The following is a 1153433-nucleotide window of genomic DNA, read 5'->3' on the forward strand; positions in this document are numbered from 1 at the left end:
TGACATATATATATTTCACCTAAAAATACATTGTATTGAGAAACAAAGATTTTGTATAATTGGTCATCATAGATTTCCGATAAATTCTTTGGCATTCTTGACTTCATCTTATCCCACCTTTATTTGGGAAGAAGTAACATTTAATTTTCTGCCATTTAAGCTGAATTGCAGAAGGATATCTCAGGGAAAAGCATTGAGAATTTGATGCTGGCACAGGATGCTCCAATTTGCTTACTTGAGTATAAATGCTGAGCTTTCAGTGCTTCTATATAGTCAGCTATGTTTTGCGTTTAATTTGAATATTGCATTATATCTAAAAATATCTCCACTATTAAGGTCCCAAATCTGCAGGTCATCCTTCTCAGATCTTGGAACAGTATTTATTGGCTTAGCCACAAGGAATGAATCCTCTGCTCTGTGTACCTTTACATTGGCCAGAAATTCCCTGTACATCTCTTTTTCTTGATATTGGGAAAGGTCATATTTTGTGATTCTCTTTTTTGTTAAGGGATGGTATATCCATAGGTGCTCAGGGCTTATGCCCTATACTTCGCAAGGCAAGCACTTTAACCTGACTATTTCTCTGGTCCTGTGGAAGTATTTTTTTATGATTTGAGAAAGAAAACCTCATGCACTGGTGAATTTAAATTATGATAGTTCCCAATTTCATTAAGAATTAGGAAAATGTATAATTTTATAGGCTCAACATCCACTTAAATTTTTTAATTGAATCACGATAAGCTACAGTTACAAAACTTTCATGTTTTAGTTTCAGTCACACAATGATCAAACACCCATCCCTCCAGCAGCATATATTTTCTACCACCAACATCCCCAGTATCCCTCCCGTTCCCATGTTCCCATCTGACCCCTCCCCCTGATTCTATAGAAGACAATTTCCCTTTTACTCTCTCTCTACTTATGGACATTGTCAACACCCACTTTGCGTTCAGCACTTTCCTTAGAACCCCATTGCCTGGAGATATTTCTCTCCCAAAATATCTATGGAGAAATAAACTTGGACAATTTTACAATTTTGTCATACCTTGGTTCTTGTAGATGCTCAATTATTATTAACATGCTAAAGCACTAATTATTTAAGCATGGAATTATAATTGCAAAAAAACTTTTTCATTTGTTTCTCAGCTTATCATTAGTATCAATTATTTAACATGTTCATCACAATCTTAAAGAAAACTTCTTAGAAAATGTGGTTTGAAAGCTTTGATAGACTTGTTCTTAAGATGATGCTATCATCTAAATGTCCCTTTCCATAATGCTTAGTGGCAGATGTTCTCAAACGTTAAAAACAAATGAACAAAGCAACAAAAAACATAATTAGTAATCAAAATGAGATCTTTCATATATAATACAGCAAATGCTGCTTTACGCTTCTAGGTCATTGAAAAAAGCTTTAAAGCATGCTAAAAGATGAAAGTCCCCTGAACGAGTTCACCTTCTTCAGATACAGGTAGAAAAAGAGCAGATATGACAAGTCAGACAGTCAGTGAACATTCCCAATCCATTGTTCTTTTAATCCACAAGAAAACAATTTTAAATGTTTAGAACTCTTAGTAATTGAACGGCATTCTCGTGACCTCCCTAACACAATCCATAACTCTATATTTCAAACTTCTAAACAGAATGGATTAAACTTAAATTTCTATTTTACTGTAATAGCTCATGTCAAGAAACAGTAATTACCTCCTTAGCACAAAAAATATGTATTTTTTACTCTGTAGAGATGTTTTAAGCTTGATGAAACGTGGCCATGTTTCTGTATTTCTAACATTTTATTATCCAGGTGACATGGATAGTCACTAGTGACTACTAAAATTTTAACAGTTAATGTGTATACTTTAGTGTACAAAATTACTGAGTCTTTACCATCATCACAGTGCCCTAACTATTTTCTACAAGCAAACATACAGCTTGACAAATGGGCAAAAATAAAGGGAGAAAGGAAAGAGAAGAAAAAACAAGAAAGCAGTTATCCTGAAACACACATGGAAGGGCTTTCTTAAGCTTTCACTTCTAGTCTCGAGGTCCACACCCTTATCTCCCCACCAACTGAGGATTTCTCTTTTACTTCATGAATTTTAACATGATTGCCTAAATAAGCACTGGGCATTCAACTTTCCTCATTTCACTCACATGAGATTGGGTTCCAAGGACTGTCTTGTATGCTCCAAAATTTTCCATTGAAAGTATGTGCAAAACTCTGAATTGGAGAGGAGAGTGTTAGATGCACCCTTTAAACTCTGAATCTAGAAGTCTGAATAGGAGAGGAGGATGTTAGGGACTCAACAAGTCATTTGGCCCTCACACCTTTGAGTCAGTGACTAAATACTCTATCAGTAAGAAAAGCTATATTTTTCTTGCCTAATAGCTATTGCAAGTACTACCAGTACTATATTGAACAGAAGTGGTGATAACGGGCATCCTTGTCTAGTCCCTGATCTTAGAGGGAAGGCCCTTAGTTTTTCCCCATTGAGAATAATGCTTGCCGTGGGTTTGTAATAGATGGCTTAACTATCTTGAGAAAAGTTCCTTCAAAACTCATTTTGGTAAGAGTTTTCATCATAAACAGGTGCTGGATCTTGTCAAAAGCTTTCTCTACAGCTACTGATATGATCACATAGTTTTTATCTTTACTTTTGTTGATATGATGGATTATGTTGATTGATTTCTGAATGTTAAACCATCCTTGCATCCCCAGGATGAATTCCACTTGGTAGTGGTGTATGATCTTTTTGATGAGTTGTTGGATTTATTTGCTAATATTTTGTTGAGGATCTTTGCATCTGTGTTCATCAGGGATATTGGCCTATAGTTCTCTTTGTTGGTGGTGTCTTTGTTTGCTTTTGGTATTAGGGAGATATATGCCTCATAGAAGCTGTTTGGGAGAGTTCCTGTTTTTTCAATTTCCTGGAAAAGCTTGAAGAGAACTGGCAAAAGGTCTTCTTTAAATGTTTGGAAGAATTCACTAGTGAATCTGTCGGGGCCTGGGCTTTGGTTTTGGGGAATACTTTTGATTAATGCTTCAATTTCCTTGATATGAATGGGTCTATTTAGTTATCCCAAGTCTTCTTGGTTCAATCTTGGGAGATTATAGAAATCCAGGAATTGATCCATTTTTTCTAGGTTCTCTTGTTTCGTGGCATACAGACTCTCAAAGTAGTCTCTGATGATCGTTTGAATTTCATTGGTTTCTGTTGTGATGTCCTCTTTTTCATTTCTGATTCGGTTTATTAGGGTTCTCTCTCTCTCTTTCTTTGTGAGTCTTGCTAGTGGTTTATCAAAGTTGTTTATTTTCTCAAAGAACCAGTTCTTGGTTTCATTGACCTTTCGGATAGTTTTTTGGGTTTCCATGTCTTTAATTTCTGCTCTAAGTTACAGCACAGCGGTAGGGCATTTGCCTTGTGCATGGCCGGCCTGTCCGAGCCAGGTTCGATTCCTCCACCCCTCTCGAAGAGCCCGGCAAGCTACCGAGAGTATCTCACCCGCACAGCAAAGCTTGGCAAACTACCCATGACATATTCAATATGCCAAACACAGTAACAAGAAGTCTCACAATGGAGACGTTACTGGGCCCGCTCCAGCAAATCGATGAACAACAGGAGGATAGTGCTACAGTGCTTCGTTCAGCCAAATTTGGGTTCCTTTTGTTGGTCTTTTTCTAAGATCTTGAGCTGTGAGGTTAGGTTATCTATGTAGGCCCTTTCTTACTTCCTTAGGAATGCTTTCAAAGCTATAAATTTTCCTCTTAACACGGCTGTAGCTGCGTCCCATAGGTCCTGGTAGCTCGTGTCTTCATTCTCATTAGTTTCCAGGTATCTTTTGATTTCATCCTTAACTTCCTTCCTTACCCACTTATTGTTCAACATTGAGTTGTTTAATTTCCAGCTGTTTGATTTGTTTCTCCATGTCTTTGTGTGATTCGCTTCTATCTTCAGTGCATTGTGGTCTGAAAAGTTTGTTGATACTCTTTCTATCTTCCTGATTGTATTGAGCTATGTTTTGTGACCTAGCACATGGTCTATTTTGGAAAATATTCCATGTGCACTGGAAAAGAATGTGTATTCTTTCTTTTGGGGGTGTAAAGCTCTTTATAGGTCTATTAGCCTTCTCTCTTCTATTTCTTCCTTCAAAGCTGTTTTCTTGCTGAATTTAGTTCTTGTTGATCTATACAGAAGTGATAAGGCGATATTGAAGTCTCTGACTACTATTGTGTTGCTGGCAATGTCCTCCTTAAAATTTTTTAGCAGTTCTCTTAAGTATTTAGGTGGTCCCTCATTAGGTGCCTATAAATTTAAGAGTGTGATTTCTTCCTGTTGTAAGTATCCCTTTATAAATAGAAAATGGCCTTCGCTGTTCCTTCTAATCTTTTTCAACCTGAAATTTATGTTGTCGGATACTAGTATGGCTACCCCAGCTTTTTTGAGGTAGCAGTTTGCTTGTAGGATTGTTTTTTATCCTTTAACTTTCAGTCTGTATTTGCTCTGACTGTTCAGATGAGTTTCTTGGGTATCCAGAGAGGAAAGAAAAAAATCAAGCCCTCACTATTCGCAGATGATATGATACTATATCTTGAGAATCCTAAATCCTTTACCAAGAAACTACTAGAAACAATAAACTTGTACAGTAAAGTCATGGCTATAAAATTAATGCCCCAAAATCCATGGTATTCCTATATGCAAATAATGAGAGAGAGAAAGTGAAATGAAAAAACAATCCCGTCACAGTCATGCCCCAGAAAAATCAAATACCTCAGAATCAGCATAACTAAAATGGTAATGGACCTCTACAGTGAAAACTACAAAATGCTATTCCATGAAATAAAAGAGGACACGAGGAAATGGAAACATATCCCCTGCTCATGGATAGGAAGAATTAACATTGTCAAAATGGCAATACTCACCAAAGGATTATACAGATTCAATGCAACCCCTATAAAGATACCCATGAAATTCTTCAAAGAAATAGATCAAGCATTCCTGAAATTCATATGGAACAACAAACGCCCACGAATAGCTAAAGCAATTCTTGGAAAAAAGACGTGGGGAGGCATTACCCTCCCCAACCTCAAACTCTACTACAAAGTGTAATAATTAAAACAGCATGGTACTGGAACAAAGGCAGGTCTGCAGACCAATGGAACAGGGTGGAATATCTGTACACACAACCCCAAATGTATGATTATCTAATCTTTGATAAGGGAGCAAGAAATGTGACATGGAGCAAGGAAAGCCTCTTCAACAAATGGTACTGGCATAACTGGATAACCACATGCAAAAAAACATGGGCTTAGACCTCGACCTAACACCATGCACATAAGTCAGATCAAAATGGATTAAAGACCTCAACATCAGGCCAGAATCCATAAGGTACACTGAAGACAAGGTCAGCAAAACCCTCCACGATATTGAGGCTAATGATATCTTCAAAGACGACACTCCACTGACTAACCAAGTGGAAACAGAGAGAAACAAATGGGACTATCTTAAATTAAGAAGCTTCTGCACCTCCAAAGATACAGTGACAAGAATACAAAGACAATCTACAGAATGGGAAAGGATATTCACCCAATACCCATCTGATAAGGGGTTGATATCAAGGATATACAAAGTACTGGTTGAACTCCACATTCTTGTGCACTGGAAAAGAATGTGTATTCTGTAAACATCCAACCCCATCAAAAAACGGGGTGATGAAATGAACAGAAACTTCCTCAAAGAAGAAATCAGAAGGTCTAAAAGCACATGGGAAAATGTTCTACATCACTAATAGTCAGGGAGATGCAGATCAAAACAACAATGAGATATAATTTCACACCACAGAGACTGGTCCATATCCAAAAGAACAAAAGCAACTGGTGTTGTCGTGGATGTGGCGAGAAAGGGGCTCTCCTTTACTGCTGGTGGGAATACCGACTGGTTCAGCCCTTTTGGAAAACAGTAAGAATAGTTGAGATAAAGTACTAGGAGTTTTGCTCCATGGCTTGAAGGCCAGCCGCACATGCTAGGGGGAAAGGCAGCTCAGATAGAGAAGGGACCACCAAGTAAAGGGTGTTGGGAGGATCCTCCCAGGATGGAAAATGCATGCTGAAAATAGACTATAGATCGAACATGATTGCCTCTCAATGCTTCTTCTGCAAACCTTAGCACCCAAAAGGAGAGAGAGAACAAAAGGGAATGCCCTGCCACAGAGGTGGGATGGGATGGGAGTGGGGGGGGGGAGGGATACTGGGATCATTGGTGGTGGAGAGTGGGCACTGGTGGAGGGATGGGTACTTGATCATTGTATAACTGAGACCCAAACACAAAAACTTGTAAGTCTACAACTGTATCCCATGGTGTTTCACTAATAAAAGTTAAAATAAATAAAATAAAATACTATCACCACATAACAAAAAAAGCGATATTTTGTCAAAATAAAAAGGAAATAAAATATAAAATCTCTATATCAAGCAAGGAGGAATCCCAAACTTTGTGGGGGAGGGGTTTGGGCTATTCCTAGTGGTGCTCAGGGACTATTCCTGGTGGTGCTAGGGGTCCATATGTAGTGTAGGGAGCCAACCAGGGCAAGTGGCCTTTCTCCTTTTACCATTTCTCCAGCTCCCAAAGTGCAAAACTTTTAAAGTATTGTAGAGCCTTGCCACAATTTAAGACTTGAAGGTCACTGTCACTGTCCTCTCATTGTTCATCGATTTGCTCGAGCAGGCCCAGTAACATTGTGAGACTTGTTACTGTTTTCGGCATATCGAATACGGCAGGGGTAGCTTGCCAGGTTTTGCCATGTAGGCGAAATACGCTTGGTAGCTTGCCCGGCTCTGCGAGAGGGGCGGAGGAATCAAACCTGGGTCGGCTGGGTCGGCCCTGTCGGCCACGTGCAAGGCAAATGCCCTACCCGACTTGAAGTACTTGAAGGTATAGGACAAAAATATATTTGAGCTATAAAGTTCTCTCACCATCTACTGAAAACCATTCTGCCAAACTGTAGGGTCAGGAGGCCAACACCCATGAACACCACTTTAAGATTCATTTGGACCACCTAGGTACCTTGTTAAAAAGCAGTTTCTGACCTGGAGATCATAAGTTATGCCTCCAGGTGATGTCAATGATGCTGGATAATGCATCGCTTTGTCCTACAAAAGTGCCAAAAGGAACAGCTGATCTCAATGAAGATGAAGCTTCCTTATTGGCTCTGTACTCTTCCAAGATGCTATTAAGGTATGGAAGGGCAGTTTCTTCCTGGTCTCAGAGTCTCAGACGCCATGGGTAAGTGGAATTCCAAAAATGTGACTTTTCTGGGGCGTGTGGATGTTTTCTTCTCCTTATCTGTGGTTTGAGGGGCATGAAACTTGACAAAACAAAATGTCTAAGAATTTGGCTTGCCTTGTGGGATTAATTTCTGAGTGCAGAACTGGGAATAATCTCTGAGCACTGGCACTGCTGGGCGTGGCCTAAAATTCAAATAAACACAGTCTGGAATAAGCTACTGCTTCCTGTCCCCTCCCCCACCCACCCATGCTAGCTACAATATTAACCCTCCTTTGAACGTATAGTTTGCCAATTGGATTAGCTCTCTCTCCTCCCCCATTAAGATCACCATTCATTTAGAACAAATTTATTAGTGCACGTGGAGGATATGAACGGGATATTTCCTTGAACTGTCCCATGAATTTGTAGGTAAAGCCTGGAGAAAGTACATCCTAAGAGATTTTGAAATTCTGGAAGCAGAGGGATGGTAGAAGAGAGGAAGTGGTAAACAATTTCCAAGTATTGTTTAAGTAGCAAAATGAACCTATTGGGCCAATGATTTTAAGTTATAGTATAACTGATTTTAGGATGCTTGCAAGTTTTTAATAGAAAATAATATGTTTGGTTACAATTGATGGCTGGGAATCAAGAAATGTGAATGATTTTGCTACTATGAAGTGCACAGAAACTCCTTAAACAATTTTCTGCCTGTTTGTTTATTTTATTCTCTATCAGAAGTGCTATGCAAATGGATGGTGTTTTTATTTCCTTTAATGCTCTGGGATATTTGGATAAAAAGGCATCATCAAGTATTTTTATGATTATAAGCTCACATTCATTGCTCTGTGGTAGAATATCATTAGTAGAAAAGAACATTCTCAATAACTCACCTCCAAAATAGCTTTTTTTTTCCTTGGGAGATGCTTATTTTTCAGTTTGGAACTGAAACAATCAAAATTTTAAAAGGCTCTCCAGCATTCAAATGAGGCAGAATGAAGTTGTTTGCCTTCCCTTGGCATAAAGTGTTAGTAGAGACCAAAAGACAAAGAAAACAGTGGTGTTATGTAAGAACTGACTCTAATACTTGGCGAGCTAGCTAGTTGTGAGTTCACCTTATGCTAAGTCGTAGGGGGGTAAGAGTGTTGGTAGTGGAAATGAATCACAAAAGGAGACCCCCTTCCTGTATATTTACATACATTCTCTTATTTTTAACATCCTTCATCTTTGGGGATATGACTTTTCCAAAACATGTTTACCAACTCAAAGCCAGAATTGTTTAAAAATATCAATTTAATATAACTTCGAGCAGCAGTGTTTTGTCCCCTTCCATTTATGTTGTGGAGAAAAACAGACTTCTGTGTGGTGAAAGTGTGTTCCGATGAAAGCTTTAAATTGGTGGCTAGTAGCCCAGTTACGGAAAACTTGGCTGCCTGCTGCTCCTTGGTAATGTGTTCTACAGGCTGTTGTTTTCTGCTGATCGCCTATTTACAGTGATTTACTCCAAATATGTGGGTGTCTTAAGTATATGGGTGTTGTCCAAAAAAAAAAAGTCAGTTTATTCTAAATGATGAAATGAGAGGCAACACACAATAGCTTCTGTTGATCTCCTACTAACTCTCAAATTGGAAAAAGACCTGACCGAGGGGGTTACAGGCCAGCAAAGGAATCAGCTGAGAGTGAGTCGCATTCAGAATAAAATAGTCATGTGAATAAAGGACCCACTGCAGACCCATTGTGGGCACAGCACTAAGTTAATGGCAGGGGAAGAATAACAGAGGTAGATAAAGTCTGAGCCTTTAGGAGATTTATTAATCTAGATGATGGGGTTGAACACCATGCAAACAGAATGATGAGTTCAATTGTAAAGCAAATAAAAATGATGCCATCCCTCTCTCCATTATGACACAAAGATACACAAAATAAGGAACAGTTCTTTTACTCAATTAGAATGAAAAGTCTATAGTATTCTAATTGAGGCCTCGCTTCAGCTCAGACTTCAGATCAGTGCACTGGGGGTTAATATCTTTGAGTCATTTATAAATTTACCTGCTTATGTCCTAATTTGATACCAAAGATGTTGTTTATTGAACACACAGCATGATAAGTATCATACTTGTTTTAGGATTATGTGGAAAAATCATGTTTACCAACATTTAGAAGCTTTAACTATGGAGGGGTAGGGTAAGAACAATGATATGAAAACATAACTGCATACTAATTTGAGATCATTTATCATGTAAAAAAATGAACAAAATTATATGGGAGCATAGAGAAGAGTTTCCAAATATATTTGAGTGCTACAGGGCAGGTGTTTCAGAGGAGGTTACGTGAAGGAGCTTTGTAAAATGCCTTCTAAGATCCAAGTACATTGACTAGAGCTTTATACTGAATTTTCTAGTGTTAATTCTCTTTTGAGAAACAAATAGTGTTAGGTTGCCATGACATTCATTTAGTAGCTCTATGCTAACTTTACATAGATCACTTTTGTTCCATTAAAATGATCACAACTTGTTCACTTAGCTATTGTTGCAGAATAGTACCATGGCTTGAGTTTAAAACAATATGTCAATTATAAAACCTTATTTTTTTCCAGTACTGATCTTTCCAAAATTTTGTGTAGCTTTCTAGGTTCAATGTGATGACCTGACAGTTCCAAGTGTTTTGTTTATATATTTTTGGCCACACCCAGCAGCATTTGGGGGCTATTCCAGGTTTTGTGCTCAAGTGTCACTTCTGGCTGTGCTCCAGGTACCATATATAGTGCCAAGGATTGAATTAGAGTTGGTCACATGCAAAGCAAGTGCCATAACTATTGTATTTTTCTATTAGGATCCAAAAAGATTTATATTTATGAATATTTTGCAAGTAATGACAGCTACAGCAGGGAAAAGGTCTCTACGTCATTTGATCCTTAAAGTATCATTGGTGGAACCTAATTATCATTCAGTGACCTAGCCTAGAATGAAAGAGCATGTAAGTTTTGACTTCCACATTGTGGTCTATGTTGGTAGTGGGAACACATAAAAGCTACCACTGATTACACTTTTATTCCTCAAATATAATTGGCAAATCAAATATATAGAATTATGTTATATAGTACTAGTTTGTTAAAATCAAATACGTTTTTAGCAATTAGCCTCACTAAATAACTAAACATGTAAGTAAGTAAAGTAAAGTAAAGCCCCTCCCGTTGATCATCGATTTGCTTGAGCAGGCCCAGTAACGTCTCCATTGGAGACTTTGTTGTTACTGTGTCTGGCATATCAAATACGTCACGGGGAGCTTGCCAGGCTCTACTGTGCAGGCGAGATACTCTCGGTAGCTTGCCGGGCTCTCCGAGAGGGGCAGAGGAATCGAACTCGGGTCTGCCATGTTGGCTGCGTGCAAGGCAAACGCCCTACTGCTGTGCTACCGCTCCAGCCCAACTAAACATGTATTTACTGAAAACTAATTATGCCAGTCAAGTTGCCAACTAAGATTCCAAGTGTATATTGAGTAGATCTTGATCCTTATCTCCAATGATTTCAGTTTATCAGGGAAGATAGGGCTGGAGCGATAGTTTGCCTTGCACACAGCCAACATGGCCGACCCGAGTTCGATTCCTCCGCCCCTCTCGGGGAGCCCAGCAAACTACCAAGAGTATCTCGCCCGCATGGCAGAGCCTGGCAAGCTCCCCGTGACGTATTCGATATGCCAAACACAGTAACAACAAAGTCTCCAATGAAGACGTTACTGGGCCCACTCGAGCAAATCGATGAACAACGGGAGGACAGTGACAGTGACAGTGACAGTGACAGGGAAGATAGGCAGTAACGAAGGAGCTTTCCAAACTATATACTAGTAGGCAGTTAGTGTTGGGGTGGGGGCTGGCTGGTGGATGGGAAACTGGAGGCATTGGTGGTGGGAAATATACACTGGTGAAGGGATGGATTTTAGAACATTGTATGACTGAAACCCAATCATGAACAACTTTGTAACTGTCTATCTCACAGTGATTTTTAAAAATGTAGCAAAAAAAAATAGGTAGATATCATCAAAGCAGCATGCATAATTCTGACTTGGGTTGGTAAGTAAAGGGTTTTTGTGAGAAAGTAACATTGTCCAAAAGCATAGAAAGTGGGAGATAAGCTAAGAGAGTTGCATGTAATGAGTAAAACAGCAAAGATTGACAAAGATTCTAGAAGAGACATGGGATTTTAAAAAGTCCATGGCTAGGGGAGGGCTCAAAGTCTTTCAAGAACATTCTGAGAACTGTTTTTAAGTTTGTTAAAAAATACCTGTAATGTCCATTTCCGTTTATCATTTTTATTATAAAATACATGTAATTGTACTGTTTACAGTTAAGTAAAAAAAAATCAGTAGTGTTAAAAAATACACATTGGTGTGCAACCAATCTCCAGAGCTTTTCCATCTTCTATCCTCTCCAAGTAAAACTTTATACCTATTAAAAATAACCACTCAGGAGTAGAGAAAATGTCACAGGGGTTAAGGGTATATATTTGTACATATAGGAACCAGGTTCAGTCTTCAGCATGATCTCCCAAGCACTGCTGGGTGTGACCCTGGACATCTGTAAGCATGAAACAGAAGTAAGGGGTCATTCCTTGTGGTTCCTGGAATTGCAGGGTTCAAGCAGCACCACCTCCTCTTGCTCTCACATTGAACCATTGACTTGGTTGCCTAAGCATTGCTGGGAGGGTCCTCCCCACCAAAACCCAAACCAAACAACAAATCCCCATTACCCTATTCCAGCCCTGAGCAATCACCATTCTCCTTTCTTTGTATTTGGGTATATCTTTGTGTGGTGCTGGGGACCATGGAAATAGCTGGAGGTGTTTGGGGGACCATGCAGTGCTGGAGATTGAATCTAGGGCTCTGTGCCTGCATGTGGTCCAGTCCTTTGAGCTATCTCTGCGACTCCCAACAACATTTAAAAGTTTGTTCTTTCCCTATGATAAAATTTTAATTTTTATAAATAGGAATTGCTCGAGGGGGGCCAGTAACTTCTCCATTGTGAGACTTGTTACTGTGTTTGGCATATTGAATACGTCACAGGTAGCTTGCAAGGCTTTGCCGTGCGGGCGAGATACTCTCGGTAACTTGCCGGGCTAGGCTGGGCTGGCTGCGCGCAAGGCAAATACCCTACCACTGTGAAAATTCTTGAAATAACCCCCTCTTCTTTAGCTTAAGTTTTAGTATACATAGTTTGAATGCTGGTTAACTCTTCAGTGGTACTTTAAAAATCTCAGGTCACACTTTGAAGTGTCCAATGTTAGGGCCCACCTGGCTGGAATGACTGCCAGCCTCAGCAGTTGGGGAACCAGTGTTGGATATTAACCCTAAGTGTTTTAGGCTTCATCAGTAAATTGCCCCTTTTCCTCCTCCCAGAAAAGCTTATCTTGCCCCTGCTTATATCCCTAATTTAGTTTAAGTTTATCTTTAACCTTTCCTTTGTGTTAGATATTAACCCTAATTGCTTTAGGATTATCAGTGAATTGCCCCCTTTCCTCCTCCCAGAGAAACTTAACTTGCTGTTGCTAGCATCCCTGATTTAGTTAGTCCATCTTTAACCTTTCCTTTGTATTTTACCTCTCATTGTCATAGTTCCCCAAGTCAGTCTTGATAACTTACAAGCCAAAACTTTCTGGTAATCCTGAACTTTGTACTGCTTTGTACTGGTGATGTCGGAGGGACCCACGAGTGACTTATGTGAAGCGGGGAGGAGAAAGATGGTCACTTTCTCCCCAACCACCTCTGCCACCTGTGACCCAGGGTTACTGGGTTCTTGTCTCACCTCGCAGAAAGGAATTTCAGGAGTAGACAAGCAGTGAAACAAATAGATTTTATTTGGAGGATTTTTAAGGTGTGTGTGTGTGTGTGTGAGAGAGAGAGAGAGAGAGAGAGAGAGAGAGAGAGAGAGAGAATAACGTACTCAAGAAAGAACACAGGCTTCTCCAAGGACGGAGAGAGAGCCCCTACACACATCCTAGCATTAGACACGAAAGCATGAAAGTACACATCTCAAGATGGGAGATGCGGGCGACATATGTGCTCAACCCACATGCGACACATGTGCTCAACCCACATGTGCTCGGCCATGTGGGCACAAGCAGCACATGCGCTCGGGCAGCATATGCGCGCCCTTTCTTTGTTCAAGGTGGCCTTTATAGAGTTTTTCCAGCCTGCGCCCACGGGAAGCCTCTTCCCAGGTAGAAGTCTGTTGCTAAGGAGGTTACCAGGGAGGTTGGGAGCAGTGATGGTCTTCTTTGGGCTGAATCACTAAAGTTAATCGGATTAAAAGGGAGGTCCAAAAAGAGGAACTTCCTGCGGAGGAGGCCTATATCCTCAGGGTCTGTGGATGGTCTTATCAGGTCTTTGTTTTCTGTATCCACAAGGTGGGTCAGTCCTAGAATTCTTCTTCCAAGAAGCTTTGTTTCATTGCAAAGGGCCTTTCCCTATCTACCTGCCTACATCACTGGAAGTGCTTTGCATTTGTACCTGCTTTACTATTTCCCCTGTAGCCTTTTTATATTTTACTATAGAGTAATGTTCATTGGTTAAACACAGAAAGACCATTAATGCTATGCTCTTAATATTTGGGAGTTGATTGACTCTGAAATATATCTACTCCTGAGCATACTAACTTGGTCATAATTACTTGACTCAGTCTTCAGTTGCTATACTTTCTAACACCCCAAAAGGGAGGTCTCGCTGTGGGACTGGGATGGACCCAGAGTGAGTGGCAAAGCTACCCCGGCATTGAAATTGGACATTCTAGAAAGCATAAATGCATGGTCTTGATGCAAGCTCTACATCTTAAGAGACAGGACCCCCATGGGGAAGGACAAACTGAACTGGCCTGTGGACTTAGTCTGGGATTTACAGTAAAGGACTTGCTTGCTCTCTGAGCCCAGAGAACTAAATGTTAAAGTCTTGTTTGCTCTCAAAGCCCAGAGAACTAAGTGTTGGGATCTTTGTCTCTTACTGTGTTTATCCAAACAACTCCAAGTGTTGAGAACTTATACAACTAGAGGGAAACATAAAAGCAATGTTGATGTCCCTGGGAGAGTGTCTCCTTGCATTATTCTCCGCTAAAGAAAATTTCCTATGTTTTATCTATGCAAATGATCTATATAAACTTCCAGATGTCTTGCCTATGTAAATGATCAATCACACCTATGTCCCTACCACAAGCCCCCTCAGATGTTCTATAAGTATGCAAGTAGCTCTGCATTAAATGGGCAATTTTCACCATCAGGCTGTGGTCCCCATCTCCCTGTCTCTCTGTCTCTCCTGGGGAGGACCATGCATCACAACATCAGAACTCCCACGTTTTACTTTGTGAACTCAGACCAGTATGGGGAGAGAAAGAAATAACTGAGATAACTAATCCAGTTAAAGGCAGCCAATCCTGAGCTGCTGCTGCTGGAAACTTGCTAACCGTCCTGAGGCCCACCAATCAGGGAATGGGTGGATTGACAGTTGGAGCTGGGGGTATAAAAGGGGCTTAGAGACATAGGGGCACACTCGCTCTGGGGAGATAACCCTGATCGATTAATCAGTCAGTATCTGGACTCTTCTTGGTGAGAAATAAAACTCTGATGAACTTTAGCATTTGTGTTGCACTTGTTCCTTAGAGCATGAACCCTAATATCCAACACTACTCTTAAAGGTGCTGGTCACTCCTTTAGTTATCACTTATCACGTATCACTTAATCCCTGTTATTCATCGATTTATTCGAGCGGGTGCCAGTAACGTCTCCATTCATCCCGGTTGCGTGCTAGCGTAGCCCAATGGTATCTGTTCGTTTTAGGAACATGTAGAGCCTCAAACCGATCATTTAGGGTCTTGACGAAGAAGTCTGACCATCTTATAGGTGGGTGTCCACGTGATCTTTTGATGTCTCGTGGAATCCAATCAGTAATGGCTCTAGTCCAGCGGTTGTCTGTAAACCTCATTACGTGTCCAGCCCATCTGATTTTTGATGTCTTGGCAAATGAGACAGCGTCCCTGATTCTTGAGCGTTGACGAAGATCAGAACTCCGGATTCTATCTCTCATTTGAGTGAATCGTGATATTCCAAGCATAGTTCTTTCGATTCCTCTTTGAGAGATCCGAATAGTGTTCTCATCCTGTTTTTGTAGGGTCCAGGTCTCTGAGGCATATGTTAATGCAGGAAGAATAGTGGAATCAAAGAGATGTGCTCGTAGCTGGAGGTTCTTTGTCCTTTTAGTTATTTCTTCAATGCTCTTGAAGGCATTCCAAGCCACTCTCTTCCTCCTGCGCAACTCAGGTGCCAGGTCATTCATCATGTTGATTTCTCGACCTAGGTATATATAACTGTTGCATTCGGAGATGGTGGTTCCGTTGAGAGCGAATGGAACGTCAGGAACAAGGCTGTTTCTCATAAACATTGTCTTCGCAAGATTCAGCTGTAGTCCGACCTTTCCACATTCACGGTCAAAGTCGTTCAGCATTTGTGCCGCTTGGTTGATGTTTGGTGTTATTAGAACGATGTCATCAGCAAAGCGGAGGTGGTGTAGTTGCCGACCATCTATCTTCACTCCCATGTTTTCCCATTCTAGTCGTCGCATGATGTTCTCGAGGGTGGCACTGAAGAGTTTTGGTGAAATGGTATCACCCTGTCGAACCCCTCTCTTGACATCAATGATTACTTCTTTGTAGAATGGTGAGATCTTGGTAGTGAATCCGCAATAGAGCTCACGAAGGATCCTGATGTATTGAGTTTGTACGCCCTGATTGGCTAGGGCTTCTATGACCGCTTCCGTCTCAACAGAATCAAAGGCCTTCTTTAAATCAATGAACGTTAGACAGAGTGGCATCTTGAACTCCCGAGATACCTCAATGAGCTTGGTTACTGTGTGGATATGGTCGATGGTACTGAATCCTTTTCGGAATCCAGCTTGTTCACATGGTTGTCCTTCATCTAGTGTTCTGCTAATCCTATTCAGGATGACTCGAGTGAATAGTTTGTAGATGACAGACAATAGGCAGATTGGGCGATAGTTGCCAATGTCGTGGATGTCTCCTTTCTTGTATAGTAGTACAGTCTTGCTGGTTTTCCATTGGGATGGAACCTTGCATTCAGACAGGTAGCGTGTGAAGAGTCGAGCCAATGTATTGATGAGTACTGATGGTAAGTTCTTCAGGTGTTCAGGTCTGATCTTGTCTGGGCCAGGTGCTCTTTGTTTCTTTACAGATGAGATGGCATGTTGGATTTCGGAAGGGAGAACATTGGGAACGACATATCCATCATGTGGTATGTGGTATGTGGGCAAGTGGATGTGGCTATTAAAGAGATCTGAGTAGAAGTCATGAATAATCTTCTCCATTGCCCTTCTGGAAGATGTGATAGATCCATCATGATGTCGGAGGGCAGTCATCTTGGTTTTGTAGTTGGTGAAGGACAGGCGGGCATTACGAATGTTTTTCCCAGCTTCTGCTGCATCTACCAGTACTGCTGCTCTCCTGTTTTTGAGGTCATCCTTGATGGCTTCTCTGCACTGTTTTGCCAGTTCGGACGTTTGCTTGTGGTTGCCTGAGGCACGTGCCAAGCCACGTTGGCGAATAAGTTCAAGAGTGTTCGAAGAAAGACGGTTTTTTGTGGTTATCTCTCTCTTGGCATTCTTTGCACAATCATGGAGGTGCTGAATCATTCGATCGTATTCCTCATCAATGTTGTCAATGACGGCATCTTCCCATGTTGCCGCAACAAAGCCAAAGAGTTCCCAGTTGGTGGTTGTTCTGGGAGTCCTCTTCTTAAACCTTGCATTCTTTTCTCCTCGTTCTGTGAGGTAGAATTTTGCACGAAGAAGACGGTGGTCTGATCCCGTTTGGAATTTTGGGACAACAGCAACATCGGTTAGGCAAAACCGCCGATTGAATATGATGTGGTCTATTTCATTGTGGAACCGTCCATCGGGAGACTCCCATGTCCAACGTTTAGATTCAGCCTTTTGGAATTGTGAGTTACCATGGAAGGTTTTGGTTGACATGATGAACTCAGACAGTCTGTCACCCTGTTCGTTCCATTCCAGGCCATGGGTTCCAATGTGGAGTTCATCGACTGATCTTCTTGGTCCTATCTTGGCATTAAAATCACCGACAATGATCTTGTAGAAGGTGTGATCTTCTTTATAGAACTTCTCTAGCTCCATCACAACAAGCTCCCGGGAGAGCACAACGCAGAGTCTCCTACCCTGTGTCTGACTATCCTCGCCAGGGCCCAACAGCTGAAGACCTGCAGGCCCCAACCAAGGCCTTACTGGGGCCACTCTCCACACACTTGGATAAGCCTCAGACATAACAAAACTGGCAGAGGAACCCAGGTGTGTGGGACCCGGGGCTGAGATCTCCAAGCCTGCACGGTTTGGGACTGGACCTGTCAGTAACTAGACAGTTACACCCTCCAACTGCCGTGTAACCCCAACAAAGGCCAGGATCCAGAGATTATCACAACAAGCTCCCGGGAGTGTGCGGCCTGCGGCCGCGCGACTATTCATTTACTTTTCTCTAAATTTTCAGGGTACCTTAAATATACTTAAATATCCAACCCGCACGGCAGAGCCTGGCAAGCTATCCGTGGTCTATGCCAAATAGACCAAATTGATATGCCAAATCCAGTAATAAATGGATCTCATTTCCCTAACCCTGAATATGCAGAGTCGAGAAGGATATGGAAGGAGAGGCTGATAAAACACCAAGGCAGACATAGGCTACCAAAACGCAGAAAAACAAAAATGATTGTCTGTACTTTTAATGCTCGTACCCTGGCATCTGCTGCATCCATTGAAGACCTTATGGTACAAGCACGAAAGATCAAGTACGACATCATTGGTCTGACCGAAACGAGAAGACATCAATTCCATCATGCTGTTTTCAACACTGGAGAAGAACTGTTCCTTGGAACATGTGATAAAAGAGGCGTCGGTGGTGTCGGTATCCTTGTCAACACAAACTTAGTCACGAGCATTGATTCATTTGAATGCCTAACAACCCGAATCGGACGATTACACTTGAATAAATGTGGCTCACTACCGGCAGTTTCTATCTTTGTTGTCTATGCACCAACATCCAGTTATGGTGAAAGAGAAATTCTTTAGTTATCATTTATCAGTAATTCTCATGTCATCATCTATTCCCCTCCCCGTGATTTATAGTTTCTTTTTCACTATCAAGTGCTTGGGTAATAATACTATCAACATTGTACCCGCATCATGGCAGTAGATACTAGCATTCTGCTGAATGGTTATTCCTAAACATTTCTCCTCCATTGTCTTTCTCAAGAGCTTTCCTTAGTTTTCATTTACCTGCATTTGGCCATGGCTCATTCCATCCTGAACAATTTTCTGCACCCTCTTCCCATTCTGACATCCTGATAGTACATTTTTCTGGTTCAGTGAATTTCAATTCAAAATGATTTATTTAATACGTATCTTATGTGCATGAACTATAAAGAAAAATATATATTCCCCTGATCCATGATTTCCAGTCTCAGATTCTGCCTCTGCTAGCTCACTAATTTTTCTACTTTCTCATGATATTTCTAGTACAGTCTCAATGTTGTTCTTAATTTTCTTTGTGTCATCTTGTATTGTAAGTATATACATTCCTTCTTTCCACTGGTGGGCAGGAACTGGGGCATGAATGCTTCAGATTTCCTATTATAAAGTCTTACATACAGTGAAAAACTAAAAAGCATGACTTGAAATATGGAAGGTCTATAAAGAAGAGGATCAAATTGATGATAGAATAAAAAAGGTCAACTAAAAAAACACAACTCACTGTGTGATAGAGCAGGAAGAAAATGAACCATTATAGCAGTCTTACTTAAATAAAAGTAGACTAAGGTGACATTAAACAATATCCCTACAGATGAAGAAATTTTTAGAGAATTATCTCCAAAGCCAGGTATGGATCAAGTTGGAAAGACCAAGGTCTTGAGAACAGCAAATACAGTTAAGATAGAAAGTCACCATCATAATTTTCAAAATAGAAGCTATTCTTGGTTCATATGTCCTAGAAACAGTTTTATAACATTCTGTGTGCGTGCACTCTTAATTAGTTGCAAAACTTATTAGCAGAAGCCAAAAACTGAACTCTGAACTCTTTCTTTTTTTAAAAAATATTTTAAAATTGAATCGCAGTGAGATACACAGTTACAAAGTTGTTCATGATCGTGGTTCTGTCATATAATGTTCCAACACCGTCCCTTCATCTGGGTATGTTTCTCACCACCAGTGTTCCCATTTTGCTTCCTTCCCCCTACCAGTCACTCTAGCAGACAGATTCTCTTTTTCTCTGTCTCTGTCTATTTCTCTCTCTCTTTCTCTTCCTCCCTCCCTCCCTCTCTCTCTCTCCCTGTCCCTATCCCTCTTCCTCTTCCTCTCCCCTTTGTCTCTCCCCACCTTTCCCCTTGTGGGCATTATGATTTACAATACAGATACTGAAAGGTTATCAGGTATATCCCTTTACCTATTTTCAACATCTATTTCCTGTCCAAAGTGATCATTTCCAAGTATTATTGTCATACTGGTCCTTTCTCTATCCTAACTGTCCCCAACACACTTGTGGTAGGCTTCCAAACATTGACCAGTCTTCCTGGCCTTTGCTTTTCCTGGCCTTGGATATTAGTCTCATACTGTTTTTTTTTTTATATCCCACAAATGAATTCAGACATTCTATATCTGTCCCTCTCCTTTGGACTCATTTCACTCTGTGATATGCTCCATGTCCATCCATTTAAAGAAAATGTAATGACTTCATTTTTTCCTAACAGTTGTGTAGTATTTCATTGTGCCAATGTACCGTAGTTTCTTTATCTAGTCATCTATTCTTGGGCATGTGAGTTGCTACAGATTCTGGCAATCTTGAATAGAAGCACATATGGCATTTCTGCTGTGTGTTTTGGGGCCACAGGGTACATTCCCCAGAGTGGTTTTGCTGGGTCAAACAGGAGCTCAATTTCTAGTTTTTGGAGGAATGTACATGTTAATTTCAAAAAGACTGGACTGGTTGGCATTCCCATGAGAGTCCCTTTCTCTCTGCATCCCCGCCAGCACTGGTTGTTCTTGTTCTTTATGATGTGTGCCAGTGTCTCTGGTGTGAAATGATATCTCACTGTTTTGATTTGTATCTCCCTTTGTGACATGGAGCATTTTTCCATGTGCCTTTTGTCCATTTGAATTTCTTCTTTGAGAAAGTTTTTGTTTATTTCATTTTTTATGAAGTTGGATATTTTTCTTGTAAAGTTCTATCAGTGCCTTATATATCTTTGATATTAACCCCAAAACAGACAGATATTGGGTAAATAATTTTTCCCAGTCTGTGGCCTGTCTTTGTGTCCCTGTCACATTTTCTTTGAGGTACAGAAGCTTCTTAGTCTCATGTAGTCCCATTTTTAAAGCCTGTGCTTCCACTTTCTTGGTCAGTGGTGTTTCATCTTTGAAGATGCCCTTAGCTTCAATTTCAGACCTCTTTATAAAGCCATGGGCTCAAGTCAAATAAAAATGGATTAAAGACCTGGATATCATACCTGAATTCATAAGTTACATAGAGGAAAATATAGGCAGAATTTTTCAAGACATTGAAGCTAGAGGCATCTTTAAGGATGAAAAGCTAGAAGAAGCAAAGATAAACAATGGGACTCTATTAAACTAAGAAGCTTCTGTAACTCACAGGAAGTGATAAACAGAATACAAAGGTTGCCCACAGACTAGGAGAAATTATTGCCCTCCACTTATCTGATGACGGGTAATATTCAAGATATATAAATCACTGGTAGAACTCTATAAGAAAGACTTCCGACCCTATTTAAAACATAGAGCGATTATATGAACAAGAATTTCTTCAAAAAATAAAAACAAATGGCCAAAAAGCATATGAAAAAATCCTCTTTGTCACTAATCTCCAGAGAAATGCAAATCAAAACATGACAACAAAGAGATAGCACTTCATACCACCGAGACAGGCAAACATTCAAAAGAACAACTGGTGCTAGTGCAGATGTGGGGAAAATGGGAATTGCATTCACTGCTGGTGGGAATGTCAACTGGTTTAATCTTTTTGGAAGACAGTATGGACATTTATCAAAAAAAAAAAATAGAAATTGAGGGGCTGGAGCAATAGCACAGCAGGTAGGGCATTTGCCTTGCATGTGGTCGACCCAGGTTCAATTTGCAGCATCCCATACAGTTCCAAGCACTGGCAGGAGTAATTCCTGAGTGCAGAGCCAGGAAGAACCCCTGAGCATTGCCAGGTGTGACCCAAAAAGCAAAAAAAAAAAAAAAAGGAATTGAACCTCCATATCATCCAATAATTCCACTCCTCAAAATATACCCCAATGGCCCAAAAGCACAGATCAGAAAAGACATCTGCAATCCTATGTTTATTGCTACACTATACGATAGCCAAAATACAGGAACAATCCAAATGCCCATGAACTAGATAAAGAAACTGAAGTATGTATGCACAATTGAACACCACTCAGCCTTAGGAAAAGAGAAAGTTACGCGATTTGCTGCAATGTGGATGGATCTGGAGAGTATCATGTTGATTGAAATCAGTCAAAAGGAGAGGAGCAGATTCAGAATTATCGCTCTTATATATGGGATGTAAAGAAAAGAAAGCTTGTATGGGAATATCAAATGTGCAATGGCAAGAGAAAGGAAGAGTTGGTCTTCAGTAAGAAACTTGACACTGGGGTAGACATGAAAGGCTGTTAGGGAAGGGAACTAGGGAATGGGAAAGGAAAAAGTGTCTGCTACAGAGCCATGGTGGGGCATGGGAGGGCTAATGGGGGCACTGGTGGAAGGAAATGGGCACTGATGAAGGGATTGGTGTTGGAACAATTTATGCCTGAAAATCATAAATATTTCGTAGGTTGGTAATTCACAGTGATTTGATTTATAAAGTAGGAGAAATTTTTAAGAGTAAGATAAAATCAAGATTTAAATGGATAAAGGGAGTGTTTGTTTTAGGATTTAGTAATTTCTGGCATTACTAAGCATTAATTACAAGGGTCTTACAGGAGTCAGGAGGGAAGAGAGAATAACTTATGGAATAATGCATGAGATAAAGTAGATGTTTTTGAAGAGGAGAGCTGATAATCATTCTTGGGGATAAAATAGCCTTTCAGTAGGAGTCCAGATTAATTCAAAACAAACAGAAGTTTAAAAAACTAAATTAAAAATGTACATTTTCTTTATAAACAGAAAATAAAATGTCCAACAACAAAGTGAACCATTAATCCTCTCCTAGGAAATTTTGTTTGTGTTACACAAACACAAAGAAGAAAAAACAATAATAATAGTAGAAGTAGAGGACATAGGGAAAGCCCCAATAATGAATAAAACATCAGAAGAAAGGGAAGGCACAAAAGGCAGAGCCATTAGAGAACAATAGGCTTCTACTTCTAGAGGAATGATGTTATAGCTAATTTCTCAGAGCTGTTTTCCATCAGAAATAATAAAGGATTACCATCTTCTTTATTCATGGGTTCTAAACGGGAAGTTGTTGATGAGGGTTTTCTGCAGCTCCTCATTTTGCTGGGCACACATTTTAATTAAAATTATTGCTTATGTAAAATGAAGTAATTAATTCTTAATGGCTAAAAGACTCTAATACAGGATAATGGCATGCATTTTTGAAAGCTATGGTATTTTTATACAGTCTTGAGTTACGAACATCTCGTTCAGTACATGGATTTTTAGAATATCATTTTTCATGACTGCATAGTAGTTTTTGTGGGTATACCAAAATTTATTCAAATCTCCTCTTTCTTGGATATTTAGGCTGCTTCTGATTGTTGATTCTAAATAATGTTGTAATGAACACCTTGGGGCTATGATTATTTCCTTAGGATTCATTCTTAGGAACTTTTATGTCAAAACATATTACCACTTTAAACATGAAGACAATGTTCTCCCTAGAAAGTTGTACTAATGTATATACTTACCAGAAGTATGTAGAGGTACCATTTTGGTATTCAAATGTCTGTCTGTACTGGGCAGTAACATTGCATTACAAAAATAAAGCAACTAGGGCCAGAGCAATGGTAGAGTGAGGAGAGCACTTGCCTTGCTCCTGGCTGACCTAGCTTTGATACCTGGCACAACATAAGTTACCCTAAGACTCACCAGAAGTGATCCCTCAGCACAGAGGTAGACATAAGCCCTGAGCACAGCTTGATATGTCCCCCACCAAAAATGAGAGAGATAAAAGAAAAAGGGGAAAAGGCAACCATATGAAAGATAAATGTAATGGCATTGCTTCAGTTGCTACTTATTCAATATCTGATATAGCTAAAACGTTTTTCTATAGTACCAGACTATTTTTGTTTCTTTTTAAATTACCTGTTTCTATCTCTTTAAATTATATTTTTAATTTTTTGTGAGAACATTTATGTCCTAAATAGTCCTCAATTTTACCTAATACTCTTTTTTTTCAAATGTAGGTTTTAAATCACCTTTTATTTTTAACATTTATACTTTATAGACTTTTGGAGAGTAATATTTAAACCCATCTCTTTATATTTTGAGATTCTTTGTGGACTACATTATTCTCTTAAGTGACATTAACCTCCAGGGAAAAATGTTTTAGTTTTTCCTCCCATTTGGCAATGAGACTGTTAAGATAAAATCAGATGACTCCAGACAATTTTACATAATATTAACCGTTTTAAAGTTCCATTACTTAAATTAATTGACGTAAAATAAAATGTCGCTAAACATGAGAGCTAATCCTTTTTCAATTTTTATAACATGATTCAGAGTAAAAATATGTTATTAAACTCTCAGGTAGTATGCCTTGTGATATGCTTAAAATGGTGTCAGTGCTGTATTACCTCACAAAATATGTAATTTTATGCATAAAAGCATATATTCAGGTGTCAAGTTAGAGAAAATAAGTGATGGGAAGTAAGACAACTCTGAAAGTAAATCTCAAGGAGTCATGTTATCAGGGAAATCTGCATATGCCCTTGATGTCAGAGAAGCTTCTTACAGTAGCTCTGATAAAAGTCATTTTTCACTTGGCTTTCCTTTCCCCCATTATTTCCCCTGGGAATAGCTTTGATGATGCAAAATCATTATAGCATACACGATGGTTTTGCTTAGTGTAATGTTGAATTCATCACAAGTTTAGAGAAACAGCTTCCAAAATTTCTCAAATCAACATTTGCCGAGAGTGATTCAGTGGTATTGGTAATTGTGGCAGCATTTGGGAGAATTTTATCAAAGGCACTTGTGTAAGTCTTCCTTCTACGTCTACATCAGTTTGACAATTTGTATTTGCAACCCGAATAAAGAAGAACGCACTAGAGCAGCATCGTAATCTTCCATGTAGCAAAATGATTTGATTGGAAAAACAAACACTGAATCTGTTGGGAAAGGAGTTGGGCAGGCACCCACAAAGAAATCGACACAATCTTCCATTTCATATAATCATTGCAAGTCCAGTCTTCAACTTCTTGTGGTTTGACTTTTGTTTTTCTTTTTTTTTACTTCATATTAGAGTGAAAGTTGTATGCTTTTAGAATGGGAAGTACAAACTGTACTTTTTAACATTTTTGATCTTTTCCTGAACAAATGTTCCAAGTCCAAATGATAAAGTTGTTGGTTTGGTACTTTCTATTCATATTTATAAGGATAAAGTTGGATTAAAGTTAGCTAATTGGCCTAAAGATATGACTGTAGTAAGGTGGATTGTGTTCCATACTAATGTTATTTGCTCTCTTACATGAAACTTGTTCTACAAAATTACGTGGTAGATCACTGACTCTTTGAATGATTAGCAAACCCCGTTCACAGGAAAGATATTGAACTGAGGCTTCCTGGTTGAACATTAGTGGTTATGAGTATAAATGGGGGAAAAGGGCATTTCAGGCTAATGTCATAACCTGTGCATGGCATATATAAAGTCTCAGATACAGAGAAGTCCCATTCTCTTGGTGAAATACTTAAAGCAGGGCTTCTGAACTTCTGCAATATTGACATTTGAAACCTGAAACCAGGTAATTATTTTTTGTGAGAACTTTTCCCGTACAATGAAAGCTGTCAAGTAGCATCAGTGGCCTCTATGTACAATCCACCCTTAGTCATGAGGAGAAAAAAATATTTTCAGACATTGCCAAATGTTCCCTGGGAAGTAAAACTCTCAAGATTTAGAACCACTTGATTCAAGCATATGGTGGGAAACAGAAAAGTTGAAAAGATAGAAACAGATGGGTTGTTGTGGTCAGTCTACAAGGAGCTGGAAAGGAAGAAGAAATAATTGAAAATGGGAGTTATGTGGTCAGATTTCAACTCTGAAATGCTGAGAGCAAGGTAGGAAACTACAGAACTATCAAGGGTCAGGATGCATAGTCCGTGGCTGGAAGCCTGCCTCAAAGGCTGGGGAAGAGGTTAGTCTGGACAGAGAAGGAACCATTATGACGACAATGAAAATAATGGTTGGAGAGAATCGCTCCAAATTGGATATGTGTGCTGAAAGTGGGCAAATGACCAAGCATGATGGCCTCTAGTATCGGTATTGCAAAGGATCATGCCTAAAAGAAGGAGGGAGAGGAAGAAAGAGGTAGAGAGAGAGAAGAGGAGGAGAAGAAAGGAGAAAAGTGCCTGCCATAGAGGCAGGCTGGGGGGTGCAAGGTAGTGGCAGGAGGAATACAGGGGATATTGGTGGTGGCAGATGTACACTGGTGGAGGGATGGATGTTGGAACATTGTATGACTGAAAATCAGGAAGGCTTTGTAACTATATCACGGTAACATGGTGATTCCATTTAAAGAAAAAAACTACAGAACTATAGAAGTTTAGCTTGTGAGAATAGAATGGAAGAAATATGAAAGTGCTAGTTGATTATACGTGGAAGTGGGGTTAGTTTTGGGCGGCAAAGTTGCCAGGGAGAGAGCACAGAATTGAGAAGCAAATGCTTTGAATGTACAGGACCCAAGTTCAATCCCCAGTATTGTATAGTTTCCCCCAAGTCAGAATGGCATTTGTGGTTCCAAACATCCAAAGACCTAAGCAGCAGCACCTTAGCCTTGGGCTGAACATTAAACTATCAAACACTGTTGGCTAAGGTTTGCCAGGTGTGGCCCTAAGGCGCACTGAGCACTGCTTTGGAAGCCTACCTCCCCCAAAAACAAGTTTCCTTAGTGAAAGAAATTTTGAACATGTAGATTTTTTTTTCAGGGACTAGTACTACATCAAGGAAGAAATGTCTAGTATAGACTTTCAGAGTTTATACAGAAACTCTATGTATAACCAACATTTAAGGGAGAGTAGATCCAGTGGGGAAAGATGAAAAAAAAACAGATTAAAATGATAAGAATCTTCAGAACTCTGTAAGACACATTTATTTTATGAGTTCTTAGGATAAGGGGATCATAAATGAGACTAGAAGAAGCTGTTGAATGGGTCTGGCCCAGATATGGACACAGCAGTGCTAAAAATTAATATTCATGTGAGATACGAACTCAATGTGGATATTTGGTTGACCATGTAAATGTCTTCAGTAATCTCAGTAATAACTATTTCTTACTGGAGTAGAGACTACAGAATCCAGTTGGCTTGGGGCTGCTCAGAAGCTCAGGGAATCTAAGCATGATAAGAGTGAAGAAAGTCTCCTTTCTGAGCTCACAATAGCATATTATAAATGGAGGAAAATGTTTCTCCTGTTCTTTTAGTTGTGAGATATAAATGGAATGTTACAAACAGGTATGACATATGAGATTTCAGAAGTAATAGGACCCATGTAAGAACATTTTGTTCAGGTTTGCTCACGTCACCTTCTAAAGACTTGTAGGGAATTACTTTTAAAACATGGCCAAAAATGCAGAAAATAACTTCTGTGGGGGAAGGTGATGTTTTGTGGTCATTTTAGCTTAGCACTGGAAAGCCTAGAGTTTTCAAGGATTTGAAGAATTGCACAAATAAGATGAATACCAGATATTTCCATGCTCACATAGAGAAGTTGGCTTAAAATAAGAATGATGTTCTGGGAATGGCTGTCAAAGGAAGTTTCAAGATTCATATTTTTCAGAAGATAGTGCTCATTATATAATGTAGAAACTATTCGATTAAAAAAGAAATTTACCAAGTAGAATGCATTTCCTTGATTTATTAATATTAACTTTCAGAATTCTGATTTACATGCATTAACTTCCAAGAATCAGGTACAGTGCTTTGATTTATACATCATGCATATAAAAGTTCTTATTAATGAATCTTAAATTTTAAAGTTGTGATTTAGTATGTTAGTTTATAAATCTTAACTTTAAACTTCCAATTTAGTGCCATGATTTATTGATGCCAAGTTTCATGCTATTTATGAATCATAACGTTAAAGTTATGATTTAATATGATAGTTACTGTAAAAAGCATTAGTATAATAAAAGGTATAATTCTTATAAGACCAAGATAAAATTGATCAATATCCCTATGTGCAGCACGTTACCCATAAGCTCAGTTTCAGAGCCATCCTCATTAGTGCCTGTTGAATAGAATGCTAGGGAGAATACGTGTTTCAATCAGTCACATTGAAAGGATTGTCTTCTCTCTTTATTAGACCCTTCATAATGTAAGTGAGCAGTCTTGAGGTGTTAATTCCTTTTAGAATTTTACAAAGTAGGTAACAAAAGTCATTCTCAACATTGCCTTAAAACTGATGTCTCAGTAAAATGATCAAGTTTTCTCAGCAATGTGACTTATAGCTGCCTTGAAAATGTTTCTCCCATGGTCATCCTACAAAGTATTTGGTCACATTATTTTTTTGGATACCTCTGACAGTCACATCCCATTTCAGCCCAACTCTACTTCCTCAGCCATCCTTTACTCCTGCTTTATCCAACAAGGTAGGCTATGGACATGTACAATGTGGCAGCTTAGTCAGACTCTGGATCTGCTGTAAGTGAATAATATCAGATTTTGAGGAGGGAAATGTAAAATGGCTCAACAATATGAGCTATGTGAAATAATAATACTTTAGATATCCTGGGTAGGGTGCATTTAAATTCCGAGTGTGGCAATTAAAAGACTGAATTTAGTGTGCGCTTCTGTGGTTCATACTATAGCTCTAATGAACAACATGGGTCTAGTTCTTCCACTATTTTTTTTCAGGATATGCCTATAAGCTGTAACTCTTACAAATAGTTCACTCATGTTGTCATAAATAGCACACTAAAAGGAGAAAGGGTGAGCAAAGAAGAATATATTACACTTGTCTCCCTTTCCCCCAACCAACTTGATGCTTATTAAGAGACATATAATTTAAAGACATTTGTGTTCATCGTATTTACTTTGTCCTGCCTGCATGGGTAATAATTTTACCTAACCCTCTTTCTAATTTATCATTTGTGACTGCTTTGACTCAAAAGCTATGTGCATTGCTTTCTCTCCATAGCATCTCATTGAATCCTCATCACCACTCTATAAATGAACACTATTAATACATGGCTTCTATTGCCATGGACGCTGAGGCATAGAGAAGGAATATGATAAAGATCACACCCTGGCAGAGTTAAGAGTCAAACTTAGAATCTGTTTTCTATACCCCATACGTTAAGCAGCCAGTCGAGGCAGACATTTGGATTCTGCAGCTGTGAGCTGTGCCCCAACTTGTTTGCTAAAAAGAGATATGCAAAGCGGAAATGTCAGGCTCTCAGCCTGAACCCCTTACTTTATACTTTATATTCCTGCCTTTTTTTTTTTTTGGTAACTAAAGATATGTTAAGAAAGCCAGCCGAGGCAGTCTGAGCTGAGCACAGGGTAAGTGGCGGGCACATAAACTCCAATACTGGGGTTCCAATTCCCTTAAGTGGAATACAAGAAAACTAGTTTACTGAGAAACTGATGGAGTTTCTATGTCCTGGTTTACCTAACACAGAAGTGGCATGTGTAGCCTTGTGGGGCCTCTACCTGAATTAGAAGAACCCACTCAGGTGATGGTAGCTTATCTAATCTTGCTGCACATGTTCCAAAAGAAGAGCAGGAGGTTGGCCCACTGGAGCTTTGAATTTGGTGGTGTTCCATGCATCTTTTAAAACCATATTCATGCTGTATTGCTTTACTACAAAAGCCAATAGCATACTCTAACTTGCTTTGAATGTTCCATTCTCAAGAGACAGTATAGAGAGTTCAAAGAAATTCACTGAAATATTTAAGAATATACTCAGAATTGGAAGATGGACAGAGTTTTGAGTTTAAATCCAACCAGGAAATTCTCTTTTAAGCTCACCAAAGGAGAACATGGCACCTTGACACCATGCAGTGACTGTAACAGTATGAACAAAAATCCTTACCAAACTAAAACAATGTGTGTGTGTGTGTGTGCGCACATGTGTGTGTGTGTGTGTGTGTGTGAGGTTGGGTGTGTGGGTTGGTGTGGGTATGTATACAACACTTACAGAAAAACAAAGCATTAAGGACAAAAGTTAACTTTCACAAATTTCCTTATGTAAATTTAATAAATTTAACAACGTTGCCTTATTTCTGTATAACTCTATTGGATGAAGATGGGGTGTGTCCTAGAGGATGCCAAGGCCATACATGCCAGTGCTGGGGAGGCCCTATGGTACCGAGAATCAAACTCAGGGCCCCGTGCATGCCAGGCATGCAATCCAGCCCTTGAGCTATCTGCCCAGCCCTCTATTTAAAAATTGTCACTAGCAAAATAGAGATAATGCTCTGTATTATTTCTATTTTATAGCTGTAAAAAGGATAATGAAGTGAAACACGTAGTAGCCCGAGTTAAAAAGATAAAAATCCAAAGATAAATTGTTAACAAACTAGAACTCCACAGACATTTTAGTATCTTCTGAGTTAGATTCCTTGAGGCAGTTACCAAATAAAAATTTAGTTGTCGTGTGCAATGTAATAGCTATTCTTTCCCTGCTAGCTATTTCAAAAGCCCCATATAACAATGAGTTTAAGTGTTCTTTTCAGACATTGTCAAGGATCATTCCAGGACCAATAATTTCACCATCAATGAAAGCTTTAATTAAAGCAGAGAAAAATAAAAATGGCAGTAAACGGCATACTCAACTTCAGCTGATGTCTGGGAAACAGCATCACCTTTTGAGGAGACTGAGTCCAGTGTTAATTTTATCTTTTAGGAAGAAAGTGTAAGAAAAGTGTAAGAAACTGATAAACACATACCACTTATTTTTATTTGTGTCATGTTTGAAAATAGTATGTTATTTCTTAGGTACGTAATTTCTAGCTACACACCATGCTAAAGAAAATATACATTAAATTGAGTGGTGTTAATAGAGCAAGCTACTGGAATAAGACTATGGTTGAGTCATTTTGGTCTCCTAATCACTTCAGCTTTTTTAATAACTCATAATCTCACCAAAGCTCACTGCAGTTTCCCAAAGCCTCTGAGCACTTTCCTTTGTTAAAAAGTACTTTAAATCTGCCAATTTTCTATGGTACCCAGTCCTTGCCTGAAAAATCGGCAAGATATTAAGTTTCTAGATTGTCTCGAGGAGAAAATAGATAATGAATTGCTTCTGTTTGTTGGTTTGGTTTGGGGGCTACGCCTGGCAGTGCTCAGAGCTTACTACTGACTCTGCGCTCAGGGATCACTCTGGGGACCATTTGTAGTGTTAGGTGTCAAGCTGGGCTCAGCTGCATGCAATGCAATGCCTTACCACAAGTACTACTTCTTTCCCATCTCTAATAGATTATTTCATTGTTTAGAAAAATCTTCACCCCTCACTTTTGTCCTTGTCATATCATATTTTATGGACTCGTCTTTTCTATGGACTCATCTTTTCTTTTACTTTGACCAGGGGACCAGTGGAGTGGGATGATAGTGCGCCAGTCTGAAGTAGAATGAGTTCAGAACGGAAGAAGTATAAGTCATTTAAGATTCTGTCAGTCCTTTATACTCTTAATTTGCATGAGCACACTTCGTTACAGAAAGGAGCTTCTCCTTTACTCTGGGTCCCAGAATGGTCACTTAAGCTTGAACCAAGTCATTTTATCTAATTTCCAAATCTGTGATCAAGAAATAAATGTTTAATGCCAACCAATGAGATTTTGCATTCACACATTATACAAGAATTATGTAGTCAAACTTTTCACAGAATATAAGAGAGGTGAAGGGTGGCAATGTAAGGAACATCCTAAAGTTTTAGTCAAACCCAAGTTTAAAATGACTGAAGTTTGAACTTCATTTTCATATTGATGCTTTCTTTACAAACTGAGAAAAGAGAAATATAGTTATATATGATAAAATACTCAACATGGCATGGCTATTTATGTGGCTATATTCAAGTACTTGCTTAAATATATTCTCTTATTTATCTAATTTCAAAATCAGGATATCTAAATCACAAAAGATATATAAACTCTTACAAATGTCTATATACTCTTCCCAGGATAGTAGTAGATGTAGTAGTCATTCTGTGCATGTCTTTCTATTTTTAGCTTTAAGTTTTTCCCTTTTTTAATAGCTTAAGTAACAAGGTTAAAATGGTGGTAAGGTTTATGATATGGTATTGGTGTACAAAATTGTTGCACGCCATCTTCATCAAAGTGTCCAATATTCTTTACCACTATCCCTGTGTCACCTCTGGTCTGATCTTCATCTGCCTTCCACCTGCTAATAAGTCTGTAATCCAAATACTGCTTGATGTGGGAATAAGTTGGTGCAGTAGACACAAAAATGCTTGTAATTGATGCTCTTTCTAGACTCACATCCCACATGTTCTTCAGAGTGCAACTTGTGTGTTGCATCATGTTAAAATACATTTGGACAAGTGACTTCTGTGGTATTACATGCCCTTGAATTTTAACTGCAGGTATTTGTCAAGTTCTAAGAAAGCTGTTAGAATTTATATTCCATTTCACAGACCTAGACTTTGTATGCTGGCGAGTTCTCTTGGTTCAGCAATGATCTTGATCAAAAACCCAAGTTAAGCTTGAGTTTCCCTCTATGAAGTTACTTATTTGAGGCTATCTTAACCAGCATGGTAAGAATTAACATATAGATTATGGTTAAAGGTTTGGAAAATCTGAAGTCATGTGAAAAGTATATTTTGATATCCTAATATTGTAACAAGGACAGATTTTTATCTCCTAGATTCCACTTATATTAGAAATGAGCATAGTTCCCCATTAATCACTGTTTTTTCTTAGAGATAATGAACTCCCAACCAGAACCAAAACAGAATTTGATATTTTTGAAGATGCAAATAGTTCACATTTCAGTACGTGTCCGAATTTTTATACTCCTTTAAATCAAAAATTAGTGTTTGCTATCTTGGTCATCTTATAGTTTGAAAGTATACACAATCTAATTTTGTCACAAAATGTTTTTAGCCTTAATGATATAGAGCCAATCAACTATTTTGAGGGAAAGTAATGGGAAATAATCTGGCTAGAGTCACCAAGAAAAGATAATTAGTAGAGTGAACAAAATGAAGGACCACAGTGGACTTCTCTAGAAAGAATTCAGGGATCTAATAATTATGAGACATTCAGTTAGCAAAATTCAACTAATTCCTACCTTCTTTCCCTCTGGAAATTACCAGGGGAAAAAAAGTGCAACTGGCTTACATTTGGTCTTAATTCCAACCCAAGTTCATTCAGATATAACTAAAGAACTGGGGCAACAAAATATGGTTAAGATCCTCCAAAAATAGGGGCTGGAGGATAGCACAGCACGTAGGGCATTTGCCTTGCACACAGCCGACCGGGGTTTGATTCCCAGCATCCCATATATGGTCCCTCAAGCACCGCCAGGAGTAATTCCTGAGTGCATGAGCCAGGAGTAACCCTTGTGCAATGCCAAGTGTGACCCAAAAAGCAAAAAAATAAATAAATAAATAAGATCCCCCAAAACCAAGTAGTGTTTTTTAAAAAAGGAAAGCCACTGAAAGCTGTAGCATTAAACTGTTGCATGTACCACAAAACTGCCTGTTTCACCTTCAGTGCATGCTCTACTTTGGTTGAAGGTTGCTTGTCATTTAAAATATAATGGAACTGGGACTGGAGCAATAGTACAGCAAATAGGGAGTTTGCCTTCCACGCAGCCAACCCAGGTTCAATTTCCGATTTCCAGCATCCCATCTGGACCCCAAGCACCGTCAGGAGTAATTCCTGAGTGCATGAGCCAGGAGTGATCCCTGTGCATTGCTGGGTGTGACCCAGAGCAATTAAATATATATGGGCTGGAGTGATAGCACAGCGGGTAGGGCGTTTGCCTTGCACGCAGCCAACATGGCCAACCCAAGTTCAATTTCTCCACCCCTCTCGGAGAGCCCAGCAAGCTACCGAGAGTATCTCACCCGCATGGCAAAGCCTGGCAAGCTCCCTGTGACGTATTCGATATGCCAAACACAGTAACAACAAAGTCTCATGATGGAGACGTTACTGGGCCTGCTCGAGCAAATCGATGAACAACGGGAGGACAGTGACAGTGATATATATATATATATATATATATATATATGTATATGAACCAAATGTAATGGTCAGCAGTGCCACAAGCACATTTCAAATATCGCTAATCATTTAAAGTAGCAGAATATGCTATTTTGATGTAAGAAAATAAACATAAGTATTCCCTCATGTTTTCCCTTCTTCCTTTAACAGTGGGCCTGGTGACTATGATAGAGTATATGCATACACACATGAAAAACAGATGCACACAACTCTTCTATAAGCTGTCCTATACTTGCCCATTTATACTACATATAAAGTTTCACCACTGCATAATTAGTCAATATTTACACTAGTTAACATACCTCAGATCTACTGTTATACTTGCTTGGAAATCTGTTTTCCAAAGAGTTTCATTGCTGTATTCCCAATGTGCTTTATTTATTTTAAGCACTTCTATTGATCTATAATTTTAAAAATTTAGATGGCATTCAGGCCATGATTTGCTTGGCATGCATCTTTTTTGAAGCTGTCTGTGCTTTCCATGAATTTACGTTTTGTAAATGTAAATCCATTACATTCATCCAAATCCATTCCATTGACCTTTGTGATACACATCTGTGATAGTTGGGGTAATAACATTGGTTGCTGTTGATGATTTAGGATTTCTGTCTGAAAAGCAAATAAGAGCCTATAAAACTTTTATTTACAATAGCTTTAGACAAGGACGCATTGGTTTAGTCAGAGAATCTTGTTCTTTCATACTGAGGATTGAACCCAAAACCTCACACGTGCAAGACAAATGCTCTTCCACTGAGCTACATCCCCAACAAGGACACATTTATTTAGGGAGAGAATGGCATTTATTATGAGAAGAAACAATTAGTCTGGATCACTTTTTTTATTGACAATGCTGAGGTTATTTATAAAACCCCAAATCCTTCTCACCTGAAAAGTCATTCATAAAAGTAACCAACTTGAATCTGGAGAAAAAGATGAAACATTCTGGTTTTTTGTATCAGAAAAGTTTGTTTTGTTGGTTCATTTGCTTTGTTTCTTTGTATTCCCCCTTAGAGTGAATTTGGAGCTTTCTCTGATCTATTTCACAGAGCACAATACCTTCCAGGTTTGTCCATATTCTCACAAATGGAAAGTTTCCATCATTCTTTAATAGCTGAGTAGTACTCCAGTGTATGTGTGAGTACAGAGCATCTTCATATCTATTCATCTGCCTACAAATGGTTCTTTTCATAATTGGACTTTTATAAGTAATGCTATGATGAATGTTCAGTGCATATTTCTTACCATATGTTTTCATGGGTTTTTTATTTGTTTGTTTTTTGGTAAATACCAGGAATTGGACCAGCTGGACCATATATATTGTATTTATATTCTTTTGCGGGGATAGTGGTTTCCTAAGTGGTGCTCAGGAGATCTAGGGGGCCCCTCCTGGTGGTTCTCAGACAACCAGGTCAGCAGTTCAATGGTAAGACCTGAACATGTACTGCTGCTCAAGCTCTGCAGTGCTGGTTGATCTCCTGGGACAACCTGAGGGTGCTTGGGGGTCTCTGGGTCTGTACCTGGTGAGAATTGAGGAACGTGTAGTTCTAGATATTGACCAAGGTCAGTGAGTTGCATGCCTGCACCCTAACTCATGTATTATCTCTCTGCCCCCTCTTAATTCTTACATCTGGGGTGGGGGGAGGGATGTTAAGACACATGGCTATAGTCAGGTCTTCTCCTGGCACTGTGTTCAAGAATAATTCCTTGTGGTGTCCAGGAAGACCATATGCAGTGTCAGGAATCAAAGTGGGATCAAGTGCATGCAAGGTAAGTGCCCTATACTATCCTCCCCCGGCACACACACCCTAATTCTTAAGTCTCCATATTGCTTTTTTCAGTGGTTGTAGCAACTTGCATTTCCATCAACAGTACACAAATATTCCCTTTTCTCTACATCCTCACCACACTTGTTTCTGGTCTTTTTGATATCAACTATTGTATAAACCAATATCTTGTGGTTTTAATTTGCATTTACTTAAATAAGTGTCGAATATCCTTTCCTATGCTTGCTACCGTCTATTTGTCTTCTTGGGGGAAAAGTTAGACCATCTGATCATTTTTTTTAAAGTTAGATTATTTGTTTTTGGCTTTTGTTGAGTTATCTAGACCTGATTTACAAATATCTCCCATGTAGCAGATCCCGTATTCATTTCAGTTTTTCTTCTTTTTCTTTTTTTACTGTGCAGAAAATTTTGTCTTTGTAAGTTTCATTTGTCTTTGTCCTTGTTTCTCTTGCTGTTGGTGTCAATTCTACAAAAACATCACTAAGGTTAATGTCAAGTAATTCGGTGTCTGTTTTCTCCTGTGTATTTTATGGATTTAGAGCCCGAAGGTTTTTTTTTAATGAACTAGATTTTCTTGAAGCCATTAAAAATTAAAACAAATATTTATTAACCTGAAAAGACACTTGTGATAGAATTTTCAATGAATAAGATGAGTTTATTTCGGTTTTAAGCTGAAATTTGAGACTACATTTATTTCCCCTCACCCTTAAAGTCTATTTAAAATATCAGAAATGTATGAAAATAGCAAAGGGTGCCTTTTAAAGGACAGAAGCTTTTAGTGACGTCTGAAGATTTGATACCTCTGGGTTATCATCCAGTGAAAATTTCAGGATAAATAAACTGTCGTCAATACAATGGAGTAGACAATACTTCAAAGTGGAAGGAATATAGCAACAGAAACTTACTTCCATGCCTTATGACCTCCAAAATGATTTGGGCTGGTGTTTCTCTGCTTTTTTCTGATGGTGGCTACTGTCTGACCTTGTTTCATTCCTGTGATTCCCTGTTCTACCAGTTAGTCCCCTATTCACATGACGTCCCCTCCCCCACTGCGATGAATGTAATTCTTATCTATGGCTCCCTTAGAATGTCCTGGAGACCCATAGGGAGCCATATGACCCCTGGTTGAGAATGATTAATGTTCCACATGAAAAGAGTAGATGGTATTCTGTTCTGTGTGAACCTGAGAATCCTAATCTTTCCCTCCTAAAGAAAATAGGCATGCCTTTCAGCCCTTGTAGCAACATGCAGTCAATGATGATGTCTGATTTTCACAACAAATCTAAGCATGCACGCACTCACACACACACGCACAAACACACACACACAAACACACACATGAGAAAAGTAAAGGATCCCACTTCAATGTGGCTGTTCTCTTCATGTTTCTGAGGCATTGGAAGTCTGGCCCCCAAGTTCAGACTTGTTGAAAGAAGCAGAATTTTGAAAAGTTGACAAAGTGGAAATCCCTTTTCACCTCACGATGCTCTTGGTTCTTTTCTCCTCCCTTCTCCCCTATGCTAATGTTATTGCAATGGGGCCACACACTTGCTTGGCTGTGCTACTTGCACATTGAGCTGCCCTGCTTTCCTGGGTAGCATATCAGGTTGTAACACTCGTGCTCTTGGCGACAGTTCCTGCTGGGGAGTTCACCTCTCATAGTTGTGCTGGCACATGTACTCACTAGGGGGATCACTGTGGTGCCAGCATTCTTGCTGGAGGTCACACTCCTGGTCACATTGTTCTCATATATTTTTTTTAGCTGTGCTACTTAGCATTTTTGTGACAGTGCTTGGAGGACACACCTAGCAATGGTGTGACTGGAAGTTGTTTGTGGCACCAGGGACACCAGAAAGCAGTTGCCAGGCAGAAATGCACAGAGCTGCCCAAATCTTGTTCTATGCACATGACATCACCAAGGATCAAACATTAGGCCTTTAATCTTATATGGCAGGTACTTTAGCCATAGAGTCATCTCCTGTCCCCTCAAAGGGAAATATTCATTATGGTAAGGTTAGGGAATTTCACCCAGTTGTACTTATAAATGAAATTCTAACAATAAGCATTGTAGCAAAGTAATACAGTTATTTGCAAAGTGAGTAGGCTTTAACACAAGAGCTTTTCTTGGTTTAGGTCTGTAACACTTGAATATAGCTATTTTAGATTGTGAAATCTAGTTCAACATGAAGGATTGGCAATGGAGAGAAAAGGAGCTAGGAGAAAAGGAAAAATGTAAATTTTTTTTATTATTTTGGTGACTCCAAGCAAATATTCTCCTATGAAAGAGCAGAAAAGACCTTTCCAGCTGTGCTCAGGGCTTACTCCTGCTCAGGGATCACTTCTGGTGGTTCTGCTAACAACTCAGGTCAACTTTCTACAATCCAAGAAGCAATCTACCCTCTGTACTGTCTCTTGGACTAAGAAAACACTGTTAAAGCTCTAATTTTTAATTTTTAGCCTTAAAATAGTGTTGTTCATCTAACTATGCACGAGAAGCTATCAAAAACCTAAAAAGATTATTTTCAAAGCCATAGTCACAATGAGAGATTTTAACAAACTTCCATCAGGTTTTACATATCAGTAGAGAAGCTGATCAAATTTTACAATTTCAGTAGATAGTAAACAAACTTATTACTGTAGAAACCAAAATAATTAATTTAAAAGATTGATCTTAGACATTTTCTCAGAAGTCAAAGTAAAAGGTTAATGAAGTGAAGATGATGAGTGAAAAGATAAGAGACTTGAAGGACAGATCTAGGAAATTCAATAAGTCCAATAAGCATTCTACAAAGAGAGAACAAATCACACTAAGGGAGAACAAAGCTGAAGATGGTTTGGACAAAAGGAGACACTGAAGTTTAAATGGAAAAGGTCTTCTTAGGATAAGAGGAGAGTTAATAATATAGTTTGTTTTGAATCCTTATTTAGAAATAAAACTGTATTGTTTTGATTTGTGAAATATGTGGTTACTTGTTGGAGTAGCAATGAGGAAACTAGTATAGAAGATAAAATTGAGAAAACTGAAAACCTGGGAAAAAATTTTTAAACAGAACAGTAAATTTGAAGTCTCAATTTAATAAGCGAGCACAGAAAATTAACCATATTAATATATAACATGATTATGCAACAAGATAGTAAATAGAACTATCAGATCTCTGCCAATCTATGCCCACAGCAAATACAACCACAATAGATTTAGAATAAGGAAATTTAGAAATAATGCTACTAGTCCTTGTAGCATTATAGTACAGAACCAGTATAAGCCTCTGAGTACCTCCAGGTGTGGCCCAAAAACCCAAAATAAATATTCATAAGGATGTTTGTAAGTCACACCCTGTGGTACTTGGGACCCATGCCTCGTATCAAACCCGGGGCTCTTGCATGCAAGGCATGAGTTCTGATCCATCTTTCTAGTTCCTGAAGATGATTTCCTAGAGAAGACCTATGGATGGCCAATAGGCATATGGAAAAAAAAAGTGCTCATCTTCACTCATGAAAATGCAAATGCAAATTGGGATACCATATTACATGGGTGAGAATGACACATATCAAAAAGTTTGGGGTAGGAAAGTAATCCCCCTCTGTAAAAAATCTTTGAGGGTGACCAGTGGGACCCCCTGACGGCTCTTCCCCTAGCCACCTGCATTCAGGGTGGGCCTGAGCCACTCCCGCAGCCAGGGCATCCCAGGCTGTGGGGCAGACGGTGGAGGAGACGAGGGTCAAGCTGGTTGATTGATTCATTGACGTTTATTCCATTCTCCCCACACGCCTGCCACTGTCTCTCTGAGCCTCCCATTCTAGTCTCACACTCCCCTCATTCCCATCTCCTTCTGTCTGTCCCGCTCATCTTTCCATGCTCCATCTCGCAGCCTGGGCTCTCTCTCTCCACTTGCCTGCTCCTGTATTCTTCTTCTACATTCTTCTCTCTCTGTCCGCCTTGCTAGCCTCTTCACAGTCCATCATGCTGCCCTGCTCTCTCTCTCTCCAGCTCTCTTCTCTCCAACTCCCTGGCACTCTGGGCTCACACTGCACCCAGTCTGGTAGCAAAATCAACATTAAGAAAGCCCTTCCTGAGGGCCCATCAAATTCAAAGGGAACACCACCTAAAAGGTATTCCAAAGCCCTTCCTGACTGCCCAAGGGCAAAATACATCCTAAGGTGTTTTTTTCCTTTCCTCAGTCCAATAACTGTCAACATATCAATACTATTTATTTTTGTATGGACACAGAGATAACATTGAGGCTTGAAGGGCAGCTCTCCTGGAAACATCTTGCCCACAGACTCAGACTACAGCACTCAGGCTGGATTAATCTTTCCTAACCCTAGCAGGGTCTAAATCTAGTTATTACTTTTTGGATCATGACAGCATTTGTTCATGACCAAGCTCTTAGCTTATAGTTAAGCATAATGGCTCTTTGGCCAGGTCCATCTCGATGCCAGAGTAGCACATAGCCTACCGCTTGCCCTGGTCCTCATCGGGACCCTGCTTTTGGGGGTGCTAGGAAGAAAGTGCAGCTGAGGCTTAGGTGATAGAACAGATGCCCAGGATGAAAATATCACTGAGAGTCACATAACAAAAGCATAGCATATACTGTCTTCTTGTGTCCATACAAAAAGGATGTTGCTCTGAATAAACTATGCAAAGGACTTAGGGAGAAGAGAAAAACAATATTTACAAATCAACAGAACACAAAGAAGTTACAAATAAACACAGAGGAATGGGAACACTGTGATGGGAGCAACCCAATAAACCTAAACTACCTGAAGCTATACAGGAAAGACAAAACAGTGTTATCCTACACCCATCCATTGTTGGTATGAGTGTGATATCGTTCAGCCTCTGTGGAACGTAAATGGAGATCTTTCCAAAAAATATAGGACTAGAACTGGCATAATGACCCAGTTATAACAATTCTCAGCATCAATACCCACAATGCAAAAATATTAATTTAAAATAATACATGCATACTTATGTTCATTGCAGCACTTAGTACAGTAACTGAAATATGGAAACAACCAAATGACTAACTATGGACAAATATGTCAAGTTATGAGAGAGAGAGGGAGAGTGTGTGTGTATATGCACAAATGCAGTGGAATACTATGCAGCGTTAAGAAAGAAAAATCAAGAAATTTGCGGCAACCTGGATGAAATTAGTGGATATTGTGCTGATTGAAGTCAGTCAAATGTAAAGGAATAGATACAGATTTGTGTGGGACTTAGTCATGTGTGGAACTTAAAAAAGAACAGCAAGATATCAACAAAGGGGCAAAAGGTAACACAATGGAAGAACTGTTCCGCAAGTCTGAGTTTGGGTGGAGTTGAAAAGTAGGGGCATTAGAGTCCTTTGGGGAAGGAGGTGTGTACACTGGAATTATGTTGGAATTATGAGCATGAAAAACCATCACTAACTGTATTATAAATCACAGAACCTTAATTTCAAAAGGTTAACAAATAAATGGACTTCAAGACAGGAAGGGAAACTCCAGAAATTGGTATTGGAAGATGGGAAAGGTTATTAAGTTGACAATGGGGAGATGCACTTACCAATTTCAGGGGAACTATTGGTAAGTTATTCCCTCAGTGGAGAATTACAAAAAAATGCCTCACAGTCAAGTGTTTTGCACAGGCAGATAAAACCAGTGATAAATGGGAATCTTCAAGAGAAGCCTCTCTCTTGTCACCAGAGAGGAAAGAAATTCTGCCGGGGGTGGGGGGGGGGAGCGGGGGAGGGGGGAAGCAAAAACACTGTAAGATTGGTACAAAATTTAAAAAGTGGAAATAATGTTTTGATTTCTCAGTAACCTTGTGGGGAAAGAAATAATCCTCTAATACAAGGTTGACCCCAGTTTCCAAAAGGAAAATGATTTAAATACTCAAAATGTGACTAAAAGCCTTTTGCGGGGGAGGGGTTAGAGCCACACCTGATGATGCTTAGGGGTTACTCTTGGCTCTGTTCTGTAATCACCCCCATGTGGTTAGTGCTTGGGGGACCTATGGGACGCCAAGAGTTGAACCTGGATCTGCTCCGTGCAAGTCAAACGCCCTACCTGCTGTACTCTCTCTAGCCCCTCAAAGGCATTTTGACACAGTAGACAGATTTCATTTACAATGAATATCTTCCTGTTTGGGCCACTAATTAGAAGCCCACATGTGAAGAAATGATAACTGTATACCATTAAATTCTATGTAATAGGTTAGGGCTTATAGGACACTGGGGAATAAGCATTTGCTCTCTGTCACTTAATGACCCCCCAGCACTGCCAGGAGAGAACCCTAAGCACCATGCTGAGAGTAGACCCTGAGCACTGCTGGTTGGTCTTCCCCTGCATGCTGTCCCCCCCAAAATCTGCAGAGAATAAAAGTACCATCGACAAAGTCAAAATAAAACTATGAAAGAAAATTTTCAGAGTATCACAAGATGTTTACTTATTTCTGAATACCAGCCACTCCCCAAATAAACTACAGGTAGGTGTAAACAAATGACTTAAAAACTGAAATGCAAATGATCTGAAATAGAAAGAAACATATTCTTTTTTATTTGTTTGTTTGGGGGGCACACCCGACTGTGCTCAGGACTTACTCCTGACTCTGAATTCGGGGATCACTCCTGATGAGGCTTGGAGAAAATATGGGGTGCTGGGGATAGAACTTACTCTTTAAATTGTTAAAATTAGACACAAATGGAAATGCATAGAGATGCTAATTTTCACCTACTGGTTTAGGAAAAAACTGACAATAGAGTGTTGGCTAGATTATAGGCAATATGCACTCTCACAGAGTTCTGATTGGAATTATAATTTATATAACTCTGGGGATACAATTTGGCAATATCAAAATTATACTTCTTGTTCCAGCAATTTGATTCTCTGGAACTTATCCTGCAGATATGGTCACTATTTGAATAGGCATTATTCATTTGATATAACAATATTGAAAAACTAAAACTTGAATTTGTTTGCAAAATAGTGGTTAAATTAATCACAGCAAATTTGTAAGTAAACCTGGCTAAAAGAATAAATCTCTTGATAATAGGAAGCTCTCCAAAATATCCTGAATGTTAACTGAAAAATAATGTACCAAAGCTTTGTTTAAAATGAGAACTGACCAATATACAATTTGCTTATTTTTTGGTTTTGAACCACACTCGGAGGTGCTCAGGGCTTACTCCTGGCTCTGCCTACACTCAGGGATCACTTCTGAGGGGATCAGGGGATTGTTAGGAATTGTGTCCTTGCAAGGTAAATTCTGTATTGGTTGTACTATCACTCCAGTCCCAGGAATTGATCAATATATCTTCATATTTTAAAACTTTAGAAGGATGCACAAGAATTATTAACAGTGAATTCTCAGGGACAGAGAGAGTTTTAAACCAAATGAGCAGGAGAAAGATTTTTCATTATATAATTTATATTAAGAGTTTAACACATGTATGAAAGTCATTTGTTCCAAAATTAAAATATTACTAAGAATAAAACTTGTTTTAGGAGGTGAAAGCATGATAGTTAAATAGGAAATTAGAAGTATTTAGAGCATTAAAAGACAATAAAGTAAACAAAGGTCTTCTGTTGCAGCTTCCCAAACTTACTTGACCTATTGCCCCCCCCCCTTTTTTTTAATTGAATCACCATGAGATACACAGTTCTAAAGTTGTTAATGATTGGGTTTTAGTCTGACAATGTTCCACCACTCATCCCTTCACCAGTGTACATTTCCCACCACCAGTATCCCCAATTTCCCTCCTGTCAACCCCTCCCCTCTCTGCATCTATGGCAGGCACTTCTCTCTCTGTGTCTGTGTCTGTTTCTCTGTCTCTGTCTCTTTCCCCCCTTCCCTCCCTCCCTCCCTCTCCATTTGGTTTGCAATACAGGTATGGGAGGTTTATCATGTTTGTTCCTTACCTATTTTCAGCACTCAGTTCTTGTCAGAGTGATCATTTCCAATTACCATTGTCATGGTGGTCGCTACTCAATCCTAATTGCCCACTTCCCTTACCGCCACTTGTGGCAAGCTTTCAACCATGGACCAGTCCTTCTGGACCTTGTTTCTACTGTCCTTGGGGATTAGTTTTACACTATGAATTTTTTTAATATAAAAAAATTATTGAATCACTATAAGATATGGTTACAAAGCTTTTGTGACTTTGGGTTTCAGTCATCCAATGTTCCAACACTCATCCCTCCACCAGTGTACGTTTTCCACTACCAGTATCCACCAAATCCTTCTTGCCCTCTCTCTTGTCTCCGCAGCCTGCCCCAGTGTCAGGCATTTTTCTTCTTTGTCTCTCTTTTTTCTCTACTTTTGGACATTATGGTTTACAATACAGATACTGAGAGGCATCATGTTTGGTCCTTTTCCACTTTCAGCACATATCTCCCATCTAAATCGATCCCTTCCAACCATCATTGTCATAATGGTACCTTCTCTATCCTAACTGCCCTGAGACAGGCTTCCAAGCGTGGACCATTAGTCCTGGTTTCTTTTTCTACTGTCCTTGGATGTTAGTCTCATACTGTGATTTTTTTTATATCAGACAAATGAGGGTAGTCATTCTACATCTGTCCCTCTTCTTCTGACTTATTTCACTCAACATGATACTCTCCATGTCCATCCATTTATAAGCAAAGTTCATGACTTCATTTTTTTTCTATCAGCTGTATAATAATCCATTGTGTAGATGAACCATAGTTTTCTTCAGCCAGTCATCTGTTCTTGGGTACTGGAGATGTTTCTAAATTCTGGATATTGTGAATAGTGCTGCAATGAACATACAGGTGCAGATATCATTTCTGCTCTGTGTCTTGACATCCAGGGGGTATAGTCCCAGAAGTGGTATTGCTGGTTTATATAAAAGCTCAATTTCTAGTTCTTTTGAGGAATGTCCATGTTGTTTTCCAGAAAGGCTGGACATCTGCATTCCCACCAGCAATGAATGAGTATCCCTTTCTCCTTGCATCAGTGCCAGCACTGGTTGTTCTTACTCTTTTTGATAGTGCCAATCTCTGTAATGTAAGGTGATATCTCATTTCTGTTTTGATTTGCATCTCCTCCCTGATCCTCATCATTTTTTTTTTTTTTGCTTTCTGGATCACACCCGGCGATGCACAGGGGTTACTCCTGGCTCTGCACTCAGGAATCACTCCTGGCAGTGCTCAGGGGATCATATGGGATGCTGGGAATCGAACCTGGGTCGACTGCGTGCAAGGCAAATGCCCTACCCACTGTGCTATCTCTCCAACCCCCTCATTCTTGAACCCTGAACTGTGAGACATTACTTTTATTCCTTTTTCTTCATTTATGTGTAAATTGTGATGCTAAAACACCTGATGTAGATTTCCCCATCAGTGACCTGTGCAAGGGCAGCTTTGAAAATCACTTGACCACATACTCTTCATCTCCCATTGACATTTGTTTTTGTCTTTTGGGCCACACTCAGCATTGTTCAGGTATATGCTCAAGGTGTATGTTCATGGATCATTCTAGTGGGGCTCGAGTTATTATGTGGCGTGCTAGAGATCATTTTTATATCCCACAAATGAGTGCTGTCATTCTAAGTTTGTCCCTCTCCTTCTGACTCACTTCACTCTGCACGATACACTCCATGTCCATTAATTTATATGTGAATTTCATGATTTCAGTTTTCTGGGTGACTGCATAGTATTACATCATGTAGAAGTACCATTAGTTTCTTTATCCAATTGTCTGTTCTTGAGCACTCAAGTTGTTTCAAGATTCTGGCTACTGTGAGTAGTGCTGCAATAAACATAAAAGTGAAATGGCTTTTCTGCAATGCATTTTTGCTGCCCCCTTTTAGGAAAAAAGAATTACTCAATGCCCCTTGGAAATCTATCCTTTTTTGGCAAGGGTGTGCTTGGAACATACTGAGTTGGTGCTCAGGGATCACTTCTGATGAGGCTGGGGTTTGAACAGGATAGGCAGTGTGCAAGGCAAGAAACTTAACCCCTTTATTGTCCCTCCAGCCTGACACCTATACTTTAGCATGTTGTCTGGTGCTGCAATTTGTGTTTCTCAAGATCTGGTGAGGAACATGCTCTACTGTGCTGGTTGACACCAAACTAAAGTGTAATATGAAGTTTTGATAACAGTCATTTCTGCTACTAGTTAGTTTTGTTGCTGATTATTAACTAGATGGCTATTAATTTTTGTTTGCATTATTATTATATTTTAACACAAATATCACAAGTGGAACTAGTTGTGGTACATACTGTCCATAGAACATCCAAGCATAAGCCACTGCACCCTCAGTATAAGGAAATAAAGTGTACCCCATTGTACCCCAGTTGGATGGGTCCAGTTGGATGGAACCAAATCACTTCCATGGACAAACACTAAGAAGATGAAGGATGTGAGATACACATATAACCACATATACAGAGGAGTTTGAGAATGTAAAAGTAGTCATATGGTAGTAAATGTGAATTTTTCTTCCCAGTTTTTCTTGTAAAATTAACAAAACTGACTGAAGACTATCTCAGAGTGCAGAATTCTGAGTTATCAGAAATTTAGTGAGATACTTCAGAAATATCACCCATAAAAAGGTGCTTAAGTGAATATGTTTAGGGGTTTTTCTCCCAAACATAAAAAAACGAGTATTTTAGTGGTGGTCTTACAACTACCACATGGTAGAAAGCAAAAGGCACATCCTAACTTCTTTCATATACCTTAATTACCACACTATGGTGACGTTCCTTCCCACTGAGCAAGTTAGAGTCAGTACTAGCATTAGTCTCTATGCTTTTTGCTAGTAATAATTTTACCAGTTTCCTTCTTATACTCTGAATGAACAGCAACATATTTTCATACCATCTTGCCTCCTTTCATAAACATTGTTTATGACAGCATCTTCTAGAAATAGTTTGGAGTGAAGTACCTAGTAAATCCATTGCAGGAAGAATTCTAAGAAACATGGGCTATCTTTATACATTGTGAAAGTCTCATTAAAATGAATTCTTTTTGAAATACAAAAAGAGTAATACAAGCATCTTTAAGGTACTGAAAGAAAAAATTATGAGGGTCAGCTTTGAGATCATTTCATTATTTCTTGTAAAAATAATTGGCTTTATGAGAAAATCAACAATGTATTGTGGGACTTATGATTTAGAGTCTACAAAAAAATACCTATTTGATAAAATTAAGTTGTTTGTGTGGAAGGAAAAGTAAATGACATTTTTTCTTTAACTGTGGTATACATTTTTTAAAGTATCTTTAACCTGAGTAATATAACTCTTGCTTTATATTAAAAAAATCATATACTCCTTGTGTAGTTAAGCTGAAAAATTTGTAAGGTACTTAACTGTTTACTATTTGCATGATGTTGTGTAATATTTAATTCACTGTTCTTTAGCTAATTGGTTAAAAGAAACAATAAACATAATTCCTAGATTTAATGAAAATAAAAATGAGTACTTTTCTGAGCACACATGAACAGCGAGCTTATCCTCCCAATAAAAAACTTAAGTATCATTTGGGGGTAAGATTTTTCTTTTTAATTATAAAGTGGGAAAATAAAATGAACAAAGACTGTAAGACATTGAATAATACGAAACTTAAGGTGTATTAGTATATTTATTTTTCTCCTAAGGCTTTTCATTTAAAAAACAGTGATGATTGCAAATATATAAGGCATAGCTATAAAATAATAAATATTCTAAATTATATTGCAGATGATACATTAAGAAAAAAATACCTGCTTTTCTTCATTAAGAATGAACTAGGCAAAGTAAGCTATTATAAGTATACTTATACTCACTAGTTACTTAGAGTTAAACAAATCAAGTTGTATTCATTTCTAAAATATCTGCCAAATTCTGACAAGTGAATTTTTATTTTGAGTAAATGCACAGAATACATTGCAAAAATAGACCAAAACTTTTATTCATCTTAGTTCCTAGCACTAAACCTTTCATTTTCCTAAGGGCTGAGAACAACAAAGGTTTATTTTGTTAAATTAATGAGATGCCTTGGAGGAAACAAAAAGAAAACAGTTATCAAAACTAACATTGAGGTAGAGGGTTAGGCTCATCAATGTCTTCTTCCTGATTCCAGGAAGAGGAGAGAGGCTTGAGAGAATTAAAGAACTAATAACCAATGGTTGAGTTCTAACCCTCCAGCTCATAATTAAAATTTTGATATTTGGCACTACTTAATTTGTAATACAGAGGATGATTTAAATTCTTTTTTATAAGCCAAGAATTAAAGACTTTTATGCATTTTTGTTCCAATAATGTCAGTGGTCAACAATGTTTTTTAATTTAAAAAGTCCAACCAAGTCCTTTACTTGCTGGACTATCTCTTCAGTCCATAGGACTCTGAGCTGATAAAACTTATGTCCTGAGAAGGGCAAACATGAAATCTCTACCCTCACCTTGTTTTTACCTTCACTTTCCCATCCTTTCTTGGAATGTACATGAAAATAGCCACTCTGGGTTCATATGATAGTTTATAAGACAAGAAAAGACACCTCAGAATGAAATTTATCTTGTTTAGAGTCTCCAGGACTGTAAGAAATTTTTTTAAGCCATCCAGTCTGAGGTTTTGTTATCGCAGCCCAAACATACCTCTGAACTTGTAGAAAAACAAACTCTTGAACCCCACTAAAGTCCAGAACTTGGAGTTTGAAACTCAGTGGTCCTCATGATGCGAAAAATACTTTGACAAACACTGACCATGAGTACACACTACTTATATGTTGAGAGATTTGAGTACTGCACTTGCTATTTTGACTCCAAATATGTACATACTCGTACTGGCTTGAATTGACAATTTACTATGCATTCCCAAGTCAAATTTACAAGGCAAGTCCATTACATTTTAACACCCACACACTATTCAGTTTCGAACACTCCTGAATTTTACCATTAAATCCTCATTTAGACATCTAAAACATTTCTCCTTCAAACTGGGCTTCAGTTTTGTCACTGCTCATTTGTCCCTCCTGTTGTTATTCTTCACTTCTTCTCTACATTTTTATAGTGTGGAAATGGCTGCAAGAGATTAGGATAATTCATTTCCCAAATAAATAGCTTCTGACTTTAGTCTTCACATTTAGTATCGAAATATTTTTAAAAGCTTGAAGACATTTTAGAGAGCCCATGTAAGTATGAAGAAAAGGTTTCAATGGAAATCAAAATGAGTTAGTGAGAAAATCTGCACCCTATAGATAGTGCACTTTTGTTCTGAGGACTTGGTAATATGAGAAATTGAAGAATGCCATTAGAATTACTGACTTGAAACATATCCAGTATTACTTTGTTAAAGTGCTCTGTACTGCAGAATGAGTTTATTTTAAAAAGACACTTTGCCATCTTCACTATATAAATGTGATTTTAAATATTATGGAAATGACAACATGTAAACATGCACCACTATGTGCACTTTAAAAAGATTTTTAATTTGTCCTTTAGTAATACTTCTCCTAATTATAGAATACAAAAATGGTATTTTTACATTTTGTCATTTATGTGAAAGGAACTCAAGTAAAATGCAGTTCTCCCAAACATTTAAAAATGTATAATTAAAGAGCTGTCTGCTGAACAATTGAGTTTATTCATGATGCAAGTCATTCACCTTCAAATGCCTTTTACCATGATAGACTGGAAGAAAAGGTAAGAAGCAAGCATTGCTCTGCAATTCAGCTTACAAAACATACTAAATACTTGCACCATCTCTTACTTTGAAAGGCCATCAGTACCTTTGTAAAAAAAAAGTTTGACACAATGTTCATGAAATGCAAAAAGTTTCCCAAAATGATGGTTTCTTTTAATAGATTAAAATCCTCTTCAAATGTGTTCTAGTGCAGTGTGAACTCAATTCCAACTAAAATGAAATTTCCTAGATTTCAGTAGATTGTAACTCCTTGCTGACAGCCCCCCACAACTTGCTTTTCGTTGAATCCCCCAATTGATAGTAGGGATGCTTGGTCCATAGCTTTTTCTAAATATTATTCATGGGTTTAACTTCATAGAGACACAAAGGAAGTTCTGCATAGGATCTGTCATTTAGCTGAGAAATGCTTGGTTCTGAGACCGTGCAAACTAGCATTGCATCAGAAAGTACACATAAGAAGTTGTGAGAGGGCCTGGAGCAATAGCACAGCGGGTAGGGTGTTTGCCTTGCACAGGGCCAACCCAGGTTAGAGTCCCACCATCCAGCATCTTATATGGTTCCCTAAGCAACTCCAGGGGTAATTCCTGAGTTGCAGAGCCAGGAGTAACCCCTGTGCATCGCTGGGTGTAACTCCAGGGGTAATTCCTGAGTTGCAGAGCCAGGAGTAACCCCTGTGCATCGCTGGGTGTGACCCAAAAAGAAAATACCGACCCCCCCTGCCCCCCCCCCACACACACACAAAAGAAGCTGAGAAAATAAATTGAAGGAACCAGAGAAATTGAAAAGTGGTTGAGGCATATTCCTTGCAGGGAGTAAGCCCAGTTCTAGCCTCTGGACCACACTGTCTACTGAGCACTGCTGGGTGTAGCCCTGAAGGCTCTGGAGCACCGCTGTGGTTGCCTGGATAATCCTCAACACCACCAGGCCAGAGCACCACATGTGTGGCCCCTTGCTCTTTAAGCTGTAGTTCTGTGAAAGGCTTCAAGACTTCTTGAGCACTGTTTGGAATTAGTCCCCAAAGAAAAATCCCCAAAGCAATAAAATTTCAGAGGGGGTTCATTATAAAAAAGTTAGGACCTGGTTCCCAGGACTTTCAAAGCATTCAATCATGTATTATTCTCCCTAGTGTTAGTAATTGTGGATCAAATTTTCAAAGCTATCCATTGTACATATATGCATTATGTATTTTATACACACACACAGCACACCCCTAAAGTAGGCCATTGTTTTTAATTTAAGAGAACAGGTGACTCAGACTATTCATCACTAATAATTAGTTTGTCTTCAGAGTTGAAAGGTAGGAGTCAATTTGAATGATTCTGCTAGTGGTTTCTCTGTGGGTTATAATGCATATTTGAAGCTATTTTCTGGATTTGACTTTTTCTGACTGATGAGTTTTTGAAATATGTTTGAGAGAAGTTTGCTTTTTTTTCTGACATTGAATATGAACTTTTTTCTAGGAAGGTTTTATTCAAACGTTTTAAGTCTACTTTTCTAGCTATCATTGACTCATTTCCTTCTATACAGTATGTCTTCTTTCATGATTTGCATTAGAAGATTTGTGTTGTTTTGTGATACTTAAATTCAAAACTAAAATATTTCTTTTAAACAATAACTTTACCTCCAAAATATTAAATAACCTGGATCACACACATAAGATAAAGTGTCTGTGTGAAATGAATTCTGTTATAAAAAGGATTCCCAACACCACGGATCCCAGTATCCCTCCCACCCCCCATCCCCCCCTCCCCACCCTGCCTCTGTGGCAGGGCATTCCATTTTGTTCTCTCTCTCCTATTGGGTGTTGTGGTTTGTAAAAGAGTTAAGCATGATTTTCAGGGAGAAACGTTGGATGATTTACTTTCCATTGATCACTTTGTATATAAGGAGATGTCACGCGGCCGTGCGGTTTGGAGTAAAAGTCCTGGTTCCCGCATGCCCGAGCTATGCTTGTAGAGGCTCATGGTCACCAGGGTTCCGTCTGGAGAAGGCGGGATGCGGCACCTACCCCATCTGGGACTTTCCGGTGATCTAGGCTCTGTTTGAGACCTGGAGCATTCTCCGGGAGCTGTGGAGCCTCCCAGCGGCCTTTCTTCTCTGTTGCTGTGTGCTGTAAAGATGGCGCTGGGGGGGCCGGTGGTGGGAAATGGTCACTGGTGGAGGGATGGGTATTCAAAATAAATAAATAAATAAATAAATTTTTTTTTTTAAAAAAAGGGTTCCCAAGGCTGGTGTGTGTGTGTGTGTGTGTGTGTGTGTGTGTGTGTGTGTGTGTATGTGTGTGTGTAAAGAATAAAATAAAGATAAAATAAATTTATCTTATCTACACTTTCTACATGTAAAGATTGTGAAAAATTGTGATAGATGCTTGAGGGGGAGGGAGAGACAGACTTATACACTGACAAAGATATTAACATCGAGTTAACTGCAGTCCACTAGTCTGCTTTGACACTGGTCTCTGGATCTTTACTGCCTTTCCTTACCAGTCATACAGTTCTCCATGGAGAGGAACAAGGCCGCCAACCCCTGGCTAAGCAGCCTTGGACAGCTAGTATTATTCTCTTCCCTCCACCACTACTATCCCCCCCAACTTAACATAATATTTGAAAAGTGAAATTCTCCACTAGAGAATTTTGAATATTCTCTGAAATAAAGTTAAACTAGAAAGAAGTGATCAACAAAGATCACCAGATAAAATAATATACCTGTCATTTTTATTATTTGGTATTTACTAATTAGGCTTATGTGCTCCCACCTCCCCAGCCACCCCAAGTTAATGTTTGGCTGTTGGTGTTCAATTTGATTTCAAACAAATTTCAGAAGAATCAGATTAAAAGCCAATTTCATCACAATGGGGTTTCAGGGCAAAATTACGTAGAACCAAGAGAAGAGCGAACCTTTCCTAATGGGCCATGTTTTATTTTCCTCTAAGAACATCTGTTCACACACACAAATGTTCCAGGATATGACTAGAGCAAAGTCTGGTAGAATGTAACCCTGCAAAAATCACTTCTAGAGAGATGATGGTATTGCGTTTACTTCTAGAGAGATGATGGTATTGCATACTGCAAAGACCATGGGCTTTTCGGTAGGAATTAGTTTGAAAATAGATTCTTACAGTTGCTAATCTTATTTTTTGGAAAAATTTCTCATACTCCTTGAATCCTATTTGTTTGTAAAATGGTAACAAAGATCTTACTAAGTTAAAATGTGCACTCCACGTTATTGTTGTATTATAGTCTACATACACCAATAAAGAATTTTGTAATCTGATTTTTTTGCTGCATATTTTATTGTTCACAGTAAGAGGTATCATAAAATACTCTATAGCATCTAGAAAAACTGTTCATTTTTAAAAATTGATGTCTAATTTTCAGTTTTGTTCATTCCCTTCTCAGCTATTTTGAAGTTATTAGTTTCATACAAATGAAGATATCTTACAGTTTTCTGTTAAGTTGAGCTTTTTATCATTAAGACATATTTCTAGAAGGAGAGACAGATACAATAATCTTTCTAGCTTTAAAGTCTACATTGACTGTTACTAGCTTGATTAGACAGGATTTCTTTTATTTCTTTTGGGCTTTCAGGGTATACATTGTAAAACAGTTGATCATACTTTCAAATTTTGCGGCCTCATATCTACCCGGGTAGGGCTTTTGCCTTGCATTCAGCTCTCCGGGGTTTGATTCCCAGCATCCCATATGGTCCCCTGAGCACCACCAGGGATAATTCCTGAGTGAAAAAACAGGAGTAACTCCTCAGCATCACTGGGTGTCACCCAAAAAGAAAAAATATCTGTTCGCAGAGACATCAGCTTTTGTAGATAAATTTTCTTTACTTTTTACCTAATTTCTTTAACTGCCATCAGTTTACAATAAATCATACTGTTTTAGATCAGTTCTTTAGTTTGTTGTCTGATTCTGAGATTTATTACATAAGAAAAAAATTTGAAAATTTGCTACATAATATTCAGAAGCTAGCAATTTTACAGTCTTTTTCAGAGGTACCTTGAGTAAGTTAATTTCTTAGCAAAAAAAGGTGTTTTTAACAATGTGATCTCAGAAAATCCATAAAGTGGTTTTCCTGAATTTAACATAGATACATTGATAATGCATAGATTTTTCACACAAATGAAGATTCTTTAGATTATTTTAGCAAAAGGCACATTTATTTTGATAAGTAATAGCTAAATATAGAAGATCTTAGTAAATTAAGTATGCAAAAGTTATTGTGACAGGATTTTGCTTGGCCATACACCTTTCATGTAGTTTCCTCTTTTTTTTTCTTTTTGGGTCACATCTGGCGATACACAGGGGTTACTCCTATCTCTGCACTCAGGAATTACCCCTGGCGGTGGTCAGGGGACCATATGGGATGCTGGGAATTGATCCCGGGTTTGCTCCTTGCCAGGCAAAAGCCCTACCAGCTGTGCTACTGCTCTAGCCCCAATAATCTCAAATCTTTTAAAGGAAAAAATAAAGAAAATCAATTTAAAGGAAGGCAGGAAAAGAGAGAAAAGTAGCAGGGAGACAAGAAAAAGAAGAAATAAAAGATTCTCTATGAATCCAAATAAGTAGCTGGTTAGATACAATGCAAAAGATTGTATTATCTTGTTTAAAGATGAGAAATTTCAGCCAGAAAAGAATTTAATTTCACTGGGTCAGAGATAAAATACAGAAGTATTTTATAAGATTAGCCCTGGTTTGATTCTGGGCACTGCAGGTCGTCCCCTGTGTACCAGCAGGAATGATCCTTGAGTGCAGAATCTGGAGTAAACCCTGAGTGCTAGAGGGTATGGCCCCCAAATAAACCAACAAAATCCAGCCATATATCCAAGAGACACATATAAAACAGAGTTTTAATGTAAAAGTATGAAAAAAATCAATCAAGCAGATTATAATAAAAACAATGTTCATATAAAGCATGCTTTATAACAAAAGGTATTATTTAAAAGATAATACTAAAAATAATATTAAAATATAATACTATGAATAAAGTAGCACAGTGGGTAGGGTGTTTGCCTTTTAATAAGTATATAGTTATTTTAAAATACAGGCCTACCAGAAAAGTGAATGGACTATGTGTTAAACTATGGCTCCATGCCTCCCCAGGAGGGAAAGGGTGTCTCTCCCTTCTGCTTTCCCCCCCTCCCCCCCCCCCCCGCCCCTGGCAGCAAGGTGGCCACTGCCTCAGAACTTAGTGGAAAACTAGGTATGAACCAGGGGTGACGAGGCAACTGCAGCCTCATGGGAAGGGGGATGGTACCGGCTCGTCCTTCACGCCCTACTGAGGTCACGAGTTGCCCCCCACAAGGGGCTCTCCAGCATGGCCATGGCTCCAGAGGTACAGAAACCAATCTCATAATTATCTGGCTCTTGGCAGAAATCCCTCCAGACTTAATTAGTAAAATATCAGAAATCCAAAATTGCGTGACTGCTATTGTGGCCGCGTGAACATCATTTGGTACTCATAACCAGCTATAGAAAACAAATTATTTCACAATAACTTTTCAGCAGTTCTGATTGTTGGGTGGAAACTCTAAACAATAAGAGTGCATCTTTTGTCAAAATAATGAATGTAATCAAAGTAGAGAGAGAGTTAAGTAGAAATCATCTGCCTCACAGCCATTGGGAGAGGGGTATATTGGGGTTCTTGGTGGTGGAAAATAAGTACTGGTGAAGGGAAAGGTGTTTGATCATTGTATGACCAAAACTTAAACCTGAAAGCTTTATAACTTTTCCCACAGTGATTCAATAAATAAATATAACAAAAATTTTAAAAAATTACAGGCCTACTAAAACCAATATGGGTTTTATCTATCTCATTTGAATATAGCAATTTCTCTTGACTCTTGGTCATTTCTGTCTTATTTTTTTAAAATGAATAATAAGTTTAGATGAAATGCCAGGTGCTAAATGAATCTCATATTCTTCTACCATACAATTATAATCAAAAAGATCATCTCAATCACACCACACACTGGATTCAGGGTTGCGTATTAAATTTTTGGAAATTTGTATTTGACATAGGGCTCATGTACCCCTCCCCTACCTGGAGCTCCACCTTGACAAACAGTAAACTCCAGTATTTGTCTCCCCAACACTGTCAGACTACACAAATATCTGCCAGGCGTTGGAGTCTCTTAGCAGCTGCATTTTTCCTGTTATTTTTGGCCTCTCATTCATTTCTCAAGAAAAACTTGAGTGTAGATGTTCTACTTTTTTTTTCTTTTTGGGTCACACCCAGCAATGCACAGGGGTTACTCCTGGCTCATGCACTCAGCAATTACTCCTGAAGGTGCTCATGGGACCATTTGGGACGCTGGGAATCAACCTGGGTTGGCCGCGTGCAAGGCAAATGCCCTTCCTGCTGTGCTACTGCTCCAGCCCCAAATGTTCTACTTTTTATTTCCTTAAATTCTTGGGTCTTGGCACCTGAAGTATTGACTGTATTTGCTGCTCTGATTATTAATGTTTGCCCGTCCTTCCTTGCGAGACTGCAACCATCTCTTTGCCACTGCATTGTTTGTGGTCTTTAGATCCAAACAAGAAAATTATATGCTTCTAGAAGAAAAATGTTAACAAATGTTTCTCTTGTTTCATTTAATGCCCCTTCTTTCCTGGGCCCTGGGTCATCCTCTTCTGTCTTGACTGCTCTTTGATATTTTCATAATTATTCCATTTTTATTTAAACTATATACATTGTGTTTGTGGAAAGTTATTCTAATAGGTTGCTTATTTTCATGGATACTAGCAGAACTCATTGTTGATAAAATGTTTTAAGTGGTGAAAGAATATTGGCACTTTGATAGTCTGTTGAGGTAACCTTATACCCTTAAGCTTGTTAGCACTTATACTTTCATAATGTTAGTTTAAAAGAAAAACCCATGTACATTATACCATTAATATAGATTCCATAACCTAATGATTAATTTTTCTTTGCAAAGACAAGGTTTTGAGAAAAGTTTTCTGGGCCAAATTGTACAAGGAGTAAGTTGCTTACATTGCATGCAGTTGACCCTGGTTGAATTTCTGCTACCACATATGGTCCCCTATGTACCATTAGGGGTCACTCCTGAGCACAGAGAGAACCACAAATAGCCTCTGAACGTCATCAAGTATGGCCAAAAGTGATGAGCCCACATCAACAACCCCACAAAAACAAACAAACAAAAAAAAACAACAAAACATTCTCAGCTGTGAATTATTTTCTAAACTGCTTTCCAGGTCATTCTTTTTTGCACAACAAGCAAAAACAAACAAACAACAACAAAAAACAAAACAAAAACAAAAAACAAAAAAAAAACCCTCTCAGAAAACTGATCCTATTCTAATCCAGATGGAATTCTTTGTTTCTATTCTATTTAAAGTTATATATTGAAAGATATAGGAATCATATGCTAATCCAGTGTCCTCAGAGTACATCATGAATTTGAAGAAGTAAATAAAATTCCATGACTGGGGAATTTTAGTAAATGAAATTCTAGGACTGTGTTATATATTTTGCATGGGGGAGCCTTGGATTTAACTCTCAGCATAGCATGGTCCCTGAGCACTGCTGGGAATATCTCCCACTGCCTCCAGCACTTAACACTGCTGGGTGTGCCTCTCTCTCCAAAAAAAGAGAAGTAAATGAAATCTGTATGCATTCCTTAAAATGGAATCAAATACATGGAGCTTCTTAAGAAAGCCTGCAGTAATAATAACAGGTAATTGCAGTTAGGTCTGCAACAGTTGTGAAAATATGTCTTGTTTAAAGATAGCATAATCAACAGCAGATAACACAAACTGAATATGGTCCCTTGACTAAATCTTAAGTCAGTTTGTTTTCACAAGGCAAGGGATCAATAGACGGGCAAGAAGGATTTTTTTTCTTCCCTGCTTGGCAGCTCCTGGTATGTAGGATTTGTCTTTGTCCTCACAAAGATGTTCTCTTGAATTTTTAGAATTCAGTCAATAATACTTATCTGGCAGGAGAGATACTATAATCATAGAGGTGGTTTTTCCAGGGCAAGGATTATCCGATGCACTCCAGATGTACTGACCACTGAGACTTCGCCAAATGTGGGAAACTGCTTTTGTGCTTTCCCTATTTCTCCCTGAAAAAGCAAAAAAGAATTCAATCAATAGTGGTCAGAATGATAGTACAGCAGGTAGGGCACTTGCCTTGCATGAGGCCAACCCAGGTCCCATCCTTAGCACCCTTTCTGATACCTTGAATCCTGCCAGGAGTGATCCCTGAGCATCACTGAGTATGGTTCTCAAAAAACAAAACAAAAAATCAGAAACAAACAAAAAAAGAATTCAGTCAACATTCCATGAAGCGAGACAATGGAAATCGTAGGCAAATTTGCCTCTTCCTTGAGAGTCTTTGATTATATCAGGAAAGTAATTTCTTGGAAACCTACTCCATAACTTCTGCTTTTGTCTGTATTGGGTTGCTTTTAGTTGCAAACAAGTACGGGAAATAGGACATATTTGATATGCCAAACACAGTAACAACAAGTCTCACAATGGAGACATTACTGGGTCTGCTCGAGCAAATTGATGAACAACGGGAGGACAGTGCTATAGTGCTACAGCGCTACGGGAAGTGGGCATTCTTGAAATGTGTATGGGGAATCAAAATAAGAGTTTGTTTTCATAAGCACAGGAATGGTTGTCACAACTAACCTTGTCTGCCTATTTTTTATAGTATGCACTTGGATAATGTTTGAGTATTTTAAAAAGTGTGTCAAAATCAGGGGCCAAAGAGATAGTATAGTGGGTAGGGTGCTAGCCTTGCATGTAAAAGATTGGGTTTCCATCCTTGGCATCCCATAGGGTGCCTCAAGCAACAGGGGTGATCCCTGAACCCAGAAACAGGATCATTGCAGTGTGTGGCCCCAAGCAAAAACAGTGTGTGAAAAGCAATAAAAAGTCCTTTAAAATAAAAAAAATTAAAGTGTAGCAACTATTTTAGATGATGAAAATAAATAATGTGTTTTAAGTGTGGATGTTAACACCTACATGAAGAATTACTACAGAAAGCCTGTATGTAAATGTATATATGTGAGTGTGTGCATTTCCTAGTTTCATTTCCTAGTTTTATAAAAGGAAATTTAGTCTATTTGATCTTATATACACCTCCATTTTCAACTTTAGAAGATAACTGGTTTTATATATTTAATATTTATAACTATAAATTTCAAAAGAACAAATTAGCTTATATAGCACTCAGTGAAGAAGTGGCACACTCAATCCATTATTATGAATAGGGTTTAAGAAACATCCCAATTTTGGGCCCAGTGTTGATAACATGCCTTGCCTGTGTGTGACCCTGGTTTAAACTCCTGGCACCATGAAAAGAAGTTTCAAATTCTTTATAATGTCATTTTCATTTTTCAATAGGGAATATATTTACAGCAATATACCCAAATCTCTAGAGAACATTTAGACTTTAGTTAATATTATTCCATTGACCTGGTTGCAGTATTCATTTTTCCTGCTGCTCTTCAAATTTTTATCTGTCTTAAAAACTTCCAAGTGACGACCTATGTTAGATTGATAGATTATTTTAAGGACAAGAAATAAATGTGTGTCCAGACAAGAATATATTTTATGCATTATGGCATACTCAAAGAGTAATGGAGATAAAGGGGGCATCCATGAAAATATCATACTTAACATCATTTATGGCCTTCTCCCTAAGATCAGATACAAGATAAAGATAATCTACTCTGACACCTTCTATCCAGTTTGGTATGGGAAGTTCTAGACTGTGCAGTGAAGTAAAATAAAGCAAAAAGTACAGACTGGAAAGGAAGCAAAACTCTAAAACTATTTATTCACAGATGACATAACTATTTCTATAGAAAATATTTTTCCCTCTAGAGAACACAAAGAAATCCAAAAAAAAAAGCTTCTATGACAAATAAATAATAAGAGCAAGGTCCTTATCATTATCCTTATTCTTACCACTCTCCCAACAGGTAGAAACAAAAAACTGATCCTAAAATTCATTTGAAAATGGAAGGGACTCTGAATAGTTAAGGTAATCCTGCAAAAGAACAAATTTGGAGAAGTCATATGTCTATTTCAAAGCATATAATACTGTAATAATCAAGGCTGTGGTACTGGTAAACGAATACATGCATGATATATATAAATTCATATATATATTTATATATATACATATATATGCTTATATAACATTAGCATGTAACCTAAAGTCCAGAAGTAACTTCTTATATTATGGTTAACTTATCTTGTTTTATTTTGGGGTCATACCTGGCTGTGCTCATGTCTTAATGCTGGCTCTATGCTTAGGCATCATTCCTGGCAGAGCTCAGTGGATCATATCCTGGCAATGCCAGAGATCAAACCCAGGTTCTCCAAGTGCAAGGTAAGCCCTTTACTTGCAGTGGTCAGGCCCTGTGGTCAATTTTTAACAAAAATATTAATAGATATTTAATAAGTGGGACTGATATCAATGAATATCTGTGTATAAAAATGAATTTATGCATAAAATTAATTTATGATGAAACCTAAATACAAATTTCAGAAATAAAAGTAAAAAACTTGTAGAAAGAGCATTGCAGAAAATTTTTGTGACCTTAAATAAGTGTGAGTTCTTAGGTATGACACATAAAGCATTATCCATAAAAAATGTATCAGGTTGACTTCATAGAACTCAAAATTTTGTGCTTTAGTAGAGAACATTAAGAAAATAAAAAAAAAAATCTGCAGAGAAACTAAAAAATGGCCAGAAGAAAATGTTTGCGAATCATGTATCTGAAAAGGTACTTATATACAGATACCTATCATAAATCTCAAGACAAACAGTCACTATAAAAATAATCAAGAAAATTGTACTACATTTTGTAAAAGAAGGTACATAGCTAATAGTAGCAGATGCTTATTATTAATCATTAGGAAAATTAAAAGTAAAGACACACCAAAAATACCACTTCATACCTGCTCAGATGTCTGTAGTGCAAAAAACTAAATGTTATTTGTGAAGTGTGACAGAAATTGGGACTCTCATATATTGGTGGTTTCCATCTCTTTAGGAGAGAAGTTCAGTTTCTGAAAATGTCAAAGGAAAAACTTGTACATATTCCAGAAACTGAACTGCTGAGAATCTACCCAAGAGAAGTAAAAACATGTGTCTACTGAAAGACATGTAAAAGATCTTTATAGCAGCATCATTCATAATAGCAAAGGCAGCAAAATAATCCACATGTGACTGGTGAATGTACAAAGTAAACTTGGTTTGTATATATAATGGAGCACTACTAAATCCTCAAAAAGGTCAAATGATTCTTGGATTGTGAAGGAGCTTCAGCCAACTCACATTAAGTCACATAAGGCAGGTGCAAAAGACTACATATTCTGGTTCAATTTATGTAAAAGGCATAGGGAAGGGCATATATAGAAATAAGAAACACATTGATGGTTGCTTAGGAGTAGGGAAAGGAGTGCAAATTAATTGAAAATGGCAGTGTGGAGAAATTTTGGAGTCGGGGAAAATTCTAACATTGTATTTTAGAAAATGAATATACAATACTGTGAATTTGCTAAAACTAGTGAGTGTTCTAGTATGTGAACTATACCTCCTTAAAGCTAGAGCGATAGCACAGCGGGTAGGGCGTTCGCCTTACACGCAGCCAACATGGCCAACCCGAGTTCGATTCCTCCGCCCCTCTCGGAGAGCCCGGCAAGCTACCGAGAGTATTCGATATGCCAGACACAGTAACAACAAAGTCTCCAATGGAGACGTTACTGGGCCCGCTCGAGCAAATCGACGATCAACGGGAGGGCCTTTACCTTTTACCTTTACCTTTACCTCCTTAAAGCAACTAAGATGTAATGACCATTTTAGGCAACTACTTGTCATGTAGCCAAGTTTTTCAGTTACCTTAATATCATTAGCTTGTATGATATTTGTATTAAACAAAGACCAAAGCACTTGAGAATTTCATAAGATTAGTTTGAAAGTTTTAGTTCATATTTGTATAGAATTTATATTTACATTCCTGAATGGCAAGTCCTATTAAAGGATGATAATCATAAACTGTATTGTACCCTCAGTCACTGTGGGATTGAAAATCTTTTATCCATTTAGTGTTCTTTTTGTAAACCTTTTGTTTAGAGAGTTCTCACAACTTTTGTGAGAATTGGAACTAATGAATAGAGTTACATCTTATTCTTGCTTCTTTAAGAGATAATACCTTCTCTGAGGAAGAACAAATTGCCTTACAAATGTCCTCATTAATTCCTACAACAGGCTTATTCAGAGAAAATAAAGTATGTCCTTAAAAACAGGCATACACACAGTTACTTCAAAAGCTTGCTTCATAAATTTCATGCATTGGGACGATATTGATACATGAAATTATAAAAAAAATGCCTGACCGTTTTAGCTTGGTTATATAGTAAAATTTAAATAGGGTTAATGATAATAGTATAGAGGTTAAGGTGATTGATACTTGTATTGCAAGTGGCAGACCCCAGTTCAGTCCCTGACACTGCATATGGTCCCCGAGAATGGCCAGAAGTTATCTCGGAGCAAAGTGCCAGGAGTAAGCCCTGAGTACAGTCAGGTACCATCTCTCCTGCCCCAAACATAAAAGTTTGGGGCAGGAGAGATAGTATAGGAGGTAAAGCACTTTGCTTGCTTTTAGTGGATCACGGTTTGAATTCCCAGCAATCAGAAGTTACCCCTGAGCACAGAGCCAGGAATAGTCCCTGATCACTGTTCACTCCTCCCCCAATTTTAATGAGAAATTAATACTATTGATATAAGGGCTGGAGCGATAGCACAGTGGGTAGGGCGTTTGCCTTGCATGCGGCCGGCCTGGCCAACCCTAGTTCAATTCCTCCGCCCCTCTCAGAGAGCCTGGCAAGCTATCGAGAGTATCTCACCTGCACGGCAAAGCCTGGCAAGCTACCTGTGACATATTCAATATGCCAAACACTTAATCACTTAATCACTTAACTTCCCGTTAGTCGTCGATTTGCTCGAGCGGGTGCCAGTAACGTCTCCATTTGTCCCTGTCGCGTGCTAGTGTAGCCCAATGGCATCTGTTCGCTCCGGGAACATGAAGGGCCTCAAACCGATCGTTCATGATCTTGACGAAGAAGTCTGACCATCTGGTAGGTGGGCGGCCACGAGGTCTTTTGACATCCCGTGGAATCCAGTTAGTAACAGCTCTAGTCCAACGGTCGTCTTTAAATCTCATTACGTGACCAGCCCATCTGATTTTCGACACCTTGGCAAATGAGACAGCATCCCTGATCCTTGATCATCGACGGATGTCAGAACTCCGGATTCTTTCTCTAATTTGAGTGAAAAGTGATATTCCAAGCATAGCTCTTTCTAATCTTCTTTGGGAGACCTGAATAGCGTTCTCATCTTGTTTGCGTAGGGCCCAGGTCTCTGAGGCATATGTTAATGCAGGAAGAACAGTGGAATCAAAGAGATGTGCCCGGAGCTGCAGGTTCTTCGTCCTCTTAGCTATATCTTCGACATTCTTGAAGGCGTTCCAAGCCGCTCTTTTCCTCCTGCGCAGCTCGGGTGCCAGGTCATTTGTCATGTTGACCTCTCGACCTAGGTACACATAGCTGTTGCATTCGGAGATGGTCATTCCATTGAGAGTGAATGGGGCGTCAGGAACAAGGCTGTTTCTCATAAACATTGTCTTTGTAAGATTCAGCTGTAGTCCTACCTTTCCACACTCACGGTCAAAGTCGGCCAGCATTTGTACCGCTTGGCTGATGTTTGGTGTTATTAAAACAATGTCATCAGCAAAGCGGAGGTGGTGTAGTTGCCGACCATCTATCTTCACTCCCATTCCTTCCCATTCCAGTCGTCGCATGATGTTCTCGAGGGTGGCACTGAAGAGTTTCGGTGAAATGGTATCACCTTGCCGCACCCCTCTCTTGACATCGATGATCACTTCTTTGTAGAATGGTGAGATCCTGGTAGTGAATCCGCAATACAGCTCACGGAGGATCCTGATGTATTGGGCTTGAATGCCCTGATTGGCTAGGGCTTCAATGACCGTTTCGGTCTCAACAGAATCAAAGGCCTTCTTTAAATCAATGAACGTTAAACAGAGTGGCATCTTGAACTCCCGAGAAACCTCAATGAGCTTGGTTATTGTGTGGATATAGTCGATGGTGCTGAATCCTTTGCGGAACCCTGCTTGCTCGCATGGTTGTCCTTCATCTAGTGTTCTGCCAATCCTATTTAGGATGACTCGAGTGAACAACTTGTAGATGACAGACAATAGGCAGATCGGGCGATAGTTGCCAATGTCATGGATCTCCCTTCTTGAATAGTAGTACGGTCCTGCTGGTTTTCCATTGGAACGGAACCTTGCATTCAGATAGGTAGCGAGTGAAGAGCCGAGCCAGTGTATTGATGAGTACTGACGGCAGGTTCTTCAGGTGTTCAGGTCTGACCTTGTCTGGGCCGGGTGCTGTTTGTTTCTTTACCGACGAAATGGCCTGTCGGATTTCGGAAGGGAGAACGTTGGCAACGACATATCCATCCTGTGGAATTTGGTATGTCGGCAAGTGGACATGGCTATCAAAGAGATTTGAGTAGAAGTCATGGATAATCTTCTCCATTGCCGTTCTGGAGGATGTGATGGATCCATCAGGACGTTGGAGGGCTGTCATCTTGGTCTTATAGTTGGCGAAGGACAGGCGGGCGTTACGAATACTTTTCTCGGCTTCTGCCGCATCTACCAGTACTTCTGCTCTTCTCTCTTTGAGGTCTTCCTTGATCGCATCTCTGCACTGCTTTGCGAGCTCGGACGTTAGCTTGCGGTTGCCTGAGGCATGCGCCAAACCACGCTGGCGAATTACCTCAAGAGTTTTCGAAGATAGGCGATTTTTTGTGGCTATTTCTCTCTTGGCGTTCCTCGCACATTCATGGAGGTGCTGAAGCAGTCGATCGTATTCCTCGTCAATGTTGTCAACAATAGCATCTTCCCATGTTGCCGCAATAGTACCAAAGAGTTCCCAGTTGGTGGTCATTCTGGGAGTTCTCTTTTTGAACTTTGCAGCCCTTTCTCCCCGCTCTGTGAAGTAGAATTTTGCACGAAGGAGACGGTGGTCTGATCCCGTTCGAAATTTTGGGACAACAGCGACATCAGTCAGGCAAAACCGTCGATTGAATATGATGTGGTCTATTTCGTTGTGGAATCGTCCACCGGGAGACTCCCATGTCCATCGTTTAGATTCTGCCTTCTGGAACTGTGAGTTACCATGAATGGTCTTGGTCGACATGATGAACTCAGACAGTCTCTCACCCTGTTCGTTCCAGTCTAGGCCATGGGTCCCGATGTGAAGTTCTTCAGCTGATCTTCTCGGTCCTATCTTGGCATTAAAATCACCCACAATGATCTTGTAGAAGATGTGGTCTTCTTTATAGAACTTCTCTAGCTCCATGTAGAACTTCTCGATTTCTCTTTCATCATAATTGGATGTTGGTGCATAGACAATGAAGATAGAAACTGCAGGCAGTGAGCCACATCTATTCAAATGTAAACGTCCGATTCGGGTTGTTAGGCATTCGAATGAATCAATGCTCTTGGCCAAGTTTGTGTTGACAAGGACACCAACGCCTCCAACACCTCTTTTATCGCATGTTCCGAGGAACAATTCTTCTCCAGTGTCAAAAACGGCATGGTGAGATTCGTGCCTTCTTGTCTCGGTCAGACCAATGATGTCGTACTTGATCATTCGCGCTTGTACCATCAGGTCCTCGATGGATGCATATGATGCTAGCGTACGTGCATTGAAAGTACAGATGATCATTTTTGTCTTTCTTCATTGTGGCAGCCTAGGTCGGCCTTGAGATTTTGTCGGCCTCTCCTTTCTCATCCTTCTCAGTGCTGCCATGTCGGTGAAGCCTTCAGGGTCAGGTGAATGAGACCAGTTGTAGTTACTGGTTTTGGCATATCGAATACACAGCGGATAGCTTGCCAAGCTCTTCCGTGCAGGCGGAATACTCTCGGTAGCTTGCCAGTCTTTCCGAGAGGGATAGAGGCTTTTGGGGCGACCTCTAATCACCCTTGTAGGTGTTACCATATTTGAACCCTATCAAATATGGTACGACAATTCCGGAAGATGGGTATTTAGTGTCTTATGATGTGTCCCTGGCGACGGCTGGGTAGTGGAAGTAGTGTCGAGAGTGGAAGTCTGCCAGTGGGGTATTTATCTGAGTAGGGTGGGTCTCCTGTGCACAATTCGATCCCTGGGTGGTTGATGGAAGCAGACAGGGCAGGGTAGGGTGGGGCTCCTGATTAGAATCCCTTTGTCACCTGTGGTGGTGGGAGCAAGCAGAGAAACTCTGTCCCTGGGTCCGCCGAGCCTGGAGTCCAAGGTCTCAGAGAGTTCCGCTTGTCTTGTTCTGTGGGTCTTCAGTCGTGCGTGGGTCTCGGCCGGAGCTGCCACGCGGGTCCGGAAAGTGTCCTGGAGTGTGGCAACGGCTGGGTAGTGGAAGTAGTGTCCAAACACAGTAACAACAAAGTTTCACAATGGAGACGTTACTGGTGCCTGCTCAAGCAAATCGATGAACAATGGGAGGACAGTGCAGTACAGTGCAATACTATTGATAGCCTGTGTAGAATTTACTATGAAGTAAAAATAGGCTTCAAGTATGCAAATAAAATGTCTATATTAGGGAAAGCTGTAATTAGAAACACAGTGTGGTTTTTATGACTTGCTGTGTCTTTCCTTGAAAAAAGGAAAAGGAGTCCCCTATTCTTTCTTCTATCAAAAAATACTTTTTCATTCACTGATTTTTTCCCTAGATTTAGACAAAAAATGTATTTAAAATATCAGTTTTAGATACAAAAAATGAGTATGTTGAATAAAGTATGCCAGACGGAATAGAATCCTCCTACATTCTTGGCTATCTGGACACTTTCTTACACATTTTCAAATGCTTTGTCATTATGGAAAAGTTGTATATGATTACATTTTCTTTTTGGCTGTGAGCTTTAAATCATTAAAAACATAAATCCTCACTATATGTGATTTTTAGTTTTTTTTTCTAGAGTTTTACTTCAAATGGAATTTATGTTATAAGTAAATATGCCAATTTAAATGCACAATCATCCTGATATCCTTTCTTTGACTCACAAAAGATTTATTGGAAATAAAAAAGACAGATAATAAGTGCAAAAGATGTATTCATTCTTTAATTCAATAAACATTCATTTACTATCTACTATGTGTTATATTTTAAAAGTAGAGTAAATGAGAAATACATATATCTTATATATGGCAGAAGGAAACCTGTTTTTTTTTCTAAAGTGGCAATATAGAAAAAATTCTCAACATAGAAATTGAGAATAAACTTTATAGATATTCAGGTGAAAACATTCCAGGAATAGCCAAATGCAAAGTCTTTCTGCTGGGAATGTACTTGTCACCTTTTTTAGAAACTAAGCCAGGTCATTAGAGGAGGGACAAAGTAAACCATGAGGAAAGGAAGATGAAAGATGTGGTTCACATTTTCCCTAATTAGGAAAATAGACTTCTTTGGTGATAATCATTCCTCTTTACCCCAAGTCCTCCTGCCCCTCAATATTTGAGACCTACTGTATCTTCATACATTGTGATAGGGCGCGGATCAAAATCTCCCTTTAACGACAAAGAGATTCCAGAGACTGCAAACAGCAAGCAGGGTTTATTGTAAGACTGACTAGCCAGAGTCAAGCCGCCTATGTGGATACGCAGGTCCAGCAGGTTGGGCAAGACCCTGAGCTTCTCCAAAGGAGATCTTATATAGTCCTTCACCAGCTGTTATAGCAGAGCCCACACATTTCATAGCCAGTAGATTTGTAACAGCACTTACTTTCCTAACCAATTCATTTAAAAGTACATCACTCCTTAGCCTATAGTTTGAAGATCAGCATTTGTGTCAGTGCTTAGGAACGTCCTGGTTTTTAGGGCAGACCTGGGTCTTGTGAGAGACATCTGTTTATCTGGTCTGACCCCCACCCTTCTTGTGACTTGCAACTAGGGGCATCTGTATCTGAGTTCCTTGCACAGGGGCAGAAAAACAAGTTATTTTGCAATGCGGGTTCCTGTAAAGAAGATTGGAAAAGGTTATCTAGATCTGTTCCTCACATTCTTAATCTAGAAAAGACAAGTCAGTCAGCATTCATCTGGTTCAGGGCCTCGTTACTCACAATTGTATTATTTCCCAAAACTTGAATGCAAGACTGGCTCATTATTAACAAGACTTCAAGATGTAACAAAGCACATGATCCAGGCTAGCAGTGAGTGCTGCTTAGCTGGTTTATATTTTAAATGTTAGTTGCCAGTGTAGAGCATACAGATTTAAATGCTACACAGGAATTTCTAGCTGAAACTTGCAGAAGAATAGTTCACAGAATCCTCTAACATCTAAGGAAAGAAATAAAAACCTTAGTTGTGAGTAATATTTTATACAAAGTAAGGGGTGGAGGTGATAAGGAGTGATAAGGTGATACTTGTCATCAGACTACCGCAATATAAGGATGTTTCTTAGAGAGAACTTTCTACCAAAATATGGGAGAAAACCTGGATTTTATAAAAATTGATGAATATTTGAATAAAGATGGAAGTGGATCTTATTTTGGAATATGCAAGTGTAGTTTGGTCTTTTCCAGGTTAAAAAAAATCAGTATATGCTTAAAGACCTTTGGTTTTACTAAATGACTAATCTATCTGTAACAGGTTAGACAAAAAATTAAAGGCTTTGTAGTTCTGAAAAGGGGGGACAAATAAAAAAAGAGATTATAGGCAGAACTACCTTCCTTCTTCTATAGGATGGAAGGAGAGCCTATCATGAGCTTACCTCACAAGTGTGAACCAAGAAAATCCCAATTCTTTGGTGTCAATGCAATTTTGGAGCCGTTTCTTTCTTTTCCAAATAGCTCAGCTATTGCTCATAGTATCAGTTTCATGACAGCTTGCCTTTTACTGCCAACAGTAACAGAGGTACTTCAGTTCCCAAAGCTACTGCAGATATAATTGAGTCAAGTTAACTTGACTCCTGACAAGTGTCTTTGACAGCAGTGCTCTATCTTCCTTGATTAAGAAATGTGTGTGAACCATGAACCTTGAAGGTAAATCTAAAAAAAAAAAAAACAAACCCTTATCAATAGTCTCATAATTCCCTTGTCAATGTTGTTTATTTAAATTCTATTATAAACAATGAGTTAATGTAAGTAGGCAGTTAAAATGTTGTCAGTGTTTCCCTGGGTGGCTTATGTGAAGTAGGGAGCAGAGAAGCACCAGACTCCATAAAAAAATTTACTGCTTTTCTTTACCCACCTGTCACCTGGGGAAGCACAGAGGTGATTCAGGACCGATCAGAGAGGACCTTTGCCACCTGATTAGTTGGGGAGCCAGGGACTCAGGCTAGAGCCAGGAATTGCTCTTTTCAGGAAAGGAAAGTCAATCCTATTCCTTACCCAGGCATTTTTTTTTCATTTTTTTTATTAGTGAAACACCATGAGGTACAGTTATAGACTTATAAATTTTTGTGCTTGGGTTTCAGTTATACAATGATCAAGTACCCATCCCTCCACCAGTGCCCATCCTCCACCAAATATGATAATTATCAAAATCATACACAAATATGATAATTATCAAAATCATACAATTGAAAAATAGTGTTATAATAAATGATATTAAGCTACAAACTTATTATATCCCACCACCACCAAAATGCCCCAAATCCTCCACCATATTCCAATGTCAACTCTAGTCCACCGCTTCCTTTGCTCTTATTTTTTTTTAATTTTTACTATATTTTATTTAGCACAGCGGGTAGGGCGTTCGCCTTACACACGGCCAACATGGCCAACCCGAGTTCGATTCCTCCGCCCCTCTCGGAGAGCCCGGCAAGCTACCGAGAGTATTCGATATGCCAGACACAGTAACAACAAAGTCTCCAATGGAGACGTTACTGGGCCCGCTCGAGCAAATCGACGATCAACGGGAGGGCCTTTACCTTTACCTTTACCTTTATTTATTTATTTTTATTTTTTAAAATTTTTTTATTAGTGAAACACCATGAGGTACAGTTATAGACTTATAAATTTTTGTGCTTGGGTTTTAGTTATATAATGATCAAGTACCCATCCCTCCACCAGTGCCCATCCTCCACCACCACAGGTCCCAGCAACCCTCCAACACCCATTCCCCCCCGTCCCACCCTGCCTCTGTGGCAGGGCATTCCCTCTTGTTCTCTCTCTCTTCTTTTGGGTACTGTGTTTTGCAAGAGAGGCATTGAGTGGCAATCATGTTTGGTCTATAGACTACTTTTAGCATGCTTCTCCCACCCTGGGAGGGTCCTCACAACACCCTTTATTTGGTGCTCTCCTCTCTACCTGATCTTCCTTTTCACCTAGCACGTGTGGCTGGCCTTCAAGTCATGGAGCAAAATTCCTGGTACTAATCTCAGCCATTCCTGGGTGTTAGTCTCACATTTTGTTGCTTTATGTTCCCCAGATGAATGCAATCTTTCTGTGTCTATCCCGCTCTTTCTGACTCATTTTGCTTAACGTGATACTTTCCATGTAGTACCACTTGTATGTAAATTTCATAACTTCATCTTTTCTAACAGCTACATAGTACTCCATTGTGTAAATGTACCAAAGTTTCTTTAACCAGTCATCTGTTCTCGGGCACTCAGGTTTTTTCCAGATTCTGGCTATTGTAAAGAGTGCTGCAATGAACAAACAATTGCAAATGGGTTTTTTACCTTTCCCTCTCAGAAAAGTATTTTAGAACAAGATGAATAGGCACATTACTATTATAATTATATCTGTACTAAATATATTTATTTATATTTATTATTATAGTTATTGTTACTATTATTTCTATCAAAGTTTATTGGGAAATGCACTGTAGCACTGTAGCACTGTCATCCTGTTGTTCATCGATTTGCTAGAGCAGGCACCAGTAATGTCTTCATTGTGAGACTTGTTACTGTTGTGTTGGCATCTTGAATACACCACAGGGAGTTTGCCAGGCTCTGCCTTGCAAGGGGAGAGATAATCTGGGTAGCCTGCTGGACTTGCTGGGTAGCTTGGTGGAGAGGGATGGAGGAATCGAACCTGGGTCAGCCTTGTGCAAGGCAAACTCCCTACCTGCTGTGCCCATTAAGAACATGAGCTTCTCCAGAATGGAGAGAGCCAGTATGTACTCCCATATTAAAGTATGACAGTACACAGCTCAAGAGGGGAGATGTGGGTGGCCTGTGAGCAGAGACACTGGCCAGCAGGAAACACACGCATGCCTTCCAGGTCTAAGTTAGTTTATATATACTTTTGCCAAGCTGCCCTGACTCCCAGTCTGTTGCTAGGGTGGTTGCTAAGTGGGGGGTGGAGCAGTTGATGGTCTTCTTTGATATTCTTTCAGTGGCTTTTGTTCCAGCTGAGCTCCTCTTCCCTGGGGGTCCAGCCACCTCTGCTCTCTGGAAGCCTCTTGCACTTGACCTGGAATTCTGCATCTCAATGGCTTTCCAGGCTCCTGAAGTGGGTCCTTTGTGTCAAAGGCTTCTATGCCTTCAGGCTGGTTCAGGTTTCAGACTGTTTTCCCCCAAATATATTATGTAGCACTGTAGATTATGAGGGTCACCCTATCTTCCTGCTGACAGCAAAAAGAAATTCCAAGGTAGAAAGGTAAGGAACATTTAGAAATGTTCTTTATAAATTTATAAATTCTACCCCCAATTATCACAGTCTTCCAAACAGCAATAGTTTAACTAACGTATTCTACTGATTTGCAGCATGGAATCAAGGAAACACAAAGTGTGAAAAAAATTCTTTCCTTCCACACAGAGCTGCTTTCTTGTATCAGTCTCATTCCTAAATTAGTTTTTTATACCTACTTTCTCCTAATCCCCACCACAGTCTCAAAGCCAATATAGTCCCTGTTTTAGAAATGGAGGAACAGAAGTCTAGTAACTTGCTTTAAATAACATAACCAAGAATATAAAGGAACCATGAATTTGTCACTATCCCAGTTTTCCCAGTGAAAAGTGTGTAAATATGTGAGTGAACCAGTGTATAGATAAAATTGCCAAGTGTCTATTTGGCATTTAAATCAATTCTATATTGAATATTTTATAATAATGTTGAGATACTGTTTTGTCACTTTTTCTCTTATGTGAAATAAGCTTATCTTGCCTATTTCATTCCGAAACACTATTGATATCATTATCAGTGGCGGACTGTTGTATTTATGACCTCTGATTCACCATACCATTTGCTCTGGGCTTGGCTTTATGACTTCCTTTAGTTAAAGGAGAGAAGCATTAGCAAGGGTGATGAAAGCAAATATTAGACACATGCATGCGTGTGGACACTGGGCTTCTACTATCATAGCTTCCACTTCGAAAGCAGATGCCATGCTGTAACAAAGCTAAGAGTACATTACTTAATGATTAAATTCAGAGACTCTCTTAGACATAAGGGACCCAGAGAAATGCTCAGATGCTTAGTGACTCTAGGCAAAGCCACAGGGAGCACACACCAACCCAACCCAAACCATAGAATTCCAAGGAAATAAATGGGAGTGTTACCAGCTGCTGAATTTTGAGAAGTTTGATTTTCCCGTGGATTACAGCAGTTGTATCTACATGTTTACTGGAACTCCTTCTTGAGTCATCACTATTCCAGTTACTGAATCTTGATTAGGAATATGACTATGTCATATTTTCAAAGGTAATTGTCAGACTTTGTGGTAGATTGCTGACCTCACCTGGTGCAGACAGAAAGACAGAGACCAGTAAAGTGAAGAAGTTTATTGGGGTGCATTCCCAGGTGAACCCTACCAGCCCCTGGCAAGGCTGGGATAGAGCTGCCCTGGGAGACGCTAAGAGGGATTTTAAGTTGTCTTGGGCGGGAAAAGGGAACAGAGACAGGTGGTTTTCATGCGCTTGGTCTGGTCTTCTGTTATCTGGAGGGGATGGATGTGAGGAAGCATGAAATGCAGCCTGGTGATTTCCTGTCACCAGACGGACCATAAGTCCTGTTTTCTGCACTGGGGGGGCAGGGTCATCTTTGATTCTGGGAATGTTACTATTTCATCAGCTGGTCGTCATTTGGCCTGAGCAAATCTTACACTTTGAAATCAAGCATTACCTGTGACTTTGGTCTATCACTTTTCTGAACCTTTTGTTTTTATTCTCAATTTGTAGAACACTAATAAGATCTCCACTAGGGCTATGTATCTGTTTTATATGGAACTATCATATCATATATTTAGATTCCAAGTCAAGTACTTTTTTTATTCCTTCTTTATTTGGTATATGAAACTGAAAGAAGATACATAGTGTGACTTGAAAATACATTGTTGGGGCTGGAGCGATAGTACAGCGGGTAGGGTAGGGCATTTGCCTTGCAGGTGGCCAACCCAGGTTTGATTCCCAGGATCCCCTATGGTCCCCTGAACACTGCCAGGAGTAATTCCTGAGTCCAAAGCCAGGAGTAACCCCTGTGCATTGATGGGTGTGACCCAAAAAGTAAAAAAAGAAAACACATTGTTCCTCTTACCGTTTACGTAACCATTTATGGCAATGGAAGTCGGCGATGACAAGTAAGATGCATTCACCTGAATCTATACATACTTGATTTTGAGCTCTCTTAAAAAATAAACATGCTTAAATTTAATAGGTCTGACTCTATTAATCTGCTGCTTTGAGAAGCTGTTTGTCCTCAATTTCACACTCATAAATTGTTACTAAGATCAAATCATTCCAGGAAAAGTAAAATCAATGCCTGTATAATGTTAAAGCTGGTAATTCATTGAAAATATGTGGGGTTCTCAGGATGTAGCACATTGTCGACTGAAATCAAGAAGCAAAACCTGATAAAAAGAATTTACTGCTCAGAGCTCAAGTGGGCAGCCTGGCAGAGGTTCAGAATGCAGTAACATCACTCTAAACCTTGTACTGTTGAGCTATTAGGAATAGGGTAAGAAGCAAGATAAAAGTAACTTTCATGATGCAATGCAGTTCTGAGCTATCCTTTTAGGGAAAGGGCAGATGAACTTGCCTTTAATCAATAGACAAGAGGGAAAAAAAGCAGATTGATCTAGTATGTGCATATTCCATTTATTTAGAAGTACAAGTGAATATAACATATGGATAATTTAAAGGTTATAGAAGGGAAGTTTCAGACTGACTCTTTCTGTTATAAAAAAAAGCATAATATGAATATTTAAAGAGGGGATGGCATATACTATGAGAATAAAACTCAAACTGTAATAGAAATCTCATTAGTCAGCAAAAGTCTCAAGTTGAACACCAACAGAAAATTTCTAACCACTTTTCAAGGTAAAATTGATCAGGAAGTCAAGGGGACAAACGCAAAATAATATTACGTCAGAGGTTCTAAAACATGAGGCACGTGGCCAGAGAGACAGTACTGCAGGTAGGCTGCATGAGGCTGCCCAGGTTTAATCCTGGTATCCCATATAGTCCTCTGAGCCCTGCCAAGAGTGGTCCCTGAGTGCAGAATCAGGAGGAAGCCTGAAGAACCAATGTGTGTGGGCCCCTGCCAAAACCCAAAAAGTAAATAAAATATGAAGGCACATTGTAATCAACCGTATTGCTTATTAAAACTAGGCTGCCAGACTCCCAGCTCCTGAGTTTCTAATTCAGGTCTAAGATGGAGGTCAGAAAATTTCCATTTTTAACAAGTTTCCAGGAAATGTTGATGATACTCTCTGGGAACCATACTTTGAAACCCACTAGCTTAGATCATAACTCTGCTGGGAAGAACTATGGAACCCTGACTCGTCTCACTTTAATGTTTTAGACTTTTCCAGGGAGATCAGAAAGGCTGCCGTCATTTAAGTATAAGGCAAGACATTGTAAATACCCCTTTGGTCTAGGCATACTATAAAAATAGTTCTTTAAAATAGTATCTGGATCCTGAAACATTTCAAATAGCTGATGTAACTTCAATGTACGACAGTTGTGTTTTTTAGAATTGGCTTTGAAAAAGGAGAATTAGGCCAGTTGTCATCTTTTTCATAATAAAGTTTCACAAAAAGAAAATAGCTTGAAGGTTGTTTTTTGTTTTGTTTTGTTCTGTTTTTAGAATACCCTTCTAATTACTTGGGGTTGGAACTATCAGTGCATACTTTACTGCACAAATACCTTGACATTAATTTTCACAGTTTTGAATGCTTAGTTTGAAAAAAGTACCACTTTTATTTACTTATAAGGTGTTAGTAGCAGGTAGGTGGTGCAAAATTTGCTTTAAACGTATGCAATCATCTAGCAGGGCACTATTATTTGCATAAAAAGCCATATAGTTCAACTTTGTTAGCCAAAATGTAGATGATTTTATGTTTGTAAGCTACTGTGAAGATCTGGGGGACAAAATTCTTTCCACAAGTCAAATTCTTGTTTGAAAGATCTATTATCAATTTTTCACATTTATAAAGGAAACCTGAAGTTAATGACCCATATGAAGTTTGCACATTTGTTTGATCCTGGATTTAAATTGATGGTGAGTTTCACTTGCTCCTTAGAATTTTGCACACACAAAAAATGTTCTATGCTGGAATGTGGGTCATCACTGAATAAGGCTGAAATACATAATAAAATCCAGTAAGATACACCCAATAAGTCAGTATAAAATAGATTTAAAGCACTAAAACTGTATATGCTCTTACTCAAAAGAATTGTTCACTCTTTAAAGATTTGCTAGAAGAATTATAGTATGTGGAACTCCAAGTGTGGTGGAGAATGAAAGGAATGACAGTAATAGTGAAAGTAAACCTTGAACACGACATTACAGAATAGACTGCAGATTAAAGATGAGAAAAAAAAGTAGGTGGTGCCTGCAGTCAGTGAAGAACATTATACAATGCCATAAAATGTTAATAAATACTATTAATATACCCTGGAATTGAGATGTGAAAAGAAAGAACCAAAATGACTCTTTTCAGTAACCCTGATTAGAGAGATGTCAGACCACTCCTGTACTTTCAGCTCTACAAAAAAGGTAAAGACGAAGGAAAGGCAAGGAAGTATGATGAGAGATCTAAGAGGGGTAATTTTATCTAGAAGCGGGAGATAAAAGTCATGTGTCAAATGCAAATAAAGGAAGCCAGTGAGTGAACTTAATATCTCATATAATGTGGTGCTATGAGGTAGGACATGCTCAAATTGTATACCCAGACCCCAAATTTAAAAACTCAAATTCTCTTGGCTTGTTTCCTACAATAATACCAAGAGAACAGATTGATACTGAAGTGTGGTGTATGAGAAAGCATTCTTCTATGTATAACTTTTGGTGCCTACATTTAGATCCTGACTCTGACACTCAGTGGGTGTTTGACCCAAGTTACTTTGCTTCTCTGCAGTTGAGATTACTCTTCTTAAAATGGAAGATGGCTTTCTCCCCTTTTTAACAGATAAACATGGGACGTGCTTAAAACTTAGTCTCATAATATAAGGAGGATGGGAGGAATAGGCTGTGGGGAGGGGACAGTGGGACAATGATGTAGGGAAGCTGACATTCTGCTAGAGGGGATGGTGACAAAACCCTGAGATTATCAATAGTGCAACTTACAGTGCCTTAAATCAAAATTAAAAAAATATACCTTAGTCTCATAAATCTCCCCATTAGCAACGAGAATGGTGGTGATGGTGGTGGTGGTAAACCAAGGATGGAGGGGAGGAGGGAATGTTAGGAGAGTACCCTGAGAAAGTGGTGGAAGGGAACAGATAATCTGGTGGATGGTGAGGTAGTGTAATGCTGTATGCATGATACCATATCATTAATAGTATTGTAAATTACAGTGACTAAAATGATTTTGGTTTCAAAAGAACAAAAGCAACCAGTGCTGGCGCAGATGTGGAGAGAAAGGGACCCTCCTTCATTGCCGGTGGGAATGCCGACTGGTTCAGCCCTTTTGGAAAATAGTATGGACGATTCTCAAAAAAATTAGAAATTGAGCTCCCATTTGACCCAGCAATACTACTCCTGGGAATATATCCCAGAGAGGCAAAAAAAGTATAGTTGAAGTGACATCTGCACGTGTTTGTTCATTGCAGCACTCTTTACAATAGCCAGAAACTGAAAGAAACCTGAATGCCCAAGAACAGATGACTGGTTAAAGAAACTTTGGTACATTTACACAATGGAGTACTATGTAGCTGTTAGAAAAGATGAAGTCATGAAATTTACATACAAGTGGTACTACATGGAAAGTATCATGCTAAGCGAAATGAGTCAGAAAGAGAGGGACAGACATAGAAATATTGCATTCATCTGGGGAACATAAAGTAACACAAAAGGAGACTAACACCCAAGAATAGCCGAGATAAATACCAGGAGGTTCACTCCATGGCTTGGAGGCCAGCCGCATCTGCTAGGGGAAAAGGCAGCTCAGATAGAGAATGGAGCACCAAATAAAGGGTGTTGGGAGGATCCTCCCAGGATGGGAGAAGCATATTGAAAGTAGACGATAGACCGAACATGATTGCCAATCAATGCCTCTTTTGAAAACCACAGCATGCAAAAGGAGAGAGAGAACAAAAGAGAATGCCCTGCCACAGAGGCAGGGTGAGATGGGGGGGTGGATGAGAGGTGGGAAGGATACTGGGATCCATGGTGGTGGAAAATGGGCACTGGTGGAGGGATGGGTACTTAATTATTGTATAATTGAAACCCAAGCACAAAAATTTGTAAGTCTACAACTGTATCTCTTGGTTTGTCACTAATAAATATTAAAAAACAAACAAACAAACAAACAAAATGACAAAAAAAAAGTAATAAACTTATAAAAAGTGATTTTTGTTTTAAAAATGGTTCTGTTGGGACAGGAGCTGTAGTATTGTGGGTAGGGCACTTGCTTCATGTGGATTCAATCCCCAGCATCCCATATGGTTCACTGAGCACTGCCAGGAGTAATTCTTTAGTGTGAAATGAGAAGTAATACCTGAGCACTGTCAGGTGTGCCCCCACCCTCAAATGGTTCATTTACTACTCAGGAATTTACTAATTTTTTTGGTGCACTATTGGTTTACTGCATTATGGAATTTCAAGGGCTTAATATTTGTGCCTCTGCATGTGTGTATTCATCACCACTTCTAAACCTATGTTCCAGGGCCATCTTGTCACAAAAATGCCTACTCTGCTCATTCCTCATCTACCCTTCCCTATTGCCCTGGTAACTGCCATGGGTTTCATACACTCTAGGACTTGGTTTTATATCTTATCTGTTTGTTTGCTTTCATAGTTCATATTTTGCATACAAAAAGCCATCCAGTATGTGTCTTTGTGTACATATTTCACTTCATGTGATCACTTCAAGTTCCTTCCAACTTTGTCTCAAATGATATTAATTTCATCTTTTCACAAAAAACAGAGTAGTATTCAATCGAGTATATGTTCCTTGCTGCTTTGTCCACTCATTGGTTGATGGGTTATTTCTATATTTGAATAATGTTGCGTGAATAGAGGGGTACATATATCCTTTCAAATAAGTATGTTCATTGCCTCTAGTAAATAAGTAAAGGCCCTCCCGTTGATCACCGATTTGCTCGAGCGGGCCCAGTAACGTCTCCATTGGAGACTTTGGTGTTACTGTGTCTGGCATATTGAATACTCTCGGTAGCTTGCGGGGCTCTCTGAGAGGGGCGGAGGAATCGAACTCGGGTCGGCCATGTTGGCTGCATGCAAGGCAGACGCCCTACCAGCTGTGCTATCGCTCCAGCCCTTATTCAGGAGGAATATTGCTGGATCACATTCCCAGTGATGGGTAGTTCCACAAGGCAGGACTGATGGCTTGGTGCTTGGACATAGCAAGGTTCAGGGTGTGTACAATGCTACAAATTGAACCCAGGACCTTGCATTTGCTAGGTGCACGTTCTCCACTTGAGGTAATTCTCTTGCTCCCATATATTTTTTTTTAAATTTTTATTAGTGAAACACCATGAGGTACAGTTGTAGACTTACAAATTTTTGTGCTTGGGTTTCAGTTATACAATGATTGAGTACCCATCCCTCTACCGCTGCCCATTCCCCACCTCCAATGCTCGCAGCATCCCTCCAACCTCCTCACACCCCATCCCACCCCACCCCTGAGCAGTGCATTCCCTTTTGTTCTATCTCTCCTTTTGGGTGCCGTGGTTTGCAAAAGAGGCATTGAGTGGCTATCATGTTCGTCTATAGTTTACTTTTAGCATGCATCTCTCATACTGGGAGGGTCCTCCCAACACTCTTTACTTGATGCTCCCCTCTCTATCTGAGCTGACTTCTCCCTCAGCATGTGCAGCTAGCCTCCAAACTATGGAGTGAACCTCCTGGTACTTATCTCGGCTATTCTTGGGTGTTTGTCTCCCCATTTGATACTTTATATTCCCCAGATGAATGCAATCTTTCTATGTCTGTCCCTCTCTTTCTGACTCATTTCGCTTAGCATGATACTTTCCATGTAGTACCACTTGTATGTAAATTTCATGACTTGTTCTTTTCTAGCAGCTGCATAGTACTCCATTGTGTAGATGTACCAAAGTGTCTTAACCAGTCATCTGTTCTTGGGCACTTGGGTTTTTTCCAGCTTTTGGCTATTGTGAATAGTGCAGCAATGAACATAGAAGTGCAGATGTCATTTCGACTGTACCTTTTTGCCTCTATGGGATATATCTCCAGGAGTGGTATTGCTGGGTCTAATGGGCTTGCTCCCATGTCTTTAAGGACTCTCCATATTGTCTCACACAGTGGTTGCATCAGTTTGCATTCCCAACAAGAATGTTCCAGTGTTTCTTCTTCTCCGCATCCTTGCTAACATGTGCTGTCCCTGACACCCAAGGGATTCTATTAGGTTGCTGTCCTATGAGAGACACTGATGCAAACAGCAAAATGATATACACATAAATGTCAAATGTGGAAATGTTGCACATTTTTTTTAGAGCCTTGATCAGTGACCCACCACAGTGACTCTAAATACACAGTCCCATTCAGGCACTTTGTCAGAGGAGATATGGGGTGGTATGTGGGATTTAAGTGCAATAGCTTTAGCTCCTCTATCTGAAGTCCAAATAAACAATGAACTACTCTCAGCAGTAACTTGGCAGAATGACAAGCATTTCTTGTTTCCTGTAGAGCTCATGTTCCTTTCTTTTGTCGGTGATTTCTTTGTTCTTTACCTAACCAACTTTTCTGTTGTGTGCTAAGCCTTTTAAAAATATATCATCATGGGCTGGAAAGATAGCTTCGAAGTTCAGACACTTGCCTTACACATTGCTCACCTGGGTTCAATCTCTGATATTGCATATGATTCCCCGATCACTGCCAGGAGTGATCCCTAAGCACAGAGCCAAGAGTGAGCCCTGAGCATAGTCAGGAGTGTCTCACTCAACCCCAACTTAAAAATATATAAATAAATTAAAGTCTACAAAAATTATCAAAAATGCACAAGATGAAATCTATTTGGGTATATTTTTCTAGTAAGAGAGGACCTCTCTTCCTGAAGTCTTTTCTACTCCCTAATTGGTATATCTTTTCTGAGGGAACATTATAAATAAAAGTTAATTTTTTTTTTCGAAAGTAGCAGTACAGTTTCCAAAAGCTTTGAATTTGGAAAGGCCTGAGGGATTTGAAAGCATGTTTGGTTCTATTATTTGGGAATAACAAGAAGAAATATACCAAGAGTAAAAGGACTCTCTGCAATAGTAGGATAATATTTTGTTTCCCATATAATCATTTTGCTTGAGCGGGCCCAGTAACGTCTCCATTGGAGACTTTGTTGTTACTGTGTTTGGCATATCGAATACTCTCAGTAGGGCTGGATCGATAGCACAGCGGGTAGGGCGTTCGCCTTACAAGCGGCCAACATGGCCAACCCGAGTTCGATTCCTCCGCCCCTCTAGGAGAGCCCAGCAAGCTACCGAGAGTATTCGATATGCCAAACACAGTAACAACAAAGTCTCCAATGGAGACGTTACTGGGCCTGCTCGAGCAAATCGACGATCAACGGGAGGGCCTTTACCTTTACCTTACCTTATAATCATTTTAGGTGCCACTTTTTTTTTTTTTGTTTAAAAAATTATTTATAACTTGAGGGGAAAAGACATATAATATGTTCTTTTTTTTTTTTTAATTTATTTATTGAATCACTGTGGGAAAGGTTACAAAGCTTTCAGGTTTATGTCTCAGTCATGCAAATATCAAACACATTTCCCTTTACCAATACTTATTTTTTCCCATGAAGAACCCCAATAAAACCCCACCCCCCACCCCTCCCCGTCCCTGTGAGGCAGATGAATTCTAGTTAACACTCTATCCGCTTTGATTAGATTGTTTCAATAAAAGATTCGCCACTATTATTTAGAGTTTACCCCCCCCCCCCCCAAATCAGACATGCTGAAAAAGCATTGTGAAGTGATTTGCTTTCTACAGCTGGGTTCAAGAATTAAATGTTGGTTTTGGATTTCTGCTATTTTACCTATTGACCCTGGAAGTATTTCTACTGAAAGTCAGATAGTTAAGAAATTGGTTTCTGTGTTCTGGAGTCGTGGCCGTGCTGGAGAGCCGCTCGTGGGGGGCAACTGGTGGCCTCGGTAGGGCGTGAAGGGCGGAGCGAAACGCCCCCCTTCCCATGAGGTTTTAGTCGCCCCCACACTCCCGGCTCATACCTGCTGTCCACAAGGCTCCCATGTGGCCGCCATCTTTCTTTCCAGAGAGGAGAGGGCGAATGGGGCAACACCCTTTCCCCTCCGGCAGACTTGATGGGCTGGATCAACGCATAGTCCATTCACTTTTCTGCTCCAAGCTGCTGGGTTCTGCATTAAGTCCTTGTGCTTCTGGGGCCATGGCCGTGCTGGAGAGCCGCTCGCGGGGGGCGACTGGTGACCTCGGTAGGGCGTGAAGGACGGACTGGAACGCCCCCCGACCCATGAGGTTTTAGTCGCCCCCACTCCCCCGGCTCATACCTGCTGTCCACAAGGCTCCCATGTGGCCGCCATCTTTCTTTCCAGAGAGGAGAGGGCGAATGGGGCAACACCCTTTCCCCTCCGGCAGACTTGATGGCCTGGATCAATGCATAGTCCGTTCACTTTTCTGCTCCAAGCTGCTGGGTTCTGCATTAAGTCCTTGTGCTTCTGGGGCCGTGGCTGTGCTGGAGAGCCGCTCGTGGGGGGCAACTGGTGACCTCGGTAGGGCGTGAAGGACGGACCGGAACGCCCCCCTTCCCATGAAGTTTTAGTCGCCCCCACTCCCCCGGCTCATACCTGCTGTCCACAAGGCTCCCATGTGGCTGCCATCTTTCTTTCCAGAGGGAGGAGGGCGGAAGGGAGCAACACCCTTTCCCCTCTGGGCAGAAATGATTGCCTGGATTAACGCATAGTCCTTTCACTTTTCTGCTCCAAGCTGCTGGGTTCTGCATTAAGCCCTTGTGCTTCTGGGGCTGTGGCCGTGCTGGAGAGCCGCTCGTGGGGGGCAACTGGTGACCTCGGTAGGGCGTGAAGGACGGACCGGAACGCCCCCCTTCCCATGAGGTTTTAGTCACCCCCACACCCCCGGCTCATACCTGCTGTCCACAAGGCTCCCATGTGGCCGCCATCTTTCTTTCCAGAGAGGAGAGGGCGAATGGGGCAACACCCTTTCCCCTCCGGCAGACTTGATGGCCTGGGTCAATGCATAGTCCGTTCACTTTTCTGCTCCAAGCTGCTGGGTTCTGCATTAAGTCCTTGTGCTTCTGGGGCCGTGGCTGTGCTGGAGAGCCGCTCGTGGGGGGTGACTGGTGACCTCGGTAGGGCGTGAAGGACGGACCGGAACGCCCCCCTTCCCATGAGGTTTTAGTCGCCCCCACACCCCCGGCTCATACCTGCTGTCCACAGGGCTCCCATGCGGCCGCCATCCTTCTTTCCAGAGAAGAGAGGGCGAATGGGGCAACACCCTTTCCCCTCCGGCAGACTTGATGGCCTGGATTAACGCATAGTCCTTTCACTTTTCTGCTCTAAGCTGCTGGGTTCTGCATTAAGTCCTTGTGTTTCTGGGGCTGTGGCCGTGCTCCAAACTTAACTCTGACTTTCAGGGAGAAAGATTGGGTGGTTTACTTCTCATTGATCACTTTGTATACGCGGCCGCGCGGTTTTGAGAAAAAGTCCTCGTTCCCGCATACTTGAGCTGTGTTTGTAGAGGCTTCTGGTCACCGGGGTTCCATCTGGGGGAGGCGAGATGCGGCGCCTACTCCATCTGGAACTTGCGGGTGAACTTGGCTCTTTTTGGAACCTGTTTTTTCTTTTTTTTTTTCCTCCGGGATCCCGCACCCTCCATGTGTTCTTTCTCTTATGCTTAAGGCTTCAAAGATGGCGCTGGGGGGCGGGCTGTGGGCATGACTTCCGGAATCAGAGGTTACCTGGGAGGTGTAGTCCGGCAGATTTGAGAAAAAGTCCTCGTTCCCGCATACTCGAGCTGTGTTTGTAGAGGCTTCTGGTCACCGGGGTTCCATCTGGGGGAGGCGAGATGCGGCGCCTACTCCATCTGGAACTTGCGGGTGAACTTGGCTCTTTTTGGAACCTGTTTTTTCTTTTTTTTTTTCCTCCGGGATCCCGCACCCTCCATGTGTTCTTTCTCTTATGCTTAAGGCTTCCAGGTGCCACTTTTTAAAAAAATTTATTTATTTATTGAATCACTGTGGGAAAAGTTACAAAGCTTTCAGGTTTAAGTCTTGGCCATGCAAATATCAAACACATTTCCCTTTACCAATACTTATTTTTCACCACGAAGAACCCCAATAAACGCCCCTCTCCCAACCCTCCCAATGCATGTGAGGCAGATGAATTCTAGTTAACTACTTTGACTAGATTCATTGTTTCGACAAAAGATGCACCATTATTATTTAGAGTTTACACCCCCAAATCAGACATGGTAAAAAGGCATTGTGAAATAATTTTTTTTCTACAGATGTTCACAAGAATCAAACAATGTTGCACGGCTGCTATTGCAGCCGTGCGATTTTGGATTTCTGGTATTTTACTTATTAACCCTGGGAGTATTTCTGCTGAGAGTCAGATACTTATGAGATTAGTTTCTGTGCTTCTGGAGCCATGGCCGTGCCAGAGAGCCGCTTGTGGGGGACAACTCGTGACCTCGGTAGGGCGTGAAGGACAAGCTGGGAACGACCCCCCCTTCCCATGAGGTTTCAGTCACTCCATCACGACCGGCTCATACCTGGCTGTCCACAGAGCTCCCAAGCGGCTGCCATCTTTCTTTCCAGAGGGAAAAAGGCCACTTTTTTTTTTTAAGCTGTAGGTATTTGTTGCATTGGTTCTATTATTTTATGGCAAGACAACAAGACCAATAATATCTTGGTACATTGTCATGGTAAACCCACTGCTACAGAGTTCAGCATGGTAGCTAGGTGATTTTTTAAAAAATATAGGTACATTTTATTGAGATACAGTTTTCATAGCATAATCTTAAGTCATTTGAAAACTAAAATGAATAAAACATCCTATTAGACCTATGTTTAAAAACTGTGAACAGCAGAGAATGCCAAATCACATTAGTATATTTTGAGTTAGGTCAACAGTTAAAGTACAAACATGGACTTAAAATGATGGGGACTTGGTCAGTAGAACTGGGAACTGAGAAGGTAGAGGGGAGGGGGACAGGACCATGGGCTAAGGATGGAGGGATCATGAAACATTGGTGGAAGGATTGGTGTAGTAGCTTTGCATCAGTAAATCAATGACTTCACTACTACTATAAACGATAATGCCTCAATATAGACAAAGTAGTAGTTAAAAGGAAATAAGGGTACTTTTGTGGGAGCACATGCAGCAGTGCTCAGCTATTACTCATGGCTTAGTGCTCAGGGATCACTCTTGCCATTCTTGTGGAACCATATGGAGTGTTTAGGATGTCCAGGGTCAGACATATATAAGACAAGTGCCCTATCTACTGTACTTCTCTCCAGCCCAATAACAAATTTAAAGATTGCATGGAAGTTGGGTAATGTGTAAACCCTGGTGTCCAATGCCTTTGGGGTCAAATGATAAACATGAGAGGTCAGCATTCAGATGGATAAAAGGAAGTCTTAGGTCTGTGGTAAATGTGACTTTATTCCCTATGCAAAAGGTGTTCAGAAATTACACAAACATCCAGACAAAATACATCAGTTTTGTGGACCAATTTCAATCCCCACAGCTAGAGACACATCAAGTCTTAAAGCTGTTTCTTCCAGTAGACTGTAATTTCTCTAAGAGCTCTGTAATAACAAGAATAGTTATGTAGGAGGAAAACACCTTGGCTTTCTTGAGCCACGGGAGATTACTGGAATGGGCAAAGTGCAAATTCTGAGTCCATTTCCTCATATATAGTCAAATGTGTTCCATTCTCTTGACCGGTTTTCAGCTGTCTTTGATGCTACATGTTCTGTGTTTTCCTAACTGCTATGTGCCCTTTCAAACATTGTCCATCTAATTCTCGCAACAGAAAAATTTGTGTATTATTATTGTCATGCTATCATTGACAAATCTGATACTAAGAATAACAATGTAAGTGAATGTAAGTGACTGAAATTTCCATAATTAAATGGCAGAGGCTGTATTTGAAACCAGGCCTTTTCATACTCAAAATCCCCTGTGACAAAATATTGTTCTAGTGTCTTCAAATATTTAGTGAGAAAATCTAATTAGAGAATGCATTTAAAAAAGCTTAAAAGCCACACAATTCTACGTGAGAGATAATTAATTATTCTACCAAGAAGTAATTTTAGATACCCAAAAACATAATAAATTGAAATTCAATCTAATATGAAAACATATAGGATTATGCACTTTTACCAAGTAATTGTGCTGTAATCTTAAATGAATAGCCAGACATTTACAGCATGAAGCAATGGGATGCTATTTGTATTAAGAGAATTTTTTCTGAGGATTTTTCTAATGTTATTATTTTAATTGAATTTCCATAGGGAAAAAAGAGAACTTACCATATTGGAAGATAGCAGATAATTATAGACCTACGTACTTCCTTAGAACTTTATGATTTTCAATTTTAAAACTTTCAAATTCATTTTTATTTTTACCTAGGTAACGCATGCATATCATTAAAATCAAACATAATGTTTTTAATGAAAATTGCATTCTCATTTTTTCCCACCCTCACTTCCTTTTACACCTATCATTCCAGTCACGCTCCCTAGAAGTAACACTTCCAATCCCTTTCCGATTTTCTCTGGAATTTACCTTCATATTTCTAACTAATGTGCTTAAACTACTGTTTCTTAATTTATCACATTCAGACATTTTCAGTGTTGGTTTATTAACCTTTAAGCTTTTCTAACATTTTCTCCCTTACTCTTTTTTTTTTTCCAAGAACATTTTATGGGCTCTTACTATGTGCTGAGTGTTTGGGGGGTTCCAGAAATACAGAAAATAAAACAGCATTTCTCTTGGCACTTCACTTCAGGCGAGATACATGCTATGTATAAGTGATGTAAGAGTAATAGGCAGGACATAGTGTGATAGGAAAGGGAAATCGTTTCTCTTCATAATTTCTCAATACATTAAAATGTTTTCTAATTAATCAAATAGAACATTTCCATTTACTTTCTCATATCACGTTTTTTTTTCTGACATTTGATGATGACCCTTTTACTTCCACTTGCTTATTTTCCCAAATATCAAAAAAGTATTTTTCCAAAGGTGCCCACAGATCTCTTACAAGTTTACTTCCCATGATCAAATTTGACGCTAATATCATGTTTTCCCAGATTCCTTCCTCCCCCAGCCAGCCATCCTTTCTCTTCAGGCTTAACTATTCCTCTCAAATGTTTAAGTTTCTTGTCATTCTATCGAGAACTTTGTCTCACCATTATCTTGAGTATTTTTCTTGATTTACCTCTTTTCTTCTTCACTCTCTTTGTAAAATTAAGGCATTGTGATTTTTTTTTTTAGTTTGTTTTGTTTTATGGGTCCTACCCAGTGATGCTCAAGGGTTACTCCTGGCTCTACACTCAGGAATTGTTCCAGGTGGTGCTTGGGGGACCAAATGAGATGCCAGGGATCTAACCTGGGCCGACCATGTGCATGGTAAAGGCCCTACCTGCTGTACTTTCGCACTGGCCCCAGGCACTGTTATTTAATGAGTCATTCATAACTGAGTTTCAGGCATGCAGTGTTCCAACACAAATCCAGTCAACTTCCCTCCACCAGTGTCCCCAGTTCGCCACTCCCCCACTCCAGCCTGCCTCCTTAACAGGTACATTTTAAAGTTTGGTTGTTGTAGATATATATAGCACAGTGCTATATTGCCAGTGTGTCTGAGGCCTCTGTCTCATACTCTGTCAGCTCCTGTCCCCTTTCCCCCAGTGGGTTTCTTTTCCCTTCCTGTCCTCCTTCCCTTCGGATGTAGAGTATCTTCGAGAGAGAATTTTTTTAGAAAGGCCATAAAGTCAGTCTCTTTTTTTTTTACTTTTTTATTTTTTAATGAATCATCATGAGTTACAGACTTACAAACTTTCGTGCTTACGTTTCAGTCATACAATGATAGAGTACCCATCCCACCACCAGTGCCCATTCTCCACCGCCAATGTTCCGTAGTGCAATGGATAGAGCACTGGACTTCTAGAGGCTGGAGGCATTCAAAGTCAAGTCTCTTAATCCTTGAATATCTAACTGTATCAGTAATTTGCCCTTCCTAACCACCTCCTTTTACTTCCTAAATGACTGTTCTTCCATTATTTAAATTCAGAGGTTCCAAAAGTTTTTATTTTAATTTAATTTTATTTTGGATACTGCCTCCTTTTCAAAAATAAACATCACTCAGCTCCCCCTAGAAATCTATCTTTTTGGGCTCTGTGTGTGTGTGTGTGTGTGTGTGTGTGTGTGTGTTTGTGTGTGGTTGGGGGGAGGGAAACACTGGGCAATGCTCAGGGTTTATTCCTGGTTCTTCACTCAGGACTCACTCCTGGAGGGATCCGGGGACCATATGGGGTGCCAGGAATCAAACCCAGGTTGGCTGCATTTACGCAAGTGCCTGAACCACTGTACTATCTCTCTATCCCCTGAAATTTATCATCTTTAACTGAAAGGAGATGCATGCTGAAAGTAGACTATAGACCGAACATGATTGCTGCTCAATGCCTCTTTTGCAAACCACAGTACCCAAAAGAAGAGAGAGAACAAAAGGGAATGCCCTACCACAGGGGTGGGATGGGATGAGGGTTGGATGGTGGGTGGGAGGGATACTGGGATCAGTGGTGGTAAAGAATGGGCACTGGTGAAGGGATGGGTACTCGATCATTGTATAACTGCAACCCAAGCACAAAAGTTTGTAAGTCTACAACTCAGGCTGGAGCGATAGCACAGCCGGTAGGGTGTTTGCCTTGCATGCAGCCAACATGGCCGACCCGAGTTCGATTCCTCCGCCCCTCTCAGAGAGCCTGGCAAGCTACCCAGAGTATCTCGCCCACACTGCAAAGCCTGGCAAGCTACCGGTGGCATATTCGATATGCCAAACACAGTAACAATTGTCACAATGGAGATGTTACTGGGCCCGCTCGAGCAAATCAATGAAAAAGCGGAGGACAGTGACAGTGACAACTGTACCTCATGTTGTTTCACTAATAACAATTTTTTTAAAAAAAGAAAAATATATCAAAGAATATCAGACTTCAAAAAATTTTAAAAAAATAAGCTAACTGAAAGGATCCTCTTTACACCCAAGGCTTCTACCAACTCCATTGTCATTCCTGCAACCCCAGAAGGCAATATCCTCACTCTGGGAAACACTGATCTAATTGTCCAGGTACCCTGCTCTTACCTCTCCTCCAGACTTCTATATGCAGTCCATCCATAAATAAATTCCACTGGCCTTTGAAAGAAAGAGATCTAGAAGCAGACCACACCAGGCCCTCTCCACTGGTTAGAGCTTGGTCCACAATGCCTGTTATCTCTTATCTCAATTTTTCTAACCACCTTTTATCTACTTCTGTCTTTATTCTGTTCAGTTAACTCTTAGGGAAAAAAAGCAGCCAGATAATCCTCTTGAAACTAAGACCTAGATAACCTTCTTTCTGGATACCTTCAATGATTTCCCATCCATCTCACTCCTGGATCCCACCTACAGCTTACATTCTCCTACAAGGCTCACTGAACACTTTTTCTTAGTTAAAATTTGATTTTAGTCATTGTCCCTTGTCATATCCCCTGTTTTGTGGAAAGCTTCCTACTAAAGACTACTCCCAATTCTTGTCGCCTTCGTGCATTTGTAATCCCCCTGTTATGTTTCTTTATATCCTACACATGAGAGATCATTCTGTGTCTGTCCCCGCTGACTGGCTAAGTGAAATATCCCAGCCTCTGCTCTTAATGTAACCATGGAGTTTTGATGTGTTCACTAACTGTCTCTAATGTCTCTGTCAACTTCAACAACAGCTCATATGTTGGGAAACAAAGTGGGGGAGTGTGACAGTAATGAATAATGGCCAATCTGTGAGCTCACCAATGGCTAGCTGCCCAGGTGACCCCCAAAGCTTGCACAGTTCCTTGTGTGTTTCTATGTCTCCTTGTGTATTTGTCTGTCTTGGAGGTCAAAGGTGTTAATCAGATTGGCCTTCTTGTGGCAAATTGCCACAAGGGCTGGAGCGATAGCACAGTAGGTAGGGCATTTGCCTTGCACGCAGCCAACCTGAGTGACTCGGGGTTCGATTCCTCCGCCCCTCTCGGAGAGCCCAGCAAGCTACCGACAAGTATCTCGCCCGCACAGCAAAGCCTGGCAAGCTCCCCATGACGTATTCAATATGCCAAAAACAGTAACAAGTGCCACAATGGAGACATTACTTGTGCCCGCTAGAGCAAATCAATGAAAAACAAGGACAGTGCTACAGTGCTAGAACATTTGGGTGGTATATTCAGACATTGGTGAATGGAAATACATTCCCAATATTTAGTGTGTAGGTGACACTCATTTTACAGTTGTGTCCTTCTCCCTCCCTCCAAGGGTCCAAATTCTCTGACATTAATTTTCAGAAAATAAAAGCCTATGGCATCCAAAATTTTCATGATTGGAAAATTCACCCCATTGCTTCACCTCCATCCTCTATACTAGTGGTTAGCATTAAAGACTCTGCCCTCCAGCATTTTTCAAATAAGTTTGTTATTCATTAGTTTCCTTTCGTAATACTTAGGTTTTGACTTTGTTGCTTCACTTAATGAGGTATAACTCTTCTATCTCCCTGTCCTCTTTCAAAAATTGAATGGCATATTTTGTCCACTGTTATCTCCTCTTCCATTCTCAATTTCTTTCTGGGTTTATAAAAATTTCAATTCCTTTACTGTCATTTTAGTGAGGAAACAGAGATAAATGCACCTACTCAGCCGTATTTACCTAGAGGCCTTTGGGTTCTTTTTACAAAATAGCAAGACTCACACAATATTGAAAGTGAAATGGAAAAATAGAGAACACCCAAGCCAAGGCAGCCAGAGGGGCTATTTAATTGTGGTACACAAGAAGAATCATAGCAAAATCATATCTCTGCACATCAGTATATCTGTTTTTATTCCAGATTCTGTCTGCTGTTTAAACTTCATCCCCCAAATTTCAGTGTGTGTAAAAACACTACTATCAAAGCTTTGCTTAGACGACACCAAACATATTGCATAAGCAGAAGACCATCCAGCACAGAGCATCACAACTACATTATTGTGCTTGTGAACTGAATTTATTACATGGTTAGCAGTAGTGGAAGGATTGTACAGAGGACGTTGGGGAGAGACAAGGTATTTATTGTTATACAATTACCCCTTCATTTTTAAAATCAACATGAAAATGAAATTTGTAGGAAGTGCAATTTTTAGCATATATTAATAGCCATTGAAATAAATGTTGATTTATTTGAGAGAGAGAAGCGGAGCAAAGGAACCTAGATAAAGAGAAAACCAATGGGTGGGCACTGGCATGAGACGGTTCTTTAAAGTATACCTGATATTGGATATTCAATAATTCCTTACTCAGTAATGTTATATCAACGGAGCACACAATTTGTGAGACAACATTGTATGTCTGAGAGACAGCAGTGTGTATTGGAGAAAATAGTAACTATAACAAACCACATTCTGGAATTCACATCCAAGATGAAGAATTTACTATCTACTACATGGACAAGCTTTTAAAACAAAGTATTTATCTTCACAGTCACACTTGAAAATACCAGGAAAAGCAACATTCTTTACTTAGTCATAGTTAAAATCAGTAAAGCATTATATTATATTTCATAGTCTTCTATTTTGTATAATTCAGTAGGTGATTTTTGGAGTCTCTAAATGCTCAAAATGATACCATATACATTAATGGTAATAAGATTCCAAGACATTAAAAATCACCTACCCATTCAGAGAAATTAAGAATGCTGCCCTTCAGATGGTGAGGAAAACTTGTGTAAGTATTCACCTAGATAGTAGAACTGGACTTCTTACTCTCTCCACACTGATTATGTAGGTGTTAATCTGAGGCCTGGAACAGAAAACTTGTTAAATAAATATCTCTTGCAGAAAATTGTTTTTTAACATACAATTCCTCTTTCAATGTTCTTTATGGTATTAGAGTGTAGTACAGTGCCTGCTACATAATAATCAAGAAGTACTTGTTGATTTAATTAGATCTGACCTTTGTTCTTTCCTTAGCCTAGTTTAACATCCTGGAAACAATAAGGAGCTCATTTTGACTAAGTCATTTACACTCCTTCCACTGGTTCATTTGGAGCCGTTTGCAATCTAATTTGCAAATGTAGGCTTTAATAAAGAAATGTCGATAATATTGAAATCATACTTTTCAATTATTTAAAAATACTAATCAAGGAAAAGAAGCATTTTAGTTCTCTCATAATTAACTTGTTTAATATAATGTTCATTCTGAGTGAAGAGACAAGGTCTAGGATTCATTAAAATATATGCAGGTCTTAATGGCAAAATATAAAAATATTAACACCAACATTGCATTTAGAACGATGAAAATAAAATCTATTCTGGGGTAACTTGAGGTAGCACTTTCAACATTTCAACAGATATATTTTTCCCCTAAACATTTTCACTGACACTGTGTGGCCTCAATAATATCTGTTTCCAGGCAACCTTGGCAGAGTCTTAAATTTTTCCATATTTTCTGTGTATACTTCCAAAAGTGTTTCCTCTTATATCTTTGTGATTCTTAATGCTTTTCTCCTATTGGTTTTCAAGACAAGATAGACAAACGGACGCCTCTTGTTGACCTCTCTAGTTGTTACTAATTAACCAAAAGCATTGTTTATGAAATGAAGACCTTAAACATTTTATCCTCATAACTCCTCAACTGAAAATCATAAGCAATATGCAATCTTTATACCGTAGATAAATTAGACTTAAAAAGGTTTAACTCTTACTCTACCACATTACTGACAGATGATTGATGTTAATCAGTGGACTCGGGAACATGTTATTTGTTTATAAAATCTCATTATTATATCTTTTAAATTTCCACTGAGATAAGTACAACTTTATGTGAATCTATGAACTACTTTTTTTGTACTTTAAAATTGCATGTAGTTTTTATACATGAGTTAGTTACATTCATATTTCATGAAATAGCTTTCTTTTACTATTTTCCCATTTAAAACTCTGGCCGGAAAGAAAAAAAAAGAACTCTGACCTGAATCATGACATATAGGAGCATATAAAGAGAAATGGAAACAGCATATAAAGAGAAATGTGGTTTTTTTTTGGTAATCCAGTTCTGCTATAATTATTCAAAGCTTTTTGATTAGCAATTTATATACTTCAACATCTATTCAAGACTTTCTACCTTGCTGACAGTGTTCTAACAACAGTTGGAAACTTAATGATGAAAACATTCTATCTAAATAATTCTCCTATGAGAAAATACAAGTTTCTAATCTTGAGCACTTGGATTCCTGGGTGGGTGAGCAACAAGCAAAATGGTGACCTCTGTGATTATGCTTACTTGTTTGAAAAGTCACAGGCAAATCTCAATAGTTTTATAAAGTGAGGTTACAATATGCAAATAAAAACTGACATTCTTTTATTTTTTTCTACCTGAATATCTTTGCTTATTACAGGTTCACTGGCTGTCTCAGTGTGCTTGAATCTTTGAATGTTCTACTTGAATTTAATGGATTTGAGAAAGCAACTTGCTACCTATTAATTGAAAGGAAAAACTTTCATAATATGAGATCTGGTGATTGAACTAGGAATGTGTTAAGATATTAATGCTATTTAAACCTTGGGAAAATTGAGATTACAAATTTTAGAATGAGTATTAGATATAGTCCAAGTGCTTATTTATGATTCAGTTAACTATTCCGCGATTTAGTTACATAGGGTGTGAAAATCAGAAATATCTATTTTGTTTCGGGGACCACATCCAGAAGGTCTCAGGGACAACTTTGGGTTTAGTCCTCAAGGGGAACATGCAGTGCCAGGTTTTAGACCTGGCACTGCATGTGCATAACATGAGCTCTAGCCTTTTGAATTCTATCCATAGTCCCAGGAACATTTTTGGCTATGGCTGTAGCTATTATGGGGAGCTGCAGATAAGAGTTTTTTATTCCTAACATGCACTTTAACAACCTTTGCAAACTTTCTGTATATTATATAACTGAGCTTGATGACAAACTCCTGGTTAATATGAATTTATAGTCCTTTCATATTCAGACACAATTACAACCAGATGTAATTCACTTTTGTGCATATAAAACTGAACATGGAACAGGATATTTAGGCTTTCATAAACCCTGAAGGAACCCTTAATCTCTTATATAGTCTCATCCACAGTGTGCATCTGCCTGGTGCAGATTTGGCCATTTACTCTGTCTGTACTGACCTCCATTAGTGCTAAGTAAATTTTATTTGACTTATCTAATAAATGTCAGTGCCTGGTTGTTCATCAATATAAGTATCCTGTTGACCCATGTCAATGCAATTTTCAGTGCTAGGACTTTTTAATCATAAAATCAACTTAAAAATGACATTAAAACCAAAAAAAAAGAAAAAGAAAAGAAAAACATATCACCAAACCACAATCAGGAAATTATGAATTAGATTAAGAATAAATTCACTTGTAAACTGTGCAGAAAATTATAGTTTTTCAAACTTTTCTATTATACATTTGTTGAGCAAAGTTATAATAATAGAAAGAATATAAATGATGATAATTACAACACAAAAACCGAACCTTAGCAGCTTGTTTAGGTTTGCTATGTTCCCTGAAGCAGAATAGATTTGATATAATTAGTCAAAACTTACTGTTCAAATTACTGAGTACTGTTGTAACTAGCTTATATATTGTCAATTATTTATCATTTGCTCTTTAATTTTTATTACATCTATGACACAACAAGTAGTTTTATATTTTAAAATGATTTTTTAATTTGGATATAAAACTGACCTTATTTATAAGGAAGTAGTAGTTAAGAACACAGGAACCAAGGTGAACATATGTAAAGAGCAACAAGGAAAAAAAAACAGTGCTTCAAGCACTCCTATTAGATTTATATTGTGCCAAAGATTCTGTAATATAGCTTTTAAATTTTAGATTAAATCGAAGTGAGATATTAAGCAATTTTTGTTTTACAGACTCATGTTTTGGGAAGTTATTACATTTTGAACGTATTTGTTGTGTGTTTCTTATAGTAGATTTTGAATGAAAATATACAGACCCTCATCATCTCAAGGGTTTAGTCAAGATTTTCTAGTTAATATCCCACTTTTACCCTGTTACTAAAAGTATAAAATTATAATATAAGGAAGTCTATAAACCAATATTTTAATATATCTAGATATAAAAATATTAGCTAAAAGATTTCAATAGCATGTAAAGAAATGACATATAATACCCAAGTAGATTTAATATCAAGGATATAATGTTGGTATAATAGAAGTAATAAATTAGAATGAATCATCATATTAATAGAACTCTGTTAACCCATGAAATCATTCTGTTTGATGAAGAAAAATTTTTTCACAAAATCTAAAAACAATTCTTTTTTTTTTAAACAAAGCTCTCTTTATTTATAGCACAGCGTTAGGGCGTTTGCCTTGCACGCAGCCAACATGGCCGACCCGAGTTCGATTCCTCTGCTCCTCTCGGAGAGCCCGGCAAGCTACCGAGAGTATTCAATATGCCAGACACAGTAACAACAAAGTCTCCAATGGAGACGTTACCTGGCCCGCTCGAGCAAATCGATGATCATCGGGAGGGCCTTTACCTTTACCTATTTATTTATTTATTTATTGCTTTTGGGGTCACATCTGGCGATGCACAGGGGTTACTCCCGGCTCTGTACTCAGGAGTTACTCCTGGCGGTGCTCAGGGAAACATGGGATGCTGGGAATCGAACCCGGGTCAGCCACATGCAAGGCAAATGCCCTACCCATGGTGCCATCTCTCCAGCCCCTAAAAATCATTTTTGATCAAAAGAAAATCTTGAAAAAGTAGGAATTGTTGGTAAAACACAGTTCTTTAATAAAAAAAAATTAGTAATGGGAGGAAAGTACTTTAACCTAACAAACAACTAACAAACAAAAGTTATAAAAATTGAGCAGACAACATTATACTTAATGATGAAAGACTTAAATGATGACAAGGGTATTTGTTCTCCTTCTATGGACATGGTATGAGAATTTGCGTCCAATAAAATAAGACAGAGGGGAAAATTAAATTATTAGAAAAATTTTCATAAAATTATATGCAGACTATAAAAACTCTGGGTATTTTAGGACTTTTAAGTATGTAGATATAAATCTTATAAATTTACATATCTTCTCACTCATAGTGTAGCAGGTAGGATGTTTGTCTTGCACGCTGCCAACATGGGCGACCCGGGGTTCTATTCTTTCCCCCCTCTCAGCCTGGCAAGCTACCGAGAGTATCTTGCCTGCACAGCAAAGCTTGGCAAGCTACCCATGACGTATTCAATGTGCCAAACACAGTAACAACAAGTCTCACAATGGAGACATTACTGGGCCTGCTGGAGCAAATTGATGAACAACGGGAGGACAGTGCTACTGTGCTACAGTGCTGCTCACTTCAAACTACAAATCATCACTATAAAAAACAAAACAAAACAAAAACAGAAACAAATAGGTTTTCACTTATATTTGCTAGTGATCAGTGAACAAATTATTCTACTTGTCATAGATATGTAGTTGTAATAATCATATTTAAAGCAGTTTATAAAATAGATATTTTATATTTATACAGAAGGTATAAAATAGTATAGATAATTCACATATACTTCAAAGCCCCATTTCCCTCATGATGCTTATGATATTACCTATGAAAAGTTATAACATCAGTTCACACAAACACTTAGCTTAAATGTTCAAAAAACTTTTATGCAAAAAACTCCCAATTTGGAAACAACCCAACTGTCCATAAGGAGATGAATGGATAAACAAATTACAATATATTCACACAGTTGCAATAATTCTTAGAAAAATACACATGCCATGACATGTAACAAGTTAGAAGAAAAAGACTATAGAGGCACAAAAGTCTACATATTTTCGCAATTAATTTATATTAAATACAAAGGATGCTGGGATCCGTGGTGATGGATGACGGGAACTGGTGGAGGGATGGGCACTTGATCATTGTATAACTGAAACCCAAGCACAAAATTTGTAAGCCTATAACTGTACCTCATGGTGTTTCACTAATAAAATTTTAGAAAAAAAAAACAAAGGAACAATCACAGGAAAGGCCAGTGATTTCTAGGATCAGAACTGGAAGAATAAGATTAAATTCAAAAAAATGAAAAAAATAAAACCCTTTGGGGAAAAGAACTACACATTTTATATTTAGGATGGTTAAAGGTGAATTTGTTCAGGGCTTTGTATACAACCGACCTGGGTTTGATCCCCTGCACCCCATATGGTCCCTGAGCACAGCCAGAAGTGATTCCTAAGTACAAAGTCAAGAGTATGTGGCCCCAAAACTAAACTACAACAACAAAATGGGAAATTAGTCCATGCATACAGAACTATGTGCTTCTGGGTGTGTTTTAATAGAAACAAATAGTATCTCAAAGTTTATTTTTATAAGTATTGTGGTAAATATTATGATATAGGTCCTAGGAACCTACTGTTTGATTGTTTAAAGTTGGGGCATGCATTCTCACACTTGGCTGTTCAAGTAGGCATTCTTGCAGAGACAACACTTATATTAAAAGCCTAAAGGGTGAATAGGAGTTGATAATAATGAAAAAACAGCATGGAATTTCAGACAGATTTCTGCAAATCACATAAGTCATAAACAATGTATTTACATGCGTATTTAATATCAGAAAGATAGTATCACTAAGTCTTTGAACTCAGAAGGTTCATATTCTTTTGTATATTCAATTGGACTAAATATAATTTCTGCATAAATGTATATCTTGTCATTAAGCAAACTTTTAACATCATATACAGTAAATGATCAGTACTATTTCCATTTTAAACAGCAGAAATCCAATGTAATCCTGACTGAAATAGAACTTATTTATTTTCGCCTAGGATAACAATCCAAGGGTTTCAACTGTACCTAGTTTAGGGTGATCAAGGGATGATGTAACATAATTTTTCAGTAGCTTTTTGAACTTCAGATTTGGTTTATTTGATTTAAAATTTTTCTCAGGTATTTTTAAAGGAATAATATTACTATATATTATATAAATATGACATTAGTATGTATTCTGAGACCATTGATGTACACTAGGAGTATCCTATGTAACTGGACTACCTGATGTCCCTATTATGAATAAGCAACTCAAGACTTATATAGCTTCACTTTGCAGTCTCACTGGAAATATTTCCTTCTCAATGTGCCATCAAAGCCTTGTAGCTTTTCCTCATTTGGGACTACTTGAGTATTCTTGAATTAGACTTGTGGTGGCTACACTGTGGTTTGTTACACTGATGCACTTTACCAGTAGGCCAGCATTATGGCATTTGTTTTTCTCTAGAGCTTATGTGAACCCAACAAATTATAGAAATGGATAGGTGAAAGAAGAAAAGAGCCTGCCACCTATCCATTTCTACAATTTGTTGGGCTCACATAAGCTCTAGAGAAAAGCAAATGTTCTAATGTTCTAATGCCTACTGGTATAGTGCATCATCAGTGTAACAAATGGGAGGGAAACTGGGGACATTGGTGGTGGGAAATGTACACTGGTGAAGGGATGGTCATTGGGACATTATAGGACTGAAACCCAGTCATGAACTACCTTGTAACTGTGTATTTCACTGTGGTTCAATTAAAATAAATAAATAATTCTTTTAAAAAGCATCGTGTTCTGAGATATACAGTAAAGTTTTAAAAGTGCATTAGTCGTATGTTAGCAACTGCCTGAAGTTTTACAATCATGAAATCAGCACCCAGAGGAATAGAATATTTTCAGCATCCCAGAAAATAACACTGGCTATTTGCTAGTTTGTAATCCTTCTTTGAACTGAAATAAACTATTATTTTGATATATTGCAGTGATGAACTTTTCCTGTTCTTGAGCTTGTTATAAATAAAACCATGTAGTATATTCTCTGTTAATTTACTATTATATAATAATATTGGCAGAAATTTGATGGCTTAAAACAACAATAAAAGAAATAGACAGGTGGATTGATTTGGCTGCCAAAGACTATATTTTCATTATGATTCTATATAATTTGATTTACTGTCACTGTCCTCCGGTTGTTCATCAATTTGTTCAAGCGGGCCCAGTAACGTCTCCATTGTGAGACTTGTTGTTACTGTTTTTGGCATATCGAATATATTACCGGGAGCTTGCCAGGCTTTGCCATCCGAGTGAGATACTCTCGATAGCTCTCTAAGAGGGGTGGAGGAATCAAACCCGGGTCGGCCACTTGCAAGGCAAACACCCTATCTGCTGTGCTATCGCTCCAACCCACTAATTTGATTAAATAATTATTTTAGAAGTTGGGGTCCCTGTTGAGTGAATATTCATTCAGTCAGAGGTGCTGAGACAAGGAACTCAAAAGAAATTTATGTCATGGAGGGCCCAGGTTTTCTCAGACCTGTGACAAAGGTAGAGAGCCCGGAAATCCCCTTTTATTGATCATGGTACCTCTAAAGGGTGCAATGCAGTGAAGTCATCAATAGGAGTTACAGAAAGAACATTGAGGCAGTAAAACATACATACATTGTTTCCTGGCATCTGCAGGCCAGTAATTTTGGCCTCTGGAAAGAAGATAAAAAACCAAAACTAAAACCTTTCTTGGGCTATAAGCACTTGGATTTGCATCCCAAAGACTAGGCATGGCTGGAGCCCAGAATCTACAAATCAAAGATCTACCTGACCTATCTAGCTGCTGAGATCTGCATGTCAAAGATCAGCCAGGCTTCTGTGAGAAAAAAAAACCCTGAAATATACTGAATATAATATCAATATACTGAAATTATTTACTGAAGGCAGTTTGAAGGGGAAAAGATGTTCAGCCTCATCCAAATCAGTCAGGACACATGAGAAATCTCGCCCGTTTTCATGGGTCCCTATGTTTCTGCCCCTTGTAAAGTGCAGTCTACATGGGGTCACCCTTATGGCTCAGTCCAGCCCCAACAGGTTTCTTTTGTCTTTGTAATGTGATGAATTGCTATTGAACAGAAATAAGTTTCATGCATTTTAATCAAGCAATTAAAAACGTTTGGTTGAGATCACAAACTGTACTGAGGAAAACATTTTATACTGTTATTTCTTAAAATTTTTAAATTTCAGTTATGGTATAAAATTTTTTTGGCTGCCACCAGTTCACCCTGTGATAAACTTTTGTTATGTTGCACGTTTTCACTGTATTTGTCACTGTTGTTTAATCTATACTTCATAACATTTCTATTAACTTAGTTTGACTCTTTTGAAATTACTCCACTGACATTGTGATTGTGTATTTTCTGGAGTATTTGATTTTCCCTGTCAATCAAGATCATAAACATGGCTCATAATATGGGCATGTAATAGGTTATCCAAGTTGTTTCAGCCAGTTATATTGTTTAAAATTGAGAACCACAGGAAGCTCTTCCATTTTCCTTGGACTCAAATAACTTCAAATATTTTCCACTCTTTTCATTAAAAATGGGTGTTGTACAGTTTGGGAAACATTCATCTAAATCTATAGTGGAGAAGCCAAGCAATATGAAAAAATTAAGAGAAGTAAAACCATGAAATTGAAGATTGTGGTTTTGCTTCATTTGATTTCTTCCCAAAGGTTGCCAAAGCAAGTTGGTTTTCTCTGAGGTGCATCTATTTTCTTCTCTTTGTGGGTTCTTCTTTGGTGTTTTTAATCCACTTTGTATGCTAAAATGCCACTATGTACTGTGGTTCTCCAATTAGCTTTTTATGTTTAGTGCAGTTTTCTGAGTTCTCGGCCCACTGGCAATCTCCATCTAGATATTCTAACAACTCAAATGTAAGAAGCTTGACATTTAACACAGTCCTTTGGGTATCACCTCCTGATGAGAAGTATTTTCCATCTCAGTGAAAGAGCTTACCCTGTTTTCCAGTGTTCATGCCAGAATTCTGCCAGGCTACGTAAAACTTTCCTCTCCTTTAAAGCTGTATAAATCCTGAAAATTGTAGGTATTAATTGTGAGGTTTGCTCAGACAAAATGGTAACTTGGGGCCAAATGGCAACCTGCTGATGAGACAGCAACATTCCCAGAATCACGGATCACCCTATCCCCAGAGTGGAAGAAGGGACTTACGGCCCACCTGGACACAGGAAGCCACCAGGCTGGGTTCCAGGCTTCCTTAAATCCATCACCTATAGAGCACACCAGTGTCACTGGTCTTTGTTTCCTTTTCCTCTTTTCCCACCCAAGACAACCTAAAAGCCCCCTTAGTGGAGCTGGAAATGATAGCACAGCAGGTAGGTTATTTCCTTTGCACACAGCCAACCCGAGTTTGATTCCCAGCATTCCATATGGTCCCCCAAGCACCACCAGGAGTAATTCCTGATTGCAAAGCCAGGAGTAACCCCTGTGCACTGCTGTGTGTGATCCAAAATGCAAAATGCAAAAAAAAAGCCCCCTTAGTTCTCCCAGGGCACGTCTCTACCCTAGTCTCATCCGAGATTCATGGACTTTCACCTGGGAGTACACCCCAACAAACTTCTATTTTATTCACTTAATTCATCTCTGTCCCTCTGTCTGCACTGGAGAAGGTTCCCAAATTTATCACTAATCATTCTTTAAATCGTTTGTTTCATGTGTAGTGCTGGAAATTGAACCCAGGGTCTCCCAAACACAAGGCAACTGTTCCACCACTGTCTGAGTCTCAGATTTGACCCCTAAGCTATTTAAATAGCTTAAATAAATTTCAGAGTTAAGTCGTCATTTTGCAAACCCCTTTCCTTCTTCCTCGGCTATTTCTTAGCACTCAGACATTTTGTCTTTGTAATTTGTAATAAAAAGATCAAGAATTTCATGAAAGAGATGACCATGAAGAAGCAGAGAAAAATAGGCCCCATATACTTTATCAGTTCTGCCCCAATAAATCAGGAGATATGTCAAAACTGTGCTCTCTATACCTACCCGAAGAAGCAGAGTGGCCTGCCAGAAGTTTGGCAATGTCTTTCGGCTTGAGAAATAAAGATTGGCATTTATGACTAACAGAGCTATCAGGATGCATGGGAATAAGGCGCTAATGAAAGGAACATCACATCACTGTCCTCCCGTTGTTCATCGATTTTCTCAAGCAGGCCCAGTAACGTCTCCATTGGAGACTTTGTTGTTACTGTGTTTGGCATATCGAATACATCACGGGTAGCTTGCCAGGCTCTGCTGTGCGGGCGAGATACTCTCAGTAGCTTGCCGGGCTCTCCGAGAGGGGTGGAGGAATCGAACTTGGGTCGGCCATGTTGGCTGCGTGCAAGGCAAATGCCCTACCGCTGTGCTATTGCTCCAGCCCAATGAAAGGAAAGGCAAGTCAAATCAGTGACCAGTGACCACTCAATACTTCATAGTTCTCTTCTCCTATTTTTTTTGCAAAGCTTATAAATATCTAAAGAACTAAGCATAAAATTGAGTGTTTAGGTGATGCATTTCTGATTGAGAAATCACGCCCAAACTGGCATAGAATAAGAGTAGTAAGTATTTGCTCAAGATTCTGCTATGTAGGTGAAGCTGGGAAGATTGCTTCTGCTCCCCATTTATCAGCAGAGACTTCTTGCAAACCAGCAGCTGGAATCCTGAAGGCTTCTTGCTTCACCATCAAAAAGTCTGGTGCAGACTGGGGTCCCTGTGATAGCTGAGCTAAGACACTTCTCTGTGGTCTTCTGTGGAATTCTTTGGCTTCTTCACAGCATGGTAGCTGAAGCCCCCCCAAACAACTAGAAAGAAAGGCACATTGTATTGGATAATGTACAGAATTACTGAGTTCCAGAAGTGTCAGAGCATCGATTCCTCCGCAGATGCAGTCTCTCTCCCAGAGATACACAGATCACAGCTTTTTCCTCATAATGTGGGCATTACCTTGAAAGGATCACAACCGGAAGAGGGTATACTGCTTTGATCCGATTGGGAAGGTAAGATACCCAGTCTCTCTAAGGAAATAAAGAGCAGAGGCCATCAGTTTCCTAGTGCTAAGCAGAGAGAATTGAGGGTTGGGACTGGATAAAAAGGACCTACCTGAGCTTGTGAAAATCTAGGCTTTATGTTTGTCATTTGAGCATCCTTTTGTCTATATGGTGCACTTCATCCCAAATTGCATTTAAAAAATCCATTTTGAGTCATGGTCGAAGGGTCTTGAATGCCTTCAATACGCTATCTTCTTCTGTCCATTTGTGTATGTTTTGAAGGTGAAAAATAAAATTTAATAAACGAATGAGTGAGTGAATATTACATTAAAAAACACAAACATTCAAGATACATATTAATTCCAAAAGGGGTAATTAAAAAAACTCATATTAGTTACCTTGCTAAGAAATGAAGAATTCTCTGGCAAGGAAACTATTCAAGGAAAAAATAATTACCAATAGAATTATACTGAGGATACCAGTGAAGGCAAAAGAAAGTAAAAATAACTTTACTGTGTTGAAATAAAGTAACTCTTACCCTGGAATTGCATGTCTCTCAAAAATATATTTCTAGGGGTTGGAGCCATAGTCCAGTGGGGAGGGCATTTGCCTTACACATGGCCGACCCATGTTCGATCTCTGGCATCCCATATGGTCCTCCAAGCACTGGCACTGTCAGGAGTGATCCCTGAGCATCACTGGGTGTGCCCTCCAAAGCAAATATCTATCTATTTATCTATATACACACATACATGTATATTATATATTTCTAAACAAGGGCAACATTACATTTTATACACAAAAATGTTTTGAAGTCAACAATCCCTAACCTAAGGAATTTCTAAAATATGTGCCACAGATAGAAGTGCTTGTGAATAGATGGTCTGAAATTAACCAAATGATAAAACAAAATATATAAATAGTGCTAAGTCTAAATAGACAATACAATTTTTTGAAAAGCATATGTGTATATATGAAGAGAATTCTTAGAGTTAAGGTGTTCTAGAAAATGTAAAGAAGATTTTTATTAATTTCAGAATTTTTAAGTTAAAAATTATTGTCATTTTGTCGGTTCCAAAAGTAATGTAAATAGAGAGGGGTTACTTGTATTTTCAGAATTTTCTCCCATGGTTATTTATAATTTAGTTTAAAATGATCCAATTAAGATTAATGTTAATTGATTTTTGTGGAAAGATTTAGATATGCAAATTGAAGAGTTTGATCTGGACAACTTTTCTGTATTTTCTTTTTGTGATTTCACTCACTGGTCTTCTTAGTTTGTCAGCTTCACTCTTAAAACAAAATGGCTGCTGTGGTTCCTATCTCCATTTGTAGCCAAATTTCTAAGCCAGACAAGTCCGTTCTGAACTGGTTTCTGCCTACATTCCACTTTACCATTTTCATCTTTACCAAGGGTATTAGTCAGAGTTGGTGTGGAGTCATTTTCAGTTCCCTAAAAGGGTCATGCTTTTTATGTCACATTGTGCCTGAGAAACAATCGGTACTTTATTTTCTTTATTTTTTACTAAACATATGACTTTTTTTTTTTGCTTTTTGGGTCACACCTGGCTATGCACAGGGGTTACTCCTGGCTCTGCTCTCAGGAATTACTCCTGGCAGTGCTCAGAGGACAATGTGGGATGTCGGGAATTGAATTCGGGTCAGCTGCATGCAAGGCAAACTCTTTACCTGCCGTGCTATTGCTCCAGCCCCCAACATATGACTTTTTATATTGGTCATCAGACGAAGTGTGGATAGTGTATGGGGTATTGTGACCTGGAATCTATTTACCCATGATTCTCTGTGTCTGCTCAGAGAACATCAATTATTTTTTTTTAAAAAAGGGATTGAGAAGAAGCATTATTTTTAAATAGAGAACTGAAAGTCAGGTCAAAAGGTGACCCTGATGTAATAGAGAATTAGTAACTTAACAACAACAAAAACCAGCTTCCACACTTACATCAGGGGAGAAAAGAGACAGAAACTGAAATTAGGCAGTTTAGCCCCCTCCTCCTTGGACCTCACAGTACTGGAGTATCATGCTGGAGTATCAACAGAGCATCATGCTGTACTGGGAACTGAACCCAGGGCTCCTGCATAAGAGGTATGCAGTTCAGTCCTTTGAGCCATTCTTTCACCCATAGAGAATTTCTGTTTTTAATTTTGTGTTTGTTTTGTGGGTTCCCACAGAACAGTCTCCTATTCTGCTGACCTTATTTCCGCCCTCTACTTTGAGTCATGTGATTTCCTGATGGCACTCTTATTTAATTATTTTGATTTTGGAACCACAAATGGAGATGCTCAGGGCCTATTCCTGGATGGTGCTTGGGGGTCACTTTTGGCAGTGCTCAGAGGACCTTTAACTACCAGGGATCTAGGCTTCCTGTTTGAAAAGCATGCCCTCCTTCCATGACACCCTGAAAGAGTTTATTTTTTTTTGTAAGGGAGCAGTTCAGGAATGTAGAAGCTGTGCAGTCTCAGCTGGAACTGCAGAAAGCAGAGACATTGAATTTGAGATTGAGAGGGACCTGCTTACCAACCATCCCAAGGGTGGGAAGGGAGACTTGGGAGAGTTATCTGCATTAGAATTTCAAAAGCATAACCTTTTAAATCACTTCTAAAGAGACTAAGGGTCAGTATTTAAAATGCTCTCCTGAGTATTATTTTAGACCAGAAACTAAATGGCAAATCTGAATGTTTTCCTCTAAATTCTGAGAGGACTTGTGTGGCTTCCTGGATACCACCCAGAGCAGAACTGAAGAAGGAAGACAAATTTCACAGGAGACATGAAAAGTTTTCACATGTGTTGGCTAACCTAAGCTGAATGAAGGACCTTGTGTTTTAGAGATCATAATGGTAACCATAGTGATTAAATAGTTATGAAGCAAATGGTAAGGTTCAGTATAATTTCTACTGCTATTGAAAATATATCTTCACTCATAGATTCTCTTTCATTGAATAATAGCTAGGAGATGTAAATCCATATTTTAAAAAGTATAATTAGTGTTTAATTTCGTCTATCAATTGGAAAAGGACAAGACAGTTTATCACGGGCCGGAGTGATAGGACAATGGAGAATTCATTTGATATTCACACACTTGACCTGTGTTTGATCCTTGGCACCCCATATGGTCCCCTGAGCACATCAGGTTTGATCTCTGAGCACAGAGCTAGGAGGAAGCCCTGAGCACTGCTCGGTTTGCCCCCACCCAATGCCCCCCAGAACCAGAAAAACAAAAAAGAAAGTTTATATGTTATTTTCAGCTTCTTTTACTGGAAAATGCAATTCTTACTCACCTCTTTGCAACTTTGGATGATTTAACCAAGATTCCAATAAAAATCTATTTTCAATTTTATAGAAAAATAATTCTTATCTTAAAAAAGCACAGTCTGCTTTTGCTATGATATGATAGTAGAAGTACTATAAAAAAAGACTCTCTATATTATTAAAAAATTCCATAATGGTAACAATTCTTTCAAGGAGAAAAATGGTTTACAGTCCCAAACATTCAGTGCTAGCAATAATGAAATTCCCTTATCGGTAGCAATTTCAATAACGAAGGTAGTGTTGTGTGTTTATACTATTATAAATGTAACAAACCTAGCATATGCTCATATTAATTTGGGTTTTAGAACACTGGATCTTTAAAATCTCATTAAGAGACATTTTTTATACAGCTGTATCAACCTATTTTCCATTCTGCTGTCTTTTGTTATGCTAACAACCATGAAGTCGCTCACTCCATTTGGGTTTTGAGAACTGTGATATTGCTGGTATCTTGAGTAATGAATCTGAATGATGCCTGGTATTGGGACGATTCTCAGTCTCTTGGGTTTCTGTATTTCTTGCAAGTAAGACACTGCCTGCCCTTTGTTTCACATCATCTTTTCAAGGATGTTTGTAGAACAAACTACCTTGGGGGAGAGAGTTAGTGTCTCTCTTTGGAGCAAAGGCCAGGCACATGCTTATTTCTCATTCCAAGACACAGGTCTGGGGAACTCAGGAATCCTTTCTCAAAAGGCACCACAGCACGTGTGAAAGCACCACTTAACTCTCTCTGCATTGCCCTGTGGGTGTTGGATTCGGGGAAAAGTGACGGCAAAAGTACTGAGACTTTGGCTCCAAGTTGTATTCATTTTCTACCACTATTCACAGAATTATCACAAAGTGGGCAGCTTAAGAAAACACTTACTGGGCTGGAAAGAGAGTCAAGTGGATAAGGCATTTGCCACAGAAGCAACTGACCCTGTTGATCCCGGCACCAACTGTGTTCCCCTGATCACTGCCAGGAGGGTTCCCTGAGCATAAAGTCAGGAAGAAGCATGCTGCCAGGTGTGACTCCCCTCAAATCAAAACAAGCATAAAAACACATAGCTTTGGAGATGAGAAGACCCACACTGGTCTCACTAGTTTAAAATCCAGGTGTTTGTAGGACTTTGTTCCATCTGGATACTCATTCATTCTCTGAAGGAGAATTAATTGCCTTGACTTTTTTGGCTTCTAAAGGTTGGCCTCATTCCTTGGCAGTTGGCCTTCATCCTCCGTCTCTTTTTATTTTGGGATCACACCCAGCTGTGCTCCAGGCTTGCTCCTGCTTCTGTGTTCTTGGATCAGTCCTGATAGAGCTTGTAGGACCATGAATGATTCCCAGGATTGCAGCATGCAAGGAAGTGTGTCACCTCCAGACTGCCCCTCCCTTCTTCCTTCATCTTGAAAACCAGCACGGTAATCTGTCTCTACTTCTGAGTAGGAACTCACATCTTTCTCTGACCCCAGGCCAAAGCACCTTGAAGAATCCGTGTATATGAGCATATCAGTCTCACCAGGATATACCAGAACTGCCTCTTCATCTCAGGGGCTATGACCAGCAGTAGCATGTCTTCAGAAATGGCAGCGGACTGAGCTATTAGCCCACAAACAGCGTCCAATCTAAGCCCCTTCCCTATGTTTGAAACTAAAGTTTGGAAATGGAATTCAATTGCCTTAATACTTACCTCTGAGTTAACACGAGGCTCTTAGCTAGCTTTAAATACTGTAAGAAACATACAAATCAAAAAATTCCGTTATGGATGCGCAGGCATGAAGCATAGGACAAGCAAAATGCTTGTTAACAGCCTAGAGAGGTCTGGTGTCCTGGAGGCAGGCACACCCAGAGAGGTCAGACCAAGCATTTATTTACTAATTTATTTCCTCTTTTTCCTTATTGGCTGAGTATTATGGAGGAGCACAATCTTCCCTAAATTTGTCTGACTTTACTGCACTGTGTTGGGTAACATGAATGCATGAACCTTGGGATTGGTTGGTTTCTTTTTTGCTTTCTTTTTTTGTTTGTTTGTTTGTTTGTTTGTTTTTGATCACACTCGCTGATGCACTGATGCACAGGGGTCACTCCTGGCTCATGCACTCAGGAATTATTCCTGGTGGTGCTTGGGGGACCATATGGGATCCTGGGAATTGAACCTGGGTTGATTGCATGCAAGGCCAATGCCCTACTCGCTGTGCTATTGCTCCGGCCCCATGGTTGGTTTCTTTAGAACAGGTTTTGGTTGTGTCCAACTCACTCTGTTGTCCTGTGGTTGGAGAACCTGGTATCTGTGGTCTCTGGCCCTGAAGCAGTTTCTGCTTTCATTCTCTTCTGAAACCCTTTTCGTACAAATATTTTATTAGTGGGTAACTCATAATGTGGACATACTACAAGCAATTTTCTGTTCAGGGTTAAATGATTTGTCTTGAAGATGGAACACAACTGTTTTTATTTACTTCAAACAAATACTCATAGTTTTGTTAATACTTTCTTTGTTAATACTTCACAAGCAGATGTCCCAACTTTTCAGGCATGTGAACTAATTAAAACCACTGAATGAATTTGAAAACTGTAGTCTAAGTCAGTGGTTCTCAAGATTTAGCAAGTATAAGAATGTCCTTGGAGCAATGCAATAATCATATTCCTACCACAGCTCTATCCACCTGAGATTTTACTGTGGATTTGATGGCATGAAGTTCAGTATTTAACCTCAACTACCTCAACTAGTACCTCAACTAGTCCTTGTTTTGATATCTAGTTTCTTATTACCAGTTATTTTTATTATTTTAGTAGTGAAATTTCTGCTTGATTATATTGAGAAAAATTATATATATATATATATATTTTGCCTTTTGGGTCACACTCAGCTGATGCTCAGGGGTTTCTCCTGGCTCTGCACTCAGGAATCATTCCTGGCGATGCTTGGGGGACCATATGGGATGCTGGGAATCGAACCCAGGTCGGCAACGTGCAAGGCAAACGCCCTACCTGCTGTGCTATTGCTCCAGCCCCGAAAAATTATATCTTAAATGGAAATTCTAGAGTCATAATAGCTATCAGTAAATTCAAAATTTATTTATTAACATGTTTTATTTATTGGCCTTATAGCCTTGTAATGAATTTATCATAGTTTGACATCTCTTTGATGACAACAAATATAGATCAGTTGAGGACACTGTGTTCTAATAGCTCACCATGTCAAATTGTTCTCAGAGTTATTGTTTATGAATAAAATAATTCAAGATGATGTATCCCATTTAAAAATGAGGTATCACTGTTTTACAATAGCATGCATGTTTTAAGAGTTTAGCTTTGCACCTTAATAAACTTATATACTATACCAACCACCCCAAATGTATTTACCATAAATATACCCTAAATATATCTACCACTATCCAGGTGACTCCTCTTCCCTTTCTTTCTATACCTTCTCCTCTGATAACCAACATTTTGTTGTCATGCTCTGAGAGTTTATTTTCTTATGCTTGTTTTGTTTTGTTATATGTCATATATAGTGAAATCATTAGATGTTTCCCTTCTTTCACATTTAATTTTGCTTAGAATAAGTACAGTTTCCATCCATCCATGTTGTTGCGGAAGGTGAGATTTTATAGTTGAGTAGCATGCCATAGAGTGTGTATAACATCTTCTCTGTTCAGTAATTGATGGGCATTTAAGTTTTTCCATACTTTGGCTATTGCAAGTAATGCTGCTATAAGCATACATACGTATTATATATAGCAAGAGTGAGGTGCATATACTTTCAAATTAGAGCTTTATATTCTTCAGATAAACACTGAAAGAGCCGTATTGCTAGATCAATTTAAGCTAATCACAAGTGTTTACATTATATTTTAGAATCACAATTTTGGAAGATATCACAATGGTACATTTTGAAAATCTTTAAGTGCTCATAGGTAGTATATTGGATATAAACTAATTTATCACTATTCATACATATACACATAGTGCATCTATGCTAATGTTTTACATGAACTTACAAAAGTATAAAAACAAACATAGCCCAAAAAGTTACAAAGATACCCCAAGATGAAAAATCTTCTGTCCAAATGGAAATGGCTAAATTTTCTGTTATTTCCCTAGTTTTACTGCTCATAAGATTACACATGGACACTTACCACTTTGATCTGATTGCTATTTTATATCTATCAAAGGGAAATTGAAGCTCACTCGGGAAAATTTGTGTATTATCTGTATACCCTGTAAAATACAGAAAAGCAGTGCCAAGATTGTCAAAGTAGCATTAATAATCCTTTGAGTGAATATTTTGGGGGATCAGATTCTATTCAAATATAAAATTCATCCCACCCAAGCTGTTACTTCCTGTATGTGAATTATCTACTTTGCTAATTTAGATATATTTAAAATTCCAAATTATACTACTATCCATTTCATAGGAGACCTAACTCCACTTATTCTTAAATTAGAGATTATTTTTTGGTGTGTGTAGGTGGTTTGGAAGTCACATCTGGCAGTGCTCAGAGGACCATGCATTGCTGGGGATTGAACCTGAAACTTCTGCATGCAAAGAATACACTGAGTCTAGTGAACTATCTCTCTGAAGTTTTGGGTTTGTATTCTTTTGTTTTGGAGACACTCCTGGTGGTGCTTGGAGCTTACTTCTGGTGGAGCTCAGGGAACCATAGAGCCTGTATAGATTGTATGCAAGAAAAGCACCTGGCCCTTTGTACTATCTCTCTAGCCTGTGAAGATATTTTTTTAAAATTTTTATTAGTGAGACACCATGAGGTACAGTTGTAGACTTACAAATTTTGTGCTTGGGTTTCAATTATACAATGATCAAATACCCATCCCTCCACCAGTGCCCATTTCTCACCACCATGGATCCCAGTATCCCTCCCACCCCCCATCTCCCCCATCCCACCCTGCCTCTGTGGCAGGGCATTCCCCTTTGTTCTCTCTCTCCTTTTGGGTGTTGTGGTTTGCAAAAGAGGCATTGAGTGGCAATCATGTTTGGTCTATAGTCTACTTTTAGCATGCTTCTCCCATCCTGGGAGGATCCTCCCAACACCCTTTATTTGGTGCCCCCTTCTCTATCTGAGCTGCCTTTTTTAAAATGAGATATTCTTGTTGCCACTTCACTGAGAAATCAGCACAAATTCTCAAAGTCGTCTCTTAGTTCAACATAAAAATAGAAACCCATTTTCTTTATTATGCAATGCGTTTGTCCTTGCTATGTACTCATATGTGTGCCATAAGTTGGCATATTTATTTGAATTTGATGAATCATAAGCCAAGAAAGTATTCTCATTGATTTAACACATTGATGCTGGTGCAGATCACCAGTTGGTCACACTTGAATGTGGTTTAATTACCACAAACTGCAGTGCTGGCATCAATGTGTTAATAAACATCGATGAGGTACAAAGTCAACATAAATGCTTCTCGTGTTGTATAGTGCATAATTTCAGAGATATTCTTCACAGCATGGTTGAGTGTGGTGACCATGGAGTTGTGCAGTGCACAACCTGTGCAACTTTGTACAGTAGCTTTGCCTAAGAAGAAATCAGGTTCTGTAATAGATGCCAGGCATAAATATAAGAATAATGATATCAAAGTACTTGAAACCTTAGAGTTTAAATAAGAGACTGGTAAAGTAACCTGTCATTAATTTGATGGAGGGCAAGTGGGGGATTTCCCATTTATAGATAGACATCCAGCTGAGATAGAGCAAATAAACATGAGCAATTAATGTTGGGGCTTAATCTGGAGACATTGCAAAGTATGAGACCTTAGACCAGCTTTTTTATGATAGCTGCTCGGTGTTAATGTGAAATTTAAACTCAATCACTGTACTTGTGTAAATTAGCTGGGTGCTCATTTTGGTCATTGCAAGGCCAAAACTATGTCAAGATATGACTCATATGTTCTCTTAGATGCGCTCCTAGATCTACTTCCGAATCCTGCTAGTTTATCTCGTGTGTATCATTTGGGTGCACATACTTGGATTTCCATCTGGTTCTAACCTGTTGGCTCTCAGATACTCTGAGAGTCTTGATGCCTCCAAAGCCAACCCTGGCATCTTTGTTTTATGCTCTGCAGCTATGGTTCAGATCTACCCACTCCCAAATTCTTATTTTTTGAGCTTCAGTCTTGGGATTTACTGATTACTTTTAATATGTTTGGACTTTTTATTTTTAAAGTCAAGCCTAGATGCAAAATTTTGTGATATGGGGAAGCTTCATAAGGGTGGGGGAGGGGGTGTTGATCATTTTGTTTTCCAGATACATCTTCAGTCAGTAGAATGATTCTTAGCATTTATTTCTCATGAAGTATTTGATAAGTTGCTAAATGGGACAACACACAAAGATTCCAAAGGCCTTGCAGGGCTGGTGTGGTAGCACAGCGGGTAGGGCATTTGCCCTGCATGCAGCTGACTTGGGTTCGATTCCCAGCATCCCATATGGTCCCCGAGCACCACCAGGAGTAATTCCTGAGTGCAGGATCCAAGAGTAACCCCTGCGCATCACTAGGTGTGACCCCAAAAGATAAAAAACAAAAGCAAAAACAAAAACAAAACAAAACCAAGGGCCTTGCATTTAAATCTGCCCTCTGACCATGGCTGATTTTTCTTTTTTCACTTGGGCTCCCAACATAAAACTTAGATGCATCACCGGCATCCCTGAGAAAGAATGGTACCAAGAGTATTACTGCTATCTCAGCTCCTGTTTTTCTCCATAATGATGAGTCCAGCTGCAACTGACTTATTCAAGCAGTTACAGAGTCTAGATCATCAAATTCTCTTTTCTCTCAAAGAGCAGGTTAACTCCTCATGGAAATACCCACCAGTGATTTAGGATCTGACTCTTCTTGTAGGTATGAGTACATTGTATTTGAAGTCCCCTGTGAAGGCAGCATAGATTAGCTTTAGGCTTTCAGATCAGCAGATAAAACAGATCACAGCATAACTCTATAAAGGATTCTGAAAAAACATATTATTTGTGGAAAGTTTTCCTCTCACCTTATTTTCACTCCAAAATGGAGCTCAGGACTGAGGCCTCTGAGCCCATAAAGCTAATATACTTCCTGTTCAGAGCCTGAGGCTTTCTAAAATATGATAAGAGCATATGTCAGTAGGGATTCATTGGGACCTCCAGACCCAAAGTGAGTCCTGGGGACTTGTGTCTACGATAACTACCTTGTCACTCATTTTCAAAAAAGAAAGGGCTGGGCATGGTCTGTAGAAGACACACCTAAAGAGTTTGTTTTCTGTCCACTGCAATTTTAAGTCCTTTGTAAAACATTATCCCTATCCTCACTTCTGCATTTATGATGAAGCCTGAACCTCTTTCAAGTAGGCAAGCCTAGACCCATAGATATCTGTCTTGTGTCTATTTCCTTCTTTGCCTAGGAAATGGCAGTAACTCTGAAATGAGAATCTCCACACGTCGTACCTCTCTTGAAAATTTGCTAATATCACTACAATGGGCTATGCAGTTTTGTGACACTGGCCAATGTAACTTGAGCAAATCTGATAGACTTGGAAACTTGCCCCAGAAGACACAGTGTACCACCTTCTTAGTGGTGACTTGTGTTTGTCACAGATGGCATGTGAGGGAGAAGCCTATGTATCTGGAGGAGGCCCTGTTTTCAGATGTGCTTCACCAGCTGTGTCTACAACTGACAATGAATCCATGTTCCAGGACAATTCTGTTTCTTCTAAATTTCATTTTATTAAAGCACTGTGAGATACAAAGTTATTCATAGTTGAGTGAATGTAGCATCACTGATACACCACCAGGGTCAACTTCCCTCCACCAGTGTTTCCAGGTCCCCTATCCTACCTCTGCCCCCAGCCCCAGCCATGCTGTCTTGACAGGCACCTTTTAAATTTGCTTTTTAAAGTTTGGGTCTCTTGATTTCAGTGTTGCCTTGGATATTTAACTCTATCATTCCTTTACCCCACCAATGTACCTGAATCCCTTTGACCCCATTGTTTCTCATCTGTCTCTTCTTCCTCCCTCCCCCCATTGTCTTTTCTTCTCCTCTCTCTACTCTGGGACCAAAAGTGATCTAGGCATGCCCCTATCACCTTTTAAACCTTTGAATTTCCATATCCAGTTACTCTAAATACCACATATTAGTGTTATTATTCTGTGTTTATCCTTCTTCTTCTGGTTCTCTTTAGTTAACATGATATCTTCTGGTTCCCTCCATGTTGAGCAAATCGCATGATTTCATCATTCTTGCAGCTGCACAGTTTCCATTTTGTATGTATACCATATCTTTATGATCCACTCCTCTGTTTTTGGACATCTAAACTTATTCCAAATCTTAGCTTTTGTACTGAGTGCTGAAATTAATAATGATGTGCATTTGTCCTTTTCAATAAATGTTTTACTTTTGTGGGGGTAGACACCCAAAAGTGGAGTTGATGGGCTTTATAAAAACTCAATAATATAAACCTAAATGTTTGCTGAGAACCCTCCATATTGTTTACCATAGGAGTTGAACCAGAAACTTTCCCACCACAAATGAATCATTTTTTTATCACATCCCTGCCAATAGAAATTGTTCCCAGTATTTTTGATATGTGTCATTATCACTGGTGTGAGATAGTATCCCTTTTTTTAGATTTTTATTAGTGAGACACCATGAGGTACAGTTGTAGACTTACAAATTTTTGTGCTTGGGTTTCAATTATACAATGATCAAATACCCATCCCTCCACCAGTGCCCATTTCCCACCACCACTAATCCCAGTATCCCTCCCACCCTCCCCATCCCCCCATCCTACCCTGCCTCTGTGGCAGGGTATTCCCTTTTGTTCTCTCTCTCCTTTTGGGTATTGTGGTTTGCAAAAGAGTCATTGAGTGGCAATCATGTTTGGTCTATAGTCTACTTTCAGCATGCTTCTCCCATCCTGGGAGGATCCTCCCAACACCCTTTGAGATAGTATCTCTTAAGGTAATCCCGGAAGTGGCATGATTCCAAAATGCTTGCATCTCCATGCACTTCTTGGTGGGGAAAAGACTGTGAACACACTCCTAGATCATGCTTAAAGATGAATTCCCATTATAAGTGGCCATTTAAGCAGGTGGGCATGGCCTGAATGTTAGGTTCTCCCAGATGCATGCACTGGAAGTCCTAATCACCAGGCGTGGCTATAACTAGAGATGGGGCCTTTAGGAAGTAATTAAAATTAAATGAGGCCATAATAATGAAAGGTAGATATGAGAGGATTAGTGTTCTGAGCTCCCACAGAGCACTCAGTCTCTCTTAGTCTCTTTTATTCCTCCTCCCCACAGTCTCCATGTTTCTGCTTCCCTCATTTCCTTCCTCCCATCTCACTCTCCCCCTCCTTCCCTCTATTCCTTCCTCATCCCTCCCTCTCTCCCCTTTTCTTCTTCTCCCTTCCTCTTCCTTCCTTTCTTCCTCCCCTTTTCTCTCTCCTTGTCTCTTCCACCCTCTTCCACCCTCCCTCCCAGCCAGTAAGGAAAGACAGTATGAGCAAATAGTAAGAAGGTGGCCACTTGCAAGTATAGAAAGGGGCTTTCATCATAAAGCAATCATGTATATTCCTTAAACTTATATTTCTACCCTCTACGATGGACAAAATTCATTTATAATGGCTAAGCCATTCAGTCTATGACATTTTGTTTATGGCAGCTCAGGTAGACTAACGAATTGACCAAGATTGTAAATAATAGAAACCGGGACACTTGTTACCATCGTCAGTGGAAATACAAGTCTTTATAATTACTATCTTCTGTTTTTAAACACTTAACTACAAGTCCTAGAAATATTTTTCACCAAAAATCTTTGCTTAAATTATTAATTTTGATATGTACAATTATTTTTTTGGTGAAAATTAGACTAATAAGTTCATAATTGGGAAGAGAACCATTGCCAAATAGGAAGTGTGTCAACTGAAAACTCCAGATTTTTGAGAAATGTTAAAAATTATAAATGAGAGAATATATAATGGGAGAGTTAAAAATGACAATCAAGGAAGTAAAGATGTTTTTAATTGGGATTTATGAAAAGAAACCATTGTATATAATTCAGGGTAATATTAGAGACAAGTAAGTCTCTAGTAATCAAAGATGTAATTCATATTATTCTAGAAAGCCATAAACTGTGAAAATGGCTTTCGATAAACTGTATTTGATTGGAACTATCAAATGAAATGGCCTCTGAAATCATATTACAATTATTATATTTTTAAATCTTAGATTAAGTGACTTTTCTATAGTAGGTACTCAATTAATGTTTATTGAATGAATGATTAAGTCACTAAAGGTTAGAGATATTCGTAGAATAAAACTTTTAAAACTGTTGGTAACAATTTCCAATTTAAGATACTGTCTGGAAAGTAGTTTTTCTTTAATGCTAGTATTTAAGAATTGTGATATCTTTGGTGCACATGACTGTTTATGTTCCAGGGGTACAATTTTATGCCTCCCCAAAGTACATGCTATTATGCCAGAACCACGAAGCACATAATTCCCTCCACAATAGTCCAAACTCTTCTTTGATTATAGAAATTTGTGCCTTAGTTGTCTTATAAATTTCATTTTTCATTTCATTTCATCATCCTGTTATTCGTCGATTGCCTCGAGCAGGCCCCAGTAACATCTCTTTCATCCTAGCCCTGAGATTTTATTCATGGCTCTTTAGGAGAATGAGACCCATCATTGTTACTGGTATTTGGCATATTGGGTACGCCATGGGGAGTTTGCCAGACTCTGCCCTGTGGGCAGGCTACATTCGATAGCCTGCAAGTTTGTCCAAAGTAGGAATGAGATAATAAGATGTCATTAAAAAAAGTTCTGATAAGATGTCGCGCGGCCGCAAATGCGGCCGCACGTTTCCGGGATCTGGATTTTATAGTCTCTGAGTCTTGGCCGCTGATGGGATTACATGGCGCCAGGGGGCCAGGTGGTGGGTGTGACCCCCGCCTACTGGAATTTGGAGGATCTGGATGGAAGATGCTCGACTCCAATCCGAGTAGGCTTGGAGGTCTCGGTCCCGGAACCCGTGTGGCTTTGTCCCTCTGCCAGTACCTTCATGTGTGTGGAGAGTGGTCTCAGCATGGCGGTGGCTGGTCCTGGAGGTCTTCGGCTGCTGTCTTATAAATAACAAAATAATTAGATGGTTCTTCCCAATGCTTAAAAATATAGAAATACCTTCTATAATGTGATTGTCAAAGATTCAATCAAGTAGATCTTTTGCCCTTTAAATTGCCTTCCTCTCTGCTAACTTCAGTACTGCGGTCTACAACCATGGGTTTTTTTCATTTGCCTTTGTCTCTTCCTTTGCTTCTGTCTTTCCCTCTTATGCATGAAATCATTTCATATTTCTCTTTCTCCTTCTGATTTATCTCTTAGCTTGATATTAGGGTCTGTGATCTAAGGAACATGTGCAACACAAATGTGAAAGTTCAGCAGAACTTTATTTCACACCAAACAGAGTCCAGATACTGATCCATCAATTGATCAGGGTTGTCTCCCCAGAGCAAGCGTGCCCCTATGTCCCTGAGCCCCTTTTATACCCCGAACCCGAACTATCAAACAACCTATTCCATGATTGGTGAGCCTCGGGGCGGTTAGGAACTTCCGGTAGGAGCAGCTCGGGATTGGCTGCCTTTTCCAGGGTCTGCTATTTCAGTTATTTCCTTCTCTTCCCACTACTGGTCCCCCAACTGCAGAGGTTGGGAGTCATTCCAGCTAGGTGGGTCCTAACACTTGATCCTCTCCAGGTCCATACATCTTGTTACAAATGGAAAAATCTTTTTTTTTTTTTTTGCTTGTGTCTCTAGACCATGCTTCCTTTGCTCATTAATTTATCGTTGGACACTTAGGTTGCCTCCATAGATTGACTATTGTAAATAATGTCGCTTTTGACATTAAAGTAAGGGAAGAAGTGTTATGAGTTTTTTTCCCTTACAGAAAATTAAAACTGAATATTTGATTAAGATCTGAGCAGAGGGGGTTAGAGAGATAGTAGGATAGAGATAGTGGGTAGGATGCATGCCTGACCCAGCTGACCTGGGTTTCATCCCTGGTACCCCATTTGGTTCCCTGAGCACCACCAGAAGTAATTCCCTGAGCACAGAGTCAGGAGTAACCTGGAGCATCGCCAGTATGGCACAAAATCTCTCCCCTCACAAAAAACCAAAACATAAAAAGATCTGAGCAGATATTTAGAATATAGATATTTTGAAATAAAGTTCAGTTAATTGTGGTACATGTTATGAGTCCATATAATAAAAGATGGGGGATGAGTTGAAGGAGTATTATGTTGACCATTTTTGCAAATAATAGCTCCTTTTGCTGAAGAACTGTCAGATTATGAAAATTCTAGCACATTTTCTGTGATTTTTAAGTGCTCTTGACTGAAGTTCAGTACCAGCTAAATTGTATAGTCAAACTCTTCTTTGACTATAGAAATTTGTGCCTTAGTTGTCGTATAAATAACATAAAATAATTAGATGGTTCTTCCCAATGTTTAAAAATATAGATGAAGTCATGAAATTTACATACAAGTGGTACAATATGGAAAGTATCATGCTAAGCGAAATGAGTCAGAAAGAGAGGGATAGACATAGAAAGATTGCATTCATCTGGGGGATATAAAGTAACAAAGTATGAGATTAATACCCAAGAATAGCTGAGATCAGCACCAGGAGGATTACTCTATAACTTAGAGGCCAGCCGGGTATCCTAGAGGAAAGGGCTGTTCAGATAGAGAAGGGAGCACCAAATAAAGGATGTTTGGAGGATCCTCACAGGAGGGGAGATGCATGTCGAAAGTAGACTATGGACTGAACATGTTTGCCACTCAATGCCTCTTTTGCAGACCACAACACCCAAAAGGAGAGAGAGAACACAGGGGATTGCCCTGGCACAGAGACAGGGGGGATGGGGGGATGGGGGTGGGAGGGATATTATCCATGGTGGTGGAAAATGGGCACTGGTGGAGGGATGGGTATCTGATCATTGTATAATTAAAACCAAAGCACAAAAAATTGTAAATCTACAACTTTAAAAAAAATAAAATAAAATAAAGGGGAAAAAAATAAAAATATAGAAATACCTTCTATAATGTGATCATCAAAGATTCAAACAAGTAGATCTTTTGGTTATAGTATTCCAAGTTTTGCTTAAAATATTCTTCAATACTTATTTCAGTGTAATGGATTGAACAAATGTTTATGTTATTGTAAATATAGTAAATCAATACTTAAATTTAAAAGTCTTATATTATTAGGTGGCCATTACCTTCAAACTTACCTTACTAAATATATAAGAACTTCAACTGTGTATGAGTGTGTGAAGGCTAGGAAATAAATGTGCTTTTTATTTCATATCTTATTGTCTTTATTCTTCACAGTGAAACTCTTTACTGAAATAGGTATCTAGTAAATCATTCCTTTGCTCAGTGTAAAATTAAGCCATAACTGCCATTAGTTTAAAGATAAGCCTGTGTCAGAATTTGATGATTAAAGAATAGTGATAATACCTGTATATAAAATACTTATGCCAGAGTTTCACTATGTTTTCACAAAATTTCTACATAGTTTCCTTTATATTTGGCTTTGAGCAAGAAAAGAAAATTATTCAACTTAATTTTTGTATTGGCAAAGTAAATGTATAAAAACCACAGGAGGAATGATAATAATATTTGGCATTACATCTTACATCAATTCTGAATATGAATTTAACATCAAGATGTGGCTTGAGGTGAACTGAAAAGAAACATAGTGACATAAAAATGAGTTTCAAAACTTAATAAAACTGATAAACAGAATAACAACCCTTCCAGAAACATATACATGTCTACTGAGTGTATATGCTTCAATTTATTTATGCATCCTACTTCTGTGGTATTTTCTGTTTGATCTTGTTATAATGTTTCCATAAACATTTCTCTTTGAGTGTATATTCACATTTATGCCATGTGAATTTCTTGCTGGGCATTGGCATCTTTCATAACTCTTAAATATGCCTAAGACATTAATAATATATTTGTGGGGGGACTACATAAAGTGGGTGCTCAGGGCGTATTCCTGGATCTGAGCTTAGGAATCACTCTTGGTAGGGCTAGGGGACCTTATGCAATGCCAGGGATCTAATCTGATCAGCTGGATACAAGGCATGTCCCTTACACACAATACTATTTCTCTGGCCTGGGTATTTTATTGCTATGAAAATTGGGGATATTGGTACAGGGAAATGAACTCTGATGATGTGATTGGTGTTGGAATATCTTATGCCATAAATTCAACTATGAATAACTTCGTAAATTACAGTGCCTCAGTGGGAAAAAAAATGACCCTGACCAATTATTTCTCTCCTTGTTTCTGGACACCAACTAAATCTAAATTAGGCCTTATTGTAATTCCATTTCTTTTCTCCATTTTCCATCCATTTTGCCTATTGCAGGACTGAGGTCCAAGTGTATTTTCTAATAACTACCTTCAGCTGTATATATCTACATTTGAAACTATGCAAACTATTCACTTAAAAATATTTCTCCATGATGGCTTAACAATTTTGGAATATTCATTTAGGTATTTTTCCAAACTTTTATCATTTTTTAAAATTTCCTCTTTTCCACTTGCATTATTCAGCTTGGATTTTACTTGTTACAAATATGAAGCACTCTTGTAATATCTGTCAATTAATTCCAGTAGCTGAAGTTTTTCTGGTTTTGTTTGGGCTCTCTGTTGATTCAACTTATTCTCTCTTGTGTCATATTTTCCTACACAGGCATATGATTTGGACATTGATTTGTGTTTTAAAGAAGTGGTTTGTCATTCTTATCTCCTGAGATTACAGCAAAAATACAATAAGGAAATGTTATCAAAATACAGCATCTTTCTTCTATATCCATAAAAATCACTTACTAGAGACATTGATTTTTATATGAATTCATTTAATTCATTTTATATGAATCCACTTAAATTCATTCCTCTAGAGACAGAGGTTGGTTCATTTACTATCTGGTTACAGCCAGATTCTTTGCCACAGGAAAAGAGGTTAGGCTTGCTTACATAGGTAAACTAATTCAAGGGTATATTTGCATCCCTATTTTCCAGAGTAGTACTATTCACAATAGCCAAACAATGGAATCACAATAGAACACATTCTGCTATTAGGAAAGATAACTTTGTGGGGATTAGGAAGATGGTTCAAAGGGCTGAAGTCATGTTCTGCATGTAAAAACCTCAGGTTCAATCTCTACATAGTACCCAGGTAACCACTGGGAGAGGCCCCCAAACACCTCCAGGTGTGGCCCCAAACAACAACAACAAAAGATGAAATTGTGCTTCTTGGGATAAAATGGATGGAACTTGATTATGCTGAAAGATGAATAAGGAAGTAGCACTGTAGCACTGTCCTCCCATTGTTTATCGATTTGCTCGAGTAGGCACCAGTAACATCTCCATTGTGAGACTTGTTACTGTTTTTGGCATATCAAATATAACATGGGGAGTTTGCTAGGCTCTGCTGTGGGGGTGGGTTACTCTTGGTAGCTTACCGGGCTCTCTGAGAGGGACGGAGGAATTGAACCTGGGTCAGCTTCGTGCAAGGCAAATGCCCTACCTGCTGTGCTATGACTCTAGCCCGAGTACGGGAGTAAACAATATTAACTCCTAGAATCATTGAAAAGTGTGGATGTTACTCTGGAAAGGAGTTGGAAGAAATGAGTGGAAGACTCTTTCTGGTGATGGGATTATGGTAGAACTTGATGGTAAGTGCAGTAGGTCTTATATATACATAGAAATAAAGTTATACCCCTGAAATTCTATAGTTTTGTGAGCCAGTATTAAATCGGTAAGAAATATATATGACAAAATTTCAAAATAATTTAGTCTGACAAATTATTTATTTGCATATTTTAGTTGTTTTTAAAATAAGTGTTTTATATTCATAGCAAAATTGAGCAGAAAATAGTTATATACTCTTTTCCAATATACATGCTCATGTGCACACAAATTCCCTCATTGTGGGGTGCTACAGGGGACAATTGGGGCAATAGCTGAGGTCGAGGGTGAGTTTCTGAGACTTGACCCAAGCAGAGGAGCAGTGGGCGGTCCCTCCCCCAAAGGGGACCCCCTTGACTTCCGGGCAGCTATTCCTCTACCTCCTCAGACAGCTGGCTGCAACACCCCACTGCCATTGTCTAATGTCAGGGACCATTGAGCAAGCTAATTGCCAGTCAGCCAGGGAGAGTGAGGAACCAGAACACCCTGTTCGACTGTTTGTGGGCTTGTGCAGGAAATTCCCCCTGGAACTGTTCATCCATTGTTCCCCTTTTTCTCTTAATGTATATAAACCTAAGTCCATTTGCAATAGTCTTCTCCCAGCAGAGGCTCGCAGAGTTCGTGTATTGTCTTTTTCATATAGCTCCTCTTGCTCACTAATCAACGGGCTGCCTTCCCCTTCACAGTGTGCAACGGTTGGGGTTGGGCGGACTGCCATGGATGCTTTCCCGCAGGTCCTGTAGATCCAACTGTCAGAGCAATACCTCGTATCAGTATTTTATATCACAAAGATTTGTTACAATGACCCTATTTTGATGCCTTCCTCTTCCCCTTCCTCCCTCCCTCCCTCCCTCCCTCCCTCCCTCCCTCCCTCCCGCCTTCCTTTCTTCCTTCCTTCTTTCCTTCCTTTCCCTCCCTCCCTCCTTCCTTCCTTCCTTCCTTCCTTCCTTCCTTCCTTCCTTCCTTCCTTCCTTCCTTCCTTCCTTTCCTTCCTTCCTCCCTCCCTCCCTCCCTCCCTTCTTCCCTCCCTCCTATCTGAATGCTCAGGGATCATTCCTGGTAGTGCCCAAAGGTTCATAGGAGGTACCAGAAGTGAAACTCTGTCCAGCTGCATACAAGTCAAGTGCCGTACCCACTAAACTATCTTCTTTGTTCCCAAATACATTATTTTCAACCAAACTTCATACTTTACCTAAGGGTTCATTTGTTATGTAGGGATTATTCTCTTGATGCACCTTCTGAGGGTTTCAACAAATCCATAATACAATGCAAATGTATTATATATATTATATATATTATATATAATATATATAAATATAAATATAAAACAAATGAACTCCACATTGGAACCCATGGCCTGGAATGGAACGAACAGTGTAACAGACTGTCTGAGTTCATCATGTCAACCAAAACCTTCCATGGTAACTCACAATTCCAAAAGGCTGAATCTAAACGTTGGACATGGGAGTCTCCCGATGGACGGTTCCACAATGAAATGGACCACATCATATTCAATCGGCGGTTTTGCCTAACCGATGTTGCTGTTGTCCCAAAATTCCAAACGGGATCAGACCACCGTCTTCTTCGTGCAAAATTCTACCTCACAGAACGAGGAGAAAAGAATGCAAGGTTTAAGAAGAGGACTCCCAGAACAACCACCAACTGGGAGCTCTTTGGCTCTATTGCGGCAACATGGGAAGATGCCGTCATTGACAACATTGATGAGGAATATGATCGAATGATTCAGCACCTCCATGATTGTGCAAGGAATGCCAAGAAAACCGTCTTTCTTCGAACACTCTTGAACTTATTCGCCAACGTGGCTTGGCACATGCCTCAGGCAACCACAAGCAAACATCCGAACTGGCAAAACAGTGCAGAGAAGCCATCAAGGATGACCTCAAAAACAGGAGACAGCAGTACTGGTAGATGCAGCAGAAGCTGGGAAAAACATTCGTAATGCCCGCCTGTCCTTCACCAACTACAAAACCAAGATGACTGCCCTCCGACATCATGATGGATCTAGCACATCTTCCAGAAGGAAATGGAGAAGATTATTCATGACTTCTACTCAGATCTCTTTAATAGCCACATCCACTTTCCCACATACCACATACCACATGATGGATATGTCGTTCCCAATGTTCTCCCTTCCGAAATCCAACATGCCATCTCGTCGGTAAAGAAACAAAGAGCACCTGGCCCAGACAAGATCAGACCTGAACACCTGAAGAACTTACCATCAGTACTCATCAATACATTGGCTCGACTCTTCACATGCTACCTGTCTGAATGCAAGGTTCCATCCCAATGGAAAACCAGCAGGACTGTACTACTATACAAGAAAGGAGACATCCACGACATTGGCAACTATCGCCCAATCTGCCTATTGTCTGTCATCTACAAACTATTCACTCGAGTCATCCTGAATAGGATTAGCAGAACACTAGATGAAGGACAACCATGTGAACAAGCTGGATTCCGAAAAGGATTCAGTACCATCGACCATATCCACACAATAACCAAGCTCATTGAGGTATCTCGGGAGTTCAAGATGCCGCTCTGTCTAACGTTCATTGATTTAAAGAAGGCCTTTGATTCTGTTGAGACGGAAGCGGTCATGGAAGCCCTAGCCAATCAGGGCGTACAAACTCAATACATCAGGATCCTTCGTGAGCTCTATTGCGGATTCACTACCAAGATCTCACCATTCTACAAAGAAGTAATCATCCATATCAAGAGAGGGGTTCGGCAGGGTGATACCATTTCACCAAAACTCTTCAGCGCCACCCTCGAGAACATCATGCGACGACTGGAATGGGAAAACATGGGAGTGAAGATAGATGGTTGGCAACTACACCACCTCTGCTTTGCTGATGACATCGTTCTAATAACACCAAACATCAGCCAAGTGGCACAAATGCTGAACAACTTTGACCGTGAATGTGGAAAGGTCGGACTACAGCTGAATCTTACGAAGATAATGTTTATGAGAAACAACCTTGTTCCTGACGCTCCATTCGCTCTCAACGGAACCACCATCTCCGAATGCAACAGTTATATATACCTAGGTCGAGAAATCAACATGATGAATGACCTGGCACCTGAGTTGCGCAGGAGGAAGAGAGCGGCTTGGAATGCCTTCAAGAGCATTGAAGAAATAACTAAAAGGACAAAGAACCTCCAGCTACGAGCACATCTCTTTGATTCCACTATTCTTCCTGCATTAACATATGCCTCAGAGACCTGGACCCTACGAAAACAGGATGAGAACGCTATTCGGGTCTCTCAAAGAGGAATCGAAAGAACTATGCTTGGAATATCACGATTCACTCAAATGAGAGATAGAATCCGGAGTTCTGATCTTCGTCAACGCTCAAGAATCAGGGACGCTGTCTCATTTGCCAAGACATCAAAAATCAGATGGGCTGGACACGTAATGAGGTTTACAGACAACCGCTGGACTAGAGCCATTACTGATTGGATTCCACGGGACATCAAAAGATCACGTGGACGCCCACCTATAATATGGTCAGACTTCTTCGTCAAGACCCTAAATGATCGGTTTGAGGTTCTGCATGTTCCTAGAACGAACAGATACCATTGGGCTACGCTAGCACGCAACCGGGATGAATGGAGACGTGACTGGCACCCGCTCAAATAAATCGATGAATAATGGGGATTAAGTGATTAAGTGATAAGTGATAATGCATTTGCCATCCTATTATTATGTAGAATACTTTCATTGATGTAAAGCCCTCTATATTTTTTCACATTCATGTCTTCCTCCCTATATCCCGCATAGCACATATTTTCCACTGTTCCAGTTTTATCTTTTGCAGAATGTCATATAGTTTGAATTATACAGAGTAGCCTTCTCAGATAGACTTCTTTCACTTAGCAATATGTGCTAAAATTTTCCTTCTTGTATATACATGACTTGATAGTTTTTTAAAATGCTGAAATATGGGCCAGGGAGCAAAGCTCAATGGACTGAGTTAATGTTTTACAGGAGGCCCAGATTAATCCCTGGCACTGCATGTCCCCTGAGTGGCCCCAGACAGCACAGAACCAGGAATAGCCCTTGAGCACTTTGTGATGTGCCCCCAGAACTACACAATTAATAAGTGAGTAAGGCACTTGTTTTGCATACAGAGAACCTGGATTCAGTCTTTAGCACCACATATATTTCCCTAAACACAGATCCAGCTATGTTTCCTGGGCACAGAGCCAGGAGTAAGCCCTGAACGTAGCTGGGTGTGACCCCATCTAAACCAAAAAATGTATAATAAAAATTAAATTCTAGCTATAGAGCATCTAGAAAAATTAAATATCTCATCATTGTGTTGTTTATTTGGTTTGGGGGTCACTACCAGCCATGCTCCTGGTTCAGTCCTTCTGAGGTAACTCTTCGCAGTTCTTGGGGAATTGTATGCAGTACCTGGGTTTAAACAAGGGTTGACAGCATGCAAGCTAAGAACCCATTTGATTCTTCACAGTTTATCTGCTCACCTACCAAAGCACATTTTGATTGCTCTAACATTTTGGAAATTATGAACAAAGCAATTACAAATATCAGTGTGCAGGTTTCCATATGACATGCATTTTCAATTTAAGTAAGTAGCAGGCAGCATAATTACTGCATTTTATATGAGTATTTTAATTTATAAGAAACTGAAAAACTGTCTTTCAAAGTGATTACATTATTGTCATTTTCACCAGCAACAAATCAGAATTTGTACTGTTCAACATCCTTGTCAGCATTTGGTGCTTTTGGTTATTGTTTTTTTGGCCATTCTAAAAGATGCACAGTGGTGTCTTGTTTGTTTAGCATTTCCCTGATCACAACTGACAAGGAACATCTTTGTATAAACTTTTGCGGGGGGGGGGGGGCTTTATCTCTCTTGCTATTTACTAAAAACTTTGGTCCATTTTAAAACTTTGATTTTTAAATTAAGTTTTTAGTTCTTTGTATATTTTGGATAATAGTTCTTTATCACACATGTCTTTTGAAAAGATTTCTCCCTGTTGATAGTGTTTTTCGTTCTCTTGATATTGTCTCCTGCAGCACAAAATTATTTTGGTGGGGAGGGGTTCTCTACCAAGCAGTACTCAGGAAACTCAGGGCCACTCTTGGCAATACTTTACCAACCAAACTGTATGGTTCAGTGCCCAGCAATGCACCAGAGCAGAACTGCTTTAATTTTAATGAAGCCAAACTTATTATTCATTTCATGGTATTATAGCTAAGAAGTGCTTGTCATACTCAGTGTCATTTAGGTTTTATCCTAGGTCATCTTCTAGAAGTTTTATACATTAGTGTTTTATACTTGGGCCTTTGATCAACTTTGGCTAATTCTTTGTATAAGTATATAGATAATTTTTTAAATTTATATGTGGATGTCTAGTTCTTTGTTCTTTGTACCGTGTTAATGATTAAATATATGTATATCCATTTCTGGACCATCTATTCTTTTTCATTAACCTATTTTTATGTTCGTCAATATCACACTCCCTTGATCACTGTTATCACAATCACAATCACAATCACAACCATCCTGTTATTCGTCGATTGCGTCGAGCAGGCCCCAGTAACGTCTCCTTCGTCCTAGCCCTGAGATTTTTTTTTTAAGTGCCATATTCAAGGCTCTTTCAGAGTTAGGAGAATGAGACCCTTCACTGTTACTGGTATTTGGCATATTGGGTACGCCATGGGGAGTTTGCCAGACTCTGCCGTGTGGGCAGGTTACATTCGGTAGCCTGCCAGTTTGTCCAAAGTAGGAATGAGATGATAAAATTTGCATTTGCAGCCGCGCGCTTCCGGGAGCTGGGTTTTATAGTCTCTGGGTCTTGGCCGTTGATGGGATTACACGGCGCCAGGGGGCCAGTTGGTGGGTGTGACCCCCGCCTACATTGTGATAATTCAAGGTCAAATGGCATCTTCTTCCAACTTTGCTCTTCTCTAATAATGTGCTCGTTATCCTGGGTCTTTTGGCTCTCCATAGAAACTTGAAACATGGAAAACAATTTGTCTATATCCAGAAAATAACATTCCAGAACTTTTATTGTCATTGAACCTATAGATCAATTTGGGGAAAACTGGTTATCTTGACAATATCAAATCTTCTGTCCATGAACACGGTGCATCTCTCCATGTATTTGATTCTTCTTTGGTTTTATTTATCAGTCTATAGTTTTCCTCATGTAGATCTTAAATGTTTTTTGTTATATTTGTACATAGCTAGTTTATTTGTTGACTTGAATATATTCTTCAAGTTTCATACAATCATGTATCTTAAGTATTTTGGGGATCAGTTATTTTGGATTTTCTACATAGACTATCATGTCATGTTTGAATAAGACAGGTTTATGTCATACATCAGTATATACTTCATTTTCTTGTCTTAGAAACAATAAACTCAAAATTCTAACAGTATATTGAAAGGTAAACTTGGACATTTCCCTCATCCTGTGTCAGTTATGCTTTGATAAAACCATAGCAGGTTAGACTACGGTTAAAGTTTTTCCTAAGGACAGAGTTTATTAAGAATAAAATGATCTGGCATGTTTCAAATATGGTTTCCTTTCCTCCTTCTCATCTGTAAGCAGGAAGGCATTTTTCCATAGTATTAAATAATAAAATATGGTTTACTTCCAGGAGACAAAATTCACAGAAATATTTTGGGAGACTCTAGTCACTGAGTCCCCTTGGAGTCTGCCCAAATGCATTCTCCAGCATTATAGTTCAGATTTTCCCACCATCACAGTAGGTCACTACAAAGTTTCAAGTTTTCTGCTCCAGAAATTTGTGATTTTCTGTGCCAGCCTGTTGGTCTTTCTGGTTTGGAATCAGAAATTTTTCCTGTGATGTCAGTTATCTGAAAGACTCAAAAACAACAGTTGAGTTTTAAAGTTTGTTCAGATTTTTTAAAAAATTTATGATAAGGTAATGTGCCCTTCTCAAATTTGAAGTATTGATTTTCCTTATGAAAATATTTTGGGACAAACTGATGAAGAGGTATGATAGGACTTTTCTCACAAGACCTTTGTATTTTTTTTTCTTCTATATATAGGAATATCTGAGTCCTACTAGCCTGAGGACTGTTCTGTCTGAGATAGTAGAATTCCAGATAGCCCATCAGTCTCCAATTCTGGGTTAGGAATATCCTTCGGTGCTAGAATACTGATTGATATTTTATTTCTAAAGTGTAGGTTGTTAGATTCTCAACCTAATCATTAGTAAGTTGATAGACTTTGGCTTTAAAAAATTATTATTGAATCACTGTGATCTTTACAAAGCTGTTCATAATTTGGTTTCAGTCATACAGTGTTCCAACAGCCATCCCTCCACCAGAGTATATTTCCCAGCACCAGTGTCCCCAGTTTCTCTCCCATCACCTTCCCCCACCCTAGCCTGCCTCCATGGCAGGCATTTGGAAGCCCTCACCCTTGCCCTCGCCCCTTGGCCCTCACCCCTCACCTCTTGGCCTATCTCCCGATCTCCCCATTGATCCACCACCCCATTACCCCATCACCCCATTTCTCCATCTCTCTCTCCCTCTCCCCCTCCCTTCCTCTACTCTTTTGGGCATTATGGTTTGCAGTATAGGTACTGAGGTTATTCGGTATATTCTATACCTACTTTTAACACTCAATACTTCTCCAACATGATCATTCCCAGCTATGTTTTTTTTTCCTGGTGTTGCTGTTTTCCCATTATAAGGTTAACCTAATGACAGCTTGGTTCCTCAGATATTTATTCCAGATCTGGAAATATCATTCAGGCAAAATTAGCCTTGAGAGCTCAGTGAACCTTTCTGGACTTTTACTTACTCCTATATTTTCTTCACTGTGATCTCATTTCTTTGATGTTATAGAAATGTATTTAGAAGCACTTTAAAGTTATTTGCTCAGGGTAACATTGGTTTTTGCTACCTACTATGTTATTTCAAGAAGTGAAAGACTCTAAAGCATTTGTTTTTCAATGAGCATCTCTTTGCAATAAAAATATTTCATGGTTACTTCTCACCAGAGATTTGTAGGATACTGCCATCGTAGATTTGTGCATTGTTGGGTATGAAGTTTCAGAGGTCTGATTCTGTTATCTCTCTGTAGATTTATGAGGAAGAGGAACACATTTCATTAATCATCCTCTCAAATTAAGGCATGAAATTACTGGTCCTGAAACTCTTAGGTAGAGGAGAGATATTTTTTTAACAGGACATAGAGTCTAATTTTTTCAGATCATTGGGTTCCAAAGTCTTTTTAGATGTGGATAGTACATATTAAGGGGATTTTTTTTTCTGGAATGAACTTAATACTCGAGAATACAGATAATTTGAATAGAAGACCATTAACTTATAGGACGTGTGTTTGTGTGTGTGAGTTGTGACTTTTGTTTTGTTCATTTTTCATTACCAGGGATCAAACCCAGAGTCTTATGCATATAAGGCAAGAACTTTGCCACATCCTTGGCTCTACCCTTGTAATTTTTATCCCAAAATTTTAGAGAAAGAAAGTTGACTTTGTCCTTTCTAGAGAAAATGTATTCTTTAAACATGCTCAGAAGTTATCAAGTTAAGACTAAATATATGGCTTGGTTACATTTTTATTTGATAGGAATTAATCTTGTTTATATGGTTTTACAGCAAAGGTATATTTAATTTTATCTTGCATCCTTATAACCTAGACATTTAAAGAATCGTATAAAATATCACATGAAATTATTGAAATTGAACTCAGAATATTTTACTGACCTATATAATAAGTACTCAGAAATAAACAGAATTTAAATTTCTTCTAAATGTTCAAGCATGTAATTTGTAAATGCCATTATAAAATCTCAGCTATTTGATAGAAATTGAGTTGTAATTGCTCAAAAGTATGTTCTAACACTGTTATTAAAGAAATAGGTGATTGCCTGAGGTAGATATAATTTAAATCTATACAAATTAGTTATCATTGATCCAGTTGACACTTAGTGCATTTTTATTTTAATTCTTCTTGTTTATTAGCCAAAGGCAGTTTTCATAAATTTATAATCATGACTCATGACATGCATCAGTTGCTTTTTCAAACAAATGGCATTGATTAATATTGTCTAAAAATTATTGCCACTTTACATTTGTATATGTGAATATACTGATTTGTTGAAAGATTAAAAGTAGTATCTTGACAGTTAATCTTTATACAGAAGTTGCTTTAAAAATTTTGTACTAATAACAGCATTTGATATTTAAAAGCATTTTTCCTAATAATTTACATCATTGAATTTGGATTTCTCTATTCAAGAAGGTGCATTTCCTTATGTAATTCATTTGTTATACACTCATTAGAAGTGGTTCTTGAAAGGAATTTTTAACTGATAACTGAGTAGGTTATAGACCCTGGTTTCTGAAAGTTACTCACATATAATATTCTTTTCTGAATCACTGTCATTGTATCACTGTCATCCCATTGATCATTGATTTGCTCAAGCGGGTGCCAGTAACGTCTCTATTCTTCCCAGCCCTGAGATTTTAGCAGCCTCTCCTTACTCGTCCTTCCCGATGCTGCTGTATTGGAAGCGCTTTCAGGGTCAGGGGAATGAGACCCATTAATTATTGTTACTGATTTTGGCATGTCAAATGTGTCACAGGTAGCTTGCCAGGCTCTTCCGTGCAGACAGGATACTCTCAGTAGCTTGCCAGGCTCCCTGGGAGGGACCAAGGTAGAGAAATAGCACAACAGGCATGCGGCTGACCTGGGTTCGATTCCCAACATCCCATATGGTCCCTTGAGCATGGCCAGGGGTAATTCCTGAGTGCATGAGCCAGAAGTAACCCCTGTGCATTTCTGGGTATGATTCAAAAAGCAAGATTTTTTTCTGAATACAATATAAAAATTTTTAATATTGATCCATCACTGAAACTTAGGATAACTTTTATCTCTGAGTCCTCAGGAATTTAAGCAAAATATAGTGACTGCCTCCACTTGGGATAGAAATTCCTTAAAGAGGACCTAGAGAGATAAAACAAGAGGTAAGGTGCTTGCCTTGCATGAGGTCATCCTTATTTTGACCACCCGCCCCACATAAGGTCTCCCAAGCATGTCCAGAAGTGATTCCCTAAACCAGAGTCAGGATTCATGAGTGAGCAGTGTTGGGGTTTGAGCCCCAAACCAAAACCAAACAAACAAAAAGAATGCTTAAAACAAACATTGGAGCCTGGAGATATGGTACATGGGTTAAGGTGCTTGCCTAGCATATCTCTGGCCCCAGTAATACACAACACTGCATGGTTCCCTAAGCAATGCTGGGAGTAACTCCTGAGCACAGAGCCTGGAGTGGAGCCCTGAAGCACTGTGGGGTGTTGCCTAAAATGCCCCCAAGAAAAAGAAAAATAAGCATGGTGGATGGTATGCAGAATGATTTGAAGCTCGAGAAAGTCAATTAATATATCTAGCTCTGTATTTAACAACTGGATGAAATAACTTTCCTAGTTTATAATATGAAGTTCTGATTGTTCCTACTTCACAGGACTGGAAGGGTAAGATAAAAATGAAAGAGGTGGACATTTTCCTAAGATTGTAAAAACAGTAATATTTTTACAATATTACTGTAAAAATATTCACTGTCACTGTCCTCCTGTTGTTCATCAATTTGCTTGAGCGGGCCCAGTAATGTCTCCATTGTGAGACTTGTTACTGTGCTTGGCATATGGAATAAGTCACGGGTAGCTTGCTGTGCGGGTGAGATACTCTTGGTAGCCTGCCAGGCTCTCTGAGAGGGGCAGAGGAATCAAACCCAGGTCACCCGGGTCGGCCACATGCAAGGCAAACGCCCTACCCGCTGTGCTATCGCTCCAGCCCAATATATGAAGTAGTATCTAAAATAAAAGAGCAAATGAATTGAGTAAAAAATACAAATAAAACCAAGGTGCTGGGGAAATACAATTATAGAAATGTTCAATGTTTAGAGCAATCATTATTTTTTAAATTTTACTTTGGTAAGAACACTTAACATAAAATATTTCCTCTCAGATGTTTGAGTGTTCAATATAGCACTTTAATATCATCATTACATTGTATAGTAAATTCTCTAGGGCTTTATTTGTCTTTGAATTCTTTAAAAATATTTAGTGAAGTAAAATATTTAAAGAAATTTATGTAAAGAAATGTGAGGAGAGGTAGGAGAGGGAAAGAGAGGAGGAAGGGGGTGGGAGAGTGATAAAAAAATAAAAGAGAGGTACCTCGGGCTTCTCCAGAGGAACAAAAGTCTTTTTTTAAATAACAAACAATTTTTTAAATCTAGTCACCATGAATTACAACGTTATCCATGATTGGGTCTCAAGTATATAATGTTTAAACACCAGTCACTTCACCAGTGTCCACTTTCCTTCACTAATGCTCCCTACTTCCTCCCCCCCCCCCCCGCCCCCGCAGGCCTGCCTCTATAAGAGGCAGTTTTTTGTTGTTGTTATTGTTTTTTATTTTGCTTTTTGGGTCACACCCAGCGATGCTTAAGGGTTACTCCTAGTGGTGCTTGGGGGATCATATGGGATGCCGGGGATCAAACCCGGGTCGGCCACATGCAAGGCAAATGTGCTACCTGCTGTACTATTGCTCCAGCCCAAGAGGCAGTTTTTTAAAATACCTTTTGGTACTGTGGTTTATAGTACTGTTGCTGCTATAGTTTCATGCATTATACTCTACCACATTTTAGCACCCCCTCCTCCTCCTGGTTGAACACTTTCTTCCACCATTGTTGTGGTGTTCTCTTCCCGGTCCTATTCTCCCCCACTGCTGTACCCCCATCCCATGAACTCCTTCCTACTGATAAGGAAACTATGGTATATATCACTTGTATCGCTTGCCATCTCGTTGCTCATTGATTTGCTTGAGAGGGCGCCAGTACATATACACAATGGAATATTACTTGGCCAAAAGACAAGACAAAATTGTGCAATTTTTGAAGTTAGTCAGAGGGAGAGAAACCCTCTGACTAACACAGAATGATTTCCTTCATATATTTGTTATAAAGAACCCTAGATGGGGAATTTAGAAATGCCCAGAGGCAATAGAAACAAAGAACTTGACAAAGAATCCTTCTTTGAGACACTAGACCTATTGATTACTAACTCCCTATTTACCTTTTTCTCCAATCCCTGGAAACTACTGTTCCATTTATTGGCTCTATGAGCTTAAAGAATTTGACTCTTCATAAAGGGCGAAGCATGCATCATTTGTTCTTCTATAAGTGGCATTTCATGTAGCATGATGTCTTCAAGGTTCATTCATATAACGTGTACATGGCAATTGATACATTTAGGCTAGTTGATATTTGTGGGTTTAGGCATTGACCCTGGTGAGAATAAAACTAGGGTCAGTTTTAGAATTAGTGTTAGGGCTACGGTTAGGGTTAGATGTGTGTAGGGGTGAGGTGAAAGGTTTAGCTGTGCTTAAAGTTAAAAATGAAAGTAAAGCATAGGGCGATTGTTAGGTTTAGGCTTATTGATAGTTTTGGTATGGTGTGGGATGTGGTTTAGTATTAAGTTTATTGTTCTGATTAACGTTAGGGTTATGGTTGGGGTCATATTTTTATAGAAGTTACATGTTTAAGTTTTGCTATATTTAAAGTTAAAAATTAAAAGTATAAGGTAATTGATAAATTTAGGCTAGTTGTTAGTTTTAGGCATAAGCTAGGGTCAGGGTTAGTTTAGGTTTAAAGATCAGGATTAGGGTTAGGACTAAGGTTGGGGTTAGATTTGTGAAAAGCTTGGGTATTAAGTTTCACTGTGTATAAAGTTTAAAAAGATACAGAAGAGACCAGTATGACAATAATACCTGGGATTGGTCATGCTGGACAAGAACTGAGGGTTAATAGATATTCTTGATAACCTTTCAGTATCAATATTGCAAACCACAATGCCCAAAAAGGAGGGAGGAGAGGGGAGGGGAGGGAGAGAGAGGAGAGGGAGAGAGAGAGAGAGAGACAGAGAGAGAGAGAGACACAGAGAGAGAGAGATGGGAGGAGAAGGGGAGGGGGAGGAAAGAGAGAGAAAGAGAGAGAGAAGAAAAGTATCTGCCATAGAGGCAGGCAGGGGGTGGGGATGGGTGGTGATGGGAGGGAACCTTGGGACACTGGTGCTGGGAAATATACATTGGTGGAGGGATGGGTGTTGGAATGCTGTATAATTGAAATCCAATCATGAACAGCTTTGTAAGAGTCTATCACACAGTGATTAAATAAAATATTTAAAAAAAATAAATCAATAAAAATAAAAAACAACAACAAAAAAGAAAGTAGAGTACAATTGTTAAATTCAGGCTAATTGGTAGTTTTCAGCATAGACTAGGTACAGGGTTAGAATAAGGTTAGGGTTAAAATTAGGTTAGTGTTACAGTTCAGCCCCGATCTGAGCAGGCTTGGAGATCTCATCCTCTACCCAGATCCTCCATATTCCAGTAGGCAGGGGTCACACCCACCAACTGGCCCCCTGGCACCGTGTAATCCCATCAGCAGCCAGGACCCAGAGACTATAAAACCCAGATCCTAGAAGCGCGCAGCCGCATTCCCAGCCATGCGACATCTTATTTCATTCTTACTTTGGACAAAATGGCAGGCTACCAAATGTAACCTGCCCACTCGACAGAGTCTGGCAAACTCCCAGTGGTGTACCCAATATGCCAAATACCAGTAACAATGATGGGTCTCATTCTCCTAACCCTGAAAGAGCCTTTAATATGGCACTTTTAAAAAATCTCAGGGCTAGGATGAAGGAGACGTTACTGGGGCCTGCTCGAGGCAATCGACAAACAACAGGATGGTCGTGATCCTTACAGTTAAGTTGCTTAGGCTTTAGATGTTAGGGGTTAGATTTGCTGTGTGTAAATCTGAAAATGTAAATTAAGTATGGACAATTGTTAAATATAGGCTGTTAGGTTTAGACCTAGGATAGGGTAAGGGTTACTATAGAGTGAGAATTAGGATTAGGGTTAGGGCTAGGGCTAGAGATATCTTTATGTAGGGGCTAGGTGTTATTTAAAAATAAAAATGAAAAAGTATTTCACAATTATTAAACTTCATGCTCATTGGAATTTTTAGGTTTAGGCAAGGGCTGGAGTTAGTACAGGATTATGGTTAGTATTAGAATTAGTGTTAGGCCTAGGGTTAGGGTTAGGTTTTTGTTGAAATTAGGCGTTAGGTTTGATTATGCTTAAAGTTAAAAATGAAAGTAAAGTACAGGGCAACTGTTAAATTTAAAATTTTTGTTAGTTTTCTGCATAGGATATGGTCCAGGTTAGTATAGGGGTTTTGGTCATAACTAGTACTAGGTTTAGTTAAAGTTAGGGTATATATTGTTTAGATGTTAGATTTGGCTAAGATTAACATATATTTTTTGCTCGAGCGGGCCAGTAAGTCTCCATTGGAGACTTTGTTGTTACTGTGTTTGGCATATCAAATACGTCACGGGGAGCTTGCCAGGCCCTATCGTGCGGGCGAGATACTCTCGGTAGCTCGAGCAAATCGATGATCAACGGGAGGGCCTTTAATTTAATTTAATTTAAAACATATATTAGGGGTTAGGTTTTAGATTTCCTGTGCTCAAATCTAAAATCCAAGTTAAGTATTAGACAAATGTAAAACATTAGGCTAATCGTTCGGTTTAGGCCTAGGCAAGGGTTGGTATAGTTTGGATAATCTATAATCTAGCACAGAGGTTAGCTGTTATTAAGTCAGTATTTAAAGATAAAAATGAAAGTTGAATATATGGCAATAGTTACACTTAGACTATTTGGTAAGCTTTTGGCCTAGGCTTGGTTTAGGTTTGGTATAGGGTTGAGGTTAGGATTAGGATTTGTATTAGCAGGAAGAATAGGGTTAGGTTTGTGAAGGCATTTGGTGTTAGATTTGCCTGTGATTGAAGTTAAAAATGAAAGTAAAGTTTAGGGCAGTTGATAATCTTATTAGTACTTTTTGGAACAGGTTAGGATCAGGATTAGTATAGATTAGGGTTAGGATTAGTATTTTGGTTAGGTTCAAGTTTTGGGATTGTGTAGGTGTTAAGTGTTAGGTTTGACTGCTTTTCAAGGGAAAAAAATGACAATTATAGAACAATTGTTAAATTTGGGTTTATTGTTGGTTTAAGGCAGAGGCTTAAGACAGTGTTAGTATAGATTAGGTTTGAAACTAGGATTATGGCTAGATTTGAGGTTAAGGTTAGTATAGGGTTTAGGTTTTGTTGTTTGTAAAGCTAAAAAATGCATGTTTATTATTGGGCTATTGTTTGATGTAAACTAAATGTTAGTTTTGGCTAGGGTAAGGTATGATTTGGTATTGGGTTAAATTTACAGTTAGGGTTTAGGTTAGGGATAAGTTACAGTTAGCTTTGTGAAGAAATTTGACATTAGTTTTGACTGTTTATTTAGGGTTTTTATTTATTGTTTGGGGCCACATCTAGCTGTGCTCAGGGCTTACTCCTGATTCTCACTCAGGAATCACTCCTCGAGACTCAGGCATCATATGAAGTGCCAGGGATTGAACGTAGGCAGGTAACATACAAGGAAAACACTCTACCTGCTGTACTATAACTGTGGCACCAATTTTGGTTGTGTCAAAGTTAAAAATAAAAGTGAAGTATAGGGTGATTGTTAAATTTATGTTTATTGGTAGTTTAAAGTATTAACTAGGGTCAATGTTAGTATAGGTTTTTGTCAAAAATTAGGATAAGGACTAAAGGTTTTGGGTTAGGGTTTGCATAGGGTTTAGATATTAGGTTCTATACTAATTTAAAATTTCAAGTTAAATATATATATTATGCTCTGTATGTCATATATATACACAAGTTATATACAATCATAATATTATAATTATTCTAAAGATGAAAAATATTGTGTTGTATGTAAATACCATACTTTAAAATATATTCATTTTCACAACATGGCTATTGCAAATAGTATTGTATGCATTGCAGTGCTAATGTATCATTGAGATCCTGAAGTTCATTGTATTGGATAAATACCCTGAAGTAGGATGCTGAATTGTATGTAATTTTTGAGAAGTTGGAAAGGGAATGTGGAGAGAAATATTTCACTAGTAGAATTTGGCTATTCCACCTCCACCCCATTCCATTTTTGAATTTAGCATTGTGATAGCACAGCAGTAGGGCGTTTGCCTTGCATGCAGCCAACATGGTCGACCCGAGTTCGATTCCTCTGCCCCTCTTGGAGAGCCCGGCAAGCTACCAAGAGTATCTTGCCCGCGCGGCAAAGCCTGGCAAGCTCCCCGTGATGTATTCGATATGCTAAACACAGTAACAACAAAAGTCTCCAAAGGAGATGTTACTGGGCCCGCTCTAGCAAATCGATGAACAACGGGAGGACAGCGCTTACAATACTATTGAATTTCAGAGGTATTGCTTAACACACACTCTCTATATCTATATCTATCTATATGTATATATATATATATATGTAATTCAACATACTCACTACCAAACTTCCAATTGCATTCTAACACCATAAAACCCCTTTACCCATTCCTTCCATGCAAATCATTTTCTTTCTAGTGACCACCTTAATTTTCAAGTAGTCTGCAAATCAGTTTCTGAAAATCTAAAAATTGCAAAGTCTTGGTTATTTTTTTATAATAATTGTAACACTGTAGCACTATCTTCCCATTGTTCATCGATTTGCTCAAGTGTGCACCAGTGACGTCTCAAAACAACTTGTGAGACTTATTGTTACTGTTTTTGGCATACCGAATATGACACGGGTAGCTTGCCAGGCTTTATAAAACTGTGTCCTAATTGTTAATATTTTTGGTAGTTGTTTGAATATAGGGGTCAGAAAATTTGATATTTTTATGGAATTTGCACTTATTCCAGCACCTGTCCTCTGTATATTCAAGTAATGCTCAAACATTAGCTATGCAAAGCTATATTTTTTGATGAAAGCCTTTTTTGATGAAAGTTTGCCAAAGGCTTTTAATCAGTTTTTTATAAAAAGATTATTCATAAATTAGATATAAGAACATTAAATGCTTTTAATGAACATTTTAGCAATCAAAAATGTGATGATGGTCTTTTATTGATAATCAACATAATGTAAGCATTTAATGTTTCTCCCTATATAAAAATTTTTAAATATATACTATGTAAGGAAGGCACACAACACTTCACTTTAAGTAATGCTGAAATAGCTTTAAAATATAAAGAGCATTTAATATTAGTATAATATGCATATAATAAGGAGAATGACAAGATTGGGCACTAATGTTGGAAGAAAAAGGGGATAAGCAATAATATAAATAGAAATTTTAAGAGAAGGTGGAATTTAAGAAAGGATATAGGAAAGAAGTATATAAAGTAGTTAAAGGTTAGACTAATGCTCAAAACATAATTTTAGCCTATTAATCAAAAGCAGTTTTTATACAATTATAATGATCACTTATGGTGTACAAATATTTTTTTTATTAGTGAAATACCATGAGGTACAGTTGTAGATGTACAAACTTTCGTTCTTGGGTTTCAGTTATACAGTGATCGAGTACCCATCCCTCTACCAGTGCCCATTCTTCACCACCAATGATCCTAGTAGCCCTCCCACCCCCACACCCCATCCCCCCGACCCCACCCCACCCCACCTCTGTGGCAGGGCATTCCCTTTTGCTCACTCTTTCCCTTAGGGTGTTGTAGTTTGCAATAGAGGTTTTGAGTGGCCATCATGTTCGGTCTATATTCTGCTTTCAGCAGGCATCTCGCATCCCAAGCAAGTCCTCCAAACATCCTTTACTTGGTGTTCCCTTCTCTGTCTGAGCTGCCTTTTCCCCTAGCATGTGCTGCTAGCCTGCAAGCCATGGAGTGAACCTCCTGGTACTTATCTCTGCTCTTCTTGGGTGTTAGTCTCCTGTTTTGTTACTTTATGTTCCCCAGGTGAATGCATCTTTCTATGTCTGTCCCTCTCTTTCTGACTCATTTCGCTTAGCATGATACTCCATGTAGTATCACTTGTATGTGAATTTCATGACTTCGTCTTTTCTAACAGCTACATAGTACTCCATTGTGTAGTTGTACCAAAGTTTCTTTAACCAGTCATCTGTTCTCGGGCCCTCAGGTTTTTTCCAGATTCTGGCTATTGTAAAGAGTGCTGCAATGAACAAACAAGTGCAGATATCACTTCAACTAAACTTTTTTGCCTCTCTGGGATATATTCCCAGGAGTGGTATATAAATGAAGTTCAATTTCTAATTTTTTGAGAATCGTCCATACTGTTTTCCAAAAGGGCTGAACGAGTCGGCATTCCTACCAGCAGTGAAGGAGGGTCCCTTTCTTGCCACATCCGCACCAACATCGGTTGCTTTTGTTTTTTTGGATGTGGGCCAGTCTCTGTGGTGTGAGATGATATCTCATTGTTGTTTTAATCTGCATCTCCCTTATGATTAGTGATGTAGAGCATTTTCTCATGTGCCTTTTAGCCATTCGAATTTCTTCTTTAAGAAAGTTTCTGTTCATTTTGTCACCCCATTTTTTGATGGTGTTGGATGTTTTCTTCTTGTGGCGCTCAACCAGTACTTTGTATATCCTTTATATCAACCCCTTGTCGAATGTATATTCGGTGGTGAATATCCTTTCCCATTCTGTAGACTATCTTTGTATTTTGGTCACTGTTTCTTTTGAGGTGCAGAAACTTCTTAGTTTAAGATAGTCCCATTTGTCTGTCTCTGTTTTCACTTGCTTGGCCAGTGGTGTGACATCTTTGAAGATACCATTGGCTTCAATGTAATGGAGGGTTTTGCCAACTTTGTGTTCAATGTACCTTATGGATTCCGGTCTGCTGTTGAGGTCTTTAATCCATTTTGATCTTACTTTTGTACCTGGTGTTAGGTAGAGATCTGAGCTCATTCTTTTGCATGTAGCTGTCCAGTTTTGCCAGCACAATTTGTTAAAGAGACTTTCCTTGCTCCATTTCACATTTCTTGCTCCTTTATCAAAGATTAGATGATCATATGTTTGGGGGGAGATGTCAGTATATTCAACCCTGTTTCATTGGTCTGCAGCTCTGCCTTTGTTTCAGTACCATGCTGTTTTAATTATTACTGCTTTGTAGTAGAGTTTGAAGTTAGGGAAGTTGATTCCTCTCATTTTCTTTTTCCCAAGAATTGCTTTAGCTATTCATGGGCATATTGTTCCATATGAATTTCAGGAGTGTTTGCTCCATTTATTTGAAGAATGTCATGGGTATTTTTATAGGGATCATGTTGAATTTGTACAATGCTTTGGGGGATATTGCCATTTTGACAATGTTAATTCTCCCTATCCATGAGCAAGCTATATCTTTCCATTTTCTCGTCTTAGAGTGTACAATTACTTTTAAAATGACATTTATTAGTATCATTTAAAAATTTTCCATTTACCATGTGGACATCAGCATTTTAAAGATTAAGCTGTCTTTTAATCATTAAATCACTTAATCACTTAACTTCCCATTAGTCGTTGATTTGCTCGAGCGGGTGCCAGTAACATCTCCATTTGTCCCTGTTGCGTGCTAGTGTAGCCCAATGGCGTCTGTTCGCTCTAGGAACATGAAGAGTCTCAAACAGATCGTTCATGATCTTGATGAAGAAGTCTGACCATCTGGTAGGTGGGTGGCCACGCGGTCTTTTGACATCCCATGGAATCCAGTCGGTAACAGCTCTAGTCCAGCGGTCGGCTTTAAATCTCATTACGTGACCTGCCCATCTGATTTTTGACACCTTGGCAAACGAGACAGTGTCCCCTATTCTTGATCGTCGACGGATGTTGGAACTCCGCATTCTTTCTCTTATTTGAGTGAAACGTGTTACTCCAAGCATAGCTCTTTCAGTTCCTCTTTGGGAGACCTGAATAGCGTTCTCATCCTGTTTGCATAGGGCCCAGGTCTCTGAGGCATATGTTAATGCAGGAAGAACAGTGGAATTAAAGAGCTGTGCCCGGAGCCGGAGGTTCTTTGTCCTCTTAGCTATTTCTTCGACACTATTGAAGATGTTCCAAGCCGCTCTCTTCCTCCTGTGCAGCTCGGGTGCCAGGTCATTTGTCATGTTGACTTCTTAACCTAGGTACACATAGCTGTTGCATTCGGAGATGGTCGTTCTGTTGAGAGCAAATGGGGCATCAGGAACGAGGCTGTTTCTCATAAACATTGTCTTCATAAGATTCAGCTGTAGTCCTACCTTTCCACACTCACGGTCAAAGTCGGCCAGCATTTGTGCCGCTTGGCTGATGTTTGGTGTTATTAAAACAATGTCATCAGCAAAGCGGAGGTGGTGTAGTTGCCGACCATCTATCTTCACTCCCATTCTTTCCCATTCCAGCCATCGCATGATGTTCTCGAGGGTGGCACTGAAGAGTTTTGGTGAAATGGTAGTTTTTACCATTCTACTTTTAATCATTATTTTAATAAATATGTTACATCAAAAGCCTGAACCTTGTGTCTGCAGAGACAACTCCAAGGGATAAAATGCACATTTTGTTTGTACTAGATCCTAAGCTAGATACCCAGCCCTGCCTGGCCTCCCTGATCACCCCAAGATATAACTCTGGTGACCCAAGCACTATTGAATTTGAGCCCGGAAACATCAGTCATATGACTGGAAAGAGAAAAAGTAGATGAAACAGTGTGGGGAGTTCTTTAATAGTCTGAGCATGGTGTGGAAAGCTTGTCCACATCGTCCTCTTTAAAAACCCTGAACCTTTAAATACTTTACCATAGAGCTTAGCATATGTATTAGTAGACACTGTTTAGTACAAATTACATAGAGGGCATGGTCTTTTATTAGGATAGTTAACACCATGGTGTAGTTTAAAGACCATATAACTAGCAATCAATTCAATTTGCCAATTTATTGCTTCAAGATAATGTCAGTCATTCTCAGTGTCTTTTTGTAGTATTTAATGGGTTTAATACTGTGGAGTTGTTATGAGGATTAAAGGATGTAATGCATAAAAAGGTAAGATGAGATGGATAAAGCATAGGTAAGGGTCAGTGTGGTATTACTATATTGAGTAACTAAGAGGAAAATGTGTAGGTTTTACAGTGATAAGGATTTTGTCTTCCATAATCTCTGAGCTGGACTGCTTCAGTTGCATCTCTTCTGCTTTTGTCAAAATGCATTCATTCTCTACACAGCATGAACTAGATTCCTTTTCTCCTCCCTTAGTCTTTTATTGTATTAGACTTAATCCAAACTCCCTGCTCGTTTCTAACAACCTAAATTATTTGGCCCTCTCCCTCCATCTCTTTGATATCCCCCATACTAAGGGAAACTCTTATTCACTATGATTTAATAAACTGACCTTTTGCTTTCTTTTGTTCCAACAAAGTACCAAGCTCATTATTATCTTTAGGATTTGCCCTAATGTGTACGTCTGTTTGGAATGCTTGGTTGTGCATGAATGGTTTCTTGATATTTAGGAATGCCATGTTATTAGAGAGGATGTTGAGAACCATTTATTTTTAAATACCTACTCGGTGTTATTATATCTACACATTTAATATGAACAGCAAGTGTGTCTAACATATATTTCCTTGATCCCTTGCTTATCAATAGATTGTTTTCCCCCTTTGTTAAATTGAATTTTAACTCTAAAATGTTAACTCTGTGAGAGAAGATACTTTTCCTAGATGTACCCAAATATGACCTCAGAACCTACAATAAAATTCGGTACACAGAAGATACTCAATAAATTTTATTAAAGAAACAACTGAATTATATTGTACTGATGAGAATATTAGAGTCACCTATAGGATAAGTCAAAGTTAGGGAATAAGCCTGTTAGCCCAAAGATTACTTGTTAGTTCTAGCATAGATGATGAGTAGCTGACACACTAATTCTATATCTTTAAGAAATGGATGAAAATTAATGTTCTTTATGTATGCACAAAGGTGTATACAAAATTATATGTGCTTTCTGTAGATTTGCTGATTTTCTATCAGTTCTGCATAACTCCACAAGCCCTTGAATATAAAACTCTTATCTCTGTGCTCCATGCAAGAAAAGGAAAATAAATGAAAAAAGAGAGATTTTTAAAAATAGTGCTCACATTAGTAATTTAGACAAATCTATAAAATGATGACAATAAAATGTTTAATTGATAAATGAAAGTAGTGTTACTATAACAGTTGCTGGATTTTTTTAAACCAATTGGTAACGAGAACTGGAGAATGACAATTTTGGTGGCAGTCTGAACTTAAAGGCAGATTTTGGGGGCATTCAATAGGTAATGTAGAAAAAGACATTGATGGAATAGGGATTTCTTCCTTTTTCTTTGCTTTTATAAAGAAGTTGGTATATAGGAAGATATTTTGGGAATTAGAAAAAACTGTAGCATAATTGAAAGAGAAAAAAGAACAAATTCTGGAAAGTAGGATGCAATTAGGGTAAATCTGAAAGACTACATAACTGAAACACTTGAGTGTCTTGGTGTAATGTCAGCTCAGGAGCACAGATGGAATGGAATGAGTCAGAACAGACAGAGCAAGAGCTGGCCTTATGGATCAGTAGTTCTGATGACAATGTCCCTGAAGGGCTAGAAAAAAGAATTATTTAGATTGTTAGAGAGGCAACATGGTTTCAAGAAGTTTGTATATAATTGGCAGAGAAAACTGAAGATCTGTGCTAAGGGGCCTATTGAAAGTGGAGTAGAGTGAGCTCATTTAACAAATAAAATGCAATAAGGCAAGAAGAAGACAATACAGCTGAACCATAGAATAGAGATATTGATCAGGAGTCTAGCCAAATTCTTACTTTGAATGGCTCTTTTCTTGGTTGACCTTCAAGGCTATCCAATATTGAAGAAGCAACTGATGTCAGGAAGCAATATGATACTTAGTACAGAAAGAAGAATGCTTCAGATGGGGGGTGAGGTGGGGGAGGATAGCCTTTATGAAAGGAGGTTCAGTTTGGTATAAAATGGAAAAGTTGTGGCATTTCTATAACTGACTTAACATTATAGAGGATTCAAGAGGTACTTGGAATTATAATTCTGTATATATACATAAGGATTATAACAAAAAGTCTAATTTACATTGACCACCATACAATTGTTCCTTTTGACTTGATTTACCATCTTCCTTTCCCCTTTCCTTTTGTAACTCTCATAATGTTCTTAAAATTTAAGAGATTGGTCTTTTTATTGCTTATTTGCCTTTCTCCATTGCCTGTGTGATGGAGAAAGCTCACTTTAGCTTATATGAGCTAACTTTCAGAAGAGCTAATACTAAAATAACTTAAAAAATATTAGGAAAGTGCTGAAAAATATAGGAATTTTTATATCATGTTATTCATAGCTTTGAAAGATACATAGCATTATACACAGTATATCTAACATACTTGTATGTATATACCTCCCTGTACACATGAAGATGAATATTCATACACATTATTCATTATACCATACCATTTACAAAATACAACAAGCAGTCATTTATAAGAACATGACTAAAACCCCCAAATTTTGCCTGGTTATTGAGTGAATATTATAAACTAATGAAAAGAATAAGTACAGATAAAATTAAAAATTATAACATTGTAGTGAAGAAGGCAAATAAATATAATTTACATGACTTAGCAATACATGTACATATATAAATTTAAAATTTGCAGCTAGATTTTATTAAAGACAAGTGAGTGGTCATCTGAGGCAGATAGAGGGACATATGTGTGAAGAAGGGGCATCTGGTGGTGGCAACATTCTTAATGTGAACTGGAAAGTGGTTTAGTGTTTGTTTTATGATGTAATTTATACGTACATTTTGTGTAGCTTTTAAGTCTGCTACATTTATGATTTATTAAAAATAAAGTATTGCAAACAAAGATGTGCCATCACATTGTGAAAGAAAAATAAAGAAGATATATTTAGATGCCGATACCCTTTCTCTTTCATTTTGTGAAAACTTAATGTATGTCCAGTATTAGCAAGTAGAACTTGAGATTAATCAGAAATCATAGAAGTTACTAATAGCTCTAATGTCTTTTTTCCTTTTTGGGTCACACCTGGTGATGCACAGGGGTTAATCTTGGCTCTGCACTCAGGAATTTCCCCTAGGCGGTGCTCAGGGGACCATATGGGATGCTAGGAATCGAACCTGGGTCGGCCTCGTACAAGGCAACCACCTTACCCGCTGTGCTATTGCTCCAGCCCACAGATCTAGTGTCTTTTAAGGAGAAGTAAGGGAAACTCCAAAGCAGTGCAAAGGAGCCTGGTAATGCCAGTGGACATTCCCAGCCAATCAGGCCATCTGCCCAATGCAAGGACTTGAGCAAGCACTGCTGCTTGGGCCTTGTGGAAACAGGGATACTTTGGCAGTGGGGTGAGCCACCAGGGCCATACCTGGTGGTGTTTGGAGAACTATGTGGTGCTGGGAATTGAAGCACATGGGGCATATGCTAGGTATATGCCTGAACTGCTGTATTGTCTCCTGGTCCCCTAAACATATCCATCTTACAGGTGAGAAAATGAGATCTAACATATTTGAATAAAAGTTCAATGTCATATAACTAGCTGGAACTTAGAATCAGGTTTCCTGTCTGTGAGTAAAGATTTTTCTTTACTTTTTTTACTACATTCTGCTATTGCTAAATTTCCCCCTTTGAACTTTGAATATAAACTTGGGCAAATAAAAATTTAAAGGCATCAATAAGTTTCAAATCCTTGGGAAAATATTTATACCTCAAACCCATTTCCTGTTATAAACAGATTGATATCTTGAAATTGACTTTTAAAGATAAATTTTGGGGGTAATTTTTCTCTGGGACTTTTTTCCATTAGAAGTTAATGTAAATCATGAAATATCTTCACCTAGTAAATCTTTTTAGAATTAATGGATGGGGCAAACTGTCAATTGATGCACTTGAGTTAAATATGGGCTTTTACATAAGTGGATGACTTCATATTTCTGTTAACAGGAAAGGGTAAGATTTCAGACCTAAAGTTAATGAATGTTTTTGCATTCATTAATATTGGTTTGTATTATAAAATATATCAAGAAAGTATATGCAGGACATAAGGTGAACATTTAGCACTTGTTTTCTCATTTGAAAATTGATTCCAATACATTGAAAGGCACATGGATTACAGATGATTTTTCTTTCCTTGTTCACATCCAAAACTAACAGAAAAGATTAAAGCTATTAATATATCCAATTCATTCAGCAAATATTTAGCAGTGTCCAGTAATGGAAGTTTAAAAGTGTTGTATTAGCACTGTTTACAAGTTAATGATATGATATTTGCATTCTGGAAACAAAGGTTCAGTTATATTGCCAGTTTGTGATTTAACATGAATCTCGACATGAATCTCTGTTCCTTATTATTTCAAAGTCATTTTTATTACGTGTGTATTCATCCGTTAAATAATAATCAATTAGTGATGAAAGCCAAAGCCCTGGTGGGTAGAGAAATGCACATTCCATAGAAGAAGTAATACACTTGCTTTAAGGGACTGTTTGCATGTGCTAAGTTTTGATTATTCTGAATGCCTGCATGTATTGCTGCTTTTTATCATGCCAGAAAAGGTGGATTTCTTTAATTCTTTGTCTTCCTTGGCTTTCACAACAACCCTTGAGATTCATTGTCAATCTGACTGACATCTTCCTTGTGTTACAGCACCTAGAGTTAAGCATAATGCTTTCAAAGTAATATGTTTATTCTATTTAGAATTTCACCTTCTAAACTAAATGGAGATCTCCTAATTATGTTATTCAATAGTTTGTCACAATGCTTGGGAGGAACATTTAGCAAATTAAAGGGAAGACAAAAAGTGATTTCATTATCTAATGACACACTTTTTTTTTGCTAAATCTTCCTTGTTATAAAATAAGGGAAGTTTTCTTTTTTCCTTCTGAGATGTTTGATCAAAGTTAGATCAACAAATACTGAATACTTTCTGTTGTAAGGTACTGGGGAAAATATAGAAGAGTAGAAGATTCAAAGTTTTCCCTCAACAGATTTACAATTTACAAGAAGAAAAATAATGACTATGATAATTTATCATAATATTTAATTAATAATTCATGTTTGTTTAAACAGTTTATAAAATATACTTCATTATTGATATTAAATGTCCATATCTAAATTTCATATGCTTTTCATATCACAGTATAAATAGGAAGGACAAGATTCATATTTTCTTAGTACATCTAACATCTTATTGCAATGTAATTACTAAAATTTTACTTTGTTGAGTACTACTATGAGATATATGAACTGCTATGGTTTTTTCTTAAGACCTTTGTACCTTACATAAAGATTAGAAGAGGTTTTCATGGAGAACAATGAATATTTCATATGCTTTCATGTTTATTAATGTGATCAAAATGGGGACTACTAAGTTTGAACCAACTTCTTATTTGCCTGGCAGTTTATAAATAGAATTTTAAAAGATGTGTTAAATCTATTATGTGAAGGGTAGAAATGATAGATTATTGATGGTATAGTAAATTTCATACTTCCGTAACCTGGAGATACTTAGGCTATAACATTAACTTTAAAATGTAATTATTTTCTACTAGGATGTTTATAAACCAGCATTAAACTTAAACATCTAAGTTTTTCAGAGATGAACAAAAAAGCCCATATTTCAAAATCCAAAACTAAAAAGAATTTTAAGAAAATTGCTATTGAAAAATATAATTCTTAGAACTCACATTTATTGAACATGCTAAAATTAAACATTTTAGAAGAACAAAAAGCCCTGAGGCCGTAATTGGTTACAGCTGATATTTATTTCTAAATAATAAAAACTGGATTCTACAATTTCCACATATAAAAAAGAAAAAGTGTTTAAATGTACCTTAAAATGTGAAAGAATGAATGGAAGAGACAATAGTCTACTCTCTAATTTGACTTGAAATGAATTCAAGTTTTCTAGTTGCTTCCATATTAGTATGTCCAAAATACTCTTTTTAAAAAAGTCAATATCTAGGGCTGAGCAAATAATTCCAAGTGGTGGAGCACATACATGGCATATATGAGATCCTGAGTTCAGTTCCCAGCATGGCATCTCATCTCAAGAACTACCAGTACATTCCTGGTGATCCCCAACCAAACTTGGGCATGACCCTTATAATCCCAAGCACACAACTGGAAGAGACCCCTATAAAAAATAACATGTACCTAAAGTCAAGTTCTTTGATTTTTTAAGCATCAGAATAAAGAAAAAATCAACCTAAAGAATATAGTTTTCTAATGTCCACTTTCTTACACTGTGGGTGAAAAACCCCACACGGGGTTCTGAGTGTGGTGGGCTATAAAATTTCATCAACAGCAAATGGATGGGAATGCTCAGCAACCAAAACTGAGTTCGAAATCAACCACATAATGAATCTGAGGGCTTTCTGGCTGTGCTCATCCATGTTGTGTTTCTCAGGTGAAAAGGGACCCTAAGTGGAAAGTGTGTAAGCAGCCTTGGTCGAATGAACATGTAATTGCACATCTTCCAAATCTTATTAGATGGACCTAGCATCAGTTTATTCTCCCAGGCAATTGAGCAGAAATGCTCCAAAAGGCTATTTTCTTGCAGTTCTTCTGCAGATAGTAGAGATGGCCTGCCCTGAAATCAGCCCCTGGTTTTGAGGCCATGTAGAGGACACTTGGAGGCCATGGAGAAGACAAGTGGAGAGAAAATAAACTATTCAATTCTTTCCCATAATAAGTGCTGGATATAAGTCATGACAATGGCTGATACATCACTATAAAAAGCAAATAATAAAAGTAGTTATCAATAGATGGTTGCAAATGCTATATAATGAGTTATACAGGCAGAGTGTATTCTAGAAACCCTGAGAAGGAAAATATAATTATTTGCTAGTTATAAAAATGATCATAGACCAGCCAATTCTGGAACATTGGACAAATGGTCTATAAAGCTTTTTGAAATTAAGTATGTCCTTTTCTTTGTAAACATCAATGAGTTTGATTTAAAATAAACATCATACTTGATGTAATAAATTTGGGGACTTAGCCTGTCTGTTTTGTCAATTCTTGCATATTCATTAAGGGTATATCTTTCTGTAGCTATCTTTCTTATTGTGAAATAAAGGCAAAATTAAAGGAATTTTATTTTTCTTATTTACACCACTTTGTTTGGGATTGCTTCTGGAAATGTTCATGTATGTCATTAATCTCAGTATCTCTGCACTTTATTTTGGTGCTAGCTTTTAAAAATGGAATTAGAGATCAAGTGATGAAATGGAGAAATCCACAAGATGCTACATTTCTAAATAAAGAGTGTGATTCTCATTTTTGGAGATGTGTCTAAGAGAAGGATAGATTTTATCTGTATTAACTCTCCTTCACACATAAACTAGTACTTTGTAAATCTGGTTCAAAAATTATTTTTGTCCTTTAATATTTTCATTTTTTTTGTACTGATGGAAACACACACTCACTTATGGTGCTCAACAGAGATTGCACATCTGGTTTTAGCACTTGCAAACTTACACATGGTATTCACCTCACCAGGGATCACACACACCTTTAGTTATGGGGCTGTATCACACACCTGGTTGTAGTGCTACGAAGATGGCATATTCTGCTTCACGTATCCAACACACCACAGTTGCAAGACCATGCTTTGTGCATGTGGTCAGCACTGGGGATCAAACTCACAGCCTTGAGTTTACAAAGAAGACATTTTTAATTTTTTTCAATTTTTAAAAAAATTTTAATGAATCATCGTTGATATACATTTACAGACTTATAGACTTTATTTTATTTATTTATTTTTTGCTTTTTGGGTCATAGCCGGTAATGCACAGGGTTTACTCCTGGCTCTGCACTCAAGAATTACTCCTGGCAGTGCTCGGGGGACCATATGGGATGCTGGGAATCGAACCCGGGTTGGCCGTGTGCAAGGCAAATGCCCTACCTTCTGTATTGTTTGCTCCAGCCCCGACTTACAGACTTTCATGATTGCATTTCAGCCAAACAATGTTCAAGTATCCATCCTTCCACCAGTGCCCATTCTCCACCCCCAATGTTCCCAGTATCCCTTCCTCCCCCAACCCCCACCCCTTCCCACCCCCTGCCTCTGTGGCAGGCACAATCCCTCTTACTCTCTTTGTCCTTTTGGGTGTTATGGTTCGCAATACAGGTAACAAGCAGGCATCACGTTCGGTCCATAGTCTACTTTCAACATGCATCTACTATCTTGAGCCATCCCTCCACCATCATTTATTTAGAGCTTCTCTCTCCATCCCAGCTACCTTTTCCCCCAGAGCATAAGATCGGCTATCAAGCTGTGGGGCAGTCTTCCTGACCCTTATTTTAACTGTCCTTAGCTGTTAGTTTCAAGGAAGACATTTTTTGACAATGAGCCAGTGCCTGGACCCTGTAAAGCTCCACTGTATATATTTAAATGATACTGGTTTTTATTTCTTCTCAGTGACATTAATATTCACAATCCATATCCCTGTATATTGATACATTTCCTTATTCATTTTTTCTTAACATTCATCAGAATTTTAATCCCTTAGCCAAAGGCAACTAAGACCAGAATTTCCTTCTTGGTTTTCTACAGTGTGACGGAAAGTGAGGGATACCATATTTTCACCCATCACACCCCATAGGCACTAGAAACCAGGAGAGAATAGTAGCCTTGGGTGCTGTTGGGGGTGCTTTACATTTATTTTCTTAAGGTAGATTCCCGGAGTGTTTTTGGTGAAAAGTGTACAGTAGGTCAATTAAGTTTGGGAGCGCTGGTAAAAGATTAACCCATTGATATAAGCGAGATGTTAATGTTTCTTACTCAGATTATGTTGCTGTCAATTTCTGTCTTTAGGTCTGTTATTGTTTTATATGTTTAGGTGCTCCTATGCTGGCTTCATGTCCATGAATAATTATGTCTTCTTGGTGAATTGAGCACTTTTCATTATAGAGTGTCCATTTTTCTTACCGCCATCTTTGTTTTAAAGTGTATGTTGGGACCAGAAATATAGCTTAATGGGCTGAGCACATACTTTGTATGCGGGAGGTTCAAGCTGAGCCCTGGCACCCATGATCCCCTGAGCAGTGCTAGGAGCAACCTTTGATCACAGAGCTGGGCGTAGTCCCTGAGTACCTCCAGGTATACCCATTACCCACCCCTCTTCAAAAAAATACATTTGCCTGCTGTATAAGTACATATATTATAGTTTTCTTTGGGTTTGCAGTAGAATGTGACATCTTTTCCATCCCTTCACTGTGTCTGTGGGTGTCCTTACATCAGAACTGGGTCTCTTGTAGGCAGCATAGAGATGAGTCTTGTTTTATATTCATTCAACCACTCTGTGTTTGGGAGAATTTTGTTCATTTACAGTCAAGGCTAGAGCACAGTGGTAGGGCATTTGTCTTGCGTGTAGCCGGCCCGGTCGAGCTGGGTTCAATTCCTCCGCCCCTCTTGGAGAGTCCAGCAAGCTACCGAGAGTATCTCATCCGCACGGCAAAGCCTGGCAAGCTACCCCTGACGTATTCAATATGCCAAACACAGTAACAACAAGTCTCACGATGGAGATGCTACTGGGCCCACTCAAGCAAATTGATGAACAATGGGAGGACAATGCTACAGTGCTATATTCAAGGCAATTAGTATGCATGTACTGCCACTGGGGGTTGATTTCTTCCTATATGCCTTTTTGCTCTCTTTTTCTCTCACGTTGGGGGAGTGCATACTAGGTGGAGCTTGGAGGGGAGCACACCTGGTCCTGGCATTGCTGCCGGTAGTGTTCTCAGGACCGTATTTTATTAAACCCAGACTTCAACAGGCAAAGCATGAGCTCTAGCCTTTTTGCACTGTCTGCCTAGTTCATTTTTTTCTCCTCTTGCGTAGCCTATTATCTTTCTTTGGTGTTGTCTTAAGGTTCCACTCACATTTTCTGATATGTTTGTGCAATAGATTTTACTATGAGGGTCAAACCTGCCATTCTATGTATAAAACGTTCTACATTAAGCTGAAAGCAAGTTAGTTTTGAGCTCATTATAGTGCTCCATAGTTTCACTTCCTTCCACCCACATTTTGTTTTTGATGTCATTCTTTCAACTCTTGTTTTTACTGATTACTGTCATTGATATTACTCCTTTGATCTTTTCTCCTTCGTGTTATTTTTATATACACTTTGCTACGAATTTTATATATTTTTTATCATTGTTTACTTTTCCTTTTGCTGTCTTGTTACTTCTTAGTCCCTTTTTTATAGTTTATAGAAACCCCTTTAATATTTCTTTGGGGTTAGTTTATTGGTCATGGGTGCTTTCAGCTTTTGTCTAGAAAGCTCTTTATTTCTCCTTCAATTCTGAATGATAACCTGCTGGGTAAACTACTCTTGGCTGAAAGTTTCTTCCTGTCAGCACTTTCAATATATCCTGCCAGTTCTTGCTGGTCATCAAAGTTGCTGCTGAAAAAATCTGCTGATAGTCTTATGGGCTGTCCTTAGAGGTTATAAGTTGTTTTACTGTTCTTTCTTAATCTTAGCACATTTAATTCCCATGTGTTTGGGTGAAGGTCTCTTTGGGTTTATTTTGTTTGGAACTCTTTGCTGCTTGAACCTGGATGTGTTTTCTCCCCCAGGTTATTTTTGGTGAGACCATGTCTCTGACTCCTCTGCTGGTATCTTAAGATTTCAATTTGTTTCTTGATGGCCACAGGCACATAGCTAGTAGTTGCTTTTTAGAAGGAATTATTCCATATGGAGGTCTACATTTGGTATGTTCATCCAAGATATGAACCCAGGGTCTTCCTACACCATCATCTTCCCAAGATTTTAGCATAGAAATACTCTAAATGTCAACAAATGATAACAATTCTCTGTCATACCAAATTAATACCAGCATAAAGAAAAAGCAATATCTGTATGAATAAATCTCCTTCTTTTACAATGAAAGTCTAAATTTGAGGCCAATTTCTTTTCCTACACATGCAGATTATGAGACTTAGTTAACATCAGTTAACATCTTTTTGTTTTGTTTTATTGTTTTGGGGCCATGCTCAGCATGCTCAAGACTTACTGCTGGCTCTGTGCTCAGAGATCACTCTTGGTGGTGTTTGGGGGACCATATGTGGTGCAGCAGGATTGAATCTGGATTGGCTGCATACAAGGCAAGCACCCTACCCACTATATTTTTATATTATTGCTCTGGCCCTACAAGACTTTGTTTAACATCTTTCAGCAATTATTCAATGCTGTGCTGGTATGAGTGCTTCAGAGTTCATGTCATTTAGTTTTCATAATAACACTGTGGAATAGGTTAAATCAACTCTGAGATCAGATGGCCTTGGTGTCATTGTTCATCATTGACTAGTGTATGATCTTAAGCAGGGCTTTAGAATCATGCTTCAGTATCACCATGAAAAATGAGTCTATAAATAGGATCTACGAATGGATTTATTAAAGAAGTCAAGATATATATATATATATATATATATATATATATATATATATAAATTCTTGGCTCACAAAAAGAACCATTTTAGTGTCAGCTATTAGTAATGTAAAGGGAAATTGAAGCAGAGAGTACTGAGTGACCTTTTTCCCAAGTCATAAGGAGAATAAATATAAATAGGATGCATAGGATTTCAACATAGGCAGTGTGATTCCAGTGTGATTCTAACAACTTCCCAAAGGATGGAGGAAAATCTATTGTCCAGATTGTGGAGCTAGAATTTAAATTCATGATTTTTTCTTTTTCCTTAGCTTAAATAACAGCACCTCTGGATATGCACATTAATAACTACAAACCACAAACACTGGTTATGCACATTAATAACGGGCAGTTGTTCTAAGCATTTGCTGATAAAATAAACAACATATATGTTTAACACTGATAAAGCCTGAAGTAGCATACTAGATTTTGGTTATACTCTCTTTTTCCTCTATTGGTTATACTCTTTTATTTATTTAACTCCCCCCCCACTGGACCCCCCAAACAGTGGAGCAGTCAGAATAGTCTCAGCATGCATAGCACTGGGGCTTGAGTTCGTAGCTTCATAGTTGCACCGAGAACTTGAAAAACCATTGGGCCATTTTCTAGGTCCTTTCTCAGTGAGAATCTCTTAACTCCAGGTCTGTCAGGTTCACATCAGCATTTGAAGGTGGGACCTGGGTTTGAATTTGAGGCTTTGCTTGTTCTGGGCAAGTGCCTTAAGCCATTGAATCATCGTCTGATTCTCCCTGATTATACAATTGAGATTATTTAAAGTCATTGCATGCTAAGAACTTGATTCAGTGAAAGTAGCCTTACATACTTATTTTTCTGTACTAGGTTTTTATCTACAGCTTTACATGATTGTAAATATCTTTTACGGTCATTGCACATCACTCCAAGTCCTCCAGCATAAACTAGTCTAATTATTGTCACTGTCACTGTCTTCCCATTGTTCATCAATTTGCTCGAGCGGGCCCATTAACATTGTGAGACTTGTTGTTACTGTTTTTGGCATATTGAATATGTCATGGGTAGCTTGCCAGTCTTTGCCGTTGGGCGATATACTTTTGGTAGCTTGTCGGGATCTCTGAGAGGGGTGGAGGAATAGAACTTGGGTGGGTCATGTCAGCCACACGCAAGGCAAACACCCTACCCACTGTGCTGAAAGCTATTTTATGAATGAGCATATATTCATTATTCTGTGCATACTCAACAAAAGAAGATCCATTTCAACACTAGAAATCTCTTCTGTAAAGAATACTCTTCTATGTATAGATTTATGAAGGAATTATTGCATTTCTTTACCCTACTGCATTTCTGGATCATGTAATTATTTTAAAGAAATTTATAGTTCCAGTTTTAGTGGAGATAATTGACATGAAGCAGACAGTCACTGACTTATTGTTAATTTTTGTTAATAACATTTTGCAACCCAGTTTTAGATTCACAGCGAGATTGAGGGAAAAATGCAGAGTTCTCATATGCCTGTACCCACTCTGCCAACTTTGTCTCTGAAATTGATGAAAATGTTTGTTTTTTTGTTCTAAATGTATTTTAGAAGTGTAATCACATCAGTTGATATTATTGTGTTTTTCTACATTTCTATATACTTTTGGAGAGTGGTCTCAGCATGGTTGTGGCTGGTTCTGGAGGTCTTTGGCTGCCAGGGTTCTGCTCGGGGTGGGGACAGCCAGGCGCAGGGGCAGGAGACTCTATGCTGTTCTCTTCTAGGAGCTGGTTTTTATAGTCTCTGGGTCTTGGCCATTGAAGGGATTACACGGTGCGGGGGGGGGTGCAGTTGGTATGTGTGACCCCCGCCTACTGGAAGATGGAGGATCTGGGTGGAGGATGCTCAGTCTCAAACCAAGCAGGCTTGGAGATCTCAGCCCTGGGACCCACATGCCTTTGTTTTTCTGCTGTTACCTTCATGCGTGTGGAGAGTGGTCTCAGCTTGGCTGTAGGCGGGGGTCACACCTACCACCCCTCCCCCCCAGCATCGTGTAATCCCCTCAATGGCCAAGACCCAGAGACTATAAAACCCAGCTCCTGGAAGACATCTAATTATCTCATTCTTGCTTTGGACAACTTGGCAGGCTACCAAATGTAACCTGCACACACAGCAGAGTCTGGCAAACTCCCCGTGGCGTACCCATTATGCCAAATACCAGTAACAATGATGGGTCTTATTCTCCTAACCCTGAAAGAGTCTTGAATGTGGCACTTTTTAGAATCTTGGACTAGGACGAAGGCGACATTACTGGGGCCTGCTTGAGGCAAATGACGAACAACAGGATGATCATGATCGTGATCTATATACTTTTGATTTTTTTTAAAAAATAGTTTAGTTATTTCTTGACTATTATTTCAGGATACTGAATTGTTAATGCTTCATGCCATTTGTTTTATTTCTTCAATTTTCTTCAACTAATAACCTGTATTATATAGTATTTGTGACAAATATTTAAATTGAAGTTTGTCAGAGTTATAGTTTATATTATGTTGAAATATTTAACAGTAAAATAGAAGTTTCCCTGGATCGAAATGGTCTGCAAAACAAAAAAAACTTAATTTTGTTTCTTGAAAGGGAGATCTGAAAATTAATAACCTTTGGTAGAAAATATAAACTTTTAATGTATAAAGTTCTATCTTTTATACATTAAGAGATTCTAGACACAAAGCAAAAATAGGATTTTATCTTCTGTATGTTTTGTTTGAACAGGCATTCTTATAACTTTTACCTCAAACCATCATGGTAATTATGAGTTAAATGCACAAATTTAGTTTTTAATTGGAAATTAAGTAGACTTTGTTGTAATTAAATAAATTCAGGATGAAGAAAAAAGTATTTTATTGGTGGGCATATCCATATTTGGAAGAGTCTAAGAAAATATTCTAGAACAATTAAAAGAAATATTTTATAAGTGAGGTTGCCAAAAGGCAAAAAGGAGTTGAACTGAACAGAGGAAAATGTCCAACAGACAATAGTGGTGGGATTTTGGCACTTTAGTGATGAATGTGGTATGCTAACAGTAGGCCACCGAAGTATAAACATCTACATTCTTTTAAACTATTGTTTTATTTTTTGAGCCATATCTGACCATGCTCTGCTCAGAGAAAACTTTGGGCTGTGCTCAGGGGACCATGTGTTTTTCTTGGGGTCTTACCAGGGTCTGCTGCATACAAGGCAAGAGCCTTACCACTGTACTATCTCTCTGGCCTTATTTTAAACCATTGTTACCACAATGAAAACTATCCTGCTATCCTCATTTGTGGATTAATGGGAGTTCACGGAATTATCTCAGCCAATACAGACTGAACATTCACAGTTTCTCATCAAATACATTTGGAATTTCTAGGGCCAGAAAGATAGCTCAATGGGCTGAACATATGCTTTGCATTTCAGAAGCCTGGGTTCAATGCCCAGCACCACCTGGTCCCCTGTGTACTATTAGGAATGAATCTGAGCACAGAGTTAGGAATAGCCACTGAGAAAATTTGTATTCTAACATACTACAGCAAATATTGCACTTACTAAAAGAAATTTAATGCATCCTCTTTATGGTTTAGAACAAGACAGAGATATCTACTATTAATGCTGTCTTCTAATTTAGGACAAAACAAGAATAACTAGGCACTTATAAGGAAAGAAAACCAGAGACGTTAGGCTTGGAAGATAAGATTATATAATTTTTGACATGTGTATGTGATGATGCTTTCTCCAGCAAACCCAACAACTCCAGATAAAATAGTATTAGTTATGAAAAATTTTCTCCTCTGTGTTCTGATCACAAGATAAAATAGCCAATTACATATATCCTAAAAGCATATTAATTTGAAAAAATATTCCACTCCTTGGAACTGGAATGATAGTATAGCAGGTAGGGTGTTCGCTTTGAAAGCAGTCAACCGGGTTTGATGAGAGGCATTCCATATGGTCCTGAGCAGTGCAAGGAGTAATTGCTGAGTGCAGGGACAGGAATGACCCTTGACCATTGCCGAGTGTAGCCCTCAAACAAACAAAAAATATGTTTGCACTCCTTTGTTCATGGCAGTGCTATTCGCAATAGCTAAGATCTGGAAACCACCCAAGTGCCCAACAACTTATAAGTGGTTAAATAAGTTGTGACCTGTATCAGGGTTCTTCACCTTTCTATACCCATGACCAGCACTTGTCCTGCATGCTGGTCCACAGATAGGCAATTATAACCGAGGCTATAGATCAGTGGTTTTCAACCTTTCACCTTTTCTACACTTATGGACCTTGGGCCAATGGTTGAAAACCACTGATTTATTTACACAGTGGAATACTCCTCAGCTCTAAGAAAGGCCATCCTTTCTTGCAGTTTTCTGAAACTTGGATGGAATTGGCGAGTATCACACCAAAGTGAGTCAAAGAGAGAAGGAAACTATTGAATGGTGAGTTATAAGGAAACATAGTAGGGGATATACAATGGCCAATGAAAATAGAACTTGAGAGTCAGCTTATAGAACTGAGTTAATTAAATGGGACTGGGAGGACTTGAGGGTGGTCTGGAGATAATGGTAAAAGGATTTGGATTATCTGGTGTGAGTTGTGGTATAGCAACACTGTATTCCTGAAGTAGTAAGATTATCATAAGTAAAGCTTCCTAAATTAAACACGTTTTAAAAAGTAACCAATTCATAAACATGAAATCATTCATTTGCTAAGGTATGTTCACTCCTATGTTTATTGTTTATGATAGTAAACATCTGGAAACAGCCCAAATACCAATAACAGATGAATGGTAAAGAAACTGTGTATGTAAGTGTGCATGTATACACAGAATAGAATACTACTCAACTATAAGAAAAGGTGGCATCTTGACATTTATTATAACTTGCAGAGAACTAGAAGGTGTCATGTTAAGCATACTAAGTCAGGAGAAGTGCCAGAGTAAGTGCTGACCCTGCACAAAGCCAGGTGGGTTTGATCCCCAACATCCCATATGGTCCCTGAAGCCCCTCTCAGAGTGATTCCTGCATGCAGCCCCAGGAGTAAGCCATGAGCAAAGCTAGGTGTGGCCCAGGAACAAAGTCAGGAAAAAGACAAATACCAGGTGATATCACTCATGTAGGACACATGACATGTGTCACATTAAGCCATATAATAAAAAAAATACAAGTTTCCATTAATAATCTAGGTTATACTTTTTAATAACTAACAAGGTCCATAGAGATAGTAGAGGGTTTTACTCTCTCGCCTTTTTATGCTACCAACTCTAGATGGATCCCCAGCACTTCATGTAGTCTTTAACCATAGACAGGAGTGATCCCTGAGCACAGAGCCAGGAGTAACTCTGAGTACTGCCAGGTGTGGCATGAAACAGAAATTAATTAATGGCCACAGATATAGTGCAGTGGCAGAGCACTTGCCTTGCATGTATAAGGCCCTAGATTTGATCACTAGAACAACAACAACAACAAAAAGTACCTAAAAGGGGGTATGCCTCAAGTGGTAGAGCATACACCTGTCATGTGGAAGGCCCTGGGTTTGATCCTTGACCCCACATTCCTCCCCTATTGGGTGTGGTGCTCACCCCTGAATTTGTCTCCAGAACTAATACAAAACTATGAAATAAGGTATATTGAAGATCAATAAAGGACACAAACAAGTCCAAACTGTTGATTGCTGTAGCACAATACCATAAAGATATCTCTTCTCCCCAAACATTGTAAAATCAATAACTTTTCAATTGAGTATATTATTTGAGAAACATGATTAACTTTTTACTCGGAAAAAAGGCACGAACAAATGAAAATCCAGCAACAAGTAGGTTAATCCTTAAAGCTAAGAGTGGAGATGGGGAACTGTCCATATCAGATATTAAGACATAAAACAAAGTCACAGAAATAATAGAGTGTGCTGTCAAAGCAAGAAATGCTCGACAAATGAAACACCAAAGTGCTTTCAGAGACAGACATAGACAGAAACTTAATACAGGTGTGACAGACACATCAATGGAGAAAATGGATTGTTTCATAGATGCTGGTAGGAAAACCCAGCCACTATATGTAGTAAAATGAAGCTGAATGATTATCTACCTCCACATGGAAAGGTAGATCATAGCTAGATAAAAGGTGAAATTTTGAACCGTGAAAGAGTAACATTAACAGAAGAAAAGTAGAAGGACATGTTTCAAAGGCAAATAAGGGTTCCTTAAAAATCTCAACCACAAAGAAAAACATTTTATAAAGTTAGTTACACAAAAATTTAAGAATTTCTGTTCAATTGAGAACAATGGCAAAATTTAATTTGCAGTTGACCAGATGGACAACCAGTTTTGTAATATATAAAGACAAAAGAGGGCTTTACTTCTCAGGAGACATACATCCTGCAAATAAAGAGGGAAAAGAAAGCTTGAATTACAAAAAAGTAATAGATCAAAAAGCTAAACACTTGACCAGAGGCAAACCTTTGATGCGATAAGCATGTGATAAAATTGTCTAAATTATTGTCAGTTAGAGAAATAGAAGAGAAAACCAGATCACTTTTTACCTGTTAGATGGGCATTAGTTAGAAATCTGGATTGTGCAATCAGATTTGGAGATTAAAAAAAAATCATCCTCAGTACTTTGGAAACTGCAATCCATTGAAACTATTCAGGAGGAAATCTACACTACTGAGTCAAATGAAATATGCACATATATGCATTAGAACCCGTGACACTGCATTTACTGTCTATAGAAATTTTCATAGAAGTACACAGGAATAGATGAATGTGATGCTTATTGAAATGCTCACCATATGCCTGGACAAACGGGGCAATCGACATAGGAAATTGCTTAGGTAAAGGGTGCTAGATGTTCAACTTGAAATATTATATGAGCATTTAGAAGGAGCAGATTTGATGTGCAAAGTGCAACTTGTGTGACTCTTAAAAGTGTTCATAGAATATACTTATAAAATTCCGGGAGAGGTTGGGCCCCAAGCAGCAGTGCTCAGAAGCTCTTTCTCTGTGGTCAGGCAACCATATGCAGTGATAGGAATTGGACTAGGTTAACATTGAAACTTAATCCTCCTATTTTCTTTCCTTCCCTTAGAAACAAACTTGAATAGAATAAGAACTAAAATTTCCTACTTTCACATGCCTTAAAATGTGTTCACAAAAGGGATCGCCCTGCCACAGAGGCAGGGTGGGATGGGAGTGATGGGGGTGGGAGGGATATTATCCATGGTGGTGGAAAATGGGCACTGGTGGAGGGATGGGTATTTGATCATTGTATAATCGAAACCCAAGCACAAAAAGTTGTAAATCTACAACTGTACCTCATGGTGTTTCACTAATAATAAAAAAAAAATGTGTTCACACAAAACATACAATTTGCAGGAACATATATGAAAGATACAATTGAAACCATTGCCCTAAGCCAAGAGGAGAAAAGTGAGGGGGAAAGGTACAGACAGAAGGGGATGCTATTCACGTATTCAGTTAATAAAGACAAAACTGGGTCAAGGATCATGCACTATCAGTTTAGTAAAATAATGAACTGTGGTTGGGGAAGGGAGAAATAGCATAACAGGTCAGGTTCTGGCCATGATGCAGCAAACCAGCCCCAAGCCCTGCCTTCTCAACAGTTCACCCAGCACAGCCAAGTGTAAACCCTGAGCACCACCAAGTGTGACCCGAACTAAAACATGTTTAATACAAAACTTATGATCCTAGGGGCTAGAGCGATAGCGCAGCGGGTAGGGCATTTGCCTTGCACGCAGTCAACCTGGGTTTGATTCCCAGCATCCCATAAGGTCTCCCGAGCACCGCCAGGAGTAATTCCTGAGTGCATGAACCAGCATGAATTCTGTTCATGATGTTCATGATGAACACCTGTGCATCACAGGGTGTGACCCAAAAAGCAAAAACAAAACAACAACAAAAAAATCTTATGATCCTAGGTCATTACACTGAGGTATTTCTCCATATCTTGATCTATTTTCACTATAATTTGCCCTTTTCAGCAACAACAAAAGAATCAAATTGGTTGTATGATTTATATGCCTTTAGCCATGATAAGGTGATCTAAACTGCCATCAAAAATGAAAGCACACTGCAATAATTAGTACATAATGATAATCTTGACTACTATTACTGGGATTATTCCAGGCATGTACCAGTCCTTTAAGGGGGTGGGGATGCTAAGAATTCCATCGAGGTCTTATATTGTGCTAGAAAGCATTAAGACGCCAAATCCTAACTGCAGTGGTATGAGATCACAGGCTTCTGTCTCTTATACCTCCTTAAGCCTCTGTTCTGCATCTTTGCTCTCAGATCCATTCTCTGTCCCTCTTTCCTCTCTCAGGGATCTGACCTCCATTTCCTAGGCAACCAGGCTTCTGGCTAGATTTAATCAATGGGTAGCATTCTCAGGTCATTGAAGGAAGGGAGTTGGGGAGAAGTCAGACTATCTCTTCTCTTTTTCTCTGCAAAGGTGGGGGTTCCAGAGCTTACATAACTCTTATTAACTTCCTGCTGAGCATTTTCCTTTCCCTGCTCCCAATTCTGGGCTGGAGCGATAGCACAGTTGGTAGGGTGTTTTCCTTGCACGTGGCCGATCTGGTTGACCCGAGTTCAGTTCCTCCGCCCATCTCAAAGAGCCCGGCAAGCTATTGAGAGTATCTCGCCTGCATGGCAAAGCCTAGAAAGCTCCCTGTGATGTATTCGATATGCCAAACACAGTAACAACAAGTCTCACAATGGAGACGTTACTGGGACCGCTCAAGCAAATTTATGCACAACGGGAGGGCAGTGCTACAGTGCTACAGTGCTCTCAACTGTACCTGTACACTTCACTCCCTGATAACCCCCTCCTCCCACCCCCGCCCCATATCACACTCCAATTTTCCAGCGTCTGCTTGGCTAGCTTCTCAGAGACACTCTGTACCAAAGTTCTGACACATCTCCAAAACCTTGTCAGCTCAGATCAGCTCATAGCATTTCCTCTCCAGCTCTAAAACAAAAAATTTCTACTGGTATTCTCAGTGTCTCTTTACCTGACCTTGTGTCAGCTTCTCCAATAGCTCTGCACCTCGTTCCCTATATTCAATTGCCTCTATGCCTTTACTTTTTAATTTATTTTGCTTATGTATTGGGGGAGGGGCCTGGGCCACACCCAGCAGCACTCAGAGGCTCTTTCTCTGTGCTCAGAAGTGAGCCCTGGTGGTGCCAGGGATTCAAACCAGGATTGCAGCTGCTGTTACTTCATTCAAGGTCTTATCTCTTGTACTATTTCTCTGGTCCCTGAAATACTTATTTTCAATATGACTAGATCCTAACTGATATAACTTGTCTCCTTGAGAGTTTTTAGTGGAGATTCTATGATAGAGTAGTAGTAATATTCATAATGTGAATAATTAAGAATGCTATCATTTCTTGGTACTAAAGAGATGTGAAATATTGCCAAGCATGATGCTGAACACTTGACATGAATTGCTTATTTTCTTCTACAACCCTTTAGGAGTTCTGTTATGCCACGGTATCTGTTTTGTTTCTGTTTTGTTTTGTTTGGAGCTTGCCAGGCTTTGCCATGCAGGCGAGATACTCTCGATAGCTTGCCGGGCTCTTTGAGAGGGGTGGAGGAACTGAACTCGGGTCAACCAGTTCGGCCACGTGCAAGGAAACCACCCTACCCACTGTGCTATCGCTCCAGCCCAGAATTGGGAGCAGGGAAAAGAAAATGCTCAGCAGGAAGTGTATTGGGTAACACTCAGGAGTTACTCCTGGCTCTACACTTAAAGGTCACTTTTGGCAGTGCTTGAGGGACCATATTTGGTGCTGAGGTTGAACCCAGGTCATTTGCCTACAAGGGAAGCAGCCGGCTATCACTCCAGTCCAATTGTGTCACAGTTTTACTAATGAGCTCATTAAAGTCCAAAATATGAAGATTGTATGACTGAAACCCAATCATGAACAACTCTGTAACTGCAACTGCACCTCATGGTGATTCAATTTAAAAAAAAAGGAAAAGGGGCTGGAGCGATAGCATAGCGGGTAGGGCATTTGCCTTACACGCGGCTGACCTGAGTTCAATTCCCAGCATCCCATATGGTCCCCCGAGTACTACCAAGAGTAATTCCTGAGTGAAGAGCCAGGTGTAACCCCTGTGCATGGCCAGGTGTGACCCAAAAAGAAAAAAATAATAAAAGGAAAAAATATGACTTGCCTAATCTCATGCAAATGAGTGTCAAGAAGAATTTGGAACTTTGTGGCTTCTACCATGATTCCTGTGGCAGTCAAAATTGAAACCCTGAATTTAGGTAGATTCCTTTCCTCGTGCACACCAGACCTTTGAGGCACTGCGCGGCCTGAGTTTAGGTTCTTTTATTTTTTTTTTTTTTTACTTTTTGGGCCACACCCGCCAATGTTTAGGGGTTACTCCTGGCTCTGCACTCAGGAATTACTTCTGGCAGTGCTCAGGGGACCATATGGTATGCTGGGAATCGAACCCAGGTCGGCCGCGTGCAAGGCAAACACCTTACCCACTGTACTATTGCTCCAGCCCAAGTTTAGGTTCTTAACGGAAACCTTAGATGGGCCACATCACTATTAGCAGCATCTTAAGTTATGCTATATGTGCTGCTAACATCCTTTATACACCGAAGTTGGCATGTCCATTTTCAGAATAAAGCAGACAAGAGATTCATAGACTAAAAGCAACCATAATTCCTACTGTGTTTAAGATGTTTTTCAATCAGACAGCATTTGAGAGGAAATATGTTACGAGAAATGGTTAAGAAGAAACGAGAACTATATTGTGTGCTAAAATTATTATAGAATGGCAACAGTAGCCCTGACAAAGCAGAGGTTGGGAGACAAATTTTTATTTGTTTACTTGTTAGTTTATTACGCTGCATTTGAATTAGATTCAGGGGAGTGCAGTACAATGCAGAAAATGCCTATTGCCGACTCGAATAGGATGATTTCGGGTTTTTCCCTTAATTAAAAAATTCCCATTATTTTTATTGTGGCAATGTGGATTAAACTATTTTCCATATGATTGTCTTCTATTTACAATGCTACTATATACTTGGTTGGAGTGATAGCACAGCGGGTAGGGCATTTGCCTTGCATGTGGCTTACCCGGGTTCGATTCCTCCATCCCACTTGGAGAGCCCGGCAAGCTACCAAGAGTATCCCGCCTGCACGGCAGAGCCTGGCAAGCTCCCTGTGGTGTATTCGATATGTCAAAAACAGTAACAAGTCTCACAATGGAGACGTTACTGGTGTCCGCTGGAGCAAATCCATGAACAATGGGAGGACAGTGCTACAGTGCTACTATACTACCCCCTCCACCAGAGTGTCAGTATCCCTCCACAACTATCCTGAGACCCCTTCTTTCCCCACCCTCCTTTGCCTTCTCACTTCACAGTTCTGTTGACAATATTCGGTTTCCACAGGGGATTGTTTATTTCCTTGCTTTGTTTCTTTATACTCCACATCGGAGCTAGAGCATCTGCTATTTGTCTCTTTCCCTATAATTCTCTTTGGTTAGCATGATCCCTTCCAGGTTCATCCAAGTTGCAGGAAACTGCATGCTTTCATCATTCCTTGTAGCTGAGTAGAGTGTTGCTTAGGTAGATTTCGAGGACATTATGGGAAGGTATTTTTGGCAGATGAAATTGGGTTACAGCTACCTCAACCTATTGATTCACCCAGAATTAATTTAGCTCACCTGACTGGCCAGGTGGGTGGCCCCTTTCTGTATTTACTGATCCTCTTGTTTTCTTTCTGAGGTCTCTTGCTTCGTTTAAGATGATTTACTTAAACACTTTTGATAAGCTCTGAGTTGAACTGGACTTTCCAGATAAAACTTCCAAAATGTTTTTGAGGTCAATTTAAGTTGTTTTAAGTCATTGATAACAGCGACATCTCTATTTTCCCCAAATGGGACTATTAGTTAAATAACAAGGAGAAAGTAACATTGTATGCTGCTAGAATCTTTATGCTAAAGATAAGAAGAGGCTTGGGGGCAGAGAAATAGTACAGTGAGTAAGGTATTTGCCTTGTGTGCAGCCCACCTGGGTTCCAGTTGGTCCCTTGAACACTGCCAGGAGTAATTCCTGAGTACAGATCCAGGAGTAACCTCTTAGCATATTGGGTGTGGCCGAAACAAACAAAAAATAAAGAAGACTGGACTATAAGACACAGGGTGTTAATATAATAGACTACAATAGATTTCAAATCTTCATTAATAACTGAGGTTTTCTAGTAAAAGTGTATACATAAATAAAATTTTAAATGTTTAATGAATATGCTATGTATGTTTGAACTAGTTTTTTGTATGTTTGAACTAGATCTTTTTTTTTTTTGAGATTGAATAAGCCCTATAATACAGAGTGGTAAAATGGATACACCCGAATCCTGCTTAATGGTTATAAAAAAATTAGGTGCGAAATCAAGCCCTTGAATTTTTAAATAGGAAAGCTTACATAGACTTTTAACAAATGATGCACCACACTGTGATAAGTCCATAATTAAACAAAAATGAAACATTTCATTTCAGAGATGGAATGACTACCCTGCATTTCTAACCTTGAGGAAATGAATATGGATTAGGACCATCAATCAGGATATATTCTAAGTTAGTGTTTCTCAACTCAATTGGACCTAACAATCTCTTTTAATGATAAATATTTTTAATGCCTCATTTAATATCCTAAGTGAAACTTAGAGATAATAGAACCTACTGACAAACATTAATTTTTAAAAGTACCATAATGCTGTAAGTTTAATATAAAGGAGTCATAAATGCCGAACACTCTTATTTTTCTTAAAGAAGATTTTTGGTATGTAAATGCTTAAGCATAGATTATCCTGGAAGACATAGCATGGTAGTGAGATGATTGTACCTTTCCATAAAATCACTAGGCATTCCAGAGCTATAAATACAGATACAGCCATGGAGTGTGGTCTACATAAGCACCATGCACAATATTCATTGACTTTATTGGCATAGTTTTCTGGAAGAGCAAGCAATTCATAGTAACATTCAGAGGAGAGCAAAGTACTTCTTTCCTCAACCCACATGAAAGTTCTATTTCTAGAAAATTCAGGCTATTTTTATTTATTATTTATTTATTTTTGGTTTTTTGGGTCACAGCTGGTGATGCACAGGGGTTACTCCTGGCTCATGCACTCAGGAATTAGTCCTGGCAGTGCTCAGGGGACCACACGTGATGCTGGGAATCGAACCCAGGTCGGCCATGTGCAAGGCAAATGCCCTACCTGCTGTGCTATTGCTCCAGCCCCAAATTCAGCCTATTTTTCAACTTAAAAAAACATGCATTTTATTTCTATAGAAATGGTATAAGTCTATCCTTCCAGATAAAGAGGCTTTTGCTGTTGTTCATAAGTATTTACTGGGGCTGGTTTAAAGGCAAAGGGATGCAAACTATTTGCTTATATTTGAGACAACCCAAAGCATCTCTAGAATTCTGTCTAGCTCAATTTCAGAACTTTCTAGTACTTCACCACCCCTTCCAGTACTTCACCACCCCACTCCATACTTCATTCACATAAATTAAGAAGTTCCCCTTTGTATGCTAGCAAGTCCCCTAGAAAAACATGTATATAAACAAATATATCAGCAAAAGATGTCCTTGAGAATTCTTGATTTTATTCTCTATATAAAATAAATATACTGTAATATAATATATAATATATATGTGTGTATATATATATACACACACACATATGTATATTGCTGGTGGGGCTCAGGAGACCATATATGGCGCTGGGGTGTGAACCCAGTCAGATTTGTACAAAGCAAGTACCCCACCCACTATCACTCTGACCCCAACCATATATATTTTTATATAGCTCAGAATTATGTGAATGAATAATTTTTGTTTGTTAGATCCATTGAGTTGGCTAAAGAGACAGAGAAAGATTGTCACAGAAGTCCTCTGCTTTAAGTGAAGTAAACTGTTAATCCTCAATGGATGTTTGTATTTCCTTAATTTTGCCTCAGAAATTCATACCATAGTTAACAATGTGTAAAAGCAGGCAGTACTGCTCTGAAAGATGGTACTCTCAATGGGGTATGCTGAAATCAATTTGTTTCTGTGAAGTTAAATCATTTTTTTAAGGGTATCAGCCTGAGGCCAGAAAGCAGTCTTTCGTGGCTTGTTTGCTTGGAAAGCAAAGCTGTTAATTTTTTTCAGTTTGTTCACCATCATTTAAAAAATGTTTCATTTCAAACAAAGGAAACATCTGACATATTTTTCAGACTGAAACTTGACCTATTGGATCCACAGACACCGCCTCTTACAGATGGTATCTATATTTTCCAGTTCACCATCATTTTTATAATTTCTTCCTGGTCTTCCAAAATGGCTGACCTCCAAAATTTATTCACCTGCTTTCAAATCAGCATGTAAATGGCCCTGGGGGTAAATTGAGGCTCCAATTAACTTAAAGGAATTTTTGATGCTTTTGCTATACTCTGTACCTTCTCCTCACTTTCTGTGAAGTGGAAATAATACAACTCTTTCTGGGAAGCTTGATAATAGATTAAAGCAAAGAAAAAAGAAAACTTTAATTTTGACTTGTCAAAAAATGTTAGCATTTTAGTATATGTGCATTCAATTTAGCAAAAAAGCAAGCTTTTTTTGGTGTCTAACTCCCATTGGCATATTATTACAGAACAATTTAGAAACAGAAATGCAGAGTTAATTATTAAAACTAGTCAAAATCAAACATTTCATTATATTCTATTAGAGTTTAATTAGGGTTTTCCAATGCAAAATGCAACTGAACCAGTAGGATATATATCTATAGATATAGATATGGATATAGATAAAATATTTGGGATAATTGGTGTAGCTGGTGTAGTTGTGGAGATCAACAAATCCCACACCCACAGGTTGGGTTGGAAGTTTGGAGATCTTCACTTCTCTGTGGATAGAGAATTAACTGGATACGAAAATGGAATGTAGTAAAGGAGAATGCCTAGATCAGCCTTGACCCTTAAGTATAGGGAGGAGAAGGACAGAGAAGGAAAGAAATCAAGGAGGGAAGGAAGATGAGAAAGGGAGGTAATGGGGGGATAGGGGTCAGGGCCCTCCATTATACTGATGATGTGGGAGAGTGGTATAGCTGTATATCCAAAGCACAGGCTCAACAACACTGAAAATTGAGATCTAAAGTACAACTACAGAACTTTGAAATGTGTCTGACAAAGTGGTGGGAGGAAGGGGGTGAAGGTGGAGGACAGGAGGTAGAATGGGAACGTCTGTGTAGAGGGAAGTTCACACTGGTAGTGGGACATTGTATGTGGTGTTAGAACATTGTATGGCTAAGACTCAACTACCAAACCTTAGTAAATCACAGTTTTTTTTCACCTTTTAAATTAAAGGTTTTTTTTTACATTTATTTTTTTTATTATTTTTTCTTTTTTTATTAGTGAAAAACCATGAAAATCACAGTTTTAATGAAAAATATTGGGGCTGGAGCCATAGTATGCAGGTAGGGTGTTTTCCTTGCACGTGACTGACCTGGGTTCGATTCTCAGCATTCCATATGGTCCCCTGAGCACTGCCAGGAGTAATTCCTGAGTGCAAAGCCAGGAGTAACCCCTGTGCATCATCAGGTGTGATCCAAAAAGCAAAAAACAATTAAAATTAAAAAACTTAACAGAAGAAAACTTGAAGGGAAATGGAATTATCAGAAAATAGATCAATAAAAGGCAATTTTTTAAAAGAAAAAGAAGTTTGGCAATCAAAGAAAGACGATATAGTCTAAAAGCTGGCTTTTGATAGAATTGTCTCTTCTTAGCTGGTTAGATTTTTTCATTAAGACTCACATTTGCTTGGATGAGACCCACACATTTTATGGAACGTAATCTGCTTCATTACCAGTAATTTTATATATTGATTTCATATCAAATACTTTCACAAAGCTGTAGTAATCAAAATAGTATGATGACTACTGAAATAGATAGATGAATGGAGTGGAATTAACATCCTAGAAATAACCCCACACATATGTGGTCAATTAATTTCTGACAAAGAAGGTAAGAAAACCCAATGTATAAATGATACTATTTTCAGCATTAGGAGAATTGGACAGCTATATGCAAAGGAAACAGGACCACTGCATTATACTTCACACAGAAATTAAAGTAGAGGATCTGCATGTGTGACTTGAAACCATAAAACTCTGAAAAAATAGGTGGTAAGCAACTTGGTAAGCTACATAAGTCTGGATTTTTCCTGGAAATGACAAATTTTTGTAAATGACTCCAAGGTAAAGACAACAAGAGCAAAATTGAGTGGCACTATAAAAGTTAAATTCTTCTGCACAGCTAACCAAGAATAAAATTACAAGACAGCTTTTATTTTTTCTTTTCGGGTCACTCCCAGTGATGCACAGGGGTGACTCCTGACTGCACTCAGGAAATAGTCCTGGTGGTATTTGGGGGACCATATGGGATGCTGGGAATTGAACCCGGGTTGACCATGTGCAAGGTAAAGGCCCTACCCACTGCGCTATCACTCCAGCTAAAGACATCTTTTTAAAAAATAGGGAGAAATTATTTACAAAATCATATTTTATAAGGGATTACTATCTGAAAAGCATGTAATCATAAAACTCAATAACTGGAAAGGAAACAGTACAATTAAAAATGAATTGAACATCTGAATAGATGTTTAACCAAAGGAGACAAATGGCCAAAAGGCACATGGGAAGATGCTCAGTGTCACGTATCACCAGGGAAATGCAAATAAAAAGCACAATGGGGTATCACCTCCTACTTGTTACAATGACAATTATCAAACTGACATGAACTAGCAAGTTTTGATGAGATGTGGTGAATAGGGAATCTTATTGTAGATGAGTATGTAAATTGGTACAGTCTCTGTGGAAAACAGCATTAAGGTTACCTAAAATGTTAAAAATGGAGGGACTTAGGTGATAGGTCAAGCAGCAGAGCATGTGCCTACCATGTACGTGTAGGACCTGAATTCAAGTCCAGACACTGCACATCACCCTGAGCACCAGGGAGTGAAATCTTGGTGGCTCCTGAGCACTAAGCATTCAGGCCCATGCTACCAGACTGAGCTACCATGAGTGGTCCCAGCATGGATGGGGTTGCTCCTATTAAAAACTAGAACTATCACTGATACAAGGATCCAATGCTTGGATATTTATCTGTAGAAAGCAAAACCATCATTCTAAAAGATACTCAGGCCTTTATGTTTATCCTAGCCATAAAAAAATATTAAGTTTTGATATTTGTGACAGAAGGTTTGAACCCTGAGGTATTAATGCTAAGTGAAATAAATTATACAAGTTACGACACGATTTCACCTATCTGTGGAATTTAATACAATGAAAATAAACAAAAACCCAGTTTTGTATTTACTTAATACAATGAAAATAAAATAAAACCCAGCTCCCGGAACCGCACGGACACATTCGCGGCCATGCGACATCTTATTATGACATCTTATTATCTCATTCCTACTTTGGACAAACTGGCAGGCTACCGAATGTAACCTGCCCACACGGCAGAGTCTGGCAAACTCCCCGTGGTGTACCCAATATGCCAAATACCAGTAACAATGATGGGTCTCATTCTCCTAAAGAGCCTTGAATATAGCACTTTCTTAAAAATCTCAGGGCTAGGATGAAGGAGACGTTACTGGGGCCTGCTTGAGGCAGTCGATGAATAACAGGATGGTCGTGATTCGTGAAAATAAACAAAATAGAATTCATAGATATGAAGAACCAGAACGGTGCTTGCCAATGGGACAGGTACTGTGGAGATGTGTGAAAAAAGGTAAAAGAATAAACCCTAACAGTTTTCTTTGGTGATAGATATAGCAACAAGATGTCTTGTGGTGATCATTTTATTATATAGTGCATCCAAATATCGAATTATGTCGGATACTTGAATCAGTCAACATAATGTTGTCTATTATACAATAAATATCTGAAAAATACCACCGTAGTCATCTACTATTACTAATGCTCATGCCAGATATCCCATAGTGTGGGGGAAGTGCTCGGAGATGCTCATGAGACATTTAATTCACCTGGAGTGAAAGGGTGGCGAGAAGGTGTTAGGATGTTTGATACTTGAAGGATGGATAAATATTTGGCAGAGACTCAGATGTTGGGAAGTTGTGATTGAGAGGGATGAAGGCACAGAATGAACGTGCAATACAGAAAAGTAACACTGTAGCACTGTCCTCCCATTATTCATTGATTTGCTCGAGTGGACACCAGTAACGTCTCCATTGTAAGGCTTTCTGTTACTGTTTTTGGCATATCAAATACGACACAGGGTGCTTGGCAGGCTCTGCTGTGCGGGCAGGATACTCTCGGTAGCTTGCCAGGCTCTCCGAGAGGGACAGAGGAATCGGCACTGGGTCGGCCGCATGCAAGGCAAATGCCCTACCTGCTGTGCTCCAGCCCACAGAAAAGTACAGTACAGGAAAGCATATTCGATATGAAAGTATGCAAGAGAACTGGAAAATATGATGAACAAAGACTATTCTGGTGTTGGAATAGTTGGTGATGGCATCATGAACCTGTCTTTAAAAAAATGGCAAAAATTTTTACACACAGCACAGTAAAATTTTGTGCTAAGAGGAAATTGTCCTAAAAGGAAATTTCGACTTAATAAGAAATTATTTATTTGTGGTGTTTCAAAAAAACCTGTCTGGGGATGTTTATTCTTTTTTAGTTGGTGGCGTTAGACTGGTTCTTATTGCCCCAGAGTAAAGATGACCAGAGCTCTGTTTTAAAGTAAAGGATGATAAGGGTTTGCAGTCCAACATTTAAAATGGAAATATGCACTGGAGTCTTTAAAATTCTCTCTTATCTATATTCACATTATTTTTGGAATCAGATTCATAGTGAAAAGATCAAGGATCATTTTAAGAAAATATTTTTATCCCAAGGGTGAGTCAGTGAAGAGCCATTCATCCTCAAACTCTATAGGAATAGATAGTCATTTTTGCTTAATACTTTCCTTTCATTTTATAATTGAATAATATTTTTATCAAATATTATGTCTTTCAAAAAGTTATTACTTAGAAACTATAAGAATATAGGGTTTAACTGACCATCTAAGAATTCAATAGAGTAGAAAGTGGAATTCTAAAACTATTTTAAAACTAGATAAGGAATGTGCCTCTTTAATCTGAGGATTTTATATTCCTAAAATAATAAACCATGATTACTCTGAGATTATAGACAGAGGTTTTCAAGAGCCTGAAACTGTGGGGCAGAAGATATCTCAGAATTAGTATGTTGATAGACTAAATCATCCAAAACCCGAGTCCGGGACTTCAAGGGCTTTCCAGAACACTGGGTGAGAAATGGTGGATAAGAAATGATCAGTGAATCTGGGAGTTAGTTAGAAGAGAGCTGAGAGGCAGATTCTGTTGATGAAATTACATCAGACCCAACATTTCTCATGCTGCTTGGAGAAGCCACGTCAACTTCTAGAATATAGCAAGAAATCCAGTTATAAGTATGGCTTATAGAAAAGCAATCATCCAAAGGTAGGTTTTTCATAAATTTAATACAGGAAATGTCATTGCCAATACTGTATTAATGTCTCCTAAACTGCTAATTCATATCCAGTGCTTCAAAAAAGAACAAATTGACTCTTGGAATCCAAGGAACCCTTGTATAATTTAACAGGGAATTAGAGTATACAAAATTGGTTTTATAGTATCCGTGAACTGGGGTATAAATATTTTGTAACATATTTGAGGTTTGCAAAAATAAAAGGCCCTCCCGTTGATCGTCGATTTGCTCGAGCGGGCCCAGTAACGTCTCCATTGGAGACTTCTTGTTACTGTGTTTGCCATATCGAATACTCTCGGTAGCTTGCCACGCTCTCCGAGAGGGGCGGAGGAATCGAACTCGGGTCGGCCATGTTGGCCGCGTGTAAGGCGAACGCCCTACCCGCTGTGCTATCGCTCCAGCCCAAATATAATGCAAAAATAATGTCTCTGATTATTTCCTTAAAGCATTGTCTCTTAACTTTAGTGCGATTATTTAAATGGAAACAAATGCACACTGGGCCAAAGAGACTATGAAGAAGTGAAAGCACCTGCTTTGTATGCAGCTGACCCTGTATCAATCCCTGGCACTTCAAATGGTTTCCTGAACACTGCCAGGAGTAGCCCCTCAGCACTGCTGACTGTGGCCTGAGGACATCAGCCCCGATTAACACTGACATGCTACTTTTAGCCCTAACCCACAGATTTGATTCAAATTTATTAGCTCTTTTAAAAAACTGTTTTTCTACCAAGAATACACATTGTATTAATTTGTCATGTTTCTTGGGTCTTCTCTAATCTGTAACAATTCCTCAAATCTCTTGCTTTTCAGACTATAATGAAGTTTGAAAAATACTGTAGCACTGTAGCACTGTCCTCCAGTTGTTCATCAATTCGCTGGAGCAGGCCCAGTAACATCTCCATTGTGACACTTGTTGTTACTGTGTTTGGCATATCAAATACGTCACAGGGAGCTTGCCAGGCATTGTCGTGTGGGCGAGATACTCTTGGTAGCTTGCTGGACTCTCTGAGTGGGGCGGAGGAATCGAACCTGCATCGGCTGGGTGGGTCACGTGTAAGGCAAATGTCCTACCGCTGTGCTATCACTCCAGCCCTTGAAAAATACTAGAAGATGTTTTGTAAAATGCCTCTCAATTTAAGGTAGCCTTTTATTACATCATGATTGTTTCAGCTTATTCTGTTTGGTGGCACTCCCACAGAAGTGATTTTTTAAAAATGCATTTTCTTGATCAAGCAATTAGTAGAACAACCGTTATTGGGTTTTCAAGACATGTGAGAATGTAGGTCTCTCCTTGTTTTGAAAAAAAGTGAAACAAGGGTAAATAATATTGTAAAAATTCATTCTGCAACTTCTTTGCTTTATAGTTCTCTAGATTTTCCCCCTTTAAATATGAGAGATCTCTATGATGTATCTATATTTAACAGCATAAATATGAGAGATCTCTATGATGTATCTATATTTAACAACATAAAGTTTTTAATCTGAAAGAGTATTGTTGCACTCACACACTCAGAAAATTTGGTTCTACTTAACCTAGTATGAAGCTCAGGTGAGAGGCAATCCTCAATATGTGCCATGTTCATAAGAAAACAGTGCAATGTAAATGAAAAATAGACTTGGATGCATTGTAGTGAAGGAAAAAATAATAGTACTTCTATGCTCAAATCTTTTTTTAATTACCTTTGTTGCAATGCAAAAGCATTAGCATAAAGGACTTGGGCATCCTGGCGTTAGGGCTCCGCTATCTGGGGAGAGAGTTCCTAACTGGGAGAGTCTGGAGCTCACTAATCTGCCAATGTAAAGAGGATCAAAATAGCATCGAATTAATGGGGTTACAGAGGATTAAATGGAACAATGTAAATAAATGTCTTGCCATGATTCCTGCCATACAGCCATCACATAGAGCTTTGCTCTAATTCTGAGTGAATTTGTTCAAATCCAGGCTTCTCCGCTTCTGTGAACTTTGGACACATACTTTAATCTCTCTAATACTCAGTCTCCTATTTTGAAATGGAGATAATAGTAGTAAATACTACATGGGGTGGCTGTGAAATTAGTAGTAATTTAATATCTTTCCTGTTTATGCTTATATCCTTATAATTAATATATTTCCTTTCTTAGAAATATCTTCCTTAGAGGGGCTGGAGTGATAGCACAGCAGATAAGGCATTTGCCTTGCACGTGGCCAACACGGGTTCAATTCCCAGCATCCCATATGGTCCCCTGAGCACTGTCAGGAGTAATTCCTGAGTGCAAAGCCAGGAGTATGCCCTGACCATCACTGGGTGTGACCCCAAAAGCAAAAAAAAAAAAACTTCCTTAGAAACTTGAAGAACGCAGTGCTTTTATAACAATTTATAATTTAAAAAATATTTTGGACCACACATGGCAGCACTCAGGGTTTACTCCTGGCTCTGAACTCAAATATCACTTGTGGCAGGACTCAGGGACCTATGTGGTGCCATGGGATTGAACCCAGGTTTACTGGGTGCAAGGAGGAGCCCCCTCCTATTATGATATCTCTATGGCCCACAATTTGTAAATTTTTAGTTACTATTTAAAACTAAATCCTGGCATGGACTCTGAACTCATAGGGAATATTTGTTTTGCTTCCAAAATGTAACAGCTAGAAAATGTTCTTCAATGCTTATGTGTATCATATAGAAACTCAGGTTTCTTTCTTGTTTAGATTATACACATAAGTGAGAATTTAAGTTTTATAAATAATTATGGTCAAATAGTAGAATTGAAATGCATACCAATTTAGTATGTGCAAGGTGATGAAATAGGAGTCATAATTACCCTGGCAAAATATCTAAGTTTTTTGTGTTATGTTGATCTGATGCAGACTACTGGTACCGCATATGCTCCGGCTTGGATCATGTTCCAGACCAACAGTTACCTGCTTTGTCTTCTTAAAGTGAACAGCAAAATGTTCCCACGGAGGAGAGGCAGATATGCAGAGGATCCCATCCAGATCTAGAGGATGATACAGTGCCTTGTTGTTTTTCTTCATCTCATAGAAAATTTGTGTGAACCTTCCTCTCATCTCACAGTTTGTTCAGGTCTTGTCTTGGCCCACTCATCAAAGCTAAGCCCATTATGTGTCACGAGATCTTAGGTTTCTTTGGTGCTCTTTGTGACGTATACACTCTATTGGAAGCTTGGGGCTCATTTAATATTCATTTCTCTCCTTCCTTGCAATGCAGGAATAATCCTTCTTATATCTACAGAAGTGGAACTCACTACTTTAGAACAGATTATTCCACTTTCTGGGCAGCTCAAATTGTTGGGAAAAGTCTTTCTTGCACATTCTCTATGATTATGCTATGAATTAGGTTTTTACCCAGAGCAACCCTTTTATCAGTTTAAGAAAACTAAAAATGTTTTCCTTGTAGGACAATTTTAATAATAAGATTATAATTAATACAACATGATAAAAGAGCAATAAATATCAAATTGATAAAATATCAATAAACTTACAAATATTTAGAATTATTAATTGCTCAGTTATTGTCTGTTCCTTTGCTTTGTTTGATTTTGTTCATATAATTTGGAGGATTTATTTGATCCACACAAAAAGTGTTTGAAAACACAGAACAGGAGGTATTTCCCCTGCGTGTGTAAAGGACATTCTGCTAAGAGATGCTGAGTGACTACTCCAGGGTCCCAGGACTGTTACTACTCTAGCAATGTCCTGACTCCTGGATCACTATTCTTCTCAGCACACTACCCTGTCGCTCTGTGTGACAACAAACTTTAGAGTCTGCTGTCAGTTGCATGAGTCTACTAAGATATGTGTCTCCATATTGAGAAGAAACCATTCTCTAGCCAGAGATGGACTTGACCTTGGTTAACTTGAATTTTACTTCTGCCTAGCAGTCTACTGTGTGTGTGTGTCAGGGGGGTGGTGAGTGGGGGGGTGGGGTGGGAGTGAGTAAGGTGTTTGGGCCAAAGCCAGCAGTGTTCGGTGTTACTCCTGGCTCTGTTCTCAGGGGTCACTCCTGGAGTTACTTGAGCAACCATATGTGGTCACAGTGGTCAAACTCAGGTCAGCTAGATGCAAAGCAAGTGACTTATGTGCTGGAGTATTTTCCAGGGTTTTCTTTTTCTCTTTTTCTTTTTTTTTTGCCTTTTTGGGTCACACCCAGCAATGCTCAGGGGCCACCCCTGGCTCTACACTCCGGAATTACTCCTGGCGGTGCTTGGGGGACCATATGGGATGCCAGGGATCAAACCCAGGTCGGCCGCGTGCAAGGCAAATGCCCTACTCGCTGTGCTATTGCTCTGGCCCCCTTTTTTTGATGGTTCTTAAGAAATACAGAACACTAGAACAGAGGCTAACAATTCTTGGATATATTAAAAGTTTAAAAAGAACAATTAAGAATCAAGACATGGGTAGATTTTTACAGAAAATATATAGCTTTGAAACTGCATAATTCTTTAATTCGTCTCCATAGGATCATTTGAGATTCTTTGGTTTATTTGTTTTACCTCTTCTGTGTCTCTATTTGCTTTAACAGCTGCTCAAATATATTTGAACAATTTATCCTGCCTGGTTGAAGGTATATGATAATATCTTTTATCTGCCATCTGTTGTCTAGCATTGGAACAGGTTTTCCTCTCTCCCTCTCGGTTACCTTCCAATCTAGAAATGGAAACATGAACACTTTTAAAAATGTCTTATCAGATTTCAAGAAAGAACTTGACTCACCAAGAGATCTCCCATTGAGTTGTTCCGGGAACTTTATTTTAGTCAACAGTTTATTAAATTTTGCAAGATGCCCAATTACTGGTATTTGAATAAATCCTAAAATTCGAATTTTATAGAAAATTGATTAATGTGATGGTCATATTTTACACTATGCATAAGTATGGTGGCATTACCCATGAGTTGTCAATCAGTTTGACAGTTTTCAGGGGTGGAAAATTAAAATCTAGATTGATTGCTAATGATATCCAAGAATTCCGAAACTTCTTGTCCTTTTTCTTTATCACAAATCTGATGAAAATAATGATCAGTAAAGGAAATATGATGGATAGTGGCTGGAACTCAGATTATGCTTTTGTTGTTATTATTTGGGGTCGGGGGGTGGGGTGGGAGCATATCCATTGGTGCTCAAGGACTATTCCTGGCTCTGAGTTTGGCAGTGCTGGGGATGAGGAGGAGCTTGGGAGCACTCTCTCTTCTGGAGAGTGCTGGGATTGGAATCCAGATGTTCTGAGAGCAAAACATGTCTTCAGCCCATTAAGTTATCTCTCTGGCCCCAGAATTCAGTTTAGAGTGATTGAATCATCATATTTTGTTATTCAGGAGTTGTTATTGAAACTAGCCTCTCATTTCATATTTACCCTAAAGCAGGGCTTCTGAAACTTTTTCTACCCGTGACATTTTTTTTGGCCCAAGAAATTATTTATTTATTTATTTTCAAATACCCATCCCTCCACCAGTGCCCATTTCCCACCACCATGGATTCCAGTATCCCTTCCACCCCCCATTCCCCCCATCCCACCCTGCCTCTGTGGCAGGGCATTCCCCTTTGTTCTCTCTCTCCTTTTGGGTGTTGTGGTTTGTAAAAGAGTTAAGCCTGATTTTCAGGGAGAAATGTTGGATGATTTACTTTCCGTTGATCACTTTGTATATAAGGAGATGTCGCACGGCCATGTAAGCGGCCGCACGGTTCAGAAAAAATGTCCTGGTATCTGTATGCCAGAGTTATGCTTGTAGGAGCTCATGGTCACCAGGGTTCCATCTGGAGAAGGCGGGACCACAGCACCTACCCCATCTGGGACCTCCTGGTGATATCGGCTCTGTTTGGGACCTGGAGCATTCTCTGGGAGCTGTGGGGCCCTCCAGCTGGTTTTCTTTTTTGTTCAGCCCAAGAAATTTTTTACAAGACCCAGGTATATAGCTACATAAAACAAGTATGTAAATCATTTACTGAGAATAAATTTTAAATAAATTAATTTAAAGATAACCTCTAGGGTCAGAGTGATAGTACAGTGGGTAGGGCATTTGGCTTGCATACAACTGACCTGGGTTTGATTCCTGGCTTCCCATATGGTCCCCTGAGCAACAGCAGGAGAAATTCCTGAATGCAGAGCCAGGATTTAACACCTGAGTATGGCCAGGTGTGACCCAAAAAGCAAACAAACAAGCAAACAAACAAACAAACAAACAAAAAACCCTCTACCCTTAGTTACAGGACACCATGTAGAATCACAGCCAACAGTTAAACAAGCACTGCATTATCCTCCCATTGTTCATAGATTTGCTGGAATGGGTACCAGTAATGTCTCCATTGTGAGACTTGTTGTCACTGTTTTTTGCATATTGAATACACCACAGGGAGCTTGCCAGGCTTTGCTGTGCAAGTCTGATACTCTCGGTAGCTTGCTATGCTCTCTGAGAGAGATGGAGGAATCGAACCCGGGTCAGCTGCATGCAAGGCAAACGCCCTATCTGCTGTGCTATTGCTCCTAAATAGTACTTTCTTTCAGTCCTGAAATCTACTTTTTCTAATATCAGTATAGCTACTAAGGTTTTCCTTAGATTAGTATTAATGTGATAGTACATCCCACATTCTTTTATTTTTCATCTTTATATTCAAAGTGTTTTTTTTTCTTGATCTGGCCTATGTTGGATCTTCTCTTTCATATTATTTAATCTGACTATGGCCATAGTTGGCTGTGCTCAGGGCTTATTCTTGGCTTTGTGCTCAGGGGATAATATGTAGTGCTATTATCTGTGTGGCAAATGCCTTCCCGTTGTACTATCTCTCTGACCCCAGCTTCTACCTTTTATTAGGCCATTTAGATCACTTATATGTGATGTGATTATTGACAAGGGTGCGTTTCAATCTACTTTCTGACCATTTGAATCTAATAAAAACATCAAGTACTTCTTTCCTTTTTCTCTCCTGACATTTGTCATGAGAACATTTTATGATTTAGTTATACTTTGTTGACAATAATTTTTTTAAGTAATTCCTTTGAGGATTTCTAGGATATATCTTTATCTTCTAGTCCTCAAGTTAACTTCATAGTACTTTACCTGTGGTATCAGATCCTTCTGACTGTTTCCTTACACTTTCAGTTCTTTGCTATAGTTATCATTCATTTTACTGCTATTTACAGTAGCTCTCCATGCTTATCCATGGCTTTACTTCATGGGGTTTCAGTTACCCAGTCAACTGCAGTTTGAAAATTTTATAGATAATATGTTGAGAGACTTCATGAGTGCTAGCACATTCACAAGTATATTATTAGAATTGCTAGAATTATTCTAATTATTAATTGTTAAATTTTTACTGTGCCCAATTTATAAATTGCCTTCTATCATATGTAAGCATTGTAGGAAAAAATAGCATGTATGTAGATTCACATTTCCTGGCATCCACTGAATGTATTCCCATTGGCCCTTGCAGATAAGAAGGGACTACTATATGCTATTAACCATACCCTGAATTATTAATTTGGCATTAAACTAAGTGTATCTTTTAAAGTACATTGAGGTATAATTTCAAGCCTTTGCATTGCTAAATCTAGTGCCAGCCAGTCATCTTTCAGTTAAAATTCAGATTGTCATCATTTTTTTATTCTACTGAAGAATTATTTTAGCATCTTTTGTAATAAACAGCCATTGGTAAGGATTCTTTTGTGTGTTCCAGGAGTAATCCCTGAGCGCAGAGCCAGGAAGAACCTCTGAGCATTGCTGGGTGTGACCCAAAAAAGCAAAAGGGTTTTCTCTTGGGGCTGGAGCAATAGTACAACAGATAGGGTGTTTGTTTACCTTGCACACGGCTGACCCGGGGTCTGATTCCTCCGTCCCTCTTGGAGAGCCCGGCAAGCTACCGAGAGTATCCTGCTTGTACCGCAGAGCCTGACAAGCTCCCCATGGAGTGTTCGATATGCCAAAAACAGTAACAAATCTCACAATGGAGACGTTACTGATGCCCGCTCGAGCAAATCAATGAACAATGGGAGGACAGTGCTACAGTTCAAACTATCATTTATTTTAGTTTTTATTTCAAATGTTTTTTGTTTTTCTTAAGACACAGTGATTTACAAAGTTTTTCATAAAAGAGTTGTTTCAGGCATACAATGCTCCACCACCAATCCCACCACCAATGTTCTTTGCCTTTGGTAAATATTTATCTCAGTTTTTGAATGAAAAAATACTTCACATTTTTTGAAAGTTTTTCCTATGCTTATAAAGGGGTGTGTGTGTGTGTGTGCACGCGCGCGTGTGTGTGTGTGTGTGTGTGTGTATTTTAACCTATTCTTTAAAGATGGTACTCTGGTGTTTTCACTTGCATTGAATGCAAAGTTGGCTGTAATTCTTCTTTTTATTGTTTTCTCCTCTATCTATTTTGTCTTTTTTTGAGGGGTGTTGGTCCACATCTGTGCTCAGAGGCTACTGCTCTGTTTTTGAGATCACTCCTAGTAGTAGTCAGAGAACCATGTGATGTTGGAGATAAAACCCACTTCAGCTGCCTGCCAGCAAGGGCCTGAAACCATAAACTATCTCACAAGTCCTGTTTTGTATTTTTGTCTCTAGTTCTTTGTGAGATTGTTCTTTTTCATTTTACTTCTGTATCTAGTAGTTCCCAGTCTCCTATGCTTATCTGTGATTTCCAAGGTTTGATAAATCATAGTGATAATATACTATACACAATGACTTGGGAGTGGTGGAGAGGGCCCAAGGAAGTGCTGAGGAGAGACATTGAGTGATTAACCAAAGCACTGTTTTTTTGTTTTCTTTGGATTTGTTTTTTTAATTGAATCACCATGAGATACAATTACAAAGCATTCATGTTTGATTTTCAGTCATGCAATGATCGAACACCCATCCCTTCACCAGTTCACATTTTCCTACACCATTGTACCCAGTATTCCTCCCCTTTAAAACTCTCCCCCTGCCTTTATGGCAGACAATTTTCCCCATACTCTCTCTCTCTGCTCAGAGGCTACTGCTGAGCATTATACTGGGCATTATGGTTTGCAATATAGATACTGAGAGTCTATCACGTTTGTTTCTTTATCTACTTTCAGCACACATCTCCCATCATGAACAATCCCTCCAACTATCATTGACTCAGTGATCCTTTCTCTTCTTCAGCTGCCTTCTCCCCTCAGCTCATGAGGCAGGCTTCCAACTATGGAGCAATATTCCTGGCCCTTGTGTCTACTGTCCTTGGGTGTCAGTCTTATGTTATTTTATATCCCACAAATGAGTGCAGTTATTCTATGTCCCTCTCTTTCTGAGTCATTTCACTAAGCATGATACTCTCCATGATCATTCACTTATAAGCAAATTTCATGAATTCAACTTTCCTAACAGTTGTATAGTATTCCATTGTGTAGATGCACCAAAGTTTCTTTAAACAGCTGTCTGTTCTCAGGTACTCAGGTTGTTTCTAGATTCTGGCTATTATGAACAGTGCTGCAATAAATATACAGGTGCAGGTGTCATTTCTACTGTACTTTTTTGCACCCTTGGGATATATTCCCAGAAGTGGTATTGCAGGCTTATATGGAAGCTCAATTTCTAGTTTTTGAAGGAATGCCCATATTGTTTTCCAAAAAGGTTGGACCAGTTGGCATTCCCACCAACAATGAAGGAGCACCCCTTTCTCCCCACATCCAAGCCAACACTGGTTGCTTTTGTTCTTTTGAATGTGAAAAGCACTAGTTTTAAACAAGTTGATTACTATTCTCATGTGTATAGGTTGTTAAACTTTGTGGGTCTTAGGTTTATTATTTTCATTAAATTTAGATCATTTTTGGCTATTGGTTCTTTGAATACACACACACAGATACACACACATATAGCACTGTAGCACTGTCCTCCCATTGTTCATTGATTTGCTCAAACGGGCACCCTAACAACTCACAACAAATCGTGAGACTTATTACTGTTTTTGGCATATTGAATACATCACAGGGAGCTTGCCAGGCTTTGCTGTGTGGGCAAGATACTCTTGGTAGCTTGTCGGGCTCTCTGAGAGGGGAGGAGGAATTGAACTCAGGTTGGCCGCATGCATGGCAAATGCCCTACCAGCTGTGTTATGGTACCAGCCCATCTATCTATCTATCTATCTATCTATCTATCTATCTATCTATCTATCTATCTATCCTCCACTTTTTGGGAAGGTTGAATTACATCATCTTTGCCCAGGGCTTATCCATGGCTCTTTGCTCAGAGATCACTCTTAGTGTTGCTCTGGGAACCACATCTGGTGCCAGGGATAGAACCTGGGTCACTTGCATGCAAGGCAGGCACCCTACCCTCTATACTATCTCTCCAGCCCAACTGCACCTCTTCTTCTTTTTTTTAAATTTTTTTTATTAGTGAATCACCATGTGTTCACCTCTTTCTTTTGAGTACTTCAATCATATACATATTCCTGATGTCTTGTAGCTCAGGGATGGTCTTTGTAAAAGTTTTTCCACCAATCTTTTTGGAAGTTCCTATTGGCATGTCTTCACATGCACTATTTTTTCTTTTCTATAGCAGCTGATTGTTATTTTATATAGTGCCTTTTACATTTCAGGTATTATAATTTTAATTTGTTGTTTTTATCTCTTTTTAGGATGCTCAATCTTTCCACCCCCAAAATATGGTTTTAAACTGTAAAGTCCTTATCTGCTAATCAAGTAATTAGAAGATTTTTTGGTAATTTTTTATTTTTTGCATTTTGTGGCACACCTGATGATGCACAGGGGTTAACTCTAGGCTCTGCACTCAGGAATTACTCCTGGTGGTGCTTGGGGAACCATATGGGATGCTGGGAATCGAACCCGGGTTGGATATGTGCAAGGCAAATGCCTTACCTGCTGTGGTATCACTCCAACCCCTTTCGTAATTTCTTGAGCATTTCCTATTTATATGCCTTACTTTTATTATGGGTAAAAATCTCCTACTTCTTTGGAAGTCCAAACATCTGTTTTATTGACTGCCAGATATGACAAATGTTACTGTATTAATTAAGATACCTTGATATTTCTTCTAAGTTACTTTGAACTTTGTTGATCCTTTCAAGACTTGCTTTTTTGCTTTGCATAGATGAGACTCAAGCAGCATATAACCCCGGGCTAAATTTTTCTAACATTGTAGCAATATCATTCTGATTCATTTTCCTTATGCCCCATAACTTACAAGTTTTTATATACTGACTTATAGGGCCATGCACTTTTTCTGGTCTAATGGAAGACATAATTGTCTCTTGGATGGTTCTTTTGAAGATCTATGAACAGTTTGAGTGTTTGCTTTACTTGCAAGTTAAAAAAATTAGCTGCCATAATGTCATGAATGTTGATGATACAAGACCCTACAGAGTGTTCACCACCGTGGTTCCATGAGTCAAAATACTCATAGATCAATGTGAAGAGGACAAGATGACCCCTATGCATACTGTAGGCTACACAATAGGATCTTATGTTTGGTGAATCTAGGTCTTTGGTATTGGGCAGCTCACATTCTTCTCCTTTGCTTCTCAGGGATATATATATCATGTATCTTCTAAGACACTGCACTGTAACACCCTTGAAACTATACCAGAACAAAAGCATTTGGTGATTTACTTCTAAGACATATGAAAACAAGTGACTTAAGGTCTCAATTACAGTCTTAATTAGTGACTTATGGTCTCATTCATATGTTCTCAATTTATATACTCACTTACCCCACTTCACATGTAGAAACTAATACCCAATTTTTCTATACCTGAAGATAGGACATTTAATAAGGCAACAAAAATTAAATGAGGTAATAAAGGTGGAACAATAACCGAATATGATTATGTTCTAAAAGATGAGGAAGAGACACCAGAGATATAGAAAGTGGCCACCTGCAAGTCAGGGAAAGTGCCTCAGGAGCAGTCTCCCCTGCTAACTTATTGATCTTTGACTTCGGGCTGTCACAACTGTGAGTGGATAAATTTGTGTTATTTAAGTGATCCAATTTGTGTTAAGGAAGCACTGGCAGACAAGTGAAAAAAAAAACACAGACAATTACTCTAAAAAGTACCTTCCCTGTCTGAAGTTAGTTTCCTTCCATATTGTATATTTAGAATACTCGCGGGAATCTCTGCATATCTCTGAAACCCCTTCATTACTTCCTGGATCTGTGCTCAGGACTCACTCCTAATGTTGCTTGGCAGAGCCAGGATTGAAGTACAGTCGGCTGCATGTAAGATGTAAGGCAAGCAATCTACCCCCAGAACTAGCTCTCTGGCCCACTGAATTTCTCTGTGCAGCTCTTTCACCTTTGCTATAATACCAGGAATCTGCTGGTTATTATCATATCCCCAGATTCCTGCCTCCTTTCCTTAGTTCAGGATGACGATCAGATCCTGTTCAGGCTTTTTCATCTCTGTGCTAGGGTCTCCCAAGTAGAATACTAGTATGATTGGAGAAAATGTTTTGAAGGAGATTTGAACTCTCCAGAAGTAAATTTATATACAAATATGAAGCTCTGCATTATTAATAAGGCTTGGGAAATTAAAATTATATTATACAGCTTGGTGAAACATCAAGAAAGAGCATGGTAGAGATGACATTCCTTTCGGTCTGCTGTGGGTATTGCAGTTAAACACCAGGAGACTGTTTATTTTCTTTAATTTTAATTATTGAGAACTTAACCGAATTTTTAGCATTGACATCTCTACTTAAAACAATCCCATGTTTGAAACTTTGGTATTTGTTTTATTAAAAGGAAAAGAAAACCAAGCAGAAGAAGTTGTAATTGGAATATGGAATAGAAATCATACCTCAGACACAAATTAAGTCTAGAATATTTTTCTACTTCAAAATAGATCGCAACAGAGAATAAAATATATTTTTCATATTCACTCTGATGCTGGCATGTTGTATCAGGCAGAAGTACGGGAAGACATAAAAAAATAAGGTGAAAGAGGGTCAAGAGGCTGAAAGCAAGGACGCTCCAGTGTCCTCGGACTTGGAGACAGCAACTGTTTAAAAAAATTTTTTTTTCAGTCACGCCTTTGCATCAAAAGAAAGATGTCATCCAGGAGAATACGCTATGAAGCGGTTTCAAATGCTTTTCAAAATCTGTAGCTAGGAAAAAAAATCATTTAGAAGCCATTTGAGAAAGCAGCTTCTCTTCCCACACACTCACATCGCAAAATAAATGCTAAGGTGGAAATGTCTTTTTTTTTTTCAGGACCTGAGTTGCTTCTTTAATACAGTTTTTCATCTTCATTTTTTTAAAGACTCCCTTTATTTGGAGTAATTTCAGATTTGCAGTAAAATTTAAAATCACATACATAACATAGACTCCCCCTATGTCTCTGACCATAACCTCCCTTTAACACTGCGCACCAGAATTACACTTTTGTGAAGTCAGTATTAAGAAACACAGTCAGGACCACACAGTGCACAATGGAAACACCCCCTGAGATGTTGCCAACAGAACAGAGAACTGAAGCTGCCAAGGAGTAAGTGTGTTGGGAGGACCAAGGAACAGCGGGACGGGAAGGGGGTTACTAACACTGGAGGTGGGTGTGATACTGTAGAATTGCAAACATAAAACAATAATAGTCATGCTATTGGAAACCTTGATACCTCAATGGTTTTTAAGAAAAAGGATGAACCTACATTTTTATTTTGTCTTAGGGTACACTTTTGGTGTTTTGCATACAATGACTTAGGCAAGTGCATAATGACATTATAGTATTCTACAGAAGAGTTGAACTACCTTAAACATTTTCTCTGTTCTGTTTATTCATCTCCCACCACCACTAATGGCAAACACTGATCTTTTCATTTTCCTCTACGCTTTTGCCTTTTCCAAACTGTAATTAATTTGGGATCATAGAAAATATAGTTTGCTTCTTATTTCTCGTTCACGATCATGATCATACTGTTGTTCGTTGATTGTCTCGAGCAGGCACCAGTAACATCTCCTTCGTCCTAGCCCTGAGATTTTAAAGTGCCATATTCAAGACTCTTTCAGGGTTAGGAGAATGAGACCCATCATTGTTATTGGTATTTAGCACATTGGGTACGCCACGGGGAGTTTGCCAGACTCTGCTGTGTGGGCAGGTTACATTCGGTAGCCTGCCAGGTTGTCCAAAGTAAGAATGGCCGCACGCTTCCAGGAGCTGGGTTTTATAGTTTTTATGTATTTCTCATTAAAACCCTTGATTACTAATGAAAATGAAAATCTAGGCATTTTTCTTAATTTGTTTCCCATGTAGCTGTGTGATAGGACTGGATAGTTTTATGAGATAGCTTTCTGGTGATAATTAATGGAAAACATGTTGTTGCACAATATCATTTTTCAAATTTTTCAAAAGCAGGAAGAAAAACTTTTCTAGGATGGGGATTGGCAAACTGCTGTCCCATCAACAATCTGCAAATATACTTTTATTATACTATATTCTGTATGGCTGCTATTGAGTCAACGACAGCTTTAGTAGTCGCAACAGAAATCATATGTCATGCAAAGTTAAAAATATTTCTTTCCTGGAGCCAGGGAATAGTACAAGAGACCCTAATTTGACCTTCAGAGCCACATAGTCCCTCCTGCGCTGCTGTGTTCCAGGTGAGCCATGGCACTGCAGAGCCTGACCATACGCCATCCTAGGGCCCCAGCATGGAACTGTCCAGCCTGATTGGCTGGCCAAGAATTGCTGTATGGAGTGTCTACCCCCACCTCCCTTAGCACCACTTAGGTTTGTCCACTGCCAATTTACTTTCTGACACTTTATATACTTCTTCATTGGGCCCTGAGATGTAGCTCAGTGGTAGAACACTTCTCTTGCATGTGGAAGGTCCTGAGGTTGATACTAGGCATCACAAAAGAAAACATTTGGTAGTACCTACAGTAAGAGAGCATCTTTCATACTTAATGGAAGGATTTATTCTGAATAATGTCATCATCGTTTGAGTAACCCACGGATAGCCTGTATTGTTCTTATTCAGTTGGTTAATGTTTGGTGGAATATTTCTCTAGAGTACCACAAAATTTTGATGAACTAGAAGTGCTACAACTCGAGAAGCAAATCGATAACTTATTTTAAAATTACTTTCATGCTTCTTGGAAATACAATGCAGAATCTATAAGTTTCAGGTTTTCTTATTCTTTGTCTATCCTCAGTTCTCATCGCGAATCTCATTAATTGAAATCAAAGTTAGTTTTTTTTTGTTGTTTGTTTTGGGTGATACTCCTGGCTCAGTGCTCAGGAGGGCATGTGACACGAGGGATCAAGCATGCAATTCTTGTCTCTCTGGAACCAGCAATAAATTTTAAAAGGCCAGCTATGTGGCTCAGTTGTAGAGCACATGCTTTGCAGTTTCTAGGTTCAAACCTTAGTACCATAGAAAAAAAATTTTTTAAGTTTCTTTTCTCCCTCCCTAACTCTTTCACAAATATATGAAACCCCAAAATGAATAGATGAAGTTATAAAAGAAGTAGGGAGAAAAATTGAATCTATTAAATAATTTACCACTTGAATTATTGAGTTAATGGTACAGAAATCTAAATTAAAAATTTCTATAATCATTTGGGTGTTCTTTCAGGATGACAGTAGAGACCATCTGATGTATACCTAACTTAGAAACTGAGGTGTTCAAAGCCATTGGCTGTTTCTTTTCTCTCTCTCTCTCTCTCTCTTATTTTTTTGGCCACACCTGGAAGTGCTCATGTTTACTCCTGGTTCTGTGCTGAGGGATGATTCCTGGCAGGATTAGTGGACCATATGGAGTGCAGGGGATCAACCTGGGTGAGGAGCTGGAGCAAGAGTACAGCGAGTATGGCATTTGCCTTGTACACAGATGACCCGGGTTCGATCCCTGGCATCCTATATGGTCCCCCAAGCACTGCAAGGAATAAATCCTGAGTGCCAAGCCAGGAGTAACCCCTGAGCATCACCAGGTATTACCCAAAAATCAACAAAACAAAACAAACAAACAAAAAACCCTGGGTGGGCCACCTGCAATGAAAACAATGCCCAACCCACTGTACTATCACCCTGCCTGTCATCAGCTATTCCTTCACAGATTATTTTACTTCTAACTCTTTGCTCATATACTTCCACAAATAAACTTCCCAATCCCTACTTTATGTTTTTATCTCCTATTTATCTTTTATGCCTGAGCTCATATTCCCCTTCCAGACAAATATCCCTAGCATAAAATGTGTCTGTCAGCTCTATGTAGTATTTTTGTTTTCTCTCTAACTAGACTGTAAATATGTTTCTTAGCTGAGCCTTTCTTGCTCAGTACCACTTATGCAGTGACCGTGTACCCATAGTCATTTCCTTATTTTGGAAGGTAAGGGCGAGACACATTCAACTGTGCTCAATCAGGACTTATTTCTGGATCTGTGCTCAGGGATCACTCCTTGCAGGGGTTAGGGGACCATATAGGCTACCAGGAATTCAACCCATGTAAGCCACATGCAAACTGGTACCCTACCTGCTATACTATCTCTTTAGACCCATGTAGTTCCCAATGGTTTCAGTGACAAATGATCCCAGTAAATTATTTAATGGCATACAACAGAACCAAATATGTTATCTTACAGATCTGGAGGTCAAAAGCCTGACATGAGTCTGAGTAGTAGCTTTGAGGTGCTGGTTAAGAAGGCTGAGTTCCTTCTAGAGGCTCGAGAGGCTGCTTGTATTCCATGGCTAGTGATTGCTTCATCCTTCTTGATGGCCAGCATATTAGGCTGAGTCCTACCCACGCTAATGTCTCTTTTGTTCTCTCTTCATACCCACATTGTTCTTTTCTAGGGATCCTGGTGATTACAGTGGATACACCCAGATAGTCCAGAATAATCTTGTTATTTAAGGTCAGCTGAGCAACCTTAATTCTATCTATAATCTTTGTCATGTTAAAAAAAAGTTCCAAAGTTCCTGGGAATTTGGACATGAACATATTGGTGATTGAGCATGAATCTGCCTAACATTATACTTGGCAAATAAAGTGTTTTCAGTAATATTTGTTGTACAGAAGAATCTTTAAGTGAATGAATTCATAAATAAGCATTAAGTGAAAATTGTGCATTATGTCTCTCACTGTGTGTTGACTCAGGATGTTGTCTAAGAAACAGACCTACTTATTAGCCTCAGGTAAAAGAAAAGGAAGCAGAATGTTGAATATACTTGTTAACAGAAATAGTGTTTAAATTTCAGGAAAACCTTTGGTGTCCACAGGCCTTTGAATCTAGGAGGAGAAAGTATCAAAGATTTGCTTTACTGGAAAAAAAATACAGTGTAAAACAGATGTTCTCAAATTTTAACATGGACCAGAATTATCTGAAGTCCTTGTTAAAATACAGATTTCTTGCACAACTCTAACGATAGCTCTGGAAGAAGAGTAATTTGTATTTCAACAAATTCTGAAATAATGTTGATGCTGCCGATGTAGGAATCAAACTTCAAGACCTACTGGTAGAGTTTAGAAAGGGCATCGATTTTTCAAAAACAATTTTTGGGCATAAATACCTGTCCACTCACTTCTTATTGGTGAGACAGCAAGTCATTTAGCTTCTTTGAACTCAGTTTTAGCTGCAGAAAAAGAATGCTTGATAGTTATTTTCAAAGAGCATGAATCTAAAAATTTACTACCGCATTAAAACATATGCAAATTCCTGTTTTCTAAAAGCTTCTCAACAAATATTAATACCCTCCATTTCCCCCTTGCAATGAAAAGAATACTATTTTCAATAATGAATGGACGTGAAACCAGAGTAGTGGAGCAAAATTTGGTGCCTCATCAGACAGCAGGAGTGCAAAGCTTCCAGACTCTACATTAGTTGGTATAGAAGAACGGCTATGTTCATTTAAATGAGGAAGGAAATGTTGGTAGAAGTAAAGATTCAGAAGCATGTGAAGCCTTAACTGCAGCTCAAGAGCTTACTTGGTCTCTATACTAATAATCACAAATTATAATAATCAGTGCCCTCTTCCACTTAGAAATGACTGTTACTGTCCTCCCATTGCTCATCAATTTGCTCGAGAGGGCCCAGTAACATTGTGAGACTTGTTACTGTGTTTGGCATATGGAATACATCACGGGTAGCTTGCCAGGTTTCTCTGTGTGGGCGAGATACTTTCCGGAGCTTGCCTGGCTCTTGTAGAGGGGCAGAGGAATCGAACTCGGATATGCCGACCTGGCCCTTGCAAGGCAAACGCCCTACCCGCTGTGCTATCGCTTCAGCCCAGAAATGACCATAAAACATTAAAAACATCTGATTTGAGATGGGTAACCAGTACTGCTATTTAAGATGTTTTTTATTTTTTTGTTTACATTTATAAAAGCTATATGTTTTTGCTCAGAGTTCTCAGGAGGAATATCTCCCTTTATGAAGATTCCGCCCCTTTTGGGTCAGATAAATGTGATTAACTTTTATTTTGTAAATGTAATATTTCAAAGATTATATATAAAAGTCTTGAAATGTTCTGAAATCGTCATTAGTCTGTCAAATATTTCAAATTGTTGCAGCTTATATTGCCATAGTTTCTTCCACTTGACAATCATCATGATTCCCTTTATAAGTATTATTGCTCAGTGGAATCGTATTAGTAGGTATGCCCTAAAAGCACAGATCCTGTGTCAATTTAAACTCAAGTTATTCTAAACACCTGGTGTCTTTTGTTCTAGTAAATTGAAATATGCTTGCGTAGGATCAGGCAATATATTGCAGAGAACTCAAACTTGGCAACTTCTATTATATCAATTTTATGATCTAATAAAGACTGAAAATATTTCTGGAAAATGTTTCTTGGTGTCATACCAGCTCTTTACCTAGCTATCAGCCTTGTTGCTTAACTGCTGTTTGTTTAGGCTGACAACATTCATAGCTGGTCCCCTCTCTAGAAAATTGTCATCATCTTGGCTGGGAGATATCTGCTGTCCCCATCTTAATGGGGACCACTTAATAGGGACCGTACCTCTGCTCTCCTGGGAGCAGTCACAAGGGAATGTCTATGACAGACTGTGAAACTACACTTTGGTGCGTCAGAGCTTCCTGTCGGGTCTGGCTCAATCCAGATTCCTTGCTCAGCTTAAAACAAAAACCTGTTCTATTTGCTTTCCTTTTTTTTCTGAGAGGGAAACAAAGTCAACTCTCCTGAAACTAGATATTAAATCATTTCCGACTTAAAAATTAGCTTTTCTCTTCCAGTGTTTTATTTCAAAGATGAAGATACTGCATTTCTATGTCTTTATTGACTGTCTAGGATACGGATAATAGTAAATTAGAATTGATACATCACTGGGTCTGATGAAGGAGTCTGAATCACTCAGTAAAAACAGGTTTAGGGGCCGGAGCAATAGTACAGCGAGTAGGGTGTTTGCCTTGCACGTAGTCGACCTGGGTTCGATCCCTGGCATTCCATATGGTCTTCCCAGCACTGCCAGGAGTAATTCCTGAGTGCAGAGCCAGGAGTAACCCCTGAGCATTGTTGGGTGTGACCCAAAAAGCAAAAACAAAAACAAAAAAACAGGTTTGTTTACTCAAGGATTTTCCAAAGTCTTGAAAACATCCAAAGACATTTTTAAAAAAAAAAAATTGAGCAAATATTTTCAGTTGGAACCATATGTTTATACTGTAGCACTGTAGCACTGTCCTCCTGTTGTTCATTGATTTGCTCAAGCAGGCACCAGTAACATCTCACAACAAATTGTGAGACTTGTTGTTACTGTTTTTGGCATATCGAATACATCCCGGGTAGCTTGCCAGGCTTTGCCATGTGGTCGAGGTACTCTTGGTAGCTTGCCCGACTCTCTGAGAGGGGCAGAGGAATCGAACCCAGGTAGGCTGCTTGCAATGCAAACACCCTACACGCTGTGCTATTGCTCCAACCCATGTGTATACTACCTAGTTAAAAATTATTACACTTAATAAAATTGAGAACAAGGGTTTTGAATCATTTGATCCACCCATCATGAATTCTCAAATACACTCGAGAAATGAGCTTGAAATTTTGCTTGGCTCCAGGAGTGAGAAACAGAAAGCCCAAGGGAGTAAAACCAGCTGCTGTCACGATGATGAGGGGGACAAAGCTGATTGTAGATGTAAACCAATAAAGTGTGCCCTGGCAGCAGCCGAGAAACACAATTTGGGTCTCCCCAGAGTAAAGAAATACAGAGGTCCCTGTCTCCTATAGACACAATCAAATTGACCTGTCCAGTTGTGGATTTTTCATTAAAAATACGTCATGAAGGCGAGTCATCTCAGACACTTTACTGTTACTTCCGTGTTGCTATGTTTGAAACCGAATTTCCACATCATTGCGTCATCCTTGTGTCTCCCCTTCCGTTACTGGGTTATGTAATCAATTGCTCAAAAACGGGAAAGTAATTGGAAATATTTTCAATTTCTAAGAAAATCGATTTCTCCTCCCTGTCCTAACTTCTCGAGTGGATTTGGTTGATTTTGTTTTGAAAGTCTTCAAGAGGGGCAGTGCTGTTCTGTGAGTATAAGGACATCCTAGTAGAAATAGCCGGATCGCCTTCCTCAGACTTTGAGGCCCCTCTTTCCATCTGCTTTAACATACATCTACACAAATTTTATTTGGGACTTACATTCTTTGTGTGTCACTCAATTGCCCCTCAAACCCTTGCTCTCATCAGCACGTCTGTTGGTTCAGCTTTCAGCTTCTGTTTTCCCTCCAGACTCAAGGCACTTCCTCACCGGTCCTTCCCAATGATTTATAGTTCTTGGTAAAAGCACGTGACTAGTCACACTTTTGACCCACATTGGCCAATCATTTTGCCTGGTCATAACGCTTGCAACACGTGCATTGCCTCCTTCAGCAGACAAAAATATCCCATTAATTGAAGGAAGTTAAGTGAAAAAATCATAAAAATGAAATGATCTCAGTGCTGTGTAAGAGCTTCTGATTTTTCCTTTACTAAATGATGACTTCCTTTAGAACTAATAATTTTCTCTAAGAGGGTTTTTCTTTTTCAGTCATGTGTAAGGGATAATATGAATTCCTCTGATTGGAAAACCACTAATTTGATAAAGAAGAAATCTGAGGTCCAGAAATGTAATTCTTTTATTCACTCCAATTTGCAATTATGATGAATCAAACTCATAGTATTTATATAGTCTTATGTAATGTTTATATGTGATTCATGTATTATTTGTGACTTATTTTACTTCTTGGGCTGGAGCGATAGCACAGCAGATAGGGTGTTTGCCTTGCAAGTAGCCAACACGGCTGACCCGAGTTTGATTCCTCTGCCCCGCTCAGAGAGCCCAGCAAGCTAGAGAGTACCTCACCCACACGGCAAAGCCTGGCAAACTACCTGTGATGTATTTGATATGCAAACACAGTAACAATTGTCACAATGGAGACGTTTTTGGGCCCACTCGAGCAATTCAATGAACAATGGGAGGATACAGACAGTGACAGTGACAGTGATTTTACTTCTGATGAATGTTTGATCTTTTTCTAGGTTTTGACTGTTACCACATAAATAATGTTTCTAGCTTCTTTGCATCCCAACATATGCTAGCTATTTTAAATTTTTCCAATATGTTGGCAGTAAAATGGCATCTCACTATGGCTTCAAATTGTATTTTCGTGATTAATAATAAGACCATTTATTTAACCATTATTTGGGTATCTTCTGCAATATCACTACTTAGGTATTTGCCAAGTTTTTCCATTGACCTGTTGCTTTTTCATATTGATATTTTGACAAAACATGCAAGACAAAATTATATTAAATATGATTATTTATATTGAAGATGAAAAATGGGCAAAGCTAAATTATATTGTGGACTCATTCCAACATATGGTAAAACTACTAGTGAAAGGAAAGACATTATTATCCCTCAAAGTAGAATAGTATTAACAGGGGGGAAGGAAGTACTATTATGATTAAGAAGGAACATATAGTGAGTTGGCTACAGGACTGACAATGTTTGACCAAGGAACTAGGCATTGGTAACAGGGATCTCTGCTCCATTAATGTTTAATATTTAACTGTGATAGGTGTAATGCTACCCGAAAGATAAAATTAAAAACTGAAAAGCTTAAACTTTCCACCTGCTTGCTACTAATTATTAGAAATTCAATTGGTTTTATTTGTATATATTACTAATCAAGAAACTTAAAATATTTATGTATAATAAATTATCTGTGATGGTGAACTTTTCAAACTCTGTATTATCTGAAAAAAATTCAATCTTTTTTTCCCCTTTCCAATCATTTATTTTTCTTGATTTATTATACAGGTTTTGAACTTCAGTATCATGTTAAATATAAATCATGTCATGCTCCTGAACTTAAAGGGAACATTTTTCATATTTTTATATTAATTGTGATGTGATTTTCACTGTGAAGCTACCTTTTATTAAACTAAGAAAGTGACCTCTTACTTTTTTTAAATTAGTTTTTAATTAAAAATTGATATTAAATTTTACTTAACATATTTCCTTCACCTATGAAATTCTTAATATCCAGTATTACATATTTTAATACTTCAAGCTCAATATGGGCTTTTTAGACATCTCCAAATTTTTATATTTTATTTTTATCATATTTAATTACTTTGTTCTCTTTCCTGCAAGTCTGACTTCACTGCCTGATACTTTTGCTGGATTTCATAATATGATACTTTATTGCATTTTGAGTTTTGTCATTTTTCCAATGGACTCCTTTGCATGGCATTATTATGGAGAGAGGGAAAGATGGAGGGAGACTTGCTTCTAATATATTATTTTGAATGTTTAGTTCTATGTTTACACAAGCTTTTATGTTAAGTGCATTTCCAATTAGACACCCCAACTCGACTGACTTCCGGGCTTTGCTTATTCTCCTTTGTGCCTTGAGAGGTTCTGAAAACCAAAGTTCAAATTTGCCTTTTTGTCAAGTGTCATCAAATGGAAACCCATCTCTCAGTTTATGTCCCCTAGGGTGCCAGCTTACATTTATTTTATTGACCTTTGTATGATTCTTTACCAATTTTTAAACTCTTAGATGCAGCTAAAATATTTAAAATATTTTATCCTGGAGTTTTGTTGTTTTTTTCCCCCATTGAAAGGGTTGTTCAGGTTACTTAGTCCGCTAGGATGCCAGAAGCAATAACTTAAACTTTATGATTTCTGACCTCTCTTTCAACTTTGTGGTTGATGCTATGTTCACTATATTAAAGATTTGTGGTTTATAAGTGCTATATTTCTTAAAAGAAATAACTGTTGAGAGCAAGCAATATAATTGTCCACTCATGAGAGGCTTTTGGGCCACATTTTCCCATAGCTTATGCATCAGTGTCCTTGCCGTAGGCTGTTCCATTTAATACATAGGGGACTCTTAGTTAAATGGTAAATTGAGTTTAACTGAAACTCCAACCATTTCTTAGGATGCAGCAAAAGTACTTTGATAATTGTTGAAATTTATTTTTAAAAACACTATAGTCTCTAAAACAGTTCATATGGTTTAAGATGAATGAATGTATGTACCATATGAACATTCTAAAGAAATTAAACACTTCTTTGTTGAATATAAAATTTTTATAAAAGTGGTCATAATGTCATAATTCTCTGTATATTATTAAATTGTATCCTTCTTGGTTTCTGTAATTATTATCCTTGAGATGATAATGACACCAATTTCGTGAGTATATGTTTGTGACTTTTGTACAATGAAGGAATCCAACATTACCAAATATAGTTCATGAAATGAAATGTTAAATAGGGACTCTTGTATCGCTTTAAAAAATAGGTGGGTACATGTTTACTTTTTAAGTTATAAGCTTGGGTTGCTCTTCAAATCTGTGTTCTCCTTTGAACACGTGTCTCTCTTATTTGTTTCTATGTTTTCCCTGTTTTTCTTTCTGTTCTGATGAAGCATGGGTTCTAACTTGAACATATACTACTCTCTTTCTCTCCCTTCATGTCTTTCTAAGTACACTTAGTTCAATAAAAATTATCTTGCTTCAGTAAAACCAAAAGTAAATAAATAAATTATGAGCTTAATAATGGAAGAACTTTTGACTTTGCCAAGTAAAATCTGCAGATTTTAACTATGTGCCTGGCACAAAGCAAACATGCATCCACAAAGAATATCTGTTAAATTAATATTTAAAAGGTAATGATACATTGGGGCTACATATAACATCATAGAAACGCCTATCTATTTAGTCTAGGAGATTTTCACACACCTTGCTTTCTTTTTCCATATTTTATGCTTGCTCATTGATATCTGTAGTAACTTTAAAATAATGGAACAGTATGTGAATAAGGGCAATAGTTGGCTGATTTATTTGATTTAATAATATAATAATTTTACCATATATAAGATCCTATAAGATTTGATAATGAATGAAGTGTAAACTTAAAATTCTACACTGTACTTTTAACATGATTACCTTATATGGCCTAGAAACTGCATATGAGGCATGTAGGTAAATATATGTAACTATGAAAACTTTTCAAACATTCAGTTACCTTTTGCAATGCTTATCCTTCAAACAGTACTATATAAGACCCAACTTCTGTAAATAATCCTACTTGTTTTACTTTTCAGAGGTATGACCTGTTTCCTTGTAAACTTTGTCCCTTATTACAATTTTTTTTGCTTTGATTGTTATAATTTATTTTCCCCAACTTCCAATATTACAAAAAGATAATTCATTAAGTTATCCTTGAAATTGTGTTAATATATTTATGAAGTAGGAATTGTAGTCAGACTCAGTCTACTATTTTAATGTAATAAAATACTGCACAGTTTTGACATCCCCCAAATAATAGGAATTTCAATCTTTATTTCATTGTGAGCTATGTTTAAGATACATAAATAAATAGAAATCTTGAGGTCTACATATTGTGAATATACTCTGTGTTTCTAATCTCGAATTTATATCCAGTTTTGGATACATGTTGATGTGAGTTGTCAATTATAAATACAGTAAAACTATATAATGCTTACATACCTCTAATTTCCTCAAATATCTACTTTCTAGAATACTAGTATAAATAGTATTTATTGGTTAAAAATGGATAATACATGATTAAAATTACATTCATTTCAAATAAATAATTTTTCTGGGGAATGAAAGAGTAGCAGTCTCATTTATATCTTTGTATTACCAATATTTTCTAGTTTAAAAAATATATCATTTTTATGGGCTGGAGCGATAGCACAGTGGGTAAGGTGTTTGCCTTGCAAGCGGCCAATATGGCCAACCCGAGTTCGATTCCTCCACCCCTCTCGGAAAGCCCAGCAAGCTACCGAAAGTATCTTGCCCGCACGGGAAAGCCTGGCAAACTACCCATGAAGTATTCAATATGCCAAACAGAGTAACAACAAGTCTCACGATGGAGATGTTACTGGGCCCGCTTGAGCAAATCGATGAATAACGGAAAGACTGTGACCATGATCATTTTGATATTTAGTTCAAAATTATGAATCTTGTGTCAGTGAAGGAAGACAAAAATGATCGTCTGTACTTTCAATGCACGTACGCTAGCATCAGATGCATCCATCGAGGACATGATGGTACAAGCGCGAATGATCAAGTACGACATCATTGGTCTGACCGAGACAAGAAGACATGAATCTCACCATGCCGTTTTCGACACTGGAGAAGAATTGTTCCTCGGAACATGCGATAAAAGAGGTGTTGGAGGCGTCGGTGTCCTTGTCAACACAAACTTGGCCAAGAGCATTGATTCATTCGAATGCCTAACAACCCGAATCGGACGTTTACATTTGAATAGATGTGGCTCACTGCCTGCAGTTTCTATCTTCGTTGTCTACGCACCAACATCTCATTATGATGAAAGAGAAATCGAGAAGTTCTACATGGAGCTAGAGAAGTTCTATAAAGAAGACCACACCTTCTACAAGATCATTGTGGGTGATTTTAATGCCAAGATAGGACCGAGAAGATCAGCTGAAGAACTTCACATCGGGACCCATGGCCTAGAATGGAACGAACAGGGTGAGAGACTGTCTGAGTTCATCATGTCGACCAAGACCATTCATGGTAACTCACAGTTCCAGAAGGCAGAATCTAAACGATGGACATGGGAGTCTCCCGGTGGACGATTCCACAACGAAATAGACCACATCATATTCAATCGACGGTTTTGCCTGACTGATGTCGCTGTTGTCCCAAAATTTCGAACGGGATCGGACCACCGTCTCCTTCGTGCAAAATTCTACTTCACAGAGCGGGGAGAAAGGGCTGCAAAGTTCAAAAAGAGAACTCCCAGAACGACCACCAACTGGGAACTCTTTGGTACTATTGCGGCAACATGGGAAGATGCCATTGTTGACAACATTGACGAGGAATACGATCGACTGGTTCAGCACCTCCATGAATGTGCGAGGAACGCCAAGAGAGAGATAGCCACAAAAAGTCGCCTATCTTCGAAAACTCTTGAGCTAATTCGCCAGCGTGGTTTGGTGCATGCCTCAGGCAACCGCAAGCTAACGTCCGAGCTTGCAAAGCAGTGCAGAGATGCGATCAAGGAAGACCTCAAAGAGAGAAGAGCAGAAGTACTGGTAGATGCGGCAGAAGCCGGGAAAAGTATTCGTAACGCCCGCCTGTCCTTCGCCAACTATAAGACCAAGATGACTGCCCTCCGACGTCCTGATGGATCCATCACATCCTCCAGAACGGCAATGGAGAAGATTATCCATGACTTCTACTCAAATCTTTTCGATAGCCATGTCCACTTGCCGACATACCAAATTCCACAGGATGGGTATGTCGTTCCCAACGTTCTCCCTTCCGAAATCCGACACGCCATTTCGTCAGTAAAGAAGCAAACAGCACCCGGCCCAGACAAGGTCAGACCTGAACACCTGAAGAACCTGCCGTCAGTACTCATCAATACACTGGCTCGGCTCTTCACTCGCTACCTGTCTGAATGCAAGTTTCCATCTCAATGGAAAACCAGCAGGACCGTACTACTGTTCAAGAAGGGAGACATCCATGACATTGGCAACTATCGCCCGATCTGCCTATTGTCTGTCATCTACAAGTTGCTCACTCGAGTCATCCTGAATAGAATTGGCAGAACACTAGATGAAGGACAACCATGTGAGCAAGCAGGGTTCCGCAAAGGATTCAGCACCATCGACCATATCCACACGATAACCAAGCTCATTGAGGTTTCTCGGGAGTTCAAGATGCCGCTCTGCTTAACGTTCATTGATTTAAAGAAGGCCTTTGATTCTGTTGAGACGGAAGCGGTCATTGAAGCCCTAGCCAATCAGGGCATTCAAGCCCAATACATCAGGATCCTCCGTGAGCTGTATTGCGGATTCACTACCAGGATCTCACCATTCTACAAAGAAGTGATCGTTGATGTCAAGAGAGGGGTGCGGCAGGGTGATACTATTTCACCAAAACTCTTCAGTGCCACCCTCGAGAACATCATGCGAAGACTGGAATGGGAAGGAATGGGAGTGAAGATAGATGGTCGGCAACTACACCACCTCCGCTTTGCTGATGACATTGTTTTAATAACACCAAACATCAGCCAAGCGGCACAAATGCTGGCCGACTTTGACCGTGAGTGTGGAAAGGTAGGACTACAGCTGAATCTTACGAAGACAATGTTTATGAGAAACAGCCTTGTTCCTGACGCCCCATTCGCTCTCAATGGAACGACCATCTCCGAATGCAACAGCTATGTGTACCTAGGTCGAGAGGTCAACATGACAAATGACCTGGCACCCGAGCTGCACAGGAGGAAGAGAGCGGCTTGGAACGCCTTCAAGAACGTCGAAGAAATAGCTAAGAGGACGAAGAACCTCCGGCTCCGGGCACATCTCTTTGATTCCACTGTTCTTCCTGCATTAACATATGCCTCAGAGACCTGGGCCCTACGCAAACAAGATGAGAACGCCATTCAGGTCTCCCAAAGAAGAATAGAAAGAGCTATGCTTGGAATATCATGTTTCACTCAAATGAGAGAACGAATCCGGAGTTCTGACATCCGTCGACGATCAAGGATCAGGGACGCTGTCTCATTTGCCAAGGTGTCGAAAATCAGATGGGCTGGTCACGTAATGAGATTTAAAGACGACCGTTGGACTAGAGCTGTTACTGATTGGATTCCACGGGATGTCAAGAGACCGCGTGGCCGCCCACCTACCAGATGGTCAGACTTCTTTGTCAAGATCATGAACGATCGGTTTGAGGCCCTCCATGTTCCCGGAGCGAAGAGATGCCATTGGGCTACACTAGCACGCGACAGGGACAAATGGAGACGTTACTGGCGCCCGCTCGAGCAAATCGACGACTAACGGGAAGTTAAGTGATAAGTGATTAAGTGTCAGTGGTGTCTGTGTCCTTGTTAACAAAAACTTGGCCATGAGCATTGATTCATTTGAATGCCTAACAACCCGAATCAGACAATTACACTCGAATAGATGTGGCTCAATGCCGCCAGCAGTTTCTATCTTCATTGTCTATGCACCAATATTCAATTATGATGAAGGAGAAATAGAGAAGGTCTACATGGAGCTGGAGAAGTTCTATAAAGAAGACCACACCTACTACAAGATTATTGTCAATGATTTTTATGCCAAGATAGGACCGAGGAGATCAGCCAAAGAACTCCACATCGGGACCCATGGCCTAGAATGGAACGAACAGGGTGAGAGACTGTCTGAGTTCATCATGTCAACCAAGACCATCCATGGTAACTCACAATTCCAGAAGGCCAATCTAAACGTTGAACATGGGAGTCTCCTTGTGGACAGTTCCACAACAAAATTGACCACATCATATTCAATCCTTGGTTTTGCCTGAACGATGTCACTGTTGTCCCAAAATTCCAAACAACATCAGACCACTGTTTCCTTCGTGCAAAATTCTACTTCACAGAGCGGGGAGAAAGGGCTGCAAAGTTTAAGAAGAGAACTCCCAGAACAACCACCAACTGGGAGCTCTTTGGCACTATTGTGGCAACATGGGAAGATGCTGTGATAGCATTGACGAGGAATATGATTGACTGGTTCAGCACCTCCATGATTGTGTGAAGAACTCCAAGAGAGAGATAGCCACAAAAAGATGCCTGTCTTCGAAAACTCTTGAGCTCATTCGCCAACATGGCTTGGTACAAGCCTCAGGCAACCTCAAGTGAACATCCGAGCTCGCAAAGCAGTGCAGAGGAGTGATAAAGGAAGGCCTCAAAAAGAGAAGAGGAGCAGTGCTGGCAGATGAGGCAGAAGCTGGGAAAAGCCTTTGCAATGCCACCTATCCTTCACCAATTACAAGGCCAAGATGACCACCCTCCGACATCCTGATGCATCTATCACATCCTCCAGAAGGGCAGTGGAGAAGATTATCCATGACTTCTACTCAGATCTCTTCAATAGCCATGTCCACCTGACGACATACCAAATTCCGCAGGATGGATATGTGGTCCCAATGTTCTCCCTTCCGAAATTCAGCACGCCATTTCACTGGTAAAGAAGCGAACAGCACCCTGCCCAGAGAAGGTCAGACCCGAACACCTGAAGAACCTGCCATCAGTACTCATCAATACACTGGCTTGGCTCTTCACATGCCACCTGCCTGAATGCAAAGTTCCATCCCAATGGAAAACCAGCAGGACTGTACTATTGTACAAGAAGGGAGACATCCATGACATTGGCAACTATCACCAGATCTGCCTGTTCTCTTTCGTCTACAAGCTGTTCACTCAAGTCATCCTGAATAGGATTGGTAGAACATTAGATAAAGGACAACCATGCGAGCAAGCCAGTTTCCAAAAAGGATTCAGCAAGATTGATCATATCCACACGATAACAAAGTTCATTGAGGTTTCTCGGAAGTTCAAGATGCCAGTCAAAGTTCATTAATTTAAAGAAGGCCTTTGAGTCTGTTGAGGCTGAAGCAGTCATCGAAGCCCTAGCCAAACAGGCCGGTCAAACTCAATACATCAGGATCCTTCGTGAGCTGTATTGCAGATTCAGCTATCAGGATCTCACCATTCTACAGGGAGGTGATCATCGATGTTTAGAGTGGGATTTGGCAGGATGATACCATTTCACCGAAACTCTTCAGTGTAACCCTTGAGAACACCATTTGACGACTGGAATGGGAAGGAATGGGAGTGAAGATAGATGGTTGGCAATTACACCACCTCCGCTTCGCTGATGACATCATTCTAATAACATCAAACGTCAGCCAAGTGGCACAAATGCTGGCCAACTTCGACTGTGAGTGTAGAAAGGTCGGACTACAGCTGAATCTCACAAAGACAATGTTTATGAGAAATGGTCTCGTTTCTGACGTTCCATTTGCTCTCAAGGGGACGAACATCTCCAAATGCAACAGCTGTGTACCTAGATCGAGAAGTCAACATGACAAATGACCTGGCACCTGAGTTGCGCAGGAGGAAGAGAGCGGCTTGGAACACCTCCAAGAACATCGAAGAAATAGCTAAGAGGACAAAGAACCTCCAACTCTGGTCACATCTCTTCGATTCCACTGTTCTTCCTGTATTAACATATGCCTCAGTGACCTGAGCCCTACAAAAACAGGATGAGAATGCTATTCGGTCTCCCAAAGAGAAAATGAAAGAGCTATGCTTGGATTATCATGCTTCACTCAATTGAGAGAAAGAATCCGGAGTTCCAACCTCTATCGGCAGTCAAGAACCAGGGATGCTGTCTCGTTTGCCAAGGTGTTGAAAATCAGATGGGCTGTACACGTAATGAAATGCGGGGGGCCCGCAAAACCACTCTCTGGCCCAAGGAGGTGGCCCTAGGATCCGTAGGTGCAGGGAAGGACTGACCGAATGAACACAAGACACAAGAGACAGAATGCAGTTCAGAAACAGAGAGAAAAAGGGACAGACTTTATTGGGGGCAATCAGGGTATATATCCATTAGTGAGGCAGCTACACAAAAGGTCGTGCCCATTTATGGTTAGGAAGGTTTGTTTTCAAATATCACGCATAAAGTTTATGCGTATCTTGTACCAGACACGAGGTAGTTAAACAAAGGGCCATGTCCATATGATTTACCAGAAATGAGGTAGATACACAAAGGGCCATGTCCATATGATTTATAAAATTTATATGCATCACGTACCAGACACGAGATAGTTACTTCTTGTTATTACTGACAGCCATGACAGATGTTCTCTCAGGATAACCATACATCAAGATAATCATACATAGCACTGGCTTTGCCTGTTGCAGGGTTACGTAGGTCAAGACGACCATACATAACACAGGCTGTGCCTGCCTTGGGGTTGTAGGTCAAGATGACCATACATAGCACAGGCACTTAGGCCCTTGGTCATTTAAAGGGCCAGCTTCCCACAATGAAATTTGGAGACTACTGTTGGACTAGAGCCATTACTGACTGGATTCCACGGGACATCAAAAGTTCGTGTGGCCGCCCACCTATGAGATGGTCAGACTTCTTTGTCAAGACCCTGAATGGTCTGTTGGAGGCTCTTCGTGTTCCTACAACGAGCAGACGCCATTGGGCTACTGTCTCACGCGACAGAGATGAATGGAGACATTGCTGGTGCCCGCTCGAGCAAATTGATGAGTAACAGGATGTCAAGTGATCAAGTAATCAAGTATGAATCTTCTCAAATATCTTATTTATTTTAATTACTAGAAATATCGCCTTTTAATAACTTTCTACATTTTTCTTTAGCTGTTAAAAGTGAGATAGAAAAGCAAATGTTATATGTAAGGCCACATTCCAGATTCCACTGAAGAGATAATATTTTATTGTCAACTTAGATTGTAAAGTGGGTGGATAAAAATCGAAATTCACTCAAAAGAGGTAGTACTTTGAAACTTCTATTATTGTCCATATTACTCATAGGGAGTGCATAGGTTATCTGTGTGAACTATTGTGTAGTTTTAGCTACAGGGATTTTATTACTTTGCTACCAACCCCCTTTAGGCAGTGAATCAAGGAGACATAAACTGAAAAACTTACAGATAAGAGATTTTTAATACTTATGAATAATTCCTCCCTCATAGTGTTTAAATGACTATGAAAAATTAATGATCTAGGGGCATTTCATGTTTTTTCTCTTTATTTCAGTTCCTTGTTTTCTACTTTGTTTCTTTACCTATTTTTAATTTCTGAAAAAATAAGATTAGAAGAAATTATATTAGTGCCCTTTCTCTTTCACAATCACCTTGTAACAAAATTAAGATAAAAGCTCAATCAGACAAGAGAAGAAATCATTCTAGCATGATTGATTATGAACTGTAAATTCTGTGCATGTTGCACAATATATTCGATAATTACACATTAGCAAAATTCAATTTGAATGTATTTTGTACAGAAATTCTTAAGTGAACTTTTTAACTTCTCTTTTGTTCATTACACTTGGCTTCTAAGAATAAGCAGGCACTACATGAAAAGGATGTTACTGTCAGTATAGGGGAAAAAAAGACTAAGGAGAGAAAATTGACAGTACAAGTCCTGCTATCAACTTTCATGTACCAATGGCACTTTTATCATGTACTAAGCAGCACTTTTCAGCATTTACTCCTCAAGAAATGGCACTTTCACATAGCATACTAGAGGGACACTATGTTTCCAACAGAGGTGGAAAAAGCTAATATTTCCATTGCTTATTGAAAAAAATATACCTGGTGAAATAAACATTCAGTTCCATTTACAACATAATTTACACATATAGGTTGTACTGAGATGACTCTTATAGTGAATGAGGAAATGTATGGAATATTCTTGATTTGAACCTTGAGTACATATCAAGTATTAAATTAAACCCTGAATATGCCTAACTAAATTAAGGGAAGACTCTTATCCTCAGTCTATTGGGAGTGTCATATAGGTAAGCATTTTGTTCCCAAGTAATAAAAATATTGTGGAAAATGCTATGAGAGAAGAGAGGCAAGGGGGGGAAATTGTTACTACATAGAGTCCCTGAAGACTTTTTCTAGGAAAGTACTAACATTTCAACAGGTTTTGATAGATGAATGGAAAATCAGGGTGGGGGAATGGGCATGATGATGACTGTAGCACTGCAGCACTGTCCTCCTGTTGTTCATTGATTTTCTCAAGCGGGCACCGGTAATGTCTCCATTGTGAGACTTGTTACTGTTTTTGGCATATCGAATACGCCATGGGGAGCTTGCCAGTCTTTGCTGTGCAGATGGGATACTCTCAGTAGCTTGCCGGGCTCTCCGAGAGGGGCAGAGGAATCGAACCTGGGTCAGCCGGGTTGGCTGTGTGCAAGGCAATCGCCCTACCTGTTGTGCTATCACTCAGGCCCATGATAAAAATGACTATACTGGGAAAAATAAATGGCAGGAAAAAGGCAACATAAGCTCAATTCAAGAAAGACAAATTGTTAGTGAAGCTAAATGGCAAAAAAAAAAAAGAATAAAAATGCTGATTCTAGACTAAGGGTAAGATATAAACAGAAGATAAAGGGAAAGTGCTTCCTAAAAAATTAAAACATGACATGTAACATGGAAGAAAAATAGAGAAAATATTCTTCCCAGAACACAAAACTAGAGGGTCTTCTAGTCATTGTACTGCTATGAAATGCAATATTTGCTCTCCTTGCCCTGAGGGCTTGTTAATGGCCTAAAATCAACAATGTCTTGTCTGTGTTTCTGGTTTTTTTTCTTCTTGAAAAGAATCATCTTCATTTTGTTGGTTCCCTCATTTACTTGTTTACCTGGAGATGGTCAGGGGCCACTCCTGCGTTTGACTTTGAGAGTTGTTTCCAATTGTGCTCGGGGAACCATATAGTACTGGGGAGAGGCACTTGAACGCAAGTCATGCACGCCAGAGTATGCCTTATCTCCCTGTCATTCAATATTAAATGATGGGAAACACTCTATAATTCAATATTAAATGGTCAGTGATCATAAACACTTTATCAAAATTCAACATTCGATGATCAGAGGTCATAAACATGTCTAGAAAAACAGGAGCTATATATTAATCCGAGGGAGAAAATGTTTATTACTCACAGGACTCAGTTTTTTTTAATGGAATCACTGTGAGAAACAGTTACAAAGATTTAATATTTGATTTTCAGTCATACAATGATCAAACACCCATCTTTCCACTAGTGCACATTTTCCAACACCAATGTCCCCAGTATCTACCCTCCCCCCCCCATCCCAGCCCTCTCCCTGCCTCTATGGCAGACTATTTCCCCCATACTCTTTCTCTACTTTTGGGCATTATGGTTTGCAATGTAGATACTGAGAGGCTATCACGTTTGGTCCTTTATCTACTTTCAGCACACATCTCCCATCCCGAACGATCCCTCCAAACATCATCGACTTAGTGATCACTTCTCTATTCCAGCTGCCTTCTCCCCCAGCTCATGAGACAGGCTTCCAACTATGGAACAATATTCCTTGGCCCTTGTGTCTATTGTCCTGGTGTGTCAGTCTCATATTATGTTATATTCCACAAATGAGGAGTCAGATTTTGAAGCTCATGTGTAGCACCTTAAAGTGGGTTCCCTCAAACAGGATGATACCCCCATCTAGTATTTCCCTTTGAGATTAACAATGGTGCAAAGGTGTGGTACTATTTATATTTTTATTGTGCTTTGTTTGGGAGAGGGGGATGGAGGAGCATATATGACAGTACTCAGAGAAAGCTATTTGAATGGAGCAGTGGTGAGACTGCTAGGAGTTCAATTCCTTCCCCATGTCTAGTCAGAAAAATCTCTAATTTTTAATGGGTATATGGCTTTCCAAGATGAAGACTACAAATCCAACTTGCTTAACCAAGTCTGTGTTTTGATTTTGCCAACAGAATACAAGTGAAAATGGTTGATTCAAATTATGACAGACTCATACCTGCTTCTAGTCAGAACCACAAAGATGTTGCTTCTCCTTCCTTTCTCTTGTATGGAATATGGACATTATGAGTAAGTTAATTCATCCATCTCCTGTTGATTGTTGTGGAGCAGAAAGACTGGACTGAATATATTGGGGTACAACTGCTTTGGAGTTTTACTTTAGACTCTTTAAATTTAAAAAAAACCTGCTTCTGTTGTTCTTAATCAGTGATGTTCATCAATGTTCACACTTTTCTTCTGTGAAGTATTTCTTTCTTTTCGGTACTATAGTAATTTCATTTGGAGTAATTTTTCTTATGCTTGTGGACTACCATTCGTTCTACCTCCTAAAGAAGTCCTGGTGGCCCCTAAGTCCTCTTGAATCTTAAATTATACCTGAAAAATAAGTTCAGTTGATTTGGATTCATTTGAAGTAAATTGTTGCAGGTCATGCAACTTCAGTGTACCTGTTTAGTCTTATTTCTAGATTTTAGTGAGCTCACTCAAATTTATTCCCACTGCTACTTTTCTGTTTCTGTTCAAGTCAACTGCCAATCTTGTTTATGTTGCTATAATCACCCCACCCCCATCTAGTATTTCCCTTTAAGATTAACAATGGTGCAAAGGTGTGGTACTATTTATATTTTTATTGTGCTTTTTTTTGGGGGGGAGGGGGATGGAGGAGCATATCTGGCAGTACTCAGGGATTACTTCTGGCTCTATACTCAGCTATGACTCCAGTTGGTCCTTGGAAGACCATATATGGTACCAAGGATAGAACTACATATGGTTAGGACTATATACGGTGCCAAGGATAGTACCTGGGTTGACTGTGTGCAACACAAGTCTCTACAACCTCTACTATCTCTCATTTGTATTGTCTTCTTTGAGAGCAGGTGGACTACACCCAGCTGTGCTCAGAGCTTGAGGGGCCGTAAGTGGTGCTGGAAATCAAACCAGAGTCAGCTGTGTGAAAGCAAGTATCTTAATCCCTGTACCACCTGTCTAACCCTATTTGTATTTTTATCCATGGATTTATAGATATTTTAGAATCAGAAAAGTGTCGTCCTTAGAAGTTTAAGAACATTTTTGGCCAACAACTCTTCAAGTTTTCCTTCTGCCTCATTTTATCAACAACCCTTCTTGGGAACACACACACACACGTGTGTGTGTGTGTGCCTGTGTGTGTGTATGTGTGCGCATTGTTACTTACACTGCTCTTATATCCTTTCTCTCTCCTTCATTTAGGATATTTTTCTTAGAATATTTTTAAGATATATATTTAATATATAAATGATATATATTCATTTAACTATTCTATGTATCTAACCTACTCTTAATTCTACAAAATCTATTTTTCAGAGGTTTTTAGCTTTATAACTTTTGTTTGAATCTAACTTAAGGGTCCCAGTTATCTAAAAAGCTTATTCTTTTTCAATTACTTGTAATGCTGTTTAAAGTTTGTGACTGAAAACTCTAATATCTAGATCAGTGTTTCTCAATCTTTAAGCTCCCCCTCTGGAGGAGGAATGGGTGCTTAAAGATGGTAAATTAATATGCATAATACCTATCAGTAACAGAATTATAATCCACAATGCCTAAAAAAAGAAAGGTAAAAAGAAGGTGCCTGCCTTAGATGTAGTCTGGGGTGCAGTGTTGGGGTTTGGGGAGCAGAATGTATACTGGGGACATTGGTGGAGGGAAGTGGAAAATGGTGAAGGGATTGGTGTTGGAACATTTTATTCCTGCCACTCAATCATGATTAGCTTTTACTTTGTAACTAATGGTGACTCAATAATAAAAGGAAATGTATTATAGAGACATAAGACAATTATAGAAAAATGTTACATGAATTTGACAAATTAAACAACTAAAATAAAATGAATTATTTTTAACAACATGAACTGTCAAAATTGTTTAAATCGAGTGTCATAGATGACACTAAACAGTTGGAAATATATTATTTACAAGAACATAGGGCATTAGAACAACACGGATCAGATGTCATTAAAATTAAAAACCATAGAGCTGGAGAGAGAATATAGAGGTTAAGGTTATTTCTGTTCAGTCAATCCCCAGCATCACACATGGCCCTCTGAGCAAAGCCAGGAGTCATCTCTGAGCACAGATGGGTGTGCCCCAAAACAAAAGCAATTGAAAACCATAGAATAGTTGGAAATCCATCTACTTTTATGATACAAGGGTACTTTCATGCAAAAATATAAAAGAGTACTTAAGTATATATAATTTAATATATAATTAAAATTAAAAAGTAATATGAAAGTATACAATTAAAATTGGCTATGTGATTTGGATGCAATATATTATAAATTTTGGAAGACAAAAAAATCAGTTTTAGTAATTATTAAGGAAACTAATTAAACCCCAATACCCAGAGAAAAGTATATATCAAACACAAACTTATTTCCCCATTCTGAAAAATGTTTTAAATTTTATATTACTGATAACTTCTCATAGAAATGTAACTGCAATATAATAATGTAACATAGTATGTTATATACTCTACAAGTTTGTCTACTACTTTCATAGGTACTATTTTATTAGATTTTTATATTTTAAAAAACTACCTTTGAACTGTAAAACTAGGAGATTTCCTATAGTCTATGGTCTGCAATTTTTTGTGATGATGAAGGTTAAAATAGATTTTACCAAAGAAATTGTATGGTGAATCATTGTATGACTCACTAAAAGGTAAATGTAAAGCAGCTACGTTTAATTACATCTAGTCACTATTTTGTCAATTTGGTTGTTTTTTTTTTTAAGAAATGGAAAGGAATCTGGTTGCTTCTGCATTTTGATAGAATTTGATGATCTTAATTTAGTGATTCAGAAGCTCATGGTCTTGGTTGTATTCCAGTTAATCTGTCTCACAGGCACTGATTCAGCAGTTGAAATAACTGTGGTATTTAAGTTGATAATAATTTGACCTTCAATATCAGGTGTTTGCCATAAAATGTTTCCATTTATGGAATTCATTTTTATCCTGAATAGAAGAAAACCAGGTCTATTTTAAAGCTTGTAGCCTCCAAATCCGTTCTATTAATCTGTAATATATGTATGCAATGAATCAAATTATTAGAGTACTAATTGATAATTTAAAATTGGTCTATGTCATCAGCTGAATAATGACTCTCAAAGATACCAAGTGTTAATTTCTGGAATCAGTATATATGGCAAAATAGTTTTTGCATACAGGACTCAGTTAAGGTTGCTGCAATGGGGAAAGTAGCCTGGTTTATCCAAGAGAAATCTAAATGCAATCACAAGTATCCCCGTAAGGAAAAGTAGAGCAAAGATTGACACAGACAGAAGAGAAGTCAGATTTGTGACTATGGAGACAGATTGGAGTAATGTAGCTACAAGCCCAAAAATGTCGAAGGAATCTACACAGTCATCAGACAGAAGAAAAGACAAGTGCAGATTCTTCCTCAGAGACTCTGGAGAGAATAATATCTTATAACCACCTTGTCTTCTTTCTAGTGATTGTGATTTTGACTTCTAGTCTCTGGAATGGTAAAACAATAAATTTGTTTTTTTTATGTCACAAAGTGACTATTGTAGCAGCTATAGAAAATTAATAGTTGATGTTATAAATTTTCATGCTTCAACATAAGAGCTCAGAGGGCAACCTTATACTAGAAAATTGTTAACTACTGTAAATAAAATTAAAAGCATGTTTAAGATGGGTTGTGTGGTTAGACATGTCGGTAATTTGGGGGGACATGTCTGCCAGTGTTTGTGGGGAAAATACAGTGCTGGGTCAGACGTGGGGTTCCTGCATGCAAAGCAGTTCTTGGAGCAAACTCCCCAGCCTTGGCAGTAAGTTTTGTAAAACTTACTTTTTTTCATAAAAGTGTATATAGGATGAGGGAAGTGACTCTCATGGTAGAGAGTAGCTAGCATGTGGTACGCCCCAAGTTTGTACTCAGCACCTGTATACCTCTGGTGGCCCCTGAATTAACACTGGCTGAATCACTGACAGATGCAGTCCCTATGCAAAGTAGGAAACTTGTATATAAGATTGAAATGTTGTTTTGAGACAAGAGTGAAATGATTACTACAGTCAGGGTAAATTGTATATCTCCTCACATAGTAACCAGGCTTCTTTGGTGCCATTATGAAGACATTTTAAATATATCCTGAAAAGAATTCCAGTGAATTAACTATAACCATCAAATTATGCATTAGCTCTCTAGACTTCTGCATCTGACATGACACAACTTTGCACCCTTTAACCAACATTTCCCCACCCTGGTAACTACCATTCTACTCTTTGATTGTATTCAACCTTTATTTTGAGTCTGCGTATATAAGAATTCAAGCATTTTTCTTTGTGTCTAGCTTATTTCATTTAGCATAAAGTCCTTCAGGTTCACTGGGTATTGCACCTGGCAGTGATACACTCCCCTTAATAACATTTCACTGTGTATTTCTGAGACACACATAGATCATGTAAGGGCATAAAATACTATACATAACATTATACATTATAGTTCACAAACTTATAACCTCAGAAGTGACAAGCCATCACCTTTGCTGTATTTTGTTTATTAGAAGTGAATTACTTGGTTCAACTCACATTCAAGGGGAAGGGAATAACACATGTGCATACACACTAGGAGATGAGAGACAGACCGTTAGTGCCACTTAGAATGTAGTCTACTATATACATATGCATTTTTTATTTTTCAGTTGAAAAATATCGTATTAGGCCATTTCCTGCTTCCCCAACCCAGCAAATGATTTCATTGCAATGCTGTTGTCTGAGGATATGTGTTGACGTTAGTTATTCAAAAAGAAATGCTTTTGCAATTCTAGCACATATTATCACACCAAAATAGCAGTGGATTTATTTCTCTTTCTAACCAACAATATTTCTCTACTCATTTCCAACAAATATGTCTCTTCCACTTCATTCTACTGCTGAAAATTACACTAAACTTAATCTGGCCCAAGATAAAACCTTATATGCATTGCAATTGGAATTTTATTTTAAACCAAGTCTACCTATATAGTTTCTGATAACCTTTCCAAGAAAGTATGTACAGATATGTGTATATATATGCATAACCAAATATACCCTGATGTTATATACATATGTATAAAAAATCTAACCTGATGTTATTCAGATTTGCAAAACACGCCACATTGTCTCTAAATATTGTTTTGCCCTATTTTCCTAAACTTCACTTTTGCTCTATTTTTCTATATAGTGCTTTATACCATCTGATATACAGACTATTTTACTTGTGGGATTATGTGTTGACCCTTTCTCCCAAGAGAACATAAAGAAAAAAATTTCTTTGATGTTTTTAGTGCTACAGCAAGGCTGAGCATTCAGTGGTAGCTGAAGAAGTACTGATTGGCTGAATACACTGATGAATGTCTTGACTCCTTTACAGTGTGATTTCCCAATATGTTTCTTCCTATTAATTACCAGCTTCTGAGCGTATGTTCAAAACTGTTTATTCTATCACTTACTACCAACAATGTAAGGTTCTTCCAAGGAATCTTAATATTTATCATTAATGGATCACATGTGTCAGTTTCCCCTTTTTCAAAGTAAAAATAGAGTTTCCCCCATTGAAAGGGATTTAACCTACTGCTAAGATTTCTGGAGCAAAGTCAGAGAGAAGTATAAGTAAACCACTGTCACTGTCACTGTCACTATCCTCCCATTGTTCATCAATTTGCTCAAGCGGGCCCAGTAACATTGTGAGACTTGTTGTTACTGTGTTTGGCATATCAAATATGTCACGGGTACCACAAATTTAAAAAAAAAAACAAGTAAATAATTGTATTAAATTTAAGAAGATGATGATCTTAATGTTCACTCTATTCCTATTTTAAGATTATGTTTATGCAGTTTTTCTTGCTAGATGTGTGTGTATATATATATATATACATATATATATATATATATATTAAATGTAGTGCTCCTTAGCTAGAAAACAGAGATTTTTTTCAGAGTAAAAAATTTACAAAATTAAAAATCACCCAAGCCTTTTTATTTATGTAGAATTTTTATGACCATGAACATATTTTATTCAGCACAGTTTTACCCATTAAGATTGTTTCTTATTTTTCACTTTCTTTTAGAACTATCTTGTTTCTACTTCCTTCATTGCCATTAGTGACTAAGGAGGGCTGTGTTTTTCCACCCAATATTTTCACTAATGGCAATTGAAATAATGAAATAAAAAATATAAAAAAATATACCTATCTCAAAAATCAGTAATTGCTCACTCCTATTTACTTATCTATGAACTTGCATTCATTTCTTTATTTTATTAGATAATACCTTTATATCTCAATTCATTTTCTGTAATGAAACGATGCCTTGAGCAAATGTTTATAGCTTCCTAACACTTAGTGTCAAACAAGTTTTTAGCTATTTATAGTTCTGGTTATTTAACTTTAGGGAATTATGTAGAGAATATCCAAGATGACCCTCATGCTCAATGATTCATTAGGAGGATTCTCAGGACATAGAAGCTGTTATAGTTATGGTTATGGACTATTACAGTGAATATCTTCAGATAATAAACAGCAAAGGGAAAAGGGCTCATGAGCCCTAAAGCAGATGCGCACTTCTAGTCTCCTACCAGCCCACTCTTTCTCCCACCCCCTTGAAATCTCTTAGTGTAATTGCATGGGATACGCTTGATAATCTCAAGAATGGGTGACAACCTTAGCAAAGTGTTAACAAGGTAAACTCACCGTGTGTATGTGTGTGTGTGTGTGTGTGTATGTGTGTGTGCGCACATTCATGTAAGCCCACAGTGAATGCCTTCATGACTGACCTCAGTTACGTAGCCTACACATTCCTGGAGCAATAACAAGTGTTTGCTATAAGTCCCATTTTTATCACAATGTCTTCTGTAAAATAGTATAGGTAGTACATTCCAGGGTTAGAGCGATAGCATAGCAGGTTTGCCTTGCATGTGGCCCATCTGGCTGACCCAGGTTCGATTCCTCTGCCCCTCTCAGAGAGCCCAGCAAGCTACTGAGAGTATCTCACCCACGGCAAAGACTGGCAAGCTACCTGTGACGTATTCGATATGCCAAACACGGTGACAAGTGTCACAATGGAGATGTTACTGGGCCTGCTCGAGCAAATCGATGAACAATGGGAAGACAGTGACAGTGACAGTACATTCCAAGAGCTCAGAGTTCAGCTCTTTAGCTGGCTAATGGCCAAGCAGTGAAAGGACTTGGTAATGTGCAAAGTGGAGGTCTCCAGAGCTACTGAGTAAGCCTTTTCCTATGCAGGAATACATCCTATGACCATTGCTTCAAAAAACATCTTCATGCTGAATAATCCCCTAAATATCTAGCTCATTTCTTCTTTTTAGTTCTAATCTTTTACTAAATATGAAAAAGCAACAAGAACAGAAAGGGGAAGGGCACTAGTGTTCAACCCTATCATTGACAGACTTATAAAAACAAAGATGATTAATCTTCTTAAATAGAAGAGAATTACCACCTCCTCCCAAAAAGAGCAACCATTTGTCAACCTTGTATAATCACTAATGTATTTATATTTGTCCTTTTAGCAACCAGACTGTTACAGGATGACATTTTACTGTTTTTGCTATTAAAAATTATACTATTATACATCTAGTATAAACCAAGAAACAATTTTGTGGTATAACAGGTCTTCTGAATACCAAGACTTTGGGGCTGGTGAGAGAGATAGTTCAAAGAAATAGAACACACACCTTGCATGCACACATGAGACCCCCAATTCAGTCCCTGGCACCTAACGCTGCCCCCTCATCCCTAACAGCACTGTGTGTGCCATGATATCAGACTGCACTTTTGGGTGAAGTATCACAGGGCATGGACCATGGGTAACTGACTAAAATGAGTAAAACTCATTGACTTTAACTGCATTTTAAAATCAGTTTATGAAGATGTATTTATATCTTCAGCTGTAGAACTTATCATAAAAGAATAAGAATTTCAAGACTGAAAAATAAAACCTGCTTCTGTCAGCCCAGAGAAGCTGTGTCACTTGGTTGCAATAATAACAACCGCAAACCTCCCATATAGTGGCTTGAAGATTCAGAAACTTAATTATCTTTCATACAAAAAAACCCACAGAGGATTGGAAATGCTATGGTAAAAACAAAACAAAATATAATTTAAAAATAAAATAATAAAATTGGGTGGAGAACTAGCCCAATGGGCTGAGCCCAGTAGCTGATTGAATTCAATTTTCCGCACTGCATGTTCATCCAATTACCACTGGGAGTGACCCCCGAGTGCAAGCCAGGAGCCCAACAAACCAAGAATAGACAAAGACTAATGGAAACAAACCCTTTAATTTTACCTATAGAACTCAATCTTCTAAGCAATAATAGGACAGTGTGATGTGAAGGAATCTAGACACAGTGGTAGAGAGAGGGATATTGTCATTGGTGGGTATGGTGCAGTAACATTGTATGCCTACAATATTATCAACTATATTATAAATCATTCCACAATAAAAGAGTTTTTAAATGACAGACCAACTACACAAGGTAGATATCCTAGTGCTGGTGTTGTTACCCTAAAATGCCTTGAGAGACTTGTACACATTAGTTTTGTTTGTGTTGGTTCTACTCCTTTTTGCTGTCTTTTAATTTTATTTATTTATTTATTTTGCTTTTTGGGTCACACCCGGCATTGCACAGGGTTACTCCTGGCTCATGCACTCAGGAATTACTCCTGGTAGAGCTCAGGAGATCATATGGGATGCTGGGAATTGAACCTGGGTTGGCCGTGTGCAAGGCAAACCACGCCCTACCCGCTGTGCTATTGCTCCAGCCCCTGGCTTGCTGTTTCATGGTCTCCAAAGACTGCTGCACTTCCAGGCTTCATATTCACATGGAAGACTGGGTAGAGAAAGCATTAGTGCTAGCTCTACTGCTATTGCATGCTCAACCCTAGCTGAGCAGGATTTTAGGAAACCAAGTTTTTCTCCTTTCCAAGTCTCCATAGGAGAGGCAGGAAGGGGAGAAGAGAGTTAAAAATGATGTGAGTTAAGCCAACATATAATGACAACTATATAGATGTACATAAGTTACAATCAAATATATATAAAAGGAAATAAGGAGAGGAAGAGAAATCAGGAGCATCAAGCTGGCATAGGAGAAACATAACTTCTGACTCTAAAATTTTATACTTCTGACTTAATAGGTTAACTCTTGGAATATCTGGTGGACTGGTTTCAGGTCTTGTACTGCACTCATCTAGAGATGCTGAAGGTTTTTTTTTTTTTTTTTTTTTATAAAATTCTCCATCTATAGCTGTGGGTTTCATATCCACTATCTGGTGGTTGAAAGAAAATTCACAGATAAGTAGACCCACGTAATTTAAATGTTTTGTTCAAAATAAATGTTTTAAAATATATAACACTCAAATCATTGCATGTAATATAGAATTTTATAATTTGACCCGTGTTCTTAAATTTTAGTAGGGGCTGGAGAAATAGCTCAATAGACTGTGTGGTTTGCAAGTTAGAGGCCCAGTTGTGATCCCAGGCACCAGCATGGTTCCTTGAGAACTGCCAGGAATCACTTCTGAGCACAGAGAGTTGCTCCTGAGGACTTCCAGGTGTGACTCCTAACTCCAAATATTTATTAGACATCTTTCTTTATTAAACACAAGCAGACTTAATACTTTATAAAAGTACAGATATAAGGATATGTCATACTAATTTTAATCAGTTCTTGATTGATGAGCATTTATACATTTAGATAGTAGTGTTATTATCAATGTGTTACAGTGAACATCCTAGAACATATATCCTTTCACACTTATTTGAGTACATCTTCAGGATAAATTCCTTGAAGTGTGTAATTGCTGGATTAAAAAGCATGCACATTTTAAATCTTCTTAATGGGGATTTAAAAAGAGATATAAAGTGGTTTTGCAATTATATGGGAGGTGATATGTCCAATTTTATATTAGAAACAAAGGGCAATTTCTCATGAAAAATCCAATAGCTTCTCATATAAAACCTTGTGTAGTTCCAGACCTGGGAACAGAGATCCTCTGCCTGCTCCCAACAGCCCGGCAGATCGCCACTACCTCCACTACCCAGCTGCTTCCACACTCCAGGACGCTTTCTGGACACTCGGGCCAAGACTCACACATGAGCAAAGCCCCACAGAACCAGGGAAGTGAAACTCTGTGACCTCGGACTCCAGGTTCAATGGACCCGGGAACAGAGATCCTCTACCTGCTCCCAACAGCCCGGCAGACCTCCACTACTTCCACTACCCCCACCACCCAGCCTCTGCCACGCTCCAGGATGCTTCCAGGTTGCGCAGCACACCATAAAACACTTAATACAAGATTACTGCACAATATTTGATGGGGTTCAAATATGGTATGAACCATGGGAACACCTGCAAGAATGATTAGAGGACACCCCAAAAGCCTCTATCCCTCTCAGAGACCCTTGCAAGCTACCGAGAGTGTCCAGTCCGCAGGGCAGAGACTGACAAGCTATCCATGGTGTATTCAATATGCTAAAATAAGTGAATACAATGGGTCTCATTCCCCTGACCCTGAGAGAGCCACCAATATGGCGGCGTTAAGAAGGATGAGGAAGGAGAGGCTGATAAAATCTCAGGGCTGAAATAGGCTGCCAAAACAAAGAAAGACAAAAATGACTGTACTTTCAATGCACATATGCTGGCATCGGATGCATCCATCAAGGACCTGATGGTGCAAGTGTGAAAGAACAAATACGACATCATTGTTCTGACTGAGACGAGAAGGCATCAATGACATCATGCCATTTTTGACACTGGAAAAGAACTGTTCCTCAGAACATGTGACAAAAGAGGCGTCGGTGGTGTTGGTGTCCTTGTCAACACAAACTTGGTCTTAAACATTGATTCATTCGAATGTCTAGCAACCTGAATCGGATGATTATACTTGAATAGATGTGGCTCACTGCTGGAAGTTTCTATCTTTGTTGTCTATGCACCAACATCCAATTATGATGAAGGAGAAATTGAGAAGTTCTACATGGAACTGGAGAAGTTCTATAAAGAAGACCACACCTTCTACAAGATCATTGTAAGTAATTTTAATGCCAAGATAAGACCAAGAAGATCAGCCAAAGAACTCCACATTGGGACCCATGTCCTAGAATGGAATGAACAGGGTGAGAGACTGTCTGAGTTCATCATGTTGACCAAGACCATCCATGGTAACTCACAATTCCAGAAGGCCAATCTAAACGTTGGACATGGGAGTCTCCCAGTGGATGGTTCCACAATGAAATTGACCACATTATATTCAATCAACTGTTTTGCCTGACCGATGTTGCTGTTGTCCCAAAATTCTAAACGGGATAGGACCACCATCTCCTTTGTACAAAATTCTACTTCACAGAGCGGGAAGAAAGGGCTGCAAAGTTTAAGAAGAGAACTCCCAGAGTGACCACCAACTGGGAGCTCTTTGACACTATTGCAGCAACTATGGGAAGATGCCGTCATTGACAACATTGACGAGGAATATGATCGACTGGTTTAGCACCTCCATGATTGTGTGAAGAACGCCAAGAGAGATGGCCACAAAAAGACCCCTGCTTTCAAAAACTCTTGAGCTTATTCACCAAAATGGCTTGGAGTGAGCCTCAGGTAACCCACAAGCAAATGTCCGAGCTTGCAAAGCAGTGCAGAGAAGTGATAAAGGAAGACTTCAAAGAAAGAAGAGCAGCACTACTGGCAGATGAGGCAGAAGATGGGAAAAGCATTCACAACACCTGCCTGTCCTTTGCCAACTACAAGACAAAGATGACCACCCTCCGACATCCTGTTGGATCTATAACATCTTCCAGAAGGCCAATGGAGAAGATTATCCATGACTTCTACTCGGATCTCTTCAATAGCCATGTCTACCTGCCCACGTACCAAATTCTGCAGGATGGATGTATCATTCTCAACATTCTCTCTTCCAAAATCTGACACGCCATTTTGTCGGTAAAGAAGGGAACAACACCCAGCCCAGACAAGGTCAGACCCGAACACCAGAAGAACCTGCCATCAGTACTCATCAATACACTGGCTCGGCTCTTCACACGCTTCCTGTGTGAATGCAAGGTTCTGTCCCAATGGAAAACTAGCAGGACTGTACTACTGTACAAGAAGGGAGACATCCATGACATTGGCAACTATCACCAGATCTGTTGTCTGTCATTTACAAGCAGTTCACTTGAGTCATCCTGAATAGGATTGGCAGAACACTAGATGAAGGACAACCATGAGAACAAGCTGGTTTCTGAAAAGGATTCAGCAAAATTGACCATATCCACACAATAACCAAACTCACTGAGGTTTCTCAGGAGTTCAAGATGCCACTCTGTCTAACTTCATTGATTTAAAGAAGGCCTTTGATTTTGTTGAGACAGAAGTGGTCATCAAAGGCCTAGCCAAACAGGCTGTTCAAACTCAATACATCAGGATCCTCTGTGAGCTGTATTGCAGATTCACTACCAGTATCTCACCATTCTACAGGGAAGTGATCATTGACGTCAAGAGAGGAGTTCGGCAGGGTGATATCATTTCACAGAAACTCTTCAGTGCTACCCTCGAGAATGTCATGTGATGACTGGAATGGGAAGGAATGGGAGTGAAGATAGATGGTCGGCATTTACGCCACCTCCACTTCGCTGATGACATCGTTCTAATAACACCAAACATCAGCCAAGTGGCACAAATGCTGGCTGACTTTGACTGTGAGTGTGGAAAGGTCAGGCTACAGCTGAATCTCACAAAGACAATGTTTATGAGAAATGGTCTTGTTCCTGGCATTTCATTCACTCTCAATGGGACGAATATCTCTGAATGCAATAGTTATGTGTACCTAGGTGGAGAAGTCAACTTGACAAATGACCTGTCACCTGAGTTGTGCAGGATGAAGAGAGTGGCTTGGAACACCTTCAATAGCATCAGAGAAATAGCTAAGAGGACAAAGAACCTCCGGCCCCAAGCACATCTCTTCGATTCCACTGTTTTTCCTGCATTAACATACGTCTCAGAGACCAGGGCCCTATGAAAACAGGATGAGAATGCTATTCGGGTCTCCCAAAGAGAAATCAAAAGAGCTATGCTTGGAGTATCATGCTTTACTCAAATGAGAGAAAGAATCCAGAGTTCCAACCTCTATCGGCAGTCAAGAACCAGGGATGCTGTCTCATTTGCCAAGGCATTGAAAATCAGATGGGCTTGACACGTAATGAGATTTGGAGATGACCACTGGACTAGAGCCGTTACTGACTGAATTCCATGGGACATCAAAAGATCATGTGGTTTCCCACCTACGAGATGGTCAGACTTCTTCATCAAGACCCTGAATCATCATTTTGAGGCTCTTCGTGTTCCTAGAATGAGCAGATGCCATTGGGCTACACTAGCACGTGACAGGGACGGATGGAGAAGTTAGTGACGCCTGCTTGAGCAAATCAATGAGTAACGGGTTGTCAAGTGATCAAGTAAAAATGTGAAGTGCAATTTTCTTTTTTTTAAAAAGGCATTACTTAAAAAATTCTGGAGGATATAAAATGATCTGAAAGGGCAGGGGGATTACAGGTTACAGGAGTCACTGACATGTGTTAAACAGATTCAGAGGACCCTGGTCTATTGAAGTACTATATTGATCCTATAGCCCACACATTCAGAGGCATAACATTTAAAGTTAAAACCCAGGATCTGAACCCTTGGGTCCAGATTATGGCCTAAGATTCTGCCTTCCTCACAAACTCCCAGGTAATGCTTATGCTTTGGGGGAGTAAGCTTTTGCTGAACTTTTATGGACCAGAAGTTAAATGATAAAACGAGGAGTTGAAGCATCAATTTTTTTGCCAAGTTAGCACTCTGTGAAGAGTGTCATGTAGAGTAGGCCCTGAAGTGATGAACATCTAATTGTTTCATCCACTCAATGCCAATTCTATATCATATTTAATTGGTATCAGCACCAATGTTAAGAGGTGACCATGGTAACTGTGGCTTTTATGCATTTATGAAACAGGTTTCTTGGGCCTAAGGGGAAGTTGCCACTAAAGCAAGAGGGGAAGGACTGGGAACCTGTTGTGTTTACCCACTGATCAATTCCCTGATCTCACATAGAACAGCCATATGGAACTCCCACATGTAAGTGGGGGAAGGGAGAGATGGTGGAATTTGTTTCAAACTGGCTATTTATAAAAGGAGCTTTTGGGTAAAGGTTAGTGAAATGTGAGCAATTACATTCAGAAGCCATTCAAGCTGTGGGCAAATATGACTTCAAGAAATACAAGTTATCTTCCTTGCAAGCCAGTTCCTGAAATCCATTCACTTGGGGCTCCATTTAGTACAAACGTTTATTGAAAAAGGAGTCAGGTCTTTGGAACTCAATTGGGAAGACTTAAGGACATACCGGGACTTCTCAGTGCTCTTACTACTCTAACTACAAAAAGAAATTTAATTGAGAAGGGACAAGCACTTGTTATATAAGAAACTTTTTTGTTTGGGGGATAAATCTGGTGGTGCTCAGAACTTACTTCTGGTTCCTGAAAGATTGTTTGCAGACCAGTCCTGGTGGTGCTGCAAGTACCTTTGTAGTGCTGGGGATTGAACCAGTGTTGGTTGCATGCAGGGCAGATGCCTTAACCCCTGTTCTCTTTGCAACAATCCCTTTCTTAAGTTAATGTTACAAAGTATTGAAGTGACAATAGGTTGTATTATTATATAGTATAAAAGTAGTAAGTTATGAAACAGCATGTGTATATGCTATAGCATGCTTTCCACCAGTCTAGCTTCCATCCATTTAGGTCACATTGTTTATAATATTACATTAGCTTCAGTGGTAACTTGACATCTATATATCATTGTGATCACTACCAAAAGTCTAGTGTCAAACCATCAATAGCCAATTTTCCCCTGTATTCAATTTCAGTTTCCCCAACCCATTTCTCCTCTATGTATTCTTTGATTTTAGTCCTTAATATCCAGTTCTTTTTTTTTCTTTTTGGGTCACACTGGGTGATGCACAGGGGTTACTCTCGGCTTTGCACTCAGGAATTATGCTTGGGGGACAATATGGGATGCTGGGAATTGAATCCAGGTTGGCCGCATGCAAGGCAAACACCCTACTCACTGTGCTATAGCTCCAGCCCCAACATTCAATTCTTTATTGCATTTTGAATAAATTGTTGTGAATGGCATAGCCTAGTGGTCTAATTTCATTCTTCTGCATGTGATTGTCCAGTGTTAACATTATCCTCTATCAAAGAGCTTTTTCTTTCTCCTTTATCATAAATGTGAGGGTCAAATATGTGTGGTTTTATTTATGGGCTTTCAATATTTTTTTTATCACTGAGCTATTCATCAGTTTGTATTGCAACATTGTTACCGTTTTGATCATTATCATTCTGTAGACTGGTTTAAATCAGGGAGCGCAATTTTTCCATTTTCCTTTATTTTTCTCTCAGGGTTGTTTTTAGGTATTTAGGTTCCATTCTTGTTCAAAATAAATTTTAGAATTTTTCAGTTACATTTCTGTTTAAAGATGCTGTTGGAATTTTGATTGTGATTGCATTGAATATGCAGATTACTTTATGTAAAATGGCCATTTTAATCAATGTTAATTCTTCTAGTCCTTTGGTGTGACTGTCTTTGAATTTCTTGGTGTTAATTTCTTTCCACAACATCTTATAGTTTTCACTGTACAAATCTTTCACCTCCTTGATAAAATTGACTCCTAGGCAGTTTATTCTTTAGAAAATTGTAAATGGGATTGTTTTCTTAATTTGTTTTGCTGCTAGTTGTTTCTGGAGAGAAACACACAACCGTTTTCACGTAATGATCTTGTAGCATGCAATTTTTATGTACCTTTCATTTTAAGCATTTTAGTGGTGTCCTTAGGATTTCCTATGTTTTAAATAATGCCACCCACAAATGGAGACGTTTACTTTTCCAACGTGGTGAATTTTATTTATTTTTCTTGACAAAATTTTCCAACTAGGACTTCAAATACTATTTTGAATAACAGAATTAAGACTGGACATCCTTGTCTCATTTGTGATCTTAGTGAAGAAGCTTGTAACATTTCAACAAGGAGTAAGATATCAACCGTGGGCTTATGACATCTGGCTTTTAACAAGTTGAGGGATGTCCTGTCTCATTAATTTTTCTGTACCAAAGTAACATAAGCTATAAAATTGCAGCAACTTTTACAAAATATTTATTGAGGTAAATTTTATTTTCAAGAGTGAAAATGTATTTTTTAGGGTGACAAGATTACTGCCCCACACCCATCAATAAAGGGTTCATAACTGTCACCACAGTCCATTAGACCTGCCCCTTCCAGTCCCCATTTGATAACCCCAGTTCTGTTGTCAGAGACCAGAGGTTTGTTTTCATTGAACGTTGCTTTGCTTCTTTATACATTACCCATGAGTGAGAGTGGTAAGAATGTTTTTGTTTTGTAAATATATAACGTGGATTTTGCTTATGTTGGTCTATCCTAAAATTCTGAGAATAAATCCTATTCAGTAATGGTGTATGGTGCCCCTTTAAACTTTTGTTGAGTCAGTCAGCTAATATTTTCTGGAGGGTTTTTTGCATTTGTGTTCATCAGAAATACAGGTCTGTTGTTTTCTTTATTTGAAATGTCCTTAATGATTTTGGTATCATGATTAACCCCCCTCCTCAATGAATTAGGAAACACCTTTTCCTCTTCAGTTTTTTAAGAGGATAGGTATGAAAACCTTTTTGAATGTACGATAGAATTCACTGGTTAAGCCCTTTGGTTCTGTTCTTTTAGTGTGTCAGAAAGTTTTTTGTTTTGGTTTTTTATTTGTTTTTTTTTGGGGTCACACTGGGAGATGTACAGGGGTTACTCCTAGCTCATGCACTCAGGAATTACTTCTGGCTGTGCTCAGGGGACCATATGGGATTCTTGGAATTGAACCCATGTCGTCTGCATGCAAGGCAAGCACCCTACCCACTGTGCTATCACTCCAGCCCTGTGTCAGGAGGTTTTTGATCACCGGTTTAGTCTCCATACTAGTGATGGGTCTGTTTGGGTTTTCTGTTTCATCATGATTCAACCTTGAAGGAAGTATCATCTAAGAATGTATGCATTGCTTCTAGATTGTACAATTTATTGCCATATAGTTATAGTGGGCTGGAACGATAGCACAGCGGTTAGGGTGTTTGCCTTGCAAGCGGCCAAGATGGCCGACCCGAGTTCGATTCCTCCGCCCCTCTCAGAGAGCCCGTCAAGCTACCGAGAGTATCTCGCCCACACAGCAAAGCCTGGCAAGCTACCTGTGCCGTATTCGATATGCCAAACACAGTAACAATTGTCACAATGGAGACGTTACTGGGCCCACTCAAGCAAATCGATGAACAACGGGAGGACATTGATAGTGATAGTTATAGCAGTGGTGGATGGTCTTCTGTATTTTTGTTAAAAATTTTATTTATTTTAGCTTTTTCTCACTGTAGCACTGTCGCACTGTTTGCTCGAGTGGGCATCAGTAACGGCTCCATTGTGAGACTTGTTGTTACTGTTTTTGGCATATCAAATATGCCACGGGAAGCTTGCCAGGCTCTGCCATGCAGGCAAGATGCTCTTGGTAGCTTGCCGGGCTCTCTGAAAGGGACTGAGGAATCGAACCCAGATGGGCTACATGCAAGCAAATGCCCTACCTGCTTTGTCAATAATGGAAGACAGTAACAGTGATTTTTCATTGACCCAATAGCTTGCTTCTCATAGTATATTGGAGATTGCACTTTGCAGATCGATTATTTTTCTTAGCTTTGTAAGCTAAGTTATAAAAGTGCTTTCTGAGCATTTTTATAACTATAACTTTAAATTTTTTATAACTATAACTTTAAACCACTGATTCCGAAACTTTAAGGTCCACTTTCAGAAAAAAAAAACCACTAAACTTCAGAAAAGGTACCAACCCTTAGCAGTTCAGTGTTTCCCTGTAGGGGGCAGTATTGCCCATGATGGGACAGATAAAGGCTTAAAAATCTTGGGTCGGGAATCATACTGGGGCATGTCAACTTTTATATACCACTTCATACAATTTATGAGTTTTACTTATGGGAAACTCTCATTCAGAGAATTGTTTAGGCATCGTATTGTCACGATTTTGGCTCTATCATTTCAAAAGTCACCTAAGATTAGACGTATAGGGGTCCCAGTAAAAGGCAGGTACAGTGGCATGACCAAAATCTCAGTCAGACACTATGAAAGGAAAAGAAAAAAATCCCTAGAAAAAATACAAAATTCCCCAAACACCCCAAGAAAATATAGGGACAAACATTTCTACTAACTCTCCCAGACCCTAAAGGCATCAACATATAAAAATAAAATACAATTCAGTTGAGTTCATGCCCAATTCAATCAACCTAATCAGTGGCTGATAAATAGCAGTACTCCTACATTAAAAAAATAAAAAATAAATAAAAATAAAATACAATTCAGTAATTTCTTTTAATGGTAATAACACATAGACACCAAGCAAACAATAAATTATGTTCAGAATATGCTGTGTACAATACTGAGTTTCTAGTTATTCTAAGACTACATACTTAAAGTTATATATAATTTTAATTACTAATGGGAATAAATATTTGAGCTGCTCATAACTTTACCTTTAAATATATATACTTGGAGCTATATTATTAGAGGAAGCATATATAAAAATGATTCTTAGATATAGGAGAGGATTCAAAAGGTGAAAGTAATAAAGCCACTTTTTGCTCAGTGTAAGCTAGAGTCTTCAAGGAACAAAATTTGTCTTCTCTGGAAAGGTACAATCACTGACAAGTTATCATCTTGCTGGAATATATGCATATAAATGTTGTGTCACTGAGTGGTTAAACTAGGTGAGTTCTAATGACATTTGTTTGCTTGTTTTGGGGGTAGGGCACACCCTGTGATACTAGAGATTGAACTGTGGCATGCCCGCTAAACCCTGTACCATCTCTCTGGCCCTAATCCCTCTTGACTTTTAATCTCTATTGTCACAAACATTTGATTTGGAGATCCTTGTAGACTGCAGAATTCCTTGGGACAGGGTCCTGATTTTCTAGTACCCTTTCGGCTAGGAATCTAATTAGTAGAGTTTTGGAAACAACAGCTGATAAAAGCTGACTTGGATATGGTCAAGGAAAGAATAAATAAGTAGGTAAGAATTCCATTGATAAAGAAGTCTTTTCATCAACTACACAGCCCTGCTATATGAGGAAATGGGCCAAAGCAGAACCTACTCACTTTAAAGCCAATTTCTATGCCACCTCCTCTTTCTGTTGAGCTGCTAAGAGGGCAGCCTCGACATATGGAAAAGTAATACTGTATCTCCAACAAATCTTCTTGCTAATTTGGAGCAATCTGGATACGTTTTACAATATTTTTGGCAATGGTTCGGAATTCAATTTCCAGTCTCTATGTAATTTATCCATATATTGTAATGAATGAGTCTGGCCTTCCAACTTATTGCCAACATGCAAAATACACATATAAGCTTCCTTGGAACTGTGCTCTGCCTTCTTTCTGCCATGGAAAGCATCCTAATGTTACGCATGTGGGAATCTTGGGAAACAGCAAACAACATTACCAGCTTATAAACAATATCTTCCTGTGCAGTGTTTTATACATATCTTTCTGTGAAGTGCTTTACACTACATGTGTTTCTCACAGTTGAGAATATTAACACTGAATTCTTACTATAATTTTTCTGTCTTTATTGGTTTTTAGGACTACAGAGAGCAAATGGCTTAATAGAGAGCTTAATCTCACTTAACAGTGTCTTTATGAACCCATTTAGATTCATACATATAATGTATACATTACCCCGTACCAAAAGTTTGTCATTGCTACTGGCTTCTAAGGTTTGTCATCGTGAAATAAATGTTAAACTCTGTATACTTTGGGCTCAATAAAGGAACAGTCAAGCTCAAGCCTTCAATCTTGCTTTTAATGTTATTATAATTGACTAGGTCTTGGTTTCATTTGTCATAATCTTACCAACATTTGGAAAATATTCAAATACATTTGATTTTTTAAGAATCTCAGTTCAAAAAAAATGATGCAAAAACAGCAACTGTCCTTCAGTGATAGAAAGTTTTCTGTCCCTGGTGTGTCTTTACCATTTTTAGTGACTAACACAGTGTTAGTACTTCTATTTCAGTCCCATAAACTCCTTGTGGAGAATTTCTAACTATGCACATCTGAAATGCATGTTCCATGATTGCCTACTCAAATGCAAAAAAAAAAAAAGCAAAAAGTGAGCAGTCCATGGACTTCAACTATGAAGTTTATTGTGGGGTAATAAGCACTGTCCTCTCATTGTTCATCGATTTGCTTGAGCGGGTATCAGTAACGTCTACATTGTGAGACTTGTTGTTACTGTTTCTGGCATATTGAATACATCATGGGTAGCTTGCCAGGCTTTGCCGTGCAGGCGGGATACTCTTGGTAGCTTGCTGGGCTCTCTGAGAGGGACGGAGGAATTGAACCAGGGTCAGCCGCATGCAAGGCAAATGCCCTACCTGCTGTGCTATCGCTCCAGCCCTATTGTGGGGGAATAAAGGTAGAAATATTATAGATGATTGGCATAATTTTATGAAGAATTATATTCTTTATAAGGAGTGATTATTGAGGACTGGAGGCAAGGAGTTCAGTTGGGAGGCTGCTGCAAACTGAGATGAGTATAGCCCATAATTTGTGCTTTACAGATTATAGACCTGGGACTCTGCTCTGTAAAACTACCTGTCATAGAGACACACTTGGGATAGGGTGGCAGGAGGGAAACTGGGGACATAGATTTGGGGAAATGTGCACTGGTGAAGGGATGGGTATTGGAACACTGTATGACTGAAGCCCAACCATGAACAGCTTTGTAATCTCACGATGATTCAATTTAAACAAATTATTTCAGTTTACTCAATTTTCTCCATTTATTTAGAAAAAATAAGTGAGCCAATATATTCTGAAGTTTCAGGGATGGTATATAACTTGCTCAGGGTCACACAACTCATAGACGTCATATGAGATACCAACAATTGTCTACTGGCTCCTTAGGTTCCGTGTCTTCCTCCTATGTCATATGAATTTATAGAAAAGCAGGGGGAGAAATCAAGCTCTCAAGCAAAGCACTTTAAAAGAACTACTTTATTTTTCATTTTTTTTGGTCATAGTCATTATTTTTAGACATATTTTAGTATCTTTTTGTACAGAAAGTTAACATATGACCCTTCTGGGTTCAGAGTTATTTTGAACTGCAATTGTGAAGAAAGTTTTTTGCTTTTATTGTAAAATGAAAGTGTGTACAGTACAATATCCAAGAGTATGACTCTAATCGCTCAATATGTTAAGACGGAGCTGGAGTATGAATGCTTTTTCACTACATACTGTTTTAGGAACACAAAGTCTGTGAGATAGTGCTAAATTTATCAAGATGTTCTGTAATCACAGAGTACTTGGTAATATTAAAGTGATTCAAAAAGGATGCTCACAGAGTCATCACTTCTGGTGTACAAAGTTGAAAAATCTTGAAGTGAACTAGGGATCATATTTGTGATTATTGAACAGATTAGATCATACTTCACTCCTATTTAAAGTCAGGTATGAGATTTGGAGTGGTAGAGGAAGGTTGTAGGCACTTTGGTAATAGTGGAATAGAGTAACTTTATTCATTAACATCACAAATTATTGTAACCATGTTACCTAAATTATATTTTTAAAAATATGAATAAAGATAGAAGTGAGAGATATAAAATAGAACCATTAATTTCAAATAAAGCATTTAAATTATTTTTTATAATTCTATTTTAATACTCATCTCATTTAATTATTAGAAAGCTATTTTTATTAACAGGATAGTTATAAAGTCTTTGAAAATCTATTAATATAATTTTATAATCAATGAACATTCTTTGGTGAGTTGGGAAATAAGAATAGTAACTAAATTAAGTAAAATTTTCCTTAAATGTGATTTCCTTTGTACTGCACTATATTACTATCTAGCTATGTATTTTTATATATGAGGAATAACTGATAGTTTACCTTTTCCAAAGTTAGCATAAAATGAATATCCAGGAAAGATAAAATAAACCATTTCAGAACATTAGTAAAATTTAAAACAATGCAGAATTTGCAGCAAGCCTACTTATACCCACAACACAATAATTTAGCTGAGTTCGGTGGTATTCATGAATAGTTTTCATAACTTGTGAGTTTTACATTTTATCTGTAGTTTAAAGAAATCAATACCAAACTATTGATTCTGCTATTAACTTGAGTCATTATCATCCTATGTTATTATAGGAAGAATCTCAGAGATTCATATTCAACCTAAACTTTCTAACCTTGTATTTCCATCATTATATAAGATTGATATTGAAGGTGGTTTTGAGAACTATCCAACCTTGTAATAGAAGGTTATTTTAGGAAGGTACGCTGTATTAATCCCAGCATGGGTTATTGATGTTAACATCAGAGAATGGGGAAATTTTGGTAGGCATGACCTTAAGAGAAAATGACCCTTCTGCTGCAGAGGGAATACCCTAGAGAATTTCTTGCTTTTGGGATAATTACTGTGTGAAATGAATGATCTCAGTTCTCCCATACCTTATATTCAGCTTCGATGCACTGTATTGTCCTTTTATCCAGCAAATAAGAATAATAAGGTGATATAGTAAATATCACAATTTAAGACCTGGGAATTATGTGAATATTTTCATTAAACTGATTAGAAATAACAGACATTTGTTTCTTCGTCCTATTTGCTTTGATAAAAAATAATTTTTACAAAATTTTGCTTCATTTCATTGTTCCCTTTTTGACATCACAAGGTTCTCCCGCTAACTTGACATTACATTTTAGCAACTCAATATAAGTAATAAAGGAAATAACTCTATCATTAAAAGCTTTTCCAGTGAAGATTCTATATACTTCCACTGATTATTTTGAAGTTCATTACACATTTGTTTCTTTTTTAACTTAATGGATACTTGGTGTGTAGTTGATTCCATGTTAGCTTGGAAAAATTATTTTCCCTTTCTTCTCTACTTCTACTGAGATTTTGGTGTTTTTTGTTGTTGTTTTGAATTTATTGTTGCTCATTTGTTTTGGGGCCACACCTAGTGGTGCTCAGGGCTCATTTTGGCTCTGTACTTAAGGCTCACTCTTGGGGATGCTCAGGGAACCACAAGGGGGATGGAACCTGGGTCAGCCTGGACATACAAGACAAGTATCCTTCCCACTGTACTATGACTCTGGCCCTCTACTGGGGTTTTTGAATGCAGAGTCTCTCACCCATTTCTGTTCTCATAAGTTCTGTGTACAGGGATGGAGGTGCAATGAAATGAGGCAGATGGGTACTAGGTTTGTAGAATCATTGTCACACATAAAAGCATTTAAAACAGAGCAGCAGTCCAAGAAATTATCTTAGAAATAAATTTTTTTCCAGACATAATTTTATATTATTTACTGTTCTCTCAAGGAGATCAGTAAAATAGAACATGAAGAGGTCAAAAATCAGGAAGAGACAGTCAAATTCTTTGTAGTCAGCAGCAGGTGGCTCACCGGGAAGAAACTTCAGAGAAACAGATATGGCAGCTGTGGCTGAGTTCCCACTTTTAACACACTGTATAAGAAACAAATTAAAAACCCATTCCCTGAGCAAATTCTTGTTCACTGAACACTTAGCCTAGAATGACAACACTCTGCCCTCAGTATCCAACCTTGAAAGCATTTATTTTGGGTACATTCCTTTGGTGGGGCTGGAGTGATAGCACAGCAGGTAGGGCATTTGCCTTGCACTCACGACCTGGGTTCCATTCCTCTGCCCCTCTCGGAGAGCCCAGCAAGCTACCAAGAGTATCCCATCTGCTTGGCAGAGCCTGACAAGCTCCCTGTGGCATATTCAATATGCCAAAAATAGTAACAAGTCTCACAATGGAGACATTACTGGTGCCCGCTAGAGCAAATTAGTTGAACAACGGGAGGACAGTGCTACAATGCTACATTCCTTTGGTAATGAAATATGCGGTGTAAGGATTCATATTCTTCTAATTTTTATAATGCTGTTGTTATATTTATTTAAATAGTTTTAAATCAAATCTCTAGTTCTAGCAAGAACATTCTAAGGATAAAAGCCACATGCATTGAAAAGCACATAAAAATATAACAGGGATATGAAATGAAAAGGACCAAATATATGATACATAAAAATGGACCAGCTAAAATAATGTCAGATTGGTGTTAAAAAGCCATGCAAATGCAATTAACAAGAATGATAAAGGATAAAGAAAGTGAAATCTTTGTTACCTCAATAAAATATATAAAATTTATTTTGAAAAAAAGTAAAATAGATAATCCATGTCAGTCAAATACTATTAACTGTAAAGAAGACTGACATGTTCACAGTACTATAAAGGAATTTAAGGTAAACAGCATTATTAGAGATAATGGGGTTAACTACATTGTCCAAAAAGTTACAACTTGTGAAAAAAGGAAAATTCTGAATTATATGCCCCTAAAAATGTTCTCAAAGATAAACATACAATTGATGAGTTACTAGTAAACTCTCCTTTATCCTAATGGAATTATTTTCCTGGCATATGTTTTACTAAGTAGTTGCCATTTTATACAAATATATATTACCCATACCCACAAATTATGGATATTCAGATTCATTCTAATAGTTCTCTATTAAAAATTGTTCCAAGAGCTTTTGAACACTATCATTCCTCTCCCATACCCCAAATTAATTTGTTAGGTACTATAACTTGTGTTTAACTTGTATAGTTTGGGCTAATTATTTTTAAAAATAGCATCGGAGGATCAGAGAGATATTATAACAGTGAAGGCACATGGCTGACCCCTGTTTGATCCCCAGCACCACATATGGTCCCCTGAGTACTTCCATCTGAAGATGTTATTTTATTTGGGACATATGTTTTCTTTATTTGAGCACTGATGTTCAAAAATAAAGACAATAAAAAGAGCATGTTTAAAAAGAGAAAAAGGTTCTCATCAAAGCATATATCTGAGCACTAGATTTTTAAAATTCTTATAATTATTTTATAATGTATATATAACATATTCTGGACATTGTAAAGGAATACAATTTCAGAGTTACCTTGTGTTGAAGTACAAGGGCTTACAATACTGTTAATTACATTCCCATGCATACATCACTACACCAGAACCATCACAAAAGAGCCCACTTCTGGCTATCAAAGGACCCCTCCCAAGTCAGGCCCCATGTAAGCTCAGTTTGATAAACAAAATCTTCAGTTCTGGTGACTTTGATCATTTGTTGTTCTCTTATTATGTTTCTCTTTTATCCCACCTATGGGATATATTTTGTGGTCTGTGTGTATGTGAATGTGTGTAGGTAGTGACACGCCTACACACATCTATATGAATAGAGTAAATTTCCTGATATTCTACAAAATTATAATTTATAGGTTAATAAAATATTTTTTCAAAGACCAGGTCTTTTTTAAATAGTATATTCATTTAAAGAATTGATCACTTGATCACTTGATACCCCGTTATTCATCGATTTACTCGAGCAGGTGCCCGTAACGTCTCCATTCATCCCTGTTGCATGCTAGCGTAGCCCAACGGCATCTGCTCGTTCTAGGAACATGCAGATCCTCAAACTGATTATTCAGGGTCTTGATGAAGAAGTCTGACCATCTTGTAGATGGGCATCCATGCGATCTTTTGACGTCCCGTGAAATCCAGTCAGTAATGGCTCTAGTCCAGCAGTCATCTGTAAACCTCATTACGTGTCCAGCCCATCTGATCCAGTAAAGAATTGATATTTTAGATAATTCTGTACTAATACATATTAGAGCTTGCATTAGATAAGTAAATCCTACAAGTGTAAAATCTAGTAAGAGTATAGAGAATTGTGAAAATTTAAAGGGAAAAATCTGAATATGGCTATAAAAGTTCAAAGTGTGTCTTTCCCTAATAAAAGATATATTGGCTTTATATTATAAAATATTACAGATACTGCTTAAGTGTATCCATTAATAAGTAAAAGATTATAATAAAAATCTCTATGATTGTAAAAATAATTTATCAGACATAGATAATTCAATATAAATGAAACATTAGTTTGTTATTGCAAATGTGTAAAATCTCTTAGCAGACTAGGAGTAAGTATAATTTTCTTAATTTAATAGAGGAAAACCATCAACTCTGAGTGCCATTATCAGTCTCACAATTTGGGAGGTTTGTTCTTTCCTTTAAAAAAAACTTTCTGAGCAGCTGAAATAAAGAAGGGATCACTAAGTCAATGATGGTTGGAGGGATAGTCTGGGATGGGAGATGTGTGCTGAAAGTAGATGAAGGACCAAACATGAAAGCCTCTCGGTATCTGTATTACAAACCATATTTCCCCAAAGTAGAGAGATTAGGGGGGAAATTGTCTGCTATAGAGGCAGGGAGAGGGGGTGGGATGGGGGTATACTGGGGACATTGGTGTTGGCGAATGTACACTAGTGGAGGGATGGGTGTTCAATCATTGTATGACTGAAACTCAAACATGAAAGCTTTGTAACTGTATCTCATGGTAGCACTGTAACACTGTCCTCCCTTCATTCATCAATTTGCTTGAGTGGGCACCAGTAATACCTTCATTGTGAGACTTGTTACTGTTTTTGGCATATCGAATACGCCACAGGGAGCTTGTCAAGCTCTGCCGTGTGGGTAGAATACTCTCGGTAGCTTGCTGGGCTCTCCAAGAGGGATGAAGAAATTGAACCTGGGTCAGCTGTGTGCAAGGCAAAAGCTTACCTTCTGTGCTATCACTCCTGTGATTTAATATAAAAAGAGCATATTTAAAAAGAAAGAAACATTCTCATCAAAGCATATATTTGAGCACTAGTTTTTTAAAATTCTTATTACTGTTTTTATAATGTATACACAAAAAAATTCTGGACATTGATGATTCGATAAAAAAATTTTTTTTAAATAAAGAAGACCCCTTAATTTTTCTTGCAAAGCTGGTTTCAAGAATTAATTCCCTGTTGACTGTTCAAGACGCTCTGTAATGTTCCTTCAAATATGAATGACAATCTAGTTGGATTGAGTATTCTTGGTAAGGTGTTCATTTCACCGAATGTATTATATTTCTCCATTCTCTTCTAGCTCATAGAATCTCATTTGATGAGTCTGTTATGGATCTTATGGGCCTTCCTTTGCATATAAGTTCCTTTTTTGATCTTAATACTTTCAATATTCTGCATCTGTCTTAGTTTTTGTCATTCTAAGTACAATTTATCTCAGTTTTCCTGAGTCCACTTTCATTGGGATCCTTTGGGCTTCTTTCGGTTGGTTGCTTGTATTCCTCAACTCTGGGAAAGTCTAAACTATTTCTTTAACATCATCATATTCAAAATCTGGGTCCTCAGGAACAAATGATTCCTATACTATTACTCTGGAGCTGCCCCCATAATTCCTCTTGTGTGCTGTTCACTTCTTTTCAGATATTTTTCCCGTCTCCTGCTGTTCTCTAGAGCTTTTTTCCATCTCACCTTGGAGCTTCTCAATATTTCCTCAGCTGCTGTTATTCTGCTGCTCAGAAGGTCAGAGTTTTTTTTTTTTTGCATATCACCTATTATATTCTTCATTTCTGCCATGTTCTAAGGCCTTAGAGAGCTAATTTGTACTGTTCTACCTTCCGTGTTATTGTTTTCACTCTTTGAACTTGGTGGGCTTCTGAGAGTCTTCCCCATTAGTTTCCCAGTGTTCCTACTGGGGTGGGACTATTTTTAGACCCCCTTGAGACTCAGGAATTAGGCAAGCATTTTCTTTTTCTCTTCAGTCTTTTTGTTTGCTGGGCCACACCCTGGTGCTCAGGCCTTACTCTGCATTCCTCCTGGCTGGCTCTGGGTACCATAGAATATCTGACCCAGGGATAGAACCAGGGTCAGCCACAATAATTATTTCTTATCCTACTCAGAGGTAATGTAAGTTAATGTATCACCACACTGACTTGTAGTCTCTTTTGTGAAGCATATGCTTTAATATATTATTTAAGTAAAAAATGCATAGTGAAAATTTCCCAATGTTTTGCAAAATTTATTTTTATCAGTGAACTGTTTTTTTCATAATTTGAATGAAGGCAATTTATGAAGCACTTAGTCTGATACAGGTTCTTGCTTAAATATTTTCCATTATATCTCTGCTTTTCTTTCTTTTACACCAAATTTCAATGCATTTGGTGTGTTATTATCAACAATGGGCACTATCCTATTATACATTGGATATCCCAAATATATAACTAAAGTTTTATTTCCTTAAGCATCCCCTGCTCCCACCTGCGAATATATCCTATGAATTTGATATTCTTAGATTCCAAATATAAATAAAAGCATGAGGTATATGTGTGTGACTTATTACACTTAGCATAATTTCCTGTAGGTTCATCTGTATTGTTGCAAATTGCATAATTCTCTTTTTAAAGGAAAAACTTTAAGAATCTAAGAAAACATCATGCCGTTTTCCATAGTGGCTGTACCAATTAACGAAACTACCAGTAGGGTATAAGTATTCTCTTTCTCCACAGCCTTGCCAAAGTATCGTTAATTTTGTTGTTGTTATTGTTAATATTAGCCATTCTAACAGGTGTGAGTTGATATTGACTTTCAATGATTATTAGTGATGTCCAGTACCTTTTTATATATATGATTGTCATTTAAGCATATACTGTGGAATAATGTCTATTGAGCTTCTCTCCTCATTTTTAAAAAGGAGTGTATATGTTATTCTGTTAGTGAGGTACTTGGGTTCTTCATATATTTTCATACAGTAGCCACTTATATGATTTTTAAAGATTTTTCCCATTCTCCAGATTCCAATTTATTTTTTTGGATGTCTTCCATTGCTATACAGAATTTTTAATTTGATGTAATTTCAGTATAAAAATCAAAGTGGTGGATTTTGTTGCTTGGTATCCAAATATTAGGTCCAAAATATCATTGATAAGACCATCTTCCCTTATATTTCCTTCTAAATATTATTTTAGGTTTTATATTTTCATGTATGGTATAAAATAGGTGCCCAATTTCCCTAGCAACACTTATTCAAGAGCCCATTCTTTCTTCCACTGATAAATTTTGTCTCCCTTGCTATTTATTAGCTGATTATATAAGCATAAACATAAACATTGAAGACAATGTTTATGAGAAACAGCCTTGTTCCTGACACCCCATTCGCTCTCAATGGAACGACCATCTCCGAATGCAACAGCTATGTGTACCTAGGTCGAGAGGTCAACATGACAAATGACCTGGCACCTGAGCTGCGCAGGAGGAAGAGAGCGGCTTGGAACGCCTTCAAGAACGTCGAAGAAATAGCTAAGAGGACGAAGAACCTCCGGCTCCGGGCACATCTCTTTGATTCCACTGTTCTTCCTGCATTAACATATGCCTCAGAGACCTGGGCCCTACGCAAACAAGATGAGAACGCCATTCAGGTCTCCCAAAGAAGAATAGAAAGAGCTTTGCTTGGAATATCACGTTTCACTCAAATGAGAGAAAGAATCCGGAGTTCTGACATCCGTCGACGATCAAGGATCAGGGACGCTGTCTCATTTGCCAAGGTGTCGAAAATCAGATGGGCTGGTCACGTAATGAGATTTAAAGACGACCGTTGGACTAGAGCTGTTACTGATTGGATTCCACGGGATGTCAAAAGACTGCGTGGCCGCCCACCTACCAGATGGTCAGACTTCTTGGTCAAGATCATGAATGATTGGTTTGAGGCCCTTCATGTTCCCAGAGCGAACAGATGTCATTGGGCTACACTAGCACGCGACAGGGACAAATGGAGACGTTACTGGCGCCCGCTCAAGCAAATCGACGACTAACGGGAAGTTAAGTGATTATGTGATATAAGCATGGCATTTTGTTATGGGTTTTACATTATCTTCCTTTGTTTCTGTGTTTGTTTTTATGAAATTATCGTAGTTTTGATTACTACAACTTTAATAATTTATATGCCAGACACAGTAACAACAAAATCTCCAATGGAGACATTACTGGGCCCGCTTGAGCAATAATAATAGAGTATTAAATCCGGTAGCAAAATGTCTCAGCTTTTTTATTATTTTCCAATGTTAATTTGTCTATGTTCAATCTTATGTGATTCCACCCATTACTAAAATAGCTTTTTCTGGTGTCAGAGAGATAGTACAGGGGTGAAGGTACTTACCTTGAAGACAGTCAACTCTGCCAGATGTGACTTAAACTTTCACTCCCTTAAAAAGTATTTTATTTTATTCCTAAGGAATTTTTAATACAGATTACATAACATTTGCATGGTTCATTGAATAGTATGGACAGATCAATAATATTAATTCTTCTAAGACATGAACTCAATGTGTTTTCTTAAATTACTTTCCTGAATGTTGGGTAGTTTTCAGTGTACAGGTATTTCATCTTCATGGCTAAACTTTAGTGTATTATTCTTTTAGATATGAATAGTGGATTTTATAATGGCAATATCTGTAAAAATATAACAATAACTTTGACTGATTGAACCAACAGAATTTTTCAACTGACAACTAAAGAAAGAACATTCTGTTTTAGAATCCATGCAGTTTTTCTAAGCTGATAGATAATTATGTAAAGAGCATTGCCCTGAAAATTTCAAATATTATTCATCATATTTTACTTGCATAATAATCTAAACACAACTTAAAAATTAGCAAAACATTATATAACATCCTCAACACTAGAAATTTAGAACTATACTACTAACTAATCATCTATCTGATAATAGAAATTTTAAATAAAAACAATGAATGGTAATGAAGTTATTACAATCCAAAAATATGTAAGGCAGGAAAGTTTATGCTTTGAGGAAAACTTTAGCCTTTGGATCTATAGTAAAGCACATGCCTTGCATGTATGAAGGCCTAACTTCTATCCTCAGCATCACACATACACACACACACTTACACACACAGAGGAAACACATAAAGGAATACAGGGTCCAGAGTAATGAGGTAAGTTCAAATTCAGAAGAGTGAAAATTTGTGTATTCAAAAATAGAAAGAAACAGTTAAATTTAATAAGAACAATTAACCATTGAAAGTAACTAGAGAAATTATATTTTAAAACTCAGAGCTCTTAAATAAAATAAGACTGATTAGAAAAAGAGAGACATCCAGAGGGTGGGTCACAGGGTTCAAATCATGCTTGGCAGGTACAAAGCCTTGGTTTTGATCACTTTAGGGTGCCATGCCAAAAAAGAATAGAAGATATACAATTGTGATGGTGTGTACATGCTGGAAAAATTTAGTATCATGAAATTGACATGAATTAAATTTAAACCATGCTTTCAATATTAATGATAATCTTTTAAAGTTGAAGGGAACATTCCCCATCAAACCTAGCACAGTGTACAAATGAATTTAAAAAAATTAAAAAATTAAAAAATTGATATGAATGACAATAGTTTTCCTACTCAAAACAAGGGTATTGGAAGTGGGAAAAGTTGTTAGACCATTTTGTTATCTTCATGCAGAATTCTAAACAATATAGTAACAAATCAATTTCAGCTATGTTAAATACCAATATGCTGTTTTGGCTTTATTGTAGATATATAATGGTGATTTAGTTTTTGACAGTTGATGGATTAGGAATGAGAAAATCATATGATCATTTAAACTGGTGCAAAAATAGTTGATTAAAATAAACATAAAAATTTAATTAAAAACTCAATAAATTATGAAATGGAAAGTAATTTCTATAAGCTAACTAGGCAGCAATTGTTCTAAATGAAACAATTTTCTAAACATTCCTTTTCAAACCAGAAATAGGACAAAGATGCTCACTATTACCTCGTCAGTTCAATGTTGTATCACATGTTGTACTTGGCAAAATATAGCAGACAAGATATGTTAGTGACAAAAAAATCTAGAGAGAAAGAAATAAAACATACTCTTTGAGGTAATACAGTTCACAGGAAAAATTAAAAATTAAAAAAAATCAGACAACTTAGAAAAAATATATGTAGTCCATTATAAGATTAATTTATATAGATACAATGAATTGCTAAATATATAAAAGAACTAAAATGTACTACCTGTATTAGTAATAGAATATGACGCCAAATAATTTTTTAAAAAAGATATACTAAGCAAGAAATACTTGTGAAATTGTGGACCAGCAAATGAGGTCTAAGTAAACGGAAAAACACGATGTGTTTTTTGTAAAGCAAGACAGTATTCTAAAAATAAGTTGTTCTTTAAATTGATCTCTAGGTTCAATGGAATTCCCACACTACCCCACTAGCAATTCCAAATAAACTGTTTCAGGAAGTTTTACAGAATTTAGTAAGCTGATTATTGTACTTAGAGAAGATATGTTGTTGCAAGCTGATTTTCTTTTCCAAATAACACTGGCAATGAGAAATCTTTATTAATTAAGTGTATCACTGACAAAGGGATAGATTTACTCATAGTAGAGAAGAACAGAAGGCTTAGAAGTTTGTATGGAATTATTTGTTCATCACAGAGTTCTTGTGATAAGATTATAAAGGAGTAACTACTGAATTGATGGACCTAAAATAATTTATGCGTTATAAAATGTGAAATTTCATTCCTACCTTATACTATTAAGAAAAATTCAAGGGCTTGAGAGAGAATACAGTGGGTAGGGTGTTTGACTTGAATACAGCTCACTTGGCGCCCAATGTGGTCTCCCAAAGAACAGCCTGCTGTGGTCCAAAAATAAAAAAAAGAAGGATGAGGGAGGGAGGGAGGGAGGGAGGGAGGGAGGGAGGAAGGAAGGAAGGAAGGAAGGAAGGAAGGAAGGAGGGGAGGAGGGGAGGAAATAAAGAAAAATGTAAAATATACAAGTGGTACAACATGGAAAGTATCATGCTAAGCGAAATGAGTCAGAAAGAGAGGGATAGACATAGAAAGATTGCATTCATCTGGGGAATATAAAGTAACAAAATAGGAGATTAATACCCAAGAATAGCTGAGATCAGCACCAGGAGTATTACTTCATAGCTTAGAGGCCAGCCGGGCATTCTAGGGGAAAGGGCAGCTCAGATAGAGAAGGAAACACTAAATAAAGGGTGTTTGGAGGATCCTCCCAGGAGGGGAGATGCATGTCAAAAGTAGACTATGGACTGAACATGTTTGCCACTCAATGACTCTTTTTCAGACCACAACACCCTAAAGGAGAGAGAGAACACAAGTGATTGCCCTGCCACAGAGGCAGGGTGGGATGGGGGGGATGGGGGTTGGAGGGATATTATCCATGGTGGTGGAAAATGGGCACTGGTGGAGGGATGGGTATTTGATCATTGTATAATTGAAACCCAAGCACAAAAAATTGCAAATCTACAACTGTACCTCATGGTGTTTCACTAATAATAAAAAAAACTGTGAAAAAAATATAACCCAAAAAATAAAAATAAAAATATAAAAAAAGAAAAATGTAAAATATAGAATTATCAAATATTGGGATTAATACAAGATTATTTATAAACCATACAACCACAACAATAAAAAGTAAGGGTCAGCTAGACTTTGTCTAATGAATACTATACATTGTTGTAAAATAGCTGTTCGCAATTGCTCAGGAAATACAGATGGCCAAAATTTCACCATAAAGGATACTTCCTGATCAAAAGGTCCAGGTATAGAAAACTTGCTTAATTCAATTACATGCTGCCTTTTAAATATTGTGCCAAGATTGGTATACGTCACCCCTGATCCCAGATGTCTAAAATAAATTACATGAAAATTAATGAGTATTCTTCTTGCCCTTGATGGCCTTTTAATATTTGTGAAAATAATGTAGCTTTTTACATATACTAATTATATGTTAAAAATTAAAGATATTGTTCAAATTCTTTGAAAGTAGGAAATTATAAGAGGTTTCTGTAGCAGATATTATATAAAGTAAGACTACATAATCAGTGAATACAGTACATGAATTTAAAAAAGACAAGAAATATATAAGTATTATGTCTCATGTAGCAAAGAATACAACAAATACCCTGATACTAATTTTAAACATCATTTAGAATGGAAAGTGTAACGTAAAAATGAAACTTCTTTTGATTCAGAAAAGCAAATAAATTCTCCATCTATCGTAGTTATGTCAAAATACATTTTATTTGGATGGACTTCTACAAACCTAATTTGGAACTATTTGAAAATTGAAAGATACATTGACTTAAAAACAGGGCATTGAAGTATATAGGCAGAAAACTACAGAACTGCATGGAGAAAATAGATTCATGCCCTTCAATTCCCCTCTCTCAGGAATGGACAGATCCAGCAGGCAAAAAAATCAGTAAGGACATAGTTCAACTCAAAACACAATCAACTGGACAAGATTGACATCTCTAGGCTACTTCATTCTACTACCACAGAATTCACTCTTTTTTTTTTTTCAAGCTCAAACAGAACAGTTGCTAAGACCTATCACATTCTGGGCCACAAAAATACATAAACACCTTAAAAAATGTAAAGAATAGAAATAAGTCCTTCAACATCTGATCTTGAACCACAATAGAATGAAGTAAGTAATAGGAAACCCAGCAAATCCCCCAAATACCTGAAGATTAACAGTATTTTTCTAAGTAACATATAAGTCATAAAAGTAATCTCATGCCAGGGCTGAGCCTCACCTAAGATGTGGGAGCAACCAACAAAGGTTCAGATATCACTGAGCCTATTTTGAATGGGAGGCAGAGATCCAGCAGGAAGAAGAGCCCTTCTCTCCTCTGTGCATCCCAGCAGTTTCCACACTGAACCTACTTCAGATTAAGGACCCACACCACAATTCCTGAAGCAGTAGATCTACTCAACAAATTACATGCTGCTCACAATTATTCCTGTCATTGTGTGAGGACAGAAAGAGAAGTCAGAGAGTAACCTCTGGCTAATCCCTTACCACTTTCCTTGGGCGATAACTACAGAAATTTGTACCCACAGCACCACAAGAGCACTATAAAACTGATGAGGAAAACATGGTGAAACCCACCAAGCTCAATGAGTGAAAACAATACCACCAAAGACATAAATACCATCACTAGTAAGTCCTCAGACATAGTGTCTTTAATGACACTTTGTTGAGGATGTTCAATGAGTTCAAAAAAACAATAGCACAGGTAATCAGCAAAGCACAAGAAAGTATGAAAATTGAAATGAAGACACTGTTAGTCAGAAATGATAGAAATGCAGAACACCGCAGATGATGTCACTTGTATCATTTGTCATCTGATGGTCATCAACTTGCTCAAGGAGGTGCCAGCAGCATCTCCATCCATCCCTGTTGCATGCTAGTGTAGCCCAATGGTGTCTGCTTGCTCCAGGAACCCGAAGAGCATCAGGGTCTTAATGCAGAAGTCCAATCATCTCATAGGTGGGCAGCCAGGCATTCTTTTGACGTCCCGTGGAATCCAGTGGAATCCTGTGGAATCCAGAAACACAGGCAGGTGCATGTTTTTCAGAGTGAAGACTGTAGATAATATAAAATTAAAAACGTCATAGAATTTCTGAACAGCAGAATAACAGAAGCTGAGCAAAAGATTGAAGAGCTCCAAGATGAGAAGGAGGAAACCATTAGAAAACAGCAGGAAGTGGAAAATAGTCTGAAAAGAAATGAGCAGCATGCTAGAGAACTATGGGATGAGTACAAAAGGATGAATATAAGAATCACTGGAGTCCCTGAAGAATGGGAAGGCAAATATGAAGAAATGATAAAGAAATCATCATTAAGAACTTCCAAAAGTTGAGGATTATAGGCACTGAGATACAAGAGGCCCAAAGTATCCCAGTGAAAATAGGCCCAATTAGGAAAACTCTATGACATATTATACTCAATATGACAAAATCTATTGAGACTGAATATTGAAAGCAGCAAAATCAAAAAGATAATTTACAAAGGAAAGTCCATAAGATCTATCAAATGACAATACAAGCTAGAAGAAAATGAAAGATATCCTACAAAAACTCAAGGAACTGAACACCTCACCATTTGATGCAATATGTTTTGGATGACAGAGTTAAAAAACTTAGTTATGTAAAAGAGAATAACCAGTATATTGTATTGTATTAAATTATTTGAATTTTCTTATTTACATAAGTTAAAATCATATAGAAAATAATCATTATAATTAACTTTGTTGATTTCTCTTCTGATAATTCTATTTGGTATTTCTTTAAGTTTGCTTGGAGCAAGAAATATGAAATAAATTCATTTGATACCTACCAAGGGGGCAGGCTGGGAGATGTCATGGACAATGGTGGTGGGATTGGTGGGATTGGTGTTGCAATATCACATGCCTGAAACAATTCTATTATGAACAACTTTGTAAATCACAGAGTCTTAATTAAAAATTTAAAATATACATAAGTGATAGTGTAACGGGTAGGGCATTTGCCTTGCACACAACCAATCTGAGTTCGATGCCTCTGCCCCTCTCGGAGAGCCTGGCAAGCTACCGAGAGTATCCGCCCGCACAGCAGAGCCTGGCAAGTTCCCTGTGACGTATTCGATATGCCAAAACAGTAACAGCAAATCAGCAAATCTCACACAATGGAGACGTTACTGGTGTCTGCTCGAGAACATCGATGAACAACGGTCTGCTCAAGAAAATCAATGAACAACGGGAGGTCAGTGACAATGACAATGACATAGACATAAAAATAAAATAAAATTTATTTTATTTTAAAAATAAAAATTACTTTTCCTCTGAAAAAAAATAGAGAAATATCAGTCATTTATATATTAAACCCAATTATATAAAAGTGTATAGAGAAGGTAAAGAGCAAAGCAAAATATATTGAGTTTTCCATGGAGAATGAATAGTAGTGAACAGCCCAAGAAAGATCCATTTTTAGGTTAATATCACTAATAAAAATTTAAACATAAGCAATCTCATGTAAAGAAGGCACAGACCTAAGACCCAGGTTCAAGATTGTTCCATAATTTTTTATAGAAAATGGGAAATAGATGCCATATTATTAATAATCAGTCAAGGAAAATACAGGTGCAAAAGGATGTTTAAATATTAAAATAAGATGCTAATTTACAATCAAAATAAAACCATGTAGGTTTGCCTGTCATATGTTGGGGTTAATTTTAGAAATCTACATAAAATTACCTGGAAGTATATTTGCTCTATATTTTGCATGGTAAATATTTCTACATGTAATATAATTGCCCTATGTCATACAGCATTTTTGCTTTATCACTTTATAATATGAAGTTTTTCATTTTTGTGAGCTAGAGTACAAAATTTGTAAAGTTGAGAAAGTAGGCCAATGGCCATGTCCTGATGGGCAAAGAAATTTAGCTTGCAAAAAAATGTAGGCCAACCAAACCACAATTAACAAGTCTTCCCACTTAATTACTGCTACATTAAAAAGATAACCTTCAAGACAAGTACTGAATGATCACATTCGTCTGTGCTATATAGGCAAAGTAAGGGAGTAGACAGTATAGAACAATGACAAATCCTTAGCCTTAGATTACAAAACTCAGACTAAGTAGTAGAGGAAAAAATAAGAGCAAAGCAAGCTTTTCCAGGAAATTGAAAAAACAGGAACTCTCCCAAACAATTTCTATGAAGCCCATATCTCTCTAAACCCAAAAGGAAAAAAAGACACCACAAGAAAAGAAAACTATAGGCCGATATCCCTGATAAACACGGATGTGAAGATTCTCAACAAAATACTAGCCAATAGAATTCAACAACTCATCAAAAAGATCATACATCATGACCAAGTGGGATTCATCCCAGGGATGCAAGGATGGTTCAACATTCGGAAATCAATCAACATAATCCATCATATCAACAAAAGAAAAGATAAAAATCATATGATCATATCAATAGATGCAGAGAAAGCATTTGGCAAGATCCAGCACCCATTCATGATGAAAACCCTTGCCAAAATGGGGATAGAGGGACTTTCCTCAATATAGTTAAAGCCATCTACCACAAACCTACAGCAAACATCATCCTCAATGGGGAAAAACTGAGAGCCTTCCCCCTAAGGTCAGGGACGAGACAAGGATGCCCACTTTCTCCACTACTGTTCAATATAGTACTGGAAGTACTTGCAATAGCGATTAGGCAAGAAAAAGATATTAAGGGCATCCAGATAGGGAAAGAAGAAATTAAGCTCTCACTATTCGCAGATGATATGATACTATACTTAGAGAACCCTAAAACCTCTACCAAGAAACTCTTAGAAACAATAGGCTTGTATAGTAAAGTGGCAGGCTATAAAATCAATACCCAAAAATCCATGGCTTTTCTATATGCAAATAGTGAAAGAGAAGAAAGTGACATGAAGAAAACAATCCCATTCACAATTGTGCCCCAGACAATCAAGTACCTGGGAATCAGCTTAACTAAGGAAGTAAAGGACCTGTACAAAGAAAACTACAAAACGCTACTTCAGGAAATAAAAGAGGACACGAGGAAATGGAAAAATATCCCCTGTTCATGGATGGGGAGAATCAACGTTGTCAAAATGGCAATACTTCCCAAAGCACTGTACAAATTCAATGCAATCCCTATAAGAATACCCATGACATTCTTCAAAGAAATGGAGCAAACACTCCTGAAATTTATATGGAACAATAAGCCCCCCACGAATATATAAAGCAATTCTTGGGGAAAAGAAAATGGGAGGAATCAACCTAACTAACTTCAAGCTCTACTACAAAGCAGTAATAATTAAAACAGCATGGTACTGGAACAAAGGCAGAGCTGCAGACCAATGGAACAGAGTTGAATATACTGACATCTCCTCCCAAACATATAATCATCTAATCTTCGATAAGGGGGCAAGAAAAGTGAAATGGAGCAGGGAAAGTCTCTTTAATAAATTGTGCTGGCAAAACTGGATGGCTACATGCAAAACAGTGTGCTCAGATCTCTGCCTAACGCCATGCACAAAAGTAAGATTGAAATGGATTTATGACCTCAACATCAGACCAGAATCCATAATGTTTAATGAAGACAAAGTTGGCAAAACTCTCCATGATATTGAAGCTAATGGTATCTTCAAAGATGTCATGCCACTGGCCGAGCAAGTGAAAACAGAGATAGACAAATGGGACTATCTTAAACTAAGAAGCTTCTGCACCTCAAAAGAAACAGTGACCAAAATACAAAGACAGCCTACAGAATGGGAAAGGATATTCACCAAATACACATCCGACAAGGGGTTGATATCAAGGATATACAAGGTACTGGTTGAACTCCACAAGAAGAAATCACCCAACCCCATCAAAAAATGGGGCGAGGAAATGAACAGAAAATTCCGCAAAGAAGAAATCCAAATGGCAAAAAGGCACATGAGAAAATGCTCTACATCACTAATCATCAGAGAGATGCAGATCCAAACAACAATGAGATATCATTTCACACCACAGAGACTGGCCCACATCCACAAGAACAAAAGCAACCTGTGCTGGCGCGGATGTGGCGAGAAAGGGACCCTCCTTCACTGCTGGTGGGAATGCCGGCTGGTCCAGCCCTTTTGGAAAAAAGTATGGACAATTCTCAAAAAATTAGAATTTGATCTCCCATTTGACTCAGCTATAGCACTCCTGGGAATATATCCCAGAGAGGCAAAAAGGTATAGTCGAAGTGACATCTGCAATTGTTTGTTCATTGCAGCACTCTTTACAATAGCCAGAATCTGGAAAAAACCTGAGTGCCTGAGAACAGATGACTGGTTAAAGAAACTTTGGTACATTTACACAATGGAGTACTATGTAGCTGTTAGAAAAGATGAAGTTATGAAATTTACATACAAGTGGTACTACATGGAAAGTATCACGTTAAGCAAAATGAGTCAGAAAGAGCGGGATAGACACAGAAAGATTGCATTCATCTGGGGAACATAAAGCAACAAAATGTGAGACTAACACCCAGGAATGGCTGAGATTAGTACCAGGAATTTTTCTCCATGACTTGAAGGCCAGCCACACGTGCTAGGTGAAAAGGAAGCTCAGGTAGAGAAGAGAGCACCAAATAAAGGGTGTTGTGAGGACCCTCCCAGGGTAGGAGAAGCATGCTAAAAGTAGTCTATAGACCAAACATGATTGCCACTCAATGCCTCTCTTGCAAAACACAGTACCCAAAAGAAGAGAGAGAGAACAAGGGGGAATGCCCTGCCACAGAGGCAGGGTGGGACGGGGGGATGGGGGTTTGGAGGGTTGCTGGGACCCGTGGTGGTGGAGGATGGGCACTGGTGGAGGGATGGGTACTTGATCACTGTATAACTGAAACCCAAGCACAAAAATTTATATGTCTATAACTGTACCTCATGGTGTTTCACTAATAAAAAAATAAAAATAAATAAAAATAAATAAATAAAATATAGTAAAAATTAAAAAAAAATAAGAGCAAAGGAAGCAGTGGATTAGAGTTGACATTGGAATATAGTGGAGGATTTGGGGCATTTTGGTGGTGGTGGGATATAATAAGTTTGTAGCTTAATATCATTTATTATAACACTATTTTGCAATTGTATGATTTTGATAATTATCATATTTGTCTACTTTACAAGTTCATAACATGAAATCTCATGTAAAAATTAAATCACAATATTATCCTCTTTGCTGAAAACTGAATTTCAATGTAAGCTACAATCTGTAGTTGACTCAATTTAATTCAGCCAGCTGTTGTATTTTAATAACAATTTGCTTTCCTCATCTTATTTTTTTTCATTGCTTTTCCTTCCCATGTTTGTGAGTGAAAGATTTATTTCATCAGCAAGAAACAATGAACATCAAATATTTAAAACTATGAAGCAACAAATTTGAAAAAGTATTCATGCTCAGCTTCTACAAAGAACAGAGAATTTGAATCAAGAAGTGAATTTCTTGGGTTTTCTAAGAGATGCATTAACAACAACAAAATAATAAGAAATTCAGTAAGACTTGAGCTCTCTCAGGTGTGAATAAAAAAACATAACAAAATATGTCTTCTCTCTTTGTATCCAAATTTCTTTTGTAAAATACAAAATAGCTATTACCATAAAAATAGTAAGAAAAGCAGCAAAGAAAAAAATATAGTGTAGACTAATCCTTAAAACATAGTCAAATACAAATAAAAGAAGGTATGAGGAAACTTGTACGATATTCTGTAGTAAAGCAACTTTAATACAATAAGATTAAATTTTGAGTGTTATTAAGTCTTTCCCACTAGTATGTATGGTAACACTTTAATATTGTGTTCTTTATTTTTGTTTGTTTGGTTCTGGTTGGGGATCCACACCCACCTGTGCTCAGGGCTTACTTCTGGCTCTGTGTTAGGGGATCACTTTTAGCTCTTGGAAGGGTTATGGAAACCGTATGTGGTACTGGAGATTGAACCCTTGTCAGCTGTGTGAAAGACAAGCACCTTACCCTTTCTATTTTCTCTCCACTTCCTCTTTATTTCTTTTTAACAAGCATTGCACCTAAGCTTGGTGATTTTTATATAGTAAATGTGCAGAAAACATTTATTAAAATGATTTAAGTAAATTTTATTTAACATTTGAGCAAACACAGTGTAAATTTACTCTCATTATTATTAACACTCATTATGCTATATTTCGGAATGTTCTTTTAATAAGATATGTTCCTGTAGGGAAAATGTTTATTTTGTGTGTGTAAAAGAAGTGCATAGACTATCAGAAATTAAATAAAATTTAACTTTCCATGGTGAATACTCAAAAATTAAGTGACGTAGGATTGGGAATATAACTCAACACTTCATAGGAGGGAAAGACCCAGGTTTGATCCCCAACAGAATAATCACTGTCACTGTCCTCCAGTTGTTCATCAATTTGCTCGAGCAGGCCCAGTAACGTCTCTATCGTGAGACTTGTTGTTACTGTGTTTGGCATATTGAATATGTCATGGGTAGCTTGCCAGGCTTTGCTGTGTGGTTGAGATACTCTCAGTAGTTTGCCAGGCTCTCCGAGAGGGGCGGAGGAATCCAACTCAGGTCGGCCATGTTGGCCGCATGTAAGACAAATGCCCTACCTCTGTGCTATTGCTCCAGCCCAACAGAACAATAAAATAGATTAAGTAATATGACTTCTCTCATCACCTAGCTCCACATACAAATGAAGTATAAATATTTCAGTCTGTCAAGTGTTAAATTTAGTTCCTGAGAGAAATTTCTGACAACATGAAACATATTCATTAAGTATATTCCAGCCATTGTTTCTACAGAGAATTTTGTGCTTTTAATTTCAGTTTGCTTCTTATGGCTGAAGCTTGAAGTCAAATCCCAAGCCACAAGGCTCCTTTCAGTAGAAAATCAGTGAGTAATGACCTACCGGTGATTTTTATCCACACAGTGGCACAGTGGAATAAATACACCATGGCTGCCCATTTTAATCAATTAACAATGATTCACTCCATCTTCTAGATAGGAGACACTGCTAAATGCGTAAGGAAATGAGGATACATATATATATACGTGTGTGTGTGTGTGTGTGTGTGTGTGTGTGTGTAATATATATATTTAACTTCTGGAATCTAATTGGGGAAAAGGCAGCTGGGATAGAGAAGGGACCACTAAGTAAATGATGCTTGGAGGCTCACTCAGGATGGGAGATGCATGCTGAAAGTATACTATGGACCACGCATGATGGCCTCTGAGTACCTGTATTGAAAACCTTAATACCCAGAGGGACACTGGGAACATTGGTGGTGGAGAATGGGCAATGGTGGAGGGATGGGTACTTGAACATTTTGTGACTGAAACATAATCACAAAAGTCTGTAAGTCTTTAACTGTATCTCATGGTGATTAATTAAAATAAAAATAAAAGAAAGGAAACTAAAGCATTGTTTGTTTTTTCTTTTTCTTTCTTTTTTCCTTTTTTAAAAAAACATTTATTTTAAATTTTTAATTTTATAAGTTAGTTCAAAATATTTGATTACAATCAATATTAAAACACCAATCCCACCACCATTACACCTTCCCACCACTAAATTCTGGATATTTCCATCCCAAGCCCCAATCCTTATCCCCAAACACAACCGAAATAATATATTTTGTATTGTCTGTTATGAAGAACTACAGAACATGCTTACAAGAAAGTGTCCATATAGAAAACAGTGTGAAGATTGTTCTATTTTGGCAGGAGTCATTAAGACAGTCAATAGAATATTGCTAACATGTTGTTAAAGTTTGGATGATGTGAGCTTTGAGATATATATATATATATATATATATCTGAAAATAAGTATATATGCATAAGGTAAAGGTAAAGGCCCTCCCTTTGATCGTCGATTTGCTCGAGCGGGCCCAGTAACATCTCCATTGGAGACTTTGTTGTTACTGTGTCTGGCATATCAAATACTCTCGGTAGCTTGCCGGGCTCTCCGAGAGGGGCGGAGGAATCGAACTCGGGTCGGCCATGTTGGCCGCTTGTAAGGCGAACGCCCTACCCACTGTTTCCCTCTCTTTTATAATTTGTTGCCTACTATCTGAAACCCATCAAATATGGTGTGGTAATTATGGAGAAGGACAGGGAGTGTTTTATGATGTGTCTAGGAATATATTCACTCATATGTGAGGATTGGCCTGAGCGTGTGGAGAGTGGCCTGGAGCATGGTGGAGGTTGGGTTGTGAAGGTCTTCGGCTGCTGGGGCTGGGTCCCTTGGGGTAGGGAGGGCTCTTACCTGCTCCCCTCCTCTGGGTCTCCCCGAGTGAAACAGCCTGGCGTGGAGTCTGGTGGCATGGCTGTCACATTTTTCCTTTTTAAACCAAAGAATATTTATAGAAACCACTGTGATTTTACTGACCTTGGAGCCTCAAGTGCATTTTTCTTTATTGTTTCATAGACACTTTAGTTATTTGACTATTTTCACCTGGCTCACACTGTACACTCATTATTGGCATGTAAAGGTTTTGAAGGCACCTGTTGTAAAATGTTAGGTTTGTCTTTGTGATTTATGTGGTTGATCCTTTAGAGGTCCATTTATGTAATGATGACGAGTCACAAAACAAGGTGAGCCATACATAGAATTCTCTGCTGCAGCATAGAATTTCCGTCTAGTTCTTATTTATCCTTTGAATTTCGCTTACTCCTGTGGGGCTGGAGCAGATACACAATAATGTTTTTGCAGTTAGGTTAGGAATAACTGTCAATATTAGCCAAATGAAAGTGAATTTCTGTGCTCTGAAAAAAATTTCAGGCTCTAAAATCCTTGAGTAATACAGTTATATCCGTCCCTTTCCAGAAAGAGCTAGTAGGGTAACTCACTAGTTCAGGAGCCTTGTGATGCTTCTGAAGACCCTTATCACCGTGAGGGAAGAATGCCAAGACTGAAGATACTACCTCCTACAGAACAGGGAGAAGGAATCCCAGCTGAGGCAGATCCTGCATACACTGAAAAATGGAAGGTTATAGTCAAGTTTGCATAGTCCTTTGGAACAACATTTCTCAATGGGGGCCATATGGCCCCCCAGGAGATTCCAAAAGGGCCACAGGTGAAAAATGAGTAAATGGGTGACTATGGCAAGATGCCAGGGGACGAGCCAGCAGGATGGAGTTGGGGGGCAACCCAGGTATGAAACAAGGTAAGAAAGTGGCCATGGTTGGGAAAAAGTTCAGAAAAACTCTCGGAACTCTCCTCCACCCCCAATTACTTACTAGATTTTCACTTGTGTCCCCCCTGGGAACATCCACCATATGGCCCCTGGTTGAGAGCAGCTGCTCTGAAGATTTGTTTTGTTTTGTTTCTTCGTCTTCTGTTAAAGCTTTGTAGACTTTGGTGGCATAAAAAGAATTGCAAGAACATCAAACAATTTTAGAACTGAAGAACCTCTAAAACAGTGATTTTTTTAAAATGAGGGGGTATGCTTCTGGGGGGGGGTATATTTGTATCTTAGTGTACAATTGGGAATATCTTTCTATTTGCTTAAAGAATAATGATTTCGAGGTGGGGAATGGGAGGGAAAATGGGGACATTGGTGGTAAGACATGTACTCTTGTGATGGAACATATGACTCCAACCCATCATGAACTACTTTGTAACTGTGTTTAAAAAAAAAAAAGACGATTCAAGGGTGGGGGAGTACTAAGTGATTTTTTTTTCCTTAAAAAGGGATCAGTGCGAGAGTAGACTATAGACCGAACAAGATTGCTACTCCATGTCTCTTTTGCAAACCACAGCACTCAAAATGAGAAAGATAACAAAAGGGAATGCCCTGCCACAGAGGTAGGGTGGGATGGAGGGACGGGGGGAGGGAGGGATACTGGGACTGGTGGTGGTGGAGAATGGGCACCGGTAGAGGAATGGGTATTCTATCATTGTATAACTGAAACCCAAGCACAAAAATTTGTAAGTCTACAACTGTACCTCATGGTGTTTCAGTAATAAAAATTTAAGAAAAAGAAATAAAATAAAAAGGGATCAGTAAGGCTGAAAAAATTTGGGAACCTCTCTTGAAGCTATATAAAATAAAAATGCTGAGGCCATGAAACCTTTCTCTTCCCTTGCCTTCCTTTCCCTCTTATGTTTTGGGACCGCACCTGGCTTACTCCTGGCTCTGCACTCAGGGGTCACTTCTGGCAGACTCTGGGGAAGATATGTGCTACTAGAGATCGAAACTGGGTCAGCCGCATGCAAGGCAAGCACTCTGTCCTATTGTTCCAGACTCCCAAAATTAAATTTCTTGCAGATTATAAAGGACTTATACTTGTGATATACTAAGGATGAGAGGTCAATAACTTTATTTAGGTTATCTAATATTGTTATTTTTTCCCATGGGAGTATACTATAGCAATTTTATTATTGCAGTGGGTAGAAATGGCATACACACAAAAACACACAGACAAACATAGTAGTGTTTGCTTGTAAGTAAATAATCACATACCACCTGCAGCCTTAAATATAAATTCTCCACAGGAGATTTTATTTTAAACAAAATTTAAATGCTTTGCTTTATAGAATATGTCAATATAAAAGAATGAATTAACTGCATATTGTCCCATTCTAAAGAAAATGCATATATTCATATTTGCCAAATTTCCCCTTATCATAATGCTGATTCAATTCAATTCAAAAGGATTCTTCCGTTACTTTTTGTTTTTTATAATGATGACTTGCTACAATATCCACACTAAATAGGGAATGGAAATATATCCTCTGTATTTATAGACCATGTTGTATCTATTTCTCTATTTATTGCTAATTTTTCCTCCAATATTAGTGAGTTTTAAATTAAGTGATTGTGTCAAACAAAAAGAACAGTAAAAAAAATCTTGTAAAAATTTCTATGTATAATCAGACCAAAGTTCTTCTATTACATTATTTTACACTTTTCCTCAAGCAAAGTCTACATCTACTCCAACTGTGGTAATTACTAGAAATGTTATTAAACAGTAAATAGCTAGAATTAAATCTAAGTTCAACAAAGATCAGTATTATTCAACCTTGTACTTAAACAAAATTCTTTTGTGTTCATCTTGTGTGTTAAACATACATACAGTGTTTCATTTTTAACTGATGGTAAGAGAAAGGAAATAGTAACAGAAGAATGGATCATGACAATCCAGTGATTTACAATTGATTTTAAAAAAAGTAATAAAACACTTTGTGGGCACTGTCCTCAGATTCATTAAAATCAGCTAAGTGTTTGATGATATTTCATAAGAGTTGTATTTTATGATAAAATAAACTTACATTCATCATTTTTTTTCTTTTTGGGTCACACCTGACAATGCACAGGGGTTACTCCTGACTCTGCACTCAGGAATTACTCCTGGCAGTGCTTGGGGGACCATATGGGATGCTGTGAATTGAACCTGGGTTGGCTGTATGAAAGGTAAACACCCTACTCGCTGTGCTATTGCTCCAGCCCCACATTCATCAATTGTTTTAATTAATAGAAATTATATACATATAAGGTAAAGTAATAAAGTAAAGTAAAGGCCCTCCCGTTGATCATCGATTTGCTCGAGCGGGCCCAGTAACGTCTCCATTGGAGACTTTGTTGTTACTGTGTCTGGCATATCAAATACGTCACAGGGAGCTTGCCAGGCTCTGCCATGCGGGCAAGATACTCTCGGTAGCTTGCTGGGCTCTCCAAGAGGAGCGTAGGAATCGAACTCAGGTCGGCCATGTTGGCTGTGTGCAAGGCAAACGCCCTACCGCTGTGCTATAGAACGGCGGGTAAGCGCTTGCCTTGCAAGTAGCTGTTCCCATGTTCAGTCCCCAATATATTCATATATAGGAGTTTAAACTTTGAGAAAAAAATCTCTAAAGGATATTCAAAGCACTGGTTGAACTCTACAAGAAGAAAACATTTTCTTGGGGTGATGATATGAACAGAAACTTTCCCAAAGAAGAAATCTGAATGGCTAAAAGGCACATGAGAAAATGCTCTACATAACTAATCATCAGGGAGATGCAGATCAAAACAACAATGAGATATCATCTCACACCACAGAGACTGGCCCACATCCAAAAGAACAAAAGCAACTGGTGCTGGCATGCATGTGGCGAGAAAGGGACTCTACATCACTGCTGGTGGGAATGCCGACTGGTTCAGCCCTTTTGGAAAACATACTGGACAAATCTCCAAAAATTAGAAATTGAGCTCCCATTTGACCCAGCAATACCACTCCTGAGAATATATCCAAGAGATGCAAAAAAGTACAGTCAAAATGACATCTGCACCTCTATTTTCATTGCTGCACTATTCACAATAGCCAAAATCTGGAAAAAAACCTGAGTGCCCGAGAACAGATGACTGGTTAAAGAAACTTTGGTATATCTACGCAATGGAGTACTATGCAGCTGTTAGAAAAGATGAAGTCATGAAATTTACATACAAGTGGTACTACATGGAAAGTATCATGCTAAGTGAAATGATTCAGAAAGAGAGGGACAGACATAGAAAGATTGCATTCACCTGGGGAACATAAAGTAACAAATTGGGAGATTAACACTCAAGAGTAGCCAAGGTAAGTACCAGGAGGTTCACTCCATGGCTTGGAGGCCAGCTGCACATGCTGGGGAAGAAGGCAGCTCAGATAGAGAAAAGAGTATCAAATAAAGGGTGTTGGGAGGATCCTCCCAGGAGGAGAGATGCAGGCTGAAAATAGACTGTAGACCAAACATCTTTGCAATTCAATGCCTCTTTTTCAAACCACAGTACCCAAAAGGAGAAAGAGAACAAAAGGGAATGCCCTAACACAGGGGTGGGGTGGGATTGGGGGGTGGGGGACTGGGAGGGATTCTGGGAACTTTGGAGGTGGGGAATGGACACTGGTGGAGGGGTGGTTACTCAATCATTGTATAACTGAAACCCAAGCACAAAAATCTATAAGTCTACAACTGTACCTCATGGTGTTTCACTAAAAAAAAAAAACTCTAAAGTGTATTAAGTGTTATTTAACAATAAATTTTTCAATTTTTCAAGGGTTTACTTTTTCAACTGTCAAGCTACTTATTAAGGTTTATCTATATTTTATAGATATTTCTTTGATTCAGAGAGTAGTTTTATACTATAAAACACAGAAAATATTAATTTTTAATATATTTTAAAGCTATTTTTAAACCCTAAATGCATAAAGTTGCCTATATATAACTATAGTTCCTTTCCTCAAAGGAAGCCACTATTTAAGTTTATTGTAAACAAGCCAGAAGTATCCCAAGTATACAAGCATATTGTTCAAAAATTTACTAAATGTATATTACATACATTTTTTGTAATAGATGTGTGCACATGAGTACAAGGAACTATTTATTTTAGTGACTAATATTACAATTGAATCTATCATAATTTTTTAAAATGAGATTATGAAGAAAACATTTAAATTTGTTATGGGGTTTTGCATTTCATCAATGATTTTGAAATGACAAACATTTAACAGAGTTTACACATGATGTACCACCTCATGTTTATAACTGTGTATAGGATATGTAAATAAAATGACTACATTGAAATATGCACATATTAAAATTTTTGCTAATGGAGAGGCCCAGAATAATAATACAGCAGATTTTGCCTTGACCATGGCACCCCAGGTTTAATCTCCACATCCCTTAAGGTTGCCCAAGTACTGCCAAGAGTAATTCCTCAATGCAGAGCTAGGAGTAGCCCCTTTGCACTGCCAGGTGTGGCCTCAAAATTAAACCATACCATCAAACCAAGAAAATTCCCCCAAATTTTTGCTAGTGGGCCCCAATATCACTCAGTGGTAGAATGCCCCTCTTTGCAGGCATGAACTAGATTCCTAGTACCAATGCTCCATTCCCCCAGTGCAATGATGACAACTCTGCTGTTTGGGATCCCTGTCCCCATAGCCATGTCAGCAATCCCTAGCATAGCATCCAAGTGTATACAAGCTCTGCAACCAAATGCCTGACTTCTTTTCTTGACAAAAACAAAAGGAAGAGAAGAGGAAACAAAATCTTAGGCTGCCAAATTTCACTACGATATTTTTCCTTTTCATACATTCTAATATTCCCCAGCAGAATATTTAGAGTTCAAGTGTTCATTTTCAGGTTCATGTCAATATAAACAAAAAACCTGTGCATTTTCACTCTACATTCTTTTATTTAAAATAGGAATCTTGGGCTGGAGAGATAGCACAGTGGGTAGGGCATTTGCCTTGCACGCGGCCGACCCGGGTTCGATTCCCAGCATACCATATGGTCCCCTGAGCACTGCCAGGAGTAATTCCTGAGTGCAGAGCCAGGAGTAATCCCTGTGCATCGCCAGGTTTGACCCAAAAAAAAGCAAAAAAATAAATAAATAAAAATAGGAATCTTAAGTATCTCTTCATATGTTACATATCCTTTACTCTGTAAATAGATTTGGTGCATTTGCCTTTTCTTAATGTTTGGTGGATATTTTTATTATTAGTATGAAAGAATTCACATGACAGTGTAATAAACCCTTCACCATAGAGCTAATGCTTTTTAAACATGTTTTATTTGTATTTCAATACTGTGATTTTCCTTAAGGAAATTATCATCCCTCCCTTAGTTCCCAGCAGACCACTACGTGCCAGATCCCAATCTGTAAAATGGGGCTAGGACTACTCTCATAGTCTCCAGAGGATTAAGGAGCATTATTTTTTAATGTTTAGAAAAAGTCTTGCACATATTATTAACTCTCATTATCATCATGGTCTGTCTGTTTGTTTTTATCAGATTTGTCAATTGCTTTGGAGCTTCTAGGTTTTTTGCTTCCTTGGAAAGTTTTGCTTGACATACAATTAAAAAATAAATATTGAAGGGCCTGGAGATGGCTCAAAGGGATGGAGAGGATGACTTGCATATGTGAGGCACTGAGTTTAATCTCTGGTACCATATGACGCTCTCTTCCTGACCACCACTAGTAATGCATGATGCAGAATCATTGGGGTGGGCATTGCTGAGAGTAGCCCATGGGCGCCAAAGCACTACTAGGGAAGCCCCCCCAAAAGAAATATTCTTTTCTTTTATCTAGTTTTTCTCTCTTTTTTGTGGCTATTTTTTTACTTGATCTAAAATGCAATATTTGCTACATGCTAATGTTTCATATCTTAGAAATTGCTTACTGGCCTAGTATTTTGTTCCTTGATCTGTCTGACCTTTCATTTATACAAATGTAGTATAATATTTATGATTTATTCAGTAGTCCTGTGTTATTTGTAGATAAGGCCTAATATGCTGATTATTAATAGAGGTCCTACTAAATTCTGAGATTAATTTGAAGAGAAATTATGCATTTATGTAAATTAATATTTAAGGCTAAAAGTAATCTAATAGTCTGACTTCTGTAGAATTTTAGGTTTTTCATCAAATCTTTCATATTTCTTAATTATAATTTTCTCTTTTTTTCTATATTAAGTGAATTTTATTACATATTCTAATAATGTGCTCTGAAAATCTAAGAAAGATTTAAATAGGTATACAGTAATTCAAAGGTCAGAACACTAAGGTGCTCAATCCACATCTGAGTCTTTGCCTGATTCTGTAACTAAAGTTTTCTAGAAAAACACCCAAGCCCATTTTTTATATATTTTCTATGGTTACTTTCTTGTAAAATGCTAAAATGAATATTGAAACAGGGATTATATGGACCGGAAAGCCAAAATTATTTACTGATTTTAATAGGAAAAAAATGCTGACTGTTGATTCATTCAATTTATAACCATTTCATAGTTTTTATTATTTTAATAGTTATTAAGATGACTTTCTTGTATCTTTAAACATAGGAACATATTACCAAACATAAAACATTTTTTAGAGACCACATGTGGCAGAGCTGACTCAGAAGTTCCTGAGAGCCACCAGGGTCACACTGGGATGCTGGGTGGAGGGGGACATGCCATGTGGTACTGGGAATGAAACTCGGTAGGGACCTTCACAAGTGACTTCACAAGTGCTTCACAAGTGATCTGCAACTTGAGCTATCTTCCCAGTCCTAAAACACTTCTTTCTTTTTTCTTTCTTTTTTTTTATAAAGTTGTTCACACTAATTTATTACATTTAATATTCTAACACCAATAAACAACCATTACACCTTCCACCACCATATTTCAAATATTTCCACCCTGCCCCCCAAGTCATGCCCCCAATGCAGGACCTAATTTATGTTGTATTGCTTGTTATGAAAAACCTACTAAAAATGATCCAAAAAGTATTCTTAGAGAAGAATATGGAGATTGTTATATTTTACCCTGGAGCTATTAAGCCCTTGTCTTGGTATATCATTGGCATAGAGTATGAGATATCGAGTGGCCACAAATGCGGCTGCATGCTCCAGGTATTCTAAGATTTTAAATACATTGATACAGATGAGGTTAATTTAAGTTTTTAAGTTTTTTTTTGTTGTTGTTGTAGATTTACAATTTTTTGTGCTTGGGTTTCGATTATACAATGATCAGATACCCATCCCTCCACCAGTGCCCATTTTCCACCACCATGGATAATATCCCCCCATCCCATCCCCCCATGCCCCCTGCCTCTGTGGCAGGGCAATCCCCTGTGTTCTCTCTCTCCTTTTGGGTGTTGTGGTCTGCAAAAGAGGCATTGAGTGGCAAACATGTTCAGTCCATAGTCTACTTTCGACATGCATCTCCCCTCCTGGGAGGATCCTCCAAACACCCTTTATTTGGTGCTCCCTTCTCTATCTGAACTGCCCTTTCCTCTAGGATACCCGGTTGGCCTCTAAGTTATGGAGTAATCGTCCTGGTGCTGATCTCAGCTATTCTTGGGTATTAATCTCATACTTTGTTACTTTATATCCCCCAGATGAATGCAATCTTTCTATGTCTATCCCTCTCTTTCTGACTCATTTCGCTTAGCATGATACTTTCCATATTGTACCACTTGTATGTAAATTTCATGACTTCATCTTTTCTAAGAGCTACATAGTACTCCATTGTGTAGATGTACCAAAGTTTCTTTGACCAGTCGTCTGTTCTTGGGCATTCAGGTTTCTTCCAGTTTCTGGCTATTGTAAAGAGTGCTGCAATGAACAAACAAGTGCAGATGTCACTTCGACTATACATTTTTGCCTCTCTGGGATATATTCCCAGGAGTGGTATTGCTGGGGCAAATGGGAGCTCAATTTCTAATTTTTTGAGAATCGTCCATACTGTTTTCCAGAAGGGCTGAACCAGCCGACATTCCCACCAACAGTGAAGGAGTGTCCCTTTCTCACCACATCCACGCCAGCATCGGTTGCTTTTGCTCTTTTGAATGTGGGCCAGTCTCTGAGGTGTGAGATGGTATCTCATTGTGGTTTTGATCTGCATCTCCCTGATGATTAATGATGTAGAGCATTTTCTCATGTGCTTTTTTGCCATTCGGATTTCTTCTTTGAGAAAGTTTCTGTTCATTTCATTGCCCCATTTTTGGATGGGGTTGGATGTTTTCTTCTTGTGGAGTTTAACCAGTATTTTGTATATCCTGGATATCAACCCCTTGTCAGATGTGTATTCGGTGAATATCCTTTCCCATTCTGTAGACTGTCTTTTTATTTTGGGCACTGTTTCTTTGGAGGTGCAGAAGCTTCTTAGTTTAAGATAGTCCCATTTATCTATCTCTGTTTTCACTTGCTCGGCCAGTGGCGTGGCATCTTTGAAGATACCATTGGCTTCAATATCATGGAGGGTTTTGCCAACTTTATCTTCAATGTACCTTATGGTTTCTGGTCTGATGTTGAGGTCTTTAATCCATTTCGATCTTACTTTTGTACATGGTGCTAGGCAGAGTTCTGAGCCTATTTTTTTGCATGTAGCCGTCCAGTGATGCCAACACAATTTATTAAAGAGGCTTTCCTTACTCCACTTCACATTACTTGCACCTTTATCAAAGATTAGATGATCATATGATTGAGGGGAGATGTCAGTGTATTCAACCCTGTTCCATTGGTCTGTAGTTCTGCCTTTGTTCCAGTACCATGCTGTTTTAATTATTACTGCTTTGTAGTACAGTTTGAAGTTAGGGAGGTTGATTCCTCCCATTTTCTTTTTCCTAAGAATTGCTTTAGCTATTCGTGGGGGCTTATTGTTCCATATAAATTTCAGGAGTGTCGTCCTTCACGCCCTACCGAGGTCACCAGTTGCCCCCCACGAGCGGCTCTCCAGCACGGCCACAGCCCCAGAAGCACAAGGGCTTAATGCAGAACCCAGCAGCTTGGAGCAGAAAAGTGAAAGGACTATGCGTTAATCCAGGCAATCATTTCTGCCCAGAGGGGAAAGGGTGTTGCTCCCTTCCGCCCTCCTCCCTCTGGAAAGAAAGATGGCGGCCACATGGGAGCCTTGTGGACAGCAGGTATGAGCCGGGGGTGTGGGGGCGACTAAAACCTCATGGGAAGGGGGGCGTTCCGGTCCGTCCTTCACGCCCTACCGAGGTCACCGGTTGCCCCCCACGAGCGGCTCCCAGGCACAGCCACGGCCCCAGAAGCACAAGGACTTAATGCAGAACCCAGCAGCTTGGAGCAGAAAAGTGAACGGACTATGCATTGATCCAGGCCATCAAGTCTGCCGGAGGGGAAAGGGTGTTGCCCCATTCGCCCTCTCCTCTCTGGAAAGAAAGATGGCGGCCACATGGGAGCCTTGTGGACAGCAGGTATGAGCCAGGGGAGTGGGGGCGACTAAAACCTCATGGAAGGGGGGCGTTCCGGTCCGTCCTTCACGCCCTACCGAGGTCACCGGTTGCCCCCCGCGAGCGGCTCTCCAGCACGGCCACGACTCCAGAACACAGAAACCAATTTCTTAACTATCTGACTTTCAGTAGAAATACTTCCAGGGTCAATAGGTAAAATAGCAGAAATCCAAAACCAACATTTAATTCTTGAACCCAGCTGTAGAAAGCAAATCACTTCACAATGCTTTTTCAGCATGTCTGATTTGGGGGGGGGTAAACTCTAAATAATAGTGGTGAATCTTTTATTGAAACAATGAATCTAATCAAAGCAGATAGAGTGTTAACTAGAATTCATCTGCCTCACAGGGACTGGGAGGGGTGGGGGGTGGGGTTTTATTGGGGTTCTTCATGGTAAAAAATAAGTATTGGTAAAGGGAAATGTGTTTGATATTTGCATGACTGAGACATAAACCTGAAAGCTTTGTAACCTTTCCCACAGTGATTCAATAAAAAAAAAAAAAAAGAATAGAGACCAAAAAAAAAAAATTTCAGGAGTGTTTGCTCCATTTCTTTGAAGAATGTCATGGGTATCCTTATAGGGATTGCATTGAATTTATACAATGCTTTCGGTAGTATTGCCATTTTGACAATGTTAAGTCTCCCGACACATGAGCAGGGGATATCTTTCCATTTCCTCATGTCCTCTTTTATTTCCTGAAGTAGTGTTTTGTAGTTTTCTTTGTACAGGTTCTTTACTTCCTTAGTACCTGATTCCTAGGTACTTGATTTTCTGGGGCACAATTGTGAACGGGATTGTTTTTTTCATGTTGCTTTCTTCTCTCTCACTGTTTGCGTATAGGAAAGCCATGGACTTTTGGGTATTGATTTTATAACCTGCAACTTTACTATACGAGTCTATTGTTTCTAGGAGTTTTTTGGTGGAGGCTATTGGGTTCTCTAAGTAGAGTATCATATCATCTGCGAATAGTGAGAGCTTGATTTCTTCCTTTCCTACCTGAATGCCCTTAATATCTTTTTCTTGCCTAATCGCTATTGCAAGTACTTCCAGTACTATATTGAACAGCAGTGGAGAGAGTGGGCATCCCGTCTCATCCCTGATCTTAGGGGGAAGGCTCTCAGTTTCTCCCCATTGAGGATGATGCTTGCTGTAGGCTTGTGGTAGATGGCTTTAATTATGTTGAGGAAGGTCCCCTCTATACCCATTTTGGCTAGGGTTTTCATCATAAAGGGGTGCTGGATCTTGTCAAATGCTTTCTCTGCATCTATTGATATAATCATATGCTTTTTATCTTTTCTTTTGTTGATATGATGGATTATGTTGATTGATTTTCGAATGTTAAACCATCCTTGCATCCCTGGGATGAATCCTACTTGGTCATGGTGTATGATCTTTTTGATGAGTAGTTGGATTCTATTTGCTAGTAGTTTGTTGAGGATCTTTGCATCTGTGTTCATCAGGGATATCGGCCTGTAATTCTCTTTCTTTGTGGTATCTCTGTCTGCTTTTGGTATCAGTGTGATATTTGCTTCGTAGAAACTGTTCGGAAGTGTTTTTGATATTTCAATTTCGTGGAAAAGCTTAAAGAGCATTGGGAGTAAGTCCTCTTTAAAGATTTGGAAGAATTCACTAGTGAATCCATCCGGGCCAGGACTTCTGTGCTTGGGGAGACTTTTTATTACCATTTCAACTTCCTTGATGGTGATAGGTCTGTTCAGGTATTCCAGGTCTTCTTGGTTCAGCCTTGGGAGTCTGTAGGAGTCTAGGAAATTATCCATTTCCTCGAGGTTTTGATGTTCGTGGCATAAAGCTTCTCAAAGTACTCCCTGAGGATCCTTTGAATTTCTGTAGTTTCTGTTGTAATGACCCCCTTTTCATTTCTGATTCGGTTTATTAGGGTTTTCTCTCTCCCTTTCTTTGTGAGTTTTGCTAGAGGCTTATCGATATTGTTAATTTTCTCAAAGAACCAGCTCTTGGTTTCATTGATCTTTCGGATTGTTTTTTGGGTTTCCATCTCGTTAATCTCTGCTCTTAGTTTTATTATTTCCTTTCTCCTGTTCGGGTTGTGCTCCTTTTTTGGTCCTTCTCCAAGCTCTTAAGCTGTGAGGTTAGGTTACTTATGTGTGCTCGCTCCTCCTTCCTGAGGAATGCTTGTAGAGCTTTAAACTTTCCTCTTAACACAGCCTTTGCTGTGTCCCATAAGTTTTAGTAACTCGTGTTCTCATTTTCATTCGTTTCTAGTAATATTTTGATTTCTTTTTTGATTTCCTGTCTAATCCACTCGTTGATCAATAGTGCACTGTTTAATTTCCAGGTGTTTGATTTAGTTTTCTGTTTTTGTGTGTGATTTACTTCTAATTTCAGCGCATTATGGTCTGAGAAGATTGCTGATACAATCTCTATTTTCTTATTTTGGGGGAGGCATTTATTTCATTGAGTTTTTTCACTATGTCCCACCACTGTTTTCAGGCCATGAGGGTTTCATCAGAAAAATCAGCTGTAAATTTTAAGGATGCTCCTTTGTAAGAGATTTCTTTCTTCGATCTTGCTGTTTTCAGAATTTTGTCTCTGTCTAAGGTTTTGGTCATTTTGATCAGAATGTGTCTTGGGGTATTTTTATTCGGATTTCTTCTAGCTGGTACCCTTCGGGCCTCCTGAATGTGGTCACAAGTTTTCTTCAGCTCTGGAAATGTTGTAGCAATGATGTCTTTGACAGTTTCTTCTTCATCAAGGTTTTCTTCCTGTCCCTCTGGGACTCCAATAATTCTTATGTTACCCCTCTTGGCTTCATCACGATCTTCTCTTGCCATCTGTTCCTGAATTGTGAATCTCTTTTCCATTTTCTGCTCTTTTCTGGAGAGTCTCTGAACTTCATCTTCGAGCTCACTGATTCTGTTCTCAGCCGCTCTTACTCTGCTGCTGAGGCCTTCCACTGAACTTTTCAATTCGCCGACGAGATTTTTCAGGTCTGACATTTCTGATTGCATTTTCCTCATTGCTGCCTTCAGATCCTCTTGTCTTCTATTGGCATTGCTTTCCATTGTTTATTTTAATTTCCTAAGCATCCTAAGTAGCTCCCTTCTGAATTCCTTGTCAGAGAGGTTGTCTAACACTACAGTACTGTTGGTGTCATCTGGGCTAGACTCTTCAATATGAAAGTTTGGTGGGCTTTTGCGTTGCTTTACCATTGTGAGAGGTGTGGTTTAGTCGTTCACGTTCACTGTTACTATTCTGCTTGATATGCAGTGTGAGTTAAGATAGGCTTATGAGTTATTGGCTACTGTGTTTCTAGTGGCTGAGCTAAAATAGAGAAGTTTCCATCTAAGAAGGTAGCTTATGGTTCCTATGGCATATGTAGTGGGAAAATGTTTCACGGCCGCGTTAGCGGCCGCGGCTCCAGAAAGAGTCCCTGGCACTGGGCGAGATGTTGGGAACGTCTCCTGTTTGGAATTGGAGCCGTTCAGCTTTGTTGCCCAGAGCTGGGCCTCCGTGCCCGTCCCGTGCAGATCAGGGGTTGAAAACCGGCTTTCTAGGAGCTGGATCTAGCTGCGCATGCCCAGAGAGGGTCCCAGGCCCTTGGGGGCGGGCTGTACCTGTTTGGAATTGGAGCCGTTCAGCTTTGTTGCCCAGAGCTGGGCCTCCGTGCCCATTTCGCGCAGATCAGGGGTTGAAAACCTAAGTTTTTAAAAACTAGATGTGACATTGGGGTCTGGAGACATCTCTGTGGTGTGTTGCTTGTGTTATTCTCTTTTGCAAGATTTATTTCTTATTCTTTATTAGTCCCCATATACCGTACCCTTTTTTACTGGTAAAATTCAATTACTAATATAACAATAAACACTGTGGGGCTGGAGCGATAGCACGGTGGGTAGGGCGTTCGCCTTACAAGTGGCCAACATGGCTGACCCGAGTTCGATTCCTCCGCCCCTCTCGGAGAGCCCGGCAAGCTACTGAGAGTATTCGATATGCCAAACACAGTAACAACAAAGTCTCCAATGGAGACGTTACTGGGCCCGCTCGAGCAAATCGATGATCAAAGGGAGGGCCTTTACGTTTACCTTTTACAATAAACACTGTAACACTGTCCTCCCATTGTTCATCGATTTGCTCGAGTGGGCACCAGTAACATCTCCATTTTGAGACTTGTTTTGTGGCATACCAAATACGAATACACCACGGGGTGCTTGTTAGGCTCTACCATGTGGGTGGGATACTCTTGATAGCTTGCCAGGTTCTTTGAGAGGGACAGAGGAATCAAACCCAAGTCATCCACGTGCAAGGCAAATGCCCTACCCACTGTGCTATCACTTAATCACTTAATCACTTAATACCCATTATTCATCAATTTACTCGAGAGGGTGCCGGCAATATCTCCATTCATCCCGGTTGAGTGCTAGCGTAGCCCAATGGTATCTGTTCGTTCTAGGAACATGCAGAGCCTCAAACCGATCATTCAGGGTCTTGACGAAGAAGTCTGACCATCTTGTAGTTGGGCGTCCACGTGATTTTTGATGTCCCATGGAGTCCAATCAGTAATGGCTCTAGTCCAGCGGTTGTCTGTAAACCTCATTATGTGTCCAGCCCATCTGATTTTTGATGTCTTGGCAAATGAGACAGCGTCCCTGATTCTTGAGCGTTGACGAAGATCAGAACTCCAGATTCTATCTCTCATTTGAGTGAATCGTGATATTCCAAGCATAGCTCTTTCTATTCCTCTTTGAGAGACCCGAATAGCGTTTTCATCCAGTTTTCGTAGGGTCCAGGTCTCTGAGGCATATGTTAATGCAGGAAGAACAGTGGAATCAAAGAGATGTGCTCGTAGCTGGAGGTTCTTTGTCCTTTTAGTTATTTCTTCAACGTTCTTGAAGGCATTCCAAGCCGCTCTCTTCCTCCTGCGCAACTCAGGTGCCAGGTCATTCATCATGTTGATTTCTCGACCTAGGTATATATAACTGTTGCATTCGGAGATGGTGGTTCCGTTGAGAGTGAATGGAGCGTCAGGAACAAGGCTGTTTCTCATAAACATTGTCTTCGTAAGATTCAGGTGTAGTCCGACCTTTCCACATTCACGGTCAAAGTCGTTCAGCATTTGTGCCGCTTGGCTTATGTTTGGTGTTTTTATAACGATGTCATCAGCAAAGCGGAGGTGGTGTAGTTGCCGACCATCTATCTTCACTCCCATGCTTTCCCATTCCAGTCATCGCATGATGTTCTCGAGGGTGGCACTGAAGAGTTTTGGTGAAATGGTATCACCCTGCCGAACCCCTCTCTTGATATGAATGATTACTTCTTTGTAGAATGGTGAGATCTTTGTAGTGAATCCGCAATAGAGCTCACGAAGGATCCTGATGTATTGAGTTTGTATGCCCTGATTGGCTAGCGCTTCCATGACCGCTTCCATCTCAACAGAATCAAAGGCCTTCTTTAAATCAATGAACGTTAGACAGAGTGGCATCTTGAACTCCCGAGAAACCTCAATGAGCTTAGTAATCGTGTGGATATGGTCGATGGTACTGAATCCTTTTCGGAATCCGGCTTGTTCACATGGTTGTCCTTCATCTAGTGTTCTGCTAATCCTATTCAGGATGACTCGAGTGAACAGTTTGTAGACGACAGACAATAGGCAGATTGGGCGATAGTTGCCAATGTCATGGATGTCTCCCTTCTTGTATTGTAGTACAGTCCTGCTGGTTTTCCATTGGGATGGAACCTTGTATTCAGACAGGTAGCGTGTGAAGAGCCGAGCCAATGTATTGATGAGTACTGATGGTAAGTTCTTCAGGTGTTCAGGTCTGATCTTGTCTGGTCCAGGTGCTCTTTGTTTCTTTACCGATGAGATGGCATGTTGGATTTTGGAAAGGAGAACATTGGGAACGACATATCCATCATCTGGTATGTGGTATGTGGGCAAGTGGACGTGGCTATTAAAGAGATCTGAGTAGAAGTCATGACTAATCTTCTCCATTGCCCTTCTGGAAGATGTGATAGATCCATCATGATGTCGGAGGGCAGTCATCTTGGTTTTGTAGTTGGTGAAGGACAGGCGGGCATTACGAATGCTTTTCCCAGCTTCTGCCACATCTACCAGTACTGCTGCTCTCCTGTTTTTAAGGTCATCCTTGATGGCTTCTCTGCACTGTTTTGCCAGTTCGGATGTTCGCTTGTGGTTGCCTGAGGCATGTGTGCCAAGCCTCGTTGGCGAATAAGTTCAAGAGTGTTCGAAGAAAGGTGGTTTTTTGTGGTTATCTCTCTCTTGGCATTCCTCGCACAATCATGGAGGTGCTGAATCATTCGATCGTATTCCTCATCAATGTTGTCAATGACGGCATCTTCCCATGTTGCCGCAACAGAGAGCTCCCAGTTGGTGGTCGTTCTGGGAGTCCTCTTCTTAAACCTTGCATTCTTTTCTCCTCGTTCTGTGAGGTAGAATTTTGCACGAAGAAGACGGTGGTCTGATCCCGTTTGGAATTTTGGGACAACAGCAACATCGGTTAGGCAAAACCGCTGATTGAATATGATGTGGTCTATTTCATTGTGGAACCGTCAATCAGGAGACTCCCATATCCAACGTTTAGATTCAGCCTTTTGGAACTGTGAGTTACCATGGAAGGTTTTGGTTGACATGATGAACTCAGACAGTCTGTCACCCTGTTCGTTCCATTCTAGGCCATGGGTCCAATGTGGAGTTCATCGACTGATCTTCTTGGTCCTATCTTGGCATTAAAATCACCGACAATGATCTTGTAGAAGGTGTGATCTTCTTTATAGAACTTCTCCAGCTCCATATAGAACTTCTTAGTTTCTCTTTCACCATAACTGGATGTTGGTGCATAGACAACAAAGATAGAAACTGCTGGTAGTGAGCCACATCTGTTCAAGTGTAATCGTCCGATTTGGGTTGTTAGGCATTCGAATGAATCAATGCTCGTGGCTAAGTTTGTGTTGACAAGGATACTGACAACACCGACGCCTCTTTTATCACATGTTCCAAGGAACAGTTCTTCTCCAGTGTCAAAAACGGCATGATGTGATTGATGTCTTCTCGTTTCGGTCAGACCAATGATGTCATACTTGATCTTTCGCTCTTGTACCATAAGGTCTTCAATGGATGCAGCAGATGCCAGCGTACGAGCATTAAAAGTACAGACAATCATTTTTGTTTTTCTTCGTTTTGGCAGTCTATTTCTGCCTTGGTATTTTATCAGCCTTTCCTTCCATATCCTTCTCGACTCTGCCATATTCAGGGTTAGGGGAATGAAATCCATTTATTACTGGATTTGGCATATCAATTTGGTCTATTTGGCATAGACCACGGATAGCTTGCCAGGCTCTGCCGTGCGGGTGGGATATTTAAAGGTACCCTGAAAACTTAGAGAAAAGTAAATAAATAGTTGCGTGGCCGTGAATGTGCTATAGTAATGCAAAATAGTGGTGATCGTAAAAATACTTTATATATCATTAAATTGAACTTTATGTAGCAAGCCTTTTACAATTAATCAGAAATCTGGCTTTTTATATTCACATTAATGTCTTCCTATGTTCCTATTGTATGAAAATGTCTTACCATTTCAAAACAAAATAAGGATTTGTTTTGAGTTTTATAATAACACTTGAATACCTACAGAGAAAATCATACATGTTTTTGTGTCTTCACTAATGTCATGAAATTATTAATAAATATTGTAATAATTTTGCTGTGTTAGAATAGTAGAGGCCAATAATATTTAATTTATGGTATTGATAGGAAGTAAGGCAGAAATAAGAAATAAAATGTGTGCGAGTTATGCTAGTTTGGTGAATAGGAATTCAAAACTGCTCTGTGTTATGTGTGCAGTTACAAAAGGTTGCATTGATGTTTCCTAAAGTTTTATTAGAAATGTTTTGGAAATGTTTCTTTTTTTAGAGTAATTGTTATTTGAGAGGAGGGATGGGAGGTTCACACCTAGCAATGCTCAGGGCTTACTCCTGGCTCTATGTTTAGTGATAAGTTCTAGACACACCCAGGGTACCATCTGTGGTGCTATGCATTGAACCATGGCTGATTGCATGCAAGGTAAGTGCCTTAATCCCTGTACTATCACTGCGGCCTCTGACAGTAGTTTTTTAAAATTATTTCATTTAGCTTTTCTCAGTGGAAGTAGAATAATTAAATTGTCTTTTTCTCAGATAAACATGTTGTAATTAATATTATTCTATGGTTTGCAATTGAATTCATGCATTCTGCTTCTTTTAAATTTTCTAAAGAAAGTGTTCTCTTTCTCTTTGCAACTATTATTTCACTCATTTTCATTTTTTTTCTGGGGGGTGACTTGGGGCCATACCCAGCAGTACTCAGGGATTATTTCTGGCCTTATACTCAGGGAACTAAATTTTGTGCCAGGGATGGAATCAGGATAGGCCACATACAAGATAGGTACCTTAACCCTTGTACAATCTCTGTAACCCTCATCTTGAAATGTATGCATTAGTAAATAATTGTAATTATTTACTTGATTATATTGTCACTGTCACTGTCCTCCCGTTGTTCATCAATTTTCTCTAGCAGGCCCAGTAATATTATGAGACTTATTGTTACTGTGTTGGGCACATCGAATACGTCACGGGTAGCTTTCCAGGCTTTGTCGTGCGGGCAAGACACTCTTGGTAGCTTGCCAGTCTCTCCGGGAGGGGCAGAGGAATCAAACTCGGGTCAGCCAGGTCGGCTGTGTGCAAGGCAAATGCCCTACCTGCTGTGCTATGGCTTATGGTTCCATTATCCCTTAAATAATCAGTTTTCAGGGTTTTCTTTTTTCCTTTTTATTTATTTTTTTGAGTTTCACATTAACTAGTACTTTATTTTCTTAAAACTAAACATTGTCAGTTTGAGAAGAAATTCACTGTAATGTATCAATCTTGCCATTTAAATTCTAAAATCTGGGGGGTGGAGAGAGGTTCTTGATAAAATTTTATCCAAGAAACAGAACAGATACAATACATAGATATTTTAAAACATGAACCATTCATCAGAAAACCAAATGAAAAATCAAGAGTAATTTGTTTTGGCTGGTCTTTAAAAAAAGTTTCTTCAGGACTGTAGCAGGATAAAAGGAACACTGGCTCTGAGTCTTTTTGAAATAGCAAGGGATGAAACTTTTTTAAAAACTCATGTGCTAAAACAAGATGAGGAAACTCCATTCTCTGCTTTGCCTTCTATGGAAGTTATGAACACTCTTGAGATAACAATCCAGACTTCATCTTTATCTCCTCCCTGCCCCATCAGTGAAGGTTTAAAGTCATGACTTTTAGATATCAATCTTTGTGTACACTGATATATAAACTTGTATTTGATAACCGCTTTTTTGTTTGTTTCAGTTCAGGGCAAGGAAAAAACAATCATTTGGAACTAAAACTCTTCTATATATTTTGATTACTATTCCAACTTACTACCATTTAGTGAAAAGCAAATTTTCCGTAGTGTTCACCTCAGATCTCTTGCAGTACAACTGTGGTACCCCTTCCATTAAAGATTCAAAGATGAAGCAATCAATCCAGTGATTCATTTGACATGGCTTTCATTGGGAAAGGGAGGGGAGAAGGGGCGTGGCAAAGAGAAGACTAGTAGATAAAAAAAAGGAAAATTAAACATACAACGGTTTTCTTAAAAAAGAGAGAAAATGTTATTTTCAACAAAAAGAAAAGCACTGAAAGCCCGTGAGTCAAGCCACCGCCAAAGCCCTGTTCTAGCTTAAGTAGGTTTTCTCCCTCCCCCTTTTTTCTTTTTTCTTTCTTTCTTTTTTTTAAATAAAATTTTAAAACCATCAAAATTTTAATCCTCCCCAGACTGGGCTTCATTTTCAGACCCTTCATCCCCAGATTTCTCAGGTAGTGGGCTTGCAGATGCTTTCTTTTGGGGTGGCTCTCGGGTTCCTCATCTTCTTCTTTGGGAGGAGTTTTTCCTTTGATGCCTTGGAAGCTGTGGGGCGACCCACCTTCCCTTTGCCTTTCACTGGGCTTGGCATCACTGTTGCCTTTAGTCTGGGTTTGGGCATTTTCTTTTCTTTTCTTTCAGGTTTGGATTTTTTTAACCATCTTTTTGTTTTTCTTTTTTGAACTGCCATAGTCACTATCATCATCATCTTCCATGAGGAAATCTTCATTGCTGCCGGAATCTTTCTCCTGGAATGGCGCCTCATCCTCCTCTTTTTCTTCACTGCCCACGTCTTCCATGAGCATCTCTCTCTGTTTTGACGCTGCTTTAGAGGCTGCTTGTCATTGCTGGCGCACATTTTTATGATCTTCTTTTTCATCTTCACTGTCCTCTGCTGAGTGAGAATCATCTTTCTTGATCTTCACATCTCCTTCTTCAGAATCCTCTCTGTCTTCCTATAAAGTTTTTCCAGACCATCTCTTATTTTTAGCTTCTCTGGGAGATGATTGAATTTTCTTAGCTGGAGGGTCTGAATCTCTTCCATAATCTTCATTAGCATCATCAGATTTCTGAGATTGTGAATAATCAATGACCTTCCTATTTCTGACAGGCCGAGACATGTTCGCCATTAAAACAGGACCCAGTTGAGAAGTCAGAGACCAGGACCCCCCCATACTGTGCTCATTAGGAGCCCCCCTAACTTTGGCCCACAAGGTCGCTCCTGCGGAACCCCGAGCTGCAGTCTCCTCAAACTCTACCACTCCTTGGTTCAGGGCCCCTTAATCAGATGAGCCCCCATTTCCCTCTCTCTTCAAAATGGATCCAGGATTTTCTTATTTATGTATGTATTTATTTATTTGTTGCTTTTTGGGTCACACCTGCCTATGCACAGGGGTTACTCCTGGCTATGCACTCAGGAATTACTCCTGGCGGTGCTCAGGGAACCATATGGGATGCTGGGAATCAAACCCGGGTCGGCCGCGTGCAAGGCAAATGCCCTACCCGCTGTGCTATCTCTCCAGCCCCAGGGTTTTCTTTTTTAAAGGCCTCTTTTTTACTCAGTCACCGTGAGATACAGCTAAAAGCTTTCATGTTTGAGTTTCAGTCATGCAATGATCAAACACCCATCCCTTCACCAGTACACATTTTCCACCCAATGTCCCCAGTATCACCCACACCTGATCCCATCCATCCCCTGCCTCTATGGCAGACAATTTTCCCCATACTCTATCTACTTTTGGGCATTGTGGTTAGCAATACAGATACTGAGAGGTTATTGGGCTTGGTCATTTATCTACTTTCAGCACACACCTCCCATCCAAAACTATCCCTCCAACCTTCATTGATTTAGTGATCCCTTCTCTATTCCAGCTGCCTTCAACCCCAGCTCATGAGGCAGGCTTCCAACTATGGAGCTATCTTCCTGGCCCTTGTGTCTACTGTCCTTGGGTGTCAGTGTAATGTTATATTATTTTATATTCCACAAACAAGTGCAGTCCTTCTATGTCTGTCCCTCTCTTTCTAACTCATTTCACTTAGCATGATACTCTCCATGTCTATCCACTTATAAGCAAATTTCATGATTTCATCTCTCCTAACAGCTGCATAGTATTTCATTGTGTAGATGTACCAAAGTTTCTTTAACCAGTCATCTATTTTTGGGCACTCGGGTTGTTTCCAGATTCTGGCTATTGTGAGCAGTACTGCAATGTACATATAGGTACAGATGTCATTTCTACTGTGCTTTTTTGCACCCTGGGAATATGTTCCCAGAAGTGGTTTTGCAGGATCATATGGAAGCTCAATTTCAAGTCTTTTGAGGAATGTCCATATTGCTTTCCAGAAAGGCTGGACCAGTCAGCATTCTCACCAACAGTGAAAGAGCGTCCCTTTTTTCCCCACATCCACGTCAGCACTGGTTGCTTTTGTTCTTTTGAACGTGTGCCAGTCTCTGTGGTGTGAGATGATATCTCATTGTTGTTTTTATTTGCGTCTCTCTGATTATTAGCAATGTAGAGCATTTTTTTCATGTGCCTTTTGGTCATCCGTATTTCTTTTTGAGGAAGCTTCTGTTCACTTCTTCACCCCATTTTTTATGGTGTTGGAGATTTTTTTCTTGTACAATTCTACTAGTGTCTTGTATATCCTGGATATTAACCCCTTATCAAATGGGTATTGGGTAAATATTATTTCCCATTCCATGAGCTGTTTCTATATTTTGGTCACTGGTATTTGTTGCTGTTTTTTGTTTGTTCTGTTTTGTTTTGTTTTGCTTTGTTTGAGGTGCAGAAGCTTCTTAGTTTAATGTAGTTCCATTTGTTTATGTTTGTTTCCACTTGCTTGGTCAGTGGTGTTTCATCCTTAAAGATGCTTTTAGCTTCAGTGTCATGGACGGTTCTGACTACATTTTCCTCCATGTACCTTATGGATTCAGGTCTGTTATGGAGGTCTTTAATCGACTTTGATCTGATTTTTGTGCCTGGTGTTAGACAGAGGTCAGAGTTCATTTTTTGTAAGTAGTGCTCCAGTTTTTCCAGCATCACTTGTTGAAGAAGCTTTCTTTATTCCTCTTCACATTTATTGCTCCTTTATCAAATATTAAGTGATCATATATTGGAGCGCCTGTGACAGAATATTCAACTTCGTTCCATTGGTCTGTGAGTCTGTTTCTAGCCCATGCTGTTTTAATTACTACTGCTTTGTAGTACAATTTGAAGTTGGGGAAGGTGATGACACACATCTTCTTTTTCCCAAAGATTGCTTTAGCTATTCGTGTGGGTTTATTGTTACATAAAAATTTCAGGAGTGTTTTGTCTATTTATTTGAAGAATGTCATGGGTATCCTTATAAGGAACGCATTAAATCTGTATAGTACTTTTAGGAGTATTGTCATTTTGATAATGTTAATCCTCCCTATCTAAGAGCAGGGGGTGTGTTTCCATTTTCTAGTGTCCTCTCTTATTTCTTGAAGTAGCACTGCACTGTCCTCCCGTTGTTAATTGATTTGCTCAAGCGGGCACCGGTAATGTCTCCATTGTGAGACTTGTTGTTACTGTTTTTGGCATACAAATATGCCATGGGGAGCTTGCCAGGCTCTGCTGTATGGGTGGGATACTCTCGGTAGCTTGCCAGGCTGTCCGAGAGGAACAGAGGAATCAAACCCGGGTCAGCTACATGCAAGGCAAGCGCCCTACCTGCTATGTCATCGCTCCAGCTCATTTCTTGAAGTAGTGTTTTGTAATTTTCTTTGTATAGGTCTTTCACCTCTTTAGTTAAGCTCTTTTCAGGTAATTTATTTTGCTTTCTTTACTGTTCCCTACATACATTTACTTTCCTTATATTTATTTTAAACCCAATTCACTTAGCTTCCATCTTGTTAATATTCTATCACTTTCTATTGAGAGAAAAGATCCTCATTAATGTAGTTTAAACAATAAGGAATATTACCTTAGATATCAAGAAAACTACAGGCAGGTGATTCCACAGCTGCTTTAGTACCTCAATGATATTTTTAAGGGCCAGTCTGTATTTTCTTTCTCTCTTCCTTTCTCATCATTCTTTTATATAAGTAGCTTAAGTGGTTCCCAGTTTAACGTGAAAATTCTGCTATACTCAATAAAGTATTTGCTAATTTGAACCTAAAGTGTGGAAAGAAATTTTGCCTGCAAGTAATTAAGGGAAAAAGAGAACTCAATTAGTTACTAACAATATCTGCTACACTTTTTAAAGATCTGAAATAATTTATGGGAACACTGAACATTGGTTTTGCAATTTCCTATTGCTATCAGCATGGAATGTTTGCTTATGATTATTTGTTGACAGTGACTTTCAATTTTTTAATTACTGTAGGTATGCAATTATAATTGTTCAAAAGTTTATTTCCTGAGTCATAGTGACATAGTCATCTTATTACTCTTAGTTTAGGCTTTTCATTATTGTATAAAAAGGTAGGGCACGCCTTTAAAAATATTTAATTAGAAATTTTTATTGATGGGTATGACCAACTATACAACTGATTTTGTGAAGCTATTATGTAGTGGGTTTGGAGGTGGAACACTAATCTCATTATTTACGAAGTATGGTGCATAAGAAACAAACAAAAAGAACTGTCACTATGTGGACATTAGCACTGTAGCACTGTAGCACTGTCCTCCCATTGTTCATCGATTTGCTCGAGTGGGCACCAGTAACGTCTCCATTGTGAGACTTGTTGTTACTGTGTTTGGCATATTGAATATGTCACGGGGAGCTTGCCAGTCTTTGCTGTGCAGGTGAGATGCTCTCAGTAGCTTGCTGGGCTCTCCAAGAGGGACGAGGAATCAAACCCGGTTTGGTAGGTCCAGCCGCATTCAAGGCAAACACCCTACCGCTATGCTATCAGTATAGCCCATGTGGACATTACAAATGAAAATATTTGAGGGTATTGATTCTTATATTTAGCTATCAGGGCCATTCAAATTTGTATTTACTTAAATAGACATGAACTAATACCAGCTAAAGACGCTCAGTGATTCATGTCTCTCTATATTTTTCTTACTAATACCTGCCATTATTTTATTTTATTTTTCCTACAGAATTCACTTTTTTTTTTAAATTTTTATTTGCTCGAGCGGGCCCAGTAACGTCTCCATTGGAGACTTTGTTGTTACTGTGTTTGGCATATCGAATATTCTCGGTAGCTTGCCGGGCTCTCCAAGAGGGGTGGAGGAATCGAACTCGGGTTGGCCATGTTGGCCGCTTGTAAGGCAAACACCCTACCGCTGTGCTATCGCTTACCCATCCTTCCACCAGTGACCATTTCCCACAACCACAGATCCTAGTATCCCTCCCACCCCCCATGCCCTCCATCCCACCCTGCCTCTGTGGCAGGGCATTCCCTTTTGTTCTCTCTCCTATTGTGTTGTGGTTTGTAAAAGAGTTAAGCCTGATTTTCAAGGAGAAACATTGGATGATCATCCAGAATTCACTTTTATTAACAAGGATAATATCTCCAAACTAGTCTGCAATCTTTTTTTTATTAGTGAATCACCATGAGGTAGTTACATACTTACAAACTTTCGTGTTTGTGTTGCAGTCATACAGTGATCAAGTACCCATCCCTCCACGAGTGCCCATTCTCTACCACCAATGATCCCAGTATCACCACCCCCACCCCCCACCCCGCCTCTGTGGAAAGGCATTCACTTTTGTTCTCTCTCCTTTTGGGTGTTGTGGTTTGCAGTAAAGGTATTGAGTGGCCATCGTGTTCAGTCTATAGTCTACTTTCGGCATGCATCTCCCAACCCAAGTTGGTTCTCCAACCATACTCTAATTTGTGTTCCCTTCTCTATCTGAGCTGCCTTTTCCCCCAGCACGTGAGGCCAGCTCCCAAGCTGTGGAGCAAATCTCCTGTTACTTATCTCTTCTATCCTTGGATGCTAGTCTCCATTCTTTTACTTTATATTCCCAATAATTCTATATCTGTCCCTCTCTTTATGACTCATTTCACTTAACATGATTCGTTCCATGTTGATCCACTTATATGCAAACTTCATGACTTCATCTTTTCTAACAGCTGCATAGTATTCTGTTGTTTAGATATACCAAAGTTTCTTTAACCAGTCATCTGTTCTTGGACACTCGGGTTTTTCCAGATTTTGGCTATTGTAAATAGTTCTGCCTTTATTTTAAATAGTTTTTCTTTCTTTTATTTCCTGTAGTCTTCTAGTTTTAAGTTCTCTTTTATTCTCATTTCCATTATTTGACATAATTTATCATAGTTCTTAAGCCTTGTTTCAAAAAATGTTGTCACTTAATCACTTAATCACTTAACTTCCCGTTAGTCATCGATTTGCTCAAGCGGGCACCAATAACGTCTCCATTCGTCCCTGTTGCGTGCCAGTGTAGCCCAATAGCATCTGTTCACTCTGGGAACATGAAGAGCCTCAAACCGATCGTTCATGATCTTGATGAAGAAGTCTGACCATCTGGTAGGTGGGCGGCCACATGGTCTTTTGACATCCCATGGGATCCAGTCGGTAACAGCTCTAGTCCAGCGGTCATCTTTAAATCTCATTACGTGACCAGCCCATCTAATTTTTGACACCTTGGCAAATGAGACAGCATCCCTGATTCTTGATCGTTGACGGATGTCGGAACTCCGGATTCTTTCTCTCATTTGAGTGAAACATGATATTCCAAGCATAGCTCTTTCAATTCCTCTTTGGGAGACCTGAATAGCATTCTCATCCTGTTTGCGTGGGGCCCAGGTCTCTGAGGCATATGTTAATGCAGGAACAACAGTGTAATCAAAGAGATGTGCCCGGACCGGAGGTTCTTCGTCCTCTTAGCTATTTCTTCGACGTTGTTGTAATTTCTTTAGTGTGCATTTAAAAATGTGTTGTATATAACTTTTATTTAAATCTTTTTTTTTGCCTTTTATTTTCATTGCTTTCACTCTTGTTTATATCATTTATATATGACTACACCAGCTATGTGATAATTATAGTCATCAATTGTGGGGAGGAAGGGCAATCAGACAATATTCAAGGGGTTCTGGCTCCACTCCTGATGATACCTGACCAACTGGGCCTAGTAGTTGATAGGGCCCCACAATGCATGTCTACTCAAGGATAAGGAGTATCCTTATTTACTCAGTTTGAAAAGTAGCCAGAGCCACACTGAGCAGTACTTGGGGGGTTTATAGGACTGTACCAAATAGCACTTGGGGGAATACATGTGGTAAGAGGAACTGAACTGAGGCCCCTACACATACAAGACCTACACCAGTTATCTTAGCTAGCTTTCTGGCCATATAAATAATCTTTACATAGCTAAATACCTTTCATAGGTCAAAGTTTCAACAGGTTCCAGTTATGTGAAACATAAATATCTCTAGTTATTATAATACATTTTTATAAATGGAAACATTTGAGAAATGAGCTGACAGACATTATTCCTTGATGAACAACACAGAACTGACTCACCAATGGAATTGCTACCTATTCTATTATCAAGAATGTAGCTAATAAAAACAATGCCACTGAAATTGCGGACTTCTAGAACACACAATCAAAGCTTGAATCCAGTTGTTACTAAGTACCTCCAGTTTGATCCACATCAGCACAAAATAGATGCCATATTTCTGCCTCTTGATTAAAAAACGCAAATAATTAAATTTAAGTCCCTAGATATAAAAAGAAAACACTAGAAATAGAGTATTTAGATTTCTAGACTCTGAGGTACAGAAGAACAAACTAAAATGTGGCTGAAATAAGCATCAAGTGCCAATCAAACATTTCTATTCCCAAGCTTTCATTTAGTATGGTGAGGAGTAATCTGATATTAGTAAAGCTGCTTCAATCCTGACAGATTCTAATGGCTTGATTGCAGTTCATAAATATCAGTTATTCATTCAAATGTGGGCCTTTGTAGACAGAGCCTATACGAAAACCAGTGCTGTGTTCTTCAGTGTTTTTAATTTCTTTAAATAAACCTGTTTGAATCAACAAGTTCTACATGATGATATCAAATTCTCTAAACATAATTGGAAAAAAGTGTGGAAAGGATAGTAATAAGAGTAGTATGGGAAAATACAGAAGTAGATATTGTGGACATAGGACTTCTAAAAAGATGATTTTTCAACTATTTGTTTTCTAAATACCTTGAGTAACCACAAATTAATGACCAAAGAGGCCACACTTTGTTTCTAAAAACACTACATATCCATGTTCATTTTGGATTATATGAGCAAGGCTATCCAACAAAGAAATTAGAATGAAACATATAAAGGCAAGGTTGATAAGATGACCACTTAATAGGAATGCTCTAGATAGAAATTTTAGCTTAGTTCAGAAGATGTACAGAAACTGATTTCCCTCAACACTGCAAGTAAGTGTTAAAATCTCCCATGCTAGTCAATTAAAGTGTTCATTTTCCAACCATTTTCAGCCTATGGGCAGTGAAAGTGGAATTAAAGAGCAATCACCTTATAAAAAAGAGCTTACTGTAGTTTACAGCTCTTATTTATATCATTTTCTTAAATGCTGAAATGCTTCATTCAATATAGTATAGCATAGACTATTTTTATAAGTCTCGCTTATAAAACTGCAATCACTGTGCAATTAAAGCACCACTGCAATTAAAGTGTGTGTAATGGAACATTTAGAAATGTACACATGATTTTTCTTTATAACTACCGAGGGAGACATTTAATATTCAAGTCTCCCAACATATAAGATTCATTCAGCTAACAAGGGAACTTCTTTATTCACATAATACTTTCATATATACACAACATACACACTCATTGTGAGGTTTCTTGTTTACAAACATGCAAAGGAAAGTTTTAGAAGTTTACACTTTCAAAGTTTGAATATGAAGATAAAATTCACCTGTTGTTTGCAGATGTTTATTTGAGGTTTCACTCATTTTTCCAATTGAGAAAAGAAACCAAACAAAATCATGGAACTTTCCATTAAACTAAATATTTTATGTAAGTTATCTTGATTCATTGCCAAAATAGGTGAGCCAGGCAGTTCTCTTTTACAGTATCAAAGAGGAGGAAATGGATACTCAAAGAGGCAGTCGCTTGTAGCTAATAAATTTTAGGGCTCAAATACGAACCTAAGCCAATCTTGTAATGAAACTCCTGCCCAAATATAAACTCCCTTTACTATGCACCATTCCTTTTATAGATAGATATATGTAATTGATTTCTTTAGAAATGTTTTCTGGTTATTAGGTGGTTCCTTTATAAAATAAATTCCCTACGCACCTTGAATATGCTTTGCTTCAATACAGAAAGGCTCTTATACATGATCTAGTTTCAAGTCCTTTATAAATTAGCAGTATCTAGCTCATTGAGTTGTGATGAAATCATTCATGTAGACTACCAAGGACAATCCATGGCACTTAAGTGAGCTGGTAGCATTATCTGTAATGTCACCAATACCTCACACTTTCTTCAACCACTGCATACATGTACTACATATTTCCCCTGGAGGGATTCAGCTCTATTTCCTAAACAGCTTACAAAACAAAAACTGTGAAAAAAGAAGTTAAATAAATGGTAAGTGCATTGAATTAGTTAGGGGCAAAAAAAGGTCCATTTTTTTCTAACCGCAGGAAAGAGGTTATCAGTGGGGAGGGAGAAATAATGGGGATGATTGTTGGAAGGTGGTGGAGAGATAGATGTACTGTGGCGGTGAATGTAGCACAACATACATTTAAAGAGGTGTAAAATTAGACTTCAGAAGATCAACTTTTCTTCAGCTAATTTCTTTTAAGGGTTTTCGTACTCCCTCTGATTGCTCCTTCCTTGGATGTCACACCCACACCCCTTGGATGTGGACAGGATCTGTGCCTTGCTTCTACCTACAGAATATAACAAAGATTAAGGAACTTTGAAGGCTAAGATCCCAAACCAATACATATGAAAATAATCAAGAGGAAAATTTATCCAGCATGGTCTGATTTAATGACATTAAACTTAAAAAATACACTGCATGCTCCTTGAGAAGCTTAATGATCAAAGTATCCAGACAGGAGAAGCCCAGAAAGAGAGGAACCATTGAAAGTCTCTTGACCTGAGGGCAGCTATCCAGTTGATAATCTGCAAAATGCCTGGGCCCTCAGGAATGCAAGTGTACAGTTAGCAGTAAATTTTTCCCGAGTGAAGGGAATGTCTCCAACTTAATTAGAATATAGTCAACACCATGAATATAGTCTTTTGAGACTCTGAATTGAATCTAGCTAAACGAGATTTAGTTTCCTGATCCACATAAACTGAGAAAATAAGCATATGCTGTTCTAGTCTGACAAATAGGCAATAATTTGTTACTCAGCATAGAAAACTAATAAAAGTTATGTTCTTCCATATAGCATATTTGTATTATTGACTAAAAGGAATAAGTAAGGAACTCTAATATGGACAGAAAAGGAAGATGTAGTTTTTTCATCTACACATTAATGAATAAAGTTATGGAGAAAATAATCCCACAGACTGGACAGTAATTTCCTTGTAATTACCTAAAACCATCAAGCAAACTATCTCTGACCAAAGATTTCTCATCTTTAGTCAATTTTATTTCCTAAAATATCTATTCTTAACTTTTCTTCTGGTTAAACACAGTGAAGGAACTCTTTCATATGCTATCGTCCTAATGATAATGCATATTTGTAAAAATGCTTCCATATAGTGGTCTAATTTGAATTTCTCAACAATTTTGTGAGGTAGAAACAAAAGAAACATAAGAGTCTCAAGCTCAGAGACAAGGTTGGGAATCTAGTGTTTATCTGCGGGCTTGAAAACATCCAAGGCCCTCAGGAAGGGCTAAAATGAAGATTACTTTTCAAGCTAAAGGAATTGCAGTTCAGAGAGAATAAATGACCTGCCCTGCAAAGCCAGTACAAAGAAGTACAGGAATTAAAACTCAGACCATCTGTGAGAGAAGGGAGGAATTTTTTTTTTTTTTGCAACAGGATTTACCTCTGAAAGGAGACTCATTTCGCCATTAACAGCCACTAACCTTTCCCTCTCAAATTTGCACCTCTCCTTAGCAGAGAACCCTGAAGGAAGGGGTGCAAGAAGAGATGAAAGGCAATATCATGAGTACAAAGTGCTTTCCAGCATGTGGAATGCCTGGACTATCTGAGAAACAGCAGGATCGCAGTGGATGCCTAGAGGTAGAGCTGCTTTCTGACAAAAAGACGATGAATTGATACGCAAAATGTGAAGTTTTAAAAGGAAAACTATTTCCTTTTCTAACATGGCTTTTAAAAAATTGTCCTTTGGGGAAACAAGTTTCCAAATACTTTCCAAAATAACATTGTTGGGGCTGGAGCGATAGCACAGCAGGTAGGGCATTTGCCTTGCACGTGGTGGTCAACCTGGGTTCGATTCCAAGCATCCTGTATGGTCCCCCCAAGCACCACCAGGAGTAATTCCTGAGTGCATGAGCTGGGAGTAACCCCTGTGCATCTCCGGGTGTTACCCAAAAAGCAAACAAACAAAACAAAAAAACCTAAAATAACGTTGTTTACTAACACTTTGTCTAATTTCCTTATGAGATAACCTGAAACAACTTATCATCTGAAACCCAGTCCTCAATGAAGGCACTGGATTGCTTGGAAAGCTACATCATTACAAATGTTGAAACTACATAAACTACATATGATGAACCAGTACATATGATGAAAACTGAATGGAAACTGAATACAACTGGCATCCTCGCTGTCACTAATATGAAACCATCTGTGTTCTGTCACCTTAGGATTCTTATGGATGTCCAGCATAAATATATATTTATGGAAAATGCTGTGGTTATAGCAAAGAAGTAAAAAATTCTTAAGCAGATATGCAGAAGTTTAGAGACTTGGTTGTATTGACACTTAACAAAGACCACCAGGAAAGATACCTGGTTTTATTACTCCCTGCAGCAAAGAAAACTAAACATCTTAGGAGAGGAAAAGTAATTTTCCTTCAAGCCTTCTAAGTTTTGGGCTGAGACATACTCTATTACAAAGAGAGAAAAAGAAAAACAGAAGTTTAATAACATATATACATGGGAGACCCAAGGAAACTGAGTAATTCTACAAAATGGCATAGGCCACGACCTTAAATGCCACCTTTAAAGACAAAAAAAAATAGGTAGGGATCTCAAAGGGAGGAAGAAAATTTGCAGCAGATTTGAAAAGCACCTGTGTGGTAAACAAGCATTTGCTATGCCAGACAGAGACAAAGAGAACTTTGAACAACTGGTTTTGTCATCTTCCCTCTTTCCTTCAGAACACCCTTCCCATTTTCCTCAGTCTAGCTAGCATATGGGGCTGAAGCGATATAGCACAGTGGGTAGGGTGTTTGCCTTGCATATGGCCAACCCGGGTTGAATTCCTCTGCGCCTCTCTGAGAGCCCAGCAATCTACCAAGAGTATCTCACCTGCCTGGCAAAGCCTGGTAAGCTACCCATGATGTATTCAATATGCCAAAAACAGTAAGAACAAGTCTCACAATTTGTTGTGAGACATTACTGGTGCCTGCTCAAGTAAATCAATGAACAACATGAGGACAGTGTTACAGAGCTACTGAGCTAGCATATGTAGCTCACATTCTTTGTAGCTGTCTCTGGTAATATCGCTTTCTGAAAATGGGTATGTTAGTGTAGAGGAGGATGCCCCAGAAAAGGTAATTTCACCTTCTAAATGTAATTTTCCGTTATAAGATGGTAATTTCTACCCAGTTTCCAGAACTTTGCATATCTATTGATTCTTCAAAATAATGAACTCAAAATAATCCTTATGCCAGAGACATATTTTGGGGTATTGGATTTATTTCTCTTCAACATTATAGTGATATATTAAGAAAAGGCTGTTACAGGGAGCTAATTGAAGACTCTGGACTTGTGAATATTTTTTTGGCAAATTTTCAAGGATGTGGAAATATGGACCAGATTGGATGCTGTCAGAAGTAGGGATTATTTGGTAGTTGGAGAGTTTAATACTTTTTATCTAAATGGTGTGAGAAGTGAACAAGGGTTGTGACCAATAAAGAAGTGGCCACCATCTTGTAAGCGAGGTGAAGGGAAAGTTTAGATTTTGTGGTTTACAGTGTTATTGTCGCCTGAGATTAGAAATTATGGAATGACCATGTTTTTATCTCATCTCCTCATGAATACAGATGGAACTGGTCTCCTGATATTACTGAAGTAGACAGTAGGGTTGATGTTGGTGGGCCCCACGGGTGACTTATGTGAAGCAGCGGGGAGAAAGACAGTCACTTTCTCCCCATATCTTTCTGCCACCTGGAACCCAGGGTTTCTGGATTCTTGTCTCTCCGCACAGAAATGAATTTCAGGAGTAGACAAGCAGTGAAATAAATAGATTTTATTTGGAGGATTTTTGAAATTGTGGAGGGGAAGAGAGTGAAAGAGAGAGAGAGAGAGAGTAACATACTTAAGAGAGAACATGAGCTTCTCCAAGGGCAGAGAGAGCCCCAACATACATCCTAGTATTAGAAACTAAAGCATGAAAGTACACATCTCAAGAGGGGAGATGCTGGCACACATGTGCTCAGGCATCATGTGCTCAGCCATGTGGATGCAAAAAGCAAATGAGCTCAGGAAGCATATGTGTGCCCTTTGTTCGAGGTGGCTTTTACAGTGTTTCTCCAACCTGCCCCCATGTGGGGCTTCTTCTAGGTAAAAGTCTGTTGCTAAGGAGGTTACCATGGAGGTTGGGAATCGTGATGGTCTTCTTTGGGCGAATCACTAAAGTTAATCAGATTGAGGGAGAGGTTGAAGGACTTTCCTTCATGAGGAGGGGTCTAATCTCCTCAGGATCTGCTGCTCAAGGTCTTATCCATATCCACAAAGTGAATCGGCCTTGGAATTTTCCTCCCAGAAGTTTTCGCTGACCTGTTTCATTGTCCAGGGCCTTTGCCTATCTACCTGCCTATATCAGGGTGAGGTGGGGGTGGCATTGAAATCTGGAATTTATAAAATCAAGGAGCATTTGGAGAGACATCATATGACCTTCAAAAACATATGCTGTGCTTAGCTCCAGAAACCAGGGCAAAATAGACGAGCCCTTCTGGAGGTGGTAATCCCCAGGCTGAAACAAAGGTCCTGATAAAACAGAGAATGAAGAAATCACCAGCACTTAAAGTCTTTTTTTCTTTTTTTTTTGCTTTACTTTTATTTTATTTAATATATATATTATCGAATTACCATGTCATCATGAGATAGTCACAAAGCTTCCATGATTTTCAGTTATACAATGTTCCAACACTCATCCCTCCACTAGTGTACATTTTCTACCACCAATAACCCCTGTGTACCTCCCGCTACCACCCTCCCATCAGCCTGCCTCCATGGCAGGTACTTTTCTTCTCTCTCTCTCTCTCTCTCTCTCTCTCTCTCTCTCTCTCTCTCTCTCTCTCTCTCTCTTCCCCCCCCCCCCCCATTTTGTCTCCTTTTGGGCACTATTGTTTGCAATACAGATAGTGAAAGGCCATCATCTTTGGTTGTTTGCCCAATTTTAGCACGCATCTCCAGTCTAGAGCAATCTCTTCAATCATTATTGTCATAATGGTCCCTTCCCCAGCTACTCTCACCTCCAACCTTTGAGGCAGCTTCGAACCATGGGGCATTCGTTCTGCCCTTGTTTCTATTGTCCTGGCGTGTCAGTCTCTTAGTATTTTTTTTCTCACAAGTGAGTGAAGTTATTTTATGTTTCTTCTTCTCCTTCTGACTTATTTCACTTAGCATGATACTCTCCATTTCCATCTATTTATAGGCAAATTTCATAACTCCATTTCTTTTCTAACAGCTGTATAATATTCAATTGTGTAGTTCTATCAAAGTTTCTTTAGCCAGTTGTCTGTTCTTGGGCATTGAGATTGTTTCCAGATTCTGGCTATTGTGAACAGTACTTCAATGAACTGAAGCGCAGATGTCATTTCTGCTGTGTATTTTTGCAGCCCAGGGTATATTCCTAGAAATGGTATTGCTGGGTCATATGGAAGAGGCCGGCAAGCTACTGAGAGTATCTCACCTGTGAGGTAAAGCCTAGCAAGCTACCCATGACATATTCGATATGCCAGAAACAGTAACAAGTTTCACAATGGAAATGTTACTGGGCCTGCTCGAGCAAATCGATGAACGGGAGGACAGTGACAGTGACAGTGATGGAAGTTCAATTTCTAGTTTTCTGAGGAATGCCCATATTGTTTTCCAAAAAGGCTGGATCAATTGGCATTCCCACCAACAGTGAATGAGATTACCTTTTTCCCTGCATTTATGCCAGCACTGGTTGTTATTATTTTTGGTATTTATGGTATAAGGTGACTGTGCTAATGCTCCAGCCCCTAAAGGCATCTTTAAAGATGAAACACCGCTGAAAAATTAAGTGAACGCAAAGATAAATAAATGGGACTACATTAAGCTAGGAATCTTCTGCACCTCAAAAGAAACAGATCAGAGATCCATGGAATGGTAAAAAATACTGACCCAATACCCATTAGATAAGGGGTTAATACTCAAGATATATAAGATACTGGTAGAACTTTATAATAAAAAACCTTCAACCCCATTAAAAAAAGGGGGAGAAGAAATGAACAGAATCTTTCTCAAAGAAGAAATACAAATGGCCAAAAGACACATGAAAAGTGATTTACATCACTAATCATCAGGAAGATGCAAATCAAAGCAATAATAAAGTCTTTTTTCTTAATAATGCCCTAGAATGAATATGCATAAAGAGCCCAAGCCAAGATAGCTTGTAAATGGCTCTTAAATACTGAGCTTCCCCAAACAACTTCTTTTCTGAGACAGAGGGGGTGGTGATGTATAGGAAAATACCCCAGAAATGCAGGTTTCACCCAGAAATGGAGATTCCACCTTATAAATGTATAAAATGTCACCTTATAGTTTTCTCTTATAAGATGGGAATTTCTACTCAATTCTGGAGTTGCTTATTTTCAAGAATGAAAATATTGAATACTAAAGATACTCCGACTCAGAGTTGGGAAGTGAAAATGTTTATTGGAAAATAGAAGAGAAAAGCAAAGGAGTTCCTAAGTGGGGAGGAACTTTGTATGGGACTAAGCTAACAGAAAGTTTTGTGTGTGCCCATTTAAAGGCTCCCTGCAAGTATTTACAAAAGATGCCAGAAAATAGCAAGGATGTCTATCTAATTGGTCTAAATCTCTCTGGGCATCTTAGTCTCTCTGTTGCCTAGGCTCCAGAACAGTTCTATGGTCCTTGAAATCTCTGACCACTTGGGGCAGGGCTTGGGGAGTGAAACATGTCAGATGAGTAGGGGAAAGTTGGCCAGGGGAAACTGTGGCTTCCTTCATCACTGGCAAGGGAAACCCAATCTTGCAGGCCTAATTGCCAGTTATCTCAGTTTCCCCGTCAACCTAGACTCCAGTATTGCCCATTATCTTAGTTTCCCTATCAGCCTGAAGTCCAGGACAGAGCTTTATGTTCCTTGGAAACACTGGGAATGCTGAGGCAGAACCTGAAAGGGGGGGGGGGGCTTAGAAATGTTAGTTAGGTTGATGGGGAAGAGATGGAACGCACAGAGAGAGAGAACTGTAGCTTCCTCTCTCACTGGCAAGGGGAAACTGAGTCTGCTTCTTTCAATCATGGACCTGAACGCTGAGTGCAGGTTGGGACTGGCTTCCACTTCGCCTGTGAAAAGCAGAATCGCACTTCAGCCTGAAGAGCCACGGCTCCCCAACTACTGGGTGATAAGTGCAAGCTCTAAGACTGCTTAGATCAAACAAGTTCATGTACACAAGTTGACAGTTTCCTTAGTGAGGCTGGCAGGATCTTAGTGTCCATGTCATATAGCAGCTCCTTCAGACTTTACCAGACCCCCTAGGCAACAGCTTCCTGGCAAACAAGACAGGCATGACATAAGTTTCTACACTTCAGCTAGTTCCTGCCAGTGGATGGCCCCCTTGTTCACTTTCCTGGACCTTTCATCAATGACATTAGTCCTTTGTGAATTTTTTGTGATGTTCTACAAAAGAAGAGCAGGGACAGCTACCAAATTCCAGGAGTCAGAAACTTCATTCCATCTCAGTAGGTCTGACTTGTCCAAGGAAAAAACGACAAGTTGTCCAAGGAAGTAGTTCCGAGGTCTATGGAAAAACCGTTTTCACCCTCCCCCCATTCCTAGATGTGTGTCTTCAATGAAGCCGTCCCTCTCGCTACAGATGGGAAAGTGACCGAGGTATGATCAATGGAACTTCTTTATCTCTCAGTGTGCAAAAAATATTTCTGTTATAAGCATTTGAATCAACATGGGTCAATGACAACCAATCACCACCAAACTTTGCCTAAGGCTTCCAAGAAAGATGTGTATTTAATGATGCACATTTTTTGAGGTTATTTGGAATTAAGATTTTTTGCACTATATAGAGTTATAAATTCAAGCCTAAAACAATTTGTTTACCTCCTAAATGCAGAACTATACTTTCTTCCACTGAATCTGAACTAGACACATATTTTTCCCAGAATTGCTTATCCATAGAACATCTACTTTATAGAATTGACAACTGTCTTCTTGCTTTGTCTTATATATCACATTCTTAAAATGTTCTTATTCCTTTCTCCTTATTCACTTGTCTAGAACATCTACCAATATTTTCCAGAAATTCCAATCTTATTTTAGACTATGATATTGTAATATATAATAAATATAAATGACCAAACATAATACTGATTTATTCTTGTGTTTGGAGTAGCTCATAAGATCCTTAGTTCATGGTTCATAAAATTCTTGGAATTTCCTATGATAAGAGCAATAACTGTATCCTTTGTTACTAGGGTGACTTTTAGAAAGCCCTAAGGTAATTTCAGGATGGGGGCTGGTTGCTGGCAACCAAGCATGTGATTATAGGATTAGAACTTTCAGCCCTTCCTTCCAGCCAAGGGAGAGGTGTCGAAGACTGAGTTCAATTGGCAATGGCCAATGATTTGATCAATAATGGATATGCAATGAAATTTACAAAAAAGTCCAAAAAGGAGAGGGCTAATGACAAAGGAGATGGAAATGAAGCTGGAATAGAAAAATAAGATGGAAATGACAATGGGATTTGACAAAAAAGCTAATAAAAGAGTAAAGTCCATTTTTAGTGCTTGCTAATACTTTGAAGCAAGCAGCGCTTAGGATCCTGTAGAAGGGAAAGAAGCTACAGACAGAAAGATAATATAGTGGGCAGGGTACTTGCCTTGCATGTGGTTTACCTGAATTCTAACCTCTGTCCCCCATATAGTCCCCTGAGCCCCATTAGGCATGATTCCTGAATGCAGAGAAAGGAGGTAGCTCTGGGCACTGCCAGGTGTGGCCCCAAAGTGGAAGGAAGGAAGGAAGGAAGGAAGGAAGGAAGGAAGGAAGGAAGGAAGGAAGGAAGGAAGGAAGGAAGGAAGGAAGGAAGGACAAGGAAGGAAGGAAGGACAAGGAAGGAAGGAAGGAAGGAAGGAAGGAAGGAAGGAAGGAAGGAAGGAAGGAAGGAAGGACAAGGAAGAAAGGAAGGACAAGGAAGGAAGGACAAGGAAAGGAGAGAAGCCAATTACTTCAGTAAAAACAGTAGAAGTAGCCCAAAAACCAGAGAGAGAGAGAGAGAGAGAGAGAGAGAGAGAGAGAGAGAGAGAGAGAGTAAAATGGCTCAAATCCCATCCCAGGCCCATGAATAGTGGGAAAGACTCATGAGCAAAAATCTATGTGGTATTTCCCCTTCCCACTAGGGAGGAAGAAGAGAAGATCTTATTTTCTCTGATACAGCTCCCCTTGAAGTTTGCTTTTCTTAATTGCTGTAATTTGGCCACCATAATGAGAAAACAAAAATGGTTAAAAATCCCCCTAGAAAATTCCTTCTCTAATTCCTCTGTTTCTTCAATCTAAACTTGTTTATATGCTAAAATGGTTGAGCAAAGAGTCCTGCATAGATAGTATTTTACTAACTTGGGCATGGGAGGTTATCAGTACTTAATATCCGTGTTCTCAGACACATTAAAGCAGTTCCATCTACCACCATGTTTTCACATTCAAAGTGATTTAGTCTTTAAAAAGTAAATAAATAAAACTACAGTTGGGAGAGAATACAGTAGGGAATGAACTTGTCTTGCATATGACTCTGGTGGCAGCAATCCTGATTTGAATCACTGCTACCACATATAGTCAGTTCTCAAGCATTAGTTCTGAGCATGGATGCAGAAATAACCCCTGGGTGTGACTCAACCCCCCCCTTCTTTCCCCCAGTAAATTAATAAAACAGCTTCCTGTACCTAACATTCTGCCTTAGTCCCTATGGGATTCCCCCACCCCCCAAAATACACCAGACAAAGTATCACTGTCACTGTCCTCCTGTTGTTCATCAATTTGGTCGAGTGGGCCCAGTAACATCTCTGTCATGAGATTTGTTGTTTAATGTGTGTGGCGTATTGAATATGTCACAGGTAGCTTGCCAGGCTTTGCCATGTGGGCGAGATACTCTCAGTAGCTTGCCAGGCTCTCTGAGAGGGGCAGAGGAATCGAACTTGAGTCGGCCATGTTTGCTGTGTGAAAGGCAAACACCCTACCCGCTGTGCTATTGCAATTAATTTTTTTTTTATTTTTTGTGTCACACCCAGCGATGCACAGGGATTACTCCTGGCTCATGCACTCAGGAATTACTCCTGGTGGTGCTCAGGGGACCACATGGGATGCTGGGACTTGAACCTGGGTTGGCACATACAAGGCAAACAGTCTACCCACTGTGCTATTGCTCCAGACCCTATAATTGAATTTTTAAATACAGTATTTTGTAAATGCCACAGCTATTGAAATGTATAAAATTATGTGACAGCAAGAGTGTGTAGTGAGGGAAGGTGACAAAAGAAAACTGTATTAATTTGCAATGATTTTTTTGTGTAGTTGTTTCTGGAACATACCGATTAGTGGCAACTCCCAGCTCAATGCTTGGGGCAACAGACAATCCAACTCCTCTGCACAAATTATGCGCTCAAGTCATGTGGACTATCTCTCTGGCCCCAGCATTTCAATTTTTAAGGTGTTGATCATTGATCAAGGTTTTTAAAACACATGCTTACATTATTCTCAAGCATTCATACCAAGGATGGTTTTTATTGAAGTGCACGTCACAGTTACTCTATGTTGATGATTATGTTGTTTTCTTTCAGATCACTGAGAGTGCTTTGTAAATGTATTACTGTTCTCATCTCTCATAATAAGATAGTACTAGTAAGAACTATCTTCATAGGAAAACTGGTGAAAAATTTGTCAATATTTTATTTATTTTTCTCATAAATGGTGGTGGGCTGGAGTGATAGCACAGCGGTAGGGTGTTTGCCTTGTGCGCAGCCAGCCTGGCCGATCTGGGTTTGATTCCTCTGACCCTCTCGGAGAGCCTGGCAAGCTACCGGGAGTATTCAATATGCCAAACACAGTAACAAGAAGTCTCACAATGGAGAGGTTACTGGGCCCGCTCGAGCATATCAATGAACAACGGGAAGACCGTTAGACCGTGAGATAAATGGTAAGCTTTACAGAATTGTAATAGGTATGTTAGCAGTTTCCTCACAACAAATAAAGGAGATCTGAACTTACTTGACTAAAAGCTTCATTTAAAAAAATTTAAAGTAGCAGTGTTTAGTAATACCTGATCTACATAGAAATTAGCTAAAAATACACTAAGCAAGTGTTCAAAATATATATGCTTATATAAATACAAATTGGTGACTAATATATAAAAGCTAGCATTTTTGTTTCAACAGGCTATCCATTATGAATTTTCGTTCAGACTTAAAGAATATATTGCAATTGCCCAAATGAAAGAGAAGTTATGCCATTCTATGATTCAGGCCACAACTGAAAGTGGGACTTTACTAATATATGGATTGTTTGTATTAGGATTTTGCACTGTGGAGAGAAATTAGAACTTAATTAGTAAATATACTCTTAATAATGACTATTTTGATTTATGTATTTCATAATCACTTCACATGTATTCTAACATTTTAATTAATTAAAACTGTAAAGTTAAATAAATAAAAATTAAGTCACGGGAATAACAGTTTTCCTGTATTTTTGTGACTTTATTAGATGCTGCTATGAAGTGAATTAGGAGTTCAAAATATATAGTTCAAAATATATATTTGCTCCACATGTCTTGAGAGATGAAGTTAAATATATATAGGATAAAAGCCTATTTGGGCTGCCTTTAGCATATTATCAAGAATTCATTCCGGGGTTTTCATGTCATGTCAGTTAGGCAACATTTTTCTCTTAGACTCAAATGTGCAGCACTTTTCTAGACAGTGTAAGGGGAAAGTAGCTGTCTTGAAAAATCTAATGGTCATTTGCTTTGGGTTTTTTTTTTGGTTTGTATTTGAAGTATCATGATTCATAATACTGTTAGTGATAGGACTGAATGAATGCATACAAATTTCCAACACCATACCTTCCACCACAGTGTACACTAACCTCCAATACTGTCTTAGGGTTCTCTTCTAACACCCTTACATCCCTGCCCTTGGTAAACTTAATTCTGTAGACCAGTTCTCAAGTTCTCTTGTATTTGACCATTTTTAAATACCATTTATATTTCTTTATATCCCACATATGAGAGAGATCACTCTATCTGTCTCTCTCCTTCTGACTGACTTCACTCATCATAATGCCCTTCAGTTCTATCCATGGAACATCAAGTTGCATCATTTCATTTTTCTTATCACTAATTAGTATTCCATTGTATATATATATCACAGTTTCTTTATAAACTCATCTATTCTTTGAAAATTGAGTTGTTTCAAAACTTGACTATTGTGAACAGTGCTTCGGTGAACATAAAAGTATAAATGTCTTGTCTGAATAGAACTTTTGAACCCTTGGTGTTTATTCCCCAAAGTGAAATTTATATGCATGTATTATTATATAAAGAAATATATATTTATATTATATATATTAATGAATCATCTTGAGATACAGTTACAGACTTACAAACTTTTGTGATTACATTTCAGTCATACAATGATCGAGTACCCATCCCTCCACCAGTGCCCATTCTCCACCACCAGTGTTCCTAGTATCCCTCCCTCCACCCTCACTCCATCCCCCTAACCCTCTGCCTCTGTGGCAGGCACATTCCCCTTTACTCTCTTTCTCCTTTGGGTGTTATGGTTTGCAATATAGGTAATAAGTGGCCATCATGTTTGGTCCATACGCTACTTTCAGCATGCATCTCCGATCCCAAGTGAGCCCTCCAAGCATCATTCACTTAGTGGTTCCTTCTCTATCCCAGCTGCCTTTTCCCCCAGCATGTGAGGCCAGCTTCCAAGATGTGGAGTGATCCTCCTGGCCCTTATCTCTATTTTTGTGTCATATAGAAGCTCAATTCTTAGTTTTTTGCAAAGTGTCCATATTGTTTACCATAAAAGTTGAAATAGTTGACATTCCTACCAGCAGTGGATGAGGTTTTCTTTTTCTCCATATCTACACAACCACTGGTTGCTTTTGTTCTTTTTGATATGTACCGGTTTCACTGATGTGAGGTTATATTTCATTGTTATTTTGATTTACATTTCCCTGATGACAAGGGATGCAAAGCATTTTTCATAAACCAATTGGCCTTATGTATGTCGTCTTGAGGAAATTTCTTTTTACTTCTCCCCATTTCTGATGGAGGTAATTTTGTTGTTAAATTTTACAAGTGCTTTACATTAACTTGAATATTCACTCTGAACAGTAACTTTTTCTCAGTATGTGGTGGGAAAATATCCATCCCTCCCAACTGTTGAGTATCTTTGTACTTTGATCATTGTTTTTTTCATGATGCAGAAGCTTCTTAATTTGATGTAGCCCCAATTGTTTATTTTTCTTTCATTTGTTTGGCTAATGGCAGTAAATAATTAAAGATGTCTCTAGATTCTATGTCATGCAGCGTTCTGCCTATGTTTTTCTGAATATATGTAATTTATGGATTCAGGTTTCATATCAAAGTTTTTAATTCATTTTAATTGACTTTTGTGCATGGGGGACATAGAAATCTGAGTTAAATTTTTACTTGTGACTGAGGCTTTCCCCAACACCATTTGTTGAGGAGGTCTTCTACATACTTGAATATCTGTCTCTGGGCTCTCAATTCTATGCCTTTGGTTTTTACTCCATTACCACACTGTACTGAGTACTATAGCCTTATAGTATAATTTAAAGCTGAGAAGGAGAAGCCTCCTAACTTCTCTTTTCTCTAGATTGCTTTGGCTAGTTGGGTGTTTTTTAAAAATTCCATATAAACTTTAACAACATTTGGTCTACATTTTTAAAAAATGTTATTGGTATTTTCACAGACACTTCACTATATATAGTGATTTAGATAAGATTGTCCTTTTGAAGGTTATTCACCGAATACACATCTGACAAGGGGTTGATATCAAGGATATATAAAGTACTGGTTGAACACCACAAGAAGAAAACATCCAACCCCATCAAAAAATGGGGCGACGAAATGAACAGAAACTTTCCCAAAGAAGAAATCCAAATGGCTAAAAGGCACATGAGAAAATGCTCTACATCATTAATCATCAGGGAGATGCAGATCAAAACGACAATGAGATATCATTTCACACCACAGAGACTGGCCCACATCCAAAAGTAGAAAAGCAACTGGTATTGGTGCACATGTGGCGAGAAAGGCACTCTCCTTCACTGCTGGTAGAAATGCCGACTGGTTCAGCCCTTTTGGAAAACAGTATGGACTATCCTCAAAAATTAGAAATTGAGCTCCCATTTGACCCAGCAATACCACTCCTGGGAATATATTCCAGAGAGGCAAAAAAGTATAGTCTAAGTGACATCTGCACTTGTTTGTTAATTGCAACACTCTTTACAATAGCTAGAATCTGGAAAAAACCTGAGTGCCCGAGAACAGATGACTGGTCAAAGAAACTTTGGTACATCTACACAATGGAGCTGTTAGAAAAGATGAAGTCATGAAGTTTATATACAAGTGGTACTACATGGAAAGCATCATGCTAAGCAAAATGAGTCAGAAAGAGAGGGACAAACAAAGAAAGATTGCATTCATCTGGGGAACATAAAGTAACAAAATAGGAGACTAACACCCAAGAATAGCCGAGATAAGTACCAGGAGGATTTCTCCATGGTTTTGAGGCCAGCCACACATGCTAGGAGAAAAGGCAGCTCAGATAGAGAAGGGGGCACAAAATAAAGTGTGTTGGGAGGTTCCTCCCAGGAAGGGAGATGCGTGATGAGAGTAGACTATAGACTGAACATGATTGCCACTCAATGTAAATTTTGCAAACCACAGCACTCAAAAGGAGAGAGATAACAAAAGGGAATGCCCTGCCACAGAGGTAGGGTGGGATGGGGGGTTGGGGGGTGGGTGGGAGGGATACTGGGATCAGTGGTGGTGGACAATGGGCACTGGTGGAGGAATGGGTATTCAATCACTGTATAACTGAAATCCAAGCACAAAAATGTGTAAGTCTATAACTGTACCTCATGGTGTTTCACTAATAAAATTTTTTTAATAAAAGGGATTGTCCTTTTGACAATATTAATCCTTTTTATCCATGAACAGGGCATGTATTTCCATTCTAATGTGTCTTATTTCTTTTAGTAGTGATTTTTGATTTATCTTTTTTAAAACTCACCTCTTTTGTTAAACTGATTCACAATTTTTAGGTGCAATTAGAAATGGATTTACAATATTTTTTTCTTTTACTTCCTTTTTTGTGTGTGAAGCAAGAAAGTTTTATTGAAACTTATTTAGAAAGATGTAAGAGGAGAGAAGGAGAGAAATACATGTTCAAGAGCAAACAGAGGCTTCTCCAGAGAGCAAAAAGGCATGCAAAGAAACAGAGACAAGCAAGCAAGACACATGTTCAAGGAACAGCATGGTCTTGAAGAGCAAGCCTCTTTTACTTCATGGTTTTCATGTAAAAACTCAAAGCAGTTTTAGGATTTAAGCAGTTTTATTTTGTAGCCTGCCATTTTACTGTATAAGTTTGTTTCCAGTTGTTCTTTTTGTTATAGTCTTTAGGGTTTTCTTAGTATCATGTCAACTGAAAATAGTGACAGGTTGTCTTTTTCATTTCTATTTTGTATCCCCTTATTATCTCTTTCTTGTCTAATTGCTATGACAAGAGGATCATTTGGTGATTCTGTATGATCTTTTTTATGTGTTGTTGGGTTCAGTTTCCTAGTATTTTGTTGAGGATATTTGCATCTGTATATATACATATTCATGAAGGATACAGATATATAGGCATATCTCTGTCTACTTTTTGTATCAGGGATAATGGTCATTTCAAGTAGTCAATGGCATATATTGTGAATAGGTGTAATGCAGATATATTTATAAGACTATGCGATTAAACTGCAGATCAGTTGATATTATTTATTATGGCCATCAGAACATTACGCTAAAGTCAAGCAAATACTATACTTTTCATCTGTTTATGATAAATATAGTGCACCATTAAAACAACCACACAACCAAAACTCATTAATAATAAAAACCATATCAGTTTTAAGTCAAACCAAGATTTTAAAAAATCTTTGTAAAAAGGTTCATAAATAGAAACTATTTTTTCTGCACCTCTTTCTTCATCTTAAAACATGAAAAATTATGTCACCTACAACAGAATTTTGAAAATATCTGTTCCTGACATGTTGCAAACATTCCATTAAATGTGGCTTTTATTAAAGTGTGCATGCATAGTATTTGCTGACAAACACAGAATTGGGGGAAATTGTGGAGTAAATGAAAGCACAAAGGAACTTCTTTCTAAACACCTTAGGAGAATAAAATGTTAAAATTAGAGAATAAGTGATCAGCTCTAAAAACATAGGAGAAAGGCAAAAACTTAAATTCCCTGTTTAGAGAATTTATTTTAACAATTTGAATTGTATTGGCAATGAAATTCTAGGTACTACTTTTAGAAAGGAACAAATAATCAGCAAAACAATATAATAACTGATATATCCAAATATAAAATGCATATTTTAGGCACAAAGATACCTCCTCTGAGAAATTAGGCAGTAAGTCTCGCCATAGAACCTGGTGCAATGAAAAAGACATAATGTGTAAAATGATTCAAAGATAAATTCTAAAACTGCTCTAGAAGTTTAAACGAGCCAGAAATTTTTTGGTGCATCTATTTTCAGTGCTTCAACTCATAGTCTAAAGAAAAATCCATATAGTACAGAGGTAGATAGTCCTATTAATATCATATTGGTTCCAAGAGCACTTCCACAGAGAATTTTCTTTCCCCCAAATTTAAAATGATTGTATAATCAGATAAAGAGTTAATATCCAAAATATATAAAGCATTCACGAAATTCAGCAACAACATAACTAATTGCCCCATCTAAAAATGGGGAGAAGAGATGAATAGACACTTCCCTGAAGACGACATAAGTAGGCCAATAGTCAAATGATTAAGTGTTCATTGTCACTTATTATCAGGGAAATACAAATCAAAGCAACAATGAGTTATCATCTCATGCCAGTGAGAATGACATGCATCAAAAAAATTGGGAACAATCAGTTTTGGCAGAAATGTGGAGAAAAAAAGAACCCTCATTTATTGTTTGTGGAAATGTCATCTGGTTCAGCCTCTGTGGAAAACAGTATGGGGATTTCTCAGAAAAAAATAAGACTAGAGCTCCTTATGACTCAGGGATTCCACTTTGTGATATCTTACCTCCCCTCCCACCACTCCAAACACAAAACCATTAATTCAGAAAGCTACATGTATATGTGTGTTAATTGCAGTACCGAGTACAGAAGCCAGGATATGAAAACAATCCAAACATCCCAGGACAGATGAGTGGACAATGAAATTGTGGTCTACATACAGGTTGACTATTATGCAGCTATATGAAAATACGAAATAATGCAGTTTGCTGCAACTTGGATAGAATTGGAGGGTATCATGTTAAATGAAGAAAATGGAAACATCAAATGACTGCACACACTTAACCCCAGATTACAAAACTGAGAATGCCAATTAAGGGAATGTCAGATAGTGGGAAACTCGATCTGCCCCTCCCAAGGGGCCCTGGTGAGGACAGTCAGGCAGAGGGGCAGGAGACTCTACATTGTTCTTTTCCAGGAGATTGGTTTTATGGTCTCTGGATCTTGGCCATTGATGGGATTACACGGATCTTGGCCATTGATGGGATCTTGGCCATTGATGGGTCTCTGGATCTTGGCCATTGATGGGATTACACGGTGCTGGGGCCAGTTGGTGGGTATAACTGCCTAGCTACTGGGGGATGGGGGATCTGGGTAGAGGAGGCCCAGTTCTGATCCGAGCAGACTTGGAGATCTCAGCCCTGGGTCCTGCACACCTGGGTTCCTCTGCTGGTTCCTTCATGCATGAGGCTCGTCAAAGCATATGGAGAGTGGTGATATATATGGTCTTACAGACCCAAACTATAGTAATTAAAATAAAAACACCAAACTCTAGTAATTAAAATTACTATTAGTTTAATTAATAAGCTATATTAAAACAAAAACGAGTTTGCTAAGGGTGTAAGGTTGGAGTGATGGGTAGGGACCTTGGGGCACTGGTGGGGGAGAATTGACAGTAGTTGGTATGGAGTTGGAATATGTGTGCCACAAACTCTTTTATGATCAGTATCATAAATCAGAGAACCTAAATAAAAACTATAATAATAAATTTAAAATTATGAAATCATGTCTTTGGGATTCATATCCTTATACATTCCTTAAAGAAATATTCCTTAAAGAAATATTATCCCCATGTTAGTTCATAAAATAATTGGGAAAAACAAATCAAACATAACATATGTGAAACTGCAAAAGGAGAAGAAAGGATGAAGAAGTAGGAGGGGAGAAAGGAGGAAGAAACCCTAGAGAAGGTAGAAAGTCAAGTAGGAAGAAGAAATCAGACAGAGGGAGCAGAAGAGAAAGCTCAAGAATCAGAACACGTGCCTAATACATGCAGATCCTGAATTCAGTCCCTAGCACCTACCAGTATAGTTCTGTTGGCCCTTAGCATCTCTGGGAGGAGTAGGTTTTATATAACTCTTTATAGTTCAGGAAATTGAAAAGAAATATGCTTATATGAAAATGAGATTATGAGCTAGACAATGATGCAAAACCAGAATGAGATAGAAAGAGAACTTTCAGAGGCCACTGAAATAGTACAGTAAGACACTTAGTTGTCTTGCTTGCAGTCAACCTGGGTTCAATCCCCAGCACCCCAGATGGTCTCCCAAGCTCTGCCAGAACTGATCCCTGAACACGGAGTAAAGCCTGTGCACCGTTGAGTATCCTCCCCTCCAAAATAAATGAATAAAAAACTCAATTAAAAAAACAACTTGAGGCTGGAGCGATAGCACAGCTGGTAAGGCATTTGCCTTACACACAGCCAACCCAGGTTCATTTCCCAGCATCCCATATGGTCCCCTCAGCACCACCAGGAGTAAATTTCTGAGTTCAGACCCAGGGGTAACCCCTGAGCATTGCCAGGTGTGACTCAAAAAGAAGAAAAAAAAAGAAAGAAAAGGAAAGAAAAGAAAAGAAAAAACAGAACTTTCAGAATTAATGGGTTAAATAGAGAAAACACACAGAAATTTAAGATTTCCACAAGCAAAGAAATAGCAAACACAATGCTACCAATAAATGATTCAGTGACCTAGAAGCAAGTATTGGTAAAAGAGAGTAGAGAGGCTGGTCACTGGTCTGAGAAAAGAATAGAATACATGAAATAAAAAATGTTTTAAAGATATAATTCAGGGGAGGTTTCTATAATAAAAGAAGGCCAGACTATCAATCTGAAGTACTCACTGTGCACCAAGATAATTCACAAAGAATATTTTTGCTAATATATGTCCTAAATGAAATAAGGTCATTAAATTGGGGGAAAATGTTAAAACGAACTATTATTTCTCTTCACAAACATTTGATGTAGAAGAAAAAAATCCTGCTGCATTTAAAAAGAAATTACCTTTTCCAACTTTGAAAGGTTAATACATGCATTAGAGAAAACTTAAAAGCTCTATAAGTGAAGAACACACAAATATTCATAATCACATGCACATTACCGTTTGAATTAAATTACTGAATCTATGTCTGTGAGCACATGTGCAGGTACATTTACATAAGTGAGCACCCATTTTTATAGTTGAGATCATATAGTACACATCATTCCTTTTTCCATATAAAATTACCATGGGCCTGAAAGATATTACAGTGTTCCCCAGAGCATGACCAGGACTGATTCCTGAGCACAGCGCCAGGAGTCAGCTCTGAGCACAACCTGATATGACCCAAATAGGAACAAGAAGGATATTTATCAATCAGTTGAAATCCCCAAGGCCATGACTATTTTTATAATCAGGAATACAGTATAGGGAGCTGGAGCGATAGCACAGCAGGTGGGGCGTTTGCCTTGCACGCAGCCAACATGCCGACCCAAGTTCGATTCCCAGCATCCCATATTGTCCCCCGAGCACCGCCAGGAGAAATTCCTGAGTGCATGAGTCAGGAGTAACCCCTGAGCATCGCTGGGTGTGACTCAAAAAGCAAAAAAAAAAAAAAAAAAGAATCCAGTATACCAACTCAATCAGGATAGAAATCTTGCCTCTCTTCAGGTCCAGGATAGTTTCAATGACAAAATGATAGCCTCTACATAAAAATTGTTGGCAAAGTTACAATTAAAATACTGTAACTTTCTAGGAGCCAGAGTCTAGGGATTAAGGCACATGCCTTGCAGGCAGCTGACCCCAATCCCTTCCTTGACACCCCATGATCCCCTGAGCATCATTGAGTACAGCTCTGGAGATTACTCCGTACCCTTATGGAGGTCCAGGGAATCACGGCACAGAGCAACACTGCATCCTGGAACCATCAGAGTGGATTGCTGGTTCAGAAAGCCAAGAATTGTAGGGAGGGGACCCAGTGCTTCCTGAGCACTGTTTGGGAGGCTCCACCATGCCACATCTTTTAAATACTCTATTTTGTTAATGCTGAATTAAAAATGAGACACAAAGAAGTGTAGTACAATGAGTATAATACTTCTCAGAGAATTATCAGGCCTATGCTTAGAGCAATCTCTAGAAGGTGTTCCTATTGAATTGTTTTACTGTATGTACTATTATACTGTTTATATTCATAGCGTGTGGCTAAAATAAATCCCCATATACATTGGATGTTTCCTTTCTGCCTAATCATAATAGTTATTGTACAAAGAGAAAGTTTAGTCATTCTTTTCCACAAACACAGGGTTTTATATAATTCTATCTGAAATAGGGCACGTATTAACAAAACATGTTACTTTACTATCTCTACTTTCAACATATTTTGTGAATCTCATAACATGTAGAAAGACTAGATATATATATATGTATATATATTTTTAAAAAAGAACATAGCATAGTTAACCCCACAGTGACCAGTGGTGAAGTGTAAAAAGATCTTCACTCTTTCTCCCTTCCAACCTCCTTCAACCTGATGCACTAACTCAGCTATTCTACTGCTGACACAAGTGGGTTAGTAATTACATTTCCTACTTCTGATCAATACTTTTAGTACTATCAAAATACTTATTTTACTACCACCACTTTAAATACACTAGCCAGGGGCCAGAGAGACAGTATAGCAGATAGGGTATTTGCCTTGCACGCAGCCAACCCAGGTTTCAATCCACCACATTCCATATGGTGCCCCAAGCCCAGCTATGATTCCTGAGTACGATGCCAGGGTGTGACCACCAATCAAAAAAATACGATGGGCATTTGTAAACATCTGTACAACCGGGATCTCTAAGATCATATTTATCTACTTTATATACAATACCATTAAACGAAATTACATGGATTTAATGATGAATACGATCTGAGGTCACTTCTAATTGTGACTTTCCTGCCTTCAGTCATTTCTGCATTCCACAAGGAATGAATATATAGATCAAGGGAGGCATGGAGCAGATTCCCTAAAGTATAAGTTTTCCTATGAAACCCAACACAGAGTATGCAAATGGGATGCTTTATTTTCCTTAAATTTTTATTAGTGAAACACCATGAGGTACAGTTGTAGACTTACAAATTTTTGTGCTTTGGTTTCAGTTATACAATGATTGAATACCCATCCTTCCACCAGTGCCCATTCTCCACCACCACCAGTCCCAGTATCTCTCGCATCCCCCTTCCCCCCAACCCACCCTACCTCTGTGGCAGGGCATTTCCTTTAGTTATCTCTCTCCTTTTGAGTGCTGTGGTTTGCAAAGGAGACATTGAGTGGCAATCTTGTTCGGACTATAGTCTACTCTCATCACGCATTTCCCATCCTGAGAGGAACCTCCCAATACCCTTTATTTGGTGCTCCCTTCTCTATCTGAGCTGCCTTTTCCCCTAGCGTGTGTGACTGTCCTCAAAGCCATGGAGTAATCCTCCTGGTACTGATCTCGGCTATTCTTGGGTGTTAGTCTCCTATTTTGTTACTTTATGTTCCCCAAATGAATGCAATCTTTCTATGTCTGTCCCTCTCTTTCTGACTCATTTCGCTTAGCATGATACTTTCCATGTAGTACCATTTGTATGTAAATTTCATGACTTCATCCTTTCTAACAGCTACATAGTATTCCATTGTGTAGATGTACCAAAGCTTCTTTAACCAGTCATCTGTTCTCGGGCACTCAGGTTTTTTCCAGATTCTAGCTATTGTAAACAGTGCTGCAATGAACAGACTACTGCAGATGTTGCTTCAACTATACTTTTTTTTTGCCTCTCCGGGGTATATTCCCAGGAGTGGAATTGCTGGGTCAAATGGGAGCTCAATTTCTAGTTTTTGGAGAATTGTCCATACTGTTTTCCAGAAGGGCTGAACCAGTTGGCATTCCCACCAGCAGTGAAGGAGGGTCTCTTTCTCGACACATCCATGCCAGCACTCGTTTTTTTTCTTTTGGATATGGGCCAGTCTCTGTGTTGTGAAATGATATCTCATTGTAAAGCAGAACAGCAGACCAATGGAACAGAGTTGAAACAGAGTTGAATATACTGACATCTCCCCCCAAACATATGATCACCTAATCTTTGGTAAAGGAGCAAGAAATATGAAGTGGAGTAAGGAAAGCCTTTTTAACAAATGGTGCTGGCAAAACTGGGCGGCTACATGCAAAAAAATGCGCTCAGATCTCTGCCTAACACCAATTACAAAAGTAAAATCAAAATAGATTAAAGACCTCAACATCACACTGGAATCCATAAGGTACATTGAAGACAAAATTGGCAAAACCCTCCATGACATTGAAGCTAATGGTGCCTTCAAAGATGTCACGCCACTGGCCAAGCAAGTGAAAACAGAGATAGACAAATTGGACTATCTTAAACTAAGAAGCTTCTGCACCTCAAAAGAAACAGTGACCAAAAGACAAAGACAGTCCACAGAATGGGAAAGGTTATTCACCAAATATACATCTGACAAGGGGTTGATATCAAGGATATACAAAGTACTGGTTGAACTCCACAAGAAGAAAGCATCCAACCCTATCAGAAAATGGGGCGACGAAATGAACAGAAACTTCCTCAAAGATGAAATCCGAATGGCTAAAAGACACATGAGAAAATGCTCTACATCATTTATCATCAGGGAGATGCAGATCAAAACAACAATGGGATGCTTTTATTGGGACTAACAAGAATTCATGAGCTGGACTCAGTGACTTATAGTGCCGCCCTACAGGCAGAAGGCAGGGCATGCAATCAGACAGCTGTTGCATTCATTTAGCAAGTGCCACTCCTGACAACTCTGCTTTCCAAGATCCCCACACTGGATTTCTAGAGGCACCACAACCAGATGCATCCGAGCTCCATAAGTAAGAGGGGTGACATCTGGGTAGCGCCAAAACTAAAAGATGTGTGAGGACTACATCTAGGAAGTAGCATCCTTGGAGCTCACATGTGTAAGCCCCACATCTAAAGGAGTGTGGCCCTCAGCAGAACCTGAGAGAAGGGTGCAATAGTACAAACTGTGGGAGCACAGCTGGAAGTTTGAGCGTCACAGTTCGTGTGTGTGTATGTGAGAGAGAGAGAGAGAGAGAGAGAGAGAGAGAGAAGGAGAGGGAGAGAGAAACAGACAGACAGACAGACAGACAGATCTCAGGCCATTGCAACCCAGAAGAAAAGGGACAAAAAAATCATACAGTTATAGATTATCTAAATGCTGGATATTGCAACATTAGAATTTAGTTGTCCATTATGTACTATAAACAGAACAGAAACAAACTGCATCTCCAAGAGTAAATTTGATCATTTCATTCTTAAAGAATATGATTTCATATGAATTTTAATAAAATAGTCACAAAATGTTCTTTTACAACTTTCTACTTCAAACATAAATGTGATTCTCAGAAAATTCAAAACACGTAGAAGAACCAGATATTTCCAAAATAAAAAAAGAAATGATAGAAGCTTGTCAAGTATGCAGTCAGGAGGGGAATATTATAAGATAGAATAATGGCTATAACGTGAAAATATTTTCTGTGAAAAGCTTTTCTCAAGCCCATTGCTGCATCTTATCTAACTTACTCAACAAATGTATATTGCTCCTGGTCTCTCCAGTGGTGGTCTAAAGATTGCATTTCCAAAAATCTACTAGAAGTCAGTTATTTTTCTTTTGTTGTTTTCTTCTCACTTTTGTGCCATGTACAGTGGTGCTCAGGCCTTGCTCCTGGGTTTGTGCTCAGTGAGGCTGGGAGGACCAAATGTAGTGGTAGGAATTGAAGCCGGGTGCATGACAGGTCAGTGCTATACCTGCTGTACTATTTCTTTGGCCCTCGCTACTTTAAAATTTATTTATTTGTTGTGGGATATAAAGTAACACAATGGGAGACATCCAAGAATAGTAGAGATAAGTATCAGGAGGATTACTCCACAGCTTAGAAGCTGGCCTCACATCCTGGGGGGAAAGGCAGCTCAGATAGAGAAGGGACCACCACGTAAAGAGTGCTAGGAGAGTCCACTCAGGATGGGAAATGCTGGCTGAAAGTAGACTGTAGACTGAACATGATGGCCACTTAATACCTCTATTGCAAACCACAACACTCAAAAAGAGAGAGAGAGCTCAAGGTAATGCCCTGCCACAGAGGCGGGGTGGGGTGCGGAGGACATGGAGGGGGTGGTGGGAGGGATGCTGGGACAATTGGTGGTGGAGAATGGACACTGGTGCTCCATGGGAACTTGATTATTGTATGAATGAAACACAAGCATGAACGTTTGTAAGTGTAACTGTACCTCAGGGTGATTCACTGATAAATTTTTTTAAATTATTTATTTGTTTTTAATGATTTATTTTTAAAGAACAGTTCACTGGACAAAACTTGTGAATTTCAGTTTTTCCTGACTGAGATTGAGACAATTGGCCCTCCCTGAGATTTTCTGGAACCGTGGGATCATGTTGTAGCCTGGACCACAACCACTGATGCCAGGGAACTGGGGTTATGGTAACAAGGGTGAAACACTGGGCCCCCCACCTGCTAAGGTAGATGCTTTTCCCACTCATATTATTGCTGTACCCAAAGGCTGTATATGGTTTTTTGTTTTGTTTTTGTTTTTTGCTTTTTGGGTCACAACCAGTGATGCTCAGGGGTTACACGTGGCTTTGCACTTAGGAATCACTCCTGGTGGTGCTCGGGGGACCATATGGGATGCTGGGAATCAAACCCGGGTCAGCTGCATGCAAGGCAAACACCCTACCCGCTGTGCTATTGCTCCAGCCCCAAGGCTGTATATCTTTTATGTATTCCTTTTTCTTTGACTTGGGGACACACCGCGAATTACTGGCAAACTGCTACAGGTGATACTGGGCCTACCATGTATGGCTGAGGATCAAGCCAACCACTGGCCACAAACACAGGTTCTCTGACCATTGAGCTATCCAGCCCACCCAATCTTTCCCTGTCCAAAGCCCCCACCCATCCCATTGCTCCCCACCCAGCCCCTCCATCACAGTCCATTACACCCCTGCCAACCTCTTCCCTTTCCCCCCTCTGATAACCATGAGTTTGTTTCATTCTAAACCTTGAGTTTTTTTTCTAGACCAGTGATCTCTCACTGTCTCTGTCTCTCTCTGTTTCCTTCCCTCCCTCCCCTCCCTCCATTCCTCCCCTCCCTCTCTCTCTGTCTGCCTGTCTCTGCCTTTCTCTGTCTCTGTCTGTCTCTGTCTCTGTCTCTCTGTCTCTCTCGCTGTCTCTCTCTCTCTCTCTCTCTCTCTCTCTCTCTCTCTCTCTCTCTCTCATCTCAACAGTGACCACAGTGGTACTCTGAGGAGGTTTGGTCGGCTGCAGGCAAATCTGGTGCCTTATCCCTGCAATTTCTAAACAATTGTTTTTGAGTTTGGGGGAGGGGGGCATTTATTGGCCACATCTGGAGACGTGGGAGGCTACTCCTGCTTGTTGTCCAGAAGTTGCTCCTGGGGGTGTACAGGAGACCCCCAAGGGCTGCCAAGGCTGGAACCTGGTCCCCTTGTATGAAGAGCATGTGCTCTGACCCTTAACTAGGGCAGCAAGCCTGCCTGAGGCCCAAGGGTTGGCAGGAAAATTGAGAGAAGTCTTAGAAGCATTCTGCATTAAGCAGAATGCTCACGGACAGGCTTGTGAGAGAGTGCCCCCCTGGTGCTTGTGCAGTTCTGGATTTAAACCCCGGCACCTTGAAAAGAAAAAGATTGCAGTCCTACTGCCCTCCCGCTGGCTTCCTTCCTGTCCTGTGGCCTCCACTACAGTCCCGCTCACCCATGCAAGCTGCAAGGTCTGACTCTGTCATCGCCTGGTCCGCCAGCAGTGCTTGTCTCCAGGCCTCTGGTGCTTTGGGGCATGGTGGCATCTGCCAGCTTCTCCACCTGGCTTCAGATGTTGGATGCCAGGCCAGGCAGCAGCTAGGGATAGCGTGCCTGCCACTGCTGCAGACAGCTACAGCTCCCCAGTTAGATTGCTCTTGACCCCAGCGTGCAAGAAAGGGCCGATATGGAAGCAGCGGCATGATGAGCATCTGGAACCCAGAATGGATGTGGGTGCCAGTGCGTTCAGTTCTTGGACAAGGGCCCCTGGATGAGGGTCGCAGTGTCACTAGTTTCAGGGAGAACTCACAGGCTCGCACGTGCACATCAGGGGGCAGTATGGGGTTAACAACCCCCTGCCCTCTGGAGCAGCCCGGGGCCTGGAAAAGCCCCCAGAGCAGCAGCATTGTGCAAGTTGGGGTTGCCTATGGGTCCCTCACTTCCATGTCTCCTGGGCAGGTGGGTACAGTGAGGCACCGGGAGTAAGGGATGATGGCAGAAAGGCAGAAAGGCACTCCCCTGTGCAATGCAACTTGGGCAGGCCAGTGAGCAGAGCCTTCATGCTCCATCCCAGGTGACACGGGAGATGCCTGGAAAGGCACTGGTTTACCCAGACAGCAGCCGGGCTGTTGACCATCAGAAAGTTCTTTGCCCCCACCCCAAAGAAAATGGCTGAGGACTGGAATTCATGCTTTGCATGTGGGAGGCTGAGGTTAGGTACATTTGGGAGGGAGGGAAAGAGAGTGGGGTGGGGGAGAGTGGGGAGAGAGAGAGTGAGAGAGAGAAAACATGTTTGTGGCTCTGCCCACCCTACCCCCACAGAAATGCCCCCCACTTGATCCCTTGATCACTTGACTTGCAGTTAATCGTCGATTTGCTTGAGCAGGTGCCAGAAACGTCTCCATTTGTCCCTGTCACATGCTAGAGTAGCCCAATGGCGTCTGTTCGTTCTAGGAACACAAAGAGCCTCAAACCGATCGTTCATGATCTTGATGAAGAAGTCTGACCATCTGGTAGGTGGGCGACCACGTGGTCTTTTGACATCCTGTGGAATCCAGTCGGTAACAGCTCTAGTTCAGCGGTCGTCTCTAAATCTCATTAGGTGTCCAGCCCATCTGATTTTTGATGCCTTGGCAAACAAAACAGCGTCCCTGATTCTTGAACGTCGACGGACGTCGGAACTCCAGATTCTTTTTCTCATTTGAGTGAAACGTGATACTCCAAGCATAGCTCTTTCAATTCCTCTTTGGGAGACCTGAATAGTGTTCTTATCCTGTTTGCGTAGGGCCCAGGTCTCTGAGGCATATGTTAATGCAGGAAGAACAGTGGAATCGAAGAGATGTGCCTGGAGCCGGAGGTTCTTTGTCCTCTTAGCTATTTCTTCGATGCTCTTGAAGGCGTTCCAAGCCGCTCTCTTCCTCCTGCGTAACTCAGGTGCCAGGTCATTCATTATGTTGACTTCTTGATCTAGGTACACATAACTGTTGCATTCGGAGATGGTCGTTCCACTGAGAGCAAATGGAGCATCAGGAACGAAGCTGTTTCTCATAAACATTGTCTTCGTAAGATTCAGCTGTAGTCCGACCTTTCCACACTCAAGGTCGAAGTCGGCCAGCATTTGTGCTGCTTGGCTAATGTTTGGTGTTATTAGAATGATGTCATAGCAAAGTGGAGGTGGTGTAATTGCCGACCATCTATCTTCACTCCCATTCCTTCCCATTCCATTCGTTGCATGATGTTCTTGAGGGTGGCACTGAAGAGTTTTGGTGAAATGGTATTCCCCTGCCGAACCCCTCTCTTGACATTGATGATCACTTCTTTGTAGAATGGTGAGATCCTGGTAATGAATCTATAATACAGCTCACAGAGAATCCTGATATATTGAGTTTGAATGCCCTGATTGGCTAGGGCTTCAATGATCGCTTCCGTCTCAACAGAATCAAAAAGCCTTCTCTAAATCAATGAACGTTAGACAGAGCAGCATCTTGAATTCCCAAGAAATCTCAATGAGCTTGGTTATCGTGTGGATATGGTGGATGGTGCTGAATCCTTTGTGGAACACAGCTTACTCACATGGTTGTCCTTCATCTAGTGTTCTGCCAATCCTATTCAGGATGACTCGAGTGAACAGCTTGTAGATGACAGACAATAGGCAGATTGGGTGATAGTTGCCAATGTCGTGGATGTCTCCCTTCTTGTACAGTAGTATAGTCCCACTGATTTTCCATTGGGATGGAACCTTGCATTCAGACAGGTAGCATGTGAAGAACTGAGCCAGTGTACTGATGAGTATTGACGGCAGATTCTTCGTGTGTTCAGGTCTGACATTGTCTGGACTGGGTGCTGTTCGTTTCCTTACCAACAAAATGGCGTGTCGGATTTCGGAAGGGAGAACATTGGGAATGACATATCCATTCTGTGGAATTTGGTATGTGGGCAGGTGGACATGGCTATCGAAGAGATCTGAGTAGAAGTCATGGATAATCTTCTCTGCCTACCCTACCCCCACAGAAATGCCCCCCAAGTTGACCAAAAAATCCTGGGGACCAAATAGATAGCTCAGGGATCAGGAGTGCATGCCTTGCATCGGCAGGACCCTGAGCTCAGTCCCTGGTTTCTCATGGTTATCAATGGTATCTGAAACATTCCAGGGTGACCCTCGTGGTCCCTAGCACCATTCGGCCTGAGCAGTGCTCCATCTGAGGGGCCTCTGTAAACCAAGTATCACCTTTAGTGACCCCAGAGACCCCCAAGCACCTTTTGGGAGTCCCTCAAAAAGGAAAAGAGATATTCTCAAGTCACAATGTAAGGCTGCTCTCATCAGACTTGATTGAATATATAGATACAGCAAATACTGTTTTCATGAAGACCTTGTCAAGTTTGTTGTGCTCGGTGTTTTGTTAAGAAAAATCTTCAAACATATTTAAAAGTTTTAAAGTGATTTTGTTTTAAACAGATATATATATACATATATATACATATATATATTGTTTTACATTTGCAATGATCCATCTACTGGGATCCCTGGATCTCTCCATTATTATCCTCGATTCACCCCTAGTACCCTCAGATCAAAGTTCTAGCTCAGAGTTGTTTCCCTTTTTAGTTTTATTATACCTGGAAAATGAATATGATCTTCTGGTGTTTTTCAGAGATATTTTTCTCTATGACTCACTTCCTTTTTAAAAATTATTTAACGTGTGTGTGTGTGTGTGTGTGTGTGTGTGTGTGTGTGTGAGTGCATGTGCTTGCTTTCAGGGCCTCATCTGACAGTGCTTAGGACAACTCCCAACTTGTTGGGCAAACCCTCAGCCCAGGGCTCAGCATGCAAGGTATGCTCTTCAGCCTCTTGAGCTATTTCCTTGGCTCACACAATGTTTAAAAGCATCTTGAAAAGGATACCAAGCCAACAATTTACCATCACATTATTCTTTCAGTACTTATCCATCTAAGTAAATCCCTCATTTCACGAGGTCCCCAGAATATCCTAAATTTCCTTAGTCTTCCAGGCAGTAATTTTCCTTACTGCTTTGTAAGGTTAAAAACCTTTAAAGTAAGATTCCAGGCCAGTCTTCCCCAGAGGATTTTGTAAGCTTTTACTCCTTAAAGTCAACCTTAGCTACTTAAAAGTGTCTAGTTATAGGTCATTAAATGAGCATCATTTTCAAATAAAACATTCCACACAAAGCTGTGGTTTCAGAACCAATTATATGCTACTGACAAGGAGGATACTTACTGAGTCTATGCAAACAACTACATTTCCATGAAAATAAGTATACTTAGTGAAAGGATCTGCATTATAGAGGCATCAGGCAGGGAGTGGTAGATGTTTTGTTTTGTTTAATGGTCTACTAAATTGTTATGAGTTAGAGAATATAAGAGAAAATGAATTCTTTACATGCAGAAGATAGAACATTAGAGTACCAGCAGTATTTCTAATAAAATTTACACTTATCCTTCAATTTATTCAGTCCTAAATCGTTCTGGTATCACTTGAGTTTAAGTTACCAGTTTCATGAACCCACCCTTTCTTCCACCTGAGTCCTGGTACTCTGGATTCTGACCTGTGTATCTCAAAGTTGTTTATGTGATGCTATCAGAAGCCTGTGCCTAAGAATGTCTGCAGGAAGCAATAGTTCCATTTCCGTGGATCTTTGAAACAGTCCTTGGTTGGCTTATAGCTGATGGTAAGTGTTCTCAGGGAAGCATCAGGAACAACGAAAGGCACCTTTATTTCACAAAAGATGGAAATGACTGTGGTTAATTTATTACTGATATTTTTCAAAAGTACTGTCCTCCTGTTGTTCATCAATTTGCTCGAGCAGGCACCAGTAATGTCTCACAACAAATTGTGAGACTTGTTGTTACTTTTTTTGGCATATCGAATAAGTCATGGGTAGCTTACCAGGCTTTGCTGTGCAGGCAAGATACTCTTGGTAGCTTGCCGGGCTCTCCAAGGGAGGCGGAGGAATTAAACCCCGGTCCACTGCATGCAAGGCAAACACCCTACCCTCTGTACTATCACTCCAGCCCCACCAACTGAAAACTTTTTAGATAAAATAATAATAATGATTTTTGGTTGGTTTATGTTTTGGTTTCAGGACCATGCCCAGTGATGCTCAGGGGTTACTAATGGCTCGGCACTCAAGTATCACTCCTGGCAGTACATAGGGGACCACATGGGATGCAGAGGATTGGAGCTCAGGTCTGCTGTGGGCAAGGCAAGCATCCTACCTGCTATACTATCTCTCCAGCCCCAAGCATAATGGTTTTGAAAAAAGAATGAGTATGTAATTTATATATGAATAAATATATGAATTATGTTAACACACCCACTGTAGATGACTTTACCTATTCTTCAGATGTATCATGAAATAATCTTGGACATACTGTACCAGAAGATTAGTAAAAAATATCAAGGCCCCAAATACTGCATATAAATCTAATAGTAATTAGTATATATGTAATTAATATAATGCACTGTAGCACTGTTCTCCCCTTGTTCATCAATTTGCTCAAGCAGGCACCAGTAATGTCTCCATTGTGAGACATGTTACTGTTTTTTGTCATATCAAATATGCCACAAGGAGCTTGCCAGGCTCTGCTGTGCGGGCAAGATACTCTCGGTAGCTTGCCGGGCTCTCTGAGAGGGATGGAAGAATTGAACCCGGTCAGCCGCGTGCAAGGCAAATGCCCTACCCACTGTGCTATCTCTCCAGCCCAATTAATATAGTATGTAATATAAATGAAAAATAGCTGGAGTGATAGCACAGCGGGTAGGGCGTTTGCCTTGCATGCAACCCAAACAGGTTACATTCCTCCATCCCTATTGGAGAGCTCAGTAAGCTGCCAAGAGTGTCCCGCCCACACGGCAGATCCTGGCAAGCTCCCCGTGGCATATTTGATATGCCAAAAACAGTAACAACAAGTCTCACAATGGAGATGTTACTGGTGCCCGCTCGAGCAAATTGATTCACAAATCAAAGACAGTGCTACAGTGCTACAAATGAAAAATCATTTCAAGTGAGGATATTATTGATAAATCTCTAGGACTTTGAACAGTTTCTTTCTTTCTTTCTTTCTTTCTTTCTTTCTTTCTTTCTTTCACATCACACTTAACAGTGCTGTCAGGGCTTACTTTTGACTGCACTCAGAAATCACTCCTGGTGGGGTTGGGGGGACCATATGGGGTATTAGGGATTGAACCCTGATTGACCATATACAAGGCAAGAGCCTTACCTACTATACTAGCTCTCCAGCCCTTTATACAACTTAACTATTTATGACAATAACATTTCATTCATATACATTTAGATGAGGGAAAGCTAAGCATCTCTCCTGATTTTACAATACTTCCTATAAATATAAACATATTGGATAAACTTAATTATGTCTAGCTCCTCTCTTTCTACAAAGTGAATAGACAAGTCCTTTGTGGTTATTGCAGTGGCCAATGATAGTACTTAGACTTCAATTGGAGGATGGTAAAATGTCAAAGTTTTCAGGAGGCTTGAACACTTAATTAAATGGGATCATCAGTCAGTGAAAAATAATACTTGGTTAACTGTTGAATCTAAGTGACAATGAAAGAGTTTAAAAGTAAATAAGCAAAGTAACATGTTATGTGAAAATTCCTAGCTCTTTGAAAAGTGAGAACACTTCATTGTATAGTCAAGGTTATAATGACAACATAAAATGAAGGAAGATATTCAAATAAGAGAGATTTTTTTGGTTTTGGGGCCACATCTAGCAATTATCAGGGGTTACTCCTGGCTCTGGATTCAGGAATTACTTCTGGAGAAGCTTGGAGGACTATATCAGATGTCAGGGATTGAATCTGGGTTGACTATGTACAAGACAAATGCCCAACACAGTGTACTTTTGTTTAGGCACCAAGACTCAGAAGATAAAGAAAAAGTATTTACAACATCTAAAGAATGGACCAAAGATCTTTTAAAAATGGTGTTATTTGAGTAAAGAGAAAACCAAATTATAGTTTTGCCAAGTGTAGTATCAATTACTAATTGATACTACAGTTCATTTTTTTTAAAAAAAGTACACATTTGTCAACTTTATCTAGCTTAGACTATAAAAAAATTTCCCATACAGAAGCCTTTTACAAATTGTTATATACACTTGAGTTTTGTCCTACCTATGCTTTTTTCCTTTCTCATTATGGTACAGTCAGTTCTTTACTTCAGCACAAACCTATTCTTTTTAACTTAATAATAAGATAGTCTCCATACCTCTTGTACAATACATTGATTTTAACTTTTAACCATTGGCAACCTCACACAGGGAATACTTGGAAGAGGATAATTGTGAACTGTCTGTCATATACTACCATTTTATAACGGACTAGAAAAGCTTACACCTACACATCTCAGAATGTTTTATAGTTACACAAAGGATATATACAGAAAATATCTCAACCTGGTAAAAGTGAACATTTATTAGCAAATACAACTGTTTATATATTAAAATTATACCCATTAAAGATTATTTCAGTATTTCATTTGCAATATATAGGTATTTAATTAATATTTATCAGCATAATTCAGCAAACATCTAAGGTTTTTAGCTAACTAAAGATCAAAACTACATTTTAAAAACACCTTTACTGCATTCATTTTTCTTTAATATTCAATGTTAAAATTTTTGAATTTTTTGTAGTTTGTATATCATATAACTTGACACCCCTAAATGTACAATGTACATTCTCCCATCACTATCCAGCCCCGGAACCACGATATATATTTTTGAATGCAATACTTTTTCAATCTCATTTTGGTTATCTGGGACCTCTTTCAATTCCATATGAATTGGGTTGGCTCTTCCTCTTCTGTAAAAATAATAATCACCAAATGATTATAATAGACTATTGATAAGGACTGTATTAAAATATAGATATTTTGGTGATATTAATGTTTTGACACTATTAAAAGAAATACTATAACCTTAGGTGGTTGTAACCGTTTAGGTTGTAACCTAAAATATTGAAACATAAACCATAACCCAAACTGGTTACCTGCAGGAAGTAATATAAACAAAAATACCTTCAGTCTACTGCCTGAATCCAGGCTAGTAACTGAATCCTCAGATCTCGAGTCTGAGAATGGGCTGAAGTCAGGCGGAACCTGAACCCTAGCTTGTGGGAAGATGGACTGCCAGGTTATCCAGAGCTATAGTAGATAAAAGGGTCCCCTGAAGCTCCATGCTGGAAGGATCATCTATAATAGATTCCTATATTTTACGACACCAAGGTCCAGTCCAGGAGAGCTTTATTAAATGTAGTGTACAAGTGTCAGGTCTCAGAAAATTCCTGTGGGTTCTCAGTCCCCAGGAAGAATATGTCTCAACGTGTTCCTAATTTATAGCCTACTGGTCAAGACCTCTATAAAAAAGCTCCAGCTTCCTAAAATTGAAGTGGATCTGATGCCCAAAATATTATCAAACCCACATCCTACAGGAAGGATCATGATTCTAAATTTTTCAGACTCAGAAAAGGACCATAGAGACTCAGCTGTCTGGTATTAGGAAGAGCGATGACAAAAAATTGGTCTGAAATCCATTGTACATGAACTAAGGGCTGAAAGGGCCATTGGCTTCCCAACACTATGGTGCACGACTGTTGTGGTATTGGGGTTCTGTTTTATGCATCACTGTGGATAAGCTAGAGGCCAATGGGCCTTTGATTTCCAAACATAAAACAGAATTTGGGGCTAAAATTAGCCATGGAAGCCTACTGAGTACCGGGATTAATTCCAAGGGTGTTAATGTGGAGGGGCACTTTCTATTCACCATTCAACCTAGACTCCAGGTTTTGGCATCTCATAATAGTCATTTTCTGGCCTCTGAGTGGGCCATCAGCATCGTCTTCCAACCATAACTGTGGTGTAGGTGATCTGGGCACTGCCCTTGGGCAGAGGGCCTATCCTGACTTCTAGGGTCCTGGGGCTTTCTCAGACACATGCTTTTTGGGTGCTGGTACTCAAGAAGCATTTCTAGCCAGTGTTAGCTCAATAATAGTGCCCTTGGGGTTCCTAAATCACACTGTGTATGCGCCAACTTCTAGGACAGTTCCTTTTTTCTTAAGAAATTTTATTGGATCACCATGAGATACAGTGACAAACTTTCATGATTACATTTCAGTCATACAATGATCAAGCACCAAGTCCTCCACCAGTGCACATTTTCCACCACCATTGTTCCCAGTGTCCCTCCTGCCACCCCCACCCCATCCCACCCCCTGCCTCTGTGGCAGGTACTTTCCTTCTTATTCTCTGTCTCTAGTTATTGGCATTATGATTTGCAATACAGATACAAAGAGGCCATCATGTTTGGTCCTTAGTCTACTTTCAGCACATTATCTCCCATCCAGAGCGATCCCTCCAATCATCATTTACTTAGTGGTCCCTTCTCCATCCCAACTGCCTTTACCTCCAGCACGTGGGGCAGGCTTCCAAAGGATCATGTGGTGTGATCCTCTCTAGGACAGTTCTTATATATTTTTCTGATACGTGTGGAATGCAGGATTCTCCTCTACAAACAGCTCTCCTGCATAGTGCCCTTTTTCACTGTGCCATCTATGGGAACTTTCTGGCCACCAAAATTTCTGCCAGTTAAGTTACTGGCTTTCCTTGAAGACTTCAGCCTGTGAGCTCTGCAGCAATAGAAAGGAAAATATTTCGTTTATGGAGCTGGCCTCCTGAACAAGAACACGCATGCTCAAGGCCTTGAGCCAGCCAGGCTAGCATTCAGCCTCTCAGCCAGCCTCGACCCTTCATGAGAGCACACTGGGGAGAAGTTTCTTCCTCTTTCCCAGCAGTTGCAGGATCCCTCATGCTCCCAGATTCCCCTTCAGCAATAGAACTGTGGAGTCATCCTGCTTTTTTATCATCAAGATGAGGCCTTTCTGCCAGGGTTCTATCATGGCTCCTTGAGTTCTGGACTATTCCTGACACTTATCTGCCATCTTGCTGGTGCTACAGGTCTAACTTGCAGTCATGATCTTTCCCTGTGAGTGATTTTGATGACAAAATTGTTGTTTTTTGGTCCCCTGATGGCTGTATAGGCAAATTTTGGTATTTAGATTATACTACTTTGTGGAGGGAGCATATTTTCACTCTGGCTCCCATTGTCTTCATATAACAGCCTTGATGGCTCTGAAAGTTTCATGAATTCTTTCCCATGCCCATCCTGCTGGCATTCTAGTGATTCCGGGTTTTTGTCACTGTTACGTTACAAGCCTGTTATTGAACCAGAGCAGGTTTAGATATAATCCAGGCCTACTGCTAGGTGATCCTCGATCATCATGACTTTGGGTGTATGAGTTCTTTTGGCCAGCATCAGTCCTGCCCAAACCCCCTGGCAGGGGCCCTAGGGGACCGTCTGACCACCCGTTTCAAATGGGGTAGCTCCTAGCTAGAAGGTTGGGTTACTCATGACTGTCTGACAACCAGAAGGTTTTCTTAATAATTTCTTCATCATACGTTCAGGCTCCTTGCCAAACAGCTTTTGGTTCCCAGACACAGAGATGTCCCTCTGGTTGGATACAATAATTTTCACCAATTTCCTTTAACTGAAGTATGTTTTGATCATTTCATTAGTAATTTAGTGGTCACTGTCACTGTCCTCTCGTTGTTCATCGATTTGCTTGAGCGGGCCCAGTAGCATTGTGAGACTTGTTACTGTGTTTGGCATATTGAATACATCGCGGGTATCTTGCCAGGCTTTGCTGTGTGGGCGAGATACCCTCAGTAGCTTGCCGGGCTCTCTCAGAGGGGCAGAGGAATCAAACCTGGCTCGGCTGGGCCAGCCATGCGCAAGGCAAATGCCCTACCGCTGTGTTATCTCTCTGGCCCACAGCCTAGTTTGTGGGAAGTTTAATTCTAATATAGAGCATCCCCACCCCCCCACCAGGGCAGCAGTGTCAGAGCATATGGTACCCCAAACTGCCTCCCGCATGAAGGCAAGCATATATCCTGAAGAGTTACCAGTGGCATCTGAGAAATCAAGATAGACTAAGACCAAGATGTCTTCCTGTTCTGACAGACTAATATGAGGAGCAAAGTTCCACCATGTAAACACAGCGGGGAATCTCAAGGCTTCCTGGAACAATAATGATAGGACATATCAGTAGCAGAAAGATTCTTGGATAGCCTAGAGGGTTTGGGAAACCTGGGCCAGAAGTACCCACGCGACATCTCTCTGAGAGGCCTGTTCTGTGAACAAAGGACTCTAGATTTAAGCCCCGCTGGGCAGGCATGTTGCCAGAATATCTTGTTGTTTTCATAATACAAATTTCAGGGGGTCTTTGAGAAAAGAATCCTGAGATTGTTGAGCATTGGAAGGGCCTACTACAAAGGGAGTACACTGCTCAAATGGATCCTGGGCCAGCAGCAAACTAGAAGTACTTTTCCCACTGCTGGGGGGCGGGGAGTAGACGAAGTAGAAAAATGAATAGCTTCTGAGAGGCCCAGATTACTACTGGGAAAGGTTTTCTATTGATGGAAAGTGCTTGGGATTCAATACCTGGCAGGCAACCTCATGCCCATAAAAACTCCACGTACCTAGAGTGCCAGTGTACTGTGGGAAATGAAAATCAGGCCCTCCATAAACGTTTAGGGCCAGAATAGCCCAGAGGACATTAGCTAATGGGAGTGGCTGAGTGGAGCCAAGTGGGAGCCCAGGATATCAGCACGTTGGAAGTACAGTTCTCAGTAGGGGCGTATAGTATACAGCAACGAGCTGACTGGGATTCACTGGTCTCCAGTCTGTGAGTAGTTCTGTTGCCAAAAGGTCATCTGGGCAGCAGTGCTAGAACAAATTGCATCTGGGAACTGCCCATGGTTGGTTTCCGGGCTGTGGCAGCAGCATTCCAAATGAATCTTGGACTATGAGTAGACCCAGGGGGCCCATGCTGAAAAGCTTCCTCCTCCTGATGACCTATGAGGAAGTACCCAGGAATTTGCCCTGTTGGAAAAGTCTGAGTGCCTGGCCATGGGGGACCTTGGTGACTGAATGTTTTTGTAGGCCACACAATGCAAGTGATACATGTTGGCTATCTAGGCCTCATAAATCCCAGGCTTGCCTGCTTCCTAAACTTCTAAAAGGCATTATGGTAGACACGAGTGCCCTCCATCTGGTGGGAACAAGTTTCCTTTGGTAAGTCTGATGGAAGTACACTGGCTATGGACCCCTTTGAAATTAGTGTTCTAGACGAGATTGGTAATAGACTCCTAATCCACAAGTCAGAGGCTGATTGGTAATCTAGTACGCGACTGTCTGTTGGCTGAAATATCATTTAGGGCTCTAGTGTGAGGGTTCATTGTCTAGAAGTGTCACTGAGCACCATCTCTGGGCACCCGTGCTCTGTTGGTTATGGAGTGGGAACTGTGCAGACAAAGGACAGCTCACACCAAACCAGAGAAGACTGTCTCAGATGTACAACTCACAGACATTTTAGGACATTTTATGTCTTCTGAACCCTGGTTTTCCAGGCATCATGGTGAACTGTGGCCAGAAGCATCCCCAGAACTCTACTTGATGGATGGATGCTCCTGAAGAGCTTTTGCATCTGCGAAGGAGCAAGTGGGACACATAGTTGGTACTCTGTGAAGGAGCAAGTGGAACACATAGTTCTCATGTAACTGGTCAGTGTTACAACCCAGACTATTCTCCTTTCCGTAACAGACAGAAACTAACTCCAAGAATGCTTGGCTTTGCCCCAAAATGGGGACAAGTATCAGCTAAGTGGAACCTTGTAACCTTAACAGCATTAAGTGGCTGGAAGCTCAGTGATAGAAAACTTTCAAAGGTGCCAAGTGGTATAAAGAGATATCCCACAGAATAGTCCCCTGTGCAGCCTGGTACCAGCAAGTACCTGAGAGCTCCTAAACTTGAGCTCTCTAGTCACCTAAAGAGCACCAGGCAGTACAAAGCAGAAATGTTGAGAAGTTCTCTGGGTATGTAGAGGTGGGATAGGAAATGGTGAAAGTTCTCAGCTCCATGGCAAACAGAAATGCTGCTATCCTCTGAGCCCTTAAATGCTGAATCTATAAAACTTACTATGGGGTTAAAGGTCCCTTTGGGCACCAACACATAGGAAGTACAATGGCCAAAATGGACCTAGGTCCCACAGCATATTTACTGACTTATGACTAGAGGGGTGCTTCTTCTTTTCCCCACTTTATTTGAACACTGTGGTGTAGGATAACATTGCTTTGTCCTTTCTCCCTTGCCACAGGAGCTTAGGTTTATCAGGTTAAACCCATCACAGTGCTCCTGAGTCACTTCCATTCCTTCATTTTTCTGTAACCACTTCTCTCTGCTCTCCTCCCCAACCAGTTAATCAGTTTTCCCCCTAATCAGACTGTGTAAACTTGTAAGGTTAGATTCCTCAGAAATCTATGATTTTATATGTATGAGTGAAATATTGCCTTTCTCCTCTCCTTATGTATTTTGAATAGTTTACTTTAATGCAATGTCCTTTTTGTATAGATACAGAAAGACAGTTAATATTATGCTTTTGTAACTTAGGATTTAATTGGCTTTGAATATTATTCACTCCCAGGCATCTGCTTTCTCGACTTAAGCCTCAGTTGCCCTTGGTTTCTAACACCCCAAAAGCAGGGTCCCGACTAGGGACTGAATGTACCCAGGGCAAGCGATGAGCTATCCTGGCATTGAAATGGGCCAGACCAAAGTGCCACAATTCTTAACTAGAAGTTAAGAGTTTGATCATAGACAAATGCTGTCATGATCCAAAAGTAATGACAAGACTGGGACCCTGCTAGAGATAGGAAAGACTATTTGGCCTGAGCACTGTAGTCTAAGATCGAGATGGTCCTAGGAGGGCAATTCTGTAAGTTTAAGGTATTTCTTACTGTATCCATACAAAATGATTTATATTATATATGCTTATATGTTTGTTGGACAAGGAGAGGAGAAACACACCCAGGGGATTCCACTCTAGAGTGGATTGATCTGATAATGAGAATCTGTCCTAGGAGCGGATTTCCCTGAGGGAAAGAATTCTACCCCTATTGATTGTGATCGCACCTATGTGTAATTGTTACCCCAACCCCTCATGCTTTGGGATTTAACTGTACTGTAAGAGTGGGCTGGGGGATCAGAATCAAGACTCCAGAGAAGGGGGATGAAGGGAGATCGAGAAGAAGAATGAAGTAGCATGGGGGAGGAAGAAGCAGGAGGAGAATCAGAGAAGAATGGAGATGGGATTGGAATAAACTGCAACTAAGACCAACCAGCCTGGCCCTCGTTTCCTTCCTTCACCTGCCCATTGCCATCAAACTTCCCAGGGTGGGGGAACCAGTGTGAGACTACCGAACGTGGGCGGCAGGAGAGACAGAGCCACTGCTGCTACTGTCTTTTTTGAGTTTAAACATCTGGTGTCCCTGGAAATTTACACACTGTGGTTTTCAAAGTTGTTCATTATGATTTGTTGCAGGCATTCACCATTCTAACTCTAGTCCCACCACCACCTTCCCATCCAGTTCCATCACCTTCCCCCCACCATTGTCTCCATTTCCCAACCACCCCTCAAGCCTGTCCCAATTGCAGGCCCACAATAATTTATTTTATATTGCTTGCTATGACTAAATTGGGCTGGAGCGATAGCACAGCAGGTAGGGTGTTTGCCTTGCACGCAGCCAACACGGCTGACCCGAGTTTGATTCCTCCATCCCTCTCGGAGAGCCCAGCAAGCTACCAAGAGTATCTCACCTGCACGGCAAAGCCTGACAAGCTCCCCGTCACGTATTCGATATGCCAAACACAGTAACCAGTCTCACAATGTTACTGGGCCCACTCAAGCAAATCGATGAACAATGGGAGGACAGTGACAGTGACCACTAAATTACTAATGAAATGATCAAAACATACTTCAGTTAAAGAAAATTGGTGAAAATTATTGTATCTAACCAGGGGGACATTAAGTCTTTGCCTGAGGGTTTACTAAGCTGTTGTTGCTAGTTAAACCTCCTATTTATGTTTTTGTTAGTCAAGCTCAGTTGGATTCTATGTTGCATTCCTACTGAATCTGGTGTGCTGTTAGTATTGTGGAGTTTAAAGATGTCATGCTGCCACATTTATGGCTGTGTGCTCCAGAAAACCCAGAATATTTAACTGGGCAATGAGCATGTTGATCATGGCAATAGGCACCAGAGCAGATAAGATCTGTCCCTGCATATCAGATAAGACCTGACTCTGCGTTAGAACCCAGTAGGTAGTGTCTGGGTACATTTTACAAGCAGCATATATCCGGTGCTGAGTCTCATCCCCCAGCAATTGTCACCTAAATGCTTCCCTATCTAGCCCTAATTGGGATTGGGCCATGGCAAAGCAGAGTTGAAAAGGTGATAGGTCAGTAATGCTAAACTTCCTGTGATTAGACCATCCTCTTAAGCCAAGACCCTCTATAAAATATGTGTGTATTTGGCAATAAAGTAAACAGCCATCAGCTGTCTCCCACAGTGATTTCTCCGCACATCTGTCATCCTTGGCCCCGTGTCTGCCCGGACCTGATGCGCAGCCTGTCTGGGCACTTTGGGGAAAAACTGTTCCCTTGCATTGTGGAACATGGCTGTGGCTGCCAGGGCTTCTGGAAGTACAAGAAGGTGATGGGAACTCGAGGGCGGCGGCATCACAAGGCCTATTTAATAACTGAAAATATTCTTCCATAGCACGAAGACATATGTAGGGGTTCAAATGACCAGTTAGGAAATAGCTGTCTGAAAGTGCCCCAGGGAGCAGTGTTAGCTAGAAGGCGTATCTAAGCGGAAGATGCAGTGGCCAACAGAACTCCAAGTTCTACAGCACAGAAGTAGGCTCCAGTACAGAAAAGCCCCAGGCAAGCTAGTATGGAGTAAATCTGCCTTTCAAAGGGTATCCAGGACACCATTGCTTGGACACAGTGTCCAGAACTGTCACAGGACAGCATCATTCTGCCAGGCACATGCATGTACCAAGACAATACAGGATAGAATGGAACCATGCTACGAGGTCTCATGTTTCCACAGCAGGCCATGCTACTAAAAGCCAGTGACCCCTCAGGTCTCCAGCTCAAATGCTGACAGGACTTCTTAGGGACTTGGAGATTTCTGAAGGCTCTTTGGGACATTAGATCTTTGGGGAAAATGGTAGCCAAAATGGCCTTTGTTTTACCAGTTCACAGACTAACTGAGCAGTGGTAGGACCAGAGCCACCTTCAGAAGGTCAATGACTTGAAGGGCACAGACTCCTGTTTACAAAGCAGACAGGAGGTAGATCACAGAAGCCTTCCATTCCCACGCATGTGGACAAACTGCAGAAACTTTACCTGGCAGAAAACCTGGTACCAATGAGGTCCTATAGGAGAGACTGAGAGAGTAGAGTGACTGAAAAGTACCCCTGGCATCTGCATTTAAGTTATGCAGTTGCCAGTTGGTCTCTGTTTTCTGTGGTACAGGTATAGATTTGCCCCTCAGAATCTAGTGTGTGGGATGCTTTTTAAAAATGATTTTTGCCTCAATTCTAGCCATTCACAGGGGTTACTTCTGGCTCTGCACTCAGGAATTTTTTGTGGTATTGCTCAGGGGACCATACCAGATGCGAGGGATTGAACTCAGGTTAGCTGCGTGCAAGGTTAATGCCTTCCCCACTGTACTGTTGCTCCTGCTAGTGTGCGGGGATGTTTGATTATCCAGTGGCATCCAGAGCACCACTGTAAGTTTAGGAGCATGTGGAAGTACCCATCAAGGCCTTGTGTGCTCTCAAACCATGTGCCTGGAGCAGCCCAGCAAAACAGATGGTGGAAGTTACCATTGCCCCCTGGGCGTTGGGTTGTGCTGCAAAGAATGAGCAGTTTCTGAGCACGCAGGCAGGCCAGCTGGTAGACCAAAGGTTTCCAGTGACCTATGTGTAGGCAGGATGGAGACAAAGGGTTTTAAGTTGCCTCACACAAAGAATGGTGATGGCAAAAGTAATCCTGGTTGTTCAATGAGAAACTTTTCAATGATCTAAAGCCTTATGATTTTTGCATCATGTGGGCAAGCTGGGGTGGTAAGAACCTTCCATTACATGGCACTCGGGCACACTGGGGACAAAAAGGAGCAATTGGCTTTGTACGTTAAGCAGACTGGTGCCAAGGAGATTGTGAGTAAGAAGAGGTCATGCAAACTTTGAAACTGTCGGACACTAATACAGGGAATTGCTTGCCTTTGGGGGCCCCAGGGTGCTGAATTAGGGCTCCCACTCAGGTTGTATATTTCAGGGCCAAGGAACTGCCTGGAATCCTCATGACTGCAGTGTGAGTAATCTGGTCATTCAAAGGACACCCAAGGGGCAGTTTTCTGGGAGGACTGTGTCCCAAAGTACCCATTTGGTAACAGCTTTTTAACAGACAGTGCCCAGAAGATTCCAGGGAGTTGAGAGGAAAGATGAAAACCAGCGAAAGCCTTTCCACTGCCAAAGGCCTTGAAGAAACATTCATTTTTCCAGAGCAAAAGGGCAGCCTGGGGCCTGGCAGATCCCTGAAACCCAGTGAAGAGGGAAAGTCAGTGGCAAAATATTCCCTAGGGCACCAAACAGAGCAGTTTCCCAAAATTATTTGGCAAACTTCCCCCATTCAGAAAAAAAAATCACAAAATGCCTCCCCTATCTAGTTTAAGTGAGAAGACACGGGACATACTCCAGTTGCACCCAAGGATATGACCACCCCCCTTAGATCATTCTAGTGTTCCCCCAGCGAGCACTAATATCACCCACTGTGTGATACATTCACTTCAGGTGACAGGCAGTGACTAAGAGGGCTCATGATCCATGAGCCTGCAAATGATTGAAGGCTGCTGGTCTCCCAGTTTCCCAGGAGGAAGAGGGAAGGGCATAAAGGAAATGCTCTCCTCCCATAAGACACATGCTGGTGGGGTCCCCAGAACCCTGAGCTCCCCAGATTCACAGGATTCCTCTAGGAACCTCAAAATTCAAGCTTATGGAGTGTCTGCGGCTAGGGGCCTCCTGGGTGCCACCCAGATAAGCACAGTGCTGAAAAGGGACCCCGTTGCCTTAGGGGTCTGGGTAACTCCCTGGCTACTTAGGGTAACTAACAGCGATTTAGGTTTGCTCATAAGGCTCTGTGTTCCAAAGCAAGCCTCGGGCACTGGAGGAAGAGATCAGCTCCTAGGGTGCTTGCCTTGTACTTGCCTCATCTGAATACGATCCCCAGCATCTCATATGATCCCCAGAGCCCTGCCAGGAGTAATTACTGAGTGCAGAGCCAGGGGAAATCCCTGAGCATCACCACGTGTGGCCTCCAAACCAAAAACAAACCAACCAAAGAAGTAAGCAGGTTAGTGTCCTTATTGGGAGTTGCCATAACTTAGTGCAAGGGCAAGTTGGTCTCAGAAAGAATCCCCGAGAGAATCAGAGTTCCATATGTGCTCCCTGGGTGCCAGTGCACTGAACTGCCTGTGCCAGAACCAACCGTCTGACTCTATCCACCAGCGCACCCCCACCTCCTAGAGGTGAGGATTGGGGCGAACAGGCTCTGAGTTCTGCCTCCTCCAGGGGAAGGGACTGTTAACTGGGTGCCTGCTTTCACAGTGGTAGGACAGGATAGGGACTCAAAGGACCAAAAGTACCCTGAGGGTAAGCCTCCAAGTCTCCAGGGACACTAACCCATGGCGACCCTGGACAGAGTAAGATTCTGGATTCCATTGCAAATAGGGTAGCTAAGGACCGGAAAGGCCTATCATCCCCTAGCTTGAGCAGTGACTGAAAGACTTCGTGGCTGTGTCATGCAGATAGCCTATTTCCCAGAGAGCTGATTACTGCCCAGAGCACTGGGAAGCTCAAAACAGGAAAGAACTCTAGAAAAATAATAATGAGCCAGGTTGGGGATCGGAAAGGCAGTCACATTGGTGAAGGAGAGGTGGCAGGGGAAAGGGGAGAACAATGACTAAAACGGCCCCAACACATAAAATAAAAGTGATTCGTGGGCAGGAGACCTAGGATTCGGCTAAGGCACTTGCTTTGCAAGTGGCTGGCACTGGTCAAATCCCCAGGAATGAACAGTCTTTCAAGCATCACCAGGTGTAGCCCTGGAGGCCCCAAATATGACCAGGGTAACTCGGATAAGCTCCTGCACAGCAGGGTCTTAGAGCACTGAATCCTTTGACCCGAGCATTAAAACTTGGCCCAATCGGCTTGTGAATTTCCAAGAGCCCTGAGTCTCCTAAGCACTGCATGTGGGACTAAAAAAAAAATGCCTTGTTATCTCAGCACATTGCATGCTGTGACTCAATATTGTTCCTGTTTCAATAGTAGGCCACCAAACTGATGGCTGGGAAACTCCCAAGTTCCACTTAGGTATGTGGATATTAAGTTAGAACTGCCCCCAGAAACGATCTATGGCATGAATGTGCTAGAGTATGGCTGTAAAACTATTCTGGGGGTACCACCATTCTGCAAGTATGGTTCCCAGCAGGCTTATAAATTCTACAGTGCATGTCTGGCTTCAGCCTTTGGGACTTTCAGGTGTAGGGTGAGTTTTTGCCTAAGGGACCAGTGAACCAGTATAGGCCAATGGACCAGTGGCCAGTATGAAGGCAGACACTAACTTGGGGTAATTCCCATGGCAGCAGCCGGGAAGCTGTGAGGATGTGGGAGTGTTTCCATACCAAGAGACAGTGAGGTGGCCCAAAACTTTCACCTGCTCTACCCAGGATGCAAAGAATCCTGAGGATCAGCCTCAGTCAGCACTCAGGTTCTTGACAGGGAGGTTCCCTGGGGCATCCATGAGTGGGACCCACAAGGGCCAAGAGAACCCACAATTCAGCTCACCAGTACTGAACAATCTCATCTCCCTGTAGGGTGAGAGTTCTGTGACCCCCTCCCAAACTTTTCCTTTGTGCCCTTTGTGGGAAAACAGTTCATCAGAAAGTGTCTGTTTCCTAGAAAGTGAACAGAGCCAGAACCATTTGGAAACCCCAGAATCTGAGCTGGCAAGTCCTATGGGGACCAGAAACATAAAGGGCCAAAGTAAATGCTTTGTATGAGGGAGCCCTGGAGTAGATTCCTCGCACCACATAGTCCATTGAGCACCACCAGGAGTAGCCTTCAAGCACTGCTGGATGGGGTCAAGAAAGACAAAAAATATCTTATGAGGAGATTCCAGGAAATTCCCTTTCCACTGTAGAGAATCAGGCTTGGTGTCCAAGAATCCTCTGTTTGCCGGAGCAGATATGGTTTGGGGCCAGCAGGTATATGATTCCGAGATGAAAGGAAATCTGGAGTAGAGGATGGGAACCTTAGAATGCAACATAGTGAAGAGAATCTCTCTTTTTAAATTTTGTTTTAAAAAATTGATTATATATTTTATTATATTGAATCACTATAAGATATAGTTACAAACTTTCATGTTTGAGTTACAATCACACAATGATCAAGCACCCATCCCTCCACCAGTGCACATTCCCCACCACCAATATCCCAAGTATACCCCCCCCTTTCCCACCCTCCCACTGCCTCCATGTCAGACATTTTCCCCCATACTCTCTACTTTGGGGCATTATCGTTTGTAATACAGATACTGAGAGGTTATCATGTTTGGTCCTTTATCTACTTTCAGCACACATCTCCCATCAGTGTGGGATCTCTTACACAAAATTTCTCTAAGTGGTTCTATGTTTAATAACACCAGGATGGCTAGTGTGCTTATATCCCCTCCTAGAATACAGTGTAAGGGCAATTTGATCTCAGAGAGGACTCTCAAAGCTCCAGTACCACAGCAGAACACATTTCTTCATGCTTCTGAAGTGCTCATGCTGGAAATGCCCCTGATGGGTCTCAATGGAAATGATAGTGAACTCTGGTTTCAGAATTCGAAGTTCACCAGTGCAGGAATCTCTGGTGACCTGGAGCACTCTGGTTTCCATAGCATACGAGCTGATTGGTGACCTAAGAACTTTGATTTTCTAGCAGGTGAATGAGAGATGGCCCTAGAGCAAAGGACTAGTTGGGAGAGGCATACCTGTGCACCAGTGCCTAAGAAAGGAACGTAGTAGAAAAGGGTCATACTTACTAGCTTGAAAGGGATATGTACTGTGAGATCTGGAATCTCAGACAGAGGGCAAAGATGGTGATGGAAAATTGAGTGGGGCACCAGCATGTGGGCAAGGACAGATCTGAAAGGGCTCTAGACTTGAGCCAGAAGGACCTATGAAGCAATTAACTCTTGAGTGATGGAGGCTCACTAGGGTACCAACACAAGAGAAAGGACATTGTTGAAAAGGGCCCAGAGATCGTAGCTAAAGGGCATATATAAGATTCATCGGGAACCGTATAATGAGACAGTGGTTGGTCACTGAATTTGACAAGGTTACTGCACGTAAGAAAATACTGTGGCCCAAAAGGCTCAAAACCTTAGGTAGATGTCATGATGTATGGAGCCTAAGAGCAAAATATCACTGATGTCAGAAAGAAGCCAGGGTACCAAAACATAGGGAAAGAATGTCCAAAAGAGCTAAGAATTTTAGCCACAGTGGTTCATAGAGAAAGAAAATTGTTAGTGTATAGATATTGATGAAATTAATGATGGTGGGCTGAGATTGCCAGGATACCATCAGTAAAGAATAGAAAGTGTCAAAAGGGCTAAGATTTTTAGCAGGAAGTGCATATGTTTCATAGATTAGAAAATTTAGCCTAAGGAACCTATAGACCGAACAATCATCTGGAGCCTTAATTAAATATTTGGAAGTCAAAGGTTGGGCAGAGCACGAATATATGAAAATCAGTGCCAAGAGGACTCAAACCCCTTAGTCAAAAGTGCTATGTATGTCGCAACCTGAAATTTTAAAGCTGGGTGAATTACTAGAGGTCAGAGTTTGACCCAGACAATACTGCCTGGGAAAGACATGTCCTAAAGGGCTCAGAAACTTTAGGGCAAGGTCAGCTAGAGTAGAGAGTTGAGTGCTGGGCTCAGATTTCCCAGGATACTAGGCAGAGAATGGAAAGTGTATAAAAGGGCTCCAGTTCGTAGTTGGAGTGCCTGTGTACAATGAACCAGGACCTTTAGAGCAAGAGGGTTGTTATTGCAAGGGAGAACTGGCCATGTGTACTGCCCACAAGAAAGGGGTGGTAGTCGATTGTGGTTCCCAGATCTCAGAGTCCTCCACTTGAAGGGTTTGTAAATATGGAATAAAACATACCTTCTTGGAGAAAAGGTCTGGGGCTGAAGCAGGAAGCCAGCCAGGGCAACAGCATAGCAGGAGCAATGGTCAAAAGGGTTGAGACTAGTAACCAATGAGGCTGCTACTTAAATGAAGTTAGTGGGTCCGGAGAAATCTTCCAGTTCTATGTAGCTCGAACATGGATTGTGTCCCAAAAGCCTCATTCCTCATTACTTAAAAGTCTCTGTACATATTAAACCTGCAACCTCAAATCTCAAGGAATTGATGGAGTTCAGAGGTTTGCCTGGACACCAGCCCTTGGGTTTCTGTTTTTTTTGTTTGTTTGTTTGTTTGTTTGGGGGGTTGTAGGTGAGGGAGTGAACCTGGCTATGCTCAGGGGTTACTCCTGACTTTGTACTCGGTAATTAATTCCTGGAGGAGCTCAAGCGACCATATGGGATACAGGGTATTGAACCCGGGTTGACTGCTTGCAAGGCAAATGTCCTACTATTGCTGCAGCCCCTGGAGACCAGCCTCCTGGGCAAGAAACTTTGTGGATTAGACATATTGAGCAGGGAAATGTTTTGTTTTTGTTTGGGGGAGGGAGAGAAGGTTCAGGTTTCCCGGGATACTAGCACAAAATAATGGAAAGTGTGCCAAAAGCCTCTATTCCTTAGCAGGAAGCAGATAAATACCATGCACCAGGACCCTCAGAGGGAGGGAGTCACTGCAAAGGAGTGTTGCAGTGCACCACCTATGGGTTTGGGGCAGGGTGTCCCTTGGTGCTCAGTTTCCCTGTGGGAAGTGCTTTAATATTTGATGGGCATCTTAGAGCAGTTAATTGGGTTCCAGAAGCAGTAGCTGGTCAGGGGACTAGCACATAGTGAGAAATGTTCAAAGGTATTAAAATTAATAGCCAGCAGTGCCAGTAGAGCAATCATCATATTGTTGAAGGGTAGAGACCAACAAGCTCTACAGTGAGAACTTGAATTATTCCCAAAAGAGAGCTCAGATTCCTTAGCCTGAAGTTACAACCTGTGTACAACCTGGAATTTTATATTTTGTCTTGTTTATGGTCACATCGGATGGTGCTCAAGGATCAGTCCTGGCAGGCTTGGGGGACTCTATGTGGTAGCCAGGAATGAGCCTGGGTCAACTGTGCATGCGTCTGTACAATCCTGGGGCTCCACAACCTGGGAACTTTATTTTGTTGAGGTCAGAGGTCTGCCCAGACAATTGCCCCAGGGCAAGGTGGCTGAAAAAGGGTTTAGAGCCTTCATGGAAAAGATATATTGAGCAGAAAAATGTGTCTTGGCTTCTAATTTCCCATGGTACTAACAGAGGTTAAAGGGAAGTGTTCAGAAAGCCTTCGATCCTTAGCATGAAGAGCCCATGCACCAGGCAATCAGGAACCTTAAAGTGATGGTGTGATTGCAAAAGAGTGCTGCAATGTACCACCCACAGGGGAGGGGTTTACAGTGTCCCTGAGGTCTCAACTGAATGCCAGAAGTGCTTTTATATAGGCAGCTTGGAACCCATAATGGAGCTGGCAGCAGGATGCTGGCAGAGGCATGAATACGCAGGTAGCATGTCCAGAGATGTTGAGATTAGTAGCCAGCAGGGCTGCTGGAGCAATAAAGTTATTGGTGAGTAGAGGGAGTTCTGCCAGGTCCAGTTGGGTAGAACCTGGATTCTCCCCTCAAATGGCTCAAATTGTGTAGTCAGAAGTGCCTGTCTCTATTGCATCTGGGACTTTAAAATATAGAAAAATGTTGCAGGTCGTAAGATAGCTCAGACAACAATCATTGGGCTAGGTGTGCCCAAAGGAAGTAGAATGTTCTAGGAAAAGACAGGTTGAGGAGGAAACTACTTTTGTGGTTCAGAAGTCCCAGGTAAGCAGCACAAGAGAATGGAAAGTATGGAAAAAGTCAACGGTGCTTGGACAGAAGTGCCTATATACCATATATTAGGACACTTAGAGCAAGTGTGTTTTTACAAAGGGGACTATGGGAAATCTACGGTGTCCCTGAGGGCTCAAATTCCTCTGCTGGAAGTTCCTTAATGTTTGATGGACAAGGTACTTTACACAGTGAACTAGATGTCGGCACTTTAACCTGACAACTGTCACTCAGAAAGGTGTATCCATAAGGGCTTAGAACTTTATTGGAAAAGACATATTGAGCAGTGAAATGATTGTTGTGTTCAGATTTCCCAGGATTCCAGCATAGGAAAAAATGTAAACTGTGGAACAACTATCTAGCCCTTAGCAGGAAATGCCAGTGTGTTAGAGCCAGGATGTTTTTGCAAAGGGAACATTCTTATGCAGAACCCCCTGAAGGTGCGGGTTTGCTGTATCCCAGAAGGTTCATGTTCCTCTGCAGGAGTGATTTAAAGTATGAAGGACCAGGCACCTTGAAATGAAAAGTGGTAGCTGGAAGCAAAAATGTGGCTAGGGGAAAAGCATGTAGGGAGGAATGTCCAAACATGTTGAGATATAGCCATCAGGGTTGCTAGAGCAGTGGCATTTTTGATAGGAGAGAAAATTGCAGTTTCAATGTAGTTTTCCAGATTATTGCACAAAGACCTCAAAATCCTTAGCCAGAAGGGTCTGTATTGTTGTACATGGAACTTTAAAGCAAGAATATATCTGGATGTCAGGACACGGCCAGGACAACTCCCTCTGGGCAGGGTGTGTTCAAAAGGGTGTAGAACATTCCTGGAACATACGGAAGAAAAATATTTATTTATTTATTTATTTGTATGTTCAGATGCCCTAGGGTAGAAGCACAATAGAATTGAAAGTGTGCAAAAGGTTTTAGTCCTTAGCAGGAAGTGTCTTAGTTAAATGTATCATGACATTTTCACTTAGAGAAATTTTGTAAAGGGACTTTGCCATGCACAACCCACGGGGTGGCCAACTGGAGAAGGCAGCGGCCATGAGAGCTTTATGGTGTCCCTGAAGGCTCAGACTCTCCTACCGAAAGTGCTTTAATGTTTGATGGTCCCAGCACTTTAAAGCATGGACTGAGAGACATTAAGTGGGAAGCTGGACAGGGCAGCAGCTCATCGGGAGCAATGTCTAAAGATGTTGAGAGGAATAGCCAGGCTGGTAGAGCAATCACATTGTTGATAGCCAGAAAGGAATCACCTAGCTCCACAGATGTAGAACTGGATAGTCATGCACAAAGGTCTCAAAGCCCTTAGCTGGGAGTAACTGTCTTGGTGCAGTCCGGAATCTTAAAGCAGGTGAAATTATAGGAGTTTGAGATTTGTCAGAACCCAGGACTCTAGGAAAATTATGATTAACCGGACATAAAACCCTGGCCATGGCTTAGAGTATCTGTGCAATATAAATGTTGGACACTGAATTATTTGTTTTCTGGCTTTAGATTTCCCAGAATAGCAGCACAGAAAAATGGAACCTGTGTAACAGCTTTGAGGTCCCTGGCAGGAAGTGTCAATGTGTTATACATCAGAACCCTTAGAGTGCAGGATGTGTTGCAAAGGGGACATTCCTATGCAGCACTCTCTGAAGGTGGGGGTGTACGGTGTTCCAGAAAGGTCAATTTCTTCCGCCGGAAGTGATCTAATGTATGTAGGACAGGCGCCATGTAATGCATAACTGGTGGCTGGAAGCAGAAAGCTGATAGGGGCAAAAGCATGTAGGAAGCAATGTCCAAATGTATTGAGAGTATAAACAGTAGTGTTACTAGAGTGAATGGCAACTGTTGGCGGATAGAGAGAGACCTGCAATCTCAGTATTGCTTCCCAGATTGTTGCCCAAAGAGTACAAAATCCTCAGCTGGAAGTATCTGTATTGTTACACATAAATGTTAAAGCAAGTACATTGCTGGCGGTCTGGAATTAGTCATGACATCTCGCTTTCAAATGGTGAGTCCAAGAAGCTGTAGAAATTTCATGGAATACATTCAACCAACAAATGCTTTGTTTTTATGTACATTTTATTTTATTTTGTTTTGTTCAGATATCTGAGGTTATCAGTAACAGAAATGTATGCAAAAAAAGTCCCTGGTTTCTAGCAGCAAGAGTCTATGTTAAAATTTTCAGGACTTTTAAAGAAAGGAATTTCATATGGGAAATTTTGCCATGCACCACCCACGGAGTTGTCAACTGGAAAAGGCAGCGGCCATGAGGACTGTGGTGTCCCTGAAGGCTCAGACTCTTCTACCGGAAGTGCTTTAATGTTCGATTGACCTGGCACTTTAAGGCATGGACTAAGAACCGGAAGTAGGAAGCTGGACAGGGCAGCAGCTCATGAGGAGCAATATCTAAAGATGTTTAGAGTAATAACCAGCTAGGCTGATAGAGAAATCATGTTGTTGATGAACAGAAAGGAAACACATACCTCCACATATATAGAACTGGACAGTCACACACAAAGGGCTCAAAATCCTTAGCTGGGAGTACCTGTCTTGCAGTCTGGAACATTAAAGCAAGGGAAATTGCAGGAGATTGGATATTTGTCTGGACACAGGACTCTAGGAAAGTTATGATCAAACAAGAAAAGGACACAAAAACCTGGCCAAGACTAAGATTATTTGTGAGATATCATATTGAGTAGTGAATTGTTTGCTGGGTTCAGATTTCCCAGGATACCAGCACAGAAAAATGGAATCTGTTAACAGATTTCAGGTCCTTAGTAGGAAGTGTCAATGTGTATCAGAACCCTTAGTGATCAGGATGTGTTGCAAAGGGGACATTCCTATGCAGGAGTCACTGAAGGTGGGGGTGTACCGTATCCCAGGAGGGTCAAATTCCTCTGGAGGGATTGATCTAATGTATATAGCACTAGATGCCATGGGATACATAATCGGTGTCTGGAAGCAGAAGCAGAGTGTGGCAATAGCGATTGGGAACAATGTCCAAATATGTTGAGAGTATAGCCAGCAGGGTTGTTAGAATTGTGACTTTGGTAGCGGGTGCAGAGAGACCTGCAATCTCAATATAGCTTCCCAGATTTGGCCCAAGGTGCCCCAAATCTTCAATTCAAAGTGTCTGTTTTATTACACATGGAACTTCACAGCTAGAACATTGCTAGAGGGCAGTTTGGGCCAAGGCACGTCCCCCTTGAAAGGTATGTCAAAAAGTTGTAGAAATTTTATGGAATATATTGAACAAATTAATGTTTTGATTTGATTTTTTTTTTACTTTTTCTTTACTTTTTTTCCCCTGTTTGAATATCTGAGCATTTAAACACAAGAGAATCAAAAGTGTGCAAAATATTCCTGTTCCTTTAGGAGATATGCCTATGTGAAATATATCAGGACCCTTTGAGAAAGGGAAGTTTTTAAAGGGGACTTAGCTGTATATCACCCATAAGGGGGTCCAGTAGAAAAAAAGGACAGGCCACGAGGGCACTACGGTCTCCCTAGAGGCTCAGGCTCCTCTACCGGAAGTGCTTTAATGTTTGATGGACCAGGCATTTGAGAGGAGGCGGCTGAAAACCGGAAGTAGGAAGCTGGCCATGGCAGCAGCACATAGGGAGCAATGTCTAAAAAATGTCAAAAGTATTAGTCAGCCAGACTGGTTGATGGACAGAAGGGAATCACCTAGCTCACCATGATTAGACCTGGAGAGGTACCTGGGAGTACCTGTCTTGTTGCAGTCTGGAACGTTAAAACAAGAGAACTTGCAGGAATTCGGAAGTTCGTCCGGACACAGGACTCGAGGAAAGTTATGGTCGACTGGACACAAAACCCTGGCCAAGTCTTAGAATATTTGTGGAATATACATATTGTCCACTTAAATATTTATTTGCTTGAATCAGATTTCCCAGGATAGCAGCATAGGAAAATGGAACCTGAGCGACAAGTTTCTGGTCCCAAGCAAGCAGAGACAATGTGTGATACATCAGAGTAAGGTTGTTGTTGCAAAGAGGACATTTCTGTGTAGCACTCACTGAAGGTGAGGGTCTACGGTGTCCCAGAAGGGTCAAATTCCTCTGGGATTTAATGTACATAGAACCTTTTGATGCATAAATGGTGTCTGGAAGCACAAAGCTGGATGGATCAATAGCATGTAGGGAGGAATGTCCAGATGTGTTGAGAATATAGCCAACAGGTTTGCTAAAGTAGTAAAATTTTTGGCAGGTGGAAAGAGACCTGCAATCTCAATGTAGTTTCCAGAGTATTTCCCAATGAGCTCAAAATAATTACTGAAAGTGTTTGTATTATTAAACATGGAACTTTAAAGCAAGAACTTTGCTGGAGGTGTGGTTCTTGGCCAGGACACCTCTCCCTGTGTAAGGTATTTCCCAAAGCATGTAGAACCTTCCTGGAATATTCTAAACACGAAATTGGATTTATCTATTTTTTTCTGTTTGTATATTTGAAGGTAGCAACACAAAAGAATTGAAAATGTACAAAAAGTGTCTTGTCCTTATGAGCAAATGTCTGTATTAAATGTATCAGGACCTTTCAAGTAAGGAAGCTTTTAAAAAGGACTTTGCGATGCACTACCCATGGGGTAAGAGAGGGGAGAGGTCGGTGTCGGTGGAGTTGTGGGCTCTATGGTATCCCTGAAGGCTCAGACGCCTCTCTGCCAGAAGTGCTTCAGTATTTGGTGGACTAGGCACTTGAGGGGATAGAACTGAGGACCGGAAGTAGGAAGTTGGCTGCAGCATATAGGGACCAATGTCTGAAGATATTGAGTGTATTAACTAGCTACATTGGTAGAACAATAACATTGTTGATGGGAAGAGAGCATCCTACCACCTCCACATAGTTTGAACTGGAAAATCACCCACAAATGGCCCGAAATTCTTCACTGGGTGTTCCTATCTTGTTGCAGCCCGGAACGTTGAAGCAAGGGAGATGGCTTGCCTGGACACAACCAACTGGGCAAGGTGTGTCCCAAATAGCTTAGTACTTGCTGGAAAATACACATTGAATGGGAACTTGTTTCTTACATTCAGATTTCACTGGTTACCATCAGGAGGAAATGGGAAAGTGTACAAAAAGTCTCTAGTCCCTTAGTAGAAGTGCCTGTAATACACTGCCTCAGGACCTTAGAGATAAGGTGTTGTTGCAAAGGGGGTGTTGTTATTTAAGACCTACTGAAGTTGGGGGCTTACAACGTCCTTGAACGCCCAGACCTTTGCCCATAATGCTTTAATGTCTGAAGGACCAGGCAACCTAGCACACATAACTGGGAGCCAGAAGCAGATTGCTGGACAAGGTGCCAAGCATTGAGATTAGCAACTCTCCAGACTGCTAGAGCAATAGTGGGTAGAGATCTGCCAGTTCCACATAGCTTAATCTTGGACTGTCTGCAAAAAACGCTCTAATTTCTTACTTAGACTTTAGTGCCCGTCTGTATTACATAACTGGAACTTTTACACCACGGTTATTGCTCTAGGTTAGATGTTGGCTTGGACACAGCATTCTGAGCAACATATATCCAAAAAGGATTAGAGTTTTAGTGCAAAGGGCATACTGCGCAGCAAGTCTTTCGTTTGCTCAGATATTCCAGGATACTATCACTAGGAATGGAAAGTGTGCAAAATACTCTCTGGTCCTTAGCAGGAAGTGCATATATTGTGCGTATCAGTGAAACAGTTGTTGCTGGTGGGGGCTGCTCTGTACTGCCCATTGGGGCAATGGCGTAAGGTGACCTCCCAGGTCTCAGACTTCTCTGTAGGAAGTGCTTTAAGGTATGAATTCCTAGACACCTTCCAGCTGGGAACTGTGGCTGGAAGCAAGGAGCTGACCAAGACACCATTACATAAGGATTGATGTCCAGTAGTAATGACTATAGTAGCCACCAGGATTGCTAGAGTTATGACATTATGCTGCACAGAGAGAGGTCTGCTACTTCCTGGTATCTGGTGGGTCAGTACCCCAAAGCTCCAAGTGTTCAAACTTCTTATCTGGAAGTGCCTTTGTATGTTGCAGTTTGTAACCTAAAAGTGAGCAAAATAGCTTGAGGTTATTGGCTGGCAAGAGGCCTTAGTGCCTGGGTAATGCATTTAAAAGAGCTCAGAACCTTCATGGGGGTGGGGGTATGGAGGAGGAAAAAGACTACAGCAGGTAGGGTACTTGCCTTGCAGTAAGTGACTTTAATTCCATCACTGGCTTCCCATATAGTTCCCTGAGTTTACCAGGAGTGATCCCTGAGGGCTGAGTCAGAAGTAACTCACTAAGCACCTCCAGGTGTGGCCCTCAAAGCAAAACAACAACAACAATAGCAGCAACAACAACAACCTTTCATTGAAAGACAAATATAGCAGGGAGATACTTTGAGTCCAGGTTTCCCAGGTTACTGCACAAGAGAATGGAAAACTTTGCAGAAGGGCTCAGGTTCTTGCCAGGAAGTGCATATATACCATGTGTTATGAAACTGAACTGAGCAAAATTTTGTTCATTATCCCAGACGTGGGCAAAGGATGTACAAGAGATTCTTTTTAATTATAAAATTTATGAAAATACTGTGGTTTACAAAGTTTTTCATAATAGAGTCATTTCAGGTATATAATCTGACACTAATCCCACCACCAATGTCCCCTTCTCTCCATCAGTGTCCCTAGTATCCCTCCCAACCTCCTTACCTGCCCCCTTGGCAGGCTTGTAACAATTTTATTTCATATTGTACCAAAGATTCTTAAACAACATCCTCAATTATCAATAGAGGTAGAAAATTGGTGGTGGGAGATTTGTAAAGTAAGCCTATCCTGAGAATGTTCAGTGTCCCAAAGGGTTCAAAGTCTTTATCCAGAAATACCTATGTATGTTTCAATCTAAAACTTGTTTTTGTTTCTGTTTTGGGGTCTAAAACTTGTTTTTGTTTCTGTTTTGGGTCATACCCTGCAGTGCTCAGTCCTTACTCCTGGCTCAGTACTTAGAGATCACTCCTGGTGGTGCTCAGGGGATCGTATGCTATGCCAGTGATCAAATCTGAGTCAGCTGTGTCAAGGCAAGTGCCATACTATTGCTCATCAATCTGGAACCTATTAATGAAACAATTAGTTGTGTTAAGAGTTGGTCCTGAACCCCAACACCTGAGGAGATGACAAATAAATAACCTCAATGATAATCACAATAGAGCTAGGAAATCTTTGCTTTGTGAAGATTTTCCAAGGATTAAGCACATGAGAATAGATCTTGCCACAAGGGGGCTCAGAATCTTAGGTCACAAATCTTGGACCGAGACAATTGTTGGTGGTTGGTATTCAACCACCAGTTGGACACCAGTACCTGGGCAAAGGGTTTCCTTTAGCAGTGTAGCACTGTTGTCCCGTTGTTCATCGATTTGCTCGAGTGGGCACCAGTAACATCTCCATTGTGAGACTTGTTACTGTGTTTGGCATATCGAGTATGCCATGGGGAGCTTGCCAGACTCTGCCATGCAGGCGGGATACTCTTGGTAGCTTGCCGGGCTCTCAGAGAGGGATGAAGGAATCGGGTTCGATTCCTTCAGTGTCCAGTTGGAAACCAGTACCTGGGCAAAGGGTTTCCTAAAGCTCCCTAAACAAAACCTTAAGGGCTGATACAGTAAATTGGTGGTGGGAGATTTGTTAGGTCACCATATAAAAAAACGGTTTCCCCCCCAATTGCTCAAATTCATTAGCCAGAAATACCTATGTATGTTACAATGCGAACTCTTAAAGTAAGGGGATTTTTGGTGGTGGGAGTTTTCCTCAGGCACCAACATCTCGGAAGGAGTGTCCAATTGACAGTTGTTGGTGGTCAGTATTTTTCCTGTGCACCAGCACACTGGGCAGGATGGTTGCCAAGAGGATTCTGGTTCCTAAATTGGAAGTGCTCATACAATATGCAATCTGGACTCATTGTTTAAGGGAGTTGTTGGTAGTTTTTTTTGCCAGAGGATCAACACTTGGGAAGAAGTATCCAACAGTCTCTAGAACCTTGGCCAAAGGATTTTAAAAGCAAGGGTATTCTTGGTGGTCCAGTATTTGCCAGGGAACCCTGAAATCAGAACGAAAAGTGTCTAGAAGGGCTCAGATTCTTAACTGAAAATGCATACATGTATGTAAGGAACCTTAGGGGAAGGGAATTGGTTGAGGTCAGAAGTAGGCCAGGTTGAGGTGAGAGAGATATTACAGCAGGTAAGGCACTTGCTTTGCATGTGGTCAACTGGGGTTTGATATCTGGCACCCCATATGGTCCCCATAGAACAAACAGGAGTTATTCCAGAACACTGCTGGGTGTGGCCCATAAAGAAAACCAAAAAAAAAGCAAAAAGTAGGCTAGGTCACCAACACCTAAGAGTGGACAGCATCCACAATGGTTCCTGTTTTTAACCAGAATGCATTCATGTATGATGTGCCAGGAACCTTAGGGAATTGACAATTGGACACTCTCCAGGGCACCAGTGGGAAGGCATGTCCAAAAGTGTTGAGAATATTAGCCAGTAGGGCTAATAGAACAATTCAGTTGTTGTTGACTGGTGGAGATTGGATTGGGAACCATCACAGAAGAAAGAAAGTTACCCCAGAGAGCTCACGTTCTTTTCCTGAAGTGCATACATATGTAGCATGCACCAGCAACCTTGGAGGGGATTGTTAGCTATTGGAGGTCAACATTAACATCTGAGAGTGTACACTGCCCCAAAGGTCTCTTATTCTTAGCAGGAAGTATTTATAAACAAGATGTATCAGGATACTTAGAATGAGGGTATTGTTGCTAGCCAGTAGTTGAGCCGGGCATCAGTACATGTTAGAGAAGTGGGCCAAAAGCCCTCTGATTCTTTAGCTGGAAGTGCCAATGATCCTATAATACAGAACCTTAGGAGGGAATTGTTGGCCAGTTGGCTAGGGTACCAATACCTAGGAAGGGCTCAGAACCTTAGCCAGATGCACTGGTGAACAGGAAAATTATTAATAGGCAAATATTTGTCTGGAAATCATCAGAGGATAATGAGAAGTATCTAAGGGATCTCAGAATCACAGACAGAAGTGTTTCTGCATGATCATCAACAACCTTAGTATAAGAGAGTTGTTGTCTATAATTGGTAGTTAACTAGGAAATCAACACGGTGGGGGGGTGGGGCAGGAAGCCTTAGCCACAAGGGTTAGTAAGAGCAAGGACAGTTTTGGTGTGTTGAGACTACACAGGGCACCAGCACACAAAAATGGACATTTCCCCCGAAGTATCTTTCTTAGCAAGAAGTACATATGTATATGCACGAGGGATCTTAGAGCAAAGGAATTGTTGGTGGTCAGTATTTTCCCTAAGAAGGAGCACCTAGAGAAGGAGTGTCCAAAAGGCCTCAGAACCTTAGCTAAAATCCTACAAGGGAGGGAACGTATTAGCATGCTAAATTTAGGTAAAGTCCTGGGAAATGAGAATAAAAAATGTTAAAAGGATTCCATTTATTAACCAGAAGTGCATATATATGACCAGGAGACCTAGACTGAGGGAATTATTGGTAGTTAGTATTTTACCAGAGCATCAGCAAATGGAGAACAGTGACAGAAATGGTCCAGATTGTTAGCTGAAATTGACTGTTTTTGAATTCTAAGGCAGGAAATTGTCTATAGTCTGAGGTAGTACCAGGGTACTAACATCTGCGAAAAAGTCTTGTAGTAGAGGAGTAGGTTTGAAATCTTGCAGGAAGGTCTTGTCTAGAAGATCAGGAACTTTAGGGCCAGGACGTGGTTGGAACTGTGCTAGGGAACCAGCTCCTGAGAAAGGAATGGGGCTTAAAGGACTTAGAATCCTTATCTGGAATTGACTATGGTCCCTGGTGGCTGGATGATTTCCAAATTCACTACCCACATAGAGATGTAGTGCCAAAATGGGGCCCCTAGCATAAAAATTTTATCTAAAATAATAATTTAGGCAACTATCTGGATGATTATCAATAAAGCATATATTTCATAGCAGTAGAGCAGACAAGTGCCCATAATGACTACCCTGGAGCTCAGGACAAATGAAACACAGTCTCCAAAAGGACCTGCAAGATGCCAGCATCAGAGCCGGTGTCTGCATTTGGCCCAGGGTACCTAGTTCCAAACCCTGCCAGTGCGAGTAATGTGATGGTTCAATAGGCACGTGCTCTGGTGTCTCTGTGCAGAAAGAGCTCTGGAATTTTAGTGTGGAGCTAAGTTGTTAGTTTGAAACTTCTCCAAGGTATGTAGGTGTGTTTGGCTAATTGGGAAAGGGCTGTGGCCAGAGGGAATCTGCATACAGATCAAATGAGATCATAAAGAATTGGATAAACTGCACGTCACAAAAATCCTCAGGTCTCCCCAGTAGTCTGTGGGTACAAACTATGAAATACTTTGGCTGCTGAGACACGAATGGTTTGACAGCATGATGACCAATGAGCTCTGAGGCTAGCAGTGTGCAGCTCCCAGTAAGACTATATATTTGTACTAAGGAATTTGGATGGGGGCCTCTGGCTTGGTGACAGTGGCAAATATTAGGCATGGTCCAGTGAAGTCTCCAATCCTAACACCGTGATACCACCTACCACCTGTGACTCACATTTGGATGTGGCTTAATTGACACAAATTGCAGGGCCTGTACCCATTAAGAGGAAGTGACAGGTGTAGGGTAGTAAAGGAGTCAGGACACTTCAGTGATCAGGCTGGTTCCTGGCCTGGAGCTGTTGGAGCAGTTTTGCAGGAGCAACAGTGATGCGAAGGCTCATTATTTCAGTTCTGAGTTAACTCAGGTTGAAGGGCTCAAGTTTCCTTTACTGGATGCCAAAGTCATGACATCTGTTCTATAAGTGGCATCCCGAACTCTGGGTGCATCCGTGTGAGAGGTTGAGGTTCTAGGATTCCAGATCCTGTATGGCCTGGAGGGTTGCTGACCCTATTATATGCTGGCCCCTGGGCGCTGTCTTACTAACACATGAAGGGAATGGGGTCACAGGCGGCAACCTAGTGCACTCTGTGAACACAGTTTGTGTGCAGTCTTGGTCTCAGAGAAGATCTTTCAGGTACCAGCAATAGCACTGCATTGCACTGTCTTCCTGTTGTTCATCGATTTGCTCGAGCAGGCCCAATAACGTCTCCATTGTGAGACTTGTTGTTACTGTGTTTGGCATATCGAATACGTTACAGGGAGCTTGCCAGGCTTTGGCGTGCCGGCGAGATACTCTCGGTAGTTTGCCAGGCTCTCCCAAAGGGGCAGAGGAATCGAACCGGGCTAGGCAGGGCCAGCTGTGGACAAGGCAGACGCCCTACTGCTGTGCTATAGCTCCAGCCCAGTACCAGCAGTAGGGCAAACAAATGTCTGAAAGTGGCCCCGTGCCCCCCTCCCCCCACCCCATCCCCAGGTCCTACAGGTCCAGGTATGCTTCTGAAAGACTCCCGGAGTTCCCAGAGAATGGACTTGATTGACAGAGGCAGAACATGCTCATCCTGCTTGGGGCTTATGGAGAAGGGGGTCGGGAAGCAGTTGACTGTGATGGATGGTTGCCAATAGGGCTGCTGGATACTTTACCATGAAGCTGGCTAAAGCTTCAAAGAACATTGGGTTGCTGGTTCTTGGACAGACTCTTTGAGTCTGCACCTGGAGGTCACTGAGTATCAGAACAGAGACCTCCTGTCTCCCAGTGTGTCAGTGTGTGATCCAAATAGTACTGCAATAAAAGTGCTTGGCTTCAGAGAGTCTTGGGGGCCTGTATTCATCTGGGTTTTCAGTGAGTGAAAGTGTCTTTCTGCCCCCGAATTTACTGTGACTGGTCCTCGCCTGTTCTTCCAGTGGAACCCTTGGGCACTGTTTTTCCCATGGAGAAATGTCACTGTCAACTGTCACTGTCCTCCCATTGTTCATCGATTTGCTCGAGTGGGCCCAGTAAGATCTCCATTGTGACACCTTTTACTGTGTCTTGGCATAGCGTATACATCACGGGTAGCTTGCCAGGCTTTGCTGGGTGGACAAAATACTTTCGGTAGCTTTTCAGGCTCTCCGAGAGGGGCGGAGGAATCGAATTTGAGTCGGCCACGTCGGCCACATGCAAGGCAAATGCCCTACCCGCTGTGGTATCGCTCCAGCCCATCTACTATAACTAAATCCTTCTATACAGCAAGGAAACCAATTCTCAAAAGCAAGTCTCTTAGAAATTTATCTTCCTTGCACTCTGGAATAATAGAGACCTCTTAATGAATAAACAAAAGACAGTTGCGGAAGTTGTATCCAAAAAAAGTTCTGATGAAAATTGCATTCGTGTAAATACAGGGATGTTGAAATAGTTTTTATTCATGCTATTATAGATGATAATATGCAGATTATAATTTCTGAAGCAAAGCTGCTTTATGCATAATTATCGCTTTAGTAGGTTGACACATTCCTGTCAGTATATTCATAGTTGTACAAGTAAAGGGAAGATGCAAACTAACTTTACCTGCTTCTGCTTTGGGGATGGGGGTGCACACATAAATTTTTTCACTAGTAAAAACAATTAATTTACTTTAAATTGTCATTATGAGGGAGAAAGAAAAACCCATGGCTAAATAAATGGCACTCAATTTCACTGTAATAAAAACATGATGATACTGAAATTTTTCTGTTGGAAGATTGTAGTATGTGAGAGATATATAAATGTTATAAACTGCATATATTTAATAATGGTATTTTACATATATTTTATATGAAATTATTATATGAAATTACATTTTATATACATTTCATATCTATATATACCAGGAGCTTGATTCATCTTGGTAGGGATTATAGCCAGAATATATAAAAAATAATTTGTGGTGACTTGAATCAAAACCATTGTGAAAACTGTGATGACTTGAATAAAATCCTTTGTTAAAATGTTGATGTTTTCTTCCCTGTTCTGGTTTATATTATCCTATAATATATAATTTCACACCACTAGGGAATCTCACATTCATTATATTTGAAAGTCTATAAAGATAAGCTCAATGGTGGTAACCAGATCTGTCCTGATTTTTGACTTTTCAACCCTGAATAGAGCTTGGAGTGGGAATAACAGCAAACAACAGAGCACCCAAGTGCAGTAAGAGTTGGATCTGAAAAATGTCAGACTAAGTTAATTGAAGGGGAGGTGGTAAAAGCCTGATTTACACAAATTGGAAAGAAAAGATTTGATTTCCAGGAGTTCTTCCAACAGTTAACTGAGAGTCGCAAGTTTGAATAAGATGTTTATATTTATAAAGACTGGAAGTCATACCAAACGCAGACTGTTCTCTTCAGCAATCACTAAGAAAAAAGGAGGAAAACAATATTTACAGGAAAAGCTATGCTTGATGTCGGTTTGATGCATCAACCTGAGGATGCTACTGTCCCAAGTTATTCAACACATATAATTCTAGCTGTGAAGGGGCTTTGCAGATCTAGTGAAAGTCTAAATGACTTTCAGTAAGACTGGGCCTGATGTAATTCAGTAGGAAGGCCTGAAAATACAGCTGAGTCTTCTTTTTTTTTTGGGGGGGGGGCACACACAGAGATGCTCAGGGATTACTCCTGGCTCTGCACTAAGGAATTACTCCCGGCGGTGCTTGGAGGACCATATGGGATACCAGGGATTGAACCCGGGTCGGCTGCATGCAAGGCAAACTCCCTACCTGCTGTACTATTGCTGCGGCTCAGCTGAGTCTTCTTAAGAGAGGAGAAATACTTCACCTCTACACAGTCGGCTTCACCTCTGCTATGAACAGCTTTTAACTTTGCTCTCAATCCTTCCTTCCTGGCTTCTAACCTATTGAAGGTTGTCTCCTCTTGACTCTCACACTTACAGGTAATGGAATTTTCTAGTTAGCTACAATAACATAAGCCGATTCCTTATCATCTCAATAGGTAGGTAGATAAGCAGACAGATATTTTATAATATCACTGTATCACTGTCATCCCATTGTTCATCCATTTACTCAAGCGGGCGCCAGTATCGTCTCTATTCCTTTCAGCCCTGAGATTTTAGCAGCCTCTCCTTACTCGTCTTTCCCAATGGTTGGAGACTCTTTTAGAGTCAGGGGAATGAGACCTGTTATTGTTACTTTTTTGGCATGTCGAATACACCACAGGGAGCTTGCCAGACTCTGCTCTTACCACTCTTACAATATCTAGTAAGATAAATTTCTTAACCGACTCTGTTTCTCTGGTTGAACTGATTGGCACATTGTGACAACAATAAAGAAGCCAAGTAATATTCGGAGAGGGTGTTCACACCCAACAAACCCAACAGTGCTCATGGCTTACTTCTAGCTCTGGGCTCAGGGATCACCCATGGAAGTGCTCAGGGTACTGTATGCAGGGCTGGAGATCAAACCCCGATTAGACTCATGTAAGGCAAGGATTTTACCTGCTACCTGCTGTACTATCTCTCTAACCCTGCCTATTAATATCTTACATAAAATGGACTGAAACTGATGAATTTTCATAAAAGGCAAGAAAACGAATAAAAATTAGAAGAGAATAGTTGATAACCTCAAGAAGTAGCCATTTGATAAATCAATAGAGTTTAGCCGAATTGTGAGAGGAAATAAATAAATGTGAAATAATTATAGGAACCGATTTTATTAATCTCTGCATTAATAGTGTTATATGAAATTCTAAAATTGACTCAAGTACATTTAGAAAATAACAATTAGCCAACTTGGTATAAAGAGTTACAGTATTTAAAGACACTATTTTAAAATCTGACTTACTGTTGTGGTATATATCATTTCATCCAACTAATTAGTTTGTATACCATTAGCTAGTGGCATATAAATCACAAGGCATATGGATAGCACCATTGGAAAGATAGTTACATAAAACTAAAAGACATACCAAATCAACACAATGGGATATTATTTTTTATGTTAGTATACATCATTATATTTTTGGTAATAGAAAAATTTATTGGAAAGTAGAAGAGAAAGGAAAAGGAAGTGCCCCATGTGGGGAGGAAATTATTATCCATACATACATTTTTTCGGTTTATATTTTTAAGTTTGGGGAAGATAGGGTCTCTCCCAAAGAGATCAAGAGTTTAGAAATCACAGCTGGTTATCCTCCAACTGGTGGTTATGCCTATTGGATAGGTGCTTTGTTACACTGCTGCTTTGGCCATGCTGTCTTGGGGACCATACCCAGTGGTGCTGGGGTGGAGGGGGGCATGCAGTGCCAGAGATCAAATTTGGGACCCCATGCATGCCAGGTTTGTATTACATCCTTTTGAGCTCTCTTTCTATCATTTCATGTAAGATCTCTATAAAATATCAACAATTGTAATTCAGAATTACATGGAGGTAACTGAAATAATTATTAAGAAAGCTGATATTGATATTTAAACTTAAAATATTTAAGTATTCATGTGGCATTCATAATTCTACATATGAATATACATATTTCCACAGATGAATATGAACAATAATATCAATAGAAATATCCTTAATGATAAAAAGTTATTTTCTGTTCAATACAGAACAGAAATGAAACTGCTTAAAATGTTTCACCTATAAAAATTGTAGGCATGTTAGGAAAAAGCAATGAAACAGTAGGAATTAAAATGTTGAAAAGATAACAAAAGCACCTTAGTTTATACATGATATGACTGAAATAATGACAGGTCAGAGAGATAGTACAAAGTTGAAGGCACTTGCCTTCCATGCACATATGGTCCCCAGTGATCCCTGAGCACAGCTGGGTGAGGTCCAAAACAAAACCATCAGAAACGGTTCATGTAGCAGACAAAACCTGAAATCTTAAGAATTATGACAGCTTCGGAAAGTCAGCTAATTGAAGTTAAAATGTTAGTATCAATAGCTTCTTTCACTGCTAAAGGATTTTATGTTAGCATTATTGCTTGGGAAATTTTTTAAATTTAAATCAGTTTATAAATATGTCCCAATCACTTGATCACTTGACATCCCAATACTCATCGATTTGCTCGAGCAGGTGCCAGTAGCATCTCCATTTGCCACTGTCGCATGCTAGTGTAGCTCAATGGTGTCTGCTCGTTCTAGGAACACAAACAGCCTCAAACCGATTGTTCAGGTTCTTGATGAAGAAGTCTATCTCGTAGGTGGGCGGCCACGCGATCTACTGATGTGTTACGGAATCCAGTTGGTAATTGCTCTAGTCCAGCGGTCGTCTCCAAATCTCATTACATCTCCAGCCCATCTGATTTTCGACACCTTGGCAAACTAGATAGCGTCCCTGATTCTTGATCATTGATGGAGGTTGGAACTCGGGATTCCTTCTCTCATTTGAGTAAAGCGAGATACTCCAAGCATAGCTCTTTCAATTCCTCTCTGGGAGACCCAAATAGTGTTCTCATCCTGTTTTCTTAGGGCCCAGGTCTCTGAGGCATATGTTAATGCAGGAGGAACAGTGCAATTGAAGAGATGTGCCTGGAGCCAAGGTTCTTCATCCTTTTAGCTATTTCTTCAACACTCTTGAAGGTGTTCCAAGCTGTTCTCTTCCTTCTGCACGACTCAGGTGCCAGGTCATTCGTCAAGTTGACTTCTTGACCTAGGTACACATAACTGTTTGCATTCGTAGATATTTGTTCCACTGTGAGTGAATGGAATGTCAGGAATGAGACGGTTTCTCATAAACATTGTCTTCATGAGATTAAGCTGTAGTCTGACCTCTCCACACTCACGGTTGAAGTCGGCCAGCATTTGTGCCGCTTGGCTGATGTTTGGTGTTATTAGAACGATGTCATCAGCGAAGCAGAGGGGGTGTAGTTGCCAACCGTCTATCTTCACTCCCATTCCTTCACATTCCAGTTGTCTCATGATGTTCTCGACAATGGCACTGAAGAGTTTTGGTGAAATGGTATCACCCTGTCGAATCCCTCTCTTGACATAGATGATCACTTCCTTGTAGAATGGTGAGATCCTGGTAGTGAATCTGTAATACAGGTCGCAGAGGATCCTGATGTATTGAGTTTGAATGCCCTGTTTTGCTAGGCCTTCGATGAACGCTTCAGTCTCAACAGAGTCAAAGGTCTTCTTTAAATTAATGAACATTAGACAGAGTGGCATCTTGAACTCCCAAGAAACCTCAGTGAGCTTGGTTATTGTCTGTATATGATCAATCGTGCTGAATCTCTTTTGGAACCCAGCTTGCTTGCATGGTTGTCCTTCATCTGGTGTTCTGCCAATCCTATTAAGGATGACTCGAGTGAACAGCTTGTAGACGACAGACAACAGGCAGATTTGGCGATAGTTGCCAATGTCATGGATGTCTCCCTTCTTGTAGAGAAGTACACTCCTGCTGGTTTTTCATTGGGACAGAACCTTGCATTCAGACAGGTAGCATGTGAAGAGCTGAGCCAGTGTATTGATGAGAACTTGCGGCAGGTTCTTCAGGTGTTCGGGTCTGACCTTGTCTGGGCTGGGTGCTATTCTCTTCTTTACCGACAAAATGACGTGTCGGATTTCAGAAGGGGGAATGTTGGGAATAACATATCCATCCTATGGAATTTGGTATGTGGGCAGGTGGATGTAGCTATTGAAGAGATCCAAGTAGAAGTCATGGATAATCTTCTCCATTGCCCTTCTGGAAGATGTGATAGATCCATCAGGACGTTGGAGGGCAGTCATCTTGGTCTTGTAGTTGTTGAAAGACAGGCGGGCATTGTTAATGCTTTTCCCGGCTTCTGCCGTATCTACCAGCACTGCTGCTCTTCTCTCTTTGAGGTCTTCCTTGATGGCTTCTCTGCACTGCTTTATGAGCTCAGATGTTCGCTTGTGGTTGCCTGAGGCTAGCACCAAGCCAAGTTGGCGAATAAGCTCAAGAGTTTTCAAAGACAGAGGTCTTTTAGTGGCTATCTCTCTCTTGGCATTTCTCACTCAATCATGGAGGTGCTGATCTAGTAGATTGTATTCCTCCTCAATGTTGTCAATGATGGCATCTTCCCATGTTGCTGCAATAGTGCCAAAGAGCTCCCAGTTGGTAGTCATTCTGGGAGTTCTCTGCAGCCCTTTCTCCCCGTATCGTGAAGTAGAATTTTGCAGGTGGTCCATTCCCATTTGGAATTTTGGGGCAACAGCGACATAGCTCAGGCAAAACAGTTGATTGAATATGATGTGGTCAATTTCATTGTGGAACCGTCCACTGGGAGACTCCCATGTCCAGTGTTAAGATTCAGCCTTCTGGAACCATACATGGTCTTGGTCGATATGATGAACTCAGACAGTCTCTCGCCCTGTTCATTCCATTCTAGGCCATGGGTCCCAATGTGGAATTCTTCAGCTGATCTTCTTGATCCTATCTTGGCATTAAAATCACCGACAATGATCTTGTAGAAGTTGTGGTCTTCTTTATAGAACTTCTCCAGGTCCATATAGGACTTCCCAATTTCTCCTTCATCATAATTGGATGTTGGTGTGTAGACAATGAAGATAGAAACTGCTGGCAGTAAGCCACATCCATTCAAGTGTAATCATCCAGTTCAGGTTGTTAGGCATTCAAATGAATCAATGTTCATGGCCAAGTTCATGTTGACAAGGACACCAACACCACTGATGCCTCTTTTGTCACATGATCTGAGGAACAGTTCTTTTCCATTGTCGAAAACAGCATGATGTCATTGATGCCTTCTCATCTCAGTCAGACCAATGATGTTGTACTTGATCTTTCATACTTGCACCATCAGATCCTCAATGGATGCATCTGATGCCAGCATACGTGCATTGAAAGTATTTTTGTCCTTCTTCATTTTAGCAGCCTAGTTCGGCCTTGAGAATTTATCAACCCCTCCTTCCTCATTCTTCTTAACGCTGCAGTATTGGTGGCTCTTTCAGGGTCAGGGGAATGAGACCCATTGTATTTACTGGTTTTGGCATATCAAATACGCCACGGATAGCTTGTCAGACTCTGCCATGTGGCTGGGATATTCTCGGTAGCTTGCCAGGCTCTACGAGAGGGATAGAGGCTTTTAGGGTGGCTTCTAATCATCTTTGTACGTGTTCCCATGGTTCAAATTATATTTGAACCCTATCAAATATGGTGCGGTATTCTTGAAGATGGATATTAAGTGTTTTATGATGTGGTGCGTGGTCTGAAAATCATCTTGGAGTGTGGCAGCGGCTGGTAGTGGAGGTAGTGGAGGTCTGTGATGAGGTATTTATCGGGTATCGTAGGGTTGGTCTTCTGTGTGTAATCCCTGTGTGGCAGGAGCTTGGTAGAAGCAGACAGGGCAGGGTAGGGTGGGGATTCTGGTTTTAGTTCCTTGGTCTCTGGAGATTGGTGGGAGCAGGTAGAGGATCTCTGTTCCCGGGTCCCATTGAACGTGGAGACTGAGGTCACAGAGTTCTGCTTACCTGGTTCTGTGGGGCTTCACTTGTGTGTGAGTCTCTGCCCAAGTGTCTGGAAAGAGTGCCGGAGTGTCGCGGTGGCTGGGTAGTGGAGGTTGTGTAGGTATTCCCAATATCAATGAAAATTCTACATGTGCTTATGTAGTTCACATCTATTCTTAATGGGCTCTGAAGAGAGGAGTAATATGATGGATTTAAACAACTGAAAGAAATTTTGGTAGGCAGAAGTAGGACAAAGCAGGAGTAATTTACTTCATTATAATAAAGTTCAGTTACCTCTGTTTCTGTAACCAAGTTCACCTTCTGCCTATAGATACTCTGAGTTTAAAGTAAACTGAGTATATGGAAAGGGGTAGCAGTAAGCCTAACTTGATAAAGTGGATACTAAGTGATAGCTCCCTTCCTAGATGTGCTTATTGTTTGGATTAGATAATTCAGTTATCTTTGATTTTGATGCCAGAAGATTTCTAATATGTTAGTACACAGAAGAGTTTAGGACCATCATATTTTCCGGTACTATATGCTGATGTAACTAATAATGTGACTGGAGTTATCATTAACCTTTCTGTCTCTTTGCAGAGCAAATTGTAGGTAGTGAGCCAATTTCCAGAACTTTAACTGACAGATTTCTGTTGCCATCTAATCTCTTCAGTTGACTGGCAAAATTTGATAGAGCTAGAGCTTTTAAGTCCAGGCCACTAAAGTCCCCTTCTTCTGTCGAGAATTCAATGAAATTTCATTCCTGTCTACACAGTGCTTCATCTCAAGGTCTCAGAAAGGGAAATGACCCTTCTGTGCACGAGACAGGGAATTCTGAGTTCACACACTCAGATTGGCTTATGATAATCATCACTTTAATGTGTCATCGGTTGTGAATTGGTGGGGAATTTGCCAACTAGGGAGTTGGGGGAGTCCCTCATATATCAAATTTTTGTTCTGTGATTTAACTATTATGACAATCAAGATTTAGTGAGAGGTTTAGTTTTTAATCATACTATGCTATTTATGCTGGTTTATGATCAAGTCATTACCATGGCAGTCAAGCCCTCCCCCTTAGTACACTTATGCTAGCTGCCAAGTGTTTTTCACTATCTAAATTTACTTTGTTCAGATACTTATTTGCTCGTGGGCTTTTCATTAGTAGATATGTGGCATTTCTAAGTTCTGTGTGGGAAATTTTCATTAGTTTAATATACATATTCATGTGTCACATCTTGCAAAAAGTCTTCTAGGGGACAATGAATATGGATTCTTTTTGGAGTGGAGAAAATAGTATGTCATAATTCAATTATGGAAGTTTTAGAATTATGTATTGTAACAGATTTTTAAAGGAAAAGATGATCATGTTTACTGTAAACTTAAAATGATGCTACATTGTTGATTATAATTGTTAGAACAATTGTTAGACAAAAAGGACTTTTGGATCAATGGAAATGTTATATCAGAAAATGTAGGCTTAACCAATTTTGCACAAAGTATTTTAGGATATCTATTGCATAAAGGCAACGTACTCAGGCAAAGAGACTTTTTTACCATTGTTATAAACAACAAGAAGAATAAGAAGAATTGGCCATAGAGGTGCTTATATTAAAAGGGAAAATGATTTTTTATTTAGAGGAGGAAAATGGGGCTGGAGCGATAGCACAGTGGGTAGGGCGTTTGCCTTGCACGTGGCTGACGCAGCTGAACCAGCCACCTAGGTTTAATTCATCTGCCCCTCTTGGAGAGCCCAGCAAGGTACTGAGAGTATCTCGCCCGCACAGCAAAGCCTGGCAAGTTACCTGTGACATATTCAATATGCCAAACACAGTAACAAGTCTCACAATGGAGACGTTACTGGGCCCGCTCGAGCAAATCGATGAACAACAAGAGGACAGTGCAGTGCTACAGTGGAGGAAAATGGACATGTAAAACCTTGGATTGTTGGAATTTAGTATTGACCTCAATTACACTCAAAAATCAAGCTTGAATTGTGCTACGGAACTTAATTATGAAAATGCAAATAAGCGATTTTAAAACAGCTGGTTAAATTTATTTAAATAATCCATGGTTTGTGGTCTGCAATTTTATTATATAGTAATTTTTATTTTAATATACCCTGTGGTAAAATATATTCCAAAGACAGCAGCCAGAATCCCATGGAAACATCTTTTTGATTATAACATAAGTGCAATCACTTCAGTAAAATTAAATGAGACTACATTGTGTATATCACCCTAAAATGTCCCAAGCAAGTTTAAAAAATACCCAACCTTTTGCAAGTTTCAGAATTGCTTTATTGCCAGAGGAAAAAGGGAATGTTAGTGAGTGAGGAGAAGGTCTCTGCTTAGAAAGAAAACCCAGCGATATAATTGAGAATTATTTGTCAAATTATACTTTATAAATTTAAAAAATGGCTAAGTAACATAGATGTATAAAAAAGAGGATGAAAAACCATTACCCAAATGAGGTCTCACCGGGGGACATTATTTTGGTTAATTTGCTATTGTCCAGAGTCAGGTCCACAGAATTTGGGTTCCGATGATAGATTTCAAGAGCATAACAAGAGTTCAGTACTCCAACTATAAATGATAGATTCCCAAATCTTAAACTAAACATTTAAAAATTATTTTAAAAGTTACACAATTAGAACAACAGTGTATATCTAGAGATATGGCTATCTTTATACCTGTGTCTCCACCTATCTATATCTATAAACCAGAGATTTTAGGTACTAAACACCTGTGTAGACATGACAAATACATTTTCTTTTATAAAAAATTAAATTACTGCAGTTTAGGTCAAACGCAGCACTTGCGGTTTGAATGTACACAGTTATAACCCCTAACCACCACAAAAGTGCTTCACTCTCTCCAACCCAACCGCCATTGGTATTCCCAGTTTTGTAGTCCAGAGCTAGGGGTATATTGTCTGATACTTTCCATTCTTTTGTTTTATTTCTCTGTATACCACAGATGAGTGAGATCATTCAGCATGTCATTTTCCCTCTGATTTATTTCATTAAACATGATGCCTTCCAGTTCCTTCGAAGTTATAGTTAACTGCACAAAGTCATCTTTTCTTATGGATGCATAGCATTCCTGTGTGTGTGTGTGTGTGTGTGTGTGTGTGTGTGTGTGTGTGCGAGTGTGACTGTGTGTGCACAAGCATGATGGCTCTTGTGCACAGACACACACTACAATTTATTTTGTTTGTTTTAGGGCCACATTTGAAAGTGTTCAGGGATTATTCCTGGCTCTGTTCTCTGGAATGACTCTTGGATGTTTTCCAGGGATCATATGCAGTGCCAGGGAGAAAACCTACTCTACTATCTCTCTGAGTCCCCACAATTTCTTTGGGGGAAAGGACTGGGGACTCATCCAATAGAGTTCAGGATTTAGTACTGGCTTGTTTTCAGAGGTCACTTATGACTCATATGGGGGACCATATGCAGTGCAAAGGATTGATACTTGGTCAGTCACGTTTAAAGCAAGCGACTTACCTCTTATATGTCTCTCCAATTCCACCACAACTTCTTTATCCATCCATCTGACATTTGATATTTGGATTGTTTCTATACCCTTGCTATTGTACTAAGTACTGAGGTGATCATAGTTGTACATCTGTCTTTTCAAATTCATTTTTTTTTTGTATTTTGAGGGGGGGTTGATGCTATGACCAATACATTTTATTACTTTAGGTGTAACAATGAGAAGCCAAACTATAATGAAAACACAGTTAAGATAGCAGAAATTTTGATGAAAGAAAACATAGTCTTTGCAAATATTTCAACAATAAGATAGATTAAGCACTTTTCCTGATAATGGACCATATGTATTTTTATGATCAAGATTCACTCTTGTCAAAACAGTGCTTGGATGGGTTTTATACATGTTGCCTTCTTCAGTTCTTTATTTTCATTCCTGGCCGCCTAACCATAACCCAACCAATCCTTTATGTAGCTTGATACCTGTAAGAAGTCCTTTAATTTTAAAAAAAGTGGTTCAGAGATGTAGTACAGGGGTTAAATTACTTACCTTGAATCAGACCTACCATAGTTCAAATCCCCAGCTCCATAAGATGGTCCCCTGAACACCAGTAGGGGTCAATTCTGAGCTCAATACACCCCCTTCCACACACACACACACACTGTATATATATATATACACATATGTGTATACATACACATATGTGTATATATGTGTATATAGATACACATACACACATAAACATATATATGTACACACATATATGCATTTAATCAAACCAAAGAGCTATACTAAAAGTAAGTTTTTTTTTTTAATATCCTAATGAAAAAAGAGCTTTTATTATAAACTAAGTTTTAGGAAAAACTTACTACCTTAGATTCCAAGGTTTTCTTCCCAGTAAGCTTCCTAGCAACCCAATTAAAATGTACCTTGACTACGATGATATATTTGGTTTTATGACTTGACAGGAAGACTAACATACTTGGATCTAGAGGGCTTTTATCCTTCAATCAGCCCAATTTTAAGTAGAATGAGGCTCCTATGCATAAAGTGGGATAAGAATTAACACCTTTCACCTAACATCCCTTATTCTAAAATGAGAATGCAAATAGAGTTTTTATTTCTATTAAAACCATAAATGCATCTTTCATTTTGAGTCAGAACATGTCTTTAAGTGTTTAAATGATGACTTTTTCCTCCATAAATATTTGAGTGATGGAAGAAGAAACATATAGGGAGTTATTCAGTTCATATTTTGGAAAAATAATAGCAATAAAGTTCTGATAGTATTGCAGAGGTTATACATTTCTTGCATGTAATAGCAATCATATTTTAGTTGGAACTCATGGACATGAATCGAAAGAATGGATTGAAATGGGTATAATGCTTTCATCTATTATTCAGTAAGCCATCAAATGAGTGTTATGACTTACAGTGAACAACTTCAACCTATCATTTTTGCCAATCTAAAAATCTTATTAAATGTCAAGCAAGTGCAGTGTGAATGTGCCTTCCAGAAATGTTCTAAATAAGTAGAAATGACTGTTTCTTTAGCTTTTCTAGTTTAAGCAGTGCTTTTTGAGATGCAAAATCATTAGGACTGAGATGGATACTGGTATCTCATTGACAATAATTGAATCTCAGCTGATCAGCCTACCTCATGATCCAGTTCATTTTCCCTCTCCTCCTCCCCTTTTCATCATGCTTAAACCATACTACCTATCTTTGGTTTTTTTCAGTACACCGTACAAGGCAACATTTGTTTCCTTTTTGAGTATTTACAACTGTGCTGCCTCTGAATATTTGTACTTAGATCTTCTGATGAAGGACTAATAGGTCTAACACATGTGGTTCTAATGTAGCACACTTAATACATTTGCTAGTTTGGAATTGACTTTTGGTAGGGAAATATACTTCCCCTCTACACCATTGCTGGAGTGTCCTCAAAACATGAAATCTTGCTTCTTTCAGAGTGACCCATCCAAGAGATCCATAGAAATGTCTTGCCTTTCTTGACCTAGCTTTGGAACTTGCATGTTTTCATTTCTACCACATTCTAAAATTCAGGAATGATCACGTAAGACCATTCCATGTTAAAGAGCAGGGAAATTAGACTCTACTCTTTGATGGGTGGAAATATTGAAGAATGTGAGTCTTACTTTAAAACCTCCACACAAAGGCTCCTGATTTTATTTGAATGTTTATTCCTCAGTCACTATAACAGGTTTTGCATTACTTGTAAAAACACAATAACAATAACAGTAGAAATAAACAATTGTGATTTTATGTTCTCCTTCCTTAAAATCTGTCTTTTCTATACTCCCTTGAATTTAATAATTTTGTTTTTTGTGTCATGTCAAGACTTTTAGAGAGACTATTTTTAATCTATTTGTGTAAATAGAGAACCATAACTTACTTACAAATAGAGACATACAAACAGTGATGGAACACATATAGTCAACTTATTATAAAATATGTAAATTTTATTTTACTTTCATATGTTAAAACAGACTACATAAGATTCCTCCATCTACATTTCATTTTAGACAGTGAAAATAGAAATTCTATTCAAATTTTCAGATCTTCTTTAATTTTTGAAGATTTGTATAAAACAGGGAAAAGTATGTTTATTCTTTTATTTTTGCCAAATTCAGAAGAGATTTTTAGAGACAAGAAAGAAGGGGAAAGGAAAGAAGGACTCCTGTGGTCTGAAAAAGGGGTTTCCTAAGCACCATTCCATTTATATCTTTTCTTTAAACAACTTAATAATAGTAGTGATATAAATGAATGCTCTAATTCTATTTGCTGGGGGTTGTTCCATTTGCTCTCAACTATTAGTATTTAAAACAATTTTATATTCATTATTTTTAAAAAATAAGCAAAGGGTCAAATTTTCTCCTCACTGGCATCTTATATTCAAGTGAGATAAGTATTTACCAATGACCTAAATTCCCGATATTCAATCAAGTCTTGAAGCAAAACAGAGGAGTCCATTTTTCAAGCAAATGTGCAAAACTCCAGAGAGTAAAGGCATAATCATCATTCACTATACTTTAAATATTCATACTATGGATAGATATATTTCCTGGAGATATATTCAGTTATAGGCAAGAATAGAATGCTTGAAATTACTAAAATTAATTCTATTCTTCAGCCAGAAAAATTCAGTTATACACCAGCTGGAACTCAACGCATAGCCTAGTGTTGAGTGGAATTAGCTTCTTAAAAATGTCTTTTGATAGTAACTGTTAATTATGGACACTTTATTGACCAAATCTTTCAGTGTTGGTTTAATTCTATCTTATGATCATTTTATTTCAAAATCCTGAAAGGTGCTTATCTTCAATGTGAATTCTTTTGACCAAGAAAATTTACTTTGTACCTCTCTGGGCAGCAGCATGATAGTTTATAAAAAGACACGTCTTGAGTCAGTCAGCGTTTTGTGTGAATTCCACTTAAGCTTTTCATTTGCTTGTGACTTTGACAAGTTATTGTTTTTCTTTTTATATTTCAGTGTTCTCCTGTGTAAAAAGGGATTAAAACTCCATTTACAGCAATGTTCTAATGATTCAGTTAGATGGCATACATGCTTGGCGTGTACAGATACTCAATAAATGTTAGTCTTTTACCCTTCTATAAAAGAGCTTATTTGGCCATTTCTTGTAATAAAAGCCAAAAAAAAATCTTTTTCAAAGAGGAACCCAACATAGTTGTGATCTGTGATCTAATAGGACACAGTGATGACACAAAAGAAGTCTGTTTTCTTGCTGTGACCTAGAACAAGTCACTTATACCATCCCTGTATTGTTCCTCATCAGTTAATTGGGGATAATAGTGTCTACATCATGTGGCTATTATGAAGATCAATGGAATGAATTCAAATAAACATCAATAATAGTGCCTATAAGAGGATAATCAATTTGTATTATCTACTAATGCTATTTGGAAGAGATTTTTAATTCTTTTTTTCTAATATTCTAGAACCACTTCCCAATCTCCTGGCTGAATGTAACTTGAAGTTTTTGTCTCTACCACTAGCAATGTCGAATTTTGCTAAACTCAAGTGCAGATGGTATACTTAATTTCAAGAGGTATCCACAGTCCTTCAAGTCCATTCTTAGATCCCTTAAAATACTTAACAAAAAATTGAATTTGGGAGATATACACATATAATATTTTTGAAGTATAACACGGATCCGAATAGCCTGCCATTTGGAGTTTGTGTGAAATTATTTATATATTATTTACATGTATTTAATATGTAATTGTTTGTATATCACCAAGGTCCATGGATAACTTTACCGGATTTTTCTACCTAAGTTCATGGAGTTTTTTACTACATTGGTACTCTAACATATGTGTCCTCATGTTGTTGTTTCTAGATCCGAGAGATTCTATTATGTCAAACATGTGATTAGTCTACTAGCATTTTCAAATAAGCACTCATTTTCCTACTTTCAAAGACAAGCAAAGCAGAAGTCTTTCATAATTCTATTTACATAATGGGGTCCTATTTTGTGAGTCAGCATAAGCAAAACACATCCCTTAGTGAATAATTATTTCCTTCTTTAACTGAAGATATCAAGTTCTTTTAGTGATAGTCCCACATTTCATCTCTCAGGCAATTAAGGGTGAATCATTTGAAATTTGTCACAAATCAACCAGTAAAAGAATATAAATAATAACTCTGCGATATATAAAGAAAGAGAAACGAAATAACATCAGAACAATGAATGTTTTCCTTTTAAACTACTTTGTTCAGTTTACTTTAGAACTGTGTGCACAGTATGAAGAGTAAGCAAGAATATCAATGAATTGTTATGTCCAATTCTGACCACTGCTATATAAAAATATATCTCTAATATTAGCCTCCAATTTTATAAATTGTGGTCTGAGCAATGCTTGAAACAGCAATTTCATGTATCAGAAATTGAGTCCCCAAATATATACTAGTTATATACATTTAACTTTTCATTGACATAGAAATAGGAAGGAAAGATGACTGAATCTTTTCTTCAAACAATAAGGAAATGAATTCCAGTGAGAGAGAAAAATGATTCTGTTTCAGTCTTGTTTGTTAAAAATTCTAGAGCCATGAGACCAAGGAACTATCAAAAGGACTAAAAAGTATGCCTGGTATGGACAGGGCCGTGGGTTTAATCCCTGGCACTGTATAACCCTACTTCAGTACTGCTGGGTTCAGTCCTGGTAGCCCCTGGCACCTCATGAGAACCAACGAATTTTTAAAATTTTACTGTAATTTAAGGGAAAAAAGAAATCAAGCCAGTGACAGGTGCCTCTATAGTAGGAAATACGTTGCAATGATATCTACATCTTAAATGCATGAACAATAAAACTTCTTTGATCCTGTTAGATATTTCAAGAAGTATTAAAGTGGTTGGCATTCTATTTATTTTTAAAAATTTGAGTAACATGATTTCAATAGTGTTAACTTTTATGTTTTTGGTGAAAAAAGTTACTGCACATTTACCATCATTAGTGTCCAAGACTCTTCACTGTTTCCCTTGTGTTCCTTGTAATGTGCTTCTTCTATTCCTCCTCAACCCTACTGCTTGGTAATCTCAATTTATTTTAAGTGAAATACCAAGGGCTTATCTTCATTTGATATTATCTTTTCCCTAGTTTAATTTATCTACATATCACAGATAAATGAAATGATCCAGTATTTGTTCTTATCCCTCTGATTTATTTATTTAACATTATAGCCTCCAGTCCCATCCAAGATGCAATGAACTGCAAATTTTCACCTTTTCATATAGTTGCATAGTATTCCATTGCATCTGTATACACAATATTGGGGGGAGAGGGGAAATCATCACCATTTATTAAAAACAGTGTGGTTCTCCATAAATTAGGTTTTCCTATATTATAGAATGCCGCGTCCGGCGCTGTGGGGCCGAGCCAGGGGAAGGCCGTCAGGGTGAAAGCAGCACTCGAGACACACAGGGCTCCGTCATGCAGGAGATGGTGAAGGATCTCTCTTTATTGTCTCACAGCATAGGTATTTATCCCCCCTCCAAGTCAGGCAGGAAAGGGGAAGAGGCAAGCAGTGGGGTGGGATGAGTCACGCACTGTCAGTCGGCTGATAGCCCCCCAGCCCTTGTAACCTTTACGTGTTTCTCAAGGTAGTGGCTGCCACATCAGGCTTAGACATAACCACAGAGGATGAGCTAAACCGAGGGTACGCTCTAGATAAACATTTACAAGCTGGGACATTTCCCAGAACTGAGGCCGTATTGTTGATATCAAGAATTTGCCCATAATGTGAGTGTGGGGGAGGCAGCAGATCAGGCATCCATTTTGTGCCAGGAGGCAACATCTCACTCCCCTTATTAAAATATGATGCTCTAGAGTCCCTGTTTTAGGTCGTCCGCCACCCCGCCGTGGCACCCATCCTTGGGGGGATGCCCAAACCCCTGTCTTAGGTGTGCACAGCGGTGGCAGAAGTTGCCCGTCTCTGGGTACCCTAGGCATGGGCACAACTTCGAAGGAAGGATTTGCCAGAGCATCCCTTTGTGGTTAGCGGAAGGGACACAAAGGTGAGGTGGCTGGGGGCATTCACAGCGCGACTCCCAGAGGTGTTTGAACCAGGGAGAGGTGGAGAGGGGAAGGACAGGGGCGGGGGTGACCAGGGCAAAACGCTCTGTCTTTCGTCGTCCACTGTTGGAGGGGGAAGCGATGTTGGAGAGTGATTTTCTGGCGATCTGCCATTACTTCACTGAAGTGAGAGCTGCAACACACAAAAGAGAAAAGGGGGGAGCGCCTCCCGGGGTCAAAAGTATTTTACCATGGCCTCGAGAGGTGCGGGGGCGGAGAAATGTCTTTGGGCCGGTTGCGGCCCTTATTATCAAGTAGCAAAAAATTTAAAATAAATAAGGTGGTGGATAAGAGTGCTTGTGGCTCTTGACAGCCTTGGTAGATCTCACCCTTTTTTGTTTTAGAAATATAAGTTTTGAGATGTCGGTGTGCTGGCTCTATGATAGCCTGCCCTTGGGGGTTATAGGGGATGCCTGTTTTATGCAGGATGTCCCAGGTTTTGCAAAAAGAATCAAAGGCACGGCTCACATAGGCCGGCCCATTGTCTGTCTTAATTTGTCTAGGGGTCCCCATGTATGAAAAGGCTGCTGTTAAATGGTCTATGACGTGTTTTGTCCTTTCTCCTGCGTGTAAGGAGGAAAAGATCATGCCCGAGTAAGTATCTATGGAAACATGAAGATGATGTCGATTGCCCAGCGAATTGGTGTGGGTCACATCTGTTTGCCAGATGTCATTGGCTCTTAGTCCCCTGGGATTAACTCCCAGGGATGGCACCTGTATGAAGGGGCACACATGCGGCAGACAGTGGTTATAGAAAGCGCCTTAGCCTTGGAGCAACCTGTTTGAAATCGGAGGGATTGTGCATTAAGATGAAATTTTTTATGCAATTGTATGGCTTTATCATATTCTAGGGATGCCATTACCATACGGGTGGCTTCGTCTGCTCGTTCATTCCCCTCTGCGAGGGGCCCCGGGAGGCCAGAATGCTCTCTAATATGGCTCACAAAAAGGGGGTCCCTCCTAGCCCAGATAAGCATTTGCAGGTTCTGTAGTTGGGACAAAATTTTTGAGCCCTCCCCGATGTGGGGGACTGTTTCCAACTGGGGGAAGATGTTGACCACATAAACACTATCAGTGTAAATATTAAGGGGTTACTCTAGAAAGGTTTGCAGGGCCAGAATCAGTGCGGAGACTTCAGCAAATTGTGCTGATGTCTCGGTGAGCTGTATAGTATAGACGTTTTGCCCATCCACAACTACTGCACGGCCATTTTTAGAGCCATCTGTAAAAAGTACTCGAGCAGACGCAATGGGGACTGTTCTAACTATCCTAGGGAAGATTATGGGATAGAGCTTAAAGTTCTGTAAAATTTTGTGCTTGGGATAAGCTTGGGTCACTTGGCCCCTGAAGGAGCAAATGAATAAGCACCAAGAATCATCATATTGTACCAGATTATCAATCATGTCTCTAGAATAGGGAAGGGCCAGAATGTCTATAACCTTGGCAAAGAGGGCTCGACCTATGGTCCTGGCCTTCCATAACAACTGAGAGATCAAGGTAGGGTAGGGAATTGCGGTCCTGGCGGGAGAGGCTGAGCATTTAAACTATAAATGATATGCTTCGGGTTCTCGGTCTTAGGGGATTCTGGGACTTCAGTATATTCTGGCTCAACGGGGTCACTATTGGGGTCTCCTTGTAGGGACCTCTCCATTTCCTTCTCCTGAATTTCCCCAAAGGCCTTTTGAAGGTCGCAGAGTTGCTCCTGGACCCTAACATGAGTAGTTGAGAGAGCGTCCTTCACCAATCTCCAGAGGGAGAAGGTGGCGACAGGAATACTATCTGGTCCCTTGTCCCGGAGGGCCTTTTGGAGGTCGATTTTAATCTGTTCCCAGTCGCAAATTCTGAACTTGCCCCCTGTCAGGAACCAAGGACTAACGTCCCCTATCACTGTGATGAACTCGAGTGCGGTACTACACTTAATAGCAGTTCCTTGTTTTCTAAGAAGTTCAGTTAACTCGGTGGCCAGCCGAGTCTTTGAACTAGAGTTACCCATGGTGCACAAAAATTCCCTTAATTCTTATCAATCCTCCCTCCCCCCCCCCCCCACCGCCAATAGGCGGGTGAGCCCTGTCCGGTAATCCCTCGTACCTGATCTCAGTGGGACCTCCACTTGCCGCGTCCGGAGCTGCAGGGCCGAGCCAGGGGAAGGCCGTCAGGGTGAAAGCAACACTCGAGACACACAGGGCTCCGTCATGCAGGAGATGGTGAAGGATCTCTCTTTATTGTCTCACAGCACAGGTATTTATCCCCCCTCCAAGTCAGGCAGGAAAGGGGAAGAGGCAAGCAGTGGGGTGGGATGAGTCACGCACTGTCAGTCGGCTGATAGCCCCCCCCCCCCCCCCCCCCCGCCCTCTTAGCCTTTATGTGTGTCTCAAGGTAGTGGCTGCCACATCAGGCTTAGACATAACCACAGAGGATGAGTTAAACCGAGGGTACGCTCTAGATAAACATTTACAAGCTGGGACATTTCTCAGAACTGAGGCCGTATTGTTGATATCAAGAAGTTGCCCATAATGTGAGTGTGGGGGAGGCAGCAGATCAGGCATCCATTTTGTGCCAGGAGGCAACAATAGAAGATATTCATTTGGTCTAATTGTCTATAATTTTGCTAATATTATGTTAAAATTATTGTGTTATTTTCTAAAAACTTTATTTGATAAGGTACTACAACTTTTTTATCTTATCTTTTATTGGATATTTGGGTTGCTGATGTATTCTGAATATTGGACTAAGCACTGCAATGAAAATAGATGCACATAAAGCTTTTTAAATTAATGTTTTTATGTTCCTGGGATAAATGCCAAGAAATGGCAGGTCATTTGGTAGCTCTATTTTTATTTATTTATTTATTTGCTTTTTGGGTCACACCTGGTGATGCTCAGGGCTTACTCCTTACTCTGCACTTGGGAATTACTCCTGGCAGTGCTTGGGGGACCATTTGAGATGCTGGAAATTGAACCCGGGTTGGCCGCATGCAAGGCAAACACCCTACTCGTTGTGCCATCTCTCCAGCCCCTGGAAGCTCTATTTTTAAGGACCTCTCCATACTGTTTCCCACAGAGACTGAACCAGGAGCATTGAATGGGTTTCTTTTTCACCCTATCCCCACCAACATTGGTTGGTTCTAGTCTTTTTATATATGCCATTCTTCCAAGTATGAGATGATAGTTCATTGTTGTTTTGATTTGCATTTACCTCATAACAAGTGACAATGAGTGCCACATGCAATATGCTTACTCGCTGATGATATGTGATCTTCAGGGGAAGTGTGTTCATCTGTTCATTTCCTCTTCCTATTTTTTCTTATGAGGTTGCTGGTTTTCTTGTTGAGAGCAGTGAGTTTTGTTGAGCTTGTGAGTGCTTGTATATTAGTTTTCTAACTTATTTATTGTTTGTAGATATTTTCTCTCACTCAGTACAGTGTTTTTTAATTTTAGCCTGCATTTTCTTTTTTTTAATTTTTTTTATTTTTATGTAGGAGTACTGCTATTTATTCAGCCACTGATTAGCTGATTGAATTGTGCATGAACTCCACCTACTCTTTTTCATTTTTTATAATTTTATTTATTGAATCACCGTGAGAGCAGTTACAAAGCTTTCAGTTCTAAATCTCGGTCATACAATGAAACACCTGTACCTTCACCAGTGCCCATTCTCTACCACCAAAAACCCCAGTATACCCCCATTGCAACCCTCCCCCTACCTGTGGGGCAGATGATTTCCACACTACTCTCTCTCTACTTTGATCACATTCAATATTTCAATACCAGACCCACCATTATTATTTGAGATTTTACCCCAACACTCAGATCTGCTGAAAAGGCAACAGTAGACAATTTGTGTTCTATTGCTGGTTATGAATAAGATATGATGTCGTGTGGCTGCAGTAGGGTCATGTGATTTTGAAACTCCAAAATTTTAACACTTAAATCTGGAGGGATTTCTGACAAAAGCCACTGGGTTTTTAGATTTGCTCCTGATTCTCTGTGATCATGGCCATTGAGCAGCTTGATCAGGAGCCAGAGAAGCCGTTTGTGGGCGATGACTTGGGGTCTCATTAGGACGGGGAGACCAGGACCAGCTCCACCCCCATCCTGTGAGGCCCAACAAGTTTCATAACTGCGGGCCCAGATCTGACTGTCCAATGGCCTCTGGAGGATGACGGCCACTGAGCCACCAAGGGGGAGCAGGTGGAGTGACAACACCCTTTCCTCCCTGGGGTAGCCTGGCGACAGTAACCTACTGCGGGGTCCGGACGCATTTCTGCCAAAAGCCACTGGGTTTTGAGATTTGTTTCTGAGTCTCTGGGATCATGGCCATTAAGCAACTTGATCAGGAGTCAGAGAGGCTGTTCGTGGGCAATGACTTGGGGTCTCGTTGGGGTGGGGAGGACAGGACCAGCTCCACCCCCATCCTGGGAGGCCCTGTGTGTCTCGTCACTGGGGGCCCAAACCTGACTGTCCAGTGGCCTCTGAAGGATGGCAGCCACTGGGCCGCCAGGGGGAACAGGCCAAGGCACGAAACCTATTCCCACCTGGGTTGGCTCAGCACCAGTAACCTACTGCTGGGACCAGACGTATTTCTGCCAAAAGCCGCTGGGTTTCGAGATTTGTTTCTGAGTCTCTGGGATCATGGCCATTAAGCAGTTCAATCAGGAACCAGAGAGGCCATGCCTCCAACTATATAGCTGAGCCAGAGGCGGTTTGTGGGTGTGTTTCCCACAAACCTAACTTTTGGCCATTTACTTTCTTGGTAAACTTTGCCCCAAGTTTTTGGGGTCTGACCAAAGACACAGCAGCAATTTTGGGGTATCTGGAAGTCTGAAGGCGCCATCAGGCTGCAGATGCTCTTACCTCACAGGTACAGATTGATCTGCTGGCTGCACCATACACCCTGCATTTTCTTTTTTGATGCACAACATTTTTAGTTTGATATAATCCTATTTGTTTATTTTAATTTTTTGTTGCCAGTGGAATTAAATCATTTAAAAAACCTCTCAAATATATATCCTGGAAAGCTTTTCCTATGTTTTTCTCAATGTATTTTATGGACACTTATATAGACACTGTGCTTTACAAAGTTGTTCATGATGATCTGTTATAGACATTCAATATACCAACACAAATCCACCACCATCACACCTTCTCATCACCATTATCTCCAATTTTCTCAAGGACCTCTTAAACCTGTCGCCATAGCAGGCCCTCAAATAACTTATTTTATATTTATTGTTATAATTTGCTAAAGCTGGGAAAAACATTCGTAATGCCCGCCTGTCCTTCACCAACTACAAAACCAAGATGACTGCCCTCCGACATCATGATGGATCTATCACATCTTCCAGAAGGGCAATGGAGAAGATTATTCATGAATTCTACTCAGATCTCTTTAATAGCCACATCCACTTGCCCACATACCACATACCACATGATGGATATGTCGTTCCCAATGTTCTCCCTTCTGAAATCCAACATGCCATCTCGTCGGTAAAGAAACAAAAAGCACCTGGCCCAGACAAGATCAGACCTGAACACCTGAAGAACTTACCATCAGTACTCATCAATACATTAGCTCGACTCTTCACACGCTACCTGTCTGAATGCAAGGTTCCATCCCAATGGAAAACCAGCAAGACTGTACTACTATACAAGAAAGGAGACATCCACGACATTGGCAACTATCGCCCAATCTGCCTATTGTCTGTCATCTACAAACTATTCACTCGAGTCATCCTGAATAGGATTAGCAGAACACTAGATGAAGGACAACCATGTGAACAAGCTGGATTCCGAAAAGGATTCAGTACCATCGACCATATCCACACAATAACCAAGCTCATTGAGGTATCTCGGGAGTTCAAGATGCCGCTCTGTCTAACGTTCATTGATTTAAAGAAGGCCTTTGATTCTGTTGAGACGGAAGCGGTCATGGAAGCCCTAGCCAATCAGGGCGTACAAACTCAATACATCAGGATCCTTCGTGAGCTCTATTGCGGATTCACTACCAAGATCTCACCATTCTACAAAGAAGTAATCATCCATATCAAGAGAGGGGTTCGGCAGGGTGATACCATTTCACCAAAACTCTTCAGTGCCACCCTCGAGAACATCATGCGACGACTAGAATGGGAAAACATGGGAGTGAAGATAGATGGTCGGCAACTACACCACCTCCGCTTTGCTGATGATATCGTTCTAATAACACCAAACATCAGCCAAGCGGCACAAATGCTTGCGGACTTTGACCGTGAGTGTGGAAAGGTCGGACTACAGCTGAATCTTACGAAGACAATGTTTATGAGAAACAGCCTTGTTCCTGACGCTCCATTCGCTCTCAACGGAACCACCATCTCCGAATGCAACAGTTATATATACTTAGGTCGAGAAATCAACATGATGAATGACCTGGCACCTGAGTTACGCAGGAGGAAGAGAGCGGCTTGGAATGCCTTCAAGAGCATTGAAGAAATAACTAAAAGGACAAAGAACCTCCAACTACGAGCACATCTCTTTGATTCCACTATTCTTCCTGCATTAACATATGCCTCAGAGACCTGGACCCTACGAAAACAGGATGAGAACACTATTCGGGTCTCTCAAAGAGGAATCGAAAGAACTATGCTTAGAATATCACGATTCACTCAAATGAGAGATAGAATCCGGAGTTCTGATCTTCGTCAACGCTCAAGAATCAGAGACGCTGTCTCATTTGCCAAGACATCAAAAATCAGATGGGCTGGACATGTAATGAGGTTTACAGACAACCGCTGGACTAGAGCCATTACTGATTGGATTCCACGAGACATCAAAAGATCACGTGGACGCCCACCTATAAGATGGTCAGACTTCTTCGTCAAGACCCTAAATGATCGGTTTGAGGCTCTACATGTTCCTAAAACGAACAGATACCATTGGGCTACGCTAGCACGCAACCGGGATGAATGGAGACGTTACTGGCACCCGCTCGAATAAATCGATGAATAACGGGGATTAAGTGATTAAGTGATTAATTTGCTAAAAGAATGATCAAAAATGTTTCCTCAGAAGAAAATTAGTGAAGATTTTGTGTATTACTATGGGGCTATTACATCCTTATATAAGAGATTACTAAGATGTTGTTACAGGTTAAGCCCATTGTGTTGATATTTAGTTAATTGAGATTGGTTGCCTTTTACATTACATCCCATCCAATCTGGTGTGCTACCTCTGGTTTATTAGTGTTGTAGAATTTGAGATGTTGCTTCAGGAATTCCAAAAATTTTAGAGGTGATACGGCTATAGTTAAATTTTTAACAGGGTGGCATATGTGTGACTCCCAGGGCTTCTAGAAGTACAGGGAAATAGGGGGAGGTAGCCCATACTGGATTCCATGATAGCCTGGAGATTTCAGTCACAGAACCCACATACCTGAGATTTTCAACAGATTAGTTTTTGTATGAGACTCATCCCAAGCAGTGAGTCTAGCTGGGAGTGTGATAGCGATTGTGGAGCATGGAGGTTTCCTACTGCTGGGGCTCTCGGATGCTATTCTAATCTTTATTCAATTTGTATTAACTTTATATATGGTGTGAGATATGGTTCCAATTTCTTTTTCTTTTCTTTCTTACTTTTTTGTTTTTGGTATGTGGCTATCCAATTTTCCCAACTGATAAGTTGTCCTCATAATCTCCATAAATCTATGGGACAGTTTTATAATACTAGACCACAGTGTTTGGAAATCTGGCCCATTACTCAAATGAAGAATTCCAAATTAATTTAATCTTCCTTTTATTTGTGTTTCTTCTATTAATTCCAGTTATTCAGAATGGAAGATTTAAGTTAGCAAATGTGCCAAAATATTGCATCATATTGGCATGTCAGAAAGGACAAGAAGAAGACAAAAAACAAACTGTGACCTTTAGGTGGAAAATGAACAGACTCAAGAAACAGTAACCCTCAATGAGTTAAATAAAGGTTTCTATAAAATACAAAACCAACATCTTAGTTCTTCATTAAAATGGTGTTATCAGCTTATTCCATAAGCATTTTAGCACCAGATATGTGCCAGGTGTAAGTTTAACATCTCATACAATATATGCTTTGAATATATTTTCGAAATTAGGCAACAGATTTACCTAACTCAGGTGTGTTCTCTTGCTGGCTCTTTTTAAATAACCAAAGCCATATACTATGGCATAGCTAATCAGAGTAGAGACAGTGAAGTAGGGAAAAATTTGTCAACAAGCTATTTAAAGAACATAAATTTAGATTCACCAATACTGCTTAAAGTTGTGACCTCCCACTTTCTTAGTCACCGTATCTTTATCTTCTCCATATAATCATATATTTTATTGAATCATTCCTATTGTCTAATAAAATGGTTTTTTGCCTTGCTTTTCTGTTCATGCTAACTTTGCTTCCTTGCTACCATTTTCATTTCAACAGCTTTATAGCTGCAACAATTTCATTGAAATTATCCTGACTAAAGAGAGTCACCTGAAATCTCCATTTTGTTCAATCTAATGAAAATGATTTAGTTTCCATTTTAGATTTCTTATCAGTAGAATTAAACTGCAGAAGTTACAGAATCAGGGAAAATAGTCATCTGAATCTTGAATGAGGTAATTTGGGGAACCATCAAATGTATGTACCTAAGAAAAGTGACAACAGAGATGACTCAAATGCTAAAATGCTTTGGAGACTGAGAGCATAATGGTGCCTTAAGTAGGCTAAAACATAAATGGAGAAAATCTAGAAATTTTGTGAGATATAATTAGCTTGTTTATAAATATGTTCAGTGAATTGGAGTTTTTTTTATCAGAAGAAATGGCAAGATATGCATATTTACTTTGGGATTGAGTTTAAGGAATAAATGAAAGAAAGTGAAAGAGCTGAAACCAAGATGAACAATGCAAACTGGTAAATGGTGTGACTGTGGAAGATAACTTGATGGAGATGAGAAAAGAAACTAGTGGTTACAAAAACTTAGGAGTGATAAGAAAAATTGAAAAAAAACAGAAAAAGGAGTCCTTTACATCAAAGAAATAGAGCTTTGAATAATGAGAAAATGTGTACACAAATACCAGATAGTTTGAAGAATGACAGGGAATTTCTAGGGGCGAAGATGAGAGTTTGATCATAAACTAAGTGAGAAGTTCCTTCGGAGTTTAGAAAGTGAATAGGTAAGTGGAGACAAAATACATAGATGTTTCCTTAAGTGAGCTACAGGGAAGTTTAAATGAACCTCTGGATTTAGGGGAACTCAAGATGGAAGAAATTTCCTTATCCTTATTAAAAATAATTTTTAATTGAATCACTGTGAGATACATTGTTACAAAGTAGTTGATGTTTGGGTTTCTGTCATACATTCAGTCATACAATGTTCCAATGCCCATCCTTTCACCAGTCTGTTTCCTGCCACCAATGTCCTCAGTTTCCCTCTCCCCATACAACCTGCCTCTATAGGACACTCTCTTTCTGTCTCTGTCTCTGTCTCTGTCTCTGTCTCTCTCTGTCTGTCTCTCTCTCTCTCTCTCTGCACTATGGTTTGCAATACTGTTACTAAAAGCTTATCATGTATATCACTTTGCCTACTTAAACACCTCGGCTTTTAACCTTTTAACTGTCTCAATCTATCTTTTAACCTCTTAACTGTCTCAATTTAAAACTATTTTTAAAAAATTTATACTTCTGGTCCTGAACTGCTATCTTCAAACAGTATTCAACTATTTCTGATCTTCAATTGTCACCATAATGTAAAAGTGGTAAGTACCTTACTTAAGTACTATCATTTCCATTTTCTTTCAAATTTGATGTCTACATTATTAATTTATTAACATTTTCTTTATCAAAATTTCCCTATCTCTTGATTTCCAACTTGATCAGATAATGATATTAAGCCATTATATTTTTACTAACCTTTTTCCATGTTTCCTTCTCCCTTTTTTCAGCCATACTTTTGCATTTACATCATTAAAAATATTGATATTTATGTCATATTCTATAATCACTTTAAAGTCTTTTGTGATCTCTACAAAGGAAATGTGAAAGATTCCATTTCTCTCTCTTAGCATGAAACATCACGATTCAAAAGAATGTTTAATATCAAGATCAAAAGAAGTTCTTTATGTTTCATCAATTGTTTAACAGAATCTTTTAGTTTGTTTTTTAATGGAACATTAATTTCTCATAGAAAACTGTCCTTTGAGTTTGCTTTGATCTTTACTTTGTAATATTTGTCTTTTAAATTTATGTTAAGTGTTAATCATATCAAAATATTGATAAATATTAAATCATATTTCAATCTGTTTTCTCTGTTCATGTACTTTAATATAAAATATAAAATTGTTTTGAATGTTCTATAATTTGTAAATAAAACTATAGTTATTGATTTATACTAGTAAGATTAAATTGCATGTAAGCTGAAGGAATACATATAACTAGTACCTATAAAATACTGTGGATTTATGGGGCCAGAGAGATAGTACGGTGGGTAAGGTAGGGCACTTGCTAAGCACATGACTGCCCAGGGTTAATTTATTTTGCTTTTTTAAATTTCTTATATGGTTTCCTGGTCCATATATTTAGGAGTTCAGGGGTATCTAGCCAAAGAATATCCATATCACAGAGTTATCCATATCATTTTTTCTAGGTAGCCTGAAAAAATTTCCCAAATTGTTTGTACTGATATATATTCCTGTCAACAGTACCTGTTTCTGTTGCTCTGAACCAGAATAAAATAGTTGAGATTGTCATATTTTTCTGGGACAAAAAAAAATCTTCTCTTATTTGCATATCTATGATAGCTACCAATGAGCCTCTTTTCACACATACCATTGTCTATTAGTATGTTCTCTGTATGGGAGGGTTGGGCCAAAACTGGTTCTGCTTAGAGCTACTCCTGGCTCTGTGCTCACGGGTCATTCCTGGTTGTGCTGTGGGAACCATATGGAGTTCTGGAGGTTGAGCTGGCTTTGGCTGCATGCAAGGCAATTGTCTTAACTCCTGTACTATCTCTCCAGCCCTCTATATGTCCTTATAAATTAAGGACCTAGTGTTGTTTTATCCATACATTTTTTTAAATTTGTAGGAATATTCCATGTAATTTGAATAACAATTATTTGATAGTCACCTATTTGTAGCTATCATCTCCCATGTTTTCTATGTTTTGTATGTGGTATTGGAGAATGAATCCATGTACTCATGGATGCAAGGTACTTCCACTGAACCATATACCCAGCCCCTCACTTCTCAGTTTTATTCTTTCTGGAGCCATTTGTTATACAGAGGGTCCAAATATAGCTCATTTTATCCATCGCTTTATATCTGAATCTTTTAAATCCAGTTAGGAAGTCCTCCCATTCCCTAAGATAGGTTAGATTTAAATACATTGGATTTGCTGTTAAAAATTCAAACAAAGGTGCTGATTAAGGATTTAGAGCTATGAGTTAGGAATTCAAAAGAGATTGTAGTTGAATTACACAATTCACAGTCATCAGAAGAACATTAAATAATATTTAAAGCCTAATTGAGAACACTTCTGAAGTTAAGTAATTCCAGAAATTGAGCAGTGTGATAATCTCAGATTCAGTTATGAAGATTAAGATGAGATGGCAGTAAGGGAAAATTGAGATTCAACTACTGATATAGTGAAAAACCAAGAGAGCATGGCCTCCTACAAATTAGGGGATTAAAAAATGACAGATGGTCCCTCCCGTTGATCGTCGATTTGCTCGAGCGGGCCCAGTAACGTCTCCATTGGAGACTTTGTTGTTACTGTGTCTGGCATATCGAATACTCTCGGTAGCTTGCCGGGCTCTCCGAGAGGGGCAGAGGAATCGAACTCGGGTCGGCCATGTTGGCCGCTTGTAAGGCGAACGCCCTACCCGCTGTGCTATCAGATGGTCAACCAGTTGAAATGCTGTAAAAATGCAGTTAAACAAGGTCTAATTTTGTTTTGTTTTGGTTTAGTTTGGTATTGAAACAAACCTGGCAATGATCAAGGTTTATTCCTGGCTCTGTACTCAGAAATTACTCCTGAAAGTGATCAGGGGAACAATGGGTTGCCAGGGATCAAACATGGGTCAGACTCATACAAGGCAAGCACTATATCTGCTCTAATATTTCTCCAGCCTAGGGCTGGAGCAATAGCACAGCAGTAGGGCATTTGCCTTGCATGCAGCTGGCCTGGCTGAGCCACGTTCGATTCCTTCCCCGCTCTCTGAGAGCCTGGCAAGCTACTGAGAGTATATCACCCACACAGCAAAGCCTGTGGCAAGCTACCTGTGACGTATTCAGTATGCCAAACACAGTAACAAGAAGTCTCACAATGGAGACGTTACTGGACCCGCTTGAGCAAATCTATGAACAATGGGAGGACAGTGCTACAGTGCTTACAGGTATAATTATTGAATATCAAATTTAACAGTAGTAAAGGTGGTTGGTGGACCAAAGATGTTTTAATTTACTAATTTTTCATTGAAGTGTAATTGAACCACATTAGTTTCATTTCAGGTGTGCAACAGAAGTCCTCGTTTGTATGCAATGCCTAGTGATTATCACAGAAATTCAGTTTACCATCTTTTTGGTTTTTGCAATTTACAAATCTACAATGTACTATTATCGATAAAGTTGAATGCCTCTCCTGTTACATGTCCTGTTACATCCTGACTTATTTTTGTAGCTGTAATTTTGTAACTCTTGATCTCTTTCATCCATTTTTCCATGCTTGCCCAACTTCCCAACTCTGTAGTGATGATCACCAATCTGTTTTCTGTCTCTTATTTTGTCTAATTGCGGGGGATTTTATATTTTATACTCTACATAGTAGTGAAATTACATAGTATAGTCTTTCTCTAATTTAGTTCGTTTAACATAATATTCAAAAGGTCCATACATTTTGCAAATGTCAATATTTCATTCATTTTCATGAATTTTTGTATTGATTTACATATAAACACCACTTCTTTATTCAATCATTGATGAACTCACAGGTTATTTCCAATTATGGCTACTGTAAATCATACTGTAATGGACATAGATTATGTCCTTTAGATTAAATTCTTATGTGTGTAATGGATCACATCATAGTTTTTTTTCCATTTTGGGTCACACCCTATGATGCACAGAAGTTACTCCTGGTGTTGCACTCAGGAATTACTCCTGGCGGTGCTCAGGGGACCATATGGTGTGTAAACTCAAAAAAGACAGCAACGGTGGTGGCTCTGTCTCTCCCGCCGCCCACGTTCGGTAGTCTCACGCTGCTTCCCCCACCCCGGGGAGGTCGATGGCGATCAGCAGGTGAAGGAAGGAAACGAGGGGCAGCTGGTTGGTCTTCATTGCAGTTTATTCCAATCCCATCTCCATTCTCCTCTGATTCTCCTCCTGCCTCTTCCTCCCCCATGCTACTTCATTCTCCTCCTCCATCCCCCTTCATTCTCCTTCTCACTCTGGAATCTGGATACTGATCCCCTTTCTCCTTCTCCCTGGAGTCTTGATTCTGATCCCCCAGCCCACTCTTACAGTACAGTTAAATCCCAAAGCATGAGGAGTTGGGATAACAATTACACATAGGTATGGTCACAATCAATAGGGGTAGAATTCTTTCCCTCTGGGAAAGCCTCTTCTAGAACAGATACTCTCAGTAGGACGACCCACCCTAGAGTGGAATCTCATGGGTGTGTTTCTCCTCTCCTTGTCCAACAAACATATAAACATTAATAATATAAATCATTTTGTATGGATACAATAAGAAATACCTTAAACTTATAGAATTGGTCTCTAAGGGCCATCTCAATCTCAGACTACAGTGCTCAGGCCAGATAGTCTTTCCTATCCCTAGCAGGGTCCTAGTCTCATTGTTACCTTTGGATCATGACAGCATTTGTCTATGATCAAACTCTTAACTTATAGTTAAGAATTGTTTGCACTTTTGCCTGGCCCATTTTGATGCCAGGGTAGCTCACCACTTGCTCTGGGTCCATTCAGTCCCTCGTTGGGACCCTGCTTTTGGGGTGCTTGGAATTAAGGGCTACTGAGGATTACATCGAGAAAGCAGATACCCAGGAGTGAATAATAATCAAAGCCAATTAAATTCTAAGATACAAAGCATAATATTAATGGTCTTCCTATATCTATACAAAAAGGACATTGCTTTAAAGTAAACTCTTCAAAAGACATAAGGAGAGGAGAAAAACAATATCAACTTACAATACAATTTCAGATCCTAAAAGGATCTGATCTTACAAATTAACAGCGATTAGGGGAAAAGCTGATTAACTGGTTAGGGAGGAGAGCATAGAGAAGTAGTTTCAGATAGATGAAGGAATGGCAGTGATTTTGGAGCACTGTGATGGGTATAACCTGATAAACCTAAGTTCCTTGTGAAGAAAGGGAGAAAGGACAAAGCAATGTCTTCCTACAATATGGGATTCTGGAAATAGAACCCAGGTCGGCCGTGTGCAAGTCAAACGCCCTACCCACTGTAGTATCACTCCAGCCCCAACTATTTTTATTTCCTGAGAAACCATAGTACTTTTGTACATTGTTTTGCTTTTATCCAATATACTCAGAATTTCAGATCTTTAAACTTTGAAAATAACCATTATGAAAAAAGATTGAGATGATATCTTATTGTAAGGTAAGATATCTCATTGACTTGTAAGGTCAGATCCTTTAAGGACTCTGGACTTGTATTTGTGAGTGAAATATTGCTTTTCTCGTCTCCTTATGTCCTTTGCATAGTTACTTTAGAGCAATGGCCACTGAATGCACATGGTGGGTGAAAGACACCGCCACTGCTGATCATTTATTTTGTGGTTAAACAGCTACGTATGCATTTTTCCATAAGTTTTATGATTTCAGATGCTTAATTCATTTTGAGGTTATTTCTCTGCTGTGGCTGTCCAAATTTCCCTCATTGTGGTTCTGGTTCTCAGTTTATTGATGTTTAGTGATGCTGAGCATCTTTTCACAGGTGTGAAAATTCACACGTATTATCTGTGGAAATATCTATTCAGTTTCTCTGCCCATTTTTAATGACTTTAAAAAAGTCCAGGTGTCTGCGTTCTTTGTATATTTTTGATATTCACCCTAATATGTAATATGTGTACACATATTTTAATATATGATTTGAATATCTATTCTCCCATTCAATCAGTTGCCTTTTCATTGTGTTGATGGTTTCCATACCTCTGCAGAAGCTTTGGAATAAGAGGTAGTCCCATTTATGTATGTTTGCTTTTGTTTTCCCTTGCTTTTGGTGTCAAATGCACAACACCCTTGTGAAGGAGTTTGCTACTTGTAGGATAGCATTGGTTTGTCCTTTTTCCCTGGCCACAGGGAACTTAGGTTTATTGGGTTACACCATTCACAGTGGTCCTGAGGCACTCCCATTCCTCTGTGTTTATTTCTAACTTCTCTGTGCTCTCTTCTCCAACCAGTTAATCACCTTTATCTCCAAATCAAACTCTACTGACTCGTAAGGTCAGAGCCTTCTAAGAACTTTGGACTTATATGTGTGAGTGAAATATTGTTTTTAATCTTCTCCTTATGTCCTTTGTATAGTTACTTTAGAGCAATGTCCTTTTTGTATAGATACAAAAAGACAGTTAATGCTATGCTTTTGTAACTTGGGAGTTAATTGACTCCGAATAATAATCACTCCTGGGCATCTGTTTTCTTAACGTAAGCCTCAGTTGCCCTTAATTCCTAGCACCCCAAAAGCAGGGTCATGATGAGGAACTGGATGGACCCAGGGCAAGCTGTGAGCTACCCTGGCATCGAAATGGGCCAGGCTAAGCACCATAATACTTAACTATAAGCTGAACAGACGGTCATGGACAAATTCTGTCATGATCCAAAGAATAACAACTGGACAAGGACCCTGCTTAGGGTTAGGAAAGACTAAATCTGGCCTGAGAACTGTAGTCTAGGATCTATAGTGAGATGTCCCCAGGAGAGCCACCCTGCAATCTTAATGTAGCTCTTCTGTGCCCATACAAAATGACTAATATTATTAAGAAGTAGGATTAAGATGAATGTTTAAAGGGTTGTTAGACTAAGAAAAGGAGAAACACACCCTAGGTGGTATGTTGCCCTTGAGTGGACCTGCTAGCTGCAGATCTTTGTCTTATCAGAAGTAAGGGCTTTCATATGATGATTGTGCTATCTTACCTGGGTGTAGTTGCTATCCCCAGTGCTTGGAGGTTGGGTGCGAGACCAAGGCTGCAAGGCAGAGTTCATAGAGACTAGCATGGGGGACAGAATAAGATGGGAATGAGGGGCAGCATGAGACTGGAGTGGGGCGCTTAGTGAGACTGGAACAGGTATGTGGGGAGAATGGAATAAATGAAAACTGATTACCAATCAACCTGGTGGCCCTGTTCCCTCCTTCATGTGTCTGTAGGGGGCTGAGGCAGCCCGGGGTGGAAACATGGCTCATGGCCACCGAATGCACGTGGCAGTCAAGAGACCACCACCACTAATTTATTTTGTGATTACACAGCTACATATGCATTTTTCTATAACTTTTATGATTTCAGATACTTAATTCATTTTGAGTTCATTTCTGTGCTGTGGTTTTCCAGATTTCCCACAAACATTTTTTATAATAAATTAATTGTTTAGGGCTGGAGCGATAGCACAGCGGTAGGGCATTTGCCTTGCACGCAGCCAACATGGCCGACCCGAGTTCGATTCCTCTGCCCCTCTCGGAGAGCCCAGCAGGCTACCGAGAGCATCTCGCCCCCACGGCAGAGCCTGGCAAGCTCCCCATGACGTATTCGATATGCCAGACACAGTAACAACAAAGTCTCCAATGGAGACGTTACTGGGCCCACTCGAGCAAATCGATGATCAACGGGAGGGCCTTTACTTTTAATTGTATATGCATGGATTTATTTCTAGGCTCTTCATTCTTTCCATTTATTTATTTTTATGTTATCATCTGAGGTATTGTTTTCATCAGGAGAGTATATGTGAAAGACATATAAAATGAGTTCAAGAAAGAAATCAGAGAAGAAAAATAAAGAGATAGTACTTTGAGAAGTTTTACTAGAATGTATTATAACAGGTGAGTAGTGAGAGTTTAAGAATAGGCAGTATTACTGTATGATTTTATGATTAAAAATAGATTCAAAAATAATGATGTTAAAAATAATGGGCAACTGAGTGCCCAAGAACAGATGACTGGTTAAAGAAACTTTGGTACATCTATACAATGGAGTACTATGTAGCTGTTAGAAAAGATGAAGTCATGAAATTTACATACAAGTGGTACTACATGGAAAGTATCATGCTAAGCGAAATGAGTCAGAAAGAGAGGGATAGACATAAAAAGACTGCATTCATCTGTGGGACATAAAGTAACAAAATAAAAGATTAATACCCAAGAATAGCCAAGATCAGTACCAGGAGGATTACTCCATGGCTTAGAGGCCAGACAGGCATTCTAGGGGAAAGGGCAGCTCAGATAGAGAAGGGAGCACCAAATAAAGGGTTTTGGAGGATCCTCCCAGGATGGGAGATGCATCTTGAAAGTAGACTATGGACCGAACATGATTTCCACTCAATGCCTCTTTTGCAGACCACAACACCCAAAAGGAGAGAGAAAACAAAAGGGAATGCCCTGCCACAGAGGCAGGGGGAGAAGGGGGGGATGGGTGTGGGAGGGATACTGGGATCCATGGTGGTGGAAAATGGGCACTGGTGGAGGGATGGGTATTTGATCCTTGTATAATCGAAACCCAAGCACAAAAATTTGTAAGTCTACAACTGTACCTCATGGTGTTTCACTAATAAATAAATAAATAAATAAATAGATAAATAATGGGCAAAGCTCTGTAATAGGTGTGATGGAAATATACTTCACCGGTGACCTAACACAAGAACAAGAATAATTTAAAAATTTAACCAGAAAAAAGGCATCACATAAGGGACAGGCACAGGTATTATGGTAAAGTTGATATTAGGCAGGCGCAATGGTTCTCTTATGACGCTGATATTTTCAGTGGAATAAAATGCAAGTTATGAACTGAAATGAAGAAGAACTGGTGTTGCGTGAATATCCATTCAGTTGGAGGCGCTGAGAAAAGGAACGCAAAAGAAATTATTTTCATGGAGGGTCCATGTTCATCTCAGTTGCTGTGACAGAGGTAGAGAGGCCGGAAATTTCCTTTTATTGATCATGGTGCCTCTAAAAGGCCCAATACAGTCATCAAAAGGAGTTACAGGAAGAATGTTGAGGCAGCAAACAATACATTGTTTCCTTGAATTAGCAAACCAGTAATTTTGGCCTCTGGAAAGGAGATGCAAAACCCAAACCAAAACCTTTCATGGACTATAAGTCTTTGGATTTGCATCCCAAAGACTAGTCTGGCTGGATCCTGGAATCTACAACCCAAAGGCAAGTATCTGGATTTGCATCTCAAAGACCAGGCCTGGCTAGCACCTGAGATCTGCAAGTCAAAGACCAGCCAGGTTTCTGTGAGAAAAGGAAAACTGCCCCTTACAATATACTGAAATTATTTGCTGAAGGCAGTTTGAAGGGGAAAAGATGTTCAGCCTCATCCAAACCAGTCAGGACACATGAGAAATCTCAAGAAACATCACCCATTTTCTTGGGTCCCTATGTTCCTGCCCATTGTGCAGTGCAATCTATGTGGGCTCACCCTCAGTCCAGCTCAGTCCAGCCCCCCCAAAATGGTAATTAGGCTAAAGTGATGGGGGAGCAAGTAGTGTGAAATACCTCTTGAGAATAAAGACCCTCAATTGACTAAGGAAATCTACTCAAAGTTATCAGGCAAAACAGAAAGCCATGAATTATAATCCTGACATTTTCAGGGCTCTGGCCTAGAGTCCAAGTAGAGACCTGCCTACTCTGTAATATATGAGATAAAAAATCAAGCTGTTAAATATTTTGTCACATATAAAGTGTGATGCGTATTCATACCTCTACATATATACTCTCATAAAGATAAAAATGAATAATTGTAATATTATATTTTCATATGACTGAAAGCAAATATCAAAGGAAACTGAAATTAATTACTGTGTGTATGGATGTTATGACAGTATTTTAGAATCTTTGGCTGTGCTGATATATAATTTCTGTTTATATCCTATCAATTTTATTGCTATAATTTCAGCAAAATCATTTGTTTTTGTAATTACTACTTTCAAAAACTCGTGGGTTTTGAAATAATGAACCAAAAGATTAAAAATGAAATTTAAATACTATTGTATTCTTAGTATATAAATTTGAAGGCTTGTGGTTGTTGGGATCGGGAGTTCCCTAGCCCTGGGAGTCGCGGAGAGACCAGATAGACACAATTCCTGCAGGAGTACAAACGGGGTTTATTTAGACCAGCATGCTGGTGTTAGGGCGCAGATCGTGATCTCCCTTTAACGACAAAGAGACTCCAGAGACTGCAAACAGCAAGCAAGGCTTATTGTAAGACTGGCTAGCCAGGGTCAAGCCGCCTACACAGACACGCAGGTCAGTTAGGTGAGGCAAGACCCCGAACCTCTTCAAAGGGGATCTTATATAGGCCTTCACTGGCCGTTACAGCAAAGCCCGCGCATTTCATAGCCAATAGATTTGTAACAACATATGCTTTCCTAACCAATCCAATTAAGGGTACATCACTTCTTAGCCTATAGTTTAAAGATCAGCATTTTGCGTCGGTGCTTAGGAACTGACAGGTTTTTAAGGCAGTCCTGGGTCTTGCAACATAGGTCTTATGAGAGATATCCGGTTATCTGGTCTGACCCCCACCCTTCGAGTACCTGTATCTGAATTCCTTGGTCAGGGGCAGAAAAACCAGTTATTTTGCAGTGCAGGCTCCTATAAAGCGGATCTGAAAAAGCTTATCTAGACCTGTTCCTTGAAAAACAAGTTATTTTGCAATGCAGGTTCCTATTAAGCTAAGCTAAATTAATTCTGGTGGTGGTCCATTTTGGGCCTGTCCCTTACACTGGGACTCCGCAGCATACCCCAAAGCGGACAGTGGCTGAGAGCCCCGAGCTTCTGCAAAGGGGATCTTATATAGGCCTTCACTGGCCGTTACAGCAAGGCCCGCACATTTCATAGCCAATAGATTTGTAACAACATATACTTTCTTAACCAATCCATTTAAAAGTACCTCACTCCTTAGCCTATAGATTCAAAGATCAGCATTTATGTACATCGATTGTCAGCACAAGCAAGGTTATAGCCGGAATCATTAAGCCTTAGGTAATCTCCCTTGACCATCCACATTTTGAGTTACCCAAATCTGCAGGGTGCTTTAGTGAGACAATACACTCCAGGAAAGGGCAATTTCCCCCAACCACCCGCATCCTGAGTTATCCTTTACCCAAGTCTGCAGGGTGCTTTACTGAGACAATACATTTCAGGAACAGTAAATACACCTGAATCCTGTCACACTTGGTTTAGAAAGAAGTTATGCCCTGTTCACTTTCCAAGTCCCCTCTCCCCCAGGTGCAAAGCAGCCAAGCAGTTTTATAGAAAGCAATGTTGCAAGTTAGCTGAAGCACGCAAAAATTTGATGCCCTAATATGGATTCTTTCAGTGGTAAGATTAAATATATTTCTTTTTTTTTTTTTTTTTTTTTTTTCCCCTTTATTTTATTTTATTTTTTTTAAAGTTGTAGATTTACAATTTTTTGTGCTTTGGTTTCAATTATACAATGATCAGATACCCATCCCTCCACCAGTGCCCATTTTCCACCACCATGGATAATATCCCTCCCACCCCCATCCCCCCATCCCCCCGTCTCTGTGGCAGGGCAATCCCCTGTGTTCTCTCTCTCCTTTTGGGTGTTGTGGTCTGCAAAAGAGGCATTGAGTGGCAAACATGTTCAGTCCATAGTCTACTTTCGACATGCATCTCCCCTCCTGGGAGGATCCTCCAAACATCCTTTATTTGGTGCTCCCTTCTCTATCTGAATAGCCCTTTCCTCTAGGATACCCGGCTGGCCTCTAAGTTATGGAGTAATCCTCCTGGTGCTGATCTCAGCTATTCTTGGGTATTAATCTCATACTTTGTTACTTTATATCCCCCAGATGAATGCAATCTTTCTATGTCTATCCCTCTCTTTCTGACTCATTTCGCTTAGCATGATACTTTCCATATTGTACCACTTGTATGTAAATTTCATGACTTCATCTTTTCTAAGAGCTACATAGTACTCCATTGTGTAGATGTACCAAAGTTTCTTTAACCAGTCATCTGTTCTTGGGCATTCAGGTTTCTTCCAGTTTCTGGCTATTGTAAAGAGGGCTGCAATGAACAAACAAGTGCAGATGTCACTTCGACTATACATTTTTGCCTCTCTGGGATATATTCCCAGGAGTGGTATTGCTGGGTCAAATGGGAGCTCAATTTCTAATTTTTTGAGAATCGTCCATACTGTTTTCCAGAAGGGCTGAACCAGTGGACATTCCCACCAACAGTGAAGGAGTGTCCCTTTCTCGCCACATCCACGCCAGCATCGGTTGCTTTTGTTCTTTTGAATTTGGGCCAGTCTCTGAGGTGTGAGATGGTATCTCATTGTGGTTTTGATCTGCATCTCCCTGATGATTAATGATGTAGAGCATTTTCTCATGTGCTTTTTTGCCATTCGGATTTCTTCTTTGAGAAAGTTTCTGTTCATTTCATTGCCCCATTTTTGGATGGGGTTGGATGTTTTCTTCTTGTGGAGTTTAACCAGTATTTTGTATATCCTGGATATCAACCCCTTGTCAGATGTGTATTCGGTGAATATCCTTTCCCATTCTGTAGACTGTCTTTGTATTTTGGTCACTGTTTCTTTGGAGGTGCAGAAGCTTCTTAGTTTAAGATAGTCCCATTTATCTATCTCTGTTTTCACTTGCTCGGCCAGTGGCGTGGCATCTTTGAAGATACCATTAGCTTCAATGTCATGGAGGGTTTTGCCAACTTTGTCTTCAATGTACCTTATGGTTTCTGGTCTGATGTTGAGGTCTTTAATCCATTTTGATCTTACTTTTGTACATGGTGTTAGGCAGAGTTCTGAGCCTATTTTTTTGCATGTAGCCGTCCAGTGATGCCAACACAATTTATTAAAGAGGCTTTCCTTACTCCACTTCACATTACTTGCACCTTTATCAAAGATTAGATGAGCATATGATTGAGGAGAAATGTCAGTGTATTCAACCCTGTTCCATTGGTCTGCAGTTCTGCCTTTGTTCCAGTACCATGCTGTTTTAATTATTACTGCTTTGTAGTACAGTTTGAAGTTCGGGAGGTTGATTCCTCCCATTTTCTTTTTCCCAAGAATTGCTTTAGCTATTCGTGGGGGCTTATTGTTCCATATAAATTTCAAGAGTGTTTGCTCCATTTCTTTGAAGAATGTCATGGGTATCCTTATAGGGATTGCATTGAATTTATACAATGCTTTCGGTAGTATTGCCATTTTGACAATGTTAAGTCTCCCGACCCATGAGCAGGGGATATCTTTCCATTTCCTCATGTCCTCTTTTATTTCCTGAAGTAGCGTTTTGTAGTTTTCTTTGTACAGGTCCTTTACTTCCTTAGTTAAGCTGATTCCTAGGTACTTGATTTTCTGGGGCACAATTGTGAATGGGATTGTTTTTTTCATGTTGCTTTCTTCTCTCTCACTGTTTGCGTATAGGAAAGCCATGGACTTTTGGGTATTGATTTTATAACCTGCAACTTTACTATACGAGTCTATTGTTTCTAAGAGTTTTTTGGTGGAAGTTATTGGGTTCTCTAAGTAGAGTATCATATCATCTGCGAATAGTGAGAGCTTGATTTCTTCCTTTCCTACCTGAATGCCCTTAATATCTTTTTCCTGCCTAATCGCTATTGCAAGTACTTCCAGTACTATATTGAACAGCAGTGGAGAGAGTGGGCATCCCTGTCTCGTCCCTGATCTTAGAGGGAAGGCTCTCAGTTTTTCCCCATTGAGGATGATGCTTGCTGTAGGCTTGTGGTAGATGGCTTTAATTATGTTGAGGAAGGTCCCCTCTACACCCATTTTGGCTAGGGTTTTCATCATAAAGGGGTGCTGGATCTTATCAAATGCTTTCTCTGCATCTATTGATATGATCATATGCTTTTTATCTTTTCTTTTGTTGATATGGTGGATTATGTTGATTGATTTCCGAATGTTGAACCATCCTTGCATCCCTGGGATGAATCCTACTTGGTCATGGTGTATGATCTTTTTGATGAGTAGTTGGATTCTATTTGCTAGTAGTTTGTTGAGGATCTTTGCATCTGTGTTCATCAGGGATATCGGCCTGTAATTCTCTTTCTTTGTGGTATCTCTGTCTGCTTTTGGTATCAGTGTGATATTTGCTTCGTAGAAACTGTTTGGAAGTGTTTTTGATATTTCAATTTCGTGGAAAAGCTTAAAGAGTATTGGGAGTAAGTCCTCTTTAAAGATTTGGAAGAATTCACTAGTGAATCCATCCGGGCCAGGACTTTTGTGCTTGGGGAGACTTTTTATTACCATTTCAATTTCCTTGATGGTGATAGGTCTGTTCAGGTATTCCAGGTCTTCTTGGTTCAGCCTTGGGAGTCTGTAGGAGTCTAGGAATTTATCCATTTCCTCGAGGTTTTGATGTTCCGTGGCATAAAGCTTCTCAAAGTACTCCCTGAGGATCCTCTGAATTTCTGTGGTTTCTGTTGTAATGACACCCTTTTCATTTCTGATTCGGTTTATTAGGGTTTTCTCTCTCCCTTTCTTTGTGAGTTTTGCTAGAGGCTTATCGATCTTGTTAATTTTCTCAAAGAACCAGCTCTTGGTTTCATTGATCTTTCGGATTGTTTTTTGGGTTTCCATCTCATTAATCTCTGCTCTGAGTTTTATTATTTCCTTTCTCCTGTTCGGGTTGTGCTCCTTTTTTTGGTCCTTCTCCAAGCTCTTAAGCTGTGAGGTTAGGTTACTTATGTGTGCTCGCTCCTCCTTCCTGAGGAATGCTTGTAGAGCTATAAACTTTCCTCTTAACACAGCCTTTGCTGTGTCCCATAAGTTTTGGTAACTCGTGTTCTCATTTTCATTCGTTTCTAGGAATCTTTTGATTTCCTCTTTGATTTCCTGTCTAATCCACTCGTTGTTCAATAGTGCACTGTTTAATTTCCAGGTGTTTGATTTAGTTTTCTGTTTTTGTGTGTGATTTACTTCTAATTTCAGCGCATTATGGTCTGAGAAGATTGTTGATACAATCTCTACCTTCTTAATTTTATGGAGGCATGTTTTGTGGCTCAGCATGTGGTCTATCTTGGAGAATGTTCCATGTACGCTTGAGAAGAATGTGTATTCAGCTTTTTGTGGATGAAGTGTCCTGTATATATCTACTAAGTCCCTTTCTTCCATTGTTTCCCTCAAATGAAGTATGTCCTTGCTAAGCTTGAGTCTGGTTGATCTATCAAGAGGTGACAAAGCAGTGTTGAAGTCTCCCACTAGTATTGTGTTGCTATTGATGTCTTTTTCCAAATCTATGAGTAGTTGTTTTAAGTACTTTGCTGGTCTCTCATTAGGTGCATATACATTTATTATTGTAAGTTCTTCCTGTTGTACAGATCCTCTGATCAATAAGTAATGGCCTTCACTGTCTCTTATGACCTTCCTCACTCTGAAATCAATGTGGTCTGATATAAGGATGGCTACCCCAGCTTTTTTATGGGAGCTGTTTGCCTGTAGGATTGTTTTCCAGCCTTTGACTCTGAGTCTGTGTTTGCTTTGACTATTGAGATGCGTTTCTTGCAGGCAGCAGAATGTTGGGTTCAATTTTCTAATCCATCCTGCCACTCTATGTCTTTTAATTGGTGCGTTTAGCCCATTGACATTGAGAGAGATTATTGTTATGGGATTTTGTCCCATTGTTCTGTTAAAATTGGGTGTATTTGAGGGGCCTTTCTTGCCTTAAAGTAGCCCATTTAGTTGTTCTTGTAACCATGGTTTTGAGTCTATGAAGTTCCTGAGCTGTTGTTTGTCTGTGAAACTGTGTGTTGTTCCTTCTATTATGAATGAGAGTCTTGCTGGGAAAAGTATTTTGGGGGAGGCATTTATTTCATTGAGTTTTTTTACTATGTCCCACCACTGTTTTCGGGCCATGAGGGTTTCATCAGAAAAATCAGCTGTGAATTTTAAGGATGCTCCTTTGTAAGAGATTTCTTTCTTCGATCTTGCTGCTTTCAGAATTTTGTCTCTGTCTAAGGTTTTGGTCATTTTGATCAGAATGTGTCTTGGGGTATTTTTATTCGGATTTCTTCTAGCTGGTACCCTTCGGGCCTCCTGAATGTGGTCACAAGTTTTCTTCAGCTCTGGAAATGTTGTAGCAATGATGTCTTTGACAGTTTCTTCTTCATCGAGGTTTTCTTCCTGTCCCTCTGGGACTCCAATAATTCTTATGTTACCCCTCTTGGCTTCATCACGATCTTCTCTTGCCATCTGTTCCCGAATTGTGAGTCTCTTTTCCATTTTCTGCTCTTTTCGGGAGAGTCTCTGAACTTCATCTTCGAGCTCACTGATTCTGTTCTCAGCCGCTGTTACTCTGCTGCTGAGGCCTTCCACTGAGCTTTTCAATTCGCCTACGAGATTTTTCAGGTCTGACATTTCTGATTGCATTTTCCTCATTTCTGCCTTCAGATCCTCTTGTCTTCTATTGGCATTGCTTTCCATTGTTTCTTTTAATCCCCTAAGCATCCTAAGTAGCTCCCTTCTGAATTCCTTGTCAGAGAGGTTGTCTAACACTACAGTACTGTTGGTGTCATCTGGGCTAGACTCTTCAATATGAATGTTTGGTGGGCTTTTGCGTTGCTTTACCATTGTGAGAGGTGTGGTTTAGTCCTTCACGTTCAGTGTTACTATTCTGCTTGATATGCAGTGTGAGTTAAGATAGGCTTATGAGTTATTGGCAACTGTATTTCTAGTGGCTGAGCTAAAATAGAGAAGTTTCCATCTAAGAAGTTAGCTTATGGTTCCCATGGCATATGTAGTGGGAAAATCTTTCGCGGCCGCATTAGCGGCCGCGGCTCCGGAAAGAGTCCCTGGCACTGGGCGAGGAGTTGGGAATGTCTCCTGTTTGGAATTGGAGCCGTACAGCTTTGTTGCCCAGAGCTGGGCCTCTGTGCCCGTCCCACGCGGCTCAGGGGTTGAAAACCGGCTGTCTCGGGGCTGTTTCTAGCTGCGCGTGCCCAGAGAGGAACCCAGGCCCTTGGGGGCGGGCTGTACCTGTTGGAATTGGAGCCGTTCAGCTTTGTTGCCCAGAGCTGGGCCTCTGTGCCCGTCCCACGCGGCTCAGGGGTTGAAAACCGGCTGTCTCGGGGCTGTTTCTAGCTGCGCGTGCCCAGAGAGGAACCCAGGCCCTTGGGGGCGGGCTGTACCTGTTGGAATTGGAGCCGTTCAGCTTTGTTGCCCAGAGCTGGGCTTCTGTGCCCGTCCCACGCGGCTCAGGGGTTGAAAACCGGCTGTCTCGGGGCTGTTTCTAGCTGCGCGTGCCCAGAGGGGAACCCAGGCCCTTGGGGGCGGGCTGTACCTGTTGGAATTGGAGCCGTTCAGCTTTGTTGCCCAGAGCTGGGCTTCTGTGCCCGTCCCACGCGGCTCAGGGGTTGAAAACCGGCTGTCTCGGGGCTGTTTCTAGCTGCGCGTGCCCAGAGGGGAACCCAGGCCCTTGGGGGCGGGCTGTACCTGTTGGAATTGGAGCCGTTCAGCTTTGTTGCCCAGAGCTGGGCTTCTGTGCCCGTCCCACGCGGCTCAGGGGTTGAAAACCGGCTGTCTCGGGGCTGTTTCTAGCTGCGCGTGCCCAGAGGGGAACCCAGGCCCTTGGGGGCGGGCTGTACCTGTTGGAATTGGAGCCGTTCAGCTTTGTTGCCCAGAGCTGGGCCTCTGTGCCCGTCCCACGCGGCTCAGGGGTTGAAAACCGGCTGTCTCGGGGCTGTTTCTAGCTGCGCGTGCCCAGAGAGGAACCCAGGCCCTTGGGGGCGGGCTGTACCTGTTGGAATTGGAGCCGTTCAGCTTTGTTGCCCAGAGCTGGGCTTCTGTGCCCGTCCCACGCGGCTCAGGGGTTGAAAACCGGCTGTCTCGGGGCTGTTTCTAGCTGCGCGTGCCCAGAGGGGAACCCAGGCCCTTGGGGGCGGGCTGTACCTGTTGGAATTGGAGCCGTTCAGCTTTGTTGCCCAGAGCTGGGCCTCTGTGCCCGTCCCACGCGGCTCAGGGGTTGAAAACCGGCTGTCTCGGGGCTGTTTCTAGCTGCGCGTGCCCAGAGAGGAACCCAGGCCCTTGGGGGCGGGCTGTACCTGTTGGAATTGGAGCCGTTCAGCTTTGTTGCCCAGAGCTGGGCCTCTGTGCCCGTCCCACGCGGCTCAGGGGTTGAAAACCGGCTGTCTCGGGGCTGTTTCTAGCTGCGCGTGCCCAGAGAGGAACCCAGGCCCTTGGGGGCGGGCTGTACCTGTTGGAATTGGAGCCGTTCAGCTTTGTTGCCCAGAGCTGGGCCTCTGTGCCCGTCCCACCTAAATATATTTCTAAAATCACCGTATCACTGATATCCCATTGTTCGTCAATTTACTCAAGTGGGTGCCAGTAAAGGTAAAGGTAAAGGCCCTCCCGTTGATCGTCGATTTGCTCGAGTGGACCCAGTAACGTCTCCATTGGAGACTTTGTTGTTACTGTGTCTGGCATATCGAATACTCTCGGTAGCTTGCCGGGCTCTCCGAGAGGGGCGGAGGAATCGAACTCGGGTCGGCCATGTTGGCCGCTTGTAAGGCGAACGCCCTACCCGCTGTGCTATCGCTCCAGCCGATGCCAGTAACGTCTCTATTCATCCCAGCCCTGAGATTTTAGCATCCTCTCCTTACTCATCTTTCCCAAGGATTGGAGGCTCTTTTAGGGTCAGGGGAATGAGACCTGTTATAGTTACTGGATTTGGCATATCAAATACACCATGGGGAGCTTGCCAGGCTCTGCCAGTGCAGGCGGGATACTCTTGGTAGCTTGCCGGGCTTTCCAAGATATATATATATATATATATATATATATATATATATATATATATATATGTAGTCGGTGGGCTGGAGCAATAGCACAGTGGATAGGATGTTTGCCTTGCACGTGGCTGACTTGGCTGACCCAGATTTGATTCTTCCGCCCCACTTGGAGAGCCTGGCAAGCTACTGAGAGTATTCTACCCACAAGGATAAGTATGGCAGGCTACCCATGATGTATTCAATATGCCAAACACAGTAACAAGTGTCAGAATGGAGATGTTACTGGGCCCACTCAAGCAAATTGATGAACAATGGGAGGACAGCGATAGTGACAGTGACAGTGATATGGTCGGTATCAATTGCAATTTATTCCAATTTCCTCTACATTCTCCTCTGATTCCCCTTCTGCTTCTCTCTTTGGAGCTCCCTCGCCTGCTTCTTGCTCCGATCACTCCCTGACTCTTTTAAGTAAAATAAAACTATTTTACTTAAAAAAACAAAAACAACAAGCCCACCCATAAGTAGTACAATTCACAAAGAACAGGTAGAGTTAGAAACCTCCAGGTGAGGTAAGCAAAAGTTTATAGTCTTCTAAACTTCTTGATTTTCATTTACTACTTTTACTTACAAAAAGAAATAAGAATTATGGATCCTGGTTATTAAAAAAGCAGATATTAGCTTAGGGACTAATTTCCACCAGACATAAAGATAAAGGTGACTGATTACTTCAGAAAATTTAGCACAAAAAAGAAAAAACTTAGCTATAATAGATGATTGGCTCACAGGATTAGTTGAACACTGGTGGTTCAGCTCTGATTTATTTCATAATGCCTTTTGAGACTCTTAATTTCCTATAAGCAGAATACACACATCAGAAAGATCTTACTAAAATAAAAATAATTGTTTCAGATTGTTGGACATTTTATTCTAAAATAGTCAGAATTGCTTAACAAATTTTAAAGTTAGGCAATAATGAAAATTAGTGCATTTAATGAAAATTGTTTAAATTAAGTTGAATTATTGATTTTCCCAAAGATTAAATTGTATCAAACATTCCATAGAATTATTTACTGTATTGCAGATTCATGTCTATCTGATTTTCAAAAGAATGAACTGGAACATGATTCACTTGTTATTTTAAATTAATGATTCTAAGTGAATGAAGGGGAATACTTTGCTCCCCAGGGAATATTAGCAGGATCTGGAAAATAATTTTGTTTGCTGTGATGGCCTCTCAGTATCTGTATTGAAAACCATAATGCCCAAAAGTAGAGAGAGAGTAAGAAGAAAAGTGCCTGCTATAAAGGCAGGCTGGGGGTGGGGGTGGCAGGAGGAATACTGGGGACATTGGTTGTGGGAAATGTAAACACTGATGGAGAAATGGGTGTTGGAACATTGTATGACTTAAACCCGATCATAAAAGCTTCATAACTGTGTATTTCATGGTGATTAAGTTAAAAAAAATATTTTAAAGTGAAGTAAAAAATAGAAAAAAGAAAAAAAGACATTTGCTCCAGTTCTTTAAACTTCTCATGATGAGAATGTACTATGCCTATAAATTGTATAGACTCCATTGTTTAACTTTTTTAGCCTATTTGAAAAGTTTACATTTTGGAAATTTAATGAATTTTATCTTTATTCCCTGTATCATCATTTGGATATTCGTTTTAAAAAAATATGTAGGAGTACTATTATTTATTCAGTCCCTGATTTAGCTGACTGAAGTGGGAATGAACTCCACATTAATTTTTGTTTTTTTAAATTTTTTATTGAATATTCAAGAGAGATAGACAGTTACAAAGCTGTTCACAATTGGGTTTCAGTCATACAATAACCCAACACCTATCCCTCCACCAGTGCACATTTCCCACCACCAATATCTCCAGTTTTCCTCCCACCATCCCCCAACACCCCACTCCACACCCCCAGCTTCCCTCTATGGCAGGGCAGGCACTTTTCTTCTCTCTCTCTCTCTCTCTCTCTCTCTCTCTCTCTCTCTCTCTCTCTCTCTCTCTTTCCCCCTCTCCCTCTCCTTTTCCTTTTGTGCATTATGTTTTGCAATACAGATACTAAGAGATCATCATGTTTACTCAACATGTTCAGTATTTTTATTGGGACTGTAAGGTTGGAGTAGCTTTTTAACCTGGTGGCAACTTTGGGGTGTGCACATGACTACTGAGGCTTCCAGAAGAGAGGTAGGGGTAGGTAGCCGATCCCAACTCTGAAAATGCCTGGAAATTTCAGTCACAAACCCTACATACACTAATTTTCAGCAGATTATATCTCAGTGAGCTGCTTGAGTTGGTTCATGGGAGTGACTACCAGTGCTTTCAGGAGTAGAGGGAAATGGGGGAAGTAGCCCATACCAACCCCAAGAAAGCCTGGAGATTTCAGTCACAAAACCTGCATACCTGAATATTTTAGCAGATTGTATCTCAGTGAGGTCCATCCTGAGATGGTGGAGTCAGGCCAGGGCATGATGGTCATTTTGGACTGTAGAAGCAAGTGGCCACCAGGGGCTCTGCTTGGGTTAGCACCAGGCTGACCCACCCCCACCTCCCAGTTATTTCAGTCTGTTCAGCATTGTGTGGGTCCAAGATTATTTGCGACTTTTGATATATTTTGAGATTTATTTATGGATCTCTGAAGCAAGTTTCATAAATGAACTTGTACAGCTAAACGAGAGGTGGTTTGTGGGCTCCCACATAACTAAATTTGATCCTCTAATTTCTTGGATAATTTAGTCCTGAGTTATTGGGGTCCAGCCAGAGGCACAACAGCAGTTTGGGGGTATCAGGAAGCCTGAAGCCATGATCAGGCTTCTGATGAACACTTGCCCACAGGTACAGGTAGACCTGCTGGCAACACCATATCCCCTCATTTGGATATTCTGATAAACAATTAAATGATTTAAAAGATTTAAGGCTAGAGTAGGAAATAGCTCAATTAACTTAGGGAACATACAAATTGATCTTGAACAATTCACAGTCAGGCATTATTGGTGCTAGCATGATCAATTTTATGACTCTTGAAAGTGTCATAGTCTTCTCCAGTAAAGTGTTTCAAGAACTTGTTTCTGGGAGCAAGTAGCAAATAAAAGCATAATTTGTTTAAGTAAAAAATAATAATTAAAAATAATTTTGTTTCATAGAATCAGAGGAATGCTACTGGCATATAGTAAAGAGAGACCAAACCCTACAATACACAGATGGCACCCCCATAGTAAATAACTTGTTAGTCATAAGTGACAATAGTGCTAAGATTAACATTCCTGCTATTCAACTGTTGTGGAAGGAATCTTTTTACCATCATATTTAGTAGTTTCTTTGTCTTTTTCCTGTTTGCTATCTCTCTTATATTATCTAAGATTTTCCCTATCAAATTTGTAATTACATTTTTTTCAAAAAAACGTAACCTATTCTCCAATGTAATGCTGCTCAAGAAGTCAAGGACAAGGGACACCAGTAATTATAGACCAGCTACACTGCCAGTTCAGTGTTCAGATGCTGCAGTGCAAGGGGATTAGCTGGGACACTTTAGTGGTCCTCAGGGTCAGCCAAGGCCATACTCAACAGTGCTTGGTGACCTCCAAGGATACACTTGGTGATGCTCAGGAGGCCATGTGATACCGGGGTTTGAACCAGCACTGATCATATTCAAGTCATGTACCTTAATCTCTTCTCTTTCTCCAACCCCAAGAAATCATTTTTTTCTAACAACTCATCCAGTTTAGTAAGCTGGGGTACTGTTTCCTGCCTCTTCTGTGTGACTTATACCTGCTCATACTATATGTCCCAGATTAAATACATTTTTGTGTATCTGGATTAAGACAACTGACCTCTGCTCTGTGTTTGTCTAGTACTAAGTTTGCTTTCTTGGATATTGGTGGGTATGTGTACATTTATTTACTTTTTTAGAATTTTCTTCTCCAATGGACCAGAGGCTCCATGATGGCAGAGCTTCTTTTAGCTTTATTATCTGATATGACTATAGGGAGTATTGAGTTAGCACTTAATAGATATTAGGTGATTGAATTAATGAGTGATTTATTTGGTGGTATGAAAATGGTTCTCGAAGCCTTCTAAATAATAATTTGTGTATTTTAAATATCTTGTATAATAATGGTACTTCAAGTTTATTTCAGGTGTCTTATTATGCACTCATAAAACTATAAATACATCTTCATCTGGTATTCTTTAGATGCTTGCCATTATTAACAGTTTATGAATATTTTATATAATAATACAATTCTCTGAATTGACATTAGGTTTATAAAGGACATTCATATATAAATATAAATTGATGAATTTGTATGATACAGATTTGCACACTGTTGGTTGGCTTCTCCCAAAACAGATGCTGAGACAGGATTTGGAGGGCAGGTCATTTATTTGGAATCAGTACATACAAGGAAGGAGAGAAGGCAGGATTGGACAAAGAGAACTGTGGATGTATGATGCAGGCCTGTCAGAGCCTCAGCCAAATGAGTTTGGGGACACTGAAATGTTGTTCTTTTTGCTTTATGGGGTACCACCCGGCAATGCACAGGGTTAGTCCTGGCTATGCACTCAGGAATTACTCCTGGCGGTGCTCAGGGGGACCATATGGGATGCTGGGAATCAAACCCGGGTCAACCGTGTGCAAGGCAAACGCCCTACCCACTGTGCTATCACTCTAGCCTCGACATTGAAGTGTGTGGAGGACACTGCCTAGCAGAGTCTCATTCCAGGCTGAAATGATAGAGCTTTTTGTCCCAGCCTGCCTCAGTCACAGGCTGTACCCTGCAGAGAATGGCCTCAGACAGGGCAGCTCACAGCTGCTGAGGCCAACCCTATATTTGTCAGCTGGAGGCTGCCGGTTGACCACTTTTCCCCCAGCAAGCCTTTCCTACACTTGCTTGTTAAGTTCAGCCTTCTGAGTGTTTGAGAGTTTAGATACTTTGTATTCATGAAGTCTTCATATGTAGCTGAAATTGGCTTCAGTTGCCAGGCTCTTACCAAATCTGCAGTGCTGTGTGCCAACTCTTGTTCAGACAGAACTCTGCACAGTATGAATAAATGAATAAATTGACTGTCTCTGTACTAATGATACATGCATGCATCCGTGTATATATATATATATATATATATATATATTATAATATACTGTAGCACTATACTGTAGCACTGTCCTCCCATTGTTCATCAATTTGCTGGAGCAGGCACCAGTAACGTCTCCATTGTGAGACTTGTTGTTACTGTTTTTGGCATATTGAATAGGTCACAGGTAGCTTGCCAGGCTTTGCCCTGTGGGTGGAATAGTTGCTGGGCTCTCCAAGAGGGGCGGAGAAATCAAACCTGGGTCGGCCGTATGAAAGGCAAACACCCTACCCGGAATGATTCATAACAAGATTAAAATATACATATATAAAATATATATATGCTTATATATATAAGCATGCTGTTTGAGTGTATATTGATCACTTGACATCTCATTACTCATCGATTTGCTCGAGCAGGTGCCAGTAACGTCTCCAGTCATCCCTGTCACGTGCTAATGTAGCCTAATGACATCTGCTCGTTCTAGGAACACAAAGAGCCTCAAACCTTCATTCAGGGTCTTGATGAAGAAGTCTGACAATTTCATAGTTAGGCGGCCATGTGATCTTTTGATGTCTCGTGGAATCCAGTCGGTAATGGCTCTAGTCCAGCGGTCATCTCCAAATTTCATTACGTGTCCAGCCCATCTTATTTTCGACGCCTTTACAAATGAAACAGCGTCCCTGATTCTTGACCGTTGACAGAGGTCAGAACTCCAGATTCTTTCTCTCATTTGAGTGAAGTGTGATACTCCAAGCATTGTGATTCTTCTTTGGAGTAGCATTCTCATCCTGTTTTCGTAGGGCTTGGGTCTCTGAGGCATATGTTAATGCAGGAAGAACAGTGGAATCTAAGAGATGTGCCTGGAGCTGGAGGTTCTTTGTCCTCTTAGCTATTTCTTTGACGTTCTTGAAGGCATTTGAAGTCGCTCTCTTCCTCCTGAGCAACTCAGATGCCTGGTCATTCGTTATGTTGACTTCTCGATATAGGTACACATAACTGTTGCAGTCAGAGAGGGTCGTCCCATTGAGAGTGAATGGAATGTCAGGAACGAGACCATTTCTCATAAACATTGTCTTTGATAGATTCAGCTGTAGTCCGAACTTTCCACACTCACGGTCGAAGTCGGCCATCATTTGTGCCGCTTGGCTGATGTTTGGTGTTATAAGAATGATGTCATCAGCGAAGTGGAGGTGGTGTAGTTGCCTACTGTCTATCTTCACTCCCATTTCTTCCCATTCCAGTTGTCTCATGATGTTCTCGAGGGTGGCACTGAAGAGTTTCAGTGAAATGGTATCGTCCTGCTGAACCCCTCTCTTGACATCAATGATTACTTCTTTGTAGAATGGTGAGATCCTGGTAGTGAATGCATAATACAGCTCACAGAGGATCCTGATGTATTGAGTTTGAACGCCCTGTTTTGCTAGGGCCTCGATGACTGCTCCAGTCTCAACAGAATCAAAGGCCTTCTTTAAATCAATGAACGTTAGACAGAGTGGCATCTTGAACTCCCGAGAAACCTCAATGAGCTTTGTTATCTTGTGGATATGGTCAATCATGCTGAATCCTTTTTGGAACCTGGCTTGCTCACATGGTTGTCCTTCATCTAGTGTTCTGCCAATCCTGTTCAGGATGACTCGAGTGAACAGCTTGTATATGACAGACAATAGGCAGATCGGGTGATAGTTGCCAATGTAGTGGATGTGTCCCTTCTTGTAGAGCAGTACACTTCTGCTGGTTTTCCACTGGGACAGAACCTTGCATTCAGACAGGTAGTGTGTGTTGATGAGTACTGATGGCAGGTTCTTCAGGTGTTTGGGTCTGACCTTGTCTGGGCCAAGTGCTGTTCACTACTTTACCAATGAAATGGCCTGTCAGATTTTGGAAGGAAGAACATTGGGAACGACATATACATCCTGCAGGATTTGGTATGTGGGCAGGTGGATGTGGCTATCGAAGAGATCCAAGTAGAAGTCATGGATAATCTTCTTCATTGCCCTTCTAGAAGATGTGATAGATCCATCAGGACATCGGAGGGCAGTTATCTTGGTCTTGTAGTTGGCGAAGGACAGACAGGCATTGTGAATGCTTTTCCTAGCTTCTGCCACATCTGCCAGCACTGCTGCTCTTCTCTCTTTGAGGTCTTCCTTTATAGCTTCTCTGCACTGCTTTGTGAGCTCAGATGTTCGCTTGTGGTTGCCTGAGGCTTGCGTCAATCCACGTTGGCAAATGAGCTTGTGAGTTTTCGAAGATAGCTGTCTTTTTGTGGCTATCTCTCTCTCAGTGTTCCTCCCACAATCATGGAGGTACTGAACATGTCGATCGTATTCCTTGTCAATGTTGTTAATGATGGCATCTTCCCATGTTGCCACAATAGTGCCAAAGAGCTCCCAGTTGGTGGTCATTCTGGGAGTTCTCTTTTTAAACTTTGCAACCCTTTCTCCCTGCTCTGTGAAGTAGAATTTTGCATGAAGGAGATGGTGGACTGATCTCATTTGGAATTATGGGACAACAGCAACATAGGTCATGCAAGACCATTGACTTAATATGATGTGGTCAATTTTGTTGTTGAACCATCCACTGGGAGACTCCCATGTCCAACGTTTAGATTTGGCCTTCTGGAACTGTGAGTTACCATGGATGGTCTTGGTCAGCATGATGAACTCAGACAGTCTCTCACCCTGTTCATTCCATTCTAGGCCATGGGTCCCAATGTGGAGTTCTTCGGCTGATCTTCTCGGTCCTATCTTGGCATTAAAATCACCGACAATGATCTTGTAGAAGGTGTGGTCTTCTTTATAGAACTTCTCCAGCTCCATGTAGATCTTCTCAATTTCTCCTTCATCATAATTGGATATTGGTGCACAGACAACAAAGATAGAAGCTGCTGGAAGTGAGCCACATCTATTCAAGTGTAATCATCTGATTTGGGTTGTTAGGCATTCGAAGGAATCATTGTTTATGGCCAAGTTCGTGTTGACAAGGACACGGACACCACCACCATCTCCTTTGTTGCATGTTCCAAGGAACAGTTCTTCACCCTGTTGAAAAAGGTGTGATGTGATTGATGTCTTCTCATCTCAGTCAGACCAATGATGTCATACTTGATCTTTCATGCTTGCACCATCAGGTCCTCAATGAATGCATCCAATGCCAGCGTACATGCATTGAAAGTACAGACAGTCAATTTTGTCCTTCATTTTGGCAGTCTAGGTCAGTCCTGAGATTTTATGAGCCTCTCCTTCCTCATCCTTTTTAACACTGTCATATTGGTTGCTCTTTCAGGGTCAGGAGAATGAGACCCATTGTATTTACTGTTTTTTTGGCATATCAAATACACTTCGGGTAGCTTGCCAAGCTCTGCCGTGTGGGCGAAACACTCTCGGTAGCTTGCCAGGCTCTCCGAAAGGGATAGAGGTGTTTAGGGTGGCCTCTAATTGCCATTCCAGGTGTTCCCATTCTTCAAACCATATTTCAATGCATTCAAATATGGGGTGGTAATCTTGTATTAAGTGTCCATTCTTCAAACCATATTTCAATGCATTCAAATATGGTGTGGTAATCTTGTATTAAGTGTTTTATGATGTGTCACCTAGCCACAATGAAGTCGCGCGGTCTGGAAACCGTCCTGGAGGGTGTCCGCAGCTGGGTAGTGGAGGTAGTGGAGGTAATGGAGGTCTGCCAGACTGCTAGGAGCAGGCAGAGGATCTCTGCTCCTGGGTCCGTTGAGTCTGGTGTCCAAGGTCACAGAGTTCCGCTTCCCTGGCTCATCCTCTGCCTGCTCCTAGCAGCCTGTCCGACCTCCATTACCTCCACTACCTCCACTACCCAGCTGCAGACACCCTCCAGTACGCTTTCTGGACACTCAGGCCTTGACTCACGCACGAGTGAAGCCCCAGAGCATATATTATTAAATAATACTTAATTATGAAGCTTTTCATCTTTAAAAGGATAGAAGTAACTATCAAAGACAGTAATAGTAGCATTTCTGTCTTGGCTTATCTAGTTTTAAAATAACTATCCACATTTAATCTCATTATAGGTAAAGTGGTCTTCTCTATATGAAGCATGTCTATTTGAACTTTATCATTTTCTCACAAGACCCAGGTTTTAGTGATTTTTGAATCAGCCCCTTTGATACTTCCTCTTCATGTGAACATTCTGTTTGGTAGGGAATGGGCGATAGGGCACAGGGAACCAGCCCCCATACATGCACACTTGTAAATTCTTAATCTTTAGAATTTCCTGGATTGGGAGCACATCCTTAAAAAGATTTGGGATGGGGTGCTTGTTTGTTTTGGGGCCAAACCTGGTGGTGTTCAGAGCTAATTCCTGGTTCTGTCCTCAGGGATCACTTCTGGTGAAGCTTGATAAACCATAGGGGGTGCCAGGATCAAACTCGGGTTAGCTACGTGCAAGGCAAGTGCCCTATATACTGTACTATTGTTTTGCTCCCCTTACAAAGATGTTTGGCTTCCTTCAACAGTATTGTGACTATGGTGTGTTTCTGCTCCCCATGCTCTTCTTTGGCCTGTGCACAGGTGTACCCACAGTTTATAGCCATAGCTCCTTGCCCTCCAAATAACTCCTGCTATATTTTCTCCTTCTGGTGATGGCACAGAGAGTGGATGTACTGTGTAGTATTTAACATTGTTCGTCTCCTTTGACTACTATGAAGTTGGTTCTGCATGTAGCTGGTTGTCTCTTTACTCATATTTTATTTTGAAATTCCAGTCTATATATTATGGAAAACTGCCAACTGGGTGTGGGGAGAACATGGTAAGGTTAATGGAAACCACAGCTCTGCCCTGTGGTTCTCACCCCCTGGCCCCAACACACAATCATCCCCTTCCTCTCAGTCTCCATAAAACTGGGGGAAATGGGGAGTTCAAAACCTGGATTCACCCTGGGTCCACTGACCAAGTCAGGTTTATACTTTTTGAGGAAGGCCATAGGTCAAGCCATAAGGGCTCAAAGAAGCATACTGACATACTGACCCAGGCTTAGAGGAAAAGGATTCCTTTCTCTATATTTGACATCTCTTAGTTACCTCTTAGAGCCTCAGATCCTCATCCACATGATGACTCCAGTTTACAAGTGGTGTCTCAGCATTGGTAGCTATAGGGCAACTTCACGCACTGTGTCTCAGGGTAAATTTCCTGAAAATTTATAAGCTTTATAATAGGCAGTATTTACTTTTATTCTTTTATATTTTGAGTGGTTTTATTTTATTATATATTGGGTTGTTTTATAGTGCTGAAGTTTATGGTATTATGCAAAATTACTGCACCCCATTAACACAAGCATATCCAACAAGCTCAGCTAGTTTCCCTATGGTCATCTCCTGTGTATTCTTATTTCTCTCTTCTCTCCCACTGTTGTTAATAATTTTTGTAATCCAAGGCCAAGTCTTTGTCATCATTTGGAACTATTTCCATGTTTGTAAAGATGAGTGAGATTTTCCAATATTTTGTCATTGCCTTCGGACTTATTTTGCTTAACATAATAACCACTCCACACCAGTTCCATCCACATTGCTGCTGTCTACATGCTATTGTTACTTCTCACAGTTGCATAATATTCCATTGTGTATATATGCCACAACTTGTTTATCCAGTCATCTGTCATTGAACATTTGGATTGTTTTCACATCCTGGCTTTTGTACTAAGTGCTGCAGTGAATATAGAAGTGAATATATCTTTCAAATTTTTATTTTTGGTACTCTGGCTTACAAAACTATTATTGGTAACCTTCATACACAAAACAGTCCAGCACTACTTCCTATACCAGAGTGCTTCCCCCAACTGTCTTCCCAGTCTTTTTCAATCCCACTTCTGCCCACCCCCACGCCCCCCAAGTAAGCTTCCTACTGAAGACTGGTTCTCAGTGTTCATTGCCTATTTTTCTTTATAGCCCACATCTATGTCTCTGCTTCTCTTTATTACTGATACTCTCCAGATTCACTGATATAGTGGCAAAAAATTCTTTAATCTATTCCCAAAGCTGAGTTGTATTCTATAGTGTGTATAATTTCTTTATCTACTCATCTATTCTTGGTCATGTGTTGTTTTAGGTACTGGTTACTATGAATGACGTTTCAATGAACATGAGTGCAAATGTCTTTTCTTTCTTTAAAAAATTATTTTTGCCACACCTAATGATGCTCAGGGCACTCAGATATCATGTGGGGTCCATATAGGATTGAACTTGGGTTGTCTGCATGCAAGACCAGCACCCTATCACTTTGGGCCTGCAAAGGTCTTTTCTAAAAAGACTTTTCAGGTACTTAGAGGGGATGCCAAGAAGTGGAATGCCACTTGTATGTTTTCTTTGGGGAAGTGTCTGTTCATCTCTTTGCCCCATTTATTGTTTTGATTTGCATTGCCCAATGATAAATGAAGCAGAATAGTTTTTCATACACCTTTTGGCCATAGGTATGTCTTCTCTGAGGAAGTCTCTGTTCAACTCTTCCTCCCCATTTTTGATCAGCCATATGTATTTTTATTTAATGTTTTTGTATTTGGAAGGTAGAGGTCATGAAGTAGAATCACTGGTTCATACGGCAGCTCTATTCTTTTTGTGAGAAGTCTCCATACTGCCTTTCACAGAAGCTGAACCGTATACTTCTGACAGTGAATGAGAGTTCCTTTTTTGCCACATTCCCACCAGCATTTGTTGTTTAATATATGCTCTTTTCACAATTGTGAGATGATATCTCATTATCTTAATTTGTGTATTGCTAATAATAAGTTATAATGAACACTTGAGCATATGCCTACTAGCCAGCTGTATGTCTTCTTTGGAGAATTGTCTGTTAATCTCTGCCCATTTTTTTGAGGAAAAGATTAAGTTTACTTTACCCGAGTTCGATTCATCCGCCCCTCTCGGAGAGCCCGGCAAGCTACCGAGAGTATTCGATATGCCAGACACAGTAACAACAGTAACTTTACATAAGTGAATGAAAAATACTCTAAGAAATAGCAAATAAAATTTAATATGGTCTAATGCTCCCAGGCGAGGGTGGTGACCAATTTGGAGTGGTCATTGCTATGTCCAAATAATCTCTCTGAAACTTCTGTGACTGCAGGGTCATAGAATCAGCTCGCTCCTTCCTCCCAGATATGGTGCTGCCAATCTCCTTACCTCAAGAGCCAGGTCTTTTAAGGTCCATAAAAATGATAGCAAAATTGAAGTATATGACTTTCTTTCTAGCTCCTGGGTCAACTTCCTTTACTAAACAAGTCAAAGTCATATCCACGTTCAAGGTCGTATCCATCCAAGTGTAGACCTGCAGCTCACTGGAGAGCATGTTCCCATGGGAGAATTCATCCATGTAGTTGTGGCAGCTATTATTATGGTAATGATATGTTTGAGTAACAGACATGTCTTCTCCTGGTCCCTCAGCTTCTCGGGTTCCTTTTTAATCACCTCCTGGACAAGTCTCCACCGCCATCTTCTTCTTCCTCTTCAGACCAAGACTTGCTTTGACCTCTGACCCCTGCAGCAAGCGTGAGCTAGAAGTCAATGTTTGGTTGGGCTTTATTGCTTTCTTGGTTGTTGAGATTTATGAGTGCTTTATAGATCTTGGATATCAACCCTTTAAATGATGACCGTGTGAAAATATTTTCTTCCAATCAGTAAGGTATCTTTATTTTAGCTGAAGTTTCTTTTTTCATGCAAAAACTTTTATTTTAATATAGTCGCAGTTGTTTATATTAGTTTTGTCATCTTTGTGTCTAAGTCCAATCATGGAAGACAACTCTGAGGTCCATAATCTGAAGAGTTTTCCCTATGTATTGCTCAATCTATTCTATGACTTTTGATCTAATCTCTGTCTTTAATCTACTTTGAGTTCACGTTTGTGTATTGTGTATGACACAGTCTAGTCTCATTATTTTACATGTGATTATCCACTTTTCCCAGTATCATTTATGAAAGACTTTCCTTGTTCTATTTCATGTACCCAGATCTTTTGTCATAGATTAATTGTACATGAGTCTGAGGGTTTCTTTCTAAGCTCTTTAGTCTGTTCTGTTCATCCCTGTACCACACGGCTTTAATTTCCTCATTCATGACCAGTCTGTTTAAGTTTTCTAATTCATCCTGTTTCAGTTAAGAGGAATTGTATGATTCTAAGAATTCATCTATTTTCTTAAGGTTCTCAAGTTTAGTGAGGGAGTTGTTCATAGTAACTTCTTATGATACTTTGTACTTCTGAGGTGTTTGTTGTATTTTCTTCCTTTTCTTCTCTGTGATCTGTGATTTATTTGGGTTTTCTCTCTATTTGCCCTTTTATTAGTTTTGGTATGGGTTTGTCAGTCTTGTGTGTATGCTCTTTTTTTTTTTATAAAATCAATTCTTGGGGGCTGGAGTGACAGTACAGTGAGTAGGGTGTTTGCTTTAAATGTGGCCAACCCTTCTCTATTCCAGCTGCCTTCTCCCCTTTGCTCATGAGGCAGGCCTACGAAAATGATGGCTTAAGGAACTGGTCGGGATGGGAGATATGTGCAGAAAGTAGATAAAGGACCAGACATGATAATCTCTCAGTGTCTATATTGCAAACCATGATGCCTAAAAGTAGAGAGAGAGTATGGGGAATATTTTCTGCCATGGAGGAAGGGGAGGGGGGTAAAAGGGAGATATACCTGGGATATTAGTGGTGGGGAATATGCACTGGTGGAAAGATGGGTGTTTGATCATTGTGTGATCATATCCTAAACATGAAAGCTTGTAACTATTTCATGGTGATTCAATAAAATTGAAAAAGTAACAAACCTGAGTTCAATCCCTGGCACTCCATGGGATCAACCCAAGCACATCTAGTCATAATTCTTAAGTGCAGAGTCAGGAGTAATCCCTGAGCACTGCTGGGTTTGCCCCCCACCAACCAAAAACAAAAAAAAATCAACACTTGTTTTCATTTATCCTCTGTATTTTTTTCTTATATTTATTTATTGAATCACTGTGGGAAAAGTTACAAAGCTTTCAGGTTTAAGTCTTGGTCATACAGTGATCAAACACCTTTTCCTTCACCAGTACTCATTTTTCACCACCAAGAACCCCAATATACTCCCCTCCCACCCCTCCCAATGCCTGTGAGGCAGATGATTTCTACTTAACTCTTCTCTACATTGATTACATTCATTATTTTCAACAAAAGATGCACCATTATTGTTTAGAATTCCCCCCCCCCAACAATCAGAATTGCTAAAAATTCATTGTGAAATACTTTGTTTTCTATAGCTGGTTATGAGAATCATATAATGTCACATGGATTTCTTCAAAGAGCCAGATAATTACGAGATTGGTTTCTATGTGTCTGGTGTTATGGCTGTGCCAGAGAGCCACTTGTGGGGAGCAACTCGTGACCTCGGTAGGGCGTGAAGGATGAGCCAGTACCTCCCCCTTTCCCATGAGACTGCAGTTGCCCCGTCACTGCTGGCTCATACATGGCTTTCCTATAAGCTCTCAGGCGGCAGCCAACTTGCTGCTGGGGGGGAGAAAAGGCAGAAGGGAGCAACACTCTTTCCTTCCCAGGGAGGCATGGCGCTGTATGGTCCATTCACTTTTCTGCTGCAAGCTGCCGGGCTCTGGATTAAGTCCTTTTGGCTCTGGAGCCATGGCCATGCCAGAGAGTCACTCATGGGGGGCAACTCGTGACCTTGTAGGGCATGAAGTACAAGCCGGTACCGTCCCCCTTCCCATGAGACTGCAGTTGCCTCATCACTGCAGGTTCATACCTGGCTTTCCAATAAGCTCTGAGGTGGTGGGCATCTTGTATGCGGTATGGATGCATTTCTGCCCAAAGCCGCTGGGTTTTGAGATTTATTTCTGAGTCTCTGGGTTCATGGCCATTAATCAGCTTGATCAGAAGTCAGAGAGGCCGTTTGTAGGCAGCGACTCGGAGTCTCTTTTGGGATCGGGAGGAAAGGGCCGTTTCCACCCCCATCTGGTGAGGCCCCGCATGTCTCGTCACTGTAGGCCCAAACCTGACTGTCCAGTGGCCTCTGGAGGATGGTGGTCACCAGGCCGCCAGGAGGAACAGGCCAAGGCATGAAACCTATTACCAACTGGAGTGGCCTAGCGCCAGTAACCTCCTGCAGGAACAAGACGCATTTCTGTCAAAAGCCTTTGGGTTCTGAGATTTGTTTCTGAGTCTCTGGAATCATGGCCATTAATCAGTTCAATCAGGAACCAAAGAGGCCTTGCCTCCAATTATATAGCTGAGCCGGAGGTGGTATGTGGGTGTGTTTCCCACATACCTAACTTTTGGCCGTTTACTTTCTTGGTAAACTTTGCCCCAAGTTTTTGGGATCTGGCCAAAGGCAGCAGCAATTTTGGGGTATCTGAAAGTCTGATGGTGTCATCAGGCTGCTGATGCACTCGCCTCACAGGTACAGATTGATCTGCTGGCAGCACTATACCCCCGATCCTCTGTATTCTTTTCTTGATTTTTTATGTCATTAATTTATTCACTGATTTTTATTATTTTATTTCTTCTACTTAGTTTTGGATTTGTTTGTTGTTTCTCAAGATCTGAGATTACGTCATTGATGTGGGCTTTTTATTCCTTCCTGATGTAAGCTTTTTTGCTATGAACTTCCCCCCTTAATAATGCTTTTTCTATATGCCATAGATTGATAGTTTGGGTTTGCATTATCATTCATATCAAGCAATCTTTATAATTTCTTGGTTTCCTCTTTGATCTAGTTGTTATTTAACAGCATTCTTTTTATTCTCCAAATATTGGAGATGTTTTCAAATTTCTTTTTACAGATTTCTACTTTTGTGACATTGTGGACTGGAAAGATAATTGTTATGAATTCTATTTTTGTGAACTCATGGATATTTGAATTCTGTCCCAGCATGTGAGCTATCTTAGAGAATATTCCATGTGCACTGGATAAAAATGTGTATTCATATTTTGGGGCATTGGAGGTCCTGTAAATGTCTAATAGTCATATTTCTTCCAATTCTTTGTTTATAACTCTTAGTCTATCTGGTTTTTCTGTCCAATGACAAGAGAAGAGTATTAAAGTCTCTCACTATACATCAATGTATATCCTCAGGCCTACTAGAATTTGCTTTATAAACATCCATGAGTAAGCAATTTCTTATTGTCATCCTTCTCAAAGTCCCTTAGCTCAGATTTACCCTATTTCCATGACCTCTACCAGCATGCCAAAACCAGGACAACCATCATCCTATTTTTATTCTTCATTGCCTTATTTTTATCCCTTGTCTCTCTTGCTATCCCTCAGAGCAGAAAATTTTTGCCAAGTGTGAGGGTAGTGATGAAATCAAGTACTTTGATTTTAAAGTGGGAACAATCCTTAGTGATTGTCCGTGAAAATCTTAACATTATTGGTGAAATGTATGTTTGTGAGACAATGAATAAAATATTTTGGAGGTTTGGCTATGAGGAGACGATTCCCTATGCCCCCTTACAAAGGTTTAACTTAGGTAAGTTTTGCTTCCATACAAAATCGGCCTACAGATTTCTTTGTTAACCTTTCTGTTCAAATTTTATTCTTACCAAATCCTTCTGATCACATAAATATCAGAAGATAAAGTTGTATGACATCAGAAGTTCAAAGGATGAGAAGGAAAGAAGACTGCAATTTAAAAAAAATCCCAATGAATATTTAATGTTTAAGCCTATTGAAGCTCAGAAACAATTTGTCCCAGTTTTCAGAAGTGTGAGAACTTCTGGACATACAGAACATATAGTGCCAGGAGAATTAGTTGTTAGTCAGTTTATGAAGTACCATGATAGAGTATTGAGACCAAGATAGACCAACACATAGTTCTATCAAATCATTAGGTTTCTCCTCCTTTCTCCTAGTAGCCTGCTAATTTCTGATGAAGAACAGGCAAGTGTTCTTCAATGTGATGGCTACAGTGACATGGAGAAACACTGACTTTTGGGCTCTAGGGAAAGGAAATTAACTATTTAGACCTGTGAAGTTTGGGAGACGAATGCCAGCACACAAGTCCTAACCATTGGCAGATCTTACTGTTTGCTATAAATGTAATGTTTGAAATTAAAACTGCAGTCACTGACTAGAAAACACAATAGTGTCATTTTTCAATAAGATGAGAGAGTTGCTCAGGGAAGGAACCCCTATGACAATGATAGAGGGGCGTGGTCACTCTGGACCAGGAATAGATGCTGAAAGGAGGTAAAGTGACATGTGTGATACCCTACCACTAATACTTTGTGAATAAGAGAGCCTAAAGGGGCATAGAAAATAGTGCCTGCCATTGAAGCAGGCTGGTGGGTGGGAGGGAAACTGGGGACATGGATAAAGGGATGGGTGAAGGGATTGATGTTGGAATAGTGCATGCCTGAAACTCAATCATGAATAACTTTGTAACTTTGTAATTTACTGTAGCACTGTAGCACTGTCCTCCCATTGTTCATTGATTTGCTCCAGCGGGCCCAGTAAAGTCTCCATTGTGAGACTTGTTGCTACTGTATTTGGCATATCGAATACTTCACGGGTAGCTTGCCAGGCTTTGCTGTGCTGGTGAGATACTCTCGGTAGCATGCTGGGCTCTCCAAGAGGGGTGGAGGAATCGAACCCAGCTCAGCCGGCTTGGCCGCATGCATGGCAAATGCCCTACCACTGTGCTACATTCATGCAACAACTTTTTATGAGGTACCTAGATTGATATTCAACTACTTTATAAGGAATTTAGCCCCCACAGCGGGTAGGGCATTTGCCTTGCACGTGGCCGACCTGGCCAGCCCAGGTTCCATTCCTCCACCCCTCTCGGAGAGCCCGGCAAGCTACCGAGAGTATCTCGCCCACATGGCAAATCCTGGCAAGTTCCCCATGACATATTCAATGTGCCACACACAGTAACAAGTCTCACGATGGAGACGTTACTGGGCCCGCTAGAGCAGATCGATGAACAACAGGAGGACAGTGAGTGATGCTGTAGAAGAAACACAAGCCTGAAAAAGACAAAAGTATTTTGTTGTCATTTCAATAAAAGGAAAAGGAAAATTAATCTTGTGTTTGGAGTCAGAGAGATAGTATAGGGATAAGGTGCATGCCTTGCATGCACCTCACCCCATTCAATCCCTGGCCCCACATGGTCCTGCATGCACTATTGGGTATAGTCCTAAAGGCCCCCTAGCACTATTGGGGTGGCCCTGGTGATTTCTGGCACTGAATCCTTGGCCAGCAGCACTAACTGCCAGCCCAGTTAGATGAGTATGAGAGTGATTCTCAGGACCCCTGAGCACTGGTAGGGATCCAATTAATCCTGTTTGGGTTAGCTACTTGTAGAACTGTTCTTCACCATACAAGTGTTTCTCATAGCACTATAGTACTGTCCTCCCATTGTTCACTGATTTGCTTGAGCAGGCACCAGTAACGTCTCCATTGTGAGACTTGTTACTGTTTTTGGCATATTGAATACGCCACGGGAAGCTTGCCAAGCTCTGCCGTGCAAATGGAATACTCTCGGTAGCTTCCTGGGCTCTCCGAGAGGGATGGAGGAATCGAACCTGGGTCAGCCATGTGCAAGGCAAACACCCTACCTGCTGTGCTATTGTTCCAGCCTGAGTGTTTGTCATCACTGTCACTGTCACTGTCCTGTTGTTCATCGATTTGCTGGAGCGGGCACCAGTAACGTTTCCATTGTGAGACTTGTTGTTACTGTGTTTGGCATATCGAATACATCTCGGGCGCTTTCCAGGTTTTGGCGTGTGGGCGAGATACTCTCAGTAGCTTGCCGGGCTCTCCGAGAGGGGTGGAGGAATCAAACCCAGGTCAGCCGGGTGTGCTGGGTACAAGGCAAATGCCCTATCTGCTGTGCTATCGCTACGGTTGAAAATTATTTAGCAAACATATAATTCTTTTTCAGGGCGAAATGATCTGGCAGTGCTCAGGGTTCACTTTATGTTCCTGTACTCAGAAGTAACTAAGAAGCATGCTCAGGGGACCCTGTCAGGGAAGGAACTCGGATCAGGCACGTGGAGGACAGACGCTCTCCTTCCTGGGCTATCACTCCAACCCGGCAAATATTTTACTTTAGTATATATATGTTACATGTGATTGTAGACACCCCACGAATATTCTTTGTAACGTTTTAATTTGCAACCCACTGTAAGTTAATGATTACTATATTTGAAACCACATTTGCTTGTTAACCTTAGAACTATAGATCAAGTCAGGTAACCCTGTAGTGTTCACATTTATTTTTTTCTTAAATCTTTCACCTATAATAATTTCCCCCTGAGTAAAATAATGAGACACATTGAAGTTACCTCTAATCATGACAGTGTCTCATTGCAGGGAAGTCTTTCTTTGTGAATCTAGATCAAAGTGGAATAGTGTAGATTTCCTTCTAAAATATGCCACCATTACTGGGGTAACATCGGTAGAAACTATATTGCAAAAACTTCTAAGCTAGTTAACTGGAAAGTACATAGATGAAAAAGAGACTGACTCTAGAGATTCCACAACAGTGACTTCATATTATGAGGCAGAGAGTTAAGACAGTGTCCTATGAAGCCATCTGAACTTTATGCAATCAGCATTTCATGTATATGTAAACACACATATATGTAATTTTTCTCTATATATAGCATGTGTGCCCATATGTTTGTCTCTATGCTTAATTTAGGTTTTATTGGTACAACCTGAATATATAGGTTTTATATATCTACATAGATATATAGATATAATATATGTATGTATCACATATCTAAAAATAACATGTGTTTAAGTTATTTGTATTATTTTATTTGGTTATTGCTTAACCAATGAGTGAAGTATATGAATTGCATTTGCTAATTTTGTGATATATTTCTTATGGCACAGCTTTTAGTGCTTTGATAAATGATATTATATACTTTCAACCACTTTTAATTATCCCTAATAACCCCAAAAGGTTTAAAAGTGTTTTCAACCCTATTCAAAGTGGCTTGCTGGCTATTAAAGACTGAGTGCCTTTGGCTGAGAGGCATCTTGGCTGCTAACATGGGTAATTATAGACATTCCTAAGGCTATTAAATTCGGAAGGCTATTAAAACATTTAATGTTTCTTAGCTTTGATTATAAGACATCTAAAATTGCCTAGCTGGATTAGGAATCTCTTATATTAAGCATTTAGGTCATAAGATCTTTATACCAAGTGTTATCTATTTCTATGATATAAAACTACATCTCATTTACTCCATAAACAGTGGCTAATACCTAGTTTTCGAAGACTTAATGTGTCACCTCACACTATTGCTGAATTCCTTATTTATGCAGCATTTGAGATATTAAATGAAGAATTAAATATTGTATTTTTTGTAGAATTTTGTGCTGTGGGTAAAATTGAATACACACAGACATAGAGCTTTGCTGTTTGTATAATTTATTGTCATGGCAATATAAATATATAAGGCAAGAGATAATTTTAAGCTATAAATGACTTTAAAGATAATCTTGACCAAACCTCTAAGTTTTCAGTTGATGTATCTGAGGCCGATAGAATTTATATGACTTATACTGTCACACAACAGTGAATTGGCATTATTGAAGCTATATAGAGCTGTAGCTGTCAATTCTCAATAGAGAATAATAGCCCATTATGTTAATATCATCCAGTCTTTGTTAAATAGAAAGCTTTCTCAGTTTTATTTTCTCCTAAGCAAATTTATTATAGTGGTTGATTCAGTTGTTTGTGTGAATAAACCTGATGGTTGTTATTCAGATAGAATACAAGTAAAAATTAATAATAATTAGTTTCTGACAGATCCATCCTGTCAAATTGCCTGAGTTTATTTTAGAGCACATGTACTCCAAAGCATTCAAATCATCTCTCCCTAAAATAAGCTATACGTAGAATGCTTCAGGAAGAAAAAAATAGTATAAAATAAGGATATATCTTCAATAGGTCAGGACATAAAAATATGATTGGATGGGTTCATAACCTAAATTTTAATGACAGATATAATTGGCAAGATATCAAATTTTATGTACTGTAAAATTCTAATAAAACTACTTTCTCAATCCTTCCTCTCTCTGTTCAAATAATCATCTGATAATAGTGACTTGCCTTATGCAATTAGTTTCTTCATCAGTAAAATGGGGATTATGTGACATTAGGTTATATTTTGAATATTAAATGAAATAATATTATAAAATAAGTGTCACAAAAAATTTTCAGGACTTGAAAATGATGTGACATTTATTTATCATAGCCTACATAAATATTTCTCATATTCTAGAATAATTTTTGACTGAGACACCCAGAATTAAATAGATACAAAACACCACTGATCACCAGGTATATGGGTCAGGCAAATATTTCTGGAAACCAATAGTAGTTTAAATTATCATCAATATTTGACTGTTCTGGAGATTAAGTGAAACTATATACTATAGTGAGCACATACCCTATCAGAAATTCAGAATAAAAGGCAAAAGAAAAAACTTTAAACCCCATATAGAAGAGAAAGGCTTTACAGATCATGATTCAAAGCAAATGTTTCCAATTGCTCAAGTTCAGATCTTGTATGACTATGTAGTATTTGATTATTTCTCAAAAGTCCTCGCTTAGGAAGAAGTGGTTGCATTTCCTTTATCCTTAATCACAGTTCATAATTTTTTTTACCATTTTTCAAGAGAGTTCTAACTTGGTGATACTCCATTATTGGTGTTAGCAAAGATATATAATGTGGCCATATAAAATGTTATTTCTTCTAACCCATGAATATAGATTTTCTTTCCATTTCTTTGTGTTTTTCTCCTTCAATAATGTCTTAGTTTTCAGTGTTTAGGTCTTTCACTTTTTTGATAAAATGTATTCCCAGAAATTCCATTCTTGATGTGATCATAAATAGGATTAGTTTCCCAATTTCTCTGTCTGATAGCTCAGTTTTTAGAGAAATGCAGCATTCTTTGAGACTTTTCATATTATTATATTAATTTGATACTACTCCTTTACTCTTTTGCATTATTTTAATAACTTCTCTCTGGAGTCTTCATGATTTTTCTATGTGTATATTATCATGTCATCAGGATAGTTTTGCTTCTTCCTGTTGAGCTTGGATGTGCTTTGTTTCCTTTTCTTGCTCAAAGACTTCTAATACTATGTTGAATAATAGTGGTGAGAGGGGACATATTTATGTTGATCCTAATCTTAGGAGATATGGCTATTCTTTTCTTTTGGAGAGGGAGGCAGCCCACCCAGTGTTGCTCAAGGATCACTCCTGGTAGGGCTCGGGGGGAAGGACCATATGTAGTACTGGAGATGAACCCAGATTCCCCACACACAAGACAAGTGCCCTATCCCCTTGTACTATTGCTGCAGTCTGGAAATTTGTTTTCTTTATTTTGTGCCTTGGTATTTTGGTTATCAAATGGTTAACATAACCAGGCTCTTCTAAATTTCATTCATTCATTCACCAACCATCACTTTTATTGTTTTTGTGGGAGGAGGCTACACTTGGAAGTGACCAGCACATACCCTAGCTTATTTATCACTTAGTTATCACTTCTGGTGTGTTAGGGGCACCATATGTTATGCATGGATCAAACCCTGGTATGTCACATGCAAAGTAACTGCCCTACCAGCTGTACTGTCACTCTAGTTCCCCTCTCTCCCCTACCCAGAATCAGATTTATAAACTTATTCTTGTTTCTAAAATTTGCAGAATAATCTAAAAATCAATTGATCAACTTATTCAAAAATAAATGGGTATGGAAGAGATAAATAGTTACACCCAAAAAGCTGATGAAGTTGTGGTTGTCACTGAAACAGTTTTGTTGTTGTTGTTTTGTGGCCATATCTGATGGTACTCAGGGTTTACTCCTCAGACTGCTCTCAGGGATTACTCCTGGCAGTGCTCAGGGAACCTTATGTATTGCTGGAGATCGAACCCATGTTGGCCACATGCAGAACAAGTGTCCTACCTTCTGAAGCAAGAACTTTTGGGTTTACAAAATGAAGAGATACAATAAGTAGGTTTAAGGTCTTTATCACCAGGTTAAGGAAGCCAGGAAACATTGCTAATCCTTGGTAATCTATCACTATTTGGAAGTTAGTTGGAGTTTAAGAAACCTAGTTGGAGGCTTTTCAGTACGGAGAAGCTTCATCAACTGCAGGATCATATTTACAGGGGTTCCAAGACCGATATCTAAAATCATAATTCTAATAACTTAAAAATAGCCACCTCAAAACCTGGAATGCTCAATTGGCAAGAAAAGCTGTTACTGGCTTGATTGAAAACAAACCAAAGAGTTTGATATCTTTGATATTTAGTGGCTCAGGCTAAGACACTCAGATGTTCACGGCTATAAAAACCTTGTTGATGGAAAAGGATTCTAAGTATCAATAGATCATTCTTTCTTTGTCCTCAGTATTGCTTGAATGTGTGCTGAAATATCTCCTTGCCTACTGCTTGCCTTGGAACTTGTGCTCCTTCCCAGTGCTAATGCCCACTCTACTCTAGTTACCTCTCTGACTCCCATCTTCATTGCATGATTGCACCTGGTGTGTCTTCATGCTCCCCCCACCCCACCCTGCACCCCCTACCTGCACTACCTACAACTCCCTTCGTACTCTATGCCCCTGCTCTCTAGCTCCCCCTTTCCTGGAACTTTTTCCAGGGACTCCAAAATGCTCTCTAGCTTAGTGCTCCCTCCCAGAACTCCCACCTGCACTTATATTCTCTCTCTCCTGTATGCACATACCCAAACTTTATCATTTTCCTTTGGGGGCTGGGAGACTGCATCACACTCAGTCGGGCTCTGGTGCTACTTTTGGCTTGTTGCTTAGGGTTCAGTTCTGGGATTACTCAGAGGAACATGTGGTGCTGACGATGAAATCCTGGGCTCATGCTGGCAGAGTGTGGGCTCCAGTCCTCTCACTATCATCCTGGCCCACAAGCTTTATTTTTTATGTCTAAATAAATTTCCTATAAAGTGAGTCTTAGGGGGTATGGTGCCACCAGAAGGTCAACCTGTACTTGTAGGGCGAGTGCATCAGCAGTCTGATAGTGCCTTTAGGCTTCCCCATACCCCAATATTACTGCTGTGCCTTTGGCCGGACCCAACCACTCAGGGTCAAGTTTACCAATAAATTAAATGGCCAAAAGTTAGGTATGTGGGAGCCACACCTATAAACCACCTCCAGCTCAGCTATACAGACTCATTTATTGGCCTTATTTCAGAGACCAATAAATCCCGAAAGAGATCAAAAGTCACAGTTAATCTCAGACCTTGGACCTGCGCATGGTTGAACAGACTGTGTAAATTGGGGGGGGGGGGGGTTCTAATTAGCCTGGTGCCCTCCTAAACAGAGATCCTGGCAGCCACTTGCTTCCACAATCCAAAATCACTGCCATACTCCAGCCTGACTTCACCATCTCAAGAAGGACCTCACCAAAATTTGGGTATATGGGTTTTGTGACTGAAATCTCCAGGCTTTCTCATGGTCAGAATAGGCTACCTCCCCCCACCTCCCTGTACTTCTGGAAGCTGGAAGCCTCGGCAGTCTCATCCACACCCCCAAAGCGGCCACCCAATTAAAAAACTGCCCTTGCCTTGCCATCTCAATAAAAAAAAAAAGCCAATGCCCTGAACAAACACCATGACTTCTTAGCACCTGTATTGCAAACCATAATGCACAAAAGGAAAAGGAGAGAGATAGCAGGAATGAAAGTGCCCCCCATAGGAGGAGACTGGGGCTGGTGGGGTACTGGGGGATGGTGGTAGGGAAACAGGGGACATTGGTGGTGGGAAATGTACACTGGAGGAGGGATGGGTGCTGGATCATTGTACAACTGAAACCCAATTATGAACAGCTTTGTCGTGGTCTATGTCATGGATATTCAATTAATAAATTTTTTAAATAATAAAAAAGTAATGCGGAGTTCATGCCCAATTCAATCAGCTTAATCAATGGCTGAATAAATCGCAGTACTCCTACATAAAAAATAAATAAAAAAATTAAGTGAGCCTTCACATTTTTTTTTACTACATTGAGACACATTCATGTCAAGGGTTTTTTTTTGGGGGGGGGTACTATTTTTTTATATCCTGATTCATTAAACTTGGCAGAAATTAATTTAGTGTTTTTTATTTGAATAAGTCTCCTCACTGTGTAACACAGCTTACAAATCTAAATACAAAGCACTCTGCTACTTCTTGCCATCATGAATAAGTACACACTGAATACTACATACAGGTTTTCATAACATTAAATATCAGCACAATCCTTGACCTTGGTCATGGAGCTGTCTTCGTTTTGGCTAGCATCCTAGCCTCTGGTTACCACTGCTTGTCTATGACGACCTCTCTTGGCAGTAGCATCTGATGGTCAGAGAGCATGATGGGGAATAATCCAAAATAATGGAAGATATAACCCACACACTCTCTTATAATCTGTGAAGAAGTAGCCCTTGAGATGCACTGCTGGACATAACCAAGGCAAAAGCAGAACAGAAACTGGGTCAGGCTGACCTGTCCAATGGTGAGGTAGCTTGACACAAAATGTGGGATTCACATGCGTCAAGGAGGCTTTAAAGAAGCAGCCAGCTCATCAGTCCCCTCAGCACAGTTTGGACAGCCAGGTCACTCTACACTGAAATGTTGTCTCTAATCATCTTTGACTAAAGAAATGCCAGAGGAAAGCTCCCTCTGAAGCCCCTCACCAGATACCACATGAGCAGGACCAGGGTCCCATAAAGAAGAAATTAGAAAGAGCGGACACTTTTGTTCACCATCATTTAATTCACTGTCAAAGTTTTGTAAGCTTGATATTAGATTTCTTTGAATAATTAGCCTGTGCTCTTTAAAATTGACATTGAAAATCATAGTTCTTATTTTTTGAATGTGTGTGTGTGTTTTGTTTTGTTTTGTTTTGTTTTGCTTTTTGGGTCACACCTGGCGATGCACAGGGGTCACTCCTGGCTCTGCACTCAGGAATTATCCCTGGCGGTGCTCAGGGGACCATATGGGATGCTGGGAATCAAACCTGGGTCGGCCGCGTGCAAGGCAAATGCCCTACCTGCTGTGCTATCACTCCAGCCCCATTAAATGTGTTTAAAGTTTCCCTTCCCCCACACACATTAAGCAAACCTGGGATCACTACAATTGGAAACTTCCAGCCTTCCTCTAAGCAACAGGAAGATGGGTTCAGTTCTTGTGGAAGAGGAAAGAAAAAGACATTCTGAAGCAGAGATATTTCTTGAAGAGTTTAAATCAAGCCTGAATGAATGCATTCAATATTTCATTAGTTAACATGATGAGAGTATTAAGCACTAGGCAACACAGAGGTGGAGTTTAGGATTTGCTCTCTTGAGTGTTCAGGACCTCTGGGGGAAGACAGGGAAATAATACTCATGGCCCAGTTCCAAATTGATTGGGTGTTTAGTAAGAGATAGATAAATTCAATTTTATGTTATAAGCATTACGATAGAGAAATGAACGTATATGTACAAGGAAGTCAGATTCCTTACTCTAGCCTAATGATGGAGAAAAGAATGAATGTTAAAATAGTAACGATCAAAACCATAAAAACAGACAAATGAAAGGGGAAGGCTATTTTCTAGAGCCATTTCTCTAAACAGACCACACTGAAAGCATGTGCAATAAATGACTGGAGTGGAGTTGGGAATATAGATAGTAGTGGCTGTCTACATGGAACTTGTAGGTTTGTTTTAAAGATCTTATGGGAGGAGAAATTTCTGCTGTATAGTTTCTATTACTTTTGTAAACACAGAAAGTACCTGGTTATACATGAAAGCAAGCTGTAGTAGGGGAATAGAGAAGCCAGGTGAATCTGAGGACCAATGACTTACGGCCTAACGAATACAAAGAACTGAATATTCTCTAGGAATCTTCATAGTACAGAAAGATATGAAAATGTTGGGATTATATGAGCCATGTATGATGGAAGAACAAGGAAAAAGAGTGCAGTAATGATGATGACTCAAGTGATGAACAATGGAGAAGAAAAAACAAAGAAATCAGGAAAGAGCTGCTAGATGGAAAGGAATTGGAGTAGGGGTGCAAGCGAGAGGGATGAGAAGAGGCTGGAGCACACAATGAGCTGAATGAATAGACTCTGCATTTCAACCGACCTCAGAAATCAGGAAGTGAAATAGAAATGGAAACATATTGACAACAATTTTCTAATATTGTATGATTTTGAAGAGACAATGAAGATATTTGTGTGTTTTCAAAGGCCAGCAGCGTCTATCTCTCTTGCTGCCTGTGTTGGGTGGTGTCCGGACACTTCCCCCAACCCAGGGAGGTCGATGGCAATGGGCAGGCGAAGGAAGGAATGAGGGCCAGGCTGGTTGGCATCAACTGTAGTTTATTCCCATCTCCACTCCCTTTCTACTTCTCTCTCGAGCCCAAGCCCCCTTCATTCTCCTTCCTGCCTCTGGATCTGACTCTGCCCCTACTCCACTCTTACAGTCCGAGTTTATAGAGCAATCACATAGGGTGGTGATACAAAGGTGGATTAAACATTAACAAATAAACACAGAGGGGTAAGACCACTCCTCCAGGAGATTAACTCAGGGATAAAATCTCATCTAAAGAAATTACTCTGGATTACTAGGAGATCAGATCAAGGGCGGGATCCCATCCAGGGTTTGTCACTTTCTTCTTTCCTCACCTAGTAATCCACTTAACAGTTGTAGTAAATCTACTTCTATATTTCTAGCAATGTCATTCTGTATGAGCACAGTAAGAGATACAAATTTAAGGTTTGGTTCTTCCTGAATATATATATATATATATATATATATATATATATATATATATATCACAAGACTACAGTCCTCAGCCCAGGTTAGTCTTCCCAACCACAGCAGGGTCCTAGTCTCGTCGTTGTTACTTACTTTTGGATCATGACAGCATTTGATCCTCAATTTACAGTCGAATATCGTGGCACATTGGCCTGGCCCATTTTGATGGCAGGGTAGCTCACAGCTTGCCCTGGGTTCATTCAGTCCCTTCTTGAGACCCTGTTTTTGGGGTGCTAGGAACTAAGGGCAACTGAGTCAAGAAAGCAGATGTCCAGGAGTAAATATTATTTGGAGTCTATCACTCCCAACTTACAAAGCATAATATTGACTGTCTTCCTGTGTCCATACAGAAAGGATATTGCTTTAAGTTAAACTATGCAAAAGACATTACTTACAATACAAGTTCAGTGTCCTTAGAAGGATCTTATCTTACAAGCTAATAGAATCTGATTAGGGGGTAAAGGTGATTAATTGGTTGGTGGGGAGAGCACAGAGAAGAGTTTACAAATAACCACAGAGGAATGGGAGTGACTCAGGAGCACTGTGATGGGTATAACCTGATAAACCTAAGCTCCCTGCGGCAAGGAAGAAAGCACAAACCAATGTTATCCTACAGATATTAACAGTAGATCAGTCCTGATACAGTGAAGTCAGATCACTTGATTACTTGACTTCCCGTTAATCGTCGATTTGCTCAAGCAGGCACCAGTAACGACTCCATTTGTCACTGTCGCGTGCTAGTGTAGCCCAATGGCATCTGTTCGTTCTAGGAACATGAAGAGCCTCAAACCGATCATTCATGATCTTGATGAAGAAGTCTGACCATTTGGTAGGTGGGCGGCCACGTGGTCTTTTGACATCCCGTGGAATCCAGTCGGTAATGGCTCTAGTCCAGCGGTTGTCTCTAAATCTCATTACATGACCAGCCCATCTGATTTTTGACGCCTTGGCAAACAAGACAGCATCCCTGATTCTTGATCGTCGACGGAGGTCGGAACTCCAGATTCTTTTTCTCATTTGAGTGAAACGTGATACTCCAAGCATAGCTCTTTCAATTCCTCTTTGGGAGACCCGAATAGCGTTCTCATCCTGTTTTCGTAGGGCCCAGGTCTCTGAGGAGTATGATAATGCAGGAAGGACAGTGGAATCAAAGAGATGTGCCTGGAGCCGGAGGTTCTTCGTCCTCTTAGCTATCTCTTCAACACTCTCGAAGGCGTTCCAACCGCTCTCTTACTCCTGTGCAGCTCAGGTGCCAGTCATTTGTCATGTTGACTTCTCGACCTAGGTACACATAACTGTTGCATTCGGAGATGGTCATTCCATTGAGAGCGAATGGAGCGCCAGGAACGAGGCTGTTTCTCATAAAGATTGTCTTTGTAAGATTCAGCTGTAGAAAAGTCGGACTACAGCTGAAGTCAGATAATATATCCAATTATATATCTCAGGCCTCAAAGTAGATCAATCAATAAAACCTAGAACTAGAGAGAAAGTACAAAGGTTAAGGCACTTGACTTGCATGCAGCCATCCCTGTTTGATCCAAAACACTGCATATGGTCTGTCAAAGAGTCCCAGGAGTAATATCTTCGTGCAAAGCCAGGATTAAGGACTGAGCATTGCTGGATGTGGCTCCCAAACAAAAAACAAGACAAACACACAAAAGTAAATAGGAAAAAATTTCCCCTTCCTTTCTTGTTGCTGTGGTTATGGGGGGGGGGGGGGGGGGATAACTCACCTGATTGAATATTTATACACTCATTTGTTGTGCTTGTAAGATTTTGCACACATATTGCAAGATGGCAGTGTACTAGAATCACATGGGGTTTTTTTTGTTTTGTTTTCCTGGGTCACACCTGGCTATGCTTGGGGGTTACTCCTACCTCTGCACTCAGGAATTACTCCTGGAAGTTCTTGGGGATATGGAATACCAGGGATCAAACCTAGTTCGGCCACATTCAAGGCAAGTGACCTCCCTGTTGTGCTATTGCTCGGGCCTTGGGTTTGCATACTAATTTTGAGTTGCTGTGGTTGCACTCAGCATGTGATGTGATGCCCATGATCATCAAACTCACAGCCCCATGCCTTTAAGGCAGGTTCTTTACTGTCAAATTCTACTGGGGTCTTCCCTGTAGGATAACATTGGTTTGTCCTTCCTGCATAGCCTAAGGTAGTTTAGGTTTATTGGGTTGTTCCCATTACGGTGCTCCCATTCCTCTGTGTTTATGTGTAACTTCTTTCTTTGTGGTCTGCTGACTTGTAATTATTGCTTTTCTCTTCTTGAGTCCTTTGTATAGTTTATTCAGAGCAATGTTCTTTCTTTTGTATGGGCACAGGAAGATAGTAGCAAATGCTATGCTTTTGTAATGTGGGAGTCATTTGACTCTAAATGATATTTTCCTCCTGGACTTCTGTTCTCTCGACCTAAGCCTCAGTTGCCTTATTTCCTAGCACCCCCAAAGGCAGGGTCCCTACGAGGAACTGGATGGACTCAGGGCAAGCAGTGAGCTATGTGCTACCCTGGCATCAAGATGGGCCTGGTCAAAGTGCTTAATGCTTAACTATAAGTTAAGAGCTTGGTCATGGACAAATGTTGTCATGATCAAAAAATAATAAGTAGATTCGGACTCTGTTAGGGTTAGGAATGATTAATCTGGTCTGAGCACTGTAGTCTGAGTCTGTGGCAAGAAGTTCCCAGGAGAGCTGTTCTACAAGCCTCAATGTATCTCTTACTGTGTCCATACAAAATAACTAGTATTAAAATTAACTGTCTAACTAGTATTGAGGGGACTGAAACAATAGCACAGCGGGTAGGGCATTTGCCTTGCATGCAGCCAACTCGAGTTGGCTATCCCCAGCATCCCATATGGTTCCCTGAGCACTGCCAGGAGTGATAACTGAATGCAGAGCCAGGACTGTGTATCACTGGCTGTGACCCAAGAAGAAAAAAAGAAGTTGATTGAGTTGTTGGGCTGAGGAAAGGAGAAAAACAGCTAAAGAGGTATTTTGCCTGTGGGTAATCTGGAAGGGCTTTGGAACACCCCTAGGTGGTGTTTCTGACTTTGAGCCTGATGGGCAGTCAGGAAGGGCTTTTTTATGATGATTTTGCTACCAGACTGGGTGTAGTGTGGGCCCAGAGGGCAAGGTGTGAAGAGACAAGTTGGGGTGAAGAGAACAGTGGGGGAGAGACAGAATCCAGAGTGCTGGAGTTGGAGAGAGACTAGAGAGCTAGAGGGAGAGGAGAGAGAGAGAGAGAGAGAGAGAGAGAGAGAGAGAGAGAGAGAGAGAGAGAGAGAGAGAGAAGGGAGCAAGATGGAACACAGAAAGATTAGCAGGAGAGACAGTAGGAGATGGGAATGAGGGGCAGTGTGAGGCTAGAACAGAGGGTTCAGAGAGACTGAAACAGGCATGTGTGGTGAATGGAATAAATGGCAACTGATCAATCAACCAGCCTGGCCCTTGTTTCCTCCTTCATCTGCCCCATGGCCTGGGTCACCCCGGCTGGGGGAGCAGCCCAGGACCACCCCCAACCCGGGCAGTGAGGGGGAGAGCCGTCGGGGCTCCCTTGGATGCCCTGGGAGATTATACTCTTCCCCACATCCCAATTTTTAAAATGATTTAACAAAACTCTTAAGAGGTATTACAGCAGAGTCTACCCTGGGATTCAGAGTAAAGCTCTCTGTAAGACTCATTGGCCTGTACCCTTTGTACTGTCTCTGGTTTCTAGTTGTAGTAGTTACTGTTCATGTGGATTTTTTGTTTTTCAACAGAAAGGGGAAAAAATGGTAAATTGTCATATTTCTAGAATATAAATGAATATAATGTGGCTCCAATTATCATATTTAATATAGTAGGGACTTTGAAATCCAATAATAGAAATGTTGTTGCTATGTAATTTTCCTGGGGGGGGGGGTAAAAGGTGGGGCTGAATGGAACACTTGGTGAAAACAGATGATCTTAGTAGGTCTGGAAGAGAAATGGCTCTGTCACTTGTCCCTTACTTAATTTTGGTGGAAGTGTGACTTCCATTAGAAAGGAATAAACTGCTTTTCAGAGGATAGGCTTCAAAGTCTGTTGATATCCTGCTAAACCAGTTTGGGAGTTAGTATCAAATAACCTATTGGGAGTTATATATCCTCACTGGTACTTACAAGTGTCATGCCATATTGGCGTCAGCTAATGACTATAGATATTTAGGTCCTTAACTATATTTTACCTAACATTGAACTTCCGGTACCCATATAAAAGCCCAATTAAGAGAGTTTCTCATTATTTTAAGATGAGCAGTCTAGCTTCAACTCATCACTGTTACTACCTAGACTGAGGCCCGTTTCAAGAATATTGGTGACCTAATTTGTCTTATTATATTAGAATGTGACCTCTAACACATCCTCATTAGTTTCCTCTTGCCACCATCAAAAATTGCTATCAGTTTACTGGCATAACATAACATGAATATATTTTCTCACTGCCCTGGTTGTAAGAAGTCCTAAATTCCACATGGTAGTGAGGCTGTTTCTCTGAGCCTCCAGGGCAGAATGCCTTTCCTGATCTCTACTACTCTTGGATTTTCGGTCCCTCCTTTTTATTCAAAACATCCTAAAATCTCTTTCTCCATTGCTGCCTCCCTATCCCACCTCCACCCCCTGCCCTACTCTCTCCTCTTGCCCTCTCCCTGTGTCTCTGACCTCTGCTTCCATCCTAAAATCTTTGATTCTGACCCTCCTGCCAACCTCTTCAAGGATCCTTGGGTTGTATTAAATCCATCTGGATTATCCAAGACAATCTCCCCATCTCAAGGTCCTTATTATAACAACAACTACAAAATCCCTTTTGACATGTAACATATTCAGTTTTTCCAGGGATTAGGACAAAGATATCAGTTGGGAGAGGCATTATTTTGGGTACCATGGGGTGGGGAGTTATCTCCCTACTTTAACTTGTTCAAAATTATTTTCCTTTAGTTTTCTTTCTTTCAAATATATTTCTGAGTAACTACTAGGTACTTGGGACCTGGTGGAAGGCAAATAATGGAGGTGATATCCCTGTAGTAGAGAAAATAATGTCTAATTAGTAAAACAAAAGTAAACTTTGGACTTCTGAACAAAAAAAAACCCTTTTTTGATTGCTTCCTGGGCTCACAGTGGTATTAATATTTTTAATCCCTATTAATTGGTGATAATACTATGATGGGCTGGAATGATAGCACAGTGGGTAGGGTGTTTGCCTTGCATGCAGCCAACATGGTCGACTTGAGTTCGATTCCTCCACCCTTCTCAGAGAGCCCACAAGCTACCGAGAGTATCTCGTCCACATGGCAAAGCCTGGCAAGCTACCCATGATGTATTCAATATGCCAAACACAGTAACAACAAGTCTCAAGATGGAGACGTTACTGGGCCTGCTCGAGCAAATCGATGAACAACGGGAGGACCGTGACCATGACCGTGAATACTATATCTTATTATCTCATTCTTGCTTTGGACAAACCGGCAAGCTACCGAATGTAACCTGCCCACACAGCAGAGTCTGGCAAACTCCCCACGGCATACCCAATATGCCAAATACCGGTAACAATGATGGGTCTCATTCTCCTAACCCTGAAAGAGCCTTAAATATGGCACTTTTTAAAAATCTCAGGGCTAGGACAAAGGAGATGTTACTGGGGCCTGCTCGAGGCAATCGACAAACAACAGGATGGTCGTGATGATATATCACCTGATAATACTGTGATAATACTGGTGATAATACTACGATATATATGAGACTACTCTCATATTATGGTTTTTATGATACAAGTATCAGTGTCCTTAAAACAACAACCACTCAAAGAATATAACCATGTTGGAATAAATTGAATCTATTACTATTGCAGTAAGGGAAAATACACACCACAAGGAACTGGCAGCACCTCAGTAAGAGTGTGTAAGAAAAGACTTACATGGCCAGACAGATAGTACAGTGGTTAAGGAGTTTGTGTTGCATCCCATCAACCCTGGTTTGAATCTCTTGCACTACATCTGACCTCTACCAGGAGTCACTCCAGAGCACAGAGCCAGGAATTGCTTCTGAACACTGCGAAGTGAGGCACCCAAATAAAGTATATAGATTATTTGAAACACCCTTTAAAAAATATAAGGGCTAAGTGCCCGTCCATCTCCGGGGGACCGACCACCAGTCCGTTGGCTCCTCCCCTCCAGGTGGGTTGGGGGCGTCCAGCCGGGAAGTGCTCCTGCCCCCCCAGCCGTGCCTCAGATTCCCGCCTGAAGCCCAGTGGGGAAAGTGCCCGTCCATCTGCGGGGGACCGACCACCAGTCCGTCGGCTCCTCCCCTCCAGGTGAGTTGGGGGCGTCCAGCCGGAAAGTGCTCCTGTCCCCCCAGCCACGCCTCAGATTTCCGCCTGAAGCCCAGTGGGGAGACTGTAGACCACCCTTCCTCCATTCCAGGATCCTGGGTGGGTGTCGCCTGGGACAGGCTCGGGGCGTGGCCACCAGGAAAGGGGTGTGGCCTCTTAAAAGTGGGCGTGGCCTTCTCCTTGGTGGGCGGCCGCGTTATGTGATATCACTCACATCAAGCACTGAGGACTCCCATCCCACAACTTGCTGCCTAATACCAACCAAAAATTTCCCACCTCTTCTACTGCAATCCAACAACAACCCACTCGCCTACTCAAGTTCCAACAAAGACCTGTTTGAAAACAGCTGTATAAGTTCATTTCCAAATAGCACCTCCTCCAAAAGTTTCACTCAATGTCTGTTATAAAACAAAGAATAACGCCTGACTGAGAAGAATGTCAAACTCAGAAACGTAGAAACGTGCCTACCATGGACAAAAACTTATCCATAATCCCTTCCCACTATAAGAGGGAATAGTATAATCTGTGCCGGACGGAACGGAGGCCCATTGTTTGGCAACAAAACTGAACGGCTCCTGGCAGTCTCTCCTCATTCAACCAGGTACAGCCTGTCCCACGGCTTGAGACTCCCCCAGCGAATGTGCAGCTAGGTTGATCCCCTAGAATTGCCGGTTTTCTCCCTTGACCTGCTCGGGACGGGAACTGAGGCAACATCAGATCCCGCGGCAACAAAGCTGAAGTGATCCGGGAACTCTCTCCTCACTCAACCAGAATAGTAACAGTGAACGTGAAGGACTAAAGCACACTGGTCATAATGGTAAAGCAACGCAAAAGCCCACCAAACTTTCTTATTGAAGAGGCTAGCCCAGATGACACCAACAGTATTGTAGTATTAGACAACCTCTCTGACAAGGAATTCAGAAGGGAGCTTCTTAGGATGCTTAGGGAACTAAAAGAAACAATGGAAAGCAATGCCAATAAAAGACAAGAGGATTTGAAGACAGAAATGAGAAAAATGCAATCGGAAATGTCGAACCTGAAAACCCTGGTATGTGAATTGAAAACATCAGTGGAAGGCCTCAGAAGCAGAGTAACAGCTGCTGAGAACAGAATCAGTGAGCTTGAAGATGAAGTTCAGAGACTCGCCAGAAAAGAGCAGAAAATGGAAAAGAGACTCACAGTTCGGGAACAGATGGCAAGAGAAGATCGTGATGAAGCCAAGAGGGGTAACATAAGAATTATTGGAGTCCCAGAGGGACAGGAAGAAAACCCTGATGAAGAAGAAACTGTCAAAGACATCATTGCTACAACGTTCCCAGAGCTGAAGAAAACTTGTGACCACATTCAGGAGGCCCGAAGGGTACCAGCTAGAAGAAATCCGAACAAAAATACCCCAAGACACATCCTGATCAAAATGACCAAAACTTTAGACAGAGACAAAATTCTGAAAGCAGCAAGATCAAAGAAAGAAATCTCTTACAAAGGAGCATCCTTAAAATTCACAGCTGATTTTTCTGATGAAACCCTCAGGGCCCGAAAACAGTGGTGGGACATAGTGAAAAAACTCAATGAAATAAATGCCTCTCCAAAAATACTTTACCCAGCGAGACTCTCATTCATAATAGAAGGAACAACACACAGTTTCACAGACAAACAACAGCTCAGGAACTTCATAGACTCAAGACCATGGTTACAAGTACAACTAAATGGGCTACTTTAAGGCAAGAAAGGCCCCTCAAATACACCAAATTTCAACAGAACAATGGGACAAAATCCCATAACAATAATCTCTCTCAATGTCAATGGGCTAAACGCACCAATTAACAGACACAGAGTGGCAGGATGGATTAGAAAATTGAACCCAACATTCTGCTGCCTGCAAGAAACACACCTTAATAGTCAAAGCAAACACAGACTCAGAGTCAAAGGCTGGAAAACAATCCTACAGGCAAACAGCTCCCATTAAAAAGCTGGGGTAGCCATCCTTATATCAGACCACATCGATTTCAGAGTGAAGAAGGTCATAAGAGACAGTGAAGGCCATTTCTTAGTGATCAAAGGATCTGTACAACAGGAAGAACTTACAATAATAAATGTATATGCACCTAATGAGAGACCAGCAAAGTACTTAAAACAACTACTCATAGATTTGGAAAAAGACATCAATAGCAACACAATACTAGTGGGAGACTTCAACACTGCTTTGTCACCTCTGGATAGATCAACCAGACTCAAACTTAGCAAGGACACACTTAATCTGAGGGAAACAATGGAAGAAAGGGATTTAGTAGATATATACAGGACACTTCATCCTCAAAAGGCTGAATACACATTCTTCTCAAGCGTACATGGAACATTCTCCAAGATAGACCACATGCTTAGCAACAAAACATACCTCCATAAAATTAAGAAGATAGAGATTGTATCAACAATCTTCTCAGACCACAATGCACTTAAATTAGAAGTAAATTACACACAAAAACAGAAAACTAAATCAAACACCTGGAAATTAAACAGTGCGCTATTGAACAACGAGTGGCTTAGAATGGAAATCAAAGAGGAAATCAAAAGATTCCTAGAAACGAATGAAAATGAGGACACGAGTTACCAAAATTTATGGGACACAGCAAAAGCTGTCTTAAGAGGAAAGTTTATAGCTCTACAAGCATTCCTCAGAAAGGAGGAGCGAGCCCACATAAATAAACTAACCTCACGGCTTAAGAGCTTGGAGAAGGACCAACAAAAGGAGCACAACCCGAACAGGAGGAAGGAAATAATAAAACTCAGAGCAGAGATTAACGAGATGGAAACCCAAAAAACAATCCGAAAGATCAATGAAACCAAGAGCTGGTTCTTTGAGAAAATTAACAAGATCGATAAGCCTCTAGCAAAACTCACAAAGAAGGGGAGAGAGAAAACCCTAATAAACCAAATCAGAAATGAAAAGGGGGTCATCACAACAGAAACTACAGAAATTCAAAGGATCCTAAGGGAGTACCTTGAGAAGCTTTATGCCACGGAACATCAAAACCTCGAGGAAATGGATAAATTCCTAGACTCCTACAGACTCCCAAGGCTGAACCAAGAAGACCTGGAATACCTGAACAGACCTATCACCATCAAGGAAATTGAAATGGTAATAAAAAGTCTCCCCAAGCACAAAAGCTCTGGCCCGGATGGATTCACTAGTGAATTCTTCCAAATCTTTAAAGAAGACTTACTCCCAATCCTCTTTAAGCTTTTCCACGAAATTGAAATATCAAAAACACTTCCGAATAGTTTCTACGAAGCGAATATCACACTGATACCAAAAGCAGACAGAGATACCACAAAGAAAGAGAATTACAGGCCGATATCCCTGATGAACACAGATGCAAAGATCATCAACAAACTACTAGCAAATAGAATCCAACTACTCATCAAAAAGATCGTACACCATGACCAAGTAGGATTCATCCCAGGGATGCAAGGATGGTTTAACATTCGGAAATCAATCAACATAATCCACCATATCAACAAAAGAAAGATAAAAAGCATATGATCATATCAATAGATGCAGAGAAAGCATTTGACAAGGTCCAGCACCCCTTTATGATGAAAACCCTAGCCAAAATGGGTATAGAGGGGACCTTCCTCAACATAATTAAAGCCATCTACCACAAGCCTACAGCAAGCATCATGCTCAATGGGGAAAAACTGAGAGCCTTCCTTCTAAGATCAGGGACGAGACAGGGATGCCTACTCTCTCCACTGCTGTTCAATATAGTACTGGAAGTACTTGCAATAGCGATTAGGCAAGAAAAAGATATTAAGGGCATTCAGGTAGGAAAGGAAGAAATCAAGCTCTCACTATTCGCAGATGATATGTTACTATACTTAGAGAACCCAATAAGCTCCACCAAAAAACTCCTAGAAGCAATAGACTCGTATAGTAAAGTTGCAGGTTATAAAATCAATACCCAAAAGTCCATGGCTTTCCTATACGCAAACAGTGAGAGAGAAGAAAGCAACATGAAAAAAACAATCCCGTTCACAATTGTGCCCCAGAAAATCAAGTACCTAGGAATCAGCTTAACTAAGGAAGTAAAGGACCTGTACAAAGAAAACTACAAAACGCTACTTCAGGAAATAAAAGAGGACATGAGGAAATGGAAAGATATCCCCTGCTCATGGGTCGGGAGACTTAACATTGTCAAAATGGCAATACTACCGAAAGCATTGTATAAATTCAATGCAATCCCTATAAGGATACCCACGACATTCTTCAAAGAAATGGAGCAAACACTCCTGAAATTTATATGGAACAATAAGCCCCCACGAATAGCTAAAGCAATTCTTGGGAAAAAGAAAATGGGAGGAATCAACCTCCCTAACTTCAAACTCTACTACAAAGCAGTAATAATTAAAACAGCGTGGTACTGGAACAAAGGCAGAACTGCAGACCAATGGAACAGGGTTGAATACACTGACATCTCCCCTCAATCATATGATCATCTAATCTTTGATAAAAGTGCAAGAAATGTGAAGTGGAGTAAGGAAAGCCTCTTTAACAAATTGTGCTGGCATCACTGGACGACTACATGCAAAAAAATGGGCTCAGAACTCTGCCTAACACCATGTACAAAAATAAGATCAAAATGGATTAAAGACCTCAACATCAGACCAGACACCATAAGGTACATTGAAGACAAAGTTGGCAAAACCCTCCATGACATTGAGGCTAATGGTACTTTCAAAGATGCCACGCCACTGGCCGAGCAAGTGAAAACAGAGATAGATAAATGGGACTATTTAAACTAAGAAGCTTCTGCACCTCCAAAGAAACAGTGACCAAAATACACAGACAGTCCACAGAATGGGAAAGGATATTCACCGAATACACATCTGACAAGGGGTTGATAACAAGGATATACAAAATACTGGTGGAACTCCACAGGAAGAAAACATCCAACCCCATCAAAAAATGGGGCAATGAAATGAACAGAAACTTTCTCAAAGAAGAAATCCGAATGGCAAAAAAGCACATGAGAAAATGCTCTACATCATTAATCATCAGGGAGATGCAGATCAAGACCACAATGAGATACCATCTCACACCTCAGAGACTGGCCCACATTCAAAAGAACAAAAGCAACCGATGCTGGCGCGGATGTGGCGAGAAAGGGACACTCCTTCACTGCTGGTGGGAATGACGACTGGTTTGGCCCTTTTGGAAAACAGTATGGACGTTTCTCAAAAAAGTAGAAATTGAGCTCCCATTTGACCCAGCGATACCACTCCTGGGAATATACCCCAGAGAGGCAAAAATGTGTAGTCGAAGTGACATCTGCACTTGTTTGTTCATTGCAGCACTCTTTACAATAGCCAGAAACTGGAAGAAACCTGAGTGCCCAAGAACAGATGACTGGTTAAAGAAACTTTGGTAGATCTATACAATGGAGTACTATGTAGCTCTTAGAAAAGATGAAGTCATGAACTTTACATACAAGTGGTACAATATGGAAAGTATCATGCTAAGCGAAATGAGTCAGAAAGAGAGGGATAGACATAGAAAAATTGCATTCATCTGGGGGATATAAAGCAACAAAATATGAGATCAATGCCTAAGAATAGCTGAGATCAACACCAGGAGGATTACTCCATAGTTTAAAGGCCAGCCGGGTATTCTAGGGGAAAGGGCAGTTCAGATAGAGAAGGGAACACCAAATAAAGGGTGTTTGGAGGATCCTCCCAGGAGGGGAAATGCATGTTGAAAGTAGACTATGGACTGAACATGATTGCCACTCAATGCCTCTTTTGCAGACCACAACACCCAAAAGGAGAGAGAGAACAAAGGGGAATGCCCTGCCACAGAGGCAGGGTGGGAGGGGAGATGGGGGGAAATGGGCACTGGTGGAGGTATGGGTATTTGATCATTGTATGACCGAAACCCAAGCACAAAGATTTGTAAATCTACAACTGTACTTCATGGTGCTTCACTAATAAAATATATATATATATATATATATATATATATATATATATATATATGGGCTTACGGTGCTTGAGTTTTGCTAAAAAATCTTGGGGCAAGTCAAAGGAAGTGAAGAATTACTCTAGATTGGGTAATCCAGGACAATTTATTGATTAGGTATCTTGTAGAGAAGGCCAACTGAAGCAAGAATAAAGTTCTAACAGTCAAAGAAGCAGCAGTGATTTATGTTAGCTGAGAGAGAGGGGTCATTGGTGTTCTTTGAGTTGCACAGTAATCTCATAAATATCTCACCTATTTGTGGTTTCAGAGTGACCTACTTTCATGTTGGTGTTTCGTGAGTGTTCATGTCCGAGCAGAGCGAGACAAAGCCAAGGAGTGAGACTTGGTCCAGGTTCTAATAACATGAAAGGTTTTGTTCACTGTAGTTTCCATCTATTTGATTGGGTGATTCTTTACGCAATAAAGTTTTATTTTTACAATATAAGTTTTTTATTTTTAATTTTATTTATTTATTTTTAATTGAATCACCGTGAGATACACAATTACTAAGCTGTTCATGGTCGGGTTTTGATCATACAATGTTCCAACATTCATCTCTCCAACAGTGTACATTTCCCAACACAAATGTCCCCAGTTTCTCTCCTGCTAACCAACCTCCCCCAGCCTACCTCTATGTATGACAGGCACTTTCCTTCTCTCCCCCCTCCTTCCCTCTCTCGGTCTCTCCCTCTTTCCCTCTCCCTCTCCCTCTTCTCCTCCCTCCCCCCTTTTGGGCATTGTGGTTTGCAATATATATACCGAGAAGTTATGTTCATTCTGTTACCTGTTTCAGCGTGCAGTATGCAGTTCTTATCCAGAATGATTATTTCCAACTACCCAACAAAGGTTTAAAATACTTTTTAAAAGCAAAGTGAAATATTTATTAGTGTTAAATACTTGCCCATGATTAGTGTCTAATAACAATTTACTCTATATAAACTTTTCATTTATAATTCACCATCAGTTTAACCTATGTGTGCCTCTTTGGTATTCCTTTGTCTGAGCTGTGTCTTAATGAGAAACCGAAATAGAGGTATACATTTTTGAAGACTTTCAAACTGGCACTAATGATGTTTGTATGAGTTTAACACCTGCAGTTTAACCTTTTCTTTTCACTATTTGCTCTCGACAGCACCTGAACTCAACACTGCAAGCCACGCAGATCTGAATGACTGTTCTTTTAGAGTTCTGAATGCACACTCTACCGTCTTCTCTCTCCATCACCTTTCTGTTGATAAGCTTTCCCTTGTGCTTTAAACCTGAAACCACCTAAAGTTTACAACCTCACTCTGATGAGCATGCCCTTTAAAAGCTTAGCTAAAGGTATTTTCCTCATTCTCACATGACAGTACAAAGAATTCAGGGCCTCAAAGCCACAGTCTGTGCCTTCAAAAGAGCATCCAAGATACTCAGACCTTAATTCATTCTCTTTTTGTTTGCAGTACTATAAACATACACAGCAGGATAACAATGTTCGAGGCAAATGTACCCTCTTCAGTACAAGCTAACGTAATTATTAACATTATCATTCTAAAGTATGTTTCCAGCTCCTCAAAATAAAATGTCCTGAAACAGTAAGAATTTCACTATCATGCATTATGTACGTTTCCTGGTAATTTTAGAAAGACTAATGTTCACAGAACACATGCTAATCCATAATATAAATCAAGGAAGAGAAGACTATTAGATATATGAAGTGTGTATATTGGCATAATTTGTTGAAACTTAGAATTCCAGAAGAAAATCAGAATTGAATAGGCTTTCTGGAAGAATGGCAGTGAGAGACTGCTATATTTTAGGTGCCAACAAAGTATGTAAATTCACTGGTGCTTTTCAAACTGTTCCCAGCAGAGGACCAGCACTTTTTTTTGATTGCCCAATTACTTTTTAAATCTCATTACTAATTTCTCACAGATGGTTAATTTTTAATAGATTCATACTTCATTTATAAAAATAATCAAAAAGAAACATACAAACTACAAACCTATCCTTAAATTATCATTAGATTCAATAAGCATAAAATTACTCTGTCAAATTGCTGTGAAAATTTCTTAAGGTTTAGTCTCAATTTCTGCATAGCAGGTCCTTGAACAATGTTGTTTTATTCAATGAATTTTCATTATAATGTTGATATGCAGAATGGGCAGAATGGGGGTTGGGATCACTGCCAGCTGAAGTATTTTTTACCTTCTCTCCATATCTGTGTGGGTTTTCTGGGGGGGCCATTCAGATTTTCTCCCATATACCAAAAATATGCTTGTGATTTCACTGGTATGTGCCAGATTTTTCAGTCTGAGCGTGTGTGTGTACAGTAAACCCTGAGCTGTTGGCACTGGCTTTGTTCTTGCATGAGCCTGAACTGTAATAAAGAACTTGCAAACTAAATCAATGAAAACAACTTAATTTTTTATTTAAAAATTATGTTTTATTTCTTGTTGAGATTCTGTGATTTTTCAGTACTTTAACAAGGTTTTCTTATGCAAATAATTCCACATCATACCTATCACCATTTACCCCACTCCCTCTCCCAAGACTTCAAATCTTTTTCCTTTAACCACCATCACCAACTCAATTGTGTAGATCATTTTTTCTGTTGTGTTGTATTTGTTGTTCCCTTGTTGTTTATCTTTAAATACTCCACATGACAAAGATAAATCTATATTTATCATTTTACTTTTGACTGACTTTCCTCAACATGATATTCTCTAGTTCTATCCACATTGCTGCAAATTGGAGAATTTTTCTTTTGTAGAGCTGCATAGTATTCCATTTCATACAGACACACACACACACACACACACACCACCACCACCACCACCACCACCACATCTTGATTTGTTCATTCATAGTTGAGAATTTGGATTGTTTCTATGTATTAGCTATTATACAAATTATGGGCTGGAGCAATAGCACAGTGGGTAGGGCGTTTGCCTTGCACACAGCCAACATGGCTGACACAAGTTCGATTCCTCCACCCCTCTCGGAGAGCCCGCCAAGTTACCGAGAGTATCTCACCTGCACGGCAAAGCCTGGCAAGCTCACCGTGACGTATGACAATATGTCAAACACAGTAACACAAAGTCAATATGACAAACACAGTAACACAAAGTCTCACAATGGAGACATTACTGGACCCGCTTGAGCAAATTGATGAACAACAGGAGGACAGTGACAGTGACAAATTATAACAATGACCATAGGTGTGTAAATAGCCTTTCAAATTAATGTTTCTACTTTGGGGATAGATGTAAAAAAGTAGTATCACTGGGTTGTATGGTAATTCTATTCCTAATTTTTGACTAGATATCCACTTTACTTTCCATGGAGGATGAGCCATATGGTATTTCTAGCAACACCAGGTGAAGGTTCCTTTCTCAATACCACCCTGCCAACATTGTCTATTTATCAACATTTTGATATGTGTCACTCTCATGGAGGTAAGATGATATCTTGTTATTTTGATTTGAATTTCCCTAATAATGAATGACAATGAGCACTTTTTATATGTCTATTGGCCATTCATATGTCTTCTTTGGGAAGGTGTCTGTTTATCTCCTCTCCCCATTTTTTAATAGGTTTGTTGGATTTGTTTGCTGTTGTTTTGTGAGTCACTTATAGGTCTTGTATTTCAACTCCTTATCTGTAGTATTATATGCAAATATATTCTCCTATTCAGTAAGGTGTCTCTTTGTTAGAACTTGAGTTTACTTTTGCTGTGAAGAAGCTTTTTATTATAATGTAGTCCGATTTGTTTATTTTTGCTTTGTTGTCTTTGCCACTGTTGTTATCTCAGTGAAGACTTCCCAGCTGTCTATTTCCTGAAAAGTTCTGCCTATGTTTTCTTCGGTGTATTTTATGGATTCTATTCTGATATCTAGATCTTTAATCACTTTGAGTTTACTTTTATTAGAGCGTGAGGTACAGTTCTGATTTCATTTTTTTTACATATAGCTATCTAGTTTTCCCAGTACCATTTTGATGATATTTTCTTTGCTCCGCTCCATATATGCAGTGCCTTTGTTATAGATTAGCTTTCCATAAATATAGGGGCTTAAATAGCTCTCTAAATTCTGTTCCAGTGGTCTGCAGATCTGTCTTTATTCCAGTACCATACAGGTTTATTATTATAGCTTTGTAGTAAAGTTCAAAGTTGGGAAACACAATGCCTCTCATATTCGTTGTTTCCTCAGAATTGCTTTGGCTCTTCAGGGAGTTTTATGGTTCCACGCAAATTTTATCAGAGTTTGTTACATGTCTTTGAAAAAAATCATTAGAATTTTAATGAGGATTGCATTAAGTCTGTATAGTACTTTGTGTAGGACATTAATTTTGGCAATGTTGTTTCTTTCAATCCATGAACAGGATTTCCCATTTCCCATTTCCTGATATCTTCTCTTTCTCTTAGAAGTGATTTATAGTTTTGTCCACCTAAGACTTTAACCTCCCTTGTTAAGTTGATTCCTAGATATTTGATGTTTTGAGAAACTGTTTTGAAAGGGATAGTCTTTTAAATTTATTTTCCTTCTAGTTCATTATTCGTGTATAGGAATGTCATTTGTGTATTAAGTTTTTAACTTGCTACCTTACAGTATTGATTTATTATTTCTAGAAAATTTTTGGTAGAATCTTTAGGGTTTTCATGCTTAAATATCATGTCATCTGCAAATAGTGACAATTTGACTAGTTTCTAATTTGGATCCTTTGCTATCTTTTTTTATGATTACTATAGTAAGGAGTTCCAAAATTAAGTTGAATAAGAGTGGTAACAGTAGACATCCTTGTTTTGTGCTTTGATGCCAAGGAAAAAGATTTCAATTTTTTCTCCATTAAGTATGACGCTGGCTGTGGGTTTGTTGTGGGTGGCCCTTACTGTCTTGAGGCATGTTCCTTCTATTCCTGTTTTGAGGGTTTTTATCATGAATTAGTGTTGGATCTTTTCCAAAGTCTTCTCCACATCAATTGATATGACTATATGGTTTTTATATTTACTAATACGGGATATTACATTAATTTGTGTAGGTCAAAACATCCTTGCATCCCTGGGATGAATCCCACTTGATCATGGCATATAATCCTTTTGGTATATTACTGTATTTAATTCATTAGGATTTTGTTGAAAATATTTACATCACTGTTCATCAGAGATATTGATCTATAACTTTCTTTTTAGTAGTGTCTCTTGTCTATCTTAGGTATCAGTGTAATGCTAGTTTCATAGAATCTCTTAAGGAGTATTCATGTTTCCTCGATATTTTGGAAGAGTTTGAGTATGGCACTAAATCTTTGGAGTTATGGTAGAACTCTGGTAATGATTCCATCTGGACATGAGCTTTTGTTTTGGGAAGATTTTAAATTACTGTTTAAATTTCCTTATATGAGATTGATCTATTCAGTTTTTCTGTTTCCTCTTGGTTCAATTTTGGGAGTTCATGTGATTCTAAAAATTTGTCCATTTCTTTTAGGTTCTTGAGCTTCCTGTCCTGTCCTGTCCTCCCATTGTTCATCGATTTGCTCAAGTGGGCCCAGTAATGTCTCCATTGTGAGACTTGTTGTTACTGTGTTTGGCATATCAAATATGTCATGGGTAGCTTGCCAGACTTTCCCGTGCGGGTGAGATACTAACAGTAGCTTGAGGGGTGGAGAAATCAAACCCAGGTCCGCTCGTGACATAAAATTTTGTATTATTATTAGTAGTAGTTGTAGTGATAGTAGTAGTATTAGTAGTATTTCTGAGATGTCTGTTGTGATTTCTCCCTTACCATTTCTGATCCTATGTATTTGTGGGTTTTTTTTCCCTTTTTTGCTTGGTGAGTCTAAGGGTTTATCAGTTGTGTTTATTCTTTCATTTTTTGTTTTCTTTTGGGATCATACTTGGCAGTTCTCAGGGCTTACTTCTGACTCTGCACTCAGAGATCACTCCTGGTGGTGTTTGGGAGAATCACAGGAAGTGTTGGGGGATGAACCTGGGTCAGTCACATGCAAGGCAGCCCTGTCCACTGTGTTGTATCTCTCGAGCCCCAATTGTGTTTACTCTTTCAAAGAACCAACTCCTAGATTCATGGAGGGGGTAGCAGGAGGAAGTTGTTTTTTCTGTATCATTGACTTTCACTCTAGTTTTTATTTCCTACCTTCTATTTTCTTTGATATTTATTTGGATTTCATTTCAGAGGCCATAATAGAACATATAAGCCTTTTCCTGAGCTTAGCAGAGCCACACCAGAGTCAAGGGGTGTGGGCTGGGAGGTGAAGGTCGCATGTGGAGCCTTGATAAAAATTTTATTTTCTTCCCAGCCTGCCCAGAAGTCTAGTTTTCATTCTTTGCAGCCAAATAGGGAATTAAGCAGCCTCAAGCTCCCATTTGGCTAGCCAATTATAGCTGACAAATTAATTTTTTTAATATGAGAACTTATGGAGTATTTATTGAGGATTTTGTGATATTTTCTGTGAATATCTGTAAATATGCTGCCAGAATGCAGCTCTTCTTTATATCAGTTAACTTATAATAAAAGTCTGTTATACATCATTTTGCTTGAAATCAGAGTTTCCAAGAATTTTCTTCCAAGAGTTATTTTCAATGTTGTGAGCACTTACTATGCTTTCTTCATTGTGGACCAATAAAAGCCCCTTGCAGATTTTCACACTTGAAAATCTCTCCAATATCATATTTAAACATTAGTCTTTTGATGTTTACAGTATCATAATCTGTCAGAGATTTGAGGAAATTAAGAATCTTAACTCATATTTTCCACAATAATATATTGAAAGAAGAGAACGGAGAGAGGACTAACATTCTTGTTTAGGAATTTGTCAGGTACAAAAGTAAAGATAACCAGTAAATGAATGGTGCAGATAAGACTAGTGGAAACGAAGGAAGAAATAATATTTAGTTTATTTATATATTTAGAAAAATTAAAATGAGCATGGTGATACTTATAATCTTAAAATAATAGTATGAATTAATTACAGATTTTTGACATACCAAATACAGAAGTTACCAGCACAGCTAAATTAATAGAATGGTGATTTGGTTTTACTTTATCCAAACTATTCCACCTACCATGCATGACTCTGCCCATTCTTTCTTTTTTCCCACATCTCCTCTTCCAATTTGTCTTAATATCCCACTGAAATGGCTGCTTAATGATGCCTCAAATCTGTATAATATCTGCTTTATCCACAGGACCTTTAATTGTGGATGACACATGATAAGTGTTGAATAAATATTTGCAAAAGATCAAATGGATATAGGTTTCCCAATGTATGCCACAAAGCTATTTTCTCTGATCTTTGTAATTTTGAACTGAGTTTCTCCTTGTACATAATGTTCTTAATTAAATACTCAAAGATAGTTTCCATACACATGGCACAAATTCTCTTAACTTTTCCCCATAATCCTTAGAAAGGGGTCTCCTTGCTCTGAGCTTAGTTATTTTCTTTCATAGGTAAAGGTAAGGTAAAGGCCCTCCCGTTGATCGTCGATTTGCTCGAGCGGGCCCAGTAACGTCTCCATTGGAGACTTTGTTGTTACTGTGTCTGGCATATCAAATACTCTCTGTAGCTTGCCGGGCTCTCCGAGAGGGGCGGAGGAATCGAACTCGGGTCGGCCATGTTGGCCGCTTGTAAGGCGAACGCCTTTATGCATATTTTCCACAATAGTCCAAATGATCTTGAGTATAGAAATCATGTTATTCTTTTAATCAGTTTTTTTTATGTCCTAGAACAATATCCCAATATCCTAAGCAATAAGTGTAATTAATCGTATCTAAGTGAATTACCCAGTGAGATCCAGGAAATCTGAAAAGGGCTCTAGCTCTATTTTATCACTGTCACTGTCACTGTCCTCCCATTGTTCATGAATTTGCTCCAGCGGTCCCAGTAACACCTCCATTGTGACAATTGTTACTGTTTGGCATATCGAATACATCATGGGTAGCTTGTCAGGCTTTGCCATGCAGGCAAGATACTCTCGGTAGCTTGCTGGGCTCTCTGAGAGGGGCAGAGGAATCAAACTCGAGTCGGCCATGTTGGCCGCATGCACGGCAAATGCCCTACCCACTGTGCTATCACTCCAGCCTGGCTCTATCCTATGTGAAAAATTATGTTTTGCATCTCTATTTTGTGTAAGCTTCTTACGCCTCGAGTTTAAGAGTTAAAATTTTTTATTTGACTGGAATGACAAGTATACCAAAATTCTTCACATTAATCCTTTCATTGTGTTGTTTGTTTTCTTTTCAGAAACAAGAAATAATTTAACCAAACACAAAAGACATAGTATCTTTAATATAAAATATACAGTATTCTCTCCAGGAAATAATTATGGAGAATGTACTCTGTATGTTAATGTTTTCTATGGTTTGGGATGCTCTTCTAAATGCCATAGTTTTCTTGCTTCAGTACTGACCCCAATTTTATCAGAAGAAGTTTATAATTGGGGGCACAGCACACTCAACTGATCCCTAATCTGTGTCAAGGTTACTTCCCCTAGGTTAATTACCTAGTACTTAACTCTTGCATTTGACCTTCATACAAGAGCGGTAAAGATTCCAACCTTACTGAAGTAATGGATTGTATCTTGTCATAATTCTCTACTAGTTGAATAATAAAGTAATTTGCAATAGAACTTAATTTTTTCCAAGTTTATCTCATTCTTTTCACCATCATCAAATAAAATGTTTCTGAAGTTCACTTACATAATACCATGCCTTTTGTGGCACTCTAGTTTCACTAATTTGTAATCCCAACTTGTATAATCACAATTTATCTTCTGCTGCATGCAGAGCCACAGTTTTGATTTACCCCAGATATTTGACTGCAAAATTTAGGGTGGAAAATCCCTTTCTTTAATTGAAGTTTAATTGACATACATAGTTCCAGGTGTACAAAATAATGATTCTACATTTGTATGAAATACCTAATGATTATCACAGTAATTCTATCTACATCTTTTCTTAGCAACTTACAAATTAGCAATATCATACTACTGAGTGTAGTCTCGTGCTGTTCATTACATCTTTTTTTTTTCTTTTTGGGTCACACCCAGTGATGCTCAGAAGTTACTCCTGGCTCTGCACTCAGGAATCACTCCTGGAGGTGCTCAGGGAACCATATGGAATGCTGCGAATCGAACTTGGGTTGGCAGTGTGCAAGGCAAACACCCTACCCGCTGTGCTATTCCTCCAGCCCTTGTCCTACATCTTGACTTGTTTTAGCAACTGGAAATTTGTTCCTCTTTAACTTCTTTATTCATTTGCCCCATTCCTCCCCCCATGCCTCTGGTAATTACCAACCTGTTTTTCTGTCCCTGTGTTGTTACTTTAGTGTATCTATTAGATTCTATATATAACTAAAATCTATGTTGTTTTGTCTGTCTTATTTCACTGAACACAATACTCTCAAGGTACATTCATACTGTATATGGCAAGATGATTCCCTTTATTGTTGGATAGCATTCCATTATATCTGTATATGTCTATATGCTCACAGCTTATATTCATATTTGTATATATATATTAGTTCATACATTGACAGACACTTAGGTTGTTTCCATATCTTGGCTATTGTGACTAATATGGCAATAAATTTAGGAATACATCTTTTCAAATTAGTGCTTTATGTTCTTCAGGTAAATGTCCCAAAGAGAAATTGCTGAATAATGTATTAATTCTGTCTTTAACTTTTTGAGGACCATTCACACTGTTATCCATAGTGACTGCATCAATTTACATTCCTACTGGTAGTGCATGCAGGTTTCCCTTTTTCTCCATCTTTACCAACACTTGTTTGTTTGTTTTTTCCATTTTACCAATAGTCATACTCACAGAAGTGCTATGATATCTCCTTTTGGTTTTAATTTGTGGTTCCCTGATAATAAAAATGTTTAGCATCTTTTCATTTACCTACTGGCCATCTGTATTTCTTCTTTGGAGAAATGCCTATTCAATTTCTCTGCCTTTTAAAATCTTACATTTTTTAAATTGAATCATATGAGTTCTTTGTATATTTTAGATATTAACTCTTTTTTTCTTTTTCTTTTTTGGGTCACACCCGGCGATGCACAGAGGTTATTCCTGGCTCTGCATTCAGGAATTATCCCTGGCAATGCTCGGGGGACCATATGGGATGCTGGGAATCAAACCTGGGTCGGCCGTGTGCAAGGCAAATGCCCTACCCACTGTGCTATTGTTTCAGCTCCACGATATTAACTCTAGCAGATTATAATTTGTGACTATCTTCTCCTATTCAACAGGTTTAGTTTCCCCTTATATTATAATATTTAATAAAAATATATTTTTATATTATATTGTATTACCAAGACACTATTGGGAGTTGTCAATTTAGTTTTTACTTAGAATATTGTCCCAAATTAAGTTGAAGGATCTCAACCTACTTTGAGATATGTTCAATACTCAAAATTCAAAATACCAAATTTACCATGCTTTTACTCTGCTCATCAAATACTTTTGGAGAATTTCCTATGGGAAAGGCGGGAAAGGCTCTGATTTTTTTTTAATTTTTATTAGTGAAACACCATGAGGTACAGTTGTAGACTTACAAATTTTTGTGCTTGGGTTTCAATTATACAATGATCAAGTATCCATCCCTCCACTAGCACCCATTTTCCACCACCACAGATCCCAGTATCCCTCCCACCCCTTTCCCCCCACCCCTCCCATCCCACTCTGCTTCTGTGGTAGGGCATTCCCTTTTGTTGTCTCTCTCCTTTTGGGTGCTGTGGTTTGCAAAAGAGGCATTGAGTGAAAATCATGTTTGGTCTATAGTCTACTTTCAGCATGCTTCTCCCATCCTGGGAGGATCCTCCCAACACCCTTTATTTGGTGCTCCCTTCTCTATCTGAGCTGCCTTTTCCCCTAGCATGTGTGGCTGGCCTCCAAGCCATGGAGTGAACCTCCTGGTACTTATCTCCACTATTCTTGGATGTTAGTCTCCTATTTTGTTACTTTATGTTCCCCAGATGAATGCAATCATTCTATGTCTGTCCCTCTCTTTCTGACTCATTTCATTTAGCATGATATTTTACATGTAGTACCACTTGTATGTAAATTTCATGACTTCATCTTTTCTAACAGCTACATAGTACTCCATTGTGTAGATGTACCAAAGTTTCTTTAACCAGTCATCTGTTCTTGGGCATTCAGGTTTCTTCCAGTTTCTGGCTATTGTAAAGAGTGCTGCAATGAACAAACAAGTGCAGATGTCACTTCGACTATACATTTTTGCCTCTCTGGGATATATTCCCAGGAGTGGTATTGCTGGGTCAAATGGGATCTCAATTTCTAATTTTTTGAGAATCGTCCATACTGTTTTCCAGAAGGGCTGAACCAGTGGACATTCCCACCAACAGTGAAGGAGTGTCCCTTTCTCGCCACATCCACGCCAGCATCGGTTGCTTTTGTTCTTTTGAATGTGGGCCAGTCTTTGAGGTGTGAGATGGTATCTCATTGTGGTTTTGATCTGCATCTCCCTGATGATTAATGATGTAGAGCATTTTCTCATGTGCTTTTTTGCCATTTGGATTTCTTCTTTGAGAAAGTTTCTGTTCATTTCATTGCCCCATTTTTGGATGGGGTTGGATGTTTTCTTCTTGTGGAGTTTAACCAGTATTTTGTATATCCTGGATATCAACCCCTTGTAGGATGTGTATTTGGTGAATATCCTTTCCCATTCTGTAGACTCTCTTTGTATTTTGGTGACAGTTTCTTTTGAGGTGCAGAAGCTTCTTAGTTTAAGATAGTCCCATTTGTCTATCTCTGTTTTCACTTGCTTGGCCAGTGGCGTGACATCTTTGAAGATACCATTAGCTTCAATGTCATGGAGGGTCTTGCCAACTTTGTCTTAAGGCTCTGATTTTAATGTAAAGATTCAGTTTGCAGAAAGACAAACATTTTACACATTGGAGCTAATATTCCACTAAACTAGATTATTAAAAGAAAAATGCATAAGTACGACCTTACTATTTTGTGTTATGATATATATAAGCACATATTTATCTATGTGTATTATTGTGGTAGATTATGGTGGTGGTACAGATGATAGCCACAATTGGACTGATTTGAGATAAATAGTAAAATTAATAGCATTTTAACATATATTTGTTTACTGGGTGAGTAGCACTGCACTGTAACACTGTCCTCCCATTGTTCATCGATTTGCTCGATTGGGCCCAGTAACGTGTCCATTGTGAGACTTTGTTGTTACTGTGTTTGGCATATTGAATACGTCATGGGTAGCTTGCCAGGCTTTGCCGTGTGGGCGAGATATTCTTGGTAGCTTGCTGAGCTCTCCAAGAGGGGCAGAAGAATTGAACTTGGGTTGGCCAGGTTGGCCATATGCAAGGCAAATGCCCTATTCGCTGTGCTATTGCTCTAGCCCACTGGGTGAGTAAAACATAGAATAAATGTGATTGTTATTATTATTTTTTTTTACTTAAGCAATTGAGTTAAAGACCAGGCCTCTTTACTGGCATATGTACTTCAGTGGTAAATAATTCTTAACTTTTTCCTGTTCAGATCCATTCCTTCTATTTTTTGGTGGGGATGGGGAGGAGGCAGAGGGAGAGTTAGGGATTTACCCGGTAGTGCTCAGGGCTTACCCCAGACTCTTCTCTCAGAAATCACCTCTTGGTGAGGCTTAGAGGACCATATGGGGTGACAAGGATTGAACTCGAATTGACTGCCCTACCCACAGTGCTATTTCTCTGCCCCTCCCACTCTCAGTTCTAAGAACAGCATCCCTAGCATTGTTTGGGATATTCTTATTCTTCCTAACTAGTCATGTAGTGTCCGTGGGACCCCTCCAATTCCAGCTCAGGTATGGGTCTGAGTGGTCTGCTAGGTTGATCACCATTTTCAAATCTCTCTACACTATGCAGTGACCACACTTGGCCCAGTCATATGTAGTACTGAGACTTTGAATTGAACTAATGAACATGGGTGTTCTTTATCTTATGTGAATGGAAAGATTATAAGACTAATTTCACTTTAGTTTATAGCAGCTAGAGATTGCCACCTCGAGAGAGTTTGTGCCAGAGTATGAGGCTAATGCAGAGATAGGTGAGCCAAATGGAGTGATAAACCAAGTTTCTGATATTTTTAACCCCCTAGAGCCTATTCCCTGAAACAAAATCGACTGGGACTTTTTCGTTACCCATTTTAAAAATTAGCTTTCTGATACTTGAAGAATTTTCATTCATGTTTCTCTCCCATATAACCAAGAGCTCTTAATAATAAAGGTGAGGGACTGGAGCGATAGCACAGCGGGTAGGGCATTTGCCTTGCATGCGGCCAACCCGGGTTTGATTCCCAGCATTCCATCTGGTCCCCTGAGCACCGCCAGGGGTAATTCCTGAGTGCAGAGCCAGGAGTAACCCCTGTGCATCGCCAGGTGTGACCCTAAAAGCAAAATAACAATAATAATAAAGGTGAGATATTTAAGGTTCCATAAGATATAAATGGCTATTTAGATTTGCCTGAATAAAAGACAGGATGTCCTGATAAATTATAATTTCAAATAAATGTTGAAAAAAGCAGTATAATATTTATTGTTTGTAGTATACAATTTTTAGTAAATTTATTCAGTGTTTACTATGTGAAACAAATTATTAAAATGCTTCAAGTATAATAATCTAATTCTCACAAAAGTCCTTTGGCAGATAAAGAAAATGAGCAGATACAGTAAATATAAGTAAACGTAAGGTAAAGGTAAAGGCCCTCCCATTGATCATTGATTTGCTCGAGCGGGCCCAGTAACGTCTCCATTGGAGACTTTGTTGTTACTGTGTTTGGCATATCGAATACATCACGGGGAGCTTGCCAGGCTCTGCCGTACGGGCGAGATACTCTCGGTAGCTTGCCGGGCTCTCCGAGAGGGGCGGAGGAATCGAACTCGGGTCGGCCATGTTGGCTGCGTGCAAGGCAAATGCCCTACCGCTGTGCTATAACTGCTTCAAAGTTGCAAAGCTAATGTGTAATAGACATGTTATAGTATATATGATATAAAATATTCTCTATACCCCAGACACTGATGAGCCTTTGCCACTAAGTAGAAATGTGTATCTATAAAGTAGACTGTGTCTAAGTATCTAAGTAGACTGTCTAAGTATCTAAGTAGACTGTCAATTGGTCTATTACATCTACAGGCCTAAAGCTCAGGAGAGAAGCGAGGGGTATTGAAGTGTATTGGAAAGTCCTCAGAAAAGGGATTGTATTCACAGGCCTGGAAAACAAGATAGAGGTGAATGAATATACAGAGCTAAACCTAAGGGTATCCCACTCTGTTGAAATTTTGCAGAGCAGAAAGAAACTCTTAATCATCGGGGGGGGGGAGGGGTTGCACAATGAGGTGAAAATAATGTCAAGGAAAATAAACACTAAACACATTTCAAGGCAGGAGCACTGAACATCTTTGAACAGAGATTAGTAAACTTCTTATCAAAAGAATGGGACTTGGGGCTGGAGTGATAACACAGCATTTAGGGCATTTGCCTTGAATGCGGCTAACCTGGATCCGATTCCTAGCATCCCATATGGTCTCCTGAGCACCACCAGGAGTAATTGCTGAGCACAGAACCAGGAGTAATCCCTGTGCATCGCTGGGTGTGACCCCCCCCCCAAAAAAAAATAAAGAATGGGACACTCAGTGACCATTTCCCTCATTTCCTGGGACTATTCAGATACTCAAGCCCCTTGGCCATTCCTTGTAGATGTTGCTTGCTTTTCAGTCACACCCTCGATTCTCAGGGCTTACACCCAGCTCTGCAATCAGGGATCACTGTTGGTGATGCTCAGGAGACCTTCTGGATGACAGGGATTGAACCTGGGTCAGCGGTGTGTAAGGAAAGCTCCCTACCTACTGTAGGAGCCATCCTGTCCCCAGTTGTTTTTTTAAAGACATTTAGAAATTTACCTCTTTTTTTCTTAGTTCAGAGAAGTGCCTTCTCTACTGCCTTTGTTATTTTTGGACTTAAAATTCCCTTTTCTGTTTCTATCAAACAGCTTGAGGCTTTAAAGCCTTAAAGATAAAGAAGAGTTGGAACAGATATGTACTATGACTAATTAGCAATTCAAAGTACCCTGTTCAGGGGGAAACAGGGACACAAATTGCTCTTGTGAGCAATTGTTCATGGACAGAGTATTCCTAACATGGCAGAACTTGCTGACTTCTCTTTCGCCTGGGTTTGCCTTGTCTTCTATCTTTTCCCTGTCCAGGTACCCTCATATATCTAGAGGTCCCCTTCTTTCTCTCTACCTAGTGTCTTCGTTTTCTGGCTTGAAGTGTATTTTGGAAGGAGTTTTCCATTGTTTCTCTTATAAGGCTCTTTATTTTTAACCAGATGGTTTATAATTATAAGGTAATAAAAGCTTACACCAAGGAAAGGAATTAAAGCATTATATATAAAGGACAGAAATTGAGAACTAAAGTTCCATCTTCTTTCCTAGAAATAACAGCTCGTGTTATGGCGATCATTGTTAACCATTTTGGTCTGCCTCTCAGCCATCTTTCTAATTATTTCTATTGATTGACTGCTTATTAGGTGCCACAAAATGTTAAACTGCTTCAAATACAGTGCTCTAGTTCTTACAGAAACCCTTTCATATATAAGGAAAATGTGATGCCACGCAAATCACGTCTACTAAGTCAGTCACAAAGCTAGAAGGCTAGTAGATAATTGGCATGCTCTAATATCCATGATAGAAAGTACTCTGAAACTAATGTAAAATGAGCATATATTTTCAGGAAATCTACTTAGCGAACACGGTGCCAGTTCAGGTGTCTTGTTTATTGATACACATTTCTTTCGTGACATTGGGCCCCACATCTGATATTGCTTGTAAGCTCAGCTTCTGCTGTTGTTATCCTTCTCCCAGTAGGTTTTCTCGTTGGGTCAGCTGAGTGGCAAACTTGTCTATGGGAGCAGTTTGAGACACCTGGGGATTGCCTAACGTTTCCGCAGGAAGTGGGGCAGTGCTGCTTGGGCCAGCTGGCACTGCAGACTAGAATTCTCACCTTCCAAAGGTAGCTTTTCCTGCCACGAGAGGGCAAGGCAGCTTGTGATCCGCATGTAAGACACTGGGTCAGCTCGCAGAGGCTCATAGATTTCTACTCAAGAACTAAAAGTGTGCTTCATGCTTTGGGATTCCTGCTGTAGGGAGCTGGTGGCCTCCATTTCTACCACGAAGCAGACAGAGCTACCCCGTAGCTTCCAATTGGTTTTGTGTGGTATTACGTTGTCACTCCCAACACTCTGAAAAATCCCAGTTTGCTTATTTTTATTTTAGGGGGAGAGAGAGAAGAGGTTGGGCCACCTCTATGGGAAGGCAGGTCTCTTCCTGGCTCGTTACTCAGGGATCACTCCTGGAGCGCTTAGGAGACCATATGTGCTGCTAGGGATTGAACCAGGGTCAGCCGCAAAGCAAATGCTTTAAGCCCTACCTTATCGATTGGGCCTCGGAAAATTAGAGTCTTAAGTTTTCTGGACACTTTATAGGAATGTTTTAGATATATGGATTTGGAGAAGTGAATGCTGTGCTTCATCTTCGACCTTGACTCAAAAGCTTTCTATCACTTTTATCTTGGAGTTACATAAGTCTTAAGTGCTTGTGGTCTACTCAATCTTTCTGAATTGCGTCTTGAATTTTTAAAATTTGGTAAGTTTCCATCTTCCATTTACAAACCTCCAAATTTAAGGTTTTAGCTTAGGTTAAAGCTGTGAAATCCTTCACAGAACGGGCAATTTTTTCCACTTCATGTTGTTTAGAGGTTTAATTACTGTTTCAGCTTTGTGAAAATATCTATGTATAGTAAGATTGAATGTGTTTCCTCATTTCTTCATTGTTAGTTTTTGTTTTTCCTTGGTCACACACAGTGATGCACAGGAGCTACTCATATTTCAGTTCTCAGTGGGTCATGTGGTACTGGAAATTGAACCTAGGTCTCCTACATTAAAAGCTTGTGTTCCAACCCTTCCAGCTATCCCCAACTCCTATTTCCTCGTTTCTTTCACTAGGAAGAGTCCTAACACTGAAGACCACTGTGTTTAGAAACTATGTCATGTAACATTTCAAAATGAAATAGTTTTATTTTTGTTGGAGTACAAGGACTTAGGTTTATCAGGTTGCACCCATCATAGTGCTCCCGAGTCACTCCCATTACTTTGTCCGTAACCACTTCTGTGCTCTTTTCCCCAACCACTTTGTAAGGTCTCATCCTTCTAGGACACTGAACTTGTACTGTAAGTTAATATTGCCTTTCTCCTCTCCTCATGTCTTTTGAATAGTTTACTTTAATGCAATGTCCTTTTTGTATAGATACAGGAAGACAATTAATTAATATTATGCTTTATAACTTAGAAATTGATTGGCTTTGAATATTATTCACTCCTGGGCATCTGCCTTCTCAACTTAAGCCTCAGTTGCCCTCACTTCCTAGCACCCCAAGGACAGGGTCTTGACGTGGGACTGGATGGAACCAGGGCAAGCCAGTAAGTTATGGGCTACCCTGGCATCAAGATGGGCCAGGCCAAGGTGCCATGATTCTTAACTATAGGTTAAGAGTTTGATCATAGGCAAATGCCGTCATGATCCAAAAGTAACGACGAGACTAGGACCCTGCTGCTAGAAAAGGAAAGATATCTGGCCTGAGTAATGCAGTCTGAGATCGAGATGGCCCTAGGAGAGCAATTCTATAAGCTCAAAGTATTTCTTACTGTGTCCATACAAAATGATTAATATTATGTATGCTTATATGTTGGTTGGACAAGGAGAGGACAAACACGTCCTAGAAGCAGTTTTCCTATGTGTCCTGACTAGCTTGGATGAGACTGAACCTTTCTCCCCTCCAAACTGCCTTCAGTAAATGATTTCAGTATATTGAGGCAGTTTCCCTTATCTCACAGGAACCTAGCTGGTCTTAGGTAAGCAGATCTCAGGTGCTAAACCAGGCCTGATCTTGGGGATGTAGATACCTGGCTCCAGGCAGGCTGATATTTGAGATGTAGGCTCCAAGCTCTAGCAGACTCTTCTTTGATGTGTTAATCCAAGTAGCTTGTAACAGTGAGGCCAAGATTACTGGCCTGCTATGTAAAGAAACAATGTGGATGTAAAGAAACAATGTGGATGTAAAGAAACTATGTATGTTTGCTGCCTCCATGTTCTTTCTGTAACTCCTTTTGATGACATCACTATATGGCCCTTTAGAGGTACCATGATGTATATAAGGGGATTTTCGGGGCTCTTTGGGCGGCTCTTTCGGGGTGCATGTGCTTGAGGACTCCTGAGGCCTCCATGACATACATTTCTTGCATGTAATAAACTGCTGCTAAGACCAACCAGCTTAGCCCTCATTTCCTTCCTTCGCCTGACCATCGCCATCGACCTCCGTGGAGTGGGGATACGGCCGGAGACTACCGAACGCGGGCGGCGGGAGAGATAGGCCGCTGCCCTCCCCTTAGCCGGTCCTTTTTGTGTGTTTACACAATTTTTATTTTTAAAAAATTTTAAATCAAAAAAATCAAAATGAAATAGTACATAGATTTTCTGCTCCTCTAAAATATTGCTGTGATTTTAAAGCCAAATAGATTTCTAAGACAATTATGCCCGTGAGTATTAGAGCAACATCATATTGTATTGAACAAAAAGAGGGAAATGTAAAGCCTCAAGGAGGATGGGATTTGAAAATTTCTACAGGCAAACATTAGATTCTAAGTTGGGTAAGTCAACGGCATGAGAAGTGATATTAATATATCTTTTAAAAATAGCTTTCCTAACTATTAAATTTCACTTGATTCTCTTAAAACTTAACTTATTTGAGACACTATGAGGGCAAGGTCAGAATTTGGGTCACTATCTTATTTAGCATCTAAAATGATTTCCCATGATAGTAAAGAAAAAACATAGTTTATGAACCTTAAGCCTTCAACAGCTCAGCTTCAGAATATTGCTTGAACGACCTACTACAAAGAAAAGTAGTTATAAGTTCTAAATATTTTCTTTTAGAATTCTTTCCCATTCTGAATTTGTCTTTAATCAAGGATGCTTTTTGCTGTGTAAAGATTGTGACTTTTAGTAAATGCTTGCTTAGCCACTTTCTAGTTTGGGGAAATGATTCTATCAACACTAATAACTATAGGTACAAACCAGAGACCTACTTGTGTGATAGCAGAAAACAACGAGAGAGGAACTAAGTGGTCTTGGAAAGGAATTAGAGAGAAGTAATGAAGAGGAAGATTATTCACAATTACAGTGCATTAAACAAACTTGCTAACAGATTCTTTTGGAGGAGAGTCCTTAAAAAAAATTGGGCTTTAACAGGTGTGTGTGGGAGGTACAATACCATGTGTTTTCAGATCAGAAAACTTGGGTATTTATTATGAAAAGACTTGTAATAATTTATACACAAAGGCAAGAGGTGGTCCAAAAGCCCAAGGCTCACACATAAATGGGAGAGAAGAAAAAGGTAAGGGAGGAACTATCTTCAGATTTACACCTGGGACATATAATGATTGGTTTAAAAATATTAAATACCTTTTGATGCTAAAACAAAGTTGAACAACTTGTAATTGTTTTGATTTTATTTTTCTTCTAAACTTACTAATTTGATAGAATTTTTAACTTTGTGCACACAACTGCAATGTTTACACAGTTTTTATTACATCTCAGGATTTCTTCAATGGGTATCAGATGGTATTTTTAAAATAATCTTTTTTGAGATTTTTGTCTGCTCTTACACTTAGCAATCAAGGATCTATGTTTGCATTGATGAACATAACAGTGTGATTTGACCCAGCATATTGGATTTTCCCCCAAAATTTAATAGCTTTTTTGTAAAATTGTAAAGTTTCCATACTTACTTAATCGTCCACACTAAGACAACAGCAACTAAACTAACCAACAACAATGACAAATCATATTTCCTTCCAAAGTCAAAGTGTCAGCTAGTTTTCCAGGATGACTGGTTGATTCCTTTTCCTAAATATTTGCATTCATTTCAGGACTCAGGAAAATTGCCACAAATAATGGCTGTAATTATTACAGTACATTTGTTCCCCAAATCGACTTTGGGGAGAAAATGTTATGCTGTTATTTTTAGCAATGATATAAACTAGGCTGTTGAATTGAGGGATCGTTTCCGAACTGACCTGGAAAGGAGACACAGCTACCGCTGCTTCAATTGCATTAATATGGAATATCTGACTATTTTAAGACCCATTTAGTTTGCTATTTTTTGACCACAGATCATGAAGCTGTTACTTGTTCAATGATGTAAATGCCCAAATAAAGAACAAAATAAAATTGATTGCTCTGTTTTATATTACAATTTAGTAATCCATTTAAAAATTTTATTATTGAGATTGAGGGGTCATTTGCAGATAAAAAGTAAGAGAAATTGGAATTTAAATCACAAAATTAAGTTGTGGTTCTTTTTAAAGATTATTTCATAATGATAAAATGGGGCCCTTTAAAATCAACTAAGACTGTATATATCTTTTAGTGAATACCCTAAATAAAGTGTTTTATTGTCTATGTCAACCCTGTACAAGTCAGTCCAATATAAAGGGTGATAACAATTGATTTTTAAATTGCCTTTCTCATTATTTTTGATTATCTTTTTTTAGTTCACTGGTGTATCTGAGTTAAGCAAAACATCTTAGATGAGGTCGCAAATAAATCACCACCAAAGTATTCTTTCAATTTTGTTTCGTCACCCTTAAGACATTGTTTTTGTTTAGGGATAGTTTTTCTTTGATTGCTTATTCTCCCCCTCTAAATGATTGGAATAAAACTGAATTATCTAATTAGTACTTCAAATCATTCTTTTCTATTTTGAAAGTTGAGAATATTTTCAGAAACAATAATTAGTCTAAATTTTAAAGACTCATCTTAAGAGATTAACACAAGAGAAGAATAACAGGCATGTTAACAACTATAATAATTATAGTAGTAGTATTTGGTGACAGTTATATAGGATTTGTGACAAGTACTATACTGTTTTGTCTGCTACATATATGTCAGAGAGAATATGCCAATCATGTATCTCTCTTGTTATCTTAACAATAGTGGGAAAAAAATCTAGACAAAAAATAGCTTATTTACTAGAGGTGAAAATGAAAAGATCACAAAGTAAAAAACAGAAACGTCAAGATTATATATTATATATATATTTATATTGCTTTTTGGGTCACACCCAACGATGCACAGAGGTTACTCCTGGCTCATGCACTCAGGAATTACTCCTGGTAGTGCTCAGGGGACCATATGGGATGCTGGGAATCAAATCCCGGTCGGCCACATGCAAGGCAAGTGCCATACCCTCTGTGCTATTGCTCCAGCCCCACCAAGATATTTTTAAGCTTAATTTGGGATCCTGAGGAATAGTACATAAGGTAACATGCTTGCCTTGTGGGCAACCAACCCCAGTTTGATTCCTGGTACCAAATATGGTCCTCTGAGCAAGCCAGAACCTGCTCATAGAACCAGGACTAAACCATGAGCACCACTGGGTGTGGCTCCAATGGCCCCTCTCCCCACTCACACTCACCAAATTTAATTTTATCAACGTTAAATGTAGGTACTGAGCAACGCAGGAATGAAAATATAAAGTATTAAGAGGTACAGGGACTGGAGGGAATCTTAGTTGATTTTTAAGGACTTAACTAAAAAGGAATCATATCTTTTAATTTTTAGAAAGCAATAAAATTCCTATTATCTTATAATTAAATGCTTAGACATGATCCTATGTTGACTAGCTTCATTGGACAAGTAATGTTGAATCTGAGTCTGTATGTTTTCATAGTGACAAATAGGATTTAATGAATGGTCCTCCCACCAGATTGGGTAGAGGACAGTTATTCAATAGTTTACCAGTCATACATTTTTTGACTGAAAGCAATTTATTAATATACATTTTTGCTTTGGTGACCATACACAGTATTGTTTGGGGAGTACTCAGAGATCTGAGCTTAGGATATATGGTACCAAGGGTTAAACCTGGGTTTCCTGCATACAAAAACAATGTGCTCAGCTCATTGAACTATCTCATGGCCCTGAAAACAATTTTTAGAAGTATAGTAACCTGAGCATAATGCATTGGAAAGATACTAAAAAATTCATATGTTTGATAGTAAAGCAAAACCCTGTAATGACCAAACTGCAACTTGACTACTGTCAAAGACATTGATAATATTTGTATGGTGGTATTGCCATCATTAAACATGAAAGCTCACAAATTCCTAAAGATTTCTTTTTGTTTGTTTGGTTTTGGTTTGGGGGCACACCTTGCAATATTCAGGGCTCTCACCAAGCTCTGCAATTAGGAATTATTCCTAGAGGTGCCTGGAGGACCATATAGGATGCTGGGGATCAAACTTAAGTCAGCCACATGCAAGGCAAGTGCCATGCCTGCTGTATTATTGCTCTGGCCCCTAAAGATTTATTTTAAAATTTTGGATGGCATGTACTTCAAGTTCAAAAGTCAAGTTGGCCAATATTTTGTCCTAAGTCTAGATGTTGATAATACTAAAGCAATAAGAGGAAAATGGAAGACTTAAATAGAAGAAAGGCATTCTCAGTCTGTCTACAGTGGTGTAAAGAGGAAGGATGCAATAGGACTTGTGTAAAATACGTATTTTTAAAATGTGGAACCTGGAGAGACAGTACAGTGGTGACAGTGCTTGCCTTTCCAGAGGCTGACCTTACTTTGATCCCTTGTCTTGCGTATGGTCCTGCATGGACCACCAGGAGTGACCCTCAAGAGCCAAGAGGTAGCCTCAGAGCACTGCCCACCCCTTAGCTCCCACCAATAGCTTAAAATAAAAAGTGGGACTTTACCCCAGCACCAAACTCCCAGGCTCTTGTAGAGACCTCTATAGAAATACAGAGAGAGCAAAGAGAGAGAGAGAGAGAGAGAGAGAGAGAGCAAGTGAGAGAAAAATCTAAAATGTGAGACTTTAATATATGACTCTTACCCTTGAAATTATTAAAACATAAAATTGGGCACACATTTGAGAATGAGAAGATAAGATGTTAGAAATACTCTACATTTCTTATTGCTACAGATTTATATAGAAAGACTGCCTAAAAAAAGCTTTCCCTTCAATTTTTTAGTCTGAGTATATAATTATTGGTGCAAACTCATAAGAACTTTTTAGATCTTACGAGAGACAGGGTGAACATAATTACTAACGTCTTCCAAAAATTTCTATCTTCAATAAACTTAGCAGCTTCCCTCACTACTCAATAGATACCCAACTGAAAAATCACAAAAAGAATTCCTTTTTAATATGAAAATACTGAGTGGAAAAATGGAAAGCTTTAATTGAGAGTTTTTATATCATTACAAATTAAGTGAATGATTAAAAATGCCAGGGAACAGAAGATTGTTTCATATGGCTCTCTGTTCAATGTGGATTGGCAATGTGGGAGAAAATCCTTGTAAATCTTAGCATTGCTCCCACACAACCTCCTACACAGATGATCGCTTGACTTTCACGCTAACAATAGATGTGTTAGAGCTCTCACCATCTGCAAAATGAAGTGCACTTTTAAAAAAAAGTAACTGCAGCAGACAGTAGTAATTGCTTATATATTGTGATTAGCATTTTGTATTTATATTTAAGAGGTAAGAATTTAAGCAGTGATGACTCCCAGTTTAAATAAGGTCAGTCACCTTGCTAGTTCCCAAATTAAATAAGGTCAGTCCTAAATATCAGATAATCTGCTGTTAGGAAACTTGGTTTTGAGTTTCTTTCCACACGCAATTCTTTTTTTGTAGCCAGGAATGCTGAATAACATAAGAAATTAAATGAATTCTGGGTACACTTACTTCTTTAGTAATAGTCCTTAGAATCATATAAATCCCTTTACAAAGTCTAATTTTTACAATGGTCCTGATTTATTCAACACATCACTCCTCTGAACCTTATTTGTTTAATTTTCCCTTCTCTCGAACATCTTTTATTATCAGTAGAGAAGGAATGCTGTAGAAAATACGTTTTATACCATTGAGAAGTCCAGTCCTTGGTTTCTTTTCTCTTACTAACTGTGTATCAAGAAAGGAAGGGTCTAGATTCCCATTACTAGGTCCTAGTAGAGAATTCTCGGGCAAAGTGTTAGAAAATGAATGATCTGGATTCTTCATAGGGAATACAATGACTTCCAGACTCACCTGTATGTCCTGCTCATACTCAGAAAGCTGGCCATGCTAGAAAAGATGGAGGTGGGCACATGCCTGTACTACACTGTGTCAGCAAAGTTCCCATGTGTTTTCACCCATGTATTTCGATACTGGACCTGAACAATCTCATCCTTTCATCTAGATGACAGAAACAGTCTTCACAAGCCCTAAGAGCAACAATAATCCCCAAGTAGCATGCTAAATTGTGTTGCCTAAAGCTCTGTAATGAACTCACTTTATTATAATCAAGTCACTTTATTATAATCCAGGACTATTTTAATGCAGACTATTTAGAAAGAGTAGTACATTAAGGTGATGATCATTTAGTATGATTTTGTTTTATCTAATTTATTATTTTCTCTTTTGAATGAACTTATAAAATTTAATATTAGAAGGAAACATTGGATTAGAAGGAAAATAAAACATTGTCTAGTCCAACCAGTTCATTTTCCAAGTGATGAAATGGAGATTCAGTGAATGCTTCTATACCTAGTTAAGCAGAACTCCAGAACTAATCCCTAAACTCCTAACTCCAGTCCAGTGCTTTTTCTATTACCCTGCCATAAAACATTTGGAGAACAGAGGTTTCTTGGGGTGAGGGTGAGGGACAGCTGGAAAGGAATAGAAAGTAGGAAGAGTAGAGAAAAGGTGGACCAGAGAGCTAGTACAGGAGGCAAGGTGCTTGCCTTGCATGCAGCTGACCATGATTCAGCGCATTGTCTCCTTAGCCAGGGTCACTCTTGTGCAGAGAGCCAGAAATAGCCCCTGAGTACTGCTGAGTGTGTCCCAACCCCCACTAGCCTCTCAAAGAAAAAGTAGACAAAAGGTGATATGCTGATACTGTGCCTATGTGGTTCTTTTTACTAGGGTTGATGTGCATAGCAGAGTTATTAGAGAGATTTGGTTTAATAAACATAAGTGTTAGATATGCAGATCAGTTGGCCCCACAACTCAGTAGAACGATTTTTGCTAAGGGTTAGAAATAGGAAAAAGCCTCAAATGTCAGGGTCAGAGAAATTTGCACTCACAGCATTCCCATCTGAGAGGCTATGAACAGTGTGCTATCACTTCACACTTGTAACAGCCACTGTTATAGAAAAGATAACAAAGGTTAGAGAAAAAGAAATACCTCTGTACTGTTTGGGGAAATGCAAATTGGATCAGCTGCTATGGCAAATACTGGAATTTCCACAAAAGTATTTTTATGAAAAAGGATCATATCCTCCAATGTTATATAGTATTTGTTTTATAGTATTTGTTTTATACATATATACATATATAAGCACTGTAGCACTGTCCACTTATATATATATAACTTTGATATATATATAAAAATAAAAACTTTTATATATATAATAAAATCTTTTATATATATAACTTTGAAATACCAATTACATTTCCTTTGGATATATGTGTATATCCAAAGCAAATAAAATAGATATTCCAAAGATACTCCCATGTTTACTGCAGCATTATATACAGCAATCAAGCTATGGAAACACTTTGTTTCCATGGATAATGAAAATATTTTATATAGATAGATATATTACAACTCTACATATAGAATATTATACTAAATGAAGGAAACCAGTCATAGACAAACAAAACACTGTCTCACATGTAGAATCCAAAAAAGCTAAGTTCATGAAATAGAGAGTAGATAGGTGATTCCCAGGGAAACAGGGTTAAGATGAATGAGAGCAATCTTTTAGTTATGCAGGATAAATAGTTTTTGGAGACCTGATGTAGCACATGGCGGCTCTAGATAATAATACTGTAATTGTGTACCTAAAGTTTGCTGAGTTGATATTAAGCATTTTTACCACAAAAAAGTCACAACTATGTAAAGTTACTTGTTAAGTGATTTGGTTGTGACACTTATTTCACAATGAAAACATATCAAAACATATTGTACCCTTTAAATATAATTTGTATGCATCTATTTGCTTAAAAAAACTGAGCAATAAAGCTGCTTCAACAAGAAAATTATATATGTACATATAAACATTGATATAAGTAAAAATAGAAATATCAACAAAGAAATAGAAATTGCAGAGGGAGAAACAAAGGGAAATTATAGAAAAGTATAACTGAAATAAAAATCAGATCTATAGAATTTACCTAATCTGAATAACGGACAAAATAGACTTAAAAAAGTAAAAAAAGAATAGAATCACAGTGGCATGAGAAAAAACGTACTTGTATAATGGCTGTTAACTTTCTAATAGTTAGAAAACATACTATGCACTGTCCTGTAGCACTGTCCACCGTTGTTCATCAATTTGCTCGAGAGGGCACCAGTAACGTCTCCATTGTGAGACTTGTTACTGTTTTTGACACTTCGAATATGCCACGGGGAGTTTGCCAAGCTCCACCATGCGGGCAGGATACTCTCGGTAGCTTGCCGGGCTCTTTGAGAGGGACAGAGGAATCAAACCCAGGTCGGCTGCATGCAAGGCAAACGCTGTATCTGCTGTGCTATCACCCCAGCCCAGTTAGAAAAGATGTATTTATAAATTCAAGAAGCTGATAAAAATTCCAAATAGAACAAATACAAAAAAATTCACTTGAAAGCATAGTGCAGTCAAGCTCCTGAAACCTAAAGACAAAAAAAAGACAGCAATTAAAATTCATTATTTATAGGATGATACCAATTGATTGATGTAGATTTCTACTTAGTCTATTGTAAAATCTTATGCACGCTGAAGGTTGTGTGTTCACGGGCTCTCTGCACGGCTCTCTCTCACCGCCCACATTTCGTGCTCTTGAGCCACTGTGTGTGGCCTGGATCGGGATGACTGTTGGCCAAGGGCAGACGAAGGAAGAAACGAGGGACAGGCTGGTTGGTATCAATTGTAGTTTATTCCAATCCTCTTCACTCCTGTCTCTCCTCTGCCTCCTTTACTCCAGGGCCCCAATCTGGAACCTTTCTCCTTCTGGCTCTTACTCTGGATCTCTGGAGCCTGGGCCCTCTCACTTCTGACTCTGCTCTTCCAAGCTTACAGTCTTAGTTTATATAGCAATCACATAAGGCAGTGACACAAAGGTGGGTTGAACATAGACAAATCAACAAAGAGAGGTAAGACCACTACTCTAGGAGATTAACTCAAGGATAAAAATCTCATCTAAAGAGATTACTCCAGATTACTAGGAGATCCGCTCAAGGGTGGGATCCGAAGAAGGCTGTGTTCTTTCCTCAGCTAGTAATCTACATAAATAGCTGTAGTAAATCTAATTCTAATATTTCTAGCAATGTCATTCTGTGTGAGCACAGTAAGAGATATAAATTTAGAGTTTGGTTCTTCCTGAGATCATCTCACTATACATTCCGCAGTCCTCAGGCCAGGTTAGTCTTCCTAGCCCCAGCAGGGTCCTAGTGTCATCGTTACTTACTTTTGGATCATGACAGCATTTGTCCATGATCATGCCCTCAATTTATAGTTGAGTATCGTGGCACTTTGGCCTGGCCCATTTCGATTCCAGGGTAGCTCACAGCTTGCCCTGGGACTATTCAGTCCCTTGTCGGGACCCTGCTTTTGGGGTGCTAGGAACTAAGGGCAATTGAGTCAAGAAAGCAGATGCTCAGGAGTAAATATTATTGAGAGTCAATCAACTCCCAAGTTACAAAGCATAATATTCACTGTCTTCCTGTGTCCATACAGAAAGGACATTGCTTACATACAATACAAGTTCAGTGTCCTTAGAAGGATCTGATCTTACAAGCGAACAGAATCTGACTAGGGAGAAAAGGTGATTAACTGGCTGGGGAGAAGAGCATAGAGATGTAGTTACAAATAAACTAAAGAGTGGGAGTTACTCTGGAGCACTGGGATGGGTGTGACCTGATAAACCTAAGCTACCTGAGGAAGGACAAAACAGTGTTATCCTATAGTCTATACCTAAACTTATATACATAAGTATCTAGTATCTTGAGTTATGTGAAGAAAAAGAGAATATTTATGTCCTATTAATTACCATAAATTACTATAGAGGGGCTGGAGTGATAGTACAGCGGGTACAGCATTTGCCTTGCATGCTGGTGACCCAGGTTCAATTCCCAGCATCCCATATGGTCCCCTGAGTACCGCCAGGAGTAATTCCTGAGTGCAGAGCCAGGAGTAACCCCTGTGCATCGCCGGGTGTGACCCAAAAAGAAAAAAAATTATTATAGAGCAGCATTTTACAATAAAAGTAATATGAGCCACATAAACCATATATGTAATTTTCAATTTTTAGTAGCCTCCCCTTAAAAAGCAAAAAGAAATTGGTGAATCTAATTATGCGATTTAAACCAATGCGTAGATTCTTACATTAATACATTTTATATTGGTTAAATGCTGAAATAATTTGCCATGTTGACACAATTTACCATGCTTCATACAATTTTCAAAATTGAATGTTTTACACTGACACATGTCTCAAACCTGACTAGTACTTGCTTTCAATAGGACTTCAGGTAATGTTTCCATTTTTTACTTTGACCTAGAAATGTGATAAAATACAGTCCCATTTTTGCCTTTATCACCACAATAACTCCTGACTATGATATTTGAGTTGAATTATTGGCAACAATAAACAACAACGAAACAAAATAAAAAATTCTACCTCTGGCAATGTGATATCTATTTCTATGGGTGGTGGGGTGGGTGTTACCATTTTATCAAGGAATTTAACCAAACAGAAAGTAATCAATTATGGTGATGAATATTTAATATTACAGTATTTTCTTTGGTTTTTCAGGGCAGTGTGGTTGTTGAAAAATTACCCAGCTATATTTAAAATGGCCCTATATTTGAACCAAGATTAGATTCAAATCACTCATGTGCTCTATAATATTAAACGTTTATTCTCACTTTTATATTTCAGTAAAATGAGGACAGTAAAGCAGAAGATTACACTAGGATCATGTATATTGTTCAGGAATGCGCCAGATGTATTGTTGGCATTCAGCATATCTAGTTCACTAAAAATTAGAAAATTTTACATTAGTGCTCAATTTTAGTGTTAGGGAAGAAATTCAAGGGCCATATTAGAAATTAGCAACTAATAACAACAAGAAATGGAAACTCTTTTAAATGGCCTGAAATTACCCAGTCACTCTTCTAAATCTGATTGAACACTCCCCCTGGGCAAAGCACTTATTAGGTTACTGCCAATTATCCCAGTTCTGAAGTCAAGAGGCTGAATTTTGTATTAACTACAAAAGACGCTTCAATGAGGAGCATATTTCATCTATGCAAAAATCACTGCAATGTTGCTGTCAGCGTAAGAGCGTAACTGTGAAAAAGTCATAGAATTTTACCCAAGGAAGAGAAATCAGGATAAGTTATTCTATTCCATTTTTGAGAAATAGAAGTAGCCACTTGTGTGACCTCAAATACCTGACTTCCTGGCAACAGAAACTTAGATGATATGCAAGTTTCCATTCTGCGTCATACTTAAGCACATGTCAATTCTCACAATGGCTATTGAGTGTACACTTTCATTTGAAAAATTACAGGATGATACAGCTAATGAACAGACGATATTTGTGTTATTCACACTTAACAAGTTCATAACTCTGCTCTTTTTTTCCTCTCTTCATCTTTTTTTTTAAATTGAATCACAGTGAGACATACAGTTACAAGGTTGTTCATGATTGGATTTCAGTCATATAATATTCCAAAGGGCTGGAGTGATAGCACAGCAAGTAGGGCGTTTGCCTTGCACGCAGCCAACATGGCCGACCTGAGTTCGATTTCTCCGCCCCTCTCGGAGAGCCCGGCAAACTACCGAGAGTATCTCGCCCGCACGGCAGAGCCTGGCAAGCTCCCCGTGACGTATTCGATATGCCAGACACAGTAACAACAAGTCTCACAATGGAGACGTTACTGGACCCGCTCAAGAATATTCCAAAACCAGTCTCTTCACAACCACAAATGTTCCCATTTTCCCTCCTGCCCACCCTCTCCAGCTTCTATGGCAGGCATTTCCCTCCCCCACCCCTACCTCTCTCCTTTGGGGCATTATTCATAAACGCTGCTGTTAACCACTGTGCTAAAACGAGAAAATGTTAATAAATATTTATGTTTTAGTAGCAGTAATGCTTTACATAGTTAATATTTTTATGTTTGTAATTTTAATCTAAAACATCTTTCTAATAGTCTCCACTACCATAGAAAAATTTATTCTTTACCTGCCTCTTACTACACTGCTGACTTTAAGTGATGCTGTATTCATTCTGGCATCAATCTCCTTAAATTCCCCTTGACCAGATTGTCAATTTATTTGCTTCTCGTTTTCTTCCTTATGCTCCTAAAATTTTGCCATTCTCTCAGTCATAACTCTAAATAATTGTTTGCTTTATTCTTGCCCCAGAAATTCCCAGCTTTACTAAGGAAAAAATATAATTGCTCATTAGCGCCATTAAACTTCTGCTTTCCTGACTTCCTTAGCTTTTTAACATCACTTAACAATAATTTCATTTGACCCGAGACGGTTTCCTTCTATTTTCCTGGTCCTGATTGCCACACCTTTGCCACGTTGCTCGGGCTTCCTTTCCTTTAAATAAAAGTCTTACTACATTAGACCTGTCCCTCCTTATTATAGCTTTAATAATATAGATGGAAACTCTCACCTATTTCCATCTGTTTGGGGAAAATATGTTCATTGTTCTGACCTGAGTAAAACTTTCTCCAGGCATTTCCATTCATTCTCACCTCCTGGACCCAAGGATTATCACTTTTTCTCTAGCATATAAAATATATCCGTCTCTGATCCATCAGTGCTATCAAATGCCCCCCTGCATATTTGCCAGGTATCAAACCTCAAAACACGTGTGAGCAGTTTCATCATCTCTATATCCAATCTACTCTTTCTTCTGTTTTTACCCGCATTTTTAGAGATTTAATTTCAACTTAGTCTTCTATTACAGTAAACTTGATCTGCTCCAGAGTTTCTCCACAGGGGACCATATGGCTCCCTGTGGGCCCCCCAAGATATTCCAAGAAGGCCACAGTTGAAAATAGAACAAATTGGGGCCCTTGGCATGAGACCATAGGTCCAAACAGTAGGACAAGTAGGATGCAAGAAGGATTGAAGATGGAAAGGGGGCCACAGTCAGACAAACGTTGAGAAATATTCATTGGTGTCTGTCTCCCTCATTCTCCTTATCACTAGAGAGTGTAGGTTTGGAATATTTTCTATTGACTTGGCCAATGAATCCCCATCTCTTGGAACAATACTTGTCATTTAGTAGGTGCTTGATTATATTTGTTGACTAGATCAAAATTTTGCTACACAGAAGCTTTTCACATTAATAATTAAATTATGTGAACTCCTATAATGTCTTGGGCTGGAGTGATAGCACAGTGGTAGGGCATTTGCCTTGCACGCGGCCAGCCTGGCCAAGCCAGGTTCGGTTCCTCCTCCCCTCTCCCCTCTCGGAGAGCCTGGCAAGCTACTGAGAGTATCTCACCCACAAGGCAAAGCCTGGCAAGCTACCCGTGACGTATGACATATATTTGATATGCCAAACACAGTGACAACAAGTCTCACAGTGGAGACGTTACTGGTGCCCATTCGAGCAAATCGATGAACAAAAGGAAGACAGTGCTACAGTGCCTATAATGTTTCAATTCATCCCCCTATTCTAGAACTATTGTCTATCTTTTTTTTTTAAATCAGGTCTTGGTTATCTGTCCTACCCATTACTCCCTAGCTCCTTAAACTGTGGGTCATGATGACCCTAAGGAGTAATGTAACTTTTTAAGAAATCATTTCAAGATAAATGTCTTTATGGCTTATTTTAAGTGAGTATTTGACTGGCACACCTATTTTATGCAGTCACGTAAGAATTTCCTGGGTGAAAAGAAGTCAGAAGTAGAAAAAAATTAAGAAATCTTTCACTGGCCTGTAAATAAAGTATCTCCCTTAAGTCTTTACTTCTGCTTTTTTCCCAAAGTTATTTGTTGAAAATACAAATATCACTTTAGCCTTATGGAATAGTTTATTGCCAGAAAAATTACTCGCCATACCTGGCAGTGCTAAACATTTACTCCATGCTCTGTGCTCAGGGTTTGCTTCTAGCAGTGCTCAGGGGACCATATGTGGAACCTGGGTCAGTCCAGTGTTAAGGCAAGTGTCTTAACACCTGTTCAATCTCTCTGGGCCCTGCCAAAAAAAAAAACAAAAACGATTAATAATTTTGTACCTTTTCTCCCCATCTGTCCATAATGGTTTTATCCTTCTTCTGTCTTGGTCAAACTTGTAACATATTTTCAGTAATTGCTTGAAACTATCGAGTTCCATTTGTATGTCTTCTACCCTCTGAATGTTTTCCTAACATGTAAGTACTTTCCATAATTGTAAACACTGTGAATATTTTGTGTCCAGCTTTTAAATTTTTCATCTTAACATTATGTTATCTGCACTTGAGTATTAACATAATAGTCACATGACTTGGTATTCCAACTGATTAATCTTCTAAAACAAGAAATAAAATCAGAGCCAAATAATATGTTTATATAGTACAAATATACGTTCTACACTAAAATGTAATTTGCATCCACTGGTTATGCTAATCAAGATAAATTATCAGAGAAATAGTTGATCAAGAATGCGAATATATGCTTAAACAACAAAATAGGTCTGTAAGATAAAATGACTCCGTTACTTTGAGGGTTTTTTCCAACGGCAATTTTTAAATGTCATTTGACTAAATTAACAATTTTTCAACTGGATATTTTCTATTGTGTAGATGGTACCTAATTCATTTACAGAGTTAAAGCCACAATCCTTCACAAATTGAGAAATTATAATAAAGAGACAATAATTCTAACTCATTCTGCTTTCAATTGCAGTCAACAATCTTTTTTATTCTCCAGATGGTATAGTCTAGCCTTTAGCGGTACAATATTGTTTTGAGTTATTTTCTTGGTGGTTGCCCTGGGGATTAAAATTAGCATTGCAATTTAAAACAACCTAATTTCAGATTAATACTAACTCAGTTTCAACAGTATAGAAAAACAATGCTCCAATATAGCTCAATTTCCTTCTCTTTCATGATATTATTGTCATACAGCCTACATCTTTATTTTTTCCCACTTTATTTAAAAGCTGTGGTTTACAACATTGTTAATGATGATTTGTTACAGGCATTTAATATTCTAACATCAATCCCACCCCCACTGTGACTTTCGTCTACTACTGTCTACATTTTTTTAACCACCTTTTAAGTCTGCTCCCAAAGCAGGCCCATAATAATTTAATTTATATTTTATTTAATTTATATTGCTTATATTTCTACCATTAAATGGCTAACAAAATAAGAAGAAAAATTTTCCATAGAACAAAATTTGTGAAAATTGTTGCATTTCACCATAGGGGCATTAAATCCTTGTCAGGCATTAAATCGAAGCCATTGTTGCAAGTTAAGCCTTCTGTGTGAATCTTTCTGTGAGTCCACATTGGTTGGCTTCTGCATTATATCTCATCCACTCTGGTATGCTACTACTGAAATGTCAGTGTTGTAGAGTTTGGACATGTTGCTTCAGAAAATCCAGAGTATTTAAGTGGGCAGTTAAATATTTGACAGAGGATGACTTCCAGGTCTTCTGGAAGTATAGGCAGGTGGCCGGGGGAGGGCGGGGGGGGGTGGATGGAGATCACCCACCCCGACTCCCAGAAGGCCTGGAGTTTTCAGCCATCAGGATTCATGTACCTGGAGGTTTCTGCAGATTAAGTTCTCCGTGACACTCAGTCCTGAGGTGGTGAGGTTGGCCAGAGACAAAACGGTGGCTTTGGGGTGTTGGAGGAGCTGCCAGCAGCCTACATTTTAATATGCATTATATTGTATCTATATTATATTTATATACCTTATAAACGCATAAATCACGGTCACGGTCCGGTCACGGTCCTCCCGTTGTTCATCAGTTTGCTCGAGCAGGCCCAGTAACATCTATATCATGAGACTTGTTGTTACTGTGTTTGGCGTATCAAATACATCACGGGTAGCTTGCCAGGCTCTGCCGTGCGGGCGAGATACTCTCGGTAGCTTGCCGGGCTCTCTGAGAGGGGCGGAGGAATTGAACTCGGGTCGGCCATGTTGGTTGCATGCAAGGCAAATGCACTACCGCTGTGCTATTGCTCCAGCCCAAAGGCATAAATACAACTTTATAATTCTTTTTTGTGCCATTGTCCTTTTTTTCAATAGGGGTCATACCTGGCAGTGCTCACGGTTACACTCACCTCGTGGTGTTCAAGGGGACGTGTAGTACAAGGGATAAAACTCTGGGTCTTGTACATGTTAAACATGCATACAACCAGTTGAACTCTCCAGCCCCTATTTTTTAAAAGATTTATACAGCCCGTTTCTTTCAAATTATGTAAGATAAAATAAATTCTTAAGAAAAATGCTTATATTTAAACTTTTATTAGAAAATTACTTAGAAAAATATTTATACTGTCTTAAATTTACCTATATAATTACCTTTATTTGTACTCTTACTTTTTTATTGAATCACCATGAGATATTCAGTTACAAAGTTGCTCATGATTGAGTTTCAGTCATACAATGTTCCAACACCCATCTTTTTACCAGTACACATTTCCTGTCACCAAGTTCCTCAGTTTTTCTCAGGCCAGTCCATCCCCTTCCCCTACCTACCCTCCATAGCCTGCCTCTACGGCTGACACTTCTCTCTCTCTCTCTCTCTCTCTCTCTCTCTCTCTCTCTCTCTCTCTCTTTCTCTCTCACACACACACACACACATTTTCCTTAGAAACTGTGGTTTGTAATATGGTCACTGAAAGGGTAAAGTGTATTTCACCTCCTTTGGCACTCAGTTTTTGTCCAGTGTATCCTTTCCAAAAATTGTGGCATGACTGACACATAAACAAGCTGTACATAATTAATGTACATATCTTAATCACTTTGGAAGCAAATATATACAAATTGCACTATCATCATTTATGACACCATAACTGAATCTGACTTCTAGAAAGTTTCTCTTTTTATAAGCACGAGTAAAATAGTATATCCTTTGACCTATATATCAACTGTATATCATAATCTATACATAAACTATATATATTTATATATACTACATATCATGGGGATCTGAGGTACCATCTATAGTTTCCTTTCGATCTGAAATACTGCCTTTACTATATCTTTACTATAACTTTAAGTGTGGGTCTTCTAGTGATAACTTTTTAGTTTTTATTAATCTGGGAATGTCTGAAGTTCTCATTTCTGAATGACACTTTTGCCAAACACAGGACTCTCTGTTGACAGTTTTTTATTTTCCAGACTTTGGATGTGTAATCTTACACTGCCTCATGATGTTCGGTCAGACTCGATAATCACACTTTCAAAGAGCTAGAAGCTGATTCTGAAACATTGCTCTACAGTGGCAAGCAGGACCAACAACTGGGAACTTCAGTCCTAAAGGGGATGTGGAAATCTTCAGATGTGATTTATACAAACTGAAGTCAAAATGTCAGGCAGACTGGTATTCTTTCAGCTATTCAACTCTACCTAAAAGTGTCAGAAAACATTCCCAAAAGAAATGAATAGGCACACGCAGAGGAAATTCCTGTGGATAAAAAAGCAAACAAAAACCAAGGTGACAGAAGACATATGCAAATCAGAGTCCATTAAGAGAGTGACCTAATTTGAAAGTTCAGCCACAGTGTAGGACTATAGGAGTGGAAAAAGTTAGAAACGGGTTGGCAGTGATTAAAATAGAGTGCGCGCCTTCCAATAGACCTAAGGAAAGTGGACAGGATACTGTTGTTTATTGGGAAAGATAACATCAGAGTTGCTTTCCAAATGTGTGTTAAAGTAAAGGAATTAGGAGTATCTTTGCAGGGTCAGTTTAGCCCAGGACCTAAATTAGCATAAAGATAGTCCAAGGAAAATGATGAGGCATGTGTGGAAGCCTTCGTACTCAATGCTGTTAGCCTGTATTTGTTCAAGAAATGGAATGGGATCAGGCCTCCTTGTGAGCAAGCTGATAGGTAGTGAACCCACACAATGACAGAGATTTAATTAAGTAGATGAAAAATTTTCTTCTTGTCTCATCATTGGCACACTACAAGGTAGTTTCCCAAGGAAATAGAACTGATCTCAAATTTTAAATTAAGGTGAGAAAACTGTAGATTTGCATAAGTTAATGATAAACAGACTGGAGATGAATGTTCCCTCATAGGAAAGGAGTGAACAGGTTTTGAGGTCAGGTCAAGCTGATTTTATACCATGATCTGGCAACTTTGATTTTCTTTTTCTTTTACTAGCTTCTTTACAATTATGAGGTTAAAAAATTTTTATGAGAGTTATGTATTCTACCTGTGAGCCATATCCCTGACCCTAAGTTATTTTAAAATAATACCCGTATGTGTCATATTTTACTTTTTTTTGACATGCAGGCACTCAATAAGTGCTGTGTTTTACTTTGTTCATAAGCTATTTCATTGAAATAAGAAATCAAATAAAGATTTTGCGCAAAAGAAATTATTTTTTTCTCTAGCAATTGTTTCTGGATGCTATGAGGGACTTGTACAGGAAGATGAATAGAAACTAATGCAGGAATCAGAGTTGATAACTCACTGCACAGTAAATTCAGAATCATGGTAGCAAAGGAAGTCAAAGAGATGCATAAGATATTCAATATCCAAATAAAACAACCAAAATGTAAGTCAGGTTTTGAAGGTAAAATGTCAATCAATAACCTACAGGAAAAAAAATGAACAATTTGAAACCAACATTAAGATAAGTGCTGAAAACAAAACAGCTACTCATTTAAGTTTTCTGGATCCTTCACTTTTTTTCCAATTTATTTTATTTTATTGAATCACCGTGAAATAGTTACAAGCTTTCATGTTTGGGTTACAATCACACAATGATCAAACACCCATCCCTCCACCAGTGCATATTCCCCACTACCAAAATCCCCAGTATACCTCCCTTTCCCCATTCCCCTCCCCCCCCCCCCCCGCCTCCATGGCAGACAATGTTCCCCATACTCTCTACTTTTGGGCATTATGGTTTGCAATACAGACACTGAGAGGTTATCATGTTTGGTCCTTTATCTACTTTCTGCACACATCGCCCATCCCGACCAGTTCCTCAAGCCATCATTTTCTTAGTGATCCCTTCTCTATTCCAGCTGCCTTCTCCCCTCCACTCATGAGGCAGGCTTCCAGCTATGGAATAACCATCCTGGCCCTTGTATCTACTGCCCTTGGGTGTCAGTCTCATGTTATTTTATACTCCACAAATGAGTGCAGTCCCTCTATGCCTGTCCCTCTCTTTCTGATTCATTTCACTTAGCTTGATACTCTCCATGTGTATCCACTTATAAGCAAAGTTCATGACTTCATCTCTCCTAATAGCTGCATAGTATTCTATTGTGTAGATGTACCAAAGTTTCTTTAACCAGTCATCTGTTCTAGAGCACTTGGGTTGTTTCTAGATTTTGGCTATTGTGAACAGGACTGCAATGAACATATAGGTACAGATGTCATTTCTACTGTGCTTTTTTGCATCTTCAGGATATATTCTCAGAAGTGGTATTGTGGTGTCATATGGAAGCTCAATTCAAGTTTTTGAGGAACAGGTTCTTATTAGAATATTCTCACATGAACTGTAACAGTAATAACAGGTTGTTATTATTATCAGATGTTTCATTCTGCACACACACACACACACACACCACACACACACACCACCACCACAACAGTGCTTCATCCATTTTTTTCTGTCTGTCCCTTAATTTGTTCATCTATTCAAATATCCATCCATCCAGAGTTGTAAAGGCAATTCTAATGAATGGAGCATATGCCTTGCATCCAAGACCCCAGAGTTCCCTTTTTCTCATGATTCACCCCTTTCCCCCCCCCCCCCCCCGCATGCATTACTGGGTGTGGCTCTGGTGGTCCCTGGGCTCCAGGTACATAAATGTATAGTTTATACACTTTGGTCCCAGTTCTCTCTTCCATCCTGCAAGTCCTTTGTTAGGGGGAGCAGTTGATGGTTCTCCTTTATTATTCTTCACCTGTCCATTGTTACAGTGCTGAGGGCTCTTCTTGCAGGGATCCAGCTATTTGGAAGTCTCCTGCACTAGGCCTGGAATTCTGCATCTCAATGGCTTTCCAGGATTCTGAGATGGGTCCTTTGTTTTAAAGGCTTTTAATGCCTTCAGACTGCTTCAAGTTTCAGATGCAAACACTTATTCCTGTGACTTTTCCCTCTTAGAGATTTCACCCCCTTAAATCTTTTGGGGCTGATGGTTCAAGGCTGATGGTTAGAGGCTGATGGTTAATGTTCTATATCTTCTTCATGCTGATAAAGAGGCACAGACTGTGCCTATGTAATGGTGTGAAATCTCATAGGAATTCGGTAATAATTTGGTAATAATTGGCTCACACAGTGGTTTGTCAGTTTAGGAGTTATCTATCTGGAAGTTTGTAAAGATGAAACAGGAGTAGAACTAAAGTTAAGAACAAAACAAATGAAAAACTCTTCTTGGTTCCTGTGAGGGCAGTGCATTTTAGTAAGACAATAGCTGCAGCCAGGCTTTTCTGCCTTTTGCATACTAGTAAATCTGTTGCAAAAAAATTGTTAGTCTCCACTTTCACTGGTTACCCCTAAAACAGATATTCAAAGTGAACAGACATACACTTAGCTTTCAGTGTTGGGTTTTCTTAATATCTCCTTTTTGATGACACCGTTGGTGTATAACTGCTTTTCTCTGGTGGCCTGAACTGCTTCCAATAACTTTAAAATTTTTTTCTCTAAGTTTATTAGACTCTTTTTATCTGTTAGATAACCCCTTTCCTTCCATATTGTAGTACAAGGGTGTAAAACTAAGAAAGCATATTTAAAATCAATCTAGATGATTACCCTAAAGCCTTCAGCCAATTGTCAGTCTTCAATGAGAGCAATTTATTCTGGCTTTTGTACTGAAGTTACCCTGCTAAGGCTTTTGCTTTCACTGTCCTGGTCAGACTCACTGGAGCATATGCAGCTTTTCGAGTCTTTTCATAAACTAGGCTACTTCTTCAGCAAACCAAGTTTTGTCTGGATTGTCTGGAGGAGGGGGGTGTCCTTTAAATCAGACCTACTAGAATATGTTTGTTCAGTCACTTTTGTATACGCATGATCTGTACTCTCACAAGTTTTCTCAGAGAGAGGAATGAGGGTTGCTGGATTAAGTCCTAAGAATCACTCCCAGAGAGTCTTAACAGTAGGATTGGCAACTTGCCAGTCTCTCACCTGTCAGCCATTAATGGCCTATTATTTCCAACACACACTGAACTTGAAAGGGTGCCTGGACTTCAAGTGACTGCCCTGGTGTAAGTTTTACTGACTTCACTACCGTAAGAGCAGTAGCCATCACTGCTTGCTGACTTCAGGTCCACACTGTCAGGATATTGAGGTAAATCAACTACTGTAGAACGTGAATCTGATTTCTATAAAAAAAGCATGTTCCTGAATCATTTATTCTCTCTGCCTTTATATTATGAAAAGTTTTATTTTCTTCAAAATCTTTTTTAGTTATTTTGCATAAATTCAGCAAGACTGGGGAACCCCATTATTTGCTGAGAGATCCTGGGGATTGACTAAGGACACAACAGATTTCATAATAATATAAAAGCATTAATAATTTTACCTCTCATATCAGAGTCACCCAGGCTTGGCCAGTGTGAAGATGTGAAGATCAGGTCAGAGTGATGAGCTGGAAGTACCCATGTACCTCTTGCTTACTCATAGGTGTGGCCTAGAATGCAGGAGTCCATCCCATCCCCTCCAGGGTTGGGAGAGATCCAGGTTTCCAGGGCTTTTTCTTGACACTGAGAGCAGAGCCCAGGCATTGGTTGCAGATCTAGGGGTTCCTTTGCATATCTGAATAGTCCTTGTTTCCCAGAGCAGAGAAGTATTTCAGTTATTCCTTGAGCTGGCCCGCCTTTAGGGTCTCCCTGAGGTTTGCAGGGAGACTAATAATAATGACTGTTAATTGGACCAGCTTTTGTCCTATAAACCAATCCCTTGACTCAGTTTCCTTGCAGTAGGGCTGTGAGGGTTCCATAACTGACTCTTCAGATTTCCCATATGTACAAGGAATAGACCCTACTGTAGAGAGGAGAGACTTTCTGGACTTATGTGAACAAAAAATTATTGCTATGTAGCATTAAATATACACTAAAAGTGTCAAGGAGAAAAAAAGCAAATGTCTCTTTCTTGACTCACAATAGGATGCAATCTATCCATGTGCTGTGGGTCAGAGATCAAAAGAAGCATTGTTAAAATCTATGGAGGTTAAACCTAATTTAACAATATTGTTAAATTCTCATTTTCACCTCCACTCTTCCACAAAGTAGAAGAAATTATAGTACCTTCTTTATAAATATATGTTTGAGCTAAGATAAGCCTGCTAAAGTCACGTCCATTGGTAACTGGTAAAGGGTAATTAATCACAGAATTTTGGTGATAGAGAAGGAGGAAGAGAAAAATTAATCTTTCTAAAGTTTTTCCTACCATGGACCAATCTCATTCATTCTTACAATTAATGAAGCAAAACTCTGTTTTCCCAGTGTAACATCTTAACTCTTATTAGCACCTTTCAGATGTTTCTGATGATTATGTCATGTGAATCAAGAACCTGAATTGAACCACGAAAAGAATGGAGTCATAGAACTTGGATATCAGGAGTCATGGACCATACCATACATGGCCACCTTAAAAGGACCTATGGATCAAACCACACCTTCACACCGAGTGACTGTACATGGAATACATGTGCTAGTAATATGTCCTGCTCTGAAGTCTGGTACCACTTGATCATCTCTGTATGTGCTCTTGAGGCTGGTGGAAATATCCAGAACTTTTGTAGAAATATGAAAGCAGTGTATCTAGAGATTTGGGACAATGGGAGAAGAAGCAAGAATGGGGTTGGAATGGTGGTGAAATGGTTTTGTGAAAGTTGTTGCAATGATTTGCTTTAGTTATGGTCTGCTCGGCTGGAGCAATAGCACAGTGGGTAGGGTATTTGCCTTGCACGAGGCCCGCCCAGGTTCAATTCCTCTGCCCCTCTCAGAGAGCCCAGAAAGCTACCAAGAGTATCTCGCCCACACAGCAAAGCCTGGCAAACTACCTGTGACGTATTTGATATGCCAAATACAGTAACAAGTCTCACAATGGAGACGTTACTGGGCCCATTTCAACAAATCGATGAATAATGGGAGGACAGTGCTACAGTGCTATAGTCCACTATGAAAAACTGGGGGAAATAGTAATGCTATTAAAGACAGTCTGTCTGTCTGTCTTCCCGTTGTTCATTGATTTGCTCGAGCAGGCACCAGTAACGTCTCCATTGTGAGACTTGTTGTTACTGTTTTTGGCATATTAAATACACCACGGGGAGCTTACCAGGCTCTGCCATGCAGACAGGATACTCTCGGTAGCTTGCCGGGCTCTCCAAGAGGGATGGAAGAATCAAACCCAGGTCGGACACGTGCAAGGCAAATTCCCTACCTATCACTCAAGCCCATTAGAGACAGTAGAAATATATTCTTCTGAATCATATGATTTGATATTCCAATCTTGTTGAAGAAGTTGAACTATGCTCTCTGAATTTGAAATATCTTGAGAAAAGGTGTACACTAAACGTGGCAAGAAGTCTGAAGACTTTTTAATTTAATTTTATTTAATCACCATGAGATAGTTACAAGCTTTTATGTTTGAGTTACAATCACACAATGATCAAACACCCATCCCTCCACCAGAGTACATTCCCACCACCAACATCCCCAGTATACCCCCCTTTCCTACCCTCTCCATGGCAGACAATATTCCCTATACTCTCTCTCTACTTTTGGGCATTATGGTTTGCAGTACAGATACTGAGAAGTTATCATGTTTGGTCCATTATCTACTTTCATCACACAGCTCCCATCCCAATTAATTCCTCCAGCCATCATTTTCTTAGTGATCCCTTCAATATTCCAGCTGCCTTCTCCCCACCACTCATAACCCAAGTGCCTTAGAAAAGATGACTGGTTAAAGAAACTTTGGTACATCTACACAATGGAATACTATGCAGCTGTTAGGAGAAATGAAGTCATGAAATATGCTTATAAGTGGACAGACATGGAGAGTATCATGCTAAGTGAAATGAGTCAGAATGAGAGGTACAGAGATAGAAGGACTACACTGATTTGTGGAGTATAAAATAACATAACATGAGACTGACACCCAAGGACAGAAGACAGAAGGGCCAGGAAAATTGCTCCATAGTTGGAAGTCTGCAGAATTTTTTTTTATGAAAACATCTCAATATGTATTTAAAACAACAAATATACATGTGTAATATTATAATTATATGTAATATTACATAATTCTGCTACTCCATTCTTAGTTATCTACCCAATTAACACAAAATACTACTTTGAAAAATGAATGCACAGTAATCTTTATTACAGCACTATTTATAATAGCCAAGATATGGAAACAGTTTTCTTCATGTATTTCTTGTTACAGATTGTCAGTTTTCTTAATTATTCAAGCATTTTAACAATTTTAAGGTAAAGGCCCTCCCGTTGATCATCGATTTGATCAACCGGGCCCAGTAACATCTCCATTGGAGACTTTGTTGTTATTGTGTTTGGCATATCGAATACTCTCGGTAGCTTGCCGGGCTCTCCGAGAGGGGCAGAGGAATCAAACTCGGGTCGGCCATGTTGGCCGCTTGTAAGGCGAACGCCCTACCGCTGTGCTATCACGATTTTTTTATTATTTTATTTATTATTTAACAATTTTATTCTTCTTAATTCTTTTTTTTTCCTTAAATTTTTATTAGTGAAGCACCATGAGGTACAGTTGTAGACTTACAAATTTTTGTGCTTTGGTTTCAGTTATACAATGATCAAATACCAATTCCTCCACCAGTGCCCATTCTTCATCACCACCAGTCCCAGTATCCCTCCCTCCCCTCATCCCCCCATCCCACCCTACCTCTGTGGCAGGGCATTCTCTTTTGTTATCTTTCTCCTTTTGAGTGCTGTGGTTTGCAAAAGAGACATTGAGTGGCAATCTTGTTCAGTCTATAGTCTACTCTCATCACGTATTTCCCATCCTGAGAGGAACCTCCCAAAACCCTTTATTTGGTGCTCCCTTCTCTGTCTGAGCTGCCTTTTCCCCTAGCATGTGCGGCTGTCCTCAAAGCCATGGAGTAATCCTCCTGGTACTTATCTTGCTATTCTAGGGTGTCAGTCTCCTATTTTGTTACTTAATGTTCCTCAGATGAATGCAATCTTTCTATGTCTGTCGCTTTCTTTCTGACTCATTTCGCTTAGCATGATACTTTCCATGTAGTACCACTCGTATATGAATTTCATGACTTCATCTTTTCTAATAGCTGCATAGTACTCCATTGTGTAGATGTACCTAAGTTTCTTTAACCAGTCATCTGTTCTTGGGCATTCAGGTTTTTTCCAGATTCTAGCTATTGTAAAGAGTGCTACAATGAACAAACAAGTGCAGATGTCACTTCGACTATACTTTTTTGCCTCTCTGGGATATATTCCGAGAAGTGGTATTGCTGGGTCAAATGGGAGCTCAATTTCTAATTTTTTGAGGTTCGTCCATACTGTTTTCCAAAAGGGCTGAACCAGTCGGCATTCCGACCAGCAGTGAAGGAGAGTCCCTTTCTCTCCACATCCGTGCCAACACTAGTTGCTTTTGGTCTTTTGGATGTGGGCCAGTCTCTCTGGTGTGAAATGATATCTCATTGTTGTTTTGATCTGCATCTCCCTGATGATAAATGACATAGAGCATTTTCTCATGTGCCTTTTAGCCATTCAGATTTCTTCTTTGAGAAATTTTCTGTTCATCTCATCACCCCATTTTTTTGATGGGATTGGTTGTTTTCTTCTTGTGGAGTTCAACCAGTACTTTGTATATCCTTGATATCAACCCCTTGTCAGATGTGTCTTCGGAGAATATCCTTTCCCATTCTGCAGACTGTCTTTGTATTTTGGTCACTGTTTCTTTTGAGGTGCAGAAGCTTCTTAGTTTAAGATAGTCCCATTTGTCTATCTCTGTTTTCACTTGCTTGGCCAGTGGTGTGACATCTTTGAAGATACCATTGGCTTCAATGTCATGGAGGGTTTTGCCAACTTTGTCTTCAGTGTACCTTATGGATTCCAGTATGATGTTGAGGTCTTTAATCCATTTTGATCTTACTTTTGTACTTGGTGTTAGGGACAGATCTGAGCCCACTTTTTTGCATGTAGCTGTCCAGTTTTGCCAGCACAATTTGTTAAAGAGGCTTTCCTTGCTCCACTTCACATTTTTTGCCCTCTTATCAAAGATTAGATGATCATTTGCTTGGGGGGAGATGTCAGTGTATTCAACCCTGTTCCATTGGTCTGCTGTTCTGCCTTTGTTCCAGTACCATGCTGTTTTAATTATTACTGCTTTGTAGTAGAGTTTGAAGTTAGGGAGGTTGATTTCTCCCATTTTCTTTTTCCCCAGAATTGATTTAGCTATTCGTGGGGGCTTATTGTTCCATATAAATTTCAGGAGTGTTTGCTCCATTTCTTTGAAGAATGTCATGGGTATCGTAATAGGGATCGCATTGAATTTGTACAGTGCTTTGGGAAGTATTGATATTTTGACAATGTTAATTCTCCCGATCCATGAACAGGGGATATTTTTCCATTTCCTGGTGTCCTCTTTTATTTCCTGAAGTAGTGTTTTATAGTTTTCTTTGTACATGTCCTTTACTTCTTTAGTTAAGCTGATTCCTAGGTACTTGATTTTCTGGGGCACAATTGTGAACGGGATTGTTTTCTTCATGACACTTTCTTCTCTTTCACTATTTGTGCATAGGAAAGCCATGGACTTTTGGGTATTGATTTTATAGCCAGTCTGCAGAATTTTTGACTCGTTGCCACAAGAACATCTCAGAGATAAGGCACATAGAAAGCAAAGGCTGGCCCTGGCTTAGGTGCCGTGTAAGACCCCAGAGCTGTGGACATTCCCCTCTTCCCATTATTGAGAAATAATTGACATTCACACAGAATGCATTTTAGGAATAAGTACAATGGTTCAATTAAATTTAATGTGAAACAATTGCTATAATGGGCTCAGCCAAAATCCTTCTTGACTATGCAGTCTGCTCTGGTCTTTCTGATGGGAGACGGGTACTCTAGCATTATCTCTGTGTTCTAGGATGCTCCTGGTGGTGTCCGTTTGAGGAGTGTTAGTTGTTCTTATGACGGATATAAGTATCTGGCAAAATCTAGGTTGCTTTCATGATGATTTCATTCCTACCACTTCCTGTACCTATCTATTGGAGGAAGAAGCATACTGACTGAGATTAGATATTCATCTCCACAGTGATGAGATGCAGCTTTAAGTAGAAGAGTTGATGAGAGGATATGAAGGAACGTTCCATGTTCATGTTCTCAAGCTTGTGGATTGATTCTCTTGTACGTTACATCTCAGGAGCTCCTTCAGTCTTTACTAAAAGCTTTTGTCCTATACTTATATGCCACAGTAGTTTAGAACTTTACTCATTTTTAAGATAGAAATCTAGATCATTGAAAAAATGCTGCTATAAACTCTTAGAATTTCTTTTGAGTGATTTTTCAAAAGTAGATTCTGATGAGAATAAGTTTGAGAGAGTACAGGATTTTGCTTCAGAGTCAAAGCTCCCAAACTTATTTGCCCTACCACCCCCTTTTCAGAAAAATAGAAAGACACTAGAGTCCCCCCCAAAAAGGGTAATTAAGGCAAACAGAATGGGATCCCCAATTAAACAGGAGGTTTCTCCATACCCCATCAGTCCAGGGATGATGAAATAGAGTCATACTGTGATCCCCAGGGAGGTAGTATCACTCACTTTGGGAAACATTCCTTTAAAGTCTTGGATAAAATGTAACATGGTATTTAGAGGAGAGGGGACACAAAGCTTTGTTTGAATCTTTTGAAAATGCTACTTTTTCCATGAGTTCTAGAGATGATGGCATCTAGATGGTGAACTTAGGTTTATTTCAAGCTATTGAAAAAAAACTTTGAAACTAGGAGTGATCTCTTTCTAGAGATGGAGGATCACAGCATGAACAATGGAAACACAGTAGTACTGGAACATCAAAACAACTCTAGTAGGCCAAGATATTGGTTAAAAGGCTATAAATGAATATGGATTAATTTGTTTTGCCAGTGATAGAATAGGAAAACCCCACAACACTTACAGATGTTTTCTACTGACATTAAACCTTTCTTTCCAGAAATATATACATCTGCATTTTCTTCAAAACAACATCTGGTTGGTGTGTTGATGGTGTTAAATGACAGGCACTGTGATCTGGATGGAGGTGTCTTAAGATAATGGACATTAGTAATTTCAAAACAAAAACAATGCTGTAAGAACTCCCTCTGAATCGTCAAACATAAATGTTAGAACGTGCCAGCAGCAGACATTCAGATCAGAGAACATACTTTGTAAATTTGGTAAAGATTTTCCAGGAGGCAAGAGTGCAGCTGTACGGAGATGAAAGACTTTCGTTAGAGGACACTGGCCTTTGGGAAATTAAGACTCGTAAATCACACAGTCAGTCCTCATAGAACATATCCAAATAGGAGGCATGCTTTGAAACATACCTAGGAACTTCACCATCTGCAGATATTTCCCAAATAACAATGCTACTACAGGAAATGGAAGAAAGATTAGGTAATTGCTTTCCTCCAGGGATCCCATACTCCACGAAGCACTATGCCTCAGGAGAAGCAGGACCAGCTTCATGAGTATTCAACCTATCCGATTTCACAGAATGCTGCATATAAAATCTCCCACTATTAGTTTATTTATTTTTCATTATTTCTCATTTTGTTTAATTTTATTCCTCCTTTTTTCTTTTCTTTTGTTTTGAAATTATCAAAGCATTTATTTATTTATTTTGTTTTTTGGGTCACACCCAGCTATGCTCAGGGGTTACTCGTGGCTCTGCACTCAGGAATTACTCCTGGTGATACTCCGGGGACAATATGGGATTCTGGGAATTGAACCTGGGTCAGCCACGTGTAAGGCAAACGCCTTACCAGTTGTGCTATTTCTCCAGCCCCCTGTTCTTCCTTTTTAAAAAAAACTTCATTTAGGGAGGTGGACCAATAGTACAGCATCATTTGCCCTGCAGGCAGCCGAGCCTGATTTGATTCCCAGCATCCCATATGGTACCCTGAGCACCACCAGGAGTAATTCCTGAGTTCCTGAGCCAGGAGTAACCCGTGCACATTGCCAGATGTGATCCAAAAAGCAAAATAAAATAAAATAAACTTTATTTAAACACCGTGGTTTACAAAATTGTTCATAACCCAGTTATTACAGCAGTTAATGTTCCAATACAAATTCCACCACCAGAGTGACCTGTCCTCCTCACTGTCCCCATTTTCCCAACCAGCCCCAATGCCTGTCCCCTTGCAGGCACATAAGAAACTCCCTACTCTTAGTTTAATTCTCCTTTATCTCAGTCAACTTTCTGAATAATTTTCTAACAGGGAACCTTGAATTTTCATTTTACACTGGATCTTGCTAATTGTACTACCTATTTAGGGGCGTTTGCCTTGTACGCAGCCAACATGGCCGACCCGAGTTCGATTCCTCCGTCCCTCTCGGAGAGCCCAGCAAGCTACCGAGAGTATCTCGCCCACACGGCAGAGCCTGGCAAGCTACCTGTGATGTATTCGATATGCCAAACACAGTAACAACAAAGTTTCCAATGGAGACGTTACTGGGCCCACTCGAGCAAATTGATGAACAATGGGAGGACAGTGACAGTGACAGATTTAGGGGTAAGGCTTATGTTTCAGGAAGCAAAGTTATTTTACAAGCTGTTTCTTTCCTTGATACACCACACATAAATCTCATAGCTTCATGACTCAAAGAACCACACCAAGTGGGACAACAGTTGTCTCATAGGTGACATGTCAAGTGTGGTTAGGCAATGATGCTTTGGGGCATTGGAAGGCCCTGGAAATTTTTTATTTTTATTTTTTTGCTTTTTGGGTCACACCCAGTGATGTTCAGGGTTTATTCCTGACTCTGCACTCAGGAATGATTCCTGGCAGTGCTTGGAGGACCATATGGGATGCTGGAGATTGAACCCTGGTCGGCTGCATGCAAGGCAAACATCCTACCCACTGTACTATCGCTCCAGCCCAGCCCTGGAAATTTTTATGGAAGCCTGACCTAGGTGGAAAAATTCTATTGCAGACCTTATTTTGTACCTCATATTCTAGTAGAATGGGGCCAGAAACATAAATAATTGATTTAAGGAAGTAAATGATCTCATTTTCACTTGCCTAACTAACTGTGTGAACTGAGGAACAAACCCATTATAGGACAATAGTCTTTTGTGGTAGGTGTTCTAACTCAGCACTACATACTACTGTACAAATTGGAACTAGTTACTTAAAAATTTTACGCACAGTTTAACACTTTTTATTCAGTCACTCTATTTTAAAATATAACAAAATTTTATGTGTTTAAAAATTTTTAAGTATATAAAAGATAAGATTGTGGTTTATTACCATGAATTTGATTATCGTTGCACACTTGAAAAATAGCATTAAATCTGCAAATAGCAAAGCACTCGAAGGGCATTTTAATAATAAAGGTGAGATGATTCTAAATCAAAACACTTGATTTCCCAAAGATATAGACTAAGTTGATTAACACTGAAATCTCTAATAAAAATAGTACCATAAAAGTGTGATTTGTTTTCTTGAGTCATAGAGCAGGGAAGCATTCTGTGACACACGCCAACAAATGGAGGGAACTCTAATCAAATAATACATACTAACATATGGAATTCGCCAATTCTAATGGATCTAAAAGCTAAAAGAAAAAAATCTTCTCACTGATTGGAGGTAAAGTATTCGTGATAAAGTAGTAAGAGCATTCAGGAGTCACTGTCACTGTCCTCCCGTTGTTCATCGATTTGCTCAAGTCAGCCCAGTAACATTGTGAGACTTGTTACTGTGTTTGGCTATCGAATACGTCACGGGTAGCTTGCCAGGTTTTGCTGTGCAGGCGAGATATTCTTGGTAGCTTGCCAGGCTCTTCGAGAGGGGCGGAAGAATTGTAACTGGGTTGGCCGGGTCAGCCAGGTTGGCCAGGTCGGCCAGGTCAGTCGCGTGCAAGGCAAAAGCCCTACCCACTGTGCTATCACTCCAGTCCAAGAGTATTCAGGAGACCCAAAAATATTTTGCTGTGTTTCTTAAAACATGAAGATAGCAGCAAAATGAAAAATCAATGTCAGGTGGGTAGTATGGGGCTTAACGCACTTGTCTTTCATGTGACCAGTCATGCTACCATCCCTGGCAACACATATGGTCCCCAAAGAAACACCAGGAGTGATTCCTAAACATATGAACATAGAGGCTGGTGTAAGCCCTGAGTACAGCAAAGTATACCCCCCACACACACCTTCAAAAAACAGGGTGAATCAGCACTTGAGAGAATACTTGCTGAAAGGGTTATAGGCATATTTGATTATTCTTTGGGGGAGATTGGGCCACACCTAGCAGTGCACAGGCATCACTCCTGGTGGGCCTTGGGGGACCATTTGTGGTGTTGGGGATGAAAGCAGGTTGACTTTGTGCAATGCAAGTACCTTACCTACTGTACTATTGCCCTGCCACCCCCCAATTCTTCCTTTTTTCCATATTTGATAATGCTTAAACTCTTCATTTATGTTCCCTCAAAATAATGGTATGTTCAGCAAAGCATTTTTTAGCACACTATAAACATTTATTTGTCCCCATATTTAATTTTACACAGAGTTGTTTTTCATTCTATTGAGATCAGGTATACAGATATCAGAACAAACCAAAAACTCAGAATTAGAATATCTAATCGAATAATACAGTCTAATTTACAAAGATGCATGTAGTATCCAGCAATACTGTATCATATGCCACAAAACCCAGATCAAGCTGGTATGTATTTTACTGCTCTTTAAAGAAAATGAAACCAAAGCTCAGAGAGGTTAGCTGGTTCTCTCGAGTATGTGACTTCTAACTCATAGCCAGGTGCTCCAAAGTGCTCATTAAAATGTATAAAATCTTTTTTTAATCAACCAGTCAATTAGTAATTACACTGTGACTTTTGGTGACATTGTTTCAGTCTACTCAGCTTCTCTCCTATTCTCCACCCTTGTTTTTTTTTTATTGAATGCTGTGGCATTCTGCCCAGCTGCCCATCCCTTCTTTCTTGGAGTGTTGACAGCTGACCCTTTTCAGCTCCGATTCTCTCCAGAGAGTAGCCTAGCTGAAGAGAACCACAAATATAGGGTCACAATTGTTCCCAGGAGCAACCCTCCACTAACAACTAGTGGATTCAGGGGTGAAAATTGCTGGGCCCTTCTTCCAATTCAGAACAACGGTGCAGAGACTCCCACCTGCATTGCGCTCTCTGCAATTAATTGGCTGAGACTTTTCTCATTTCTGCATCTCAGTCTCTCTCTCTCTCCTTTGTCCAATTCTTTCTAAGATGTCTCACAGATACTGAATTTTTACTCATTTTTCTAACTGAAATAACATTGCACAATAACATAAGGTTTCAGGGGTGTGTCATCATATTTTGACTATTATCTGTCTCATCATCAAAAGCCTGGTTCTATCTGCCACCGTCCAATTATCTCCTTTACCTGTTAACCCATTCCTGATCTGCTGTCCCCTCCGTAATCACCTTTGTCGTCTCAGAATCTGAGTTTTTGTTTTATTTCCTTCTCTTCCACATTATCAGTAAACTCATACTCTATTAATAATCTTTCTCCATCTGACTTATTTAACTTATAATAATACCCTCTAGGTAACATCCATGTTTTTATAGATGGCAGGTTTCTATTTTTTTTAAAAAACAATAACTGGCTAGTATCCCTCTGTGTCTATTTACCACATCTTATAAATCCATTCATCTGCCAGTAAGAAGTTAGGTAGGTAGGTTCCAGATCTTGGCTCTTGAAAATAATGATGCAGTGAACACAGGGTGCATATGCATCATTTTGAATTAGTGTTTTCACAGTCTCTGAATTAATGCCTAGCGTTGAGTAGCTGCATCATATGGTATTTTTCATCTTTTCATCTCAAAGACTTTTGAGTTTTGTGATACTGATGGTCAAATCCCAGACTTCATGCATGTGAAGCAGATACTCAACTGCTGAGTTATACTCTCAAACCCTTAGATAATGATTGCAAGAGCACTTTCTAATCAGTTTCCTGTGTGTAAATCTCTATTTTAGGGCCCGCTTTCTAGGGAACCCAACCTGAAAGAATGCCTTATTACAGAAAAAGTGTAAAAGCCAGGCTGGTCCAAAGACAGTATTTCACCCATATATTGTGATTGTGTCCATTCTAGAAAAAGTCCCAGACTCGATCATCCAGATCCTATAAATTTTTCAAATTTGGGAAAGATGAAAGGCTACCTTATCCCTTAGACTTCTGGTCTTCAACTACAAGTGTAGAAAGGATGAACACCACTGGTCTAGCCTCTGGGTTCTAACTGCAAGTCCATGGACCACTATGCAGTACAGGTATTGGTCCACAGGGGTAAAAGGTTGAAGAATGCTGCTTTGGACACTGCCAATGATGTGTGACTCCACCTATTTCATATCATGCCCACTGCCAATTAGTCTGAGTAATTAAAAGAAGCAAACCTCAGAGACAGGCAGAAGAATGTGCACTTTGCTTTTATTTTTAATCATACTGGATAATTGGGCCTGTACATTAGCATTTTTGAATAAGTTAATACAAGATGAAATGCATATAAAGTCAAAGGACTCGAATCAATGATTGTATCCAGGTTTATAAAAATAAAACCCCAGAAGGCCACCCATTCATTAATAGAGTTGGAAAATTTTAGGTTTCTTCATATATTCACCATGCTGAGAAAAGGAAATGAACTACTGTTCTCTGGGAACCATTATAAAAAGAGTTCAGAATTATCTTAATTGATTTCAGGCTTGAGAAATCTGAAAACATATGAAAGAATGAATATGAGCTGCAGGTAGATGCAATAGTTAAACCCCTATTCTGTGAAGAGATTGATCTGAGCATTTATTTTAGTAGTAGTTGTTACACAAATGGTTATTTATTTGAGGATGTATGTAGACCTTTAGGTAGCTCTTCAAAATAAAGCAAATTGCCTATGAGCTAAATAAATTCCTTTAATATATTGGCTATTTTTGTGTTTTTGATCCAAACAATGTTTTGGTATCAGAAATATTTTTAATATCATTCAATCCCTTTCTATAAATCTCACAGATTTCTTAGCTGAAATCTTAAGTCATTGACATAGCAAAAAAAAAAGTTTGTATCAGCAGAGAAAAGTTATGTTTGATAAGAGGAAGGAAGTCACAGGAGAACCTGCAAATAAATCTTCTTTCAATTTTTCATATTGTTTCTGTTTTTAATTCTATAGCTTTCTGGTTCTTTTGAACACAAGAGTAAGGGTTGGGGCCATACCTGGCAGAGTATTCCTGGCTCTGGGGCTCAGTAGTGACCCCTTGCAGTTCTCTGAAGACCATATGTGGTACCAGGGATCAAACCAGGATCAGTCACATGGAAGGCAAGCATCTTAATATCTGCACTGATTCATTCGCTGGTCCCTTGGCTACAGAACTCTTTTTCCATCAACAATTGCTATATGTTTAGTAGATATTTACAGAGACGTGATAAATCCTATATAGCTTTTATTCTTGTTTTGGGACCATACCTTATGATCTTTCTGTTCATTCACTTAAAAAGAGGTTGATTTCTACTGGGGCAATGAGTGATTTATTTTTTTCTGCAAAGGGGGTGATAGGCCAAATGAATTTTGCAAGCTTTGTTCTAGGTCCTTAGTGGGCTGTTTTAATTCATTTGGGAAATTTTTTCTTTGATAATTTACTACCATCTGTTTTCTCTATTGTTTCTGGTACTGCAATTAGTCAGCTGTTGAAACTACTCAATTGTTTATCTACTTTATTATTTTTTGTCTCATTTTCCATCTTATTGTTTTACTACTTATGAGTTTTTTTCAAGTTTATCATTTTTCCCAGTCCTTCTGCTTAATTTTTTAGTGCTGAAAACTTATTGTTATTATCAAAAAATGCTGATTTTTTTTCTAGTATATTCTGTCTTTATTTCATGAGTGAAGTATCTCCTCTTGTACTATATGGGTTTTAATAGTTTCAATTTTCTTTTACTGTATTTATTTCTGTTGTCTGATTCTCTTCCAATTTCTCGTTTTTCCTTTTTTCCCCAAGTTTGAGGCTCTTCAAATGCCTACCAATCTTTCAAGAGTCAGACACAACAAAATCCTCTCTTTAGATTGTCTTTACTCTAGGGTTATCAGATGTCAAATCCAGGTTTTATTAATGGATCTCCCAAATGACAGTTTTAGGACATTCTGTCTCTGAGGAAATTAAGAAACTAATCCTCCACTCTCCTGCCTGTGTGCCTCGGTGTTCATGTTCTGGGAGCATGAAGGAGGGCAGAGAAAAAAATACCCAAAGTTGAGTCAGTAGACCTACACTTAATTCTGTATTTTCAGTCCTGCATCTTGACCAGGAGCCATATTCTCTACTGAGACTACTGTGTTAATCCATTCCAGAAATCTCTGGAAGTCTTCAAGGACCAATCCCGTTCCCCACAGGTGGGCAAAAGAGACTATTAATAGACATTTATTATCTGTTAAGTATTTTCATTTTAGCTAACTCCTAAACTTAATATTGTGTAGTCAACTGACTTCTTGACTTGCAGAAAGGAAAGCAGAAGAGAATCTTTGGATATAAGATTTCAGAATACCTTCATGATGCCAGCCATGTTCAACTGCCTCACCTACCCAAGATACATTTGCAGTTACTGAGTCATTCTTGTGATTCCACAGGAAAATATGATCTAGGAACCCAATATAAATATGTTGTCTTTTTCCCCTGTTGCTATTTTCCTTTGCTCCTTATAGCTCATATTCCTTCTACGTTTGCTCTCTACCTTCCAACTTTTTTGAAGATTTCTATGCTCTGCAGCACGTTCTTGGTGATCTTTTCAAAAAAATTATTCACATCCAGTTCTGCTATGCTTTTTCAGGAAGAAAACATGCACATATGCAATGAGATAAGTAAGATAAATTTGAAAGTGTATTTGTCAACCATTTTTGTGTTTTACAATTCCAGGCTCCTTGATATGTAGTTCTCTGCTTTAGTTTACATATATATAAATAGCACTGCACTATAGCACTGTCCTCCCATTGTTCATCGATTTGCTCGAGCGGGCCCAGTAACGTCTCCATTGTGAAACTCGTTGTTACTGTGTTTGGCATATTGAATACTTCACGGGTAGCTTGCCAGGCTATGCCATGAGGGCGAGATACTCTTGGTAGCTTGCCGGGCTCTCCAAGAGGGGTGGAGGAATCGCCAAGGAATAGAACCCTGCCTCGGGCAAGGCAAACACCCTACAGCTGTGCTATCACACAGCGGGTAGGGCGTCTGCCTTGCACGCAGCCAACATGGCTGACCCGAGTTCGATTCCTCCACCCCTCTCGGAGAGCCCGGCAAGCTACCGAGAGTATTCGATATGCCAGACACAGTAACAACAAAGTCTCCAATGGAGACGTTACTGGGCCCGCTCGAGCAAATCGATGGTCAACGGGAGGGCCTTTACTTACTTTACTTACATATATATGTATATACATATGTATATAAACTATGACCATCGTGGTTATTTTTTTTCTGCTGCTATTGAAATGGCTACTTTTTTTTTTTACCATAGTCATGCTGTGTCAGTATACTATTCCTCAGTATTACAAAGTAAAGCAAAATTTCACTACCTAGAATCTCTTTATTTGAAGTACTCTTATTTTTTCAAAAGGGGACCTTAAACTAATTTTGGTTTATTTTATTTCACATGGTATTTATTATTATTATTATCATTATTAATTTTAATTTTTGCATCACTGTGACATACAGTCATACAGTGTTCCCACACTCATCCCTTCACCAGTGTACATTTCCTGGCACCAATGTCCCCAACCCTCTCAACCTAGCTAGACTGTATGGCAGATACTTTTCATTTTTGTCTCCCCCACCCACCCACCCCCGTGCCTGTTTTATCTTTTAGGCACTGTGGTTTGCAATACTGTTGCTGAAAGGGTATCATTTTTCAGTACCCAGTTTTTATACAGAGTGATCATTTATAACTATCATAGTCACAGTCTGCTGGAGCGATAGCACAGCGGTAGGGCGTTCGCCTTACAAGCGGCCAACATGGCCGACCCGAGTTCGATTCCTTCGCCCCTCTCGGAGAGCCTGGCAAGCTACTGAGAGTATTCGATATGCCAAACACAGTAACAACAAAGTCTCCAATGGAGACGTTACTGGGCCCGCTCGAGCAAATCGACGATCAACGGGAGGGCCTTTACCTTTACCTTACCTTATAGTCACAGTGGTCCCTTCTCTGTCCTGACTACAGCCCGCATCACCCTCCCTCCTCTTGTGGAAAACTTCATATCCTGGACGGTAGGATAACATTGTTTTGTCCTTTCTGCCTTGCCACAAGGAGCTTAGGTTTCCTGAATTACTCCCATCACAGTGCTCCCATTCCTCTATGTTTATTTGTAACTTCTTTCTTTGTGCTCTGCTTCCCCAACTGGTCAATTACCTTTATTTCCTAATCAGACTCTGTTAATTTGTAAATACTCTTTTTCTCTTCTCCTTAAGTCCTTTGCATAGTTAATTCAGAGCAATGTTCTTTTTGTATAGACACCAGAAGACAGTTAATACTATCCTTTTGTAACTTGGGAGTTAATTGACTCAAAATGATATTCACTACTGGGCATCTGCTTTCTCGACTTAAGCCTCAGTTGCCCTTACTTCCTAGCACCCCAAAAGCAGGGTCCCGACAAGGGACTAGATGGACCTAGGGCAAGCTGTGAACTACCCTGGCATCGAAATCGGCCAGATCAAAGCACCTTAATACTTAACTATAAGTTAAAAGGATGGTCATGGACAAATTCTGTCATGATCCAAAAAGTAACAGCTGGATTAGGACCCTGGTTAGGAAAGATTAATCTGACCTGAGTATTGTAGTCTGAGATCAATAGCAAGATGTCCCCAGGAGAGAAACCTTACAAGTTTAATGTATCTCTTAATGTGTCCATACAAAATAAGAAATATTAAGAAGTAGAATTAAGATGTTAATTAAGTTATTGGACTAAGGAGAATAGAAACACCCTTAGGTGGTATTTCCACACTTGAGAGCCTGGTTGGTGATCAGGAAGGGCTTTTGATAAGTTGATTGTGCTACCAGATGGAATGTGGTGTCTACCTCCAATGCAGGGAGTTTGTGAGAGACAATGAAGAGACTAGGCTTTAAGAGGGAGTGCTGAGAAATGAGTAGGAGAGACAGGAGGAGATGAGAATGTGGGGTAGTGTGAGACTAGAATGGAGATCTTAGTGAGATGGAACAGGCGTGGGGGGAAAATGGAATAAATGGCAACTGATCACCAACCAGCTTGGCCCCTGTTTCCTCCTTCATCCGTTCATGGCATTGACCGTCCCGGGGTTGGGGAAGTGGCCTAAGACCACCGAATGAAGACAGAGAGAGAGCTGTGGGTCTCCCTAGCTGCCTGGAGATTACACACTGGACCAGCTTTCCTGGCCTTGTTTCTATTGTCTTTGGGTATTATTCCCATATATATTATAATATATATATATTATCCCATGAATGAGTGCAATCATTCTATGTCTGTCCCTCTATATGTGACTTATTTCACTCAGCATAATAGCCTCAATGTTCATACATGTATAAACAAATTTCATGACTTCATTTTTTCTAACAGTTGTGCTGCATAGTATTCCATTGTGTATATATACCATAATTTATTTTACCACTCTTCAGTTCTTTCCAGATTCTGGATTTCTTGAATAGAGCTGTAATGAGTATAGTAGTGCAAATACCTTTTCTGCATTGTGGTTTTTTTTTTTTGATCACTAGGGTATATTTCCAGGAGTACTATTTCTGGGACCCATAGAAGCTCAATTTCTAGTTTTCTGAGGAATGCTTGTATTGTTTTCCAAAAATACTGAACCAGTTGACATTCCCAGCTGCAGCGAAATAGAGTCCTTTTGGGGCTGGAGAGATAGCACAGCAGGTAGGGCGTTTGCCTTGCACGCGGCTGAATCGGGTTTGATCCCCAGCATCCCATATGGTCCCCTGAGCACCGCCAGGAGTAATTCCTGAATGCAGAGCCAGGAGTAACCCCTGTGCATCGCCAGGTGTGACCCAAAAAGCAAAAAAAAGCATAAAAGAAAGAGAGTCTCTTTTCCCCCCCATCTCTTACAGCAGTGTTTGTTCATGTTCTTTTGAATGGGTGCCAGTCTCTGTGGTGTGAGATGATATCTCATAGTTGCTTTGATTTGTATCTTTTTGATGATGAGTGTTGTAGAACATTTTTTCATGTGTGTTTGACCATTTGCATATCTTTTTGAGGAAGTTTCTGTTCAAATCATCTCTCCATGTTTTGATGGGGTTGGATGATGTTTTTTCTTGTAAAGTTCTACCAGTGTCTCAGGTATCTTAGATATTAATACCTTATCAGATGCATGTTGGGTAAATAATTTCTCCCACTTCATGGGATATCTTTTTATCCTGGTTATTGTTTTCTTTAAAGTGAAGAAGCTTCTTAGTTTAATAAAGTCCCAATGTTTATCTTTACTTCCACGTACTTTGTCAGTGATGATTCATTCCTGAAGATGACTTTAGCGTTAATGTCATGAAGAGATCTGCCTATGTTTTCCTCTATGTCCTTTAGGGATTCAGGTCTGATATATTGAGGTCTTTAATTCATTTTGATTTGACTTTTTTGTGTGGTGTTATAAAGATTATAAAGAGGTATGAATTTCTTCTTCTTCTTCTTCTTCTTCTTCTTCTTCTTCTTCTTCTTCTTCTTCTTCTTCTTCTTCTTCTTCTCCTCCTCCTCCTCCTCCTCCTCCTCCTTCTGCTCCTCCTTCTCTTTCTCCTCCTCCTCCTCCTTCTCCTCCTCCTCCTCCTCCTTCTCTTACTCCTGCTCCTTCCCCTTCGTCTTCGTCTTTGTCGTTGTCCTCATCTTCTTCATCTTCTTCCTTTGTCTTCTTCATCTTCTTTTTTTTCTCCTCCTTCTCCTCCTTCTCCTCCTCATTCTTCTCCTTCTCCTTCTCCTCCTCCCTTCTCCTACCCTCTTCCCCCTCTCCTATCCTCTCCTTTCTCCTCCTCTCTCCTCCTCTCATTTCTCCTCCTCCCCCTCCCCATCCTCCCCCTCTCCCCCTCTTCCTCCCCCTCCCCCTCCCCCTCCAATCTTGTGTGCTTGAGTATATGAGTATTTTCCTATGCTATGGGTCCACGATCATATTGTCAAAACTATCTCTTTCTCAAAAAACCTTATTTAGAGACTTTGTGCCTCTGTGCTCTGGTTTTCATTGTTATCAAACTGTTTTTCCCACTCTGCTGATAACTCAGCTGGAAGCTTTTAAGAATTTTACTTAAGGCTTTAATTTTAGAACTCTTACTATGGTATACTTACCTGTTTTTCCGTTTGTATTATTTATTCCAGGTACGTGAAGAGTTTCGTTTTTGGCTGAAGACTATAGCCTTGTGTAAATTTTGGGAATCTTCTTTTCTCAGTTATTTCCTTATATAGTGGTGTCACGGATCCAATCTGGGCCAGCCTCATGCAAGGCAAGTGCCCTACCCATTGTACTATGGCTCTAGTCCAAAACCTTGTAGCTTTAAAGCAATTATCTGATACGACCAATTTGTTTTTGTTGTTGCTGTTGCTGTTGTTCTTTCTGTTTTCCGTTTTGAAAACCATATTTAGTAGTGAGCTGAATTTATTAGCTGAGACAATATACACTCTATTTGGAGTGACAGTATACCTAGCATTGTGCTATTTTCATAACAGTGCCGACTTGCTAAAAATGTCAGACATTCTCAGGGAAACACAAGAACCAGTTTTAAAGGCCAGCTCAGTGCAGAGAATTATGATGGCCTGCAGAGCTGTGAAGCACTTTCTTTTCTCCCTTGTCTATTCTGCCCATCTTTTGGCCGTCCTCTGTTCCATTAATGGAGTAATTCCCCTCGGTTTATTTTCTGTATAGGTTAGCTAGAATCCAAGACCTGTTAGGATCTTCAGAACTCTTGTTTAGCCCTGCTGTATATGCTGATTAGCCTGCCTCTGGTCCCCTATGCTCAAAGGATAGGAGCTTTCCCAGAACTTTCTTGGCACTCACTCACTATAAGGTTATCACAGTTGTTGCCTTAGTGAAGATAATGATTAGACCACACACACAGATCCCATCTGATTCATTTTCTAAAACTTCTTGACTTTAATTTTAATCCTTAGTATTGTTATACATTTTTGATTTTTGTTTCAGGCTTTTTTTCTTCATTTAATAGGTTTTTGAGAAGGACTGGAAGGGAAATACTTCCACTCACATCATATCCCAAAATTTTAATTTAAAGTCATCTAAACTATTATTTTTGGAATAGTGTGCTCTCATTACATACCTTTTTCATCACTAAATTTTGCAATTATGAGAAACTTAGTGCCACAGTACTTTCCAATAAATAAATGAGTCCAAAGGTTTGATACCTAACCTCATAGTCTACCCTTTTCTCCTACTTTATTTCTCTTCTTTTCTCCCCCATAGAAGTCATCTATTTCTAGATAAGTTTACTCTTTTTCCAGAAAGCTTTTCTCTTTCTTATGCTTTAGTCACACCCCCCCTCACATCTAGTGTCTTCTTGTCCATCTTTGCCAGTGCAGATATTAAAGATCAGATATATGATCAGAACCCCAAGATGCTTCAGGGTTCATGTCCTCCTCAGTAAAGGAATTGAAGAAATGAAATATCTTTGTATTTGATTTGTGGGCCAAAGCTTGATGGAATTGGGATTCTCCCATAGGAAATGAAAGAAGTTACTTTCTCCTTCAATGCTGTCAGTATTTCAAAGGACTGGTCGGATTCTTGTCTTACAGGCATGGGACCAAAATGGATCCCCAGCACCTCTCCACATGACCTGCGTGATCCTAGCACTTCTGCCATGGTTGATGTGCAAGCATTACAACAGTGTAACCCCCAGGTGAGCACTGAAAGCAGAGTACACACAAATGGCACAACCTAATCATCACAATAACCACAAAGGGAAAGGAGGAAGGGACTAAAGAAATAAAACCTAAAAAGCCCGTGTTAATATTTGGGTGTTATTTGGATAGACACAAACATTAGGAAGTTTGAGGTTTAGTAGCATAAATTGATACATGTATTAACATTGACTTAATAACTTGCATGATCCAAGAAGCAACAGCAACAATCAGCCCTCCTCCCTCCCGCACACACATACATCACCGAAGTCAAGAACTCACATAAAAACTCTAATGAGTTTAGAAAGATCTCTCCTGGACACGCTTCATTTCCATCTAGGAAAACTGCTATGAATTTAATTTTGATCTAATTTACCCAAAAGCCAGTAAATGTACATTAAAAAATGTTTTGTTTAGGTGCCACAATATATGAAGTGGTAATAAGTCAATACAAAACTAACATTCCCCCTCCCTCTGAAAAATTCCAAATTAATCTATTCAAGTTCTTTTGGGTTCCTTGACAGAAAAACCCTAGTGGAATATGATAAGAAGGCAACACATAAAAAGTCATAATATACCATAGTTTTTAGTCCATCACCTTTTGTTGAGCTTCTTCTGTTTTATAGTTGATGGGAAAAGAAAATATGTTAACGGAAAGATGTAATATTCAATGTTAGGAAATTTCTTACCTCTGAAATATTATGATGTATAAAAACGAGTGTTTGATAGAATTAGTGAAATACAGGGAGCCTCCACTGTCACCAATAAGCACAGCTGTCGCCTCAGCCTCTTCCTTGGCAAATGTTTAACTTTCTTGTTAAACGCTCAAAGTGAAACTCACTTGATGTTTCTGGATGAACTTATTTTTTTAAGAAAGACACCTGAGCTGCTTCTAATCTCTTCGCTCTAAACTGAGAAAAATTGGAGTGTAAATTTTACATAAGATATTATCAAATGTCTGCTAGAGCATTTGGGATTTCTTTCCAAACAGTATGTGGATATGGTTTTGGCTGCTACTTAAGAAATAAAGGTAAAAAGTGAGATTAATGTACTAGAAATCTGACACTCCCATTTAAAGAAAATCATCTGCAGTCAGACTTAAAGTGTAGCTGCTTTCTATTATCCGGGAACTATCCTTGCTGCTCATGATTCTGAGTGCACTCAGAGTTTAAATGAAGCTGGGGTACCAAGACTAGAAAAAGCATGGTATGGTATGTTGGGTAGCTATAGAGCTGGAAGTGGTCTTAAAATGACTATCTGTAATTGGTTCCCATGTGTTGTATCTCTTTCTATATAGTATAGTAACTTCACTGTTTTCCTTTTGGGGACGTCTGGGGAGGAGGGCTACACCTGGAAGTCCTCTGGGGTTGCTTCCAGCAGTGCTCAATGCTGAGCATTGAATTGGTATAGGCTACATGCAAGGGAAGTGCCTTAACCCATTCCAATGTATGGTTGCATATTTTTAAAGTGTATGATGTGATTATTTGATATAGTTTCACGTAGTAAAATGAGTAAGGTGATAGGCATGTTCATTATGTAGCTTTGCTTTGATCTACAAAAGATATGCATGCCATTGGTAATTCTTTCTTTTTTTTATTTTGAATACCCATCCCTCCACCAGTGTCCATTTCCCACCACCACGGATCCCAGTATCCCTCCCACTCCCCATCCCCCCATCCCATCCTGCCTCTGTGGCAGGGCATTCCCTTTTGTTCTCTCTCTCCTATTGGGTGTTGTGGTTTGTAAAAGAGTTAAGCCTGATTTTCAGGGAGAAACGTTGGATGATTTACTTTCCATTGATCACTTTGTATATAAGGAGATGTCGTGTGGCCGCATAAGTGGCCGCGTGGTTTGGAAAAAATGTCCTGGTTCCCGCATGCCCGAGCTATGCTTGTAGAGGCTCATGGTCACCAGGGTTCCATCTGGAGAAGGCGGGATGCAGCACCTACCCCATCTGGGACCTCCCAGTGATATCAGCTCTGTTTGGGACCTAGAGTATTCTCTGGGAGTTGTGGGGTCCTCCAGCAGTTTTTTTTTCTTTGCTGCTGTATGCTATAAAGATGGCGCTGGGGGGCGGGTTGTGGGCGTGACTTCCGGAATCAGAGGTTGCCTGGGAGCCAGGGTGGCCCCTTTGCAGTTTGGAAAAAATGTCCTGGTTCCTGCCTGCAACCATTGGTAATTCTTAATTGTTGTTGTTGTTTTGGGGCCAGACCCCATGGTGCTCAGGGGTAACTCCTGGATGTGCACTCAGGAATCACTTTTCGTGGTACTCAGGCTACCATATGGGATGCCAGGGATCAAACCTGAGTCAGCCATGTGCGAGGGCAAATGATCTACCTGCTGTATTATCTCTCCAGTCCTCTCATTGAAATATTATTAAAGTAAAAATTCTTTGTAGGGGCTGGAGCAATAGCACAGCGGGTAGGGCATTTGCCTTGCATGCGGCCGATGCAGGTTCGATTCCCAGCATCCCATATGGTCCCCTGAGCACCTCCAGGGATAATTCCTGAGTTCAGAGCCAGGAGTAACCCCTGTGCATCACCAGGTGTTACCCAAAAAGAAAAAAAATTCTTTGTAAAAGTGTGAAATGAGATTTAATAAAGAATAATAAAAATCATACATATTACAACATGCTAAACTTAAAATTTGAATTAATGGATTGGAAGATAGTAGTAATGGAAATAAGAATTGATGTATATCAATTTTATTGATATAAAATTGATTAAATTTTATATTTAAGATTAAATGTATTTAATTAATTAAATGTTCAATGCTGAGCATTGAACTGGTATAGGCTATATGCAAGGCAAGTGCCTTAACCCATATACCATATCTCTGGTCCATGTTTTTCCATTTTCCAATGTATGGTTGCATATATTTAAAGTATATGATGTGGTTATTTGATATACATCAAGCTTAAAGGTATCATGAGTTTAACATGCAAAGCTCAAGTATAGTATTTAAGTTAGGCACTCGAGATGGCTCATTGAAAATGTTTCTGTGGGAGCCAGAGAGATAACACAGCTTATAGGGCACTTTTCTTTGCACATGCCCAACCTGGGTTTAATCCCTACCACCCCAAAGGTATCCTGAGCTCCTCTAGAAAGTGATCCTTAAGCAAAGAGCTGGAAGTAAGCCCTGAGCATCACTGGACATGGCCACAAATGCTGGACAGAGAAAAGAAAAACAAAAAAGAAAATGCTTCTGCAAGTTTAGAGTAGTCCTCACTAAATGTATTTTATTGCTTCTCAGATAGTGTTTTCTCTGTTCTGTATGTTAGGATTAAACCTCCTAGTCCCTCACTTATATTCACTGACCTTTTTACTTTTTAGGTAATTGCTCTGATACCTTGATTTAACTTGTTGTATAACTGAATTTTTTCTGCTCTTTTTCCTTTCAATTTCTCTTGTCTTCTTATGTGGAATGCCAGCTGAAAGGTCAGTCTCTGTCACTATATCCTCAAACACAAGAGTTCCCCCACCCTATAGAAAAACAATCATTGCACAGCAGAAATAACTAGTACCTAAGTTTGACCAAGATGACTTGGCTATAACATTGCCTTCAACTGACTAAATATTAGACAGGCTTCTTCTTAACTACACGTCTTGACTTCTCTTTTTTGGGGGGTATTTATTTTCATTAACTTCTCCTTTCAATTCTGTCTCTGCCCTTTTGAGATATAAGTCTTTTCAGAAGTCTTTTGCCATTTTGCACACACCCTGGTTGTTTTTCTGGGTGTGTTTCCTTACCTTAGTAATGAAATTCTTCAAGAAACTGGTGTCTTACCTAGTTCCCAATGTGTTTGGAAAAGTAGGAATCTAACTTCCTTGGACACCAGTTAGCAAACCTGGGTTGCCTAATCAAATTCAGGGAACTTACCTCAATATATTCAAGCAATTAGCCTGCCTTCTGATGTCTGTGAGTGTATATAGTCCACTAACTCATCTCAATTCTTTTAATATATTCTAGCCCTCACTTTCTGAGGAGTTTGATTCAGAATGAGTTTTTATTTTCTCTTTCCTATTGCAGTAATTTTGTTTATTTCATTTTGCCTATTTAAATTTGTCCAGTATAGTGATATTTTGGCAATTTTCATTTATTAATGTCATCAACCACAGAAACAAATATTATCCTAGGTACCAATTACAAGTTCCATCTAAAAAGTTTCCATATAAAAATTCCCAATATTGATGCCAGAGAGGTAGAACAAATTTCCATGTAGAAATTCATGGTAAATAAAGGCCAAAGAGATGGTACAAGTTCCAATATAAAACGTTTCCAAAGGGGCCGGAGTACAGCACAGGTAGGGCATTTGCCATGCCTATAGCTGACCCAGGTTCGATCCCCGACATCCCATATGCCCCCCCTCCCTCCCCAACCACCACCAGGAATAATTCCTGAATGAAGAGCCAGGAGTAACCCCTGAGCATTGCCACATGTGACCCCAAAAGACAAAAGAACAATTTTTCATTTAAAAATTCTCCATCTTAAGACACGTGCCTTGAATGTGACTGACTCTAGTTTAATCCACACCACTATATGTTCCCCTGAACACTGGTAGGTGCTGAACTGCCAGGGTGGTTCAGGTAACCCACCCCCCTACTATAGGGATAGAGCAATACCGCATCCTCTGTCACTCGTACTGAATTGTCATCTGGGTGTCCAAAAGTCTCCTGAGCATCAGTTGGGAAGGACTCCCCCTGCCCCATATTCCCAATTTTAGATGTATTTGCATCAAAGTGAACTTTCTCCTAAAGGTTATCTCTCTGAGTTTAAAATATAATTGCATTCGTTTTCTATTTATTTTATAAATGCAACATTCATGGCAAAAAGCATCACTGTCACTGTCACTGTCCTCCTGTTGTTCATCGATTTGCTCGAGCGGACCCAGTAACGTTGTGAGACTTGTTGTTACTGTTTTTTGGCATATGAAGATAAATAAATTTTCTTACAACATGTAAATTCAAAATTGGTCTCACTGGGCAAGCCTGGATAAATGTGAAGGCTGCAGGGTAGAGTCTATTGGAATACCCTTGTCTATTCCAGCTTGTGGAGTGGGCCCACAGCCTCAGCTTCTCCCTCACTTCACTTCTACCTCTGTAGCCGTCCTCGGGGTTCCATTTCACACTCTCCTCCTTCTCTCTTTCCTTTATAAGGAATAGATTTTTACTGTATGGGACGTCCAAGATATTCTTTCCATCTCAAGATACTCAATCACATCTGCAAAATTCCTTTTTGCCATTTAGTTGACTTATTCACACATTTCTGGTTTTAGGACAGGCCATCCCTGGGCCCATTAATTTGCCTGTCATGGTAGACAATGCAGAATGCACAGGCTGTAGTTCTGGAAGTCAAGAAATATTAGTTGCATGTGTAAGGTCAGAAGTAACACTATCTGAGTAAATGAAGTGTGTCAAAAACAATCAATACGTGCAAAGAATCAAGTCATGCTACTCTGCTTAGGATATGATTAATTGAAATCGAGATAAAGGTGTAAAAATTGGGACCTATCAGGTCAGCCAATAAATAAGTAGCTATTTATGCTCCAAGTAGGCTGGATTAATTTGAGGTGAGTACATATGCCCATGATGTATTTCAAGGAAAGCAAAAGAATATACCCTTAATTTCCAATATTTGGCTTTTCCCTAATTAGAATAACTACTGCAAGTTACCTTTAATATAGACTTGGGACTTGTCACCCTACATTTTAATCATTAATCATAGTTCTCTGACTAATCTAAATTTATGAAAGAAACCCCCGAATTATTTCCCCCATTCTTTGACTGACAAAAATTCTGACTACTATTATACTGAGAAATTTCAAAACACACAAAATAATGTATCCACATCAGGAAATGAGAGCATGCATGGCTTTTTGTTTGTTAGTTTTTTTGTTTGTTTTTTGCTGGGACTTCTCCAGTAGTGTGCCCAGGATCCCCTTCTGGGATGCTCAGCCTGGCAGCAAGATGGTAACGGTACTTTTCTTGAACCTGGCAATGTGATGCTGTTTGGGCCCAGTAGGTGCGCTGGGGCTTTGGGACCATCCCAGCAGTGGTTGGGGTGGGATGAGGGCATGCAATGAGCCTGATTGAACTCTGCACCTCGTGTGTGAAAGGCAACTCCTCTGCCCCAAGTACATATTTCTTGGGTTATTTGATAGTCCATGCTGCAAAGAAATGTCAGCATTTCCCCCACACTTCTCTCACATTTTTGGCAATTAAAGATGAAGTCAGAATAATTCAAAGAATGTTCTTTTCTGATTATTATAACGTTATCTTATTAATACTCCAAAAAAAGGAAATTCTATCATTAAACCTTTGATTTGGGTGGGATTTTCGTTTGGTTTTGGATCACACCCAGTAGTGCTTAGGGGCTATTCTGATTCTGTTATAGGAGTGACCCCAAAAGGTGCTTTCAGGACTGTATGTGGTGCTGGGACTTGACTGGGGTCTGCTGGATGCAAGGCAAGTGCTTTAGCCCCTATACTATCTCTCTGGCCTCTCATTCATTAAAACCTTAAGTATTCTAATGATTAAGTAAAATGCAAGCTATATAATGTCAGTATTTAAAAATATACTGCCCAACATCATAAAAAATACATTAAAACAAGACATGCAAAACAAAATTTCAACGAAACTTCTTGTGTTATTTTTAAGATAAATATTACCTTCTAATATTTTTATTAATTTTTATAGACCAAACCTTCTATATTATTTTTAATGTGCTATATCACTTGAAATTATGGGTTGGAGTTTTTTTTTTATCTAGAGGTAGCCTTATGTTACAAAAAGTATTATTTTAAGTGTGTGTTTGAGGGCCCTGATCTACACAGAAATTTCTGTTGTATCCGGCATTCAAAATTGCAAATAATAGTTTCATGGCCTATCACATATTTGCATGTTAGGTTATTTTAGCCAACATATTTGTAGGGTAAACTGTTAAAGTATAATTTCAAAATAAGAGTATGGAAATTTAAGTTTGACTTTGAAAAACTAATCTTCAAAATTGGAGTATTAAAGTATCTTCCTTTTCCTATTTACTACATGAGAATAAAATCTCACCGCATCCTTAACTAGCACTAAATGTTAAAATTTTCTCCATAGCTAATTATTTTCGTATGTATTTCTAGTTTTCTGACTAATTTACATATACATATCTTATTTAAATATTATATATACAGTTTCCTAATATTTTAATATTTTCATGCTTAAATATTTGATACAAATTGTAAATGTGCTATGTGGACCTAAGTAGAAATAATTGTTCAGATAATTAGCCAGTTGATCAAATAACACTTACTAAGCATTTTATCTTTTCTGCTATAAATTAATATACCATTTTATCATATCCCAAATGCCGATAGATATTTAAATATACTTAAAGCCATGTGTTCTTTTTATTTTATCTGCTCCTATATTTTCCATTATATATTACTCATTTTGTGAAAGTTCTTCATTACTTTTTATTATTTATTATTTATTATTCTCCATTATTTTTCTGACATATATAAGTTTTGTTATTCTTGAAAAATTAATATAGTATACCATTAATATATTTTATTCTGATCACATCGAATTCACATGTTAGTTTTATTTTCAAAAATATTTTAAGCCAATAGCAAAGAATGTTATTTTATTTATTTTAGAATTACACAGGGATACTGAGTAGGAACTGTGCTATATACAAGTTTAGCATATTTCTGGACAGAAGTTCCCTTAGATATAGTATCTGTTTGTAAATAAAATATTTTCATTATTATATTTTAGAATTCATTATAACTGGTGTATTAGAAAGCTATTGATATTTTTTATGGAGAAAATTTTGACATAGATTTAATTCTTTCATGGCTACTTTTGATATTAAATTATGATGTTTGTCTCTGTATTTTAAAATTTTTTATTGTTTTGTACTTTTATATTTCATTTAGGTTTTGTCGGGTATGGGCATACCCAGCAGTGTTCACAGCTTACTCCTTCCTGGCTCTGTGCTTAGGGCTCCCTCCTGACAGTGCTCAGGGGACTGGCTATATGGGGCACTGGAGATTGAACCAGGGTCAGCTCAAGAGCTTTACCACCTCAGTATCTCTCCAGCCTATTTCATTTAATGTTTTATGCATTTGAATTATGTTTTGTATGTGGCATAACTTTTTATGTTTTATATGTGATATAAGGTTTTGATTGAGTTATTTGGATTTTTTTTTTTTTTTGGCTAATGACTAATTGCTTCAACACCATTGGGTCAATGAAGGGATACCTACCCTCCACTGGAATGATTTTGTACCTTTTTTACCGTCACCGTCACGGTCCTCCCATTGTTCATCGATTTGCTGGAGCGGGCCCAGTAACGTCTCCTTCGTGAGACTTGTTATTACTGTGTCTGGCATATCGAATACGTCACGGGGAGCTTGCCAGGCCCTGCCGTGCGGGCGAGATACTTTCGGTAGCTTGCCAGGCTCTCCGAGAGGGGCGGAGGAATCGAGCTCGGGTCAGCCATGTTGGCTGCATGCAAGGCAAACGCCCTACCACTGTGCTATCGCTCCAGCCCTTTTAATTCTTTTAATTGTCATTTTTGTTGGTATTTTGTTGGAATTTTGGGTTTTGACTCCTTGAGATTTAATAAATAAAAACATCTTGTCACTTTCAAACAGGAACAATTTTATTTATTTCTCTTCTATGTGTATGCTTGTACTGCTCTGGCCATGACCTGTGGCAAGGGTACAAACATATGCTTGTACTGCTCTGGCCATGACCTGTGGCAAGGGTACAAACAGAAAACCTTGCCTAGTTCCCTTAAGAGGGAAGCATGCAGTACTTCATAACTAAGTATGGTGTTAGCTATGATGTGCGTGTGTGTGTGTGTGTGTTCACAAAATAATTAAGTGAAGGCAGGCGGCAGCATGGTCTTTCTCACCCACCACATTCATTTAGTGGCCATGTGCCACTTCCCCACCCCAGCCTGCAGTCACCGCCAGGAGACACAAGAAGGAGGGAATAGGACCACCAGGCTGGTTGGTGATCAGTTGCTGTTTATTCCATTCTCCCCACGCGCCTGTTCCAGTTTCACTAAGTGCCCCATTCCAGTCTTACACTGCCCCTCATTCCCATCTCCTCCTGTCCCCCATGCTAGTCTCTTCAGCACTCCATTTCTCAGTCTTGGTCTCAAGCCCAACCTCTAAGCATTGGGGGTAACAACTACACCTAGGTGAGGTATCACAATCAACATATGAAATCTCTTCCTTCCTAGGGAAGCTCTTCTAAGATAAGACAAAGATCTCTGCAGCCAGGAGATCTGCTCAAGGGCGAAATACCATCTAGGGGTGTGTTTCTCCTTTCCTTAGTCCAACAACCATTTAAAAAATCCATCTTTATTCTACTTCTTCCTAATATTAGTCATTTTGTATGGACACAGTAAGAGATATATTAAGCTTATAGGATGGCTCTCCTACAGACATCTCGTTATAGATGTCAAACTACAGTGCTCAGGCCAGATGAGCCCTTCCTAACCCTAAGTAAGGTCCTTGTCCAGTTGTTACTCTTTGGATTATGACAGAATTTGTCCATGACTGTGCTCTTAACTTATAGTTAAGTGTTATGGCACTTGGCTTGGCCCGTTTCAATGCCAGGGTAGCTCACAGTTTGCCCTGGATCCATCCATTACTTCGTTGGGACGCTGCTTTTGGGGTGCTAGGAACTAAGAACAACTGAGGCTTAAGTCAAGAAAACCAGATACCCAGGAGTGAATATAATTCGGAGTCAATTAACTCCCAAGTTACAAAAGCATGGCATTAACTTTCTTCCTGGGTGTATACAAAAAGGACATTGCTCTGAAGTAACTATGCAAAGGACATAAGGAGAAGAGAAAAGCAATATTTCACTTACAAATACAAATTCAGAGTCCTCAGAAGACTCTGACCTTACAAGTTAATAGAGTCTGATTAGGGGGTAAAGGTGATTGACCGATTGGGGAAGAGAGCAGAGAGAAGTGAAAGATAAACACAGAGGAATGGGAGTGTCTCCGGAGCACTGGGAATGGTGTAACCCAGTAAGCCTAAGCTCCCTGCGACTAAGGAGAAAGGACAAACCAATGTTATCCTACATTTTTTTATTGTTGTTCTTGAGCACATTGAGAACAGCCCCCTTAATTCCTGATTTGTTGATAGTTTTTACATTGAATGGAAATAGAATTTTTCAAATGCTCCTTCTGCATTGCATTAATTGATGTAATCATCGGTTCTTTGTCATCCTTAGTTTATGTAGTAGATTTAATTGTTAATGACTTTTTGGGGGTCTTTGGCTGCCGGGGCCCTGATCAGGGCGGGGAGGAAAGCTCAACCCGCTCCCCTCCAAGGGGCCCCGGCGAGGAATAGCCAGGTGCGGGGGCAGGAGACTGCACTGTTCTCCCTCCGGGAGCTGGTTTTTATAGTCTCTGAGTCTTGGCCGCTGATGGGATTACACGGCGCCAGGGGGCCAGTTGGTGGGTGTGACCCCCACCTACTGGAATTTGGAGGATCTGGGTGGAGGATGCTCGACTCCAATCCGAGTAGGCTTGGAGATCTCGGCCCCGGAACCCACGTGGCTTTGTCCCTCTGCCGGTACCTTCAGGTGTGCAGAGAGTGGTCTCAGCATGGTGGTGGCTGGTCCTGGAGGTCTTCGGCTGCCGGAGCCCTGGTCGGGGCGGGGAGGAAAGCTCAACCCGCTCCCCTTCAAGGGGCCCCGGAGAGGAATAGCCAGGCGCGGGGGCCGCGCGACATCTTATTATGACATCTCATTCCTACTTTGACGAACTGGCAGGCTACCGAATGTAGCCTGCCCACACGGCAGAGTCTGGCAAACTCCCCGTGGCATACCCAATATGCCAAATACCAGTAACAATGATGGGTCTCATTCTCCTAAAGAGCCTTGAATATAACCTCAGGGCTAGGATGAAGGAGACGTTACTGGGGCCTGCTCGAGGCAATCGACGAATAACAGGATGATCTGTGATCTGTGATCTGTGACTTTTTGGGGGTAGAGGATTAGGCCACACCCAGAGCTGCACAGGGGGAAATCCTGGCAGTGCTTAAGGGATTATTTAGGGTGCTGGGTATCAAACCAGGGTCAGCTGTGCATAAGCAAATGACTTTCCCCTAGACTCTATCTCCCAGCATTCAGAAATCTTCAAATATTGAGTCAACTGTGAGTACTAACATTGATTAGGTCTCAGTGTATAATTATTTTTTTTACATTGCTGTGTTATGTGCTAATGTTAAGTATTTTTGTGTTTAATTTTCTGAGAGATGTTGATGTATATAGTCTTTTTCTGTGTGCTGCCTTTGTTTAGTTTTGATACTAAGGTCATTCTTAATATGTGAAATAAGCTGGGAAATGTCTTCTCACTTATAGAAGAGTGTAAAATTTTTATTCTCATTAAATGTGAAAATTCTCATTTAATGTTCCACCATCTGATTCTGGAAAGTTAATTTCTCTGAGCTTTTAAATTGCAGGTTAAATTTCTATGATGATTATTGGGGCTATTCAGATGATCTGTTCTCTCTCCCTGGAGTATTGGGAGTTTTTGTTTTTTAAGTCAAATTTTTAAAAGGTTTTTTTTTTTATTTTATTTTGAGGCCCATACCATGCAGTGATAGGGGCATGCAGTTTGTTCAGAGAATTGAATATGGGCCTCACACAGGCAAAGTATTCATACTAGCCCTTGAAGCTATTTCCCAAGTTTCTACCCTAATTGAAACACAGTTTTTTTTTAATTATGGTACCATGATTTACAAAGTTATTTATAGTTGAGTTTCAGGCAATGATTCTACCACCAGTGTCAGTTTCCCTCAACCAACATGCCAGGTTCTCTCCAAACTGTGTCTTTGAAAGGCACATTGTTCAATTTTGTTGTGGCAGTTTGGATTTCAGTATAGTTTGTAGTTTTAGAAGAATTTATTTTTCTTCTAAGTTGTCAATTTATACCCAGAAAGTTTTATAGTATTTGCTTACATTTTTCCTCCATTGGCTATGGAGTCTGTATGTTATTCCATGTTTCTCTCTAATATCGTTCTACTTTTCAATTTTTCATGATTTCATTGACATAAAAATCTGTGTTCAGGGCTAATCCTTGGCTCTATCCTCAGGTGTCATTCCTGTTGGTGCTTGAGAGGACCATGTGCGGTGCCAGGTGTCAAATGTGGGTTTGTTGCTTGCAAGGCAGAGACCTGAAACCCTGAACTATCTATGCAACTCCCTCAGTCAGAATTTTTAGATGTCTAACAACTTCATAGATCATTTTCAGTGAGCCAACCTTTTTATTCCACTGAATTTCTCTATTTTCCTGCTTTTAATGCTATTGTTTTCTAATTCCCTCCCAACCTCATCCTCACCCCTTCCCTTGCTTCAGCTTGATTTGGAGTTAGTTTTTTTCTTTTTATTCTCTTGTCATAGGATCTTAGATTATTGATCAGAGATACTGTTTATTAGTTTTAAAACAATTTTATATTGAAAATGGGCTCTTGGAGATAGCATTTAAGGATGAAATTCTAGTTAGAGGTGGAGCCTTTTTTCCTGTGGTATTTGGCTATAAAAGAACATTTTTTTCTAAATGTTTTCTATCTTGTAAGACTTTCTCGCTTTTGATCATTTGGCTAAAGAAAGTGGGCTTTTGTTTGCCTTTGTTTGAACCCACAGACATTTCTAGTTTCTAGCTTTTTTAGTACACAGTACGGGATATATGAGAGAAAAAGAAAATCCAAAGGCATAATCACGTTTTTAGTGAATCCTCAGGTCAGTGGCTGATGTCCCTCTGTCTTTCATTATCTTATTATGCATATTTTTGCATATATTGTATTGTCCAGAATTTTTAGCTATATGAAACAGGTAGATTAGGGACAAGTATCTCTAATCCATATTCCAATAAGTACACATTTCTAGGAGCTTTTTTATCTCTTTAAGTTTGGTATGTGTGATTGTGTCAGGATTTTCTAGTTCATTCTGAGCATTCTGTTTTAATTCATCTTTTATTTGCTGCTTATCATCTATATATTAGTTCTTTTGAAAAGTTGGTGTGAACAGCCATTTTGTTCTTACCATAGAAACCATCATTTAATAATCTTGTTTTTAATGTATTTCTCCATTAGAGATTTTCATTGAAGTTATTTTATATTGTGGCTATTGAGAATAATGCTGAAATTAATATGAAGTACAGATATCTCTTCTAAGATAAACAACCTAAGTCTTAGTAGATAAATAGATTGAAAATTTGACATAGGTTCATGTACACATATAAATGTATGTAAATATAGGTAATAGAATATTATTCAGGTAATTAAAGGGAATTCCTTCTAGCCTCTATAGCCACCACCATATTAACTCACCCACCAGCCCTGCTCTACCAATTCCCGACTAAATCTCCAAGGAGATACACACCAAGCAGTTAAAATTCATGGAAACAAAGGTCCTTACTGCGGAAAACTTCAGGGTGCTCTTGGGAGGCAGGCTGGTGGGGTACCTGCCTGGCCAAGGCTCCAGCAGCCACACCTATACCCCACTGCTGCAGCCACACTGAGTGTTCACCTGCACCACTTCACCAATATTCTCTGCAGAGGCACTGAACTGTGGATAATTTCAGATTACCTCAGTGCTTAAACTGAGAACTCTTCTCTGGTGTTTCTCAGTGTCAGAGTGGGCTACCTCCCCCCACTCCCTGTTGTACTTCTGGAAGCCCCAGCAGTCTTGGCCACCTCCCACAGCTGCGGATATGTCAAATCAGTGGCCCAGACCATTGATCCTGAGGTCTGGCGTATGTGAACATGCAAAACCTCCCAATTCCTTAATTATTTGGCTAAAGAAAGTGGATTCTACTAGGAGTACACCAAGTTAGATGGGAAAATAGCATAGAAGCCAACTAAATTCAACAAATGAAAGCAATAATACAGAAGGCTCAACTATCAACAAACAGCTTAATAAATTCTTAGACAAGAACTCAAACTCGTCATCACATGACAATTTTCACATAAAAACTGATCTTTTTATATTTATTGGAGTTTTGTTATATGATAAATTTTAATTCTAAAGTTGCATCAAAAGTTGTGGCTATTGTCTACATTAAACTATTTCTAATTTAAAAAAATAAAGTAAATCCTATTTGGAAGAATATGGGTGAAACTGGAGGGTATTATTTCTAGTTAAATAAGCCAGATAAAGATTAAAACTATGATATAGCTTCTATGTAGAATTTAAAAATCTTTTAAAGTCTCATATAAACAATATGATCATGATTATCATGGTAATTTGGAGTTTTTCATCAAAAGGTACAAATTTTTGAAACTAGAAGATGTGAAAGTTATGAAGATATAATGTACAGCATGGTGAATATAGTCAATAGTGAATTATGTACTTGAAATTTTCCAAGAGAATAAATCTTAAGCATTCTCATCACGGAAACAGAGGTTTCTATGTGAGTCATGGATATGTTCATATTATCATGGTAAATATTTAATAGTGTGTACATATATCAAGTCATCACATTGTTTGTACACTTGAAATATTTACCATTTAGTTTATTAATCATTTTACTAAAACTGGAAACATTATTCTATGATAAAATAATTTTTTTCTGAGGATTTTGTTTAGTTGGTTAATTGGTTATTCATAATTCTGTTCCTCTTATCTCCCTATCTCTTTCAAATTATACTCCTATATTTCCTTTGTTGTCATTTTTGCATATTTGTCATGTTGTTCTTTTTGATCATGTTCATAAATAACATGGGGAACTCTATGAATACCATTTTTGCTATAGTTTAAAGCATGTGGATTATCCTTTATTCCTTCCGAACATATGAGGCTTACTTGTCTCAACGTTCTGTACTATCATTGTATTATTTAATGTCTACATGTTTTTATTAAATTACTTTTAAAAACCATTGGTGGCCAGAGAAAGAGGACCAGAAGATTCTGAATTATATAGGTATTAAATGCATTTTTTAGTTTTTGGATTCCCAGCAAAAGTGATTGTGTCATCAGGGAGGGTGAAGAAGTTAATACTTCAATGCATACAATTTCTGAAGAAAAATAATCTATGGCAGTGTATTATTTTGGTTAATTATATTAATTCCAATGAACGTAGATCGTATAATCAAGCTTTATTTGATAGTCTGAAACTATCATAGACATGATTTATTTCTTTAATTTTCTTTAACTCAAAAGAATAAGTTAATTTATAAAGTGATTTAGGCTTCTTTTAATTAGCTTGGCTGATTGGGAGGTCTAAGAACTGTTGTGTAAGAGATTTCTTCACATACTTTAAATTGTTCCTTCAAATCTACATGGAGCTTTGAGAACTTTTCTTTATATAGAGACTGTTGCTCTCAGTTCTCATGCCTCATGCTTCATTGGCTTCTCTTCTTGGATTTTTTTTTTAAATTCGCTTCTCAATCAGTGGAGGGATATATAGGTAAATTTTGTCAGGAACATTCTCTGGAATTTGAAAATTGGAAAAAGTAGTTACTAGGCTTGCCTTTCTGTTGCCTAGGCTCTTTTATAATTTTGTAGGGTAAAGTGTTTTATCTGGCAGAGATAAAAGTGGTTTCTGTCTGTTAGAACAGATAACCCCTGAAGGTTCTGTTAGATATTAACAAGTTTTGTATCAAACCCAGCAATCTAATTCCACCAATTTGCTAAATTAACTATAGACCTAATTTTTCAAATGTTCTTTGAATGCCTTCCCCCAACATCACCTGCTGCCGTTCTACTGGTTTCCTTACCAATTAATGTATTAACATACTTGACATTTTAATCTTCCCTTAAACGTGACTTTACTCCTTGAAAAACTGATCCACATGATTGAGTTCGTTGAGGATGGGAGAGTGGGTTTGAAAAGGAGTTCTATTGGGGATCTTGGAAGAGGGAGATGGATACACTGGTGATGGGTCTGGTGTGGGGATTATGTGTATGAGAAACCATCATTAAGAGAATTGTAAATCACAGTATCTCCATGCAAAGTAATAATAATAAAAAGAAAATTCTATTTAAACAATTTTGGAGATTTGACCGTGATGTCTCAATGGAGGGCTGGGGCGATAGCACAGTGGTAGGGCATTTGCCATGCATGCAGCTGGCCCGGCTGACCTGGGGTTCAATTCCTCCACCCCTCTCAGAGAGCCTGGCAAGCTACCAAGGGTGTCTCACCCCTACGGCAAAGCCTGGCAAGCTACCCGTGACGTATTCCATACACCAAACACAGTAACAACAAGCAAATCAATGAACAACGGGAGGACAGTGACAGTAATACAATATCTCAATGGATTCACTTAATGGAGCCAACTACAATAAACCGAGGCGGGGGAGGGGCTAGTTAAGGCCAGGCCTGTGTTCTTTGAGTTCCTAGAGTGATTCTCAAATAATAGGCCTTATACTCTCTTGCTTGTTTGGAGGTTCTAGCAGGAGCGATAGCACAGCAGGTAGGACGTCTGCCTTGCATGCAGCCAACATGGCCGACCCGAGTTCGATTCCTCCGCCCCTCTCGGAGAGCCCGGCAAGCTACCGAGAGTATTCGATATGCCAGACACAGTAACAACAAAGTCTCCAATGGAGACATTACTGGGCCCGCTCGAGCAAATGGATGATCAACGGGAGGGCCTACTCTCTTAATTTCTTTCCAGTTGCTTTGTTTTCTTTCTGTTGATTTCGTACTTATATTTGTTTTTGCTTACACTCAGCTGGTATGTTATTTATCCTTGAGGGCAGTAATGATTGGAAATGTAGTCTTAGGATCTGGCCATTTGGTGATATGTCAGATAAATAAGATTTACTATTTGCTATGTGAGAAAGGAAGTTTGTAAGAATTTTTTATCCATAGGAAGGGGGAAAAAGTACTCAGACTTTAACTAAGTAGTTGTGTTGTTTAATGTTGATCAGTAACATTAAACTTAAGTTGTGAAATTGAAGCAATAGGTTCTTCAGCGTCTGTGATTGATAAAAGGATGTTACCACCCATGATGTCAATGTGAAATGTTTCTCCTACTACCATGGAATATTAAGAACTATTATCACTGTCACTGTCTTCCCATTGTTCATCAATTTGCTCAAGCGGGCCCAGTAACGTCTCCATTTTGAGACTTGTTGTTATTGTGTTTGGCATATCAAATACATCACAGGTAGATTGCCAGGCTTTGCTGAGCGGGTGAGATACTCTCGGTAGCTTGCCAGGCTCTCTGAGAGGGGTGGAGGAATCGAACCTGGGTCGGCCGTGTGCAAGGCAAATGCCCTACTTGCTGTGCTATCTTTCCAGGCCATTAAGAAATATTATATCCCTTCAATTTATGGTTTTGTTCTGATTTGCTTATAGAGATAAGTGAGCCCTTATATAAATTTAATGTACTTCTTTAAAGTCGGAATAAAAACCTCACCTAATAAATCCAACTGAGCAATACATTTGAAAAAAATCTTCTTTCAGAATATGCTAAATTGAGCCCAATATTTTAAAAAAAATTTTATTTATTTATTTTGAATAGCGGTAGGGCGTTTGCCTTGCACACAGCCAACATGGCCGACCCAAGTTCAATTCCTCCGCCCCTCTTGGAGAGCCTGGCAAGCTACCGAGAGTATCTCGCCCGCACAGCAGAGCCTGGCAAGCTCCCCGTGACGTATTAGATATGCCCAACACAGTAACAACAAAGTCTGCAATGGCGACGTTACTGGGCCCGCTAGAGCAAATCGATGATCAACGGGAGGGCCTTTACCTTTATCTTTACCTTTACCCATCCCTCCACCAGTGACCATTTCCCACCACCACGGATCACAGTATCCCTCCCACCCCCCCCCCCCATCTCCCCCATCCCATCCTGCCTCTGTGGCAGGGCATTCCCTTTTGTTCTCTCTCTCCTATTGGGTGTTGTGGTTTGTAAAAGAGTTAAGCCTGATATTCAGGGAGAAACGTTGGATGATTTACTTTCCATTGATCACTTTGTATATAAGGAGATGGGGCTGGAGCGATAGCACAGCGGGTAGGGCGTTTGCCTTGCATGCAGCCAACATGGCTGACCCGAGTTCGATTCCTCCGCCCCTCTCAGAGAGCCCGGCAAGCTACCGAGAGTATTTGATATGCCAGACACAGTAACAACAAAGTCTCCAATGGAGACGTTACTGGGCCCGCTCGAGCAAATTGATGATCAACGGGAGGGAAAATTACCATTACCGGCAGTCCCTGCAGTTTGGAGTAAAAGTCCTGGTTCCCGCATGCCCCAGCTATGCTTGTAGAGGCTCATGGTCACCGGGGTTCCATCTGGAGAAGGCGGGATGCGGCACCTACCCCATCTGGGACTTCCTGGTGATCTCGGCTCTGTTTGGGACCTGGAGCATTCTCCGGGAGCTGTGGAGCCTCCCAGCGGCCTTTCTTCTCTGTTGCTGTGTGCTGTAAAGATGGCGCTGGGGGGCGGGTTGTGGGCGTAACTTCCAGAATCACAGGTTACTGGGAGCCTGGGCAGTCCCGGCAGTTTGGAGTAAAAGTCCTGGTTCCCGCTTGCCTGAGTTATGCTTGTAGAGGCTCATGGTCACCAGGGTTCCATCTGGAGAAGGCGGAGCCCAAATTTTTAATATACATTTATGTAATTGTCATGGATCTTTGGAAAAATTAAACTAGGTTAGTAGTTTTGTCCAAAATGGTAAATAGTAACTGCGTTACCCCTGAGTCTTTCAGTATAGTAAATAATCCAACTGTTTGCATTTTTTATTTGTTTTATAAATTTGCCTTATTCTCTTCATATATGATGACTTAATATAAAATTGTAGGTGCCATATAAGGTAATTCTAAATAGTTAACACGATGACTAAGATTACTTTGTGTTCAGATAAATTGAATCATTATTCTATTTTTATGTAAACAGTGATTATGCTTTGTAGTATTCTCATTTAAATATGATTTCCAATATCTTTAGAGAGCAGATAATTTTGAATTAACACTAAATTGAACTAATTAATAGATAATTTGATGCCTCAATAATTTCTATTTAGACATTGATTACTGAACACTATTTTAAGTTTATACACATATACTGATTATTTTTATTTTCCTTATAGTAGCTATTTATCTTTAGATAATGTTAATGAACATTTTCATTAAGCCACTTAAAGAAGGTATAAAAGTGATATGTGCTGCTTAAAGGGAATGAGTTTCCTTAGTCTGTTAAAGTATTTGACAGAGTTCTCAAATTATAGACCTCCTAGTAGTTTTCTGGAAATAGAAAACCATTTTCTTTATTAAAGGCTATAATTAATAGAGTTGGTTCAGACTATGTTAGGAGTAATAATACAAGATAAATGTACCTGATTAAATAATGAGATGTGATTTCTGTTTATCAAAGGAAAAAAGAGGGTCATTTTATCTAAAATATAATAGTTCTTTCAGAATGTCAAACAAGTTAGTAAATGACAAAAAAGAAAAAAAACGTCTTGATATGGAAAATGAGGAAGGCATAAACAACGTAATTTTACTTTGATTTATTTATAAGATAATTGAACATGCAAAGAAGCATAAATGTATAACATTTTTGTGAGGCTGGAGCAGTAGTACAGTGGGTGGGATGTTTGCGTTGTGTGCAGCCGATCTGATTCCATCACCGCCATGCCATAGGGTTCCCCGAGCACTGGCAGGAGTAATTCCTGAACGCAGATCCACAGGTGTGGCCAAAAAATACCCCCAAATTTTGTGAAAGTTGGTTCATTTCATATATGTTTATATGGGGGGAAAGAGCATCAAAACTTTTATTGCTACAAAATATGAGAATAGAGTGACTTTTCCTCTTAAAATGATGAACTTGTCCCGTGGATCTATTTTATTACTTTGAATTATAACATTGTAGAAGTTTTAGGTATACAGTATTAAAATTTATCATAAACTGTACCTCATGGTGTTTCACTAATAAAAATTTTAAAAAATTATCATTAACATGGTACATAAACATGGTTCTATTCACCAAAAATATTTTAGTTTCAGATCATGGACATGAGGTTGAACTATATATATTTTACCACCCTCAACCTTGTTTGTAGGTTTGTTCTCATCTAAGAATTTCGTCCTACTTTGTTGTATCTCCAGGTCCATGTGTGTTGTTTCAAATGACAAGATTTGATATATATAGATATACTCTTGGTGGTCACTTAATATATTTCTGCAATTTCGCTGTTGTGTGACTAATGCTGCAATGAAAATAGAGTTGTATAATTCTTTCCAAGTTAGGCTTTCTTATTCTTCAGATAAATACTCAGGGCATCCAGAAAGGCATAGCTAGATCATATGATCATATGATGTTAATTTATTCCTGTAGCTCTGTTGATATTTCCTGTATATAATATGGTATGCCTATGTTGGACACATTTATATTAAAATTGTTGTAGCTTCCTAATAAAGACCCCCTTCATATAGTGCCTATCTATGTATCTATGTTTTATATTCTTCCCAAATTCATTTGGTGAGCATTTTTATAACCATTATTATGAACTCTATTAGGTGGATACCTTATATCCATTTTATTTAGTAAGTTTTCTGTGGTTTATTTCCCCAATGTATTTTTTTTTTTTTGCTTTTGCTTTTTGCGTCATACCTGGCATGATAGCATAGCGGCTAGGGCGTTTGACTTGCATGCATCCAACACGGCTGACCCGAGTTTGATTCCTTTGCCTCTCTCGGAGAGCCTGGCAAGCTACCGAGAGTATCTCTCCCGCACAGCAAAGCCTGGCACGCTACCTGTGACATATTCGATATGCCAAACACAGTAACAAGTCTCACAATGTTACTGGGCCTGCTCAAGCAAATCGATGCACAACGGGAGGACAGTGACAGTGACAGTGAACTGGCGATGCACAGGGTTACTCCTGGCCCTGCTCTCAGGAATTACCCCCTGGAAGTGCTCAGGCGACCATATGGAATGCTGGGAATCGAACCTGGGGTACACCCTACCCACTGTGCTATTGCTCCAGTCCCCAATCCTGTTGTTGTTGCTCAAGTCATTACACTTTACTGGTATCCAGGAATGTAGGACAACCCCTCCGTGCCAGTGTGCACGCACACATGCTCACGCACGCACACACACACACACACACACACTCACACACACAGATGCACGCACGCATGCACACATACATGCATCAGGTCTGGTGATCACTCAATTCTTGTGCTTTACAAGCTATCACCTCTTCCTGCTGTCCTGTGGCTATTAGTCTAATGCATGTTCTTTGAAAGAAGTTTCTGTTTCCCAGAGCCCTGGTTAGCCTGAATGTATGTCATGTCGATTTTAAAAGCCAGCATCTTGGTTGATGACTGCTGTGAAGAGCAATTCTGCTGTACTCAATTCTTTTCTGAGGGAATCACTCTATATGTAGATGTATATTTGGTGTGTTTCTGGGGGGAAATAAGCTCTGGGTCTTCCTACAAGGCCATCTTCTCAGAAATCCTAGATATTTTCACAGGAGCCAGAAAAGGTAATCTGCATTTTGTAGGTAATTTCTTATCTCACCAAAGTAGATATTCAGTTTGGTTACTGTTTAAATCGACAACACACTGGTGCTTCAGTTGTCAAAAAAAAAAAAAACACAACTTGTTTGCAATGGCATTATCTTTGAGTGATAGCACAGTGGGTAGGACATTTGCCTTGCACGCAGCCGGCCCGGTCGATCTGTGTTCTATTCTCTGCCCCTCTTGGAGAGCCTGGCAAGCTACTGAGAGTATCTCGCCTGCACGGCAAAGCCTGGCAAGCTCCCCATGATGTATTCAATATGCCAAACACAGTAACAACAAGTCTCACAATGGAGACGTTACTGGCCCGCTAGAGCAAATCGATGAACAATGGGAGGACAGTGTGCTACAGTGCTACTGTGCTACAGTGCATTACCTTTATAGATATTTTAGAATATTATTGTCACTTTGATTAACTCGGTATCCATGTAATATTTCTGAAGCATTCATCAGCCTATTTAATTGGTGGACTTAATATCTGATTTTATTTTCCCAAAATAAGATCTAAATTGAGGGGGAAAAATTCAGGCTGTCTTTCACAATTAAAGAGATCTTTTGGAATCTCCAGAATTTCTTGGAAAACCACAAAGATTTGTTATTCTGTGTTATAGATGTTCTAAAAAAGTTTATTCAATAGGTCCATATATTCTATTTAGCTCAATACTGTTGTATGAATGGTGGAAAAGGATAGAATAAATCGAAAGATGTGTTCAGTTTTCCTAAGGTTATTTCTATAGATAATCAGTTTTTAATGTCAATATTCCAGACAACATGTATTTTATGAGAAACCTCCGCAGACTTACCAATGCCTATGTTATTGTAACACATCCTTATTCTTCAAGGAAGCATCTAATATGCACTGTAGCACTATCCTCCTGTTGTTCATCGATTTGCTTGAGTGGGCACCAGTAATGTCTCCATTGTGAGACTTGTTGTTACTGTTTTTGCCATATCAAATATGCCACGGGGAGCTTGCCAGGCTCTTCTGTGAGGGTGGGATACCCTCTGTAGCTTGCCGGGCTCTTCGAGAGGGACAGCGATATTGAACCCGGGTCAACTGCATGCAAGTCAAAGGCCCTACCCGCTGTGCTATTGCTCCACCCACCATCTAATATACCTTTATAAATTTATCTTTTCCTGGGGCTGCAGAGATAATACAGAAGGAAAGGTGCTTGCCTTGGGCACAGCTGACCCAGGTTCAATCCCTGGGTTGCAGGGGATGGGGATGGCCTCAAAATAAAACAAAACGAAAAACATGTTCTTTCTGTATAGCAACAGACACATTGTATAATTAAGACTGGGATAACTGAACCACAGCGTCATCTCATTACCAGTCTTCTGCTTCAAATCTGTTATGAACTAGAACATAAAAATTGTGTCTGCAATAAAGAAGCAGCCTCAGAGCCTCTTATTAAGGATTGCCACCAGGTGCGCTGATCTACTGATACTTCAAAGAATGACTTTCAACTAAAGCTGTCCAGTTGATATCGCTTAAAAAACTTTTAGGTTATACCATGGACTTTCCGTTCAGAAGTACAATTTGTGAAAAGCATATTGCTGTCCTGAAACCAATGCAACTATCTTCATCAAAAAGTACTGAAGAAGAAATCTTATTGTAGTTTTTTCTAACATTAATAGCATTTTTAATGTTTTATATGCAGTATTATGTAAGGGAGGCTATGTCTTATTTTTTAAGGTATTGCCAACACTCAATAGATTATGCTTCCATAAGCAAAAACTGTATTTTCCTGGCACTTGATTCTTCACTGGCTTCTCATATTCAGAAACAAATGCTTGTGTCCTTACTTTTCATGGCAGACTAATTTCTATATTTGCACATTTCCCCTCTTTACTCAGATATGCACTGTAGCACTGTCCTCCAATTGTTCATTGATTTGCTAGAGCAGGCACCAGTAACATCTCCATCGTGAGACTTGTTACTGTTTTTGGCGTGTCGAATATATCATGAGGAGCTTGCCAGGCTTTGCTGTGTGGGCGGGATACTCTTGATAGCTTGCCGGGCTCTTCGAGAATAATAGAGGAATCGATCCCAGGTCTGCGGCACGCAAGGCAAATGCCCTACCTACTGTGCCAACACTACAGCCCATTGTGCAACTATGATCATAACTGGGAGGTCATATTTTCCAATAGTTCTCATTAAACCTGATGTGATGAATTCAATCTTTTTAAAAAAGTATTTACTTTATGTATGTAGATTAGATACTTAGAAAATATTCCCAAGAAAACTGAGTGTGGCATATAAAGTCTCAGTAACACAGGTTTTAAGAAACTTCACTTTCAGACAGGCTGGGACCTTAGAGAAGTTTGGGGACCATGATATTTTATGGAAATTGATATGTTTCTTACACTTTCCATGGTGTATTTTAAAATATCATATTTGAAATATTGTGAATAAAAATTTGTATTATTATATTTTATTGTTATTGTATTATATTATTTTACTACATTTTACAGAGCAATTTCTGTAATATGGTTTTTTATAACTATAAAAACAAGATTTCTTGTAACTACAAAAAATTTCTAACTGGATTCATTTCTCAGTTTTCTTTTAAACCTTAAAAGGATACATCATTTCAATTTGGTAGCACTACACTCTAGCACTGTCCTCCCGTTGTTCATTGATTTGCTCGAGCGGGTGCCAGTAACATCTCCATTGTGAGACTGGTTGCTACTGTTTTTGGCATATCAAATATGTCACAGGTGTCACAGGTACCTTGCCAGGCTTTGGCGCACAGGTGGGAAACTCTTGGTAGCTTGCTGGGCTCTCTGAGAGGGATGGAGAAATCAAAATAGGGTCAGTCACTTGCTAGGCAAACGCCCTACCTGCTGTGCTATAGCTCCAAACCCTTACTTGATTTTTTTGAAACAATGAAAGCTGGCATTTTTTGTCTTATAATTATCAAAATGTGATATTTGGGAAACAGTTAAAAGGAAGTTAACTATATTTGCTATTACAAAAAATGTACTTTCAACAAGATTAAGATACTGTTGTGTAAGACTTCCAGTATTTGGAAATTGAGATAGATAAGAAAATATACTGAAAAATCAGGGTGTGGCTCAGAGGGCATCCTTTGTATGAAAGACAGTTGGATTTCCCCATAACATCAGTGTGGCCAAAAAAATTAGCTTACCTAAAACTATTTGTGAATTTACTATTTTAATAGTGCGTTTCATCAAGTCATTATAGTAAGTAAGCACTGTAGCACTGCACTGTTCTCTCATTGTTCATTGATTTGCTGGAGCAGGCCCAGTAACTCCTCCATTGTGGGAATTGTTGTTATTGTTTTTGGGCTATCAAACACATCATGGGTAGCTTGCCAGGCTTTGCCGTGCAGGCGAGATACTCTTGGTAGCTTGCTGGGCTCTCTGAGAGGGGCGGAGGAATCAAACCCAGGTCAGCTGGGTGGCCATGTCAACCATGTAGCCATGTCAGCCACGTGCAAGGCAAATACCCTACCCACTGTGCTATTGCTCCAGCCCACAGTAAGTAAGCATAACAAGACAATTTTGAAAATGTATAGGCATTTATTTATAAATTTGTTCTAAATCTCATTTAATGCTAAGGCAATTTTTATAAAAATTATTCCTAAATGACTTGCTCTCAGTAGAAAAACATCATTATTAGTTTTAGAAACTTTGAAATTATTTTTATCCTTTTGTTACATAGTGAAAAAATAATCATTTTAGTAGACACAAAAGTATTTGACAAGATTCTAAATCTTTTGATAGAATATCAAAATGAGTATAGAAGAAACGCATACCGATAAAGGCTATATATGGTGAAACCACATCCAATATTATATTTAGTGACTAAGAAATAGCTTTCTAAGAAATAAAACGAGACGTTGACTATGGCCATTATTACTCACTATGGTAGAAGTCCTAGACAGAGCAATTATACAGAAAAAAAAGCATAACAATAAAGAATAAAATTACCACTATTTGTAGGTGACATAATAATATGCACAGACAGTCCCAAACACTCTAGTGAGTGACGTGTTTAGAGATACCATAAATTGGCAGGCCATAAGATATACAGAATTTTTGATACATGCATACGACAGCTGACTTATCACCAAGGAGCCAAGTATATAAAATTGGGAAAGGAAAAAAAGTAAATGCTTCTGGGAAAATTGGACATGCTTTCTTCTCATGAAAAAGAACGAAACTAGCTCAGAGTTCATTAATATCCTTTGCTAAGCTTCTTGGACCTCTTTGCATTCTTTATGATAACTACTTTGATTTCCTTATTTCTTGAAAAATATCATCCTCCTATCTTTGGTTTTGGTCTCGGTTTCTGGAGGTTACTTTCTATCCTTGTGGAGAGTTGCTTTTTTATCCTGTGATTTCTTATTATTTTGAAAATCTCAAATTCCCCTTTGTATTTTCCTGTCTGCCCATTCAGAATCTGGATCCTCAGTTTATAATCAAGCTGCTTATGTTTCACTTTTCCAATAAGTGTTGCTTTAACAATTTATATTCGGGTGCTAGATCAAATGAATAGCTATTCATTGCTGTCAGCTGGACTGGGGATTGAACCCGGATCAGCTGTATTGCACCTGGGTCAGCTGCACGCAAAGCAAGTATATACGTGTGTTCTATGCAATGCTATCTCTCCAGCCCCTGTTCTTAGTTCTCTCTTTTCTTGGTATCTTTGTTTCCGTAATCTAGAGCCAGTGTTCTTCCTGCCTTTGCTACCTACAATTTTTTTAGAAATGTTGTGGTACAGACCACAGATTAGTAAGAACACCCAGTGTTTCACCTTGCTCTTCTGACTTGACTTAACATGAGATCCTTCAGTTTCATCCATGTTACTGCAAATTGTATGACTTCCACATTCCTTGTGTCTAAGTGGTGTTCCATTATGTGTATCCACATCACAGCTTCATCATCCATTCTTCTATTATTGGCTCCAGGGATACTTCCATAATCTGGCCATGCTACTAAAAGCCACAATGAAAATAGGTGTGTATGTATCTTTTCAAATGTTTTTGTGGTTTGGTGGTAGAGACCAAGCACGGAGTGGGATCACTGGGTCGTATGGTAGTGGAGACGGGATTCCTAAACTTCTCCTAAGAAACAGAGCACGATGGGGAGAGATATCACAATGGGCTGAGTGCATGCTTCACATGCAAGACATTCGGATTCCAAACCCGGGCACTGAAAGGGACAGGAAAGGGCAGGCAGCAGGGGTGAGGACTGCTACAAACACCTCAGATTCATTATGTGTTTGATTTTGAACTAATTTTTCGGCTGTTGTGCATTCAGAAACCTTTATCGCCAAACTTTCTGTGACCCCCATTTTCAGTTACATGACCCCAGATGGGGTCACAACCAACAATTTAAGAAACTAGGACCTAGAGCAGTGGCTTACAGTCCCCAGTGCTTTTCCTGTTGTTCTTATCATGCCCCACAGAATATCTAAGCTTCTCCAACTTAGTATTCCCCTGGAAACTTGCTCATTCTATGCTTCCCTGGGCACCTAACTGGGCTGGCATCACGGCCATCTCCATTTTCTAGCACATCTTTTTCTACTCACCTACCATGAAAACAATGCACTGATATTTTTGGCATCCCTTCTAGTGCATTCTGTGTTGGTCTCTGAAATGCATACAGTGCTTTAGCATTGCAACCTTTTGTTTGTTTGTTTTTAAGATTCTCTCAGCAGTGTTTCATTCATGTAAGATGGTTCATCTTGGAGAAAACCAAGAAAAATATCCTCTGTCATTTTCTTTGAAAAGGACGTAGGGGATAGGACATTATTTATAAATCATATATATATATACATACATATGATAGAAACATTCTTAATATGTCCATGAGCTATATGGACACATCTATTTACCTATATCTAACACTGCTTTTTTACTGATGCCATAGACTGATAATAAAATATCATTTATAACTTTTAAAGTACTTCTTTATCCAAATAGCATAAATTGCATTCGAATCATGGTTGATCAAAACTGCACTGCTGAGGTGATATATTGTAGTGTAAAATCTTTATCTGAGAAACAAAATAATTATTTATTGTTTATGTGAGAAACAAAAATAATTATTACGTTCATATTCAAAGGCTATTAATGAAACTACATTATTAATTATTTGCAGTAGTAATGCTTATTAGTAAGCTAAGCTTTATAGAAACCTGTCATTATCCAACAGCTATTTAAAGGTTTTGTGTGAAAAGAAATTTAAACAATTCTAAATGATTTGAATTAAGATATTTTAAAATAGGTTATTATTAGAAAAAAAGACAAGATGAAGGACGATTGCAAGGAAAAATAAAGTGTTAGGGAGAGGAAATTTTTCACAAAAGAAAATAATGATATTTTACTGTGTTGCTCTAGCTTCACTGCATCAAAAATTTTGTACAATTCTAAGTGGTATATTTAGCAAGAAGCATTGAAAACCTGATATAAATTTTGCCCATGATTTCCATAGAACTATCTACATTTAGATCTAGATGTGTAGTGCAGAAGTCATACTTCTGCATGTGTCGAAACCTAAAATAAATGTTCACATCTGAAAACTGTTGGTGGATATGATGGGAGAATAAGTTACCTTAATTTATTTATGGTTTATCTTTAGATTTCATTCACTTGATCAACTTTTCTTTGTGATTTTTTTACATGAACAGTACCAGTATTCAGTATTTTTCTAGTAGAAATACATAAAAGTAGAACTGCACTGAACTGTCCTCCCATTGATCGATTTGCTCAAGTGGGCCCAGCAATGTCTCCATTGTGAGACTTGTTGTTACTGTGTTTGGCATATTGAATACATCACGGGTAGCTTGCCAGGCTTTGCCGTGTGGGCAAGATACTCTCGGTAGCTTGCCGGGCTCTCTGAGAGGGGTGGAGGAATCGAACCGGCTCTGCTAGACAGGCTACACACAAGGCAAATGCCCCACCGCTGGGCCAAGTTTAAACACTGTAGCAATGTAATAATACATAGAAATACATAGTAGTAAAAGAAGTATACACAATTTAACCATGTAGTACCAACAGTTATATTTTGAAATAATAAGTTTCATGTTTTCCAAAACATAATATGCGTTATATTACAAAGTCCGCTGACTCTAAGAATATTTTGGAATACACAAACTAAGAAAGCACAAACCTCCTTCCTTATATTTTCTAGACTTTTAATCTCATAATCTATATGGTGGGATTCTAGGTGGAAGTGATTTGCTGCATGTTCTGCTCAGGGAATGATGCAGTCCTTGTTCTCTTGGATATCTATGACTGATGGCTTGGAGACTCATTCCTTTAGGCCAGTCTTAATAGCATGCTTATTTCTTCGCCTTTTATGTTTGGTTTGGTTTTGGGAATCACACCTGATGACGCTTAGGGGTTATTCCTGGCTCTGTGCTCAAGAATTACTGCTGGCAGTGCTAGAGGAATACATGGGGTGCCAGGGATCAAACCCATGTCAGCCATGTGCAAGGCAAGCGCCTTAACTGCTGTATTATCTCTCTGGCTCTACTTCACCCTTTTTAACAACTCAGTATCCTTGATTGTTTTATAAAGAAAATGTGTTGAAAATGTGTATTTTGACAATATTTATCATTTTAATCCGATATCTTTTGATCATGACATGTTTATGACTCTTCGAAATTAGATCTGCAAATCTGACTGGTTTTTTGTTTTTACCCTTGATTTCATGCCTTGCTTTGTTTCCTACAAATGCCGTTCTGGCTCAAAGTAGAAAGTGGCCAGGGTTTGGCAGGGACAGGGGGAATATAGAGGTGGAGAATTTTCTGTCCAGATCAGCAGTTTTAGACAAGAGCCCGCACAATTCCAATTGGCTAGAGGGTTTTGATCTGTGGCCTAGGTTTCCCTTCACTAATCCTGTTGCCAGTTCTCCTGTGCCACTATATGCAAACGCTAATGAGATCACTGCTTAATGAGTCCAAGGTATGTGATAGCGATAGTGGGATGGAACCCTTACCTACTGGTCCATCCTCGCCCACAAATGAACAAAGACAATGCTACTTAACAGAGTATCACATACAGCTCGGACTAACCTTGATTGCACCTGAGAAAGAAAAGGCGGCTGTGAGCCAGGGAGTTCTCTTCCAAAATGAGAGGGTCTCAGCAGGTAGCTGATCAACTCACATACCTGAAAGCCTTTATCATCTCATTAGTTTCCAATTGTCTGCTCCTCAGTGTTCTCACACATCATTTAGCTGAAACCTCAGCTGGTCTTTGTCAGCTCTCATCAGGAGATCTGCATCCCAGTGATATCAAATCGATTTTATATCACCATATAAGTCAAATTGCAAGTTTGCTTGGCCAGCATCTATGAACTACTTTATAATAACTGAAATTCAGCATTTCCAAAATCTGTGTTTTGAAAACGCTGCCAGGTGAAGGCCCATAATGGATTTAGGAAGACCAATTAATTAGGATACTGTTTCATCTGTCAGGATTGTTTAGCAGTATCCAAGTGAACAGCCATGTGTTGCTTCCAGGTGTATTGCTCAATTTCCAAACTTTCTTGCTGGTATTTTTAGAAAAGTTTAAGGCCTCTATCCTCAACCTTGGCTTCACATTAAAAGCATCTTGAGAGCTTTGAAAAGCATCAAAAAGTGCCTAGGCTCCACCTCCAGCGATACTGATTTCACTGATCCAGGGTGAACCCTGGGTATCTATATTGTTTACAAAGTTCCCTAGATGATTCTAATTTGAAACAAGTGTTGAAAATCACCAGTTTATGATAGAATTTGCTTGGACTTTTCTATGCTTCATAATAGGCTTTTGCTAGGTCAATTAAAAGTGTTCCATCGAGAAAAATAGAAATTAAATATTGAATTGACTATGCTTGCCTTTTTGTCTTAACCATTATGTTCATTATGTTTCTGTTCTGCCACTAGAAAATCCATATTTGGGTGCTCTTTCTTTTGGTTAGATAACATATATCGAAGGTTAATTACTTTTTAATTATATTATTTGTGAAGGAGGGATATTTATTGGAAAAAGTGATGTATCATACAAAACTTAAGTGAGGCTTGTCAATATAGAGGAAGAGACCAGTAGTTACCAACATGTCTAGATTAAAATAATGTTGACATTCTTTTCCTTTGGCCTCAAAAAGATGGGGGTGAGAGAGAATTCCCAATCTAAACTACTGACAAAGTGGGATGGGAAATAAGGTGACAAGAATGAGTGGACCTTTTTCAGCGATGGACCATTAAGGGGAGAGTTGCTGGTATGTCTCTGGTAGATTGCAACACTAGAGTCAATTCTTTATTTCTCTTCCTGTACCCTCATACTGTAATGCTGTACTACATTAATGCTGCCTTTGGCCATGTGAGCTCTCAGAATGCATTTCTTAGTCTTCCATATTTCGTCTTGCCTCTTGGACCTCTTTCCTCACCATGGGAATATGTAGATGCCAGTTGCTGGCATCAGATACAGAAGCTGAACCGCAGTTCACAAAACCTGCTTGATCCTATTCATGGAGCAGTATGGTGTAAAATATGAGTACTAATACATTATTCAGGGTATACAAATGACATAATATCACAGTATTCTTCTCTTTGGGTTTGAAAATGTGAAAATATACAGAATAAAGTCATCTTTTTAATTGCTACATATACTGATCATTTATTTCACAAATAATTTTATGAGTGTTTGGTAGAAACATACCCACTTTTATTATCTGCCAAATAATTACTTAAACCTTTTAAAAAAACAAAGTCTTACTTTGAGACATACACTCTAAATGTGCCTCATCACCCAGGAAAATGGGAGGGAAGATGAAATATCTGACTCCTTCTTGGTCTAGGAGTTGTACTTGGAGAAGAAAAAAGGTAATAATGCTTCTAAACTTAATTTGCTCTTTCCTCCTCCAGGGTTTTCAAACCATGCCCAATTGCTCTAACAAACAGCTCAAAACATCCAGGTTTATTAGAGTGTTGATACTCTCAGGAATAGATCCACCCACACAGTCAGTACAGTTTTACAGAAATTCAAGGCAAAGTGATACTCAGAAAACCTTATGAAATTAATAAGAAGAAAGGTCTCAATAAAGAATTTGGGGAGATACACATTAAAGATAGACTATTTCATTCACTCCCAGTGTTCTATAAAGTTGACCCTAAGACTTTCTCAATATCCCTACACCTGCCTATAGCAATTCATATGAGTTTACACAGCACATGCATAGCACACTGCTTGGTAGAAGATTATGAGTGCATCCTTGCTTGATAGCATACATTCATTAATCCTTTAGGCATGACCCTTTTATATTTCACTTAGATATGCCTATGTTTGAATTGTCCATATTTATCTCTGCAGAGCCAGAGTCATCTCTATTCAACCTGAAAGCTAGAACCTTGATAAAACATATATTTGTATGTGATTTGATATAAACCATTCTCCTGTCCACTCCTCATATAATGGAATTTGTATATGAATCCTGTGTTCATTATTCTTAGGGCAAACTGTTGGCAGTGGTGGTGTGTGGGTTGGTGAAAGACTTCATTGATAATTATACACATAAGAATAGCCTTGTTAGGGCCGAGCGACAGTAAAGTGACTAGGGAACTTACCATGCATGCAGCTGACCTGGATTCAGTTCCCAGCATCCCATACGATCCTCTGAATACTACCAAGAGCAAGTCCTGAGTGCATAGCCAGGAGTATCCCCTGAACATTGCTGAGTGTGCCCCCCCCCCAAAAAAAACCAAAAGAGAAAAAAATCTCTTTAGGGAACTTGCAAAGAAGGAACAAGTGGACCTTTAGTGTAATACACCCAGTATTGTCTCTGGCTAGGTTTAATGCAGTCATTTTAGGATGTTCTGTCCCCCACCTGTGGAAGGCCATCGGCATGACTTAGGCCTGGGAATGTGAATTAAGTCAAAGAGTCCCATATCTCTCAGATGCTACCTGGGTCCTCCTGATAAGTTAGCATCTGGGATGCCTGGAATATAACAAGGCATAGGAACAGAAACCTGCTGAGATGAATCATGGAGGCAATCTCTCCACTGTGGTTGTCAGATTGATAACTTACATCTCCTAGTGGGTCCTATCCTGGTTTTGCCTAGGATCAAGCAACCTGTTGAAGAGTACAGTTATGCAACTATATCACATAACACCCTCAGCCTCAAAATTGAGGCTCTACTATCTAATACCTGCCATACATTATGCACAGTTTTAAATTATGTGTATTCCTCAAATTCTGATTTTTGTAGATATTCGCAACTTACTATAACTTTAACTACTGCCCGACAGTCCTTTGTGTGGGCATGCACTCAGCCCACTCATCCAGCCTCCTCTTGATGGCTACTGGGTTGTTTCCAGGCTTTTGCTCTTATTGGCAGTGTTACTGAGCATGTATTTAGGTGTCTTAAGTACAAATGTATGAATTTCCTTTGGGAATGGAGTTGTCAAGTCATAGGGAATGTGAATGTATAATTTTCAGTACTAATGCCAAATACCTACCAAAGTTGTACCAGTACGCTCTCATCTGCAATCTCTAAGATATAGTCTCTCCAACATGTGACATTTTTAAACATCTTATTTGTATAAATAAAAAGCAATCCAAATGAGAAAAAGTACCCATCCCTTGATCTTGATTTGTGTTTGACTCAACAGAAGGCATTTTATTAGCATGAAATGTCTTAAATGTCTTGTATCATCTAATGCCTGTTCTTTATTTCCCTTCATTTTCTATTATTGTTTCTGGTTTTTCTCCATGATTTGTAGATTTTTTTATTCCTATCTTTTCTTTATTGATTTTTATTTTTGTAATCACAAATACACTACCTTTTTGTGATGTGTCTTTTTACTTTATCTAAAGTGAATGGTAAAATCTTGATGGAAACTGCAGAAAAGTCACCGTTAACATTCACCAAGTTTGCTGTGTTAGCAGGTTGACTATACTTTTTCACTATGTATCTCTTTCAAATAAGGATAGATGGACTTAAGTTTTCAATTCCTGTGATAAATGCCAAGGAGTACAACTGCTGAATTATTTGGTAAAAGAATGTTTGGTTTTGCAAGAAACTGCTAAAATGTTTTCCAAAGTGACTGTAGCACTTTGCATTCTTCTGTTGGCAGTTCTGGACTTTGGCCATTCATTATAATAGGTGCTTACTAAAGCTGTTGTTTTCCTTTGTTTTTCTCTGCTTACAAATGGGTAGAGCATCTTTGTAACTGCTTGTCTTTTGTTTAACAGAAGGTCTTTGGCAATATTTATTTAGCTTGTTTTCCATTTAAAATTTAAAATATATATTTTATTGGCTTATGGAATTTTAAATTTGTTTTTTGCACCCTTACAGTATTGTTTATGATCTTGATGTACAGTCGCTGCACCTCCTAAACTAGTGCTTTATCAGATCTGTCTTTGAGCTTTTCCAATTTTCCTGATATTGTCTTAAGCTGATATATTTAATTTTGTTAAAACTATCAACATTTTTTATGGATTTAAAAAATTGGTAAAAAGAAGTCAAGGGACGAGAGAGATAGCACATGGCTGACAGTGTTTCATGCCTGGTACCACAGGTCCTCTGAGCCTTGCCAGGAGCAAACCTTGAGCACCATAATTCCCTACTCCCATTAATAAATAAAAGGGGTTACCAGACCCAAGGGATATCTAGGTAATTTTCTATGAGTATCGCCCACACGGCAAAGCCTGGCAAGCTACCCGTGATGTAGTCGATATGCCAAACACAGTAACAAATCTCACAATGGAGACGTTACTGAGCCCGCTCAAGCAAATCGATGAACAACGGGAGGACAGTGGACAGTGACAGTGATCATTTTTTTTATTTTATATTTAAATCTGTGGTCCATCTTGATAGGGTTTTTGTGAAAAGTTTTAATTGCTATGTCTAGATTCACTTTCTTCATATATGGATATGTAGTTGTTTTAGCACCAGTTATTGAAAAGACCACCTTTCCTCCATCCTGTTTTCTTGCTCTTTTATAAATAGTAGCTAACTACATTTATGTTGGTCTATTTCTGTGTTCCCTGTTCCCTTCCATTTGTCTATTCTTTCACCAGGCAACATTGCCTTGATTATTGTAATTCGTGAAGCCAGGTAACATCAGTCCTTCAACATTATTGTTCAACATTATCGTTTTTCAATATTCTAGTTTTTACATCTCCATAAACACTTTAGAGTTAGCTTCTCAGTGCAAATAAAATAACTTTCTGGAATTTTGGTTTGGATTTCATGGATTCTACAGATCAAACTTGAAAGGACTACCATCCTGACATTATTGACTCCATATGTGAATATGAATCTATTTCCATTTATTTATTCTTTTGGGTCTATACTCAGAACTGCTTCCTTCTGGCTCTGTTCTTAGGGGACCATATGCATTTCTGCGAAAGGAATTTGGGTCAGTTGGGTGCAAGGCAATCACCACATCTCTATTTATTAATTTCATTAGAGTTTTATAGCTTTTCCTATATTTTATATGTATTTTGTTATATTTATGCCTAACTCTTTCATTTGGGGGACTCTTTCATTTCATATTATACCATTTCATTAATATAAATGGTATTGTCTTTTAAATTTCATATTGTACTTGCTTATTGTTGGTAACATAGGAAAGTAATTAATTTGTGAGACATTGCTGGTGCCCGCTCAAGCAAATTGAGGAACAATGGGAGGACAGTGTTACAGTGCTATATTAACCTTATATTCTACACCTTACTATATCAGCTGTTACTAGTTTCAGTAGGGTTTTTGTTTATTCTTTCAGATTTTCTACATAGATAACCAGTCATCTGAAAAGATAGCTTTGTGTTTTCCTTACCTATCTGTATACCTAATTTCTCTTTTAGATTTATTATATTAGTAGTGAAGCCTTCAAGTGTGATGACAAATAGTAATGAAAAAAAGTCACGTCCCCGTCTTGTCTCTGATCTTAGTGGGAAAGTTTTGTTAACTTTTCTTCACTGATTTTCTATGTGAAATTCCATTGATTTCTGCTTAGTTTATTCTTGCTCCATTTATTTGTTTAATTTTCTCATCATTTTTTAAAGACACCATGATTTACAATGTTGTTCATAATAAAATTTTTTTAGGCATCCAATAGTTGCAATACCAACCCCACCACCATTGTCCTTAGGATCCCTGCTGTCCCCTATTCTGCCCCCTTGGCAGGCATATGACAAATTTGTTTCAGGTTACTTGCTTTAGCAGAACTTGACAAAATGGCAAATGGAATGATCAGAAGATAAATCAACAAAAGTCAATTTGTATTGATTAATTATTCCATAATTTTAACCTATACAAATAAGGAAATTCAAATCATTGAAAACAATTATTTGTATACTTCCTATTTCATTTACATAACTAAGTATACTTCCTGCTCTCATTTACATAACTAAGTTTTCAACTCTGACATCTAAAACATGTTGCATTAAATTTTGTTTTGTACTTGAACCTTATTATGGTAAACATCAAATCTTCCCTATCATAAATGAGGCTTCTTCCCAACATCCCCACTTTGTTAAGCATATAAAAAATTTATTTCATATTTATTGGTCCAAAAACATATTTAATTTTTTTATTTTCATAAAGTTGTTCGCAATAATGGTTTACATTCAATATTTTGACACCAGCCTCATAATCATTACACCTTCACCTTCCCATCACCATTATTTTGAATTTTCCTACTACCACTCAAACTTGCCGAAAAAGTAGATGCTAGACGATTTATTTTGTATTGCTTGTTATGAATAGCATAAGACATCGAGCGGCATCTACATTGAGTACAGTGTGTCTTGGAGTTTTCATAATTAGTTCTATTCACTGGGCCTTTTGGATCTCAGTGCCTGTAATGCTAAACTCTAGGAGACTCTTAAAGCTTATTTCTTTTACTATTATTTCTTCACATTTGCATTTCTGTTCTATTTTTTCTTTAATGATTCTCAGTAAGAACCACTGGAGTACATGAAGAATATTATTCCTCTTGAACTCATTCCAGAGTTTTCTAGTATGCTGTTCATTTATTTCAGACTATTTTCCAATTTTTGCTGTTTCCTAGCATTTACCTCCTTCTCATCTTAGTGCTACTCAATCTTTCTCTCAGCTTCTGTCATTTTTTACTGTTCAGAGGTTCTATTGACTTTTTAAAAATATCATCTACCATGTTCTTCATTTCTGTCATTCCTGATGGTAATAGTTTTTTCATTTTTACTCTCATAGTTTCTTGTGCTTTGCTAATTGCCTGTGCTATTGTTTGCTTGAACTCATTGAATATCCTCTTCATAGTGTCTTTAAAGACATGATCTGGGGTAGCCATCCTTATATCAGATCACATCGATTTCAGAGTGAGGAAGGTCATAAGAGACAGTGAAGGCCATTTCTTATTGATCAAAGGATCTGTACAACAGGAAGAACTTACAATAATAAATGTATATGCACCTAATGAGAGACCAGCAAAGTACTTAAAACAACTACTCATAGATTTGGAAAAAGACATCAATAGCAACACAATACTAGTGGGAGACTTCAACACTGCTTTGTCACCTCTGGATAGATCAACCAGACTCAAGCTTAGCAAGGACATACTTCATTTGAGGGAAACATTGGAAGAAAGGGACTTAGTAGATATATACAGGACACTTCATCCACAAAAAGCTGAATACACATTCTTCTCAAGTGTACATGGAACATTCTCCAAGATAGACCACATGCTGAGCCACAAAACATGCCTCCATAAAATTAAGAAGGTAAAGATTGTATCAACAATCTTCTCAGACCATAATGTGCTGAAATTAGAAGTAAATCACACACAAAAACAGAAAACTAAATCAAACACCTGGAAATTAAACAGTGCACTATTGAACAAAGAGTGGATTAGACAGGAAATCAAAGAGAAAATCAAAAGATTCCTAGAAACGAATGAAAATGAGAACACGAGTTACCAAAACTTATGGGACACAGCAAAGGCTGTGTTAAGAGGAAAGTTTATAGCTCTACAAGCATTCCTCAGGAAGGAGGAGCGAGAACACATAAGTAACCTAACCTCACAGCTTAAGAGCTTGGAGAAGGACCAACAAAAGGAGCACAACCCGAACAGGAGGAAGGAAATAATAAAACTCAGAGCAGAGATTAACGAGATGGAAACCCAAAAAACAATCCGAAAGATCAATGAAATCAAGAGCTGGTTCTTTGAGAAAATTAACAAGATCGATAAGCCTCTAGCAAAACTCACAAAGAAAGGGAGAGAGAAAACCCTAATAAACCGAATCAGAAATGAAAAGGGGGTCATTACAACAGAAACCACAGAAATTCAGAGGATCCTCAGGGAGTACTTTGAGAAGCTTTATGCCACGGAACATGAAAACCTCGAGGAAATGGATAAATTCCTAGACTCCTACAGACTCCCAAGGCTGAACCAAGAAGACCTGGAATACCTGAACAGACCTATCACCATCAAGGAAATTGAAATGGTAATAAAAAGTCTCCCCAAGCACAAAAGTCCTGACCCGGATGGATTCACTAGTGAATTCTTCCAAATCTTTAAAGAGGACTTACTCCCAATGCTCTTTAAGCTTTTCCACGAAATTGAAATATCAAAAACACTTCCGAACAGTTTCTACGAAGCAAATATCACACTGATACCAAAAGCAGACAGAGATACAACAAAGAAAGAGAATTACAGGCCGATATCCCTGATGAACACAGATGCAAAGATCCTCAACAAACTACTAGCAAATAGAATCCAACTACTCATCAAAAAGATCATACACCATGACCAAGTAGGATTCATCCCAGGGATGCAAGGATGGTTTAACATTCGGAAATCAATCAACATAATCCACCATATCAACAAAAGAAAAGATAAAAAGCATATGATCATATCAATAGATGCAGAGAAAGCATTTGATAAGATCCAGCACCCCTTTATGATGAAAACCCTAGCCAAAATGGGTATAGAGGGGACCTTCCTCAACATAATTAAAGCCATCTACCACAAGCCTACAGCAAGCATCATCCTCAATGGGGAAAAACTGAGAGCCTTCCCTCTAAGATCAGGGAGGAGACAGGGATGCCCACTCTCTCCACTGCTGTTCAATATAGTACTGGAAGTACTTGCAATAGCGATTAGGCAGGAAAAAGATATTAAGGGCATTCAGGTAGGAAAGGAAGAAATCAAGCTCTCACTATTCACAGATGATATGATACTCTACTTAGAGAACCCAATAACTTCCACCAAAAAACTCCTAGAAACAATAGACTCGTATAGTAAAGTTGCAGGTTATAAAATCAATACCCAAAAGTCCATGGCTTTCCTATACACAAACAGTGAGAGAGAAGAAAGCAACATGAAAAAAACAATCCCGTTCACAATTGTGCCCCAGAAAATCAAGTACCTAGGAATCAGCTTAACTAAGGAAGTAAAGGACCTGTACAAAGAAAACTACAAAACGCTACTTCAGGAAATAAAAGAGGACATGAGGAAATGGAAAGATATCCCCTGCTCATGGGTCGGGAGACTTAACATTGTCAAAATGGCAATACTACTGAAAGCATTGTATAAATTCAATGCAATCCCTATAAGGATACCCATGACATTCTTCAAAGAAATGGAGCAAACACTCCTGAAATTTATATGGAACAATAAGCCCCCACGAATAGCTAAAGCAATTCTTGGGAAAAAGAAAATGGGAGGAATCAACCTCCCGAACTTCAAACTGTACTACAAAGCAGTAATAATTAAAACAGCATGGTACTGGAACAAAGGTAGAACTGCAGACCAATGGAACAGGGTTGAATACACTGACATCTCCCCTCAATCATATGCTCATCTAATCTTTCATAAAGGTGCAAGTAATGTGAAGTGGAGTAAGGAAAGCCTCTTTAATAAATTGTGTTAGCATCACTGGACGGCTACATGCAAAAAAATAGGCTCAGAACTCTGCCTAACACCATGTACAAAAGTAAGATCAAAATGGATTAAAGACCTCAACATCAGACCAGAAACCATAAGGTACATTGAAGATAAAGTTGGCAAAACCCTCCATGACATTGAGGCTAATGGTATCTTCAAAGATGCCATGCCACTGGCCGAGCAAGTGAAAACAGAGATAGATAAATGGGACTATCTTAAACTAAGAAGCTTCTGCACCTCCAAAGAAACAGTGACCAAAATACAAAGACAGTCTACAGAATGGGAAAGGATATTCACCGAATACACATCTGACAAGGGGTTGATATCCAGGATATACAAAATACTGGTTAAACTCCACAAGAAGAAAACATCCAACCCCATCAAAAAATGGGGCAATGAAATGAACAGAAACTTTCTCAAAGAAGAAATCCGAATGGCAAAAAAGCACATGAGAAAATGCTCTACACCATTAATCATCAGGGAGATGCAGATCAAAACCACAATGAGATACGATCTCACACCTCAGAGACTGACCCACATTCAAAAGAACAAAAGCAACCGATGCTGGCGTGGATGTGGTGAGAAAGGGACACTCCTTCACTGTTGGTGGGAATGTCCACTGGTTCAGCCCTTCTGGAAACAGTATGGACGATTCTCAAAAAATTAGAAATTGAGCTCCCATTTGACCCAGCAATACCACTCCTGGGAATATATCCCAGAGAGGCAAAAATGTATAGTCGAAGTGACATCTGCACTTGTTTGTTCATTGCAGCACTCTTTACAATAGCCAGAAACTGGAAGAAACCTGAATGCCCAAGAACAGATGACTGGTTAAAGAAACTTTGGTACATCTACACAATGGAGTACTATGTAGCTGTTAGAAAAGATGAAGTCATGAAATTTATATACAAGTGGTACAATATGGAAAGTATCATGCTAAGCGAAATGAGTCAGAAAGAGAGGGATAGACATAGAAAGATTGCATTCATCTGGGGGATATAAAGTAACAAAGTATGAGATTAATACCCAAGAATAGCTGAGATCAGCACCAGGACGATTACTCCATAACTTAGAGGCCAGCGGGTATCCTAGAGGAAAGGGCAGTTCAGATAGAGAAGGGAGCACTAAATAAAGAATGTTTGGAGGATCCTCCCAGGAGGGGAGATGCATGTCGAAAGTAGACTATGGACTGAACATGTTTGCCACTCAATGCCTCTTTTGCAGACCGCAACACCCAAAAGGAGAGAGAGAACACAGGGGATTGCCCTGCCACAGAGACAGGGCGGATGGGGGGATGGGGGTGGGAGGGATATTATCCATGGTGGTGGAAAATGGGCACTGGTGGAGGGATGGATATCTGATCATTGTATAATTGAAACCAAAGCACAAAAAATTGTAAATCTACAACTGTAAAAAAAAATAAAATAAAATAAAGGGGAAAAAAAAAGACATGATCTGATAATTGACTGATGTTGTTTATGTCTTCAGTGGTATTGTTTTTGCTTATTGGTGGACTTCTACATGTTTTCCCCTTTGGTTTTCGAGTGTTCTTGTTGTGCTGGGGTTGAATTTTTGTTAGGCAAGGGGTGAGGGATTAGCTAGAAGTTGCTCTCTGTCTTTTCTGGCTGTCCTCACAGAATGATACGAAGAATAACTGTGAGCAGCATGTAATTTGTTGAGTAGATCTATCACTTCAGGAACTGTGGTGTAGATAGGCTTATGCAGGTTGGGTGTGAAGGGTACTGAGATCTACCCAGGAAGAAAAGGCTTTTTGTTCTATTAGAGCTCTGCCTCCCATTCGAAATAGGCCAAGAGATACCAGCCAGAGGTTAGCCTCTCAGGGATGGTGGAGTAGCAAGGAGAAGGTCAGACCAATGATATTTATTAAGTACCAATAACATGACAAGAATTTTTATATGGATAAAAATGACTGCCTTGTATGGCTATCCAGAAACTTAATATATTTCAAATCTTGGAATGTTTTTGAGACTAAAGCATTGCAATATTCTAAACCAAGTACTGAATATTTAAATAACTGAAACATGTTATGGAAATTTGAGACATAATTTGCTTCAGTGTGACCTGTTTTACAGTAACTCGCAATCCCCAATAAGAAGGAAGAGGAGGAAGAGGAGGAGGAGAGGGAGGAGGAGGAGAGGGAGGAGGGGAGGGATGAGGAGAAGGAGGATGAGGAGAGAGAGGACAGAGAGAGAGAGGAGAAGGAGAGAGAGGAGGAAGAGGAGCAGGAGGATGAGGGGAGAAGAGGAGGAGGGGAGAGAGGAGGAGGAGAGAGAGAGAAGAGGAGGAGGAAAAGGAGGATAAGGTTGATATCTAATTTACCTCACATGTCTGCCATGGGTCATTGCAAAGGGACAGAGAAGCATTTTCTGTCCGTAGCAGTTGCCCATGGAGTCAAGCTGACAGAGTAGCCACATCTGGAATACTGCTGGGTATGAGTAAAGTCTGGAAAGGGATCAATGCATGGCAGCACATGTGAAATCAAAGAAGCCAGCTCAGTAGTAGCATTTTTCCCCTACTCACAACTAAAGAGCTAAATTCTGTTGCACAGTTCTATCCCTCTATATGGAGAACAGAAATTATAGTCCTACCATGTGCACAAATGGGACAATAATTAGAAACATTTGTCAAGCAGCACTAATACCTGAAGAACCGGTAGTATTTGACGCACCTTCCCACCAATATTGGCCTTACCCACTTTCTCTCATACAAAATCTATCTCTGTCTCCTGCCCCGGCAGATAAACCAAAGTTCTCTTATAGTCCATGCATCAATTTCAGTATCCAGGATCACAGAGTTGCCTCTATCTAGAGATTGAGGTGTGATTTTCTTATAAAAGTTTCTGTTGTAGAGAATATGTCAACATAAACAAACTCAAGGTATCTCCTCCCTCCATCACTGCCATTTAAGATGAAAAACGAGTTTAGTAGTCTAACTGCGGCAAATAAATAAATAAATAACCCACAAAAAGAACACTCATATTTGGGGAAGGAAAAAATTAGGGGGCATATAGAATGATTGGCAATCCTGAAGTGATACCGCACAGACATTTGAATGCAGGGAATATTTCTTGATTAGGCTTCAGTTTTTCTCCCCAGGCTGTACTCCAAGCTTTTGAGTTTTAAAGCTCTGTTCTGTGTCTTACAGTAGGTTCTTTTATATTACCACCTTTGTCCATATTCAAAATAAGATTTTTGAGACTACGACCTTTTGAGAACTGTGCAACTTTTGAATCCTGCTTACTCTATTGAGAAATTTGAAAGTGAAGTAGAACTTTGTGTCTTAAAGAATAATTGAAAAATATCATTTTATCTTTCTATGCTAGTACAGTTTGTTCTGTGTGCAAATTTATATATACACAGTTTTTCTGTTATTTGCATGAAGAATTTTAACTTACCTTAGGATGATATTTCTGACAACGCTGTTTAGTCCTCCTCTCATTACATTGTTTTCTTTTGGAATGTTGTATGTATGAAATGCTATCATTAACGGTATTGCAAATCATGTTGTCTCAATAATAACTAGTTTTGAATAATGTTGGCTGGGTCACGCCCTGTGAGCCAGGACTCATTTCTGGCTCTATGCTCAGGGATCACTCCTGGTGATTTTCAGTGGAGCATAGATGGTACCAGGAATTGAGCCCAGATCAGTCATATGCAATGAACCCCTGTACCATTTTTCTGATCACCCAACTAGTAATTTTTCAGTTTAAAATAAATTTAAAGACTAGGTATAGGGTGTAATTGTTGCCATATACCTTTCATTCAGACCCCGCACATATTAATATCAGGCAATAATATAATTCTCAAAAATAGTACTTTAACAATATCAACTAGATTATAGACATGCTTCAAACTTCACTTAATATTAGTGTGCCAATATTTTTCTTCTTGCCCAAGATCCAACCCAGGACCCTATATTGTATTTATTTGTTGACATGTCTCCTTGGTTACTCTAATCTGAGACAGTCTGTGATTTTTTTCTTTGCATATCTTTGACACTTTTGAAGAGTATTGGTCAGGTGTGTTTTATAGAATGTTTACCTGACTTTTTTTTTAATAATCGCAATAAAGTTATTCATTTCTGGCCAAAGTACCATAGAAGTAGAAATATTACCAGTAGTTAGAGTTAATTAGATCTTAATCTCCCTGTCTCTGTCTATCCCTCACCCTTACTCCTTCCCACCTAATTTTAAGCAACTAGTTTTCTAATTATCTGCTAACCTTAAACCTACTGCCCCGCATTTGTGGTTTTCATTATGGCTATACACATTTTCTAGGAATTGGCTCTATGTCACTGATAAATGGGTTATGTTAAAGAAACAATGGGGCTGGAATGATAGCACAGCGGGTAGGGCATTTGCCTTGCACGTGGCCAACCCAGGTTTGATTCCCAGCATCCCCTATGGTCCCCTGAGCACCGCCAGGAGTGATTCCTGAGTGCAGAGCCAGGAATAACCCCTGACTATTGCTGGGTGTGACCCAAAAAGCAAAAAAAAAAAAAATTAAAAAAATAAAGAAACATCGTCTTGCATATCTTTCTGTTTAAACACATGCTTATTTCATTCAACATGGCATTTGGTGGTTGGCAGAAGGTTTCTTCATGGTGGTACTTCAGGTGTTCAGGCTGATGAAGCAGCTACAATCTTTAGTGTTTGTCATCACTGTGGCAGAGAGTATGCTAAGTAAGCAGTGAAATGCTTCAATCTGAAAGTGTTTGACAAGATCCAGCACCTATTCATGATAAAAACTCTCAAGCAAATGGGAATTGAAGGAACTTTCCTAAATATAGTCAAAGTCATTATCACAAGCAAGCCCACAGCAAACACTGTGAGAAAAATCTAAAATCCTACTGTCTACGATCAGGCAAAAGACAAGGTTGCTCACTCTCACCACTTCCATTCAATATAGTACTGGTAGTACTTGCTATAGCAAGGGGAAAAGATAGGAAAGGAAGAAATCAAGCTCTTACTATTTGCAGTTAACATTAAACATTATATTATGTTTACAAAAGTCCATAAGAATATACAAAAAAGCTCCTAGAAACAATATAGACTTATATAGTAAAGTGGCAAGATACAAAACTAACATACAAAAGTCCATGGCTTTTATATATACAAATAATAAAAAAAGAAAAAAAATATTTAGAAAAAATCCCGTTCATATTTTGAGCCTAAAAAAAATCAACTACCTTGAAATCAGCTAAAGAGGTGAAAGACCAACACAAAGAAAATTACAAAACACTACTTCAATAAATAAAAGAGGACATGACAAAATGGAAACACAACTCCTATTCATGGACTGAGAAGCTTAATATAATTAAAATAGTGATGCTCCCCAAAGCATAGTACATATTCAGTGCAGTCCCTATTAGTATATACATGTCATTATTCAAAGAGTTAGATCAAACACTCATGAAATTCATATGGAAAAATACCCCAGCCCCATAGCCAAAGCAATCTTTCAAAACAAACAAACAAACAAATAAACAAAGAAGAAAGGAAGCATCACTCTCCCCAATTTGAAACTGTATTACAAAGTGGGAGTAATTGAAATATCATGGAATTAGAATAAAGACAGCCCCTCAGATCAATGGAATAGAGTTGATTATCCTGAGAGAGACCCTCAGGTATATGATCAGTTCATCTTTGATAAAGGAGTAAAAACTATGAAATGGAGTAAAGAAAATCTCTTGAATAATTGGTGCTGGGAAAACTGGTCAGCTACAGTGAAAAACAAAACTAAATAAGACCTCTTTCTAATGCCATGCAAAAAGTCAAATCAAAATGGATCAAAGACCTCAATGTCACACTTGAATCCATAAGGTATATAGAAGAAACTGTAGACAGAACTCTCAATGACATTGAAGCTCAAGGCATCTTCAAGGATGAATCACCACAGAGCAAGCAAGTGGAAACAAAGATAAACAAATGGTATACTTAAACTAATAAGCTTCTGCATCTCAAAAGAAATGATTACCAGGATACAAAGACAGCCATGGAATAGGACAAATTATTTACCCAACACCCATCTGATAAGGGGTGAGAATCCAAAATATATAAGACCTAGGTAGAAATTTACAAGATAAAAAGAAAAAGCCTAACCCCATCCCAAAACTGAGCAGAATACATGAACAGAAACTTCCTCAAAGAAACACGAATGACCAAAAGGCACAAGGAAAAAATGCTCTACGTCAGTAATCATCAAGAGGATGCAATTCCAAACAATGACATATCATTTCAAACCACAGAGACTGGCCCAGATCAAGAACAACTAGTACTGACATGAATGTGGGGAGAAAGGGACTCTTCTTTATTGCTAGTGGGTATACCAACTGTTCCAGTGTCTTTGGAAAACAATATGGTCACTCCTGGAAAAAACTAGAAATTGAGCTTCCCAATACCTAGCAATACCTCTCCTGGGAATTTCCCCTAGGGTTCCAAAAACACAGTACAAAAAAATACAACGGCACTCCTATTTTCATTGCAGAACTCCTCACAAGAGCCAGAATCCAGAAATAACCAAAGTGCCTGAGATCAGCAAAGTGGATAAAGAAACAATCGTACATCTACACAATGAAATACTACATGGCCAGTAGGAAAAAATGAAGTCATGACATTTTTAAATACATGGATGGACATGTGGAGAGTATCATGCTGAGTGAAATGGGTCTGAGGGAGAGAGACAAAATAATCCAACTTATTTGCAGGATATAAAAAAATAAAGGATGGCCAGGAGAAGTGGCCCTTGGTAGGAAACTTGCTATAAGTTGTGAGGTAGCACAGTTAGGCATGTAAGAAACCACAATGACAATGATAATTGGAATTAATTACTCTGGACAAGAACTGAGTGCTGAAAGGAAGCAAAGTGATATATATGATAACTGTCCAGTTACATTATGGCAGAACACAGTGAATAAAATGAAAGAGAGAGAGAGTGAGAAATAAATAGAGAGTTAAAGGCTCTGCCATAGAGGCAGACTGGGGGTAATGCAGGAGGAAAACTGGGGACATTGGTGTCAGGAAATGTATACTGGTGAAGGGATGGGTTTTGGAAAATTGTATGACAGAAATTGGATCATGAGAAACTTTGTAACTGTGTATCTCATTGTTATTCAATTAAGAAAAATCTAAAAGTATCCCACCATGCTTCTGCTCTCAGTTCATTGTTTTCATCTTGTTATACAGCACCTGCAAACTATGAAGCCACCAGGAAACACATTCCTACCCATTGCTTGGAGCAAAGAGACCAAAGATATTTCACCAACAGCATCAATGATAACCACAATTCTACTATAATGTTATATGCACTTCTGAAAGTTTTATTTTCACTACTGTGATTTATAATACTGTCAATGAGAGGGTGATAGGGTTTAATGCATACAAAGTTCCAGCACCCGCCACCACTCCCCAACACACTCAATAGTGTCTGTGTATGTTTCCCTTCACTTTTGTCTCAGATCCCTTTCTCAAATGCCCCCAGACCCCCATTTCCCTACCATCATAAGCCTAGTCCCGTTATCAGTTCAAATTTCTGTTGCTTGGGACATCTGCTATTCTGTTGCTTTGGAACATCTGTCATTCCCTTACTGTGCTTCTTCGTATACCACATATGAGAAAGATCATTTTGTGTCTGTCCTCCTGGATGATTCACTCAGCAGTGTACCCTTTAGTTCCATCTATGTGTGGGAAAATTGCATGATTTTGTCTTTTGTTACAGTCAAGTAGTATTCCATTATATATGTGAGCCACAGTTTCTTTATCCACTCATCTCTTCTTCGACACCTGGCTTGTTTTCAGATTTTAGCTATTGTTAATAGTGCTACAGTGAACAAAAAAATACAAATTTTTTTTCTGAACAGAGTTTGGTGATAATAGAGATGATTGTAGATGCCAAGAGGTGAAATTACTGGGTTATAGTGGACCTCAATTCTTATCTTTTTGAGAAGTGCCTATATTATTTTCCAAAATGGTGAGCCAGTCAAAATTTCCACCAGTAGTGGATGACACTTAATTTGCCCCACACCCACCCCACGGAGTTTTTTTTTTTTTGATGTGTGCCAATCTCACAGGAATGAGGTTATATCTTATCATTGTTTCGACTTATATTTCCTGGATGATAAGTGAGGCGAAGCATTTTTTTCATATACCTATTCGTCATCTGTATGTCTTTCTTGAGGAACATTTTGTTCATCTCTTTTCCCCATTTTATATATGTTAAGGATTTTTCAAATTAATTTTTTCTTCCTGTACAATAAAATGTCTCAGTAGAGATAAAAATATAAAGGCTGAACATCAAATTATTCCTAATTCAATCTTCAAAAAATTATCTATGAGTGTTTGTTTATTTTTTGTTGTATAGTTATTTTTCATGTTCTGCTGTTTTAAAAGTACAGCAATAGAACCTAAAGTATATTTTATTCTCTTCTAATATTTATTAGCATAGCATATAAAAACTAAGAAGATAGTCATGTGATTTTGAATGTGGTATTAGTGTTCCTGGATATTTGCTGTCATAAATAAAGTTTTAACTGCAACCTATAGCACATAAACTGTTCTCACTTACCTGAAAAGTAATTTTATCCTAGTCCCAGTCCACCAACACACCACAGTTATATTTAAACCGACTTTTAAATAATAAATGTTTTGCTGTTGACCTTCATTGAGTTTCTGAGCATATCTATGATTTTTTGTGTCCTTTCTCTTAAAAAAATTATACTATGGCAACCGTGAAAATGAGCCTCTCAGAAATCAATCAGGAAACTGACTCCAAAGCCAAGTTTAATCGTGAGTTGCTCTCAACCCATGTTTGAGTGGTACTAAGAATAACAGTTCTGAGAAACACAGGACTCCTCTGATGATTTTGCCTCAAGTATACGTCATCAGCTTTGAGAAAGCTTTCTTAGCATTCCACCATATCTAATATATTTTCTGCCCACATTTCTTTCATTTTTTTTTCTGTCATCCATGGGAGTTAGACCTACCACAAAATCCAGTCCGGGGTTTCCATCAAGTCTTTTTCTTTCTAAATAGTATTCTCAATACATTTCTTAGACATTTAGTATCATGCTAGTATCTGTCTCTCAAAGGACTAGAACTAGCATATATATCCATATATATAATAGGAATATATATATACACACTTCTATTTTTATTCACTTTGCATTGGAAAGAACTTTATACATTCTATATTTTCTGGTTTCAGAATTTAGTGGCCAGGGTTCTGAATATTTGCTATATTCCATGTGGTCAGTTCAGCAAAATTTTCAGTATCTAAATACGAGATTAAGCACAGGTTTTATTGGGGATATATGGTCAAAGGTTGCAAGAGAAGGCATACACAACTTTTCCTGAAAAAGCCTGTCAATGTCAAATGGAGGAGTGCTGTTTCTTGTTCTTTCTTCTAAGAGGGGAAACAGGAGAATACATTTTCTGTGCAGTAATGGATTGTTGTGGAATCAGGGCATCAATGTTTTCTGGGAAAACTAGTTTACCCTGCTTTTGGAGAAAAAAAGGGTTTATGAGAGGTGTATTGTATCTCCACTCTCTAGTATGAACTTGTCTATTCTTAGAGCTTATGAAAGTGCATTTCATAAGTGCATTTGTCTATTGTAACTTGTCTATTCTTAGAGCTTATGAAAGTGCATTTCCTCTCTTTCCCCAAAAAAGAAAATACCCTAGCATAAATAAATTTCTAGGATCCTTAGGTCACATGTGAACACTTATTCATTGTGCCTACTCCACCATAAAATGTTACTTGCTGATAGCTCTAGACACTTTTTTCTTATATCAAGAAGTGTCTTTGGGAGGGGGGGACTGGAATGATAGTGCCGTGCATAGGGCATTTGACTTGCCTGTGGCTGACCTGGGTTTGATCCCTGGCATCCCATAGGGTCCTTCGAGCACTGTCAGGAGTAATTCCTGAGGGAAGAGCCAGACGTAATTCCTGAGCATCACTGGGTGTAACCCAAAAAGCAAAAAAGTGTCCTTTTTATTTATTTTTAGAATCTTAAATTATATCTATTTTTTCACTCCTGAGATAACTCTCCTATCAAATGAATTACATAATGAACATTTAAGGTTGTTTTTATGAAATTAGGTATTCTCATTTGAATTTACTGGAGTTTGGAGTGGAACCATAGTTTTATATAGATACATAAATTGTGTGAATCTAAAATTATTCATGTCCATCACACTCAACAATTATTGATAGCCAACTGTGCTTCATTCAAAACAAGTTGCTCGACTTCTTTTATTTTCTATAAGCCTACATGTTTTATTTAGCATGGGAATTACCATACCAGAAAACAACACATTATCTTTATTTAGAACCTCTTTGAGAACTCTCATATAGTTTTCAGATTCCTCCATGCTGATTTGTTGGTTCACTTTTTTTTACATTTATGTTATTTATAGTTTCCATAAATGTCTTTTGAGATATATGTGTATATATATTATATACATATATATATTTTATTATTATTTTGTAGGAGTACTGCTATTTAAGGGCGTTCGCCTTACAAGCGGCCAACATGGCCAACCCGAGTTCGATTCCTCCACCCCTCTCGGAGAGCCCGGCAAGCTACCGAGAGTATTTGATATGCCAGACACAGTAACAAAAAAGTCTCCAGTGGAGACGTTAATGGGCCCGCTCGAGCAAATCGACGATCAACGGGAGGGCCTTTACCTTTGCCTTTACCTTTACTGCTATTTATTCAGCCACTAATTAGCTGATTGAATTGTGCATGAACTCCACCTTACTTTTTTTTTTCATTTTTTATAATTTTATTTATTGAATCACCGTGAGAGCAGTTACAAAGCTTTTGGGTCTAAGTCTCGGTCATACAATGAAATACCCATAACTTCACCAGTGCCCATTCTCCACCACCAAAAACCCTAGTATACCCCCATCGCACATCCTCCCCCCACCTGTGGGGCAGATGATTTCCACATTACTCTCTCTCTACTTTGATCACATTCAATATTTCGACACCAGACCCACCATTATTATTTGAGATTTTACCCCAACACTCATATGCTGAAAGGGCAACAATAGACAATTTGGTTATGAATATCATATGATGTTGCGTGGCTGCAGTAGGGCCATGTGATTTTGAAATTCTGAAATTTTAACACTTAAATCTGGAGGGATTTCTGCCAAAAGCCACTGGGTTTCAAGATTTGCTCCTGAGTCTCTGGGATCATGGCTGTTGAGCTGCTTGATCAGAAGCCAGAGGCCATTCATGGACGATGACTTGTGGTCTCGTTGGGGTGGAGAGGACAGGCCCGGCTCCACCCCATCCCGTGAAGCCCAACAAGTTTCGTCATTGCAGGCCCAATCTTGACTGTCCAATGGTCTCTGGAGGATGGTAGCCACCGAGCCACCAGGGGAAAACAGGCGGAGGGACAGCACCCTTTCCCCCCTGGGGTGGCCCAGCAACAGTAACCTACTGCAGGGTCCGAACACATTTCTGCCAAAAGCCGCTGGGTTTCGAGATTTGTTTCTGAGTCTCTGGGATCAAGGCCATTGAGCAGCTTGATCAGGAGCCAGAGAGGCCGTTCGTGGGCGATGACTTGGGGTCTCATTGGGGAGGGGAGGACAGGCCTGACTCCCCCCCATCCCGTGAGGCCCAACAAGTTTTGTCACTGTGGGACCAAGCCTGACTGACCAATGACCTCTGAAGGATGATGGCCACTAAGCCGCCAAGAGGGAGCAGGTGGAGTGACAACACCCTTTCCTCCCTGGGGTGGCCCGGCGACAGTAACGTACTGTGGGGTCCGGACGCATTTCTGCCAAAAGCCACTGGGTTTTGAGATTTGTTTCTGAGTCTCTGGGATCATGGCCGTTAAGCAGCTGGATCAGGAGCCAGAAAGGCCATTCGTGGGCGATGACTTGGGGTCTTATTGGGGTGGGGTGGACAAGCCCGGCTCCACCCCCATCCCGTGAGGCCCTGTGTGTCTCGTCACTGGGGGCCCAAACCTGACTATCCAGTGGCCTCTGGAGGATGGCGGCCACTGGGCCACCAGGAGGAACAGACAAGGCACAAAACCTATTCCCACCTGGGTTGGCCCAGCACCGGTAACCTACTGCAGGAACTGGATGCATTTCTACCTAAAGCTGCTGGTTTCCAAGATTCGTTTCTGAGTCTCTGGGATCATGGCCATTAAGCAGTTCAATCAGGAACCAGAGAGGCCTTGCCTCCAATTATATAGCTGAGCCGGAGGTGGTTTGTGGGTGTGTTTCCCACATACCTAACTTTTGGCTGTTTACTTTCTTGGTAAACTTTTCCCTAAGTTTTTGGGGTCTGGCCAAAGGCACAGCAGCAATTTTGGGGTATCTGGAAGTCTGAAGGCGCCATGAGGCTGCTGATGCACTCGCCTCACAGGTACAGATTGACCTGCTGGCGGCACCATACCCCCTACATATATATTTTTAATGACTTTGGGTCCAGAGAGTTAGTACAAAGGTTAAGTCACTTGTCTTGCAGGCTGCCAATCTGATCTCCAGCACCACCAGGAGTGACCCAGGAGCACTGAGCCAGAAGTAGCATCACTGAGTCTGGCCCCCAAAACCACAAAGAGAAACAACAGAAAACTCAACTCTACTTTTTTTCTTCAAATTTCATTTACTGTTTTGTATCATTGTTTAATCTGTTAGTATTTTATGTAGAACATTTTAAGAAAAAGAAAATTCACTTCGTCTAATTATAATTTGTATATTTAAGAAAATCTGGGGGGCTTTCATCCAGCATTGTTAAAAAGACTGTGAAGTTCTTGGATTAAATCCTGGGCCTCACAGTTGCAAGCATGAGCTCTTCCATTTAAGTCATATCCCATCCTTGTAATGATTTTCCGTATTCTTATTAATTAGTTTATGCTTTATATTCTCTTATTCTTAATATGTTTCTTTAGCTATATTTTTCTAAAATAGAACATTTATTTTAATAATTTGAATTTATTTTTTCTTCAACAGAATGTTTAAAATCTAGGAATCTATCATTGGCAATTTCTAGCTAAACTTAGTGATTTTATTTGGGAGGGGAATGTTGAACCACACACAGAGGTGTTCAGGAACATATCCTGTCTCTGCACTCAGGAATGACCACTGATGATGCTAAGGAATCCATATGCCTCTAGGGATTGAACCAGGGTTGACAGGATGAAAGGCAAGTGCCTTAACCCTGTATTGTCCAGCTCCAGATCTAGTTTAGAGTTGGCATTGTCTCTAACTTATGTATTCATGTTTTATTCTTAAGCTTTGCCTCTCTGTCTTCATTTGTGACTATATGTTCTTTCTCAAAATTAAAGCTAGAAATTATACTTCTTGAGTATATATACAATGTTCTCCATCATGTCTCTCTTCCTTCTCTCCAAAAGGCCATCATCAATCACCCCCAACTTCAAATAGTCAGATACTAACCAATCACAGTGGATTCTTGATAGTTTCTTATACTTTTGTCCACTTTACATAAATTTGTTTTCCTTTTCTCTTTTGTTTATCCTTTCTCCTATTCTATTTCGAGTTAATTCATACGCTGTAGCACTCTAGCACTGTCCTCCCATTGTTCATTGATTTGCTCGAGCAGGCACTAGTAACTTCTCCATTGTGAGACTTGTTGTTACTGTTTTGGGCATATCAAATACGCCATGGGGAGCTTTCCAGGCTCTGCTATGTGGGCGGGATATTCTCGGTAGCTGGCCAGGCTCTCCAAGAGGGATGGAGGAATCGAACCTGGATGGGCTGCATGCAAGGCAAATGCCCTACCTGCTGTGCTACCATATACATGTTTAACAATTAGTTTAGAATGTAATATTTTTCTTTTTTTTGCAAAAATGTAAATGTTTATATTTTAGGGTTAGAATGTGACAACACAGCACTTGCTTCTAAAATGCAAATATAATCCCATAACGGTCTGTAGGATTCTTTCCTTCTTTTTTTTTTATAAATTTATTTATTGAATGACCATGAGAGCAGTTACAAAGCTTTCGGGTTTAAGTCTTGGTCATACAATGACGAAACACCCGTTCCTTCACCAGTACACATTTTCCACCACCAAAAACCCCAGTATACACCCCATCCTACACCCTCCCCCTACCTGTGTGCCAGATGGTTTCCACATTACTTTCTCTCTCTACTTTGATTACATTCAATATTTCAACACCAGACCCACCATGATTATTTGTGAGTTACCCCAACACTCACATCTGCCGAAAAGGCAACGTTAGACAATTTGTTTTCTATTACATAATAATAAATAGCATATGATTTTGAAATTAGATTTTGAAATTCTGAAATCTTAATAATTAAATCTGGAGGGAATTCTGCCAAAAGTAGCTGGGTTCTGAGTTTTTTTCTGAGTCTCTGGGATCAAGGCTTAAGCAACTTGTTGAGTAGCCAGAGGGCCCATTCGTGGGTGGTGACTCAGGGTCTCATTGGGGCAGGGGAGGAAAGGGTCAGCCCCACCCCCAACCCATGAGGGCCTGTGCGTCTCATCACTGTGGGCCCCTAACCTGGCTGTCCATTGGCCTCTGGAAGATGGCGGACCCCAAGCTGTCAGGGGGACCAGGAGGTAGATTGGCACCTTTTCCCACCTGGGGTGGCCCGGGGCTGGTAACCTAATGCAGAGTCCAGGCAGATTTCTACCAAAAGCCGCTGGGTTCCGAGATTTGTTTCTTAGTCTCTGGGATCATGGCTTAAGCAACTTATTGAGTAGCCAGAGGGCCCTTTCATCAGAATGTAATATTTCTTAAACCTCACCCTTTCCCCTATTTTATCTGATTCCAGGCTTATTTGATTCCTTTACACTGGCTACAGTCACATCTACCATCCTCTAGCAGCTGTATCTCACATCCCCCAAAATAATGGCTTTATTTTCCCTGACTCTTCAAATTCTCATTATGCAACTCTTCTTTGTCATCTTAAATGCAAAAATAAGTTGTGTCTGTCACAATATTTGACATTTAAATGTAAATAATATATGTAAATGAAACAAATACACATATTTTTCTTATAGATATACATAACAGATATCAGTGTAGGCTTATGTTCCTCAATATCTAAATATAAAATGAATTATAGTCAAGGGATGTATTTTGTTTATATACAATACATATTACAGATGTACTTTATTTACATGAAAAACAAACTTTACAATGGTTTTATTCTGTTTCTATAACATGTGTAATTCAATTATTAATGATTAAATTATAAGATTTAATCTAACATTATGTATATAATGTTAGATTAAATATGTATATATATGTAGATATGTATATGTATATGTACATGTATATATATGTATATATATCGCTGGAGCAATAGCACAGTGGTAGGGCGTTTGCCTTGCACGCAGCCAACATGGCCGACCCTAGTTCGATTCTTCCACCCCTCTCAGAGAGCCCGGCAAGCTACCGAGAGTATCTCGCCCGCACGGCAGAGCCTGGCAAGCTCCCCGTGACATATTCGATATGCCAGACACAGTAACAACAAAGTCTCTAATGGAGATGTTACTGGGCCCGCTCGAGCAAATCAACGAACAACGGGAGGGCCTTTACCTTTTACCTTTTATGTATATAAAGCAATGCAGACTTTTCTGAATATGGTTGAAGAACATCCATTAAAGAATACATTGTCAGTTATGTCAGTTTTGTTCTAAGAAAAAGAGAATGCTCAGAATTATTTAAGTAATAGAATTTTCTGGCCAGGGTAATAGATCCAAGGGAAATAGATCACAAGCTTTGCATGCAGGAGGTTAGGGTTTGATCCTTTGGTATCACCACAAGGCTCCTGTATACTACCAAGAACAACTAAGCACAGCCAGATGTGGCCCAAAAACCTAAAAGAAAAAATAAAAATGGAGAAAGAGAATATTTATTTTAGAAACAAAACATGTGTAAGGGAAACAAAAATGCTACATGGATATATATTTGCTTTTAAACTGTTTCTGTAGTTAAGAAGAATCATCAAGGAAAGACTTAGCAAAGTAGGTAATTTTGTGTATGTATGTATTAATTTATTGCCTTAAAATTATAACAGTTGGGTAGTAAGTATTGAACTTATAATACCCAGTAAATCTAATAAAATGATATAAACCTTCAGACAAAGTTAATAATAATCTTCAAATTTTAGATAAATTGGTAGTTTTTGAGCTTGAGAAAATATTAGTGGAGATTAATTAAATGAAAATGTTACTTATCTCTAGAAATATACTATGAAAATAGTGTTGTCACATACAAAGTTAGGTAAATTGACTAATTTCTCTGATCCATATTTTTTCTATAAACTAACCTCCCAGACATAGGTAAGCATAGAAATGCTTACCTTCCAGGTTGCTTCAGTACATATGTACAGTGAAAGTCCAATAACAGCACAAATAGTATAGAATGTTACTTTCAAAGGTAGAGGGAGTTTTTAGTGCCAAAATCACCCAGGGTATGGGAGGGCAGGCTGGATCAATTGTATAGTGGTTAGGGAACTTGCTTTGCACACGAATGACCCAGGTTTGATACCTGGTACCCCATATGGTCCCTGGAGCACATGAAAAAAAATGATTTGATTGGTTTGGCCTATAAGCAAACAAAAAGGTCACCCATTTATGTCCAAACTTAAGGGTACTTAAAGGTGATTTTTATTGTTGCTGCAATTGTCATATTGTAAATCCTATCATAATTATAATTATTGTTCTATAAAATTTCTGTAGTATTGTCTAGTATTTTTAGGGACAATTTGGTTAATATAATCAGTAGAAATAAAAGGTTGAAAGGTTGTTATAAATGATCAGATTAATTTTATTTTTTAAAATATCATATACATCTTAACTGCAGTGATCCTTTGCACTTTGTAGTAAAAAATCCAAGTGTACCAAAGTATATTTACAATTTTTAAGAGGTAAAATGGAAAAAGAACACAGAAAATTTTTTAAAAAATGGGAAATCAGTAAACCAAGCTATAATCATTTGTATACCTGAAGAGAAAGAACAACACAAATCTTGTTCTTTTCTTGTCTAGAACACAGCTTGATGCAGGAGGATATTGAATAAGTGTACTTATTATTGGGTTCTAATGTCCTGTCCTGTCCTCCCATTGTTCATCGATTTGCTCGAGCGGGCCCAGTAATGTCTCCATTGGAGACTTTGTTGTTACTGTGTTTGGCATATTGAATACATCACGGGGAGCTTGCCAGGCTCTGCTGTGAGGGTGAGATACTCTCGGTAGCTTGCCGGGCTCTCTGAGAGGGGCGGAGGAATCGAACTTGGGTCGGCCATGTTGTCTGCGTGCAAGGCAAATGCCCTACCGGCAGCACATATACTAAAATCGGGTTCTAATAGAGAAAGAAATTATGGAAAGTATAATTATTTAAAGAACAGAGTGATTCCTCCAACCATAAACAAGTATATTACTATGTGTTTGTCATAAGATTTGTATAGGGGGGCAGAGAGATAGTACAGCAGGTAAGGTGCTTGCCTTGAACACAATTGACCCAGTTCCCTTCCCAGCACCCCATATGGTCCCTTAAGCACTTCCAGAAGTGATCCCTGAGTGTGCAACCAGAATTAAAACATAAGCACAGCCAGGAATGGGTCCCCAAACAAACAAACAAACAAACAAACAAACAGGAAGATATGGCTAGAATTAATACATTATGAAATATGTGTGTTTGTATATATGTATATATGTACATATTATATAATCACCATGAGATACCATGAAAAATTTATTCATGATTGAGTTCCAGTCATAGAATGTTCCAACACCCATACCTTCACCATTGTACATTTCCCACCACCAATGTCCCCAGTTTCCCTCCCACCATCCCCCTATCTCCCCCACCACAATTGCCTTCCTCTATAGAAGACAACTTTCCTCTCTCTCTCTCTCTCTCTCTCTCTCTCTCTTCTGTGCATTATGTTTAGCAATGCAGGTACTAAGAGGTCATTGTGTTTAGGGACTTCCATGTTTTTATCAGGACGGTATATCTGGAGTAGCTTTGCTTCTTTTAACTGGGTGGCAGCTTTGGTATGTGAATGTGACTTCTGGGACTTCCAGAAGTACAAGGAGGTGGGGGGTAGGTAGCCCATCCTGGCCCCTGAGGAAGCCCAGAGATTTTGATCACAAAACCTGCATACCAGAATTTTCAGCCAATTACTATCTTGGTGAAGTCCATCCAAGATGGTGGAGTACTGCTGGGGGCATGGTAGCAATTTCAGATTGTGAGAGTAAGTGACTATTGGAACCTCTGTTTGGGTGGACACTGGGCTAGCCTGCCCATCCCCCGTTTGATGTGCCCCACATCATGTTATTCAGCATTGCATTGGTCCAGGATTAACTATGGCTTTTGATCTCATTTTTGATTTATGTATGGGTCTCTGAAGCATGGCTGGTAGAAAAGCTTACATGGTGGTACTGGAGTTGGTTTGTGGAGATGAATGCTAAGGTTTACAAAAGCATAGGGAAGTGGGGGAGAGATAGCCAATCCCGACCCCAAGAAATTCCATAGGCTTCAGTCACAAAACTCACATAAACAAATTTTCGGCAGGTTAATATCTCATTGAGATCCATCCTGAGACATTGGTGTCTGGCCAGGGTTATAGCAGCGATTTTGAATTGTGGGAGCAAGAGGCTGCTAGGGGCTCCATTTAGGCAGGCTCTGGTCTAACCTATTGCCCTGTGATGTGCTCTGGGTTGTCCAGCCTTGCATGGGTTGGAAATTAACTGCAACTTTTGATCTCTTTCAATATTTTTGAGTCTCTGAAGCCAGGCTGATAAATGAGCTTGTATGTCTGAGCCAGAGGTGGTTTATGGGTGTGGCTCCCACGTACCTTACTTTTGGAGGTTTAATTTCTCAGAAAGTAATGGTCTCCTTAATTGCTGGAGTTCAGTAAGAAGCATAGCAGCAATTTGGGGGTGTCAAGAATCCTAAGGGCACCATCAGGCCATTGACGTGCTTGTCCTGTGGGTTCAGGTTGACCCGCTGGTGGCGCCTTGCCCCCTGGACCCCAGCAGGGATCAGTACTGGGGACAGGGCTGCTAACACTTGTGGCTTGGGCACTCCGGATGGACTGCAGCCACCAGTCCAGCAGAACCTGACAGGGAGTACATGCTTCCACCCTCAGTTTTCAGACAGTTAACACTCAGGGAGGTCATCCTCCATAATATGCGGTGGGCAAAATGGGCTGGTCCTCATCTGGGGGATATAAAGTAACAAAATATGAGATTAATACCCAAGAATAGCTGAGATCAGCACCAGGAGGATTACTCCATAGCTTAGAGGCCAGCTGGGCATTCTAGAGGAAATGGCAGCTCAGATAGAGAATGGAGCACCAAATAAACGGTGTTTGGAGGATCCTCCCAGAAGGGGAGATGCATGTTGAAAGTATACTATGGACTGAACATGTTTGCCACTCAATGCCTCTTTTGCAGACCACAACACCCAAAAGGAGAGAGATAACAAAAGGAATGGCCCTGCCACAGAGGCAGGGTGGGATGGGGGGGATGGGGGTGGGAGGGATATTATCCATGGTGGTGGAAAATGGGCACTGGTGGAGGCATGGGTATTTGATCATTGTATAATCGAAACCCAAGCACAAAAAATTGTAAATCTAAAAAAAATGGGCTGGTCCATGCAGGGCCACCTCACCAGTGACTCGTTGATGGGACCCCATGGTGGGAACCCAGGGTACACCCCCAACTCCCAATATGCATTTTCTTTCATAAGAGACTTACAAATAGCTCAGTCAAGTAATTGTGATTTGATATAGCTGTGACTTTGTATAGTGATTGAAATATAAAATCATAATTCTAGAGAACTCTGGGACAATTAATTTATTCAGGCCTCTATTTTGTCATTAATAAGATATTAAATTTGCGTTAGATATCCTTTCCAGTTCTGGCATTTTAAGTTTATATGATTCTGAGTTGTATTTAAATAAAACAAGTTCATTATATAATCTGGGCTTTATAGCTATAACTATGAAAACATATGTAAGTCATATGTAATAAACATAAGGTATTTTGTTATGTAGCTCATGTAGCTCGTAGTCATGTTTTTTCTCTTTAATTTACCTTCCTGAAAGCATGCACGTTTTTTAGTATTAATTTTATTTTCTCTTGCAACTATATAAGCAGAAAAGTGTCAATTACTTTTTAAAGGGTGTAAAGACTCAGTGTAGGAAATTTGAAAGTAATAATAATAAGGGGAATTCGTTTCTAAATTCAGTGTTTGTTCTGGCTCCCAAAGGATTGAGAAGTGTGTTAAAATATTGTTAAAAGTTCATGTTTGGTGACTAACTGCTACAATGAATATTGTGCTCATATATATATGTATATGTATATATATATATATATATATATATATCAGTAGGTACAATGCAAAAAATCTGAACTCAAGTTTGACCATACCCATCTCTCCTTTTTTAGCTGCAGACGAAAAAAAGCTATTAAATTTACTGAGGCAGTTTCTATGGGACCACTTTTCTGAGTTTTATCTCAAATGTTGCACAACACCGGGGAAGGGTATTATCTGCTCCTCACACAGTCCACAAATCTAGTACTTGGCTAGTTTCAAAAAGTTGCACACTCTATGGAAAGAGAAATTTCTGCGAAATTAAGTGGAACACATCAAGGAAACCATTTTTATTTTAAAGAAAATAATAAGTGCATAATAATTTAAAGATATTCTTTTTGTTCAACCGTGTATGATAAAAACATAGGACATTTGTTCTGGGAATTTTAAATGTCTTATCTCTATGCCTTTTAGCTAAGTTCCTTAAAATAACTCCCTTCTGGGCTAAGAGCAAGTTAGAAATTACCGCCTCCAACAGTAACTTTTCAATACAAATAACTGAAGCAGCGATTTGGAAGGAAGGTGGCATCTGAAATCAAGTTAGAGTGCTGATCATTTCAAGCCTGAAGAAAATTGATTATTGTGTTTGCTTATCTAAGAAGAAAGGGAAATCCTAGGTAACTAGGGAGAAAAATATGTAGTTTGAAAATCTAATTGACTGCCCATACTTGAAATATGTATAATGGAAATAACAAAAACACAAAAGAAGCTTCTTCTTATTACACAATTACATTTTACAGAATCTGATTTGGGACCCCTTGAAGTAATAGATTTTACTTGGGAAAATTCTAAGTATCTCTATCACTGCATAAAGTCTTATTATGTTGATGGTCAGAGTCAAAAGTCCCAGCATAAAACTCAGCTGAAAATGGCTAATTAAATTCTGACATTATTTGAAAAATGTGATAAAACATGGAACTGCATACCTACAAGGATAGAATGGTTCATTTTTGTGTCTATTTTTAAATAAGTGTGAAAAAAATAATGTCTTTCAAAAAAGAAATTCTCAGAAGTTTTAAAAAGAGAACTTTAATCCTGGGGTGCCGGGGGACCTGAATGACATTTCACTCCCTACTCTCTTTCCTGTCTCTGTTCCAAGAAACTGTGTTTCTAGAAAGATAAATGACCATCTCAGAGATTTCCAGTAGCCCACAACAGGACTTTTCTTTAATTTTATTGACACATTGCCCTTGTTTTCCTCTTGTCACTATACTGATTCTAGTACCCATCTTTCCTCCTCTTTTCCTCTGGATTTTCTTGCTTTGTGTTCTTATTTGCTTGTTTGGGGCAATGCCCAGCAGTACTTGGGAGCTACTTCTGGTTCAGTGCTTAGGAGTCACTCCTAGACTTGCTCAGGAATCTTAAGGTGCTGAGAATCAAACCCAGGGCTCCTGCATGAGAAGAATATACTCCACCCATTGAGCTAGCTCTCGGCTGCCTTCCCACGCAACTTTTCTATGATATTTTATGTGGTTCTTTCCTTCACTGCACTAGGAAACTAAACTAATTTACCAAGCCTGAATGTTTAGTTTCTCAGCTACTGACAGAATGTCAATTTTTTTTTACGTAACTCTGTGATCAGAGAGGAACAGTTGAAGGTCAGATATTTTCTCTTTTGTCCTTCTCCAGTGTGGTATAAACTGATGCCATAGTATTCCACTACCTTGAGATGTGGGCTGGAGCGATAGCACAGCGGTAGGGCGTTTGCCTTGCACACAGCCAGCCTGGCCAAGCCGGGTTCGATTCCTCCGCCCCTCTCAGAGAGCCCGGCAAGCTACTGAGAGTATCTTGCCCGCATGGCAAAGCCTGGCAAGCTACCCGTGATGTATTCAATATGCCAAACACAGTAACAACAAGTCTCAAAATGGAGATGTTACTGGGCCCACTCGAACAAATCGTTGAACAACAGAAGGACAGTGAGAGTGACCTTGGGATGCAAATAATCTTTAAGAGTAGAATGATCCAAAATCTTTGGGTCTTTCGCCCTGTTTCCTCATCAATAAAGGACATAATTGAACATAATTAATAGGACTTGGGGGAGCCAGAGAGATGGTCCAAGAGGTAAGGCACTTGCCTTGAATGTGACTAATGGCAATTCAATCCCAGGCACCACACATTGTCCCCCAGGCACTGCCAGAAGTGATCCCTAAGCTAAGAGAGCCAGGAGTAAGACCTGAGCATTACTATGTGTAACCTAAACACCCCTTTTAAAAAAAATCAAACATAACGGACTTTTGGAGACAAGTGAGAATTTATTTGAAAAATTTAGCATTGTGTCTTGCAAATAGCATGCTCAAATGTAGCTGATTATTTCTATTGTGAAGGGTTTTCACTATCCATTTATTAATTTTTACTAGCATCTCCTTTCCCTCTTTTTATTTACTCCAGTCTGCTATGTGGAGAAAGGATAGGTTTCTGAGTAAGACTTAATGGCAACATAAAAATATCAACTCTGGGGCTAGTGAGAGTGCAGAATAAAAGGTGTTCACCTTGCAGGTGGCTTCCCCAGGTTTGATCCCTGGTTCTGCATATGGTTTCTGGGGCATCACCAAAAGTGATCCCCGAATACCTCCAGGTGTGGCCCAAACAACACACACCCCGATATTAATCCTATGAGCTACAAGATACATAGATAATGTATAAGCGGGATAAGTAATTTATTCTTTATATCCCTAAGAGTCCCTCCCTATGAAATGGTGACTGTCTCAGAAAATTATTTGAAGAAAATAAAGTGGTTTCTGATAGAGAAACTATATGAGAGAGAGACAGACAGACAGACAGACAGACAGAATGACACAGACAGACAGACAGAGAGTAACATGGAAGTAGGACTTACTGGGAATTGTGTTCAATGGACAGGGCAGGGAAGACCTTGCAGGAAATTCTGAATCTTGAGAGGTTCTTGTGGGAATCGTTTAGTTCTTGGCATAGCTGTGTTTCTGATACTATGAGAAGTTTTGTAGTTGTGACACAGAAGATGAATTGCCCACATAAAAATGAAAATAAGACGCAATTCGTGTTACCCTTGAATGTAAGCATGGGTATAAGGATGCATCTAAAGCAGTGCACCTGGCACTTAGCAGTTGTTTGTGAATATGCTGCCCACAGGTCTTTGGAAATTTGAAACCTCATAGCTAATCAAGAACACAATGTAAATTATAATGTTCAAGTTTCAGTAGACTGGGTTTTGATTTTTTTTATAATTATGATGTTAGGATTTTTCTCTTACAATTTCCTAGGCCAGTAAAGTCTAAGAAGCTTGAGGCTTCCAACTCTGGTGAGCATATCATTTGATTTGCTTCTATGGTTGCAGACGAGTTTGAGTGTCTCTGAAACAGAAACAGAAAAAGAAGGCACATTTGAATAATATAATCCACAAGTGAAATCAAAAAGGACAAAGACAAAAATTTTCCCAGTGTTCAGGGCTGGACCAGCTCTATCCAATATAGCTAGACACCCTCTCCAGATATATACACTTGTCCTCTGTTTGCTTTTTTCAACATAAAATTCTTTTTTCCAAAGGAGAGTACATCAAATCTCTAAAATTGTGAGTTAGCTTCTGACTATTTTTCTCCCACGGTTAAAGAAAGAGCCTGACAGAAGGGAAGAAAGAAGAAGAAAGAAGATATGGTAGGATCTATTGCTGAGAAATTTTTTACTATTTTCTTGCCTCTTCCTGCCTGGGGGGTGGAGTATATTTCCTACCCTTTGTCTGTGTGGGTTGCCTGTGTGGTATCTTGTGACTGATAGAGCACGGGTGCGAGCAATAGCATGCCTGGTCTGAAAGTTGATCTTAGGGGATCTTGTGGATTTTTGCTGGCAGTTTTTGTGTACTTCTGCCTTTGCCACAAGGAGACCTCTGGGCTTGGCTGTCAGTTGAGTAAGGAAGAAGAGAGAGTCAGAGCAGAGCTGTTTCAGTCAATCAGGTGATCCTTGCTTACCCATTGATGCAGAAGAAACAAATGCAGAGTTGAATGTAACCAAGATTGTGTGTTAGTTAGACAATCTGTCATAGCAGTAGATAACTCAGACAGCAGGGAAGGCTGAAGCCAGTTTTGCTTACTCTCCACAATTTTACAAGTTCCTCTTCCTTTATCTGAGGCCTAAAGAAACTCGATCAATGCTGCCAATTTCTTTATGTATTTTCTGGATGAAATAAAGCATCCATGAGAATGTTTTCTATTGAAATATATCAAATTACTTCCATAAAGGCTTATTGTGTTAAGACTGTATCAACTGTTGAATACACATTCTGTTATGAAGTATCTCTTAAACAAAAATATTATCGATGAACTGTATTCTGCCTATGTTTTGGCTTTGGTTTTCTTGAATCTTCTCATGGTGATTTAAATAAGCTGACTTCTAATCTAGAATTGTCCATTCAAATCCTAGCCCCTGAAGTTCATTTCCTTGCTACTTACTATTTTGTACTTCTTACAGGAAAAGAATAATTGGCGTTTTTATAAAGTGTCTAAAATGGCAATGGAGTTAACAATCTAATCTTTCTTTTGATCTTTTTAGACATGTTCTTTTGCTCATTTTAAAACTTAGCAGAAAAACGAGGTTAATGTAGCTCCAAATTCTCTTTAATCTCTGTAAACAATAGCAGTTACAGAGCAAATCAATCAGAACTACAAGGTAAAACATTCGCTTGCTCTTTTCTTAGTTTGCTTAAATCTTGCCATGTTTTTTTTTTAAACGGAGATTCTAGAATTTAGTCACTTGATGTGTTATGTAAGAGTTTCAGTCTGTTGAATTGGATGCCTCGTGGAAAAAGCAGAACTTACATAAGGTTTGTGGAACTTAACTCTGTTATTTGCATGGTTTAGTTAAAATTGACCTTCATTATCAAATTTCAAAACATAATTTTCTCATATTGAGGCTTTCTGATCTATATGTAACTTGTTAATATTGAGTATTATAATAATGATAATTTCTGACTATTTTATTTTGGGGGGCTATACCCGGCAATGTTCAAGGCTTACTCCTGGCTTTGTGCTCAGGGATCACTTCTAGCATGGCTCAGAGAATCAAATGGGATGCCGAGGATCAAATCTAAGAGGCTGCATTCAAGGAAAATGCCTCCCCCCTGTACTATTGTTCCAGCCTTTCTTACTATTTTATTGATAACATTAGAAAACATTTTTATGCTGTAAAATGTCTTTCTTATCTCTCACTTTCAATATCAGTGCAACTATCATCAGTCCATTCTCTGTCTAGTACTTAAAATGATATTTCAAAATACAAATTAGGTTATCTCAGGGTTTTGCTTTTTTTATTTTTTGCTTAAACTACTTCAGTAATTTTTTATTTCACTTGAAAAATCCAAAGTCTTAAATGTGGTTCTAATTTTCTATTTTTTCTTCTTTACGTCTGTATCAGTATTACTATCTTTTTTCATATGCACGAAAGACCCCTTTTCTAGAAAAGTCTTTTCTCACCTCAGCTTTTAGCAAGTCACATTTGAAAAACTAAGAAAATGCAAAAATGTATGGAAAACTGAGAAAAGATCTTTGTTTATACATGTAGCATAGCGATATGTGAGTTGTGAATCCAAATAATTGTTTGTTCATATGCTGCAGAATATACTTATATTTATGTTTTTGTAAATGTGTGATAATTATATAAATGCACATATCATTATGCTTTTCTTGGAAATCAAGATTAAGTATAATAAATTCAAGTGAGGAGGCATGATCAAATGTCTTATACATTGTAGGCAATATCAGTTACTCAACCTATTTGCACCTATGGTTTGTATAGTTTCTCCTATAGAAAAAGAATAATGCCTACATACAGGGTTGTTATACTTTAGAGATTATTTTCTTCTGTAAACCACACAGTGCTGAGAACATTGGAGCAGCTATTCTGTGTACATCAAGGAGTTAATTACAGTGAGGAATGTTAAACTAAAAACAGATTTTATTTGCATCAGAGCCATTTTTTTTAAAAAAGGAAGAAATCCACAGAGACTCACCAAGGAAGAATTTCAAATAAAAAAATCAAATAGAGAGTGATATTTTAGGGGTAGGGTGATCATCTTGTATGGAATCAGTCAGGCTTTGATCCCTGGCACCCTTTGGGTCCTTGGACCACAGTCAGAAGTGTTTCCTGAGCACAGAGCCAGGAATTAGCCCTGAGCACAGACAGGTATGGCCCCAAAACAAAAAAAAAAAAGAAAAAGCAAGTAGAAACAAATGAAAAAAGAAATAACAGGAATGTAAAATCAGAAAAGAATGCAAAGTCAGAAAAGAATAAAGGGCAATAAGTAAGTCCCATATATTAATAGTCACCCATAATGTGAATGGTCTAAACTCAATCAAATGACAAATAATCAAATATCAAATTCATGAAATAATACAATATTGCTAACCAATTTTTGATCAATAAAAATGTGTGTATATGTATAGATAGTTAGATGGATAAAATATTTTTACTCCTTGTGGAATTATAAGCCCTCTCAGAACATACATCTTTAAAGGGCCAAAGATTAAGTATCCACAGACCTACTCACCTTTTAATTTGAAGACTGAAATAGTAAAACTTTCTGGTTCAAGAATTCCAGTTCCCAAATGCAGACTCAAGGTTTGATGATGATCACTGACCTCAAATATTTTAAAAACTTAATTTATTTTAAATTCACTAAATTCTAACTAAATTAAATTTGAACAAGACTAGAACTAAAAAAATATACCTGTGAGGCCAATACACATTCTCATTTAGGTTCAGCAATATGCATTTCTCTCCAATTAAACACATGTTCCTGCATTACTACTCTTAAAATTTTATTGTATGTTCCTAACATAGCTTCCAGGAGCACCTTAACCAATTGCATTGTTTGGGAAAGCAGATGAATATGACTAAAACAGTTTCATATAAAAATATTATCAATATATCAGGAACTGGTGACAATGTAAATATCTAGAGGAAAATTAATGTCAATATCATCTTAGGGGAAAAAAGAGAAAATGAATAGTCTACTTTTCAAGAGTTCAAGGGTTCAAGAGTTTGGCTGTTTTAATGATTACCTGAATCTTGTCCTTTGTTCATTGAAACTGAAAAATTCTTGAGGACAGATTCCTCCCCACTCCTCCTCCATTGCTAATGTTCTGGTAGGTATTATAAATACAACTTGCAACATTCTAACATTTAAGCATTTTATTTTGGCCAGAATCCATATTTAGAGAAAAGGTTTATTAAAACCAAATTCCACTGCAAAATGTTAACGATCTATTTCAGTACTAAATAGATCGGGAAAGGCCTAATATAGTTAACAGAAAGCAAATACTAATTTTCAGTTTATAAACTGAGTAACATATGTAATAATTTCCTCTTTCAGAAACATTGCTTAGATTATACCAAACACTGAACTTGATCAAAAGAATTTTATGTGACCCAGATTTTTTTAATATGGAGATACAGTGCTTCCTTAGGATAGAAACTTATATATTATATTTTCTCTAATATTTAATTGTTGTAATGACCAAGAAATTGTGGGAATCAAATAATATGGTATTGACATGTTTCACTATATTTGCTGTAAAATGTAGGTTTAAATCCTGAGTAGTATTTTTATTATATTGGGCAAATTTCTTAACCTTTCCATGTCTCAATTTTCCTCCCAGGACCTTAGTAATGGTTATTGTGATGATTTGAAGAGATAATAGCTATAAGTTGTGTATAGTTCCCCAGGAAGCTAAATCTGACCTGAAGATTAAGTTTCTTAAGGAAGTACTTTAGGGGATCAAACTGTGTGAGGCAACGCACATAAATGGGATTAGATGCAGGGAGAAGTGGAGCAGCAAAGACATCTCAGTAGATGCGTTTGCCCACCCAGGGAGAGTTTTGTAGAAGAGATGAATCTTCAGAGGTGTCCTGAGTTGGGTGAGAGAAGAGTCTTTATGTCCTGACATATATTGGTCATCAGACTTGGGCCCTCTGGACTGGAGGATTAGCTGGGCTGAGGCTGTCTTCAAGGGCTGAAGCAGCCCTCCCAGAGGGCTTGATAACTGGAGGGCAGTCGATCAATAGAAGTACATGCTCTGAAGGTATTACATGAGAGTGTCTATTACAGTCCCAGAAGCAACTGTGTTTAACAATATATGCTATTAAGAGGTGGATCAACTTTTATATTTAAAAGAGATCACAGAAGTTCCCTATTACCTCTTTGATTCAGTCACCATGTTTTTAAAATCTTGGTTTACAAAGTTATTGATAATTGAGTTTTAGGCATATAATATTTCAACACCAACCCCCTAATCAGTGACAACTTTCCTCCATCGGTGAAACTAAATTCCAACCCCAACCCCATCCCCTCCCCATTGCCCACCTGTCAATTTGATAGGCATGGTCCAAAGTTCCAGTGGTTGCACTTAGATCTCATGTTTTCAGTGTCAGTCACAGTGTTTTCCTATTTGAATTTATTCTGTGTTAGGTCTGGTCCTCTATGAGGTGTCTTGCATATGTTTATATCACTTAATTTTTAGAATAACCTACTAAATTTTATATTATTACCAACAAATTACTATGCATCAACTGATAAGAAAGTGAAGTATAGAGGTTTTGGTTTTATTTTTAACTTTACAAAACCATTACATAATAAAGTAAGAATTCAATGTGATGGGGCTAGAGCAGAGAGGGAGATTGCCTTGTGTGTGGCCAACCCAAGTGCAATCCCCTGCACCACCTACGGTGTCCCAAACTCGCCAGAAGTGAACCCTAAAATCAGAGCAGGAGTAAGGCCTGATCACTGCCTGGTGAGCCTCCCTACCCTCCAAAAAAGAGTTCAACCTGAATATTTGAAAATCTAAATCCCTTGAGAACTTATTTAGTACATTGGTGTGCTTAGACTTTGGTATAATTTATTCAGACTATTTTGACAAATTCTCTTAATGCCTGCAAGGATTTTACTTTTGCATATGCTATAGGCAACAATTATATTACAATTAAAAGCTAGCTATTTCACTTTTTAATATAACTTTTTAAGTAGGTTAATTGCATGGATTTTATTAATTATTAAAACTTACGTCTCATTTCAGTGGACAGGTAGACTTGGAATTTTCATGAATATATGACAAGTCATCTTATGTCTTATAGGAAAAATGTTTTAGCGCTTTCATTTTTTTACTCTACTCTTCACTCAATTTTATTTAGAAGCACAAATGATGTGATAAAAGTGAGAAGTGAGCGAACTGTTAAATAGCAGTCCTCCAAAACAGACTGAGCTGCAAATATCACATGATATGTGACAGGCACACACTGGGTGGTCTTTAAGCAAAGAGGAACGGTTATTTGCATTGCCAATTCAGAAGGGCAAGCACAAAAGGTGGTGGATGAAAGCTGCAAACATTTGCAATACTTAAACTACTACGTGAGTCAGCTAAATCTTTCCTATGGTTCCTTGGTTGGTTAGAACCAAACATATGCATATTAACACATAAGCACATTGTACAATTATGCAGCTATTTGATGTTGTAACAATAAGTAGCTTAACTGCTAGCTCTTAGGATGAGAATGAAAATGTTAACCAGCAAATAAACTTTCACTTTTATTGGCAATGTCCAGAACTAAATGACCTGAAAGTTCTGCTACAATAACATCAACCTAGGAAAATTGTTTTTTTCTTTATACTTTTCTATGTTTTAATTTCTTGAATGTTGGGAGTCACGGACTCCTGGGTAGTGCTCTGTCCGGCAGTGCAGTTACACGTGGGTCGGGGAAGGGGTTGGTGCTTATCAGGGTGACACCCCATGATGCTGAGTGGGAATCACAATTCCTGGGATCCAAGGGACTCTTGGTGCTTGAACTCTCATGGTCTCATATATACAAGGCCCATACTCCACTCCTTTTAAATGATCTTTCGTGCCCCAGAGAGACTTGTTTCTGAAAGGTCTCATCCTCAACCAATATTATGTTATTTTCCATATATATCCAATATATTTATGTTATGTTATTATGGATAACGCATTGGTGAAGATAGGCTCAGTACACCAAAGTAAGAAACATATGGCAGAGGGCTATAGAAATAGTACAGAGGGTAGGGCATTTGCTTTTCATGTGGCCAATGTGAGTTCAATTCCTGACATGCCTTATGATCCCCAGCACTGCTAAGGAGTGATCTCTGATTCCTGAGCACAAAGGCAGGAATAAGCTCTGAACACAGCTGGGTATGATCCCAAACCAAAATAATGTTAATAATAATAATAATTATAAAGATTATTATTATTATTATTATAAAAGATACATAAGGCAGGGCCAGAGAAATAGATCAACATGTTGGAGAGCATGCTTTGCATGCAAATGTGCAGGTTTGATCTCACAACCGCATGATTTGCCAAACAGCACCAGGAGTAATCCCTGAGCATCAAGCCGGGACCAGTTCCTGAGCACTGCTAGTTGTAGTCTCAAAGTAACAGAAAAGGAACACTTGGGAAGAGAATCTACCATGGAATAAACAGTCAACAAACATGTATACATACACAAAATGGGACACAAGACACTGGAAAACTTGAGATAACAAAACAGGTAATGATATTTAACTGAATATAATAGAATTAGAGAAATAAAACCGAAGTAAAGATACTATAATTTCAATTAGGAATAAATGTAATATATAGGAGTGAGCAAAAACACTTAAAGATTGGACATGGACTAAATTAAGGAAAGTGTCAATGCAGTAGAAGGTAGGTTTGAATAGATCCAAGATATGTAAATACATAGTTACATAGATACAAAAAGATGGCATATCTAAGACATATGTAAGAATATATGCATTGGCTTCCTGATATGGCTCTAACCAGTTACTTCAAGTTGAGTGACTTTACATAACAGAAATTTATTGTCACTCTCTGACAGCCAGAAATCCAAAATCAAGACGTTGGCAGGGCATTGATCCCCTCTAAACGTTAGGAAAGAGTGATTTTCTCTTTTCCAGCTACTGATGAACCCAGGTATTTCTAGGTTTATGGCTTCATAAACCTAATCTCTGCATCCACTTTCACTCGGCCTTCTCTTCTCCTGCTGCATCTGTTCTTTGTGGGTTTCTCACTTGCAAGGGTACATCCCCCTGGACCCCCTTTATTTCCTTTTACCTTCCCTCCATTGTGGTTGTAGCATACAACTCTGGTTATGGTGCTCACCATGGGTCAGCCAGGTTATGGTGCTTATACACTTGATCACATGCTCACTGAAGCTTATACCCCTTTATTTACAATGCTGGTACACTACATTATCAGGTTTGTTCTCTTAATTGAAGCATGCAGGTTATGGTTGCACTATTCACTGCAGGTTGCTGAGGGGCTCACGCATGTATGAGGGTTGGGTTTCCTGAACATGGCCCTAGTATCTATTTTTACTTGGTGGTGCTTGCCAGAGGTCACACCCCCTTTTGGTGCTAATACACATCGTGCTGTGGAGAAATTGCTTTCACAGATAGCAGAGCTTTCAATGTTGTGTTTAGTGCATGTGAGATGCCAGGGATTTGAACTCATGACCATATGCTTACAAGGCAGACACTATAAGTCACTGGGATATTCCTTTTACTGGATGCAGGAAAAAAAGAATTTGGTTAATCTAAGTGATCCCATATCGAGATAATTATATCTGCAAAGACTCTTATCAAAGTAACAGTCACAGTTTTCAGAGGTAAAATTTTGACATGTTTTGTAAGGGCCCCCATTCAGTCTATTAAAGAAACACAAAGAGATTCAAAACTATTTTAGTAGGATTCTAAAAATAAACATTTTTATGAAATGGGGATACATTGATAATAACAGAATTTTCTTGAAATGCAAAAATATATGAGTCGGTATTTTCAAAGAAAAATGTTCAAACAAATATACAACTATTAATACCATTATGCGAAACTTAGGATCCCAGTGAGAAAAAAGTCAATTAGAGAGCAAAAACATTGTAATTTCAAGAAAAAAATTATTGAAGAAAAATTACTGGGCAGTATTTAGACAACACTGGTACTAGTGCAAAAAAGAATTGTCAACTTATGTCCAGAAGGAGAATAAACGAAAGACTCTTTTCCATGAAAAAGAATGAAAATCTGTAATATAAATAAGCATATTACCAAATCTAAGCATTAATTGTAATGAAGCAAAACTAATATCTAATTTGGAATTATAAAATCAAGTTGAAAAATATTTTAAAACTTAATATCGAACATTTGTTTGTTTAATCTTGAATGAAGAAAGGTATACCCCAAATCCTTATTTCCTGAAAGAAAGTAAAAATATTTTTTACCTATGCTCCCACTCAAAGATCTCTTATCTCGTTCAGAGTCACTTTGACTGGCCTAGAGAATAAACTAATTACCCAGATATTTTTAACAGCTGGCCCTTGTTTTTTAAAAAAGAGAAAAGAAAATATAAAGAGGTTGAAATTCACAGAAGTTTCACTTGATCACTTGACATCCCATTATTGATTGTTTCACTCGAGCGGGTGCCAGGAGTTTAGTACGTATAATTAATTGTTAGTTTGGAGGTATAGAAATGATAGGCAAAAATGTGTGGTGATGATTGGTAATGAGTGACTCAAATATTAAATCATGTATATGAGGCAGACTAAGAGATAGTACAGCAGTGAAGGGACTTGCCTTACATGTGGCTGACCCTGTTTCAGCCCCAGGCCCTGCATGTGGTTCCCAGAGCACCACCAGGAGTGATCCCTGAGCACATAGTCAGGAGTAAGTCCTAAGCACTTCTGGTGTGGCCCCCAAATAAAAACAAAACAAAGGGGAAAATGTGTAATTGAAAATGAATATGGACGAGGAGATGATGGCCATCAAGCCTTCCTGAGAGTGATAAAGTCCAGTAGGAATCAAGATCTAAGCATAGACATAAGGTGATTTTAAACAGGCATGGAAGTGGGTAATGGAAGATTTGCATTTTAAGATTTGGGTAAAAGAGATATGCTCTGACTAATGATAACAGTTGGGAAATATTCTTTCTTAAGAGTGGGCAGTTAAAGTAGTGATGTGTTGAAAGTTGCTAGAGAGGAAAATTACGCATCTGAAATCTTCAAGGTTTTGAATAGGAGAATCTGGGATGGAGAGCACAAGAATGAGACAGGCATGCAAATCTTTGAAAACAGACTAACTGAGATGGTAGAAGGCATGATTGTCAAAGGGAGAGCTGCTACTTGGTATTAGGGGAGGCAAGTCTGATGGTAGTGTTGAAATATACTCTTCACTTGATCACTTAATCACTTAATCCCCGTTATTCATTGATTTACTCGAGCGGGTGCCAGTAACGTCTCCATTCATCCTGGTTGCATGCTAGCATAGCCCAATGGTATCTGTTCGTTCTAGGAACATGCAGAGCCTCAAACTGATCATTCAGGGTCTTGACGAAGAAGTCTGACCATCTTGTAGGTGGGCGTCCACGTGATCTTTTGATGTCCCGTGGAATCCAATCAGTAATGGCTCTAGTCCAGCGGTTGTCTGTAAACCTCATTACGTGTCCAGCCCATCTGATTTTTGATGTCTTGGCAAATGAGACAGTGTCCCTGATTCTTGAGCATTGACGAAGATCAGAACTTCGGATTCTATCTCTCATTTGAGTGAATCGTGATATTCCAAGCATAGCTCTTTCGATTCCTCTTTGAGAGACCCGAATAGCGTTCTCATCCTGTTTTCGTAGGGTCCAGGTCTCTGAGGCATATGTTAATGCAGGAAAAACAGTGGAATCAAAGAGATGTGCTCGTAGCTGGAGGTTCTTTGTCCTTTTAGTTATTTCTTCAACGTTCTTGAAGGCATTCCAAGCCGCTCTCTTCCTCCTGCGCAACTCAGGTGCCAGGTCATTCATCATGTTGATTTCTCGACCTAGGTATATATAACTGTTGCATTCAGAGATGGTGGTTCCGTTGAGAGCGAATGGAGCGTCAGGAACAAGGCTGTTTCTCATAAACATTGTCTTCGTAAGATTCAGCTGTAGTCCGACCTTTCCACATTCACGGTTAAAGTCGTTCAGCATTTGTGCCGCTTGGCTGATGTTTGGTGTTATTAGAACGATGACATCAGCAAAGCGGAGGTGGTGTAGTTGCCGACCATCTATCTTCACTCTATATACTCTGTACCTCTGAAATGCAGTTGCTAGAGGGGGGTTAAGTACACCTTGAGAAGATGACAGAAAAGCTGTGTTTGAGAAATCCATATAAGCTCATTCATATAAGGCAGAGAAATTGGTAGCACATTTAGTGAAGGGATTGAGGATTTAAGGGTATTTCTCTCTCACCAAGAACCCAGAGATCAGCTCTGGAGATATGACAAAGTGATAAGGAGTGCCAAGTGAAAAAAAGAAGAAGGAGAAGGAGAAGAAGGAGAAGAAATAGAAGAAGGCAAAGAAGGAGAACATATCATGGGCATACAAGTCTCGAAGCAGACTGAGAGTAGGGATGGATTTTATTTTGACCTGTGACTCCGAAGTGAAGTTTTCAAAGGCTTCCACACATGTTATCTTCAGTGGCTCAGTGGTGGGAGAGAACAGTATTCACTTCTGGATCATGGTATCCGGTTCATCTGTTTCAGCACATGAGTTACTAGATTTTTTCTCTAAGCTATGGCACCAGGTTTTCAGGCAGGTTTAGTCTTTGATAGTGATATGATCTTTTCTTTAAAATCTTTTGTATGTCTTTTGGAGGTAAATTGGAATTTATTGCATTGGGACTTGGCTGGTCCAGTAGGATGAATTTTAAACAAGAACTTCGTAAGCATTCTTTTTCATGGGGTTGTAGCTAGGGAATAACAGCTCATTGACAAAACCTTCCCTTTATGAAAACTGAGATCTAAAAGCCCAAGTCCTGATCCGGTCCTTCCATAATCTTTTTTTCTGAGGAGTCAATGGGTCTATTCATTTAAGGTAATATTATTACTCGTTCTTTAATCCCCAGTGTAGAACAAGATAGAATGTCACTTTGGAGAAAATTGAGACTCTTTTTGCTAACTCTAAGAATAATTATTTTATGAAATCACTTTACTGAGATATGATTGAAGTGCAAAATATATTTTAAGGCATACACTCAATAAACTTAGAGATAAGTGTTTATGACACTATCACCACAATCTGTGCTATAAATACATCCATTTCCAAAGGTTTGTTTTATATGTTCATCCTCAATTATAAGGACCTATGGTGTAATGAAATGGAATGCACTGCTTTCTTCTTTAAGAACAATATACCATACATACCACCAAAAACAAAACATTGGTGAATTTCTGATGTAGTTGACTTACATTTTGGTATGAGCACCTTCAACCTGTGCCTGATTATGGACAGATAGCCAGTATATAAACTTGGTGTGATATAGTTTTACATTAAATTTATATTGTAAATTTAATTTAATCCTTGAATTCATGCAATGAAAGGTGACTATCAACTTCATTTACAGGAAATTAGATCCAGAGAGTTAGCATAACCATTTATTTAAGCGTTGGCAGTGAGCAAAGCTGGTTGAAAATTTTCAACGTGGACTAACTTCATCGTCCTGTTTAATTACTATGCTTTACTGTCATTCAGGATATATAAATGGGCTTTACAACATTTATAGAACAATTTTATATCAAATCTCAAAAGTATCCCAACACATAAAAATTAGATGAATGTGAATGTGTTTGATTTGACATGGGAAGGCCCGTACTTTGCCATATTACCCACCCAAACTCAACCAGTCTCACCCTCCCTTTTCTGTCCCTAGACAATTGGATTCATCTAGATTTGATTATTCTGGCATAGTGTAGCATGGTTATAAGAGAACAAACAAGTTTCCATTTTTCAAAATTTCATTACATCACTTTGGAGTATTTGTATTTTATATTCAGAAAGAGGAAATATAATTTTATTCTGCGGATCAAACTATAGAGAACAAAAGGAAGTCATTATTTGAAATGGTAGAATTAACACAAAATCCCACAACCTCAAGAAGTAAGATCTTCACTTCTTGTTTTAACGGATCCTCTCAGTCTCTTTGCAGGGCAGGAGAGATAGCTCAATGGGCTGAAGAAATATTTTGCAGTCAGGAGATTCCATACCACCCAGGGCACTGCCAGGAGAGGGCCACTTCCACCCCAAATTTCTCTCTTCTCTTTTTATGGGTAAAAAGAATAATTTTAAACCCAAAATGTGGTAAAGAAAGCATTATTTATCAGTCTATTGCTTTATCCAAGATGGTACATGTTGCATTTTCACAAAATTTTAAATGCTAAAAGTATTTCAATATTCTAACATTTTATTATGAACTCCTTATTAGGGTCAGTTGCCTCAGGTTTTTTTAAAATGTAAATATGTTGTTTATTTCATTGGAATTAGCTTTTCTTAAGGCCTTCAGGGATAAAGTTTGAACTGCATCTGTGATCACTGATGTTTGTATATTGAAGTTTGCATACAGCTAATGGTCTACATTGTATTAAATGAATGATCAACAAATCTGTTAAGATTGCATTTCTTCCAGGCAAAAGCTAAGGATAAAAATAAGGATTGAATGACAAGACTTTTGCACTGTGGAAATACATTCTATGAAAATAACCATATCGACATAAAATATTTATGCCATAACCTTATTTTCAGTTAAATAATTTTATGCAACATGTATAAATATTTTAATTAAATATTTTAATTAAATATTTTAATAAGTATCACATTTAAAAAACAGCTGATTTGATATTAATTATTTGGCTTCTCTACCTCAAAATATTTCTCCAAAATATGTTACTATTTCAAACACTATCCTGAAAAAGCCACAAACATCATGCAAAGAAATATCCCTGATTATGCTGTTCACCACCAAAAGGAAATGCATTATTAAGTATCAGAGCTTTTGCTAGTTCCACTCACATTCTGCTGGGTGGTAGTTAACTGTCATTTACCGTTCCATAATTTACACTCTACTTAGACCTAACTGCTTGCAACTTCTAGAACAAACAAAACTGTTTTAAGTCTGTGTGCCTGCTGACACTGTTCTTTTTATCTGGGAACCACACTCCACTTTTAATAGAGCAATTAATGCTTCCTACTATAATAAACCCCCCACAATTTCATTGCCTAACCTGTGAAGTTTTGCTGCATTTCATCAAATCTAATCTGCCAAGTATTGTACGATGCATTATTTTGTCAAGTGCCAGGGAAGAAAATGAATTCTTGCAGTTAAACTATGGCCCAGTGCTTCCACCTTAATTTTAAGACACTTTTTTAAAATAATGAACTTGAGATTTACCGAGGAAATTTCAAGATAGTCAGCGTCTTCCTGGTGCATAGTTTTGTGAAGGATATAGGGCTAGAAAGGGTCTCTAACACATTGTCATAAAGACTTTTCCATCTTGAGACCCTATTATCCCCTCAGGGTTTCTGAGTTTTCCTTAGGACTCCTTCTGTCTGGGTGAGAAAAGCAGCCACAGAAAAAAAGAACAGAGGATGGCAATGGCTCATTCCAGTTATGTCTAGGAGCATCTTATATCACTGCCACAAATGTCCCTACACCCACTGATCATGTGACGATTCATCTATATTCCTTTGATTTAGTAGTTTGGTTTTTCGGTCGAATCTAGCAGTGCTCAGGGCTTCCTCCTGACTGCAGTTGGGGATAACTCCTGGTGGAGCATAGGGCATCATTTTGGGTGTCAGGAAGATCAAACCTGATTCTGGCATGTGCAAAGCATGTGCCACTCTCTATCTCTCTGTCCCCCCCTCCCCCGCTAGATTTAAAAGGAGAAAGAAGATAGGCTTTCTGTAATCCAGAAGGGAAATGAAAGCTACGGAAATACATAAATGGCACAGCAGTGTCACGCCAATTCAGCTGCTTCTCTCTACTACCCATCTTTCAAGAGTCAGTGCACAAGAATTGCCTTTTCTGTTCAGTTTTTAATTATTGTTCCTTACTCTACCAAGTATAACTGATTCTCCATTCTTTGGTGCTGTATATAAAACTAATAATCACCGTGTGTTTGCATTGATCGTCGATTTGCTCGAGCAGGCCCAGTAACGTCTCCATTGGAGACTTTGTTGTTACTGTGTTTGGCATATCGAATACTCTCGGTAGCTTGCCGGGCTCTCCGAGAGGGGCAGAGGAATCGAACTCGGGTCGGCCATGTTGGCCGCATGTAAGGTGAACGCCCTACCGCTGTGCTATCGCTCCAGCCCAGGCAATGTCATAGATTATGTGGGTTACAAAATGCCACCAAATATAGTCTGCCTTGAAGAATACTAGTTCATTATCTCGCAGTTTTAGAGGTGAAAAATGCCTGCAGGCTTCCTTTCTGGTGAGACCTCTCCTTGCTTTCCAGACAACTGATTTGCAGTTTCCTTGTGTGCTCATTTCTTTCTATGTGTGCACTGATGGAGACTTTTGGTGCTTACTTCTCTTAGAAGGACACCAGTCCTGTTGGATGAGGGTCCCAGTCTTATGATCACAGTTATCTTTAATTAGATTCTTAAAGGTTTTCTCTCCAAACACAGTGACATCAGAGGTTAGAGGTTCAACATAATCTTTTTTGGAAGGACACAGATCAATCTATAATAGAAACATTTTTCTTTTCTTTCTTCTTTTTTTTTCTTTTTGGGTTACACCCAGTAATGCACAGGGGTTACTCCTGGCTCATGCACTCAGGAATTACTCCTGATGGTGCTTGGGGGACCGTATGGGATGCTGGGAATCGAACCCAGGTCGGCCGCATGCAAGGCAAACACCCTACCCACCGTGCTATCACTCCAGTCCTAGACACCTTTTTCAAACAATGGATTTTAAAATGAAGGTACCGCAGAGGGACAAAGCCACGCGGGTTCCGGGACTGAGATCTCCAAGCCTACTCGGATTGGGGCTGAGCATCCTCCACCCAGATCCTCCAAATTCCAGTAGGCGGGGGGGGGGGGGGGGTCACACCCACCAACTGGCCCCCTGGCGCTGTGTAATCCCATCAACTGCCAAGATTCAGAGACTATAAAACCCATCTCCCGGAAGCGCTCGGCTGCATTCGTGGCCGCAAGGCATCTTATCATCTCATTCCTACTTTAGACAAACTGGCAGGCTACCGAATGTAACCTGCCCACACTGCAGAGTCTGGCAAACTCCCCGTGGCGTACCCAATATGCCAAATACCAGTAACAATGAAGGGTCTCATTCTCCTAACTCTGAAAGAGCCTTGAATATGGCACTTTCTAAAAAAAATTTCAGGGCTGGGACGAAGAGACGTTACTGGGGCCTGCTCGAGGCAATCGACGAATAACAGGATTTTAAAAAGTGACTGGAGGGGCCAGAGAGAAAGTACCACAGGTAAGGATCTTGCCATCCTTGCACGTGGCCATTCATGGTCAATTTATGGCATCACATATGGTTCCCTGAGCCTGCCGGGAGTAATTCTAGAGTGCAAAGCCAGAAGCAAACCTTGGGCACTGCCAGGTGTGATCCAACACCCCCCCCCCCCCCACCACCACCACCAAAAAAAAAGTGCCTGGAAGAGTTTAGGAAATTAATAAGTTTGCTTAATTTCAACCAGCACCACCACCACCAAAAAAAAAAAAAAGGTGCCTGAAAGAGTTTAGGAAATTAAGAAATTTGCTTAATTTCACTGAAATTATATTAGCATATGACAAAGAAGAGAAACAATTGGGTTCCAGTTCCAAAATTCATATTGACTACCTGTGTAATCATATTTCTGTCTGAAATTAAACTGTATTCAATTTGTGTTGAATTACTGATTCTTGTCGGTGTCACTACATGTTGAAAACCCATAATGCTGCTGAGAACACAATGCTATTCAAGTTTCCCTTGCTAGAGACTGGATTCAGTTATATATTACAATTATTTTGGTAACATCAGGGAGTTCTTTAACAAGGCCTTAGCTTAGTTATTCAATTTTTGAACAAGTGATGATGAGATTTTCACATTTTAAAATACTAGTGACGTAACATTTATATAAAAGTATCTTTTAAAATGAGACCCATTGTATTTACTGTTTTTGGCACATCAAACACGCCACGAATAGCTTGCCAGGCCCTGCCGTGCGGGCAGGATATTCTCGGTAGCTTGCCGGGCTCTCTGAGAGGGATAGAGGCTTTCTCTTTTTCTCTTCGACTCCACCGTTCTTCCTGTATTAACATAAGCCTCAGAGACCTGGGCCCTATGAAAGCAGGATGAGAAAGCTATTTGGGTCTCCCAAAGAAGAATCGAAAGAGCTATGCTTGGAGTATCATGTTTCACTCAAGTGAGAGAAAGAATCCTGAATTCTGACCTCCATCGATGATCCAGAATCAGAGATGCTGTCTTGTTTGCCAAGGTGTCAAAAATCAGATGGGCTGGACACGTAATGAGATTTGGAGATGACAGCTGGACTGGATTCCAGGGGAAGTCAAAAGATCACGTGGCCACCCACCTACGAGATGCTCAGACTTCTTTGTCAAGACCCTGAACAAACAGTTTGAGGCTCTTGGAGTAAGCAGAGGCCATTGGGCTACACTGCACGTGACGGGGACGAATGAAAACATTACTGGTGCCCACTCGAGCAAACTGATGAGTAACGGGATATCAAGTGATCTAGTGATCTTTTAAAAAATAAGTAATTCATCTCTTTTAATTCCTGCCAAGCTCAACAGTGGTTTTAAATGTTACTTGAAAAATGTGCTTAATTTAGTTTCAGCGACGACAGAAAAGCTGAAAATCAACTTGAGCACTGTAAACAACAGATAATAATAAACAGTATTTCATTATACAGTCAGCAGTCATCAATAGTGGAAACTTAATGTTGTTAGTTCCGGGGCCAGTTGTAGTTAGTATTTTTACAAAATACATAAAACAAAATAATTACTTTTATAAGTAGGAGGAAGTTAGGACAAATTATAAATGTTCAAAAGACAAACTTATCATCCTGGATTTAAAAATATTTTAAAATATATTTATTCCCTGTGAATTTATTACTAATTTGGGTCCTTTAAAATAATATTTTTTTGAAAGTAGGAAAAAAAGATTATTTAAAACTCAAGCATTGTAACTTTTGAGTACAAATTAATATTTGCAAAGATGTGTTTTATAGATATCTATATATATGCACATATATATAAAGCCAGTGATCACTAGCATTTATTGAGCTCCTTTTATGTCAGTTACCATGTTCAGTGTTTTGTATATATTTCAATAAATCCTCACATCAAATGATAGTAGTAGTAGTCGTAGTAGTAGTAGTAGTAGTAGTAGGTGCTACTACCATCCTGTTTTGTAAAAGTGGAGCCCAAGGCACAGAGATGTCATGTCAAGTTCATACATTTAGAAAGTGGCATATCCAAGACAGTTTTCTGTTCCCCAGAATTTGGCTTCTTTCAACAATATTTGCATATTTCTGTTAACACTGGAAAATGACTTTGTAGTTCACAACTAGAATAAATAAAATCTTAATAAAGTTCCTATCTTTTTGTATCTGGGTGTAAATTTTTATAGTACATAGCTAAGAATAGAAGTGCTTTTTCTATTCTTGCTAAAAATGTACAAACAGAATATAATAATATAGAAACAGGCAAGCATTCTTCGTAATACATGTTCAGTTCTCTTCAAAAATGTCATGTTCAAGAAATACAAAGAACAGCAGAGGAACTAGTCCAGAATATAAAAGACTAAGGAGACATGATAAACAAACACAAAGCATGATGTGCAATTGGATAAAGTGATAGATACTGAGGGAATTGTTAGAAACATTGACGAAATTAGAATATGACCTGATGTTTAGATAACAGTACTGCATTGATCTCCTTTGCTATGGTCATATAACAGAATTATACTTAGGAAATGCACACTGAAGTACTGAAATATATGTGTGGGTGTATATGCATTTTAGAGAAGAGAATGATAAGTAGATGAGATAAAATGCAAACATAAATGATTACATTTGAGTTTTTAAATGATTGTGTTGTAGGACATAAGGATGTTTTCCTGTAACTTCTTTTATTGAAATCGGAGGACATTATAAATATAAATATAATAATCCAAACAGAGACATATCTCATTTATGTGTGAATCTGATGTATTGATATGTATAGACTCAGAGTATAATGACGATTGACAGGATCAGTTGTGAGAGAGAAATGTTGGTAAAAAGATAAAATTTCAGTTCGGGAAAATTAAGAATTCACAGAAATTTAATGTGCAGAATGGTTAGGATAGTTAACAACATTATATCACATATTGGAAATTTGCTTACATAGTAGACTTTAAGTGTTCTTACTACAAACAAAAAGGAAAGAAAATGGTTACTAAGTGAGCTTATGAAAATATTAAATAACTTTAGTGTGGTAAATCATTCATGGCGTATACAGAACATCATGTTACACCCTATAAATAAATATATTTCCTATTTGTCAACTATTCTTAATGAGCTGAAAAGTTATTTTAAGAATAAAATAAAACACAAAGAGTGAGACAGAATAAGTATCTTATCAGATATTTAATTCATAACCTTATAAAAATATAGATTAATAAACCATCAAGCTCGAAAGCAGGCACTAAGGATCAAATGAAATTGAAACTAAGTATCTTCATCAGGAATGTAATTATCTGAGAAGAAATGTTTGAAAGTAATAAAAACCTTCAGTTAAATAGAGAAATGGGATATATTAATTTAATTGTTTTTTAATGAAAAAACTATCAAGAGAATAAAATAATGTATTCCAACTAATAATGTGAAAATATGTTGCCTTCTTTCACAGGAAATAGCCATTTTATTTTAGCTTTTTCATCCTTTTACAGGCTTACTGGTTTTAGATTAATTCATTACTTTTCCCCTTCCCTTTGTTGCTTTTCTTGTTGCAGTAATGTTGTGGGTCACCACACTCGATTGTGGCATGCCGGATATTGCACACTTCATTGTGTCACCAGGATTTCTCTTAGCATTTGCCTGAAATTAAACTCTTGATCTCAGAACTACAGTGTAAGGCACGCTAGCTGTCCCCAGAGCCCAGGAAATGGTCCATTTGAATTAAAAGACTCTTCCTTTCTTGTGACTTTTTGCTTTTGGTAACTGTTGGATTAATATAAATTGGGTATTTTTTTTTCATTTATATGATTATTCTTTAAGTTGTGTTGCTTCAATTTTTGTAGATAAACTAAGGGACAGAGAATTTTCAGAGATTGCATAATATAGGCAATATCCTTCACCGAGCCCACCACATCAGCCTAATTTTAATCACATATTTTTTTCTCCCTCAGCCCCCTGACATTTAGTGAAAGGTGATTCATTAAAATATAAAGAAAATTGAAATAACCAAGACTACTTTCATTGAAAAATGAGATGGAGTTTTTTACTTGGTGGCAAAATGGATTTTGAACTTTGCTTTGTAATGAAAGGCTGGCCCTTTACAAATTAGAAGTTGTTGATCTTTAAATGATGGCTCATGTTAATCATTTTTTCATGAAGAAAACAAAAGATAAAAATGGAAAAAATACAAGGCATATACTTTTTTATCCATAATGGCCTAGATATAAATATAACTGATTAATTGAATTTTTTTTCACATTTCCCATAGTTGCTCTCATCCTGGGCAGTTTCAGACACATTTGGCTTAAAGCCAAATGATTCCTTTTAGATATTTTTTCTACAACCCAAAAAGCAATACACCTTAAGGATTTCTTTGCTGGCAGGAGCCTCAAAGCTGCTGCAACATTTTGTACGACAAATATTTGACAGGACCCCTCTCACTGGGATAGCCATTAGAAATCTAGGAATTATGCCAATAGGATGCCATCATCTTAGGGAGATGTGCCCTGCTGGCTTTTCCATTTTATTTTAAATAGAATCAAAAAGTAAATGAGTTTCATTAGTGTATGAAAGAATTTTCTGAAGTTTTGCACAATTATGTACCTTAACTATTTAGCTCAGAAAATAGTTTGTGTTAAATAATTGTTTAATCAATTGTTTAGTACACTGATATTTCTCCACAGCAGAGGCTTTAAAAAAATGTATCACAATTACCTGGGGAGCTTATTAAAAGCACATTGCTTGACCAATCCTTGTGTCTCTGATTTAAACTGGGGGTTGGACTTGATAATTTACATTTCTAACAAGTTCCTGGGGAAATACTGATGTTGCCAGTCCTGGAGCAGACCACACTCTGAGAACCATTGGCCTCAAGTAAATATAAGGTATTTAGATTTGCAAACTAAGATTCTTCACTGATAATCTATGATTACTTAGAATTCTTTGTATTCAACTAAATATCTTAAGTATGCAAACATACTATCTTTCAAAGGCTTTGTATCCAACTGGTTTGATAATTGACCCTTGACCCCAGATCTTCACCCTTTGCTACAGGAACTGCTAGGTATACATAGTTACTTCCTTAACTAAAATTAAGTCGATTTCAAGTTCAGTTCTTCAAACACACTGCATTCATGTGACCAGATGCCACATGTGACTAGTAACTAGCTATCAGATTAGACAGAGATAAAATTTCCTTCATCACTAAAAATTATATTGGATTGTTAATAGCATCATCCTTTTTTAAATTTTTTTTATTTCATTGAATCTGTGAGATATAGTTACAAGCTTTCATGTTTGAGTTACAATCATACAATGATCTAACACCCATCCCTCCACCAGTACACATTCCCCACCATCCATCTCCCCAGTATACACCCCACTCTGTCTCCCTCCCCCTGCCTCTATGGCAGACAATTTCCCCCATACTCTCTCTACTTTTGGGCATAATGGTTTGCAATATAGATACTGAGAGGTTATCAGGTTTGGTCCTTCATCTACTTTCAGCACACATCTCCCATCCCGATCAATCCCTCCAACCATCATTGTCTTAGTGATTCCTTCTCTTTTCCAGCTGCCTTCTCTCTAGCTCATGAGGCAGGCTTCCAACTACGGAGCATTATTCCTGACCCTTGTGTCTACTGTCCTTGGGTGTCAGTCTCATGTTATGTTGTTATTCCACAAATGAGTATAGTCCTTCTATGTCTGTCCCTCTTTTTCTGAATCATTTCACTTAGCATGATACTCTCATGTCTAACCACTTATAAGCAAATTTCATGACTTCATCTCTCCTAACAGCTAATAGCATCTTACTTAACTTTGGTAAGTCACCTAAACCCAGACTACTCACATAAACAGATCAGGCCAGTCAATCTGTATGATATGACTTTAGGTATTTGCCTTTGCTTGCCATATTCCTTCACACACACACACACACACACACACACACACACACACACACACACACGTGCGCAAACATACACACAGTTTTCTCACCTAAAAGCTAATATCTAAATGCTAACAGTTGAGGCTTAGAACTAGTATCAAGATATATACCCTGGAAAAGATTGGCCCTTGCATTTATTAATTCTCTATGAATCTTTGATTTTTAAAATTTTCCTGAAGTTCTACCTTTGAGGGAATAGATAATAGAGAAAATTGCTGGAGCGATAGCACAGCGGGTAGGGCGTTTGCCTTGCAAGCGGCCAACATGGCCGACCCGAGTTCGATTCCTCCGCCCCTCTCGGAGAGCCTGACCAGCTACCGAGAGTATCTCGCCCGCATGGCAGAGCCTGGCAAGCTCCCCGTGACGTATTTGATATGCCAGACACAGTAACAACAAAGTCTCCAATGGAGACTTTACTGGGCCCACTCGAGCAAATCGATGATCAACGGGAGGGCCTTTACCTTTACCTTTACCTTTACCATAATTAAAATATTAAAATATATTCCAATCCTAGAATATTGTGGTAGATTAACTAAATATCACTTATAAAACCTGTAAGAGATGAACTTTTCCTTCATTTTCTCCTTAACTGGCATCCTCTCTCTATGGTGCCAATTTGGTGATGAAAAAAAAAAGAGCAGGGCGGGGGGCGGGGCATGGCTTTCTTTAAGGAATTCTAGATGTCCATGTTCTCAGCCTGCTACTTTTTCATGATATTGTGTGACATCTTTGGATCAATATGATTGTAGTAAAGATGGCATGAAAGAGTGTTTGAATGTACTTAGTAGGGCTGGAGCAATAGCACAGCAGGTAGGGCGTTTGCCTTGCATGTGACTGACACAGCAAATCTGGGTTCGATTCCTCCACCCCTCTCGGAGAGCCTGGCAAGCTACCAAGAGTATCTTGCCCGCACAGCAAAGCCTGGTAAGCTAGTAAGCTACCCGTGACGTATTCGATATGCCAAACACAGTAACAACAAGTCTCACAATGGAGACATTACTGGGTCCGCTCGAGCAAATCAATGAACAACAGGAGGACAGTACAGTACAATACAGTACAGTACAGTACCATACAGTACAGTACAGTACAGTATAGTTGTATACTGGAGGAGTTTATGCAAAGCCCATGGATTGCAATTCTGTCATGCTAAGCAAAGTTGATATTCTAATTATAAAGAAAGCTGATAAATAGTCTCAGTAGGCATGCAACAGCATGGTCCCTAGAGATCTTATCTTCTTCTGAATGAAATAGGGGTTCCATTCAGTGTACTTTGATGTGCTATGCTAAAATGAAAAAAAAAACTTATATTTTTCCCAGGTATTTAAATCTCCATAAATTTAACTTAGAAATATAAGATGGGGAGGATTTTAGGATGACTTTTAGTGTCCCTTACTCATTCCTATATGATCCTCTCTGCCCTGGAATATATATGTAACCTGTAAGTATAACAAGATGGGTTTTTTCCTCCCTTTTGGGTCACACCCGGAGATGGACAGGGGTTACTTTTGGCTCTGCACTCAGGAATAACTCCTGGCGATGCTTGGGGGATCATATGGGTTTCTGGGAATCGAACCCTGGTTGGCAGCATGCAAGGCAAATGCCTACCTGCTGTGCTATCGCTCCAGCCCCTGGTATGCCAAATATTGCCGGTTACTGGCAATGTTTTTGATTGTCATGATTGTCATGTGAGGGGTTCCCTTTGAAAAATAGTTATTGGCATTAAAGAAGAGGGAGGCTCCATGACAAGAAGGGTCTGTCTCCTTTGTCGAGAGTAGGAGATGATGACCAACATGGTTATGGAGAGCATAGTCCTACAACAAAAGGAGCTGAAATTCTGTTCACAATCTGGATGACTCTGGAAGACCATCCCAAGCTCCAGATGAGAATGTTAACACCTTGATATTAGCTTTGTATGATTGAGCATACAAAGAGTTATTCCAGCCTAGCATGAATCAATAAGTTGCTGTTCTTTTAAGCTGCTATATGTATGGTGGTTTGGTGGAGAAGTATAGAAAATGAGTACTATGGGCCAGTATTTAATTGCTCTGTAAGGGATTTCTGCAGTTGATTCTGTGTGTGTGTGTGTGTGTGTGTGTGTGTGTGTGTGTGTGTGTGTGTACTGGGAGCCAGGGGCCCTGACCTGTCTAGTTTTGTTTCTTTGTTTTTTTGTGGTGCTGGTGATTCAACACAGAACCTCACATATGCAAAACATGTGCTCTACCACTGATCCACTCTCCCAGCCTATAAACCACTTTTTGTAATACCTATTTATACATATTATTTAGAGTAAAGACTCTGCTTATTAATAAGCAGTAAAGACTCTGCTTATTAAAAGCCATTCTGCCTTACTATTAGAGTCAAAACAATGATTGGAGTATTGAACATTTTCTATTCTTTCTTGCTTAATTATAAAGTCTCCTTTAGAATTAATATTTGATTTCTGTGTATTTAATTATATAAGTAACTCTAAATCCATATTTTCAACACTTCATTATTTAATTCTGTTACAACGGCCCACCAATATACCTTTGAGAATTGGAGGAGAAATCACTAAACAAGTATGCTAACAGTGACTGAGGAGAAATTTGATCAGATATACCACTGTGAAGATGAGAAAATTTACCAGTTCTGCTGCCCATGGTTTGAGTCCATATTGACAGTGAATTCTTGGTATAGGAGTGCATTCCTCTTAAAATTATTATCTTGGAATACAGTGGTGTTTCTAAGGATTGTTCTGTGAACCACCCACGTCAGAGTAACCTAGAAATCTTGTTATTCTAGAAAGATGCACATGTTACAGCATTACCTGGGCCTATTCAATTAAAGTCTCTGGTTTTAGTGTCCATAGTTGAATTTTAAGTAATCTCCCCTAGGGTCTAGGAATGTAGCTTAGTGGCGAAGTGTCTACTTACAGTCATGTGGCCAAGAGTTAAATCCATGGCGCCTCTCCACAGGCCCAGAGTGATCACTGTGTCACTACCCTTGGTGACACTTGTCACCAAAATAGAAGTATAATAGCTCCAGTTCACTACAGTCAAGTGTGTTTACTCCACTGTAGCACTGTAGCACTGTCCTCTCGTTCATCGATTTGCTCAAGCAGGCCCAGTAACGTCTCCATTATGAGACTTGTTGTTACTGTGTTTGACATATCGAATATGTCACAGGTAGCTTGCCAGGCTCTGCAGTGCAGGCGAGATATTCTCGGTAGCTTGCCGGGATCTCCGAGAGGGGCAGAGGAATCGGTTGGGCTGGCCGGGCACAGGCAAACACCCTACCGCTGTTCTATCACTCCAGCCCTATGCCAAAGAATGGGTGAATAAATAAAGTTGTGATATACAAGCATAATGGAATACAACTCAGGTATAAGAAAAAACTAAAATTCTTCAGTTAGCTAGCCCAGGGATAGAATGGGGGGTAAATGAGCTGGGATTTTAGGAGCCCAGAGAGATAGTACAGCAGATTAGGTGCTTGTCTTAACATGCAGCGGACCCACGTTCCATTCCCAGCATCTTATATGCTCCCCTGAGCACCACCAGCAGTGATTCCTGAGTTAGTGGCAGGAATAGTGCTGAGCATTGCCAAGAGTTGTCCAACCACTGCCTCTCTATCCCCCACCCACACCCCCAATCAAATTACGATTTTTAAAAAATTGTTTTGGTTTGGGGGCCATACCCATTGATTCTCAAGTTTCGCTCCTGGTTCTGCACTTAGGGATCACTCCTGGGAAGCTCAGGGGACCATATGGGATGGCTGGGGATCGAACCCCGGTTGGCCGTGTGCAAGGCAAGCTCCCTATCCATTATGCTATCTCCAGCAAGTCTCCTTCTCTTTCCCTGCACAATTCTCTTTTCTCCTCACCTTACTATGTTTACTTATATGCCACACAAGAGTGAGTTTGGTGTGTGACCATTCACTTTAACTTATTCACTCAGCTCATTTACCCTCCATTCTATCCCTGGGCTAGCTAACTGAAGAATTTTAGTTTACTCCACGTTCATTACAATAAAGAGAGGGAAAGGGGTAAAATTCCCTATGGGATTCATATGAACACTGAGTCGAGAAAGAGTAATAAATGCATGACACGAGGTGGAATTTTTTCCTTTCTTTGATTTGTTTTGTTTTGTTTGGGGGGCACCCCTGGTAGTGCTCAGGCTTACTCCAGGATTTGAGCTCAAGGATCATTCCTGGTGAGCTCAGGGTACCAGGGATCAAATTGGGTAGGTCACATGCAAGGCAAACACCCTATCTGATATTTTATCACTCTGCCCCCAGGTGGAATTGTTTTATTATGTAACAGGTGAAGCCCAGACCTCTCCAATCACAGTATTCCCCTCTTCTGAGCTTCATGAGCCTTAGAATGTTGTATCTGCGCTCAGCTATGGTGACAAATCCTACCTCGATAGTGGATATACTTCTGCTCTCTGTTACAACATACTTCAAATAAATAACTAATTTAAACTTAGCTGGAGTTTCACACGTGTTTCCTATTACCCCCATTTTTATTCCAAAGAATGCATCAGCCGGAAGGCCTTTGACTATGCCAGTATCTTATCACATATGACTTAAAACACTGGGCATATTTGGAACATTGATTACTTCAGGATTCCATTCCAATATTTCTTTGTTAACGAAAAGGTGGAAGCACATTAAAACAGATATTTTTCAGTGTCAAGCAAGACTCAAGGAAAGTTCTAAATTTTGTTCTAATATCATGAGATAGGCAGGAAACTTCTAGGAGTGGATAATTACCGTGGGCGAAAGCAGGTGAAAGGCACATCTCAAGATAATCAAGAGGTGAATTTTTACCTAACTTTCACATATGCATATGTGTGACAAATATATAATAAAGCAGATGTGGAGAACTTTGGTAATATAGGAGAGTAGTGTAGAAAAACTTGGGGTCTGGGAGTTTGGAAGTTTGACTAGATCTGGAGTGGCTCTTGTACTGCTACTTTTAAAACCTGTTTCAATTTTTGTTGTCTCTAGATTTTTGTATCTGTTTCAATTTTGTCACCTACAAAGCTTACCTACTTTAGGATAGAGTTTCTAGATAAAATATAGGGAACACAGTTATATTTGAATCTCAGAAAATAAATAATTTTACTATATCTCCTGGAACATTTAGTACACATATACACAGACATAATGTGTGCTTATGTGAAATCCAAATTTAATTGGGAATCCTATATTTAGTGAAATCTTATAACTTTAGGGGAAAATGGCACAGAAGTAAGTAGTTTGGGAACAATTAAATAAGGTGTCCCATATAAAATGGATCAATGAATACTTGGTAAATATTTGTCACTGCTTTATATGTATTTTCCTTTTTTAGCTTGAGCACACTGCATTTCTGAAAATCTTGATTGAGAGAGGATACTGGTCTTCACATTTTCTCATCTGAAACCAAAGTTAGGAAAAGGTTTTGTTTAGCTAAACTGCTATTAATTGCATAGATTAGCTGTATGTAAATTCCCATAATCTACATAAAGAAAACTATAAGCTCAGAAAACATTAATTAAGTAATATTTTATTTAATCCCTAAAGCAAGTTAGTAAGTATATTTAATAACATTCACTGAAAAAATCCTTCTTATTGCTATAAAATACATAGATAAGGGATACAGAACAGAGAAAATAATTTCCTTTGGTTATATCTTAATTTCTGAAAACTCATGTAATTTCATGCATAATTTTTTTCTTTTGGGGGTTGAGGTCATTCCTGAAAATACTCCAGGTTTACTCCTGGTTTTGTGCTGAGGGATCACTCCTGGCAGTACTTGGGGGACCATGCATAGTGCTAGTGATTGAACTAGGTTGATTACATGCAGCACAAGTGCTTTAACCCCCATACTATCTGGCCCCATGATTATTTTTCTTAATGAAGAAATATTATTTAAAAAGTAAAATTGTAAATGGGCTGGAGTGATAGCACCGCAGGTAGGGTGTTTGCCTTGAATGTGGCCGACCCGGCCAATCCGAGTTCAATTCCTCCACCCGTCTCGGAGAGCCCGGCAAGCTACTAAAAGTATCTCCCCTGCACAGCAAAGCCTGGCAAGCTACCCATGATGTATTCGATATGCCAAAAACAGTAACAACAAGCCTCACAATGTTACTGGGCCTGCTCGAGCAAATCAATGAGCAACGGGAGGACAGTGACAGTGAAAATTGTAAATTGAAAATAATTGGGGCAGGCTTTTAGGGCCACACCTTGCATTATTCAGAGTCTATTCCAGGCCCTGTGCTTAGGAGTGACTCCTGGCACTGTTTGGGTGACCATATGTGGTGCTGAGGATTGAACCACATTGGCTACATTTCAAGGCAAATACCTTAACCCCTTTACTTCTACTCAAGACCCCTAAAATAGTTTCTGATCTTTAATTCTATTTGTGGTTTTCTTAGTATGACTTTTCAAATAGAAAAATATTTTAACATGTTTTTCTTCTAAAATTTTATATTCCATTAATAAGTAATTCTATATTTTTTTTCTATAAGTAATCTCTCCAAGGAATAGCCTTGGAAGACAATACAAAATTAAAGGCAAAAATAAGAGACTTTTTGTTATTCACATCAAATTTGACTTTGAATGGGGCTCTATTTAACAGATTAAATTAACTTTTCAGTACAGTTCAGTTAAATGATTTTCATTTGTTCCTTCACATTTGTCTTCCTTCCCATTAGGAAGACAATATTTTTTTGGCCTTTTCAGATCAAATAATTTTAGATCCACTCTATCTAATATTAAATAGATGAGTACTCTTATTTTCATAGAGCAAATGAAGATTACATAACTGGCCTATGATAATTTTAACTAATTGAAATAGTTGAAGTAAGTTTATATTTCATTTTGCTTTCAGGAGTTTCAGGAATATTCTTTCACTCAAGTCAAATATTTGCCCCACAAATATTAAGAGATTTTTACTTAACTAGTATCTCAAATGTTGGTAGAGATGTTGTATTATTGATTTCTATACTGCATAATCTTCAACATCTTCTGCCGTCTTAGGTCTTTAGGACCTCTTACATATGGAACAAGAAAATTAATGTGAACACACAGTCTAGTTTGCTAAAGGAAAACTGGTTTCCTCAACAGTTGATCCTTTCGAAGTTGCAGCATGATCTGCTGTGATCATTTGGAGAATTCCTTGCCCACCTCCACTTTCTAACAGAAACATTCATGTCTTCCAGAAGTAACATTGTTCTTGTTGGGTCATCCATTCACACTCCCAAGCCTAAGAACAAGGAATGCCTTAGTATGTAAGAGGAATCACCTTGGAAGGGAACACACAACTAAATGCAAACATTTATGGAGTATTTCCATTTCCTGTGCATATTTCGATGTACTCTTCATGTATTTACTCTGTTTGTATTCTCAACTTATCTGTGAGTTGGATAGTATTATCCTCATTTAAAAGATAAAGTAATGGGGCACAGAAAACTTCAATATTCTACCGAGTGTCACACAATATGAACTGGTAGAGACAGAATTTGTGCCCAGGCAGTATGGTTCTAGAAGTCCTTTTGATAGTTCAAAGGGCTAGTAGGCAAGCTTTGCTTGCTGGAGGCCTGGGTTTGCTCTCCAATACCATATAATCCCCTGAGCACCACTGGGAGCCACCCCCAAACAGCATGCCAAGAATACTGGAGAATTGGAGAATTGCCCCTGAGTACTTTGAGTATGACACCCCCACCCTTTCCCAAAACAACAACAAAAGAGTCCCTTTTCTTAGGATTCATATACCTTATCATGGTAATAAATTGGTTACTTTTTTTCTTTATAACTCAGCATTCTCCTATCAATAAACTATTATTATCAAGAGCCAAGTTAAATCTCAGAGCAAAACATCCAGCTTAAATGATGTCTGTTTTTATTGTCTGCCACATGTTTTTATTTTTCCAGCACATTCAGTCACTTAAGAAATGTTTTTTGAGCTTCTACTACATTCGAGGGATTATTTGAGGCTTGAAGGTCACAGATAAGAACAAAATGCAGTGCAGTATTAGGGGAAGTCCCCTTTTTAGAATGCCAGGTCAGGGAGGTATTGAAAGCATCATGCATACATATGTGCTGGGGAAAGAAAACAAGCTCCTCAATTTTGCCTGACCTTCTTAGGAAAAGCTTTCTGCAGATTTTCTCAGATAATATGCATTGAGTTTTCCTTTGTGGCAGGGAGAGGGGTACCTAGCATCTAGCACCAGCTAATGGGGCCACACAGCTCAGCGCTAGGACTTAGCAATGCAGTGGGACAGCAGGCACTTTTAGACTGCAGGGCCACCGATGGTGCTTTGGGGGCAGGAATGCAGTGTCAGGGGACCTTGAGCTATGTCCCTGACTTCCTAAGATAATATGGCTTTGAGATCAACACTACTTTATGATCGTGATTGCAAACACCAAACAGCTATAGCCGTCACCCTCCTATCGTGATGCCAAGACGTCAAAAGTGAGTCACTGACAGCTGTTGGGTTTGATAAAAACAGAATCTAGTTTTTTAGTTTGGGGACCTGGCTTTCCAGTTCTCGTGCATAGATGCTGCTAAGAAAACATAGCACTGGCACATATGCTGCCCGGGCCCGTGTGCCGACTGTGCCCATATGTTGCTGCCAGCTCAAGTGTTCCCTGCATCCCACCTCTTGAGACACAGACTTTCATGCTTTCATATCTAGTGCCGGGGTGCGTCCCGGGGTTCCCTCTCCACTCTGGAGAAGCCCACACTCTCTCCTGAGTGCCTTTTCTCTCCCCTTCCATCCTTTCTCAAAATTTCCCACCAAAAAATCCGTTTTAACTTCAACCCCACATCCACCTCCCCCCCAAAATCCATAAAACAAACCCCAAAGCATAGTGTTTCTGAGTGGTCAGAATCTTTATTTGAGAGAAAGCCTCCTCTTGATACCGCTTTGACAGTCCAACCACCCTCACCGCCAAAAAATGCTAGAAAGTTTTTTTTTTTTTAATTTAGTTTAGATCGTGGGCGTTTCCCTACCACTTTGCTAGCCTCTCAGCCCTCTCTTCGATGGTGTCTTAAGAGTCTTCAGAAGATGTTCTACATCGTTCCACTTAGGTTGACATGCGTATTGTCTGCAGCTCTGTACAGATACGTTTGAGGACATGTGCATTGGTGCTGGGGGTTGGAAGTTGGAAGTATTGCTGATCTCAAAAGTCTCCCTTGTATCAGGAAGTGTGCAGGTTGGGTTAATTGACACTAAGTGTTGCCCGCAACGTGCTTTGACTCGTCTATCCTGATTAGAACATTGTAAAAGATGTATGATGGATTTGAACAAACATTCATGTTTTATCCCATTTTTATGGTGGCGCGGTGATTTATAATCTTGTTAAGGACAGGGTTTCGTGCGCACAGCGTTCCAGTGCTTCACACTCCACCAGAGCCTACTTTCCCTCCAGTCATGTCCCAAGGATTTGTTTTAAAATAGTCTTTTGCCTTTTGGGATTCTGTCTCTATTTTGGATGTGAGGTTTAAAACTATGCAGATCACAAGTAGGTTACAGATATATGATTAATTGCAGTTTTTCTCAAGGAGTTATTTTATTCTGTCTATAAGAATTGAGAGAAGAAACTGAGGTATAGGAATTGAAGCAACTATCCTAAAGCTCAGAAAGAGGTGAACTATAATATTTTTTTTCTGAATTTCTTCTATTTTACTAGTGTTCATAACTACCTATGGCCTTATTTTTTATGTCTTAACAACCGTATCATAATCTGATGGCAGAAGAAGGTTAAAATATGGTTTGATAGATTTGACTTCAGAAAATTTTGACATAATCATACAACTCTATAATGATACTAATTTCTTGCATTTAAATAACATAAGGATGTTACTTAAGACATGGAAATGGGTTTCACATGGTTATTTGATGTTTTCATCAAAAAAGAGAATGTGAACCCCAAATATTTCCACGGGCAGATTTAATTAGGGAAAAATGAATTCTGGTGATGATAAAACCTTAGGATCTTAACTGTAAAAATGTGGCTTATTTTACCTTATCTCAGCTCTGTATCCTAAAACCAATTGGGGCTGGAGCCATAGCACAGTGGGTAGGGCGTTTGCCTTGCACGCAGCTGACCCGGGTTCAATTCCCAGGATCCCATATAGTCCCCTGAGCACCGCTAGGAGTAACTCCTGAGTACATGAGCCAGGAGTAACTCCTGTGCATCACTGGGTGTGACCAAAAAGAAGAAAAAAAAAACAGTAACTGTCACCACTTGCTTATTTTTAGGAAAAGTGGCTTTTCTTATTAATATTGACCAATGGAAGAAAAAAAGATTTATCCTATCCAATTCTGGGTAGTAAAATTATGGATGGTGTATTATGGTATATAATATACACAATAAATGAGCACACTAGTAAATACACCTCCTCTCTCATTCCTAGTGTGCTTATTTGCATACTAATATACATACAAATCTATAGATGCAGGAATGTCAATCTCATATTTCATATAGAATAGAAAATTACTTGTATTTGTTTTTTTCCTTTCTACTTCCATTTTCTAAACAATTCAGGCTATATGACAATGAGATGACACAGATATATTGCTCTATGGAGATACATACTTTCATGGCATTGGCAAGTGGCTGGAGATTGATGACACGAAACTGCTCCAGCAGTTGATCTGGCATTGTATGCTCTTCTTCTCTAATGAAAGAAGGAGCTACGCATGGATCATAATTATCAAGGACTATCTGTTACTGTCAGTGATAAAGGGAAATCACGTTCAGTTCCACTGTGTGCATTGGATATTATTGCCGAATATTAAATAATAGCAATGTATTGTATATACAGAAGGAACACTTTAAAAATTAGCTGAGATATTTATAAGATATCATAATAGGAGGGAAGTACATAATATTACCCAAGGTAATGATGTTTTTACCATGGAAAATGACTTACATATTCTCACAATGGTAAATGTTTTCCTGGTTAGGAAGTTTTTTTTTTATAGAAAAAGGCAACAGGCATGTAATCATCAGTATTAGGGGAAGTAACTAAGCAGATTAAATCTTTCTGAAGAGTCTCCAATATTGTAAAAATATACTTAATCATTTGGCCGTGTTGTTGGCTTCATGACCTGTTTTTCAAAAAACTAAACTACAATAAATCACAGATACTTCAATCTATTTTTAGTGTTAAAAGAAGCAAAAAGAAATGTGTTTTTTTTGGGGGGGAGGGCAGAAATGTATATTTTATCTAGGTTTTGTAAATCGTAATAACCATTATGTTATTTTTAAAAGGGAAAAGATTTATGCTATCTGAAGAGAAACCAGATTATTATTATTATTATTATTATAGTAAAGTAAAAGTAAATTATTATTATTATTATTTTATTTTAAGACCTCTTTAAGTTCCACATTATTTAACTTTGAAATGTAAATGACATAAAGAAATTCGATATGCCAGACACAGTAACAACAAAGTCTCCAATGGAGACGTTACTGGGCCCGCTCGAGCAAATTGACGATCAACGGGAGGGCCTTTACCTTTACCTTTACCTTTACTGGGTGTAATTTTCAAATAGTCGCTATAATGGATAGGAACCCAGGAAATACTGCTTTCAATTAAATTTGGATTTGGTATTACAATCACTTATTCAGAACCCCAGGATGCAGTTCATTTTGCTTCTCTGTTTCATAGTTCAGTTACATGATCTATGTCCATGCAAATGTTAGAGGGTCTGTAGCACTATAGTACTGTCCTCCCATTGTTCATTGATTTGCTCAAGTGGGCACCAGTAACGGGCTCTCTGAGAGGGGTGGAGGAATCGAATTTGGGTTGGTCATGTTGGCTGCGTGCAAGGCAAACACCCTACCAGCTGTGCTATTGCTTCAGCCCACGTTAGAGGATCTAAGTTTATAATATTGTATGTACATTTTCTGAGGTAAAATTTAGTGCTCCATCACATGAATGAGTTGCTCCAATCGATGACACTGAGCAGGAAGGACAACCAGAATCAAGAGCTCAAGTCTCAACGGATACTTCATGATTTTATTGCAGCAGCAATTTTTTATTTGGGCTGGAGCAATAGCACAGCAGGTAGGGTGTCGGCCTTGCACGCGGCAGACCTGGTTTCGATTCCTCTGCCCCTCTTGGAGAGCCCAGGAAGCTATCGAGAGTATCCCGCCCACATGGCAAAGCCTGGCAAGCTACCTGCGACATATTCGATATGCCAATCACAGTAACAAGTCTCACAATGGAGATGTTACTGGGACTGCTCGAGCAAATTGATGAACAAAAGTAGGACAGTGTTACAGTGCAGTGCTACTATTTTTATTTATCACATTTCTTTTTCTTTTCTGGCCCAAGTGGCTTTACATGTTTTACCTTGTCTCAGTCAATTACAGAGCCAAACTTTTTTTTTTTTTTGGCTGGGGTTCCAGCAGGTGAGGGTAGTGGATATCTACTGGTACTGAGTTTTACCCACAGCATGCTTGGGGAAACCATGCTGTGCAAGAGATTGAACCCGGGCTCCTACATACACAGTATGTACTCTAGACCACTGAGCTTCTGGGCTAGGGACAGACTCTTTCATTAATTCCTTGATGATAGGAGAAATGGAAGCTTGATGTTATCAAGTATTATCAGGAGTTTTAAAATATTTGTATTGCTAGTGATGATTTAAAGTTGCACAATTGGTTAAATGCCTAAAAGTATTCTCTCAAGCTACAGATTCAACAACTTGTTTTATTTTGGCTCTATACCCAGCAAGAAATAAATGCTCTTGCATGTGCAAAGCATGTACAAGATTGATCACATATCACAAGATTTTATTCATATATATGAAGTTATGTTTATAAAAATTAATGGTTATTTTAAAAGTATATATATATACATATATATATATATATATATGCAATGGAACACTTAACAGAATTTTTTTAAAGGCCAAACAAACAGTCAGTAGGTGTGAAAACATGGTTTAGTCTCAAAGAGAAAATGTTGAGAGAAAGACATCAAACAAAAAAAACACAGTGTAATTCCATTTATATGCTTTTTGTTTGTTGGCGGGAAGGGCATGCTTGGAAATGCTCAGCCTACTCCTGACTCTGCTCAGGGCTCGCTCGCTCCTGGTTCTGCTCAGAGAACCAAATGAGGTGCCAGGATGGAACCAAGATTATGGCCTAAGCAGCTGCCTGCAAAACAAGTACCTTACTTCCTGTAGCCTCTGGTCCCCTATGAATTTTGAAAAGCAAAATTAACCCTTGCTGAAAGAGAACACTGTTTATCATTGTAGAGGCATATGGCTAACTAGATGATGATATAAGAATGGAATACCAGGGGGCTGGAATGATAGCACAGCAATAGGGCATTTGCCTTGTACATGTTGAACCCGGGTTTGATTCCTAGAATCCCATATGGTCCCCTGAGCACTGCCAGGAGTAATTCCTGAGTGCAAAGCCAGGAGTAATCCCTGTGCATCGCAGGGTGTGACCCAAAAAAAAAACAAAAAAACAATGGAATACTGTAATGCTCTGTAACACAATATGATTGATGGATATGGGTGTGAATATATGTAAAAATCTATGGGAATATTGAGTTATTTTTGCAAATTAATTCCTCAATTAGAAATATATTCTAATGCATTTTCTAATTAAACAGCTTCAATAGTTATACTGGATTTTCTGGCCCAATATGAAAAGAAATGATTACTTCCCAAATGTTGGTCTATTCTGGAAGTTCAGAGTTGATATCTAATCTTAAAATTTTCCAAACATCTTCAGGTTCCCTTCTGGACTATATGTATTAGTGGGGCTATATATATATTAGTGGGTATCTCCATTCTCAATGATTTTCCAAGCACCTTTTTCTTTTCTTAGTGATTTATTTTGTTTTAACAATAGAACCAAAATTGTTCTCTTATATATGTGGTGCTGATGAACCAAGTCCAACACCACTGTGTGTGGTACCATTCCTACCACCAGAGGGCGCTATACCATGCTCACCCCCTGCATCCCTACAGCTTTATGCCAATTTACCCTAGATAATTTTCATTTTAAATATTCTGGTTCCTGCCTTTCCTACTAACTTAAGGTTTTAAGACGCTTTTTATTTGTTTTACAACAACATCTAAAACAGTTATTTAATTTTTTTTCTAAAAGATTGTTTTCATCCCTGCTCATCCATGGTTCCTGTGATTTCCTTTGCATTGCTGAGGAGGGAACCCAGGGCCTCACATGAGAGCCTTGTGCTGTACCACGAGCATCAGTGAAATATTTGCTTAAATTTTGTTTGCTTGTTTTAGTATGGAGGCCACACCCAGCTGTGTTCAGGGATCACTCCTGATGGTGTTTGGGGGACCATATATGGAGCTGGGGTGGATCCTAGGTCAGATGTATGCAAGTCTAGCTCTTTATCCATTAAACTGTCTCTCCAGCACTAAATTTTGTGGTGGGGGGGGGGCTGATTCCTGTAATGATAAGTGAGAAACTGAACGTGGGGCTGGAGCAATAGTACAGCAGGGAGGGCGTTTGCCTTGCACGCTGCTGACCAGGGTTCAATTCCCAGCATTCCGTATGGTCCCCTAAGCACTGCCAGGAGTAATTCCTGAGTGCATGAGCCAGAAGTAACCCCTGTGTGTCACTGGGTATGACCCAAAAAGCAAAGAAAAAAAAAACAAAAAACAAAAAACAAAGAAAAGAAACTGAATGTAATACGAATTATGAAACTGTAATGTGAACAAAGAAGATGTAATGGGAACTGGGAAACAGAAAAATGAGCCTTATGTTAAACAAGAGAATGGAGGAAGAAGCATTCCTTTTAGGACCCCCTCCAGGCCACCAGATTTACAGGGCTGTTCTGGGCCAGTACTGGGAATGCACAGAATGGGCAGGAGGTACTGTCACTGTCTGTTTTCCTTCTGGCACCCGAAGGCCATAAACTAGAGAAAAGATGCTTTAACATAAAGGGCCTGCAGCAGTCTATCTCAGGCCATTTCTCCCACTCCAGGGAGGTCGATGGCGATGGGCAGGTGAAGGTGAAAGAATCCATATTAGGGCATCAAATTTTTGTGTACTTTAGCTAACTTGCAACATTGCTTTCTGTAAAACTGCTTGGCTGCTTTGCACCTGGGGGAGAGGGGACTTGCAAAGTGAACAGGGCATAACTTCTTTCTACAAGATTCAGGTGTATTTACTGTCCCTGAAATGTATTGTCTCAGTAAAGCACCCTGCAGATTTGGGTAAAGGCTAACTCAGGATGCTGGTGGTTGGGGGAAATTGCCCTTCCCTGGAATGTATTGTCTCACTAAAGCACCCTGCAGACTTGGGTAACACAAAACGAGGATGGTCAAGGGAGATTACCTAAGGCTTAATGATTCCAGCTATAACCTTGCTTGTGCTGACAATCGATGTACGTAAATGCTGATCTTTGAATCTATAGGCTAAGGAGTGAGGTACTTTTAAATGGATTGGTTAAGAAAGTATATGTTGTTACAAATCTATTGGCTATGAAATGCGCGGGCTTTGCTGTAACGGCCAGTGAAGGCCTATATAAGATCCCCTTTGAAGAAGTTCGGGGCTCTCAGCCACTGCCCATTTTTGGGGTATGCTGCGGAGCCCCAGCATGCTGGTCTAAATAAACCCCGTTTTTACTCCTGCAGGAATTGTGTCTATCTGGTCTCTCCGCGCCTCCCAGGGCCAGGGAACTCCCGATCCCAACAAAGGAAGGAAATGAGGGCCAGGCTGGTTGGTCTTAGTAGCAGTTTATTAAAGGAAATTTATCCCATAAAAGAAATTTATGTTATGGAGGGCCCAGGTTCTCTCAGACCATCACCTCCAGGTTCTCTCAAGCATGTGTTCCCCAGGTTGTCTCAAATCTGTTTCCCAGATTCTCTCAGACCGCCCCCTCCAGGTTCTCTTAAGCACGCGTTCCACAGAGAGCCCCGAAAATCTCCTTATATAGATCATGGTACCTCTAAAGGGCGCAATACAGTGATGTCATCAAAAGGAGTTACAGAAAGAACATTGAGACAGCAAAACATACATTGTTTCTTTACATCTGCAGGCCAATAATTTTGGCTTCCAGAAAAAAGATATAAAACCAAGACTGAAACCTTTCTTGGGCTACAAGCACTTGGATTTGCATCCCAAAGACTATTCTGCTAGAGTTTGGAATCTACATCTCAAAGATTAGGCCTGGCTAGCACCTGAGATCTGCATATCTAAGACCAGCTAGGTTTCTGTGAGAAAAGGAAAACTGTCTCTTACAATATACTGAAATTATTTACTGAAGGCAGTTTGAAAGGGAAAAATGTTCAGCCTCATCCAAACTAGTCAGGACACACAGGAAAGCCACTTCTAGGACAGATTCTCATTTAGCAGTTTAACCCACCCTAGAACGGAATCCCCTGATTGTGTTTCTCCTCTCCTTGTCCAACAAACATATAAGCATACATAATATAAATCATTTTGTATGGACACAGTAAGAAATACTTTAAGTTTATAGAATTGCTCTCCTAGGGCCATCTTGATCTCAGACTACAGTTAGTCTTTCCTATCCCTAGCAGGGTCCTAGTCTCATCGTTACTTTTGGATCATGACAGCATTTGTCTATGATCAAACTCCTAACTTATAGTTAAGAATCGTGGTGCTTTGGCCTGCCTCATCTCGATGCCAGGATAGCACTTAGCTTACCTGCTTGCTCTGGTTTCATCCAGTCCCTCGTCAGGACCCTGCTTTTGGGGGCGCTAGGAAGTGAGTGCAACTGAGGTTGAAGTTGATAAAGCAGATGCCCGGGAGTGAATATATTCAAAGTCAATTAAATCCTAAATTACAAAGCATAATATTAATTGTCTTCCTGTATTTATACAAAAAGGACATTGCATTAAAGTAAACTATTCAAAAGACATAAGGAAAGGAGAAAGGCAATATTAACTTACAATACAAATTCAGTGTCCTAGAAGGATCTGACCTTACAAATTAACAGATTCTGATTAGGGGAAAAGCTGATTAACTGGTTGGGGAAGAGAGCATAGAGAAATGGTTACAGACAAACAAAATAATGGGAGTGACTTGAGAGCACTTTGATGGGTGTAATCTGATAAACCTTAGCTCCTTGTGGCAAGGGAGAATGGACAAATCAATTATTATCTACAGGAAACAGAAAACTGAGCCTTATGTTAAACAAGAGAAGGGAGGAAGAAGCATTCCTTTTAGGATCCCCTCCAGGCCACCAGATTTACGTGACTGTACTGGGCCAGTACTGGGAATGCGCAGAATGGGCAGGAGGTACTGTCACTGACTGTTTTCCTTCTGGCACCTGAAGGCCATAACCTAGGGAAAAGATGCTTTGTGTTAGGGCGGATTAAAATCTCCCTTTAATGACAAAGAGACTCAGAGACTGCAAACAGCAAGCAGGGTTTATTGTAAGATTAGCTAGCCATGGTCGAGCCGCCTACGTGGACATGCACCTCCAGCAGGTTGGGAAAGACCCCGAGCTTCTCCAAAGAAGATCTTATAGAGGCCTTCACTGGCCGTTACAGCAGAGCCTGCGCATATCATAGCCAATAGATTTGTAACAACACCTACTTTCTGGACCAGTCCATTTCAAAGTTTATCACTCCTTAGCCTATAGTATAAAGATCAGCATTTGCATCAGTGCTTAGGAACGTCCTGTTTTTCAGGGCAGTCCTGGGTCTTGTGCCATGGGTCTTGTGAGAGACATCTGGTTATCTGGTCTGATCCCCACCCTTCTCATGACTTGCAACTCAGGGAACCTGTATCTGAGTTCCTTGTTCAGGGGCAGAAAAACAAGTTATTTTGCAATGCGGGTTCCTGTTAAGCTAAGCTAAATTAATTCTGGTGGTTCATTTTGGGCCTGTCCCTCACACTTTGATTGTTTGATCTTTTGCCAATTATCTGTGTATCTCCTATCTCACTGATAGTAAGGTATGTAGATTGTAGCCCACCCTTAGAGGATAAAAGAGAGACTCTCTCAGCAAACGGGCTCCAAGTCTCTTTCTCTTCTGACTTGGGTTCCTCAGTGCTGAGTTTCTAATATACTCACTATCCTATCCTGATCTGTCTCACTCTTCACCTGCAGCTAGCACCCGCACAACAATTCCCAGTGGCACTTGGCACCAGTGGTGCTCAGGAGTCACAGGGCCACGTGCTAGCAGGGCTGGAGTGACAGTGTGGTGCTTAGAATTGAGCTCAGACCTTGTCAAGGCAAGTCGTGTGCTTTTCCACTTGAACTGTGTCCCTGGATCTTGGCTTTTGCTTTTTGTTTAGAAATTCCTCTCTAAATACTTCTTCAGGATCTAGCAATCTATTTTCTAAGTCTGAGTCCATGACACTTGTTCATATATAAGCAAAACCTCTTGTTGGGTAGGATTCTTTTTCATCCCAAACTGTACATATTGTTTCTTTGATTTTCTGCCCTTTGATTTAAAACAGAAGAGAAATCAATAATACTAATCTTTAAGTGATTTTTGTATTTTCCAGCTTTATTGAGGTTCAACTGACAAATAAAAATGATTTTATGCTGAAGGAGCTAAAGCATACTGTTTCACTATACCTGTACGATGTGAAATGATCATGGTAATTAAGTCGGGTAATTTATTTATTATCTCATATAGTAGTTTCCATTTTCATTCTCTTTCTGTGTGTGGTAACAACATTACATTCTTGTTCAGCAAATTTCAATTATATAATACAGTTATTTAACAATACTCACCTTGTTGTATGTTAGTTACCCAGAATTTATTCATAACAATTATTTTACCTCTTTTTTTTTTGCTTTTTGGGTCACACCCAGTGATGCTCAGAGGTTATGCCTGGCTCTGCACTCAAAAATTACTTCAGGCGATGCTTGGGGAACCATATGAGATGCTGAGAATCGTACTCAGGTCAGATGCTTGGGAGACCATATGGGATGCTGGGAATCAAACTCAGGTTGGCTCTGTGCAAGACAAATGCCCTACCTGCTATGCTATTGCTCCAGTGCCCCCCAAAATCTCCTTTTCATATATTCACATTTTTATATATTTGTCATGCCATTGATTATTTACTTCCTTATGTAGAAAATGTCCTTATAGCTCATTTTTCTTAACCTAATATCCTCCTGGTTCATCCATATTGTTCCAAATGAAAAATTTCTTTCTTTTCTATGACTGAATAATACTTCATAGTATTGAAGGGAGGTGAGGCTATACCTGGTGGAGTTCAGAGCCTATTTCTCACTCTGTACTCAGGAGCGATGCTTGGTGGTGTTTAGAGGACTAGATGGGGTGCCAGGATGGAAGCAGGGTCAACAGGATGCTAGACAAGTACTTTCCACCCTATTGTATTTTTACACCATATTTACTGATTCATCCATCTGTAGACAGGTTGTTTCCACAATAATGCTGTAGCAAATATGGAACAATAAATAACTTTGAGATTCAGATTTCATTTATTTTGAATTTATACCCAGAGGTGGGATTGTCAGATTATATGGTAGTTCTTTGTTCTCTTTTTAATTTTTTTGAAGACCACACTGTTTTCTTTGAAGGCTGAACACATTTGCATTCCTACCAATAGTATAAAGGTTTTTCTTTACATCCTTGCTAGTCATTTTTGCTAATAGCCATTCTAACAGGTATGAGACAATATTTTATCCTGTTTTTTTATTTGCATCTCCTGATAATTGGTGCTGATGGCCACCTTTTCATATATTTTTCATGTCATTATTTCCTTTCTTCCTTTTCTTCAAGTCTTTTCTTTTAGTTTCTGGGCCACAGAAGGGTCTTCTTTATTTTTTACTCTTTAATTGAAATACTTTTCCTGTTCTATTGAAATAAAATGGTCATACATGACATGCACTTAATAATTTGATAAATGTATAAATAGTGGATTTATTACCTTATATAGTTTAATTAGCATTCATCTACTTAATAGTTACAAACTTACTCTTGGAATAAGAACTCTTAAGACCTATTAACCCTTTAGCAACTTCCAATGCCCCAACAGTACTGTTAGCAAAAGTGATCAAATCTTACATTACATCCCCAGTACTTACTTATCTTGTGAACTAAAACACACTATGTGGATGAAAAAAAGAACTTTATTTTCTACAGTGTGAAGTGTAGAACTTCTCCAGCAAAAGATGCTCACAGTTCAGCTTCCAGGCTTCCTTCTAAGGCAAAGAGGTCAGTCACTTGGTACCTTTTAACAGTGAGCTGTTTTCTTTAGAGGAAACATTTCCCTTTGTGGGGAGCTTCCCTAGCTGGGGGGAGGCACCAGGGAGAGCCTGGGGCTTCTCCCTGCAATTTCTGGCCTACCAGTTCAGCCTTTCAGCGTAAGGACCTCGCAGTGCTGGGTGGACCGTGCAGTGTGGGGACCACAAAAGCTACACCCCCACACTCAAAGATCTTCAAGGGGCCCTGTGTATGAAGGGACAATCAATAGGGGAAGGCTTTGAATAACCTAACCTTATATTATCTCTGCCTCTGCCCCCACCAAAAAAATTTACATGTGAAGTCATTGAAAGAGGGAAAGCATTTGTCTATTGAAGGACTCAAAGCAATTTCAGATTATCTTGGCCTCATTTGAAAGAAAAAGTTGGAACTTTGAGATACCTTACCTGAGGCAGGGAACATTCTGGTCTAAGGAAATGCAAATCAAGAGATGAATTCCCTGTAGGCCTCTTGGTAGGTGTTTGTCTGAGACAGTCTCTCCCCACCTTTCTAGAGTGGTTTTAGCAACTGGAGAGGAATGCGACTCTGACACTCAAAGTTTAAAGAGGTGGATTTTTTTCTCTTAATGGTTAAGGAAACTGCAAATTTCATCTCTACCTACTTTTATATTTATTTATTTATTTATTTATTTATTTTCTTACTTGGCTGTGAGGTTGCACCTGGCAGTACTCAGGACATACTCCTGGCTCTGCACTCAAGGACGATTCCTGCCTCGACTTGGGTGACCTTATGGGATACCAAGAAGCAAAGCCAGGGGCTGGACTGGTAGGGCATTTGCCTTGCACGTGACTGACCCCGGGTTCGATTCGCAGCATCCCATATGGTCCCCCGAGCATCGCCAAGTGTAATTCCTAAGTGCAGAGCCAGAGCTCGGAGTAATTCCTGAGCATTGCTGGGTATGACCCAAAAAGCAAAAAAAAAAAGAGAAAGAGAGAAAGAAGCAAAGCCAGTCCAGTGTGTGCAAGTCATGTGCCTTACCCACTGCACTATTGCTTCTGCCCTCATCTCTACCCACATTTTATTTCACATTTTTAAAACTGGAAATGTGTATCTTTTTTTTAACCACTTGTATCTAATATCCCCAATGCTTCCTCTGCATCAGGTGACCACAAGTTGTTTCTGTGTCCAAACAAGGTTTTACCAGTTTGAATTTTAAAGATTTCCACATGTAAATGAAAGCATACAGCATTTGTTCTTTGATGACGTGCTTCATTTAGCAAAAGGCTCTCAAGGTCCGTAAATGTCACAAATGGCAGTTTCTTTTTTACGGCTAAGCAGCATTCCACTCTCATAGACACACGCTAATGCACACGCACACACACACACACACGCACACATTCTCTCTATATTCATTCATTGTTGGATATAGTCTTGGTTATTCTACACAATGCTGCATTGAACATGGGAGTGTATCCATCTTGTTGGGTTAGTGATTGTATTTCCTTGGATAAACACCCAAATGTGGATTATATGGTAATTCTTATTATTTTGAAGTTCTTGTTTTTGTTCTAGAGCTAGTACTAAGCTCTAGCATTGCTTAGTAATTCATTTAATCGCGGAGCTCTGGGAAAGACGGTGGCAGTGATGGTTAGCTTGACGATTCCCATGTAGGAAACCTTCTTTATGTTTCCTGACACTGAACACGTTTCATGAGTTGCTTGGGCTACTTTCCAATTGCTGACTTCTTAATCAGCTAAAAATAAAAAGTATTATTTGAGTTGAATTATCCTCAGTATGCCTAGAAGAATTTTTCTTTCCTAATTTTCTTTCCTGGACCCAACATTTGTCTAACCCTACTGTTGCCATTTGATATAGAAAAGAGAAAACCAAATGATGCTTTGTCCATCTGCCTGCTAGCTGCCCTTTCTTTCTGGCCTACTGTACTCTTTGAGCGACCCTTCAGTTTCCCCAGATCCCTACTTTATAAGATAAGCTACAAGTTATTTCTTGGTCTCTGTCGAAGATTTATTATCACTTCACTAGCCCTGCATTAAACAGAAATAACTTTTGTGTTTCTGCTATGTATGTAATATTCTCCAATAATTCACACAATTCCCACATTCCATAAAAAACCAAAATGACTCACGCAGAAATAACTTTTTTCTGACCATGAGAATGAGCCGGTTCTATGAAAATCAAATTTTGTTACCCCTTAACTTAAAACCTATAAGGCTAATTATAAGTCTGAACTCTAATATTACCTACAAGATAATATTAATATTATAATAATAATATTATTAATTTATAAATTAATATTATTAATATTATTATTTTATAAATTAATCTCTTATTTGTTCTTTTACCCTCCTTGCCTACCACTCACCAGTTAGTTACTCTACTCAGGTTACTATGTTCTTGGTATTCACTAAATAATACTTCTAGGCCTTGGTTGTTCTTCTGAAGATTGTCCAATGGCTTCTTATCATTTCAGTATCACTTCTATGAGCTCCACCTTAATATGATCTTTCTTCATTACCTAATCAAAATGATTTTCATTCTCCTACTATCTTTTATTTTATTTATTTAAATAAATAAATAAAATAAAAGATAGTAGGAGAATTTATTTGGGGCTGGAGCGATAGCACAGCAGTAGGGCGTTTGCCTTGCACACAGCCAACTTGGCCGACCTGAGTTCGATTCCTCCGCCTCTCTTGGAGAGCCCGGCAAGCTACCGAGAGTATCTCGCCCGCACGGCAGAGCCTGGCAAGCTCCCTGTGACGTATTCGATATGCCAAACACAGTAACAACAAAGTCTCCAATGGAGACATTACTGGGCCCGCTCGAGCAAATCGATGAACAATGGGAGGGCCTTTACTTTTACTTTTATTTATTTATTTTTGCTTTTTTGCTTTTTGTGTCACACCCGGGAATGCACAGGGGTCAGGGGTTACTCCTGGCTTTGCACTCAGGAATTACTTCTGGCAGTGCTCAGGGGACCATATGGAATGCTGGGAATCAAACTCAGGTCGGCCACGTGCAAGGCAAACACCCCACCTATCGTGCTATAGCTCTAGCCCCATTCTCCTACTATCTTAATTTCAGTTTTCCCCCAAAAGCAAATCACGAAGCCAGAATTCGACATAGATTACATCTAGGATGCAACTGTAGGAAATAGAAATAAAGGAGTGGGGCGGAGGGGGGAAGGGGTGGTACAGCAAGAAAGTGAAGAAAAAGCTATAAAACATGTTTACATGAGTAGTAGTCACTAGGAGTAATTAGGGCCAAATCCTTCTGGAAACTTTCCAAGACATTGAAGCATCCATGAGAACTGTCCCTTTCAAAGAGCTCGAAGGAACTTTAGAATTTATACAGTAACTCCGACCTCCACTGTTAGGTGTTGCAGTCAGCCTTACTCCTGCATCTCTCAGTTGAGCCTGATCCATCACAACTTGACCCACTCTGTTGTGTCAGAGGAAGTCTCAGGTAGAGAAGCAGACTATGTGCTCGCTTGAGTTCCTGACTGTGATTTCCTATAGTTGCTGGTGAGCATAAAGGTATATCCAGGAGCTAGAGGGCAGGAATCCAGTAGTATCTGTCCCCACAGACACTGCACATGTGCTGATATACATTGTGAACTATTAGCACGCCTCTATTTATTTTTTTTTTCATATTGGGTCACACCCAGTGATGCTCAGGGTTTACTCCTGACTGCACTCAGGAATTAACCCTGGCGGTGCTCGGGGGACCATATGGGATTCTGGGAATCGAACCTGGATTGGCTATGTGCAAGGCAAACATCCTCCCCACTGTGCTATCACTACAGCCCCTCTATTTCTTTTTATATCACTTGTATCCTTTGTATCACTTGTCATCCTGTTGCTCATCAATTTGCTCAAGTGGGCACCGGTAACATCTCAATCCATCTCTGTCGCATGCTAGTGTGTAGCCCAATGGCATCTGCTCACTCCAGGAACTCGAAGAGCATCAAACCATTCATTCAGGGTCTTGACAAAGAAGTCCAACCATCTCGTAGGTGGGCGGCCAGTTGTTCTTTTGATGAATCTAGGCGTTCTTTTGTAGAATCTAGTCGGTAACGGCTCTAGTCCAGCTGTCGTCTCTTTTTATATATCATTACCAAAATTATTTATGTCTCTGCATGCTTGCTTATGCTGGCTCTCTCCACAAAGAATGGGATTTTTGTTAAAACAGGGTATTTGGATTTCTTATTCAATGGGACTTTCTGAGGGTTTTGGGTGGTAATTCAAAAGCACACAGTAAATAACCTTTAAATGAGGGAAACAACATTTCTGCTGAGCACTGGGATCATTTTCTAGGGAAGTCTAAATGAAGGTTTGCCTTATCATTTTATTATAGAGTATATGATTTTCTATTTTATTCTTTCTTATAAAAACAGGAACTATGCTTTTCTAAATCATGATGGTCTTGCATTATTTACTACTGGAGATGTCAGCATATTTTGTACAGTTCGATGATACTTCAGAAAAATACCATCTGTCAGCTATATGAATCACCAAATGGAAAGGGATATATAGGAAAATGTCTTTAAACTCAAGTGACAGGAACACATAAGCATGCACATTAGCAACTGCATGCAGCCAGTGCATGAAAGAACCAAGGGCTGCATGTAAGAGGACTCAGGAAACTGAGTAGAGAGGAAGATGGGGAGAGGGAGAAAGATAGAAAATGAATCATTAAAATAAGAGAAATGATAGAGTGAGAGATGCCAAATTGGCTTAGCTTAGAACTCATAAAAGGGAGTTAAGTTTGAGGTAAAATTTGAAGAAGTATAGAAACATGGGTTTATGCAAAAATAGATCGAGAAAAGGCTTGTGCATTTATTCAGAAGTGAGTAAGAATGCACTGAAGATGAAGTTGACATTTTGATGTTAATTGTGGAGAAAACAAACTGGGCTTTAGCTAAAATAGAGATCAATGTTGTAAATCATGATAAATCAGCTAAGTTCCCTAGTCATTACTATGGATGTTTGTAAATGCTTTGACATTTTAGACAACTTCACTGATGATTGAATAATAGCTGTGAGCTCAGGACCTATAATTTTTCCCCCCTCTATAATCATTACCATGATTTTTTTAAATTTAGTATGTGTTGCTGTAGTGATTCCTGGTTTAAGCAGTTATAGACAGGACTATGATATTGCATGTTTGTCTGAATTAGCACAGTGAGTTAAATTAACAAGCTATTTCTGAGGCAAACTATAGTATCTTGTGAAGTACATTTGTTACAGCTTATTCTTCAGCTTTGTGTCTCATACTTTCAGATACATTTTTAACTCTAAGTCTTTTGTCTTTATTTAGGCATAAAAGTATTTGACATACAACTTCATTAGAAAGAAAAAAAGGTGGAATCAATTTCATGACATTTTCTTTCTATCATTCTTAGACAAAATTCCATGTGGAGATTGTTGGTAAAATTCCTAAAATGAAAATGTGAACTATTGGAACAAGAAACTAAGATCATAATATTGTTGCTAATTCCACATATACTCATAAACTTCATACAAAGCATTGTTTTCCAAAGTGGACCATATCATGTGAAGAAGGCATTAGAAACCTCTGTAGCAGTTGGGAATAGGGGTGCATTTGGTTTGTTCACTTAATGAAGGTAGATTTCCTGGACAGGGACACAGGGGTCAGCAGGGGCAGCAGGCCAAATGAGTTTGGGGACCTCAGATTTAGAGCATGCAAATATAAGCATTTCCAGGAAAAGGAATAGCACTGTAGCACTGTCCTCCCATTGTTCATCGATTTGCTCGAGTGGGCACCTGTAACATCTCCATCGTGAGACTTCTTGTTACTGTTTTTGGCATATTAAATATGCCTCAGGGAACTTGCCTGGCTCTGCTGTGCGAGCCGGATACCCTCAGTAGCTTGCCAGGCTCTCCCAGAGGGATGGAAGAATCAAACCCGGGTGGGCTGCATGCAAGGCAAATGCCCTACCTGCTGTATTATTGCTCCAGCCCAGGAAGAGGAATAACTACTATTAATTTCTGTTTCACTGGCATCAATATCTTAGTATCTGTATGGGATATCTTTCCAGAAGTGTGAATAATTCATGTGAAAGATGTCTTAACCATGTTATGGTTATTATTCACCAGAAAAGTCACTCAAACCAAGTTTAGGATCCACCATATTTTAACGTTACCTGATGTAACATGACTGTCAATGAAAAGGCCAGCCACTGTAACTTACATTCTAGATGGATTCTTTTAATCCCAGGAATTCCCTATTGGAGAAAACATGGAAATACAACTGAGATGTTAAAAAGGAAAATGCAATCATTCCCTACTTTCTCAAGGAACCAGAGAACAGCTACAGAAATGAACAGAGAGAGAGATTGCACTGGTACTCGGGTGGAAAGTCATTGGTTGTCTGAATTACTCATGTCAGAATTGCTCAGGCCACACATAGATTCTAATCACTGAGAATAGAATCAGCTTTAATAATGGAGGTTAATAATAAATGTATGAAGTGGGATGGTCCATTGACATTCAAACCCACAGTGAAAAGTTTCTCCAAGTATTGGCAGTGCTGTATTATTAGGTCTGGGGTTTTGCAGTCAAAACGAAACAGAATCATAACAGAATCATTTTATAAGGGAGGTAATAGGCAAAACAGTCTTAAGCAGCAAGAGAATAAAGTAAATATTAAGTGAGAAAAAAATGAAAACTGGGCTATAATAAGGAAAGAAGCAGGGAGAGTGGCAGAGAAAGAGAAACTAGTTATTCTTAGAATAAGTGCCAAGTTTTGGGCTCTCTGCTAGACATTTTATATAAAACCATTTAAAAAGCCCTCTTGCAACTTTATATGTATCACTCCAAATTAATTCATTTTACTTATGTACTCATTTGCCTGTAACTGGACTCCTTACTGGTTAAATAAGCTCTACGAGAGAAAGGACTTCGTGTCATTTATCACTGTCTAAAATGGAATCTGACTCACTGAAGACATCAAGTTGCTATTTGCTAAAGAGATGAGCCAACAAGGTGGGAACCTTTTTTTTTTTTTTCCCAGAAAAGGTAATAACTGAAGGCTGAATTGCTGCTGGTGGGAAGACAGGGAAGAGTTTTTCTGCCAAAAAAGAAAGAAAGAAAGAAAGAAAGAAAGAAAGAAAGAAAGAAAGAAAGAAAGAAAGAAAGAAAGAAAATTCAGAGTAATTTCCTTTTATTCTTGTTAAATACTATTTTTATATGCCTGATGTCCATAGCCCAGTTCAAGGTTCTATTATCCTTGTAAGAAAAGATACTTCCTGTTCTTTGGAGAGAAGGCCTCCCAAGAAATGCTCACGGGCCTCAGGGGCTATTCACAGGCTTACTTGGCCCACCAGTCCCATGGTTCAATGTCAGGGTCCTAACATGCAGTGCTGTTTGGATCTAGTGATGTCGGGGGCTGTGGTTACCATCCTACTAGTAGTCAGGGGCCTTCAGGACCATTCCTAGCAGTGCTGAGCAGGGGCTATGCACTATTGGGGATCCTATCCTGGGCTTCACACATGCAAGGCATGCATTCCAGGGCATTAAGCTACCTCTCCAGCCCCGGAAAAAGTTTCATTTTTAGCTATGCTCTTGCTATACTGAATTCCATTCCACATTATCACTGTGTCATCATGATGATTACAGTATTATTTTACAGTATCATTTTCTCTTTTTCTAAAGTTATGTGACTCCGCTGTTTGAGAAGGTCATTGGAAATAGATGCTATTTCTTTTTTTTCTTTTATTTGGGTGGATGGGGGTATGCCACGCCTGTGATGTTCAGAGATTACTCCCAGTTCTGTGCTCAGGAGTTACTCTCAGTGATGTTCAGGTAGCCATACGAAGTTCTGGGAATCAAACTGGAGTCAGCAGCATGCAAGGCAATTTCCTTACCTCCTATACTATTTCTCTTTCCCCACACCTCCACCCATGCTTATTGAGGGGAAAAAATGTTAGTATCTTGGCTATGATGCCAATTAAAACTCTACCAATAAAAGATGGAGAGCTTTTTGGTTTTTTTTAAGAAAATTATTCTTAACACCATTATTTATCAAGTTGTTCATAACACAGCTATTTCAGGCATTGAGTGTCCCAATACCAATCCCACCTCCATTGTAACCTCCACCAATGCCCCCAATTTCCCATGCACCACCCCAGCCTTCCCTTTTGCAGGCACAACCAAATTCACTTCATATTGTTTGTTACAACACAAAGGCAAATGGAATCATCAAACCTTAGGTCGATGAGTCAATTTGTGATGACTGTTGTATCTCACAATGATGTTACTAAAGCTGTTTTCTGAGGATCTGCTGTGTTGCTTGGTGTTAGTTGGGCCTTTTGTGTCATTGTTTAGGCTCATAGAGCTTGGTATTCTACTATGCAACTTTCCAATCAGATTTGATGTGAAACTACTGAGCTGATAGTACTATGAAATTTTGAATTGTTCAGGAGCTATAGATCTGGAACAGTTGCTGGGTTGTCAGGTTGATGAGGTTCAGTCGTGGCACTGGGCTGTTTCTGTGTTGAAGGGTGTTGCGTGTGGCTGTGGGCTGCTGGCCTGCAGGCAGAAGGAGGAACTTGCCTACCCCCATTTGGAGAAGGCCCCGGAGCTCTCAGCTGAAACCAGTCTACTGGGGAAGACTCAGAGGTATCATGTTCTTTTAGGGATGTGACGCTGGGCCTTTGCTCTACTGACAAGAGAGCCAAAGAGAGATTTTAAATAAATAACTTTTACATGTTGTCAAAAGAAAGGCCGAGTGGACTTATATTTAGAGAGTTAGAGAACTGCAACAGTTAGATTAAGAAGACAAATAAAAATTGTATAAACATTAGATAGATAGGAAAATCATAAAGTGGTCTTTTCGCTTGGCCACCTGAGTATTATATGGGTATAATATAAAGTGAAGTTAATGAGATTTCATTTGAGCGTGTTGACTTTTTATTCATAAAGAAAATGCAGTTGAGCTCTGAATAGTGAAAAGCGAAGTCTTGCTTAAATTTTACATCCTGAGGGACAATTCAGCCCTCTTTACATTGTCACTTTAAACTAGGTTACTTACTTTGATCATATTAACTATATAATCTGACCAACTGCTCTAAAATCTCTGCATCAATAGTTGGTAATCTGTGTCGAGCTAAATTCTAAATTCTGCTTCTCTGTTTCTAGTTATTGATAATTGAACATTGGTTATAAACAATATTTAACTTTAAATCCTGGTTGTAGCAGATATATATTTATCTAGTTGTTTACCTGGTAGGCAAGACATTTTGACAGTTAATTCTACAGTCTAAGTAGCATTTTGTAGAGAAATTGTGCTTGAATTGCTTATAGAGTAATCCCCTTCTGAAATCTGATCGATAGATCTCTTGTTTTTCTAATTAGTTATTATACCAGCTCAAAAAGCTTGTAAGAATAATCAATCTATTTTTTTCCTGTTTTACATCTTTGTACCATGCAGTAATCATACCATTTTATTTCTTTAACTCTGCCACTCAACTGACTAATCTGACTTTATAATTCACGCCAACAACCCTGAACTCTTCTATATTTTCTGTTCAAACTTTTCAAATTTTACTATCCTTTCCCTAGCTTAAAGAGACTGGAGGTAAGCCTGATATTTAAAATATAATATGACATCTCTTTAATGTGACTGATCTATTTTGTTATAAAGTATTCTTTATGTTTTTTATTTTTGTTGAGCTTGAAAATAAAATGGCCTTGTCTTTAATATATTGACACACTAAAATCAAATACATTATGCTTATAAATCTGAAACACCTAGTATTTAATACGTAACAGTTAAGATTAGTTAGTAATTAATGACTAATTATCAAATTGACACAATATTTTTAATTTATGTTTTATGTTGTATTCAGTAAAAGTCACCCTTCAGTGTACAGTTTTATCAGTTTTGACAAATGGAGAGAAATATATCAACAACATGAGTATTATATGGATTTTGTTGTTCATCAGTTTTCCTTGTCCTTGTTCCTTCCATGTAATCATACCTTAAACTTCTGTTGTTGTTTTAACTATTAATCAATCTTCATGACAGGGGTATTTCAGCCAACAACCTAGAAGGACAGAAGGAAAATACCCTCCTGACTTATCCTCAACTGACTTGTTTTGCCATTACAATAATTATGTGGTAATATTTTATAGTGGTTTTAATTTTGATTTCCTTCATGACTAGGGAATGACGTGCACCATTTAATGTTTATTTGCCATCCATGTGTCTTCCTTTTGCTCATACTTTATCAATAGATATCATACCCAGTGGTGCTCTGGGGTCCCAGGGACACTCTAGAGTGTCCTGGATTGGCTGTCAGGGCCACACCTGATGATACTCTGGGGATTAAATTCAGGACCTTCAACATGCTAAGCGTGTGCTTTACTCTTTGAGCTATATCCCTCACTCCATTTGCTCTTACTTTTATTGATCTGTATATTTTGCTCTGATGAGTTTTTTAAGTTCTCTTTTCTTTAGGAGAGTGGGATATGGTGCATACCCAGCAGTGCTCAGGACTTACTTTGGGGTTCTATATTCAGGGTCACTTCGGGTGAGGCTAGGGGGCAGTGTGTGCTAGAAATTAAAACCGGATTGACTCTATGCAAGGCTCTCTATCATTTTGGCCCTAGAGAGCTGGTGTGCATGCGTGTGTGTGTGTGTGTGTGTGTGTGTGTGTGTGTGTGCGCGCGCGTGTGTGTGCCTAAGTTCTTGCCATATATGTGATTTACAAATATTCCTTTTTTCTATCTACGGCATATCTTTTCATTCTTCTAACAGTGTGTTTCAAATCTCCATGTTCCTTAGGAATATTGGGGATTAGGGAGCATTGAAGCCCAGGGGCAATTAGGCCTAAGCACTGTAGCACTGTCCTCCCATTGTTCATCGATTTGGTTGAGCAGGCCCAGTAACATCTCCATTGTGAGACTTGTTGTTACTGTGTTTGGCATCTCCAATACATCACGGAGAGCTTGCCAGGCTTTGTCATGCGAGCGAGATACTCTAGGTAGCTTGCAGGGTTCTCCAAGAGGAAGAATCGAACCCCAGTTGGCCCGGTTGGCAGCGTGTACGGCAAAAGTCCTACCCGCTGTGCTATTGCTCCAGCCCAGGCCTAAGAGTATGCCATAAATCTCCTTACATCCAGACTCTCCAAAGGATCATAACTTTCTTGCCAGGCCCCACATACCTACGGTTTTATTACTGAACTCCTTTTAGATTTTGGTCTAGTTGGTTATCTGTGACAGCTTTTACTTTTGTACTAACTCATTGCCCTCTCCCCATGTTTTCTGTGGCTTTTATTTTTTATTTTGGGGGGCTTTTTTTAGCTATGATATCTCTCAGGCATGTGTCTGTGTCTTTAATTTTATTTTTTATTATTTAAAAAAATTTTAGGGGCTGTAGTGATAGCACAGCGGGTAGGGCATTTGCCTTGCACGCGGCTGACCTGGGTTCAATTGTGAGCATCCCATATTGTCTCCTAAGCATCACCAGGAATAATTCCTGAGTCATGAGCCAGGAATAATCCCTGTGTACCACCGGGTGTGACCCCCCCAATTTTTTTTTAATCACTAAGAGATATACAGTTACAGAGTTGTTCCTGATTGAGTTTCAGTCATAATGTTTCAACACCCATCCCTTCACCATTTCCTACCAATGTACATTTCCCACCACCAATGTCCCATTTCCCTTCCCTCCATCCAGCCTGCCTCTATGGCAGGCACTTTTCTTCTCTCTCTCCCTCTCTCTTCTCTTTCTCTCTCCTTTTGGTATTATGATTTACACTGTAGATGCTGAAAGTTTATCACGTTTGTCCTATACCTACTTTCAGCATTAAACTCCCCATCTGTTTTAATGTGACTTTTCACTTACCTTAGTTGGGACAGGTCATTAGAAATAAAAGTCTTTGGCCAACCTAGTTAACCCCTTTACAAAAGTAGCACTGTAGCACTGTAGCACTGTCCTCCCGTTGTTCATCAATTTGCTCAAGTGGGTACCAGTAACGTCTCCATTGTGAGACTTGTTGTTACTGTTTTTGGCATATCAAATATGTCACAGGTAGCTTGCCAGGCTTTGCCTTGTGGGCAGGATAGCACAGCGGGTAGGGCGTTTGCCTTGCACGTGGCAGACCCGGGTTCAATTCCTCCACCCTTCTCGGAGAGCTACAAAAGTAGAAGATAGAGAAAATATTTTCAGTTGTGAGTAATCATTAAACTGAGAAGAATAATGAACATCATATGAAAAGTGAAGAAACGGCAAAGACCTGACAAGACATCTCCCCTTGTACATAGTCAAAAGATACAACCCTTTATAGATGGTTCTCGTGGTAAATAGTAACATGTCTTCAAGTAAGAGAACACAATGATAACCTTTCTCACATACAGTTCACCCTAGATTCACTGAATAATTGGTGATTATTTGTATTTGGTACTTGTCTTTATTCAGAGAAAAATAAGTTACTCATATCTTTATGACAGGAATTAAGTTTGCAACTTAGGGCCAGAAGCCAATCAAATTTAGGCTCCACAAAATTTGAGGAAACTGGGAGAGAAGGACACTATGTCCTTTCATAATAGCATTTCAAGAACATGGGCCCTAAAATCCCAGAGGAAATATTCCTGAGTTACAAAACAAGCAAGAGGCTTATTTAGCTTTGGAAATTTTACATATACTCTAAAGAGGCAGAGAAATATAACTGCAAAAATTTTTCAGTGTTTCAAGTATATGAAGGAGGAGGAGCTTGTTGCTTTATATCTAAAAAGCTGTTTTTCTTCTCTCTTTTATGTTTAATGTGTACTTCCCATATACCTTCCCATATAAGATATGAGCAGTTAGCCCATGAGCAGGTCATGCAGTCAGAGGAACAATAGTGGAGTGGGTAGGGCATTTGCCTTGCAGACAGCTGACTATATGTGACCCAGTATCACATATAGTCCCTGAGCTGGCCAGGAGTGATTCCAGATTCCAGAGCCAAGAGTAAGCCCTGAGGGGCTGGAGTGATAGCACAGCAGGTAGGCATTTGCTTTGCATGCGGCCAACCCGGGTACAATTCCCAGCATCCCATATGGTAAGTCCCCCGAGCACTGCCAGGAGTAATTCCTGAGTGCAGAACCAGGAGTAACCCCTGTACGTCTCCTGGTGTGACCCCCTCCAAAAAAGAAAGAGTAGGTGCTGAGCACCACCAGGTGTGCTCCCACCCACCTTTGGGGAAACAAAAAAAAAAGAAAAGAAAATTTAACATAGTGTATTCAAATCCTTTAGTTTACTTGAATTTCAAAATCCTCCAGCCTAAAAAGTCTTTCTGCTGGTCCAATTCATCTGATGAGTAAATTAAAATACAAAGATGTCTGGAGACAGAGAGATAGTACAAGAGTTAAGGCACTTGTCTTGCCTATGGCTGACCCTGGTTCAATCCCCAGCACCACCGGAAGTGATCCTTAAGCAGAGAGCCAGAAGTAAGACTTGAGCAACACTGGGTGTGATCCAAAACCAACAACAACAAAATGTTTTTTTTTAAATGGATGCCAGCTAAGTAGTCTAACTGTATACAACTAAGAAAAAATAAGCCCGAGTCTTCTCAAATCCAGCTTCTGACCACAGAATAGAACTGATGTGATCCAACATTTTTAACAATTCACTGTAACAGAGAAGATACTAATGAGGGGGAAGACTAAAAGCAGAAGGACCAGGAGAGAGCTGAAATTCCACGAAAGTCATGATATAAATAGGGGGAAACTTCCATGCTTCAAATTACTGTTACTCTAAAACTTTGGTTTTTAATAGCTTTTCAAATTTACAGGGACTCTATTTAATTTGATTTATGGTACCACAAAAATAGAAAGTATTGTTTTTTATATAGAGAAGGGATTTCCTTGGGAAACATTTTATTGACATTTCTGAGAAAATACCTTTATGTTTGCCTAAGATGGGCTAAAACATGACAGAATTAGTCAGTAGGAACTCTAAGCTGTGAACATTTGGATTTATTTGTTGTTGTTTTTATTTGTGGAGGCAGGGGCATGGGCATAATGTGATGATGCTTAGGGTTTACTCCCAGATCAAGGATCAGTTCTGGTGTGGACAAGTACCATATGTGGTATCAGGGTTCCAACACAGGTTGGCTGCATGGAAGTCAAGCATTTACATGTTATACTCTCTCTCTAACTTTTTTTCTGGGCCTTGTTTGTGTTTTTGTCTGTTTTGTTTTGGGGTCATACCCATGGTCCCCAATAGCTACTCCCTGCTTTTTTTCCAGGGTCACTCTCAGCAATGCTCAGGGTCCCTTGAGTTGCCAGAGATTGATCCTGGCTCACCCTACTAATCCTTTGAGCTAGCTCCCCAACCCTAAGCTGTATTTGGTTTGATTTTGCAGAGAGCAGAGGGTTGGGCCACATCTGGGCCTTCTCCTCTTGTCTCTGTGGTCGGGAGTGACCTCTGGCAAAGCTTGAAGGATTATATGTAGCACCAGGGATTGATCTGGGGATGGATGCTTGTGAGGGAAGTACCTTAGCCCTTGTACTATCTCTCCAGCGCTGAGTGATTTTTGAAATAAGAGTTTAGATGATCTTTTATCAGGTAGTATTATGTGGCTTAAAAGATACAGCTTACACATCCAAATTCATTTTGTAGTAACATTTGCAATTGTGATTAAGGAAAGCTGTTCTGTAGTAAATTCCTGTCTACTTAATAACTGAAAAAACTTGATTTACTTTTGTCAGTTTCTCAAATGTTACTGAAATATGTATTGGTCTCCCAATAAACATTTGTTGAATGTCTTCCACAAATTCAACACCATTTTTCTGCATGGTGTTTCTATTTTTATCTTAAATATGACAAAATATATAATGCATTATTCTTCAACTTTAGAATAGTCTTTGAATTTCTTTGCATGTTAAGTAAAAGTTTGTGAAACGGTACTTTTAAACTCTCTGTAATTTTACTAAAATCTGGAATGGAACTTGTAGAATCTTTCTACTTTATTTAGTTCAAAATAGTTAATAAAGCTTTGGAAGAAAATTAAGATTTGTAAATGTTTTCCTTCTTTTAAAATGACTGAATAAAACAGTATTAAGATCTCTTTTGTTGCACTTAGATTTCTCACCACCCTCATAGTATTCTACTGTTTGTTGCATCCCTAATTTAAAGACTATTATAGGCACTCATGATTGTTGATCTTAGGAAATTCATGTAATTTAAAAAGACTTTTTGCATAGTCCTCATTTCTTAAAGCAGCATCTGTTTTTTTCTTTTTCTGAAAACTTTTAACATCTCCTCCTCATTAAATTTGTCCTTTTAAAAAAATTTCAAATAATCCAGAGCATACTTTCAGTGTATATACATGTAAACATATATAATATATAGCCTATTATATATTGGCATATATTATATAAATATATAATATAAGTATATATAATATATATTATATATTACTACATATTATATAATGTATATAATGAGTAAGACAAAGTATACATATATAGCACTGTAGCACTGTCTTCCCGTTGTTCATCGATTTGCTCGAGCAGGCACCAGTAACGTCTCCATTGTGAGACTTGTTACTGTTTTTGGCATATTGCCTATACCATGGGGAGCTTGTCAGGCTCTCCCATGTGGGCGGGATACTCTCAGTAGCTTGCTGGGCTCTCTGAGAGGGGTGGAGGAATCGAACCCAAGCTGGCCGCATGTAAGGTAAATGCCCTACCTGCTGTGCTATTGCTCCAGGCCCATACATGTGTGTGTGTATGTGTGTGTGTGTGTGTGTGTGTGTATAATGAGTAAGTCAAAGATGCCATTGAACATCCTATTGCCAAATCAGACATAAGTCAAGTCCAAGTAAAAAGGAATCCTCTTCTAGGCTTCTACTTTGATCCCAATACAGGTATTTTTAAAATTCTCATTTGTACACTAATATAGAACGAACCTTCTTCATTTTCTTATTCTTTCCAATAGCAAAGAAATTGAAGTCCCTATTTTATGAGTTCAGCATGTTTTATGTGCAATATAGGATCTAGCAGAGTCCATGGTGTCACTGGAAAATGCAAAGGAATATGCTTTTTATTTCCTTTCCTTTTTGTTGCATAGGGCAAGTCTTCCCAGCAGTGTTCTGGTTGGTGTGAAAGGTGGTACAGGCTATGGGAATTTTTGCCACTTAGGCAGAAGTTCAATATAAGGACTTGAGTTAGAAGTTTCCATGGTTCAATAACCCTGCAGTGCCAGGGGTCTCTGGGTGACACAGCGGTTCTAGGAAGGCTCCAGGACCTCCAGGGTTACACCCAGGTATGCCTCAGGGACTACCCACTGCTGGGAATCCAGCTGAGTTGGCCACATGCAGGCATTGTCCTAACCACTGTGCTATCTCCAGGTCCTGGAATAGACATTTTATGCTAGGAATGCCTATCATTTACAGCTTGGACGAAACATCCAGGTTATTTTTATCAGCAATTTAATTTTATTGGGAAGTAAATCTAGGGCTTGAGTACAGAGGAACACTTCAGGATACACAACAAAGCACAAATACTTTATTGAAACATCAGTTATCTTGACTGTCAGTGCAAAGGGGAAAATCCTCACCCTTCAGGGCTCTACTCAGGCAAGAGGAGGAATCAGAACCACGTCCCCTGATTAGCAAAGGAAGAATCGCATCACTGATTTAAGTATGGAGAATTTACCTGATTGTGGGATCAAGTGGAGAGGAGAAGGAAACTTCTCATGACAGGAGGGGAAGATTTCATTTTACTCTGACACTTAAAAGATGAGTTTGCGGGCATGGAAGATATGTTCATTGAGAGACCCATGCTTGAATGATCCTTCACAAAATACCTTGCTCTAGGTCAAAAAATAGGTGAGTAAGGATGGGTTATTCAGCCTCCTGAACACCACTAGTTGTGCCCTTCTTATCCCCCGTATCCACACACTGTCACTGTCACTGTCCCCCATTGTTCATCGATTTGCTCGAGCGGGCCCCGTAACGTTTCCATTGTGACAACTGCTACTGTGTTTGGCATATGAATACATCACAGGTAGCTTGCCAGGCTTTGCTGAGCAGGTGAGATACTCTCGGTAGCTTGCCGGGATCTCCAAGAGGGGCGGAGGAATCGAACTCGGGTCTGCCATGTTGGATGCTTGCAAGGCAAATGCCCTACCTGCTGTGCTATCGCTCAAGCCCACACATATCAATATATAAAGATCTACTCTGGAACAAGAGCTAGAAGGATTGCTCCATGGTTGGAAGCTCCTGCCTCATTTGCTGGGGGAGAAGGCATTTGGGAAAGAGAAGGGGCCACTAAGTCAATGATGGTTGGAGGAATTGCTCTGGATGGAAGATGTGTGCTGAAAGTAAATAAAGGACCAAACCTGATGGCCTCTCAGTATCTGTATTGCAACTATGATTGCCAAAAGTAGACAGAGAGTAATAAGGAAAGTGCCTGCCATAGAGGCAGGGGTGAGGTCAGGGTGGCAGAAGGAATTCTGGGGACATTGGTGGTGGGAAATGTACACTGGTGGAAGGATGGGTGTTCTATCATTATATGACTGAAACTCAATCATGAAAGCTTTGTAACTATCTCACCGTGATTAAATACAAACTAATAATAATAAATAAAAATTTAAAAAGCTTATCTGGCCCTTTTTAAGAGACTAATGCCTCAGTGTTTATAGTAACAGTATATGAAAGAGAATTAAGATTATGGTGGTGATACTGATAAATGTATTATGAAGCATCTGCTAGAGTATGTGAGTCCTTCCTTTTCCCCCCTAAGTGACTAAAATAGAAACTGCAGAGCACTTAAACAGATCCGATCTCTGTCTTATAGTAACATATAAGGAAGAAATGACCATGATTATGATGTAAATAACTCTAAAAGTACATCTAATTATGTAGTGTTTTTAAATAAGGAAAGTAAGCCTTTGTTTTTTTTTTTAATAAATTAAGTGGCAAGGTTGTCTTCGATTGAAAGATTAAAATATTATTTTATTTTGTTTTGTTTTAGTTTAGTTTACTTTTGGTTTAAGGATTGTAAAACATGTAAAAGGGACTTCTATATGAATGTTACAATTTAGAAAATCATAGAATCATTAACAGTTTGAAAGAAAAAAAGATTCCACAATGAACTCCATTTATGACATAGGGAATAAAGACATTAAACAAAAGAGGCTGTTTGAGCTAAGGTCAAAATTTTCCCTTCTGGATCACGCTAGTAATGTTTCAGGAGGTGAGGACGTAGAATTAGATTTTGAGGAGTGTTTGGGAATCTTTGCTGAATATCTGTATCAAGAAAATTTTCATGAGAAAAGAAGTAATACATATTTATAGAGGAAAAACAAAAGATATAAGCCGTTATGCTTTATTTTGGTGAAAGTTGCTGAAGAAAATGCACAGGATCTGATTTATCTCTCTGCATTGATATATACTATTGAAAATATGCAGGGGGAGGGGTGTGGAATATGGTGCTGGGATCTAACCCAAGACCTCACATTTGCAAGGCAGGCACTGTACCATTGAATTACCTCCCTGGCTATTCTAGTGAAATTCTTTAGGAAAAATCAGTCATCTGCAGATTGCATCATCATGTTCCTTGACTGTCTTGAAGATAGTGGCTTCATACTAAGACAGGACTGACTGTACACACCCCTTCTCACTCCATTTTGCTGCCAATAGCCTCCACCATAGCTCTTCCCCTCACCCCTTTGAACTCCTTTCAGCCTTCATGCCTATAAGTTTATGACCTGAGGTGAGGATGGAATTGTAGAGCAAATGACAGTGCAATCAGGAAAAAAAACCAACTATAGTCAGATCAATTAATTCAATGGTGACAATCATTTTGTTCAAAGCAATAGAAATGGAATGGGAAACTTGTGTTAAAGTCAAAGAAAAAACGAATAGGGTGAAGATAGGGATGGCTGTGAGAGAAAGTACAGTCCAGAGCTCATTTGTTGCCTGGATTCAATATAAAGTAAAGTAAAGTAAAGGCCCTCCCGTTGATCATCGATTTGCTCGAGCGGGCCCAGTAACGTCTCCATTGGAGACTTTGTTGTTACTGTGTCTGGCATATCGAATACTCTCGGTAGCTTGCCGGGCTCTAGTGTTTGTTTTATAATGTTTGCTTTGTGGATAAATTATTTCAAAAGTATTCTCCATTTCTTGAAAGGGGGAAACAAACTCACAGAGATCAAATGGTCTATCCCAAAGCATGAAAAATAAAAGAAAAAAATGAAACTAATTCCTACTTTACAAGGATCTTATTATGATTGTATAAAGTAATGTGTATAAAATGCCCCCTGAGAATGCTGAAAGCATAGTGAGTTATGAATAAATGATACTACATATATTATTACTATGCAAATAAGGCACTACTGCCTTGTACTTCTTCAGCACTCACAGAACCTCACTTTTCAAATGACCACAGCTAACACTAATTGTTGGGTGGTCCATTTGCTCGGTACTGCTTTCTAGGCTCATTTATTTTCCTCTTAAATGTATGTATGTAACCCTCAGTTATCACATTTCTTGCACAAGTTCCTATGTAAGACCATCCAGACTAATGCTTTCCCTCTTGGGACTATCAGATCCCTTAATTACCTACCTGAGCTAGGGGGTTCAGAGCTCCTTAAGAAAATAAATTAAACAGAAGGCTGAGAGTAAAATTACTTCTGGCGTGAGTTTTGTAGATTGCTGTAACTTGTATTTATTTGCTCCATTATCAAAATTGGTGTACCTCGTTTCAATGATTTATATTCATATCAGTTAGTTTCTGCTGCAGAATAAACTACCCCAAGAGTTAAAACAAGAGCCACTTACTTAGCTTACTATTCTGTAGGCCATCAGTTTCCGCTGGACTAACCAAGGAAGTGATTCTGGTTTCTGCAGGGGTTTCCTGGAACTCGAAATCAGCAGGGAGCTGGCTGGCCCAGAATGTATGACACATCTAGGATGACATATCTATGCTCCACTTTTTTCTTGTACCTGGGACAGAAGAGACACAAAGGGGCTGGAGCAATAGCACAGTGGGTAGGGCGTTTGCTTTGCACGCGGCCAACCCGGGTTTGATTCACAGCATCCCATATGGTCTCCTGAGCACCGCCAGGGGTAATTTCTGAGTGCAGAGCCAGGAGCAACCCCTGTGCATCGCTGGGTGTGACCCAAAAAGAAAAACAAACAAACAAACAAAACCAAAAGAGGCACAAAAAGCTTCTTTGAGGCTCATGTACAATCTGCAGCATTGAGTTGGTGAGTCAGGACAACAGCTCAAATTTTAGAGTTGGGATCATAGACTTTATCTTCTAGTAGAAGGAACATTGCAGGTAATATCACCAAATGTATGTTTGTGAAGTAGTAAAGAAGTAAGTTTCTTGCATGCAGCAAACTGGGGTTCGATCACTGGCATCCCATATGATCCCCATGCACTTCCAGGAGTAATTTCTGAATACAGAGCCAGGAATGTCACCCCAAAAGCCAAAAAAATGAAAGTAAGTAAAATTTTAAAAAAGAATTAAGATTCTGCTTTTGATTTGTTCACCGTATACCAGATTAAACCAAATGTTGGCCAACTGAAATGCTGAGAAAAAGGAAAGCAAAAATGGACTTGAGTATTTTTCTCTATATCTTGAAATTATGTTCTGTATGAATCATAATAGTAATAGTTATAATGCCAAATATGATATTAAAAAATAAATAATACATTTCAGATGTGTTTTGGTGAATGCTTTTGTAATTACCTACGGAGGGACCTGTTAATGACAGTTAAGAACAAAAAGCCTTTACATGCAGGAGTCAAGTTAACTACAAACCATCCTTGTGGCACCAACCAAATTTATTAAGAAGAAAATGACATTTTAAATTACTTCAAATATTTATATATGTGTCTCAAGAATTATTTTAATAATGGAATATTAACTCATAGAAAAGAGTGAAAGTGATGACAAGACCTTAATTCTGGCTAAACTCCTAGGTACTCTCTAGTTATAATTCCCAATTGGCCTGTTACAGTAGGAACAAAAATATAGATTTTATTCATGTACCTCATTGCCTCTTTATTCTCTATTAGTATAGATGACTGAGATTTTGCCATATTCATAAAACATGTTCATAAATTCAGAAAAAACGAGACTCAATTTTGCATCAGCATTCATCAACTTGCCATGCTATATAAAAATTGTACCACTAAGAGGGAAAGATGGAAGTGAGAGGCGTTGACCATAGTCATTTAAACGTCAACATTTGAAAAGAAAGATTGGAGACTCTTTTTAAACTCTGGCTATGATCCAGAGAAATTAGTTAATGTTAGAAAATAAATGCTTGCTTTATGTAATATAGGATCTCCAGCAAAAATTTGTCACCTCCTCTCCCCAACTCCCCACAGACACCGATTTCACATCCTGATCTCTCAGACAGGCTGTGAGATGTTTATGGTGAGGATTTGTTTAGTATGAAATGAAATTTCTTCTTGATAATCAGAGTGAAATATAATTGCTGATGTGTGAGAAGTCATAATAATAGTAATAATAATATGTGTCATTTACTGACCACTGTCCATAGAAATCCTAGAGCTTAAGACTGATAGAAAAGGATAGAAATAACTGTAGCCCTGTCCTCCTGTTGTTCATCAATTTGCTAGAGTGGGCACCTGTAACGTCTCCATTGTGAGACTTGTTACTGTTTCTGGCAGATCAAATACGCCATGGGGAGCTTGCCAGGCTCTGTCGTTGGGGCAGGATACTCTCAGTAGCTTATCGGGTTCTCCGAGATGGACGGAGGAATTGAACCCGGGTGGGCTGCTTGCAAGGCAAGCGCCCTACCTGCTGTGCTATTGCTCTAGCCCATATGTTATAGAAATAACATTCTTTTTAATGTGTAATATCCATAGTAATCAGAGATCTTAAAATAATCTTTCATGATGTAGAGATCACTTATATTGAAAAACTGGAACCACTTCATTTGTTTAAGGATTTCAACTTGCTTTTTTTATTTATATGTGACGAAATATATGTATATATTTTACATATCAGGATTACTTTTCAGCTCTTTTATAAAATATTCAAATTTTTTTTGCATTTTTCTTCATGCTTCAATCATCGTTTGCATCCCCCCTTACCTTCTTACTTTAGAAAACAAATCCATCAACAACATTCCCAGGTAGTAAAATAGTTTCATTGCTCAACCAGAATGTAACTAAACACGTATTTTGAAGATTTCTAAGAGCACAAAGTGAATCGATAGTTAAATAATATCTGTTACCATCTGTTTTCATTGACCTATTATCTATTTGCTCTCAAACAAATCTAAAGAGAAGAATTTCATGTTTTTTTTTCTGTAATATATTTAATATATCATTGTTAAAAACTTTTTGATCTTTAATAAAAGGGAATTGCTTATTTTGTTTTACTTATTCACACTTTTTATCATTGATTGACCATGGATTTACAGTATTAGGGAATCTCATGCATTTAGTTTTACGCCTCTATGTATGTATAATCTGATCATACCCCATCACTAGCATTTCAGGGCCATTCCACCACCAAAAAAAGCCCCCTAGTCATTCTTCTCTTCTGTCTTTCCTTCCGAAAATTCCTGAGAGGAGTACACACTTTGATTTTTTTTTATCTTCTTGGAACTAGAAATAATAGAGGGAAGTCAAGAAAACGGATTTAGAATGAAGACATGCAATTTGCCTCTGCCAAGGAAACATACGTTATTGAAATAGATGGAATTTTGCTTATTTTTAGTCATATTTGCTTCTGGCAATGTTAACATTCAGAAGTATCACTTATCAACACACAAAGGGGCAAAGTTAACTTAAATTTTTGAATTTGATCCTATCATATTTCAGAATATCAATTATATATGTATAAGGAGAAGCTAGTAACACTATAACTCTTCCCCAAATATCTCAATATCTGTAATTTGGAGTTTTTACAACTACAGAATAATTCATTCTCTGCTCTCCCATAGCAGAAATAGAAAATAGTTCTCTCCCTACTTACAGGTTTACTATCTAAATAACATCTTTTAGCAGTTGTACAGATGACCTCATTTTGAGAATCGATTTGGGATAAAAACCAATAAAAACTGCAAGCAACTCCAAACATCCCAAATGATGCATACAAGTGAGTGCTTGGTGATTGAGTGGAAAGGGAAATGATACACTGTTCGTGACCCTGTTTCCACCATGGCATACAGTTATGATCTCTAGCACTTCAGTGTTTCTATTAGGAAAACAATCACTCTGACCACTAACATCCAGTAAATATATAAACACTAATAAACTTGAAACCAGTCAACATGTCTTGGCCTTATGATAACAAATAATTTCCTTTTTCAAGATCTGACCATCAAAGCTTGGTTTTTCTGTTGCCTTGCCAGGACTACAAGGGTCTGAAAAAGTGGAATTCGTTAAGAACATGATACTATGGCATTGGATCATCAAATGACTTTCTTAGTAATAAGGAGTCCCTTGGCTCTCAATTAGGTTCCTTGTTAAACACAAAGTATAAAATGTATTATTAAGCCCATGATTTTGTTGTTTGTTTCTTAAAACCTGATAAATTCCTTACTCCTTGTAAGATGCACAGATGCCCAAATTCCTGTTTTGCCTACAGAAATGACTTTGCATGTAAGTTGGTTTCTGCATACCTTCACCATGTTTTACTCTGCTTCGTGACTCAGCTGTAAATGTGATTAAAGGTGAAACTGAATTTGGTTAGACGCTACTTTGCCAGAATATAAAAATATTGACCAGCTCCTTGTATTCTGCCCTTACATTATATTTTCTAGCTATTCTAGCTAAAGTGTCTATACAAATTGTTATTAGAAATAATAAGTTTATATTTTCCTCCACAATATGTATGTGAAAGTAAACAAAGTCATGTAGTTCTATTAATTCATATCAAAAAATTTCATCATTATTACTCAAATACTATGTAACTGATGATTTTTGCTTTTATTCTTTTTCCAGAGACATGACCCTGGTTATCTTTACACAGACACATTTTTTTTTCTTTTTGGGTCACACCCGGCGATGCACAGGGGTTATTCCTGGCTCTGCACTCAGGAATTACTCCTGGCAGCACTCAGGGGACCATATGGGATACTGGGAATCTAACTCAGGTCGGCCGCGTGCAAGGCAAATGCCCTACCTGCTGTGCTATTGTTCCAGCCCCACACAGACACATTTTTAGAAAAATTTTCTTTATGAATTTTCCTTCAATGAACCCAAAACCAATTCCTTTCTAGAAACAATTTCCTTTTTCTTATCTTTCTATAAAAGTATTTTGAGGATGAATCAAATAAGTAAGTAAGTAATTACAGCAAGTAAGGAGCATGCCTTGCATGTAACAGACCTTGATTCAAACCCCAACACCCCATGCAGTCCCCTAAGCCCACTAGGACTGATCCCTGAGCATAGAGCCAAGAATAAACCCTGAGCCCCACCATGCATGGCCCATAAACAAAAAATATATATATATGTGTATATATATATATACATACATATTTTTAATAAGACTGGAGACTTGAGAAATAGTACAGGAAGTGAGGTTAGCCTTCCCCATGTATGTGTGTTATATATGCATAAATGTTTTGTTTTTAATTTTATTGATTCATCGTGAGATATAGTTACAAGAGTTCATGTCTGAGTTACAATCACACAATGATCAAACACCCATCCTTCCACCAGTGCACATTTCCCACCCTCAATATCCCCAGTATACCCCCACCTTTCCCACCTTCCCACTGCCTCTGTGGCAGACAATGATGGACACAGGGACACAGGATATGAAGGCTCTTTCTCTTGCTGTTATACCACTGGCAAGATGCAGTTTGATTATGTAAGGTTAGGAACTGAGAGTTATTTCTTGATTTGGAGAGCGAATCCAAATTTGGATTTATGTGCAATTTTCTTCTAAATCTAGTGTTACACAAACTGTGCTCTTTTTGCAATGTCCTTTTACCCCTTGTTCATGAAACATTTTTCCAGGTTTGTCTAAATTCTTGAACTGTGGTCTTTGCACCAGCATCATCCTCATTTCCTGAAATTTCTTATCAAAACATCAGAGCTCACTTCAGATGAAATGACTCTGAATCTTTATTTTCAAAGGACCCTTTTCCTAAATGATTCATATGCACATTAAAATTTGAGAAGTACTATTTAAAAATATTTTCTAAAAGGAAAAAGAAAATTCCATCTGGTTATTCTAGTTTGCATATCACATACTCACTACTCATTTCTCTGGCATATTTTGTTCTCTCTTTCATCATTGCCTACATATGAACTGTTCAGATTGCCTCAAACATATGGTGATTTTCTTGTGGACACTAGATTAAAAAGATACCATTTCAAAAAAAAATACTTTTCTACATTTACATTTGGCATTTTATTTTCTCAGCCCAGAACTGCACTATCCAATACAGCAGACGCTAGCAAGGTGCAGCTAGAGTAAATTAAAATTATATTAAAAATTCAGTTTCTTAGTGACTCCTGCCACAGTTAATTATAAAGTTTATTTATTAGATAGTGCAGATGTTGACCAGTTGCATTATCACGGAAAGTTCTAATAGAAAACGACTGTCTAGCAGCTGCTATAATCTCAGGGAGTTTTGAAACCATAACTTAAAACAACTTCTGTATCTGACTGGCAGATTCAGCGAACCAGGATAACTAGTTGAAAGGAAAAATCTAGTTAAATCAAGGGATTCCTCCTAGTGAACTCGGTCTGTTTCTGAACTGTTAAGCTACTTCATATAGGTTGGAAGTCTGAAAGGAAAGTATAAAATGCCTGCTCACACTCCTTAAATATTATAAGGAGATCATAACAAGAGCCACATACTGGGAAACACGTACTTGGAAATGAAAACTTACTTAATCTCTCGTTCCCAGTCAATTCCTGAGTGTGTGTTACTGGTAGGTCACTTGACCTGCCTGGAATTGAGTTTCTCCAATGGCACAAACAGTACAAAATACAATGTAGATTTTCATATGTTGTTGCAATCACAGTTGTATGAGTTTGAAACTTCTAGTGCCACTGCTTAAAATCAACCCAGTGGATTTCAGCCCATGGGTATCATTTATTGAGAAATATGAATTAGATATGTATCAACAGAAGGGCAGGGGTAATATCACTTTTTTTTAAACTTATCTGCTTTCAGAGAAATAATAATTTATAGACTAGTGGATAAAATGGAGTGCTTTACCTCAGGAGTGCTTTACCTTCAAAGCTGAAGTAATTACATGAAAAAAACCTCTTTACACTCATTTATTTGGAAACGGCTTTGGAAATATTTAATAAAATAAACCTTGGAGATTTAACATATAGATTATGCGTATATATGGAGTATTTTCAATTAATGTGTTTATGAGTATATTTACAAAACTATGCATGTGCAAATAATGATACACGTTAAGATGTTTCTTAGATTTTTCAAGTGAGCAATCAGTCATTTGGAGAGTACTTGTCTAGAGGAGAGAGAGAAAGGGACATAATCATGCAGTCTGTATGTGAGAGTTCTTTAATGAGAATATAGGATTGAATGTAGGATTCAACAAGAGTTCTGAAGAGGATATGTAACAGGAAGTGAGGGTCAAGGATAGGATACTTTGTCAAAGTGAAATTGTCAAAGTCAAATACACAGGTGGTCAGGGGAGTATTAAAGGCATGTGCAAGGATAAATATGCACAACTAACACGACAAATGTAGGATTCACAACAGGTTCAATGTGCTTCGAAACTACATTATGTGTCAGGAGGGAAGACAAGGTGGGAAAGTAGAATAGAAGTAATAAAATATATATAAATAAATGTGTATTTTATCAGTGATAATATATATAAACATATATATTTATACTTTTCTAGAAAAAATGAAGTTTTCACTGTATAATTAACTCTCTTCTCCCTCCCATTTCCTCTCTCTCTCTCTCTCTCTCTCTCTCTCTCTGTGTATGACAGCTTCTTTATCCAGTCTTCCTTTGATGAAAATTTAGGTTTTCACAAGTCTTAGCAATTATGAATAATGTTTGTGTGAATAAAAAGACATATAGTGATAGTTGTACATTGTTTCCCATTCAGGCGTTTTTGTGGGACCACACCCAGCAATGTTCAGGGCTTGCTCCCAGCTCCAGCAAATTCAATGTAAATGAGTTTGCAGACATGTTGACTGAAAGGTGGCTCATCCCAGAGGACTATGGATCACATATATCCCAAGTCGTGGGCTTCTGGATAAATGATGGGATAAATGATAAATGATAAATACTGCACTCCTGAGAGCCACAAAGCTGTCCCCCCTGAGTGCCTGCTCCCCACCCCAGTCTTCACCACCCCAGCCCACCCTATCTCAACAAAGCCTGCTTATTAAACAGCAAAAATTATTTTTCAAAACCATTTGTAACTCTACTCTTTCAATTATTGATCCCAAGAATAGAAAAATTTGAAAATGCTTTGCATGGTGTTTTTTGTGGCATATTTCATCTCTTGTTCTCCATTCAACACAACTATTTTGCAATACCAAAGCATTTTCACTAATGAAGCCTGAGAATAAAATGCTTAAGAGACTTTTTTTTTACTCTCCATTAGTATAGTTGTATAGTATAGTTGGGAATAGAAAAGTTTATCTAAATCCAAATGATGACACATGCCTTATATTGCAGATTCTAGAAAACATAATGTGATCAATTATTCTGCAAACTGAACAGTGCACCAAGTGGAAGTACAAATAATTTTTTTTTTTGCTTTCTGAGTCACACCCAGTGATGTCTAGGGGTTATTCCTGGCTCATGAACTCAGGAATTACTACTGGTGGTGCTTGTAGGACCATGTGGAATGCTGGGAATCAAACCCAGGTCGACTGAGTGCAAGGCGAATTCCCTACCTGCTGTACTATCGCTCCAGCCCTGAGAGAATAAAATATTATATTAATTCAAATGCTATCTAAGCTTGCTAAAAATAAATGAATCTATAATGTAAAATATATGCCAATTGTTCATTTACTAGACCAATTGCCTAAGATATCTTTTTATTGTAAGATCTCTTTGAAGATAATCTGAACTCTTTTTAATTATAAATTAACTTAAGGTTCAGAATATTGAGCAAGTACATATCAAAACACTATGTGGATATCTAGAGTATATAAATTCTTATAAATGCACAATTGTATCATTTCACTTGAATGGATTTCAAAATTTAACTTCTTGACCAGAAAGATAGTACATGTGGTAGGGCATTTGCCTTGCATATGGCCAACCCCTGTTCAAATCCCTGGTATTACATGTGGTCCTTTGAGCCTGCCACTGAGCACAAAACCCTGAGCATTGTCAGATGTTGTCCAAATCCTCCTTCAACTCCACCGCTTGAAATTAGTATGTTTTTCTTCCTCGAATTTTCATTGATCATAATTTGTGTGATATATGTATATAAACTATATCATAACATTAATTACTCTTCCTAGCACACAATATATTAGTCAAGGAATAAAGCATTAGGTCTAAATGAGAATAGCTAGGATTTAAGTTTGCTTGTCTCATGACTTGCCATATAAACTTAACGAAGGCCCTTTTCTTCCTCTGTGCCCCAGTCTCCTCATTCTTCCCGTATCCTTTAGGTCTGCTACAATGAGGCAACAAAACAACTCAGAAATCTCAGTGGTTTGAGCCAATAAGCATTTTTCTTGATGACACACTTCCAGATCAGTTGGAATGGCTTTACTTTGGGTTCTAGGTTGAGCCTAGCTCACTTCAACATGTCTTTGATTTGGAGACGAGCAGTTACTTTTGTGGGAAAGATCCAGAGGGACAAGAGGACAAGTCATATCATACCTACAACAATAATACCTTCAATCATATCTATGAACTATTTACTGCTCAAAGCTAGTCATGTGGTGAAGCTCAAAATCTATGTGGCAGATATGTAAACCCTACCTGTTTTATTAATAGGCATTATGCAATTTCATGGCAGAAGGATTGTGTGCAGAATTCTGTTAAAGGGAGAAAGTCAGGAATTAGGAACATTAGTTACATGTTCTTCATTCCTCTAATCACTGTAAAGGCCCTCCCGTTGATCATCGATTTCCTCGAGCGGGCCGAGTAACGTCTCCATTGGAGACTTTGTTGTTACTGTGTCTGGCATATTGAATACGTCACGGGGAGCTTGCCAGGCTCTGCCGTGCAGGCGAGATACTCTCGGTAGCTTGCCGGGCTCTCCGAGAGGGGCAGAGGAATCGAACTCAGGTCGCCCATGTTGGCTGCATGCAAGGCAAAAGCCCTACCGCTGTGCTATCGCTCCAGCCCTCTCAGAAAGCCCTGGCAAGCTCCCCATGACGTATTCGATATGCCAAACACAGTAACAACAAAGTCTCCAGTGGAGACGTTACTGGGCCCGCTCGAGCAAATATATATATATATATATATATATATATATATTGCTATATGAAACTTCCAACAAAGGACTGGAGCGAAAGCACAGTGGGTAGGGCGTTTGCCTTGCACGCAGCCAACATAGCCGACCAGAGTTCGATTCCCCCGCCCCTCTCGGAGATCCCGGCCAGCTACCGAGAGTATCTCGCCCGCACGGCAGAGCCTGGCAAGCTCCCTGTGACGTATTCGACGTGCCAAACACAGTAACAACTTTATTTTAAGGTGTCTTATATTTATGTAGCTTTAGAAATGACAAGCATATATTTTACTAAGTGTTTATTAGAATGAATAGAACTTTTCCTAATTATATATTTGCTTATTTTAAATAGACCTCATAGAGAAAAGGGTAGAGACAAAACTAAAAATGATGCATTATTTTTTATCAGTAGTTAGAAATATTTCATTGCAATAGTTTTTCTGTATATTTATATACTGTACTAGTAGCGATAGCACAGTGGGTAGGGCATTTGCCTGGCCTGCAGCTGACCCAGGTTCGATTCCTCAGCCCTTCCCAGACTGCCTCGCAAGCTACAAAGAGGATCTCGCCCGCATGGCAAAGCCTGGCAAGCTACCCGTGATGTATTTAATATGCCAAACACAGTGACTTGTTAGTCTCACAATGGAGAAGTTACTGGGCCCGCTTGAGCAAATCGATGAACAACAGGAGGACAGTGCTACAGTGTATTCTTTAGTAGAACTATAATATGTTGCGGTAGGGCATTTGCCTTGCACACAGCCAACATGGCCGACCCGAGTTCGATTCCTCCGCCCCTCTCGGAGAGCCCAGCAAGCTACCGAGAGTATCTCACCCGCACGGCAGGGCCTGGCAAGCTCCCCGTGACGTATTCGATATGCCAAACACAGTAACAACAAAGTCTCCAATGGAGACATTACTGGGCCCGCTTGAGCAAATCTATGATCAACGGGAGGGCCTCAAGCAATAAAAAATTCACATTAATAAATCATGTTTGATTTTAGAAAATTTAAATGTATACTATAAGTCTCTGGTCGTATTAATTACTCATTTCTTCAATACTGTCCTTTTATTTACATTAGTTCAAGAAATCGAGATAATAGAAGCCAAGAGATTGTATGAGTAGACATATGATTTTTAATTTAGTTTTACATATTTCCTTTGCTAAATAGGGCATGCAGTTTACTGGGCAGTACATAAAGGAAATCTCTCCCTGTTGGTACCAAGTTGGCAGGCAATTTGGTTTTAATCCTGTCTAGAGATTGTTTGTTCATTCCCATACATTTCAACTCTGATTCTCTAATGGTCATCTGTTAGACTGTGATTACATGGATGAACTGCAAAAAGATCGTCTGACTAAATTGTCAAGTTAAGGGCACAATATCCATACAAAAGAAAAATGCTACAATTCCAGATAAAATATTCGGTGATTTGAAATAAAGCTTGACATTTGCAAAATAATAACAAATACTCCACTTAAACTTTTTCTCCCCATGAAATTGTTCTACAGCATAGTTCTCAGTATTGTTGACAGCCACAGCAGAATGGTTAGATTCAAGATAAGTTTGGGAATAGAAATATATTTCACTCCTATATTTAGTAATATTAAAGCTAGAAAGTGCTGAGAGTTCACATCACACCTCTAGGAATTGAGGGGATTGAGTTTTGTGTAGCAACTTTTGTACTTTATTCACAGAAGGAAAGCTTCTGATCACAAGCTTTCCCAAAGAACATTTCATGGCCCAAAATGCCATCCTTCCTTTAATGTTTTCTCCCATACAATCATAATCAAAGATAAATTTTAACAGCAAACCACTGCTTCTTCAATGATGGCTTCAAAAGGTTGAACTATTAATCCAAGGAGGATAATAATTTACCTTGGGAAATAAGACTTGCTCTCAGAGCCTCTGCCACTAGCTTTGTAGACGGGTTTTTTTTAATGCATTATCTGGAAGTTAAAGAAAGATTGTATGCTACCAAATGTCTCACTTTTTATATCCCAATGTTCAGTTTCCAACTGTAAAATCTCACAGATAGAAACTAACACCCGAGTTCCTCTCATTCCACTATGTCTCATCACCCTTTTTGATTATTTACTAGGACTTAGTGAAAAAAATTTAAATTTGCTAAGTGGCTTCCACAAATAATACCATGTAGTCTATTATTTAACTCATCTCTGCATGTCTTCATCTTAAAATTGGAAATTAACACAATATACATCTGTTTGGTTTCTTTGGACTTGAATAAAAGGGTGGATGTTAAGTGCTTCATAAAATAATTCAGCATTTAGTAAACATTAAAATAGTGTAAGGTAAAAGTAAAGGCCCTCCCGTTGATCATCGATTTGCTCGAGCGGGCCCAGTAACGTCTCCATTGGAGACTTTGTTGTTACTGTGTTTGGCATATCGAATACGTCACGGGGAGCTTGCCAGGCTCTGCCGTGCGGGCGAGATACTCTCAGTAGCTTGCCGGGCTCTCCGAGAGGGGTGGAGGGATCGAACTCGGGTCGGCCATGTTGGCTGCGTGCAAGGCAAACGCCCTACCGCTGTGTAAGGTATTTCCACTAAAACATTCAAGAATATAATAAAAAATGCACTGTGTGCATAAACACTCTTCTAATTAATAGTTCAAGTGCCTGGGGATTCACCATTGAACAAGATAGAAAAGCATCCTAGTCCATGGGATTGACGTTTCAAATAGATGAGAAACAATAAACAACTGCAAAGCAAGATAGGTGTAGGTAAATTTTATTAAAATATGGGGAAATTAATATGGGAGAAGGTTTGCAACTTTCCCAGGAGCACAGAGCTAAAAGGTGGCCAATCCTGGTTTAGACTCCAGGATTATGCTACCCTCCGAACCCAAGCTTTATTCTTGCCATCATCTCTATGCTGTTTTGCTTATTATAATCTCTAAAATATTTTAAAGCAAAACCTTTCCTCTTTCACCTTTTGTCCGCCATCTTTTGTAATCAATACACTATATGTTTACATTTACTGAAACTTGATTCTTCTTGAAAATGAGTGTATGAATTATGAATGTGGTGCTCAAACTTTACCACTATATTGGGATTACTTGAAGATCTATAATATAATACCAGAATCTGAGCTGCCAGGGGGATTCTGATTGAATTATTCTAAGTTGTAGATCAAGTGATTCCAACATGCCCATTAGAGGGATGGGTGTTGTTACTCTGTATGGATCCAAAAAGTCATTATAGGCTTATTTTTTAACTTTAATCTTTGGGGAAAATTTCCCAAGTTCTTTGGAATTTTCTATTAGAAGGATTTTTTCTTGATTTCCCTTGGTTCTACTGGGTTTTTTCTTTCTCATCTCATCACTTGCAGCTCATTTCAAAGCACTGCACATCCAAAACATATGTCCAGTTAGTTGATAGTGTCTGCATCTCTCTAGAGGACCCTGTTGTACAGTCTCCTGAGCACTTCTTCTTTCATTGCTTCTCTTTAAAGAAGATCCTCCTTGTGCTTTTCCCCAGTGAGAACCCTCTCATTTCGACTCCCCTGTAGTCACATTTCTCACGAGTGTCTCTCCATCATGTTTATTTTTATTCATCTGCCAGTCATCTTCAGGATCTGCAGGTCTATCCACTCTGGAGCTTCATGTGTAAACACAATATAGAATGCATGCAGCTCACTTTGCACATTAGGAGAGATTAAAGAAAGCTATCCATTACTAGGAGTTGTTACAACATCATATTGGCTTCTTAAAATATCTAGTCTACAAGTCACAGTTGGACATTCATGACCTCAAAGGTTGTAGGTTGATGCAAGCACAGCACCTAAAATCTGTGGCTACAGCTTTCTTTAAAACAGGATCCACTCCCAGAGGTGTTTAGTCTGGAGTTGGAAGCACTCCTAGCAGCACTTAGGGACCACTACTGTGTAGTGCTGGAGGCAGGAATGGAACTGAGGGTCTTATGCATATGCATGCAAGGTATGCATTCTAACCCTTTGAACTATTTCCCATGGCCCTGATTATAGAACCCCTGAAGCTTCCTCAAGCAGGATTCAAGTACAGGTTCTTCTTGGGGCTACAAGAATAGACTGAGTGCCCACAATGCAACTTGCCATTATTAGACCAGTGGCCAAGGTGGAGAAGGTAATGAATTACTAATATCTTAAGAAATGCTTTCTTTAGTATATGATTCCATTTTGTAAGGGTCAGGGAAGAAGTGGAATCCCTTTTCACATTATTTCCTTCATTGCTTCTCCTGAACTCATTAGCATCAATCAGCATCACTATATAAGTGATACAAGATATCATGTGCCTTATGATGTGATGTAATGAAGTATCCTTTCTTTAAAAAATTGAAACTAAATCACATCAGCCTTTAGATTTAATTTAGAGTTTAGAGGAAATACATGGCTTTAAGGTACAAGTTAAGTGATATTACTAGAAAGCAAAGAACAACAACAACGAAAAAGTAAGAAGCTTTATAGGACAAATGACCTAGTTTCCCCAGAAAATCAATTGCAAGGGGGAAATAAGAAGTGGGAATGTGCAGCTCTTATAAAATAAAAGAGATTTAAAGGGACAAAGAACCAAACACGATAAGCAAATCTTGGTTGGAACCTAATTAAAAAGAAAAAAAAAATAAAGCTAACTAACTATAAAAATCACTCCTGAGAGAATCAGAGCATCGGAATATTGTGTAGTTATTAGGTGGCATTAAGAAATTATTGTAAATTCTGATAGGTAGTAGCATAATCATTATGCCTAAAATAACATTCTTATGGGCTTAGTATACTACTTTCTCTAAAATCTGTGTATGGTTGTCAGTTTCTATAACAAATTTGGAATAACGGTTTTATCTTCTTAATTTTAATTTTGTTGTTGTTGCTACTGTTGATTTTTTTTAACAACTCAGTAATATGTATGTTTTCAGCTCCCTTTTGCTCGAACAAGTCTTTCCATTGGCAGATGTGGTTGCACATGCAGGGAATAATTACCAACTGGGTTTTTAACATTATTTCCTCATGGGCTTAGGTCTCACATATTTGTCTGAAATTAGTCCTATTTTAAATCTTAGGCATTGAAGGAAGATTTCTACATGTGTGACTGCAAGTAATCTAACTTTTAAGGAATAGGAATTTTTTTATTTTTTTACTTTTATTTTTATTTAATTATAGTGATATACAGTTACACGGTTGTTCATGATTGGTTTTAAGTCATAAAATTCTACACCCTTCTCTTCACGAGTGTACATTTCCCACCACCAATGCAATGGTCCCAGTTTCCCTCCCACTCCCCTCCCCATGCCTGCCTCTTTGGTAGGAACTTCTCTCTCTCTCTCTCTCTGACCATCTGGTAGGTGGGCGACCACGCAGTCTTTTGACATCCCGTGGAATCCAGTCAGTAACAGCTCTAGTCTAGCAGTCGTCTTTGAATCTCATTACATGACCAGCCCATCTGATTTTTGACACCTTGGCAAACGAGACAGCATCCCTGATTCTTGATCATCAACGGATGTCGGAACTCCGGATTCTTTCTCTCATTTGAGTGAAACGTGATATTCCAAGCATAGCTCTTTCAATTCCTCTTTGGGAGACCCGAATAGCGTTCTCATCCTGTTTGCATAGGGCCCAGGTCTCTGAGGCATATGTTAATGCAGGAAGAACAGTGGAATCAAAGAGATGTGCCCAGAGCCGGAGGTTCTTTGTCCTCTTAGCTATTTCTTTGATGCTCTTGAAGGCATTCCAAGACGCTCTCTTCCTCCTGCGCAGCTTGGATGCCAGGTCGTTTGTCATGTTGACTTCTCGACCTAGGTACACATAGCTGTTGCATTCGGAAACGGTCGTTCCATTGAGAGTGAATGGGGCATCAGGAACGAGGCTGTTTCTCATAAACATTGTCTTCGTAAGATTCAGCTGTAGTCCTACCTTTCCACACTCACGGTCAAAGTCGGCCAGCATTTGTGCTGCTTGGCTGATGTTTGGTGTTATTAAAACAATGTCATCAGCAAAGCGTAGGTGGTGTAGTTGCCGACCATCTATCTTCACTCCCATTCCTTCCCATTCCAGTCGTCGCATGATGTTCTCGAGGGTGGCACTGAAGAGTTTTGGTGAAATGGTATCACCCTGTGAACCCCTCTCTTGACATCGATGATTACTTCTTTGTAGAATGGTGAGATCCTGGTAGTGAATCCGCAATACAGCTCATGGAGGATCTTGATGTATTGAGCTTAAATGCCCTGATTCAAACTATATATATATATATATATATATATATATAGTTTTTCAGTATTATTTAAAAATGAAAGTAGCCTGGACTTTCTTTTTAGAATAGATCTCGAAAATGAAATTAGTTATATTTGTAATCCCAAATTTGCAAAAATCACTAAAGCCCTCTCTGAATGTGACATCCCACTTGCTTTTTAACTGTAGGTCATCCTTACCTCAACAAGTTATCAGATTTTTTTTGTTTGCTTTGGTTTCTGATTTCAGTGAGGCTCAGGGCTTACTCCTGACTCTGTCCTCAGGGTTTACTCTTGCTGGTGTATTGGTACATATGGTACTGGGGATCAAACCCACATTGTCACATACAAACCAAGTGCCCTATCCTGTACTATCTGTCCAGCCTCAAAATGTTATCACATTTTATGGGTGGTAATCTGTAGCTGGAGTGATAACACAGCGGTAGGACATTTGCCTTGTGTACAGCCTGGCTGAGCCAAGTTCGATTCCTCCATCCCTCTCAGAGAGCCCCGCAAGCTACCGAGAGTATCTCGCCCGCAAGGCAAAGCCTGGCAAGCTACCCGCGATGTATTCAATATGCCAAACACAGTAACAAGTCTCAAAATGGAGACGTTTCTGGGCCTGCTCGAGCAAATCAATGAACAATGGGAAAACAGTGCTACAGAATCTGTCTATATTCCTGTGTGATATCAAGATGCGCTCTTATTTTTATAAGAGATGTTTAAAGTCCAAGATATCAATCTATAACCAAGATTATTTTGTAATAGCATTTATCAAACTTGCCTCACTATAATATTTACATAAGATATTTGTTAAAAACTCAAGTTATGGGCTCCTTTCCTGGAATTTTTTTTAAAGATCTTGAATTTTTGGTTTTGGGAAGGCAACTTTTGCAAAAAATATTTTCCAGAAAAATATTTATCATTACAATATAACATGATTTCAGGTGTATGGCTTAAGACTTATCTATGTGTGTAGGATTCCACATCCACCAAAGTTCCCTGTCATTCATTCCATTCTAAGACCGTTCCTCCTACACAATCCTTTTTTTCTCCTGTTGCCACTATAGTTCTCAATGACTCCAAGAGTTAGTTTTGCTAGTTTTTACCAGTTCATCTCTTTCATTGTTTATATCCCACATATAGGTGAAACCATTCAGTAATTGTCTGTCATTTCCTTATGTAATTTGCTTAACATTGTTACCCTGGGATTCATCCAGTTTCTTCCAAATGTCACAATTTTATGTTTTTAAATGAATATTCCATATATGTACTATTGGCATATATAATGCCATTCCATATATGTACTACAGCTTCTTTATCCCTCACCTGCTAATGGCATTTGCAATAATTCTCCACTGGGACTATTGTGAATTATGCTGCTGGGAATTTAAGGGTGCAAATATCTTTTCAACGTCATGTTTTCAGATCTTTAGATAAATACCTAAGAGTGGTATTTCTTGATCTTATGGAGTTTCTATTTTTTTTTTGTGAGGTGCGGAGGGTGGGATTAAATCTCTCAAGCAGTGCTCAGAGAGCCTGGGAGTTTAGTGGTACTCAGCCTGGACATGTATGCCTGGTAGTTCAGTGTTTGTCCAGCAGTGGTTCAGTGCTAGGGTCCAGGGATCTGAGGATGCGATACTGCTCAGACTCTGTAGTGTCCGGGATCACCAAGGCCACCTTAGCAGTGCTGAGGGTTCTCCTGGGCTAGAGCCAGTGATGTTCAGAATGCCATGTGGTACCTGGAACTGAACCCTTAACCCTTGAATTATCTTTCCAGTGCCAATACCACAGTCTTTTAATTACTACAATTTTGTAAGATAACATAAAGGAGTGCGGGATGTCTATTTTTCTTGTTTTTTTTTCCTTAAAATTACTTTGGCTATTTGGGGTTTTCTGTGGTTCCATCTTAATTTTAGAATCATTTTTTCTGTTTCTTTAAATAGTAACATTGGTATTTTGATAGGGATCCCACTGAATCTGTGTATTGCTTTATCTAAAATGGCCATTGGAATGTTTATTCCGGTGTCTTCTATTTCTTTTAGTAAGGTCTTACTTTTTCAGTGTATACATCTTTCATCTTCTGTTAAGTTTACTCCCAGGCAATTTTATCTTTTTTGATGCAGTGGGAAGTGGGATTGCTTTTTTTCATTTCCCATGCCTCCAACTCAGTGTTTGCATATAAAATACAGCACTGCCCTACTTGATGAAAGCAACCCCAGTGAGACTGTTTGCAGTCTCTGGTGCCACAAACGAGTGTGCAGTATCTGGTGAACAGAAACCTAAGTATGTGAACACTACAACCAAGCACATCAGGCCCCTGAAGTGTCTGCAACCAAAATGTACCACAACGTAGTGTGTGACTCCTGGTCATTTCAGCAACAACAAGAACCAAAGGAAGGGAAGGGTGGAAATACAGTACAAAAAATCAAACCCCAGAGGGAATTATTTAATGAGCATCATGGTCAAGATACACACACACACACACACACACACACACACACACACACATACGTATATGTATGTCTATAACTTAGAGCCAGATTTGAGAAATACTGAGTTATACAATTTGCAGTTTCAATTTTATCTAACATTGTTTCATAATGATATTAGGGTCTACAGGATCTACTTGGAAAATCTAAAAGAGAATAGCTCAAATTCCAATCCTTTCCTTCTCCCAGTCAATTTTATTTGTGTTGCATGGGGTGAATGGGGTGGGTTTGAACTTAATTTCTTTATGGTGATTTTTTATTCTTTATATTTTTCTTTCACTGACATTTCATTTTCTGCATTATGCCTTAAAGGATTTCTTTCTTGTGTATCTAGGCATGCAAACTAAATATGGAATTTAGTCTCTTTATTCACTATACTCAATAAAACATTATAAACTCAAGCAAACTGTACTAAGAGGGAAAAGAATTGCTTTGATGCCTAATGACATAGAAACAAAATCTTTACTTGAATGTTCTTAAAACACTCAGGTACTGTGCTGTATTAGATTTCTCTGGGATTGGATATGGGAAACCAAAACATAGTAAACTAATGTGGAATTGTTCTATTCCTCTAACTCTAAGAAGAATGACTGTGTAGGTAATTCCATGGTGTGTAAAAACTCTACTTTGCATTTCTGCTAAGATCCTCAGTGTTCTTAAGTTCACTTCTGACCTTAAACCCCATTTCTTTCCTTCCTAAATTGATGGTGTTGAAAAACTCACTCATCTTTGCCTCCTCTACATAAGGCCAGTTTAGTTTTAAAATTTAGTTCATTTCCTCCATCTACACAAATGAGAGTGGTCTAGCAAAATAATGAAATATGGGGAGCATGGAAGGGGGATTATAGAGCTACAATACAAAAGTTAAAGCAAATAATGGATTATCTGTTCTTTAGAAAACTCTCTCCATTATCTCTCCAACTCAAACCTCAACCTCCCACGCTTGCTTTTGTACAGAAATCTGCATATATTGTCTCTGTGGTGAATAAATTAAAGCCAAATTTGCATTATAAAATCTATTGATCTAAATTATAAATATTTCTATGTAGAAAACTTTTGTTTTAAATTTTATAACTCTGAATACTTCCTAAAAATGTATATGTTCCAAAGAGTGGAGTGCCTTTTGTCTACTGAATACTTGGGTTTATATGCCTAAAACTTGAAATATTAGACTAAGCTATAATTTATCTCTGAATAAGATGAGAAAAATGTTCTTTGATGTTAAGAGAAATAAAAGCATACAGAAAGGCCATAGACAAAATTAAGTTCAAATCACAGGATAGGAGAGAATATACAGAATGGAAGTTCAGCCAATAAACCTATGAAAAGATGTTTTAATCCATTAGTTATTAGAAAAAATAGTTTAAACCCAGTAAAATGCAAATTTTAAAACACAGTAAAATATTGTTTCATGTCTATTATCCTTAGGAGAAATATTGATTTTACTGGTAACCTAATGGACTGAATACAAGCTTTGCATGCAGGAGGCCTGGGTTTATTCCTGGAACCATATAGTCCTGGGAGCACTGCTAAGAGTGTTTTATGAGCACGGGGCTTGAAGCCCCCAAGAACCACTATGTATAGCCCAAGGAGAAAAAAAATAAAGATAGGATGGCTCCTGATTTAGTTGGTATGCATAATTTATTTCATGGAAATAATGGTATATCAATTTTTCTTTGTTTGAGGGTCACACCAAGTGGTACTCAGGGTTTACTACTGCCTGACTCTGTGCTCAATGATCACTCCTAGCAGGCTAGGGGGAGCATATGGCATGCTAGGCATGGAATCTGTATGCAAGACAAGTGTCTTAACTGCTGTATGATCTTTCTGGTCTGTTTTTTTTTAAAAATTCTCTTTAATTATTATCAAGCTTCTTCTCAAGAATGGAACCCCCAGGAAGTCATGATTCATACATCTAGGGCTCTCAGAGATTACTCAGTTGCATAGCACACTGGCCTTGCAAGTGTAAACCTGTGCATTCAACTCCTGGTGCTGCCATGTGTACTGAGTGGTACCTGTGACTACTGTTTGATCACTCCTGGCAGCTCTGTTGTCTGTGATCGCTAAATGCTACAAGCTAGTTCCGGCCACATTGCAGGCAGATATGTGTGAGGTCTGTAATGAAAAAGGATGCATTCACTGGTGGGCAACACAACTAGCAAATAAAATATGTTCGGGCACAATGGTCAGGAAGTGTGACTTCCCAGTGATCACTATCAGAATATCCAAAACTGATAGAAATGTAACCCCATTCCCATCCTACCCCACTAGCACCATAGCAGTATGTGTGTGACCCTCCATCATCTTAACAATAGCACAAAGTCGGGAAGGAAAGAGGGAAATGGAAACAGTAAAGCATGTTTTATCCACATCTGTGTTCTGATCACTAACAGAGAAACCTGAGCAGAAAACACTCAGCAGAAAAAAAAATTTTGATTAGTAGCCTTTATATAAATAAATGAGTAACAACTTTGGCATGAATGTACTGTATGGTGGAAAGACAAGGGTGTGCTGAACTAAGTACTGAATCTTATTGAGAAGGTATCATAGGATTTTATTTTTTCGTAGACTAGATATTTTTAATGAACATTTCAGCTCAGTGCAATTCAATTGACCGATCTTTGTCAACACCAAACTTCTCAGATCGTTGTCAATGCCACAACATTTGCAGTATTTGAGAAATCAGATTGCCCAACCCTAACAGTACTTCCTTACTTCATTTCAAAAACCACCAACTGGGGCTAGAGCAACAGTAAAACAGGTAGGGTATTTACCTTGCAATCGGCCAACCTGGGTTCAGTCACTGGCATCCCATATGGTCCCCTGAGCTGAGCCAGGAGTAACACCCCGATCATTGCCAAGTGTCATCCAAAAGGCCAAAAAAAAGAAAAAAGAAACCAAACTTAAGGTAGTACCCATAAAAATGTGTTTTGCATTCAAGGGAAGCCAAGGAGTCTACACCAGTATCTTGTCAGCCTCATATGCAGGCAAAATGGGAAAAGAAAATCCTAATATTGTACCTTACATATATTACGTTTGTTAAATTAACCATCTAAACCTAGTAAATATTTTAGTTCTAGCCTTTGTTATCATGTCAAATCCTTGTTCTTTACCATGCCTCAGAGGTAAAGATGAGTCTTCAGAAAGTGTTTCCATATGTGCCTTGCTGCTTATCACCATATACCTGAAATACTATAATTGCTTAATAAATATATGTCGAATGAATGAATGTTTTTATTACATCAAGACCTGAATAGTTTCAGATATTAGTATACCTTTCTTGGTTGGTTTCTTTTTATGACATAGGTGAAAGATCAATGATACAAGTCATTGAACTTAGATTTGGGGCATAGAATAAAAACTGAAAGGCAAATTGTACTACATTTTCTTGATCACTTGACTTCCCGTTAATCGTTGATATGCCCAAGCAACTTCATTTGCTTTTTGCCAGTAACATCTCCATTTGTCGCTGTCATGTGCTAGTGTAGCCCAATGGTGTCTGTTCGCTCTAGGAACATGAAGAGCCTCAAACCGATCGTTCATGATCTTGATGAAGAAGTCTGACCATCTGGTAGGTGGGCGGCCACGTGGTCTTTTGACATCCCGTGGAATCCAGTCAGTAATGGCTCTAGTCCAGCGGTCGTCTTTAAAGACGTCTGTACATTAAAGGTGAAAAAAAAAGAAGACTTATGTACTTCAGAGGACATATTCAGCACAGTAAGAAGACAACTCTAAGGGAAGATATTTGTAAATATCTTCTGATTGGGATCAGTATACAGAATAAATATAGAGTTACAACTCAACCACAGAAATACAAACATGGTGCTGGAAATATGCCTGGCATGTGTGAGGCTCTAAGCTCAATCTTTGGTGCTGTATAGCCTCCCACTCAGAACTCAGTCTCTTGTTGCCTTGTGAGCGCAACCCGTGGTTTGATTCCCTGAGCACTGCCACGAGCAGTCCCTGAGCTCAGAGCTGGAAATAAATCCTGAGCAAATCCTTCACTGCTAGGTGAAGTCCAAGTACCACCCGCTCCAATAAAATAGAACAAATGTTCCCCATGAGGGTCAGTTTTGCCGTAGGGAATATTTGCGAATGTCTGGAGAGATTTTTGGTTGTCAAAATTGGTGAAAGAGTTTCAACTGGCAGCAAGTAGGCCCAAACCAGAATATTGTTAAATATCCTAGACATGGAGATATAGGACAGGGGTTAAGGTGCTTTTTTTGCATACTTTTGACCCCAGTTTGATCCCCAGAACTGCATGTGGTCCCCCAAAGATTGCCAGGCAGGAGTGACCCCTGAGCGGAGAGCCAGGAGTGAGCTCTGCTAAGTGTGATCTAGGCCCCTCTCCCAAACAAATAAGTAAATAAGCATTCACCAGCCTCCCCATAATGAATTATTTGTTCTCAAATATGCTGAGATGCTGAAACCTTGCTCTAGGGCAGCTTCCAGTGGCCATGTGAAAAGGCCAACAGATACAGTTCATAATAAAGCTACTATAACCTAACTTGAAAATTGCCTTTGCTTGTAGATGAGTTCAACCTCTGGACTCAAAATAATTAATAATGTACAATTACTTTGTCTGGCCCAAGGAAGCACAGTCTGTGCTCCTGACTATAGTCAACCAACACAATGAACCTGCAAGAATGGATTCTTAGGAACAAGTGTTTAGCTGAGTGGATCATTCAAAGATGTCCTTCCAGTGCAATACCAAACAGCCAACTGCAGCATATTTTAGGGTCCTGGCTCAGCTATTTCAAAGTCCTTTGAGTATGGGGTCATATGCTTGGTAGTAAAGAAAGTAGTTAGCGTCTTTCCTGGAAACCATGGTATCTGTCTGGACATTTATAGACATGCCACAAAGATCTGTGGATTTCCCACCGGGAGCTGAGTCCCTTCACCTGCTCACTGTAGCCAACTAACTTAGAGAAATTTGTGGAGTAGATACTTTCATTCTAATACATCAAATATTGCAAAACATCCCTTGATTCTGGAGTAGGGCTTTCTCAGAGCTCTCCTCACAGTGTTCTGTAAATCAGGTATTGCAGGAAGTAACTTTTCAATAGATATTTAGTCAACATGAGGTTCAAGAGAGAATAAAATCACAGTTGCATCCTATGATGCTGAAGACCATGAGTATGGGCTCATGTCTGGGCTTCTATCACCTCCTACTTGTGAGGCCCAGCAGGAACAACCTGCTCGTTATATCAGCCAGGATGAGGTGATGTATGTGCTGAAAATAGGGGAAGGGGCTTTGACAAGGAAAGACTGTGACCTGCAATTTTTATTTTTTAAGTTTTTTGGTTCACTTACATTACTTCTTTGTATTAAGCACATAGAATTTTTTTTTACAGTTGTAGACTTACAAATTTTTGTGCTTGTGTCTCAGTTATACAATGATCAAGCACCCACTCCATTACCAGTGCCCATTTTCCACCACCACGGGTCCCAGTATCCCTCCCACCCCCATCCCCCCATCTCACCCTGCCTCTGTGACAGGGCATTCCCTTTTGTTCTCTCTCTCCTTTTGGGTGTTGTGGTTAAACACATAGAATTTTTGTAGCAAGATCTACTGAGAGGAAATGAATGTGTCATAGAGTTTTTATCGTCCATTAGTCAGCTTTTTTCCCCAGAAAGGAAAGGCAATTAAATGACAACATGTATTTCTTTTGGTTGTAGTTAATCTGGAGGTCATCTCCCAAATCACAATTTTCAGCACTCAAAATATCCACTTGTTCACCAAAGAACTATATATTAACCTGCTAACAAGTTCTATGATCTTGGGAAAGCCAACATCAGATTACCCAGTTTCAGTTTTATCACTTTCTAAAATGGAGACAAAGTAAGAAACTAAAGACACTGGCATCTTATTATATTTTTTCTCTCATATCACTCTAATTCCTACAGCAAATAATAGTGATTTAAAGCATATTACCTAAAATATAAGCCTCCAGAGAAGTAGGATTAACATCCCCTTCTTTTTTTTTTCCCTCTCTCCTTAATGATTATCACAGTGTCTGGCACAAATTTGTTAAAGCCAAGTAAACAACAACAAAAGCAGCAATAACAACACCTACAACGAGACTGCCAGGATATAATTATCAAAAGCTTTAAATAAACCAAGAGTAATTTTCTAGAATAATGATTAAAAAAATACATATGTAGCAGAGGTTTAAATTCAGAATAGCAATGAAAAAGTCAAGAGTAATAAAATGAAAAATGAAGCTTCCATCCAAGTCAGCCAGGTTTTGGTGTTAGAATAGGCAGAATGGGAGACGGTTGAACTCGACTGGCTTGGCCTTCATATTGCTGCAAAGGCTTGTGTTTCTTCATTTCAATAATTTGCTTCCTTGGAGCTGAGGCTCTCATATTGTTTTCCATTCTTTATCCACTCCAAATCTTCTTTTTTTTAAACCCAGATTCCCAAGCAATGCTCAGGGGCCTTAGGAGTTGCTCCAGGGGATACTCAGCCAACCAGACCTGGTGATTCAATGCTCTGACCGACCCAGTGGTGCTGGCTGACGGCATGAGGGATTGTTCTGGGGCCTCCAGGTCAACACCAGGCATTATGGAGATGGGCAGGGGTCCCTTGAGGGAGTAACCTAGTGATACAAAAGATCTATTTCATGGTCTGGGGGCTGGAGCGATAGCACAGCAGGTAGGGTGTTTTCCTTGCACGTGGCCAACCCGGGTTCAATTCCCAGCATCCTATATGGTCCCCTGAGCATCTCCAGGAGTAATTCCTGAGTGCAAGAGCCAGGAGTAACCCCTGAGCGTCTCTGAGTGTGACCCAAAAAGAAAAAAAAAAGAAAAAAAAGAGATCCATTGCATGGTCTTAGGCATGCTAGATATCCATTCTAGCCCTTTGAACTATTTCCCTGGCCTCTAATTCTAGTTCTATCTGTTAAACATGGAATATATTTAATTGTCTACCCTTTACCCACTGATATGCATGTGACATGCCATTCACTCTTGTTTTATCTCTATTTACCATATGCTGTCCAGATCTTTCCTGCAGCTACACACTAAATTTGTGTGCATCTTAAATATAGCATATGTAAACATTGCGCTATTTTTAAAAAGCAGCTCTTTTTTATATTAGATTATTTGCACCTTATTTAGTTAAACTGCTATCCCTCCAATTATTCCGGCTAGAGATCTACAACTCATCTTTAAATCTAATTTTCTCTTAACTCTGATATCAAATGTATAGCCCCAACATGATCAATTTTTAAAGCAATATCTAAAACATTTTGGCTGTTTAAAATGCTCCCGTAGGTTTGACATCCTTAGAGAATAATTTTGCAAAGCTTAAGATTAAAGGTCCTCTCTAGGACTTGATCGTGTTTCATGTCACTAACATGTGCCTGCTTCAAATTTCTGCCCCAGAGACTGGGCAGGAGAGGTAGTTTGAAGGACTGGGGCACATGTTTCGCATTCAGGACGCCTGGGTTTGATCCCCCACGCATTGCTGGGTACAAGCAATGGACAATGAGCCAGGTAGCCAGATGTGGCTCCCACACAGCAAATACAAACAAAATCAACTCCAGTCATCCAGAATGGCCCCGTTTCCTTCAAACATTATGTTTCTCAGAGACTTTTTATAATGTTCTAATGACCAACAAAATCATTATCCCCATTCTACCTAATTTTCCTGTTCCCATTTTCATATTCAATATTACTCATTCTGGTCTCAATATATAGGTTATTTCTTCGCTACTTTCCTTATTTTAAATGCTGTTATATACTTCTCTTATATCTTACTAGGTGTACAATAATATGTATACACCTCTGAAACTATATTTATTATATCATTTTATTATTTATCTGTTTAAGACAGTAAGGTAGGGGCTGGAGCAATAGCACAGCGGGTGGGACATTTGCCCTGCATGTGGCCAACCCGGGTTCGATTCCCAGCATCCTATATGGTCGCCTGAAAACCGCCAGGGGTAATTCCTGAGGGCAGAGCCAGGAGTAACCCCTGTGCATCACCGGGTATGACCCAAAAAGATTAAAAAAAAAGACAATAAGGTAATTTATTGTGACATCTTATTATCTAGTTCTTACTCTGGAGAACCTGGCAGGCTACCAAAAGTATCCTGCCCACATGGCAGAGCCTGGCACACCCCCCGTGGCATATTCAATATGCCAAAAACCAGTAACAATGATGGGTCTCATTCTCCTCACCCTGAAGGAGCCTTGCATGTGGCACTTCTTAAAATCTCAGGGCTAGGATGAAGGAGACACTCAAGGCAATCGATGAATAACAGGATGACAGTGATACAGTGAAGGTAATTGAAGACATTACCTTAAATGTCTAGGACTATGCCAAACACAGTAACAAGAAGTCTCACAATGGAGACGTTACAGGGCCCACTTGAGCAAATCGATGAACAATGGGAGGACAGTGCTACAGTGACACTAATGTCTTTCTGATAATGCATCATAAATTCAGCAAATGAAAGAAATAGGAAGAAAGAGAGAAAGAAGGCAGGGGAGGATGTGAGGATGGCTCTAGAGTCAGGCTTAAGATCATAAGTTTGACCTCTAGCATCTCCCCTGATAGTCCAGTGCTATCACCCTGGCATTCCCATTTGTGATACCCAGCATGGCACTTCAACCAAGTGTGTACCAGTGACACAGTGAAAGTATGTGTCTCTGGCCAGCACAGGAACTGAGGTGTATAACCACAAAACCAAGTGTGTAAGCCCTTGCCCCTCTAAGTACCACAACCAGATTTGTATGATTCTTGATCATCATAAAAATAAAGGGAAGGAGAGGGAGAAATTTCTCTGTGAAAAAAATTTTTAATTAAAATAGAAAGGAAGGCAAAGAGTTCTTTATAGGCCAGTTTTGACATTTCAGTCTCCTATTCTTGATTACAAGTAAGGACACTTTCATTCTTGAATTCTACCATTTAGAGGAAGATATAATAACTTGTAATCACGATCATGATCATCCTGTTGTTTGTTGAGTTGATTGCCTCCAGCAGGCACCAGTAACGTCTCCTTCTTCCTAGCCCTGAGATTTTAAAAGAGCCATTTCAATGCACTTTCAGGATTAGGAGAATGAGGCCCATCATTATTACTGGTATTTGGCATATTGAGTACAACATGGGAAGTTTGACAGACTCTGCCATGTGGGCAGGATACTTTTGGTAGCCTGCCAGGTTCTCCAAAGGAAAAATAAGATAATAAGATGTCACGAGGCCGCGAATGCAGCCACGCAGTTCCGGGAGCTGGGTTTTATAGTTTCTGCGTCTTGGCTGTTTATGGGACCAACCTGGCGCTGGCGGCAGCTGGTGGGTGTGATGCCCACCCTCTGGAAGATGGGAGGTCTGGGTAGAGAAGGCCCAGTCCCAATTCGAGTAGGCATGGAGACCTCAGCCCCAGGACCCGCATGCCTGGGTTCCTCTGCCAGTTCTTTCATGCATGAGGCCCGTCCGGACGTGTGGAGAGTGGTCCCAGCATGGCCGTGGCTGGCTCCGGAGGTCCTCAGCTGCTGGGGCTCTGCTCGGGGTGTGGGGGGAGAGAAACTCAACCCTCCCCCTTCCAAGGGGCCCCAGTGAGGACAGCCAGGCGTGGGGGCAGGAGACTCTAATAGTGGATTGATACTTTGTTTTGTGTCACACATATTTCTCATGCCTAGATATGCTAGGTTCCTCATTCATCAGAACAGATAGTTTGGCACAAGCATATATGGCTTTTCTCTCAAATTATTAATATTCTATTCTAAGTGTTTATTTCTAAGATTAGGTTCCCAATTATTGTTCCTTTGGTTACTTGATTGAAAAGCAATAATGTTTTGTTTTGTTCTTTTTTATGGCAGGTAGATTTGATTTTTAAATTTATTGTCCAGTTATATTCCACTTTTATAAGTTGGGCACCGTGCTTGCAAAAAGATTTTTTTCTTGTCCTTACAGCTCCAGAAGCCAGGTCTTCCTTAATTCAAGACTTAATACAGTGGTCCCCTGTTGCCAGAGAGAAACAGAATTTAATACTCAAGTCTTCTGTTTCATGTCCTAACCTTCCACAGTTACAAAATATGTGATCTCACAGCTTAATTACTGCCAACCACATCCTTTAAAATGCATTTTTAATATTCACAGATGAAAATAAATATAAATAAAAAAAGAAAATAAAAAGAATATGAAGTAGTATTATGGGTCATTTAAATGAAAAAATAAAATTAGGAATTCTCAAAGTGGAAATGAGACACAGATATCATTTCTATATTTTAAAGAATCCAGAGTCTCCTGCCTTCACGCCTGGCTGTCCTCACGGAAGCCCTTTGGAGGAGGGTGGGTTAAATTTCCCTCCCCACCCCAAGCAGAGCCCTGGCAGCTGAAGACCTCCAGTTCCAGCCACAGTCATGCTTAAGACCACTCTCCACACGTTCGGATGAGCCTCATACATGAAGGAACCGGAAGAGGAACCCATGTGTGCAGGACCCGGGCGTAGATCTCCAAGCCTGCTCAGATTGGGACTGGGGCCTCCTCCACCCAGATCCCCCACCTTCCAGAATGTAGGCATTACACCCACCAACTGCCCCTGGCGCCATGTAATCCCATCAACGGCCAGGACCCAGAGATTATAAAACCCTGCTCCTGGAAGAGAACAGCTCAGTTTCCTGCCTCCACACCTGGCTGTCCTCACCAGGGCCCTTTGGAGGAGGGTGGGTTAAATTTCCCTCCCCACCCCAAGCAGAGCCCTGGCAGCTGAAGACCTCCAGTTCCAGCCACAGCTAAGCTTAAGACCACTCTCCACACATTTGGACAAGCCTCACACATGAAGAAACTGCAGAGGAACCCAGGTGTGCGTGACCTAGGGCATAAATCTCCAAGACTTCTCAGATTGGGACTGGGGCCTCCCCCACCCAGATGCCCCATCTTCCAGTATGTAGGTGTTACACTCACCAACTGCCCCTGGCGCCATGTAATCTCATCAACAGCCAAGACCCAGAGACTAAAACCCTGGTCCCGGAAGTGACATCTTATTATCTACTTCTTACTCTGGAGAACCTGACAGGTTACCAAAAGTATCCTGCCCACACGGCAGAGTCTGGCAAACTCCCTGTGGCATATCAATACGCCCAAAACCAGTAACAATGTTGGGTCTCATTCTCCTGACCCTGAAAGAGCTTCGAATGTGGCACTTTTTAAAATCCCAGGGCTAGGACGAAGGCAACGTTATGGGGCCTGCTAGAGGCAATCGATGAATAACAGGATGACAGTGATACAGTGAAAGAATCCAATAGTACGTTCTATTTTAACTAGATATAAAATTATAAATCTGCTTAAATACATAAAAGTAAGAAAATTTAAATTTATGGTTGACAGTGTTGTTATATAATGTGTCATAATATATCCTCGCGTTTAGTATCAACTATGAAAATTTCTTGTCTTCTTTCACTTCTTTGTATATTACATAGACCAACAAGTATTTATTTAAAAAATTAAGTTTCACAAACTGAACAAATTTATATTCTTTGACCTTCTCTGGATTTCAGCCTTACAAATTCTGTTAAACATCTTAAACAAGCCAGTTTTCATCTATCTATATTTCAAAGGACTTTACCTAATTCTGAAAAGTAAGAGTTCCAAGTGCTACATGCTCTTTGAATTTAAAAATTTTATTGCAAATTTTTGGATGAAATTCACTAAAACATATGACTATATTTAACTATATACTATAACTATAGCTATATGCATAACAACATTACTATATTTAACAACTGCTGTATACCACCGAAAATTCTTTTCTGTGAGAATGAAAAAGACCACAAAGCCCTGGCTCAAGCCTGGGACTGGTTTTCTTTTCCTGCAAAGAGCACACTTTTGTTGCAAAAGACATAATATTAAATACTTTATGTTCTGCAGACCATCAGATCTGTGTTGAAGCTGTTTTGCAACTCTTCAAATTTTTCATTGCCATATCGTATCAAATACAAAATAATTGGCATAGCTATGCTATAATAAAACTATTAGAAGACATGATGAGTGGGTTTGTGCAATGGTAAGTACTTTGTTGTACCTTAATGGTATGTAGTTAGCAAACATAATTATAGGAAATAAAATCATAATAAGAAAATAGTAAAAATGTATGATTCAGAAACATAGTACAGCAGGTAAGGTGCTTGCCTTGCATGCCTTCAGTCTGGATTCAATTCCTGGCATCCCATATAATCCCATGATCCCTTCAGGAGTGATTCCTGAGTGCAGAGTCAGAAGTCACCCCTGAGCACCACTGGGTGTGACCCAAAAAACAAGAAAAAGGAAACAGTAAAAATGCAAAGCTTTTAGAAGTTGGTGAATCTCAAAAATATCTTAGATATCTAGATATAAGGACTTCAAGGTAATATCATTTCAGCCAGAACTGCAGAAGATAAAGATGTAGAAAGATACCAAGGGAAGGAGAAGAAAGAGAAAGAACATTGAGCAAGGGCAAGATCTGGTTAGCATAAGAATATCATCATTCATGGACTGGAACACGAGTACCGAGGTTAAAGCATCATCTTGCATGTAACTGCAGTCATGACAATTGTTTGAATATTGCCACCACACATAGTCCCGCAAACACTGTCAGGAGTGACCTCTGGACATAGAGTAGAGTGTGACTTCTGAGTTCGGCCCCTTTCAAAAATACATTTTATAGTTCAAAATTTAAAGTTGCAAGTTGTATATTAAGTTCCTAAGTTAACAACTTTAAATATTCATTTTTGATCTATTATTATTTTTGACTTTCTGCTATATTTTATTTATTTATTTTTTTAAAATTGAGTCACTGTGAGATACACAGTTATAAATCAGTTTATAATTGGGTGTCAGTCATGCAATGATTCAACACCCTTCCCTCTACCTGTGTCCATTTTCCACCACCAATGACCCCAGTTTCCCTTGCTTTATTATTTTTTAAATTTAAAAATTTAAGTAAGTAAAGTAAAGGCCCTCCCGTTGATCATCGATTTGCTCGAGCGGGCCCAGTAACGTCTCCATTGGAGACTTTGTTGTTACTGTGTCTGGCATATTGAATACGTCACGGGGAGCTTGCCAGGCTCTGCCGTGCGGGTGAAATACTCTCGGTAGCTTGCCAGGCCCTCCGAGAGGGGCGGAGGAATCAAACTCGGGTCAGCCATGTTGGCTGCGTGCAAGGCAAACGCCCTACCGCTGTGCTATTGCGAATTTAAAACATTTTGTTTTAATATAGACAAAAGCCACAACTTTTGATACAACTCTAGAGTTAAAATTAATTAGATAGGGGCTGAAGCAATAGCACAGGGAGTAAGGCGTTTGCCTTGCATGCGGCCTACCTGGATTCGATTCCCAGCATCCCATATGGTTCCCTGAGCACTGCCAAGGGTAATTCCTAAGTGCAGAGCCAGGAGTAACCCCTGTGCATCGCTGGGTATGACCCAAAAAGCAAAAAAAAAAAAAAAAAATTAGATAGCAAAGCTCCAACATTTTAATCGATAAGCATTTAAAGCATAATTTTTTGTATGGAAATTGTTCCATCTCATCACAGGATTGTTAAGTCTTTGTCTAAGAATTTCTAATTTGTTTGTTACTAGTTTAGCTTTCTGTGGTATTGATTTTGTTTGTTGAGTTTAGTTGGCTTCCACGTTACTTTTCCTTCTAATTGAGGAATTGGGAGATGTCTGCTACCACATATGTAGCTGTGTGGTCCAAACACTTCAGGATCTATGGTCTGAGCCATTAGTGAAGCAGTGAAGAAGTTGAACCCTTGGTGTGGCTGCAGTGCCAGGCTGTGGGTGCAGCTGCCAGGGCTTCAATAGGGTGGGTACTCAGCCCGGTCACCTCCCACAGGCACCCTAGAGATTTCAACCCCGGGACTAGTGTGTCCTTGAATTATAGCTTGCTTGGCCCACATCTCCTCAGAGGCCTTAAATCCATAGAATAGGGCTGGCAGGTCTCAATTTTGTTTTATAAAAAAATTACTCAACATATCATATACAAATCTATCACAAATGTTTTCCAAGATGGGCCTGAGAAATAATGCAGGTTTTATGTTGTTCACTTTGCTTGCTAATGACCCTGATTTGATCCCTGGCTCTATGTAGGGTCCCCCAAGCATACACACACACCCCTAAATAAAAACAAAAAGCAAGATGTAACTGGAAAAGTTATTGGCCAGTCAAAGTAGATTTTAAATGGTAGGAAATGGCTTAACTTTACTGTAGTAATCATTTCACAAAATTATAATTTATAAATAATTACACTATACATAAAAATTATAGATACTATATGTTAATTATATATTAATGAAATTGAAAAACATAATTGGGGTAGTGCTTTCTGTATGAGAAATTCTTTTTAAATAATTTTTCCCTCAGGGTGATGGAGACCAAACTCAAGGCCTTACACATATAAAACATGAGATGCAATCCTGGCTCCTTAAATCATTTTTCACATAAGGAATTTTAAGAGAAATTTTTATGTAAAAAAATTCTTTTTATCAGAAAATTATGTACATAAAACTTAATCTAAAGTGCTGTGTTTTAAAAAATAAGATACATCAAGCAGGAAATCATTAAGGAAACATTGGCCTTAAAGGACAAATGAAATTTTATGAGATGGACTTAATGAATATTGACAGAGTATTCCATCCCCCCAAAAGAGAATGCACATTCTTTTCAAGTGTTCACAGGACACTTTTAAAGATAAACCACATGCTGTAATACAAAACAAGCTCAATAAATTTATTAAGATGGAAATAGTATCAGAAATCTTTTCAGATCCTCATATTATAAAAGAGAAAGCAACCAAAAATAGGAAAGGGGAAAACCACAAATATTTGGAGATTTAACGACATGTTATTCAACAGCTATTGGGCCAATGAGGAAATGAAAGGTGAAATAAAATCACCCTTGTATACAAATGAAGACATGACTAATTAGAACCAATGGGATATAACCAAAGCAGTCATAGAAAGAATGTTTCTAATGATACAGGCATACCTCAGGAAATAAGAAAAAAATCAGAAATAAAAAAATAAGTTGATATCTAAAGGAAATAGAAAAAAATAGTAAGCAAAACCGAAAGAGAAAATGACAAAAAATGAATTATACTAATGAAATCAAGGTGTTTTTTTTTAAAAAAAAAGTTTAAAATATCATCAAAACCAAGAGTTCGTTCTATGGAAAAATTAACAAAATAGTCATACTCGCAGAAAAAAGAGAAAACACAAATGAATAATTTTACAACTTAAAAACTGGTTACAACATATACTACATAAATTCAAAGAATTGTAAGGTTAGCAGGTATGACATTGGCCTTGCACACAGCCAACGAGGGTTTGAACCCCAGCACCCTATATGGTACTAAGTTCACCAGGGATGTCCTTGAGAGGAGCACCAGGAATAAGCTCTGAGCACTGATGGGCATGGTCCCCAAACAAACAATAATGCCATAAGGCTTTGTTCTGAACAATTTCATGGCCATAAATTGGACAGTCTATAAAAATGTTTGTAACAAAAAAATTATTGTAACAATTTTTAATACAACAATCTAAGATTGAATCAGAAAGAAATGAAAATACTGACTTGCATCATCATCACTAAATTAAAGCAATAATAAAAAAGTCTTAACAAAAGTCTCGGAATAGCTTTCTTTACAAGTAAATTCTATCAAGTTTTCCAAGAAGAGTGAATACAAACCTTTCCTTCTCAAACTCTTACAATTGAAAATCAGGGAAAATCAATCTACAAAGATAACATTACTGTGATTGTGAAATCAGACAAAGAATCACACACAAAGATAAGAAAACTATAAATTAAAGTCTCCGAATAACACAGAAGCGAACACCATCAACAAAATATTAGCAATCCACATTCATCATCCATTTTAAAATATCAGGGGCTGCAGAGATAGCACAATAAACTCAGTGCATGCTTTGCATGAGGGAGGCCCAGGTTCAATCCCAGGTACCACATTGGACCCTAAGCATTGTCAAGAGCGATCCTCCAAGCCAAGAGCAGTGAGTAGTCCCTGAGCACTGTCAGTTATGATCCCAAAGGAAACACTAAGAAAAAAATCATATGCCAAGTGGGATTTTTTTGTTTTGGATTTACATCCATGTGCTCAAACTTGCTGTTCTGTGCTGAGGTTGCTCCCTATGGTGTTCAGAGGACCAAGTGATACAAGAGATTGAGCTTGAGTCTCCTATCTGCAAAGAATACCCTCAGTTCACTGAGGTCACTTTTGTCTGATTCCACATATTATGATTAAAAAAAATCTCAATAACAAGGATATAGGAGGAATGTACCTCAATAGAATGTATGTGACAAACCCATAGCTGATATCATACTCAATGTAAAAAGCTGAAGACTTTTCCTTCTAAGCCTTGTAAATGACAAGGACACCCATTCTCACCACTGCAAGAAGCTAAGTGTAGCCTCTGTGCACTGCTGGGTATAGTTCATAAACTTATAAATAAATAATTGTATCAAAGGGGTTAAATATATTGGAATTAATTAGTTATAAAAGTGAAAGACCCATGCAAAGAAAACTGTAATGATATTATTGAAAGTAATGTCACAAAACCTAGAGATGAAAAGGTATTTTATGCTTCTAGTTTAGAAGAATTAACATGAATAATGAAAGAAAATGGTTTAACAATAGAGCAGTGCACAGATTCAGTGCAATCCCTTTCAAATTCCCAGTGGCATTCTGTACAGAAATAATCCCCCAAAATCTTGAAGTGTATTTGATACCGCAAAAGATCCTGAATAGCTCTAACAGTTTGAGAATTAATAACAACAACAACAAAAAAATAGTATTGGAACCATGCACCTGACTGCAAGCCACACTACCAAGTGATGCAATGAAACTGGGGCCCAGAGCAACAGAACAGCAGGTAGGGTGCTTGCCTTGAACGTGCCCAACCCGGATTTGATCTCCAACACCACATATGGTCCACTGAGTCAGGAGTGGTTGCTGAGTACAGAGCCAGGAGTAAGCCCTGAGCACCACTGAACCAGGTGTGGTTCCAAATCCCAAAATTGATTAATTGTTTAATTAATGGGACTGTTTCGGTCTTAAAATCAAAATTAAGACACATCCTCCAAAAACCAAAGGACACCATAGTGAATGGGAGAACATATTTGTACACTCTCTTTCTGATGAGGAGTTAATATCTGATATATATAAAGAACTCAGACAATTCAACAACAACAAAAAGCAAACAACCCAATTTAAAAATGAGCTGACATCTAAATTGACATTTTTATCCAAAGAAGACATAGAAATAGCCAATAGGCATATAAAAAGTTGTGTATCCTGTCTTATCATTCCAAAGAAGACATAGAAATAGCCAATAGGCATATAAAAAGTTGTGCATCCTGTCTTATCTTTAGGCAAGTAAAAATCCAAACAAGAAGACATTCCTTCACCCAGTGAAAGTGCTGTTATCCAAAAGAAAAGTAACAAGTGTTGAAGAACATGTGGAGAGAACAGAATCCTTATAAACTATGGTGAGAATGTAGATTGGTGCAAACTTTATGGAAAACAATATGAAGATTCCTAAAAAAATGAAAAATAGAAATTCCATATGGAAACAGTTATACCACGTGTGGGTATTTACCCAAAGAAATGTAAGAATTAATTCAAAGAGATGTATATTTGTGTTTATTGTATTATTCTTCATTATAGTCAAGAACTGTAAGTAACTGAGTGCCCTTTGTCAAACAATTAGATAAAAAAGTTGTGGTACTTTTATCTGATGGCATACTGCTCACCTATTAAAAAGGATAAAATCCAGCCATTTGCAACAATAAGGATGGGTTTAGAGGGTATTGTTCTTAGTGAAATAGGTTATATGGTGAATGACAAATAACCTATTATTTTAATCATATATAGTATACAAACATAAAAACATGAATAAACTAAATAAAACAAAAGTAATCTTTTACACTACAAGACCAAATAAAGGTTATCAGAAGAAAAAGGAGAAGTAGGGTGGGTGAATTGGATAAAAGGGAACAATAACATGGTAAAGGATAGAATTGGACTTTGAGTGGTAAATTTAATGTAGTAGTAATGCAAGTAACTATAAGAAAAACACAGAAAAATAAATACTAAAAGAAAAGTAAAAAACATGCTGAAAATAATACTTTGAATTTATAATTAAGGATACTGCTGTGAAAAACAAATGTTTTTCATAAATTTACAAAAATAACTATATGGGCTGAGTTTTAAAAATACAGTTATATGGATAACTGTGATATAATCTTTAATTAATGAAAAGGTAAGCATTCTTATGCATGTGGAAAACTCTATGAGATCATCCTGGGTGTAGCCTGTTATCAGGTAATGTAAATAAAATTTAAAAGATCAAATAACTCTAAAGCATCCACAGATTAATACCATATAATTGTAAAATTTTATGCATTTTTGAATACTTAAAAATATAATTTGTCCCTTAGGAAAGGAAAATAGCAATGTTAAAATATTCTTTCTATCATTATTTTCAATAACTACTTATCAATGAACATTGATGACAGTGAACTATTCAAAAATAAAAGTGATATTATGAACATTGCGTGGTATATAGAATTCTAAAGAGCAGCTCTTATTTGGGATAAAATTAATAAAGCAATCAGATCAAGCTTATTAAATACCTGAAGGGTCTCAGTTGGAAAAATTATATAATTCAAACTTAATTGCTGAAATTAAGTCTTATAGATAAAGTCTGAACTATAATTTTCCATTCTCTTGGATTCTATTAAATATTTGCTAATTGTCCTTCTTAGAATAATATTTCCCCACCAAATAATTTTAATTTTTTAAATATAGTACTGAAAGTGTCTAGAATACATTAAGCATGCATTTTAGTTATACTTATTTAAATAGGATATTGGATATTCTCATTTTCCTTATTTTGTCTTTATATGTAAAGCAGTGCAGAGATGCAATACAGGAAGACCTCAAAGAGAGAAGAGCAGAAATGCAGGTAGATACGGCAGAAGCTGGGAAAAGCATTTACAACGCCTGCCTATCCTTCGCCAACTACAAGACCAAGATGACTGCCCTCCAATGTCCTGATGGATCTATCACATCTTCTAGAAGGGCAATGGAGAAGATTATCCATGACTTCTGCTCAGATCTCTTTGATAACCACGTCCACCCACCCACATACCAAATTCTGCAGGATGGATATGTCATTTGCAACGTTCTCCCTTCAGAAGTCAGACACGCCATTTCATCGGTAGTGAAACTAACAGCACCTGGCCCAGACAAGGTCAGACCTTAACACCTGAAGAACCTGCCATCAGTAGTCATCAATACGCTGGCTCAGTTCTTCACACACTACCTGTCTGAATGCAAGGTTCCGTCCCAATGGAAAACCAGCAGGACCGTACTACTGTTCAAGAAGGGAGACATCCACGACATTGGCAACTATCGCCCAATCTGCCTATTGTCTGTCATCTACAAGCTGTTCACTCGAATCATCCTGAATAGGATTGGCAGAACACTAGATAAAGGACAACTACGCGAGCAAGCTGGATTCCGCAAAGGATTCAGCACCATCAACCATATCCACACGATAACCAAGCTCATTGAGGTGTCTCGGGAGTTCAAGATACTGCTCTGTGTAACGTTCATTGATTTAAAGAAGGCCTTTGATTCTGTTGAGACAGAAGCAGTCATTGAAGCCCTAGTCAATCAGGGCATTCAAACTCAATACATCAGGAGCCTCTGTGAGCTGTATTATAGATTCACTACCAGGATCTTACTATTCTACAAAGAAGTGATCATCGATGTCAAGAGAGGTGTTCTGCAGGGTGATACCATTTCACCGGAACTCTTCAGTGCCACCCTCGAGAACATCATGCGACGACTGGAATGGGAAGGAATGGGAGTGAAGATAGATGGTCGGCAACTACACCACCTCCGCTTTGCTGATGACATTGTTTTAATAACACCAAACATCAGCCAAGCAGCACAAATGCTGGCCGACTTCCACCATGAGTATGGAAAGGTCGGACTACAGCTGAATCTTACGAAGACAATGTTTATGAGAAACAGCCTCATTCCTGATGCCCCATTCGCTCTCAATGGAACGACCGTCTCCGAATGCAACAGCTATGAGTACCTAGGTCGAGAAGTCAACATGACAAATGACCTGGCACCCAAGCTGCGCAGGAGGAAGAGAGCGTCTTGGAACTCCTTCAAGAGCATCAAAGAAATAGCTAAGAGGACAAAGAACCTCCGGCTCCGGGCACATCTCTTTGATTCCACTGTTCTTCCTGCATTAACATACACCTCAGAGACCTGGGCCCTATGAAAACAGGATTAGAACGCTATTCGGGTATCTCAAAGAGGAATCAAAAGAGCTATGCTTGGAGTATCATGTTTCACTCAAATGAGAGAAAGAATCCGGAGTACCAACTTCTGTCAATGGTCAAGAATCAGGGACGCTGTCTCGTTTGCCAAGGCCTCAAAAATCAGATGGGCTGGACACGTAATGAGATTTGGAGACGACCGCTGGACTAGAGCCATTACCAACTGGATTCCATGGGATGTCAAAAGACCGCATGGCCGCCCACCTACCAGATGGTCAGACTTCTTTGTCAAGACCCTTAATGATCGGTTTGAGGCTCTTAGTGTTCCTAGAACGAACAGACGCCATTGGGCTACACAAGCACGCAACAGGGACAAATGGAGACGTTACTGGCACCCGCTCGAGCAAATTGATGATTAACGGGTAGTCAAGTGATCAAGTGATCAAATCTTATATGCATCCTGCTTTTCATAATTAAATTATTTTAAAATAGGATATTTCTGACTACCAATGGAAATACACAATAGCCCCCTATTGGTCAGTTATTCCTTAAACAGTATTTAAAATTGCTGTGGATTTATAGATTATATAATATAGATTGGCATGTTCCTTGGATTACAAAGAGCAGCATGTCTTGGGAGCAAGACCCTTGATATTGCATATGTTGGAAGAGCTATTAAAACATGCATGATGCTACAACGTGGATGGAGCTACAGGGTTTCACATTAGGCAAAATAAATCAGAAAAAGAAAGATCAGATAATCTCACTCACATGTGAAATAGGAAGAAACAAAGCAAGGAAAGGAACAGTAACCAATGAAAACCAACCTTGGCCACTGATAACAGAGCTGACTTCATCAGGGGAGAATGGGATGGGGTTTGAGAGGAAGGAACCTAGCAAGGACACTGGTTGATGTATGTTGCTGCTTCAGTGGTGGATAAGGTACATTGGTAGCTTAAAGCACAAACACTCACACCATTTTAAATCATATTCAAATAAAAAATAATAGAAAGAAATAAACTTATTAAATATGGTGAAAGTAAACACCAGAAATAAGAGAGCAAAGATGTTGAGATGGGGGCTGGAGCAGTAGCACAGCGGGTTGGGCATTTGCCTTTCACGTGGCCGACCCCAGGTTCAATTCCCAGCATCCTGTATGGTCCCCTGAGCACCGCCAGGAGCAATTCCTGAGTGCAGAGCCAGGAGTAACCCCTGTGCATCGCCGCGTGTGACCCAAAAAGCAAAAAAAAAAAAAAGTGAAGATTTTTGTTTAGATGTGTGCCCAGTGATGTGCCATGAAAATGGGAAATAAACCTGAGACCATGCCAAATGTCCATGATCTGACTAGCTGAGAGAATTTTACTGGGCCATCCTTATTTAAATAAGACTGGCTTGTGGCTAAATGAATATGAGCTTTGTGAATTTTGTAATAATTCTGGTTCAGCAAATGCAATCACTGTTTTCTCCTTCTAAAAATATGATTGGACTTGATTAGTAATGTTCACCTTTTCTGAGATGGTAAATGCCATCTCAAATCCTGCAGGGAATTGGTTTTCTATTTAGACTTACACAACTGGCTATATTAACATATCTAAATGCTGAAGAAATCTCTTTATGTCTCATAGACCAGAGGATGACTCAGGTGGTAAAGGAGAGGAATGAAGATAAGCCGAATATGTCCACTGTATCTTTTTGTTCTTAAGTACACCAATTTAAATTTTTTCATGTTGAAGTAATAAAAAAAGAACTTAATATTTACCCTTAGGCTATCAAAATTTTTATAGATTTTTTTATTTTTAAGTATGTGAAAATTGACAGCAACTATCTTGAAAATCAATAACATATATGTGATGATATATAACATACGGAGAAAATTTTATCTTCGCAATTTATTAAATATTATTCTGTGCTGTGGGCTTGTTTTTAATATTTTTTAAAGGGAGAAATACTACACTTTTTTAATTTATTTTGTTTAGGGTCACGCCCTACAGTGCTTTGAGGCTATTCTCAACTCTGTGCTCAGGATCACTCCCGGCATTACCGGGAAAGCAGGGGTTCCATGCATCAATGCATTAAACCTTGGCCTTCTATATGCACCACATGGGGAGGACATGGTACCAACCAGCCCACCTGTCAGTTTCTTATGAGTCATAGTACTTGGAACACATTTAAAATACCAGAATACAAAGATTGCTGAAATGGGAGGAGAACTTATTTCCCCAACTCTCATCTGATAAGGGCTAATATCAACGATATATAAGGAACTGGTAGAACGTAGAACTTTATGAGAAAAGAATTTCCAATCGCATCAAAGATCAGGAGATTAAGCAAAACTTCCTCGATGAAGAAATACAAATAGTCAAAAGGCACATGAAAAAAAGTGCTCTGTATCCCAAATCATCAGGGTGATGCAAATCAAAACAATAATGAGATATCATCTCACTCCATAGAGACTGGCTCACATCAAAAAGAACAAGAACCAGTGCTGGTGTGAATGTGGGGAGAAAGGGTCTCTCTGATGGTGGGAATGTTGACTAATCCAGCCTTTATGGAAAACAATATGGACATTCCTAAAAAATAACGGGGGGGTCAGAATTAGGTTTCCATTTAACCCAACAACTCCATTTCTTGTAATATATACCCAGGGCCCAAACACAAAATGGAGAAAAGACATTTGCACCCTAGTGTTCCTTGCAGCCTTATCCAATAGCCAAAACCTGGAAACAACCCAAGTGTCCAAGAACAGATGACTGGATAAAGAAACTAGTGTACATATACATACTGGAGTATTACTCAGCCATAAGAAAACATGAAATCATGCAATTTGTTGCTACTTGGAAGATCCTGAAAAGTATCTTGCTGAGTGAAGTTCATCAGAGGGAGAGAGACCAGCACAGGATGATCTCTCTCATAGGGACAGAAGGAAACATAACGGTGGAATCGTGAACACCTGAAGACAATGGAAACGAAGAAAATGAGAACTGATATTCAGTAGGAAACATGCCACTTGAGGAGGTTGGGGGGATCACAGAAGGAGGGGACAATGGCTATGGTGGAGGGAAGATCAATCTGGAGGAGGAAGTGGTGCTGAAAGGTGCTCAAGTGTTATGTATAAAATCCTATCAGCAACAGTACTATAAACCATGGCAAAAGCTTCCCCAAGAAAAGTACCTCTAGTAGAGGCAGACTGTTGAGTGGGATACAAACCATGGTAGAGGTGGGGGCATTGGTGGAGGGAAGTGGACACTAGGGAAGGAATTGGCCTTGAAATATTTTATGCCTGACACCCAATCGTGAACAACTCTGGAATTTCACAGTGACTAAATTTGAAAAAAAAAATTTAAAAGATAAAAATACTTATTTAATTCTTACCCATGGGCAGGTGACAGGCTAGAGCCATAGCAACAGAGAAGACAGCTTTGAGCTTCTCTGCTCCTGGCGAGTTCACAGACTAAGGCACGTAATTTTTAAATAAATGGTTATGCGAATAATTAAACCGGTTCAGTCATGGCAAATGGTTTCAAATGCAAGTGTTTCAAAAGGGCAAATGAAACCAAAAGACTTACTTTCCTCAGTCTGGAAAGGAGAGAACTGTTAACCCCCTACTGATAGGTGAAAGAGAAGCTGTAGTCGGCTGTTCTTAAATGAAGCTGTTGTTCAGAGAGACAGAAACCCTGCCCCGTGCTAAATCTGAGATGAGCAGCTGGTATAGAAACTCTGACTGACCTGCTTCGTGGGCCATGGGAAGGAAGATTGTCCTTGAATTGAATTGACTGTAATATAGCTGCACTCAGAAGGTGCTCTTAGAAAATCTGAAAAGGAATGAATCTTCTTGTTCTAGTTTTGTTCAGTTGGTAATTAGGTACAATTGTCCTTACAGCTTTCTACTCTTCTTTCCTTCTATTCATCACAATTGGGTTTCTTCAAGTTGTTAATTTGGTGGTGGGGTGTGGGAGTGATAGGAATCACACACACACACACACACACACACACACACACACACACACACACTCACACACATAAATGTGGCAACCACCTAAACTTCTAAATTAGGGTGATACAATTTGTAATTGGATTGCATGAAGTGAGCATGATATTGCTCATAGAAAGACTCCATTTTCGGACTGAAATTCAAATCAGAAATGATTTTTTCTCCAGCAATTTAGCTTTAATAAATTTTAGCTCACTGTAAATTTACCAGAATGGCTGAAATGTTCCCTTAAGGTTGACTAAACTTAAGACTGTAAGGCTCTGACTGTAGGCCTCTGACATTCTTTTTGGGAGTTTTTACTTTAGGAAACTTGTAACTGTGAATTTTTTTTCTCTTCCCCTTTGAGATGTAAATCTCCTACCACCTAGATATGTCTTCCTCCAGGACCTGGGAACTGTTCTTTTCATATGTAATCATCAAGAACCAGCCCTTGTCTCCCAGATTCAGAGTGATAGTTGGAGACTTAAAGAAGCATCTATTTGCAAGCCAAAGAGCTTAATCAAATTGCCTCCAATTCCTGCAGCAGTTTCCTTTAGCTCACTCCAGCCTTTATAATAATCTTCCTACCTTTTGTTTCTGTGGAACTGAGATAAATCTTTCCCCTAATGCAATCATCTCTATCCCTTACTGCAAGACTCTCTTCCCTCCTGTAGTAGTCTAAAATGTCTTCCCTTAATTATTTTACTGGTCAAGTGGAGTTTTTCTTTCTACCACAGAGAGTGCTATTTCTCCCTAAGGTTAGGAGAACAAGATCAGATACTGCAGCTATGCCAAGAACCACAATTAGGGTTAAATCAAACATTATCAGAGAGGTGCAATAACTTCTAGAGAGAAATTGTAGCCTTTAGGATTAGGTCTATTCTTAGTAAGCTCAATAATATTTAAAGAATCAGAGTTATGAAGCAGAGATATATATTCCAGTTCAAATTGCATGATAGGCCCTGGATAACTTTTGTTATTCAAAACAGGAAGCCCCACCTGTTTAGCTATTATATTAATTCATAATGAGTTAGAATTAATCTTCAAAACCATTATGCATCTATTGTACACTGTAGAACATATATGTGTCTATTTAATTAAAAAGTCAGTGGGCCCTCACAGGTTGCTTATGTGAGGCAGAGGAGAAAGATGGCTGCGTTCTCCTGATCCACATCTGCCACCCTGGGAATGGCTGGGAAGGCTAGAACTGATTGATAAAGTCTGCCGATGAGCCCCTGTGTGGCACAGGCCAGAGCCATGCCAGCCCCACTAGGTGGACATCAAGCCACACCTGACGCCCACTTGGTCTTCAGACAGCACAGGAGTTAATCCCTGCCACCCTATATCCTGGCGAGCTGACTCAGGCTGGACAGCAGACTTCCTCTTTGCAGGAAAAGAAAGCCAGACCTAAGACTTACCCAGACCTTCCGGGTCCTTGTCCTTCTCACGCAAAAAAATTTCAGGAGTAGAGGAGCAGTGAATTAAAAACAGATTTTATTTGGAGGTTTTGAGGAAAGGAAGGAGGGAGAAAAAGGAAGATAGAGTAATGTGCTCAAGAGAGAACACAGACTTCTCCAAAGACAGTGAGACACCATACATATATCCCAGCATTTGATATGAAAGTACACATCTCAAGAGGGGAGATGTGGATGACACATGTGTTCAGGCAACACATATGCTTGGCCACATGAGCACAAGCAGAATTTGGGCTCAGGCAGCATGTACACACACTTCCTTTGTTCAAGGTGACTTTATTTTTTTATTAGTGAAATACCATGAGGTACAGTTGTAGATTTATAAATTTTTGTGCTTGGGTTTTGATTACACAATGATCAAGTACTTATCCCTCCACCAGTGCCCATTTTTCACCACCATGGATCCCAGTATCCCTCCCACACCCATCCCCCCCATCCCACCCTGCCTCTGTGGCAGGGCATTCCCTTTTGTTCTCTCTCTCTCTCCTTTTGGGTGTTGTGGTCTGCAAGAGAGGCATTGAGTGGCCATCACGTTCAGTCCATAGTCTACTTTCAACATGTAGCTCACCTTCTGGGAGGATCCTCCAAACACCCTTTACAAGTTGATTTTTATAGGTTTTTTTCCCAAGCTACCCCACATGGGGATTCTAGCTAGGTAAGAGTTCTTTGCTAGGGTGGTTGCCAAAAGGGTAGAGTTGGGAATGGTTGCTGGTCCTATTTGAAATTTCTTTCCTTGGTCTTTCTTCCTGCTGGAGGTTCTCTCAGAAGGACATCAACATCAAACCTTTCTGGGTCTGTTGACAGGTAAAATCTTATCAGGTCTTAGTTTCTGTGTCTGCAAGGTGGGCTTTATGCAGGCTTGAGCTTTTGGTTTTTTGGTTTTTTTTCCAAGGAGTTCCATTGCCATGGGGGCCTTTTACTGTCTACCTGCCTACATCAATTATATGCAGTTTAAATTCTTGAGTTTGACCTCAATCACTCTCAAGAAAACTTTATTTTTGATCTTTACTTTTGGCTATCTTGCTCAATATCTTCACACCTCTAGATATTAATACAAATAAATGATTGAACATTAAAAGTTAAACGATTAAAATAAAAATAGACATTCCCCACCCTCAACACATATGAGGCATCACTGCCACATATTTATTTATTTTTTTGTTTGCAACTCATATCTAGTGACTCTAGATTAGCTATGCAATAGAATTTTCTGTAATGATAGAAATTGTCTGGTATAATAACTTCTAGGCATGTGCAGTTTTTGAGTACTGAAAATCAGGTTAGTTGGGGCTGGAGTGGTACAAAAGCTTGCCTTGCATGCAATCAACGTAGGCTCCATCCCTGGCACCACATATGGCCGTTGGACTCTTCCAGAAACAATCTCTTAAGCACAGAGCCGAAGTAAGCCCTGAGCACCACCAGGTGTACCCCCTACTGCTTCCCACCATGCCTCCCCTCCCATAGAAAATCAGGCTAGTGTGCCCAAGGGACTGAAAATTTTAATTTATTTAGTTACATTTAATTTAGATGTAAATAATCACAGGTGATTCGTAGGTACTACACTGGATAGTGTGCTAGATTATATCAGTCAGAAATCTATTTCATTACCAGTCTGGTTTCACAAGATTCTCATAGTTGGAAATGAAATCCAGGGTCAGAGAGTTGGTACAGAGTTTAGTTAAGTCCCTTGCCTTGCATGAGACTTCACCCTGGTTCAATCCCCAGTGCAGCATGTGGTCCCTCAAGCACCACCAAGGATCACTTGTAAGCAATGAGCCAGGAGTAGTCTCTGAGCACCACCAGGTATAGCCTAACCCCCAGCCCCACCTCACCCTCCCAAAAAAGAAAAAGAAAACATTATCTATGCTTATCTTGGTCAGAGTTTCTCAATCTTGGCACTTTAGACATTTTGGGTTGGATGATTCTTTGTTGTGGGGTAGGTGTATGTATGTGTCTGGCTTGGGAAAGATAGTATGTCCTGTGTACAGAAAATGTTTAACACCGCCTCTGGCTTCTACTTTGTACATCAGAGGCTTGCAAATTAATTTTGTCTGCCACCCTCTTTTCAGAAAGAAAAGTAAAATCACTCAGTGTCCTCTGGAAATGTAGATATTTTTTTCTTTTTGGGTCACACCTAGTGATGCACAGGGGTGATGCACTTCTCGCACTCCCAGGAATTACGCTTGGTGGTGCTTGGGGGACCATATGGGATGCTGGGAATCGAACCCCGATCAGTTGCATGCAAGGCAAACCCCCTACCTGCTGTGCTAGTGCTCCAACCCTGAAATGTAGATTTTTTAAGTGAACAGGCAGAAAGGGCCTCCCAGTTGCACCTAAGGCTACTGCCATTTCCTTTGACAGTTCTAGAGCCTCCCCATGTTGGGTGGGTGGGAAGGCCTACTTCAGGAAGCCTGGTATAGATGAAACAATTCTACCTTATTTATGATAACCAAAAATGCCTTCAAAGATTGCTAAATACCTTCTAGGGATTTAAGGATTATCCACAGAAGTGTTGCCTTTATTTTATTCGAATTTTTATGCTGCCAGGGATCAAACCCAGAGTCTCACACATAAAGGCAAGTGCTGTACCCACCCACCGTGTACATAAGCACTACTTTGCTTATTCTAGGAAGGATTCTGGTCATTTCCTCAGATCATCTTTCTCCAAGAATCCTCAGTTCTGGATGCTCATTGCCTTGTGTCCTGTGCTGGATAACTGAATATAAGTTTCATATATAAACTATGAATATAAGCAATGGATTAAGAAAGTAGGAGAAATAGAAGAAGATGAATAACTCCTTTGGAGACCTCCAAAATAATCAATTTTGGAGGATGCCTCCAAGAAGGGCCTAGAGGGTCACTCCCAGTGATACTCTGCCAGCTGGGCTGGAATGGTTCAAGGCTGTGCCAGTCAATGTGGTGTTGCTTAAGTTTTTAATTAGCTGTCTTGAGTTCTTACATATTTAACTTCACGGAGTGACCTTGTCTATATTTTGTATTATGTTTGATTACTTGGAATGGCCACCTTATTTTTTTTAATAGTTTCTGACTTCATATTATTTTGGCACATTTAAGAAGTATTTAAATAGCATCCTTAATTCTTATCCTATGAGAATAGAGAATAGAAATAAAATCTGCTCTAAATTTAGGAAGGGTCAGAGTTACATTTCATACCTCAAATGAAAATAAATAAACTCAGTAAAGGTAGAGAAAGCAAATGTGTGACAGCTGCTAGGGAGAAGGGAGAGAGCATCAACTGCCATCATCCTGGACCTTGATATTGAAGGAGCAATCAGTCTTAGAAAAAGTATCTCCATGGGGCTGGAGCAATAGCACAGCAGGTAGGGCGTTTGCCTTACACACAGCCAACATGGCCGATCCAGGTTCGATTCCCAGCATCCCATATGGTCCCCCGAGCACCGCCAGGAGTAATTCCTGAGTGCATGAGCCAGAAGTAACCCCTGAGCATCGCCGGGTTTGACCCCCCCCCCAAAAAAAAAGTATCTCCAGACTCAGAAGTGATTTCTAGTTTCTGATCTGACATATACAAACGGTGGTCTTCAGCAATGAATGTTTCTTTATCCTGAGTGTTGTCACTTAACAATACAAGGGCGTTTACCCTATTCAGGTATTCCTTCTTTGATTCAGCATTAAGAGTTTTAAAATATGTGTTGGGCTAGAAAGATACTACAGGAAGTAAAGTGTTTGCCTTCCATGTGGTCAACCTCATTTCAATCCTCTGGTATCACATACGGTCCCCCGAGCACCACCAGGAGTGATCCTGAGCACAACCCAGTGTGCCCCTGTCCCCACCAAAGGAATAAAAAAGAGGTGCTGTGTGTGTGTCAATATTATAAGCACAGCTAGATAATTTTCTCTTTACAAGCTTGCTCATGTAGTCTAAGATTCAGTAAATTATTGTTGTTTATAATGAAGGCCTACATCTACATATATATTTATAATCTATATACATAATATACAGCTACCTGTGTTTTTCCAGGATATATAGGACACATTAATTTTCTAGATGATATTTCTCAGTGTCCTGAAAATTTCTACCCCAGCATACCAAATCAGAATCCATGGTAGTTTTTTTAAATGCAAGGTTTAAAACAGTGGGGTTGGGAATTGTTATGAGAATCAAACCCAGGGTCTCATACATACAAGACATGTATTCTATACCACTGAGCTATGTTCCCTCCCACTCACTGATTCATTTCTAAAAACAGATCAGCATGTACTCACTAATGACATAAGCAAATCTTTTATTCTATGTATTCCCACTGAGTGTATAAAGCTGTCCCTATGGTTTATTTGGGATATTTTAACTACAGTACTGCATGTGATACTAAGGAGACTATATTTCAGTTTTACAGATATCAAATGTCCTTTACTTGTAAGTGACTGTTAGTAAAACAGCATCAAATTGTACTGAAGGGGCCAGTACACGTCTTATATGTATGAGACCTGAGTTTGAGTCTCATAACAATCCCCTGCCCCCCAGTTTTGAGAGATAGATCCACATCCAGAGGGCATATACCTTGTGTATTTGAAGTCCCATGTGGAGCATGACAACAGGCGCCAGAGCAGATAAGATCTGTCCCTACATAGCAGATAAGACCTGTCCCTGCAAAGCACCCAGTAGGGAGTGTCTGGGCATATTTTACAAGCACCAGGCACCCGGCCTTGGGTCTCTCCTCTCCCTCAAGAGTCATTCCTAACTGCAGCATCTAGTCCTAATTGGGATTGGGCCGGGGCAAAGCAGAGTTGAAAAGGTGATAGGTCAGTAATGCTAAACTTTATGTGATTGGATCATCCTCTTAAGCTGAGACCCTTAATAAAATATGTGTGTGTTTGTCAATAAAGTGAGCAGCCATCAGCTGTCTCCCAGAGTGGGTTCTCCGCACACCTGTCATCCTTCGCCCCATGTCTGCCTGGACCCATGAGCAATGTGCCTGTGCACGTTGGGGAAAAACTGTTACTCAACAATCCCAAATTCAATCTCTGGCACAACAAGCTCCCCCAACTCCCACCTATTCTGTGTGCGGGCTAGTCCTGGTGGCCCAAGTACCACCAGGCACAAGAAGCCATACCTAGCAGGGCTAGGACCCCAAATTATCAAGCTTTCAATGCCATCAGGCCAATATCCACTGAGTGACCCTTAGGTTGACAGCACTGATGGGAAATCCTCTTGGCGACATGGTACAAGAGATAAGGTGCTTGCCTCGTGCCAGGCTGAGCCAAGTTTGATCCTGGCACACAATATCGTCCTCTGAGTCCCACTAGGAGTAAGCCCCGAGTGCAGAGCCAGAAGAAAACCCTGAATACCACCCTAAAACAAACTAAAAAATTTTATTTTTACTCTAAAGACTTGCCATTTTAGAAATATGTTCTTGATTTAAAATTGGTTGTTTCTATATGTCAGAGCAAAATCTGCGGGGAAGAAAGACCCAAAATTTAAGCTAAAAGGAGATTTTGACACTATAGTAAATTGAGGACTGCTAATTTGAAAATCGTGATGCTTTTAAATACAGACAATAATAATGATTGTGTTAATTAGCTTGACTGCAGTTATCATTTCACTATGCATATCAAAGCATTATGTTCATACTATATATACATATATATATAAAGTATCTGATTTTGAAAGAGAGGTAGGGATTATGAAAAAAAAAGATGACACACTTAAATAATATTAAGAATTTAAGTTTAAGGGGAATATGCAAGTAATTGTGCATTATAGGTAGAGTAGTAAAAAAATAATATTTGAAAATCCAGACAGAAAACATAAGTGGTAGAACATATTTTATAGAAAGACCGGAGTAAGGGAGCAGAAAAGGAGTACATGCTCAAGAGAGAACAGGAGCTTGAAAGGGCAACCCAGCCAGCAAAGAGACATAGAGATGTGTTCAAGGGAGGACCTGGGCTCCAAAGAGCAAGCTTAAAGAAAAAAAAAAAAACAAAGATACTTGAAATAAACAGCATGTCTTGAATCACTGAAAGGGAAAATGTAGAAAAATAAGCATCTATAACTGTCATTTCAAAATGAACTGTAAATCTTTCTTTTCTTTTAGGGGTGCGTCCCCAGCAGTGTTCAGGTACCCCGCAGTACTGGACTGACTCTGAGGGTCCAGTTGCTTAGGTCAGGAGAGGTGGCACTGTTTGATCAGCAAAGCCACCACTGGAGATGCTGGGGATGGAACCCAGTGCCCCCCGTGTGTGAAAGGGACTACCTCCACCAATGAACAAAATTATTCCCCATTCGATTTAGAGCACTTATGCCACTAATGAAGTTGCAACAATGATTTCAAGTTGGGAACAGAAACATAACAGAGTTATGTACAGATACATTAAATAAAACTGTGTTTAATTATGAACCAATTATGTTCCATTCCGCAAACAAACCTTTCAGATTACTTAAGACAGATGGAATTTCATATTGGAAGTGATTACTTACGTGATGAAATTGCTTTCAAGAAATTAAAAACCAAACAAGAAATGATAAGGTGTCTTGGAAATTGTCGATCTCAAAAGCTGCTTCAGTGCCTTTGCTTAAGGGATTAAGAGGCGGAGCCCAAGTTTCTAAAGTACTAAAATCAGGGGCCTACTCTTGGAAACTGGGATCAGTTCTCCTAAGATCTGCAGGGGTAGAAATGAATTACTGCTGGAAAATCCCCATTGGTCAGCAGAATGAGAAATTTCCACTTCTCTCCTTTTTAAGTGATGCTTCTCATTAGCAAACTGTAGTTGAAGTCAGGTGTCCCAGGAACTTGGGAAAAACAGCTCCTGCTGAAGTCAAATCCAATGTGGTATAATGAGGAAAAGGAAAGAAAAAATCTGAGAAAAAATGGAAGAATGACTGGCAACTTTTTTAAAAAAAAAATCTTGTCAATTCTAAGAAGACAAAGCAAATTAGGATTCTTATGTGAGAAACTTTGTAGAACTTTAATGCATTAGGAAAAACTTCACCTAAAAATTTTCAAAGACTCAGACCCTGCTCCAGATAGAAAATACCCATAAATTGAAGAGCTTTTATCTCAGCAGTTTTAAATGTAAGAAGATTTTGCTTGACTTGAAATAATTGGGCTTGACATTACTCTCATAATACAGGAAATTGTCAAGAATTCCCTGCACAGAACACACTCATGAAAGATTTAGAATTCATTTTATTTCTAATTAAATATTTCTTCTTTTTGATTCAGTGAATCTTTCATTTTTTTAAGATATGGAATAGTAATAAAGTGAAATCTATTTAGGAATTCACCATTGTTTTAAGGCAGAACATCATGTAAAATGTAGGTTTTTCACAGAAGTTATTATAGACATTTGTCCATCAAGACATTAAATATTACTGATCTGATAAAAGATATAATATATGCATTGTTCAGTTGCTGACATTATCCATTCCTTTCTCCCTGAATCCTAACTGAATTTGATTTAGGTAAAAAACATTCAAACAGGCTAAAAGGATATTGCAGGATAACCTTATACTAAAAAATAACCTTATACTAAATAATGACCTTATACTAAATAATAACCTTATAGTAAATAATAAGATTTTACTAAAGATAGTACAAGGTGCTTGTCATGCATGTGGCCGACCCCCATTCTGTCCCTGGCTGTGTAAGGTTCCCTAAGCAATACCAAGAGTTATCCTGACCAAGCCATATTTCATTTTCCATTCTCCTTTCCATGTTTATTCCAATCACATTCTTTAAGTGTTATTCCATTTATTTTATACTTTTGGAAGCAGTTGTAAATGGAATTGTTATCTTCCCTCTCATCATTCATGCATAGAAAAAGTCTACTTAGAAGAGGCATCTATCTGCACTCCTCTGTTCATCGCAGCACTATTCACAAGAGCCAAAATCTGGGGGGAAAAACACCGAATTGACACTAAAAATATTGTGGTACAGATACACAGTGGAATAGTATTTGACTTTAATAAAAGATGGAATCATGTGATTGGTTCCTACGTTGATGGATCTGGAGAGCATCAAGCTGAGTGACGTTAGTTAATCGAGGGACCTACACAGAATGATCTCTCTCATATGCGGGATATAAGCAAGGATAGTAGGGCAATAACAGAATCCAAAAAGCAACAGAAACTGAGAACCTATCTTTAATAGAAAACATGCCACAGTGAAGAGAAAGTGGGCACAAGAGAGGGAGGGGACACTGGAATAATGTAGATAAAAGCAGTCCCTCTGGTGGAGGGTGTTGTGTTGGAATGTGTTTGCATGAAACACTGAGTAACAGTATTGTAAACCAGTGTCTAAAAATTAAGTTAGAAATAAATCAAAAGCAAGAAAACAAACAAAAAACCAACCAAGAGCTACTCAAAAGCAAATGTGAGAAAAAAATAAACCAAATGTATTGTATATATTTAGATACATCTGTATTGTGTCCGTAGATGTCAGTTAGATCTGCCTGAAGGATTGATCCTGTGACATGCAGGGCTTCATTACTGCCATTCTATTCTGTTTTTCTGCTTAATTTATTTTTAAAATTTTAATATATATTTTATTTTTCATAAAGTAATTTTATTTTCATAAAGTTCACAATAGTTCATTGTGGATAATATTCAAACACCAATCCCACCACCCGGCACCTTTCCACCACAATAAGAGGGAAGTGTGTGAAGGTTGTTGTATTTCATTCTGGAGCCATTTAAGCCTGTATATAAGAGAATACAAGCAAGTATGTTAAAACCAAACAAATGTGTGCTACTTTTGGTACGTAAGTGGACTAGAGTATAAGAGGTCAGTGGGCTAGAGTATATTCTTGGCCACACTCTACAGGAAATTCTGCATTGCTCTTTTCTGGGAACTTTATAGTTTCTGGATCTTAGCCTTTGGTGAGGGCTGGAGCGATAGCACAGCAGTAGGGCGTTTGCCTTGCACGCAGCCAGTCAAGCTGAGCCGGGTTCGATTCCTCCACCCCTCTCGGAGAGCCCGGCAAGCTACTGAGAGTATCTGGCCCGCATGACAAAGCCTGGCAAGCTACCTGTGATGTATTCAATCTGCCAAACACGGTAATAACAAGTCACTAAATGGAGACATTACTGGGCCCGCTCCAGCAAATCGATGAACAACGGGAGGACAGTGACAGCTACAGTGGCCTTTGATGAGATTACATGGTACTGGGGGCAGTCTGTGGGTGTGACTGCCAAGCTACTGGAAAACTGGGGAGCTTGGTTTCCCACATACCTGGGTTTTTCTGCCAGTTCCTTCTTGGGTGAGGCTCATCCAAGCATGTGGAGTAGTGGCATTGAGCATGGCTGTGGCTGAATTCTTGAGGTTTCAGCTGCCGGGGTTCTGCTTGGGGGTGGGGAGGGAGACTCAACCCACCCCCCTCTTAGGTGCCCCAGTTAAGACAGCCTGGAGCAGGGTCAGGAAATTCTGCTGTTTTATATTTTTGATGCTTCTTTCCTGTGTTTCTGCCTTTTCATTTGAATGCTTTTTTTCCTCCTTTTTTTATTTTGTGTTTATCAGTTATTCTGTATTTAAGATGGCCTTTTTGCTGTGTTGGTATTGCCTGGATGCCTTTATTGTAAACAGATTCTGTTCTATTCTTTTTCCTGTTTGATATATTGGTGTTGATTAGTTTAGTTTTATTCTTTTTTATGATTCTGATTTTATATTAATATTCATAACCATACTAAGACTTTATATATTTTTTCTTTTCCTGTAAAAGAACTTCTTTCAGCCTTTCTTGTAGTGCAGATCTGATGGTAATAAACTCCATTTGCTTTTCTTTATATGGGAAAACCTTTAATTTTTCTTCATATTTAATTATGTTTTCAGGGTAGAGTATTTTCGACTGGAAGTTTTTCTTTTTTTGTAATCATGAATGCTATTCTACTTTCTCCTACTGTATAAAATTTATGTTCCTTTTTACCTCTAGTGGCTACCAATATTTTTCTTCACTGTTGACTTTCTATAATTCAACAATGATATCTAAAAGATGGGCTGGAGCGATAGCACAGTGGGTAGGGCATTTGCCTTGCACGCAGCCAACATGGCTGACCCGAGTTCGATTCCTCTGCCCCTCTCAGAGAGCCCGGCAAGCTACCGAGAGTATCTCGCCTGCATGGCAAAGCCTGGCAAGCTCCCCATGACATATTCGATATGCCAAACATGGTAACAACAAGTCTCATGAAGGAGACATTACTGGGCCCGCTCGAGCAAATCGATAAACAATGGGAGGACTGTGACCATGACCATGATCTAAAAGATATATTATAAAATGTAGATATCTTTACATTTAGAAATTTGGCTGTTTTTATATTTGGGACATTTCACCAATTATTTCACAAGGAACTCTGCTCCTTTCTCTCTCTTATCCTTTCTGGAATACACATTATCCTAATGTTTCCTGTCTATTGGAGTCTGACAGTAAATTGTACTAAATGTACTGTCACAATATAGTCACTGTATCACTGTCATCCCGTTGTTTGTCGATTTACTCAAGCGGGTGCCAATAACATCTCTATTCATCCCAGCCCTGAGATTTTAGCAGCTTCTCCTTACTTGTCTTTCCCAACAATTGGAGGCTCTTTCAGGGTCAGGGGAATGAGACCTGTTATAGTTACTGGTTTTGGCACATCGAATATGCCACAGGGAGTTTGCCAGGCTGTGCCCGTGGGCAGGATACTCTCCGTAGCTTGCCAGGCTCTCACACACACACACACACACACACACACATACATATATATATATGATTTGTTGTCTACTGTCTGAACTGCATCAAACATGATGTGGTAATTATGGAAAATGGGTAGGAAGTGTCTTATGATGTGTCAGAGTCTCCAGAAAGCGACCTGGAGTGTGGTGGTGGTTGGGTAGTGGAGGTTGGCTACTGGGGCTGGGCCTTTAGGGCAGGGAGGGCTCTCACCCACCCCCTCTGGGGTGCCCTAGTTGAGAACAGCCTGGCACGGAGTCCGGTGGCATGGTTATGGGGGCCTCATTTTATACTCCAGTCTTGGAGGAACAGCTGTGAGTTCTGGAGGGTGGTTGATGTGGAGATTACCTGGGGCCTGCAGGGTGTGGCTTACGGATATGATCCCTAGGTCTCTGGAGAAGCAGGCAGAAGATCTCTGCTCCTGGTTCCGTTGAGTCCAGAGTCCAAGGTCACAAAGTTCCGCATTTCATGGGTTCCATAGGACTTCACTCCTGCGTGAGGCTTGGCCCTAGCATCCAGAAAGTGACCTGGAGCATGGCAGCAGTTGGGTAATGGAGGCAGGCTGCCATGGCTGGGTCCCTTGGGGCAGGCAGGGCTCTCACCTGGCCCCCTCTGGAGCTGCCAGAGTGAAAACAGCCTGGCATGTAGTCCATTTTATTAAGGACAATAATTTAAAAAGATAGTAGGAAGCTTATGTAGGTGATAGATTGGACTCTAGCAAAAATAATAGGTTTCATGAGTATATACTTAATCTCTGAATGTATGAAGTTGTATATATTAAATTTCCGGGCTGGAGCGATAGCACAGTGGTAGGGCGTTTGCTGTGCGCTTGACCAGCCCGGCCGAGCCAGGTTCAATTCCTCCTCCCCTCTCGGAGAGCCTGGCAAGATACCGAGAGTATCTCGTCTGTACAGCAAAGCCTGGCAAGCTACCCATGACGTATTCGATATACCAAACACCATAACAAGTCTCACAATGGAGACGTTACTGGGCCTGCTCGAGCAAATCGATGAGCAACGTGAGGACAGTGTTACAGTACTACATATTAAACTTCTATAACTTTTTATTTCAAATGTGTCGTGATATTGTGGTTTCAAAACTAAAACTGCTATTTTGGGGGAGCTGAGAAATAGTGCAGTGGTTAAGATGTTTGCCTTGCAGGGAGCCAATCCTGGTTTGATTTTGGCACTGGCCAGTGTGGCCCTAAACCCTCTCCCCAAAAACAAAAATCCAACCTACAATGAGATAGTCTGGATAAATGAAATGTTGACACAAAGATGAATATAATGTCATTTATTCTTCTTCCCTGGATGTGTGATTTGAATATGATGTGTTAATTGTATTAAGTCTCTGTTTGTTACACTTTTGGTTATTCTCAGTACTATTTGACAATCCTCATCTTGTAGGTATTAAATATGTGATTTATGTAAAGAGTGTAAATCGATAAACAACGGGATGACAGTGATACAGTTATGCAGTGATACGTAAAGAGTGTGAGTGTAAATACCCCGAGGGAGGGGAGAACTTATTTGCATTAATCATACCTACAACAAATAGGTTAGAGTCCTTTTAAAAAATACTGTATAATATTTTCAAGTAACTAAACAGTACATAGTTTCAAGTACATGAAATTTTGCTTTTTTTAGAAGGAATAGAGATGGAAGAATGTTAGCTATTTTGAGAAAAGGATATTTTTCCATACCCTCCAGTTTTAAAGCCTGTTTTTTTTTGTAGAATTGAGTGATTAATATTACTTTACCATCTTAAACTGTTTTTTGATATTTCATGCAGCCAATATTTCAAATGGGACATTATATCTTGAGAAGATACATAGCTAAAATGAGCATGCAATCGTCTTCTCTTCCTTTCACAATAATCACAACTTGGCCTTTGATCTGACTTGAGACTCTTTATCCTCCTCTATAACACAGTTGAAAGAGGTTTATTCTTCTGGAATTAAATAGGTAAAGGTGCTATGTGATTGTAATAACTTCTTCTGTGTTTCCTAATGTCATGTTTTTGATATCAAGTATTTGGTAAAGACTGATGTGTAATACAATTTCTGGATTTTATCTCCATTTTTTTTGCCAGTTAACATGTTATTTTTTCTTTAAAAGCTCCAAAAGTTCCGTGTCAGTGAACAGGAACAGAATATTTTACAGAAAATTTTCAAAGATTTTTTTTTGGTAAAGATGCACCCCTAGTGATGAAGTGTTTGTGCCAGGAATGATAAGGGTAGTTTCCCTATTGTTCAAACAGCAGGCTGTCATCTTTTTCTTCTTAATAGGAAAGGTCTTATCCTCAGCAATGCTGCATGAGTTTTTCTGTTACTTGGCAACAATAATAAAAAAAGACACAAGCAGTAAAGGACCCATCATCAGTATCATAACAACTAGTGCCTCAGCTGGTTTTAATGACCATATGGAGACTTAAATTCTTACTTTCAAATATTAAAGCCAATGTATATGATCACATTAAACTCTGGTATGTACACAGCAGTGCAGAACATTATAGTCGTAGAAGAATTAGCTGGTGGGGAAAAGTAAATAAGTATGAGGTACTCACCTGAATAAATTGACAAAGCACCCCTGGAATCACAAGACAGGTACATTATTTTTTCCAGTTTAACTCTCAGGGTACTTTTTTTTGCACATCCTGATGATAACTGACAGCTTATGTTATGAGAACTGTCAGCTATGTGTATAATGATGTCTGTTGGTAAAGAATTAACAAACAGACACATGTGCATAATTAAGAAACACATTCATAAGGTAGCAGTTAATACCAATCAGGGTGTGTGAAAAACCCAGTATTAGCTGCAAACATTAACAAACAAAATTACCTACAAAAGAAAAAAATAATAAATGTAGCCATACTGAAAGTAGGGAGCAAAATTAAGCTAAATTTTGGAAAAGAGAAACTTGATTGTTACTGTAATGATAAACACTGAAAGAACTGGGGGCAAAAATCCTCTCCTGTAGTCAGTAAGAATTTCTTATAGAGGTATTGGCAGAACAATACCAATTGAAACTAAGTTATGTGAATACAAGAGTTGAACACATAAAAATAGATTGCAAAAACTTAAACTCAGATTTCTTTTTATTGTTGTTTTTTTGGTGGTTAGGGTGCTTATCCATCTATGCCCATAGACTACTCCCTACTTGGTGCTCTGAGTAGTTCCCAGTGGTACTTAAGGGACCTTGCGTGCCAGGAATCAAATATGCAAAGCATGCAATCCAGCCCATTGAAAGATAGATCTTTCTAGCCTTGGAATTCAGATTCTTCTTACTGTAAAGAAACTATGAAGAGAAAGAATGAAGGTGAAAATAATCCCCATAGGGCCAGACCAAGAGCCCAGTGGTAGGGCACTTTCCTTGCACACAGCCGACTCAGGTTTGACCTCCAGCACCTCATAGGGTCCCCCAAGCCCTACCAGGAGTGATCCCTGAGCACAGACAGAGCCAGGAGTAAGACCTGAGCACCACTGAGTGTGGCCCCCAACACAAAATTAAAAACTAAAATGATCCAGAAACATTAGAATTTTCAGTATAATCTTTTTATTAGAGAGACATGGGGGGCAGTGTTGGGGAGAGAGAAAAAGTAATAGAGAAAGAAATCAAACACTATGTGTTATTTAGGTTGATATACAAACGTCTTCATCTTTTTCAAAAAACAAACAAACAAAAACCTGAGGAACTGTTGCAGATTGACGTAGAAATAACAACCAAATGCAATGTGGGACAATGATTAGAATCTTTAGAAAATGTGATTGGTGGAGAAATATTGACATTTGAATGAAGTAGTTAATTTGGTCAATTCTACTAGAAAATTTAGGAAAGAACATATTTGCACAATTGCAATGTATCTTCTCCCAAGATACTTACCGACGATAAGAGAAATAATAATAGTGTAAATTGTCAGCGGAGTCCACATATTTTCAGCTGAAAGTCCCTAGGAAATGGTTTCTACGTTTCATTCTTTTGTGAAAGGAACAACGATTAGAATCTTTAGAAAATGTGATTGGTGGAGAAATAGTGACATTTGAATATAGTAGTTCCTTGGAGAAGTGTTTCTTCCAGATCCAAGACAAGAAAAATCAAGTTGAGCTTGGAACACATTGTAGAACAACAACAAAAATTGGCATCCTTCCAAGCAGCACTCGGTGAGGACACAACATTTCAGTACCAGGGCCCGATAATTTGCTGATTCTTAGACTGGCAGTGCTTGTGGCCCCCAGGGTTAGACCTGGAGTTGCTAAGATGTTATGAAGAGCTAAGGATCAAACTCTGGCCTTGTGCATTCCAGGTATGCACCGTATCTCCTTGAGCTAACTTCTTGATCTCTCCACCCACCCCTGTCAAATTTATTTCCAAAGGAAACGATGTCTCAAGTGATATGGGAGGAAGAGGGAGATGGTTGATAAAAGGATAGAGGGTACCTCAGAGTTCTTCACAATGAACAAAGCCTTGGGTAACCCAATAAATAATGCCAGTATCAATTGCAACCTAATAAAAGGTAAAGGCCCTCCCGTTGTTCGTCGATTTGCTCGAGTGGGCCCAGTAACGTCTCCATTGGAGACCTTGTTGTTACTGTGTTTGGCATATCGAATACGTCACGGGGAGCTTGCCAGGCTCTGCCGTGTGGGCGAGATACTCTCGGTAGCTTGCCAGGCTCTCCGAGAGGGGCGGAGGAATCGAACTCGGGTCGGCCATGTTGGCTGCATGCAAGGCAAACGCCCTAACGTTGTGCTATCACCAGCCCAAACAAAGAGTATGTTTTCATTTATTTACTTTTGTTTTATTTCCTTTTGTTTTAGAGCCACACCTGGCAATGCTTAGGGTTTATTCCTGGTGCTACAATCAGGAATTACTTACTCCTGGAGGTGCTCGGAGGACCATATGGAATGCCAGGGATTGAACCTGGGTTGGCCATGTACAAGTCAAGTGCCCTACCCACTGTACTCACACTCCAGCCCCATAAAGAGTGTATTTATGATATAAGTAGGCACTTGATTAATTATATAGACAAAAGATAAATGACAGTTCCTTCTTGTAGTGAAATTTCAATAACTATAAAAAAGAAGAGAAATAGAAGCCATGCTAGGCAAATACCACAGTGATGACTGTTGCATACTTGATCTAATAACGGGTGCCAGAATCAGTGGGTTGAAGGAAAGAACATACTTGCACAATTTCAAAGTGTCTGCTCCCAAGATACTTACTGATGACAAGAGAAATAATAGTAAGAGTGAAAATGGTCAGCAGAGTCCACACTGACCAGGCAATCAAGTCAGTGTCATGAGTAATAAGATTTATTGAAATCAAGAACCCTGTGGCAGTGTCTGTTGAGAAAGACATGGCTCTTTTCTCTAGTTCTCTTTCTCTGGAAGTGTAGTAATGAGAAGACACCAGATAGGTCCGCATTGATTGACACTCAGTGAAATAGCTTACCAATAATCTTCCAGGCTGTCAGTGTGATGAAGGAGAAACAAACAAACACACACACAAAACCCCTAAAAAACCAACTGAGGAACTGTTGCAGATTGTAGAAGTTGAGCTCGAAACAATAACCAAATGCAGTGTGGGACAATCATTAGAATATTTAGAAAATGTGATTGGTAGGAGAAATAGTGACACTTGAATGGAGTAGTTAATTTGATCAATTCTATTAGGTGATGTTAATTTTCCTTTTCTGATAATTATATGATGTTAACATTGTATGATGTTGGGTGATGGACCAAGTTGGACTCTATTCTTTCTGCAACATTTCTATAAGTCTAAAAAACTGTTGAAATAATATGCTTTTTAAAACATTATGAAGTTAATTCTAAAGGAATTCCAGTTACAATTGCCACCGACAGCTTTTCAGATAGGAAAAATAGGAACTGACTGGGAAACAGCAAAAGATTATGATCCTTAAAGGTAGAAAACAAAGGAGGGAACTGCCTAATCACCCTGGATTTTTGGCAATGTCGTGGGTAGGGAAAATATGACAAACTGAGCACAGTTGTCTTACTGAACTGGAGACACAGTGAACAAGTGTTAGAAAGAATAAAAAGACTCTCGAAACTGGTAGGACAAATTATTGGAGAGCTGAGAACTGGGGGTGAATTTATTTCTTGAGATCTATAGAAGGGTCACCCCAGTTTTCATTGAACATTGTTGCTCACTTAGGAGCAGTGCTTCAGGAGTTCAGGCAAAGAGTAACGACTAAGGAGTATAAAAGCAATACCAGAGGGCAGAGCACTGAACAGCTATTAGAAGACAACTTGATTTGGAGTCTGTTTTGGGAAGTTTCTTTTTTTTTCTTTTTTTTAAAAATTTTTATTAGTGAGACACCATGAGGTACAGTTGTAGACTTACAAATTTTTGTGCTTGGGTTTCAATTATACAATGATAAAATACCCATCCCTCCACCAGTTGTTTGGGAAAATTTCTTAAGCAGTGCTTTAAGGACTTCCATTCTCTGTGGTTACCAAACCTTGCTGTGTGAACCTGGTGGTTCAGTGCCCAGGTCCAGGGTTGCAGTGTTGCTTGTACCCAGTGATGCTTGGGGCCACGAGGACCACCCTCAGCAGTATGGGGGTGCCCGTGCTCTGCTGGGAATAGAATGAGGCAACTAGTGCTTGCAAAATTTGTGTTCAGCCTGGAGAGATAGTATAGAGGATTAGATACTTGTGTTGCATCCTGCCAACCTGGTTGGATCCCTACGCTACGTATTGTCTCTGGGGAACTGTCAGGGGTTACTCTTGCATGTACATATAATCTATATGTACAAAAATATAATTTGTAATCAGGAGAAAAATTTAAGAACATTAAAATAGCACATAAGGACATTTTAATACCTATTATAGATGTGTCCAAAGAGTCACTGTCACTATCTTCCCGTTGTTCATCAATTTGCTTGAGCGGGCCCAGTAACATTGTGAGACTTGTTACTGTGTTTGGCATATCGAATACGTCACGGGTAGCTTGCCAGGCTTTGGCATGCAGGTGAGATACTCTCGGTACCTTGCTGGCCTCTTCAAGAAGGGAGGAGGAATCGAACTCGGGTCAGCCATGTTCGCTGCGTGGATGGCAAATGCCCTACCCGCTGTGCTATCGCTCCAGCCAAAGATTAAACATGTAAAAATAAAGACTAAATATTTAAACAGATAAATTAAAAGTATAGGAAGGAACAAAATTATTCTCTAGATTCAAAATAATTCTAATTATATTTGACTTTTCTTATGGAAATCACTAGACTTATTCCAAAATTTATATGGAAAGTAAAAGGAAATCTGTTAGCCAATGAGTCTTGAAAAAGAAAACAAAGTTAGCTGTCAGCATACTTACTCAATTTGGTATCAGTGTTTATAGTAAAGATATAGCAGTCAAATCTGTGATTGCCCTGAGGACAGGAAAATAGATTAGTGAAACATATTCCTGTTCCATATATTGAATCAAATTATAAGATCAATTAATTTTCAACCAAAGTAGCAAATAAATTTGGAAATAAGTAGGGAACTGAAAATCTTATCCAAAAATGGCATTAGAACAACTGGATGAACATAAATCTTGACCATATCCTAATTCAATATAAAAAATTAATTTGTGTTGGGTCACAGATCTAAAGCTTACAGCTAAAATTAAAGTCTTTAAAAACAGTGTAGGAGAATGCATTTGTGATCTGAAACTAATCAAAGATTTATTAAACAGAAGACACAGTGTACTAAGGAAAAATGATAAAGACAAATTTAACAAAAATAAAAATAAACTACTTACAAAAGATATCATTAAGAGAAATAATTAAAATGGAAACCAGCAGCTTACATAATATATCTGATATATCTGACAAAAGACATGTCCAAAATATATAAGCAATTTAAACAATAAAAAGAGAAAAATTAAAATGGACCCAACATATATGGACCCTTCAAAAAGTATGATAAAAAAATGACCATTAAGTGCTTTATAATATATTCAATCATATGAGGAACAGTTGAAAAAAACACAGCAAAACAAGGTCACCTATCCATTATAAAAGGTAAAGGTAAAGGCCCTCCCGTTGATCGTCGATTTGCTCGAGCGGGCCCAGTAACGTCTCCATTGGAGACTTTGTTGTTACTGTGTCTGGCATATCGAAAACTCTCGGTAGCTTGCCAGGCTCTCCGAGAGGGGCAGAGGAATCGAACTCGGGTCGGCCATGTTGGCCGCTTGTAAGTCGAACGCCCTACCCGCTGTGCTATCGCTCCAGGGGCTGGATTGATAGCACAGCAGGTAGGGCGTTCACCTATCCATTATATTGACTGGAAATAGAAGCTCTACGTCAAAATGATTGGATATGAAGTAATTAAAATCCACATATTTTGTTTATTTCAGTATAGCAATCACTTTGGAAAATGTTCTGGCCAACCTTCATGAAATTAAACACATACCTACCTTAGAAATTTTCCAATTCTAAAAATGTACCTGTAAAAAATGCAGACATGTGTATAAAAATACTTAGTACAGATATCCATAATAGAAAGTAGAAGCAGCACAGGTAACCATCTTCCTATGAATGTGTAAGCATACTGTGGAAGACTAGGACTCAAAAAGGGAAAAATTGCTAGGGAAAATACCTCTTTTATGTATAGAACATGGATGAAACTTCAAAAACAATACATTAGCTGAAGGAAGACAGACACAAAATAAATCATGTTGTATGCATGCACTTAGGTGGAATTTTCGATGTGACAAGTTCTGCTTGGAGTCTAATGGCAAGGATTTGAGTACTCTTCCTGGGGGGAAAAATATGAAACCATTGTTTGCAAGACATTAAAAAATAATGATTCAATGGGCCAGTGAGATGGCTCAAAAGGCTGGAGTCCATGCTTTACACGCAGGAGCCCTAGGTTTAAATTCTGGCACTCACAAGTACAACTCTGAAACTACCCCCACCCCCAATAAATATGGGGTACAAGAATGATACCAAAGACTTGGGATAGATAAGATATGATTGCTCAAGCTTACTGCCTTGAGATAATTTCCAGGAGTTAGTGGAAGGAGGAGGGAAAAGTTAGGAAAAGTAATTTCCTTGAGTTGAAGAGACAGCATAGCATGTGGCAAGGTCAAGGTCAAGACTTCATAAGAGAGCATCAGGGAGATGAAAGCTAGAGATCTTCAGAGCTCATATAGGACTGATAGTAGTTCCTGTAGCCACCAAGGTAGAAGCCACAGAATTCTTGAGCCATCAGATGTAATATTCAGAAATACTTTGTGAGGCCTCAGTAGTGCTACTGAGATAAGCCACACACCAAATGCTGCTTTTGTATCAACTGGCAAAGCTTAAAAATCAGCCTTCCAAAGAGTTTGGAAAATCTTCCAACAACAAGATTTTCTAGGCATGTTCAGTTAACCCCAGAGAAATGGGCCCACTTCAGGGCCCGCTTCCTTGGGAGGGATGAAGGGATACTGAGTGAGGTAGGCTATGGGCTTATCACAATCCCTTCTTCACCAGGACTCTCTACCTTCAAATCATGAGTTGGATTTCTGTGGGAGGTTTAAGTCGGAGTAAGACATCCCATGACTGGAATGATTCTAGCCACTGTACAACTATTAGATACAGGATGCATATGAAATTATATTCTGGCCTACGGGGACTTGTTGTCTGGACATTGTGACCCTTTTTGTACATTCTAGTCACTGCTTTCTTGGTGTGTCCACCACATCGTCGTCATTAGCTGAGGGTTTTCTCTTGGACACAGTCCCTGGCACTAGACTATTCTGGTCAAATCCCTCCTCAAAGTAATGGTGAAAAATCTTACTGACGTTTCACAATTTTAAAGCCTGCCCAGGGGAATTCTGGTACTTACAGCATTATTGAAGAAATCCCACTTTCTATGGATGAGAGATTAACTTAATTTTCAGCTCAACCTACTTAGAAAACAGAGAAATTAAAATAACTGTGAGATAATATATTTTCACCTAAAAGTTTGACCAAAATTTAAAAGGTTGATGAAATGTCTGTTAAAGCATAAATTATTTGCATACATTAGTATGAAAGAACATGAATCAGTAAATAATATTGCAACAGAATTTTAGTAAGATGAAAGAAATAGCAATCATCACATGCATTTCTATTGTATCAGATTTGTACTGGCTTTCTTTCTTGTAAGATGCTTCTTTGCCCAATAACTCAAGCTCAATGACGTCAATATCACTTTTATTAATATCAACAAATGAGAAGCAATTTGTGCACCTACGAGGAAAAGAATGACCACGTTGGTTATAACACATACAGCCTTTAGAGCATTTGGGAGTAGTTCAAAGAGTGAGGTAGATCTCACAGAATGATCCTGCGTTCATTTTACTAAGCGGCAAGGTCAAGAGACAGAATATATACAGTGATAGTGATAGCCATATGGGTTAAATACTCATATGTGGTAAATACTCATATGGGTAGTATTATCAGCTATGGAACCATTTTCCACTCCCTAGAAGAAGGAAGTATGGGTATTTTGAAATTCTGCCTAGGTAGATGTTTAATTACTTCCTGCTTCTCATGATCTTTTCTCATCTACAAATTATGAAGGAAGCTTTAGTTTTCACCAACAGGTAAACTCACTTTTTGACCTACATGGTCAGTGGTCAATGACAAATAGTTTAACCTAGTAAGATATTAGTGAGGCTGGAGAGATAACTCAATGCACTAGATGAATATTTTGCATATAGGAGGCCTAGATTTGAATGGCACATGTGGTCTCCTGAGCAACACATGCAGTGATTCTCCAAGAACAGAGCCAGTGGTAGGCAAAAAAGATCCTACTAAGGGCCTAGAAAGTGAGAGAAAACACTTGCCTTGTATGCAGTTGATCCCATTTCTATCCCTAGTACCATAGGGAATAACCTACAAACACTGATCTAGAAGTAGTCCCCAGGCAATGCAGGCTGTAGCACAAACTCCTCCCCTATAAAACAACTAAACTTGCACTGTAGCACTGTCCTCCCATTGTTCATCGTTCATCAATTTGCTAGAGCGGGCACCAGTAATGTCTTCATTGTGAGACTTATTGTTACTGTTTTTGGCATATTGAATACTTCACGGGTAGCTTGCCAGGCCCTGCCATGTTGGTTGGATACTCTCGATAGCTTGCTGGGCTCTCCGAGAGGGGCAAAGGAATCGAACCCAGGTCAGCCGACTACACGGCAAATGCCCTACCCACCGTGCTATTGCTCCAGCCCAACTATATAACTAAGCAATAAAAAATCTGGTAAAAGTGTCAGATGGTGGCCAAAGCCTCCTCTTTACTTTTGCGACTGCATCTCAAGGACCAGTTGATTGGAAAATCCTTTTGAGAATATGGTAGGAGTTCCCAGGAAGGAGAGGAAGCCATGTCTAAATTGCCCTGTGTGCCAGAGCTTCTAGTATCCCTGTCCAACGTGGAAATTCTCTCTGGGTCATCCATGATCCAAAGTAACTAAGGGGTTGCTGAGACAATACCGCTTCTGGTGGTGGTAGGAGTGTGACTTGTCTTGCATGCAGTCAATCTGGATTTAAATCCCTGCATGTGACCCTCAGCCCCCAGCACCACCAGAAGTGATCCCTGACCACAGAGCAAGGAGTCAGCTTTGGATGATGCCAGGTGTGGCCTCCAAACAGAAACAGATATAAAATAAAGAAAACAAGAAAAACCCTGTATGGTGGCTGCGTGACATCTACAAATACTACAAAACTGATATCCCAGGAATAGCGCACTAGAATAGATGGGATGTAACATAGAAACCAACCAGTTTCAACAAACAAAAGCAATGAACAGAGAAGGTTTAATTTGCAGCAACAGCTCAGTAAACCCTCAAACACGGACTTAATGTCACCATGGTAAGATGCAACCATTTTCATAAATGTTCTGCTACGGAAATATTTTTGATTATTCCATGTGCCATTTAGGGGTAACAAGCAATATAAAATAAATTATTGTGGTTCTGCTAGAGGGTCAGTTAGTTGGGAAAAATGAGACGATGGTGGAGAGAAAGTGACAGTGGTAGTGAGATTGGTGTTGCAATATTGAATACCTGTAACAAATCATCATCAAAAAATTTGTAAACCATGGTGTTTACATAAAGTGGGACTATGTAATAGTTGGGCTGGAGCGATAGCACAGCAGGTAGGGCGTTTGCTTGCACACAGCCAACATGGCCGACCCGAATTCAATTCCTCTGCCCCTCTCGGAGAGCCCGGCAAGCTACCGAGAGTATTCGATATGCCAGACACAGTAACAACAAAGTCTCCAATGGAGACGTTACTGGGCCTGCTCAAGCAAATCGATGATCAACGGGAGGGCCTTTACCTTTACCTTTATGTAATAGTTGGAAGCAGTTGTTTATTGGAAGCTTAATTTCTGAACTCAGAACCATACCCAAAGTCCTGATGCCATTGTTTTATCCTCTGGTCAACATTACATCTTCACTGAAAATCACCTCCCATTGAGCTGTGAGGTTTCCAAGGGCCCCAAATTTTCTTGCCTTAGAACAACACACATTTGGACATTCCCCACCTCATCCTTCTTTTTATGTGTGTTTTTGTGTGTTTGGGGGATACTTCCCCAATCTTTTGTATGTAGCAGCTACTAGATTCTATAAAGCTGTGAGGGGACTCATCATCTTGTTCTTCCCAGTTAACACCCCCACATCATGATTAAATGCTTCAAAGAGCACTGCTTAATTCACATTTAAAAAGAAGAGAATCTCACTTGATTGTAGTTTATGATTTTTTTGATAAGCTATTGGATTCAGTTTTCTAAAATTTGTTGAAAACTCAGTTTGCCAAGATTTGTTGAAAATTTTTACATCAATGTAACTTAAGGAAATTGTTTTTGAAATTTTCTTTTTTTAGAAGGGTCTCTATTGGCGTTGAGTATCAGTCTAATGTTAGCTTCGTAGAAGGTATCAGTGTAATGTTAGCTTCATAGAAGGTATCAGTGTAATGTTAGCTTTGTAGAAGGTATCAGGAAGGATTCTTGTTTTCTCAGTATTTTGGAGAAGCTTAAGTTGCAATGGCGGTAAGTCTTGTCTGAAGGCTTGAAAAAAATTCAAGGTAGGCCGCAGAGTGTGGGAGAGAACCTGGGAACACTGGTGAAGGGAAGTTGGCATTGGCGGTGGCGTTGGTGCTGGAACACTGTATATCTGAAATTCAGCCATGAATAACTTTGTGTCATGGTGCTTTAATATTTTGTTTTAATCTTGAAAATAAGAGAAAAGGCAACCAAGCAAAAAGTCTGACTTATCATGAAATTAATTCTACTTATTCACTTATACCCTTAAATAAGTGACAGCCACTTACGTATATGACTTTTATTTTCACAGAAAAACAGAATAGAGGACATAGGTAAACTAAGGCTGGACCGTCTCTTACTTTTTTTCTCTATTCTTTGATCCCAAGAATTTTCCCACTTATTTGTTCATATTTCTGAGAAAAAGCCTACTCCAATGTCATGTTGTCTTGTTCCAGATGACTAAATAAAATGAAAGGTTACCCAATTTATTTCATGAACATAGCCAAACTATTATTCTTAAGCCTCATAAGCAGAATTAAATATGTAGCCGCTATCATCCACACGCTTAAAGTCTAACACAAATTAAACTTTTTTAATAAGGAGCGTTTGAAAACTTTCAACAACAAGGGATCAATCTATAAATTATTCATGTGGAGCAAGAACACAGATGTGACATGTACTGTGCTCCCTTAGGCACCAGCTAAACCCCTCACACTACTTCAAACACCAAGTAAGGCCAGTGCTTCAGATTTTATTACCAGCAGGAATTGAGATCGAAATGCCCACTGCTCACTCTGACTGCAAATCTGGCCCCAGTTCTTTATTCCTCTGGGTGCAGAGCCTCTGCATACCCGTGAGGGAAGACAGTGGGAACTGTGTTGTGTATCCTGGCAGAGAACTCCAGCACTTCAGTGATCAGTTTCATGGAAGTGCTTCTTGTCTGCACCCCCCTGCTCCGCTCCTCCACCCCCACCCATCACATTCAGCACTTCCCAGATGTGGCTCCCGTACACTTTTCATGAAGATCACACACACAGGATGGTCATCAGAAGGATGGCCTATCTTTTTTTTTTTTCTTTTTTGGGTCACTCTTGGCTCTTCACGCAGGAATTAGCCCTGGCGGTGCTCAGGGGACCATATGGGATGCTGGGAATTGAACCCTGGTTGGCCACGTGCAAGGCAAACTCCCTACCCATTGTGCTATCGCTCCAGCTCCTGGAAGACCCATCTGGACACCACCTTATCCTCTCTCCTCCTCCCCTTAGAGGCTCCTTGTAATTAACTAACAAGGGCGCAGCTGTGCCTGGTGGGGTTGACTTCCTGTACTTGGTTGCCAACAGCCAGCACTATGAGCTCAGAAGCTGCCCTGAGACCATGTAGATGTTACCCCTGTGCTTTTGAATGATGGACAGGAGTATTTTTCTGGGGTGAGGAAACTTTGATATTAAAGATTGATGGCTGTACTCCGTTGTGTATACAATAAATTCCACTGATTTTTACACTTAAAATGATATGGAAACAACCCAAATATCTAATGGAAGGCTTACTCCCTCAAGCCTGAGGGAGTAAGCCCTTGAACAACAGAAGCCCATATTCTCTATCGAATATGTACTTCTATCTTTCTCTCCCCTCACACCTTTCTCTCTAATTTTTTACAATAAAAACCATTTTTGCTTCACAAAAAAATATATATCTAACTAAAGATGTATGATAAAGAAATTCTGGTATGTATACACTATGGAATACTGTGCTGTCATAAGACAAGATAAAATCATGCAGGCTGCCCCTGTATGGAGCTATATAGTATAATAAAATATGATGCCAATGATATATTTTAGAGAGAGGATGTCAAATACTGGATGATCTCTCTCATGTGGCATAAGGAAACATTACTTTGTGCCTGCTCACAGGGCAGGCTTGAGGGGTGGGTCGAAAACTAGGGACAATGGTAGAGGGAAGTTCACACTCGTGGTGGGATTAGTGTTGGAACACTGAGGGACCCAAATAATTGTATTATGAACAACTTTGTAAACCACAGTGTTTAAATAAAGTTAGGGGGCAAAAGAGAATACTAAAGAAATAACAAATGGCAACAGACCATGAGTTTGCTTAGGGGATGAGAGAACATTGAGACATTGGTGATAGGATGATTTTTTTTTTTTTTGCAGGAGCAGGGGCAGACTTGGCAGTGCTCAGGGCTTATTATTGGCTCTGTGATTAGGGAACATGCCTGGTGGACTTGGGGGACTATAAGGGGTGCTAGGGATTAAACCTAGGTTGGCTGTATGCAAAGCAAGTACCCTACCCATTATACTATCATTCTGACCCATACTCTGTAACAAATTTTAAAAATACAAATCATGCAATATTTTCAGAACATAACTGAAAAATATCAACACTAGAAAGATAGTTGGAACATTCTCAGATGCTTATAAATTAAACAATACACATAAATAACTCATTACTTTGGGGAAAATATCACAGGAGAAAATGTAGAACTTTTGAAATAAATGAAAATAGAAATTGTTCCCACAATTTGTGGAGTTCTGTTAAATTGGTGCTTGCAGAGAAATTTAGAGATATAGAGGAAAATTTTAAAAAGATTCAATAGATATTTGGGGGAAAAAAGAAAGATCTAATGTAAATAACATTAAGTGTCTACCTTAGGAAAGTAGAGAAAGAAAACCAAAATAAGGGCCAGAGCACCACCAGGAGTGATCCCTGAGTGCAGAGCCAGGAGTAACCCCAAAGCACCACTGGGTATGACCCAAAAAGAAAATAAGAAAATAAAAAAAAGACCAAAATAACCCTAAAGAGATTAGAAGCAAAGAAATTTAAAAAATAGATCATAAAATTTTGACCCGAGGGGGACTGGGAACCTCTGGCTTAGTAGCTAAAGGTGCCTGCCTTGCAAGTGTGAGACTTTGAGTTTGATCCCTAGATCCACCCACATATGTCAAGCATAATCCCTACCACTCTGCTGTCTTGGTTGCCCAGTGCGCCAACAAAGTTGCAATCCCCAGTGCCAAGTAGTGTGCAAGCACCATGTCCATGTATGTGACCCCAGCAAGTACCACAACCAAGTGTGTGAGCACCATAACCAGGTGTGCGAGTACCATAACCAAGTAGGTGTGATACTCTAAGTTATTATAACAACAATATTGCGACAAAAGCAATAGAAATAAAGGGAAGGAAGGGAGAGAATAAATTATTAAATCCATACATAAATATACATTTTATTTTATTTTTAAAGTTTCTTTTTGGCTGAAGGGACCTTTTGTTATCTCTGTGTACCGCCTGGTGCCACAGCTTAGCCTAATTTGGTGGGGAGTTGGTTTTTTTTGTTGTTGTTTTTTTGTTTTTTTTGGGGTTTTTTTTTTTTTTTTTTTTTTTTGCTTTTTGGATCACAGGAGTTACTCCTGGCTTATGCACTCAGGAATTACTCCTGGCGGTGGTTGGGGGACCATATGGGATGCTGGGAATTGAACCCCGGTTGACTGTGTGCAAGACAAATGCCCTACCCGGTGTGCTATCACTCCACCCCCTGTGGTGGGGAGTTCTTTACACTTGGCTTTTCCAGTTTTGTGATGCGTGTCACCGACTTTGGACGCAAAATGCTGCAGCCGCCCCAGTGCATCCGAATCTCATCATCTCTTTCACTGCAGTTGGTCCTGATGGCTTCCACCAGCTTAGCCAGAGCTCCTTTGTCTTTCGAGTTGACTTGTGCGACAGCCACAGCGGTGCTTGTCTTTCTGTGGCCCAGGCAGTCCTGGCGGGTCTTGCCCTTGATGCAGTCAGACACCCCCATCTTCCGGCACAGAGCAGGCAGACAGACCACCCGGTCAATGGGGTCCACTTTGTGCGCGATCATATTCTCCACCAGCGTGGTGACAGTCTTAACCCCAGATCGAAGCATGGGACCTACATAGTGGCCATATTGCCTTCTGGGTGTGGGCCAGCAGTTGCGTGAACCGGCTGATGGAGGATGGGGTGGGGTGGGGGGTTCTTGAGCCCCTGGTACAGGATGGCACGTCGCCACTGCAGGTGGGTGCAGTGCGGCCACTTGACAAAGTGGGTCAGTCCTGCTCGGGCTGGATGTCCTGGCGATGCCAAAGTCCTGGGGCCACTTCTTGAACAGGAATTTAACATTTTCTTGGATTCCTGCTTCTTGACCATAAAGAGCCTGGGGCCACCTTCTTCCCCTCGGTCTTCTTTCCTTTTGGCAACTTGGGAGGCCACAGAAGAGAACAAATATAAATCTTATTTTCTTGGTTTATTTTATTTTTATTATATATTTTTTTCATTTTTAATTATTTTTATTTTTATTAATGTATGTATTAACACTATTTATTCAGCCATTAATTAAATGGTAAATCTTAAAATAGAGCAAATATAAATCTTAAAATAGAGCATAATTAAATGAAATGTAAAACAAGAAAGAAAGGCAAGAAGGTATAAAATACCAATATTAGAAAAGAGAGTGCAGCCATCTTGACTCGTTAAAAGTGAAAAAAAATTCAGACATGTTAAAAAGTAAAAAAATATATTACTGTGACCAACTCTGCATCTGCAAAGTTGATAAGATAAAATGTATCAATCCCTTGAAATGTACAATCTAAACTTATTCACTCTGAAATAATCTGAAAGGGTTCTATTAAGGAAATTTAATTAGTAGTTTGAAACCTTCCAAAGGAAGCAATCACTAGGCTGAGATAGTTTCCTTGGTGAATTCCATCAAACATTTCAGGGAGAAATAATACAATTAATCTGCAATCTTTTTCAGAAAATATAAGAAAAGAGAAACATTTCCACTTTTTTTTCCTAAAGAGAGCCAGTATGATACTAAGTCTAAAGCCATAAAAGTACATTACTAGAACACTGCAGACAAATATATTTCCTGTGCATAAACAAGGAAGTTTTTAACAAAATAATAGCAAATAGAATGCAATAATATCTAAAATATAAATTTTAGATACATATGGCTCATTTCCAGAATATAAAACTCATTCATTCATAAATCAATTAGCATATTTATAATATAACAGATGGAATAATAAAATAAATGTCATTGGGACCTGTGAGACAGTTAATAGGAGCCGAGCACATTCTTCACATGTAGGAGCTCTGGGACAGAATCCCAGCATGCATGATCCCCTAAACTCACCACTAGGAGACGCCACTGAGCACTGAACATGGAATAGCCTTTGAGCACACTGAGTGACCCACCCAAAAACGATCATATCAATAAATGCATAAAGACCATTTAAAATGTTTTTTTGTGATAAAAAATTGAAAATAAAGAGTATTTCCTCAGTATGAAAAAGGGTGTATAAGAAAATCTGTAAGTTAACTCTCTACTTACTGATGAGAGAGTGAATGCTTTCTAAGACTGAAAATGAAACATGGTTGTCTTCTTATTATTCCTATTCAGTATCATAATGGATGTGCTATCTAAAGCAAGACAATCAATAACAGATACATTGCGTATAGACAAGCAAGAGATAAATAAAAATTACAGGTCTTTCTTTTTTAACAGAGGAAATAATTGTCCACGTAGAAAGCCACAAAGGAACCACAGAGGAAGAAAAACCCTCCCAGAATTATTAACTGAATATAATTGTCTTACAACATACCAGCAAAAACAAACTGAATTTAGAAATTTGAAACTATAAAAACATCCACAATAGAACAAAAAAATGAAACACAGGTAAATTTAACAGACCTAATTTTATTTGCAGAAAAATCAAAGAAGATACAAAAAAAATTTCATATTCATGAGTTGCTGGACACAATTATGCACAACCATAGGGCGTTTGCCTTGCGCCCAGCCAGTCAAGCTGAGCCGGGTTCAATTCCTCCGCCCCTCTCGGAGAGCCCAGCAAGCTACCGAGAGTATCTTGCCCGCACGGCAAAGCCTGGCAAGCTACCCGTGTTGTATTCAATATGCCAAACACAGTAACAACAAGTCTCAAAATGGAGACCTTACTGGGCCCACTCGAGCAAATCGATGAACAACAGGCGGACAGTGTGACCTTGATATATTGAACGCATTCACAAAAAAATTCTTGCCACCGTTTTTATGGAGATTGAAAAATGGATTTTAATATTTACATGAAGTGGCAAAGGTCCTAGCATATCTATTGAAAAAGAAGAACAAAGTTCAAAGACTCAGTACTCCATTTCAAGGCTTAATGTAAATCTAGAGTAAACAAGACAGCATAGTGTTGTTGAAAGAATAGACAGTAAATCATTGGGACAGAGAACAGACAGCCTAGAAACAGATATGTACAAATGTAGTCAAATAAATTTTGACAAAAGCACAAAGACAAATGAAAAAGAATCTTTTTTCAATGAATAATGTTGGAAAATTTGGACATCTGTTTGAGGCAAAGGGAGAAATTTAATCATAAGCCTCAGATCTTACAAAGTTGGGTATAGGTGAAAGAGTCGATAATCTTTGGTAAATACATAAGCAATAAAATGTAATGAAATGTCAATCTAGGAGATAAGGTGGATGAATCACAAATGAATATTACTTTACAAATATATAAAAATATGTTGCATATATATAATTCCATTTATAATACAGTCTAGAAAAAAACACAGTTATAGAGACCAAAAAATCCAGACTAGTAACTTCTAGGTTTGGGGGTAGATAGTGACTTCAAAATGAAACACAGGGAACTTTCAGGTGGTGAAACTATTTTGTATGTTACTATCATGATGGATATGAGATATTCTGCCATTTACAGTCTTAAAAATCAGAGCAAAAATTGTAAATTTTACTGGACTCAAAAAACTAGTTGAGAGAGCTAGGTATCCCATGATGGAATTTAGATTATGACCAAAAAATTAGCTGTGTGAAATAACAATGAAGAGGGTGGGAGGAAAAGAGATACTGATGAAAGGTATCATTAGAAATGAACAGTGTTGGGGCTGGAGCGATAGCACAACAGGTAGGGCGTTTGCCTTGCAAGTGGTCGCAGGCAGCCAACCTTGGTTCGATTCCCAGCGTCCCATATGGTCCCCCGAGCCAGGTAGGAGTAATTCCTGAGTGCAGAGCCAGGAGTAATCCCTGATCATCGCTGGGTATGACCCAAAAACAAAACAAAAAAAAGTTTAAAAAATTTAAAAAAAGAAATGAATAGAGTATTAAGATGAAAGATTAAAGAAAAAAGGAACGGCATATAGATATCACACTACTGTTGGCAAAGTTGGAGAATGAACTGTGTGATACTAAGTCATAGTTGGAGATGAATAGAAGTCCTGTTTGGCTTAATATAGGTCGAGATGGACACAGCCAGAAATAATTGTGTATGTGTTTGCATGTATGAGTTAGTATACACTTGTCCCAAATTCTGCCAGCTGAAAAGGCTTAGAAGCAATATGTTTCTTGTAGCAGTAGAATAATTTGAGGGAGAAAATAAATAACCTAATACTGTCTTTAAACCCATTATAGAAAATAAGTGTCCATGAGTCCATACACAATTATTTCTAATCATTTCCATAAATGATTAGATGAGAAAACACATCGGGAAAATCAACAAATCTTATATGTGGAATAAGTCTAAATAATTTATATAGCTATTGCACCCTCAGGGTGGTAGAGTCTGACTCTACCCTCTGCTTCCACTCTCCTCTTTCAGTGTGGGTTGAGCATAGTGACTACTTTCTAAAGAGTGTTTTGTGGAGGGGCCAGAGCAATAGTACTGAAGGTAAGTAAGGCACTTGCCTCACATGTGGCCAACACCAGCTCAAATCCCCAGCACCACTTGCAGTTCCCCAAGTATATGCAGGGATCACTTCTGAGCACAGAACCAGAATTGACCCAAAGATTTCCACACCCCTCCCCCCCAGTCCATTAAAAAAATTACTGTTTGGAAAGAAGGGGGAAGTTGTTTCTCAGTGGAAAAATTTGACAAACACTTGTTGATCAAGATGATTTCTTCAGTTGGTAAATCCTGTTGGTCATGTGTACTCTTGATATAATGTGACTGATATTGCACTTGTGAGATCTTCCTTCTAAGATCTTACCATGCCAAAATGTCAACCATATCCGATTGAGAAAAGTTCCTCAAAAATACCTGACCAATACTCTCCAAATTGCAAAGGTCATAAAAAATGACAGAATTTGGACAAATTGTCATAGTCTATGGGCACCACGGATTAAATGATAATTAGATGTATTGTGCAACTGTGGTTGGGATCCTGAGCCAGAAAAGAGGATGTAGAGGATGAAGGAATTATAAAGGAAGGATGGACTTTAGTTAATAGCAATGTATTGATATTGATTCAGTTAGTTGTGATAGAGTAATGTGTGATATTAATAATAGGGGAGAGAAAGTGCTGATGTAATGGAACCCACTCTGTATTATAGGTGTGCGAACTTCTAGAAATATAAAAATACTTTAGAATTCTTAGAGGTAGTTGAAGGACCAAGAAAGCGGGGCTGGAGTGAGAGTACAGTGGGGAGGGTATCTGCCTTGCACGCAGCTGACCCAAGTTCACTTGTCGACATCCCATATGGTCCCCTGAGCACCACCAGGTGTAATCCCTGAGCATCACTATGTGTGGCCCCCAACCCAAACCAAACAAAGTAAAAAGAACCCAGGTAGATCTATTTGTGGTGTCAGAAAAAGATCTTAAATATAATTAAAAGTAAAAGCATAAGTAAAAAATAAAATACAACTGCAGTATGTACATCATTATCCATGTATGTAAAAAACAAAAAGAAAAATCAGTGTGCTTTTTTAGGTAAAGACAAGGATCACTATGTACTTTACCATTTATTATAGGTCCCTTTTAAATTGTAGTGATTTCTGAGGAGGGCTGAATTTTGAAGTTTGAAGTAAGAAATAGGAGGTATGTCTTCTTCATATCGTCAAAAGTTTTGGTTAACCAGAATCTGTGCGTGGAGTTATATCTATAATGGAAATGTTTAAATAAAATTAACAAGAGAAAAGGTTTCTGTGTGTGGCTAGATGATGTAAGAGACCAAGACCAAATATAAATGACATTCCACTACAAATATTTATTTCTTGTGCACATGGAATGTGATACGGAGAGGCAGAAACCTGTACTATCAGGGAACCCAGGATCCAGGCTGCTCCCATCACATGAGGCCATACTGAGTTCCAAGTGCCTCATTCCCGCAACTGACCAATATAGTCTCTTCCTATTTCAGTGGCAAGACCCTTTTCTCACTACAAATGGATGGAACAGTGCTCAGGAGAGCAAGACATCATGTGGAGAAGTGCTTGCAGGCTCCCGCCACAGAAGGTGATCATAAAATGAACAGTGTCACACTTACAATTCGTGTGAAAGATCTCTTCATTCATAGAGAACTTCTGGAGAAGCCCCAAACCGTCTCGCATTGCTCTATATTGCTCTATTTCTTTTTAAAAATATTTTATTTGTTTTTTAAATGAATCACCATGAGATACAGTTACAGATGTACAAACTTTCATATTGTTCTAATGCTAATAGCAAAGGTGTTTTCAAATACAGGATCACAATTGTTTTCTATAAGGACCCTTTAGCACTTAATTTTACAAAGGTGCCCCTACAGTCAGAATGTCCTTCCATTTGTAAAATGGACGAAATAACATCTGGTGAGTTTCTGCTACCCACCGCTGGAAAAACTTATATGTGGTATGTGTGTAGTAAGGCACATATGCAGTAACGGAAGGAAATTTACCGGATGATCAGGGCGGGCCAATCTCATAGACCAGAGATGCCAATCACAGAAGAGTGGGTGGCCATTTAATTGCTGATTCAAAACATGTGGGTCTGTGGGCCACGACCCCCGGGAGAATCGTGAAAAAACAATTGGCAGCCCGAACTCAGTGTTGGTGAAGAGCCAGGCTATCAGGCTCAGAACCTCCAAGAACTGGCTGCGGTCACTACCCTGCATCTGGCAAGGTGTCGCTCCCCAGAGCTCATGGCAAGAGGCCTGAAGGCTGAGACTGTGACTCGGGTCTGTGAAGGCATAACAGAGAAACCTGCAGGAACATCAGGGATTTCTCACCCAGAGACATGGGAGACGGTGAGTGTTCTTATTACCCCAGCATCTTAAACTCTGTTTTGCGACCCCTTATGGAGTCACTAAGCTTAAAAAATAGAATTGAAGGTCAAGTCTTAATGGGATGCCTCATAAGCCATGTGCTCAGTGGTGCCTCTGCAATATTCAGCCAACTGCATGAAACTGCTCAGGCCATACGGCACCAGAGACCCCAAGAGCCAAAGCCTCCTATGTTCGGAGGCCCCTGGGGCTATACCTTATGGGGGCTTGGGGGCCATGTTATGTGCCAGAGTGCGAAGCAGCATTGACCTCTAACACCTATACTTGATTTTTTAATATATATATTTTGTTTTTTATGTTTTGCTGTTTGGGTCACACCTGGCATTGCACAGGGGTTATTCCTGGCTCTGCACTCAGGAATCACTCCTGGCGGTGCTCGGGGGATCATATGGGATTCTGGGGATCAAACCCGGGTCAGCTGCATGCAAGGCAAATGCTCTACCCGCTGTGCTATGGCTCCAGCCCTATACTCGATTTTTTTTTATTATCAGTAAAAACTTGGTTTACTGATATACCATTTAAATAGCTATATATCTGGGGTCACATAAAAATTCCTCAGATGAGAAGGGGTTGCAAGAGGAAGAAGTTTAAGAGGTCCTGTTTGCAAACCACTGATGCGCAGTGATTTGTCTGACAGTTGTGAAATACTGGTACGATCTCCTGGAGAACTTAAAGTCTGTTAGAATCCAGCTCTGCAGATATATGCTCCAGGTTTGTGTGCTGGAGCCCTTAGTTAAGCTGATGCATCTGTGTATGGATTTAGTCTTAAATTTAACTCACCTGATTAAGTGCGCCTTCCTTCCTAATCTCACTGGCTCTCAAAAGCTTCTTCTATTCAGCAGAACCGGTGCCAAATCAGACTCTGCTCATAAGCCAATTTGGAAAAAAAAAACAAAACAAAACTTTGAGAGTGTGGTAGAAGTACCTAGAATTCAAAACTTCATGACCAAAGTAAACAATCACAGAGACGAGGTTGCTCCAGGTGACTGCAGGAAGTTGGACTTCCTAATTCAGGGGAAAGGCCTGCGACTTTGTTCCTTCTGTTCCATAGGATGCAGAGTACAACCCCAGGAAAGGCAGCAGGGAGGCGTTGGATGGCAGGATCCAGTTGGACATGAGGGCACACTGGGAAGATCAGTGGGAAGTGCTGGGTCTGGTCCTGTATGTCAGCATCTGGGTGGTCAACTTTCAGAGAACCCCATGGCTAGGAGCAGATGTAACCCATGCACAGGCTACCTGTGACGTGTCTCATTTCGCTTTTTCAATTGTACCAAAGTCCTAATTATGTACGTTACTGGGTCCTCTTAATGGGCAGCAGGGTGAGGTAGTGAGAAAAGAATCAAGAGACACAGGTTGACTTCTTGCTGGGGTCCTAGCTTCCTAAACTGTTGGTGACATAACTGAATGTGGGGATGTCACAAAAATGAGGGGGCATGTGGAAGGTTTCTGGGTGATTATTCATAAGGTTTTTTATTTTGCTTCTTGGGTCACACCTGGAGATACACAGGGGTTACTCCTGGCTCTGCACTCAGGAATTACTCCTGGCAGTGCTCAGGGGACCATATGGGATGCTGGGAATTGAACCCTGGTTGGCCGCATGCAAGGCAAACGCCCTACCTGCTATTCTATTGCTCCAGCTCCTCTGGGTGATTTTTAAGTGCTAAAAGCAGTAACAAAATAAATGCAAGATCAAAGATGGAAGGAATTTGAAGTGTTTCTGAGAATTCTTGCCCCTGTTATATTTCTCGGATAAAAAGTGGGAAAAGTTTAAGAAGCCCTGATTGGTCATTGGTCTAGGGACATTCAGACCAGATCTCTAGTCCCTGTTCTGCTGATGGCAACCTGTGAATATGGCAAAGTTCTTGAGCCCTAGCTTCTTTATTACGTAATCATTTTCCTGGCTGATTTAGATCTTGTAAATAGGAATGTTGGAATGGATCTGATTTATGCAGACACTGGCACAATACTGTATTGTGATCAGTTTGTGTTATTACTAGTCTAATTTTCACTCTGAAAACTTAGAACCTGCCCTTTGGGAATATGGAGTTGGGGTTTGGACCATATGTGGCGGTGCTGGGATACCATGCAGTGCCAGGGATCAAACTGGGGTTGGCTGTATGCAAGGCAAGTGCCTTAAACCCTGTACTGTCTCTGCAGTCCCTGGGAATATTTTTTTTATTAGTGAAACACCATGAGGTACAGTTGTAGACTTACAAATTTTTGTGCTTGGGTTTCAGTTATACAATGATAGAGTACCCATCCCTCCACCAGTACCCATTCTCCACCACCCCTAATCCCAGTATCCCTCCCACCCCCAATCCCCCCATCCCACCCTGCCTCTGTGGCAGGGTGGGAATTTATTTTTAACCCAAGAAATATCAGCGAATTCATAGCACTCTAGGATATGGTACAAGAAATCTGCCAATATGATGAGCTAGCAAGTTAAACTAAGTTTCTGTGTAAGTCTTTTGAGAATATTTTGTATATTCATGTGTGCATAATCTTCCTGCAATTCAAAATTCCTAGAATTAGTATTGATGTCTATTTACATCTCTCCTTTCTGTATGCCCTCCCATTCCAAATGCTCAGATTAGCAATTATTTCACCTCCATAAAAAACCTTTAATATAGCTTAGGCTTTACCAAATTACATTCAAGTGGGCCCATTTCATGGATGAACTCTGCATCTCCCAACCAGGGCAAAGACTTCAGTACAGTGGTTTCTGAGCTTCCCCGCTTAGGGTAGTCACATACTTATTTCTGAGTTACTTTTTTGGGGGGTGTGCTATGTATGCAGAGTCTCCTGCCCCCACACCTGACTGTCCTCACTGGGGCTGCTTGGAGGGAGGCAGGTTGAGCTTCCCTCCCTCCGCCCCCCTCCCCCCCAGCAATCCCCAGCAGCCGAAGACCTCCAGAACCAGCCACAGCCATGCTGAGACCACTCTCCACACATCTGGAGAAGCCTCATGCATGAAGGAACTGGCAGAGGAACCCAGGCATGCGGGTCCCGGGGCTGAGATCTCCAATCCTGCTCAGATTGGAACTGGGCCTTCTCCACCCAGATCCCCCATCTTCCATTAGGTAGGTGTCACACCCACCAGCTGCTGCCAGCGCCAGTTTGGACCCATCAACAGCCAAGACGCAGAGACTATAAAACTTAATTCCCAGAAGCGCGCAGCAGACATCTTACTATCTCATTTTTCCTTTGGAGAACCCGGCAGGCTACTGAAAGTATCCTGCCCGCACGGCAGAGTCTGGCAAACTTCCCGTGTTGTACTCAATATGCCAAATACCAGTAACAATGATGGGTCTCATTCTCCTAACCCTGTAAGAGCATTGAATATGGCTCTTTTAAAATCTTAGGGCTAGGAAGGAGACGTTACTGGTGCCTGCTCAAGTCAATTGACAAACAACAGGATAATCGTGATTGTGATCATGATGTATTGTCCTGCAAAGGACCAAAAGTACAGTTCCTCTTCTGTTCCTACCCCCAAGTGAATATTTATCTCGACTTTCTCCATGATTTTTAAGTGCTAAAAGTGCAGTTTTCCGTTCCAGGATTTAGACTCTCTAAGACACCACATTTAAGTTTTCTAGACCCTGCACATCATTCAAACAGACTCATCTGACTCGCCACCCTGCTTAATTAAAATGAACTCATCCAGAGTACTTGCAGTTTCCAAGGTCTCAAATGCTACTGCCACAGGGATTTTATATTTGACTGCTCACATCTGAAACACCCAAGTCCTTATACCATTGTCTTGTTCGTAATGTCATTAGGGGTGCTCACAATATTTCTTGAGCCTTCTCCAACACTTTAACATTCTATGGGGAGGGATCGTGGTTGTTCATCTTAGCAATTCTAATGTGAACATGGAGGTTCGCAATTATTGTTCAAGAAAAACATGAGCCTGTGATAAAAGAACTTATTTATTAGAATGCAGTTTTTCCTACAATCCAGAGTATATTCAGGTATAAGTAGCTATAGTACAATAGACTTCAAGTGATAAATACAATTAATTTATCATCTATTTTTTCTCTCTGCTTTTTGATGTCAACTCAGATACTGCTGTTTATTTTTTACATTTCCAAGGAGATTCCTGAACATTTCATGAACATACTCTGACATGGAATAGCATTCCAAACCACTGAATAACAGGGAGCATTTCCAGCATTTCCCCTCTTATTATTAAACTCTTATACTAAAAGCATTAAATTATACACACACAGCAAAATACACAACAAATATCTAAGCAATATCATTTACAACCTCATATTCTTACTTTCACAAAACCTACTAAAAGCAACCATTTAAAAATTTCCTAGTTTCGTGTATAGGAACACACACGTATTACAGACACATAATGACTAGCCCTACTTCAATCTTTTTTCTTCGTCTCTGAAATTCTTGTTTTCAACAACTGAGGAAAGCCTGCACCTCAGACTTATTTATGGGCAGGGTAAATCATGGCCTTAGTGCGCTCACGGGCAGCAGCACTGCGTGCTCTGGCTTCAACCCTGGCTTTGGCCCTCTCTTCCTCATCCTTCAGTGCCTCCTCATACCACATCGGAAAGGCACTGGGAACTGCATCACGAACCTTGGCCACATATTCTAGAACTTTCATCTTACTGGTTTCTGCATGTGCTCTGGGACCCCACAGAAACTCATAGCATGGAGGATCACTATCAGGGACCTGGCGGTACTCCAGGTATTTTTCCTTCACCAAATCTTCAGTAATGAGCCTCCTGGGCTCTCCAAAAATGAAGTGTTCCTTCCCCTTATATAAGCCTATCATATTTAACGTTTGCCAGATTTGATCCTCAGTGGCACGATTACCCTTGGTGAAGATCACTCCCAGGATGGTCATCAACAGACCAGTCTTGGGCACCCCTTTGTCCTCCATGATCCTGGAATCATAGCTTATTTCCAGTTTGTTAATGAGGACATAGGTATGTTTCTGGGTATCTACTTCTTTTAAATCAAGGCCGAAGATCAACTCCAAGTGTTCACTGGCTCTCCTAAGAATTTCAGGGAAGTTACTCTTATACATTTGAATTACATTTTTCATCATCTCTACCCTGGTAACGGGTTCTTTCATATGATACTTATACAGCATGAAATGCACCAACATAGCCACTCTCTCATCTAATGGGCCTCTGAAGAAGGACTCATTCATGTCCAATTCCTCTGAAGCGGTTGGATTTTCTTCCTCTTGGTCATTGATGGTCACAACCGATCTCATGTATGCAGCAGCTGCTTCATTACCGCTGGTGGCAATTGTTGTCCTCCGAAGCTCCTGTGACTCCTGTAGCAAAACAATAGCAGATGAGCTCTGGGTGAAAGAACCAAAATGAGAGGAAGTGGTGGGGAATTTCTTTTTTCTTTTTTAATTTTATTGAATCACCGTGAGATAAGATAGTTACAAGTTTTCATGTTTGGGTTACAATCACACAATGATCAAACACCCATCCCTCCACCAGTGCACATTCCCCACCACCAGTCTCCTAGTATACCCCCACTTCCCCAGCCTCCCCCATGCTCCATGGCAATAATCCCATACTCTATTTCTGGGCATTATGGTTTGCAATACCGACACTGAGAGGTCATCATGTTTGGTCCTTTATCTTCTTTCCTACTGCTATAGGGAGATGAGCACTTACCAGACTCATGGAGTCTTCCTGTGCCTGGCGGCGTTTCTCACGGGCACGCAGTTTACTCTTCTGCCCCCGAGGCATGATGTCTCTGAGCAGATGCTGTAGGCAAAAGGACAAGCGAAAAGGTGAGCTGAAGGGCAAAGGCTGAGAGTATTAGGTCTCTTCAGTGAAGCAATACAAGTAGGCTGCCTGGGCAGCTTTCCCGGAGGGACTGCTGTAGGAGCACCTCCCTGTCCCCGAACAAGACTCCTATTATTTGGCCTGAGGCTGCTCTAGGAGCCTGGGGTGGACGGCTCTGACGCCAACAGTCCGCATTTCAAAGCCCTTACCACTCTGACACAGCCTAGTGGAAACTTAGGGGGGGCTTCGTCTTACCACAGTCACCGGGGTATGCAGTGGGAAGAAAGCAGCCGTCAAGGGGTAGAGATCTGTGGAAAAAGGAGCTACAGTCACTGACAGGGGCCCCAGTGATGAAGGCTCTCCTCAGTCCTCAGTGCCTCAGCATCCTCAGTATAACTTTGAGAGCTCGTTTGAAGGTTCTAACCAGGGAGCACAGCTACTTGTATGCCATCCACCAAGACCTGTCTGTCACCATTCAGGGAAGGCCAGTCCTCTTTGACCGAGCGTGAAGCTTCGGAAAGGACGCACATGGAGCGTTGAGGGAGGAAGGGCACCCACCCGCCTAGCCAGTCAGATCAGCCGAAGCAACCGTGGCCATTGATGGGGTGACAGATGTTGCAGCCAGACTGCCTCACATCCCTCACTATAACTTCGGATCGAACCTAGGAACTCTGGCTTCTACTAACCTAAAGCCCTACTCCCTCAGAGGAAGGCTTCCATCCCTGCAAGCCCAGAGGAGGGAGACGTCGTCAGGGCGGTCTAAAAGTTCTGCTCCCGTCGCGTCAGGGGGACCAATGACGCCGCTAGAAGTCGCTCGTCCGCACTATTCTCACACAGCCAGTCCCCTCTGGCCTCGCCTTGACTGACTAGAACCTGGGTTCCCTTCTGTCTAATGGCCAGGGCGCTGCTGTCTCTGGGGCTCTACCATCTTCCTCCCACATTAAGGCTGGTATTTGGGTACCCTGAGGCTCCCAGGGCAAAGTCATGGCTGTTCTGCTCACCCCAGAGCCCCCGGAGGGAGGCCTTGACTGTTCTGCCCCCCCTCCCCCGACCTTGCAGTCTCACAGCCAACATGGCCGGGTTCTGGAACGTCGCGGGTGTCGCCCACGAGGCACTTTCATTTCCACTCGCTTTTAGGACAAGAATGTTTCTCTCTGGGTCTTCGTCCTGTTCCATCTGGCCCCTCCCCATCCATCCCTCTCAGGAGCATTTCCCTAGCACTTGCAGGCCATTTGATCAGGGGTTCCTGCCTGAAGCCCACCCATGAAAGGAAGCAGGGGGACAAACTTTCTACAATGCTCGGCAACCTCCAAGTGGCTGGTTCCCACCTGAGTTACGCGTCTTGCAATCCCCAATTGGGCTCCGACGGTCACCGACCGACTAGACGAGATCCACCGAGTCCCGCCGACTGCTGTCGTCGTGGGACGGCGCTGTCTGACACGAAGGCCGGCGGAAGTCAGGTGGTTTTGGGTTGCATCACATGTCATGCGTCACATCCGAATTGCATGGGCAGAGCCTCGGAGGCTTAAGTCGGGGCTGGGTGTACTTAGGCGCCCCCTGTGTTGTCGGTGATCTGTATCTATTCCATCAACCCCTCAAATCACCCCGGGAACGTTACAGGGTACACAGAGGTTACTACTTGGGGGAATTTACTTAGATTTTATTCTTGTATTCTCTCTGGGTCGACAACAGCAGCAGGACTCTGCAATCTTCTGGCTGGAAAGAGTGGACCCTCATACCTAATTCATGCTCTTTCTGTTTGGGGGGAATTACACCCAGCTGCTTCTCAGGGCTTATGGCTAGTTCTCTTCTCTGCTCAGGGATCAGCAAAATATGTATGGTTATGGTGCTGTGGATTGAGCCTGTGTATGCCACATGCAAAGCATGTGAAATGAAATACCCACCTACTGCACTATTTATCATTTTGGTCCCTGCACAGAAATTCTCCATCCAGAAAATTTTAGACCACTCCCTTTGGATCAATGCATATACTTCTCCAAGAATCCAGGGCAATTATCAGAGCATGCCAGTTCTAGATTAACTTTACCTGGGATCCCCTAGGGTGCACTCAAGGGCTGGGTTCTATGGGCCTGGAGCAATAGTACAGCTGGTAGTGCATTTTCCTTGCACTCTGCCAACCCGGTTTTTTTGTTTGTTTGTTTTGGCTTTTTGGTTTTTCTTTTTTGGGGGGGTCAGACCCAGCAATGCTCAGGGGCTATTCCTGGATCTACACTGAAGGATCACTCCTGGTGGTGCTCGAGGGACCATGTGGGATGTGGGAGATCTAACCGGGCTGGCCACGTGCAAGGCAAATGCCCTCCCCACTGTACTATTGCTCCAGTCCTGACAACCTAGTTCTATTCCAGGCATCTGTTTTGGTCCCCCGGCACCGACAGGAGTAATTCCTGAGTGCAGAGTCAGGAGTAACCCCTGGGTTGCCAGATATGGCCCCTGAATCAAAACAGACCAAAAAATACCTGTATTTTTTTTCCTTTAGAAATGAAATAGACAAGGCAAATTTTACTGAATGGGAGAGAAACAATGAGAAATAATGAGGGTAATTATTATCCAGAGAAAATATTGAAAATACTAAGACTTTTGAATAACTATGAAACAAATATAAAACTGAGATGAAATGAACAGTTTTCTAAGAATTTTTTTCTTTTTGGTTGACTGGTGATGCACAGGGGTTACTCTTGGCTTTGATCTCAGGAATTACTCCTGGCAGTGCTCAGGGGATCATATGGGATGCTGGGAACCGAATCTGGGTTGGCCCGTGCAAGGCAAATGCCCTACCTGTTGTGCTATCACTCCAGCCCCTAAGAAATTTTCTTAGTTTTTTAATCAATTTTAATTTCTTAATTCAATCAAAATTAATTTTATTATTTATTAGTATCACTGTATCACTGTTGTTAATCACTTTGCTCGAATGGGCGCCAGTAACGACTCCATTCATCCCTAACACTTGTTAGTGTAGCCCGATGGCATATTGGGGGCTCTTTCAGGGTCAGGGGAATGAGGACCATCATTGTAACTGTTTTCAGAATATCAAGTATGCCACGGGTAGCTTGCCAGGCTCTGCTGTGTGGACGTGATACTCTCAGAGAGCCCGGCAAGGCCGGATGGAGTCTCTAATCGACTTTACAGGTGTTCCCAGTCAGACATATATGCGGGAAGGATACTTTTGGTAGCCTACTGGGTTCTCTGAAAGTGAAAACTAGACAATAAAAGCTTCCGGGAGCTTGGTTTTATAGTCTCTGGATCTTGGCCATTTGTGGGATTACACGGCAGTTGGTGGGTGTAACTGTCTAGCTACTGGAAGATGGGGGACCTAGATGGAGGAGGCCCAGTACCAATCCGAGCAGGCTTGGAGATCCCAGCCCCGGGTCCCTCACACCTGGGTTCCTCTTCCGGTTCCTTCATGCAGGAGGCGCGTCTGAGTCTGTGGAGAGTTAAATTAGTTAAATTATAAATTATAATAAAATAGTAAATTTGTAAATAATAAATTAATTAATTAATTTGGCCAACCTGAGTTCCTCCACCCATCTTGGAGAGCCCGGCAAGCTACCGAGAGTATCTTGCCCACACAGCAAACTCTGGTAAGTTCCCCATGACGTATTCGATATGCCAAACACAGTAACAAGTCTCACAATGGAGACGTTACTGGACCCACTGGAGCAAATCGATGAACAATGGGAGGACAGTGCTACAGTGCAGTGCTATAAATAAAATTTATAAATAAAATAAACAAGATAAGAATTAATAAATTTATTAATTGATCAAATTATCAATAAATTGATTTATCAGTCAATTAATCAAATTAATCAATTAATTTCTTGATTTTCTTAATCAATTTAGATTGATCTGAGTAGAAAGTTCAAACAACAATTTTCATAAAGGATTTAGAAAATTGTAGAAGGGTTTTTTCCCAAAAAATACAGCAGAATTGAGTGGCAATTCATAAAGAAATTCTACCAAATAATTAGTAATGATGATGATGATGATCATAAAATAACATTACAGGCCATGATGTCTTTAAATTATTTTTATAAAATAAGTGTAACATTGATGGCAACACTTGATGAAAACCAAGAATTAAAAAAAAATGAGGACTGGACATATGATATGATATATGGTACATATATGGTATGATAGGTGAACCCAGGTTGGCTTAAGTGGTATTCTGAGGATGAACCCTGATGGGTTTCCTGCAAGGCAAGTACCCTACATGCTGTACTATCTCCAACCCCTATGGTTTGTTTTTAAAATTCCCCACTGATACTCGAGGTATCCTTTTGTTAAATTGCCTTTTCTTTTCTTTTTTTTTTCTTTCTTTCTTTCAACTATACATTCCATGATGTGGGGCTACTCCATGCTCTTTGGTAAAGGAGTTTCACCTAGCAATGCTGGAGAGGGTGGTAGAAAGGGACTTACACTCATACAGGGTACCTGCCATTCCAAGTGTGCACCCTTAGAGCTATCTCACAGCCCTCGTCAACTAGCTTAACTATCACTGTCCAGTTTCCAGAGAGTGAATGGAAGGGCCTACTGACAAAGAATCACAGTCATAAGTGGGGATCACAGGACAGCAGGGATTCACCATTGCACTGCTTATCTATTCTGGGGCAGATGATTTGCTCAGAAGTCATGCAGCACTGGACAGGAAAGATACTACAGATGTTTGGCACTTAGGCTGCCTCATCCAGTTCTATCAGCAGCAGTGCATGTAGTCCCCTGAGCACAGAGTCAAGATTAAACCCTAAACAAAAATGGATATGGCCCATGAAATCTAATCTCCAGGCTCTCATGGAGTCTGGAAGGGCAACCTCCCCCCATCCACGTTCTTCCAGGAGGTTGGTAGACAGGCCTACAAAGTGCCTCTGGAGCCATATAAGCTAAACAGCCATGATCCAGAGATTCACAAATCTTAGAAGAAAGCAACAAGCTGAAAAGATGCCTCTGGACCCCAAAGTCGCCATCCAGTTAAAAAATTAACTCTGATTGTATCACCCTATTTTAAATTTTAGAATTCCTGGAGCATGTGACCACAAACTCGACCCTGCTGATGTAGCAGGGGTAGCACACCACATTGGATGGGGTGTAAAGTTACAAGGGTTTAATGGCTCTAGGGTGTGATATAATAATCTTCACAGCTTTTTATCTAAGGGAACTTTGTTGGATCATTTTTAGCTCAGTATTCATAGCAAGCACTACAAAATAAATTATTTAGGACCTGTTTGGGGGGCAGTGTTGGGTGCTGGTGGAAAAATTCAAAATAATGGTGGTAGGTAGGTGTAATGTGGTGGAACTGGTGTTGGAATATTGAATGTAATAAATTACTGTGAACAACTTTATAAAAATAAAATTTTATTTTAAAAATGGGTGTGGCCAAAAAATGGAAGGAAGGAAAGGAAGGAAGGAAGGAAGGAAGGAAGGAGAAAGAAGACAAAGAAAAAAGAAAAATGGAAATAAGTTTTGTAAACTTCTGTTGCTGCTAGAGAAAGGGCTCTCTGTAACCAGTTGCAATCCCCTTAACTTTCTTCTGAGTTGCAGAGAGGACCTTCAGAGAACAGTGCTTCAGAAAATACTTACCAGGGCCTACAAGAATGAAAGTAGGGGTGAGGCTCTGGAGGGCCCACTCTCTTTGTGGGTAGGAGTGCACTCAAACCTCACCTAAGTTCCAGGCTGAAACAGAAACTTTTCACTCCTTAATTCTGCCCACCTAAGACCAAGGTATACACTTCCCTGAGGCAATATATAATGACAGAATTCAAGGAAAAACATTTCTAGTCACTCCTTTTTGGAGGAGCCCAAGACTACGAACAGGGTTGGGACTCTTGTCTAGTGGTAGCTTCTGTTCTGCAATGGGCAGCTCCCTGTGACCTCACACTGAGTCCTTTTTGCTTCTATTTAAGCCTGGGATTCCTCCATCTGCTGGCCTGCACCTGCCCAAGTGTCCATGGTCCTCTCTTTTATATTTTACTATATATTATATTTTACTATAATTATTTTACCCAATATATAATATATAATAATTATACTTATTTATATTTTACTATATTTTATATTTTACTATAATTATCTCCAATCGCAGAATAACTTTGGGAATACGTAGCACCAAATTATTTTTTAATTCAAGTAAGTTGTACTTATTATTACAGCACTGTATATAGCTGTGAACTGTGCACATATTGGTCATGTCTGGTCAATTTAACAGGGTACTATACCATGACAGTGGTTCTGCACATACCCTGTGAAAATTATTTCTATTGTGGACATGACCCCTACTTACTTCAATCAGTATCCAAGGCAGCATGGGCCACCAAACACTACCTAAATACATCTGCTCTCTTGTGTAAGAGAACTCGGGAGCCACCAGTCAGTTGAGCTGAGAATAAAATCTGGAGTTTTTGAGGACCTTACACTTAGCCCTGTATTTTTAATTTTGGGCACTGTGGTTTACAAACTCTTATTAGTAGAGTTCCATACATGACCTATCCAAGCACCCATGTGTCCTCCACCATTGTCCGAGGGTCCCTTACCCACCCATCCTCCCCACCTCTGTGGTAAGCTTCCTGCTGAAGCAAATTATCGGTTTCTGTTGCTCCTAGACATTTGTTATTCCCCAACTGTTTCTTCATATCCCACATATAAGGGAAAGCATTGTATCTGTCCCTCTCTTTCTGACTGCCTTGCTTTCCCACAAACCCTTTATTTTCAGTCACAGAGGTGATTAGGTCTCAGAGAATTCCCAATTCATTCCCTGCCCTTGTAACTGCACACCTACTTCTGCTTCTCAAGGGTAACACTTGTCCTTTATTAACTGCCCTGAATCACTGACCAATCCCACCATTTGCACAGTGACCTCAAACTTGGAAGAAATAACCTTTTTCTACTTAGCAGCACAGAGCCAGGAGTAGGAGCCACCAAAAAATGCCACACATGGTCTACTTTGCCTCCTGCCAAAAAGAAAAAAAAAACTTTCTTCAGCAGGAACCAAGACAGCCTTTAGGTGACACTTGGCCACTTCTACAGATAAGAAGAAACTCCTCACAAAAAATAGTTTTAATAAAAGCCCTATTTGTAGACTGTCGTCACCTGCACTGGGACAAATGTTCCAGAAAACCCCTATCTCTGCCTTGTGATTTCCTTTCACTTTACCCATGACTCCAAAATACCACTTTTTTTGGGTAGGGTTAATGAAGGGGGTATTTGGTCACACACAGCTGGGCACTCAGGGCTGTGTGTTCAGGAGACCATATGCAGTGCCAGGAATCTATTCAGGGGCTGCGTGCAAGGCACACCTTAACCCCTTAACCCCTGTACTATGTCTCCACTCCATCAAAGTTTTAATTAAGGCAGCATAGTTAATATTACTGAAGTCACTGTTTTATGCCTATAGTGCTGCCACTATAGGCATAACCCCCTCTAGCAGTGTTTCAAGATCCAAGATCCTTTCACCATTGTTCTGCAGTAATGTCCCCCTCTGATCCCTCTTAGCTTTACTCAAGGAACTTTTGAGAAATAAACAAGCTAGTGTGCCAGAGGTCTTATTTATTACATAACTGCCCATTCTTGGATAAGCCATGTATATAAACATATATATTATCCAAGGATTTATCATTTAACTTTAAACAAGCAAAAAAGGAATGGCCGGTACAACATTTTCTCTTCCTTTTCCCCATTTCTTGTTCCCAACTACTCCTGAATTCTTTCACATCAACAAGGCAAGAACTAATTCACTGATTTGTGTTATAAGGTTTCGGGTCCCACAACAAAATGGTTCCACAATTTGTTTACAAAACACTGTAGCACTATCCTCCCAATGTTCATCGATTTGCTTGAGCAGGCCCAGTAACGTCTCCATTTTGAGACTTGTTGTTACTGTGTTTGGCATATCGGATACGCCACAGGTAGCTTGCCAGGCTTTGCCGTGTGGGAGAGATACTTTTGGTAGCTTGCCGGGCTCTCTGAGAGGGGCGGAGGAATCGAACCTGGCTTGTCCGGGCTGGCTGCATGCAAGGAGCAGTGCAAGCAGTTCCTCAGTCTGGCGACATTTCTCACGGGCACGCAGCTTACTCTTCTGGCCCCGAGGCATGATGACTCTGGACAGGTATGGCAAGTCAGTCACCTGCAGAAAGATAAGAGAGGGAATGCCCTCCCACCAGAGAGATGGCCACCCTCTGTGGGTTTTCTTTACTGGCAGGGGTGCGAGGGAGTAAGAGGTGAGTGCATCACACCTAGCTCTCCTCAGGGTTTTTTCCTGGCTGGTGTTCAGTGATCACCCCTTGTGGTGCTCCAGGGACCATTGTAGGAAGTACTGGGGATTGAACTGAAACTGCTGCTTGCAAGGCAAGTGTGCTAAGCCCTGTACAGTCTCTCCAGTCCCTCAACATGTTTTCTTGTGTGTATTACTCAAGGAACCGATTCACTTTTTGGTGTGACATGGGGGAGGGGGAGGCACCTGACTCAGGACTTTTCCTGGTTCTGTACTTAGAGATCACTCCTGGTGGGGCTTGGGGGACAATATGGGGTGCCGGGTATTGAGCCCAGGTTGCATGCATGAAAGGAAAGCATCCTACCTTCTGAAATATCTCTCCAGACACTAGTAGTCTGTTTCTTGAAAATCTTATCAAAATATCTACAATGCATCTTAGGCTACTGGTTGTCAGATCTTTCTGCATAATGGGGTGACAGTTGTGAAAGGTGTAGGTTCTGTGAAGGCCCCTCTTTTGGGTAAGTGGTATTTCTTTCAGCTCCTTTTCATCATAAACCTGTATACTTCTGGGATCCCTCTATTACTTTTATGCTCTTAAAAATCTATAGATATATTTGTGTATATATACACATTTCATTACACACATATATACATATGAGTGTATATATGTGTGTGTATACACACACATATATATATATATATATATATATATATAATTTAAGGGTCATTGATAGTAGTGCTCAGGACTTATTCCTGGGTCTGCACACAGAGATCACTCCCAGAGGGTTTCTGGGTACCATATGAGGTTCCAGGTATTGACCCTAGGTTTGGTGCACACAAGACAAGCATCTTACCCGTGGTATTATCTTTTTTGGCCCCAGTTTTTATGTTCTTAAGTTAAATGACATCATCTTCTTGGGTTCCAGAGGAGAAACTGAAAGTGAATTTATTCAAAGTCCTGGCATTATCCCCCAGTAAGAACTGAAAGCATTTCCTCTAATGACCTAAAGCAGTAGATCTATGCCTCACTCTATTCACATACACACACCCCTCAAGTCATTCACTTTAAAAAAGTAAAGGAGAGGCTGGAGTGATGGCACAGTGGGTGGGGCATTTTCCTTGCACATGGCCAACCCAGGTTTGATTCCCAGTATCCCATATGGTCCCCTGAGCACTGCTAGGAGTAATTCCTGAGTGCAGAGTCAGGAATAACCTCTGTGCACTGCCACGTGTGACCCCCCCAAAAGAACATATAAATAAAAAATAAAGGAGGTTGGAGTAGGGTGCCACAAGCAGGTCAATCTGTACCTATGAGGCGAGTGCATAAGCAGCCTGATAGTGCCTTCAGACTTCTAGAGACCCCAAAATTGCTGCTGTGCATTTGGCCAGACCCCAACAACTTGGGGCCAAGTTTACCAAGAAAGTAAATGGCCAAAAGTTAGGTATGTGGGAGACACATCCACAAAACACCTCTGGCTCAGCTACATAATTGGAGACAAGGCCTTTCTGGTTCCTAATCAAACTGCTTAACAGCCATGATCCCAGAGAATCAAAAAAAAATTCGGAACCCAACAGCTTTTGGCAGAAATGTGTTCGGTCCTCGCAGTAGGTTACCGGCACCGGGCCACCCCAGGGGTAAAAGGGTGCTGTCCTTCCGCCTGCTCCACCTTGGCGGCTCTGTGGCTGCTATCTTCCAGAGGCCATTAGACAGTCAGGTTTGGGCGCACAGTGATGAGACATGCCTTGCCCCAAGGAGATGCCGGGTTACCACCCATGAACGGCTTCTCTGGCTCCTGGTCAAGCTGCTTAATGGCCATGATCCCAGAGACTCAGGACCAAATCTCGGAACCCAGCAGGTTTTGGCAGAAATCCCTCCGGATTTAATTGTTAAAATTTTGGAATTCCTAAATCAAGCAGCCACTACTGCAGCTGCACAACATCATATGTTATTCATAACCAGCAACAGAAAACAAACTGTCTACTGTTGCCTTTTCAGCAGATCTGAGTGTGGGGGTAAAATCTCAAATAATAATGGTGGGTCTGGTGTCAAAATATTGAATTCAATCAAAGTATAGAGAGAGTAATGTGGAAATCATCTCCCCCACAGGTAAGGAGAGGATGTGGGATGGGGGGTATACTGGGGCTTTTGGTGGTGGAAAATGGGCTCTGGTGAATGGACAGGTGTTTCATCATTGTATGACTGAGATTTAAACCCGAAAGCTTTGTAACTACTCTCACGGTGATTCAATAAATAAATTTATAAAAAAGAAAAAAGAAAATAATTAAAAGAGGGTCTCACACGGTGGTGCTTGGTGGTTACTATGCTCAGTATTGAGAGATAACCCTTACCCATATTTCATTACCATTTTCCTTCCACCCCATCTCATTACCCACCCCCCACCCATCTCCCCAACCTACTTTGGGGACCATACATTGCTGGGGGATGAACCTGGACTTCCGGACAAGCAAAGGACACACATGCATGCTGAGATTCTTTGTAGGGGCAGAATTCAGGAAATCTATTCAGGAAGTTCAGGAAATTCACAAACCCTACCCCACTGATTTCTGCCTACCCGTGGCTTGAGAAGATTGTGGGGGACTCTGAAAAACTTTCAGGGTGGGGATGGAGCAATAGCACAGCAGGTAGGGTATTTGCCTTGCACTACCCCAATCTGGGTTCAATTCCCAGCATCGCATATGGTGGTCCTCTGAGCACCACCAGGATAATTCCTGAGCACCTGAGCCAGGAGTAACCCCTGTGCATTGCCGGGTGCGAGCCCCCCCACAAAAAAAGAAAAATTCTCAGGGTAATTCCCTCAAACCTCAATCAGGAACTCATTAAGTCCTCCAGAAATTGGGACTCCTCCCCCAGCCTGTCGACCCCTCCCGCCCCCAACCAGTTCCGGATTTTTTCGGACTCAGGCCAGAAATCCGGACTGCACAGTACCTGATCTTTCCATTTCTAACGGAGTGATTCAGAGTATGCTCTATCAGAACCCCTCAATCCCTTACTTCCCAACTGAGCAGCAGGACGGGCCTCTCCCGGCCACTTCTCTCTGGCTAACGTCTTCCTTATGTAACCTCACTGCCTGACAAAGCCTGGCATTGGCCACTCTTCTAGCTAGATGCCTTCCATCTCCTTTATGCTACTTAGGTTTCTGCAAATTCCAGGAGGCAGCTCACAAAACCTTTTCAATCATGTTTATCCACCACCCCCAGAGGTTCTTCCCAGGGCTTGGATTCCGTTACTAGTTTCTTCATATCTCACCCACAGTCCTCAGCATCACGGTTAAAAGCCCTGGTACTGGGTTCCAGAAAAAAGAGGACAGTGAATACGGCCCTTACCTTGCACACTGTCTGCGGGTTTGATCCCGGGCACTCCATGTAGTCCCGCCGGCACTCCAGGAGTCATCCCTGAGCACCAAATGAGAAGCCAGACCTGATTACTGCTGTATGTGGCACACAACACTTTCACATTAATTTTTGTTTTGTTTTGTTTTGTTTGGTCACACCCAGCGATGCTCAGGGGTTACTCCTGGCTCTGCACTCAGGAATTATTCCTGGTGGTCCTGGGGAGACCATATTGGATGCCGGAGATCGAACCTGGGTCAGCCACGTGCAAGGCAAATTCCCTACCTGCTGTACTATCACTCCGGCCCCTCCAAATTAATTTTTAAAACTGAAAAATACCCTTGTATTGAGCCGTGATCCAATACTATCACCTCCCCGATCACACTGGGTGGGGGCAGGATGCAAAATAAAACACTCCACATTGGAGAATCTCTGTGAAAACTTCCCCAAATTTACATAAGCAGCAGAATTCAGCTCCCCGCCCTTATTTCTGCCCGAGCCTGCCCTGAAGTCTTACCCCAAACTTTTACCTTTGCAGCAATCACAAGATGTCCTCTCGGATGAGCGAACAAAATGGTCTTTGCAGATCTCGCTCTCGAAACAGTTACAAACAGGAAGTTGGTGAGACCGCTTTCACCACTCCCATTAGGTTGGGGGGGGGGATTGCCTTGGAGATGACCGAGTGGACAGCTGCGTGGAAATAGAAAACTTTACTTTAAGTCTTCGGTAGACTCCCAGGACACCTAGGATCTATTACTCTTCTGAGCACATGCTTAATATGTAGTATCTGTACTCAACATTACTTCCGCCCTCCTCCATCCTCCCCTGCCTTTCCAAGCCCCCCACACCAGCCATTCACATCCTGAATGGAAGGAAGGAAGGGACACGTGTGCAAGACTTATTAGAATATTTCCGTACTAGTTTTGGTAGTTGGGTGGGAAGGGTTTGTGCTATGCCCATCACTCCTGGAGGCGCTTAGGGAACCAGATATGGTGCCAGGGTCACAGGTAAAGACCAGCAGCATATCCCCGTACTATCTCTCCGACCCCTTTACTCCCATAATAATCAAATCAAGGTCAGATCCATAAGAAAGAGCACCAAATACTTTTGTCATTTCCAGTCAGTTTAATGGCACTATCCCAAATGCAGTGTTTGGCATATATTGTCATAAATGGTTACACAGTGGGTCTGTTCCCGATGTCTGATAATCTTTTAGGTGGACAAACATAACCGACATATTTCTCTGGTCCCTGAGTACCACAGGGTACGGCATTTACCCCTCCCCACCAAATATAGAAGAACTGGGATAAAACTTTAAGACACCTGGGTAAGGACACTGTTTGCAACACTGTCTGGGTGTAGGCCCCGCCCCCAAACCTCAGCTGCATGGGGGAGGAATTTTCCCCAGACAAATAATACAAAGTATTGACTAAAGAACCCAAAGTACATCTGCTCTGCTGTGTTGAGGAAAGTCAGGAATCACAGGGGACCTGAACTGGCCGTGATAGCTCCATTGGATTTTCAGACCTGGGCGCTACACAGCGGGTAGGGCAGGTAGGGCGTTTGCCTTGCACATGGCCAACCCGGGTTCGATTTCCAGCATTCCATATGGTCCCCTGAGCACTTCCAGGAGTAATTCCTGAGAGCAGAGCCAGGAGTAACTCCTGTGCATTGCCGGGTATGAGCCAAAAAAAAAGACCTGTCCCAGCTCAGCTCAGACCTCTATTCTCACAGTACTGGCAAAATCACACCCTCTTCCTCTTCTCCTGGGTAAATAACATCTCTTGTTTGACCTGACATGAATCATGGACTAATCTCACCATTTGCATATCAGCCTCAGACTTGGGAAGAAATAGCCTTTGTCTACCTGTGAGTATAGAGTCAGGAGTAACCACTGAGCAGTCTTGCCCAACTCCTCTATCCCAACAAAAATAAAAAGAAGAAAATAAAAAGAAAAAATATAGCCTCCTCCATCTGTCATCAAGATAGCACTCAGGCCTGGGATTCGATGAACTAGAGTAGTCAAAGGCATGTAGCCCCCTCAGATACCAGTCAATCAGCCACATCCCCTGGTGGCACCATAGGGGAATCTAGTTTTCTCTCAAGTAGGTTGGAGATTTCCTGGAGGGGAAGGGGATGGGAAGGTGGGTATCGCATGAGTCAGATTCTTTCATGCAGTACTGGATCTACTTATTCAGATGACTGGACAGATTCTGGTGACTAGACAGATTCAAAGATGTGCTAGTCACCCATGGAGGTATACCCAGGACCCTCTCTCAGTCTCCACCTTCTCCTTTGGTTCCTTTTTTCCCTTTTGGGGAATTCTGCATGCAGATTCCTGACTGTTTGCTGACATGGTATCTTTGGGTTTAATGTGTGAAACTTTTCGTGGCTTCTTGGCATTGCTCTATCCCATTCTTCCTGTTGGTTATCACTCTTTGACTGTTTTTCTAGGCCAATTTTTTGTCACTTGAGTCATTCTTATATTTGTTTCTCAAACTCAAAGGGAAAGTCTATGAGCATATCACAATTCTTTAAGCGAGTATTAGAGGAACTTTGGTGTCTATATCATTAGAAATCTTGCTTTATATGGGTGAAGGATTAAGTTAATTTTCTGTTCGACCTAGTTAGAAAATAGGAATGTACAAATTAAAATAACAGTGAGATAATGTTTTTTAAGTGAAAGTTTGACAAAAATTTTAAAGGTTAATAAAATGTCAATGAGAGCTGCAGTTATTCACATATATTATATAAGATAGTTTGATATGGCATTATTGGAACAGAATATTAGTAATATTCATATAAATTTATTATCAGACTATTTCTACTTCAACCAATCTTTTGTATTTTTTTATAAAACATGTACATCTTTCCAAGAGTTAGTGTTCTGTGATATTTATATCAGTTCTATATGATTAGTGTTAATCTTATAGAATTACTATTGCATTATATAATATATAGTCAATGTAATGGGCTGGAGCAATAGCACAGCGGGTAGGGCGTTTGCCTTACAAGCGGCCAACATGGCCGACCCGAGTTCGATTCCTCCGCCCCTCTCGGAGAGCCAGGCAAGCTACCGAGAGTATTCGATATGCCAGACACAGTAACAACAAAGTCTCCAATGGAGACGTTACTGGGCCCGCTCGAGCAAATCGACGATCAACGGGAGGGCCTTTACCTTTACCTATAGTCAATGCAATAAATAGCAAAATATTACATATTATGTATTTAATATTAAAGAATATATAGTGTGTGACATTTAGTATGACATTAAATATGTGACATTAAATATGTCATATATGCTGTATATTATATATTAATGCTATTAAGTATATTGATTGGCTCTATATGATGAATATTAATATTGTTATGATTAAACAACCAATAGAAAACATCTTGTGTGTCCATCAAGAGGCAAACGGATACACTGATAATGGTGCACAGACACACTCGGATTATAGAGATTAGTTAAAGGAATGAGGCGGGCATATATGTACTCTCACAGAAAGATCTTGTATTCACTTTATTGAGCAACAAAGGCAATAGACAAATATCTATATTAAAATGCTACACAGGATTTTTTGTTGGGGGTGTGTATTTGCTTGGCCACCCATGACTGTGTTCAGGGACTGTTCTTGGCTCTAAGTTCAAGAGTGACCCCTGGTGAAGCTTGATGGACAGTATGTGCTTCTAGGGACTCAAATTGGGTTTAGCAGGATGTCAGATGAGCATCTTAACCCCGATATTCTCTCTCTGCCCCCACTACGTGTAAGATTTAAGTTACTCCTGAGGAGGGATGAATTTTGGAAGATATAAACAAGCCAAATTGTAAGGTATACATATTAGTTATTTTTGTAGCACACCTTTGATACCAGTTCTCTGGGCTAACTTCAGCTCTGTGCTCAGGGATCACTCCTAGCAGGGCTCAGGGGAACATATGGAGTGCCAGGGATCAAACTTGGGCCAGCTGCCTGCAAGGCAAACATCCTACCTGCTGTACTATCCCTCCACACCCACCCCTTAATAGATTTTTGTTTTGCAGCAAGAATATACACCCTATTTCTTTCCTAATTTATATTTAGGTAAGACTAATGGAAATAGAGTCTGTGCACTATTTAGAGAAAGAACAAGATGTAATGGGAAAAATCTGACTTTTAAATGGCTTCACATACCACAATTTTTTTTCCACTTTTGGGAGGGGAGTCATACTGGTTGTGCTTAAGGTTCAACTCTGTGCTCTGAGTTCACTCCTGGTGCTTGTGGGTACCATATGCAGTGCTGTAAATTGGGTTGGGGTCAGCTGTGTGCAAAGCAACCACCTTAACCCCTGTACTTTTTTTTTCTAGCAATGCCCCCCCCCCCATGTTTATTTCTTATGCACATAAAATCTGATGCATGCTGCTGGAGCGATAGCACAGCGGTAGGGAGTTTGCCTTGCACACAGCCAACATGGCCGACCCGAGTTCGATTCCTCCGCCCCTCTCGGAGAGCCTGGCAAGCTACCGAGAGTATTCGATATGCCAGACACAGTAACAACAAAGTCTCCAATGGAGACATTACTGGGCCCGCTTGAGGAAATCGATGAACAACAGGAGGACAGTGACAGTGCATGCTGATAGGTGATCTCCATTGTTAGGTATCTCAGGGATGTCAGCTGTGTTTGTCCTAAGCTTCTATTTCTCAAATATAGGATCTTCATGTTTTCTGCAGAATTAAACAAAAAAATTAAACATGGAGGTCAAACATTTGTTTTCACATCCCCTGGTCTGCAGGTGACAAGCATATTTCTGGTTATAAGACTCGTATATCCTCTTGCTTCTCCCTAACCACAAGTGAGCTGGCATTTAGTATCGAAATGAATCAAAGATGGAAAACAAGACATGAAGTGAATGAGAACCAGTATTTCTCATTATCTTCTTGTAATAGTTGCTTTAAAAAGAGCAACAATTATAACTTGTAATGATATTGCTCCTCTATTCCTGGAGAATTTTGTCAGAAAATGAAATTTATTAAATTTTCATGTAATTAAACAACTTTTTAAAATGCCTTTCTGTGACTAATTTTTTTGAGGGGTTGGGTGCACACCTAGCAGTTCTCCAGGCTTGCTTACTCCTGATTCACTCAGGGATCTACTGTGACTCATTTTTTGAAATATAAGATCATACAAACTTTTAAATAATATTGTAACTTTCATAAAGAAGGGTTCCCCATTTTCCCCTCTACACATCTTTCAACACTGACCTTTCCCATAAGCTTTGTCACCTCAATATACTCAGAATTTTCTCCTTCATTTTTACATATGGTCAAAAGCATACTTAATGAATCACCAATACCCATCCCCTATAGAACATTCCTGAACAGTGGATAAAAAGGTTTTCTTCTGGAGCAGATGCAGATAAATTCAGGAAATTTATGTTGAACTATGTTTATGAAATATAATGTGTCCAGGACTGACACAGACAGCTCAGTATAGCCAATAGGGCACTTGCCTTGCACACAGGTGACCCAGGTTTGATCTCCGGCCCCCCATATAATCTCCTGAGCACTGCTAAGAATAATCCCTATGTGCAGAGCCAGGAGTAACCCCTGAGAACTGCTGGATGTACCTAGAAACAAAGCAAAAAATTCTGATGTGTCTGCTAAAGAGATATTTTCCTTATTTTCCCCCTTATTTAAATAAAAAATTGTGATTCACAAGGTTATTCATAGTTGGGTTCTAGGCTTACAACATTTCTGTACTAATCCCACCACCAGAGTCAACTTTCCTTCACCAGTTTACCTGTGCATTCCCCCCCACCCCCACTACTTTGACAGGTACATTTCAAAGTTCTGTGGTTATAGTTAAAGTCTCGTGTTCCCAGTGTTGTTGAGTCTGTGCTTTGAATATATAGTGATATCAGTCTCCCATATCATCAGTATAACTGAGTCCCATGAGCTCTTATTATTTCCCTTTCTCGCCTTCCTTCACCCCACCCCTTGATTTCTTTCCTTCTCTATCCTTCTCTTCCTTATACTCTAGGGTCAAGGCTGATGTAAGCATTGTTCCTTGCAGCTGCATAATACTCCATCGTGTATATATACCACATCTTTATAACCCATTCATCTGTTATTAGGACACCTAGGATGATTACATATTTTAGCTATTGAACTATAGGGCTACAATGAATAATGGTGTGCATAAATCCTTTAGAGTGATTTTTTACCCCTGTGGGAAAGTGAATAAATGCACCACAAATATTATACACCTTTAATCTCTGCAACATGCGAAAGAAATAAAAATATGATGTTACAGAGCCAAAGGGGTTTTGCATATACAATTAAAATTAAGAAATGGATTTTGTTTTTGTTTGGGAGTCACACCTGGCAGTGCTCACTGCTAACTCCTGGCTCTGAGCTCAGGGATCACTCCTGGCAGGCTCAGTGAAATATATGCAGTGCTGGGGATCAAACCTAGGTCAGCTGCATGCAAGGGAAGTACCCTCCCCACTTCAACCCTTGAAATGAACTTTAAAATAGGGACTTATGTTGCCTGATCTGCGTGGGCCTAAGCTTAATGACATGTGCCCTTACAATCAGAGGCTTTCTATCCAGAGGCAAAATAGAGGAAAGTATAATTTCCACATAAGGCAGATGCATTTTTTTTTCTTTTTGAAGTCACGAGCCACATTACAAAGACTGGGGAGATACCTCAAGAAAATATGGCAGGTACAGCTGACATTCATCAAGGTAACAGGACCTCACTCATTAACCTCAATATATTCTTCATGGAATTGTGTTTGGAAAGCAACCTATTCCAGTTCTTCCTGGCACCTCCCAATAAACCCCAGGTTCTTACAGCTTGATTTGGGCTCCATGCAACCCTGAGCAAAGAAAACAACACATCCCACTCATTCCTTCTTTATGGAACCAGAGAGATAGTACAGGGGCTTAGGCACTTGCCTTGCATGCCGCTGACCCAAGTTTAATCCCTAGCACTACATGGTCCCTTGAGCACCTCCAGGAATGAGTGCCAAGCACAGATCCAAGAGGATCTCATAGTACCTCCAATTCCTGAGCTTCCCCCAAAGGAAATATGAACTATTATTGTCTGGTATTGTAAGTCCCTTAATTGTGATATTTCATAATGTGAGCAGTAGAAAATGCTGCAGTTCCCTGGAAGACACCAGAGATTTTAGGAATCCAATCTCTTAAACCTCTATAGATAGATGCTGTTTGGTGATTTCCTTGGATCTTCCTCATTTGTCAGTTAGAAGAAAGGCTTTGGTTCCCTACCATTTAGCTAAGCTCACTCATTTGTGTGCGGATTCAATCGCCAGTCTCAGATAAGCCATCAAATCACATTCTCCTTTCTTACTAATCTCATCAGCCCTCTAAAACTTAATTCTTAACTTCTGGATTATCTTTCAAGAGCCAGTAGATCCTATGCCAAATCAGGCTCTGCAAATAAGCTGATTTGGAAAAACTTTTGAGAGTGTAGCAGAAGTGTCCAGATGCCTAAAATTCACAGCCAAAGTAAACAACCAAGCAGACAAGATTGTTGCAGATGGTTCCATGATCCGTGATGTGCAGAGAGCCAGATTGGTCTACTTGAAGGGAAAGGCCCAAAACTCTGGGCCTTCTGTTCCATTGGGTGCAGAGTACAACCTTAGGAAAGGCAGCAGGGAAGCGCTGGATGAGAGGTCAGAATTAGAGTCAGACATAAGGGCATCCTGGGAAAATTACTTGGGAAGTGCAGTGTCATGTAAAATGTCTTGGCACAGAGTCAGCTCACCTGGAACTGTGGGGCTAAGGGGAGAAGAAGTGTAGGCAAATAAAGACCATAGACAATGTTGAAATAATTTTTAATTCTCTTTTCATACTTATCACATCTAGGGTTAGTTCATTGCCACAGGGCCCTTTTTCAATGGCCTGACGGGTACTTGTGGAGTATTAAAAGAGAAATGACAAGTGATAGAACAACTGCTTGGAGCAAGAAGGGACAGACTAGTGTGGAGCTGCATCAGTGATCTCCTTCTAGTCCTGACATGTATGAGGCTTGTGAAATAAGGAATGCCGCAAAGATCTATGAGGTTTGTGTAAGGCATGATCTTGATGAGCCCTGCCATGTTTGACTCTTAGAATCGATATAATATATGAAATCACATGACAGTGTGTCTAGTATGTATCGAGTCTTTAATAATTCACAGTTATTAGACCAGAGACATAGTACAGGGGTTAAAGTGGTTTATGGTTGACCCCAGTTCAATTCCTGGTACAGCATGTGGTTCCCAAACAACACCTGGAGTGATTCCTGAGCACAGTTTTGGTGTAGTCCAACCAGACCCCCCAACCAATTTATAGTTATTATAATTATTTTGACCACAAACCATACTAAAATCTCTCAGTATGTATAATTAAAGCCAATCATAAAATATGCAGTCCTCTATGATATGGTCCAAATATCAACCAACATGCTGCTTAGCAAGTAAAACTAAATTATTGCCATGGAAGTTTTTAAGGAGATGTTATTTGCTGTAAGTGTGGGAGTAACTTATTCCACTTTTATTTATTTTTTTAAAATTTTTTGGCCACACCCAGTAGTGCTCTGGGATTATTCCTGGCCCTGTACTCATGGATCACTCTTGGTGGTGCTCTGGGGACCATGTGGCAAGCTGAGGATTGAATCCAGGTGTGCCAATATAAAGCAGTTAGTTGTCCTACCCACTTTACTATCACTCTGACCCTCAAGGAATTTATTTTAGATTGTTCTGGATTATTTCTTTTTTTATTAAGACACTGATTTACAAAATTGTTCATAATGGAGTTGTTTCAGACACACGATGTTCCAATACCAATCCCACCACCAATGTTCCCTTTCCTCCACCAATGTTCCCAGGTTGCTTCCTAACTTCCTAGTCCCCTTGGCAGGCATATAACAAATTTATTTCACATTACTTGCTCCAATAAAACTTAAAGAAATTGAAAATAGAATTATCAGAAAATAAATCGATAAAATCAATTTGTGATGATTGCCAAGAGATTTTAGCCAAGATATATAAGGTGTTGATTATTGAAAATGTATAAAATCCCTTAGCAAGCTAGGAGTAAACATACCTTTCTTAATCTAGTAGAAGGCAGTTATAAGCACAGTCAGTGAGTTCTATACTCAATGTCACATGTTGGGAAATTTTTCCTGTCCTTTAGAGAAGTTCTTTAATGCTTCTTACAAAACTCGTTTCAAGGCTATGAATTCCCTAAGCTGTTGCTTGTCCATGAAGCTTTATATTGTTCTTTCAAATCTGATTGATAATCTAGATGGATATAGTATTATTGTTGAGATGTTCATTTCATTAAGTTCTTGTATACTATCCCTCTATCCCCTTATGGCTTGAAGAGTCACATTTGATAGATGTGCTGTACACCTTATGGACTTTCTGTTTTAAATAAGTTCCTTTTATGATCTTGTTTTTTAATATTCTATCTTTGGATTTTGTCACTTTTGGCATAATGTGTCTTGGAGTTTTCCTACTTGAATCTACTTTCTCTGAGACCCTTTGGGCCTCTTGGGTTTCAGTACCTATATCCCGCAACTCTGGGAAATTGTTTTCTATGATTTCTTTAACTATTGTTCCTTCATCACATTTACCTTCCTGTTCTTCAGTGACTCTCATGATTCTCATATTGTTTCTTTTAAATTCATCCCATAGTCTCTGATATTCTGTTTTTATTTATTTTCAGGCTATTTTCCACCTTCTGCTGTTTCCCCACAATTTCTTCCTTTCTAATCTTGGAGGTCCTTATATTTTTGCTCAGCTGCTGTTATTCTGCTATTCAGAACTTCTATTGAGAGTTTTTTATATCACCTACCACACTCTTTATGTCATTTATGATTGGAATTCTTTTAATTTTGTTTCGATTCATACTTTCTTGTGCTCTGCTGACTACATGTGCTACGGTTTCTTTGAGCTCACTGATCATCCTCATCATGATACCACTAAAAACATTGCCTAAGCATTTGCTAAACTGCTTGGTGGTGTTTTATGTCTTCAGTGACGTTTTCACTTATTGAGCTTGGTGGACTTCTGTGTACTTTCCCAATTGGCTTTATAGTGTTCTTGCTGTGCTAGGTGTGAGTCTTTGTAGCTAACCGCCCTGAAAGATGTTGAGGGATTCGATTAGCAGTTGCTCTCTTTTTCCTCTGCCCATCTTCACAGAGTGACAGGCAGCATTTAATTTGTTGAGTAATGCTTCAGGAGTTGAAGTGTTGGCCTTAATAGGCATAGGTTGGGTGTGGAGATTGCTACAACCCACCCACCAGGGAGGAGCTCTACTTCCAGTTCCAGAATAGGCTCAGTAATGTCAGCTGGATGCAGGCCTAACCTGGGATGCTGGTGCAGCACACAGGTCAGGAAAAAGCTGTATAGGTGGGCCCCTAAAATGGTGTAGGTTGGGTGTGGAGGTTGCTGGGGCCCACCCAGTAGGGAGGGGCTCTGCTTCCTCTTCCAGAATAGGCCAAATTAAGGGCCCATACCAAAGATCCTTCCTGACTTTCTGCTTGCTACTCCACCATTCCAGGTGAGGCCTGCTTCTGGCTGCTCAAGGGACATTTTAAATTTTTTTATAAAGTTGTTCACAATAATTTATTACATTCATTGATATGGCTAGATTTAAATTTTTAATGGATGGTGATTTTGATGTCTAGAGACATCTCTGCAGCTTGCTGCTCTCTTCCCAGATTTATTTGTGAGTCTGGATCATGGCTGGTAATGAGCTTATATGGCACCAGAGGCAGTTCGTGGGCATGACTGCCAGGCTCCTGGAAGACAGAGAGATTTGGAGGGAAGCTGCCCAGTCCCAACTACTTGAGATTCTGGAAATTTTGGTCATAAAACCCCATACCTGAGTTTTTCAGCAGATTCATTCTCATGAATGAGGCTTGTCCTGAGCCTGTGGAGATTGGATAGGAGCATGTAGGTGATTGGGTTCTGGGAGTTTTCAGCTGCCAGCGCTGTTTGGTTGTGTGGTGGGGCTCACCCATCCATCCTCTCTGGGGTTCCCTGGGTGAGACAGCCTCGTGCAGGATCTGGAGCCATTTTTCTGCACACATTTTTTTAGAAAAAACTGTGTAAGAGGTTTAATTTATTAAAACCAAATTTCCTTGAGGTTTTAATGTATTTTTTTTGTTTTAGGGGCCACAGTCAGTACTGCACCGGAGCCCTTCTGGCTCTGTTCTCAGGGACCATTCCTGGCTGTGCTCAGGGGACCACATGCAAGGTCAGGATCAAACCAGAGTCTTCCATGTATAAAGCAATTCTTAACTCCTCTATTATCATCCCAAAACATTGTTGGATGCCAGAAATTTCCCCCCTTTTTTTTGAATGGGGATTTTTCACTCGTGCTCAGAGGTTAATCATGGCTCTTTGCTCTGGAGTGACCCCTGACAGTTTCTCAGGGACCATATGTGGTGCTGGAGATCAAACAAGGGCCTCCTGGTACAAGACAAACCACCTTAACCTCTGTACTATCTTTTTTGCCCTCTTAGATGTTTTAATATACCAAACACATCCATGTTATATTTCTTAGTTTTACAAAACATACTAAAAGTGAAAAGGGAATGTAAGGACTGGAAAAATAGTACAGTGGGTAGGGTGTACTTCCACACGCTGACCCAGATTTGATTCCTGGCACCACATCTGTTCCCCTCTCCCTAAACCCATAGTGCAGAGCTAGGAGCAAGCCTTGAGCCAGGAGTAAGCTCTAAATATTGCTGGATGTGTCCAAAACCAAGAGCAATAATGAAAGGATGGAAAAAATTATTTTCACTTTTATTTTTCTCTCTATCTTGATCTCAACTATTTCACTGCTGAACTCTTTCACACTTCCTAAGAAATGACTAGTCTGGGCTTGAAGAAGAGAGTTCAGAAGGGACAGTGCTCGTCTTGCATGCAGCTGACCTTGGTCCAATCCCAGGGGTCACTCCTGTGTACAAAGCTAGGAATAGCCCTGAGCATTATTCAATGTACCCCTAACTGCCTTCTCCCCTGCAAAATAATGCAGAATTTACTACTATGTTCTCCTTTTCCAAATTACAATATAAGATGGAAATTATCCCAATTTGTTCCAGATAATATATGCATATATATAGAATCAGATCCTGAAGCTAGCTATATCTATTAAAACTTTTACACAAATTTCCAAGTTAACACATAATAAAAGAATGACAAAGGTGTTATACATGGTATGTGATCTCCAGTTTCACCATGTCCTTCCACAAATGAAAACATTAGGTATCCTCTTCAGACACAATAGTAAATAAACTTCCTCAGCCTTCTCTTGGCCAGGAAAAGCTACTGGCTGGCTAGGGTCCTAGAATTTGGAGTGCTTGCATGCCCCCTGACTGTGACATCAATTCAGGCTTGCTTGCTTGCTTGCTCTCCATGATGAGGTGTTAAGGATCTGGAACCATATCATGAAACTTGGCCCAAAAATGCAGGATTTCCATCTTTCTGGGTTAAGCCTGGGATCTCCAGGGTTTCGTTTGTTGGGTTGATGATCTTATTTTGTTTTAGGGGGCCATACCTGGCAATGCTCAGGGGTTATTTCTGGCTATGCAATCAGAAATTACTCCAGACAGTGCTTGGGGGTACCATATGGGGTACTGGGGATCCAACAATGTCAGCTGCATGCAAGGCAAGCACCCCATCCACTGTACTATCTCTCCAGACCCAAGTGATCTTGTTTAATTAATTTTTTATCTTTTGTGCCACATCTGGCCTTGCTTAGGATTTACTCCTGCCTCTGCACTCAGGGATCACTTCTGACAGGCTCAGGGGACCATATGGATGGCTGGACATAGAACCCAGGTTGGCTGGCCACTGCAAGACAAGCCACCTATCTGCTGTACAATCTCTCTGGTCCCATCAACCTGGGATATTGACTCTTACAGGAACTCGTTAAAGAAAAGCACACTACATGCTGCCTGCTGTTATTCTGCTTAATTTTCCTGCACCAAATTTTTGGCAAAGAACTTCCTAGGCTCCTCATAGATGAAGTGCTTCGTCCGATCGTAGAAAGCACTTCCCACACTTGCTTCTCAGTGACACAGTTGTCCTTGGTGAAGATCACACCCAGGATAGCCATCAAGAAGCTAGTCTTAGGTTTGCCTCTGTTATCATTCACTCTCATTATAGCTTGGTTTCAGCTTGTTGACAAGGACACAGGTGCTACTATTGGGACCTAATTCCTTCTTGTTAATGCCAAATGTAAGCTCTAAGTGCCCAGAGGTTCTGTTGAGAAATCTTCTGGAAGTCCCCGGTTTACATTTAAGTTACTTTTCTCACTATGTATGGCTTTTGTAATGGGCTCTTTCAGTTGATACTTGTACAGAATGGTCATATACCAACATCACACCCTTCTAGATAGGGCCTCTGTGTAATTGCACAATTTTGAATTGTTTGGTCTTTTCTTGGGGAGGAGAGGGAAATACCCAGACAATGGTCAGTAACACTTAAAAATTATAGTAGGGGCCATAGAGATAACACAGAGGTTATGAAACCTGCCTTGCAAGTGGGTGACACTAGTTTGATCCTCAGCACTGCATATGATGCCCTGAGAATCTCCAGAAGTGATCCCTGAACAGAGAGCCAAGAGTAAGCCTGGAGCACAGCTGAATGTACCCACAGAATTACAATAAACATCACACATAAGGGGAAAACATTGAAAGTTGGGAATTGCATAAGCATAGTTACTATCACTGTGTTTATTCCATATCGTGGTAAGGGGAAAACATTGAAAGTTGGGAATTGCATAAGCATAGTTACTATCACTGTGTTTATTTCATATTGTGATAAGTCCCCATAGTATTGCCAGTGTAATAATAGGGGAGGAAATGAAAAAAAAGATTTAGGGATTGGAAAATAAGATGATTTAGTTGTTAATTCTCCTTGAAATGATATCTAGGTTCAGCAAAATCTCCCATCAAAATCCCAGCAGGATTTTTGTTGTTGTTGTTTGTAGAAGTTGATACACTATAAAATGAATATGGAAATACAATAGACCAAGAAGAGACAAAATAATTTAGAAAAGAAAAAGAGATTTGGAGGACAAATACTGCTTGGTTTCACGACACCATATATTGCAGTAATCAATACAGTGTGCTAATTTTGTAAAGAAAGACACATAGACAAATAGAATGGAAAGACAAACATTAGATCACAACATATATGGGCAACTGATTGTCAACAATGGTACAAAGGTAATTCAGTGAAAACAATATAGATTTTTTTCAAGAAGTGATACTAGAATAATTGGAGATACAAAAACCTTGAGCCATACCTTTTACTGTATGGAAAATTAACAAAAATTTTATTATGGCTTGAAATGTAAAATTCTTAAACTGTACAACTCCTAGAAGGAGATGAAAGAAAACCTTTGTATTCTTACCCCTACATACACTTTTCTGGTTAGAATTCCAAAAGAACAGTCCATGAAAAAAATTTTATGTTGAATTTCACTATATTAAAAACAACCATTCTTTAAAAATATTATGAGATTTAAAAACCATAGTGCAAGAAAATATTTGCAAACCATAAGATATAATAAAGGACTTTTATCCAGCATTTATAAAGAAATTTGAGAACACAGAAAGAGAGAGAAACCTACTAGAAATTATTAAAAGATCTGAACAGATAATTTGCAAAAATATAGTTATGACAGGTTACAAATGCCACACACATGAAAAAATGCAGAGCATTATTAATAATTAAGGAAATAAAAGTTAAAATCACAATAATACTGTTTGCCTTGCACTCAGCTGACCTGGATATGATCCTCAGCACTGCATAGTCCCCTGAGCATCTCTGATTGAAACATCCAAATGCTGATCCAGGAGAAGCCCCCTAAGTATTACATACTGAAAGTGGCCCCCCCCCAATTAAAAAATAATGATGTCACTGTATCACTGCCATCCCATTGTTCATTGGGATGACAACGAACAATGCCTACTCAAGCAGGCACCAGTAAAGTCTCCATTCGTCCTAGCCCTGAGATTTTAGCAAGTGTCACATTGGAGGCTCCTTCAGGGTCAGGGGAATGAGACCCATCATTGTGACTAGGTTTTGGCATATTAAATATGCCTCGGGGAGCTTGCCAGACTCTGCCGTGCAGGCAGGATACACTGGGTAGCCTGTCGGGTTCTCCAAGAGTGGGAACTAGATAATAAGATGTCGCATGGCCACGAATGCGGCAGGGCGCTTCCGGGAGATGGGTTTTATAGTCCCTGGGTCTATAAAAAATAATAATTTTTAAAACTTGGGTCAGAGTTATAGGCCAAATGGATTTGCATACAAGCAGTCCAAATTTGATCCCCTGCATAGCTGAGAAGGGGTTCACTGAACACCTCTAGGAACCCCAGAACACTGAACCTAGAGTAACCCCTAAGCAAGTTTCTTGAAAATGCTTCATTACCCGTTTTAATTCACTGGATAAAACAATCTAAATATTACTTAATTGTTCTTATCTTTGGATACTATTTCTGTTTAATTTTACTCAATTTGCATATTTAAGTAATTAAAACTTTTACATGTATTTTCACTTTTGCTCTATTGGTATAGTAAATATATTATCCCCCAACCCTCTTTGGGCTCCTCCTTGCTCTATACTTAAGGATCACCCCTGGAGGTGCTCTGGGGACCATATGCAGTACCTAGGATCAAAAGGGGACAGCTGTATATACTATTATCTCCAGTCATGCATATATATTCCTTTATCTTTCTATCCCAGACATTTTCAGTCTTAGTTCATCTGTTCATCTAAAGGTGACCCCTGGGCCAGTGATACGACTCAGTGGTAGAGCACATTCCTTGGATGTGTGAGCCCTGGTTTTTGTGCCTAGTACTTCAAAAATAGAGAACAGAAAGTTGATTCCATTAATTATGTTGATCATAATGAGTCCCATACCATATATCACAATGACAAAAAGAACAGGGATAATGTGATCTTGTAAGTATTCCTAAATAAATTCTAGATGAATAGTGTTTGAAGCGAGAGTTGTAAAAATTCATATAGTCTATGTGTAGCACTGCTAGTAGATAATGCCATAATGAAAACACATTATTGCATAATTACCATAAAAGTATAGGAAATCAATACTCAATAAGTTATTTTGAGCAAAAGAGAAAATTAATTGATGACAAGTTTATGTGACCTATGTCAATAACAAGAACAGTTACAGGTCTAAGTATCAAAGAAGAGAGTAAGATGAAGTATGCAAAAAATAGGTATTTAGCAGAGACCTTGTTGGAAGGATTAGCCTTTTAATTGCTGATCTCCTATGTAGGCCATACTTTGCCAAAAACTGTCAACTCCTCTTTAAGATGGTTACAACAGTGATCACTGCGCGTTGCCCTACAAAGCTGTCATGGTCATTTTCTTGCAGATCATATTTCGATATTCACATTGAGTTTTTAACCAAAACCCAGTTATTACTATCAACTTCATATTTTGGGGAAGTAATCAATGAAATATGTACCCTTACCCCATACTTCTACCACCCCAGATCTCCTTATCTCTTCAGTGATCATCTACCCATTACTATAACTTATTATTGTGACAAACTAAAGTTAGTTTGTCATTACTTTAACTGTCCCTACTTCACTGATATGCCTCAAGTCCTAGTATTTTTTGTTGTTTTATGTCCTAGTATTAGCCACATCCTTATTCTCTGTCCCATTCTTTAAGCCCTAGCCAGTTACTCTTGTAAAACATTTTTCTACAGTTACTAGATAAAGAGATAAATTGAATTTTTGGCAAAAAATAAACCAATTTTTAAAGAGAAAGTATATACTCCCATCATTATATCATGTATTTAACTGTCATTTTTGTCTGATTTTTATTGTTTTCTTGGCATGATATGTTGAAATTAGGGACCAATGTTAGTATTGTATTTCTCAGTATCTAGGTCTGAGAATAGGAATAATAGAAAAGGAATTATATACTTCAAATATCTTCAGACTGACAGTACTATGATGAATGTTGCAAACTCTCATTTTTATATCTACTTATATCTGGGTTTTAAGGTTCCAACCCTAAGCATGGAATAATGCTGATACTATCATTTAAAGGACGTTTAATAGCATTCATAGTTTACTGAGCTAGTACAGTTTCTTCAAGGATCAAAATATACTATAGGGGTCAGAGAGATAGTAGAGGGATTAAGGTGCTTGGCTTGCACTAGGCTGATGTCCATTCAGTCCCTGGTACCATATATGGTCCCTCAGCCGAGCCAGGTATGACTCATAAACCCAGAGCCAGGAGTAAGCCCTGAGCACCTTATTATGTGGGTCAACTCCTCTCCCTATTTTCAAAATCAGTATACCTTAATTCCAGTTTCCCTTAATGACAGCAAGTGAAAATGTATAAAAATTATTGATTAAAACTGTATTATTGATTAAAAAAAACTGTATCTTTAGGTTAGTTTTTGTTCTTTGATAACAGAAACAACTTTTTGCTATCCAGAATTCCAGCCCCACCAACACCAGTATTCTGGTGAATATTTCGAAGTGTATGTATTTTATTTACGTCCACTCTTAATATTACACAGCGGGTAAGGCATTTGCCTTGCATGTGGCCGACTTGGCTGACCTAGGTTTGATTCCTCCACCCCTCTCGGAAAGCCCGACAAGCTACCGAGAGTATTTTGCCCGCATGGCAAAGCCTGGCAAGCTACCTGTGATGTACTCGATATGCCAAACACAGTAACAAGTGTCACAATGGAGATGTTACTGGGCCCACTTGAGCAAATCGATGAACAATGGGAGGACAGTGACAGTGACTTTATATTACATATCTCACCTTTCAGTGCTGTATTTCAAATTAAATAAGTTGGATATGTTCACGCTAATCATTCATAATCTTATCATAAAACAAAATAGGTACAAATTAATTAATGCTGTTTTTCTACCTTTTATATGCTGCTTTAGAGTCTAATTTCATTGCTTGAGAATAGGACATACAGAGATGTGGTAACCATCAAGAGCTGTGAAGAGGCTCAGAATTTTTATTCTTGTTGCATATTAACAAGTTAGCCTGTCACAGTTCCATGGGTGCTGTAGGAAAACATGAGCTCTCAGATAAGAGGCAAAGGATTTGATTACTTAGAATAGTGGTAGCAGCTAGTGTAGCAGCATTTTTTACAGTAGTTAGTCAAGCTAATACCTCAGAGTGACGTGAAAAGAGTGACATAGAGAAAACAAACAAACAAACAAAAAAACACCAGAGCATATGGTGAGTTTCATTATAGGAGAGGAACCTTAAAATTAGGGAACCTGAATCTTGTATATTGGACAGTAAGATGCCTTCCTCTTCTCGTGTGTGTGTGTGTGTGTGTGTGTGTGTGTGTGTGTGTGGGCTACTTCCTACATAAACTTACTAGAATTATCACTGGATTGAAATACCACTCTCACAAGACATATGCAAAGGCAATCCACCCATTGCAAACTGTCCCTGAACAATTATGAATTCTATTGAATGGTTACAATCATTTGCAAAGTTGATTTTCTCTTCATACCTTTACAAAAATATGTTGTCTTATTCAGTCCATTCTTTTTTTTCCCTTTTTGAGTCACACCCAGCAATGCTCAGGGGTCACTCCTGGCAGTGCTCAGGGGACCATATGGGATGCCAGGGATCCTACCCGGGTCGGCCACGTGCAAGGGAAACGCCCTACCCGCTGTGCTATCACTCTGGCCCCTCAGTCCATTCTTAATATCCAACTGGTATATGTATTATTAGGAGGAGATGAAGGATTATGAAAACTTAAAATCCACATTAAAAAACTGGTTATGGGGCTGAAGGGAGAGCACAGAGTGGTCAGGCACTTGCCTTGCATGCAGTCAACACAGGTTTGATCGGGGCTGGAGCGATAGTACAGCAGGTAGAACATTTGCCTTGCATGTGCTGACCTGGGTTCAATCCCCAGCATCCCATATGGTTCCTCGAGTTTTGTCAGGAGTGATTCCTGAGTGCAGAGCCAGTAGTAATCCCTCAGCATTGCCCTAGGTATGATTCAAGAATCAAAAAGAAAGAAACAAAGGAACAAAACCAGGTTTGGTCACTGACATCCCAGATGGTTCCTGGAGCCCACCAGGAGTGATTCTTGAGTGCAGAGGCAGGAGTAACTTCTAAGGATCTCCAAGTGTGGCCCACAAACCAAAACCCCAGAATAAAATCAGATTAAAGTGTTAGATCATAGCATGGTGAAAAGATAGATAAAATAAAATAAAATAAAAACTGGTTATACATATTGTGTATTTAAGTTACAATTTAGATACAAAATAGGCTCAATTTTGTAAAGATTATTTCAGGTTAGTTCCTTCTGTGAGATGAAAGTTTAAGACAAATTAAAATTTTTCTTTTCATTTTGTAATGTTTTATCTGAAGATAAAACATTCTGTAAAAATGTCTGTGCTCCTAAATGGAATGAATCAAAGAAATAACAAACAGATTGGTAAATATAATAAATGCCGTAGGGTTAGGTTAACCACCCCCCCCTTCTCTTGAATTTTACACACACACACACACACACACACACCATCCATGCATCAGAGGTAGCTCTTCTTAACTATTCTCACCCCAAGGCTCTAAGCTTTTCAATTACACAATCATAAGTAGTCATTCCCTTCACTAATTAAGCTTAATTTATAGTTTCTAGTATACTTCGGTTGATTATGAGATAAAATACTACACAAGTCCTTACCAGTATTCTAATGTCATTTTGTTCTTGTTACAGAGAGACTTTCGATGTATAAATACAAAATTATATTTAAAGTTCTATAGTTTAGCACTCTAAGTACTGTGATAATTTCTTTACAAAAACCCTAGGAGTAGTCATAATTACCTTAGAAATCAAAAGAAAATGTCTCTGTTTCCATTTTTGAGACTACTGGTGACTTTAACAGATGAAATTCCTTGTCAAGGAGGATGTGGGGGTAGTTTTGGATCAAATAGACTTTAAATCAACTCAAATCACAGATACACACAAAACTGCTAAAAATCTTCTGGTTATTATATCACTTATCAGAAGGTGTTGAAGCTATGTTTCAAAACCAAATATAGTCATATTAAAACTGCCTGTAAAATAGTCCAAAACATATCAGATCTGCCTCTAAAAATTCATGAGAGTATAAAAATAAAAACACTGAATATGCTATGTTAAGCTGAAGATCCCTTATGATTAGTTTCTCTTGTTTGCGATGAGTTTATAAACATGCCGATAATCCCTACACTACATAAAAAATAAAAATCTTTATGCACTGACCAGGGTGGCAAGAATACAAAAGTCCACATTTTTAAAAAGAGGAATATGTATTTCTCCTTAGTGCTGACATAAAAACAGGCGGTGACTAGAGTTGCATCAATCCTTCCCAACTGTCTCAAAAAATATGTGCACTGTTACAATAAAAACAGTTCACCAGCTGTTTATGTAAAAATTATTTGACGAAAAACAAGCATCGCCATATGGCACTCTGGCTCTGCTGTGGGAGCATGAGGAATAATTTTGTAGGCTGTAGTACATAATGGTCATGCTAAGTAGGGTGTCAACTATTGCAGGCACATTACATTAATAGTTAATCTGTCCTTTTATCCTCTAAGTACTTACATTTCTTAACAGCTTGTAGTTGGGAAACAAGTTAATAACTCACTGATTAAGAATGAAAATTTTGGAAATGACAAAATATTTGATGCAATGTGGACACACACAGTATTCTTTCATTAATTTATTTTTCAATAATACTTCATTGGATGATAGGAATGCCAGAGTGGAAATGTTTCTTGTTTCTGACTAGTGGTTCTGCAAATACTATTATGTTGATGTTGCAACACCAGTTATTTAGAAGAAAAGCACCAAATCAACATAACAACTTGCAGAGTTAGAGTATAATAACTGTACCTTCCTCATTTTTATATTCTTTTTAATAATTACTGTTTTAATAAATACTGCACATGATAAGTCACTGCCACTGTCCTCCCGTTGTTCATGGATTTGCTCAAGTGGGCACCAGTAACATCTCCATTGTGAGACTTGTTACTGTGTTTGGCATATCGAATAAGCCATGGGGAGCTTCCCAAGCTCTGCCCTGCAGTGGGATACACTTGGTAGCTTGCAGAGTAGGGACGGAGGAATGGAACCCCCGTCGGCTGAGTGCAAGGCAAACACCCTACCTGCTGTGCTATCGCTCCAGCCCCCCACCCTCCACCCCGTCTTGTCTCTTGATCTCTGAATTGAATGTGCGGCCGTATCAAGGAGCTGCTCTTGTCTTAATTACTGTAGGAGCCTGGCTAATTAGGAACAAGGGAAGGTTACCAGGATCTGCACGGGAATCAAAGCAGTCTTATTTTCCATGGCTGGGAACGCACCTCGTGAGGAGATGAGAGGATGTGATAGAGTCCTGAAGGGTATCAGGGCCCTAGTGCAGCGGCCAGGAGGGGCAGTGAGCTGTCGAGAGGACCATGTTCCTGATGTTGAAATCATACCTGCAGCAAGCAATTGGATGCTGTGATCCCGTCTGTGGCAAACAAAAACTGAGATCAAGAGAGCGCCAAGAACTGGGGGCCGAAGGGTGTGGTGGGGGAATAGGACATGGCCCGCCACCACACACACACGCACACACACACGCACGCACGCATACACACACACACACACACATACTTGCACACACGCACATGCACCCGAACACACTACGCACACATGCACACATGCACACACGCACATGCACACATGCATGCACGCACGCACACACACAAATGCACACATGTGCACACACGCAAACACACATGTACACACACACTTTCACAAACACACACGCGCGCACACACACACACACACACACACTCTGCGTTTATCACTCAGCAGACCCCACAGGGACACGGAAGCAGTTTTGAGGGTGCCTCATCTTCCTTCCAGCCCTGGATTTCCTCTTCTCATCTTAGTCACCCTGCCTTTAGCCTCAGACAGAGGGGGCGTGAGGGTGGGGCAGGGGAGGAATGAAACACCCTGGAACCCCCCCCCCCCCCATCAATTCCACGTGGCCAGATCCACAATGCATGCATTGTGCATTAAAATCAACTGAAGGACAAAATGCAATGACCATTCAGCAAATTAGAATAGTTCCTAAAGATCTTGGGGGAAGAAAGGAGGGGAGCCACAATGGAGGGGAAAAAATCAGGGTTCAATCCAGACTTTCATATTCCAACATTTTGGTCAATACACTATCAAGAAGATATCCATTGATGTGTGGCTCTGCCATTAATAACTTCAAAATGTCAACTGCGTGTTGTGGTGACATTAATAACTGAGAAAGAAACCACAGCAGACATAGTTCTGTAAGAAAAATGTTTCATATCTGCCTTCTATTTCTAAAGTGTTTATTCTCTGTGGTTTTCATGGTTCATTTGATGTATGAATGTCTAGTTTAAATTCATGATCTGTGTGGTTTTACCCCCATATCAATTGCAAGACCAAGATGTGCACCTTTATCTCAGAGACATGGAATTCCTTAGTAAAGATTTTCAATTATTAATGAGTTCCTTCTTTGCCAGTGGTAGACAAAATTGGTAAACAGGTGATTATTTCTCAAAGGACTCAAGGGAAGAATGCTACCCACTCTGAGACAGACACAGAACTGATACTGGCTCATGGACTACAACTATAATCATAATAAGTAAGTAATAAAAAAGTAATTTGAGAGGTATTTAAGAAAATGGTTGTTTAAAGTTGGCATAGTCAAAAACAGTGACTCTCAACATCACGTTTGAATGACAGGACAATTAAAAATGTGAACTAACAAAGTGTCAATGCTTAAGTCAGTGGCAGTCACAATGGAGCAAAGCTCACAAGAAGAGATTCAATATATAACTTTCCCCTCTATACTATGAATGTTTAAGAAAGATTGAACATGGACCAGAGAGACAGTAGTTAAAGCACTTGTCTTGTATGCAGCTGACCTGGATTCAATCCCCAGAACGCCTGAGCACTGACTAGGTGTGGATCCCCCCCCCACCCAAGAAAGGAAAGATTAAAAATTTTCAGTTGAATGTGTTTCACATATTGTACAAAAATCTATCAATAAACAAATTTCCAGGGTCAGTTCCTTGTTAACAGATTTTTACTACGGCCAGCAATCCCTTTTTTAGATCAATAGTTTTCATGAATGACTATCACACTATTGTCAGATACATTTTCTAATGCTCTGAGTTGGTAAGTATCATTTTTTCCTTTTGGTCTTATTCATTTTGGGAAATATGTATATATATATATGTGTGTGTGTGTGTGTGTGTGTGTGTGTGTGTGTGTCTGTGTGTACATAATTTTTAAAACCTGCAGTCTCTGTAGTGATGCCCTCTGGGTTTTCAGTGCAGTACTGCCCTGCTTGGTAGTGCTGGGGCAGCCAGGCCAACCCCAACCATGTGAGGGAGGAAGGCATGTGGTGCTGGGGATCAAACTCAGGGCCTTCAGTGTACCAGCTATGTGCTACATACCTTTGAGCTCGCTCTCCTACCCAGTAGTTGATTTCTGTTTGTTTTCAGGCACAAAAATCACAGCTCAGCAGTGCTCAGGGATTACTTCTGGTTCTGTGCTCAGGGATCACATACATTGCCTTTGGGTAGAACCTGAGCAGATGGCATGCAAGGCAAAATGCTCTACTTGCTGTACTATTTCTCTGACCCTAATTGGGTTTCTTAAATATGTTGGTGGATATGTCCTTGATATGTTCTGATTTGGGAAAATCAAGAGGCTTTCATTTTTGTTCCACTTTTCCCCTTCAAGTTTTCCTAATCAATTAAACATATTTTAGAACTTTGCTTAATTATCTCTTAGCCTTTCTTTTCTTTTTTTTCCCTTTTTTCCCCTTGAATATTTAGTCTCAATAGCTTTTTCTAACTAGTCTTACAAATCACAATTGTTTAAAGCCAATATAAGCATGCTTGAAATGGACCAGAGATAGTACAGAATTTTAGAGACCTCCCTTACATGTCAACAATCCTGGTTCAATTTCTGGCTATGATATTTGGTACTGTGAGCAATGCCAGTGGTCACTTGTGAGCAGAGTGCCAGGAATAGCCCCCAAACACTGCCAGGAATGGCTATGCCCTCAATAAATAAATAAATGCGCTGTAAATGCCACCCTTTAAGTTCTTAAGTTTGGTTGCTTTATCCTCTAGAAGTTCTTGAATTTATGATTAGAGTTTTATTTGTTTTACACGTTCCTGATTCTCTCTGATTACATAAAATTAGCACTTACCTCCAGGATCATGTTTGGCATATATAATTATAGCCCTTGTTTATTATAACATATAGATCAATATTATATATGTTAATATGGCTGGAGCGATAGCACAGCGGGTAGGGCGTTCGCCTTACAAGCGGCCAACATGGCCGACCCGAGTTCGATTCCTCCGCCCCTCTCGGAGAGCCCGGCAAGCTACCGAGAGTATTCGATATGCCAGACACAGTAACAACAAAGTCTCCAATGGAGACGTTACTGAGTCCGCTCAAGCAAATCGACGATCAACGGGAGGGCCTTTACCTTTACCAATATGTATAACATTGATGTTATAATATTATGCATTATTCATCTGTTTCCATCATCTTCTCTCCTTATTTGTGTGGATGTGTTTTAGTTGTTTTAATACTGGTTCATTTTCCCATTTCACATTGTGTTCTGGACATTTTAGTCTTAAAATCTGGAATTTTCTAGAGTCCAAATGACCTGAAATTAGAGTTCAATTTTCTTTCTGGTTCATACTTACTCCTAATTTACAAGATACCAGGAACTATTTGAAATGAGGGTTAAACTACAGAACTGTTCTACCTCTTGGCAAGATCTGGAGTTTGTCTATGGTTTATGTAACCTTTGAACTATGACAGGATTAACAGGCCTCTCAGCACCAGTGAAAGGCAACAAAGTATATCAATCACACTTCTTTATCTTCATCTGAGTTCTCTCTTCTCCAGGCTGTTTGCCATCATCTTATTGGCATTCTAATTACATGTGTTTTTTTTTCTTTTACACATTTTAAAGTTTATATATTTGGGGGGCTGGAGCGATAGCACAGCAGGTAGGGCATTTGCCTTGCACGCAGCTGACCCGGGTTCGATTCCCAGCATCCTATATGGTTCCCCTAGCATCCAGGAGTAATTCCTGAGTGCATGAGCCAGGAGTAACCCCTGTGCATTGTGGGATGTGACCGAAAAAAATGCAAAAAAAAAGTTATGTATTTGGGGATACATGCTCTGAATTATGCAACCTACTATTTAGTAAACTTTCCGGTGGGTTCTTAGTCACTATAATATTGGCATATCAGCACAACAATGCTACACAACCATATTGACAAAAGAGTGTGAGTTTTATCTCTAGTCGGAGTTCTGTTGTATGTAAATTTTTTAGAGCACAGACTACATTTGGAAATTTCCCTAGAAAATACTGAAATTGATACAAATTTTGGAAGCAGTATAAGCTCTCTGGAAATTTCCAGTAGCCATTAAATCGTGTCTCTTTATTTTTGAAAAGATATACTATTGCCACATTCCTCCTCTTTTTGCCATTTTATCGTTAGCTTATGTCTGCACCTCTCTAAATCACAGCAATTCTTTTCAATGCAAATCCTGAAAAAATAGATAATAATGGAGCTAAGAAAAAGTTTGAACTCACTTGATTATCAAAGAGGTAGATGGTTATTCATTTCTGCCTCTAGGAAAGAAGACTAGAGCCAACTTAGAAAAAAATAACTGATAGATTGGATATCCTAGCCCAGTATAAGATATGCTGCACTTCCTTGCTGAGCATTTAATGACTTTAACAACTTTTGTTAAGTATCTATCATGTGACAGGCACCATAAAATGGCATATAGACTATTCTGTCACTGTTCTCAAAGACATCAAGTTTCTGTGGTGACAATGACCTGATAGACAAATACTTGTATAACTGTGTGATGACTTATTGGCAGAGGCAACAATATTAAATTCCAGAGAATGAAAGGACTGATAACAGTAAAGTTTTGAGAAACCAGTCTGCCTTTTCTCTCCTGAACTGGGAATGTGCCTTAAAAAACTATTCCAAGTCTAATTCCTCTGTTTCCCAAGAGAATGTTATCATTCCAAGGTTTTTTCTATTACTGCATGTCTCATTTATTAATAGAAATCCCCCAAATAATTCAAATAAAAGTCATGGGAATAAATGGCATGTACAAATATGGACAAAGAGGTGAAAGCAATCAACTCACCTATATTTTTGAAAAATCATCAAAGGAAGTATAATAATGCATTAAGATGCTTAATGCAAGAAGATGCTGCAATTGTTTCTTTTCTCTGTCAGTCGTACAGCCTTCAAAATAACTTCAAAATATGCTTCTAAAACATTTCATATTTTATTTCCTTTTGTGCATTGTGAAACTTGCATGCTGTTCCCATTTAACATTTACTGATAATTGTAATTCATGATGAGTTAATTATTATAATACACAATACCATGAATTCAAAATTTCTCAGGATTGAACCTTCAAGTAAATGTTAGTTTTCTGAAATTAACTCATAATATTACTCCAACTCAGAGGTTTCTAAAGTATGTTAGAATAATTTGTGTCAATTGTAATCAAATTTTGTCCAAGCAGTTATATTAGCAAAAGCTTTGATTATTTAAATAAAGATAAAAGGCCAACATTTTAGCAAAAGAACAGATTCAAAACAAATCTACTTTTAGATAGAGACATGAAACCAAACTATTTTTAATCCTATGCTGCAGTAGAAACACAAAGGAAAATGAATTTACTCAGATCAATGCTGATATCTCAGTGAGCCATATATCGGTATTTACTGTTTTTTCCCATTCTTTTTCTAAAAGCATTAGCAAATGAACCTAATTTTAAAATATATTTGTACTTATTTCTAATTTGTACTTATTTGTACTTATTTCTATTTGTACTAATTTCTGTAATATATTATATATAATAATACATAAATGTGGGAATTTTTAAAAATTAACATGATTAATGTAAGGGAAGTGTCTTAAAATATGGGTTCATATTTAAAATTTTCTTCTTCTTCTTGCTGGTTTCTGGGCCACACCCAGCAATGATCAGGGGTTAATCCTAGCTCTTCACTCAGGAATTACCTCTGGTGGTGCTCAAGGAACCATATAAGGTGCCAAGGACCAAACTCTGATTGGATGCAAGTAAGGCAAGCACCCTATGTGCTGTACTATTGCTCCAACCCTAAGGTTTGTATTTTTAAAACTTACAAAACAACATGGCTGAGAAATACTTCCTTATCATTATTGTACTTCTGTGTTTACTTATATTTCCTCAGGACAGCTGATAAAAATATAGTTTTAAGGTAGGAAAGCTTTTTTAATACAGTTTCATAAAATGTTCTTCTGATACCACTGATTATATATTATTTATCAAATAAAAATAAAATTTAAGTTCAATTATTTTTCTGGTATATGCGAGGCAATCCACTTTATACATCTGGGCTGAGAGTTAAGGTACACAAATCAATATATATGAACTGATGAATCTCCCTTTTATAATGTTATTTCATTTACTAGATATTAAAGTGCTTTTTTAGTTGGATGATAGAATTACTAGATATAGAGAGGAGGAGAAGAAAATGTTAATGTCTTTATTTTCAACTTACATTTTAATTTTTTTCTTATGACTTTTGCATGATTTCTTCCCTGTCACTGAATATCTGATTATTAAATAACAATTTTAATTAAAAATATATATCAGTCAGGGACCAGGCAGACCGAGAGAATCAAAGCTATGGAGTTCAGTCCAGGGAATTTAACATTGAGAATATTATGTACAAAAAGTATTAAAATTACAGAAAGGGTGAACAAGGGGGCAGAGAGGCAAATAGGCTTTTAACACAGGAGGAAGCCACTACCAAATCTAATGTTAGAGGAACAAGAACAGGAGGCAGAAGTGCAAGGTGGCAGGAGGAAGGGCCTTCTGGGAGAAGGGCTGCTGGAAGTTCCAATCACAAGGAGATGCAGCCATACCGAGAAGGCAGGCTGCAGCACACACAGGAGAAAGACCCCGGCCCCTGGCCTCCAACTTTCTACTCATCCTCAATGTCCTGCTAACTCAGCAGCTAACTGGGAAGAGGTTATGCACTCATTCATGGCAGAGCTCAAATCTCCTGAGGCCTGGAGTACAAAAGGAGAAAAATAAGAGATGGTTGACCTTTCGAGCTAATAAAGAGATCTATAGATTCTAAAGAGTTTGCAGAGCTGAGCCAGAGAGATAGTGCAGGATAAGGCACTTTCCTGAATGAGGCTGATCCTGGTTCGAATCTCTGCACCACATATGATCCCCTGAGCATTGCCAAGAGCCACTCCTGTGGGTATAGAGCCAGGAACAGTTCGTGACACTACTAAATATAGCCCCCAAAGCAATAATAACAGCAACAGATAGAGTAGATATACTCTTGCTCTTTTTTTTTTTTAAGCATTGTACCATATTCTCAGATCTGGAGAAGGGTTAAAAAAATGATCAGACTACAAATGAGAAACTTTCAAATGGTTTGAGTTGAGGGGTGTTGTACATATAAGAACAAAACAGTATTGGGGCCAGAGAGATAGTTCAGCGAGTATGGTGCTAACCTTGAACATGGTCGACTGGGATTCTATACCCAGCAACACATATAATACCATGAGTCCACCAGGACTGATCCCTGAGCACCGCTGGGTGTTCAAAAACAAAACAAAACAAAAATTAAGAATGATCCCCAAGCACATTTGATAGGAGACAATATTAATGTTTACTTTAGCTTAATGAATGAAAACTACTTTGCCTAGCACAATAACTAATGTTCATATTATCTATATTGTAAAATACAGATAACACTGAATTTTAATTTACTACTAAACTTAGACAAGGGTTATATTGCTTCCTGTTTCTTAGTATTGCTTTTCTGGCTTATGGAATAATGTGGAACACAAAATTACTATTGAAAAGTAATAAAGTAAGTTATAATTAATTGTACACAAAACTTGAGAACAAATTTCAAGAAAATTATGAACAATTTCAAATATAATTGAGAGTAAATCACTGTCACCGTCCTCCTGTTGTTCATCGATTTGCTCGAGCAGGCCCAGTAACGTCTCCATTGTGACACTTGTTACTGGGTTTGGCATATCGAATATGTCACGGGTAGCTTGCCAGGATTTGCCATGCGGGCGAGATACTCTCGGTAGCTTGCCGGACTCTCCAAGAGGGGTGGAGGAATGGAGCCTGGGTCGGCTGCATGCAAGGCAAACGCCCTACCTGTTGTGCTATTACTCAAGCCCTGAGAGTAAATAAATATAAAAATATCTATGTATCATATAATTATAAGAGCATTGTAATAAAATGTATTTCATTTGAGGACAGAGAGATAGTATAGTGGGCAGGGCACTTGCCAGCACATGGCTGATCTGTGTTCCATCCCCAGCACCACATATGGTCCCCTGAGCCCTGCCAGGAGTAAGGTGTGAACACTTCTGGGTGTGGCCCAAAAACATCGACAATAATTTTGTATTGCTGGAAAATGAATGTAAACCTGATTAGAAATTCTATGCAAATTGAACCCAGTATGCCATAAACCGAGCTGATTAATGTTGCACTTTTAAAATAAGAATTAGAACCAGAAGAGAATAGTGTCTATATACATACCTGAGGGACCCTGCTCTATTCCAGGTACTGTAAGGTCCCTACACCCCAACACCCCCCCACACACCCAGGTATTAGAAGAGCCCCCAGCTCTGCGGGCTGTGGCTCTGGGGGCCCTTGCATTGCTGGGGTGTCCTGTGTCTCTGTCTCACCGCAGGGAGCAAGCAGAATCCCTGTTGGCACCCAGGACCTCCTGAACATACAAAATAAGAGGGGCTGGAGCGATAGCACAGTGGGTACGGCATTTGCCTTACACGTGGTCAACCTGGGTTCGATTTCGATTCCCAGCATTCCATATGGCACCCCAAGGGTGGCCAGGAGTAATTCCTGAGTGCAAAGTCAGGAATAACCCCTGAGCATTGCCAGATGTGACCCAAAAAGCAAAAAAAAAAAAAAACTTTAAAAGAAGATAAATATCAGTGCAACACATACATAATGACAGCGGAGGAAGACACAAAATATGAAGGAAACAGGGGAAAGAACAACGAAAACAAACAGACCAAAAATCTCAAAGGAAAAGTAATCCTAACAGAAAATAAACCAAAGCAAATTTGTATCCCGTGAGTCGAGTGAGATGAACATTGCTTCCATGAAACTAGACTAAGTGACCACGGGCCCTCGCTGCTCAAGCAGGGCTTGACTGGGCCTCTGTGATTTCTTTTTAAAACTGCTGTGTGGGGAGATGGAAGGTCAGGGTGGCGGGTAGGGCGAGTACCTTCATGCGGCCCACCTGGGCTCAGGTCGGCACCCTGTATGACCCCCACAAGCATGACGGAAGTGATCCCTGTGCATAGCACCAGAGTAAGGTCTGAGCACCATGGAGTGTGGTCCCTCCCCCTGAATATAAAAAGTCAAATAAAAACAATGTTTTTTAAAAATCAAATAAAATGACGTCTGGGCCACTCCTAGCTCTACTTAGGTGAGGGCAGGGTCATCCCCAGTGCTACTCTGGGGGGTGATCTAGTACTGGACAGTGAACCCAGAGCCTCACACATAGGGCTGGAACCAGAAGTCCACCCCTGGACTCCACTACTTGCATAAGCTGTGTGAGGGGGGCAGAGCTGGAGGCAGAGACCAGGCCCCACCAAGTCCCTCCCTCCCCTCCCCTCCCCTCATCCCCCCCTCCCACCGACCTGGATCCTGGCTCCACCTTCAAATTCTTTGGAGGGCTTTAGAAAATGCCTGACTGGTGAACCAGAGAGTTCATACAGTAGGGAGGGCAGTTCCCTTACACACAGCCGATCCCGGTTTGATCCCGGACACTCCACCTGCTCCCCCCCCCCAACCCTGCCATGAGTGATTCCTGAGCACAGACTCAGGAGTAAGCCCTGAGCACCACCTGGTATGGCCCCCAAACCAAGTTGTCAGGAATCTCCCTCAGTCTAAACCCGAAGATTCGCTAGTCTGAGCACGTCTGCCCTGGTGCGCTGGTTTGGGGGTGCTTTCTCCATCCTTCCAGCCACAGACTGGAGAACGTGCTGGAAGCACATCAACACTTCTGGCTGCCTTCCCGCTACCAAGACTCTTTTATGCCTGGGGCCTTCCTGTGCCTCTTAGGAGATGACCCCGAACCTCCTTCCTGGGAACTCCAGTGCCACCAGACCTACAGTTCCCCTGGCCCACCCAACCCCCACTGTCCTAGTGGACTTAGAGCAGCACTGTGGGTTCACTTGTCTTTTTGTCTCCTCTGGCTTGAACCTAGCTCAGAATCCGGTGTGTGCAAGTCTGGGCAATGGCTCCCCGCCATGTCGTGTGGGGGATGAGAAGGGGGGGCTCCGTCGCCCCCTCCGTATGCTCACCACTCGCTCCTTCTACCTTTATATCTGCTCCGGAGCCGTCCTGGAGGCTGAAACGAGGGCCTATACTCCTGCTCTCAGGGGTGTACTGAGGGCAGGAAGGGGGAGCCTAGGCTCAACACACAATCCTCCGCCCCCGATCCCCAGAAGGGGAATGAAGATGGAAGAGGAAGTGCAGGGAGGTGGTGCACATGGCTTGCAGGTCCTGATGGTCTGAGGTCCTACGAGAGCCACTGTGTCCCTTAAGTTGAAGGACGCCAGTTTAGCAAGCCAAGCTATTCCCCCCTTAATTGGGGGGGAGGGGCAGTTGGGGCACACCCAGCAGTGTCAAGGGCTTACTCCTGGCACCTGGGCGGCCAGAAAAGTACCCCACCTGCTGGGCCGTCTCTCCAACCCACACCAAACCATTCCTTGATCTCGGTGAACTATCGCAACATGGGCCTGCTTGGGCGTTACGTCTCTACCTAAGCTGCCCTTCGCGGCCCCCTGCTGCTCAGATCCTGTATCTCTAAAAAGAATATGGTGGCTTGTAAGGAAACTTCTCAAAAATCTATAAAGGGCCTGGGACGTGACTCAGTGTTAGAGGACATGCTTTGCATGAGTGAGGCCCCGAGTTTGATCCCGGGTACTGCATGCTCCTGCCTTCCCCAGTGCTGTTGGCTGTCACTCTAGTAACCCCAACCATGTGCTTCTAGGTGTAGCCCAATCAAAATGTGCTTAGAAATAAAAGGCAGGACGTCAGCACATGGGGCGTTTGCCTTGCACGCGGCTGATGATCTGGGTTGTGTATCCAGCACTACATAGGATTCCCCCGAACCCGCCAGGAGTGATCCCTAAGATCAGAGTCAGGAGTAAACCCTGGGCACTGGACAGGTGCGGTCCCAAAATAAAACAAACCAAAAAATAAAAGAGGAAAGTAAAAGCAGCGCAGACAGGAGATAGTACAGCAGCTACCCAGTTTTGTTTTCCGGGTACCACATGACCCTCCTGCATCTCTGGATGCTCCCAGCACATCGAGGGTGGACTGTGTGTTTTCTGAGCAGCACCATCATGCCCTCGGACCATGCCCTGGCGCCTCCTGAGCACTGCTTAGGAGCACTTCCCAAAGAAGAGAAACGACCATGAAAGCAAAAAAAAAAAAAGATAGAAAAGGATCTTATAGAAAAGGATCTTATATCTAGACTACATTCCTGGAAATGTGAAATTCAGCAAACCAAACAAATTATAAATGTACGCAGCAACTTAGGTTTAGTCTTATGAACAAATCAAGAAATTCTCTCAACACAATTGAGACAGACTGAAGGAAAAGCATGCGATATAATATGTAGGTTTATGTAGCCATAGAGGAAGAGAAACAAATTAACTGAAAAAATTCATAATCTATGGTAACACATATATTCTCAGATTTAAAGCATTCATTAATTGCCCAGTAAGCTGAATAACACTACAGTCAGCCAATTTCAATTTACAAGAAAGGAGAGTGGAGGGTAGTAACATTCATATCAAAAGCACAAACTGTTCCAAGATGAGGCAACGTCTTTTCAAATTCTATTAAATGGAAATAATTTGAAACTTTTTAGGGTGTGTGTGTGTGGTTGGTTCATACCAGGCTGAACTCAGGGCTCATTCCTGGCTCTATTCTCAAGGATCACTCCTGATCAGGCTCACGTGTGGTACTGATGCAGGTGAGGCAGAAGTGGCGGCAGGAATCTCTCTCTTCATTCACAACTCCCAGGTTCTTTCAAGAAAGAACATGTTGACTGATAAAGATGCTCAGACTCAGAGTTGGAAAGTAGAAAGTTTATTAGAAGGTAGAAGAGAAAAGAAAAAGAGCTCCCCAAGTGGGGTGGAGTTTAATATAGGACTATGTTAACTGTGGCTCTTTTTGTGAGATTTTCATAGGAAAACCCAGTCTTTGTGTTACAGAGAATGCGGGAAACCAATAGGGTGGTCGGCCTGGTTTGTCTTTCTAGTCACCTGCTTCGGGTATTGTTCATTATCTTAGTCTTGTGACTCCTAGTTCTGGGACAGAATAATATGGTCCTGGGGAACTCCAGAAATGTTGAAGATAGGGCCTTTGGGATGAGGTGCGGTAAAGTCAATGGTGAGGGGAAATTGTGGGCTCCTTTCTTATTGGTAAGGGGAAATTGAGGCTTCCTCTTTCAGTACCAAGCACCAAACCCAAATTTTCCAAGTACAAGGCAAGCACCCTACCAATTTTACTATCTCTTTTGCCCCTGAAAATAGAATTTTATCAGTCATGTCATTAGTCAACCACAAATATAAAATATAATTTCATGCACTTTTTTTTGCCCTCCTGTTGATCGTCGATTTGCTCGAGCGGGCCCAGTAACGTCTCCATTGGAGACTTTGTTGTTACTGTGTCTGGCATATCGAATACTCTCGGTAGCTTGCCGGGCTCTCCGAGAGGGGCGGAGGAATCGAACTCGGGTCGGCCATGTTGGTCGCGTGTAAGGTGAACGCCCTACCCGCTGTGCTATCGCTCCAGCCCTTCATGCACTTAATACCAAAAATATCTAACATCTATGAAAAAATTTCCCCAAAGACATTTCAACAAGCTAGGAAATGTATCCAAGAAAGATGAAAAGACATAAGAAAATTGGCATCAGGGTTTGACCTGAATGGTTAAGGCAAATTAAAAGAAAACTAGTAATGTTCACAGTGGTTTCCTTTTTAGCAGGAAAAAATGATGTAAGACCTAGTCAGTTGCATTGCTTAATCCTATGACAAACATTTGAATTTTTGAATGAGAAAAATTCTACTTATTGGTTTTATGCTTTAGTATCAACATATAGAGGATCTCTAAGAATAGTGAAATGAGGATAAATGTCATGCCATATAAAATGTTTTCATTTGATGAACAAAAATTCTGAAGTATAGAAAAGAAGAAAATATATTAGTTCTGTTTTACTCTTTTAAAAATTATTTGAGGGGGTATTAGGATCATACTTGCTGGTAGTCAGGGATTGCTCCTGACTCTGTGCTCAGGTATCACTCCTGGCAGGGCTCAGGGGACCATATATAATTTGGGATTGAATGGGATTGGCCTCATTCAAGGCAAATGCTTTCTAAGTTTCAGTACCTCTCTGACCCTATTTTCCTCTTTTAATAACATAAAATTATTTTCTAGAGATGAATTATTAAGAAATGATAATCGAAATATATTCTTTACATTAAAAATAACATTCATCAAAAGAACTGAAAAGAATACTGTGAAGACAGATGGGGAGTATAGTATATCAATACTTTTCTCTACTTTCCTAGAAAAGAGACAATAGGAACTGACTACAGGGAACAGAGATATTACAGGAGGTTAAGTGTTTGCACTGCACACAGCTAACCCAGGTTTGATCCCCAGTTTTGCCTATGGTCACTCCTGAGCATTGCCAGGGTTTATCCTGAGAATAGGGCCAAAGGATAACTTTTGGATATGAACAACCCTCTACCTCCACCCCCCAAAAAACTTTGTTCAATCTGTATATATTTTATATTAGGTAAATAAAACTATTTTGAAGTTTTAATGTTATCATAAGGACTAAACTCAAACCCATTTTCTTGGCCCAGTATAGCTATGGGGTAGAATGACAGTCCTGCAAGCACGAGGTCAGTAGGCCAGGAATTCAACTTTTGCAATTACCCCATATTCCCTAGTTGTGACCCCAGGAGCTTTGCTATTTGGGATCCCTTGCACCACTACAAAGTGTGTGACTCCTGGTCCTCAAGAAACAACAGCACAACAAAGAGAAGGGGGAAAGTTTTCAAAGCCTCCAAACAAAAAAAATCTAAATTGTATATGTGAGAGGAAATTTTTACTTTTTAATATGTCGCTGTAATAATTTTGCTTTACCATAAATATAGTCTTCATAGAATAATTTATTAATAATTTTGTAATGCCTGAATCTACTAATCATACATCAAAATGATCTTCCTTTAGGATATATATGTATCTTATGATGAATAAATGAACTATTAGAAAAGTTTCTTTTATAGAATCTAGAAAAGTTGTAGTCAAAGAAAATACTATAAAGTAAAATTTCTTAGGATATTTATAAATACTAAGTGCAGAACCATCTCACACAAAACGTGAATTTAAAAATTTTTATGTAGAGAAATATATGTACCATAAATGGTAGGTGACAAAATGGTAGAGAGATAGGAACTAAGTAATTTGAGTAATTGAAACATGAGTTTATAATTTGTAAAAGAATATGGATGGCCAGGATCCAGAGATTATCACAACAAGCTCCCGGGAGAGCACAAGGCAGAGTCTCCTACCCTGTGTCTGACTATCCTCGCCAGGGCCCAACAGCTGAAGACCTCCAGGCCCCAACCAAGGCCTTACTGGGGCCACTCTCCACACACTTGGATAAGCCTCAGACATAACAGAACTGGCAGAGGAACCCAGGTGTGTGGGACCCGGGGCTGAGATCTCCAAGCCTGCACGGTTTGGGACTGGACCTGTCAGTAGCTAGACAGTTACACCCTCCAACTGCCGTGTAACCCCAACAAAGGCCAGGATCCAGAGATTATCACAACAAGCTCCCGGGAGAGCACAAGGCAGAGTCTTCTACCCTGTGTCTGACTATCCTCGCCAGGGCCCAACAGCTGAAGACCTCCAGGCCCCAACCAAGGCCTTACTGGGGCCACTCTCCACACACTTGGATAAGCCTCAGACATAACAGAACTGGCAGAGGAACCCAGGTGTGTGGGACCCGGGGCTGAGATCTCCAAGCCTGCACGGTTTGGGACTGGACCTGTCAGTAGCTAGACAGTTACACCCTCCAACTGCCGTGTAATCCAGAGATTATCACAACAAGCTCCCGGGAGCGCATGGCCGCATTCGCGGCCGCACGACTATTTATTTACTTTTCTCTAAATTTTCAGGGTACCTTAAATATCCTTAAATATCTAACCCGCACGGCAGAGCCTGGCAAGCTATCCGTGATCTATGCCAAATAGACCAAATTGATATGCCAAATCCAGTAATAAATGGATCTCATTTCCCTAACCCTGAATATGCAGAGTCGAGAAGGATATGGAAGGAGAGGCTGATAAAACACCAAGGCAGACATAGGCTGCCAAAATGCAGAAAAACAAAAATGATTGTCTGTACTTTTAATGCTCATACGCTGGCATCTGCTGCATCCATTGAAGACCTTATGGTACAAGCACGAAAGATCAAGTACGACATCATTGGTCTGACCGAAACGAGAAGACATCAATCCCATCATGCTGTTTTCGACACTGGAGAAGAACTGTTCCTTGGAACATGTGATAAAAGAGGCGTCGGTGGTGTCGGTATCCTTGTCAACACAAACTTAGTCACGAGCATTGATTCATTTGAATGCCTAACAACCCGAATCGGACGATTACACTTGAATAAATGTGGCTCACTACCGGCAGTTTCTATTTTTGTTGTCTATGCACCAACATCCAGTTATGGTGAAAGAGAAACTGAGAAATTCTACATGGAGCTGGAGAAATTCTATAAAGAAGATCACACCTTCTACAAGATCATTGTCGGTGATTTTAATGCCAAGATAGGACCAAGAAGATCAGTCGATGAACTCCACATCGGAACCCATGGCCTGGAATGGAACGAACAGGGTGACAGACTGTCTGAGTTCATCATGTCAACCAAAACCTTCCATGATAACTCACAATTCCAAAAGGCTGAATCTAAACGTTGGACATGGGAGTCTCCCGATGGACAGTTCCACAATGAAATAGACCACATCATATTCAATCGGCGGTTTTGCCTAACCGATGTTGCTGTTGTCCCAAAATTCCAAACGGGATCAGACCACCGTCTTCTTCGTGCAAAATTCTACCTCACAGAACGAGGAGAAAAGAATTCAAGGTTTAAGAAGAGGACTCCCAGAACAACCACCAACTGGGAACTCTTTGGCTCTGTTGCGGCAACATGGGAAGATGCCGTCATTGACAACATTGATGAGGAATACGATCGAATGATTCAGCACCTCCATGATTGTGCAAGGAATGCCAAGAGAGAGATAACCACAAAAAACCGTCTTTCTTCGAACACTCTTGAACTTATTCGCCAACGTGGCTTGGCACGTGCCTCAGGCAACCACAAGCAAACGTCCGAACTGGCAAAACAGTGCAGAGAAGCCATCAAGGATGACCTCAAAAACAGGAGAGCAGCAGTACTGGTAGATGCAGCAGAAGCTGGGAAAAACATTCGTAATGCCCGCCTGTCCTTCACCAACTACAAAACCAAGATGACTGCCCTCCCACATCATGATGGATCTATCACATCTTCCAGAAGGGCAATGGAGAAGATTATTCATGACTTCTACTCAGATCTCTTTAATAGCCACATCCACTTGCCCACATACCACATACCACATGATGGATATGTCGTTCCCAATGTTCTCCCTTCCGAAATCCAACATGCCATCTCGTCGGTAAAGAAACAAAGAGCACCTGGCCCAGACAAGATCAGACCTGAACACCTGAAGAACTTACCATCAGTACTCATCAATACATTGGCTCGACTCTTCACACGCTACCTGTTGAATGCAAGGTTCCATCCCAATGGAAAACCAGCAAGACTGTACTACTATACAAGAAAGGAGACATCCACGACATTGGCAACTATCGCCCAATCTGCCTATTGTCTGTCATCTACAAACTATTCACTCGAGTCATCCTGAATAGGATTAGCAGAACACTAGATGAAGGACAACCATGTGAACAAGCTGGATTCCGAAAAGGATTCAGTACCATCGACCATATCCACACAATAACCAAGCTCATTGAGGTATCTCGGGAGTTCAAGATGCCACTCTGTCTAACGTTCACTGATTTAAATAAGGCCTTTGATTCTGTTGAGACGGAAGCGGTCATGGAAGCCCTAGCCAATCAGGGCGTACAAACTCAATACATCAGGATCCTTCGTGAGCTCTATTGCGGATTCACTACCAAGATCTCACCATTCTACAAAGAAGTAATCATCCATATCAAGAGAGGTGTTCGGCAGGGTGATACCATTTCACCAAAACTCTTCAGTGCCACACTCGAGAACATCATGCAACGACTGGAATGGGAAAACATGGGAGTGAAGATAGATGGTCGGCAACTACACCACCTCCGCTTTGCTGATGACATCGTTCTAATAACACCAAACATCAACCAAGCGGCACAAATGCTGAACGACTTTGACCGTGAATGTGGAAAGGTCGGACTACAGCTGAATCTTACGAAGACAATGTTTATGAGAAACAGCCTTGTTCCTGACGCTCCATTCGCTCTCAACGGAACCACCATCTCCGAATGCAACAGTTATATATACCTAGGTCGAGAAATCAACATGATGAATGACCTGGCACCTGAGTTGCGCAGGAGGAGAGAGCGGCTTGGAATGCCTTCAAGAGCATTGAAGAAATAACTAAAAGGACAAAGAACCTCCAGCTATGAGCACATCTCTTTGATTCCACTATTCTTCCTGCATTAACATATGCCTCAGAGACCTGGACCCTACGAAAACAGGATGAGAACACTATTCGGGTCTCTCAAAGAGGAATCGAAAGAACTATGCTTGGAATATCACGATTCACCCAAATGAGAGATAGAATCCGGAGTTCTGATCTTCGTCAACGCTGAAGAATCAGGGACGCTGTCTCATTTGCCAAGACATCAAAAATCAGATGGGCTGGACACGTAATGAGGTTTACAGACAACCGCTGGACTAGAGCCATTACTGATTGGATTCCACGAGACATCAAAAGATCACGTGGACGCCCACCTATAAGATGGTCAGACTTCTTCATCAAGACCCTAAATGATCGGTTTGAGGCTCTACATGTTCCTAAAACGAACAGATACCATTGGGCTACACTAGCACGCAACCGGGATGAATGGAGACGTTACTGGCACCCGCTCGAATAAATCGATGAATAATGGGGATTAAGTGATTAAGTGATTAAGTGATGGATGGCCAGTAAAGCCACAAAACATATTTAATCTCAGTAATGTGTACAAATTTTAAATGCCACTTAGTATCTTTCAACTGATGATTTTAAGTTATAAACACATTTTTGGTTTGGGAATGATCATTCTTTTATTGTATTTCACTTATAAGCACAACCTTTCTGAAAACACATTTGCAAGGAATATTTGAGAGTCTTAAAAAAGGCATCTCTCAAGTTCTGTTAAATACAAAGAAATGTAATTAAAAACATGCAAAAATGGCCATTACAGGGTTGTAACACGCATAATGACAAAACAAAGGCTGTGGCTTCTCTGAGAATTAACAATTTTTTGTTTGCTTTTGGGCCATACTCAGCAATGATGAGGGCTTAATCCTGGCTCTATGTTCAGAAATCACTCCCCTGGGCTCAGGGGAGAAAATGAGGTACAGGCCCTGCTATTGTGTTATTTCTCTGGCCCCTAAATTAACGTGTTTAAATTAACTAAGCAAAAGTGGAAAAAGTGGACATCCTTACTTTATACCTGATCTCAGTAGTAATGCTTTCAGGTTTTTCACCACTGAGAATGTTATTGATTATGGATTTGTTATAGATAGCCATTACTATATTTGAGGACAGTTCCTCCCACCCCTTTCTATTGAGGGTTTTTATCATGAATGGATATTGGATCTTGTCCAAAGCTTTCTCTGAATCAATTCATATAATCATATAATTATCTTTCCTTTTATTGATGTGGTTATTATGTTAATTAGTTTGTGTATGTTGAACCATCCTTGCATCCTTGGATGAATCCTACTTGATGGGTGTGTGTGATCTATTTGATATGCTGTTGGATTTAGTTAGCTAAGATTTTTACATCAGTGTTCATCAGGGAAAATGCTCTGAAACTTTTCTTTTCTAGAAGGTTTCTCTGTGTTTTGGGCATTACTATGATTTTAGTCCCATAGAAGATGCTTGGAAGGATTCCTGTTTTCTCAATACTTTGAAAGAGTTTAAGGAGTATCAGTTGTAGGTCTTCTCTAAAGATTTGGTAGAACTGACCAGAAAACTCATCTGAACCAGAACTTTTATTTTTGGGGAGATTCTTAATTACTGTTTCAATTTCTTTGACCATGATTGGTCTCTTCAGTCTTTCTATTTCCTCCATGTTCATTTTTGGGAGATTACAAGAAACTATTATTTTCTTGGGCTGGAGCGATATCACAGCGGGTAGGGCGTTCGCCTTACAAGCGGCCAACATGGCCGACCCGAGTTCGATTCCTCTGCCCCTCTCGGAGAGCCCGGCAAGCTACCGAGAGTATCTCGCCCGCACGGCAGAGCCTGGCAAGCCCCCCGTGACATATTCGATATGCCAGACACAGTAACAACAAAGTCTCCAATGGAGACGTTACTGGGCCCGCTCGAGCAAATCGACGATCAACAGGAGGGCCTTTTTTTTTATTATTATTTTCTTAAGAAATAGAACCAGAGGCAATGCTTATTTAGCTTCCCTTACTGGAAAGGTATCAGCCCAGTGCCATGGAGATGAAGAACAGGGGGAAATGAATTAAAATTCAAAGAAATGGCTAGTAAGGCGTTGTTGTATTTGCCTTTTCTTCAAACAAATCACAAAGAGACAGGAAAGACCTCTCCAGAGCTACGTGCACTTAGCATATCAAACTTTCCTTCCAATGGTTCACAAAAGAAAGGATTACATACCTACCCTGCTCTCTATTGCTTCTTATTTCTTACTGGTAAGAATTTACCTCAGTGTAGCTAATACCTCACCAAGTTTGGGGATCACTTTGGAAATTGGACTCTTCTCTTTACCATGTACTATTTCATCTAAGTTCAAAATGGGGAGGCATGATCTGAATTGGTCACCAGCTAAGGAAGTGAATGGAAATGACCAAAATAATATGAAAAGGCATGGAAGTTTAGAGTTCCAATAAAACCCAGATGAATAATTTTTTTTTTTTTTGCTTTTTGGGTCACACCCGGCGATGCACAGGAGTTACTCCTGGTTCATGCACTCAGGAATTACTCCTGGCAGTGCTCAGGGGACCATATGGGATGCTGGAAATCAAACCCGGGTCAGCTGCGTGCAAGGCAAACGCCCCACTCGCTGTGCTATCGCTCCAGCCCCCCAGATGAATAATTTTAATGGAAGCCTTATCATATAAAGATTTTCTTTCCCAAATATAAGAAATGGCACAGAAATGTTTTTTGGAATTATGTTCAATTTTTAGAAAAACAGGAAAAATGACTATATACATGTTATGAGCCAAAGATCACAAGACAGGTACATGAACATATAGAGAAACAGAAGGATAGTTAAATAGCCTAGAAATCAATTTGCCATCAATACATCACTAGAAAAAGTGGTTTTCAGTGTAGGGTTATTTATTTTCCAGAGTGCCTACAGTGTTCAAAATTTTTATCATTTTGTTTTAATTTTCTAATTAGTATAAGTAGCATACATAAAAATCTAATGTTATTTCAGAGGGATATGATTTTAATAAATTTTGATAAACTGTCTTTCAGTATACATATTAAATTTCAAACTCTAGACACCAGAATAAAACTCCATAGGGATGCATAAAATGTAGACTTTTTAAAAAAGCTAGTTGATGTGACAGATGTTCTTTTTCTATGGTGTCAGATGAAAGATATACCCTTTTAAGAAAGTATTATATATATGTATATATATTAAGGCCCACTAAACAAATAATCTATGTTGGTGTGACATATTAACAGATGAAAATAAGAAATTCTTTCACATTTTAGGTCCTAAGAACTTTTAAGAACTTTTAACTTTTAAATGAGGTTATGAGTCAATTTTAGTAATACCTTTGTTAAAACAATTTCTCATGCTTTCAATTTAGGTCTTAAATTTAAAACTGAAGAAAATTTAGGGACATTGAGTAAAGGGTTATCATGACACACTTTGCTCTTATATGACGAATAGAAAAGGAGGCCAGGCATTTTAGCATTTTATATTTTATCTTCATTCTGACTAGATTTATACAGAATTAAACTGTCATAACAAAAGAAAAGCTTGCCCTTTACTCAAAAGCTTTTCGAATTAAATCCTGAGACTCATTTTCAAAATTCAGTAAAAAATTTCTAAAATCTGGTTCTGGTGTTCTGAAAAATTTATTTTAGATACCATGATTTACAATGGGCTGGAGTGATAGCATAGCAGTAGGGTGTTTGCCTTGGGCACAGCCAGCCTGGCCGAGCTGGGTTCGAATTCCTCTGCTCCTCTTGGAGAGCCTGGCAAGCTACCGAGAGTATCTCACCCACGCAGCAAAGCTTGGCAAGCTACCGTGACATATTCAATATGCCAAACACTGTAACAACAAGTCTTAAAAAATGGAGACGTTACTGGGCCCGCTCGAGCAAATCGATGAACAATGGAAGGACAGTGTTTGTGTGTTTTGATTTACAATATTGATACGGGCAGGGTTTTATATGAAAAGAACAATCCAACACCACAGCCTCCACCAGCATCCACTTTTCTCTACCATGTACCAATGTGCCCCAACGGACCCCCCTACAATGATTGTGTTTGTTATGTTAGCTTTTTGATTTTAAAGAAATCTTTTTCTTAAAATTTTACAAGTATACTGTGAGCTTCTGAAGCAAGAGAAAAATGAATGAGTATCAAAAAGGACCCTATAGTCATAGAACATATTGAAGAATGTATTATAAATGTCAGCTATAGTTCTCAATACAGCATACAGAATATTAATCATTTAATGTCGAGAAAACCCAGCTCCTGGAAGCATGCGGCCGCATTTGCAGCCATGTGACATCTTATTATTTCATTCCTACTTTGGACAAACTGTCAGGCTACCAAATGTAACCTGCCCACACGGCAGAGTCTGGCAAACTCCCCGTGGCATACCGAATATGCCAAATACCAGTAACAATGATGGGTCTCATTCTCCTAACTCTGAAAGAGACTTAAATATGGCACTTTTTTAAAAATCTCAGGGCTAGGACGAAGGAGACATTACTGGGGCCTGCTCGAGGCAATCGATGAATAACAGGATGGTTGTGATTCGTGAATGTTGAGAAAATTTAATACATATTATTGTTATTCCCATTATGTTGATTTAAAAACTGAGGCAGATAGGTCAAATAGCTTGTGGATAGCAGATCAAGGATTTGGAGTAAAGAAGGCCAGCTCCATGATAGTTTACACTTCCTTTCACTGTAATTTAGGAAGTTGCGGGAAAGGCAAAATTGTACATTATGTAGAAAATATTCTGCCATGAAGTGTCTCCCTGACATCTCTTTGATACAGATGTCTAATTATGGCTATTTATAGCATAGATATCCACAGAGCTGAAATCTTACATCTGCCTTATGGTCCTTCTTTCTATGAAGTATTACCCATGCTATGAAAAAGAAATAATCCTGATCATTTGTTTCATTACTGTTTCATTTTTTCAGTACACTTCTCATAGGTAATGCTACTAATGCCACCAAATATAATTTTTGGTCTTCTGATTTTACTATTCCAAGATAATGCAGAAACATATCATATTGATATTGATGTTGGCTATATAACAATAGCATATTTATAGTTTATATAGATTTTCAATTTACTAGTTATTGAAAAAAATTAGAAACTTTTTTCTTAAAGGCATATCAGTCTCCCTTTTTAAAGTCTTATTTAACTACCAGTAATATTAAAATCATGAAAATTCATGCTTTAATTTATACAATTAATACAAAGATGCTTTTATAAACATAGTCATTGAATTATAAATTTACAAATGAAGAAATATAGTGATGAATTCAGAAACTGATGTTTTGTGATCACTTTTTATTTAAATGCATATAGTATTAAATTGAAAAATTTAATTTAATAGTATTAAAGACTGAAGCAATATCACAGCAGGTAGGGAGTTTGCCTTGCACACAGCTGACCAGGGTTAAATTCCTCCATCCCTCTCGGAGAGCCCAGCAAGCTACCGAGAGTATCCCGCCCACACGGCAGAGCCTGGCAAGCTCCCCATGGCATATTCGATATGCCAAAAACAGTAACAAGTCTTATAATAGATACGTTACTGGTACCCACTCGAGCAAATAGATGAACAGCAGGAGGACAGTGCTACAGTGCTACAGTATTAAAGAGAAAATAGTATTAAATTGAATTAACAAACGTCAAATAATAGAGATTGGCTTAGGACTTACATCTTTACTATAATTAGACCAGGCAGCTGGAAACAGTGGAAGATATAGAAAAAGATAGGACTAAGAGAATATTTTGCTTTTCCAGGTACATGAAGTACACTGAGCTTTTGAAGTTTTGAAATAAACTGAGAAACATGTAGTCAAAAATAATATGGTATTTGATCATTGTATAATTGAAACCCAAGCACAAAAATTTGTAAGTCTGCAACTGTACCTCATGGTGTCTCACTAATAAAAATTAAAAAAAATAATATGGGTACTATCCAAAATGGTCCCAATGAGGTCCGTAGTGCTTATATTGCCAAATTAAGGCTAATCATGATAACTTTAGAAAAGATAAATATTGAGTTTTCTAATTAAAATATGAATTTTTCAAAGACTTGATAGTTTGATATATAAATATGTATATATTTGGCGGAGTCCCAAGCAATGTTCTGGGGGACTTCAGAAATTCTCTGCCCACCACATCAATGCTCAGGTTGGGAATGCAGAGCTAATTAGATGATCAGGGACCACTAGAGCCATCCCACATAACTATGCTGGCAGAGGCTTATGTTGCTGGTGCTCAGGATGGGTCAGGAACCTCTGTGCTATTGCCCTGGTACGAGTTTGGTAAGTCATTTTGTTGTTTTCTGGCCATGCCCTGTGGTGCTCAGAGGCTACTGCCAGCACTGTGCAGGGGTGGAGGAGGGTGTCACTCCTGTGTCGCATGACCATGCAGTGCCAGAGATCAACCCAGAGCTCCTGCATGCAAAGAAAGTGTTCAGCTAGCTATGCTAGCTAGCTAAATAGCTCTGGTTGCTGCTTGGTATATTTTAATAGAAAGATCAAAACCACAGAGAAAGAAAGTGTTAATTAATTTTTCATTTTTAAATTGAGAGTATTGAGTATTATTGAATGTTTACTATGATGGTCGTACTTCATGATAAAAGTAGTACAGTATATTGAGTATTACTCTTTAATTAGGTATTTAGATAAAATCTTGTTAAATTTTCTCTTACTACAGTAGGGTAAATATGTTGGAACAGAAATCTGTCTCCATGTCTCTGATGATTTCTTTGGGATGAATTTCCTGAGAACAGAGTGTCACTGGAATAGTTAACTCTAAGTGATATACAATAATTTTCAGTGGCAGGTTAGAGGTGTAAGTTGTGACATAGTTATCAGTTTTTGAACAGCACAACTTAGTCACACACAAGAATTGTATCCAGTTTTTTGATTCTCTCTAGTTCAGTCCCTTAACTTGAAAAGCCCCTCTATACATGGAAATGGAAATGTTGAATATGCATTTCCATTTGAAAGATATTCACATTTTTCCATGATACTAACAATGACTATGATGACTCCAAAAGTTCATTTTTAAAAATGTGTCTTTAATTTTTTAAAGTAAAAGTTATAGAACATGCCTGTCACCTACCAGGCAGTGTAAATTAAGGGCAGGAGAAAGTATCTGTTTGCTTGATATAGGGTAGCACAGAGTCTCAATGTAAAGCATGTTTTGTGATCACATTCGTGTTCTGTAAATGACTAGTCTTAAGAATAAAATTATGCACTTTATGTTTCATCCTACTTTTATTAAATTTGAAATGTTAAGTGAGATGTGGCTATTTACATTGGTATGCCTTAAAATTAAGCTGTCTGTCCTAACACTAGTGAGACTTATATACTTTTCCCCAAAGAAAGAAACACTCTAATTCAAATAAAGCTACACACACACACATAAAAAAAAAAAAAAACCAACAAGAAGAGAATTTCTCAGTAGCCCAACACGCTTGGTTGAAAAAAACTTCCAAGCTTTTATGCAGTTCTACAATGTTGTTCTTGGGCACCAGATATGACTGCTGGATCCTTCTTAAGGCCAAATCTAGTCCCTCTTGTCTGCTCTCTCCCCCAGTTCCTTACCATTCTCACTTATTCTCTTGATCAGGGAACTTCCTACAGATATTCACGTGGCTCTTTTTTTTTTTTCAGAGCTGCTGACAAATGCCTCCTCTGATTCCCCCCTTCATTTTCTAAGATTTGAACTTTTTTTCTCATAGAATTTATCTGTGTCTGATATTATATAATACCGTTGCTTCTTTCTTATCCTCCTTCACAATGGAATAGAAGCTTGACCGCAACAGAGACTTTTTGTGGGTTAATCATTCTACTCCCATTACACTGACATTATCTTATCATCTACCAGGCTTACAATATCAAAACAGTAATACAGTGCCTATACTGTTAGGGCCCAGGGAAGAACAATACATCTTTTATATTCTCCCTGTCAAGTCAGCTGATACTCTAATTGGATTGTAAAATTTAAAAAGCAGTAAGTGGGGCTGAAGCAAGAGTAAGCGGGTAGGGCATTTGCCTTGCACGAGGCTGACCCAGGATTGATTTCCAGCATCCCATATGGTCCCCTGAGCTCTTCCAGGGGTAATTCCTGAGTGCAGAACCAGGAGTTACCCCTGTGCATCGCTGGGTGTGACCCAAAAAGCAAAAAATAATTAAAATAAAATAAAAATAAATAAAAAGCAGTAAGTTATTGCATAGACTCATGTAAGTAATCAAATGATAAACTTTTAAAATAAACTATATTTAGGGCTGGAGAGATAGGACAGCAGGTTATACACTTGCCTTGCATGCCGCTGACTCTGGTTTATTTATTTATTTATTTTATTGAATCACTGTGAGATAGTTACAAGCTTTCATGTTTGGGTTACAATCACACAATGATCAAACACCCATCCTTCCACCAGTGCACATTCCCCACCACCAATATCCCCGGTATACCTCCCCTTTCCCACCACCACCCTGCCTCCATGGGAGACATGATTCCTCATAATCTCTCTCTACTTTTAGGCATTTTGGTTTGCAATACAGACACTGAGAGGTTATCATGTTTGGTCCTTTATCTACTTTCTGCACACATCTCCCATCCCGACCGATTCCTCCAGCCATCTTTTTCTTAGCAATCCCTTCTCTATTCCATCTGCCTTCTCCCCTGTGCTCATGAGGCAGGCTTCCAGATATGGAGCAATCTCTCTCGTGTATCTACTATCCTTAGGTATCAGCCTCATGTTATGTTGTTTTATACTCCACAAATGAGTGCAGTTCTTCTATGTCTGTCGCTTTCTTTCTGACTCATTTCACTTAGCATGATACTCTCCATGTTTATCCATTTATAAGCAAAGTTCATGACTTCATCTCTCCTGACACCTGTGTAGTATTCCATTGTGTAGATGTATCAAAGTTTCTTTAACCAGTCATCTGTTCTTGGGCACTTGGATTGTTTCCAGATTTTGGCTATTGTGAACAGTGCTACAATGAACATATAGGTACAGATGTCATTTCTACTGTGTTTTATTGCATCTTTTTGCATCCTCGGGATATATTCCCAGAAGTGGTATTGCGGAGTCATATGGAAGCTCCATTTCTAGTTTTTTAAGGACTGTCCATATTGTTTTCCAGAAAGGCTGGACTAGTGGGCATTCCCACCAACAGTGAAAGAGTGTCCCTTTTCCCCCACATCCACGCCAGCACTGGTTGCTTTTCTTCTTTTGAATGTGTGCCAGTCTCTGTGGTGTGAGATGATATCTCATTGTTGTTCTGATTTCATCTCCCTGATGGCTAGTGATGTGGAGCATTTTTTCACGTGCCTTTTGGCCATTTGTATTTCTTTTATTGAGGAAACTTCTATTCATTTCTTCTCCCCATTTTTTGATGGGGTTGGAAGTTTTTTTCTTGTACAATTCTACAAGTGTCTTGTATATCCTGGATGTTAATCCCTTATCAGATGGGTATTGGGTAAATATTCTTTCCCATTCTGTGGGCTCTTTCTGTATATTAGTCACTGTTTCTTTTGAAGTGCAGAAGCTTCTTAGTTTGATGTAGTCCCATTTGTTTATGTTTTCTTCTACTTGCATGGTCAGTGCTGTTTCATCCTCAAAGATGTGTTTAGTTTCAATGTCGTGGAGAGTTCTGCCTTCATTTTCCTCTCTGTACCTTATGGATTCATGTCTGATATTGAGGTCTTTAATCCACTTTGATCTGACTTTTGTGCCTGGCATTAGACAGAGGCCCTGACCCTGGTTTAATCTCCAGAAGAACATATGGTCCCCGAAGTCCTACCAGGAGTCCCTCCTGAGTACCAAGCCAGGAATAGCCCCTGAGAACTATTGGGTGTGGTCCACACCCCCAAATTAATGCAATAAAATTCATGTACATAATATATTATCTTATTATGACATATTATTTTTCATTTCTTAAAATAATACTGTAAGATTGTTCTATTTAGCTATGCATCTATTATCTACTACTTTCTATACCATTCTCTTGCTCTGCCCATCTCATTCAAATGCCTACATTCAATGAGAGTGAGAAAGCAGAAAAGAGAATTCATTTTTTTCTCCTGTGTGGTTGAAAAAAATTGGTATGAGTTCTTTTGGAGGTAACCTGTTCAAGAAGAATCTAAATATTGAGAGCACAGTGCTGGGTGCTTATAAGAGAGCCCATGCAAAGAGTGACTGAGCACGTGGATGGCTATGCAATGTGCCCAGAACCCCAGGAACCCTGGGTCTTCAGAGGCCATACCAATGATTATCTGTTCTAATTCCTTAGTGCTAGGAAGTTTCTTGGGAAATAGTTTCCCTGTGAAATATCTCTAAGGAAAACAATAAATCCCCAGTTGACTGAGAACAAGTCTCTACTACTCCAATAAAGGGATCTTGAATATAAATTAAATGGTTAAGAGGAAAAAAATTGTATTTTTGCTACACGCAAGCCTTATATACTAGGCTACCCACAATATATATACACAGTAGCATTTCTCTCCCCCCCCCCCCCCTTCTGCCTCTTTCTCTTTCTCTCTCTTGTCCCTAGGTTTCCGGCATGCTCAGAGTTGTAATATGTTCTAGGAAGCAGTTTTAGAGAAAGAATTTCTCTATAAGCACTTGGAGAAAATAGTCTAAAGGTACCTCTAAATAATTGAATCCAAATTTCTATGGCTCGATCAGTTCAATGTGATTTCTCTTTCCATTAAATAATACATATATATATACATATGCTTTTGAATGTAATTAAAATATATATCTCTATATTCATTTTCATCCTACAGCCAGCCATCATTTTGTGTAAACTTTGGGTTTCACCCAAGCTGAAATGAGCATCATATGTGACACATACATATATATACCCATCTATGTATATAAAAATATAACTTTAAAAAGATGCACACCAAATTGATAAATACATGGGTTTGAGGGAAGTGTTTATGGAAGATCAAGTAGGGAGATATTTTAAAATTTTAATTCACATATCTTCATATTTTCATAATTTTCTACTGTGTTTTGTGTGTTTTTAAATTCCATGACAAAGAGAAGATGCTTATTTCTTCAATTAAATCAACTATTGGGACTTGACAGTGGAAAAAATATGACACATCTTTCTTGTTTACCTCACAGCTAAAGTGTTGTAAAGGTTGCTATCATTATTTTTATTTTTAGCATTTATTGAGGTATAATTTATCAAAACTTTCACATTGTGTCATTCAATGACATTAACAGAATTTATGAATGCATGCAATCAACAGCACAATCCAGAAATATCATCACCCTCCTCCCCAATTTCATTGAGTATCAGCAGAGGCTTTAAAATTATTATTTTAAAAAATCTGTATGTATAAATTAATAGACATTGTTCAATGGAAACAAACCCTGAAATGTTGTCAATAGAGCTGAGAACTAAGGCTGCCAAGAGAAAAGTGAAAGAATCTAGGGACTCTGGTGTAGGGATATTGGTGCTTTTACAGTGCGTGTGGTGTGGTTGCATTATAAGGATAATACAACATCAATACTATTGTAAACCATGCTAATGAAACATGACATAATAAAAAAATCTGTATATAAAAACTATATACATACTTATATATATTTAAATATAAATATTATCATCACTTTTCAGTTCTTATCATCCTTCCCTCATTCCTTGTGACTTTTACTGTTGCACTCATTGAACCTTTCCTTCCCATAGTCACACATAATTATTATTAAATCATTTGTTATTAAATATTTTTTCAGATTAGTGTTTATTCACTTTCATTTTGCTTCATCTTTCAGCTGCTTTGGCATTGCTTAGAATTCCTTGCTTTATGAAACTCTTGGCTTTTTGTGATGGAGGGCATACTCAGTATCTAGTGTTATGTTTCCTATTTTTCCTTACAATTAAGAAGTTTGTAAGTTAAATGCTCTCACTGTTAAAAATTACAAAAATTATCGGGGCTGTAGCGATAGCACAGCGGGTAGGGCATTTACTTTGCGTGCGGCTGACCTGGGTTCGATTTCCAGCATCCCATGTGGTCCCCCAAGCATGGCTAGGAGTAATTCCTGAGTTCAGAGCCAGGAGTAACCCTTGTGGATCGCCGGGTGTGACCCAAAAAGCAAAATAAATAAATTAGGGTCACTTGCATTTGAGAAGTTGACTAGGAACTTCTGGCAAGAGTTTGATTTTTGATATAGAAATAATCCCTCTTCTTATTTCCTCATTTTATCCTGATTTTCTAGAACACTTACTGAAGTTTCATACCTTCTCTCCCTACAATACTGTGAATAGCAAAGAATAAACATAGGATTTGCATTGGATATTAAAGCCATTTGTGATCTGTTATAAACACTATTATCTGATCATCTTTAGACTAATTTAAATGAAAGGACGAAAACTTGAATCAGACTTAATCCTCTGATACTTTGGCTTTCTCATACCTACAGTTGATTGCAATCAATATAAAATAATAATAATAAAATAGCTCCAATACTTTTCTTACTTTAAGTTTTGGGTAATGGTGTTACCTAGAAAATGCTTTGTAGAGAAAGACCAGGGATGTTATCTGATAAACTTGTCTCTGAGAATGTCCTATGATATGACACATCTTCTCTTTTAGAGGATACCATTTCAATAACAGTTGTCCAAATCTAGTATTTAAGTATATGGGATACCACGGACTAGTGTGCCAGACCTGACTGTAAGAATATTTGTTTAGGAAACCTTAATATCATTTACACATCGTAAGTATTGCTCTGGGAGGAAAAATACCCCATGGTTATGCAAGATACCAAGACAAAATTAATTGTCACTTGCTTGTTCCTTTCTTCCTTACCTTGTAACTTAATATGAAATGGGAAGTGTGGTAGTGACCTTGAAAGAGAACTCTACTGCCTTCCTCTTACCCACCTCAGTCACCTGGGAAGTGCCTGGGGCGAGTGACAATTATTGAAGTCCGCTATGAGCCGACTTCATGGTGTGGGTGCTTCCATCTCACCAGCTCTACCAGGCAGTCATCAACCTGCACCTGAGTTCCACTTTAGCTTCAGGGTCTGGGAATTAATCCCCACCACTTAATTTTCTTGGGGAGCCATGGCCGCAGGCTTTACCAAGTAATTTGCTCTTTGCAGTAAAAATGCAATTTAGTCCTGCCCATGGATTTTTTTTTCTGCTTCATTGACTGCCCTTGAAAAAAAATAAATTTCAGGAAAGAGATGAATAATGAAGTTAAGATTGATTTATTTTGGAACTCTGAAAGAAGAGTTACATACTCAAGAGACTTCTCCAGAGTTGAGGGATCCTAGTACACATCCTAAGAGTTGAAGAAAGAGTACCATAAAATATAAGACAGTGTACATCTCAGGTAGAGATGTTGATGACTCTAGATTAGAAGAACACTCACCTTTTTCCATGGCAAATTCTTATACAGTTTTCCCAAATGGTGCACAGCAGAGTCTATTGCTGGTGTGTTGATGGTTGTCCTTGCTCCTCCTAAAGGGAGCTTAGGTTTGTTGAGCTACTCCCACAACATTGCCCCTGAAGCACACCCATTTCCATCAAACACCAATAATCCTATATGACTTTTCTCTTTCTTTTATGTCATTTGCATGATTTATTTAGCAATGTCCTTTTTGCATAGATACAGGAAGACAGTTCATGGTATGCTTTGTAACATGGAAGCTAATTGATTCCAAAATAATGTTTACTCCTGGTAATCCATATTTACTTGATGTAAGCCTCAGATGTCCTTAATTCTTAGCACCCCAAATACAGAGTCCTGACAGGGGACTGGATGGACCCAGGGCAAGCTGTGAGCTATCCTGGCATCAAAATGGGTCAGGCCAAGTACTGTAATACTTAACTACAAGGGAACAGTTATGGACAAACTCTGTCATGACCCAAAAAGAAGTAACTGAATAAGGACCCTTCTGGGATTAGGAAACACTAACTTGGCCTGAGGACTGTGGTCTGGAATATATAGCGAGATGTCCCCAGGAAAAGTCAACCTTTAAGCTTAATATATCTTTTACTGTGTTCCTACAAAAATTGCATTGATAGAAGTATTATAAGAAATAGATTTACTATGACTGTTTAAATGAGTTACTAGCTGAGGAAAGGAGAAAGCAATAAACCCTGGATGGAATTCCACCCTTGAGCAGATCTACTAGTAATCTGGCATAATCTCCTCAAATGAGATTTTGTCCTTGAGTTAATCTCCTGAAGGAGTGGCTTTACCTCTGTATTTTATTATGATAATGCTCAACCCCACCTTTGTATCCCCACTCTTCATGATTTCTATATAACTATGCTGTAAAGGGTAAGAGAGGACTAGATGTTAAAGACTAGAGGAAGGGAACGGGGACTTTGGGACTTTGAGGTCTTGGAGAACTAGACATTGAAGACTAGAAAGTCAAAGACTAGACACTGGAGACAAGAGGAGGATGAGAACTGAGACTTTGGGACTTTGAGGACAAGAATACAAGGACTCTGAGAGGACTATGAGACTATGTCAAGAAGAGGAAGAGGATATAATGAAAGGGAGGACTTTGAGGTCTATGAGGAGACTAGTATGATGGAACTATGATGAGTGGGACTACAACCAAAACTACAACTATGACTGCACAGTAAGGGAGAGATTGGACTATTCTGGGGAGGAGAGTGAAATAAGCCGTCTACCAAGCATCCTGGGGCTCAATGCCTGTTCCTACTTTCCCCTGTCCTTCGTCCGTCCATCTGTCCGTTGCCACCACTGTGGACCTGGCTGGGGAGGCAGCTCTCAGCCGCCGACCACATGAGTCCCCTGGCACGTGCATGCCCCCACACCCTTTTCCTTAGAAACTCATATGTTGACAACTAGAGCACAAAACTGTTGGCTACGTTTTTTTTTTTTTAAACCATGAGGTACAGTTATAGGCTTACAAATTTTGTGCTTGGGTTTCAGTTATACAATGATCAAGTGCCCATCCCTCCACCAGTGCCCGTCATCCATCCCCACGGTTCCCAGCATCCCCCCCCCCATCACCCCCCCCACCCCATCCTGCCTCTGTGGCTATGTTTTTTATTGCACCTTTGTTCCTAAATTGGAGTTAGAGCCTTTCCTCTCAGGAGTCATACTCTGGGCTTTGCACTTCTATATTTTAATGGAACTCTTTTTTTTTTTGCTTTTTTGGGTCACACCCGGCGATACACAGGGGTTACTCCTGGCTCTGCACTCAGGAATTACTCCTGGCAGTGCTCAGGGGACCATATGGGATGCTGGGATTCGAACCTGGGTGGGCCGTGTGCAAGGCAAACGCCATACCCGCTGTGCTATTGCTCCAGCCCCTAATGGAACTCTTTAATGGAACTCCTACTTAAAAAGTTCATGTTTGAAGTTAAACCTTCCATTAAATTTGGATATTACTTAGCTCTTTTTTTTCATTCTACAATAGACAGATAGCAAATTAATTTTAAAAAAATAGTAGCATTCCCTTCTCTGCCTTGTTGTCTCCATAATTATAAGTTTTTATGATAACTAAAACTTAGTTGGATCCTGTATTTTTTCTGTATATACCAAAAATTGACTTCTTTATGACCTAGTCTGATAGAGTCAAGGGTAAACATATTCCTACAAGCAACAGTCATTATTGGCTTAATTCATCACAATAACTTTCCTAAGACAACTTTAGATGCAAAATATAAATTCCAAATTCAATTTTCATGAATTGTATGGGGGAAAGTAACTACAATTTGACCATTAGACCAGAAGAAATATTTTATGTGAAATTTAGATATTTTTATTCATTATAAAATATCATTCAAATAACTTTGTGGGAAATGTAAGATTTCCTTTAAGCTTTTATATAATCTATAAATATTTTTCGAATTTAAAAATAATCATGCATTCTCAATGGTACCACCTCTGAAAGCAATTAATTTTATTGCTTTCAATATTTTGCCAAGAAATTGAGTAATAAAAGTTTGGAGTGCTTCATGATCAGGAAATTCCTTTTATTCTAGTCTCATAAATTCTGACATTTATTTCAAAAGGCCATCATTTATAGAGACACCAACCAATCTTTGACATTGTCTGGTAAAGTTCTTAAGGAAAGTCCTCTTCACCTAAAACAAATAAAAAACCCCAAAACCGAATATGCAGCTTTGCACAAGGCAGTAAAGCTTAGCATATTTCCTAACATGTGAGCATAATGGTTCTGTAGTAATTTCAGTTCTCATCAGTACGGCTGCATATCATCTTCCTCTTGCTAGTGTTCATTGGACACCATTCCACAACAAAGTAAAAGAAAATGAGCTTCGATTCTTCTGTACTCCTCTTCTCCCCCTTTTCAAGCATCTCCTTGATGTCTTTAAATATAGATGAACCAGGAGGCTTGGTCCATGGCTTGGAAGCGGGTCTCACATGCTAGGGGAAAAGACAGCTCAGATAGAAAAGGGACCACTAAGTAAAGGGTGTTTAGAGGGCCTGTTCGGGATGGGAGATGCTTGCCAAAATAGACTGTAGACCGATCATGATGGCCATTTAATACTTGCACTGCAGACCACAATACTCTAACGGAGAGAAAGAGAGAGTAAAAGGGAATGTGCTGGTGACAGAGGCAGAGGCGGTAAGGGTGGGGCGGGGGAAGGGGGAGAATGGGAGGGATACTGGGATCATTGGTGGTACAGAATGGGCACTGGTGGAGGGATGGGTACTCAATCATTGTATGACTGAAACGTAAGCATGAAATTTTGCAAGTCTTTAACTGTACCCCACGGTGATCCATTAAAAACATAAATAAAAAATAAATGAAAATGAAGTTAGAGTAAACAAGCTCATCTCCTCACTCTTTCACTGTGACTAATTTCAGAGATTCAAATCCCCTAGAACTTTCTTAATATGGGTATCAGCCCCGGGCACCAGGCACTTCAGGTAATTTCTTAGAGACTCAAATTCATTTCTCTTTTTGCGGTTTTTCCTTATTTGCACTAATAAAAGATAATATGGGCCTGATTTTGGAGAACCCGCACTGACTTTATTTCCTCACCTAATTTTACAGTTAAAAGAGAATTTTCTGCTTTAGCTCTTTTAGTGTAAAAAAAGAGTCCAAACTGAGAAAACAAGAAATTAAAGTCCTTCATTGTCTAATATTATTAGGTACACTGAAGTTAAAATATCCATATAGAAAAAATGGTTTAATCTATTTTCTCTTCCCAACCCCTATTATAATTACTTACTTAGCAACAATAAGGGTAATGCCTATCTTTTCAAGGTCATTGCTATCACATATATGTGTTAAATGTATTCTCTATTTTAAAAAGTCCTAATAGAAGAACAGTTATAAATATTTTTGCCTAATATAAAATATATACAAGGTGACTGATTTGTATATCCTGGACAATTTGATAAGAGGATGGTGATATGTCAATGTATCTTGATGAGCATTTGGCGAATAACAGAGACAGGAAGCATACATACTTTCTTAAGGCAAGTACCCACTAAACCACGGTAGTTACTTCGACTAGTCCATGAAGCTCCAAAAAATTACCAAAGGAGATGATAAAAATGTGAACTCCACGAACATTTAAATAAATCTTCAGCCTTTTATGCTATTATATTTAATAGAGGAAAGGATTTTCAGTGATAGTAAAATAGAAAACTGTCACAATTTGGTTTTAGATATTACTAATAAAATGCTATAGATGAAACAATTGACACCCCAAACCCCTAAATTCTGCTGGAAAATCTATGTTGTGCTCATGATACAACAGTCAGTAAAAGAATACTGACAAACACAAGAAAAACTAGATCAGTCCAGAAGGAAGGAAGGAAGGAAGGGAGGGAGGGAGAGAGAGAGAGCATGTACACATGCAAGAGGGAGGGAGAGAGGGAGAGAGAGACACAGAGAGAAAGAGAAAGAGAGAGAGAGAGCCTGCATAGAGGCAGGTTGGGGGAGGGGGGAACTGGGTCATTGGTGGTAGGAAATGGACACTGGTGGAGGGATGGGTGTTGGATCATTATATGACTGAAACCTGATCATGAACATCTTTTAACAGTGACTCAATTAAAAAAATTTTTTTAAAAAAGGTAAACTAGTTCAAACATACAAGGAAACATCCTAGAAAGGCAAAAACTGGCACAAGTTTTCTCTGAGACAAAAAAGGCTTTAAAAGAAATAGGGGAAGGATCTGAAAAAACTAATAAGATGATTATTTGATGTAGAAGTTATCTTGAAGTAGAAGTTATCTGTTGAATTGAAGTCCTCTCTCATTTAAGTTCTCATTTCTCAACTTGAGCTAGGAAGTTAGAAAATGAAAGCATTTACCCCATCATGATTTCAGTATTTTCTTTAAAAAGGAAGGACAATGATTTGCCCTTAAAACTATTTACCTTTATGCTCTACTTTGTTCTTTGTTTTTGAAGCAGATATCACTGTTGTGGAAACAGGCTTAGTATAATATAGGCAGAAGTTTGAGCCACAGTACTATACAGAATAATCAAATGCTAGAAATGATAGCACATATACTAAGAACAGCTGGAAAATATAATCAGATGTTCCAAAAATCTACTTAGTAGAAATATCAGAGGAATAATAAATAAGCACCTGCTGCTGATAATAAATAATAATAAAAGAATATAAAGCTGAAATGAAAAAAGTATTTTCTTGGAAAGGGACAATGCTATACCCAAGCCTGTTTATCTCCATCTTAATAAATGAGCAATGAAAAAGAATATGGAAAGGCAAACCTGGGCAATTCTTAAGGCTGGAAATGGAATACAGTGCTTCCTCTACATCCTTTTATCATGTAACAGAGGGGTGCAGGGAAACAAAATTTTGCTCTGGGTAAGGACAAGAGAGGACATTTATTTTGGGTAACAAATTGGAAGTCTCTACTTTTTTCTATACTACTAATCATAATTTGTTACTTAGTCTGGTCAGCATTTCTGAGTACCTATTTGGATACTCCTAATTTTCCAGGAATAATAGTCTATTTTCCTCTGATTTTTTGGTCGACACTTAGATCTTGCTAGTCTATTACATGACTTGGCCAAATCTGAAATGAGTGCTAGTTCATTAAGGCATATGCCACTAGCTATACAATTTTCATATATACCAATGAATCATACCTAAGGATACTAAAACCAAGTTCTCATTTACATACTTGTTTATGCATTTCTTGCTTACTTTCTGAGTGATTTATTTTGTCATCACGCAGTGACTAGAAAGTATTAGATAAAGAAAAATATGAAGGGTGCAAAGTATGTTTTTGAAGCAGATAAAAGCATAATATGATCCTGGTATAAGCATCCTCTATGACAGCCCTGAGTGATTCCCTTCCTTGCATCCCTTAGAAGTAGTTTGGGTCTGGTGATTCTGTTTAGTGAATTAAACAATGGCAGAGATGATAGGATGTTGCTTCACAAATTAGTTTACAGTAAGACTGTAACAGCTAGTTTGCATCTTCTTTCAGTCACCTTTTTTTCCTGAGGTGAGGCAGCTGCTATGTTGCAAGCTATGTGATAGCAAGGCACACTTGACAAGGAACTATTGTCTCTGAGCAATAGGAATGGCTGAAAGACTGCCAAAAGCAGCAGGAGTGACCTTCGAAGCAGTTCCTTCATCATTTGAGCTTTGAGATGATTGCGTTCATGGCTGACACCTCGATTGAAGATGTCTTTCAGACAGAGAAAATAGTAAAGATTCCACTGAAAAAAAAGTTTCAGAAATAATAAATTTTACAGTAGCAGACTACAAAATCAATGCACAGAAATCTGTTGCATTCTTATGTCTTAACATCAATGGAGAAGAGAAAAATTTTAAGAAATTTCATATATAATCAGGTTAAAAAAATACAACAACAAACATTAATGCACCTAATGTACCTAGGAATAAGTTTAACAAAGTAGGTTAAAAAAAAACCCTTTTATTTACTGAAAATTACAAATCGCTCCTAAAAAAAATAAAGGTAGATATAAGGAATGGGAATAGATTTCTTATTCATGGATTGCACAAAACAGCATTGCTAAAAATAATCATTTTGCCCAAAGTAATTTACAGATGAAATGCAATTCCCATCAAAATTCCCATGGAATTTTTCACTATATCACTGTATCACTGTCATCCCGTTGTTCATCAATTTATTCAAGCGGGTGCCAATAATGTGCCTATTCCTCCCAGTCTGAGATTTTAGAAGCCTCTCCTTACTCATCTTTCCCAAAGATTGAAGGCTCTTTCAGAGTCAGGGGAATGGGACCTGTTATCTTTACTGGTTTTGGCATATCGAATATGCCATGGGGAGCTTGCCAATTTTTAAAGGAAATAAATACTTCTAAAATTTAGATGGAATTATAAAATTCCTGAAATAGCTAAATCAACCCTAAGAAAACTATGATGAGGCTGGTGAAATTATGTGTGGTTAAGGTTCTTGCCTTTCATGTGGCTGATCCTGATTTGATACCAGCATCACATATGATCCCCTGAGCACTACTAGAAGTGAGCCATATACACTGCCAGGTGTGACCCATCTCCCACCCACAATAAAGAAAAGTAGATGGGAGGCATTGCATTTTAAGACTTTATACTACAAAGCTATAGTAATCAAAGCATCATGACTCTAGAACAAAGACAGAAATAGTAGAGCAAGTAAGACAAGTGCCTTGCACGTGGTCAACCCGGTTTCAGTACTGGTGTTCATATGGTCTATTACCTCACCAGGAGTTGAGCTCTTAGCACAGGCAGATGTGACCCCAAAACAGCAACAACAAAATTGAGAGCCCAGAAGTAAAATCTCAGTTATGTAAGTAGTTAATTGACAACAAAATGGCTAGGTACATAAAGTGAAATAGGAAAACCTTTCAATAATTAGTGCTGAAAAAATTGAATAGCCCCCTGTAGTAAACAAATGAATAAGACCCTTTTCTCACATTATACACAAAGGGTAATTTAAAATGGATAAAGAGAGATGGGAGCAATAGTGCAGTCAGAAGAGCACTTGTCTTGCATGCTGTTGCCCAGGTTTGATCCCCTGCGCCCAAAATGCTTCCCTGAGCCCACCAGGAGAGATCCTGAAGAGCAGAGCACAGCTGGGCATGGACCTACACACCAAAAAAAAGATGGCTAAAGACTTTGATAACTAACCTGTTTCTATAAAATACACTGAGGAAAACATAGGCAGGATTCTCCAAGATCTTACCTTCAGAGGAGTTATCAATGAAACAACCCTGTTGGCAAAGGAAACAAATGAATAGAAATTCGACAGAAACAAACAAATGTGACTATAGCAAATTATAAAGCTCTTATACTGTGAAAGAAATGAGACCTAAAATTAAAAAGACAGTCCACTTCTTGGGAGAAAATATTGGCACATAAGGCAAAAGGATAACATCCAAGATCTATAAATCATGCTCTAAGTGACAACAGTGACAACAATAATACAAACAATAACAAATAACAGCCCCTCCAAAAAGTGGAGAGATGATGAACTTATTCTATTGATGAGGGCCGTTATGATTAACTCAAAGATGACAATAAATACTGGTAACAGGTATATGGAACGCTGTTCAACATCACTGATTATCAAGAACATGCAAATCAAAATAACAGTAATGTATTGGTTCAGACAGAGAGAAGGGTCTATACCAGAAAGTCAAATGATAAATGCTGGCAAGGATGGCACTATTACTTCACTCAGCCTCTTTGGAAAATGGTTTGGAGACTTCTCATACAATTAGGAGTAGAGCCGCCATTTGAACCTGCAATCCCACCCACACCTGGGAAGCTCCCTCTAGAATACAAATAGAGTCATCTAAAAGAACGTATGCACACTTATATTCATGATCACGATCATCCTGTTCGTCAATTGCCTCGAGCAGACACCAGTAACGTCTCCTTCGTTCTAGCCCTGAGATTTTAAATTGCCATATTCAAGGCTCTTTCAGGGTTAAGAGAATGAGACCCATCATTGTTGCTGGTATTTGGCATATTGGATTCACCACGGGGAGTTTGCCAGACTCTGCCATGTGGGCAGTTTACATTAGGTATCCTGTCAGGTTGTCCAAAGTAAGAAAGATAATTAGATGTCCGGCCACGCGCTTCCGGGAGCTGGGTTTTATAGTCTCTGGGTCTTGGCCATTGATAGGATTACACAGCACCTGGAGTGGGGGGGGGGTAGTTGGTGTGTGTGACCCCGGCTTACTGAAAGATGGAGGATCTGGGTGGAGGATGCTCAGCCCCAATACGAGCAGGCTTAGAGATCTCAGCCCTGGGACCTGCATACCTTTGTTCTTCTGCCAGTACCTTCATGTGTGTGTGTGGAGAGAGGACTCAGCATGGTTGTGGCTGGTTCTGGAGGTCTTCGGCTGCTGGAGCTCTGTTCGGGGCAGGGAAGGAAACCAACCCGCCCCCCTCCAAGGGGCCCCGGCGAGGACAGCCTGGCACGGGGTCAGGAGACTCTGCTGTTCTCTTCCAGGAGTTGGGTTTTGTAGTCGCTGGGTCTTGGCCGTTGATGGGATTACATAGCGCCAGGGCATCAGTTGGTGGGTGTGACCCCTATCTACAGAAAGATGGAGGATCTGGGTGGAGGATGCTCAGTCCCGATCAGAGCAGGCTTGGAGATCTCAGCCCCGGACCCGCATGCCTTTGTTCTTCTGCCAGTACCTTCATGCATGTGGAGAGTTGTCTCAGCAGGGTTGTGGCTGGTTTTGGAGGTCTGCCGGAGCTCTGTTCAGGGTGGGGAGGGAAACTCAACCCGCCCCCCTCCAAAGGGCCCCGGCGAGGACAGCCCGGAGTGGTGCAGGAGATTCTGCGCTGTTCTCTTCCAGGAGCTGGGTTTTGTAGTCGCTAGGTCTTGGCCGTTGATGGGATAACACGGCTCCAGGGGGTCAGTTGGTGGTGTGACCCACTTATATTCATTACAGAATTATTTATAATAGCCATGATCTGGAAACAGCATGTGTCTAACAAGAGATGAGTGGATAAAGAAATCATATCATATATACTTTTATTATTCAGCTCTGAAAAAAGATAAGCTCTTATAATTTCCTTTATCTTAGAGGGAATTGAAAGAAGTCATGCTAACTGAAATCAGTCATACAATGACAAATACCAGATGCTTTAAGTCATTTGTGCAGTATAAAGAAATACAGCAAGGGGTTAGACAGTTCACAGTGGAAACTACCCTGGCATATGGTCAATAGAATTGGTCTAAAGGTGCTGAGGGCAGGGATACTGAGATAATGGGAGAGGCATCCTGGCACTCTGGTGGTGGGAATGTTGTGAGAGCACTGTAAGTGTAAAACAATAATAGTAAACTGGTATTAAAAGGGTAAAAAAGGACTAGAAAAAAATTGAAGAATGGACATGGATATTTCATATATCCTCCAGATGCCTTATTTTAACTTTGCTGATGGAGAAAATAAAGTTTAGACATATAAGTGATAGTCTATAACAATTATAATTAAAAGACGATTATTTTCTATAATTACTGAATTTTTGAAATAAAATTTCACATCCTAAACCAAAACAAACCAAAATCTTGCCTGCAATCAAACCAAAAACAGACTGTGAAAAGACTTATAAAATTTGTAAAAATTAGGCGTCTCAGGGCAGGTAAATAGTACAGGAGTCAAGGCACAAGACTTGCATGCAGTTGACTCCAATTCAATCCATGGCACCACATGCACCCTGCCCCACCCTGAGCACCACCAGATCTAGCCCAGGGTGCTCCTGATCTCTACTATTTGTAGTTCTTGTGGCCCCCTAGCACCACAAAGGTGGTTCAGGTACTACAGAGGCTGGGAATAACCTCAATGTTAGCTCTAGTATTATTGATTTGCCAGTCTTATAGATTAAGAATCACCAGGAGTGTCCCATGAGCATCACTTGTGAATCCTCTTTCCTGCCAAACTGCAAGTCAGGGCTTGGGATGTAGCTTCGTGGTATACTTACTTTGCATGTGTGCGTCCCTAGGTTCGAACTCTTGCACTGGTAGAGAAAAATGAAAAATCTAAGCAAAAAAAGTCAATAGACAAATATGCACCCATCTCTAAAATAATACCCTAGATTATAGATTAAAAGCACCCCCTACACACAAGGTTGTGTAACAGCATCTTTGGCACTCAACATTGTTCAGATCCCAGTGACTGTAGGACTCTAGAAAGGAGAAATAAGTATAGCTACAAAATTAAATAGAATCTATGATAATACATGCAGATAATCTTAAAACATCTCATTAATAAATGATTAGAATTACAGTTTAGCAAAATGACTATTTACAATAAGTTCATATATAATTCCTGCACTGAAACTAAGAATGTGAGCTTATTGTCTTTGTTCTACTGTGGCAATTGTCCTAAAGTGGCTACTGATTTCAGCCATTTTAACCTTTAATGATGATTCCATTAGGCCCCAATCTGTACTTTAAAACATTTATGTACTCAGAAATTGAGAAAACTCTTTCACTGACTCTTTTCCTCTCAATACCACCTGAGACTATGTTGGAAGTGTCATTTGCTAATGCTGGCATCTATTTCTCATGACAGAGGTTTCTCATGTTTTACAAACCGTGTTTCTGAGAGTACTAGAGCATTTCTAGATGCTGTGATATTAGTAAACTCTGCAGAAGGTTTTGCCTTGATAGCTGTGGGAAGGACCTTGATCTGTATAGCACTGCCTTTGTGAACTCTCTATGTGCATGGGTAGGTATGATAAATAGAAAAGTTGTGAAGCATTTTGTTGAGAAGTGCAAATTTAGGATTGGATCATAAATAAAGTTGACTGGACACTGGACAGAAATCATGGATACCATGGTAATACCTGATAGTAAGCAAGAGAGAACTCTTTTCCTTCTTTCTCCCCCACAAAGTACAGTTTTGCCTAGCATCTTTTAGAAATCATTTTAAGCTGCAACTGAATTTTTTAAAAAAATATGTGGCTAATGTGATAGACATGCTAAATTTCTTTAGTTACAGTTATGCTTAATAAAAACTCTGAATTTCTTGAAAACATGCTCTTTCCTAGGAAATTTATTATCCTACTTTCTGAGAAAATCAGGTGCATTACTCTACTCTTCAAAGTGATCAAATTCCCTCCCCCGCAAGTCTAAACTTATGGCCTCATCTCATATTTTACAGGACAGAAAAGAACAACCAAGGCAATAACATTTGCTCCCTGCTCCCATCTTCTCACCACCAAATCTGTCAATTTTCTTGACTGCATTGTCTATCTTGTCTAAACCTAGTAAAGTTCGGTCATTTCCAGATTAACTCTCCTAAAAGGCTTAAATTCTGGAATTTTCTACCATTACCTATAACACTTATTTCTTTCTCCCTTCCAAATGTTTCCTCTCAGTATAAATATTTGTGCATTATTGTTCTATATTTTAAAATTAATTTATCAGGTTGATATTACAATACTATGGGCTGGAGTAATAGCACAGTGGGCTTTTGCCTTGAATGTGGCTGACCCGTGTTTGATTCCTCCATCCCTCTCAGAGAGCCCACCAAGCTACCTAGAGTATCCCACCCACATGGCAGAGCCTGGAAGGCTCCCTATGGTGTATTCAATATGCCAAAAACAGTAACAATAAGTCTCACAATGGAGACATTACTGGTGCCCACTCGAGCAAATTGATGAACAATGGCAGGACAGTGCTACAGTGCTACAATACTATAGAATTTAAGGTTTAATTTCATACTAAATGTGTATAATTCTCACCTCATCAACTAAAGTTCCAATGCCTCTCACACTTATGTAATCATTCATTCCACCTTAATTTTTAAATGTCTTTCATTTAAGATTAAAGTATAACTGCCCCTTGACTGTAAGTTTCATTCTAGCTACAACTTCATTTTTTTTCTTCTTCACAGCAAAACTTCTAGAAAGACTTGGACACACTCAGCATTTTATCTCCTTTCCTATATCCCATCAACCAATGTAAATCTAGCTTCCTATCCACCTCTAATCTAAAGATGTTCATAAAATTCTACTTACTGCAGAGATAAGTTTTCTGTTAAATGATCAGTGGTTTAAAGAAAGCAGTTATGCATGAATATTTTGTACAGTCACTAAATGGTAAGTACATTGCAATTTAGTTTGATGAAATGTCTTCCATTAAGGAAATTTCTTTCATTTAAGAATTTATTAAATGTTGTCCTTTAAAATTTCATCTTTATTTCAATTTACACCTTTTATTACACTTTTATTAGAAGCAACTTACCAGAAGCACATCGTTCAACAAAATAGAGAGATGATGAAAGAAAGAACATTTTCAAAAGGTCACAAATAATGAAAGTTACTCAGTATGAATTACAAAATAAGCACAAACTTCAAAAACCAAGGAAAATGAACTATATCTACTGAGGGGATAAAAAAATCTGCAGAATTATTATTGTGGCTACTAAATTAGGGATTTTTACTTATTTTCAACATTTATTATTTTATTTGTGAAATAATTTAGAGCTTATAGAAACAATTTCAAAGATAATTTCAAAGAAATACAAAAAGTTACCATATGGCCTTCCTTGGTTCCCCTAATGTTACATCTTGGGTACCATGTTGATAATTTTGAGGGTGGATCTCTGAAGTATTGCTCAAGAGGGCCAAGGGACACTCTGTGGGTGCTTGAGGACCTCTAGATTTGCAGTTGGAAATTCTCAGAAGACTATGAGGTCAGCCATATGCAAAGCACGTACCTTAATCCCTGTACTATCTCACAGGCCCCCGTATGTTTTAGTTGAAAGAAATTAACATTGGTTCATTACTATTAACTAAATTGAATACTGTTCATATTTCATCACTTTATCCCTTAAAGTTCTTTATTTCAGAATTCTATCAATCTAGGATATCACATTACATTTAATCATTTAATCTCTTTATACTCTTCTGTAATAGTTTCTCATTTTTTCCCTTGTTACTGATTTCCATGAATATGTTGAAAGATACTGATCAAGTATTTTGTAAAATATTCCTCAGTTTCTCATGGTCACGGTCCTCCCGTTGTTCATCGATTTGCTCAAGCAGGCCCAGTAACGTTTCCATCGTGAGACTTCTTGTTACTGTGTTTGGCATAACGAATACGTTGCAGGGAGCTTGCCAGGCTTTGCTGTGCAGGCGAGATACTCTGGGTAGCTTGCTGGGCTCTCCGAGAGGGGCAGAGGAATCGAACTTGGGTCGGCCATGTTGGCTTTGTGCAAGGCAAATGCCCTACCGCTGTGCTATCGCTCCAGCCCATTCCTCAGTTTAGGATTGTTTAATATTTTTTCTTTACAATTAGACAGAGATTTGTGGTAAATAGCAACAGAGGTGAATATTCTTGTCATGTCATAACACACCAGTAAGACAATCATGAAAGATATTACCCACCATTAGAGCCCGGCAAGCTACCGAGAGTATCTCACCCGCATGGCAATGCCAAACACAGTAACAACAAGTCTTAAAATGGAGACTTTACTGGGCCCGCTTGATCAAGCAAATCTATGAACAATGATTTGGTTAAGTGATATTTGTAGAAATTATTTACTATAAACTTATTGTTTTCATTATTTCAAAAATACTCTGTTTTTTGGATACAAGCCACTAAACCCAGCCCATACTAAAAATTAAGAAAGGGATCAAACCATCACTTGGTAACGGGGGTTTTTGTTACCTAGAACTTTTATGTATGGGCTGGAGCGATAGCACAGCGGTAGGGCGTTCGCCTTACACGCAGCCAACATGGCCGACCCGAGTTCGATTCCTCCGCCCCTCTCGGAGAGCCCGGCAAGCTACCGAGAGTATTCGAAATGCCAAACACAGTAACAACAAAGTCTCCAATGGAGACGTTACTGGGCCCGCTCGAGCAAATCGACGATCAACGGGAGGGCCTTTACCTTACCTTACCAGTTTATATATTTACATAAGGATGAATTCATCAATATTTTCTTCTACTTTGGGTTATAAAATAATACTATGTTATTCTTTTTTTTGAACCCAGGACCTCTTGAACCCTAAGCGAGAATCATACCCCTAGACCAGCGATAGCACAGCGGGTAGGGCGTCTGCCTTGCACACAGCCAACATGGCCGACCCGAGTTCGATTCCTCCGCCCCTCTCAGAGAGCCCGGCAAGCTACCGAAGTATTCGATATGCCAGACACAGTAACAACAAAGTCTCCAATGGAGATGTTACTGGGCCCGCTCGAGCAAATCGATGATCAACGGGAGGGCCTTTACTTTACTTTATTTTTTTTTAAGCAATGTTTATTTTATTTTATTTATTTTTTTTTGCTTTTTGGGTCACGCCCGGCGATACACAGGGGTTACTCCTGGCTCTGGGCTCAGGAATTACCCCTGGCAGTGCTCAGGGAACCTGGGTCAGCCACATGCAAGGCAAGTGCCCTACCCGTTATGCTATTGCTCCAGCCCCAATACTATATTATTCTTAATTTTGTTATTATTTTGGTCAAATTATCCCAGTTTTAGCCATTTGGGAACTCCCATTTGTTTCTTGTGTCACTTTAATATCCTCTTATCCTACTTGATTGCTATATGACATTATAAGATACTCCAGGCATATTTATAAGTATACTAACCCACATGTACATAAGTTTATAGGTTTATCCATCTTCAAACTTAGAATATCTTCATTAGATTAGGAATTCATACATTTTTTTCTGATTCTGTACCACAAGTGTTCACCTTGCCTTCTCTCCTTGTTTATTAATCATTTACCTTTCTGACAGAAGCCTAGTTCTCATCATACTTTTAAAAATTTTATTATTTATTTGTCCCAAGATACATTTGTAAAGCATGGTGAAGAATATTATTTCACCTGAGTCCTTATGATAAGTATATTGACTGAATATCCTACAGTTTTTGTTTGTTTGGGATGGTGGAAATTGAGCCATACTTTGTGATTCTCAGGGTTTACCCTAGGCTCTGTGCTTAGGGATCACTCCTGGTGGTGTTTGGGGACCAAATCCAGTTCTTGGTATTGAACAAAGGTCAGGAGCAGTGCAAAGCATGCATGTTAACCTCTGTATTATCTTGCCGGACCTACAAGATAACTATTAAGGGGCTGAAGTGATAGTACTGCAGATGAGGCACTTGCCTTGCATGTAGGCAACCCAGGTTCAATCCAAAGAATCCCAGTATGATCCCCTGTACATTGCCTTGAGTAATTACTGAATCCAGAGACAGAAGTAACCCCTGAACACTGTCAGAGTGCCCAAAAAGAAACAAACGAAAAGATAAATCTTAAATGTCCTGGAATAATCTTGAAGTATGAGTTCTCAATTTATATTGTCAACTAACCAGCTCATTATGAACCAAATAATGATGTCATTTGCCATTTTTTATTTAGTTATAAATTCAATTTTATCCCATTCTTATCTCAGCGATCATGGAACGTTAAGTATTTCTGGGTTTTTATTATCTAATTACATTTATTTTGTGGGTGGGGAGACTGTTAAGGCCATCCCACTGGTATTTAGGAGTTTCTTCTGGCTCTGCACTCAGGAATCACTCCCAGCAGTGCTTGGGACCACCATATGCAGTGTACGTAATCTAATCAGCGTTTGCTGCATACAAGGCAAGCACTTTACTCCCTGTAAAATCTTTCTCATCCTAAGATAACATCTGAATTTAAGTGTTTTGTTTTCAATTTTATTGGAGGGAGAGGTTAAACACCTGGTTGTGCTCATGGGTTGTTACTGGTGAAATATCTAAATGGCAGACACACATACACAGAGAATTATCTTTTTCTTCTTTTTTTTGGATATAGCCAAGGATCAAATGAAAAACCTCACACATGAACACAATCACTCTAAAGCCAAGCTACATTCCTGGCTCTCCTGTCTCTATTTCCTTTCAATGAATGACTGCCAAAAGATATCTTTTTTAAAGTGCAGTTTGGCACTGCCACAACTCTATATAGCTAAATTCTATGCACATTAGGAAAGAATTATTGTATAAAGGCCAAAATGACCTACACAGATTTTTCCTATAGAAATTCCATGATGAAATTAAAAATAATTGGTGTTGAAAATTTAAAGGTATTTTTGTCTGCTTATAGGAATCATGAACTTTTCCTACCATCTCATTGCTAGTAATTAAATTACATTTCTCTCTTTGTACTAATGTTTCCATAAAAGTTAAAATTTTCTTTTATTTTGTAGACTTCAAGTTGGTTTTTAGCAATAAGTACAGGAGGTAAGATTCTTGCTTTGTGTGTATGTAACTAACCCTGGTTTGGTGTCCAGAACCATATTTGGTACCCCAAACCCCACCCCCACAAACTGTTACGAGTCACTTTGAACATAGAGCAAGAAGTAGCTCCTGAGCACCACTGGATATGGCCAAATACGAAAATAATAATAATTTATCCTAATCAAGTCCAACGTTTCTCTTTAGAGGCCTTTTACTCTTCCAAATGGCAAACTCTCCAAATAATCTAACTCAGTCCACAACAAACTCATTCCAAAGTAGATGCAGGTGGTTGTATCTGTCAGGTTTCAAACAAACAGAAGCACGGAGATGATAGACATATAATAGGTGACAGAATAGGGACTGAGTATCATAAAAAATAGCTAGACTCCAGAAAGGCAGACTGGAATCAGTGTTGATCTTTAACTGTCTCAAAATCTCCAGCTTTATGGAGTTGGTAAAGCTGTAGGGAGGTATGAGATGGAGCTGGTGTAGTTATGTACCTGGCTAGTCTCACATAAATATAACCCAGCCGTTAATAATGTTTTTAGTTTCTGAGCATAAAATGACTATCAATTAACCTTTGCATTTCAAATCTCTTTTCAAACATTTTCTGTAACACAACTAATCCTCAAATCGTGCAGTGAACCATTAACATAGGTTTTATTTACAATATCCATCCCATCCCCCAATCTGACCTCCAACCCCTTTATCTCCCATCCATTCCTGCTATTGTTCTCTTTGGCGCCCAGTGTCACTGGAAATTCCAAAGGATTTTTCAGTGTTTTGTTGATGTTGTTGCTAGGATACATCCCACCTACTTGTGTAGGGTTGCCAAAACTTGGCATTCTAATTTCTAACTCTTTTCTCTTTATATCTTCTTTTAAATCTCAGTGTGCAGCTTAGACTCATTGGATTCTTTTGCAGCTCTTACAATTCTTTCATAATAGCAGAACTTGGTAGGGGTGATTAGTCCCACGCAGATCCCCAAATTCCCAAACAGTTGTCCCTAACTTTGAATCTCTGGGAGCAAGAACTTTGGTCATTTACATCCCCAAATATAATCTCAGTATGCAAATTTCTCAACCACCTCTTAAGAGGAAAGGCATATTATGTATTTAAGGAGCATTATCAAGGGCTCAATGGTAAAGTGATGGATTATAGTTTTAAACATTTAAGGTTTAACAGTGGTTCGTCCTTTCTTCTCCATCCTTGCTGAAGGGAGCTTATTTTCATTGGCTTACACTCATCACAGGGCTCCCGAGGTACTCCCATTCCTCTGTGCTTATCTTTAAATTCTCCTCTATGTTCTGATTCCCCTGTTAATCTTTATTCCCAAATCAGACCCTATGATTTGTATGGTCAGATCCTTATAAGGACTCTGAATTCTGTATTTGTGCGTAAAATATTGCTTTTCTCTTTCCCTTATATTTTTTGCATATTTTACTTTAGAGCAACGTCCTTTTTGTATAGACACAGGAAGACAGTTAATGCTGTCTTTGTAACTGGGGAGTTAACTGACTCTGAATATTTACTCCTAGGCATCTGTCATATTTATTTGACTTAAGACTCAGTTACCCTGAGTTCCTAGCATCCCAAAAGGAGGGTCCATAATGAAGGGACTTGGATAGACTCAGGGCAAGCTGTAAATACCCTGTCATTGAAACAGGACAAACCAAGCACCATAAAACTTAACAATAAGTTAAGAGCACAGTCATGGACAAATTCTGTCATGATCCAAAGAGAAACAACTGGATAAGGACCTTGCTGGGGTTAGAAAGGACTAATCTGGCCTGAGAACTATAGTCTGGGATCTATAGCTAGAGTCACTCTATAACCTTAATATATCTCTTATTGTGTCTATTACAAAATGAATATTAAGTATAATTAAGATGACCGTTTAAATGCTTATTGGACTAAGGAAAGGAGAAATACTTCTCTAGATGGTATTTTGCCCTTGGGTGGATCACTTTGCTGGAAGAGAATTTGTCCTAGAAGAACCTTCCCCTGAGGGAAGCACTTTACATCTGCTGACAGTATAACCTCACCTAAGTCTAATTGCTACCCCCAACCCTTCATGATTTTCTCTATCACTAAGGCTGTGAGAGTAGGCACAGGAAGTATAAATATGGGAGTAGGTGAGACTGGAAGGAGGCAGAGGCTGACTAGATTGGAATAAATTGCAACTGATCACCAATCAGCCTGTCCCTTGTTTACTCCTTTATCCACCCATTGCCATTGGTCATCCAGGGTGAGGGAAGTGGCTCATGGCCACTGAATGCACATAATGTGAGAGCACAAAATATTTACTGAACACACAGTAAAGCTAATGTCTTTCATGCATGAAGCCAAGTTTGATCCCCAATACTGAAAAATATAGCCCAATATTAAAAATTAAATCACTATCACTATCAGCCAGGCCCCCGCGCCTGGCTGCCCTCGCTGGAGCCCATTGGAGGGGGGTGGGTTGAGTTTCCCCACCCCAAGCAGAGCTCCGGCAGCCAAAGACCTCAAGAACCAGCCACCACCATGCTGAGACCACTCTCCAAATGCATGAAACTACCAGCAGAGGAACAAAGTCATGCGGGTCCCAGGGTGAGATCACCGAGCCTGCTCGGATTGGGGCTGAGCATCCTCCACCCAGATCCTCCATCTTCCTGTAGGCAGGGGTCACCCCCACCAACTGAACCCCCACCTCCCCCCGCGCCGTGTAATCCCATCAACGGCCAAGACCCAGAGACTATAAAACCTAGCTCCTGGAAGAGAACAGCACAGAGTCTTCGGCCCCTGCGCCTGACTGTCCTCGCCAGGGCCCCTTGGAGGGGGCTGGGTTGAGTTTCCCTCCCGGCCCAGATCAGAGCTCCGGCAGCCAAAGACCTCCAGAATCAGCCACCACCATGCTGAGAACACTCTCCACATGCATGAAGGTACTGGCAGAGGACCAAAGGCATGCAGGTCCCAGGCTGAGATCTCCAAGTCTGCTCGGATTGGGGCTGAGCATCCTCCACCCAGATCTTCAATGTTCCTGTAGGCAGGGGTCACACCCACAAACCCCCCCCCCCCCCCCCCCCGCGCCATGTAATCCCATCAACGGCCAAGACCCAGAGACTATAAAACCTAGCTCCCGGAAGAGAATAGCACAGAGTTTCCTGACCCTGCACCTGGCTGTCCTAGCCGGGGGAACCTTGGGGGGCGGGTGTTGAGTTTCCCTTCCGGCCCATATCAGAGTTCCGGCAGCCAAAGATCTCCAAAACCTGCCACCACTATGCTGAGACCACTCTACACGCAAGAAGGTACCAGGAGAGGAAAACAGGCATGCGGGTCCTGGGTTTGAGATCTCCAAGCCTGCTTGGATCAGGGCTGAGCATCCTCCACCCAGATGCTCCATCTTACAGTAGGTAGGGGTCACACCCACAAATTGCCCCCCCTCCCCTGCACCCTGTAATCTGATCAATGGCCAAGACCCAGAGACTATAAAACCCAGCTCCCAGAAGAGAACAGCTCCGAGTCTCCTGCCCCCATGCCTGGCTGTCCTTATCAGGGTTCCTTGGAGGGCGGGGGCGGGTTGAGTTTCCCTCCCCACCCTGAGCAGAGCTCTGGCAGTCGAAGACCTCCAGAACCAGCCGCCACCATGCTGAGACCACTCTCCACACGCATGAAGGTACCGGCAGAGGAACATAGGCATAAGGGTCCCAGGGTGAGATCTCCAAGCCTGCTTGGATTAGGGCTGAGCATCCTCCACCCAGATCCTCCATCTTCCTGTAGGCAGGGGTCACTCCCACCAACTGAACCCCCACCTCCCCCCGCGCCATGTAATCCCATCAACAGCCAAGACCCAGAGACTATAAAACCTAGCTCCCAGAAGAGAACAGTGCAGAGTCTCCAGCCCCTGCGCCTGGCTGTCCTTGTCAGGGTCCCTTGGAGGGGGCCGGGTTGAGTTTCCCTCCTGGCCCAGATCAGTGCTCCAGCAGCCAAAGACCTCCTCAACCAGCCACCGCCACGCTGAGACCACTCACTCTCCACACGCATGAAGGTACTGGAAGAGGACCAAAGGCATGCGGGTCCCGGGGTGAGACCTCCAAGCCTGCTCAGATTGGGGCCGAGCATCCTCCACCCAGATCCTCCATCTTCCTGTAGTTAGGGGTCACACCCACCAACTGCCCCCGCCCCCCGCCCCCCGCGCCGTGTAATCCCATCAACGGCCAGAGACTATAAAACCCAGCTGCTAGAAGCACACGGCAGTGTTTGCGGCCGTGTGACTTCTTATTATCTTGTCCTTTCTTTGGACAACCTGGCAGGCTACCGAATGTTACCTGCCCACACGGTAGAGTCTAGCAAACTTCCTGTGGCATACCCAATATGCCAAATACCAGTAACAATGATATGTCTCATTCTCCTAACCCTGTAAGAGCCTTGAATATGGCACTTTTTAAAATCTCAGGGCTAGGACTAAGGAGACGTTACTGGGGCCTGCTTGAGGTAATTGATGAACAACAGGATGATCGTGATCATTATCATCACTATCACATTCATCGATTTGCTCGAGTAGGTGCCAGTAACATCTCCATTTATCCTAGCCCTAACATTTTAGCAACCTCTCTTTACTCGTCCTTCCCAACAGTGATGCATTGGAGTCTCTTTCAGGATCAGGGGAATGAGACCAATTATTATTACTGTGTTTGGCATATTTAATATGCCACGGGGAGCTTGCCAGGCTCTGACATGCAGGCAGAATACTCTAGCTTAAAAAACAAACTCTGATAATATAGACTATTACTATGCAGCATTCCACAATCCTATATAGACTGTTGGGCTGGAGAAATAGCACAGTGTGTAAGGCATTTGCCTTGCACACAGCTGATTCGGGTCCAATTCCTCCACCCCTCTCGGAGAGCCTGACAAGCTACCAAGAGTATCTTGCCCGCATGGAAAAGCCTGGCAAGCTACCCGTGATGTATTCGATATGTGAAAAATAGTAACAAGTCTCACAATTTGTTGTGAGATGTTACTGGTGCCCGTTCAAGCAAAATCAATAAATAACAGGAGGACAGGACAGGACAGGATATAGACTATTACTATGCTGTATTCCACAATCCTATACAATCAACATTTTTCTAACCAAGAAGTGACAGACAAGATCACTAGACACCTGATTCATTCTTGATTTTTGAATTTCAGATTACAAGTTTACTTAACATAAATATTGGGCCTGGCATTGTGACTCCATGGTAGAGTGCCTTGCAGGCATCAGGCTCAAGGTCTATCACTAGCATCATCCCACACATCTGAGTGTGATCCTGGCAGCACTGCCAGGACTACCAGAGCCACATAAGAAGTGTGCAAGCACCACAACCAAATGTGCTCCCCTAACACCCTTCAGAGATAATCTCCCTATAGCCCTCTCTGAAGTACTCCACTTCTCCCCATCCTGTGCTCCCAGTTCTTCTGCAATTATAGGGTTCATTCATATACTTGTGGGGAAGCTACACTTAGTGTAAATGAATGTGTGACCTCAACAAGCAACACAAGTATGTAATACCTGGACATCACAAAAAAAAATGAACAATAACAAAGGGAAGAGGATAAAGCAATTATAAAGATCTCTCTATATAATAGAAAATATATATGAATATATGAAATTAAATAGGCTTTAAGGTAGAATACAATTTAATTTTTAGAATTTAATTTAATTCTAAAAAATTAAATAAGGAGCACAATCACAGAACTTCTTGAGTCACAGAGTACTTTATTACATCCTTCTGAACAAATACATGCAAATAACAGTGTATTGTATTTTACAACACTGTTGGAGAAAGGGATACCTTTTGGATTCACTTACACAAATAAGATATAAAACAGAAGTCAGTATTATTGAATAGTAATTGTATCTCTATGACTCAAAATTTGCATTAAAGTTTAAGACATTTTTCAAAGAAATTCAACCTCTTAAACCAATGTTAAAAAAACTTTTTTTGTGGAGATTTTGGGCCACACATGGCTGTGCTCAGGAACCCCTCCTGGCAATGCTAAAGGGACCATATAGGGTACTGGGAATTGAACTTGGGTTGGCTGCATTCAAGGCAAGTGCCCTACCTGATATACTAAAGCTCCAACAGAATTCTTGAAATTTTTAAGCAACACAAGCATATCAAGTGCAATATCAAAAACACAGCAAATTCTTCCAACAATACAAACAAGTTTTAAGTATAAGCAGCTCCATTTAAATAGTTACTTGGTTAGTTCACAAATGTGAACTATTATTAACTATTATAACTATTAACTATTATTCCTATATTCTTGGTTAAACATATTTTATATATTTATCCTTTGGGAGTTGTCTCCCAGCCACATAACTTCAAGACAATTGCAGTTACTATTAATACATACATCAGAAACTGTAGACAATCACAAGTTATTCTGGAAGGATAGATCTTATTATTCATTTACCTATGCACTTTTCCCTTTGTTGGTAAAAATTGTGTATGGGTGTATGTGTGTATGTGTGTGAGTGTGTGTGTGTGAGAGAAAGAGAGAGAAAGAGAGAGAGAAAGGTCTGTTTGTAGGTGTGTCAAGTGTCAGCATTTAATGAACAAAATCTGCCCTTACTTCAAGGATAAACACATTTTGAAATTTTCATGTCAGAGTATTTTATAATTGTTAAAGACAAGAATAAAGGGTTATCACTTTTAGCTTCACAATAAGACAATTTTTTTTTAAACCAGCATTAGCAGTCTTTAGGGTTGGACCAAAAGAGAGAAAAAGACAGATATAAAAGATACTAAGGTAAGAGTAAAAGAATGAAAAGGTAAGAGAGGCAGAGGAAGCCAAATGAAGGTATTTTTTCTTCCTTTGTGAAAATAGAAGCTAAAAGGCAAATTTATAGTAACATTTTTTCATTTAGAGTCCAAACTACAGCTTCTTGCACTTTTTAAGATGGCAGGCATGGTGTAGGATCTTGAGCTTCTTCAGATGTATCAGATGTACTGGAGGATTCCTCAGAATCTGAACTTCCAACTTGAGCTCCATAAACTTCTCCCTGACGATTACCACCAAGACGAAAATATCTGGGTGTCAAGTGACTCATCAGGAACCAAACCGTGCTGTTGTTAAAAAGACCAGTGTGTTGATTGCTATCTTCATTTCTTTCTTGCTTATTCCTTTTCATCAGTGACTTTATCCAATCAGGATCGGTGGTATCTGCGCTGGAGGGTGCCCAGATCTTGGCTTCATAGTCTAGACCACAGGTCGCTATTATAGGTAGGTGAGGGTGGGGATCAAGGCAGTTGATGGTACCTTCCTGGTCCCCCTCCATACACTGAACAACCTGGCTAGACGACTTATCCCAGAAAAATATATGTCCACAATCACTTCCACTCAGGATAAACTGACTTCTGGGACCATAGAAATTGACACCTTTAACTGAGGCAGTATTTCTATGACCTTTGTATCGCCTCACGTACTGGGTTCCATTGCAGCTGGAAAGATCGAAGAGATAAATATCTTCATCGTTGTAACTGGCCAGGAGCTCGCTGCCATCATGGCTGTACACCACGCTGGTGATGTTTGGTAGCAAATCACTCATGATCAAGTGCTGAGGACAGAATTTCTTAAATACACCATTATTCACAGTCACATCAATTTTCCTCTGGTCATAGATTCTAACAAACTGATCTTTCCCGGCCACTGCAAACTGGTGAATATTGGCAGGATTCACAGAGATCGTATAGAGCCCTACTTTATTCTCATTCTCCTTTGTCACGACCACTTTGGAAACAGGCTGCTCACGCCGGAGATCGATATCAAAGACAGCGCCATCTTCACCAGACGTGAGAAACCTGTATGGGCAGGATGGCACTGGAGCCATCTTGTGAGCCGCTCCACGGTGCTGGGCCACGCGTTTGTTATTTTGGCAGGATGGGGTGGAACCCAGCTCTACCACCCGAATTTGCCCATCGCGGCCACAGATGGCCAGTGCAGAGTCGCCACAATTGGAGAGAAACGTGGCATGATAGACATTACTGCGAAGGCCACTTTCAAAGTTTAGTAGGGGCCGCTGGTGCACCCAGTCCCAAATGATCACTCTCTGATCATCGCTGCCGCTCAACAGCCAGGTGCCGCTCTCATTAAACTGCACCGAATTGACGCAACCATGATGGCCTTGCAGCTCACTGTGCAGCTGGAAACGCTGCACAAGAGCTCGGGCCCCACAGGCCTCGGAGACAAAGCAGGGCCTGGAGCCCAGCTGCCTATCACGGAGGGCAGCAATGACTCGCCAGCGAGGTCGGGGGAGGGGAGAAACCTCAGACTCCACCCACGCCTCCAGGGCTACATCCTCCTCTGACCGCCGCATGTCACTGTTCGGCCTACGTACCCGAAACCGCGCACCACCTTCTGCTGCGTCATCAGACTCTTGGCCCCTGATGTTGTAATGAGATGGGCTGTCATCGTAGTCGTGGTCTCTCAACGGAGCCTGCACCGTGCGATCCCGGCGTGGGGCTGACCGTTCTCCGCCTGGGCCTTGCTGCTGGGTGCTGGCTGGAGCGCCATTGCCGCCATTACTGGTCTCGCTCCGGCTCGCTTCGCCATTTGGGTTCTCCCTCCTCACCTCAGCTCCAGCCTGCCCCTCGGAGCTTTCAGACAGGTTTCGGGCCGCTCTGTCTGGGAGGCCAGACGCACCGCTGATGTTATCAGACATTTGAACCAGCCCACGGCCTGCCGGACCGAGCCAGTAGAACGAGAGGTCTCCTTCCACTTGCCTCTACTGCGACTGCGCAAGAAACAGCCCAGTTCCGGTGCCTTCACAAAGCCAGAGGGGCAAAATCCCGCGAGACTGAGATCAGCCGGAACCAGTTCAGTCACCGGTGAGGTGCAAAGGTCCCTCCATCCAAAGTCTCGCGAGAGCTTGAATTGTTTCAACCCACGAGGCCTGTTGCTACCACTGTCTTACATTGTTCCCATTTGAAAATAGAAACATAGTGCGCTTCTAAAAGCTTTTTTATTGGAGTAGCCGTAGCAAAAGGGATCCGTCTTAGCTAGAACAGTTTTCTTGAGTCCCTTGGTGTTCCATTTGAAGATAATGTGCCTTCTGATTTTAAGAAATGGGCAGAAAATGAAAAAAAAGTATCTAAGGGCTCCAAGGCTAGTGAATTCTCACTCACTGTGTCCCGGGCATACAAGAAGTCCCTTCAGCAAACCAAATGGCTCAAGGTAACCTTGAAAGAACAGACTGATAGAAATAGCAGAGTTGACAGGTGCTTCGTGTTTTCATTGAGATAAAATGAATACTTTCAGGGAACAGATCTTGGCAGGGTGCTTGCCTTGCACATGCCTGATCTGGGTTTGAATCCCTACACCCTCATAGTGTACCCCAGCTCTGATAGGAGTGATCTGTTAGCACAGTCAGGAACAATCCCTGAGTGCTGCCTGATGTGGTGCCAAAAAGCCCCCAAAAATCAACAACAAAAACTTGGTATGAATAGATCCCAAATATTTCACTGGACGTGCTTTTTTATGTGCATAAAAATTTTTATTTTCTGACATGCAAATCAAACCTAGTTTCCTGTACTTTTATTCTTAAATCCGACACACTTTCTTACTAAGAAGAGTAAACTAGCCCCTCATGTAATCAACGCTGAAATCAACTGGTCAATCTGAAGTAGGTATTGTCATGAGTAATTGTTTCAACCACTTGAGATAGAAGTGCAATCTTTTTTCTTTTTCCATTAGAGAGTCATATATTAATTTGGAGTTAATTCCATTTAAGATGAAGGTGGGAAGGGAAAGTGTCTTTGTGGTAAAGCAAACCTAATATGAGACCTGGGTGGGGGGGATATCATTTAAGGTAAAATATAAACATAATTTTATGAAAAATTATTCTGTCATAGAACTCTCAAAATATTTTAAATATCTCACCAAAATATAGGGGATGGGGGAGAAACCTGGGAGGAGGGGTAGAATGGTGAGAATATGTGGGAGAAAGAAGGATGGAGGGTGGGAGAGGTTTTTAGATAAGAAGGCTCCTCAGAGACAATTGGAATTGTGGGGTTATCATCAGAAATTCTCAAAATTAATTAAGGCAATGTCAGTAAATTTTCGAGGGATTATGGTAAACTGCTGAGTAAGAATGCTGGGATGAAGACAGCAAGATTTCCCTCAAAGTAATTGCAAGATCAATGCAAAATTGATTAAACATAGAAGTAGAAAGTCTTCTAAAAGACAGAATGGTTCCAAGGCTAATAGTAATGGAAAGGTACATAAAACAATATTCATAGCAACTTAAAAAAATTTCACATCAACCTGAAAACGGTCTGAATGCCCATAAGTAATAATGTAGAAGTGTATTTGAATATATTCCTATATTGTGAATTTGAATATATTCCTATATTGGAATAAAGTACAAACGTGAGGGATCGTGAATTAAAATAGCATCATCATACAGAGCTGAATCTTAAAAACAATTAATGAAAATACAAATATAGAATAATAGTCATTTAATTCTTTACTTTTAGTCATGGTGATTTACAATATTGCCAGTGATAGAGTTTTGTGTTTACAATGAACATTCTTTCACCACACTCCTTCCACATTTCGCTCCACTATTGTGGTAGGGTCCTTCTCTCAAACACTAACCTGCCACCCTTCTCAATGGTAATATCAGTTCTGTAGACCAGTTCTCTGATTCTGTTGCCTTTGACATTTGCTTTATCTTTATGATGTTATTTAATTTTTATGAAGATACTTAGTTTTCATTTGTAATAAAATCATTGTAGAAGGTAAGGAAATAGTTCAAATTTAAGGATAATTGCCTTTGGAGAAGAGGAGAAAGCTAAAATCTAAAAGAGAAGAATCTTTAAAAATCTTGATATTATTTATAGTTTATCCTGCTTGGTTTGATTATAAATTTTCCTTTAAGTTGTGTACTTAGCACAAATTTAGAGCTTTTATGCATAGTTTACTATTCTATGTCCTAATAATACTGTAGTGATTAAAAGGGATAACCCTTTCACTCATGGGATTATAATAAAGTTGGAAATAGACAATGCATACATATATGAAGCAGTGATGAATATAATGAATAAAGTTATATCAGGTATAGATTGAAAATTGTTATATAACTTTTAAATTTCTCCTCTTTCCCTCCTTCTTTTCTCCTTTCCTTTCTTCCACTTCACTATCCTTATCTTCTTTTGATTGTTGCTATTGTTATGATTAGGGGTCAAGTACTTTGTTTTGATTCTTGCATTCCTTTGGTTATTATGCTTGCCTGGAGTCAACATGTCCACTTGTATTGCTTACACACAAAAGATTGTAGTGCTCCAGAAATAATGTGATCTGTTTTGGCACCAATAGTCCAAATGATAGTGCTACTGGGATTGTAGTTAGCATATAGGACAGTGCTGGTGACCAAAATTCAAGGCAGATGCTTTACCAATTAAATTATCCTAAGACCCTGAAAGTTATAATTTTAGATAGCATATTCTCGGAGCTGACATTTAAGTAGAGGGATTAATGAAAAAAGAAGTTTAACACATGAATATTTAGGCTAAGACCACTATTTATAGGTTGGCATTGAGTACATTTGCTTTAAAATGTGTGTTGATGGAACTTCATTGAGGCCTCAGTGACTGAAACAAAGCAAGTGAGAATTAGAGAGTGACAATAGAGAACTGGGAAAAGCAATAGGCAACTAAGAAGAGTCAATCCATCATAAAGATTTTTTTTACCACATCCATCAATGCTCAGGGCTTACTTAGGGCTTTTTGCTCAGTGGTTACTCCTGGCAGTGCTCAGGTGTCTATAAGCAATGCCAAGGGCAAACCCTCAATCCCTGTACTATCTCTCAGGTCCCTCATAAGGAATGTTACTGCTTATTTCATTCTATGTGTCCTGGAAAGCCCTTATAAACTTTTGAGCAGGAGAGTGAACATTATCTGACTGACTTTTTCAACGAAGATTCTGCTGTCTCAAGGCTGTAATTGGGTGAAATAGGAGAAATTTCTGGAGAAAGTCTTGAACAGGGGAGAGGAAATAGGATTCAGTGCACCAGTATAGAAATTTAAACAGGATGGAAGAAGTTATCTTGGAGAAAAGTAAATTTTCAGATTTTTGGGTGGATAAAATGTACATAAAATCTTCTAATTGCCTCCATTACCCCATTGAATAGAGGGAAGGATATCATCTATGCATGAGAAAAATTAAAGCTGTGTTGCTACTTGAGGCAGAGTACGGTGTGAATTACTCAACTCAGAGAATCAGAGAATGAATTCAATAGAGAAATGGAAAATTGTTGCCTTGATGCGGAGAGGGCCCACTTTCAGTTTCAGAAGAATAAAAAGAGAAAAAAATGGGGTTATTTTTTTCTCCACTTAAAGATGCTTGAGGACAGGACTAAGAAGGTAAACCCCTGTATTCAACTAAATTTCGAATATATTGCTTGTTAAGGATAACGGAGAGTTGAGGGCAACTTTGATCTATATAATAAAATTATAATAATGAACCATGGGATTTAACAAGAGAGGTAAGATGAAGAGAAAAATTTGATAGAATCAGAGGATTAGAGGTCCCACTGAAAAAGCATTTTTGGTGAACAGCAAATGTTTTGAAGCAGAGGGGAAATAGAGTTCACTATTGCTTTACTACCTCATGACCTATATGTTTATATGAATCTTAGGGTGGACAGTATGACCCAGGACACTATAATCTATACGTAAACTATTTTAAAAAGCAATTTGAGTAAAAGATTAAAGTAATTCACTTTAAGACTTGGCTAGCTAAAAACTTAATTTTACTGGAAGCTATTTCCTTAATCTAAGAGGAATTTGCTCCTCTAAAAGAAATAATTTCTAGAAGAAAAGTTCCAAAGCCATTTGAATATCCCAGGGCATTACTGTTAGTAATTGTATAGACAAACAATATGGCAGTCTCATTCAGAAAGTGGAAATCAAAGAGAAACTGTTATCTGATTGCCTCAGTGGGTAAGGAATTCAAGAAACAACCATTTTTTAAAAAAGCTTTATTACTTTCTTCACATAATGGACTATTCTTGGTTTTTGCCCTAATAAATATAACATCCCATTGAGAGATATAGACTTGTAATCCAGTAATTATCATGAAGTGAAGTGTGTGCTAAGAATAGTAGAGAGTTTTCTGTGAAGATTCTTAAGGTGTTGACAAAACTTATATTTAAATATACTTTCAAGATTTTAGAATGCTATTAATTTCTTATAAACTGAGGGATTTCAGGATGCCATTTGGAATTAGAGGTACTAAAATTCAACAGTTTCCCATATTCTATCTAGAAGAGCAATTTTACAGACAAATATTACAGGAGATGCTTTTATTATGTAGGAACTCTTGTTTTTTTCTTAGAAATAAAATGTTTATTTTCCAATTTGGAACAACATTTTTTTTAGTTTTTAATTTTTTTTAGTTTTTTCTTTCCAAAATTTTATTTTTTTAAAGTACCATAAATTACAAAACACCGTCCTCCTGTTGTTCATCGATTTGCTTGAGCGGACCCAGTAGCGTCTCCATTTTGAGACTTGTTGTTACTGTGTTTGGCATATTGAATATATGTGGGCAAGATACTCTCAGTAGCTTGCCAGTCTCTCTGAGAGGGGAGGAGAAATCGAACCCGGCTTGGCCGGGCCGACTGTGCGCAAGGCAAATGCCCTACCACTGTGCTATTGCTCCAAAGTTATTTGTAATTGGGTTTTTGACATACAATGTTCCTTCACCAGTCCCACCACCAGTGTCAACTTTTCTTCACCAGTGTTCCCAGATTCCCTCCCCTCCCCTCCTACCACAGCAGGAACTGTTTTGATTCATCTTTGTACTACAGCTTTGGAAAAGGCACTCAGTAGTGATGTGTTGAAAAGAAATGGGAGAGCCAATTAAATGTTTACAAGAATATTGTAGATAAGTGATTTAGTCTTGAATTTAATAGTGGTAGCAACATACAGTATTCAAACATATACTGAATTTACTATTGACCTACTGGATATACCATTTTCTTACTTACTGTATAAAGGCTGTGGAACCAAAAGAAGTGAAGAAGTACAGTCATTTCTACCATCAACCTCGTATTTCTCTCATTAAGGGAAGATAGAAGGGGCAGAATGAGATGGAGTTTGAAGTAGTGATTTCTGGTGTCATTTTGAATACGTTGAACTTCAGATGGATATGGGATTTGAGCTTCTACTAGCATATTAGGTAGTTTTAAAGTTATAGTGTCTTGGGGCTAGAGAAGCAGTACATTGGGTAGGGCTGTGCTTTGCATGTGGTCCACCCAGGTTCAATCCCTGGCACCCCATACTTTAGGTGCAAAGCCAACAATAAGCTCTGAGAACTGCCAGGTGTCACACAAAACCAAAAAAAAGTTATAGTGTCTAATTTATTTAAGCCAAAAGGACAGTATGTTTTATTTTTATTTAAAAACTTTTATTGAATCACCATGAACTTCAAAATTACAAAGTTGTTTATGATTTTCAGTCATACCATGTTCCAACGCCCATGCCTTTACCAATGTCTACTTTCCTGCACCAATGTCCTCAGTTTCCTTCCCTTCCCCCTAGCATGCCTTTGTGGCAAGCACTTTATACCTAATTGCAGATTTCCATCTTCTTCAGAGTGACCACTTCCCTCCGTTAGTGACATAGTGTACCCATCCCTGATTTTTCCCCCTTGGCGCTGCCTGCTGCTCCCCTCTATGGCAAGCTCCCTCCTGTAAACCAGTTATCTTGCTCATTATTTCTCTTGACTTTGGACATTTATTATTCCCCTTCTATGTTTCTTTATATCCCACATATGAAAGATCATTCTGTTTCTGTCCCTCTCCCTCTGACTAACTTCGCTCAGCATGATACACTTCTGATCCCTCCATGTAGCAGCAAATCTTAATGGCAAGCTTCATCTTTTCTTACGGCTGAGTAGGACAGTATGGTTTAATACGTTCCAGTGCTTTAATATTTTAATATTTGGGTTTAATATTTGTAATGCTTTTAAATAATTTATTTGGGCAACATCTGAAGCAGTGCTGGGATGATAAGAGACCCCACTGAGGATTCTTGACCATTTGGGCCAGCCATTGAGTATGAGTGATGTAAGGGACTTTTGAGTGTGATGTGGCTCATGTCCTGCAGTGATTGGGCTTCCCAGGTTAACCAGAGGAAATGAAGGTCTTTAGGGCCACCTCGATAATGCACAGGGACCTCTAGGGCTGCTCCAGAGATGCTTGGGGTCCCATGTGGTGCCAGATATTGAAATGCCATAGTATCTCCTGACCCCATAGAGTTTATTTTTAATGTCTCCAGGTCTAAACATTTCACTAGAAGTCCTGAATTTTTGCTATGTTGAATTTCCAGTTTGATGAGCAGCAGTTGCCAATTTACAGCCAACAAAGTGGGATTCAGTTGGCTGTTTCACAATGGCTTATTTTCAAATTCTCTGCATAAAAATTTTATCCAGAATGTGGGAAGTTGAATTACCCCTACTACTCTCTGAAGGAATCTTCATGGGAATGTGAGCTAGAAAGTAGGAGATGCAGTATTTGGCAAAGTCACAGAAAACTACCAAATCTCTCATCTAGTCTTCCTGCTTCCCAGGCCCAGCTAGGGTTGATGACATACAACTCAAGTGTCCCTATCAGCAAGCATGACTTTTGATACTTGACAATTAAATAGAAGTCACATGTCTAAACATTATGCAGAGAATGTGTGGTGAATGACTTAAAGTGAGTTTAGAAAGTAACAAAACAACCTGGCTTCATGTTTTAGAGAGTAGCCTAAACAGATCAGAAAGAACACTAAAAAGATGAGCAGCAGTTGGGGCTCATGTCCTCTATCGTGGCTCATCTTTCCATCTGGCCCACGTTGCTATTTTATCCTTTACTTCTCTTTTCAGTTCCATCCTGTCTTTAAAGACAAAATTGTTTCCAATCTATTCTCCCAGCTAATTGCTGCCCTGTCCCAGGGGCATGCAAATAGTTTTAAAGTTGGAAAGAGAAGCATCTGCATGGCGAGAAAACAGCAGTCATTTTATTATGATTAGTCTACTTGTCTTTTTTTATTTATGCAAAAAAGTATCAATATCTCCAAAGAAAGAATGGATAACATCTGTCTTAAAAGATGAATGTGACCTCTGACTCTAATTAATTAAAAAATTGTGTCTGTGAATGTTTAAATCAGAGATAGAGATTTTGATTTCTTTCATAACTTGGTGAGTTACAGCCATTTTGCTATTCAGGAAGGTGAATATACACTTTTGAAAACTAAATGATACTATATTTTCAGTTATCATTAATTGTGAGTTTAACACATAGATGAATATTGAAAAACCAAGCATCCATGTATTTCATTAGAGATATTTCTATAACTTAAATACAAGCCATGATTTCTGAGGGTTATACATGATAATCTATGAAATAGAGTCATAAAATGAAACTATGAAAGGAATCTGGTATAATTGAATTGAATTTTTACTCTCAACCACAAATAGAGAATGACGTTCATTAGAATTAAAAGTGAAGAAAGATCTATATTAATTAAGTATAATTTGGAGGTAGTTACACTCTTTCTTGTTTACATGCAGACAAAAGATTCTTCTGATCATTTCTGGAATATGTCTGCCTTTCTGTCATCACATTCTGAAATATACAGTAGGTCACAACTCACTGTTGACAAGTCACTGCTCAGAAATATGATGCACCCTCTTACTCTTGTCCGCACATTTGCCTCACTGGTCAGGTGTGGTGGGCACTCTTATGCTTCTTGGTCAGCAATCAGAGCCCCACCTTTAATAGAAGAGCTGAGCAGTCTTTTTGTCATTACTATCTTTCATCACTATACTTGTGTGTTAGCTGAGTTTAGCGTTCTTACTTATGCCTTGTTGGGTATAAGCTCACTGTTGGAAGATCATGTCAATTCTTTGCTTGTTTTTTTCTTTTTTCTGTTTTATTTTCTTTGCGATGGAGAGGGGAAAACCCAGTGATGCTCATGGGCTTTTCCTGCCTCTGCTCAGAAATAATCTCTTCAAGACAATAGCCTGGCCTTATCTTTCTGGCTCTGTTTTTTTTTTTTAAAGTAGTTCCCCCTCATCATTTCCTCCCTCTCCAACCACCCATTTACTATGAATATTCAGATCCAGGGTTTAAATTTCGGGTGAATTAGGTGATCCCCACTTTAGTTTCATAACTTAGCCACATTTTTCTCTAGTCCAAATGTTAGTGGTAAATGCTGTGGGGAATGATAACTATAAAGTGCCTTAAAAAGCAATGAATCTGCTGAGTGGGGAAAAAAGTGAGTGATAGATTTCAATGTTTGAATTAAGTTTTCTAAAATACAAATAGGAAAACTAGAAGTCACGATTTGATGGCCATTTGTAGTCAAATAAATACCAGCTGAAACGTGTTTGATTCAGCATACAACATGGCCGATCTATTGTATGACTTCTAAATAAACCCTTAAGTCAATTTCAAAAATGGCATTACTGGGGCTGGAGCAATAGCACAGTGGGTAGGGTGTTTGCCTTGCAAGCAGCCAACCCAGGTTCGATTCCCAGCATCCCATATGGTCCCCTAAGCACTGCCAGGAGTTATTCCTGAATGCACAGCCAGGAGTAATCCCTGTGCATCGTCAGGTGTGACTCAAAAAGCCAAAAAAAAAAAAACTAGCACTACTAATATAGCACGAGTAACGTCATATTCTGTTGAATAAATTCACAGCCACTCCTTCAAAAAGTAGTGCTCATTTGGAATAGAAAAGATTTATTGAGTTTGTTAAAAATGAGTATTTGTTATTCATGTTTGTTACACTGTTTACATCCCAAGGGGACATCATTCAAATGGTATGTGTATATTGCCAAGTGAACTGTAAAGAGTTTTAACCAAAGAGGAATAGTCTTAAAGATCTGGGCATTTGAGGAAACAACCCACAAACGTTGAAGCTGTAATAGCTTAGCATCAGGGCAACCGTCTTGTCCTCAGACCACCATGTTGCTTTTTTCAGTTTTTGCCTTAGAGCAGACACTAGAAATGGCCATCTGTGGATGTGTCTGTGATTATAAGCAGTGACTGACAGTTCCTGAGATCTGTAAATAAAACTGTAATACTTAAATAATCCTTATGACCAGTGTCAGGGATTTCCTGAGACAATGGACTGCAGAAATAATCACTTATTGATTAGGATCAGAGACATGAATTTCCAAATTGCTGACTGCAGCAAATGCCTGGGCTGTATTGTGACCAAACTGTAAAGTTGACCACCTCACTTACCTGCATCTGTACATATGCCACCTCATTTTCTGACTTTCTGACAAAAGGATGTGCAAAACCCTTTAAAAAGCTGGGAAAAACTATGATCGGGGCCTTATAATTTGGGTTTGGGACCTCATGCAGTCACCAGCTAATAACTCCTCAAAATTTTCCTGGTTCTCTGAGTCTCTGATTCACACCAAAGATCAGAAAAAATAGGCAAGGCAGTGACAAATGAAAGAGGAAGTTTTCTAGTAAGGCTAAAATCACAGTCTTTGATTTCTTTAAAATATGAATCATTTTTGATCAGCTGATAAGTCATGTGTAAAGATCACTATGAAAGTCTTTTGAAGAAGAGAGTGTTAAAGAAATGAGTGTTCTTTAGGTAAGGTAGGTAAAGGGATAACTGGATAACCTTTCAGTATCTATATTGCAAACCACAATGCCCAAAAAGGAGGGAGGGAGGGAGGGAGGAGAGAGGAGAGAGGAGAGGGGAGAGGGGAGATGGGAGAGGGGAAAGGAGAGAGGAAGAGATTAGGTAAGAAATAGATAAAGAAGAAAGAGAATAAAAGTAGCTATGATAAAGGCAGGCTAGGGGGTGGGTGATGATGGGAGGGAACCTGGGGACACTGGTGCTGGGAAAGGTACACTGGTGAAGGGTGTTGGAACACTCTATGGCTGAAACCTTTGTAAGGGTCTGTCTCACAGTGATTCAATAATAAAATCTTGAAATTAAACAAATAAGATAAAACTGTCATTAACAGAACAAAGAAGAAGAGTCTGATGTTTGCTATTCTTAAACCAGTAGCAAGACTATTCACTGTTTTTAAGCACAAATGTTTTAATTTCATAACCATGGAACTTTTTTTAAAGTGGTATTCTTTTTGCAATAGAGGAACAGAATGATTGTGGTGGGCAGAAAATACCCTTTCCTCTGAACCTGTGACTATGCTATCTTATGTAGAAGAAAGAAAAATTGCTACTATGTTTGTTAAAAATTTTGAGATGGAAAACCTATCCAGGGTTATCTGGATGGGCCCAATGTGATTATAAGCATCCCTGTGAGAGACAGGATCAGAGTTAAAGGAAGAGGGTTCCAGTGAAAGCAAAGGTGATGCTGAACAAAAGTTAAGGGGATGTGGGAAATCTCCAGAAACTGGAAAAGGACAAAACAGGATGTCACAAAAGAACACAGCCCTATTTACCAGTCTACCCATTTTTGTTGTTGTTGTTGGGGACCACACCTAGTGGTGGTCACGGCTTACTCCTGAATCTGTTCTCAGAGATCACTCCTTGATGGTGTTTGGAGGACCATATGCAGTACTGGAGACTCAACTAGAATAAGTCACATGCAAGGCAAGCAGATAGCTTCTGTACTATCTGCAGCCCCACTTGAGGCTTTTGATCAGATGAACAGTAAGATGACAATTTGTGTTATTTTAAGCCACTAAATTTGTGATGATTTACTACAATAGCAGAAAGAAACTAATATTGAGGTGTACATGTATATTAATCTCAGAAAGACACACCACAGCATCTTTAAAATGTTTCTGGGCCAAGATAAAGGAGTTAAGATTATGCCATTATGTGTGCTGTCAGATTTGAAACTTCTTGAAACATGGTTATTAAGAACCTGGAATCCAGTATCTGAGTTTGAATCCTGATCCCTCGCCTTTTATATACTTACATAAGCTTGAGAATGCTATTTGATATTTCTGTGCTTCTATGACCCTCTATGTAAAATGGGATTAATTATTGCAGTTATCTCAGAACAAATTGTGTGTTAAAAATTAAGCCAAATATATATTTAATTAATAGTCTATAAATTAATGCTTTTGATATGCTTAGAGCATTTCATGGTATATAATGAGGACTATGAGAGGTCAGTTGTCATTACTATTAGTGCCAACCTAAAGCAACTTCTGTGGTCAAAAGGTTTAAGGCTCTGTATTTAATTCTAAACATTTCAACATTTGTATCAAGGGTTTAAATAACCACATTAAATTCCAGTGAGATAAATCTGAGAGTTACAAATCTAAAGCTAGGCTTAAAACCAACAGAAGGAAATTTATTTAGACTAAAACCCACAAAGGTTTATGTTCCAAACACTTGTTAACTTTGGGCATTATAAACTTTATTTTGTTTGAGAACAAATTGATGTTACAGAAAGAATACACCTGGATAGCAAGATTTCATGTTCCTAAATCTTGAGTACTTTAACTTTTTACGTCCAAGTTGGCTAGATTTAAAAATCTCATTTTTATTTAGCTCCCATTGTATATTTAGATTATTTTTAGATTCTGAGTTTAATTCCTTTTCTTTTTTTAATTCCTTTTCTTTTGTTAACTTAATGGTCTCAGTAAATGGTTTATTTTTATAAATTTTTTCCATTCAAGTAATATTGTACTGTAGCATATAAGATTTTGATATTCATATTTAACTCAACATTTGTATAAGCTACATTAAGCTCAGAACTAAATATATGATTCTATCTTCCACATGTTTTTTGAACCCTTATGCCCAACTTACCCTACCCTTATTCCTTCTCTTCTTAAAACCACACAATTTCTCTTATAGTTTAAATGTCTGTTTTATCAGTTCACCTGTTTTGGTTCATTTGTTTCTTTATATCCAACATGACAAAATTGTAGTGTTTGACTTTCTCCACCTGACTAATTTCACCAAGCACATTATTCTCTAGTTTCAGTCATGCTGTTTCAAATTGTAAGAGTTTAGCTTTTCTTTATAGCTGGGTAGCATTCCATTTTGTATATGTATATGTATATGTATATGTATATGTATATATGCATCTTTTTATGTAATTATTTATCTATGGGCACTTGGGTTGTTTCAAGTTCTTAGTTATTATAAATAGTGATGAATAAACATGAGGTTACATATAGATTTTGAAATTAGTGTGTATATATTTTTCATGTAAATCTAGAGCTTGGATGTTCAGGTAAATCCAGAGCTGTACCATATGGAATTTCCATTTTTAATATTTGAGGATTGATTTGTTCGAGCAGGCCCAGTAACACTGTGAGACTTATTATTGTGTTTGGCATATCAGTAGGGCGTTTGCCTTGCATGCAGCCAACATGGCCGACCCGAGTTCGATTCCTCCACCCCTCTCGGAGAGCCCGGCAAGCTACCGAGAGTATCTCGCCCGCACGGCAGATCCTGGCAAGCTACCCATGATGTATTCAATATGCCAAACACAGTAACAACAAAAGTCTCCAATGGAGACGTTACTGGGCCTGCTCGAGCAAATCGATGAACAACGGTAGGACAGTGACAGTGACAGTGAATATTTGAGGAATCTCCATAGTACCCTTATTTTTATGTATATAAAACATTTTATTGCTTTAAATTATGGCAATAGCTTTATTCTTGATCACTTGATCACTTCCTGATAATCATCGATTTGCTCGAGCTGGCACCAGTAACATCTCCATTTGTCCCTGTTGTGTGCTAGTGTAGCCCAACGGCATCTGTTCATTCTAGGAACATGAAGATCCTCAAACCGATTGTTCAGGATCTTGATGAAGAAGTCTGACCATCTGGTAGGTGGGCGGCCACGCGGTCTTTTGACGTCACGTGGAATCCAATTGGTAATGGCTCTAGTCCAGTGGTCATCTCTAAATATCATTACATGTCCAGCCCATCTGATTTTTGATGCCTTGGCAAACAAAACAGCGTCCCTGATTCTTGATCGTCAATGGAGGTCGGAACTCCGGATTCTGTCTCTCATTTGAGTGAAATGTGATACTCCAAGCATAGCTCTTTCAATTCCTCTTTGGGAGACCCGAATAGTGTTCTCATCCTATTTGCATAGGGCCCAGGTCTCTGAGGCATATGTTAATGCAGGAAGAACAGTGGAATCAAAGAGCTGTGCCCGGAGCCGGAGGTTCTTCATCCTCTTAGCTATTTCTTCGATGTTCTTGGAGGTGTTCTAAGCCACTCTCTTCCTCCTGCGCAACTCGGGTGCCAGGTCATTTGTCATGTTGACTTCTCGACCTAGGTACACATAACTGTTGGATTCAGAGATGGTCATTCCATTGAGAGCAAATGGAGCATCAGGAACGAGGCTGTTTCTCATAAACATTGTTTTCGTAAGATTCAGCTGTAGTGCGACCTTTCTACACTCACGGTCAAAGTTGGCCAACATTTGTGCTGCTTGGCTAATGTTTGGTGTTATTAGAACAATGTCATCAGCAAAGCGGAGGTGGTGTAGTTGCCGACCATCTATCTTCACTCCCATTCCTTCCCATTCCAGTTATTGCAAGATGTTCTCGAGGCAGGCACTGAAGAGTTTCGGTGAAATGGTATCACCCTGCTGAACTCCTCTCTTGACATCGATGATTACTTCTTTGTAGAATGGTGAGATCATGGTAGTGAATCCATAATACAGCTCACGGAGTAGCCTGATGTATTGAGTTTGTATGCCCTGATTGGCTAGGGCTTCCATGACCACTTCCGTCTCAACAGAATCAAAGGCCTTCTTTAAATCAATGAACCTTAGACAGAGTGGCATCTTGAACTCCCCAGAAACCTCAATGAGCTTGGTTATCATGTGGATATGGTCGATGGTGCTGAATCCTTTGTGGAACCCGGCTTGCTCCCATGGTTGTCCTTCATCTAGTGTTCTGCCAATCCTATTCAGGATGACTCGAGTGAACAGCTTGTAGATGACAGACAATAGGCAGATTGGGCGATAGTTGCCAATGTTGTGGATGTCTCCCTTTTTGTACAGTAGTACGGTCCTGCTGGTTTTCCATTGGGACGGAACCTTGCATTCAGACAGGTAGCATGTAAAGAGCTGAGTCAGCGTATTGATGAGTATTGATGGCAGGTTCTTCAGGTGTTCAGGTCTGACCTTGTCTGGGCCGGGTGCTGTTCGTTTCTTTACCAACAAAATGGCGTGTCAGACTTCGGAAGGGAGAATGTTGGGAACGACATATCCATCCTGTGGAATATGGCATGTGGGCAGGTGGACATGACTATCGAAGAGATCTGAGTAGAAGTCATGGATAATCTTCTCCATTGTCATTCAGGTCTCTCAAAGAAGAATTGAAAGAGCTATGCTTGGAATATCACGTTTCACTCAAATGAGAGAAAGAATCCGGAGTTCTGACATCCATTGATGATCAAGAATCAGGGACGCTGTCTCATTTGCCAAGGTGTCAAAAATCAGATGGGCTGGTCACATAATGAGATTTAAAGATGACCGCTGGACTAGAGCTGTTACCGACTGGATTCCACAGGATATCAAAAGACCGCATGGCCACCCACCTACCAGATGGTCAGATTTCTTCATCAAGATCATGAGTGATCGGTTTGAGGCTCTTCATGTTCCCAGAGCGAACAGATGCCATTGGGCTACACTAGCACGCAACAGGGACAAATGGAGACATTACTGGCGCCTGCTCGAGCAAATCGACGACTAACAGGAAGTTAAGTGATTAAGTGATTAAGTGATGGATCCATCAGGACTTCGGAGGGCACTCATCTTGGTCTTGTAGTTGGCGATGGACAGGTGGACCTTACGAATGCTTCTCCCAGCTTCTGCTGCATCTACTAGAACTTCTGCTCTTCTCTCTTTGAGGTCTTCCTTGATCGCATCTCTGCACTGCTTTGCGAGCTCAGACGTTTGCTTGCAGTTTCTTGAGGCATGCGCCAAACCACGTTGGCGAGTAAGCTCAAGAGTTTTCAAAGACAGGCGTTCCATTGTGGCTATCTCTCTCTTGGCATTCCTCGTACAATCATCGAGGTGCTGAACCAGTCGATCGTATTCCTCGTCAATGTTGTCAACAATGGCATCTTCCCATGTTGCAGCAATAGTGTCAAAGAACTCCTAGTTGGTGGTAGTATGGTAGATCTCTTCTTAAACTTTGCAGCCCTTTCTCTCCACTCTGTGAAGTAGAATTTTGCACGAAGGCAACGGTCGATTGTATTTGATTTGGTCTATTTCGTTGAGGAACTGTCCACCGGGAGACTCCCATGTCCAACGCTTAGATTTGGCCTTCTGGAACTGTGAGTTACCATGGATGATCTTGGTCAACATGATGAACTCAGATAGTTTCTCACCCTGTTCGGGTCTATGCCATGGGTCCCAATGTGGAGTTCTTCAGCTGATCTTTTTGGTCCTATCTTGGCATTAAAATCACCAACAATGATCTTATAGAAGGTGTGGTCTTCTTTATAGAACTTCTTCAGCTCCATGTAGAACTTCTCAATTTCTCCTTCATCATAATTGGATGTTGGTGCGTAGACAACGAAGATAGAAACTGCTGGCAGTGAGCCACATGTATTCAAATGTACATGTCTGATTTGGGTTGTTAGTCATTCGAATGAATCAATGCTCATGGCCAAATTTGTATTGACAAGGACACCAACGCCTCCGATGCCTCTTTTATCGCATGTTCCAAGGAACAATTCTTCTCCAGTGTCGAAAACGGCGTGATGTGATTGGTGCCTTTTGGTCCTCAGTCAGACCAATGATGTCGTACTTGATCTTTCACACTTGTACCATCAGGTCCTCAATGGATGCATCTGATGTTAGTGCACGTGCATTGAAAGTACAGATGATCATTTTTGTCTTCCTTTGTTTTGGCAGCCTAGACCAGGCTTGACATTTTATCAGCCTCTCCTACCTCCACTACCCAGCTGCCGCCACGCTCCAGGGTAGGACCTCCACTACCTCCAGCTTTATTCTTATTAAAACAATATCCAAGACATCTCTATTTTCTCTTTCTTTCTCATTCTCCTTTCTTTCTTTCTTTCTTTCTTTCTTTCTTTCTTTCTTTTTTTCTTTCTCTCTCTCCTTTCCTTTCTTATTTATTTTTATTAGTGAAACACTGTGGGGTACAGTTGTAGACTTACAAACTTTCGTGCTTGGGTTTCATTTATACAATGATCAAGTACCAATCCCTCCATCAGTGCCCATTCTCCACCACCTATGAACCCAGTAGCCCTCCAACCCCCCCATACCCCCGCACCCCACCTCACCTCACCTCTGTGTTCTCTCTTTCCTTTAGGGTGTTGTGGTTTGCAATAGAGGTATTGAGTGGCCATCATGTTCGGTCTATAGTCTACTTTCAGCACGCATCTCACATCTCGAACGAGTCCTCCAAACACCCTTTACTTGTTGTTCCCTTTTCTCTATGAGCTACCTTTTCCCCTAGCATATGCTGCCGGCTTCCAAGCCGTGGAGCAGACCTCCTGGTCATTTTCTTTCTTTTTAAATTGCATCACCATGATATATATAGTTAAAAAGTTTTTCATGATTAGGTTTCAGAAATACAATGTTCCAATGCCCATTCTTTCACCAATGTACATTTCCCACCACCAGTGTCCCCAGTTTCCCTCTCACCAGACTGCCTCTACAAGCAGGCACTCTCTCTCTCTCTCTCTCTCTCTCTCTCTCTCTCTCTCTCTCTTATACACACTCTCTTTCCTTCCTTTTGAGCATTATGGTTTGCAATAAGGTTATCACATACATGTCTTTACTTCCTTTCAGCATTCAGTTTTTCTCCAGAGTATCCATTTCCAACTGTCATTGTCATAATGGCCCATTCTCTGTCCTAACTGCCCTTCTCCACAACCCCCACCACTTGTGACAAGCTTCCAGTCATGTCCCAGTCCTCCTGGCCCTCATTTTTTAGAAATTTTTTCTTTTTTTAATTACATTATTTTTTTAAAATTTTATAAGGTAGTTCACAATCATCTCTGAATGCAACAGTTGTGTGTACCTAGGTCGAGAAGTCAACATGACAAATGTCCTGGCACCTGAGTTGAGCAGGAGGAAGAGAGCAGCCTGGAATGCCTTCAAGAGAGTTGAAGAAACAGCTAAGAGGACGAAGAACCTCCGGCTCAGGGAACATCTCTTTGATTCTACTGTTCTTCCTGCATTAACATATGCCTCAGAGACCTGGGCCCTATGAAAACAGGATGAGAATGCTATTCGGGTCTCCCAAAGAGGAATCAAAAGAGCTATGCTTGGGGTATCACGCTTCACTCAAGTGAGAGAAGGAATCTGGAGTTCCTACCTCCATGGATGATCAACAATCAGGGATGCTCTCTCATTTGCCAAGGTGTCAAAAATCAGATGGACCGGACACGTAATGCTATTTGGAGATGACTGCTGGACTAGAGCCGTTACTGACTGGATTCCATGGGATGTCAAAAGATCACATGGCCGTGCACCTACGAGATGGTCAGACTTCTTCGTCAAGACCCTGAATGATCAGTTTGAGGCTCTTCCTGTTACTGGAGTGAGCAGAAGCCATTGGGCTACAGTAGTACGTGACAGGGATGAATGGAAACATTACTGGTGCCTGCTCGAGCAAATCGATGAGTAATGGGATGTCAAGTGATCAACTGATCATTCACAATGGAGACATTACTGCTTCCTGCTTGAGCAAATCTATGAACAATGGGAGGACAGTGCAACAGTTCTACAGTTCACAGTATTTGATTACATTTACATTCTCACCACCACTACACCTTCCCACCACCAAATTTGGGATGTTTCCTTCTTAAGCCCAGATCCCTACCCCAAAGCACAACCGAAATAATATATTTTGTATTGTTTGTTATGAAGAACCTCTGAAAATGTTTACAAAAAGTATTCATATAGGAAACAGTGTGGATATTATTCTATTTTGGAAGGCGTCCTTAAGACATAAGGATATCACTAACATGTTGTTAAAGGTTGAGTGATGTGAGCTTTCATATATATATATATAGAGAGAGACACATATATATGAAAATTATGAATGATGCATATATATATTTCCCTCTATGATTTGTTGCCTACAATCTGAACCTCATCAAATGTGTGGTACTTATGGAGAATGGGTAGGGATTGTCTTATGATGTGTTGTGCAGGTAGGGAGTGTCTTATGATGTGTTGCATGGCTGCAGATGTGGCCACGTGGTCCAGGAATACATTCACTCATATGTGAGGCTTGGCTGGAGCATGTGGAATGGCCTTGAGCGTGGCAGCGGTTGGGTTCTTGAGGTTTTCAGCTGCCAGGGATGGGTCCCTTGGGGTGAGGAGGGCTCTCACCCAACCTCCTCTGGGCACCCTGAATGAAACAGCCTGACATGGAGTCCGGTGGCATGGCTATGGCAGGATTCATGTTATGCTCCCTAAAAATGAAAAAAAAATTTTGAAACTTCAGGGTTTTCTTTAAAATAAAATGAAATGTATGTCTAAATTAGCAAAAATTCCATATCTTTTCTTTCCTTTATAACCCCCATGAATGAATTCTTGAAAAATGTAGTATTTAGAGAGAACTATATGTTGGGAGGTGTCATGTAGATTGGGGTAATCAGTTCAACATCTAGATTCAAAGAATATTTAATAAGTTCCTTAATATCTTAGCTAATCACTGCTATATTAAGACATTTTGGGGAACTAATCTTACAATCTTCTAACTAAATCTCTAAAAAGCTACCAGTGAGAATCCTAAAGAGAGATTGATCCATTCCTGAAACTCTGGCTTCAACTATAAGCTCACTATGTTGGGTACCTATCGTATCTTATTGTGTCTCAGTGTCTTTCATCTTTCCCACAACTAAGATTATAGTATCAACAATGGTTTAAAACAGTGATTGGAAGAAAATTCTAAATTCACTCGTTGCTTACCTATGTCTGGGTTCATGGAAGATAATTCAGTGCAATTGAACATGACTTACATGGTAATTATAAATATATTTGATTTAAAATGATTGAAGACATTAGTTTAACCTCATCAGACCCAGTCAATGAATTTAACACAGTGGTGGAGCACATACTTTGCATGTGTGAGACCCTGAGCTCAATCTCCAGCACCCCCCCCCCCCCCCACACACACACATGGAAGCAGGTACTCTAATGGAGGATCTGGTGTTGGGATGTTGTATGCAAGAAACACTACCATTAACAGTATTGGAAATAGCATACTTAAAATAAAATAATAGTTTTATTTAATAAAATAAGCAAACACACAGAAACCCAAAAACAAAAATGAAAATCAGAAAACAGAAAAACATCCATCACACCACACATTTCAAAGAGACATATTGTATTGCATATGAAGTATCCATCACTAAATTCTCCTTTATTCCCTCACCTGATAGAATGGAAGACTCCTCGTTTTCATCCTGCTAAACTTGAAGTGTTTTATAGAATTCTCTATTTCTAGGGAACTCTATATTTTAATTTGTTTTAATTTAAATGTAGTATTTCAATACTTATGAATTAAGAAATGTTATTCTACCTTCTTTACATAAATGGGGACATGCTCTTCATACTTTTAAAAAAAACTCAAAAGAATAGTAAATGCCTAGTTAATATCAGGCACTGTTGTAGATGCAATTGACAACAAAAGAGTTAAAGAAGAAAAGTAAAAACCATATCCTAATGTATTAATATTAGCTGATATCACAATCACGATCATCCTGTTGTTCATCAATTGCCTTGAAGAGGCACCAGTAATGTCTCCTTCGTCCTAGCCCTGAGATTTTAAAAAGTGCCATATTCAAGGCTCTTTCAGGGTTAGGAGAATGAGACCCATCATTGTTACTGGTATTTGGCATATTGGTTACGCCACGGGGAGTTTTCCAGACTCTGCCGTTTGGGCAGGTTACACTCGGTAGCCTGCCTGCCAGCTTGTCCAAAGTAAGAATGAGATAGTAAGATGTTCGCGCGGCCACGAATGCGGCCGTGCGCTTCCAGGAGCTGGGTTATATAGTCTCTGGGTTTTGGCTGGAGATCTCAGCCCCGGAACCTGCATGCCTTTGTTCGTCTGCCAGTACATTCGTGCTTGTGGAGAGTGGTCTTAGCATGGTTGTGGTTGGTTCTGGAGGTCTTCGGCTGCCGGGGCTCTGCTCGGGCCGGGGAGGGAAACTCAACCCGTCCGCCTCCAAGGGGCCCCGACAAAGACAGCTAGGTGCGGGGGCAGGAAAATCTGTGCTGTTCTCTTCCGGGAGCTGGGTTTTATAGTCTTTGGGTCTTGGCCATTGATGGGATTACACGGCACGGGTGGGGGGGGGGCGGGGGAACAGTTGGTGGGTGTGACCCTGAAATACCTAGCTGATATGCTATGTAGAAACATTAACCAGAGAATGAGGAAGGATGATGAGATAGCATTATCTTTTTTTATAAAGACTGAGAAGGAACAGAAGGTCTCTGTGTGTGTGTGTGCGCGCGCGCGCGTGTGTGTGTGTGTGTGTGTGTGTGTGTGGCTTTTCTGAGATAAGAGGATACTTGGAATGTGGAAGAAGCCTGGGAGTCAGAATGACTGGAGCAGGCTGCAAAATTGGGAGGGACAAGTCGAGAAAGATTTGGTCAGACAAGTAGACTACTTGGAACTGTATGGCTCATTTGAAAGGGCTATAGTTTTCCCTTAAAAATATGAGATTTCTTGGGGTGAAAGCTTATAACTTTAAAACAGTTATTAATGGGTTAGTTCTCTACTGGGCATTGTCCCTCAAAAAGCATCAGTGATTAACAGAGGAATCTAAGCAGAGAAAAAAGGAGAGCAAAATAAATGAAAAAAAAATTATTGGCCCTGAGGAGCATTTATTTGGAGGGTAACAGAAGCTTTCAACCTTGAGGTTCCACCATGCTCTGGCTAACCCTCCCTAAAGGATATAATTCATCTTCATTTCTGTGTTCTGTGGCATACCATTCCTGGATTTAGAAGAGAATCCCAGGGACGGATGTATAGCATACCATTCCTGGATTTAGAAGAGAATCCCAGGGACGGATGTATAAGGACGGCTGAGAAAATCTGAAATAAAATGCTAATGGATTACTTCTTAATGAACTGAAGGAGCCAGAAAAAACTGCTCTTTGAAATTGTGCTTCTTTCTCTATGCAAGTGACCTCTGAAATAGAAAACATAACTGTGATACAATTTATGATAGCATCATAAGATGACAAATGTTTAAATTTAAATATGATTAAATATAATCAAAATTTCTACATAGGAAACTATATTTCATTTATAATAAGAATTGGATACACAATCTAGAGATGCCTTTTTTTACCTATTATATTCCAAAATTTTATTTAAAAGAATGTTGGTGAGTCGTGGAAATAGGCATTCTCATACATTGCTGGTGAGAGTGATAAATGGTGTAATTACGCTACAGAGAAATCTAACAGAATTTCCCATAATACAAATACAGTGATCCCCTGACCTGATGCTCACTTCAGGGTATCTGTTGGACAAATGCCTACATGCATCCTAAACCATAAATAAATAAGGTTTTTCATGGACCCAGTGTAATAGTAAATAACTGGAAACCAACCATGTGCATAGTGATAGGAAATAGATTAAATAACTCAGGCAAAATCTACACAATAGAATATTGTGTGATATTTTCATCTGTGAAATATATATTCATATATATTTCATATACAAATTTCATATAAATTTTTTCAAAATATATATTGTCACCGGTATATTCATTTGTGAAAAGAATGAGTGAATACTTTATGTATCAAGATAGTATGATCTGCAGCAAAATTTGAAGGTAATAAGCAATATGAAACATTGTATATTCTACCTTTCTTCTAAGAAATGAAGGTAGTGCATATACTTAATATTTGCAAGTAATTGCATAGAATACTGGTAAGTATGAAAGATTTAGTACAAATGTTTATTTGTACACAGTGCAATAGAATAAATTGGAGAGTTAGAATAGTGAGAAAATTTTCTAACAAGTATTTTGAATTATTTTATTATTTTGGCAGTTGGACCATACCCAATGGTGCTCAGGGAATTCCTGGTTCTGTGCTCAGTAGTGACCCCTAGTTCTTTGGGCACCATCTGCTATACTGGGGATCAAACAAAGGTTAGCTGCATGCCAGGCAAATGACTTAATTTTTTTCTATATCTCTTGCCTTATTTTTATTTTTAAATAATACACACATTACCTATTTTTATTTATTTTTTTATGTAGGAGTACTGCTATTTATTCAGCAACTGATTAACTGATTGAATTGGGCATGAACTCCACCTTACATTTTTTTTTAAATTTTATTTATTTTTTCTTCTTATATTTATTGAATCATTGTGGGAAAAGTTACAAAGCTTTCAGGTTTAAGTCTTGGTCATACAATGATCAAACACCTTTCCCTTCACCAGTACTCATTTTTCACCACCAAGAACCTCAACATACCCCCCTCCCACCCCTTCCAATGCCTGTAAGGCAGATGATTTCTACTTAACTCTTGTCTACGTTGATTACATTCATTATTTTGACAAAAGATGCACCATTATTGTTTAGAATTCCCCCACACACACCAATCTGAATTGCTGAAAAGGCATTGTGAAATACTTTGTTTTCTATAGTTGGTTATGAGAATCATATAATAATTTTGGATTTCTGCAAAGAGCCAGATAATTGCGAGATTGGTTTCTGTGTGTCTGGTGTTATGGCTGTGCCAGAGAGCCGCTCGTGGGGGGCAACTTGTGACCTTGGTAGGGCGTGAAAGACGAGCCAGTACTGCCCCCTTCCCATGAGACTGCAATTGCTCCATCACCACCGGCTCATACCTGGCTTTCCTCTAAGCTCTGAAGCGGCGGCCACCTTACTGCTGGGGAGGAAAAAGGTGGAAGGGAGCAACATCCTTTCCCTCCTGGGAAGGCATGGCACCGTAATTTAACGCATGGTCCATTCACTTTTCTGCCACAAGCTGCTGGGCTCTTAACTAAGTCCTTTTGCCTCTGGAGTCATGGCCATGCCGGAGAGCCACTTGTAGGGGGCAACTCGTGACCTTGGTAGGGCATGAAGGGCAAGCCGGTATTGACCCTCTTCCCAAGAGACTGCAGTTGCCCCATCACCGCTGGCTCATACCTGGCTTTCCAATAAGCTCTGAGGTGGCGGCCACCTTGTATGCAGTCCAGATGCATTTCTGCCAAAAACTTCTGGGTTTCAAGATTTGTTTCTGAGTCTCTGGGATCATGGCCATTAATCAGCTTGATCAGAATCCAGAGAGGCCATTTGTAGGTGGCGACTCAGGGTCTTGTTGGGATAGGGACGAATGGGCCGGTTCCACCCCCATCTGGTGAGGCCCCACATGTCTCGTCACTGCAGGCCCAAACCTGACTATCCAGTGGCCTCTGGAGGATGGCGGTCACTGGGCTGCCAGGAGGAACAGGCCAAGGCATGAAACCTATTTCCACCTGGAGTGGCCCAGTGCCAGTAACCTACTGCAGGAAGAGGACGCATTTCTGCCAAAAGCCTTTGGATTCCGAGATTCATTTCTGAGTCTCTGGGATCATGGCCGTTAAGCAGTTCAATCAGGAATCAGAGAAGCCATTCCTCCAATTATATAGCTAAGGCAGAGGTGGTTTTTGGGTATGTCTCCCACATACCTACCTTTTGGCCGTTTTCTTTCTTGGTAAACTTTGCCCCAAGTTTTTGGGGTCTGGCCAAAGGCACAACAGCAATTTGGGGGTATCTGAAAGTCTGACGGTGCCATCAGGCTGCTGATGCACTCGCCTCACAGGTACAGATTGATCTGCTGGCGGCACTATACCCCCTAAATTACCTATTTTTAAACATAGGTATTTAAAATAGTGAAAATATTTTCTTGCTCTCTACATTTGAAATACATTTTAAACAATGTTAAATAGTGATTTTTTACACAATCATAAATGATATGGTTACAAATAGAATGAAATTACTTGATAAATTTGATATTAGAGAATTTATAGTTCTCTCAATAAGAAAACTGATGTGTGTTCCATTATTGACTGTCTTTACCTCTTTATGAGGGATAATTAGTGTCCCTTACTTATTTCATGTACTATTGACAACTGGGATAGAATCATTCAGTTTGTAACTATTGAGAATATAAAAATTATTTCTGGTAGGAAGAACAGGGAAAAACCTTTTACTTTAGTTATTGCAGTATCATTCAATGGCTTCCCTGACTACTAACTATACTGGAATTTTCTAAATATTAGCAGATTATAAAACCCCATTTTGTCAATCCAATTTTAAACCCAAAATATGGAAGCATTTTTAATTCTTCATGCTATGGAATGGATTTTACAAATGATAACAGTATTCACACTTATTAATAACATGCTTGATCATTGCCTGATTGCATATAAGTTTACCTACTTGCATACGGCATATTTCTATTTAAAATTAATCTCTCACACATGTAGTTTTACTTTTTAAATTTTTTTTCATTTTTTGAGGAGCGTTTTTTTTCCCCACCCCATCCCTACCCACCCACCCCGCTCTCATATGTAGTTTTAAATGGGATGAAACAAGTAATATTTTTAAGTGAAGCTGTTCTAGAAACAAGTATATATACTGCTTCTGGGAAAATGGAGTAACAGTTTACTGTTACTATAATATATGAACATATTAAATACTAAGAAATTGCACTGTAGCACAGTAGCACTGTCCTCCCGTTGTTCATCAATTTGCTTGAGTGGGCACCAGTGACGTCTCCATTGTGAGACTTGTTGTACTCTTTTTTGGCATATTGACTATGCCACAGGGAACTTGCCAGGCTCTGCCGTGTGGGTGGGCTACTCTCGGTAGCTTGCTGGGCTCTCCCAGAGGGACAGAGTAATTGAATCTGGGTCGGCCATGTGCAAGGGAAATGCCCTACCCACTGTACCCCAACTAAGACATTGTCAATGAAAAATATTAATACAGTTATAAGAGTCAAATAAAATATTGCATTAATATTCCATGTTTGCAAGTCCATATTTGAAATGATAAGAAATGTGAGAATAAATTGTAGTTTGTGCTAATTGCAAGATAGAAAGACTTCATTCACAAGAATAAATTCCATGGATCAAGTCAAAATCCTTAGCTGAATCTCCCAGTATCCCAGTAATAGTCATCCCCAGAGATGGTTAATTGGTAATAGGCAGGAAAAAGTAATCAAATACTCATCTCATTTCCAAAGGACATGAAAAATGTCTAAGGGATTTCTTCCTTTTAAAATAATACTTCAGATGTTTTTTAAGTATTGATAAGCAATCCCCAAATGAAGACTACATTGAGAATTAATAGCAGCGAAAATTTAAATTTTTGTTTTCTTCCATCAAAAGCACACTCATTTGAAGTAGTTATTATTGGTAAGTTTGACTTCCTATATTAAAAATAATTGTCCTGCTGACATTTAAAAAAAACTCATTATTGACCTAAATGTTAAAGTTATAAAACTTCTTGAAGAAAACATAGGATGAAATCTTCTTCATATTGACTTTGACAGAATGAAGATTTAAAAAGGATTTAAAAAGCAAGAATGATAAAGATAAAAAAGAAAAAATAGACCCTTGTTTTATGAAAGACATGGTTAAGAAAAATAATTGCCAACCAGAGTGGGAGAAAAATGTTTGCAAGTCTTATATTTGACAAAAAGTCTTATATTCTTAAATATAAAGAAAAAATTTTAAGGATTGGAGTCATAATACAGTAATTAATGCACTTGCTTTGCATATGGCTGACCCTGATTTGATTCTCAGGTCCCTTGAGCAGCACCAAGGATGATCCCTGAAAACAGATCCAGAATTAATTTCTGCATATTACCTGGTATGACCCCAAATTTCCCCCAAGTTTTTAAAATTAAGAAAGTTACTTAAATATTAAGCAACTGATTTTAAAGCCAAAATATTTAACAGTATATGATGTATTTTTAGCTAACAGTCTTAGCAAATAAACTCAAAACCATGGCAGTACACTACTATCCCTAAAGATGGAATTACTAAGATTAGACAGGGATATAAAACAACAGCATTTCTTGAACATTGCTGGTGAACACAACAATTTTAAATGCAATATTGATCAATTGGAAATTAGCATTAAACATGCACTTGGAGCGATAGCACAGTGGTAGGGCGTTTGCCTTACAAGAGGCCAACATGGCCGACTCGAGTTTGATTCCTCCGCCCCTCTCGGAGAGCCCAGCAAGCTACTGAGAGTATCTCGCCACACATCAGAACCTGGCAAGCTACCAGTGACGTATTCGATATGCCAAACACAGTAACAAGAAGTCTCATGATGGAGACGTTACTTGGCCCGCTCGAGCAAATCGATGAACAATGAGGACTGTGACCGTGAGCTATTATCCAAGACAAATTTAGTAACAGTTCTCCAGAAAAAGAATTATCGGTGTGTGATAATTTGTAATCTCCACCCAGATCCTCCACATTCCAGTAGACGGGGGTCACACCCACCAACTGGCCCCCTGGCGCCCTGTAATCCCATCCATGGTCAAGACCCAGAGACTATAAAACCCAGCTCCCAGAAGCAGACATCTTATTATCTCATTCCTACTTTGGACAAACTGGCAGGCTACCGAATGTAACCTGCCCACACGGCAGAGTCTGGCAAACTCCCCGTGGCATACCGAATATGCCAAATACCAGTAACAATGATGGGTCTCATTCTCCTAACTCTGAAAGAGCCTTGAATATGGCACTTTTTAAAAAATCTCAGGGCTAGGATGGAGACGTTAACTGGGGCCTGCTCGAGGCAATCGACGAATAACAGGATGGTCGTGATCATCATGATCGTGATAATTTGTAATATATATGTATGTATATTTATATGTGTGGTACACATATATATACTGTAGCACTGTCCTCCCATTGTTCATCAATTTGCTCGAGCAGGCACCAGTAACATCTCACAACAAATTGTGAGACTTGTTGTTACTGTTTTTGGCATATCGAATACGTCACGGGTAGCTTGCCAGGCTTTGCCGTGTGGGCGAGATACCCGTGGTAGCTTGCCGTGTTCTCTGAGAGGGGCGAAGGAATCGAACTCAGGTCAGCCATGTTGGCTGCATGCAAGGCAAATGCCCTACCCACTGTGCTATTGCTCCAGCCCACATATGTGTACATATATGTATATGTATTACATATTACATGTATATGTAATAAGAAGTTGGTTCATGTAATTATGGAGGACAAAAAGTCTCCAAATCTATGTTCAACTAGCAAGAGACACAGAAGAACAAACAGCATAATGGCATAAGCTCTAGCTGCAGAGTTAAGTTTGGAGCACAAGAGTTGATGTTTTAGTCCAAATCTGAAGGCTGGGAAAGGCCAGTGTTTAAGCACTATCAGTCAAGGAAGCAGAGTTCTCATTTGTTCCAGAAAAGGTCAGACCTTTTGCTTGTTTAGTTCAGACCTTCAACTGATTGTCTGAGACCTGCTCTCCGTAGGGAGAGTGATGGGCCTTAGGCAACAATTCAAAAGTTAAACTTATCCCCCAAACACTTTTTCAGGCATACCGAGTATAATGCTTCCCCAAATACCCGCACACGTAAGGCCCAATTCAGTTGGCACTAATTCATTAATTACTATATATGTACACAAATTTACAAGTGGCATTATTCATATTATCTCAAACTGGAAAATAGTTAAAATAAAGGATCCTATAATTGTTGAATGAAGATACTAGCTGTAGAACATCCATACTATGTAATACTAAGAAATAAAAGAAAAATCAATAAGCACAATAACATAGAGCAACCTCAAAGACATGATGCCAAGTTAGTGATATACCAAAGACTATATAATATACTGTTTATATGAAATTCTAGAAAAGAAAATATTATTGTGATATACACAGAATAATGATTGCCTAGGACAAATGAAGAGAGGGAAAAATAGTTTAGCAGATGATTTAAAAGTTTTGTTTTGTGTAAATAAATAAAGAAATACATATTTATAAACTTTACACTTAATGTGAATTATTTTATTGTAAATAATTTATTAAAAATCTGGGAAAATGGCATACTTGTGAGGTTTAAATTAGAACATTTTATACTAGTGAAATGAATCAATTATGACATTTCAATTAAATGAAATATTATGCAATCGTGAAAATGATGGAATAAAGTAAATGTACTTGGAATCAGACTTGGTTGATAAAACACTAAAAATCACACATTTCAACGTAGATCTAAAAGAATAAATGATAAACTTTAAATTCTGAATTTTAAAATCATATTTAAATTATTATATGAATAAGCACAAACCTACAGAAAAATGAAATAATTGGAAATCATTGCCACCACAGCCTCAGAAATACATCTAATCTCAGTTTCCTCCATTAAAAATGACTGAGTGGGTGCGAGAGAGATGGTACAATGGTGAGGGCATTTGCCTTTCATGTTGCTGCTTGGTTAGGGTCCCTGGCACCACATATGGTTTCTCAAGCCCCTCCAGGAGTGGTCCCTAAGTACAGAACAGAAGTCACCCTTGAGCACCATCAACTGTGGCCCAAAAGGCAACATTAATTTAAAAAAAGAGATAGAATGACATATTTTCCAAATAAGCTTATGATAAGTTTTGAGAAGTTAAGAAGCTGTGGGATTGTTTTAAAGCCTTTAAAGGTTTTACAATGAAAATACTAATATATAAGGAAAATTATTTTTAATTTATTTCTGATTTTTCTTGTCCCATTTCATGACAGGTTTTCTCAGTGAGAAAAAAAAGTTTTCATTTGACACTAAAAAATATTCACACACTTTTATATGCTACAATATTATTTGTAATATCCTCACAGTTTTACACTGTAGTCATTGTCCCTGTACTTAAATCATTATCATTCTTTGTTAAAGGCTCAGGCTCTAGAGGCAAATTAAAGCTTTTAGCCACTAGAAAATCACAGGTCTTTTAGAAAATTGCTGCTGCTATGCATAATTTGTTGCTCACGGCATTCACCTGTGCCTGTAGCAATTGGAGATTTCCCTACTGATTTTACCACATCCTGAAAGAGTTAATGGACCTCTCTAATAGTGCAGCTTCCTAATAGGACCAAATATATTGTCTCAGTGCAAGTCTAATCAGACTTCTTAATAAAGAGAAAACGTTACAGAGTTATTGACATTCTAGATTACTTGACATCCCAGAAGAGAGAACATAACCCATTAAATATTCAGGTTTTATAATGTGTGCGTTCAAAGAGTCTGAGGGCTGGAGAGATATTAGAGAGGGCACTTGCCTTGCATGCCACCAACTCTGGTTCCATCCTGGCACTGCATATGGTTCTAGCACCAGGGGTCGCCCCTGAGCACTGCCGAGAGTGGCCTCAAGTAAATGCAAATGATAATACTAATGCTCAAAATTCTGAGAAAGGGGGATCCGGAGCCATAGTACAGTGAATAGGACATTTTCCTTGCCCGTAGATGACCTGGGCTCTATCCCTGGTATCCCTTAAATTCCCCTGATCCCACCAGGAGTGATTCCAGAGTCAGGAATGTTCCTTGACCACAGTTGTGTGTGGCCCAAAAGAAAATGAAGAGCAAAACATTTCTGTCCATTGTGAAGAAAGAGATATAATTAAGCCAACATTCCACTTAGAAATCCTAGTGCACCTGTAACTGAAGTGAGGCAAAAGTGACCTAGGAGCAAATATACAAAGATGAATTTTCTTACTCTTTGTAGCTTGAGGCAATGATACTTCTGAATTCTTTTGCTGTGCCTCACATATTATTATTATTATTATTTTCTTTAGCATGTTGCCAGGCACTGTTCTAAGTTTTTGACAAATATTAAAATAGTACTTGTTTTGTTGGGATCGGGAGTTCCCTAGCCCTGGGAGGCGCGGAGAGACCAGATAGACACAATTCCTGCACGAGTAAAACGGGGTTTATTTAGACCAGCATGCTGGGGCTCCGCAGCATACCCCAAAAATGGGCAGTGGCTGAGAGCCCCGAACTTCTTCAAAGGGGATCTTATATAGGCCTTCACTGGCCGTTACAGCAGAGCCCGCACATTTCATAGCCAATAGATTTGTAACAACATATACTTTCCTAACCAATCCATTTAAAAGTACCTCACTCCTTAGCCTATAGATTCAAAGATCAGCATTTACGTACATTGATTGTCAGCACAAGCAAGGTTATAGCTGGAATCATTAAGCCTTAGGTAATCTCCCTTGACCATCCACATTTTGAGTTACCCAAGTCTGCAGGGTGCTTTAGTGAGACAATACACTCCAAGAAAGGGCAATTTCCCCCAAACACTGCATCCTGAGTTATCCTTTACCCAAGTCTGCAGGGTGCTTTACTGAGACAATACATTTCAGGAACAGTAAATACACCTGAATCCTGTCACATTTGGTTTAGAAAGAAGTTATGCCCTGTTCACTTTCCAAGTCCCCTCTCCCCCAGGTGCAAAGCAGCCAAGCAGCTTTACAGAAAGCAATGTTGCAAGTTAGCTGAAGTACACAAAAATTTGATGCCCTAATATGGATTCTTTCAGTTTTAATAACTAGGTTTTAATACTATGATGTGGCTATCACTGATGTCTGTAGTTTACATCCGGGAAACCAGAGATCTGAAAATATTAGTTCCCATGCTTGTGAGTATCAATTCAGCGCCTATGTGTTTAACCATTGAATTAAATATGTCTCAGTGTTTTACTGTTTTTGTCAAACTCCACCTCTGGTATCATAAAAGGTAAAGGTAAAGGCCCTCCCGTTGATCATCGATTTGCTCGAGCGGGCCCAGTAATGTCTCCATTGGAGACTTTGTTGTTACTGTGTTTGGCATATTGAATACGTCACGGGGAGCTTGCCAGGCTCTGCTGTGCGGGCGAGATACTCTGGGCAGCTTGCCAGGCTCTCTGAGAGGGGCGGAGGAATCGAACTCGGGTCAGCCATGTTGGCTGCTTTTAAGGCAAACGCCCTACCGCTGTGCTATCGCTCCAGCCCTTAGCTACTCATGACTTCCATTTCTTAAGTGTGTGATTTTATTTGAGAATTTGAAAGCATGATTTCTTGCAAAGGGAAAAAAATATCAGTGCCACAGGAAAAACATTTAAAGTCTCCAACATGCAAAGATTCTGTTTTTAGAAAGTTTGTTCTGTAGCTCTGTGTACATACCATTGAATTGGGGTTCTTGTTTTATTTTAGCTGGGAACCACACCTAACTGTGCTCAGGGTTTATTCCTGGCTCTGTGCTAAGAGGATCACTCCTGGCAATGTAGGGGGTCATATGTGGTTCTGGGAATTGAATGTATCTGGGTCTACTGTGTGCAAAGCAATTGCCCTATTGACTGTGCATTCTCCCTGTGGGGACCCCCTATTTTTTAATTTATGTTTTTCTACTTTAAAAAAAGGTGAACATCTTTTAAAAGGTGACTAAAGACTTTTTTTGTCCATATGACCAAAGTAATCAAGATATCACCATTTGGAGGTACCTGAGTCATTAGAAAAAAGTGTTTGCCAATTGATGTTCAACATTTCCTTCTCGGTTAGATTATTTCTATCTGTAAATAAGCATTCTGCAGTATTACTCACTAAGAGTAGTGCATATTCTGAATCCACTTTTTTCTTCCAATTACTGTCCATTTCCTCCACTCACTTTTTATCGGGAATATGCTCAAAAACCTAGTAGAAAGCATAGCTATTTTCACCTTTCTTTGTGATTTATTTTCTTGGGCTCACCTGGAGAACTTGTTTCAAACATTTCATACAAACTGCCTTTTTAAGGTCACCAGTATTGTACATGATTCCAATTTTCAGCCCCTAACCTATTTCATTAGTTAGCAACATTTGCTTTGATATTTTATTTTAATCCAATTTCCTTGGAACATTATTTGACTCTCCTAATACCTTGCAGGCCAGTTTTCAATTTCCAGTCTGCTTTCCTGGTTCCTTCTCATTTTTATGACTGCTGAAATCTGAAGTACTCCCAGATTCAGTCTTCAGACCTTGATCCATAAATATTCCCTTTATAATTCTATCAGCATCATGAATTTAGTATATATTCTATACACTGGTGATCTCAAAAGTTTTATTTTCAACTCATACTTCTTTCTCAAATTTTAGACATCTGTCTTAGCATATCTGTTTGGGTCACAAATAGGTATCTCATTATTAATTTTTCCCAGACAGAAATCTTGATGCACTTTTTCTGCTGGATCCGTTTTGCTGAGGCACATGCTCTTGCCTTTACTCAATTCCACTTGAATGTCGTCTGACTCTACAGAAATAGATAATTATGTATTTTCAAGCTCCCGTGAGGGGTATCTGCTTCCAGTTTGGAGGAGTAAGAGCCTAATAAACTGATCCTTTTACAAATATCAGCTATAAACTATAATAGACAAAACCAAACAAAGAAAACAAAATACCTGGAGAGCTGAGGACTACACAAGTACAAATAACTTCTTAGAGAGGAATCAAAACCTGGAGCAAGTGACCAGCACAGAAGGAATTCCTCTGTGTGTGTGTGTGTGTGTGTGTGTGTGTGTGTGTGTGTGTGTTTAAAGCTCTGTCTGAGCATAATACCAGTCATGGTAGCATGAGGATCAGTGAAGAATTTACAGTAAATTTGAAACTTTTCTGGTAGGAGAGTGAACAAAGAACCCTGGAAATTAGAGTGCCTGGAAAGGAAAATGTTAAATTTTATGTTTACATTCAGTTGAAACTTCAAATATGCATGTATCAGTCCAGCTGGAAACAGTTTTCAGCCTACGATAAAAGAAGAGAATTCAATCAGAGCTACTTTTCCCTTCATTCAGGGTGGGGGTTTATTTGTTTGTTTGTTCTAAGTCTAAATTAACTACCTATTAATACCAGATTACTGCAGGCTACACATAATTTTTTCAAGAGCACATAGTAAATTCATAAGATCACACCATTTTCTGAGACAAAAAAGTCTCAAAAATTAAATGTACTGAAACCATATAGAATACATTCCCTGACAATAGAATTGAATTAGAATTCAGTAATAAGATGGCTAGGTAAAAAATACATACACATCTCCACACAAAAACACAACACTGCATTATTTTAAAGGCTTTTTTAGTGAATGTCTGATAGCTGTAGCACTTGCTGTAAGGGTCCATTTCAAGAAAATAGAAAAACAAGAAAAATCAACACCAAACCACCAGAAATATAAAAACAACATGACAATTAGAGGATTATAAAATATTAGCGAATGAAAGTAATAAATTGAGTTTGCTAAATTTAGCTCAACTGGTCAAGAATTTCAAAATTACTACCATTAACAAGAATGGTTTATGTTTATAAATCTCACTATGGGCCCTGCAGAGAAAATCATAAACAATTCTATTTAAACATATCCTAGAACTCAGATGAAATGGATGGAAGATTCAAGGTACCAACCTCATTCAAAAGTATATTGAGGGGCCAGAGAGTTAAGACAAAAGCAGATACGGTTCTTGCTTTGCCTGCAGCTGACCTGGGTTTGACCCCTGGCACCACATATGGTCCTCTGAACACTTGCAGGAGTGATCACTGAACACAGAGACCTCCAGCATGCATGATTTTAATGCTAAAAGTCCAGATTAGATCCCTGGGACCACATAGTCCCCCAAGAACCTCCAGGAGAAACACCTGAGCACAGAGTCAGGAGTAGTGCCTGAGCAGTCCATGTGTGGCAAATCAAAATTGGCAGACTAAGAAGTGCTATATCTATCTACTAAAGAATTTTAATTCAGGTGAACAATCTACTGGATAGAAAACTTAAGGCTCTGATGGTTTCCTTGTTGAATTCTAGCAAATAATGAAAAATAATACCAATCACAGACACTTTCAGAATGGGAAGGGAGGAACTTTTCATACTCTTGCTATGAAGTCAGAATTAACCTAATGTTAAAACCATGAAAGATAAGAGAGAGAGAGAGAGAGAGAGAGAGAGAGTACAGGATTTAATGTGCTTGCCTTGCAATCACATTGGAATCCTCAGCAACTTGAGATCATTCCTAAGCATAGATCCAACAACAGGTCCTGGGCATTGCTGGATGTAGCCCATACGCACCCCTAAAGAATTTAGTGCAGTGAACTAAGCGAAATACCAGAAAGTTTAAGTGTAATCAAACAAATATGAAGATCAGAAATAAGTTCCCCTTTTACCACTTCTTTTAAACATTGTATAGGAGGCCTGAAATATTATATAAATCAAAGAAAAAAGAAAGAAATCACTGTTGCCAGAGTGATAGAACATGAAAAGGGTGTTTGCTTTGCACACAGCTGACCAGTTCAGTCACTGGCACAATATAATGATTCCCAGAATACCACCAGGAAGAATCCCTGAGAATAGAGCCAGGAGTAAGTCTGAATACTGCCACATACACCCCTAAACTAAAAAAAAATGTATAAAGAAGTCAGACATGTGAAAATTACATGATTTTTCAATATAAGAATCCTGTAGATGATGTTGAAATAAAATGAGTGAATTTAGAAATCAGATGATAAAATTAATATGAAAAATACAGTAATGTTTAGAAGATTGCATTTACAATGGAGAAGAAAATCATGATAGGAATAACTTTCTTTTAAGGTATGTAAGGCACAACAGTGAAAACTAATGAGCACTGACCAGCAAATTAGAGCATATTTAAATGAGTTATGAAACATGTTTAAATTCTCTATTGGAAGACATTGAAAACAAGTAATAAAACTATTGGAATCAATAATATTTATATTCAACGAAGTTCCCAAAGATCGGGCGCGTTCAGGGTGGTATGGACTGGAGCGATAGCACAGTGGGTAGGGCGTTTGCCTTGCACGCAGCCAACATGGCCGACCCGAGTTCGATTCCTCTGCCCCTCTCGGAGAACCCGGCAAGCTACCGAGAGTATTCGATATGCCAGACACAGTAACAACAAAGTCTCCAATGGAGACGTTACTGGGCCCGCTCGAGCAAATTGAGCAAGTTCCCAAAGATTGCAACAGGTTTTTTGGGTGGAAATTGATTAGTTTAGGATATATTTATCTCTCTCTAAAGTCTAGAATACTCAAGAACCAAAGAACAAAGTTAGATGTGAAATTACTTGAAAACTTACTTGAATGGTGCATTGTAACTTTGGGTAAAAGAATACACATTGTGAAACTAAAAGGATTTATAAAATGACATGCACAACTATTTCATTTTATTCTCAATAAAGATGCCAAGGCAAATCCAAGGGAGAAAGGCCTTCAGTGGTACTGGTCAATTAGATATCAGCGTGCGGAAAACCTGATCATAAATCCAAATCATAGCACACAAGAATTAAATATGTTCCACTGACCTAAATATGAAAGTGAAAACTGTAAAATGCCTAGAATAAAAATATAGGGCAAACTCTTTACAAAAGCTGATAGCTGAGACATATGACACATAATCTTTAATGAAAAAAATCACATTGGACATTAATTATATTTTATCTTTTGCTTTTTTTAAAAGATAATATTAAGAATATGAAACTGCAAGCCACAGAAACAGTCATATTAAGAATAAGAAACTACAATAGGATTGGTGTGGTAAGCGAAATTTTGACTTTAATCCCTACTGTTCTGTTTGTGATTATGTTACATGGCAAAAGAAGGTTTGTAAATAAAATTAAGGTTGCTAATCAGTAATTAGCAAAAAATTACTACAATAATGACAATAAAATTGTTGATAATTCAGGTAGGAAAAATAAAGTCATGAAATTTACCTATAAGTGGATGGACTTGGAGAGTATCATGCTAATGAAGTGAGCAAGAAAGAGAGGGACAAGGATAGAATGACTGTGTTCATTTGTGATATCACTGTCACTGTCCTCCCATTGTTCATCAATTTGCTCAAGCGAGACCAGTAATGTCTCCATTGTGACACTTGTTACTGTGTTTGGCATATAGAATATGTCACGGGTAGCTTGCCAGGCTTTGCCGCGCAGGCAAAATACTCTCAGTAGCTTGCCGGGCTCTCCGAGAGGGGCAGAGGAATCAAACTCGGGTCAGCCATGTCGGCCGCATACAAGGCAAATGCCCAACCTGCTGTGCTATGGCTCCAGCCCATTTGTGATATATATTATGTATATATGTATGAATATATATATATATATATATATATATATATATATATGGGCTGGAGCCATAGCTCAGTGGTAGGGCATTTGCCTTGCACACAACCGGCCTGGCCGACTTGGGTTCGATTTTTCCACCCCTCTCAGAGAGCCCAGCAAGCTACCCAGAGTATCTCGCCTGCACGGCAAAGTCTGGCAAGCTACCCGTGATGTGTTCGCTATGCCAAATATGATCACGATCATCCTGTTGTTCATCTATTGCCTGGAGCAGGCACCAGTAACAACAACTGCTTGCTATGCCAAACACAGTAACAACAAAGTCTCATGATGGAGACGGTTACTGGGCGTGCTCAAAAAAAATCGATGAACAATGGGACGACAGTCACAGTGATCCATGGCTAAGGAAAACAGGGTCTAGGAGGACTGGTTAATGGTTGGGATAAACCACAAATGTGTGGGGGTGGAGGGTAGGTAAGATAGAGAAGAGACCGGGATGACAATAATAACTGGTTGAAACTAGGTAAAGGAATATACCATATAACCCTTCAGTATCTATACTGCAAACCATAACTCCCAAAAGGAGAGTGAGAGAGGCAGAGTGGGAGACAGAGACAGAGGGAGACAGAGAGACAGAAAGACAGAAGGATAGAGAAACAGAGAGAATGAGAATGTGAAAGAGAAAGAGAGAAAAGAAAAATGCCTGCCATAGAAGCAGGCTGCAGGAGAAGGATCGGGGGAGGTGATGGGACGGAACCTGGGGCACTGGTGCTGGGAAATATACACTGGTGGAGGGATGGGTCTTAACTGAAACCTAATTATGAACAGCTTTGTAAAGATCTATCTCGTGGTGATTCAATAATAAAATCTTTAAAAAAGAAAGGCCCTCCCGTTGATCGTCGATTTGCTCGAGCGGGCCCAGTAACGTCTCCATTGGAGACTTTGTTGTTACTGTGTCTGGCATATCGAATACTCTGGTAGCTTGCCGGGCTCTCCGAGAGGGGCGGAGGAATCGAACTCGGGTCGGCCATGTTGGCCGCTTGTAAGGCGAACGCCCTACCGCTGTGCTATATGGACAACATCCTTCTCCTATCCCTGATAAAGATCTTCAATGAACCAGCGCAAAAGAAAGTTTAATTTTGCATCTCTCACATACACTGCTCAACCAAATAATAAAATCTGTCAGAAAAACTTGTTTCAATCAAGAGACAAGAAAAACATAAAAATGTAATCCCCTAAATTCCTGTAGAAAAATATTGTGTTGTGTGTGGGAAAGCAGGGAAGAAACCAACGTAATAAGCTGATAATAATAAACCCAGCTGAGTTTCTGTAAAAAAAAAAATGGAACAATTAGAGGCATTCCCCAGTAAAGGAGAACAAAGATGGTTTTTAGAGAAAAAATGCTACTTGAGGCCAGAGCTATTTAGTAGCAAAAAAAATCAGTATTTCAAGAAGGAAGGGTAAGTACTAGTCTTTGATGAGCTTCTCTAGATACAATCTTCAGAAGCATCTATAGTTATACCTTTGACAATCTACTAAAGTATATATGCGGATGTGGAAACAGATGGCAAGGCAATAGTTTAATTACCCCTTGTAAACTCCTTGAAGGAATATTGCATAGTTACGCACAGTTATTCAGCCAGAGTCAGTTGCAATAACTAATGGAGTGCCATGGATAGCTAATAGAATGAAATGCATCCTCCTGAGAGGTAAAGTATTAAATGACACAAATATGTAACTCATAGAGGAAGTTTATATTAAAAGATCTTAAACTTGTTGGATGGAAAAGAAAGTGACCTCAAGTTAAATGACTTTTAAAGTGACTAGAGCTGACATAATTACAAATTCATATTTTGTATATAAAAGGGAGCTGGCAGTGTTTCAACCACAACTCAGGATAGCTGTAACTGTAGAACATTTTGTCTACAGATCTGATAAACCTATCATTAATTATTAATATTTATGAGACTATATATCTCAATTGAGGCTTACCAATGATAAACTTGTCAGTATACTAGAGAGGTGAATGCCAAAACGATATTGTATTATTCTTTTCCAAAGATTCTATTAAATCTTTGCTATGGGTTACAACACCATTCTAAGTTCTAAGGCTATAATTTGACTTTGATTTTTCAGCTTTTTTCAACATTAAAAAAATGCCACTATACCAATATGTTATAGCCATAAACCTAGATTCTATAATGACTAAAATTTTGCTATTTGATCATATTGTTGTGTTTATTTTCCTCTATTTGTCTATAATACCCAACTATCAAACCATCAATTTTGGGATGTATTTCAAAGTTGCAAACATACCTTTAAACACTACAACCTGTGACTTTAAATTGACTTTAAATAAATCAACAGTCTGCTAATACAGAAACAATTTTATGAAGGTGGGGTGATGATGTTAAGACATTCTAAAAGGAATCAACAGTTTGTCCAAACAGTTAAAAACTTAATATCTGAGACTATTATAGGGAAAGTTTCTTTCTCACTTTCAGATTTTAGCTTTTCCTTCTTATGAGGCAGATTTTATTCAACAATTATGGTCCATTTTCAGGCTATTATTTTTTGAGACATACAAAATCTCCCTTTTAAGGCATAAAATTTGATGGCTGATTGTATATTTTAAAATGTTCCGAGTTATGCAACCATCACTAACCCTTAATTTTAAAACATTTCAACCACCCCCAAAATAACCTCATATATATGAGTAGTCAGTTTCCATTTTCTCCCACATTTACCATCCCAGTTCTAGGCAACCTAGATATATATATGGGCTGGAGCAATAGCACAGCAGGTAGGGTGTTTGCCTTCCATGCATCTGACATGGCCGACCCGAGTTCTATTCCTCCACCCCTCTCGGGGAGCCTGGCAAGCTACTGAGAGTATCTCACCCACATGGCAAAGCCTAGCAAGCTACCCATGACATATTTGATATGCCAAACACAGTAACAAGTGTCACAAGGGAGACATTACTGGGCCTGCTCAAGCAAATAGATGAACTACAGGAGAAAAGTGACAGTACATATATATGTATTTATATATATATATATAATATATATATTAGGACACTTTGTATAAAAAGAATTAAACAATATATGGTCTTTTGTGACTAGCTTTACTTGGCATGTTTTCAAATTCCTTCCCTATTGTAACATGTTTCAATAATTTATTCCTTTATATTGCCAAATAATAGTCTATTGTGTAATATAACATGTCTTGTATTCATCAGTTGTTAGAAATTTGAGTTGCTTCCACATTTTGGTTTTTATGAATAATGCTACTATAAACATTCATGTACAGATTTTTGTTTTGGCATACATTTTTGTTTTCTTTTCCTTATGTGTGTAAATAAGTATGGAATTACTGGTGTAATTGCTGGGTAACATGATAACTTTATTATTAATTTTTTGAGACACTGCCAAACTATTTCAAAGCAGCTGTGCCACTTCACAATCTCAAAAGCAATGTATGAGGAGTCCAATTTCTCGAAGTCTTTGCCAATACTTGTTATTGTGCCTTTTCGATTATATTCTTACTAATATGTGTGAAGTGCTATTTGTGATTTGATCTGAATTTCTCTAATGAGCAGAGATATTGAGCAGCTTTTCACATGCCTAGTGATCATTTGTATATCTTCTTTAGAAAAATGTTTATTCAAATCCTTTCCTTCCCTTAACTGTGTTGTCTTTTTAATTATTAATTTGTAGGTAATTTACATAGTTTGTATTCAATTTATTACCATAAGATACTTTTTATGTATAGTACTATTATATTTGTTTCTTATTTTCTTTTTTTTAATTTGTATTAGTGAAGCACCATGAGGTACAGTTGTAGACTTGCAAATTTTCGTGCTTGATGGATCGAGTACCCATCCCTCCACCAGTGACCATTTCCCACATCCAATGCTCCCAGCATGCCTCCCACCCCCCATACCCCCAATCCCACCCCATTCCTGTGGCAGGGCATTCCCTTTTGTTCTCTCTCTCCTTTTTGGTGCTGTGGTTTGCAAAAGAGGCATTGAGTGGCAAACATGTTTGGTCTATAGTCTACTTTCAGCATATATCTCTCATCCTGGGAGGATCCTCCCAACACCCTTTACTTGGTACTCCTCTCTCTATCTGAGCTGCCACTCCCCCAGCATGTGAGGCTGGCCTCTGAGCCATGGAATGAACCTCCTGGTACTTATCTCAGCTATTTTTGGGTGTTTGTCTCCCCATTTGATACTTTATATTCCCCAGGTGAATGCAGTCTTTCTATGTCTGTCCCTCTCTTTCTGACTCGTTTCACTTAGCATGATACTTTCCATGTAGTACCACTTGTATGTAAGTTTCATGACTTCATCTTTTCTAACAGCTGCATAGTACTCCATTGTGTGGATGTACCAAAGTTTCTTTAACCAGTCATCTGTTCTTGGGCACTCGGGTCTTTTCCATATTTTGGCTAGTGTGAATAGTGCAGTAATGAACATAGAAGTGCACATGTCATTTCGACTGTACTTTTTTGCCTCTCTGGGATAGAGTCCCAGGAGTGCTGTTGCTGGGTCAAATGGGAGCTCAATTTCTAATTTTTTGAGAATCGTCCATATTGTTTTCCAAAAGGGCTGAACCAGTTGGCATTCCCACCAGCAGTGAACGAGAGTCCCTTTCTCACCACATCCACGACAACACTGGTTGCTTTTGTTCTTTTGGATGTGGGCCAATCTCTGTGGTGGGAGATGATATCTCATTGTTGTTTTGATCTGCATCTCCCTGATGATTAGTGATGTAGAGCATTTTCTCATGTGCCTTTTAGCCATTCGGGTTTCTTCTTTGGGAAAGTTTCTGTTCATTTCATCACCCCATTTTTTATGGGCTTAGATGTTTTCTTCTTGTAGAGTTCAACCAGTGCTTTGTATATCCTTGATATCAACCCTTTATCAGATGGGTATTGGGTAAATATCCTTTCCCTTTCTGTAGATTGTCTTTGTATTCTGGTTACTGTATCTTTTGAGGTGCAGAAGCTTTTTAATTTAAGATAGTCCCATTTATTTATCTCTGTTTCCACTTGGTTGGTCAGCGGAGTGTCGTCTTTGAAGATACCATTAGCCTCAATATTGTGGAGGGTTTTGCCAACCTTGTCTTCAATGTATCTTAAAGTCATCAGAGTCTTTGCTAGCATTTTTTCTCATTCCATGACTTGTCTTTTCATTTTGTTTATGCTATTATTCGAATCTCAAATTTTAAAAATTGGGTAAAAAGAGCAGTGAATATTACCTGTGGATATGACTGTAGTGTACAATAAGTATAATGTTCCAACACATTGCAGAACCGTTGGGGAGCAAAATAAATATTTCCCAGTAATTCACTCAGTAGGATAAACAAAGGACCAGAATTTCTATCTTAGAAGCAGTGTTATGAATGTGGGTGGATGGTCCGTAGAGATAATCTATCGTAAAAGGAATCAATGGTTTGCCCAATTGATTAAAAGCACAAAATTGAGAATATAAGGGGCAAGTTTCTTTCCCGTGCTTGATTCCTTCTCTTTTTTCTCTATGAGGATAGAATTTCCCCCCCTACGTTTATGATCCATTCTTAGATCTGTTAATACTCCCTATCACATAAGATGCTTTATCCGCAAGAGCTCTAATCTATCAAAGTTAGAGTTCGCATTAATCTCTCCTCTCCATCTTTGGAAAAGGAGGCAAAAATCTAGATACATTTCCCCCTTAAGAGTATCCATAGTACTTCTACTGCACCATGCCCACACAAGAATGCCAGGACCCCTCCACCATGATCTCAAAGTCCCGCCACCTAGCACCCTTTGATTACAGTTGAGTTGATTGTATCTCAGAGATTTTTTTTGTATCGTGAACTGTCTGATCCCACTCCACTGCATATGGTTACCACATTTTTTTTTTGCTTTTTGGGTCACACCCGGTGATGCACAGGGGTTATTCGTGGCTCATGCACTCAAGAATTACTCCTGGTGGTGCTCGGGGGACCATATGGGATGCTGGGAATCGAACCTGGGTCGGTTGCATGCAAGGCAAACGCCCTACCTGCTCTGCTATCACTCCAGCCCCAGTTACCACAATTTTTGATCCATTCATTTATTTTTGAGTGCTTGGTTTGTTTTTAGACATTGGCTATTGTAAATAATAAAACCTTGCTATATTCTGAATGAGACAACAGCATTTGTATCTTAGGGCCTTTGTCCTTATTTGCTATATCAGCAGCATTTTATTCCCTAACATATATCCACAAGGTCAGCGATGTCGCCCAGTGTTCATGTGCATATCTTGCATGTATGACACAAGGGTTCTATCTCAGTACCACAAACATGTATCCTCTAAACATGGAGAGCTTTTCTAAAGATACTCTATATTAGGTTTAGAATTTGTATAGAATCCAACTTCTTTTATGTTCCCAGCACTCATCCTTACCCTGGTGCTTATTTTTAAAATTTTTTGTTTTTAAGTTTAATGGCTGTTTGCTCTGTCCTTCCCCTTGGTGGTGGGGGTCAGCGGATAGGCTACAGTCAGAAAGTTCTCAGGAACTACTTCTGGCTCTGTGCTCAGTGGACCATGTGATGCCAGAGATCAAGTCATAGTTCACACATGAAGGTGAGCACCAAAAACCCTGTTCTATCTCTCTGGCCCTTTCCTTCCCTTTTTATTAATTTTGTCTTATTTTTGGCAGGTAAGCTCCATTTGACTATGTCTTTTGTTTTCTACTTTTGGTCCAGTGTCCAGAAGAGATCCTAATAGTGTATAATTCCTCAATACATATTGGAGAATTCTTTTGTGCTGAGAAAAAGAAATTAAGTAGGCAAGGGACACAAAATATTTCAAAGGATGAATGTAGAACGTCTACCATACTGTCTCTCTAGAAACTTAAATTGCAACTTTCTCAGAGACTTGTGGTTTAAAACTCTATTTTCTTCAGTTCATTTATACCATACCTTGGAGAGTTTGAATATTCATGGATATAAGGCAGAAGGAAGACAGGTTTTTTTTTAACATTAGAGTATGTACAGTAAAAATTCATTGAGCAGAAACTGATAGGCCACGTAAATAATAGCAACGTAAATAGTGAAGACATTAATGCTTAACAAATGTTTTGAAGAAGATATTCTGTGATTAAACCAAGGCTTAAAATTTTCATGATTTTGTGTTAGTTTCTTGGCAAATCTTAGCCAAATATTATCAAGATGATAGCAGGAAACAACTGTTTCCATGCTGCAGAATCTCAAGCAGGAAGATTTATATGCCCTAGATCATTGGACACTGCATGCAGTAGAAACTGGCATGTGACCAAGGATAAGTTCCCAAATAAAGTTTTATTGGGGGGCTAATGCAAGAATCTAACTTCTGGCTTCTTTGTTGTTGCCAGCAAACGCCACTGGACTCCAGGAGCTTCACTTGCCTAAGTGGGATTTGCAGCACAGGGAGTAGGCACTGTTTAAACTTGTCACACCATATGTCAGGGAAATTATTGAACTGACCTTGAGAATTTACAGGTCAGGCATTTTGATTGGAGTAAGGGACTAATCCCAGTTCTTATTCTTTCTCAGAAGAAGAGAATTTAAGAAAGAAATCTCTCTCGTGTGCTTTCAACATTTGTGAGGAAGAGGTTCAGTACCAGGTGTCCCTTAGCAGCCCAATCCTCATTTGCCAAAAATGAGAAAAACTGATACCTTGACGTAACAGGTTCTGGATGTGAGTATCTGACGGTTTTTTTTGCCTCTATACTGGCGAACAAATTTAGAGTTGGTGGGAGGTTGCAAAGTCAGTAGACATCAGTGATGAAAGTGTTTTTGTTGTTTTTGTTTTTGTTTTTTTTTCTTTTTGGGTCACATCCAGCTGTTCACAGGGGTTACTCCTGGCTCCGCATTTAGGAATTACTCCTGGCGGTGCTCAGGGGACCATATGGGATGCTGGGAATAGAACCGAGATCGGCCTCGTGCAAGGCAAACACTCTACTTGGTGTGCTATCGCTCCAACCCAGTGATGAAAGTTTTGAAGGGGACATAAAACAAAAGGAGTATCGTTTTTAGAATAGATTGTGTCAGTTAATTGAGGCATAGATTAGTTCAACAAAATAGATCTTCAGAAAAATATTTTTAATAATAAATAATTTACAATAATCACTATGAAGTATAAATAATGGAGGGAAGAAGAAAAATACCATTGTGGTGAAAGTACACATGAGTTAAGCTCATTATTGAAACATGAACATTGATTTTGAAATTGTAAGAGAACAAACTAAGAATATCCAAATATAAGATTTTTGTGAGAATATAATTACAACAAGTGGTTTTAAAATGTTGAAAGGAAAATGCACAGAGAAATATTGAACAAGAATAAAATGAATTAAGATCTCAGTGTTAATATTAACACATCAATAACAATATTTTATGTCAATAAATATTATATTCTATAAAACATAGAAGGGTATGCAATAGTTGTAGTAGAACGCAATACTGACTACTAGATGAATAATTTACACTAAAAGGAAAACTCTTCTTTATACTCTATAGCCCATGACTGAAAGTGAGTTCATCTGATAAGGGAAAAAATCAAAATAAATATCTTATAAATATTTTTATTAAATTTAAAAAGAGGTGGGTAAAGAGGACTAAGGCAAAAATGTATAATGAACTGAACTTTTAGTGGATAATTTAATGATGCAGTATATATATGTATATATATATATATATATTGATTTTCTTTCTTTTTTAAGTTGCTTGGTCCATACCTAGCAGTGCTTAGGGTTTACTCCTGCTTACTCCTGTGTTCAGAGTTCACTCCTGGCAGGACTCAAGGGACCATATAAGCTAACAGATTTAACCCGGATCTGTGACATGCAAGGCAAACACCTTGCCCACTGTACTATTTCTCTGGCACTGCGGTGACTTTCACAAAATTTATCTAGTGTTATAAAGCAATATTACCAAAATAAAAAATAAAAGTAAAACTACTCCAAAACATAAAAAGAAGAATAATTGTGATTCTAAAGTCACAAGTACTATAAGTGATGTTTATAAAAGTACTTTTATCCTAATGCACATGACAATGGCATGTAGGAAGGCATATAATATTTTTATAATTAATAACAATAATGAAATTAAAAGATTAGTGATTAAAATTTCTTTCCATTACCACACTGGAAAATGTTATGCTGCATAAATATAAAGTGGTTGGAAAAATAGAAACATTAGTAGGTAAAAATTTTTACTTCATAAATCAATATTTAACTGTGTATTTTTTCTTAGTTCTCCTGAATACCCAAAGCTCTTATAGAGCTCATGTTGCTGATATCTTTGGGTTCATTCTTTATCCCTTCCTTTATTTCCTCTTTCCTTTATTTCTCTTCATTTCTAAGTTATAATACATACTCATTCAGAAAACACAGCCACTTCTTATAATGTGTTGAATTTCCACCATTGCCTAGCAGAGTCCTTGGTCATAAAGAGGTTCTTAATGAATTTCTGCTGATTATTTATTGCAGAGCAACAAGGTGATCCATTTACCTAGAGACTATCTGATTCCAAAATTTTAAGATTCTCTTTACTATAAATTAAACATTTTGGGAAATAGCTAATATTTAATTGCGCTTACTAGCTAAGAAACAAAAAAAGAGCGGAATAATTGATAAACTAGCTATAAAATTGATTCCATTTGCTTTGTTTCCATTCAGTTGTCATATATAGAGTTCATCAAAAGTATGCTAATCTTCCAACTCTGCAATTAGCATACAAATTTAGATTAATGCTTACTGAAAAGCATATAGCATACACATGTATCTAACTTTCTTCTACATTATTGGATGTTTTCTCATCCCCTAAAGCTGTCGGGAAGAATAAAAGACCATATATAACCAGATTCATGGTTTTGAGGAAAGTTATTGTATTAATTATGGAAAATGTTATTAAATGCAAATACTAAAATTGATATAAGTAGATTTGCTTTAACATTAATCTAATAACTACTGCATATTCTTAGTGCCTCTGTAAGATTTTCCAAGCCTTTTCCTTATAAACCAGTCTAGTGAAAAATTGAGACCCCAGTTTATTTTGCTGTAACATTTTACCTGAAAAGATGTGTCATTCAACTTTTAACCACGTATTTAGGGACTAGGCTAGGTTAAGAAAGCATGGTATATATTTTTTAAAAGAAAATATTTTCTAACTCTTTATAGCACATGCCGTGGTGCCCTGCTCAACCCCTTATGACCTGAGGAACCGATAATGTCATAAAGAGTTTCCAAATTTAGTTGAGGAAATCTCCTTTTTGAGGTATTATTTCTATATAAAAAAGACCCTTCTCCTAAAGGACTTGAGGCTTTTCAGCTTGATTTTAAACATCTTCCATGTCATTGTGTTCTTTGTCTAGGCTACCCTATAGAGTCTATTTAAGGAGAGAGTCAAGAATCAAATCCCTTGGCAGTCTCTCGGAAAGATTTGCTGCTGCACTTCACAGGAAGTGGCTTATCAATCATTCAGACTTTTGTTTAGAAAGCTAGTATTTTGGGAAGAAAAGTAAAGCAAATATTGAGGGCCTTTTGCTCATAATTTGTCTTTGCTTATATGCCATAAAGTATTTCTTTTTGTTAAAGAAGCATTTCTAGATATAGTTAGGTAAACTGACTTGCTTTCTTTAATAGTAAATATAAGAAATAAATATAATAAATGTAAAATGTAAAACGTGAGCTGGACACATAATGAGATTTGGAGACGACCGCTGGACTAGAGCCCTTACCTACTGGATTCCACAGGATGTCAAAAGACCATGTGGCCGCCCACCTACCAGATGGTCAGACTTCTTCATCAAGACCCTGAATGATCGGTTTGAGGCTCTTTGTGTTCCTAGAACAAACAGACTCCATTGGGCTACACTAGCATGTGACAGGGGCAAATGGAGACATTACTGGCGCCTGCTCAAGCAAATCGTTGATTAATGGGAAGTCAAGTGATCAAATGTAAAACATATATTGGATTTTAGATATTCAGTCTAAATCTTTTTGTTACGAAACATTCAGGTGACAAAGTAAAGCATCTATTATTAGACCTATAGCTAGTTAGAAATAATCTTGGTTAATTCTAACATTCTGGATGCCACACGATGTCCATTATTTTAATCTTTTGATAGTAAATTTAGCCGACTTACATTGAATGTAAAAAATTAACTTTCAAATTTAAATGTACATTTTTAAATGTAACATTGGAAAAATGAATCATAGTTCTTGTTCTGTTGAAAATAAGATGGAGAATTTCCATCGTATAATTTTATATGTAAGTGTTATTGTTCCAGGGTCACCATTCTGTGATGACCTGGGGGTCCCCTGGTGTGTTTGGGGGCAGTTACTGTCCTTCTGGACAGCTGATGGGCAAATTAAGGAAAAGGGGCCACAGGCTGGTTGATAATCAGTGTCTGTTTATTCAACTTTTGCAGCATTAATTATAGAGAAATTATGAAGGGTTGGGGCTAGCAATTACACATAGTTGTGGATGAACGTTGTCATAAACACTGAATAGATGTGAAGCTCTTCTTTCAGGGAAGTTCTAGGAAATTCACTCAAGCACAGAATCTAGATGCTCCAGTACTCCAGATTCCTGCTAGGAGATCTGCACAAGGGCAGAATTCCAGCTAAAAGCATATTGCTTTCTCCTTTTCTTAGCTAGTAATCCATTAAACAATCATATTAAATTTACTTCTTACTAATACTTCTAGTCATTTTGTATGGACACAGTAAGGGATACGGTAATCTTAAAGGGTGGCTCTTCCTGGGGACATCTTGCTATAAATCCCAGACCACAGTCCTCAAACTAGGTTAGTCTTTCCTAACCCCAGCAGGGTCCTTATTCAGTTACTTCTTTTTGGGGATCATTTTAGAGTTTGTTTCATGACTGTGATCTTAATTTACTATACTTCTTATGGCGCTTAACCTGTCCCTTTTTGTTGACAAGGTAGCTTAAGCTTGCTCTGGGTCCATCCAAGTTCCTCAGAAGGACCCCTATTTGGGAGTGTTAGGAAATACGGACAACTGAAGCTTAAGTCAAGTAAGTATGACAGACAACCAGAAGTAAATATCATCCAGAGTCAGTTAACTCCTATGTTACAAAAGGATAGCAATAACTGTCTTCCTGTGTCTATACAAAAAGGACACTGCTCTAAAATAAACTATGCAAAGGACATAAAGAAAAGAGAAAAGCAATATTTTACTTACATATACAAAATCCAGAGTCCTCAGAAGATTTGACTTCACAGTGTCTGATCTGGGGATATTTGTGATTAACAGATGAAAGAATAAGAGCACAAAGAAGAGATTAAAGATAAACGATAAACACAGAGAATTTCAAGTGCCCTGATGGAATTGGGTGTTCCTCCAGAGCACTGTGGTGGGTGTGACTCAATAAACCTAAGCTCCCTGTGGGAGGAGTAGGGATGAACCACAGTTAAATCTAAAATGCTTAGAACTGTGGTCCAGCATGTAAGAATTAAAATATAAATTTTTAGGACCTAAATGTTTATTATTGTCTTAATTATACAGAGGATTATAATATGTTGCTGAAGAGATAGTAAAACAGGTAGGATGCTTGTCTTGTTTGTGGCAGAACCAGGTTTTATCCCCAGCTCCCCATATGAGCCCCTGAGTCCTGCAAGGAGTGATCCCTGAGCACAGAGTCAGGAGTAATCCTTGAGCACGACCAGGCATGGCCCATGAACAAAAGACTAAACTAGAAGCATAATACTTATAATTATTCACTATAGTTACGTATACCAAGCATTATGCTAGGAAATAAATATATTTGATCCTGAATGTTAGACACTTATACCCATGTTGAAGATTATTAGGGCATTTATTCTCAAAAAGTTAAAGGACTTGTCAAGTTAATAAAAGACAGAAAACTGATTTCACTTCCAATGTGTTAGTTTCACAATGTAAGCACTTATCTAATTTGACCTATATCATTGTCTATAGTCCATAGAAATGGTGATTCAAAATTTATTTATCTTTTGGTTTAATTTAAAATTTGTTTATATATATTTTCCTATTTTCAGTAATTTATTTTGCATGAATTTCTTTACATTACCATAAACACAACTTGGAATGATTGTAGCCTTCATTTAAAAAATGATTCTCAGGAGAAAGTAGTATAGTGATCAGGGCGTTCTCCTTGCATGCAGCCTATCTGTATTCAATCTCTGGCACCCCATATGCTGCACCAAGTCTTGCCAGAAGTCTCTGAGCACAGAGCTGGGAGTCAGCTCTGAGTACCACCTGGTCTGGGTTCAATCCCTCCAAAAAACATAAAATAAAAAATTATCCTTAGGTCACCTCTTAATCTTTTCTTAACTGAAGTGATTGCCTTACATGCAGCTGACCTGGCCGACCCAGGTTCAATTCCTCCATGCCTTTCAGAGAGCCTGGCAAGCTACCAAGAGTATCTTGCCCATATGGAGAGCCTGGCAAGCTACTCGTGGCATATTCGATATGCCAAACACAGTAACAATTGTCACAATATATACATATATATGGCATTTATTATCTATTATCAGTATATACAAAAACAATCCTTGAAGCTTAATAAGATATAAACTAATCATTTCCAGGGGAAAAACAGACCTTTTTAATGTGAAAGACCATGAAGCCAGTTGAGTCGCTGAAAGATATGAGCTTGAACAGAGAGCAGGGTCTAAAACACAAGCTCCTCTGTATGTGTTCTATGCTATGCAAAACTGGGCTGGGAACAGGGTTGGGGGGAGGGGTGGAGGAACAACAACAGAAAACAATGAGCAGTTAAAAGCATTATGGGGCTTGGAGATAGCATACACCCATTCTAGTTCTATCTCTGCCACCACATGGTCTCCGGAGCAGCATAAGGGTATCCCTGGTGTTCTCTAGCTCTGTAGGAGCTGAACAGAATGACATTGAACTGGCATTGGCTCAATATTACAGGGAGTGACCACTGGGCTTTCTGAGCACTACTTGGGAGTGCCCTCACACCCCCACCAAATAAGGTGATCCTTCCCAAATAACAAATGTCCTACACTATAGTTGGAGTGCTATTGCATTAAGCATGGTTACATTCCCAGTATTGCCAGGCTTTGATTATAATAACAAGTAACCCGACTAGTTTGGGATGCTTAAAGCCTTACAGACACATGAGAAGAAATGATGTATGTGTCAATGTAAAATCTAGTTGACCTCTTTGGATATCTGAAAATTTTCTGTAGACAATTATTTTAAGAATTGAGTTTGTTTTCCGTTGCTATTATTAGAATTCCTGGTATACTGAGGGAAAAATAATAAAGGTAAAGGTAAAGGCCCTCCCGTTGTTCGTCGATTTGCTCGAGCGGGCCCAGTAACGTCTCCATTGGAGACTTTTGTTGTTACTGTGTCTGGCATATCGAATACGTCACGGGGAGCTTGCCAGGCTCTGCCGTGTGGGCGAGATACTCTCGGTAGCTTGCCGGGCTCTCCAAGAGGGGCGGAGGAATCGAACTCGGGTTGGCCATGTTGGCTGCGTGCAAGGCAAACGCCCTAATGTGGTCACTGTCACAGTCACTGTCCTCCCATTGTTCATTGATTTGCTCAAGCAGGCCCAGTAACATCTCCATCGTGAGACTTGTTGTTACTGTTTTTGGCGTAATGAATACGTCACAGGGAGCTTGCCAGGCTCTGCTGTGCAGACAGGTTACTCTCGGTAGCTTGCTGGGCTCTCCGAGAGGGATGGAGGAATCGAACCCAGGTTAGCCATATAAAAGGCAAATGCCCTACCTGCTGTGCTATCACTCCAGCACAAGTAATGTGGTAGACGGAAAAATATTTTTTCTTTTCAAATAGTTGAACTTCCAAAGTTAATTTGGCAGTAGCAATTGCTTGATGTGTTTTAAAGAAACAACAGCATCTTCTTTCACATGTGCATTAATATTGAATTGTGTACTTGATGAGTAACACTTCCCATTTAATATTTATGTAACTTATGAATTTATCCTAGTTTGGTAGAAATGGAAATCTTATCAAAGTATTCAGGTAAATCTAAATAGCATTGTATGGAGATACTACAAATCAAGGTAAATTAATGAAAATATAATGATGAAATTGTAATATGTTTTATATACGTAGGAGAACATAATTGTAATACATTTTATATATGTAGAAGAACATAACAATGAAGGGAAATTGTATGTTTTTGTTGTTGTTTATTATTGGACCACACCAGGCTGTATTTATGCCTTAATTCTGAAATAGTGTTCAGAGATCACTCCTGGCAATGTTTGGGGAATCATGTGAAGTGCCAGGGATTGAACCAGGGATGTCTGTGTGCAAAGGCAAGCATCTTAATCCCTGTGCACACTTTCTCTCTCTCACTGTCTGGCCCTATTTTTATAATTATATTTAACTAAGAATAGAAGCTGTATATCAGGTGAAATTTAAAGCATTCAAATATAAAGTCCAATAAAATAAGTTAATAAAACATGAAGAGCTAACATTCCTGTCCCCAAACCCCAAGGTTTATTTAGGTTTTGTGATTATTTCTTTAAAATCTATTTTTATTTAGGAATTACATTGGTTATCAAGGATATTAATATTAGGGATCTATAAATATTAGGGATACCTTTCAGGGTACAATGTTATCATATGCTTACCATCAAAGTGTCAGTATTCCCCCACCACAGCCCAAGCTTTCCAACCCCACCATGGCAACCTCAGTTCTCTAGTCTGAGTTTAAGGGTTTGTTTTCATTGATTGCACCTTGTCTATTCCCTTATTTTGTTTCCACATGTAAGTGATGTCTGGTATTTGTCCTCTTTCTGACTTCAGCATAAGTCTTCATATTGAATTCTTCATATTCTAATCTTTTTATATTGTTACAAATAGCAATATTTGTTTGGGGGCCACACCTGGTGATAGTCAAGGGATTACTCCAAGCTTGGTGCTCAGGAGTCTCTCCCAGCTGTGGGTGGGAGACTTCCTGTTGCCAACACTTATTTTGAACTTAATTCAGGTGCAAATGCGAATCATGGCCACACTTGATAAATTTCCTGATTTATAGAGCTAAGGTTTTGTAATAATTTACTATTACATAATTCTCATAGGGTTCCATAGTTTTATATAGTTTACATAGAGTTACATAGTTTTCCTGATGAAATAAAATATGTGGCAATTTAGTTTCATACATTAGGTAGCTTTGAAAAATTCACTTCAGATATCTGTGTGCGTGCGCATGTGTGCGTGCGTGTGTGTGTGTTTGTATGTTTTAACATAGGAGTCATTTGATATCAGAGGACATTAATTTTTTATATTTTAATTGGACCACCATGAGATATACAGTTACAAAGTTGTTAATAATTGAATTTCAGTTAATTAACCTATAGATTTCTCACTGTGACTCATGACTGAATTATGTCAATTATATTATTTCCTATGCTAACACATCTGTTATGTAGCAAAATATTGGAGTACCCATTTTTGGGGGGTGGGTCACACCCTGTTGTGCTCATGGATTATTTCTGGCTCTGTGATCATGGATCACTCCTGTTGGTACTCGTTAAATCAGTTATAGAACTTGGAGATAGAACCTAGTTGTGTTCAAGGCAAGCACCCTACTGGCTATAGTATCTCTCCAGACCTGGTGTCCCTCTCTTTTATATTATCTTAGGACCAGGCAGGGCATAAAACCAGATTTTTTTTTTTGCTTTTTGAGTCACATCCGGCGACACGCAGGGGTTACTCCTGGCTCATGCACTCAGGAATTACTTCTGACAGTGCTCGGGGGACCATATGGGATAGCTGGGAATCGAACCTGGGTTGACGGTGTGCAAGGCAAATGCCCTACCTCCTGTGCTATCATTCCAGCCCCACGTAAAACCAGTTTTCCCACCTAGTCCTGTTGATATTTGGGGCCAGTTAACTATTGTCAGGGACTGTTCTGGGCACTGTACCACGTTTACCAGCTTTCCTGTCTTCACACACTAGATCAGTTGATCACTTGTCTTCCCGTTCATTGTCGAGTTGCTCCAGCGGGCGCCAGTAAGTCTCCATTTGTCCCTGTTGTGTGCTAGTGTAGCCCAATGGCATCTGTTTGTTCTAGGAACACAAAGAGCCTCAAACCAATCGTTCAGAATCTTGATGAAGAAGTCTAACCATCTGGTAGGTTGGCGGCTACGCAGTTTTTTGACATCCCATGGTATCCGGTTGGTAATGGCTCTAGCCCAGTGGTCGTCTCCAAATCTCATTACGTGTCCAGCCCATCTGATTTTTGACGCCATGGCAAACGAGACAGTGTCCCTGATTCTTGATCATCAACAGAGGACAGAACTCCAGTTTCTTTCTCTCATTTGAGTGAAACGTGACACTCCAAGCATAGCTCTTTCGATTCTGCTTTGGGAGACCTGAATAGCGTTCTCATCCGGTTTGCATAGGGTCTCCAGGTCTCTGAGGCGTATGTTAATGCAGGAAGAACAGTGGAATCAAAGAGATGTGCCTGGAGCCGGAGGTTCTTCGTCCTCCTGGTATTTCTTTGACGCTCTTGAAGGTGTTCCAAGCCGCTCTCTTCCTCCTGGGCAACTCAGGTGCCAGATCATTCATCATGTTGACTTCTTGACCTAGGTACACATAGCTGTTGCATTCGGAGATGGTCATTCTGTTGAGAGTAAATGGAGCATCAGGAAGGAGGCTGTTTCTCATAAACATTGTCTTCGTAAGTTTCAGCTGTAGTCAGACCTTTCCACACTCACAGTCGAAGTCGGCCAGCATTTGTACTGCTTGGCTAATGTTTGGTGTTATTAGAATAATGTTATCAGCAAAGTGGAGGTGGTGTAGTTGCCAACCATCTATCTTCACTCCCATTCCTTCCCATTCCAGTAATCACATGATGTTCTCAAGGGTGGCACTGAAGAGTTTTGGTGAAATGGTATCACCCTGCTGAACTCCTCTCTTGACATCGATGATTACTTCTTTGTAGAATGATGAGATCCTGGTAGTGAATCCGCAATACAGCTCACGAAGGATCTTGATGTAGTAAGCTTGAATGCCCTGATTGGCTAGGGCTTCAATGACCGCTTCCATCTTAACAGAATCAAAGGCCTTCTTTAAATCAATGAACGTTAGACAGAGCGGTATCTTGAACTCCCAAGAAACCTCAATGAGCTTGGTTATCGTGTGGATATGGTCATGGTGCCGAATCCTTTGTGGAACCTGGCTTGCTAGCATGGTTGTCCTTCACCTAGTGTTCTGCCAATCCTATTCAGGATGACGCGAGTGAACAGCTTGTAGATGACAGACAATAGGCAGATTGGCGATAGTTGCCAATGTCGTGGATGTCTCCCTTCTTGTACAGTAGAACAGTCCTGCTAGTTTTCCATTGGGACGGATCCTTGCATTCAGACAGATAGTGTGTGAAGAGCCGAACCAGCATATTGATGAGTACTGACAGCAGGTTCTTCAGGTGTTCAGGTCTGACCTTGTCTGGGCTGGGTGCTGTTCATTTCTTTACCAACAAAATTGTGTGTCGGATTTCAGAAGGGAGGACATTGGAATGGCCTATCCATCCTGTGGAATATGGTATGTGGGCAGGTGGACATGGCTATCGAAAAGATCTGAGTAGAATTCATGGATAACTTCTCCATTGCCCTTCTGGAAGATGTGATAGATCCATCAGGACATCAGAGGGCAGTCATCTTGGTCTTGTAGTTGGCGAAGGACAGGCTAGTGTTACGAATGCTTTTCCCGGCTTCTGCTGCATCTACCAGCACTTCTGTTCTTCTCTCTTTGAGGTCTTCCTTGATCGCATCTCTGCACTGCTTTGGGAGCTCAGACATTCGCTTGCAGTTGCCTGAGACATGTGCCAAACCACATTGGAAAATAGGCTCAAGAGTTTTCGAAGACAGGCATTTTTTCATGGCTATCTCTTTCTTGGCGTTCCTCGCACAATCATGGAGTTGCTGAACCAGCCGATCATATTCCTCATCAATGTTGTCAACAATGGCATCTTCCCATGTTGCAGCAATAGTGCCAAAGAGCTCCCAGTTGGTGGTTGTTCTGGGAGTTCTCTTAATCTTTGCAGCCCTTTCTCCCTGCTCTGTGAAGTAGAATTTTGCACAAAGGAGATGGTGGTCCGATCCTGTTTGGAATTTTGGGACAACAGCAATATCGTAACCGTCCACCGGGAGACTCCCATGTCCAACGTTTAGATTCGGCCTTCTGAAACTGTGGTAGTGGAGGTAGTAGAGGTACACACACACACACACACACACACACACACACACACACACACACACACTAGATAACAGTTTAATTTTCCTTCTATATTATGTGATAATAATCATAATTATATTGAGATACTTACCAAATGTTGCCTCAAAGTTATAGTAGATAGCCCTTGTTTGAGAACTTTTGGGGTAAAGAGTTCAAATTATTTTATCCAAGTCAGGAAACTGTTTTATCAAAACCTCTGGTTCTTTTCTGTTTAGAGTTATAGACCTTTGTGAAATTCTAATTAACTTTCCTCAGAAAAGCTCAAAGCAGAGGGAACATTTTTCTTATTATATGTTGGTGATAAAGACCTTTCAGATTCATTAATGTTCTCTGGTTAAAATTTCAACTCTGGACAATATAAATAATAAATTCAAGTATAGAAAAGGAAAACATTGAGTAAATGTATCTTCCTTAGATACCTCACACATTAAATTATTTCATAAAACCCCTTGGTATATTAAGAATTCATTTTAACTGCCAATCAAGTTTCACCCTGTGTATTTGGAAGTAAGGAAATTTGATTTTCCTCACAATGAATGGAAATTTCACACTGGGGTGTTATTTTTTCCTTGAAATTCATATTTATTTAGTGTTCAACCTTAAGTACATACATTCCAGAAACCCAAAATCTGAATGCAACATCTTCAGTGACAAGCAATTTTATAGTATAGCTAGGTATGTCCATACAAATAAAGCAAAGAGGAGAACTATGTTATTTGTAAGGAGAGATGTCAGTCAATTCTTAAAATAAACTGCAACTCTAATTCCCTATGGAATTCTATTCTAAATCAATATTCTTATATATCCAGCTGCTAGTAAAATATCTTCAATTATATTGACTATGTCTTTAACAGAAATACATTACAATCAACATGTTAATAATGTAATTAACATTTTCCCAAACTCAGGCCCAAACATCTCTTCTGATAATCTTAATTCTTCTCATTATAGCTTTGAATTTTCATCTCCTAAATTTTTAATCTAAAGGGAGGATTACACTTACTTTTTCTTAGTACCTATCCTTTTTTAGTCTACCAATATAGCATAGATTTAAAATTTTGACAATCTGAATGCTAATTCAGTCTTCATCATATGCAGTTTTGGTCAAGTATGGGCAGAATTTTCTGAGACCTTCCTAATTTTTAAAATAAGGATTAATAATACTTGTATGATAAGCTTGTTCTAAGGATTGTCATGTGCAAATTACTTGCATATTAAATTGTTCAATACCTTAGTAATAACATTTAAACTTGTAATAAAAAAGAAGAAGCATAAGTAGGTCTCTCATTGAAGAATCACAATCAATCACAACCATCCTGTTATTCATCGATTGCCTCGAGCAGGCCCCAGTAACGTCTCCTTCGTCCTAGCCCTGAGGTTTTTTTTAAAAAGTGCCATATTCAAGGCTCTTTCAGAGTTAGGAGAATGAGACCCTTCATTGTTACTGGTATTTGGCATATTGGGTACTCCACGGGGAGTTTGCCAGACTCTGCCGTGTGGGCAGGTTACATTCAGTAGCCTGCCAGTTTGTCCAAAGTAGGAATGAGATGATAAGATTTCGCGCAGCCACGAATGCGGCCGCACGCTTCTGGGAGCTGGGTTTTATAGTCTCTGAGTCTTGGCCGTTGATGGGATTACATGGCGCCAGGGGGCCAGTTGGTGGGTGTTAGCCCTGCCTACTGGAATTTGGAGTATCTGGGTGGAGGATGCTCAGCCCTGAACCGAGTAGGCTTGGAGATCTCAGCTATCATTATTATATATTTCTGTTATGTCTATCATATAGAGCTATTTCTTTTCATTGCAATTGCTACTTTGGACATATGTATATGATTTGTATCAAAATGTAAAATTTTATTTTATTCATTAATAAATTGCAATTATGTCTTTATTTCCCATTCCAATATCAATTCAAATGTTTAGGGAACTTGGAATATCCACTCATATTTCTCTTAATACAACGTTCCAGAAGTAAATGAGGTAGAACCACCATGCCCCGGCATCTATTTAACATAGAAATAATTTATAGTATAAAAATCAACTACTTTATGAAGAGTTATAACCTTGTTCTTTTCATAAAGTTAATGAATTGCTATAATTTGATTTGTTTCTTAAATGTATTTTGTTAGCTTTTCTCCTTAATATATTAAATGTCATTTTGATTGAATGATGAATGTGCATTTGTATAAAGAAGTTTCAGGAAAAGAAATATAAAAAATTTCTTGGCACAGGAAAATGTGTTTTCATCCTTCTTTTAAAAAATGCTTATTACCAGGACTGGAGCAATAGTACAGAGAGTAAGGCACTTGCCTTGCACATGGTCAACAAGGGTTCAATTCCTGCCATCCCATATGGTATCCTGAGCCTTCCAGGAGTAATTCTTGGGTGCAGAGACTGGAGTAACCCCTGAGCATCCCCACGTGTGGCCCCAAAACAAAAAAAGAATGCTTATTTTAGCAGCGCTTGATGACACATGGGAGAATTAATGGTCATCTTCTCAATTTGTATATTCCATGTAAGGCAAGAAAAGTTTCCATGTAGTTTTCTTTTAGGGTTATTTGTTCTAAACATAATGACTTATTGTGTCAATTCAGTTGCTATAAATAATTTATATCATATAGACTATTGAGTGTGCAAGTTCAAGAGATAAAGAATAAAACTGTATGTGATAGCCAGCGAGGGACAGAATGGGGTAAAACAAGAAAAAGAGAGCAATAGACAAGGATAGAGTATAAAAAACTTTAAAAGTTATTATAACAATTTGATGTTACATACCTGGCAATTAGAGCACCTTACAAAAATCTGATTGGTGGATATTGTTGGTCAAGAATACTAAATACTGCTCCACAGACATATCTAGAAAAGTAACGATAATGATGGAAAACTGAGAAACATTTTTGGGGGGGCTCAACAGACAATGCAGGAGTTAAGGTTCTGCCACAAATTTGATCACCAGCACAGTGCATTGGTCCCCAAAGCACTGCTGGGGTCATTCTTGAGCACTATGTGTGGAGTAATCCTTGAATATCTGTGGATATGTCCCCAAAGAAAAAAGGAAAAAAAAGAAAGAAAGAAAACGTATATCTTTCCACACTTAAATTTGTCTAAAAAAATAAGTTACATGTCTGAAAGCAAGTCAGACATTCTTAGATCATTACATGCTCTATAATTTTCTATATATTTATTCTCAGCTAGAGTCACATATTTATAATATTGGAAGTCTATTGATGGCATCTGAGCTTGCAACTCAGATAAGTATTCAAACAAGGGATGACCATTTTGTTGTTTATTTGTTGTCTGTGTGGCTCATGGCATTCTCTAATCTGTCCTGATTTATTGTTGGGAACGTAATGAGTCTATATGATTTCATATATACATTTAATACAAAGGTTACTCCTCAGAAAACCATAAGTTAATATTAATATTTTAATATATGTGATAATTTAGTCCCTCAGCTTCTCTCCAGAAGTGTTCATTATCAGAGTATCTTATGCATCTTCCAAAAAATCCTCATATATATACATATGTGATTATATATAAATATTCCCTTTGCTTTTAACACAAATAGGACTATAGTAGTCAAATTTCTCTGTTTCTTTACTATTACAGAGAAACTTTTGCTTTCCTTCCTATTTTAATTTTCTTCATGTGACATCACTGCAATGCATTACATTATATATTTATTTGCTTTTCTAGTTAATGCATGTTTTCCTCACTATGTTGTAAAGTCTATAAAGGCAGGAACTTTGTTTATATTTGTTCATGAACTGTTCATGCCCAGAACTTACAATGAGGCCAGGTATTACCTGGATGTACTATTGAATGAATCCTTTCCATTGTCACGTGTCAGTCCATATTCAACTAGCTCATACTTAAAGGTATTCCTTTGTACAAGTAACACTAAGTTATATAACCACTGTCTGAGGGGACCGGGGATTGGGTCATACCTAGTTGTGCTCAGGGCTTACTCCTGGCTCTGTGCTCACTGATCATTCCTGGTGGGTGCTCTGTGGACCATGCGCAGTATGGTCATCCATATTCAAGACAAACAATTTAACCCCTGTACTATGTTTTCAGCTCTGTAACCTTATTTTAATTGTTGGTCATAAAGGCTTTGATGTGGAAATGTAATCTTCTATAAATGGCTTTATGTGTGTCAGTGAAGATATTTATATATATATATATATATGCATTGAGTATACATTCATTAGATCAGTTTTTAGAAGGAAAATTGCTAAATCAAAGCATACATGCTTTTAAATTTAATGTATATGGTCATCTTTTACTCCAAAAAGTATGCAATAATGTATGATGCAGCAAAGTAATGTGCTACTCTATAGCCATTCTAATCATCAGTCAGAGACATCAGATGCCATAAGCTGAACACAATCATTGAAACTATTTTTCTCTTGGAGTTTTGGGTTTCATAATATATAAAGGTGAGATGATAATAAAGCCTACCTTGAATGTGGTTTTTGTAACTGGAAGTGTTTGTGGATTTGAAAAGGAGTAACAAATGAAAATGAGAAAATTAACTCCATGTTATCAAATGTTTGTAGACATTAATATTTCAGTGGCAGTTTTCTCATTGGCTTTATTTGGACCAGGCATTTCCATGTCAATGGAAAAATTATATATTTCCTTAATGTTTAAAAGTTTTGACCACGGGGGTATGATGCCGCCAGCAGGTCAATTTGTACCTGTGAGGCGAGTACATCAGCAGCCTGATGGCACCATCAGGCTTTCAGATACCCCAAAATTGCTGCTGTGCCTTTGGTCAGACCCCAAAAACTTGGGGCAAAGTTTACCTAGAAAGTAAATGGCCAAAAGTTAGGTATGTGGGAGACACACCCACAAACCACCTCTGCCTCAGCTATATAGTTGGAGGCATGGCCTCTCTGGTTCCTGATCAAACTGCTTAACAGCCATGATCCCAGAGACTCAGAAACAAATCTTGGAACCCAAAGGCTTTTGGTAGAAATGCATCCTGTTCCTGCAGTAGGTTACTGGCGCTGGGCCACTCCAGGTGGGAATAGGTTTCATGCGTTGGCCTGTTCCCCTTGGCAGCCCGGTGACCACCATCCTCCAGAGGCCACTGGATAGTCAGGTTTGCGCCTGCAGTGACAGGACACACGGGGCCTCACCAGATGGGGGTGGAAGCGGCCCTTTCCTCCCCATCCCAGCAAGACCCTGAGTCGCTGCCTACAAACAGCCTCTCTGGCTCCTGATCAAGCTAATTAATGGCCATTATTGCAGAGACTTAGAAACAAATCTTGAAACCCAGCAGCTTTTGGCAGAAATGCATCTGGACCACATACAAGGTGGCCACTGCCTCAGAGCTTCTTGAAAAGCCAGGTATAAGCCGGCAGTGATGGGCAACTGCAGTTTCATGGAAAGGGGGGATGGTACCTGCTCATGTTCATGCCCTACTGAGGTCACAAGTTGCCCCCCATGAGTGGCTCTCCAGCACGGTCATGGCTCCAGAGGCAAAAGGACGTAATCCGGAGCCTGGCAGCTTGCCGCAGAAAAGTGAATGGACCATTTGTTAAACTACAGCGCCATGCTTCCCCAGGAGGGAAAGGGTGTTGCTCCCTTCTGCCTTTTTCCTCCCTGGTAGCAAGGTGGCCGCCGCCTCAGAGCTTATTGGAAGGCCAGGTATGAGCCAGCGGTGATGGGGCAACTGCAGTCTCATGGGAAGGGGGGGGGGGGCGGCGGTACTGGCTCGTCGTTCACGCCCTACCAAGGTCACTAGTTGACCCCCACGAGCAACTCTCCGGCACAGCCATGGCTCCAGAGGCAAAAGGACTTAGTCCCGAGCCCGGCAGCTTGCAGCAGAAAAGTGAATGGACCATGTTATGGTCCCATGCCTCACCAGGAGGGAAAGGGTGTTGCTCCCTTCTGCCGTTTCACCCCCAGCAGCAAGGTGGCCGCCGCCTCAGAGCTTATAAGAATGCCAGGTATGGGCCGGCGTTGACGGGGCAACTGCAGACTCATGGGAAGGGGGGCTGTACTGGCTCATACTTCACGCCCTACCAAGGTCATGAGTTGCCTGCCACGAGCGGCTCTCCGGCACAGCCATAACACCAGACGCACGCACAGAAACTAATCTCGTAATTATCTGGCTCTTTGCAGAAATCCAAAATCGCGAGGCCGCTATTGCGGCCACGCGAGATTATATGATTCTCATAACCAGCTATAGAAAACAAAGTATTTCATAATGCCTTTTCATTTCTGATTGTGTGTGACCCCTGCCTACATCAACGGCCAAGACTCAGAGACTATAAAAACCAGCTCCCGGAAGAGAACAGTGCAGTCTCCTGCCCCCGTGCCTGGCTGTCCTTGCCGGGGCCCCTTGGAGGGGAGCGGGTTGAGCTTTCCTCCCTGCCCCAACCAGGGCTCCGGCAGCCGAAGACCTCCAGGACCAGCCACCACCATGTTGAGACCACTCTCTGCACACCTGAAGGTACCGACAGAGGAAAAAAAGGCAAGGGGTCCCAGGGCTGAGATCTCCAAGCCTGCTCGGATCGGGGCTGATCATCCTCCACCCAGATCCTCCGAATTCCAGTAGGCAGGGGTCACGTCCACCAACTGGCCCCCTGGCGCCGTGTAATCCTATCAACAGCCAAGACTCAGAAACTATAAAAACCAGCTCCCAGAAGAGAACAGTGCAGTCTCCTGCCCCCGCGCCTGGCTGTCCTTGCCGGGGCCCCTTGGAGGGGAGCGGATTGAGTTTTCCTCCCTGCCCCAACCAGGGCTCCGGCAGCCAAAGACCTCCAGAACCAGCCACCACCATGCTGAGACCACAATCAGCTAATCAGTGACTAAATAAATAGCAGTACTACTACATTAAACAAAAAAGTTTTGACCTAGACTTTTACATACTGGATAGCTCATAAAAGATAGTTCTAAGGGACTGGAGAGTTAGTTTGGTGGGAAAGGCACTTGCCTTGCAAAGAAGTGGCCCAGGTTTGATCCCCAGCACCCCATCCGGTCTTCCAAGTTTTATCAGGAGTAAGACACAAGCACAGCTTGGTGTGACCCCCAAACAAGTAAACAAACAAAAGATAGCTCATATTATACTTTAAAAATAGTAAAATCGGGCTGGAGAGATAGCACAGTGGGTACGGCGTTTGCCTTGCACACGGCCGACCCAGGTTTGATTCCCAGCATCCCATATGGTCCCCTGAGCACCGTCAGGAGTAACTCCTGAGTGCAGAGCCAGGAGTAACCCCTGTGCATCGCCGGGTGTGACCCAAAAAGCAAAAAATAAAAAATAAAAATAAAAATAAAAGCAAGTAAAACTACTAAAATTTAAAAAGGAAAGTAAAATAATTTCTAGAAGGAAAAGCACTTAGCTGTAATAATAGTAGTAGCACTGTCCTCCCATCGTTCATCAATTTGCTCGAGTGGGCCCAGTAACGTCTCAAGTGTGACACTTGTTACTGTGTTTGGCGTGTCAAATACATCATGGGGAGCTTGCCAGGTTTTGCCGTGCAAGCGAGATACTCTGGTAGCTTGCCGGACTCTCCGAGAGGGTTGGAGGAATTGAACCTGGGTCAGCCTGGTTGGCAGCGTGTAAGGCAAACGTCCTACCAGCTCTGCTGTCACGTAATAATAGTATAACAAATAAAATGACTGCTTTTGAGCAGTCATTATAGATGGTCATCAAGCTAATTGCCTTCCAAATATTCATTTGTATTTCATGGCTGCCTTTTTGAGTTATACATTATTATTTCTGTTGTACAAATAAAAAACAAAGCAGAACCAAAGCTAAAACATTAATTTTGGAGTTCTAATGAAGGTCTTAGGTCTAGCGTAAGTTCGAGTCTGTATCTGTCAGCGACTTGCTAAGGTGAGTAAGTAATTTAATTTCTGTGTTTATCTTGATCTAAGAAAGGAATAGAAGAAATTAGATGGTCATATATTTCATTGAATGTCTAGTATTTATAAATGTAATTGCTGAAAAACTATTCTAAACTTCATCCTGATGAGCCCTGCTGTTTTCTACTGTTACTCTGCTATTCATCAGTTAGACAATTAACCAGTTCATCTTCATTTGTAACTGAAATCTTTCTCTATTTTGTATAAGTCTATTTTAGAAAAAATAGTATACCACTAAAGCATAATTAATTCACTTTTTTACTACATTTTCTGGGTAGGAAAATACTTTAGTGGTTTTCTTTGGGGCAATGAGGACCGGGGAGAGATTTAGGCCACATATGGCATTGCTTAAGACTTACTCCTGGTTCTGTGCTCAGGAATCACTCCAGGTGTTGCTCAGCGAACTATATGCAGTAGCAGGAATCAAACCAGTTAACTATGTGGAAAACAAGTGCCTTAACTCCTATGCTATCTCTTTAGCTCAATTTAGCTTTTTAATACTAAATATCTCCCTTTCAGTATTTAAAAACTTTTTTTGGCATATACACTAATTTCTTCATATCCTTTATTAAAATAGAAGGAAATTAATCCTAATACTCTAATCAGAGTTTTAGCTAGAGAACTAAAGCTAAGGAAGAGTGATTTCTTAATGCTTTACTATTGTTGTAGTTTTAACACATTCAAGAATTATGAATTTTTTCATATTATTTTTCTGATAGAATTTAGGAAGAACTATTCATTATCCTCTTTTTAAAAAGATTTGAATACTTGTATCTAGGTTTTTGTTATTTTATTTTGAGCTTATAAATAGCTCTTTGTATTTTCCCTTATTTAATTTTATTCATTCTTAAGATTTCCCCTTAGTTGTTTAAAGACATTTTATTCTAATAATGAGGTGCTAAAGAAATTTCACAGTGATATTTTATTCTTTAGCTCTTTCACATAGTTATTGAATTAAATTGCTTCATGGAACAAACAATAATAAACGCAGCCTAAGAAGAAGTGTAGATCTCTGGGTGTGCCTCTTCCCCAAAGTCAGTTATGACCCTCCGTTGTGGTCACCATGTACTCCTGTGTGCTCTTTCTGGTCCCACAACAGCAGCAAGAACAACAAAATGGTGGAAATATAATTAGAAGGCAAAACTAACACTAAAGTTCTGCCAAATAAATGGTATTTCCTTCTCTAAGTTATTGGATGGATAATTGCCATATCCCACTTTCCATTTGTTGAATGCATATTCTGGATTATAATGGTGGGCAGCAGGAACCTACAGTGAAAAGGTCATTTTAAGTTCTCAACAAATATCACTGGTAAATCAGCACATATAAAGCCAATTTGTCTTCCTTTTCTAGCATGGCTCTAAAGAAACAACCTTCCAATATAAAATAAAAATCTGGGTTTATTATGCTTAAAACTAGGAAGACAAAAAATCATTCAGTGACCCAATCTTCAACTGCTTATTAGTTCTTTAAGATTTTTATGACTTTTAAGATTTTTAAGATTTATAGTTCTTTAAGATTTTTAGTTCAAATACATCTCATATATGATCATAGTGATCTTTTTACAGACTTTATTACGTGTTCACGTGTGCTGAGTCTCATTGTATTAGCTGCCTATACCAGAGGATTAAAGGTTTAAAGTTTATTCAAATGGAGCTGCGACCCAACTTAGAACTCCCCATTCAATATCTTTTGGCTTTAATAGGAACTGCTAAATATGTCAGGAAGACAAAGAGTCAATATAAAGTACATAAAAGTTTACAGGATTTTTTTCCTGAGAAATACAGTCTTCTTTTAGATAAAGAACCCTGGAAAGAGTTGGCAGCTTCAGCAACATATAAAAATTCTCATTTTGCCAACATTGTAAACTTTCATTGACCTGATTCACAATGACCTGTAATCTTTTGTCATATGGAAATTTAATCTCCATTATCACTAACAACATATATTTCCATTATACAAATTAACTTTACTGATAAATATGAGGTATTTACTCATTAAGACAGCAACTTTTTAAAAGAATATTTAATACTCAGGTAAATAAATTACTCTAAAGTAGAGGGTACCAATCCACCTTTATTAGAAAACTTTTAATACAAATAATTATATTTTGTTTTCTCACATGCAGTTTTAAATATTGACCTTTCCCTTCTATAACTTCAAAGAAAATTCCTATATTTAGAAGCAGTTCTTCGGATGCAGGTAAGTATAAATTCACTGCAGTCTGACCTGAAGAAAATATTCTGAAGAGCATAACAAGTCTCATTTTTAATTAAAAATATATGGTGCGCTTTATTATTCTACAGGAGGAAATAATTGTCTAAATTACTATAATATATTATTATGTAGTAAAAATGTTTTTATAGTATGAGCATTTAATGGGATCCAGTATTAGAATGGACCTCCCAAAGAAAATGAATGCAGTTCAGCATGATATAGTTCTAATGACCTGGTTACCTTGTTACCCTATTCAAGAAAAGAGATTTAGTAGTCTGAAATTTAAGAATGCAAGAAAGAGTATGCCAGGATTATTCTCTGCTGATGCTTATGGTCTTTGATTTTGCCCCATTATATCCTATTTCTTTCTTTATTGTAAGACCTATACTGATTTTAAGACTGTCACTGATTCTATTCATTGACTGTGTGTATATGTGTGTTTGTAATTAACATCAGTCCTTTTTATAAAGAGCTATATCATTTCCATTCACAAATACCTACACAAGAGTTCCTTTGTTCACTGCTGAGTACAAAGGCTGCTCCATCAGTTTGGCACAAGGGCACTAGTCAACCTATAGAAATTTGCTTTTTCTAAGACAAGATCCCATTATCGTGCAATACATGTTGCTCAAGAACATTTTGGGTCTAATCTTTAGAAATCATCCCTTACTTATTTCCCTTCTAAAGATGTGCTTCTGGGTGAACAAGGAAAATGCAGATTTAGTCTTATGTTATCAACTTCCTAATCACCTAAAACAAGTTATATTTATTTTCCTATATAAAGATTTTGGATATGTTAACAACTCAAAGTATATTTCCACTTTTTTGGCAATACTTGAAATTTCTTTCAATTTGGGCACAGATTTTTCACTTTACAATTGAAAGCAGGAAAATACCAATTCTTGACTGAGATAATGCAAAAATGTCAGTTAGCCAATAGTTCAACTACTCTAAATGCTTAAAATATGTTGCTTCTTTGTCTGTCCATCTCCTTCTGGCTCATTTTACTCTGCTCAACTCATTTGTGGAATATGAACTATCTGTAGCACTGTCCTCCTGTCGTTCATCAATTTGCTCAAGCGGGCACCAGTAACGTCTCCATTGTGAGACTTGTTGTTACCGTTTTGGGCATATCAAATATGCCATGGGGAGCTTGCAGGCTCTGCTGTGCAGGCGGGATACTCTTGGTAGCTTGCCAGGCTCTTCAAGAGGGACTTTTGTGGAATATAAAAAAGAAAAACATTGTATGAGACTAATACCCAGGGACAGTAGAAACCAAAGCCAAGAAGATTGATACAAAGTTGGAAGCCTGACTCAAGTGCTAGGGGAGATGGCATTAGGGATAGAGAAAGTACCACTGTCCTAATGATGGTTGGAAGTGATTACTCTCAATGGGGGATACATGCTGAAAATGGGTAACGGAACAAACATGATGGTTTCTTAGTATCTGTATTGGAAACCATAATGCCCAAAAGTAGAAAGATAAAGAAGAAAAAAGTTTCTGCCATATTGTCAGGCTGTCGTGGCGGGGGGGGGGGGGGGTGTGATGGGGAGGAGCAGGAGAGGGATATGGGAAGGGATTCTAGGGACATTGATGGTAAGAAATGTATACTGGTGAAGGGATGGGTGTTGGAACATTGTATGACTGAAATTATATCACGAACAGCTTTGCAACTGTGTATCTCATGGTGATTCAATAAAATTTAAAAAATTTTGATGTTTCTTATTTTCAAAGAATTATTGTATACTGGGGATTGGAGAGGCAGCAAAACAGATAAAGTAGTAAGGAGCAAGTGCTTTGTAGGGAAAAAAGAATACATCAGTGAATACAATTACCACTATTTAAGAATTTTTTCATTTTTATTTACCTGTAACTGTGCAAAAGGAGAGAAATTATTTACAGAGTATTAGTATTGGTTTTTATCTTGCACTTTCCTACTTGTGCTAACTTTAATGATGCTATTAAGACCCCATATGACTGCCAACATTGGTTTCTATGTTTTATAAAATTTATTTTTCCATACTCCAAAACACACACTATACAACAGTTCCATTATCTTGCATGTGTACAGCAGGAACAAATGTTCACAGCCTTGACATAGAGTTCTGTCCATTCTTAGACTTTTACTTTTAGTCCATAGGGACATTGACTAACCCCTGGCATGATAAACCTCTACAGAAGAAGTTTTTTTGAAATATTGAAGATTTCTTACAATAGGATGTAGGAAGAAGGAAGGAAGTAGTACACTAAGCCCCTAACTATTGTACCAACAACTGAGAGGAAAAGTGTTTTACTATGTTAGAAAATTTTTGTAGTCTCAGTGATATGATACAAAATAAAGGATATATTTATGCATCTCGATTTTCTTATCGCTAAACATGGTTGGGTAACCACTAGAGATATTTGAGAAACATTTCATATTTCATTATTTTATATAGTTAGAGCTCTTGATAAAACAAATTTCAGTCAGTTTTAGTGTGACTGTAAGTAACAATAGACTTTCTAGCTTACCAAGGTATATAACGTGGGAACTCTGGTCAAGTGGCCCTTATAAGCCAGTATAGGACAAGCTATTTGAATTATCTGAGAACATGGGGGTATGGTAATAAGTTGACTGTAAACAATGAAAGAAGAATAATGGAAGAATATTCAAGACTCTTGGAGCAAAATTATGCAAGTTTTACCAAGTAACTCTCTTCTCGAGATGAACCCTAGGTCTGCTCACAGAGTAATAAATTTATTCATGCTCAGGAAACCATGGTAGTATCTGATTCCTGCTGCTCTCATAAACCGAATACAGTCGGTTGCACCTAACTATGTAATATGATAGACTCAATATTTCATAAATATCAAGTGAAAAGGTACATGTACAATACTAAAACTACAGAAGTTCTAAAGGCAGAAGTAATTTGCATGTGCATGTAACTCGCCCTCCCGAAGTACTTTACTCCTGTGAAATTACTTCTTTAAACTACACCTGTGTCATGATGGGGAATTCCCTATGATAAATTTATTAGGGCGGGATATCAAATTGGAATTATAGAGAGCTTTGCATTATAGCAAAAATGAACTATTCCAACCCCATGAGGAATCTTTAAAATAAGTTAGAAATAGAATTCTTGCAACAAAAAAGGAATCAAGTAGCATTATTGAGTTATTAGGTCTCAGAAATATTCTTTCTCCTTTACATCTCTGAGAGTTTAGTCTCAAATTTTCACTCATCCCTTCAGTATCTTTTTTGCAGACAGACCTTCGTCTGTATAATCATTGATGGTTGAGTTCATCGGATTTAGTTTGGGTCTCACTGTTTTTCCATCCTGCATTCAGAGGAGCCAATTTTACACAGCTTTATTTGTCATAGACACAATAATGATACCTTCATTTACATCTTGTATCTAGGAAGCTAAAGTATAGTTTCATATTTTTTAGTGTGGTATAATATATAACATAAAATTTGCCATTTCACTTATTTCATTGTATACAAGTTTGATGAACATTTAGCGCATTCACAGTGTTGTCTGACCATCACCACCCTCTCAATTAAAACTCCACACCCACTAAACAATAATTCCCCAGTACTTTCTCCCTTCAGTCACTGGAACCCACCATTCTACTTTCTCTCTCTGAATTTGCCCAGATGAGCCACTTGCAATATTAGAATCATAAATGATTTTACTTATGTGTAACATTTATGAGGTTCTTCCATGCTCATCCTGTAGTTCACATTGATTCCTAAGACCGAATAATATTCTATAATATTATCACCCATCACCAATAGACATTTGGGTTATTTTTGCCTTTTAACTATTGTGGAAATGCTGCTGTAAACATTGGTGTAAGAATCCCTATGTGACGTTTCTGCTTTCAGTTCTTTTGGAAATATACCCAGAAGCGGAAATGCCAGATCATACTGTAATTCTATATTTAATTTCTGTGCAACTAACATATATACTTTTGATATACTTCCTTTTACCTTTGAAAATGGCATAGGCTGTTAAAAATTAAAGAAAATGTTTCACCTTTCTCAAAAAATTATGGTCTTTTTTAAGTGTTCCCTTGGAGAATGACAGAAGCAACCAGACAGGTATATAATCCAGAAAATCAGAAGCCATTCTTAAAACAAGCCTTTCCTTACCCTATAGACCATGATCTTATCAATTTTAATTTTGAAAATATTTCTTGAATCTTTAATTCTATCCCTGTCACCATTTTTCCAGACTTCTCATTGTAAGATAACATTATTTTGTCCTTCCTGCATAGCCTCAGGTAGCTTAGGTTTATTGGGTTACTCCCATCACAGTGCTCCCATTCTTCTGTGTTTATTTGTAAACTCTTTCTTTGTGTTGTGTTGACTTGTAAATATTGTTCTTTCTCTTCTCCCTAAGTCCTTTGCATAGTTTATTCAGAGCAATGTCCTTTTTGTATGGATACAAGAAGACAGTATAGGCTATGCTTTTGTAATGTTACTGTCATTGTTATTTTTCTCCTGGGAATCTGTTCTCAGGACCTAAGCCTCAGCTGCCCTTACTTGCTAGCACCCCCAAAGGCAGGGTTCCGACAAGGGATTGGATGGAACCAGGGCAAGCGGTAAGCTATGTGCTACCCTGGCATCGAGATGGGCCTGGCCAAAGTGCCATAATACTTAACTATAAGTTAAGAGCTTGGTCATGGATAAATGCTGCCATGATCCAAAAAGTAATAACTAGATTTGGACCCTGCTAGGGTGAGAAGTGATTAATCTGGCCTGGGCTCTGTAGTCTGAGTCTGTGACAAGATGTTCCCAGGAGAGCTGCCCTACAAGCTTCAATGTTATCTCTTACTGTGTCCATACAAAATAGCTAGTATTAAGATGTTGATAGAGTTATTGGACTGAGGAAAGGAGAAAAACTTCTTAAGAAGTATTTTGCCTGAGGCAGTCAGGAAGGACTTTGGAATACCTCCTAGGTGGTGTTTCCTTTGAACCTGGTGGACCCTCAGGAAGGGCTTTCTTATGTTGATTTTGATACCAGACCAGGTGCAGTGTCTGCTCAGAGTGAAGGGGAAGTTGGAGAGACTAGAGAGCTTTAGAGAGGGAGAGAGCTGGAGAGAATGAGAAAGAGCAGGGCAGCAAGATGGAGTTTGGAGAGATTAGCAAGGGGGACAGAACGAGATGAATGTAGAAGAATACAGGAGCAGGCAAGTGGAGAGAGAGAGATCCCAGGCTGCAAGATGGATCATGGAGAGATGAGCAGGAGAGACAGGAGATGGAAATGAGGAGGAGTGTGAGACTAGAATGGGAGGCTCAGAGAGACTGAGGCTGGTGCGTGGGGAGAATGGAATAAACAGCATCTGATCAATCAACTGGCTTGACCCTTGTTTCTTCCACCTCCTGCCCCATGGCCGGGCCAACCCGACTGGGCGAGTGGCCTGGGCCCACCTGAACTTGGGAAGCTAGTGGAAAAGCCATTGGGGCCTCCCCCTGGCCGCCCCTGGAGATTTTATACATCTCATTATCATTTTGTTTTGTTTTGGTGCCACAACAAGGTGTACACAGAGCTTATCCCTGGCTCTGAACTCAGGGATCACTCCTGATGGGACTTAGGTACCATATGTGCTGGGCATCAATCCTGGGTCACTGCAGGCAAGGCAATTGCCCTACCATATATACTATCTCAACCAGCTCCTGACATTATCATTTTTTTTATTGTTTTAATAGTCTTTTAGCTGGTTCATACATATCCACTCTTATTTCCTTACTATCACGGCTCCACAGTATGGTCAGAAAGTTCACATAGAATCATTTCACCTGCAAGATGAAAATTTTCAGTGTTTTAGTTGTTTGAATAGAGAGTACAACTCTTTCCTTTTTAAGTCCTTACCCTCCTCTTGGGCTGGAGCAATAGCACAGCAGGTAGGACTTTTGCCTTGCATGCAGCCAATCCAGGTTTTATTCCTCCATCCCTCTCAGAAAACCTGCAAGCTACCGAGAGTATCCCGCCTGCACAGCAAAGCCTGGCAAACTCCCCATGGTGTACTCGATATGCCAAAAACAGTAACAACAAATCTCACAATGGAGACGTTACTGGTGCCCACTCGAGCGATTCTATGAACAATGGGAAGACAGTGCTATAGTGCTACAGTGCTACCCTCACCTTACCTCCCTTTCCCTCCCCTTCTCTCCCTTCTCCTCACTCCCTTCCTCTCTGTTCTACTTCCCTCCCCTTCCCTGGATTCAGTCATTTTTAAGCCCTGGGTTCAATCCCTAACTTCGCATGGTCACCTGAGTAACACAGGGTGTATCACGCAAGTGCTGGGAGTAGCCCCTGAGCATTGTTGGATGTGAATCCAAATATTCCCAAATAGAGAACAAAACATATCAACTTTTGTATTTTTATGTCTGAGGCCACACCCAACAATACTCATAGAGATAGTACAATTCCTGGGACAGGATAAATTTCCAGTGCATGTGAGATGAAATGAATTGATTAGTATCTCTGTCCCATACCACCATTCAGTCTGCTTTCTCAGATAAGAGTCTGGTATTTATTGCCTTATTCATGTCACCATTTATAGCTTCTAGCATATTTAAAGATAGTTGTATTTGCTGAACTGAACGTTATGATTTCAAGTTCAGCAGAGCTTTTAACATTAGCTGGAAGCATACTCTTGGCCCAGAGTTATATTAAAAATTCTTACAAAAAATGCCACTTTTGTAGAGAAGTTGCCTCTATGTTTTCCAAAAAGGAAGAGAACAGTGTCTGTTGAGACAAGAAATTAACTGAAGCAGAAAGTCTGGGGATATCTGGGAAACAGAGGAAGGTTAAGTACATTTATTTCAAGTAGAATGCAAACTCCTAGATGTCTCCATTAGTTGAAATGGAGAAAAACACATTCCCAAACTCAATAGGTAAATAATGAAAATGAAATGCTACCCTGATTTTCTCTAGCTAAGGAAACACATCTGCAACAGCAGTTAGTGTCGGAGTCATTGTTTTTAAGGTTATGGCGATTTACTGTCCTTCTTCAAGTACCATAAACATTCTGCACCGACCACACTGAAGAACCACTAGAGTGTCTTTTGATTGATGTGTGCCTGTTTTAGTACTCATTTTAATAGTAGGGAACAGGAGTGTCAAAAGAGCCTCACTGAAGCTTTTTAAGGTGATAAAGTAGTAGTGTTAATATTCTGTAATTTTATAAGATTATATTTATACACACATCTGTAGCACTGTAGCACTGTCCTCCCATTGTTCATCGATTTGTTCGAGCAGGCCCAGTAACGTCTTCATTTTTTTTTGAGACTTGTTGTTACTGTGTTTGGCATATTGAATACATCACGGGTAGCTTGCCAGGCTTTGCTGTGCAGGCGAGATACTCTCGGTAGCTTGCCGGGCTCTCCAAGAGGGGCGGAGGAATCCAACCTGGCTCGGCTGGGCCGGCTGTGCACAAGGCAAACACCCTACCACTGTGCTATCGCTCCAGCACACATCAATAAACACAAAAGTACTTACATAAACTTCTATATGAGACCATCTAAACTTAAATTGGAATTTATTTTGAAAACAGAGGAGGAAAACTCCCATTTCAGATTACAGTGGCATTTGTTTCTTCAAAAATTGTTGTTAATAGAAATAGAAATAATATAATAGAAATAATAGAAAGAACCCCACTGAAGACACATGCATTACATGCGATCACATCTTATTCAACCCCTGTCACTACATATTGGTTCTCTACACACTTCCAGGGGGTATCTCTGATCGCAGTCAGGGAGCCAATACCCAAATACCTCCCAAACCCCAAAATCAGCATTGATCAATACCTTTTACAATTTTACTTGGAATATTTTTGCTTCCTGTTTTTAGTATCTAATGACATGGGTTCATGACTTGAAGTCACATTGGGAAGCCTAGAAACAGATATAGAGTACTCACATTCACTATTCCAGGACAGAGTACACATTTGGGGGTATTAGAGATGAGACTTGAGGGCTATGGCAGACTGCTCTGAGTTTGGGAACTGACTCAGGATTAGGAGTGTGGTGATGAGCTATAACTCTATTTCAGGTAACCTTAAGGCAGGATTAAAGTATTATTTAATTTGGCTCTGCATTTAATTATGCAAATTAAGCCAGACTTTAGGTAGTTAAGATTAAGCACAAGGGTGTCAGAAATCTCTGCAAGTCAGGGATCCTTTGACAGCTGATAGTAAGCTTTCCCTCAGCTTTTGATTGTATAGCTGCATCCACTCTGTTTTGAGTGGTTACCTGCATTCTGCTCTTTTGGTCCCATAGTATCTGGGGATTCAGTTAAATCGCATTACATCCTGCCAATACTCCAACCTAAAGCCAAAAACACTCTTTACTTATTATGTGTTGTTACCTCTTACATCTTCTTCCAGACATCGGTGAAGCATGACGGTGGGTTTAAAAGTGGGTATGTGGGTTACACGGTATGAGAACCACACTCTACTCCAATTCCTCAAAGAATTTGACTACCTTCCAAATAATATGAATGTCATTTAAAGTTTTTAATGTAATTACTTTGCAGTTTGCGTTAGTTGGCCAGAAAACTATTGAAGCTTCAGTCATCTAACAAGCAGGATGCATAACCTCTATTAACTTTATCTATGTAGAATGACCAGACTGATCCAAAGAGATAGTACATCTTCCTTAATCTAATGTTTTGAAAACTTGCCAGATTTTTTAAAGTGCTTTTGACAAACTTCATAAAATAACATATTTTTGTTTTACTACTTCTTTTGCTTATCCTAACCTCAACATATTTTCCTACCAGCCATGCTCAATTTGAATGTTTGAGACTCAGTAAAGCAACATTAAGAGAGTAAAGGAACCTTGTTAGTGTTGTTAACCAAGAGACAGAGCCCTGCTGCCCTTCGCAAAGGTTCCATAGTGGGACTGTTTCAGACCATGTGACTTATAAAGTTCCTGGAAGTAGGCATAAAAGGCATAATAATTAAGATAAATGTCATTTCTTAACAATAGTGTATGCTTATAAATGTAATATCATATAAATACACATGAACACACTAACATTTAATCAATATCTTACATAATATATTTTATTAAAATTTTACAGAAAATTAAATTGTGAAACTTGTCAGACATCACTCAATGGGAAAGTCTGACTAAGATCCAATGCTTTTTAACTATTATGCTATCCTAATTTACTCAACAAGATAACTACTTTGATTTTAGCAATTTGTATTTAGAGAAGTATGACCTTTTGTGCGTGAACATGGATGGTTCGGGGTGTCAGCTCCTGGAGCAAAGAGATATTCCAGGAGGTAATGCTCTTGCTTTGCATGCAGTCAACCCTAGTTCAAAGTCCCAGCAGCATATATAGTTCCTGAGCTCCAACAGGGGTCACTACTGAACACAGAGCCAGTAATAGCACTTGAGAACAGTGGGTGTGGTCGCAACTGCCCTCCCCACCAAAAGAAAACAAAACAAAAAACCAAGGTATAGACTCCAAATGCAGGCTGCCTGAATTAATAGCTAAAGTCTTATACTTGCTTATACTTGAATATATTTGTACAGCATAGATGTTTAAACGCTATTCCTCAGCATCCTTCTAACAAGTAGGCATACAGGATATCACTAACATGTTGTTAAAGTTTGGGTGATGTGAGCTTTGGTATATGTATCTGAAAATATGTATATATGCATATATATATATATTTCTGGGCTGGAGCGATAGCACAGTGGTAGGGCGTTTGCCTTGCACACAGCCAACATGGCCGACCCGAGTTCAATTCTTCTACCCCTCTCGGAGAACCTGGCAAGCTACCGAGAGTATCTCGCCCTCACAGCAAATGGCAAGCTACCCGTGACATATTCAATATGCCAAACACAGTAACAAGTCTCACAATGTTACTGGGCTCACTCGAGTAAATCAATGAACAACAGGAGGACAGTGACAGTGACAGTCACTATCACTGTCACTGTCCTCCCGTTGTTCATCGATTTGCTCGAGCGGGCCCAGTAATGTCTTCATTTTTTTTTTTTGAGACTTGTTGTTACTGTGTTTGGCATATCGAATACATCACGGGTAGCTTGCCAGGCTTTGCCGTGCTGGCGAGATACTCTTGGTAGCTTGCTGGGCACTCTGAGAGGGGTAGAAGAATCGAATTCAGGTCGGCCATGTTGGCCGCTTGCAAGGTAAATGCCCTACCCGCTGTGCTATCGCTCCAGCCTATATATATATATATATATATATATATATATATATATATATATATATTTCCTTCTATGTTTTGCTGCCTACTATCTGGACTCCATCAAATATGGTGTGGTAGTGATATCCTATAGAATGTCTTAATGACTCCTGCCAAAATAGAACAATTTTCACACTTTCCTATAGCACTGTAGCACTGTCCTCCTGTTGTTCATTGATTTGCTCTAGCAGGCCCAGTAATGTCTCCATTTTGAGACTTGTTGTTACTGTGTTTGGCATATTGAATATGTCATGGGTAGCTAGCCAGGCTTTGCCATGTGGGCAAGATACTCTCGGTAGCTTGCCAGGTTCTCCAAGAGAGGCGGAGGAATCAAACCCAGCTCGGCTGGGCTGGCTGCTCACAAGGCAAACTTCGTACCGCTGTGCTGTCACTTCTATATGAACACTTTAATGTAAGCATGTTCAGCAGTTCATAACAGGAAATACGAAATATATTTATTATGCTTGTGTTTTGGGACAGAGATTAGGGCTTGGAATGGGAACATCCCGAATTTGGTGGTGAGAAGGTGTAATGGTGGTGGGATTGGTGTTTGAATATTAGATGTAATCAAATATTGTGAAGTAACTTATAAAATAAAAAATATTTTAAAAATAAATAAAAGTATTAAGGGGCAAAAAATGTAGGCATGCATACAAATAAAATCTTCTATCTCTTGAAGGGTTGTTATTAAAAATTAGTTCATTACATGTGAAGCATTTAGAAAAAGTTTGGCATAAAGTAAAGAAAGATTAAACATATTTGGGAGGAAGGGTATTGTGACATACCTCGTGGTGCTCAGGGCTTACTCCTAGTTCTGTGCTCAGGGATCATGCATGGCGGTGCTCAGGACCATATGTGGTGCCAGGGACTGAATCAGGGTCTGTGACATGTGACATAAATAAATACTTGTACTATCTCTCTAGTCCCCCATTAATACACGTTAAGTGATTTCAAAAGCTTTAGGCATGTAGCAAGGATTCAGTTAAAAGTTTGTAATTATTATTTGAAAAAACTGTATTACCAAAGTTTGTTATTGCGATTATTAATGTTGTTTCTCTTGCTGGGTCAGATCTAAAAGGTCAGGTTGATTTATGAATATTTTAGAACTTTCAGGAAAATAAATTTGGACAGTACTACATATAAATATAGTATGCACTTCCTAGCTACCTTGCTTTGGGAGTGGTATGTGTAGAGTTGGAGTGCGTATCTGGTGGAGGGGTTGGGGGCAAAGGAAAGGAAGTCACTCAGAACTTTTCAGGGGCTCGTGGGGACTCTGATAGGCCTCATTTATATATTTAAGTCAAGATGTCCTGAGGAGAAATTTCATCTCTCTTCAATCTAAAATAGTATGGAAGCAGTTGCTAGCTTCATAACTAATTCAAATAATATGCAGAGACTTTTTTTCCCTTATCACTCCAAATGGAAATCCAAATTTGACACGTGAAGAGGAAGCGTGAGAGATTTTTGAGGAAGTATCCATGAATTAAACTTTATCTGAAACTGAGGGATTTTGTTTATCAAATATAAGGTTTACTCTGTAGTTGTCTTGGCCTCAGGTCATCAAAGTGCATTAGTCAGGAATAATTTTTTGCCAACCATATTCATTCCTCCTGTAGGTGTAGACCATTTACTCAAAGTGATTAACTGGCAGTAGTACTCAATCCATTTATCCTTCTTAGGCTCTTCTGTTGTAATGCATCACCATACTCCCCTTTGTTTGAAGCTACAAACAGGCAATAACTGTGAAAACTTGAATTTGGAGTTCCTTAAAAATGAAAGTCTCTGAGACCTAATGAAATTGCTCCAACGGAATAATGTTGGAAGTGTCTTTAAAAAATGTAGTGTTCTTCATCTTTTTGAGTGGTTTGCTTGGCAGATGTTGTATTTTAACTGATCACAAGTTAGGGAAAATGATGTGAATAATTAATTAGAATAGGCTAAAAACCCTATCCAATGCAGTGTTCAAAACTTACACAAATCACCCTGGTCCATCTTTGCTTTACCCCAGATCTATGTCTACCACTGGATAAACTGACCTGTGCAATCCAGAACTCTCAAAGCATGTTGCCATCCTAATAATAGAACAGATTATTTCAAGGTAAGTTAATAAGAATCAGACACATTTGATATGGTATCTTTTTACATATTGAAACTATTTTGATAAAATATTTTAGCTTATTTTTATCTAGGCCATGTCAATTTTGAGCATTGAATACACAATTTTGTTTTCTCTTGAAAGTTACTTTCATTGTGTACATTTTATTCTATGTTAATAATGACTTATGAGCTTTGTTCAAACTTCCCATGGTAGAGGAGGTAAAATTCAATACTTTATTTTGGATTCTTTCTAAACATTGACATGCTTTAAGGTTTTAATGAACTCAATTAATGACTTATTTTGAAAATTATGCCACCTAAAAATATTAATCCTATTTAGTAATCGTGTGCTTCCTTTAGAATGATTTCAGTTGAAAGAGTTGGAAAACAGTCAAAATTATCTTTAGTCAATAGGAATAAACAGTCTTAAGAAAATGCAAAGATCAAGAACATTTTTTTCAGGAAGTCAGGAGTATCTCTGGGTTCTGGAGCTCCTCTTCCTCTCTCATGCTTCTTAATCTCGGTGGATTTTATGGAAAGTGGTTTCTCACTCAACTAAGATGAGAAACAATTATCATCCTTAAATATTATCCTTAAAGATGAAACGGATGCAAATAGATGAGAATGTTCACTATGTTTAGAGGCAGATTCTTTTGTACATCTTTAAGAAAGTTCACCTTTAACATCTTCAGACTTGGAATATAGCAGAGGAAGAGAGGCTTAAAATTGCTCATAGGTCATTCATACTTAAATCTCACATGGTATTACTTAATATTATTAACGGATTTGGTGTGATAGGAAACACCTACTGCTTGAGGCAGAATAAAGATGACTTACTTTAGTTTAAAAAATGTTGCTAATTTCAGGACTCTTCAGCCAGCACAACTCCTCCCACATCAGATTTTTCAGTCAGTATATACCACTTACACATAAGCAAATTTCAGTTATGTGTTTGTGACTCTAAATAAAAGACTCAGCCAATTCAGAAACAGTCTAAAGAAGATTTTTAAAAGCATTAGATGGACGAACACACCAGCAACAAATATAGGTAAAATGAAACTCACAAAGTATAGCAATAAAGCAATCATTTTTGAAGTTACCTTAAACAGTGCTTATTAAACAATTAACTGCAAACGTTTCCTATTATGTGGGAGACTTACACCCAAGAATATTAGAGATGGGTACCAGGAGGATTGCTCCACAACTTGGAAGCTGGCCTGACATGCTGGGGGAAAGGCAGTTAAGATAGAGAAGGGACCACCAAATAACGGGTGCTTGGAGGGTCCACTCGGGATGGGTGATGAGTGCTGAAAGTAGACTATAGACCAAATGATGGCCACTCAATACCTCTATTGTAAACCACAACACCCAAAAGGAGAGAGAGAGAGAGAGAGAGAGAGAGAGAGAGAGAGAGAGAGAGAGAGCAAAAGGGAATGCCCTGCCACAGAGGTGTGGTGGGTGGGGGGAATTGGGTGGGGGTTGGGGGAGGGATACTTGGATCATTGGTGGTGGAGAATGGGAACTGGTGGAAGGATGGGTACTCGATCATTGTATGACTGAAATGTAAGCACAAAAGTTTGTAAGTCTGTAACTGTACCTCATGGTGATTCATTAAATAAATTAATTAAAAGTTTCCTATTATGACTTGGACAAACCCATTTTCCCTTATTGTTTGACATTATCACCTTTTGGGAATAAAATGAAGCAATAATATTTTTAAAAATAGTATTTCTCTTATGGTCTTGTTTTGCATAATTGAGCAGTATTGCCAGTAGTGTATGTGCTACTTAACAGTCAATTGAATCCCCTTTTCTATTTGTGTTTACACAACTTCCCAGTGAGTTTTTACCCCAATCCTCCAGCACCTGCGTTGCTCTGAAAACTCCCCTTGGTCTGCAGAACTGATTCGCATGAATAGAGAGAAACAGAAGTTCCTGGTACTTAGGAATCCCCAAGGAGCACTCCTTAACTTTGGAAAGCTGCTTAGTTGGTTCCTAACCCTCCATACATACTCCAGCTTTTTTGCTTTCCAGTTGAGACAACTCTAAGTGTAATTTCTTGTATCCAGAAGACTTTAGCACTAATTCAAAGTTACTCTCTGTGACTTGGCTCAAATTTTTTACTTGTTTTTTCCCCCTTTTGTCTTTGTTTCTCCTTGTCCCACTTTTTTCCTACTTATTAATATTATTGTTTCTTTGATTGTTTTTTCCACTGAAAAGATACCATAATTTTCAGATTCTCATCTCAGGGTCTGCTTTTGGAAAACCAAATAGGATGTGTTCTATAGGTTGACAACCAATTGTGTGATCTGAATGGCATGTTAAGGACTAATATTTAGTTCATTAATATTTCCCCATGAGAGTATTTCTTGGAGGCTATTTGTTCTGAATATATTTTTTCCTCGTGTCCAGTAATCTTGTTATTTTTATATTGGTAAAACTTCAGTGACTGATTACATGGATGGGGACCTTTTTCTCTGCTTGGGAAGAAGCTTTACTGCCTGGAACCACTTATTTATCTTGAAAGCTTTCAGAGTCAGAGCCATCACCCTAAGATGGAACACTGCAGACTGATAAGATAGGGCTTGCAAATCCATTATTTTCATAGTGAAATAAAAACATCTCAGTCTCTATCAATTCAGTTTAAAAACTTGAGCTCTCATTTATGCCAAAGAAATCTGTATGTAAAATACCCAAACAGGAAAATATGAAGTGAAACTTGATAAATTAATTTTTCATAATGATCAAGGAAAAAAACATTCTGGGAATTCTCTATCATAGCATAAAAGGTTCACAGAAGAGTAAAAATGATTTTTAAAGCATTTTGACAAGTAAATACTCTTCTTTTCCATTTCAGTTCCTAGCAAAATATTTGAGTCTGTCAGAATTTGATTTGCTCCAGCTGAACTAGACTTTGTGACGTCCAATTTGTCTTTGCTCTCTCTCCATAGCACAGAAACTATCTAGAACTCTCCTTCTCTGCCTGACTCCCCTTGATATTATAAAATAGAATGTGGAAAGAAACTGTTGTTTCATTTTCCCTCTAAAATTAATGTTAGTCCTCTCTTTCCTTTTCTTTAGTAGATTTGTTTTTGAAGTCATTTTCAAAGGTCATTAAAACCACAATCTGTCTCTCTGAACTTCATGTACAGCTTAGTTGTTTAGCTTATCAGACATGATTTTTTTCATTTATTATAGTAATCAAATAATTACAAACCCAAACAAATAAGCAACTACTCACAGAATACAAACCACTAGATAAATATCTTTCCCTGTCAATGCCTGTTGAACAATTTCATCATAGCTCCACCTTGACATTCATTCTCTTTCCCACCTCTTGCCCAGCACATGCACAAATGTCACAAACTTTTATTATTATTATTATTATTTATTTATTTATTTTTATTGAGCCACTGTGAGATACACAGTTACAAAGCTGTTCTTGCTTGGGTTTCAGTCATACAACGTTCCAATACCTGTCCCTCCACCAGTGTATATTTCCCACCACCAATGTTCTCTCTCTCTCTCTCTCTCTTTCTCTCTTTCTCCCTCCCCTCCCTCCCTCCCCGCCTCTTTTGGGTATTATGGTTTGCAGTACAGGTACTGAGAGGTTATCAGTTTGCTCCTTTACCCATCAGCACACAGTTCTTACACAGAGTGATCATTTCCAGTTATCTTTCCATCTTTCCTTCTCTATCCCAACTGCCTTCTACCGTAGCACCTGCTGCAGGTTTCCAACTGGGAACAAATCCTCCTGGCTCATTTCTACTATCCTTGGGTATTTATCTCATACTATGTCTTTTTTTTATGTTCCACAAATGAGTGCAGTCATTCTATGTCTGTCCCTCTCCTTCTGAGCCATGTCATCACAGACTTTTAAATTGTAGAGGCCATATCATATGTGATCCTTGAAGCAACAGTATCTTCAGGTATCATAAATGTGCTTAGAGATCCGTAATCTTTAGCTCTTTCCAAACTAAGTAAAAATTTTTATTTCTAACAGGATTCTTCAGTAGATTCATAAGCACCTTCAAGTTTGAGAAGCACTAGCCTGGATAAAGGTAAGATTTTGTGTCATTACTGATGAAATCCATTAGACCATTTTTTTCTCTCTTATGTGCATAATACCCTACAATAAAAGGAAATGGCTGTTGTCTTGTATACTTATTAAAGTGGCCGTTAATTTTTAAAAATTATTATAACACTGTGATTTACCTAGTTATTCATAACACAGTTGACTCAGGCACTAACTGTCCCAACATCAATCCCACTACCAGTGTGCCCTTCCCTCTACCAATGTCCCCAGTTTACCACCCACCATCCCAGCCTGCCCCCTTGAAGGCACAATCTAACTTCATACAGTTTGTTAAAATGCTAAGGAAAATAGAATTATAAAAAGTTAGATCAGTAAGAGTCAATTTGTGATGATTGTTGAATCTCACAACGATGTTATAAAAGCCGTTGTCTGAAGATGTGCTTTGTTGGTTGGTTGGTGCTAGTTGGGTCTTCTGTGTTATTTTTTAGGCTCATTTTGCTTGGCCATCTGTACAACCATCTAATCAGATTTACTGTCATCCTATAGGGCTGACAGTACTATGGAAGTTTGCGTTGTCCAGGAGCTATCGATCTGGAACAGTCGGTGGCTTGTCAGATTGATGAGGTTCTGTCATGGAGCTGGGCTGTTTCTATGTAGAAGGGTGTTGGGTGTGGCTGTGGACTACTAGGCCTTCATGCAGAAAGGGGAACCTGCCTGCCCTCATTTGGAGAAGGCCCCAGAATTCTCAGCTGAAACCAATCTACCTAGGAAGATTCAGAGGTATCACGTTCTTTTGGAGATGTGACTTGTCCATTTCTCTGCCAAAAATGCCATTAGTTTAAGGCATAAATATACTATAAAGATAAAAGATGGAACATTCTGAGGACAGATCTGTATGATATAAATAATATTGGATTTCGGGCGACAGGAGACATGGTATAGCTAATAGGGGGCTTGCCTTCCATGCAGCCGACCACGGTCCAATCCCTGGTATCCCACGGACCCCCACATATTGGCAGCAGCAGTTCCTGAGTACAGAGCCAGGAGTCAGCCCTGAACATAGCTAGGTGTGGTCCAAAAAACAAAAACAAAAGAACCGAATAGCATAGGATTCTTTTGCATCATAGAAGCATAGAAAAAAATAGATTTTAAAGAACTAAATAACACTGAAAAACATATATTCTGCATTTTCATAAGGTTGCATGAATTAGAAAAATCTAAACTATTCAGACTATCTTTTTACTTTTACCCTGTAGAATATTTTCATTCAAACAAAAAATATGATGTTATCAGGAGGTAATCATTTAAAATCATTAAGTAGGTTAAGCAGCTACTTCTTACGCTATTTTATCAAGTTATAATTAACTCTGAAAGCAACTGAATGTATTTGAATATTATACTGGCCTTCCCATAAGAAATCTTTGTAAGATTTTAAAACTTTCCATTTTCTCAAAGTCTCTTTATTAAGTAAGTGGCATTTCTTTTCTTTTCTTTTCTTTTCTTTTTTTTTTTTCTTTTTTTGATATGGGGTGGGGTGGGGCATACCTGCTATGCTCTGAGCTTACTCCTGGTTCTGCAATCTGGATCACTCCTAGTAGGTGCAAAGTACCATATGGTGTGCCAGATATCAAACCCAGGTGAGCTGCTTGCAAGGCAAGCACCCTTCCCCCTGTACTATCTCCCTGGCTCCATTAAATAAAAATTCATTTGCTGATCCAAAGAGATATTATAGTGACTAAGGTACTGTCCTTCCATTCTCGTTAGTATGGTTCAATATCTTGTGTTGCACATGGTTCCCTGAGCAATATGAGGAGTGACTCTTAAAAGGAACCAAGAGTAAGACCTGAGCACAGCTGGAAATGGCTCCCAACCAAATAAAAACTCAGCTTCTTTAATTGTTGGCAATTTTATCAATTTTATAGTGGTCCCATGTATTTTAAGAGATTCATTACTTTGTTTTATTTGCTTTGGGGGTCACCCCTGACTGTGCTCAGGACTTACTCTGGCTCTATATTCAGGGATAACTCCTGGTGGTACTCAGGGAACCATACAGGGTACTAGGGATTGTACCCGCATAGGCCATGTGCAAGGCAAATTCCCTACGTGTTGTATTATTGCTCTAGCCCTAATTACTTTTGTTTACTGCATATTTTAATAAACAGTTTCTAAATATTTATATTTTAAAAGGGACAATATTTGGGTGGTGTTTGGGTCACTTCCTGCAGAACTCAGGGCTAACCTGGTGTAATAATTAGCTACTTCCAGCAATACTTAGAGAACCACATGGTGGTCCTCTAGAGGCTGGGGATTGAACCCAGGCCTCCAGAATGTAAACCCTATCTCCAGCTCTTTGTGTTATTTCCCCACCCTCACAAAATAACCCTATTAAAACTCAAACCATAGTAAAACATAAAATTACTTATGGAGTGAATTTTCACGGTCACAGTCCCGGTCCTCCCGTTGTTCATCGATTTGCTTGAGCGGGCCCAGTAACGTCTCCATCATGAGACTTGTACTGTGTTTGGCATATCGAATACGTCACGGGTAGCTTGCCAGGCTCTGCCGTGCAGGCAAGATACTCTTGGTAGCTTGCCGGGCTCTTCGAGAGGGGCGAAGGAATCGAACTCGGGTCGGCCATGTTGGCCGCTTGTAAGGCAAACGCCCTACTGCTGTGCTATCGCTCCAGCCCATGGAGTGAATATCACAAATTTTTGTTACTTAATCATTAGCAGGGGCTGGAGCAAAAGCACAGCGATTAGGGCATTTGCCTTGCACAAGGCCGACCTGGCCGACCTGGGTTCAATTCCTCTGCCCCTCTCTGAGAGCCTGGCAAACTACCAAGAGTATCTCACCTGCAAGGCAAAGCCTGGCAATCTACCCATGACGTATTCTATATGCCAGACACAGTAACAACAAGTCTCACAATGTTACTGGACCCGCTCGAGCAAATTGATGAACAATGGGAGGACAGTGACAGTGAATCATTAGCAGATAATGCTTAAGCTTTTTTTTTTTTTAACCATACTTATTGTATGTTTTTACAGGAAATTCTTACCATTAAAGAGTTTTTGTCTTCTTCTATTGTTAGCTTTGCCTCTGTTGCATTATTTTAATTCTCTTGATATCACTGTGATCCATTAGTAGATTGCTTTTATCTGCTATAATTTATCCTATTCTATGTTTTGATGCTTGGGGCATTGTGGATTATTTTCATCTGCCTTTTACTAATATTCCTTCAACAACATATATTTTAAATTTCCATTATGTGGTAGATGTAAATTTGATAGTGTGAATTCAAAAGCAAATAAAACATGTTTGCTACCCATAACAATTCATACTCTAATTGGAAAAGGAGAAGTAAAAGTATAATTGTTATCAGATAATAGAAGCCTTAGGTGAGCAGGGAAATATGAAAGTACAAGAGAAAAGATGTGAGCATCTTTGCATTAAATCAATTCTTTTTTTTTTATTCTCCCCAATACAGTATTAGGATTAGTCTCTTAAGATTCTGTGCATATTATTCAGATAAATTGTAAATTCAGATAACCATTTTATAAGGTATTTTTCTAAAGTGTCACAAGTGTTTTGAACCAACCATTTAAACCATTTCTTTTGAACCAGCATTTCCTCATTGAGAAATTTCCCTAGGTAATAAATCTAAGCACAAAGATACATGTAGGATAATATTCACTCCGGTATTGCTATGGTAATGAGACAGTGCCACAGCTATATAAAACTATAGCGCTTTTAAGATGATGCTGTGGAACATAGTTAATGGCATAATAGGTATGAATAATATATTATATGACAAATTAAAATGGACAACATCTCACTTTTGAAAGATATGTGCATGCATGTGTGGTTCCCCAGATGGTAATATTGAGACCAAAAAAAAGGGAAAGAAATGTTATGCATATTTTATTTCATGTGTATATGTGTATATTCCTTTTCACTTTAAATGATCTCATCTATTTTTATATTTTATAAAGGCTTTTTTAAATTTCATATTCATCAGTAGGTTTCTTTATAAAAGTCTGTGTTTATCTCCTTCCCTACAGAGGAAAATATTCACATATTACAATAACTTGCCTTCTCCTTCCTCTCTTTTCCCATTTTTGCTGTCTTTTTTCATTTTTCCTCCTCTCTTGAGCTTATCATGACAAGAGTAAGACTCCCCAAATGGCTCCTAATATTTTGCTCCATTTGTCTTAAGTATATGTTTGCGATTAATTTTATAGTTGACAAAATTTGAAAATATTTGTTTTTTTCTATTATAGGTATAATTTAAAAAATTCTCATAACTGTCTTCATAGTAGTAACAATGTCTTAGCCAGTAAACAGTTTTGATGATTTTATTATAGTATATAGTAAAACCATAGTCTTGTGACAGTTTCTCTACATCCCAGGAAGTGGTTATTTATTCCAAATTTTGAAAGTATTTCTAGAATGCTCTTTCTATACCATCAGTGAAACATTTCTCAGTGACGGTTAACTCATATATAGGACACAGTTTTTTCCTTCAGTGTTAATTAGCTGGTCAACGAAGCTTGATCATTCTGCTTTCCTCAAGTAAAGCACTTATAACTCTCCCTATGTGATTCTGATTCCAATTTATTGTATCTAAAATTCACTTTAATTTCAGGAGTGATGTGGATGTTGATAACATGAAATACAAAAGAATTTGTTAATTTATTAATCACCTACTAAAAATACTCTAATACTGGGATCATTAAGAAAAATATCAGTGTATTAGGTGAAGCTAATTGTTGTTTCATTTTTAGGACACAGCATTGTTAAAAACCTTTCTAGCAGACTGCCCACTACTTTTATGGAGAAACAACCACATTTCCTGGCTCCAAGACAATTTTCCTTGAACTAGCTTTCAGCATCTTCAGACACCTGGCATTTTGCCAAAATGATAAAAAAAAAAAAAAAAACCAAACACACATTTGATCTGGTGAAATAGATTTTCATCAGATTCTCCGAAGCAGAGGTTCTTTTTATCCTTTTTTTTTTTTTTCACTTTTTGGGTCATACCCGGCAAATGCACAGGGGTTACTCCTGGGTCTGCACTCCGGAATTACTCCTGACAGTGCTCAAGGGGCCATATGGGATGCTGGGAATCGAACCTGGGTCAGCCGCATGCAAGGCAAACGCCCTACCCGCTGTGCTATCGCTCCAGCCCCTGAAGCAGAGGTTCTTAACCCTGAGCTATATATTAGGAATATCTAGGGAATATTTAGAAATTACCTATGCCAGCAACTCCTTCCAGACCAAGCATATTGTAATCTCAGTGTAAGTGCTCAGGGTCCCAATTTCAGAAAAATCTTCGGAGAAACTATTTGAATTGATGGAGGTCCATGCTAATGACAAGCCAGAATGCTTTAGATATGTAAAACCCTGTTAATGCTGGGTCTTATCTCCACTTCTCTCTCCAGTAGTCCATTCCTCAAGGATGTGATTGGCAACCATAGGTAAGAGAGTTCTCACTTAGGCTAAAATCTATTCTAAATGAGAAAAGAGGCTTAAGCAGGTTAGAAAGTTGTCTGTCTGTCTGTCTGTCTCTGTGTGTGTGTGTGTGTGCGTGTGTGTATTTTCCTGTGAATCGAACTGACCAGATGTATATACAATAAACGTGATGTCTATCTCAGGTATTAACCTTTCCTAGTTCAGCAATCTGACTGTAATTGGCCTTGAAGGCTGAAGGAAGGGCAAGGATGACCCTACTTGCTTATTCAGTATATAGGCTCTTGCTCTGCCACAATGGGAAGCACAGAGAAAGCAGGTCCCTTGGGTACTATTAGGGCCTGCAATATCAGGAACAAAAGATTGTAGTGGAGGGTTGCAGATCTGCGTTTCCCTGGGGGTGTTAAGTGACAACTGTGGCAAGCTGAAGGAGAGTTGACTCCAATGCACCAGTGTCTTTGTAAGCCATAGACATGGATGAAAGTGTTGGAAGTTAAGAAATGGAAGAGTGGGCCTGGAGCGATAGTACAGCAGGTAGGGTGTTTGCCTTGAACGCGGCCAACCTGGGTTCGATTCCCAGCATCCCATATGGTCCCCCGAGCAGTGCCAGGAATAATTCCTGAGTACAGAGCCAGTAGTAACCCCTGTGCATCGCCGGGTGTGACAAGCCAAAAACAAACAAACAAAAGAAATGGCTGAGTGTTTTCCATGACCACATTTGAGGTCCACCCTGGAAACATCCAAACATAACTGGAAATCTAGGGAAAGGACTAAAGTTCTTTCTCAGGATGATTAAAATCTGAGTAAATATACTATGATTCTCTTTTAAGTCGTTAGCTAGAGCAAGTAGGAGATACAAGTCATTCACCTGCTACTGTTGAGTCTCATGAGGCTCATTAGGTTGCATTCTTCAAAGATAACTACGGAATATTTATCATATGCCATCCACTTTCCTTAGTGGAAATGCTAAGAAATCCTCTTAGCTCCCTAGCTTCCACTCTGCATTTAATGAGATTCTGAAATGTTAGGGGTGTAAAGTAAAGGGAATGGACTAAGTGCTAATTTAGTACAACTACCAATCTTGAAAAGCACAGTTTCTATAGAAAACAAGGATTCTATGTATTATTTGATGAGCTACTTATAGACATTCACTTTAATATTTTATAGAGTATTCTCATTTTAATGAAGGCTGATCTTCTGACTAAATTAAATACCTATTTTCTTTGCACATGGTTTAACCTTGGGGAGGAATTTTGTGGCATAAAGATTAGATTATGTGAGTCCATTTGGCTTAAAATTACCCTGGTGTTTTTATGTTTATTCCAGAATATTATGCTATTTAATAACTGATGGTATTCACTAAGCTGCATTTTATACAACAAGGAACAGAGTGAAAGCAATATAGAATCATCAGCATGTTCTGGAATACACTTATTTTTCTTGCTCAACTAAACCACTTGAAATTTCTGAGAATATCTAATAGACAAAAAAAAGATTTGAAAAATCAAGTAACCAATATGAATATAGTTATATTCTAAGACCACTTTGCTATTGATTACCAAAAAGATAATTAAAGAGAACTTTAATTAGGAGTAAACTTATATTTCTACTGACACTGGAACAATTAACTTCCATTCACTAAAGTTCTCTGTAATTATGAAAATCATTTGTGGCATTTGATTAATGATATTTGAATCTAAAAACCTATATTAGTGTGGTGTGAATTTTTAATAAAAGTGAATCAATTATAATTTTTATATGTGATATTTATTGTCGAGGAGCTTTTTCTTGATCTGAGAAACAATTATTGATCACAAAAGAACTATAAATGGAAATTTAATTTATTAATTTGCCTGTGATTTTTCCCTGCTGAGGACATTATCCTTATTCTGTCTCATGTATAAATGAATTTTTAAGGATGAGATGACTTAAAATGAATAGTATTATCCTAGCAGAATTTTGTTATGCTCTATCCTTACTCATTACCATTATAATGATGACTGAACATTGTATCCCATATCTTTATAATCTCTATACTAAATATAGAAATATTCTTTCAAACTAGGTAGGATGGAACATTTGAGAGAAATTGCATAGTGTTTAAGATATGCTGAGATATCAGTCATTGCTTTATCACTTGCTGGCAGAGATCCCAAACAACTTAACCTCTCAGAATCTCAGTTTCTTGTTTATGAAATAATGACAGATAATGTATGGACTACTCTGAAAATGAAATAAAATTAGGTAACATGCTAACAGAGGAATCTGACCCTTGTGTGGGTGGAAAATTACCTTTCTTACCTCCACTACCCCCCATCATGTGAATTTTCAGTTTCTCCCACTACAGTGATAATGTCTTTTTTCCCAGCATTTCATTTTGACCAATAGAGTAAAGAAGAGGATTGAAGTCACTCATGTTCTACTGACACCCTAAGTCCTTCTGCTAATACCATGGATGGAGTCTAACAATTGGAATGGAATTGCTGTAGCCAACTCATAGACCTGCAGTGAGAAGTTGGGCCATGCTCACTAGCTACAACCTGAAACAAAAATGCCAAGCTGAACCTCCCTACCTCTGGATCCTCCAGACCCCAGGCAACCCACAGACAACATGCAAGCAATAATAATTTATTCCTTTAAGCCACTGGTTGTGGAGGTTATTTGCTATGTAGCAAAAATTGACTGATACAGTGTATAATCAATAAAGATTAGGCATTGTTGTGATTATTATTTAGTACCATTTGAAAAAGGAGTCAATAAAAATAAAGCATGGAGGTATGGTAGTCAGTAAGGTACAGAACTCCACTTTCTAAACCTGAGGATGTTTTTTAAAAGAAATACTGTTTTATCTACTGTTTGTTTTCTGAAACCCTGTTGGCAGACAGCACCTTATTCAGGAAAAGGAAATGCAAAGGCTTGGGAGAATTTTGTCTAATCTGTCACTTCTCCAAGGAAAATAGAATGCTATAATAAACAATCTTGTGATCACAGATGTATAAATGTAATGGCGATGCTACAAATACATCACACATGTAAACTTCAAATACATAGCTTCCTCCTACATATTCTTCCACAAATATTCTGCTGCACCTCATGGAAAGAATTTTAGTATTTCTTCCGGAAGCCTCAATATGTGGCTATCTGCAGAAGCCAAGGCAGAAATACTCATCTGAGCTGTGACAGAGGGTGGGATCAGGACACAGAGGTTTTCACAAAACATTAGAGGGCAGAGCAGGGAGAAGGGCTGAAGGCAAAGTTACTAATCTAACTGAACTTTTAACTGCTCACAAATTTGAAGCTGTTAAAAGCATATAAAAATAGAATGTCCTTCAGCCGGATGCAGTATACAACTTGGATTCTTCTCTTTTTCTTTTTTTGGGGGGGTGCAAGCATTCAAACTAGAATAGTTTGTAGGTTTAGTGTGAAAGAAGACTGCATGATTGAATTTAGTTTAAAACACAAATGAAAGTGTACTATAATCCTACACCAATGTAGATACTTATTTCAAGAGATGTGGAGCAATCTCGTAATAAGACATGGAAAAAATAATAATAAAATTGTTTTAAAAGCTATCCACCATTAAGTTAAATTGTGAATTCCGGAGGGAAATAGCAGTTTGTTTCTATATATTGCTTTGCCCTTCAGCTCAGCTGTTGGCTCTGCATTAATATTCAGGCAGCATCAGTGCCAGTCCTGGTGATTCACTGAGGTATTATGAATATGCAAATGAGCAAGAGCTTTTTATGTCTATGGTTTGTCTTTCTTAGATGTCTGAAGGAATAATTGCAGCCAATCAGCTACTGATAATGTATATAGATTACTATTGCTTTGGCACCAAAAACCATTTAATAATTATTCTTATACCAGACTGAAGAATTGATTTCAGTCTCTTTCTTAACTGTATTCCTGGCATTCTCTTAAATTGACCAACTGAGAGGTTAAATGTCATTGTTTTAATTTCTAAGGTTCTAGAGACATTTTGGAGTGAGAAGTACTTAGGAAGTGATATATACTTCTTTATTATTAGTCACTCATTTAAAATATTAGTAGTAGTAGTCACTCATTTAAAATTTTATAAATCACTAATTTAATTATTTTTCATCGCTCATTTACAATTTTTTACTGTGTCTTTATTCATTTTCTCTAAATATTTCAAAATCAAGGATTTCCTGGTATTCCAAATAGATTAAGAGCTTTTGAAGTTTGACCATAGAATGGACAAAGGTGAAAGAAAACATTGTTTTTCACAGTCAGCAATTTTTAAAATCACTGATGTAATCTGAATGGTAATATATTAAGTAACAAAGAATAAACATTAACAATGCTGTAGAATTCATTTTTACACTAACAGAATAATGGATCAAGAATAATATAATTGCGGTTATGTTGCTGCCAGCAGATTAACCTGTACCTGTGGAGCAAGGAGCCCAACAGCCTGATAGTGCCTTCGGGTTTCCTGATACTTCAAAATCGCCACTGTGCATTTGGCCAGACCCCAACAACTTGGGACCAAGTTTATCAAGAAATTAAACGGCCAAAAGTTAGGTATGTGGGAGCCATGCCCACAAACCAACTCCTGCTCAGCTATACAAGCTCATCTATTGAACTTGCATCAGAGACCCATAAATCTCGACAGATATCAAAAGCTGCAATTAATCTCAAACCCATGCAGTTAATCTCAAGCCCGTGCAGGGCTGAACAGACCAGGGTAAATCAGAGGGGGGCATGTCAGCCTGGAGTCCACCCAAGAGGAACCCCTGGCAGCCACTTGCTTTCACTATCCAAAATCGCTGCCATACCCCCAGCTTGACTCCACCATCTCAGAATTACCTCACTGAGATATAATCTGCTGAAAATTTGGGTATGCGGGTTTTGTGACTGAAATCTTCCAGTTTCCTTGAGGTCTGGATGGGTTACCTCCCCCCACATGCCTGTACTTCCAGAAGCCTCAGCAGTCACATCCATACCCCAAAGCTACCACCCAGTTAAAAAGCAACTCCAGCCTTACCATCCTGATAAAAATACTGAATGCCCTGAACAAACACCATGACCTCTTAGTACCTGAATTACAGACCATAATGCACAAAAGGAAAAGGAGAGAGAGAACAAGAAGGAATGTGCCTCCCATAGAGCTGAGGGTGGGAGGTGGGGCTTTGGGGGATGGTGGGAGGGAAACAGGGGACATTGGTGGTGGGAAATATACACGGGTGGAGGGAGGGATGGGTGCTGGATCATTGTATGACTGAAACCCAATCATAAACAGCTTTGAATTGGTCTATCTCACAGATATTCAATTAAAAAAATTAAAAGAAAAAAGTAATGTGGAGTTCATGTCCACTTCAATAAGCTTAACACATGGATGGATAAATAGCAGTACTCTTACATTTAAAAAAAGGAAGAATAAAACTATATAGTAATGAACAATGTAAGTCATTTTCCTCTGTAATCTCAATTTGGAGTATGTGAGTACCAATTTGGGGGGTGTGAGTCCTTCCTTTAACTGAAATTCCTGCTTCTATCTTTTATTTTTCCCTAATATTTCCCAAATAAAGCTATTTATTTACTCCAATAATAATAATATAAATAATTGAGTAAACTTTCATATAAGTTTCATTGCTCTTAGATTAGGGATTTTATAATGTAGTTAAATAATTTTACTTTATTTCTCTGTCAGAGTAGCATGAAAGAGCTGTAATAAGATATAAAATAATTCTATCATTGTGACCTCCAACTTGAACATATGTGGTCATTTTCATTTGCTGTTCTAGCTCTCTCTCATTATAATGAAGAGATGAACTTCTGTTTTAAATTTTTTGCCACTATTCGATGAACATATAGTGAGAGTTCTTCATGGCTATGAAATTCCCAGCTTTCTGTTAACATTTAGCCTCTTTGATCTAATGGAAATATTGTTTCACTTATAGAAAATAGTTTAAAAAATAATACTAATTAGGAGATACCTCTCTACCTAGAAAAAATAAGTACTTATCTCATTTTTATTAAAGGAAAAATATTAGGTAATTCAAGATGTTGCACTTTTTTCTCATGGTAATCATTGCTGGTACTGCTATTCATTGTTTCAATCACAATTTGGAATAGAGGAGGTTCGATTTTGCACCTATGCCGTGCTTTCCTCAAGTTAGTAGGGGATCTGTGTTTTTTTCAGTCTTCAGAGATCTGGCCTGGTGGAAAGTCCTGCTTCATCCATACAACACCCCCCCAACCCCGCTTGTCATGCCTGAGGAGGAGCAGATGCAGTGGGTCTTGTATCAGCAATTAAATAATCAAATCCTGAAGTGACACATCACTTCTGCCTGTGATACGTCAACTGAAGGGACCTCACAGCCATACCAAACTAAACATTTGTAGAGGATTAGAGTATTCTCATGCACCTCAAAGGAAAAAAAATGAAACACTTATGAGCATTAATCATTTCAGCTCTATGATGGCATTTTTGCCTTCTCAATGTAAAGGCCAAGTCATTTATTAAAGCCATAATCAAGAGAGAAGGAAGAGAGAGAGAGAGAGAAAGAGAGAGAGAGAGAGAGAGAGAGAGAGAGAGAGAGAGAGAGAGAGAGAGAGAGAGAACAGCAACTGACTTCTAGAGAAAAAGTGATAGACATTAAGATCTTTCTGGGAAAAGGTTTGTGTGTATGCATATATGTGTGTGGAGAGAGACAGAGACAGAGAGAGAAATATAAATACATATATATTTGTATCAGAATCTTTATGTTTTTTTACAATTATATTTGCTATGACTGACTGAAATTGTATAGATGATATGTTTATAGGTAATATATTTTCTGTATTTGTAGAAAGGTTGAAGTGTGCTTATACATACACGTGCTCAGCAGAAAATCTGTTACAAAGGAACCTGAAATGTCAATAGAAATGTAAAAAATGAGAAAAATGTATTCTGGGAATCCTCTTTGGAGGTATGCTGAAAATAAATATAGGGAATATTTTATTTTGCCATTTACTTGGACTGAAACTGTTTTTAGAAGACATATTCTTTTCTTTAATACTCTTTCATTTAATCTCATTTTTCATGCATTATTGAGGTGTGGCTTTCAAAAACTATATATATTTAGTGTATGCAATATGACATTTTATATTTGGATATATAATGAAAAGATTGCCTCTGTAAAACTAAAGAATATATTGATTACCTCAGATTGTTACTCTTTTCTTTTTGGTAGTAGTAGTAAGTTGAGATCTATTCTATGCAAATTTCAAAATTCACATGTATTATTCAAGTTTCAAAAATAATATATCATTATTAATTATTGGCAATATATAGTACCATAGTCCTTCAGAACTATTTATACCATAACTGAAAATTTGTACTCTATTACCAGGAGCTCCCATTTTCTTCAAGTCTTCATCCTCTGGTAACCACCATTCTATGAGTTCAACTTTTCATTGACTTATTTTTAAATTCTGCATATAATTAGTATTGCTGTATGTGTCTTTCTATGTCTGGCCTATTTAACTTAGCCTAATGTTCTCAGGCTCATCTATCAGAAATGGGAAAAGTTTCCTTCTCTTTTTTTTTAAGGATGAATAACACACACACACACACACACACACACACAGATGGTACAATTTCTTTATTCATCTGCCTACCTGTTTGTGTATTCTCAGGTTGGTTCCAGATCTTGGCTACTGTGAATAACACTGCTCTGGTGTTTAAAATACAACTGTCACTACAGATAATTTATTTTCTTTCAACATATATCTAGCAATGGTACTGGAGGACCATATAGCAGTTCTATTTTAACTTTTTTAAGAAACCACAGAGTTTTTCATAATTACTGTCCTCTACTGAATTACAGTCCCATGAGTGGTATACAAGGGTCCCCTTTTATCTATATCTCATTGTGGACATTTAAAGGTAACATTAGAGAATCACTAGATTGTTTCCTAAAAGAATACAACCAATAAATAATGGTATGATTGATGCCAATAGATGGATGATGTAATTTAGAGGGTGGGTTTTTGACAAGCAGATTTGATCTTCTGACCTTTGTACACATCAACTTGTCCTACAAACAGAAACTCAAAAAATATTGCAAGTGTTATTATATTTGTAATATTCCAAATATTACAAATATTGGTCTGAATAAGCCAAATTGTCAGTACTGGGACTGTAGAAATAGTACAGTGTGTAGGGCATGCAGCCTATCCAAATTTGATCCCCAGTATCTGAATGGTTCTCAGAGCACAGCCAGGAGTAATTCCTAAGTGCAGAGCCAGGAGTAATTCCTGCCCCTAAGCATTGCCAGGTGCGACCAAAAAAATAAATAAATAAATAAATAACCCAAGAAATTCCAAAAACCCAAATTTTCAGGGCTATGGCAGAGACGTGTATTGGTATATTGCCTATAACTCTCCAGATTATGATTTTACTCATTTTAAACTTCCACATGGTGGCCACCTCCTTTCTCCTCAGTCCACATCACTTTTCCAGAAAGAAAGCCCCACCTCAGAGGCAGCAGTTATAAACACATTAGTTTTCTTTGTCTTTGGTCATATCAGATGTTGGGGTTTCATTCATCATGTTAGAGGTTATCTTATTAATTAGCCTGATACCCAATAGAAATGGTGAATAATTGGTTAAAATAAAAACTTTCAACTCATCATAATTGACTAAAATGGTACAAGGACATTTGTCACAATTGAATAAACAGGATATAAAATTCCAGCAAAGTTTGTAACTTTTACTTGAGGCACAATTCCAAAGATTTGGTTTATAAACTATCCTGTATCTTGATTTTGGTTTTGAAGAATTCTGGCTAAATCATTAGGAATAATATTGAAAATAAACTGAGTTCTACTTCTGGGATATTGTCAGTGTTGAGTCAATATTTCTTGTAAGTGGGGAAGTCAAAGTTCCTAAAATGACAGCTGAGACATCATTTAAGATTATCAAATAGGCTTCCAGAACCACTTTTACCTCTTTGACCCCTAACTTTTCTATTATGATGGTTTCTTATGAGATTTGATTTCATAATATTGTGGTTACAGTGTTTAAGGGAAGTAGATATTATGTAGGCCACCATTTATTATAAACAAATACATAAAATACTCCTAAGTTTTGAATATTCAGATTTTCTTAAGAGTAAACTAACAATTAAGATCTTGGTAGTATCATGATTTTTCCTACTCAGTAGAGCCCTTCTACTAGAGAGTTCTTTTTAAAGTATATTGTTGTTCTCCAGGAAGAGAGCGGCTTGGAATGCCTTCAAGAGCATTGAAGAAATAACTAAAAGGACAAAGAACCTCCAACTACGAGCACATCTCTTTGATTCCACTATTCTTCCTGCATTAACATATGCCTCAGAGACCTGGACCCTACGAAAACAGGATGAGAACACTATTCGGGTCTCTCAAAGAGGAATCGAAAGAACTATGCTTGGAATATCACGATTCACTCAAATGAGAGATAGAATCCGGAGTTCTGATCTTCGTCAACGCTCAAGAATCAGAGACGCTGTCTCATTTGCCAAGACATCAAAAATCAGATGGGCTGGACATGTAATGAGGTTTACAGACAACCGCTGGACTAGAGCCATTACTGATTGGATTCCACGAGACATCAAAAGATCACGTGGACGCCCACCTATAAGATGGTCAGACTTCTTCGTCAAGACCCTAAATGATCGGTTTGAGGCTCTACATGTTCCTAAAACGAACAGATACCATTGGGCTACGCTAGCACGCAACCGGGATGAATGGAGACGTTACTGGCACCCGCTCGAATAAATCGATGAATAACGGGGATTAAGTGATTAAGTGATTAAGTGATTGTTGTTATGGGACTGGAGTGATAGTACAGCAGGTAGGGCGTTTGCCTTGCATGCAGCCAACCCGGGTTCAATTCCCAGCAGCCCATAGGGTCCCCTGAGCACCACCAGGAGTAATTCCTGAGTGTAGAGCCAGGAGTAACCTTTGAATATTGCCAGATGTGACCCAAAAAGAAAAAAAAAGTATATTGACTGAATATCTTTCCTAAGTGGTAATCACCATCCTAATCTCAGAGTTTAAGCTTCCATGAAAAAAGTCAAAATAAATTAGCAACTTGTATCAGATAATAGCATAGTTTTAGATGATATCATGTATTCAATAAATTTTATAGAAATAAACCTTACATATATAATCATTTAAAATGGCAAATTCTTAACGTAAAGGTACTAAGAAATAGAATTCTACAATGCAAAAACAGTTAAAAAGCAAGAGACTTGATTTAAAAAGTAAGAACTGAAACTTAACCTCTGTTGATTAATAATTCCACACTTTTGGTTTTAGAGAGAGAACTCAACAGACTAAGCACATGCATTGCATGTGGAGCCTTGGGTTAGAACTCCAGTACCCTCATGGTTGTCGGTAACAACCAGGAATTGTATCTATGCACCACCAAGTGTAACCCCAATACTAGACCCCCAAAAAAATCACAGAAAAAAATTATTACACACTTCCTCTCCAATCCCTGGTAAACTCCATTGTACTCCTTCATTTTATATATTTGACTCTGTTAGATTATTCATATAAAGGTAAAAGGTAAAGGCCCTCCCGTTGTTCATTGATTTGCTCGAGTGGGCCCAGTAACGTCTCTATTGGAAACTTTGTTGTTACTGTGTTTGGCATATGAATACGTCACGGGGAGCTTGCCAGGCTCTGCCGTGCGGGCGAATACTCTCGGTACCTTTCCGGGCTGTGAAATAATTTGATCCTTTTTTTTTTTGTCTGATTTATTTCACTTAGCATCAATAGTCAACAACAATACTCTTAAAATGTAAGTGAATAAACAAACAGTAGATATTGGACTAGTACAGCTGGTATGGCCTTTGTCTTGCACGCTGCCAACCTGGGTTCAATTCCCAGCATCCCTTATGGTCTCCTGAGCACCGCCAGGAGTCATTCCTGAGTGCAGAGCCAGGAGTAACCCCTGTGCACTGCCAGGTGTGGACCCCCCCCAAAAAAAGAGAATAGATAAAAGTAAATTATTTTGCTCAATAGTGTTGTCAAAAAGCTGACTCAGACATAAACTTTCTAAGTTAATATTTCTCCAAAAGACTCTCTATACCCAAAGAGATATATATGCTAGATGCAGATGATACTGTAACTTAAGGCTGCCCTGAACGCATGCCTGATTTAGCCATATACCAATATAGAGGCTGTTATAGAATGAAAACTGTACTGAGTATCTTGGTATCTAGGGCAAGGTCTCAGTTTTAATTTTACTATTTATTAACATAAAAGTACTGATGTAGCATTTGACTTCACAGCAAACCAGTTATTTATTTGTAAAAATATGATATACTGTCTCATGAATTTCTCATGTTATCATGAGAAAACACTAATGCTTTGTCCAGTACTCTTTACAAAATCTCTTGAGCAGTTTTTTGTTTTTTGGTTTTTGGTTTTGTTTTTTTTTTTTGCTTTTTGGGTCACACCTGGCGATGCTCAGGGGTTACTCCTGGCTTTGCACTCAGGAATCACTCCTGGCAGTGCTCTGAAGACCATATGGGATGCTGGGAATCGAACCTTGGTCGGCCGTGTGCAAGACAAACGCCCTACATGCTGTTCTATTGCTCCAGCCCCTCTTGAGCAGTTTTTATGTAATAAAATCACCATACTAAGAATTATCTTTAGAACATTTATTAAACACATTGACTGCATACTCTCAAAACCCCAGTGTTCATGACTGAGGTTCCTAATCTCGAACTTTCATCCCCATCACTTGAGTGCTATGACTGTCAATCACCCTTTATTGCCTCAAATTTGCTGTGCCATTTTGACTTGTTTTAATTGCAAAATTAAATCAATATGATCAAAGCAAACTAAATGGTTAAGTGCTGAAACAAAGTCAAATTATTCTGTTAAACACTTGATATATCTGTGCTTCTAAAATATATGGAAGAGACTTTTAAAATGGGAAATTCAGATTCTAGAAATAATTTTTACATAAAATATTCTTTCTAAGTGTCTTTGGTTTTCCATCTTATTACTATAAAAAATAAAAAATATCGAATGTGAAATTTTGCACAAGAACTTATATTTGCAGATTCAAACTAAAAATAAGCCAGTCTTTTGACTACATCAAAAAAGTGATAAATTAGTGTATGTGCATTCATTTTGTTACATAAACAGTTGAAAGTTAAAAAGATTAGTGATATTTAAAGTAAACAAGTACTAAAATATATGGGCTGGAGCGATAGCACGGTGGGTAGGGTGTTTGCCTTGCACAACCGACCCAGGTTTGATTCTTCCGTCCCTCTCGGAGAGCCCAGCAAGCTACTGAGAGTATCCCGCCCACATGGCAGATCCTGGCAAGCTCCCCTTGGCGTATTCAATGTGCCAAAGACAGTAACAAGTCTCACAATGGAGACGTTACTGGTGCCCGCTCTCGCAAATCAATGAACAATGGGAGGACAGTGACAGTACAGTGCTATTTAAATATATATGTATATATATATATATATATATATATATATTCAAATACATATATGTGTGTATTTATATGTGTATATATATATTTATATAGTCATATGTATGTACATAGAGAGAGTCATCATCATTGTTATTTCCTTTGTATGGGAGGTTTGGGGGGATGGAGAACTCTCTAGTAGTTTCCAGGTAGCCTTGAGGCCACACGAGAGATTCTTAGCTAATCTGGCTGGCAGTTCAGTAGAATCGACTTAGTATGGGGTGCTGCTTGAAACTTGTAGTGCTGGAACCACCCGAGCCTCCCAGGTGGTTCTTTGGGCCTTTAGGGCCTTATCAAGCAGTTCTCAGGGGTCTCCCAGGCCATGAGCAGAGATGCTTGAGGTGCGCTCAGAGATGCCCTGTGGAGCCAGGGATTGAACCTGGGTCAAGTATATGCTAAACTTAAACCTTAATTTTTTTTCATCTCCTCAATTATTTTATTTTATTTTATTTTTTGTTTGTTTGTTTGTTTTTTCGGTTTATTTTTTATTTTTTTATTTTTATTAGTTAGACACCATGAGGTACAGTTGCAGACTTTCAAATTTTTGTGCTTGGGTTTCAATTATACAGTGATCAAATACCCATCCCTCCACCAGTGCCCATTTCCCGCCACCACGGATCCCAGTATCCCTCCCACCCCCACCCCCCACCCCCATCCCACCCTGCCTCTGTGGCAGAGCATTCCCATCTGTTCTCTCTCTCCTTTTGGGTGTTTTGGTTTGCAAAAGAGGCATCAAAACCACAATGAGATATCATTTCACACCACAGAGACTGGCCCACATCCACAAGAACAAAAGCAACCGGTGCTGTCACAGATGTGGCGAGAAAGGGACCCTCTTTCACTACTGGTGGGAATGCCGACTGGTTCAACCCTTTTGGAAAACAGTATGGACGATTCTCAAAAAATTAGAAATTGAGCTCCCATTTGACCCAGCAATACCACTCCTGGGAATATGTCCCAGAGAGGCAAAAAAAGTATAGTCAAAGTGACATCTGCACTTGTTTGTTCATTGCAGCACTCTATACAATAGCCAGAATCTGAAAAAAAAAACCCCTTAATTTCTTTACTATCTTCTGGGAGCCAGCTGGGATAGTTTCAAATTAAGTGACCCATCATTGTTTTGTGACTGCTTTAGAGAAGAGTGTTTCTACTGTAATCAAAGAGCCGATGGTGAAATGAGTGTGCAGAAATTGGTTTTGTCCAATGTGAAAGTTAGGGCATTGTTATTCCCAAAGTATCTGACAAATGCATCACAGCATATATTAATAATATGAGCATTTGCTTAAAAACACAGCCCCAATAAGCTGAGCTATAACATGAATTGAATTTTTTTTTAAAAAATGCTTTCTCTACTAAGAAATATTTTATTAGGATTTTCTGATGATGTTAAGATTATTTGTGTATGTTAATTCTAGTTAGGATTCTTTCATAAATTTACATAGCACTGTAGCACTGTCCTCCCATTGTTCATTGAGTTGCTCAAGCGGGCCCAGTAACATCTCCATTGTGAGACTTGTTACTATGTTTGGCATATAGAATATGTCACGGGTAGCTTGCCAGGCTTTGTCGTGCAGGCGAGATACTCTCAGTAGCTTGCCAGGCTCTCTGAGAGAGGCAGAGGAATCAAACCTTGGTCAAATGGGTTGGCCACATGCAAGGCAAATGCCCTACAGCTGTGCTATCGCTCCAGCCCATAAATTTACATAATTTAGATAATTTCTTCCTGTATCACTTTAAAGTTTTGCTTTTAATGTATTTGTTTTATTCAAGTAGTGCCTTTTTTGGAGGTAGGGATAATACTCAATGTGTATGCTTACCACATTATGTGACATTGTGATAATGTCAAAATATATGATCAGTATATTTTTCTAGGGACAAATATATATCTAGAAATAACTACTAAAAACCCTTTAAAATTCAATTTCCAGACAACTTGAAAAAATAAGTCGTTATTTATATTTCAACTCAGAGGAGACATGAGTCTTGTAGAATGTAGCTAAATTCTTTGAATAATACATGATTACTAGGCTTTATAGACTAATGTGCCAATGATCTGATCTCACTCTGAAGAAATGCTCCTTAAGATTCTTTTCATATTTTCTTCAAATTTTGAGGAATAAAACTGTATTAGAGTACACATTAGCAAGAAGATGCTGCAAAAATCTTTATGCATAAATATTTAGATCTTGATTTGATAAGAAAAAATAAGATTACAGTATGTTATTGTCTTTCCACCTAAGTATATTCTTGAATTATTTCTAGTGCAGATATAATGTCCTTAAAAGGATTCTATTACAGCAATGCATTTCCCCAAGGAGGAATGTTTATAAATATATGAATCAAGGTGATACATTTTGCTAGTATTATTTTCTTGCCTTCTTCTTGAATTTGCTCTCATAACTTAGAAAATATTTCACACAAAATTTCTCAACAGGAGTTGCCAGATTGAAATAGACAAAAGATTTAGTTATTCTGGCAACAATTATATAAATATGTTTTAATTATTCTGTTTTTCCTTTCTTCTTTTATCATTGTTGTATTTTTGGCCACATCTAGCATTGTCAGGGGTCACTCCTGGCTCAGTACTCAAGGATCACTCCTGGCAATTACTGGGGGGAGGGTCATATGGGATGATGGGAAATCAAACCCAGCTTGGCTATGTGCAAGGCAAGTACCCTACCCACTGTACTCTCTCTCCTGCCCTATTTTTCATTATTCTTAATACCAAATAAATGTAGACTTACATCAATGTATTATCCTCTCCCAAATCTAAAATTAAAGTTTTTTTGTTTAGGATACTTCAGATTATGATCACCTAAAATGTATTTTTATATTCTAAACTAAATATACACTTAGTTTTTGTATTAGGTTAATTGTATATATGTTTCAGTACCATTAGACGTGTATATAAAATATTTTTATTGTCATTTTTGAGTAACTTTGATTAATTTAAAAAAAAGAAACCATGTAACGTTCTAAAAACTTCTTGAGAACAAATTGGAAGTCTTTTTGTTTGCTTTTAACCTTTTAATTGGATGAGATTTTTTTTGTGTTTAATTTTCTTTCACCCAAGGCAATGGCTCTAATGCTTAAATCATTCTGTTCTGAAATAACAATATGTCACATTGTCACCATTCTACATAATTTTATATTCCATCCTCACCCATGCTGTTAGAAGAGTGAGTAGTAGGAGGAGTACTCTCAAAGTCTTAGAATTGAAAAGATGTGGTCTGGAAACTTATTTTCCAAGGGGTCTTTTTTTCCCTCCTTTTGCAGACAGTTGAATACATCTCAGTTTCTCTGCTTTGAAACTTAAGTTTCTAAAAGTCCAGGAGGGCAAGGACTTTATTTGCTGTTCACAATTGTGAAGTCCAAACTCTGCTAGTGCTCTGGTATATAATGGTCACTCAATAAATAACTTTTAAAGTAACGAATGAAATGAAAGGGTGATTGACAGGGTGAATTGACTTTGATGAATCAATGAATTGATGCTTACTTAGCTAGAATTCAAGTCCATCATTTTCTTTTTTTTTTTTCAAGTGAACTAAAATAGTTTTATTTAAAGAAATTTGCGTACAGAAATGTGAAGGGAAGGAGAGACAGGGGTAGAGGAAGAGGAGAAAGAGAGAGAGAGAGAGAGAGAGAGAGAGAGAGAGAGAGAGAGAGAGAGAGAGAGAGAACGAACACCAGCTTTTTCAGACGGGGTAAAGCAAAGCTAAGAATAGAAATCTCAGTTTGAGAAGATGGAGGCTCATCTCCTGAGTAGAGAATGAGCTCAGTTCTGTCAAAAAGTATCTTATTTTTATATCAGTTGACCCCCACGGGTGGCTTATGTGATGTGAGGAAAGAGAGATTGTCAATTTCTCCCGATCCACCTCTACTACCCCGAGCCCCATCTGGGAAGACTAGGACTGATAATGTCTGCCATAAACCCCTGTTCAGCATGGGCCAAAGGTGGCTATCAAGCCACGCCTGATATCTACTTGGTCTTCTCAGCTACCTGATTTCTTGGGAAGCCGCAGACTCAGGTTGGGACGAAGAATTGCTCTTTGCAGGAAATAAGTAAATCCTAGACCTTACCCAGAGTTACCTGGTACTTGTCTTACCTCACAGAAAAGAATTTCAGGAGTAAACAAGCAGTGCAGAAAAACAGATTTTATTGGAAGTTTTTTGATGTGAGGAGGGAAGAAAAACAAGAGAGAGAGAGAGAAAGAGAGAGAGAGAGAGAGAGAGAGAGAGAGAGAAATGCGCTCAAGGGAGAACATGGACTTCTCTAAGGGCGGAGAGAGCCCCTGAATATATCCCAGAATAAGATAGGAAAGTACATATTTCAAGAGGATAGAGTGGAGACACATGTGCTCTGGAGACACATGTGCTGGATCACATAGGCTTGGGCATATGCACACTCTTCCTTTGTTATGGATGGTTTTTATAGAGTTTTCCCAAGCTGCCCCCATGTGGGGCTTTCTAGCTAGGTAAGAGTCCATTACTAGGGTTGTTGCTAAAGGGGTAGAGTTGGGAGTGTTCTTCTTTGAAACTCCTTTTATTGACCCTTGCTCCTGCTGTATCTTCTCCAGCTGGAGCAAAGAAGGCTGGGTCCAGCCTTCTCTGGTCTGAGCTAGCAGAGACTTCATCAAATTTCAGGAAAGAATTGGGGGTTCCTAGTAATTTCCTTCAGGCCCTTTCTGTAGGGAGGGGTCCAGTATCCTCAGGGTCTGCTGCTGGAGAAGGTCTTATTAGGTCTGGCACACTTAGGACTTGTGGCTTTATTACTTCCCAGAAACTTCATTGCCATGATGTGTGTGGGGGGCGGGGAGGGGAAGGCAGGGGGAGGAGCTTCCCTAATCTACCTGCCTACATCAACTTCACTCCCTTATGCAGTCAGGGTCTACACTTATTTCTCAGAGTGAAGAAGTTATCAAAAACAGACCTTCACACTTGTACCCCTAAAAGACTTAAGGGGGTGATGCATCTAGATGGGTGCAGGCAGATAGTTATGCCCCTCTCAATCCCCCACAGGTGATGAGCTTTTGGTAAATAAAACTTTAGAGGAAACTGCCCAGTCCTGAAACTGAGGCCACCACTCAGAGAAGGGTGGAGCTCTCAAGAAAAGCTACAGAAGATTTTAAAGGTAGTGATGAAAAGATGAAAGGACCATCAACAGTGCAATTCTTTGATAATGCCCAGATTAGCTTTTCTGTGTGCAAAGAACTCTCAGCCAAGACAATTTGTAGGAATTTTATATAACCTTCCAAAAGCCATTTGAGGTTTACTTGCTCCCTTGCATTTTTGAGCCTTTTTCTTCTTGAATATGTATTTTTCTCTCTCTCTCTCTCCCCCTATACCACCAATTTTTCTAAATTCTCTCAGTAAAAACTATTTTGCTACACACACACACACACACAGACACACACACACAAATCTCAGTCAAGATGTGGAACACTTACCTACAAAGGGGAAATGTGCCTCAGTCCTTCTTATTTTTTTAATTGAATCACCATGAGATACAGTTACAAAGTTTTCATGATTGAGTTTCAGTCATACAATGATTGAACGCCCATCCCTCCACCAGTGCACATTTTCCACCACCAATGTCCCCAGTATCCCCATACGCCTCATCCCAACCCTCCCCATGCCTCTATGGCAGACAATTTCCCCCATACTCTCTCTCTATTTTGGGGCATTATGGTATAAGTGGATGGTCATGGAGAATATCATGCTGAGTGAAATGAGTCAGAAAGAGAGGGACAGACATAGAATGACTGCACTCATTTGTGGAATATAAAATAACATAATATGAGTTTATGAGTTTCAGTCCTTAATAGTGTTTATGTGTCATTGCGGTTAGACTCAAGGAATTTGTTTTTAGGAAGAGCAGGCTATATGTACGTTATTCAGCCTCTCTGAATCTGTTTCTTATTTTACAGGGAAAGAATAATAATGTTCTAAAGATTAAATAGGGTAATGTATTCAGTGACTGTCAGATTTTTATTATGGATAAGAATTTAATTTGTTTTGAAAGTGACTCTCAAAAGTGGTATTAATATAGACAATATTATAAAAGTTTCATCTAACTTAAAAAGTATTCAAAATTAAAAAGCAAAGTATGGTAACAAAAATGGAGGCTCTTGGGATAGGAGAAAAAATAGGGGCCAGCTACATTACTAATTTTAGACAAATCCCACATTACTACATCAAAATTAGAGGGGAGTTGTTTTATTTATTTTGTTTTGGGGCCATACCTGGTGGTACTCAGGGTTTACTCCTGACTCTGTGCTGAGGGATCACTCCTGGCATGCTTGGGAACAATATGGGTTGCTGGAGATTGAACTCAAATCAGCAACATGCAAGGCAAGTGACAAACCCACTGCACAATCGCTTTAGCTCCAAAATTAGGTTATTGAAACACTATACTTCTAGGGTTTATGAAAGGAAAATAATTCTTTTAATTAAATTTTTCTTATTACTTTTCTAAAGGTCACTGACAGTAATGGCTAAATAAGCATAAATTAGGAATTTACTTCCAAAGGTTAATTTAGTATATCAGAAATATCTTTCTTCTTGACATAAAGAATAACAGATGGTGAAATGTACACAAAATGAACATAATGATTTCACATTAAAATTTCAACTTCATATCCTAATATTCACATAATTTTAGCTTTAAAATATGGTGATTTGATTCACATCAATAGGGGTAACCTAGTCATAGATCAAAAATGGCTACGATAGTACTGGAGAGATATGATAAGGGATAGGTACTCGCTTTGCATGCAGCCAAACCCAAGTCTATCTCTGAGCGCTTCTGGAAATATCTAAAAACCTTCCTTTCCCCTGAAAAAAAAAAACAATAATGCAACCTGGCTGTGGTTTTCAGAGAACAAAACCAATATGTGAATTCAAGAAGTTAAATAAGGACTTGACTCTGGCCCCAGGCCCAAAACCATGAGGCTGGTGACCACTGAGATGCAGAAAGGAAACCCCAGTTGCTTCTCAGGTATATGGTTATGTTCATGTGAAAGGTGAACCCTGCTTTAGGAGTTCCCTTTCATAATCTGGGAGCTTCCCTGCCTTCCTTTAGGCTGGAGCAATAGCACAGAGGGTAGGGCGTTTGCCTTGCACACAGCCAACATGGCTGACCCAAGTTCGGTTCCTCCGCACCTCTCAGAGAGCCTGGCAAACTACCGAGAGTATCTTGCCTGCACGGCAGAGCCTGGCAAGCTCCCCGTGACGTATTCGATATGCCAGACACAGTAACAACAAAGTCTCCAATGGAGACATTACTGGGCCCGCTCGAGCAAATCGATGAACAACGGGAGGACCGTGACCGTGAGTGTGATCCCTTTTCTTAAATCTTTTAGGAACTTAAAAAAATCAAGTACAAAGAAGGTTCCCAAAAGGTTAGGACCCATAAAGAGAGAAGTTTAAAGATCATCAAATATATGACGCTCTTCCCCCTGATAACACCATAGCAAAAGACTTACATCCACTGAAAACCTCAAATTGGGTCAGTTTAGATAAAAACCAGGTGTATTAAGGCCAATAGGGCATATGCCCATCCTACAGTCACCTGTATCTCAACTTAAGATGTGTATTCTTGGCTCATTTTTCTTTGGAAAAGCCCCCTATTTTATCTTGAATGTGTTTCTTTTTTCCTACATGGTCCTAGTTAAATCATAAGTTACTTTTATGTTTTTGAATTTAAATAAATGTTTATTTTGGGGCCACATCCTGTGACGCTTAGAGTCCATATGGGATGCCAGGGATCAACCCCAGTCAGCTGTGTGCAAAGCAAACACTAAACCCTCTGTACTATCTCTCTGGCCCCTGATATTATACTTTAAAAAAATGGCAAAAGTAAATTGACTTATTTTGCCTTAAATTAATACCTGACCCTGAAGGCTTCACCGACATGGCAGCACTGAGAAGGATGAGAAAGGAGAGGCCGACAAAATCTCAAGGCTGACCTAGGCTGCCACAACGAAGGAAGACAAAAATGATCGTCTGTACTTTCAATGCACGTACGCTAGCATCAGATGCATTCATCGAGGACCTGATGGTACAAGCGTGAATGATCAATTACGACATCATTGGTCAGACCGAGACAAGAAGGCACGAATCTCACCATGCCGTTTTCGACACTGGAGAAGAATTTTTCCTCGGAACATGCGATAAAAGAGGTGTCAGAGGCGTCAGTGTCCTTGTCAACACAAACTTGGCCAAGAGCATTGATTCATTCGAATGCCTAACAACCCGAATCGGACGTTTACATTTGAATAGATGTGGCTCACTGCCTGCAGTTTCTATCTTCATTGTCTATGCACCAACATCCAATTATGATGAAGGAGAAATTGAGAAGTTCTACATGGAGCTGGAGAAGTTCTATAAAGAAGACCACACCTTCTACAAGATCATTGTGGGTGATTTTAATGCCAAGATAGGACCGAGAAGATCAGCTGAAGAACTTCACATTGGGACCCATGGCCTAGAATGGAACGAACAGGGTGAGAGACTGTCTGAGTTCATCATGTCGACCAAGACCATTCATGGTAACTCACAGTTCCAGAAGGCAGAATCTAAACGATGGACATGGGAGTCTCCCGGTGGACGATTCCACAACGAAATAGACCACATCATATTCAATCGATGGTTTTGCCTGACCGATGTCGCTGTTGTCCCAACATTTCGAATGGGATCGGACCACTGTCTCCTTCGTGCAAAATTCTACTTCACAGAGCAGGGAGAAAGGGCTGCAAAGTTCAAAAAGAGAACTCCCAGAACAACCACCAACTGGGAACTCTTTGGCACTATTGCGGCAACATGGGAAGATGCCATTGTTGACAACATTGATGAGGAATATGATCGACTGGTTCAGCACCTCCATGAATGTGCGAGGAACGCCAAGAGAGAGATAGCCACAAAAAATCGCCTGTCTTCGAAAACTCTTGAGCTAATTCGCCAGCGTGGTTTGGCGCATGCCTCAGGCAACCACAAGCTAACGTCGGAGCTCGCAAAGCAGTGCGGAGATGCGATCAAGGAAGACCTCAAAGAGAGAAGAGCAGAAGTACTGGTAGATGTGGCAGAAGCTGGGAAAAGTATTCGTAACGCCCGTCTGTCCTTCGCCAACTACAAGACCAAGATGACTGCCCTCCAATGTCCTGATGGATTCATCACATCCTCCAGAACGGCAATGGAGAAGACTATCCATGACTTCTACTCAAATCTCTTCGATAGCCATCTCCACTTGCCGACATACCAAATTCCACAGGATGAATATGTTGTTCCCAACGTTCTCCCTTCCGAAATCCAACACGCCATTTCGTCGGTAAAGAAACAAACAGCACCTGGCCCAGACAAGGTCAGACCTGAACACCTGAAGAACCTGCCATCAGTACTCATCAATACACTGGCTCGGCTCTTCACTCGCTACCTGTCTGAATTCAAGGTTCCGTCCCAGTGTAAAACCAGCAGGACTGTACTACTGTTAAAGAAGGGAGACATCCATGACATTGGCAACTATCGCCCGATCTGCCTATTGTCTGTCATCTACAAGTTGTTCACTCGAGTCATCCTAAATAGGACTGGCAGAACACTAGATGAAGGATAACCATGCGAGCAAGCCAGGTTCTGCAAAGGATTCAGCACCATCAACCTTATCCACACGATAACCAAGCTCATTGAGGTTTCTCGGGAGTTCAAGATGCCGCTCTGTTTAACGTTCATTGATTTAAAGAAGGCCTTTGATTCTGTTGAGACGGAAGCGGTCATTGAAGCCCTAGCCAATCAGGGCATTCAAGCCCAATACATCAGGATCCTCCATAAGCTGTATTGTGGGTTCACTACCAGGATCTCACCATTCTACAAAGAAGTGATCATCGATGTCAAGAGAGGTGTTCTGCAGGGTGATACCATTTCACCGGAACTCTTCAGTGCCACCCTCGAGAACATCATGTGACGACTGGAATGGGAAGGAATGGGAGTAAAGATAGATGGTCGGCAACTATGCCACCTCCGCTTTGCTGATGACATTGTTTTAATAACACCAAACATCAGCCAAGCGGCACAAATGCTGGCCGACTTTGACCGTGAGTGTGGAAAGGCAGGACTACAGCTGAATCTTACGAAGACAATGTTCCTGATGCCACATTCGCTCTCAACGGAACGACCATCTCTGAATGCAACAGCTATGTGTACCTAGGTCGAGAAGTCAACATGACAAATGACCTGGCACCCGAGCTGTGTAGGAGGAAGAGAGCGGCTTGGAACGCCTTCAAGAATGTCGAAGAAATAGCTAAGAGGACGAAGAACCTCCGGCTCCAGGCACATCTCTTTGATTCCACTGTTCTTCCTGCATTAACATATGCTTCAGAGACCTGGGCCCTACGCAAATAAGATAAGAACGCTATTCAGATCTCCCAAAGAAGAATAGAAAGAGCTATGCTTGGAATATCACGTTTCACTCAAATGAGAGAAAGAATCCGGAGTTCTGACATCCGTCGATGATCAAGAATCAGGGACGCTGTCTCGTTTGCCAAGGTGCCAAAAATCAGATGGGCTGGTCACGTAATGAGATTTAAAGACGACCACTGGACTAGAGCTGTTACTGACTGGATTCCACGGGATGTCAAAAGACCACGTGGCCGCCCACCTACCAGATGGTTAGACTTCTTCGTCAAGATCATGAGTGATCGGTTTGAGGCTCTTCATGTTCCCGGAGCGAACAGATGCCATTGGGCTACACTAGCACGCGACAGGGACAAATGGAGACGTTACTGGCGCCCGCTCGAGCAAATCAACGACTAATGGGAAGTTAAGTGATTAAGTTAAGTGAAATTAATACAATGTGTGCAATGTGAACATCATACAAATTTGAAATTTTTATTGCTGTCACATAGAATTTTATGTGATGGTAAAAATGATCTATATATGAGAAAGCCAAAGGTAGTTTTGAGCCCTATGAGAGTGGAAATGTGGTTCCCACTCATGGTGAACTGCATTTTCAATTTTATTTAATTTCATTTAACTCAATTTAAATAATTATGAAGATGATGGCCACCATATTGACAGCATATAATTCAATACATGCCACAATATTAATTTTATGTTTTTTTTCAAAAGTATAAACAGAGGGTCATTTTCTGCCAATTAGAGAGCTCACCTATTCAAAAGTCAGAAACCTGAGATTTTATAAAGTATACATATCTTTTCTGGATAGTTCATGTTATTATAATGTCTCTGTATTAGGCCCTTTTCTTTAAGTAAAAGTTATTCATTGATGGGACTGGAGCAATAGTACAGTAGGTAGGGCATTTGCCTTGCACACAACTGACCAGGGTTTGATTCCTGGTACCCTATAGGGTCAACTGGGCCCACCAAGAGTAATCCCTGAGTCAGAGCAAGGAATAAGTCTTGACACCACTGGTAGTGGCAAAAAAAATTGTTATTGATTGAGAAAATCATTCTGGATGGATAAAATTGAGTAGAATTTGACTTTTTATCAGGTAAAGCGTTTGCCTTGCAAGTGGCCAATATGGCCAACCCAAGTTCGATTCCTCTGCCCATCTCGAAGAGCCCGGCAAGCTACCGAGAGTATCTCGCCCGCATGGCAGAGCCTGGCAAGCTACCCGTGAAGTATTCAATATGCCAAACACAGTAACAGCAAGTCTCACGATGGAGATGTTACTGGGCCCACTTGAGCAAATCAATGAATAACGGGAGGACCGTGAAGGATCAAAATAAAGGTAAAAGGCCTTAAGGATCAAAATAAAGGAAAAAGGCCTTTTTAAGAACTGAGGATTTTTCATTACAAGGGAAAACCATTCCACCCTTATTTTCTTATCTTCATCATTACTTACCCTGTGATGAAGAAATAGATCATTGCAAGGGAAGGGAACCAGAAGTTGATTATTGAGAGGGGAAGGCACAGAATGGTACACTAAATTTATGGATTACATAACTATACTCTTTATTTTTGGTTAAGAGCCACTGGGATTGCACTTGCTACTATGTGGTCTTTATTTAGGAAAAGGAAATATGCTGCCTCCAGAGATGTAAGTTTTTGGGACTGGAGAGATAGTGCATGTGTCAGGGCACTTGCCGTGCACATGGCTAGAAAAGATTTAATCCCTCCCTCCCTCCCTTCCTCCCTCCTTTCTTTCCTTTAAACTAAGATCTCACATGTGCAAGGCAAGTGCTCTATTGCTGAACCATATCCCTAGTCCCATATGGGAACAAATAATAAGTAGTGTTGCCTATGTTCTACCACAAACCAATCCAGTCAGATTTTCTGTGACATTAAAGGTGACATTAATCACTTAATCACTTAATCCCCGTTATTCATCGATTTATTCGAGCGGGTGCCAGTAACGTCTCCATTCATCCCGGTTGCGTGCTAGCATAGCCCAATGGTATCTGTTCGTTCTAGGAACATGCAGAGCCTCAAACCGATCATTTAGGGTCTTGACGAAGAAGTCTGACCATCTTATAGGTGGGCGTCCACGTGTTCTTTTGATGTCCCGTGGAATCCAATCAGTAATGGCTCTAGTCCAGCGGTTGTCTGTAAACCTCATTACGTGTCCAGCCCATCTGATTTTTGATGTCTTGGCAAATGAGACAGTGTCCCTGATTCTTGAGCGTTGAGGAAGATCAGAACTCCGGATTCTATCTCTCATTTGAGTGAATCGTGATATTCCAAGCATAGTTCTTTCGATTCCTCTTTGAGAGACCCGAATAGCGTTCTCATCCTGTTTTCGTAGGGTCCAGGTCTCTGAGGCATATGTTAATGCAGGAAGAATAGTGGAATCAAAGAGATGTGCTCGTAGCTGGAGGTTCTTTGTCCTTTTAGTTATTTCTTCAATGCTCTTGAAGGCATTCCAAGCCGCTCTCTTCCTCCTGCGCAACTCAGGTGCCAGGTCATTCATCATGTTGATTTCTCGACCTAGGTATATATAACTGTTGCATTCGGAGATGGTGGTTCCGTTGAGAGCGAATGGAGCGTCAGGAACAAGGCTGTTTCTCATAAACATTGTCTTCGTAAGATTCAGCTGTAGTCCGACCTTTCCATATTCACGGTCAAAATCGTTCAGCATTTGTGCTGCTTGGCTGATGTTTGGTGTTATTAGAACGATGTCATCAGCAAAGCGGAGGTGGTGTAGTTGCCGACCATCTATCTTCACTCCCATGTTTTCCCATCCAGTCGTCACATGATGTTCTCGAGGGTGGCACTGAAGAGTTTTGGTGAAATGGTATCACCCTGCCGAACCCCTCTCTTGATATGGATGATTACTTCTTTGTAGAATGGTGAGATTTTGGTAGTGAATCCGCAATAGAGCTCACGAAAGATCCTGATGTATTGAGTTTGTATGCCCTGATTGACTAGGGCTTCCATGACCACTTCCGTCTCTACAGAATCAAAGGCCTTCTTTAAATCAATGAACATTAGACAGAGCGTCATCTTGAACTCCCGAGATACCTCAATGAGCTTGGTTATTGTGTGGATATGGTCGATGGTACTGAATCCTTTTCGGAATCCAGCTTGTTCACATGGTTGTCCTTCATCTAGTGTTCTGCTAATCCTATTCAGGATGACTCGAGTGAATAGTTTGCAGATGACAGACAATAGGCAGATTGGGCGATAGTTGCCAATGTCATGGATGTCTCCTTTCTTGTATAGTAGTACAGTCCTGCTGGTTTTCCATTGGGATGGAACCTTGCATTCAGACAGGTAGCGTGTGAAGAGTGGAGCCAATGTATTGATGAGTACTGATGGTAAGTTCTTCAGGTGTTCAGGTCTGATCTTGTCTGGGCCAGGTGCTTTTTGTTTCTTTACCGACGAGATGGCATGTTGGATTTCGGAAGGGAGAACATTGGGAATGACATATCCATCATGTGGTATGTGGTATGTGGGCAAGTGGATGTGGCTATTAAAGAGATCTGAGTAGAAGTCATGAATAATCTTCTCCATTGCCCTTCTGGAAGATGTGATAGATCCTTCATGATGTCGGAGGGCAGTCATCTTGGTTTTGTAGTTGGTGAAGGACAGGCGGGCATTACGAATGTTTTTCCCAGCTTCTGCTGCATCTACCAGTACTGCTGCTCTCCTGTTTTTGAGGTCATCCTTGATGGATTCTCTGCACTGTTTTGCCAGTTCGGATGTTCGCTTGTGGTTGCCTGAGGCATGTGCCAAGCCACGTTGGTGAATAAGTTCAAGAGTGTTCGAAGAAAGACGGTTTTTTTGTGGTTATCTCTCTCTTGGCATTCCTTGCACAATCATGGAGGTGCTGAATCATTCGATCGTATTCCTCATCAATGTTGTTAATGATGGCATCTTCCCATGTTGCTGCAATAGAGCCAAAGAGCTCCCAGTTGACATTAATATGTATTAAATATTTCCAAATAATGGTAATATGAAGTTATGTTTGGAAACCTTGATTCCAATATGAGCTGATGCATAACCCCATCTGCCACCCAGTACATCTTGTTTTCATTCTCTTTCACTTAAATATTGAAGAAATATTAAAATAGCTATAATAGAACTATTTTGCTTTGTAAATTCTGCCCTATTCCAGATTACATAAATCCTACTTAGTATATAATTATACTGTGTATCTTTGTCTGCCTGTATATCATTTCTGCTTACAAAATAAAAGTGGGCAGAAGGATGGAACATAAGTCAGAAGCACAATATAAACACTGTTTCCAAACAAATGAGAAATTATAAAAACTCTTAAGATTTCTGTAACCACTACATATATTTAAATTTCTCTTTAGAAAAATTTGAATATTTTCATGATCTAAATTTCCTAATAACTTAAAGAATTGAAAAAGTACATCAGTGTTCATTTATTCCTAATCAACTGAGAAAAATTAACCTTTGAAATCAGTTTTCCTCAAATCAAATCATGTCTTTATCAAGATATCTGAGATTATATTATTCTCTTCATGCTTCCCAATTCCTTCACAGAAATTTCCTTAACCTGAATTTAGTGTTTATTTTGATATTTTATTAGTCCCCTTTTCATTATCCCTAAATTATACAGAATGCTATTTTTCAGTTTTGATATAGTCATGTCCAGATATGATACTAGGTCACTTTCATTTCTTTAAATATTTTACACATATTTTACCATGTTCATTTGCTAATTTTACCATTTCAACTTCTTAGTCATAGAATCTGTCATTTTCTTCTCTCCACACTTCTCTGCTGTACAATTTTGAAATCTTAGCTTCAATTCAGTATATCTTTATATGGGGACATTCTTTGAATCCTTTTCAGGGAATATTTATTGTTTTTCAGAGTCAGAAAGAGGATCATCCATCAGGTAAGATACTTGCCTTGTGCGTAGCAGTGTTCAATCCCCACCACCACAGATGATTCCTCCAGAACCATCAAGAATGATCCTTGAGCACAGAACCAGGAGTAAGCCCTTAGCACAGCTGGGTGCGACTGAAACCCTCTGGACCCCTCAAAAGAGATTACCTTCTTTAAGAAAGACAGTATATTTACCTATGTGAAGTAGCCTTTTCTCAGAATGTCTTGATGTTATTTTTGTGACAAAGGGGTTTATGCTTTATATGGGTGGAAAAATAGGAAAAGGAATGAAGTTATGAAATGGTTCAACTGGCAGATAAGATACCAAGAATGTGGGAGGGCTATAGATTCAGTCCTCAGCTCCATAGGTTCACACCCCATCACTACTGAGCATTGGTCCATTAAAAATTGCTTCTTCTCAGAACTCAAGCCAGAATACTTACACAGGTTTAGTAGTAATTAGGTTTTGACAGAAGGCTGGGTTTTATTTATTTTATCCTCTTATTTGTTGTTTTGACATTTTGTTGAGTCTGCAATGGTGCTGGGAACCACCAAGGCTACATCGTGTGGTACTCAGGAAGCTATGCCCAGGGATCAAACCTAGGGCCCTGTGCATGGCTGGAATGCAGTTCAGCCCTTTAGCAATCTCCCAGGCCCCACTTCATCCTTTGTTCTTGCTCCATGTTTGTTCCCTGGGCCCTTGTTAGGATCTAAGACCTCATAAAAACTTCCTGAGATGTGGAAGTACACAAATGTCAGAGGTAAAGAATTTCCATACAGAATGGCATTAGCTTTATTGTGTTACTTGATTCCTAGCTTCCTATATTTTTGTATGGTTCTCAGAGGGTTCCCTTAGATTCCTGAGAATTTAGCTATGCAGTTAAATACCTGTTGGTCATATTTATCCAGCATAGCTGGGTAATTTGTAACAGGAGGCTTTGCGAAGCAGTTAGCCTGTGTTATCACTGAAAGCAGATGTGTTCTACATTACTGAGAATATTGATGATGGAGTTTCTGGTAATAAAGTATATCAACTAACTCTTATTTCATCTGTTTGTTCACTTAACAATTATTAATTGAATATCTCCTCTGTGTATTTCACTCTGCTGTACCTGAGGACATAGTGGTCATCAAAATCCATTGCTATGAGTGTATTTGTGAAACTATAAGTTCTGAAATTATAAGTTCTAAGTTGAAATACTTTGTAAGAAATGATTTTTATAATTTGACTAGGAAAGCTGTATCTTATTATCCTCAAACCTAAATAACTTTTTTCATTTATGTATTGGTTTGGGGGCTATACTGAGTGGTGCAGTGATTGAACCAGGGCTGACTGCATGCAAAACAAGCACCATAACCCTTGCATGATATCTCTAGCCCTAAATTAATCTATTAAAGTGTAATAGTAGTACAGTACAAGAATCTACATGTAAATCAAAAACTATCCTATTAAAAGGTAGAATGATTATGACATCAATTTCTGATTAAGTATAAAGTCATGATTAGTGTAATTCTGTGATGCTTTATCACCTACCTAACCACTCTCAAGTTGAACTTTACTTTTGTTGAATCTATATATTCTTCCCAAAATGACTATATTGCAGCAATTACACTTGGAAAATAACTCAATCACATTGTTTGTATCTCTGTGATTTTTTTGAAGTAACATTGGTTTTCAACAGTTACTTCATCTTCTATCCATTCTGTCCATTGATATACATGGGATGTTGAAGTTCTTGTTAATACTTTGTTGGTGTCAGTGTTTTCTCCATTTTGATATTCCCTCATTTGATGCATATATATCAGTGATTGTACTCTCACTCTCTCTTCCTCTCTTTGGTGTTTCATTTAGAGCCATACCCAGAGTTGCTCACAGGCTTCTCTCAGCAGTGTTCAGAGGTCTTTCTAGCAGTGCTCAGGTAACCTGGTGGTGACAGGGATCAAACCCAGGACTCTAGTATACAACACATGTATTCAGTCACATGGGCTATTTTCTTATCCCTGTAATTTTTTTGATGGATTGATACCATAATCATTATCTAATGTCTATACCTGTCTCATTACCTTTATTAGCTCTATGTCTATTTTATCAGCTGTATGAATGACCATCCCATTTTTTAGGTTTGTTTTAATATATAGTTTTTATTATAGATCAGCTATGTCCCTACCTTTTTATGCTTCAATTTGTATTTACAGTTGGTCTTTAACCTTTTACTTTGAGCCTCTGTTTATCATTGGAACTCAAATGAGTCTGCTAGAGAGAGCAGGAAGTTGGATTTTTGTCTTCTAATCAATCCAGCCACTCTGTCCTCCCTCCGTCTTGACTGTGCATTTCAAGATAAATTCAGGCCATTGACATTTGATGAGTGTTATTGATATATATGTGATGCCATTCTGCTATTTGTTTTCTAGTGTTCTTGCAGTTTGTCTCAGTTCTTTTGTTTTTGTTTGGGGGACACTCTCAGCAGTGTTCAGGGTTTACTCCTGGTTCTGATTTCAGAGATCACTGTTGGTGGGGCTCAAAGTCCATGTGGGGTGCAAGGGATCAAAACCAGGTTGATTGTATGCAAAGCAATTTCCCTAACCACTGAATGATAGCTCTGGCCCCTGTTTTTTTTTCTTTTCTTTTTAAAAACATTCTCCTCCCTTATGCTAGATAGATAGTTTTGTGGAATTTCATTTTGTTGTTTATCCTTTCCAAGAATTTTAGTTTTTTAGTTTGCCATGAGATCTAACATGCGGTTCTATTCTTAGAACCTGTTTTAAATAATAAAAAAAAAGTTAATCTTGAGCTTATTCTTACAGTCCACATTTTTACTCACCTACCTACCACGTTTTATGTTTTGGAGTCGTGCTGCTTTTGCAGGAGGTTTATTTTCATTTTTGTAAAAACATTTTAGAGTTTGTTTCATGGCCACATTAGTAGAAATGAGTATCTTCAACTATTATTTTTCTGTAAGGTTTCTTATTGTCCTTAAATGCTGAGTGACACCCTTTCTGGGTAGAGTATTCTTGGTGAAGATTTTCTACCTTCAGTTCTTTGACTCTTAGTCATTCTCTTCTGGCTTGTAAGGTTTCCATTGAGAAATTTCTAATAGCCCCTTATGCATTCTGTTATATGCGACTCTGCTTTCTCTTGCTGATTTTATGGTTTCTCCTTTGTCTTTAACTTTTGCTATCTTAATTATAATGTGTCTTGGTGTTCTGCATATGTTTGTAGATCTATATATCTGGTTTCTTCTCCATTTGGAGGATATTATAAGCTATTATTTCCTCAAATAAGATTTTTAGACCAATATCTCTCTAGAACTTCTCAGATACGAATATTATACCATACATCTCTTGTCACATTCATTTAATCTTTTTCCTCTTTTTTTTTTTGGATGCCTTCTACTACTTTACATTCTAGCTCATGATTGAGCCCTCTGCTTCAAGTTTTCTATTGAGCCCCTGTACTTCCTTCTTTAGTTCAAATTTTATATTCTTTAGATCTTTTGTTTGTTTGGAGCTTTTTCATATTGTCTTTGTAGTTATTGTACTTCCCACTTTGTTCATCTATTACTCTTCTAATTACTGTGTATATAAGTTACTGCTTTGAAGTCTTCTTCCAGTAGTTTACTTAGTTCTGTTGTATTATCCACGGAGAATTTTGTCGTGATCTCTCAATTGGGATGCATTCCTTTGCCTTCTCATTATTTTTGGCCTTAGATGTTGACCTTAGATGCTGGGGCTTTTTGTTGTTGTGTAGTCTGAGGCCTAATAACCAGTCAGGAACTCAAGAGCCAGATGGGGGGTTGAGGAAGTATGAAGCAAAGAGGTTGCTGCTGTTGAGTGTCAAGGGCAAAGGCCTCCCTGGCTGCAGTGGTACTTCAACTGAGGAATGGTTCTGCAATCACTGCCAGCTCAAAGTATATTCTGCTTGCGAAGTATTTTTTTTCACAAGTCTCGGGCTGCAACTGACCCTTCAGCTGCAGCTTAACTCGCATCTCAGCAGATTTTGCCAAGTTTTCTCCCTGAGACTCAGGTAAGAATAGAGTTTTGGTAGGGGGGATGTTTTGGTTTTTAAAGGGAGGTCTTGTTAATTTATTTTTGTTTACCCCCCCTTTGTTATTTCTGTGATGATCCAGGATCACCCACTTTTAGCTCTTGTGCTAAAATCCTTGTAGCTGCAATGCTTTCTAGGGGTTGTGTGTTTGGGGATAGCACTTGCACACACTTGATTTAGGCCTCAGGAGACCACCTGTTATGGCACCAGGGATCCCAAACTGCAGAGCCGCTGGGATTGCACTCTGGCATGTGGGGCAGTGCCATGTCTCAAACTCCTGGCCTTGCCAGCCCATGCTTACAAAGGCATGTTCCTACAAGGCATGTTCTATGTGGTAGAGCACATCAATTTAAATTATTGAAACACATGATTCTGGTAAGTGCCCAGTATCCCAGGTGGAAGATGGGTGTTTTATGGATATTTAGGAGATGGCTGAAAGCAACCTCTAGATGAAACTGTGACTTCCACCCACTCCCAGCTGTAGGATAACAATTGATTTGTCCTTTCTCCCTTGCCACAAGGAGCTTAGGTTCTTTGAGTCACACCCATCACAGTGCTCCTGAGTCACTTCCATTCATTTGTTTATCTGTAACCACTTCTTTGCTCTCTACCCCAACCAGTTAATCAGCTATTCCCCTAGTCAGAATCTGTTAATTTGTAAGGTCAGATCCTTCTAGGACACTGAACTTGTATTGTAAGTTAATATTTCCTTTCTCCTCATGTCTTTTGAATAGTTTACTTTAATGCAATGAATGTCCTTTTTGTATAGATACAAGAAGACAGTTACTATTATGCTTTGTAACTTAGGATTTAATTGGCTTTGAATATTACTCATTCCCGGGCATCTGCTTTCTCAACTTAAGCCTCAGTTGCTGTGACTTCCTAGCACCCCCAAAAGCAGGGTCCCGATGAGGGGCTGGATGGAACTAGGGCAAGCAGTAAGCTATGCACTACCCTGGCATCGAGATGGGCCAGGACAAAGTGCCACGATTCTTAACTTTAAGTTAAAAGTTTGATCATAGACAAATGCTATCATGATCCAAAAGTAACGATGAGACTAGGACCCTGCTAGGGATAGGAAAGAGAAAAGACTATCTGGCCTGAGCACTGTAGTCTGAGATGGAGATGGCCCTAGGAGAGCAATTCTATAAGCTTAAAGTATTTCTTACTGTGTCCATACAAAATGATTTATATTATGTATGCTTATATGTTGGTTGGATAAGGAGATGAGAAACACACCCAGGGGATTCAGTTCTAGGGTGGGTCGATCTGATAATGAGAATCTGTCCTAAAAGAGGCTTTCCCAAAGGGAAAGAACTCTACCCCTATTGATTGTGACCACACCTATGTGTATATGTGTAATTGTTACCCCAACCCTGTTGGGGCTGGACTGAGCTGTCAGGGCTCACCCATGTAGACTGCACCACACTAAGGGCAGGAACACAGGGACCCATGAAGATGGGTGAGATTTCTCGTGTGTCCTGACTAGTTTGGATGAGGCTAAACATTTTTCCCCTTCAAACTGCCTTCAGTAAATAATTTCAGTATATTGTAAGGGGCAGTTTTCCTTTTCTCACAGAAACTTGGCTGGTCTTTGACATGCAAATCACAGGTGTTAGCCAGGCCTGATCTTTGGGATGTAGATCCCAGGCTCTAGCCAGACTAGTCTTTGGAATGCAAATCCAAGTGCTTGTAGCCCAAGAAAGATTTTAGTTTTGGTTTTGTATCTTCTTTCCAGAGGCCAAAATTACTGGCCTGCAGATGCAAAGAAACAATGTATGTTTTGCTGCCTCAATGTTCTTTCTGTAACTCCTTTTGATCATCACTATGTTGCACCCTTTAGAGGTACCATGGTCAACAAAAGGAGATTTCTGGGCTCTCTACCTTTGTCACAGGTCTGAGAGAACCTGGGCCCTCCAAGACATAAATTTCTTTCATGTTCCTTGTCTCAGCACCTCTGACTGAACAAACATTCATGCAACACCAAACCCTCATGCTGGGGGATATAATGAGACTGTAAGAGTGGGCTGGGAGAAGTAATGGAGAGACAGAAGTGAATGGAGAGAGGATTGGAATAAACTGCAACTAAGACCAACCAGGCTGGTCCTCATTTCCTTTCTTCTCCTGCCCATCACCATCAACCTCCCTGGAGTGGGGGAAATGGCCTGAGACTACCAAAGGTGGGCAGCGGGAGAAATAGACCAGTGCTGTCTTTTTGTGTTTACACACCCAGCAAGTTTCACAGACTGAGTATTTCTTGCTATACACACCCTTCTGATGATGCTGGGGAGAGGTGGTTGTTTCCTGGGGAGTTAGGCACTGCTTGTGAGAAAATTTTCGACTGGAACCTAGATGACCAAATTATTTCAGCAAACTTCACAAAGTTTTCTCCTGGGATGGTATGGTCACATAGATGTGAGGGATAACTGGAAACCATAAATAACAGTACTGTTGATGAAAAGACATGGTGATTTGCCCTCCCATACAAACTCCTTATTTTGAGTTTTGTCAGTGTGGTTTTTGCACTCATTGGCATTATGCAGACAAAACGGAACAGAGAATTGTCCAGCAACATCCGCACAATTGTCCAACAGCATTTTTCTCGCTTCTTATGTGGGTTTAGTTTCAAAACCTTAAACTCTTCCGTTGGTCTGTTCCCCCATTACTGATCTGCTTCTAAGCTCTGGTTAACAGGAAGCTCTGTTTCCCACACCTGGATGTGTTGCCCTCTCCAGTGTGGTTCCTTAGTGCATGTGACATGGGAATATGCCCTGCAGTGCTCAGAGGAGACTATGACTGATGTATCTCCAAATCTCGGGGGGATACTGTTCTCGAATACTGTTGCTGGGGAGATTGTGTCATAAACCTTCCTACCCTTTTGGATGTTTTCTGGTGCTCACCCCTGTGTTAATACTAATCCTTAAATCCTTGGTTCTCTTTCAGAGGCAGTTGCTCCAGTGTAGAAACAGGTTTGCTTTAACTGTTCCAGAAAAGGCTTCTCTATGCTAGACCCCCACTAGTTCAACATGTTGTAACAGAAAATCCTACATATATTTTGTCTGAGGGGAGGTCTCCCCAGCAGTGCATAAGATGCCTTGGCCACTTGTGGTGATTCCGCACTCCCAGAAGTTTAGGTGTTTGGGCCCAGCAAAGAGGTGCTTCCAGGCTGGGTCATGCTGTAGCACTGTCTTCCCATTGTTCATTGATTTGCTTGAGCGGGCCCAGTAACATCTCCATTGTGAGACTTGTTACAGTGTTTGGCATATCGAATACGTCATGGGTAGCTTGCCAGGCTTTTGCTGTGTGGGCAAGATACTCTTGGTAGCTTGCCAGGCTCTCCGAGAGGGGTGGAGGAATCGAACCCGGGTCGGCCAGGTTGACCGGGTTGGCCGCATGCAAGGCAAACGCCCTGCCCACTGGGCTATCAGGCGGGGTCATGCTAAGGGTAACCAAAGCTACACATGGTGGTGCTGGGGATTGAACTCAGGGCTTTCATATGCAAGGCATGCACTTTGACCTTTTGTACTATCTCCCCTTCCTTTTTATATTTTTTGGTAAAAAAAAAAAAGTTATACCGTTCGGGGAAAGTAAACATAAATATTGTTACATAAATACAGGCCAAAGTAAATTATAATGAGAGACATACTTTGCATGATGTTCATATGCTAGGAACCAAGTGGCATTCTAGAAAAGAAATATTTAGCAATGAGAGAATCAATGTAATGTATTTATTTTCTTTAATTTATTTTAAAGTGTCTTAAAATATATTTTCTTCCTTTGTATAAGGCTAACAAAACCAGTATAAAATGAAAACATTAGTAAGTATCGTAAGTGCCCATATGAAAACAAATACACACACACTGTATATAATGCAAATATATAATCTAAAATGGTAGAAGTCTATACTAGAGACAGTAAATGAAAATTTTACCAAAGATGTATGTATCATAAATAGACATCAATATCATGAAGTATCAGCAAAATTTAAATTAAAACAGTGAAAAGTCACTATATACTTATTAGAATCACTGAAATAGAAAGAAAATAAACTGATAATATAATGTGCTGACAAAGATGTGGAGAAATTGGAAGTGTCATTTGCCTGGGAAAGCAAAGTGGTATAACCACTTTGGAAAACAGTTGGGCAATTTCTTTTTTATTCTTTCTTTCTTTTATTATTTATTTATTTATTGCTCGTTGATTCACACCCAACATTGCACAGAAGTTACTCCTGGCTCTGCACTCAGGAATTACTCCTGGCGGTGCTTGGGGGACCATATGGGATGCTGAGAATTGAACCCCGGTCATCCGGATGCAAGGCAAATGCCCTACCTTCTATGCTATCACTCCAGCCCCTGAGCAATTTCTTATAAAATTCAACATGCTCTTACCAAGACCCCAAAACTCCACTTTTAGATATTTACTAAAGTTAGATGATTATGTTCCTGAATATTTACAATAGTTTTATTCATAATGACAAAATTTGGAAGAAAATTTTGGATGAAACTGTTCTTCAGCTGGTGCATTGATAGTATGTGTACACAATGGGATCCTACTTACCAATATTAATGAATTAAATACTGATGTATGAAAACACATGGATCAATGTCAAATGTATAATGATAAATTAATAAGGCCAGGTCTCAAAATCTATAGACTATCTTGATTCATTTATGTAACATTTGGCAAAGGGTAAAATTATAGGATCAGAAAATTTATAAGCAGTTGCCAGTGGCTCAGGTGAAGGAGGTTATAGATGTGAAAATCAATAACACACACACACACACACACACACACACACACACACACTGAGCCAAAGAATTCCCATCTTAAATCCAGGTTTTCTCTGCACCAAAGTGTCTGCATGCTTAGTAGCAATCCTATGAGAACATTTTCAAGGTTGATGAAACAGAAGTCTGAGGACAATTATTTGGGTATCTCATAGTCAACAACAAAATGCTGTTCTGGTGTTACTTCATTGGTTCTACAGAGAAACTGACAATATCAACACCTTGGAACTTTTTAGAAATACAAATTCTCAGGCTCCATTCCAAGACATACTAAATCAGAAACTCTGTATTCAAAGGTGGATCTGGTAAGTCTGTGTTTTAACAAGATCTCCCTCCAGATTATTCTGATGTGCATTTAGCTAGAGTACTACAGACCTACATTAACTCATTAGTCTTCTAAGTTGAAACAATAAATAAAAATGAATAAGGTTACTCTCCATTAATCTGCATTAGGACACTACTCACCTGTAAAGTCCCCTGTGATATGTCAGTGTTTTGTCCCTGCCCTTCTACAATACCTTGTTTTTACCTTTGTTAAACAGACATTTCCTTTTACTTTGTGTTCTGTTTCATTGCTGACATGTCTATAACCTTCACTAGAATGCCAGTTCCATAGGGCATCCATCCTTATACTTCAAGATCTATAAAACTCATTGCCAGTATAATCTGAGTAAGGGCAAATCCAACTAGTCATGAAGGTTAAAATAATTGTGAAGTGTCAGTTTCCAAGGTACATAAAATTTCACGCTTGGTTCAAGTAAATCATTTCTATTTAGTAGTCATCACCTTTTCAGACTCACCAAAATGAGGAATGGGGGTGTGGAAGCCACGATAATGTTGCTCATAGATCTCTTAGGGAAGCACATAATTGATCCAGGGCTCTGGCTATTTGGTTGTGAATCCATTACTGCACTTCCCACGGCTGCTCCAAGTCAAGGATGACATGCAAGCATAGGACTTTTCTAATGAGATTGAATTTAAGGGTCCTCCATCAGCTTTGCTGGTATTTTCTTTGAATGACATTGAAGTCTGAGACATAGCCTATCAAGTGATCAAGTGCTTTCTTCTAGTTCTCTTTCAAGAGGACTGAAATTCCTCTATGACCTGACAGATTTCTTTGAGTTTCCTCCCCACTTGCCCTCATAATCATTTCCTCTGATAAATCTCTGCCTTGTTTAATTCTGCCCAAGTGTCTGATTCTCCCAGGAAATAAATGAGAAAGATATGGCTAAATTCAGTTCCATGAGTATTTTTATTCCTGTAAGCAACTAATTTATTTTTAAATATGTAAACTGGGACAAGAGAAATAGTACAGAGGGTAGTGCACTTGCTTGCGTGAGGCCATGTGGTCAACCCTGATTCAATCCCCTGTACTATATATGGTCCTCCAGCAAGCCAGGGGTTATTCCTAAGCAAAAAACCACTGACTACTAGATGTGATCCCCAAACAAAGGAAACTATATAAATATATATGTATATACATAGAAGTATAGACAGTGTTACTTCTTAAATGACCCTTGCCATTTTACAGACTACTAGAAAGCTGAGAATAAAAACTAACTTTCTTTTATGAGTGAATTAATTTTTCTTGAAAATGAGTCCATTTTTATTTACAAATTTATTAAATTTATTTGAAATGTATTCAGCTGTATAGATTTATGTAATCTATATGAAATAACCTGCTAAAGAGTAAAAGTAATCCAAATATAGATGGATAACTCAGAATTACCATCTTTTATCCGTCGGTCCCATAGACTATACATACTATGGTGTGACCCTGTTACTGAATGTCAGTGTTTGCGGCTGAAGTTGTATGTTGGTCCTGAGTGGTATATACACAAGTGTGAAAATAAGTTTCTGAGGCCAAACCCAGATAATGCACAGGTAAGTTCTGTGAACAAAAAGAATAGGGTTAGGCTTCAAGGAGTAATAAATGTGACTAGAACCAGGTCATACATGGGGGAAATAAGGAAAGAAAGTATATGTAATGTTAACTTGGAAGGGGGTTTTGCACCACACCCAGTGGTACTCAGGAGTGAGCCCCACTGGTTTCCAGGAGACCATACGCTGTACTGTGCTGTGGATTGAAAGGGCATCAGCCTCATGCAAGGCAAGCCCCTACACCCCTGTACTATTCCTCTGGCCCAGTAAGATATTTTAATAAAGTGTTTATGCAGATTCATCTTACTTTCCACTCTAGTCTTTGATCACAATTTTCCATGTTAATGGGGAGGGTAAAGATACTACCTACCTCAAAGGAAATTAGTGCCCTGGTTCTGAAAAAATAAGGGGACAGCAGTGCATTCTTCTCGCATTTGTTAATTCTCAGACCAAATTTAATGTTATTCCACAATAACATATTTGGAGGCAGCATATTCAGATTGCTTTAAGTTTCAGACAATGTGAATGTGGTCATTTTTGGCTGCTCTGAAGATGAAGAACCTTTCTAGTTTGGAAGAACTCTTTCTTTTCTCTTTCTCTCATTCCCTTCCTCCCTCCCTTCCTCCTTCCTAATCTTCCTTCTCCTCTCTCCCTCCCTCCCTTTCTTCCTCTCTCCCTCCCTCCCTCTCTCCCTCCCTCCCTTCCTTCCTCTCCCTCTCTCCCTCCCTCCCTTTCTTCCTCTCTCCCTTCCTTCCTCTCCCTCTCTCCCTCCCTCCCTTTCTTCCTCTCTCTCCCTCCCTCCCTTTCTCCCTCCCTCCCTTTCTCCCTCCCTCCCTTCCTTCCTCTCTCTCTCCCTTCCTCCCTTTCTTTCTCTCTCTCTCCACATAGGTGAAAGAGCATCTCCCAATAATAGATATTTAAAAAGAAACATACTCTCTTCCATATTCTCGTAGCCAGAGCTTGGGAACCAAAAGTCCAATGCTTTCAGCCAGGATTTCTATCTGAAGGAAAAGAGTTTTAAATGGCTGTCTGCATCTAGCTATGGTGGTTGTGTCTTGTGAACAAGATATAAAACAATAGCATCAGATATACAGTGATCAGGACTTTTTTGTGCAAGATAACTTTGATTTGGGGGTTCATTTTATTTCCTAAGCCATGATACTCTGGTTCTCTTCTTGATATCCTGAGCTGTTACTACTCTTCCAACTAATTTCTTTCCCACTTAATTTTCCAGAATGAACCCCACCTGACATTACTGATTTCTCTAGATCTATTTGTCACTTCTTCCTGCCAACACCTTTTGGTGCTTCCACATTCATGTTTGTCATAAAGAAAATGTTAGATTTTTTTAAGGAGTCAGATTGATGTCGGTGGGCCCCACGGGTGAGGAGGAGAAAGACAGTCACTTTCTCCCCACCCGCCTCTGCCACCCGGGACCCAAGGTTACTTCTTGTCTCGCCTCACAGAAAGGAATTTCAGGAGTAGACAAGCAGTGAAATAGATTTTATTTGGAGGATTTTTGGAGAGGGAGAGAAAGGGATAAGCAGATATGCGGGGAAATGGGGAGTAAGAGAGTGAGAGTAACGCGTCCAGAGAGAATGTGGGCTTCTCCGAGGGTGGAGAGAGCCCCTACACACATCCTAGCATTAGACACGAAAGCATGAAAGTACACATCTCAAGAGGGGAGATGTGGGCGACACATGTGCTCGGGCACCACATGTGCTCGGCCACATGGGCGCAAGCAGCACATGGGCTCAGGCAGCATATGCGAGCCCTTCCTTTGTTCAAGGTGGCCTTTATAGGGTTTCTCCAGCCTGCCCCCATGTGAAGCTTCTTCCCAGGTAAAAGTCCGTTGCTAAGGAGGTTACCAGGGAGGTCTAAAAAGAGGAATTTCATGGGGAGGCCTATATCCTGAGGGTCTGTGGATGGTCTTATCAGGCCTTTGTTTTCTGTATCCACAAGGTGGGTCATTCCTAGAATTCTTCTTCCATGAAACTTTGTTTCATTGCAAAGGGCCTTTCCCTATCTATCTGCCTACATCAAGATGAATGAAGAAACACAATCTTTGTTTTGCTTTTGTCTGGGTTTTGTATATCAATGCTATTTTTAGTTGATTGATTTTTTTTTGTTTTGGGGTCACACCTGGCAGTGCTGAGGACTTACTCCTTGCTCTGCACTCAGGGATCATTCCTTGTGGGGTTTAGGGATCAAAATAGAGTCTTGGGTCAGACCTGGGTTGGCCACATGTATGGCAAGTGCCCTACCCACGGTAACATCTCTCTAATCCTCATTTCTCTATTCTTATAAAATTTGACTAATTTACTATCACTAAATATTAGTGATTATTTAAAATTTATTATCAGTTGATTTTAGGTTATACAAAATGTGGTTGATAATAAATAGAAATAAAATAACATTTTAAGGATCCAAGGAATATATTGGTTCTAAACAGAGAGAGTACACCAATTATTTAGATGAGATTTATGGCTCCAGTTGTAATAAATAATTGATTTCAGTATTAAAGTTTTTTTTTTGTGCAACACAAGTCATTAGAAAAATATCTAAAACACCTGTGTCTCTGTTGACATTTATAAAATTTTCTGGAATATGTCAGGTGTTAACTGTTATCCAGAAATATCAAAATATTTTAAAAAATTAACTTTTGATATCAAACTTTGATATTTAAAGCACTTCATTTTTCTTGTATTAAACATAGCAGTAGAAATCTAGTAGAAATAAATTATTTGTTATGTTTTTGAGTTTTCCTATGCCTATGAAAAGTATTACTTTATTCTTTTGTGGCTGATTTTCCTCACATCTTAACAGTATCTGTTTCACTGGATTGGTTTAGAAGGAGCATTACACTTAGTATACGAATTAGTATAGCTCCTGACACAGATAAAAAATGGCTGTCAACACAGCTATTTAAGCATGATATTTTAAAATTATCACAAACTCCTGGGGCAGGCATTAGGAACAAATTTTTAGAGATGTATGGTTTCTAGTTTAGCATATTTACTCAGTCATTCCAAAAAGTGTTTATTCTGTTCTATTGAATACAAAGCAAGATATTACAACTAGTAGATGATTGAACAAAAGAATGTTTTCAGTGATCTCAAGTTTTGGTAAGGAAGTAGAAATAATTAAAAATAAGTGTTAAAAATCTAAAGTCAAGGGACATGCAATAGTACTATAGGTTGGGCGCTTGCCTTATATATGGTTGATCTGGGTTTGATACCTTACACCATATATGGTCCCACCAGGACAGTTCCATGAACAAGAGTCAAGAGTGATCCCTGAGCACCATTTGGTGTGGCCCCCAAACTTAAAAACAAAAGCAAGGCAAAACCAAAAAAAAAAAAAAAAAACCAAAAAGCTAAAAGAAAGCCAAAACTTCTTATAGGGGAAAATATTGGTGCTGTGAGCAGCTTGTTTCAGAGATGTCTCCAGACTTTAAGCCAGGCCGACTTTACTGGGGTGCCTCAGACTGGGGCACCTGCCCCCTAAAAAACCCCGGTGGCCATCAACTTCCAGAACCCAATGAGAAGTACAGGTATGCAGGTTCAGTGATGGCAATCTCAGACATCAAGGGATAGGGGATGGGCTAGTCCTTCTCATCCCCCTCATCCTATCTCCATAGGACCCTGGAGGTCATGCCCACAAACTTCCTGCAGCTTCTACTTAAGCTCCTTAATGCTACATAAGCTCCACTACCTCCACTACCCAGCCACCGCATTCAAATGAACACTCCAGGACGCTTTCCAGATGCTCTGGCTGAGACTCACACACCTGTGAATCCCCACAGAACCAGGTAAGCAGAACTCTGAGACATTGGGCTCCAGGCTCAACAACCGGAGAACAGAGATCCTCTGCCTGCTCCCACCAACCTCAGGTGACCAAGGGATTAAAACCAGGAGCCCCACCCTACCCTGCCCTGTCTGCTTCCACCAACGGCCTGTGACCCAGGTATTGGATTATGCACAGAAGACCCACCCTACTGGTACCAGATAAATACCTCACCAGCAGACCTACACAACACTGGAGAAGAACTGTTCCTCAGAACATGCAACAAAAGAGGCATCAATGGCCTTGTCAACACAAACTTGGCCATAGGCATTGATTCATTTGAATGCCTAACAACCCAAATTGGATGATTACACTTGAATAGACGTGGCTCACTGCCGGCAGTTTCTATCTTCCTTGTCTACACACCAACATCCAATTATGATGAAGGACAAATTGAGAAGTTCAATATGGAGCTGAAGAAGTTCTATAAAAAAGACCACTCCTTCTACAAGATCACTGTCAGTGATTTTAATGCCAAGATAAAACTGAGAAGATCAACTGAAGAACTCCACATCGGGAACCATGACCTAGAATGGAAACAGGTGAGAGACTATCTGAGTTCATCATGTCGACCAAGACCGTCCATGGTAACTCACAGTTCCAGAAGGCTGAATCTAAATGTTGGACATGGGAGTCTCCCGGTGGAGGGATCCACAACGAAATTGACCATATCATATGCAATCAAATATTTTGCCTGACTGATGTCGCTGTTGTCCCAAAATTCCAAATGGGATTGGACCACCATCTCCTTCGTGCAAAATTCTACTTCACAGAACAGGGAGAAAGGGCTAAAAGTTTAAAAAGAGAACTCCCAGAATGACCACCAACTGGGAGCTCTTTGGCACTATTGCGCAACATGGGAAGATGCTGTCATTTACAACATTGACAAGGAATATGATCAACTGGTTCAGTACCTCCATGATTGTGCAAGGAATGCCAAGAGAGAGGTAGCCACAAGAAAATTCCTGTCTTCGAAAACCCTTGAGCTTATTCACTAATGTGGCTTGGCGCAAGCCTCAGGCAACCACAAGCGAACATCCATGCTTGCAAAGCAGTGCAGAGAAGCGATATAGGAAGTCCTCAAAGAGAGAAGAACAGCAGTGCTGGCTGATGAGGCAGAAGCCAAGAAAAGCATTGGCAACGCCCGCCTGTCCTTAGCCAACTACAAGACCAAGATGACTGCCCTCCGACGTCCTGATGGATCTATCACAAGGACAATGGAGAAGATTATCCATGACTTCTACTCTAATCTCTTCAATAGCCACGTCCACCTGCCCACATACTAAATTCCGCAGGATGAATAGGTCATTCCCAATGTTCTCCCTTCCAAAATCTGACATGCCATTTCGTCGGTAAAGAAGCGAAGAGCACCTGGCCCAGAGAAGGTCAGACCCAAAAACCTAAAGAATCTGCTGTCAGTACTCATCAGTACACTGGCTCGGCTCTTCACATGCTACCTGTCTGAATACAAGGTTCTGTCCCAATGGAAAACCAGCAAGACTGCATTACTGTATAAGAGGGGAGAAATCCCTAACATTGGCAACTATCGCCGGATCTGCCAGTTGTCTGTCATCTACAAGCTGTTCACTCAAGTCATCCTGAATAGGATTGGCAAAACACTATATGAAGGACAACCATGCGATCAAGCCGGGTCCTGAAAAGGATTCAGTACAATCATTCATATCCACATGATAACCAAGCTCATTGAGGTTTCTCAGGAGTTCAAGATGCCACTGTCTAACGTTCACTGATTTAAAGAAGGTCTTTGAATCAAGCTAGGCAAATATGAAAGAAAACATTTCAGGGTGAGGGAGTAGCATATATGTTGGTAAATATAGTAGGCTATATCCAGACTACTTAAAGGTAATTTACTATGTCTATAGCCCAGGTCAATAATGAAGAGACCAGAGGTGAGGAAACTATTTAGAAAGTTATAGTTGCAGTGTAGGTAAAAATAAGTAGGAACCATTGTATACCGGTGCTACCTAGAATGGAGCGTCTGCTATGTAGCAAATTCTGTAGGGGGAAAAAATAGAATGGGATATCACCTGTCATCATAGGATTCAGACACATTGGGAAATAGACATGGAAGAGAGTAAACAATACATTTTTCTGGAAATACCAGCCTTAACAAAGGGTGTGAAACAGCCTTTTCAAGAGGGAAAATTAATCTTCACAAGTAAAAAGAGAGAAAAATGCTAATTTTAACATTGATAAGTATAGGATAATGTTAAGAATAAAACATAATTTTCATGACTATACCATCTGAAGCAACCAGTTTGAAAGCAGTTGCCAGAAAAATAGGCCAAAAGCCTATTATGTGCTCAAAGGTAAAACTGTCAACACTGAGATTGTTTTAAGAAAGTCAGGATGAAAATGGGATGTGTACAACTGAGGCAGAGGCTCAGAGCAGCAAGTTTTCCTCCCACAGCTGTCTCGGTCGGGTAGGGACTTTGAAATTAGTATCAGCAACTTAAAGAAGATATGGAATATTTTAAGAGATTTAGAAAACAGGCTGGAGCGATAGCACAGCAGGTAGGGCGTTCGCCTTACAAGCGGCCAACATGGCCAACCCGAGTTCGATTCCTCCGCCCCTCTCGGAGAGCCCGGCAAGCTACCGAGAGTATTTGATATGCCAAACACAGTAACAACAAAATCTCCAATGGAGACGTTACTGGGCCCACTCGAGCAAATCGACGATCTACGGGAGGGCCTTTACCTTTACCTTAGAAAACAGGCTCACAGAGAAAAGGTAGAGATATTCTGTTTGTTCTGTGCTATATTGACCTGTAAAATCATGCCAAAAGCAATATCCCACATAGAAAAGACACAGGCTTTATACTAAAACACGTGGGCCTGCATTGAAACTGTTTCAATTCATTTATCTGGAAATTTCTTTGAATATACATACTTTTGATACTCTAAAATTTCCTTGAAAATTAAATACAACATGCATTTTAATGGGGTGCCATAAGTATTAAAATTAAAGATAGAAGGGCTTAGGCAGCAAGAAAATTCAAATTTTCTTTAATGTCATTATCTCAGCCCAATTGAACATATATAGAATTTTATATCAGCATTAAAACACTTTGAAACAAATTAACGTTTACTAAAGAAATTTTATGACATTTCATTAAGAAGTGGTACTTGGCAATTTTTATATTACATTCAGAATCAGATCTATTTACTCACAAAAGCTTAATTACTTAAAATCATTTCATATATATGCTTCCACGTATAAATCACAGATATATGCTATTGATCAATAAGCATCCTTTTACCTTGATCTGTTTCTAGATTTATTTCTTGTTAATTATACTGATTTCATGCCTAAACTCCATCATTCTAGAATTCTCATATATTTAATATGCTTTATAAAGTGTTTCTAGAGAGTTAGATACATTTTAAGGTTACTGGGATATTAGGGTAAACTATATAAGTGCTATCTGCTGCTTACCCAAGTTTACATTATACTAGAGGAAGAGAGACAAGAAATAAATATATTACATACATAAATGTCCTTGTATGTTAAAGTTCATGAATACTCTAGAAAAAGGGAAGTCAAAAAAGAACAAGGTTAGGGAAATCGGGATGACTGGGAGATGCTGAGAACAAGGTACCACGGAGACTGGTGATGGCTTCATCTTTAGGTAAGTGAGAATTGAATAAATAGTCAAAGAAAAGTAAGACAGCCATCAAAATGACAGTTGTCTAGTGGAAGAAAATTCTGGGCAGAGGACACAGTTTGTGTGAATTTCTGTAAGATGAAAGGCCTTACATTTGTGATTAACAGTAAAGCAGCCCATGTGTGGCTGGACCAGAGTGAACAGGCAAAGAAAAAATGAAGAGAGATCAGAGAATTATAGGGTGGAGACCAAGTAGGAACTCACAGGTTGTTGTACACTTGGACTTTTACTCTGAAAAAGATGTAGGGGTTTAAGCACAGAAAGTGACACGATCTAACCTTTGTTGGGAAAAAAGATCACAACAATTAGAGTGTTAAATAGAATTTTAAGGGGAAAGTATCAAAGAAAAACATCAGATTATTGCAATAATTCAAGCAAGAGATGGTGCATTGAAAGTAGTACTAATAACCGTATTGAGAGTGGCTGAATCTGAGTGAACGGAATTTAGTGGAATGGATGCAAAGGAAAAAAGTTTTATATTTGAGTTCTGTAAGGTTTTGTGTTTCCTACTCTAGATCTTAGTGGGTTTTATGCATTCTTCAAGAATGATGCCAGAAAATATTTATTTCTATAATAGCTTCAATAGCAGACATTAAAGGATATAAAATGCATTAAACGCTCCCATCCTAGCCTTAGGAGCATCTGCACTCTAATTTTAAATAGATTAATATGTGAGAAATTTATTTGAATTACATTTATTTTCATTTTTATCTCAGTGCTCTAAAAGCACTACTCTTCTTCTTCTTCCTCCTCCTCCTCCCCCTGCTCTTGCTTCTCCTCCATCTCCTCCTCCTCTCCCTCCTGCCCTTCTCCTCTCCCTCCTCCTTCCCCTCCTCCCCCTCCTCCTCTTTTCTTCTTTCTTCTTCCTTCTTCTTCTTCTTCTTCTTCTTCTTCTTCTTCTTCTTCTTCTTCTTCTTCTTCTTCTTCTTCTTCTTCTTCTTCTTCTTCTTTCTTCTTTCTTCTTTCTTCTTCTCCCTTCCCTCTTCCTCCTTCTCCCTTCTCACCCTCCCTATCCTCCCTCCTTCTCTTTCTTCTTCCTCTCCCTCATCCTTGTTTCGCTCCTCCATTTCCTCCTCTTCCCTCCTCCTCCACTTCTCAACTTGTGCTTGTTTTCTGCTTCTTAAAAACTTAGTCTTTAAATTAATTTGAGAGGTGAGTCAAGAATCTGGTATTTCAACAGCAACACCCTCCAACCAGTGTCATCTTCCGCTCCCCACTGTTCCCACACTACCCAATGCCCCACTCGACCTCCCACATTGCCAGGAACTTCTTGAGTAACCAACGTTCTATTCAAAATAATCCCACTAGACTGAAAACCAATCCCAACATTGCTTGTGCCAGCTGCCCCCCAATTTCACAGCTGAAAACACCCCCATTTTCACAGAGAGTCCACTCCCGCACCCTTCACAAACATACAGGAGGCAGGTTAGAGGCTGGTAACCTGTAGTTTATTGAGGAACCCCGTGAGGGAGGAGGGACTGCTGTTTTCTTAGACACCCACCATCAGACTCGCCATCGGCCTCCTCTTCTGCCTGGCCTCAGCCTCAGAATCACTCTTCTTCTGAGTCATCATAATGCAATGCAGAGTACTTGTCTTCTTTCAGCATGGGGTCTTCGCCCTCCAACTCACATTCTTTCACCACCGACTCAGGGCCCTGGTGTTTCTGCTCTGATACATCCTCCTGCAGCTTGGGATCTTCATCCTCCAGGTCAGAGATTTCATCCTCCAGGTCAGGATCTTCATATTCCATTTCAGGTTCTTCGTCTTCCAACTCTGATTCTTCGTCCTCCTGCCCAGTTTCTTCGTCGTTCAGCTCTGATTCTTCGTCCTCGGGCTGGGGGTGCTGTCGGTTCCCAAGCTCCTGGCGGACCTCTTGGTGGTGGGCTGGTCCCCTGTTTGCACGGTGCTGGGTTATCTGGCGGGCATCACTGTCTCTCATGCGGGCGGCCCCAGCTGGGCCAGGGCACAGCTCTGTGCCACTCAACTCCCACCATGGTGCTCCGAGCATTGGGGCGAGCCGGGGAGCTGGCGTGTCAGGGCGCCGGGAGCGGATGTGGGGCCTCTGGTGTTGGCCGAAAAGAAGGGGCGAGAGCGGCCGGGGGAGACAGCGGCGTTGGGTGGGCGCTGACACTGGCCATGCCTGGTGGGAGGAGACAGGGAGGCTCAATGAGGCCTCGGAGGCTGAGGTCCTGCCCTTGGGGCGCCCGCGCTGGCCAGGACCCATGGCTCCCCCCTGCTGCCCTGCACAATGCGCTGCCCTGCTCGGCTCCCGTTTCCGTGGCCACGGGCCCCGCCCCCCATTCTGCGCTCACAGCCACTGAGAGGTCAGAGAGCCCGGGCCCGCCCCAGGGTCTGCAGCCCCAGGCCCCAGGGATAGGAAAGGGTTTGTTTTGTTTTGTTTTGGTTTGGTTTGTTTTGGTTTGGTTTGGTTTGGTTTGGTTTGGTTTGGTTTGGTTTGGTTTGGTTTGGGAGCATAACAAGCAGTGCTCAGAGCTTACTCCTAGTTAGCGCTCACTGTCAAGGGTCACCTCAGGCAGAACTTTGGGGATCCTATGGGGTGCTGTGGATCAAACTCAGGTCAGCGTTGTCAAGGAACACATCCTACCCACTATTGTTCCAGCCCCAAATATTTTTAAAATGTTAATCTAATTTCAAAATTTAAACAGGTATTGAACACCATGAGTTGCACAGTTATGCATGATTGGGTTTCAGGCGTTCAATGATGGAGCACCATGACCTTTACTCAGTGTCCCCCGTCCCTCCAGCAGTGTCCTCAGTTTCCCTCCTGGCCCCCACCCACCAGCTTGCCTCTATGGGTGGCATCTTTTTACTTTTACACACTGTGGTTTACAGTACTGTTACTGATAGGGTATCATCCACATCACTTGACCTACTTTCAGCACCCAGTCCTCATTCAGAGTGACCACTTCCCTGTATCATTGTACTGAGCTCTTCTCTATCCTAACCCCAATCCTCACCTCCACTGTGTCAAGCTTCCTACAAAGAACTAGTTTCCCTGACTATAGTTTCTATGATCTTTATGTATTACTCTCCAATTATTTTTTTAATATCCTGCAAATGAGTATAATCATTTTGTGGCTCTCCATCTCCTTCTGATTCATTTTACTCAGCACAATACTGTCCTTTACCATCCAGGTATCAAAAGATTGCGTGATTTCATCTTCTTTATACCTGAGTAGTATTCCATTGTATAGATGTGCAATAGATATTCTTTATCTGGTCATCTGTTCTTGGAAACTAGGGTTGTTTCCAGATTTTGGCGATTGTGAATAATGCTGCAATTAATGTAGGAGTGCAAATGTCATTTCTGCAGTGTTTTGGGATTTTCAGATATATTCACAGAAATGGAATTGCTAGACCATATGGAAGCTCAATTTCTAGTTTTTTTTTTTCTGTGAGGAATGTCCATATTGTTTTCCGAAAAGAGTGGATCAAGATGGATCCGTTCCCTTTAGCAGCTGCACCCCAAACTGGTGGTGGTTATTGTTCGTTCTGAAGAATGTCAGTCTCTCAGATCAAATTGTTTTGTTTTGGGGCCATACCTGGCAGTGCTCGGGTCTTACTCTTGGCTCTACGCTCAGGTGTTGCTTCTGACGGGGCTTGGGGATTGCACTATGTGGTACTGGGGTTTGAATCTGGGTCAGTCACATGCAAGGCAAGCACCTTACCTGCTGTACTAGGGCTCCGGCCCTATGAGTTCAAATCTTAATCCAACTCTTGACTGGCCATATGGTTGCAGCCATCATAGCAGCCTGACTGTGTGCCACTCAGACCCCCTGTGATGGCAGTGCGATTCACTCAGGGCCCAGTTTCTGTCCCTAGATCTATCACATATTCTAACTCAACTGTTTCCCATTTTTCATTTTCCCTTTATTATTTTTTTTTATTGAGTAACCTGGCTGGTACGCAAGATCATGTAGGACTTCAAGACTGTCCTGTGCTCCCAGAGCTCAGCCGTCATGACACTGCAGGAGGAGTGTGAGGCTACCTGGTGGGGCTCTTCTAGGACACTAACCTCTGTGCATTCCCCGCCAAGTGTGTCACCGTTATGCCCGAAGAAATCCAGCTTGTATGCCGCATCCGTGGAGAGAGAACATAAAGTTTATGATGCTAAAATATCAGGGCTGGGACAATTGGAGACACTTCTGGTGCCTGCTCAAGTAATCGATGATTAAAGGAGTGACAGTGACAGTGATTGAATCACCATGAGATATAGTTACAAAGCTTTTGTGATTGGGTTTCAGTCATACAATGTTCCAATACCCATCCCTCTAACAGTTACACTTCCCACCACAAATATACTCCTGCAACCTCCCCCCCCCCCGCCCCTCACACACATATACACATACACACAACTGCCGCTATGTCAGGCACTTTTCTTCTTTGTCTCTGTCTCTGTCTTTGTATTTCCTTTTGAGCATTATGATTTGCAATACAATGCTGACAGGTCATCATGTTTGGTCCTTCATCCACTTTCAGGACACATCGCCCATCCACAGTGATCCCTTCCAACCATCATTGTTATAATGGTCATTTCTCTGTACTAACTGTCTTGTCCACCAGCCCTTGTAGCAGGCTACCAATTATGAACCATTAATCCTGGCCCTTGTTTCTACTGTCCTTGGGTGTAAGTCTCATACTATGAAATATATATATATATATACATATATATATAGAGAGAGAGTGTGTGTGTATGTATATACATACATACATACATACATACATAGAATGACTGCGCTCATTTGTGGGATATACATCCCACAAATGAGCGCAGTCATTCTATGTCCTTTTCCTTGTGACTTACTGGAAAACAATGTGAGCATTCCTCAAAGAACTAGTCATTGAGATTCCGTATGAACAAGCAATAACACTTCTGGGAATATGCCCCTAGTATGCAAAAATACACATCAGAAACGACATATGCACTTGTATGTTCAATGCAGCACTATTCACAATAGCCATAATCTGGAAACAACCCAAGTACCTAGAACAGATGACTGGTTAAAGATACCATGGTATATCTACACAATGATATACAATTATATACAATCTATACAGCTCTTAGAAAAAAAACAAAGTCATGAAACCCGCTGTTTCTTTAAAACAATTTTTTTTAGTTTATATTAATGAGGGCTGAAGTGATAGCACAACGGGTAGGGTGTTTGCCTTGCACGCGACCAACTTGGGTTCAATTCCTCTATCCTTCTCAGAGAGCCAGGCAAACTACCATGGCATATTCAATATGCTAAAACCAGTAACAACCGAACCACTATTGCAAGTACTTCCAGTACTATATTGAACAGCAGTGGAGAGAGTGGGCATCCTTGTTTTGTCTCGATCTTAGAAGGAAGGCTTTTAGTTTTTCCCCATTGAGGATGATGCTTAGCTTGTGGTAGATGGCTTTGACTATATTGAGGAAAGTTCCTTCTATACCCATTTTGACAATGGTTTTCATCATAAATAGGTGCTGGATCTTGTAAAATGCTTTTTCTGCATCTATTGATATGATCATATGGTTTTTATCTTTTCAATTGTTGATATGATGGATTATGTCGATTGATTTCCAAATGTTAAACCATCCTTGCATTCCCGGGATGAATCCCACTTGGTCGTGGTGTATGATCTTTTTGATGAGCTGTTGAATTCATTTTGCTAGTATTTTCTTGAGAATCTTTGCATCTGTGTTCATCAAGAATATTGGCCTGTAGTTTATTTTCTTGTAGTGTCTTTGTTTCTTTTTGGTATTAGGGATATATGAGCCTCATAGAAACTGTTTGGGAGAGTTTCTGTTTCTTCAATTTCCTGGAAAAGCTCAAGAAGAACTGGCAATATGTCCTCTTTGGAAAAATTCACTAGTGAATACATCTGGACCTGGGCATTTGTTTTTGGGAAGACTTTTGATTACAGTTTCAATTTCCCTGATATTAATAGGACTATTCAGGTATTCTAGATCTTCTTGATTCAGCCTTCGGAGATTATAGGAATCCAGGAATTTATCCATTTCTTCTAGTTTCTCTTATTTTTTGGCATACAAACTTTCAAAGTAGTCTCTTATGATCTTTTGAATTTTTTTGGTTTCTCTTGTGATAGCCCCATTTGCATTTCTGATAAGGGCACTCAGATAGGAAAAGAAGAAATCAAGCTCTCACTACTTGTAGATAATTTGACACTATACTTAGAGAACCATAAGACTTCTACCAAGAAACTCCTAGAAAGAATAGACTTGTATAGTAAAGTTGCAGGCTATAAAATCAGTACCAAAAAGTCCATGGCTATCCTATACGGAAATAATGAGAGAAAAGAAAGTGACAAGAAAAAAGCAATTCCATTCACAATTATGCCTCAGAAAATCAAGTACCAGCTTAACAAAGGAAGTAAAGTACCTGTACAAAGAAAACTACAAAACGCTACTTAGGAAATAAAAGAGGACACAAGTAAATGGAAAGATATCCCCCTGCCCATGGATTGGGAGGATTAACATTGTCAAAATGGCAATGCTCCCCAAAGCATCGTATGAATTCAATGTGATCCCTATAACGATACCCATGACATTCTTAAAAGAAATGAAGCAAACACTCCTGAAATTCATATGGAACAATAAGCCCCCACGAATACCTAAAGCAATTCTCAGGAAAAAGAAAATGGGAGGAATCAACCTCCCAAGTCTCAAACTCTACTACAAAGCAGTAATAATTAAAAGAGCATGGTACTGGAACAAAGGCAGAGCCGCAGAACAATGGAACATGGTTGAATATACGAAACCCTCTCCCCCTAAATATATGATCATGTAATCTTTGATAAAGGAGTAAGAAATGTGAAGTAGAGCAAGGAAAGCCTCTTTAACAAATTGTGCTTGCAAAACTGGACAGCTTCATGAAAAAAATGGGCTCAGATTTCTACCTCACATCTTGTACAATAGTAAGATCAAAATGATTAAAGACCTCAACATCAGACCGGAATTCATAAGGTACATTGAAGACAAGGTTGGCAAAACTCTCCACGACATTGAAGCTAATGGTATCTTCAAAGGTGACACGTCACTGGCCATGCAAGTGAAAACAGAGAAAAACAAATGGGACTATCTTAAACTAAGAAGCTTCTGTACCCTAAAAGAAACAATGACCAAAATACAAGACAATCTACAGAGTGGGAAAGTATATTCACCCAATATCCATCCGATATGGGGTTGATATCAAGGATATACAAAGCACTGGTTGAACTCCACAGATGAAAACATCCAACCCCTCCAAAAAACGGGATGATGAAATGAACATAAACTTTCTCAAAGAATAAATCAGAATGGCTAAAAGGCACATGAGAAAATGCTCTACATCACTAATCATCAGGGAGATGCAGATCAAAACAACAATGAGATATCATCTCACACCACAGAGACTGGCCCACATCCAAAAGAATAAAAGAAACCGGTGTTGGCACAGATGTGGTGAGAAAGGGACTCTCCTTCACTGCTGGTGGGAATGTCAACTGGTTCAGCCCTTTTGGAAAACAGTATGGACGATTCTCAAAAAATTAGAAATTGAGCTCCCATTTGACCCAGCAATATGACTCCTGGGAATATATCCTGGAGAGGCAAAAAAGTACAGTTGAAATGACATCTGCACTTGTATGTTCATTGCTGCACTATTCACGGTATCATGGTCCTCCCGTTGTTCATCGATTTGCATGAGCGGGCCCAGTAACATCTCCGTCATGAGACTTGTTGTTACTGTGTTTGGCATATCGAATACATCACGGGTAGCTTGCCAGGCTCTGCCGTGTGGGCAAGATACTCTCGGTAGCTTGCCAGGCTCTCCGAGAGGGGCAGAGGAATCGAACTCGGGTCGGCCATGTTGGCCGCTTGTAAGGCAAATGCCTTACCGCTGTGCTATTGCTCCAGCTGCACTATTCATAATAGCCAAAATCTGGAAAAAACCAGAGTGCCCGAGAACAGATGACTGGTTAAAGAAACTTTGGTACATCTACACAATGGAATGCTACACAGCTGTTAGCATTAGCTGTTAGCTGTTAGCATGTCATGAAATTTACATACAAGTAGTTAGCTGTTAGCTGTTAGCATGTCATGAAATTTACATACAAGTGGTTCTACATGGAAAGTATCATGCTAAGTGAAATGAGTTAGAAAGAGAGGGACAGACATAGAAAGACTGCACTAATCTGGGGAATATAGAGTAACAGAATGGGACATGAACACCCAAGTATAGTTGAAATAAGTAACAGGAGTTCTGCTCCACAGCTTGGAATTCGGAAGCACATCCTGGGGGAAAAAGTCAGCTCAAATAGAGAATGGAACACCAAGTAAAAGGTGTCTGGAGAATTCGCTCTGGATGCTAGATGTGTGCTGAAAGTAGACTATTGACTAAACACGATGGCCACTTAATACCTCTATTACAAACCACAACACCCTAAAGGAAAGAGAGAGCAAAAGGGAATGCCCTGCCACAGAGGTAGGGCATTGTGGGGGGGATGGGGCATGGGGGTAGGAGGGCTACTGGGATCATTGGTGGTGGAGAATAAGCACTGGTTGAGGAATGGGTACTCGATCATTGTATAATTGAAACCCAAGCACGAAAGTTTGTAAGTTTACAACTGTACCTCATGGTGTTTCACAAACAAACCAAAAAAACCAGTAGCAACAATTCTCATAATGGATATGTTACTGGTGCCTGCTCGAGCAAATCGATGAACAATGGGAAGAGTTTATTCAGTTACTGATAATTGTGTTTAATTGTCTGTTGTTTAATATCAGCACACTATGATTTTTAAAAATTTTAATCTTATCTCAGGAAACCTGACTTAACTCTAATTGGTATTAGAGTATGGTTTTATTATTGGATCTTTAATAGCAGTCTACAAATAATGCACTTTAGGCTTTTCTTCACTGTCTCCCACCATGTTGTATTAAATTGTAAGTAGCCAGTGTACAAGAGAAATAGGCATCCTCTTCTAATCATGTCCCAAAACCAACATCGAAGGAAATACTTCATTTTGAATAGTTTTTAAAATATAGTGCTATGTACTGAACTCCATGAACATTTCAATATTCTACATGGATGCAATCAAAGAATGCTAGATTTTTAGTACATAAGTTTCTGGGCTTCATAGATTTTGGGTATTTTTTTTCGGGGGATGGGAGGAGGTTGAGGCACACAGAGCTGTGTTCATGGATTACTCCTGGTTTTGAGCCCAGGTATCACTCCTGGTGGGACGTCAGGGCCATACAGAGTGCTGGGTATCAAACCAGGGTCAGCAGCAAACAGGAAAGCTTCCTACCCATCTTACCCTGTCTGCAGTCCTGAATCTTCTTCTACCTGTAATCCTCTTTCTTTTTCTACCTACTTCCTCCTTCTTGTCCTCATTTTTCTCCTCCTCCTCTGCCTTTTCCCCTCCTCCTCCTTCTCCTTGTTCTCTTCTTTCTGTTCCTCCTCCACCCTTCTCCTCTGCCCTTCACCTCTCCCTCTCCTTCTCCTATCTTCACCTCCTTCTCATTATCTTTGTCTTCTTTCAAAATTATTGTTTTGAACCTGGGGTGGCTTCATGCAAGGCAATTGCCCTACCCCCTGCACTATCACTCCAGTCCTAAAAAAATATTTTTAAGCAAAATTTAAAACTATGTGTTCTTACTATAGAAGGAAAATGGTTTTTTTGCACATTTTTGTGTTTTGTTCACATACTTTGACCCCTATTAGCCATTTTCCCCAACCGCTATCACCCAAGTCTGGCAATGTCCAATATTTCTCTGTATCAATGAACTGCATTTCCATTCATAGATTAAGAGACAAGAGGTATCTCCATTTCTCTTATTTCATTTAAGCACAATTCCCTCAAGTTCCGTTCATGTTGTCACAAATGCCAAGATTTCATTTTTAAGGCTAATAAATACTCTATATTATATAGTCTATTATAATTTTCATCTAGTTATCCATCAATGATTGTGAAAGTTATTTTCATATCTTGACTACAGTGAATAATGCTTCAGTGAACATAAAAATGTGTGTAGATATATATATGTATATATATGTACATATGTATATCTTAAAATTAGAGTTTTCATTTTCTTTGGGTAAATATCCAGAAGTGGATTTGCTAGATCATATGGTACTATTTTTTATTTTAATTTTTGAGAGAGGGAACGAACCCAGGTATGCAGGACCTGGGGCTGAGATCTCCAAGCCTGCTCAGATCGAGACTGGGTCTCCTCCACCCAGATCCCCTATTTTCTAGTAACTTGGGAGTCACACCCACAAACTTCCCCACCACCGTGTAATCCCATCAATGGCTAAACTCCAGAGACTATAAAACAAAGCTCTGGAAGAGAGCGACTCAGAATTTCCTGCCCCCACACCAGGGTGTCTTCACCAGGGCTCCTCAGAGGGGCATGGGTTGAGTTTCCCTCTCCGCCCCAAGGAGAACCCTGGCAGCCGAAAACCTCCAAAACCCAGCCACATCCATGCTCAAGGCCACTCTCCACACACTCGGATGAGCCTTATGTATGAAAGAACTGGTAGAGGAACCCAGGTATGCGGGACCTGGGGCTGAGATCTCCAAGCCTGCTTGGATCAGGACTGGGCCTCCTCCACCCAGATCCCCCATTTTCCAGTAGCTTGACATTGACAGTCACACCCACAAACTTTCCCCCAGAACCATGTTATCCCATCAACAGCCAAGATTCAGAGACTATAAAGCTGCACGACCTCCTATAGTCTAGCCCACAGATGTACCTAAAGCAGCACACATGTTTTTGGTTTTAACTTACTTTCTTGTATTCTCTTATATACATTCTCCGTCCCTCTCAGACAGCCTGGCAAGCTACCAAGAGTATCCTGCCCACACTGGCAGAGCCTGGCAAGCTCCCTGTGGTGTGTTCGATTTGCCAAAAACAGTAACAGGTCTCATTCCCTTGACCCTGAAAAAGGCTCCAATGCGGCACTGTTGGGAAAGATGAGTAATAAGAGGCTACTAAAATCTCAGGGCTGGGACAAATGGAGACATAACTGGCATCCACTCGAGCAAATCGATGAACAATGGGATGACAATGATACAGTGAATTTTTGAGAGCCTCCATACTTTTTCCCATAGTGACTAATTTCCATTTCCAATTTCCATTTCCAAATAGTATATGAGGATTCATTTTTCTCCACTTCTGCACCAAACTTATTATTTCTTGTTTTTTTTTTTTAATATTAGCCACTTTAACAGGTGTGAGATGATATCTCACTGTAATTTTAGTTTGCATTTTATGGATAATTAATGATGCAGAGCATCTTTTTATTGTCATTGTCTGTCTCCAAAATGTAGGGCAACAAAACTGGAGTCATTGGTCAGATCCACTATTTAAATTTAAGTGAAAATTAATTAAAATTAAATCAAATTTTAAAGTAATACCTCAGTCACAATAGCTACATTGTTGCATGCTTAATAGGCACAGGTGACCATTGGCTACAGTATTAGACAAAACAGATACAGAAAGTTTTCATCATCCCATAAATTTTTACTGACTAGTACTGACTAATTGTTTGTAAAGAAAATAATGTATTAAGTGTTTGCCAGGTGTTTCTGGTACTCTTCTTTCTGGAATATATAGATTTGCATAATTACTCCCAACAGATAAACTTTCTATCACATATTATAATGTAAACCAGGCCCATGTTTCCCCCCTTTCTTCTATATTTGTCTTTCATGACTTTTTTTTTTCATTTTTTTTCCTCAGTGTTATTTATTTTTCCCACCACCTTGAATTAAAAATCATTCTTTTGTTTCAAATGTAAATCCCCCCCTAATTATAAGCTGCTACTCTATGTAACAAAGGAATTGATTTCTGAAAGCACTATTCAGACATTAGCAAAACCAACAATTGGAATTATCATTCAAATCAATGTCCCTTTTGAGCAATGCTAAGACAACCGTATTTTTATATTCTTTCTCCACATTTATCTATTTTATGCCTTTTAATCAATCCTATATGGAAACAGACATGTTTCTTTGCTTCTTACATATCCCCTTATTTACTATCCTTTTTGTGTAATGTTATTTATTTAGACTTCTTACTAACAAACAGTACATGTAGATTTATTCACGTTTCAGCAGAATAAATCACTGTCACTGTCCTCCTATTGTTCATTGATTTGCTCTAGTGGGCCCAGTAAAGTTATGAAACTTGTTACTGTGTTTGGCATATCGAATATATCACTGGTATCTTGCCAGGCTTTTCTGTGCAGACGAGATACTCTCAGTAGCTTGCCGGACTCTCTGAGAGGGGCGGAGGAATCGAATTCGGGTTGACTGTGTTGGCCATGTGCAAGGTAAACGCCCTACGTGCTGTGATATCACTCCAGCCCAATAAATATTACATATTAAATTACTTACTCTAACATGAGTCTGCTTACTTTAGGGAATTTCTAATCATCTTCCCTTGGGACCTGGTAAGCTAGAACTTTAGCCTTGTAATCATTTTCCTTTTCCTTGATCCACCCTTCTCACTTTCCTCTACTCTGTCACAAATCAAAAAAGGATAATATATACAAACTACCACCATTGTTCCCAGTCCCTGCCAATTTGCTTATTTAAGGATTCTGTCAATGGGAGGCCCTGATTGGAGAATGGAGAATGGAAATTTGCTTTGCTTCTGTGATTTCTTCCTCCTGCAACTCTGGTTGCAGCTCTAAGACAGCTCATTCCTCTTATAGTACCAGTCCCTGCTTTGTCCTTTGCGAATCATTCTCCAGCTCCAGCTCGTGCCAGCTACGAAATCACATTTCTGATTTCCTTGCTAAATCAATTGGACTGCTCCTGCTCCAACTTTCCAGCTCCTTTAGAAGGATGCTCCATCCTGGGTTTTGGTACTATCAGCTCCTACACACTGTCCCTCCAACCTTAGTAATGGTTGCAACGCCTTGTACTTGATAACCTTTGGGCTATCTCTCCTCTCCCTATTTTGTCAGTGACTACCTTCCCTTATAAAACTACCTTTATTGAACTAAACGACAGGAGTTCTGTTTTCCTAATTGCACTGACTGGCAATCCTGATAGCATGGATCTGAAAGAAGTAGGTAGACACAAAAACAAATGTTCTTTAGGTCACAAAGAGTACCTTATATTTTGAAAAATTCCTTTGTGCATAAGTAGAGAAGGTATGTAATCATTGCGTTTAAAAATTCTCATTTGTAAACTTTAGAAAAATAATTCCAGTTCCATTGGTTGATCATAAATATTGAATGAGATAGCTTAATTGAATGCTCATTGAACATATCTAACAGGAAATGCTTAATGAGTAGTCAAATAATTGTTGAAGTGTTTTCTTCCTTCCATTTTAAGAAGCAATTTCACTGTTGGAATATTAGCTCTTGGATCTAATTGGTGGACCTCAAACAAGAGTGATCTGAAAGGAAATGAAATGTCATCCTTTCAGGCTTATATGTATTTAAATCAGCGTTTCTCTTTTCTCAGAAGTTGTATGAGGGATATGTTCTTGTTATTAAAAGAACCCATGACTAATTCTTCATAAAAATTCCTCAGACTTTATTACTAAGATAGGGACCTATTCTTTCTTCCCATGAAGGACAATAGGAGAAATCTTTCCACAAATTTATTAAAATCACCATTTCTTCTGTCACCAAAATTCCTAATTCTCCAATTCTGGTATTTTCTGGTACTCCAAAGTTAAGTGGTGTCAAATGGAGACAATATTATGAGCAAAAAACTTCCTACAGTCACCAGTTGTAGAGCATTTTCTCTTATCATTCATTGGTAAATACAGTTTCCTTAAACTAAACAAAAGGATTTTCCTATAATTGGAGCAATCCCAAATGTTAGAGGCTCATGTTTTAACCAACTGTTTGCATTTTAATCACTGTTTTATTTTGAACTATAATATGAATGGAAAAAAAGTTTCAAAGCCAGAACTTGTAGCTCAGGTCTTTTTTCATATAGTGAAAGGCATGACCTTCAAATTCAAGGACTAAATTAAAGTCATCAACCCACTCATGTAATTGAGATTCTGTCATAATCACTACTGCCCTCCTGAAAAAGAGAATGTTTCTTCTACAGTAATCATTTTCTTCTTTTGTTTTTGATTTCACCTCCTGAGGCTGGAGCGATAGCACAGTAGTAGGGTGTTTGCCTTGTGTGCAACCGGCCTGGCAGGGCTGGGTTCAATTCCTCAACCCTTCTCGGAGAGCCTGGCAAGCTACCGAGAGTATCTCGCCCACATGGCAAAGCCTGGAAAGCTACCTGTGACGTATTCAATATGCCAAACACAGTAACAATAAGTCTCACGATGGAGACATTACTGGGCCCGCTCAAGCAAATCGATGAACAATGGAGGATAGTGCAGTGCAGTTCATCTCCTGAAAGATTTTCTTTTTTTAAATTATTATTATTATTACTATCATTATTATTTTAATTTTTATTAGTGAAACACCATGAGGTACAGTTGTAGACATACAAATTTTTGTGCTTGGGTTTCAGTTATACAATGATTGAGTACCCATCCCTCTACCAGTGCCCATTCTCCACCACCACTGATCCCAGTATCCCTCCCACCCCCCATCCCCCCATCCCCCCCTGCCTCTGTGGCAGAGAATTCCCTTTCTCTCTCTCTCTCTCTCTCTCTCTCTCTCTCTCTCTCTCTCTCTCTCTCTCTCTCCATTTGGGTGCTGTGATTTGCAAAAGAGGCATTGAGTGGCAATCATGTTTGGTCTTTAGTCTACTTTGAGCATGCCTCTCCTATCATGGGAGGATCCTCCCAACACCCTTTATTTGATTCTGCCTTCTCTATTTGAGCTGCCTTTCCCCCTAGCATGTGCTGCTGGCCTCCAAGCCATGGAGTAAACCTCCTGGTACTAATCTCAGCCATTCTTGGTTGTTAGTCTCCTATTTTGTTACTTTATGTTTCCCAGATGAATGAAATCTTTCTATGTCTGCCTTTTAATTTCTGACTTATTTTGTGTAGCATGATACTATCCATATATACCACTTGTATGTAAATTTCATGACTTCATCTTTTCTAACAGCTACATAGTACTCCATTGTGTAGATGTACCAAAGTTTCTTTAACCAGTTATCTGTTCTCGGGCACTCAGGTTTTTTCCAAATTCTAGCTATTGTAAACAGTGCTGCAATGAACAAACAAGTGCAGATGTCACTTAGACTATAAAAGACCTGACAAAGAAAACTACAAAATGCTGCTTCAGGAAATAAAAGAGGACAGGAGAAAATGGAAAGATATCCCCTGCTCATGGATCAGGAGAATTAACATTGTCAAAATAGCAATACTTCCCAAAGCATTATACAAATTCAATGCGATCCCTATTAGGATACCCATGACATTCTTCAAAGAAATGGAGCAAACACTCCTGAAATTCATTTCGAGCAATAAGCCCCCACGAATAGCTAAAGCAATTCTCAGGAAAATGAAAATGGGAGGAATCAACCTCCCTAACTACAAACTCTACTACAAAGCAGTAATAATTAAAACAGCATGGTACTGGAACAAAGGCAGAGTTGCATACCAATGGAACAGGGTTGAATATACTGACATCTCCCCCCAAGCATACGAGCATCTAATCTTCGATAAGGGGGCAAGAAAAGTGAAGTGGAGCAATGAAAGCCTCTTTAACAAATTTTGCTGGCAAAACTGGACAGCTACATGCAAAAAATGGGCTCAGATCTCTGCCTAACACCATGTATACAAAAATAAGATCAAAATGGATTAAAGACCTCAACATCAGACTGCAATCCATAAGGTACTTTGAAGACAAAGTTGGCAAAACCCTCCATGACATTGAAGCTAATGGTATCTTCGAAGGTGTCACACCACTGGCCAAGCAAGTGAAAACAGAAATAGACAAATGTGACTATCTTAAACTAAGAGGCTTCTGCAAGCTCAAAAGAAACAGTGACGAAAATACAAAATTTTTCTTAAAGATGTACATTTCTGTAAACCTGATAGTTCTATAGTACTTGAGTGGAATAATATAGAACAATCTAGGGTTGTTGTCTCAGCATTATGCTTATGGAAACCATAAACGTAGCTGTATATTATGCATGTTGCTGCTTCATGGTGACATTGTTTGACTTATCACAATTTATTTGTCCACTTTGATGCTCAATTAATATTGAGGAAGTTTTAGATACTACTAGTAAGTAATGCTAAGCATAGTTTATAGATATTGCTTGGTTATTTTGTGCCTATATCACTTTTGGTAGAGACTTAAGAGTGGAATTCTTGAGTCTAAAATATCTTCAACTTTGGTACCAGAGTGGTTTGGGCTGGAGCGATAGCACAGCCAGTAGGGCGTTTGCCTTGTACATGGCTGACCTAGGCGATCTGGGTTCGATTCCTCCACCCCTCTTGGAGAGCCTGGCAAGCTACTGAGAGTATCCCACCATCACAGCAGAGCCTGGCAAGCTACCCGTGGTGTATTCGATATGCCAAAAACAGTAACCACAAGTCTCACAATGAAGATGTTACTGGGCCTGCTCAAGCAAATCGATGAACAATGGGAGGACAGTGCTACAATGCTTCAGTGCTTGGTGTCAGAGTGATAGTACATCAGGTAGGGCAGTTGCCTTGCATGTGGCCAACCCACGTTCAATCCCCAGCATCCCATATAGTGCCCTGAACACTGCCAAAAGTAATTCTAGTGCAGAGTAAAATAGTGCAGAGCCAGGAGTAATCCCTGAGCATCACTGGGTATGACCCAAAAAGAAAAACAAAGAAACAAATAAAGACCCCTTCAACTTTGATTAATAATAAAATCAGCAGTGGAGAAACATTGTATTATTAAAAATTAATATTAGTGGTATAATAAATCATTTTGCCTAAATAAAAGATGAATAAATAATAAACAAGTAAAAATACTTAAAAACCTTGGAGGTGGTTCAAAAGATTGGACAAGTTTTTCATTTTCTTTTTGTCAGGGGGCTGGGGGCCATATGCAACTCTGCTCAGGGCTTGATCTTGGCTCTGTGCTCAGGGATCACTCCTGGCAGTGCTGGATTGGGAGTTGGGAAGTGACTATATGTGGTGCTATTTTCAAGCCTAGGTTGACTGCATGGAAGGCAAGTCCTTACTTGAATCCTATCTCACTGGCTCCTGAAGCAAGTTATGTCCTCAGCATCTCCCCAGAGCACTGGAAGACATGACCCTGGTTGTGTCCATTACCGTTAATTTCAAGATTTGCAAAGCCTAGCTCAGTTGGCTGAGGTCATCTCTTGAGGCTCCCATGTCCTCTGAACATTGCTTGGGATCATTCCTGAGAGAGCACTCTTCTTTCTTACCAACATCTTTGGGGTTTTTGTTATTGTTTGTTTGCTTTCAGGTCATACCTGATAGTACTCAGCACTTACTCCTGGCACTCTGCTCAGGGATCACTCCTAACTAGACTCAAGGAATTATATGAGGTTCCGAGGATTAAACCTGCATCTGCCATGTGCAAGGCAAATGCCTTACCTGCCATACTATCTCTCTGGTCCCTTATCGATATCTTTATTAGAGTTCCTGTTAACCATATCTGCTACTATGTGTGGGGTGTGTGTGTGGGAGTGCGTATATGTTTTTCTTTTCTTTTTCTTTTTTAGTTACACCCGGCAATGTACAGGGGTTATTCCTGGCTCTGCACTCAGGAATTACTCCTGGAAGTGCTTGGGGGACCATATGGAATGGTGGGAATTGAACCTGGGTCAGCTGCATGCAAGGAAAATGCCCTACCCACTGTGCTATTGTTCCAGCCCCCAATGTATCTGTTTCTTATATTTTAATGGTATCTCATAATGTCAATACTGAACTGGTTAATTACTAATGATTTGAGCATATTTTATGTTGGCAGAGCACCTGAGCTATTCTCTGTCCTTTACAGAGAACAGAAAATAAAGTGCTATTTATTTAATCCTCATGTGATGCTGGGGATCACAAAATAAGCAATCAGCAAGTCTCTTCATACCTTTTTACTCTCAGTATTGTTTGTTTTCTAATTTATTTGTTTTGTGCATACTTTGTAATTAAATTTTGCAATATTATACTATGTAAGTTTCACATATGCTTCACTGTAAAAATATATGTTTCACCACTAAAAGTCCATTATTTTCCACATATAAGAGAAATTAATATGGCATACCTCTTTCCCATCTGACATATTTCAGTTATCTTAATAACCTCTATGTTGTCACAAAGGACAGGATTTGACTTTTATATGGCTGAGTACTATTCCACTGAGTGTATATTTATGTCTCTCTCTCTCTCTCTATATATATATATATATACATATGCACACACATACATAGATAGTTTATTTTTTTACTCTCTCATCTATTTAGGGGCCTTTACTTTCTTTTTATGTCTATTGAGACTATTGCATTGATGAATATAGAGCTCTGTATATCTTTTCAAAGTAGTATTTTTGCATTCTTCTGATAAATATCCAGAATGGGAAGATTATTTCACAAAATCTTTCTTTTATAAAAGGGTCATGAATTTTGAAAACATAGAAATAGGACAGCTAGTAATGTGCTTTTCTTGCACACAGCTGACTCAGGTTAGATTCCCAGCACCCCACATGGTTCCCAGAGACTGCCAGGAGTGATCTTTGAGTACAAAGCTAGGAGTAAGCCCTGAGCACTGCTGAGTGTGTCCCCCAAAGCAAAACAAAACAACAGCAGCAACAAAAAGGGCCATAAATTTTAGATCGTCTATCTTCATTAATAAGTTAAGTCTGTCACTAGCAGTTCTATTCCTTTTGGTTTACAGAGCTGAAAAACAAATCACTATTAATTTGCCTCTTGATTTCCCATTATTAATAATGGAATTCAGTATAACTGGGAGGACGGGGCCCTGAACACATGCTCAAGTTGTTTACTTTACATAGATACCAGCCAATAAAACTAAGGGAGTTAAAATCAATTCCAAACTCATCTAAATATATTTGTTTCATGTATCAAACCTGATTTTGCCTGAAACAAAGAGCATCTTTTCAAATCAGCAAAAATTCTTTATCTACTCCCCAAAATGAATGACTATGGAATGTGCAAACCTAGAGATGTGTCTATATCTAATAGCAAAAAGGATACCATATTTATTTGAGTCTAATGCTCTTAAAACATCTATGAAGCTTTATTTGTACCAATAAAAATATTTTGAAGAGAACAATCTGCACATAGCCCCACAGCTAGTAGCCTAGATCCAAGATGCACTGATTTCTTTTCTACTACAATACTGCCTTTTAAAAGTATGTTTTGCACTTTACCTGTTGCATTCTTTATTACTTCTTTGTTGTATATACCCCTTCAAGTGTGTCTTTCATTCACTGTATGTTTCTCAAATGTTCGCTTGTATAGGCCCTTTTACTATAGAAATAAAATTCTGTGATTTTATTTCTAAACTACAAAACATTCTTTATAATTTATTGAGATTTTGCTAAGATTCTATGTATTTCTAGCAAATTTATAACAATCTGAAACCAATCACAGAATAGAAAAATGGACCTAGCCATTTTCTATGAACTTTATAAGCCATAGTATACTATAAATGGAATGCTACCATATATTAGAACTTTGAGTAAATAAATAGTGCACAGATACTGTTTAGTTTTTTAATAATGTATTACACATTATTTTAATAGCATTGTACTTTTAAATATATAGCTTTTGACTTAATTAGTTTCCTTATCTCATAAAATCTGGTGATTCTTTTTTTCTTTAAATCATAAAAAAGAAGTACTTTGGGGGGGTTGTTTTAGGGCCACACATAGTGTTGCTCAGGGCTTACTCCTGGATCTGTGCTCAGGAATCACTCTTGGTAGTCTCAGGAGACCATATGCAATGCTGGAGATTAAACCCAGGGTTAGCCACTCTCCAAACCCTACAAGTACATTTTAAAAAATAGACTACAGAAAATATTTACTATGAACAATTATGTAAGTGTATGGATCAGTCAGTCACCAGATGGCAGACAACTGGATATTTGGGGAAATATGAAAACATAAGTAGATGCTTTATAAGAGAAAAATACATGGAAACATGAAAAAAGATTAATAGAAATAAAAAGGGAAATTAAGGAAGGATCTTTTATAAAACGTTTCCTTTTTAAATATTATCATACAGAATAAAAAATTATGGAATTGTGTTTTTTGCTATGTGAAAATGTTGACTCATGTGTCTCAATTTATGGCTTTTAAACTCCCATGAAAGAAAAGATTCTCACCATGTCAGACAAAAAAACCTAAAACCATAGGCTTTATAGGGAGAAAACTTACAAGCAGAGTAATATAGAACACAGATGTTTCTCTGGACAGTCATTATCCCACAGTGAAGACTAAGCATAGGTCTATCTATACATACATTGTACTAGGCATGAGAAGCGTTCCACCTGGTCAGGGATTTGAACTTCTTAGAAAAGTGTAGTTCCAAAGACCCCATAACTGGTGTCAGCTTGTTACTTTGACAGAGGAAGACTAAAGTGTCACTCTTCTAAGCTTTTGAAAGAGGGCCAGATATTCACTACCTGAACTCTCCAGATTTGGTGGTCTGTATTGTACTTAATCATTATAGCTTGGAAACTCCAGTAGCAGCTTTATAGATTCTAAATAAAATGGTATGTTTGTTATGGTAACATATAATTCTCCCTTATTGCCATCCCCACCTTCTCAGATTTTATCTTCCTGGTTTGGAAGATTATTGACTCAACTTTTTCTTTCTCAAATTCCTCACCAACAGTGGTTGCTACGAGATGAGCCATGTTTAATCAGGCTTTGGTAGGATAATTTCCCTATAATTGACAGAGATATTAAGCTACAGATTATGATTCTAGGACTTCCAGCAGCAGTTCCTTCCTCCTAATAGAATCCGCATAATTAGATAAGCAGTGGCAAGAGTGAAGAGAAAGAGAAGAGCTGATAACATAAGCTTTGTAGTCAGTGATGACTGAACTCAAATCCATTTTCCCTTTGTATACGTAAATAAATTTCCATACTAGATTAAATTACTTAAAGCTGAATTACTCTTTCTTGAATGACATAAGTGGAGTAATAATGAAAGAAATATTTGCTATTTCAATTTTTTGCAATCAGAATTAATTATTCCAATTTTCATAGAGAATATGAGGTCTATATATCCAATTCTTAGGTATTTGATGTACTTTTAATTATACTAATATTATGACTGACAGTTGATATTTTGGAAGATAAAAAATTTAATGTACTTTCTAAGAAGGATGATTCACTATAGGGAAGGCCAAAAATAACACTATAAAACACTTGGGGAGAAAAAATTTTTAAGTCAAAATACTTATAATGCCATAATACTAGAAATTTCAGCAATACTATCAAGCACAAAAAAAATTATAGAAATTTTTTATGTACTTTTTTACTTGGAGCTGTAGTGATAGCACAGAGGGTAGGGCCTTTGCCTTGCACTGGCTAACTAGGCCAACCCAGGTTCGATTCCTCCGCCCCTCTCAGAGAGCCCAGCAAGCTACGGAGAGTATCTTGCCTGCACGGCAAAGCCTGGCAAACTACCAGTGACATATTCGATATGCCAAGCACAGTAACAACAAGTGTCAGAATGGAGACGTTACTGGGCCCACTCAAGCAAATCGATGAACGATGGGAGGACAGCGACAGTGACATTTTTACTTAAAACATGTTGTATATGCTATAGGAAACAATTTTCTAATGTAACTCCACTGCTGCTCCTTTTGTTCCATAGACCTAGGATAGATTTCATTTATCTGCATTATTCATCTCTGTATATAAAATGTTCCTGTTTGTTTGGAGGAGCCACACTAAGTGGTGCTAATGGGCTATTACCAGTATAGTGCTGTGTTTCAAAACTCCTAGTGGTGATAGGAGAATCATGTGATTCTGGGAATTAGACATGAGGTTCCTTCAACAAAACATTTGCTCTAGCTATTTGAACCATATCACTGGCCCTATATATGCATATTTTATATAAACATAAAGATAAGAATGTTGTGACACACATAGAAAATGAAGGAAAATGAAATTTCTAGTGTCATTTATTTCTGAAGTTCATGAAATTTAAGAGGTTTTAATGAGATTGTAGATCTTTGAATATTACAGACTTAAGTGAACTTGGAACTTAGTATTTTAATATTCTCTTCTGATATATTTTTTGGTAGTTGTATTTGGAGTCAATTAGATAAAGCTTAAAAGTAATAGTGAACAGAAATGTTATTTTTCTAGAATTATATTTAAGAGGTAGAATATAGTACAGATTTCTTAAATTGCATTCAGGTATCAGTGAATCTATTTCTTCATTAGATTATGGTGCTATGAAATATTTTATTTCTGTTCTGAAGTCAGAATGAAGAGAAAGAAATTCAGAAATATATTTCTGATAAATATTTATATTTGATGATATCATTGATAAAATATTTTGACATATTGAGAATTTGAACACATTCACATGACATATACTCATTTCTTCTTTTTTTTTTCAATTTACTATCTTGTGATTAAGCAGTGCTTTAGAGACTGTTGATTCAGTATGTTCAAGTATATTCTATAGTTTCAAGTGTTCACTGGGAATAAAATCAAACTTTACAGATAAAATAGCACTGTAGCACTGTTGTCTCGTTGTTCATTGATTTGCTCAAGCAGGCACCAATAACGTCTCCATTGTGAGACTTGTTGTTGCTATTTTTGGCATATCGAATATGCCACGGGGAGCATGCCGGGCTCTGCTGGGTGGGCGGGATACTCTTGGTAGCTTTTCAGGTTCTCCGAGAGGGAAGGAAGAATTGAACCCAGGCTGGCCGTGTACAAGGCAAATGCCCTACTGACTGTGCTATCACTCTAGCCCTTTATAGATATAAACAAATAAAAATTTGAAATCTTATTTTAAAGTATGCAGTGAATATAACAAATTTTTTTGCCAACTGAGAAATAATCAGACTGTAGTATAATTAAGCATTTGTTCAAGAATAGGAATTGTGATGAGTTGAGTTAATAGCCAATGGGCAGTTCCAAATTGTGTTCCACCAGCATTAGGACATAGAGGATTTTGTAAAGAGCCTTCAGAGAGTCTAAATTTAGGTCTTTTTAAAAAATGTTTTCTTTATTGGTTGACAAAGAGTCTGTAATATCTCTTTGTACTAATCAGTAATGGTCTGTCCTGTTTCTTTCCTAGTTGCTAATAGTGAACCACGAGGTTCTGTTCTTTCAGAGGCACAATAAGAAGTCAGTGAGTGGGTGTCCTTTCATAGCTGCCAACAGGAAGTCAGTCCACCTACTTTTCACATAAGTCTCAAAATGGCAGTTAAAGATAGGATGGAGTCAGTCTGATTCAAAGTAGGTTTCACAGATTTTTCTTCAAGCTTTGCACTTTTTTCTTACACATACAAAGTTTAAAAATGCCATGTCTAGAACCAGAGAAATAATTCAGCAGGCAGAGCTCTGCCTTGCATTATTCCCACCCAGGTTTGGTCTGTGGCACCCATGTAACCCATAGCACAGAGCAAGTAGGAAGCCCTGAGCACTGCCATGTGTCTCCAAAGCAAAAACAAAACCTGTTTTTAAGATAAGTTGAACACAAAGAACAGAGTGTGCATAAAGCCTTATCACTAACAGTATTATAAATACTGGTGCCAAAAATGAAAATATATATATATATGTATATACACAGATCATCCACTCTAAGGTTTTCTTTGGATATAGATAGTGTCTAAGAAGGGGAAATTTATACCTTTTAGGGTCAGATAAATCCAGTTTCCCTATTGGAAGATGAAATCTTCCTGTCCTCTAATAGAAAATCTTTCCAGGGCATTGATTATAAGGTCTAGCAAATCATATGACCTGAAGAGTATAGATTCTTACCCAGCAGTGTGTACTTACTGCAGAACATATTGTTTGTTCTAGGGCTGGCAAGGGTATTTTTGTGTGTGTATATTTCCTAGTATATGAGCTAAAGCCATGTACTTAGGTTTAAAATTTCCTACAGAACCTTAATAATTCACCAGGCATTGTACTTCCTCTTTCAAGATAGGAGGTCCATGTCCTAATGATATATCTTTTACTTTGGAGGATATGTGTTGGTATTGCATCTGTAAAATCTGCCTAGATATTGTAGGCCCCTTTATCATCCTTGGATTTATATCTCATCTTCTGAACTGCACACCTAATCACAGATTTTTCTTTGATTATCCTACCTGATCAACATCATTGATGTAATGAATCAATGTGATATCCTGTGGGACATCCATATTGTCTAGAGCTCTTTAGACTGTATTATAATAGAACAGTAGAATTAACATAGCCCTAGGCTAAACTTTTAATGAATTCATTTGTCTGTTCCACATGAACTCAAACTGTTACTGATCTTCTTTTCTGATTAAAATAGAAAGAACACATTTTCCAAATCAATGGTCACATACCATGTACCTGAGGCCATATTAATCTTCTCTAACAATTATACCAGGTCCTATGTAACAACTGCAATTGAGTCTACTACTTGTTGAAATTTGCAATAGTCTACAGTTATCCTCTCAAATTCTCTTACTTTCTCTGAGGTCCAAATAAAGGTAAAGGTAAAGGCCCTCCCGTTGATCGTCGATTTGCTCGAGCGGGCCCAGTAACGTCTCCATTGGAGACTTTGTTGTTACTGTGTCTGGCATATCGAATAGTGAATTAAAAATATGAAGACTACCACCAAACTGACAACTGATTATATTTTCTCTTTTATGAGGTAAGGTTGAGGTTTGTATCACAGCCAGTGGTGTTCTGAGGCTATTTTTTGGTTTTGTGTTTAAGCATGACCTCTATTTATGATCTTGGGACCATACTGGTGCCAGGATTCAAACAGGGTTCAGCCATTTGCAAGTCAAGCACATCAGCTCCTGAATTAGCTTTCTTGATCCAAATCTATATGTTCTTTTTTTTTCTTTTGGCGGGATGAGGGGAGGATGGGGAGACACACTCAGTGGTGCTAAGGGACTATCCTGACTTTGCTCTCAGGGATTATTCCTGGAGAGGCTCAAGGGACCGTACATGGCACCGGGAATCAAACCTAAGTTGGCTGTTTGCAAGACAAATTTCCCTACCCACTATACTAAAACCAGGTAGCATATATTCTGAAACATTGCACTTTTCAGGAACATCTCCAGATATATTATTGATTTTGATGTACTCTTCTGACCAGAGAGGAGAGGCAGTTTCAGAACATTCTGTTTATTTTTACCCACAATTCTTGCACCTACTCCAGACGTTTGTTGAACTCACACCATATAGGTAAGAATAAATGAATATTATAATTGCAGCAGTTACACTGCTATTTTCATTAATTACTGTATATATCATGGCATATACTTTGTCAAAATAGACATTTATTTATTACTTTTTGTGCCACACCCAGTGGTGCTCAGGACTTATTCCTGGATCAGTACACAGGGAAATAAACATCCATTATATATACAACTTGAAAGACATTGAATATGTGTAGCTTTGGCTTTAATGTTAAAGTTCAATTTTAAACAGAATTATATATGCACATGTATGTGCATATGTGTGCTTCTTTTGCAGAACTAAACACTGCACCCATTCTAACTCTTCATAAGACACCAAGTTTGCACAGTATCAAGCACTTAGATACATATATTCTCATGTTTAGTTATATAGGTATAGTTTCTTATAAAATATTTTATCTTAATAGGTCATTGTTATTGCTAAGTTTTCCTTCTATTTGATAATTTCAGAACACTTATCATGACCTTATGCAGCTTAGAGGCAACAATGAATAAATAGTTTCTAATGGTATGTGTGATCTGAGACAGTTTCAAAGTGCCTGATCTATGTTATTCACCCAAGCACATTAATATATATGGCTTAACAATATTGTAAGCTTGATTTCATTTTAATGCTGCATTAACCGGGTGAACATGATTTATTGTGACAGAGTGTAAATTCAACTATTCACTCTCTAACAATAAATAACGAATGGGATTTGTCATAGGGAACAATAAAGCATTATGTTGATAGAGGCAGAATTGAACTGATGACAAAATATAGTATTCTACTATCAGACAACATAATTAAAATTTAGCTGTGGGGGTGCCTAGATTCTCTTATATTTAATGTGACTTGGGTGTGTGAGTGTGTAAGCAAGAAACAGTTATTCTCTACTGGGCAGCAGTGAGCTGGCTTCTTAATATAAAGAGATAGGCATCTAAATTTTGTTTAAAAGCATTTGGCTCATTCAATAATCTTTAGCACTAAAACCAAGGTTTACTTGGTGAGAAATCCAGTCACCTAAGAATTGAATATTTATGATGAACCAAGAGCATTTGAGAAGACTACTGGAAGTTACTCCAGAAAAACAGGTTTTGCTTTATCTACACTACACTAAACACACAGAAGTTCATCAGGGGTGTTTCTTATGAGCTGTTTCTAGCTGACTAATAGGTTGATATTTCTACTTGGTTAATGTGTAGTAAGAATCTTAAGAACAATTCACTGTTGTCAGGGAACCTAGAGGCTACAGGTTATAAGAAAGACAATGTTAATAGTCATGGTATGACCTACAGCTGTATCTCACTATCAAGTACTTTGGGAGATCTGAGATGTAGAATCTCACTGAAATTATGTGTTATGTCTGGTTTTTATAAACCCTGTCTTTACTTCATTAAAAATATCTACAGACTATAGTGGTGGTTTCAAACCATCCTGAGAGTTTGGGCACATCATTCAGCCATTACCAATTTTTCACTTCTTCATCTATAGAAATAGGCAAATTTCAAACAATGTGATAATTTATGGTAAATTCTCACCATTTTGATATGCCAAACACAGTAACAACAAGTCTCATAATGGAGGCATTACTGGGCCCGCTCAAGCAAAATCGATGAACAATGGGAGGACATTGCTACAGTTCTTGGCACATAGTAGGAGCACACACCTTTTGAATGTTCTGAATCAATACTTTTTCTGATTAAAGATTACAACAGTGTAGGTACAATAATAACTTTTGGGATATTTGGGGGATATCAATTCAATTTAAGAGAACCCTCTATATGTAGAGGCAGCTAAAATCATTGGTAACAATGTCATTCTTGGTACTATTGATTGGACCAGTGTTGTACATCAGTGATGATCATATTTAATCCAATTTTCTCTCCTAAGAATGCAAAGGGGTGAGGGTCAGAGTGATAGTACAGCAGGTAGGATGTTTTCCTTGCACAGGTTGACCGGGTTTGATCTCTGGCATCAAATATGGTCCCCTATGCACCATCAGGAGTAATTTTGACCATGGAGCCAGGAGTAACCCCGAGCATCTCTGGGTATGACCCAAACCATCCTCCCTCCCCCCCCCCGCAAAAAAAAAATACAAAACAAAAGAATGAAAAAGGGTCATACTGTTAGGTTCTGTACATGCTAGGGCTGAGGGACACATGCATCTTAAAGAAAGAAACTTTTTCTGTCTTATTTGCAAAAAGTCTCAGAGAAGAATGATGTTCAGAATTATAAAAATGAAACAGACAGATAAGCAGAAAGAATAGAATGGAAGAGGTCTACCTACTGTGACAGTTTACCACAATAGAGCCAATTGGATTGGCGCCTTCTACCTCTGTCTAGTGGGGATCAGTCACAAAAAATGAGACAGACAAGATGATAAACAAACACATAAGGACTGTCAAAGCTTTGGGTTCATGGAGGAAGCCCCAAGTAAGCTCACAGGCTGGTCATTTATTCAATACAGTAACACTACCCCACCCTGTTCCCAGCATGTGCGCCATTGTTTAAGTTGACAGAGATGTTAAAGACAGTGAAGGAATCAGAATTCAACAGATCCCTTAGAAGAAGAGGTTGAATTATTTCACAAAGCCAATCAGTAGGTACCCTTAATGTACTGATAAAGTCATGCCAACTCCCTATTCTCTTTTTTTCTGTGTTACATCTAAATGACCCTAACAGGTTTTATTCTATCCTTTCCTGGGCACACATTTGCTGCCTGATTATATACTCAAAGACCTAAGCTGTTTTTCCCAGTTGGGCTTTTTGTTAGGAGGATGATTTCCTACATGCCTAAAATGCTTTTTTAAAAAAATGCTTATAAATAGTAACATGGCATCTAACGTTATGTAAGTTTCAGGTGTACATCATTATAAATCAGTTTCTATATATGGTATATTAGGTTCACCACAATTTGCTAAGTTCACTAATAGTTCATTTATCCTGTCTTCCTTATACCATGAGTCCCTTTGAATTTTAGGATAAATCCTGGTTAACTGGAGTTAATCCTTATTATGTGCACTAAAAAGAAATTTAACTAAAGCAAAAAGTAAAGCCGTGTTCACCAAATTATATCATTTAGAAGCACTGATATTTAAAATGATTTTATTTAGTATAATATAATATCAAAGTCTACGTGACCTGTGTAAAACAGACAAGAAAGATTTTAATAACATTGCTACCTAGATGGTTATGTTTTATATCTAGGAAAATAACAACCATTCTGAGACATAATAAAGTTGTGTAATTGAAATCTAAATTAAAAAGTAAATTAGAATTGCTTTAAAAATGTTAGCATTCTTATAAAGTAAAATATAACTTTATATATTTACTAATGGAAAATATAAAAGGACCAAGTTAAATCATTTTCTACAACATGCAACATATAAGCTATTCCCTTTAGAAACAAAGGACTTCTTAGTCATATTAATTTAAGAGCTAAATTACTTCTTTAAGTTCTAACACTTTTTTTCTGAAGCATATTCCATATTATAGCCATTATCTTGGTATAGTTATTGGAATATTAAAATGATGGTTAACTCAAATGAGAAAAGAGGGAGCAAAATCTAAACATAATACAATTAAAGAAGTAAAGAAAAAGGGCTTGCAAAAATTATGAGAAATAATGCAGTCAAAAAAATACCAGACTAGGGCTTCAGAAGAAAATTAAATTCAGTGTAGCAAAGAAAATCATGATTATTTGTAAAAAACGTGCAGAGGACGACCTCCACTGAGTTAAAGTCCATCATTCTCATGCAGCCTGAGTGCTAGATCTTGCCTCTGTCATGGAAGGTTAGTATTCAAAGTACAAATGCTATGAAACCCAGTTGGAGATTAAATAATTCTCTGTTAAATAATCATAGATCTTGTTCAAGAGACTCAGCCCATCTTAGAAGGTCTATGAAAAATAATCACAACCACTGAGACCACGGAAGCTCTGTGTTAGAAAGCAACTGAGCGAATATCAGAGGAAATTGAGTATTCCATCCAGGATAGAATTCATGAAATAACTACTTAATGATAACTTACATTTCATTATTTCTCATACCATGTCTCACAATGCTAAATTTTTAGAACTATTGAAGTTTTAGGATAGAGAGATAGTGTAGCCAGGAAAGCGCTTACCTTGCGCATGGCCAGCCAGGGTTCAGACCCCAGCATACCACATGCTTCCTTAAGCACCTCCAGGAGTGATTCCTGAATCCAGAGCCAGGAATAACTCCTGAGCATTGCCGCATGTGACCCCAAAACAAAAGCAAACAAACAAAAGAATTATTGATGTTTCCTTTTATCTAATACAATGCCCAAGAGCCCACAGTATTTGTTTGTTGTTATAGTGTGAGCTGTTCTAAAATATGTAATGCTTCGTCTTCATGTTCATGAACAGCTTAGTAAGCAAGAGCATTTGGGTATAATGGAAAAATGCTATCAGTTGCATTGATTTTTTTCATCACTCTGTTTTTCAAGTTCCTCATAGCTTTTTCTGGTTTTATTGCAATATCATTGACACGCAACATTGTGTAAGTTTAAGGTGCACAACATGAGTCCATATAAGTGTTCATTACAAAACAAGTTTAGTTAACATCTATTACCTCTTGCAGTTCCAAGTTTTTCTGATTACTTCTAAGATCTTCTAGATTTCAATTTTCACACATATAATAACAGTATTTTTAACTCTAATCACCATACTGTATGCTGTATTCCCAGTACATATTTACTTTATAACTACAACTTTGTACTGTTTGACAAGTTTAACTATTTTTCCATGTTCTCCTCTATCTCCAGCAGTCACCAATCTTTTCTTTGTTTCTGGGAATTGATATTTTGTTTGGGATTTTTTGAGTGCAGTTTCTACATTTTTACCTATTTTTATTATGCAAGAGCTAGTACTGTTGTTCCTCTTGCCTTGTACATGGCCAATCTAGATTCTATCCCTGACACCCTATGTGGCTCCCTAAGCCCCTTCAGGAGTGATCCCTGAGTGCAGAGTGAGGAGTAAGCCCTGTGCTTACTCCCCCAAACAAACAAACACTCCTGTATTCCTGATAAACAAATTCTTGCTCAACTGTAGTTATCAGATTTTATGTAATTTGAGTACACAACACTCTTAAATAAATTAAGGGGAGCAAATAGTAGACACCCTTGTGCATACAAGTGGTTAGCAATCCTAGAATTTCATAAACCATTGCTTTATGAATATGAAGTTTGTTCTTTTTAGATGCCGCATAGAAGTGAAATTGTGCAAAAAAAGTCTTCGTCTTAGTATCAAGCACTTAGGTTGTAGCCATATTGAAAATGACAGGGTTATTTGTAGTTGCTGTGCTGTGCCAATGTGGGGCCTGCATACTTGGTTGCAATATCAAGAATAATGCTTTGGGATGTGGTATAGTGCTAGGGATCTGATTCACTTCCTCACACATGCACGACAGACACTCTACAACATCCCCAGCTCCAAGACTTCCTTCTCATGAAAGATAGATCCATGAGAAGATGTTGGTCATCACTAATCAGTAGTGACGTACAAATCAAAAGCACAGTGAGATATCATCTCCCACCTATGGGACTGGCTATTATAACAAAGAGTAGATGACATACTGGTGAAAATGTGGTGAATGGGGAATCCTTGTGCACTTTGATGCTAAAAGTAAATTGTCTATAGTCCCTGTGGAAAACAATATGGGTAGGCCTCAAAATATTAAAAATACAATTGCCATATGATACAGCAGTTATACTTCTGGGAATATGTTCTAATATCCTGTGTAAAATAATTTTGGCTTCTATCCTAGGTTTAATATTACCAACAGCTCCACTTTAATTCATGTTTTCCTGTTGATGAATAGTGCCTTCATTATTTAATTTGCTGGTCTTTATACACTATAGTTTGGAAGAATACTAAGATCAATCTACTATAAAATCTATTTTAAGGGACTAGAGTGAGAGTACAGTGAGGAAGACATTTGTCTTGCGTGTAGCCAACTGAAGTTCGATTCCCAGCATTCTATATGGTCCCCCAAGCAACGCCAGGAGAAATTCCTGAGTGCAGAACCAGGAGTAATCCCTGACTATTGGTCGGGTGTGACCCAAAAAGCAAAAAAAAAATCTATTTTAATTAGAATGGATAGTCTATGCACCTTTTTTTAGCCTCCAAGATGTTTTTTGAAATAAATTACTTGAAAACCAAAAAAGAGGATTTTTTTCCCCAATTACAAGACATATGTGATACCACTTGAGCCATATCCCTGGACAGAAGAGAGTCTAAATTTTTGGCTTCTCAGGAAAGGGCATTTGCCTTGCACGTGGCTGACCCAGGTTGGATTCCTCTGCCCCTCTCAGAGAACCTGGCAAGATACCAATAGTATCCCGCCCACACGGCAGAGCCTGGCAAGCTCCCTGTGGCGTATTTGATATACCAAAAACAGTAACAACAAGTCTCACAAAGGAGACATTACTGGTGCCCGCTCGAGCAAATCGATGTACAATGGGAGGACGGTGCTATCACTGCCAGTGAAAAATTATTTAGACCCCACAAAAAATCACTAGAGAAATGATATGTTAGTATCTGAAATAATTCACCAAAATCTACAGAAGAGCATGAAATGTTTGAACTTGGAAAATCATTACAGGAAATTTAAAATCCTGGGTCCTACATAATGACTCAATCCCAAAACAATGCATACAGTAGACCTGTCCTTGCTAGAATTCCAGGACAATTCTGCTTCTGTAACTCTTCAAAAGAAGAACATACTATCTTTTGGGAGGAGGAAGACCCCAACAGTGCTCTGGCCCAGTGGCAACTCAGCCATTCTCAGCCTGGCAGTATCAACCTGTAAGTTCCATGGTAGGACCAGTCAGAGCAATACTGCTTTGGTTCAGTGGTGCTAAGCTGGAGGCCAGGGCTACAGTATGAAGTACCAGGGATCACACCTGGGGCTTCCCACATATGTTCCATTCCTTTGAACTTCATCTCCCAGAACCCATACAACATATACTTTTTACTTTGTTTATGGGCTGGAGCGATAGCACAGCGCTAGGGCGTTTGCTTTACAAGCGGCCAACATGGCCGACCCGAGTTCGATTCCTCCGCCCCTCTCAGAGAGCCCGGCAAGCTACCGAGAGTATTCGATATGCCAGACACAGTAACAACAAAGTCTCCAATGGAGACGTTACTGGGCCCGCTCGAGCAAATTGACGATCAACGGGAGGGCCTTTACCTTTACCTTTACCTTTGTTTATGGGCTGGAGCGATAGCACAGCGGTAGGGCATTTTCATTGCATGCAGCCGACCCGGCTGAGCTGGGTTTGATTCTTTTGCCCCTCTCAGAGAGCCCGGCAAGCTACTGAGAGTATCTTGCCTGCACAGTGAAGCCTGGCAAGCTCCCTGTGACATATTCAGTATCCCAAACACAGTAATAACAAGTCTCACAATGGAGACATTACTGGGCCCACTAGAGCAAATCAATGAACAATGGGAGGACAATGCAGTGCTACAGGGCTACATTGTTTATACCATGGTTATGCCAATGCCTTACTTCAACTGCTGTGTAGAGCATTTCCCTGGAGGAACTCAAGAGGGTGATGGCCAAGTTAAGTTAGTCTGTGATTATAGTGTTTGTTTTAAAAAAATCTACAAGATCAACAAAAGGGTTGGAACATGTGCCTCACCCCAGATTTCTATAACCTTAACTGATTTTATAACTCTGAAATAGATGTGTAACATTCTCTGTCCTTAACTATTCCCTGTCTTCTGCCTGCTTGCTTTCTTCTTTTCGGTTTTTGTTTGTTTGTTTGTTTGTTTCTTTGGGGGGGGGGGACACACCAGGTAATAGCAGGGGTTATTCCTGGCTCTACACTCAGCAATCACTCCTATTGGTGCTTGGGGAATCATATGTAATGCCGGGGATTGAACCTGAGTTGGCTGAGTGCAAGGCAATTGCCCTACCCTCTGGGCCTCCTGCTTGGTCTCTTCTATTCTTCAGGCATGTTATGTTCCACTAATGGTGAGAATTGAGTTGTTTCTATGGTTTGAAATGATTGTTCACTGTCATTATGGTGAAGCATGCCTTCAAGAACCTTACCCAGTGAACCCCCCTATAATACCCTTTAAAAATGTATGATTGTAGTAGCTCACTTGATCACTTGACTTCCTGTTAACCATCAATTTGCTTGAACGGGCACCAGTAATGTCTCCATTTGTTCCTGTCATGTGCTAGTGTAGCCCAATGGTGTCTGTTCATTCTAGGATCACGAAGAACCTCAAACCAATCGTTCAGGATCGTGATGAAGAAGTCTGACCATATGGTAGGTGGGCAGTCACGCGGTCTTTTGACGTCCCATGGAATCCAGTCGTTAACAGCTCTAGTCCAGCGGTCATCTCCAAGTCTCATTACATGTCCAGCCCATCTGATTTTTGACACCTTGGCAAATGAGACAGGGTCCCTGATTCTTGATCATCGAAAGAGGACGGAACACCGGATTCTTTCTCTCATTTGAGTGAAATGAGATACTCCAAGCATAGCTCTTTCGATTCCTCTTTGGGAGACCCAAATAGCCTTCTCATCCTGTTTTCATAGGGCCCGGGTCTCTGAGGCATATGTTAATGCAGGAAGAACAGTGGAATTGAAGAGATGTGCCCCGGAGCCAGAGGTTCTTCATCCTCTTAGCTATTTCTTTGACACTCTTGAAGACATTCCAAGCTGCTCTCTTCCTCCTGTGCAACTCAGGTGCCAGGTCATTTATCATGTTAAATTCTTGACCTAGGTACACATAACAGTTGCATTCGGAGATGGTCGTTCTGTTGAGAGCAAATGGAGCATCATGAACTAGGCTGTTTCTCATAAACATTGTCTTCATAAGATTCAGCTGTAGTCGGACCTTTCCACACTCATGGTCAAAGTCGGCCAGCATTTGTGCTGCTTGGCTAATGTTTGGTGTTATTAGAACGATGTCGTCAGCAAAGCAGAGGTGGTATAGTTGCCGACCATCTATCTTCACTCCCATTCCTTCCCATTCCAGTTGTCACATGATGTTCTTGATGGTGGCACTGAAGTGTTTCTGTGAAATGGTATCACCCTGCCAAACCCCTCTCTTGACATCGATAATTACTTCTTTGTAGAATGGTGAGATCTTGGTAGTAAAACCGTAATATATCTCACAGAGGATCCTGATGTATTGACTTTGAATGCCCTGATTGGCTAGGGCTTCAATGACCACTTCTGTCTCAACAGAATCAAAGGCTTTCTTTAAGTCAATGAATATTGAAAGAGGGGGACTTTGAACTACCGAGAAACCTCAATGAGCTTGGTTATCATGTGGATATGGTCAATGGTGCTGAATCCTTTTCAGAACCCAGCTTGCTTGCATGGTTTTCCTTCATCTAGTGTTCTGCCAATCCTATTTGGATGACTCAAATGAACAGCTTGTAGATGACAGACAATAGGCAGATTGGGCGATAGTTGCCAATGTCGTGGATGTCTCCCTTCTTGTACAGTAGTACAGTCCTGCTGGTTTTCCATTGGGACGGAAACTTGCATTCAGACAGGTAGCGTGTGAAGAGCTGAGGCAGTGTATTGATGAGTACTGACGGTAGTTCTTCAGGTGTTCAGGTCTGACCTTGTCTGGGCTGGGTGCTGTTCGTTTCTTTACCGATGAAATGGCGTGTCGGATTTCGGAAGGGAGAACATTGGGAACGACATATCCATTCTGCAGAATTTGGTATGTGTGCAGGTGGACATGGCTATCGGAGATATCTGAGTAGAAGTCATGGATAATATTCTCCATTGCCCTTCTGGAAGATGTGATAGATCCATTAGGACATTGGAGGGTAGTCATCTTGGTCTTGTAGTTGGCAAAGGATAGGCGGGTGTTACGAATGCTTTTCCCAGCTTCTGCTGCATCTACCAACACTTCTGCTCTTCTGTCTTTGAGGTCTTCTTTTATCGCATCTCTGCATTGTTTTACCAGCTTGAACGTTTGCTTGCAGTTGCCTGAGGCATGCACCAAACCATGTTGGTGAATAAACTCAAGAGTTTTCGAAGACAGGCATTTTTTTTTGTGGCTATCTCTCTTTTGGCGTTCCTCACACAATCATGGAGGTGCTGAACCAGTCCATCGTATCCCTCATCAATGTTGTCAACAACGGCATCTTCCCATGTTGCAACAATAGTGCTAAAGAGCTCCCAGTTGGTGGTCATTCTGGGAGTTCTCTTCTTAAACTTTGCAGCCCTTTCTCCCCACTCTATGAAGTAAAATTTTGCAGAAATTTTTCATGCAAAATTGTAGTAGTTATTTCGATGCAAATAGATGAGGGCAGCCCTTTTGCTATTTTCACCTGCCTCTTTCAATAGTGCAGTGGTAAGACATTTGCCTTGCACCTGGCCAGCCCAGCCTACCTGGGTTTGATTCCTCCACCCCCTTAGAGAGCCTGGCAAGCTACCGAGAGTATCTCCCCCACACAGCAAAGCCTGGCAAGCTCCCCGTGACGTATTCTATATGCCAAACACAATGGAGACGTTACTGGGCCCGCTCGAGCAAATCGATGAACAACGGGAGGACAGTGCTACAGGACAGTGCTACAGTGCTACATTTCTCTGATGGGCCGCTGGTTCAGTGCAATAGTTTGAAGATGTGCTGTGACTTTGAGATTACTGTGGTCAATCTGGAGGTGTTTGGGCATCTCAAGGGTGACACTCAGAAATGCTTGAGGGACCATGTGGTACCTGAAATCGAATCTGGATCCAGCATGTGCCCTGACCATGGATTAATTTAACACGCATATTCCAGTTTCGGTGATGGTTTTCCAATAAAGAGGGATATGCTTTAATGTTTCCAAAGTTTTCAAGACTCCAATCCTCAAGTCCCAAAGTATGAGTATAATGTTTATTATAACAAAATACTAATATTAAATATAAAATATATGTACATATGATTTTAAGAATAAAAATAATTTCCTTCACGAACTTATTCAAAAAAACTTTTGAAAAAGTGCTCTGACCTCTATACAGAAAAAATGTTGCAACTAGTCCCTAATATTATTCTGTACCAGTTACATAATAACTTTAATGTATTGGTTGTATCTATAAGCATACTATTAATATCTCATGACCAATCAATCTTAGAATACTTTCTTTGTGAGAATGAGATGGCAAGATTGAAGAATGCGAAGTTGACTCATTTCAATGATTATACCTATGCAGAATAATATTTTGTTGCACATTATATGTAAAATCCCAGATAACTACCTCTACAGTATATCTACATAGCTTCAGCCTCATGGCCATAGGACTTGAGACACCTGACCCAATAAGCACTGTTCTCCCATTGTTCATTGATTTGCTCAAGCGAGCCCAGTAATGTCTTCATCGTGAGACTTGTTGTTACTGTGTTTGGCATATCCAATACGTCATGGGTAGCTTGCAAGGATTTGCCATGTGGGCGAGATACTCTCGGTAGTTTGCCGGGCTCTCTGAGAGGGGCAGAGGAATCGAATCTGGCTCAGCTGGGCTGGCTGCGTGCAAGGCAAATGCCCTAACATTGTGCTATCACTCCAGCCCTGACCCAATAAATATTCTGATTTTAATATTGTTTAAAGGAAGCTGTACAGAATTTTCCCTGAATGCTTGCTAAGTTAAATCCCCTAAAAATACTGGTTAAACAGTTTTAACTCTAAATTTCCATACCATCCAAGTTTTTAAGAGAGATAATACAAGCTCTATATTTTCCAGTAAACCTTAAAATTCTGCTTTTCAACATTCTCAACAAATCTGTTTACTACCATACTGTGTTTTTTTCTACCACCATTACCCACTACCTTGTAGAAGCACTCTGGAATTCTCCTTGAACCCCAGTAATGGTATAGAACTCCTGCAATGTATATTTGTCAAAGCCAGGCACTGAAGAAGACCAGAACAGTGAAGTGTGAGATATGATGCATGAGCTATATCCTCTGGAACCTATTATACTGAGGTGAAAAACAATGCTGATTATGTTTGGAAAGAGTAACTGCAGCCAATTCCGAGTATGAATATGGCATAAAATCAAAAAATTATTTGCCAATACAGTGTGCACTTAAACATTTCTCTATTTTTCTAGCATCTTAATACCCTAAATGGTATAAATTACTGTATGCACTGTATTTCATTTCTAAATGTAAAATGGAGGAACAATTCACTATAGAACAGTCGACAACAATTAAAGTTACATGGTTATGAATGTGTTACCTAAAGAAGAAGTAGGTCCCCCACCCACAACACACACACACCATATCAAAATCTTCGTGGTTAATGTTATTGTGAAAGTATAAAAAAGCTGAAGTTAGAAAACATGTGTTGCCTGTAAATAGGTGTAAAGAACAGTATGTTGTTTGATTCTCTGCTTCAGGGGTTCAGTAAAAAATTTTGGTAGAATGCAAAATATCAGAGAGTACAATAAAACATCTCCGTATATAGTTTTTGAAAAACTAAACTAGGATTCAAAGGTGGTACCGTCGTCATGACACATGCTAGATACAGACTGCATTCTAGACACCACATATTTTCATATGAATCAATTTACCTAGTGCACATAATCCAAATGTTAAAAAGTAAGAAATAATAAATCTGGTTATCTAATGATGATGTCACAATAGCATGGAGGAGGAACATATAAGTTTATGGCAACAGGAGGGCATGCATTTGAGAAGAATGATTTACCAAAGCTAAACAGAAACTCATCTAAAACTAGTCAATCAGAGTTGTTAAGTGAGGATAGTGCTTAGTTAGAATAACCTCATAATAATTGAGAACTGGTAAGAATAGCTATCTATCTTAATCATTTCATCTATATTACTGGATTATTTTATTTATGTTTTGGCAAGAAGTGGCCTCCCCAGAAGTGCTTTAAGCTCTGGGGACAAATCCTGGATTCACTTGGAACCTTATGCTGTAGGCTGGCTGTGCTGGTGTTGGACCAGCAATGCAGTGTGCTATAGCCAGTGATGTGGGGAGAACACCCTGGGTGACACCTGATATTGTATTTGGTGCCAGGGATAGAACTCAGGCCTTGCACATGGAAGACATATTCTAGAGATCTTTGAACTACCTCCTCAGCCTCTGCTGAATTTTTTACAACAATAACAAAAAAATATAGCTTTAGGGGCTGGGTTGATAGTGCAATGGGTAGGACACTAACCTTGCATGCAGTCAACTCCAATTCAATCCTTAGTCCCCAAAGTCCTGCTAGGACTGATCCTTGAGTGCAGAGCTAGGAGTAAGAACTGAGCACTCCTGGGTCTGGTCCCCAAAAAGCATTCCCCAAAAGAATGGATCCTTGTGCAATACAGAAAATAAATTGTTGAGAAAGATAAGAAAGGAATTTTTAAATAAATTTCTTACTTAAATTATTATTGTTAATATTTCAGTATGGCTTTTTCTATGCGTATATGAAGTATTTTTTGTATATGAAGTATTTTTAATGAGATCCAAAAATGTACATATATATTTTTTATAACTGTAGTTCTATTATTTGGAAACATGATCTCTAGTTAAATTTTTGTTGCACTCATTTGTATTTTCTTTTGCTTTATTATTTATTTTTGTATTTCTAATGGCATAGATCTGCCTCATTTATAAGGCATAATAATTGTTGCTTTATTAAATATTCACTGAATAATAGCATATTCTTGAGATAACATAATACTTGACGGAATTGAGCAACATCCTATCATAGAGAGAACATAGGGTAGTGAACCCCAGGAACAGTAGAGATATCCCTGAAACATAAATTACAGTTTGGTAGATATATACATTCTTATGAGGAATGTTTTTACTACTTAGAATTTAATTCATAAGGATGTGTGCTCCTATTATAAATGCTTTGAGTCAGTGTTGACAAATTCTGAATAAAAAGATCAACACAATTTACTTTATGAAGCTAACACAACCTTGGTTCTGAAAACAGAACAAAACAGTTTAAGCAAAAGGAGAGAAATGTAAAACTCCCTTATCTGTATATATGGATATAAAATCATTAGTAAATAGATTCTGAAAATATTATAAAAACCATGACCTCTTAGTTTATCTCTAAAAGGCAGAGTTCAGTATTTAAAACCCTATGACTAATTCACTTTAACACATGAAGCAAAAACGTAAGTAATCTTTTAAAATTAGAAAAATTTGGTAACATCACACACGTATGTTAATTCACTTAGTAGGTTAGAAGCATAGAAATTTCCTTAGAGCTCCAGAACAGCATTAAAAATATTAGAAAGGCAGTTAAAAGATTAGATACGTTCCCTCTAAACGCATTACTTCTACAATCCATCATTGTTCTGAAGAGCCTATGCTAGATAACGACAAAACAAGCCAAAATGAAAAGCATGTCTCCATGGGTCAGATATTTGCACATAAAATTAAAGAAAATCAATTGAGAAATTATTAGAACAAATATATTCGTTCAGTAAGTGTGCCATAATCAAGATGAAATTTTAAAAATCAATATAATTACTTTATCTCAACAATAACCAAGTAGCATATCTGCTAAGAAAATAAAAATCCTTTATAAAAGCAATATAATTTTAATATCCCTAGGTATAATCTTAACCTACATTCTATGAAACTGTTACAGAGAAACTCTTATAACATATTTGAAATATATAAAGCCAAATCTGAGTGAGCAAATAAAAACAAAAAAATTTTCTGTCTAAAACAGCATATTATTCTAACTATGTCAAGCACTGTAGCACTGTCCTCCCATTGTTCTTCGATTTGCTCAGACCCAGTAACGTCTCCATTGTGAGACTTGTTGTTACTGTGTTTGACATATCAAATACATCACGGGGAGCTTGCCAGGCTAGGCTGTGTGGGCGAGATACTCTCGTAGCTTGCCGGGCTCTCTGAGAGGGGCAGAGGAATCGAACCCGGCTCGGCCAGGCTGGCCACTTGCAAGGCAAATGCCCTACCTCTGTGCTATCGCTCCAGCCCTTAACTATGTCAGTACTGTCTTAATTTCTTCTAGATTGTATATGATGTAGGCAGGAAGGTAGGCAGGCAGGGGCTGGAGCAATAGCACAGCAGGTAGGGTGTTTGCCTCGCATGCAGCTGACCCAGGTTTGATTCCTCTGCCCCTCTCCGAGAGCCTGGCAAGGTACAGAGAGTATCCTGCCTGCAAGGCAGAGCCTGGAAAGCTCCCTGTGGCGTATTCGATATGCCAAAAACAGTAGCAACAAGTCTCACAATGGAAACGTTACTGGTGCCGGATTGAGCAAATCCATGTGCTACAGTGCTATAAGCAGGCAGGTAGATAGGAAAGGCCCTGTCCCTCAAGGCAATAGCAATGAATTTCCTGAGAAATAGTAGTATCAGTAGCCCTGAAGTTGCAAAAAGCCAACTTTGCAGACAACAGGAACTAAGGCTTGATAAGGCTTCACCTGGAACAGGAAGCAGACCCAGACAAGGCTTAGCCCCACTCTGAGAGAAGCTCTAGCAGGAACAAAAGGCCAGGAAAGGTAATTAAGAGACCATCAACCACTCCCAACCCTACCCCTTTGGCAACCTCCATAGAAATAGACTTTTACCTAGGTAGAAGCCTCACATTTTAAGACCCTAAAAAGCCACCTTGAAAAAAAAGAAGGATGCGCATATGCTGCCCCAGTCCATGTGCTACTTGCACCATGTGGCCAAGAGCATGTGACTCCCAGAGCACATAAATCGTCCACATCACCCCTCTTGAGATGTGTACTTCCTATCTAATGCTAGGATGTGTGTAGGGGCTCTTTCTGCCCTTGGAGAAACCCGGCTCCTCTCTTGAGCACGCTACTCTCTCTCCCTCTTTTCTCTCCCCTCCTTCTACTTCCTATAAACCTTCAAATAAAATCTGTTTTATTTCACTGCTTGGTGACTCCTGAAATTCTTTCCTGCAAGGCAAGACAAGAACCCAGTAACCCTGGGTCCCAGGTGACAGAGACGGATTGGGAGAAAGCAACTATCTCTCTATTTCCAGCTTCACAAAAGCCACCCGTGGGTCCACAAACTTCAATATGTATATGCAATGATAATTGCAAGACAGTGTACCTAATAAATAGAGTAAGTTTATATGGTGAAGGAAAGTGATGTGTTCAGAACTATTTGGAGTGGGGGAGGGTCACAATGGCAGCAGTGCTCAGGGCTTTCTCCTGACTCTGCACTTAGAGATCACTCCTGGCTGGGCTCAGAGGACCATATGGGGTGTCAAGGATCTTACATGGGTTGGCCACCCTATCTGGCCAACCTACAGATTTAAATCTGTCTATAAAGCTATATGAATTAAAGTCCTGTTTAATTAAATGGACTTTTTTTTTCCTTTTTGGGTTACCCGGCGATGCACAGGGGTTACTCTGGCTTTGCCTCAGGAATTACTCCTGGTGGTGCTCGGGGGACCATATGGGATGCTGGGAATAGAACCCGGGTCTGCTGTGTGCAAGACAAATGCCCTACCCACTGTACTATCACTCCAGCCCCTACATGGACCATTTTAAGAGAATTTTGAGCCAAAATGTTGTCTATGAGTTCTCCAATCATACCTTCCCTTTGCTTGCAACTCCAGTGTTTTCCACTAAACAAAGTAATACTGACTACAGTGACTTTCTGGTCCTTTCTAATGTGAATCTCTGGAGCCTCTCTCACCTCTTCGCCTGCTACAGTGCTCCTCACACCATTCATTCCAGCCACGCTAAATTCTATGTGGGATACATTCCTATCATTGCATCTTTTGTCCTTTCTGTTTGTCCTCTTGCTCCGGCCATTTGCCGTATAATTCACTTTCTCTCATCTCTTACAAATATTTGGACTTTGGGGATGTTTGTCTTCATCATTTACCCTTTTTTGGCAACTTTATTCTGCTAACTGTCCATATCCGTCACTAGAGCTATAGCAACTGTCACATTCTTCCAATTTTTATATATTTAAAATATTTTTCTCTACCCAAACCTCTCTCAGTCTGCTTCTAGAATGTAAGTTCTATTATAACATCTGTTTGGTCTATTGATTATTTTCATTTCTTCAGTAACACAATCAGAGTCTTGCTGGACCTCAATACAGTTTTTTAAATGAGTAAATAGGTGTTACTGGAGATATCTAGAGAGATATAGGAAGGACATGATGATTACATGGAACTTATTTTTACTTTTTCAGTTTTGAAGTAAAGTCATTTTATTTAGAAAATAAGAGGAAAAAAGAAGGGGGAGATGTTTTCAAAATAGAATGTGTCCTGTAGAGAGGAGAGAGCTGAGGGTACCCCATAAAGTAAAAGAACGAAATTAGATATCTCGGATTGATATGCTGGCAATTACAGAATGTGGATGCACTGAAACTTCTGCTATTAACTTATTACTTTGAACATGCAACAAAGAAAAAGCAACTGTCTGAAATTATAATTAGTGGTTAATTTTGTATGGTAGGAATATGTGTTTTCCTGTATTTCCCTATACTTTATGTTCTGAAAATTCCCTTGGCATCTTGTGTATTTTCTAGATAATTCATAATAGTAAATAACTTACCAAGGTAATAAAATTATAAATATGGCTCTACTCTGTCACCAATGTTCACATAAATGGAAATATTTCCATTTCCATACCCCTCTTGGTCTTTTATTCAGTAATTTGAGCAGTACATTTCCAAAACTAATTTTCATTGATATCCAGTGTCTGGACATAAAAGGAAGTCAGGGCCAGAGAGATAGGACAGGGGTAAGGGGCTTGCCTTCCATATTATTAACTCCAGTTCCATTCTGAGCATCGTATATGGTTCCCTGATCAAGCCAGAAGTGACCCCTGAACACTGAGCACTTTTGTTTGTGCACCCAAATCCACATAAATAAATAGAAAAGTAAGTTTCTAAAAAGACAGAACTAAAGATTAATTTCATCATAAATATCTTTATTAAACACTGAAAAATAGAAAGCATTCTTATTGATTTCACTTTACTGTAATTTGACTTTTTTACTCTGAAAATGCATACATGTTATATCAATCACGCATACCTATACAGAATGAAGTTCAAATCAAAGTCATTATAAAGTCAACATTCTATAAATTATCCGATGATATTGCAGCACCATACAAGTCTCTTTTTGCAAACTTGTTAGTCATCCTCTCTCATAAAAATAGGCATTCTCTTGTCATTTATAGTAATGATCCAGTCACTTTCCTGCATAGTTTTAACATACCAGTAAACATTCTTAAATACTTAGGTTTAATTTTGTGTTTTATTTTAGTTAAGATGATATTGTAAAAAATATCTAGCTTAACGTTATATTTTTATCCTTTTTCTATATAGTTGTATCTTTTTCCTTTTCTTATTTTTGTTTTTGCATGCTGGGGATGTGGAGGTGCTCAAATAGCAATTATACACATATTGTATTTTTCTTGATTACAAATTTAAGTAAGCTGTAGTTTGTGCTTTTTATAAAGTTAAGACCACTCTTACATGCTCCGTCACATGTGTATGAGGACAAAATTTAAGCACTGAGTGGTTTAAATCTCTGATCAACAGACCAAAATAATAATACAGTTATGTAACAAAGTCAGGGTTACATTTTGATCATTGGCCCTTGCTATATTTAATGAAATTGTTTCATATAAAATATATTGTTGCAGTTTCACCTTTTGTAATTCCCACATCTGTAAAACTTCCCATTCTTTTACTGCTCTGTAGGAATAATATTTTATTTGTTTTCCTTTATTATATCTTATAGTTATTGCATTAATAATCTCATCAAAATTCATATCAATATAAAGTTTATGTTCTGAAGCAAATCCAGTTCTATTTAAGAAGATACCCTTAATCCTAGGCTTTGAGGAAAAGTCACCTAAACACCCCATCATTCTTGAGTGATATACAATAATGTCAAAGGAGAGAACATTACTTTGTGACCTTTGTCTTAATTCTCCTTATACCTCATTGCTGGAGGGCTGAGAGCCCTTTAAACTTTGTGACCTACTTAGCATGGCTGTAAATGTCATTCTTATTCATAGCAACATTTAATGCTTTCCTGGATTTTGCTAAACTATTTACCACAATGATATATTGCAGAATTGAATTCCACAGCTTGATTGTATGCTGCATAAAGAATTGTATTGTTCATCAGTCTAAAGTGGAATGCCATTCATTCTCATTGAGAGTCAGCTTGTTTCCATGGTAGGAGAAAGAGAGGAGAAAGCACCTTATGTTTTCAGTAAAACATTCATTACTTTTATGGCTTTTTTTTCTTTTCATAGTTTACTTCTCTCCATTACTAAGTAAATCACATTATAATGCCTTCCAGACATAATTTTTATATTTATTTTGGCCTTTTTACCCGGCATTAACATTTGGCCTGATTTTAATCTGTCACATTTTATGTAATCTTCATTATGAATTGACTACTGAGTAAAACTGATGCTCAAAAGAAATATACAAGCATGGCAAAGGCATCCACATTTATTATGCAGTTAGAAATAAAACAGAAGTGAAAATTTGAAGTTCTGTTCATATGAATGTTCCAGGCTGTCTCTGCTCCTGTTATATCTGCTAGAAAATTGGAAAATACACTCTTGGATCAGTTTGATTGCATCAGAAAATTATCTTATTAAAATAAGTATAATAGAAATGGAAATAAATTACTTGATAATAGTTATTTTCATGTATGAGAAAAATTAGTACAAATATGTTTGTGTTAATTCTAAATCTAAATGGTCTCACGGTGTTCTTTGCAAAGTCATTTAGAGTTAACACTTGTACCCATGCAAATATTTTGAGAGTGCTTCTCAAATAACAGGAAATGAATATAACTATTTTGGCTATACCAAAAAAGGAAGCAGTCTTATTCTTTGAAATTGATTGTAGGACTAATAATTCATGTACATTCTAAAATGCTTCCTATATATAATGCCAACAGAAAATGAACTTTGAAAAGTGTTTTACAATGACATAACAATATTTCTGAATGTAACCATAATATTTATAATTAAAAGAACAAAAATGATTATAAGGACTTCATGAAAAATAACCTCAATAAATTAAAGTTTGCACATAAATTTAAATGCAATCCAGAGCTTATCACTGCATAGTTCTTACCTCAGACATTTCTTATCATAGACAATTCTATATTAAATCTAGAAGGCTGCTAGGTGAATTTTTTATAGCAAACATATTGCTGTTCATCCATTAAACAATATAATTGCTTAAACAAATCAAATGTGTATATATTAATAATCATATCAAGATCTCTAACCTCTCCAAATGACAATGATATAGTAATTTAACAAGAATTGCTTTGTTCCTCTACAAGCTGTCAGTTCTAGGTTTTAATTATCTTCTCATCACCTCTAGGCCTTTTCATATTCAGGCAGTATGTAAATTAATGCAGTCTCTCATTTTGAAAGAGTTAAGACATAGGAATATCTCTAGAATAATTTACTCTCTTCCCTCTTTTAAGCACATACCTTTATTCCTATAGAATATAATCTGCAAGGAATATTTAGAAATAATTCTGGGAATTAAGTTGAGTAGGAAATACGTTTGCTCTCAAAATAAAGATTAACTATCCTTAAAGTCATCAAAGCATAGAGAGAATTAGTTTTAAAACTTTTTAATACATATTTATAAAAGAAAACAAAATTATGTATTTAATTAGATTTCCATGTATAATTATCATTTCAGGTACCTTCTTTATATTGATCACTATTCTAAACTTGGGACTTAAGACATTTGTCTATCTGATCATATCTTACATGCGAGTGAAAGAAACAGAAAACCAATAAACATATCATATGTAGAGTATAAGATAGCACTAAGTGCTATGAATAAAGTAATTGGGGTAATGGGATGGAGTGAACAAGGGATAAAGTCTAAGGAAATAATAGAAGGCTTCTCTTATGTGAAAATTGAACAGTATCCTTATTGTAAGGGAGTGAAAGAGATATATCTGTAGGTAGAAATTAGAGATGATCAAAGATGATTCCAAGATTTTGACTGTGGTCAATAAAAATGCTGCAATATTGGGGCCTGAGAGATAGCACAGCTGGTAAGGTGTTTGCCTTACATGCTGCCAACTCAGGTCAATCCTCAACACCATATATGGTCCCATGTGCCCCACAAGGAGTAATCCCTGAGTACAGAGGCAGAAGTAAGCCCTGTGCATCACTGGATGTTCCCCCCACACACCAAAAAAATAAAAAAGGAAAAAATGCTGTAATGCCATTAATGAAGATGAGGAAGACTGGAGAACAGAATTGGCAAAACTCAGGAACTGGATTTTGGCATCACTTTTGAAGTACCTATTTAACTTCCAAAGGGAAGTATCACTTAAACTTTCTCATATGAGACTACAGTTCTAGCGAGAATGCTTACAAGTTAGGTTTAAATTAAGGATTATAAATTCAGTGATTATTAACATATAGATGGCAATAGAAACCCGAGGCTTGACAAAATCAATGAGGACCTAGGCAAAGATGAAGATGAGAGAAGCTCTGAAGACTGAGCCCAGCATCTTTTCAGCTTTAGAAATTAAGAAGAGTAATATGTAGCATAGAGGCTGAGAAAAAGCACTTATGCAATCAGAAGTAAACACCCCAGAAAACTGTGCTTTAGTTTAAAATCTAAGTTAGGTAAATGTTTGAACTAAGAGAGAATGAACAAGTTTGTCCAATTCTGTTAGCAGGTCATGTACTATAAAATTTGTGAATTGACTATTGAAAGTCACAAAATGGAGGGCATGAGAAATGCCATTAAAGCTATTTTGGTGTCGTTCTTCAGGAAAAGCTTGATTAGAGTGGGCTTAAGAGAATACAAGACCCTTCTCCCCGCCCTGACAAAACCCTTAGTTGCCGCCCATGAACACCTCCTCGGCTCCTGAATGGCCATGATCTCAGAGGCACACAAACCAATCTCAGATACCACCAGCTTTTGGCAGAAATGCATCTGGACTGTGCATTAAACCATGGTGCCGTGCCACCCTGGGAGGGGAAGGGTGTTTGTCCCTCCGCCTTTTCCCCCTGGGCGGTAGTGGCATGGTGGCCACCATCTTTCAGAGTCTAATGGACAGCCAGGTATGAGACTTCAGTGACGAGGCATATGGGGCCTCATGGGGGCGGGGGGCACTGGCCCTGCTCCCCACCCTGACGAGGCCCCAGGTTGCTGTCCTCAAATGCCTCCTCCAGCCCCTGAACAACCATGATCCCAGAGGCACACAAACCAATCTCAGAACTCAGCAGCTTTTGACAGTAATCCCTCCAGATTTGTTACAAAAATATCAGAAATCCAAAATTGCGTGTCTTTGATAGTGGCTGCACGACATCATATGCTCTTCATAATCAACAATAGAAAACAAATTATCTAAGATGTCTTTTTGGCAGGTCTGATTGTTGGGGAAAATTCCAAATAATAATGGTGGGTCTTTTGTTGTAAAATTTGAATGTGGTCAACGTCAAGAGAAAGTAAAGTGGAAATCTACCACACAGGCACAGAGAGGGGTGGGAAGGGGGTATATTGGGGTTCTTGGTGGTGGAAAATGTGCACTGGTGAACAGATGGGTGTTTAATCATTGTACGACCGACTGAGACTTAAACTGAAAGGCTTTGTGGCTCTTCTCATGGTGATTCAATAAATACAAAATTAGAAAAAAAAAAGAGAACACAAGAGGAAATGATTGGAGAAATGCATGAATTTCTTTTTCTGAGAATCTTTATATAAAGAGGACAAAGAAAAGAGGAAACTAGAAGGGTATGAAATTGAAAAAGAAATTTGTTTAGGGGAAGGAGCTAGTACAACCTACACATGGGGTAGTGAGAAAGATCCATGAGAGAGGAAAACAATGTAAAGGAGAGAAAAAGAGTTATCCCCTTAAGTAGGTAAGAGAAAATGGAGCCTGGTTCATAAGTGTAAGGGTAAGTTTTACATAGAATCATTATCCATATGGTAGAAAATAAGGCTAAGGATATATAGATTAAATTAGATTCGTCGATTTATAGCAGGAATCATATTTTTTCGATCAGTTTTCAATTATTTCACCAGGAAATAGAAAAGTTATTAACTTAAAATAAAGAGAATAAAATATTCATCCTTTCTAATGTGAAGGTATGAAATAGTTATCTAAGCTAGGTGGAGAACAAATGCATTAAGGAAATATGGTATGATTCCATTAGGAGTCATGCATTTACAATGAGATCCTGTTAGTACCTCTATATGTTTTTCTATTCAGGTTTAGCTCCTAGGTGCAAAAATAAAACAGGCAGTAAATTATATTATGCTATGGTTTGGGCTTTGTCAGGCAAATAAATAAAGGAGACATGGCAACTGAAGGTGTATGTGAGAGTTTTAAGTTAGTGAGGATAAAAATGTGTTGAGGATGTTGAAAAATAGAGAATGATTGAAATCAACTATTTGGTGGTCCCATGCAGTTGAATACTCCTGAAGTCAACGTTACAGGATGGGTAAAATAAAAAGGAGGAAGTTACTAGAATATATCTCTAGACATGAGATAATGGAGTTGAGCTTGGGACGATAATACAGTGACAGAGATTCAAACCATGGCAACACATGGTCTCCAGAGCACTCTCAGGTATAGCCTTGAAGGCCTCTGAGCACAACTGGATCTAACAGTCCCTGACATGAAATGACAGAGCAGCACCACATCCTTAGGCCCTCACATGGAATCTACCACACAGCTGGCTAAGTATCACTGAGAGTGGCCCCTGGGCCTTCTGAGCACTACTTTGGAGCCCACTTCCCCCCCAAAAAAGAAAAATTAATATTGGCAGCAGGAGGAGTGCAGGGAGGGAGGGAGTAAGGGAAGAAAGAAGGGAGGGAGGTAGGGAGGGAGGGAGGGAGGGAGGAAGGAAGGAAGGGAGGGAGGGAGGGAGGGAGGGAGGGAGGGAGGAAGGAAGGAAGGAAGGAAGGAAGGAAGGAAGGAAGGAAGGAAGGAAGGGAGGGAGGAAGGAAAGGAGGGAGGAAGAGAGGAAGGAAGGAAAGGATGGAGGAAGGAAGCAAGTATGGACTGATATTTAACTCTTAGAACCAGTGGATGTCTGGGTGGTCACAGTTCAGCACTGGATTCATTGGCTTCAGATTCCAGTTCCAAAAAGATTTCATCAGTCTATGAATTCTCTTTCTGCTCTTCACTCCTTTTGCTGTTGTTTTCTCAGAAAACTTTGGGAAGGAGAGCATTGTTTATCTGAGTGAATTATTATTTGTGAGGATTTCAGACTACATTTTGTCTTTCTTGCTCTTTGACGTCTGAGCACCGTGCTGTGAGTAGACCCTGAGCGCCACTGGTTGTGGCTCCAAACCCAAACTCGTATTCTGTTTCTTCAGAATCATTGTATGGCTGATCCCGAAGTTTATCATTTTGCTCTGGTCTTTTTAAAATTTGAAAGCTATGCTGGGGATATGGGCAGAATAAGTTCCTTGCATGTGTGAGCCCCAGTATCACTGCTGAATATGACTAAATTCAGCACTACAACAGCAAAAATTTGAAACTAAATAAGTAAAATTTGAAATAAGTAAAATCTATATCTCTTTAAAGAGTCTTCAATAGATAAGCACATTTATTATACACATGTGTTCTATACTCACAGATCAGGGAATAAGTGGCGATAACTACTTGCCATATGTTCATAGGTATGGATATCAGAAGTCAGTTGTTCCATAAGAAGAAACACACAATCTAGCTTATTATACTGCTATAGCATAATGTGCCATTCATAACTGTGAGTATCAGTGCTTTGCATTTTACTTTGAAAGAGGTCTAACTATTTAAATTTTATTTTATTTTTTTGCTTTTTGGGTCACACCCGGCGATGCACAGGGCTTATTCCTGGCTCATGCACGCAGGAATTACTCCTGGTAGTGCTCTGGGGACCATATGGGATGCTGGGAATCGAACCCAGGTCGGCTGAGTGCAAGGCAAACACCCTACCCGCTGTGCTATTGCTCCAGCCCCTAACTATTTAAATTTAAGATGTTCATTCACAACTTTTGATCCAGTGACAACATGGATGTATGAATGAAACTTTATTTTTTTGGAGAGGTAAGACAGTAGGTAAACACTTAACTTTTTTTTTCCATAAAGTTGTTCACAATAATTTATTACATTCAATATTTCAACACCAATCCCACCACAATTACACCTTCCCATCACCATTATTTCGATATGTCCCACCACCTCTCAAGCCTGCCACATAGGCAGTTGCAAGATAATTTTGTTTGTATTGCTTGTTATGAATAGTATAAGATGTATGTTAGGGTATATCTCACAGTGACTCAACAAAAGGCAAAAAATAAAAGTATGACATAGCCACTTTTGCGGCGACACACTCATGGATTACTAAAAATTAATATAACTGGGGTCCGGAGTCATCCCTGCAGAGAGCTGCTAGGTTCTGGATTCATCTGTAAGTCTTGTGGCCATTAATGCGCTTAAATGGGTAACTGGAGGCAGTTCATGGGCGTGACAACCAGGGCCCTGAGGGGTGGTGAGTTGGGGAGGGACCACCCAATCCCGATCCCATGAGGCCTGGTGTTTTCAGTCACTGGTCCAGCATACCTGGGTTTGTCAGCTGATTTAATCTCTTGCATGGGGGGCCAGGGCAGGCCTGTGAAGATCAGCCGTGAGGGTGGCAGCAGTGGGTTTCTGGAAGTTTGGGACTGCCAGGGTTCTTCTGATTTAGGCAGAGAGAGGGGGATGCCTTTTCCCATCTGAGGTATCAGATGAAATCAGCCTGGTGCATGGTCTGGAGCCATCCCTGCAGTGAGTTGCTCAGTTCTGAGATTCTTTTTTAAGTCTACAAATGAAATTTTAGATCTGAGGAGCAAAAAAAAAGGGAATTTGATTCTTTAGAAATTGTGAGCACTCACATGCTGGGGGAGAAGGCAGCTCAAATAAGGGACCACCAAGTAAAGAATGCTTGGAGGGCCTGCTTGGAATGGGGGATGTGTGCTGAAAAGAAACTATAGACTGAAAATGATGGCCACTTAATACCGGTATCGCAAACCACAACACCCAAAAGGAGAGAGAGAGAGAGAGAGAGAGAGAGAGAGAGAGAGAGAGAGAGAGAGAGAGAGAGAGAGAGAGAGAGAGTAAAAGGGAATGCCCTGCCACAGAAGTGGCAGTGGGGATGGGGGTGGGGTGAATGGGGTGGGGGTAGTGGAAGAGATACTGGGAATATTGGTGGTGGAGAATGGGTGGAGGGATGGGTGCTAGATTGTTGTATGACTGAAACTAAGCACCAAAGTCTGTAAGTCTGTAACTATACCTCAAGGTGATTCATTAATGGTCATGGTCACGGTCCTCCCATTGTTCATCGATTTGCTCGAGCGGGCCCAGTAACATCTCCATTGTGAGACTTGTTGTTACTGTATTTGGCATATTAAATATGTCACGGGTAGCTTGCCAGGCTTTGCCATGCGGGCGAGATACTCTAGGTAGCTTGCCGGGCTCTCTGAGAGGGGCAGAGATACAGATTCATTAATGAAAAAAGAAAAAAGAAAGAGAGAGAGAGAGAGAGAGAGAGAGAGAGAGAGGAAGGAAGGAAGGAAGGAAGGAAGGAAGGAAGGAAGGAAGGGAGGGAGGGAGGGAGGGAGGGAGGGAGGGAGGGAGGGAGGGAAAGAAAGAAAGAAAGAAAGAAAGAAAGAAAGAAAGAAAGAAAGAAAGAAAGAAAGAAAGAGTGAACACTTTCTCTTGGTATTTAAAGGTATTTCTCACATTTAAAGGTATTTCTTACATGTAAACAATGTCTGCATTGAGTTGAGTAACGAATAAATATTAAGTTGCGATACTTTTTGGGGAGAGAGTGCTAGAGACCAAAGCCAGGGCCTCCTTCTGGGAAGGTCTGTACTGCTCCACTGAGCCTTATCCCCTGCTTAAGTTTCCTTCTCACGAATAAATGCTGAAAGCAGATGACCAGTTATGTAACCTTCGCAATGATTATTTAATGTAAGCATTTTCTATAGGAAGTGTGCACATTAGTCTGCATCATGAATTTCACGGCTATGTTATAGAGATTGGCAATTTCTTCCCGACTAGAGGATAAGGGACACGCTGACATTTCAGTCAGATTCATTTGAGAGGACACAAATCTAAATGTTACAAGTCCAAGACACTCATTTCAGCCTCATTCCAGTGTGATGTTTTGAGTTTCTTTCCTTTTTTTTTCAATATAGTGGCTACATCCAACAGTGTCCAGGGTTTACTCCGGGGGACCATATGAGGTGCTGGAGATTGAATCTGGTCAGCCAGGTGCAAGGTAGAGCCCTCCCTGCTGTACTTTCTCTCCTACCCCTGATGTTTAGATTTTCTTAATTTCTCTTTTAGCTTCTATCATCAATTATATATAATATGTGTTCTGTTTTTACTTCTCTGCTATAGATAATAGAATGATTGAATAAATTGATACATATAATGGAACGTTTCTCCCTCTAAAGCATCATGAAAAAAAGGTGATGCTTTTATTTTTAATTATATTTTCAAGCAACGGTTTCTAAAATGAAATAGAAAATACAGGAAGCAGCGATAGAGAAGGGGGGAGGAATGAAGAAACAACTTCTTCCCATAAATTTTATAGAACTAAAAAGCTTCATAATCCTCTACATCACAACTCTAAACCAGTCCCCTAAATGTAGAAAAGGAGGATAATGAGGAGATGGAAAATGTGGGAGTGTTTTGGCTGTCACAATATCAGGGAAATGCTACTGTGTTTATGGGGGTGGGTGGTTGGGAGGCTAAACGTTCTGCAGCCTGCAAACACAGCCACATAAAAGAATTCTCCTACTCTAAGTGGCAGGGACAATACTGAGGAAACATTGAAAATAAATTTAATATATAGATTAAATAAATTAAATAAAATTCCAATAAAAAAGTCATCTTGCAGGGGCCAGAGCAGTGGCTCAGGTGTGGAGCATATGAAAGGCTGTGGGTTTGATCCTTGGTAGGTCCCCAACAATTCCAGCACTGTCCTGCTGTTGCCCTGGTGACCTCTGAGCACCACCAGAATGTGGACTCCACAACAACAGTGACAGCAAGACAGCAACAACCTATTTTTAAGGGGCAAGGGAGGTGGCTTTTGTGCAAGTGTACATTCTGCATGTGTAGCCACTGGGTTTGATTCCAGCACCAATTCATCCTCACCAAATAGCGTTTATAACCAAGTAACTAAGCATAGTACAATAGATTTGCTATGAGCTAAACTTTTATGTAATCAGACATAAAAATTGATAGACGTACATGTATATATATATATATGTGTGTGTATATTTGCATTTGAATGATCATGAAGGCTTTTGCAAACATATTTTAATTCTTGGTGGTGTTCACTATGTAATTTAATACTTATTCCATCTTAAATTTTGGTATACTGTAGAAATATTAGCATAAATGTGGTAGAAGGTTCTATGACAAAAAAGACTTTATTACAAAGGAAGCTGAGTACTTTCAGAGATAGGTGGAATGACTAGAGTGCATTTGTTTCATGCAGAAGGCTGGGGTTTGAAACCCCCACAGCACCTGGGTTTTGAGCATTGCCTGGAAGGAGTCCTCAGCACACTGCTGGGAGGGGAACATTCCCCAAGTACCACTGGATGTGGTTCAAAATAAAAGGAATGAAACTTGGTGGCTAAAAGAAGGAAAATAATTAAGATTTCTGATATCATTTTGTCCTTGGCAATTGTAAAAATTTTCTTTAAAATTAAGAAACAGGAAAGACTCTTTACACCACTATTCACTTGATCTCTTGACTTCCCGTTAATCATCGATTTGTTCGAGCAGGTGCCAGTAACGTCTCCATTTGTACCTGTTGCATGCTAGAGTAGCCCAATGGCATCTGTTAGTTCTAGGAACACGAAAAGCCTCAAACTGATTGTTCAGGGTCTTGACGAAGAAGTCTGACCATCTTGTAGGTGGGCGGTCATGTGGTCTTTTGACATCCCGTGGAATCCAGTTGGTAACGGCTCTAGTCCAGTGGTCTATTTTTTATGGAAAAATTTTCATTGTATTGAAATAAATCTAGTTCCTTGTATTCCATTGCACTGGAAGGATGTCATTGCAAGTAGATATTAGTCCCTTCCTCCCATCCCCAATTAAAAGTTTCTTTTCATGCCTAAGTGTTATATCAGTGAATTTATTAAGCATTATCATTTGTTCACTCTCCTTTGCATTTGGACAGTACAAGATACCTTCCAGCAAAAACTGTGAGGTTGGTACTCAGTTTTTGTGGCTTCTCTGATAATAATTATCTTTAATCCTCTTTCTCACCTTTAACGTACGTCTTAAACGTACTGCAAACAAGAGCCACATGCTGTTTTACTCAGCTCCCTATGTCTGGAAACAAGATACTTTGAAAATTAGTGGCTGAAGTCGTAGCTTTCTAATTTCATCCTAATAAGATTCTGATAATAGGACAGTACAATTTTCATTACTTATAGGAAAGAAAACCAATAGCTTCATTTTCTTCTTGGATTCTAGTCATGGTTTGGAAATTTTTTTTATACTGGTTGCCTTAAACACAAGTAATGAGTTTTTTATTTACTTGTTGTTCACTATCAAGGAAAGTACCACTCATTTCCATATAATCCATGTTTATTTATTTACGCAGTGATTCAGTCCAGAAGCTTGAGATAAAATAGAAGTATTAAAGGAAAATTAATAATAGTAGAATGTACTAATGTCACTATTCAGAAATAATTTTGCTTAGCTTGCTTCTTTTGTACTCTGAGTTCAATTTAATTAAATAAGGACCATGAGTTTCCAACATGACTGGAAAGATAGTACAATGGGTAGGTCATAACTCAGGTTCAATCCCCAGCACCCCATGTGGTTCCCTGAGCCTTACAGGGAATAATCTCTGAACACAGAGCCAGTAATAAGTACAGGTATGTCCTCAAAACAAAAATAAACAGAAAAGGGGGAATTAATAAAAATTGTAAGTCTCCTGAATTAATAATGTTGGGTCTTTTTATTTTAATTACTTGATGTTATGGTAAAAATACTTTCATTTTTCCAAGTATCAACATTATATAGAGACAAATTTAATTTTTTGGAAAACTTGTAAAATAATTCTTATCTCTGTTCTTTTTATTATGCACAAATATGAAGAGGTAAAATTGAAATGAAATATTCTCAGATCTGGGGTCTGGTCATGTCCTCTTTCTGTTTGGTAAATCTTTTATTTTTTCCTCATAGAGCACAAAATTTCCAGGAAAATAAATATCTTCATATTTATTCTTCATATAGCTAAGCATGTATTAAGCTAATTAATATGGCATATGGTAAATATAATGAATTACTTTAAATAATATTGATTTCGGGCTTGAGCAATAGCACAGCAATAGGGCGTTTGCCTTGCATGCAACAGAGATGGCCAACCCGAGTTCAATTCTTTCACCCCTCTTGGAGAGCCCAACAAGCTACTGAGAGTATCTCGCCGCCCGCACGGCAATGCCTGGCAAGCTCCCCCGGACGTATTCGATATGCAAAAACACAGTAACAACAAGTCTCATAATGGAGACATTACTGGGCCCGCCCGAGCAAATTGATGAACAACGGGAGGACAGTGCTCAGACAGTGCTCAATATTGATTTCACAATAGCAGCGACTCTACTTATATTGTAAGTACTTCTGATATTCTTTCTTTAAATTGTTTCTCACAGAGAATTTGTCTCACCTACTCCTCAGCTCTTTAAAATGGAAAATCCCAGGTCCAAGAAATAGTTTCTATGAGCTGATATCCATTCTTGGTGCAATGAGTCCCTCTTTAATCACTGTCACTGTCCTCCCATTGTTATTGATTTGCTTGAGCGAGCCCAGTAACATCTCCATTGAAGACTTTGTTGTTACTGTCTTTGGCATATCGAATACATCACAGGTAGCTTGCCAAGCTCTGCCGTGCGGCCTCAATTCTCTCGGTAGCTTGCCGGCTTTCCGAGAGGTGCGGAGGAATCCAACTTGGGTCGGCCATGTTGGCTGCGTGCAAGGCAAATGCCCTACCAATATTTATAGGCATTTTGTCTTAAAATTCAGTATGCTTTATATAATTGTAATTTTTCTGTCTGATGAATAGAATTTCCTTAGAACCTTTAGTGCATAGGGACGAATCATCCATGTTCTCTAAATTTGAATTTTCAGAAATTCTATTTTCTAGTACCCATCTGTTATTAAATGAGTGACCCTGAGAATGTGCTTATCCTGACTGAAGTTGCTTCTATCATTTCTAAAATAAGGGTATTGGCCATTGGTTTTCCTGCTCGTTCCTGTACTACCATAGTATGGTCTTGTTTCCTGATTTGTTTGTTTTTTAATTAAACTAGTTCATTAATTTTTGGATTTGTGGCCACATCTGGTGATGCTTAGGGTTTACTCCTGGTTCTATGCTCAGGGGTCATTCCTGGTTGGCTTGAGGAACTCTGTGGGATGCCAGGGATCAAACCTAAGTCAGCTGTATGGAAGGCAAGTGCCTTACCTGCTGTATTATCATTCTGGCCCCATTTGCTTCATTCAATTACTGAAATTAGAAGCATACACAGCGGAAGAAAACAATAATCCACCTCCAAACAACTGAAAATACTGAAATTATTAAGATAATTAATAATTATTATAATTACTATTATATTATTAATTATTATGCTGACTGAGGAATAGAATTTCCTTAGAACCTTTAGTGCATAGGGAAGAATAGCCCCCTTCCTCAAACACCTGCTCTCTTCATTCACCAGAAGATTCCCACTCTTGAAAAGACCTTCCTTCTTTCATGCATATTCTTAATGCATGCATATATTTATGTGTACATATGTATGTAAGAATTTCAAAGCAATATAGCAAATTGTTTAGTTTTATACTTCAATGTTGATGTACATATACAACCTATTATCTTCTTTTGTTCACTCAACTTTTCAACTTTATTTATCTATTTATTTATTTATTTGGTTTTAGAGCAACACCCTTCAATGCTTAGGTGTTGCTCCTAGTTTTGCACTCAGGAATTACTCCTGGCAGTGCTCCATGGATTATATGAGATGGCAGAGATCAAACCTGGGTTGGCCATATGCAATGCTGGTGACCTACCTGCTATACAGTTGCTCTGGCTAACAAATTTATAACTTTAACTCAAATTATAAAATATACTGCTTTAGGGTTAGAGGTTAGGTATTAGGGGTTAGGGTAAAAACAGAGATAAATTATATTTTCTTCATCACTTCTTACATATATATATATATAGATAGATAGATATAGTGTCACGGTCCTCCCATTGTTCATCGATTTGCTCGAGCGGGGCCAGTAATGTCTCCTCCATTGGAGACTTTGTTGTTACTGTGTTTGGCATATCGAATACATCATGGGTAGCTTGCCAGGCTCTGCCATGCAGGCAAGATACTCTCAGTAGCTTGCCGGCTTTCCAAGAGGGGCGGAGGAATCGAACTCGGGTTAGCCATGTTGGCCACTTGTAAGGCAAATGCCCTACCCGCTGTGCTATCTCTCCAGCCCATATATATATATATATATATATATATATATATATATATTTGCATGTAGAGCTTAGAGAAGAGGAGCTGGGGTCTTCACTTCAGGGTCTGAAGGAGGAGGCTGAGGTCCTGGCTACATGATTCTGAGGGCTGGGGTTCAGGATCTTATGTGACTATGGGGTAGGATTCAGGACTTGGTCCCTCCCAGACCCACCCGAGTGGGGCTTGAACAAGAGAGGAAGGAAGAGGCTAAGGTGAGCTCTGACTAAGACTTGCCCTTCCTCATCCTGGAAGGGAAGCCGAGGGTGGACCACTCCCTTCAGCTGGAACCCAGGGTGGGAGGAGCCTTGAGACTCAGGAGGAGACAAAGAGGAAAACTCAGAAACCAACAGCACATTAGAATATTAAAAAGTGAGCCAGAGGAAGCTTGATGGGCTGGAGAAGTAGGCTTTGCACATAGGAGTCCTTAGTTCCCCCACAACTCACAGTCCTCCCCAAAACTGCTTGGAGTCCATAAGCACTACCAGGTATGATTCATAAAAAAAGAAAAAATTAATTAGGGGCCAAAGCAATAGTAAAGCAGGTAGGCCACCTGCCTTATCTGTGTCTGATCTGGGTTCAATCCCTGGCATCCCATATGGTCCCCCAGGCCCACCAGTAGTGATCCTTGAGTGCAGAGCCAGGAATAACCCCTGAGCATTGCTGGGTGTGGCCCAAGAAACAAAATAAAATTAAGCTATTGAGAAGCCATGGGCCAGAGCAATAGCACAGCAGGTAGGGTGTTTGCTGTGTACTCGGCCGACCCGGGTTCAATTCCTCTGCCCCTCTTGGAGAGCTGGCAAGCTACTGAGAGTATTCCGCCTGCATGGCAAAGCCTGGCAAACTACCCATGAGGTATTGGATATGCCAAAAACAGTAACAAGTCTCACGATGGAGATGTTACTGGTGCCTGCTCGAGCAAATCGATTAACAGGAGAAGAGTGACAGTGACAGTGACAATGGTTGCATTATATGAAGTACTAAAATGTACTTGGGCTGGAGCAACAGCACAGCCGGTGGGGCATTTGCCTTGCATGCAGCCAACATGGCCGACCTGAGTTCGATTCCTCCACCCTTCTCTGAGAGCCCGGCAAGCTACGGAGAGTATCTCGCCCCCACCGCAAAGCCTAGCAAGCTCCCTGTGGTGTATTAGATATGCCAAACATAGTAACAACAAAGTCTCACAATGGAAATGTTACTGGGCCCGCTCGAGAAAATTGATGAACAACGGGAGGACAGTGGCAGTGACAGTGACTACAATGTACTTATCTTCTCTCCCTCTATAGACATAAAAACATTTTCATTATTATTATAATGTAAAATAAGACATTATGTATATAATGGTTTGTGGTTCATACCCCTTCGTAACCTCTCCCTATTTTCTGCAAGAAAATTTGTTCTTGACTGATTAATTGATGTACTTAATGATTTACGTTTTCTAATTTTTAATCAGTGGTATGTTTTGAAGCAACGTTCTTCAACTTTTTTACACTATGTGTCTGCATCTATCTTGCATATGCGTCCACAGATCAACAGTCAGTACCAAGGTGATAGCCCAGTGGTTCTCAAACTTTGTTTTTATATTTTGGCTTTATGGGTCATACCCAGAGATGCATAGGGGTTACTCTTAGCTCTGCACTCAGGAATTACTCCTGGAAGTGCTAGGGGGACCATATGGGATGCTGGGAATTGAACCAGGGTCAGCCTCATGCAAGGCAAGCGCCCTACCCGCTGTGCTGTTGGTCCAGCCCCAGTTCTCAAACTTTCTATACCTGCAGACCACCATCTCTTCACATTGTGGTGCATTGATGCAGGTATGCAGGTATAGAAAATTTATTTTATTTTAAATATGCCTTCTTTATTTATTTATGCCTCCCAAGCAGTGCTTTAGGTTCCGCCTGATAATACCTGGTCAGGCAGTGTAAGCCTAATCTTTTAATGCTGATTGGATCAGGTGAATGTGGTACTGCTCTTGTCCAGCAGCACTGAGACCCATCAGAGAGACACTTGTCTGTACCAGGGGGCAAGATGTACTGGTGATTAAAATTGGAGCCTTGCATATGCCAGGCCCCACCCTTTGAGCTCTCTTCATGACACCCATGGCTTTTATTTAAAATAGAATTAATTTACTTATTTGCCCATTTCATGGTTTTAGAGTTTTATGTTATTTTTAAGAAATAATTTTATACTTTGAAATAAATCATTTTCCTGAACTTTGTTATTTCCGCCTGTTTTTACACACTGTGGTTTACAAAGTTGTTTATGATGATTTGTTACAGGTATTCAATATTCCATCATGAATTCCACCACCACTGTCACCTTCCTTCCACCATTTTCTCCATTTCCCCAACCACCCATCAAGCCTGCCCCATAGCAGACTCACAATAATTTATGTTATATTCCGTTTTTAACAATAAATTGCTAATGAATTGATCCAAAAAGATTCCCTTATAAGAAAATTAGTGAAAATTTTTGTATCTCACCATGGGGATATTAAGTTCTTGTTTTAGGGATTACTAAGATGCAGTTACAAGTTAAAGCTTTCTGTGTTAATGTTTTTGTTAGTTAAGATTGGTTGGCTACTATGTTGCATCCTATCTAATCTGGTTTTCTACTACTAAAGTTTCAGTGTTGTAGAGTTTGTAGATGCCCCAGAAAATTCATAATTTTTAACTGTGGAGTTCACCAGGAGTTAAAGTTTTAACTAGGTGATAGCTTTGTGGTGTGGGTATGACTGCCAGAGCTTTTGTAAGTATAGGGAAGAGGGGGAAGGTAGCCCATCCCTATTTAGAGAAGGCCTGGAATTTCCACAGTGTACATGAGGATTTTTAGCAGATCAAGTTCTCTGTGAGGTACAGTGGAGTACGATTGGATGCATGACAGTGACTTTTGTCTCTGGAACAAGGTCCATGTTCCTAATCTTTAGAAATTTAAGATTTGACTGCTATTTGTATGTAAGCCTTTAGTCTATATGAAATTAATTTTATGTGTAATATTTCCATATTAATAACGAATTTCCCTGTTATTGTTCATTTAGTTATGTTTCCATTCATTATCTGTGTGTCAATATATTGCAAAATCCATGCCAATAATATGTCATAAATGCTTAAAGTTTCTGAAATTTCCTGCTATTTTATATGAATATCAAAAGACTCATAGATTTTATTTCTATTTATTTATATTTCATTGGGGAGGTGGGCAACATTCAGCAGTATTCAGGAGTTATTCCTGTTTCTGTGGTCAGTAGTGAGTGACTCCTGTCATTGCTTAGAGGATCATATATAGTGCTAAGGATAAAACCCGGATCGGCCACTTGCAAGGGAAGTGCCTTCCCTCCTATACTGCATCTATAGCCCCTATTTACTTACATATATTTATTTTCAGTAACAGTAATCACTTGATCACTAGACATCCCGTTACTCATCTATTTGATCAAGCGGGCACCAGTAAGGTCTCCATTTGCCCCTGTCACATGCTAGTGTAGCCCAATGGTATCTGCTCATTATAGGAACACAAAGAGCCTCAAACCTATCATTCAGGGTCTTGACCAAGAAGTCTGACCATCTGGTAGGTGGGCTGCCACACGGTCTTTTGACGTCACATGGATCCAGTTGGTAACGGCTCTAGTCCAGCCTTCATCTCCAAATCTCATTACATGTCCAGCTCATCTGATTTTTGATGCCTTGGCAAACGATACAGTGTCTCTGATTCTTGATAATCAACAGAGGTCAGAACTCCGGATTCTTTCTCATTAGAGTGAAGTGGGTTACTCCAAGCAAAGCTCTTTTGATTCCTCTTTGGAAGACCCGAATACTGTTCTCATACTGTTTTCGTAGGGCCCAGGTCTCTGAGGTGTATATAAATGAAGGAAGAACAGTGGAATAGAAGAGATGTGCCCAGAGCCAGAGGTTCTTTGTACTCTTAGCTATCTTTTGGATGATCTTGAAGGCATTCCAAGCCTCTCTCTTCCTTCTGAGCAACTCAGGTGCCAGGTCATTCATCATGTTGACTTCTCGACCTAGATACACATAACTGTTGCATTCAGAGATGTTCATTCTGTTGAGAGTGAATGGAATGTCAGGAAAGAAACTGTTTCTCATAAACATTGTCTTCGTGAGATTCAGCTGTAGTCCGACCTTTCCAAACTCAAGGTTGAAGTCGGCCAGCATTTGTGCTGCTTGGCTAATGTTTGGTGTAATTAGAACAATGTCATCAGCAAAGCGAAGGTGGTGTAGTTGTCAACCATCTAACTTCACTCCCACTCCTTCCCATTCCAGTCATGGTATGATGTTCTTGAGGGTGGCACTGAAGACTTTTGGTGAAATGATATCACCCTGCTGAACCCCTCTCTTGATGTCAATGATCACTTCCCTGTAGAATGGTGAGATCCTGGTAGTGAATCCATTACACAGATCACAGAGGATCCTGATGTATTGGGCTTGAATGCCCTGTTTGGATAGGGCTTCAATGACTGCTTCCATCTCAACAGAATCAAAGGCCTTCTTTAAATCAACGAACGTTAGACAGAGTGACATCATGAACTCCTGAGAAACCTCAATGAGCTTGGTTATCATGTGGATATGGTCAATAGTGCTGAATACTTTTTGGAACCCAGCTTAGTCGCATGGTTGTCCTTCACCTACTGTTTTGCCAATCCTATTTAGGATGACTTGAGTGAACAGCTTGTTGATGAGACAATAGGCAGATCGGGCGATAGTTGCCAATGATGTGGATGTTTCCCTTCTTGTACAGTAGTACAGTCCTGCTGGTTTTCCATTGGGACAGAACCTTGCATTCAGACAGGTAGCGTATGAAGAGCCAAGCCAGTGTATTGATTGTAGGATGACATTGCTTTGTCCTTCCTCCACAAGGAGCTTTGGTTTATCTGGTTACACCCATCACAGTGCTCCTGAGGCACTTCCATTCCATTGTGTTTATCTGTAAACATTCTTCCCTATGCTCTCCTCCCCAACCAGTTAATCAGATTTCCCCCTAATCAGACTCTGTTAATTTGTAAGGTTAGATCCTCAGAAATCTATGATTTTATATGTATGAGTGAAATATTGCCTTTCTATGCCTTATGAACAGTTTACTTTAAAGCAATGCCCTTTTTGTATAGATACAGGAAGACCGATAACACTATGTTTGTAACTTAGGATTTGATTGGCTTTGAATATTATTCACTCCCAGGCATCTGCTTTCTCGACTTAAGCTTCAGTTGCCCTTAGTTCCTAACACCCCAAAAGCAGGGTCCCGACGATGTACTGAATGGACCCAGGGCAAGTGGTGAGCTACCCTGGCATCGAAATGGGCCAGGCCAAAGTGCCACGATTCTTAACTATAAGAGTTTGATCATAGGCAAATGCTGTCATGATCCAAAAGTAACGAGACTAGGATCCTGCTAGGGGTGGGAAAGACTATCTGGCCTGAGCACTGTAGTCTGAGATCGAGATGGCTCTAAGAGGGCAATTCTATAAGTTTAAGATATTTCTTACTGTATCCATACAAAATGATTTATATTATATATGCTTATATGCTTGTATGACAAGGAGAAGAGAGACACACCCATGGGATTCCACTCTAGGGTGGGTCGTCCTGCTGAGAGAGGATCTGTCCTAGGAGCAGCTTTCCCTGAGGCTAAGAATTTTACCCCTATTGATTGTGACTGCACCTATGTGTAATTGTTCCCCCAATTCCTCATGGAGAGAGATATAATGAGACTGTAGAATGGGCAAAGGGAGACAGAGGCAGAGAAGAGAGACTGGTGTGGATGGAGAGAGGATTGGAATAAACTGTGACTAAGACCAACCAGTCTGGCCCTTGTTTCCTTCCTCCGCCTGACCATCGCCATCGACCTCCCCGGGGTAGGGGAAGAAGGGTGAGACTACTGAATGCAGGCGGCGGGAGAGATAGAGCCACCTCCGCTGTGTGCCATGCCCCTTTCTTGAGTTTACACAATTGATGAGTACTGACAGCAGATTCTTCGGGTATTTGGGTCTGACCTTGTCTTGGCCTGGTGCTGTTCACATCTTTACTGACAAAATGCATGTCGGATTTAGGAAGGGAGAACATTGGGAATGACATATCCATCCTGCGAAATTTGGTATGTGGGCAGTTGGACATAGCTATTGAAGAGTTCCGAGGAAGTCATGGATAATCTTCTCCATTGCCCTTCTGGAAGATGTGATAGATCCATCAGGATGTCGGAGGTCAGTCATCTTGGTCTTGTAGTTGATGAAGGATAGGCAGACGTTGCAAATGCCTTTCCTGGCTTCTGCCATATCAGCTAGCACTGCTGCTCTTCTCTCTTTGAGGTCTTCCTTTATTGCTTCTCTGTACTGTTTTGTGAACTCACACATTCACTTGAGGTTGCCTGAGGCTTGTGCCAAGACATGTTGGTGAATAAGCTCAAGATTTTTCAAAGACAGGTGTCTTTTTGTGGCTATCTCTGTCTTAGAGTTCTTCACACAATCATGGAGGTGCTGAACCAGTTGATCATATTCCTTCTTAATGTTGTCAACGACTGCATCTTACCATGTTGTCGCAATAGTGTCAAAGAGCTCTCAGTTGGTGGTCGTTTTCAAGTTCTCTTCTGAAACTTTGCAGCCCTTTCTCCCCGCTCTGTGAAGTAGATTTTTGCATGAAGGAGACAGTAGTCTGATCCCGTTGGGAATTTGGGGACAACAGAGACATTGGTCAGGCAAAACCACGATTGAATATGATGTGGTCAATTTCATTGTGGAACCATCCACTGGAAGACTCCCAAGTGAAATGTTTAGATTCAGCCTTCTGGAACTGTGAGTTACCATGGATGGTCTTAGTTGACATGATGAACTCAGACCATCTCTCAACCTGTTCTTTCCATTCTAGGCCATGGTTCCCGACGTGGAGTTCTTTGGCTGATCTTCTCGGTCCTATTTTGGCATTAAAATCACCGACAATGGTCTTATAAAAGGGGTGGTTTCCTTATAGAACTTCTCCAGCTCCATGTAGAACTTCTCAATTTCTCCTTCATCATAATTGGATGTTGGTGCACAGACAAAGAAGCTAAAAACTGTAGGCAGTGAGCCACATCTATTCCAGTGTAATCCTCCACTACCTCCACTACCCAGCTGCCGCCATGCTCCAGGACACTTTCCGGACACATCATAAGTCACTTACTACCCATCTTGCAGGTTTGCAGCACCATATTTGATAGGGTTCAAATATGGTTTGAACTATGGGAACACCTGCAAGGGTGATTAGAGGCCGCCCTGAAAGTCTCTATCCCTCTCGGCGAGCATGGCAAGCAACTGAGTGTATCCTGCCCACATGGCAGAGCCTGGCAAGCTATCCGTGGCATATTCAATATGCCAAAACCAATAATTGCAATGGGTCTCATTCCCTTGACCCCGAAATAGCTACCAATACGGAAGCATTAAAAAGGATGAGAAAGGAGAGGCTGATAAAATCTCAAGGCTGAACGAGGCTGCCAAAACGAAGAACGACAAAAACGACTGTCTGTACTTTCAATGACGTATGCTGGCATCGGATGCATCCATCAAAGTCCTGATGGTACAAGCACGAAAGATCAAGTACAACATCATTGGTCTGACTGAGAACAGAAGGAATCAATCACATCACACTGTTTTCGACACTGGAGAACTGTTCCTCGGAACATGCAATAAAAGAGGCATCGGAGGTGTCAGTGTCCTTATCAATATGAACTTGGCCATAAGCATTGATTCATTCAAATTCCTAACAACCCGGATCAGAATATTACACTTGAATAGTAACAATAGTATTGATTTAAAAAGTCCTGTTCCATTTTTGTAAATGGGACTCACAATTACAGTGATCTGGAAGCTGAGGATGGGAAAGAATGGATAACATGTTTAATAAACTCTTCTCTGCTCTTAACTTTCACAAATCAACTTATATGTTTAAGTTCTTTCAAGTCTTTTCATTTGTTTGCTCACCTCTCCGCATATTTTATTTTAGGAATCAGGATTTATAATAGTGTTAGTGAAAGAGTTTCACGCATATAGCATTCCAGCACTACATCCTCTATCAGAATGCTTCCCTATACCATTGTACCAGTGTTTCCCCAAATCTCTGCTCCCTGCCATGATGAACTTCCTACTTAAGTCCAGTTTCTGTTGCCTTGGAGCATTTGTTATTTCTTTATAATGTTTATATCTCATATATGAGAAATATCTTTCTGTTTCATATGTTTTTAATTACTTTTACTACTGCTTTAACTACTGAAACACTTCAGTAATAGGATCATTTTTATTTCTCATATTCTCCCAGAGCACCTCAAAGTCCTGTTGTTTAGTTATATTACTTGTGTTTAGGCAATAGCAGATAAATGGGAGACTGAGTAGACTTCAGATTGTGCCAATTCTCTCATTGTCTCACACATGGGCTGAGAGAGCCCTCAGTACCATTTTGTAGGGAGAGGAATTTCAAACTACTTCTTAACTTTCATCTGTAGAAAAGCAATATACTTAAGTCCATTTGTGAAAATTGCCTTGTCAACTCACTAACTAGCTTTTTGTTATATATTCTCTTGCATATAATACTTCAATTTTGCATTCTTAAATAGAAAATTTCCAACAGTATTGTACACTCTAATAAAATGAAAATATTACAAAATCACTTGCATTTATATATATATTAAAGCAACCATATTTTGATTTATATCTGGGAGTGTGCAAATGAACTGAGTATAAGAGGACTAAAACAAAGTAATACTAAATGTTTAGTATCGAGAATGCATTGGAGCTGACCACATAGGCCTCCTAATTCTTTTCTTCTAAAGCCAACCCAAACATTGTCTTTATGATTTTTATCTTTACAGTTGTTACATTACAATCCACACTACCTTATATTGCTTTTACCCTCATATTTCCCAAAAAATAAAATCAGTGAGCACAGTAAAGGTCACTTCTTGTAGAGTTCATTATTCTCCCTTTTCTTCCTTTTTGTTGTTGATGATGATGTTTCAGTAACCAGGGGCCACACACTTGATTGTATTGTCCATCAAGGTTTGCACAGTTTAGTTGAGGCATTTGCATACACTCTACTACAGTGCTCACCAAAGTTTGCACACTTGGTTGTGTGACACTCACATGCTTCTGTTTGTGGTGACTGTTGGAATGCCCACATATTTTAGTTGTAGTTCTCACATTGCAAGTTGGTTGTATTTAATCAGATATCACACACTTTTTGGTGCCATGGCAGAGATCTCAAATGTGTTACTGGGATGCACTTAGAATCATGCAAAATTGTCAGGAATACATCCCAAATTCTCATGGCTGAGTGACAGGCACTTTACCACTCAACTATGCCAAGACCCCTTTTTGGGTATTTTGTTATAACTTTCTAAGGATTTTAAAATTATATGCTACCTATTTATTTAAAGAGAACTATAGATATTAACATAAGAGATATGAAAGATAGATTATTATTAAGGATCCGCTCTACATGTTTGGTCACAGTATATTGAAATTTTTCATTTTTTTCTTTTGGGAAGACATTTTTACATTTAATTCAAGGTTTTATGTTGTGAAGACAAGTACATGTTTATACGTGTGTAATCATTATGTTTTAGAAAAACTGAATTTCAAAACAGTTCTTGACATGTAGGACTTTAAAAACATGGGCATAAAAGTATTCTTTATCAATATCATAAAGACTGCACAACTGCGTAATGGCAAGTTTGAATGTGTTTGCCAGATAAGAGTACTTGAGAGATGGACATGAAAACAACATGCTAAAGTTAAATTGCTTCAAAGCCAATTCCCAATTATCTGCAGAAATCTATCTTGTTCCTGATTATGAAAATTCTCTCAGTAACCAAGCATCTAAAACTGATGTTTTTTTCAGTTCTCTTTAGCAACAAGAAAAGAGAGAGTGGGAGTAAAACTGCAGATTATACTAATATCCCTCCCCCATCCTCATATCACAAGACAATATATAGATACATTCAACTTTATAAATCATTTCAATAAGGCATGTGAATATGGGAGGAAATAGAGTTACTAAAGCAAACTTAGGATGTGCGGGTGGTGTAGGATGACAGAAAAGCTAATCCATGAAGAAACTCTGTTGAAGTAAATGGTAAAGGAACATGTAAAATGCACTGTTAAGGACAGTTTTTATCCTTTTAGGGAATAGAAGAAAGTACTGATGTTAGTTTTTGAAGAGTTGAACTGCTGGTCATACTATGCATCCATACCTCCATTGATGCCACTTATCAGATTTTTAGCATGGTTGCCCAAATTTGCACCTTCCTCCACAGTATCACTGTCACTGTCACTGTCCTGTCACTGTTCTCCCATTGTTCATCGATTTGCTCGAGCTGACCAACTCCATCATGGACTTTGTTGTAATTGTGTTTGGCATATAGAATACGTCACGGGTAGCTTTCCAGACTTTGCCGTGTGGGCAAGATACTCTCAGTAGCTTGCCGGGTTCTCCGAGAGGGGCGAAGGAATCGAACTCGGGTAGGCCTTGTTGGCTGCGTGCAAGGCAAACGCACTACCCACTACACTATCGCTCCAGCCCACAGTATTCGAGTCATTTATTCTGCAACTGTGTTATCACTTGTAAGGTGAAAAGGAAGATAGAGGCTGTTGAGGGTGAAAAGAGTGTTCCTGAATAAGGAACTGCATATACAAAGGCTAAAGAAGAAGAGAAACATGGTTTGTTTGAACTACTGAAGATCATGATTATGGATGAATATTGCTACAACACGAGGCTAAGTACTAAATAAGCATGACATCAGGAGAGACTTTGCACACCATGTGAAGAGGTTTAGAAGGCATCCTCAGTTAAGGGGAAACCAATAAATTATGTTGCAGGGTTTTTTTTAAATTAATTGAACTTCAGTAAAAATATTTTGAAAAAAGAAATAGGGAGTTGTTGAGTAAATGTAGTAGCCAATCATAAAGAGCTAAGTCAAACCTATAATATTTATGGAAAATATATATCACTAGATTTAAACCATAGAATTAAATGAATAAGTCTATCTACCTAGATAAAGTCAAATAAATAAATAAATTGAAAATAAATGGAAACTCTTTCTTAAAGTAGAACTTGATTGATGTATGCAAAAAGAGGTAAATGGAAAATTCCCTATCGCACAGTCTTGATAATAATTGATACAGACTAGATCTACTAATAGCAAAAATATTAAGTGAGTTTGATAAAGAGGGAATTTACATAGTTTTGAAGCATTTCCTAAAGTTTTTTATTAACCACAAATCACAAATAGAGATAGAGTATCTTAACTGTAGAAAATCTGGCAATACCCAAATGATAATGGATAACATAATCTTAAGATAGGCTGACATAATGAAGTGCTTGATAAAATGCATTAAGAAGGGCAGAATATCAGCTCTGTGATGTTCTCCAAAAATACATAACCTCATTCAATTCATGAGAAAAATCAGTCAAACCCAAGCTGAGAGTCATCTATAAAGTAACTAACCTGTACCTTTCAGTAATATCAAAAGCATTAAAGACAAGAATAAAGAACTATCATATATTAGAGGAAACAAAGAAGACACAGAGACTAAATATGGAATATAGCATTGGATCCAGGAATAGAAAGCAGTAGTTTCTTGAAAAAAAAATGGTAAAACCACAGCAGCAGGGTGGGATGGGGGGATGAGGGGTGGGAAGGATACTAGGATTGGTGGGGGTGGAGAATGGGCACTGGTGGAGGGATGGGTACTTGATCATTGTATAACTGAAACCCAAGCACAAAAATTTGTAAGTCTACGACTGTACCTCATGTTGTTTCACTAATAAAAATTTTAAAAAATTAAAAAAATGATTCATACTTCAGTGAATAGTAGTATATCAATATTAATGAATATATAATGAATTGCATAGGACATTAGCTTGAGGAGAAGTTATATGGTGAATATGTGTGACTACTAATTTGGAAAATTTTCTGTAGATATAAAACTCAAAATTAGCTGTTTTAAAAATATAATTACTTCATGGTAAGATAGGAAGCAGAGATGATAATTGCCTTGAACATGGTGACTTCTGTAAGTGAAATAAATTAATAAGAAATGTAATAAAGACAATTTACAAATCCATGAGGGAGCAGCAACCCCAAGTGCTGCAATAAAAGAAACATGAATGTCTCTTAATAATTTATTTCAGAACAAAATGACTAAGCGAAACATTAAATGTAAAAATGCATTGAGGGCTGAGAAGGATGGAGGGCATGCTTTGTATGTGGGAGCCCTGGCTTCAATCTTCAGGTCTTATGACCCCTCATTGTTATCCAGGAGTACCCGCTAAAGGAATAAAATTGTTTTAATTTGGGTCCTTTGTGGGGGCTGGGTTTGGGGCAGACACAGCAGTACTTTGGAGCTACTCCAAGCACTGTGCTCAAGGGTCATTCTTGGTCAGGGGATCACTAGTTCCAGTGATCAAACCAGACTCAGCTATGCACAAGCATATACCTTAACTCCAGCCCCTAAAATTGTATCAAATTCAAAGTTTATAACTCTCTTAGAAAAAGAAAAATCTATAGAACTAACAGAACTGTGACTTTTATTTTGGAGAAATACAGCACCATTTTACCACAGAAGCCTCAAACAAAACACTGTCACTGTCACTGTCCTCCCGTTGTTCATCGGTTTGCTCGAGCGGGCCCAGTAACGTCTCCATCGTGAGACTTGTTGCTACTGTGTTTGGCATATCAAATACATCACAGGGAGCAAGATACTCTCGGTAGCTTGCCGGGCTCTCCGGGAGGGGTGGAGGAATTGAACCCGGCTCGGCCAGGCTGGCTGCGTGCAAGGCAAATGCCCTACCACTGTGCTATCGCTCTGAGAGGAAACAAAAGTCAAAAATATTAGAAGTTGAAGAAATTAGGGAAAACAGTACTTTGTTTAATCCCCAAGTTAAGATAAATTAGAAGACTTTATAATACCTATATAAGACATTCCTGAAAGCAGATATTGAGATTTAAAAAATCAGTGCAAGTGCTAACTTAAAACACCTGATAAAAAGGAAAGAAGTTGAGAATTTTGACATGTGAGTGTTGTTTTTTTCTTTGTACAATGAGAAGGAAAATGAAAACAAAACAAAATCATGAAGAAGATATTTAGATCCTCAAGATAGAGCTGCTTATGGGTATCTGAAATTATGACAGCAGAGAAATGAACTTTCCAGTATATTTGTTTCATCACCAATGCAGTTATGGAGAATTTGAAAAATAACTCCAAATTGAAGAACCTGGAGGAAAAACTCGATGGCTTAGAATGCCTTCCTTGCAAATGTTAGGTCATGAGTTCAAAACCCAGTGCCACCATATACACTAAGCATAGTCATGGCTGTTTGAACCTGGCATCTCTGCTGTCTCTGATACCAAGCATTGCAAACAATTTCAAGCTGTACCACAGCTGGGTATGTGTAAACACCACAACTAGTATGCAATGCCCAGCAAGCATCACAACTAAAAGATGTATAATCACCACAGCCAGAAAAGACCACCCCTGGCAAGCACCCATGATATCACAGCTTAAAGAGTGCAACCCATGTCAAGGATCACAGCCAAGTGTGCAGGCACTGCACCCTGATATGTGATTCCCAGTGAGCACCACATTAAGTGGGCAAACATCATAGCCAGGCATGTGTTTAATCCGCTGTCATCACAATAGCAGGAACGACACAGGAGGGGGATTTTTTTTTTTTACGTTTTAACTGAGTGGTGTGGTATTAAAAGTCTAAAACTCTTTCCCAAATGGTTCATACCCCAGAGGGTCATCAGAATAATTTTAAGACAGATGGAGCCTCGGGCGCAATTGCAGGTGCTTTCCTTTGCTTAAAGAAGGTGTATTTCCTGGGGGCACTGGTTGATTTTGTTTCTGAAAATGGGGCAGCAGTTAGAACAAGTTTTGGAACCTCTGGTCTAAAGTATACACCACATAAGACATAGAAATAATCCAAAAGGTAAGAGGCTTGCCCCAGTTTCATAGCTGGCACTGCATAGGATCGCCAGAGCACCACCAGGCACTTCCTCAATAGAGAGCCAGGAATACCCCTGAGTGCCACTGGGTCAGGTGTGGCCTCAAATACTACCCCTAATAAAATAATTTACCAGGGCTGCAGGATTAGTATTGGGATTAAGAAAGACATGTGCCGGTCTGGAGCAATAGCAGGTAAGGCGTTTGCCTTGCATGTCTCCGACCGGGGTTCGATTCCCAGCATCCCATATGGTTCCCCAAGCACCGCCAGGAGTAATTCCTGAGTGTATGAACCAAGAGTAACCCCTGAGCATTGCTATGTGACCCAAAAAGAAAAAAAAAAGAAAAAAGGAAGGCATGTGCCTCATGTGGGTTCAATCATTCTCACCCCATGGTCCCCAAGCATTACCAGGTGTAGCCCTCAGAGCCATTTCAGGGGGACCCTGGTTGTCCCAAGCCTTACAGAGCCCATCTAGCACCACATCCTCATTCCTAGCAGTGATATACAAGCCTGGTTGACTTAGCATCTCCAGGAGTGGCCCCAAACTCCCAGGGCACCATTTGGGAGCCCCCGGCCCCCAAAACAAAAAAAAATGTTATTTCGACTCCTTAGTATAAAGAACAGAATATAAATTCATTAGGACATTTTTTATGTTGGTCATGTTGCAGTGATAATATTCTGGATATGCTAGATTACTAAAATCAGTGATAAATTTCACATAATTATCTTTTTGAAATGTGACTTGAAAATCCGGTTAATACTGTGTGCACATTTTATTGATGCTTATGTTTGCATTGTATTTCTACTGGCTAAACTGATGCGAAGATTTTAAAAAATTACCAAAAACATAAGGAAGCTGTGGTTTTGGAACACTGAGCTTGTTTATCACTAAAACTTGAACACTTCTTTTTAGCATGCATTTGTTTAATATTTATCCTTACACTCATACTATCTTTGAATTTTAACTGGAGAATTGAGTATTCATCAGCTATTGATTGAGCCCTTCATACCAGGGCATGATGTTTTGGAGGAAACTGTTTAAGATGTTTAAGTATCTGATTCTGCAGCCTGGCAGTCCTTCAGGAGATTGGGGTGTATGTGTGGTGGGGGAGGGAGGGAGGGGTTGAGATGGGGAGGAAGGGCAGATTGGGGGGCAGAGCTAGTTCCTAAGACAGAAATCATAGAGCATTTTAAAAATTTCTTTCAATGTCCAGCATAAAATGATATTTCAGTATCTCTCAGAAATTTTCATCACTTGCATTAGATTCACTCAGTCTCTTGGGGCTGTAGAACAGATGGACACAAAGGAAAAAATAACTTTATTTATTCTCCCTTAATTTATACCCATCTTCCTTTCTGCTATGAAATACTCATGAGATCTCTCAAAGTTTCTCTTTTTTCTCAGCCAAAATCCAGACCACATATTAGTCCTGATGAATTAATTCTCCTTTGGTTCTTTCTACCAAGTCGGCTTGGCCCTTGCACATATAAGTCCTTATAAGTAAATGAGATCTAAATTTAACAATTGAGCATTCTCATTTGGGGTATATATTAGATATTATTAAACTCTTTAGTGTCAAGTCTCCTGTATTCTGATCAAAATTATCAATGATCCAAAATGACTTTTGCTCATTAATATGAATTATATGTACTATTACCATATTAGAAATTAAAACTGAGAAAGTGCTAACAAAATTTACCTATCCTTTCATTTAAAGTCACTGTCACTGTCACTATCCTACCATTGTTCATCGATTTGCTCGAGTGGGCACCAGTAACATCTCCATTGTGAGACTTGTTGTAATTGTTTTTGGCATATCGAATATGCCACGAGAAGCTTGCCAGGCTCTGCCGTGCGGGTGTGATACTCTTGATCGCTTGCCAGACTGTCTGAGAGGGATGGAGGAATCGAAACCGGGTCAGCCACATGCAAAGCAAACGCCTTACCTGCTGTACTATCGTACCAGCCCTTTCATTTGAAGTAGCAGTAATTAATCAACTACATATGTTCATAACATTTTATTTAACATACATATTTTTCCAGAGAGATAGTACAGGTTTTTGGCACCACATACTGCGTATATGACCCTAAATCCCCCAAAGTATTAAAATGAAGAGTGGAATCCCTTTACATTATTGAAAATCTATCATAATAGAGAACTTCATACTTGCTACTGTACTAAGACTGGAACAAAGTAGAATTTGAACTAACATCACTTAATCACTTAATCCCCGTTATTCATCGATTTATTCAAGCGGGTGCCAGTAACGTCTCCATTCATCCCGGTTGCGTGCTAGTGTAGCCAAATGGTATCTGTTCGTTCTAGGAACATGCAGAGCCTCAAACCGATCATTCAGGGTCTTGACGAAGAAGTCTGACCATCTTGTAGGTGGGTGTCCACGTGATCTTTTGATGTCCTGTGGAATCCACTCAGTAATGGCTCTAGTCCAGTGGTTGTCTGTAAACCTCATTACGTGTCCAGCCCATCTGATTTTTGATGTCTTGGCAAATAAGACAGCGTCCCTGATTCTTGAGCGTTGACGAAGATCAGAACTCCGGATTCTATCTCTCATTTGAGTGAATCGTGATATTCCAAGCATAGTTCTTTCGATTCCTCTTTGAGACACCCGAATAGCGTTCTCATCCTGTTTTCGTAGGGTCCAAGTCTCTGAGGCATATGTTAATGCAGGAAGAACAGTGGAATCAAAGAGATGTGCTCGTAGCTGGAGGTTCTTTGTCCTTTTAGTCATTTCTTCAACGTTCTTGAAGACATTCCAAGCCGCTCTCTTCCTCCTGCGCAACTCAGGTGCCAGGTCATTCATCATGTTGATTTCTCGACCTAGGTATATATAACTGTTGCATTCGGAGATGGTGGTTCTTTTGAGAGCGAATGGAGCGTCAGGAACAAGGCTGTTTCTCATAAATATTGTCTTCTTAAGATTCAGCTGTAGTCCGACGTTTCCACATTCACAGTCAAAGTTGTTCAGCATTTGTGCCGCTTGGCTGATGTTTGGTGTTATTAGAACGATGTCATCAGCAAAGCGGAGGTGGTGTAGTTGCCGACCATCTATCTTCACTCCCATGCTTTCCCATTCCAGTCGTCACATGATGTTCTCGAGGGTGGCACTGAAGAGTTTTGGTGAAATGGTACCACCCTGCCGAACCCCTCTCTTGATATGGATGATTACTTCTTTGTAGAATGGTGAGATCTTGGTAGTGAATCCGCGATAGAGCTCACAAAGGATCCTGATATATTGAGTTTGTATGCCCTGATTGGCTAGGGCTTCCATGACCGCTTCCGTCTCAACAGAATCAAAGGCCTTCTTTAAATCAATGAACGTTATATAGAGCGGCATCTTGAACTCCCGAGAAACCTCAATGAGCTTAGTAATCGTGTGGATATGGTCGATGGTACTGAATCCTTTTCGGAATCCGGCTTGTTCACATGGTTGTCCTTCATCTAGTGTTCTGCTAATCCTATTCAGGATGACTCGAGTGAACAGTTTGTAGACGACAGACAATAGAATAGTCAGATTGGGCGATAGTTGCCAATGTCGTGGATGTCTCCCTTCTTGTATAGTAGTACAGTCCTGCTGGTTTTCCATTGGGATGGAACCTTGCATTCAGACAGGTAGCATGTGAAGAGCCGAGCCAATGTATTGATGAGTTCAGATGGTAAGTTCTTCAGGTGTTCAGGTCTGATCTTGTCTGGGCCAGGTGCTCTTTGTTTCTTTACCGACGAGATGGCATGTTGGATTTCAGAAGGGAGAACATTGGGAACGACATATCCATCATGTGGTATGTGGTATGTGGGCAAGTGGACGTGGCTTTTAAAGAGATCTGAGTAGAAGTCATGAATAATCTTCTCCATTGCCCTTCTGGAAGATGTGATAGATCCATCATTATGTCGGAGGGCAGTCATCTTGGTTTTGTAGTTGGTGAAGGACAGGCGGGCATTACGAATGCTTTTCCCAGCTTCTGCCACATCTACCAGTACTGCTGCTCTCCTGTTTTTGAGGTCATCCTTGATGGCTTCTCTGCACTGTTTTCCCAGTTCAGATGTTCGCTTGTGGTTGCCTGAGGCATGTGCCAAGCCACGTTGGCGAATAAGTTCAAGAATGTTCGAAGAAAGGCGGTTTTTTGTGATTATCTCTCTCTTGACATTCCTCGCACAATCATGGAGGTGCTGAATCATTCGATCGTATTCCTCATCAATGTTGTCAATGACGGCATCTTCCCCTGTTGCCGCAACAGAGCCAAAGAGCTCCCAGTTGGTGGTCGTTCTGGGAGTCCTCTTCTTAAACCTTGCATTCTTTTCTCCTCATTCTGTGAGGTAGAATTTTGCACAAAGAAGACGGTGGTCTGATCCCGTTTGGAATTTTGGGACAACAGCAACATCAGTTAGGCAAAACCGCCGATTGAATATGATGTGGTCTATTTCATTGTGGAACCGTCAATCGGGAGACTCCCATGTCCAACGTTTAGATTCAGCCTTTTGGAACTGTGAGTTACCATGGAAGGTTTTGGTTGACATGATGAACTCAGACAGTCTGTCACCCTGTTCGTTCCATTCTAGGCCATGGGTCCGATGTGGAGTTCATTGACTGATCTTCTTGGTCCTATCTTGGCATTAAAATCACCAACAATGAACTTGTAGAAGGTGTGTTCTTCTTTATAGAACTTCTCCAGCTCCATGTAGAACTTCTCAGTTTCTCTTTCACCATAACTGGATGTTGGTGCATAGACAACAAAGATAGAAACTGCCGGTAGTGAGCCACATCTATTCAAGTGTAATCGTCCAATTCGGGTTGTTAGGCTTTCGAATGAATCAATGCTCGTGGCTAAGTTTGTGTTGACAAGGATACCAACACCACTGACGCCTCTTTTATCACATGTTCCAAGGAACAGTTCTTCTCCAGTGTCGAAAACGGCATGATGTGATTGATGTCTTCTCGTTTCGGTCAGACCAATGATGTTGTACTTGATCTTTCGCACTTGTACCATAAGGTCTTCAATGGATGCAGTAGATGCCAGCATATGAGCATTAAAATTACAGACAATCATTTTTGTTTTTCTTCATTTTGGCAGCCTATTTCTGCCTTGGTATTTTATCAGCCTTTCCTTCCATATCCTTCTCGACTCTGCCATATTCAGGGTTAGGGGAATGAGATCCATTTATTACTGGATTTGGCATATCAATTTGGTCTATTTGGCATAGACCACGGATAGCTTGCCAGGCTCTGCCATGCAGGTGGGATATTTAAAGGTACCCTGAAAACTTAGAGAAAAGTAAATAAATAGTAGCGCGGCCGCAAATGCGGCCGCACGCTCCCGGGAGCTTGTTGTGATAATCTCTGGATCCTGGCCGTTGTTGGGGTTACACGGCAGTTGGAGGGTGTAACTGTCTAGCTATTGACAGGTCCAGTCCCAAACCGTGCAGTCTTGGAGATCTCAGCCCCGGGTCCCACACACCTGGGTTCCTCTGCCAGTTCTGTTATGCCTGAGGCTTATCCAAGTGTGTGGAGAGTGGCCTCAGTATGGCCTTGGCTGGGGCCTGGAGGTCTTCAGCTGTTGGGCCCTGGCGAGGATAGTCAGGCACAGGGTAGGAGACTCTGCCTTGTGCTCTCCCAGGAGCTTGTTGTGATAATCTCTGGATCCTGGCCGTTGTTGGGGTTATACGGCAGTTGGAGGGTGTAACTGTCTAGCTACTGACAGGTCCAGTCCCAAACCGTGCAGACTTGGAGATCTCAGCCCCGGGTCCCACACACCTGGGTTCCTCTGCCATTGAACTAACATACATGAAAATAATTTGATGTATACTTTTCAAAGGAGTAAATATATTAGTCATCTTTTCAGATCATCGTATAAGTAGAGTTGTTCGGTACTACCCCCAAATGTTCAAGTGGCAGCTTTATGTATGTTATGTGGAATCTGAAAGTATTATACATGATATATAATAATCATCTATGTTAGTTCCTTTATCTTGCAGCGTCTCATTAGTTCTGTATATTTGGTTTGGGGGCCACACTTGGCAGGGATTAGGAGACCATGTGGTGCTGGGCATTGAACCCACATTCCCCCCATGGAATGCATGTGCTCCAGCTCTTTAAGCCCCCTCCTGGGGCACATTGGTCTCTCTAAGGGACATCGTGACTTTATGAACCATAGTTAACAAACTATGGGCCAAAAATGTTGGCTTTAATACCCTCTACAGTTCCTTTCTCCCTAAATGACAGCCCTTTGACACTTAGGTTTTCACTGAAAAGCACACAATAGACACATAGACTAGAAAGATCTTGACCAAAAGCAGAAAAGAAAATATTTATCTTATCACTTGTCTTAGAAAACTTGAGTCATTCAGGCTCCTGTGACCCTTAAAAAAAATTATGTTGGAGAATCATCATGCCACAGAGTAAGGAGTGGAATGAGTACATTGTTGAAAAAAAATTAAGTGTAAATGACCAGTAATTACTGAATATGTCAGTGTGATTTCACACATCTATAGTTTTCACTAAATAATTCTCCACTCTTAATTATGGATGTTAGCAAGTGTGTAGCAAGTGAAAATACTGACTTTATTAGGTTTCCCGGTATGAAACATAGTGAGCTAAACATTTCCACAGGGGCCAGAACCATGGAAGGAAATTTGCCTTACACGAACGTGGCCAACCTGGATTTGATCCCCAGTATTCTGTATCATCCCCTCAACACCTCCAGAAATAGTTCCTGAATGTGGAGCCAGGAGCAACTCCTAAGCATTTCCAGGTGTGACTCAAGCCCCACTCCCACCCCCCAAAATTTTTTTCTTATATATTCAGAAGTACAGAGATAGTTTGAACGAGCTAAAGGACATGTCTGGCTTGCACAAGGCCCCGAGTTCAATCCCTGGCTCTGCTTGCCTCCTCCTCAACACAATCAGGTATGCCTCCAGTAATACCTACTACCTTAGAGCCCAGTAACACCACATTACCAGGCTGAAAATTGAACCACCAAGCTCTCTCAGCCCGGCCAAGAAACAGAAAATGAAATTCAGACATTTCCAGAAGTACAGTCCTGAGAGAATTTTACTTCCTGGTGTGTTGGAATGAAGTTGGCCCTATGTTTCCGTATGCCTCTTTCCATAGTCTGAAGTGTTGATTGAAAGGTGCTCTTTTATCTAAATGCATTCATCCATAAATGTATCGCTCTTTTCATAATATGATGAATTGTGACTTTATACATTTGCTCGAGACAATCCTTGGTTCCTAGAGCTTTAATATCAATATAAATCATGCTTTTACATGTCTTACTATTTTTTTTTAAATTTTTTATTAGTGAAACACCGTGAGGTACAGTTGTAGATTTACAAATTTTTGTGCTTGGGTTTCAATTATACAATGATCAAATACCCATCCTTCCACCAGTGCCCATTTCCCACCACCACGGATATCAGTATCCCTCCCACCCCCCATCCTCCCCATCCCACTCTGCTTCTGTGGCAGGGCATTCCCTTTTGTTCTCTCTCTCCTTTTGGGTTTGTGGTCTGCAAAAGAGGCATTGAGTGGAAATCATGTTGTCCATAGTCTACTTTCAACATGCATCTCCCCTCCTGGGAGGATCCTCCAAACACCCTTTATTTGGTGTTCCCTTCTGTATCTGAGCTGCCCTTTCCCCTAGAATGCCCGGCTGGCTTCTAAGCAATTGAGTAATCCTCCTGGTACTGATCTTGGCTATTCTTGAGTATTAATCTCCTATTTTGTTACTTTATGTCCCCCATATGAATGCGATCTTTTTATGTCTATCCCTCTCTTTCTGACTCATTTCGCTTAGCATGATACTTTCCATGTAATACCACTTGTATGTAAATTTCATGACTTCATCTTTTCTAACAGCTACATAGTACTCTATTGTGTAGATGTACCTAAGTTTCTTTAACCAGTCATCTGTTCTTGGGCACTCAGGTTTTTTCCAGATTCTGGCTATTGTAAAGAGTTCTGCAATGAACGAACAAGTGCAGATGTCACTTCAACTATTCATTTTTGCCTCTCTGGGATATATTCCCAGGAGTGGTATTGCTGGGTCAATAATGGGACCTCAATTTCTAATCTTACTATTTTATATAGCACACCAAGTAGGGTGTTTGCCTTGCACGTGGCCAACCTGAGTTCAATTCCTCTCTCCCCCTCAGAGAGCCCAGCAAGCTACTGAGTATCCTGCACACACAGCAGAGTCTGGAAAGCTCCCCGTGGCGTATTCAATATGCCAAAAACAGTAACAACATGTCTCAAATGGAGACATTACTAGTGCCCACTCTATCAAATCGATGAACAATGGGAGGACAGTGATACAGTGCTACCTTCATCATACCATGTGCAAGTTACCATTCTTTCACCACAGTTACTAGGGAAAGAAGAATGCAGTTTCTTTTGTTTAGTGAGTGTGATAGGCACCGTTTTTTTTTTCATTAATTCAGCAAAGAATTCTGTAAGTCCATACCAAAAGACATCATAGCTTTAGGCTATCATATTCAAGTCCTTCCATTAACTCCTCATGGCGTTTCCTCTTTGTAGTTGACTTCCTTTAGTGTTTTTCCTTTTCAGGGAGAGAAAGTACTGGTCCAGCTGACCTTCATCTGCAATCATGTTCACAGTGTGTTTCTCATAGTGAATGAATAGATCAGCAGTCAGCTTTACTATGAAATACCTTGGGAGTTTCTTATGGTGCCAACACCCTGTTAGTTTCATCAGCATTGCAGCACCGGTAACACTGAGTCTCTAGCCCTGGACATGAGAAATTTAATAAGGAATTCCCACCAGGCAAAAGAAGCTCTTAGCACATTTTGCAAGTTAGTAATACAGCTATATGTTGAAATGTCATTCATTACTTTTTATATATCTTTGAGGTAGTATCCATAGGTGAGATATATCAGATATTTAAAAGTCAATCTTATGTAGAAATGTCACTATTCCTGTATAGTAGACAGTTCTTCTTTAGATAAAGCACTTTTAACAGGTCTAATGTATCTTCAAAATAATCAGAAGACAGACATCATTGATATTCCTTAGGAAGAATTTTTTGAAAAACTCATACTCAATGCTTTATAATTGGTTGTGGCTTTTCCGAGTGGCACTCAGTAGGTTTAGGGGCTCCGTCAATAATTCTCGACTAACCAGGCCTGCAGTGCTGTGCAAGGCCTGTGGATGCAATGCTGCTTAGGCCCTATAGTGCCAGGGATTCCTGGCATCATGCAGGAGGTGCTGTAGGTCTCCAAGGCTACACTTGGTGATGCTTGGGGGATCATTTGGTAGCAGGAAACAAAACCAGGTTGGGCACATGCTAGGCATAACCCCTAACTATTGTGTTATATCACTCGATGCTGTATTTGTTTTATTTGCATTGTGATACTTTGAAAGTTCTTTCTTTTGGTTTTGGGGTCTTACCTGGCAGTGCCCAAGGATTATTCTAGGCTCTGTGCTCAGGAATCACTCATAGCAGTCTCAGAAATCATTCATGGCAGGGTAATATGTGGTGCCAGGGATTGACCCTTGGTCAGCTGGCCTGCTGTACTATTTCTCTGGACCCTAAAAGATCTTTCTCTTTGTATTTTTGCACTGAATTATTTTAGGAAATTTAAATTTTCCATCTTGAAAAACAAATCTGTAATAATTATTTGTGCTCAGATCAAATATAGTCGGGTTTACAGAAGTGGGAATAATCCAGGAGGTAAATAGAATGAGATTAATTTTTCCTTTTAAAGTCATCATTACTAAAGGTTTACTATTAACACTGGACAAAGCTTTGTATTACTCAAATAATTGTAGTAATTATTGTTCCCGATTTCTATTAATACTATCTGAGAAATGAAGAAAACAAATGTTATTTCCATTCTAGAGGTAAGGAACCGAGGCTCAGAAGTTTTTGAAAACTTGCTCAAGTTCACATAGGAAGTAAATTCGAGGTTGAACTGTCTGTTTATGAAGGAAAAAACACAATTTCAAATGCATTATACATTGATGCTACAGGGTAGTGAGTTATGCTAATGTGTAGTCAAATTGTTCTCGCTGCATATACTTTAATTTAGTAATGAATATGCTTTAAGTGAGGTGTTAATAGACTATTTGTTTTGTTGTTGTTTTTGTTTCATTTAAGTCTCTCAAAATTTGTTCAAATAATTTAGGGATTCTTTTTTTTTCTTTTTTCTTTGACTCTTCAGAATAGAACCATTAAGTCATAATCCAATGCTTCAAATGCACAAAGCATAAAGCATTCAACTTGCCAAACATTGCTAATTATTAGTAAGAATAACCACAGGATTGAGGGCTAGAAAGATATAGTACCGGGAGTAAGACTTTCACTTTGTCCATAACTAATCTCAGTTTGTTGCCTGGTTTCTTATTTGGTCCTGAGCACAGAGCCAGGAATAAGCCCTGACCACTGCCAGATATGCCCCATATATATATATATATATATATATATATATATATATTGCAATTATATATAATTGCAACATATGTTTATATATAAGAAGGAGGTAAAACTATATATCCTACAAAAATAGGAATTCAAATTAATTTATTTTACCCGTAGAACCGTAGCATTGTCCTCTTGTTGTTCATCAATTTGCTTGAGCGGGCACCAGTAACGTCTCCATTGTGAGACTTGTTATTTTTACCTAATCTCCCAAATTTCCAAAATGGAGAAAAGAGCATGGTGTATTTATACTGGAATCCACTGTGTTATGAAGTGTATATTTGTGACTGGACAGAATTTACACTTTGACAAGAATTAGTGAAAAACAGATCCTCGCAGTACAGTGATATATTGATGGATGAGTAGAAAATTTCCCACAGATCAGTTCCTTTGGGAATTCCATGGGTCAATTCGAAGCCAGGTTTCTCTCCGCTTAGCCACAAAACTTCAGCACAGTTCCTTAGATTGAATTCATATCACAGCAGTACCTCTGGTCCTGCATATTGCTATCATGTCACTGGGTCATATAGAATGAAAAGCTTTAAGGTTTTTTTCTGGAAGCCATATGCTACACGCATAGCTAGAAATAAGTTTCTGTGGGCATGGTTGAAAACTACATAAATATATATTCCATGAAATCAAAAGCAAGTGTTTTCTTATCTGCCTCACTTTAGTTACATCCACAAAGTTTCTTTGGCTACACCAGTGGCACACAGTAGGCAAATGTTGAAGAATCCTTGTCACAATTGATATAAAGCAGTAAATAGTCCCGGGAAGGTAACTCAGCATTAGAGTACAAGATTTCATTCCTTACACTGAAGAAAAGGAAAAAGAAGAAAGAAAAGGGGAGAAAATAAATCCAAAAAACTAGTCAGTCTGTGAACTTTTAGATATCCTTGATCATGTGTACCTATTCAGGTGCATGAAAAGTTACTATCAAGTGAAGAAAATGCCTACTTGATGGAAAATCTACTTCTTCAGATGCCCTTCTCTCTTCTCCTGGTATGACATATGTGTAATGTAAAACTAAAATTTTCTTTCTAATAATCCTATTGTTCCTCAAGCCACAAAATTTAGTAATTAAGGAGTCACGAAGTTGAACATAGATGCATTTAGGTTACCAGTGTATTGGAGAGCCATCTCAGGCAAAGGTTTTCTTTTTTTTTCTTTTTTTTTTTTTTACTGATTTTATCCTTTTTTATTTCTGGGTTTCTTCTTTCTTTCTTTCTTTTTTTAAATTTATTTATTGAATCATGTGAGAACAGTTACAAAGCTTCCAGGTTTAAGTTTTGGTCATACAATAATCAAACGCCCATCCCTTCACCAATGCATATTTTCCTCCACCAAGAACCCCAATATACCCCCCCATCCAATCCCTCCCCAATTTTGTGAGGCAGATGATTTCCACTTAATTCTCTCTCTACTTTGATTACATTCATTATTCTGACAAAAGATGCACCATTATTATTTGGAATTTTACCCCAACAATCATACCTGCTGAAAAGGCATCATGAAATAATTTGTTTTCTCTTGCTGGTTATGAAAACAATATGACTTTGGATTTCTGATATTTTACTAATTAAGTCTTGAGGGATTTCTGCCAAAAGCTGCATAGGTCCGAGATTGGTTGTGTGCCTCCGGGTCCATGGACGTGCCAGAGAGCTGCTCGTGGGGGGCAACTTGTGGTCTTGGCAGGGCAGGAAGGATGTGTTGGTTCCGCCCTCCCATCCCCTGAGGCCGCAGTTGCCCCTTCACCGCAGGCTCATACCTGGCTGTCCAATAAGCTCTTGAGGTGCTGCCACTGTGCTGCCTGGAGGGGGTAGGGGAATGGCGGAATAGACAGACACCGTTTCCCACATGGGGGTATGCATCTGTAGCTTAATACATAGATCCATTCACATTTTTGCCAAAAACTGCTGGGTTCTGAATTAGGTCCGTGTGCCCCTGGGGCCATGACCGTACTGGAGAGCCGCTCCTCCAGGGCAACTCGTGGTCTCGGCAGGGTGAAAAAGATCCAGGCAAAGGTTTTCTTAGCCATCTCTGATTCTTGAAAATATCAGATATCAGTCCCAGACTTATTTTCCTTACTGCAATGTCTCTCCTGCATTGTTGCTTTTGAAAAGCTCAGGGGTTGGTCCAAATTTTTTGTAATTCACAAAAGCCCAAAAGTCGTAGACAAGCCCCAGTCTCTTTCACCAAAACCAAACTACGTTGGACACATTTCCTGATTACAACATCCACAGACCCTGAACACAATTCAAGCCATCTGTTGATACACTAGGTCTAAGTGTTTGACTTTGCTTATGTCCTTAACTTGCCTTTCTAGATACACTTACTTTTTGCCCCAATTATGAGAAATTGGCTTCAAGTAAAGCATCACTTGATCAAGACACCAAAACTCTAATTATAATATAAATATCTCTGGATAGCCAGAATCAGTTTAAGAGAGTAGGTCAAAATGCTGAGAAATTAATGTCAGCTGCTCCAAATTAATGTGAACCACTCACTCTATCTGTTGGTCAAATGTGTGTAAGAGAGAGAGAGAGAGAGAGAGATTTCTTAGATATCTGTTCCATTCCCAGTTTAAGACAAAGAAAAAAATGTATGTATCAACTATATTTCGGACAGTAGAGAGGGAAAATAATCAGAAACTCTTAAAAGTTTGTTGCTAGCTATAATGCTAGCTATAGTGGCATACCCTGAAACATGTTTCATAATAGTTGGTTCCATGGGAACTAAGTCTTTTGATTTCCTACCTTTCAATACATGAACCAGTAGGAAATGAACCTGTCCCTCTGATTCAGTTATAGTAAGAGAGATAAGCCAGTGGAGATCAATCACAGTAGAGGAAGATCATTCTAGGAGAACTAAATCCATGCTGTTCATCAATTAGAAATAAAGCAGTGTGTAATGTGCTTATTCAGATCATGGTTTGAGACTTGCAAAAGTCTTCACGAAATGTCACTAGAGTGAGGGTTTTAAGTAGATAAGCCTTAATGAAAGAAAATAGGGGTCCACAGAACCCTGAAAAAATTTTCTTTTGTAAAACCCTGCAATTTAGGAATTGGTATTCAATATCTGTGAGAATGGACTAAGGTTTTTTGGGATATACTGTACATCTTAGCCTCTCTCCATCATGTATACATTTTCTTTTTCATATCACTGTTACTTAATTCCTGTAACAAAACTAAATCAGGAATCATTCTTCCATGTAAAATAAGAGACATAACACCTTTTGAATTAGAACTAGTTTGATCATAACTTATAGTAATCCTATGATGGTGAGTAAATTATATTTGATTCCACCTGGTCTGTGTATACAGGAGTGTATTTCTATTTCACCCAGAAGCTCAGGGCTCCATGATGCAAAGAGATAAAATTCTCTAGTTAGCATGTTAGTTTTTCCAGTGTCCCTGGATGAACCAACTGCAATAGCCAGAAAGCCTAGAAATACAAGTATTTGGAGAAATATTTAGAATTATTTATATGATAGCAATAAAATCTTTTAAATTAACCACAAAGGACATTGACACAACCAAAACCATTTAGCCAGAGTACTCAAATATACTAGTAAAGGGTATTTTGTGGGGCATAAGTATGAAGGACAATGTGTCTTGGGGGAATTGTATTTCTTATTCTGGTTATCTATTGCAATATGACATAAATCATCAGAAAACTAGTGGCCTGCTAAAAACAATTATTTTCCCTTGTAATACCATAGGTCAAAAATTTAGGCAGGGCTTGGTGAAATGATTTTTCTGTTCCATGTGTTGTTGGCAAGGACCAGTGTATGATACTTGATGTTTGGCTAGATTGGGAGGATTTAAAATGGCTACATTCCTACCTGGATGCCCTTTCTTTCTTTGTGAGTGGGAAATGCATGCTGAAAGTAGACTATAGACCGAACATGATTGCCACTCAATTCTTCTTTTGAAAACCACAGCACCACAAAGGAGAGAGAGAGAGAGAACAAAAGGGAATGCCCTGCTACAGAGGCAGGGTGGGATTGGGGGGTGGGGGGTGGGAGGGATACTGGGATTAGTGGTGGAGGAGAATGGGCACTGGTGGAGGGATGGGTACTCGATCATTGTATAACTGAAACCCAAGCACAAAAATTTGTAAGTCTACAACTGTACCTCATGGTGTTTCACGAATAAAAATTTTTTAAAAAATGAACTATGACAAAAAATAAAATAAAATAAAATGGCTACATTGACGTCTGCCAATTTAGCAGAGACAGCTGGAAGTCTGCGTTCAACTTGGTCTCTATGTTGTATCTGCAAATGTTCTCTCCAGTACTAGGATTTTTTACATGTATACTCAGGTCTCTAAGAGGATGGAAATGGCAATTATTAGTCTTTCAAAAGGTTATGCTTATTCTTTGAATTGACCATCTGGGTCCCACCCTCAACCCTGAATCCATATGTTGAAGCCTAATCCCCTGTGTAGCAGTACTTGGGAGTGAGGCCTTTAGAAGTTTGTTAGGGTTAGATCAGGGCTTAAAATGGGACTCTTAAAATGGAATTAGTGCCCTTGGAAAGGAAAAGACAGACAAGCACTCTTTCTGTCAAGCAAGAATTCAGCCAAAGGGCAGTTATGTATAACCTTAGAAGAGGGTACTTTCCAAGAAATGATCTGCTGACAACTTGATCTTGGACTTCTCAACCTTGAAAACTGTGAGAAATATCTGTTGTTTGGAACCATCCTACCCACCCCTACTGCCTAAGTCTTTAGTATTTTGGTACAGCATTACAATAAAAACTGAGCATGATACCACTATTTCCATATGTATTGATCACAGCAGTAAAGACTTAAAGGGAGGAGATACAGCCTCAACCTTTCAGGAAAGTGTAAAAAAGAGGAAACTGTGTGTGGAACCAGAGAGAAAGTACAGCAACAGACTCTGGTTTGATCCCTGGCAACAGTTATGGTCCCCCAAGCACTGCCAGAAACGATCCCTGAGCACAGAATCAGGAGTAAGTATGAACACTGCTAAGTGTCCCCCCCCCCCAAAAGAAAACCCAAAGAACTCACTTACTTCACTTCACTTAATCCCTGTTATTCATCGATTTATTCGAGCGGGTGCCAGTAACGTCTCCATTCATCCCGGTTGCGTGCTAGCATAGCCCAATGGTATCTGTTCATTTTAGGAACATGTAGAGCCTCAAACCGATCATTTAGGGTCTTGACGAAGAAGTCTGACCATCTTATAGGTGGGCGTCCACGTGATCTTTTGATGTCTTGTGGAATCCAATCAGTAATGGCTCTAGTCCAGCGGTTGTCTGTAAACCTCATTACGTGTCCAGCCCATCTGATTTTTGATGTCTTGGCAAATGAGACAGCGTCCCTGATTCTTGAGCGTTGACGAAGATCAGAACTCCGGATTCTATCTCTCATTTGAGTGAATCGTGATATTCCAAGCATAGTTCTTTCGATTCCTCTTTGAGAGACCCGAATAGTGTTCTCATCCTGTTTTCATAGGGTCCAGGTCTCTGAGGCATATGTTAATGCAGGAAGAATAGTGGAATCAAAGAGATGTGCTCGTAGCTGGAGGTTCTTTGTCCTTTTAGTTATTTCTTCAATGCTCTTGAAGGCATTTCAAGCCGCTCTCTTCCTCCTGCGCAACTCAGGTGCCAGGTCATTCATCATGTTGATTTCTCGACCTAGGTATATATAACTGTTGCATTCGGAGATGGTGGTTCCGTTGAGAGCGAATGGAGCGTCAGGAACAAGGCTGTTTCTCATAAACATTGTCTTCACAAGATTTAGCTGTAGTCCGACCTTTCCACATTCATGGTCAAAGTCGTTCAGCATTTGTGCCGCTTGGTTGATGTTTGGTGTTATTAGAACGATGTCATCAGCAAAGCGGAGGTGGTGTAGTTGCCGACCATCTATCTTCACTCCCATGTTTTCCCATTCCAGCCGTCGCATGATGTTCTCGAGGGTGGCACTGAAGAGTTTTGGTGAAATGGTATCACCCTGCAGAACCCCTCTCTTGATATGGATGATTACTTCTTTGTAGAATGGTGAGATCTTGGTAGTGAATCCGCAATAGAGCTCACGAAGGATCCTGATGTATTGAGTTTGTACGCCCTGATTGGCTAGGGCTTCTATGACCGCTTCCGTCTCAACAGAATCAAAGGCCTTCTTTAAATCAATGAACATTAGACAGAGTGGCATCTTGAACTCCCGAGATACCTCAATGAGCTTGGTTACTGTGTGGATATGGTCGATGGTACTGAATCCTTTTCGGAATCCAGCTTGTTCACATGGTTGTCCTTCATCTAGTGTTCTGCTAATCCTATTCAGGATGACTCGAGTGAATAGTTTGTAGATGACAGACAATAGGCAGATTGGGCGATAGTTGCCAATGTCGTGGATGTCTCCTTTCTTGTATAGTAGTACAGTCTTGCTGGTTTTCCATTGGGATGGAACCTTGCATTCAGACAGGTAGCGTGTGAAGAGTCGAGCCAATGTATTGATGAGTACTGATGGTAAGTTCTTCAGGTGTTCAGGTCTGATCTTGTCTGGGCCAGGTGCTCTTTGTTTCACAGAATCAGGAGTAAGTATGAACACTGCTAAGTGTCCCCCCCCCCAAAAGAAAACCCAAAGAACTCAAAAAACAAAAATATGTGTTCACACTTTCTTTGATAATGGTAGGTAAAGTCCCAAAGTCAGACCCTCTCACCAAAGTCCTTGGACTCTTGGAGGGATTATAAAAGCCTTATGTGTATCTGGGCTGGAGCTATAGCACAGCAGGTAGGGTGTTTGCCTTGCATGTGGCCGACCCAGGTTCGATTCCTCCGTCCCTCTCAGAGAGACTGGTAAGCTACCGAGAGTATGCCGCCTGCATGACAGAGCCTGGCAAGCTCCCCGTGGCGTATTCAATGTGCCATAAACAGTAACAAGTCTCACAATGGAGATGTTACTGGTGCCCACTCGAGCAAATTGATGAAGAACAGGAGGACAGTGTTACAGTGCTACAGTACTAGGTATATCTAGGTTAAACCCAAACTCCACCATACACAAGCACCTATAAAAGAAGGCACTGTCCTGGGGCCTGAGTGATAATACAATGGGTAGAGCACTTGCCTTGCATATGGTATCACTAGGTTAGGTCTCAAGCACCAAACATGGTCCCCTGATCCTCTGCCAGGAGTGATCCCTGAGCATAGAGCCAGGAATAAGCCCTGAATACCATTGAGTATGGCCCCAAAATTAAAATGAAAAAACAAATAGAAAATAGCTATTGTTTTACTTCTGAGAGGTGTTGAAGTTTGTATGGGGTAAATGAATTAGTATGCATTTTTTCCTCTGGGAATCTTTGGAAGCTGAGTTTAAATCTTCCCATTTATAAAAACATGTGAGAGAGACTGGAAAGGACCCAGCATCCAGCTGAAAAGATTAGAGGGTTGGAAATTATTTCTCTGAACAAAAATGAAGGAGTACAGGTTATTATTGAGTCTCAACAATGCAAGCTATCCAAGCTTAATAGATGTCTTCAAGTGTGGGAGAGGATATCCTGAGAAGGAAATTAAGCAGTTACTCCACTTTGAAAGTGCAGTAGCAAGAGGAAATGACATATCAAGATAGATAAAACAGGTAGGATCTTTCTATTTAAAAAATCAAAAAGTTGAAACCAGATAAGTGAAGAGCAAAAGAGCTCTATTGGTTGTTCGAGTTAGTATATTATCATTGAACTCTAGTGCATCAAATGTATGGGAAATTAATTAAGTAACAGGATGAAAGAGGAGCCAGTAATAGGATGAAAGAGGAACAAGAAAGGCACTTGAGTGTGATGTGATCCCATCCTTTGATTGCTGAAATATACCTGGAAAACAACAAATGTGCTTGGAGGTTGAGGGGCACAACCAAAGTGCCCAGGACCCACTACAGTGATACAGGTACAGCACTCACGGGACAGGGATGAACCTGGGGCACACAAAGCCTGTGCTCCAATCCTTTGAGCCAGCTGTTGGAATACAGGGAGCTTAGGTTTATCAGGTTACACCCATCACAGTGCTCCTGAGTCGCTCCCATTCCTTTGTTGGTCTGTAATCACTTCTCTATGCTCTCTTCCCCAACCAGTTAATCAGCTTTTGCCCCAAATCAGAATCTGTTAATTTGTAAGGTCAGATTCTTCTAGGACACTGAACTTGTATTGTAAGTTAATATTGTCTTTCTCCTCTCCTTATGTCTTTTGAATAGTTTACTTTAAGGCTCTGTCCTTTTTGTATAGATACAGGAAGACAGTTAATATTATGCTTTGTAGCTTAGGATTTAATTGGTTTTGAGTATTATTCATTCCTGGGCATCTGCTTTCTCAACTTAAGCCTCAGTTGCCCTCACTTCCTAGCATCCCCAAAAGCAGGGTCCAGACGTGGGACTGGATGGAACCAGGGCAAGCGGTAAGTTATGTGCTACCCTGGCATCGAGATGGACCAGGCCAAGGTGCCACGATTCTTAACTATAAGTTAGTTTGATCATAGACAAATGCTGTCATGATCCAAAAGTAACAACGAGACTAGGACCCTGCTAGGGATAGGAAAGATTATCTGGGCTGAACACTGTAGTCTGAGATCAAGGTTGCCCTAGGAGAGCAATTCTATAAGCTTAAAGTATTTCTTACTGTGTCCATACAAAATGATTTATATTATGTATGCTTATATGTTGGTTGGACAAGGAGAGGAGAAACACACCCAGGGAATTCCATTCTAGGGTGGGTTGATCTGCAAATGAGAATCTGTCCTAGAAGTGGCTTTCCCATGTGTCCTAACTAGTTTGGATGAAGCTGACTATTTCTCCCCTTCAAACTGCCTTCAGTAAATAACTTCAGTATATTGTAAGAGACAGTTTTCCTTTTCTCAAAGATATCAGGTGCTAGCCAGCCTGATCTTTGGGATGTAGAATCCCTGCTCTAGCCAGGCTAGTCTTTGGGAACAAAGCTCAGATACTTGTCTTTGGGATGTAGATTCCAAGCTCTAGCAGACTGGTCTTTGGGATGCAAATCCAAGTGCTTGTAGCTTGTGAAAGTGCTTGTGAAAGTTTTCAGTCTTGGTTTTGTATCTTCTTTCCCAAGGCCAAAAGTACTGGCCTGCAGATGTAAAGAAACAATGTATGTTTGCTCTCTCGATGTTCTTTCTGTAACTCCTTTTGATGATATCACTGTATTGCGCCCTTTAGAGGTACCATAATTTATATAAGGAGATTTTCAGGGCTCTTTAGGGAACATGTGTTTGAGAGAACTGAGAGAATGGGGAACACAGGCCTGAGAGTACCTGGAGAACATGTGCTTGAGAGAACCTGGGCCCTCCATGACATAAATTTCTTCCTTGTAATAAACTGCTACTAAGACCAACCAGCCTGGCCCTCATTTTCTTCCTTAGCCTCCCCATCATCATTAACCTCCCTGGAGTGGGGAAAGGGCCTGAGACTACCGGACGCAAGTGGCAGGAGAGATAGACCTACTACTGCCGGCCCTTTTTTGTGTTTACACACCCAGCCTCAGCAAATGTGTTCTAAATGAACATTTAAAGGTAACAACTGTTCATAGGCATACAAGAGGCCCCTTGGCAAGAGGTACTGTGAACAGAGAGGACCACATCCATCTACATTGCCCCTGTAGGAGAAGAATAGGAAGTCAAGAGTGACTTTTGACTGCTTGAGAGGTTAACTGCCCCTTTAGTTGAGAAAGTTATAGAAAGGGCTGATTTAAAAAAAAAATTTACAAAAACTCTCCATTAATTTCCTGGGCTACAAAACTCTTATGGGTGAGACAGGAACTGAAAAGAAGAGGGCTTGACAGTCATTAGAGCGGTGATGCAGTAACTAGGGTTCTAAATAACCACCAAACGGCCTTCTTCCCCACCTGCTGAAATGTTTGTATCTTCACAAATTAAGGAATTACCAACCTCTCCTCACTCAGTACCATCCATCTCTCTTCCTGATGGGTCATACACCCTAGTTTGCATCTGTAGAAGTTATCTGCCTATTCTCTCCTTTTAGCCTGTCCCTGTAAGCTTACCCTGAATCATAACCCACAATTTGCTTTTGGGAAATCTCAAGTTTCTTACATGAAGATATAAATGCAGATTCCCATTCTGAAACAGGTGATGAGCACGCTCCAGCTTCTCTGCAGAAACAGCAAGAACTGAGAGTGATCACATGGGGACCCTTTGTGATGTGCTTGATGCTTATTTCAGGTTGTGAGCCATTTGAAAACTACCCACTTATAAGAACTGTGTGCTGAAAGTAAGTAAAGGAACAAATATGATAACCTCTAAGTATCTGTATTGCAAACCATAACATCCAAAAGGAGGGAGAGGGTGGGGAGAAAAAGAGAGAGAGAAAGGGAGAGAGAGAAAGAGAAAGAAGAGAGAAAGAGCCTGGAGAGTCTGCCATAGAGTCTGCATGCTGGAGGAGGGGAAATGGCTGGACAGAAACTGAGGTCATTGTTAGTGGGAAATAGACACTGGTGGAGGGATGTATGTTGGATCATTGTATGCCTGAAACCTGATCCTGGACAGCTTTGTATCTGTGTATCTCACAGTGACTCAAAAAAAGAAGAAAGAAAGAAAACTGTCTGCTTTGGGAGATTTGATTGGGGCCACATCTAGTGATGCTTAGGCTTTATTCCTGACTCTGTACTCATAGATCTCATATCACTGGCGTGCTTGGGGGACCATATGGGGTTCTGGGAATGGAACCTGCAAGGCAGCAACCTACCCATTGTACTATCTTTCAAACCCCAGCCTAAAAATATTAGGCATTAGTCCTTGTACTAACTCTGAGAAGAGGCTACTATAAATGTTTTATATGCAGTACTTTTAGTAAAACTGAGAAGGATAGCCACTTGAAATAACCTGCCAGACATCACACAGGTAGCCAGGAAAGAAGCCAAGATAGTAACAGAGTTCTATTCAATACAAATCCCCATCTGCTATTCTTAATATACCTTATGTCCTGTTCACACCGTTGGTATTTTACATTAAGTATGTTTTATTTTTCACACTTTGGAAAAGCTACCTCCAACCTTCACTGTAATTTCTACACTCCTTTTTGTTAGATGATCTTACTGTATCTAAGCTTTTAGATTCAGTTTTGCCCCCTTTTCTTCTCCCTTTCCTTTGTTGTTTGTTGTTGCAATGGTCAGTGATCATGCAGAGAGTTGTGGTACTCTCAGGCGGTCTCACAAATAGATTGTTCTTGCATACCTGATGTGGAATTCTAGAGACCACAATATTGAGGTTGGGGGGGGCTCAAACAGCAAAGCAACCAGACCTGTTCTCAGTACATGCATGCATACCTATGTTCATTGCAGAACTTAGTACAATGGCCAAAGTAAGGAAACAATCCAAGTATACAACAACAGATAAGTGAAGAATAAAATGGTGGTATATTACACAATGCAATACTAAGCATCCACATGGAATGTTGAAATCATGCAACTTGCTGCAATGTGGATGGAACTGGAGGATCATATTGAGTAAAGTAAGTCAGAAGGATAAAGTCAATCACTGGATAGTCTCACTAATCTGTGGCATATAGAATTACATGTCCAGGGAATGAAAAGTTTCAATGGTGGGTGAAAAGTTTGCTCTAGATTACAGAAACAAAAATACCAAGGAAGGAGACAAATGGAGGGGGAATACAGAAAAGAGGAGGGTTGGAAGTAACACAAGGCAAGAATCAGGTGCCTTACTCCACTCTGTGATATAGAGGCAAAGTACCTGTATAGATCTAAACCATTAGACCCAACACTATTGAGATCATGGGACCAAACTATAATAATCAAACTGAAAAAGGTGTCTCTAAAGTCATCAAGTTGGGGAATAAGAGAGAACCTGGGGGCTCTTCTATTCTCAGTGCATCGGGCAGGAATGGAGGGTGGGAGGGATACTGGGATCAGTGGTGGTAGAGAATGGGCACTGGTGGAGGGATGGGTATTCATTCGATCATTGTATAACTGAAAGTCAAGCACAAAAAATTGTAAGTCTACAACTGTACCTCATAATGTTTCACTAATAAAAATTAAAAAGACAGAGAGAGAGAGAGAGAGAGAGAGAGAGAGAGAGAGAGAGAGAGAGAGAGAACACCTGGGGTTGTTGGTAGAGGGATGGGGTCACAGGGTAGTGGGACTGGAGGAGGCAACATTACATTCCTGAAACCCTATTGTAGCCAACTTTATGAGTCATGATGTCTAAATAAATTTTTTAATGTCAATATAAATCCTCTTTGGATTTATTTCAGTTTGAAAAACCAGGACTAATGTCAAATGTCACTGTCCTACCGTTGTTCATTGATTTGCTCGAGCAGGCCCAGTAACGTCTCCATCGTGAGACTTTGTTGTTACTGTGTTTGGCATATTGAATACATCACGGGTAGCTTGCCAGGCTTTGCCGTATGGGCGAGATACTCTCAGTAGGTTGCCGGGCTCTCCAAGAGAGGCGGAGGAATCGAACTCGAGTTGGCCATATTGGCTGCATGCAAGGCAAACGCCTTACCCGCTGTGCAAATGTGTAGGATAACACTCTTTTATCCTTCCTCAGGTAGCTTAGGTTTGTTAGGTCACACCCATCTAAGGACACTGAACTTGTATTGTAAGCAATGTCCTTTCTGTGTGGACACAGGAAGACAGTTAATATTATGCTTTGTAACTTGGGAGTTGATTGACTCCGAATCATATTTACTCCTGGGCATCTGATTTGATTTCTTGACTCAGTTGCCCTTAGTTCCTAGCACCCCAAAAGCAGGTTCCCGACGAGGGACTGAATGGACCCAGGTCAAGCCGTGAGCTACCCTGGCATCAAAAAGGGCCAGGCCAAAGAGCCACGATACTCAACTATAAGTTGAGGACATGATCATGGACAAATGCTGTTATGATCCAAAAGTAAGTAACGGCGAGACTAGGACCCTGCTGGAGCTAGGAAGATTAACCTGGCCTGAGGACTGCGGAACGTATAGTGAGATGTTCTCAGGAAGAACCAAACTAAGTTTATATCTCTTACTGTGCTCATACAGAATGACATTGCTAGAAATATTAGAAGTAGATTTATTACAACTATTTAAGTAGATTACTAACTGAGGGAAGAACACGCCCTTGTTGGAATCCCACCCTTGAGCAGATCTCCGAGTAATCTGGAGTAATCTCTGTAGATGAGATTTTATCCTTGAGTTAATCTCCTGGAGGAGTGGTCTTATCTCTCTTTGTTGATTCGTCAGTATTCAACCCACCTTTATGTCACCACCTATGTGACTGCTATATAAACTAAGACTGTAAACTTGGGCAGAGAAGAGTCAGAACGAGAGGGACTCAAGCTTGAGAGAAAGAACAGCCGTCCTGATCCAGGCCACACACAGGACTCAAGAGCACCGAGTGCAGGCGGTGAGAAAGAGCCATCCAGTGAGCCTGTGAACACACAACCTTCGGCGTGATAAGATTTTACACAAATGTAGGCTTTAAAAAAATTTTAAAAAAAGCAAAGTGGTATAAGGCAACCTTTTGAAAATCAGAATTAACTGAATACTGATCCTGCCAAATGAGTCCAAACAATAATGAAGTCAACAAAATATATATGAAAAACAAGCATGTATTGGCCACAGATATTGCACACTTGAATTTCTGCCTGATATGAGATCTATGATTATATTGTGGAAATGCAGCTTTTCATCTGGTACTCAGATCAAGTCATCCATTAGTTTGCTCATAACAGTATCTGGGCTATGGAATTTAGGAAGAGATCCAAGGTACAGGCAACAAAAACGGGCTTCAAAGGCATGTGAAAGCAGACATAGAAGGGGTCCACACAAATATATCTAGTTCTAAATAGAAAAGTGTATGTTTTGGAGGTGGAATGGCAACAGAACAGTTACAACTGAGGTAATATGCAGAAACCCAACAGGATATGATTTCATTTGAAAGGGCAATGGTCTCTTCATTGTTGAATCCCTAGCACAACGGCTTGTTGCTTAATACATGGATGGTGAATTGAATTGGTTTCAAGTCAGCAAAATATTCCTAACAGCAGAGGTTAGAAAATTAACTGCCTTGAACATACATTTTAAGTGCCAGAATCTTGCTTAGGTATGAGAGAAGAATAAACTCTAACTCTAAACTCTAGCTCTCATAACTGAGTTTCTATTTAATTCATCATGCTGACTGAGAATATTGAGAGTGCTACAAATCTCAGCACTAAAATAAGAATTTATTTAGGTAACCTAAAATTGGACTGGAGCGATAGCACAGCGGGTAGGGCGTTTGCCTTGCACGCAGCCAACATGGCCAACCCGAGTTCGATTCCTCCGCCCCTCTCAGAGAACCCGGCAAGCTACCGAGAGTATCTCGCCCGCACAGCAGAGCCTGGCAAGCTACCCATGACGTATTCGATATGCCAAACACAGTAAGAAGTGTCACAATGGAGACGTTACTGTGCCCGCTCGAGCAAATCGATGAACAACGGGAGGACCGTGACCTAAAATTATGCTTAAAATTACTTAAAGTCAAACTTTGAGTTATATAAATCTTTCAGGTTGAATTATGGCCCTCAAAAATATTGCCACAGCAATGGCAAACCAGATCTAATAGAAGCTTTGTAGCTTGATTTGAAAAGGGCTTTCCATAAAGGTCTTATATTCAGATATATATTATCTAAAAGATAGAAAGATGGTTAGGTTATTTTAAGAAGTTTGTTTCTTCTTCTTTTGCCATAAGCCATAATTTTAAAGAATTTCTCTGAATTATATTTTATTTTTAAAAGAAGTATGTTTATGTTAATAAAAATAAGCTATTTTCCATAGCCACGTATATAGTCCTGTGTTCTCTAGATGATGTCCTATTAATAGAAGAAATATAAGACAATATTATCTGCTATCATGATTGTCTCCTAATATTACAACAAACCAACTCACAGACATGACAACAAGGCGAAGAATGTAAGACTGATAATTTGACACGCTCTTAATAGCTTATACACTACAGATCAAATTTATTCTTATATTTATTTTTCTTAAGAGTATGTTTCTTACAAAATATGAGATTAATACCCAAGAATAGCTGAGCTCAACACCAGTAGGATTACTCCATAGCTTAGAGGCCAGCCGGGCATTCTAGGGAAAAGGGCAGCTCAGATAGAGAAGGGAGCACCAAATAAAGGGTGTTTGGAGGATCCTCCCAGGAGGGGAGATGCATGTTGAAAGTAGACTATGGACTGAACATGTTTGCCACTCAAAGCCTCTTTTGAAGACCACAACACCCAAAAAGAGAGAGAGAACGCAGGGGATTGCCCTGCCACAGAGGCAGGGTGAGATGGGAGGGGTGGGGGTGGGAGGGATATTATCCATGGTGGTGGAAAATGGGCACTGGTGGAGGGATGGGTATTTGATCATTGTATAATCGAAACCCAAGCACAAAAAATTGTAAATCTACAACTGTACCTCATGTGTTTCACTAAAAATAATAATAATAAAAAAAGAAAAAAACCTGTCAGAAGGTGGAAAAAAAAAGAATATGTTTCTTTCGATTTATACTACACCCCATTTTTATCACAACTTAGAAGCAAGAGAAGAACAAGAAATCATAAGAATTTCATTGAGCAGAATTCACTTCTCTTTGGGATTTTGCCGAAATTGAAAGGCTTTTAAAGGAAGTATGGCCCCAAATTACTAGTTGTATACGTCCAGCTGTGCTCCAAGAGAGGAAGTTTTACCACTCACTTTCTCTGCAACAATTTTGCTCCAGTCTTTAAGGATGAGAGGTAATCCTATGATTCTAGTAGTTGAAATGGTTTCATCAGCCCATTTCTAGTCTTTACCTTTTCCACTCTGATGAATTTTAGCAGAAAAGAAAATCAAATAAATTCCCCAGGCATCCTGATGTGACATAGAAATCTTTGTGTGTTATATGTTTGATGAGCTTTTGTGCTGGGGATAGAACCCAGAACCTCACATATATAAGGTTAGTGCCCTACACTAATCTACAGACCCCAAATTTTACCTATACTTTCTCATACTAAAGACTTGCTTTTCTTTTTCTTTCATTTGAACTCACTGGGATTCACATTTCAGACAATATACAGAACATTAAAGTAAGAGTGCTGAAAGTACAGACTGTGAATTACTTAGGATAAGAGACAACCTCTCGACCCTTTTGAGCTAAATAAATATACAAGCCATTAAAATACTGTATTAGTAAATTGACTGTATTAGTAAATTGAATGAAAGGTCAGCTTGTTAAAAAAATTAAATACATATTGTATGAGAAATTCATTGCTTAGAAAGCAATATATAACTGTATATTAACATATTGGATTTGTTTTTGCTATTTGCCTCTGCATAAGCATATTTGAATCCTTTTTGTATTAAGTCTAATGGATATTGTACCTGTCACTTAAAGTAAGAATTCCATACAACTTGCTTTTTATAAACTTTGCTTTCTCTGTAGCTAAATAACCTAAATTGATTTAGGTTTTTCAAAATGCATATTGTGTTACTCCTCTCCTCAGTCAGTTCTACACCATAAAGTGAATTCTGAGACATGAAAAATCATTGTCTTTGCAATATAACAATTAAAACTTGTAAGAGCTATGTCCAATAATACCAAAAGGTCAAATTATAGAAAAGGCTAGAAAAATGTAAGAAATGTATATATAGTTTTCCCTCAAAGTTTGTGAAATTCTGGATGAAATTTCCCTTTCACTTTGTAATTAAAAAAACTTTAGTATAAAATTGAGTGATGGATGCAAACAAGAGTTTTCAAATGAGATAATATTTTATTATTTTTAGTGGATTAAAAAAAGTTTTATTTTCAACAAATGGGACTATTTAACATTCTTTAAACATTTATATATATGTATATATATATATATTTTATTGAATCACTGTGAGATACAGTTACAAACTTTCGTGATTACGTTTCAGTCATATAATGATGGAGCACCCGTCCATTCACCAGTGCACATTTTCCACCACCATTGTTCCCAGTGACCCTCCTACCACCCCCACCGCAACCCACCCCTTGCCTCTGTGGTAGGTACATTCCATCTTACTCTTGATCTAATTTTGGTTGTTATAATTTGCAATACAGATACTAAGAGGTCATCATGTTTGGGCATTAGTCCACATTCAGCAGACATCTCCCATCCCGAGCAATTCCTCCAACCATCATTTACTTAGTGGTCCTTTCTCCATCCCAACTGCCTTTTCCCCTAACATATGAGGCCAGCTTCAAAACCATGCAATGACTCTCCTGGCCCTTATCTCTACTGTCCTTAGGTATTAATCTCATAGTATGCTACTTTATATTCCATAAATGAGTGCAGTCATTCTACGTCTGTCCCTCTCTTTCTGACTCATTTCACTTAGCATGATACTCTCCATGTCCATCCACTTATATGCAAGTTTCATTGTTTCACCTCTTCTAATAGCTGCACAGTACATTGTGTACCTGTACCAAAGTTTCTTTAACCATTCATCTGTTCTCGGGCACTCAGGTTTTTTCCAGATTCTGGCTGTTGTGAACAGTGGTGCAATAAACATACAAGTGCAGATGTCATTTCTACTGTGTTTTTTTGCATCTCTGAGATATATTCCCAGAAGGGGTATTGCAGGATCATATGGGAGCTCAATTTCTAGTTTTTGGAGGAATGTCCATATTGCTTTCCTGGAAGGCTGGACCAGTCGGCATTCTGACCAACAATGAATGAGTCCCTTTCTCCCCCTATCCGTTCCAGCACTGGTTGTTCTTGTGTGCCAGTTTCTGTAGTGTAAGAGGATACCTCATTGTTGTTTTGATTTGCATCTCCCTGAAGATTAGCAAAGTAGAGCATTTTTTCATGTGCCTTTTGGCCATTTGAATTTCTTTTTTGAGGAAATTTCTGTTCATTTCTTCTTCCCATTTTTTGATGGGAAGAAGAGTTTTTTTCTTGTAAAGTTCTACCAGTGTCTTGTATATCCTGGATATTAAGCCGCTATCTGATGGGTATTGGGTAAATATTTTTTCTCATTCCGTGGGCTCTTCCTATATTTTCATCACTGTTTCTTTTGAGGTACAGAAGCTTCTTAGTTTAATGTAGTCCCGTTTGTTTATATTTGTTACTACTTGCTTGGTCAGTGATGTTTAATCATTGGAGATGCCTTTAGCTTCAATAGCATGGAGTGTTCTGCCTAAATTTTCCTCCATGTACCTTATGGATTCAGATCTGATGTTGAAGTCTTTAATCCATTTTGATATGATTTTTGTGCTTGGTGTTAGACAGAGGTCTGAATTTATTCTTTTCCATGTAGCTGTCCAGTTTTCCCAGCACCACTTGTTGAAGAGGCTTTCCTCAGTCCACTTCACATTCTTGCTCCTTTATCAAAGATTAAGTGATAATATACTTGAGTGATCCTATACAGTAGGCGGGGGTCACACCCACCACCTGGCCCCCTGGCACCATGTAATCCCATCAACGGCCAAGACTCAGGGACTATAAAATCCAGCTCCCAGACGAGAACAGTGCAGTCTGCCCCCGGGCCTGGCTGTTCCTCGCCGGGGCCCGTTGGAGGAGAGCGGGTTGAGCTTTCCTCCCCGCCCCGACCAGGGCTCCGGCAGCCGAAGACCTCCAGGACCAGCCACCACCATGCTGAGACCACTCTCCGCACACCTGAAGGTACTGGCAGAGGGACAAATCCACGCGGGTTCTGGGGCCGAGATCTCCCAGCCTACTCGGATTGGAGTCGAGCATCCTCCGCCCAGATCCTCCAAATTCCAGTAGGCGGGGTCACACCCACCACCTGGCCCCTTTATCAGGACATCTTTTATGACATCTTATTATCTCATTCCTACTTTGGACAAACTTGCAGGCTATCGAATGTAGCCTGCCCACAGGGCAGAGTCTGGCAAACTCCCCGTGGCGTACCAAATATGCCAAATACCAGTAACAATGATGGGTTTCATTCTCCTAAAGAGCCTTGAATATAATCTCAGGGTTAGGATGAAAGAGACGTTACTGGGGCCTGCTCGAGGCAATCGACGAATAACAGGATGATGAAATGAAAAAATGAAATGATCGTATACTTGAGTGATACCACATCAGGTAGGGTGTTTGCCTTGCATGCGAACGACCTGGGTTCAATACCTCAATCCCTCGCGGAGAGCCTGGAAAGCTACTAAGAGTATCCCACCCACACAGCAGAGCCTGGCAAGCTCCTCACGAATATTCAATATACCAAAGACAGTAACAACAAGTCTCACAATAGAGATGTTACTGGTGCCCGCTCGAGCAAATCGATGAACAATGGGAGGACAGTGCTACAGTGCTATACTTGAGAGGCTGTGTCAAAATATTCAACTTTGTTCCATTGATCCGTCGGTCTGTTTCTATTCCAATACCATGCTGTTTTAATTACTACTACTTTGTAGTACAGTTTCAGATTGAGGAAGGTGATGCCACCCATCTTCTTTTTCCCAATGATTGCTTTGGCCATTTGTGGGGATTTATTACTCCATATGAATTTAAGGAGTGTTTTATCTATCTCTTTGAAAAATGTCATGAGTATCCTTATAGGTATAAGACTGTAGAAACAATATAATTTTAAACAAGATCTAAATTTAAGAAGAATATAAAGCAATAAAAACTATCAGTTAACTACCTGTGTTTATAAACAGGAAGTAGTTATATATGCACATACCTATATATGAATCTATATATTTCCTTCAGTGACAGGGGACTCTCTATAGTTATATAGTTTTATGTGTCTTATCAGCTCATCTCTTTCTTCAAACTGATAGATAGGCAAAAGAATGTGAATATATGCAAGTAAATAACTGAAAAAAGGAAATTAACCCCTGCATATGTTATCTATCAACACTTCCTAGTCATCATTTAATTATTTTATGTTTGGAAATTATTCAACATGACTCAAAGCTACTTAATATAACAATTGGAAAGGCCTCTTTAAATTGCATCCAAGTACACCATATGTGATAGACATAGAAATGTGTACCCAGATCTCTTTAGAAGGAAAAAATGTGATGCCCAGATTTGAGAAGAGAAGTAGCAGACAGTCTCCAGCTATTAACACCTTATGGTTTCACTGTATCTGCCTTATTTGAGTAGTTCCTGCTGAGAAAAGCCCACACGTGGCAGTTCATTCAGGCAAGGGGATATAAAGATCTGGCCATGTGAGGCAGAAATCAGACACTGTGATAAGCAAATGTCCCAAGTTAGGCAACTATGCCTGATGTGAATCTCAGTTTAATTCTTTTTGTTGTTGTTATTTTGGTTTGGGAGGGTCACACCAGTAATGCTCAGAGGTTACTCCTGGTTCTGCATACAGGAATTATTCCAGGCAGTGCTTGGAGGACCATATGGGATGCTGGAAACTAAACCCAGGTAGGCCGCATGCAAGGCAAATGCCCTACCTGCTGTATTATCGAGTCCCCCACCATGCTTCCCTCCCCCTCCAACCAGTTTAGTTCTTGCTCTGTGTGTCTAGGGTGCATTCGTGGAATGTGACATTTCGGGGCAGGCACCATGCAGATGTAATTCTCTCTCTTTTTTTTTTTCTTTTTGAAGTAAAATAAATTTTATTCGGCAGTTTTGGGAAGGAGAGGAGGGAGAGAAAGTGAGAGAGAAAGAAAGATTAACACATTCAAGAGAGAATGTGGGCATTGCAAACCACAATGCCCAAAAGGAGGGGGAGGGAGAGAGAGATGGGGGGATTTCGGAAAGAGAAAGAGAAGAAAGGAGGAGGAGGAGGAGGAGGAGGAGGAGGAGGAGGAGAAGGGGAAGGGGAAGGAGAAGAGGAAGGAGAAGGGGAAGGAGGAGGAGGAGGAGAAGGAGAAGGAGAAGGAAGAGAAGGAGAAGGAGAAGGAGAAGGAGAAGGAGAAGGAGAAGGAGAAGGAGAAGGAGAAGGAGAAGGAGAAGGAGAAGGAGAAGGAGAAGGAGAAGGAGAGTGCCTGACATATAAGCAGGCAGGGGTTGGAGGGTGGGGGGGTGTTGGGAAGGAATCTGGGGACACTGGTGCTGGGAAATGTACACTGGTGGAGGGATGGGTGTTAGAATACCATGTGGCTGAAATCCAAACATGAGCAGCTTTATAAGGGTCTATCTCACAGTGATTCAATAAAATTTTATTTAAGAGAGAGAGAGAGAGAGAGAGGGAGGGAGAGGGGCCTGAGTGATAGCACAGTGGGTAGGGTGTTTGCCTGGCATGCGGCCGGCCCAGGTTCGATCCCCGGCATCCCATATGGTCCCCTGAGCACTTCCAGGAATAATTCCTGAGTGCAAAGTCAGGAGTAACCCCTGAGCATTGCTGGGTGTGACTCAAAAAGGAAAAAAAAAAAGAGAATGTGGGCTTCTCCAAAGGTGGAGAGAGCACCCCTATGCATATCCCAGCATTAGTATGAAAATATGAAAGCACACATCTCAAGAGGGGAAATGAGGTGAATGTGCTGGGGTTCCACATGTGCTTGCCCTTGTGGGCACAGACAACATATGGGCTCAGGCAGCATATGCACTCCAGATGCAGTTTTAAGGAAGGACCTGCTGCTCCGTTGCTACAGAGGCTGCCCACAGTCTTCAGGGTCTCTCCTCGGTCTCTGCCAGCTTCAGAGAACTTCCACATCAGAATTTCCATGCTCCCCACAGCCCTCTTAGAGCAAAGCTGGAATACAAAGGCCTAGCCACTAGATTACAGCAAGAAACATTTGCTTTTTCACTTTAGTCTGTTTTTACATAGGTGCTCATTTTATTTTATTTTTTATATTAGTCACCATGATTTGCAATACTGGAAATGATAGTATGCAATATCCACCCATCATACTTTCCAACAAAGTGTAAGCTGTCCCACATCATTGTCTCAGGGTCCCCTTCCTCACCCACTCCCATCTCTTTAGCATGGTAAGCACGGTTCCATAGGTCAGATCTCAAGATCTGATACCATTAATCCTTACTATCTTTCTTTATATCTCATATATGAGAAACTCTCTCTCACTCTGTATCTGTTATCTCCTTCTCGCCAACTTCATTCAGAATTACACCCACCACTTTCATCCACAAAGCAACAAATTTCATGGTTTCTTCTTTTATATAGAAGAGCAGTATTCCATTGTATGTACCATAGTTTCTTTACCCAGTCATCTATTCTTGGACATTTGGATTTTTTCCAGATTTCTGTGACTCTAAGTAGTGCTGCAAAGAACAGTGGAGGGCAAATATCTTTTTTCTAAATAGAGTGTTTGGGTCCTTGGGATAGACACCCAATACTGAGATTCTGAAAAGTATTACTCGCAAACTTCCCGTATCTCTTTCAATTGCATCATTTTCTCTTCTTGAAAACTGAGTTTTCAAAGTTTCCAAATTTAGTCTCAGGCATGGCTCTTGGCAAATTCAAGCTGGAACAACAAATTTCAAAGCAATTTTGATTCAGAAATACTTGTACTAGTAATGCTTATCATTTTATTCCTTTAATTTAGATAAATAGTCTAGATGTAAATGTCTTTATTACTACTCTAAGTAAATCCTTTTTGAGGTAATTTTAGTGGTAAATCTTTGGGTTGGAGAGATATCTCAAAGGGTTAAACATTTGATTTACATTCAGAAGGCCCAATACTGTATGCTCCCCTGGGCTCTGGGAGTAAGCTCCAAACACATTGCTGGGAATAGCCCTAGAGAATCACCAGGCATGGTGCAAAACACTTTGCCAAACTGAATGTTTTATAATAACAGTACTACTGAAACCAAACATTTGATTTTCACATCCTTATCTTTGAAGTGCCAGGAAGGACAGTGAGACTTGCTTGCTGACAAAATCTATCAGCAACAAAAATACCTGTAAGATTTTGACCATGTAATATAATAGAAATAATTTTGGTATAGAAAACTTAAGGTTGGGTATAGAGTTTATGTTTTTTATTCTTTTTCTTTTTAATTTTTTTGGCCACAGCCGGCAGTGCTTATGGGTTACTCCTGGATCTGCACTCAGAAATCACTCTTGGCGCTGCTCAAGGGACTGTATAAGATGCCAGGGATCAAACCCAGGTTGGCCACGTGCAATGCAAAATAGCTCTCAAGGGTGAATTTCGGCCCATTTTTCATTCTTTTCTACACCTTTGAACTGAGTACTTAACAATATTTCAAAGTCAGTTGCACAATTCAGACAGGAAGTTTACATTTATTTTTTGGCTTATTTTTTGGGGCCTTACCTGCTCTTGCTCAGGGTTCTGGCAGTGCTGGGGGCCCATATGTGGTACTGGGATTCAAACCCATCTCCCAGACACAGCTACCTACTAGCCAAGTGTCTTAACCTCTGGACTATTCCTCTGGTTTAGTTCAAAGTCATTTACTGAAAGAAAAATAACACTAAGTTGATATCTTTGGGTGCTATTTAGGTTCAAGTATGTGCAGAGATCTGACAAAGTTAATATTGGTGTTGAAATCATCCCTACACTCTTCCATTTCCCACCAAAGTTCATCATGCTTTCCCTTCAAAGGATGCATTTGGCAGATGCAGAGCACAGATGACCTGTCCCACAGCACATTCCTAATAGCTGCATCTGGAGCTGATGTTATTTTCTTGGCTGCATTAGCATTTGGCTGTGTGATAAATATCCCTGCCTGGGATTTCTAAGCTTTATAAACTTGCTTGGGTGATTTTGCACTTCTAGTCTTTGGCTCTTTATCATGTTCTCATGGCACCTCAGTCAGAACTCTTCCTCTAAGTAGAATTTTATGATAGAGATGGGGATGGTTCATCATTGCAGCTTGCATTTTCAACTTTTCTGCATGAGTAAGAAGGATAATTTGGAAATAATCCACAAAGAACTTGATCATTTTTCAGAATCAGGAACACTGGTGGTGTAATAAGCAAACATTTGTATCAATAATCAGATATTAGGTTTGCACATGTGGGCATTATTGTTAAATATGAAAAGAAAACGACCTGCATTCTGATTGTGTATTCTACTTAAAAATGTGCTTGAACATACATCCTATCAATAGATCCTCTGAAACAACACATAACCTAATTGGCCAACTCTGACTGTCTCTTTTCTTACTAGGAGTAAATACTGGATCTAGAGCAGCAACCATTTCAATAGAGGACTTTTAATAAAGGGATCATTGTGAGCTACTAGAGAGTTATATGGTAACCCAGGGCAGAGGGAGAGTAGCTCTGGAGATTCTGTTTTAGAACGGGGCCTCCTTCGAAGGCAAGCTTGCACAATCTATTGGAAGAAACTGAGTCTCAGGTCCCTAAATAGCAGAACGAGTTTGCTGGTTTCTCTGGGCCAGACCTGAGTCAGGAGTCACTGATCAAGCAAGCAAGCAATATCTGTTGGGTAGACAGAAGAGAGTGAAGGTCTGGATGCTGAGGGCAATCCTGGAACCTGTGACGGTGACACTGGGAGGGCTAGAGGCAGCTGATCACCTCACAGAGTCAGAAGTGTGAGCTTCACTAGGGGTCTCACATTGCTGAGGGGCAGAATACCAGTCAACTGTTCTCAAACACTTCTAATACATATATATATGTATTATATATTTTTGATTTTTTTATTGAATCACCATGAGATACATTTACAAAGGTTTCATGTTTGAGTTTCAGTCATACAATGATTGAACACCCTTCTCTCCACCAGTGAACATTTTCCAGCAGCACTGTCCCCAGTATCTCCCTCCCATGTCAACCCTTCCCCTGCCTCTATGACAGGCAATTTTCCCCATACTCTCTCTACTTTTGCGCATTATGGTTTTCAATATAGATATTGAGATATTATCATGTGTGGTCCTTTATCTACTTTCAGCACACATCTCCCATCCCGAACTATCCCTCTAACCATCATTGACTTAGTGATCCCTTCTCTATTCCAGCTGCCTTATCCCCCAGTTCATGAGGCAGGCTTCCAACCATGAAGGCTTCCTGGCCCTTGCCTCAACTGTCCTTGGGTGTCAGTCTCACTTGAGCGATAGCACAGCAGGTAGGGTGTTCGCCTTGCACATGGCTGACCCAGGTTTGATTCCTCTGTCCCTCTCGGAGAGCCTGACAAGCTACCAAGAGTATCTTGCCCACATAGCGAAGCCTGACAAGCTACCTGTGACGTGTTTGATATGCCAAAAACAGTAACAGCAAGTCTCACAATTTGTTGTGAGACGTTACAGTGCTACACATGAGTGCAGTCATGCTGGGCCACAAAACATACCTTCATAAAATTAAGAAGATAGAGATTGTATCAATGATCTTCGCAGACCATGATGCACTGCAAATAGAAATGAATCACACACACAAACAGAAAATCAGTTCTCAAACACTTCTGACCAATGGCTAAAAACAGTTGGATCAGAAGTTTCTTTCTCTCCCAGTATCACGACAGTGGCCTCTCATGAGAAAGCTTACCCTATTCATTGTGAGAGAGAAATGCTTCAAGAATTCTGTCCCTTAGTGCAAAATAGCTATCAAGAGTGAATTTGGAGCTGAGAAGCCAAATTGAGAAGCCAAATCTGGTCTTGGGTGACACAGATTTTCTTAGGTTGAGGAAAACCTTTTCTTCTTTGTTGGGAGGGGGAGGGGCTGGTGGGGTAGAGGCACACCCACAGGACTCTGGGGCTCAGGTGGTGCCAAGGATCAAACCAAGGGCTCTCACATGCAAAGAATGTGCTCCAGTCCTTGGAACATTCCCCTAGCCCTGGTTGAGGGTGACTCTTGGTGAAGGACTTGGATATCTCTATAACATTTCCAGCCCATGCGGAAAAGTGTTCAAGTTCTGAAGGGAGAATTTTAATGACTCATCAAGCTAGCCATCACAGCTGTTTTCTTAAATGAGTGCTAAGAAGCTATCATAATTTTGTAGTCTGTATATCACCTACTTAGTGAGACATATTAATGGAACTTTATTGCCCTCAGTGAGCTTTATTCAAGCGTTTTCCACTGTCATTTTCATTAAAGTCTTATTATCTGTTAAAATTAAAACCTGTGAACTAAATAGATAATGAATTCAACTTTAATAATCACGTTAATTATTATCAAGTCAACTATCCTTTGCCTTGGCAATCTCTATATGTCTTAATAAATGTCCACCAACATTTCCTTTTCTAAAGTTATCCATTGTACAATAAATTTGTTATGGCTACAGTGCTGCTATAAGAGTACTATTTTCAATTGTCCGTTATGAATGGCCATTAACCACATAGCATCATGACTATATATTCAAGATGCTTGTGATAAATAATCTTTTTCATATACTTAAAAGTCAATCATTGCTTAAACCTTATACATTTCAGATGTACTGTTTTATCTGCTTTTCAGATTATGGAGAAAAATGCAAAGTGATTTATTTCAGAATGTGAAGGGCTATTTTTTTCTGTGCTATTAATTCAAATTTCACCAAATGATACTGTCTCCTACCAGTTATATTATAAAAATAATTACCTTTGTTCACTCCTGGAATGTCTTGTGCAGTAAACCAGATGATGGAGGACGTTTTCTACACTGCAAACATGGAGCGTTGTTTCTGTTCTGGGTCTCTTCTGTGTAGGCATATATACAGCAAAGCTTTTCTCTCCTTTATTTGCATAATTATTCTTCTCTGGGTGAAATCCTTAATTGTTTCCACGTCACTTTGAAGACAGAATCCAAACATCTAGGCATGAGAATAATAAAGACTCTTTTGAGTGAGGGCAACTTATTCCACTTTAGTTTCTTACGAAGCACTCTTTAGGGGCTGGAGAGATAGTGCAGTGGGTGTGGTTTCCTTGTATGCAGCCGCTCCAGCTTCTATCTCTGCCACATGATATGGTATCCCAAGCCTCAGTAGTGAACCCTGAGCAAAGAGCTAAAAGTAAGCCCTTATAGCCACTGGGTGTGACAACACCTCACAGAGAAAGAGAGAGAGAGAGAGAGAGAGAGAGAGAGAGAGAGAGAGAGAGAGAGAGAGAGAGAGAGAGAGAGATCATTCTTCATCTCAATCATCCACTCTTTTTGTTCTAATAACAACTTAATGGTTTTGTTTGGAATGACTTTTCCCACCTGAAATATTTATACAGGAATTTTCTTGTGCTACTACTTGTAAATTCTGGACCTAATGGTGTTTTCATGCATAGGACACTCAAGAAATGTTTGTTTAGTCACAGGACTTGAGTAATTAAATTGAATATATCTGATTTCTTGTGTCTTCCCTAAGGTTTTGTTCAATCAACAGATAAATTTGGTCAAAAATTGTGAGCCAATTTTCAACACTTAAAAATTGCAATACTTTTGTAATTGTGATTATAAAACATTCAAACTTGGGGCTAGACAGTACAGCAGGCTTGATCCCTGACACCCCATATGTTTCCCCAAGCTCCACCAGGAGTGGTTCCTGTGCCCAGAGCCAGGAGTAAGTCCTGAGCACTTCTGGGTGTGGACCCACAACAAAACAAACAAGAAATAATACTCCAAATTCTAGATTTTAACTCACATATAAATTGAAATATCTCTGATTATTGATCCTAAATGAAAACAGTGAATGAGTTCTCTGGTTTTCATCATTCTGGTTACTCATAATCAACCTGTCACTTTTCTTTCCTATTTAGAGGGAGGGGAAGGGACTTTCCCAGTGGTACTCAGTGACCCCAGTGCCTCTTTCAGAGATATTCAACCTGGTGGAGGGCTTGATAGCTCAATAACTAGGCCTGGCGATGTGGTGTGACTTGTGTAGAGAAGGGCTGAGAGTCACCAGTGCCACCCGAAGCAGAGCTCATCATCCCACTATTTTATAAAAAGGCCTTGTTCAATTGATACAAATACTTCAGTTTGGAGCCCCTAAAAGATATTTGGGAACATATATGTTGGTATCATGAGTATCTTTTGGAAAATATTCTGCTTTCTGCTTTCTTTCATATCCTATGAAATAGCTCATAAAATGTCCGAGTTGCAATGGAAAAAAATAAATAAGACAGCACTAAAAAGGCAGGAGCAACAGCAGAGAAATGCAACACAGGAGAAACACTGATTTTCAGTGGCAGTCCTAGGATCATACTGATGAGCACAACAGCAATTAGGAATAGAAGTAGTAACACTGATTGACCTAGTAGTACAGTTGATTAATTTTGTATTGAGGAAGAGAGATTTAAAGAGTGAAATGAAAGCGAGTGCAAGGGAAGGGACACTGATAAATTACCACAATTAACATTTCTGATAGCCTAAAGCAACTAGCACAGCATGATAAAATGTGGAACATCTTAAGTTACAGCAGGTGAGAGATACAGAGCTCAACTGAAGATTGAGACCTCAATCCCACTAAAGACTCTCTAATGCCTTCTGGATAAGTTAGCGCCAAGATCCTGTTAAGAGACAACAACAAGGTTAGGGATATAGCTCAGCAACCTTGCCTGTGTGATGTCCTGGGCTCAATCCCAGCACAGAAAAACAAAATGCACAACAGAATAAAGAACTTAGTTCATCTTTATGCCAGATATATATTGTATAGTTTTCTGCACTCAATTGTGCAAACTTTATTAGTTAAATCTGATCCGTATGTGTGTGTGTGTGTGTATACACTGAGACAGAGATGTAATGTGGATATTCTATGCAAAGCTTTTAATAATTTAATTTTCAAATAAATATTGAAAGGCTCACCTGTAAGCACTGTTAGGGAGATAAAATTAAAACAGATGAGCCCAAATATATACAGTACTTAATATCCTGGTGTTGCGTGGGATAGATGAGGAAGTATACCTCTGACAAAAAAGACACCCTAGTATTATATTGACTAGCTCCCTTTTCATTTTTGTTCACTTTTTGTACTGAATTCCTTTTCTTCTGCCTAGTCATCATCTGCCAGAGACCAATCGTAATGCTTCAAAATTATAGCCAGGGCTGTTACTTGCTTAGTTATTTATGAAGTTCTGAAGCTCTTCTTTCAAAAGGAGAACCTTAACTCCTTTTTAATCACCCATAAAAAAGTGACAAATTAAGTATACTGGTAATGAAGCGGGAAGTTCATCTGTAGGAAAAGGCACAGGTAGTGTAGATGTCATTAGCACAGTTGGGTAAGTATTTCTCTCCTTTCAGGTACATGTTCAGATTCCATTTCTCTGCCACGGGATGTTTACAGATGAATATTTTTGGGCCAATAAAATGTGAAATGGAAATAAGATATTCCTCTTCTGTGGCAGATTTAGGAGGCAATGAGTGATTTTTTTAAATTCTCTTCTCTCAGTCAAGAAGTTGTTGAGGAGGTACTTTAAACAGTGTGAGTACCTGAATGTTTATAACGATCTTTAGTCCTTAGCTCCCTTGTGTCGTATAGCATTAGTGACAAATAAACTTTTGTTTTATTAAGTCACTTCTTGTTTAAGCTGGGTTTTATTTGCTATAACAGAACCTTGCCCGTTGTGCCTGATACAACCTGTTAAGTTGCAAAGAGCAACACTACAAAACTCATTTCTGAATTACGTGCAATAACAACAACAACAAAACTTGATGGCACGGCTTAGAATTTCTCTGTAACATACGTGTCAACAAGAGGGAAATTTACATACAAATAATATTGAGCCAGATGACCTAAAACAATGAATTTCACTCTGTGCTTTGGTGATCCTCCAAATCTCTCATTAAGAGAGAACGTGCAGGGGTGAGAGGGGAGTTCTCTGTAGATCCTAACCAAACAAAACATCTGTTTCTGAGATTAGCTAAGATAATTTGTATACAGATAGGATTTCCAAATATTATTGCACTTAAGCAAAGGATCATCTGTTGGAATATTACTGGAAAAACATTTGAGAATAACTGAGAGTAGAATTGAGAGCCATGCAAGACTCTTACCAGTCGCTAACTCTACCAGACTTATTCTTATCTCAACATTTATGAATAAACAGAAACAAATCTCTCATTGCCAATTGCTCTCTCACAAATGGCTATGCACTCTTTAACATGAACCTAAAATGCTGCCTTCTCTGTACAAACACCCCAGATATGTGTGCACATGCACATATCAGCTAATATATGTCATTCCTTACAATTCCTTATCGTGTTCTTCCATCAATGCATCGATCACAGTATGGCACAATCCGTTTATAAATCACTCTCATTTACTAGAATATATGTGGCTGACTGGAACTAAAAGGACCTAAGTAGTTTGAAATAGCTAAAGTAATGTTTACATAATAAAACTTAATTTAGGTCACTTAATTTACATTGCTATGTTCTTTTAAAGCAAACTGTTAAACTTTAACTAAAACTTCCAAGTCTTTGCTATATTCTCTCTTAAATATGTAACATAAATCCCCCATAGGCCATAAAATTAAATGTTGTACAGATGATTTACTGCCATAATTTCACAGTTCAGTGATTTTTTTTGCCCTTTCGAAGCATAAAGTATAATTAACAAGGAGGATAAACAACCTAGGATAACATAAACTGAAACCTTTGTAATTTATTATTTCAGGTATTCCCAATCTATTCCTAACTTCTACCCAATCTTCGATACTTTTCTGTTTTGATTTTCATGTTACTGCTCTGACTATAAATTTTTCTCTGTGCATTCAGCAAAAACACACTCAGTTTTCAAAACATGCCAACAGTGCAGTCACACTGGATTCCATTTACAGAACTCCTCTGAATGTGAATAAAATTGTGATAAACCAATGTTTTTCAAAGAACTTTTAGTCATAGAAGGTTGCAACAAATAATAGTAATTTTAATATACATGAGAGAAAATTTGAACCTGCTCTTTTTTTGGTCATATAATTTCAGACTTAGAGCAAAAATAGTGCAAAACTTCCCCAAATAACCAATTCCCAGCCTTTCCAAATGTAAAATTTTTATAGTGTTTGCTTTGTTATTCTTTACCTATCTATATATCTACATATATTTATATATATATCATATTTGTAAACATGTATTTATCTCTCTATATATCTATTTCCTTCTGAAACATTTGAGAAAAGAAATGCAGTTCTCCTATGTGTAATGACAAAATAAGTAAGTGAGTGACACAGTGGCATGGTCTCTCTCACCCACCATATGCATTTGGTGTCTACGAGCCACTTCCCCGCCCCGGCCTGCAACCACCACCAACAGACACACGAAGGAGGAAACAGAGCCACCAGGCTGGTTGGTGATCAGTTGCTGTTTATTCCATTCTCCACATATGCCTGTTCCAGTTTTATTAAGTGCCCCATTCCAGTCTTACACTGCCCCTCATTCCCATCTCCTCCTGTCCCCCATGCTAGTCTTTCTGTGTTCCATCTCGCAGCCTTGGTCTCGCCCCTACCTCCAAGCATTGGGGGTAGCAACTATATACCTAGGTCAAGTAGCACAATCAACATATGAAAGCCCTTCCTTCCAAGGAAGATCTTCTAAGATAAGACAAAGCTGCAAGAGTGCAGCTAGGAGGTCTGCTCAAGGGTGAAATACCATCTACAGGTGTGTTTCTCCTTTCCTTAGTCCAACAGCCATTTAAAAATTTTTCTTAATTCTACTTCTTCATAATATTAGTCATTTTGTATGGACACAGTAAGAGATACATTACGCATGTAGGGTGGCTCTCCTGGGGACATCTCACTATAGACCCCAGACTATAGTGCTCAGACCAGATTAGTTTTTCCTAACCCTAGCAGGGTCCTAATCCAGTTATTACTCTTTGGATCATGACAGAATTTGTCCATGACCATGCTCTTAACTTCACAATCACAAATCACAAATCATCCTGTTATTCGTCGATTGCCTCGAGCAGGCCCCAGTAACGTCTCCTTCATCCTAGCCCTGAGATTATATTCAAGGCTCTTTAGGAGAATGAGACCCATCATTGTTACTGGTATTTGGCATATTGGGTATGCCACGGGGAGTTTGCCAGACTCTGCCATGTGGGCAGGCTACATTCATAGCCTGCCAGTTTGTCCAAAGTAGGAATGAGATAATAAGATGTCATAATAAGATGTCGCACAGCCGCAAATGCGACCGCGTGGTTCCAGGAGCTGGTTTTTATAGTCTCTGGGTCTTGGCCGTTGATGGGATTACACAGCGCCAGGGGGCCAGTTGGTGGGTGTGTCCCCCGCCTACTGGAATTTGGAGGATCTGGGTGTAGGATGCTTGGCCCCAATCCGAGTAGGCTTGGAGATCTCGGCCCCGGAACCTGCGTGGCTTTGTCCCTCTGCCAGTACCTTCATGTGTGTGGAGAGTGGTCTCAGCATGGCGGTGGCTGGTCCTGGAGGTCTTCAGCTGCCGGAGCCCTGGTCGGGGCAGGGAGGAAAGCTCTTAACTTATAGTTAAATATTATGGCACTTGGCCTGACCCATGTCAATGCCAGAGTAACTAACAACTTGCCCTGGGTCCATCCAGTCCCTCATCAGGACTCTGCTTTTTAACTGCTAGGAACTAAGGGCAGTTGAGGTTTAAGTCGAGAAAACAAATGCCCAGGGGTGAATGTTATTCGGAATCAATTAACTCCCTAGTTACAAAAGCATAGCATTAACTGTCTTCCTGTGTCTATACAAAAAGGACACTGCTCTAAAATAAACTATGCAGAAGGACATAAGGGAAAGAGAAAAGCAATATTTCACTTACAAAGACAAATCCAGAGATTTTGAGGAATTTGTCTTTACAAGTCACAGGTACTGCTGTGACTTAGGGGAAATAGGTGATTAACCAGTTCGGGGCGAGGGAAGAGAACACAGAGAAGTTAAAAGATAAATGCAGAGGAATGGGAGTGCCTCGGGAGCATTCTGATGGGTGTAACCCAGTATAAACCTAAGCTCCTTGCAGCCAGGGAGAAACAACAAACCAATATTATCCTACACTCTTGCTTCTAAATAGTGTGTTTTCCTAAAAATTAAAACATTTTCTTAAATAACCATAGTACTTTTGTCAAAGTCAAGATACTAACATTAGTGTAAAAAAATCTTTATTCAAAATATGCCAGTAGTGTTCATTAAGCCAAATCTATACCAGTATCCAATTCAGTGTTGTAATTTGAATTTAATTGCTCTGTCTCATTAGTCTCCTTTAATCTGGAAGAGTTCCCTAAGTTTCTTTATTTTAAGTATGTTGACATTTTTGAAGAGAATAAATCATGTGTTTTATAGAATGGCAATTTGGCTTTTGTCTTGCATAGACTATGCTTTTATTTTTTATGTTTTGAAAGAATATAAGAAAAATAATGTTGCTTTTTGCTTGATGTGTTATAGCATAAGCACACAGACAAATTTGTCACACTACAGACAAAGTTAGAATTACTTCGTAAAAGTGCTATGTGTCAGCTATGCTTATTATGAAGTATATTTTTCATCCTTAAAAATATAAGACTGTGCAAATGTACTTTCTCAGTTTTATCTGCTAAGTTTTATATCCGTTGATAATTTTAAGCAAGTATTTAGGAAGAGAGAGAGAGAGAGAGAGAGAGAGAGAGAGATTTCACACCAGAACTGGGATACAGGCAACTTCAGAATAGAGTACACACATTGATCATTCTTGACTAAAATAAATACTACACTTGAAGCTTCTAAGGAACTCTTTTTTAAAAATTAATATTTTTAATTTAATTAATTTATTTGCCATTTGTCATGCTCTATGGGGGATATGTGGTGTTGGGGGTGGGTGGGCATGTGGTACTTGAGGGTTAAATTCAGGAGTTTGTACATTCTATTAATTTACTCTACAATTTGCCCAATATCTCTGACTCTAATCCTTTGAATAAAGTGCTATGAAGTCCTTTTCTAAAATTTTTTGTGATTTTGTGAACTGAAGCAATAGTACAGTGGTTAGGGTGCTTGCTTTTCACATGGCTGACCCAGGTTTGAACATTGGCAACAAATACAGTTCTTGATTTCCTACCATGGATGATCCCTGAGCACTGAACCAGAAGTATGCCCCTAAGCACAACCAGGTTTGTGGAACGCCCCCAAAAGGATTGTGTGTGATTGTGTGTGTATTCTCATTAACTACTATCATTATTTATTTGAATTCTCAGTGTACCAGATTTGGCTAGATTAAGCCCTCTCAGGTTAGTGTCTGTATCCTTTTAATATGGTCTTGGCAGTTATCTAAGCAGTTCCTGATTTCCTGCTACAGCCGTATACTCCAGACTCATTTTGTACTTCCCCAGTCCTAGCCTTTCAATTAGCAGTTTATCTAAGGCTTTAGATATTATTCAGTTTAGTGAAGAATAATATTAAGTAACCCAAATCTAACACATTAAAAAATTCATTGCTACTCCTCTAAAAATTCTTATGACTATCAAGTGAATTTGTTTCTTGCTTCAACATATATTACTAGGTAATATATCCACGTATATATGTGTTTATGTCTCTGTCTACTTACCTTTCTAGTCATGATCAGTCAGTCAGCCAAACTTCTATCTATATCTAAATCTGATTTTATAATAAAATTTCAAATTCACTTTAAAAATTAATAACCTAATATCATATGATTAAAAATTGAGCTAGATTGGAAAGCATTTTCACTAGTAACATACCTATTAGTTCAGAATTCCTTTTTCGTTTATGGTACATAAAAAAAAAATTAGGTGAACAATGCCCATTGACTTTCCCTAATGCAATGGAATGTATAAACTGTAGCTTTTCAACTCTCAGGCTAGAGAGGTTAAGGCAATTGCTTCACACAGGGCCAACCCCAGTTTGATCCCTGGCACAACATATGGGCCCCCAAGCACTACTGGGAGAGATCCCAATGCTCCTAGCCCTGAGCTCCACTGGATGTGGCCCTAAACAGTAACCCCCTTAAGTAATAAGAATTTTTTAAATGAAATATAGAGGTCTCGGACTACAGGTACTAAACGCTTTGATTTTAGATGTAGGTTTGTTTTATGTCAGGGACTTAACCCAGGGACTTATACACTCAAAGCAAAGCATATCTCTACTTCTGAGCTACCTCCCTAATCCTGGGTTCTTAACTTTATGTGAACTTCAGGTCAGAGACAATTTCTTAATATACATATTGATAGCAGATGTCTCCTCTTCAAAAACTATATGCCTTATCCTTATCTTTGGCATACTTCCCTCAGAGCAAGGCAAAATCAAGTGTGTGTATAATGGTCTCTTTCAGACTCTCTACTGGGGTGGATTTTATGGTTCATTTGTTTTTTGTTTCTTTTTTTTGCATTAGGAAATCACATAGATGTATATTCTCTGTGGATCATCTTTTATAAATTCCTTAAAGCTTCTAATGCTTTTATATTCCCTATTTTTATTGCTTATATGTTTAAATTTTTTTCTGTATGGTCATCCTTTTTATTCTAATGGGTTAGGTCAACACATTTCTTATTCACTTTCTTAATCATTCACAATCCAAAATCTTCATGACTTAGCATAATGACTTTTAGTTCTTTCTCATGCTCTGTGGCCGGTATGAATTACCTGGGGATTCTGCTCCTCACAGTTACTCAGCAGACCAGGTTGTAAGACTCATCTCACATAAGTGTATGTCATTGTCTCTGCAGGAGGGAAAAGATGTGCAGAATTATACACTTTGTCCTTCAATATTCTACCCAGAAGTGGAATACGTCATTTCATTTACAAGTTCAGTAACCATACTTAACTTTAACTGGGGACTAGAGTATAATTCTATCATATGCCTGCAAGGCAAACCAGGAAATATTTGGTGACCTACTGATGAATACTGTAAACCATGTTCTTCCCAGGACATCAGTTTTTCTCTATTCTGTAAGCCAGACAGGTCAACTCATTGTACGAGGAACAAATATATGAGTTATATCTAGTTCAGTGAAATTTAAAGATCAGTAGCCCTGATAAAAGATTGGTACTTTCTGCTACAGAAAATGGTGTCTAGTAGAATTTCAAGTCCTGATTTGACTTCTCTTGATTTGAAAATTTATAGCAGGGGAAGACAATTATTTACCCCACTCCCACAGTCACTGCTGATCACCCCTAGAACACCGACCCAGGAAGAAAGAGCTCATGAGCACCGACGGGTATGGTGCAAGCACCATCCCCTTTTCTCCCAAATGAGGACTATGTTCTCCAGAAAGTTTCTGCTGCCTTCCTCCTGCTTATATAAAATTAGAGATCCATGTGTGATTTTATATCTCAAGCAGTTGCCTCTTTTATTCTAGTCTCTGTAGACTTAACCAGCTCCTTATTGTTTGATTCAGGAAGCTCTATGGGCCAATCATCACACCCACAGTCTGCAAGAAGGAAGGGAGGGAGGAAGGGAGGCAAGCCTTTCCCATTTGTTAGGGAGATAGCCTAAAGTATTGAACTGCATGCTTTGGGTGAGCCCCTGCTTCCATCCCAACACCATAAACATTTCCCATTTCCTCTTGTTTTTTTTTTTTTTTTGAGCTTTAGGTCTTATGCTCATCCTTCGGATTTAATCGCTGCTAATGTGAGAATATAATATTATTCTCTTTCCCTAAAACATTTTGTTTAATGGGAAAGACTTTCTGGACATTGCAATCTTCATAGGGAGGCTGAGATATTTACTCTGAGGTAATTTGATCCATTCCCACATTTCAAGAATTTGGATTATAGCAACTCAATCTAACCCCCCATGCAATTTGAGATTCAATCATCCCTTTTATACAAAGAATTCATAAGTATCTGTGTTACTGTTTGGATTTAAGACTTACTTGTCTTTTTCCAGCCTACACACCCTTAAATTTGAATATATCTTTCTTTGCCTTTTCATTCCTGCTCTCAAATCATTTCATTGTTTTACTATTTCTTAGTAACACATTGGAAGCACAGCCAGCAGAAAACAACACTGACTACTAACATTTTAAATTTTCTTTTCTTCCCTAGAGGCTACAAGTTCATAAGTATCTAAGCTATATTTTTGTGTTGGCATTGAATGTGTTACTTAATATCTTCCCACAGCACAATATGAATCTCCTTTTTATTTCTTTCTTTGGAGGAGATGGGTTTGGACCCCACCCAGCAGAGCTCAGGGTTTAGTCCTGATTCCCTGCTCAGGGATCATTCCTGGAGGGATTGGGATTGGACTGGGGCACTCTGTGGGGTGTGAGGGATCAAATCTGCATGAAAGACAAGCATTCTACCTGCTGTATTATCACTCTGGCCTCCTTTTCATTTTCTAATGCACTGCCTTATACTTGGGTTATTTTAGAAGATTTGTCCTATAAGCAGCATATTCTTTGAAAATCTTCAGTGCTCTATAGGATGGGCAACATTATGCTGCAGTAAAAATAACCCAGCTCCGATGTTAAAAACAAAGTTTATTTATTGTACACAATATTAGTCAAATGTAAGTTGGCAAGTGGGTTGACTCATTGTAGGTACACTGAGAGCTTGACTAACAGAAAAATCCCTCAATGCTTATAGGATTATTTCAGCAAAAAGAACAAAGTCTAGCAAACATTGGCTCATCAAATTTCCACACTGAAGAGTTAAATATCATTGACATATTACTTTGACCAAAACAAGGGATGTGATGATAAGGGAGAAAAACAGATTATAGTATTCAATTGGTAACACTAAAAAAAAAACACTAGTAATTACCATACTGTCTTTTCCTAATTTATTCATTTTTAATAAAAGTCAAACTTTCCACTGATATTCACACACTATTATGTTTAGCCCTGTACCTTACTAAATGATACTGAGTTCATTTGCAGGGAGTAAGTTAAATGTCATCATGGGATTGATAATAAGGGAGCACTGTAATTCAAAAACTGACAAGAGAAAGTGTTGTTAAAGATCCAAGTGCCAATTCCTGAAAGGAGATAATTATTTAACAGAGTAATTATTTCTGATTACAAAGACACAAGATTTTTCTGTTTACTTTATAATGGGTGATTAATGGCCTTAGTATAATAAACATTAAGCTTGCACACACATAGAAACATGCACATGTGTAAATATATGTGTGTATGTATATACATATTTGCAAAACATTAATTTTATTGTAGTTGTGGTAACATGGTTATAATAGTGCTGATATTTATGGGGTAATTTTGTGCATAGTGACTGCCCAATTACCACAGTTGTCCTTATATGCTTATTCTTTCTTCTCTACCCCTCAACCCCTCTCCCCCATTGCTTAGTAACCTTAGTTCTTTAGCCAAAGTTCAAATATTTGTTTATCATTGCATAGTGTTAAATGCTTACTTTTTTCCTTTATATACCACAAAAGAGTGAGATCATTGCATATTTGTTCTTTTCCCTTTGACTTATTTGTTTAAATTAACCTCATCTAATTCCATCCATGTTGTAACAAAGGGCACAATTTCATCTTTTCTCATAACTGAATAGTATTATTTATGTATGACGTTTTTTTCCTTATCACTGACAGATTGTTTCCATAGTTTGGCTGTTGTAAATAGTACAAGAATGAATATAGGTGTCCATTTCTTTTCAAATTAATGGTTTTGTGCGGGTTCAGCTCCTCTTTTCATCCTTTTAAAAAATGAGGTTGTTAGTGTTTTTGTTGTTGAAACTTTTAAAAAATTATTTTTAGTATCTTTACTATTTTTGGCATATAGAATACACCATGGATAGCTTTCCAGGCTCTGCTGTGCAGGCGGGATACTCTCAGTAGCTTGCCAGACTCTCCGAGAGGCTTTGAGGGCAGCCTCTAATCACCCTTGCTGGTGTTCCCATGGTTCAAACCATATTTGGTGCGGTAACGTTGGAAGATGGGTATTAAGTGTCTTATGATGTGTTGTGTGGCCACTTCATGGCCGTGAGGTCCAGAAAGCAACCTGGAGCGTGGCGGCAGCTGGGTGAGCAATTATAGCATGATCTGCCTGTTGTCTGTTGTCTACAAGCTGTTCACTCGACTCATCCCGAATAGGATTGGAATAACACTAGATGAAGGACAACCATGAGAGCAAGCTGGATTCTGAAAAGGATTCAGCACGCTCGACTATATTCACACAATAACCAAGCTCATTGAGATTTCTCAGGAGTTCAAGATGCCACTCTGTCTAACATTCATTGATTTAAAGAAGGCCTTTGATTCTGTTCAGACTGAAGTGGTCATCGAAGGCCTAGCCAAGCAGAGCATTCAAACTCAATACATCAGGATCCTCCGTGAGCTGTATTACTGATTCACTACCAGAATCTCACCATTCTACAAGGAAGTGATCATCCATGTCAAGAGAGGGGTTCGGAAGGGTGATACTATTTTACCGAAACTCTTCATTGCCACCCTCAAGAACGTCATACGACGACTGGAATGGGAAGGAATGGAAGCGAAGATAGATGGTCAGCAACTACACTACCTCCGCTTTGCTGATAACATTGTTCTAATAACACCAAACATTAGTCAGGTGGCACAAATGCTGGCCGACTTCGACCGTGAGTGTGGAAAGGTCGGACTCCAGCTGAATCTCATGAAGACAATGTTTATGAGAAACAGTCTGGTTCCTGACATTCCATTCGCTCTCAGTGGAATGAATATTACTGAATGCAATAGTTATGTGTACCTAGTTTAAGAAGTCAACATGACGAATTACCTGGTACCTGAGTTGCGCAAGAGGAAGAGAGCGGCTTGGAACACCTTCAATAGCGTCGAAGAAATAGCTAGGAGGACAAAGAACCTCTGGCTCTGGGCACATCTCTTCAATTCCTCTGTTCTTCCTGCATTGGCATACACCTAAGAGACCTGGGTCCTATGAAAACAGGACGAGAACGCTATTCCCAAAGAGGAATCAAAAGAGTTGGGCTTGGAGTATCACACTTCACTCAAAGGAGAGAAAGAGTCTGGAGCTCCAACCTTCATCGATGATCAAGAATCAGGGATGCTGTCTCATTTGCCAAAGTGTCAAAAATAAGATGGGCTGGAAACATAATGCAATTTGGAGACAACAGCTGGACTAGAGCCATTGCCAGTGGGATTCCACAAGACATCAAAAGATCGCGTGATCACCCACCTAGGAGATGGTCAGATTTCTTTGTCAAGACCCTGAACAATTGGTTCGAGGCTCTTCATGTTCCTGGAATGAGCAGATGCCATTGGGCTAAATTAGGATGCGAAAGGGACAAATGGAGACATTACTGGCACCCACTCGAGCAAATCAATGAGTAACAGGATGGCAAGTGATCAAGTGATCAACATTTTTAGTATCTTAGAGTACATTTTGGGGTTCCTTCAAGCTCAGTGCTCAGAGTATTCACGTAGTGTTGGGGGTCAAATCTGGGCCTGCTTCATGCAAAGCATGTGCGCACTCCTTTGAGCTATCTCCCTATCACTGTTGAACTTTTTAAGTTATTTGTAGATCGTATATATTAGCCCTTTGTCAAATGTATAGTGTGCAAATACTTTCTGTCATTTGGTAAGGTGCCTTCTTTTAGCTTTATTTTTTCCACAATGCAAACACTTTTAAATTTGATGTAGTCCCATTTATTTATTGTTGCTTTATCTTTACCAGTATAGTTGAATCATTGGCATCTCTGAAGACAATATCACAGAGAGTTCTGCCTATGCTTTCCTTCATGAATTTTATAAATTTGCATTTAATGTTTAGGCATTTAATTCATTTTGAATTAAACTTTATAGAGTGATAGCACAGTGGGTAGGGCATTTACCTTGCACAGGACCAACCTGGGTTCTATTCCTCCGCACCTCTCGGAGATCCCGGCAAGCTACCAAGAGTATTTCACCTGCACACCAAAGCCTGGCAAGGTCCCTGTGGTATATTCGATATGCCAAAAACAGTAACAACAAGTCTCACAATGGAGACGTTACTGGTGCCCACTCGAGCAAATCAATGAACAATAGGAGGACAGTGCTACAGTGCTATATGATATAAAATAGGGATTCAATTTCATTTCTTTCCCCATGTGTCTATCTAGTTTTCTCAGCACCATTTGTTGAAGAGAAGTTCCTTCACTTATTATACCTAGCTCCTTTGTTATTAACTATCCATCCATCTCTGAGTTTACTCTGGACTCTCATCCAATTCCATTGGTCTGAAAGTCTGCTTTTATCCAGTACTATATGGTAAAACATTTCATGGGAAGCCTTAATTAGAAGAATGTTGTTGATAGAGGTGAATTAAGAATTCAGAATTCTATAATATTTACTGCTATCACAAAGAAATTAAAAATAATTTGAGAAAAGTAGATATGATATATGTAAGAGTATAATAAATGAAAAATGCTACAATAATGAAGCTCAATTATTTTTTAGTCCACTCTTCATTGTTCACTCAAAGGAACAAATGATTCCTCTGGACCACAAACATTTAATACTAACAAGCACTATAAAATTTTATGATCAAATTTGTGAAAATGTATGTTGCTGGGAATTATACTATTTTAGTTATGCCACATTTTAGCTTCTAGAAACTTTGTTTACTGTCTATTTTTAAAAATAATAACAAGTAGTCGGTCTTTGGATCATTAACCCACTGTTGTACACACTCATAGTTAGATGGTAGACAGTATATATTATATATTAATTTATAATATAATTTAATTTATATCCATAAAAACCTATCTTGTTTTAGGATCTAAGAGCACAGGTTCTGAAATAAAATTACCAAAATTAGTTTCTGATGCGCCCTCTCCTCTCTGGAAAGAAAGATGGTGGCCGCATGGGAGCCTTGTAGACAGCAGGTTTGAGCTGGGGGTTGGGGGCGACAAAAACCTCATGGGAAGGGGGGCATTCCGGCCCATCCTTCACGCCCTACCGAGGTCACCAGTTGCCCCCCACGAGCGGCTCTCCGGCACAGCCACGACTCCAGAGCACAGAAACCAATCTCTTAATTATCTGACTTTTAGTAGAAATACTTCCAGGGTTAATAAGTAAAATAGCAGAAATCCAAAACCATGCGGCCGCGACAACATTTAATTATTGAACCCAGCTGTAGAAAGCAAATCATTTCACAATGCTTTTTCAGCATGTCTGATTTGGGGGGAAGGGGGGAACTCTAAATAATAATGGTGCATCTTTTATCTAAACAATGAATCTAGTCAAAGTAGATAGAGTGTTAACTAGAACTCATCTGCCTCACAGGAATTGGGAGGGGTGGGAGGTGGGGTTCTATTGGGGTTCATGGTAAAAAATAAGTATTGGTAAAGGGAAATGTGTTTGATATTTACATGACTGAGACCTGACCTTGAAAGCTCTGTAACTTTTCCCACAGTGATTCAATAAATAAATAAATTATGAAAAAAAATTAGTTTCTGATGCCACCATATCTCAACTGTGTATTATGTATTTTATGCAACAATTTCCTTCTATAAATTTAGTATCATAATCATACTTCATTTATTTTGTCTGAGGAGAAAAATGGGTTCAATAAAATAGAACATTTCGAACAGTAAATATGGAATAACAATTACTCAATATCTGTTAACTAATACCAGTACTTTTATATTAATATTACAGACAACTTGTTCAACTCTCACTTTAAACATCGCTTTAAATGACAGATGTCTTTATCAAAGTCAGCGCAAAAGCAATGGAAATCTTTCTTCTCCATTGCTCACTTGATAAGGTCGATGAGTACTCAAAAGGGTTAGTAAGTGCAAACATCAGTCATGAATGTGTTGCTTATTTCATCATTGCTCATGTGAGCATGTGAAGCTTATCTGCTTGCTGAATGGCAGTGTTCAGTGGATTCTGCTGAAAGAAGAAATACAATAGAAAATGTTGCTCACTACTCAGCCCTATGTACCAGTCCCTAGGTAGAAGAGACAAAAAGGGGCAAAACAACTGTATAGCCACTGACCCACTTAAGAATCCAAATGCTCAACTTGTAGTGAAAGGTTTTCAATAGTCAGAGAATGACTGTCAAGTGATAGATCACATTCAAAGCATGAGGCTCAGTGTTTGATTCCAGGTACAGAGGGTCCCTAAGGAACAATAGGAATTGCCTTAGTTTCCTTATCATCACAAGATGTGACCCTATAGCAATAACAACAAAAGGGACTTTAAAATAATAATCATATGGGTAATGAAACAGTAATGAGATACTACCTCATACCTCTTATGATCTGTTATAAAAGAATTAAATAACATGAATATTGTCAATAAGGTTGTAAATAAATGGGAACTCTTATACAATGTTAATAAAAAATATTACCACAGTGATTCAGAACAATATGAAAGTTCCAAAAAAATTTTTTAAATAGAACTACGTTATCCTGTAATTATACTTCTGAGATTTTGTCTAAAATAATTAAAATCTGAATCTTGAAGAGATATGTATAGTGGAAACATCTCAAATGTTCATAAGCAGATGGGTAGATCAATAAAATATGGAATAAACATCTAATGGAATATTAATCAGCCTTAAAAAATAATAAATTTCTGTTATATACTACCACTTTAATTAACCTTGAGGACAATTTGCTAAGTAAAATAGATCCGTCACAAAAGGACACATTCCTCATGATTTCACTTATATGAGGTAGTTAAAGTACTCACAGAATGTGAGTATATCATGCTAGTTTCTAGTCACTGGAGAAGGGCAAACAGGGGAATGCTGTTGAAAGGTGGAAAGTTTCAGTTTTATAAGAGAAAATTTCTAGAGATAGTCTGTACAATATTGTGCTTAGAGTTATTATTACTATAATGTATTCATAAACGTTTAAGAGAGTAAATATCATTGTATCTTTTTACCACAATAAAAGTATAGTAATCCCTAAATGTGCAGTGAAATATTACAAAGCTAAATAAGAGCAAACCAAAACAATTCCACTCACAAATATATACATACTGGGTTTAAAATATGAATGCTTCTGAAGTATATTTTTAAAAAGAAGCATTATATGTAAAATTTGCCTTATAGAATTTGTCACTTTTTTGCAAAATAAGTCTTTCCAAAAACTAACCTGATATGTCTTATCCTTTATTTATCAATAGCAATATCATTCTATTTTATTTAGAAAAAAATTCTATTTTATTTAGAAAAAATACCTTAATTTAACTTGGTCTTTTTATCCCAACAAATATACATATATTACTCTTTTAAACTTTTACTTGTCCCTGAAAGTATAGTTTTACTCTTGAAAACTAGTAAATATATGCTTAACTATATGTCAAAAGGATAAATTTTTTTAAATTTTGAGATGATAACAATTTAAAATATTTACATAATTTGTAGTATATGCTATGAATATATTTTTAAAACTTCACTTAAAATGATCTTTAACTCAGTAATTCATTAGTGAAATCATGCATTTCATGGTTTCTTCACAGCTGTTCAGTTTTTATAGTGTTTCTTCTTTTATCTTCTGCTGAAGTGTTTTATGGAGACTGAGGCTTAACTCCAGGACTCCAGGTTAAGAAACAGAATGAAATAGATGAATGCAAGTCAGCCCAGATTTGATCCCCAGCACTATATATAGTCTCTGAGTACCTACAGGACTGATCTCTGAGTGCAAAGCCAGTCTGATCCAAAATCAAAAGCTAACAAATATTTATGTGTATGTGAATAAATTAACTGAATAAAGTAGAATTCTATATTTTATAAAGATTTGAATTATTGGAAATGTGTATCTGTACTGGAAAATTAGAATATATATTGTGGAAATATTATGGAAATAAACTCTTGTTTTCCTCTACACTGGGGGTCTATTAGTTTACAGTTATTTTTTTTCAATTTATGAGTATAAAAAGTACTCATACATTGAGAATAAAACCTAATTGGATAAATCTTCAGGAAGAGGTTGTTTTACAATTTCTATAATTTAGCTCTAAGTTGGGCCGGAGCCATAGTATAGCAGGTAGGGCGTTTGTCTTGCACGTGGCCGACCAGGGTTTGATTCCTCCACCCCTCTCAGAGAGCCCAGAAAGCTACCGAGAGTATTCCGCCTGCTCGGCAAAGCCTGGCAAACTACCCGTAACGTATTTGCTATTCCAAAAACAGTAACAAGTCTCACAATGGAGATGTTACTGGTGCCCACTCGAGAAAAATAGATGAACAACGGGAGGACAGTGCTACAGTGTTACAGTGCAGATCTAAGATATTTAGAGCTAGAGTTATATTCAGCTGTTGGTAGGATTTCTCACCATTTCACTTTATCAAGGCAAGAGGTATTTATTATCTAATATGTGTGTGTGTGTGTGTGTGTGTGTGTGTAATCAAATACAAGGGCAGGAATGGACTTTTCTATTTTACTCATATTTTGAACTTCCTAGTTTTGTTGGGCTGGAGCATAGCACAACGGTAGGGCGTTTGCCTTGCACGCAGCCAACATGGCCGACCCGAGTTCGATTCCTCCGCCCCTCTTGGAGAGCCTGCAAGCTACTGAGAGTATCTCGCCTGCACGGCAGAGTCTGGTAATCTACCTGTGATGTATTCAATATGCCAAACACAGTAACAACAAAGTCTCCAATGGAGATGTTACTGGGCCCGCTCAAGCAAATTGATGAACAACGGGAGGACAGTGACAGTGACTAGTTTTGTTGGGTGGCCACACCCAAAGGCTTCTGTGCCTCTGTGTTGGCCACCTGGGGCCCTCCCTCTAGTACTGTGAGACTCTGCTCTGCTGGAGATCAAAACCCAGTCTCCTGCACACAGAGCATGTGCTCAGCCCTTGAGCTCTTTCTCTAGGGCCCATGGACTCCTTTACTTGGAAGCTTACCTAAAAACTAATCATTTCCTCTGTGATCAGAAAAGGTAAATAAAGAAGCTTTTTTTACTTAGGGTCAAGGATCAGGTCTAGGTCACCAGAGAGTTTGGTCATCTGTCCCCTGTTCTCTGAGAGTAGATTCTGGTGGATACAGTTACGATACATGGAACTTGGTGCAATAGAAAAATTACATGAAGGCATCACTGTATCACTGTCATTCCCTTGTTAGTAAATTTACTCAAGCAGGCACCAGTAATGTCTCTATTTCTCCCAGCCTGGGATTTTAGCAGCTTCTCCTTACTCATCTTTCCCAACAACTGGAGGCCCTTTCAGGGTCAGGGGAATGAGACCTATTACCATTACTGATTACTGTTTTTGACATATCAAAAATACGCCTCTGGGAGCTTGCCAGGCTCTGCCTGTGGGTGGGATACTCTTAGTAGCTTGCCGGGCTCATATATATATATATATATATATATATATATATATGATTTTGTTGCCTACTGTCTGAACCCCATCCAATATGGTGTGGTAATTATTATGGAAAATTGGTAGGAAGTGTCTTATGATGTGTCGTGTGGCCGCAAAGTGGCTGCGCAATCCGGAAAGCTACATGAAGGTAGCAATGTATTGTGTTTAGACTATTCCATTGCATCTTCTTCTGGTGGTTGCAGAATGGGGCTTAGTTGGAATAATGGTGGGCAAAGATCACAGGGATTTTTTTTGTAGCCCATATCAGTTTATTTAATGACTGACTTGAAAACCTTGTCAGGCTGTGCCCATAGTTGCTGGTTTTCTTCCACAGAAGATCAGATAAATAATTCATTCTTCAGTTTAAAAGGCATTATACACAGCAGTGCTAATTGAAGCAGGCCATCTGATGAAAGATAACCTTCAAACAATTTATACCTAAATATAAGCATTTATGAGACTTAAAATGCTCTAGTATAATCGATAGAAATAATTTTATTCTTTACCTGTCATCGAGTACATTAATCTGTTCACTTCATCTTTTTAAATCTCTCAATGTAACTCTGTATATGTCTACTGAATATTGAATAGTAGGATTTCATATTCTGTGTCTTTCATCTATGATCATAAAAGGTGAAAAAAGAAGCCTTATTTTTTTAGAGTAAAGGATCCGGCCTGGAAATCAAGTTGTCTTTTTTTGGTAGAGCATATTCCTGCATGCAAGGCTCTGGGTTTCTTCCCCACACTGTATGCCGACCCCCTGCAATACTCTTGGATGTGGCCCCCACAAAAATAGGGGTAAAAACCCACTAGACAATATTAAATTGATATTTTTATTTTGTACAGTAAAGTGACCAACTGGCTTTTACTTTTAAACTACTCTGTTATTATTATGATAGGATTTTTCAAATGCAATGAAACACAAAATATATAGAGTCAGAGCCATAGTACAATGGGTAGGGTGCTTGCCTTCCATGCAGCAGACCCTGGTTCAATCCCAGAACACCATATGGTCCAAACAGGAGTAATCCCTGAGCACAGAGCTCCACTGGGCGTGTCCCCAAAATACACATACGTGAGCGCACACACATATTACATATGTAATATATATGTTAGATATGTAGCACCGTGGCACTGTCCTCCTGTTGTTCATCGATTTTTCAAACATGCCCAGTAACGTCTCCATTGTGAGACTTGTTACTGTGTTTGGCATATTGAATACATCAGGGTAGCTTGCCAGGCTTTGCCATGCATGAGAGATTCTCTCGGTAGCTTGCTGGGCTCTCTGACAGGGGAGGAGGAATCAAACTTGGCTCAGTCAGGTTGGCCGCATGTAAGGCAAATTCCCTACCGCTGTGCTATCATTCCGGCCCATGTTATATATAACATATAATTATATATATTAAGTAAAGGGAAAGAATTATTTTTAGGAGCAATTGTTTGGGTGCCACATCCAGCAATACTCAAGCTTGGGGGCTACTTCTTACTCCCAACTCCCAGCTTGGTACTTGTGAGTCATTCCCAATGTTGCTCTGGGTACCCCATGATGCCAGGAATGGAATTTAGGGGCTCCTGCATGCATATGTTCTGCATACTAAAGGACCATGTTCAATCTCCAGCACTATATGGTCTCCCAAGCACCCCTGAGCACCTCTAGGTATGGTTCCAAAAGCAAAACTGAGCATATTTTATATAAATATAGGAAATATAGAAAAAAATTAGCAGAAAGTGGGTGTTGTTGGGGAAACAATCAACATGTTCAAGGGCTTTCCTCTGTGTGTGCTACAGTGTCACTCCTGACAGGACTCAGGACATATGTGGTGCCAGGATTATACTCGGGCTGCCGGGACCATGCTTGGTGCATGTTGCACTCTCTGGGGCCCACAAACCTTAGTTTTAGAATTGACACACAGTTGGGACACAAGAAGATAGCAACAGAGGACCAAAGGCAACATAATAGATCCACACAAATGAGTCAGATTTGGGGGCAAAAGGGTACTTGAGGTACTTTGGGGTACTTGAGGGAGGAAGGTGGGTACACTGGTGATGGATACAGTGTTGGAATTATGTGCATGAGAAACCATCATAAACAGTATTGTAAATCACTGAAATTCAGTCAATTAAAAATAAAAGAATATTGTAATATAGGGAAAAAAAGAGTTAACTCACAGTTGGCAAATTGTTTTCACATTCAGTGTCTCTTTTATTTTTACCCTCACAAACTGTTAATTAGTTGATTTGGACAGGTAACATTATCACCATTTTTACCATCAGCTCAGGTGCAAAGTGTTTAAGTGACTTACTCCAAGGTCACTGAGCAATCAAGTGACAAAGCACCAACTTCTTTTCTAATACAAATCTTGTATAGAGCAGCCAAGACTAAGTAGTTGATGTTTAGAAATATTTTATTATCACAACATGTTACCTTAATCTTTAAAGAATTGGTAATTCATATTTCCCCTAACATATGAGAACTATACAATTGTTCTATTTTATTCAGTTTACTGAAAATATTTCATAAGTGATAACTAAGACTTTATGTGGAGTCAAACTGTTCTGTTGCACTTATGCTTGGAAATATGAACAGCTGTTTGAACGCACACATGAAAAATTTCAATCTGCCTATAAGGGAGCATTCTGGTGATTCTAAGGATAAGAGAATTAAGTCAATTTACCTTTGCAAAGGAAAACTATTCTGGGGATTATTTAAAGTGGTTGAATTAGTAGCTTTAGTCCCACAAGCTGTCAACAATAAAGAGATTAAGACTTCATTTGCAAGCTTTACCTTGAATGTAAAATGACAATAATTGACATTTAAAACCTGTATGGTATAGGACTCCACATGACACAAGCAGAAACTTCTAGTGCCTGTACATATCAGTTTCACTTGTCTCTTACCAAAGCTGAACTATCCGAACTCTTTTTTTGTGTGTGGTTGACTCTGAAGTATTATCTATGAGCACAGGGAAACGTTGCTTGAGATAATGCTGTAGGAGATCAAATTAAGGACATAGAATGCATATTACTATTGACTTCTGGTCCACCTTCAAAAATGAGAGCTAGCACTTCCAAAAGTGTAACATTCTATGAATTTGCATAATTTGCTTTTCAGTGCAAAGTAACAGGTTCTGACCCAGATTATCTCAAAGTGAATTGTCATCAGGCCAATAAAAAATTGAGCAGATGGATGTCATTTTTCAATATTAGACTTTCTTTGACAATAATCATTCTTGATGTTCTAAGATAATAAGAATCAAGAAGAATTCTTCAAGCATTTCCTCACATAAATATTTTTATAGTTTATGTAGAAACAGGGCTGGAGCGATAGCACAGCCGGTAGGGCATTTGCTTTGCACGCGGCCTGCCGGGTCGACCTGTGTTCCATTCCTCTGCCCCTCTTGGAGAGCCACGCAGGCTACTGAGAGTATCTCGCCCGCAAGGCAAACCCTGGCAAGCTACCCATGATGTATACAATATGCCAAACATAGTAACAAGTGTCACAATGAAGACATTACTGGGCCCACTCGAGCAAATCAATGAACAACGGGAGGACAGTGACAGTGACAGTGATGTAGAAGCAGACGAATGGTTGGCAGAAAGGAAAATCCTTCCTAATTTCATGAAAGGAGAAAGGAGTTTTAGTTTAAATACATAAATACATACACACACATACACATCAATTGCTCAAAGTTTAAGAATATCACATATTCTTCTTTGCTATGTATATTAGAGCATCACTCATATTTTTTAAACCATTTTTATTGAAGTACTGGGATTTATAATATTGTTATATTTTTCATGCATACATCATGCTAACACTACACCGATGAGCAGAGTACCCACTTCCCAGCCACCCTCTCTCCCATGAAAGCTCAGTTCTGTGCACACAGTCTCTAATATTTTTCATTTTTGTGCTGTGCAAATTTCCACAACCATTCCCAGTTTCTATATATTGTATTTTTGAAGGCATTAAGAAAGATAATCATATTTTATAAAGAACAATCTGTCTCTTCAATTAATACCCCATGCTAAATTTGAAATTTACATCCTACACACCAGTTTGGTTGCAAAATAATTAATTTGATTCAGATGTTTAATTAAGCATGACAAGAAGGCTTTGGTTTAAAGTTAAGAGGGGGAAAAAATGAAAGAGTTGCCTTGAAAAAGCCTGGAGCATATTTTGCAGAGCATCTTGGAACAAACAGTTTTAACTAAAGACTTAGATGATTCCTTTGATGGTTTCATTAACAAGTCAAGTCTTCAGACCCAGGAGACCTATGACAGAGAATATTCTAGTAGTTAGATGTAGGACACATAGATTTTGGATTTTTTGATCAAGTTGTAATAAATATCTTTAATTAAGCAGCTTTTTCCTGGGGAATTAAAGGAAAGGAGGAAAATATGCCTTGTTATTTATGTTCGAATCATTTCTTCCATATTCTGTATTAACTGGATCTGCTATTCACAGATACTATTAATACTTCATAAATAGTCACTATGTACATTGTGCACATACTTTCTTCCTGTTCTATTTTGTTGCACAAACTCTGTTCAAAACTATAATTAAAGCCAATTTTTTTAAGCCAAGTGTTAATCCTCTTCATTAAACTTATATTTTGTTGTAATCAAAACCCAACCCAAACAAAACCACAACAGTTGAGCTTGTCATAGCAATTTATTTGATTTCCATTTCAGTGATAAGTTTTCATCTATCTTTATGTAGGACAGGGAGAGATTTAGGAATATTCATAGAAATGGCACAAAATAAAACATAATTTTTCTTAAGTACAGTTGTGGGCTAGAGTGGTAGTAGAGGAGGTAGGGAACTTGCCTTGCACCTGGCCTGAAAGAGGAAGCCTCAATTTCCCCTTGCCAGCTGTCCCCATTTTTGAACAGTCCCATTTTGTCTGTCCCCATCATACTTTTTGGACTTCCTGTGAATTCCTGGGCCCTTTTGATAAACAAGAAGCTAACAATTGTCCAACATAAAATTCGGCCTAAGAGCTGGGAGGCTAAGATAATGGGCAATACCTAGGGCATATGGCCAGACAATCATCTGTTTGATCTCTACATTCTCTGTAGCACTCTTGTCAATTGATAAGAAATGTAAAGCTCAGTTTTCATTTTCAAGAACCTATACACACCAGGAAAAAAATCCCTATCTTTAATTTACTGCATTCTCTGTAACACAAAGATTTTTCTTAAAAAACCCACAAAATGAGCCATACTTAGTCCTTTTCTATATTCCTTTCCCTTTCTCTTCTGTTTTCCAATATACTTTTCTACTTTCCAACTCTGAGTCTGAGCATTTTTATTACTCAATATTTTCTTTTTTAAAAAATATTGAAATACCTGAAAACACATGGACGAACACAGAGACTTGCCAACACACACCTGCATCAGGCAGACCCGGGGTTGATCTCCAGAGCTGCATATGTGCACCCAAGCCCCACTAGGAGTGATCTCTGAGTGCAGAACCAGGAGTAATCCCTGAACACTGCTGGGTGTGACACCCAAAATAAAACTATAACAATAAAATGCAATAATCATTTGACAACCCATTTCATTTTACAATTTTCATTTGAAAGAATATTTTATGTAGAATTACACTCTGTGAAAAAGTCAGGAGTGTCAAAATGACTGACAAAATTTCTCATATCCCAGATATGCAGTAATATCTATGCTCAGAGTTGAAAGAGTTTTTTTTTTTTAATGAGGAGTACCTTAATACAAAAGCTTACAAATTAATCATGGGTACCAAGTCAAGGACCAAATATCATTCAGAATGTTCAACTAAGGGAAGGGAACAGGTTATCAGAGGAGAGTTAGAGGGTCAGGATATGGTGTCAAAACAAAAGAGGTAGGGTAGTTTCTTCCATTGCCTAACTCTATCCACCCCGGGCCTCTGAAGGCCAGTTAAAAAACACTATGGCTAATGGCAGAATGTATCCTCCAATCCCTTTTCCTTTTTTAAAACATTTATTTATTTATTTATTTGCCTTTTGGGTCACCTCCAGCAATGCTTAGAGTTTCTCCTGTCTCTAAAATCAGGAATTACTCCTTGGGGTGGTCAGGGGACCATATGGGATGCCAGAGATGGAATCCAAGTCAGCCACATGTAAGGCAAACACCCGACCCATTGTACTATTGCTCCAGCCCCTATCCTCCAATACCTGATAGAAGAGTGGATTTATGTCCTCCATCTCCTATCTCCAAGGATGTTTAGAGAATTTGAACCTAGTCCTGCACCACTACTTCAAAGACTCAATTCAAGGACATGGAAAGACATGTTAGATCCAAGAAAGTCCTCTAGAGTTTTATGAATCAGACCAAACATTTATGTCTTATTGTCAAGGTGGTTTATCAAGTGCTAGATAACTAGCATTGTCGAGATATAGTTGCACAATAGAATAAGTAGAAGCTACTTTTTTGCCCTGAAGGAGCCACATGACTGACAAGATACATATGCTGAAGAGCTCTCAGAGACACAGGTTTCTTTATCTGAAGTAGTCTGTCAAAGTCCAGCCCCATCTCTACAATCACATACAGTCTAAAGCTAAAGTGACAGGAACCCGGAAATTGTGTTTTTGAGTGGCAATATCCCCATACCATTCCTGTGCATGTTATGTTGACAGCAGTCCAATAGCTCTTCTTCAGACAAAACATACTTGATAGTGGTTGCTATCTTAAGATTTTGTTTACCCGTAGAAACTTCAGTCACTCCCCTCTGCTTGATTACACAGTATATGCTGTACACATTGATTTCATTGTGTCACCACTTCATGATCAGAGTACACTTTTGGGGCTCATGTTAGAGTCTTATCCTAGTTTTCTATTCTTTTGCAGATGAGGCATAGAGTTGGGTCACACCCAGTGTGCTCAGAGGCCATTCCTGGTTCAGTACTGAGGGTAGCTCTCTGTGGTGCTCAGGGGACAATTCAGTGCCAGGAATCAAACCCAGGCATGCCAAGTTTGTGCTGCAGTCCTTTAAACTATCTCCCTGGCCTCTATTTATTTAAGTCAAGAAATTTTATTGAGGGTTGGAGAGGTAGTACAAGGTTGGAGAGGTAGTACAAGGTTTAAAGTGTACCTTGCCTTGGTGGTGGGAAATGGGCACTGGTGGACGGATGGGTACTTGATCATTGTATAGCTGAAACCCAAGCACAAAAATTTGTAAGTCTACAACTGTACCTCATGGTGTCTCACTAATAAAAATTTTAAAAAATAAATAAAATAAAGTGTACCTTGCCTTGCATGTGGCTAATTCAGGATCCATTCCCCCACCTGGTTTGGGATTAATTCCCCTGAGCAAAACATGTAGACCAGGAGCAACCCTCACGCACCGAGCCAGGAGTGCCCCTTTGAAAGGAAGGAAGGAAGAAAGATAGGAAGGGAAATTTCATTAAAAAAGGGAGGCAAGCAAATTTGCTCAAGAGAATGTGGGCTTCTCCAGGCCCTTTGTTTCCTGAGAAAATCTGTTGACTTCTGGAAGCTTCCATTTTTTTCTTTTTATCTTTTTCGTGTTTGGACCACACTAGTTGTGCTCAGGGATTGCTCCTGGCTCTGTTCTCCAGGATCACTCCTGGTGGGACTCCAGCATCCCTATGGAGTGCCAGGAATCAAACCCAGGTCTGCCATGTAGAAGGCAATCACCCTACCTACTCCAGCCCCTCAGTTTCTTATTTCTTACTGGTATACTAGGACTTACATGTCTCATTACCTAAATATAAGATTGTTTTGAATGTGTAGATGGATTAGAGTAAGAACAACCTAAAAAATAGACATATGAAATTAGATGTTACAAAACTTAAAAATAGCTGCCATCAATCATCGTATATGATGATACCTGAGAAGGGGACTTTCATATGTATTAAGGGCATATACTATTTCTTATATTTCCATACAATATAGTAGACTAAATCATTGGTGTAATCACTATACTTAAGTCCCACAGGACAAGCAGAAGCTATATATATTTTATTTTGTTTTCTGATAATCTAAACTTTATTAAATGAAATTGCTAAAATAGACATTTTATCAAATTTATCAAATGTTATGCTTTTTCTTTAAAGCAAGTCTATAAATTACCATTATTATTGCATTTTATAGAAGAAAAACATATTTAGAAGAATTATTAGCATTATTGGTGAGCTATTGGATTTCAGGATTGTATGACTCTCAAGTCTATAATCTTTCAATTAGTAATGCCTCCTCTTATGCTATCAGTGACTAGAATTTGTAAGTAATATATATTTATTGAATGGCATACAGATTACTCTTATAGCTTCCTCCCTTGAGGTAATATTTTTTTCACCAGTGAATGAGGCATTTCAACTATCTTATATTAATATTATATTGAGAATTTAACAACACCTGAAATCACTAAAATTAGAATAATTTTCAAAATGTGATCAGGTGAAAAATGGAAAAAAAATTCCAATTGTAACAGGTGTTTTTAATGCTTCTTTTAGCTAGAGATAGAACTTTTATTGTACTGAATTATATAAAGAAAACTCTGCTAAAACATTAACCATAATCTTTTGAAGGGTACAACAATAAGAATAAAACAACTAAAGTAAGACAGCAGACAATTATATTACATAAGAATGTAGGTAATAGAAAATATGACGTGTGTGTTACCAGCATGATTTAACTGAGCTAAGGATGGATATGTAAAAGAAAAGAATACCTAGCCAGGTATGTGGCTCAATGGTAGAACATGTGCCTTGTATGTATGTTATGAGAGGTCCTGAGTATGATCCTTAGCAGTGGACCAGAGGGACTGAGGGAGACTTAAAAGAAAATAAAGAAGTATTACTTGTTTAAGATTGAACTGGAGGCCTGAGGAAGTGGTTTATAGAGCTGGAGAGTGTGCTTTGGGGACTGCATGGGCCTCTCCAATGTTGCCATGGGAGACTGGATCACCACATCAGGAGCAGTCCCCAGGTACTCCTAGATGTGACCCAATACCATGAAAATAAATGGAAGAACTAATGATTGAATTATGTCCTCCAAAACGAGAAGTTAAAGCACTAACCCCAGTAATCTTTGAATATGACCTTATTCATAAATAGGCTCTTTGCAGATGTAATCAATTTGAGGTCACTGAGTCTAAGCCAACATTGACCTAGCTACATAGGAATAGGAGGAAAATAGGCAGGGTGATAGCAGAAAGAGCCCCAGAGGACAATTCTGAGAAGGGGCCCAAGACATGCACCCAATGTAAACAAAAAGGTAATCCTCTCAAACATCCTATTCCCCAGACCCTGTTTTAAGCCCTGTGCAGAGTGTTCACCCATTGTCCCCCTAGTTAAAAAAGAAAAAGAAGAAAGGTTCTCCATATATTTTCCTAGGCTTTATAGTTAAGGGTACCCTCCTTTTCTCAAATAGTTTTTACTGAATTAGGCCCTCTGGTCTCTAGTCCTCTGCTTTTAATCTTGACTGACTGAGGACAAGAACCTGTGTTCATTATAGCAATATGACTAGTATACTTTTAGGGAGAAGGACATTTCAGAGAATCATTGACAGGAGAATGCCACCTGAAAGCATAAATACCTGAAAAAAGAGAAGGAGTGTTAGAATCTAGATATTGGAAGAAGAGAGGATGGCTCCTCAACAAGAGGATTCAGATGGAGTAAGACCCTATGAAGATTTTGAGTTCAAATTTTAAGGCTCCAGAACATGAGTTTGTTTTAATTCACCAGGACTACAATACTTACTTACAACAGACCTAGGAAATGAACACTGTTTTAAAATTCTTCACGGCAAAAACAAAATGTAGACAAACAAAAAATCCTCTACACTTATCTTTTCATAGGCCGTAGAGTATACAAACTTGTTTTAGAGTGAAGAGTTGTGTGAAACTCTCAATTTTCACTCTGTAAATATCTTAACATGGGTATGTTCTCATTCTTGACAAAGATTGGAAGTGCGAATGAAAGCTTTTTCACTGTTTTATAAATCTGTGATAAGATGATTTTTCTGTCTTCAATGATAAACATGATTTCTTACCCTCTTATTGCTCTGTTGGCTCAAATCTCGATAAACTAGGACCAAGGATATTTGAAGTTGTGCCTCATTTATTTGATAATTCATTCAAGGTCATGGTTCACTTGGATACATGGCCCTGATCAGAGCATAGGACTAGAATGTAGCAGTTAGGCCCCTGCTTTGCATGAAGCTGACAAGGGTTTGATCCCTGCTACCCCATATGGTCACCGAGCCTACCAGGAGTGATCCCTTAGCATGTGATCCCAAGTTATGACCAAAAAAAATCAAATATAATTTTTTAAAAATCACAAAGAGCTTATTTATATGTAATTTATTATGATGGGGCAAAATCATCCCCAAATTTAATGACTTCAATCAACAACATGCATTATCTTAGTTACTGTGAGTCAAGAATTGGAATAGAGTTGATGGATTCCTCTGGAATTGGGATTGTCTTAAGGCTACACTCATCTAGAGACTCAAGTGAGAAGACACTGCTTCCTGCTTTATTCTAGTTCTTGGCATAATCCAGTTCCTCTAAGGGTATCAGATTTACTACTTAAATTTTTATAAGCTGCTTGCTTCAGTCACCTCTCAGTGCTTTGCCTTGTGTACCTCTCTTTAGAGCATTTTTCACTGTGGCAGCTTGTTTTATATAGTGAGAAGACAATAGAGAGTATTAGCAAGAAAGAATTGAAGGTGCACAAGAGATAGTACAATGGGCAGGGTGCTTCATTTGCATGTGGCCAACCCAGGTTCAGTTATCAACATCACATATGGTTCCCTGGGCCCGATTTGAGCACAGAGCCAAGAGTAATCTCTGAGCATCATAGAGTGTGCCCTCTCTCCCCCGAAAAAAGAGAGTTGTAAAGTGGTAGAAGCACATGTTTTTGGAACCTAATCATACAAATGACATCTCATTACTTTTGCCATACTATGCTAGTTAGAATAAAATCATCTAATAATTTAATTCATTTAAAACATGTAGTATCACCAATTTATACTTAAAGGAAAGGGATTGTGCAATGGCATGAATATTGAGAAACTGGACTCATTGGCAGCCACACTGGAAATTGTCTATCATATTATCATGGGGCTGAACAAAAACTGCGCCATTAGCATTAAATGATGGCATATCATTTTTTTGTAATAATAATTATAGTTTCTCATAAGCTTAAATAAATATGTATGCTAATTTTATTAAAAGGCAACAATCACTTCTCCCTGCCCCAGTGAGACACTGAGTTGCCGTCCACAAATGGCTCCTCCGGCTCCTGAACAGCCATGATCCCAGAGGCACAAAAACCAATCTTGGAACCCAGGGGCTATTGGCAGAAATTCCTCCGAACTAAATTACTAAAATATCACTTGATATTTTATATCAAGTGATCACTTGATCACTTGATATCCTGTTACTCATTGATTTGCTCAAGCGAGCACTAGTAACATCTCCATTTGTCCCTGTCATGTGCTAGTGTAGCCCAATTGCGTCTGCCATTTTGGGTTTCTAAAAGGTAAAGGTAAAGGTAAAGGCCCTCCCGTTGATCGTCGATTTGCTCGAGCGGGCCCAGTAACGTCTCCATTGGAGACTTTGTTGTTACTGTGTCTGGCATATCGAATACTCTCGGTAGCTTGCCGGGCTCTCCGAGAGGGTCGGAGGAATCGAACTCGGGTCGGCCATGTTGGCCGCATGTAAGGCGAACGCCCTACCCGCTGTGCTATCGCTCTAAAATATCAGAAATGGGTTTCTAAAATATCAGAAATCCAAAATTACACAGCCATTGTTGCAGCCACACGACATCATATGCTCTTCATAATTAGCAATAGAAAAAAATGATCTAATGATGCCTTTTCAGCATGTTTGATTGTTGAGGGGAAATCCAAATAATAATGGTGGTTCTTCTGTCGAAAAATTGAATGTAATCAAAGTAGAGAGAGATTAAAGTAGAAATCATCTGCCACACAGGCAGGGGGAAGGGTGGGATAGGGAGTATATTGGGGTTCTTGTTGGTAGAAAATATACACTGGTGAAGGGATGGGTGTTTAATCATTGTATGACCAAGACTTAAACCTGAAAGCTTTGTAACTGTTCTCATGGTGATTCAATAAAAAAAGGCAACAATCAATAATAAAGAAACTATGGAGCGATAGCACAGCGGTAGGGCATTTGCCTTACAAGCAGCCAACATGGCCAACCCGAGTTCGATTCCTCCGTCCCTCTCGGAGAGCCCGGCAAGCTACCGAGAGTACCTTGCCTGCATGGCAGAGCCTGGAAAGCTGCCCGTGACATATTCGATATGCCAAAACACAGTAACAACAAGTCTCATGATGGAGACGTTACTGGGCCCACTCGAGCAAATCGATGAACAACGGGAGGACTGTGCCAGTGACTGTAATAAAAAAAAATCATAGAGAATGAGAATTATGAGTTACTAATTTTACAAATTCATTTATGAGAAGCTGGAGAGATAGTACAGTGGGTTAGGTGCTTGCTTTATCATATTGCTATATTACTATATATAGAGACATTTGCAGAGTGTGATGCTATTTATATATATATATATATATATATATATATATAGATTGAGAGAACAGAATTAAGACTTCAGAAATAAAACCATACACAACTGACTTAGGGCTAAGTTTTTTTTCTTTTCCCTTTACCCTTCAAAATTCTTGGCTGGAACCCCACTCTCTAGTAAAAGACTAATTAGTAGGGTAAAAAAAGAAACAAGTTTAATAATATTTATATATACCTCCTTTATTCATGGAAGAAACCCAGAAAAATGGAGCTATTCCCTTAATTGGCCCAAACCATCACCATAAGTACTATTTTTTGTTAAGTACAAAAGGATTTGGGGGGATGGAAATGGATGCCTACAGAAGGTGACCCGGAAAGGAGACATTTAAAAAGGATTTAGTTATTGAGCTGAAGAGCAGTATGTTTTTGTTTTTGTTTTATTATATTTTTTTTAAAATTTTTATTAGTGAAACACCATGAGGTACAGTTGTGGACTTACAAATTTTTGTGCTTGGGTTTCAGTTATACAGTGATGGAGTTCCCATCCCTCCACCAGTGCCCATTCTCCAACACCACTAATCCCAGTATCCCTCCCACCCCCCATCCCCCCATCCCACCCTGCCTCTGTGGCAGGGCATTCTCTTTTGTTCTCTCTCTTCTTTTGGGAGCATTGAAAAGCAGTTTTGCACTCAGGAACCCTAACACTCAGTACCCCATGGTACCTCAAGCCATAGGTGGGCCCCTCAAAAAAGGTTTAATTGTTATGCATATTTAAATCCCTGTTCTCCATTGATGAGAGTTATCTGGGAGTTGCTCATCCTCCCTCCCAGAGACAAAAAAACCCTTACAAATGGAGAGTTTCTTCCAAAAGGATAAATTTGGTTTTCAAGAGCTTTTATATGCTATTCTTTGGTTAAAACTCCCCTTCTTGTGATTGTGAGAAGTTGGTCACTGTGCAAACAGAAGTCTGCCATTTTTCAACTTGTTGCCCATAAAGCTTTTTCCTGAATCATCATCGTGTTTCTTGTTTGATTGGCCCTCCAGGGGTGATAGAAAGAAAGGGGGTCCAGATAATGTATAATATATTTAAAATATATATTATTTTAACTGAATATGTAAAACACAAATTAAGTTTTAAAAATTGTCCACAAGCTAAGGAATTATTCCACAAAAGTAGTATTATAAAAGACCAAAAAATACATGAGATGATGCTCAAAACTTACTGGAAGGGAGCAGAATATACCAGCCCCCAATGTCTCCTTGACTTATGAAGATTATTTTAGGCTGGTTAGTTAAGAAACAATAGACACAAGAAATCTGAAATTCTAGTAGATATTTCCCTTTCCTAAGAGACATTTTCTACATAGGAGAAATCTCCATTTGTAAGGGTATATCCCTATTAATATGAAGAAAGCAGATAACAACATTCCTAGAAACTCTTATAAAGGTCTAAATCTGCATAACAATCATGCCCTCAATCAGCTCCCCAACTAAATACCTGAATGTAGTGTTTAAGGTGGTGATGATGTGGTCAATTTGCTGGTTTTCTTGCATCTTCCCCATGTATACAGAAATACACGTATTTCCCACTCAGATCAATCTGTCTTTTGCTAGGTGGGGGTTTCAGCCAAGAACTTAGACAGAGGAGAAATTATTTTTCCTCCCCTATATTATACTAGGAAAGCAGCGAGCAGGAAGGTAGTAACCTTAACGGGAGAGTACTAATGCTTTTGCTGGCCTTTATCTTGTTAATTTGGCCACAAGCCTGAGCTCAGCTGCCAATGGAAGCATATTCAGACAGGATAGATTTTTCAAGGTTTTATTCACACACACCAAACTCATTCCTACAAGGGACTCAGCACTGAGGGTTGGTAAACTGGGACTGCCCCCTGAGCTTGGAACCCAGAATTCTGGGCTCTGTTCTTACACATTTTAACTTCCAAGGCAAAAGGAACATTGGTCACGCCCCTAACTTTTCCCTCTAGGCAAACCAAATGGTAATTCAGCCAATCCTACCTATTCATTGCAAGTTACAAATTAAGCATTGTTTTAACCCAAGTCATAGGGCAGAGATTATCAAACATCTGTATATCCTGAGGCATTTACCTCCTTATCTGTAGTTTGGCATTGGAACCTGCCTTCACAGCCCTTGGGGTTTTTCCTCAAATTATAACCTTTAGGCATAAAACAGAGTCTAGTTTCAAAATGGAGCCACAGTGGTCTGTTTATTTTTCACATCTCACTATAGAAGTGTCCAGGGAGGTTAGCAATGGTTAAAAGTCAAGAGCATTTGCACAGCATGGAAATTTCCATCCACCAGCATCACTAGGTTAGTCATCAGGTTGTACCTTGTTGGGATCGGGAGTTCCCTAGCCCTGGGAGGTGCGGAGAGACCAGATAGACACAATTCCTGTAGGAGTAAAAATGGGGTTTATTTAGACCAGCATGCTGGGGCTCCGCAGCATACCCCAAAAATGGGCAGTGGCTGAGAGCCCCGAACTTCTTCAAAGGGGATCTTATATAGGCCTTCACTGGCCGTTACAGCAAAGCCCGTGCATTTCATAGCCAATAGATTTGTAACAACATGTACTTTCTTAACCAATCCATTTAAAAGTACCTCACTCCTTAGCCTATAGATTCAAAGATCAGCATTTACGTACATCAATTGTCAGCACAAGCAAGACTATAGCCGGAATCATTAAGCCTTAGGTAATCTCCCTTGACCATCCACATTTTGAGTTACCCAAGTCTGCAGGGTGCTTTAGTGAGACAATACACTCCAGGAAAGGGCAATTTCCCCCAACCACCTGCATCCTGAGTTATCCTTTACCCAAATCTGCAGGGTGCTTCACTGAGACAATACATTTCAGGGACAGTAAATACACCTGAATCCTGTCACACTTGGTTTAGAAAGAAGTTATGCCCTGTTCACTTTCCAAGTCCCCTCTCCCCCAGGTGCAAAGCAGCCAAGCAGTTTTACAGAAAGCAATGTTGCAAGTTAGCTAAAGTACACAAAAATTTGATGCCCTAATATGGATTCTTTCAACCTAAGGTCCCCTTGATCTACCTGGCGTGGAAATCTGGTCTCTACAACTGGACGTGCAGCTTCAGGAAGGGACTAGGGATGGCTCTTTGTAGAAAAAGTCAGTCCTGATTTTTGCACTAGTTTCCTAGCTTCATTTTCTCACACACACACACACACACACACACACACACACACACACACACACCACATGAATTACAGGAAGAGATAAATGGTAAAGAAATTTTATTAGCAGGGAGAGAAAAGAAAATGGATTGGGGAGATGGTACAGGGATTAGGGCATATGTCCAACCCCTATTTAATCCCAGAACTACATGGCCCCTAGAACCTCAAAGGGTGTATCCTTGGAGGTCCCAGGTGTTACTTTTATGGTCCTGAACCTGTCAGGTTTTGTGCAGCACTTATATCTGTGGCCTCTTGAATTGCACCGCAAGCATGAATGGCTAAGTGTCTCTGGCAATGGTCACCAGATTCTTTAAACACTGTCTCCACTCCCACAAATAATACTGAAGAAAAGAAAAAGAAAATATGGACTTCTCCAGAGAGAGGATAGAGTCTCATGAAGCAAAAGAAAGAATTATATATCCCAAGTTGGGATACCAGTGAATCCAGAGTTGAGTAAACCCAATTTGCTTTGAAAAGTCAGTTTTCTAGGGTTTCAACAAACTGCCCTGGCCTGGGGTCTTCTTATGCAGATGAGAGTCTGGACTGGGTCTTTTAAGTCTTGAGCCTTGGGGTGATTCCTTTGCAAATCACATCTTGATTTTATTTCTTCTCAAACTAATTACCAAGGGCTCTCTACCTGTCTGCTTCATTACCAAAATAAGTACTGACTTTTGGGGAGATATTGAAGGTAAGCTTCATGTGGTAATCTTGGAAAAAAAAAACAGATATCACCACAACCTTGAAAATAATAATAAATTAGAGAACTTATTCTAATAGATTAAAAACTTACTATAAACTACAGTTATCTAGAAAATGCAGTACAGACCTTACACTAAGGGAATAGAATTCAGAGTCAAAGGTAAGTCACAGCCTTAAAATATGCTTATCTTGGGGGCAGAGCAATAGAATGGCAAGTAGTGCATCTGCCTCATAAGTGGCCAATCCAGGTTCAGGTTCCATCCCAAGCACCATATATAGACCCTTAGCCCAGAGCCAGGAGTTAGCCCTGAGCACCACTTGATACAGCTACAAAATAAGAGTCCCACCCCCCACATTGCTAATATTAAAATTTGCAAATCTCAATCAGAAAAGGGAATTATATCCAGAATATTAACTCCTTCAATTCTCTGAGGACACCAAGTTCAAATAAACAAGAAACAACCACAAAAATAGCCAGTTAAGTGTGGGCAAAGATTCCAATAGAAATTTCATCCAAGAAGTTAATCAAATGGACAAAATATATTAAAAATGGGGTTGCTAATATATTAAAAACTAGTTTTAGTGAAGATTTAGCAATTTATTTATAAGAAATCATTTAATTGCTTTTAACATCAGATAATTTATGGCACTTTATTTTATACCTGAAAAACATTGTAATTACATTTCTGTTAGTGTCTGTGAAGAACCTGAGTGGGGTGAGGGGATGAGAAAACACTGATATTCAGTTAGAAATGTCTTTGTTATAAAACTTATTGATATCTACTACTTTATTTTGAACATTAGAATCATATTTTATGCATTTTCTCTTTATTATTAACTTATTGCTTAAAAGCTATAAAACACAATATAATATTATTATAATAGCTTAGATTTTTATTACAGCAGAATTTCTACTACATTGAATAAAGATAATGGAGGTTTTATATCAGTACCAAGATGTGTCTTTTAATGATACATAAATTTTAAATTTTTGTAGGTTTCATAACTGAACTCATTCTATAGTGACATCCTATGGTAGGCTATGAAATCATGTTAATATGTATAGTTCTGAATAACATTTGATTTAGATTTTTGATGTCATAGAAGTATAATTTCACATTATCCAGGTTTATACATGTTAAAGGATTAAGTTAAAATTACAGTAGTTCTAAGATTAACCTGTAGAATTCTTTCATGATTTAATCAGTGTTATCAATCTATTTGGTTACCAGTTAAAGGGTCAATCAAGAGACATGGGGAAGGTGATATTGTAAAACTGGATTTCTTTCTAAGCGTGTGAGTCAATTATTACATGAAAGATTTGCATAGAAGACTCTAGATGCGTATGGAGTTATGGTTACTTAACAACTTTAAGAAGGTAGCTTTGGAACTCCTGATGGTCTCTAGACCTCACTGGCTCATGTGTACACCATCTTCAGTCTGTGCGAGTATCTTGCTGAATCTATCTCTCCAGAAGGCAACTTCTGTTCTCTGGTCTGTTGCTGATGCTTCTTAGTCTATTATTTAGACTCTGCAGCCTGCAAAGCCCTTTGTGTTTCCTTGGTTCTCCTTCCTCGTGCCTATGGCTGCAATTGCTGCTTTTCTGTCATCTGAACAGCCACACAGGAGGGGATCAAAGAGAAGCTGTCCTTACACCATCAGTACAGACCTAAGCATGGGGTCAAAGAGGAAGTTACCTAGTCAAAGCCCCTTTCATATCTTACTATTTCCCAGCCCCCACCATATCATTATATATTGTGAAAGGCTACCTTTTCAGTGGGCAAGATTTAAAAGGACCAATTAAATTAGCTATATTATTCAGTGCCCCATCTTTCCCTCTAATTCCACTATTCTTAAAGGGTTTTAAAAGTTTTGTTGGTGGGTTGGAAAATGGTTGAAGCCCTTTCTTCAGAATAACCATCCTTCCTGCATAATCACAAGAGATGTTTTTGAGGGGTGAGGTATGGGGTTATACCTGGTGGTACTCAGGGACTATTCCTAGCTCTCTGCTCAGTGGTCACTTCCAGCAATGCTCCGGGAACTACATATGTGGTGCCAGGGATGGAACCAGGGTTGGTTGCATGCAAGGCAGGGCCTTAATTCCTTTACTCTCCTGCCTATAAGAGGGCATGATAGAGAAAAGAGAACAGGTTGACAAGGTGTTTTTTTTTAAAGAAAGAGTGGGTTACAAACCAGTGGACACTAGATTGAACAAATTCCCTCTTCAGCTGACTCTAAAGGACACTCCATCCTATCTACAAACCTAAACAAAATAAGGGCTAGGATTTGGGGGATAGACAAAATTAGAACTTCTCTTATTTTAGTTTTCCTTGCCTAGGCATTTTTTCTCCTTTCTAATATTGATCTTTAGGTTAGTTTCAATATCATAGTATAATGACTATTTGGGGCTATTTTGACTTTCTTCTTTGAATCTCCAATGAGGTACATAATCACCATGGGTAGCACTAATAGAGAGGGTTATTACTCTTCAATCCTGTTGAACTTTCCCACCAACTGCCTGAAAATAATAGAATTTAGTTACAGAAATATGAACAGTAGCATGCCCCTTTAGTAGCTGTGTTTTGTTGGGTGTGCATATTTTTCACTATTCTTCCTTCATTATAGTTAACAGTACTCAAGGACAATAAAATCAATTTTATTAGTATACACAGAACTTGATTACAGCAGCATGTGTGCTGTTAAAAAATTTTATCCAAATAAATTTATAGATCTAATTGGTTTTATTAAATGACTCATTAATCAGGTAGTATCCCATCTAGCACGTAGAAAAATGTGGCAAGGAACTTCAAAAAATGGAAGGTTTTCATAGCCAGAAAGAGTGTGAGGGTGGTGATTAGCAAAAGAAAAGTATTATTTTACAGAAAGCCACTTTGTTTCAGAGGCATGGCAGAAAGGGGTCCTAACATTTATATTACCTCACAATTACTAGCTAAGAGACTTCAGGTTGATTAACTAAAAATTCTTTTGGGGGATAGGCTATAACTGCAAAAAGCTCAGATCTTAAGTCTTACTGAGTGCTAGGCATAGATCACTCCATTTTGGATCTGTTTCTTTTATTATTAAAATACCAATGATTTAAAGCAGTCACATATTAGCTTGAGAATTTTATCTGTCTGTCATATAACTTTGTCTTTCCAGTTTTAATCTTATATTAGCCCTGTAGCACTGTCCTGTTGTTCATCGATTTGCTCGAGTGGGCACCAGTAATGTCTCCATTGTGAAACATGGTGTTACTGTTTTTGGCATATCGAATATGCCACAGGGAGCTTGCCAGGCTCTGCCGTGCAGGTCGGATACTCTTGGTAGCTTGCCGGGCTCTCCGAGATGGATGGAGGAATCAAACCCGGGTCAGTTGCATGCAAGGCAAACACCCTACCCGCTGTATTATTGCTTGAGCAAATCTTATATTAAGAGTGATTATGTCTTACATTAAGAGTGATTATATCCTGACAAGGGGTTGATATCCAGGATATACAAAATACTGGTTAAACTCCACAAGAAGAAAACATCCAACCCCATCCAAAAATGGGGCAATGAAATGAACAGAAACTTTCTCAAAGAAGAAATCCGAATGGCAAAAAAGCACATGAGAAAATGCTCTACATCATTAATCATCAGGGAGATGCAGATCAAAACCACAATGAGATACCATCTCACACCTCAGAGACTGGCCCACATGCAAAAGAACAAAAGCAACCGATGCTGACGTGGATGTGGCGAGAAAGGGACACTCCTTCACTGTTGGTGGGAATGTCCACTGGTTCAGCCCTTCTGGAAAACAGTATGGACGATTCTCAAAAAATTAGAAATTGAGCTCCCATTTGACCCAGCAATACCACTCCTGGGAATATATCCCAGAGAGGCAAAAATGTATAGTCTAAGTGACATCTGCACTTGTTTGTTCATTGCAGCACTCTTTACAATAGCCAGAAACTGGAAGAAACCTGAATGCCCAAGAACAGATGACTGGTTAAAGAAACTTTGGTACATCTACACAATGGAGTACTATGTAGCTCTTAGAAAAGATGAAGTCATGAAATTTACATACAAGTGGTACAATATGGAAAGTATCATGCTAAGCGAAATGAGTCAGAAAGAGAGGGATAGACATAGAAAGATTGCATTCATCTGGGGGATATAAAGTAACAAAGTATGAGATTAATACCCAAGAATAGCTGAGATCAGCACCAGGAGGATTACTCCATAACTTAGAGGCCAGCCGGGTATCCTAGAGGAAAGGGCTGTTCAGATAGAGAAGGGAGCACCAAATAAAGGATGTTTGGAGGATCCTCCCAGGAGGGGAGATGCATGTGGAAAGTAGACTATGGACTGAACATGTTTGCCACTCAATGCCTCTTTTGCAGACCACAACACCCAAAAGGAGAGAGAGAACACAGGGGATTGCCCTGCCACAGAGACAGGGGGGATGGGGGGATGGGGGGATGGGGGTGGGAGGGATATTATCCATGGTGGTGGAAAATGGGCACTGGTGGAGGGATGGGTATCTGATCATTGTATAATTGAAACCAAAGCACAAAAAATTGTAAATCTACAACTTTAAAAAAATAAAATAAAATAAAGGAAAAAAAAAACAAGAATGTATAGAAACCAAACAAAATTTAAAAAAATAAAATAAAAAAAAAGAGTGATTATATCTATGTCCCATGAAAGCATACACACACAAATATTAGTAGACAGCATAATAGACTCAGTTCTTAAGGAAGTTGTATACTGCTCCATTGCAGATTCTACACACAAATCACAAATCACAAATCATCCTGTTATTCGTCGATTGCCTCGAGCAGGCCCCAGTAACGTCTCCTTCATCCTAGCCCTGAGATTATATTCAAGGCTCTTTAGGAGAATGAGTCCCATCATTGTTACTGGTATTTGGCATATTGGGTACACCACAGGGAGTTTGCCAGACTCTGCCGTGTGGGCAGGCTACATTCGGTAGCCTGCCAGTTTGTCCAAAGTAGGAATGAGATAAGATGTCGAGGCCGCACGGTTCCAGGAGCTGGTTTTTATAGTCTCTGAGTCTTGGCCATTGATGGGATTACACGGCGCCAGGGGGCCAGTTGGTTGGTGTGACCCCCGCCTACTGGAATTTGGAGGATCTGGGTGGAGGATGCTCGGCCCAAATCCGAGTAGGCTTGGAGATTCTATACAATCATTTGAAATATTGTTTTGAATAATACACATTCTTAGTGTTCATTTGCTTAAATTCCAGAATTAAATGCCCTCAACTCAAAATCATGTTATATCTGAATTTCAATGTTTTATATTGTTACCTCCCTGACTATCTGGGCTATTGGGCCTATGGTCCCAACATTGATGAGGATGAGCTGGCACCAGGGGACCTGGCATTTCCTGGAGATTAGTAGAGTTTGATGACCTTGCAATTACCAGCAGCTAGGGTTTGATATGTGAGAAGCTGACACCCTTGGTATTTTACAGCTCTGCCTCTGCTTTAGATCATAGGGACTCTGTCACAGGTAGCCATGTAGGCAATAAATATGACCTTCCTCTCCCCCTTACCTCATGGCCACTCCTCTCTCATGTTCCACATGTACTGCATTCCTTTTTCCCCTATATAAATATTGTTCTTCATGACTAAAATTGTCATTGGAACAGCAGTTGGTGACCCATGTGGATTGTTTCTCCTAGGCAATTCACTGGGTAAAGGTCTTTGAGCTATCAGCCTAGGCCATTATAAAAATTAGCATGTTCCCAGGTCTCTGTAGCTGCCAGACACCTACAATTTATAAGAACTGATTCACCAAAATGGATAGTTTGTCACGTAACTACAACTCCCACAAAAAAAGAGATGATTTAATCTGCAACTCCAAATTTTCTTTTCTTATAGGTCGACTTTTTATTGTTTTTGCATTCATACTTTTCTGATCACTTTGTTTTTGTTCACACTTTCAGTCTATCTTAGTACCATGTTTGAGTCTGTCATTCTTTTTCTCCCATCAAGAGACTTTTAGAATTCTTTAAAAAAGATTTTTTAAAATTTAATCATCATAAGATACACAGTCAAAAATTGTTCATGATTGGGTTTCATTCATAAAGTATTCCTACACCCATTCCTTTAACAATGTACATTTTCTGGATCAAATCTCCAGTTTTCCAGTTTTCCTCCAATCCCCTCCCCCCCCCCCCCCCCAGTCTGCCTCTATGGAAGATACTTTTCTCCTTGACCCCACCCCCACCCCTGCATCCTCTCCCTCTCTCTGTTTTCCTTTTGGAAACTGTGGTTTGCAATACTGTTACTGAAAGTGTGTCATGTATATCATTTTACCTCCTCTCAGCACTCAGTTCTTGTTCAAAGTAATCATTTCCAACTACCATTGTCATAGTGGTCCTTTCTGTCCTAACTGCACCCGCTTCCCCTTTGTGGCAAGCTTCCTACCATGGAACAGTCCCCCTGGCCCTCCTTTCTGCTGTCTTTGGGTATTATTCTCGTACTATGGAAGTGATTTGTTTAAAGTATGCAAATAAGCCTGGAGAAGTAGCTGCACTGGCCTTGCATGAAAGTCACTGGATTCCATTCCTGGCACTGCAAAGAAGAAAAAATTAAGTAGACTTTAAAGTATGCTGGAGCCCAGGGTCTCACACACATATGTGTATGAATATATGTATGTATATACACAAAAACAGAACATTGGAATCATTTTATGCAAATAATGAGAACTTTATTTACATACTATACTCATTTAACTAGCTAGTCAATGTTTCTAAATTAGACTGATCTGATTCTAGCTCATCAATATCTGAGTGGCATACAGGTGTTGTTTTATTATCTTAACATAAAATAAGAACTTGTTTTGATTTTGTTTTTATAGTTATCATTATCGGTATTGTAATTTGGATATATTATTTATTTGTTATCGCTTTGGGGATGAGAAATTCCTGTTTTTCAGGGGTCATATTCTTTTATCTTCTTAAGTTAGTACAATAAATATTTTATAAATTTTAAATAGAAGAGGATTTGCAAAGCTCTGGAGAAGGATTTGAATTAAATCTGAAAATCACTATGAAAACAAAAATCATTGGGAAGGTTTGAATTTTCACTGATTTTAGCTAAGACATTGTTAAGAAGTACATAAACACTTTATACACATTCTCCCAGAATTTTTATTTACTTGCTGTCCCTGAAGACAAACAAGTTTAAATACTCCTCCAAATATATTTGAAATTCTTAATACCTGATAATATTCAATGCTAAGATATTCATGATCATAAAACAATAGAGAAAAGAATTAACCAATATTCCAAAGTATTGTTATCCTTAAAATGACATTGGCTATCAATGCCAAATGTCTGAAATGTCTGCTTGAATTTCTTAGTCCTCATTATAGAGTATTCAGCAATAGAGGATCTTAATCCAGGGAGGCTACATGTCCTTCCCTCTACATCCCCTCTTTATCTTCACTATTAATTTAGATAGATTCATTTGACACTAGGAATCACTTCTAAATGTAGTAAACAAATGGGAAACCAAAGTGTAAGGAAGGGAACTATTACTGCTTGCTGCTAGCCATAGCTCCCACTTTACATTCAGACTATAACTGGTCATAGTTACACTCACAATTTAAGTCTAATTGAGAAAACTCCAAGTAGAATCACTTGATCGCTTGGTATCCCATTACTCATCAATTTGCTTGAGTGGGTGCCAGTAACATCTCCATTCATCCCTATCGCGTGCTAGTATAGCCCAATTGAGTCTGCTCTTACTCGGAGCACAAAGAGCCTCAAACTGATCTTTCAGGGTCTTGATGCAGAAGATTGACCACTTCATAGGTGGGCGGCCACAGGATCTTTTGACGTCCCATGGAATCCAGTTGGTAATGGCTCTAGTCCAGCAGCTGTCTCCAAATCTCATTACGTGTCCAGCCCATCTGATTTTCGATGCCTTGGCAAATGAGACAGCATCCCTGATTCTTGATCGTAGATGGAGGTTGGAATCTCCAGATTCTTTCTTTGAGTGAAACCTGATACTCTAAGCATAGCTCTTTCGATTCCTCTTTGGGAGATCCGAATAGTGCCATCCTGTTTTCATAGGGCCCAGGTCTCTGAGACATGTGTTAATGCAGGAAGAACAGTGGAATCGAAGAGATGTGGCCCAGAGCCGGAGATTCTTTGTCCTTTTAGCTATTTCCTCACCGCTCTTGAAGGCATTCCAAGACGTTCTCTTCCTCCTGCCCAACTCAGGTGCCAGGTCATCCATCATGTTGACTTCTCTAACTAGGTACACATAACTTTGCATTCTGAAATGGTCGTCCCGTCGAGAGCGAATGGAACGTCAGGAAAGACTGTTTCTCATAAACATTGTCTTCGTGAGATTCAGCTGGAGTCCGACCTTTCCACACTCATGGTTGAAGTCGGCCAGCATTTGTGCCGTTTGGCTAATGTTTGGTGTTATTAGAGTGATGTCATCAGCAAAGTGGAGGTGGTGTAGTTGCTGACCGTCTATGTTCACTCCCATTTCTTCCCATTCCAGTCATCGCATGACGTTTTCAAGGGTGGTACTGAAGAATTTCGGTGAAATAGTATCACCCTGCCGAACTCCTCTCTTGACATTGATGATCACTTCCTTGTAGAATGGTGAGATCCTGGTAGTGAATCCATAATACAGCTCATGGAGGATCCTGATGTATTGAATTAGAATGCCCTGTTTGGATACGGCTTCAATGACCACTTCAGTCTCAACAGAATAAAAAGCCTTCTTTAAATCAATGAACGTTAGACAGAGCAGCATCTTGAACCCCCGAGAAACCTCAATGAGCTTGGTTATTGTATGGATATGGTCAATCATGCTGAATCCTTTTCAGAACCCGGCTTACTTGCATGGTTGTCCTTCATCTAGTGTTCTGCCAATCCTATTCAGGATGACTCGAGTGAACAGTTTGTAGACGACAGAGAATAGGCAGATCGGGCAATAGTTGCCAATGTCATGGATGTCTCCCTTCTTGTACAATAGTACAGTTCTGCTGGTTTTCCATTGTGACGGAACCTTGCATTCAGACAGGTAGCATGTGAAGAGCTGAGCCAGTGTATTGATGAGTACTGAGGGCAGGTTCTTTAGGTGTTCGGATCTGACCTGGTCTGGGCCAGGTGCTATTCACTTCTTTGCCGACGAAATGGCGTGTCAGATTTTGGAAGGGAGAACGTTGGAAATGACATAGCATCCTGCGGAACTTAATATGTGGGCAGGTGGACGTGGCTATTGAAGAAATCCGAGTGGAAGTTATGGATAATCTTCTCAATTGCCCTTCTGGAAGATATGATAGATCCATCAGGATGTCAGAGGGCACTTATCTTGGTCGTGGAGTTGGCGAAAGACTGGCAGGCATTGTGAATGCTTTTTCTGGCTTCTGCCGCATCTGTCAGCACTGCTGCTCTTCTCTTTTTTAGGTCTTCCTTTATAGCTTCTCTGCACTGCTTTGCGAGCTTAGACGTTCGTTTGCGGTTGCCTGAGGATTGCACCAAGCCACGTTGGTGAATGAGCTCAAGAGTTTTTAAAGACAGGCATCTTTTTGTGGCTATCTCTCTCTCTCGGCGTTCCTCACTGAGGTCCTGAACCAGTCGATCATATTCCTCATCAATATTGAGACGACATCTTCTCATGTTGCTGCAATAGTGCCAAAGAGCTCCCAGTTGGTGGTCATTCTGGGAGTCCTCTTCTGAAACTTTGCAGCCCTTTCTCCCCGCTCCGTGAAGTAGAATTTTGCACAAGGGAGATGGTGGTCCGATCCCGTTTGGAATTTTGGGACAACAGTGACATCAGTCAGGCAAAACCATCGATTGAATATGATGTGGTCAGATTCATTATGAAACCGTCCACCGGGAGACTCCCATGTCTAACATTAAGATTCAGCCTTCTGAAACTGTGAGCTGCCATGGATGGTCTTGGTCAACATGATGAACTCAGACAGTCTTTCACCCTGTTTGTTCCATTCTAGGCCATGAGTCCTGATGTGGAGCTCTTCAGCTGATCTTCTAGGTCCTATCTTGGCATTAAAATCACCAACAATGTTCTTGTAGAAGGGGTGGCCTTCTTTATGGAACTTCTCCAGCTCTATGTAGAACTTCTCAATTTCTCCTTCATTGTAATTGGATGTTGGTGCGTAGACAACAAAGAGAGAAACTGCTGTCAGTGTGCCACATCAATTCAAGTGTAATTGTCTGATTCGGGTTGTTAGGCATTCGAATGAATCAATGCTTATGGCCAAGTTCATCCTGACAAGGACACCTACACCACCAATGCCTCTTTTGTTGCATGTTCTGAGGAACAGTTCTTCTCCAATGTCGAAAACAGTGTGATGTCATTGATGCCTTCTCATCTCAGTCAGACCAATGATGTAGTACTAGATCATTCACACTAGCACCATCAGGTCTTCGATGCATGCATCTGATGCCAGAATACGTGCATTGAAAGTACAGACAGTCATTTTTGTCATTCTTTGTTTTGGCAGCCTCTTTCAGCCTTGAAATTTTATCAGCCTTTCCTTCCTTATCCTTCTTAACGCTGCTGTATTGGTGGCTCTTTCAGGGTCAAGGGAATGAGACCCATTGTATTTACTAGTATCAAATACACCACAGATATCTTGCCAGGAACTGCCATGTGGGTGGGATATTCTCAGTAGCTTGCCAGACTCTCCAAGAGGGATAGAGGATTTTAGGGTAGTCTCTAATCCCCCTTGCAGGTGTTCCCATGGTTCAAACCATATTTGAACCCTATCAAATATGGTGCAGTAATCTTGGATGATGGGTATTAAGTGTCTTATGATGTGTCCAGAAAGCGTCCTGGAGCTTGGCGGCGGCTGGGCAGTGGGTCGGGCTGGCTGGTGAAGGTGAGTCTGCCCCACCCCGGGCAGGGTGCCCCCTCCTACACTCTGATGCTCTCCCCTCCGAGCCTGTGGCTCTGCTGAGGTGCTCAGTTCCAGCCCCAAGCTGGAGCACCCCCCCCATCTCCCCACACCAACCGGAAGAAGCACTGGTGGGAAAAGAGCACCAGCACCCCCCGGCCAAGTAGAATAAATCTTAGATAAAGGATTTGATTTTTATATTAAATCAAAAGATTTGATGTGCTATAATTTAATAACGAGTTTTCAAAGTATTTAATCTTATTCAAATTAAGCCATTCAGGGGCTGGAGTCATAGCACAGAAAGTAGGGTATTTGCCTTGCACGCGGCCGACCCGGGATCAATTCCCAGCATCCCATATGGTCCCCTGAGCACTGCCAGGAGTAACTCCTGAGTGCATGAGGCAGTAGTAACCCCTGTGCATCACCAGGTGTCACCCACAAAGCCAAAAATAAAAGAGATCAAATTAAGCTATTCAACTACTCTGTTTTTCTGTCCCATCACCAATTACACAGTATTTTACAACAAAAAGTTAAAATCTTGATGTATTTATTACTTGAAAAACCTTTTCATCGTGATTTATATTAATGTTGAGCATTCCAAGCCCATCATTCATATCTTTGCATATTCTGCTCTATTCTATGCATTGGGATGGTTTATTCTGCTAGATATAGCATGCTATTATTGATATCATCTTGCATTCTCATTTCTTTAAACAAAATTTTTGTTAAAATGACTAAAAACTTTAAAACAAACATTTAGATCAATGCAACAATTGCTTAATTTCTCTCTGAAAAAGCAGCTGCCAGATTACTCATAACTATTTGGAGTTTCATGTTACTGATTTTATAAAAACACACATAGATCGGATGAAGATACCAACACACATAGACAAATTGGAATATTTCCATTGCAGGAACTTGCTTGAAACAAATGAGACTCTAAATGTAGAATGTCAATCTCAAAATAACAAATTATGTGATCTTGACAGATGTATCCTTTTTTTTTTTTTGCTTTTTTTGCTTTTTTGGGTCACACCCGGCGATGCACAGGAGTTCCTCCTGGCTCTGCACTCAGGAATTACACCTGGCGATGCTCGAGGTACCATATGGGATGCTGAGAATGAAACCTAGGTTGGCCCTACCCACTGTGCTATCACTCCAGCCCCGCAAATGTATCTCTTGACAAAAAGAAAAAAGTTTAAAATATTAATATGATGAAACTGATGTTTGACTTAATCTAGTAACTTTCAGTCAAGGGAAGTTGTCCACCATATGTTCTTCACATTTTTTCCCTCGACCATTCTATAAAACCCTAAAATACTTTCATAAATTTTATAAAGATGCATTCTCAAAATATCAACTATACAGATATATTAAATATTAGATTTTTTCCTCCTGGTATTGTTGAAGTTATTGAATTTCTGTAGTGGCGTAACTGATAGATGTCCATGTTTTTATTCCATTTATTTTGAAAATATTAAAACATCATATCTAAATGTGAGTTTTGAACAAAAAGAACAGAAGACATAGTCAAGAAAACCTTAAATAAGGTAATAATTTCTTCCTCATTAAGCCTAGTGGTATTCTCCTTTTATAACACTAAAATTTGCAATTCACATTGAATTCATTGAGTACTTCTAAAATACAGGGGGAAAAATTGGCTTTCTATTTTCTCTCACATAGAAATTTTAAAACAAGACCATGCTAATCACCACAAACTAAAGAAATTTTTGCATTTCAATTAAATATTCATTCAATTTTCCATATTTTATCTGGAAGGAGAAAAAAGTAGGGGTCATTTAGAAGAAAATAATTTAATTCAAATTTCAAAAACTTGCTTAGTATCTAGTCTATATCAAAAAGTGTGGGAAATAAAGACACTAACATGAATAATATGCTTATAGAAAATCAACTTTCCCAAACTAAGTTATTGAAAATATTTTAGAGTGGAAATGCTTTTCTTACCAAGATAATATGTGTAGATCAGCTCTTTTCTACCTGACTATGGCAGGAAGCAAAAGTAAATAAATCCTATTAAGATAATTATTAGTGGTGAATTCAATACTGTCATTCTAACAAACTGATTCATTGTTTTTGAAATCATTTAAATTCAATAGCTATAAAATTAACTTATTCTCTTCCCTCCCAAATTCAATCTAGGTAGTCTTAACTACATTAATAGCATTATATTCATGTTTCTCCTAAGGAAAACAATGGTGTCATTTCTCTTATCACACCAGATTTATCCTCTTAACTAAAACTTGACTAAGTAGTTTGATTTGTTTTAGGATTTTACCTGTACTCAGACTAGTATCAATTTTTTACTACAGTAACCTTTTATTTTATTTATTTTTATCTCACATAACTATACTTCTTTCTAACTCATTACTCCCTTATTAAAGCTTTAAATACCCACTTAAAAGTACATATTTAAATTTTTTTACATATTTTACCTCATGAGACACTCCACATTTTTTTCCAAACATCAGTAGCACTGTTCTTCTGGTATTGGAAAATTGTAAGCACATATTCTTTGTAGAATGTTCTCTAGTCTCTCTTACCTCATTTTGACTTAGTTGATACATACTTTTAATTTATACTTCAGCTCAAAAGTATCATCTTGAAGGAAAGCCTCCCTGACACATCTCTTCCCTAATTAGGTTAAGTACCCAACGTAGCAATCAAGAACAAGTTAGTAAATAGAACCCACACCAGGAAGGTCACTGTCACTGTCCTCCCGTTGTTCATTGATTTGCTGGAGCGGGCCCAGTAACATTGTGAGACTTGTTACTGTGTTCAGCATATCGAATACATCACGGGTAGTTTGCCAGGCTTTGCCGTGCAGGCGAGATACACTCGGTAGCTTGCCGGGATCTCTGGGAGGGGCGGAGGAATCGAACTCGTATCAGCCATGTTGGCTGCGTGCAAGATAAACGCCCTTCCTTCTGTGCTATCACTCCAGCTCACCAGGAAGGTCAATGGAGACAATTTAAAATTGGAGGCAAGTTAAGAAATTGTTAGGTAGGGCTGGAGTGAGTAGGGTGCTTGCCTTGCACACAGTCAACCAGGGTTTGATCCCATATGGAACCCCATATGGTCCTCCAACCCTCCAAGCCTCAAAGTAAGCAGTGTGGCCACCAAACAAACAAAGACAAATATAAAAAATGCTAGGTGAAGTAACAGAGCAAAGAAATTACTAGACACCCATGGATGTGCAACTGTAGGAAATTACCACAGTGATGGAAGGTAAAGTTGGAGAAGTCTTGTTGCAAAATATCAGGAGTTGGAGTCAATACTTGAATCACAGAGATAGACGTTTTCTCAGTCAGAGCTTCAACCAAGGAGCAAACAGAGCCATAGCCAAACAATTCATGAAGAGAGAGAATGATACACCATAGAGATGTCTCCAGACACTGTGCTAGGCTGTCTCATCTGGGGCGACCCAGAGGTGGGGGCAGGTGAGTTCCCTTCTCTTCCCCAATTGAACCCCAGCAGCTGTAAACCTCCAGAACTCAAGCACTGCCATGCTCACGGCTGCTACCCACAGGTTCAGGAATTATTTAGATTCTGCTTTGTGGGCAGGGGTTGGGAGTTGGGTGAAAACACTGGAAATATGGTGGTGATGCATAGGTGTCATGGTTTGGGGATTGGCGTTGGAATATTAAATATAACAAATTCTTTTGAATGACTTTATTTTTTATTTTTTGAAAATAAATTTGTATTTTTGAAGAATAACAAGTATATTGGTTATTAAAGTAATTTTTTCCCTTTCTTTTTCCTTTTGGAAGCCAAACTGTCTATTGTCCTCCAATATCTATCTTCTGTTTTTTTTAATTATTATTAGTGAATCGCCATGAGGTACAGTTACATACTTACAAACTTTCTTGCTTGTGTTTCAGTCATACAATGATGGATTACCTATCCCTCAACCAGTGCCTATTCTCTACCACCATGATCCCAGTATCCCTCCCCCACCCCCCCACCACCCCCCCACCCCCCCACCCGCCTCTGTGGCAGGGCATTCCCTTTTGTTCTCTCTTTCCTTTGGGGTGTTGTAGTTTGCAGTAGAGGCTTTGAGTGCCCATTGTGCTTGATCTATAGTCTACATTAGGCACGAATCTCCCAACCCGAATGGATCCTCCAAATACCCTTTACTTGGTGTTCCCTTCTCTTCCCCAAGCATTTGAGGCCAGCTTCCAAGCCGTGAAAGTAAACCTCTTGGTCCTTATCTCTAGTATTCTTGGGTCCTTGATAAATGTGTTGAATGAGTATAATTATCAGTTAATCATCTCTTGTGATATTTAAATAAATGTTTTAACAATTATGACAATATTAATCTGGTGGTATACTTAATGCAATATACATATATTTGGGCCTGCAAGTTATTATGATTTCATTTCTTAAAGTTATAAGTTATAAAACTTTTCATTGAAAAGTTGCAGATGAGCAAACATTTTGCATTGAACGTTTTAGCAAAGGGACTCATAGTCAAACTAAAACTCATCGGAATTTCTTTTATGTACAATATAGAAACAATATGATTTTGTTTCTGTTTTTGATGGGGGAGAAGTTTGGGGCACATTGAGGTAATGCACAAGGGCTATTCCTGGCTCTAAAGTTGGGGGTCACTCCCAGGGGTGCTCAGGGAACCATGGGTTATCAAGGATCAAAATAGGGTTCACTTCATTCAAATTCAAGTGCTGCAACTCCTTTCCTATGTCAGTTGCCCATAATTTTCTTTCTTCATGTGGCTACAGAACTGTTTGAGGGCATTTTTCACTCAAAATGTATGTCCAATAGTGATATATGATATTGCTAATTAGTAAAAAACAATCAGGTAATAAAGTTTCTTTTTTTTTTAATTATTAGTGAAACACCATGAGGTAGAGTTGTAGACTTACAAACTTTCATGCTTGGGTTTCCGTTATACAATAATCAAGTACCCATCTCTCCATCAGTGCCCATTCTCCACCACCAATGAACCCAGTAGCCCTCCCACCCACCCCCACTCAATCACCCCCACCACACCCCACCTCTGTGGCAGGGCATTCCCTTTTGCTCTCTCTTTCCTTTAGGGTGTTGTGCTTTGCAATAGAGATATTGAGTGGCCATTGTCTTCAGTCTATAGTCTACTTTCAGCACACATCTCACATCCCAAGTGAATCCTCCAAACACCCTTTCACTTGGTGTTCCCTTCTCTATCTGAGCTGCCTTTCCGTCAGCATGTGCCGCCAGCTTCCAAGCCGTAGAACAGAACTCCTGGTACTTACTTCAACTATTCTTGGGTTTTTGTCTTCCATTTTGTTACTTTATAATCCCCAGATGAGTACAGTCTTTCTATATTTGTTCCTCTCTTTCTGACTCATTTCACTTAGCATGATACTTTCCATGTAGAATCACTTGTATGTAAATTTCATGACTTCATCTTTTCTAACAGCTGCATAGTATTCCATTGTGTGGATGTACCAAAGTTTCCTTAACTAGTCATTTGTTCTCGGGCACTTGGGTTGTTTCCAGATTTTGGCCATTGTAAACAGTGCTGCAATGAACATACAAGTGCAGATGTCATTTCTACTATTCTCTTTTACCTCTCTGGCATATATTCCCAGGAGTGGTATTGCTGGGTCAAATGAGAGCTCAATTTCTAATTTTTTGAGAAGTGTCCATACTGTTTTCCAAAAGGGCTGAACCAGTTGGCATTCCCACCCGCAGTGAAGGAGAGTCCCTTTCTCGCCACATCTATGCCAACACCAGTTGCTTTTGTTCTTTTGGATGTGGAACAGTGTCTGTGGTGTGAGATGATATCTCATTGTTGTTTTAATCTGCATCTCCCTGATCATTAGTGATGTAGAACATTTTCTCATGTGCCTTTTAGCTATTCTGATTCCTTCTTTCAGAAAGTTTCTGTTCATGACCCCATTTTTGATGGGGTTGGATGTTTTCTTCTTGTGGAGTTCAACCAGTGCTTTGCATATCCTTGATATCAACCCTTATCGAATAAGTATTGGGTGAATATCCTTTCCCATTCTGTAGATTTTCTTTGTATTTTTGTCACTGTACCTTTTGCGGTGAAGAAGGTTCTTAGTTTAATATAGTCCCATTTGTTTATCTCTGTTTCTACTTGGTTGGTCAGTGGCATGTCATCTTTGAAGGTACTGTTAGCCTAAATATCGTGGAGGGGGTTACGACCTTGTCTTCAATGTACCTTATGGATTCTGGTCTGATGTTGAGGAATTAATCCTTTTTTTTTTTGCTTTTTGGGTCACACCTGACAATGCACAGGGGTTACTCCTGGCTCTGCACTCAGGAGTTATTCCTGGCAGTGCTCAGCGGACCATATGGGATGCTGGGAATCGAACCCGGGTCAGCCGTGTGCAAGGCGAATGCCCTACCTGCTGTGCTATCTCTCAAGCCCCTTTAATATATTTTGATATGATTTTTGTACATGGTGTTCAGTTGAGGTCTAAGCCCATTTTTTTGCATGTAGTTGTCCAATTATGCCAGCACCATTTGTTAAAGAGGCTTTCCTTGCTCCACTTCACATTTCTTGCTCCCCTTATCAAAGATTAGATGTTCATACATTTGGGGTTGTGTGTAGGGATATTCCACCCTGTTCCATTGGTCTGTGGCTCTGCCTTTGTTATAGTACCATGCTGTTTTAATTATTACTGCTTTGTAGTAGAGTTTGAGGTTGGGGAGATTGATGCCTCCCATTGTCTTTTTCCCAAGAACTGCTTTACCTATTCGTGTACTTTTGTTGTTCCAAATGAATTTAAGGAGTGTTTGCTCCATTTCATTGAAGAATTTCATGTGTATCCTTATAGGGATCGCATTGAATCTGTATAGTGCCTTGGGGAGTATTGCCATTTTGACAATGTTAATTCTTCCTAATCATCATCAGGGGATATGTTTCCATTTCTTCATGTCCTCTTTTATTTCACGGAGTAGCATTTTGTAGTTTTCTTTGTTGAGGTCCTTTACCTCCTTAGTTAGGCTGATTCTGAGGTACTTGATTTTCTGGGGGACGATTGTGAACAGGATTGCTTTTTCCATGTCTCTTTCCTCTGTTTCATTATTTGTGTATAAAAGGTCATGGATATTTGGATATTGATTTTATAGCCTGTAACTTTACTGTACAAGTCTATTGTTTCTAGAAGTCTCTCGGTAGAGGCTTTAGGATTATCTAGATATAGTGTCATATCATCTGCGAATAGTGAGAGCTTGATTTCTTCCTTTTCTATCTGGATGCCATTAATATCTTTTTTTTTTTTTGCCTAACTGCTATTGCAAGTACTTCCAGTACTATTGTTGGGATCGGGAGTTCCCTAGCCCTGGGAGGCGCGGAGAGACCAGATAGACACAATTCCTGCAGGAGTAAAAACGGGGTTTATTTAGACCAGCATGCTGGGGCTCCGCAGCATACCCCAAAAATGGGCAGTGGCTGAGAGCCCCGAACTTCTTCAAAGGGGATCTTATATAGGCCTTCACTGGCCGTTACAGCAAAGCCCGTGCATTTCATAGCCAATAGATTTGTAACAACATATACTTTCTTAACCAATCCATTTACATGTACCTCACTCCTTAGCCTATAGATTCAAAGATCAGCATTTATGTACATCGATTGTCAGCACAAGCAAGGCTATAGCTGGAATCATTAAGCCTTAGGTAATCTCCCTTGACCATCCTCGTTTTGAGTTACCCAAGTCTGCAGGGTGCTTTAGTGAGACAATACATTCCAGGAAAGGGCAATTTCCCCCAACCACCTGCATCCTGAGTTATCCTTTACCCAAATCTGCAGGGTGCTTTACTGAGACAATACATTTCAGGGACAGTAAATAACTTTCCAAGTCCCCTCTCCCCCAGGTGCAAAGCAGCCAAGCAGTTTTACAGAAAGCAATGTTGCAAGTTAGCTAAAGTACACAAAAATTTGATGCCCTAAGATGGATTCTTTCACTATATTGAACAGAAGTGGCGAGTGTAGGCATCTTTGTCTTGTCCCTGATCTTAGAGGGAAGGCCCTTAGTTTTATCCCATTGAGGATAATGCTTGCCCTGGGTTTGTTGTAGATGGCTTTGACTATCTTGAGGAAAGTTCCTTTTAAGCCCATTTTGCTGAGTGTTTTTATCATAAACGGTTGCTAGATCTTGTCAAAAGCTTTCTCTGCATCTATTGATATGATCACATGGTTTTTACCTTTACTGTTGTTGATATGATGGATTATGTTGATTGATTTCTGAATGTTAAACCATCCTTTCATCCATGGGAAAAATCCACTTGGTTGTGGTGTATGATCTTTTTGATGAGTTGTTGGATTCTATATGCTAATATTTTGTTGAGAATCTTCGCATCTGCGTCCATCAGAGATATTGGCCTGTAATTTTCTTTGTTAGTGGTGTCTTTGTTTGCTTTTGTATTAGGGAGACATGTACCTCATAGAAACTGGAAGAGTTCCTGTTTTTTCAATTTCCTGGAAAAGCTTGTGGAGAACTGGCTACAGGTCTTCTTGAAATGTTTGGAAGAATTCACTAGTGAATCCATCTGGGCCAGGGCTTTTGTTTTTGAAAAGACTTTTGATTATGGTTTCAATTTCCTTAATATTAATGGGTCTATTCACTTATTTCATGTTTTCTTGGTTCTGTTTTAGGAGATTATAGTAATCCAGGAATTTATCCATTTCTTCTAGGTTCTTGTTTCGTGGCATACAGACTCTCAAAGTAGTCTCTGATGATCTTTTGAATTTCATTGGTTTATGTTGTGATGTCCCCTTTTTCATTTCCGATTTGGTTTATTAAGGTTTTTTCTCTCTTTTTCTTTGTGAGTCTTGCTAGTGGTTTATCAATCTTGTTTATTTTCTCAAAGAACCAGGTTTTAGTTTCATTGACCTTTCTAATTGTTTTTTTGGGTTTCCATGTTGTTAATTTCTGCTCTAAGTTTTATTATTTCTTTCTTTCAGACGGGTTTTGGTTCCTTTTATTAGTATTTTTCTAACATCTTGAGCTGTGAAGTCAAGTTATCGATGTAGGTCCTTTCTTCCTTACTTAGGAATGCTTGCAACACTATAAATTTTCCTCTTATCACGGCTGTAGTTGCATCCCATAGGTTCTGATAGCTCGTATCTTCATTCTCATTTGTTTCCAGGTATCTTTTGATTTCTTACTTGACCTCTTTCCTGACCCACTCATTGTTCAACATTGAGTTGTTTAATTTCCAGGTGTTTAATTTGTTTCTCCGTGTCTCTGTGTGATTCACTTCTATCTTCAGTGCATTGTGGTCTGAAAAGATAGTTGATACAATTTCTATCTTTCTGGTTCTACTGAGGTATGATTTTTGACCCAGCACATGGTCTAGTTTAGAAAATGTTCCATGTGCACTGGAAAAGAATGTGTATTCTTTCTTTTGGGGGTGTAAAGCCCTGTATAAATATATTAGCCTTCTCTCTTCTATTTCTTCCTCCAAAACCAGTGTTTCCTTTCTGAGTTTTGTTCTTGTTGATCTATTCAGAGGTAATAAGGTGATGTTGAAGTCTCCTACTACTATTGTATTGCTAGCAATGTCCTCCTTAAAATCTGTTAGCAGTTGTTTTAAGTACTTAGCTGGTCCTTCATTAGGTGCATATACATTTAAGGGTGTGATTTCTTCCTATTGTACATATCCCCTGATAAATAGAAAATGGTCTTTGCTGTCCCTTCTAATCTTTTTCAATCTGAAATCTATGTTGTCAGATACTAGTATGGCCACCCCATATTTTTTGAGGGAGTTTTTTGCTTGCAGGATTGTTTTCCATCCTTTATCTTTCAGTTTGTGTTTGCTCTGACTGTTCAGATAAGTCTCTTGTAGGCAGCAGAATGTTGGTTTCAGTTTCTGGATCCATTTTGCTACTCTGTGTCTCTTGATTGGTGCATTTAGACATTAACATTGAGAGAGATTATTGTCATGGGGTTTTGTGTCATCTTTCTGTAAGGGTTTGTTCTGCTTATGGGTGTTTTCCTTCTTGAATTACAGGAGCCCTTTTAGTCCTTCTTTTATGTTTGGTTTTGAGTCTACGAAGTTTCTGAGCTGTTGTTTATCTATAAAATGTTGTATCGTTCCATCGAATTTGAGAGAGAGTTTAGCTGGATAAAGTATTCTTGGTGGAATGTTCATTTCATTGAGTTTTTTTCACTATATCCCACCATTGTCTTTGGGCTTGGAGGGTTTCCTCTGATAGGTCTGCTGTAAATCTAAGGGGTGCTCCTTTGTATGTGATTTCCTTCTTTGACCATGCTGCTTGCAGTATTGTGTCTCCATCAACAACATCCATCATTCTGACTATGATATGCCTTGGAGTGTTTTTACTAGGGTCTCTTTAACTGGCACCCTTCTGGCTCCTTGGATCTGGATGCCTGCATTCTCAAACTCTAGGAACTTTTCAGCAATAATTTCTTTAACTATGGATTTTTCATTGGAATTGCCTCCCTGTCCTTCTGGTACTCCGATGATTCTAATGTTGTTCCTCTTGGAGTCATCCCCTATTTCTCTGATTCACTTTAGAGCTATTTTGAGGTCTTTTCCCATTGTTCATTTTTGCCTGTATGATTTCTGCTGCTCATTTTCAAGCTCACTAATTCTTTCTTCAGCTGCAGTCATTTTACTGCTGAGGGCACCCACTGAGTTTTTAATTTCATCTACTGAATTCTTTATTTGTGACACTTCTTTTTGTAGCTTTCTTATTTCTGCTCTCATTTCATCCTGTGTTTTCTCGGCTATCCTTTCCACTATTTTTTTCATTTCTCCCTTTAATTTTCTGGATGTATGCTCCATTATTCTTTGAGTTTCTTGAACATTCTTAGCATTTCATCTCAGAATTCTTTATTGGAGAGATCGTATTTGTGGGTAAACCCTGTTGATGGTTCGGTACTCTTTTCTTTGTCCTCTCCTCGTAGTGGAGATTTGTGCTGTTTCCTCATGCTGTTGTGGTTGTATAGAGGTAAAATCTTGAAGTTCACTAGCACTGTTCCCTCTTATTGAGGGAAAGGATTCTGAATAAGGTTGATCGATGGTGGTCACCCTTCTCCCCTTCTAGAATATGTCCTTCCACTCAGACATTATTTTGTGGGTTATAATAGGCATCTAGTGAAGCATTGGAGGAGGTGCTCTTTTATATTCGGCTTGCATAGCCTATTCAATACACTGACCTTTTGTTGGAATTGGACTAGTCTGGTGGATTATTGTATTGTGTTTGAGGCGGCCAGGACATTTTCCACAGAATTAGGTGATGAAGGTTGGGATGTGAGTCAAGAGTGCTGGGAGTGGGAAATATAACTGCGGCCACACTGAAGGCCACGCCTACTTTTGAGCTTTTGAGGAGGCCACGCCCCTACAGTGGAGGCCATACCCCCAGTCGGTCAGGAAGCTAGTCCACAGACCTGTTGAGAGAGGCAGGGCTAGTTGGGCAGGTGCTTGCTGCAGAAGTGAAGGCAGGTGCCCCAGGCCGGGGTCCCAGGGCTGGTATTAAGGGGCATGGGTCTGGGTGGGGAGGGGGCGCACAGAAGCAGGCACATACCTGTTGAGAGGGGTGGTGGCTAGTTGGGCAGGCACTCACTGTGCATAATAAAGGTTCTTGCAGAAAAACTATTCTCACCTTTATTGCTAGTAAGGATGTTATCTAAATCTCAGGATCACTGATTAAAATTATATGGAGAAGAGGCTGAAGAGAAAGTTAAGCTTAAGGTAAGGTGCTTGCCTTGCACCAGACTGAACCGGATTTAATCCCTAGCACCCCATATGGTCTCCCAAGCACTGCCAGGAGTGGTCCCTGAGCACAGAACCCCTGGGCATCACCTGATGTGGCCCCTCCAAACAAATTATATGTATATGGAGAAAAACATACATATTTTGTATTTTTTATGAAAGAAAGAGGTAACTTTCTTTATTGGGGAGAGGGCCTCCTAAGTGGTGCATAGGAAGCTAAAGGTCCCTGATGGGAACAGAAGGGGGATGCCTGATGGTGTTTCAGAGGCCTGTGTACGCATGCGCTTTAACCCCTGTATTAATCTCTCTTCGCCAATATGTGTCTTCCAAATTCTAAATAATGTTCCCTCTTTAGTGACAAAGGAATTCACCATGGAAAATTTGCTTTAAAAATGGCTTCTTGGGGGTCCAAGGTGTGACTCGGAGGTAGAGAACTTTATTTCATGTCTGAAGCCCTAGTTTGATTTTCAGCACCATACACTCCCCTACCCCCCAGCATAACCAGGAGCATCTCTCAATCACAGAGCTGGAAGTCACACCTGAACACCATTCAGTGTACCCCACCTTCCCCCACCAAAAATAAATGAAACAAAACTTAAAAAATGTGGCTGGAAAGATTGCTCAGTGGGCTGGACACATGCTTTGCACCCAGGAGGCGTGAGTTTAAGTCCCAGCACTGCATGACACCCCCCTTCCCCAAGTACTTCCAGGCGTGACCCCCAAGTGCAGAGCCATGAATAATCCCAAAGCACCCCCGAAACAAAATAGAATGGCTCTTTGAATAATTTACATCTTCCATATTTGTAAATGCTTAGTTTATAGAAGACTTGTCAAACACTGTCCTGTCCTCCCATTGTTCATCGATTTCCTCGAGTGGGCCCAGTAACGTCTCCATTTTGAGACTTCTTGTTACTGTGTTTGGCATATTGAATACATCATGGGTAGCTTGCCAGGCTTTGCTGTGCAGGCGAGATACTCTCAGTAGCTTTCTGGGCTCTGCGAGAGGGGCAGAGGCATCAAACCCGGCTTGCCGGGCTGACTGCACGCAAAGAAAATGCCCTACTGCTGTGCTTTCGCTCCAGCCCTAAGACTCGTCACTGAGGTTGTATATAACGTAAGTATATGGAGTATAGTGGTGAATATTCATTTGGGGTTTTATTATTTATCTTTCTCTAAGATTATCCCCAAATTCAGTGCCTTAAAACAACCACACATTTATTGGTTCACAGTACCTGTATGTTGGGAATCTAGGTGCAATTTACTTGAATTTTCTGGCTTTGAGACTACCAGGCTGTATTCAGACTGTAAGAAAAGTTTGTGATCCCTGAAGGCTCCACTGAAGAATCAGCTTTTAAATTGACATACGTGGTTGTAATGAGGATGTACTTGAATGGAGGGTTGTTGACTAGAAGCACTTCTGTTTCTTGCTGGCAGTTGGTAAGAGGCTACCTTGGTCTCTTGCACATTGGTCTCTACACATGTCATCTTGTTACATCAGAGCAAGCAAGTGTGAAAATCCAGAGAGTATCTGAATGAGAGAAATCTGAGAGAGACAAGTCTTTTATATCTTCATCTTGGAAGTAATGTCCTTTCACTTCTGTCTTTTTCTGTTCATTAAAAGAAAATCACTAGGTTTAGTCCGTACACAAATGAAGGTTCTGGCACAAAGGAATAAACACCAGGAATAAAAGTCATTGGGAGTCATTCTAGAATGTGCTATACCTCAGGTCACTGTCACTGTCCTCCCACGGTTCATTGATTTTGCTCAAGCGGGCCCAGTTACATCTCCATTGTGTGAGGCCATAAAGGCAAAGGAAATCAGAAAGGTTCTTGTCAAAAATTGATTTGCCTAATGGTAGTTACATTTTGGCTATAAACAGTCAATGTTAAAGAAGTGTGACCTCTTCATCAAAAGACAAAGAGATAAATACTAAAATATCTCTCTGTTTCTACTCTATTAATTTCCACCTTCTCTCTACCTGGGCCTTCTTTTAATGGCACATTTAAAAGAAGAGATTATGTTTTAAAAGTTAAGATAAAGCAAACTTGAATGAGTTATTGCAGAATAGTTTGACTACCTTACCTCCGGGAGTGATAATATAAATTTTTACTTGTGAAAAGACCTTTACAACTAATTAGCTTATGAATTATGTATCTTCCACACAAAGAAAGCAAATGTGATCCTAACTCTTTATGGGTGAGACACCCTATATTTATTTCTCTTAAAACTAAGTAGAGGTGCCTTCAGATATTTCATTACTCTTGAGAAATTAAATGGCTCAAGCAAAAATCAACTTTATCTTCTAGGCAGGCAAATAAAAAAGGCACTTATTAATGCATGAATCCACTTTCCAGCTTATATATGCTTTAATAACAAGAAAGGGAAATTCAAATTTTCAAAATGATCTTTAATTTTATACCTCCCCCATAATTACAAGTGCTACTGTTCAAAGAAAGGGTGGATGTGAATACATCAATTCACTTTGAAATTTGCCTTAACCTGGAGTTAGAGGGTTAACAATAAAGTTCTTTATTGTTACCAGGAAAGAAACTGCCTTCCCAGGTGTCAAACCTAAAAATAACCATACCCCAAATAAAAGAATGACAAAGCAAAATTGGACACATGAGACTAAAGATTCATTGAAAATCACACTTTGGAGAAAGCTCAATTAAATCCATGGAAACATTGCAACCAGGGCACATATTCTTTCTTGGGGAGCTAACAGTCTACAATCTAGGTATTTTTGTCCTGAAAGTAACTCAAAGGTTTGTTGTGGGAGGCTTATTTGAGGCTTAAAATCTAGAGCATTTTTCAGGCGTGTTGTCTTTGAATGACAGTATATAGGTTCATTTAACATTGCTTATTACTAAAAGCTCATTGATCACCCTCCTCCCCTTATACTGTATGCCCTAAAATATAGTATCTTCAGGTTTTGATGGCAGAAAACATTTGGGGAGCTTCTAGAGTAAAGACACCAAGAGGTGTATGAGGTTAGCAGGAGAGTACCAGGAGAGTCCCTGCATAGAAAAACCTCAAAAATATTCCTGGGCTGGGGATGTGGCTAGATACTAAAGTGAATACCCTGGGTTCTATCCCCAGCACGGGGAAAGAAAACAGTCAAAGTGCAAAGGCTAGGGAGAGAGCTCAATAAAACAGGGTGAGTGCTTTTTATGCAGGGACCCCAGGTTGGGTTACTGGCACCTCACAATTCCCCTAGCACTGTCAGAATTCACCTCCCAAAGAGGGGAGGGGAGGTTCAAGCAAAGCAGCTAAAACAAAGAAATGCAGAAGCACTGAAATCAAGCCTTTGTTGTTCCTTTCAAGTTTTTCTGGAATCATGTCAATTCACTAATTTTCAGAACAAAGAAATCCAAATTCCAGATGAGAACAGACCAACAAATTACCATGCAGTTTCGAATCTACTGAAAGAAAGCAGGGCGTTGGAGTTATATGTACTGCTTTGGCAGCGAACTTTTTAGAAAAGGAAAGGAAGAAGCGCCAGGAAAAGTTCCAGGTCTTGTTCAGCATTACTAACTGGAATTTCAGAGATAGGAAACAATACTGAACACGTGTTGATACTTTCAGTGAGTTGGTTACTTCCAGCTCATCCCAGACTATTCTTGGAAAGAAAAGAAAGAGAAAAGCAACAACCTTAACTTTGGCATTCAGAGCAGAGGAAACACAATTTTCTGTTTATATTTGTGGAGTTAGGCTTGAATTAAACAAGGGGCAAGCCTGAATAAAGAAGGCAAAGCACTGCTACAAAAGAGGGACCTGAGCGCACGCACAGTGGGTAGGGCGTTTGCCTTGCACACGGCTGACCCAGATTCGATGGCCAGCACATCATGTGGTACCTCCAAGCACCCACAGGAGTAATCCCTGAGCAAGGAGCCAGGAGTAAGCCCTGAGAACAGCTGGGTGTGACCCCCAAACTTAAACAACAACAAAAAACACCCTCCCCCCATCCCTGAGACCTGGGACTGCTGGCCCTCTGACCTCACAGTGGCCGTGAGCGTAGAATGGTGGGCGGAGCCCACAGCTACGGAAACAGCGGCCACACCGGACGGCTGCAGTGTGCAGGGCAGTAGGCGGGAGCCATGGGTCTGGGCCAGCGTGGGCGTCCCAAGGGCAGGACCTCGGCCTCCGCAGCCTCGTCGACCCTCCGGACCTCCTCTCGCCGAGTGCGGCCTGTTTCCACACCCACCAACCCCCGTCGGCCCCCGCGGCCGCTCTCGCCCCTCTTCTTTTGCCGTGACCACAGGCCCAATGTCCGCTCCCAGCGCCTCAATATGCCCGTCCCCCGACTCGCTCCAATGCTCGGAGCACTGTGGCAGGAGCAGCTCCCTGGTCCGTCCCGGGTCGCCCACATGAGGAATAGCGATGGCTGCTGGGTGGCCCAGCACCGTACAAACAGGGGACCAGCCCACCACCAGGAGGCCCGCCAGGAGCTCTGGAGCCGCCCCAGCCACCACAGACAACACCCCCAGACCGAGGATGAAGAATCGGAACTGGACGATGAAGAGCCTGGGCTGGAGGTCGAAGAATTGGAGCTGGAGAAGGAAGACTCAGAACTGGAGGCAGAAAACCTTGATGTGGAGGATGAAGACCCTGACATGGAGGACGAAGTTCCTGACCTGGTGGATGAAGACCTTGACATGGAGGATGAAGATCCTGACCTGGTGGTTGAAGACCTTGACCTGGAGGATGAAGATCCTGACCTGGTAGATGAAGACCCTGACCTGGAGGATGAAGACCCTGATGTGGAGGATGAAGACCGTGATGTGGTGGATGAAGACTCTGACCTGGACGATGAAGACTCTGACCTAGAAGATCTAGACCCCGAGCTGCAGGAAGAAGTGTCAGAGCAGGAAGACCAAGACCTTGAGCCAGTGGTGGAAGAATATGAGCTGGAGAGAGAAGACCCCATGCTGGAAGAAGAAGAGTACTCTGTGTCACAATATGATGACTCAGAGGAAGAGTGATTCTGAGGTTGAGGCTAAGCAGAAGAGGAGGCCGATGACGAGCCTGATGGTGGGTGTCTAAGAGAACAGCAGCCCTTCCTCCCTCACGGGGTCCCCCAATAAACTATAGGGTACCAACCTCTAATCTGCCTCCTGTCTGTCTGTGCAGGGAGTGGGAGAGGGTTTTTTGTAGAAATGGGGGTGTATGTTTTCAGCCGTGGAACTGTGGGGCAGCTGACAAAAGCAGTGTTTGGATTGGTTTTCAGTCTAGTGGGATTATTTTCAATAGAAGGTTGGTTACTCAAGAAATTCCTGGAAACATGGGAGGCGGAGAGGGGCAGATTGGTTTGGGGCAATGTGGGGACAGTGATGGGGGTAAGGTCACACGGGTGGGGGTAAGGTGACATTGGTGGTGAAGAGGTGATACTGGTGCATAGTTGGTGTTGGAATATTGGATGCCCAAGACTCAACTATCAATAACTTTGTAAGTCATGGCTCTTTAATAAAATTTGTTTTTAATTGGGGAAATTTTTTAACTTAAAGAATTAAACAACAAAGAAGATGGAGGGGTTGGAGAGATAGTACAGTGGAGAGGGAGCTTACCCTCAATGCAACTCACCCAGGTTTTGTTCCTGGCATACCATATGGTCCCCCAATTTTGCCAGGAGTGATTCCTGAGCAGAGCCAGGAGTAAGCCCTAGACACAACTGGGTGTGGCTCAAAACAAACAAACAAAACGAAAACCACTTTATTTAAAAAGTGACTTTTAGTAAAAGAGAAAGGTCCAGGGACTAGAGAGAGAGTCCTTGGTAGGGTATTGCCTTACACATAAGCTGACCCATGTTCATTCCCTGGCACCTTCTGTGGTCCCTGAGCACCGCCAGGAGGAGAAACAGACAATGTAAAATAAATTTCAATTGGAAATTTTTCAGAGGTTCTTTATCACTATGCATTGACACCCCTCTTTTTAACCTTCAGCTTTTGTGATGGAACAGTTCTATGGCCAAAAAATACTCATTTCTAAAGTTCCTCCAAAGGCTCTCTGTAGAATACCAGTGTGTCACAGCCACAGAAAAAGAATGAAAAGATTAATCTTTGTATTATATCCTGGTCCTATTATTGTAATATTCTGACTCACAAATCCCTCATTTTCGATTTTCCCCAAATGAATTAATCTTCGACTCCCCTAAACCTGCTAACTGAAAGACATCACAATATAATAAGTTGGTAATTATTTTTTATTATGTCTCCATTTGCCCTCATCACCCTCATTCAAACCAATCAGGAAGTTCTGTTAATTAAAATCTTTAAATGCCTCTTGAATTTACCAACTTCTTCCCTTCACTGCTAAAATTGTAGTTCAGATCACAGCTATCTCTAAGATTTTGATAGCATTCTTAATTAAGATCCCTGGCTCACTTTTCTTCTCCATTCTCTAGTCAAATGTAATAAAGGATTCTGGGCTATAGGTAAGATTCTGTGAAGTTCATACTTTCAGGTTTACTGAATTCACATGATTTTGATAAACTATAACTTACTTTGCTTTTTAGTTGTTGTCTATTTTCCTCTTTCCCTCTCACCACCTCCTCCACAACACATCTCTCATCCTTATTAGGCTTCAAGATAAAACTTAATCACCGTTTTTGTCTGGTAAGATTCCTTATTACATTTAGGATCTCTGAAGTGCCTTGTAATGCTTACATTACAGGGTTTAATTGACTCCTAAGACTGAAGTTTCAGAAAGGACAAAGGTTGAGCATTTTTCTTTACATTTCCTTTTAAGTCACCAGCCAATTTCCTAGCACATAGGAGGCACTCAGTGAATACTCATTGGATACTTGAAATAACTTCATTTAACTTTCATAAAGATCAGTTCTAGTTTTAAATGTCTAATCACTGTCAGCGTGTTGGTTTGCATTTAAGCACTATTGCAATTAATTTTGTTAGTTGAGCATGAAATTTGTTCTCTGATATTTTCAGCACTTGCGTAGCAAAAATTTAGGGACAGAAATATTTAAAATTTGATATTCAATGGCCAGCCTTCGAAGAGAAGTCTTGTTTTTATTCCAGTCACATCACAAAGGAAACTGAGGCAAAAAGAAGTGACTTACTCAAGTGATACACTGACAATCCAAAATAATTCCAGGATTAATTCTCTGAACATTATGAGTCCACTTTGACTGCATAATGTTTGCTCCTGAACTGTGTGTGCTCTTTAAAGACCTTGGGAGAAAATGTGTTTTCAAAACTGTTAGACTCTTGAAGATGGATGTTATTTTTGCTTATAAGACACATGTAAATATCTTCAAATGTAAATGGGCTCTAGACTAGAAAAATCTAGCAAAATTTTGAAATTTTTGAAAAGTGAGTTGGTAAATAAAGACTTCAGCATGATTTGAAAAACGTGATTTTGGTGAGCAGAGTGTCCTTGTTTCACAAGTCAGGGTAGATTACTTACTCCTAAGAGATGGGAGTTTCACAATCCTAGTATTCGCAGAACTTAGAGGGCTTTTGTTTAAGTAGTGATCCATGAAAAAATTGAGACCTGCACAAAATGACTCTGCTCTGAACTGAAGCTATAAGCAACTTGAACCAATTGCCACAAGAAAACCAATTAATAGCAGGGACCCTGAGATGTAGGAGGATTACCTGGAGTATCATGTGTCTTAATCCACTGCATTGACCATCTCACTCCTTCCCAACTCTCCTCCGAAACCTCCCAGGCGAGATTTCAATGCTGGGAAGAGTCTTTGTTGGAAGTTCTCCTTTGCTACCTTTGTCTCAAATCGTGCCTGGGCCAGGGAAGTAGGGAGAGGGACTTGTCCATATCTCTCAGTAGTTCTTTAGGGCTCAGCGTACTCTTCTTTAGGGCATATTCAAGCCTTAATAAGCCTTGACACTGACCACTCAGCCAATGACACCAAGAAGCTCTCAGTTTCTTGCGCCCATGCCCCTTAAAAGTGAGTAAACTACAGTGAAAGACATTTTTCCCCCTGTTCAGATGAAAGAGTTATAAATGGCCAGTATGGGTGTTTTTGTTTGGGGAATTGGTTTGGGGGTCCATACCCAGCACTCAAGGGACACTCCTGGCTCTGTGCTCAGGGATCATTCATGTTAGTACTCTGGGGACCATTTGGGGTGCTAGGAATGGAACCAGCTATGTGCAAGGCAAGCTCCTTAACCACTGTACTACCTGTATGGCCCCTGCATGTTAAAACAATAGCTTTAGCAGGCACAGGACTATGCATTTTATACCGGTTATTCTTTGTAGTCCCATATGGACCAAACTAAATAGGTTATCGTTCTGCTTTAAGATGCAACAATTGAGTCATCATTAAGAGTACTTTAAGGAAGAGTTTTGGTCAATCTCGGCCAAGATTGAAAACTGTTGTGCAAGAGATATGTTTGGAGAGAAATATGTTAAAAAAGCAGAAGACAGAAGTGGGATCTGAAGGGGGAGGAGGAGGGGGTGTCATCTGAAGACCTGTTTCAACCTGGTCTTATAAGGGCTTCAGGGCATGCTATTAGCCACATGTGGTGGTACCAGGGATGGAACCAGGTCATCACATATGCAAGGCAAGGGCTCCACTGTGGAACTGCTTCGCTGGCTGAGAGTACAATATTTAGAAAAACATGCCATTAATATATGTATATTTTAATATATTATAGTTTAGGAAGTTACCAGGGTGTTAAAGTTTATGGAATCAATATTCAAATTTACTACAGCCCACCAACATTAATGTGCCCCTGCTCTTCCACCATTGTCCCTTTGCCTCATCTAGTCTAGTCTTCTCTTCCCCAGGCCACCCCCATCACTAATCATTTTAAATTACATGCTAAATCGATAGCATTTGGGATTAAGTAAAATAGAAAATTAAAAATTTCACCGATTTCATGCAATAATTTTTAAAAAGCATCCATTGTAACTACACCACATGCTTAGTGAACCTTAGTTTCAATTTGAGGGATCTATTTTTGTATTTGAGCTTTAAACCACTAGATCAGCTTCATCTCTCTTACTGAATGGGTGTATATGCGGGTGGGCTATAAATGCAGATGCAAATAGGTGGAAGGACCTATATACTACTTTATCTATATTTAACTCTTGATTATAAAATACATCATAAATATATATTGCATTTGGTTTTTCCATATGCTCTTATATTTCTCAGTAAGTTTTCTTCATTCAAAGTCTTGTTTTGCTACCTTTTTTTCTTTCTTTGAACTATTTTCTGCGTGGGAATAATTGCTTCTTCTACCATGAACAACTGACACTTCCCTGAAATAACTGAAAAGACTGAGGGACAGATTTATATTCAAAGACCTTAGATGTTAAAATACCCTTGGGACTTCAGTTGTGGCTGAACATTAGAGCCCTAGGGAATTGATATGCCTTATCATTTTTCTTTACTTTCCTTTGCTGATTATTCTTAATGAATGGTAAAGACTCCTGTATGTGCCCACAGCAACCTGAAGAATATTGCAAAAAAGGCATATTCTTTTTTTCATTTTTCACCCTGTTGTTGAATTAAAGTGAAACAAAAACATCTATTGCCAAAGGCAATGTAAGTACACATGACATGGAGATTGGATAATTAGATACGTGTAATTTTAGAATAATGGAGGATTTTTTTAAGGTTGTTTACAACTGCAATATTTTAGAAAGGTGTTTTTCTTTGGGATATGCAAGTATTGTTGCTGAGAAAGAAAATCTACACCCACCCACCTCGAATTCAGGTTCACAATCAATTACAAAAGAGGTTAAAAAATACAGAAAGTCTGGTTTCTCTGACCTTAACTACCAATAAAAGAAAGCAACATTCTCTATATGTGAGCCCTCATTCTGCTCTGCCATTGGCAAAGAAGTAGGAGAAATTAAAATTGGAAGTGCTGTGGAATGCGGCCCAGTTAGACTGGGAAGAAACCAGCGAGGACTCAGAGGTCTTGAGAATGTGGGAATTTATTTCCCACGAGTATTCTCAGATGTAGTAACCTCTCAAGAATCTGAGCGAAGAGCACACAGAAGTCAGGGGTTATATACTTTTAGTAATTATGCGTACATGATGAAATAAATGCCTCACATGCATGGGGACAATGAACAAAGGAATGGGAAGGCTGGCCTTGGTTTATAACTAAAGGGAGAAAGGTGTCTAGGGCTTTCCCACTGGGGAAGTCTTGTTGCAGTGACAAAACAACAGGTAGGATTAGAGTGAGAGTCATCAGTAACTGGGTTACCAAGGGAACTGTAATCAGTGATGAGAGGAGCAGGAAGGAAGAGCTGTAGTTTTCCTTTGCAGGCCACAAAAGGGCTGCTGTAATCTCCCCTTTTAGAGAAGCTGTGTACACCACTTCTACTTCAGGCCATCCTCACACAAAGGGTCTACTCAAGAACAAAGGCCAAAATGTGCCCCATTGCTACAAGTTGAATGATACAAAAAACATTCCTTATGAAGAATAACTTGGCAGTCTTTATTATTATTATTATTATTTTGCTTTTGGGCTCACACTTGGCAATACACAGGGGTTACTCCTGGCACTGCACTCAGGAATTACTCCTGGCAGTGCTCAGGGGACCATATGGGATGCTGGGAATCGAACCTGTGTTGGCCACTTGCAAAGCAAATACCCTACCCGCTCTGCTATCGCTCCAGCCCCATCTTGGCAGTCTTTAAATTTAAAACAAAGACATAGCTGCTACAGACAATAAAGTGAAGTTAATAATGCAATTCTAGTTGTGGGTGGTATGTACTTATGTCAGGGTAGAGGGAAGGAAAATGTCAGTTAGAAACTTTTGATCAGGGGTCGTAGTCAAAGTCCAGCGGGTAGGGCATTTGCCTTGCATGCTGCCGACCCAGATTCAATCCCCGGTATCCCATATGGTCCCCTAAGCACTGCCTGAGTTTTTTGTAATTCCTGAGTTCAGAGCCAGAAGTAACCCCTGAGCATCACTGGATGTGACCCAAAAAAACAATAAATAAAAAAAGAAAAGGAAAGAAAATCTCTTGAGTGGAAAATATTGAAAGGGTACTTCATAGGCAATTAAGGAAAAGATGTATAGTTTAAGAAATTACCAGCAGGACCCATCATGTAATTCTAATGATGAATAATCCCACTGAAATTGAAGGAGACACAGGACTATCAAACTTATGTTTTCAAAGGTCTTTTAAGGGGCCTAAGCTATAGTACAGGGGGGAACTTGCCTTGGACACCGCCAGCCAGGATTTGTGCCCCTGCATCCCATCTGGTCCTCCAAGCCTGCCAGGAGTGATCCCTGAACACAGAGGCAGGAGTAAGCCCTGAGCGTTTCTGGGTGTGACCCCCAAACAAACAGACAAACAAAAGTCGTTGAAGAGTTCACAGAGAAGAAAAATATACACAGGGAAAACAAAGACATTTGGGGAGAAAGTGAAAGGATGAAGATATTGCTGAAGGCAAATTCAGGTAGCACAGTCCTATAAAGATGATGTTTCAGTTACCTGTAAGACATAGTCAGAAGCATAAGGGGGAAAAGGGAAAATAAAATTCAAGGTTACTGTACACACTGTACATTGTCCTCCTGTTGTTCATCGATTTGCTCGAGTGGGCCCAGTAACGCCTCCATTGGAGACTTTGTTGTTACTGTGTTTGGCATATCGAATACGTCACGGGGAGCTTGCCAGGCTCTGCTGTGCGGGCGAGATACTCTTGGTAGCTTGCCGGGCTTTTCGAGAGGGGCGGAGGAATCGAACTCGGGTCGGCCATGTTGGCTGCGTGCAAGGCAAACGCCCTACATTATCCATATTGGGAGAAAAAATAATAAATAGAAGAATGATGTTGTGATTTCGGGGGCAAACACCTGAAGGGAGAGAGATAACGAAGTGTAAACACTTGCTCACTCATTGATCTCTGGCTTTCTATTAAGAAAAAAAAAAAGAGGTAGAGATATTTATAGCCCTGTCTCAAAATGCTGAGAGTTTTAACTTGATGATTTTCTAATATTAAAATATAACATAGCTTCGGTATTTATTTCTAAGAAAAGAAGAGATAGTGTTAATGGGCTATGTAGCAAACAGTTTAACTGTACAAATTCTTGAGTCAGGCTGCCAGTGTTCAAATTGGAACTCAGAATTTTTACTTGCTCACTGTGGCCACTCAAGCAAATTTGTTAACCTCACTACCCTTATGCTGAATAAAGTTTAGGGAAGAATTTTCAAGATATCTTGTTCAAGAAGCTGAATGTTAGGGCAACAGATTTTCCTAAAATTACAATAGATTTAATTCCTTTAAAAATGATGTATGTAGGGCCAGAGAGAGCTTCACAGTTTGGCATCCATGCTTTGCCTGCAGGAGGTCTGGAGGAACACCAGGTTCAAACTTGAGCACAGAGCCAGGAGAAGCCCCTGGGAACCACCAGGTATGGCCCCCAAACAAACAAAACAACAAAAAGAAAGAGAAAAGAAGTATATCTATGGTAGACTTTAACACCATCATACTTTCATATCTAACCAGTCTCCATCTATGTTTCTGTGTGTCTATTCACTGGTTCCCTCTACTATGCAAATAAGGAACATTCCCATGGAACCTTTGGGAAACTCAGATTGTGTAAATGGAAGACCCAATTATGAAGAACTTACATGAGAAAAAATTATCATTCCCAGGCTCACAAAATAATCTACCAACCCATCCGAAGAATGCATAAAACTCAACGTTAACTGATATGTAGTAAAAGCAGGAATGAGACCATGAATAGCATGTATGGGGTGTGCTGCAGGGAAGGGGGCTCAGTGCAGCCACTCTAGCTAATCAAGGCTCTCCTGACTCCTGAACAGACACTGTATTTCAAGCACTTGAATGCTGTTTTCACGTTTTTGCCTATTTTAAGAGCCAAATCCCTTTCAGATATCTTCTTCTTCTTATGGTGAGATAAGGGGAAGGGTGTTTAGGGCTTACTCCTGGCTCTCTACTCAGGGATTCACCCGGTAGTGCTCATGAGGGACCATATATAGTGCATGGGATCAAACCAGGATCAATCAACCATGTGCAAGGCAAACACCTTACCCGTGGTACTATCTCTCTGGTCCAACATATCTCTTGATGGTGAAAATAGGAATTCATGGGACTGGAGAGATAGCACAGCGGGTAGGGCCTTTGCCTTGCACGCGGCCAACCCGGGTTTGATTCCCAGCATCCCATATGGTCTCCTGAGCACCGCCAGGAGTAACTCCTGAGTGCAGAGCCAGGAGTAAACCCTGTGCATCGCTAGGTATGACCCAAAAAGAAAAGAAACAAGGAATTCATGTAGCTTTTCATAAAAGCAAAGTGGCATAACTTGGACTTTCAAAGAGTAAGGCTACTCTATAGCTGACCATCCGTGTTTTGCTGGAAATATGCTTATCTATTTTTAATAACATGGTTAGAGATGAAGAGAGTAAGGAAACTGTCATCTTGAAGAAGTTACTTATTTTTGTGTACTCCAGTTTCTATATCAATAAGGTGAAACTAATAATAAGTTCTTGGAGAGATTAAGGGAGAGCACCTGCAGAGGACAGGGAATAGTGTCTGTCACACAACAAGCACTGACAATTATTAAGAGTTGATAATGAATGTATCTTCATTTTCTTGTCTGCAATATAGCAGGCTCTTTTATAACCTGAGGAATAAAACAGTGAACACATTGAACTGGTTTTATTCTTATTTTAGAGTAATGATAGTGTTGAAATTCTGATTATGATTCTTGTTTTGAGAGGCTATTGCTTGAAAATGGAAAGTAAGCTTTGAGTTAGTATCTATTCTCTTTGAGGTGTTGCTCAGATGACATCTTTTTATTTGTTTGGGTCCATGTCAGCCAGTGCTAGGGGTCACTCCTAGCAGTGTTTGGAGGACCATGCAGTGCCAGGACCATACCTGAGCCTCCCACATGCACAACATGTACTCCAGACATTTGAGCTGAAAGAATCCATATTAGGGCATCAAATTTTTGTGTACTTTAGCTAACTTGCAACATTGCTTTCTGTAAAACTGCTTGGCTGCTTTGCACCTGGGGGAGAGGGGACTTGCAAAGTGAACAGGGCATAACTTCTTTCTACAAGATTCAGGTGTATTTACTGTCCCTGAAATGTATTGTCTCAGTAAAGCACCCTGCAGATTTGGGTAAAGGCTAACTCAGGATGCTGGTGGTTGGGGGAAATTGCCCTTTCCTGGAATGTATTGTCTCACTAAAGCACCCTGCAGACTTGGGTAACACAAAACCAGGATGGTCAAGGGAGATTACCTAAGGCTTAATGATTCCAGCTATAGTCTTGCTTGTGCTGACAATTGATGTACGTAAATGCTGATCTTTGAATCTATAGGCTAAGGAGTGAGGTACTTTTAAATGGATTGGTTAAGAAAGTATATGTTGTTACAAATCTATTGGCTATGAAATGCGCGGGCTTTGCTGTAACGGCCAGTGAAGGCCTATATAAGATCCCCTTTGAAGAAGTTCGGGGCTCTCAGCCACTGCCCGTTTTTGGGGTATGCTGCGGAGCCCCAGCATGCTGGTCTAAATAAACCCCGTTTTTACTCCTGCAGGAATTGTGTCTATCTGGTCTCTCCGCGCCTCCCAGGGCCAGGGAACTCCCGATCCCAACATTTGGAGGTCCCACCGAGATCACCGAGGACCCTGCCCCAGGGACGCAGGATTGAGCCGCGGGGTAAGTTAAGGCGCCTCTTTCTCTCTCTTTGTTTCTCCGGTACCGTTTTACTGTAGTTACCGATCGGTGACACAAGCACAGTGGTGTGCAGCACAGTGACAGAGGTGTGCAGCACACTGTTGTGTGTGCGAGCCTTGTGTCTGACAGATGTGTCGGGAATAGACACGGGCCGCAGCCCTGGGGGACGCCCCGGAGGTGGATGAGGGCCAGGGACGCCTGGAGGCCTCTTTTGTGGTAGCCTCGGAGAGGCTACATCTGGTGTGTCAGGAATCATCGGCCGCTCTATTACTTCTCTATTCTTCTTTCCTCTCCAAAAGGCCTTGCGCTTGCGTCATTCTTTTTTGTAGGTTGGATCACGCTCGTCCTTTTTCTCTACCGAGACACCATCTTTGGAACCATGGGACAATCTCCGTCCACTCCTCTCACTCACTCTCTCCCACTGGTCAGAGGTCTGCTCTCGTGCTCAGAATCTTTTTCTGATTGTTAAAAAGCCTAAATGGCAGACCTTTTGCTCAGCAGGATGGCCGACGTTCCAGATTGGTTGGCCCCCCGAGGGATCATTCCACTTGCCGCTTATCTTCCAGGTCAAGGGAGTCATCTACCAGCCTGCTCCCCGGGGGTACCCGGACCAGGAGCCTTAGGCAGGAGTGCCAGGCCGGGGGGAGAAGGGGCCCCCACTTACTCTGCTCCTCCTCTGCCCCTGAACCCCGAACTCTCTATTGCCACTCCCGGGCCAGCACTGGCCTTTCCCTACTTCTGATCTCTTCACTTGGAAGAACTAAACCCTCTGGAGGTGAAAAATCATGTGCATGCCCTTTGGGCATATTTGGGAGTCCCAGGGTGACTGGTGAGTGTGGTGCACACCCGTGTGAAAGAGTGGACCGGTCCGAGCGAGTGCCTAAGTGTGATCTGTGCGTGTATCCATAGTGTGTGTATTTATTATCTTTCTCCTAATTCTGTTTATTAAGATTGTTTAATACGGGTCAGAATTGATCACTTCTCTGAGATCCACAGGAAAGCTCAGGATCTGGGCTTGATGACACTTATTGTTCATCAGAATGACCTTCCTTCGGTGTGGATTGGCCCCCACGAGGTTCCTTCTCTCCAAACCTTGTGGCTCAGATAAAGGAGGTAATCTGTGGAAGATCTGCTGTGAAGTTCTCCTCCAGGCAAGCATCTGAATAGTCTCTGCAAAGAGGCACCCCTCCTTTGTCTGTCTTGCGTCACCATCCACTATGGGGGGGATGGGAGGAAAGCCCACTAGTGAGAAGATTCTGGGAAACTAAGGCAGATCAATTTACAGGCAGAAAATCCTTTTCCCCACCCAGTCTCAGCTAGAGGTCAATTCAAATGCTAATGAAGGCAGTCCAGATGTAAGGCAGAAAGAAAAAAAAAAAGGGGTAAAAGGCAGGTAAGAAGCCTAAGAAAAGCAGCAAGCCAGCAAAAGCAGGGAAGATGTAGCAAGCTGAGAGAAGGCAGAACTGTTTTTTTAAGGAGCAGAGTTTTTAAGACCACAGCACTAAGTTCGGCTCAGGCACACAGCTGTGGGTCTGCCCAAAGCCAGGCCCACCCAGGTAGAGATGAGCCTCTGAATAAAGGCCAATTTAAGGGAGGTTAGAGTCCCCTTAGGAGAGGCAAAAGTGATAGACCTGGAGAAAAGTTTTGCCAAGGAACCATCCCTTTTCATAGATTATTGCTTGCAATTAGGAAATCATCTGAGGAGCTTCCAACTAGGTAGTTTTAGATAAGGAGATCTTATTGACCTCTGTAACACCATGTGGCCTGAGTATAGTGGGGAAAGATAGCCAGTGAATGGCAGTTTGCATTACCAGATCATTTTGCAGTCAGATCTTTGCAGGTAACAAAAGAAATAGGAGAGTATCAAAGCAGAGGAGGCAGGAAAATGCGAGATCTTATGATTAACTGTTTGACATCAGAAACAAAGAAGCCTATCCCCATGTCTGATAGGAAGGTACTAGTTCCCTGCCTCAGAATTAGCCTTGGCGAAAATATGGTAACATCTTTGTCATAGTTTATTTGCCGGCTTATATCAACAAAAGCGCTTTCTTGACCCATTTTTAACAAGTGGGAGACTGACTAGTTAGGCTGGGAAATGAGGAGCAGAGTTCCCAATCAGCCGCCCTGGGAGCTGTCCCTTCCTTTCTCAGTCCATCAGTTTCTCCCTGCCATTTTTTTGAAGGGTCAGATTGATCGATCAACTACAGATATGTGCACATGTACGTGTGGTGTTTTCGTCAGTTCACTGTCTGTCTGTCTGTGTCCGTCTGTCTGTGTCTGACTGTCTGTCTGTGTGTCTGTGTGGAACACTTGAGTGTTGGAACCAGGCTGAAATCAGAAGTAGAAATTTTAGAGAAGTTAGTGACATGCAACCCAGTGATTTAAGAAATGCAGTTGTTTTAGGAACCTGTTAGACAAGGGTTAATCCTTATCAGAAGGTTGAGCCTACAGAGAAAGCAGAATTCTCAATCTAAATTTCTTGTTAGAAGAACATTGATTATATTATTAACAGTTGAAATCCTTTTTGAACTTAAGAATCTTGTACTGTCTAGAAGAGCTATGGAACTAGAGCCTGAAACTAAAGTGAAATAAGAGTTCAGAGAAAGCAAGAACTTGTCTTACAAGCCTCAGCTAACTTTTATGAAAAATTTGTAAGAGGCAGTTTCCCTTTTTCTCACAGAACCTAGCAGGTCTTAGATACGGAGATCTCAGGTGCTAGCCAGGCCTGATCTTTGGGTTGCAGATTCCCAGCTCTAGGCAGGCTAGTCTTTGGTACGAGAGTGGAGAGAGGATTGGAATAAACTGCAACTAAGATCAAGCAGCCTGGCCATAAGGTTTCCTTCCTTTTCCTGCCCATCTCCATCTACCTCCCTGGAGTGGGGGAAACTACAGAACGCTGACGGTGGGAAAGATAGATTGTTGCCATCCTTTTTGTGCTCACACAACAATTCAAATATTTTCTTATGCTGATATCAAAGTTTGGTTAAAAAAAAATCCAAAGGGCTTTTTCTGTGTCTGAAAGCATGTTTGTATTTCTGTGGAATTGTTAAAAAGTATCTGGTGTAGAAAGCTCATGATTTTAAATAATTAAGGTACAAGAACTATTGAAATTAAGCCAAAGAAGGTTTTATCATGTTTTATAAAAATTGATTGTTTATAGGTCTTATGCTGTTATGTTAATGTACATATTTGTATCTGCATTGGATTAGAATATTTGACCTAGAAAGAGTTAAAATAACTATGACACATTAAAACTGGTTTAAAAGTAATGGTTTAGTTTAATCATGAGTTTCTAGAGTTATAAAATTGGTTACAAAGTTTGTCCTACCAGTGCTCTATCTGATCTCTGAGACTCTTGGTAACTAAAATTTCTAGGGCTACTTAGTAATAAGTTGTATTGAATTAGTCTCAGATGTCAGCCTGACAATTTGAAGCCATAGCATTGCTTGTCTAGTGCTTGAAAGTGCATGCTATTATTTTGATAATTTTATTTTATGCCAAGGTTTGTCTCCAGGTATCAACCTAGCCCTGACCTGAGATGCTTTCTGTTTCATGGTAATATATGAGTGTTTTAATCTTTTTGTATTTGTGTTTTCCTCTAAATCAGAATTTTAAGATGTCTCCTGGTTAGTTTCTAATGTAAAGTGATCTTTTGCCCAGTGGATATACCTTGTAAAAGCTTTAATTGTGAGCATTTTTAAGCATTTTGAATATCTATGGAACTGATCTAATGCTTTTGAAATAGTACTGCAGAGTACAGTTTTGTCATGTTAAGTGAGATGGTTGGTAACTTGTGTCTAAATTTGGGAGATCACATTGTACATTGTACTACTATAGATGTATGCCATAAGTCAGAAAGATAATGGATGGAGATATGGTCAGTGGGAAGAAAGGAAAGGAATTCTGTTAAAGTGAAATTGATTTTTAAATGAATGAAAGTTACAGAATGTATGTAAAGGAATGTGTAGAAGGTTTGAGGTTGTTCTAAAGAAAAGGAACTGGTCAAACTGTTATAAGAAACGCTTTAAATCACATGCAGAATTCTTCTAGCACCTTTGTGGTAAGATCTATGGTAAAGATGATTGATGGATTATCTGGACTCCTGTTACAGTGCTCTTAAGATCATTGAATTTTTCAAAAGTTGCAGAAATCAAGGGTTTTGACATGGGATTAAAAACATGTTAAATGGTATGCTTTATCTCTACAGATTTTAGCTTCTCTGACTAGGACCCACAGCAAACAGGTGTATTACATCTCTGTGAGTAAAGTGAAATACTTGCTTTTCTCTTCTTTTGTACCTTCAGTATGTTTTTTGATGTTTCATGGCACTATGTTGGTTTGCATAAATCCAGATAAGTCTTTCCTCTCTGTAATAGGGTCTACCCCTCATGCAGACAGGAAAAACCAGCCATGGGACCCCAAAGCCCTCTTCCAGGGAAACAGTCAGGGGATCTGTCTAAATGACAGGAGCAGGGATTTAACAGGTACTGTTTCAAGAACCCTACAAACCTCAGAGCGACCCTAGAGGCAGGCTGGCTCGAGAAAAGACTGGAAACCATCACTGCTATGGAGAATGAGGAATCTAGGACTCTGCAATGACTAACTCAGTCTGGGCCTACTCTCAGCGTCAAGGAAAAACCTGGAAACCAGGATTTCTCCCAGCCCTGAAGAAGGGATGGGATGGATTCCTTTCTGCCAGGACATCTCTGTGGAAAACGAGGACCAAAGCCACAACCCAAGGGCTCGAGACATCGCGGGACATCTTCTGGCCAGGCCTGGGTAGCTCTGACGTGCCAGATAAGATTAATGAAGATTAATGCCACTATTGTTGTGTCTCCTGTCTTTAGCTGATCCCCAGGACTTCTCAGTAAATAATTGGGTATCCCAAATGGAGAGTTCTCTAATCTTACTGTGTTTATGCAAAAGAACAAGCCAGGTTTGTTAAACTATCTTGCAACGTTTTAAAATGAAGGTGGAGAGAAAACCATGTTTCTGTAACTTGCTTTTTGTAAGAATCAGATTCTAATTCTACAGAGGTGATTGAATAAATGTATTCTAATCTTGATCTAAAAGGTACCCCCTTTGGGGAAATTTAGATAAAACTTAGTTTACTGTCTGTAGGTAAAACAGCCTAATCTGTAAAGGGAACTCAATATTATACATGCTGTCACTAGTCTGATACGAGCATTGAAAGCCAAAGCTTTACTAGGGTGAAGCTCATCTCAAAGTGTAGAATTGCTTTCCCCCGGTCTGAATTGACCAAAGTGTCGAGAAAGGCATCTAAACTGGTCAAATTAGAGTAGATTAATATCTAGTTCTAAAATACTGTGAATTTTCTTTCTATACTTTATTGCATCTCATTTTCTGTGAACAGTCATTTGGAGAGAACAAGAATATTATCAGCTCTTAATTTCTGTTGCATCATGGGATTAACAACTCCTGAACCAATGCAATGGAATATTATTAAAGGGTTATGTTTTAACACTAGTGAGAACCATCTTCCATGGGGAGGAACTGAACAGCAAGTAAGATAGAAGTAATTCAGAACTGTGCTTTCTGTGCCATTAATGAACCTAGTGGAAATCCTGAGCCTCCTCTCCTAACACCTGTTCAGCATCAAGGAACTTAGAGGTGAATCGGCAGCTTGACCTTATACAAATGATCAAATGTTCATATGTTCAAGGTATAAATATATGTTGGTTCTCATTGATAGCTTCAGTATATGGGCAGAAGCTTTTCCAGTCTGTACTGAGAAAGCCAGAGAATGGCTTGGTGTTTCTGTGACCATTAGAAAAATCTGAACACAGGAAGTTATATTATCAACCAAACCTGTTTGTAGAGTTAATCCTTTTCATTGTTTTAATGATAGAGATGGGTATGGCATTATGTTGCTTTGGTTTCTGTTGCTTTAACTCTTTTTAAGACCTCATCGAGAAATCTCTCACATCCCTGTTCGAGATAGTCTCCCAAAACCTGAGAGGACTCGACCTTCGACCTGTTGTTCCTCAAGAACAGAGGGCTTTGCTCTGCTCTGGTGGAGGGATGCTGTTTCTACGCAGACCACACTGAGGTTGTCAGAGACTCTATAGCCAAGCTACGGGAAGGCCTTGAACGACGTCGGAGAAGCCTGGGAGAATTGGTTTGAGTCTTGAAGATCCTCCTAATTCGGGGCAACAATACCGGACTCCACCCACTGAGGGAAGCTACTCTTAACCACGGGTCCTTGAATTAGGCCCCGACCCCCCCACGATCTCTAGGATTAGAGATGCTCATGAAAAGAAGTGGGGAATGAAAGAATCCATATTAGGGCATCAAATTTTTGTGTACTTTAGCTAACTTGCAACATTGCTTTCTGTAAAACTGCTTGGCTGCTTTGCACCTGGGGGAGAGGGGACTTGCAAAGTGAACAGGGCATAACTTCTTTCTACAAGATTCAGGTGTATTTACTGTCCCTGAAATGTATTGTCTCAGTAAAGCACCCTGCAGATTTGGGTAAAGGCTAACTCAGGATGCTGGTGGTTGGGGGAAATTGCCCTTTCCTGGAATGTATTGTCTCACTAAAGCACCCTGCAGACTTGGGTAACACAAAACCAGGATGGTCAAGGGAGATTACCTAAGGCTTAATGATTCCAGCTATAACCTTGCTTGTGCTGACAATCGATGTACGTAAATGCTGATCTTTGAATCTATAGGCTAAGGAGTGAGGTACTTTTAAATGGATTGGTTAAGAAAGTATATGTTGTTACAAATCTATTGGCTATGAAATGCGCGGGCTTTGCTGTAACGGCCAGTGAAGGCCTATATAAGATCCCCTTTGAAGAAGTTCGGGGCTCTCAGCCACTGCCCGTTTTCGGGGTATGCTGCGGAGCCCCAGCATGCTGGTCTAAATAAACCCCGTTTTTACTCCTGCAGGAATTGTGTCTATCTGGTCTCTCCGCGCCTCCCAGGGCCAGGGAACTCCCGATCCCAACAGAGCCACCACCTGCGTCCCTATATGACATCTGTTGCTGCAAGATAATTGGAGAGGGTGGAAGAATTAAGCAAATTTTGCCAGTTCAACTCTCAAATATAGTTAAGAGGGAGGACTAACAATGAACATCTAGCAGGTCTAAATAAAACACAAAGGTCTGTGCAGAGACCAGAATGAGAGTACAGAATTTAAGGCACTTGACTTGTGTGCTGCCTACCCAGGTTTAATCTCCAGGCATATATATATATATATATATATATATATATATATATATATATTAGTAAGATAGTAAGAACAGGCATATATATGTGTGTATATATATATATATATATATATATATATATATTCATATAGTCGCCTGAGAGCATCAAGGAGTGAATCCTTAGCACTAAGCCAGAAGTAAGCCTCCTACGCCCCACCAGCACCACTGGTTGTAGTCCAACCCTTCCTCACCCCTCACAAATAATAAAACACAAAGTTCTAATGAGGTGTTTTAAAAATGAATATTAGCTTTCAGCATCATGCAGAAAGGTATCTTAAATCATTCTTTCATGTTGGAGTACAAGGAGCTTAGGTCTATCAAGTTACACCCATCACAGTGCTCCCAAGTCACTCCCATTCCTTTGATTTTCTATAACCACTTCTATGCTCTCTTCCTCAACCAGTTAATCAGCTTTTCCCCTAATCAAGAATCTGTTTATTTGTAAGGTCTCATCCTTCTAGGACTCTGAACTTGTACTGTAAGTTAATATTGCCTTTCTCCTCTCCTTATGTCTTTTGAGCAGTTTACTTTAATCCAAAGTCCTTTTTGTATGGATACAGGAAGACAATATTATGCTTTATATCTTAGGATTTAATTGGCTTTGAATATTATTCACTCCCGGGCATCTGCTTTCTCAACTTAAGCCTCTGTTGCCCTCACTTCCTAGCACCCCAAGGGCGGGGTCCCAACGAGGGACTTAATAGAACCAGGGCAAGCCGGTAAGTTATGTGCTAACCTGGCATCGAGATGGGCCAGGCCAAGGTGCCACGATTCTTAACTATAGGTTAAGAGTTTGATCATAGGCAAATGCTGTCATGATCCAAAAATAATAATGAGACTAGGACCCTGCTAGGAATAGGAAAGATATCTGGCTTGAGCACTGCAGTCTGAGATCGAGATGGCCATAGGAGAGCAATTCTATAAGCTTAAAGTATTTCTTACTGTGTCCATACAAAATGATTTATATTATGTATCCTTATATGTTTGTTGGACAAGGAGAGGAGAAACACACCCAGGGAATTCTGTTCTAGGGTGGGTTGATCTGCTAAATGAGAATCTGTCCTAGAAGCAGTTTTCCCATGTGTCCTGACTAGCTTGGATGAGACTGAAAATTTCTCCCCTTCAACTGCCTCCAGTAAATAATTTCAGTATATTGTAAGAGACAGTTTCCCTTTTCTCTCAGTAATCTCAGATGCTAGCCTGGCCTGATCTTTGGGATATAGATTTCCAGCTCTAGGCAGGCTAGTCTTTGGAATGCAAAACTCAGGTACTTATCTTTAGGATGTAGATTCCAAGCTCTACCAGACTGGTCTTTGGGATGCAAATCCAAGTGCTTATAGCTTGTAAAAGGTCTCAGTCTTGGTTTTGTATCTTCTTTCTGGAGGCCAAGATTACTGGCCTGCAGATGTAAAGAAACAATGTATGTTTTGCTGCCTCAATGTTCTTTCTGTAACTCCTTTTGATGACATCACTGTATTGTGCCTTTTAGAGGTACCATGATCTATATAAGGAGATTTTCGGGGCCCTCTGGGGGAACGCGTGCCTGAGAGAATGGGGAACACAGGCTGAGAGAATGGGGAACACAGGCTGAGAGAATGGGGACAAAAGCTGAGGGTTCTCTCAGTGAGCACGTGCTTGAGAGATCCTGGGGCCTCTATGACATACACTTCTTCCATGTAATGAATTGCTGCTAAGACCAACCAGCCTGGCCCTCGTTTCCTTCCTTCACCTGACCAACGCCATTGACCTCCCTGGAGTGGGGAAACTGCCTGAGACTACTGAACAAGGGCAGTGGGAAAGATAGGCCTCTGCTGTCCCTTTGCCCGTCCTTTTTGTGTGTTTACACACATATGCTTATTGATCAAATATTTACTGATGCTGACTGTCTTCTAGGCAGCACAATACAAAGACTGCTGGGGGTCCATCTTCATCTTTGGAGCTGTGGGGAGTAACTAAGGGACAGAATAGGACAGTAAAAGTAAACAAATGACATGGTTATGAAATTAAAATGGTGATTTTAGAGAACATAAGAGGAAATGGTGGAGTATTGTCTTAGATTGTATGAGCAGAAAAGTAAGTTTCGAGGATTGATTTTTTTTATTCATACGAATTTATTTACAATAGTGGGTGATGCTGAAATTTACATTAATAGGTGGTGCTGAAATTTGCAGCTTACTCTTTTTCCTTAATAATATGCCATGGGTGTCATTCTGTGTCGGGGACACGCAGATCTCTCTTATCCTTCTTTGTTCATAATTTATTTCATTTTTAAGTTAAGTACCACAATTCATAAAATTGTTAGAAAGAGAGTTTGAGGCATACAATGTTCCAATACCACACCCATGGAGCAACTGATTTTTGAAGAGGAAATGTTGAACGGGGATGAGGAGGATGTGAAAAAAGGGACTTCTGGTGGGTGGAGATAGTAAGAATAGGCTTAGATGGGAAAGACATATTCAAGAACGCCTAGGAGGGGAAAGGGACTGGAAATAAGTGTGACAAGGAGGTGAGGTCTTAAAGTTGCTAAAGAAAATTGTAGAGAGGAGTGTGTAAATATGGGTTATGGCAAGGAACCCTGAGAGAGAAAAGAAAGAGAACTGCTTATAAAAGATACACTTTTCAATGATTTCCTTGGAGAAACGTCTCATCCTAAAGTTGACTTTTTTACTATAAATGTATAGAAATCCTGGTTAAAGAAACTTTGGTATATCTACACAATGGAATACTATGAATCAGTTAGGAAAGATGAAGTCATGGAAATTGCTTATAAGTGGATGGGTATGGAGACTATATGCTAAGTGAAATGAGTCATAAAGAGAGGGACAAACATAGAGAGACTGCACTCATTTCTGGAATATAAACAAACAAACACTGTCCTCCCGTTGTTGTGGAATATAAAATAACATAATATGAGACAAACACCCAAGGACAGTAGAGACAAGGGCCAGCAAGATTGCTCCACGGTTGGAAGCCTGCCTCATGAGATGGGAGAGAAGGCAGCTGGGATAGAGAAGGGATCACTAAGTCAATCATGACTGGAGGGATCGCTCGGGATGGGAGATGTGTGCTAAAAGAAGATAAAGGACCAAATATAATGGCCTCTCACATTTGCAATATCTGTATTGCAAACCATAATTCTCAAAAGTAGACAGAGAGTAAGAGGGAAATTGTCCGCCATAGAGGCAGTGGGAGAAGTGGGATGGGGGGGCACTGGGGACATTGGTAGTGGAAGGTGTGCACTGGTGAAGGGAAGAATGTTCGATAATTGAATGACTGAAACTCAAACATGAAAACTTTGAAATTGTATCTCATGGTGATTCAATAAACAGAATTAAAAAATTAATAAAAATATTTTAATGTTGAGAGCTCCAATAAGATAGTTTTATTTTGTTAGAAGCCCACAACATTTCTCTTTATTAAACTGCATTTTTTAAGTACTTGGTAGTTGATGATGATGATGATGATGATGATGATGATGATGATGATGATGAAAACTCAAAATAAGTACCTGTAGCTGTTCTCAACTGGGGATGATTTTGACTACCTGGAGATGTTTGGTACATTCTGCCGACAGTTTTGGTTGGCAAGCTGGGGAAGGGAGTGCGCCTATGATCTGATGCGTAGATAACTACCCAACTCCCTCTACACCTGATAACCAGTCAGCCAACTAAAACCCACCAATACACGTGTCTGAGGACATGAGCTCTGTATCAAAATTTAATTTACAGGACCACCTTTCACAGGACATAGACTCCTAAGAGCCAACTGAGACCCAGGGGACAATAGGGTCAGTGTCTTTAAGAAGTTAAGCAAGGTGCATTAATTAAAATGACCATTTATCTTTGTTTCCATTATATGGTATAAAGCAACAATATATATTAATAGAGAAATTTGCTAATTTAAGAGACTTCTAAATCATGGATTGGGTTTGGTTTGGTTTGGGGAAGTGGCACACCCAGCACTCCTCAGGACTTATTCCTGGCTCAGTGCACAGGCATTTCCCTTCATTGACTCTGGGGATTGAACCGGGATTGGTTGTGTGCAAGGCAAGAGCCCGACCCACTGTACTATCATTCCAGCCCCGAAATTATGTTTTTAAATTACTGTAAGCAAGACTGATATTTTTCTAAATGATGTTAGCTTGCAAATCAAAAATACATTACTGGACTGGAGAGAGTATGGGTGATGGGCATGTAAAGTGCTTGTGTTGCACTCAGAGCTGACCCTGGTTCCATTCCAACACTGCAAGGAGTGACTCCTGAGCACAGCTCTAGGATTAGCCCCTGAATACTAAGGAAGGCCCAAGGCCCTGCTCCTTTCCCCCACCAAAATACATTCTGACACCAATATGCCAGCACTCTTGCCTGAGAAAGTGACAGCAGATCACTTAGTGGTAAAGAAATACCAAAGGCATTTTTTCAGGAGGAAAGAATTTGATTTTCACACTTCAGTGTAGCCAAGACCACACTAGCTGAGAGGTTTTAAATGTTCTCTTCATTATCATGATATCTTGTTGTTGTTTCTGAGTCAATGTAATTGTCTTATCAAAGTTAAATGTGTTATATTCCGAGGCACTCGTTTAATTGTTAATAGCATGAAGGCAAAAATACCCATTAGAAATCAACTGCTACCTAAAAATGAAAATTTGCATTTATGACATAAATATGTCCTGTCATTATTACTTTGCTGAAAAAAAAAAAAAAACTAAGAAGAGTATTGTGAGTTTCCAAAGAAAAAGCACAGTGGGGCATGCAGGACTCTAGCGTTCAGTGGCCGAGAACCACCTCCCCAGGCCAGATGACTGTGATGATGGACAAGGGACAGGGGGAATGGAAAAACATGGGCCTAAGCCCCAGGCTGGTTTCTAGACAGTTTATTTCTTTCTCCTCCCCAGTGTATTCCAATTTTCACCACGCAATCATAGAGTTTTGGTCGTAGTCCCAGTCATCATAGTTCCATCATCCTAGCCTCCTCGTAGACCTCAAAGTCCTCCACTTTGTTATATCTTCTTCCTCGTCTTCTTGTAGTTTCATAGTCCTCTATTTCCAGTCATTTTCATCATCTAGCCCTCCATCTGGTCCCCAAAACGTCTCTTCTTTCCCCTTACAGCATAGTTGTATAGCAATCATGAAGGGTGGAGTACACATAGGTTGGGTTGAACAATGTCATAACAACAAACAGAGGTAAAGCAACTCCTTCAGGTGAAGGACAAAATCTCATCTGATGGTTCAAGACTCTAGATTACTAGATCCACTCAAGAGCAGGATTCCATCCAGGGTGTATTGCTTTATTTCCTCAGCTAGCAATCCATTTAAACAACCATAATAAATTTACTTCTTATAATATTTTTAGTCATTTTGTATGAACTAAGTAAGAGACATATTAAGCTTAAACATTGACTCTTCCTGGGGACATCTCACTATATATTCCAGACCACAGTCCTCAGGCCAGGTTAGTCTTTCCTAACCCCAGTAGGGTCCTTATTCAGTTACTTCTTTTTGGGTCATGATAGAATTTGTCCATGACCATGCTCTTATTATACTTATGATGCTTAGCTTGTCTCCTTTCCATGCCAGGATAGCTTACAGTTTTCTCTGGGTCCATTTAATCCCTTCTTTGTGACCCTGTAAGGACCCTGCAAAGAGCAAGGACAACTCAATGTTATTCAACAGAGTATAAGCCATGGACTGAGAAATAGTGGCTCATAAAACAAAAAGGACAGGTACAAAGGTCCCAATACTGGAAGGTCCCAATATGCTTCAGTCTTAACAAGAAAGCTAATATGGCTAAAGCAGAATGTGGGTAAAAGACTATTAGGTATAGAGCTCAGCTAGATCAGGGTGACAAATTCGTTTGGGACCTCATAATCTGCTGTAGAACTTTGACTTTTATTCTAAGTAAGATTAGGATATGAGTAGAGCAGTGGGAAGATTTGACAATTTTGAGAAGCGGGGCAAAGGTTATTCCAGATTTTTAAATCAGAGATGATAGTAGCCAAAATAACTGACTTTCCACTCATGAGTTACCTCGAAAACTTACTGGTCTCTACATATATATTTCACTGATGATTTTGAAGGTGAAATTTTCAGAGAACTTCTTTTAAAATGTTCTTTCACAAAATTAAAAATCACCTTGATCTACCTAATATTAAGTGTTCTCTCCTCTTACAGGTAAAATATATAGGTATCTATATGTTCTATACAGATTGTTTTCCCTATTGTTTGAATTTAGAAATATATGACTCATTTCTTTATTGTCTTCTATAATAACTGTAAGAAATACACAACCTATGTCCTTAGGAATCACAAAATATGGATAAATTACATGATCGTTTGGGTGGTAGGGATCAAACTTGGACCTCATATGCAAGGCATGTGCTCTCATCTTGATTCATAGCCCTAGCAGAAAATATACTTTTAAAAACAATTTGTTTTCAGGGCTGCGTCATAAAGAATCAATTCTTACCATTCCAGAGTCATGGGGAGGAAGAAACATGCATGAGAGGCAGGGATCCCAAACTAAGAAGGGATTCTGAGTTGTAAGTAATATTAATGTATCCATTTTGATTTTGAACTGATCTCAATGATTTTTCCTTCATGAAACAAAGTGCAGAATACCAGTAATAATTGGAATAAAATGATCACATTGTTACAGACATCTGCTATGATAAATTTATGTATAATCCAAGAGAAAACATTGAATATTGGGGACAGCAAAATTGTGAGCTGAAACTACACAGGCCTACTTATTTTTAAATTCTACCATCATCACTTATTGCAGAGGCTTGAGCCAAATGCTTGAATCAGGTTTTGGAGTGTGAAGGTTTTTCTTCTTTAATATGATAGCACTCGTTCCTTTCTTAAGCCTCTATTTGAGGATTAAACAAAAGATATGTAATGTCTATGAAAGGGATTTGCACAACCTCTAGACTGTGGCATTTGTTTATTCACATTCTGTGGTCTTTGTTAAACAACAACAAAAATGTCAGGTAGATAGAACTAATAAAAAGAAATTAAAGTACATTATTCTAGTTCCCTTGAGCTGGAGCAATAGCACAGTGGTAGGGCGTTTGCCTTACACGAGGCCAACCTGGCCAAGCGGGGTTCGATTCCTCCACCCCTCTCAAAGAGCGCGGCAAGCTACTGAGAGTATCTACCCTGCATGGCAAGCATATTCGATATGCAAAACACAGTAACAAGTCTCACAATGGAGACGTTACTGGGCCTGCTCGAGCAAATTGATGAACAATGGGAGGACAGTGCTACAGTGCTATTCTACTTCCCAAACCAAATCAGACAGGAACAGAAAGAATCGATTGTTTACCAAAAAGGCTGGAGCAATCAGCATCCCCACCAGCAGTGAAGGAGAGTCTCTTTCTCCCCACATCCACGCCAACACCGGTTGCTTTTCTTTTGGATGTGTGCCAGTCTCTGTGGTGTGAAATGATATCTCATTGTTGTTTTGATCTATATCCCCCTGATGATTAGTGATGAAGAGCATTTTTTCTCATGTGCCAAAAGGAGAGACAGTAAAAGGGAATGTGCCTGCCACAGAGGGGGGGAAATGGGGGAGGTGGCAGGAGGGATACTGGAATCATTGGTGGTGGAGAATGGGCACTGGTGGAGGAATGAGTACTCGATCATTGTATGACTGAGACATAATCACAAAAATTTGTAAGTTTGTAACTGTATCTCATGGTGATTCATTAAAAATAAATTAAAAAAAGAAAAAAAAAGAATCAATTGCAGAAATAGCAATAAGAAATGTGGACTTCAGGCTTTTATACTGTTAAGAGATTCTGTAGCACTGTAGCACTGTCCTCCCGTTGTTCATTACTTTGCTCAAGTGAGCACCAGTAACATCTCCATTGTGAGACTTGTTGTTACTGTTTTTGGCATATCGAATACATCACGGGTAGCTTGCCAGGCCTTGCTGTGTGGGCAGGATACTCTCAGTAGCTTGTCAGGCTCTCCAAGAGGGACAGAGGAATCGAACCTGGATCTCCGGATTGACTGTGTGCAAGGCAAATGCCCTACCCGCTGTGCTGTCTCTCCAGTTCAAGAGATTCTAATTAACCTAATTAAGATAAAGGGACCTTAATTGGCCTCAGGGAAACTCCCTGGGATAAAATTTTGAGAACACAAAGATTTGTGCTGAATGCTTCTCAGAGAATAAAACCTGAGGGCACATTCAGTCAATTGACAGTATAATAATTGATTCTGATAGAGACTTTAATATAACCACAGCAGCAAAATAAAAGTTGCACCATTATCTGTATGTCATTATTATTATTATAGATTTACATCTTCTTCCTTATTGAAATAAGCAGGAGTTTTAAACTAACACATCGTTTTGAATTAGTTATTTTTTAATCTTATGTTTAAAATTAAGTATAATTTATAATTTGTCAATTTCTCAAAGCCAGAATTATTCTGGAATTAATTTGAGTTTTTCCATAAAATAATTATCATTTGTATTTAGTTTTCCAAGTGCCCCAACTGTAGTGTCCCAGGTAATATTTCTGTACTAGAATCTCTTAGAAGAGACGTGATAAGAGTTTTTCTAAGGGAAGAGTTTTTCTATGCTCTACTTGAGAATTGTCACACATCTCTAATGCAATATAAAATGAAGTGATTGTCACAAATAGAACTCTTCAAGTCCAAATGGGCTGAATATGACCCAATTCTCAGTTTTTCCCTTGCAATAACAGGGTTAATGTTTTGGAAAAAAATATATTTTTAAAGAAAACTGCAGAAGATGCTGCTACATCAAAAATCAGCTCAGTTACTATTAAAATTATATTGAACAGAGTTGTCATATACAGCTTCTATTTTTCGATAGGCTATACACAGATGTGGATCTAAAGGAGGAAGTGTGTGACTTTCATCTTCTTGTGATAATTTTATGTTGATTACAAATTATATAGATGGAAGGAATGTGAAATAAAGGGTAATGAAGGCCAAGAAAAGAAAGGGAGATAGCATAGTTCAATGACTGAGAAACTAATTTTGGAATCAGAAAGATATGTTCACTTTAGAATTCCTAAACTTTGGAGCAGTGTGACCTTTGGTGTTTGGGATTATCTAACCTCTAAATTCCTTTTTCTATCTTAGAAGGATTCTTCATACTTCTTTACCACTAAGTGATCATGAAAGTTAAGAAACTAGTGACCCGAAGGAATAGCACAGTGACTTAGCGTGGGTGCCTTGCAAGCACTCAGTTATAAGTTCACAGTCCTGGTATCCCACGTGTGCCAAACCCAATCCTGGCAGCTCTGCTGTCTGTGATCTCTAGTGCCACAAATAATTTCTGGCTGCACCACAAAATGTTGTGGTGTTTGTAAACCCCATAGTATGATGAAATGCAGTCTTGGGTCTAGGAGCATGTGCTTTGTATGTTCAGGGCCCAGGTTCAATTCCAGACACTACATAACCATCCCAGCACTACCAGGTAGAGTCCTGGAAGACTGCAGCATTACTGGGCCCAATCAGCACCTCAGAGCCAGGCCCTACCATTGAATCTTCCAGGCAGTTTGGTTAAGAATTGCTGAGAGTGCCACTCCCACACATACCCATGCTGTATTTATTGGGAGACCCCTACCCCCTCCCCGAATAAATGGGGCGTGACGTCCATCAAATACTGCGATTTGAAGGAGGTACTAGTGCCATGGTCAGGAACTGCAACCTCTGAAGAGCATGTACATGAACACCACAGGGACCCCTGGAAAGCGCCATAATCATAATTCGTTTGCATCAGTCGAGAGTGCAGCTCGAAGCAAGCTCATGTGTTGTAAAGAAGTGCAGACCTCGGTGAGCATCATGGCTGAGTGTATAAGTACCCAAGCCTCCTCTGTTACTGCCACCCCAGCACCAGTTAATAATGTGTGGGCACCACAGCCAGGTATGTGTGCAACCCCCATCATAGCAAAACTGACATTGACAGGGGACCTGAAAGATAGTATGGGGGCAGGGGGATGTATCCTGCCAACCCCAGTTGGAATCCCCAGCAGCAGGTATGGTCCATTTCTCAAGAAACACCAGTAGTGATCCCTGAGCACTAAGGTAAGAATCGCCCCTGAAAACTGCTGGGTATGGCTCAAATCCCTGCACCCCACACTCCCCCCTCTCCAATAAATAACAACTTCAACATTCCACAACAAAGGGGAGGACAGGATAGGATTTTTTTTTTATGAAAAAGCTCCATATATAAAGTTTTTGTCACAGTATCTTAAACATTAAGAGCATTCAAGTACTGTATTTGATCTATTAAATTATTACCTTTATAATAATAAGCATTCAACTGTTATTACTTGGTTGCTGCGGTTGTAATTATTGCCTAAATTATTATGAACGAAATAAGTTAATTGATTGTGATGCTTAATGCTCACTGGTGGCCAATTTTAATTCAATTTTCTTCTAGCTCACTCCTTTTCTAAAAATGAGGGGTCAGGGTATGGACTGGAAAGTGCTGAGTGTCCTGCTAACGAGTAGCCAGGGCGTTTACTTTACAAACGTAAGTTCCTAGGCGTGAGTCCGTCACATAATATGGTCCCCTGAGCACATCCAGGAGTGATCCTGAGCGCATAGCCGGGAGTAAGCTCTGAGCACCGCCGAATGTGGCTCCCCAAGCAAAATAAAACAAACTAAAAATGGCGGTTTAAGTTGAGCTATAAAAAAGAGTCGCCATCTCCCTTTTGAACGAGGTCCTTCCCTTAAGGATGGTTCAGTGAGGGGCCAGAGTGACAGTACAACTGGTAGGGAGCTTGCTTTGCCCGACAGCCAACTCAGGTCTAATCCTAAGCATTGCATACGATCCCCGAGCCTGGCAGAAGTTATTGCTGAGTACAGAGCCAGGAGTAACTCACGATCAGCACCAGATGTGACCTATAAAATAATTTTTTTTCTTTTTGATTTAAAGAAATGCTTGAGTGATACAGGCATAGACGAAACCTCATAGAAAACCTATCCACAGATCACTGATTATTACTAAAATGGTCTCTCATTCAACTGGCCAGTTTCTCATGGTGGGGTAGGAGGACAGGAGCAGAATTGGGGTTGGGAAGAAGAGGTCTTAAAATTTGTATATAGAGATTATAAATTTTATATATTTTAATTTTTATTAATTTTATGTTTATGTGTTAATAAAGTAATTAAAACTTCTAGCTTATATTTTATCTATTTAATTTTTATATTTATTTGGTTTATATGATACATTATTTTATGTTGTCTATATATTTCAGATATATCTTATGTATTCCATATATCACATGCACTCCATATATTTTATATATTCACATATATCAATAGCCAGATATGGACTTAACCTCCATGATTGCGTTGCCTTCCGTGTAACTCGGTGAATCTCAAGACAAAGCTAGTGAAAACATTTCTGGGGATAAGACTTTTATGGCGAGAATAAGTGTGCGTTCCCCTTTAATGCAGTTGCCGCTGGTACCCAGGAACTTATGTGATGACAGAGTGTTTCACGTCGGTTAGAATTTCCAGGGTGCATAAGAGGCCATTAGGACAGAGGTTCCGGGAACTCGACGACGAGCGGCGTCAGAGACTCGGGGTTTGAACCTGCTGTTCTGAGTTCATGCGTCCTGAGGCCTTCCGCTGAACAAAGTCGAAGTTTGAGGTAGGCGGACACATGGATGCCCCAGAAAATCCCGCTGACCCTGACCTGGGGTCTCTCCCGGACGCCCCACATTCACCGGCCTTCGCCTGTGATAACCCTGAACTGCCGTCCACGTCATCTGAGGCGCCGCAGGCCCAAGAGCCAGAGTTACCGTTGACCTTGGGCGCTAGTGAGGTGGAAGCCCTTACTGACGTTGTCATGGTAGACCCACAGTGTCTGGTGAATATCTCTTTCTTAAATGATGATCAAGAATGGGTCAGTCTGGGCTCGGGATATGCCATTTTCTCGTCCGCGGAGAGCAACGAAGGCATGTTTCTGCTAGTTCGGTCGGAGACTGACAACTCTGTCATTATGGAGTCGAAGGTTTGTTCGACCACATGCTATCAGAAACTGCAAGGTGTTCTGATTATTTGGTCCGAGACTGATAGTGGCGGGGTGGCTTTGAGTTTCCAGTACCCACCTACCTGCCAAGAATTCTGGGAGACTATTTGTCAAGCCCAAGGTAAAGACCCGTGCATTGAAAACACGCAGGGTCTCCTAATTGAGTCAAAAGAACAGTTTGATAGACTGCTGCGCACCAGGGATGTCCATATGTCTGCCTGTGACATTAAAAAGCTGAAACAAATTGCTTCATTGTTTAAATTAGTGCTCCCCTGGCCAGTCTGTAAGCAAGAGCTGGCTCTCTTCTTAGAAGATGGAGGATATATTAAAAGATTCCTGCAGCTATTCCAAGTTTGTGAGAATAGGAATGATATTGAAGGTTTATGGCATTTGCATGGAGTTGTTAAAGGGATGTTATTTATGGACAAGACATCTCTGTTTGAGATAATGTTTTCCGATGAGTATATTATGGATGTATTGGGATGCCTTGAATATGACCCAGCTTTGGAGGAGCCAAAAAAGTACAGGGAATTTTTGACCCAGAATGCAAAATTTAAAGATGTTGTACCAACAACTAACTGTATACTTATACAAAAGATACACCAGACTTATAGGATGCAATACATTAGTGATATTCTCTCTCCTCTACCATCCATATTTGAAGAAAAACTTCCTAATCTTACAAATTTTATTTCCTTTAACAAATTTGAGATAGTCACCATACTGAAGGGAGATAAGAATTTTTTGTCTCAAGTTTTTACACTGTTAAAGGATCAGACTGCAAATAACGATAGACGGAGTGAATTGATTTTATTCTGCAGGGAATTCTGCTCATTTTCTGAGACATTACAGCCTCGTAGCAAGAAGGCACTATTTAATACCTTGGTCGAATCAGGAATTTTCCCAGCTCTAAAAGTTGTAATGCGTGTGAATGATTTGCAAACAAAGTCAGCTGCTATTGATGTATTTTCTTACATAGTTGAACATAGTCCAGCTTTGGTTCAATGTTTTGCAATGAGTGAAGCCCAACAGAATGAAGATGGTGACCTTTTCCTCAAGGTAGTAATTGAGCAGATTATTTGTGATAGTGATCCTGATGCAGGAGTGGCTATACAGTTAGTAGAACTCCTTAGAGTTTTACTTGATCCAGAAAACATGGTAGGATCACCTAATGCAGGTGAAAAAAGTGAATTTTTGAATTTCTTCTATAAACACTGTATTTATAACCTCACAGAACCAATTTTGGCTGTCACTTCAGAAGGTATATATGAAGAAGATAATGTAGTTAAGTCTGAGAAAATTAATAACTGCATCGATTATCATAAAGCACAGCTGCTTGGAATAATTTTAGAGCTGCTTACGTTTTGTATACAACATCATACATGTTACATCAAGAACTATATTCTGAGCAGTGATCTGCTAAGAAGAATCTTGATGTTGATGAATTCGAAGCATAAGTTCCTGGTCTTAGGTGTGCTTCGCTTTATGAGGAAGATGGTAGATCTTAAAGATGAACTTTATAACCGTTACATTATCCAGGGTAATCTTTTTGAGTTCATCGTAAGTGCTTTTCTGAATAATGGACCCCGGTACAATATGTTGAATTCAGCTGTTATTGAGCTATTTGAATACATAAGAGTGGAAGGTATCAGTTGTCTCATTTCATACACAATTGAAAATTTTTATGACGCATTTGAGTCGATAGACTATGTTCAGACATTCAAAGGATTGAAGATGAAATATGATCAGGAGAAAGACCAACAGAGTCAAATAGAGAAGAATTTACATTCTGTATCTGACAATAAAATTCTTGGCAGAGATTCCGAAGCTGTGGAAGAGAAAAAAGAAATTTCTTTCAATGAAACGATAGATGAAAAAGAAGAAGAAGAAGAAGAAGAAGAAGAAGAAGAAGAAGAAGAAGAAGAAGAAGAAGAAGAAGAAGAAGAAGAAGAAATAGCAATTCCTAAAAGAACATCTTCTTGTGACTCTATATTTACTTCCTCCATGTCTACTGAAGCTGCAGAGGGAACAAGTAGCCCAGATCCTATTATTGATGTTATCTCAGTAGATTACCCAAATGAAGAAGAAGAGGAGGAAGAAGGACCTTCCCCAAAGAAAAGACCACATTATAGCTCATAAAATCTTTAAAAAAAAAACTCTCAAATTCTGCGTTACTAAAATTCTAGCAACACTAGCTGACTGAAATTCTTGAAACCAAAAGCTTTCTCCTGAACTTTAAAGTAGATGATTGCTAGCAGAGATCTTTAATGTTATTTTAGCGGTTTTAGTTCAATAAAACCTTATGTTCTGTACTTTTAAAAAACAGAAGAGAATAACTTCTTAGCCAGAAGTTCAGTTGTGGGGGACAAGTTGATAATGCATATTTATGCAATTTTATTCTGGGGGTTATATATATGAAATAACTAAAGTGCAGGTACAAAGTTTATAACAGTATTTGCACAAATATTCTGTTATGGCTTTCCTTTAGTTACCATCTTTGAAACAAAATTTTATTTACACAGAAAGCAAAATCAACTGTAATTAAATATAAAGTTAATCTGTGGACATTTCTATGAAGATTTAACAAACATTTAGTCAACTGTATAATTGGAGGAAAGTAACTATTAGTTCATATTTTCCTTAATTAAAAATAAAACTGGATTGAAAATGTGACATTTGGTTTTTAGTTAAGAGATACCAATAATCAGGTCCCAGAGATAGTGCATGGTTTAAAGCATGTGCCCTGTAGCCTTCCCACCTCATCTTGTTTCCAGCCCTGAGCACCACCGGGTGAAGCTCTGGAGGCCCTCCCTTGTTTCCTTCCTGTGGTCCCCCATTCTACAGGTTGGATCTCTAGTCTGGTGCTGTTGCCCTGTAAAATTTTTCAGTGCGTCGCCTTTGGAATAGAAGTGTTTTCTGTAGAATCTTGAAAGGGTAGAACATGTTTTTAATTGCTCTATTTTGATAGCACAGCAGGTAGCGCATTTGCCTTGCACGTGGCCAACCTGGGTTGGATTCTTCCATCCCTCTTGGAGAGTCCAGTAAGCTACCAAGAGTATCCCACCCACATCGCAGAGCCTGGCAAGCTCCCCATGGTGTATTTGGTATGCCAAAAACAGTAACAACAAGTCTCACAATGGAGACGTTACTGGTGCCCACTCGAGAAAATCGATGAACAACAGGAGGACAATGCTACTTTGAAATCATCTCCTGATTCATTAATATAGTCATGATCACGATCATGATCATCCTGTTGTTCATCGATTTCCTCGAGCAGGCACCAGTAACGTCTCCTTCGTCCTAGCCCTTGAAATTTTAGAAAGTGCCATATTCAAGGCTCTTTCAGAGTCAGGAGAATGAGACCCATCATTGTTACTGGTTTTTGGCATATTGAGTGCGCCATGGGGAGTTTACCAGACTCTGCTGTGCGGGCAGGATGCTTTCAGTAGCCTGCCGGGTTCTCCAAACTAAGAACGAGATAATGAGATGTCACATGGCCATGAATGCAGCCACATGAGAGTGGTCTCAGCATGGCTGTGGCTGGTTCTAGAGGTCTTCGGCTGCCTGGGCTCTGCTCAGGGCGGGGAGGAAAACTCAACCCACCCCCCTCCAAGGGATCCTAGTGAGGACAGCCAGGCACGGGGGCAGGAGACTCTGCGCTGTTTTCTTCCAGGAGCTGGGTTTTAAGTCTCTGGGTCTTGGCCATTGATGGGATTACCTGGCATTGAGGGCAGTTGGTGGCTGTGATGCCTACCTACTGGAAGATGGGGGATCTGGGTGGAGGAGGCCCAGTCCCGATCCAAGCAGGCTTGGAGATCTCAGCCCCGGGACCCGCATGCCTGTGTTCCTCTGCCAGTTCCTTCATGCATGTGGAGAGTGGTCTCAGCATGGCTGTGGCTGGTTCTAGAGGTCTTCGGCTGCCTGGGCTCTGCTCAGGGCGGGGAGGAAAACTCAACCCACCCCCCTCCAAGGGACCCCAGTGAGGACAGCCAGGCATGGGGGCAGGAGACTCTGCACTGTTTTCTTCCAGGAGCTGGGTTTTAAGTCTCTGGGTCTTGGCCATTGATGGGATTACCTGGCATTGGGGGCAGTTGGTGGCTGTGATGCCTACCTACTGGAAGATGGGGGATCTGGGTGGAGGAGGCCCAGTCCCAATCCAAGCAGGCTTGGAGATCTCAGCCCCGGGACCCGCATGCCTGTGTTCCTCTGCCAGTTCCTTCATGCATGTGGAGAGTGGTCTCAGCATGGCTGTGGCTGGTTCTAGAGGTCTTCGGCTACCTGGGCTCTGCTCAGGGCGGGGAGGAAAACTCAACCCACCCCCCTCCAAGGGACCCCAGTGAGGACAGCCAGGCATGGGGGCAGGAGACTCTGCGCTGTTTTCTTCCAGGAGCTGGGTTTTAAGTCTCTGGGTCTTGGCCATTGATGGGATTACCTGGCATTGGGGGCAGTTGGTGGCTGTGATGCCTACCTACTGGAAGATGGGGGATCTGGGTGGAGGAGGCCCAGTCTCGATCCAAGCAGGCTTGGAGATCTCAGCCCCGGGACCCGCATGCCTGTGTTCCTCTGCCAGTTCCTTCATGCATGTGGAGAGTGGTCTCAGCATGGCTGTGGCTGGTTCTGGAGGTCTTCAGCTGCCGGGGCTCTGCTCAGGGCAGGGAGGAAAACTCAACCCGTCCCCCTCCAAGGGACCCCGGTGAGGACAGCAGGCATGGGGGCAGGAGACACATTAACAAGAATCTCTAGGAAAACTGGTAAGTTTTTTTAAAATTTTTTAAATTTATTTTATTTTTTTCAAATACCCATCCCTCCACCAGTGCCCATTTCCCACCACCACGGATCCCAGTATCCCTCCCACACCCCCATCCCCCCCATCCCACCCTGCCTCTGTGGCAGGGCATTCCCCTTTGTTCTCTCTCTCCTTTTGGGTTTTGTGGTTTGCAAAAGAGTTAAGCCTGATTTTCAGGGAGAAATGTTGGATGATTAACTTTACATTGATCACTTTGTATATAAGGAGATGTTGCGTGGCTGTGTAAGTGGCCCACAGTTCTGAAAAAATGTCCTGGCACCCACTTGCCAGAGCTATGCTTGTAGGAGCTCATGGTGACTGGGGTTCCATCTGGAGAAGGCTGGACGGCAGCACCTACCCCATCTGGGACCTCCCGGTGATATCGGCTCTGTTTGGGACCTGGAACATTCTCCCGGAGCTGTGGGGCCCTCCACCTGGTTTTCTTCTTTGTTGCTGTGTACTCAAAACTGGTAAGTTTTAAGAGTAATTTAAAAATATTGACACACACAACAAGGTGCTGATAAAAGTGACACAATACCTAGAAAAATATTACTGGGCCAGAGTGATATTACAGCTCTTGCCTTGCGCACAGCTGACCCAGGTTGAATCCCCAGAACCTCCTGTGGTCCCCAGGTCTTTGCCAGAGCTTATCCTTGAGGGAAGAGCCAGGAATAATCCCTGAGCATTGCCAGGTGATGTCTAAGAATCTTACAAAAAAAAAGTTACCTAAGTGTCAAATGACACACGAAGACTTTAAATTTTTTTTAAATAAACAAGTGTGTAATATGTAAAGTGCTTTATAGCAGAGTGAATGCAATGGAATTTCTAAAAATAACTTGCAGCACAAAGTTGAGGTTTGATTTTTATAAGGAATTGCTTAAAACTTCCTGGAATTGCTTAAATTGAAGCAATTCTTCATGTCCTGGAGATTTTAGAGTTTATTTTAATCTTGGTCATTGAACAAGATAGGCTACCTAAGTAGAAATGAGTTAGAGTTTTTCATAAAATATATATATTGAGGGCTGGGATTGTGTTAGGGTGTATGGGGAGAGACAGTTCTCAATAGGTGCCAGGGATTGAAGTTGGGGCCTCAAACACAGGAGTCATACTTTCTGGTCCTTTGAGCTATTTCCCTACCTCTGAGGGAGACCATTTACACTTTGCGACTGTGTCAGTAGGAGACCCTTCTTGGGCAAAACAGGGAGCATGGTGTGTAAGAGCAGCGAAGAGAGTGTACTCCTAAAACAAAATGGAGTTCATTGGCTCTAAAGACAGCTAGAATGTGGTCATGACCTCAGGAGATAGAATCATACATTGCAGAGGACACAACACAGCAGGGAAACTACATTTTCATTTCTGTCAAGACATGGTATTGAATGTTTTCATGGGATTTTTTCCCCCCAGTGTGGATGTCTGTCAAAAGAACATATTTTGACAAAGATTTCCTGTTTTCCTTCTAATTAGACTATCATAGGGAATAATATTCATGGACCTCGGATTTACATGCATATACAATTTGGGCTTGCAAAACTTACACTGAACTGTTTTGTTGGGAATCACCAGAGCACCTTAAAGAAGCAGCTATTTAGAACTAGACAGAAGAATTTTTGATCTTTTTTTGTTTTGTTTTGTTTTGTTTTCGGGTCACACCGGGGGCAAGCTCAGGGGTTACTCCTGGCTCATGCACTCAGGAATTGCTCCTGGCGGTGCTCGGGGGACCATATGGGATGCTGGGAATCGAACCTGTGTCGGCCATGTTGGTTGCGTGCAAGGCAAACTCCCTACCCGCTGTGCTATTGCTCCAGCCCCGATCTTCTTTTTTCTTATCTTTCAGTTAGTTTTAATCTGAGAAGGGGAAGGGGTGGGAGAGGAAAGAAAATATGCTGTGGGGGGAGATCATATTTCTTGCTGTATTCCCCTCATACATTTGTGTAAAAAGATGAGAGAGGGTATAAATATAATGGTAAGTTTAAAAAAAAAAAGAAGAAAAAAGGGCAGGTATTTCATGGAGCAGTATAACCTCTAGGAGCCCCTTTAACTATCTTTTCTCAGATACTTAATGCTAGGGAAACAAAATGGCAGACAAAATTGGTATAAAGGCAAATTGTCCATCAAATGGCATAACCTACTATTAAGGGAACAGTTAAGAGGTCAAAAAAAATACAGATAAGAAATCCTTTCTGTCTTCATACTGAGTAAAAAATTAACCAAAATATTCAGCCTCTGTAGATATTGTATATGAGAGCATTTTTGGAGAGGTGCCCTAGGTTCTTTTAGCTTTTAAACACATGACTTCTGGTAATTTCTGTGGCTTTTAAAGTCTTTCTAAATACACCAACAAGGGTAGGGGGCTAAAACAGATCAAGTGAAAGCTTTGTTTTTCAGACAGTCCTTGAGGATAATGCAGGGTCTGACTGTCACCAGTTCCATAACCTTAGACAATTTACTTATCTGCTCCTCTGACAATAATTTCTCCACCTCGTCTTAAAGGTTGGAAACTATATGTAAATCACCCAGAAAATATTTAATACTCACTAGATAGCTCTTAAAATTCATTAGCAGCAGCATAATCACTTCTAAGAAGATGGGAACTAAAGCCAGGTATAACCACTTATATCACAAGTTATGCTCATAAATCAAGAAACCTATATTCTAAATAATATTGATAAAAGAAAATTAAAAATTAATGAGTTCCGTTCTGGCTGGCTTGTTCAGTTCTGACAAGTTTATGTGTATGTATCATGCCCTGCTGAGACACAACTAAAATTAGAAAGCATCAGAATGAATGGAAATAAACTTCTTTACCAGTGAGGATGGGCTGGAGTGATAGTACAGCTGGCAGGTCGTTTGCCTTGCACACGGCCAACCTGGGTGACCCAGATTCGATTCCCCCGCCTCTCTGGGAGAGACCGGCAAGCTACCGAGAGTGTCTCGCCTGCACAGCAGAGCCTGGCAAGCTACCAGTAATGTATTCAGTATGGCAAAAACAGTAACAACAAGTCTCACAATGGAGATGTTACTGGGCCCGCTCGAGCAAACCGATGAACAACGGGAGGATGGTGACAGTGACCAGTGAGGACACTTGGGTGGAGTGGAGTCTGTGGTGTTAAGTAAAAAGTGTCAGATGACAAAAGCAGAGAATAAAAATGAAATTAGAAGAGTATGAGGTGTAGAAGTAATTTAACTAAGATGTGTTAAAATGATGAGAGTCACTAAGCTCTATTCCTCTTGTGGACACAGTCAACTTGAATTTATTCTTAGTAAAAGGACTGAATGACTTTTGTTTTTTTTAAAGTTATATATTAAGTCACCATGATTTACAAAATTATTTACAGTTTCAGGCATACAATGTTCCAACACCAATCCCTCTACCAATGTTGCCCGGTTCCCTCCCACCCTCCACCTACCTCCTTAAGGCACTTTTGAGAAAACATTTTTTCCTTTTTATTGAATTATCATTGTTAGGGCACGACTCTGGACTGGATCTCTGACCGCAAGCAAGGACCACGCAGGAATGCAATCAGCAAGCAGGTAGTTTATCAAGCTGGCTAGTCGGGGTCAAGCCGTTAGGCAAGACCCCGAGCTACTTCAAAGGGGATCTTATAGGCCTTCACTGGCCGTTACAGCAGAGTCCGCGCATTTCATGGGCAGCTAGCAGGCATCTCCTAACTCAGACATTTGGTTATCTTCTATGTTTACCTGGCTCCCTTTAATTTACAGCTCATGGTACCTGCATTCTGGTGGAGGCTGAAAAGGGAAAAGTTACTAACAGAGGTACAGATAAGGAAGGGTCTACAAATGGAGACAGAATTTACATCTCAAGGCTTTACTAAGGAGGGGGCAAGATTTACATCTCAAGGCTTTACCAGGGAGGGGGCAGTAAGGAAGAGTTACTAATTAGCAGAGTTTAGCACTGGAATTTCCCTCGGGGTCCCAAGGGACCTTACTATCCTGACATATCCAGTCACAGAGTTGTTCATAATTGGACTTCAGTCATACAATGTTCCAACATTTATCCCTTCAACTGTTCATTTTCTGCCATGTCCCTAGTTTTCCTCCCCTCCCCCAGCCTGCCTCTATGGCAGATATTTTCTTCCCTCCCCCCTCCCTCCTCCCTCCCTCCCTCTCCCTCCCTCCTTCCCTCTCTCCCTCTCCCTTCTTCCCTTCCCTCTCCCTTCTTCCCTCTCTCTCTGTCTCTCTCTCTCTTGCTCCTTCCCTCTCCCTCCTTTTCCCTCTCCCATTTTGTCCTTTCAGACACTGTGATATGTGTGGTTTGCAATATTGTTACTGAAAGGTTGCTGTATGTAAGGTTATCAGTGGACCCCTACAGCAATGATAATTGGAAATGGTCACTCTGAACAAGAACAGTACTATAAGTGGCTAAAGTGTTAAAGTGATATACTTGAGGCACATTTTTAAGTGTGGTTATTTCAGTTTGGGTCTTGTGTTGTTGACTCTGTGGTTCACTACATACATTTACCATACCTCTATCCCACCAATGTGCCTAAAGTCCTTGCCCTCTGCCCAGCTGACATCTCATTTGCCTCTTCTTACTTCTTCCCTCTATGTATTTCCTTCGCTGACATAATGTCTATTATTTAGATTCAAGGGCAGTCTAGGGCCCCTCTCCCCCTGGTTCTTTCTACCACAGATGAGATCATCTGGTATTTGTCTTTCTTCAAAGGGCTAAAATTACTAGTCTAAACATGTGTGGAACTTGATTAAAAGTCTTTGCTTTTGTAATATTGGGTCCACATTCCCTAGGCCAAGTCACTTTGTTTTACCCTCTGCCTGAAAGGGTCAATTATACGGAAGGATCAGGTGCATAATGCACTTTCATGAAAAGACTTGCTTAGAATTGCCAAGATCCAGGTGTTGCTTCTCATTACCACCATCTCTGTGGGATATTATTTGATACTCCTCATTCTCCACTTTCCTATGTGTCAAACACAGCTCACAAAACTGTTATGATGAAATTGGGTTCCTTAAAATTCATATGTTAAAAATATAATTTCCAGAGAGAGTCACAAGAGATCATTAAATGTAAATGAAATCATTAGGGAGGGGCCCATTTCAGCCTAACTGATCACTTTGGCAGAAGAAGAAATCTGGACACACATTCATTCATAGGGAATAAGAAAACCATGTACAAGTCAGAGAGAGGCCTCGGAAAACACCACCTCTGTCAAACCTTGTTCTTGGGCTTACAACCACCAGGACAGAGGGAAAATAAATCTCTATAGTTTTACCACCCAGTTTGTGGTAGTTCACTATGGTAACCTTAGCAAATCAGTAAAAAACATTATGGGGATAGGGTTCAAGATGGCTAAAGAATGAATAAGGATCAGATAAGTTTCAGAACTATTATGATACAGAATCCACATGAGGTGACAAAAACTATTATTTATTTAACATGTAAAATATGTCTTGTACACATCCTTAGCAATGTACCTACATTATTTCTAATTTCACAGGAAACCTGCAAAGTAGATGCAGTGGCCATGAGAGGGAGGGCTTAATAGCTTATAGAGGGGGAATATATCACTGTATCACTGTCATCCCATTGTTCATCAGTTTATTTGAGCAGGCACCAGTAACGTCTCCATTCGTACCATCCCTGAGATTTTAGCAGCCTCTCCTTACTCATCTTTCCCAACACTACCATATTGGAGGCTCTTTTAGGGTCAGGGGAATGAGACCCATCATTGTTACTGTTTTTGACATACCAAATACGTCATGGGTAGCTTGCCAGGCTCGGCCGTGTGGGCGGGATACTCTCGGTAGCTTGCCGGGCTCTCCAAGATATATATATATATATATATATATATATATAAAGGTAAAGGTAAAAGGTAAAGGACCTCCCGTTGATCGTCGATTTGCTCGAGCGGGCCCAGTAACGTCTCCATTGGAGACTTTGTTGTTACTGTGTTTGGCATATCGAATACGTCACGGGGAGCTTGCCAGGCTCTGCCGTGCGGGCGAGATACTCTCGGTAGCTTGCTGGGCTCTCCGAGAGGGGCGGAGGAATCGAACTCAGGTCAGCCATGTTGGCCACTTGTAAGGTGAACGCCCTACCTCTGTGCTATCGCTCCTATATATATATATATATATATATATATATATATATATATATATATTATTTCCCTCTATGATTTGTTGCCTACTGTCTGAATCACATCAAATATGGTGTCAGTGTTCAAGGTCACAAAGTTCCGCATTACCTCGGTTCTGTGGAACTTTGCTCATGCATAAGTCTCGGCCCGAGCATGAGGAAAGTGGCCTGGAGCATGGTAGCAGTTGGGTTGTGGAGGTCGGCTGCCAGAGGTGGGTCCCTTGGGGTGAGAAGGACTCTCACCCGTCCCCCTCTGGGGCAGCCCAAGTGAAAACAGCCTGGCACGGAGTCAGGTGGCTTGGTTATGGGGTCCTCATTTTAAGTTCCCTTCCAGGAGAAGCAGCTGTGAGTTCTGGACGGGGAATATAATTGAGTATAAATGAGGTCCTGGCCACTGTGCTCCAAAATCATTGTTTTGCTCTCTCTCTGGCCCTGTTTCCTGGGTGCTACTCCCAGTCATTTATGTGCCTGGCAGGTATAGTATAGCAGCTTACTGCTGAAAGATGAAATACTCTTCAAACTAAAATCTTGGGCTTGAAGAACTGAAGGCCTTCCTGACCATTCTTTGCATTTTGTGGTGATCGTTGATTGCTTTCTCTTCTTTGCTAGGAATTAGTTAATGGCATGAGCTGATAGCTCTCCCACTCTCCTCTAGCTTGCTTTCCACTGCCTCTCCTGAGCATTTCCCTAACTAAAAATATGTGCAAGTGAACTGTTTGCATGATGGCACCAGGTATCAATGACTCTACAAAAGAACCAAATACCACAAAACTGTGGTCCCAAAATTGCTTAACTAGTACTAATAAGACTGAATTCAAATGTTTGTCTGACTCCTTAAATTAAGTTATTTTTCCCATACATCATGTCTCTCATACTATGAGAGAGTACTTTAAACATTAAAACAATAGTTAAATATGCATCTAACATATATTTATTAATACTAAAATAAAAATCTGAAATCACTGGATTACATCTATGAGTGACTGATGCACAGAAATAGTAGCAATATCCCTCTTTCTGCTTCATCATGTTAAGCTGACACTGCTTGAGGTCTTCTCCACAAAACCACAATTTTCTGCCAACCACTGTCATCACACACACTATAGATGTGCCAAACATGGTAGCTAGTGGAGTTTTACTCTTGCCTCAGAAGTCAAGCATGATGAAACAGCTGGCTTTCAGTCTGTGCCAAGGCCAATGCTAAGTACTTTATATATAGGTTAGGACGCTTTGATAGTAAAAATGGAGATTCATATCACAACTTTTTCTCATACTAGAATATAGTGGCTTGTCTATAAAAAAAATTAACAATGAGGCCTACTTAATTTACTGAGACAAAGTTTCAGTTCCGTTGAAGATTAAGTCTTTATAGAGAAATCATGTCCAAATATAAACAACTGAATGGAAATACACTGTGATTATGAATGTGTGATTGAGTTTCTGAGTCACTAGACTTGTACCAAGTCATGTTGCTTTTTACCTTTTTATCAAATTATTTGAGTATTTATTTGTTTCCCTTTTTTCCATTATTGTGTTGGAAGATATGTTTTTGTTTCTAATCTGGAGTTAGTTTCAAGTTATAATATATATACTTCATTTTCCAAAGACTAAGTTTAATTGGCCTCTCCTTCTCTGGAACAAGAAAAGAAATCATTTTGTATCCATCATCCTTTTATAGTATTGCATGTGATTGCTGTTTTAATATAGCTGACACTTTCATCTATTTTCACTAGAAGGTTTTTTGGTTTCCAAACTGTTAGCATGAGAAGCAAACCAAATTTGAGATGCATTATTTCCTGTCCCCACTGCAGTTGACTAAATTGAGCAATTTTGTGTGTAGTATTTGGAGAAAACTGCCAAAATCTTTTCTTGGAGAGTTACTAAGGCAACCCTTTTATAAAGGACATATGAATGAGCTGAGGAACCTGATAAGATATCCACTAATATTAGGAAATTTTCAAAGATACCCTACAAAACCTGAAGAGTGCTTTAGTCTCTTACATTTGGCAGTGTGGAAAATCTTTGGCATGTTTCCAGAGATTGTGAAATAGCAGAGGAAAATAATTTCCAAGAAGACTAAATGCTCTGTCTTCACCTAGTGTGACCTTCTTTCCTCACTCTTTCAGATTCATATTCCTCATCTTTCACTTTCAAGGTTCTGTATAGCCACAATTCATAGTGTATGCCTCTGTTACAATTTGAGTTTTATGTAAATAATCAGTAATTTAGTCTTTATTGCCCTTCTAAGACTGTCAGGATAAGTAAGGCTAACACAGAATAAGGGCTCTCTCCCTCTCTCCTTCATGATAATTTTGTTTGTTTTTAAGGATAAGCAAATTTTTTTGCTTTTCTAGAAAAGCAAAATTTTGTACTAGGAACTAGTGACTTTCAGTCTGTTAAATTATACAAATATAGACTAAATATCAGTGTATCTTTTAGGTAATTTGAGTTGTGGCACTGTAGCACTGTCCTTCCATTTCCTCCAGTGGGCCCAGTAACATTGTGAAACTTGATGTTTCTTTGCTTGACATATCAAATACTTCACGGGTAGCTTGCCAGGCTTTGCTGTGCAGGCAAGATACTCTCGGTAGCTTGCCAGGCTCTCCAAGAAGGGCGGAGGAATCGAACTCGGATTGGCCTGGTCTGCTGAGTGCAAGGCAAATGCCCTACCTGCTGTGCTATCGCTCTAGCCTGGGGGGCTGTGACCCAAAGAGGAAAAAAAAATTGAGTTATTGCAGGAAAATTGAATATAGTGCCACACTGATAGAAAATTAAAAGAGAGGGATTTTTTTTTTCTGTTTTGGGTTACACCCAGCGATGCACAGGGGTTATTCCTGGTTCTACACTCAGGAATTACTCCTGGCTGTGCTCAGGGAACCATATGGGATGCTGGGAATCGAACCCAGGTTGGCTGTGTGCAAGGCAATTAGATGCCTTACTCGCTGTGCTATTGCTCCAGCCTCAAGAGAAGGAATTTCTTTCTTCCTCCCTCCCTCCTTCACATCCTCTCTCTCTTCCTTACCTCCCTTCCTTCTTCCCTCCCTTCCCTCCCTCTTTCCCCTCCCTCCCTCCCTCCCTTCTTCCTTCCTTCCTTCCTTCCTTCCTTCCTTCCTTCCTTCCTTCCTTCCTTCCTTCCTTCCTTCTCATGCAGTGCTCAGGTTGGCACAGATTACTCCTGGAGATACTTGACCTGACTGTGCTGGCCTGACACTTAGTTACCTGGTCCAGCAATGCGGTGCTATTTCATCTTAGCCATGCTCCTGCAACCAGGGTCACTCTTGTAAGGGGACTATGCAGTATGGGGACACAGACTTAGGGCCACTACATGTGCTCCAGTCCTTTAAGCTATCTCCCTGGCTCAGGAAAACCATCCAAAGGATGGGCCAACAAAAAAATTTGCTAATATTTTTGCTTTAATAATTTTGATACTTTCCTCCCCCATATAAGTGGAACATAACATTCATAACATTTTTAGCATATTCTAACGTCATAAAGGACCGTGTAATTTCTGTAAAAATAAATGTAGTTTAGCCCAGGCAGGTAGTACAGTGGATAAGGTGCTTGGCTTGCCCACAGACAAATGGATTCCATTTCTGGTACCAGATATAGTCCCCTGAACCCCGCCAGGAGTAAGCCCTGAACACAGCTAGGTGTGGCTCGCCCTGCCCCCAAATTTAAACTAAAACCATGACATAAGTTTTTGTATTATTTTGTATGGGGGGCCATGCCCTGAGATGCTCAGTGGTATCCTAGCTGTGTGTTATGCAATGATCTCTGGTAGCTTGCTTGGGGAATCCTATGCAGTGTCTGAGGATTATACCAGGGTCTATGGGATGCAAGGCAAGTGCTTTAATCCATGAACAATCTTTATACTTCAGTGATACCATTTAACTTGTAACTGTAGGCGAGCAAAATTTACCACTCCTAAATTTGTCTCTCGTTTATAGAGTAAATTTGTGCTGATTATGTTTAAGGCTGGAACCTTTCCCCACCTGTTTTTTCTAGAATTCCTGATAGTGTCCAGGTACCCATATGATGCCCGATATTGAACCCAGAGCTCCCACATACAAAGCATGCACTCCAGCCCTTCAAACCATCTCCCTGGCCAGCTTGGATTCCAGGTTTCCTAATGGTTCAGACTCTGTGTAATTTCTGGGGAACAGAGGTTCCTGATGACCTTTTTTTGCCATGAAAGATGGAAAGGAAAACATTTGGGGTCACAGCGCCTTACCCCACAGGGAGACAAGATTGCTTCAGTGCTAGTAAGCTGAATTGTGGGCTCTCTTGGCCCTTGTGTGTCCCACTCATAGATGCTCCAGGGAATCTCCCTGTCAAGAACCTGAATACTGACTGAGGCTGAGCCTCAGGATTCTCTGCATCGTGGGGAGAGCAGGCCAAAGCTTTGGACCACCTCACTGTCTCCTGGTATGGGGATACTCCCACACCCTCACAGCTTCCTGGCTGCCACCATGGGCATTACACCGAGGCAGCATCTGGCCTTCATACCATGGTTCAGGTGGTCTTTTATTTTTATTTATCCTTTTAATTTTTTGAGGGAGTTTTGTGTCACAACTGACTGTGCTCCAGACTTACTCCTGGATCTATGTTCAGCAATCACTCCTGGTGGGTTGCGGGGACCACATGGGGGTTCTGAGGACAGAACTCGGGTCAGAGGTGTGCAAGGCAAGGGGCTTACCCTCCCTCTCATTTTTGGCAAAAACTCTCCCAACATCTGGCCTGAAGAAGTGTTTCTTGATCTCTCTTCCTTAACTACTAAAATGATTTGGGGGGCAGGGGTGGGGGCTGAGGGGTTGGGAGGTGTGCAAAAAGGAGGTTATCATCAGAGGTAAATTGCAAAGAACCCAAGCTGGGCCCCATAGACTGAGCAAAATTACAAGACCTGTTGATTCAAACTCCTCTGTGCTCCCTTTATTTCTGTGTCTCATGGTAAACATTGGCTGATCCTCTTCCTGTCATCTTTCTCTGTTTTGAAGCTCCAAGCTCCTTCCCTTTCTTACTAGCTCAGGATGGCATATAGCCCCAATTGCCCAGCTATCAGGGAGCCTCATGTCTTTGTGGGGTTCCTGTATGTGCATAATTATATTGACTTTTCTCCTATTAGTATGGCTTTTATTGTTGCTGTTAATTTATTAGACCAAAGAACCTATAAAGATAAATGGGAAATTTTCCCCTGGTGACAAAAGCAACGTGACTTAAATATATTTTTAAATTTTTACTTACTATCATCTATAAAATATATACAAATAAAATACTTACATATGTTGGTCTGGAAAGATAGTACAGGCTTATAATACTTGCCTTGAATGAGACCTTCCCTGGTTTGATCCCCTGCATCACATATGGTCCCCTAGGCACTGCCAGGAGTGACCCCCAAGTTCAGAGCCAGGATAAGTTCTGAGTACTGCCTGTGTGACCCCTCAAATACAAATACGTAAGTCAGTGAATAAATAAGTTTACATATGAACTCATACAGACTGTATCAGTAGAGATGTATTATTGCTCTCAGAAAATAATCTTAATAATTAATGTTCCAGTGTGATATTAAACAACCTTGTCCCAGACTTAGCAAATGTGTTTCAGTGTGCTTTTCTTAAACTGACAACATAACCAGTGTTTGAATTCTGCTCTGAAATAATTTTCCCACATGCTGTTTTCTTCATTATTTTTCTCATTATTGAGTTAAACAAATATTTAACATGTGTTCACTTTATCACTTTAACTTTCGAAAGTTACTCTTGTAGAACATTCTACCCTAAGAAAACAAATATACCATATATGTAAGAGTTGAAATTTTAGCATATTTATCAAAAATAGGATTAAGATTTCTGCAGCCATAAAGATTTGAGGGTTACAGTATGTTTTGTGGGCTTATTTTTGTTCCAATTATGGTTAATATAAAATACAAGGCCTGGAGCAATAGCACAGCAGGTAGGGCATTTGCCTTGCGCGGAGCCGGCCCGGCCGAGACAGGTTCAATTCCTCCACCCCTCTTGGAGAGTCCGGCAAGCTACTGAGAGTATCTCGCCCACACGGCAGAACCTGGCAAGCTACCCATGACGTATTCGATATGCCAAACACAGTAACAACAAGTCTCACAATGTTACTGGGCCCACTCAAGCAAATCGATAAACAACGGGAGGACAGTGACAGTGACAGTGACATACAATACAAAGAAATAGTAGAAAGCATAAATACATCATATAATAATTTTATAATTATTTGAATATGGTTTATGGGTAATCTAGTCTTATGACTTACTATCTCATAACTAGCATTTTGTTTCTTGTTAATAAGTGACAGAAAACATTAAACATTTTGTTGAATGAAATGAGAATTGAATCATAATGAGAGACTAACACCGAATGACAGTAGAGACAAGGACCAGGAAGATTGCTTCATGGTAGGAAACCTGCTTCTTGAGCTGGGGGAGAAGGCAGCTTAGGATACAAAAGGGATCAGTAAGTCAATGATGGTTGGAGGAATCACCCGGGATGTGCTGAAATTAGGTAAAGGACCAAACATAATAGCCTCTCACTATCTGTATTGCAAACCATAAATACCCATAAGTAGAGAGGGAGTAAGAGGGAAATTGTCTGCCATAGAGGCAGGGGGAGGGGTGGGACGGTTGGAGGCAGGAGGGATGCTGGGGACATTGGTGGTGGAAAATGTACACTGGTGTAGGGATGGGTGTTCGATCATTGTATGACTGAAACTCAAACATGAAAGTTTTGTAATGATGATTCAATAAAAAATAATAAAATAAAAAGGAATGAGAATTGAATGTAAAGGATATATATATATATATATATTTACTGCTATGATTCTGCTATGATTTGGCAAAATAGATTTTAACTTCGCTATCAAAAGCCTCTACTAGGGCCAGAGAGATACAACAGCCAGTATGCACCTGACCCAGGACCGATCCTGGCATACTATACGGTCCCCTGCACACTGCCAGAAATGGTTCCTGAGTGCAAAACCAGGAGTAACACCTGAGTATTGCTGAGTATGACCCAAAAACTTTTTTAAAAGAAGCCACTACTAAATCTCAAATAAATATTTTAAAACTTTTATCTCTGGGCCTGGATTGTGTCCCCTGAACTCTGCTGGGGTCAAGAGCACAGAATCAGGAGAAGGCCCCAGTGCTGGTTGGGTACACCCAAGAAACAATAACAAAAAAAGTTTTAATCATTGAAATGTTACTCATTATTTCCCGAAAATATTCCATATGAACCTTCCAGTTCCCTCTGACACTATTAAGATCACTCACCAGCACTGTTTCTGCTCCTGGGAGGTAATTTTCTGTGTGGGTAAAGACTTTCCCCTAGGGATGGACATTGAGAAACGCTAGAAGAAAATGTTGCTATGTTTATATTTGTGGAACAGCATTGTTAGAACATTTAATATATCTTACTAAATCTTTCTTTACTTTTCTCTAAAGAGAGAACATTTAACATCTACTACTTAGTACCTTTCATTTATGTAATATAGTATTATATTTTTGTTTTGAATCACCGTGAGCTAGACCATTGCAAAGGCTGTTCATTGCAAAGCTATTCACGATTGGGTTTCAACCATATAGTCATGCACTGGTGCTGGAAAATGTACACTGGTGGAGGGATGAGTGTTGGAACACAATCACTAGGTAATTCTTATGCAAAGAGAGAAGAATTCTACTGTGAGCTCAGACGTTCTCAGTCTAAACAAATACTGTGAAATGTATAAAAGGAACGTGATTGTTCGGAAAATCATGCCTCTAAAAATAATCTATTGGGGTCCCACTAAATCCTCATCTAACTTGTTCAGTGGTTGAACACCTGCCTTGACCGTGAGAGTGATCCTGGCAGTGCAAACATAAACTTGAATCAAATTAAAATTTTATTAAAATTCAGCCTAAATAAAAAGTGATTTATGTGGGCCAAAGCAGTAGTACAGCAGGTAGGATGTTTGTCTTGCACATGGCTGACCTGGTTTTCATCCCCAGCACCCCATATGGTCCCCAGAGCCCTGCCAGGAGTGATCCCTGAGCACAGAGCCAAGAGTAAGTCCTGAACACTGCTGAGTGTGGCCCCCAAACAAACAAAAAAAAGTGATTTATTCATAATTCTCTGCCCCCAGGAAACATACCTGGTTAATTTCAATTTAGGAAAAATTTCTAGCAGGTAGAGCATAGACATAACTTTTTAAATTAAGACTTCTCTCAGAGCAGTGTTAAGTAAATAGCAAAACTGGAAGAAACACACAGAGATTTTCTAGGTCCCCGCTGCCACTGAATCCCCCTGGAAGGAAATGAAAAGCTGGATTCAGATTAGAAAGCCAGCAGCTCTTTGGGGCAGGGACAGTGGCCATTTACTTGTCCTTCTGCAAGAAGCCTAAGGTAAGGATAGGTTGAGCCCACCCCCAGGAACTGAAAATTCAGGTTTGCGGAAGGAACTAGGATAAATCTGGGGGCCAGAGGTGCAATCCAATTTCCTGAAACTATGCTTCCCTGTTGTTCCCTATGAACACTGCTTCTTGGGAGGTGCAGACGAGATGGTTACTTGCAGCACACGTATCCATCATCTTCCATCCTTATGGCTCACTGCAGAGCTATTATTCATCTTGTCTCTAGAGTGTCAGTGAGCCTTGACCTTTGAGGTTACACCCTCACACATGCATAGTCTTCCTTCTGACCAAGCCCCCACCAGAGGAGGACCTTCATGACAATTGAGGAAACCACACTGACACAAGCTACCAACATTCCTGGTTGATCTTCGATCTTAGGATTCCCTCTTGGTATTGTGTGACTTGTGTGATTTGGAGAGCTACCACACAGAATATTTTCACTGCTTGAAAGTCCCCTGCATTCTGCCTATTCATTCCTCTCATTTACCCTTAGAAACCTTGGCAGCTATTGATCTTTTTCCTATCCCCAGAATTTTACCTTTTCCAGAATGCCATACAGTTTTTAAATCATGCATAATGTAGCCTTTTCAGATTGACCATTTTTCTCCTAGTAATATGCATTGAAGTTTCCAGCATTTAATTTGTGACTTGGTCACTTCATTCTTTTTTAGTGCTTTAATGGGATTTCTGCATCTGAATGTACCACAGTTTATCCATTCAACCAGCTGAAGGGCTTCTCAATTCCTTCTAAGTTTGAGCAGTTAGGAATATTATAAACATCTGGGGGCAAGCTTTTGTGGAAATGTCAATTTTCAGCTAGCTTGGGTCAATAGCAAGGAGCATAATAATCGGATCCTATGGTAAGAACAGGTTTAGTTTGGAAAGGAACTACAAACTACCTTCCAAAGTAGCTGTGTGGTTTTGCATTGCACCAGCAATGGCTAAGGATTCCAGTAGCCTCACATTTGGTGTTGTCAGTGTTCTGGATTTTAGCCATTCCTATAGCTGAGTGGTGGTATCTTGCTGTTGTTATAATTTGCATCTCCCTGATGACATATGATGTGCAGCATCTTTTCATATGCTTATTTGCCATCTGTAGAGACATTACTTATTAAAGTTCCTCGGATGTTTTAGAGCAAAGTCTGGAATGGAGGAGGGCAGCAAACTACTTCACATGGGCCAGATCTGGCCCACTGCCTGGGTTTGGAAATGCAGTGTTATTGGAACATCGCCATGTCAATTTGTTTATGTGTTGTCAGTGGCTGTTTTTGTGCTACAATGGCATGGTTGACTAGTTGTGACAGAGACCATATGGCCTGCAAAGCCTGAAAATACTTACTGTCTGGCCCTTGGAAGAAAATGTTTGCTTACCACTGCCTCAGATTTTAAGTAATCATCAGATTTTTTTTCAGAATTACTTTAGAAAGCACTAGGGACATTGAAGATTAGTACTACAACTGAGAGAAAGGCAGCCGATCGTGTCTGGTTCTCCTTTAATACTGTACCTCTTTAAGAAGGAGAGCACTTTTCCTAAAAAGGGATCCTAGTGGGGTAAAACTCCACAACACTGACAGAGAGTTGTTTATGAGAGACACAATTCGGATTGCAATTTTATTTGTGGCAAACTTGCAATCAAAAAGGAAATAGCAGCAGCAAGGGAATTCCACCTGCTGGCAGATAAATAATTGCATACTGCAAGAATTTTTGCAGATGTGGGAGATAGGAATCATTGTGTCTTGTAGAGTACGTTGACTGTTGCAAATCTGGTTATCAGTTCCTTAGTATTTGAACAAATTAAAGTTGAATGCACTCCTCATGTCTTTCGTGATGCTATGGAGAATATATCTGGAAATAATTCAAATGTCCTGCATAGGTGAATGGATAAATCAATTGTGCTAGATTCACAAAATAGAACTATATTCTGAAGCTGACTGTATTAGTTTCTTAGGCTTGCAATAACAGTGTACCACAAACTGAGTGGCAAAATGAGAACATTATTCTCTCACCATTCTGGAAGACAAGTTGGAAATCAAGGTATTGTCAGGCCGTACTCCTCCTGAGATCTGTTGGAAAGAATCTTTCTTTGCATCTTCCTAGCTTCCGGTGGTTTTCAGACAGTCTTTGGAGTTCCTACTCTTCACTCTAACCATCAAGTGGCACTCTCTCTATGTGTCTTCAAATAATACTCACTCTGTGTATGTGTCTATATCCAAATTATTTCTTTTACTTTTAGAACTTTATTTTATCATTTGTGTGTCTCATTTGGCAGTGCTCAGAACTTACTCCCAGCTCTGTGCTTAGGGATTTCTTTTAGCAATACCCTGGGACCATATGCAGTGCCAGAGATAGAACTGGGACTGGTCTGGTGAAAGGCAAGAGCCTTCACCTCTGTACTACCTGTGTAGCTCAAAATCATTCCATTTTATAAGGTCACCGGACATATTGGATTAGATTCAAGTTTGCAGCTGCAGTGCTTTGAAACCTTACTTTTCACATTGCACGACTTCATTCTCTCGCCTGTCTCTCTCTTCTCTTCTTGAAAGAATGCTATTCATAATGGTGGAAGATCCCTCTACTCTAGGATTACCACCTCTTAGTTTCAAAAATTACTTCTGTCAGGTCCGTCCTTCCAAATAAAGTCATATTCTAATGTACTGGATGTTATTAGGACTTAGACATTTTTAAAGTCAGGGGAGAAAATCCAACCCATAATATAAGCTATAACATGGATTAATTTTATAACAATTATTCTTGGTGAAGACTCGATAAGAAAGAATATGCATACTGTGTGATCCTATTTAAATCATATTCCTGGAAATTCAATGTATGTGTTATGGCATAAAAAAACAAAGTTTCCAATGGAGGGGCAGGAGTCAGTCTGGTGGCTTAAAGAGAAATATTTAGATGTTCCAATTGATCACCAGAGCCAACAATACAATGCATAGAATACTTGCCTTGGACACAGTGAACCAGGGTTCATTCCCCAGTATGCTATATGGTCCCCTGAGACCACCAGGGGTGACCTCTGAGCATGGAGCTAGGAGAAAACCCTGAACACTGTCCAGCATGGGCTAAATATAAAAAGAGGGATTTACGAGAAAACTAAAGGGGATAATGCTTATATTTCAATTATTCCATGGTATATACATCCATGTGAAAAACCTACTGTACATTTTAATATGTGCAGTTTATTGACCTAAATGAAAATTAAGCCCTGATATTTATGTTAGGTATTGGTTTCAAATGTTTGAAATATTATGCATTTTGGGATTTCAAATTTTATGTGGACTTTGAAACTGTAAGATGAAGAAGAAAGATATAACAATACCTGAAATGATAGTCTAGCTTCTTTTGCCTCATGTAGTAACCATTGCCATTGGAGGGGAATTATGTATCATTTTGTCAATAACTCTAAGTAGTATATTGTACTATTTTAGTCAAGTTGTGATCATTTAAGTATGTGCTCCTCGACCTATGATCCCCTAACAGATGTTCTAGGAAATGTCTAAACTAACTCTACTCTCGTTAAATTCAAATGGATGCCAGACGCTTTAATTGTTTTTGTCTCTCAATGAATAGAGCAGTTTTTATTGTGTGAATATTAATGAAAGTTCTGGCTTAGAAATTCTTTTTCACATTCTTCATTGCCTATATGAGTAACCTAGCACAGAATTAATTCAAAAGTCAGGTAATACACCCTCTACTGTATAAAATGTTTAGCCATGACTCACAGGATAAGGATCTGTTTATAATACACTTATAATCCTTTTGCTTTAATATACGGTGTTACTTGGCAAAGAGTGTGCTCTTCATACTTCCTTTGAAGTAGTCTTATGTGCTCAAGAGAAAAGAGGAAAAAAGAATTTCTCCAGAATTTTCCCCATGCTGTTTCTGCCTTTCTCTTTCCTTATTCCTCTTTGATTATAACTTTGGTGCTCCAAAATACCTTTCTTCTTCTTCTTCTTCTTCTTCTTATTATTATTATTATTATTATTATTGTTATTATTTTTGCTTTTTGGGTCACACCCGGCGATGCACAGGTTACTCCTGGCTCTGCACTCAGGAGTTACTCCTAGCGGTGCTCACGGGAACATATGGGATGCTGAGACTAGAATCAAACTTGGGACTCTTGCATACCAGGCAAGCATATCAGTCCTCTGTGCTAGTGTCCAGCCCCATATGCTTTTCTTAACTTCTTGTCTTGTAGGAGAAGATAATCTCTTTCTCCTCATGCATCAAAATTAAGATAAAATGTGACAAAAACTCAAAAAAATGTAATTTCTACTGGGTTCACATTATCTTTGCCTATACTATCTCTCATACGTAATATAGCTTATAAAGTGATCCAATTCTTTTGTCTTAAGAATTTCTTGAAAGGTGCTAGGTATTATTTTAAGAGGAATTTATTCCTCTCCCGCTCACAGCCAGTGCTATCTAGGTTTGCTGATAAAACTTTATATGTAGCATGTTATATTTTATTTGAGAAGTCTTCCAGCTTTCTTTTCTTTTCTTTTTCTGGAACACAGGAGCAGTCATTGCGCTAGTTATTTTTCTTATTTTTTCCTAATTATATTTCAGTCCAACTCGCATGATGTTTACATTCTTCACTTGCCTCATTTCTGTATTACTTTCTGTCATTGTAAAGTGTATGTGTATTTTTATGCTCATAAAAACATGTGTAAACAACTGAAATAGAAACTCATATCACAATTAAAATAGTGAAAAATCAAAGTATGAATGACTATATATCACTGTCCAAAAAGCCTTATTGTGGCATACAGCTTCATCTATCAAGGCCTCTACCAAATCCAGTTTGAATATCATAGATATAATGTCTCTAAGGATATTTAGGATTAGTTTTATATCTGTATATCTCTTTTTGATTATAAGCATATTTTTATCTAAGTCTAAATTTTACTAGTAATTATAAGCCTAGTACAAAAAAGAGCGGAACAAATGTTATCTAATTAATGCAGAAGTATTCTGTGTTCTCTCCTTTTACATATCCATTAAATACATATTTTAACTTTTTCTGAGATGTTATGATATATGATCTTATAATGTGATATGACATATGACTTTAAAAGAAGCATGTTTTTTCCTTATTCATGGATTTTGGTCAGGATTTGGGGAGATGAATGTGTTCTATCTGACAAGAGACACACTTTTTCAAAATGTTAGCAAAATGATAATCTTGAAAGTAAGACATTTTTCCTTTTAGATTTTATTTTAGATATATGGAAAGGTAAAGAAAGTATGTTTATAGAGAAAGTATAAGGTAACATTACAAATAACTTTTTAGATAATTTACTTTTTAATTACTGCTAGTCAATACAGTTTCTTAGAGAACAAAGATGTTGTATATACAAGTAAATATATTGAAAGGTATAGAATTCATTTGTGATCCCTGTCATGTAGTGAAAGTAGCATATGCCATGTCATATACACATATGTGTATATATACATATATACTTATAGTTAGACATATGCATATAGACATGTGACCAACAATGTTCCATAATTCAGTAAATTGCAGAAATTACTCAGCGTATGGTAGCACAGCGGTAGGGCGTTCGCCTTACTAGCGGCCAACATGGCCGACCCGAGTTCGATTCCTCTGCCCCTCTCGGAGAGCCCGGCAAGCTACCGAGAGTATTCGATATGCCAAACACAGTAACAACAAAGTCTCCAATGGAGACGTTACTGGGCCCGCTCGAGCAAATCGACGATCAACGGGAGGGCCTTTACCTTTACCTTTACCTTATGGTAGAATGGCAAATGTGATTTTGAAATGCACTATTTTGTCACTGTGTGCTAGAATAAAGAATGTAGAAAGCCAAATAGACACCCATTGATGTTCTTTACCACCCAGAGATGATTAGTATGTTATCAATTTGCACACATTTACTTCTTATGCTTTCCCCACAATCTTTTGTTCTCCACACTAATGTCTGTTTTTGCTCCCTGTAGTTTAGATGGTAGAAAGAATTGTTCTGGACCATTGAATTTTTCTGGAAATTTAGTAGTCATTTGTAGAATGAATCAGAGCTGTATTTACTTCAGAGTCCAGTTTCCAATCTCTCTCCAATTTTATCCTTATCTTGGACAAAGGTAAACTTTTGGATTTGAAGTGTGTTGAGATGGAGGAGGTTATGATGTACCTTGACCTGCTTAATTTATTTTCATTCTTTTAATTCTTAGAAACCTGATCATGGTTAGATTGGGGAAATTAATTTGAAATGCTTAGAGAAGATTCCAACAAACCACATCAATTTTGTAATAAATAGAGGGAAAAACCGAAAGACTTATAAATCATCCTGGAGCATGGTGCCACCTTATAGATGCACCAAAGGAATAATTGGTGTAACGACCAATTATTCTGCTGTTAAATGATGATTAAGCTGCCAGAGCAATTCACAAAAACCTCTAATATCACCTTCTGTTTGTTGTTTATATGAAGGAAGGGAATGAGTATCTGATGGTTGTCTAATAGAAAACCTATTGTGTAGGAAGAGCTGTAGCCTCATTTATAATAGATGAAATAAACCACTCTGACACTTGGTGTCCTCAACTGTTAGATGCTCCAAACTTTATTCCTACCCTACCCCTCCTTGTCAGATGAGACCCTAATAAGGACTAGTGGCCAGATTCTTCCTGTCCTTAGGCAGAGAAAATTAAAGAGACCTCTTAGGATGCAATGTGGACAGTGATCGTGATGGATTTGCTCAGGGATGTGCTTTTCCAGCTGGGATTTGGGTTATGGTTTACTGTTTCTGGGATGGGCCTCCTGATCAGATAATACTGGGCAAAGAGTGAACACACCTCAGTGTTCACATTCACACATGTTGGAAAGTAAGAATTACTGCCAGGTCCAGTCCAACCTCTAGAGACACTGGTGCGTTCTTGTAGGTTGTCAAGTACTGGTAAGGCAACAATTAGTGAATGGTACAGATAAGGTCACAAATGCCTGAGCAGGATGGAAAAGTTGCGCAATGTTGAAGGACTGTGTGGTGATGAGGCTCCGAGTGAGGCATGACCCTAAACTCTGGTAGTAAGGATACTTCTCTGGAGTCTTTTGACTCTTTCTTGTCTCATATCGAGTTGGTGCTAGCATACATCAGTCCCGTCAGTCCCAGGCAACCTGAGAGCATTATAACATGTTAACATATCAAAGTCGTGCCCACCGGCATCATGAGAATTTATAGTTACCATGGAAACTCATGGCTGTGACCAAATATCGTCAGGACCACAGACACCCCACCCCAACCCCAGATATTTCTCACCAGAGGATCGACTGGGAATGGCATGAAGCCTGAAACTACAAAAAAAAAAAAAAAAGACTGCATCGGTGCTCTTTACCTAAGTACTTTACTCCCAGATGGGTACTTTCTCCTTTACCTCCTGAAATAAAAGCTTGCTTTAATTACTTTATGCTTACTATAAAATCCTTTTCTTGGGAGAAAAAAAATCAGAAACACGTAGGTGGGATGGGGTGTATGGGGGGTGGGAGAGAGCTGTTAACCCTGGACTCCCGAGTATTTTATCTGCCCTCTAGAGCGATAGTACAGCAGGTAGGGTGTTTGCTTTGCACGCAGGCAACCCTGTTGACCCGAGTTCGATTCCTCCGCCCCTCTTGGACAGACCAGCAAGCTACCAAGAGTATCTTGCCTGCATAGTAAAGCCTATCAAGCTACCTGTGACATATTCGATATGCCGAACATAGTAACAATAAGTCTCACAATGTTACTGGACCCACTAGAGCAAATCGATGAACAACAGGAGATCAGTGACAGTGACAGTGACCTGATGAGTTACCCAAAGGAGTAAATAAGCTAGAGGAGCAGGATGTGGATCGGTGGTACAGTATGGGCCATGCATGTGGGAAGCTCTGAGTGCAGATCCCTTGAACCACAGAGAATAAAAAAGAGCTGAAGTCAATGGCAGAACAGTTTACAAGACTTCTGACCCAGGTTCACCTTTAGTGTATTTACTTTCTATTGAATATTACTGGTTGGAAATAGCAATACTATTTGCCTAAAGGTCGATTTCATTTCCTATTACTCCTAACTTAAAAATTTAACTTCTTGAAAATTTCAACTGGTATATTCTGAAATTGACATTGGTTCATTTATATCATTTCTGCATTTGAAGGGACGGAGCAAGGTGTAGGCCATACCCATTGGTGCTCAGTGGCTGTTCCTGGCTCAGTGATCAGGAGTGAATCCTGGTGGTGCTAGGGGAATATATGCAGTGCCAGGAATCAAACCAGGGTTGTTAATAAAGTGGTCATATGCAAGGCAAGCACTTTCCCTTTTGTACTATCTCTCTGACACCCATCCTGTGTTCTGTTTTTAAGTTTCGGTATGCAGCATAATAGCTTCTTTAGCTTGGGTTGCAGGATGTGAATCAGACTTAAACTTGGTGTTACCAGTCAAACTACTAGGTACTAACTAAGCCAAGGCTAGATCAGCCAAACCCTAAATCACTGAGAAAATAGAATGCTTTACTCGGTAGCATTTTGGGGGATAATAGAGTGCAGTAGCTAGCTAGTTTTGCTCATGTCTTAGTTTTATTGTAGCATGACTACTTCCATACTGTCTGATACACAATAATCAACATCACTGAAAAAAAATTAGACAGTCTAAAGCAAACACAACCCAATGTACAATCCTAGATTAACACATTAATTCCTGATGTAAAATTTTGGTTTTCAATCCTTTTTGCTAATTTGGACCCAAGTTGTTACACTTTCAACTAATAAATACATCAGGAATGACATAACTCAGAGAAGGCTAGTGTAGTTCTTTTGTTGGGGGGGAGGGGGTTGCTTGTTTACTGTTTTGTTTTCATAATGCTGAAGAATTTGCTTTTTGGGTCACACTCAGCGATGCACAAGGATTACTCGTAGCTCAAGCACTTAGGAATTACTCCTGGCAGTGCTCTGGGAACCATATGGGATGCTGGGAATTGATCCCGGGTCAGCCGCGTGCAAGGCAAATTCCCTATCTGCTGTGCTATCTCTCCAGGATTGGACTGAAGCGATAGCACAGCAGGTAGGGTGTTTGCCTTGCATGCAGCTGACCTGGGTTCGATTCCTCTGTCCCTCCCGGCAAGCTACCAAGAGTATCCCACCTGCACGGCAGAGCCTGGCAAGCTCCCCGTGGCATATTCGATATGCCCAAAACAGTAACAACAAGTCTCACAATGGAGATGTTACTGGTGCCCACTTGAGCAAATCGATGAACAACGGGAGGACAGTGCTAATGCTGAGGTAAATTTAGGGCCTCACACATGCAAGGCAGTGCTAAATTTAGGGCCTCACACATGCAAGGCATATGATCTTCTGCTGAACTACAAACCTAGGCACAGTATCTTTCTTTTTCAAAGCAAATAAGCACTGTAAAGCAGTAACAATTCCCAATTGATTTTGAGGTGGTAAAAGAGATGTATATGTAAATTACATTTTATATTATTTATAGTGACATCAGCACTACATATTAACATGGACATAAGGATATTAGTAAAAACTGGTCCAAAATTTAGGTCATATGAATTTGTTTATAAATTCTTGTCATGATAGCCCTGTTTCAGTGGGGCAAAACATCTATTTTGATAACTAGGAGAAATTAATTTAAAATAATGTAGACAATTCCAAATTCTTCTGTAAAGATTATTAACATACTGCAATTGGATATTTTATATACTTTAAATTTTCTTTAACTCAATTACTTTTTCTTTTCCTAAATATCTTGGGTTCATGTCAATACACAAATTGTTTTTTTCCTGATATTCTAAACTCATAGTTCTTTCTGAATAGAAAATGTCCAGTTTTCCAAAACTAAGTACCATCTATATCACCTATGATTTTCTTCCAAAATATTTTATTGAAATATTAAATTTAGATCAAATTTAAGGGCTGTTAATATCACGATCACGATCACGACCATCCTGTTGTTCGTTGATTGCCTCGAGCAGGTGCCAGTAACGTCTTCTTCGTCCTAGCCCTGAGATTTTTTTTTTTTTAAAGTGCCATATTCAAGGCTTTTTCAGGGTTAGGAGAATGAGACCCATCATTGTTACTGGTATTTGGCATATTGGGTATACCACGGGGAGTTTGCCAGACTCTGCCGTGTGGGCATGTTACATTTGGTAGCCTGCCAGTTTGACCAAATTAGGAATGAGATGATAAGATGTCGCGCGGCCGCGAATGCGGCCGCGTGCTTCCGGGAGCTGAGTGTGATGATCTCTGGATCCTGGCCGTTGTTGGAGTTACACGGCAGTTGGTGGGTGTAACTGTCTAGTTACTGGCAGGTCCAGTCTCAAACTGTGCAGGCTTGGAGATCTCAGCCCCGGGTCCCACACACCTGGGTTCCTCCGTCAGTTCTTTTATGCGTGAGGCTCATCCAAGTGTGTGGAGAGTGCTCCCAGCATGGCCTTGGCTGGGCCTCGGTGGTCTTCAGCTGTTGGGCCCTGGTGGAGACAGTCAGGCATTCCAAAACTAAGTACCATCTATATCACCTATGATTTTCTTCCAAAATATTTTATTGAAATATTAAATTTAGATCAAATTTAAGGGCTGTTAATATATCTTTCTGAATTATAAAATGAAGGCAAACATATAGTCAACTTAATTGTCGTATCACCTCATCCAGAAGTATATATATGGATCTAAGGAAAAAAAAAAAGACTGTGGCAATAAAACAGTGGGATAAGTGCCTTGCCTTGCATTCAGTCGACCTAGGTTGGATTCCTGGTACCACGTATGGTCCCCTGAGCCTCACAGGAGTGATCCCTGAGCACAGAGCCAGGAATATGGCCCTTGCATTGCTGGTGTGGCTCAAAAACAAAAACAAAAACAAAATTTCTCTCTTCTCTCTCTCTCCTCTCTCTCTCTCTCTCTCTCTCTCTCTATATATATATATATATATACAATTTTCACATATTTGGCTTGTTTTTTATGTACTTATAAGTTTGAATTTGAGTGTGTCTTAGGTAGGCAATTTAAAACGAACATTTAATTACAGTGTCTTTCCTTTCTATAGAGGTATTGAAATTGTAATTTTGTGTTAATAAAGGTTCAATTCGTAAGGTTTAAGGATGTGGGAGCCAGAGCTATAGCTCAATGGTCAATAGTGCATGCTTTGTCTTGGGTTTCATCCAAAGCTCTTCAATGGTCTGTTGAGCACTGCTGGGAGTGAAGCCTAAGCACAGAGTTAGAAGTGATCCCGAGCACTATGAGTGTCGTCCAAATCCCTTCCACCACCCTACCAAAAGACAGAATGATGTAACAGTGATGTAATAGCTAAACCATGTTGATAAATCTGCTGTTAAAATAACTACATGTATGTTTAAGTTTTGAAAAGAACGTAGGCTTCTCCATGATATCAAATTCCTCAACACAAAGTTATAGAATGTATACTATTTAAATCTATAATGAAAGTATTCTCTAATTAAAAATACTTCCTTTTTACAGTATTTGTACATAACTACAGAAGCATATGTTGTGAGCGTTTCCATTAAAAATACAAGGTGAAAAAGTGAAAGATCCTGAAGTTACTTTTCTGTGTTATTATTCTGATGTTAATATTTTAGAAAATAGTTATATTGAATTAAATATTGAATAATATATACAAATAAATATATAATATATAATAAACAAAAATATATAAATTAAATATTAAATATTGAATTCAATTAAATATTGAAGAAAAAATGAAAAGAAAACAATCACTTAAATTTAACCTCATAAATTTGTGCTCAGGGTGGTTCCTGATGGAGTTCTGGGGATTATATGTAGTACCCAGAATTGACATTATGCCATGTAATCACTTTATTTCCTGTACTATCTCTTAGCCCCTAAAAGATAATTTTAATTGAGTGTGATAATGTGTTGTAATACAAAAGGAAGTTCTATGTTGTTGTTTTTTTATATACACAAGGATTGCCTGTTTATAATACTTGGGCTGTAGAGCTTGAAAATGCCTCACAAAAAGGATAACCTTGAGGAATATAAACCATCCTCCCACTTCTTTGGGAAATTTAAAGACTTTGATCAAAGTCAGCAATTACCTCTTTTTATTAACAGCTATAAAGGGCCAATTTGTTTCCATGTTGGTGCATGCTAAATTGATCCTGGCTTTATTGAGTGACAAACTATGAATATGTTAGTGCCTCTCCCTATTGGTCTATCATATGATTGCAGGACTACATACAGTTCTTACTAAAGAAAAACTGAGTAAATTTTTAATAGAACCATCAACTTATAGACATTAATTCACGTGTAAAATGAACAAGTTTACTGATATTTTCTATGGTTTTCCTTATTGAACACAATGATTAAATGAGCATATATAATAGTTGTATCCTACAATATCAATGTTATGTCACTGCAACAGTGAATAATTAAACTGAAGGAGAACATGTAAGCACCATTACTGTGAAACTATTTTATGCCTTTATGGACACATTTTTCTACAAATTGTGATGGACATGACTATAAACATGTCAGTCTCCATAGCAAATGCATTATTTGATGTTTTAGTTAAATATCACAAAGTCTCTGCCCCCGCGCTTCGGTGTTCCTTCCCGGAGTCCCTTGGAGGGGAGCGGGTTGAGCTTTCCTCCCCGCCCCGACCAGGGCTACGGCAGCCGGAGACCTCCAGGACCAGCCACCACCATGCTGAGACCACTCTCCGCACACCTGAAGGTACTGGCAGAGGGACAAAGCCACGCGGGTTCCGGGGCCGAGACCTCCAAGCCTACTCGAATTGGAGTCGAGCATCTTCCACCCAGATCCTCCAAATTCCAGTAGGCGGGGTCACACCCACCACCTGGCCCCCTGGCGCCGTGTAATCCCATCAGCGGCCAAGACTCAGAGACTATAAAATCCAGATCCCGGACGAGAGCAGTGCAGTCTCTGCCCCCGCGCTTCGGTGTTCCTTCCCGGAGTCCCTTGGAGGGGAGCGGGTTGAGCTTTCCTCCCCGCCCCGACCAGGGCTACGGCAGCCGGAGACCTCCAGGACCAGCCACCACCATGCTGAGACCACTCTCCGCACACCTGAAGGTACTGGCAGAGGGACAAAGCCACGCGGGTTCCGGGGCCGAGACCTCCAAGCCTACTCGAATTGGAGTCGAGCATCTTCCACCCAGATCCTCCAAATTCCAGTAGGCGGGGTCACACCCACCACCTGGCCCCCTGGCGCCGTGTAATCCCATCAGCGGCCAAGACTCAGAGACTATAAAATCCAGATCCCGGACGAGAGCAGTGCAGTCTCTGCCCCCGCGCTTCGGTGTTCCTTCCCGGAGTCCCTTGGAGGGGAGCGGGTTGAGCTTTCCTCCCCGCCCCGACCAGGGCTACGGCAGCCGGAGACCTCCAGGACCAGCCACCACCATGCTGAGACCACTCTCCGCACACCTGAAGGTACTGGCAGA

The 1153433-nt window shown here is 39.5% G+C and overlaps 3 protein-coding genes and 2 pseudogenes across 3 annotated transcripts; 1 reads left to right on the top strand and 4 right to left on the bottom strand.

Annotated features, from left to right (window-relative positions):
- Window positions 1–271444: 271444 nt before the first annotated feature.
- Window positions 271445–272211, bottom strand: LOC130039365 (nuclear ubiquitous casein and cyclin-dependent kinase substrate 1-like; annotated as a pseudogene).
- Window positions 272212–684403: 412192 nt separating this feature from the next.
- LOC130039265 (60S ribosomal protein L7a-like) lies at window positions 684404–690018 on the bottom strand (annotated as a pseudogene).
- Window positions 690019–695396: 5378 nt separating this feature from the next.
- On the bottom strand, window positions 695397–696687 carry LOC130039266 (melanoma-associated antigen B10-like). Its single transcript, XM_056131113.1, has 2 exons — window positions 696613–696687; window positions 695397–696257 (listed from the first exon to the last, which is right to left on the bottom strand). The coding sequence occupies exons 1-2, from the start codon at window positions 696685–696687 to the stop codon at window positions 695397–695399; spliced, it is 936 nt and encodes a 311-aa protein (XP_055987088.1).
- An 87638-nt stretch (window positions 696688–784325) lies between these two features.
- Window positions 784326–786092, bottom strand: LOC130039267 (DDB1- and CUL4-associated factor 8-like). The gene has a single exon (XM_056131114.1). It carries the CDS (start codon window positions 786090–786092, stop codon window positions 784326–784328), a length of 1767 nt encoding a protein of 588 aa, XP_055987089.1.
- Window positions 786093–1120329: 334237 nt separating this feature from the next.
- Window positions 1120330–1122837, top strand: LOC130039268 (serine/threonine-protein phosphatase 4 regulatory subunit 3B-like). The gene is made up of 2 exons (XM_056131115.1): window positions 1120330–1122343; window positions 1122716–1122837. The coding sequence occupies exons 1-2, from the start codon at window positions 1120330–1120332 to the stop codon at window positions 1122835–1122837; spliced, it is 2136 nt and encodes a 711-aa protein (XP_055987090.1).
- Window positions 1122838–1153433: the final 30596 nt, after the last annotated feature.

Source organism: Sorex fumeus, unplaced genomic scaffold, assembly GCF_029834395.1.
Source record: "Sorex fumeus unplaced genomic scaffold, SorFum_2.1 ptg000086l, whole genome shotgun sequence".
Classification (NCBI taxonomy): Eukaryota; Metazoa; Chordata; class Mammalia; order Eulipotyphla; family Soricidae; genus Sorex; species Sorex fumeus.

What these genes read in the sequence shown, in the direction of transcription:
- LOC130039266 (XM_056131113.1), bottom strand. Translation starts at nt 696,687, where the DNA reads ATGCCTCGGGGGCAGAAGAGTAAACTGCGTGCCCGTGAGAAACGCCGC. An exon ending in AGGAAGACTCCATGAGTCTG is followed by an intron (nt 696,258 to 696,612) that starts GTAAGTGCTCAT and finishes GTTTTGCTACAG; the next exon opens with GAGTCACAGGAGCTTCGGAG.
- LOC130039267 (XM_056131114.1), bottom strand. Translation starts at nt 786,092, where the DNA reads ATGTCTGATAACATCAGCGGTGCGTCTGGCCTCCCAGACAGAGCGGCC.
- LOC130039268 (XM_056131115.1), top strand. Translation starts at nt 1,120,330, where the DNA reads ATGGATGCCCCAGAAAATCCCGCTGACCCTGACCTGGGGTCTCTCCCG. An exon ending in TGAATACATAAGAGTGGAAG is followed by an intron (nt 1,122,344 to 1,122,715) that starts GTATCAGTTGTC and finishes TGTCTACTGAAG; the next exon opens with CTGCAGAGGGAACAAGTAGC.